Here is a 1,153,433-nt window from a genome sequence, read left to right as displayed (position 1 = left end):
TTCTGTTACCCAAGGATTTCTATTAGCCCTCGTCTTTTTACCTACTTGATCCTCTGCTGCCTTCACTACTTCATCCCTCAGAGCTACCCATTCTTCTTCTACTGTATTTCTTTCCCCCATTCCTGTCAATTGTTCCCTTATGCTCTCCCTGAAACTCTCTACAACCTCTGGTTCTTTCAGTTTATCCAGGTCCCATCTCCTTAAATTCCCACCTTTTTGCAGTTTCTTCAGTTTCAATCTGCAGTTCATAACCAATAGATTGTGGTCAGAATCCACATCTGCCCCTGGAAATGTCTTACAATTTAAAACCTGGTTCCTAAATCTCTGTCTTACCATTATATAATCTATCTGATACCTATTAGTATCTCCAGGATTCTTCCAGGTATACAACCTTCTTTTATGATTCTTGAACCAAGTGTTAGCTATGATTAAGTTATGCTCTGTGCAAAATTCTACAAGGCGGCTTCCTCTTTCATTTCTTCCCCCCAATCCATATTCACCTACTATGTTTCCTTCTCTCCCTTTTCCTACTGACGCATTCCAGTCACCCATGACTATTAAATTTTCGTCTCCCTTCACTACCTGAATAATTTCTTTTATCTCGTCATACATTTCATCTATTTCTTCATCATCTGCAGAGCTAGTTGGCATATAAACTTGTACTACTGTAGTAGGCATGGGCTTTGTGTCTATCTTGGCCACAATAATGCGTTCACTATGCTGTTTGTAGTAGCTAACCCGCACTCCTATTTTTTTATTCATTATTAAACCTACTCCTGCATTACCCCTATTTGACTTTGTGTTTATAACCCTGCAGTCACCTGACCAGAAGTCTTGTTCCTCCTGCCTCCGAACTTCACTAATTCCCACTATATCTAACTTTAACCTATCCATTTCCCTTTTTAAATTTTCTAACCTACCTGCCCGATTAAGGGATCTGACATTCCACACTCCGATCCGTAGAACGCCAGTTTTCTTTCTCCTGATAACGACGTCCTCTTGAGTAGTCCCCGCCCGGAGATCCGAATGGGGGACTATTTTACCTCCGGAATTTTTACCCAAGAGGACGCCATCATCATTTAATCATACAGTAAAGCTGCATGTCCTCGGGAAAAATTACGGCTGTAGTTTCCCCTTGCTTTCAGCCGTTCGCAGTACCAGCACAGCAAGGCCGTTTTGGTTAATGTTACAAGGCCAGATCAGTCAATCATCCAGACTGTTGCCCCTGCAACTACTGAAAAGGCTGCTGCCCCTCTTCAGGAACCACATGTTTGTCTGGCCTCTCAACAGATACCCCTCCGTTGTGGTTGCACCTACGGTACGGCCATCTGTATCGCTGAGGCACGCAAGCCTCCCCACCAGCGACAAGGTCCATGGTTCATGGGGGAAGAATTTATTGATGTAAAACCTTTTTCTTCTGTTAGGCAAAGGGCATTTTCCGCCTTTTCTGGTCTTATGATTTCATCATCGGTCTTCCGACACTTCTCTTGCCCATGGTTTGTAATCCATTGCTAGTTTAGGAAGTCTTTGTGGTAGCATACCAAGTACATGTTCTCTCCATTTTTCTTACTAATGGACTGTTTTTAGGTTATTGGTTGCATCTTTAATTCTTCCCTTATTACTTCGTTTCTGATTTTGTCTTGCCTGGTGCAGCCTTTTACAGATCTTAGAAATTTCATTCCTTATGCTTCTAGTTCCCGTAAATCTTTATTTGTCAGCATCCAATTCCGCCCCATATAATAAAGTGAGAACTGCCATGACTTTATAAAATTTCAGTTGTATCTCTTTTCTCGTTTTTCCCTTAAATGTTGTCCTTATTGCGGCACATATACGCTGGTAAGTATTAGTTTTTTTGTGCATCCGTATCTTGAAAGTATGATTTGTCACATCCTAAATATTTGAAATTGGCTACCGGTTGGTTTGTTAGTTAGTTGATTTTGAGGGAGGAGATTAAACTACTAGGTCGTAAGTCCCATAGGCTTAGGGAATGAGGGGGAAAGAAGTCGGCCGTGCACTTTCAAAGGAAGCATCCCGGCATTTGCCCCAAGCGATTTAGGGAAATCACGGAAAATCTAAATCAGGATGGCCGGACGCGGGTTTGAACCGTCGTCCTCGCGAATGAGAGTCCAGTGTGCTAACCACTGCGCCACTTCGCTCGGTGGGCTGCTTGTTCTATCGGTATATTGTGGACTTTTTTTATTCGTTCTGGGTAAATACCCAAAAGACCATTGTTTTAGCTTTATTTATAGATGTAGTCAGATTGGTGACAGTGATAATACTAACCATACACAGTGATATTCCTGAGACGTAGTGAGTCTCACCTTTATATACGATAATAATGGTCATGGTGAAAGTGGAATAATGAGAATGACTTCGGAGCTTTGTAGAATTGCAGGTAACGACTAAAAGTAAGCAATGCGCTGGAAGGGGGAGGGACAAAATGGGAGTGTGGTGTGAGGTGGATCATTGGAAAGATGAATATATCTCAGGATAAATTTCGTCGTTGAGGAGTGAGAGTTGGCTGTAGTTAACGACGAAAGAGGGTGGGCAGGGTATGTAGGTGCATGGAAGGTGGAATATGGATGTAGTGGCACAGTTAGGTAGGTTTAAGTAGTTCTAAGTTCTAGGGGCTGATGACAGATGTTATGTCCCATAGTGCTCAGAGCCATTTGAACCATTTGGCAGCGGATAAAAATCTCTTTAGCCAAAGGTTACATAAACTGCAGTTAAAGATGGTCAAAATGTATATTAAAAGGTGACAGTAACACATGATTTTGTAAAAAATACATAGGTGGACAATACTGACGAATTTTACATAAGAGTAAGTGACAATAAACGAGAATTTTGTAAAATACACATAGATGGAAAATACAGATGGTTTATAAAACTCGTTTGACGATTTTATCTTACAGTTAAAATGAAGTCACTGATGAACGTGAATGATGCTTATGACGTAATGGTGATGCTTGGTGACACATGAAAACATCGTAATAATGAAGGTCTTATAATGAGTACGACTATGGGGTTCAGAAAGATGTGTGAAGGGGGAAGGAGGTAATGGGAGGATGGGGTGAGGTGGAGCGTTGTGATTAGGATTGGAAAGAGGGGTATATGATAGTACGAATATCATCATTGGGCAGTGGGAGTTAGTTAAAATTCCGGCGGGAGAGGTGGATAGGGCATGGAAGTGGTTGGAAGGTGGGATGTGTATGTAGTAGTGCAGCTGGGTACCTGGGTTGGTTAGTTATTAGTGGGTGAGAAGGGACTGGATTTTGCGATTAATGTATCGAATCCGAAGGTGCTCTAGGAAGAGAAAAGAATGTGGTAAGTGGATAAATTAGAACAGGATGCGAGTTGGAGAAGGTAGGCTGATGTGGAAGGCGAGGCGGAGTGCGTGTCTTTCCAGGATTTCAATGGACTGGTAGAACTTAGGAGGGGCGGAGATACAGGCAATGTTGGCGTAGGTTTGGATACGGCGGATGAGGGGTCGCAACTGCGGCTCTTGTGGCGTTATACAGCCCGTGTACGGCTACTGATTGGTCCACAGTTACGTCATGCTACCATAGCTGATGTCAGTGTCTGCACTGTGGCTTCACCGCTCCGTAAGAACGTAAACACCGCGACGAATTTTTGTTTCTTCTCAGCGTGAAGAGCTCGCTTCCACGCACCGCTAAGGTGATAACCGCTGCCCCTGTTCAAGCTGTTCTCATACACTCTTATTTCTACCGTCTCTTTAATAATAGGATCACAGTACGTCGATGTCTGGGACAGAACTTTTGTTTCATCAAACGGTATTTTTTGTTTATTGGTTGAGGCTGTGCTCAGCAACTGCTTTCTCAAGTTCCCGATTTTTAATGTGCCGTTGATGTTCTGCAAGTGGTCGGATACAGTACGGTTGGACTGAATGGTGTACTTGTTTCCGCACCCACAGGGGGAAAAGGGCCTCGCTGGATTAGCCGTGCGGTCTCAGGCGCTGCAGTCATGGACTGTGCGGCTGGTCCCGGCGGAGGTTCGAGTCCTTCCTCGGGCATGGGTGTGTGTGTGTTTGTCCTTAGGCTAATTTAGGTTAAGTGGTGTAAGCTTAGAGACTGATGACCTTAGCAGTTAAGTCCCATAAGATTTCACACACATTTGAACATTTGTTTGGGGAATTAGGAAATTGCCCTTAAGGGGCTCCGGAACGCCCTATACTTGCAATGTTAAAATAACGCTTATAAATTACATCTTTCCTCACAAAGTATTTGAGGTAGGAAGTTGAACTTTTTACAGATTATTTATTGGAATATGGGCTACAACTTAACACAGGGATTTTACAAAATTTTAGTTCAGTTATTAAAGATGTTTTTTTTTCAATTGTAATGAAAATTCACAACATTTTTTTGCAATTTTTCATTTATATATTCAAAAATATACAGTTTTTTGGAAAAAGGCTGTGTTAAATTATGCAGAAGGTACTGTGTAACATTTACTGAAAGTTTGAAACAAATGTGTTTGGAAGATCCTTAGAAAACATGTAATTAGTATGAGAAAATAAAAGTTTTGGGAATCGAGCGACAAAGATTGGATTAACTTTTTAGTGCATACCAGGTCCATAGGATGGATTATCTTCATCCTCTGCAAACTCCTCCTCCAGCTTCCTCTTGTTCCTCCTCCTGTTTACTCTTGCTTGTATTTCTAGACTCTTTACAGCCCTGTCTGCAGCCCGAAGGCGTTCCTTGTCTAAAGCAAGCATCGCTCGTACCATGTTAGAACCTATCTTCATTCCCATATTTCTAAATACCTTGCACCTTACAATGTTGCCATCATTGAAAGTCGCAACAGCATCATACACACCAAAGTGAAGTGTTTCTATTCCAACAAGTACAGTCTTGGGGATTCTCGACCATATAACACTATTTACACTTTCATTGGGGTTTTGAGTTTTTCCGTGAATACACTTTTTCAACAGTTCAGGTGCTGCTAAGTCTCTGAAAGTAGGTTTTATCACCTCCATTATTGCATGAGGCAGACTATGCTTATGACTGTACACTTCACCAGTTAGCAATCCTTTGTTATATTTACACCAACTGTCTTCTTCTTTGGGACACAAGCTATGTTGGGGATTTTCATCGGTTGAAGAAGTATGAAAAAAAAGAGCCCAAACAGCCTTCTTCATTTCGTCGACACTTTCTGTATTTTGCCTAATAGCCATTCCATAATAGTTCTGTATTTTGTCAATTACACTGTCAGTTAACCTTCCCTTCCCATCCAACCCTTTACCATCACTGAGTTTTTGTTTTTTGTACGAAGCTTTCAGTCGCCGAAGTCTTGTTCCCATTCGCTTCTGTACGTGTCCAATACACTCAAATTTCTGCACTACAACATCATCACCATAGGGCTTCAGTCCTTGAATGTGTTTGAAACTTTTAGAATCACCGTCACCAAGGTAATTAACATATCGCACTTTATCACACGCCTCAGAACGCTGGAATATACTGGCAACACCAGCCACTTCCATTCCTCCACTACTGCCACTATAGTTAGCTTTGCAATTATTTTCATGTGTACCTTTATATTTTTGTGGACATCTACAATACTTTGATATTACTGCTACATCTAAAACTTTCCCTGTATACATACTGGTGGCAGATACTACACCATGAAGAGATGTGTGTCCCCGTTTATGCCAGGTACCATCGAACGCTGCAGTCAAATCTCTGTTACCATTATTTTCCATTACTGCCTCTTCCACAGCGTTCTTCATAGATTCTATACAGACATCTTCTACTTTAGACCCTATTAATTTATTATAGGTCGTAAACTTGGTTGGGGGATTTGGAAGATTCATGATGCCACAGAAAATTGCACCCGCAGTAGCACCCTTACCAACTGAACGCAAGGAATAAACAAATCTAATGTTGTGTTCGTAGATTTTGCTACCATTTTCTTCAGTTGCAGTTACTGCAACACTGTTCCAAAAGGTGGTCATGTATGAACACTTAACACATTTCAGTTGTATTTCACTAGCAAGTCCTACGTGCTTTATTATGGAGAGTTCCAGACCAACTTCACTACAATGAATACATCTTACACAGTTTGAAAAAATTCCTTTGAGAACCGACATATCAAATATTTCATTCACATCCGATTCGCCCATAAAACATTCATAGTTTTCACTCATTGAACCAAGCTTCTTCTGTGAAGTATTTTCTTTCCCACTTTGACTGCTATGGGCAGGTGAACTTGAGAGGTTAGGTTCACTCACTTGGTTATCGTCTTTATTGTTTACGGTAATAACACATACCTTTGGCTTTCCAACATTTCTCCTTTTCTTAAAAGCCTTCAGATGATTTCTAATAACTTTACTTTTACTCATTATTATACTTCAACAAAACAGAGACTCAAGAAACAGAATTAATTACGAATATTTTCGAGATAACGACAGAGTAAATAAACATGAAACAATCGACAATCACACCAGCGATATATATTGAACCATCACAGGTTAGCCACAACACATACTTTATCTCACATCACTAAAATGTACCTGATGAACACGGACGTTAATAATAACACCATTTGACAGCAGTTTAACAGCGCCACATTGGGTCACGCCCATGTAGAACACATTTCAAAAAAAATTTAAAAATAGTTGTAGTCTTCGGAATTGAATAAATTATATATCTATTAAAAGGTAATAGTCTGCAGATTCAGAAAACGCAAAAAAGTAAAAATTGAACTTTTAATGCTTTTGAGCCTTTCCGGAGCCCCTTAACTAGGCGCAGTATCATCTTTATCTTCTTAGGTAGCCGGAAAGTAGGTCTTGTTGCTCGTCTTCACAGCACTCTGCCCATTTCGCTAGATGTAGCACCGCAAAAATGAAAGAGGTTAGTCGGTGGCTCATCAAGTAATTGCTGAATATTTTCTCATTTTCGTTACCATCGTATGTGGACTATTGTTAGGAGGGAACAAGAAGATATTTTCATTCGTTATTGATTTGTATTTATCATAGACTCGGAGCAAACGTGGAAAAGGAAACACTATTAAAGGTAACAATTGACTATGACGTTGCTTTGTAATCCCTAACAATAGAAAGTAAGACGATATCACAACAAACAATAAAATGCACAGAACGTGAGGTAAGGAAGAAGTAATATTCTTCGTCGATGGCGGTGTCATTAGAAACGGAGCTCGATCTCGAATTGGGGAGAAATCAGTCCTGTCCATCTCAAAGAAATAATGACGGCATTTGCTTGCTTTGGGCGATGTTGGGAAACCACGGAAAACGTTCATCAGGAATCTGCATCGCCGCCAACCCAAATACGAATCGAATGGCGAAGCAATGCGCCATCTCCGTCGGTCAGGATGGGGCTGTCGCGAATTACATGTCGGTGCTGAGGCTGTAAGTTACTAGACGGTGACGGTATTTGTCTGATTGTTATTGTTACTTTACCCACCAGAAATTTTTGGCGAAAGCCCGCGACTGTTAAACCAACCGGTTTGTTTGTCATGAGAAAACATTTCCTACAGCCACTCACGCTTTTCCTTTATTTGTTTTCTGCAAAAAATCAAATGGTTCTGAGCACGTTGGGACTTAACATCTGAGGTCATCAGTCCCCTAGAACTTAGGACTACTTAATCCTAACTAACATAAGGACATCACACACATCCATGCCCGAGGCATGGTCGCGCGGTTCCAGACTGGAGCGCCTGGAACCGATCGGCCACACCGGCCGGCTGTTTTCTGCACTACAAGGAAGTTTTGGACGAAGTTTCTAGGTCAGAGAATCGGAAGTGTTGCGGCTGCGATATTGACTAAAGTGCCTCACGCTATTGCTTTGCTTTGCAGCAATGTTTCAATGTTTCCCATGAGATTTGTGGGGAATTTCTAGCGTGTGAAACATTTTCTTCAGTTAATGGTGCTGTGTCCTTCGTGACTTCTCCGCGTTTGCCTTCTTGCAGATTCTACAAGTATGATGCAGGTAGTAATTGTCTAATTAGATTTTGACGCAAATAATGTTACGGGTTTTTTTATTGTAAAACAACATTTGCTACAGCTGGTCGCAATTTTCTTTTATTTTTTGTTCATGGCGCATTTTGCAGAATAACTCCCATTATCAGTTGAGTTTTCCGTGTAGCCGGCCGGAGTGGCCGTGCGGTTCTGGGCGCTACAGTCTGGAACCGAGAGACCGCTACGGTCGCAGGTTCGAATCCTGCCTCGGGCATGGATGTGTGTGATGTCCTTAGGTTAGTTAGGTTTAATTAGTTCTAAGTTCTAGGCGACTGATGACCTCAGAAGTTGAGTCGCATAGTGCTCAGAGCCATTTTTTCCGTGTAGTATGACATTTTTAGGTGTATTGTTTACGATGTGTGATTTCACAGCTCAGCGTAATAATGCAGTAGCTCACACATCGCTAACATCATGTCTAAGAATGTCATACTACACGAAAAACGCACTCCATAATAGGAATTATATCCCGAAAGGCGCTGCGCAGAAAATAAACAAAAGGATTAGTGACTGGCAGCAGCGAATGTCATTTTGTAACAGGCAAAACTAGAGAATTACCAGATTAAAAAAACTAGTCCCACCGTTTCTACGTCCGTCAAACTTGCAAGAAAGTTTGCAAACACGGAAAAGTAACGAAGGGCACAGTATACAGGGTGGTCCATTGATCGTGAGCGGGCCAAATATCTCACGAAATAAGCGTCAAACGAAAGAACTACAAAGAGCGAAACTTGTCTAGCTTGAAGGGGGAAACCAGATGGCGCTATGGTTGGCCTGCTAGGTGGCGCTGCCATAGGCCAAATGGATATCAACTGCGTTTTTTTAATTAGGAACCCCCATTTTTATTACCTATTCGTGTAGTACGTAAAGAAATATGAATGTTTTATTTGGACCACTTTTTTCGCTTTGTGATAGATGACGCTGTAATAGTGACAAACATATGGCTCACAATTTTAGACGAACAGTTGGTAACAGGTAGGTTTTTTAAATTAAAATACAGAACGTAGGTACGTTTGAACATATTATTTCGGTTGTTCTAGTGTGATACATGTACTTTTGTGAACGTATCATTTCTGAGAACGCATGCTGTTACAGCGTGATTACCTGTAAATACCATATTAATGCAATAAATGCTCAAAATGATGTCCGTCAACCTCAATGCATATGGCAATACGTGTAACGACGTATTCTGCCAGTTTACGGTACCGCTGTTGGTGAATGACACTTCGTCGCTAAATAGAACGCGTGCAAAAAAATCTGTCACCGTCCCGTAATTTCTCTTGTGCCCAGTGGCAGAACTGTACACGACGTTTAAAGTCGTCGCCATGCAATTCCTGGTGCATAGAAATATGATACGGGTGCAATCGATGTTGATGTAGCATTCTCAACACCGACATTTTTTAGATTCCCCATTCTCGCGCAATTTGTCCTGCTACTGATACGCGGATTAGCCGCGACAGCAGCTAAAACACCTACTTGGGCATCATCATTTGTTGCAGGTCGTGGTTGACGTTTCACATGTGGCTGAACACTTCCTGTTTCCTTACATAACGTAACTATCCGGCGAACGGTCGGGACACTTGGATGATGTCGTCCAGGTTACCGAGCAGCATACATAGCACACGCCCGTTGGGCATTTTGATCACAATAGCAATACATCAACACGATATCGACCTTTTCCGCAACTGGTAAACGGTCCATTTTAACACGGGTAATGTATCACGAAGCAAATACCGTCCGCACTGGCGGAATGTTACGTGCTACCACGTACGTATACGTTTGTGACTATTACAGCGCCATCTATCACACAGCGAAAAAAGTGAGGCAACTAACACATTCATTTTTCTTTACGTACTACACGAATATGTAACAAAAAAGGGGGTTCCTATTTAAAAAAACGCAGCTGATATCCGTTTGACCTATGGCAACGCCATCTAGCGGGCCAACCATAGCGCCATCTGGGTTCCCCCTTCAAGCTAGACGAGTTTCGTTCTTTGTAGTTTTTTCGTTTGACGCTTATTTCGTGAGATATCTGGCCCGGTGTCTACCAATGGACCACCCTGTATATCGATCGGCGGGGATGGGAGAGAGGGAGGTAGGCGGGGGGGGGGGGGGAAGGATTAATAATGTCAGCTGCATCGGGACATTAAGCGGAGTCAGATGCGACGAGTGAAAATGTATGCCGGACCGGGATTCGAACACAGGATCGCTTGGTTACTAGCCAGGTGCGTTAACCACTGCACCATCCAGGATACAGTGTTATCGCAATTGCGCGGACTATCTTGCACGCCTCACGGCCGACCCACATTCCCATCGAGCGCCGTCTAATTTATTTGCCAGGACGAACAATGGATTCACTCACTTGAGTGAGGATGGACAAGTATGTCCGACCTGCTGCGGGAATCTCAGAGTAGCGAGCATAGAGGAGATGGGCAGGGACTGTGGATAAGTTGCGATAACACTTTCACTCGTCGCCGCTGATCCCGCCCAATGTCCCTATGCAGTAATCGCTTTCCTTTCCTCTCCTTTTTTCCCCACCCCCTTCCACCTTGAATTTACATATAATGTATCACAGCTGTGGATTCCGCTTGGTGGCTGTTCTTTCGGACACAGTACCAGAAGTTCAAAAAGTGGCTTCATACTCTTAAATTTGTCCTTAAATCTGACGACAAGCATTCCAACATTGTTAGAGGGCAAAGCAGTAGCCTAAAGCAGTTCCCTCGACATCCCAGCCGCAACGCTCCGATACTTGACGTGGAAACTTCGTCCAATACTGTGAGACTAGACTGCCGCTTAAACCCTGCCTTGCTATCGCACGAACATCTCCCTCCGCCCCCCCCCCCCCCACCCTCTTCTGTCCACCAGTGCTCTCAGATCTGCTAGCATTGAGCCGAGCATTACCCAACTATTCTTGAATGGGACACTGTGAATTAGAATTATGATAAGCTGTCTTCCAAGACCTGGAGTTCCAATTATACAACAATAAATCTGTAAAACTGTCGTGCCTATCTGTTTGTCTGTTGGAACACGCTAATGTCCTAAACTACACAAGTAACTTGAGCACAGCTTGTGTCAACGTAAATGCTGTATTTCATGAAAAATGGATCACGAAAAAATGAGACATCGTGATTTAAAGTTTCATTTAACACCGTCGTGTCAGTTAACGTGAAAACGCCAATTTTCAAAAGTACTGGACGATTTTTCATGAGATTTTCACAGATAACTTGAGCGTCGCTCTGCAACGCATAGGCTATATTTCATTAAAATCGGAACATCGGAAAAAGATCATCATCGTCATCAGCCAATTCAATCATTAAATGATGTGGCCTCTTCGAGTCGTGGATTCAGGTAGGCTTTCAGCAGTCTTCTCCAAGTGGGACGGTCTTGGCAGTTCTCTGCCAGGTGTTACCAGCGCTCTTCTTGATGTCTTTGTCCCATCTGTCTGGTGGTCTTCCTCTATGCCTCCGGTGCTCTCTCGAACTCCACTCCAGTACAAGCTTCGTCCATCTGTTGTCTTTTCTTCTTGCGACGTGGCCAGCCCACTGCCATTTCAAGGAACCTACTGTCTCTAAGATGTCGTTAACCTTCGTCACAGACCGGATGTCATCTGTCCTTTTCCTATCCTTTCTTGTATAGCCCAGCATTGATCTCTCCATGACTCTCTGTGCTGTCCTAAGTTTCCCTTTTGTAAATGAGTTCAGTGGCCATCTCTCGCAGCCATACGTCATCACAAGAAGAATGCATTGATCAAATACTGCTTTCTTCAGATTTACTGGCATTTATGATCTGAATACTGTTGAATTCTTCCCAAATGCTTGCCAGCCAAGCTTGTTGCGTCGATAGATTTCTGGCCTTATGTTTCCCTTCGTATTTATAATCTGGCCAAGGTAAATATATTCACTGACCTCTTGTAATAGACTGCCCTTGACTTTCACATCTCCAGCTGGGACCCATTTGTTGGACGTTATTTTTGTTTTGGAAAGGTTCATGTTCAAGCCAACCAACTGACATTCCGATGCAAGATCTGTAACTAAGTTTTGGAGCTCTGCGAAGTCTTTTGCCAGTAAGGCAATGTCATCAGCAAATATCAAGCTGGTAATCCTTCTTCCATTAATTCTAATTCTCTTACCTTCACAGCTCAGATTTGACATAGCCATTTCCAATAGAGCAGAGAACAGTTTTGGGGAGATGGGACCGCCTTGCTTGACACCCCTCATGGTGAAGAATTTTTGAGTTGATTCGCCGATGTTAACATAAACTGTCGGAAAAAAGATACCATAATTTAAATTTTAATAGTCTGCTCAGCTTAATATGATTCAAATGGATCTAACAAGGGAACCTCCTCATCGCACCCCCCTCAGATTTAGTTATAAGGTGGCACAGTGGATAGGCCTTGAAAAACTGAACACAGATCAATCGAGAAAACAGGAAGAAGTAGTGTGGAACTATGAAAAAAATAAGCAAAATGTACCAACTGAGTAGTCCAATCGCAAGATAGGCAACATCTGAAGACAGAGTAAGCTCTGGAGCGCCGTGGTCCAGTGGTTAGCGTGAGCAGCTGCGGCATGGGAGGTCCTTGATTCAAGTTTTCCCTCGACTGAAAATTTTACTTTCTTTATTTTCGCGAAGTTATGATCTGTCCGTTCGTTCATTGACGTCTCTGTTCACTGCAATACGTTTAGTGTCTGTTTTGCGACCGCACCGCAAAACCGTGCGATTAGTAGACGAAAGGACGTGCCTCTCCAATGGGAACCGAAAACATTTGATCGCAAGGTCATAGGTCAACCGATTCCTCCACAGGAAAACACGTCTGATATATTCTATACGACACTGGTGACGGCATATGCGTCACATGACAGGAATATGTTGTCGATCCACCTTGACGAATGGGTAGAAAGATTCTTCTACCTTGCCCGATTTAGGTCTTCTTGTGGATGTGATAATCACTCCAAAAAAATTGATGAAAACATAAGAGTTTGTCACATAAACTGCAACAAATGAATGCAACAGTTTCACAGTCGCACAGTTTTCCCTGTGCTCTGTCAAAACATATGTTTTAACGTTTTCAAATTTTTCCGTGTGGAGACCGTCAAATCCTGCATATGTCCAAGCAAATCTGAACATGTCCTGGAATTTAGGAGAGCGAAGTTGATTATGTGTGTGCCTGAATTTCGATAATTGACACACGATCATGGACAGATAACAGTCTCAAAATAAAAAATTTAAAATTTTTGCTCGAGGGAAGACTTGAACCAAGGACCTCCCGTTCCGCAACTGCTCACGCTAACCACGGGACCACGGCGCTCCTGAGCCTACACTCTCACTGATGTTGTCTATCTTGCACATGGACTACTCAGTTTGTATATTTTGCTTATTTTTTTCATAGTTCCACACAACTTCTTCCTGTTTTCGCGATTGATCTGTGTTTAGTTTTTCAAGGCCTATCCACTGTGCCAACTTATAACTAAATCTGAGGGGGGTGCGATGGGGAGGTTCCCTTGTAAGCACTATGGGACTTAACATCTGAGGTCATCAGTCCCCAGGACTTAGAACTACTTAAACCGAACCAACCTGAGGACATCACACACATTCATGCCCGAGGCAGGATTCGAACCTGCGACCGTAGCAACAGTGCGGTTTCAGACTGAAGCGCCTAGAACCGCGCAGCAAAAGGGGCCAGCCCAGCTTAATAGTTTGGATGTTTACTCTAGTGACGGCATAGTAATGGTACACCAAAGAACCTATAGTTGACACTTGTTAGTTTCGTAGTACACTAAAGAACCAATAGATGGCGACGTTAGTTTTTTTTTTCTTAACTCAGTGACAGAAGTATTTTCGGAAGTTTACGTCAGTGACGGAATTAAGCGCCACAATCTTACCTCTGCGAACTAACATTGAATTTCCTTGCTAGATATACGGATTTCCCTTTGTCTGTTAAAAATTAACGAAATTGCTCTGCTTCTTTCGATAGGTTTCATTCATATTTGCCTAGTTCTGTTCTTCGTGATCCTTGTATTCAACGCATACCTCGTATTTGAAAGCGACTAAGAACTTTTAAAAAAATATTTGTGATATTATTGTCACTTATCGCTACGCGATATGAGTTCATTTGTCAGCCACAATTTTACAATCATATTTGTGGGCAAGTGTGATTGGGGAAGAAGCTTCCCTCCTAGCTGCCCAGACAGATCTCTATACAGTCTTGGGTGTCCTTTGTGGGTGGAATCTCATTACGCCTAGCATGCCTCCTTGAGGAGTTGAGCAACCTTCGCAGAAGCCAGGCTGCGGTCCCCTTTGCTGCCATTATGTGAACACGGCCAGTGCCGGTCCGTGTGCTGGACAGTGAATACGGCACCGGCTTTGCTATCCCCCTGGAGACAATATGAGCACGACATTTTTGCTTTTCTGCGGTAACTTCAAAGGCCCAGGCACAGCAGTTCTGCCTGGCTAGCGTCGGAGCGCCGGCACCGTTTTGCTCCAAAAATTTGGTGTACTCAATGAGACTGCGGCGTACTACCTCGCACATGGTGTGCACGACTTGACTCGACAACGTAACACTGCTTCAGCCCAGTGCTAATCACGTGATAGTTAAATGTTGGGCTTGTACACAAGACGTAAGAAGTTTGCTGTCCTTTCCCTGATTTTTCATAATTTTTTTTACATTCCTCATCCATCACAATGGCAGTAGCTTGAAGTCGTCCCATCCAGGCTGAATTTTTGAAAGGTGGGAAGTTGGGCAGGAGGAATCAGCTTTTTGGGCCTCAGGGATGGAGCAGCGGAGGTCACCTGGGACTGCTTGGTACACTCTGCTGATCTTGAAGAGGTAAGATTTTGCAAACCACGGTTGTGCGTTCCCGCAGCTCGTGGTCTACTGTCTAGTTTTGCTGCCTCTGGATCACAGGGTCCCGGCTTCGATTCGAGACCGGGTTGGAAGTTTTCTGTGCCCGGGGACTGGATGTTTATGTTGTTTTCATCATAATCATCATTCGTGACAGTGCTAGAGTGGACTGAGTAAAAAACTGAACTGTGAAAAAATTGGGATTTTGTACGGGCGCTGATGACCGTGCAGTGAGCGCCCCATAAACCCAACATCAACATCAACAGTTGTGCGACCCACAATGTGAGGAGCTCACTTGTCTTACATGTTTCTGGTACGCAACTTGTGCTGCTGATTTACTTCGAATTTGTCTGTTGGTGCAAATATCTTGTATCCGCGAGCGGCACAATAAGGATAGTGGCTCTACTGATTCACCATGTAGTCCATCTTTCATTTTGGTAACTTGTCAGTGTCAGTATCACTTTATGCTAACTTAATTCATAATTCATTAAATCAATTTTCTTTAATAAATTTTGATTAACCTGTGTAGAACTTAAGAGTAAATGAAACTCGGTTAAAGACGGACTTGACTTCCATTTCAAGATTCTACACTATTGGCCATTAAAATTGCTACACCAAGAAGAAATGCACATGATAAATTTGTATTCATTGTATAAATATATTATACTAGAAATGACATGTGATTACATTTTCACGCAATTTGGGTGCATAGATCCTGATAAATCAGTACCCAGAACAACCACCTCTTGCCGTAATAACGGCCTTGATACGCCAGGACATTGAGTCAAACAGAGCTTAGATGGCGTGTACAGGTACAGCTGCCCATGCAGCTTCAACACAATACCACATTTCTTCAAGAGTAGTGACTGTCTTATTGTGAGAAATCAGTACCCAGAACAACCACCTCTGGCCGTAATAACGGCCCTGATACACCTGGGCATTGAGTCAAACAGAACTGGGATGGCATGTACAGGTACACCTGCCCATGCAGCTTCAACACGATACCACAGTTCTTCAAGAGTAGTGACTGGCGTATTGTGACGATCCAGTTGCCCGGCCGCCATCGACCAGACGTTTTCAGTTGGTGAGAGACCTGGAGAATGTGCTGGTCAGGGCAGCAGTCGAACATTTTCTGTATCCAGAAAGACCCGTACGGGACCTGCGACAAGCGGTCGCGCATTATTCTGCTGAAATGTAAGGTTTCGCAGGGATCGAATGAAGGTTAGAGCCACGGGTCGTAACACATCTGAAATGTAACGTCCACTGTTCAAAGTGCCGTCAGTGCGAACAAGAGGTGACCGAGACGTGTAACCAATGGCACCCCATACCATCACGCCGGGTGATACGCCAGTATGGCGATGACGAATATACGCTTCCAATGTGCGTTCACCGCGATGTCGCCAAACACGGATGCGACCATAATGATGTTGCAAACAGAACTTGGATTCATCCGAAAAAATGACGTTTTCCCATTCGTGCACCCAGGTTCGTCGTTGGGTACACCATCACAGGTGCTCCTGTCTGTGATGCAGCGTCAAGGGTAACCGAAGCCACGGTCTCCGAGCTGATAGTCCATGCTGCTGTAAACGTCGTCGAACTGTTCGTGCAGATGGTTGTTGTCTTGCAAACGTCCCCATCTGTTGACTCAGGGATCGAGACGTAGCTGCACGATCCGTTACAACCATGCGGATAAGATGCCTGTCATCTCGACTGCTAGTGATACGAGGCCGTTGGGATCCAGCGCGGCGTTTCGTATTACCCCCCTGAACTCACCGATTCCATATTCTGCTAACAGCCATTAGATCTCGACCAACGCGAGCAGCAATGTCACGATACGATAAACCGCAATCGTGATAGGCTACAATCCGACCTTTATCAAAGTCGGAAACGTGATGGTACGCATTTCTCCTCCTTGCACGAGGCATCACAATAACGTTTCACCAGCAACGCCGGTCAACTGCTGTTTGTGTATGAGAAGTCGGTTGGAAACTTTCCTCACCACTACAGGATAAATATAATTGGTTATAGTACCGAGTTGTGGTTTGTTGGTTCGGCGTTGTCCTTGCGCGGAGTGGTCAAGTACAAGGATAATTTATCTATTATTTTCAGAAAGCATCGAGCACTGCATACACTCGGCTTATGTAGCCCGACCCTGCTCGATAGCGCTTATAAGAAAAGAAACTTTCAGACTCTGAAGTTTTAGTTATTGCTGTGGTGGTCTACCAGTTGTTATGACCTGACGAAACTACAATCGTCTGGTCAAAAAAAAATGGCTCTGAGCACTATGGGACTCAACTGCTGAGGTCATTAGTCCCCTAGAACTTAGAACTAGTTAAACCTAACTAACCTAAGGACATCACAAACATCCATGCCCGAGGCAGGATTCGAACCTGCGACCGTAGCGGTCTCGCGGTTCCAGACTGCAGCGCCTTTAACCGCACGGCCACTTCGGCCGGCCGTCTGGTCATAACTGTGGGTTCTTTGATTGCTCTGGGAGATGGCTGAGCGTTACTACAACATATGATACATTAGTTCACTTTATTACAAAAATGATGAAAAGATGTACTTTATACAATTCATTGCCACAGGAGTGTGTCGAATATTTAACTGTCTTTGAACAGTAAAACATAACTTGATGCACAGTTATAGACTCTTCTCGTGAAGTACAAATTAGACATTTATAAAAGTGCAGTTCCATCAGAGAGCTTAATAGTACTGCTGTCGTATTTGGATGATGTAGACTACTTCACCGGAGGTCACGAACAGGGGCAGAGCGAGTCCATGCTCAGTTCTATATAGACTTCCGTGCGATGAGGCTGCAGTGCTAAGAGAAAGGGCGTGTCTTCTGGAGTGCCTCCAATTCGTCGTTGCGGACATCGTTAATGCCTGTGGTTGCACTGCGCGTTGCCGACTTCGATGTCGCTCCGCGATCTTTGGACGATATCGAAAAAATCATCGACTCCACGATTTTAAATGTGCATAAACAACCTGTTACTCCGTACGTCGCTACCTAAGGACTGTGATCGGCTCTAATTATTTACACAACGTCGGATAGCGAGCTCTCAAATACACTAGAATCGCCGGACGCTGTGACCGAGCGGTTCTGGGCGCTTCAGTCCAGAACCGCGCTGCTGCTACGGTCGCGGGTTCGAATCCTGCCTCGGGCATGGATGTGTGTGATATCCTTAGGTTAGTTAGGTTTAAATAGTTCTAAGTCTAGGGGATTGGTGACCTCAGATGTTAAGTCCCATCGTGGTTAGAGCCATTTGAAGCATAGAATCACTGGCGCCGTTTGGCGTTCACGTCGTGTTCTCAACCGATATTGAATGCACACTGGTCATTAAACACTTCTGAACTCGGTTTCCTTTTCCATCCGTGTCCAATCCGAGATTGTGTTCCATCTCTAGTGGCTTCGCCATCAACAGGATATTAAGTTCTATGTTTCTCCTTGAGTTTGTGGGAGTTGCGTGCAGTGACACTTGACTTGTGCGACGATGGAATGTGTTAAGATTTCTGGCCGAGCCACACTTTAGGTAGTTCTTGCTTACACGTTCGTTGGCTTTGCAGTCTCACAACCAATGTGACACATTCCAGCCATACCCATACCCCAAGGACTGCTCATTATCACCACAATCACATTTTTTTGTTTCCACAGTCATTGGCTTCGACAACTCACAATCAAAGTATTACCACCCAACCTAACCTAGATCTCGTGCTAAGCCACAGATCACTCTGTCATTACTACGAAGTTTTTCGTTTTCAGATTCCTTGGCTTCGTCAACTCCCAATCAGATTTGTCGCATTCCAGCCTGATCTAGACCTCCTCATGAAATTAAAACTTCCTGAGAGATTAAAACTGTGTGCCGGACCGAGACTCGACTCGGGACCTTTGCCTTTCGCGGGCAAGTGCTGTACCAACTGAGCTACCCAAGCACGACTCACGACCCGCCCTCACAGCTTCAATTCTGCCAGTACCTCGTTTCCTACCTTCCAAACCTCACAGAAGCTTTTCTGTGAACCTTGCAGAACTAGCACTCCTGGAAGAAACGATATTGCGGAGTCATGGCTTAGCCACAGCCTGGGAGATGTTTCCAGAATGAGATTTTCACTCTGCAAGTTTCGCAGGAGAGCCCCTGTGAAATATGGAAGGTAGGAGAGGAGGTACTGCGGGAAATAAGGCTGTGGGGACGGCTCGTGAGTCGAGCTTGGGTAGCTCAGTTGGTATAGCACCTGCCCGCGAAAGGTAAAGGTCTCGAGTTCGAGTCTCGGTCCAGCACACAGTTTTAATCTGTCAGGAAGTTTCAGATCAGCACACACTCTGCTGCAGAGTGAAAATATCATTCCAGCATGAAACTGGTTAAGGGCAAAATAAATCATCATAAAAACTGGATGGTCGCAGTTTTTTCGACATTTCAAGATATATTAAAACCAATTCTGGTAACACGTGTCGTAGACTACAGCACGCTGTTTTACGCTGATGAATAGAAACAAATTCTTAATGTGCCTGTTTGCTACCTTATCCCAGCAAGAGCCTGAGGCTTCGCAGAAATGTCGCTCCGCGGAAGTTTCATTCCGTGCACGAGTTCCTACGTCGTCCCCCTCCAGAGTCGGTGTCGACTGCCCACCGGCGTAAAGCACGTATGCGTAGTGACTTAAAATTTTGAGCTGGCCGTTAGAAGAGATTGTCTGGTACACTCGGTCCTGTTGCTACCAAGATTAGAGTAGCACCTGACAACGTCAGTATTACGTATATCAATGAAGTACATCGTGTTAACGCTACTTTGGCTGTAATATCGAATATCAAAAGATATCGATCATTTTCGATACATACACACTCATTCCCGAACAACGGCTCTACCAGGCCGTCCCCTATTTTGTGCCGTTTCCAGTCTCCTACGAAATGGACAAGGCGTTGGACTTAACGGCAGACAACGACGGGAGATACGGGGGTTAAAATCTGCACTGCATACAGTGACAATTTCAAACGGATATACGTTGCAATTGCTACACAGATGAAGAGAACTGCGTAGAAAAAAAAAAGATACAAATCCATTTACATCTGCATCTACATGATTACTCTGCAATTCACAATTCAGTGCCTGGCAGACGGTTTATCGAATCGCCTTCAAGCTATTTCTCTACCTTCCGACTCCAGAAGAAGACGTATAAGCGGGGGTGTAGGCAGTCTCTTCAATAGACTTGTTGCATTTTCTTGGTGTTCTTCCAATAACATTATATATGTGACCGTTCCAACTTAAGTTATTCGTAGCTGTAATCCGTAAGTATTTAGTTGAATTTACAGCCTTTAGATTTGCGTAATTTGTCATGTAATAAAAATTTCACGGATTCCTGTTAGAATTCATGTGGATGACTTCACACTTCTCATTATTTAGAGTAAATTGCCACTTTTCACACCATACAGATATCTTGTCTAAATCATTCTGAAATTTGTTTCAATCATCTGATGACTTTATGAGACGGTAAATGACAGCGTCATCCGCAGACAATCTACGAGGGCTGTTCAGATTGCTCCTAAATCACTTATGTAGATCAGGAACAGCAGAGAGGCCTTTCCATCAGTCTGTACGAACTGTGACCTTTCTGACAGGAAATCAGGAATCCAGTCGCCCAACGGAGACGATAGTCCACAGGCACGCAATTTGCGTAGACTGCAACGAGCTGTCTATTTATCAGTTAGCAATGCAAAATAAAGTGAAGGCCAAGAGCAGAATCCAGTTCACAAAACAAAGATTTTTAGGTCAGAACGAGCGACGCGAAGAAATGGAAGTGAGCATCTGCGGGCACGAGGGTAAGCTCGTAGATTTCAGCATCATATTGTGGTGAAACTGTCTACAGAAAAAGAGAGTTGTTGTTGTTGTTGTTGTGGTCTTCAGTCCTCAGACTGGTTTGATGCAGCTCTCCATGCTACCCCATCCTGAGCAAGCTTCTTCATCTTCCAGTACTCACTGCACCCTACATCCTTCTGAATCTGCTTAGTGCATTCATCTCTTGGCCTCTCTCTACGATTTTTACCCTCCACGCTGCCCTCCAATGCTAAATTTGTGATCCATTGATACCTCAGAACATGTCCTACTAAGCGATCCCTTCTTTTTGTCAAGTTCTGCCACAAACTCATCTTATCCCCAATCCTATTCAGTACCTCCTCATTAGTTATGTGATCTACCCATCTAATCTTCAGCATTCTTCTGTAGCACCACATTTCGAAAGCTTCTATTCTCTTCTTGTCCAAACTAGTTATCGTCCATGTTTCACTTCCATACATGGCTACACTCCATACAAATACTTTCAGAAACGACTTCCTTACACTTAAATCTATACTCCATGTTAACAAATTTCTCTTCTTCAGAAACGCTTTCCTTGCCATTGCCAGTCTACATTTTATATCCTCTCTACTTCGGCCATCGTGAGTTATTTTGCTCCCCAAATAGCATAACTCATTTACTACTTTAAGTGTCTCATTTCCTAATCTAATTCCCTCAGCATCACCCGAGTTAACTCGACTACATTCCATTATCCTCGTTTTGCTTTTGTTGATGTTCATCTTATGTCCTCCTTTCAAGACACTGTCCATTCCGTTCAACTGCTCTTCCAAGTCCTTTGCTGTCTCTGACAGAATTACAATGTCATCGGCAAACCTCAAAGTTTTTATTTCTTCTCCATGGATTTTAATTCCTACAACGAATTTTTCTTTTGTTTCCTTTACTGCTTGCTCAATATACAGATTGAATAACATCGGCGAGAGGCTACAACCCTGTCTCACTCCCTTCCCAATCACTGCTTCCCTGTCATGGCCCTCGACTCTTATGGCTGCCATCTGGTTTCTGTACAAATTGTAAATATCCTTTCGCTCCCTGTATTTTACCCCTGCCACCTTCAGAATTTGAAAGAGAGTATTCCAGTCAACATTGTCAAAAGTTTTCTCTAAGTCTACAAATGCTAGAAACGCAGGTTTTCCTTTCCTTAATCTTTCTTCTAAGATAAGTCGTAAGGTCAGTATTGCCTCTCGTGTTCCAATATTTCTACGGAATCCAAACTGATCTTCCCCGAGGTCGGCTTCTACCAGTTTTTTCATTCGTCTGTAAAGAATTCGTGTTAGTATTTTGTAGCTGTGACTTAATAAACCGATAGTTCGGTAATTTTCACATCTGTCAACACCTGCTTTCTTTCGGATTAGAATTATTATATTCTTCTTGAAGTCTTGAAGAGTACCAAACTGAAACAATAGGTAACCTCGAAAAAAAATAAGGCCTTGAGAGCAAAAGATGTTGCACACGGGGAAACTTAGTTGTCTCCTGATTACCTCCACCGTTGAAAGAGTCAGTGACCTCGGCCTGTCCGCTGAAGCTCTAGCAACCGGTGCGTCTTCGTACGGTGGGGACATTATGAGACAGCCGTTTGCATGTCGTGGTGGCTCCAGCGGCCCGATGCTTCGGCGCCACCGTACCGCAGCCACCGTTAGCAAACCGTCTCATCCTGAGCCCTGCTCACGTACGGAAACAAATCTCTCGTTCGCTCTGCTTGTTGCTGTAAACTCTTTGCGTGACGATAGTTTGATACGACATCCTTATAACTGTCGGCAAGAGCTCGTGGCGCCACCGGTTTCTCTGTATGGAGACGAATGGTTACAGATGTCGGCTACTGTTACCGTACAAATCATTGTAAGAAACTAGATAATTCATGCACTAACTGCATATTTTGCTCCTTCTCTTCCAGCGAGCTATTTGGACTGGGATCGAGCAAGGTATTAGTCCTGCACTTGGGAGGAATGGAATCAAATCTACGTCCAGGTCACTATTTAGATTTTCCGTAGTTTCCCCAAATTAGTTTAGGCGCTCCGTTGGACAATCGCCATCATCAAAACTACGGCCACTCCGATCTCCAGTCCAAACTCTTGTATACAGTGTGATTCACGAAGATACGCAAATATTTTAGTATGTTGTTCTACAAGTAAAACTAAAGGAGAAAAGTTCATATAAACGTAGGTCCACAAATGTTTAGTTACGGAGTAAAGGCTAATAAAAGATTTTGCCTGCAATTTAGCAACTTCGCTAATATGAAGCCATCGGAGAACTGTACGAGGTTAAAGTAAAGCACGATTTCCATTTATTCTGTTGTTATTGATCTGGTGAATCTAATAAAACATGTCCCAAACGTGTATCTGCAGTAGTTTCCCAGAACATCCAGAGAAGGAAAGAAGTAGTTTCGTAAAAAATGTTATTTATTAACTACTTGGCCCAATTTGTTTTTTAAATTCCAGACAATTGCACGAAGTTTTCAACAGAAGTTGTAGAGAATTTAATTTTGGAAAAATGATGGTAATAACGTTAACTGAAACTGTATGAATGTGCCAGATAATCTGCCTTTATTAATACCACAGCATACATGAATTCATGTGAAACAGGAAAAAAACAAAGCAGATTATCTGACACATTCATACAGTTTCAGTTAACGTTATTACCATCATTTTTTCCAAACTTAAATTCACCACAACTTCTGTTGAAAACTTTGTGCAATTGTCTGGAATTTAAAAAAACGAATTGGGCCAAGTAGTTAATAAATTAAAATTTTACGAAATTGCTACTTTGCTTCTCTGGATGTTCTAGAAAACTACTGCAGATATACGTCTGGGACATGTTTTATTAGATTCACCACATCAATAAGCACAAAATAAATGGAAATCGTGCTTTACTTTCACCTCGTACGGTTTTGCGATGGCTTTATATTAGCGAATTTGCTAAATTTGAGGCAAAACCTTTTATTAGCCGTAACTCTGTGACTAAAATTTGCTGACCTATATGGGTATGAATTTTTTTCTTTAGTTTTACTTGTAGAATAACATATTAAAATATTTGCACGTCTTCGTGGCTCACCCTGTATAGTGACCTCGCTACCGACGTGCTAATAATCTCTGTCCTTTTATCTTTTCTACTTCTTTGTTCAAATGTGTGTGAAATCTTATGGGACTTAACTGCTAAGGTCATCAGTCCCTAAGCTTACACACTACTTAACCTAAATCATCCTAAGGACAAACACACACATCCATGCCCGAGGGAGGACTCGAACCTCCGCCGGGACCAGCCGCGCAGTCCATGGTTGCAGCGCCTTAGATCGGTCGGCTAATCCCGCGCGGCTCCTGCTTCTTTGCTCCATTATTGCAAATGTTCTTTGTACATTTAAAGATTCCATACTCTGCTTAAGTTCATGCCCTAGACGGTCAAACGTACCATGGAGACTCCTTTTCTTTATAACATGTTTATCCATTGACATAAACCATGCGCCACAGCTAAACGTGCTGATACAATCACAAAAAAACCTCCGGATTCATAATCTGCAGTTCACCTTCTTCCTTCGCCACAGACCCTTTCTGCAATTTCATTCAAGCGTTTAGATTCTCACCTAAACAAAGAGATAGCTTCATTATTTTCGACACTTGTCTGTAGTTGTATTAGTAGTTTAATTCATTCATAGGTCTCTTTTACAAGGATACTGGAAATGTCTTCGTATTACAATTCAGTAACAACAAAAACAAAATAATTCACATATGCAGACTTTTACTTACTTACAGGTCTAGTATGACAAGGATTGGGCAGGCCGTCGGCCGTGGCCTTATAGATGAACCATCCCATCATTTACCTGAAGTAATTTAGAGAAACGACGAATACCCTAAATAAGGATGTATGGATGTAAACCGGAGTCTCCACCCTCCCAAATACAAGGCCACTCTGTTTAAAACAGTGGTAACTCACTCACTCTGTCCTTAGTGTACAATAATGTTTTACAAATATCCGAAGGAACTTTGCATCGTAATACGGAGTAATACAGGCACTGCAATTTCTTATTTATCTGCCGACACCGGGCATGCGAGTTTCAAGTAAAATGGTTCCCCTGTACGGAAATATGCATACTGGATGTACGAGTACAGGTTGGCGAGATACGGAAGTTTAGGTCTTGCACTGAGTCTTGCTCAGTTAGCCAAATGGTAAGGCGACCGCTCGCGATAAGCGGAAATCCCCTTCGAGTCCCGGTCCGGCACAAATTTTCATTGTCATCGTCTCATTCTACTGATGGTTGCCCATACTCACAGCTACGAATACATTTAATGTATTTCATAACGGTTATAGTAGCCGCAGAGTCTGTTCCCTCTGACATGCATGCATATCCAAAGGAACTTCGCATCGTAATTCGGAATAACACAGGCACTCCAATATCGTATTTTACAAAATAGTTGTTCAGTAATGTAAAAGGCTAATGCCACACTGTTCAATGATTTCTCAGTCCCACTCGCTACACACATTACACACGCTATACACACGATGTTTCATAACACTACACACAGTATTAGCTGACGTCAGGACAGTTTTGCGTACGGCAACAACGAATAAGATTTTGAGTTCAGAAAGAGGATGTGTTAGTATTACGCTGAAGAGCCAAAGAAACTGGTACACCTACCTAATATCGTGTAGGCCCCCCGCGAGCACGCAGAAGTGCCGCAACACGACGTTCCATGGACCCGACTAATGTCTGAAATGTGCTGGAAGGAATTGACACTATGAATCCGTAAGAGTATGAGGGGGTGGAGATCTGAACAGCATGTTTCAAGACACCGCAGATATGCTCATTACTGTTCATGTGTGGGGAGATTGGTGGCCGACAGAAGTGTATAAACTCAGGAGAGTGTTCCTGGAGCCACTCTCTAGCAATTCTGGACGTGGGAGGTGTCTCATTGTCCTGCTGGAATTGCCCAAGTCCGTTGGAATGCACAATTGACATGAATGGATGCGGGTGATCAGACAGGATGCGTACGTACGTGCCACCTGTCGCTTATCTACACGTATCGGGGATCCCATATCACTCCAACTGCACACGCCCCACACCACTACAGGGCCTCCATCAGCTTGAACAGTCCCCTGCTGACAGGAAGGGTCCGTGGATTCATAAGGTTGTACCCATATAAGTACACGTCCATCTGCTCGATACAATTTGAAACGAGACTCGTCTGACCAAGTAATATGTTTCCAGTCATCAACAGTCCTATGTTGGTGTCAAGTAATATGTTTCCAGTCATCAACGGTCCCATGTTGGTGTTGACGGCCCAGGTGAGGAGTAAAACTTTGTGTCGTGCAGGCAGCAAGGGTACACGAATGGGCCTTCGGCTCTGAATGCTCATATCAGTGATGTCTGGTTTGAATGGTTCGCACGCTGGCTCTTGTTTAGAGCCCAGCATTGAAACTGCAGCAATTTGCGGAAGGATTGCACTTCTGTCACGTTGAACGATTCTCTACAGTCGTCGTTGGCCCCGTTCTTACAGGATCTTTTTCCGGCCGTAGCGATGTCGGAGATTTGATGTTGTACCAGATTCCTGATATCCACGATACACTGGAGAATGGTCGTACTGGAAAATCCCCACTTCATCGCTACGCCGGAGATGCTGTGTCCCATCGCTCGTGCGCCGACTATAACACCACGTTCAAACTCACTTAAATATCGGTAAACTGCCATTGTAGCAGCATTAACCAATCTAACAACTGCGACAGGCACTTGTCTTATATAGGCGTTGCTGACCGCAGCGCCGTATTCTTCCTGTTTACGTATATCTGTATTTGAATATGTAGGCCTATAAGAGTTTCTTATATGTATGCCTATACCAGTTTCTTTGGCGCTTCAGTGTATAATTTTTATGGCTCTGGAAGTAAATTTCTCGAGAACACACAAAGAGAAGGTAATAATACAGTGTGAAAGTATTATGTGTAATGTTATATTTTTGCTATCGTTATTATTATTTATTTGAGTTACATTGTTAACCAACACCTTCTCTTTGTTATCTAAGTTTTCCTTCAATGTATAGAGTGAATTGTTTAACGGGTATTTTTTAACCACCTTTTTGAATAAGTTTGTTTTAGCAATTTCTTTAATCTCCTTGGGCAATTTATTATACAGTTTTATTCCCTGATAGAAAATACTGCTTTGAGTTTTATGCTTATGCGTTTTTGGTAAATTTATGTTCAGTCTAGATCTTGTTCTATGGTTTATAGACAGAGCTGTTTAATGATCAGTGTTCTATTTGATGTGAACAACTGATGGGTAGAAATACTCAGACGGTGCAGTTAAAATTCCTAGATCTTTGCAGTGAACTCGACTACTATTTTTGGATTTTATTCTGATGGCTGGCTCTTTTCTCCAGTTTGAAAACTGTGTTCACATTTTGTACATTTGTTCTCAAGAGAGGCATGTCATGAGTACGAATTGACGCATCTATGAATAGCATGTAATTAGAAGAGCCTGACTATTACGCACTGATGACAGTGCATAACATGCTGATGACATCCTGTCTGCAAGCATCTTACTGTGTTAATACCACTTCAACTCAGAATCAATATTCATTTCTAGAAATTCTGTATTTGTTACACTGCCTACAGAGGCGCCACTTGCGTTTAGTTTAACAGTGTATTTTCTCTCTTCAAAATTAGATTTATAGCATTAGTTTTCTTTTTCTTCCGTGTCATGGTATTGTTTATTAACCAGTTGTAAACTTCTTTGAGGGTTTTATTTATCTTCAGCGTGCATTAAGTTTTTACTAGTTTAGTAATTTTATCGCCTTTCTGCTATGATCTGCATCAAACGATCGCCTTCTCTTTAATGACTGTCATGTTCCATTGACATTACAGCTATTTAAAGCTGCTTACTGTAGTGAATCCATGGTCTGCCTCTACAGTTTCTGTCTCCCCACACTTCCCTCAGTTACGGAATTGACAATTGATCGATGCCTCTGGATAATCCTGTCAACTGCTCTCTTCTTTAGTCAAGTTTTTCCATTAATTTATTTTCTCCCCAATTCGAATCAGCACCACCTCATTAACTGTCCAACCGACCCATCTAATCATCAACATTCTTCTGCAGCACCACATTTCAAAACCTTCTATTCTCTTCATGTCCGAACTGCTTGACGTCTGCTTTTCAATTCCATACAAGACTGTCCCTCAGCAAAGCTTTCCTAGCGCTTATATTTATATTCTGTATTTAAAAAAACTGTGATCTACATTTTCGAAGAGGCTGAACTTAATTTGAGATATCTCCTTATTTTAAAAACTTTGTGATGTCCATTACTTATTTAATGTTTTTTTTTTTTTAATTGTGAGCGTAGCTGCTGTTCAGCAACGATATATGTAAATAAAGCAGTCTCGAAAATCAGCCAACCAGTTACAGGTATATAAAGGTTTATTAACAACCCTTGAAACTATTTTCAACAATTGTAAAATTGTGTTCTTCGAGAGGACATGGAATTATTGTGGAAATTTTTTACGTCGTAGTCCAAAACAATTAGCAAAGTGTAAATGATGTACAAATGCCCTCGATAAAAATAAAATAAACAAAAAATACCTACACGTAAAGTCACATATTGGCAACGACAAATTTCAGAGCAAAGAAGCTGATGTCAAGTAACATTTACATTGGAGTTGGGATAATTGTAGACTTTTATGCTTGGGTCAGCTCCAATAGGAATGTTTTTTATGGATTTTACTTCGCTTTACCGATCGTCACAGATACCGTGTTACTTGACATGAACTACTTTGCTCTGAAATTTTTACGAGTCAGTAGTTTTGTTTATTATATTTTTATCCAGTTGTTTTATACATCCTATAAATCTTGGTAATTCTTTTTAACCACGATGTAAAAAAAACTCTTCAATAAGTCCATGTGTTTCTGAAGAAGAAGATTCAACAGTTATTGAAACTATTGTCAAGGGCTGTTAATAAACCTTTATACCTACAACTGGTTAGCTGATTTTTCAGATCATTTCATATTATGTCTACTGAGTTTGTCGGTTTCTAGATTTCTGTCTATTTTCACACTATTTTTTACTAGGCCTAAATTCTAAAATATTTTAGGACAGTCATATCGATTACGATTTACTGTGACTTTGTGCGTAAAGTACAGTTGATATCTCTACTATCATTTCATATGATTATTATCTCCGTGGCAGAGGTCGCTATCGCCCTATTGTGCTGTGGCACTCGACGCGGGAGAAAGTCGGTTCGTGTTGGAAAAAAATTTCATCGCCAGTATTTGGTCGCCAAGGGAAGAAGAGGTGGTCCCGTAAAGTTCGTGATCACCAGACTTAGCGCCAACGTCCTGATTTAAATCCCAAACCTCACCGCAATGTCTCTTGAAGTGAGCGCGTGTCACACAGTTGACGGTGAACCGTCCGTCGGATGGGGGCGTTAAGCTTGGCGGCTCCCTTGCTGCTATTCGCGACGACTATGCTATCTCTCTCCTCTCATCATCATCATCATCATCATCATCATCATACACACAAAATACAACTTGTAGTATTTCAAATAGTGTATAATGGAGCATTACCAGAATATACAGTGCGACCACACTTAAAACTCGAAACTGGAAGATATCACTGTGGCAGGAAAAGCCTCCCTTACCGAGAGCGATTCCCCGACAGATTGGATTCGCACTTGGAGAACACCCGACCCGAAGAAGATTGTAAGACAAATGGGCTATACCTCCGAGAATGGAACAGCAGAGAAATAAATACTGCACAAGGGCTGGACTGACCGTTAATAAAAAAAGTCATGCTCCAAATATAGAATGAATCTGCTGCTCCTAAGACGACTCGTTTCGGACTTAGCCACCTTCAGATATCTGTTAAAAAATAGTAAAGATACAAGGAAATTGCAGAACAGAATCAGAATAGCGAAATACAAGAAAAACTCTTCTGTACACTCAAGGTACAGGGCTATTACAAATGATTGAAGCGATTTCATAAATTCACTGTAGCTCCATTCATTGACATATGGTCACGACACACTACAGATGCGTAGAAAAACTCATAAAGTTTTGTTCGGCTGAAGCCGCATTTCAGATTTCTGCCGCCAGAGCGCTCGAGAGCGCAGTGAGACAAAATGGCGACAGGAGCCTAGAAAGCGTATGTCGTGCTTGAAATGCACCCACATCAGTCAGTCATAACAGTGCAACGACACTTCAGGACGAAGTTCAACAAAGATCCACCAACTGCTAACTCCATTCGGCGATGGTATGCGCAGTTTAAAGCTTCTGGATGCCTCTGTAAGGGGAAATCAACGGGTCGGCTTGCAGTGAGCGAAGAAACGGTTGAACGCGTGCGGGCAAGTTTCACGCGTAGCCCGCGGAAGTCGACGAATAAAGCAAGCAGGGAGCTAAACGTACCACAGCCGACGGTTTGGAAAATCTTACGGAAAAGGCTAAAGCAGAAGCCTTACCGTTTACAATTGCTACAAGCCCTGACACCCGATGACAAAGTCAAACGCTTTGAATTTTCGGCGCGGTTGCAACAGCTCGTGGAAGAGGATGCGTTCAGTGCGAAACTTGTTTTCAGTGATGAAGCAACATTTTTTCTTAATGGTGAAGTGAACAGACACAATGTTCGAATCTGGGCGGTAGAGAATCCTCACACATTCGTGCAGCAAATTCGCAATTCACCAAAAGTTAACGTGTTTTGTGCAATCTCACGGTTTAAAGTTTACGGCCCCTTTTTCTTCTGCGAAAAAAACGTTACAGGACACGTGTATCTGGACATGCTGGAAAATTGGCTCATGCCACAACTGGAGACCGACAGCGTCGACTCCATCTTTCAGCAGGATGGTGCTCCACCGCACTTCCATCATGATGTTCCGCATTTCTTAAACAGGAGATTGGGAAACCGATGGATCGGTCGTGGTGGAGATCATGATCAGCAATTCATGTCATGGCCTCCACGCTCTCCCGACTTAACACCATGCGATTTCTTTCTGTGGGGTTATGTGAAAGATTCAGTGTTTAAACCTCCTCTACCAAGAAACGTGCCAGAACTGCGAGCCCGTATCAACGATGCTTTCGAACTCATTGATGGGGACATGCTGCGCCGAGTGTGGGAGGAACTTGATTATCGGCTTGATGTCTGCCGAATCACTAAAGGGGCACATATCGAACATTTATGAACGCCTAAAAAAACTTTTTGAGTTTTTGTATGTGTGTGCAAAGCATTGTGAAAATATCTCAAATAGTAAAGTTATTGTAGAGCTGTGAAATCGCTTCAATCATTTGTAATAACCCTGTACATCAGGCAAAAATATAAAATTTTCAAATGTGTGTGAATTCCTAAGGGACCAATCTGCTGAGGTCATCGGTCCCTAGACTCAAACACTACGTAACCTAAATTATCCTAAGGACAAACACAGACACCCATGCCCGAGGGAGGCCTCGAACCTCCGGCGGGAGGGGCCGCGCAGTCCGTGACATGACCCCTCAAACCGCGCGGCCACTCCGCGCGGCGGCAAAAATATACCCAAGAGCATCATGGTGCACGTAGATATGAAGCTTATAAGATGTGTACTTCACAATCACAAGCAGACTAGTGAAAAAAAATCGTAACATGAAACTTACAGGTGACATTAATACCATATGACAGTGTAGTAGTGATGTGGGCGCTATATTTTGTCGTAATTGAAAACATAGTCAAAATGTTTTAATCATAAAAATACAATAATCTGAAATACATGATAAAATTATAACAGTAAGAAAGTTTGCGAAATATTTAGTTTATAACAAGAACAGCAAAGAACAATATTGCATGGCTACCGCCTGGTGGTAGAATAGTACCAAATGTGGCGCTGTACATGGTCAAGATTGGCAGTGAAATTTATTAATGAAGAATAATAGACATGAGTACGTAATAAAAATTCAGCAAAAAAATTTAAAATAGAAACCAATAAACGCCGGCTGGTGTGGCCGAGCAGTTCTAGGCGCTTCAGTCTGGAACCGCGCGACCGCTACGGTCTCAGGTTCGAATCCTGCCTTGGGCATGGATGTGTGTGATGTCTTTAGGTTAGTTAGGTTTAAGTAGTTCTAAGTTCTAGGGGACTGATGACCTCAGATGTTAAGTCCCATAGTGCTCAGAGCCATTTGAACCATTTTGAACCAATAAACGAAGCGGTATTGGCTAGCATCAGGTGGCAGAGTACCAGCAACGCTGGCGCCGCACATCGTCGCAGTTGCCAGTGGAAATAGTATATGCTGAACAACAAAATAATATAAAATTACAATGCAAATAAGAAACCGAATAAGCGGAGCCATATTGGCTGACGTCAGATTGTAGTAAAGGGTAACAGATGAAAGGAGCACAAGAGCTATGGTGGATGTCTTCACAAAAACTGTAAACGCGTAGAAATAAACTAAACAAAATAAATGCATCATGATACAAAGACGCAAAACTTTCAAAGGAACAGAAACGTACAGTGTGTTATTGCTCGTGTAAAAAATTGAAGACTTATAAAAATCAGAATAAAATACAGTGTCAGTGCAAACTGGGTTTCATGTTTAGATACAGACTATTCCTAGAACAGTAACATAAGTGTACGAAGTGTTCATAGCAGGAGCGTGTGCGGGGGGAGGAGGAAGTAGGGGAAAAGAAGGGGAATGTAATGGACCAACGAGGTGTTACAGTGCAAGTAAGAAATCACATTATGTAGAACGAAGCACCAGAAAACGACAAGATATGTATGCATAACACCGATAAAAAAAACGCAAAACTTGCCAATAAACATAAAGGTACAGTGTTATTACTGCTCGTATGCAAAGTTAAGACATGTTGTTACAGTCCTAGTCCGAAGACTGGTTTGATGCAGCTCTCCACGCTATTCGAACCTGTGCAAGCCTCTTCATCTCCGAATAACTATTGCAACCTACATCATTCTTAAACTGCTTCCTGTATTAATATCTTGGTCTTCCTCTACAATTTTTACCACCCCCCACCCCCACTTCTCTCCACTAAATTGGTGACTCTTTGATGTCTCAGAATGTGTCCTATCGGTATGAAAATGTGAATAACATATGATGTCAGTGCAAACTGGATATTTGTGTTCAGAAACAAACTAGACATACAGGGTGAAAAGTACAGGGTGATTCAAAAAGAATACAACTTTAAAAATGTGTATTTAATGAAAGAAACATAATATAACCTTCTGTTATACATCATTACAAAGAGTTTTTAAAAAGGTTTTTTTTTCACTCAAAAACAAGTTCAGAGATGTTCAATACGGCCCCCTCCAGACACACGAGCAATATCAACCCGATACTCCAACTCGTTCCACACTCTCTGTAGCATATCAGGCGTAACAGTTTGGATAGCTGCTGTTATTTCTCGTTTCAAATCATCAATGGTGGCTGGGAGAGGTGGCTGAAACACCATATCCTTAACATACCCCCATAAGAAAAAATCGCAGGGAGTAAGATCAGGGCTTCTTGGAGGCCAGTGATGAAGTGCTCTGTCACGGGCTGCCTGGCGGCCGATCCATCGCCTCGGGTAGTTGACGTTCAGGTAGTTATGGACAGATAAGTGCCAATGTGGTGGCGCTCCATCCTGCTGAAATATGAATTGTTGTGCTTCTTGTTCGAGCTGAGGGAACAGCCAATTCTCTAACATCTCCAGATACTGTAGTCCAGTTACAGTAGCACCTTCGAAGAAAAAGGGACCAAAAACTTTATTGGCTGAAATGGCACAGAAAACGTTCACCTTAGGCGAGTCACGTTCATACTGAGTTGTTTCCCGCGGATTCTCAGTGCCCCATATACAGACATTGTGACGGTTGACTTTCCCGTTAGTGTGGAAAGTTGCTTCATCACTAAACACAATATTTGAAACGAAAGATTCATCTGTTTCCATTTGAGCAAGGATAAAATCACAGAAATCGATTCTTTTAATCTTATCAGCTGCAGACAGTGCTTGAACCAATTTCAGACGATAAGGTTTCATAACTAACCTTTTTCGTAGGACTCTCCATACAGTTGATTGTGGAATTTGCAGCTCTCTGCTAGCTCTGCGAGTCGATTTTCCTGGGCTGCGAACAAATGCTTGCTGGATGCGTGCTACATTTTCATCACTCATTCTCGGCCGTCCAGAATTTTCCCTTTGCACAAACACCCATTCTCTGTAAACTGTTTATACCAACGTTTAATACACCACCTATCAGGAGGTTTAACACCATACTTCGTTCGAAATGCACGCTGAACAACTGTCGTCTATTCACTTCTGCCGTACTCAATAACACAAAAAGCTTTCTGTTGAGCGGTCGCCATCTTAGCATCAACTGACGCTGACGCCTAGTCAACAGCGCCTCAAGCGAACAAATGTACAACTGAATGAAACTTTATAGCTCCCTTAATTCGCCGACAGATAGTGCTTAGCTCTGCCTTTTGTCGTTGCAGAGTTTTAAATTCCTAAAGTTGTGGTATTCTTTTTGAATCACCCTGTATTTAAGCCGACAAACTCTGGGAGGTTGTAGGTGACATCAAAACAAATATTTTTCCCTAATGTCATTTTTCCTATGGGGATTATTTAAACCAGTGGAGGTCATATTACGCTCTTCAGTTGTTAGAGGCCGTATTACGATCTTCAGTTGTTAGAGGGCGTATTACGCTCTTCAGTTGTAGGCAACTGCTGTCCACCAGTGTAGTAGTGCATTGTCTGTGTTTACTAATGGAGCGATACACCTGGAGTGAGTATACTGATGTGGTTGGTGCGTACTACGTAGCGCAACACAACGGACGAGCTGCGCAGTGGGTTTTTCAACAACAATGTCCTAATCGCCGTATCCTGCATCATACGACCTTTGCTACTGTGTACCAATGTCTGCGTGAGACCGGATCATTTAGCAGATTACCTGGACAGGGACGCCGTCGCACGGTAAGAACGCTGCAATTTGGGGAAGCTGTCTTGCAGCATGTGGAGCAAGATCCTTCAATCAGCACACGTAACAATTTTTGCGTTCATTTCACTTACAGCGTGTCCACAACCTGGAACCAGTTGATTATCCACCCAGAGCACAGTTTTCGCCGTGGTACCTGGAAAAGTGTGAAATGTATCCTACATTTCCATCCTCTGTGTTATTTACCGATAAAGCAACGTTCGGGCGTGATGGAGTTTTCAACATGCACAGTTAGCATGTTTGGAGTGAGGATAATCCACATGCCACAGTTACTAGCGCTCATCAAGTGCGGTTCTTCGTTAATGTGCGGGTCGGTGTTCTTGAGGACGGTTTAATTGGGCCGTATCTGCTACCTAGGCCATTAAATGGCAGGCACTATTACAATTTTCTCGCCAGAGCATTGCCAGAATTGCTGGAAGACGTCCCGCTCCCTACAAGACAACGCATGTGGTTCCAACATGACGGGGCGCCGGCACGTTTCAGTCGTCGTGTGCGTCGATTCCTGGACCGACGGTTCCCAGAAACCTGGATTGGCAGAGGTGGTCCTGTACCATGGCTTGCTCGATTCCCAGATATGTCCCCTCTGGACTTTTTTTGTGTGGGGAGAGATGCACAACATGGTTTACGCAACTCCTGTTGCATCAGAAGAGGATCTTGTTGCCCAGATAGAAGCAGCAGCAGGAACAATTCAGGATACTCCTGGGGTTTTTGCCCGTGTCAGACAGAACATGATCCGATGGTTTAACCTTTGTTTACGTGTCAATGGAGGTAGTTTTGAAAATCTACTGTAATTGAAATTGGGTTGTGTTAATATGTTGCCTCTTGGTCATCAAAGAATGGAGAAGTGGTTGTTGGTTTAGTTAATTTGTCACCAGAGAAATCTTCCTCTATCGGTTTAAATATTCCTCATAGGAAAAAATGACATTGAGGAAAGATATTTGTTTTGATGTCCCATACAACCTCCCAGAGTTTGTCGGTTTAAATACTTTTAGCCCTGTATAACAGTAACAACAGTGAGCGAATGTCCATAGCAGAAGCGGGGAGGGGGGGGGGGAATATTACGTGGGATATCATTAAATTTTTTTGTAGATTTCGATCGCTTCCAAAATATCCAAGTCTAATCCTTTGGGATTTATATGTCAGACAATTAAAGTATTTCTCAATTACCTCCAAAGTATTTTTATCCTAGGCAAGGTGGCATCCTAAGGCCGTGGAAGTTTTATTGCAGTGTTCCTTAAATCTGTTCGAAAGTCACGACCCTTTTTTCCAATATATATTTCATCACAGGATCCACGTGCGTGGCACTTATCTGGGCTTTCTGTGTGTCTCAGAGCCTTTATACAGGTTATTAGTCTGGTGCATAAGTTCGTAGAGTTTGTCCATATGTTTAATAAACACAATAGATACACGTAATAGAGACTTTAGTTACCAGCAGTATATTCTCCTTCACCATTTACAAGTCTGCCAGTGCTGGGGTAATTTTTCGATTCCGCAGCTGTAGAAATCACGTGGTTTCGAGGCGAAGAACATGTCGAGCCATGTTTGGAGCATATTTTCATCCGGAAAGGAAGAAGATTGTTCGATAGAGAGCGGAAAAGGTGAAAATCTGAGGGCTCAAGATCAGACGAATAAGGTGGGTGCGGAATGACTTCCCAACCCAACTACAGTATTTTTTTTTTTTCCCAGAATGCGGGCGTCATTATCGCGGACTAGCATCACTTCACACAGTCTGCCTGGTCGTTGTTCTTGGACTGCGTCTGCAAGATGTCTCAGCTTTTGACAGCAGTGATGGCTACACCTCGGGGAAGCAGTTTGTAGTACACCACACCGTCGCTGTTCCACCAGATGCATCACATTATCTTTCGTGGATGCGCGCAGGTCTTTGTACGGGGAGTTGCTGTTTTGTTTGCATTCAACCATTCCTTTATTTTCGCGGTACCCACACACCCGATATTTTAACCTTCCACACTGCATGCAAAAAAAATGTCGCACGATGTTGAAAAGCTCACACTTCAGTCACATTTGCCACTTCTGGAGTACAGTGACGCAGATCATGATGGATTAATGCTTTTAAACGATCTTCATCAAACCCAGAAGATCTCCTTCAAACGAGAAAACCATTTTCTTGTCGTGCTCTGTCCACTGGCATTATCGCCGTACACGTCGCAAATGCTTCTGGCTGCCTCCGCTGTTTTCACCCCTTCATTGAACTCAAACAGAAGAATAAGTCGGAAACTCTTCCAATTCGGCGCTCCATTTAGTAGCTTCCACAGCTCTACTATCTCCAAATGACAAAATGACAGCATGTAAACTCATATACGAACAGTGCGCTACAAATAAAAAATGTCAATCGTTAAATAAACCCATCGCAACCGGAATATCAACATCAAACAAAAACGCTACGAACTTAGGCAACGATCTAATATATCCTAAATGCCCTTGCGATACCTTCGCGAAACTGTCCTCAGTAAGAGACAGAAGCAAACTTTAAGCTTTATCCGTTTTCTTTTAAAAACTGAATACTTTATTTCACGAATAACACATTCCGTGCAACCATTTTGGAACCCTGTCTGCATGTCTGGCTCTGTCTCAGTGCATGCTTGGTCCAGGTCTAACGTGGCTAATCTGTTGGCATTCTGTAGAACAACGCACATTTGTGCGTTCTTGTTTGGCAAGAAAAACTTTGAAATTTGTGGTAAGGTCTTATGGGACCAAACTGCTGAGGTCATCGGTTCCTAAGCCTACACACTACTTAAACTATCTTAAACTAATTTACGCTAAGGACAACACACACGCCCATGCCCGAGGGAGGACTCGGACCTCCGACGGGGGTGAGTCGCTTGGACCGTGACAAGGCGTCCTAGACCGCGCGGTTACCCCGCGCGGCTATTTGGCAAGAGTCAGCACTGATAATTACATCAGTGGTTGTCGGCTTCCTAATTATGTCCAAGGAAGAACCTGCAAGTCCTCTAACTATTTGCAGATCCCAATAATTCAGGCTCTTATTCGTTTCCAATTCTATAGTAAACATGACATTTGAGTGCAACTGGATGAATGTATTACCCAAATGAGCTACATCCTACTCACTGCCCGTAAATAAAACAAAATTATCATCAACACACCTACAATAGGAAATAATACCGTCAGAAATTATCCTTCTGGAACCACGCGACCGCTACGGTCGCAGGTTCGAATCCTGCCTCGGGCATGGATGTGTGTGATGTCCTTAGGTTAGTTAGGTTTGAGTAGTTCTAAGTTCTAGGGGACTGATGACATCAGATGTTAAGTCCCATAGTGCTCAGAGCCATTTGAACCATTTTATAAAGGTTGAAAGGTGGCTACACTGAGCCACAGCGCCAGAGATTGCGCTAGAGAGTATTGTTCCGCCGCCTCCACTGGTAGTGATTATTGAGATGTCGTAGTGGGCAGTGCTTTGGGAGAACTCGTGGTAGTCAGTGCTGAGATGTCATACTTCCACACACAGAACAGTTACACTTGTGCTTTGGTTTCGTAGGTTTTATAGTTGCTGGGGACTTAATTAATTAATTGTGTTAATGAAAATTTCCGTTTCATTCTTTGTTGTTGTTCTATGCAGTCAGATTGCGTAATAATACTAGTCAGGGCCAACCGTTACGAGACTTCGTAACCGAACAGACAGCTACTAAACCAAAAAATTAAAAGTATTTGCATTGTATTATAATTAAGCCCCCATGCAAGGTACAGAAATAGTCCGAACCCTCTGCCAGACACTTAGGTGTGAATTGCAGGGTCGTCATTGAGATGAAGAACTTAAAGCTAGACATATCTGTTACTCACCTTCTCTTAATATTCCCATAGCTCTGTTTATACTTTTTAGTAACGACTCTGGACGAACAATTACGTGGATCATTCAACAGACTTGACTATGGGACTTTTTAATAGCCTGCATTCCAAAAACCTTTCCCACAAGGATTTCAGTGATCATTCCATTTTCTAGATCAGTAACGTTCTAACAAAGGCGTTAGTACAAAGCCTCAGTACGAACAGAAATCATTATTCAGCCAAAGCAGAAAGTAAGCCCGATATCTATGTTATTCATGTCGACATTGGAGCAGTATAACAAAAATTATGAATTAAACATCAACGTTGCTTAATTCGATCTCATTTTGTTACCACTAATCTACATCATTTTTCTGAAAATGGAAGATATTTTCTTTTGCTCAAGCAGTTTGAAGTCGCCGTTTATTTCCAGACGTATTGTAGCTTCTATCGTGAACATCTTCGTTTCATTATCTTAGCACAAGCTGAGACGTAAGTTGAAACCAGTAGGCGTAACGTCAAACCGAAGACACACACGTCTGAAAGTATTCCAGCGTTATTGTAATCCTTCTCGGCGTCTTTTGTCCGACCACACTCAATAATCCGCTGTTTTAGTGATAAACCAACAGGCCAAGTGTCGACAGAAAATGATAACGGCCACGAAAAGTCAAAGGTCGGGTATGAGTTACGACTGTTACGTCTCAGCGCGCCACTGCGCCCAGTAAATAGAATATTTGTCCGTGCACTGGAAACTTCGAGACGGCTTGTTTGGCGGAAATAATGTGTTCTTCTTCGTTCCGCCTCCCTTAATGTACGGCAAAAATTTCCCGGAGCTATACAACATCAGCCTTTACCGGTAACTGTATTACCGTTCCGACCTAGTTACTTATTACGGCGTGTTCTACATTCCGGTTGAGTAACTAAAAATTATATTTACTCATTAAATTCTACAGCTACTGAATTTTACGTCTTGATAGACAAAGAACCTAACTGCAAGTCCCACAAAATAATTGACTAACAACATTGTCGTAGGAAAGTTGCATTGAACACGTTGAGTCTGATCGTCTGCAGTTACCTGTTACTGAAATTTAATATTTTTATATTTACTATAATGCAAAGATTTGAAGTAAAAAATCAGATAATAATTGTGTCCTGCTGTGTTCCAACCGGAAACGTGACAGAAGAAAGAACAAAGAGTTTTTCAATGTATCCAGTAGTTCTTAACGTATGTGATACCGCCTTTATTCCTCTATGAAGTAGTTCAAGGAAGTCAGAGACTCTACTGCTACTTTATGTGGTCAAATACGGACAAAAATGCTGGTTTGCGTCATATATTGTAGTATCAGCCTTCTTAATATACAATTAATTCATCATTCTAATTTCTAAACAATTACTGCTACTTTTACAAGTATGCGGTCAAATACGGACTAAAATACTGGTTTGTGTCATATATTCTAGTATCAGCCTTCCTAATAGACAACTGATTCATCATTCTAATTTCTAAACAGATACTGCAACTTTCACAAATAAGTGGTCAAATACAGACTAAAATACTTGTTTGTGTCTTATATTCTAATATCAGCCTGCCTAATATAGATTAATTTATCATTTTAATTTCTAAGCAACGGGTAACAGTTACATGGATCAGTTTCCAAAGGTTGCTATCAACGTTCTTTTTACGTCAGCTGAAAAAGGAATTACTTCGTATTTCTCTCTTAAACACGCTGTTTCGACTTCTTTGCTCTATTGACTACATTTCCTAACGACCTACACTTCTGTCTCCCTTCAACTTCATGCGCTGTTCGTTCTCTCATCAGTGTGTATAAGTATTTCTGTACACTACGTCTTTTATATTATACACTGCCTGACAAAACAAGTGAAGAATCCAAACGACACTGACTGCAATATAACTTCGTAAACGTGCGTATCGTCGGAAAAAATGTGGAAATGATTAGAGCTACAATTCTCTGATAAAGGTAGGACGGTCACCAGAGTATTGTTCGTGTTTAATGTGGTTAACAGGCTTGTTAGAGTATGTAACGGGCATGAATAGCACCAGATATTGAACGTACCTGACAGAGTTTGTCTCCAGTTGACTGTCTTGTCGAATCGTGCAATATCCAGATTTATGGGACGTTCTCATGTGACAGTACCATGATGTTGGACTGCATGGGAACGTCTTCAAGTCTCTAGTCGACAAGGGAGGCTGCCGTATTGTGCAGTAAGCACATCGTAACCGCTTCACGTCTGTGCCTGCCGTCCGAGAAAAAGGCAGTAATGGACTCCCTTCAACGTCCTGTATCATCCGTCAAATATGGTCTGAGACTGGCAGCAGCTATATTAGAGAATTACCGTCCCATGTGCAGGCTTCCGTTAACACAATAACACAATCCGTTACGTTTGGAGTGATTAACTTTTGAGTGAATAATAACATACATATATATTGTGGAAATTACGGAATTTACATATTATTGTAGTGTATGCTGACCTCAGTTACACTATGTTATCAAAATTATCCGGACACCTGGCTGAAAATGACTTACAAGTTCGTGGCGCCCGCCATGGTAATGCTGGACTTCAGTATGGTGTTGACCCACCCTTAGCCTTGATCACAGCTTCCACTCTCGCAGGCACACGTTCAATCACGTGCTGGAAGGTTTCTTGGGGCATGGCAGCTGAGAAGAGGTATCGATGTCGGTCGGTGACGCCTGGCACGAAGTCGGCGTTCCTAAACATCCCAAAGGTGTTCTATGGGATTCAGGTCAGGACTCTGTGCAGGCTAGTCCTTTACAGGGATGTTATTGTCGTGTAACCACTCCGCCACAGGCCGTGAATTATGAACAGGTGCTCGGTCGTCTTGAAAGATGCAATCGCCATCTCCCAAATACTCTTCAAGACTGGGAAGCAAGAAGGTGCTTAAAACATCAATTTAGGCCTATGCTGTGATAGTGCCTTGCAAAACAACAAGGGGTGCAAGCACCCTCCATGAAAATCGCGACCACACCATAACACCACCACCTCCGAATATTACTGTTGGCACTACACACGCTGGCAGATGAAGTTCACCGGGCATTCGCCATGCCCACACCCTGCCATCGGATAGCCACATTGTGTGCCGTGATTTGTTACTCCACACAACACTTTTCCACCGTTCAATCGTCCAATGTTTACGCTTCTTACACGAAGCGAGGCGCCGTTTGGCATTAAATGGCGTGATGTGTGGCTTATTCGCAGCGGCTCGATCATGAAATCCAAGTCTTCTCATCTCCCGCCTAACTGTCATACTACTTCCAGTGGACCCTGATGCAGTCTGTAATTCCTGTGTGATGGTCTGGATAGATGTCTGCCTATTACACTTTATGGCCCTCTTCAACTGTCGGCGGTCTCTGTCAGTCAACAGACGAGGTCGGCCTGTACTCTTTTGTGCTGTACGTGTCCCTTCACGTTTCCAGTTCACTATCACGTCGGAAACAGTGGACCCAGGGATGTTAGGAGTGTGGAAATCTCGCTTACCCACGCATGACACAAGTGACACTCAATCACCTGTCCATGTTCGAAGTCCGTGAGTTCCGCGGAGCGCTCCATTCTGCTCTCTCACGATGTCTAATGACTACTGAGGTCGCTGATATGGAGTAACTGGCAGTAGGTGGCAGCACAATGCACCTAATATGAAAAACGTATGTTTTTGGAGGTGTCCGGATACTTTTGATCACACAGTGTATACACAAGGCGATTCTGCTGCCTCTGCCGATTTCGGTTAAATCAACCTGCTATATTATATCTGTCCGCCATAAACCATACACACGAGTTTTTAATATTCTCTCATTCGCTATGTGTGACCTATTAGTCCTACAGAAAAAATATATGGGGCCTTTGTTCAGGAAATTTAATATAGTTTAATTATATACTGGGATAAGTTTGCGCTAGAGGATGCAGTTTTCGTATCATTCAAGAATAATATACAAAAGTGGTCTTCAAACACGTTTTTTCAACTAGAAATCGTCGCCTCCAGCGAAAACATAGCCCGGAACAAAACTGAACTACATTAAAATTCGTACGAAAAGGTCCCGTTCATTTTTTTCTGTTGGATTAATAGTTTCCACGTAGTAGCCGAGAGAATATGAATATCTTACGTACGGTATTTGAAGGCATTGCGGGCTGCATTAAAGTCGTTGGTAGGGGCAGCTGAATCACCGTGTATACATGCTGCCTACTGCAACGAAAGGTAAGCAGCTATATGGAGATCAAACAATCAGATGGCAAGCAAGTACTAAGTAAAAAACGCAAAGCTGAAAGGTGACTGTAATGTATCGAGGTTCAATATAAGGGAAATGAATTTCAGGATAACATTATAGAAGGAAAATAGGAAGTAGGTGAAGCTATGTTTTGTTGATATGATATTGTGACAAGAGTTTGACAGAAAACTGAAAGGCCTGAGTGAGAACAAGGCCCCTGAATTAGACAGCATTCGTCGTCGGAGTGCCAGCCATGACAAAAATTAGATGTGCAAGATATATGAGACCGACGAAATGCCCTTTTTGATTATTTGCAGATACAGCTACCGTTTATCGTCTAGTAAAGTCATCAGGAGATTAATACAAACTGCAGAATGATTTACACAAGTTATCTGTATAGTGTAAAGGGTGACAGTTGACCCTAAACAGGTTCGAATCCTACCTCGGGCATGGATGTGTGTGCTGTCCCTAAGTTCTAGGCGACTGATGACCTCAGAAGTTAAGTCGCATACTGCTCAGAGCCATTTGAACCATTGACCCTAAACAACAAAAAATTGATTGTCTTCCACATGAGTAGAAAAAAAAGAGTTAAATTTTGATTACACATAAAAATAGCACAATTTTAAAGGCTTTAGATTCAACTAAATACCTAGAGATTACGAACAACTTAAATTCTAACCGTCAGATACAACGTGTTCCAGGGAAGATGAACCAGTGCAGACTTTACATAGGCGGAACACTTAGAAGATGCAGCGAGAAGTACTAAAGACTCTGCTTACACTAAGCTTTGCTTACACTAAGCTTGTCTTTCCTCTTCTGGAGTACTGCTGCGCAATATGGAATGCGTACCAGATAGGGTTGACGAATAACATCGAAACAGTCCAAAGAAAGGTCATTCGTTTTCTATTATCGCGAATAAAGGGAGAGGTGACTGATAGGTTATCTAGAGTAGCAAACATTAAAACAACGGCTATTTTCACTGCAGCAGGATCTTCTCACGAAATTTCCGTCACCGGCTTTCTCTACAGGATGCGAAAATACGAGGGTTGCAACTTTAATACTGGCAACTATTTATTTACAGGTCGTACAAAATAGATGCGTGTTTCAAAGTTTTACTGACCTTCAAAGTAGTCACCAGCATATTGTATAACCCGTTGCCACCAATGTGGAAGTTGTAGGATACTCTTAGCAGTGCCAGTTGTGTTGACAGTCCGAGCGGCGCGGTCTATTGCACGACGAATTTGTAGCAGTTCTGAAGCGAATGCCGTGAAGTGTTTCCTTCAGTTTAGAAATTGAGTTCAACTTATGAGGGCTTAAGTCAGGGGAGTACAGTAGGTGGTATAGCACTTAGCAGCCCCATCAGTTAAACATACCAGAAACAGCTTGCACTGTACGTACTTGAGCATTGTCCTGCAAAATGATGGTCAGGTCCTGCAGAAAGTGCCATGACTTCTGTCTCTAAGCTGGTCGTAGGTTGTGTTCAAAAAATGAACATCACAGAGACAGAAGTGATGACACTTTCTGCAGGACCTGACCATCATTTTGTAGGACATTGCTCAAGCACCTACAGTGCAAGCTGTTACTGATTTGTTTGACTGATAGGGCTGCTAAATGCTATACCACCTACTGCATCCCCTGACTTAAGCCCCCGTGAGCTCAACTCTATTTCTAAACTGAAGTAAACACTTCACGGCATTCGCTTCAGAACTGCTACAAATTCGTCGGGCAATGGACTGCGCCGCTCGAAGTGTCACACAACTGGCACTGCTAAGAGTATCCTACGACTTCCACATCGCTGGCAACGGGTTATACACAATGCTGCTGACTACTTTGAAGGTCAGTAAAACTTTTAAACAGGTATCTATTCTGTTCGAGCTGTAAATAAATAGTTACCCTCGTATTTTGTAGACTTCCGCCCACATAGGATGAAATGAACATCGCATTTTAATTAGAGAAATCAGAGCTCACACGGAACGACTTATTTATTCATCTTCTCCAAGTCGTATTCGAGAGTGGCACGGTCGAGAAATAGTGTACAAATGATTTTATGGAACCTTTGCCAAGCACCTAAGTGTGACTTGCACTGTAGTCATGCAGTTGTACAGGACCGTTGTAATTAAAGTTTCGCCACTTGAGCCAGTGTAGACGGAAAACTATTTACCGACTGTGTATCCAACTTCATAGGAATGATGTCCAGAGCGTGCTCTGCAGGGTTTGCGTTGTTAATAGTGTTAGTGGCATGACATGGCGGTGCTGGCACGACGACGTAGCGTTGAAACACTAGCATTGGTGCGCATTACAGTTAGAGACAGTCACCATGGGTCTGGCTGAGGGCAGCAGGGCTTTACTCGCAGAGATATTTTATCAAAACATCAGAAACAATGCTGCTGCTCTTCGCACGTGTCGACACATTTAAGGAACACCGAGAGGTCCTCTTTCCGCACCGGAGTCGAAAGAACATGATTAGGAATTTCCAATCAACTGGCGATTTGGGGACTGTTCGTGGAACAGGTCGATGACCATTTGCGCCACAAATTGCTGAGAAAGCTGCTGTTGCCATGGCACAGAATGCTGGACGTAATGAGCGATATTCAAGCAGTTTACGAGCTGTGTTACGATAGATGAACGTTCCACGGTCAACCGTTCGAAAAGTGCTGCGAAGCGTTATGGAATGGAATCTCTAGTGCGCTTCCAGCCTGTAGGGAATGCAGATGTCATATCGTTGAGCAACGTTTGTAACCTTTAACGTATGCATCGTACATAATAAATGACACCCTTTCGTGTGGAACATAAAATGTATTTCTGTCAATGGAGTTTTGGCTATTTATTTCTCTTCCTCGTGTCCTTACAGTTTCAATGACCTACGATCACTCGTTATTCAAGGGGGCTCTCTCAAGTAGTGGAAGTTTAATTACACTGAAACGCCAAAGAATCTGGTATAGGCATGCGTATTCAAGTACAGAGATATGTAAACAGGCAGGTTACGGCGCTGCGGTCGGCAACGTCTATATAAGACAACAAGCGTCTGGCGCAGTTGTTAGATCGGTTACTGCTGCTACAATGGCAGGTTATCAAGATTTGAGTGAGTTTGAACGTGGTGTTATACTCGGTGCTCGAGCGATGGGACAGCATCTCCGAGGTAGTGCTAAAGTTGGGATTTTCCCGTACGACCATTTCACGAGTGTACCATGAATATCAGGAATCCGGTAAAACATCAAATCTCCGACATCGCTGTGGCCGGAAAAAGTTCTTGCAAGAACGGGACCGGCGACGACTGAAGAGAATCGTTCAGAAGAACGTGACAGAAGTGTAACCCTTCAGCAAATTGCTGCAGATTTCAATACTGGGCCATCAATAAGTGTCAATGAGCAAACCATTCAACGAAACATCTTCGATGCGGACTTTCGGAGCCGAAGGCCCACGCGTGTACTCTTGATGACTGCACGACACGAAGCTTTACGCCTCACCTGGGCCCGTCAACACCGACATTGGACCGTTGATGACTGGAAACATGTTGCCGGGTCGGGCAAGTCTCGTTTCGAATTGATCGATTGGATGGACGTGTACGGGTATGGAGACAACGTCATGAATCCATGGACGCTGCATTTGAGCAGTATACTGTTCAAGCTGTTGGAGGCTCTGTAATGGTGTGTGGCGTGTGTAGTTGGAGTGAGATATGACCCCTGATACATCTAGATACGACTCTGACAGGTGACACGTAGGTAAGCATCATGTCTAATCATCTGGATCCATTTGTGTCCATTGTCCATTTTGATGGACTTGGGCAATTCCAGCAGGACAATGCGACACCCCACACGTCCGGAATTGCTACCGAGTGGCTCCAGTAACACTGTTCTGAGTCTAAGCACTTCCGCTGGCCACCATGCTCCCCAAAGATGAACGTTATTGAGCGTATCTGGGATGCCTTGCAACGTGCTGTTCAGAAGAGATCTCCACCCCCTCGTACTCTTACAGATTTATTGACAGCCCTGCAGGCTTTATGGTGTCAATCAGCGGATATGCGTGCACTGTGTGGTACAGCTCTGTCCATGCAATGCAAATGGACGTCGCGCTGTATTAAACTGCAGAACTGATCACAGGATGTCTACAACCGATAGACAAGGTTTACTGCTTGGCAGGTAAGTCATGGTGCGTAATATATTATGTCGGTGCATAAGTTCGTAGCGTTTTTCCTTAAGTTGAATAAACACAGCAAATACAGATAACAGAGATTTTGCTCATCATTAATATACTCTCCTCTGGTATTTACAAGTCTGCCAACGCTGGGGTAACTTTCCGATTCCGCGATTGTAAAAATAACGTGGTTTTGAGGCGAAGAACTCGTCGATCCATGTTCGGAGTGCATTTTCATCCGGAAAGGAAGATCCTTGAAGATTGTTCGATAGAGAGCGGAAAAGGCAAAAATCTGAGGGTGTAAGATCAGACTACGTCTGCAAGACAACTCAGTTTTTGACAGCAGTTATGGTTACACCTCGGGGAAGCAGTTCGTAGTACACAACACCGTCACTGCTCCACCAGATGCATAACATTATTTTTATGGATGAGCGCAGTTCTTTGTTTAAGGGCAGTTGCTGCTTTGTTTTGGCTCAACCATTCCTTCCTTTTCCTTATGTTAGCATAAAGACATCATTTCTCGTCACCAGTAACTATGCAGGATATGAATGGTCGGCGTTGTTCGCCAGCCAATTTACGACCAGCAAGAAGAGATGGACATATGGCCACCCGCTGAGTTTTGTGATTTTGGCTTAGAGCATGCGGTACCCATACACCCGATTTGTGAACCTTCCCCATTGCATGCAAATGTCTCACGGTGGTGGAATGACCCACGCGCTTTCAAATATGAACTGAAGAGTTTCCTCATGGATTACTCCATCTATTCTGTCGAGGAGTTCCTTGAAAAATTAAGCTGACTCCTGTGTTATATTGTTGATTGCGTATACATAAACTTACGACTTGACGGTTTCTTGGATTCATAAACATTTTATTTTATCTGTTATTACTTTTCTGTTGTAATTTCATGTACTGACACTTTCCATGACTTTGGAGATTTGCTCCTGAATTTGGTCGTACGGAACCAGACGTGCAAAATAAAAAGAAAAAAACACAGTTCTTTATATTTGCCAGTTCTCGAATACAAGGACATGGATCATTGTGGATTACTGCGTTTAAACGATCTTCATCAAACCCCGAAGGTCTTCCTGAACGTAAAGAGACACTGATGTCAAAACGATCCTCCTTAAACAAGAAAACGATTTTCTTGAAGTGCTCTGTCCAATGATATAATCTACATACACGGCTCAAATTTTTGGGGCTGGTTCTGCTGCTGTCTCCCGGCTATTGAACTTAAAAGAGAAGCATATGTTGGAAACGTTTCGGTTTCTCCAGTTGGCACTACATTTTGTAGCGTCCATAGCTCCACCAGATGACAAAATGAGATTATGAAGACTCAAACAGCAACAGTGAACTTTAAAAAAAATCGATAAATAAACCCATAGCAACCGAAATACTAACATGTAAAACAAAAACTTTATGAACTTGTGCACCAAACTAATATTGATGTATTTACTGCTTATTTAGCCTGATCAGATTATAAAGGAAGGTAAGGGTTTAACGTCCCATCTACAACGAAGTCAGCAGAGACAGAACACAAGTATGGATCTATGAAGATTTAGGTAACTCACAGGAAACCTAAATCTGGATGACCGAAAGCGGATTTCAACCGTCATTCTCCCGAACACGAGACGAGTGTGCTAACTGTCACGCCACCTCGGTCGGTGTGTTGTAAAGCTGCTGATGTTGAAAGGAAAAAGGTGGAACGAAATCATTTACGCGTACTTCATGGCCATCAACCATCAGATTTGGTAGTTTCTTCAGTTCACCATCAGCACAATGTATCCATGCGCTGTGGGCCGTTAGATGTGATCAACTTCATAAATGGGTCAAATGTGCTGAGTGCCTACCGCCTCGATTGATGCACCTAGAGATCATTGAACGGCTAAGGTCAGTTATTGGTGAATTTAGGGACAACCTTGTGAAATGGGGATATTCTAAAGAAGAACAGTCAATGGATACCCTGTGCCACGGCCCATGGTGTCCTGAGTGATCCAGAGATGGAAGAGCAGACGAGTGCTGAAGACGGAGCTGTTGCTGTTGCCCAGTTCTGGCGGGAGATAACGTAGGAGGGAACTATCCCACGCCGCGCGGCATTAGCCGAGCGGTCTTAGGCGCTGCAGTCGTGGACTGTGCGGCCGGTCCCGGTGGAGGTTCGAGTCCTCCCTCGGGCATGGGTGTGTGTGTTTGTCCTTAGAATAATTTAGGTTAATTAGTGTGTAAGCTTAGGAACTGATGACCTTAGCAGTTAAGTCCCATAAGATTTCACACGCATTTTTTTTTAACTATCCCACGCTCAGACGCCCTGCAGACCACGCACTGTTCCACTGCCTCCAATTCCGGTTCCTCCGTGTGTCATCAATCTTCAGAGTTTCCAGGTCCTTCGCAGTGTCTTTCATCCAACGCTGCCTTCGTCGTCCTGTGGGGCGTCTGGTGCTTGGTTTCCCTCCAATTGTTTTCTTCGCCTGTCTTTCTTTTGACATGCGTGCTACATGGCCCGCCCACTGAATTCTTTTGCACTTCAACTTCTGTATGATTGAAGGTCGTTGCATCATGTGACAGATATCCTCATTTTCCTCCTCCTCCATTCTCCTTTATCTAAAATCGCTCCCCATATCTTCCTTATCACTCTTCTTTCGATTATTGATAGTTTTCCCTTGTCTCGTTTAGCACCACCTGAGGTCAGTTGCCTTGCAACAGCCACTGTCGGTCGCAAGCCCGGATAAAGGAGGAGGGTTGGGCATTGGGCTAACAACCCAATTACGTTAAAAGCTCTTTGTAACGGAACACAAACTTGCCTTGGACACGTGGATGTGAGCTATGAAGATCGTTATTTTAGCTATCCCACAATAGTATTGGTTAAGAACAGTCTTGGTTGCAATTTTAGGTTTTTTTTATTTTTCAGTGACGCGTTTCGTCTTATTTAGCTTATCTTATTTAGCTTATCTTATTTAGCTTATCTTTTCTAGATGGACGCGAAAGATAACCTCAAGATGCCTAAATAAAACGAAACGCGTCGTTGAAAATAAAAAAAATTAAAATTGCAACCAAGACTGTTTTTAACCAATACTGTTAAGTTAGAATGAAATGAACACCCTTAGCTGGTTACAGGCGTTGACATACGTCAACGGGGACAGATGAAAATGTGTGCCCCGACCGGGACTCGAACCTGGGACTCGACCGTGTGGCCGAGCGGTTCTAGGCGCTTCAGTCTGGAAACGCGTGGCAGCTACGGTCGCAGGTTCGAATCCTGCCTCGAGCGTGGATGTGTGTGATGTCCTTAGGTTAGTTAGGTTTAAGTAGTTCTGAGTTCTAGGGGACTGATGACCTCAGCAGTTAAGTCCCATAGTGCTCAGAGCCATTTGAACCCGTTGACGTATGTCAACGCCTGTAAACAGCTAAGGGTGTTCATTTCAAGGTAATTTCATTCTAACGAGCTGCATGGTCACCGATGGTATCTGTTCTTTCGGACATGTCCGAAAGAACAGATACCATCTTAGTATAAATACTGTTAAGCACTGGTTTGCTGTATGCCACATATGGATTGGAAGAATTTCTATCCCATAATACTTCACAGTTAGTTAATGTACAGTTTTGTACGACTTATGGCTCAAAGAAATACATGTGTAGCATCAACGCTCTTCGGTTCATTCCTTAACCTTTGGTTCGATCTTCTGAACGACAGTGAAAAAAAAATTGAGATACTGTAGAGCACAAGTGCCTCGCAGTCACTACCGGTCAGCAGGGCTGATTAAACGGGTTCGTGCTCATCTGCTGCCATAAAGGCGGTGCTGCGGGAGACTGCGTCATCCTTCCGCGAAACCGGTTTGTCTGCGCGGCCGATTGTCTGGCGGCGCTTCCGCGTGCGGCGTCGGCGGCCGCACCCAGGCGAGCGCTGCTCGCCGCTCTCACACACGCACGCACACGCGTGCACACACCAAGGCACGGCAGCAGCCGCATCGATCCGCCGCGGCGCCGGTAATTGGCTTTCATCAGGCACTGTACACTCGCTATTATCTGCCGCGCTGCCAGCGCCGGACGTGCGCGGCGGCGAGCGCGCGAACCCTCCGCGCCTGTCTTCTCCCCCTCCTCCTCCCGCGCCCCCCCCCCACTCTGCCACTGTCACCCCCTCCACTCCTCCAGCCCAGCTGAGTGCCGGCTCGCGCTCCGCGCGCACTTGGCGAGCCGACTTCGGCGCGAGCGGGTGGAGCGAAAGCGTGTGGTGGTCGGTAAACAGTGGAGCGCAGCAGGCATTTGTCCGTGGCCCGTCAGCGACCGTTCACAGCCGTCGAGTGACAGTCCCACGCCACCTGTTCGCTTCCCGGTGTGCTCGCGCCTCTCATTAGCGAAGTGAGTGCGTGTCCATCCCTCGTAGCAGGAGCGTTCGTCTTAACGCGGAAAAGCTCACCGCCGCGCCGCCACATGGATCGTCCGCCCAGCAGCCGGAGTCAACGCCAAACGCCGCTCGCGGCCGCGTCATTCTAGTTGTGATTTTGTGGTGACTCGCCGTACTCTGCCGGACAGGATTACACGAGCGTCGTCGCTGCTGCCACAGCGCTCTTCTTCAGTTCCTTCACAAGGACACCGGATCTCTTCGCAGCACCCTCCTAAAGGTAAACATTTCATCTGTCACCGGCGCGCAGACTTGTTGCTTTCGCGGTGACGGAGCGTCTCCAGTGCCTGTACTGTACCATTGTGTGCTTCCCTACGAAGCCAGAGAAACATATCCTGGCTGATTACGTTAGCGGATGTTTTTAATCGTACGCCTCTTATTTGTGTCCGTGGTGAAGTAAACATCTTTCTACGATATGCCTTATAGTGTCTGTAAGAAAAAACAGTTGTTGTCATACCGGAAAGGAAGTGTCAGTGCAGAATTTGAAAGTGAAATGTCTTTGTAGACTGCTGTCGCATTTTCTGCTATTGCCATTGCGAGGGCAAAGCGTGCGGTGTTTTCATCAACTGGTCTTGTTTCGTTTTGTTTATATGCGCAGAATGTTTGTAACATTTTTCCACGCGCGACAACTTTGAAAGTTCAATGACTCAGACTTTAAATATTTTAGACTCATTAAATTCGTCAATTGCGTTCTGCCCACAATATAAAAGGGAAGAGGCGGATATTTTGCTGGCGGCAGTTCACGTGACTCTTGCTGTCAGTTCAACTGGACAGGCAGAAAAATATCTCGTGTCTGGAAGGCCAATAGGGATAAGTCGACGTGCTCTCGCATAGACGGAATTATTTTTTGAGGCATATACGTTTTAGAGCTTCGAACGCCCTCTTCTTGTTCCAATACAATATATACATTCCAGCCGCTCTTCGTCTTTTGTATTAACGGCACTTCGGCATCTTTTTCCTGTAATATTACAGTTGTGATTTTTAAATTAGATAGCCACACCGTCAAGGCTGTGTCGTTGGTAGAATTTGCTGAAGCATTAGCTTTTAATACTGCGTAATAAGCTCTCGTACATCCTCCTGATATTATCGCTCGCTGTTAGCCTGGAGGTATGAACGAGCGGAAGCACCCTTGCTGAGTGAGTGGTTGTACTGTTAAGAGGTTTTCTTGTTGACTCTCCTGTACGCATGTGCTCTGAATCGTCAGGGAAGCATCGGGACAAGAGCGCAATTGCGGCATCAGTGGAGTGCCATTTAGACCGCCCGTGTCTTCTGACGTAAGACATTTCATAGTCAGCCGCTTGCGTAGCAGGAAGAGGTCGACCTCAGCAGCGGAGGCGGCGTTTCGGAACACATGACGAGCCACTGCCCTCGGGTGGCCGGGGTCCTTTCCCTTCCGGAGCTGGTCACGCTCTCTTGCGGCCTGGAAACGAACCCCGCTAATCTTATCGGGCGTCCGGGCTGGGGCCACCAACAGGTGCAGGCGCTGGTGGAGGCGGAGGAGTCACATTCCTGCTCCTGCGGCCTCTTCTCTTCCTTGCAACAAGTAGTCGCGGCGTTGCCACGTCTCCTCTTGCGTCTCGCAGCATCCGCCCGGAAGCCGCCGGCCCCCGCTGCGATTTCGGTTACACCGGCCCTCCGCGCGCTGTTACACCTGCTCCTCCCTGCCTGCCTAGACGTAGTGTCGCCTCTCCCAAGTCTGGAAGGAATTTCCAAACCAACCGTGGCCGTTATTATGTAAACTGTGTTTTTATTTATTTATCCTGGCCGGATGAGGACATTAGGCCCTCTTGTCACATCTAACCAGGAATTCTCCATACTATACATCACATTCATAACGGGAACCATGTTATCAGTTGTATCCAACGCAAAGCATACCTTTAGAAATTACTATGATGTGAGTAGCGTAGAAAAAAACAATTTATATTCACTATAGGCTGCATATTCGTCGCGGGAGGACAACATTATTGGCATTTAATTATTTATATTACTTCATGATAAGTAAAATAATAGAGGCAAATTGTAGGAGGGTGGATTTAAACTGTGCGTAATAAGAGCAATTGGGATGAGTGAAGGGCTGGAAGAGATAAAGACGAACGTGATGAAACAGAAGTAATGAAAATAGGGGTAAAGAAAGTAATATGACCGAGAAATGGAAAGAGAAAAAACTGTAGCTGGGAGAAAATCGGAGCATTTACATTGCTGTTTGACAGCGAAAGTTCGCAAGATACGTAGATTTTATTTTTTCGTTTCTTTTTAGGGGGAAGGGATTCGTGTTGACAGAAGGAAGGTCTTAACTTTTCGGTCAAGCGCAACAGGGCATTTGTGTGCAGATTAGCTTGTACCGCAAGCAGACAGCAGTAGAAAGCAGTTTGCAAATGTTTTTGTTTTATGGATGGGCACAGCAGATACACGAGAATTTGTGTAGAGATAGCGCTTGGCTATTTTGGAACTTGTCTGGCGACCTACGCTTTCGCAATAAACATATCGGTTCTTTTACAGTAATTTATTTGCAGAAGGGTTCGAGGATTTGTCTTCACTCCTAGTCTCTATAATCTGCACGAAGATACTTCCATAGATACAAGACTAATTCCGAATCCAATCCAAGGAAATGTGATAGAACTATTACTGTGCGCATTCTGTGCTATTGGCGGTATTGTCTTCAGTCACACCCTTTTTTAGATTATGCAGTTCTGTATGGCGAATTTTTGGACGGTACAGTTGCATTTATACCGGATCATATCAAAGAAATTATTAGATTTTAAATTTGTGAACGTAGAATTGTGCACGTGTCGTACGGTAGAAACGAGACAGGTGTCATGATTACAAATAGTCTCTAATATTATGTCAACACCTGCTGGAAATCATAACATAGGAATATGAAGTGGAATTATCGCACACTGCCAGCTGTAAATGGAGTGACCAGCATGTTTCCGTTCGGTTCATACGATACTGGGGACTGGTTTGTCTAAGAAAGGGACTGATTACAGGTAACTTGTGCGGCATATCCTGGAATGACGCTCATTCATGCGATTGGACTCACACGGGAAATCGAGAATTTATGGACCAGGAAGAACCTACATCGTTCATTTTATTAGGCTCCGAACATTTGTTTATTAATTGATACGTTTTTCCTTAGAGGTCATTTAATATAATATATATAGAGGAGGAGGCTAAAAATGGTAATATTTATGCTGTACTTCTTAACGATGTAACACCTTGCCGACAGATGTCTGATTTTGTTTTCAGGATTATTTTTCCTGTCGTACAACCTCATTCAGATGCACTTGTTCGACGTGTTACTGTACACTTGAGGTCTCTTATTCTCGATCCGATTGTAGTTACAACGCCAGGATCTGATATGTTTTATGTACGAGAGAAGCTATAGTAACCGACGACGCTAGTAGCGGAGGGCATACAGTTTGTTCAACTACTGTTGTCAACTGAAAATAGCGACACTGGCTTCTGGTCTTGGCCGGCCGAAGTGGCCGTGCGGTTAAAGGCGCTGCAGTCTGGAACCGCAAGACCGCTACGGTCGCAGGTTCGAATCCTGCCTCGGGCATGGATGTTTGTGATGTCCTTAGGTTAGTTAGGTTTAACTAGTTCTAAGTTCTAGGGGACTAATGACCTCAGCAGTTGAGTCCCATAGTGCTCAGAGCCATTTGAACCATTTTTCTGGTCTTGCTAGTCTATTTACGCAGTGGTAGCGCAGCATTTTGAAAATCAACGACAGCATTGCAGGTCTTGGAACCAAATTACTTTTACTTCTATTAATTCAGTATTGACGTCGGTGGATCATTTTGTCTGTATCATGCCTTGTCTGAGCAGGAGATACTCTGGCCAACTGTGGCTAAAAGGTGTATCTGGAAAATTATCTAGCGGATGGCGTGGACACGAACAGAGCGTTTGGCTACACCGGTTCTGTCTCGTGACAGTACGCTGTTAATAACCAGAATTTGCTTTATTTAAACAGCGCACAGTATGAGCTCAACCAGCTTCCTCGTTAGAATCTTCCTTCCTTTTGTCTGTACGACGCACGAGGAAATAATGGTAATCGTAGGCTGTATCACGGTTGACTCATATACAACAACGGAGCTAAAGTCTTCCTTCCCTCTCGATTTCGTGCATTTAAATTTCACTGCAAGTTCACGCCAGCCGGTACTTCGACGCACGACCACAGTGAATCCCTCGTTTACGGCATCTACACTTCGTTGCTAGCTCAGCACGTGACTCACGCCGCATATCCACTTCCAGCATTATTAGCTAGGCCACTATTACGTGATTCACGCGGAATCAGTTGAATTTTTTTTTAAACAAAAAGTTGCTTTGTTCAATGTTTAGCTGCAGTGCACTTCACACATGTGGGAGACTTCCCAAGAGCGTGTTAAGTATAGCTTCCCCACAATAATTCGCGGTTCTCGTGAAGTGTTGGTGAATGCATCAACCTAACAGCTGCGACGCTTGCAAATTAAACAAATACCCCCCTCCCCAAATGCCCTTTTCTTTATCTTCGTAATTTATGGATTACTGAAACTTCCTGGCAGATTAAAACTTTGTGCCGGACCGAGACTCGAACTCGGGACCTTTGCCTTTCGCGGGCAGGTGCTCTACCAACTGAGCTACCCAAGCAAGACTCACGCCCCGTCCCCACAGCTTTACTTCCGTTAGTACCTCGTCTCCTACCTTCCAAATTTTACAGAAGCTCTTCTGCGAACCTTGCAGAACTAGCACTTCTGGAAGAAAGGAAATTGCGGAGACGTGGCTTAGCCACAGCCTTGGGGATGTTTCCAGAATGAGATTTTCACTCTGCAGCAGAGTGAAAATCTCATTTATGGATTACTGTTTTCTTCTTTCCCTCGAACACATTTTATTTGCAAACGCTAGACAAATGACATACAGATGACTGAACTGCATGGTTGTGTACATGTTGGTGTTTATTGTTACCCTCCTTTCTCGGTCTTACTAAATTCTTCGTTTTCTGGCGCTAGTCGACTCTGCATGTGCTTGCCTATTGCTTCTCGTCTCCTGTTATCGACTTGCGCAGATTCACCTTTCTCATCGTCGGCAGTGTAAGAAAAAACAGGTAGGGAGTAAGAAAAACGTTCCAGCTGTGCCTTCAGCAGTGTGGTGAATTCACGGCAGACCGTACTCTGAATGGCGGCACTGAAATTTGAACCCCGCTCTTCCCGAATACAAGTCCAGTGCCTTAACCACCTGCCGCGGTCTCTTAACGCCAGTTCTTGACAGAATGGCTCTCGGTTTTGTTTCTGTTGGTGGACAATGGCTGTACTCGGACAGCCGGAAGCTGGCAGCAGCCCGCGGAGCGGTTTTTCTGGCCTCTCGCGCTGCGCAGCGCCCGTCTGGTCACTTGTGGTTTTTTCTTTTCTGGGAGCATCGCGAGTGTTGCCGGTAGCGTGCGCCGGCTAGGTAGGCGCAGCGGGCAGGGCAGGGGCAGTAGACCCACTGCTGCAGTAGCGGATTCCGGGAGTATGGCGTACGAACAGTCCACTGGCGGTAATTCCATGTTCAAGTGTCTCAACATAAAGTTCTAGTAACTTTGACCAAAGTGGATTCAGTACAAGTACAAGTAAGAGTATGAGTTACAAATGGTACCTATATTCAGTAACAGTCCTATTTCTGTATAATGGTTCAAATGGCTCTGAGCACTATGGGACTTGACTTCTGAGGTCATTAGTACCCTAGAACTACTTAAACCTAACTAACCTAAGGACATCACACACATCCATGCCCCATTTCTCTATAGAAAGAAACGAAGTGACAACTAGGACTGAAACTAAAAGAAAATTGATTTTTTACGTACTTAATTATTTTGTATTTATTTTAACATTTCAAACGGACACACACAAACTTTGGAAAATGCATTGGAAAGCTTCAGTTTAATTTATTTTTCGATATTAAACAAATTGTCATCAGTACTCGTATTGTCCCCACGAATTTTCCTATAAACGAAGCTACTTTCTGTAAAAACATTAACTGAGCCACCCCACACTAACGGCGAATGCCTTAGCCTTTCCTTTAAACGTACATCCACGAACAGTTACTCTTAGTGCTGCACACTGACTGCGTCATTTCAGTCAGCGTGCTCGAACCTGTCCCGTTGCCCGCTTCCTCCCTCCTTACGTCTTCAACAGTTCTCTCTCTCCGCTTCAGGATTGTCAACAGCGTGAATGGCAGGAGTCCCTAATGTTTTCGCATCATGCTCTACTTTTTTTCCACGGCCTCAGTTATATGTTTCTTCTCCGAGGAAGGCGAACACTTGTACTTCTTTGAAGTCATTTTGACAACCAATTTACGTACTGTTGTAAAATATAAATTGCAGGGGAAAACACAGGAATGTCTCGAAGAGTCGAATGACGAAATAATTATCTGAACAACTGAGGAGAGAATTCGAATTACCGAGTGTTACATAGCCACTGACATAAGAGTTACTGTGTTTTCGCGAGACGGTCTGACAACCACTTCGATTTACACATGCTTGTATTACCGACAGCCGACTGTAATTGTAATGAAGTAAGAGAAGCCAGCAGGTTGTGTTTCACTGTGAAAGTAAAATCGCGATAACTTTTTAAATGCTGTCAGACCTGCAGTCATGGACTCTACGGCTGGTCCCGGCCGAGGTTCGAGTCCTTCCTCGGGCATGGGTGTGTGTGTGTGTGTGTGTTTGTCTTTAGGATAATTTAGGTTAAATAGTGTGTAAGCTTAGGGACTGATGATCTTAGCAGTTAAGTCCCATAAGATTTCACACACATTTGAACTCTTTTTTTTCTGTCAGGCGTGCGTAAGGTTGTGGTAAGAGGCCCATGAAACTCATCACGATTCCTAAAATTACTTATTTACTGACTCATATTTTTGATTAAATGTAGTCATTCTCTGATGTGATTGTTGTATAGGTTTGCTGTTATTTTATCCCAAGTCTAGATGCGTATTTAGTGTGATCTGCGTGCAGTCCGTTGGCGTGGAGTTCTGTTACGAAAGTGCTGTATGACTTATACTGAAAGACTTTTTCAGTTATGCACGTCAGTTCTGAACTACGGGTGTTCATCGGAGACGAGGGCACCGTCAGGAGTGCAACTGTGATATGACCGCTTTTGCCCTGTATGTGCGTAAACGATACTTTCGTCGTTGAGTGACTGTAAGAGGACGCAGAAGACTCCCATAAAGTTTCTATGCGGTGTGATGAGTAAGCAGCTTGCTCTAAGTGTGAAAAAGTCGGAGTTCACATAGGCTAGGGATAGCGTTCTTTGTAATATTAGAATATCAGCATTAGCCGTGTGTTGCGTCATGAAACATAGCGACATCAAGTGGAACGAGCACGTAAGGTCGGTTGTAGGCAAGGCGAATGTTCCGTTTTGTTGAAAGAATTGTCGAGAAGTGTAGCTCATCTGTAAAAAAGACCGCGAACAGAATTCTTGTGTGATCCAGTCTTCAGTGTTTGGGACTCACACCAGGTCACATTAAAGGAGGACATCGAAGTAATCCAGGGGCGTGCTGCTAGGTTTATTACCTGTAGGTTCAGTCAACATGAGAGTGTTAACTGAAACGCTCTATGAACAGAAATGGAGGAAAGAAGATTTCTTTTTGCGGAACACCACCGAGAACGTTTGCAGAAGCAGCATCTGCGACAGACTGCGTACAACCATCGTCGTACAGCTAGTGTAGTGACGGCAAAAACAAGATGTGAGAAGTCGTTTTTCTCTCGCTCCATTAGCAAGCGGAACACGAAAGGGATTGACTAGCAGTGGTACTGCTGACCCTTCGCCTTGCACCGTGTGGTGGCTCGCGGAGTGTGTATCTAGATAGACGCGCAGTCTCTTTGGCATACAGGCTCCGCAATGGGTTTGCGCTTAGCGGCTGCGACGGTCAGTCCGCGAGGACTTCGCGCGGAGAGGAGGAGAGAGGGAGGGAGGGGATCCCGGGAAGAGCAAAGTGGTCGCAAATAGCGGTGACGCCAGGGAAGTGGGAGCGGGCGGGGCAGCCGTCTTCCGCCGCGCTGAGCGCCGCCTATTTGGAAACTTGGCGCTGCCGGCCAGGGGTCCGTTAGGCAGGTGCTCCTCCCAGGCAGCAGGAAGAGGCTCTGCTCACTATCGACTGACATTTGGCTTCTGTCGAGGCTTTCTGTGCAAATACACACCCGTGAACTGACGTATGTCGATGCTGGAGAGCTCTAGCGAGTTGCAGGAAGATGTGCAGAAGATCGGCTCTCGGTGCACGGACTACCTGTCGACACACGATATAAACAAATGTGGCATACTGCGCGTAAATAGGTAGGAGGAGCCGCTGTTTCATTACACGATTGCGGAACTGTCACGTACATTACACGTCTGGAAGTATGCGTGCGAAACGAATTAAAGTTAAAGGAACACATGAAACTCTTGGGAGGAACATGAGCTGCCTGACTGAGACTCATTGTAAGAATGCTGAGGAAGGAAATAGCTAACAAAACCCTCGTTCGGCTGATACACCACTACTGTTTCTCAGTCTGGTGCCCATACGAGGTATTATCGGGTAGCATCGATAGAAGACATGGAGAAGACTTACATCTACATACATACTCCGTACGGTGCATGACAGAAGATACCTTATACCATTACTACCCGTTTCCTTTCCTGTTCTACTTGCAAATGGAGCTAGGGAAAATAACTGTTTATATGCCTCCGTGCGTGCCCTAATTTCTCTTACATCTTCGTGGTCCTTAAGCGAAACGTATGTTGGTGTCAGCAGGAGCGCTCCACAATCAGCCTCAAATGCCGTTTCTCTAAATTTTCTCAATAGCGCCGCGCGAAAAGAACGTCTTCTTCCCTCCAGGGATTTCCATTTCATTTCACGAAACATCTTCCTAATACTCGCATACTGATCAAACCTACCGGTAACAAATCTAACAGCGAGTCTTTAGATTGCCTCGATGTTGGTGCGGATCCTAAACACTCGAACAGTACTCAACAATGGGTCGCACTAGTGTGCTATACGCGGTTTTCTTTACAGATGAACTCTACATATTCCTAAAATTCTCCGAATAAACCGACGTCAACCATTCGCCTTCCTTACAACCATTATTGGAAGTTAGTGACACGTTCTATAGGAGCAAACTGCTGAGGTCATCGGTCCCTAGGCCTACACACTACTTAAACTAACTTACGCTAAGGACAGCACACACACCCATGCTCAAGAGAGGACTCGAACTTCCGACGGGGGGAGCCGCTCGAACCGCGGCAAGGCGCCTAAGACCGCACGGCTATCCCGCGCGGCTACGACCATCCTTACGCTCTCGTTCGATTTCACATTCCTCTGCAACGTTACACCTAGATATTTATTCGACGCGACTGTCTCAAGCAGCGCACTACTAATGCCGTGTTCGAACAGAAATTTTGATTAAGTCATCTTGTATCGCTCTACAGTCTTTCAACGACGAGACCTCCCCGTACAACATAACACCTTCAGCAAACAGCCTCAGGTTGCTTCTCACCCTGTTTGTCAGATCATTTACGTATACAGAGAATAAGAGCAGTCCTATCATACTTCCATGCCCATTCCAGACGATACTCTTGTCTCTGATGACCACTCGCCGTTGAGAAAAACGTTCTATTAGTTAAGATGCCTTCTAGTCCCTCACTTACCGGAGTGCTTATTCCGTATACTTGTACCTTCGTTAATCGTCTGCAGTGAGACACCATGTCAAACGCTTTCCGGAAATCTAATAATATGGAATCTGCCTGTCTGCCCTGCATCCATGGTGCGCAGGATTTCATGCGAGAAGAGAGATCCAGAGAAGAGTAGCGCGTTTCGTCACAGATTCGTTTGCTAGGTTGCTGTTCTAATTACGAGAACGTACTAACTTATTTCATTGCGTCTACCACATATATTCCACGAAAAGGCTATGAAGGTAAAGTAAAGATTCTCTCTCTTACGGAGGCTTTTACTCGCGCAATATTCGTCTTTAAAATAGGAAAAAGGGGAAGTGACGGTAGTACACTAGATACCTTCTGTTACACAGCGGTAACGCAGTTAGCCAGGTTTAGATACCGATTTATGCGCATGGAGCTATGTTCCTGTCATGTCATTTGGAAGGACACGTGGCTCCCAGTTTCTAAGGTCTTTTGAGACCGTTTCCGCTAACTCCTTATAATCGCTCCTCGGTTATCATAATGACACCAAGTACACCCCTTTTCCGTCACCTCACGATGTAAATATCTTCGCCAGTAGCAGCAGCAACAGCGAGTATCTAACCCTTGTCGTCTGTGTGGCAGTAACTGGCCGGCCAGTTACAGTGACGGATATTCTGGTCATCGAAAAGACGTTAAAAGCTATCGATCTCAACTACTTGATTAGCTTTGCGCTGCGTAGAATAATCTCGCAAAATACAAACTAGTCTACCTTCCCATTTGTAAGCATCTCTGTCAACATAAAATGCAGAATGGACCCAGTGCACTACGTAGCTGCAGCCTTGGATGAAAATTGCAGCACGCCCACATGTCGATAAAAAGAAGACATTTATCTTTGTTAGTTATTGTTGTCAGGCTAAACTAAATGAGCAACTAATCTGTTAGGACTCGACCTCAGACTGAAAAAAAGTGCTCTGAGGTATATTAATGGCCAAACGAGGGACAGGGAAGGTTGAGGGGCGCCAGCACTAAAAACAAACTCATGTTCAACACGAGGATGTTATTTACTTTACAGCCGGTGGTAAATAAACTGTACCGTTAGTGAGGCGACAGCTGCTAAGGCTGCTGGCGAAGCGGTCTATCAGCTAAGCAAATGATTTTCTCAGTTAGCTGGTGTCGCACATTACCTCATTTCAAAGTGTGACTTCTTTTCTTGTAGCAACAAAATGGAATTAGAGATCCTCATCACTTTAAGTCAGAATCTAACGTTGCCTATCAAAACTCTGGCTTATGAGGTGACGTCACAGTAAAGGAACCTTTCCCGTGCCAGAAGGGGAACGGACATCTGCTAATTCCGCTTGACAGTGCAACTAGTGTTTATAGTAGATAAATAAAAGTATTGCCATCGAAATGCACATATTAAGGAAAGCAGTATTCTGTTATAAAACGCACTATATATGCAGGCAAATGGTACAATGTGATTTTAGGTAACTGCCAGTAGGTGTTACGAGGTGTATGGGGGGCGTGTTGGATTCCAGTCGTTGCGTAAAGGATTGCACAACTGAGACGCTGCCAGAGGTAACTTTCGTTTTCTGCACGCACTGCCTCCTGCCTCCTGCCTGTGTTAGAGAGAGGGGGGGCATCGGCGTTCCGGCAGCCCAGCAGGCCATCTTCTTCCCGTATCTCACAAACCAAATACTTATCAAAGGCGATTACGGACTCGCTGTGTGTCACGTTTCAACCGTGTAAGATTTGGGGGAGGGGGGGGGGGAGATGTGATTGCAATGTTTCATGTTCCACACCGCCAAACCTCAACATCTAACTTCCGAAGAGTAGTAAACTCTATTTGGCTACCTTCCTGACCAGCGACATCGGAAGAAGCTTTTGACTTACGTACCAAGGGAACTTCATATTTTCTGTTTCATGCTATAAATCATAATGTTTTTGTACCAAAGGTGGTAAATGCCAGAAATACCTCACGGAATGCAAAACCTGGTGGATCTGAAGTTCGTCAAATAACTCCTCAGTGGAGTTTTAATTTGCATGTTGAAAAAAAAATTTGAGGATGCATTGTTTTAATGTCTCTTCCTTTATTGTGCTAATCTTCTCATGTCTGTACACCTATTTCCAACGTCCTGTCTAAAGAATTTTCCATACTGCATTCTTGTTTTGTACTCCTTGAAATGACACATTCATGAAGTCTTGGTGCAGTGTCATATGTACCACAAATGTCACTTCCTGCTGGTGAGTTCCCATGGATTTCTTTACTTGAGTGTTCATCTAGTTCCTTCTGTATTTTCCCATCAATTTTTAAGACTTTTCTATGCAGCCATATTCGAAATATGTCCGCTTTCATCGACTCCGGTTTTCTCGCCATCCATATTCATTTTCCGAACAGTGCCATGCTACAACTGAGCAGTTCCGAGGTTTGAAACTTCAAGAAAACTGTTTCGTCCATTAGGTGTTCGAACCGGCGAAAAGCAAGGATTCACATTCGAGTCCGATCCGACGTACAGTTTTAATCGCTCTCGAAATTCCAGAACACTACACACCCCACCGCAGAGTAAAAGATTCGTTCTAGTTCAGAGGCTATTTCCTGAATTTTCTTTTGCTGAATGAGTTCCTTATCACACGCGCCATTTTTGCCTATCGTCTGCGTTTCAGCAGTATGGGATAAATTAAACGCCGCAAAATTATTTCCCTGATTGTGCTGCATCTTTCCCTGTTTTTTAGTGTTTACTAAGTCCTTTTTCCCTTCCTACTCCTGGTTTGTGTTAATTATTTGTTGTTATCTCCAATTTTATGTTAAAAATGTTCCTGATTTATATTTAACAGTGCTGGTAATGCCGCATGCTTCGGTGATTGGTTTATTTGCTCCTTTATTTCTCCGGAAAGCGTTTTCATTCTGGAGCGGAGTGTACGCCAGTTTTAGACTTCCTGGCAGATTATAACTGTGTGCCAGACTGGTACTCCAACCCCGGTACCTCAGACTATTGCAGGCAAGTGCTCTGGCGACCGGATAGCTCATTCGGTAGAGCATTTAGCCTCGGCAGGCAAAGGTTCTGGGTTCGATCCGCGGTCCACTTCAATTTCTGTTCTGAACTTTTCTGTGTTTTCTTTCCAAGCTATTAAAAAGCTGTGCTTAGTTGCAGCTGTGGCTTACACGCTTACTTATGAGCTTGGTTAGATTCTCCAGTTCAGTTACTCTTTCCCGGCGTTTTCTCTCCACTTGTCTAATGATGGCTTGTGATACTGTGCGAACTAGAAAAATTGTAGCAACCGCGCGGGTAGCCGCGCGGTCTGAGGCGTCTTGCCGCGGTTCGCGCGGTTCCCCCCGTCGGAGTGTGTAAGCCTAGGGACCGATGACCTCGGCTGTTTCGTCCCATAGGACTTACCACAGATTAAAAAAAAAAAAAAAAAAAAGAACCTGTAGTAGGGACAACAGACTGTTGAGCCTGAAGTGACTAAAACTGAGGAGAAGAGTGCGGGAAAAGTGGACCGTTCGATCCGTAAGCTTTTATCTTAATCCTCTTACTATTTGTTCCTACTTTTTAGCATCTGCCAAATTTTTTTGTTGCACCGTAGATGTAATAACGAGACCTAATAATATCAGAACGATCCACGAGAAAATACTTATCTACGAGCGAACGCAAGTGCGTGACGTTGGCAGGGGCGATGACAAAACAGGACACTAGTCGTTAGTGGAGTCCACGGGCAGCGTTTTCACGCCACAGTTTAGCCGTCCACGACTGTACAAGTTGGAGGAAGCTTGGACAGTTGCCGACGCGGACACTAATAGCCGTCCTATCCTCCGCATGGCGTCCGCTGCCGCACTTCCTCGTTGGACATAGCTGCTTACTTCTGCCTTTCACAACTCTGTACGTCTGTGGCGGAGAATGCATTACGACTTAGCTGTACGACCGTGAATATATGCAAAACACGTCGTAAGTCGAAAACAAGGAAGGCGATATTCGCCCCGTTTCGAAACCCTACAAAGAAGCACGCTTGGCAGACTTTTTAAAACTTTTCATAAGTTTCGTCTTCTTGTACACGAAGAAAGTTGGACGGAAATTTCGTTTACAATGCCAGTAGCTACAGTAGGATCTGAAATGCGTACTGCTTTTGAAAAGATTGTGTTGTATGTTGTAATGTTGCATCTATTTAAATTTTGACCCCTTGGCGACTTACCCTGTAACACTACCAGCGAGAGGGAACCTGCAGTTTAATGTGGGGTCCAAACCTGTTAGCGAATCTTCATAACATCGTAAGGTGAAGGCTATGTTAAAGATAGACTGAAATTTTCCGTGGGCCGATTGAGATTCGATCCCAACATTCAGATCTCAGGGACGCGCCTTAACACTGGATCTCCAGGTCCGACATTACCAGGTTGTGTGGCATTAAATACTCGTACGAGTCGATAACGCGCGATAGGTAGATGTCGCGTTAAGATAATCTGGGAAGTCATCAAAAAGTTAGCCCACTGCCAGAGTTGGGAGAGAGTGCGAATCCGAGAACTGTACGGTCCTGCAGAAACAAGTTAAGTGGGTGAGCTAACAAACGTCTTGTTTGGACGCAGTCTGGCTGATCTGCGTGATTTTCTGCACTGCATGTCCCTTCTGTGAACTGTTGTGACGCCGTGGGTAATCGTGAAGTTTGGTTTTTCTCAGAAGGCCCCAAGACGAGAACCTGTTTTCCGATCGTAGGTAGCAGCCTGAAAACCACCGCCGAACCTTCAAAGGGGGATACGTCTTCGTTGTGCAGTCTTTCTTATTTTTCAATGGACCCGTGTTTTTCCGAACCGCTTGCTGTAGTAACTTGGGACTCGTTTTAATTTTCGTTACAGCATGCTCATCTCCCAAGGTGGTGTTTATCTTACTTTGGGATTTTCATTGGAACGAATATGACGCAAGTTACGTAAGAGTCGATAAGGATAACTTAAGAAGCGATACAATTATTAAGTCGAACACTTGTCGAGAACGGAATTGGCCGTCAAATTATTTGAGAATCAACTGCAGGGTTCATCTGAAAATATTTGTGAAACTGTAAAAAAATTCAATCTCTCTCTCTCTCTCTCTCTCTCTCTCTCTCTCTCTCTCTCTCGAAAAGGATACGAATCCAGTTTTGAAACGACAGCGGAGCATAATTCAGTTCTTCAGATACCATAAAGGCAGTCTTTTCTCTGTTACAATGGGAATGGGTAGCACACATATGCAGCTAAATACTCCTTCCACAGTGAATGTCATGTTGTCTTGTTTACCATTTTGAAGTACTCGTGGTTTTGCTGATAAATGCTGCTTCCAGCAGCGTCGTCAACTTGCGGTGGGTTTACATGCGTCAGTTTTCCACATATGTCTTTCCGTCTGACGTACTGCATAAGGATGTAGGATGTAACTGGCGTTCCGTGTTATCTTCCCTCGTCGATAGGGCTCTCGTAGTTAAAAGTTTTACTTATTTGTTGAATTTTGTTAGTCTTTAAATTGCCATATACTCTCGTGTATGTAATGCTTAATGGTACTGAGGTAGAAATTACATTAATTGGGTGTGATCGGATATTGAGTGGGCATACTTAGTTTTTTCGTAATGAAGTCGGTTTAACAAGTACGTACCAACATCGCGGAAACTTTCAGATAGTCTCAACGAGTTTCTTACAGTATGCGACTTGGCAGATTTGTAGTTATCACACTAGAGGACAGTAGTCTCGTATCACTGCGATATACATTACTTGCGCTGTACTGTGCCGAGTGAAAATGAGATGGATTAATGTTTCGCTACTTATAAGAACAACGTCTAGAAACAACACATTAATGTAAAGCATCGAATCAAAATACCTTCAGCCGTCTAAATTTCCAGTTGTTATTTTATTTGAGCAATCAAGTCGGTAAATGATGATCGAAGGGATCGCTCTATTAGGAAGAAATCTACAGACACCAGCCACTGAATGCTGGCCCATGTTACGTCTGGGCGAGAGGAGGAGGGAGAAGGTACATGTTGCTCGTAGGAAGAGGGAAGGATTAAGTTTGTGAACCTGTACGTACCATGAGGATGCTTGTTACTTGTTATAGACCTTTTGTTACACGCATCTGTCCTTCGACTTCTACTGGCGCAACTGTGGCAGCGCGCGCCCGTTTGTGTGTGTGTGTGTGTGTGTGTGTGTGTGTGTGTGTGTGTGTGTGTGTTTTGGGGGTAGGAGGAGGAGTCAGGTGATGAATCGCTAACATTTCGCATGCGTAACCGCCAAGCAAGCAAGGTGACGGGCGTATTTTACCCACGTCGGTTAGCATAATTTTCTTAGGTGGACTTAAGAGTGTGTAACCGCGTAAAGGTTAGTATCCACGAAACTGTCAAATGAAACGTACACGGACCTACAAGAGGGGATGGAGTGAATTGGTATTGTAAAATGTTTCTATATCCAACACGAATATTGAACGCCGTTGTAACTATATTGACACTGAAGACAATATCTAAACCTGCTGAGTTTCGCATTCCGAATTCTTTACCTTTCGTCTCCCTTTTTGTCACCGTATGCCTCATAGTTATTCATGTGGTTGGGCGACTGACTGCAAATCTGTAGTATGAGTGTCAGCTGCCCGATTGGTCCTACTTTCTTTTTTTCCGACTCTTAAGATAACTGACAATGCCTTCTGTTTGTGGCAGGTGTCAAGTTGCATGCTGGTTCAGATTAGACGCTAAAGTAATTTACAGTGCAGAGCATGGGAAAAGTGAGATTGCAAAGGGGGATAGGGAGAGGGGGAAGAGTGGCTAAGGTGACCACATGAAACTGCAGCAGTCATCAAATCGAAGGTAGAATTGGCACAGTGGTGAAGGCACTAGATTCGACTTCGGTAGGTCGCTTCTTTAAATCCACCGCCATGTCCACCTTTCCATGGTTTCTTCGAATCACTTCAGCTGAAAATGTGGACGGTTCCTTCAATAAGGATACTGTCGACTTAACGTTCCTTAGCATTGCCCACTTTACCTGTGATCCGTTTCTAGTGATATTGACGCAGATAACACTTTACATTCTAATTTTCCATCCTTTCGGAGGTAACATTGCCATCCAAGAAGCAACATCCAGCTAATTATACAAGGGCTGGCTTGCGCTGTCTAGAATTCTGAGCGTATTTACGAGTCATTTGAGATAACATCTTTCATTATTTTGTAATTTTCAATTTAATACCGATTTTCACTTATACTCCGGAGAATATTATTGCATCCATTTTGGTCCTAGTAGTACTCCGCAAGCTGTTCGTACCCCCGAATTAATATCATAGCTATGCGCCTTTTCACGCCACACTGATTTACAAGCGGTGTAAGGCGCTGCAGCATGGACTGTGCGGCTGGTCCCGGCGGAGGTTCGAGTCCTCCGTCGGGCACGGGGGTGTGTGTGTGTGTGTGTGTGTGTGTGTGTGTGTGTGTGTGTCCTTAGGATAATTTAGGTCAAGTAGTGTGTAAGCTTAGGGACTGATGACCTTAGCAGTTAAGTCCCGTAAGATTTCACACACATTTGAACTGATTTATAACTGTACACAAAGTTAATTCGTAACAAGCGCGTGAATGCGCGTACACTCATTCTATGTCATCACAGGCAAAATAAATGCTGCGCTACAGACACTCACAGACTTGATTTGCCTTTTGTGGGTTCAACCACTGTTTACGTATTATTAGAGGCGTAGCTACTGGCGATTTGCCGGCCGCTGTGGCAGAGCAGTTGTAGGCGCTTCAGTCCGGAACCGCGCGGCTGCTCCGGTCGCAGGTTCGAATGCTGCCTCGGGCATGGATGTGTGTGATGTCCTTAGGTTAGTTATGTCTAAGTAGTTCTAAGTCTAGGGGACTGATGATCTCAGATGTTAAGTCCCATAGTGCTTAGTCATTTGAACCATTTTTGAACTGGCGATTCAAATGCGAAGGTAGTGTGTCACACTAGAAAGCTAACTGACGAGGCGTACAGAAGCTTTCACGTCAAAATGATTTAACAGGTACCATATCGTCCTCCGTGTTGTATCTAGTTTGCCCACCAGTGAAGTGTTTTAATTTTATTCTCTTTCGGGACGTGCCCATACAAGCATCTCAACAGTGTAATGTCATTTATGACGTAAGGACAACTCAATAATCCAGTCCCCGAGAGGATAGAATCTCCCACGCGGCGGGCAATCGAACTCGGGCGCTATCGATTAGCAATGCGCTGCGCTGACCGCAAAACCACGGAGGCGGACCGCTAGTGTAGTTGGCAGTGCCCCTGTCGGTGTGTTAGGCAGGACTGCTGAGCCCCAGTAGACTCGCAGGCTGAGCTTTTGCCTGACTGCGCAGCTGGGTGTTTGTTTGCTGCCAAGGTGAGGCGCTGGCTGTGGGCAGCGAGTCCAAACACTACAGCACAGTACACTCTCCGCGTTCGCCTTGCGCGAGTCCCCGCAAGGCCAGCACGAGGAAAGCCACGCTCGTTCCTTCCTGCTGGCGTTCCGGGAAGCGGCCTGGGTGCGTCCAGCTGACGGCATCCGACCGCGCGACGCCTTTCCTCGCAGTAAAAACATTCTCTGCACCGCTCGTAGCCACTGAGATCATTATCCTTCTAGAATATATGAGAGATGTGAGCAGCTTCTGCGTTACTCATCTGGACCAGTGGTTTCCGACCTGTCTCACAAGGAGACCAATTGACAGTCGGATTTTTGTATTTTTTTAAATGTTTATGGTACGTGAAGTTCAAACCTCAAATATCATTGGACCAAAGTAGTTTGGTGCAGCTGTCAGAAATTCTCGAAGAAAAAGACTTCAAAGTTTTCAGACCATCTCCAATATGCCAAAGTAAGACAGAATTTTCGGCAAGGATTCTGCGGCAGATTGCTGGCCTGCCACGTAGGAATCCTATGTTCAATTCCTGTCAGATACCACTTTCAAAGAAATGCATGTTCTACAAGCAATTCCATGAAGCGCAAAATACGTAAGTTGGGAAGCAATTTCATCGCGCTCGAGAGTGGTAAGCGCTGAATCGCTCGTTTCGAATACGTACGCCATTTAAATTTCGCCGGCCGTTGTGACCGAGCGGTTCTAGGCGCTTGAGTCCGGAACCGCGCTGCTGCTACGGTCGCAGGTTCGAATCCTGCCTCGGGCATGGATGTGTGTGATGTCCTTAGGTTAGTTAGGTTTATCTAGTCCTAAGTCTAGGGGCTGATGACCTCCGATAAGTCCCATAGTGGTCAGAGCCATTTGAAGCATTTAAATTTCAGAATCATCGAATATATGCTAATCAACACATATCTAATTGCCATTATTACGAAAACTGTGTGTATTCATATTTCCAGTTACATATCACATAAACAGTTCAGTTTTCACTGCCGGTATGAATTCTTGTTTACCAATATTTTATACAAGTTTTAAATTTAAAAAAAAGTACAAACGAAATGGTTCCCATCCTTATGCATAGGGTGGTTATAATTCAGCTTTCGCCATTTCAACCTCGGTAGACGAAAAACTATTTACCGTATAGGTATCCAACGTTATAGGAATGGTACTGAGTGTGCGTTGCCGTATTTACGTTGTTCGTAGTGATAGTGTCATGACTTAGCCGGTAGACGTCGTCACTGGTACGGCGACGTTGGTCTGAATACAAGCATCAGTCTCCAGTACAGTGCCAGACAGTGGACATGGGTCTGAACATGGTGATCAGGACTTTACTCTTGAAGCCGTTTTATCAAAATGACAGCAATAGCGCCACTGCTGATCGGGAGTAGCGACGCATTAAAGGAATAGGAAGACGTTCACTTTCCGCAACGGGGGTGAAGAACATGATTCGCAAGTTCGAATTAAGTGGAGATTCGGGAAGTGCTCCTGGTAAAGGGGGATGGTCAATTGCGCCGCAAGTTGTTGAACAAGTTACTGTTGCCATGGATGCAAATGCTGGACGCAGTGTCCGCTGTATAGCATCTCGTCGACGTCTCCGGTGCTAATGCTGAACAAATTGTGTATTAGCGGTGTTAACAATAAAATCAGCATTATGCCTGTCTCACTTGTTTGATCTGTCCTATCCACGTCCCGTTCCTAATCCGTAACATACGGAAACATTTCTATACGTCTTTCTTGCACTCATAGCGCCAGATTTGCATCTGGTGGGCAAAATCGAAACTAATGTTGCTTTTTTTTTTCAGCGTAATTCAGTTCCACATCAACGCATTTGAATATTTACCAAGGGTGGCCGAGCGGTTCTAGGCGCTTCAGTTCGGAACCCCGCGACTACTATGGTCGCAGGTTCGAATCCTGCCTCAGGCATGGATGTGTGTGTTGTACTTTGGTTGGTTAGGTTTAAGTAGTTCTAGGGGACTGATGACCTCAGATGTTAAGTCCCATAGTCCTCAGAGCCGTTTGAACCATATTTACCAAGTTTCACTGCCGTACGATAATTACAGCCCGTACTGGACCTCAGTGAGTAGCTGCACTTTACTTATAACCACCTAGTACATCACCACAGGTAGCATATATTGCAATAACGTGCGAAGTACATAATTTCATCAATAAATTTGTATATTATTATGTAATGAAAACCGGCAGTCTTTATGGGACACTGGTTTTTTGTGCACCACATAGAAGATGACAACACATAAAAACATTATTTTTTTAAAATGAGCTGGCGCACGCCGGCTGGCCCCTGGAGACGAGCGCCAGCGCCGGGTGAGTTGGGTAAGGCCGCGCCGCACCCCCTGAGCCGGCGGCCGTGCTGCTCTTCTTTCCCCCGGCAACAGGTGTGTGGTGTGGGATGCTGGCCGCGTTGCCACGTCTCGGCGCTGCCCTGCTCTTCCCGTCTGCTTGTCCCGCTCGCACCCACGCGCTCACCGCCTTTGTGCCCCGTTCCGGCCCAGCGGACGCCTTACCGGGCCCGCCGCGCCATTACGTCACAGCCACCGCTAGCGGCGTTCATTTACGACGAGGCGCCGCCCTAGTCTGTATCAACGTCCGTGCTCTGCAAACCACTGGGGAGTGCGTGGCAGAGGGTACTTTCCATTGTGCCACTTGCTTTCCCGATCCACTCGCTTATGGGGTGAGGGAGAATGCTTAATCGCCTCTGTGGGAGCTATACAAGGATGTTGTAGTATATGCCTAGATTCCACGGTTAACACCTGTTCTTGAAACCTTGCGAGCAGGCTTTCGTTGGGGTAGCTCGCGTTCATCTTCGAGCGTCTCCCAGTTCGGATTTCTAAGCATCTCCACGACAATCCCCCGAGGCTCAGACAAACCTGTCATTGTCAGGCTAATACCGACGCCAGCCGCATTAGGGCGTTGGCATAATTCAGTAGCGACAAGTAAAAATCTGTGCCGCACCGGGACTCGAACGAACCCTTTCCCGCTTTACGCGAGCTGTCGTTTTAACCGCTTCGGCTGTGCGAGCACGCATCCCGTCAGACCCAGACATCCAACTTGTCACACAGTACTTCCATAGCGCTCCCCTCCCCTCCCCTCCCCTCATCCTTTGTCCATTTTCGTCAGCCGGCCATTGTGGCCGAGCGGTTCTAGGCGCTACAGTCTGGAACCGCGCTATTGCTACGGTCGCAGATTCGAATCCTGCCTCCGGCATCGATGTGTGCGATGTCCTTAGGTTAGTTAGGTTGAAGTAGTTCTAAGTTCTAGGGGACTGATTACCTCAGAAGTTAAGGCCATAGTGCTCAGAGCCATTTTGAACCATTTTCGTCATTTGTCGCACCATCTCGCACGATTCCCGCGAGAGGTTAGACCTAGGGTGCAACCACAATGAAACCCACTCCAGCACAAATTTTCATTTGTCACCATTGAATTATTTCGATGCCCTTATGCAGCCGACGTTGGTATTTGTCGTTCATCATGTATACAGGCTGTAACGAGTATAAGGACATATATTTCTATCGGTGACTGAGGACGGTGTACTGGACAACATTACATCAGTATTTACATAATTTGCAGACTAATACTGATAGCTTTGATAAGAACTGTACCTCGAAGTACATGTGGTTAAGAGCATGCCATTAATGCTTGGGCAACAGCTCTGGTGCTGAAGTTTGGACGGATGAGTGCAAAACGGTTAGTCTATACTGACAGGCGTAGTCCACTTAGTGGTGCAGTTACGACCATGCAGAAAACATTAGGAAGTAAATTATGTGACGTGTTAGCGCGAAGACTGTTAGACGCAGAGAAAAACCAACCAACATTCTGATGTGTGTACACATTACGGCACCACATACAAAAATATCCGCACTGATACCTGTTACACACTGTATAAACGGCCACAGTATCATGACTGTGTAGTGTCTGTTCTTTTAGACACTTTCAATTTCCCCCTCCTAGTCGCACCTGGTATGGCGTCCCACATACTTGAGCAATATTCCAGGCTGGATTGCACGTGTGTTCTGTGAGCAGTCTCCTTTGTACACTGATGGTGTTTTCCAAATATCCTATGAATGATCCCCAAATACCCTACGAATGAGCCGAAGTCTGCAAAGTGCTTTGCCAACGACTGAGTGTATCTGATTGTTCCAGGCCATTGTTGCACCCAGGTATTTTTTTTTTATCCGCTGCAACTGATTGCTGGAAGCCTGCGACTGTAAAAGCAGTAGGCTAGTTTTATTGTAAAATAACTTCTGCTGTTCTCAGTCACGAATTTTACTTACAAGGGCACGCAGAAAAGTAATTTTTATTCTGTTCTCAATGTCGGTTGAGGTATTACATGTATTGCGTATTACTCGGTAGACATTTCCACTTCGCTGTCGCAACTGGGAACCGTCTGCGGGCAGAGGGCTCCGCATTGTAGCGTGTAACATGGCGATGTCTAACGTAACTATGTGGGTGCGTGAGGTGCGTGATGTAACAGAGTTTCTAACCGCAGAAAACTTGTCTCCAATTGAAATCCGTAGAGTAATGAAACCTGCGTTCTTGGTGATTGTGTCGGCATCAATAATATGTGTAATTAGGTTGTTCGTGCTCCTAATGAAAGTTCAAAATGGTTCAAATGGCTCTAAGCACTATGGGACTCAACACCTGAGGTCATCTGTCCCCTAGACTTAGAAGTACTTAAACCTAACTAACCTAAGGATATCACACACATCCATGCCCGAGGCAGAATTTGAACCTGCGACCGTGGCAGCAGCGCGGTTCCGGACTGAAGCGCCTAGAACCGCTCGGCCACCCCAATGAAGGAAACGGTAGTGCTACCTTCAACATGTGTGACAGAGCTAGTGTGTGTCCGAAACATAAAGGACACTTTCAAAAACTTCACTTTGATAGTGATGAAGCGGTGCAAGCAAAGGTGACGTTGTGGATCGCTCAACAAAGTCAAACAACGAAGGATGTGTTCGTCGCCAGGGTGACTATGTAGGCATGAAGAATAACGATGTAGAATGTTAATAACGTTTGTTTTGTTTAAAAAGCTTGAGTTTCGACATAAAAAAATCGGTGACGCTACTTTTCAGCACGCTCGTATTTCTTGCACGACCCTTTTCGGAAAATGATTCCCGTTCTCAAGTGCGTTATTCATCTATTCCGGCATTTATGTTGACGTTTTCGAAGTTTGACCTGTTGTATTATTCTGTTGCTTGCAGATTTCCAGGTATTCCCCTTACGGATAATCCCTTACGTATTAAACATCACACTACATGTTGCAAACTGAAGAGTGCGTTTTTATACCTCACTTTTTGCAGCGTGTACTGTGCTCTGTAAACTGTATCAGTGATGTATAGTACCTGTGGGTTTCTGCATAAGGGGACTACAAGAAACCTACAGGCAACAGAATAATACAGCAGCTCAAAATTCCAAAACGTCAGGGATAAATGTCATTAGAGTGCTGCTGTCGACGAGGACTGAGGAGCGCAAGTCATCGCTTCTACATCTACATCCATACTCCGCAAGCCACCTGACGGTGTGTGGCGGAGGGTACCTTGAGTACCTCTATCGGTTCTCCCATCTATTCCAGTCTCGTATTGTTCGTGGAAAGAAGGATTGTCGGTATGCCTCTGTGTGGGCTCTAATCTCTCTGATTTTATCCTCATGGTCTCTTCGCGAGATACACGTAGGAGGGAGCAATATACTGCTTGACTCCTCGGTGAAGGTATGTTCTCGAAACTTCAACAAAAGCCCGTACCGAGCTACTGAGCGTCTCTCTTGCAGAGTCTTCCACTGGAGTTTATCTATCATCTCCGTAACGCTTTCGCGATTACTAAATGATCCCGTAACGAAGCACGCTGCTCTCCGTTGGATATTCTCTCTCTCTTCTATCAGCCCTATCTGGTACGGATCCCACACTGGTCAGCAGTATTCAAGCAATATTCAAGCAGTGGGCGAACAAGTGTACTGTAACCTACTTCCTTTGTTTTCGGATTCCATTGCCTTAGGATTCTTCCAATGAATCTGACTGGCATCTACTTTACCGACGATTGATTTTATATGGTGATTCTATTTTAAATCACTCCTAATGCCTACTCCCAGGTAATTTATGGAATTAACTGCTTCCAATTGCTGCTATATTGTAGCTAAATGATAAGGGATCTTTCTTTCTATGAATTCGTAGCACATTACACTTGTGTACATTGAGATTCAGTTGCCATTCCCTGCACCATGCGTCAATTCGCTGCAGATCCTCCTGCATTGCAGTACAATTTTCCATTTGCGTTGTGTTCTAGAAGCGTGGCGCTCGTGTGAACAACTACTGTTTCTCGTCAACTTTTTTTTATTGTTTGGAGAAACTAAGCATTTACAATCGGCATTCGGCACTCGTACATATTCTACTCACTCCTGTGCAGCTTAAACAGTTTGGAACAGAAATTCCAGTTCTTTTTCAAAAAGTAATCTGGTGAAACTTCCACTGTCAAATAGAAAATTGAGGAAGTTTTTGAAATCGCATGAGAACTAGTGCCGCACGCACGGCGCTAGCGGCCTGTGGCTGTCTTTATACGCCGATCGTAAAGAAGGTAAAGGTCAGGCAGCGGCTGTAACGCGTAACATCCACAGGGACAGCGAAGGTAGCTGCTAGCTGACAGAGATCACTACACTGGCCGTTCAGCTTTCCCTTCGGCTGCAGCCCGCACGTGCAATCCACCACACGCGCCCCCGCCCGAACACTGGAAGCCGCGTACAAAGGCGCGCGCATAGACGCAGTGGCGCCTGGTCGTACGCGCGCACAGCACTGTGTGACGGCCGTGTGCTCCTGATGAGCTGAGCTCCCGATCGATACACCGACGGCTGCCCCATACCGGGGGCCAGCGGTTCGATGCCGCGCGCCCTGCAAATTCGGTTCTGCACCAAAGATAAGGTTACAGTGCTTTGATGTCCGCGAGACCCCCGTCAATAGACAGACTAAATTATCCTCCCCTGTGGAGGCCCGCAGCCTCGCGTTCACAATGGAAATGGTGCAGTGTTAACGTAGTCTACTAGCGGACGCTTTTCGCTTTATGGGAGGAAATGTAGTCGTCGAAGTTGGGTAGATTCTATTAGTATGCAGCTCTCCACTGCAACGAGCGATATTCCGTAATCCTCCCTGTGTTCATGTGTTACGTATTTTTTAAGCAAATCATAGACGTGCTAACTCGAAAAATACAGTCTGATTGTAGTTACTGTACCAATTGAAGATAACTTTGTTCCCTCTATTTTACCCCTGATGCCTTCAGAATTCCAAGAGGCTATTCCAGTCAACATTGTCAAAACCGTTTCTAAATCTAAAATTACCATAAATGAATGTCTCCCTTTTTCCAGTCTATTTTTTTAAGATAAGGTCGGTGCGGCATAGCATGTTACTCTATTTCTTCGGAACCCAAACTGATATTTCCCGAGGTCAGCTACTACCAGTTTTTATAATTCGTGTCAGTATACTGTAGCCATGACTTATTAAGTTAATGGTTCTGTGGTATTCACTCATATGAGCACTTCACTTCTCAGAAACTCCAGTTGTTATATTCTGAGGGAATATAACTTATTCCAGGAGCCTTGTTTCTACTGCGATCTTTCAGCGCTCAGTCAAATTCTTCTCGCAGCACCATATGTGTTATCTCTTCTTCATCCACTTCATCCTCTTGTCTATAATATTGTCTTCAAGTTTGTTTTCATTATATAGACCTCCTATATAGCCGGCCGCAGTGGCTGAGCGGTTCTAGGCGCTTCACTCTGGAACCGCGAAACCGCTACGGTCGCAGGTTCGAATCCTGCCTCGGGCGTGGATGTGTGTGATGTCCTTAGGTTGGTTAGGTTTAAGTAGTTCTAAGTTCTAGGGGACTGATGACCACAGAACTTAAATCCCATAGTGCTCAGAGCCATTTGAACCTTCTACATATTCGTTCCAGCTCTCAGTTTTCTCTTCTTTGCTTAGCAGTGACCGGCCATCTGAGATCTTGATATTCATACAGTTGATTTTCTTTTTTGCAAACATCTCTATAATTTTCCTATTGGCATGTATCTTTCCCGTAGTTATGCATACTTCTACTCGTATGACCTTGCATTTCTCCTCGAGCCATTCCTGCGTAGCCATTTTGCACTTTCTGTCAGTATCATTTTTATATGTCTGTTTTTTGCGCCTGTGTTATTTGCCGCATTTCTATATTTTCTTCTTTCCGCACTTAAGTTCATTTATCCAGGGATTCCTACTAGGTCTTCCCTTTTTACCTCTCTCATCCTCTGCTGCTTCCTCTACTTCGTCTTCTATTGTATTTCTTTCCCCCATTTCAATACACCAGTGCCTCATCGAATTAGAAAGCGCTTTAACTTTCCCGCCGGGATATGGAACAGAAAGCATTCCGTTGAGGGGAATCTCGTTGCATCTTATACCATTCGTCGGGATTTGCTGACCCCCAAATACGGGCAATATGTCTGTTCACATTTCCACTTGGATGAAATGTCGTTTGATCATTGAAGACGAGACGATCCGGAAGATCTTTATTGTAGTATCATTCCGTCTGCAAAGTTGACACGTAAACCGTAGTCTGCAGGCTGTAGTGCTTGTAACAACTGCAAACGATAAGGATGTAGTTTTAAGCATTTCTTTAAACGCCCCCCCCCCACACCCCCCACCCGACGTAACTGGAATTGCAAATTCACGACTAGCCTGCCGACTTGTATGTGGAAGACTCTCTCAGTCTTCAACACGTTGTTAATGAGTCACTCTTGATCGTCTCTTACCCTTCTCTTTGCAAAGATAGTTTGCAAACAAAACTGTTGGAGTTGCTACTTCAATTGATGTATTATTCATGATTCGAAGCTGAAGTTTTGAGCTAGGGGTACAGGGTCTCCTCGGACAGGCTATAGCACCTTGTTATAAGACATGCTTTATTAATCAGACGCAGGCCTGAAAAGCGGCCCTTTTATAAACGAAATAAATTGTAAATCTGGAACACTGGGTGGTGGTTTGAGCCCTGTGACTCCCACACAAAGTTCCAGCGACTAGACCACGGTGCAATCTCTCAGGTCCTCGCGACAGCGGCGTGCGGATAGAAAGAAAGAGCGAAGGTATGGTGGTAAACAGAAGCGGCACAATCGGCCGCCCCCTGGGGACAGAGGTGTATATGTGCTAAGGATGTAGCAGCAGGTAGTAGGCCGCAGGGCGGGCCCCCACCCCACCCGCCGCCCTCGCGGCCGACCAGAATGCGGGTCGCCGAGGTACGAGGTACGGAAATACAGTCTGTCCCGGCCAGGCGGCGAGCCGCGCGCGGCCGGTGGTAGGGGTGGGGGTAGGCTACAGAATGGGGGGGAGGGGAGGGGGAGGCCACCGGCCACAGCCCGGCGCTTCCGCGTTCCCGCCGCGATCGAGCCTGGGGCTCGCTTCCTGCATTCCCGGCAGCGGCACGGCGCATGTGCCGCCACCCGCTTCTCTTCTGTTTGTGTCTGACCTGCGCACCGCCGCCGGCTTTGGCCCTCGACTTTTCTCCACCGCCCTAGCTCCTTGTGCGCTGAGAAATCTCGCCACTTGCAAGAGTTACTTGAATGAGATTATCACTCTGCAGCGGAGTGTGCGCTGATACGAAACTTCCTGGCAGATTAAAACTGTGTGCCAGACCGAGACTCGAACTCTGGACCTTTGCCTTTCGGGGGAAAGTGCTCTACCATCTGAGCTGCCCAGGCACGACTCACGCCCCGTCCTCACAGCTTCAATTCTCCCAGTACCTCGTCTCCTACCTTCCAAACTTCACGGAAGCTCTCCTGGTACTTGGAGAAATCCAGCAACTAGTAGCTTTTATACAGGTTTACTTATGCCAAGATGCGTTTCGATCTTTCGCATATCGGGTGATCAAAAAGTCAGTATAGATCTGAAAACTTAATAAACCATGGAATAATGTAGATAGAGAGGTAAAAATTGACACACATGCTTGGAATGACATGGGGTTTTATTAGAACAAAAAAACTAAATATTGCTAGACGCGTGAAAGATCTCTTGCGCGTGTAGTTTGGTGATGATCGTGTGCTCAGCCGCCACTTTCGTCATGCTTGGCCTCCCAGGTTCCCAGATCTCAGTCCGTGCGATTATTGGCTTTGGGGTTACCTGAAGTCGCAAGTGTATCGTGATCGACCGACATCTCTAGGGATGCTGAAAGACAACATCCGACGCCAATGCCTCACCAAAACTCCGGACATACTTTACAGTGCTGTTCACAACATTATTCCTCGACTACGGCTATTGTTGAGGGATGATGGTGGACATATTGAGCATTTTCTGTAAAGAACATCATCTTTGCTTTGTCTTACTTTGTTATGCTAATTATTGCTATTCTGATCAGATGAAGCGCCATATGTCGGACATTTTTTGAACGTTTGTATTTTTTTGGTTCTAATAAAACCCCATGTCATTCCAAGCATGTGTGTCAATTTGTACCTCTCTATCTACATTATTCCGTGATTTATTCAGTTTTCAAATTTATACTGACTTTTTGATTACCCGGTATTTTCGGTATCTTCATCAATACACCGTTTCTGTCGACAACATTTTGAACATTGCATCTTACCTGCGTGAAATGACATTTTATTTAGCTTTCATCTTTTGCGAGTTGTACGTTTATTTAAGAGGTCGGAGACCGCATTTGATTCTTTAACGTACAGCTTCATTTTTTTCGCGTTTATGTCCATAGCAGATACACACTCTAAGCTTTACTATGCAGAGCAGCATTCGCCATTCGCCGACTTACGTTTGTCGGTAAGGCTCGGTATTACCTCCAATTTATAGCGTGTTTGTTCCTAAAGAAAATTACAGCTAAAGTCAAGCTACAATTTTCTTACGGAGTCTACAGGGGGCTGCCAAATGAAAGCGTGACACATCGAAAAAAAGTAATCGAACTGTTTATTATTACAAAAGTAATCGCCATAGCTGTTAACACATTCATCCCACTGTGAGACAAGACGGCCAGTGCCCTCATAGAAAAATGTTTGCAGTTGCTTACGGAACCGCGATTGCTCCCAGGCGCGCACTACCTCGTCCATAGCAAGTCTACGGCTGTGTGTCTTCAGAGCTCCAAAAATTTGGAAATCGCACAGGGAGAGATCGGGACTGCATGGATGATGTGTAAGGGCTTCCCAGCGAAGCTTCTAAAGCTTACTCGAAGCTACCTTGGCGATGTGCAGGTCCACCCGCATGCTTTGCTGGGAAGCCTTTATACATCCTCCCCATCAGATTTCCATATTTTTGGAGCGCTGAAGAAAGACATTTGTGGCAGTCGATTTGCTTCGGTTTTAGATATACACACTTGGGTACAATCGTGATTCCGTACACCGGCCGAGGCGGCCGAGCGGTTCTAGGCGCTTCAGTCCGGAACCGCGCGACTACTACGGTCGCAGGTTCGAATCCTGCCTCGGTCATGGATGTGTGTGATGTCCTTAGGTTAGTTAGGTTTAAGTAGTTCGAAGTTCTAGGGGACTGATGACATAGTGCTCAGAGCCCCCCCCCCCCCCCCCATGATTCCGTAGGCTACAGCAAACATTTTTCTATGAGGGCACTGACTATCTTGTCCCACAGTGGGATGGGGTAAATGTGTTAACAGTTAAAGCGATTACTTTTGAAATGATAAACGTTTTTCCCATCTGTCTCGTTTTGATTTGACTGCCCTTAAACTTGATGGATTTCGACAGTTTAATCTGTTATCTCCGGAAATCTGCAAAATTTAGAGAAAACATGAATCATTAGACAGTGGGCATATATGGAGTTATGTTTTCCTAAATTTTGAAAACTTCCGAAGAAGGCTCACTAATCTATCGAAATCAGTTAAGTGCAATAAAATACTTCAGTTGTGCAACTGAGTGCATTTTAATGTGAAGAAATATGTGCCATAGTCGGTGAAAAAATAACAGTTATGAATCAAATCACAAATTACTAGCTGACATGATGAGTTAGTGGAGTAGTCACAGAGAGGCAGGTCTCAAGCTGGAAATATCGGTAATATTAAGACTTTCAAACTCAGTGGGCTTCAGAAGTGTTTTCGGAAAATATTATGAAATTTGTAATCCGGCTTTAGGTGTAATTTCTGATATAAAGAAGCGGATATATCGGCTACATGATGAATTCCGTGATGCATCAGTGTAGTTAGAAGTTTGTGTGCTAAACATGTAAATGCCAAAAAATTAGCTGGAAACTTTTTCATCAGTTTTATGACTTGTGTGACGTCCCGCCGACGCTAAGATCGTACTGGGGAAGGCAACAGCTGGCCTACTTTCCTACGAACAAGCGATTCAGACAAACCGCGGAGATCCTGGCTGGACGGGAATTTGAACCACTGTCCTCCCGAATGTGGGTCCGATAGCTTGCTGCTGAGATACATCCCAGCCACCCAGACAGTATGTTGCTGCTTCAGCAAAGAACGTTTCGAGGAGCGGGAGGTGAAGAAGAGCGTGCGAGGCTCAGCGGCGGTATCTTGGCGCGGCTGCCGGTGGAAGCCGCACAGAAATAGCGGCTGGCTCGGACACTGGGTGTGCACCTCCTGTCGGAAGCCAGAAGCAGGTAGGTTCTCCATACAACAGCGGCCCGCTGCCCGACCGGACACAAAGCCTGGAGCGGCTCGGCTCAGACAGGGGCTCATTAGGGAGGATTTGAAACCACTGGGCCACAGTCTTTTCAGTCTCTGTTTGCTCGGGCCGTGTCCCGTTATGCGTGGAGTGTTGGTCGATCTACCCTGTCAGAGAGGTCACACTTCGTAGTAACTGACGGAAAGTCATCAAGTAAAACAAAAGTGATTTCTGACGTACCCCGAGGTAGAGTTACAGTCCCTCTGCTGTTTCTTATCTATATAAACGATCTAGGAGACAATGCCAGCAATTGTCTTCGGTTGTTTGCAGATGATGCTGTCGTTTATAGTTTAGTAAAGTCGCCAGAAGAGCAAAACTATTTAGAAAAGATGTATGTATGGTGCAAAAATTGGCAGTTGACCCTAAACAATGAGAAGTGTGAGGTCATCCACATGAGTCAAACTTCGGTTACGCGATAAATCAGTCAAATCTAAAGGCCGTAAATTCAACTAAATACCTAGGAGTTACAAAGAACTTAAACTGGAGAGAACACACAGAAAATGTTGTGGGGAAGGCGAACCAAAGACACTTAGAAGCTGCAACCGATCTACTGAAGAGACTGCTTCCCCGTCTGTCACTGCTGCGCGGTGTGGGGTCCGTACCAGACAGGATTAGCGGAGTACACCGAGAAAGTTCAAAGAAGACCAGCACGTTTTGTATTATCGAGAAATAGGGGAGCGAGCGTCGCTAACATGATACAGGAATTGAGAGCGGGGGGGGGGGGGGGCATTATTAAAACAAAGGCGTTTTTCGTTGCGGTGGAATCTTCTAACGAAATGTCAGTCATCAATGTTCTCTGAACGCGAAAATATTTTGTTGACTCCGACCTGCATAGGGAGAAACGACCATCAGAATAAAATAAGGGAAATCAGTACTCGCATGGAAAGATATAGGTGTTCGTTTCTTCCGCGCGCTACTCGAGATTGGAATAACAGAAGATTATTGTAAAGGTGGTTCGATGAACCCTCTGCAAGACAGTTGTAGAGTATCCTTGTAGATGTAGACACCTGAGAGTGCGGGCGCTTCTGTCGGCTCGTGTGTTTATCTGCGTGCTTGAAGTCCATCAGAATGTGCTCTCCTGTTTTAACGACCAGCCAACATGCGCGGGAAGTCATTCAGACTTCCGCAGCGTACACGAAATCGAAAAAAATTGATGTCATTTTTGTTTACTGTAATGTCGCCACGCGTTTCCGCAGGTGGCCACGTGCAATAACATCGTGGTTGGGTAGTACGGAAGTGAAACGTGGACGATAAACAATGCAGGCAAGAATAGAATAGAAGTCTCTGAAATCTGGTGCTGCAGAAGAGCGCTGAAGAGTACATTGGTAGATCAGAATTACTAATGAGAAAGTACTGAAAGAAATTCCGTTGAAAGGGAATTTATGGTATGAGAAGACTAAGCCTAATTTCAGACGTAACGTGCTGACGCATGCTAACTCGCGATCGAATTTCAGGAGTTCAGTTGACGATTGGTAGAGGGCGTTAATGAAGACAGTTTCTCGCAGTCCGTTTCGGTTTCAGATATTTTGCAAGCTCTTGTTCAGTGTCCGAGCTATACTGTCCTATACAACCGGGAAATGTGATCGTAGGCGTTGAAGTATTTGAGCTGACGCAAAATTTAGTGTGACTGTGGTGTAAAGCAGCTGACTTATGAACGGACAGTTATTTAACTATCAGCTAACTTTAGGACTTACGAATGTTGAATGTCCTTTTGGTATAGCATGTAATACTACATCGCCCATTAGATATGAGTGTGGATTGTGGCGAACACATTGCAAAAGCGATTACACTACTTCACAACAATGCTGCAATGAGATATGTATTTCAGCACGAAGATATGTTAGTAGGAGATGTCACAAGTATAAATGCTACCCACAATCGACGACCCACTTCAGTAACGGATAACGTTCGGGCTAGATCTACCAACTATTTTGTTAATGAACTTAGTACTTGAACGTGCAGGCCGTATGATGTGAACGAAGGTGTATCTGCTAACAATAAACTTTTTCTTACCCGTATTTTTTTCCCTTGAGTCATTTTCCTTCACAGAAGACTGGTGTCAGTTGTTCCCAAGCCTGCCGCCCCAACATTTTATTTTTATACCATTCCGACGCTGTATTCCAAATTGCTGGCCTTTTCCCTATTGAGTTAATAGCCCAATGTCATTATTCTTACCTTCGGCTTTGCTCATTTATCGCTACGTTAAAGAAACAAAAGTAATCTATACAAATACAAAATACGTCTGGTCACGACGGAAAAGCATGGTCGCTATGTAACTTTCTTACCGCGCGTTACTCTGCGACTAGACTTTTTGCGTAAACGTTGCGTTGACGCGAGCTCATGTGGTGGGTTGTAAGTTAAGTGTTAGATTAACGCACATAAAATTTTCTTCGTGTGAACGCAGCTTAAGAGAAACGAATGGTTGATAGGACACATCCTTGGGGGATGAAAGGATCGTCAGTTTCCTAATGAAGGGAAGAGGGAAGGGACACTGTAAAGGGAAACAGAGGCGCGGATACAGATGGATGTAGGCTGCGGTAGTTTCGCAGAGATGAAGAGGCTTCCGCAGTTTTCACTAGCATCAAACCATTCGTCGGAGGCCGGCCGGGGTGGCCGAGCGGTTCTAGGCGCTACAGACTGGAACCGCGCGACCGCTACGGTAGCAGGTTCGAATCCTGCCTCGGGCATTAATGTGTGTGGTGTCCTTAGGTTAGTTAGGTTTTAGTTCTAAGTTCTAGGGGACTAATGACGTCAGAAGTTAAGTCCCATAGTGCTCAGAGCAATTTGAACCATTTGCACCATTCGTCGGATTGAACATCAGCGTAGGACACACCGTTAAAGTCTTCTCCAATAAAAAAAAAACGACAACTCTGTTCTGTATTTTAGCGTGTTGTCAGTGGTGTCCGAGAACTGGCTTAGTTTTCGAATATCACAAGCCAGAACAGACACCTCCAATTTCACTTTGTGACTTGGCTCCTATCGGAAGCATTAGAGAGCAGAGCGAAAGCATTGGTAAAGACATTTTCGTGTCTTTATAGCTTTCTAATTCTACGGGAGTTTGGGCGACGCCCTTACCCTGTTAAACGAAAAAAGAATGTTGCAGTGATAGATGTACTTAAAAAAGAATTCGTAAATGGATGTATCTGCACTACAACCAAAAGACACGTTCCGAATACCTTGATCAGAACTTTCGGAGAATGGCTCAAATGGCTCTGAGCACTATGGGACTTAACATCCGAGGTCATCAGTGCCCTAGAACTAAGAACTACTTAAACCTAACTAACCTAAGGACATCACACACATCCATGCCCGAGGCAGGATTTGAAACTGCGACCGTAGCGGTCGCGCGGTTCCAGACTGAAGCGCCTAGAACCGCTCGGCCACACCGGCCGGCTTCGGACAATGTTGTTCATTGTGTGAATAAAGGGTTAGAATGGTGCTACAGTAATTGATTTTTTTATAATTTCGTAATGTTTATGCGTGCATCTCGTTCGCTACCATCGTATATTTTACTTCATTATATTAGCATCAAAGTAACTGAATTGGCGCTAACGACGCGCTACATGCTTTACTGTAGTAGCGATACATTTAAAACAACAAGTATTATGCTGTATTGCTTGACAGGTAATCGCCCGTCTTACGACTAGCGTATAAAGGGGTCTTGGATACCAAGTGTGTTATTTCCATTTCAAATCATTGACTTCGCAGCGGATGGTGTGCGCTGTAATGAAACTTCATTTCGGACGGCAACAAGAACCTCGACTATTGCCTTGTGATTAGTGTGCTGACAACTTGGTTCGTAAAACCATTGACTGCGGAAGTCCGATTAGATTCCAGTTCCAGTACACAGCTGTAATGTACCGGAAGTTTCATTGCAGGTTACACATCGCATAGTGTGGCTTTTCTTAATCGCACCTTCCCGCCGGTCAAGGGGTCAGCCGCGTGGAGATGTTGAACACCTGCAGCGTGCGGGAGATGTGTCGAGTCGTGATGTCGAACAAAAGCTGGTAAAGCTTTCGCTTGTTGGGCTGGTTATCGGGTGAGGTATCTGGAGATTGACGACTCCGGGAAGCCTTCAGTGACGTCTGGTGTGTGAGAGAGGGAAGCGCCGGAAGCGGGCGTCGCCGCGGCCGGACGCCCCTGGGATGCGCGCCCCCAGCCAGTGATTCACCGCGGGGCGCAGGGGTGCAGCGCCTAGGCCACCCCACCACTGCTGCCCAGCTCTGCGTCCACATGTACTCCCCGGTTCCGCAAGTTCTGTTCTACCTTGTACTCTGCTGCCCTCGTCCTCATCTTGCATGGGAAGCGTCAAGCACCTAGACCATGACGCTGTCGACATGAGTACTAGATGAAACTAAGTAACAGTAACCCGGTATAACATTCATCAGGCGAGATGGGCTCGCTTAAAACGAAGGGCATCTGTCTATTTCACCATTAGTCATAAAATTTCAACTGTCACGCCGAAGAAGTCCGATTGCGACTATGAAACGTAGTGATAATGCAAGAACGAATCCAGAAGGTGCACATAACCCCACCGACGCCAAAAAAGAAAGTGAAAGCGCTGTCGAGAAGTCTGCTGACATCAAACACAGATCTTAATTTGAGGAAGAAATTTTTGAGAACGTACGTGTGGAGCACTGCATTGTATGGTAGCGAGACATGGAACTTGGGAAAACCGGAACAGAACTGAAGCATTTGGAGATGCAGTGGAAGAATAATTAGGTGGACTGATAAAGTAAGGAATGAGGTGCTTCTCCGAGGAATCTGCGAGGAAAGGAACATACGAAAAACACTGAAAAGAAGAAGGGACAGGATGATAGGACACCTGTTACGACGTCAGAAAATAACTTCCATTGTACTAGAGGGAGCTGTAGAGGAAGACTGGGTTTGTAACAAATATCCAGCAAATAATCGACGAAGTCGGTTGCAAGTGCTGCTCTGAGATAAGGATGGTACAGGAGACGAAATTGTGGCGGTCTGAATCAAACCAGTCAGAAAAGTGATGACTGAAAAAGGTCGCAGATGCAGACAAATTATTGTGATTACATTTTACATTGAGAGATGTTCGTGAAGGGATTTCCATTAATTACGTGAGCTCAAAGGTGGGAAGGGGGAGTCCGGCAAAATCCAAATAAATCTTATTTAAAGGGGAGGTTCGGAGGGGGGGGGGGGAGGGGGTACATGAAAGTATGATGGAGCTTTTTAATTCAGGCAATGTACGTCATTAAAACGGAAAACATTTTGTTTCTAAAATTAATCCGAACAGTATTAAAGTGGCCAGCAATCTTTATAGCCTCCCTTAAATGAACTAAATACTGTACAGGTGCGCATTTCCGGGATTCCCCTATTTGGAACAAGTGCTGCATAAGTATTAGACTTCATTCGGCGAGTTCCCTGACGCGCCGGTCAGAAATCACAACATGTCAGTCAGTGAGTCAGTCGTGATGTTCTGCAACGCATATAAAGATGGTGATGTTGTTGTGTTCAACATGAATTTGTATCAAAACTTTTACAATATTTATGTTAAGCACAATGCTGACAAGTCGAAACACCCGTGCGATCAAGAAGTTTCAGTTTTACATTTTGTTACCCGACTACGTGATAAACCTCACGAGAGGGGAGGGGACCCAAATTATATAAACCTTCGCGTAATTAATGGACGGCCCCTAAGTACCTCTGAGAGGTCGGAAAGTGACTGTGTAAAAACTAAAAGACAAACAGAAAATAAGCACACATCAGTGGATAAGTTTGTAACCGACGTTATAGTTTCTCAGTATGGGCACTGTTTGTGACGCAGAATATGTCAGTCCGTGCGTGCAGTTAATTGAAATCGCTGATAAGGATAGGCTGGGTAGGTGCGACAGCATCCTGCTTTGGAAATCTGTTTGCTGTGTTACGTATCTGCAGGCGCACACTAATTCCAAAATACGGAGTGTAATGAGTGTACATGTTTAGGCATGCCTCCCTGTAGTGCAACTACGGCAGGGAGCCTGTTACGAATTCTCAACGTGTCGGCCGTCATTCATCAAGACCGCCTGTAGTCGAGGGACAACGTTGTGAACAGCACTCAACACACATCTGTGAGTATGGTGAGAAATTACCGCCGGATGTTGTCTTTTTAGCATCCTTAACAAGGTCGGACGATCGCGTAGACTTGTGATTTCAGGTAACCCCACAACCAATAATCACACGGATTGGGGTCTGGGAACCTGGGTGGCCAAGTCATGTCGAATGCGGTCCGATGTGCACGAGAGATCTTTCACACGTATACCAATATGGGATGCATAAACGTCGTATCTTCAGCGCAGGTGTTTACCGAACATGCTGATTACCTCTCTCACTACAGCTCGTTTTATACAAGTCACTGACATGTTACTATCTAGTGCCATCTGTTGGCAATTTTTTGCACTCGTTTTTGGTTTCAGTAATACGCCAAGTCATTTCAGGCACGTGTGCCAATTTTTACCCCTCTACCTACATTATGCCGTGAATGAGTGCAGTTTCAAATGTTAGCGGACTTTTCGATCTCCATGCAGGGCCTATATGCTGCAAATGGAGAATGAACAATTTTAATAAAAATTTTTGGAACAGTGATAAAAAACTTTTTAAAAAATTTTCTTTCAAAAATTCAGTCTTGATCACACCACGTATGCTTAAAGAACCAGTCGACATCACAGCAGCTCAGACGAGTGCTCCAACTACCATCTTCGAAGGTTGCCATGGGCCTGATGATGGTCGTGTGATATGACCGAAACTGGTCACATACGTTCTTGAAGCATACGTGGTGTGATCAATACTGAAGTTTTGAAAGAAAAATTTAAAAAAAATGTAGAATGGTTTTTGTTCCTCCTGTAGCGGTGGCGCGATTTCAGTGTGTCTGCACTGTAGTTCCTTCTCTAGATTGTCGCACACATGACAAAATGGTAGATATCGAAATAGACGACAGAGGGATAGAGAAACAATTAAAATCGCTCAAAAGAGGAAAGGGCGCTGAACCTGATGGGATACCAGTTCTATTTTACACAGAGTTCGCGAAGGAACTTGCCCCCCCCCCCCCCCCCTTCTTGCAGCGGTGTACCGTAGGTCTCTAGAAGAGCGTAGCGTTCCAAAGGATTGGAAAAGGGCACAGGTCATCCCCGTTTTCAAGAAGGGACGTCGAACAGATGTGCAGAGCTATAGACCTATATCTCTAACGTCGATCAGTTGTAGAATTTTGGAACACGTATTATGTTAGAGTATAATGACTTTCCTGGAGACTAGAAATCTACTCTGTAGGAATCAGCATGGGTTTCGAAAAAGACGGTCGTGTGAAACCCAGCTCGCGCTATTCGTCCACGAGACTCAGAGGGCCATAGACACGGGTTCACAGGTAGATGCCGTGTTTCTTGACTTCCGCAAGGCGTTCGATACAGTTCCCCACAGTCGTTTAATGAACAAAATAAGAGCATATGGACTATCAGACCAATTGTGTGATTGGATTGAGGAGTTCCTAGATAACAGAACGCAGCATGTCATTCTCAATGGAGAGAAGTCTTCCGAAGTAAGAGTGATTTCAGGTATGCCTCAGGGGAGTGTCATGGGACCGTTGCTGTTCACAATATACATAAATGACCTTGTGGATGACATCGGAAGTTCACTGAGGCTTTTTGCAGATGATGCTGTGTTGTATCGAGAGGTTGTAACAATGGAAAATTGTACTGAAATGCAGGAGGATCTGCAGCGAATTGACGCATGGTGCAGGGAATGGCAGTTGAATCTCAATGTAGACAAGTGTAATGTGCTGAGAATACATAGAAAGATAGATCCCTTATCATTTAGCTACAAAATAGCAGGTCAGCAACTGGAAGCAGTTTCCATAAATTATCTGGGAGTACGCATTAGGAGTGATTTAAAATGGAATGATCATATAAAGTTAATCGTCGTTAAAGCAGATGCCGGACTGAGATTCATTGGAAGAATCCTAAGGAAATGCAATCCGAAAACAAAGGAATTAGGTTACAGTACCCTTGTTCGCCCACTGCTTGAATACTGCTCTGCGGTGTGGGATCCGTACCAGATAGGGTTGATAGAAGAGATAGAGAAGATCCAACGGAGAGCAGCGCGCTTCGTTACAGGATCATTTAGTAATTGCGAAAGCGTTACGGAGATGATAGATAAACTCCAGTGGAAGACTCTGCAGGGGAGACGCTCAGTAGCTCGGTACGGGCTTTTGTTAAAGTTTCGAGAACATACCTTCACCGAGGAGTCCAGCAGTATATTGCTCCCTCCTACGTATATCTCGCGAAGAGACCATGAGGATAAAATCAGAGAGATTAGAGCCGACACAGAAGCATACAGACAATCCTTCTTTCCACGAACAATACGAGACTGGAATAGATGGGAGAACCGATAGAGGTACTCAGGGTACCCTCCGCCACACACCGTCAGGTGGCTTGCGGAGTATGGATGTAGATGTAGACTGCAGACACGTATCTGCGTCCGAATAATAAAATTATTATACGACCGTATTATGTGAAGGTGTTAATTACAATTTTGACTGCTCGTCGGAGAACGGTAATTCTACGCGTAAGTGCACTTTAGACCTGAGCAGACGCGCTCCACACGCAGTGCTTCACGGAATTGGCACGAAGGCTCGCGTGGGCCCGTGCGTCGGCTGCGGAGCCGTACGGCTTCGGCTTCGGGGCTTAACCGGGTACACGCATTACGTAAACGCCGTGGCCACGGCGGGCGGAAGACGAATGGGCACGCCGGCCGCCGGTTTCACCGGAAGCCTCGCTATCGACCAGCTTTCCGGGTTCCACCGCACTTGCCGAGGCTAAGGATCTCCATTAATGGACACCGCCAAAATAGTCGACACTTTTAAGTAATCTCTCAGAACGCGCGATGACTTCATACAGGATTTAAACGACAAAACAAAATTCCATTTAGTTATTAGGGTACGTTACTAAGACGGAAGCTCGTACTTCGCCGATACAGAAAATTGTTTCATTGATTTTCATGACGTACGTGTTGTCTTACTTGGTATCCGAAATGTAGTATTTCTGAAGCAAATAAAAATCGTATATGTAGTAAAGCTGCAATAGCAGCAGACCTGCGTTTGAATGGAGAGTGTTGGGAGCAAGTCACTTGCAGCAAGTACCTGGATAGCGGAATAACAGGGGATGGGAGATGATGCCAGGAGATTAAATGCAGAATGGCACAAGTTGAAACAGCATTCAACAAGGAGGAGGAGGAGGAGAAGATGAAGAAGAAGCTACTAACATCCAAAACATTGGTTTATACAGCAGGAAACTTCATATAAAAGCTTTTCTTTGGAGCGTTGCCCAATATGACGTGCACACTAGTGGAGCCAGAACGGAAGAGACCACTGGCTTTTGAGGCATAGTGTAGGAAACAGAGTTCTAAAGAATTAATGGACAGAGAGCACGACAAATGAAGACGTCTTGGATAACATAGGAGAGAAAAGGTCGTTGTGAAGCACTGTCAAGGAACGGGAGATTCAAAAATACTTCTTACGCCAAAACAAGTTAAATGAACCTGTCCTAAAATCCTTCGTTTTCGACTTATTAGTGATAGTTTATGTTCTATGGCGTTCCAGGTACAAAGTACTTCAGTGCACTTATTCAAAGAAAGCTTTCAATCACAGTCTCGGTTATCGGGCTGATATGTGGGCTGAAATTGTAAGCGAGTGTCTGGTACGTCCATAGGTTCTCCCAGCACGATTCCGTGTACAGACACTTTATCAGAAGACTTAAATAAGAGGAAATGCCTCTGTCAGCAAGAAGAAACACGTTATTTATGCTCGATGGGGATCCAGCACATTTTAGTCTCATTTTTCGCGATGCACTGGCTGGTGCATTCCGTGACAGATGGATCAGTAGAGGAGGACCAGTTCCGTGGCATGCACGTTCTCCCGACCCAAATCCTGTGGATCTTTACCTCTACGGTCACCTTAAACAATCGGTTTATGCAGCGGTCAGCCCGGATGCAGCAACTATTCATCGAGGTGTCTTGCAAGCCTGTGAATGATGTACACTATCATCTCTGTATAGACTGAGGCACACGTGCCGGCGTGTTTTTGTTTATCACTAAATGCGTTAACACTGTACGGAACACAGAAATTAGTAACCAAACGCAAGGACTGCACATCAATAGAATCTACGTAATCACCGCGGTGCTAAATGGGTGATTGATTATTAGTGTTCCTGTACGACAGTTCCGGCATTCTTCGGAGAAATTTTACTTCCAGCACCACAAGCCTGGCGTCACTTTATAGCGGTTGTTGGCTGCTGTAGACGGCGGATTGAATAATAATGAGTATTAATTTGCAGAGATGTGTCAAAATAATTAGTTGTGTGGGCGATTTCTCTGTTTCCCTGCAAGCGGTGAGGCTTATCATTCACCTGACTGTGGCTGGCACCGAATTAATTCTTTTCTAGCCGGGTTTCAGTTGATGCTAATTGACATAATGGCTAAGACAACAGAGGGAGGCTACACACAAGAGAAAATGCGCCTATTCTGGCGCAATTAGCTATATTGTTCCTCCAATAACACAAAAGACATTGGCGAGGTAGCATGGTACGAGTATACCAGTAACACCAGTTCCTATTTATTTCTGCTGCAGTCGTATAACAACTACGAGAGAGTAAGAAGAGAGAAAACATGGAGAACTTTGTTCATTAAAGTGAAAGATAACTGAAACCCGGGCAGAGCACTTAAAAAGAACCAGTCCGACATCATCTTAAATGCCCGCCACCGTAGCTAAGTGGACAGCGCACCGGATTGTCATGCTGGGTGGCCCGGGTTTGCTTCCCGGCTGGGTTGGAGATTTTCTCCGCTCAGAGACTGGGTGTTCGTGTCGTCGTCATCATCATTTCACCCTCATCGACGCGCAATTCGCCGAAGTGGCGTCACCTCAAAAGACTTGCACCAGGCGATCGGGTCTACCCGCCGGGAGGCCCTCGCCAAACATTTATTATCTTAAATAGCGCCCCGTCTGTAGCGTACTGAACGTTATCTAGGAACACTACTGAATGTGAACTCGGGGATGAATTTAACTGGGCGACCTCGGGAGCGAACGGCCCATGGCGCCAAAGTATGCACAAAGCATGGTCACTGACGCTAAGATGGCGGCTGGTCCCGAACTCAGGCCATTGGAACTGCACACCTCCGTTCAACTCGATCAGCTTGTCACAACTGGCGCCATCATGGCGTCTCTCGACACTTTATTGACCGAGGAGCGCTGGACACAGTAAGCTTTCGCCGACAAGGAAAGGGTCGTATAGCCAACCTAACCAGCTCTGCGTAGCGTTAGCGCCCTGTGCAGCGACCAGAAACCATAGCTCGGGGTTCGGAATGTTGAAGAGGCGGCAACTTACGCGGAAACGGCGGGCACTCTCTTGTCCTTTCGCGGCCAGAATTTGAAACTAACGGCTAGCCAACCTCTGCCAGTACTCGCCATCTTGCAATAATATAGAATTAAATTATGACGCAGAAAATTCGTCCGCCCCCACGAGCTGGTTAAGCAAACCGACGGTGATATCAGATTGTCGGGGAAAATTAGTCTGATAGCGAATAGTTGAAGATAAATTATGACGACTTTGGAACAATAATTTTATAAACTCGAGATGCATATCAAACCAAAGGTACTTCTCTGAATTATCGGGATGTGGTGTCAGACGTGTTGTCACTGAGCTGTAGAGAGTGATGGCAGGCCTCGTGGCTATTCCACGAAAAGTTTGCGCTCTACAGCTTTACATACGCACTGGACTATAAGCTGTGTCGGACTTTTTCGGAGATTCTAACCTGCCACTTCTGTGTCGAATACTGCCGCAGCTCTTCCATTTGACAAGCACGGCCTCGGAGCAATGTCAAACAACGCAGCTCCACAATACGTGCGAGCACATACAGGCGAAGCTCTCCCCCACCTGATTGGGGGGCCTCCTCCGACGTTCGGGTTGAGTAGTCCCGGGGCGACGAATCCGCGCGCATCGCTCACCTGCTCCGCGGAAACAAGGCGTCCATTGTTGTCGACGACTTGCCCTGGCGCCCGGCGGCGCTGTGCACCCCTGCCTCAGTATTGGGGGAGGGGGAAGCTGCAACGAGGATGCGAGATTCATTACCCGGGGCGCCACCACCGGTTCACATCTGCCGCACCCACACCCCTCGCGCCCTACCCTTCCTTCTCGCTCATTTCCGCACCGGATTGCCGACCATCCCCCGCCGTCCGTGCAGGCCAGCTTTCTGCCGGACATATTGAGCCGTTTGAACGGCACTTTGCACGCTGAAGCGCCTAAACTCGCTCCTTAGGACCTCAAGTTTGGTGACCACAGCAATAGTAATTTGCGGGCTGGTGCCTAAAGGTATGTTTACCCGAGCAGTATTTTACGGCAATATCTGCCCGCAGTAGTATTGCCGTCAATATTTATGCAATGCTTGGGAATGACCGGGCAATATTGCCGATATAGCAAGCTGTTTTCAGTAACTGTCAATGTATTGCTAAAGTTTCGCCGGTGTTGTCCACAAAGAGTGGAGAATATTTCGTGTGGCTGAACCAGTCTCTACCTGTATTTTTCTGTAAATGCTTCCTTCTCGCTGTCACCTTTGTTTCCTACTTTTCTCACCAATAGCGCTATAGTCGCGTCTTTTGTTAGGGAACCTGTACAGGGTATCCCAGGAGGAATGGTCAGCATTGAGAGATATCACAGAAACAATAATACGGAGCAGAAAAGTCTAGTAAACATAGGCTCTAAAATATATATTGCATATGTATTTATGTATCATATATAGTCTGTATCCGCCTAAACATTTATTAGAATAACATGCAAAATTTTTAAGGGAAATCGGTTAAGTACTTTTCAGATTTTTAATAACAACGTTAAACAACGACTTGTCTTTATATAGTAGTATAGAGTATAGCTGTTAAATATGAAATCTCATTGCGGTGTCTTGAGTCGGGCCACGTGTCGATAATGGTGATCCACCTGTCAGATATGGAAGGTAAACTCGCCGACCACCTATTTGAAATGAACGTCTGTGAATATTACTAGTTTCCATAATCATGTATAACATTGCACAAGGATTCGTCATAGGTACGTTCGTATTCTGGAGTGGTAGATTTCAAATCCCCAATCTCTGCGTGACCAACATATAGACTTATTTCGGCAAGTTTCCTTAAAACGTCCAAACAGATGTTTGTTGGCTTCCACGGCCGGTGTCAGCTTCATTAAAATCATTCTGGGTGCACTGATGCATCATAGTATAAAATAGTAGAATACTAAAGGAATCGACGTTTTGCCCATGTTGCAACGACCTTCCTCTTGCTGTAGACTGTGTTTGCTGCAAGTGGGCACTTGAGTTTCTACGGGCTTCAAAAGAACACATCCATCTGTTATAAAGCAAGGCAAAGGTATCGTAAGAGCAATAAAAACTCCGAAGTAACTTTAAGTACCTGCGCCCAGCAGGAACATTGTACGTCCAGAAAAAGCGTCTGCAAAACTGGCGAAACGTCGATAATTTTAGTGTTTAAGTATTGTATGTTATATTTTGATGCAACAGTAGACGCCGAAGGGTTTTAATGAAAATGCTGAGACATTTTTTTAGATAACCACGGAGAAAGTCTTTCCTTTTTTTATCATATATCCGATCACTTTCTTTGTCGCCCAGAAATGTTCAGTCTCTTACCTTAAGGGTTTTTATGTTCAAATGTAGAATGTCGCTATTCATTCGCGCAGTGTCATCACTCCAATTATCTGCCGTCCTGAATTCGACTTCGTAAGTTTTAGAAGTTCTGCTAACGTCTATCAGATTTCCTGGGCCTTTCTGTCGTCCTAGTTTATCGTTCTGTTCCATGGCACTTCTTTTTACCTTCAAACAGAGCCCATTTCATCAGCTACAGTTACATCACGCAATGATACAAACAAGCTACTGGGCTGACCTCATTACAAAATGTAAAATTTAGTAGGAAAAAAAAACTAGTCATCATGGTACAGTAGTCTGATCCCTGAATTACAATAAAAGCAACGAACTTTTAACATAAAATCTAATTGTATAGCATTCGGGAGGACGACGGTTCAATCCCGCGTCCGGCCATCCTGATTCAGGTTTTCCGTAATTTCCCTCAATCGCTCCAGGCAAATGCCGGGATGGTTCCTTTGAAAGGGCACGGCCGACTTCCTTCCCCGTCCTTCCCTAATCCGATGAGACCGATAACCTCGCTGTTTGGTCTCTTCCCCCAAACAACCCAACCCAATTGTATATGTACGTAATGAAGGCTAAGAAAAGTCCCATCAAATTTTAAACCTCCCGTTTACAAAAGAAGCCGACTTATTAAGCTGAAAAGTGGCCGGTCGTCTGTTGTTTCCAATTTAATCTTCGTGTGGTTCTTTCCTCTAGTCCATGTCCATTTTCCTTTTACCCTACCTGCTTTTCTACTTGCTAGCGGTGAAGCTGACTGAACTACTACCCCCCCCCCCCCTCCCGGACCACCCACTTCAGATACTTCGCGGTGGCTGTTTAACATCTCCTCCTCTCTCGTGTGAGCAGCATTCCCGGCGCGCAGAGGTTCTTTCTGGAAGGATGTCTCTCGAGGACGGGCGTGCGTCGAGCCTTTCTTTCCCGCAGCGCCCACACGCTTGCACGTGCTGGCAGCGCAGCAGAGGTCGCGTCGCCATCGAGGCAATAAAAATTTACAGGCACTCACACATCACGGGCAAATCTGCTTATCGTGAGCCGGCGCGAGGATAAGGAAGAAAATAATAAAAAGCTGCAGTTTCCGTGGATGGCCGGCCGTTACTCGCCGTGATTTACGGGGCATTGTTCTCCGAACGAGCCATAATCCCGCGAGGCCGCTTATATACGGGAAGCGCACGTGCCTGTTTCCGGTGAGACGGAATGGCGCGGTCGTGAACTTGCGCCGCGTTAAGAGCGCGTCACGGGACCAGGTAATCGATTCCTCATGTCATTACTTATTGTTGTTTTGGACGTCAACTCTAAGGTTGGTTTCATGGAGCTCTTGCTTGGCAGCCAACCTCTCCATTCCAACACTGCTGCATCCCACGGAGTTCGAGCATTTGTGGGCAGACACATTTCTGAGGAGCCTGCTGCTCTTGCTGGGATAAGCGGCTTGTCGCATGCATGCTAAGAATTTTTCTTTTTTGGGTGATTTCGTTATGCCTTCAGCTGCCATTCTTTTTATTTCACGTACGATTGTACAATTTCGGCCTTAGGCCATTTTCAAGTATCTAAAACAGAAGCATTATTCGTTGGATACAGTAGTGACACTCGTGATTTTAACATAAGAACAAGTCATACCTGTAGATGTCCTAGGAGCGTTATAACTTACTTCAGGGATGATTCTTTAGAAGTATACTATGCATTGTACGTCCTTGCTCCTATAACTGCGTGTAATAGTCATAAAATAATAAGAAAGTTTTTCCGTAGTTTAAGGAACACATTACTTTCGAGTAGTTGTTGCAAAGCTCTTATACAATGAAGAGCCAAAGAAACTGGTACACCTGCCTAATATTGTGTAGGGCCCCCGCGAGCACGCAGAAGTGCCGCAATACGATTAATGTCTGAAGTGGTGAAGGAGGGAATTAACGCCATGAATCCTGTAGGGCTATCGATAAATACGTAAGAGTAAGAGAGGGTGGAGATCTCTTCTGAACAAAAAAATGGTTCAAATGGCTCTGAGTGAAATGTTTCCAGCCATCAACAGTCCAATGTCAGTATTGACGGGCCCAGCCGAGGCGTAAAGCTTTGTGTCTTGCAGTCTTCAGGGGTACAACAGTTTGCCTTCGGCTCCGAAAGCCCATATCGATGATGTTTCGTTGAATGGTTCGCACGTTGACACTCGTTGATTGCACAGCACTGAAATTTGCAACAATTTTCTGCCACGTTAAACGATTCTCTTTAGTCATCGTTGGTCTCGTTCTTGCTCGATCTTTTTCGGCCGCAGCGAAGTCTGAGATTTGATGTTTTACCAGATTCGTGATGTTCACGGTACACTCGTGAAATGGTCGTTCGGGAAAATCCCCACTTCATCGCTACCTCGCAGATGCTGTGTCTATAACACTACCTTTAATCTTGATAACCTACTATTGTAGCAGCAGCGACCTATCTAACAACTGTCCCAGACACTTGTTTTCTTATATAGGCGTTGCCGACCGCAGCGCCGTATTTGCCCGTTTACATTTCTGTTTCTGAATACGCATGCCTATACCAGGATCTTTGGTGCTTCAGTCGCTGTTGTAACGTACTTAAAAGTAGGAAGATTATAATTATTTTACAATTTATTAATTAACAAGGTTGTGTAAAATAATTATAACCTTCCTATTGTTAGGTACGTTAAAACTTCTACCTTATATAGGAGCTTTGCAACAACTGAACGAAAGTAACGTGCTCCTAAAGTAGCGAAAAAGCTTTCTAATTATTTTCTGACTATTACACGCAGTCATAGGACCAAAGACATATACGATATTAGGAGTTAGGAAGTATCCCACGACTTTTGTCAACGCAGTGTAGTTCATGAAGTTTTATGTACAATAAGCTATGCACGATTGTGAACGCAGTCCTGTTATGAACTATAGGTGCAAGCATGGACATTTTTTAATAATTCTACATTTCGTAGTATTCAGCGGACGTAAGTTCACATTTGTTTACTTACGTCCAGTGGTGAATTTCGTGGCAAGAGCTGCATTTCATAGTAGCCAGCAGAGTTAATGTCGCAGGTGTTTACTATTATCTCGTAATGAGAGACACGCTCGTGATATTCCCAGATCAAGCGACTACAATTAGCGGGGCAGTGAGATTTTGTGGATGAAATGTGTACGCAGATAGTCTTCCTTGCTGGCCGCGTAGGAAAGCTTAAGAGGTCCGGCGAAGCCGGGCGCACTTGCCGGGACAGGAAGTGTCGCAAGCGGCGGAAGTGGCTGCTCTGGCCGCCTCTCACAATAGACAATGGCCGGTGCCCTTGCGTCGCCTTCTGTCTTCTGTCTGCTGCCTCGTGTCTGCTGCTCGCTGCGCCCACAGACACCGCGGTAAGTTGACGCTGATAGCCGCCCGAGCTTCTGCCACGCCCTCTATCCGGGCGTGGATGCAAGGGGAGGGTCGCAGGGGTCACGACGCCCTCCAGAAGACGTCCTATCAAATCCACACAGGTGGCCAATTTATAGAGAGTAAAGTAGCATTAAAACTAAAGTTCTCGAACCTGGAAAGGAGTTCCAGTTTTTCCAAGTATTTTCCATCCTCGACGTCTCTTTTTTAGGGTATGGGAGGGAGGGGGACTGATGCCCACACCCCATACAGTGTTTTGTTTTTGGTAAGCATGTAGGCTGCGTTCAGTGCAACCGCTGCCACAAGCGCACCTCTTTCTACAGGCGTAGTATGTCCAACTGTTCTAGAGACATTCTGCGATAATTCACTACTGGCCATTAAAATTGCTACACCTATTTTGACGTTAGCGCCACTTTCATTTTTGCTCTTTGTCATTACTTTCGTCTATCATCAGTTGAGTGTCAGTGCTTGACCAGATGAATGAAGGCAGTGGTAGGCCTAAATAAGAAAGTGTTTCATGAACATCTCTGGGCGGTTTTGATATATATATTTTCAAATACATAACATCTGTGGGAAACACTGCAGGAAATGTAACAAGACATCTGTTAATTTTGCGTTGGGAAATAAATGGTTTTCCGAGTATTCCAGGTTGGATAATGACACATTTGCTTTCTATAGCAATTGACAGCTTACATTTTTATTTCCAGTGTTCTCGAACTTTATTTTTTAGGCACGAAATGGGATGGCAGGAGATAAGACTTTGGCTACGGAGCAGCGTAAGAGCGGTCGTGATTCTGATAGTAGTACAGCAAGGCAGTATAGATCATCTTATTTATTCAGTCTCCACGCAGAGCAGATTATGAGGATTTCCGGGTTAGAAGAAGAAACTGGTTCAAAAAAATGGTTAAAATGGTTCTGAGCACTATGGGACTTAACATCTGAGGTCATCAGTCCCCTAGAACTTAGAATTACTTAAACCTAAGGACATCACACACATCCATGCCCGAGGCAAGATTCGAACCTGCGACCTTAGCGGTCGCGCGGTTGCACACTGTAGCGCCTAGAACCGCTCGGCCACACCGGCCGGCGAAGAAACTGGAATTAAAATTACATTAGATATGCAGATGATACAAACCAGGTGACATACAGTGAGGAAGAGTTTAAGATCTTTGTACTGAAGGTGAAATAACAAAATAGGAAGGCTGCAATAATGTTCAATGTCAACAAAACGAAAATTACAGCAAGTATATCTATCAAACTTCCTGGCAGATTAAAACTGTATGCCGGACCGAGACTCGAACTCGGGACCTTTGCCTTTCGCGGGCAAGTGCTCTACCACTGAGCTACGTTCGAGTCTCCGTCCGGCACACAGTTTTAATCTGCCAGGAAGTTTCATATCAGCGCACACTCCGCTGCAGAGTGAAAATCTCATAGTACTTCTATCATTTCACGGCATGTTGTTGGAGACACAATGGAGCTAGTTTCCATTTTCAAACAAATCCTGCTCCCAGATTTCTGCTGATGGGAATTGCATCGACGAAATCAAGAGACGCTTGTTACTTGGTAGAAAAGCAATTTCCGACCTCGGGGCAGTGTTTTAGGGAATGCAGACATAACTTCTAACAGCATAGATCCTTACAGTAAGGGGTATAGTCTTTCCAGTTGTGATACACGGATGTGAGACCTGGACGTTAAGAAAGGCTGGCCTTTGTAGAATGGGCTGCTTTGAATTGTGGCGCTGAACTCCGGAGAGTTCTGTGAGCTGCAATAAGAGGGACTAAGTTGGTATTACAGCAAATAAAACCAGATTGCTCCTTAGGTCTGGTACTGGAACAATAAACTGACCTACTTTGGAAAGACGTGTTTCGCTGGGAAAGACCGTAATGATGGGGAAGATCGAAGGCACAATGAGAAAAAGGCGGCAAAGATGAGGTGGGTCGACAGCAACACGAAAGTAATGATGTGATTCTTCAGTTTCTCCCGGCGTATTTGTTGCTCGAACAGTCCACGGGTATACTGTCGGTTCATTGTGTCCAACGGGCACAATATTTCGGCGATCAGACATGTCGCCATCGTCAGGTGCGCTGACGAACTGAGCTCTTGAGGGCGGGCGGCCGATTTTAATACCCTCCCCCCGCGGGTCGCTCTTATGAGCGTACCAAGATCCTGGCTCAGACCTCTAAATATTGGGACAGCGCTATAAGGGAGGCTATCGAAATTCGCACCAGGGAAGATCTTATCAACCGAGATTGCGGCTACAATCTCAGCAAGGCTTGGGACCCGGCGTTGAATGTAATTAAGTAGACTCTCAGCAAGAAGTACGAACTGGCGACCAGGGCGGACGTAGCAAGCACATCGACGCTACGACAGATTGCGACGCCCACGTCTTCACGACCGCCGACGCGCGGGCGCGGACGGTGAAGAGAGCGGCCTGCGGGGGGAGGGGATTTAAATCGGCCGCCCGCCCTCAGGAGCTCAGTTCGTCAGCGCACCCGACGATGGCGACATGTCTGATCGCCGAAATATTGTGCCCGTTGGGCACTATGAACCGGCAGTATACCCGTGGACTGTTCGAGCACGAAAGTAATGGATTCCGACCCGGTAAGTCTTCCGGAGATAGCGCAGAACAGGAGAAATTGGCGTGTTTTAATCCATGGGGTTACCCGCACTCAGAACCGACGGTACAGGACAGAAGAAATTGGCGTACTTTAATTAGTGGGGTCGTGGAGAGTCGGAATCGATTAAACGACACACACACACACACACACACACACACACACACACACACACACACAGAGAGAGAGAGAGAGAGAGAGAGAGAGAGAGAGAGAGGGGGGGGGGGTAGTTGTAGTGGCGCCGCCTGCCGTACGGACTTTAAAACTAGTGACTCGCCGGCGCAGCGCGCATCCCACGTGTCCGTGTGTTTGTTTTCGGTGGTGGCAGCGGGACAAAGCCTAGAGGCGGAGCGCCGTCTCGAATAAATCCCGTCGGCGCGCCACGTGTTCCTGCTCGGCACGTCGGCCCCTCCAGTGTTTCTTGCGGTGTGTGTCCCCTGGCGCACGGGGCCATCCTTCAGCCGTGAGCTTTGTTTTTGCCCCGAGGGCGGGCTGTTTGCTTTCGCCCCCCTGGGGCTGCGGCCGTTTCGAAACAACGGGGAAGCGGCCGCCTTACTTGCTGTGCAGTGCTCGCGTCGTGTCCAGGTCAGCGCTTTCGGCAGTGCTGCGCGCAAAGGCCACGGGCCGGCCGGAAGCGCTGCGGCAAAGGCCAGCTCAGCGCAGTGAAAGCGCCGCCTGGCCTTTCCGGGCCGCGGGGGCGGAAATCGCGTCCGCGGCCGGCAAGACGCGCCTCTGCCGCGCGCCGTTTCACTGTCAGCTGGCGAAACTGGAGGTGCGAATCACTTGCATCCACATACTGGCCCGTGCAACGAAATACGAATCGCTAACACCGGTCACTACGCGCGTCGGGGGCTGACAACTCCACCGTGAGATGGATTTACGTCTGTTGATAAGTCAAGAATAAATTCGCCTCGGACTGTAACTAAATGATCTGCACTTTGATAATAACACAAGCCACAGTGCCCAGCGTTATCAGGGATGTTCAGTATCTGCACTGTGCCTTGTTGATACTCGCAACCAATGCGAGCTACAAGGGAAACTCGCATCTCTTCAAATTGAAGGGCATATTTAAAGTATTGAATACGTCTTCACTTGCGGCATAACCCGTAATGGTAGCCTCTATACGTTCTCCACAGCCAGTCTTGTTCCGTTATCATCTATTGTTGTTGTTATGTTTTGCGACAAGTATCTTATTGTTTTTCTGGAGAATTCGCCTCAGTTTTCACTCTTTCAACCAGGGCTTTCTTTGAGTACGACTTCATCTGTTCGAACAATTCACGTCACAGGTCGGGAAATCTCGGGTTTCTGTTTGATCTTTTGATCGGCGCGCGATTTAGTGACTTGTGTTGGTACCGTATCCACGACATGCCTTAGCGCTTTTATGGCACTGTGGATTTCAGTAATAAAATAACTGTGAAACACGGACTAAAATATCTTCTAGGGTATGTGTTACATGTAACAACAGCAACTGCTCAATGAATAAGAGTTTGCAATCATGTTTCTGTCAAATTCTCGAGCTTACGCTCGTCCCGCGATCCAACGACGTCTAATGGTACTACCTCCAAGACGGGTATTGCAGCTGTAATTTATTCTCGCGATAGGAGTTACATTCAATTTACCACGATATACACTGAAGAGCCAAAGAAACTAGTACACCAGCTTAATATCGTATATGGCCCCCGCGGGCACGCAGAAATACCGCAACATGATGTGACATTGACTCGACTAATGTCTGAAGTGCTTCTGGACGGAACTGACACCATGAATCCTGCAGGGCTGTCCACAAATCCGTAAGACTACGAGGGGGTGGAGATCTCTTCTGAACAGCACGTTGCAAGGCACCCCAGATCTGCACAATAATGTTCATGTCTGGGGAATTTGGTGGCCAGCGGAAGTGTTAAGACTCAGAAAAGTGTTTCTGGAGCCACTCTGTAGCAATTCTGGACGTCTGGGGTGCCGCATTGCCCTGCTGTAATTGCCCAAGTCCGTCGGATTGCAAAATGGACATGAATAGATGCAGATGATCATATAGGATGCTTACGTACGTGTCACCTGTCAGGCGTATCAAGGGTCCCATAGCACTCGAACTGCACACGCCCCACACCATTACAGAGCCTCCACCAGCTTGAACAGTCCCCTGCTGACATGCAGGTTCCATGGATTCATGAGGCTGTCTCCGTCTCCGTACCCGTGCACGTCCATCCGCTCTATAAAATTTCAAACGAGACTCGTCTGACCAGGCAACATGTTTTCAGTCACCAACAGTCCACTGTCGGTGTTGAGGGGCCCAGGAGAGGCGTAAAGCTTTGTGTCGTGCAGTCACACGAGTGGGCCTTCGGCTCCGAAAGCTCATATCGATGATGTTTCGTTGTATTGTTCTCACGCTGACGCTTATTGATGACCCAGCATTGAAATCTGTAGCAGTTTGCGGAAGGGTTGCACTTCGGTCACGTTGAACGATTCTCTTCAGTCGTCGCTGGTCCTGTTCTTGCAGAATCTTTTTCCAGCCGCAGCGATGTCGGAGATTTGATGTTTTACAGGATTCCTGATATTCACGGTTCAGTTGTGAAATGGTCGTGTGGGAAAATCTCCACTTCATCGCTGCGTCGGAGATGCTGTGTCCCGTCGCTCGTGCGCCGACTATAACACCACGTTCAAACTCACTTAAATCTTGATAACCAGTCATTGTAGCAGCAGTAACCGATCTAACAACTGCGCCAGACACTTGTTGTCTTATTTAGGCGTTGCCGTCGGTTGTACCATTTTCTGCTTGTTTACATCTCTCTCTGTTTGAATATACAGGATGATCAAAAAGTCAGTATAAATTTGAAAACTTAATAAACCACGGAATAATGTAGATAGAGAGGTAAAAATTGAAACACATGCTTGGAATGACATGGGGTTTTATTAGAACCAAAAAAAGTTCACAAAATGTCTGAAAGACGGCGCGTGAAAGATCTCTTGCGTGCGTCGTTTGGTGATGATCGTGTGCTCAGCCGCCACTTTCGTCATGCTTGGCCTCCCAGGTCCCCAGACCTCAGTCCGTGCGATTATTGGCTTTGGGGTTACCTGAACTCGCAAATGTATCGTGATCGACCGACATCTCTAGGGATGCTGAAAGACAACATCCGCGCGCCAATGTCTCACCATAACTCCGGACATGCTTTACAGTGCTGTTCACAACATTATTCCTCGACTACAGCTATTGTTGAGGAATGATGGTGGACATGTTGAACATTTCCTGTAAAGATCATCATCTTTGCTTTGTCTTACTTTGTTATGCTAATTATTGCTATTCTGATCAGATGAAGCGCCATCTGTCAGACATTTTTTGAACTTTTGTATTTTTTGCTTCTAATAAAACCCCATGTCATTCGAAACATGTGTGTCACTTTGTACTTATCTATCTACATTATTCCGTGATTTATTCATTTTTCAAATTTATACTGACTTTTTGATCACCCGGTACATGCTTATACCAGTTTCTTTGGCGTTTCAGTGTATAATGCAGCCTCCAGTATACGTTACATCAAGCATGTAGGAACAGTTTGTGAATATAATTTCTTGGCCAGAATAATCCTACTTCAAAATAGAATTAATATGGACAAGAAATTATTACCCGTGGACGTAAAGCTCTGTGAATGTCTTTAGAACGCCTAATGAAATCTTAATTCAGCGAAATCAATTTTTTTAATATTATTAGACTAGGGTTTCACATCAGTATCTACGAACATATGTGGAACTAGTGTACAAGCAAGAAACGTCAGTATTAAAAACATGGAGATAAACAGTTGCAAGGTGTATGACAAGATTATGACTTAATATTAGGTCGACCATTGACATTATTACAGACGCAGGACACGTTTGAACTGCAGTAGGAGGAAGAAAAAAATAGGTGGTATCCTTTTTAGAGAAACCATCCGTCATTTTCGTTAAGTGGTTAACGAAAACCTAGGATACCCAGTGCTCATCATCTTGAGAGGTAACTGGCAGCCAAGTAGGGAAAGCACAAAGAGAAATTCGAATGTGTTAGAATTAGTTGAGCTTGCTTCACCTACGAACGTGTCACGTGGAAACAGACATCCGGCGTCGTATCGTGGCTTTATCTCACGACGAAGTTTGGCGAGAGAGCGCGGTGGGTGCAGTGCGCAGCAACAGCAGCAGCCGCCAGCGAGCGGACAGGTAAGGTTGTGTAACGCGGCTGTGAGACTTCCGGGAAGTGTTTTGCAAACGCGCCAGAAGGCGACCCGCGTCTGCGAGTGTGAGGCGGCCCGCCGGGTTCGCAGAAGCGCAGACTCGCCAATACTTAGCGCCCGTCCGGAAATGCCCGGCTCTAGGCTGGCTCGTTAGTCATCCCTTCCCGCAGTGAGACACCCGACGCCGGCCGAGGCAGATAAGGAGACCGGCCGTCCGACTGCGCACTCGGCCGGGAAAGGGCGCGGATGTCCGGCGGCGCGGCTGTGGAGGCGACTTTATTGTCTCAGTTGACCACTTGTCGCGAGTGGGTCTACTACTGCGCCCCTAGCGTTTAATTCCTCGGTGCCTTGCGGACTGGATCTCTTACGTTTCCTTCTCAGACGGTGTTTGAGGGACAGTGTCCGAACATCTTTACTCTGCTGTCGCAGTGCACTGTCCTAGTTGCATGTTGCCTATCTAATGCCTTACGGGGCAACCAAAATTTTATTTTCAGTACTTCATAGAATTTTGCAGCCATTACCCACACGTAACACTGAAAACACTGCAAAAGTATATCACTGCACACCGAATTTTCAGGAGATACTAGTTTGTAAACATGGAGATGCGTGAAAAACGTAGCCGGCCGATGTGGCCGAGCGGTTCTAGGCGCTTCCGACAGGCTGAGAAAACATCTCCAGAAAACATAAGAGGACAGCCACAAGTACAATCTTATCAATTGAGCTTATGCGAAGTGCTCGCTGGCTGTTTACCGTACGTACCGTGTTTCGCAAATTGATGCAAGAATATTGGTTGTAGTTGCCGCAATTTCTATCGCTGCGTCACTTCGAGGAGAATGAGGGAACTTATTTGAGTACGTAGTAAGCGCGTGTACTCGCCGTCACTTTCTTCAGAATGTTACGTGGATTGTATCGCTCAGTAGCAGAACAAAAAATGGTAGGGAGAAAATCTAGAGATGACCCACGATGTTAACATGTAGCGCAGTCAATTGGCTTAATCTGCTTTCGTATTTGCGAAGGGCGAATGTCTCCTCGCAGCGAGGCATCCAGGAGACGTTGACAATCTGATGATGGTGAACTCTGCGCGTTCACCCCTGGTTCCAGTATGACGAGGGAAAAATTTCTAGTTGTGATGAATGCCAGCTTTCCCGAAACGTAGAAAAATGTAAGTTAATGCGGCTGAATAGGAAAAACAATCCTGTAACGTTCGAATACAGCATTAGTAGTGTGCTTCTTGACGCAGTCATATCGATTAGATATCAAGACGTAACGAGCACGTCAGGTTGGAAGCAAGAAAGACCATGATCGACTTCATTTTATTTGGAGAATTTTGAGAAAATTTAGCTCATCCGTTTTAAAGGAGACGCCGTATAGAAAGCAGGTGCGACCCATTCTAGAGTACTGTTCGAGTATTTGGGAACCCCATCGGGTCGGATTGAAGGAAGACATCGAAGTAATTCAGAGGCGTTGTGCTACATTTGCTACCGCTAGCTTTGATCAGCACGCGAGTATTACAGCGGTGCTTCGTGAAATGGTTCTGAGCACTATGGGACTTAACATCTGAGGTCATCAGCCCCCTAGAAATTAGAACTACTTAAACCTAACTAACCTAAGGACATCACACACATCCATACCCGAGACAGGATTCTAACCTGCGACCGTAGTCGAGTCGAACAGAAAAGAAAATTACTAGTAGTGGTACAAGGCACTCTCCGACATGCATCGAACGGTGGTTTGCGGAGTACTTATGTAAATGTAGACGTATAAATAAAACCAAACGACTGTAGGAATTATTGGCCGTGAGAGCCCATCTGTTGTTGTTCGACCGCCTGGAACAAGTTTTTCTCTTTGACACCAGTTCGGAATTTTGGGCTTCTTTGTGACGAAAATGAGATAAAACTGTTAGGGCAACACAAGTAACAACTAGTCCCCGACCGGGAATCGAACCCGGCACCCCACGATGTAGAGACAGCTTCTGGAGCCAGTAGACGACGACCTGCGGAATTCTGTGTGCGTGATACGGCCGGGGTGGGGGTGAGTAATTAAGGCCATACCGTCAGCGTGAATTAATTATCTCGGCCGCGTTGCAAAGCAATTTAGTCAGGTATTTGCCTTCTACTTCGGTGCACATTGCTGCCATGCATACGGCCACAGGCGTGAGCATAGATACGGTATCACAACAGGCTACGTACAGCTTACTTGGGCGGTGTCGGACAGGTGTGTAAGGCCGCGCCGGCCCTGGCGCTCACACACACACACACACACACACACACACACACACACACACGTTTCCTGCTGCAGCGCCGCAAGGACCTTCCGGCTACGCGAGGCCACAAGACGCCTGTCCTCCTCGCACTTTCAACACAACAGCGCCGCCGGCCGAGCCTTGTTCCGTTTGTGACAAAACACACACGCACACACACACTCTGCCCTACATAAGAGTACCGCCACGAATATAGTAAACTACACCGCGCAGAGCTACACTTACTTGTCTCCTAAACTAATCTCACAAGAGGAGCTTACGCCCAAAGGGCAAAAGATTTCGCTGCTGTTTCGCCCGGCTTGTAGTACGTACTCAGATGTAGCGAATGCTGCTCTACTTGGATGCACTTCTCAAGCGTTTTCGAAAAGTTGTTGTTCAAACTTTTACCACCTTATTTGAATACCAAATGAGAAGTAGTGGAGCACAGAACTGTCTAGCCCTGTCAACATTTTCTAGACGATCCAGGGGTGTTTGAAATAGTTCCTAATTTCACTGCAGAGACGAGACGACTGCAGTATTGCTTCCAAATGCTAGGATGACACGTGGAACACCACCTTCTACATGAACCAATGTATAATAAATAGTAACATGTAAAGACATCACTGTTGTATTTTTAGTTTATGTAAAGCACTTCGAATACACTTCAAGACGAGACATGTCAAGCGTTCTAGATTATATTCATTCACGAAACGCGTTTTCAGTGCAGTTGTTTTCTCGGCTCGCTGTCACACGTCCCTAGACCTATTCGAAGTACCGTGTACGTGCAAAGCACTATCTTCGCTATGGAGCTTTGGGTTCAAATGGCTCTGACCACTATGGGACTTAACATCTGAGGTCATCAGTCCCCTAGAACTTACAGCTAGTTAAACCTAACTAACCTAAGGACATCACACACATCCATGCCTGAGGCAGGATTCGAACCTGCGACCGTAGCGGTCGCGCGGTTGCAGACTTAAGCACCTAGAACCGCTCGACCACTCGGGTCAGCAATATGGAGCTTTAAGTAACGGGCGTCAACGTCTCCTCTATTTGGCTGAAGCGCAGTTTAAGTGTAGGCAGAGTGCTTGTGAACTTCTACAGGGTGTTACAAAAAGGTACGGCCAAACTTTCAGGAAACATTCCTCACATACAAATAAAGAAAATATGTTATGTGGACATGTGTCCGGAAACGCTTAATTTCCATGTTAGAGCTCATTTTAGTTTCGTCCACCTACGCTCAATGGAGCACGTTATCATGATTTCATACGGGATACTCTACCTGTGCTGCTAGAACACGTGCCTTTACAAGTACGACACAAAATGTGGTTCATGCACGATGGAGTTCCTGCACATTTCAGTCGAAGTGTTCGTACGCTTCTCAACAATAGATTCGGTGACCGATAGAGTGGTAGAGGCGGACCAATTCCATGGCCTCCACGCTCTCCTGACCTCAACCCTCTTGACTTTCATTTAGGGGGGCATTTGAAAGCTCTTGTCTAAGCAACCCCGGTACCAAATGTAGAGACTCTTCGTGCTCGTATTGTGGACGGCTGTGATACAATACGCCATTCTCCAGGGCTGCATCAGGGATTCCATACGACGGAGGGTGGATGCATGTATCCTCGCTAACGGAGGACATTTTGAACATTTCCTGAAACAAAGTGTTTGAAGTCATGCTGGTACGTTCTGTTGCTGTGTGTTTCCATTCCATGATTAATGTGATTTGAAGAGAAGTAATAAAATGAGCTCTAACATGGAAAGTAAGCGTTTCCGGACACATGTCCGCATAACATATTTTCTTTCTTTGTGTGTGAGGAATGTTTCCTGAAAGTTTGGCCATACCGTTTTGTAACGCCCTGTATATGTATCAATAAATCATATTTTTAATGGAAGGGTACTATAGGTTTCAAAAAATAATTTTAAGAAGTTATAGATGTGTGTACACAAAATAACATGTTTGGAAAATGTTGTGACAAGAGAAAGACAAGAGATGGAGTTCTTGATAAACAACCACTCGAACAACGAGGTTAATAAGTTTTAGTAATGATTCAATAACATAAACTTTCCGCGTTTACTTCACTTCATTGAAACTAGTATTCTGATATTACATTTAATGTTTGAATTTATTTATCGTAGTAGTTATGTGGAACATTTTCTACAGTACAGTTTGTTATTATTTTAGGCTTCAAGCAAGTAGAGTTGTAAATGCAGTGATAGACTATGTCGCTGGAAAAGCTAACTTTTCAATGACTGTCACGGAATAAGGAGTCAAAATGAAAAATTTAATCATATGAGAAATGAGTTTTCTTAATTACAGTTGCACTACTTAAGAAATTGCCGCCGTACTTCTGTGCTTTCACTAACACAAAAAAGTGCCACTTCAAACAAACTTTCTAATTGTCAATTACAACCAGTTCTCCGCTATAGCGCCTAGAACATTCTTAATAAATTATATATTTTCTAGTTTGTCTCACTTTTTTGCAGTGATGTGGTAAGTAGCATGATCCATGGTATCACAATACCTTATCAGTTTTTTTGTACGAATAAGTTTTATACAAAAAGAGGTTCGATGTTTTTTCATTCTCCTGACAAATATGAGAGTTGGAATTTGGACCATTTTAAGTTGCCACTCTTCATTTGTTCTGTCCATGTTTACTGGAGCGTCTTTGCTCCTATTATCTTATATTTTGACCCTTAATCAGTTTAGCTGTTAATTGTGATACTCGGTATGCGGGATCTGCTGTCCAGGGACTAACAGGCTGCACTTTAGTACGTCTTACCTGTGTCTTTCCTTTGTAAACGTGTTGGCAGCTATTCCAGTAGTTGTGTATCGACTGCTAGGATTAGACGGGAGTGGCGAAGAAACCAGATCATTGCCCTGTTCAGGCAAGCGCCCAACACGTCACTGGCACCAACTCAGGGAATTCACAGCTGGCGTAAACAAGATTACTACACCAGTATTCGACCGAACTCCACTGTCGATCGTTACGTTGCATCGCTGTTGTATCTTCTACGCAAGATCTCCGTAGAGCCGTAGCACCTAAGTAATAAGGATACTATTATTCCAGGCGTATCGGTTAACAGTATTTACCATTAGCGTGTGATAACGATAATGTGACATCTAATTGACAGTCATGCAGACATGACGTGACCTTGCAGCATTTACAGTAAAAAAGCAGCGGCCTGTGGCAGGTTAGTGTCTGAAGCGGGAGTTTCGCAACAGTTTTCCCGTATCGCCGCTACGCTAAGCTGTTCCCCAAAGCCGCCATCTCTGTTAAGATAATAGCGCTGTACTTCGGGCTCTCGACTGACAGCACCCGGAACTGACTACCTGCGCAAAAGAAAAACATTTCTGAAATTTCTCCAGGTACGCCATTTAAACACGTCGGAACAGTGATATGTTCTACAGAACAAAGAAATGCCACGTCGGCATCTGACAGCATAAAGGGGGTACAGAACCTGTATCCCTAATACAGGGTGACAATTATTGAACTGTATGAAAAAAAACGTAAATTTGTTACAAACTATGGCGTGTACACACTTAATTCAACCTGTGAACGTCACTGCAGATATTCTGATTTAGATTATGTCATGTTTGATGATGTGGCGCAGATGAATAGCGAAATTCTGCATGACCTGCTCAAATGTCGGAACAGCGATGCTGTCGATGCCCCCCTGAATGGCTGTTTTCAGCTCAGATGTGGTTTTGGGGTTATCGCTGTACACCTTGTCTTTAATACAGCCCCACAAAAAGGAGTCGCATGTGTTCAGATCCGGAGAATATGGCTGCCAATGGAGGTCCATGCCAGTGGACTCTGGGTACTCCAGAGCTAGAATGCGGCCTCCAGAGTGCTCCTCCAGGACATCAAACGCTCTCCTGCTTCGATGGGGTCGTGCTCCGTCTTACGTGAGTCACGTCTTGTCGAAAGCAGGGTCTCTTTGAGTAGTCACCGTGCCATCAAGCAATATCGTGACTGGACACTGCACACCACACAGTCACCCGTTGAGGGTGAAGAGACTTCTCGATCGCGAAATGCAGATTCTCAGTCCCCCAAATGCGCCAATTTTGCTTATTGACGAACCCCTCCAAACGGAAGTGGGCTTCGTCGCTAAACCAAACCACACAGCGCATACTATTTGCCAACATGCTCCGCCGCCAACCATGAAGTTTGATGAAAGCTCTAACGGAAACTGTTCAGAAGTCATGACGATTTTATTTCATATAGTTCAATAATTGTCAGTCTGTATCTGTTTCTATTTTGTTCTCTACGTGTTTCGAGGTATACATTTCCATGTCTGCATATAAATCTTCAAGATTTAGATATTTTCACATATCATCATTTTGCAGAAGGTTGGAAGCAAGTGACTCGAAACTTTTTTCAATTAATAGGCCCAAATATCTCTTTTGGTGCAGCGGTCTGCGTTGGTATGCATGACAGTATTTAATCGCGAAGTACTACATAGCGTCCCTTGATAATTGTGAGCTCAACATAACGTCTTCGGATTTAGCTGTTAAGTATGCCGGAAATTTCTTAACGTTTTTAAGGTACTTGCCCTTGGGAAACTTAGTGGCACCGGATCATAACGAAGGCTTGCGAGAGGACGACGGCAGTGATAAGCGAGTTTCGACTTGTCTCGCAGATCCACACAACTACGTAAGTCGTATTACCGAAATGTAGGCATATTGTCCAGAGGACCGAGACAAATTTATCTTTTTCGAGGTTACTCTCTGTCACTTCAGGCGTTGCTGCGACGGGACCATTGAAGAAGAAGAAGAAGAAGAAGAAGAAGAAAAGTATTATAGACATCTATTTTATTAAATGGATAACCCGATCCACAGTCCCAGTTTCAGATTGGCTATCTGACGACATCTAGGGACTGCAAAAGTTTTATTTTCAATATTTCATATAATTGTTGAACGAATTTATTAATTAAAACGCTGTTGTAATCTACTCTTTAAGACGTATAATCTTATGTCAATGAATTAACACATTAAGACAAGTATTACTGTTAGAAATTGTATGCATGTCTTAAGGCAACCTAATTCACGGTACACAAACTACCCTTAATATATTCTTCCAGTATTTGAGAATACTTCCAGCAGACTTTGTACATCGTTTCAAACGTTTTCTAAACTACTTCTAGCTTAACGTCAAATATTTAACACATTAACACCTTCGTAAAGTTATCAGACGTTTGCAACTGTTTTATAGGTGGGGATTCGATTCTTTAAAGAATCGTTGGTGGAACGTTTAGTGGTTTTGATACTAGCCGAATAACAAAACAGAGCGACTATAATCGCAATGCGGACGTTGTTATTTACGCCTTCCGGCGTTACTGGAAACCTTCAGCGAGTAATGCTTGCTGCTTAAGGCCGCGAATAATATACGATAAAAACAACTTTAACGTTGAGTGCAAAATTATCGCTTCTCTGACGCACGAAGTTTCAGCCACAGGAACAACGTTAATACGATAAGGGAACGACAGATAAACGCGCTGTAATCAATGCTAGCATGTACCATGGCCGCATCTTCGCCGTTTTCTGATTATATAATGCTTGCACACATTTCCTACCTATTAAATGGAAGGTATTTCTGGGAGACGAAAGTAATATGCTATTTTCGACCAAGTGAAGCTTAGTTTGACTTGTTCAACGATGATATGCCAAGTAATGTTATGATTGCCAAATACGACTGTGAAGAGCAGATGAATCATAGGTCGAGATAAACGTATATTCGTTTCACTTTGACATGTGTAATTTTTCTAAGAAACTGGATCAGACACGGTAGTTTCCTTTAAACGCATTGAAACAGTGAATTGCATGTGAAGTTAATTCACGGTGCTTGTTGAATCGATGCAACGGCAGTAAGAGTCTTCTTGGGACAGTCCTTGTTTCTGGGTTCGAAGCCAGTTTCGTACGTACTGTTCTCATTGCACATGAATGGATGCAAAAGGAAATGTAATTCCTGTATGCTGTTCTTTTTCGATTCAAGTTATTGAATTAAGATTTGCAGCGATTATCATTGTACGCAGATTGGCTTGCAACCTTTCTATACGTAGGTAAAATACAGCCACGGCAAATGCACTCTGAACTCAACCGCTGTTTCGATAGGAGTTGAAATATACGGCAAATATTAATGTAGTATATTAAGTCAGTCTGCTGTTTAATACAGTGCGATTTCATATATGTCTAGCGTCCAGCACAGATTACGCAACTTATTCCAGTCTTCCACTAAGTTGTCAGTTACTGTAACAGTGACTTAATAGTGACATTTCAGCACGGACGAAACTTTATGATCAAAAGGTATGGTGGAATTAGCAAAGACATGAAATCGTCTCCCAGTTTTCCTACGCCAAATGATGTATGTGTTTGGAAGGGAAAAGAGGGGGGAGGGGGAGAGGCGCATGAAAGGAACACGAAAAAACTGGGAGCTTTGGAATATTCATTTCCCGGGACGCGATTGGTAACAAAGAACTTTGGTGGAAAACGGTCAGTGACTGCTAGTAAAAATAGATGTACTAAGACCCTGACAGCGTAAACCACACCCACTGACCTTAAGCAACGAGTGTGAATCATGTGGAAGCCAAAATAATATGACAGAAGTGCCGACGTCTGCTGCTACAGGGCGGCTATTGGACTGTACAGGTGATTATGGAAATTCGAGAATACAACCTGTACACGGCATCAGGGAGCCATCACTATAATTACTAGTGCCACTATTAGCGGCGGCGAAAGCCCGAATGACGACGGCGTGCGGACATTCAACACCGCAGGAAACTTGTTGATGGCAGGAGAGTTTGAACCGACGACCTCGCGTGCAAACCACTCCTCCGCCGGCCTTGCAACAGGTAAATCGATAGCTGAAGGACGAAACCGCGGAGCATTGTGTAACTCCGCGGGGAAGCACAGCATGCAGCCGCCGAGGGAGTCCTGCAGTTCAGTGCTCTGGGGCTCTGCCGGCTGGCCCAGCTGCGTATAGGGAGCGTACAGTGAACTACACTCAGTGCCCTAAGTGACGGAAAAGCAATGGAACACCACTCAGCAGTCGGCTGTCCAAGCCTATGCTGCCGAAGTGTTCCCGTACAGCGCTGGTGGAAACAGGTTGTCGAGACCCCATATTCCAATCGTCGACTGTCTGGCCCCCATACGGTTCCGCCTAGGTGACATGACATTTGTACGTCAGGCAACTGAGGTCGCGCTGTGTGGCAGTTTACGCATATGGAAACGTAGTCCCTGCGATACTGAGGTCCTATCACAGACGCTGTTGACTTCGGAAGCCCGATTTCTTGTCCGATCTCCGATATGATTCGTGCGTATTGCACCGATTATCACCTCAAAAGTTGATTAACTGGTGACATGCAACAATGTTGACTACACACGCGTAGTGTAACTGACTGCTCAGATCTTGTGTCGACACTCGCGTCGTAAGTCACACGCTGCACATCTCCAAATGGAATGAACTTGCCCGTGTTTTCTGGCTAGTCAGCTTACATCCGCTATAAGTCACCTTCAGAAATTTCTAATTTACGGAAAGAACAATTTTATTTGCCTGACACGATTTTTATTTAAATATTTCAAGTCTCTTTGGGTAGTGCGTCATACTTGTATTGTAGTCTGTGTAAAATACTCGTTAAACACTGGTCTGAACAACGAATTTCTTCACTAGCGTACCTTGCAGGGAATGTTCTGCTGGCTCGGCCAGACAATTGTAGAAGGGTCTAAGCTGTACGTGAAACAGGAGTCGTACAGCAACTTCGCGTTTTTTACATACATACATACATACAGCACTGCCAGAAGTCGAACTATGCCGTACGAAAGAGGCTGTGTAGGCAAAATACTAGACACGTGTGTGTAGAATTCGCTCTGTGCGGGATCCGTACAAACTTAGTTGTGGGTCCAAGGAGTTCTGCCGTTCATGGGATGACAATGACGTCGTGGTCACAGAGGCGTTTGACTAATTCTTCATGTTCAGCCAATTAGTCACGAAATATTTGTAAATTATGTGCCTGAAGTTGCCTCGTAAATCAGTGTACTACTGAGAGAAATCGTGTCAAATTATCTACTGTAGTTCCTGAGACTAGCCTAGACATACAGAAAGAAGTGACCAATGGACTCAGTTTATATTCCAAGTTGCTACTCCAGGCGGGTGTAAAATGAATGTGCGCAACGGAAAATACTGAACGCGGAAATGAAGATTTGGCCCTGTCTGACTACTCCCTCAAGCAGATCTTACGAACTCTTAATGGTGATATTATCTCCTCCTCCTTGCTCTTTCACATATAAATCACAACATAAACATAAATGAATGATTAATGGAACTAGTAACTACTAAATGATAAATGTTGTTTCTGCTTATACATTTATCGTAGGTTAAAACCTATTTATATATTACAAATGTTTATGTATCAATGTACAATGGACACAAATAGATACAAATGAATTTCCTAACTAATCTACTGATCATTTGCCCAAATCTGCCCCTTTTTATTGCTACGCGATCTAAATAACTCGAGATGACTGACATCGTCTACGTACCAAACACTAGAAGGCACTACTTTGAGAGATGATCTACAGTGGTGTGCTACCGCAGTGGAAATAAAACTTACATGATAACAGCTCTTTAGCTTTATAGCTCTAATAAGCTGAAGCAATTGGCAATATCACCGTATGTACTGCGTCCGGTGCGTCGGAGTGATGGTTCTTGTAGACGTCTGCGATGATGGAAGAACACCGGCCACAAAATAAAAATTCATTCAAACAGTAGAGTGGCAGTAGGCGGTCCTCCGACTAGCATAATCTAATACTGTCTCCTCCTCTCTGTGTTGCACAGGCAAGAAACGCTAACTCCCAGCCACAAAGATAACGTCTCAACGTGAGTACAGACAGAAGTAGTGCTCTCAGTCACTGAACGCTGAATACTCAACGACGACTCCCTTCCCGGCGGCGAAGTCCAGAATCGTATAAGTTCGCAACGGTACAGTGCCTAACCGTTCCAGCTACTGAGCGACCGTCAAACACGAGCACTCAAAACGGAAGACCTCTTTCTCTTCACCGCTGGCTTCCCAGAAAAGCTCAGCTCCCCTCCCTCGTAACTGCAGAAGGCGAATCATATTCTCGAAACCACGGAATATTCTCCCTCTCTACAGATTCTTCCGAACGCCGACCAACCATATTTTAGTCTTTTGTCGTCCAGCGCGGAAAGTTTGCGGGAAAATACCTATCCCCGTTAATTAGGAATTCATACAATGGTACGCTTCTCAGAGTGGAAATACTCGGAAATAAACCAGCCTGCGTGATTTCCGAGGTAACGCTTGCTTGTTGCTCTCTGCTGCGCCCAAGATTTTCAGAGTTTCCGAAGTATTATCCGGTTACCCTTCCGGCCTCACTACAATACCGGACTGCTGCCGCTGTATTGTGCTTCAGCGCTCGGGTGCACCGACCGTCCGTCTTGGGGTACTTCCTTTGTTAAACAGGATCAACACACCTGTGCAGCTTTCGACCCCGGGCCTGAGTTTCGCCTGCCGTTTCATTTCCATTGGCGTTCCAACCTCTGCAAGTATAGACAATCATTCATTACGCCGTTTTGATAATAAAGACAATCCATCACCTTTTATACAATAAGGGTTAACAACTATTTACAAGGTATACGTCACAATGTCAGTCTTCTTGAAATATTCATATATAAGATGTACAACCTATCAAGTGATACATAATTCCGGTTGTAAATCACGGCAAAGTATGTAGATGAGTCCTTGTAAGGTGCGAAATTATAGCCACCTTACAATATATCCAGGGAGAAGGTATTTAATATAATGTATTTCATTTACGTACAAAAAAACGAAAGGTTATCATTATTTATAATAAAAAAACTGATACAGTGTCAGTAACTTAGTTGATGATGAGCATAGTTATAGTGTAAACTCTCAAGAAACGTAATTTGTTGTTTATAACCCAAAACTCCGACTAACCACAATTTGTCTTTCTTTTAATACGATACAGAAAAATGTTGTATTTATTTGTTCTGAACAGCAAATAATGTACACAAAATTACCTTCTGCTTGCCTGATAAGACAGAAATATTTTTAAGAAAATAGAGAGAGAGAGAGAGAGAGAGAGAGAGAATTTCATCTTGAGTTCGTTGAAAGTACTAGTCATTTTGTTTCTGCCACCTTGAATTTATATAGCGATATGTATTCCAGAAGATCCGAACTAAACTGTTAAAAAGAAACTAAAGCCAACACCGACTGTCTCATCTGTCTGAAAAATCACAGATTCCCAGAACAGTAATAGGAAGCCTTTGTCAGAAACTCGTCATCCATTTGATTCCGTCGTAAACTGTTCCATGGTAATGTCTGTTACTTAGTGCGTTAACTGAATCTTGTCTTGTAACGGCGACCTCCTGCGAAACTTATCTGAGACAGAGTAGACAAACTGGGAGTCTCTTTTTAGGGTAGTTGTGTCACCTGGCGACCCGGAGCCCGAGGCGTTTTTGGACAGAGCGGGATGGCGCGGGACTGGGGAGCGGGGCAGCTGTTTACGCCGAGATAGCCGCTCGCTATCTCGCGCCAGAGCCGGACATCCGGCTGCGAGCAGACGCTCTGAGCCGCACCACGCCACAGCACGTCGCTGGCTGCCAGCTATGCGGGCGCCCACAGCCGATACTGCGTCCACACGGCACGCTTTCAAAAAAACAAAGATCCTCTATAACCTACTCACTTCCACGTTTTACTTTTTCACAAAAACTTGCTCACTGGTATGTTTAAACGCCGGGTGCCGTGCGTATTATCGATTTCCTATGGCTCGTTCACTCGTTAGTTTGTTGTGTTCGTCGACCCAGTGAAAAGGCACTGTGTTGTCACTTCGCGATACGAAGAGGAAATACGCTACATTATATTTTTACGGACTGTGGTTTTCTATAAGCCCCTCAATCGCTTCAGCCAAATTCCGGCATACGTGTAAGGATACAATGATACTGTACGATTGCTATTTAAAGTGTAGAACTGCTTCGCCTTCTGATAGTGGAATGTTACACTTTGAAATTAAAATATACCTCAGGTTACCTTCTAATTTGACAGCAATATTCATTTATCTTTAGGATCTAAAAGTCCTGCCGAACGATTTAGACTCAGCTACTCTACATCTGCCGAGCGGTCTACGGCGCTGCAGTCATGGACTATGCGGCTGATCCCGGCGGAGGTTAGAGTCCTCCCTCGGGCATGGGTGTGTGTGTTTGTCCTTAGGATAATGTAGGTTAAGTAATGTGTAAGCTTACGGACTGATGACCTTAGCAGTTAAGTCCCATAAGATTTCACACACACTTGAACATTCTACATCTGACTCTTACATTCTTAATACTTCATTCTTCTTAATGCCTGACTTTACAAAGCATGTTTGCACGCCAAAATTGGAGATACCTTTCCTGTTTACTAATGCACGATCACTTCTCAACCTTTTCCTAAAATCGTGTCTGCTGTATAACGGCTCTGAGCACTATGGGACTTAACATCTGAGGTCATCAGTCCCCTAGACTTAGAACTACTTAAACCTAACTAACCTAAGGACATCACACACATCCATGCCCGAGGCAGGATTCGAACCTGCGAACATCAGCGCGGTTCCGGACTGGAGCGCCTAGAACCGCTCGTCCACAGCGGCCGGCTGCTGTGTAATAGAAGGTCTCTCCCTCTCTTTATATATATACATATATTCTTAATAATCTTCTGATCAGTACGAAAGATGCTAGCCATTCGTTGTTATACCATTACCAGTGTAATTTTTGCATTTTTAAAGATGTTCCTCATTTGATGGAATCATAGACGTTTTCAGAGTATCATTTAGCTTCTTTATTTACAATTTGTTTCTTGCGAAAGCCGGTATTTCAGCTAGAGTTCTGCTTTAGTCGCTTCGATTTTGAAACAACATTAAACCTTAACAAATAGAGTAATCCGGCTACTTAGAGAAGGTATTCACTCATATCTAAGACGAAATGGAGGGGGTGTCCAACACTAATTAATCAACCCCTATCTTTTCTGTTCTCCATGCTCTCTGCAGATCAGTTAGACGAGTAGTAGGATGGTTCCTTTGGAAATGCCACGGGCGGTTTCCTATACCATCGATGGCCAAATAGATATTGTGGTCCATGTCTCCAACATTTCTTCCTTTAAACATTCACAAAACCGTCTCTCTCTCTCTCTCTCTCTCTCTCTCTCTCTCTCTCTCTGACACCCAGTCGAGGTGCATTCAGCCAATCTGTATGCTCAAAGTGTTTCAAACAGATACTTATTAGTAAGGTATTCATGTTTCGTGGACCAGTAATATCTCGAATACATATACCTGCAGCATTACCAGGACTGACGTGGACAACAGCTTAAGTGCAGGCACGCGTGTGCGTGTGTGAGCGTGCGTGCGCCAACGAGAGTGCGTGGCAATGTTCTCGCATAAGTGTGGAAAGCTGGCCGGTCGCCAGTTCCGGTAAATATGTTTTGCTGCCTCGGTCAGGCAGCTTGCACAATAGCGGAGCAGCTTCACGGGTTGTCTCTCCACAGTCTGCACTGTGAATTTAAATGAAGCGAAGTCTGAAATAGACGCATACGGTACAGACGCTGGGTCAAAACCGTGCTCGTATCAACCATTCGGGTATTCGCAAATGCAAGCTCCTTGCAGACGAATAATTTGTCTGTACCATAAACCTCATTATCGGTCTCGGAGACAGAGGAGGAAAATAGGCTGGCGTAGGTGAACGTGCTGTCTCGCAGGAGTATCTCAATCTCCGACGCTTTTGGTTTCTTTTGATCACTTCCGTTACTTGCTGGCAATCATCGTTGCGAAGCTTCTGATAAGGAAACGTGCTTTGAGATTAGATAGGTGGCGAGGGGAAAAAAGAGGCCAGGCAGATAGTTAATGTGTAACACAAAATATTGGCAAAGCGTTTCGCAACCGAGAAATCAGTAGTGTTCGCCTTGGGGTACGACGCGTGCGCCGTCGGGAAGCTGCGAGGCGGAGCTAGCTAGCTTGCTTTGCCCTGTGAAGGTTCGGGGCTCGACGGGATTCGCAGGTGAGTGATTACGTAACGTCATTCAGCTAGTGCTACGCACACAGCGAGAGGCATTTGACAAAAGGACGTACACCGAGCACTAAACGCGCTTCTGAAAAAGCTGTTGTAAATACTCCTGCTCAAACCGCAAGTAATTCAGCCCCTGTGAATAATTAATTGCGTTCCGATGTACAGTACGACAAATCACAGCGATAGCATTTCGGCCTACTGTCGGCAAATTCCAGCAAAGCAGTTTTCAGACTAGCAGGGTAGCAGGAGTGAAGCTAATAACGTAGTCTATTGTAGGAGACCAATCATAGTCCGTGAAATGTTAACCGTGGAGCGACGTGGCATTTTGCACCTACACTAAATATGTGCCGGCCGGAGTGGCCGAGCGGTTCTAGGCGCTACAGTCTGGAATGGCGCGACCGCTACGGTCGCAGGTTCGAACCTTGCCTCGGGCATGGATGTGTGTGATGTCCTTAGGTTAGTTAGGTTTAAGTAGTTCTAAGTTCTAGGGGACTGATGACCTCAGCAGTTAAGTCCCATAGTGCTCAGAGCCATTTGAACCAGAAATATGTGGATCCAGCGCATGTTGACTGCTCGTCTTGACATACTCAATGATGACTGGCCGTCAAGTCAAAAAATATTTTGTCGAGCGAAGTAAATGGGTTTAAATTGCTATAAATTGAAAGACACCTGCGGAAAAAGTAGTAATAATTGTTATTTTACCCGAAATGCATACTTCACAAACAAACTGATGAACAATCCTGAGTTGTTGCTTGGGAAGTGTCCGGTGGTGAAATACGAAAACCAGCTCATCAAAGTCCATTGCCGTCTGTGACAGGATGGAAATGCCTTCGCCAAATCTTGAGATTTGTATTTCCTCTTTCTGTACATTCATTCCCATGCCAGATTTACCCTTCGCTTCCTTGACTGTCTGCTCATCCTGTAGACGGGTGAGGGACTTTCCTCCGCCCGGGGACTGGGTGTTTGCGTTGTCCTCATCATCTCATGATCATTGGGGAAGTGGGGAGATTGGAACTGGATACAGTGGGAACTTGTACGGGCGCTGATGACCACGATGTTGAGCGCCCCAGAAACCATTATTACCATCATCCTATAGAGTGAATAGCAGGCTACAAAGTTACATCCCTTCTCAATTACGGCCCCTTTGCCGTGTCCGTGGATTTTTAGAACTGCTGTTTACAATTTTTCGATAGTCTATCGTTCAGTGTGTTTCACACCTGCTAACGTTAGTAAAATCCAAGGAATTGGAAAGAATGTAACTTTTTGTTATAGTATTTAGATCGCCACACTTTGTAGAAGTCTGCCAGTTTCAGTGCACTTCTCGGTTATCTTCAAGCTGTACAACCTTCTGGAAAGAAACGAACTAATATCGGGAGACCAGGAGTCGAACCCAGGACCTCCTGCTTACTTGGCAGTTGCGTTAACCACTGTGCCACCAAGACAGTGTTTATCGCAAATCCGCAGACTGTCTCGGCACGCGCCCCGACCGATTCACACTCTCGCTCCCCCCTACCGGCACCAATCTGCTGTCCCCATCGATATCCTCCATGCTTGCTAATTTTACATTACCTCTGGAGGTCGAACGTAAACGTGCATCCGCGCTGAAGGTTGTGGATTCATTGCCCATCGAGATAAATCAATTATGTGAATGCGTGTCTGTTCTTTCGGACATGTTAGTTCACTAAATCATAAAATAAGGATAAGTGCGACTTGCGGTTGAGAAAGTGGTAGCGATCTAGACATTATAATAAAACTTGTGGTACGTTACTGAGATTATACACCAAAATTTAACCGTGCGAAGTTTTTTTGAATTTCAGAAAGGTGTAAGAAAAAGGGAACAAACCTACTGCTACATCCAGAGTCCATTGTGCATTGACGCACAAAAAAATTGCACCAGCGATGTGCTGCAGATCGTTATGGAGAACACGATACTACGACAAAATCAGGCGTCTTATCTTCGCGTCTGCTACAGCAATATTCGCGCAAACTGGCCGCCGCCTTCTTTTTTTTTTTTTTTTTTTTGCCGGGGACAAGATTTAGTTTTACTTTCGCCGGCCTATGGTGGAGTCGGCTTGGGCAAAGCCACACGTGGTGGTGCAAAAAGCAGGCACCACCCGCGCGCTGTAGAGATAAGAGTCCGCCCTGGGATGAAGAAGAGAGCGGTGCGCCGGCGATTAGGGATGTTCGCCTGGCGAAGATCACGTTACATCGAGCCTCGTTAGTCGGTCAGATAAAGGAGACGCGAAGAGCCGCTGCGTTTTATTGCCGCCTGACGGACAGCTGCTAGGGATGACAAAAACCGACCGGTTAAAACCGAGACCGGTATTTTTCGGTAAAAATTTGTTTGGTCTCGGTTCTAACAGATGTTTTAATTTCTTAGTAATAACCGAATAAAAATCCGAAATATCAATTAACCATAGCGTTCTGAAATTTTTCCTTTTTAAATAAACCTTTTTTAAAGAACGAGTAATTTTTATTCGTAAAATTGTATTGCATTGAAATATTGCCCACCAAATGCAAGCTTGCAAGTTCCGATCTCGCTTCGTAACCGTTTTAATTTACAAGTAAATTTGACGTCAAGGCGCTTGCTGTGCTCTCAAATAATATCAATATGGACTCCCCCAGCGAATCCACTTTCAGTGATTGTTATGAATACCGGGCACCCGAATCCCCCCGCCTTCTCTTCCTGCTCCACGTGCTTGAAGATTGTTCAATATTTCAACATTATTATGTTATTTCAGTCATCAGTGAAGCGTCTCTGGCTCTGGATTCCAGTCTATAAGATTCCATCAAAATTATTGAAGCAAAATTATTATTATTATAAAATAGTAGTTTCTTGGCCGTCAAATTTGCTGGTGGATTGTATGATGTTGGACTCTCTTCAGATTTGTTGCCACTGGAAAGTGATCAGTTATAGTAAACATTTATTATAACGGAAGGTGGTGTGACCAGACGAGACTACGGTCGTCAGGCAACAAGTGTGGGTTCTTTGAGTGTTCTGGGAGATGGTTCATTTTTAACTATAACAGATGAAGTATTAGTTGGACTCTCAAGGGTAGCCGAGAGCGCTAACGCGCTGCTTCCTGGACTCGGGTAGGCGCGCCGGCCCCGTATCGAACCCTCCCGGCGGACTGACGAAGAGAGCCGGTGTGCGAGCCAGCCTGGATGTGGTTTTTAGGCGGTTTTCCACATCCCGTTAGGTGAATACTGGGCTGGTCCACACATTCCGCCTCAGTAACACGGCTCTCAGACATCTGAACACATTCACACTATTCTATGGATTCCACTAAACACAGACAGTTGTGGCACACTAATTTCTTCCTGGGGGGTACTGGGTGGCGGCAGGAAGGGCATCCGGCCACCCCTTAAAATTAACATGCCAAATCCGATTAACCATGGCCGACCCTGCGTAAGTGCGGGACAAGGCGCAAGCGATAGATGAAGTATTAGTTCACCTTATTACAAGAGTGAATGGAAAGGTTTACTCAACTTGAGACCGTTCTATGCCACAGGAGGGTGTAGAATATTTACAACTGACCCTTATTATGAAAGCATCACTTGATGCGTCAGTCGCAAACTGTTCTCTTGTAGACACAATGTTCGACGTTCAACTCAACTGAGCTCCAACAACAACTTGTTGGTCCTATACACTATGATGTTGTTTACTGTAGCTTAGGACTGGAACTGGTCCGAGCTCTTGCATGCTCGACACTATATTGACCTCAGTGCGAGGGCGCTGCTGTGCTGATAAGGGAAATGTGTTCTTCAGGAGCGTCTCTGATCCGTCGTTGCGGTTTGCAGCAGGACCTCGCTAACGTCTGCAGTATCGATTCGCACTACCAGCTGTGGAGTGACAGTGCAACCTCTGGACGATACCGCAGAACGATTTACAGGATAGCAAATGAACAGTTACTGGATTGCTTTGGACAACACCAAATAATAATTGTCAGTATAATAAGTAACAGTCTTCTGTACAGATAACGTTCATTTTTGCTATGGTCTGTCAAGTAACGCTACCTTCATACGACTTAAGGTCCATTGCGTCACTCATACCATTTCATATGTGCAACCACATGAGCCCAGGAGCTTTGAAGGAATGCCGCTGCCTCGGTCGTAAAGAATCGCATAATTATGTAGGGCAGACAGAGCGGCCTGGGAGAGAAACGTGCTTCCTGACCGCCGACCAGGAAGAGGAACGGGAAGTGTAGCGGCAGAGGCAGCGTGGGCCAGGAGCTCCCAATTAGCGACTAACGGCCACCTCCCCCACCCACCAGGGGGCTCCTTCCCGCCTCCACTGAGTCTGTCGCGGCCTCTGTAGCGCTCGCTTAAATGATAAGGGCGTTGTGGACAACGAGATCTCTGCTCATAACGTTCTGGTGTCCGAGATAACAAGTCAGAGATCGTCACTCACAGGGAGCAGCGAGGCCTACGTCTGGTCGGGGTGGCTCAGTCGTTAAAAACTGAACTCGTGTTCGAGAGTTGCGGGGTTCAAATCCCCGTTTGGCATTACTCTTAAATCTTCTCAGGCAAGTAATGCGTTTCATTCTTCGACGTCGTAATGACCAAGTTCACCCTCATCCTTATGAGATAGTAATGTGGCTCTAATGATTTTTACATCCGTGGAACATTTAACACTAAGCCTTCTTGGCTTTTATTCGAGCGTAATTGTTGGTTAAAATTTATAAACAGATGGTAATTCTTAGTTTCCGTTTTTAAATTATTGTCCAGCGAGGTATGACACCATTAGGCGACAATAGCAATCCAAAAACATTCCATTTAAATCTCATTGCAGTAGTTTTTAGTCACGCAGTGTGGTGTAGACTACCTGAGGAGAAAGGCAATTAACACATTGCAGAGAGCATTTACTTCGTTTGCCGGTCTGTTGCTAGTACGAAAATATGATCACTCAGTCTGTTAATCAGAGACAGCTGTTTTCTTTTGGCGAAGAACGTCAGTGATCGAGGAAGGAGACTGTGGTACAAGAAGACTGCTGTTGTTGATAATTCTTCCGGGTTATATGGCCGTGGTCCATGGAATTCTTCTATTCCTAACGTTTCGTCCAATACTACGTTGGACATCTTCAGAGGTATGGCTGGTCCTGCTGAGTCCTGCCGTAATTGCTTTTTTATTCGGCAATCAGCTATCTCAAAGTCTGCCATTTCGACGTTCGTGCGATGATTGGAAGTAGAGACCGTATTACGATCTTCTGCAGTGAAAGAATCTCGGAAGACCGGATTCAGTATTTCCGCCTTCTGTCTGTCACCTTCTGTTTCGATGTGGTTACTTGTAGCACTCTAGAGCTAGTTTATAAATTTCGCAGGCGTCTGGACCATACAACACGTCAAGTGAATATGAAGAATAGTGACTACAAAGTACGATGGTCACGCAAAAAGAAATGCACACTATTTTTTTAAAATCCATATTTTTTTCTAACATGTATGAAGGTTTTACAGTGTGTAGATACATCCTTTAGGAACAATATTTTCATTTCTCCACAAAATTTCCATCCCTCTCAGCTGCCTTACTCCATCTTGGAACCAGAGCCTGTATACCCGCACGGTAAAATTCTGGACCAACCTGTTGGAGCCACTGGTTGGCAGCGTGCACAAGGGAGTCATCATCTTCAATACTTGTTCCAAGAAGAGTGTCTTTCAGTTTCCCAAAGAGATGATAGTCACATGGAGCCAGGTCAGTACTGAAGGCGGGTGTTTGTGTTGTCCATGCGAGTTTTGTGATCGCTTTAACTGCAACACTTTCAGTATTCTGCAAGCACTTCCTTCCCCTATCCCAACCTAGCGTGACAATTCGTTCACTGTGATGCGTCTGTCAGCAGTCACCAATTCGTTAACTCTCTGCACATTGTCTGGAGTGTGTGCAGTACGAGGCCTCCCGCTGCGAGGACAATCCTCAATATTGCCGTCCCCGCTTTCATCACGTAACCTGCTTGCCCACCAACTAACTGTATTGCGATCGACAGCAGCATCTCCATACACCTTTTTCAACCTCTTGTGGATGTTTCCCACCGTCTCGTTTTCACAGCACAGGAATTCATCTACACCTACATCTACATTTATACTCCGCAAGCCACCCAACGGTGTGTGGCGGAGGGCACTTTACGTGCCACTGTCATTACCTCCCTTTTCGGTTCCAGTCGCGTATGGTTCGCGGGAAGAACGACTGTCTGAAAGCCTCCGTGTGCGCTCGAATCTCTCTAATTTTACATTCGTGATCTCCTCGGGAGGTATAAGTAGGGGGAAGCAATATATTCGATACCTCATCCAGAAACGCACCCTCTCGAAACCTGGCAAGCAAGCTACACCGCGATGCAGAGCGCCTCTCTTGCAGAGTCTGCCACTTGAGTTTGCTTAACATCTCCGTAACGCTATCACGGTTACCAAATAACCCTGTGACGAAACGCGCCGCTCTTCTTTGGCTCTATCTCCTCCGTCAACCCGATCTGGTACGGATCCCACACTGTTGAGCAATACTCAAGTATAGGTCGAACGAGTGTTTTGTAAGCACCTCCTTTGTTGATGGACTACATTTTCTAAGCACTCTCCCAATGAATCTCAACCTGGTACCCGCCTTACCAACAATTAATTTTATATGATCATTCCACTTCAAATCGTTCCGCACGCATACTCCCAGATATTTTACAGAAGTAACTGCTACCAGTGTTTGTTCCGCTATCATATAATCATACAGTAAAGGATCCTTCTTTCTATGTATTCGCAATACATTACATTTGTCTATGTTAAGGGTCAGTTGCCACTCCCTGCACCAAGTGCCTATCCGCTGCAGATCTTCCTGCATTTCGCTACAATTTTCTAATGCTGCAACTTCTCTGTATACTACAGCATCATCCGCGAAAAGCCGCATGGAACTTCCGACACTATCTACTAGGTCATTTATATATATTGTGAAAAGCAATGGTCCCATAACACTCCCCTGTGGCACGCCAGAGGTTACTTTAACGTCTGTAGACGTCTCTCCATTGATAACAACATGCTGTGTTCTGTTTGCGAAAAACTCCTCAATCCAGCCACACAGCTGGTCTGATATTCCGTAGACTCTTACTTTATCAGGCGACAGTGCGGAACTGTATCGAACGCCTTCCGGAAGTCAAGGAAAATAGCATCTACCTGGGAGCCTGTATCTAATATTTTCTGGGTCTCATAAACAAATAAAGCGAGTTGGGTCTCACATGATCGCTGTTTCCGGAATCCATGTTGATTCCTACAGAGTAGATTCTGGGTTTCCAAAAACGACATGATATTCGAGCAAAAAACATGTTCTAAAATTCTACAACAGATCGACGTCAGAGATATAGGTCTATAGTTTTGCGCATCTGCTCGACGACCCTTCTTGAAGACTGGGACTACCTGTGCTCTTTTCCAATCATTTGGAACCTTCCGTTCCTCTAGAGACTTGTGGTACACGGCTGTCAGAAGGGGGGCAAGTTCTTTCGCGTGCTCTGTGTAGAAACGAATTGGTACCCCGTCAGGTCCAGTGGACTTTCCTCTGTTGAGTGATTCCAGTTGCTTTTCTATTCCTTGGACACTTATTTCGATGTCAGCCATTTTTTCGTTTGTGCGAGGATTTAGAGAAGGAGCTGCAGTGCGGTCTTCCTCTGTGAAACAGCTTTGGAAAAAGGTGTTTAGTATTTCAGCTTTACGCGTGTCATCCTCTGTTTCAATGCCATCATCATCCCGGAGTGTCTGGATATGCCGTTTCGAGCCACTTACTTATTTAACGTAAGACCAGAACTTCCTAGGATTTTCTGTCAAGTCGCTACATAGAATTTTACTTTCGAATTCACTGAACGCTTCACGCATAGCCCTCCTTACGCTAACTTTGACATCGTTTAGGTTCTGTTTGTCTGAGAGGTTTTCGCTGCGTTTAAACTTGGAGTGAAGCTCTCTTTGCTTTCGCAGTAGCTTCCTAACTTTGTTGTTGAACCACGGTGGGTTTTTCCCGTCCCTCACAGTTTTACTCGGCACGTACCTGTCTAAAACGCATTTTACAATTGCCTTAAACTTTTTCCATAAACACTCAACATTGTTAGTGTCGGAACAGAAATTTTCGTTTTGATCTGTTAGGTAGTCTGAAATCTGCCTTCTATTACTCTTGCTAAACAGATAAACCTTCCTCCCTTTTTTTATATTCCTATTAACTTCCATATTCAGGGATGCTGCAACGGCCTTATGATCACTGATTCCCTGTTCTGCACTTACAGAGTCGAAAAGTTCGGGTCTGTTTGTTATCAGTAGGTCCAAGATGTTATCTCCACGAGTCGGTTCTCTGTTTAATTGCTCGAGGTAATTTTCGGATAGTGCAGTCAGTATAATGTCACTCGATGCTCTGTCCCTACCACCCGTCCTAAACATCTGAGTGTCCCAGTCTATATCTGGTAAATTGAAATCTCCACCTAAGACCATAATATGCTGAGAAAATGTATGTGAAATGTATTGCAAATTTTTTCTCAGTTGTTCTGCAACTAATGCTGCTGAGTTTGGAGGTCGGTAAATGGAGCCAATTATTAACCTAGCTCGGTTGTTGAGTGTAACCTCCACCCATAATATTTCACAGAAACTATCCACTACAGGATAAACTACTATGAACAGCGACAAACGCGCCACCACCGGTTGCATGCAATCTATCCTTTCTAAACACCGTCTGTGCCTTTGTAAAAATTTCGGCTGAATTTATCTCTGGCTTCGGCCAGCATTCTGTACCTATAACGATTTCAGCTTCGGTGCTTTCTATCAGCGCTTGAAGTTCCGGTACTTTACCAATGCAGCTTCGACAGCACGTTGCTTCTGACGAACGTCAAGTGTAGCAGCCATCCTGAAGACATGCTGTGACGGCGCCGGGGCGCCACTCACGGGAACAGGTTGAACTAAGTTTGAAAACAACCGGGAAGGAGGTATCTACACACTGTAAAACTTTCACACATGCAGAATGAAAACTGTATTTTTACAAAATTAGTGTGCATTTCTTTTGGAGTGACCCACGTAGATAGTGCTGGTGCATGTGTACGTTGCTGCCAGAGCAACTTCGGAGGGCGCGTAGATGGAGATCAGGGCGTGAGTTCTGCCGGCCGGCGATCTGGTGCGGTCTGTGCTGAGTTAAGCGCGACCAGGTGCAAGAAGCGAGCCCTTGCAAGAAGCTCTGGCGGCGGCGGCGGCGGCGGTGGTGGTGGTCCGTGGGTGGAGCCGCTTTCTCCGCGCCCGTGTATCCTTCCGCCGTCGGTTGCAAAACCCCGGCCCGTCGGGAGAAAGGCGGAGGAGCTAACGTAACGTGCGATATGCCGGCCGATCGCTTCCGGGTCCAGCGGCGGCTAGAAAAACTGGACGGCCGGAGCGGGGCAGACAAGAAGCGACGGATTGTGCCTGCAGCCGCAGTGATCCTGTGGTCCGACACGCGCCAGCTATACTGCTGCCGCGCCTCCCACTGCTCGTAGAGTACTGCTCACGGCGGTTCATCGCAATTCCTGTGCTCACAGTATGTTTAATCATTGTAGTCTTCCATCTGGTGTGCAATATGTATGAGACAGACTTCAAGAAGAATATAGTAATTTGCTAAACATGTTCAACAGCCAACATCGCATAAATATTTCTTCATGTAAAAAATCTGATTTCGACAGACTTTCCTGTCATCTTCAATCCTTAAAAAAAAGTTTGTTATAAAACGTATTCATTTTACGTTCGACCTCTCGACAGGTTGTCACGTGGATAAAAATCAGCACATTATAAAAGGTTTGTCGTCCACATGACAACTTGTCGTGAGGTCCAACGCAAAATGAACGCATTTTATAGTAAAGAGATTTTTTTAAGACCTGACGATGGCAGCAAATTCTGTCTAAACCGATTGTTTTAAATGAAGAAATATTAAATATTAATGCAATCTTCGCGGTTGAATGTTTTTAACAAGTAAACCAGAACGCTCCTTCGGTCTTCTCAAAATGAGAAAATTCAGTATAATAATTCCAGTTTCAAAGAAAGCAAGTGCTGAGAGGTGTGAATATTACCGAACTTATGAATGGTGGGCTCCATGTGGTTCGCAAGTCGTGCAGCCACCGTAAACCATAAAATTACCAAATATGCAGCAACCAGTCGCAAAATCATGTTTCATTTGTTCACTTTTGCAAATAGATTTCAACTGATTAACAACCATCATCGGTGCTACAAATAAAAGAATAAAAATAATTAAAAACAGAGACCAAATGAATAAATGTACATAAAGGAACGTAAACCAATTAAATGTATATACACGCATTAAATCATTTAAAATGAACATACAAATTTTCCTTTCACCAATATGTGCCCTGGGTAGTAATACTGTCTTAAGCAGAGGTCAAACATAAAGTGATACATCGAGAATTGACTATGACAACGAGAAACCATAAGGGGGCGCTGCAAAGCAAACCCGCCCTCTATGCAAAAGATACAGCTAAAATAAAAATGAGTAGAAGAAGAGGTCTGACGTACAAAGTGAGCTAAAATATAATGATATAATATTAAGATATTTACATGAAATGGATATGTTGACAAAGATTTTATCAACCACATGGTACAATTATATACGCCAAAAAGCGATTGTACAAATTAGTAAAAAGGAACAAACATAGATAAGAAGCACACCGTCGAAAAAAGTTTTAAAAATTTTCCAGCAGATGCCGCCACATCGCTGAACGAACATGTAATGTAAACTAAGTTCAGATAAGAAAATTACGGACTCGAACGAAACAAACGTATTAACGAAACAAGGCCAAATGCAAAAATTAAGTGCTAGCACACTTCAAACATGGGAAAATTAACACTGGCTCGATAGGATGAATTGAGACCTCGTAGGGGCTATTACAGTGTGCCCGTATATCACGAGACGTAAATCTCCACCATATGTCTGTTGGTGTAGCCGACAAGACAGCAAAAGCCCAATTAAAGGGAGCCAACGGAAACTAACATCATTCATATCACCAATCTATTTATCTCTCCGGCATTTGCCTGATTTAGGGAAATCACGGAAAACCTAAATCAGGATGGCCGGACATGGGTTTGAACCATCGTCCTCCCGAATGCGAGTCCAGTGTGCTAACCACTGCGCCACCTCGCTCGGTCCATGCAGGTTGTAGACATGTGGTTGACGAAGTATGGAAGTTCGGCTCTGGCCGTGATCGTGCACGGATAGTTTAAAGATCACTCGCGGTAAGCGGGAAATCTGGGTTCGAGTCCCGGACCGGCACAAATACCATTATCTAGTTTATTGTTGTGGATATTGGCAGCTGCGGGTACATTTCTTGTAGCGACAAATAGTCGACGACGGTTACGTTAAGCGCTTCTTTGCAACACAGTGCGCAGTATAACAGGAAACGTTCCAGTGCGACTTCGCACGGCTGTCAGTTACGCAGAAATGTTAGCCGGTTCATTAGCATAGCGCAGAAATGTCTGTACGGCCGCCCTGTGGCGGGCTTAGCGACAGCTCGAGATGCTGCGGACGCGGTGGGTGTGCGGCAGCGGGCGCTGGCAGCGGAGGATAATTTCGTAACGGCGGCGCGCGACGCGAGGAGCCAGATAGCACCGCGAGCGGCGTTACGTAACGCGCACCCGCTGTGACGCACTTCCGCCTCGGCCGGCGCGGCGCGGCGCTGCCTCCTTCCGACAGGCAGCCACCAGGCTGCGCACACACTGGAACCCTGCCCGCGCGCCGACGTGGCGAGGCGCCGGCACGACTCCTCTTACCACCAACTCTCTGCACTGGCTGGTTCTCCACCTCCATCCCACGTTGCTGCGTCTCCCTAATTGAGTAGTCAAGTGGTTTTTCACGGAGCGCAAGTTGCGTGTTACGACTTCGTAATATAGTAACCAATTAGAATTTTTCTTTGACCGATTACCGTTCCGTGTTGTAACACTTCTCTTCAATAACGGCTGCACTGTTATGTGACATCTGAACGAACTTTTGTCATTGTACTGAAGAAAATGTCATTGGAGGCCAAGTTCAGTGTACTAAAACATAACTTTTCTACTTCGCTGATTGTCTTGAAGCTGGGCTCTTTGCTATCATGTCAGCTGACAGGAATATGATTACAGCGAGAGGTCTTTATTATGCCAAGGAGTATGTACCGATTCTAGGGTGTGAATTTCAAACGAATCAGTCCCTCGAAAGGCAACGAAATGTCTACACTTTTTAACTTTCGTATTTTGGAGTCTTCCAAATATCAGATTGATATTTATAAAATCCATTCGCTGTCCTAAGCCACCAATTCCAACTAAACATGTCTCCTTTTCATAGCATCACAAGACATGACTACTCCATTATACAACCACTTCCCGTCAAGCCCGAACAAATAAATAAATGTCGTGTGACGAGGGCCTTCCGTCGGTTAGACCGCTCGCCTGGTGCAAGTCTTTAGATTTGACGACACTTCGGCGACTTGCGCGTCGATGGGGATGAAATGATGATGATTGGGACAACACAACACCCAGTCCCTGAGGGGAGAAAGTCTCCGACCCAGCCGGGAATCGAACCCGACCCCTTATGATTGACATTCTGTCGCGCTGACCACTCAGCTACCGGGGGCGGAAAAGCCCGAACAAAGAGGACAATATTTCACTTGAGAAAAAAAGGTCTGAATGATTCACGTCGTTGTCGGTGTCCCTCTTTCGATTAACTGACACATATTTAACAAAACTTAGTGCAAATTAAATTTACAGATTTCAATTTTTTGACGCTTAAAATATATGAAAATTACTTAAAATGTAAACAGTTGTACATAAAATGAAGAATTTTTGTTAAATATTATTTTAAATTAATTTTTCTACCAATGAATGAAATTAGCGATACCATTAGGTATCGAAGGTTTCAGAAAGTGAATCAGGCGTGACTATCTTATAGTTCTTTAGTTATTTAATTCATTCGCAGAATCGATCCCCTTCATTAGCAAAAGGGCGTAAAAATATTAATACTTGTTATAAAAGGCCGGCCGTAGTGGCCGAGCGGTTCTAGGCGCTTCAGCCTGGTACCGCGCGACCGCTACGCTCGCAGGTTCGATTCCTGCATCGAGCATGGATGTGTGTGATGTCCTTGGGTTAATTAGGTTTAAGTAGTTCTACGTTCTAGGGGACTGATGACCTCAGATGTTAAGTCCCATAGTGCTCAGAGCCATTTGAACCATTAGTTATAAAAATTTCTGTCCGAAGCAGTCGTAATCTAATTGTTCAGTATCTGCGTTGCTACACAAACGACGAAAATGCGTAGTATTGCACTCTGCTGAACTCATTGAATCTGTGGCTTTTACTCTAACACTCAGCTACGAAATTAAATATAATCTTTCTTTGACGTGCTTTTCTGTTATTTTAGTCAGACTAGTGAAATAAATTTCATTCATATTCAGTTTATAGCTTATTTTGTCTTTGAAATATTCGTTATTCTTTTAATAATATGTCTCAGCGAACTGTTTCAAAACCAGGGGTTCCATTTCTTGCATCTAGTATTGTTCACCAATTAAATACTTTTTTCAATAAATACTCAGTTCATTAATTTCCTTGAAGACATAAATATAGTAGGTTAACCGTCCCAATTCCGGCCGAGATAATGATCTTATCACATCCGGTATCAGGTTACTCACTTGGCCACGTTGTTGACCTTGTGACCCCTACTCCCCGCCGCTGCCGCCGGTGGAGAACCACCGGAAATTGATCAAGGTCGTCCAGAGGAAACCCAAACCCTTCCCTTCGTACCTTCTCCCTCCCCCCCCCCCCCTGTACACTGATTCGTTCCACATCATTTCGATAAAAGATCGTTCAAACGATCTATGGAAGATGTAACTAACTAGCTAGCTCTGCATGTCAAGAGCATCGAATGCCATTACTAAAACTTCATCGTTATATTTAAAAAAAGAAAAAAAGGCATTCGGTGCTATATTATCTTGTTGATTGCAAAGTCGAGAAGATTTACCTGTGAGCCTAAATATTCCTTTGCGCACTATCATACTCCGAAAACCATGTTTGTCTCGTACACCGCTTATGAAATATCAGTGAACTTCTTGTTACACAACACACAACACGCACACTGTTCACTCCGCTACTACCATACGCAATTTTATTTACATTTATCTCGATTTGTGGTGCCATATTTTCATCTTCAAGCAAAGGTTGTAAAGTAGATGCGGTGAAAGGATTACCATTCCGCAATATGATTCCTTTCAGGGCTACTGCGTTTTGGTAGAACTGTCTCATTTGCCGTTGTTGTGGCTCCTGTGTGGCACGCGGTCTTGGCTGCGCCGTCTCTGGAAGACCTCCGCCATTTCCCTCTCTGGCCACGCTGGCGCTAGTTTCGTGGCTGCGTGCCAGGCCGCTACCGCCTCACGATAGTGAGCGCTCTGATGCGCACATCGTGTCCGGTCTGCGATGCTAGCGGGATGGCAACCGATTTTTTTTTTCACAAATTTGGTGACATAAACTTTATACCTGGTGATGTTTTGTGTGTTCGAAACACCCGAGAAAACCTGCAGGCTACGTTACACACCACCGCTGCGGCTGAAGCAGCGCTTCCAATAACAAATGTTCAAATGTGCGTGAAATCTTAGGGGACTTAACTGCTAAGGTCATCAGTCCCTAAACTTACACACTACTTAACCTAAATTATCCTAAGGACAAACACACACACCCATGCCCGAGGGAGGACTCGAACCTCCGCCGGGACCAGCCGCACAGTCCATGACTGCAGCGCCTTGGACCGCTCGGCTAATCCCGCGCGGCTTGCAATAACACTCACTGACATGTGCCTGAAAGTTGCGTTGTTCCGAACATATGCACCACACAGAAAATTGTAATTGAACAATACATCCGGAGAAAAATAAGTGAAGTTTCCGTTATCTAAAGACCACGATATACCTTTCTGCTGCTGAAATTAAACGTATTACTTCTTTCACTACATGATTACACCCTCCTGGACATTTGTCTGCTTGCCATATTTGCGCCTAGACCATTGTCAGTTAATATATGAAACGAAATTGCGCAGTATTTAGAAGACTGGACATATTTCCGCTTATATTTTGATCCAGCAATCTGAGTTAGGTTTGTCGTGATTTATGTTATTGACTTACACCATCTCAGGCGAATATTGCCTTCCAAATCCTCTTCTTGGATGATCTCAATATAAGAAAGACTATTGAATCTAAAGTTGCTTCCTTCCTACTCTTCCACGGACGGCCACATCTACGTATGAACTCAATTTTTTTCTCAAGATCATTTCGCGAGACGTATGTGGCAGGAAGTAATATGATGCCTGACCCTTCCCGGAACCTACTCTCTCGGTATTTCGACAGTAAACATTTCCGTGGTGCACAACGCCTCTCTTGTAGCTTCTGCCACTGTAGTTTGTCTAGTGTCTTTGTAACGCTCTTTCGTCGAGTATGCTGGCCGGTGTGAACGAGCTGTTCTAGGCGCTTCAGTCTGGAACTGCGCGACCGCTACGGTCGCAGGTTCGAATCCTGCCTCGGACATGGATGTCTGTGATGTTCTTAGGTTAGTTAGGTTTAAGTAGTTCTAAGTCTAGGGGATTGATGATCTCAGCTGTTAAGTCCCATAGTGCTCAGAGCCATTTAAACCATCGCCGAGTAAACGGTCCCGTGAAGAAACGCTCGGCCTTTCGTTGGATCCTCTGTCTCTCTTCTGTTAATCGTACTTCGAAAGGGTCCCACACTATTCCGAAACAAAGCAATAATGAACAACATAACTTTTATAGCTGGTTGTAATATTTTCTTCAGTTTTTCCACCAACAGATTATTTCGCAAGTCGACCGATCTTTATTTTTTCCCGGTTAAAATTGATGACTAACGACAAAGTAGTGTCGAAGTATTTGTTAATCCCTGCTTCATCTAATGATAAGGTACAAAATAGCTGTAACGATATTATTTTCCTTCTTAATTGTTCTTTGATTTGTAAGAAATTAATAAACTGCACCCACAGTTACCAGTAACGTAGTGAAAATACATTCAGCCCACAGGAAATACACAAACTCAAGAGTATCTTGAGGTGAGTAGCTGAGCGTTAAAAGAGTCTGGTGTATGCCCATCTTAAGCAAGTTTGCGAATTACTTGGGACCGAAAATTTCTTTTTTCCTATTAAATCTGTTACCATACACCAGTTTATCTTTAACACCTTTTTTGTCTGTTCTTCCCAAGTTCATTTACGGCAGTGCAGTGTGGCCATCACGTTGTGTATCGTCAGTGGCGTACGTCTACACTGCTCCACATTTTCACGTCATTACAAAAAACATATATGACATCGCTAGCAGTTACGTCCATAAGAAGATGGCGCTGCTGACGCGCTGCGTCGTCTCAAGTCGAGCGTGACTGACGTCCCGTGACAAAGTACGTTACGTTACGAGGCGCGGTGAAAGTTACGGATGCTGTTGCTGTAACGCCGGGGCGTGGCGGAAGAAGACGTCAGGGAGACAAGCAGAGGTGAAGACTCGCAGCTGTGGAGGCGGCTTACCGAGAACAAAGGCCATCTGCGTGTGACCACCGCGCCAGGCGTGTTCCGGGGAGCACGGAAGCTTCGTCACACACGTGTTGACGTCCCGCGACCGTGAGACACAGCTATAGGCTTACACTGCAACTTCATTTGCCTCTTCTTTCCGTTGCTGTTGATGACAGTTCTTGTCTGCTTCAGTGACGGACTATGTTTCCTTTTTATAAACAGTAAACTTTAACTAAACTCGATACCTCTCCTCACTTTCTGGCAACCTTCAAGTGAATACGTCGTACCCTATACGTTTTCAGTGATTCCTGATCAGCTATTTAGTCATAATTCCTCTCTGTTGAGGTCTGGAAATTTTCCCTTCTGTTGCTCTTCCTCTCTCCCTCGTGTCGTGCAGCTGGATGCATTGCACTTCCCCAGTCTCTTGTTTACAATGCGTTACCCTTGTTCTCATAACTAATGGTTCAAATGGCTCTGAGCCCTATGGGACTTAACATCTGAGGTCATTAGTCCCCTAGAACTCAGAACTACTTAAACTTAACTAACCTAAGGACATCACGCACATCCATGCCCGAGGCAGGATTCGAACCTGCGACCGTAGCGGTCGTGCGGTTCCAGACTGAAGCGCCTAGAACCGCTCGGCCACAACGGCCGGCGTTCTCATAACTCGAATGTTCAATTTGATACATTTTAAGTACGTTTCTAAAATTGTCAAGTTGTAAAATACTCTTTTTTGAAGATGGATCGTTTGTTCTTTGTGTTATAAATTACATCTGCAGCTACAGTTGGGCGCCCACCCATGCCTAGATTTCATCATGAATAAACGACAGATTTGTTGGTTTTACACTTATTTTGGCTACAATGTTATGTCAGACACATACGAGCGAAATTTCAGTAGTCTTCTACGAAACCTCTCGTTCGCGTTAGAGTGGTTTTTACTGCCCAGTTTAGGTTGACATCTAACAAAGAGCGTCACTGTTACAGGACATCGTTCGTTTGGCCAGCTTCGAAAGGGAGTGGGTAAACTAAAGGCTGTTATTTGTCAGTCAACACCGTTAACACACTAGTTGCAATGGCAGCCGTCAGTCTTGAGTTTTGTTGGAAGTGCTTTTCTGATTGCTGGCCCGCGGACCGACTCAAAGCTTTAATCTGCCACCACTTGCTCCCCGTATCTTACAAAGTTGTCGTCAGAGGGTGAATTAAAATGAAAGATCTTCTGAGGGTTGCGCGTCAATTTGCATTGGTCGATCTCATTTATTTCCTAACTGGACGTAACTCCCCGCGATTGATCGTAGGATAGAGGTTAGTCTGTATGTATACTGAAGAGTGTTCTTCGCTGGGTAGCAGTGACACACTTCAATTTATACTTCCACAATGTAGCGACTAACGAAGTACGTGACAGAATACTAGGTTGAAAAATGTTACCGTAGTGAGAGTTTGTAGCTTCGCTAGGTTTCGTCCTGTAGAGTTTCGTACCCTTTCGTCTTAATCGAGAATTTCTTTGCGCAGTCAGATACGGTGCAACCTATGTGGTAACGACAGATCCCGAAAATTAGTATTTTCTAACGGACGTATACTATTTACAATGGTATGTCTATTTAAATTTCGGACAAACAGAAGACATATGCAGCTGCCGTACAGGCAAGATAAAAGTCAGTTTCCGTCTCGCAGTGATTTATGAGGCTACTGTTCGTCCATGTTCCTTGCGGTAGTTAAATAATGGCTTATCCGGAAAACTAAATAGCGTTAAGTTATTAAAAGTAACGCCAGCACATTAAGAGGTTATATACCATTTGCAACAATTGCTGTCAACTATTTTTCTAAATAATGTCTCCTGTATTAAGGCACTGGTCGTATCGAGGAACGAAGTTTCCAGTGCCCTCGTTGTAGAATTCTGTCGCCTGTGAGGTAACTCATGCTTTAATTCTCCATCCTCAAACTGCCGTCTCCCTAATCATTTCTTTGTTTGGAAAAAAGTGAAAATCGCTGGGTGACAGATAAGGGCTGTACGGAGTATACTGAAACAATTCCGAATTGAAACTGTCAAGTAACATTTGTGTGCATGGGGCAGTAAGTGGCGTAGCGTTATCGTTCACGAAAGCGATGTCAGAATTCAACATCCCACGTCTTTTGTTATGGTTAGCTTTTTTGGTCTTGTTTCGGGTCTCTCAGTAAATTTTGGACTTGATGGAAATTACTCTTTCCATTAACCTTTCAACAAGTTCAATGCTCACAACAGATGGTCCGTCGAGCTCTTCTTTCTTCATCATGAACCTTCCGGAAACAAACGGCACCAATTTCTTACATCACTGTTATAGATAATGTTCTCGTCGTGTGCCGCCCAATGTTCACTACTAATATCCACAGCCTTCACGTTACAGCGCTTAGTTCACAGGCGGCAGTTGGGGGGCGTGTCGATGATACTAGCCATTTTTATTTACAGTTGGAGCGCAAAAAACTGTTCCTTAACCTTTCTGCGGCTCTATCAGACTCGCAACACTCCGCGCTACTCAGCTAAGCTGAAATCACTTCGCTACCCCAACTCTCATCTGCACCAAACAGCATCGGAATTTTCTGAATAGCCCTTGTATTTACTGTTCTAAGCTGTGTAAGTGGGAACAGTGCCTCTGTGAAGACACCATGTTCGACTGTACTGTAATACTTACATGGTTGCCAGCAACAACACATTGGGTCGTTTGAAAATACCGAACTGTAGTTGAGGAGGAATGTTTCCAGTTGTTTGCGGCACATAAGAGCGGACCGGCCAACTCCTGGAAGCAACCGATTGTGCACGGGGCGGAGGTGAGTGACGGCCGTTAGTGGTGCCCCTGGTTCCTTCCCGGAAACCCTTGTTTCCTGGCGACCGCACGGCGTTTCCGTCTCTTAGCCGTCCTTACTGGCCGAGGACCGTTCCCCGCGTTCGTTATTTCGGATCCACCACTCGAGTCTCATCTTGTACAGTCTGTCTTCCTCAACTACTGTGTGCTTCTTGTTCTGCTTACGGTTGGTAGAAGTAGAGGACCTAGACAGTGAGCTGGCAAAAATCAAAAACGCCTTCGTGTGCTTAAGAATGTCGTATCACGTAGGAGCAAAGTTACAGTTGACATAAATACCAAAATGGGCCAAGGGTAAAAAGCAATAGACAACTGAGCTCTTGGAACTGAATAAGAGGCAGGTTACTGTAACTAGAAATGGACTTTCGGAGAAGCATTCGCGATTTGTGATTATACTATGTGAAGAATAATACAAATGGTTCAGATGGCTCTGAGCACTATGGGACTTAACATCTGAGGTAATCAGCCCCCTAGAACTTAGAACTACTTACACCTAACTAACCTAAGGACAGCACACACATCCATACCCGAGGCAGGATTCGAACCTGCGACCGTAGCGGTCGCGCGGTTCCAGACTGAAGCGCCTTGAACTGCTCGGCCACGAAGAATGATACAAAAATATTGATTATGGGAGCCAGCAAAAAGGTAATCGATGCGATAGAGACAAAACAGCTGTTGTGGCTGGACCATCTAGTAAGGATCGGTGACGACAGGTGGCCAAAACAAATGTGAAACTGATTCGGCAAGGGAGGAGGAAGATAGGACACGTACCAAGAAAAGGGAGGAAATTGTTCATAAGCCAGTGACGACGAAGAGGAAGCAGATTGACTGGAAAGAAAAGTGAAGGTGGTAGCGTGAAGTGGCAAAAGCGCGATATGACTATCCTAAGCTTGGTCTGATACAGCTCTCTGTTCCTCACAATTGGCATCTATCAAATGTACCTGTTGCATCCTACATCATCAGCGATCTGCCTTACAAACTTAAATCTGTAGCTTAGCTCGTGTACGAGCATGTTGGATGCATATGTGTTTGATTCTCTACTGTTTACACTACATGCTCCAGAGAGGATGTTAAATTTATTTGTTGTTTTCAGCCGTGTGGCATTATCCTACGTCCCGAAACAAGTGACTAAATTACTGGGTCGCTTCTGTGCCCTTCCGTGTGACATGGTTGACACAGCTAATAGCACGAATAAAAGACAAATTGCATTCTTGTGTGTGTGTGAATTCCTAAGGGACCAAACCGCTGAGGTCATCAGTCCCTAGACTTACACCCTGCTTAAACTAACTAACGCTAAGAACAACACACACGCCCATGCCCGAGGGAGGACTCGAACCTCCGGCGCAATCTGTGGAAAGGCGCCTCAAACCACACGGCCACTCCACGTGGCTTTGCGTTTGTTAAATTTAAAGTGTTCCCCGCACCCCCTCCTTTCTCATTCCCATCCCCAACCTCAGGGGTAATAGGGTTATGTTATTCTCATAACAATTTTATACAAAAAAGTCAGGTCGGCCGCCGTGGCCGAGCGGTTCTAGGCGCTTCAGTCTGGAAGCGCGCGACTGCTACTGTCGCAGGTTCGAATCCTGCCTCGAGTGTGTGTGTGTGTGTGTGTGTGTGTGTGTGTGTGTGTGTGTGTGTGTGTGTGTGTGTGTGTGTGTGTGTGTGTGTGGTGTCCTTAGGTTAGTTAGGTTTAAGTAGTTCTAAGTTCTAGTGGACTGATGACCTCAGATGTTAAGTCCCATAGTACTCAGAGCCATTTGAACCAAAAAAGTTATGTATGTACCAAATTGGTTTGGAACTGCTGCAGGTGTCCCCGATGTACGCTTTTATGTCACCGCTTTTCATCCCCGTCCGCAGTAGTTGGGGTACTGCGGGTGAGGCTCTTGCTGTCACAGTTTGTTTTTATTTATTTATTTATTTTCAGTTTCCAAGTGATACGTAAATCCAGTTTGGTAGAAATTGCTTCCCCCGTTACAGAGATAGGCTGATATTTCGCTGTCTCCAAACCTCAACACCTTGCCATACCCACAGCATGGAACGAAACGTCATTCTGACCGTCACCAAAGAGCCTAGCGGCCCCAAAAACTGTGGATCCTCCAATAACGTCCGTCTTTATCGAATATTTTTACAGAAATAATGGAAATAATGAGTCATGTATTTACAATATTTGTCTGAAATTGCTCCAGATGCTCCTGAGCTACATCTTTTCAGCGTCACCCCCTCTCTTTGGGTTCTTACCCCCACAGTGGTTCTTTCCAGACTGTAAGTGATTCGTGTACCAAGTTTGATCGCAATCGATCCTGCGGTTTAGGAGGAGATGTGGGACATACGTACATCCACGCATGCATATTTTCACTTTCATAATAAGCCGGCCGTTGTGGCCGAGCGGTTCTAGACACTTCAGTCCGGAACCGCGCAACCGCTACGGTCGCAGGTTCGAATCCTGCCTCGGGCATGGATGTGTATGATGTTCTTAGGTTAGTTAGGTTGAAGTAGTTCTAAGTCTAGGGGACTGATGACCTCAGATGTTAAGTCCCATACTGCTCAGAGCCATTTTAACTTTCATAATATGCGTGCATATAGAGAGAAGTGGTATACCGTTTAAGCGATAAAGTTAAGTCACCAGCGGCTTCTCTAGGTTTACAACGCGACTATCGAAGGAAAGATTCTTTACGTCTCGGCTGTACGCCAGCAAATTGTTGGAACAAAAAGAAGCAGTTGTGTGAAGGTGGGTGCTGGCAGGCAGTAGCAGGAGTCCTGCAGACACGCAGAGAGGCTGGCAGTCGGGAGTGTGTCTCCTTGAGCTCGGCGCGGTATGTGCGGAGGAAACGCCTGACTCACAGCGGCCGTGCGTCATCGCGCCGCGCCAGATCCGGGAGCGCTGCGGCCAGCAGCTTCCGCTAGCCAACAGTCGCCGCACGCACTGCACCAGCCCGTCTTGGCCGTTGGGCTCTGCACTGGTCTAAAGCTCACACCGGCCGCTTCGTTTCCCTCGGAGTCGGCTCCGTTTATTCCATTCGAGTTGCTATCAGGACAGGTAATTAGGGGGTACTAAAACACCACCGAACCAGCAACATGCAATGCTGATAACGACAGATTCCCGAAGCGCACCGAAGAAGCTCATAAAACTCTGATGGAAAACTCTCTCTCTCTCTCTCTCTCTCTAATTAATGTGATCACCTGTCGCATGCCTGAATAGCCACCTTCTGCCGCGCGAACGGCTGCGACACGTGCAGAAGGAGTGTCTGCGAGGTTCCGGAAGGGGCCGACAGGAATGTGGAGCCATGTCGTGACAAGTCGCGCTGTGTTCCTCGGTTGAAGATCCATTGTGCGAACAGCCCGATCGGGTTTAGAATGCAGCATGTCATTCTCTATGGAGGGACGTCTTCCGAAGTAAGTGATTTCAGGTGTGCCGCAGGGGAGTTTCGTAGGACCGTTGCTGTTCACAGTATACATAAATGACCTTGTGGATAACATCGGAAGTTCACTGAGGCTTTTTGCGGATGATGCTGTGGTGTATCGAGAGGTTGTAACAGTGGACAACTGTACTGAAATGCAAGAGCATCTGCAGCGAATTGACGCATGGCGCAGGGAATGGCAATTGAATCTCAATGTAGACAAGTGTAATGTGCTGCGAATACATAGAAAGAAAGATCCTTTATCAATTAGCTACAATACAGGAGGTCAGCAACCGGAAGCAGTTAATTCCATAAATTATCTGGTGTAGGCATTAGGAGTGATTTAAAATGGAATGACCATATAAAATTAATCGTCGGTAAAGCAGATGCCAGACTGAGATTCATTGGAAGAATCCTAAGGAAATGCAATCCGAAAACAAAGGAAGTAAGTTACAGTAAACTTGTTCGCCCACTGCTTGAATACCGCTCAGCAGTGTGGGATCCGTACCAGATAGGGTTGATAGAAGAGATAGAGAAGATCCAACGGAGAGCAGCGCGCTTCGCTACAGGATCATTTAGTAATCGCGAAAGTGTTACGGAGATCATAAACTCCAGTGGAAGACTCAGCAAGAGAGACGCTGAGTAGCTCGGTACGGGCTTTTGTTGAAGTTTCGAGAACGTACCTTCACCGAGGAGTCAAGCAGTATATTGCTCCCCCCTACGTATATCTCGCGAACAGATCATGAGAATAAAATCAGAGAGATTAGAGCCCAGACAGAGGCATAGCGACAACCCTTCTTTCCACGAACAATAAGAGACTGGAATACAAGGGAGAACCGATAGAGGTACTGAAGGTACCCTCCGCCACACACCGTCAGGTGGCTTGCGGAGTATGGATGTAGATGAAGATATCGTCCCAAAGATTCTGGATTGGGTTTAAATCCGGAGGATTTGGTGGCCGAGGGAGTACGGTAAGTTCATGCTGGTGCTCTCCGAACCACGCACGTTCACCGCGGGCTGTGTGGCACGATGCATCGTCTTGGTGGTAGGTGCCATCGTGTCGAGGAAAAGCAAAGTGCGTGTAGGGGTGGACACGGCTCCCGAGGATGGTTTGATCCATTGTGCCTTCCAGAATGACGACATCACCTAGAGAATGCCTTGAATGCCCCCCGACCTTAACGCTCCCTCCTCCAGCCTGGGCCATTCCGGCGATGTTGTAGTGTGTTTGCTTTCAGGAGGGCACCTGTTGTCACTCAGTGGACGTGCAGTTGCGGTTCTGGCGTCCCAATTCCAACCTTCGTCGTCCATGAACAGCGGTCAGCATGGCTGCATGGTTCAAATGGTTCAAATGGCTCTGAGCACTATGGGACTCAACATCTTAGGTCATAAGTCCCCTAGAACTTAGAACTACTTAAACCTAACTAACCTAAGGACATCACACACACCCATGCCCAAGGCAGGATTCGAACCTGCGACCGTAGCAGTCCCGCGGTTCCAGACTGCAGCCCCAGAACCGCACGGCCACCGCGGCCGGCATGGCTGCATGAACCACGCCCCTGTTGCGGAGGCCAAAACGCAGCAATGTTCTCTGAGTGGTCGTTGAGCAGGCACTGTTGGTAGCCTTGGTTCTTCTGGGCGGTCAGCTGCTCAACAGTTGGTACGTCTGTTCACTTGTACATATCTTCGCAGCTGTCGTTCACCCCTGTCATCTGTAGCCCGTGGTGCACCACAGTTACATCGGTGCCGGTTTTGGGTATCAGCATTTTGCCATGCACGGTATGCACAGCGCCACGCGAACTAATCATTTCTGGAATGCTTCCACCCATGGTCCGAAAGCCAATGATTTTGCCCTCTACGTTTTCACATTATGATGACAACACTGATTTTCGCGTCCCCCCACACCTCCTTCCCGACACGCGTTATGTCCCTCCACTGCTAGTGCTGCCACCTGCCGTCTGTGAGTGGGTATTGCGCATTGCCGTCGAACAAAGCCGGTGTCACATTAAAGTGAGTGCACCGTGTGTATTGCACCAATAATTATAGAAAATATTTATTTATCCTGTGATGAAAACAGATACACAACATTTGTGGAGAAATTTGATCCAATCCATCACTCCATTCGATGTTTAGAAATTTCCGTTTTTGTTCCTTTGTACACTTGGAAAGGACAGTAAGCAACGATATGGTGGGTCGACTGTAAGGAGCACCATAGTCGCGATCTGCAGAACTAGCTCATTTCCCCTTGTCCAGTTCGAATCCTGTTCGTGATCCTCATTTGACGTCTTGGAAGCTCGAATACTTGCACCCTCATGGAACGGGTCTCAGCTAGATGTCTGTTAACTGCTACCACTGGATTTTCCGTGGAAGATTGACACTGAAGGAGGACCCAGTAAGGTTGTTTGCTGTGCACATAAAAATTTTCTTAATTTCAAGCGTTCGTGTTCTGCTTCAGGAGAGATTCTGATCTTCTTAGCACTGAAGTGATATCAGGTGTTCCCCAGGGAAGCGTCCTGGGACCTCTGCTCTTCCTGATCTATATAAATGACCTGGGTGACAATCTGAGCAGTTCTCTTGGGTTGTTCGCAGATGATGCTGTAATTTACCGTCTAGTAAGGTCATCCGAAGACCAGTATCAGTTGCAAAGCGATTTAGAAAAGATTGCTGTATGGTGTGGCAGGTGGCAGTTAACGCTAAATAACGAAAAGTGTGAGGTGATCCACATGAGTTCCAAAAGAAATCCGTTGGAATTCGATTACTCGATAAATTGTACAATTCTCAAGGCTGTCAATTCAACTAAGTACCTGGGTGTTAAAATTACGAACAACTTCAGTTGGAAAGACCATATAGATAATATTGTGGGGAAGGCGAGCCAAAGGTTGCGTTTCATTGTCAGGACACTGAGAAGATGCAACAAGTCCACTGAAGAGACAGCTTACACTACACTCGTTCGTCCTCTGTTAGAATATTGCTGCACGGTGTGGGATCCTTACCAGGTGCGATTGACGGAGGACATCGAAAGGGTGCAAAAAAAGGGCAGCTCGTTTTGTATTATCACGTAATAGGGGAGTGTGGCAGACATGATACGCGAGTTGGGATGGAAGTCATTAAAGCAAAGACGTTTTTCGTCGCGGCGGGATCTATTTATGAAATTTCAGTCGCCAACTTTCTCTTCCGAATGCGAAAATATTTTGTTGAGCCCAACCTACATAGGTAGGAATGATCATCAAAATAAAAAATCAGAGCTCGAACAGAAAGGTTTAGGTGTTCGTTTTTCCCGCGCGCTGTTCGGGAGTGGAATGGTAGAGAGATAGTATGATTGTGGTTCGATGAACCCTCTGCCAAGCACTTAAATGTGAATTGCAGAGTAGTCATGTAGATGTAGATGTAGAAGTGGGATATTGCTGAGAAATGGAGTCGATGGGATGTTTGTACTCCAACGCATTCCACAATTATTAAGCTGATGTCTCTCAAACGTAGCTGCTAAAGTCAAAACGGGAAATAGCATTCTTCAAAAACTTGCTGGTATCTTATGAGGAGCTTATGATTTTGCTCTAAGTTCCATACACTTATCCTTGTCATTTTCGCTTGCTAAATAGTGCTGTTCGATTTGAGTCAATAGTGCTCACACTAGGAACAAAGAAATTATTGATGGCGTCTTAGAAGATAACCAAGAAAGATAGTAACGATGATTTTGTAGAGTCTGTATCACGTGACACCTCTCATAATAAAGTAGTTGACAGTTCAGCAAAACGACTAAGAAGCTCACGTAATATCTTTCATATCGACGATTTCATCATGTTAATAAATAGTAAGTAAAAATCAACAAAGTGGTGCTTAGCCATATTTAGAGGCCATGGTCCACAGTTTACCATGTGTGCGAGAAACAGGTGACGTGCAATAACCTTAATGCTCCAGTCATTAACCCTAGAACACTAAAGGCGGGGAAAAGTTACGTTGTTACTAAACAATTGTAAATTTTACTACTCCATATTTTATCCAGAGGAAATGATAATGTATAGTTTATTCACTAGTTAATTGCAATTATAAGGTCTCCAATGATACTCACATACAAATTAAGTGCAAAAGGTCCTGTTTTACAACCTATACTAACAATAGTCCCCAGCTCGTGGTCGTGCGGTAGCGTTCTCGCTTCCCACGCCCGGGTTCCCGGGTTCGATTCCCGGCGGGGTCAGGGATTCTCTCTGCCTCGTGGTGACGGTGTTGTGTAATGTCCTTAAGTTAGTTAGGTTTAAGTAGTTCTAAGTTCTAGGGGACTGATGACCGTAACTGTTAAGTCCCATAGTGCTCAGAGCCATTTTTCTACTAACAATACCAGGTTGGCCGGAACAGGAAATGGTACCAGCTGCAATCATAAATTTTACTAGGGTTTAATTATCTAGGACTAAGTTATGATAGAATTTCTCACCAGCCTGTTCAAAATAAATATATCTTCAACTTGTGCTTTGTGCAATAGTGAAGGTAGTTTTGCCACACTTCAACTTAAATCAGTATATTGCGATTAATTTAGTGTATAACACAATATTGAGTGTTCATACCTTACTACGAATATGTAGCCTCGCTACGTTTCGTCCTTCTGAATTTCGTATCCTTCCGTCTTGCTTCTACTCGATAATTCCTTTGCGCAGTCAGTTATGGTGCACCCTGTGCGCTAACGTGAGATTCGGACATTCCTAATTTTTAACGCGCACAATTTCCATAGGTAAGTGGATTTAAATGAACATGTAGCGACTGATCATTTATTCTTACATAAAATTTCACTCCGTCACCCAATTCTAGATTAAGATTATGAAAGCCTGTGGCAGTACATGCACAACAACAACAACAACAACAACTACTACTACTACTACTACTACTACTACTACTACCACCACCACCACCTCTACTACCACTTCTACACAACAACAACAAACAGGCAACCAGCCGCTTTCATACTTTTTTATGCGTTTAATAGACATGTCTTCAAAATCAGTGGGGACTAAGTTTGTAACATCTATTAAAATACCGTGTTTCTGTGTGCCAATTTCTTTATCTGCAATCTTCCAATCAGTTTCTCAAGGATGTTGTTTCGAAATACAGAATGTCAAACCGACAATAAATTGTTTCCCCTCTCTCTTCCACTTTTTTGTCGCTGAAGCACTGCAAGTTGCATACGCAGCACTTCGTACACAATGAAATCATGAAGTGGCGACGGATCCTTCTACATAAAGGAAGTAAATGAGATTCGTAACCTGAAAGGACAGGAGCCTCCTTCGAGTGTAAAGTTCGATGCCGACGGCGGTGCGATGAGAGAGAACAAGCAACTTCACTCTCGAGCAAAACATAACATTCTTAGAAGTCGTTAGCGGCTACAAGCAGTTCATATCATCTTCTCGGTGATACGTCGGGGAAAAACAGAGGTTTCTTCCTGGTTCTTTCGAAACTGCGCATGACATCAGCGGCATTTCATTAGTGGGCTGCCACTGCGTGAATTATTTGCAGTGCGCGTGCGGTGCAATGTAAACAAGTCCAGTTCAAAGGGATGCAGCTCCAAAAAGCCCAACGTCGCATTCGCATAAATATTTCAGTTGTTTTTTTTTTACTGAAGCAGAGGTCTTCCTTTCTCGTATCTCTGCGCTGATGTTAGTCTAAGCCGAAAAAGGACACGGTATTTCAGAAGTGAAATTTGACAAATAAGAGCAAAAGATAATCACAATGGAATTATACGGCTCGCCTCATAAGCGAGTGACTATAATATCGTAAAAGAGGTAGTGGCTCTGTCGGAGTTAAGTTTCCTCGTGGCAGCGGCTTCACATGAACCGCAGCTGTTTGTTAACGTGATGGGTCATTAATCTTGACACCTCTGAGTAACAGACGTTTCAGTGTATAGTTTCAGATGTTTCCGTCATCGATGAAGTAAACATTGACAATAGCAGACACATATTTCGCGAAACTTCCCGATGAAAAGGATTATTGGAGAAACTATCTTACGGAGTATAACGTGAATTTATCCTCTCACTGTCCCATGATTTCTTCTAGGCATGACAGGAGTAGGACCAACTCTTTGTATTCGGATTCGGAGGAAATACAGATGAAGTACCAGCTCAGGTTCTTGATTCCCAAATTTATATGAGCGCTGTTGCTGCCAGTCACACGACGCCCTGTTCTTAAAATATCAGGGACACTGCATTCTTTTGAAAACGCCATTTATAACGCTTATTTCTGGTATTTCACCAGTGAGTGTTAAAATGTATCAAGAACAGAATAACGTCCGAAGATTGGAACGGTTCGAGCTGAGGTGGAAAAAAAAATGGGAAACCGTTGGGCTTCGTCAAATGATGTATCTTTTTTTTAAAGTAGAGATGAGCTAAAGAGAGGGAATTTGTAATCCAGTGTGAATATTTTCGGTATTTTCTCGACGGATGGTTCATAATTTTGCGACATCACACTGTCAGTGACAAGATGTCATTGTGCGTACACTGTTTTGTATGTGCGCGTGCGTGCTTACATATATATAATATGTGTGTGTGTGTGTGTGTTTAAGTAATTTTAGAACGTCGTTAATCGTGAACAACTGTAGGAAGTATTTTCAGAAGAAATATTAGTTAAGATAAAAATACACAGTGTTAACAGAGAGACAAAAAACTGCTGTCGTACAGGTACGTCTAGCTGCTCACTCATGAACTGTCAGGTTTTTTCATAAATCACGTACGACAATTGAAATAAGACTACAGTCTGATTCCAGGTTCGTCTTTCTCCAACTGAATGAGGTGCTGTTCCGAATCGACGAATAATTAAGTCGGCAAACACTGAATGAAGTCATGAGTTTCCTAGGACCCTATGGCGTTGCCATACAAACTCGAACAATATAGCATTAGGTGAGTGTATGTGGCAGACGTACGAAACAGTCGCGACAAGCGTACTTCATCTGTCACAAATATCAAATGAAATTATGTGGTTCCACAGACATTTTCAAGTCTTAAAGTATGTATGCAGATTTGAAGAGACGAATGAAAATCTGTACCAAAGTCGGGATTCGAACCCGGCTCTTCTGCTTACTAGGCAGAAGCGTTAACCATTACGCCACCTAGGCACTTCTCCACGGTCTACCCAGAATGCCTCTCTTCTCAGTTCAAATTCTCATTCACAGAGGAGGAAGGCGTACAGAGGTGCAGAACAGCCGGGTTCGAATCCCGATTTTGGTACAAATTTTCATTCGTCGTTTCATTTTGCGTATACAGGGTGTTACCAAAAGGTACGGCCAAACTTTCAGGAAACATTCCTCACACACAAAGAAAGAAAATATGTTATGTGGACATGTGTCCGGAAACGCTTACTTTCCATGTTAGAGCTCATTTTATTACTTCTCTTCAAATCACATTAATCATGGAATGGAAACACACAGCAACAGAACGTACCAGCGTGACTTCAAACACTTTGTTTCAGGAAATGTTCAAAATGTCCTCCGTTAGCGAGGATACATGCATCTACCCTCCGTCGTATGGAATCCCTGATGCGCTGATGCAGCCCTGGAGAATGGCGTATTGTATCACAGCCGTCCACAATACGAGCACGAAGTGTCTCTACATTTGGTACCGGGGTTGCTTAGACAAGAGCTTTCAAATGCCCCCATAAATGAAAGTCAAGAGGATTGAGGTCAAGAGAGCGTGGAGGCCATGGAATTGGTCCGCCTCTACCAATCCATCGGTCACCGAATCTGTTGTTGAGAAGCGTACGAACACTTCGACTGAAATGTGCAGGAGCTCCATCGTGCATGAACCACATGTGTCGTACTTGTAAAGGCACATGTTCCGGCAGCACAGGTAGAGTATCCCGTATGCAATCATGGCGGTGAATCGGGGAAGTACAGTACATACTAACGAAAGTAAAATGAGCTCTGACGTCGAAATTAAGCGTTTCCGGACACATGTCCACATAATATCTTTTCTTTATTTGTGTGTGTGAGGAATGTTTCCTGAAAGTTTGGCCGTACCTTTTTGTAACACCCTGTATATGTCACAAGCACTTTCTGATCATTCTGTCAATAGCTGCAGTATCTCTAGTTAGAGTCAAGAGTTTTATGACCTGTCGCCGGATAGCTCCCAGAATCACTGAAACGCCATTCCAAACGAGAACCGTTAACAGTCTGGCCACAGAAGGAAATCCAGGCGTGTCGTTATTAGGGCTTATCATTAGTCAACATTGACGTCATATTCACTGAAGTGAGGGGCTAGGGTGTTACTGTTAGCTACCGAGCTGTGGCGCCGCCTACAGGAGTGGCAGTGCACCGCGACGGTTCTCGGTACGGTGCGCTCATAGGGGTCTGACGCGCGGTCCGCTGACGGCATATCCCGGATAGCGGAGGCACTCGACCTCTGCTCCGCAGGTCCGTCCTCGGGAACTCGTCAGCGGCCGTCGTGGTGGCAGATTGCGTTGCTGGGCGTCAGCGCGCGCCGTGCAAAGCCGGGCAGGCGTCCTGATAAACGCCGGCCGTTATCTGGGGCCGCCACTGAGCCCCCTGCTTCCGGCAGCGCTTCATCAAACGCCGACCGTCTGCGCAAATACAAAGACTAGGGGATTACTTTGCCACACACACACACACACACACACACACACACACACACACACACACACACACACGCCGAAAATACGCTGTTTACTTGCAGTTGACGAGCTGTCATTCATACGATGTCGTTAACGAACTGCTAAGTACACTACTGGCCATTAAAATTGCTACACCAAGAAGAAATGCACATAATAAACGGGTTTTCATTGGAGAAATATATTATATTAGAACTGACATGTGATTACATTTTCACGCAGTTTGGATGCATAGATCCTGAGAAATCAGTACCCACAACAACCACCTCTGGCCCTAATAACGGCCTTGATACGCCTGGGCGTTGAGTCAAACAGCTTGGATGGTGTGTACAGGTACAGTTGCCCATGCAGCTTCAACACGATACCACAGTTCATCAAGAGTAGTGAATGGTATATTGTGACGAGCCAGTTGCTCGGCCACCACTGATCAGACGTTTTCAGTTGGTGAGAGACCTGGAGAATGTGCTGGCCAGGGCAGCAGTCGAACATTTTCTGTATCCAGAAAGGCACGTACAGGACCTGCAACATGCGGTCGTGCATTATCCTGCTGAAATGTAGCGTTTCGCAGAGATCTAATGAAGGGTAGAGCCACGGGTCGTAACACATCTGAAATGTAACGTCCACTGTTCAAAGTGCCGTCAATGCGAACAAGAGGTGACCGAGACGTGTAATCAATGGCACCCCATACCATCACGCTGTGTCATACGCCAGTATGGTGATGACGAATACACGCTTCCAATGTGCGTTCACCGCGATGTCCCCAAACACGGATGCGACCATCATGATGCTGTAAACAAAACCTGGATTCATCCGAAAAAATGACGTTTTGCCATTCGTGCACCCAGGTTCGTCGTTGGGTACACCATCACAGGTGCTCCTGTCTGTGATGCAGCGTCAAGGGTAACCGCAGCCACGGTCTCCGAGCTGATAGTCCATGCTGCTGTAAACGTCGTCGAACTGTTCGTGCAGATGGTTGTTGTCTTGCAAACGTCCCCATCAGTTGACTCAGGGATCGAGACGTGGCGTGTGTGTGTGTGTGTGTGTGTGTGTGTGTGTGTGTGTGTGTGTGTGTGTGTGTGTGTTGTCTGTAGCGTAAGTTAGTTTGTTAGATTAAGTAGTGTGTAAACCTAGGGACCGATGACCTCAGCCGTTTGGTCCCATAGGAACTTCTCGACACTCCGCGAACTCTTGGAGTCGCCGCATAAATCGATTTTCGGATATCGATATGTCGATACTCGTATAGTCGACATGTTACCTCTCTCTACTCAGTTACAACAGTATTTTGTGAATGAAGAACTCTGCAACGCTTTGGAATAATCAGAACAAGAGACACGCTGCAGCAAGTCACAATTACAGGAAATGAACGATTTATTTAGCTGTCTCTGACACAGCTCTGTCACCATCAAATGGCGGCGTACATTTCTTGTTTAAAATACAGATTTCTATTCACTCAAAGGAAGCGTTCTTTCTCAAATGTAATATGGCGTTCAGAACGTACTCTGTACTTGCTTCATAAGGTGGACTCTACATTTATTTCACGTTTTGAAAAGTATGATTGGTCAGCACGAGAAAAATGTGACCTCCGGAGCAAACGTATGTACTAATGCCTGGAACGGCTTAGGGTGAAACAATTGTTCATTCGATGAAGTTGTAGATGGCTTTTGCGTTTACTTCGTCAGTACGAAGATCGTTTACTTCCGTGCTACAATACTTCTTCTGATAAGTGTGGTTGTATGTCCATACAATATTACAGGACGAACAGAAGTATACATAAATACAGACAACTATTGCGCCACAATCGAGTTGGCCAGAGGCACTGAATTGCGAATGTTCCCAGTATTTTTCCGTGACGGGAAGGTGTGGAGTCCACTTACAGTGGCAACATCAAATGGAGAGCTACTTGAAGGACTTTGTTTCTGAAGCCGTCATTAGCGGTCGCATATGGGTATCAAATGATTACTAGGCAAACGTACAAGGAGTCACGTGGACAAATGGACGTAATCTATGATTAATTATTATTGAACAGTATCGTTAGAGCCAGAGGAATAGTTCAAATGGTTTAAATGGCTCTGAGCACTATGGGACTTAACTTCTGAGGTCATCAGTCCCCTAGAACTTAGAACTACTTAAACCTATCTAACCTAAGGACATCACACGCATCCATGCCCGAGAAAGGATTCGAACCTGCGACCGTAGCGGTCGCGCGGTTCCAGACTTTAGCGCCTAGAACCGCTCGGCCAACCCGCCGGCCAGAGGAATGGTCATAATATCCTGACGCTGGGAAAGTTCTGGTATGGCGACTGCTCATTTCTTTGGAAAACACCAGCCGGACATTCTCGCAACCGGGAGACGATATCGCGGAAAAACTGGGTCGGGCTGTGGAAGCGGTGAAAGCCCCTTTTCACCCCTTCGGCGGCCGTCCGAAAATCCGTTTCCGAGGAAGACCGCGGGTTTCTCCGGCGCGCAACGTCCGGCCGCGCTCGTGAGCAGGTTAGGTGGTGTGGAGCTTGGTCACACACACGATAAGCCGCCGTGAATCACACGCCCTGCACTGTGCTCCGTCGCGCCGGTCTTTTTCCTCTGGGCTGGGCTGCGCCACTCCGGAAGTCACGACATTCCGTCCGTACAGAAGCTCGCGGCGGCGTCTGCGTGGAGTGCTGGAGGTAAGGGAACGTTTCTTTCCACGTCGGCGTAACACAGCAGGAGTGAGTCACGCCAGAAATCTGATATGTCTGCCGACGGGAAATGACACATCGTAATGGTTCGATACAAAAATGCCCAGCGACAGTGTGCTTCGGCTGTTTTTCAGTTCATCACAGCTACGTATCAGTAGTCAAAATTCTCTTGTCTTTCAATCTACAAATCTATCCGTGTTAATGATGGATGAGCTCCGTGGCTGTGTACTGAGTTACTTGTTGAACGGCAATGAGGCATTTGTAAAATGTAAATGTCGTGTGACTAGGGCCTCCCATCGGGTAGGCCGTTCGTCTGGTGCAAGTCTTCCGATTTGACGCCACTTCGGCGACTTGCTCGTCGATGAGGATGAAATGATGATGATTAGGACAACACAACGCCCAGTCCCTGAGAAAATCTCCGACCCAGCCGGAAATGGAACCCGGGTCCTTAGGATTGACATTCTGTCGCGCTGACCACTCAACTGCCGGGGGCGGACATGAGGAACTTGTATTATACGATATTGCATTGCTTGTGTTGTTCACAAGTACGATGCAAAGATACTTCGGACATACGTGCATCCGCCGACACCTGGCAAGCCACTTTCAATTACAATGTCTCCCATGACTGCAATATACGTAAGGGACGTGCGAGTACAGGTTGTAGACACATGGCTGACGATATATGGAAGTTTGGGTCTGGCCGCGAGTTGTGCTCGGATAGCCAAAATGTAAGGCGACCGCTCGCGGTAAGCGGAAATCAGGGTTCGAGGTCCCGATCCACCAAAAATTTCCATCGTCATTCCATTATAAAGCTGATGGTTGTCCATATTCGCAAATGCGAATACATTTAATGTACTTCTATTACAGCTTTATATATACACGAGAGGCGCTTCAGTCAGTGCAATACGTTTATGTCTTGGTCAATATTACGTTTTTATCGACTTCATTGTTATCGCTGCAGCCCACCTTTATATGCTTGGCACAAACATCTTTAGTTCCACTTACGCAGCGCCGTGTGGATGAAAGACCGAAACCCATCCTGATATAGATAAAGCTACATAAAAATTGTTTGGTTGCTCTATTTCTTCAGTTAATTCTAAGGAATTATTGTTGGATGTGGAGAATTCGAAGAAGCAGCACAGTAGGAATTACGCGTTTTGGAATGATCTTCATAAGATTTCGTTTAAGAATCAGAAATAGATAGTTATGATTTGAAATCTTGTAGGATTGTTGGTGACGTGACGTTATCGTGAAGACCGGACCATACTCCCTGTCTGCCCTTTATATTATTGTAAAAATCTTCATATTTGAATTTATTCATTCTGGTGCTAATTACAATTATTTCTTTGTTACAGGTGAGAACGCCGCTATTTCTTCTGCTGGCCTTGCAGTTTCTAAGTAAGTACTTAAGTAAAATGGTCGTTCTTGCTCCTCGCGAAATAACATGCATTTAAGCGAATGTGGGAATCACCTTTCTGTTCGTTCTAACCAGATGACACAAACGTATGGAACTGTTGGGACTATAACAGCACTGGGGCTCAAAATACCGAAATTATGAGGTACTTTATCGGAAGTTACGAATGAGAAAAACCAATTTTGGACTGTTGAACACTTTGTTGGTTGCTTGCTGGGAGGGGACCAAACAGCGAGGTCATCGGTCCCATCGGATTAGGGAAAGACTGGGAAGGAAGTCGGCCGTGCCCTTTCAAAGGAACTATCCCGGCATTTGCCTGAAGCGATTTAGGGAAAGCACGTTAAACCCAAATCAGGATGGCCGGACGCCGGTATGAACCGTCGTCCTCCCGAATGAGAAACCAGTGTGCTAACCACTGCGCAACCTCGCTCGGTCAATTTTGGCTGTTGTCCTCTTGCCTTTAGATGGATCGAGCTATGCCATGTTCGACAAGCTACTCATACTTTTTTACCTTTAAAAAAAGTGGAAGAAAGCGGGCTTTGTTGTATGTGACGTATGATTCAGGTTTTACGGAACTAATTTCGTGGGGTCGACAAGGAAAAGTGCAGATGTTCTTTATAGCCACAGTTTCGTAAATTTTGCTGTTATCACTAATCGCTGCTGAACTTCCTCGAGGAAACTTGTGCTTGAGTGACATCTCATTTCAGATAAGTTACAGCTCATTTGTTGGAACTAGAGCCACGCAGAGCACTCTTCTACTCTGCTAAGAATTTCAGTGCCAAACTTGTGTGCTAGGAGGAAAGTAAGTGGGGTCGTCATTATTGAGCAATGCCAAACTGGGTGTCTGCCCTCCGTGAAAGCAGATAACGCTGCTCTAGCGGAACAGGATTCCCTGCCGTGAAATCGAGCTGTTACGGTTTTTCTTCCTCGTTTCTTCAGTGACAATGGAGGGAATCCACCGGAGGACTTAATGGAGACATTTGGATGTCGGCTGAAGACCATTTATTCTCGCTTGCTTTAGTGACCGCTTACTGATCAGCGGAGGCGATCGTCGCTGAATTCGTACCCAGAGATTCAACAGCATTAGATTTGAACTTCCCTCCAGTGTCGCAGCTTTTAGTGACGGAACGCTAACGCACTGGGCAGCAATTCAAAGAGGAAATCGGCTATGGTTTCAGTGAAGTAGTCATATCAGCACTGAGCTGAAACGGAAAAAATACAGGTAGAAATAATCATATTTGGCTTTGGAACTTGGCGAGGCTATTGTCAGCCACTGTGCCATTTTTCTTAGTCGTTCTTGATTTTGATGCTCTTTTCAAGATAGTTCCTTTATCTACCATAATATAAGGGGCATTCAAATGATAACGAGACAGATGGAAAAAAGAGTAAATAAACTGTTTATTATTTCAAAAGTTATCACCATAACTGTTAATAAATTTATCCCACAGTGAGACAAGACGGTCAACGCTCTCACAGAAAAAAATGCTAGCGGTTGCAAACGGAGCACGATTGTACCCAGGTGTACAACCCTTCGTCCGAAGCAAATCGACGGCCATTAATGTCTTTCTCCAGGACTCCAAAAATACGGAAATCGTATGGGGAGGGATCAGGATTGTATGGAGGATGTGTAAGGGCTTCCCAGCGGAACTTCTACAGCGAATTTTGCAACATGTGGGCGGGCATTACCGTGCAACAGAATGATTCCATCCGTCAACATTCCTGGGAAATTTTACCTGATGCCGTGCTTCAGCCTTTGCAAACTGTCCACGTACTGATGCGCGTTAATTGTGGCACCGTGTTCCGGAAAATAAACGAGCAGTGGGCCCTTGCAGTCAAAGAAAACGGTTATGGTGACTTTCCCAGAGTTGGCGTGCCTGTTGTTTCGACTACGCTACAGACTTTCACCGACAAGCCCTTACGCATCCTCCATAGAGTCCCGCTCTTCCCACGCATTTACCAGAGTTTTGGAATACTGAAAAAAGGCATTTTTCGGACGAAGAGGTGCACACCTGTGTACAATCATGGTTCCATACGCAACCGAAACATTTTTCCAAGAAGGCATTGATCGTCTTCTCTAACAGTAGGACAAATGTATTAACAGTTATGGAGAAAACTTTGGGAATAATAAGGAATAACAAAAAAATTACACGCTTTTTTTTCATTTGTCTCGTTTTCAGTTGACAGCCCCTTATAATAATGACGGTGAACATTTCCTGGAGCAAACCTTCCACGATGCTGTGACCCAGACGAATTGAACGTAAGGTTCGAGTACACCGCGTCATAGTTAGAGCCAATGAACCAAACGGGTCCTGATGGTTCAAATGGCTCTGAGCACTATGCGACTTAACTTCTGAGGTCATCAGTCGCCTAGAACTTAGAACTAATTAAACCTAACTAACCTAAGGACATCACACACATCCATGCCCGTGGCAGGATTCGAACCTGCGACCGTAGCGGTCGCTCGGCCCCAGACTGTAGCGCCTAGAACCGCACGGCCTCTCCGGCCGGCCAAACGGGTGCTGATTGCAAAGGAAGTAACCAACAGCACGAAGCTGGAGTGTCTTGTTAAGACTTCATACACAATGGTAAGGAGAGGTGGACTATAGAGTGGTACAGCAACTGTCGCCGTAGGAATGCTTGACAGGAGCAGAAACAAGTTAACACAACAAACAGAACATTTACTTAACTTGTATTTCTCCAGTATTTCTCATAGTATACGAAGACTCATGTAGGAGAAAACGGAGCTCAGCTATCACACTGTGAACTGGGATGCGGGTCTTTGTACTAGGCACGAATGAAGGTGTCGTAGCGATGAGGCTGCAAGTGCAAAGAGGGAAGTCTGGCCGCCGCCTGCCGTCCTATATTGAGGTGGGACAGGGCGCGTGTGGTGCAGAGCCGCTAGAGGCGTGGCGCAGCGGGCTCGCACCATTGGGTCCGCCAGATCTTAGACGACCACTGTCGATGTCTAACAGAAACTTGAAATTCCGTCACCAACTGCACAACGCCCGTGGGGTGGTATCGATATATGATACCGGAGTGTTTCTGGCATACAGCGCCCGTGACCTGACCGCGATGAGACGAGTTGACATCTCGTGTCTTGTACATTGTGCGCGCGACAGTCTTACATATGTAGTAGAAAGTCTGAAGGTGTCACAACCACACACTGCGCCCAACTATTCCATTCGCCGAGGCGACAGAAGCGGTGTGTTTCACCACTGCAGCTGTCAACGATCAGTACTTACGTGTCGGCACGTGTCACTGCATAATACGGAGAACGTAGCAGTGAGTAGCCCTAGAGCGGCTGACTGCGCGTGCGCCAGAAGCGACCGCGTTTAGCGCTGGCTCGGCTCCCATTGTGGGGGGTGCCCGGCCTGGCACCGGGGGCGGATTCTGCTGGCCACACGCCGGCCTCGCGGACTCTTCCCTAGGACTGCCCCAAGCCACGTCGCTGCCTGCCCCAGTGGACCCGAGCGCCGATGACGTCGTGAAACACTAACACACACATCGGTCTGTGCTGCGCGTTCAACCAGCTCCTATAGCGACATTCCGATATTTAATTGGCGTGAGTATCGATAAGCTGTCGATACGAACTATCTGAATTTCTAAACTCCTAACTCGGGGCAAGGTGAACAGCCCCAGTTGTAAGTTGCCCATCTAACTGCTTCCAGGGGCAACAAGCACACTGATGGAAGAAAAAGGCAGCACCAAGAAGGGTCTGCGCAACATAAACGTAAGTTGATAGCCGTGTTTTTACAAAAAAAAAATGGTTCAAGTGGCTCTGAGCACTATGGGACTTAACTGCTGAGGTCATCAGTCCCCTAGAACTCAGAACTACTTAAACCTAATTAACCTAAGGACATCACACACATCCATGCCCGAGGCAGGATTCGAACCTGCGACCGTAGCAGTCCCGCGGTTCCGGACTGCAGCGCCTAGAACCGCGTGTTTTTTACATCTGAAAGGTGACGCATAACTAAATTTCGTGGCAATGGCATGAGAGTGGTGCTAGTAGCGCCACTATTAGGACGAAAATCAAGTTCGATTTAAATGCTCACCGTAGCGATCCTAATAGTTAGTCATCTTTGAGACTGGACGTGGTGAGTTGATGTTAGCGAAGAATGCCTTTCAGACAAGAAAGACGCCATTGTCAATACCTCACTGAGTTTCAACGGCGTCGTATAATAGCGCCATGAGAAGCTGGATGATCCTTTCGCGATATTGCAGGAAGTCTTGGCGGGAATGTAGCCACTGTATATGACTGCTGGCAGCGGTGGTCACGACGGGTTTCGAGAGGGTGCGTTTCTGGATGATGTATGGAATATATTGCTTCCCCCTACTTACACCTCCCGGGGAGATCACGAATGTAAAATTAGAGAGATTAGATCGCGCACGGAGGCTTTCCGGCAGTCGTTCTTCCCGCGAACCATACGCGACTGGAACAAGAAAGGGAGGTAATGACAGTGCACGTAATGTGCGCTCCGACACACACCGTTGGGTGGCTTGCGGAGTATAAATGTAGATGAAGATGTAAGCCACGTGGCACTACACGAGAGGGAAGACTACCGCGTTTTTGGGCCGTGCGGTTAAAGGCGCTGCAGTCTGGAACCGCAAGACCGCTACGGTCGCAGGTTCGAATCCTGCCTCGGGCATGGATGTTTGTGATGTCCTTAGGTTAGTTAGGTTTCACTAGTTCTAAGTTCTAGGGGACTAATGACCTCAGCAGTTGAGTCCCATAGTGCTCAGAACCATTTGAACCATTTTTTGACTACCGCGTTCGTCGTATGGCTCTGGAGCATCGTACTGCATCTGCAGCAACAATCTGAGCAGTAGTTGGCATCATAGTGACAACGAACTGTTACAAATAGCCTACTTCAAGGACAGCTCCCATCCAGACGCTCTTTAGCGTGCATTCCACTGACCCCAAATCAACACCACCTGCGACTTCAGTGGTATCAAGCGAGAGCTCATTGGAGGGAAGGGCGGAGGTGTCTGCTGTGTTTCCTGATGAAAGAATCTTACAACTGGAATAACCTGTTGTTGTAGCGTAGTTAAAATGTAGCAGAACGCTGCTGAGACTTAGAAACAGAATGGACAGCAGCTCTACTATAGTGTCATTAATAAATTTGATAAACGATGCAACGTTTGTTAACTGAACAGCTATTAGACAGTATTTGTAGTTGAGTTCCGACAAGGATGGAGAGACGGAATCTGCCCTGTGTCCTGTTGGGATCGAAAACACATGTTCCTTATGCGATTGAGAAGTCTCGGCGGCTCTGCCTTCAAAATCACAAGCGGGGTCATAGGACCACTGTTGTAGAGGGCTTAAAGGTTCAAATTGTATCTGATGAAGAGAGAGTCTCATGCCCCGAGCTGTGTACGCCATTAACAGTATAATGATTAACTTTAGAATGAAACTGCCAGATCATTTCAACTCAGAACGAACACTAGGATTCCCGGGTTCGATTCCCGGCGGGGGCAGGGATTTTCTCTGCCTCGTGATGGCTGGGTGTTGTGTGCTGTCCTTAGGTTAGTTAGGTTTAAGTAGTTCTAAGTTCTAGGGGACTAATGACCATAAATGTTAAGTCCCATAGTGCTCAGAGCCATTTACATCAATCTGAAGTGTTGTGAGAATTCTTTGCTGGTTGTGCCAGCGAGGTAATGTACCTAAATTTAACCATTTTTGCTTTAAATTTATTTGTTTGGCACAGTGAATTCAGTAATACAGCCATCATCATCGCGATTACTTAAACACTTTCACATTAAGATGTTTACCTTACAAAGGCCCTTCACCGCAGTAAATTTAAACGACTGAATGAGGAAGTGTTAAGTAATGACGTTGTGCTTATTACCGTGTTCAGTGTGACATGAATAAATTTCCAACAAAAATTGTTAAATTTCGGTACATAACCTCACTGGCACAACCAGCAAATATTCCTCACCATTCTTTATATTAATGTACGTGTAACTATAACTATAACACACCCGATGATGCAGCATGCTGCCGAAACACGTCGTGTTAATAAATATTAGCAAGAAGTGACTGAAGCAGTAAAAATTATTTCATAAATTTACAATACAGTCGCTGACATAATAGACTCCATACAATATGGATAAATTTAAGTTAAAAATTGGAGTGCAGCAGCCAATGTTTGACAGCTGTAGCGTAGGCTATATTTGTCTCAAAGGAATGAGAGAGGGTTTTTTACAGTGGAAAGACGATAAGGCACTGTTCAGACGATTCAGAATATTCATTAGGGTCAAATCGTGCACTGGTAAGAAGTTACATAGACTTGTCATCCGTCGCAATGCTGGCGAGTTTCGTGTCAGTTATAACGATACGACGATACGGGCAACACAACACCCAGCCCCAATCGACGAAAACCTCCGATCCGGTGGGGAATCGAACCCGGGCCACTTCGGTTAGCAATTTGCCGCGCTCAACCCGCAGCTACCGAGGACAGTTGCTAGTCGCAAGTAGCGTGTTATTCCCGCTGCAGCCGCTGTGAGAAACGGCGTGTTTGCCGGCTCGGCTCCAGTTCAGTTGCGTGCTACAGGCCGCACTGGACGGCCCGCTGTGGTCGACATCGTATCTTGCGGTCATCGGAACCCGCTCCGCCATGTAAACGATCCCCGGTGGGCCGGAGCCTTCCGAGGCTGGTGTAAGTGCGCGCGCCAGATTCCTGTATCACAGCCATACCACACCGCGGTGTCAGCTTCCGCTACAAGCTGCTCCGCGCCGGCCCTAGCTGGGCCGCTACCAGTACGTGTGTTCTGTAATTGAGGCGTAAAAGGGTGACGGAATACGTTTGTGAATGTTATACTTGTTTCCTGATGTGACTTTATCCACATGTGCCCCATCTCTCTTTTCGGAAGCAAGAACCCGTCCGAATACGTCTTATTACCTTCGCAGCTTACCAAACTTTCGTGGAAATCTCCTCTGTTCCTGCCGTTCTCAGATATCTCTAAAAAGAAAAGCGATGGTTACATCGGGATCCCTGTCAACGGCTTCATAGAACACGTTCTTTTTATTTAATTTCGTTTTCTACATTTTCCTACTGTACTGCACTCATTTCTGAGCTTAATTACTCATTTCCGTTTCTTCTTTTTTTTCCTGAAAGCCATTTCAATATTTCACTTCACTGGTGGAACCACATGGCGATTTTAAAGAGGCCATTTTGAAAAACTATTGGAAAAACTGTACCTAAATAAAAATTATGGATATATATATAGATTCGGTGCTCAGCGAAGCATTTCCCCACCGCTCCCACAAAGACACACTTCTAAACGTGTCGTAAACGAAGTGCACTCTGGCTCGTAGAACTCAGTCATCACTACTGTCAGATGAAACACTGCTTTGTTCTACTACAGGCGAAAAATCCAGTTAATACTCTTCAATTTTAGGAATGGATGAGTGATCCTGACAACGTCCGCTTTTTGTGTTCTGCATTAAAAATGCTTACCCTGCCATTTAAAGCGTCAGCGATCATTTTGTCTCTAACAAAAAGTGTGTCCCAACGCTGAAACTGACTTTGCGCCAAGGACGTGATGAGCAGTATCTGTTTGGTCTGACTATAGTTACATATTGCCAAAAATAAATTGCAAATACCTGCCAAAACACGAGAGAAAATTCAGCTGACGACTCTCAGGAAGAGAAGCGTGTGGAGAAACCATCTCAGCCGCGCGGGATTAGCCGAGCGGTCTTAGGCGCTGCAGTCATGGACTGCGCGGCTGTTCCCGGCGGAGGTTCGAGTCCTCCCTCGGGCATGGGTGTGTGTGTTTGTCCTTAGAATAATTTAGGTTAAGTAGTGTGTAATCTTAGGGACTGATGACCTTAGCAGTCCCATAAGATTTCACACACATTTGAACATACCATCCCAATATGACACTAAGGCATTGGAAGAAAGTCATCGCGAATATCGTAAACATCCTAATTATATAGTCCCCTTCTGCTAGGTTGTTTGTCCGTCAGAATTCAGTTTGTCGACAGAAACTCGTAGGCCGATCCTGGAAGAGGTGTACACTGTATGCAAATAACGAAACTGTGAAAGAATAAGTAGGTGTGAGTCCAGGAACGTGTGCGCTATTGCCAAGAGCCAGCTGTTATCTTACTGGGCAAGGTGGTGCGGGAATTAGCAGTCGGAAGGGGGGGGGGCTTTTCGGCAGTTCAGCACTGCGACCACTGCCTGCTGCCGCGGTGTTTATCAGCTGGCCACAGAGCAGTATGGCCGCCGCCCAGCGTGAGCTGACGTCAGCGTCTGTCAACACTGCTTCTTCCACCCCCCCCCCCCCGTTCGCCACTCCCCACACACCCCCCACTACTGTCCGACCCCGCCACGGTCCATCGCCTCAACTCCATACGGCGCCGACATTGTCCCGGCTAAGGGAAAGAGAACACAAAGGGTTAGTTCGGGCAGCGGCACAGCCCACGTCTGTAACACAGGCACACTTTCCATCTTTATAATATGCTAGCTGTTGAACGACAGTTAGAAGTGGCAGAAACACTTCAGCATTTCCAGTTCGTGTAATGGAGTGGCAGCCGTCTTCATAACGCCTATAAAAAGAGAGTGAACTTATATCTGATCGGCGCCTTGCTTCGGTTCGCGCGGCTGTCCCCGCTGGAGGTTCGAGTCCTCCCTTAGGCGTGGGTGTGTGTGTTGTCGTTAGCGTGTTAGTTTAAGTAGTGTGTGAGCCTAGGGACCGATGACCTCAGCAGTTTGGCCCATAAAACTTACCACAAATTTCCAAATTTGCATCTGATGATGGCGTGTGACGAGGGCCTCCCGTCGGGTAGACCGCTCGCCTGGTGCAAGTCTTTCGATTTGATGCCACTTCGGCGACTTGCTCATCGATGGGGATGAAATGATGATGATTAGGACAACACAACACCAGTCCCTGAGCGGAGAAAATCTCCGACCCAGTCGGGAATCGAACTGGGGCCTTAGGATTGACAGTCCGTCGCGCTGACCACTCAGCTACCGGGGGCGGACTGTATCTGATTACAAGATTAGTGGTGGCCATCTTGAGTAAATCAAATCTTGTAAGTATTTATGGTATAGTACTAGAAGCGATATGAAATAAAACTGTCACGTAAAACGATTATTTGGCAAGGCGAAAACTTCCATTGAAAGGGTTCTAGGAATTTGCGCGTCATATGTAAATGGAATAGCACACGAGAAGCTGTTACGAGCTATTCTGGAGTATTTTCCAGTGTTTCGAGTTCTGACCAACTGATCATGGCAACAAACATGTCTAATTCTGTGTAGTTCATGCAAAGCGTATGTGAAAGGCTCTGGCAAACCGTATGTGACAAACCTCGGAAGAATAACTATCTAGCGCTCCCGAAACCTGGTTGGTTTGGTTAACCTGTGTTCCAAGACGACTATGCGACCATTATATTGTTCGCTTATCTCGTGGGGATCATAAGAATAAGATAAATTAGGACAAGACAGACACGCAGTCCCCGATCGACGAAAGTCTCCGACACAGCCGCGAATCGAACTTGGTACCCCGCGAACCACTAGATCACGAGCTTCGGACATCTTAAGAAAGGGAAATGCAGTTACAAACCTTTTGCCATAGCTTGCAGCAGAAAGTTTCGCAAAGGTGACTGGGTGATAAGATACATAATTCTAGTTCTGTCAGGACAGCATAGCTTTGGTTCCGTTACGAAATTATTGTGTGGCAATGGGGCGCGTTATCAGTGTAATCATACTGCGAAATACTATCCCCTGTCTCGCTGCAAAAATCACGTTTCGGTGTTCGAAATCCGTTACGAAGTATCAGCAACACTGCCCACCCCCGATCTAGGTCCCACGTGTGTAACAGTTCCAAACGTCGGATTGCAAATGAGTTACTGTGCTAGGTAGATGACTTTAACCACGTAAAATGTTTATGGTTGTAGACGCAAAACTCTAATGATGTAGTTTTTGTTAGTTTCGTGTTTTCTGAATTATTTGTCGTACAAAGATATCATTTTCCATCTGCTTTCAGTGTTACGCGTAGATACTGTCTGCAAAATGCGTTGCGAATAAAGTCGGTAGTAAAGAAGTAATAAATTAAAACGTCATGTCTTGTGCTGAACTTTCACTGCATGAATAGCTAACATGTAATAAGCGATAAACTATTTCGTTTCATTATTATTTGTGGAATGACAGCGAGAAAATGTTTCGCAAATATTTGAAATTATATGCAAAGTTTGATGGAAGTCGCTAAGTGCTGTCAGTCTCAAACACTGGATGAATACACTCTGGATTATTTGCGCGGCCCGCGTTACACTGCCTCATGACATAATGCACTTATTCCAGCGTTAATACTTGATATGTAGTGTTAAACCTTTAACGTAAGATCAGTCTCGCAATGAGTAGCATATGTCAGCATTTTAAATATTCAAAAAAATGGCTCTAAGCACTATGGGACTTAACATCTGTGGTCATCAGTCCCCTAGAACTTAGAACTACTTAAACCTAGCTAACCTAAGGACATCACACACATCCATGCCCAAGGCAGGATTCGAACCTGCGACCGTAGCAGTCGCGCGGTTCCGGACTGAGCGCCTGAACCGCTTGACCACCGCGGCCGGCTTTAAATATTCAAACTCGGTCAATAATTACATGAAACACTGAAAATAAATTTTTGTCGCCGCTGCGAGTGTTCAGTTAGGCAACCTGCAATTCAATCTGATATTTAGTAATCTAGATTCGTTGTCTACGTTAAGTGGGACGCCGGTACTATTTTTTCTGCTTTCAAGCATAACTCCGACCCCATTAAAGTACTGCTTGCACGTGCTTGTTCTAATTGTAGAAAATACAAGGACTGTCTGTAACGGAATTTGTTGTCGGCTGTGCTGAGTAATAAACCTGGGGCTTGCTTACCTTTTCGGGTATAGTTTGACAAGCCTTGGCAAGCTTACAGTCATCCTGACCTTTACCGACAGCAGCTGGTCTTGCGACCCGGAAGGCCATGCTGTCCAAGGATTTCGGCCTTCGCTGACGGTCGCTATCCTATCCTTGTCCTCCCATTGGTCTTCCGGTGACGCTATCTGCTGGTCGGCCTTGCCTACCTCCTTTCCCCCTTCCACTACCGTGACCGCCAATCGACATCTGTCGTGCTTACCGCTCATTAGCGTCCGTCTGTACTGAGAGCCATGTGTGTTTTTGGGAGGGGGGATTACAACGCCCTTGTAGTATTCGCTGCTGTCATCTCTGTGTCACGGGCGTCAAATAGGGCAACTCTTTCGCATCTCTTCTAACAGCGATTCAGGATTTTGAGTTCTACAGAGGCACTGCTCTCCGAAGCGACTGATTATTGGCACTGTACTGCTTAGGTGGAATGAGTAATATAAATTCCTTTGCAAAGTTATTCAGTAGTTTCATATCTGTCATAAGGCAAGAAGTTAACTTCTTGTCAATTGCCATAATGACCATTTGAAGTTTTCGAACATCATCAGAGAAGATGGAGGTGCATTGCCATCAACAAGAACTACAGCGCCGTCGTAACGGATGAATCTGCAGCAGTACCCTTGCTAAATGCACTTTTTCTTAGCAACTCGTAATAATTTTTAATTCTAATCGGTTTTGCTGTTGGTTTTTAAGTTTTTGACGGGAGACTGTCCATCACTGAGGCAGAAGGTGAACGGGAAGCGACATAAATTGAGTTGAATTACAATCTACTGTTGGTCTTCAAATGGACTCTCCCGCTCTGATGTGGAAAACAGCCTAAGAGTGACACAGTCACCATGTCTGATAGAACAACACCATCCGCAAGCAATTGAAGGACGCTAACGAGCTTCGTTTGTAATCATGTCAGGGTATCAGTACAGATGAACATTTAGGGAACCTTCATGGACTTAGCAGCAACGGGAGATCTCATTACTTTTGGCACATAGGCATAATCAGCTGACTACAGTGGGATGTGCTGTTACCAACAGCCGCATGCCAAACACATTAAACTATAAATCCAGAACAGGCGCTCAATTTACTTGACGCACCGAGCACATGCGCGTACGTACCGTTCGTTAGTGCAGTGCTGAGCTGCCTTGGAGGGCGTGTAGAAAATCGGTCTACAGCGCAACAGTTAGCAGTTGTTGTATTTGGTTTGGACGTAAGTCAAGTGAGGGAGATAAAGTTCCTTAAGAAACGATAAACGTCTTTAATGGCAGGTGCTTAAATCATACTTGAAACTTAAAGCAAGATTTCGTATTTATTTACTATTTCGAGACTTACAAATGGGGCGTGTGAAGAGTGTTACTAATGTTAGGTCGTATTCTTATTTATTTATTGTAAGATAACATAACAGAGACTAAGAATAAATGGTGAGTCAGTTTCTGCACAACTTGGTATAATGAAAACGAAGTTTTATACGTCTACAAGAAGTGATTTATACCCATGTCCGATTGGATCTGAGTGACTAAATAATTTGGGGAGGGAGATAAAAAGACTGCCAAGTCAGTAGGATCATACTAACGACCGTTATACATTAATATACAATATTTCAGAATAGGTTAATGTGTTTTAAATCATCCCCCCCCCTCCAAAGACAGAATCGAAAAGCTGATTTTTTATCTCAAGACTAACAGTGGGACGTGAAGCGCTAACCGTAGGCTTGCGTGTTATTGAGTAAAATGCAAGGCGCTAGTTACTCGCGACTGCAAGAAGTTTGTGTGTGTGTGTGTGTGTGTGTGTGTGTGTGTGTGTGTGTGTGTGTGTGTGTGTGTGTGCGTGTGTGTGCGCAGAGGGCGCCATGGCGCCTCGCTCAGCAGTGACGTCATGAGCGCAACCTCGGACCCGGAAATTCCGCGGCGCCGGAGGGCATATGACTTTGTAGAAGCTTTGGCTTTGGAAGGAGGGGGGCGGTGGGGGGGGGACACGAGGAGAGGGGGCGGACAGTGACGTTGCTGGAGCTGGAAACGCTGGAGGCGGCTGCTCCGGCCGGGCTGCTGGAAATTCGCCAGCGACTCCGCCGCGCCGGATGGGAGCTTGCCGCAGCCGGCTACCGATTACTCGTTCTCTCATCTGGCCGCACAGCTCCGCTGCGGACTTGGAATCCGTAGCCAGCCGGCACTGTCCCGCCGTGAAGTGGATGCGTTGGCGGACCCCTGTTTCTGTAGAGCCTTCATTTGTTCGAAGGTGTACTGGTTCAGTTCGCTGTACTGTGGTCAACAGAATGCACGCACGAGCAAAAACATACTCAGGACATGCGTTGGTTGGGAGGAGGGGGAAGGGGCGCATGTTAGTTTCGCGGTGAATGACGCAGTAAAAGAAAGACTTCACAACAAATGGGTCTGGCGCGCTTGCTGCTAGCCGGTGCTCATTGCATAATCAATGTCAAACTGATACTAAATTTTTGCGCCTGTATATTAGGCAGACAGAAAGCGAGTTCGATAGGGTCATATATATATAACCCGGTGCGCTATCCCAGTTGCCTATCTAATGCTTTCCAGGAGCAACAAAATTTTGATTTTCAATATTTCATACAATTATTGACTGAATTTAAAATATTGTCGAGAATAACATGAAGATGTGAATTCTCTTACACATGTTTTCCTTAATTATTCGACGAACCAGCTACGCAAAAAGGTGCTCTTTGCATGTTGTGCCCAATGGACGTCAGTAAAATACGGTATTTATTAATAAATACCTCTGGGGTTTCCGATGACTGCCCAACAAAAACTGCAGGCCCGCGCTGATTCGATGCATTACGGAGCAGATGAGTTAAATGGTTCAAATGGCTCTAAGCACTATGGGACACCACACCTGAGCTCATCAGTCCCTTAGACTTAGAACTACTTAGACCTAACTAACCTAAGGACATCACACACATCCATGCCCGAGGCAGGATTCGAACCTGCGACCGTAGCAGCAGCGCGGTTCCGGACTGAAGCGCCTAGGACCGCTCGGTCACAACGGCCGGCGCAGATGAGTTATGTACATGTTCTGACACGCCTTCCCCGGTGCAGCTACGCCACGACACCTGTTATGAATCGAAACTCGGAGAAATGCTCTGTCCAGTGATTTGTGTCATTTGTCTGTGTGTTCTGTAATTTTTGCAAAGTCGTCTTATTACACCCCGGATGTGCGAGCGCTATTCGGTTGTTAAGGTCCCATCGGTCGCGAAACGAAACTCGCAGTGAAAATCTGGTGGAGCTTTGCAGAGATGTGTCGGTAATTGTCTCTAGCGTGCCCGTCGTTCGCGTTACGTCGCTCTTTGCAATTCTGAGCGCACTGTGAACACGTAAAATTGCCTAGAAAATAGCGCCTCCCGTTAAGTATGAGTGCCTGCTGAGAGGTTTCGCCTGATTTCATACAGCCCATGTAAGTTAACTGTCATGCATTTCTTTCTTGATGACAATTCCCCGACGCATACTGCACGGGGCAATGAAGACGCTCATGCAGCGTTTTCGATGGGAAGTGTTTGATTATCCACAATAGAGCCTGTAACTGACTCTCCCTGAGTTTAATCTCTGCTGCCGCTGGCTACGAAGACAGCTTTTTGGTACAGACAACGTGCTGCAGACCAGCGTAAAGAATTGGTGCGAAGCACAGGCGGCTGCCTGATATGACGAGGGCACTGGAAAGTTGGTACAACGCGGCGACAGATGTCGAAAGTCGGAGCAGAGACCATGCAGAGAAGTAGCTGGGAAGTGTAGCTAGCTGCTGCAAAAGAAACTGATTTCGATTTTCACCGTCGTTTCCATTTCGCGACCGATCGGACCGCAATACACGAATAGCTGTCGTACTTACGACTAACCCTGTACACGAAAGAAGCCCATGTACTTGGACTGGCATCAGAGGAAGAAGCGGCAGACAATGGCAAACGCTTCCCCGGGCCGGATGGCGTGTGCTTTCTTCTGCGGGGCGCCGGCAGTTTCGCTGATAGCTAAGAATAGCCGTGCCTCAGCGCTAGCGCAGATAAAGCCCGCCCAGCTGATGCAAGAGCCAGCCAGCCCTGACAGACAGCGCGTGCAGACCCAGACTCATCGGGGATGGTTGACCGTCTCTCTCGAGGAAGAAGGATCGCCCCCGTCCTGTCAAACGCACCGTCTGCGCCTCTCTCTACTACACAACTCGCGCTGCACTGGCAACCAGACGTTAGGCTTGTGTAGAAACACAAGGGCTCTTCACCTGTTATGTACGGCAATCTGTCAAACGCGACTAGCGAGATAAGCCGGAGAGGTGAACGATCCTCCGTGCCCGCTGTGTCGCGCTATTCCACTACTGCTGCTTGCCTTCGGCGCAGAGAAGCAGTGGCTGTGACGAGACCGCCAGCGGCATTTGAAAAGCAAACAAACCGACAATTGTTTACGCGAGACGTCACAGCCGGGAAAGTTGCCTCGGAAGAAAGTGGCGATCTAGTTTCAGTCTTCTGTGTTTGGCTCTTTAACCGCCTGTGCCTATTTTCTTTGTTTCGTGCAAACACAGGTGGTAGTCAATTATTTATACGATTTTCCATACGAGCACAGCTCTTTAACGACTAGCAGTTAACGACAACCAAATCTGCGATTCGAATTTCACTTGAATCTTGGTCTTAAAAAGGACATACAGGTTCGTTTTATGGCCAGTAATTTTTCAGATTTACCATTGAGGAAAACAGCTGCCTGGCCGTAAAACTTTAAAAATGGGTTAAAACAGTCTTTACTGCAGTAAGATATTTATTTGCAATGGTTACCGGTTTGGGACAGAATGTGACCATCTCCATACCATTTGTCAATCAGTTGAAGTTCGTGGAGTCACGACACCTGCTCCGTTCACCGCCACCGTCTACCATCAAGGTATACATGATGTGAAGATGATAACATTCTGACCGAAACCGGTAACCATTGTAAATAAGTATTTTATTGAGGTTAGGACCGTTTTTAATCAATTTAAAGTTTTATGGTCAGTGTCATTTTCAATAAAATAAGTTTGGGTATTAGAGTGCGTCATACTAAAGCAGCTAAATTGTTGACGTTTCGACAGAGTTTCTGCAGTCCTCTTCAGGGCGACTGACTGATAGCTACTGGGAAATGTCTTCCACTATATATTGCCTATTTCGGTTATCTGCTGACCAACGGCGTCACATATCTGGAATGTCGTTGGACAATTTGAAGGGAGGTTGCTATGGAGGGGGATGGCTGTACGGTAAGCTATTGCCCTGTGCTGCTGTGGTGACTGATTGGAAGGAAACTAGTTAGTGACTGGTAGGAAATACCGCACCGCCAGGCTATAGCCTGTGCCACTCCTAATAAGACAGGCTGTTGAAATAATCAAACGCCGTAACGGTATGAACTGAGAGAATGGCTAAAAGTTACCTACAGCTCAGCTGTCAGCGATTCCAGACCGGCAGGACCACGTGTATTCGCCAGCCAGCAGCACCACTTGGCCCTGGTTTAACAGCACAAACAGCGGCCAAATGGTTCAAATGGCTCTGACAAGGAAACCTCCCCATCGCACCCCCCCCCCCCCCCTCAGATTTAGTTATAAGTTGGCACAGTGGATAGGCCTTGAAAAACTGAACACAGATCAATCGAGAAAACAGGAAGAAGTTGTGTGGAACTATGAAAAAAATTAGTAAAATATACAAACTGAGTAGTCCATGCGAAGATAGGCAACATCAAGGAGAATGAGAGTCAAGGAGCGCCGTGGTCCCGTGGTTAGCGAGAGCAGCTATGGAGCGGGAGGTCCTAGGTTCAAGTATTCCCTCGAGTAAAAAGTTTAATTTTTTATTTTCAGTTTATGTGACAAACTCTTATGTTTTCATCCCTTTTTTGGGAGTGACTATCACATCCACAAGAAAACCTAAATCGGGCAAGGTAGATGAATCTTTTTACCCATTCGCTAAGTGTACAAATTAGGTGGGCCGACAACATATTCCTGTCATGTGACGCACATGCCGTCACCAGTATCGTATAGAATATATCAGACGTGGTTTCCTGTGGAGGAATCGGTTGACCTATGACCTTGCGATCAAATGTTTTCGGTTCCCATTGGAGAGGCAGGTCCTTTCGTCTACTAATCGCACGGTTTTGCAGTGCGGTCGCAAAACACAGACACTAAACTTATTACAGTGAACAGAGACGTCAATGAACGAACGAACAGATCATAACTTTGCGAAAATAAAGAAAATAAAAATTTTCAGTCGAGGGAAGACTTGAACCAAGCGCCTCTCGCTCCGCAGCTACTCACGCTAACCACGGGACCACGTCGCTCCTTAGCTCCGAGTCTCCTTGATGTTGCCTATGTTGCACATGGACTACTCAGTTTGTATATTTTACTAATTTTTTCATAGTTCCACACAACTTCTTCCTGTTTTCTCGATTGATCTGTGTTCAGTTTTTCAAGGCCTATCCACTGTGCCAACTTACAACTAAATCTGAGGGGGGTGCGATGGGGAGGTTCCCTTGTGAGCACTATTGGACTCAACGTCTATGGTCATCAGTCCCCTAGAACTTAGAACTACTTAAACCTAACTAACCTAAGGACAGCACACAACACCCAGTCATCACGAGGCAGAGAAAATCCCTGACCCCGCCGGGAATCGAACCCGGGCGTGGGAAGCGAGAACGCTACCGCACGGCCACGAGCTGCGGACAAACGGCGGCCACTAGAGAACTGCCGTGCGGCCTCGACGCTTCGCTGCCGATTTGGTATTGCCTACCCGTCACCAACGAGAGTTGCCGACCAGTCACTTACTAGAGTGGCACAGGCAATACCCTACCGATTCGCTATTTCCTACCAATCACCTTCTAGAGTTTTCTTCCAGTCCGCCACCAGAGCAGCACAGGCAGTAGCCTACAGTCAGCCGTACCCCTCCATAGTAGCCTCTCTTCAATGGTGCAATGAATTCCCAGTCGTTAACCGAAATACAGAGTACATACGGGAAGACGTTCGCCACTATCCAGCAGTCAACAGTCCTGAAGAGAACCGCAGCAAATCGGTCGAAACGTCAGCAGTCTAGTTGCTTCAGTGTTTTACAGTGATGCGGCGCAATATTGAAAATTATGTTACTCAAAATTAAAAAATCCTGTTGTCCCACAAATTACATATAGTATATCGTAGTAATCATTAATTAAGGCATCTCTAATGCATTGCGTCCTATCCCAATACCATATTTGGATTAAAACAAATAATGACGTAAGAAGACGTAGGCAAGTACGAACGTATTATACTAAACCTCTATAATATGGCGTACTTCTAATTTTGGATCTCCAGAAAACACGATAAATAGCTGCAAGTAGGAAAAAATTACGTTGAAGGTTTTCAGTACTGACCATTCGCTTGATTGTCACTTCAGCACAACACGACGACTGCTACGGCCAACACTAGGTTAGGTAACGTGCCATCGTGCGATAGTGTTGTCCCTCATTTAATTTCTTGCTCTCCGTTGGCTGAACCTTGTAGGAACGTCACTGTTTACATTTTAGTTCAAGTGTGTGTGAATTGCTAAGGGACGAAACTGCTGAGGTCATCGGTCCCTAGACTTACACACTACTTAACTTAAACTAACTTACGCTAAGAACAGCACGCACTCCCACGCCCGAGGGAGGACTCGAACTTCCGGCGGGAGAGGCCGCATAATCCGTGACTTAGCGCCTCTAACCGCGCGGCTTACGTTTTTGTAAATGTTATTTTAATAGATGCTCCTGATTGCTTACTGTTCGTTTTCTGTTGTTTTATAACTCTCAGAATATATCATAATGAAGGAGTCGAATTTGGGCTCTTCCCGTTATCATCATTGTTGTGCTGCCCTATCTGTTCACCTTCGTCTTCATACTACCTTCGGTTAACCTCTGCTCACAGTGACTCCAGCAAGTAGTTAGATGCTTCAAAGGCCGCCCGGTGTGTCATCATCTTCATTGCGTTCCATTTGTTAGCGCAAGTGGTGGGCAAGCGAGGTGTAACACCCAAGATGGACTAAAGATATCCTGCGTTGGATTCCTCATGATAAAAAAAGGATTTAGGTGAACACCTAGAGCTCAAGATTGTAATATGTGGAGACCTCTCGCGAGGTCGGCCGTTCCTTCCGCGTCACACTACGAACGAGGACGTGACTGCACACAAAGGGCAACTAAACTCTAATTTCAGCAATAACCGTCCACAGAGAATAGACCCCCTCCTTTTAAGTGGCGAAGTGTTCAGAGATCAGCACGTTCAGGGAAAGAGAGCGAACCAGAAGGAAGCGAGTGCGTCACGCAGTGGCCGCTTGTGCTTCTGCTTCGCCTCCTCCGTCTGCAGTTCGCGGATGGCCGAAGGATATCCGCAGGATGCGGCCAGCCCGGCTAACGCACTGAGCGCACCGACCAGAATAGAACAGCCGCTTCTCGCCACCAGCTTTCTTCAAAACAACACAGTTAGCATCGCCTTATACGGGTTGCAACCACGTAACTGCCAACACCCAAGACGTGGTCACAACATTCCTGGAAGACCCCTTTGCAAATACACTGACCTTACAGAGATTAGCACGACAGTTTGTGCTATTTCTAGCAACGAATTGTTGGACACAATCAGTAATAATTTGATAAATTTAGAATTTCGTTGCTGTAGCTGCTGGTGATATATCCCTTAACACATGACTGCATGTTAAGCAAAAAATTATGCAAGACCACGGCGTGTAACCCAGAGTCTAGATGTCACAAAGGTAGTTCGTCTGAAGGAATAACTACAGAACTTAAGGAAACTACCGGGTGATCAAAAAGTCAGTATAAATTTGAAAACTGAATAAATCACGGAATAATGTAGATAGAGAGGTACAAATTGCCACACATGCTTGGAATGACTCGGGTTTTATTAGAACCAAAAAAAATACAAAAGTTCAAAAAATGTCACCGACGGATGGCGCTTCATCTGATCAGAACAGCAATAATTAGCATAACAAAGTAAGACAAAGCAAATATGATGTTCTTTACAGGAAATGCTCAATATGTCCACCATCATTCCTCAACAATAGCTGTAGTCGAGGAATAATGTTGTGACCAGCACTGTAAAGCATGTCTGGAATTATGGCGAGGCATTGGCGTCGGATGTTGTCTTTCAGCATCCCTGGAGATGTCTGTCGATCACGATACACTTGCGACTTCAGGTGACCCCAAAGCCAATAATCGCACGGACTGAGGCCAAGCATGACGAAAGTGGCGGCTGAACACACGATCATCACCAAACGACAAAAATGTTCAAATATGTGTGAAATCTTATGGGACTTAACTGCTAAGGTCATCAGTCCCTAAGCTTACACACTACTTAACCTAAATTATCCTAAGGACAAACACACACACCCGTGTGGATTCGAACCTCCGCCGTGATCAGCCGCACAGTCCATGACGCAAGATACCTTTCACGCGTCTAGCATATACATCGTACGTTCCAGCAGGTGTTTATCAGCCAGGCTGGGGATGATGCGATTCTGTAACATATCGGCGTACCGCTCACCCGTCACGATTGCAGTCACTGACGTTTTGCTATCCAGCGCCATCTCTCGGACGTTTTGTGAACTTTTTTTGGTAATAAAACCCCATGCCATTCCAAGCATGTGTGTCAATTTTTACCTCTATCTACATTATTCCGTGGTTTATTAAGTTTTCAAATTTATACTGACTTTTTGATCACCCAGTACAATCATCCATTACCACGAGTTCTACACTTAAAGATAACGAGAACAATAAGAAGTCAGTAACTGCCCAAAAAAAAAGGCGTCACGTTTTATCGCGAAATTAGACCTGGCTTAACTGCTGGAAAATGTTCGCATTGTGTAGCTAGACAATTTCTGCATTATCTGTTGCATGTCGTATGCCCTGCGTAAAAACTGTTCTGCATTCTAAGAATTGCGTCAGGTCCGCCAGTATTGTATGTACACTGTAAATCAGAGTACGCAATATACCGAAAATTTAATGGCTATATATCATAACTGCAACACGAACACGAGTTAAGCCCGAGACGTTAAAACTGAAATTACAGATGCGACACCGAGCGAGGTGGCGCAATGGTTGGCAGACGGGACTCGCATTCGGGAGTACGACGGTTCAAACCCGCTTCCAGCCATCGTGATTTAGGTTTTCCATAATTTCCCTAAATCGCTACAGGAAATGCCGGGATGGTTCGTTTGAAAGGGCACGGGTGACTTACTTCCTCATCCTTCAAAAATGGTTCAAATGGCTCTGAGTACTATGCGACTTAACGTCTGAGGTCATCAGTCGCCTAGAACTTAGAACTACTTAACCCTAACTAAGCTAAGGACATCACACACATCCATGCCCGAGGCAGGATTCGAACCTGCGACCGTAGCGGTCGCTCGGTTCCAGACTGTAGCGCCTAGAACCTCACGGCCACTCCGGTTGGCCCTCATCCTTCCCCAATGACCTCGCTGTTTGGTCCCCTCCCCCAAATCAACCAACCAACCAACAAATGCGAGTATAATTTCGAAACAAGAGTACGGCTCCGACACAATTTATTCGGGTTGTTATGGTCTTGAGTTCGTTGCAGCTGTTTGCAGTCTAATCTGGGAACACTCTTAATCCCTACCGAACTACTGCAGCCTGTTCGACGGTAAGACATGCAAATAATTTAAGTCATTGATTGGCGACTCCATGGAGTGCTGTGTGCACAACGACCATATATGTTAAATTAAAAGGAAGGTCAGCGTTGGTCGTAATATTGATGGTTTATTGATAGCAAAATCGATTTTCAATCACATAGTGATCATCTTCAATGCTGTGGTGTACAAATTAAACTCACAGGCACTGGTATCAAGTTATTATCAGTAACCAAAACCGAGAAACGATCACGAGTTATTGTTACGGCCAACGCTGACCTTCCTTTTAATTTAATCATTGAAGTCAGTCTGTTAAATTTCTCACCATAATATACTTGTTAAGCACGGCTGTCATTGATTAAACTATCTAATAATTATTTCACCGATGAAGTGTCGAAGTTTTTTAACATTAACGAGCCGAAAATTCATGCAGCGTAACTACAGAGCTAAATAGAAGCGACAAGCCGAATAGAGGAAGAACTGTACCACACAGCGCGGACCAGAATTGCTGCGGTCGGGCTTTCCGTAGCCGCGGTTCCAGGAAAAGAGGAAAATGCCCAACTGTGTCCTCTGCAAGTCCGGTATCCAATGTCCTGCTCGCACGCCTCCCTCCCAACTAACATATCCGTGACGTGACTACCATTCTGATTGGTATTCCCAGGTACGCGACTACAGAAATCAGAAAGTACGTATGTTTTTTACCTTGTGCTGACTAATTAATTGTTCAGGAACTAGAATGAAACATTAGCCGCCATGTTAGCACATGCTTGGCTACCAGACGTAATCTTTGTTTAACATATCTGTTTTCCCCTTCAGAGCACGTGTCAAGGCAAAACGTTTTATATTCATATTTCCCGAGGTGTATGTGTCCCCCCTCCCCTCTATCTCTGAGAGGTTTTCATTAGGAACCTAACTTTACGGGTTGCAACCAACTTCAGCTATAAAAGCAACAAAACTAAATAGATTATTGTACAGTGTTCCTGAAAATAATTTCTTTCTACCCCGTGTGTCATCTGGCGGAAAACAGCTTGAAAATAATAATGTGCATGTGTATAAGTTTCCTTGCGGAGAGAAACTAAAACCAACCTGCTAGTGAAACTGAGTTATGACCGAATTTCACTTTAATGTGTTGTCTTCGAACATATACGGAATGGTGAAACCCCTTTCTTCTATGGCTATGCGAATATGAAGATCGGACTGCATTACAGTTCAGAACGCTACACGCGCCCATCTTATATTCTTGCAAATATAGATACCACACCGCACAAAATAGGAATACAATGATTGTATCTGCCGTGTATTTCGTAAAGCGAACGCATTTACTGCAGTAATTTTTGTCATTTGAATCTATTTCATTATCACCTACACCTTTTGTCATTCTAAATTCCTCTACAGGTAAACTGGAGACTTTTTTGAATTCTTTTTTTTAGTGATGCAGTTCTTTTACGTTTACCTCGTTCTCCTTCAAATTATCTCGCTTTTGTGTACAAACAGGTGCCTGACTCATAGTGTCAGTGTTGAAATGCGTAGTCTAGTAACAAATTAGAAAACAACCAGTAGACACCCCCCCCCCCCCCTCAACTCTTTAAAGAACCGAATTCGCTTGTATAAAACGTAATATATTCGAAACTGTGTGTTGTACAATGATTTAATTTTGCAGGCACTTTCGGTGGTGTATGTGGAAAGGTCTGAAATTGTGTCTTAAGTTTGTTGCAAGTCGCCAAGTGCTCTAATTCTCAAATACTGCAATATAGACTGGATAATTTGTGCGACGTAAGTTGCACTGCCTCAAGATAAAGCAGTTTTGAACTGTAATAGGGTAAACCTACTTAAGTTCCTGATATTAAGTATTGTAAATGAAAAAGCAGAACGAGTATTTAATCTAGAAACTTTATATTGTACATGTAAGAGATCAGTACATTGCACTACTAACCCATGGTAAAAAACATTTAAGAAATGAAAACTGAACAAAGTGGGCACGCTACCTAATTTCATTGTAGCATTCCTAATTCCGTGACACTATAGGCTTAATGTTTACCAGCTTTGTGTATCGACCACGGAGGTCATCAATTGAATAGGATTTCTTCTGTTGCTCACATATCCCAATTTTGTCTTTTTCTCCTTCGCACTTACAGATGGAGCCATTGTTTCTGAAATGTACAGAAACCTGAATAGTTGCCGTCTTGCTAAGCGAATGTTTCAGTAATAAGGCACAAATCCAACTGTGATGAGTAAGATTGTACGTTTGTTCCATTGCTAATACAACAGCACTTATGTGCCTGACTAATTACTGGAGAGATTTACTTTAATGAAACTGTATTACAGGACCAGTGCAGCAAACGACGTATTTTCCCTCCACACAACAGCGCACAGCCTTCATTCCCGAGCAGAATGCCTTTCTCGTGTGAAGACATTCCTGCCATTTGTTGAAGACATTAGTAACTGTGTGTAGGGGGCCTACCTCACTTAAGTACAAAGAAAGTGTCTGCTATCACGAAATAAAGTATATCACAGAGTTAGGTAGGTTTACCCTGTTTGCCTTGCAGTTCAAATGGCTCTGAGCACTATGGGACTTAACCGCTGAGGTCATCAGTCCCCTAGAACTTAGAACTACTTAAACCTATCTAACCTAAGGACATCACACACATCCATGCCCGAGGCAGGATTCGAACCTGCGTCCGTAGCGGTCGCAGACTGTAGCGCCTAATACCGCTGGGCCACTGCGGCCGGCTTTTGTCTTGCAGTGTTTAATCTTTAGCGTGAGATCATACCTCCTACACTGATCTTTTTCAAACATTCTACGAGTAGTATGGTGTCGATTCCCGATGTCGGAGTGATTACCTAGTTACAGAGGGGCGTGAAGATGGTGTCTTGTAACACCGAAACAATTTCCATATAGATAAAACCAGTAAATACAGCTAATGAAAATTTGCTGAATCGGACGCGAGAAGCTGTGGTGTTACCCGTGTTATACTTTGCCAGGGCGAAGTATAGGCGCTGTGGCAGTGAAGCGGGGGCGAGGCTGATTAGATTCGAGCCCCGCGCCTCGCTAGGGACAACGGCCCACGGCCGACCCGCGCGACAAAAGAGCCCCCGCCCACAATGGGGGCTACCTGCAGTGTGTGTAGCGGCGGCCGAGCCTCAAAGCCAGAGGGGGCGCCCTCCCAAGTGCGCGTATTGTTGCCTGCGAGGTGTCTTGCTGGCTGGCGAGGGAATGCCGTCTACACCGTTCCGGCCGAGCGACCAATGTGATATTCGCTCGCTCTAAACGGTTGGAGATCCAGGCTTTGGAATGTTTGTTTCTGTAATAGGAACGCCTCAGACACGCCAAACCCATGGGGCTTGTATGTCGGAGATCGCTTGTCATACAAACATTAGAGCAAATGTTTTGCAGCACCAAGAATATCTAATCAATACAGACTTCGCGCAATTACGTCGTTCCTTTGGAAGATTCACCGGAAAACAGATTTTGTTTACATTTAAAAATATTTCTTTTTCGGGAGTTAATTTTGATGTACACTACGCATACGATAACATTACCTGAAAAATCGAATTATCTGTGTATCGTTACTGCATCCACGCGGTTATGCAAGTCCCATTGGGTTTCCAAAATCACATTGCATTTTTGAAGCTTCGAAATAAAGTTTTTCGCTTGCCAATAAAAATAAACATCACATTCCTGACACAAAGGTGAGCAGTTTGGCGGGAGTTCTGCCGTGCAAGCCTGTTCACCCTCGCCATGTGTAAACATGCTGTCATAGATGAGAGTATCAGTTTGTCCACCCCAATAATACAATACCAGAAAAATCTTGTAATCAGCAACGTATGGTTTTAAAATGTTCCTAAAAATATGTTTTGTAAATGTAATTAGTTCATTTACAGGATTTGGATCAAGTGATGCAAACATTTTGTCATTGATTGATCTCTTCTATATCAGTACCGCGAGAACCAAATTTACCATTAGTTCCTTATAAACACAGAAAAAACCTTAGGCAACCATTTTTCAGATGCTCTGATGGAATATTGCTCCGTGTACGAATGATCATTTTATGTATATTATACAACTGCGACAAGAATCCTTTTTCCTCCGTCATGCGATAACGTGCGTTGAATGCTCGTCTTCGCAGCACTCTTATTCGGAATTGTTTTCACACATCGAAGCTTAAAATTTTAATTCTATACTAGTCTCAAATGTTCAAGAAATTTATTATTATTATTATTATTATTCCATTTTGATTTACGTACCTTATTAACCCACATATTCCAATTTCGAAACGAAAGAAATAGAAACAGAAAAGGGAGCAGTCATAAAATTTTTTCCTCCATTTCTATGAAAATATGCGTTTGCAAATCCCGTATATGATGAAAAATGCTTGTTTTTCAATAGACTCAACAGAACCCACGCAGATCGTAGCGCCAGACGAGCAACTGCTTCTCACTCGTAGTGTACGGCAGTTGCAGCGCTCTTCCTGGAAATGCCAATCCCACCACAATAGTCAAACGCGAATTTAAGAGGGTCAAACAAGAAAAGTAAGCAGTTGTATGACTGCTAGCGGTCACACACTCTTGCGAACGGTTGTCGCGAAACATCTGTTGTCACATCAGAAAAAAAAGTGAATTAATGTCTTATTTTGCAGTCTAGATTGGTCACTCACAGTCGAAACATTTTCGCATAACATCACGATATGCCACTTTATCAATGGGCTACTCTGATTTTTATTTTTTGGCTTTACTAGTTTCCTGCAAACGAACAAAATTAAGCACGCCGCTTAATTTTTTCGAGGTAATGATTAATACTTTATCAATAGCCTCGTACATGTAACTGTAACATTGTCGTATACTATCATAGTAAAACCCTGAAAAGAGTGAGAGATGACTCTATGAAACAAAACAGTCGGCGCTCGCGCGAGCTAGGCCAGTGGCGCGAGGGACGATGTGCGCGCACGTTGCACGAACCCGCGACCCCCGTGGCGGGGAGCCAGCGGTGAGTAAACAGGTGCATTGCGGGGAGAGGGGGGGGGGGAGGTGTCTAGGCTCGCCAGCCACGTCCGGCAGCAGCAGCAAATAGACGCCTCGCCGCACGTGTAGCCAAGGACGCGGCGCGGCAGCCGACGCCAGCTAACTTTCGCCTTGGCATCACCTCTGCCGTCTGTCACTTGCACCGCGTACTTGTGACGTCACAGGGGTTCACTCTTCGCATGGGCCGCAAATGGGTGGAAAGAATAAAGTATGTGTGGGGTGCCGACGGTTCGCCACCGGTTCAGCAGCCAGACGACTCCGCCTTCCGCTCCGCAACGTCAGAACGCACTTACTACAGATCACGCTGCTGTCATTATGCGTAGTCAAAGACTCGCGCTGTGTGTGCATAGGTGTGTTCAGGCGCGGATGAGTGAGTGCAGAGTTGGCTCCAACACTTTCATAAGCGAAGCAGTCGCGAGCGCTGGCGACGGAGTAGTAAATTGCCCCGTGTGTGGGAAGAGTCAGCGCTTTTGAAGACACGCTGTCAGAAGAAGACTGCTGTTGCATTCCAGTGCACTTCACACAGGCTTCCAGAAAATAAAAAATTTAATAAGTTAAAACAAGGCTGTCGTCAACCTGAGATTCGGTTTGGACGCAGCAGTGCTCTATTAAGAGCGCTCCTGTTGCCAATAGTATTTCATTTCTTTTCGCTGGCTTTTGAAACTGAATTTTCCGGTCACTTATAGGAGCATAGCGTTCTTTGTATGTTTCATATTACCAAATGATCGCCAGAAATAAAGGGAGCGATGAGTGGTAACATCGACTGGAGACGGGCCTTTGGATTTTTCGGCTTATAGCTACGAAGCCGGATGACGTGAACAGAACCATTGATATTAGATGGAAACTCAGTCTTTGACCTCGTTAAAACAACTCAATTTATCGTGTAATTAAACGTCACTATATTAGTTCTTTGCTACAATGCCTCCGCTGGTTGGCTTCTAAGATTCTTTGCTTGCACGGGTCTGCCTCCGGAAAGTCTCGCACCGGCGAAAAGCGCCCCAACAGCGCTGTAAATTCCGCGCCAAACACTTAAATAGTACATTTGCCAGTCTTTCTGTCGTCAACTGAGTAATTTGATTCGCTCCCTGATCGGAGGGGGAGGGGGGCTTACACTTAAACTGTGCAGGCCTTACGCCTTATACTGTACCGATACTACTCTATGTAGTATCAGCAGAACATGGACTGCTGGTTACTGCATGCAACACTATTGTAAGATATATGTGGAGGGAAAAATTCAAGTCATCTGATGTGTCCAAACAATTGTTTTATGCAGATTAAACTAAGCTGCATCCGTGTCTATACAGCTTTTCGTGTAAATTTTTTTTAAAACCATTGTTTTGGGATTTGCCCTTTCTCGGTCATGCTTTTTTCATTCGATTTTGAAGATAGTATGCGTTAAAAAAATTATTCATTTACGTCTTATAGCCCGATATGAGAGCTTGATTAAGAGCTCGCTTTCTTTCACTGTTCCTGATAGTTATTGTGGCGCATCACAATGGCATAAAACACAGGACAGATTCTGAAAAGTTTACAGTAAAAAATGTAGTTGCTGGCCACTTTACGTTTGGGGTGTCTTAGAGCATACATTACTGTGTACCAAGTGTTGCTAAGACATGGAAATTATTTTCACCACTCCAGTTTGGAGTTTGTACCTGTCATATTTGGAAGTTGTCCGCGACTAGGCTCGCAGCGACGCCTGCCGTGTCTTGTTGCTTGTCGTATGGCTTCTGTAGAAACACGAGTGCCGCACGTGTAACCGTCCTGTGCCCTTCATTGCGACGTGTCGTATCGCATTTCGTATTGCCTCGGTGAGAACCGCGCCTAATAGTGTGCAACTGTGGTGGACAGGACGTGGATAACGCTCCGTGGGTAGCAGAAGCCAGTATCGTAACAAACGGGGAGCAATGGCCGTGGCGGTTGGTGAAAAGTTTTATCACGTGTGCTACCGTGTGGTCACCTGTATCCTTTTCACTTAGAAGGGTACTAGGTTTACTTATATAAATTGGAGCACTCAAATACATTTAAATTTTGTAATTAATCGTTTAATAAGGAATAAAATAAAATGAAAAGAAGCGAGGTGGTAGGGGTGGGAATCGAACCCGAGTTGATCAATTAACAGTTAGTGTGCTTGACAAGTGGGCCATTGCACCATTACGTCGACTGTTCTTCAAAAATTCCTCATGCTTAACACTAGCGCAACACGTTACAAGGACTTTGAAAGGGCCGACCGTTGTGGCCGAGAGGTTTTAGGCGCTTCAGTTAGGAAGCGCGCTGCTGCTGCTACGGTCGTAGGTTCGAATCCTGCCTCGGGCATGGATGTGTGTGATGTCCTTAGGTTACTTAGGTTTAAGTAGTTCTAAGTCTAGGGCACTGATGACCTCCAATGTTAAGTCCCATAGTGTTTAGAGCCATTTGAACCATTTTAACTTGGAAAGAAAAATGTACCGACCAGGTGCTCTGAGCAACGTAGCGCTCAGTGCCGGAAGGGATGACATCAGAGCACGCGCAATCGAAAATAGATAGCTGCGCCGTTCGCTGAATTGATCTCAGTACAACTGACCATTATTTCAGCACTCGACACTGGTTCATCTACATCTGCATACGTACTCCGCAACCCACCATACGGTGCGTGGCGGAGGGTACCTCGTACCACAACTAGCATCTCCTCTCCCTGTTCCACTCCCAAAAAGAACGAGGGAAAAATGACTGCCTATATGCCTCTGTACGAGCCCTAATATCTCTTATCTTTGTGGTCTTTCTGCGAAATGTAAGTTGGCGGCAGTAAAATTGTACTGCAGTCAGCCTCAAATGCTGGTTCTCTAATATTACGGTATATTGATAATTTTTACTTATGGACCGTCTGACAGCAACTGAATAAAACACAATTTTAGTGCCATACGCGTTTCGCCTTTATTTTCTGCAAGGCATCATCAGTGGCCTGGAATATGTACATATGTCAGACGGTCCATAAGTAAAAATTATCAATATACCGTAATATTACACGCAACTGAGGAAGACAGGACTACAAAAGTTGAAGCTGGTTCTCTAAATTTCCTCAGTAGCGATTCACGAAAAGAACGCCTCCTTTCCTTTAGAGACTCCCACCCGAGTTCCTGAAGCATTTCCGTAACACTCGCGTGTTGATCAACCTACCAGTAACAAATCTAGCAGCCCGCCTCTGAATTGCTTCTATGTCCTCCCTCAATCCGACCTGATAGGGATCCCAAACGCTCGAACAGTACTGAAGAACAGGTCGTATTAGTGTTTTATAAGCGGTCTCCGTTACAGATGAACCACATGTTCCCAAAATTCTACCAATGAACCGAAGACGTTCTCCGCCTTCCCCACAACTGCCATTACATGCTTGTCCCACTTCATTTTGCTCTGCAATGTTACGCCCAAATATTTAATCGACGTGACTGTGTCAAGCGCTACATTACTAATGGAGTATTCAAACATTACAAGATTCCTTTTCCTATTGATATGTATCAATTTAGATTTATCTATGTTTAGAGTTAGGTGCCATTCTTTACACCAATGTTTACACCTTCCCGTACAAAAATGGTTCAAATGGCTCTGAGCAATATGGGACTCAACTTCTGAGGTCATCAGTCCCCTACAACTTAGAACTACTTAAACCTAACTAAACTAAGGACATCACACACATCCATGCCCGAGGCAGGATTCGTACCTGAGACCGTAGCGGTCGCGCGGTTCCAGACTGAAGCGACTAGAACCCTTTGGGCACCCCGGCCGGCATTCCCGTACAGCATCATCAGCAAACAGCCGCACATTGCTACCCATCCTATCCAAAAGATCATATATATAGATAGCAAACAACAGCGGACGTACCACACTTCGCTGGGGCACTCCAGATGATACCCTCACCTCCGATGAACACTCACCATCGAGGACAACGTACTGGGGTCTATTACTTAAGAAGTAATCTAGTTATCGCATAGAGAACGCTACAAAACATAGATTCGTCGATGTTATTTGCATACTAGCTCGCATTCGAAGAGAAATGACGTAATTTTAGTGCGATTTAAGGCTCGCATTCGTAATTTTAGTGTGATTTCCAGCCGTCATTCTGAGAGAAATTAAATAATTGTAGTGCAATGTGTTTTAGTACACGATAACCGGACGCCACTGGAATGCGAAGCAGAATGTTAGCATCCATGTCAAACTTACGACGAACACAGTCTTCCGGAATGGTCACGACCGCCTCGTTAACCGAAAATTCGAGCCCACGCGGCGGTTGTCGCCTGTGTCTCCGGCGTTTTCGCTGCCACAAGGCCGGTAAGCGATACGCTAGGAGAGGAGAGGCGTCGGAGGAGGGCGCCCGTGCGGCAGAGGGCAGCCGCATCCCCACCAGGGCGGCGCCGCGCTGCTTGCGGTTCCTGCGGGCGAACCGGTTTCCCGTGAACAACGGCCGGGCTTCCTGCACAAGGCGGCCGGCCGGCAAAAAGACGACGCGACGCGACGCCGCGCCACGCCGGCACACGAGGCTATGCGCGGCCGGGCATTTCCTGCTGTCTGCTCCGGGCCGGCAGGTCCCCGCCGCTTGTCCTCATCTCGCCACCACTCCCGTCTTCCGCGTGCCTGCAGATTCGTCTCCTCTGCGTCGCCCGCTATTTTGCAAGTTTCGATCGGCCTATAAGTCCTCGAGATTAAGTACTGATTTCTAGTATACCCAGTGTGGAAATTCTGCTGTTGGAAGTAAAACCGCGCATGGCGGGCGAAGCAAGGAAGAAATAAGTAACAGCTTTTGTCATTTTTGATGAGGCTCGGCCCGAATTCCTCTCTTCATTTCGCAGTATCACTTAACACCCTATAGTCTCAGTTATTTTTTTGGATGTATTCCAATTTCTGTCTCCCTCTGTAGTTTTTACCCTCTACAGCTCCCTCTAGTCACTCAAGTCTTAACGCTTGCCCTCTTTTTCCTCTTCTCACTAACCGGCCGTTGTGGCCGAGCGGTTCTAGGCGCTTCAGTCCGGAACCTCGCTGCTGCTACGGTCGCAGGTTCGAATCCTGCCTCGGGCATGGATGTGTGTGATGTCCTTAGGTTAGTTAGATTTAAGTAGTTCTAAGTATAGGGGACTGATGACCTCAGATCTTAAGTCCCATAGTGCTTAGAGCCATTTGAACCATCTTCTGACTCTTTTCCATACGTTTCTTGCTTCGCTAAATCTGCAAGCCACATCCTCATTCATCATATCAGTCCACCGATTTTTCAAAATCGTAGTGTACCACCACACCTCAAAGTTTCTCTTCTTTTCCGATATTGCCACAGTCTGTGATTCACTACCATACCAATCCTATATTTCAAACGAATTATCTCAGGAATTTCTTCCTCAGATTAAAGCCTGTCTTTGATACCAGTAGAACTCCTTTGGCTACGAATGGCCTCTTTGATTGTGATGGTCTGCTTTTAATTGCTTCGTCCATCATCTGTTATTTTGCTTCGAAGGTATCAGTATTCCTTACCCATGTGGTGCACACCTCCACAGCAGTGGACAGCTGTCCTGAAAATGCTGTATGTTTTTTCAGTCGTTTCTGCCGTCGTTCGGTAAAGTCAGTCTTTCTCTTTTTTTTATTGTTAGTTTAGCGTCTTTTATCATAATTCTCTCTTGCTTTATTCGACTTACCATACCAAATTTGTTGTTGACAGCGAGTGTGTGCGCGAGCCTTTTTCTTTCAGGAACTTTTTCTTCAATCAGCCAAGCTGCAAACGAATTCTCATGAGCTAAGAGTGACAGGCCACTTTCACTGCACGTTATATTTACATTATTCTCCATTTATAGTATCACTGTCCTAGATGTCTAACAGCACTTTCCAGTAACTTACTTCCTGGGGGAATAGATTCCCCATTATTATGCTCGACTGAGTTTCCAATTACAAGGTACTGATCCGGAGGCATCCGTTTATGAGAGCTTCATGCACTCTCTCTAGCTGTAGGGCAAGTTGAGAAGTTCGGGAAGGGTGATTAATGGACTTCTCCAAGTTTACTGAATATCGGAAGTCGTACCTACCTGTTGCACTAGATGGAGATCCCAAGCCTCACTTTCATAACTACCAATGCTGTCTCTTCGCCAGAAAAGCATCGAGCTCCAAGTGAGTAGGGTTAGTGAGGAAGGCTGCTGGTAATTTAGATTCAAGTGAGCTCCAGTACGGGGATAACTGGAGAAGCTGGATCAGCAACTGTTCGTGGAGTAGGACCGAAATAGACCCTGTAAATATAGAGGATGAGGCATGTAGTCTATTAACGGTCTTTAAGCAGCACGACAATGATATAAGTCCCTGAAGAACTCTTCGGGTGCACTGGAACGTGTCTGGACAACAGACAAAAAGTAAACACGGTGTTTCGCCGCCGCCGGCCGCCACAAGGCAAGGCAATCAGAGTGGGAGCGTCTCCCCGGAGGAGCAGGGGAGGGAACCGGAAGTGGGGGCGGGCTTGTCGCGGCCCGCCGCGCGCCTCGCTCGGCTACGTCCGCCGTTTCCGCCCCCGCCGGAGACAGCCGCGAGCGCCCCCCGTCTCCCGTGTAAACAATTCTCGCGGTCCTCTGACGTCACAGTCTGCCCCTCCCACCATCCCCGCTGCCCACTGCCCGCTTCTCTACACAACACGTTAACAACTGCAGTCTCCTTCAACACGCGTGTTTCTTTTCCTCTCGCAGTCAACTTACGACAATTGCTTTTCACTTGGCGGTAATTTTGCTATCGTGCAGTGCATCACCAACCTTTAGATCCTCCATTACCTCATATATGTTCTGTCTCCATCCGTTTATGCATGTTGTAACATTTCCACCTCTTCGTCTCAGGCCGCCATCCTGTTGTATCGTACAATTCCTGTTTTCAGCCATTTCTAGTCTTTTAATACACCTCCGTTCTCTTTGACGTAAATTTTGTCTGCCTGGAACGTTGATTTACAGAAGTAAACGAAGCTTTGTGGCAGTATTGCTATGACATACGCCAGCTGACTGAGCGCTGCTTTATTTGCCTGAGGCGGTACTGACCGGAGCGGCACGTGATCGGCACATCACTCTTACGGCCGTTAATTGTCTGTTTTGGAAACTGGAGACACTGCCTCTAAAAGTATTTCTCCAGGCTGAGATTCAGTGGAAGAATATTATAACCCTGCCATTAAAAAAGTTGCATACAAAAAACCTGTAAGACCGATTCTTGAGTATTTCTCGTCATTATGGGTCAGTACCCGGTTGGATTAATAGAAGAGACTACGAAGAGCGGCACGTTTTTTCATGGGATCGTTTAATAGGGACGAGACTGTTTCGTAAATGCACAATCAATTCCAGTGGCATCCGCTACAAGAGAGGCTCACTGTTGACTCCACTTGGCGCATAGGGTTATTTGATTTCAATTCAAGACTACGCGTTGCAGATAAATATGCAGCAGTCAGCGGGAATATATCCCGGTATGTGAACGGCCGGAAAAATTTTCATACATCGTTGTGGACATGTACAAGCGTAACGGTAGCTGAGCAACAATCTAATTGCCGCACGCGATTGGCCGAGCGGTCTTAGGCGCTGCAGTCATGGACTGTGCGGCTGGTCCCGGCGGAGGTTCGAGTCCTCCCTCGGGCATGGGGGTGTGTGTTTGTCGTTAGAATAATTTAGGTTAAGTAGTGTGTAAGCTTAGGGACTCATGACATTAGCAGTTAAGTCACATAAGATTTCACACACATTTGAACATTTTTTTGAACAATCTAATTCTCGGATTGATATGAATTCTGGAAACAATCCTGACTGCGATTGTATTCTACTATCTCTGTTTTTCTTTCTCGTTTTGTTTTTCACTTTTCTATCATTCAGCTAAATAAAATTTTGAAACTTCCTAGCAGAATAAAACTGTGTGCCAGACCGGGACTCGAATCTCAAACCTTTCGCAGGCAAGTAATCACTCGACTGAACTATCCAAGCACGAATGACGACCCGCCCTCACAGCTATACCTATACCTCCGCCAGTACCTCACCTCTTTGCAAGGTAGGTGAGGTACTCGTCGAAGCAGAGTTGTGAGTGCGGATAGTAAGTCGTGCTTGCGTAGCTCAGTTACACAATAGTACATAAACTGATTTTTGTTTTCTGTTGTTGTGATGTGTTTGTGTATTGTCAAATTGGTTAAATAAAACTTTGAGAAAAAAAGTTCGATAGAGCATTTGCCCACTAAAGGCAAAGGTTCCAGGTTCGAGTCTCGATCCGGTAAACTATTTTAATACGCCAGAAAGTTACAAATCAGCGCACATTCCGCTGCAGACACAAAATTCATTCTGGAAGTAAAATTTTAATTATTCGTCTTTCGTTTTCAGAATTTGTAAATATGGGATAAGTCTGAGTCATGTTTGTGGGTGCTCCGTGATAGGTTAGAGCAGCTGTGAAGTTCAGTACAAATCGGTTCACTGTAATTGAAATTTTCAAGGCTCTAAACGTATCATATTCTGCAGTTAAAGACTCGAACGCTTTCTGATTATGACACAAGTATTTTCGATGGATGGATGAATTTTCTAGGCCTACGACTTAGAGTTAAAACATTACATCAAAATCACTTCTGTAGTCCACTGAGCTGCGTACTGAATGTAAATCATGTTCGTGCATGTTGTTTTCTGTAGTTGAAAAGGTTTTGGTTAGTAAATCGTTGTTTGTGCCACAAGTAGCTCTAAAGTAAGCACGGTTAGCGTATGGCTTCTAGTCATGGAGAGCCAAAGATGATCTGGTGTACAGAAATGAGACAATAGCAGCCAACAAGCGTCTGCTTGGAACGCTAACCACGCAGCTCTTGCGGTCAGGAAAATCCAATGGGATGAGAAACGTGTGCCGGAGACCACGGAACTTCCGCCGGCATTCTGAGTCCGAGAAAAGAATGCTTGTTCGCCCAACAAGTGCCATTCCTTGTTTCCCGCAACATACGCTTCCCAGTATCGATTCCCAGTTACGTTATTATTCGTTGCAGTCCATTTGTCACGAAGGTGATCCAGTAAATCTTCTCGGTGTATCTAATAATACTTTCTTCATATTTATGTAGGACTGATCAGCCAACACGAACTTGATATTCAGTCCATGCGAGGGATAGCAGAATAAAGATAAACTATATCAGTAAATAGTCTTCACGGGTTGCCGCGGGATCACGTTGTGCAAATACCACAATATTTCCTCGGAGCAACTGTCCGACATCTTAAGAGGGTTCAACCTTGCTCGTGGCTATATACGACTGACGTACCTTGTTATATGTCGCAGGTCACGGAAACAGAGGAAAATGGAATTGCTGGCACTGTCTGTAAACTTGTAACAACAATGTAATTACTATTGCAGAAGTTACGTCCTTGGCATTAAACCTCATGGTAGTAACTGTGCAGCAGTAACATTGGTTTTTATGTTTCTGTGCAGGTTTGAAGTGACATGGCGCAAGAAAATTGAGATTTCACAGTGAAAGAGAGTCGTGTGTCATTAAGTACCTTTCTTTAAAATGGAACACGGGCAACAAATTTATGATGATATGTCTGGTACATTGGGCGGTAACTGCTCTTCATATTCTACTATTAAGAGTTGTTTCATTCAAAACAGGGCATTTCAGCACCGAAGATTAAGAGCGTCCTGGAAGGCCAACCCAAGTCGCAGTTTAAGAAAAGGTGGATGCTGTTCATTCGATGATCCTGAAAGATCGGAGGATAACGTCTAAAAAGACAGAGACCCTGGACATATCCCGAGAACGTGTGGCTCATATTATTCGTGAGATGCCGGGCACGAGAAAGCTGTCAGCCAAAAGGATTCCCTAATGTGTCAATGCAGACCAAAAGCGTGAACAAGTAGTTCCTTCACAGTCCGTTTTGATCCAATACCGCCGGGCTCCTGTAGTATTTTTGGACTGTCTCGTCACCATTTATGAAACATTGATATACAGTTATGATCCAGAGACCAAAGAATGGACGCAGCGGTTCTCCGCGTCCAAAGAAATTCAGAACACAAAGATCATGAGACATGTTGCTCGCGTGGGTGGATGAATGGAATCTTACTTATCGAATACGTACAACATGGTAAAACCATCACGACAAAATACTGTGTCGAACTTCTGGACAAACTGAAGTTGGTCTCCAAACATCGAGGAACGCTAAGAAGAGGAATCTTGTTTCTGGAAGACAGTGCCCATCCTCACAAGGCTGCCAACACAGAAAAATTAAGTTCCTCAAGCATCCACCTTATTCACCTGGCTATTGCGTGTTCCAAAACCTCACACATGGCTCTAAGCACTATGGGACTTAACTGTTGAGGTCATCAGTCCCTTAGACTTAGAAATACTTAAACCTAACTAACCTAAGGACATCACACAGATCCAAGCCCGAGGCAGGATTCGAACCTGCGACCGTAGCAGCCGCGTGGTTCCGGACTGAAGCGCCTAGAACCGCCCGACTACAGCGGCCGGCCCAAAACCTCAAGAAACATCTCAAGGGATGAGGATTTCTGAACGCCGAGGAAGCCAGAAACGTTGAGATGAATGGTCTGCAGCGCGATCGAATTTATTATGATTATTATTTTTAGATGGATTACTAAAGCTCCGGCAAAGGTGCCAAAATGTGTTAAGCTGAATGGGGAACTCATGGATATCGAACTCATAAAAGCATTTTTTTTTTCCTCTATAAAGCCAAGGACTTAAGCACACCCTCCTACTTGGAGATATCCGCATCGACGCAGGCTTTTAGTTCTTACTGCAGACAGCTTTGCGTTTATCGGCATCCGCAGAGACCTCTAGCCGTAAGCGTGGACGCGCGCACCGAGATGAGGGTCAGGACGGCTGCGCTCGTGCCGCCGGTTACGCAGTAGTCGCGACTTTCTTTCGCGGCGGTGCGCGGCTCGGCGCCTTCCATTCATTTCCTAGTTCCGCCAGAGGCCGGCGCGCCGGGGCGGGAGAAACCAGTTTGCAAATTACGCCCGCAGGCGGGTTGCCCAAGCGCGCTTTGCGTAACTCTGGCTGTCTGGCCCGGCCAACTGCAGAGCCGCTTGTGTGTGTCGCGTCGCCCATTGTGGCTGCGCACCTCTTGTGGTCCACGGGGGCTGAGAGCTGCGGCACGCGCCGTCACTCTGTGACCTCCGCCACGCGGCGGAGAGGCGCTGTATCAGCGTCAACACCTGTGGTCAAACTGCCGGCTTCTGCGAAGTACCCTACTGGATGTGTGACCCACATACAGCTGTTGATTACCGAGGAAGGAGGGAGACGAGATCCCGTCGACGGCGATGTTCCGTGCCCTTTCAACCACCCATTTCACGAATACGACTGCAGTATCTAGCACTGCGCCACCTCGCTCCGAGGACCACAACATACGCTAAAGAAAGAATCAAGGGAATATCATTTCTCCACCTATATTTATAAACTGTAAAATACTCTAAAAAAACGTGTAACAGTGACTACATCATATTGCCGGCCGGTGTGGCCGAGCGGTTCTAGGCGCTTCTGTCTGGAACCACGCGACACCGCTACGGTCGCAGGTTCGAATCGTGCCTCGGGCATGGATGTGTGTGATGTCCTTAGTTTAGTTAGGTTTAAGTAGTTCTAAGTTCTAAGGGGCTGATGACCTCAGATGTTGAGTCCCATAGTGCTCAGAGCCATTTTTTTTACCTCTTACTTCTGTTTGAAGAACGTGAGGAGACTGCTTGCCCCAGGGCCCTGTATAGTGCAGACCTCTGCAGTGTTCGCGACGTCGTGTGTATTGTTTTCGCTTCACTGTCGAGGTTCTGCACAGCAAAGCCGATAGCTAGATTAAAATAACTTTGTGGCTGATATTTAAGTGAGTTAAGGAAACAGAAACCAAATGGTTCAAATGGCTCTGAGCACTGTGGGACTTAACTGCTGAGGTCATCAGTCCCATAGAACGTAGAACTACTTAAACCTAACTAACCTAAGGACATCATACACATCCATGCCCGAGGCAGGATTCGAACCTGCGACCGTAGCGGTCACGCGGTTCCAGACTGTAGGGCCTAGAACCGCACGACCACCCCGGCCGGCAACAGAAACCAGACTACAGCCTACCGTAGCTCTTATCTGGCGCTTCACGAGCTCGCCGGCTAGCATGTTATGCGCGTTGTCTGTCCTGCCTCAGACTTGTCATCCAGCGTTTGGAATCCTTACCAAGTAGGCATGGGAACAAACATCGAACGAATTCAAAGGCGCGCCGCTAAGGTCGCAACATATCAGTATAGCCCATTCAGAAGCGGAACTTAAATGGCAATCGTTGAAAGAAGGACGCCTCAGTTCTCGCAAAATCATATTGGGTACATTTCCAGAACTGGAGTCATAAGAAGACTGTGCGACTCTTCTGCTTTCATCGTTGTGTACAGGGTGTTTCAGACCTTTTGAGTGAAATTGAGGTGATAGTGGGTGCACAACCGACTATGTTAAGATAGTGAACAAATGGTCAGAAATGCATGTTTATTTTGTTACGGACATACGCAGCGTACACCGCATGACGACGACATAGCTGACCGTAACTATTCAAAGCGATGACCGCAAGTCTCAGTGCATGTATTGTCCGCCCCGATAGCTGAGTGGTTGCCGGCACGGTAGCTCAGCGTCTTCGGTCAGAGGGCTAGCTGCCCTCTGAAAAAAATAAATAAATAAAAGAAACTGAGTCAATGGATCAACAACGAACGAAAACGAACAAAATGAGATTTAAAAAAAAGTGGTCAGCGTGACTGCCGTCCTACGGGCCTGGGTTCGATTCCCGGCCGGGTCGGAGATTTTCTCCGCTCACGGACTTGGTATTGCGTTGTCTTCATCACCAACCGGCGCGCAGGTCGCCCAGTGTGGCGTCGAATGTAATAAGACCTACACCTAGGCGGCCGGACCTGCCCCGCAAGGGGCCTCCCGGCCAATGACGCCAAACGGTCATTTCCATTGCATGTTTTGCAACGGCTTATGCAGTTCTCCGCACTCTCGCAAAAATCCCGGTTGTCTGTTGTACACTGGAACAGGCATCGCAGTGCTGTAGTGGCGAACTTCGTACAGTTCGTACTGTTCACGGATGATGCCTCCCTCGTTCATCCGTGATGGTGTTTTCAACATCCGCAATAGACATTTCTGGAGTAAGGACAGTCCCCACGCCAACGACATCGATGACCATCAGCGACGATTCTCTGTCAACTTACGGTCTGGCGGGCTTTGCCCTAAATTACTTAATAGGACCCCATCTGCTGCCTCCACGTTTGACGGTGCGCGTTACCCCAGATGTCAAAAAAATGTTCAAATGTGTGCGAAATCTTATGGGACTTAACTGCTAAGGTCATCAGTCCCTAAGCTTACACACTACTTAACCTAAATTATCCTAAGGACACACACACACACAAACACACACACGCACACACACACATGCCCGAGAGAGGACTCGAACCTCCGCTGGGACCAGCCGCACACGCACAGTCCATGACTGCAGCGCCTTAAACCGTACCAGATGTCCCTGGGGGATATGCTACGACAGTTCGTGGAGACTGTACGCCTTGTCGTCTGCGAAAGGATGTCGTTTTAATACGACGGTGCACAAGCCCATTTCGATGTCAGTGTCCGCGAGCACCTGAACAACACGTGTTGTTATCATTGGATTGGAACAGGAGCTCCTATTCCGTGGCCAGCGCGATCTTACAAAATATGGTTCAAATGGCTCTGAGCACTATGGGACTTCTGGGGTCATCAGTCCCCTAGAACTTAGAACTACTCAAACCTAACTAACCTAAGGACATCACACACATCCACGCCCGAGGCAGAATTCGAACCTGCGACCGTAGCGGTCGCGCGGTTCTAGACTGTAGCGCCTAGAACCGCCCGCCCACTTCGGCCGGCACCAGATCTCACACCTCTTGACTTTTTCCTCTGGGGTTACGTCAAGGCTTTGGTGTATGAAACACGCGTAGAAACGGTTGACGACCGGCTTGCTAGGGTCCATCTTTTGCGGACCTCATTACATGAAGAGAATAAGAAGGATAGTTTATGGACGTGTATGTAGGAAACCAGAAGGAAGTTGGCATGACGAGGAAGCGGAGCAGATTAGACGGGAAGTGCTTCCGAGGAGCGCGGTAGCAGAATTGGAGTGCCGGACGGCCGTGTGCGCGCTGTCGGTCCTAATTTGCAGCGGATGGCGCCGGCGCGCCGTATTAATAGCGCTGAGCGGAGCGGCCGCCTTGCGGGTTTTCGCCGCGGCTTCCGCCGGACTTACGTAAGGCGTTCCCTCCCCGTGGCTGCGGCCGCGGCCGCGGCTCGCTTGTCCCCGCTCCGCCCCGACAAGTATAGCGCGCGCCGGAAGCGCGGCCCTCCTCCGCCGTAGCAGCCGCCGGACAAGTCAGTAGCAGGCAGCGCCCCGCCACGGTGAGTCCGCGACGCTGCTGCCCTTCTCTCCTTCCCTCTGCTCTCTTCTCCTCTTCACGCCGCTCGCTCCCTCGCAGCGTATTTTTCGCTTCAACTTGTTCACGCCGCCCCTAACACTTTTGCGTCACCGCTCATCCCTTTCCCTTAGAGCGCATTTCCTTTTTAGTACACATTCTTTGTTCTGTGTCCTCCTGTAAGCCTTCATGTGGTCACATAGCTTGGTTTCCACTTATACGACTGCACTGTTCTTTTCTTCTTCCACCTTATTTATTTATTTAATTTTATTCAACAGGCGAGATCACCCGCATTGATCCTGAAATATTTCCACGTCTCCGTGTACATTTTCTATTTCTCCAATACACCATAACTTTCGTCTATTCTCCTCTTCATCCTCCCTATTTACTACTTTTTTAAGGGACACCATTTTCGCCGTTGACTGTAAAAATCGTTTATTTCACTATTTCAGTTTCAGCCTCTGGGCCATTTTCAAGATGTACTGCAAAATGTTTTTCTTCGGCCCATGTCAGACTTTAAAATCTTCCGACATGCATATATGGCATCTTCAGAAATAAGTCTTTTCACTGCAGTAACATCAAGCGAGTGCGAAGCTCTGTACGTCGTGAAACTATGTAAATTACGCGAACTGTTACTAGTGTTAATACCCTTCACTTAAATCGCTGCAAATCAAGGTTCTAACACACTTTTTACATGTGGACTACGGCCATTGGCGCGAATATACATTCACACAATTTTAATGTCTGGCATGTGCTGAACCAAAATCTTTTGCAGTACCACTTGAAAATGGCCGAGCGGTTCTAGGCACTTCAGTCGGGAACCGCGCGACCGCTACGGTCGCAGGTTCGAATCCTGCCTCGGAGATGGATGTGTGTGGTGCCCTTAGGTTAGTTAGGTTTAAGTAGTTCTAAGTTCTAGGGGACTGATGACCTCAGATAGTCCCATAGTGCTCAGAGCCATCTGAACCATTTTGAACCGAAACTGAAACTCCGAAATAAATAATTTTTACCGTCAACGGCGAATAAAATGTTCTTCAATAAATTTCATACGACTAGAAACCCCCAACCATGAGAAGTTAATTATTTACCACTTCCTCTTAATCCTTGAACTTTGTTACATGTCTTATTAATCTTGCGTCCTCCTCCTCCTCTACTACATCTTAAGCTCCTCCAAGTTTCTGCTACATCTCCTCCAACTCTTCTCCTTTTTCACATCATCCTCCTCCTCCTCCCCTTCTTTTTCCTCCTCATCCTCTCCTTCTTTCCCCAATCTGATTTTTTTCCTGCTCCTCGTCCCCCTCCCGTTTCTCCTCCTCCTCCTCCTCCTCCTCCTCCCATTTCTCCTCCTCCTCCTCGTCCTTCACCTCCACTTCTTTTTCCTCCATGATCTCCACCTCTTCTCCTTCTACACGTCACCTTATGGCGTGTGTGGCGAAAGGTATCTGTGATTTCTCCCCCCCCCCCCCCCCCCCCCAACCCCTGTGTTCCATTCGCAAATGGTGCGTGGGAAGAAAGACCGTCTGTGCACGGTAATTCAGCTGCCCCAATCCATAACTCCTTCAATCAACCGCACACACGATTTTCATGTTTTCTCGTTCAATACTCGAAAATTTGTAGTCCTACAGAAATAGGTAGTCCTACAAAAATAGGCATGGCCAGCTGAATAGCCCCGCATATTCCGTATGAGCTACAATAGCTCTGATTTTTGACCGTGTTCATTTCACGAGAGATACGTGGGAGGAATTAATGTGTTGCCCGTCTCGTCTTGGAATGCGTACTCTCGGAAATTCAACAGCAACCCTCTGCATGATACGTTACAACTTTCTTGCCGCAACTGCCACTGGAATTTGTTGAACATCTTCGTAATGCTCTCGCACCTACGAAAATATCCCATTACGAAATACGCTGCTCTTCGTTGCGTCGTCTCTATCTCTTACGTTAGTACTACTTGGTAAGCGTCCCAGATTGATTAACATACGCTAGAATTAATTGGCCAAGTGCGTTTTGTTTCTTTTGTGGATGAATTACATTTTCTTACTATTCTTCCAGTGAACCTGAGTGTCTTCTAATGCTTCTCAATCCCCACAACTTTTTTAAAACTCCTCTTTGTTTTCGATTTCATTTCTTAGACATTTTGCCACTGTCCATCTCCTGACATTCCCCTTCAGTTTCAGAAGCACAGAAAATTTCTCAATGCTTGAGAACTGACAGCAGTGGTCTGCACCCATTCGTGCTCTGCCATACTGTCAGTTGTCTGCTGCTCTAGGACGACTCAGTATCCAAGTGCCTCGTTGCTAAACGAAAATTTCGGTGTTGTTCGTATCTTTGCTTTTTTCATTTCCTTCTCGTACCCTGAAGGAGCAACTTTCATCTCTGAAAAATTGATATTAGCCTTTTACTGCTTGTCTTTGTAATGATAAACTCATGCTGGAACAGACAAAAGTCAAAAGGCAGAACGGTTTCTTTTTGTTCCTAGAATTAACCGAATAGAAAGCAGTGTAATTGCGCTCGTTAGGCAGTTGTTCATTTACATTTTGCATAACACTCCGAAATGGGTTGTTGCATGGTGACAAATGGGGTTGCAGGTTTAGCTCATAAATTCCATTGTATTCAGAAAATTAAGGACGATCGACTCAGCCCTGATAAAGCTTGCGTTGAATATGCGACTATACAGTGTGGTCAGAAACAGTCTGAAGAGCTTGTAAAGGTGTTGTAGGGCAGATTGTGCTGAGAAAGAATTGTTACGAAAAAAATTCGATACGTTTCTGCCTTTCCGAGTTAAACTAGCTTTGAAGTTAGCGAATCAGTCCATTCCGCGAGCATATTCAAGCAGCCCGTCTGAGACGGGGTCGCCAAACGTTTGCGTCGTTTGGATTCCCAAAATCGAAGAAGAGAGCGATACAAAAATTGGACATGGAACGATAGTCAGGATCGAACCCGAGGCAAAGGCTGAGCTGTCTCGTGCGCAATCATCTACGCTATGAGAACAACCGACGCGTATTATATCTGGCGGACCGCTTGAATTTGCGCGCTGATTGGCGGTGCTAATTAACTCGGAAACGGCGCAACGTATAGATTCTTTTTCTTAAGTTATTTCTCAGCACAACCTGTCTTGCAACATACTCGCTTTCAGACTGTTTCTGACCACTCTGTATACAAGCTCATTGCTGTAAAAATAAACAGTGGACGACAAGGGTCTGTTACTCGTATATGACAGTTTCACCCCCCATCCCTCCTCAAGTAGGCGACAAGGGAGCCGCTCACCTCCATGCCCAGAATGAAACATGACTTTATATTGGACAAGACTCGGCAGTTACGTGAGCGGCCAGCTGCAGCAGACGGGCTGCAGACAGAGGCTGCGCTAGAGAGCCGCACGGCTGGCTGCCCGCCGTGCAGACGCCTCGTGCGCTGATGTCAGCGGCGGACGTCCGCAGCTTTGCGTCACGCAGGCCTTCCCGCACGAAACCTTCCCCGAAAAGCCGACACCGCCGACCGCGTAATGTTTTGCGCGCGAGTTAAACGTTCCACTGAGAGCCGCACACTTCTTATCTTCCCGCTCTGACGTCACCTAAAGAATGAAATCATTTGCCAGCCTCTGCTTGGGCGAGCTAGGGGAACGATCGATCCGACATTGTAGAAGGATCGCATCTCCGTATTCGGTCTGCGTGCTGTAGAGAAACTATAATAAATGAAATTTTGAATGCCTGGGCACTTACCCCGAGACATCTCCCCGAGAATACTTAAATGCTGACTGAGGCGAAGAGATCACTTTTTTAAGAGTATCTGCATTTCAAGGAATTCTATGTGGGGTAATTGTCACAGACAGAGATTGGTCTCGTCCCTTTATCTGTCAACACGCACATCGTGATAGCTTTACGTCACTGATAAAAATGATGAGCGGAAGAAATGTCATGTAAGAAACTAACTGAAACCCACTACGAAGACATTGTATGGCAGGCGTTTATCCAACGACTCGTGGGGGTCATGACACACACGCCAACAGAATATTACGGTTTTAGAACAGCTTTGGACCTTGTCCGAGCCCAGTTCTCATGATTTCATATCATCTCATTGATCCTGTCCTAAATTTCTTGACATTGTTTTTTACAATACCCCCTTTCCAAGTTTCCTGCGGTTCGGTGGTATCCACAGCATAGTCTTCTTAGGTAACATGGATTCATCCATCCGTTGGACATGACCGTATCATATTACTTGTATCATTTCGATGTCACCTGTTACTGACCCTTCAAGCAGTCATAATCGAACCTCTTCGTTGTGTATTTTCTCTCTTCTGGATATCCCCAAGAACTCGTCTGAGCACATCCTTTTCGGTAGCCTCCAAATTCCTCTTATTATTCTTTGTAGCTCTCAGTGGCTATGTTTCAATTCCAGTTTTCTCAGCTAATTTTCGGAGAATACTGTAGCCCGAAGACTCGAAGTATCGAAATGTTTTTGAAATGATTTATGGATTTATCCGAATTTTAATATCTGACTGTTGTTGTTGTGGTCTTCAGTCCTGATACTGGTTTGATGCAGCTCTCCATGCTGACTAGTGAACGCTAAAGCAATACCGAAAACTGATATAAACGAATTGTCATTATAACCTTTTGTTTATTATTAAAATGCTACGCGTTTAGAGCACGTTATAACGAACGATGGGGGATGGGATGCAAGACCGTAATAAACTGTGACCCCCCCCCCCCCTCTACCTAGATCTCAATCCCAGCATACGCGCCTATAGCAACCGCTGGTGGTCTTAGCGAATTCCAAGTTTTCTCTTGCTGCAACAGACACCATGTGGGGGGAGGGGCGTAATTAATTGCTAGCAATCGACAGGTAGCAATGAATATGGCCCTCGTATCTCCGTGCTGTTGATGCCAGACTCAGCTTACGCGTCTCAACTGGAAGATTGGATTCTTGGCAGACTGACTATACCGAACTTAGTTTCGAAGTTATATCACAGATTACCCCTTTTTCCAAACTTAGTGGTTTGTGTCAGTCTTTCCTGTTCCTTTTCAGTTACATCTGCAAAGTCCACCGGCCAGCTTCCATGATGGTGATGTACATCCAGTGGCAGTCGCTTTAAGTGAAAATATTTTGTCGATAGATGTTATAATGGACGAATTGTGGTTCGAGTGAAGTTTGATGCTGTGTTTTGAGATTCAGCCTGCTATCCGAACCCGCTTTTGTGCAAAAGTTCGCTAAACTCTATGCTACTTTATGGAAGAACGAGCAGTGGTCAGTTTGCACAAGAGGTATGGTATCATCTGCTGTCTAATAAGCCGACAGTTCTTTCGTGGCTCGTGTAATGTAGTAGTGTTCGCCAGTACAGTGGTGCTCTATTCGGAGAGAGGTTGTGGTGGAAGAACGGTACCTCTGCATTGTTTTATAAACAAGAAATGTCGATTTTGGTGGCGTACAGTTCCTGATAGCCAGTCGGAGAGTCGGTGTACTGAACAAAATAGAAAATATATTGGCAGTGTCCTCTTGAGTGAGTCCGCATGACAATGTTGGTTCTGATCCACCAAACAGATGGGGACCAATGTCGTGGGAGGCCCCTTGATACTGTTGACGAACTTTACGGCCGGAGGAATCCAATAGCGATGTGCCTCCAGAAGGATCTTGCTAAGAGAAGTGTCTCTAATTCCCCGCGTCGTCGAGCCGTTACAGTCAGAATTTCGTATGAGGAGGAATCTGTGGCTTTGTACTTGATACCTGTTGCCGTGGGGCCAGCTGCCGCCTGTGAGGAAGGGATGAGGCGTCGTGGTCGCTGACTGCTTACGGCCTTGGCTCACCTTGGCACGCGCCTGCCACGTGCTAATCTGGCCGACGTGACAGTCCGGCAGAGATAAACGGAGGTTCAAGGCGCCAGATACCGCTCCGCGCCCTCTGCTGGGTTGCACAAACCTTCCCGCAGACGTCTGGCTCTAGACAGCATCACCTGATCTCTCTCTCTCTCTCTCTCTCTCTCTCTCTTCTGCACGGCGCGATACTTCCATAAGCTTCAAGCCATCGTTTACTCTTCCTTCCGAGTCCGGCGATATAGTTGCCAGAGGCACCATTATGAACAGTCTGCCTTTGCCTGCATCCAGTCGCTATTTCGCGTATGGAAAGTCTTTTTGTAAACACACGGAGCGGTGATAACAAACCGTTCCGTCATTAGATCGTCGTATAAAACTGTGCACCATTTGCATTGTGTACGGAGCGAAGTGGATTCACATTCAGGAGGACGGCTTAAATCTTTTTTTTTTTTTTTTCGGCTCCCCCCTAAATCATTTAATGGAAATGATGGCATAGTTCCTTTCAAAATGAAACTGCCGATATCCTTTCCCCAGCTCGACGATGTGATCCACCTCTAACGACTTCGTCCTCGACGGGACGTTAAACTCTAATATCCCAACCGTTCTTGATCATTGTTGTGGTTACCGGAGTACAACTTGCGCTCATGCTGGCGGTGTTCTAGGTGCAGACACACAAAAACACCACTACTGCCATTGCCAGAATATGTGTCATCTGATAATGGCTTCGTATCTGTTCACTATACGCTCAAAATAAGCGTTTCAAGAGCACCTCCTTAGCGGAATGATAAACTTAGCTACAGGAGGGCCCAGGTTCGACTCCTGGTACAACCTCAGATTTTTTTTCTGACGTAGGAAGATACGGAACGGGGTCGGCTCATCGTCGAGGGGTCAAATGAGAAGCCACTTGAATAAAGGAGCAGCGGCGTCGTGAGGGTTCGTCTGCTAGCAGTAACGGTAGGAGGGATTGGCGGCGTGCTGGCCACAGTTCCCGTCATCATAGGCAGCTTCTCGTACTGCCTTGTAGACAACAGTCGGCAAGTGGGAACAGGGCCAAGGCGTAATCCAGTCATCTTGTTTAGGTTTACAGTCTTCAGATAAACTGACATCCATCCGTGTAGATGATATAGTCAGAGAGTCAGATACAAAATATCTAACTTCCACTTTTGGTCTCTCTTCAGTTTAGCAGAACAGAGTATATGTTTTTCTGTCTTTAACCGTAAGCTGGTCTTATGTTTCTAGACTACAATTCTAAGAGTGTAACAGTTTGCTAAGGCCTAAAAGATTATTCACAAAGCTTCAGTACTGATTCTTTCCAGTGTAAATGTAACTGATGATCCAGCTGTATTCGTTAATAGCGGCTGCGAAGACTTAATATTCCGACTAGAGACTTTTCCCTATGTTAATTAACTGTGTCCGTCCCTGAAGAGACTCTTTCTTCAAGAAACTCCTGTGTTAGAAAAAGCAGCTACTGTATGGCGTAAGATCACATCGAAAAACTGTGATTCTAGAAATCGCCATACCATCCTAACGTTTAAATATGTCTGTCAGTGCTCATCGTTAAATGTACTTGTTACTGGAGACGCCATTCTGTTGGCACCGTGTTGCTAACGGAAAATACATTGGCTAGGTCGCGATTCAGCTGGCAGTTGACCAATGTACTTCATTTGCTGGATGGACCTGGTGTTGATAGTCTCTTTGGGCAATATCCTCAGTAGCCGCGTACGGTTTCTGTAACTGGTTCTGTTGGTGCGCGATACGGTGTGCCTTTCCTCGCATGACGACTGGTTTATCTGCCGCTCTTGTTTATCTCGCAGTTGCAGTGTCACAGAGTCAGCGCTGATTTCCTGGCAAAGAAGCTGGAAGGTCAGCGCCGGACGTCGCTAGCAGATAGGGCGGACGTGTTTTTCCAATAACATCAAGGGTACGCCCCGAACGTGAACGCAAGATTACGCCCTTAAAAACACCCTTGTAGTTACGAAAGACAGATGCAATCTTATAAAATAAAACACACACACACACACACACACACACACACACACACACACACACACACACACACACACACTGGCATATGGCACATGAAAAATTCGGAGGCAATACTTTTTAGCGCGCCCTCAAGTAAACAAACGTTAAGATTCTTCATCTTTATTCTTCACGACTACATGTTTATTTGACAACAAGCGAAAGACCAGTTTGTTGAACGCGTCACTATAAAATGTTGGACTCTGTCGACCGAGTCACAAGCTCACCTCTGCTTGCAGCACTTGGACACTATCAGAGTGAAGTCCTCGTAGGTGTTATTCAGGTTTGGGAAACAGATGAAAATCGAATCGGGCCAAGACGGGACTTTGAGGATGATCGAGGCCAGTGTGCCTAAGGCGTCGGATTGCTGAAGATATCGCTGCGCTGTTGTGTGGCCTGGCATCGTCGTAGCTTAAGGAGAGGGAACACGAAAGTCCATGACAGGACACTGTTTCTCACGCACCGACATACTGTAGTTAACGTTATACACCGCCAGGTTACACGCTAGCGGCAGAGGGCTGAAAATATGTAAACATGAAGATAAAGATGTAGAAAGTTAATAGTGTTCGCTTTATTTAAAAAGCCCTCAAGAGAAAAAATTCGGAGACATTACTTTTGAGCACACTCTTGTATCTGCCCTTAAAACTAGAGGTTGACTTATCATTGGAAAAGGAGTTGAATTTGAAGAGGAATGAAGCTAATTTATGTATAAGAAAAACTAGGAGCTGGAAGGTAAGACAAGGCTAATTTTGCTGTCTGGAAGATAGAGGAGCTGTTCACTTTAGTCGTGGGCCTCATCCAGGATTCAAATCCCTGTCTCGACATCCGGATATACTAAATCGCTTAATGTGCTTTCAGCGACGATCGTTTAGATGGGACACCACCAGTTGCCTCCCTGTTCGTGAACTGTTCAACCTCACGCTCTATCTCTAATAGCAGAGTCGTTTCGGGACGTACTTCTTGCCTGCCTGCCTTCTTACAGTTAAGTAACACATGGTTGCCTGGTACCCTACACTAATTCACAGTAGAATACTGAATTCCCTCGATAGTGACGGGTATGATACTCGTCAGCTGCTGCTCGTACAACAGTTTCTCGTTCATTTCGCTTGCTGCTACTATTACTACTACTACTACTACTACTACTGCTACTACTGATAATAATAATAGTAATAATAATAATACGTTACTATTACTACGAGCCACACTGTCACAGAACGCTGAACCTCAACGCAGTACCCGAAGGTTGTCCGTGTCCACCACAGCTGTTTCTCATAGCTCTCTACGTTACCTGGCGTCCGCCAAGGCCGCTCCTGCCAACAATTAGCGGGAGAATCAGAGTGTGGAAGATGGCAGAATCTGCCGCGCCAGCTGTGTTCTGCTCTCACAATCAACCGCTAGGCTGATTACAGGGCTGTTGTTATACTAATACAGTCCGTTCGTAAACTGAAGAGCGAGCAGCGCTTAAGGCAAGGAAAGTGACTTTCCCTAAGCTGCTATAACTGCCTTACAGGAACGCTGACGATAAGCAATACAGTGCGTTTCTTGCGTTAGTTGTTTTAGTTACTAATTTCTGTGTTTTTCGTATAGTGTTACTGCACATGAGGAAACATTAACATTTCTCTCTGGAGTGCGTCATCACTGATTTAAAATGCACGCTGCAAAGGAATCCATGTAACTATTTGAAACAGTATGTAGTTGGTCATTCGCGTAAAGAGATGGGGGACACCTCTGCTGGCTCATTAGTTTGCAAACTGGCTATACATTGCGGTTGACCTCTCGATGAGTTGTCTGTCGGGTAACGAGGCTACTTTTTCAACAAAGGCCACATGTACGTGGTGACTTGAGTTTGATTACCTGTCCACTCCTTCAGGTGCGGCTATTGCCTGCACTCTCTTTAATCAGTTTCTAGCGAATTACACCGCGCTTCCTTATCACAGTGCAAAGCGACAGCGTTATCTCCATTTTGCGCATTAGCGTTGGCTTCATCCGCTCTACAAATAGCTCGTGGCGATTATCGTAGCTACTGTGCTCAGTTAAGAGTTCCATTGGAGCCAGAGAGAATCTTCTATATCGGCAAAGATTGAATATGAGAATCTACGTAGAAGAATCCGTACATTCAACTCAACTGGTGTGGTAGTTAGGACAAGGGTGGTGGGTTACTGTGATGAGCTACGGTCTCGATCCAGAGAGAGAGGTTATTTGTATTGTTACAATACAGCGCCCGAATTGCCCCAGAAACAAATATCAGGACGGCCAGTGTGGCCGAGCGGTTCTAGACGCTTCAGTCTGGAACCGTGCGACCGCTAGGGTCGCAGGTTAGAATCCTGCCTCGGGTATGGATGTGTGTGATGTCCTTAGGTTAGTTAGGTTTAAGTAGTTCTTAGTTCTAGGAGCTGATGACCTCAGATGTTAAGTCCCATAGTGCTTAGAGCCATTTGAACAAACATCAGGTTTCTACGATATTTTCACTCATCGCAATGGAAATGTCATTCGAGAGAAGCTAAGCTATGATTAAGAGGCTGCTATTGTCTGTGAACTGCCACATATTCTGTGGTCTCGAAACACCGTTCGGCTTCAATTAAGACATGAAAAAGTTAAGAGTGAATCTGGCAACGATAGTTAACATTGCTAGCAGTGAATTAACATAGATAATGTGAAGAAAATTTTGCCAACATAGCTAACGGAACGTAGTCATGGGTTACTGGAAAGAGATTATCTCGATCGAACTCAGAATTTTTTTCTGTATTAACCCATTCACTGCCAACTTCTTTCGGAGTGAAAGATCTTAATGTATGGGTATTTTAATTAATGATATAGTCAGAAGCGACACTATGAGAAAAAATTTCCTGCTCTTTCATTTTCCAACGTAGGGAGGGATATGTACCGCTCGTATTTTGACGTCAGACCTATGTACCCCAGTGCCAATGAAATGTGATTTGATTTATGGTATAGCACTTGAATCATATTTATGATTACAAATATTTGAGGATTTTGTAGATTATCCCAAATTACAAGCTCTTTACCATTACATGTGAATTCCAATTTCTGTGTCACAGCACATCGATTCTGCAAACGTTTAGCAGACTCACCTTACCAGTTGCAGCAGTTTCCCACTGTTTCTCAGATAACCTTTCGTGGACGTATACGTGCCAATTGTAGTGAAAAGGTAAAGTTCTTAATGAGATCTTATTGTTTAAGTTTTAAGCAAAGTAGCACAAAGAGGAGGTGGTTGAAACCAGCAAATGTTTCTTATCCCCACTCACATTTAGGTATCGCAAGAAGTTAAAGACAATACAGATGGCTTGGGCAACTACCATAGTTTAGTCTCATTCTTCTCAAGCGGGAAACACGTTTCCTTTAAGCCTTGGTTGGTTTTCTTCGGTGACACACCGCTTTATATATTTAGTGTTAAACGATGATTTATGTGGCCCGTAGTGTCAGCTCCAGCAGGCTGAATGCGCACGTGCAGGACAACGGAAAATGAAGAGGAAAACACGGTGGACATAAAGAGACAGCAGTGACAAGTGTTTGTCAGTCCCGTATCTGAAACGTGTTCGAAAATAGCCGGCATAGTAGCGTCGCGTTAATTGGGAGAGTTCGACGCTGGCGGCATAGGATAAGCGAAGATTGTCTGCCCAACGCCACACACGGCGCTGAGCTGGGAGCTTCGCTTTCTCAGTGGGTGGCGGTGGGGCTGTGTCTCGCCCACGTGTTACTGAAGGGAATAGCGATTCGCGTTTTGTAAATGCGACGCTCTTAGCCGAAGCGCTGCTGAATGCGGCGCATTGCAAAAGTGAAGACATGCGGTACATATATTCAAACACTGTCACACTTTCGCAGAATACAGACGGTGACGACTGGACTGCCCTGCTCAGATGAGACTCGATCGACGCGTATCAGCAGTGCGACGAGATCATTTTACGCTGTTCTTACTCCTTCTGTTGTCCGATCTTCGCAGACATAGTTATGTGTTAAATCATCGATAGCTCGATTTCCACATCCTCCTTATAAGGAGGCCGCAGAGATGCCTGTCTGTGAACACCGAAACGACGTCCCTGACTGGGTCGGCCTCACTCTAAACGAAATGCCGCACATCGTTGGTACATGTAAGCGAAGTTCTCACATCTGCTTATAATCGAGCCAATCCCTTCGTGGAAAGACAAGTATCGCTTCACAGTTGGGATTGGATGGGGTGGTTAGAGTTCCGATCATCATCATCATCATCTTCTGAGGAGCCTGACACCTTTGCAGTAGCGAGGACAAAGGCCAAAGTTACCGATCCAAGAGAACAGAATACATGGTATGGGCAAATGGCTGTGGGCGAGAGTAACCTATAGATGACAACAAAATTCAGCTGCGCAGGGCAGATTACGATATCGCGCTGTAATACACATATATGTCGGCAAAATTAGGCATCGCTGCCTCATCTTTCTGTATCGTAAAAAAATAACGACGGGCACTAAAGTCGCCAACCTGTCTCGCCCCAGCACCATCGTAACAAAGTTAATTAGCTTATAGTGTACGCAAATTGCGCCATTTGGAGCATAAATCTCGTGATTTAACTCTGCATCACATATAATCTATCATCATCATATCAATAAAGCATGTGCTGTATCTCCACCAGGCATTCTATTACTTCCAAAAATTCATTTATTACTGCTTTTGTCTCCTTTACTACCGTTAACGAACGTTTTATCGTCGTTTCTGTAAGGCCTGCATTACTTTCAGTTACATAATATTTTTTTTAATATACGAGGGCGAGCTGAAAAGCAATGCTTACGATTTTTTAATGTGAAACTCTTAAAACTTGTTAAATAAAACAAATTTTATCAACATTCTGCATCTTTATTTTTCACGTTAACATGACTAGAAGAAGGTATCGGTTGGTAGGACATGTTCTGAGCCATCAAGGGTACACCAATTTGGTACTGGAGGGCAGCGTGGAGGGTAAAAATCGTAGAGGGAGACCAAGAGATGAATACACTAAGCAGATTCAGAAGGATGTAGGCTGCAGTAGGTACTGGGAGATGAAGCAGCTCGCACAGGATAGAGTAGCATGGAGGGCTGCATTAAACCAGTCTCAGGACTGAAGACCACAACAACAACAACATATTTATTTCTCAACATAGTCACCTTGGTGACGAACACATTTGTCCCAACGAGAGACCAGTCTGTTCACGCCGCCACTGAAGAACGTTTGACTTTGTTCACGGAGCCACAACTTCACCTCTGCTTGCATCACTCCATCACTATCAAAGTGAAGACCTCAAAGGTTCTTTAAAGTTTTGGAAACAGATGAAAATCGGATGGGGCCAAGTCAGGTCTGTAGGGAGAATGATCGATGACAGCGAACCCAAGGCGTTCGATTGTTGCAGACGGCTCAGCGCTCGTGTGTGGTCTGACGCTGTCGTACTGAAGGAAAGGATGCTCCATGTGTGAACGGACTCTTCGAATTCATGCTTCAAGTTTTCTGAAGGTCTCACGCGCCGACATAGTTGCTTTATATATCGCCACGTTACACCCTACAATCCGGAGCCCTCCGGCGGCAGAGAGTTGCAACCGGCCAGCGAAATGGGGAAATTGACCGAGCAATATGCGTGACGTGTAATACCGCAAATGATATTGAGAAGACAGTAAAAAAAATTGGAGACATTACTTGTCAGCGCGCTTTCATATTGTTCCGTTTCTTCTACCATAAATCTTTTTCTTTGCCTGAAGTATCTCCCCCCCCCCCCCCAAAAAAAAAAGATGTTCCACCACCAATACACCCACTGGAAATGCACAACTCGGTATTTAAAAGAATTTGATATCTTCTTTTCTTTCCACTTAATGATCCGCCTTTCTTTCGTTTTCTCTCTATTTCATCGTAGTTTTTTGTATTCTATTTTATGTAACATTTCATATGGTTTGACTTGTAGCCTCTTGATCAGCATAACTGGTGATGGTATACCAGTGATAGGCTTTGTCATGCAGTATGTTAGGCAGCACAACCGGTATCGTATATCAGTGATGTACTTTCAGTCATTGGGGTATAAGAGAGGAGTGTTCTGGGTAATTCCAGTGGAAAGATCGGTAGAGTCGTGTCACGTGGTGGGACGAGGAGGAGAAGATAGAAGCACGGAGCGCGGAACTGACTTCAGCGGAAAGCTGAGTACCGGGAACTTCAGGAAACTTGCCAAGGGCGGCCGTGGGTCGGCCGGTAGTCCAATCTTCTCTTTGCAAAGACGCTCTTTTCCTGTTGTCTCTCCTCTCATTGCTTCAGCTCCCACGTTTCCTTGTTGATTGTTCCACGAAAGCAGCCATATCCTTTCCGTACAAGGACTGCAGTTAATTTTCCATTACCTCGCCGCTTACGATGAAACTGTTCTATTTTTCAAACGTCTGGGTGTAAAGAACATTGTTTTATTTTCCTTGTTTCCGCAAGAGTGACGTAGAAGATCATATTTGAATATCAATTGCCTTGACAGTGTAGAAAATGATAGATTGCAGCTTACAGTACGACAGACCCGTTAAGTTGCAGACAGGCACAATTAAAAGACACTTACAGAAAGCTTTCGGCCACAGCCTTCATCAGCAAAAGATAAACACACACCATTCTCTTTTGCTGATGAAGGCTGTGGGCGAAAGCTTTCTGTAAGTGTCTTTTAATTGTGCCTGTCTGCAACTTAACGGGTCTGTCGTACTGTAAGCTGCAATCTATCTTTTCGTACATTGTTGAAAATCCTACATGGAGCTTCCATTGTCAGTTGTCTTGTTCGGACAACGTAACAACTTTTTTGTAATTACGCAAAAGGCGGCCGTTTTTGGAGATGGATGAACTCGTTGACATGCAGACATCAGACAACTTTCGCTTATTTCGTAATCTGGGTTTAACTGTTTTATTTTGTATGATTGTCGCCTGAAAATGAACGCTAGCATCATGCGTGTTGCTACTTTAACAGCTAAAATACAAGTACTATCTTAGCGTCCGCGGAAAGTGAATGGTAACAGCGTAGCTAATTGAAAGACTATACGCCGCCCGCGGTTGCCGAGCGGTTGTAGGCACTACAGACTGGAACCGCGCGACCGCTACGGTCGCAGGTTCGAATCCTGCCTCGGGCATGGTTGTGTGTGATGTCCTTAGGTTAGTTAGGTTTAATTAGTTCTAAGTTCTAGGGGATTGATGACCTTAGAAGTTAAGTCCCATAGTGCTCAAAGCCATTTGAACCATTTGAAAGACTATATAAGTGGGAATTTGTAGACGTCATATTCAGTCTTGTCTACTCTTTAGAACATTTAGTGGGGGTGACTGCGCACTTCGAAGTTGCACTCTGCCATTAACGGAATAAGACAGGATACGTTTAAGTACGTTACATGTCACGTCATCCACTAGTGGAATAAGTACATGGTTGACCATAACGAAAAGGCATTTCATAACGTGTAAGCTCGTTCGTTGTCGCTGAATCTGATATAACTGCATCTAGAAGCTGTCTTCGAAAGTACAGTGTACCATCGTATTTTGTCCATCATGCAACATTACGGAACTATGTCGAGCGCCATCTACATAGCTACTCGTTCCTTTTCTTATCTTCCTTTACGCGAGATGTGCGTAGGTGGCTGTGGGATCGTTCTGCAGTCCGTTACAAATTTCGAAATTTCGGTTCTCTAAACTTTCTCAATAGAACTTTGCGAGAAGAACGTCTTCCCCCCCCCCCCCCCCGCCCCACCACCTTCCCTCAGGAATTCCCATGTAAGGTCACGAAGCATCTCCGTAATACTAGCATGTTGATCGAACCTACCAGTAACAAATCTAGCAGCACACCTCTGAACTACTTCGATGTGTTCCCTGAATCCGGCCTGGTGCAAATCACAAACACCTCTGCATATGTACCGCAACGTACATCCGTTTGAACCTGCTCACTATATTAAAGCCTTTGCTTCCCTCTACAAACTCTCCCCCTCCTCTCCAACACTTCTTCCATTACCAGATTTTCTTGATCTTGTTGAGCACGACGGCTGACACTAATGTTAATGATTAATAAAAACCACCTCAACTGCGTTATTGCACATTTCTTTTTTTAAGGCCGGTTTAGTTCGTTGTACATCTTCGGGTTGCCGAGCTGTGCCAAAGTCGTGAAATAAATGGTCTGTTTGTCATAGGTAATTTAAAGATCAAATCGGAAGGCACTGATCGTAAACATTCCGCCAGGCGTTCGGCAGAATTTTTATGACCGGTGCTTCTGGACACATGGATACCAAATGGGTAGTCTATACTGACAGGCGTAGACCAGTTGGTGGTGCAGTTACAACCGTGCATGAAACATCAGGTCGTGAAGTTTGTGGGAAGACTGTTTCACACAGCCGGCCGCGGCGGCCGAGCGGTTCTAGGAGCTACAGTCTGGAGCCGAGCGAATCCCGCCTCGGGCATGGATGTGTGTGATGTCCTTAGGTTAGTTAGATTTAATTAGTTCTAAGTTCTAGGCGACTGATGACCTCAGCAGTTGAGTCGCATAGTGCTCAGAGCCATTTGAACCATTTAACTTTGTAAGAAAAGTGTACGGACCAGGTACAGTCCAATCTGTGTATAAAAGAATATCATTTTAAAATTTTTCACGAAATTAACCTTTATCATATCATTAAGTCACAAATACAAGAAGACATTGGCAAAAAGTAAACAATCAATTGTTTTACAGTTGTGGTTTCACTATGGGAGCACTTAACACACACATCTTTTCATGTGGTATGTTGAAAGCAGTTTCGCATTTTTACTAGACACAATCTCACATCTCGAAACTCCCATTAACTCATAATGCCTGAAACAAATAATGTTTCTAAATAACAAGCAATAATAGGCCTAAAACTTGATAAATTTGTAAGAGAAGTACCTGCTGCTCCAGTGGTTTTATTTCAAAACCAGTCAGAAGAGCAGTAGTACAAACTCAAATTTACGTTACAATATCTTAACATACATCAAGATAAATAGGAATTAAAGTCATCAGCTGCCAGTGAGATTGATTTATATCAATGAGGCAAGTTGAAAATTTGTACTGGACTGGGTACTTACTAGGTAGATGCGTTAAATTACGCCATACGGGCATAGTGATCACCAGACTACCATAGCACACTTCCTGTCCAACCCAAATTCTCTGTGTGTACCACACACCTGTAGTGCCCCTTGCTCATTCCTTTGTGTCTTTATTCATAGTGGCTGCAGGATCAAAATTACGACCGAAAGAACGGACATAGCAGATACTTTCACTGCCAGTAACATCCTCGATATGGTAATTATAATAAAAAATCCCCAAGTCACACCTCCTGCAATTACGTATCACTCACCGCGCCGACTGTTGCTTTGAACACTGGTAAGTGGCCGCTCCATTGTACTACATTCGTAGAAGTACCTTATTCTACCACTAGATGTCTCTGTTAAGAGGGCGCTACCAACGACCTATATAAACAACATAGACTGGCTATGGCACCGCCATCTTTGAAGCAACTTGAAAACTGAGCCGCCATGTCTTGTAACGTCAAGGTGCAGCCTACACGTCGTCTGTTAACACTGAATTTTGTTGTTGTTTACTACGCATGGCGTAAAAAAAAGCCAATCTGCACTGACAATCTGATTTCTCTACTGTTAAACATATAGTGATGAAGGCTAAAAGAAATGACAAACACTTCTGACATCGATTTATTGAAAAGTTTATTGCGAAATGTTGCGGTTCATTTCGCTGAAATGCCATATAGACTAGGTCAAAAACAATTTTAAATAGTTCAGTAGGTCCAAAAACGATCAATTGACAGTGCAGGACCTTTCATTGTCCCTTAAACAATATAAGTTTGTATATATTTGCCTAATATGTTTCCCTCTTTCTTCCATTGGCCTGGTTTTTGAACAAATGGTGTAACCTACAATTAAAATACTATTTTAACAGCATCCTGACTAGAAAAGAGTAATGTGACTCTTCTCCAAATTCAGCTGGCACCATTAGATGGTCAAAATAGAGTAAATAAATTCGGCCTGTCACCCAACATTCTGAACAATTCCACACACAACTACAGAAGGAAGTTGTTCTTCCATATTAAGGTTTGACAGTCCCTGAAAACCCTTTCTCCCACTGTTAACAATTTGAATACACCCTTTGGAGCAGTATAAAAACTATTTTTTGATGCATTTTATTGCAATGAAACCCGTTTTCCATCAGTTTCCTCCAATTTACGGAGGTACTGCTGCAGTAAATTAAGTTTCACACTTGCTGTTAAACCATTAAGAAAACAATAGCCAACAGGAATTTTCCAACACTTATTAATCCCAGTGACCATAAACACTAGTGCCTCTTTTGCTATTTGGCTATCATCACTTTCCTCACATCCTTGCTCTAAGTCAACATAACCCCAGACCTTATTACCATCCCATATTAAGTCTTTTTTAAGAGCCACCTCATCGAACATAAGTGCAGCTAAAATAGGTCCTGAACTATGTTGAACCTCATCTGCTAATTTTTTTAAGCTTTCTTCTATAAATCCAGGACTGCCATTTACTGTAGTTGCCCACCTGCGGAGTGTTTGAGGATGGGGTAATTTAACAGACTTCCTCAAATAGTTATAGGCTTTCAAGGAGTAAAAATTGAGTGTAAGGGAAAACTGTCTTATTTCTTTAGGATATTCAGGAACTGAACGTTTGTCTTGCATTGCAAAAAGTGCTTCAGAATATCACTATTTTTGTCACATCCTATCACTTCAGAAGCACAGTTTTGAAGTCTCTTATTTAGGCCTACAACCACTGTTTTATATGTCACAATTTGTTTCTTCTTTCTTGAAACACTTTGCCTTACATGTTTCGCTTGCTTCATCAGCTTCTTGGTCCTTTTCTGTAGTGCCTTATAATTCTGTTTCAATTTTTTGGGGCTAGGCAAACAATAAGAATGATCTGTATGATCATTCTGATTCACTCTTTCACCTACAAAAATGAAGTATTATCATTAAGCTTTATTTTTCTTTAAACATACATTGATTAATAGTAAAATTCACACATAACCCATATAGCAAATAAATAACAGGAAAACTATTTCACCTGGTTCATTTGATAAGGAAGCTGATTCTTCACTGACAGGCCGTTTCCTTGGTTGTCTCTATACTATAGTTGTTTTCTGCAGATGGTCAGGAAACGTTAATATTGTCGGTACTGCGTTTGCCGGAAGGCGCCTTTTCTCTTTTGTACTATACAGGTATCTATCTTCAAAGTGAAACGAGCACATGTAGCTATATTCAGTTGGCTGCCACTTATCTCACCTCATATTGGCTACCCTCCGACTTAACAGCTCTTTCTTTTTCAGAGGAAATCTAAAAATAGAGAGACATGTATACAGTAGCTTATTTACATTTTGTATACAGTTTAAACACGAAAATGATGCACAAGACGCTCAGTACAACACTCATTTAGATACTCACCTGACATGTGATATTCCAGTTGTTTTATCACTTCTATTAGCGCAATTGTACGCTGCACATACACTGGGCATGATTCGCGATCGGTCAATAAGACTTTTAAAAGAAATTACAACCGGAAAACAGTGATTTTCTAACGCCAGTACTATACACCGAATGTAAATGTACTGACATGTAGACGCCGGCCGAAGTGGCCGTGCGGTTAAAGGCGCTGCAGTCTGGAACCGCAAGACCGCTACGGTCGCAGGTTCGAATCCTGCCTCGGGCATGGATGTTTGTGATGGCCTTAGGTTAGTTAGGTTTAACTAGTTCTAAGTTCTAGGGGACTAATGACCTCAGCAGTTGAGTCCCATAGTGCTCAGAGCCATTTGAACCATTTTTTCTGACATGTAGACGTTTCAAAAAATGGCGGCCGTTGTTGCTTTTTGCTGCCGCTGGGAGCGCTGTTACCTCACAGATAGCCACTCTATGTAGTTTATATACCTCCTTGGGCGCTACAATGTACTACATTCGTAGAAGTACCTCATTCTGCCACTAGATGTGTCTGTCTTGTAATAGCATCGGTGGTTTCATGCGAAAATAATAATAAAGTGGTGGTTTCAGGCGAATACCACTGGTAGTCAAAGGGTTAATGGAGCTGTGTATATCGCAGCGACCGTAGAACTGACATTAATTGATAAGCCACGGACATGTGACGTGGACGGCAGTGTGGGGAGGTGGTGGACTGGCGCCAGTGGAGATGCAGGCGGGCGCGCGGCGGCCACTTCGCACACTTCCGCGTCGGCCCGTGGCGTCGCGGCGCTGGCGCTGTGCTGGCGCGGCCTTGGCGCGGTGCTTGACCTGCTGACGTCACGCACTTGTCGCTCTCGCCAGATAACCTCGGCCGCGCCCTCCGCAGCTTCCTCAACACTGGCGCGACCGGGAGCTGCCGCCGGCGGCGCTGTGTACGCTGCTCGGCGCAGCGCGCCCTGCCGTCTTGCTTCACCGCTGACCGCTCGAACTGCACCAAACGTTTTTGTAATCGCAGTGCCGAGAATGTTCGGTGTAGCTCCCTGTGCCAATCTGCGCTGCCGATTTCAGTAATACGAGGGGACAGTGAAAAACAAGTGACACATTATTACATCAGGACAAGTAACTTACCACAAAATTAATCTTTATTATGCTCTACGCTTCAAAGTGATACACCGTTTTAGGGGTCAGCACCTCAGTTAGTAAAAACGGAAACCCTATAGTATAACTTGGTTGCCCGTCTGTCTATGCGACTGTTAAAAACCCTTTTTCTCAAGAACAGGTGGATATACCAAGTTGAAATTTATGTAACACACTAAGGCCTACGGTCCATGACAATGTAAAAAATTGAAGGTTCTAAGTCACTGCAGTCGAAAGAAACGGCCATTTAAGTCACATATTTTGATACTCGCAAACTCACCACTCAAAACCTGTAGGGTGCTTACCTAGAATCATGAAGTTTGGCAGTAAGCAAGGCTTCATAGTACAAGTAAAGGAAAAAAATTCGAAAATTGTTGATTCGTAATGACATCACACGAAAAAAATTTCTTTCGTCGTTTGTTATCCGACGTCAAACTTGAAATTAAAACAGTAAGTAGATTTGCATTCAAGCTGGCAGGGTTGCAGTGGTAAAAGTCAAAACATCAGGCAAGGAATGACTTTATTGCTCATATGACGCGTTTCGCAATTTATCCGCCATCAGATATCCAGGAGCCATTATTGCACGTAAACAGACTAGTCGGCGAATGGATATCTGATGATGCATAATTTTCGAAACGCGTCATACGAGCAATAAAGTCATTCCTTGTCTGGTGTTTGACTTTTACCATTGCGGCCCAGTCAGCCTGAAAGGAAAACTACTGATTATTGTAATGATGGTCTCTGCCTCTTCCATAACTTTGTCACATTAACATGACTGAAACTGAAACATTCTCGAAAACCTTGGAATCCCTCGGAACGATATCGTGTCAGTATCATTGTCGATAACAGGCAAAAAGAGATAGTGTCTCGATTCTCGGAATGGATGAACTGTCTATGTGCATAATTAAGTTTGTACGGAACCCTCAATGCGCGAGTTCAACTCGAATCTGGCCATTTGTTTTTTTCCAACATAGCCAACAAGTGTCTGTAGACAACGTTCGTTAACTTTCTGCCAGTTGGTCAGTTTCTCGACCATAGAAATCCGGTCCTTGGACGTGGAGCCATTCGAAAACAGCTGTGAGAGTGTATGTCGCCATTGATTGCATATTCACATTCACAACGCGAATTTAATTCAATGCAAAATGACGAATATCAGTGTGGCTGGGACGCACTAGCGCAGGCCTGATCGATAGGCAGCTAGAGTGCAGGGGAAGTGCAACCTATGCGCCATCTTGAGAAGAATAATTATATATTAAGTTGGCCGTAGTTTTAAAAGCAAGAGTATATACTTAATGACGCAGGCCCACTCGTGTACCCTTGACGACTGCAGGACACAAATCTTTACGCCTCGCCTGGGCCCGTCAACACCGACATTGGACTGTTCATGACTGGAACCATGTTGCCTGGTCGGACGAGTGTCGTTTAAGCTGTGCGGAGTGGCCGCGCGGTTTGAGGCGCCATATCACGGATTGCGCGGCCCTTCCCGCCGGAGGTTAGAGTCTTCCCTCGGGCGTGTGTGTGTGTGTGTGTGTGTGTGTGTGTGTGTGTGTGTGTGTGTGTGTGTGTGTTTTGGTCTTAGCAAAAGTTAGTTTAAGTAGTGTGTAAGTCTAGGGACCGACGAACTCAGCAATTTGGTGCCTTAGGAATTCATACACATCTCAACATTATCTCGTTTCAAATTGTATCGAGCGGATGGACGTGCACGGGTATGGAGATAATCTCATGAATCCATGGATCCTGCATGTCAACAGGGGACTGTTAAGGCTGGTGGAAGCTCTGTAATGGTGCGGGGAGTGTGCAGTTGGAGTGATATGGAACCACTAATACGTCGAGATAAGACTCTGACAAGTGACACGTACATAAACATCCTGTCTGATCACCTGCATCCATTCATGTCCATTGTGCATTCCGACGGACTTTGGCAATTCCATCAGAACAATGCGACACCCCACAAAACTTCCGGTGGCCACGAAACTTCCCAGACATTGAGTCTATCTGGGATGCCTTGCAACGTTCTGTTCAGAAGAAACCTCCAGCCCCCCCCCCCCGTACTCTTCCGGATTTATGGACAGCCCTGCAGGATTCATGGTGTCAGTTCCCTCCAGCACTACTTCAGACATTAGTCGAGTCCATGCCACGTCGTCCTGCGGCACTTCTGCGTGCTCGCGGGCCCTAGGTGATATTAGGCAGGTATACCAGTTGTTTTGGCTCTTCAGAGTATATCCTTACCTAGCTGTGCTATTGCGCCGTCGGCAATGACCTCGATATTTCCTACTCGCTACTCAACTTCAGTACTCATTGAGCCACATGAAACATCTCACAGTGCTCCTTCCACAACTGTCTGGACATCAGCGAAATTACGTGGTTCTTAACTCACGATTTAGCACTCGTACGTACGTGAGAAAAGGTACCAGCTGAAACGTTTACCTTGATATCGATCAGTTAGTCTCGAATTGCCAATTAAGGGAAAGAGGTATGGCAAGGAGGGGTGAAGGAGAAGCATCCCACCGACGCACAGGTAGTCTGCTGCCTCTGGCGCGGCCACTGTATAGCAGGAGTCAGGACGCGCTCCGTGCAAAACAGGAAGCTGTCCGTCAGAGGCGGCTGCGCTGCGTGGGCGTGCAGCGGCCGGTTCCTTTGTTCCGGCGCGGAGCGGCGCTACGGGCAAAACAAACGCTCCGAGACGCACCGGACAGGTACGTCGCTAGGTGACTGGCTCTCCGCCCGCTTCCGTTTCAGCCACTTGCGTGCGAGTGTTTTTTTAAGATGCTGGATCCTCAGTACCCGAATACCAACACAGGTGACCATCGGCGCCGTTCCTCCAAATTCTGACGGTTAATTACTGTCAAACGGATAGCGTGGAACAGTGGTTAACGCACTGCAGTCGTATTGTGGAGGAGCTGGCTTCAGATACTGTTCAGCAATCGCGAAGTCACACAATAACGGAGATCTTCGCACATGCATGCACAGTATGTTACTTTTGTGCATACTGTATTTGGGGTAAACCGCCAATCCCTACACCAAGCGACGATCATCTTCATGTCTTCCTAAAATTTTCTAGCGTTGCGACATAATTATGAAAAACTAATAATAAGAATAACGAAGTTTATTTGAAGGGATAAAATGTAATTGAGGAGGACTGTGATGTATCGAAATTTATATTAAATAACCATGTTATTTGCTACGTAGCTGGGTAGCTACAAGCCAAATAAATACAATAAAGATATCATCCGCGGACACCATAAAGGAGCTTCCTACGATAATAGCGGTCCTATAACACTTCCTTGGAGTTGTTTACTTTCACTTCTGAACGTCGTTCTCTCTTAACAATGACATAGTGTGTTCTATCTTCGCTAGGAACTCCTCAATCCAATCACAAAGCTGGTCTGATGTTCTGTGCGCTTGTATTTTGTCCATTAAGCGACAGGCGTATCCCGAATAACAGTGAGCGTACAACTCTCATTAATTTCGCTTCTGATCATGTCTGACTGGCAATGGCAAGGAAAGCGTTTCTAAAAAACAGAAATTTGTTATCATCGAGTAAAGATTTAAGAGTGAGGAAGTCTTTTCTGAAAGTTTTTGTATGGAGTGTAGCCATGTATGGAAGTGAAACGTGGACAATAAATAGTTTAGACAAAAAGAGAATAGAAACTTTCGAAATGTGGTGCTACAGAAGAATGCTGAAGATTGGATGGGTAGATCACATAACTAATGAAGAGGTGTTGACTAGAATTGGGGAGAAGAGAAATTTGTGGCACAACCTGACTAGAAGAAAGGATCGGTTGGTCGGACATATTCTGAGGCATCAAGGGATCAGGAAGTCGTTTCTGAAAGTATTTGTATGGAGTGTAGCCATGTATGGAAGTGAAACGTGGACAATAAATAGTTTAGACAAAAAGAGAATAGAAACTTTCGAAATGTGGTGCTACAGAAGAATGCTGAAGATTGGATGGGTAGATCACATAACTAATGAAGAGGTGTTGACTAGAATTGGGGAGAAGAGAAATTTGTGGCACAACCTGACTAGAAGAAAGGATCGGTTGGTCGGACATATTCTGAGGCATCAAGGGATCAGGAAGTCGTTTCTGAAAGTATTTGTATGGAGTGTAGCCATGTATGGAAGTGAAACATGGACGATAACCAGTTTGGACAAGAAGAGAACAGAAGCTTTCGAAATGTGGTGCTACAGAAGAATGCCGAAGATAAGGTGGGTAGATCACGTAACTAATGAGGAGGTATTGAATAGGATTGGGGAGAAGAGAAATTTGTGGCACAACTTGACCAGAAGAAGGGATCGGTTGGTAGGACATGTTTTGAGGCATCAAGGGATCACAAATTTAGCATTGGATGGCAGCGCGGAGGGTAAAAATCGTAGAGAGAGACCAAGAGATAAATACACTAAACAGATTCAGAAGGATGTAGGTTGCAGTAGGTACTGGGAGATGGAGAAGCTAGCACAGGATAGAGTAGCATGGATAGCTGCATCAAACCAGACTCTGGACTGAAGACCACAACAACAACAACAACATGTCTGTCTTCTGATTTCTTCTTGAATAAAAAAAAAAGAATAACATCTCCGTATGTTTAGGCAGCGACAAAATAATTGTGAGAGAGGTTGCAGATGTGCTGGGTTGAAATCTCCGGTGTTACTAAGTTTCCACAATTTTTTTGAGCGGATACTGTAGGGAGGGGTTGTTTCTCCAATATTGCCGTAACATATCTTTGTTTCCAATCCCTGTACAACTGACTTCTTATGCTTCGTTGCTAATGACTAAATCTAGAACTTAACAACCATATTTTTTTGATATGTCTAGGCGCTCGATTTGTTCATCACTACCAAAATGGTACAGTATTTGAATTTCAGCGGCTCCTGACACCTCCAAACAATAACTTGTCACTTCGGGAGTCTTTCTAATGATTCCGGAATCACTGCGCGCCCGAATGTATTAACTTGTAGGCGTCTTTCAGTGGCTTGAATTGATGACGTACGTACTCCGTCAGGTTTGCAGTTCGAAAACACTTAGAAAGCATAGTGTACTAATATATAGGGCGAGCCAGACTGTCCGCAAAAAGCTTGAGGATTGTTTTAGTTTTCCAAGAAACTCACATTTTTAGCCGAATCATTTCATAGTTGGAAGTCTATCGCATAAAATGGGTGAAGCGAGAATGGAGATCGGTACGTGATCTATTCTTTATTTATTTTTCCAAGCTTACATCATGGATCCCCTTTTATGAGGCAAAATTAGTTTCCCAGAGAGAAATCAGATGGGTATTCTAGAAGTACCTTCGCTGGCATGTCATAGAATATGTTTAGATTACAATTACTGGAGCATCATGTAGCCAGTCCGAGCGAAAAATGATTCAAAAGCTGAAAATCGTTCGTTAAAAAACGCTCGTCAGTTTTTATGCCTGTGGATGTACGTTTAGTTTGTACATGAGGGGGGAGAGAGAGAGAGAGAGGGGGGGGGGTTCCTTTAAGGTGAATATTTGATTCAGCATAGACGAGCTTAATGAGGCATAAATTTTCTTCAAAGCGCTTGGTAACGAGTGGACAGTCTTCATTCCAAAGCCTTTCATGCTTACGGAACCCTTTGGCACTGGCCGTAGCCTTCGACGTAACAGTGCAGAGAGGCGGCCTTTGATCGCTTCGCCCCCGTGACGCACGGCAGTCTGGTGATGGAAGCCGGAACAGGGCGGAGTGGCCAGCCTGCTCGCGGCAGTTGGCAGCAGTGGCGGGCGTCCTTGGCGGGCTGCGAGCTGCCGCTTCCTGCTACGGGACGCCTGCGCCACGTCTTCCCTGCCGAAAGACGGCAGGACGTGACTTGTCACCGGCAACGCGCGTCTCCTCTTCTCTGCAACCGATACGTGTTAAGCATGTGTGCAGAATGTTTCCACTGGCGTGGTAAAGGCACAAGCAGGCGTCCCTATGAAATGTTTAGAGCTGAAACGCTCATGCTGTCCAATCTGTAGTTACTTTTAAATTGTTAGCATGTGGCGTTTAAGGTCCAAAGTTGCGACGTCGTCCGCTCTCCGTGGCGACAGAAATGTTTTTCACTCTCCATCTCCTACACACACACACACACACACACACACACACACACACACACAGAAAGAGTCAAAATCTGAAATTCACACACAGTATCTATATTACTAACCGATTATTTCGGAACCTAGTATTGAGTTGCAGATTGCATATATAATGGCTTCCAGGGCCAACAGTCAATATTTCGCGTAATTTATTGACAGAATTTAAAAATTTAATATGCTTTCGTCATCTACTCATTAACTCTTAGCTTCCCAGGCCTTTTTTCGCAACATACTGCCCCTAGTGCGGTCTGACAGACTACTATGTTTAAATAGCCATAAAAATTGCGTAAAACAATTTCTGTGGAACAATTCAGTTTTTTATGTAAAAGATCACGTTAACACCAAACATATATTCGTATTTCCAAATACTTACCGTTCCTCCTGAGACAACTTGTGTTATCCAGTGTGTCTGAGCATGTCAAAAATATGGTCTTGATTTTGACATGGGCCTGAGTTACCGTTTTCCCCCCTTGAAATAGACGAAATTTTTGCGACCGGTCAAGTTTCGTACTTCACAACTGACAAGCTGTCCGCCTGCTTAGTTGTGTGGTAACGTGTTTACCTCAGAAAAAGGGGAGACGGGTTCGATTCCGGGCAGGGTTGGAGATTTTCTCCGCTCGGGGACTGGGTGCTGTGTTGTCCTCATCATCCATTCTCACCACCGACACGCAAGTCGCCCAATGTGGCGTCACCTGAAATAAGACTTGCAACCCGGCGGACCAACTTCCCCGGATGGGGCCTCCCGGCCAACAATGCCACACGATGATTGCTGTTTTTCTGGGGGAACGCTGGAGGATGCGTACCGCTAAATTTTTTCGTCGACAAAATAATTTTTTTACGATGTTGAGAACTTGGAAGAATGCCAAAGATTTATTTCACGGACGTAAATTTTTTATTTCGTTTTTTCGTGTTGGTAATTGCAATACGAACGATTCCAGTGCAGTTTTTGGTGGGAAAAGCTGCGGCAACCGTTCTTGACAACTGAATCGCTGGCAGCCAGTTCAACAAGCATGTAGTGCCCTCGCCCGCTAATAGTGGGCGATGGTAGTGCTAAACGGATATGCGTATGCTCAAACGCCGAGCTACCGATAGATGTCTCTACGGTCCTGCTACATGATGATGTTAATGACGTCATGGCTAAAAGCAGACGGGTGGTATCCCATGCTTCAGTTAGAAGTAATTTTCGCTGCATTACATCCAATGTCGGAGTATCCTCAAACTCTTTAGAATAAAAGCACTGCTGACAAGCACAGAGCTTTGTATGATTAAAGTGGCAACACGGGAGGGTCTGTGTCAAGCTACCATTTGTGTATTCGGCACCAGGAGCAGTCGAATGCCAAGAACTTTAAATTGGACTATAGTGTGTTTGCAGACATACAGCTGCTTGATATCGACTCGTACTGTTTGTATCGCGCGCTGATGTTATGACCCAAAAAGTGCAAAAAATGGTTCAAATGGCTCTGAGCACCATGGGACTTAACTTCTGAGGTCATCAGTCCCCGAGAACTTAGAACTACTTAAACCTAACTAACCTAAGGACATCACACACATCCGTGCCCGAGGCAGGACTCGAACCTGCGACCGTAGCGGTCGCGCGGTTCCAGACTGTAGCGCCTAGAACCGCTCGGCCACAACGGCCGGAACAAAAAAATGCAGTTTACACACCATGAATATGCTGACATGGTACATTCTTTAGGGATTGTGTAATGCAAGTGATCATGCTGCTCGTGATGAATCCTATAAACGGTTTCCTAACCGCTGAGTAGCGAAGTCAAGAGTGTATGAGAAACGCTGTGAGCCCGACGCGATAGACACATGAACGCGCAGTTGAATAGAATCCCGACGAAATAGTCGTCAGTGCTCATCCGCTGAATCGTAGACCTGTTCAACACGTACTGTGCTCAGCGTGCAAAAGTTGATGAACGTTACGCCAACAACGCTTGTTTGTTTTCATCGTTATTGGCTGTCTAACAATACCACCACTTGCAAAGTAGGTTAGAAATCATATTAATAATGTTGCTCACACAGCATATGTTCGCTTTATAGGGCAACAACAAAGTTATTGACTGTCGATGGTATCGTCAGAATGGAAATAATGAAGTCACTGTAAAAAAGTCATTAATTTTGGCCCTTATCTTCAATGGATTCCCACATAGATTTTGTCGAAGTTGGCATGGCTCATATTGTTGATTCTAGGGTGATTCCACGCTGACTGCTAGAAGGTCCAGATCTGTATTTTAGCAATATTTGAAGACCTAATAAATGCGTTTTTCAGGAAATTCTTAATGATCAAACAATCCCAGATCAGAACAATGGTATGGCAGAAATAATTTTTGACTTGGTGTTCACGATCCACATTTTTATTAAACTTCTTGTAAATTCACATATAATACTTCTTAATTGTCACATCATCAAGGAAACAGTTTTGTATCAATCTTTATATATTCAATTTCCACTTTAACCAAACACAAGACTTGACTGTTCTTTTACAAAGCGAAATAACAACTTCACTTCTGCAAAGTGAAACAAAGACTGCTCTGTGCGCATTCGCGCCAAAACGATTACAAGTAAGTCAAAGATTATGACAGTCTCACAGAAATGAATACACACAAGAACCATATCATTGTAATATATTGATACATCGGAGTACCTTTGCATTAATAAAACCAAATGTGAATATTATCACAAAAATATGTCTGTTACTTCGCAGAAAAGTAGTGCGATATTACTGGTATCGAGAACTGGGGTTGGAGTGCCGTATTGGACACGTAAATAAGGAACCATTACAGCTGCTAAGTGTTTTCGCAGGCTGCCGAGCTCGGCGTTTCAAATTTTGTCAATGGGCAGTTGTTAGTAGCTTCCGCTCGTCAAGGCACCGTCGACTTGCGTGCCTCTCGCATCTCGCTGTGTCTTCCGAGCGTGGGCGGACCCTTTATCGCCAGGTACGGCTGAACTGTACCAAGGCCGCGCAGCGGCCGTGGAGAGCGCGATAACTCACGCGAGTTCGCGCAAAACTCTTTGGGCGGGCGGTCGCCTGGAAAGTTCCCCGCCGCCGCTGTTTCCTGTGTGGGGCTCACGGGAAGGCATAGGCGCCGCCGGGCCGAAGTGAGCGTGTTTCACTTTACGTAAGAACCCCCTTGTTACGAGCTGCAAGTCGACGACTACGTGAGCCAAGTTGCGCAACGGTGACTTTCAATGTGCTTTCCGGTATTCTGTCGAGTTGTCGACTGTAGTAAAATATTAAAATTTGGTGCAGTCACATAAAATTCGGGACGAGATCACAAGTTGCTGGGCTCGTTTCGAGTCCAGGCTCTCTCCTTTCGATGAAACGTACAATAATATTAAAAAAAGGTTAGAACTTTAAAACCGTTAAAAACGGAAAATGAAGAGTACTGAATGTGAAGTTGGTCGAAGACAATCGAAATGCGTCGTGTGACTTACGACCTTACTACGAATTTTATGTGGTTAAGCCGGATTCCAGTGGATTACCAACACGACTTCGCCTCCAACTAAAACGCGAAATTCTGTTTTTCTGACGCCGTGGTCTTCTTCAGGTGCTGCCAGATGTGGTTACGCGTACTCGCTCCTTAGTTACCGACCGATCGGAATACTGTGCACGAAAACAGAATCAGCAACTTGGCTGTTAATCAGTCGAGGAGAGAGAACCTGAGAAATAATAACTGCGACTTTGTTTAATAGTCCAGGTCAGTTACAGCGATGCCATCTCCCGATGTCGTTAATACATTTAAGGCAGCTGCGTAATGTTATTACGATGAGCTGGCTGTGTGCCCACGTAGCCAGGGACCGCTTTTATTCACAGATATTGGCAGACAGTCATCTGCAGTGCCGTGGTAATCTGGCTGCTATGCTAAGATTAAAATAACTTAAATGTTATCTAAACTGCGTGTTCTGTTCCGGAATTTCGGCAATACGCACTAGTCTTGCCCCCCCCCCCCTTACCTTCATGTGTACGTGTATATTACTGTATTTACCAGAGAAGAAGTAATAAATGAAATGACATATGACTTGTTCTAGTGTATGGAGTCTAATGAATTCAGTCGCGTGGCAAATATTGAAAACACCACTATTTTTCGTTCACAGTACATCACATGGTCTGCAATTTTTTAAAAATCCTTTTTGAGTGTTTACTGCGTCCTTTGAAATGATATAACCATACATCAACAAATATTATAGAAGTAATGCGTATAATGTTCTACGTCTTCTTGTAACCCACTGGATCGATTTCAACCAAACTTGGTACACATATCACTTACTATCTGGAAAGAATCGCTGTAGCGGTAAGAACCACTTACTTCTCAAGAGGGAGGGGGGGGGGGGAGAGGAGAAGTATAGCTCACTACATGCAAACAGCCAGGCTATATTCATCTAGTATTTTAGGATGGGAGCACTTCGTGACTTGCAACAAACTTGAGGCATAATTTCAAACCTATACGAGTCTTTTTCTCGCTGACAGCACCTGCAAAATGACGAAAGGAGGAAACTTTATCGCTTACTACATTTTCGCTGATAACGCAACAAACTGCCGCATCAGGCATGAACTTTTAATTCATACTTCTTTACTACATTCTATTTGCAGTATGTGTTGCGGACACTGTGTGCGGGGGGTGATGTTTTCTTTATTTTATTGAAGAGTTACGTTTGGAATTTGTAATTAAAAATGTCAGAAGCTAAATAAGAGTCTCCAGTGAAACATAAGAATCGTTAGTTTATTTCGAACTTCTGGCAGGAACGGAAATGCGCTACAGACATGATATATTGTAAGAAATCTGCTAGGCGGTGCAGAAGCGTCGCGAATAAAAGTAGCGACACATGAATATGTCTTCGTGCGAAACAGCAATTTTCTGAAAGTATCTGAGGGGGAAAACAAAACAAAAAACGCGTTCATATTTGATCGGAGCCAGGTTTGCAGTTTGTGCAATGTGAGTGGTGGCCGAACGGATCGCGGTAGCACTTGGCGGACTTGGGGTGCACAAAACGCCATAAGCAACAAGGCGCAGCCCTCGTACTTTGCAGAGAGCTGTACTTCCTGGCGAGATAACAAGGATAAGATAGCGGCGTATCTGTCGGCTACGGTGCCGATTCGCTCGCGGCTCGACTCCACCAGGTGAGGCAGGACAAGGCTTGCCGAGCTCTTTAACCGGTAGCTCAAGCAGGCGCCTTCATCTACATATTTCAAACTGTTTGCATTTGCCCGTAACGCTAAACAGGGCTTCATCCGCTGATGTTTCACCATTCATCTTAATTTCACTTCTGTTGTCTGCATAATGGTCTCTCTTCTGTTTTCTTCTCCCAATCATATATATCGCACACTTTTACTTGGCCCCTGAGCGAAGGATAGGCTGGTTGCTGAAACAAGCACCACCTTCTTTTCCCAGAGCAGCCAGTTTATAGCGTATAACAGAGGCAAACATGTAATGGATAATGTTTCGCATAACTGACTAAAAACGTGATGGCGAGTTGCTAGAAAGACCAGGTACGGCCTCTTGGTCCTTTTTCGTAAATATATATAATTCTGAGCCTACATGTATAGACCGGAAACCACCCTGCGGTGTGCGGCGGAGGGTACTGTGTACCACTTGCACTCGCTCCCCTTTCTTGTTCCAGTCGCGAATAATTCGCGGGAGAACGATAGTCGTTAAGCCTCAGTACGGGCTCGAATCCGTCCAATTTTAGCTTCACGATCTTTTCGCGAGATACACTTATAAACCATACCGTGAGGCATAACGCCTCTCTTGTAACGTCTGCCACTGAGTTGGTTCATCATCTGTGACGCTTCCGTGCTTCCTAAATGGACCTGTAACGAAACGCGGCGCTCATCTTTGGGTCTCGTGTATTTCCTCTGTCAGTCTTACTTGGTACGGATTCTGTGCTTACGAGAATTTCCAGGTATCGCTCCGGTAGAACGAGTGTTTTGTCAGCTACTTTGTTGATGGACCACATTTCCTGAGGATTCTTCCCATGAAACTGTCTGGCATCGTTCTAGTCAGTGATTACCTTGTGCAAACCGCGTAAATATCGAGGTGCGAATGTTACTACGGATCCCAACGAAAATGCTTTCTTACCCGAATTCCAAGAGAGGATAGAGGAATAACAGCAAACTTCTGGTGTTAGGTCACTAACCACTGTTGCAGTAGCTAGTTTCCTGCCAAGAACAACAAACCTTCACAACTTACTCTTCTGTCACCTGTTAACTATCAAACTTTTTGTCAACTTTCATTAGTTTGTCAAATTGTTTGGTAATGTGCAGCTTTGATGTGTTTGCCAAACGTAGACTGTATTTAACGTGTTTGAAAGAAGTTTCGATTGACAGCTGATCTGAAAAGCTCTCAGAAATTTTTTGGCCGTATTTGTTTAGCGAGAAAGCGTTTCTGTAACAATTCATCTCACTGAAGAAAATCAGTATTTTACGCACAACACACTAGCGGGAGACCAATAATGCAAAAAAATCTAAGCTCTCCAGTTCTTCCACAAACAGTGTATTGTGGTATTTCTAATCAGCTTTTATTAGAGGAACAAGTGGAACAGAGTAGACTGTCGCTTCTTTTTCAATGTGAGTGCGCAGTAGTTCTATCAGTCTATTAAAAGTTCGACTGTTTATTCGAAGAAAATTTATGTAATCAAATTCTGAGTGTAACATGTCCTGGGCGCTTCAGTCTGGAGCCGCGCGACCGCTACGGTCGCAGGTTCGAATCCTGCCTCGGGCAGGGATGTGTGTGATATCCTTAGGTTAGGTAGGTTTAAGTAGTTCTAAGTTCTAGGGGACTGATGACCTCAGATGTAAAGTCCCATAGTGCTCAGAGCCATTTGAACAATTTGTAACATGTCCTGCACCAGCGTCTTGTTTTGTTTTCCTTCTATACACACAGTGCTGAAGTCAATGCAACAAATGTTTTGTCTGCATTGGTAAACACTCCCACTAGTGTCAGAATACTTCGCCACACGAGACGCACAACCTGACAGCTGCTTCAGAAGTGAGGTTAAATTTTGACAGTCTTTGTTGGCACGTTTACGCGCTTGTATGACAAAGTCGAGGGACATGAAAGGGAAGCAGCGGTTGGAAAGGGAGTGAGACAGGGTTGCAGCCTCTCCCCGATGTTATTCAATCTGTATATTGAGCAAGGAGTGAAGGAACAAAAGAAAAATTCGGAGTAGGTATTAAAATCCATGGAGAAGAAATAAAAACTTTGAGGTTCGCCGACGACATTGTAATTCTGTCAGAGACAGCAAAGGACTTGGAAGAGCAGTTGAACGGAATGGATAGTGTCTTGAAAGGAGGATGTAAGAAGAACATCAACAAAAGCAAAACGAGGATAATGGAATGTAGTCGAATTAAGTCGGTGATGCTGAGGAATTAGATTAGGAAATGACACTTAAAGTAGTAAAGGAGTTTTGCTATTTGGGGAGCAAAATAACTGATGATGGTCGAAGTAGAGAGGACATAAAATGTAGACTGGCAATGGCCCGCATCTCGTGGTCGTGCGGTAGCGTTCTCGCTTCCCACGCCCGGGTTCCCGGGTTCGATTCCCGGCGGGGTCAAGGATTTTCTCTGCCTCATGATGGCTGGGTGTTGTGTGCTGTCCTTAGGTTGGTTAGGTTTAAGTAGTTCCAAGTTCTAGGGGACTGATGACCATAGATGTTAAGTCCCATAGTGCTCAGAGCCATTTGAACCATTTTTGACTGGCAATGGCAAGAAAAGCGTTTCTGAAGAAGAGAAATTTGTTAACATTGAGTATAGATTTAAGCGTCAGGAAGTCGTTTCTGAAAGTATTTGTATGGAGTGTAGCCATGTATTGAAGTGAAACATGGACGATAAATAGTTTAGACAAGAAGAGAATAGAAGCTTTCGAAATATGGTGCTACAGAAGAATGCTGAAGATTAGATGGGTAGATCACATAACGAATGAGGAGGTATTGAATAGAATTGGGGAGAAGAGGAGTTTGTGGCACAACTTGACAAGAAGAAGGGACCGGTTGGTAGGACATGTTCTGAGGCATCAAAGGATCACCAATTTAGTATTGGAGGGCAGTGTGGAGGGTAAAAATCATAGAGGGCGGCCAAGAAATGAATACACTAAGAAAATTCAGAAGGACGTAGGTGGCAGCAAGTACTGGGAGATGAAGAAGCTTGCACAGGATAGAGTAGCATGGAGAGCTGCATCAAACCAGTCTCAGGACTGAAGACCACAACAACAACATGACAAACCTGTAGATAGGAAACAGCGAATTTGACAAACAAGGTGTATCGTCTACAAGGGCCTTTAAGTGATGAGGTGCCTGTGAAAAATGTGAAGCTGCGCCGTGGTTTGGAGCCAGCGCTGTAGTGTCGATCCATCTTTGATTGGGAAAGTAAGTCAGCTGAAACTCCAGACGATGTGCAGGTCGTACCTGGTACGAGACGGAGCCTAGCAAAGCGCTAGCCGTGGGATGGAGGGCCGCTCGAGTTTAGAGTCCTCCGGCAGAGCTGGTGTGCCGTGACAGAGTGGCGCAGCTGCCCGCCGGCGCTGTCTGGCAGGATGTGGCCTGTTAACTCGCAGTTGACCTCCGGCGGTCGCAGCGAGACTCTAGGCCGGCGCAGCCAGCTCACGGAAGTTCTTCCTGCCCACACGGCAGCAGGCGCGGGGAAAAACATGTCCCCCTCTCTCGTACTCTCCCCACCGCGTACAAGAGGAAACCGAGGAAACTAGAACTAAAGCAACGCCCTATTAAATCGCCGTGGGCAGTGTCACCAGTGAATATTAAGTCTCCCGGGCCTCTGGATACGTCGATGGTTAACTTGCGTTTGCTGGCGCGATTACTGTGCTCGTGACGGTTTCGTGGCGACAAGCAGGCCTTGCTACGGATTGTGATCTGTCCGTAACAAATAACTGAAGCCTAAAATAGTCTCTCCATCAGAATTGGCCAAGACAGATTGCCCAGCTGGCGTCTACAAGAGGAACCTTGAAGTTCATCGCAGAGGTTGTGCCAGTTCGTAAACATAGGCTCATCTTCAGTCCCTCCAGCCGTTATTGCCAGTAGGTGAATAATCATACTGCTGCTTCTTCTTTATTCAATCACCTCCTCGTTTGGCCTCACGAGACTTAGTGGGCCTAGTTTGCGATATCCCTGCCACAGAAATAAATGTGAAGAGATCGAGAATGAGATTTTAACTCTGCAGCGGAGTGTGCGCTGATGTGAAACTTCCTGGCAGATTAAAACTGTGTGCCCAGGAAGTTTCAATGTGAAGAGATACTGGGAATCGAAACAGGACTCTTCTAATCAAAGACAGCGACGCTAGCCATGCAGCTTTAGAATGGTTTGCTGTCCGTTCATTGCAATCAAAGCGGAGCAACAAACCTCTCCCTGGACCAGTGTTTTTCAGATTGGCCAAAATATATCATTGGCGATAGTCACTCATCTCCTACGTTTAAGTCGTCAGTCTCCGTCTTGTCCACAATGAGCGTCTACACTTTCATGTCTTTTCTCCATTTCTTCTTCTTCTTCTCTCTGTCTCTCTCTCTTTCTCGTGGCTGCAGTTAAGTCGTACAATTTTTTAGAGACATCATGGCCACCTTTGACTGTAAAATTATTGATGAACAATTCTTGCTAACAGCCTCAGTGTCATTAAAACGGTGAACGTTTGTAGTTGTTCGATGTTATTTGTGTGCAAGACGGTAGTTATGAATATTATATTATTTGTGATAGTACAAATTTGTAGACTGCCAAATAACATTGTAAATTTAATAAAAGTGCATCCGATAACACGTAGTTTTCGCATTAGATCAATTGTAATATAAATAATAAAGAAAATGACTGCGTTAGAAATAAAAACAAAACTGACGAGCGGGACTCGATCCAGGGACCCAGCAATTACGCGGCTTTAACGCTAACCACTTTTTTTATTCATTTTGTTCGATATTGTTCGTTGCGTTTGGTCTGGGCGGACGTCACAAGACATCCGTTGAAGTTGATCGTTGATTCTTTGACTCATTTCTTTTTATCACAGAGAGCGCGCAGGCCTCTGACCGAATACGCTGAGCTACCGTGCCGGCTAACCACTCGGCTGCCGGTGCTTCATGGTCAAACTGGCCACGCACAGATGTATATATTTGACGACCGAAATTATCTTGCGATTTTCTCAATAACGCTTGAGAAGTACGCGCTACTGCTTACACGTTTTGTTGGCCTCGTGGAGTACCACGAGTGTACGAAGTTCGCAGTAAATCAGCGTTCCAAACGTCGTGGGCTCCCCTTGTGAGTCCGGCACACACTTTTAGCTCCCGGGCAGTTTCATATAGGACCCCTATTTCTCAATACAGAGACGACTGGGAGTTGTTTTCAGTACCACTGTTTTGCCCGCCCGGTTGGCCGTGCGGTCTAACGCACGACTTTCCGGGCGGGAAGGAGCGCCTGGTCCCCGGCACGAATCCGCCCGGCGGATTTGTGTCGAGGTCCGGTTATTATTATTTAACGTATGTGGTTTTCACGTACAAATGACTTCATGTTTAAATACAAACAGACATATAAAGATAAAATCAACATACATTATAACACACAAATAATGTCTCGTCTTATGGCCATTCAATTAAGGATAAAGTAGGCATACACGGGTTGTTACAGTAAGGTATCTTGTCATAGATAAGATAAAATTCTTATAGAAATTGTTGTTGTAAGGTCATTCAGCAATCACATATATGGAATCTATAGAGTTCTATGTCTAGGTTTTCCATCCACTCGACGGCTGCAGGGGAGGCTGCATAAAGTTCTCGAATGGATCCTTTAAACGCACGTTTAGGGCATTCCTGAATGATGTGCTAGGTCGTTTGCTCTGGATGTCCACAATCGCACTGTGGTGAATCTCGTATGCCCCATCTACAGAGCATCTCGCCACTTCTGCCATGACCAGTTCTGAGTCTATTGAGTATAACCCAAGTTCTTCTTGGCAGGTCTGTACCAGGTAGGTTTCCACCAGCTGATATTTCATTGCAGTTCTTGGATAGTCCGGTTTGAGACCATTCATTTTTCCATGAATCCATAGCATCGTAAGACGTAGCCATAAGGTTTTGAGCTGTTCTCCATGGTGGTATTCTAGATCTTAGTCGGGAAAGATTTGGGGCAATGTCCTGATGGATTGGAAGGTGAAACAGCCAGTCTGTGGATGGTTTTTAGGCGGTTTTCCATCTGCCTCGGCGAATGCGGGCTGGTTCCCTTTATTCCGCCTGTTACACTATGTCGGCGATTGCTGCGCAAACAAGTTCTTCACGTACGCGTACACTACCTTTACTCTACCACGCAAAAATAGGGTTTACACTCGTCTGGTGTGAGACGTTCTCTGTGGGTTCCACCGGGGGCCGAATCGCACAATAACCCTGGGTTCAGTGTGGGGCGGCAGAGGGGTGAAGTGGACTGCGGTAGTCGTCGTGGAGTTGTGGACCACTGCGGCTGCGCGGGGACAGAACGTCTCCGTCGTTTCTAGGTCCCCGGTTACCATACCATACAATACAATACCACTGTTTTCCTAAACCGTATCAAGCACGGTAATGTGTTGTTTCCCTACTTTTGCCAATCTCCTGTACGTGTGTACCGTGTGGTGTATGTCGGCGGTTGTCAGAGAAAAAGCCGAGTCGTTTTCATCTATATCTATATCTACATGATTACTCTGCAATTCACATTTAAGTGCTTGGCAGAGGGTTCATCGAACCACAATCATACTATCTCTCTACCATTCCACTCCCGAACAGCGCACGGGAAAAACGAACTCCTAAACCTTTCTGTTCGAGCTCTGATTTCTCTTATTTTATTTTGATGAGCATTCCTACCTATGTAGGTTGGGCTCTACAAAATATTTTCGCATTCGGAAGAGAAAGTTGATGACTGAAATTTCGTAAATAGATCTCGCCGCGACTAAAAACGTCTTTGCTTTAATGACTTCCAACCCAACTCGCGTATCATATCTGCCACACTCTCTCTCCTATTACGTAATAATACAAAACGAGCTGCCCTTTTTTTTTTTTTTTTTTTTTTTTTGCACCCTTTCGATGTCCTCCGTCAATCGCACCTGGTAAGGATCCCACACCGCCAGCAATATTCTAACAGAGGACGAACGAGTGTAGTGTAAGCTGTCTCTTCAGTGGACTTGTTGCATCTTCTCAGTGTCCTGCCAATGAAACGCAACCTTTGGCTCGCCTTCCCCACAATATTATCTATATGGTCTTTCCGACTGAAGTTGTTCGTAATTTTAACACCCAGGTACTTAGTTGAATTGACAGCCTTGAGAATTGTACAATTTATCGAGTAATCGAATTCCAACGGATTTCTTTTGGAACTCATGTGGATCACCTCACACTTTTCGTTATTTAGCGTGAACTGCCACCTGCCACACCATACAGCAATCTTTACTAAATCGCTTTGCAACTGATACTGGTCTTCGGATGACCTTACTAGACGGTAAATTACAGCATCATCTGCTAACAACCTAAGAGAACTGCTCAGATTGTCACCCAGGTCATTTATATAGATCAGGAACAGCAGAGGTCCCAGGACGCTTCCCTGGGGAACACGTGATATCACTTCAGTTTTACTCGATGATTTGCCGTCTATTACTACGAACTGCGACCTTCCTGACAGGAAATCACGAATCCAGTCGCACAACTGAGACGATACCCCATAGGCCCGCAGCTTGATTAGAAGGTTTTCCAGAGCAGCACATTAAGTCTCTCCGTCATTACTGGTATGAACAGACGGTGACGGCACGCTCCGGTCCGTGTTGCAGGCATGAAGGTGCTGCCACTGTCGCTGCCGCCGGCCGCGGTGGAGCGCGCGGCGAGCGTGGGCCCCGGCCTGGGGTCCCCGCACGGCGGCGCGCTGCCGCTGTCGCTGCAGCTGAGCGCGGGGGAGCTGCTGTGGCGGTACCCCGGCCTGGGGCTGGCCGCCGCCGCCTCCGCCTCCGCCGGCTCGCCCCAGCACGCCGCCGCCGCGGCCGCCGCCGCCGCCTCCGTGGGCGGCCAGGCCGCCGCCGCCGCTGCCGCCGCCGCCTCCCTGCACTTTCCCTCCTCCAACGTCGTCGACTTCAAGGCGCACCTGCCGCCTTCGCTAGGTGAGCCACCATCCCTCCCATTACATTCGTCTTCCTGTGATTACGAATTATCCACAATCCTCTTCCTCCATCTCCTCCTCCTCCTCCTCCTCCTCCTCATATTTCCTCAACATTCTTTTCCCCTCATTGTACCCTCCTCCACCTTCCTCAACCTCAACTTTCATTTTCCTCCTCCACTTTCTTTGTCATCATCCTTCTTCACCTCCTCTTCCTTCTTCTTCACCTCCTCTTCCTTCTTCTTCACCACCTCTTCCTCCTTCTTCTTCATCCCCCCCTGCTTCCTCTCCTTCCCCACCTCCTCCACTGTCTTCTTCTTCCTCATCTCTTCTTTCGTCTTCTTCACCACCTCCTCCTCCTTCCTCTTCCTCACCACCTCCTCTTCCTTCATCTCTTCCCCCTATTCCTCTTTTCTTCTTTACCACTTCCTCTTTCTTCTTCTTCTTCCTCCTCCTCCTCCTCCTCCTCCTCCCTGTATTTCTTATCCTTCTGTCACCATTTTCACAGTCCTTGTCACTAGTATCTTAATACAGAGTTGGACTTTCACCTTTGATTTTCGTCATCTGTTGCATTGTATTCTACTTAAATTAGTAAAAATAATGTGTTACAGCATGTCCCATTGTGTTTTAGTGATGGGTCATTCAAGACATTACATTTTACGTTTCATCAACAGGAGGAATTGTCTGAGAAACAGTAGCATTACTGCACTACTGCAAATTAAAATTCCTACACCAAGAAGAAATGCAGATGATAAACGGGTATTCATTGGACAAATATATTATACTAGAACTGACATGTCATTACATTTTGACGCAATTTGGGTGCGTAGATCCTGAGAAATCAGTACCCAGAACAGCCACCTATGACCATAACGGCCTTGATACGCCTGGGCATTGAGTCAGAGCTTGGATGGTGTGTACAGGTACAGCTGCCCATGCACCTTCAACACGATACCACAGTTCATCGAGAGTAGTGACTGGCGTATTGTGACAGGCCAGTTGCTCGGCCACCATTGACAAACGTATTCATTTGGTGAGAGATCTGGGGAATGTGCTGGCCAGGGCAGCAGTCGAACATTTTCTGTATCCAGAAAGGCCTGTACAGAACCTGCAACATGCGGTCTTGCATTATCCTGCTGAAATGCAGGGTTTCGCAGGGATCGAATGAAGGGTAGAGCCACGAGTCGTAACACATCTGAAATGTAACGTCCACTGTTCAAAGTGCCGTCAATGCGAACAAGAGGTGACAGAGACGTGTAACCAATGGCATCCCATACGCCGGTTGATACGCCAGTATGGCGATGACGAATACACGCTTCCAATGTGCGTTCACCGCAATGTCGCCAAACACGGATGCGCCCATCATGATGCTGTAAACAGAACCTGGATTCATTCGAAAAAATTATGTTTTTCTGTTCGTGCACCTAGGTTCATCGTTGAGTACACCTTCGCAGGCTCACCTGTCTGTGAAGCAGTGTCAAGGGTAACCGCAGCCGTGGTCTCCGAGCTGATAGTCCATGCTGCTGCACACGTCATCGAAATGTTCGTGCAGATGGTTGTTGTCTTGCCCCCATCTGTTGACTCAGGGATCGAGATGTGGCCGCACGATCCGTTACAGCCATGCGGATATGATGCCTGTTATCTCGACTGCTGGATCCAGCACGGCGTTCCGTATTACCCTCCTGAACCCACTGATTCCATATTCTGCTAACAGTCATTGGATCTCGACCAACGCGAGCAGCAATGTCGTGATACGATAAACCGCAGCGCCGTAGGCTACAATCCGAACTTTATCAATGTTGGAAATGTGATGCTACGCATTTCTCCTCCTTACACGAGGCAATCACAACAACGTTTCACCAGGCAACGCCGGCCAACTGCTGTTTGTGTATGAGAAATCGGTTGGAAACTTTCCTCATGTCAGCACGTTGTAGGTGTCGCCACCGGCGCCAAACTTGTATGAATGCTCTGAAAAGCTAATCATTTGCATATCACAGCAGCTTCTTCCTGTCGGTTAAATTTCGCGTCTGTAGCACGTCATCTTTGTGGTTTAGCAATTATATGGCCAGTAGTGTAGTAGTTAAAGATTATTTCAGCAAAGATATAATCTGGCAATAGAAAATCAAGATGGAATTATGACAATATTATGAAAAGGATAGATTGCTACTCACCACATAGCAGAGATGTTGAGTCACAGATAGACACAAAGGTCTTCATCAGAATTAGATAACGTAAACGTGTATGCGCGCGCGCGCCCACACACACACACACACACACACACACACACACACACACACACAAACACAGTCTCTAGATGCCAAGGTTACAAGAGCTAAGGAGATGAAAGGAAGAAAGAGTAAGATGAAAAGTAATAAATTTTTCACTCTTAATAATATGAAAAGAAAAAGCCAGTTATATGCGTGCACAAGTGCACCCACATACACATACACAAAACCTGTGTTTTTTACTAGTGTTAAGTAAAGTTTCTTTGTCAAAGTAATGTAGAAGCAAGTGGAAAATAAATGAAAAGAGAAAACATTATGATACTTTCTTCGTATAAACCTAGCTTCATTGAAACCCATAGTTATGGAAATTCCTCATTTGTAGGAACTAATACTCGTATTTTACAAACTGCCAAACCTAACCATTCAAACAACTGTCACTAACACTAACATAAAAGAATTTCATCTAGACCATACATAATTCTTACACTTGCCGCTAGTAATCATCTCACACACCTCTCTCCCTTGTGGACTTTTCAGCAAGTCCATTTTCCTTTGTTCCAGCCTCAGACCCGAGAATATGGTCACGAGAGGATGTGGCAGCTTTCTTGAAGTGGTGCGAGAGGGAATTCGACTTGCCCGAATTCAACATGGACATGTTCCAGATGAACGGTGAGTAATCAGATAGCAAGTTACATAATGTGGACAGTAAAGGAAATAAATTGCCAAACATCACATTCTTATTCATGTAAGATTAAAAATCAGTTTCTTAGTTTTGTAATGTATGAAGTCTTTTTTCTTTATAGTAGAACCAGAAGATGCAAACAAAATATCTTGCCATCCAGCAACTCGTGTATTATTTGTTGTGTTGTGGCTGTGTTTCATTCTGTCTGTATTGTTACCCAGCCACCTGTTCGTAATGAAGTTCTTCGTAACTTCTGTTCTGTACCTTCCCAGTTGTGCAGTCTTTTGAGTTGACCTCGTACCCGTAGGCAAGGCCCTGTGCCTGCTGACGAAGGCAGACCTGGGCGAGCGGTCGTCTGCGGCGGGCGACGTGCTGCACAACGTTCTGCAGCTGCTGGTGCGCGATGCGGCGGCACTGGCTCGCTGCCTGCCCTCCAGCCCCGTAACGCCCACGTCGCGCTGCTACCCGCCACCCCCGCCGCCGTCGCCCGCCGCTTGGGGATTCGTCGATTTTCCACCCCCGTCTGGGTTCGTGCACCTCGTGCAACACGGCAACTCTGTCACACTCAGTCCTGCACCCTCCGTCGATAGCCAGTCGGGTGAGTAAATCCTGATAAGTATCACTCTTGTGCACCTCTTGGCTGGTGCTAAGCTATCATTTCTGGAATATTAATGTGGTTGATCTGATTTATCTTATCCTTTTTGTAGTGCTGGATGCATTCATTTATACTTAGTATTTGAAACTGTGCCCCATCTCTCTCTCCTCCTGTCTGTCCTTTTTTAACCTTCCATTCCTTTTAAAAATCTCATTTCTGCTGTGTGCGACCCTTTTTTTAGATCCGTACTTCACTCTTACACAGCAAGGTAATATTGTCCATAGTGTCATAGAATTTCACCATCATGTAATTTCTCAATTTATTTTTGAAATTTCTGATTAACATGTCATTGATATAATTAATTTTTTTCCTATGTCCATTTTCTCTTTTTGCTATGGTGCATTTTAAGAAAGTAAGCAAATTAACCCTTTAAGTCCATATATTGTTAACGACTGTTTTTCACGTAACAGGTTCTGATCCTTTAAACATCATGGATTTAGTCTTACTAGTCAAGATACTAACATTATACACTTTAGCTACAGTTCAGTGTGAGTACTAAAATGAGAGTTATATGATTGTCTGGACGTGCTCATGAATTACACTACAAAATAAATGAAGAAGAAGAAGAAGAAGAAGAAGAAGAAGAAGAAGAAGAAGAAGAAGAAGGGAAAAAAGATGCACCACAAAGGAATTATGCGAATGGGACAGAAATTGACAGATGTGATGTACATGTACAACCATTTGATGAAAGATTACTCCCACTTTTAACTGAGCACTGATGACCAGGGAAGATTTATCTGGAGACATCCCAGCAGCATTGGGATACCAGCCTGACTGTTGCTTGCCATATGGCTTGACAACTAGGAGTGATGGTCTAGGGTGCTATTTCATTTCATGTAGAACCTATTTTGTTGTCATATGCAGCACCCTTATAGTACAGTGGTATGTAGATGATACTCTACGCTCCATTTTGTTGCCCTTCATGGGAATCCATCCTGGACTTATATTTCAGCAATATAATGCCCACCCACACACGCTAACAGTTTCTAATGCTTGCCATCGTGCTGACCAAACCCTACTTTTTCCACCAAGGTCACCAGATCGCTCCCCAATTAAGAATGTCTGGGACGTTATGGGCAGGGTCCTCTAACCAGCTCAGGATGATGATGATGATGATGATGATGATGATGATGTAATACACAAATTGGACAGAATTTGGTGTGATATCTATCAGGAGGACATCCAACAACTCTATCAACCAGTCCCAAAGTGAATAACTGCTTACATAAAGGCTAGAGGTGGACCAATACGATATAGACGGGCTCAATTTGTGTAGCTCTTTCTCTTGAATAAATCCTGCAAATTTTCTGAAATTGAATCATTTGTTTCTCTGTACATGTTCATAACATCTACTGATTTCCATCCCACTCGATTAATTCCTTCATGGTGCATAGTTAAGGCTCTTGAAAAATTCATTTGGTTCCAAAGAAGAATGTGAGGATTCCTTTCATCAGGGAGAAAACAAAGCTTCAGTATTTGTTCTGTTCAGATAGTCTATTTGTCTCTAACATAGGCTCAGTTTGTATTACATTATGGGCTTTTCATGAAGCTGTTCACTAACAAGTATGTGGTGTGTGTTTCTTCGGTACAGGGAGCCCACAGCACGCAGACCACATGGCGGCATCGTCGTACCACAGTGGCAGTGCGGGTAGCAACAGCAACGGTTCTGACTCGGACGATGACAGCTGCCAGGAGGCGGCAGGTCCGGGCCACACGGGCAGCTCGCCACCCCCTACCGCGTCTGCCGCCCCTGCACCAGCGCCTGCACACCAGCAGCTCCAGCACACGCAGCCCCCACCACCGAGCCTGCCACCCCCGTCACCCACGGCACGCGAGCCGCCTCCGTCACCTGCTTCTAATACTGTTTTCAGGAACGCTTTCGCACCCCGCGAATTCTTCCCTTCGGACACCCCGGAGCCTAACACCAGTGAGTATAATCAGTCTCGTAGAGTGGTCTGTACAACTTTGTAGTGGCTATTTCCAATTCCTGGTGACCAAAGAAATTTTTATTGACTTATTTCTGCTAGAAATGAGGAGGCAGGTTACAACATACAGCTTATGATCACCAAGCTGCACATGAATTGTTTTACTTGGTGAGGTGAATTTCAGGACAATCCATCCATCCAGAGGGGGTGTTAATCTCAGTAGTCCTCTTGTTGCTACTAGAAACAACTTGCTCAAGGGCCAGGAGTGGTTTTCATCACCTTCTCCATTTTCTTACTATCATCAACACTGGATAGACTCAGTTCATAGATATAGTCACCTAACTTGTGTGCACTGAAGAGCTGAACTCAAGACACAGTATCCATGCTTTTTAAAGTATGGCTAACAATTTGAATAAAGACAACCTTTCAAATTTGATAAATGAACTATTGTACAGGATCTCACAGCCAACAATACCAGTGGACTGCTTTAGACTAGAGGAGACATTTCTAGCTGTTCTGCAACTACACAGTTCCTGGACACAGTATTCTGACTACTTACTTACAGAAATGGAGTGACAAATTTGATAAAAACATTTATTTGCAAAAATTAAAAAAATGTTTCAAATTAACCGCAATATAGCTCAAAGCTGCCTGGTGTAATGAGTGGCATTTCTATTAAACATGGAGAAAGAACACGATAGTATTTTATTACAAGATTAGTGGTGAACAACTGGAGCATTTCACATTAGTTAAATAATATTTAAGTGTAACACTAAGAAGCATAATGACACAGAGTGAACACACAAAATTGGTTTTAGATAAGGCTTCTTACTTGCAGTTGTGAATGAAAAATGAAATCTATTTTTCAAAATAGTTTGACAGTGAAATTAAAGCACCCAAACTTCTTTATACTTAAATTTGTTGGAATGATTCTGGGAAAGTGCAGTGTACCTTTAAGGGAAATAACATACAAGGTGCTTGTGCAACCAATTCTAGAACAATTTGGAATCCTTATCATAAATGCATGACAGCCAACATCAGACATATTCAGAGATATGTTGTCAAGAATGAAACAAGTTGGTATAGTCCATAAGAAAGTGAATCGAGGTGCTGCCACAAACCGTATTGTGGCTTGCAGAATACATATGCGTACACAGATGCTCAAGATTGCTTCATACACAATTCAAGTGACAGATCAATGGCAGTATATTTAATTGATACAACTTTTCAACTGTCATCCATTAAATTTGGCACTTTAGTATGTTGAAGATAATCGAAATGTAATAACAATATTTGCATCATAAAATTAATAGTTAGTAAAAATTATATACATATTTATCTTTATTATCTCAATAGCTATGTGTAATTAAGCATGTGAAGAATACAGGGTGTTACAAAAAGGTACGGCCAAAGTTTCAGGAAACATTCCTCACACACAAATAAAGCAAAGATGTTATGTGGACATGTGTCCGGAAACGCTTAATTTCCATGTTAGAGCTCATTTTAGTTTTGTCCACCTACGCTCAATGGAGCACGTTACCATGATTTCATGCGGGATACTCTTCCTGTGCTGCTAGAACATATCCCTTTACAAGTACGACACAACATGTGGTTCATGCGCGATGGAGTTCCTGCACATTTCAGTCGAAGTGTTCGTACGCTTCTCAACAACAGATTCGGTGACCGATGGATTGGTAGAGGCAGACCAATTCCATGGCCTCCACGCTCTCCTGACCTCAACCCTTTTGACTTTCATTTATGGGGGCATTTGAAAGCTCTTGTCTACGCAACCCCGGTACCAAATGTAGAGACTCTTCGTGCTCGTATTGTGGACAGCTGTGATACAATACGCCATTCTCCAGGGCTGCATCAGTGCATTAGGGATTCCATGCGACGGAGGGTGGATGCATGTACCCTCGCTAACGGAGGACATTTTGAACATTTCCTGTAACAAAGTGTTTGAAGTCCCACTGGTACGTTCTGTTGCTGTGTATTTCCATTCCATGATTAATGTGATTTGAAGAGAAGTAATAAAATGAGCTCTAACATGGAAAGTAAGCGTTTCCGGACTCATGTCCACATAGCATATTTTCTTTCTTTGTGTGTGAGGAATGTTTCCTGAAAGTTTGACCGTACCTTTTTGTAACACCCTGTATATGGAAACATGGTATATCTATTATATTTAAATTTTCTTCGTAGCAGGTATAACAGCAATGAATATATTAAAAGAAGGTTGAGCATTTTCCGTACTAATTTTATTTTTGCACAATTAATTTCAACCTGTGGGCCATTGGCAACAGATTTTGTGGTTCTGCAATAAAAAATTACATGTTACATATTGAAATATCAGCTGGCATTTCAAGATGTAAGGCATAGTTTTTTATTGTATTTCCACAAAATCACTAGAGAATGGTATAGAAGGCTGAAAGTAGTTAGGAACCAATAAAATTAACACAGTAAAAGTGGAAAATACCACCTTATTTTATTATACTAACATTGTGATTAAAGGGCAAATCAAATATAAACCATAATTATCATTTTATGCGCTTTTTGTAAATGGAGAATGGTGCGATCTCTGCTCATGGTTGCTTTCATTTCTAATGTTGTCGTACCTTTTCTTTGGTGAGAATTGCTTTGTCAGAGCAAGAGGTACTATCATCTGCTGTCCAGTGGACTATGTTTCGTACAACAGAGTGTCTAAAATCATCCAAAATTTTGAAGAGTCTTGCACCACAGCAAAAAAACAGCACCCTGAGAAAGACTAAGGTATACGTATGGTGAAAATAGGTTGAGAACTACCAGCATGACTGAGGAGAATTTCGCATTGTTAGCCATCCTAGTGAAGACGATTGCTGAATAACAGTTGCTGAAATTGTTACTGCGATTGGCATAAATACCACTCATGTGATATTTATTGACAACCTCGGATTTCAGAAAGTGTCCACAAGATGGGTGTCTTGTATTCTCGCCACAGAGCACAAATGTAAGCATCTCAAGGTGTGCAAGGAGCTGTTGATGTGCTACCAAACTGAAGGGGAACATTTTTTGCTCTGGACTGTGACACCTGAGATGAATCACGGGAGCACTATCACACTCCAGAATTGAAAAAGAAAGCTGCATGGAATATGCAAGAAGGATGAATGTGCACTCGTCAAAGCCAAAACGTCTCTTTGCAAGGAAGGTTGCAACAGTCTTTTTTAATTTTTAAAGGAGTTTTTCTCATCAATTTTCTCCACAAATGTCATACCACGAACACTGCATATTACTGCCAAGATTTGAACCAAACCAAATGCACATATCTTCAGGAATTTGCATATTTACAATCCAGGATGTGATCACTCAACAAAAATTTAAGGAGTTGACCTGGACACACTAGAACATCAACCCTATAGCTCAGACTTACCATCCTGTGATTTTCTTTTGCTTGGACCACTAAAGGAAACAGTCGAAGGACACAGATCTTATAAAGATGGTGGTGTCAAAGTGTTTGTGCACAACTGGCTGCTCTCATGGACCACTCATTTTATGAAAATAGGATCAAGAAACTGCTTATCCACTTGGAAAAATGTGTGTCCCGTTCAGGAGAATGAATTTTTCTATAGCTTGAATAAACTTACAAAAAGAAAATATGGTTTATATTTGATTCACCCTTCTGTATTGTCACTATTATAAAATAGTGATAATAATAATATTAATAATAATATTAATAACAATGACAATAATTAAAAATATGTGCCTCTTTGCAGATGGCCGCCTTTTGTGGGATTTCCTGCAACAGCTGCTGAATGATCCAACACAACGGTACACAAACTACATTGCATGGAAGAACCGGGACACTGGTGTTTTCAAGATTGTCGATCCCGCAGGACTTGCAAAGTTATGGGGGATTCAGAAGAACCATCTTTCAATGAACTATGACAAAATGTCTCGTGCTCTGCGGTATTACTACAGAGTCAATATTCTCAGGAAAGTCCAGGGCGAGAGACATTGCTATCAGTAAGTAAATTCCATTTATGTATGGATCTATATTCTTTAATTTTAATTTTTGTCATGTATATTTAGAATAAATCTTTATCAGCTGTAAAGAGAATGAAGCAGTTGATAAGGACACAAAAAGGATGTGTCTGTGTTAGTATTTCTAACTCAATGTTTCCTCATATACCAGAAGTATTGAGAGAGGTACAGGACAAGAGAGGTAACAGCAGGTCAGGAGCAGAGGGAGATCAACTAAAACCCTGTTCTTTAAATCTTTTCACAGAAACACGTCTATTTAATTTGTGAGCCCTTATAATGCTACTGACTACTGAACTGAAATTTTGTAGTTGTTATTTTATGCTGGTGTTGGTAGCAGCTTGTGGTCTTAAACAATAACAGAATTTCCTATTAGAGTGGCTCATGTTAAAAGCTCCAGATTTTATTTATTTTTTAATTAGACAAAAATGTTCCACAACATCAAGGTTTGTCAGTGTATCTCTGACTGCATTCATTGCCAACTTTTCTCCTTTTTTCAAAAAGTATGATGACTGATGGAAACTCAGAATGCACTTTCTTGGTGCATACAGCAATTGCACTAAAAGATGAGACGTTTTCATGGAGTATTTTATTGGAATTGATAAAGTACACATTGTTTTGATTTAGTTGATCAGTTCAGAAGGTTACTTCAGAAGGCCTGAGTGTAACACATTACTGAAATTAACTTCCATGGCTGTTGCAAAACACCACCATTATGTCTCACAACAAAGTCACATGGGCTGCCCTGCTGCTGTATACATGCAAAATTTCTTCTGAATTAGAGATGACAAAATATACCATTATCTTTATTGCCTAGAGTTTCATTGTTTGTTCAAAATGTACAAAAACTTTATCTGCACTAACCCTTCAAAAATTCTGTTTCATGCTATCAAGGAGTTTCAGAGCTTTGTGCTTTTCATTCACTGAATAAAATTTTTAATTTTCTCTTTACATTCACAAATATAGTGAAGGGGACAGAACAACATCACTGTGTATTTGACTTACTCAATGAATTTTATCCCATCAAGCACAAAAGTAATTAGAGAGCACTTATATTTTGTTTTTTAAGACAGCCACAGCTGCTATTCAACACTACGAGTATATTGAGGCATGGAGCTCTGTGATCTGTCTACCACTCTTCATTCAACTTGTAATTTGCTGTAGCAATCTTTCAGGGCCATAGTGAAGAGTTGCGACTATGTAAGTCCAACGTTAAACTTTCGGTTTGATTCAGCTTTTCACTAAAGGGTATTAAGTACAGTTGTCTGGACATTTAGCATAGTATTCTGAGTTGAAATGAAATGTCATGTGGTTAGGGCCTCCCGTCGGGTAGACCGGTCACCTGGTGCAAGTTTCAAAATATGTATGTAGGAGAATAAGACAGTATTTTACTGGTGTCGTGCAAAAATTCAGGAAGTTTTATAAAATTAAAAAATAAAATTTTTGTGTAATAATAGTATTCCTGAAATGATAAAAAGCAATAGATCAGTGTATACAAGTAGCAGGGAGATATAGCTAAACATGTGAGAAGACAACTCAGTTTTTAATCCTGCATTCTTCTTCCACAAATAACAATCTGGTTGTTAAAAGTTCCTCTATACAGCTCAGGAGTTTGTTCTCACACTGAATCTAATAATTTTAAGTCCTTGGAAGGATTTTTGTGCCACAATCAGTTTATGTACACCAATGTACTTTTTTAACTGTGACAGAATCAGTGTCATCATCATCATCATTATTATTGTTGTCATAAATAATGTTATGTTAACGGTGATACCAACATGAGCAATTTATTCAGTCAACTTCTCGTGGAATGCCTACAAGCAGTACCTATTCTACAATAGTTTCTCTTTTTACACATTGTTGAATAATGAATAGAAAGTACTGTGATATTTGACTATAATTACAAATAATTGTAATGTTATTAAAACACTGTCAATTTTTAGGTTCCTGCGCAACCCGAGTGAGCTGAAGAGCATAAAGAACATGTCACTACTGCGACAGCAGATGAGTCCCCCGAGGGCAACAGGCCCTGCAGCGAGCCACAGTGCCTCGAGTTTGACGATACCAATCAGGGTGAAGTTGGAGCCTAAGAGTGAACCAGATGGTGAAAATAGGAATGACAGTGACACTCCTGATGAGTCTGAGGAGCCTACCGACTTGAGCATGGAGCACCCAACGGACCTTAGCCCCACACGCACACATGCTCATCCTAATGACATTAACTGATGGATGTCTGTAGACTGTGGGCAAAAGCATCGATAATGTCCCAGAGTCATATGAGGTTCTGACTATGGTATAATCCGTGGTCTCTTCATTTTTTGAGTGGAGGCTAGTGGGTATTACAGTAAGACTCGAGCAGCTGTATGCTGATTATCTTGAGTGAACCGATTGGTTAAAATTGCTCATAACCTCCTATCAGTCTTGTGTAATTATCTGATATGTGATAATTTATTGTCCCTCGTTCTTCAGCAGAGTCAATTTTTATTTTGAAAAGTAGTAATTTTATATGTCATCTTTGCTGTGGCCATTATGGAGATAACAGAAGCAACAATCATGGCAAGCTTTACAAAACAGATGGAAACACTGTTTTCACAGGGTATGTTTCATGAATTGTTGGCATGGTTTGGAGCAGATGAAGAGGAAGTGAAGTGAAGTTCTGACCTGTGTAATTACCTCCATTGGGACAGTGCAGCTGTGTCAAAGAGTGTCAAAGTCCTATCCTGTTATATGGTAATTAGACACATTTGTGAAAACACTGAATCTTTAAAACGTATACAGGAAAAGTACTGAAACAAAGAAAAACAAAAGTTTGTCATAAAGTCCATTCTTTTTGGAAGCAAACAGCTGTGGTAGTCCTTTGCTTCCATCATTTGTGGCCTGCGAAATATTTAAAGAGTGTAATGCACACTTTTGTTTAGTCACAAGACAGAAGACTACTGTTGATCATCACAACATTTTGATATTTTGCTGGTGTTGTTATTCATTTTTTTTCAAATATTCGGTAATTTAATAACTCATCTAAAAGATTGTAGTGAGAGTGATTTTAAAATGATGAAAGTCACCACTGGCAATTGAATATTGTGATTCAGTACAAGTAATCAACACAAGTGTTGGTAGCTTATTGAGTGTTTATCTTCTCACATCATGAGAGGTTTTTTCTGTGCCATTTATTTCATGTAACATTTATGAGGTAATAGACCATTTCCCTGTTGGAAATGCTGCAGTTGACATGCAGTAAGTGATAAATGCGTAGAAACTTCTTATTTTTTAAGAAAGTGTAAAAATGCAGCACGCATTGAAAGGTCAATTCATCACTGAAATATAGTGTATCAGTAAGAAATGAAGGACCTTTACATTGTACAGTCTAAATTAGCTGCTCAGTTTTAGAGTTAGCATATCATTGCAAATGAAGTAATGTGTAACACTAGTAATTATGACTGTGTGATACATTCTGTGGCTCTCATATAAATGCCCAGTTAGCTACTATGCTTTGTAACCTTCTACACGACCACATCTCAGAAAGTGTGACAAATTACGAGACAGACTGGACACATTTTGTTCTGTGACTACTTATCAAAGTCTTTCACTATTTAATTAGAAGATGTGGTATACTGTGAAACCTCAGAACAAGCTGAGTGGCTGCATTATTTATTACTTACTGAACATTTGCTCTGTGTTTTGGACAGCAGCTCTGAAGCCTTGCAGATTTTCTGTAGGGTAAAGTGTTTTCCACTGTGATCATTATATACATATATATTATATATACAGTGAATATTTTCTTTGTTAATCACTTGTAAATATATAAAAATGTTTTTGAAGGAGTGCCGTTAACAGAATATTTCTGACTTTGTATATTATAAATAATGGTTTAGTTTTTTGGTGATGAAGACCAGAAAAATGTAAATTTTTAATTTCACATTTTAGGACGGGACACAAAATAATTTTATTGTACAGTTTAGATATAGGGGTTAAATGTAATTAGTGGATTTAAACAGCTGGCTGCACCAAGTCTGAACCCACAATGTGATCGCACATGAGGGCATTTGGACAGAGTTGTGGAATCGGGCAGCTTCGGGGTTTACTGATTAAATGGTCATACTCAGAATGTGAAAATCTATACAATGAATTGAAAGATCTCATTATCTGTGAACTTCAAAAGTCTTTTGAAAATTGATGTACAAATGATATTAAAGAGAGAGAGATAACTATTTTTCTGTAAAGGCTGTGTGTAAATACAGCTTTATAAAGTATGAATGAACAAAAAAATGGAAGTATATTTAATCAAAAGAACTAATCTGTCTCACTCTTTTCCTTGCCTCTATCCCATCAGCCATGCACAACATGTACCAAGATTTTTCCAATAAGAGAGTAATTATTAAGCTATGTTGCTCATGGAAGAACCAACACAAGGGTTCTATTTATTTTCATTGTGTCTCAGATGTGAATTGAACACCTTACTTCTGAAGACTTACAAGACTTGTTTCTTAACCAGTTATGTGTTACATTTAGGAAAGTCAATAAATATCTATACATATCACATAGCTATACTTTATAAGCTATATCATGAGGTTCATCTGGTATGAATATTATGGCAGACTTTTCTTTTCTAAACCCAAGTAGGAATAAACCCTGCCTGTATATCTTAAGACAGGCTTTAATTTTCCTTGTTGTTTTACATTCTTCATATCATTTATCGTCTTCCTTTTGATGAAAAAATCATTAATATCGTTCACATGTATGTACTTAAGAGGGAAACAATGGCACCAGCACGATGTGTCCTAACAGGAGTTGGGATACATTTGAGGAGCAGTGCATGGGGTGGACTAAAAAAACATTTCACACACACACACACACACACACACAAGATTTAATGTATCAAAGGATGCAGAGTACGTTGAGAAAACAAATATTAAGCAAGAGCTTTCATTCAAATCAAATGGAAGTATTAACTGAATCATTTTTGTTTTACAGCATTAGTTGCTACCTGCAAACATACACAATCATCAGGCACCACTGGCATTGTCTGATATTTGTAAGATCCTATTATGGCTCACTGCTGCAGGTTCATTATAAACTAGACCCTAAGTGATTTTATTACAGCAAATTGAGCAAGTATCTCCCTAAACAATTATTGGGAATGCAGGAAGAAATATATTTTACTATTGTGAACTTCTCTTCCTGCATTTAATAATGGAAATTGGTCCTTCAAATATATCCTTTATGTAAAGTGAAAATATCGTGATGTTAGGAATTAATATTCTGAGATCCTAAAAATATTTTACTGCTATGAAAAATTATCTCTGGTACTAATATTAAATATTTTTCTTTCTGACTAAAAATAAATTGGAAATTCTTTTAATTCTGAAATATTTATCAGGCTCAAGCCAAAGTTAATGCAAGCTTCTGCTATTGTGGTTTTACGTAAAGATAAATTTTCAACAATCAAAGATAACCGTGTTGTGTTAACTGAAAATTGGACTTCATAAATAATTTTAAAATGTAGGTTGTTCAGAATGCCGAGCATGAGAAATGAAACGAAACTAATTTTAGGGTGCTTTTGGGAATTAAATTAAAGTACCAGACACGCTTCCACCCATACAAAGCACTGGCCACATTTATGTAAACATTAAGGAGGGGAAAAGGTTTCTGTTTCAAAGCAGGAACAAATTTTTAAAATTCAACACACAATTATTATCTAACAGTAATTCAACTCACATGAATTGGCAGCAAACCTCTATACATCAAAGGGCAAAACGTGAATGTGATGCCTCAACAGTGTGAAGTGCATGTGGATACTTTTCAGGCCCACCTGGAAGATGAGATGGCACCCAAGGACGACCAACAGAACCAGCACAACTGCTCAGAAGTCTGCATACCTGGAATACAGCACAATTTAAACTAAAGGTCAGTGACACAGTAAATATGACTTCGAGCCCCCTGAGTAAACCACACTCAGACCTGAAAATCTATTATCACAATGTCCAATCCTTGAGCAACAAAACTGATGACTTAAGCATTTTGCTGACCAGTGAACTCAGTGATATCTCAGTAGTATGCCTAGCAGAGCATTGGCTCTGCACTGATGTGGTTAAGCTAATCTCACTACCCAACTTCAAATTGTGTGAACACTACTCCAGATCAAACGATGGACATGGTGGGGTTGCCATCTTCATCAAACAACACATTGAATATAGCCCACTTCCTACCCTAAAGGAAATAGGAACAGATAAGATCTTTGAATGTGCAGCCATAAAGCTTACAGATCTAAATCTAATTGTAGCTACAATCTACCGTCCCCCCTCCAGTAGTATTAATGATTTTCTGTTAAAAATGGACTTGTTTTTATCCAAAATAAGTCAGTGGAAACAGGAGGTGATTATATGTGGTGACTTTAATATAGACTTTCTCACCCACAACAGAAACAGGGAAACATTGATTAACATTGCAAAAACTTATAATCTGCATGGCCTTGTAAACGAGCCCACTAGAATAACACCTACATCCAAGACAGCTCTAGATCAAATTTTTGCAAATAGAAATAAACTTAACCCAACTCTAGAAGTATACAATGCAGGATTCAGTGACCACCAAGCTGTCATTCTAAAGGTCGATGTTAGCAAAGATACCTCAAACCCAGCCCCACCTAAAACTTTACGAAGGTTTTTCACCCAAGAGAACTTTAACAAGCTAAATGCCCTCCTTAGTAAAGAAAAGTGGACAGAGATGTACACAGTCAAAGATGTCAACACGAAATTCAACATATTTCTTGACAAAATGATCCACCACTTTGAAGAGGCCTTTCCGCAAAAACCAGTAAGAATAAATAATAATAGAAACAAGAGTTGGATTACACCAGCTATAAAAATCTCTTGCAAACATAAAAGAATACTCCACATGTTATGTAAACAAAGTAGTGACTCCCCCCAACTAACAGAATACTATAAAAACTACACATGTATCCTAAGAAGAGTGATAAGACAAGCAAAAAGGATGCAGAATGATGAGTACATTGACAAATCGAGCAATAAAGTAATAGCAATGTGGAATATCATAAAAAGGGAAAGAGGGGAAATGAAAGCTTCACATACGAACATAGAAATCAAACTCCACAATGAATATATACCTAATCCCGAAGTAGTGGTGAACTCATTCAACAATTTCTTTACAAGCATAGCTGAAAAACTGGTCCAAAATAATCCTAACACAAATTACCAACCAGCAAACAAAAAATATCACACATGTGCAGAGTCAATTTTCATTACCAAAGTCACTGAAAATGATGTTGCAAAAGCCCTCAGAGAGTTAAAAAATTCATATTCAGCTGGAATTGATGGTATCCCAGCAGTTGTAATCAAAAATTGTGAACACACAATTGCTGAACCATTAACTCACCTCTGTGACTGTTCTTTCCAGGCAGGTATCTTCCCTGAAGCTCTGAAACTTTCTAAAGTAATTCCTGTCTTCAAAAAAGGTGATAATAAAGATATGAATAACTACAGGCCTATCTCAATCTCATCCTGCTTTTCTAAAGTTTTTGAAAAAATAATGTCCAAAAAAATGATGGACTTCATTGAAAAAAAAGGTTTACTAAGTTTAGCTCAACATGGGTTCAGAAGCAACAAATCTACAGAAACTGCAGTATATGATTGCATAAATACGCTTTTAGAACTGTTAGATAGAAAACAACCCACAACAGGCATATTTCTGGATCTGTCAAAGGCTTTTGACACTGTTGACCACAAAATATTACTGGAAAAATTAGAACACTACGGTATCAGAGGAATTGCAAACAACTGGATTGCTACATTCCTAACCAATCAGACGCAGAGAGTCAGCATGAAATATACTAATAGACAAAGCAACTCAATAACCGAAATACTATCAAGTAATAAAACTGTAAAGCAAGGTGTTCCACAGGGCTCAGTATTGGGACCCCTACTTTTCCTCCTGTATATTAATGACTTGAGCCTGAATGTTGATGCACACAAAACAATAATTTTTGCTGATGACACAACTGTACTCCTCAAAGGGGAGAATACAGAGGCGGTGCAAAAAGCTGTGAACGTGGCTACTGATCAACTCAGCAATTGGGCAAAAATCAACAGATTAACCATCAACACCAAAAAGACAGCTTCCATGAATTTCCACACAACACAAAATGCAAATTACTCTCAGCCATCTGTCACTATAAATAACCAGTCAATAGATACCAACACTGTTTTCAAATTCCTAGGTCTGTGGGTTCAAGATAACTTGAAATGGAATACACATACAGGAAAGGTAAATGCCAGGATCTGTACTGGCTGTTATGCATTGAGTGTGCTGAAAACATGCACTAGCCTGAAAACATTAACCAGTGCATACTACGCTTATATACAAGCCCACCTAAAATATGGTGTAATATTCTGGGGAAATGCTCCAACTGCTCTGAGCACATTCAGAATCCAGAAGAGAGCATTAAGGATTATTAATGGGAGCAAACCCAGAGACTCCTGCAAACCCATCTTCAGAAAGTTAGAAATCCTAACACTGCCTTGCCTCTACATTCTTGAGACTCTAAAATTCTTCAGAAAACATATAGTGCCAACTGACCCCAGAGTCGTAAAAAATAATCAAATACATGAACACAACACCAGGAAAAACGCAAACCTGCATGTTATACGTACAAATACTCAACTGTGTCAAAAGGGAGTTTTCCACATGGGCCTTCAACTGTTCGACAATCTTCCCACTAATATTAAGTCCATAGAAGATAACATAGAATTTAGCAAAGCCGTGAAGTCATATTTGTTGTGTCACTGTTTTTACTCTGTAAATGAATACTTAGACAAGTAATCTTGCTGTTTGTGCTAAATTGAAAACATTGAGCAATATAATACATTAGAATACTATAGGCTTACATTAATACATGTTAACAATGTTAAATGACATTTTCCGACATCTGCAACACACTGTGTACCAACAGATCACATGGAATAAATAAATAAATAAATAAATAAATAAATAAATAGCTATAAGCACAAGACAAGAGCTAAGCAACAAGATCAAAAAGACAAGCGATAAGAAGAAAATAACATGGCATGGCGTCTTTCCTTTATGTAGTAGTTCATGGAATCTTTGTGTGACCAAGAAATCTAAAGTTTTAGTATACTATTTGTGTTCAATATTCTTTGTACAGCGTATATCACTGTAATTACTCTTACTGCTAATTAGAGGTGTTTCAAGCAGTACTAGCAAATCAGTTTGTTTTGCCATCCAGAAAAAAATTTAATTTCACTCAAGAAATTTGTGAAGGTTTCCATATGTCTATCTGGCTAGCAGAAAGACATCTTGTGAAATGCTTTGCAAAACTTAAAGAAAAGAAAAATTCTGTACTAATGCCTGTATATTCCAAGCTTCTTTGCATCAAATGAGCAGGATATTAAGACATTCATTAATTATACAATTCAGTTACCTGGAAATTAAGTTTTGCAAATGAGTTATAATATTTCTCTTTTAAAAGTGAATGCTTTCTACTGACTTGGATGATTTAGGAGTGTTGTATGTGTGAGAGCTCTGTAATAAATAAACCATGAATCAGGTCCAGTTTATGAAAAACATTGTAAATACATTGTCACTGGTGCAGTTATGTTTGAAAATGGATATATATATATATATATAAAGTGCTGGAACGTCGATAGACACCCAAACATACACACAAAATTCAAGCTTTCGCAACAAACTGTTGCCTCATCAGGAAAGAGGGAAGGAGAGGGAAAGATCTTTAAATATGTCTGCTTGTGTCTGTATATGTGTGGATGGATATGTGTGTGTGTGCGAGTGTATACCCGTCCTTTTTTCCCCCTAAGGTAAGTCTTTCCGCTCCCGGGATTGGAATGACTCCTTACCCTCTCCCTTAAAACCCACATCCTTTCATCTTTCCCTCTCCTTCCCTCTTTCCTGATGAGGCAACAGTTTGTTGCGAAAGCTTGAATTTTGTGTGTATGTTTGTGTGTCTATCGACGTGCCAGCGCTTTCGTTTGGTAAGTCACATCGTCTTTGTTTTTAGATATATTTTTCCCACGTGGAATGTTTCCCTCTATATATATATATATATATATATATATATATATATATATATATATATATATATATATATAAAACAGAGGGAAACATTCCACGTGGAAAAAATATATCTAAAAAGAAAGATGATGAGACTTACCAAACAAAAGCTTGTGTCTGTATGTGTGGATGGATATGTGTGTGTGTGTGTGCGAGTGTATACCTGTCCTTTTTTCCCCCTAAGGTAAGTCTTTCCGCTCCCGGGATTGGAATGACTCCTTACCCTCTCCCTTAAAACCCACATCATTTCGTCTTTCCCTCTCCTTCCCTCTTTCCTGATGAGGCAACAGTTTGTTGCGAAAGCTTGAATTTTGTGTGTATATTTGTGTTTGTTTGTGTGTCTATCGACCTGCCAGCGCTTTTGTTATATATATATATATATATATATATATATATATAGAGGGAAACATTCCACGTGGGAAAAATATATCTAAAAACAAAGACGATGTGACTTACCAAACGAAAGCGCTGGCACGTCGATAGACACACAAACATACACATATATATGTGTGTGTGTGTGTGTGTGTGTGTGTGTGTGTGTGTGTGTGTGTGTGTGTGTGTGTGTGTGTGTGTGTGTAGGCACTTTGCATAATGCAGTTGACAACCTCACTGTGTTTTATTTTCAATGATTTTATCATTCAGAAATTATGTTGAGGCAGTGGGAGAAGAAGTTTATTATCTGATAATTAATCCTTACATTTTTCAAACATCCATCTGCCTTTCTAACAAGTAAATTTTGGATAAAAATGAGGTACACTTCCCCTACAGCGTAATTTCACTGTTTACAGACTGCATTATCCACAAATTTAATTCAACAGAGGGATATATGGCATTCACAAATGAGAGAAAATAACTGCTGTGAGCTATGAGAGAGCCAGAATGGAAGTGGAAAGAGGGGGACTGGAGGAGTGGCAGAGGGGGAAGGGGGGGGGGGGCATGCCAGGTTGCTACATCCAAGTGATGCACTAAGCAGCAGTGCTATACACTGTCGTAGGAAAAGAGCAAGCATTGTGTGGGATGCGTAGACATAAGTGGGATGCGTAGACATAAGTTTCTTCAGGCAGCTGGCTTCACTGGCTGTATCAAGTGAGATGGCACGGTAGTAAGTTTGTACTCAATTCAGAGTTGTGGTGCTTCAGATGCCCATCCTCATGTTTTTTTTTATGGTTTTCCTAAGTTTGTAAGCAAATAGTGGCATGCTTGCTTTGATAAGGACATGACTAATTTCCTCCCTCGATTTGAACTCACTGTGGGCTAAATATTGAACACTAGTCATCATTTTTGTGTTTGTCAGGTTGCATGGCTCATATATGACACATGACACACTTTGTTTGGGTATGGAATATATTCTTGAAATATTTATCTGTTTCAGAGCCATTCTACTGACTCTTGGCAAGACATGTTTACTATGTAACGTTATGTAGCATACACAAACAGCATCCATCTAAGAATTCAAAAACAAACAGGAGAGATGTCAAAAGCAATTCTTGATTCAAAGCCCTTGATTTTTGTGTCACTAGGGCATCATTGTTAGCTAGTTATAAACTACTAAAAAAAGGAAGTTTTGCACCATCTGTGAATGTGTGGGCACTTAGATTCAATTTCGAAGAAACTAATTAACTGTGAAATAAAAACAAAGCAATTGGTAAATTAAAGGGGGTCTCTTCATAGAGGGATATCTGTGGGTTAAAAATCTGCTTTGGGTGATATTCAGTACCATGTTGCTCCACCCATGCATTATAACATGCTTGAATCCTCCTCTGTATCAGTCCACAAGGTAGAAGATACATTGCTGTTTCGAGCATGCCTGGCTCTTCAGTGATGGAATTCCTGGGGAGTTCCTGGGATGATGCACTCGTAAGTCTCTTTTGAACTGTGGCAAAGAGACATAGGTTTTTAATGAAAAATTCATTCAAAAAAACTGTGGTTTACTCAGAGAAAAATGGAAAGACACATTTTAGGAGTCATACGAGGCGTGTGAATGAAATAGCGAGTATGATTTTTTATCTACTGAAGTTTTTATTTTTTTCAAACAACAGTACTGTCTTTTTCAAAGCAGTTGCTTTCAGCAGCTATACACTTGTGGACTGATTGTCCTTGTCTTAGTAGCAGCACAGAAAGGCTTCAACTGGTAGGGCCTTTTACACGTCAGTCACTTTCTTTTGAATGTTCTCCAGAGACCCAAAATGACATCCTATTAAGATTTTTTTCAATTTCAGCTACAGAATAAAGTCACAAGGACTCAGACCAGTTGAATAACGCAGCTGTGGAACAACAGGAATGCCTTTTGAGGTGAAAAATTCTGTGATGGAAGTGGCCGTGTGAGATGGAGCGTTGTCATGATGCAGCATCCACTTTTTTGCAATGTCAAGTTCCACTTGAGTCATCCTTTTCCAGAGCTTTTCAAGAGCATCTTTTTAAAACACTTGGTTGACAGTTTGTCTGAATAGCACACACATGTTCAATGTTTTTGTTGGTTTTATGAAGTTGGAGGTTCCCTACCAAAAATGATTTGTGCCAGCGTAAAACTTGTGCTATTGATAAGCAATGTTTCTCATAGACTTGTTTCAACTTTTCAAAGGTCACATTTGCGAATTCCCCGAGTTTAACTCAAAGCTTGATGGCATAATGTTGCTCTACATTCCGCGGTTCCCTTTTCACAATATACAACAAAAACACAGCTTCACTGATGGTACTCTCAAAAATCACATGGTGGCTGTATGGAGCTGAAAGTGGAACTGAGTATCAGGCAGGGAAGAACACACTGGTCTGCACAAGTAGAACAACACTTCTTTGCCAGATCACTTGCAGTGTTGTCAGTCTCATTATTTTTCTCACACACCTGGTAGTGTAGCAAATGAATGAATGAATCAGGAAACAGACCATAGTGAAATGGTGGTGTTCTGGACAAATGACTAGGTGAAAGGATAGCAGATCAACCAAGGAAGTTCGTTGTTATAAGAGAAGACCAAAATTACGACTCAGAGATGCACAGGGGTTGGACAAAAATATGGAAACACCAAAAACACAACACATCACTGTTCCCAGTATGTTGTAGGAAACCTGTTGGCATTTAAAATAGCTTCCGGTTTTCTCATAATAGCTAAATACAGGTCCTGTAAGATTTTTTTAGGGAATCTTATGCCGTTCTTCCTGCAAAATTGTGGCAAGTTTAGGTAACAATGATGGAGGAGGGCAACGATCATGCACCATTTTCTACCCACAAAGGCTCTATAATACTGAGGTGTGCTGAACATGGTGACCAAGGGAGAAGTGAAAACTCATCCTCGTGCTCAGAAACCATTCCTGGGTGTGTGGGCTGTGTAAACTGGGGCCCGCCATCTTGGAACACAGCATCACCATTGGGAAACAAACACTGGACTGTGGGATAAACCTGAACAGCCAAACTGGTCACACAGTCTGTCAGTAAAGCAATCTTGCAGAGTTACAACAATATGGCTACACAAATCAACACTGAATGCCCTCCATGTTTCATTCTTGGGACCTAAACATGACGAGAAGTTGAAAACAGTGTGAAACAAGATTCTTCTGAACAAACTACTTTCTTCTAAATTTTGCTTGCGCTGCATTTCCCTGCTTGTGGAACTCCCTTCTTGTTGTTTTGGTGCCGATTGTTTGTGAGTGCAACATCCAGTTCTGCAGTGACTTTTGCAGCACTATTCCTCTTATTTTTTGCCAATGACTACCCTTCATGATCACTTAACCCACACTTCTGTCCATGTTGTGACTTTGCTGATGATGTTATTTTGCTTCCCTGTATGCAGTATAAATATTTGATACAGTGCCTCTTCAAACACCAAACCCTTTGGCTCACTTGGTTATGGAAACACCCCCTCCCTCAATATGAGTACCAACACTTTTCCCACATTCGAATTCACTTATCTCTGACATAATGCACTCACAACTACATAGAACACTGTTCTAACCACAACTCACACTTGCAGACGTATTGAGTAAATTGCACAGGTGCAGTTCATGGCCAAATACAGCAGTGGAATCTGCATTTATGTTCAAGCAAGCATTTCCCATCATGTTTCCATCCCCTGTATTGGAACAGTATTAATGCCTATAGCTGAAGACTGTAATGTCTGGAAAGGGGGGTATGGAAGACCTACATACTGATCTGTGAATTACATAGAACCCCAGCAGTTGAGTCCCATAGTGCTCAGAGCCATTTGAACATAGAACCCAACAAATTCTTCAATTTGTAGCTTACAGCCTTTATGTTGCTGTGGATTATTTTTTTGTGTAATTCATACAAACTGAACTCTAAGTAGAGTTAGATATTTGCAGCTTGAGCACTACAGAAATGGCAAAGACTTCGTATTGTACTATTTTTGGTTACAGTTCTACTTCTCACAATCATGTTTTTTTATTGAGCGCATGACACTGCAATTGATGTGTGAGAGTAAATATGAAGGAGCAACTGACATTAGGAGAGAGATGCTGTATAATTATATGTGGCTCATTAGTGTTATGCTGCATAGCACATAGGTGTGCTTTACATTAGAAGCATGAACTGTCCAAAATGAGTGTGCAGCTGAGACTACCAGTAAGCCAATACGGAATAAAATTTTTGACCATAATTAGACTGGACAACCATAGCCATTGTTCTATTATAGAGCTGGTTGAGCTGTACTCTGAGACTGGTTATTTAAATGCAGGTCTAATTAAGTATCATGCTCTCTGGCTCAGAGCTTAGACTAACAAAAGAAAATATAAAAGGAAATAATTCCCGGAGTGTACTTAAATAAATAACCAACAAATACTGTCCTCAATTTTATTTATAATTTGATGTAACTATCCATTGGGGCCTCTTTCATTTAAGTTCAAAATTATAATATTTACTTATTTCACACACTGTAGATAACATATACAGGGACTGATGATGCCGTTCTTAACACACAGTGTGTGAAAAATGAAACTGTCTTGGAGAATATTTGTACAACTGACGCAGAACTGACCCTCATTAATCAACAGAACTGCCTATCACAAAATTATGGAAACAACGATTTCAGTGCACAGGAACTGTGTAGAATAAAAACCATAACTATCCTGAAAGGGTTCAAACAGCAAAAAACACTGTCCAATTGAAGAAAAGCCTGGAACCAAGTCTAAAGATATCACAACACTGTACTCTGTGTAAATGGGAACTACAAGATCATTATGTTGAAACATTACCAAAAATGATGTGGATCTGTATCCCTACAAATTTACTTTTGTGTTGATTTAAATCATTCAGATGAACTTTTTGCATGTTGAGTTCTGCCAGGGGTTTTTGAGTGAAATGGAACAAGTACTTTTGGATCATCAGTTTTCAGATGAGGTCTGATTTAGCCCATCAGGATATGTGAGCTCACAGGTCGTGCACCATTATGGATTAGAAAATCCCATCAGTGCTTTGAAGAGCCACTGCATAAGTTCAAGACTGGTGTTCCATGCACAATGTCTGGTGTCCACATTGTAACACGATTCCTTCACCAAACTGTTAATGCTAACCAGTATTCCCAGAAACTCACAGAAGATGAACAAATGTAAGGATATTTTCAACACAACAGAGCAACAGCACACACTACCTTGATAAACTTGTCATGAGTGCACGAGATGTTTGGTGAGAAGAGGACATTCACCTGAAGCAGTGCAATCTCCTGTCCGCCTCGATCACCTAATCTCTCTCCTTGAGTTTTACTTATGGGATAAATTGAAGTTTCAGATAATACTCCCACACTGGCAATGCTACAGCAGAACAATGAAAACACTATTGCTGCAATCCCCTCGGTCTGAGCTACTATGCATCTCACGGTTTGGTAAATTGACACAACACTGCACTGATGTCAATGGTGACCATTTCCTGCATCTTCTATCATGTTCATCAACAATGGGTAATTCTGCATCAGTCTTATGCAAATATTTTTGGGAGAGTTTCATTTTGCCCACCCCGTGTTGTGGTATTAAACATTCTCACTGAAAACTCACTGATATTTTCCTTAAGATCTTTTAAGTCTACTATATTTTGGTACTGATCAGGAAACTGTGTCACAACCAGTTCCAAGCTACTACTAGAACAGTGAAGGAGTAACAGTCTGGCAGACATGGATTTATTTTACAAATCTTTTTTTCAAACAAATGTTGCCTATTACCTTGAAATGACATGAAATTCATACTCTTCATAACGAGTTCTACTCGCTATGCAGTCTGCAAAGAGAGTAAATATTTTTCCAGCTTTGTATAATCAGCAAATTATATGTTCTCACTATGAAATCAGGTAACATTAAGATTAACATGAGACCTTAATTCAAAACTTCACAAATAAGGGAACTGGTCAACACACCCAGAAAACACATTGTGGATTGAAAAAATAGCAGTAAAAAGACTTTGATGTTACAGACACAATTAAAAATGCAAGAATATTCTAATGTAAAAAGCTTACAACATACTAATTTGTAATGAATAAACAATTCACAAATCATTCACTTCATTGTTCCAATTCTTTACCATGTGTGAGCTGCTAAGCTGCTTCTGAACTTCAGGATTAATTTGCCGCAGTATCTAATCAGAGTTGATACATTAGTTTACCCAGCTGGATTTCTGTAAATGAAGTATGGTGTCAAACTTGACAGCAGTTTAAATTATACAATCCTTCCATTTCATATTGTTGAAAATAGTGGTGTTTTGGGAAGGTCTGTTGAGTTCAATAATACATGACCACTAAGCCTAATAAATCAAATTTTTGTCTTATTTTAACTAAGCTAATAATCCCAACAAGTACTGGTAGCAATGAAGGTATGGTGCTCATTGAATCATGATAAAAGTGTCTTTCTCTTACTTTCCTAACTTCGAATAAGCTCTCTCTACATCTTGATGGTCTCTCACTCTTGGAAGAAAGGATATCATAGGTATTGCAATTGTGTTTGACAAAGCTAATACTGATTGTGGCCACCTTGTCCAGTTATTTATAGCTGAATGTGGATTCCAAACCACAGTACAATGTGGACCTTTTGTTTCTTTTCTCACATTAAAAAATCTTTGCCAGAGATGAAAAAAGTGACAAGTGGCAGAAAACCATCTTAGGAGTGGCTGGGGATTGATCCTACTGAACCATTTGAGTCCAAACATGCCTGAGAATGATTCATGCGCACTTAACATAAAACGGAGAAAGATGAGAGTGAACAACGAAAATATTGCAGTACAGTGTATATCTGAGACACTCTTTTGTCAATCAACTGCTGCATTCAGTTAAACGTAAACTCGCAAATTATGATTATGGTTCCACATCAGCTGTAGAATATTTAAGGACAAACGAAAATTTGTGCCAGAATGGGATTTGAACATAATTTCGCAATCGTCACGAGCGGTCAACTTAACCACCTCGGCTATCTGAGCATGCTTCTAGGAGCAGCCCAAATCGCCATTTGTCCTGATGTCTTCATTACAAATATTTAGAACAAATGTGAAAGCAGAGCCACTACATGCATATGAAACTCATAAGGTTACCTTTGTCATCACCAAGAGCATGCAAGTCTTCCTCAACAGATGGGAAAAATCTTTTTGTCAGATGTCAAATCCAATGAAGATCTTTGGAACTGAATGAGAGCAGAGCCTATTGTGACCAAAATTAAGAGAAGGAAGTGGAGCTGGGTTGAACACAATTTCTGAAAAAGCAAGGATGCTGTAGAGAGACAAGCTGTCTACTGGATTCCATGGAGGAGGACAGTGCAGGAAGAGACAAAGAAGGAAGGAAAAACATTTGCAGTGTTGAAGATTCTCACCCAAAATCAAAAGCAGTGGCAGAGCTTCGCTGGAGCCCTATGTTCTGCATAAGAGCAACAGGAGATTAGTCAAGTGAGCCAAAAGTGGCCACACATGTAACTGCATTCTTGGCAAGCGCACTCGCAGAACTGTGCTTGCCCAAGCATATTTGAGCATGTGTAGGATAAATTTGCTTATCCATCAGGGCTCTAGAAGCAGCTTGACGCTTGACTGCATTTCAATTATGTGTACTTGTGCAAGCATTCAAGTATGAGTACAGTTGTGTACCAAGAATAGGGAGGCCTGTGCAAGCATTCATCAGTGATTTGATTTAATTTTTATTTGGTCTTGTTAAATTACATTCTGTACAAATGTTGTACCATAATGTAGACAAGTCAAAGTATACAATGTTACATGGAGAAAAAGAGAAGAAAAGCAGCAGTACTGTGAGACAGGTTCCATATCCTGTCTACTGTGGGTTCCATATTGTGTCTACTGTGAATAGTTCAAATGGGAATAATGTTTTTGTTTCTTTAACCACTCTTTATTACACATATCATGTTTCCTAATCTAATTTTTCATAACACAACCAATATGGCAACCAAAGCCATCACATCATTACAGCTCAACATTCTCTGGCACATAAACTAATGCTCATACAAGTACTCTTGAGGTGTGTGGAGATGCGAGGAATTTGTGCTTGCTTGCACAGACAGGCTTGCACATGTATGCTTATCAAGCACATAGTTATATGTGTGGCCACCTTAAGTCAATTGGAAGATTGAAGGAAGATAAGGGCACACCTCCTCCCATATGACAATGCTTACTTTCTCCAACAAAGAAACAGATGCCAAAAAATAAAAGCTATCAACATTCACAATGTTCACAAACTGGCCGTTTGAGAAGAAACAGACAATTACTTATAAATTGGCTAATTTAAATTACTGTCCAGGGTCATATATGAATTGTTGTGTGACAGTGACATAACATAACTACAGTAATATAATGCTGACTTTCTTGCATGTGCCACATAGCAGATATCTTACATTATGTACTAAAACAAGACATGACACAAAACTAAATGTTAAAAAGAAATGAAAAAAAGAACAGACCTTCATACACCTTGCTTCCAAAAATTACTTGAATATCTACTAGTAGTTTGAAAACTGAAAAAAAAAAACTGGTTAGCAGCAAGACTAGTAACAGTATTTTTTTTCTCAGTAGCCCTGTGTATATAATTCTTTCAAACCTGTAAATATGTTCACCTCTGACGTACCTCCGGTATGTTTGAAAATGCCAAGCTGCATCGTGGGTCAGAGTCCACACTAAACTTTAAGTCTCTTTATAACTGGCTGGGTAAGTCAGTTCAGAGGTTGGAAAAAGGCAAGGGCAATAGAATCTTGAACAGGTCTATGTGCAGTACATCAAATATGCAAAACCAGTTGTATCACGTGAACAACAGTTGCTTAGTGTAATATGAAGCAAACTGGTGGATTTTCTACAAATTTTATCATGTTCACTGTAAAAGTTTATTGGTATCAATTGTTAATGGAGCCTACAGTATTACGTCCTGAGGTGCCGACTGGTTTTTTTCTTCGTTCATACATACTTTGATTTGCTCCGCATCCTTAAAAATTCTCACCATTATGTGATCTATGGAACAAAATCAAATGAATGAAAGCCTTCATACTAAAACTATCTCAACCAACATACTAACTGCACTGAGATGACAAAAGTCATGGGAAACCTCCTAATATTGTGGCAGACCTCCTTTTGCCCAACATAGTGCAGCTACTCAATGTGGCATGGACTCAACAGTCACTTGTAGAAATACTGTGCCATGCTACCTCTACAAAAGCAAAGCACTTCGTCTTCTGGCCACAAGTGGCCCATTGGCACCATCTGACCACCGTGTTATCCTCAGTTGAGGATGCGGATAGGAGGGGGCGTGTAGTCAGCACACCATTCTCCCGGTCGTTATGATGGTTTTCTTTGACTAGAGCCGCCACTATTTGGTCAAGTAGCTCCTCAATTGGCATTGCGAGGCTGAGTGCACCCCCGAATAATAGTAACAGTGCACGGCGGCCCAGATGGTCACCCATTCAAGTGCCAGCCACACCTGACAGTGCTTAACTTCGGTGATCTCATGGGAACCGGTGTATCCACTGCGGCAAGGCCGTTGCCCATGCTGGCTCTACAACAGTTCATAATCATGAAAGTATTGCCACTGCACAATGTTGTGCACAAACTGACCTCTTGATTATGACACACAAATGTTCGATGGGATTCATGTCGGGCAATTGGGCGGCCTAATCATTTTTCCAGCATGCTCTTCAGACCAATCACAAACAATGGTGGCCTGGTGACGGTTGCACAAGGTCTCCAAGCCGCCAAATATAACCATTTCCAGTTGATGATGGGTTCTGCTGGGCCAGGGGATACAGTCCATTCTGTGTAAACACAGTCCACGCCATTATGCAGCCACCACCAGATTGCACAGCACCTTGGCAACATGCCTCCATGGTTTACGCAGTGTCTGCACCATCAGCTCTTACCTACTGAAATTGGGACTCACCTGAACAGACCATAGTTTTCCAGTTATCTAGGGCCCTACTAATATGGTCACAAGCGCAGGAGAGGCATTGCAGGTGATGTCATGCTGTTAGCAAAGGCACTCGTGTCGGTCATCTGCTTCTGTGGCCCATTAACGCCATGTTTCACCACACTGTCCTAATGGGTACAGTTATTTCATGCAGTGTTGCTTGTCTGTTGGCACTGACAACTCTACCTAAACGCCACTTGTCTCGATCATTAAGTGTAGGCTGTCGGCCATTGTTTTCCCCATGGTGAAAGGTAATGCCTGAAATTTGGTATTCTCAGCACATTCTTGACACTGTGGATATCAGAATACTGAATTCCTTAATGATTCCTGAATGGAATTTCCTATGTATCTAGCTTCAACTGCCATTCTGCATTCAAAGTCTATTAATTTCCATTGTGAGCTCATAATCACATCAGAAATCTTTTCACGTGTATCACTTGAGTACAAATGACAGCCCCATCAATGTGCTGCTCTTTTATACCTTGTGTCCGTGATACTACCACTATCTCTGTATGTCTACATTGTTATCCCATGACTTTTGGTACCTGCATGTATTTCTAGTTGTGATGATAAACGGAACAAACAAGTAAGATATTTTTATGCAACTTCTAGGACTTGAAGGAGCATTTTACTAAATCATACACAAGGCCAGTCAGAAAATAATTAATGCTTGATTATACATAAATATTTGTTTACAATATTATGAAAGAAAGCAGAATCTGCATAACTTGGGACAAACACTGAGAGCCAAACATCGGTTAAGTTGTTCTGCAGGTTGTAAATATTTGTCTGGGTGGCCTGTAAACAGATTGACACAGATGTTTTCGCCGGCCGGTGTGGCCGAGCAGTCCTAGGCGCTTCAGTCTGGAGCCGCGCGACCGCTACGGTCGCAGGTTCGAATCCTGCCTCGGGCATGGATGTGTTTGATGTCCTTAGTTTAGTTAAGTTTAAGTAGTTCTAAGTCTAGGGGACTGATGACCTCAGATGTTAAGTCCCATAGTGCTTAGAGCCACAGATGTTTCCATTATAATGTTTTTGCAGGTTCACCTCTCTGGAATTCCTGTATTCGCTGTCTTTGCTGTTGTCTTTCACTTGTGTAGAGCTAATTTGCCCATTTCTTGTTCCTTCTTTTGTGCATTTATTTCTTCTTCTCTACAATACTGATCACCCAGCATCACAAAATTTGAAGTTGCACCACTGAAATGACCAATTACACAAACAGTTGCTGTACTTCAATCCCTTCATCCTCAATAACTTAATTTTCTCTGTCAACAAAGCGTAATGTAATCATAACTCATGTTGCCAATCCCAGTTGTTCATTCATACAATTTTAATCATTGTCATATACACAGTGTCTAGAACATGCATCATTATACATGAGACCTTGCCCATATTTAAACATGCCGTCTCTAACTACCTTCACGTAATGCAACATTAAATGATACCCTATCTTCTTTGATGGTTCAAACTCACATCTGGTCATCTTCATTTAAGTTTTCTGTGATTTCCCTGACTTGTTTCAGGTATATGCCAGGATGGTTTCTTCAAGAGGGGCACAGCTACTTTCCTTCTCCATCCTCCCCTAATCCCAGCTTGTGCTCCATCTCTAATGATCTCATTGTCAATTGGTCATTAAACACTAACTTCCTCCTTCTGTATATAGTATAATAGTATTCAAATTATGTTTACTATTGAGTTTTTAATTTTTTATTTTAGAATACCATATTTTGTCTCTGATCAGTGTCATCATGAATCCTTGTTCAATGTACCTCTATCAGTACAGAAAATTCGCATTTGCCACAGCAAAATTCCACTCCCTCACACTTTCCAGGAATCCTGCCTGGCATTTCATATACTTAGTTCCTCTGGAACTTGTGGTCTAGGGTTAGCATCTCTGACTAGTAATCAAAATGTCCTAGGTACTGGATTTTATCCCAGCCATTGCCTAAATTTTGAATGAAAATCATGAGCACCAGTGTCTGAAGACTTTTGGTATAAGAAGTCACCCTTGTTCCGACAATGACCTTCTCAAAGAGGGTAGAGGAAAGAAACAGTTTTGGGACAATCTCTTGCCCTTGGGGTGGGAAACTGCCACTAAATAGAAGAAGAATCAGCAATGACCAATGACAGGAGGATGCAGAAGGCAATGGAAATTAAAGGCCCATAAGGGGTATCCACAGAACATGTGGCCTGCAGTTGAAAAATTGTCCTGATGATCTCTCCATTGGCAAAAGATTCTGTGTTAGACCCCATTTGGATATCCAGGAGGGGGCCACAAATAAGAGTGGTGACCATGAGAAGAAGATTGAATAACCAATTAAGGGTAACAATATATAAGTCAGAGAGTGGAATGTCAGAAATAGCAGAACAGCTAGAAAATCTGCGCAGAGAAATGCAAAGGCTGAATTCCCTGGAAATGGCTACAAAAAGTGTAACAACAGATGCAGCTGTGCATGTGTCTCCTGGTGTATTGCTGGCAGCTCAATTGGTGAATGTTATGACACCCAAGAGAGCATGTTTTGAAAACTGAGGGGACCATGTTGAGCCCGATGAGCTTTGCGGCTTTGTCAGTAGGTGGCGGCATCTTTGAAGTGCCATGATTGGCAGATCTCAAAGTATGAGAAATCCTGAGTGCAGGTCTGCTAGCTGGAGACACAGGTAGCATGGTGGGGAAAACCTGACTGTTTGAATGGACTGGGGTGGGTAGCGGCCATGGCCGAGTTGACTGAATATAGAAAATTTGAAATAAGGGAAATTTAAATAGAAACTAAACCAAATCAGCGACAGAGAGGCCAGTCACATAATTTTAAAGACAAAAATCAGACAAGTGTATGAGTAAAGATGTGCCTTCACTACGAGATTTAGTTTTCAAGCTATTTAATGTTACATGTTTTGGATATAAAAGATCCTTAACAATTAATAATTCACCTACACCATAAGCGGTCCATACATACATCATGTCAATGAATAGGTCTCAGTGAGTGCTATCAAATTATTATGGTAGATGTTTTTGTGAGTGTTGCATGTTTTATATTACACACCAGAATGTTTATTCTGCACATAAAAAAGTGAATTCCCTCAAAAGTAAAATACAAAATAGTGAAATTAGTGGCAACTCTGAAATATTTTTAACTCTGTGGACTTAGAAAAATAAGCACTGGGCAAACTCTTTGGTTGGGGTTTGTAGTACTTTGAATGTGAGTGTCACAAAGACTTTTGAAACATTTACAGTGGGAGAACTCTGAATAATTTTATGTTAGGCAAATTAAGTGTAAACTGTTCTGGAGTTAGCTTTAAGAGTGATTAAAACTTAGAATATCATCAGGAAAGGGTTACAGAACTTCAATTTACAAGAGTGCTGAAGCAATTTTTAGTAATTTTTGTGGATTTCCTAAAGGTTGAGTGCATATGTTATGCTGGTCAACTTAATTAGGTTCTTGCACTGACAAGTATTATTTTAATAATAAACTATTGTGAAAAGTGTGAAAGGGTATTTTGTTTGTTTTTCAGCAATAAACTCAGTTTTTGAAAAGATTAAATTGCTATGGGAAGTGAACATTACTTCACTGCAAATTTCTGCCTTAAACTTAAGACTGATTTCATTGAACTTATGACTGATTTCATATAGGGTTAAAGTGAAGGTTGACCCATGGACAGTGACACAGCCAACAATTTTAAATCCAAGCATGCATTATGGTACCTTAAGAACAGTGCTTTCTCTTACTTTTATTCCATTTTTTATTTGTACAAATGCTTGTGGGAGCTCACGAGTCGATCTTTGATGAAAGCAACACCATTACACAATTATTTATCTGGTAGGCATCAATAAGAAGGGCAGTGTGATCATTCATTATCAAAGTACAGTCTATAATTTATTTCATTCTGTCGCAAGCCTCAACCTAGATACAGTAAAGGTCAATGAAGTGAAACAGAAAGAAGATAAGGATTTCTGGTCAGAAAAATATAGGGTAATATCAGCAACAGCGAAAATTTTATCATGGGAACAGGATCCTTTATGGACAGTAAGATAGGACTGAGAGTGAGTTACTATGAACAGTTCAATGATATGGTTGTTCTCATGAGAATCAATGGCAAACAAACATGAACTGCAGGTCTGGTATACGTGCCACAGACATCTGGTGTAAGGAGTTGCCTTCATGCTGCTAATGGCCTCGTAAAAGAAGGCAGAGAAGTTGAGACAGTTTGGACTCACCCTTGCCATAGGAATGAGAAACCACTGTGTTAAAGATACACGGTGGTGACATTGTTAATATTGTTTGAAAGAGTTTTTTTGTAGTGTGGTTCCGTCGATGAAGTACAATCAGGTTCTAACAGACAAATGACAGTCTGCCCGAGCTTGTGCTAACACACACAATATGTATCCAGAGAACATGTGGCCTGTAACACAGGTCAACAGTATGAATACTTTGGAGATAAAAGTAGCTATTTCTTACTAATTTGAGAGCATTGATAATGAACATAGATTAGTCTTTGAAAATTGGTTCATGTTTCGAGTGCACAAAATAAGGGTTCATGACAATAGCAATTATCTGCTTATTTAATTAACATTTATTGTTTGGCGGTCAGCTACATCACTAGTCTTATTGCTGACACTATAACAGTGACTCAGACAAGTCAAGAACCTCATCAGTGTTGCCAATTTAGTGGTTTTGCCACTAAATTTATTGGATTTGGGATGTTTTTAGTGAGAAAAATCTTCGTAATTTTACATTGCTTATGTGGTAGTTTAACGAGTTTCTACACTGCTGCTGAGGGGAAAAGTATATTTTTTTACATTGAAAACTTAAAAGTTAGCAGATTTTTTTATCGGTGTTTGATGGTTTTGTTTGAAACTGATTAGGAATACTGAATATCATACTTTGGTTTGTATTGAAACTTTGATGGAGAAAATGTGTTGTGTAGAGTTCTTTGTGTAGTTACAACTTGCATTCCCAGAGGTGGTCACGGTGAGATATTATATTACTGTGTTGTGTTATATCTCTTATCGTTAGCTGAAGTGATTAATTTGACACATGTCAGCTAAATGTGTTAACAGTGCACAGAAAGTTGATGTCTGCCATGACGTGACCATTGACTACCAAAAAAGTAATTTTGTGCTCATCAAAAAGAAGGCCTGACAGAACATGTACGTTTGCAGTGGTTGTAGTTAGAAATTGCACTCTCGAATGTGATTTTGGTGACATAATGTGAGAGTGTGTGGTGATTTTTTAATTATATACTGACCAGAAACATGTTGCATAAATATATAAACAGTGCAGACAACTTTTGTTACTTTTGTGGTGAGCTAATATTTGCCAATCAAAAAATAAATTTCACCCCAGTCACAAAGAAAGACTACTACTTGCATTTTGATTGTAAAGTGGGAGGTATGGACAAGAAGTGGGCACCATACATTTGTTGTCACTCGTGTTTTACAAATATGTGGACCTCACTACATGGAAGAAGATCAAGCATGCTATTTGCTGTTCCCATGGTATGGAGAGAACTGACCAATCATTCTACAAACTGTTATTTTTGCATGATTCCTTCAATAAGGGCATACCCATATAAATAGTGGACTGTCACTTATCCCAATATCCCTTCAGCTATTCATCCTGTGCCACATTCTGCACAGCTGCCTGTTCCACAACTTCCCACTTCTTACTCCAGCAGTTCATTCGATGAAGAGCAAGAACCGGACAGACTTGATGCAGTGTATTTAATCTGGTGTTCTCCTGGCTGGTCGTATTAAAAGTTTGATTTGCTTACCTGACTTCTTTCTTGTTAAGTTCTAGCAGTAGATTTTATTGTGAAGCACACATCGATGTATCTCAGAGACTTGGAAGAAGACAAAACTATCCAGGTTAAATACAGTTTACTTTTATCGTGAACTAAATGTCATTGATTTGCTTCTCTGATAGAAATTAATCACAGATAAAAAATGTCTTTCATTATCCTGTTTTACGCTCTTGAGCCTAGCACACTGAAATGTACTTTCGTTATGTTTTAAAACTATTTTTTTACAGCAAAAGTGATTTTAGTGCTTTCTTTCTACAGTGGCCAGACATGCTAGGCTGACAGTTAACATTGGCCGATTATTGAACAATGGAATATCGCTGTGCTGCACTATGAAGCGATTTAAGTTATCTTTTCTCAATACAGTTTCAAAATGAGTCATTTGAGATTAATTGAATTGATTTTTCACAAAACTAGTCTTGAATTGCACTCTAAATAAAACTGAAACTATTTTTAGTTAACTTTTCCTCTTCATAACATAGGCAGGGTATTTTTCAGAAATTAAAGTTTGTTGATCCTTTTAACCTCATATATTTTCACAACATACCACTCACATGAGCTAACACTGAACCAAAATTAACACTCAGTGAGGAAACAAGGTAACTGAACCAAAATGAGCTAACAGAATGATCTGAATAAAATTGAGAGTGAGACAGTATTGTCTTTATTACTTATAGATTAATGAAAACAAACAATTCTAATCTAGAGTATTCATACTCCTTTACTCTCTTAGGATTATATAGTATTCCTTTTTTATAACTAATATTTAACTATTTCAATTAAATTAATTAAAGGTTATTTTTATTAAAATTATGGCTTAATGCCGTCAAAGTGTGGCTACAGCAGGTATGCCAAATGCTGTTGTAGATTTGTCGTCATCCACTGATCCTGAGTTCAGAGACAACAGCTCATCATCTAATCACCATCTGATTGATCAACATGAATTAAATGGTCTTGTGAGGGACCTGGTGTTGTCAAAAAGTAGTGCACTATTGCTGGGATCTAGACTCAAGCAGTGGGAACCCTTGCTGAAGATTCTGAGGAGGGTAGCGAAGTGGTTATCACTCTGGACTCGCATTAGGGAGGATGATGGTTCAAACCCATGTTTGGCCACCCAGATTTAGGTTTTCCGTGATTTCCCTAAATCACTGCAGGCAAATGTAAGGATGGTTCCTTTGAAAGGACACGACCAATTTTCTTCCCTGTCCTTGACACAATTCGGTCTTGTGCTCCATCTCTAATGACCTTGATGTCAACAGGACATTAAACCCAATCTTTCTTTCCTTTCTTTTTTCCTTGCTGAAGATGTTAAGGTATCTGTTTTTCAGACTTGTCAAAAGACTCTCGAAGATTATTTTTCAATGGAAAATGATCTACTTTATTTCAAAAATGTAATTGGTCTTGTGAGATGAATAAACTTAACATAGTACATAATCCTGATGACTGGCAACTTAATAGATGCATCAAAACTAGGTCTGCAAGATGTGTCAGTGAACAATGGAAACATGTTTCCATCAATTCCAATTGGTTATGCAGGGCACTGGAAGGAGTCATACGCCAATATGGAAAAGCTGTTGAGAGCTATAAATTATAGTGAATACAGCTGGAATATCTGTGATGACTTCAAAGTTCTAGTCACACTTCTCGGCCTGTAGATTGGCTACACGAAATATTGCTTTTCTCTGTGCAATTGGGATAGCCAGTACAAGGCTTCCTACTATGTAAAAAGAGACTGGCTCCACCATAATCTTTGGTAACAGGAGAAAATAACGTTCGACATGTTCCTCTGATAGATTTCAACAGGGCTTTACTTCCTCCTTTACATATTAAGCTAGGTTTAATGAAGAACTCTATTAAGAGTATGAACCAGGACAGAGATGCATTCAAATACATTCTGAGATAACACTGACCTATTACAGTCACCTTAAACTCAAACCAGATCAGCATTTTTATTGTCATTTTTGTATTCAGAACCCTAAATTTCATAAGAAAATTCACTTCTCATTCTCAAAGCATGAAGAAAGTAAATTTTGTTGTCCAATATAAATGGAAAAGTGTCATAATGATCTCTCCATTGGCAATATATTTGCGATTGGTCTCCAACTCAGATCTCCATTAGAGAAAGGTCATCACAAGAAAAAGATTCAGTAACCAGTAAAAGGATAATATTCTATGAGTCAAGAATGTGGAATGCCACAAGTCTCTATTTAATATGGAAGAAATTTAAAAAGGGAAACACAAAGGCTCAGTCTAGATGTGGTGGGGATAAGTGAAATGAAACGGAAAGAAGATAAGGATGCATGCTCAGATAAATATAGAGTAGTATCAACAGCAGCATGAAATGGTGCAATGAGAGTAGGATTCATCACAAACAGAATGGGAGTAGGATTCATCACAAACAGGAAGATAGTGCAGTGAGTGAGTTACTATGAAAAGCTCCATAATATGATTATTCTCATCAGAATCAACAGCAAACCAATGCCAACAACAGTTCAGATGTATATGCCTACACCACAAGCAGAAGAAGAAGATCATGTACAGAGAAAATACATGATGACGTAATTCCATATATGAAGGGCCACTGACCTCGCCAAGGTGGGGTGGCTTGAATGCCTCAACAGAGTAGGTAGCCGTACTATAGGTGCTGGTATATGCACAGCTGTCGATGTGCAGGTGCCGAGAGGCCAGATAAACATGTGATATTTGATGAATAGCAGCAGCTTTTTCAGTAGTTGCCAAGGGATGTGATCTGGATGATCGATTGATCTAGCCTTGTAACATTTATTTATTTATTTACATTTTCTTTGCGTGGAGCCATCGTAATGGTGGTTTTTGCAAACGTCAGACTTAATACTATGATTATATTTACACTTATAAAATACACTATATTCTGTAGCTGTTGCTTCTTATGTCTATTTTTTACATTTATCACATTACAACTGATATGCTAATGCCTCATGTTACAATCACTATCTTAAAATTCGTTGAAAGAAAATAAACATTTTTCTATTAGAAAAGATTTTAATTTTGTTTTAAAAACATTTCCCGTGTACGTTCTTAGAGACTTTGGTAGCTTGTTATACCAAATCAAACCACTGATATATGGACTTCTATCAGTCATTTTTAATGTTGTTCTGTTACGGAAATAGTTACACTTTTTTCTGGTGTTGTGATCATGTACATCACTGCCCTTGATAGCTTCTGTTGGTTGACTTATAAAAAATACAACTATTTTGAAGATGTACAGAGAATATATTGTCAGATATTTGTGCTGCACAAACACTTCATGACATGTATCTCTATGTCCCATCCCATGTATATGTCTTATTGCTCTTTTCTGTAGTAGTAGTATTCTTTTTAAATGTACATCAGCTGCACAGACCCACAGTTCAATTCCGTAACTGAGAAAGGGGTAAAGTGTTCCATAATATACTAATTTCAGTGCTTGGCTAGGAACTATCTTTGCGAGCTGGCTGAGGATATATATGGCATTACTGACTTTTCCACAAACGAAATTAATGTGGTATGTCCACCGCAAATTTTCATCAACATACACACCCAGAAATTTACAGTTACCATTTTCTGTGGCAGAGATATTACACACACTATTCATATTGTTGTGGTGAGAACTGCCTGTTTTAAATGTCAGTAGTTGAGAGTTGGTGACATTCACCTTGAGTCCCTGATCATTGAAGTATTTTGTTACTTCTGTTACACCACTAGTAGCAAGAGATTCTAGCTCATGAGATTCACTCCCATAGGATAAGATTGACGTGTCATCTGCATAGCTTACAATATGGGAGTTACTGGGTTGTGCAATGTCGTTAATATAAATAAGGAAGAGAAAGGGTCCAAGGATTGAGCCCTGTGGTACACCTTGTAATACAGGTTCACTGGTGGACTGGGAGTTCATGATTTTATTATCTAACTTGTATGACAATTTAGTGCTTTGCTTACGATTCAGCAGGTATGTGGTTAGAAGATTCATGGATTGATACCCAATACTATAAGATTTTAGCTTTTTAAGAAGTACCCTATGGTTTACCGTATCAAAATAAAACAAGGCACTGTAAATGGCTGAAAACAAGAGGAAACTACAGTCATTATTTTTCCTGAGGGCACACAGCTATTCTGTATTGTTAAAATAGTCTGGATAAAATACTCTGAAAGTAAAACGGTCACCCATTTGGATCTCTGGGTGAATATGCACAAGAGGACATTGTCATCAGTAAAAACAAAACTGGCATTGTACTGGTCAGTGTGTGTAATGTTTAATCTCTTAATCAGGAAGGTAAATTAGAGAAGTGGGTGCATAGGTTGAAGTGGGAAATAGTAGAATTAATGTAGTGTGATGTCATGAAGAACAGGACTTTTGGTCGATTAGAATAGGAATGCATGGAAACTACTACAAACAGTATAGTGAATGCATTATTGTACCAAAGATATACATGAAGTGAACATCCACCACATCAGTACAAGTTTATATGCCAATTAGCTCTGCAGATGATGAAGAGAGTGAAAGAATGTATGACAAGATAAACTAAATAGGTAAGGGAGAGGAAAATTTAATTGTGACGGGGGACTGGGATTAAATAGTAAAGAAAGGAAAAATAGTAGGAGAATATGGACTGGGGAAGGAACAACGAGTAATCCACCTACAGAATTTTGCACAGAGCGTAATTTAATCACTGCTAACACTTGGTTTAAGAATCATGAAGGTGGTATATGTGGAAGAGACCTGGATACATTGAGAGGATCCAAACAGTTTATATGATGGCACAGCAGAGATTTTGGAACCCGATTTTAAACTGTAAGACATTTCCAGGGAGAGATTTAAACTCTGACCATAATTTATTGGTTATGAACTGTATGCTAAAACTCAAGAAGTTGCAAAACAGTAGGAAATTAAGGAGAAGGGATCTTGGGGATCTGGGTAAGTTGAAAGAACCAGAGATTAATAAGAGTTTCAGAGGGAGTGTTGGCCAATGTTTGACTCAAACAGGGGAAGTGTATGCAGCAGAAGACAAACTGGTATCTTTGAGAGATGAAATAGTTAAGGAAAAAGATGATCAAACAGGTAAAAAGGCAAGGCCCAGTAGAAATCTTTGGATAATGCATAAGATGTTGAATTTAATTTACAAAAGGCAAAAATATAAAAGTGCAGCAAATGAAGCAAGCAAAAGGGAATACAGACGTCTAAAAAATGAGACTGGCAGAAAGTGCAAATTCACTAAGTAGGAATGGCTAGAGGACAAATGCAAGGCTTCTGAAGCATGTATAACAAACAGAAAGATAGATCCCATGTACTGGAAGATTAGAGAGACCTTCAGAGAAAAGAGTAGCAACTGTATGAATATTAAGATGGCAAGTCAGCACTAAGCAAAAAAGCAAAGCTGGAAGGTGGAAGGAATATGTAGAGAAGTTCTATGGGGGAAGTGAATTTGAAGACAGTATTAAGAAAGGGAAGAGGAAGCAAATGAATTCCCTCAAAACTATTGAGATCCTTGGGACAGACAGCAACAACTAAACTTTCCCAACTGGTGTACAAGATGTTTTAATGGGAAAAATAACCTCTAATAATTCCCATTTCAAAGAAGATAGGTGCTAGCAGATGTGGATATTACCAAACTATCAGTTTAATAACTCAAGGTTGCAAAATATTGACAATATTTATAGAATAATGGAAAAACTCTTCCTCCATGAACCATGGACCTTGCCGTTGGTGGGGAGGCTTGCGTGCCTCAGCGATACAGATGGCTGTACCGTAGGTGCAACCACAACGGAGGGGTATCTGTTGAGAGGCCAGACAAACATGTGGTTCCTGAAGAGGGGCAGCAGCCTTTTCAGTAGTTGCAGGGGCAACAGTCTGGATGATTGACTGATCTGGCCTTGTAACATTAACCAAAACGGCCTTGCTGTGCTGGTACTGCGAACGGCTGAAAGCAAGGGGAAACTACGGCCGTAATTTTTCCCAAGGACATGCAGCTTTACTGTATGATTAAATGATGATGGCGTCCTCTTGGGTAAAATATTCCGGAGGTAAAATAGTCCCCCATTCGGATCTCCGGGCGGGGACTACTCAAGAGGACGTCGTTATCAGGAGAAAGAAAACTGGCATTCTACAGATCGGAGCGTGGAATGTCAGATCCCTTAATCGGGCAGGTAGGTTAGAAAATTTAAAAAGGGAAATGGATAGGTTAAAGTTAGATATAGTGGGAATTAGTGAAGTTCGGAGGCAGGAGGAACAAGACTTCTGGTCAGGTGACTGCAGGGTTATAAACACAAAGTCAAATAGGGGTAATGCAGGAGTAGGTTTAATAATGAATAAACAAATATGAGTGCGGGTTAGCTACTACAAACAGCATAGTGAACGCATTATTGTGGCCAAGATAGACACAAAGCCCATGCCTACTACAGTAGTACAAGTTTATATGCCAATTAGCTCTGCAGATTATGAAGAAATTGATGAAATGTATGACGAGATAAAAGAAATTATTCAGGTAGTGTAGGGAGACGAAAATTTAATAGTCATGGGTGACTGGAATTCGTCAGTAGGAAAAGGGAGAGAAGGAAACATAGTAGGTGAATATGGATTGGGGGGAAGAAATGAAAGAGGAAGCCGCCTTGTAGAATTTTGCACAGAGCATAACTTAATCATAGCTAACACTTGGTTCAAGAATCATAAAAGAAGGTTGTATACCTGGAAGAATCCTGGAGATACTAATAGGTATCAGATAGATTATACAGGGCTATTACAAATGATTGAAGCGATTTCATAAATTCACTGTAGCTCCATTCATTGACATATGGTCATGACACACTACAGATACGTAGAAAAACTCATAAAGTTTTGTTCGGCTGAAGCCGCACTTCAGGTTTCTGCTGCCAGAGTGCTCGAGAGCGCAGTGAGACAAAATGGCGACAGGAGCCGAGAAAGCGTATGTCGTGCTTGAAATGCACTCACATCAGTCAGTCATAACAGTGAAGTGAACAGACACAATGTGCGAATCTGGGCGGTAGAGAATCCTCACGCATTCGTGCAACAAATTCGCAATTCACCAAAAGTTAACATGTTTTGTGCAATCTCACGGTTTAAAGTTTACGGCCCCTTTTTCTTCTGCGAAAAAAACGTTACAGAACACGCGTATCTGGACATGCTGGAAAATTGGCTCATGCCACAACTGGAGACCGACAGCACCGACTCCATCTTTCAACAGGATGGTGCTCCACCGCACTTCCATCACGATGTTCGGCATTTCTTAAACAGGAGATTGGAAAACCGATGGATCGGTCGTGGTGGAGATCATGATCAGCAATTCATGTCATGGCCTCCACGCTCTCCCGACTTAACCCCATGCGATTTCTTTCTATGGAGTTATGTGAAAGATTCAGTGTTTAAACCTCCTCTACCAAGAAACGTGCCAGAATTGCGAGCTCGCATCAACGATGCTTTCGAACTCATTGATGGGGACATGCTGCGCCGAGTGTGGGAGGAACATGATTATCGGCTTGATGTCTGCCGAATCACTAAAGGGGCACATATCGAACATTTGTGAACGCCTAAAAATCTTTTTGAGTTTTTGTATGTGTGTGCAAAGCATTGTGAAAATATCTCAAATAATAAAGTTATTGTAGAGCTGTGACATCGCTTCAATCATTTGTAATAACCCTGCATAATGGTAAGACAGAGATTTAGGAACCAGGTTTTAAATTGTAAGACATTTCCAGTGGCAGATGTGGATTCTGACCACAATCTATTGGTTATGAACTGCAGATTGAAACTGAAGAAACTGCAAAAAGGTGGGAATTTAAGGAGGTGGGACCTGGATAAACTGAAAGAACCAAAGGTTGTACAGAGTTTCAGGGAGAGCATAAGGGAACAATTGACAGGAATGGGGGAAAGAAATACAGTAGAAGAAGAATGGGTAGCTCTGAGGGATGAAGTAGTGAAGGCAGCAGAGGATCAAGTAGGTAAAAAGACGAGGGCTAATAGAAATCCTTGGGTAACAGAAGAAATATTGAATTTAACTGATGAAAGGAGAAAATATAAAAATGCAGTAAATGAAGCAGGCAAAAGGGAATACAAACGTCTCAAAAATGGCTAAGTGCAAAATGGCTAAGCAAGGATGGCTGGAGGACAAATGTAAGGATGTAGAGGCTTGTCTCACTAGGGGTAAGATAGATACTGCCTATAGGAAAATTAAAGAGACCTTTGGAGAGAAAAGAACCACTTGTATGAATATCAAGAGCTCAGATGGCAACCCAGTTCTATGCAAAGAAGGGAAGGCAGAAAGGTGGAAGGAGTATATAGAGGGTTTATACAAGGGCAATGTACTTGAGGACAATGTTATGGAAATGGAAGAGGATGTAGATGAAGATGAAATGGGAGATAAGATACTGCGTGAAGAGTTTGACAGAGCACTGAAAGAACTGAGTCGAAACAAGTCCCCGGGAGTAGACAACATTCCATTAGAACTACTGATGGCCTTGGGAGAGCCAGTCATGACAAAACTCTACCATCTGGTGAGCAAGATGTATGAGACAGGCGAAATACCCACAGACTTCAAGAAGAATATAATAATTCCAATACCAAAGAAAGCAGGTGTTGACAGATGTGAAAATTACCGAACTATCAGTTTAATAAGTCACAGCTGCAAAATACTAACGCGAATTCTTTACAGACGAATGGAAAAACTGGTAGAAGCGGACCTCGGGGAAGATCAGTTTGGATTCCGTAGAAATGTTGGAACACGTGAGGCAATACTAACCTTACGACTTATCTTAGAAGAAAGATTAAGAAAAGGCAAACCTACATTTCTAGCATTTGTAGACTTAGAGAAAGCTTTTGACAACGTTAACTGGAATACTCTCTTTCAAATTCTGAAGGTGGCAGGGGTAAAATACAGGGAGCGAAAGGCTATTTACAATTTGTACAGAAACCAGATGGCAGTTATGAGTCGAGGGGCATGAAAGGGAAGCAGTGTTTGGGAAAGGAGTGAGACAGGGTTGTAGCCTCTCCCCGATGTTATTCAATCTGTATATAGAGCAAGCAGTAAAGGAAACAAAAGAAAAATTCAGAGTAGGTATTAAAATTCATGGAGAAGAAGTAAAAACTTTGAGGTTCGCCGATGACATTGTAATTCTGTCAGAGACAGCAAAGGACTTGGAAGGGCAGTTGAACGGAATGGACAGTGTCTTGAAAGGAGGATATAAGATGAACATCAACAAAAGCAAAACGAGGATAATGGAATGTAGTCAAATTAAATCGGGTGATGCTGAGGGGATTAGATTAGGAAATGAGACACTTAAAGTAGTAAAGGAGTTTTGCTATTTAGGGAGTAAAATAACTGATGATGGTCGAAGTAGAGAGGATATAAAATGTAGACTGGCAATGGCAAGAAAATCGTTTCTGAAGAAGAGAAATTTGTTAACATCGAGTATAGATTTAAGTGTCAGGAAGTCGTTTCTGAAAGTATTTGTATGGAGTGTAGCCATGTATGGAAGTGAAACATGGACGATAACCAGTTTGGACAAGAAGAGAATAGAAGCTTTCGAAATGTGGTGCTACAGAAGAATGCTGAAGATAAGGTGGGTAGATCACATAACTAATGAGGAGGTATTGAATAGGATTGGGGAGAAGAGAAGTTTGTGGCACAACTTGACTAGAAGAAGGGATCGGTTGGTAGGACATGTTTTGAGGCATCAAGGGATCACAAATTTAGCATTGGAGGGCAGCATGGAGGGTAAAAATCGTAGAGGGAGACCAAGAGATGAATACACTAAGCAGATTCAGAAGGATGTAGGTTACAGTAGGTACTGGGAGATGAAGAAGCTTGCACAGGATAGAGTAGCATGGAGAGCTGCATCAAACCAGTCTCAGGACTGAAGACCACAACAACAATGGAAAAACTGGTAGAAGCCAACTTCAGGGAAGTTAGGTTCTGGAGACATGTGGGAACATGTAAGGTGATACTGACCCTACGAGTTATCTTACATGAAAGATTAAAGAAAGGCAAACCTACATTTATATCATTTACAGATTTAGGGAAAGCTTTTGACAAAGTTGAGGAATACACTCTTCAAAGTTCTGAAGGTAGTAGGGATAAAGTAAAGGGAGCAAAAGGTTACATAAAGAAGTATAGAAAGAAGTACAGAAAGCAGATTGCAGTTATAAGAGTCAAAGGACATAAAAGAGAAGCCATAGTTGAGGAGGGAGTGTGACAGCTTTGTAGCCATCCCCAATGGATTATAGATGAGCATCAACAAATGTGAAATAAGAGTAATGGAATGTAGTCAAATCAAATCAGATGATGCTGAGGCAGTTAGATTAGAAAGTGGGCACTGAAAGTAGTAGATGAGTTTTGCTATTTGGTTTGGAAACTATCTTATGATGGCCAAATTAGAGAAGATATAAAATGCAGAGAGGCTATAGCAAGGAATTTGTTAACAATGAATACAAATTTAAGTGCATCACTGTACACTATCATTCACATACATTAATGTGAACTCCTGTCAGAACCCTGAATATTCACAATTTTTAGGGCAGACCACTGTGAGATGTGCAGAAGGAATCAATGATGTTCTGGAAGATCCTGACAGGGATGTAGAGCCATGCCGACTCTAATGCCATGGCCAGCTATGCTAGGTTATTAAGTTGAGAATCCATGGCGTGAACAGCCCAGTTGAGATGGTCCCACCGATTCTTGATTGGTTTAAATCCAGGGAGTTCGGTGGCCAGAGAATTATGGTAAATTCATCCTTTTGCTATCTGAACCACACACGTACACCATGAGCTACGTGACATGTTGCACTGTCCTGCTGATAGATGCCATCATGCCGAGGAAAAATAAACTGCAGCTAGATGTGAACATGGTACCGAAAGATAGATGCATACTTGCCTTGATCCATTCCGCCTTCCAGAATGAGAAGATTGCCTACAAAAGTCACGAAAACACTCTCTAAATCATAATGCTCTCTCCTCCAGCCTGGACCTTCCTGACAATAGTTGCAGTGTGTTTGCTTTCAGATATTTCACAATGATGGAGCATAAAACATGATTCATATGAAAAGGCCACCTGTCACTCTCAGTGGCAGTACTGGCACCCAATTTACAGCCTATGTTGCCAATGAACAGCAGTCAGAAAGGTGCATGAGGCAGGCACCTGCTGCAGAGGCACGTATGCAGTAATGTTCACTGAATGATAAGGAGACACTTTTGGTGGCCCTTGGGTCATCTGGGCAGTCAGCTGCTCAACAGTAGCACGTCTTTTCACCCATACACATCTCTACAGCTGTCTTTCACCCCTGTCATCTATGGTCCTGGCATATCACAGTTACCTTGGCACAGGTTTTGAATAGTGCCGTTTTGCCATGCACAGTATACTTTAACATGATGGCACATGAACAGTGAACAAACTTAGCCATTTCAGAACTGTTTCCACCCTTTAGATGTCCAATGAATCACTTCATTTCCGCATTATGAAAACGACTGCACTGTTTTCTGTGTACTCTTGTCATTCTTTATACTCTCTCCACTACTAGTGCTGTCACCTGCTGTCTACGAGTGGTTATTACACATTGACTTTGAACGTTAGTGGCTGTCACATTAATGTGACCAGACCGTGTATTAGGCACCCATAATCACATGCAAGTTACACAATGAACAACATGATGATTACATAGGTGATAGAAGAACTTTGCAGATTAGTAGGGCTGCTGAGGATGATTTTGATATAAATAGAAGAGCCTTACATAAGCAACAGTATAATGTAAATATTAAGAAATTTTTTATAGAATGTAAATAACTTAAGAAGTAAAGAATAACAAAAGCATTGAAATGTTGACAGGCACACACAAAAGACAAGAAAACTTAGGGGTGGATAGCTAGCAGCTCAGAGGGATGCAGAGGTTTACTAGCTAGGAATGCAGAAGGGAGGGGTGGCAGGTGCATGCACTTGGCATGTGACGGACAGGTATCGGAGCTGGTGATGTGTATCGCACTATGAAGTTAGATTGGGAGGGGATGACAGGACAGAGGAAGAGGAAACCATTGGGTACAGGCTGTGAGGACAGTGGGTTAGTGGCAATTCAGTTCGGGAGGGTTACGGGACAAATGGACATATTCCAAGGATAACTCCTATCTGTGCAGTTCATAAAAGCTGGTAGCAGAGGGAAGGATCCAGATGGCCAAGGTTGTGAAGTAGTAATTGAAATTCCGAATGTTGTCCTTAGCTGCATGTTGCACTGGAGTAACTGAGCCGTATCCTTTACCATAAGAAACCACTTCGTTTACAAGCCACAAGTGGCCTATCAGGACCATCCGACCGCCGTGTCATCCTCAGAGGATGATGCGGATAGGAGGGGCACGGGGTCAGCACACCGCTCTCCCGGTCGTAATGATGGTATTCTTGACCAAAGCCGCTACTATTCGGTCGAGTAGCTCCTCAATTGGCATCACGAGGCTGAGTGCACCCCGAAAAATGGCAACAGCGGATGGCGGCCTGGATGGTCACCCATCCAAGTGCCGACCACGCCCGACAGCGCTTAACTTCGGTGATCTCACAGGAACCGGTGTATCAGTATCCTTTAGCATGGTTTTGATTATCTATTCTGTCTGGAAATGAGGGACATCCTCCCCGAGATCTTTCCTACATGTCCTAAAGTGGCATTCTGCTGCCCACCCAACCTTGATCTATCGCTAAGCTACTCCCCTTTATAACTTCCTGACAGGGTTCACATCCCTGTGGAAGACTCAGGTGCAAGACCTGTCCAGTCCATTCACCCAGCTCTTCCTAATCCAACTCTGTCACAGTCACATCCTGCCTCATGACAGGCACAGTTACCAACTCTGCTGCAATCACTGGACAATTTCTTATGACAGTATGACAACCAATTAACTGTATACTAGGATGAATGGCCACCATCAGACTGTGGCCGAGAACAAAGTTGACCATCTAGTGGCATAACATGCAGCTGAACATAACATGCTTGATTTTAGTGGTTGCTTCACAACCTGGGCCGCCTTTACTACCAGCTTTTCTGAACTAGAGAGATGAGAGTTATCCTTGCAACACATCCTTCACTCCCATTAACCCCCCTGGCCTCAGTCTTAATTTGCACACAGTCCCCACACCGTCCACCCAACAGTTTCCCCTTCCTCTGTCCTGTCAGCCCTACCCATTACATGTCACCTTCATCATGCACTATATCCCACCAGTTCTGGTACATGCTGATGCCTAACCTGTGCACCTGCCATTCCTCCCTCCCACATTTCTAGCCACCAAACCTGCTGCCTCCCTCTGAGCTGCTAGCTTCCCACTTCTCTCTCTCTCTACCCACCCACCCAACACGACCCCTATGCCACCCTAATCCAACTGCCAAAAATGCAATGTTGGCATTATGTGCCCAGCAGGCATTTATTCGGTAAGTTATCTCCTTCACTCCCAAATTATTTGAATGGTGTACTGTATTATTCCCAATAACAACTATTATGATGGTTGATGCTATGACAGTGATCATAGTGCTGACAAACAAATTTGCCACAGAAGAATGCATGGTTGGAATGTAAGTCAGAGCATCACCATATGTCTACACTGCTATTCCATATGCTGACTGTCCAGTCAGTAAAACTTCTATTGCAACTGCTTTTGATGTGAAGTATACAGATTGGAGTCTCCTAGCTTGAGTAATAGAGGCATTTACATTGCTAGCTGGAGATGGACTTGGTCTGAATGCTTTTATGGGATACAGAGTCTAAGATTTCCAGGTAGAATTGTCACACAGAACCACACCAACACTATCATTTATCAGTTTGGCTAGCCCATTTTCTTTTCTTTATGTGGTGCTTTCCAAATATGAAGGGGATAAGGTGAGGGTGACAGGGAACACTTCGACTGCTTCATTTTTGCAGCAAGAGATTTACTTCAATGCCTGAATCGTCTTTCTCTGAACTACTGGGTACTTTTGGCATAGGTAAGTTCTAAGGTTTGTTCTTCCATGCAACACTGTGCTGTGTTGGGTTTCCAGTGCCATAGGTAGCTAAGGCATATGCACTGTACAAGTGGTTTTTGGCGCTGGCACTGTAGAGCAGCCACTACTGTCACCGATAGCTGTGGAGCAAATTTTATAGCAGATTCACCCTTATACTGATTCTCTTGCATTGGTAACTGATCATTCTGACGTATTGGGTAGGTGCATAAGTTTGTAGTGCACTTCCACGAGTTTAATAAACACAAAAGATAGACAAGATAAACACAAAGATAAGAGATAAACACAAAAGATAAATCATCAATTTTCCTTCACTATTTACAACAGTCTGCAACTGCTGGGTTAACTTTTCGATTCTATGGCTGTAGAACTCATGTGGTTTTGAGGCAAATCAATCACTGAGCCACATTTGGAGCACATTTTCATTTGGAAAGGAAGGTCCTTGAAGGTTGTTCAATAGTGTGTGGAGAAGGTGAAAATCTGATGGCACAAGATCAGGTGAATGACGTGTGTTTGGAATGACTTCCCAACTTAACTACTGTATAGTGTTTTTTGTCAGTCTAGCAGAATGCAGACAGGCATTATCGTGGAGTAGCACCACTTCGCGTGTTCTTCCTCATTGTTCTCCTTAGACTGCCTCTGCAAGATGTCCGAGTTGTTGACAATAAATGTGAGCAGTGATGCTTACACCTCAGAAATGCAGTTCATAGTACACCATACTGTCGCTCTTTCATCATATGCATAACATTATATTTATGGATGTGTGCAAGTCTTTGTATGCAGATTTGCTGTTTTGTTTAGGCTCAACCATTCATTTCTTTTCCTTATGTTAGCATAAAGATACCATTTCTCATCATCAGTAATGATACAGGATAGGTATGGTCTGTTGTTTATGAGCCAAATGATGAGCAAACAGATATGCACATATGGCCATCCACTGATTTTTGTGATTTTGGCTTTGAGCATAAACCCAATTTTTGAACCTTCCCCATTGCATGCAAATGCTACACGATGATGGAATGAGCACAGTTCATCGCATCTGCCATTTCCTGAGTACAGTGACAGGGGTAATTGTGGACTAATGTGTTTAAATGATCCTTATCAAGCCACAAACATCTTTCTGAACATGGAGAGCCACTAATGTCAAAATGATCTTTCTTGAAATGAAAAAAAAAATACTTTCTTGTAGTGCTCTGTCTAAGGGTATTATCTCCACACACATCTCAAATGTCTCTGGCTGCATCTGCTGCTGTCACCCCTCTACTGAACTCAAACAGAAGAAAGTTCCCATTTCTCCAAGTGTCACTCCACTTTCTAGTGTGCAGAGCTGCACTCATTATATCCAAATACCAAAGTGACAATATGTAACCTCAAATTGCAACAGTGAACCACAATTAAAAAATGAGAATTGATAAATGAACCCATAGCAACTGGAATACCACCACACTAAACAACAATGCTAAGAACTTGTGCACCTACCTCTGCCAAGTAAAGTGACAAAATATGAACATTGTACTGTCTTAGATATCTCCTTTGTTCTGATCGCTTAGGTGAATTAAGGAAAGAATAGGAAAGATGTATCAGGATGGACAGATGTGCATTTCAACCCTGCTTCTTCTAAATATGTGTTCAGTGTTCTAACTACTGTGTCACCTTGACTGGTCCAATGGTATCAACTTGTCCAATGTGTTACACATACACTGCTTTTGTAGAAAGGAGGACTAATAAAAACACAATACAATGCACTTTATTTGGTGATAGTATTTTCCAAAGAGACAAAGCAGAAAATAGTGGAAGTCTTGGTACACCTTATATAAAGTAATGAACAGGGTTAGTGATGTCTTTTGAAAATCACTGCTAGCGACAAGTCAGCATGGTATAACTTCCTCCAGAAGCAAACTGAGACAGTGTGAAAATGGTCTCACCATTGTTGCAAAAGATCAAATTCACTCTGTCAAGCACCAAGGTCCCCCAGTCATTTCTTTCAGTCAGTAAGATCCTTTATTGCAGTAATTCAATTCACAACAACAAATCATACAGGGCAGCATACTGTAACATACTGTGCTGTTTAACTGCAGCTACAAAATGCAAATATTAAATTTCCAAATTTCCCTTTCTGCCAAGATGACAGATTTGTCCATTCTCGCAGCTTGAAGTTGCTTGTTTAAGACACAATAGTTTTATGTGTGACACACACAAGTGTACACACACACACACACACACACACACACACACACACACACACAGAGAGAGAGAGAGAGAGAGAGAGAGAAAATAAAAGCATTCTTTCAGCAATTATAAAGAAACAAAATTATTTATTCAGAAAAATTCTCAGATTTCTAGAGGAATTTCAATGTCAAAAGGAAGCGCAATAGTTTTTCATTAGCATTATACACCAGTAAAGTCTACAATCACATAAACACACCGCACATTAGGCACAAAAAATGGAAACACGACAAAATAATATGAACGCTTGATGCAATTTTCAATATGACAATCAATTTCTACAAAAGAAATTCATACAAATGGCTCTGAGCACTATGGGACTCAACTGCTGAGGTCATTAGTCCCCTAGAACTTGTTGTTTGTTGTTGTGGTCTTCAGTCCTGAGACTGGTTTGATGCAGCTCTCCATGCTACTCTATCCTGTGCAAGCTTCTTCATCTCCCAGTACCTACTGCAACCTACATCCTTCTGAATCTGCTTAGTGTATGCATCTCTTGGTCTCCCCCTACGATTTTTACCCTCCACGCTGCCCTCCAATACTAAATTGGTGATCCCTTGATGCCTCAGAACATGTCCTACCAACCGATCCCTTCTTCTGGTCAAGTTGTGCCACAAACTCCTCTTCTCCCCAATCCTGTTCAGTACCTCCTCATTAGTTATGTGATCTACCCATCTACTCTTCAGCATTCTTCTGTAGCACCACATTTCGAAAGCTTCTATTCTCTTCTTGTCCAAACTATTTATCGTCCATGTTTCACTTCCATACATGGCTACACTCCATACAAATACTTTCAGAAAAGACTTCCTGACACTTAAACCCTAGAACTTAGAACTAGTTAAACCTAACTAACCTAAGGACATCACAAACATCCATGCCCGAGGCAGGATTCGAACCTGTGACCGTAGCGGTCTTGCGGTTCCAGACTGCAGCGCCTTTAACCGCACGGCCACTTCGGCCGGCCAAAATTCATACAAATCTCTTGCCTAATTTCAACTAGTGCAGCACTGTGACATGTGTGGTTAAGCAATAAATGTGTACATATTACTTTGTACTCAAAGCCACCATTAAATTAAAACTGCTTTACTTCAGTGAAGACCATAAGTGTTCCAGTCACCCAAAACAATTCACTGGGGTTATAATTTTTTGTTTTTGTTAACTGCCAGTAATGAAGAAGCCAGGCCAAGAAATACTGAAGAGCACATCAGAATATACACTTCAACAGACCAAAGGAAGAAAGCTGATATGGGCCTGTCCAGTAAACCACTTGAGATGACAAGGGCAGTGAATTCTTGGTCAATATAAACCATTAAGTTATATGACAGAATTGCTTGCCAATTCTTACCTCAAGGAGGTGAAATTTTACCCCTTTTAAAGCAGTTATGGACAAGAAGTACAGCCACAAGGAAACTGAAATATTGGGAAACTCAAGTGTTTCATTTGAAGCTAATGAACTATCACATGAAATTTTCAAAGTTGTGAAAATTATACAAAATTGTGACAAGTACAGTTAGAACTACATGTAATGCCTATAAATGCAAAGTCATAGGTGATACAAAGTGAAGGTTACTGATTCTTGTTGATGGCTGTGGGTACGATACAGTAAGCCCCCTCTGACATGAATTTGGTTAAGGCAAGTGCTCAGTTAAAAGAACAAATTTTGGTCCCAACAGTATTATACATTATCTTATAGGAAGTTTTTCTGGTTAACATGAATTTCTGTTAGCACATATTATGAACTTTTTTATAGTCCACTGAGCCATTAGATCTTTTCACTTAATCTGAACCTTCAGTGTTGCTCTCTTTTTTCCCTGTTCTTTCAGTGTATTATTGTTCAATTATTGTGATCGACAATGATAGCCCTCGCAATGCCAAGAGCATAAACAGTGAGCTCCAATCATCAAATGAAATTCTGTACTTGATATGCTTGTGTATTCTTTAGAAATGAGGTAGTACAAGTAGTATTTCAATGCCAAAGTAAGAGGGGAATCGTGGCTAAAAGAAGGCAAATGATAGAGCTGCAAATAAAACTACAAGTCCTGGAGAAAGTAGACTTGGGTGTATTGAAGAAAAGTACAACTACCAAAAATTATGGACTAGCCAAGCTACATTATTTGCAATAATTATTGACCGTGAAAAAATTCTTAATGTTGCTGCATTGGGTTCCAGGTAATAACTGAGGCAATTTCCCTTTGATAGGTACAAAGATGTTAAAACTTTATTTCTAGAATGTTTCAGCCATGTGTGCACTTCTGATGTACCTCTAAGTGGAACTAAAAAGCAAATAAGGCTGCAAAAAATTTGGAGATGCATGATTACAGTTGTTCTGCTGGTTGATGTACCAGTTCCAAAGGAGACACTCAGTTTCATCATTAGTGATTTGTGGTGAACCAGATAAATTTGAGGAAAAAGGAGCAAACATCTGACTGCATTAATTTGACAAAGTGAGAGGAAAGTATGATGTCTACAATACTACTAAAACTGGACATTTTTATAACCTTTTCCCAACACATACCCTCAAAATAAAAGGTGACAAGTGCAATGGTGGAGCACACAGCAAACAGCACATAACTGTTGTATGCCATTCAGAGCAGTGATAAACACTGTCCTCGAATGATCGGTAAGTTCGAGAAACAACAAGAACATAAGCAATGATACTTTATCTTGCTTATATTCTCACCATAAGGAAGCTTGGATAGACGACTCATCATTAAGTGGCTTCTTTATTTAAACAGTTGAATGGTGCCTTGGAATAGACATGTCACTGGACAAGTGTATAGCCCATAACATAAACACCTTACATTAACCAACATAAAAATTCACTAGCCAGGTGCCCTTACAAGGTCTGATCAAAAAATTCTGGAACATTCGTAATTTTGCACCAATGGTGTGTTGGAGTGAAATGTGGTTGGCATCCTTGCACATGCCCGTGTTTAATGCGTGACTGCCAGAAGTTTCATTGTTGTATGTCTGCTAGTTACCGTTTAGTTCTGTATTGAGTACAACATTGTGTCGCACAGTTTGTGAAGTTCTAGATGGCAGAGTTAGAGGAGCAACACGTCTGCATTAAATTTTGCATGAAACTCAAGAAACCCTTTACAGACACACACCAAATGATGCAGAAAGCCTACAGTGACGAGTGCTTAAGCAGTACCAGGTGGTTCACACCATTTTAAAATGGCCAGACGGAAGTTAAAAGATGACCCTCCTTCAGGACGCCCTTCAGTGTCTACCGACGATGGTCATATCAGGAACATAAACGAAATTGCACGTGTCAATTGAAGAGTGACTGTCTGAGAGATTGTAGAAGAATGTAACATTTCAGTTGGATCACGTCACAAAATCCTGACACAGCATCTTGGAATGCATCATGTTGCCACCAAGTTTGTCCCACGGCTCATGAGTCAAAACCAGAAAGTCCTCTGCCTAGCAATCTGTGAAGAGCTTCTGGATCATGCAAATGAGAACAAGATGTTCCATAAGAAAATCATAACTGATCCATGATGAAATGTGGGTCTATGGTTATGATGCTGAGACTGATGTTTAATCTTCATAATGGATTGGGAAAGGTCCTCCAAGACCAAAAAATGCTCATCAGGTCAGCTCAAAAGCCAAAGCTATGATGATAGTTTTCTTCGACTTTGAAGTATTGGATCATCATGAATTCATGCCACAGGGACAAATTGTTAAATGATGGTACTAACAGGATGTGTTGCGATGACTGCAAAAAAATGTGAGAAGGAAACAGCCTGAAATGTGGTGAGAAAATTCATGGCTTTTGCATCACGATAATGCACCTGCACATTCATCCCTGTTTGTGCGTCACTATTGCACAAAAAATGAAATCCCTGTGCTGCCTCATCCTCTGTACTCTCCAGATCTACCCCCTGTCGACTTTTTTTATTTCCGAAGTTGAAAGTCCCAGTGAAAGGATGAAGTTTTTCAAGGATAGTCGAGGTAATAGAAAATTAACAGACAGCACTTTGCACTATCCAGAAAGAGGTGTACCAAAACTGCTTCCAAAAGTGGAAAAGGCATTGGGAGCGGTGTATCAATTGTGGAGGAGAGTATTTCGAAGGAGACCATGCACAATAAGTAAAAGGCAGGCATAGAAAAAATTTTTAGACAAAGTTCCAGAATTTTTTGAACAGACCTCGTATGTATGAGACAATAAAGGACTGCAAGAAACTACCCGAGCCACTAACAGAAAATGAGGATGATTTTTTAATACAAGGATCTAATGATGAATATTGTAATAATACTGAACATGCTGTTAGGGTAACAATGATAGCCCTAAACATTCCAACAAATGTAAACATCATCCTCTCAAGTGTGCACACATTATATGATTTAATTCCTACTTCATCTATTAACAAAGAAATTGTGAGCACTAATAGGAAACTACAAAAAATTCATAAGTGTTTCCAAATACATGGTCCAGCCACATTAATGTGACCACCACCTATGAACAATACCAACATGCAAAAGCCACTCAGGCAATGCAGGTGGTGGCTCTAGCAGTGGAGGGTATATAAAGCACATTGGCAAGGCGGGAGGGGGAGGGGACATGCAAAATGGTGCAGTTGTTGTGGTAATGTGCAAAAGGGGGTAATTTATCTGACATCCAAATGCATGTGGTCATTGGCTAAGGTGTTAACCCCAATTGCATACATGATTGCAACAGTGGCCAACATCTATGAATTGGTTTTTGTAGACTGAAACAATGGTGTTGTGTCTCCAACCATCACCTAGCAACTGACGGGAGAAACTTTTTTTTCCTCCCCCCCCCCCTTTTTTTTGCAGGTGTTCTATTTTATTACATAAGTGAATGGCCAAAGTCCCTCAAACCTTCATGGACATACAAAAGCTTTGGAAACTTTTTGTGTGCCACAATGATTAAAGTGTATTGTGCATGGCAAAATGGCACCAAGGCACCTGTGGTGCACCATAGACAATAGATGACATGAGTGAATGATGGCTGCTGGGATGCATATGGGCAAATAGACATGCAATTGTTGAACAACTGACTGTCCAGATGGATCAAGGGGCTACCAACAGCATCTCCGCTACAACCGTTCAGTGAACGTTGCTGAGTACGAGGTTCCGCAGCAGGTCCCGGTTCATGCACCCTTGCTGACTGCTGTTCATTGACAATGAAGCCTGGAATTTGCATGCCAGTATCGCATTCAGACATACATTGAACAGGGACAGATGGGTATGCCTTATGCCCCATCGGACAGAGGGCGCTTCATCGGACAGATGGCCGATGATGTGTACAACCCTGCAACCAATGTCGGAAGGGTCCAGTCCAGAGGAGTGGGTGTTACGGATTGGGAATGCTCTCGAGGCATTCCCTGCATGATCTCGTCATTCCGGAAGGCACAATGTATCAACAGAAGCGTGCATTTACGATTAGGGACCACGTCCACCCCTACACAGTTTGTCTTTTCTTTGGCGCCATGGAATTTACCAGCAGGACGATGCAACATGTCTCACAGCTTGCAGTGTACTAGCGTGGTGTGAAGAGCACCAGGTTCAGTTTAGCATACTCCCATGGCCATCAAACTCCCCAGATTTGAACCTAGTCACAAATCTGCAGGAGAACCTCGTCATCGACCCTCAACTGATAAACCTACCACAGCTGGCCATGGTAGTGGAGTCAGCATTGCTCCACATCCCTAGTGGTACATTTCAGTACCTTGTTTAGTCTCTTCCTGCAGGTCCACCTTGCAAAAGGTGGTTATTCAGGTTCCTGACAATTGAATTAATGTGAGTGGGCTGTACATTGTTTCTTGAATGTCATGTCCTTGAAAGAACTCATTGCATCAGGCATGACATGCACTTAAACAACACGGGATAGTGATTTACACATCAGCCAAGAGCACATCAGTTATAGAAAACAGTTCACAAATTGCCCTAAAAATTGAAATACAAGGACAGTCAAAAACTCTCATGCTAAGAGTGTGAAGGAGAAAAATGACTCTTCATTTTGCCAACAAGAGGAAACATAAGGTCTGTCCAAAACATTCTTCAATGCTTAAATTGTGATCTTACCATTAATAGTAATAGACATTTAGAAGAAGTGACATTTACAGCATCAACCGTAATTCCACCAAAAACAAATGAACAGCAGACAGTTCAAATGAAAGTGTGTTGAGCAGAAGAAATGCTGGGCTTATATTATATTTATAGGATTGGAGAAGAAAAAGCCAGCATGATATGGGGTGTTAATTATCTACTCCCTCCTGTTTTGACACAAATTCCACTGGATCCTCAATCAGATAAGAACAGCATTATTAGAATAAACAAGCAACAAGAAAGCATATTTTTCATCGACATACGAGATTACTCGTGCAAAACAGGTCAACTGCTTATTAACATTAACTAAAAGAACTGTATAAATAATGTCAGATATTGTGCTTTACTGAGCATCATGTTATAGACAGATGTGGCATGCCATCTACCTAATTTTTTATCATCAGTATTCTGACTGGTTTGATGCTGCCTGACACTGGTTCCTCCCTGTGCCAACTTTTTCGCCTCCGAGTAGCACTTGCAAACTACGTCTTCAATTATTTGTTGTATGTATTCCAGTCTCTGACTTTCTCTACAGCTTTATCCTCTACAGCTACTTCTAGTACCTTGAAAGTTACTCCCTGACTTCTTTTAAACCAATGTCCATTCATCCTGTCCCTTCTTCCTGCCAGTTTCTTCATATGTTCCTTTCTTTGCTGATTTTGTGGAGAACCTCCTCTGTCCTTACCTTATCAGTGCACCTAATTCAACAGTCTCCTGTTGCACACACCTCAAACGCTTTGATTCTCTTGTTCTGGTTTCTTCCCAATCTACAATTCACCACCATACAATGATGTACTTCAAATGTACAGCCTACGTCTGATACTAGTACACTACTCTAGGTCAGGAACGCCTTTTTTGCCTCAGGTAGTCTGCTTTTTATGTCCTGTTTCACCCTTCATGGCTTATTTTGCTTCCAAGGTAGCAGAATTCCTTAATTTCATTACCACCAATTTTGATGTTACGCTTCTAGCTATTCTCATTTCGGCTACTTTTCTTTACTTTCATCTTCCCTCAGTTTACTCTCAATCTGTATTCTGTACTCATTAAATCATCCATTCCATTCAACATATCTTGTAATTCTTCTTCACCTTCACTGAGGACAGCAATGTCATCTGTGAATCGTATCATTGATATCCTTCCACCTTGAACTTAATCCCACTCTTGAACCTTTCTTTTATAACCGTCATTGCTTCTTCAATGCACAGACCGAACAGCAAGTGTGAATGAATGTATCCCTGTCTTCTACCAGCACCAGTTCTTGGTCTTCCAATCTTGTTGCTCCCTCTCGGCTCTTGTACATATTGTACACTATCTTTCTTTCCCTAAAGCTTACCCCTATTTTTTTCAGACTTCTGAACATATTGCACCATTTTACATTGACGAACACTTTCCAGGAAAGCAAATCCTGCAATGCCTTGAGTTTTCTTCAGTCTTGCTTCCATTATCAAGCACAGCGTAAGGACTGCCACTGTGGCACCTTTACCTTTCCTGAAGCTAAATTGATAGTCATCTAACGGATTCTCAATTTTCTTTCCCATTCTTCTGCATATTAGTTCTGTCAGTAACTTAAATGAATGAGATGTTAAAGCTGATTGTTTGATAGTTCTCACATTTATCTGTTCTTGCCGTCTTCTGAATTATGTGGATGATGTTTTTCCAAAAGTTTGATGATATGACACCAGTCCCTCAGATTCTAAACATGAACTTGAATATTAGTTTGGTTACCACTTCTGACAGATATTTTCCAAAGGAATGTTATCTATCTATTCCGACTAATAATGGATTCCTTTTCTCTTCCATAACGATTCCAGTTTCTTATCAATCACTTCATCAGACACGCTATCCCCCCCGCAGAGGTCTTAAATTTACTCTTTTTACCTATCTTCTCTCCCCTCTTCATTTAGCAATGGGATTGCCCATTGTACCCTTAATGTTGCTGTCCTCACTTTGACTTTCTGTATGCTGAGTCAGTCCTTTCAATGACCATTTCTTTTTCTATTTCTTCACATTTTCCTACAGCCATTTCACCTTGGCTGCTCTGCATTTCCTATTTATTTCATTCTTAAGTGATTTACACTGCTGGATCCTTGCCTTTCCCTGAGCATATTTGTACTTCCTTCTTTCACTGATCAATGGAAGTAATTCTTCTGTTACCCAAGGTTCCTTTGCAGTTACCTTCCTAATACCTATGTCTGTCTTTTCAACACCTGTGATTGCTGTTTTAAGAGAAGTCCACTGTTCTTCAACTGAATTGTCTACTGTGTTGTTCTATATCACAGTACCCACATTTTTTGCAGACTTCAAAAATGTTTCACCCTTCCTCAGTTCTTCAGTATCCCATTTCCTTCCACATTGTTTCTTCAATTTCAATCTACTCTTCATCATTACTAAATTGTAATCTGTGTCTATATCTGCTCCTTACAATCCATGATTTTGGAATCTGTGTCTGACCATGATGTAATCCATTTGGAATCTTCCCATCTCTGGGTCTTTACTACATACAGTATGATTCTTGAAGGAGTATACACTATTACTACCTGAAATTTATTGCAGCACTCTTTTAGTTTCTCTTTTCTCTCATAACTACTGCCACCCTCATATTCTCCCATAACCCTTTCTTCCACTTCTTTCCTTACAACTGCCTTTCAGTCCCACGATTATTAACAATCATGAAAAGGATAGATTGCAGTCTGGCTAGAGTGGCCAGAGAAAGTGGTCATTTGTACGTGAGATGTGCCTGTTTGCATGAATGTGCATGTTTTCCTTTCCTTTCTTTTCTGAAGAAGGCTTTGGCCGAAAACCCAGTGTGTAACCGCCTTTTCAATTGACACTGTCTGAATCTCAACATGTCGGCTTTAGGGTGAGTAGCAATCTATCCTTTTCACAGTTGTTGATATTCCAACCTGTACATGTATACAAGAAATTATTACTGTTTGCGTTGGTTTGCTGTTGATTCTGATGAAAACAATCCTACCAATAAACTTTCAGAGTAATCAATCTCAACTCTGTATTCCTATTCATAACATATCCTTCACCCACCATACCATTTTCTGTTGCTGCTGTTATTAACTTAAATTTATTGGACCACAAATCCTGACCTCCTTTCCATTTCACTTCACTCAGCTCCAGTATAGCCACAAGGGGCATTCAATAAGTAATGCAACATATTTTTTTCTCTGTGAATTTCGGCAGAAAAATTGCGGAATTTTTTGTCAGATATCATAGAATATTTCCTGTTCAGCCCTTATAGTTTCACAAAGTTCCGATAGGTGGAGACACTACATGTAGCCTTCAAAATGGTGTCTGTAATGGAGGTATGTTCCAAGAAGAGAGGTGTCACTGAGATTCTTTTGGCAGAAAACCCAATCGTCACAGATTTCATACGGGCTTGCAGAATGTCTCCAGAGACCTGGCAGTGAACAAAGGCTCAGTGAATCATTGGACAAGGCATCTGTCATCACTGCAACAAGATCAAGCAAACCTATCCGATCTCCTGCGTGGCGGCCGACCACACACAACTGTGACTCCTGCCATGTTGGATTTGAAGAAACGACTTCAGCGTCTCTGTTGCCACAAAAATGCAAATGAACTTCTCCTTCTCCAAGACAGTGCAAGGCCTCACACAAGTCTGTGCATCTGAGAGGAGCTAACAAAACTTCATGGGACTGTTCACCCTCATCCACCCTACAGCCCAGATCTCACACCTTTAAACTTCCATCTGTTTGGCTCAATGGAAGATGTCCTCAACGGGGCAATACAGTGATGATGGGGCAGTTACTAATGCAGCAAAATGTTGGCTCTCATGTCGACCAATAGAGTGGTAGCATGTGGGCATAGAGGCCCTCCCAGTAAGGTGGTGTGAGGCCATTGCACTGAACAGAGATTATGTTCGAAAGTATGGTTTTGTATCAAAACAGTGGGGAATAATATAGTTTATTGGAATCCTGAATAAAAACAAGCTACTTAAAAAAAGGAGTTGCATTAATTACTGAAAACCCTTCATAGATTGGGCCTCAGCATTTCCTTTTCAGATTTTCTAGCTTCCCTGCCACATTCAAATTTCTGACATTCCATGCCCTGACTCATAGAATGTAACCCTTTCGTTCATTACTTGAGTCTTTCTCTCATGGTCACTTCTCCCTTGGCAGTCCCTTCCTGGTGATCCTAATGGGGGACTAATCCAGAATTTTTTACCAATGGAGAGATTATGATACTTTATCGATCACAGGCCACATGTCTTGCGAATACACTTTATGTATCTTTAACGCAGTGAAAACCAGTCTTCTGAATCATCATGACGTTCACTATTCTTTTGCCTTTTAAGGGTTGTTTCCACTTCAATGCCAAGAGTGCCCTGAACCTCTTGTCTGCTCCACCGCCCTTTTCGACAAGGCCATTGGCAGAAGGTGTGTCCCTTATTATGCCAGAAGTCTTTGGCAGCCACTGCTGATGCTTTTTATTCAAAATTTACACAGTGGCTAGTTCTAACCCAGGATTGGCCAAAGACACTATCCCTAGACCACAGGTCATGACCTCCAACAAGTCATAACTAAGTAACTCACTATTGTAGGTAAAATGAAGATGGAAGTAACATAGCAATTTATGTTAAAGGCAATGTAGCATTCAACACTATATAGACATTACAAAATATTGTGAGGAGCAACATTTTGAAACAAGTAAAGCTGAAATAAAAACTTACCTGTACTCAGTGATAGTATCGACTGGCACATTTAGGTGACATTAACAATTTTTATTACATCTTGTGGAACTACTGCTGTTAATATTACATTGAAAAGCAAAGGATACTGTAATTTCAAGCATTTTTGATGTACACTTTCTGACAAAGAACCACAATGAAGGTAACCAAAAGCATATGATGACCACATCTAGTCTAGCATCAGCACTCAACATTTGTCCCAAACTACAACAGACATATTCCAACCATTAGTAGATATTAGAACTTGTCACACAGGTTGTAAACAGCCTTTCGGATCATGCTGAACAAATTCTCACACTTTACAATAACAGTCTCTTTAAAAAACGGTCGCTCGGATGAAAATTCCCAAGAGTAATGAACAAAAGAGAAAACAAACTTTCAATCATAAGTTACAGCAAATCCAATGGTCTTAAATATGTAATTTTGCTGATGTTGGTGCGAAACTTAGCTATTTTATAAATGAATTTTCTGCCCTTTTGCAAGATTCCCTTACGATGACGTGGGTCAGAAATAGTGGTTCCAATTCTATAAGCCTTCGATTATAAAAGATATTAAACATAAACAGGTACAGGATGGGGCAAATAAAAGTGGCCCAGATGAGTGGGTACAACTGGACGTGACTATGCATATAACCACACCCCGCGACGTGCACACCATATGTATGCCTGCCACGTGCCACTTTGGAGCACATTTACACAATCTTCACACCTGAAAGAGTTGTTAGCAGAGGTCACTCTGGTCATAGCCCTACCTGGTCACCGAGGTCATCTGATCTGTCAGAGTGTGACTATGTCATGTGGGAGCCCCTCAAGGCTACAGTGTATTGTCAACAACCCTCATAGTCTTCAAGAACTGTTGCTGAACATTTTGGATGAGACTGTAGCAATTCCAGTAGCCCAACTTTGATCTGCCTTAAGCAACTTGCTGACCAGGGCTCAAAAGTGCCAAGAGATGAATGGTGGCCACTTTCACTATCTGCTATAGACAGGTTTAGTACTGTATTTCCTATCCCTTGCTGTGTTTCTTTGTACCCTGCAACTCTTGTTCTCCAGGCCACTTTTATTTACCCCACCCTCCACAAACACAATGAACACAACCTGTGTGTGTGTGTGTGTGTGTGTGTGTGTGTGTGTGTGTGTGTGTGTGTGTGTGTGTGTGTGAACGCGCGCGTCAAGCAGTATACTCCAACAAAATTCCAGAAATGATATTTAATCCTAATACTGAAAAAGTGGTAAGTTCAGCCCCCAGTGGACCCCCAATGGAACGTCTCATACCAGACGAGTGTAACGCCAAATGTTTGCGTGGTAGAGCAATTATGGTGTACGCGTACGTGGAGACAGCGTTTGTGCAGCAATCACAGACATAGTGTAAGTGAGGCATTTGCCGAGGCAGATGGAAAACCACCTTAAAAACCATCCACAGACTGGACGGCACACCAGACCTCAACGCTAATCCGCTGGGTGGATTCATGCCGGGCATCAGCATGCCTTCCCGCTCGGGAAGCAGCACATTAGACTGCACGGCTAGCTGAGCGGGCTTCCATTAGTGTAATAGTATTCGCTGACATTTTCAGTACAAGCAAAAGCTTCTGACAATGTCTAAAATATCTACTTTTGTTTTTTGGATATTGTAGTAATTTTTAGTAATTTACATCATTCTGTACATGCCTGTATCAATTTGAAAGTAGTTTGAATCTGACAGGAGTCAATAATGACATTAAAAGCAGTCAATGTCAGTCATCTGAAGAAAAACCTCTTGTTGTTTTGAGGAAATAAAATTAGCCTGACAAAAGGTCTCTTTTCTAGATCTCACAGCTGTGTAAGCAATGCTTCACAAAATAGTATCTCCTAAATTTTATAGCATTTTACAGAACTCGTAGCAGCTTAGAACAAAAGGACAATTTTTGTGACTACAATAATGCTAAACAAGACAAGTCATCCCCCTTTAAAAATGAGTGTCCTAAGTGCCAACAGAGGTTACTAATTTATAACTGGAAGCCCTAAAATACCATCTGACAGCTGATGTCACTGTAGCAACAAAACCATACACCTACAACACGTTAACCCTGCTGTTGCTAGAAATAAAAAAGGTGTAGCTGCTGTGAATACATATAACAGGCTAAATGTCTCCTAACAAATTACTGTACATAACTAAATATATCCCCTTTAAGTTCACCTTCAGCTACAAAGATAATGTACATTACAAAATGGAGAGTGATGGAAATGAATTTGTGCACCACATCTTCCCCAAAGAAAACGCATCCATTGGGTTTTCTGTTGCTGGTTGCTGTAATTCCAGCAGGGATGACAACAACAACAACAACAACAACAACAACAAAATTATCTTTCTGAAAACATCAAAACCTACTGCAAAGAGGAATAGAGAGGGCTCTGTGTCCTGAAGTGAAACCAAAACCTGACATCAATGACGACAACTTCCTGTGGACGAACCTTATCAACCAGATATTCCAGAACCGAAGAAGAAGAGGGGAAAATTTTATTTATGAATGAGCTTGAAACCCTTCACATACAAGTATTTTAGAAGTATAAAATACCATATTTTGGCCAATATAAAATGTGATACCCTAGAACTCAATTTTTAGGGTTTTTGTGAATTCAAAATTTAGGTAGTTTTGGGTCTATTAATGGCTTTAAAATCAAAATTTGGTCTAATAGATGCCATAAACGCAGAGTTCGGAGCCAAATTATTTGGTTTTAAAATTTTTACAAACTGTAATGTGTTACAGGTCTGAAGGGGTTAACCACTTTCAATGAGTAATATTAGCTTAAAAAAGCATGTACCATTTGACAAAGGACATTTTAAGCATAATATATATCCAGAATTTCATTCTAAAATACATCAATTAAACAATGGTAATAAACTGAAACTTTAAATCCCAATATCTCAAAACGTCTATTTTCCAACACCAGTATTCAACTCAACAATATTCGTAACTCACTCTAATTTAGAGGTAGAAATCTGGTTTTTTAAGAAGTTGTTCAAAATTTAATGAAAGTAAAAAATTACAATAGCACTAAACCATAATTTTTGATAAGAGGCCCATTTTCACTTTCTGTCTCTCAAATGAAGTTTAAGAACTCTGTAAAAAATTCATGATGAAAAATTTGTTTTATAGTTTGGTCGAATTTTCAAATAATTAACTAAACTATATGACTAATATTGTCGGATAATACATTATTTTAAAATTGTTTATGGTAGTTTGGTCCTGGATTTCTTCATCTCTTTTCCTTTGGGGCACACTAAACTCCCTTTCAAACTTTCGTGACATCTCTACATGTAATTTTTTATTCCTAAATGCAAAAAATCCAGTGCATAGCCGTGAAGTACATACAACATATTTTTTTTATTATTGTGCATACAATCATGTATAATGATGGGTGATACCTTGCTAATTGGGCTACTCCAAGAAATTATTTGGCAATAAATTTTTTATGTTCTAGATATTTTATCTGCGTCTGAAAGCATTAAAAATCTTGCGATGCATTCTTTATGTGCTCATGATGCAAAAATTTCTTGTGCTGTGGCAGTTGAGAAACACTGGTCTGGTCATCAATAATGATATTTGCTTTCTGCTCCACAAATGTTTCTCTGTATAATTTTACAATATCCATGAAAATATAAATTTAATATAACTGTGAATTCATGAATTCAATTATACCATAAAGGTCATGCGATTGTGAAACCAGTTGTATTGTAAATATAACAACCAACTCAGTTTACGATGTTGTAAGCCCATTGCAGTAGTGCCTATGGAACATAAAATATAATAAATAAATCAATAACTAAATAAAGGAGAGTGTTTATATCAGTCTAGTACAATACCCATCTGAGGTTAAGCATGTAATGATGAAAATGTAACGGGATCTCTAATTTTTAATAAATTATGGATTTTCAAACAAATATTTGTATTTATACACTTGGACAAACAAAATATAATATGGTAACAAATCACATTCATTTTTAAATAGCATTCTTTATGTGCAGCACAGTCTTCAATTCAGTTTCAGTGGTTAACTTTCAAATATACTTATTACTTAGCCAAATACGAAAATGCTAAACACATTAGCAAATATTCCTGACAATATGCCTGTGGTCAACACTGTTTGTCATAATGACAATTACACCATATAACATTATAATGAAAATAATTCTTGAAGATTCTTTGACATGAGAGTAGACACTGTAAAACAAAAAATAGTTATTTACTTAACTAACAAATACATCAGGTACACAAAAAATAAGACACCCACATATTTTGCACTGTTTACCACAATTTTTCTTTTATTATAAAAATAAGCACCAATATGTATGTGCTCATCTTTGGCATCTGCCTGAAGAGTGTGCAATGTAAATTATTCTGAGCGTTTGAGCTGTGAAGCTTTACAACAAAACTGAAACAGTTACATCTGGAATGTACAATCATTGTATCAATCTTGATACAGGTGACAGTTTAATAAAATATTTCCAATATATACATTAACAAAATTTGTATGTACACAACAAAATATTATTTACATAAATATATGTAGTGGATGAATTTTAACAAGTATATATTTCATACATACATTGAACCTCATTGTTTACAATATATACAAATTAAATGCTACTTATGAATAAAGGCAAAGCAAACAATTCACAGTACAATTTACCACTAATTTATTTTCTACTTTAAGACTTTTGTCTTGCTTGAAAGAAAAGATATGAGTTTACAGACTGGACAGAGTCATGAAGATAAAAGACTCTCCATAACGATGAAGAAGACTCATTACTATAATGAAGAGGTGTGAGATCACATGTAACTGCTAGAAGTTCAACATGAAGTGGATCATTCAAAAAGTAACAGGAATAATAATAATGATAATAACAATAATAATAATAATAATTGCCCCCTATGCTACACACACTTCCTTCATTCTGCCAAGAAAAGAAAATCTGGACCTTTCTGCTGTTTATCAGAGATCCAACATCTATAGGTTGTGGAGAGTGTTATTTAGTGTCTGAGTGGAAGACTTGTGTAGTTATAGTTTATTAGTAAATAACAAAACAAAAGGAGCAATGAAGAGGAAGTGAAACAAACATATACTGGAGAGAAGGGGAAGGGGCGGGGCGGGCGGGGGGGGGGGGGGGGGCGTTACAGTGGAGGCATCCATCTATTTTCAGAATATTACGATAACAATGTAATCTACCAGTTTTTTATGGAACTGGCATCTTACATCATGTTAAACAATCACACTCTGCACTTGGACAATGCCTATAGTAGTATGTTCAAGACACACTGGAAGAACTATAATTCTTGCGAATATTGAAAAATCATCCTCATGCCACTGCACCAGAAAACAATGAAAATATTAAGTCCCACGTAATTTATCTTATTTGTAATTTCCTGAAGCTACAATGCAGCATTGGGGCACAGAAGAAGACAATGCTCAAACTGAAATAATAACTTCTACAATCTATGAACAAGCAATCACAAGTACAAAAATAGCAATGTATAAGCTACTCCCTTCATTATTTATCTTATAAAGAGATATCGAATGTGTCTCTTATATATTCATATATTCAATGCACATGCAACAACACTCAATCACTCACTCACTCATTCTCTCTCTCTCTCTCTCTCTCTCTCTCTCTCTCACACACACACACACACACACACACACACACACACACACATGCACAGAGAAAACAAACTTTAACACTTCCTATAGCTTTCTACAAGTGGTGTTATTCATGTGGTCCCCCTACACCTATCCAACTTTTGTCAGTTCTCAATACTACCAATGTGCACCATGCTAAAATGCTTCATTTTAAGTTTGATTTTCCATATCTTTATAAAAATAATTTTCTAAGAAAATAAATGTCAAATTATTTGACAATGGAACGTGTTAAGCTTTGCATATTTTCAGAAGACTACAGAAGGAAAAAATACCACCCAGTAACAAATTGGTATATTTTGCAAAGACGGATGTAGTTCGTGATATGTAAAGAAACCTTGTTCAGTGAATTTTTTCCCTTCCAGTTCTCCAATTGAAAGCCTTAAGTCAGTTTGCCTGTAGAAGCCTAAAATACCACACACTGGCATGACTGCAATAGTTTAAGTATATAACAAAGTAATTATGAGAAGTTAACAACAAATCCAGGGACAGTGAGCAGGGCAAACGGATGAAAAATCTGGTGCTTATTATCTGGAATCAATTCCCATTAAATTTCACAAAACTTGCATTCAAAGGGAGAGTACATTACATATAGCCACACTGGCTATTACTTGACCATGATTGATAAAAATTTATAAATAGGCATTACAGAGACTACTACAGGTCACAAATCTCTGTCATATTGCTTACACAATTTTATTTATGTCATGTTTGCCACACGGCAATAGAAAAAAAACTGACTTAAAAGATATATTGCATTTTTTTTGTTCAGACAATGAACAACAAAATCCAAAGAGCCACAAAGATGAAAGAAAGGCAGTACATTTGGAGAGCACTACTAATCTGATGAACAGAAAGAGTGGTTAGTGAACCTGTTTATAGGATTACACAACATTTGCATTTGTTGAAATCAGTATTGTATAATACCACACTGAGCCACACGAAATTATCATAATCGTATAACATTAGAATAGTACTGTCGCACACAAAATATAAACATCACTGTTCTAGTGGAATACAAAGTAGCATCATCATCATCATCATCATCATCATCATCATCATCATCATCATGTTCTCCTTAATTTCAAGTTAAATTCTGTTCCACTCTAGATGACTCGTTAATTGAACATTGAAGCTATAGCCAGAACAAATACTTCTTTAATTTAGCTCAGACACCAACACAACACTGTGATGAGAGTTGTATGCATTATTACTGACCAATTAACAGTTAAGTTCAAAGAATTCAAGGTTATCATGAAGCTGTTGTATACAAAATATCACTAACAATGGAAAAGTTAACCAATAACAGTATTGCTGAAGCACATAAACAAGGTTGGACTTGTAGTTACACTTCTTCCTTAGCACTAACAGGCTACTCAGCATCTAAGTTACATGACAAATAATCTACAAAGAAAATGAAAAGCTGCACTGAAACAATAATACACACACTGTGACAATAAGAAATCCACTGGAGTATCAAGACTCGCATCTAGTGATTTCAGCTTTGATGAGCTACTCCACAATAAAATTTCACATTTCGTCACCAGGTTTCTCTGGTGAAGTACCCTAACAGAAAACAACATGTTCTTTTCATATATTGCACTGATATTTTCTCTTGTGAAATCACATTTTCTTCTAATTGGCACAGAATAGTTGAATTTGTGACTCTTGCATACAATGTATGAACATTTTATGACTATGAATTCGCTCTGTGAGGCTATATGAATGGAAGTATATCACAGAAAATTTAGGCTCACATTTAATATAAGTTACACAGTATTATTATACGCAGCACAATATTACAAATCAGTATGTTTAACAACTGCTTTTTGGACTCTGAAAAGGATTCTTTTCGTATCTGATTTCCTCAAATGTGGCAACATAAAAGCAACAGATGACAATGGCAATCATAAATAAAATTATTATTAACATAATAAATAATTGTACAACAATATCTATATACAATAAATGAACAGTTGCTCAACGTATGATATTGCCATTGCATTCTCTGCTGGATGATAAAGGGGTGCCCACAAGTCTCTAACTGATCAGCTCATAATTACACTGTTGATTTTTACACTGGACATTAACAGGTTTTCACAAAACATTTGTAGGTTTGCAACAATTCTTAGTCACACAGATGCTGCACGAATCACGTTCTGATACTCATTTACTATACAGTTCACCTGCTAGTCAGTTTAATTATTGAGTTCAAAACACAAAGCAGAAGACACATTCTTAAGAGGTGATATGTGAATGGAAGCCAAGTATGGAAAGGCCAAGACCCGCATTTAACACTTGTTTGACAAAGTATCATCTCGGTGATGTACAAAGCGTACATTTGTAAACACAGCTCTGATGATAGACTCATTCATTAATCTTCATTTTAACATCATTACTACATTGCACATATGCTTCAGAAGAATATCAGCTGCACTTATCATCACTGCGGTGGCTGATGGGGCACCTGCGGCTGAGTCTGGAGGTGGGCTGACCGTCGACTAATTCTTGCCCATAGTTTGAGCCCAGGTCAGGGAAGTTTCTCGACATAATTTTCAGGAATAAGGCCTGTCTTTCCATTAAGTGTTCCCTCAAGCCAACCAGGTTCCTGTGATCCTCGTACTGTAAACAAATACAAAATTGAATTCCTTCTTGAAAATCATACATTAATACAGCAATTTTTTTTATACATACAAAAGCTACATACGTGTCTTAAGATTAAAATTCTTCATGTCAAATACCAAATAAAATAGATGTTAAAATGCAGACAGGAACCTACGAAGGATAATAACATTATTTTGCCTTCTTGTAAGTTCTCTTTCAGAGCTAACATACAACTGTGCTCCCATCAAGATGAATGATGATAAAGGTCCAAAGACAGGAATCAGTAAAGTTTTGCAGCAAATTGACACATGACAGTGGGTGAATGTATGGGATACATAAGGTGATGACCTGTGGAGCAACGAGTTAGGAGCAGGAGGTTATGGGGGGTGGACAAGAACACTGTGTGACAGAATACCACTTGTCAAGGATATTTGACATTTAGGGGGATTGTAGTTGAAGTACTGCTAAAGAAAGAGTTTCAGTTTTTTCAGTCTCAGTTGATACTGAGTAAGAGAGAGGTAACTCCTTTATGGCTAATATGTATACTGTGGGAGCAGACGTGTATGGAGACAGTAATCTGTTTATGGACAACAATATGAGTGTAGCCTTCACCAGACCTTCACCATACTGAAGGAGTAACTGCTTGCCACTGTGGCTATGTTGTCCAAGGTTGTATAAAAGAAAGTTTTTGGTATGGAATGAGAGGCAGGAGGGGGTACTTACTGATGGTGCCTCTCTCCTAGTGTAGATGTCTACTACCTCCATTGCATGCACTTCATGTTCCACAGCAGAACAATCTTTACTAGCTCCCATCCACCCAGTTCTTATGTCTCCTCTCCCCACCCACCCTTCTCCCATGTCTCCTTTTTTACCCCAGCCCAGATTATAACCAACTCTGTGTGTGTGTGTGTGTGTGTGTGTGTGTGTGAGAGAGAGAGAGAGAGAGAGAGAGAGAGAGAGAGAGGACTTTGTCCAATAGCTAATCAATTTATCATTTTCTTGAAGTGTGTTTATACCACCTACTAACTCTTCTATTCAGTAACCAGTGATCTGTACCCCTACGACATTTCTGTACCACTTCAGATTTTCCATTAATTAAAGCACAGGAGATATTTCAGCAAAAAACCATATCAATATAACTAATTCACCAAAATGGATACCATTGAAAGTCTAAATTGAGATGTGTGTGGTACAAGCAGCATTACCAGTGGAATTTCACAAAAGAGGCTGCAAACATGTTAGTATTTTTTACTCTAGTCCCATCTAGATTATGCCCTTATATTATCAAATCTGCTCTCTAGTCAGAAATCAGAATAAAGACGACTTGGTACATTCATTAAAGGTACATAAATGGATCAACCTGTTTTCTCTTATCTATTTACATTTGATCTATATGCTATTCTCTATATATGTAAACGATGTGATGGACAGGGTGAGCAGCAGACTGGGGCTGTTTACCGATGATGCTGTGGTGCACGGAAAGGTGTTGTCATTGAGTGACTGTAGAACAGTGGTTCTTAACCTGGGGTAATTACCCCCTGAGATGTGAAATGAAATTTTCTGAGGGGTTATAAAAATGGGTTTGATTGTGTTTCAGGTATGAAACTAAGTTATTTTTAAAATAACATTACTATTATCAGAATTTGTGAGGTTCTAATATTGATTACATAAATTAGCAGTAACTACTTTTTCCTCAATTACTAGCATTAATGCACGATACTGCTCTCTTCGAAACAGACAAATGAACTAATTAGTAACATGACACTGTAGTGCTCTTCACAGTATTATTACTATTTCTTCCCTTTCTCAGATGTTATGTCTGGTTAGAAATGGAAAGTGACGCAGACCTTGATCAAGTGTGACTTCCTTTTAACTGTATGGTATATGTTACATTGCATTTAGGAACTTTCGGGTAATTGAACATGTATCAATAATTACAGATTTCTGTAGTTGTATATATACGTTTGGATGTAGCTGTATTGCGTTGATGTACTGGTGGATATTGTGTGGTATGACACCTGTAGTTGATAGTATAATTGGTACAATGTCAACTTTATCCTGATGCCACATGTCCTTGGCTTCCTCAGCCAGTTGAATGTATTTTTCAATTTTTTCTCCTGTTTTCTTCTGTATATTTGTTGTATTGGGTATGGATATTTCGATCAGTTGTGTTATTTTCTTCTTTTTATTGGTGAGTATGATGTCAGGTTTGTTATATGGTGTTGTTTTATCTGTTATAATGGTTCTGTTCCAGTATAATTTGTATTCATCATTCTCCAGTACATTTTGTGGTGAATACTTGTATGTGGGAATGTGTTGTTTTATTAGTTTATGTTGTATGGCAAGTTGTTGATGTATTATTTTTGCTGCATTGTCATGTCTTCTGGTGTATTCTGTATTTGCTAGTATTGTACATCCGCTTGTGATGTGATCTACTGTTTCTATTTGTTGTTTGCAAAGTCTGCATTTATCTGTTGTGGTATTGGGATCTTTAATAATGTGCTTGCTGTAATTTCTGGTGTTTATTGTTTGATCCTGTATTGCAATCATGAATCCTTCCGTCTCACTGTATATATTGCCTTTTCTTAGCCATGTGTTGGATGTGTCTTGATCGATGTGTGGCTGTGTTAGATGATACGGGTGCTTGCCATGTAGTGTTTTCTTTTTCCAATTTACTTTCTTCGTATCTGTTGATGTTATGTGATCTAAAGGGTTGCAGAAGTGGTTATGAAATTGCAGTGGAGTAGCCGATGTATTTATATGAGTGATTGCTTTGTGTATTTTGCTAGTTTCTGCTCGTTCTAGAAAGAATTTTCTTAAATTGTCTACCTGTTCATAATGTAGGTTTTTTTTGTCGATAAATCCCCTTCCTCCTTCCTTTCTGCTTCATGTGAATCTTTCTGCTGCTGAATGTATGTGACGTATTCTATATTTGTGGCATTGTGATCGTGTGAGTGTATTGAGTGCTTCTAGGTCTGTGTTACTCCATTTCACTACTCCAAATGAGTAGGTCAATTTTGGTACAGCATAAGTATTTATAGCTTTTGTCTTGTTTCTTGCTGTCAATTCTGTTTTCAGTATTTTTGTTAGTCTTTGTCTATATTTTTCTTTTAGTTCTTCTTTAATATTTGTATTATCTATTCCTATTTTTTGTCTGTATCCTAGATATTTATAGGCATCCGTTTTTTCCATCGCTTCTATGCAGTCGCTGTGGTTATCCAATATGTAATCTTCTTGTTTAGTGTGTTTTCCCTTGACTATGCTATTTTTCTTACATTTGTCTGTTCCAAAAGCTATATTTATACCATTGCTGAATACTTCTGTTATCTTTAGTAATTGGTTGAGTTGTTGATTTGTTGCTGCCAGTAGTTTTAGATCATCCATGTATAGCAAATGTGTGATTTTGTGTGGGTATGTTCCAGTAATATTGTATCCATAATTTGTATTATTTAGCATGTTGGATAGTGGGTTCAGAGCAAGGCAGAACCAGAAAGGACTTAATGAGTCTCCTTGGTATATTCCACGCTTAATCTGTATTGGCTGTGATGTGATATTATTTGAATTTGTTTGGATATTAAGTGTGGTTTTCCAATTTTTCATTACTATATTTAGGAACTGTATCAATTTAGGATCTACTTTGTATATTTCCAATATTTGTAGCAACCATGAGTGGGGTACACTATTAAAAGCTTTTTGGTAATCAATGTATGCGTAGTGTAGTGACCTTTGTTTAGTTTTAGCCTGATATGTCACTTCTGCATCTATTATCAGCTGCTCTTTACATCCTCGTGCTCCTTTGCAGCAGCCTTTTTGTTCTTCATTTATAATTTTGTTCTGTGTTGTATGTGTCATAATTTCTGTGTGATGACTGAAGATAATATTTTGTATATTGTTGGTAGGCATGTTATGGGGCGATATTTTGCTGGGTTCGCTGTGTCTGCTTGATCTTTAGGTTTCAGATAAGTTATTCCTTGTGTAAGTGTATCAGGGAATGTGTATGGGTCTGCTATGTAACTGTTAAATAATTTATATCTAAAAACAAAGATGATGTGACTTACCAAACGAAAGTGCTGGCAGGTCGATACACACACAAACAAACACAAACATACACACAAAATTCAAGCTTTCGCAACCAACGGTTGCTTCATCAGGAAAGAGGGAAGTCTTTCCCTCTCCTTCCCTCTTTCCTGATGAAGCAACCGTTGGTTGCGAAAGCTTGAATTTTGTGTGTATGTTTGTGTTTGTTTCTGTGTCTATCGACCTGCCAGCGCTTTCGTTTGGTAAGTCACATCATCTTTGTTTTTAGATATATTTTTCCCACGTGGAATGTTTCCCTCTATTATACTGTTAAATAATTTAGTTAGATGTGAATGTGTTGAGGTGAACTTCTTTAGCCAGAAATTTGCTATTTTATCTTTTCCAGGGGCTTTCCAATTGTGCGTAGAATTAATTGCTCGGGTGACTTCATGTTGCAAAATTATCACTTCAGGCATTTGTGGTATCATCTTGTATGTGTCTGTTTCTGCTTGTATCCACCGTGCATGCCTGTTATGTTGTACCGGGTTTGACCATATGTTGCTCCAGAAGTGTTCCATGTCTGTTATGTTTGGTGGATTGCCTATTTTAATGTGTGTGTTATCTATTGTCTGGTAAAATTTCTTTTGGTTTGTGTTGAATGTTTGGTTTTGTTTCCTTCTGTTTTCACTTTTTTTTGTATCTTCTAAGTCGTTTGGCCAATGCTTGTAATTTCTGCTTCTTTTCATCTAATTGCTCTATCGCTTCTTGTTGTGAGATTTTACCTAACCTTTTTCGTTTTTTGTCTGATATTTAATTTCTTATAAACTGTGTTAGCTGTCCGATGTCTTTTCTCAGTTTTTCTATTCTGATCTGTAGCCTGTGTTGCCATGCTGGTTTTGTGGATTTCTTCTGTGTGATGGTTGGTTCTGATCTCTGCCTAGTGTGTATATTTAGTGTAGTGAGTGCTCCTATATAAACGAGTAGTTGTACCTCTTCCTTAGTTGTGTTTTCATTTATTTTGTTGTGTATGATTGTGTTGATAGTTTTTTTTGTTGTTTCGACTTGTGGGTTATTTGGCGGTCTATGCAAGAATGGTCTAATGCCTGTATTTGTGTCTTTGTATTCTATATATGTCAGCTGAAATTTTTCTTCTATATCTAACATGTGTGTCATTTCATGTTCTCTTTGTGCTTGTTCTGGTGGCTGTCTTAAGATTTCGTTTTCCTCTGATTGTTTAATTGATGCGTGTTGTTCTTTGTTTGTTTGTTCTGGGATGTTTTGAGTCCATTACTGTATTTGTTTCTTCTTCTTCTTCTTCTTCTTCTTCTTCTTCTTCTTCTTCTGACTGCACATTATTTTGTTCCAGTATTTGTTGTACTTGTTATTCGATGTTTTCTAATTCTGACTGGGATATCCTGTTATTTTTTATTATTGCACAGATCTGATCAGCTAGTCGTCGTTCCGTCAAAAATTTTAATTCTGGGTATCTGGTAATAAATGTTGTGTATACTTGTGATCTGTATCCAGTTGTGTTGGTTCCTAGGTTTGTTGCTTGGTAATAACAGAACATGAGGTGCCGTTTAACTTCATCTGACCATCTCATCCTCTGTCTTTGTTTTCCTTCTAGGGTGGTTGCAGGAAGTATATCCTACAAAACACCTCTATTTGGATTTAAATCATTTTCCAGGTGGCTAGCAGTGTCGTTACCATTGTGGGCGGGCATAGGGTTCAAGCGTCGTCCCCGACCATGACGGCACTTGTCCGAGGCTTCTTTATTCTTTAGTTCTGTCCTGTACCAAATAATCACACTAAAAGGGGGGTTAGCCCTATTAGTGGTTTGTTCTTTTCGTCGCCTTTTACGACTGGCAGAACATACCGGCGGCCTATTCTTTTCCCGGGCCTCCAGGGGGTCTATTATTATTATTATTATTATTCAGTAGTCAAATTATTATGAGATTGAAGTTTTCCAATTTCTACTAGTTCAGAAGTAAGGAGTCCAGCAATCAAGTGCTTTATGAACAGCAAATGTAGTGCTCACGTTTTGAAGTGGTTGATTTTTAATGGCAGTGCAGGATGTGAATGAAGTAAGGGACTCTAGGGAGAAGAGTGGTGCAGGGGGAGCATGGTTTGTAACAAGTGTCTAACCTCAAGTGTGGATATTTAGCTTTCTTTTCTCATAAGGCGTTGTAGGGAGTACTCATGATGCACCGGGCATTACCTCATCACTCATTCTAGCACACACACACATTACCTGAACATACACATGGAAAGGAAATGTCATATTCAAGATTTATAGACGTGACAATAGATGTTTGAAAATAAAAACGAGGATCTACTCATTGACTCATTAGTTCACAGCTTAATAAACCACCTACAAAAAAACTAAATATCATTTGTTAGGCCCTTAAGTTGGGGTGGTGGTGCTTTGGGGGGGGGGGGGGGGTGGCTAGAAGGCAGGAAAGGGGATGGGTACTAGATAATATCTGATTCTGTTCAGGGGTAATGGTGTAAGAAAGGTTGGGAACCACTGCTGTCGGAGGATACAAGATGACTTAGAAAAAAGTTCTATTTCGTGTAATGAACAGCAGCTTGCTCTAAATGTAGAAATATGTAAGTTAATGCAGATGACAAGATAAAACAATTCTGTAATGTTTGAATACAACATTAGTAGTGCGCTGCTTTTGACACAGTTACGTCCATTAAATACCTAGGCATAATGCTGCAAAGTGATATGAAATGGAACGGGCAAATGGTAAACTTTGTTTTGTTGGGAGAATTTAAGTGTGGTTCATCTCTAAAGGATACTGCACATAGACCACTAGTGGGGACCATTCTCAAGGAAGCTGCCATCAATATGCATTTTGCATAAGGACCATAAAAATAAGAGAAATCACTCTATTTGCGAGAGGAACAGAAAAGTACGGAGATGGATGTAGATGTAGATTTTTTCTATACTTATTCGTGCTCTCTTCACGTAATTTCATTCATCATCCTCTCAGATTTCTCACTTCCTAGCTTGTCTAGATAATGGGTAAGATTTATAGCTATTGTATAACCTAAGTATTTTTGTTTGTATAACTGCAAGTTTCGTAGTACTAGGACATCTTATTTCATCGTTATTATTTTTTAAAAAATTTCTTTCTCCCACATTCTTATTTCATAAAAATATAACAGCACTAGTAACATCTTAAGGCTAGAATTATCATCAGCATCCTCATTGTGGTGACTTACCAATTCTAGTTTTCCAGATATCTTCCTCTCTTATCTTTATATCATCACTTCTGCCTAAGCAGTTTACTGTTATTACCTACTTGATGCTCTTCCTTTCTTTCAGTTGCTTCCATCCAAAGGATATATTACTGTCCCAGTGTTACTCAATACTCTCATTTATCCATACTACAAGTTACAGCCACACCATGTACCATATGTTTCGAAAAGAATACTGGTGTTTTAACTGATTATTGTATCTTCTAGAAATAGTTTGTAGCAGTGAGCCAACATTTAAAAGAATAAACAGGAGGGAAGTGCAAGTTTAATTGTACATATACTCAGAAGCTACTTCCACAACACATTATTTGAAAGTGTTAGTAACAAGGATGGCGTCACCCAAAAAATATTTATTCCGAGCTTTGCAGCTTGCAAAGAAAGAATGTAATGCGAATCTAACATGTGTTCTGTATTAAGTTTGACTGAAATCTGTGAGTGCCTATAGTCCACTTGTAAATAGTATTATCAATTTCAAAGCACTATCTTTGTAAAGAGAAGAAAACATGATGTCCAAGAATGTCTGAACCACATACTGAATATGTGACAGTGTTGTGCTATGTGGGTCACCTTTTCAATTAGTACCAATGGCTTTAATAAAAGGCATGACATTACTATTATTTGAGTTTTTTTTCATCTGTTATTGTTAAAACAGTGGCAGCTCGGATAAGACTGATTGCAACTGCAACAATTTTGGCACTGCAATAAATTCAGTTTTATATGAACACCTAGCCGTGAAAAAATCTCTTCCTTATGGGTTGTGCACAGTTAACGCAAATCACAATAAATTTGAACGAGGAAATGCAAAATCCAGACATACGAGGATGGTTTGAAAGGTTCTCAGAATCACCAAGAGAGGTCAGCACTAGTGCAACGAGTTGTTCACATGATATTCATTGGACTGTTGCCCGTATACATGTGCCACGTCAGTGCCCCTGGAAGAGAGCTGCGGCAGTGACGTGGCTCTGTTGTTGTTCCTGTGTCGTGATTAGCGAAAATGGAGGGGGGCGGGGGGGGGGGGGGATATCGAGATTTGAGCAGTGATTAAGTATTTCGTAAAGAAAGGTGTGAAAGCAAAGGACATTCATGCCGATTTCCAGAATACACTAAGGGACTCTGCTCCTTCATATTCAACTGTTGCCAAGTGGACAAATCAATTTAAATTTGGTTGGGAGAGCTTAGATGATGATCTGCGCAGTGGTCAGCCAAGATGTGTCATTACCACAGAAAACATTGCTAAAGTGCACAAAATGGTCATGGAGGATCGCCAATAGAAAAGTGTGTGAAATTGCTCACGCTTGCCAGATGTCATCTGAAAAAGTATATCACATTTTAACTGAAGAATTAGAAATGAAAAAATTATCTCCAAGATAGGTGCTGCAACTTTTGACATTGGATCAAAAATGCATGAGAATGTACATATCAGAACAATGTTTGGCCCATTCCAGGAGAAACGAGCAAGATTTTTTGCACCAGTTTGTGACCACACATGAAATTTGAGTGTACTACTTATACTCCAGAGACAAAACAATTCAAAGCAGTGGGCTGATTCTCCACCACCAAGGAAAGCATAGACAATTCCTTCGGTGGAAAAGATCGTGGCATCAGTGTTCTGGGATGCAAAGGTGATTCTGTTTGTAGATTATCTCCCCACTGGACAAACAATTACTGGAGAATACTATGCTAACCTCCTGGAAAAATCGCAACAAAAGATACGCGAAAAAAGGCCAGGTTTAGCAAGGAAGATCGTCATCTTCCATCAAGACAATGCGCGTCCGCACACATGTTGTCACCATGGCAAAATTACATGAAATAAGGTATGAACTGTTGCCACACACACCTTATTCACCTGATATGGCTCCGGCAGACTTCCATATCTTCCCAAAACTGAAAATTTTTCTTGGTGGATGAAAATTCACTTCAAACAAAGAATTGATAGCTGGAGTTGACAACTATTTTTTACGTCTGGAGGAAATTCATTTTTGAGATGGGATCAAGGCACTGGAACATCATTGGCCCGAGTGCATTAATCTACAAGAAGACTAGTTTGAAAAAAAAAAAAAAAGTTTCAGTGATGTAAGTACTTTTTTTCTATTCCATTCTGAGAATTTTTCAAACCACCCTCATAATGTGGCAACAGGAGACAAAACCAGGACATAAATCAACTGTTTGGCTGTTCCAAGATGAACCAAAAATATATATACAAAAAGCAGTGTACTAGTGAAGATCTTCCAAGAAAATCAACACTTGTTTCTTTGGTTATACTTGGCTTGTTGCAATCAGTACATTAAAGGACAGAACAACTGTTAATGCTGAATGGTGTACTACAATTTGTATGGTGCCAGTGAATTCAAAGGGGGGTTGGAGGGCAGGGTGGTGTGAGGGGGGGGGGGGGGGAGAAAGAAAATATGTTGCTTTGTTCCTCATCTTAACAACACCGGTTGTCATACAGCAAGTTGAACAGTTGATTATTTGACATTGAAAAACATCGAATTAATGACACTTACCCATTACGACCTAATTTATCACTTAACAACTTATTTTTGCTTCCTTGTATCAAACAAAAAGTATATTTGGACAGTGATTTTAATCATCTCAAGCAGCTATTGAATATTTCCAAAATCGTGTTTTTGTGGTACGAATATAATATGGGAAAAAATTTTTCAGTGCTGATTTCAATGTATGCGAAAGTGTATACATTTTAAAATGAATATTTTAACAAACAGTCAAATGATTTAACCACAACGTCTTTTATAATGAATTTGTTGTACAAACTGTCCTTATGGCATCTGTTGCAATTAATTCTCTATGGAAACCTGATGTTGTCAAAAGTTTGGATTTTCAGAGAGAATTAATGCCACAAGTGTGCAGAAGTTTATCCAACAGAATGATTCGTACAATTTTTCTCTTTAATTATTTTTGTAGAAGTTTAAAAGATAGTTCTTACAGTTCAAAGAATGTGTTTTGAGAGCTAGCCGGGAATTAGCATTTCCAATGGCGTCTAGTGAAGGGTTTGAAGGAAACAACTGCAGGTCTTTCGAACTACGAGGGTTGTCCACAAGTAAGTTTTGTTTCTATTTCTATGTGCGGCAGCACTACCATCGCAGTTGCGAGTATGCGCGGCAGTTACTCTGACTCAATGAGAAGACATGCACGCCATTTTCAGATCGCTGCTGCCAATGTGTGCTTTGTAGTGTTTCTTTATGTCAGCTGTAATTGAAAAATGCCGCCACACGTAAAATCAGATCTGTGTTTTGTTTTCTAAACGCAAAGAAGGTTAAACCAAAGGAAATTCATCGGCAAATCTGTGAGGTTTATGGACAAAATGCTATGAGTGATTCAATGGTTAGCAGATGGAATGGGAGATGGAATTTCCCATGCGTCTAGCTCCCATTACCATTCCCCATTCAATGTCTACTAATTCCCATTTTGCATCCGTAATCATGCCGGAAACCTTTCCACATGCAGCACCTGAGTAGAAATGACAGCTGCGCCATTGCACCATCCTTTTATACCTCGCACGTGCGATATATGAGGGTCGTCCATAAAGTAAGTTCCGTTTTGCGTTCAATGAAGGACGTGATCAAGTGTATGATGACGAATGAAGTGGATGCCTGTCTGTCATTACTGATGAACTGGTTCACACAACTGAAGAGAAGATTAAGCACAACAAAAAGTTTACACTTAATGCCCTTGCTATTGAAGTTGCGAAAATCTCACGATCACTAATTCATGAAATTGTTACTGAAAAACTTAAATTTCCGAAACTTTGCTCATGTTAGGTATCCTAAATTCTTACTGAACAACACAAAAAACAATGGATGGGCAGTGCACTTCAGTTTTTGATCACTACAATGAAGAAGGTGATGGTTTTCTTTCTCGGATAGTCACAGGGGATGAAACTTGGGTATTGTACAACACCCCTGAAACAAAATGGCAATCAATGGAATGGAAGCACACTACATCCCCAATGAAGGTTAAGCCTAAGCAAGTCTTGACACCTTGAAAAGTCCAGTGCACGGCTTTTTGGGACAGAAAAGGCAGTTTGCTGATTGAGGCCAAACAATCAATGCACACGGTTACTGTCAGACCATTAAGAGATTGTGCCACGCAGAGGCATTTTCAGTTATGACTGACATTATAAAGAAGCACTACAAAGCACATGTCAGCAGCAGCGATCTGAAAATGGTGTACATGGCTTCTCTTTGAGTCAGAGTAGCTGCCGCGCATGCTCAGAACTGTGATTGTAGTGCTGCCATGGATAGAAATAGAAACGGAACTTACTTCGTGGACGACCCTTGTATTTACAGCTACTAGCAATTTCTACAGCGCAAGTAAGAACTGCTTCTCTTTACTGCAGCACTATGGCTAGTATTTGGTATAATCATTTCCTCAACTGCAAGATGAACTTGAGAACATCGATAGGAAAATGTGCCTCCTCATTGATACAGCTGTTTACAGGACTGATCAAATGTTGTAGACTCAACTGCGGGTTTAGTCATAGGCGACTAGAGGCAGTTTGTTTGTTCTTGGCTCTAGATTCACCCAATGTGGTGTTTTGTACACTGCAGCATTGCTACTTGTATACTATTGAAATACTGCCTGCAATACACCTCTTGCAGATACCGCTAGAAGGTAAAATGTTAAAGATTAAAAGTTGCCTAACAACCTGCAGGCAGATAATGGAATGTGCACATGTAGAATTCAGGAATATTGTCTAATACCAAAGAAAGCAGGTGTTGACAGATTTGAAAATTACCGAACTATCAGTTAAATAAGTCACAGCTGCAAAATACTAACGTGAATTCTTTACAGACGAATGGAAAAACTGGTAGAAGCCGACCTTGGGGAAGATCAGTTTGGATTCCGTAGAAATGTTGGAACATGTGAGGCAATACTGACCCTGCGACTTATCTTAGAAGAAAGATTAAGGAAAGGCAAACCTACGTTTCTAGCATTTGTAGACTTAGAGAAAGCTTTTGACAATGTTGACTGGAATACTCTCTTTCAAATTCTGAAGGTGGCAGGGGTAAAATACAGGGAGCGAAAGGCTATTTACAATTTGTACAGAAACCAGATGGCAGTTATAAGAGTCGAGAGACATGAAAGGGAAGCAGTGGTTGGGAAGGGAGTGGGACAAGGTTGTAGCCTCTCTTCGATGCTATTCAATCTGTATATAGAGCAAGCAGTAAAGGAAACAAAAGAAAAGTTCGGAGTAGGTATTAAAATCCATGGAGAAGAAATAAAAACTTTGAGGTTCGCCGATGACATTGTAATTCTGTCAGAGACAGCAAAGGACTTGGAAGAGCAGTTGAACGGAATGGACAGTGTCTTGAAAGGAGGATATAAGATGAACATCAACAAAAGCAAAACGAGGATAATGGAATGTAGTCGAATTAAGTCGGGTGATGCTGAGGGAATTAGATTAGGAAATGAGACACTTAAAGTAGTAAAGGAGTTTTGCTATTTGGGGAGTAAAATAACTGATGATGGTCGAAGTAGAGAGGATATAAAATGTAGACTGGCAATGGCATGGAAAGCGTTTCTGAAGAAGAGAAATTTGTTAACATCGAGTATAGATTTAAGTGTCAGGAAGGCGTTTCTGAAAGTATTTGTATGGAGTGTAGCCATGTATGGAAGTGAAACATGGACGATAAATAGTTTAGACAAGAACAGAATAGAAGCTTTCGAAATGTAGTGCTACAGAAGAATCCTGAAGATTAGATGGGCAGATCACATTACTAATGAGGAGGTATTAAATAGAATTGGGGAGAAGAGGAGTTTGTGGCACAACTTGACTAGAAGATGGGATCGGTTGGTAGGACATGTTCTGAGGCATCAAGGAATCACCAATTTAGTACTGGAGGGCAGCGTGGAGGGTAAAAATCGTAGAGGGAGACCAAGAGATGAATACACTAAGCAGATTCGGAAGGATGTAGGCTGCAGTAGGTACTGGGAGATGAAGAAGCTTGCACAGGATAGAATAGCATGGAGAGCTGCATCAAACCAGTCTCAGGACTGAAGACCACAACAACAACAACAACAACAACATAATTCAAATTTCACTTCTATATATTTTGAAGCATTTACATGTGTTGCCATCTGTTGCTCCTACTCTAAATACCACAACTATGCTGTTTCCACTATAATTTTTCTAAACTGTCATTCTGGAGACTGTGTTCCAAAATGCACAGATGCAAAGCCTTCATGGTAAAAAATTTAAGGTAGCTAATTCATTCGCACTGAAGATTATCCTTGGCAAAAGAGTAATACATAAATATTTTAACCTAACTTTTAAAACAGTGCACACATTGAACTCACCATTAGTGATAATCTGGTTAGGTTCAAATGAAAGTTCTCCATCGTTCTCTCCTTGGCAAGCATACAATGTACGAACTCTCCTGAAAGAAACAACATTATACTCTGAGAAAACATCACTGTATTTTATTTTACATTTGTCATCGCTCTTTTTATTAACTATTTTACACACACACACACACACACACACACACACACACACACAGAAAGAGAGAGAGAGAGAGAGAGAGCTGAATTAAGTCTCATTTCTCAAAACACTCATAATATTTGACTGACTTGGAGAATATGAGAACAATAAAAACATTCCGAGAGCAGTAACATGTTAGAAAGAGATTTAAGCATGAAAACACTACTCACATATCCTGAGGTGGCCGGTAAACTGCTGTGTAATTTCCATGCAGTGTTCCTCCTGAAAGAAAGACAGTATTGGCAAATAACTAACGTAACTGCTGAGACAGTAATGTGACAATATGAATATGAATTGACTTGTAAAAAAATAATCGTTTCTCTCCCCTATTTATCAGAAAAAATAAGTATGTATCTTAATTTTGGAATACATCATGTGAATGCACCAGTACACGTCAAAAATTGTACTTACTATTTCTAAAAGTGGAGAACCATATTAGTTCATGAAATTGGGCAAAAATATACACTACTGGCCATTAACATTGCTACACCAAGAAGAAATGCAGATGATAAACGGGTATTCTTTGGACAAATATATTATACTACAACTGACATGTGATTACATTTTCACGCAATTTGGGTGCATAGATACTGAGAAATCAGTACCCAGACCAACCACCTCTGGCCGTAATAACGGCCTTGATACGCCTGGGCATTAAGTCAAACAGAGCTTGGATGGCGTGTACAGGTACAGCTGCCCACGCAGCTTCAACACGATACCACAATTCATCAACAGTAGTGACTGGCGTATTGTGACGAGCCAGTTTCTCGGTCACTATCGACCAGACGTTTTCAACTGGTGAGAGATCTGGAGAATGTACTGGCCAGGGCAGCAGTCAAACATTTTCTGTATCCAGAAAGGCCCGTACAGGGCCTCCAACATGTGGTCGTGCATTATCCTGCTGAAATGTAGGTTTTCGCAGGGATCGAATGAAGGGTAGAGCCACGGGTCGTAACACATCTGAAATGTAACGTCCACTGTTCAAAGTGCCGTCAATGCGAACAAGAGGTCACCGAGACGTGTAACCAATGGCACCCCGTACCATCACGCTGGGTCATACGCCAGTATGGCGATGACGAATACACGCTTCCAATGTGCATTCACCACAATGTCGCCAAACACGGATGCGACCATCACAATGCTGTAAACAGGACCTGGATTCATCCGAAAAAATGACGTTTTGCCATTCGTGCACCCAGGTTCGTCGTTGAGTACACCATCGCAAGCACTCCTGTCTGTGATGCAGCGTCAAGGGTGACCGCAGCCATGGTCTCCGAGCTGATAGTCCAAGCTGCTGCAAACGTCGTCGAACTGTTCGTGCAGATGGTTGTTGTCTTGCAAACGTCCCCACCTGTTGACTCAGGGATCGAGACGTGGCTGCACGATCCATTACAGCCATGCGGATAAGATGCCTGTCATCTCGACTGCTAGGGATACGAGGCCGTTGGGATCCAGCACGGCGTTCCGTATTACCCTTCTGAACCCACCGATTCCATATTCTGCTAATAGTCATTGGATCTTGACCGACGCAAGCAGCAATGTCGCGATACGATAAACCGCAATCGCGATAGGCTACAATTCGACCTTTATCAAAGTCGGAAACGTGATGGTACGCATTTCTCCATCTTACACGAGGCATCACAACAACGTGTCACCAGGCAACGCCGGTCAACTGCTGTTTGTGTATGAGAAATTGGTTGGAAACTTTCCTCGTGTCAGCATGTCGTAGGTGTCGCCACCGGCGCCAACCTTGTGTGAATGCTCTGAAAAGCTAATCATTTGCACATCACAGCATCTTCTTCCTGTCGGTTACATTTCGCGTCTGTATCACGTCATCTTCGTGGTGTAGCAATTTTAATGGCCAGTAGTGTATATAACTCAAGAATATGCACACAACTGGACAGCAAGTGTTGTATGAAATATCTGTGGAAGGATAATCTACAGCTGGAAATGGAAGAAAGGAATAGTTATTGTTGAGACACTGAAGTAAGCAAGTATATCATGTTGCTTGCATAGTTATAGTGTCCCACAAATATAGTTGCATTTGTATACAGGGAGCCATCTTGTGAAGTAACTGGCTAAGGGACAGTTGAGTGGCAGGTTCCTGAACAAACAATATGTTCAGAATCTGTCAACATCAATCCAAAGGGTCCTCTGCTCACATCAAGAATATGCACCATAGTCACTGTCTTACAATCTTGTCACATCTGCTGAATCAAATTTCAGAAATAATGGACTTCAGAAGCATTAAGAATTCGCAAGGCTTTTCCATTATTTTAGCATTATATTTTGAAATAATTACAGTTTTGTTCAAACCTTATACATAATCCTTTATTAATCAACATTGCAAAATTTATTTACTACAATGATACCCAGTTTGGGCTAAAAAGCTGTCCATCTTCAGATCTGAATTTTTATAGAAAATTCCACATGAGGGAGAGTAGGGTGAAACAAACTGTCATTACGACAAACATTATGCAAAGTCAATACATACCAAATATGACAAACTCAGCCAAGCTGGTAGGATTGATTGATTGACTGAGTGATTCGGGGGAGGGGACCAAACAGCAAGGTCATCGGTCCCATTGGATTGGGGAAGGATGGGGAAAGATGTCATCTGTGCCCTTTTAAAGGAACCATCCTGGCATTTGCCTTAAGCGATTTAGGGAAATCACGGAAAACCGAGTTCAGGATGGTCGTTGAGGGTTTGAACCATCGTCCTCCCAAATGCGAGTCCAGCAAGCAAGACACATTGTCATCAATAAATTACATACTTCTGTTTAACAACTTTCATAACCTATAGCCCAACCTTATTAAACATTTATAGCTAAATGAACATTAATATAAACTTCACATAAAAATATACAAATCAAATAAGAAACATGACCCATTGTGTCACTATATCATTACACGAATGAAACAACATGACCCACCCTGATCTAATTTGCTCAATGGATTAACAATGATGTCAGTGTGCCAACCAGCCAGGATGTGTTTTTCAGGCAGTTTCCCATATTTAGCTAGGTGAATACTATGCTGATACCTACATCTTGCCTTAGTTTACACAATTGCAAACATTTAGAAAACTTTCATGCTCGCTTTCACATAAATAACACTACACACAGACAACTGGGGGAGAGGGTGGGGTACACACATTCTGTCCTGTGGGGAGGGGGAGGGGGTTTTACCGTGTGGCAACAGGGAGGGCATCCGTCCACCCATTAAACTACCCATGCTAAATTCATTCATAAACCTGTCATCCCTGCACCAATGTGGGCCACAGGCACAAGGAGAAGAAGATGAAGCAGGCTGACACCACATAATTCTTATCCAAATGTGAGAGATCACCGTACAAATTGTATCAGCTAGTATACACATATGGAGAGAGCGTATCCAAAACTATTTGACAAATTTATCACTGTCACATAGCACCAGTGAGTAACAGAATACTATGTCCGTGTCGTAGCAGGCTGAGTAGCAGCACCGAATGATGTTACGTGATGGGCTTAGAGAAAAACTCAGTTTACAACATACTACTTGAAGCAAAATAATTGAAAATTACAATTGTAAAAATCTGTATATGACATACACAGAATATAACAGTAATAATAATAATAATAATAATAATAATAATAAACATAGAGAACCCCAGATAACAACAAACAGTACAATGGCAACATACATACATGTTTCAAAGTGACAAAATGCATAATTTTTTATATGATGTAATTCAGAACAACAAAATTTGTATTATAAATGACATTAAGCAATTAGGCATAACCAATCTAAAGCATTTAACTACCCAACATTAAAGGATATAAAACTGTATGTAAGTTAGGCATGAATCTGAGACCCATTTGCTTTATTCTAAGAATGTAAGATAATGGCATAGGCAATTTGGGGGCATATGAATGGATGTATGCCAGTATTCATAACAACAATATTCACATAGTGAGTATTACATAGTTCAAAGGCACTTATAAAACTTATGCATCATTTGAAACATTACTCACTATTCATAGCCTAGGCGAATCACAAGCCTTCACAGCATTAACGGTTGTAAATCAACACAATACCGAAACCAGTAGATACTAGGATGCAAGTATCATATCTACTAGAATATAAATATAATAGAGGGAAACATTCCATGTGGGAAAAATATATCTAAAAACAAAGGAAATGTCTGCTTGTGTCTGTGTATGTGTCTGTGTCTGTGGATATGTGTGTGTGCGCGAGTGTATACCTGTCCTTTTTTCCCCCTAAGGTAAGTCTTTCCGCTCCCGGGATTGGAATGACTCCTTACCCTCTCCCTAAAACCCACATCCTTTCATCTTTCCCTCTTTCCTGATGAAGCAACCGTTGGTTGCGAAAGCTTGAATTTTGTGTGTATGTTTGTGGGTCTATCGACCTGCCAGCACTTTCGTTTGGTAAGTCACATCATCTTTGTTTCTACTAGAATATAATATGTACAAAAGCCATAACAAATCATATTTTCATATGCATCACACACATGTATGAAGATATCTGACAGGAATGTGCCCTATCAAAGAAAATAAATAAATAAATTAATTAATTAATTAAAAAAAATAAATAAAATTAATGTTATACGACAGTGCATGAAACATACAAATTATAGCAATGGTTCCATTACAAGGGACAAAACTGGTCAGCAGCTTACACTCAAATGAAAATAACAATAATATAGTTTACATTTTTATTTATAGGCAAATGAATGAAGATATACTCAACAAGACCAATAATGCTTAAACAAGATACAAAAAAAAGTGTTATAGACTAAATAATATTTGAAATTTATATATGTAAGAAATAACACCTGATGTGTAATGAAAACATAAGATTTGTCTTAATACTAATGTATTAATGGGTAGTAACCCGATGTATACATGAATAGTAGACAAACCACAAAGTGGTTATAATTAAAGTGCAGTTACTCACAGAGGTCCAGTGTGGGCTGTAATTATCACATGGCAGTGAAACTTGGTATACGCTACTGTGTTAATGCAGTACCCATTTATGCTCGGGAGGGGGGGGGGGGTCACCGGCGCCGGAGCAGTTCCAATTTTGGCTACCAGGTGCAAATTTGTTGCTGTAAAGCATCTCATCGACGTCTCATGTGTTCAAATTGATGAATCGTGTAAGCGGCAATCAATAATAAAACCGACATCATGCTTTTCTCAGTTGTTTGACCTTTTCTGCCTACTACAATTCCCAATCCATTACATATGGAAACATATCTGCACGTCTTCTTTGCATTCACAGCACCAGATTTTCACCTTGTTATCAAAAATGGAAGTATTTCTTTTTCAGCATAAATTGGTTCTGCATTAATGCGTTAGAATATTACCAGGTTTTGCTGCCATAAAGTAATTACAGTCCACACTGGACCTCTGTGAGTACTTTCACTTTAAGTATAACCACTCAGTAGTAGCAGCTATATAACAGTGCACAAAGTCTGGGCTATTGAATGTCAAATACAATGCCTTTACTAGAAGATAAATTGTCATTCTGGCTACCTGTCAGAAAATGTCATAGGACAATCACATACAATGAGTGGCCTAATATTCAGGCAATAGTACATTGAAGTATACATAAAATAGAGACATGCAGTAAAGCAACTGCTGTATAAGGACATTTTAGTATTAAAGAATAGTAACTACTCTCTCTTGGCAGAAATATTTCATAAGTGTGTCCAGAATGGTGAGATCACTGAGGGAATGCCACAAAAACATTCCCCAGACCATAACGCTCTCTCCTCCAGCATAGACACTTCCAACGATTATTGCAGGATGTTTCCTTGCAGTCCTGTGTAGCAGTAAACGTGATTCATCTCGAAAGGCCACCTGTTGCCACCCACTGGATGTACAGCTGTGGTAATGGCCTGTAAGTTTCAGCCTTCATCACCAATGAACCAGGTGCCTGGAGAGGAGGTCCTTAAGCAGCAACATTCGATGAATGAGGAGACACTGTTGACATGCCCTTGGTTCATCTGAGTGATCAGTTACTCAACAGTTGAGCATCTATTTGCCCCTACATATCTCTGCAGCCAGTGTTCACCCCTACCATCTATGGCTTGTGATACAACTCCGTTGCCTTGGTGCTGGTTTTGGACAGTGCCATTTTTCCATGCACGGTACACTTTAACCACGGCGGCACAAAAACAGTTTACACCCTTGGTCCAAAAAACAACAATCATGCCCTTTTGGACATCAGATAAATCACTCCGTACCTGCAATACGACAACAACTGTGCTATTTTCCACATCCCCCCCGACAAGTTTTACATACCCTCCACTGCTATTGCTGCTACCTGCCATCTGTGGATGGTTATTGCACAATGACGTCCAACATAGGTGGTGGTCATATTAATGTAACTGAACCATGTATTTAAAATGATGCCCAAGTTTTACAAGTGCCTCTAAATTATATAATATTCACTATGTGAACATTGTTGTTATGAATGCTGCCACGCAATCCATTCATATACTTCTGAACTGCCTATGCCATTAACTTACATTCTGACGATGAAGCAAAGTGGGTCTCAGTTCATACCTCACTTACGTATGATTTTATATCCTTTAATATTGGATGCTTCAATGCTTCATATTAGTTACAAGTAATAGCTTAGTATTATGATAATATAGGTTTTGTTATTATTATTCTGAATTACATTATATGCCATCTACTGGTATCTTGACACTTTGAAATACAAGTGTATATTACACTTATGCTGTCTGTTGTTATCTGGGCTTCTCCACTCGTTTAACTACAATTATTATTATTATAACATTCTGTATACATCTACAATTATTATTATAACATTCTGTATACATCATTTAATGGTTGGTACAACCATTCTTCTGCTTGAATTAATGTTCTATAAATGCAGTGACACCTACTGGCAAGTAGTTCTCCTGTAAGCTCTAGCACATAACATCAGTCAGTATTCTGCCTGCCCTGACACAGGTATATTTTTCAGTTACTTACTGAAGCTTGATGACACGGATAATAGCTGATACAATGTTCTTGTGCAATATGTATGATGATCTCACACATTTGGGGATGAATTATGTGGTACAGCGACACACTGTACCATATTTTCTATTTATCTGTATTTTTTTAAACAATGTTTATATTAATGTTCACCAAACAATGGAAAATCCAAGATGAAATGTAACAAATTATGAAAAAGAAAGTTGCTACTCACCATTTAGCAGATATGCTTAGTCCCAGATAGTGGGAAAAAAATAGTGACAATCTTTCTGTTGTGTCTATCTGCGACTCAGCATCGCTGCTTCATGGTGAGTAGCAACTTTCTTTTCGAAAATATTGTTAATGTTCATCAATCTGTACATGTACATAAAGGTTGCACTATGAATGCTGTTACGAACAAGCATGTAGTTAACTGATGACAATGTGTCTCTTACTGGCTTGGCAATGCAGCAATGTTTATCATATTTGGTATGTACTGACTTTGCATAACCTTTGTTATAATGACAGTTTATCACATACTAATCTCCCTCATGTGTAATTTTCTATAAAGTTTCAGACTTGAAGATGGCTAGGTGTTTTAGCCAAAAAACTATTTAGCATAATTCAAATAAATTTTGCAGTCTTGACTAATACAGGATCATTTATAAGAATGTGTAATTTTTACATTTATATGTCGGTTATCTCCAACCTGACTAAGTCAGAATACAACAGAAAATATCTCACGATTAAACTGCAATGTAAAGTAATAATGTTGCTCTTAAGTAGAAACAGTGATCAGAGATTAATTAACAATTCCTTCAATGCATATTACTGACAATAAAAGTAAACTCAAATTACATAACTCATTTTTTCTAACATTTAAATTTTGGGCTGATTCAATTTTGCATGAGGGTCTTGCTTGTTTAGCGCATAATATTGTGGTGTTGAATCACTGTTGTTCTACTAACCATCTGTGCAAATAGCAAGTGATCCAGAACATAATTTTAGTCATCCTGATTAAAAATTGGAAAAAAATTCCACGAAAACTTTGATTGTGGAGCAACAAACTTCCATAGTCAACTAGTTCAATCAGACCCTAGAAGGGCAAAACTTTTCACTTAGTAAAAAGATAGATGATAAATCTGAAGCCCGAGGCCAGCCCGGGGGTGAGGGTCAATGAACTGCCTCCTTCTGAGTGTGGCCTTACTTGTCATGTAACATTAATTCTTCAATTTTTTTTTATTTCTGCTATCTATGTCCCTCATTTTTAACAATCATCATCTCCCTCTGTGCCACCAGTAAGCTGCCGAAACTGAGCCATTGGGCACAACTCCATTTTTGAAGTAGTAAAAACAGAACTCATTATGCTACCTCTTGCAAAGTCCACCCCTAACTTTATAATGCCTGGATACAATGAAGAGTAATGTTCTGCTTTTAACTGCAACATGAAAATGTGGAATCCCTGAAAGCATTTATCTGCACCATTTTAATGTTACATACCTCTCTTGTTCTTCTGTGGCGAGTCTTGGACGTGGACCAGGCTACCACTTCCATCCCTCACAGAGACAGGCAGAGTTTCTGTTGAACTGCTCATACTGACATCCAAGCGTTCAGGACTACCTACATCAGTATATGTAATGACAAAATATGAGCACACAATATAAGAAGTTAATTTAGTTAATTGAAATCAGACTGTTCTATCATTTGGCTTCATTATTTTATACAAATAAAATTGCTATGAAAATGGATGCACACAATTTACACAAATTTTTGCATGGGGAGAATTCAGTGATGTGGAATATAAATTTACATCAACTCTCAACTTGGATAACAATAATCAGGTCGTTGCCGAAAAACATAATGTGTTGAAATTCCAATTTATACCTCTTTTCTGCCATTTATTGGGCACAGCAAAATAGTAGTTTTACTTTAAACTTTCTAGGCTTTTCTCAATTTTTTTCAACTATGACAAGTAGTAGTAGACACAGGAGACCAAAGAAACATACTGTTTCTGCTACATATTAGTGTAGTAGTGGGCACTGTATACCACTCATCACATTACTCATTTTATCACTCCTTTACAGTTCTCCTCTCAAAATAAGAAAAAGATTTGTATTTAGTTGATGACAGCAAAAACGTGATTCATCAGGGCATTTGCACAAATTACTTAGCTGCATGTTGGTCATCCTTAGGCATGCAAAACAGTTGTTGTTTGTAATGGCAAGGAACCAGTTGGTCACCCCTATGTGGCCAGAGGTACATAGCATCAGATACCTAAGTTATAATTCAAACTGTTCCCTCAGATTATGGGGAGACAGCATGTGAATTTTGAACAGGTGCTTGGAACAAACAGCAAGTCTTCCCTAGGATTAAAATTTGGCAGTTTTGGGAAACAAGAAATCAAATGAAATTAACAATTTTGCTCATGAAACCACAGTGGCATTTTAATTGCATTAACTGTGGGTTCTTCGTGAAACATTGTGAATTATGCAAACAAACACTGTTTTTGGTCTTGTTTCACAATTTATTATTAATGTTACTGCACAACCTTGGTTTTGAGTTATAAGCCGATTTTCAAGTACATTACTGCTTCCCAAAGATGAAAATGCACCCATAAACATGGTGACAAGGCAAAGATAATCGTCTCAACTTCTTAAGGTATCTTTCCATTGCTTAATGTAAAATTTTTTAACAAATTACATACGTAATTACATAATTCAGCAATTACCCTGACATGACTAAAGTTATGCACCAGCCAAGAACTTTTTAACTACGATGGACTGGGGCCTAAAGTTTTCCTTCTATCCTGGGGTTGTGATTTCATCTAAAATAGGTGAATAACTGAATTGGGTTTGCTCATTTTTAATTTCTAAGATTTCAAATTGGTTGAGTTTAGCCCCCTTTTCCTCTATGTGTAAAACCTGTACATCTATTATGTATTTGTGATTATTTCTGCAAAGGCTGAATCACGCTTCTTCAATCTCCAGCTTAAGCCTGGTGCAGATTGACCTCGCCATCTGTCCATTGGAGCAAGACCCAACACTCATGCCATGTGATTATATAAACTCCATTTTTTTGTGATGGCTTTTGCATTGAACAAGCAACTACCTATTGTCTGGGGGACATAGAAAAACACAAAGAAAGCCTTTGCCTTCAAAATGTTACTTATCCTCTTGGATGTTTTCCCCATAAAAGGTTACCTGCACCATTTCTTTTCCAGTCTGTGTATTTTATCGGGGACAGTAGGGACCTGGCTTGCTTCTTTATCTTTTTACCTAAAATTTTATCAATGATGTGGGGGTTAAAAATCATTATTTGTGGCTATAGCTTTTATTGTGTTAAGTTCCTGGTCAAAGTCTTCTTGGCACATAAGGATAGAAATGAGACAATGAATGTTGTGGTGGAATGCTGCATGTTTATAGGTTGTAGGATGTTGGAGGAAGCAGGGATGAATCATCTTTTCAGCAAATTTTAAATTTATGGTTACTGCCTTTATATTTAAGCTGATGTCCAGGAAATTTATGCTGCCCCCCCTCCCCAACTCCATGCTGACCTTTATATCAGTGAGCCACTGGTTCATATCTTACAACCTATAAACATGCAGCATTCCCCCACATGATACACTGTCTCCTTTCTACCCGTATGTCCCAAGAAGATTCTGACCAGGAACTTTAATGAATTTAACCCCCACATCAGTTTTAAAATTTTAGGTAAAAAGATGAAGAAGCAAGCCAGATCCATACTGTCCAAAACGAAAAACACAGACAAACTGGAAAAGAAATGGCGCAGATTACATTTTATAGGAAAACATCAAATACGATAAGTAACATTTTGAAGGCAAAGGGTTTCTTGGTGTTTTTCTATGTCCCTCAGACAATAGGTAGTTGCTTGTTCAATACAAAAGACAAACAATCAGCCATCACAAAAAGTGGAGTTTATAAAACCATATGCCGCGGGTGTCAGTCTTGCTACATTGGACAGATGGGAAGATCACTCTGCACCAGGCTTAAAGAACAATACAGAAGCTGGAGATTGAAGAAGCCTGATTCAGCCTTTGCAGAACATTGACTGAACAATAAGCACAAATACACAATAGATGTACAAGTCTTAACACACAGAGGAAAAGGGGGCTAAACTCAACCAATTAGAAATTATAGAAATTAAAAGACAGATGTGTATATCCCCACACCTATTATTAAATTAGCAAACCCAATTCAATTATTCATCTCTTTTAGATGAGATCACAACCCCAGGATAAAAGCAAAACTTTGCGCCCCAGTCCATCATAGTTAAAAAGTTCTTGGTTGGTGTATAACTTTAGTCCTGTCATGTTAGGGTAAGTGCTGAATTGTGTAATTACGTAATTTGTTAAAAAATTGTCACTTACGTAATTTTATATTAAGCTATGAATCGATACCTTAAGAAGTCGAGATGATTATCTTTGCCTTGTCATCATGTTTATCTGTGAATTGTCATCTTTGGGAATCAGTAGTGTACTTGAAAATGGGCTTATAACCCAAAACCTAGGTTTTGCAGTAACATTAATAATAAATTGTAAAACAAGCAAAGTAGCATTCTTTTATCCCTAAGACACAGATAATGGTGTCTGTGGAAAATGTCGAATTTGTTGGGAAGAAATCAACCATGGTGGGAAGCAAATGGGTGACAAAATAATAACAATAATAAAAATAACAATAATGATGATTATTATTATTATACATTCCACAGATTACAAGTTAGCCACTGTAACAAACACATCCCATGTTCTCAATACTGTAATACTGCAATCACTGGTTGGTGCATACCCCACAGTTCACATGTTGAGCTAGGGTCCTCTTGGTGAAGAGGTATGTGACTGCTGACATTTAACAGGAAACTGGATCTAGCTGACCAGGTAACTTATTTCTCATTTTCATAGTCCAATTATAATGTTCTCATGTCCATTAAAATAGTAATTGATAATGTGATCAATTAAAGTGGATTATAAATATGGACTGCCCATTTCATATGACCATTTTCAATGATGTGCAAAGAAATGTATACTTTAAAAACTTTTTCCCCCAAGAGTAATATAATCCACAGTCAGCTAGGCTTCTGATACCTATGATCTTGGATTAAGCAAATATACTCAAAGCCTTGATATCTATGAATGATTCCACGGTCATCTAACTGTTTCTGATTGACAGTAATACCATCAACATGTGAAAACCAGGTAAAACTCACCATTTACATGATAATCACTCTAAGCTGCCATGCAAAGACAATATAGCATTTCTTATTGGCATCCAAACAAAATGTTTCCCTTTTTCTCCACACAGAAGCCAAATGAATAATTTCTCCATTCCATCACATATGTTAAATACCTTTTGCATTATGTCATGTGTCATGTACATAGCCTAAGCACAAATATTTTCACAGGAGGGGAATGCTTGTAATGTTCTGACCATCAGTATTCATCAGAACAAAAGCTAAAAGAAACTTTATTTGGAAGCATCCTTCAAAGCAGATAGGGTTGGAGCAAGTATAACTGTTCAACATCAAAGCCACACCAGAAAAAGGACAATTCAAGTTGATAGGATACATTCAATGCAAATAATTTAAATCCTGGCCTATCCTCTCCTGCTGTCTGCCATCATCTGGTCCCTTACTAGTCCTGTTTTACTGAAACCTTTCCTCTCCTCTCATTTGCTTTATAATTGCAGAGAGAGAGAGAGGGAGAGAGAGAGAGAGAGAGAGAGAGAGAGAGAGAGAGAGAGGTGAGGGTGAATTAACATTTTGTAACATGTAATGTAAGCACAAAAAGTAAAATCATATGTGTATCTCTTTTAAGAAAGTTCTCAAGCAGCTAACTTTGTGTAATACATTATCATACTCACCCCTTGTGCTGTAAAAATAATGGGGCTTGGAGTGGTAGCTGTGGTAAGACGGATGCCCAAGACTCAGCAGGTTGCTTTCAGAAAAAGCTGAAACACTGGAAGGACTGACTCGACTTGACACAATGGAAGGCTGCAACTTATGATGAGCTGCAGCAGGAAGACCAGTCGTATGTGCACTCGGAGTCGGTGAAATACCATACCCTGGCCCTGTAATTCCTACGTGATTCATTCCTCCTCCCAACGATACAGGCGTTGGAGTGTCGTATGTGCGGACAAGCTGTTCCAATAGAAAATACAGTTTCACTAACACAGTGTCAGCATATTTAGCAGCACAAATGTTTGTCTAACCTATGAACCTCCATTTAACTTGGTCCTTACATCAAGTAATCCACATCGCCATATCAGAGTTTTTGATATGTCAATGATCTATTGGTACCCAAAGATCTTGATGTTAAAAATATGGTACATTTCACATCGAAATTTAGGTAGCCACCTACAAATTAACTGATCAAGGAGGCATAGTGCTTAATACACTGGACCCACATTCAGTAGAAATAGGGTTTATATTTCCCACGGGCATCCAGATTCGTATTTCCCTAAACCGCTTGAGGAAAATACTGCTGATATTGTTCCCCCAAAAAGATCTAACAAACTCCTACCCTTGTTTTCAAATTATAGAAGAGGAAGCTGGAATAACAACTAAGAAGGTATCCCATTCCATTTTTTCTAAACGCTTCACCCAATATTATCTTGTTCTAGTCCACAGTCAACAGAAATCAGAAGCCTTTACATAAATAGTATACGTTTCTGTGCCTGCCTGCTTGTCTATGTGATTCAACAGTACCATAGTGAAGTAGAGGCCTCAGTTTCATTGATGAACATGAATTAACCTTTTTTCCTTTATATAAACCCTGCTCCTTTTAAATATGAGACCAGTGCCTTAAACAGTGCGCCATCTGACTTGATGGACAATGCTTGAATTGATCATGTAATTTATGAAGACATTTTTCTGACCGTTTGTATTCAGTTAATAAAAAGGCTGTATCTTTTCTTAATGAACCATTCCAACATTAACCTTAAGCAATTTAAGGAAACAATGGGAAATCCAAATCTGGATGGCTGAGTGGGAAATTGAAGTGCAACCACCCTGGATGCAAGTCCAGTATGCTAACCTCAGCACCACCTCATCTAGTAGTATCAAACAATGGAAAATCAAGTAACAATGACAATATTATGATTAAGGATAGACTGCTACTCACCATATAGTGGAGGTCTTGAGCCACAGATAGTTATAACAAAAATATTGTCAAACAAGTAAGCTTTCAGCCAAAAAGGACTTCACTGGAATTAACACACACACACACACAGTGTGGCTTCAGGTGCCAGAGGCTACAGTCGAGTGTGTGTGTGTGTGTGTGTGTGTGTGTGTGTGTGTGTGTGTGTGTGTGTGTGTTTTTGACAAAGGCCTGTTTGGCCAAAAGCTTGTATTGTGACAGTCTTTTTGTTGTGCCTATCTGCGACTCACCATCTCCTCTATTTGGTGAGTAGCAGCTTTCCTTTCCACAATACTGTTATATCAGCTGGGAGCCATTTAATATGGAATGATGAGATAAGTATAGTTATGGGAGAATGCACCTGCTGCAATGTAATTTTATCATTCCAGTGATCCAGGAGACAAAGATTTCATTCTCAATTGTTTACTGATACTGTGCTCAGACCAGAATACTTCCAGGTCTTCTAAGCTCATATTCTAAAAGAAGATAGTATCCATAAAAGAGTGATGCATATCACTGTTTTCGAAATGCACATGCCACTGGGTGTAAGATAAAGTGATTTGCCTGAGAACTGGTCAGGAAGTCAGCTCATCCTACACCCCTTGACAGCATGTGCAGTGATTCAGGCAGACTAATGGGAACTTGTGGTATAGAAAATGTAAATCAACCATTTTGTCATTGTCCTGACTTCAGCTGATAATTTGTGTACATTGTGCACGGGGATTAGAGTTGAGAAATAAATGAACAAGAGTTGCACAACTTTATACTGTGAAATAACTTCTTTGGAAAAATGCATAAACAAACCAATATTGTACACGAGGGATAAACCAGATGAGGCTGCACTGTTGTTAACAGACTGCCGTTGAAGCTGGGCACATGAAAACCCTAACCCCATCTAGTTACCCTCTAAATTACTAAAGCAAGAGGATGGTTCCCAATGCGAAAAGGCCATGGCCAACTAACTGCTCCATCCTTGTCAAACTAGAGCTACGAAGTTCTTAAATGCCTGCACATATAAATTATGTTTGTGTTCTTAAACTGTAATACCAGGACATGACCAAAATTTCTGTGAAAGTGATATAGAGGTGAATAAAATTTGAAGCTAAAATGTAGACTCAGCTATAAATAATTCAATAGCACTAACTAAGAATAAATTCAAAATGAATAGGAACCACTACTGCTGCTGCTACTGCACTGCTTTCTTCATCTTTCCATCTCCTTCCTTCTTACATATGTCCCTAACACCCAACTCAATCTCCTCCAGCCTCTTCCCCTTTCTCCCCAGAAAATGTACGCTGTAATTTTTTAAACTATGAATACTAAGTATACTCATCTTCATGGGCTTGAATAATATACACTGGAGATGTGCTACCTGAAAGTAAGTAATGTCCAGTCCATCTGTCCTTTGTAGAATTTAACAAATTTCTGAATGGAACTTGCCTTTGCCTATAATTTTTCTAAATGGATATTTCTGAAAATGAAACACAGCAGTAGTCCCACAACAATAAATGCAAAATTGTTACAAAGTTCTTTGAATCAGATATATCTTTTTCTGGAATACTGATAAGGGGAGGTTCCAAGCTTGGGACTGACTTTTGGGAACTATACGGCTGTGTATGTTATGATTCAAGGTACTACATCCTGCAGGCATTCATACTGGTGGGCCCTTGTTTACGAGTCATCGTCAAAAACATTTCTTGATTGCACTTGCTGCTCTAAAGCTTTAAAAATAGCAGGGATATACAGGCTGGGGGCACAGAGTAATGGTTAATGTTCATTTGCCACCCACAAAAAGTAGTGGGTTCATATCTCATCAAGTGATTTGAAATGTTTTTATTTTTTAATCTTGATTGAAATGATTTTGATCATTATTTGCATTCAATTAATTGGTTTAAGTGCAATATTTTCTTCCTAATCCTTATTCACATCATTTTAATCAAGATATTAATTTTCTTATTTGCCCTTATTTTTTTCTTCCTTTCATTCTCCTTTCACTTGGAAATTTGTTCATGTGATTTTAATTATTATGTATTAAATTTAATTTCTTCTGTACCATCATCTTGTATTTTCATTTATGTTATTTGCATTCATTATTTACTTGAATTCAATTCTATTTACAATCCCTTCTTTCATTTACATTTTCGTCTGTGTTATTTTGTACATAGGGCAACAAGAATTTGTGTTTCGATAGTTTGTGTGACAATCACCACTAAAAAAAAAAAAAAAAAACTGAACATTTTGTAATGAAACACACATTTTTGACACTATTGCACAGTCAATATAAGTAGATTATTTTATCTTTTGTTAATAACAAATAGATCACCCATTTTAAAAGTTTAAATATTATGAGATACAAATAAAACTAATTAAATTCACACGCACACACATTCCAAATTGAAAAAGCACGAAAAGAAGAAAACATGAGAGTAAATCATGAAGTTCAAACAATGATTAAAATAGTGTAACAAAAGAACAGAAATAAAAAAGTACATTTAAACCACTAACTGAACAAAAATAATGATCAAAATAATTTTGATTAAGATTAAAAAGCAAAAAATTTCAAAGCACCTGATGAGATACAAACCCACAACCTTCTGCATATGAAATGAAGGGATACCTTCACCATTACATTGTACCACTAGTCTGTGCAAAGCTCGCCTTTAAAGCTCTTGAGAAATCAAACAAAATTATGAAATTTTTATGCATTGGTTACTCACAAAGGAGGGCCTATCAGGGTGAATAGCTGCAGGGTATGACACCTAGTGCCCTGACCTACATCACCATATAGCTGGTTTCAAACATTCGATCCCATGCCTGTGACCTCTCCTTGTGAGAAATGAGGGCAGAAAAAACTAGTACCACAAAACATTTTAAAAAGTGCATTGTTATATGGGGAAGGCATTTACTATCCTAAGCCTGTCAGTATTTATTTTACGCATCTAAAGAAAAACACTTTACACAAGAAGTACATACTTTTGAAAAGCTCAGACAAATAATACTAAAGAAGATTACACTTATTGCCAGGTCTTTTCTATATAAAGACATCAACTTTTTAATGTCCAGTCCTCAATGTCATATCTCAAAAGTTCAAAATAGCGGAAGCACAGTTCCATTTCAGTATGTTCAGAGAGAGAGAGAGAAAAAAAAGAATATTCTCTTGCGCTTTGTAATCTACAGACTGGAATGTGCAAGACCACAGTGTTCAAGATTATCTCAAACATTTGTATTTGCCCTTCTTGTCCAAGTGTTCCACAAAGAAGTAACTGAACTGGTCAAGCAAACTGCACCTTATGCAGCTTTTAGAAAGAAAATAAGAAGAAGAAGAAGAAAAATAACTTCAAGACAGACATATGAGGCCCTCTCAGTTTTTCATCCTGCAAGACAGCTAGCTGACTTTGGTAATACTAGTGCATCAAAAGATGAAAACAATTCTAGTTTCAAAAATGAAGTGCTAACTCAAATCAGTATAAATGAGTAAACACCAAGTACTTTAAATCAAAATTTATAATGCTCGAATTTATTTTAAAATCCATCATTAATAGAACCTCTGTTCACAGCATTTTCATTTCACTCTTAAAGTAAGTATTGGGGAGTTCTATTTATTATAAGAAGAATTATCTCAAAACCTGTTATGTCAAATTTTAAATTTGGAAAATGTAATTATACGTACATGTGCAACAGCATGTGATGACTGCTGATGAGCATACTTTGCTCTAGGTGGAGGTATAACATGGTTGTGGTTATGGTTATGGTGTAGAGGAATGCCTCCATTTGTAGCAGCAGCAATATTAGTGGCCATCCCAAGCTGTGGTTGTATCTGTGTAGTTGCAGGTAGATTTGGTATTTCAGATGGCTCTGGGGATGTCCGGAATATCTGCAAAAAGTTAAACCTTTTATTTCTTCAGGTGGAAATTAATGATATTTTTTCACTAAATAGACTAAATAAAAGCTTGAGAAGATTAATAACAACACTTCTGTCAATAACAATGATCGTATTGCTGCAGCCCTTGTTATTACTGCATTACAGCAACATGAAGCAGACAGGCTCCCAATGAGCTATAGCTACTCCACCTTGTTTGGTGGAAACTTGCAATGACCAATATTTAACACACTTTTAATATAGTTTGTTTCTTTACTTTCAAAGTGTAATTTTACAACCTTTATTCTAAAAGTAAGTAAAAAAGATTTTTTTTACTGTTAGCATATTTCTTCATATTAATATCTCGTTATGGCCACAGCATTTCAATACAAGATTTGCTTATAAGTAGAATACTTTGTTTAAAATAGCTTTGTGACTGGCATTACAGAGAGTAGTGTGATAGGTGCCAGCCACATTTAGTTCTTCTCAAGCATCTAGTGCTCACTATGCTATACACTTATAGGTACAATGTACAGCCTCGTCAGGCATGGCAATGCTGCACTCCATCACAATCTGTCAGTCACAAAGTTATTTTATTTTAGTTTTAGATTTCATGCAACATTTCTGACCATCACACTACCAATTTTAAGAAGCCCACAAAAATATGATGCAACTTGTACATTAGTATCATGATTTTGTTTTCACTTCTAAAGAGTACTTCAGCAGCAGACAATATTACTTTCAGTTTCGTGAGGAATAATGTGTTAATTCTTATATGACAAACACTGGTGTAGATCTCATGCATGGAATTAATTAACATCAACAGTTGTGCATGAGATGATACAATAAGACTAGCCAAATTTGCCCACTACAGATGATAATATATTTCCGTACTGAAAGCAAGCATCAGGAAATTAGCACATCTCTCTTAGTTGTATTACTAACAAACCTTCATGAGCTATTCAGCTGTAGAAAGACATGTTCTTACTGAGCACCCAAGAGAATTACAACTCATAAAACATTAGGATATATTTGTACTCCATCCGTATGATTTACTTTCATGATGGAGTCTCAACAGTGTGGTGTATTGTTATTGGGAGTAAAACATGGCTACACTGTGTTAAACCAAATATGAAAAGGCAACACATGCTTCTCCACCATTTTAGAAATTTAAAACAGCAGCCCCCAAGAAAGTCATGATGACAGTCTGCTGGTACTGCAATATTGGCCAGTACTTGATTATTTCATCAAGGAATCAACAGGGAACACAGATGGTTATTACATAACGTTGGGATAATTTTGAAAGGCAAGTCACAGGAAACATGCCATAATAATTCTTGAACAGGTTTCATATCATATTTGGTAACACCTGTGCAAAGTTTGTCAACAGAACATATGAGCTGTTGCAGCACTTAGGGTAGGAGATACTAAATGTGCCCCCCCCCCCCCCCCTCCCCAAAGTTCTTTTTGAGTAACCACTTCTTTTAACTATTCCATGCAAGACAGACAGCGATTTTAGGTGTAAGACTGCTAATATAGGTTAAAACATAATTTTTCATCAGCACAATTTTTTATGCATGCATTACTGGTACATGTTTTATTTTCACCACAAACTGGAAAATTAAAAGTCTTGCTGCAGATGTGCAAAATCCAATATTTTCATTCACATTACTTCTACTGATATATCAATATCTTGGTGTATCAAGGAATAAAGCTCTGGTTACCTTACTTTTAAATATTACTTATAAACTGCAATAATTTGATGCTACTAATTCTGAGTACTTCTCCAAACAACAACTTAAATAATACTTGACAGTTTGTGAAAAATCAGTATTTTATTAAAATCTTCAAAATATGTATTTCAAGTTCTTCTTAGATTATTAATTTATTACTAGATTCTTTGAGCGACTCCTGTTTGAAAGGCTAGGACTTACCAGCAATCATGTATAATAGTTGTGTTACAAGCAGACCATAGGAAGAGGAGAGGAAAAAGGGATATACTATGTCAATATCAAACTTTACACACCTTGTCATAGTTCTCAATCAGTATCTCAATAACGACATTAAAGAACTTTGTCTCCATGATGGCCGCAACAGTTTCCTCTTCAGGACGCAACAGTGTAGGCCCAAAACAGGTGCTCAGATTGCTCACAGTCATCCGATTCTTTTCACTCTTCTCTGCAACCCTGCACAAAGTCCATTAGACATTTAAGTTTTTAACGAGAAATCAATGTAAAATTAAGCAATGGAAATTATTATTATTTATCTTCTGGCATACAGAAGAGTCTTTGAATCACAAGAATAGCTGTATATTTACAAAGGTAACCAAACTATTAAATATAAACAAGCCACACAGATCTCAAGTACAATAGAACACGAATGACAATAGCTATAGACAAATATCAAAGTCTTTTATACAGTCTATCACACCACTCATCCCTGTGTGGAAATCTTCAGAAGGATCCTTGTATGCACACGCAAGAGATGTTGATACAACGTAACAGCCTGTTGTCCCAGACCACAGTGACAAAATGGTGATGAAAATTTGCCTCCACTTGTGGAGTTTGTCTGCAGATGTTCCACAGCCCATTCGAATGTTGTTCACTGTAATCCAAACTGCCAAGGCTGGTCAAATCCAGGTGTTTCTTCTGGTTAAGGTAGTTTGGAGACAATGTTGTTGCCAATGGCATTTCCATTCACTTTCAGTACGAGTCCTGGCTGTGGTAAGAGTGGGATATCTTGATCTTAATCTTTTTCGCTTCACAGGGAATGTGTTATATGTTGTCAAATACTGGAAGGTCAGGGTTATCAACAATCCACTGGTATTCACATAGCAGTGTGTGATATTAGGAAGTGGAATGTGACTCAAGATAGCTAGCCTGTACATGGGAGTAAAATTGTATTCAGTCACTAGCATGAAATCTTTAAGTTGTACGTCTATCTTTTACACACACACACACACACACACACACACACACACAGTACTCGGTTGTTGAATATAAAAGCTCAAGAGTGTACCAGAGTACACAAGTCGAAGAGTGTCTGTGATCTCATGGTGCTCACTATATCCCAGACTGTAGAATGTGGTTGGTGTGGGTGCCAAAGGGAGGGGTTTTTTGATAACACTCTCTTCCAGTGATGACCCTTTGAGGAGTTCCAAAGTCTTTCTCATTATTCTGGATATTGGGTCCCGTCTCAAATGCCAAAACCCCGCCAAGGGAACTGAGCCATTTAGGTAAAGTTTTCAAGGAAAACGATTACAACAACAGACAAATTTCACAAGCAGTTTCATCCAAGCCATGAAAGCAGAACACCTCTGAAGATGATAAGAAGAAGATTGCATTTTGACTGTTTTGTAGCTCAGTAACAGGGAGATTAATCGTCATCTGAAAGAATATAAAATAGACACAGTCACAGGCCCCAAGCAAAGATCTTGCAACTAATGAAGCCTGTGAAAGACAACGTAGGCTTCGGAACACCGGGAACATACAAAATACTGTATGGGTGTGGGCAGTTTCATGTCTGTCAGACTATCTGCACTATTGAACAGCACTGTATAGAACATGAAAGACATTTCCGCCTTCGTTATCCCGAAAAATCAGCTGTAACAGAACATGCAATGGAAAACTGATGCTGAATTGCATTTGACGACATTATTATTAAATGGACCAATAGCTTCTGGGATAACAGAATAAATGAAGCAACAGAGATCAAATATCGGACAACACCCTCGACAGAGACAGTGGATTGCAGCTGAGTACAGTCTGGGATCCTGTGTTTGGGGAGCTGAAGCAGTCGTGCCACCATATATGGTGTGGCATTCACACAACAGTCAATCATTTGACAATGGCAGAGGAGATCTCTGCTGGAAACTCATGGGCAGTTAACCACTTGATGCACCTTGACACCCAAGAATATTTTACTAACTGACAAAGTTGATGATAAATAAATGAAGGTTCTTCAAGAAAAAACAGATATTTTATTTACTTTTTGATCACACCTCATATGTTCACACACTGCACTGAAGAAAAGGTAATTTTCAGCAATTGTCTACTTAGAAACTGTCTACCGAAAAAAGTTTATTTAGTGGCCTGAAAGATTGCTCAAGATGTACCTCTACTTGAATCTAACAAGAATACTAACTAATTTCACTTGTAAGCTTCTTGTGGAAAGTTCAGGAGCATCTCATATTGAAGAAATTCCAAGTTCATTAACACCTCCATTATTCCTGAGCAGGTTGGCTTTTGCCTAGATCACAGCATAACCAATTGATCTCTACACCTTGTTAAAAGTTGGCATGTACGGTATTCTGTGATTTGTATTCCACTATAAGAATAAAGTGTGTAAGATGGTGCAGGGAAGATTCCCCTTTACACTAATGACAATACCGATTTTCAATTTTACTGTCAGTAAGTTCCACGAAGAGTTAATTGCTTTTCTCAACTAATGCAAATTCTGGAAGAAATAAATTAACATTATATGAAGATAGTAACTGTTCTCGGAAGAACAGATACCATTGATGACTGTGCAGCCTCGGTGGCTCAGATGGATATAGCGTCTACCATGTAAGCAGGAGATCCCGGGTTCGAGTCCTGGTCGGGGCACACATTTTCAGCTGTCCACTTCGAGGTATATCAACAACACCTGTCGGCAGCTGAGAGTTTCAGTTAATTATCATTTATTCTAGAGAAGCTGCATGGTCATCAATGGTATCTGTTCTTTCGAGAAGAGTTACTATCTTCATATATATATAGTTAAAGGCTACCCAGCCACTGAACTTCGTCTGTGCGAATGCATACAGGTTGCTCGAACTCTTACGGGTATCGTCACCTTAGTGTGTGCGAGTAATGAGTGGATGGGTAAATATCTATTAGGTACATTACGTATGTAGATTGTGGACAGCTGGGAATGTGGGTCTGATGGGAGGCGTGTAAGGCATAAGTCCCTGCAGTCGCGCTATTCATCTGTGTCCTCAGTGGCTCAGATGGATAGTGTGTCTGCCATGTAAGCAGGAGATCCTGGGTTCGAGTACTGGTCGGGGCATACATTTTCAGCTGTCCCCATCGAGGTATATCAACAACATCTGTCAGCAGCTAAGGGTTCCAATTAATTATCATTTATTAATATTATACTACCACCAGATCATTCATAATGGGTTTGTTTTATGAATGTTCTTGGTGCATTAATTCTCTATGAAAATGTGAACTTTTGGCAACATTCATCATTTTGTTCATCAACAACAGACTGCCAAAGCGGTAAAAAAGTTACACAGATGTAGTAGTACCCAATGTGATACGAGAATACAATGTTCCCCATGAGGTAACAACCCTCACATTGTCTTTGTTTCCGTCACAACATACAGTATGGTATGTACTGTTACTGAAACAATTTCCAATAAATTAGTTGGTAAAAAAATTTGATTTTCTCACATCACGTAGCCTCATTCATCAGCTTCATTCATTAAGTCATAGTTACTGTGATGTTTAACCACTAAGTAAACTATTGTGCATAATTCGAATGGTCTGCATTGACAAATAGAGGGTACTATGAGTTTGCACTTGGTGCATGTTACGTCAGATATTGCTGTGTACAAAATGTAGCTAACTCAATCGTCAAAGGGGTTGTGCAAATTAGAATTTGTGTGAATATCTTTAACAATGACATGAGATTCACATTCAATAATGTATAGAGGTAGGCAATTTGAACTGAAAGACTGCGTAGTAATATGCATGATACCATACACTGTGCCAACAACAAAGATGATGCAAGTGATATTTCATTGTTAGTGCCACTTTAATCTCTGGCCACAGTGGGCACTACCATATCAGTTACATCTGTCTGTATAATTCCATTAGTACTTTGACACTTAGTTGCACTCCTGGTGGTGAACTCAACACTTGGTTTTTCATAGAAAATTAATGCAACAAGTGCGTCAGGAACATTCAATAGATATATTGCCTCTGCTGGCTGATGGAAAGTGTAATGCAATGACACTGCTGTTTATTTAGACCTACAGCTACAATAGAAACTTCATTTTGCAAAATATTAACATAGTTTGTAGTTAAGATTGAACTACATTCTACAAGAACCACTATTTAATGAGACGGGGTTAGCTGTGGTAAATAAGGTGAAATTTCAACAACATAAGGAAAATATAGATTGTTATTTACCATAAGGATGACCCATTCAGTTGCAGGCAGGCACAATTAAAAGACACTTACACATCAGCTTTCAGCCACATCTTTCATCAGAAAAAAAAACACACACACACACACACACACACACACACACACACACACTCTCTCCCTCTCTCTCTCTCAACCATCATCTCCGGCAGTTGCTCTGCCCCGAGATGTGCTTGTTTGTGTGAATGAATGTGTGTATGTGTCTCTCTTTCGTTTTATGATGAAGGCTGTGGCTGAAAGATAACGGGTAAGTGCCTCTTAATTGTGCCTGTCTGCAACTTAATGAGTCATCTTTTATTGTAAGCAGCAGTCTATCTTTTAATTACATTTTCACTATTTCAACCTACAGTATCCACTGTTCGATTTTAAGGTGGAATTTTATTGATACATATCTGCGCCTAAGGTGGTCTTATACGACCCGTGCAAAAAGATGACCCCATTGTTAAAAGAACATCCTCCACACTAAACAAAGAATTTAGGGAATAAAGCCTCTGCAAGCAATATTCAAACTGTTATACAATCATTAAAACATCACAAAACCAGTCACTACTTCATCATTGCACAGTTAAAAGTATGATGGGGAAAGTGTAGTGATGCTTCTGCAAAATAAACAAGATATTTTGAGAATTTGTTTTACTCTGTCTCCAAAGGCAAATGGCCGACAATGGTCTCTTATTTCTTTAATGTTCAAGTTTTAACAATGATGTATAGAATATAACTCAAAACCCTGTAAAAACAAGATAGTTACCACGTATGTTTGCCCAAATAACCAGATTTCAATATTTTTTCACTCAAGCAACACCATGAGTTCGCCACAGAGAGCGTATGGCCTATCACTACTCTATAAGCTGATGCTTCTTCTTCTTCGTCTTCTAATTTTTGACACTAAAATACTTGTTAATGCAGTATGCTGTAGTAATCTCATTGTACCTTGGATAAAAAATATTTGCAATTGCTTAATGCCATATGACTAAGTATTGTACTGTTCAATCACAATTAAATCATAACATGTGGAAGCAGCAGAAGGTATTTGTCCTAGAAATAGAATTTTTAAATCTAACATTATGTTCTAATCTCAATATTGCTCCAGTTGTATATATAATGGAACCAACAAGTGATCTCTCATTGACATTTCATCTGTGGTACCAAGACAGGAAATTTTCTTTGTATTTCCATTTCCCAAAAATTTGAGAATCTACATGAAGAATACAGCAATATCATCTTAATGATAACATCAATTATGACGTGAGTTAAACGCAACAGTTTTTCTTCAACTAATACAACAGGCACATATCACACTTTCCAAGGGCTGTTTAATCTAGCCATTGACACTAAAACACAACACATTAGATTAGATGTACTTTTTGCTCCAATAGATCTGTAGTGAGAAGATTCTCCACAACGTAGAACATGTCAGAAACACAAATAGATGCAATAAATATTTATAAGGAAAAACAAATATGCTAATGTATCTTCTACAGGTTCCAATGAAATAGTTCTCATGGATGTGGAATAAACCAAAAAATTTTACAAGGTAATAAATAACTTGTGACAAAATGTGGAAATGTTCAATATACTGCAAGAGAATGGTCCAATCCAACATGTCGAAACTTACCCTAAAATTTACACATAGGAAGAATACGTCGTAAGTAATTTTTGCAGTCCATATTGACAGCTAAACTCTTGTGTATATAATTGTCACACAAATGACTTGTAGAGGAAAGACAATCAAGGCAGTGTATGACGTTGCATTACAACTTCCATCAAATGGGACTTTAATTTGTTGACATGAAATATTTTATAACAATTCCTGCAGAACAGTTCTTATGACAATTTTTGAATAATGTATATTTTACTAAGAAAGAAACAGATCCTTGTTTGTTCCATGTAGTCATCACAAAAATGTGCAGTGTCTATTGGATGATGGGAATAAATACTGTATTTCCTCACACCAGGCACAATGATAAAAGAGAAATAAATGGATTCAAGCACTTCATGGTAATTACTAGTCTTATTTAGACAAAATTGGGATGGAGTACGAAATGGTCATGGCCTTTGTTCTGCATACCGTGCAGCGTACCAGGCATACTTTATCAAATTCATAAAATGTTGTGATGCAAACCAACAATGTAGTAACACCTTAAGTTTAACAATATTGTTTCAATGATAAACCTGAAATGATAAAAAGCTACCAGAAATTATACTGTCCGACAGTTTATCAAAAAATGCTTTACAGAGATGAAAAATTTTTTTATCGAGAGGCTGATTCATGCTATTAGTTCCTGGTGGAACTCAAATTATGTTAACAGTCTTTTTGTCATCCTCTTAATGACAGAGGTGTTGTGATGCAAAGACCAAGAGTCCGACAAACACAATGAATTATTTTGAGTCCGACAAACACAATGAATTATTTTCTCCCATTTTTACATGTGTTTCTACATTGATTACAAGAACCACTGTTATATATATATATATATATATATATATATATATATATATATATATATATATATATATATATATATAGAAAGATGATGAGACTTACCAAACAAAAGCGCTGGCAGGTCGATAGACACACAAACAAACACAAATATACACACAAAATTCAAGCTTTCGCAACAAACTGTTGCCTCATCAGGAAAGAGGGAAGGAGAGGGAAAGACGAAAGGATGTGGGTTTTAAGGGAGAGGGTAAGGAGTCATTCCAATCCCGGGAGCGGAAAGACTTACCTTAGGGGGAAAAAAGGACAGGTATACACTCGCACACACACACATATCCATCCACACATACAGACACAAGCAGACATATTTAAAGACAAAGAGTTTGGGCACAGATGTCAGTCGAGGTGGAAGAGTAGAGGCAAAGAAGTTGTTGAGAGACAGGTGAGGTATGAGTGGCGGCAACTTGAAATTAGCGGAGATTGAGGCCTGGCGGATAACGAGAAGAGAGGATATACTGAAGGGCAAGTTCCCATCTCCGGAGTTCGGATAGGTTGGTGTTGGTGGGAAGTATCCAGATAACCCGGACGGTGTAACACTGTGCCAAGATGTGCTGGCTGTGCACCAAGGCATGTTTAGCCACAGGGTGATCCTCATTACCAACAAACACTGTCTGCCTGTGTCCATTCATGCGAATGGACAGTTTGTTGCTGGTCATTCCCACATAGAATGCATCACAGTGTAGGCAGGTCAGTTGGTAAATCACGTGGGTGCTTTCACACGTGGCTCTGCCTTTGATCGTGTACACCTTCCGGGTTACAGGACTGGAGTAGGTGGTGGTGGGAGGGTGCATGGGACAGGTTTTGCACCGGGGGCGGTTACAAGGATATATATATATATATATATATATATATATATATATATAGTATTCCCCAACTGCAAAGTGTCCATGCCTTTTATCACTCGAAATGAAAAAGTGCCATTTGCACACAGTTCTTACTCGAATCCTGACTGTTGGCTTTATACGCAGCTTTTAGGGGATAACAAAAACCTTCATGTCAGCTACAAATTTCTCTACAGTATTACCTATTAATGACATCTCCTCTGCACATTTATTCGAAGTAAACTTCATAATTTTGTGATTTCCTTTTCCATATAATTTCCTAAATCTACTTAAGTAGGTCAAAGAAGCCTGGAAATCAGTAACATTCATCTCACTTGTGATTAAGAGTCTGGGTGTGGTGATGCATCCACACTGAAATGATCATTGGCCATTTTCATCTTAATTATATATTTTTATCCTGCAGCCACTATGAATCAAGACCAATCGGGAAACGCTTGCAGGAATTGGCAAATGTCGTGAGTAATGAGGATAATGGGCAAGGGGCACTACATCAGTAGTGCGTGGCTAAGTTGAGAATTTGGGTCTGATGGGAGGCATGCTAGGGTAGTCTTTGCAGTTGCAATGACTACTATGTTCAGATGGCATAGTGGTTAACACATCTGATCCACGCAAAAAAAAAAAAAAAAAAAAAAAAAAAAAAAAAAAAAAAAAAAAAAAAGAGAGAGAAAGAAAGAAAGAAAAAGAAAAAAAAATCGGGAAGTTTTGACATGTTGAACTGGACCATTTCCCTGTGAGGTGTGCTTCTGACAATTCTTAGATTATTGTAGCCGAGTATCATTAAATAGAAACATTATTTTACAGAACTTATTAACAATGATTGCACTATTGCACTGAATTTGTATATGTAAGTCAGTTTGTACTAACACATTATTTGGTGATACTCTTAACATATACACATCAAACTTCATTAGCAGTTAAACTTTTTATAGCTGCTCGCAAGTTACTCAAAATGTTTTTCTGTATCAATGGACGCTTTTCTGGACCAAAGTAAGTAAATTTAAATCTTTGTGAAGATAATTCTTATTAATAATGACTCCATGAACTGAACTTTTGGTTTTAAAAGGAGATATATTTTAATGACAAATTTCATTAAGGAATAAATACATTGAGAAACAGTAGTTAATACCCCTAATTCCTTGAACGGGCCTCTGAAGGATATTCCTGAGTTCACACCACACACAATTGTTATTATACAGTTTTGTTCCCATAAAACTTTAGCTTGGATTGATGAGTAATGCCGTATGACACTATGGAACGAAAGTGTGTGTAGTATTCCAGCATTTTTATTTTTACATCATCCATGTCTGATGACATTCACATTGCAAATAGAGCTTTGCTGAGGCACTTCAGCAGCTCAGCAGTATGCTCCTCCTAGTTGAATTTATTATCACACTGCAATCCCAATAATTTAACACACGCAACTTTGTCTATCTGCTTCCCATCATATTTTAGTTCAGGTGCAGCCCTATACAAGGGAAACTCTGTTACAGGTTCTGAACTGCATGCAGTGTGGTTTTTTTTTTTTTTTGTTTTTTTTTACAAACAGTTGGCTAGGAACCATTTATTAATGTCCATGAAAATTTCATTAACCAAACTTTCTAACACAACACTTGTTTGGCTATTTTCTGCAATGTTTGCATCACCTGCAAACAAAATAAACTGGTCATCTGGTAATGTTACAGATGAAAGGTCATTAATACATACAAAAAAAGTAAGGGGCCCCAAGATGCAACCTGGTGGGCCACCACATACAATTAGTTCCCAGTTCTACATAGCTGTTCTTAGGGACATGTATTGGCAGTTTCTTGTAGCATCATGTGAGCTGACAGAGGTTTAGTCTGTAGTGGACGTAATTGGTAGTAGCAGAGAGAACGTAATGGTGCCTGATAGCTTAATACATGTCTTTTCTTAATGACATCCTTGTTTCCTGTCCTGAGATATACGATGTGAATCATTTTGCAACATTTCCTGTTACATAATTATTTTATAATTTACTTAAAAGGATATCATGATTTACACAGTCAGGTGCCTTTCACAGATCACAAAATATACCAGTATCCTGTAACTTATTGTCCAATGAATTAAGTACATTCTTGCTATATGTGTAGATAGGCTTCTCAATATCAGAACCCTTTAGAAATCTGAACTGTGACTCTGACAATATCTTATTTTCTGTCAAATGATTGATAAGCTGATGGCATAATACTTTTATAAAATTTTGAAGAATGCTGGCAAAAGTGAAATTGGATGGAAATTTGGCAGTATTTCTTTATCTCCTTTCTTAAACAAAGGTTTAACATCAGCATATTTTAACCATTCAGGTAATGTTCCACTGATAAACGACTGGTTACACAGGTAAGTTAACATGTTGGTAAACTCCGAAGCATTCTCTTTAATTAACTTTGTTTGTATTTTATCATAACCACTATATTCTTTTCTGATTTTACAGATTTTATGGTGGACATTCCTTCTACTGGTGTAGTCAGGGTCATATTCATACTACTGAAGTTAATCACAATTAATGGTCTGGGGTATTCCGTGGCATCATCTACTGAACCTGACAACCTCACCTTTTCAGTAATAGTTATGAAATAACTGAAAACATTTTGGAACATAGTCCATATATGTTACCAACATAATCTTTACTCTTAATGCTATCTGCTCCTCTTCGTGTCTGTTTCTACCAGTCTCCTCCACTGTGCTGCTTATTGTTTTTGTTTTGCTATCTGAAGTGATAATCTTTTTCTCATTATGCATTTGCTTTGATGTCCTTATTATGATGTTTAATATTTTACAGTACATTTTGCAATGAGCTGTCCCATCAACATCAGAGATGTTTTTGACTGATAAATACAGTTTGCTTTCTGTTTCACAAGATATCTTTATTCCTTTAATAATCCATTGCTTCCATGTAGACTTTGGTCTAGTCCAGATTTTTTTTTTTGGGAGGGGGGGGGGACGACGACAGTAATCAAATAAGGTAAGGACTTTATTAATAAAAGTGTTGTGTTTTTTGTCCATACCATGAGCACTTTATACATTACTCCAGTTCATGTCTCTGAGGAGTGTCCTCAAATAAATATTTGGGTTGCTGAACGAAGCAGGTGAAAGGCAGTTACTACTCAACCTCTGTGGAAATAATCTGGTTTATAGGAATTGTTAATTACACTGTTCCAACATGTCCCACAGATTTTCTGTTTGGTTCAAGGTATGTGGCTCCGCAGGCCAGTCAAGCTGTAATAGGGTGGAGGAGTGTTCAGAAAACCAGTCACACATTCTTCTAGCCCAATGAACTCTGTTGGTGTCATCTTTATGTGCCTGTGTGAGAAAAGACCTCTTATGAGGTGACCAACTCCACATGCTCATTGCATGCCGTTCCTGTTACAATGTTCTCTTGCTAACAGGTTGGAATGGATCTTCATTCACTGCCTGCAGCAATTCTTGTCATGTTTGGAAGAGATTTTTAATTCACAAGCTGTGAAACGTATCAGACATTTCACACCATATGGTCACAGGCATGGCCAAACATGATTGCCTCTTCTTGCCTTTGTCATGTCCTTAAATCTGCCCATGTTTATGTACAAAGTCTGCTTGAAACATAAACATCTCATTGATTGTTACTGCAATGTGCTCACATACAGGCAGTCAGGCAGTGTAAAAGCAGTGGAGTACATGACTCAATAACTGCGGCATCCATAAAGACGTAATGATTAATCCATTGAGCTTTGGTACAATTAAAAAAAAATGTGATTTGCTGTCCCTCCTACTGTGCAATTTTAAAGGGCAGAAGTGCATTAAGTTAAAAAAAAAAAGGACTATGAAATACTTTGTAAATGAGCTACACCACCCTAGCATACACAGCTGCATCATGGTTGAACATTCAAGTGAAAAAGTTTATGACCAAGATAATGGTATTTTTTCTTTCACAAGGCAAAGTTCTGACACTGCATACATCAACATTAGCCATACATTTGTGCTTGAACACAAAATAACATCACAAGCACTTACTTTTTCAGGTGCCTGACAAGCATGTTGAGCATGTCAAAGTTCATTTGTGGTAGTCGATGAACCAGTGTATGCACATCATTCACTCTTTGACTTTTTGTTTCTTGTTCTGAAATACAGGAAAAAATAATTTGCACAAATCAATGAAAAGTGTGATAGAAGAGTGAAGATGAAAGTTCCTTTTTTCCAAGGTAGGTAGCAGAAGGTAAAAAAGTTATAGATACCCGAGAAAATGTAAAAAAACCGAAAGCAAATAAACTATCATTATTTTACATTTAAAGTATCTATTTTGTAATTTTAATGTTAGAATTATTAACTACTAACCATGACTTAAAAATCAAAACAGTTATGCTCAGGAATGTGTAACTATATAGTACTGCTGAAGTAGTTTAAAAGTATAAACATGTATATTCTAGAAGCTATATTTACCAACCAGCAGCAGGAAAACACACATATAACAGTATATGAGTTTGCAAGCTTTTGGAGCAAGTGGCTACTCCTGCTGGGAGAAGGGTTGAATGGAAGCAAGAGGGGAAGAAGGAAAAGGACTGGTGAGGTTTAGAGAAAGGGGTAGAGTTCGGAAAAGATGCTCACAACCTTGGGTCAGGGGAGATTTACCATGCGAGATGAGAAGGAAAGACTGATTGTTGGGGACCACACTGGCTTTTTTTCCCCTTCACCCATCTTCCTTCCCCTTTGACCCTTCTGCCAGAAGAAGGAACCATTAGGTCTGAGAGCCTGCAAACTTAAAATATCGTTATATGTGTGTTCTCCTTTTACCTCTTGGTGAATAGAATTTTTATCTGTACATTTACATTATATTTTCAAAAATTGATCGCTTTCCTACAAGCTATGTTGTTTGTTTAATGACTGCGTCCAAATATATGTACAGTTTTGCATCAGTACAATAATACTAATAAAGAAAAAACTTAGCAGACACAAAGCAACACCTTATGAAAAAGAGTCCACAACATGCAGAATTAAAATTTGTCGATGCACTCATCCCAGTATAGTAATGACTCTTCCCACACTTACGTTAAAGTTTTGACTTATGAAATTTCTTCAAAAAAAACCCTTCTACATATTAAAGGAATGTTGTAGTTAAATACAGAATATGAAAGGTTTTGTGGAAGAAAAACATGCAATAGTAGTAAAGCACTTATGCATAATTTTAAGAGATGTTAATCAATGACTTACTCAGAAGAATGAATAATTTTGTTATGCATCAACCTTTCCCATTTCTGTATGTACACAATGAATAATTCGATGTTGAATGAAGCGTTTTTTATTATTATGTGCAAATACAAATATATTTCTAGTTTTTCCCAATAAACTGTACATCATCAATGAACAGTTTCTATCTCAAGAAATCATGAAAGAAGAGTATGAACAACAGTGGTTACATAGATAAATAATACAAAGTTAATATAGGGTTTATAGAAATTCTCTATTGCACTTTTTATTAGTTCATAGCGATATTAACACATCCACTGCAAACACTCATTTATTGCTTTCTGTCACTGTTTTCTTAAAATCTTTCTCTACAAAATCTGTGGCACATAACTGGGGTTGCCCAACAAGTTTTGGTTCGATTTACCCACAATAAACAGAAAACAAATCAGCAAAATAGATTCACTTCCCAGTAATGTCAAGAGGATACCAATCCTCTCATTTGAAGAAACTGATATGAACACCAACTTGTTGCTTTCCTGACACTATACAAACCATATCTCACATTTTGATTTCATTCTGGGGCTACTGTCAAGCGTGAGTAGTATGCAGTATTATGTGTGTGGTTTACATTTATCTAATTCTTGTTGTACATTAAGATTAAAACATAAAAATCCAGTTATGAAAATGGCCAGCATGCGGCCATATTTTCATGAAGAAAATGTCTCTTATTTGTAAATATACTGATGTGTTTGACACTGTGTTGAGTTACCATGATTATGACCCATCTAACATGAAAAAAATTAAAGACTCTTGACTGCTTTAACAACATTTCTAAAGACATTTCAGTATTTTCTGCAATGAGTTGTACTGCAGACATCTAAGGCGCACATCGTTTGAGATAGAAGCATAGCAGATGGTAATAAGTTGTTTTTTGAAAAAGCTTACTTTAATTTGGCAGCACTAACTGCTCTATCATAATTTAGATCACAAATAACTTATCTCTCACAAAACTTTTTCTCTTATTATCTGTCTTTCTTCCTTGCTAAGAGTTTTACACCTTCATAAACACTCATGCTTTCTTCTCTTACACCCTCCCAGAGTTTAATGTTTTGGTCTATATGAGCAACCATGATGTTTTAATATATTGTTGTCCATAAAATCAACCCCACAAATTGATTTGGTATTATGTAGAAGTAATTTCTAGCAAACATGATGCTGATATTTTATTCATGCAATGCGATCAGTATTAATCAAATCATTAAACTTAATTCCATTTCTTCTTTCTTTCAGAGCATAATTCCAGTAAAAAAACTGTTAAGATAATTAAGCATCACTTACTCGCAGCAGCAACAAAAGCGTTATGATGACGGAATGTCATCAATGGTTCTGGTAGGTTGCGAAGATAAGTCTTGAGAGCACTAGTGATAGTTTTACTCTCCCATTCAGATTCATCATCCAGTGCCTGTAGTCTTTCAGGTTTTCTCTTGTCTAAGCACATCTGCAGTAACTTCGTTACCTTCGAGTTGAGGCCCACCATACGGTACAGACCTGTTTCCTCCAAACCTAAAAGACATTAAGTAATAAATGCTTCAGTTACTCTGTTTTGGTGTTCATCTTTCTCAGCAGCTGTTATTATTATTTCTTTACTTTCTCAGACGTTAAGTCTGATTAAGAATGGAAAGTGACACGGACCTTGATCAAGCGTCACTTCCTATTAACTGCACGGTATGTGTTATATTGCATTTAGGAACTTTCGGGTAATTGAACATGTATCAATAATTACGGATTTCTGTAGTTGTATATATATGTTTGGATGTAGCTGTGTTACATTGATGTACTAGTGGATATTGTGTGGTATGGCTCCTGTAGTTGATAGTATAATTGGTATGATGTCAGCTTTATCCTGATGCCACATGTCTTTGACTTCCTCAGCCAGTTGGATGTATTTTTCAATTTTTTCTCCTGTTTTCTTTTGTATATTTGTTGTATTGGGTATGGATATTTCGATTAGTTGTGTTAATTTCTTCTTTTTATTGGTGAGTATGATGTCAGGTTTGTTATGTGGCGTTGTTTTATCTGTTATAATGGTTCTGTTCCAGTATAATTTGTATTCACCATTCTCCAGTACATTTTGTGGTGCATACTTGTATGTAGGAACTTGTTGTTTTAAAAGTTTATGTTGTAAGGCAAGCTGTTGATGTATTATTTTTGCGACATTGTCATGTCTTCTGGGGTATTCTGTATTTGCTAGTATTGTACATCCGCTTGTGATGTGATCTACTGTTTCTATTTGTTGTTTACAAAGTCTGCATTTATCTGTTGTGGTATTGGGATCTTTAATAATATGCTTGCTGTAATACCTGGTGTTTATTGTTTGATCCTGTATTGCAATCATGAATTCTTCTGTCTCACTGTATATATTGCCTTTTCTTAGCCATGTGTTGGATGCGTCTTGATCGATGTGTGGCTGTGTTAGATGATACGGGTGCTTGCCATGAAGTGTTTTCTTTTTCCAATTTACTTTCTTCGTATCTGTTGTTGTTATGTGATCTAAAGGGTTGTAGAAGTGGTTATGAAATTGCAGTGGTGTAGCCGATGTATTTATATGAGTGATTGCCTTGTGTATTTTGCTAGTTTCTGCTCGTTCTAGAAAGAATTTTCTTAAATTGTCTACCTGTCCATAATGTAGGTTTTTTATGTCGATAAATCCCCTTCCTCCTTCCTTTCTGCTTAATGTGAATCTTTCTGTTGCTGAATGTATGTGATGTATTCTATATTTGTGGCATTGTGATCGTGTAAGTGTATTGAGTGCTTCTAGGTCTGTGTTACTCCATTTCACTACTCCAAATGAGTAGGTCAATATTGGTACAGCATAAGTATTTATAGCTTTTGTCTTGTTTCTTGCTGTCAATTCTGTTTTCAGTATTTTTTTAGTCTTTGTCTATATTTTTCTTTTAATTCTTCTTTAATATTTGTATTATCTATTCCTATTTTTTGTCTGTATCCTAGATATTTATAGGCATCCGTTTTTTCCATCGCTTCTATGCAGTCGCTGTGGTTATCCAATATGTAATCTTCTTGTTTAGTGTGTTTTCCCTTGACTATGCTATTTTTCTTACATTTGTCTGTTCCAAAAGCTATATTTATACCATTGCTGAATACTTCTGTTATCTTTAGTAATTGGTTGAGTTGTTGATTTGTTGCTGCCAGTAGTTTTAGATCATCCATGTATAGCAAATGTGTGATTTTGTGTGGGTATGTTCCAGTAATATTGTATCCATAATTTGTATTATTTAGCATGTTGGATAGTGGGTTCAGAGCAAGGCAGAACCAGAAAGGACTTAATGAGTCTCCTTGGTATATTCCATGCTTAATCTGTATTGGCTGTGATGTGATATTATTTGAATTTGTTTGGATATTACGTGTGGTTTTCCAATTATTATTATTATTATTATTATTATTATTATTATTACAAGCCTACTGCAAATAGAAAAAAATTATTTTGCCAGATAAATTTCACTTTTGTTAATAAAGTAACTTCAGTGATCACATTGCTAACATTGCCAGAACATAATAGATTTTTTTCTCATGATCTCTATACATTTAAAAACAATATTGCTAATGGTTGACATATTTTAAAAATTTGCTACACTGTTTTGCTTCTTTTTCCATGTTCAGATAACAACTGGTTTTTCCTTTCATTATCAAGATACACCAGAACTGAATTTACTCAGCGTACAGCACAGGTACAATTTCTTCTAGTTTTCTGATGACCACTTTGATGAAACAAAACTCCTGAATGTATGCAGTGCAAATTTAACTCTAGCTTGTCGTAAGAACTTGAAAATTAACTAAAATCCCACAACAATTATGTAAAATACGTCATTCACTAGATAAGCTGTGTCTTCTGTCTATAATAATCTACAGAACAAAACATTATGTAGTTATAATATTTATAGCACAAACTCTGAGCATACTTTGTTAATCAAAGTGAAACATGTCTGGTGAAACAGGTTGTCAATTTGAAGTATGTTTATGAGAAATAATAATAATAATAATAATAATAATAATAATAATAATAACCCCCTTGGAGGCCCGGGAAAAGAATAGGCCTCCGGTATGCTCTGCCAGTCGTAAAAGGCGACGAAAAGAACAAACCACTAATAGGGCTAACCCCCCTTTTAGTGTGATTACTTGGTTCAGGACAGAACTAAAGAAGCCTCGGACAAGCGCCGTCATGGTCGGGGACGACGCTTGAACCCTATGCCCGCCCACAATGGTAACGACACTGCTAGCCAACTGGAAAATGATTTAAATCCAAATAGAGGTGTTTTGCAGGATATGCTTCCTGCAACCACCCTAGAAGGAAAACAAAGACAGAGGATGAGATGGTCAGATGAAGTTAATCGACACCTCATGTTCTGTTATTACCAAGCAACAAACCTAGGAACCAACACAACTGGATACAGATCACAAGTATACACAACATTTATTACCAGATACCCAGAATTAAAATTTTTAACAGAACAACGACTAGCTGATCAGATCCGTGTAATAATCAAAAATAACAGGATACCCCAGTCAGAATTAGAAAACATCAAACAAGAAGTACAACAAATACTGGAACAAAATAATGTGCAATCAGAAGAAGAAGAAAATACAGTAATGGACTCAAACATCCCAGAGCAAACAAACAAAGAACAACACGCACCAATTAAACAATCAGAGGAAAACGAAATCTTAAGACAGCCACCAGAACAAGCACAAATAGAACACGAAGTGACACAGATGCTAGATATAGAAGAAAAATTTCAGCTAACATATATAGAATACAAAGACACAAATACAGACATTAGACCATTCTTGCATAGACCACCAAATAACCCACAAGTCGAAACAACAATAAAAACTATCAACACAATCATACACAACAAAATAAATGAAAACACAACTATGGAAGAGTTACAACTACTGGTTTATATAGGAGCACTCACTACACTAAATATACACACTAGACAGAGATCAGAACCAACCAACACACAGAAGAAACCCACAAAACCAGCATGGCAACACAGGCTACAGATCAGAATAGAAAAACTGAGAAAAGACATCGGACAGCTAACACAATTTATAAGAAATGAAATCTCGGAAAAAAAACGAAAAAGGTTAGGTAAAATCTCACAACAAGAAGCGACAGAGCAATTAGACGAAAAGAAGCAGAAATTACAAGCATTAGCCAAACGACTCAGAAGATACAAAAAAAGTGAAAATAGAAGGAAACAAAACCAAACATTCAACACAAACCAAAAGAAATTTTACCAGACAATAGATAACACACACATTAAAATAAACAATCCACCAAACATAACAGACATGGAACACTTCTGGAGCAACATATGGTCAAACCCGGTACAACATAACAGGCATGCACGGTGGATACAAACAGAAACAGACACATACAAGATGATACCACAAATGCCTGAAGTGAAAATTTTGCAACATGAAGTCACCCAAGCAATTAATTCTACTCACAATTGGAAAGCCCCTGGAAATGATAAAATAGCAAATTTCTGGTTAAAGAAGTTCACCTCAACACATTCACATCTAACTAAATTATTTAACAGTTACATTGCAGACCCATACACATTCCCTGATACACTTACACATGGAATAACCTATCTGAAACCTAAAGATCAAGCAGACACAGCAAACCCAGCTAAATATCGCCCCATAACATGCCTACCAACAATATACAAAATATTAACTTCAATCATTAAACAGAAATTAATGACACATACAACACAGAACAAAATTATAAATGAAGAACAAAAAGGCTGTTGCAAAGGAGCACGAGGATGTAAAGAGCAACTGATAATAGATGCAGAGGTGACATATCAAGCTAAAACTAAACAAAGGTCGCTACACTACGCATACATTGATTACCAAAAAGCTTTTGATAGTGTACCCCACTCATGGTTACTACAAATATTGGAAATATACAAAATAGATCCTAAATTGATACAGTTCCTAAACATAGTAATGAAAAATTGGAAAACCACACTTAATATCCAAACAAATTCAAATAATATCACATCACAGCCAATACAGATTAAGCGTGGAATATACCAAGGAGACTCATTAAGTCCTTTCTGGTTCTGCCTTGCTCTGAACCCACTATCCAACATGCTAAATAATACAAATTATGGATACAATATTACTGGAACATACCCACACAAAATCACACATTTGCTATACATGGATGATCTAAAACTACTGGCAGCAACAAATCAACAACTCAACCAATTACTAAAGATAACAGAAGTATTCAGCAATGATATAAGTATGGCTTTTGGAACAGACAAATGTAAGAAAAATAGCATAGTCAAGGGAAAACACACTAAACAAGAAGATTACATATTGGATAACAGCGACTGCATAGAAGCGATGGAAAAAACGGATGCCTATAAATATCTAGGATACAGGCAAAAAATAGGAATAGATAATACAAATATTAAAGAAGAACTAAAAGAAAAATATAGACGAAGACTAACAAAAATACTGAAAACAGAACTGACAGCAAGAAACAAGACAAAAGCTATAAATACTTACGCCATACCAATATTGACCTACTCATTTGGAGTAGTGAAATGGAGTAACACACACCTAGAAGCACTCAATACACTTACACGATCACAATGCCACAAATATAGAATACATCACATACATTCAGCAACAGAAAGATTCACATTAAGCAGAAAGGAAGGAGGAAGGGGATTTATCGACATAAAAAACCTACACTATGGACAGGTAGACAATTTAAGAACATTCTTTCTAGAACGAGCAGAAACTAGCAAAATACACAAGGCAATCACTCATATAAATACATCGGCTACACCACTGCAATTTCATAACCACTTCTACAACCCTTTAGATCACATAACAACAACAGATACGAAGAAAGTAAATTGGAAAAAGAAAACACTTCATGGCAAGCACCCGTATCATCTAACACAGCCACACATCGATCAAGACGCATCCAACACATGGCTAAGAAAAGGCAATATATACAGTGAGACAGAAGAATTCATGATTGCAATACAGGATCAAACAATAAACACCAGGTATTACAGCAAGCATATTATTAAAGATCCCAATACCACAACAGATAAATGCAGACTTTGTAAACAACAAATAGAAACAGTAGATCACATCACAAGCGGATGTACAATACTAGCAAATACAGAATACCCCAGAAGACATGACAATGTCGCAAAAATAATACATCAACAGCTTGCCTTACAACATAAACTTTTAAAACAACAAGTTCCTACATACAAGTATGCACCACAAAATGTACTGGAGAATGATGAATACAAATTATACTGGAACAGAACCATTATAACAGATAAAACAACGCCACATAACAAACCTGACATCATACTCACCAATAAAAAGAAGAAATTAACACAATTAATCGAAATATCCATACCCAATACAACAAATATACAAAAGAAAACAGGAGAAAAAATTGAAAAATACATCCAACTGGCTGAGGAAGTCAAAGACATGTGGCATCAGGATAAAGTTGACATCATACCAATTATACTATCAACTACAGGAGTCATACCACACAATATCCACCAATACATCAATGCAATACAGCTACATCCAAACATATATATACAATTACAGAAATCCGTAATTATTGATACATGTTCAATTACCCGAAAGTTCCTAAATGCAATATAACATGTACCGTACAGCAAAAAGGAAGTGACGCTTGATAAAGGTCCGCGTCACTCCATTCTTAACCAGACTTCTAAAAAGTCTGAGAAAGTAAAGAAATAATAATAATAATAATAACCCCCGTGGAGGCCCGGGAAAAGAATAGGCCTCCGGTATGTTCTGCCAGTCGTAAAAGGCGACGAAAAGAACAAACCACTAATAGGGCTAACCCCCCTTTTAGTGTGATTACTTGGTTCAGGACAGAACTAAAGAAGCCTCGGACAAGCGCCGTCATGGTCGGGGACGACGCTTGAACCCTATGCCCGCCCACAATGGTAACGACACTGCTAGCCAACTGGAAAATGATTTAAATCCAAATAGAGGTGTTTTGCAGGATATGCTTCCTGCAACCACCCTAGAAGGAAAACAAAGACAGAGGATGAGATGGTCAGATGAAGTTAATCGACACCTCATGTTCTGTTATTACCAAGCAACAAACCTAGGAACCAACACAACTGGATACAGATCACAAGTACACACAACATTTATTACCAGATACCCAGAATTAAAATTTTTAACAGAACAACGACTAGCTGATCAGATCCGTGTAATAATCAAAAATAACAGGATACCCCAGTCAGAATTAGAAAACATCAAACAACAAGTACAACAAATACTAGAACAAAATAATGTGCAATCAGAAGAAGAAGAAGAAAATACAGTAATGGACTCAAACATCCCAGAGCAAACAAACAAAGAACAACACACATCAATTAAACAATCAGAGGAAAACGACATCTTAAGACAGCCACCAGAACAAGCACAAATGGAACACGAAGTGACACACATGTTAGATATAGAAGAGAAATTTCAGCTGACATATATAGAATACAAAGACACAAATACAGACATTAGACCATTCTTGCATAGACCACCAAATAACCCACAAGTCGAAACAACAATAACAACTATCAACACAATCATACACAACAAAATAAATGAAAATACAACAATGGAAGAGTTACAACTACTGGTTTATGTAGGAGCACTCACTACACTAAATATACACACTAGGCAGAGATCAGAACCAACCAACACACAGAAGAAACCCACAAAACCAGCATGGCAACACAGGCTACAGATCAGAATAGAAAAACTGAGAAAAGACATCGGACAGCTAACACAATTTATAAGAAATGAAATATCAGACAAAAAACGAAAAAGGTTAGGTAAAATCTCACAACAAGAAGCAATGGAGCAATTAGATGAAAAGAAGCAGAAGTTACAAGCATTGGCCAAACGACTTAGAAGATACAAAAAAAGTGAAAATAGAAGGAAACAAAACCAAACATTCAACACAAACCAAAAGAAATTTTACCAGACAATAGATAACACACACATTAAAATAAACAATCCACCAAACATAACAGACATGGAACACTTCTGGAGCAACATATGGTCAAACCCGGTACAACATAACAGGCATGCACGGTGGATACAAGCAGAAACAGACTCATACAAGATGATACCGCAAATGCCTGAAGTGATAATTTTGCAACATGAAGTCACCCGAGCAATTAATTCTACGCACAATTGGAAAGCCCCTGGAAATGATAAAATAGCAAATTTCTGGCTAAAGAAGTTCACCTCAACACATTCACATCTAACTAAATTATTTAACAGTTACATTGCAGACCCATACACATTCCCTGATACACTTACACATGGAATAACCTATCTGAAACCTAAAGATCAAGCAGACACAGCAAACCCAGCTAAATATCGCCCCATAACATGCCTACCAACAATCTACAAAATATTAACTTCAGTCATTACACAGAAATTAATGACACATACAACACAGAACAAAATTATAAATGAAGAACAAAAAGGCTGTTGCAAAGGAGCACGAGGATGTAAAGAGCAACTGATAATAGATGCAGAGGTGACATATCAAGCTAAAACTAAACAAAGGTCGCTACACTACGCATACATTGATTACCAAAAAGCTTTTGATAGTGTACCCCACTCATGGTTACTACAGATATTGGAAATATACAAAGTAGATCCTAAATTGATGCAGTTCCTAAACATAGTTATGAAAAACTGGAAAACCACACTTAATATCCAAACAAACTCTAATAATATCACATCACAGCCAATACAGATTAAGCATGGAATATACCAAGGAGACTCATTAAGTCCTTTCTGGTTCTGCCTTGCTCTGAACCCACTATCCAACATGCTAAACAATACAAATTATGGATACAATATTACTGGAACATACCCACACAAAATCACACATTTGCTATACATGGATGATCTAAAACTACTGGCAGCAACCAATCAACAACTCAACCAATTACTAAAGATAACAGAAGGATTCAGCAATGATATAAGTATGGCTTTTGGAACAGACAAATGTAAGAAAAATAGCATAGTCAAGGGAAAACACACTAAACAAGAAGATTACATATTGGATAACCACAGCGACTGCATTGAAGCGATGGAAGAAACGGATGCCTATAAATATCTAGGATACAGGCAAAAAATAGGAATAGATAATACAAATATTAAAGAAGAACTAAAAGAAAAATATAGACAAAGACTAACAAAAATACTGAAAACAGAACTGACAGCAAGAAACAAGACAAAAGCTATAAATACTTATGCCATACCAATATTGACCTACTCATTTGGAGTAGTGAAATGGAGTAACACACACCTAGAAGCACTCAATACACTTACACGATCACAATGCCACAAATATAGAATAAATCACATACATTCAGCAACAGAAAGATTCACATTAAGCAGAAAGGAAGGAGGAAGGGGATTTATCGACATAAAAAACCTACATTATGGACAGGTAGACAATTTAAGAAAATTCTTTCTAGAACGAGCAGAAACTAGCAAAATACACAAGGCAATCACTCATATAAATACATCGGCTACACCACTGCAATTTCATAACCACTTCTACAACCCTTTAGATCACATAACATCAACAGATACGAAGAAAGCAAATTGGAAAAAGAAAACACTTCATGGCAAGCACCCATATCATCTAACACAGCCACACATCGATCAAGACGCATCCAACACATGGCTAAGAAAAGGCAATATATACAGTGAGACAGAAGGATTCATGATTGCAATACAGGATCAAACAATAAACACCAGGTATTTCAGCAAGCATATTATTAAAGATCCCAATACCACAACAGATAAATGCAGACTTTGTAAACAACAAATAGAAACAGTAGATCACATCACAAGCGGATGTACAATACTAGCAAATACAGAATACCCCAGAAGACATGACAATGTCGCAAAAATAATACATTAACAGCTTGCCTTACAACATAAACTTATAAAACAACAAGTTCCTACATACAAGTATGCACCACAAAATGTACTGGAGAATGATGAATACAAATTATACTGGAACAGAACCATTATAACAGATAAAACAACGCCACATAACAAACCTGACATCATACTCACCAATAAAAAGAAGAAATTAACACAACTAATCGAAATATCCATACCCAATACAACAAATATACAAAAGAAAACAGGAGAAAAAATTGAAAAATACATCCAACTGGCTGAGGAAGTCAAAGACATGTGGCATCAGGATAAAGTTGACATCATACCAATTATACTATCAACTACAGGAGTCATACCACACAATATCCACCAATACATCAATGCAATACAGCTACATCCAAACATATATATACAATTACAGAAATCCGTAATTATTGATACATGTTCAATTACCCGAAAGTTCCTAAATGTAATATAACATATACCGTACAGCAAAAAGGAAGTGACGCTTGATAAAGGTCCGCGTCACTCCATTCCTCACCAGACTTAACGTCTGAGAAAGTAAAGATAATAATAATAATGAACATAAGTTATTCTTTTTAAGGGCACAAAAAGCATGAATATCATTTGAAGATACTCAAAGGGCCATTTAACAACTTTCTAAATAATTTATTGGGCATTAAATGTCACCTGTGCATCGAGAATGAATGCCAAAACTTTCCAAGATTTTCAATCCAGATATGGAGCATAATAATAAGTATATTATATTATTGACCTCAGAAAAAGTTCTCTTTAAATTTTGTTACTGCTTTCGATATCCAGCACTCACATACATGTGGAGCTGTTCTCTACTCTTTTTACTAAACACTAGGTCAGCCTATGAAGACTTCATAAAATATTTACATCACCAATTAAAATGCCATTTGTATGAGTGTCATCCCTTATCCAGCTGTCCCTATTTTGGCACCCGCTGGGTAAAAGTCCATTTCATGTCTTAAATATTTTAAATATGAGAATAATTTTTATAGACAACTGAGAAGCTAGATATTAACCCTTTGACTGCTGGGAAGAAGTTAACTTATCATGCTCCATCACTCCCCAGGTGCTGAGAATGTGTTTAAATGAGGCTCCTGTGTTTTCCTGAAATGCTATTGATGTGTTTAAATGCTCTGTTCTGCTGAACTCTCACTGCTGCGACAAGTTACTTCCATATCTCAGAGGATAAAAAAGTTTTGAGTATTTATCATACAACATATGTGCCTCTTTGCATGCTATCATTTGCAAAAAATCTCGTTTCTACATCTTAACAGTTTATGAAGTATGATGACTGTTATAGCCACATGGTTCCCAATGTACAGAGCCACAAATGGACGCATTGCACTTGGCCAGCCATCAGATACAAAAAACAATCACTTGAGAATGAGATATTGACAGATGATGACAGACCATCCAGCTTGGCTTTAAGTAACACCTCCTACTGCTGGACCAACTCCTGGATTCCAGCAATTGTTAGTTCTGACAGATTTAGGACAACAGACATTCATCTTAGAAGTTATATGCACAGTCAAATCTGATTTAAGTCCCAATAAAAAATTTGGTACACCATGCCACCTGACTCTCAATGTTGTAGATACTCACTCACCAATCCAGGCCTGCGTGTTCAAACATTATCATAAATCAGACTGAATCTAGCATCATGAAAAGGATGTACAAGATCATATCTACAGGCTTCAGCCACCACAAACAGAACACTCAGGAATCATATGCAGCAAAATACGTGCTTGTAATATGATGCTAACTCGAAAGAGCATCCCTATGTCACCACATCAGCCCCTTTCCACAATACTAGCAGAATTGTGATGTTTCTAAGGGGAATATGACATGAACAGAGGGCAAGAATCATTCTCCAGACTAAACTGTAACTTATCCACAAACAGCAACTTCATCACTGTTCCTGAGCCATCATATGAGAAAAGACATTTCATTTGCCAAAACTGGGCAGTGCCTCCGGGCAAGAAAATTGAATGTGGTAGGTCTCAAGTGCATAAAGAGTAACCTCTCGAAACTAATGATATACATGCTGACTGAAGATGTAAGACTCAGAGGCTGCTTGGACATTTTGAGGTATAAAAGGTAGGATAACAATGCCTGTGATAGGTTGCCACACTTGGTAGAACATGTACACATACTACCACTGAATGTTTATTTTCTCCTGGAACCTTCTCTACAGCTGCAAAATGATCTGCAGGTGACATTCAACTCCCAGACACCTTGTATTTTTTGTGCCAGTTTCTTAATCTACCAACGATCAGGCCATGTTCTTGACAAGATATCCACTCCAAAGAACCACATTCTCGTATGTGGAGACCTAAATGTGGATAAACTGAATCCTGATTCTATATGGGACTCATTACAAAGTCTTGCTCAAAGTTTCAATCTAGTTCCAATGGTTAACAGTGCAACCAGAATAACAAAATACTTAAAGACAGCTGTTGATCAGGTATTAACAGATTTAGGCAAAGAAAACTGTGAGGTGGTGGTAGCAGAGCTAGGATTATCTGATCACTCAGGTCAAATCATTAATATAAATGTGGCTCCAGAAGAAACAAAGAAAATGCATATTTACAGACGATTTTTTTCTAAACAAAATAGACATGAGTTTGCCAAACAGGTAGCAGGACAAACATGGGACTCAGTATACTCAGAGGTAGATGCAAATGAAAAATTCAAAAATTTCATGACATTGTTTAAATTAAATTTTGAAGAAACATTTCCTAAAGTATTATGTCCATTATCAACAGCAGGAAAAAGCAAGTGGGTCACAAAAGGAATAAAAAAATCATCTGAAACACTAAAGTACCTGAGCTCCATTAACCACAGCCAAACTAATCCTGCTATCTCACTCTTTTATAAAAGATATAGGAAAACATATAGGAAAATATTGCTTGCAGCAAAGAGAGCTCATAACTCCAAACTGGTGCTCTCTGCTGAAAACAAAAATAAGGCAGTATGGAAGATTGCGAAGCAGGAAACTGGTACCAGGAAAATGAATCTGTCAAACTCGAAAATCAAAGAGGAAGGGACTCAAATAAAAGACCCAATATATTTGGCAAACTATATAAATGATTATTTTAGTAGCATAGGAATAAAATTACAGGAAAATTTTCTAACAGCCCCTCAGGTCAAAAAGCCACATAATGGTGTATCACACTCAATGGTGTTATTCCCTACAACACAGGAAGAAGTCTATAAAGCAGTCAGCAAACTGAAAAACAAAAACTCAGCTGGTCTGGATGAAGTCCCCATTTTTATAATTAAGGACTGTATCAAGAGCCTACTTCCACCTTTAGTTGATATTATAAATCAATCTTTCAAGCAGGGCTACTTTCCAGACTATTTATAATATGCGAAATTACTACCTCTCTTCAAAAAAGGTGATGCAGGAAAAATTGAATATTATAGGCCAATTTCTCTACTATTGTGCTTTGCAAAAATATTAGAAACTATTATGAACGTAGGCTAATGAATTATTTAAATAAATACAACTTACTGTCTGTTGACCAGTTTGGATTTCGATCAGGGAAAAGCACAGAATCAGCAACAGCACACCTCACAAAACACATTCTAGAAGCATTAGATAAAAAATGGCTCTGAGCACTATGGGACTTAACATCTATGGTCATCAGTCCCCTAGAACACAGAACTACTTAAACCTAACTAACCTAAGAACAGCACACAACACCCAGTCATCACGAGGAAGCATTAGATATAGGGAACTACACAACAGGTATATTTCTTGATCTAACTAAAGCGTTTGATACAGTAGACCACAACATATAGTTAAATAAGTTAGATGAACTGGGAATAAGGGGAGTTGTGAAAAAGTTGTCCCAGTCATATCCAAAAAATAGAAGACAGATAACTGAAATATCACAAATTTCAAGTTGCTCAAACTATCTTGTAAAGTATACTTCAGAACCAAATTATGTAAATATAGGTGTCCCACAGGGTAGTGTCCTTGGCCCAATACTATTCCTCATTTACATAAATGACTTCCCACAGAGCATCAAGCACGGACAAACAATATTGTTTGCAGATGACTCAAATGTTTTAATCAGTGACAAATCACCAGATGCACTAAAGAAAAAGCCGAACAAACACTAAACAGTGTACGTGAGTGGGCATCCAATAATAAACTAACACTAAATCTTAAAAAAACAAATGCTGTTAACTTCTATGTCTGCAAAAAACCACACTATAACAACTTTAAGTTAAACGATGAAACTATAGAATGTGTAGACTACACAAAATTTCTTGGTATGCATGTTGACAGTCAGTTAAAGTGGGAAGAACATATTAAAATACTTAGTAACAGAATCACTACAGCATGCAATGCTCTTAGAATTCTGACTGCAGTGTGTGATACTACATGTGTCAGATCTGTATATTTTTCTTATATCCACTCTGTTATCACATATGAACACAACACACAGTCAGAACCATTACAGAAGCTGCCTGTACAGACACAATGAATGGTCCTGTATGGGAATGTCAATATTGTTACATGTTTCTGTATAATTCTAATGCAATTTCACTGCATGGTGTCACCATAATACAGTGTGTTTTCATTAATCTTGAGATCTCTCAACTGAATGTAAGCAACATACTGACACCTAAAAAGCTTTAACATGCAGTAATATTTTCTGGTATTTAACGTAAATTTTGACATTTATGTGTTAATGGAATGTAGTCTTGTGGTATTCTAAAAGTTATATTTCTTCAAAAATGTACTAAATACACAAGAAAATCTCTATTACAAGAATCATATACAATTTTTTAATTTTCATGGAGAAATAGGAATTTTATGTTGAAAGTGGTAATGGAAATGCCTGATATAATGTAAATATCTTAGCAACAAAGGTAATAACTAATGAAACAGTTGAGGTGACTCCATGCCACTACTATTCGTTGTCACCTTTGCTCTTAAATTATATTAATGTTCAGGTTCAAATTTATGTGCATTAATATTTCAACAATGAATAATTTTTTTATGGTCTACAATTGAAATAATGGCAGAAACCTCATAAAAATCATCCACTGTGTCTTACTGACCTCTTTTCTCCAGAACTTCAATACACTTGCTGACAAATCTAAACCCTGTTTCATCTAGAGATGTTTCTTCAGATTTTGATGATTTACCAGGTACTGAATATGTCTGAAACACAACAAAAATTTTAATGAGTCAAACTATTCATTTGTATAAGGAGAAACTCTTTGCTACATCATGCAAGCTCAAGCATGCTGCAACTATGAAACACTAACATGGAAAGAGTGAATAGAAAGAGACTACAATTTAAAAGGTTATGCAGCCACCACCTAAATAAACACGTGTTACTGTTTGATACGAAAATGTCAAGATACATGGGACAGTCTACACATGCATTGGCATGAAATGTGTAGTAATTGCAATGTGTGAAATTTTTCAAATTCAGATAACACAAGGTCAATATTCAAAATTTTAAAAGTGTAATAATATTTTTCAATGTGCTATGCTTCATATTCACAGTGTATTTGCTGAGTTTTAGTAAATTTAATACTTAATTAAGAAATGTAATGTTCAGAGGTAAAGATTTTTTGATCAACCATTCCCAAAACTAACAGGAACAGACCAAGCAATACAGGTAAAAAAAACCAACAACAACACAGAATAACCTTTGAAAATATGTCTCTTCATTATTTAATTGCAGCAAGGATGAAAAGTAAAGAATTTAGTGATGAGTATCAATTTTGCTGTAATATATTATGAAATATAAATGTGCTTCAGTGAGATATTTCTTTGTGTATCACCTGAAGAGTTTTGAAAATAGCACAGATTTTAGCCTATATTGCTTTCATTATATGTGAAACAACAGAGGAGAAAAAAAGTAAACTGGGCATACTGTGATCAGTTCAGAATTATTGACTACTGTCTAGCAGTTCCAAATTCTACCACAGCAACAACAATGAGAAACCCTTATAATCTGGTTTCATGAATACATCCAGAGAATAAATTGCATATTGCTAAATGTTATCAATGTAGATAGCACAATGATTGAAAAAAAATGACTAAAAATACTACTGCAAGTAATGATAATAGCATATGAACAACAGCATGAGAAATAAAATAATGCCCTCCCTCCCCTTCCCAAGGTAAAACGTGATGTTTTTCCAGGAGACACTGGCTGGCCAAATCTCAAATCCTTCCCCACTAGGGCTCATACCACCAACCTAAAAGTCAGCTTTATTGCATTAAAATCTCTCCTCAGAGGCAAGTACAAAGACTACATTCAAGCTGGTGTTAAGCAGAACCTTGACAGCAGCAGTCGGCTGGGCACTGCAGCTTCGTGCACGTACCTAAACCAATAATGTAATACTATTTTGTGAACGTCTCTACAGCGGGGCTATCCAGACGACTATCATTTTCTCCTGCAGCTGGAAGCTGGCAACAGCGCTGTTAGCTGTCCGTGATCCTCTTATACTAACTTGACTTTTCAAAGAGACAGTCCTCAAAATGCCTATCACTAGTATGATTCTTCAGTGGCAGACTGCATACAAGTATATGTAGACCAGTAATATGCAGGAGCTGTCTGCATCTCTGATTCTTATATTGACGTATCTGAAAACGTTCAGAAATTTGGGAGGATTGACTTGGAGTAATTTTTTGAATACACACAATGCCCAAGAACCTCATCAAACTGACAATGAACTGATAACGAAAGAATCTGTCACTAATATTCTAATCTCTCAGATTTTCTCACAGCGACAGATTAACGGTGTACTTCACAGCAGAACACCCAGAAACACACTATTGATTAACATTGATAGGGTGTCCAGAAATTAAATATCGATTTTGTAGCAAACATTGGTGGAGGGGGTAAGGTGTATATACTAATGCATTGCACATGCATTATAGATGTAAAAGTTGCAGTTGCTGCTGAAAACAGTGGGTTGGCTTCATGGCACTCCCAAAATTGTGTTCTGTAGTTACAGATACCAGAACAAGTGAGATGTCAACTGTGCAGGAGAGGATAGCCACTGTGACACGGCAGTTGCAGAGGTTACCACATGGTGAAATTTGGATGAGATTTAATCGCCAATTCCATAAACCTGGACAAACTTGTAAGACAATTCAATGATTAGTGAACAATTTTAACACACTAGTACACTTAAGGATGAGCCCAGACAAGGCCACCCACCAAACTCTGCTGACCAAGTTGAAAACATTAGAACATGCACTGCATGCAGTCCAAGTTCCACTAAACACTCGTCGGTGGAACGGGACACCAACACTCCATGAGACAAAGTATTATGACACACACTGAAAAAAAAACAGTGTTCAATCTGCAGATTCTTCCCCAGTTACACGATGAAGATCTGGGAGAGCACATGAGCATGTGCTAGAATTTGTTTGAAACAGATTCAAATTGTAACATCCTCAACCAGATTCTATTCAGCGACAAGGCAACATTTCAAACTTGTGGAAGGGATAACCAACATAACTGCACATGACACACCACCAGTGGAGCACCTGGAATTCCAGACAGACTCCACAGAAGTTAATGTGTGGATAGTAACATCTTTTAACAAAAACTATGGCCCATTCTTCTTCACCAAAAATTGCATGAACAGGACAAAGTAGCTTGATATGCTACAAGGTTTCTTTTACCACAGCCTGTGTGGGATGAATGAATGCACATGTTTACTCCCACCTTGACAGGAACCAGGCCAACATGCCATAAATGTGCGAATATCTTTGAATGAAGTGTTTCCTGGAAGATTGACTGGGCACACAGGACTCTTAATCTGATCCCGACCTCACACCCATGGACTTCTTCCTCTGGGGATTTATTAAGGGACACCATATCAACTCACTAGTGGAGCTCCGACACCAAATTAGACAAGCTGCTACAGCTATAACACCACAAATGTTCCAGAATGTCTTTCATGCCACAGCCACCAGATGGGAGCTGTATCAGGATGTAAATGGTGCTCATGTTGAATGGAACATGCAATAAACATATTCCATTACAAATAATAATAATAATAATAATTATTATTATTATTATTTCTTTACTTTCTCAGACGTTAAGTCTGGTTGAGAATGGAAAGTGACGCGGACCTTGATCAAGCGTCACTTCCTATTAACTGTATGGTATGTGTTATATTGCATTTAGGAACTTTCAGCTAATTGAACATGTATCAATAATTACGGATTTCTGTAGTTGTATATATATGTTTGGATGTAGCTGTATTGCATTGATGTACTGGTGGATATTGTGTGGTATGACTCCTGTAGTTGATAGTATAATTGGTATGATGTCAGCTTTATCCTGATGCCACATGTCTTTGACTTCCTCAGCCAGTTGGATGTATTTTTCAATTTTTTCTCCTGTTTTCTTTTGTATATTTGTTGTATTGGGTATGGATATTTCGATTAATTGTGTTAATTTCTTCTTTTTATTGGTGAGTATGATGTCAGGTTTGTTATGTGGCGTTGTTTTATCTGTTATAATGGTTCTGTTCCAGTATAATTTGTATTCATCATTCTCCAGTACATTTTGTGGTGCATACTTGTATGTAGGAACTTGTTGTTTTAAAAGTTTATGTTGTAAGGCAAGCTGTTGATGTATTATTTTTGCGACATTGTCATGTCTTCTGGGGTATTCTGTATTTGCTAGTATTGTACATCTGCTTGTGATGTGATCTACTGTTTCTATTTGTTGTTTACAAAGTCTGCATTTATCTGTTGTGGTATTGGGATCTTTAATAATATGCTTGCTGTAATACCAGGTGTTTATTGTTTGATCCTGTATTGCAATCATGAATTCTTCTGTCTCACTGTATATATTGCCTTTTCTTAGCCATGTGTTGGATGCGTCTTGATCGATGTGTGGCTGTGTTAGATGATACGGGTGCTTGCCATGAAGTGTTTTCTTTTTCCAATTTACTTTCTTCGTATCTGTTGATGTTATGTGGTCTAAAGGGTTGTAGAGGTGGTTATGAAATTGTAGTGGTGTAGCCGATGTATTTATATGAGTGATTGCTTTGTGTATTTTGCTAGTTTCTGCTCGTTCTAGAAAGAATTTTCTTAAATTGTCTACCTGTCCATAATGTAGGTTTTTTATGTCGATAAATCCCCTTCCTCCTTCCTTTCTGCTTAATGTGAATCTTTCTGTTGCTGAATGTATGTGATGTATTCTATATTTGTGGCATTGTGATCGTGTAAGTGTATTGAGTGCTTCTAGGTCTGTGTTACTCCATTTCACTACTCCAAATGAGTAGGTCAATATTGGTATGGCATAAGTATTTATAGCTTTTGTCTTGTTTCTTGCTGTCAATTCTGTTTTCAGTATTTTTGTTAGTCTTTGTCTATATTTTTCTTTTAATTCTTCTTTAATATTTGTATTATCTATTCCTATTTTTTGTCTGTATCCTAGATATTTATAGGCATCCGTTTTTTCCATCGCTTCTATGCAGTCGCTGTGGTTATCCAATATGTAATCTTCTTGTTTAGTGTGTTTTCCCTTGACTATGCTATTTTTCTTACATTTGTCTGTTCCAAAAGCCATACTTATATCATTGCTGAATACTTCTGTTATCTTTAGTAATTGGTTGAGTTGTTGATTTGTTGCTGCCAGTAGTTTTAGATCATCCATGTATAGCAAATGTGTGATTTTGTGTGGGTATGTTCCAGTAATATTGTATCCATAATTTGTATTATTTAGCATGTTGGATAGTGGGTTCAGAGCAAGGCAGAACCAGAAAGGACTTAATGAGTCTCCTTGGTATATTCCACGCTTAATCTGTATTGGCTGTGATGTGATATTATTTGAATTTGTTTGGATATTAAGTGTGGTTTTCCAATTTTTCATTACTATGTTTAGGAACTGTATCAATTTAGGATCTATTTTGTATATTTCCAATATTTGTAGTAACCATGAGTGGGGTACACTATCAAAAGCTTTTTGGTAATCAATGTATGCGTAGTGTAGCGACCTTTGTTTAGTTTTAGCTTGATATGTCACCTCTGCATCTATTATCAGTTGCTCTTTACATCCTCGTGCTCCTTTGCAACAGCCTTTTTGTTCTTCATTTATAATTTTGTTCTGTGTTGTATGTGTCATTAATTTCTGTTTAATGATTGAAGTTAATATTTTGTATATTGTTGGTAGGCATGTTATGGGGCGATATTTAGCTGGGTTCACTGTGTCTGCTTGATCTTTAGGTTTCAGATAAGTTATTCCATGTGTAAGTGTATCAGGGAATGTGTATGGGTCTGCAATGTAACTGTTAAATAATTTAGTTAGATGTGAATGTGTTGAGGTGAACTTCTTTAACCAGAAATTTGCTATTTTATCGTTTCCAGGGGCTTTCCAATTGTGAGTAGAATTAATTGCTTGGGTGACTTCATGTTGCAAAATTATCACTTCAGGCATTTGTGGTATCATCTTGTATGTGTCTGTTTCTGTTTGTATCCACCGTGCATGCCTGTTATGTTGTACCGGGTTTGACCATATGTTGCTCCAGAAGTGTTCCATGTCTGTTATGTTTGGTGGATTGTTTATTTTAATGTGTGTGTTATCTATTGTCTGGTAAAATTTCTTTTGGTTTGTGTTGAATGTTTGGTTTTGTTTCCTTCTATTTTCACTTTTTTTGTATCTTCTGAGTCGTTTGGCTAATGCTTGTAATTTCTGCTTCTTTTCGTCTAATTGCTCTGTCGCTTCTTGTTGTGAGATTTTACCTAACCTTTTTCGTTTTTTTTCCGAGATTTCATTTCTTATAAATTGTGTTAGCTGTCCGATGTCTTTTCTCAGTTTTTCTATTCTGATCTGTAGCCTGTGTTGCCATGCTGGTTTTGTGGGTTTCTTCTGTGTGTTGGTTGGTTCTGATCTCTGTCTAGTGTGTATATTTAGTGTAGTGAGTGCTCCTATATAAACCAGTAGTTGTAACTCTTCCATAGTTGTGTTTTCATTTATTTTGTTGTGTATGATTGTGTTGATAGTTTTTATTGTTGTTTCGACTTGTGGGTTATTTGGTGGTCTATGCAAGAATGGTCTAATGTCTGTATTTGTGTCTTTGTATTCTATATATGTTAGCTGAAATTTTTCTTCTATATCTAGCATCTGTGTCACTTCGTGTTCTATTTGTGCTTGTTCTGGTGGCTGTCTTAAGATTTCGTTTTCCTCTGATTGTTTAATTGGTGCGTGTTGTTCTTTGTTTGTTTGCTCTGGGATGTTTGAGTCCATTACTGTATTTTCTTCTTCTTCTAATTGCACATTATTTTGTTCCAGTATTTGTTGTACTTCTTGTTTGATGTTTTCTAATTCTGACTGGGGTATCCTGTTATTTTTGATTATTACACGGATCTGATCAGCTAGTCGTTGTTCTGTTAAAAATTTTAATTCTGGGTATCTGGTAATAAATGTTGTGTATACTTGTGATCTGTATCCAGTTGTGTTGGTTCCTAGGTTTGTTGCTTGGTAATAACAGAACATGAGGTGTCAATTAACTTCATCTGACCAACTCATCCTCTGTCTTTGTTTTCCTTCTAGGGTGGTTGCAGGAAGCATATCCTGTAAAACACCTCTATTTGGATTTAAATCATTTTCCAGTTGGCTAGCAGTGTCGTTACCATTGTGGGCGGGCATAGGGTTCAAGCGTCGTCCCCGACCATGACGGCGCTTGTCCGAGGCTTCTTTAGTTCTGTCCTGAACCAAGTAATCACACTAAAAGGGGGGTTAGCCCTATTAGTGGTTTGTTCTTTTCGTCGCCTTTTACGACTGGCAGAACATACCAGAGGCCTATTCTTTATTATTATTATTATTATTATTATTATTATTATTATTATTTGAACAAAATCAATGCTTAATTTCTGGACACTACCCATTTTGGAAAGAGAATTCAAACATCTGTTGTCTACTTGGCATTCTACTCTCCCGAGCGTAAAATGCAGCTGAAAGGAATGAATGGCATGAACAGAAGGAGAAGAAAGACATAAAATAATTCAGAAATAAAAGGTGCTGGAAATATCTTACTACTATAAATGTTTTATTGTTAGCAGAAAGACATGAAAGGTCATGCCAAGTATGCTACCCTGCAGGACTTACATGTCTTGTTAAATTTAGTATGAGCAACAGACAATGTAAGGCTTATCTGTAGTCTTCCTTTTTGACATTCTTTGCCTCTTTAGGCACATTATTAATCATTTTTACTATGTTTGGAGTGAGAGCCAATGCTCAACTGTGATATCTTAACAATGACGAGGAACAAATTTCAGTAGCAAGAGGAGTTTATTTGACAGAAATAGGTTTGACACAGGTTAGGGCTGATGTCAGGTGGTGTTGCCTGAAAGCAAAACAGCTCTGATCGTCACAGACTTGATGTCTTGAACTGGTGCCACTGGCTCTGACAAATTTCTAATCTGGTAATTTCTAATTGGGTGCTGTTGCAGCTGGAGCTGTTTTTTGATTACTGTTAATGTTACTGCACTGAAATGTCATCATTATTTAATGAATAATGAGCCACAAAATTGGCTTTTCTAGTTATCAATTGTTAAATCCTGACTTTGAATGTTAAAGAACACAAGACAATCAGATTTTAATAGTTTACAAAAAAATTACACACATTCCTGTGTGAGGCTTGTGGTTTTTGACAGGTTGTATCTTGAGAATTCAATGTCTTATTTGACTCTGGTATCCCAGTAGTACTCTGTCACACTTGAAGTTGGTTTTAATGCAAAGCCACATGATGTAACTACAGGTATTTACAACAATGTCTCCTACGTAGTACAGAGGTAATGGCACATTTTTCTTTCAACTTCTTTTCTTTAAATTAAAAAGTCATCTGCATGACAAGAGTATCCACAATAACATGCAATAAAATGAATAAGACGTGTTGAAGAAGCCATAGTGTGCCATCCTTAGTCGAGAGAGTGTGCAATTGTCAATTTCCACTTTACATATTACACTTAGGCTGTTCACAGTAGTTTCATCTGGAAATGTCCAAATAGTCTTGCTGGTTCACTTTCTATGTTTTTAGTTAATTCTACATTTGTTCATGATTAATTTAATAAGCTCACATAACACAAAAGACACAACATGCTTACTGTCCAATGTTGTTAATTCTGGAGTATCAATTTCAGGAACAGCAGCAGCATTATTTTTACCTTGTTTGAAATTATACTAACTGAAGATAAGAGTATATTACCTGAAACATTTGATTATTATATTGTACACAAAAGATTTGGATTTACAAAGAAAAACCGGTTGTTGGTATTGAGGTAAATGCTTTCATTGTCCTTTCGTAAATGACTATTCTTAAATAAATTTGTTGAAAGATTATTTACTATTCAATACCAAAAGAATTGCTGTATTGCAATTTTTTAACAGACATCTGTTCATCTATCAGTCACAAGATGAGCTCTAACAATTCGAAAAGTAGTGCTACAAGACGATACACGCACAAGATGATGAACTCACAGAATGAGACTAAATTGTTGTTTTTAAGAACCTCTATAATGATAAAATTGAAGATTTTTCTTTTGTGAAAGGCATGTATGATAGCACGAAACATGGAACTCCTTTATGGTAACAATAAAATGATTGTGACAGTCCTATTAAATGCTTCCTTTTGTGTCTCACAAATACTATCTTGTTCAAAACATTGAAAATGCAGATTTATTTTGATCTGTCAGTAAGCCTTAATGACACACATTAAATTCTGTTAGTCTACAAGCAGAATGACATCTATGGACAGAGCACAGTCCACCTCCATTGGCATATCTTATTGTCACACAAAGAATCCTTGTGGTCAATCCCTGAACTGGCATACATTTTTCCTTAATGTGCGAACTGGGACATGGTCACCTACTGTGAGGAGACAACTAAGGAGAAGTAGGAGTTTCAAATGAAATGTTGACTTTAACAGCTACAACAGAAGTATCCAAACTCATGTCCCTCTGTACTGTCGTCCAATGATGTGTGTTGTTGAAAATGAAGGATGGAGGCAGGGATGGAGAAAACCGCAAAGTAAAACATATAGCATAAACAACATCTTGAAAGCAATGATGTAACACTACCCAAAAACTATTTATTCCTTATCATGACACTGATGTCATACTGCAACAGATTCAGAGCCATCTGATCTTAACATCTGATGCGCCTTTAACACAATAAAATAGCATAATTTTATGATGAATTTAAATAAATGACTGTGTACTGCTTCAATGGTTGGCGCAAATGACCACTTTCTCAGAGATTACATATTGTATTTCAGTGTTGAGATTGTGGAATGCAAGATGTTAAAGAAGCAAATAAAAGAAAGTTATTTTCACATATGAATCCCTATACAATACTAACAATTTTCTACACATATAACACAGCATGAAGTATCACCCTGAGCCAAACAGCTAACTATAAGAGCTAAGTTATAGAAATATACCAACAGCACCAAGAAAGTTAAAAAGTCAGTTAAATGAACAGATCTTGTAACTGAAGCAACTGAAATATGTATATCAGTAACTAAATAAAGAAGAATGCTTATAGAGTGAAACTATTAAAAGTAACTGTTACTTTTATGCATTTGTCACTAACACATTTATAAATATGTGAACATGCAGTTAAAAAAATACATTCTCATACTGAAACAGCTATCATGCTAAATTCATTATTTAAACAAAACTTACAAGTACTGTAATACAGTTTAGTATCGAAATGAAGTGTTAAAAGATAAGTGCACATACCGGAACAAGTGATTGGGGACTTACGGGTTCCTTGCCATCCATGACATCCATCCACAATCTGCGGTCCTCATCTGATAGTGCCTGCAGTGTGTATACTGCACCAGGTCTGAAACAAAGCATGATAAATACGTATTTCACATCTGTACAAAATTACATAAACAACTGAGCTGCAATGATAACATAAATTATTTCAACCATTTCATATCTCACCAATTAACAAAAGTATTCAGTTTTGGGATAAATAAAACTTTAAGAGTTTCCTAAACATAAACACTACAGATTGATTCAGTAAATTCTGTATAAGAGGAACTTCTTGTCTGGAATTCACAGATACAAAATTGCTTCCTCTGATACAAACAAAAGCGTTCTATAATTGGGAATGATCAAAAGAAACTTAATATAATCACAATAACACCCGTTCAACAGCCTGGTTATTTCATGTGCTCGATAGGCCTCGCTCCAGATTAATTCACTGTTGTAAAAGGCATTACAACTTTCTACATTACAGTAGGTGAATGTTTTGCCCTGTGATGGTGGACATTTTCATGATTATAAATGAGGACATGATACCTGGCATGTAATCATATTTGCTTTGGTACTAGCTAGCCTAACTTTTCTTTGTTCAAATCATCTATAGTGTAGCAACTGACCAACAGACATCAACTGTTCACCACCGGCAATGGAGGGTGAAGCTTTGACAATGCCAGCCCCTCATGCTGGCGAAACGTCAGTAAAATCATCAGATGAATGTCAGCCGAAGAACCCGAGACAGAAGCCAATAGGCAGTTTGTCAACTAGTGCAATACTATATTACTTAAACCACTATCAAAATGTATGTGAAAGTCACCACCGCTGTATGATTCTGGAAGCTGTGTAAGATGAGCACATCCAGTACTTGAATCTACTTACTCCTTGGTAGTTCTGTAGTTAACATTTACTATTGATTTCTTAGCATCTTTATCTATTAAATCTGTGGTGTGCATTGTATACAATAACATTATGGCTGTGTTGTTTTAAGTGACAAATGTAATCCTCCCCACAAATGTTGACTAGGAACATCAGCTCTTTGCTGAAAAGATTATTCAGTATGAAATTAGCTACTGAAGTAATTAGCAATCATAAGTTTTCTTTTAGTTGATTCAGTCCATCCTATCAATCTGTGTATGGTGTCATCAGGCTTATTAGATTTCAGATAGGGCTTGCTCACTGCAACAAATTTGAAGTTGGGACATAAAAAGCTTTAGTGCAGTATGAGGCATAAATCTTAAAAACATTTTTTGCAAACTTATTGATACACACCATCGAACTAGAGCATTCTCTGAAAGAATGCAACATTTTAACAACATTGACAAACTCACTGACATTGTGATGAGCAACAGAGTTGTTGATAAAAATTCATGGAAGTCTTAAATGTGAGATCTGTTTCACAAAAACTCTCTAAAAAATTTACATAACCAAAAATCCAAGTGACACAATGGTAGCATCAAGTATCTACCACAATCCTCTGAGCTATCACATTGTTGATATTGGTTTTGTTTCCAAGTTATTGTTGTTTGAGTGAAGGGTGGTGCAAATTTCATCATGATTCCTAAAATGGCTGACCCAAAGTCCTGAGCAACAACAAAATTGGAATTTTGCACTCACATGGAGAAACCATCTACGGAAACATCTGGAATTTTGAAACAAGTTTATGGAGATGATGTTCTAGGTTTAATGCTGCATTACAAATCGTTCTCCAATTTCAAAAGTGGTTGGCAATCAACTGAAGAGACCTTGATTAGGAACACATGTGATTTAAACGGGTTATTCTCATATCCAGAAAATCAAGGGCATGGTGCATGTCAATAACTGTCTGTTACAGAGCTTGCACAACTGATTTGTGTCATAGGGTTTTGGCAACAATAATATGGAAAGCATAGATTGCTGCTCACCACGCAAAGGAGGATCAAGTTGCAGACAGGTACAGTTAAAGACAATGACAAAAACATTCAGCTTTCAGATGGTCATTTATCAGAAAGACAACACACACACACACACACACACACACACACAAAACCACTGTGATCTCCAGGTGCAAAGGACAGACTGCAACTGCATTTGAGTTGAGCAGCAATCTAGTTGGGGTACATATACATAGCGGGGGTGTGGAAATGGTGTGGGTCAGGGGGCGGGGAAGAGGCATAACAGGGAACAGGGTGAGGGAATGCTAGTGCTGCCCTGTGGGAGTGTGCAGGGAAGTGGATGGGGTCAGGATAAAGCTGCTAGATGCAGCATCAGGAGGCCATGCTGAGGAGGAGAGGGGGAGGGGTGGGAGGAAGTAGAGAAGTGGAAAGGACAATATGCATGGACTGTTGGAATAGAAGGCATATGTAGTACTGGAGTGGGAGTGGGGAAGGGGATAGGCGCATGGGGGAGGGGGACTAATGAAGGTCAAGGTCAGTGTAGTTATGGGAACAAAGGACATGTAGCAGGGCAATTTCCCGCCTGTACAGTTCAAAAGAGCTGGTGTTGGTAGGAAGAATCCAGATGTCACAGGTTGTGAAGCAGTCATTAAAGTGAAGTTCATAGGTTTGACTTGCATGATCAACACCTGGGTGGGAGTGTGCAGGAAAGTGGATGGGGACAGGATAAAGCTGCTAGATGCAGCATTGGGAGGCCATGCTGAGGAGGAGAGGAAGGGAGGAGGAGAGGTACACTATTTGCCTCTGTACAACATGTCCAGTGGATGCTGCGAGGTCAGATGCCAGTTGCTGTGCAATACTAAGGTAGTACCGTCGTCCCCTTACAGCCAAATAATGGTCCTCTCTTTTGGATGTCACACATGGTCAGCCTTGCTTTGGTCTTCGGGATACAGTTCTGGTCTCTATGAACTGTCACCACATCCGAAAAACAACTGAACGATTCATGTTAAGCCATTGTGCCACATCAGTTTGCTACTGTCCTGCTTCCATTCTTTTTGTGTCCCTCCACTGCAGAGTGTCTGGTAGGCGTCTTCACTATGTCATACAGCACCATCTGTGACTGTGTAGACAGCACTTGTAGATTTGGACTCTCTGGCAAGCACTACCCCCATGATTGGTATCATTGTTCATTGACCAGAAAGCTACCTTCCATGCAGAACACAGTCGTATGGACATCTGTTGACAGTTTGTATGAATTAGAGACAGGACAGAGAAATAGTGGTTTGTTGCTTTAATTTTGGATACCAGTGTATTAAGACTGATGAACTCAGGCAGAGAGCTGAAGCAGCATGGAGTGGCATTCTCCCTAATCTGTCATTCAAGCTCAGTTTGACTCCATGCTCCAACAGGTAAGAGCAATTGTTGCAACAAGAGGTAGCAGTTCTCTACACTAAATTTCACATCCTACATATTTCCAAATCACCTACACATTTAGTCATACATCCTCTATACTACAATGTTTACAATGGGTAGTTCTTTACACACAATTCTTTCTGAGGCAGAGATGTACTGCTTTTGGAGGAATGTCTATGTTAAAATGAGAGTGACCTGAATGATGGTAGTGACAATCATTTTTATGATGACAGTGATTTATTTGCAAACAATTCAAGTGAAGCAATGATGGTAATAGTCCCCCCTGAAGAGTTTAAAAAACTATCACACAGTAAAAATTTTTGTACTGTAATGCTGATGCACATATAATTGAATGAAAGTACACTTTTGTGTTAGTGTATACCCTACTTGTTGGTCAGTGGTCTTAGTGTTTCCACAAAGAGACTTGTGCAACTGTGGCAGCAATTTATATGCGAGCGCACAGAGGTGACCTGTGTCTGCATTACAGAGTGCAAAAGGTTAATGGGCAGCAGTGTACGTATCACTCACAAAACTGATATTTTTAACAACATAAATAAATAAGTGCTGGTAAGCAATCTGTCAATGGAGTATAATTACTTTTCAAATGATGTCATCTTCTTTTCAGCTGTTAGAATTTTATTTTATGATTGCAATTTTGGCATTAAGCCATTTTCAAGCATAAGATTTTGACATATAACTTTAAGTTAGGCAGAGATAACTATGTAATTTCCGCCTGCTTAACTGGGCGGTAACATGCTCGCCTCCCACGCAAGCGGGCCTGGGTTCCATTCCTGGCCGGGTTGGAGAATTTCTCCACTCGTGGACTGTTTCTTGTGTTGTACTCATCACCATTTCGTCCCCATCACTGGCACGCAAGTCACCCAATGTGGCGTCAAATGAAATAAAACTTGCACTTAGCAGCCGAGCTTTCCCAAATGGGGCTTCCTGGCCAATGATGCCATACGCTTATTTTCATTTAATAATGTAATTACAATGTTAGCCTGCTTAATGTAAAGCTATATGTCAAAATGTTATGCTTGAAAATGGCTTAAAGCCAAAATTGCAGTCATAGAATTATATTCTAACAGCTGAAAGCAAGGTGGCATCATTCAGTAAAAGAAACTGTGGACCCATATTATAAGAAAGCAGTGTAATTAGTTCATCACCATCAAGTACACTTAAACTGTACTTGATAGATAGGTAAAGCTGATTTGATTCCTGGAAAGTTACTGTAAAAGGATGTTCCTGGGCAATACACATACTTTTGGATCAGAGTACCATGAAGTCTTTAAACAGGGTGATTTTTTCCACCATGTACAAATTCTACGGATTGATCAATGAGACGATATGGAACAAAACAGGTCTAATGAACTATGTCTGGAAATGCATGGTTTCGATGCTAGAGACCATTTATTGAATTATACTTTGTTACAGACTGCGGTGTAACACATGCTGTACAAGGCAGCCACAGTTACAGAAGGCATGGTTTCCTCCTACAGGGTGGTACTGTTGCTCATATGTCTTGCTCTAGTGCCATTTCCTGCCATAGTAATTGGTAATTCCTGCCATAGTAATAGGTAATGTTGTGTCTGATTCACTTCTCTTGCTGACTCACCTTGTAGTGGCTGTGATACAGCATTGTACACAATGGTTCCATATTCAAATAAAGAGTTTACCGACATGGTGTTTACTTATGGAAAGGCAAATGTCAATGGGTGTCTGGCAGTAAGGATGAGTCATGAGACCCATCCCCACCAACACAACCACAGCATTCAATGTTTGCAACAGTGCTTTGCCATTTGTCTGAGACAGGATCATTTCAGGAAGCAGGAAATTATTAAGGACATATCTGAAATGTTTTGACAGCAGACTTGGAGGAAAATGAGATTAACACTGTGGAAGGTGACCACCGTGTTCAGGACCAGGCAGCTGACCCGCCAGTACAGGGTAAACCAGACAACCATGTGGAACATTCTCCATGACAATTGTTACTACCCTTGTCACTTACAGCCTGTACAGGGTTTACTAACGACAGACTTCCCACTTCAGGAGTAGTTTTGTCACTGGCTTCTTCATCAGGCAACTACTATTCCAGGATGTGAGTTGACCATCCAATTCACAGGCGAGGTAACCTCTACACACAGTGGTATCTTCAACTATCGTAACAGTTATCTGTGGGATACCATGCAGAATGCCCACGATATGGTGACAGCGAATCATCAGCTTTGGTGCATACGGAGTGTGTGGACCAGGATAATTGGCAACCATATTTTGGGACCAGTCTTCCTTCCACATTGTCTAACAGGCCGGAACTACCAGCGTTTCTCGTGGGTGACTTTGCCTCCCCTACTGGAAGAAGTGTCACTGATGATTCGAAGGGTTATGTGGCTGCTACATGATGCTGCTCCAGTCCACTTCACCATTAACATCGAGACACATCTCAATAGTGTCCTCCCTCGTCGATGGACCGGTTGAGGGTGTCCAGTTGCATGGGCTGCTTGTTCATCATATCTCAACCCATGCAATTTCTGGTTAAGAGGCCATCTCAAAAGTATCGTATATCATGTATGCAACCTGGCATATGTGAATGTATGAGAGAACATGCTACAGCACATACACACATGCACTGAGGCACATGGAAACTATTTTCAACACATACTGCAACTGTGGCTACCTGGTACAGCGTGTGTTAGACCGCAGTCTCTGTAACAATGTATGATTGAATAAATGGTCTCTAGCATGAGAACCATACATTTCTGGACATAAGTTCATTAGACGTTTTTTGTTCCGTATCCTCTTACTGATCAGTTCCTAGAATTTGTACACAGTGGAAAAAATCACCCTGAATAGGTTGTTCTGTTACAAGTACTGATTTTGTATACAGGGCATCTAATTAGACACAGAATATATGATTTAAAACAAATTTAATTTAGGAACACATATGCTGACTTGCAGCAGTTAGTATACTGAATTCTCTAAACAGGTTTCTGCAACATGTTGTTGGAGTCACAACACAAACGATTCATAAAAATTGTCCAAAAACTAGCCCCCCCCCCCCCCCCACATTAAAAATACCAACCACTTCCTGGACTGGCTCTCCACATCCCAACACCCTTACCTCCTGGGTCCCTACTCATTGTAAATGCAACCTCCTTGTACACCAACACCCCACATGCCCATGGCCTTGCTGTGACTGAACACTATCTCTCCCAATGCTCTACAGATCCCAAACCCACCACTTCATTCTTCATACATCTAACTAACTACATCCTAACCCATAATTACTTCACCTTTGAAGGGAAGGTATAGAAACAAATTCGTGGCACAGCAATGGGCACCCACATGGCACCCTCCTACGCCAACCTCTTCATGGGCCACCTACAGGAAACATTCCTAACCTCCCAAAACCCCAAACCCATGGTCTGGTTCACGTTTATTGATGACATCTTTATAATCTGGACTCAAGGCCAGGACACCTTCTTCTCATTCCTCCACAATCTCATCACCTTCTCTCCCATCCACTTCACCTGATCCTCCTCCACCCACCACACCCTAGGTGTCACTCTCCTCCTCTCAGATGACACCATCCACACATCAGCACATATCAAACGCACCTTCACCAACAGTATCTGCAATTTTGACAGCTGCCATCCTTTCCCTACCAAAAAATCCATTCCATACAGCCTGGACACCCATGGCAGAAGCATCTGCAGTGATGAGAACTCTCTCACCCTGTGCCATATCCCCACACTCACCTGATCCTCACATCCATCACAAGAACCAACCACAAAGAAGCGCTCCCCTTGTCACCCAATACCACCCGGGACTGTATCAACTGAACCGCGTCCTTCGTCAGGGCTTTGATTATCTACCATCATGCCCTGAAATGTGGGACATACTACCCAAGATACTTCCACCCCCTCCCAAAATGGTGTTCTGGCACCCACCCAACCTCCACAATGTCCTAGTCCATTCCTATCCCATTCCCTCCAAGCAACAATCACGCCAGTTCATAACTTTCTAAACAGCATGGCGGCGACGTGGTATGACATGGGCATGCAAAAACAGGTGTGTGTGTGTTTCTGCTTGAGAATAGAATTACATTCCGAAAGCTAGCAAAGCAAAGCTCTGTACCTTTTGTTCGTGTATCTGTCGACGGCGCAATGCTTCTGCCTTTCGGTGAATCATCTCTTTATTCCTAAATAATTCTTCATTACATGCTTTGCTGTCAACATGGTATCCATATGTGCTTATACACTACTGGCCATTAAAATTGCTATACCATGAAGATGACGTGCTACAGACGCGAAATTCAACCGACAGGAAGAAGATGCTGTGATATGCAAATTATTAGCTTTTCAGAGCACTCACACAAGGTTGGCACCGGTGGCGACACCTACAACATGCTGAGATGATGAAAGTTTCCAACCGATTTCTCATAGACAAACAGCAGGTGCCTGGCTTTGATTGGTGAAACGTTGTTGTGATGCCTCATGTAAGGAGAAATGCGTACCATCACGTTTCCGACTTTGATAAAGGTTGGATTGTAGCCTACCGCAATTGCGGTTTATCGTATTGCGACATTGCTGCTCGCGTTGGTCGAGATCCAATGACTGTCAGCAGAATATGGAATCGGTTGGTTCAGGAGGGTAATACGGAACGCCTTGCTGGATCCCAACGGCCTCGTGTCACTAGCAGTCGAGATGACAGGCATCTTATCCGCATGGCTGTAACAGATCGTGCAACCACATCTCGATCCCTGAGTCAACAGATGGGGACATTTGCAAGACAACAACCATCTGCACGAACAGTTCGACGACGTTTGCAGCAGCATGGACTATCAGCTCGGAGACCATGGCTGCAGTTACCCTTGACTCAACGATGAACATGGGTGCACGAATGGCAAAACATCATATTTTCGGATGCATCCAGGTTCTGGTTACAGCATCATGATGGTCGCATCCGTGTTTGGCGACATCGCGGTGGACACACATTGGCAGCGTGTATTCGTCATTGCCATACCGGCGTATCACCCGGTGTGATGGTATGGGATGCCATTGGTTACACGTTGCGGTCACCTCTTGCTAGCATTGATGGCACTTTGAACAGTGGACATTACATTTCGGATGTGTTACGATCCGTGGCTCTACCCTTCATTCGATCCCTGTGAAACCCTACATTTCAGCGGGATAATGCACGACCGCATGTTGCAGGTCCTGTACGTGCCTTTCTGGATACAGAAAATGTTTGATTGCTGCCCTGGCCAGCACATTCTCCAGATCTCTCACCAACTGAAAACGTCTGGTCAATGGTGGCCAAGCAACTGGCTCGTCACAATGCGCCAGTCACTGCTCTTGATGAACTGTGGTATCGTGTAGAAGCTGCATGGGCAGCTGTACCTGTACACATCATCCAAGCTCTGTTTGACTCAATGCCCAGGCGTATCAAGGCCATTACTACGGCCAGAGGTGGTTGTTCTGGGTACTGATTTCTCAGGATCTATGCACCCAAATTGCGTGAAAATGTAATCACATGTCAGTTCTAGTATAATATATTTGTCCAATGAATACCCGTTTATCATCTGCATTTCTTCTTGGTGCAGCAATTTTAATGGCCAGTAGTGTATTTCATGTGTATGCTGGGAGCAAATCTCTTGCAGTTCCTGAGCCGAATATAGGTTTTAGGTGAGTTTTTCCTTTCCAGTTCAGAGCAGGACGAGTTGAATATAGGTCTCACAGTGAGGTGTTCCCTTTCTTGTTCTGTGCAGAACAGTTAAGATGTAACATTATAGTTTGAGACTGATTCAAGAACAGCTTCTTCATTATACACTTCTTCTATCACATACACTTTCTGGTCAAAAGTATCCAGATATGCCTACATAATGAGAAACTGATCACTGCATGACACAAGAGGTGGTCCCACCAGTATGAAAGACAGTGTTGTCAGGAGGGAGGCAGTGACAGCAGAATGGGTTGATCAAGGGAACTTGGCAAAGGATATCACATGAGTAACAAACCCACCAGGGATACTTGTATTCTTCCAATGCCACACAAGTCAAATGTTGTTCACATGCTTATGCAGTGGAAATGTGAAGAAACAACCACAGTTAAAACTGAGATTCGCCAGGACTAATGTATTGACGAACAGGAAATCTAGAGCACTGCACATGAAATCAGCAGAAGGAATCACAATCGAGTTGTAATGTGCTTCCAGCAATTCAGCAGCACAATCAATGTGCATAGTGAGTTAAAAAGAATGTGCATAGTGAGTTAAAAAGAAAGAGATTCAATGGTCGAGCAGCTCCTTGTTATCCACACATTCCTGTAGCCGTTGCTAAGCAATGCTTGAGGTGATGTAAAGAGCAATGACACTGGACAGTGAACAACTGGAAATGAGTTATTTGGAGTGACAAATCATGCTATGCTCAGTGGCAGTCTGATGATGGGTTTGGGTTTGGTGAATGCCTGGAGAACAATATCTGCCATCACGTGTAGTGTGAACAGTAAAGTACAGAGGAGATGGTGTTGCAGTACAGGGATATTTGTTTTTGTGGCTGGGTGTGGTCCCATTACTGCACTTAATTGAATAATGTGGCAGTATACGAATGTATTTTACAGCTTTGTGTACTGCCCACAGCAAAGGTACAGTTTGGAGATGATGACTGATTGTGTCAGCATGAAAGTGGACCAGTCATAAAGCAGCATCTGCCATGCAATGATTCGTGGACAGTAATATAGATGAAATGTAATGGTCGGCCCAGAGTCCCAACCTGAACCTGACAGAACAATTTTGGAATAAGTTAGAATGTTGACTTTGTCCCAGATCCCAGCATCCAACATCACTACCTCCTCTGGTTTCAGTTTTTGAGGAGTAATGTGCTGTCATTCCTCCACTTTCATCCAAACACCACACTGGAAGTGTCCCCAGCCAAGTCCAAGTTGTCATAAAGTGAAGGATACGCAAACAACCTTGTTGACAAGAAAACATGGCACTTCAATCACGACACCTTATTAATTTTCTTTGCGGTAAAACAAAATAAAGAAAAATTGTCTCTGAAATCCATTTATGAAGACACTTGTGCATATGATACTACACGTAAGTTTATTAATAACTACTATAATTTACTGCAAAAAAAATACCTCAACTGTGTCATAATAGATGGCAAAAAATTAGAATGGTATGTAACTGACAGGGCAAGGAAGTGTGCTCTCACCAGTGCTTTTTAATATAGTCGTAGACAACACCATAAGGAAAATTCGCCAAGAGTCAACAACAGGTGATATGGAAATCTAGCATATGCAGATGACTTGGGAAGAAAATGGGCAGAAACTGAAAGAACAACTAAACATCTGGCAGAGACTAATTGGTGAAGCAGGCATAGGAAGAAGCTTAACAATAAGTGAAGTAATGAAAATCAGCAGGTAAAATGAAAAAAATAGGGATGTAACTTGCTGAGGGAAAATTAGTAAAGAAGGAGATATTTTCAAGCATCCAGAAAGTAAATTACCCAAGAAAGGAAACATCAATGATGAAATTTTGGAGATAATAATAAAGTTTCAAACAATTTTCTGTTATGTATCAAACATAATTATAAATTGGAAAATACCTGCCCAAGCAATGCCAAATTATCTTCAGATTTGGACCAATAGATCAAACTATTGGACTTTGGCAAAGAAATATCCATGTATAATACAAGCAACAGAGATGTGCTTTCTACGAGGGATCATCGGTAAAATACTACGAAACACCCTGCAGATCAAGCACCTAAAAGAAACTATAAAAAGTACTAGGTTTAAACGCTTTGGCCACATGAAAAGAGTGGGACCAAAAAGATTTCCGAGAAGAGCCCTAGAATGGACAGAACCCAGACAAATACCAAGTGAAATATAACAAATAAGATGGAGAGACCAGGTGAAGGATGATGTGAACTGAAGAGGACTGCAATGGCGGAGATGCAAAAGGATAGACTGTGGGAGACAGAGAAATGTTTGGAAGAGGCTCTGTAAATAACCTTCATAAGCAGAAACATTCCAGGAGGAGGAGGAGGAGGAAGAAGAGGAATAGGAAGAGGAAGAAAAGAAGAAATATTTTTAGTGTGGCAGAAACTGACGGATAACAACTTACTGCTACCTTACCTGTCTTCTGGTGTAATGTCAAAACAGAAGCGCTTTTCTATGGATTCAGACATCCTCCTCACACAAGATGCAAGCTTTATAGTTTCTCCTGGGGCCTGTAAAGATACGAGTATTTAAGTTATGGAAATTGACAGCACAAGTTGTGACTGGAAAACAACAGCTGTAAACATATTGTCATTATGAATTTTCTAAAAAAAAGAAAGTGATATTAGCATGTAGTACTTTGCAGGTACAGAAATACTGTATTCTGAGGAAATTAAAAACATGTATTAGTTGAATGTGTTGCAGTGAAATTAGTTTAAGAAATTAGCAGTTTTAAAAAGGGAAGAAATATTAAGTAGATAGACACAGGCAGCTCTTTGAAAATGCATGCAGTCCTCCAAACTTACACATCCACGGCATGAAGATATTGTTAAAGTAACCAATTATTCGAGTTTTTCCAGTAGATTGCATGTCTGATTAGCTTCAAGAGCACAGCCTTGTCACCATTATTTCTTTGGTCAATGTTTCAGCTGTGAACTGTTTAAACATTTTCAAAGTGAGACAGAAACTGTCATCTGAGTTTAATTTGCTCTGCAGCAGCTATTACAGCTCAATTTTGTCTGTTTTTAGAAAAATAACTTTATCATTGACTCATTCTCATGCTAGCAACAATATGTACAATACCAAAAATTATTTCCTTTACTAAACCATGCTTTCTGGTATTTACTATTTTCATTTAAGACCATTTCATTCATAATCTTATTCCAGCACTTACTGTGCACTTCACTTCAGTATCCCTTTTCCACCTATCTGAATTCGCTGCACTCTCCCTCTATCCTGACAGCATTACACAGAAAATTCTTGATGGTTCTGGAGTATGAATCAACAGAATGTAAACAGGCATGAGAAAAAACTTAATTAAAGTTTGCCTCACACCAACAATGCAAGACAAGTGACTGATGTGCGACAACAAGTAAATGTGCAAAACCCCCAATACAAACTGTCTGCCACCAAGTAGCAGTACAGTATGAGTGCCAACCATGACTTCAGTCCAAATTTTGACATCATATTGATGTTTTTAATTACTACTTTACAACTCAATATTACCTTTCTTTCCACCATGGCTGAACAAATTGAAACACATTGGAATTTTCTGTCAATTATTTGTCAACAATTGACAGCAGTTATGCCTTTTCATTAGTAGCTTCACTTTTCCAAATGTCTTTCATTGCTACGTGCTTCATTATCGGAGTGACTGTTCTGTTGCTGACATATGAGCCAATTGCTTCATTCAATACACTGCATCCACACCAAGTTTTATTTCAATGGTACACCTATACTGTTGTCAACATAGCTTTGTTAGTATAAAGCTACTTTAGAATGTAAAAAGCATTATTTTCTTTTGGAATCTTCAGAGTGTTTATTCTTATGGTCTGAATATAGAATATAAAATTGATACACTGTGGCTGGTTCCACTATTTCACAAGTTTTATTATTTTAGGAGCAGATACTTGATTTTTACAATCTACAGTAAGGCGTACAATCTCCTCGACCCAAAACAATTTGAAGTAAAGGAAAAGATATTTGAGGGGCATAATAATGAAGTTGAAGATAATTTTGAAGATAAAGTGTGCACATTTATCATGACGAAGTTGAAGTCCAGTTGGAAGATTTAAAATTACAGGAAGACAACACTGCAGATGGCGAGGAAAATGGCCACTACTATATTGGATGGATCAAGGGACAAAATGGAATAAAGTTACACCATATTATTACTTGAAAGTTACCTGGAGCTACTGATATGGTGGAAGCAGCGAGCAAGCCTTCGGAATGCTGAAATTGCTTAACAGATGGCGACAATTTGTTCATTATAATTCTGCATTCAAATTCGTATACCAATGTTCTTAAACTGAAGGCCTTAATAGGTCTCTTCTTGTTAGTGGGTGTTCACGAAAGTAACATAGCTTACGGGATCTGTGGGGATCTGATGGCAACGGTATTGAAAAAATTTCTTTCGCAACTAACATGAAAGTTCCAAATTCATCATGTGGTGTCTTAGATCAGACAATTGTGTGACACTCAGTGAAAGGATACAACCAGACAATATAACAGCAATTCAGAAAATTTTTCTGTGTTTGTACAGAATTATCTGAAGTCCTATACCCACAAAGAAAGTGTTACAGCAGTTGTGAAACAACTACTTGTTTTTTAGTGTGTGTGTGTGGGGGGGGGGGGGAGGGGGGCAGAGAGCATTTATGTATTGGCCGCATATGCAGTGGTTCGGTCCTCAGGTTTAAAAGGGTGGAGCAAATACTGGAGCATTAGTCACCTCAGCTCACTCTGAAGATGGTTGGACAGTATTCAGCCGAAATATTAGAAGAAGCAGCTGAATTTATGCGGCTGCGCGCCCATAACTTTATGGAACAAACCCTTTCAATGATTGTTGGAAGGGGGTGGGGTGGAGAGAGTGTGGGGAAGCATGTCTACTCACTGATTTGATCTAATATGGATTAGACATATATCTTTCAACACAACTGTTATGCTAATACATATATCTACAGTATAGGAAGGTGTAAGGCAGTCAACATTTTCTTGTTGTACAAAGAGAAACAATTTGTAAATATGTCCCCATGCTTTTTGGAAACAATTTTATTCTTTTAATTTTGAAAAAGATATCATGGAGCAGGGAAGACATCAGCTATATTTTTCTCCGAGATTACTTATGATCAGTGGTAAAGATTTAGTGTAAACAGTGATAGCAGTCAGCCATTGATAAATCTATTATTACTATTATATACTATCTTTGAAACACTGTGCACTGCATCTTAATGGAAAAAGAAAATCACAATTTCTTTCAAAAAGAAGAAGGCATTTATTTTGTTTCTTTTTAGGCTCCAAGGTTTTACATAAAATGTTCAAATGTCTTTCCACAGTCTGGGGAACAATTTCTTTCACTACATCTGCGAAATCAATTTCCCAATCCTGTCTTGATGAACCTGAAAGAGTAGTAAATGAATGGGTCTTTAATGTGTCATTTCAAGTCATCACGAAGTGCTGAATGAGCTCTCAAAGGATGCTGATGATATTGGGACTGCCATAATCAAAATGATAAGGCAAATAAATTCCTGAATAGTTTTTTAACCCTACCACATTCATCAATAAGCTGCCTTCGAATAGAGCATAGTTTATACCAGTCTTAATAGTTCACAGCATTTCAAATTGGCATTAAGATTGTCCATGCTCAAGTCCCCAATTTTTACACAGGTCAATTTTTTTTCTTTTTTTGCAGTCCAGTCTAGCCACTGTCACAAATGATGATGAGATGATGATGATGATGATGATGATAATGATGATGATAACAGTCCCTGAGCACAGAAAATCTCCAACTCAGCCGAGAATCAAACCCAGGATCCCGGGACCCAGGGGCAGCAATTCTATCATCAAGAATTGACAGGAGGTTTCCAGTGACTGTTTCATGAACTCTCAGTACATTTTCTGTTCTATATGGGAACCTGAACGAACTAAGAATTACTAATAAAATGGTTCTTGCTTTCCCCTGATCAACCAGCATATGTTGCCCAAGTTCGTCATTCAAAGGTATGCTATTTTCATGTTGCTAAATAACTGTGACATACTCTTGATGAAAAAGACTATGCTTCCATATTTATAACTTTTCTGCAGCTTTTTTCCAGTTTTCTTGTTTTAAAAGAGACTTTTCTTTTAGTGGTCTTCTGTTGCTTTCTATATGGACAGACCTAATGCAGTCGTAGCAGAGAACACTTACATTCTTTTCTTTGTCACATAGCCATCTACAAGACACAAACAATTCCAATTTACAAGGCCTTCATGGAAATGTATGGCAGGACAGGACAAAACGCAGTTGGAGTTGTACAATATTTAACATTGTCTGAGAGATAGTAGCTTCTAGAATGCAACAGTTTGATTCAGCTATAACCAAAAATTGTTGTCAAGCATAGTACTAAAAGCATATTTGCGGAGTGGCAGCGGTGGTGGGGTGGGGTGAGGTAGAAACCCATAAGCTCCAGATTTTAAAGAAAGAGGGAAACATCAAAAACTGAACAATTGTTACCCAGAAGTGAACTGAAAGCAAGTGGTACAAAATATAGTGTGTTTTCAAGTATAATTTTATAAACAAGTTATCAATTTTTGGCATGTAATATATAAGTGAAGCACAGGGCTTTCAAGTGGAAGAAGTAGCATGTTTTTTTACATACAATAATAGTAATTTCTAGTAAAAAACATGTGTATTTTGGATTATACTTGTTTTCAGTTATCCATGCAGTGTTGAGCCTGCATGCTGCACGAGGAAAGAAAAGGAGAAGGCACACAAAGTTGGAGCCATAGCTTTTTTAAAAAAATGTGTATGTCAGCTCTTCTCCATTTTATTGTAAATATAGTTATTACACACATGTACATAAAAAATAACAACTTACTAACACTTGGATAGGGAACTGAATATCCTGTATCATGAACATTTGACAATTCTTATGTGAGAGAAAAAAGAAAGCAAAACACAGGAAATTTTACCTGCTTCCCTGTCAAGTGGTTGTATGGTACCATGGTGAATTCTTTGGTGTCCTTTTGGTAAGTGCAATACTGCTTTGTCCATGTTGTGCCAAAAGCCTCTAACAACAAAAGAACAGCTCAGTAGTCATAAATAGGAAATATTCACTTTTAGTTGATAAACTAAAAAAAACACCCACACATACTGTAGTTCATAAAAATTACATTCCCTATAAAAGCCAATGTTATCAGCTGGTGCAATCAAAAGCATTTTTCTGAGCCTTCAAGCTTTCCTGGTAAATTCGTTTATTTATGGTTCTTGGGTCCACTATTGGATCACTCAGAGTAAATCTCACAATATTTCTTTGAGGTAACTGTTCATCAGATGGTTACTGCTGGCAAATAGCAATCGCCAGTGTTCACATTTTGATGGTCTTTTTATGGAGGCCTCACCTGAAAGACGTGCACACATGACCCAAGTTGTTACCAGATGGACGATGGTAGCATGCCCAAAGGGGATTGAGGATTACAACAGAATACAGCTTGGCACCAAGCACATGCAGAAATTACATAAATAAAGAAATAAACAAGAATTTTTACTACTTTGCAATAAAGTGGAGGTCCATCTAGCTATCAGTTTTGGTTTGGGTCCTGGTCACAATGATGCCTGACGGCAGCACAGGTGACCAGCACATGTGCAAATGCCACAGTTCAGTTTGCCATAGAGAACTCTGGACATGCTACTGTCATCTGCTTGAAAACAGCTCTGTCGTGCATGTGCAACTTTCTGACAAGGCACCACACGCTACTTTCAGACAAGCCCTATATAAGAATACTGTTGCCTTGTGGACACCAGGAGTTGCTACTTGTCAGCAGTAGAATTCCCCCCCCCCCCCTTCCCCCAATGCAAGCTTATTTTTACTCGGTAACATACAAATCATGATTTAGTAGTGTACAAACAGGATGGATCCACCATTTTTAAATACAAAATGTAATAAACTGAGTCAGTGCAAGAGTAATAAGTGGAGTTTAATATTTTAATGTAGTCCAAATGCAAGCAGTAACAAATTCATGAACATGCTTTGTTTAATGATACAGCCACAAAATCTGAAAGTGCAGATAATAATTATATCTTAGTACTACTTACTCTTTTCCATCAGGTACAAATAACCTTCATGGCGATTTGGCTTAATAGGCGCTCCAGACAAAGCTGTTATCTGCGAGAAAATAATTACAAAGAATTATGATAGCATGTTTTGTGGTTAATATGAGAAGTGTGTGATATTTAGGCCAATTTGTCTATGTTGCTATTTTAACATAGTGCGTATTGTCAGCAAAAATTTCTGCGAGGAACATAAAACACAGAAAAACAACTCCAACAATGGAAAATCTGGGTTCCACAAACAATATGAATTATAAAATCTTGCTACTCACCATCTACAGAAGGTATTGTCTGGTGGACAAGCAAATTTAGAAGTAGACTGTTGGATCCAACAGGCTACTTACAACTGTGCCTGTCTGCTGCTCAACACTTCCTGTATGGGGTAGGCAGCAGGGTACCCTAATTCATATTGTTATTTCAGCCTAGATTTTCTATTGCTGGAGTTGTTTTTCCTAATTAATAATGTTAGAAAAACAACTTAATAGTTTAGCTTAAAATTCATGTGTGTGCAGTTCAGTGGATTCTGAAAAAAACAAATTATCAACTTGACAATATTTATATTATAAAAAACTGACAAAAATTCAATTCGAGCTGATCATTTTAATTTTGAGGTGCCTAACCTATATTATTTATTCACGTATGGGCCCAACAGGACCATGCGAGGTACAATTTGCCTTCCTTTGTGTCCAAATTTGTTTTATCCTTTCAGAATTAAGTATATTTCTTTTATCACACCACAGTGTTCCAGTCCATTTTCTAATTTCCCTCTGACCAACTTTCCAAGTAAATATCTTTTCTTGAATGTTTTTTCTATCTGTAACGTCTGCCTGAGTTACACCAGCTACTTTCTCTAAGATCCTCCTTATTCACAGTGATCCATTAAATTGGCTCAGTTTTGGTCTTACTTCTGTTTTTGTAGAATTCTACTTTTTTTTGGTCAACCTACTGGGTGCCATTTCTATAACGTGCCAATAAAATTTAAGTCTCTGTTTTCTCATGTCACCATGTATGCCTGTGTATTTTTCTATTTCCTTATTATTTCTCAGCCTGTAAGTTTCTCCATCAGTAATTCTGGGGCCTAATATTTACCTAATATATACCATACTACGAAAGGCAATTACTGTACAAAACCATACAGGGTAAATAACAAATGGTGGTATTACTATTATTACTATTACAAAACTGATCAAGAAACTGAAAAAAGCTTTGCAGCATAAACAAAACTGTGACAGGAAGAGAGAAAGAGAGAGAGAACAATACATACCTCCTGCATTTTCTTTTTGAGCTTCTCCGTATGATCTCGAGTTGCATCGAAGTTATTTCTTGTCTGTAATGCCAGCATGCTTTTGTTTAATATGCAAACAAAACTTCCACACTGGTTACTATTATGATTTTGAAATTGTAAGTAGAAAAAGCAAGCAAATCTCTAACACTAAGCCCATTCCACAAACCTATTAAAATTTTATATTAATTCTATCAGATGTAATTAAAATGTATAAAACACTGCAAACCACTATAACAAGTAATTATTATGGAATAAAAATTCAATACATAATGCTATGAAAGTTTCACACAGTTTAACACTCCACCATCAGTTATAACACTTGGAATGCAAATGGAATAGATATCCAAACACAGTCAATGGCAAAAGAAACCAGTAAAATGGATTGGAAGAAAAGAACAGATCAGAGAGAGACATAAGGTAAGAGGAGGAATGAGAAGAGGAAGTAAGGAAAGATTGCCTTCATGTCCTGCTGCTCCTCTTTCCTTCAGAATGAGAAAGGCAGAGGTATTAATTAGCCTTAACTGACTTCTAACATTAATGAAGGTGGACACGGCCAAGAGTAGGACATTAAGAAGATACGAAAGTGAACACAAATCTCTAAGCAGAAGAACTCTGTGTAGTGTAGACAGGATTTTAGAAGTCTTTCACCTCTGCCTCTTCATAAAAACAATCGTTATTTATGTTAACACTTACTGTCCATTTCTAAACGACTTATTCTCAATGAAGATTTTCCTCCAAAAAAGATGATACACACATTTTTACATATTAATTTTCACTTTTATAAAATTATGTTTTGACAATGCCCGAAAACTGCACATATCAAATAAATCACTGATTAGTGTTGGGTGGTTGTAATTAAAGGGCAGCTTCTCATAGCAGTCCGGTGTGGAATGCAATTACTATATGGCAGCAAAACTTGGTAGACTGCTAACGCATTAATGTAGAACCAATTTATACCGGAAAAAAATTAGTTCCAATTTTGGCCACCAAGTGCAAATCCGACACTGCGAATGCAAGAAAGACGTATAGAAATGTTTTCATATGTAATGGATTACGAATAGGACCTGGACAGAAAAGGTCAAATAAGTGAGAAAAGAAACTTCCTGGCAGATTAAAACTGTGTGCCCGACCAAGACTCGAACTCGGGACCTTTGCCTTTCACGGGCAAGTGCTCTACCATCTGAGCTACCGAAGCACGACTCACGCCCGGTCCTCACAGCTTTACTTCTGCCAGTATCTCTTTGAAGTGAGAAAAGTATAATGTTGATACTATTATGAAGACATGCGCAGAAAAATGGGCTAATCCTCAAATGTATGTTGTCATCCGGTGCTTGGTACAGAAACAATCAAAATTTACGTTGGCCTCACCCATAAATCATTCAGGACTGATACCAATGTCAATTTTGATAGTTCCTGTACACAGCAATAGATGGCAACACTTAGCTGTAAGTTTTTGCATTTGAGGGTTAGCCCATTTTTCCATGCATGTCTTCTTGTTAATCTCCACTTATACAATTTGTTCAGTATGACCACTAGAGACATCAACAAGATGCTGCATCTGTAAAACAACATAATTAACAGTTTCTCACAGTAGTTCTAGTGGAATCTGAGCAACGTGTTTCTTTACACCGGCCCTCAGATCAGGTAGAGCCTGAACGTGTCCTTTTAGACATTCCCAGGGACAAAAGTCTCACGAGTACATATCAGGTGATCCTGCACGCCATGCATCTGGAAAACCTCTGAAAATAACACATTCATGGAAAGTTGCATTAAGCAGATCTTTTACTTGGTGAACAACTTGATACATTGCCCCTTCTTGCATGAAAACAATGGTTTCCACACAGTTGTGTTCTTCCAAAGCAGGAATCACATGCTGTACAAGGTGGTCTCGATAACATGCACACACCATATTAAACCTGACAGGCCCTCTGGGTGTATTCTCTTCAAAGAGGAAAGAACTAAGTTAAAAACTGGCTGTGAATCCACACAACACTGTCACATGCAGGGGGTACAATGGCTCTTCGTGCATAACGCACGGTTTAACAGTAGCTCAAATTCACCAGTTCTGTGTATTCACTGCACCCTGTAGTATAAAATGTGCCTCATCACTCTATGGAATATTGCCCGGCCACGACATCAACGCCAAGCCAAGTCAGAAAATGAAGAGCAAATTCAGAACATTGATAAGGTTTCAAGCTGCCGTTTCTGGATGTTCTGAGGGTAGCTGTGTAAAATAGACCACAAAACTTTTCCAAACTGTTGAAAATGTGATGTGTAATTCTTATGACTCTGCTCGAGCATTAACACAACCTGAGGTACATGCTCATCATCAATTACAAACCTGGCCAAAATTTGAACTAATTTTTTCCAGCATAAATCGGTTCCACATTAATGCATTAACATACCTACCAAGTTCCACTGCCATACAATAACTATAGCCTGCACTGACCTCTGTGAGTAGCTGCACTTTAATTACAACCACTGAGTACCACATTATACACCACGAAATTGTTGCGGAATTTCACTACTTGGAGTGAGTCTTATCTGTTTGGGATGAACACAAGTATAAGGTGCACACACACAAAAACAACTTTGCTCTCAGTTTGTGACTAAATTAAGAGCTACAAACTCAATACAAAAATAATTTTTCACAAACAAACTGCTAAACAATATATTTTGCATTTCAGCACTATTAACTGCAAATACATTGATGACAATATACAGGTTAAGCAAATGAGAATAATTTGCATTTCCTGATGTGAAGTATAAACATGTAACTAAAAACTAGACACAGCATAAATAATTCGAACACTCCAGAATTTTTGTCCCGAGTACAAAGATTTGTTAAGAGAATCACACGTAATGCAGCAAGTGTCCAAATGATATTTCAGTTCCAGACAAACAATAGAGAGTATTTTGCCAACTATTGGTCACAAAGCTGTAAGAATGCAGCTTCACAACACCAGTAGATCCTTGAGGGGGGTGCTGGTGGGAAAGGGGGCGGGGGGGGCGGGCACAAATCATACAGTAATTTAAAATGATCCCACATACTCCAGAATTAAAGATATTTGTTTTTAGTGCTTTTGAAACCATGTACAGTTACATGTTCTGCTGTGAACAACAAGAACCTCATAATCAGTTGGACATATCACTTTTAATATCCGATATACTTACAGAACCACTTCAGTGTTAATAAAACTTCCACAGTATTTGAATTATTAATGCTGTTTCCAATCTCCTACCATAAATATATACATCACATTAACTACTCAAAGTGGTTTCATTATTCTTTTTACTAATCTATTATTTTCATCTGCAGAATGACAAGTATTCTGTTTCTCCATCACCTTCCTCTGTGTGGACTTAACCAGAATGCAATGCCCAGAGTGGAAAGAACAACAACTTTGGAGGGGGGAAGGGGGGGGGGGGATGGGAGAAAAAAAACTCAGGTATATCTTTTCTAAAAGTATGAATATTTTAACAATTTTTAAACACATTCTATCTCATAGTTGCTGTGCAAACTGAAATGAGAACAGAGCAGCATGTCACAACTGCAGCACCAAGACAGATGATTTTATAAACCATACCTTGATACGTCAACTTTGTGCCTCTGGTTTAATATTTTCTTTTCCTAGCCTTTCTTCTAGATTATTTGTGGCATTATTTGTCATAAAGCTAAATAGGGCAACATGCACAATATTTTCTGGTAAATAAGGATACAAATAACTGCATGCACTGTACACGTTATCCAAAAGACAGCTAAATACATTTATTACAGGTATTGATGAACAAATGATACTCTGCAGCCTTTGTGTATTTGTAACTTGCTAATATAAAAAGAGGACAAGAAAAGAAGTCCTTTTACTTGACTGCACAAGCAATTTTAGGGTGAAAATTTAAAAACTTCAGAGCAACAAAGTTAATGTGAACAACACCAATACTTCAGAGAATGTTTTCAAAATAATGGTTCAGCTAGACAATAAAATGAAAAGTGGTAAGTAAGGTAGTCTTTCTGTACACTACTTGTAATGTTTTAGAGAAGTGAAGCAACAACATAAATATGATAATGGAAGAGATTATTTTGGAATGCAAACAATGGAATGAGTACAGAAAACCACTGTAAAATGAAGATATTGAATGGTAAATAGCCTCATACAGATGCCACAAATGTAGTAGTCACTGTATCCAAGTTCTACTTTATATACTTATCCTACTGTTCAATATTTCTCCTTTGTGGTGGAGGAAGAAGGTAGGATGATTAATATTTAATGTCCAATTATTCATGAGGACACTGCAGATGAAGCACAAGCTCTGGTAGGACAAGAGAAGGAAATTGTCCATCATTGTTAGATAAATCATCCTGGCATTCAACTATCAAATTATTGGTGCACAGATTTGCAAGTACTGCAAGCCACAAACTCCTTACTGTGACTGTGTAACGGCCATTAGCTCAAAAATATCATACTGTGTGACAAGTTATTATTCCAAACTGTGATTCCCGTGCCCCAATGCAAGGTAGAATGGGCTCAAAAGAACCAAGTTCTACAAGGGCCCATACTCTTCATTTCAGGAAGGAGTGTAAGATGGGTAAAAACATGAAAAACTACAAGAACAAACAGTGAGGGGCAGGCCGCCACCAGAACATTGGCTGGCTGCATGTGGTCTGCAGCCTGTGCATCTATTAATGAAAACCATGGAAAACTGAAATCTGGATGGCCAATGGTGCCTAAAGTGACCATGCTCATATTTACTCATCCCATTACCTGAAGCAACAATAGAATCTAAACGACAGTTCGCAAGATATTGCCTGTAAAGATGGAAGTGAAACAACTTAAATCTCAGGAGAAAATGAATGTGTGATACACAATTCTCAGTGTGACCATCCATATTCATGTCCACTGTCTCAAAGAAACCTGAGTAGTCTCTACTCAAATACCTTGGACATGCAGTTTCAGCATCACACCATAATTAAAAACTACAGAATTTATGTATATTCTTGTTTTATTTTCGATTGCCTCATTTTTTCCTCCTTCTATACTGCTTGTAAGAACAAATAATCTCTGAAACAAAACTACCCTACTATTTTGTTACATTACCATTACATCATTTCATCCCTTTTCCATCTCTTCTCATAATGGTGTTTGTGTCACAAAAACGCTACCATTACGTTCAGTAATGGAGAATATAATGCTCTTGAGTTTATGAAACTTGTTAGCATGTAAATCCTTAATTATCCTGCAATTACTTTTTGTTTTAACAATCACCAGTGATTATGTAATTCAAAATGGATAAAAAATCAATTTCATACTTATATCTTAATAGACTGAAAGCAGTGTGTTGACCTATATCATCCTACCGACAATGTTTTAATACAAAATGTACAATGTGGCTCATACGGTATCATAACCAAAATGCTGCTAATTGCAACTGTATAATGGCTAAATGCACAAAGAGAGAATTGACATGTTTCCAAATAAAAGGAACTTTACAACAACCTTAATAAAACATGCAGACCGCTTTTACTCCTGAAATCACTTCCTTTCCTGAGACTAATGACACATTTAAGCACTTTGCACTTTCTCTTTTCATATTTGAGAATCTGCATGTGCCTCTCTTCAGAGATACTGAGTTCTTGCTGGTCCAGTGGCTATAACGTGAGACATCAAATACACATTATGTAACATGGTATCACACATTTATTCCCTTTCCTGTTCAGCATAGCCTATTGTCTCACGTAAGAGGCGTCTAAAAATTCTTGTTGACATTTTCTGATACAAGTTGCTGGTTGAAACACTACTCAGCATGCATTTTAATAGGTAGGTGGTCTTTTACTTCACTCAGTGTAAACCTAGAAACATAGAGATTTTTATTCCTAAGTAAATTCTACGCTGACTGTAGTGATATGAATTCAGATGAGCTGTTAACTGTGAACAGCAGATAGAAATTTGTTTCCACTTACTCTACGACAGTAGCTGCCAAATTATTGATAAGTTTTATTGCAGTTGTAGTAAGCACTGTACTGTTTTATTCTGGTTCTGGGTTTTCTTTTCAATGTTGTTTCAAATGGGAAAAAATTTAGATATCCCACACCACTAAAAATATTGATAAAGGTTTGTTCCCAATACGAAAAAAGTATTCTTCACCCATACCAATTCAATATCATCATTTTTGTGTGTGTGTGTGTGTGTGTGTGTGTGTGTGTGCGTGTGTGTGTGTGTGTGTGTGTGTGTGTAGCATCAGGTATTGCCACATTAGCTGTGATGCTAGAAAGTTAATTCAGACACATTCACAAAAATTACTGCCAAAACGCCACCAAATGTTGATCACTTCTAGCTATTATTTAAAACATAGTGACACAAATGAAAAACTTTTTCATTTTATGCAAAGCTAGAATAAAATGTAAACACAAAATAGCATCTAAAGTTTGCTTTTCTTGATCATATACCTTCTGTATTTTTAACTGCAGATCATTCATGTATGGTTTGAAATCACTGGCAACTTCATGTCCATGGTGATAGAATGTTAACCAACTGTACATGAAACCGAGCAGCTGAAACATACAAACATTTAACACTTTTTCCCCTATCCAATGAAATTTGCAACTTGTACATATCTGAGTTTTCTTATAGGAGACAATTAATAATTATATGCCGCTCACTGCTGAAGCTGTACAGAAAATAGAATACCAGGATTTCCTTTAGTCCAATGACTATCAGATCTTAATAGAATGAGTAGCTTATAAAAATATAATGTTATACATGTGTGGATTACAACAGATCAGCAGAGACCACATATAGAGGCATAAAAATATCTGATAACAGTTTCTTAAAAGAAGTTTCAATCTGATACATAAATATGGGGACTGTGAATAAAGCTGTGGCAAGACCAATATATAAATATGAGGCCAGTAAATAAAGCAAGGGCAACATGGATGGGAAACAATATTTCGTGAACTAACAACTACAGCTGCATTACGTCCCTTCAGCATAGCCACCTGCAAAGTCTATCACCTTCTGTCAGATGTCAGGAAACCATTGGGGACCACTTGCAAGGCATTCTCTGTTTATGATGGTGACAGAGTGCCCTACTGCACAGAAAGAGTACAGGTACCACATCATGAAATTTGTGGCTTCAGAGGTGTATTTTCTCCTTCAAGACACTCACAACGTCAATCTGATTTTGAGAAATGGACAGCCGAGCTGTATGGTGGAATTCCACAGTCTCATTCCAACCCACACAAAATGCCTCGGCCCATTACGCAACCATCCTATACGGTAACACATTCTCGCCACAGACTTTGCATAATCCTTGGTAACATTCGATGCACTTTTGCCACAGGTGACTTCAATTTTAATCCACGAATGTTGATTGCCTATTGAAAATGTGCTTTAGAGTGAAGAAATGAACACTGTTCACTTACAACGCTACACAACAACAATGTTTTGGAGGTTCTCTCTGATAATGAGAAAAATGCTTGAATTGCTCTCAAAGTCATTCTCAGGAGATCCAGGATTGGAAGGAAAATAAACTCTCTATTCCAGATTGGGAAAAATAAAGAGAGGCAACACAGAAAAACTTTTCTAATATTACTGCCCAACAGAATTTTAAATGTAGAATAAATTTCTGAATTTCTGTCTATGATCAAAAACTTGTTAGGTCCTCAGACTACCAGTTTTGGTCAACAATGACCATCTCGAGATCTGTTTAAAAACATGTCCTAATATCATGCAGCCTTAGTGGCATCGTCAAAAGACAAACACAAAATCAGTTTAGCATCATTGCACATATATAAAATATGTTTATAATAGAGTCATCTTGCTAACAGGACTACTGTTCAAAACAAACTGCTCATTTTTTTATGAACTGTAATGCTGTTAACAAGATGACTCTAGTAGATACCATATTTTATATATTTGCAATGATGCTAAACTTATTTTGCATTTAAAATAGACCTGAAGATGGTCATTGCTGACCGAAACCAGTAGTCTGAGGACCTAACAAGTTTGCAATCACAGATGGCCATAGAGAAATTTATTCTACACTTTCTGGATCCATGTGGAGATTCTGAGAGCTTAAAATGTTCCAGCAGGAAACTGAAAGAGGAAAGGAATCTCTACCTAACAGTGACTAAATACTGTACGAAATGAAATGATCGTGTGGCATTGTTGGCTAGGACGCCCCATCGAGGGAAGTTCGGCCTCTGGTTGCAAGTCTTACTTCAGACGATGCTATACTGGGCAACCTGTATGTCGGTGATGAAGAGGACAGCACAACACCAAGTCCACGAGTGGAGAAAATCTCCAGTCTAGCCAGGAATTGAACCTGCGCCTGCAGCATGATAGGCAAGCACGTAACCACTCAGCTAAACAGGCAGACATATTGTACAAAACATGTTAATGGACACCTCTTCACCACATCTAACCATCACCCATTGCTGAGACTTGTATAAATGGAATGGACAGTTTACTTATATCAATAGCATTTCCTAGGTATGCAACTATCAATGAGAATTAACATACATTCAAAATTTCAACATGATTTTTGATGGTCAGCCAGCTACATTGACAAATGCTATACAGCAAAACAGATACATCTTTACAAACATGGTATTCTTTTGTTGGGGGCCAGCAGGAGTGTGATTGAATTTCCAAGAACAGCTGACTGATGGCCACCTAAATAAATATTCCCTTGTGCTTAGGCAAACAACTGTATCATGCAGTATTCACTAAATAAATGATTATAATAAGAACTAAATAAACTGAGTGACCACATAAAACACTTCTCTTTCAAAGACTGAGGAGCAGTTGGCTATCCTGACTCTTTTTATTGTTTCGATTCTGGAGTTTTTATTGTTTCCATCCTGGAATTTTTACTACTGTCTTGTACCTAAATTTATTTCTATAAGACACATTAAGTATGTCTACGCTGAGTTCAATTGAAACAATTAGGTAACTGCTACTGATATATGGTGACTTAGCATCTCATTCCACATGACAATGGTACGGAGATTGAGAAAGAGGTAATCACACATAAAAGCTTTTTAAATGTGGTGAGAGATTTTAAAAACTGATGGTATATAGGAAAAAATGAAACAGATAATGATAACCATATCAAAAAACACATATTAACATTAATTTTGTGAACCATAGTTGACTGAATTGAACTTACTGTTTCAACAAATTCGAATTTCTTTTTCTCTTGGACTTCCTGTAGGAGAAACACGTACTCCAAACTGGCTTCTGAGAAAGCTCGCTTTTCGAGCATCAGATTCGCATCAGCCTGCAAAATAACAACAAAAGGAATAAAATTATATAAGCATTTCTTCAATGAAATGTATCAAAATGTTTTTAGTTAGAAATACACATTTTCAGTCAGTGATGGTAAAGCATATGTTATAGTATTACTAGTTTCTTAGTTAATTGAGTGACAATGGCTGGCAAGTCTTTAGTTCAAACACATTTCCATTATTACTAAGATTGAGCACTTGTGCCCTTCTTTCCTCAGTGTGGCGAGTCATGTGTGTATCTGTGACATGTGGATGACAGGTGAGCATTACAGCAATGTGTTATTTCTATGTTCTTGTGGATGAATATGGAAATTGTTGGTAAGAAAAGAGCAGAAAGAAAGATATCATCACAGAAGTGTTTCTCTGTACAACAGCAACTTTTTTGGTGAACTGATCACGGTTGCTTGATGAGATATTGCAGAAAATCTAAGACACTGGCAAAGTTTGGTGATCTGGAACTGTACACCTCAACTTCTCATTCTCTTACAGGCCAAGTACTGAGGCTGTGAGGTCTTTACACAGATCAAAATACTACCTTCCCATTGATCAAAATCAATTTATTTTGTGTTGGTGACCTATGCTAGAGAAGTGGGCTACTAAGAAATTGATATCTCACAAACAGGATCCAAAATGCCACATTCTTAATTTATTTGTATCTCTTAATTATCTCTTCTTTCTGTGAGGTACACACAAATCTGAAATCCGAAGTAGTCTTACAATCTGTAGGAGCTGGATGTAAATGGAAGAAGAAAAATATGCAGACTGAATAGAATGATTTCCTCTGACTTTAGAAACATACATATCCATGCTGTGACCTAATGCTTTTGTAAGTAATAGTATATACACAGAAAGAAAGCTGCCCAAATTGTCCATGGTCATGAGTCACATATGGTCAGAAACAGATGAGGCAAAACATAATGCAAAACACAGCTGTTACAATATCACGAAACACACGGTAACTATAACAGTATCTAATATAAATCGGCAACCCTTCAGAAACTTTGTACACACTGCATTATTGGGAATGTTTTCCACAATATGACAATGCTAACTTTTTAAACTAGTTACCCTGCATCTACACAGTGGTTTTTTCTAAGTTTCAATTATTTCTCATGCAATTTCTGTTATCAATGACTCTTGTTCTGTACAGCTAAGCAAATACAGCCACACAGTAAAATGGTGTGTTAACAGAATGTGACGAGCTCGATACATAGTGAAACCGTAAAGACTGTTAACGTCAGAGGAAGGTATATGTCTGGAGTAGATGGAGACCATTAACACGGGAAAAATCTGAGCACTGGATCTGTGTTCCTTTCTGCGAACGTAAGTACAGACGCGAGCATGTGCGACAGCCGGTTCGCGGTGCGTCGCGATCGTACCCTGACAGGCTGCAGCGACATGCCGTGCCGGGCATGTTGGCGTACCGAGGCGTCGCTTAGCGTCGCGCGGACTGGTCGATAGAAGACGCCGACGCCGACGCCACGCGCTGGTTGCAAGGCGCTTGCGCAACGCCCACGCGGACGCCACTCTGTCTACGACGGCGCGTCTCTCCGCGGGAATCCAACAGTGATGTCACACCACGGACGGCTGCGCTTAAAACTTCGCGGGAATCCTCAGTGACGTCACAACTCGCTATCCCGTGACGTAACCAGCACTGCTTGTTCCATTCCCACTATTTTTCGGAATATACAAATTAAATTGAAATCGCTCTGTAAGATGAAAGGCCACAGCCATTGACGAGACACAAATATGATTCTACACATTAATAAATGGCACAGTGCCGCTTACAGGTTGTCTGTCTAACAGCGTCCTGGGGCAATAAAAATTTGATTTTCAATATTTCATACAGTTACTGACCGAATTTATAAATTTCAAATTCTGTCACAATACAGAGTGCGGCGTGGGAACTTCCTTATTTTAAAAAATCAGAAATCAGAAATCATTAGACACATCAATTTAATTCGTTTTTCTTTACAAAGAGTAACATTAAAGTTTTTTTTTCCATTAAGTTCTGAAAGTGATATTTCGAAGGTGGCGTCCGTTCTGCTCAATGCATTTAGATAGTCGAAATCGGAAGTTTCGGTCCATTTTTTCCAACAAGTCTCCGTCCATGTTAGTAGTAGTAGTAGTAGTAGTAGTAGTAGTAGTTGCAGCTTTATTCATCTGTAGATCTCTTTTTACAAGGATGTAGGACATGTCAAAGTATTTCCAAGTTTAGATCAATTTAAAATAAGCTAATTCGTATACACATATATTTACAGACTTCTAGTTAGATGGCTCTGAGCACTATGGAACTTAAAATCTGAGGTCATCAGTCCCCTTCTAGTCAGACATAATCATTAAATTTACTACTGGTATACAATATGTTTTTTACAAATAACTTACTAAATGTACAACATTTTTTTATCAAACCCCTACTCTGTTTTATCTAAGTAATCCTTCAATGTATAAATTGTATTGCGTAACAGGTACTTTTAGCTGCCTTTTTAAATATTTGTATTTTTGCATCTTTAATCTCTTTTGATAATTTATTGTACAGTTTTTTTCCTTGGCAGAAAATGTTGGCAATAGCAACACGAATATTGTCCCGTACCTCAGCCAGGGTTTGCGGACGATTAGTATACACCAAGGATTTGAGTTAGCCCCCTAAGAAAAAGTAGCATGGCGGTAAATCTGGCGAGCGTGCTGGCCACTGGAGATCGTCCCTCAAAGAGATGAGACGATCGGGAAAGTGCTCGCGCAAAATGGTCATCGATGTTCGAGCCGCGTGAGCTGTAGCGCCATCTTGTTGGAACCAGACATCACCCGCATCCATTTCTTCAAGTTCTGGAAGAAAAGACTGTTCAATCATCTGAACATAAACCTCAGAAGTGACCGTCATTGCCTTATCGTTCTCTTCGAAAAGCCATGGACTAATAGTGCCAACTTCAGATAGTGCACACCAGTCACATGTTCTGTATGCAGGAGCTGCTCATGAAGTTCTCGGCGGTTCGTGCCACTCCAATACCGCATGTTTTGTTTAGTCACGCAGCCAGACAAATGAATATGTGCCTCGTCGCTGAAGAACACTAGGGAGTCATGAGGCAGCTGGTTTCTTTTTCTGCACACCTGCAGTATCCATAAAGGTGTCTACCCAAATAACAATTGATTTCCCATCAGGAACACGAGCTGCAGGCGGGATGTTGAACTGATTCCTGAATGCACGCTGAGTTCTGATGACCGAACGTCCATTCGAGATGAAGGCCGCAACGGCGAACGCGCGCTCCTCTCTTGCCCACTGCATGATCGCCACTAAACTAACCTCTAAAAAAATGTTAAGTCTCGCACTTTTGAATGCACTGAAACCCACGCAACAATGAGTAACAGCCGCTGTGTCCTGTACGTTTCAAATAAGTAAGTTCCCGCGCCGCACTCTATATAATCATTAAGAGCAATAAAATTATATTACGGGTTTAACACAATAAGCTGTTCGTCCACTGGTACAACGTAACTGCAACGTGACGTTTCTTGGCTACATCTGGACGAGAACTGCGTTACACGTTCTTCGTCCACTGATGCAAATGTTTTTGTGACGTGCGACTGACTCGATTGCTGTCAGTTGGCTCTACATCACCAAGTTATGTAGTTCGCAATATTCTTGTAGTGTACTGATACGAGAGGAGAGGAGAGAGAGAGAGAGAGAGAGGAAATTCTGGATTCATCCAGTCATTTACGATAATCACACAAGTACACACATTCAGCTTTATCACTACAAGTCGAAAATAGACGAAGTAAAGTAAAATTCAAATGAATTTATAGGATACAAAATTGTTAAGCAGTTTGTCAATTTATAGGATGTTGAAGAAACCGTTTGAAGACCTGGCTGAGATTCATCGCCAACCATTTTAAAACAAACAAAAAAAAAACTGAGGGAAGTGTGTCTCAGTTGGAGAAAGATTGATTACTTTGAGGTAGGGTCAAGGCCCTCAGAACAGGGAGCAACTCAAAAGCATCGCTTGCAACGCATTGCCAACCAGTTGCCAGCAACTCGCGCCTGCATTGCCCAAGTGATCCTCGAACACGCCTCTGTACTGGTTTAAGCAGAAGATGAACGATCAGTTTGTGAAAATAAGCTTTGTACGGGAAGTCGATAAAAATCCCATTCTATACAACTACAGGCTTCCGCGATGTGGGGAAAAAAAAACTGCGTATGACGTGTAGTGTGTTGTCGGTCTATTGATTAAAATAAAATTACCGGTACGTCCATGGACGCAAATGTACAAAAAATTGTAAATCATATTGATACCAACGGTGAAATGCCGCAGGTCTCAGATACGTGTAAATACAATGGTTCACACGCAAATGATTAAACAAGCACAAACCTCCATCTCCACATTTCCGTGTATAGAAATCTCATGGTATTTTTTGGGGTTTTCAAAATAAAGATCACGATGTGCTATGGCGGAAGAAATTAACTGCACCAAATAACTGTAGCAATGTTTAGTCGTTCCAAAAAAAAGTTGTGTTTAGGATTTATCTGTTACAGCTCCTTGGCTGCTACATACAAAATGCAGTTAATATTTCTTTGGATGTCCGGATGAATCCAGAATTTTCTTTGTTTTTATATAGAGAACCACATCTTCCGCTGGGCTTGGTTCTGTGCTTGACATGGCGAGTGTAACCATACGATGATCGGGTGCGACAAACTATACTCCCTCTGTGTGTGTGAACTCCTAAGCGACCAAACTGCTGAGGTCTTTGCTCCCTAAGACTTACACACTGCTTAAACTAACTTATGCTAAGAACAACACACACCCATGCCCGAGGGAGGACTCGAATCTCCGGCGAATACTCCCTCTCCTCTACGCTCGCACCAGCTGTTCCGTGTGCGAAACTGCGTTGCCAGTAAGTCGGCAACCAGTTGGTGGGCCCTCATTTGCGATAATTGAGGAAAAAAATTCGGAATTTTGCGTGATGCTCAATAACTTAGTCAAGTTACGTAGTTTGGTTGCGTAGTAGTGTACTGGGTAGGATAGGATAGCTTGACGTGCTGGAGGTTGTGCATTAGAATCTCATTGGGTACATTAATTTTTTTATATTCTTTCTTCTTCTTTCGTTTCACCCTCTTTGGGGTACGCTGGATCAATCATTTCTTTGTGCGTTGTTCTTTTCTTAGGGCCCAATATTTCTTCATTCTTTCTGACATTCTTTTTCCTCTCTTCTTCGGAGAGGAAGCGTTTGAACTTTTGTGTAGATTTGTCTTGGAATCTTATGTTTTCCTCTTTAGTAATTAATTTAGCTGTTCGATCGATAAGTGACTTTTCTGAAATCTTTAATTCTACTAGGTCTTTCTCAGTTTCTTTAAACCAGTTGGCTTTCGTTTTGCGGTTACGGAAAAAGTCAAAGATTTGTTTCGTTAATCTGTTGGAATTCATTCTGAGAAGATGACCATAAAAATTTACCCTCCTTTTTCGCATAGTATCTGAAAGCTTTTCAATTTTCTTGTAGAGAGTTTCATTTTTGATGTATATAATTTCATTGTCTTGAAATTTTGGTTCTATGAGTTTTCTTAAAATTTTTCTTTCCTTTAGCTCAAGTTTCCCCATTTGGCCTTTGAAATTCGTGTTAAGTGTTTCTGCTGCATACAATGCTTCTGGCTTAATCACTGTCTTGTAATGTGTAATTTTGGACCCCCATGAAAGGGATTTTTTGTTGTATGTATTTTTTGTTAGATGGACGGCCAATTCAAGTTTACTTTTTCTGGATTCCACTGCTTTGCTTTCCCCAGCATTCCAACTAATCCATTCTCCGAGATATTTGAATTCTTTTACTATTTCCATCTTTTGTTCTTGAAATTTGAGGTATTTACATGAGTGCTTGATGTTTGTCAATATCTTAGTTTTTTCAAAGGAGATGTGAAGACCTATTATATTCTTTATCGTAATGATTTTGATAATTTTTATTCAGTTAATTGATTTAAATGTAATTTTTTATTTCCATTCCTTTATCACATCATTTTAATCATAAAATCCAATTTCATTTGCTCTCATTATTCTGTTTCCACCTGATATCTTTGTTCATGTGTTTTTGGTTAATTTTATGCACTGATTTTGATTTATTTTGTTTTGTTTTATCACCCAGTTTCTTCGTCCACATTACTGCGTTCATTATATCTATTTGTCACTTGTTTGAATTTCGTTATACTTAAATGCCCCTCTTTCATTTAAATCTTCATCTACGTTATTTTGTCCACAGTGCAATAGGAATTAAGGTTATGTTTTAAATGTATTTATGACGACTACCATGACAAAAAAAAACCTGCACATCTGGTAACGAAAAATACATTTTTCACACCACTGCACAGTCAATATAAATAGATTATTTGATCTTTTGTTTTTTAACAAGAAGGTTGGAATTGTCAAATAACTGAGTATTATAATACATAGATATAACTAAGTTCTTATTCTCAAAAACTTCCGACTGGAAAAATAATAATATAAAGGAAAAAATGAAAAAGTTCATATGGTGATTAAAATAATGTGACAAAGGAATAGAAATAAAAAAGTAACATTTAAACGAATTATGCACGTGATGCGATTACCCTATCCATTACAGCATGCAACCAAACTACGTAATTTGACTTTTTTTAAAGTTATTGAGTATCATGCAAAATGCCGAAATTTTTCGTCAATTATTCGCAAACGAGGGTCCACAAGTGTGAATGGCTGCAGAGTGTGATACCTGGGATCTTAACCTACATCATCGTGCATTTGGTTTCCAAAAGTCGAACACACCGCTGGGGACCCCTCCTTGTGAGACAAGTATTGCAACTTGAAACCGTGTGTGAGGCAGCGTAACTCATGGCGCGAAAATTAGCCAGACTGTGTCCATCTACTATTTGAGAGTGAGAACACTTGCCGACTTCTAACAAATTTTGCAAATGATTTCAAACGTTTACGAAACTTTTTCACACTAACGACCCCGCCGCCTCCCCCCCCTCCCGCAAAATAATGAATGGAAAAAAAAATTACCACGTACTAAAATTTCGCTCTTCATGCACTAAAACTGCATGGTCAGGCACGACGTTTTCAAATGTGTGTGAATTCGTAAAGGACAAAACTGCACACTTACACACTATTTAAACTTATGTTAAGAATAAAACACACACTCAAGCCAGAGGGAGGACTCGAACCTCCGGCGGGACATGATGTTTTAATTTATTGCTTCTTTACTGCAGATTTTATTCGCAACGCAGTTTGCAGACAGTGTCCATGTATACCACTGAATATACGTACATAATACATCACCGTTCGACACACAGTTCAGAAGATATGACGCCGAGGACATTTAGATGCGTGAAAAACTAGCTTCTGCCTAAAACGGCGAGAGGTCAAACTCCAATAACAGGCATAACGTTTTAATTTATTAATTTTTTACTAATAACTCTATTCGCAAAACATTTTGCAGACAGTATCCACATATATCACTGAATGTACCTGCTAACTTATATCAATTCAAGGAACATAGTTCAGGAAATGTGTCGTATTATAATTGGCAGTTAAGTGTCGGGGGGACGGTGAGGCGGTTATTGCTGCTGATCTTCTTCTAGCAGCAGTATAACTAAGGTTGCTAAAGGAGGGAAGGCATTCCTGTTTCCAAGGTGGGTCGTCGAACAGACTCCAGACCCAAAAAACTATCGGTCTTCATCTCTTACGTACAAAACTACCGGTCTTCACCTCTAACTTCACCTTACATCGGTCTGTTGTAGAATTTTAAAATGTTTTATGTTCGCGTATTGTGTCATTTATGAGGACAGAAAATTTCCGCTGTAGGAACCAACACAGGTTCCGAAAACAGTGATGGTATCAATCCCAGCTCGCTCTATTCGCCCAGAACACCCAAAAAGCAGCAATGTCGCGTCCAAGTCGATGCAGTTTTCCTCGTCTTCCCGAAGGCGCTCAATACATCCGCAGTGCCACCTAATGATCAGAATACGAGCATACGAAATATACAGCAGCTATGTCACTGAACTGAAGAGTTTCTAGCGAACAGAAAACACAATGTCAATCTCTACGGAGAATCTTCGTAAAAGCAACTTCGGGCGCACTCCAAAGCAGTACGATTACGCGAAAATATCGGCTTCTAGCGAAATAACACACTGTTTTCCGAAAATCTGCAATTTTGTGTGTAAAAATTTTATAAACCTGAGGGTGTCAGTTTACTAATATTCGCAAATAATGGTTACTGAATGTTAAAACCTCATTTTGACTTCCAGTCTCCTCAAGGCAGAAGATAGTCTATAATTTTAAAATGACAGTTCAATTACAGCGTAACGAAATTCGATGTGACGACAAAAACAGCATCTAATTTAGTACAAAAAACCGATATTAGCATAAACAGCCCCTATTTTGGCAAAAAACACTGCATCAGGCACAACACCGAATTTGGCAAAAATGACGCTGAATTCGGAAAAAACAACACAAATTTAACAAAAAAAACACGAAATCGAAGATAACACAGAATTTGGTGGAAAATACCGAATTTGGCAAAAAAACTGCGTCAGACTTAGGAAAAAACCAGCGTCAGACTTGGCAAAAAAAACAGCATCGGACTTGGCAAAAAAAACAGCATCGGACTTGGCAAAAAAACCAGCATCGGACTTGGCAAAAAAAACAGGATCGGACTTGGCAAAAAAACAGGATCGGACTTGGCAAAAAAACAGGATCGGACTTGGCAAAAAAACAGGATCGGGCTTGGCAAAAAAACAGGATCGGGCTTGGCAAAAAAACAGGATCGGGCTTGGCAAAAAAACAGGATCGGGCTTGGCAAAAAACACAGCATCGAATTAGGCAAAAAACACAGCATCGAACTAGGCAAAAAACACAGCATCGAACTAGGCAAAAAAAGGCATCGAACTTGGCAAAAAAGGCATCGAACTTGGCAAAAAAGCATCGAACTTGGCAAAAAAGGCATCGAACTTGGCAAAAAAAGGCATCGAACTTGGCAAAAAAAGGCATTGAACTTGGCAAAAAAGGCATCGAACTTGACAAAAAAAGGCCTCGAACTTGACAAAAAAAGGCCTCGAACTTGGCAAAAAAAGGCATCGCACTTGGCAAAAAGGCATCGCACTTGGCAAAAAAGGCATCGCATTTGACAAAAAGACATCGAACTTGGCAAAAAAGACATCGAACTTGGCAAAAAGACATCGAACTTCGCAAAAAGACATCGAACTTCGCAAAAACTACTTGGAATATGGCAAAAAATACCTAATTTGTCCGAAACCATCGATTGTGGCTGTAAAATAAAACTATTTTTTTCTGCCTCATGCATAACTTTTTTTGCAGGTGATTCTGTTGTGTATAGAGAAGTTGCAACGCAAAAAAACTGCAGCGAAATGCAGGATAATCTGCAGAGGATCGATGTTAGATGTAGCAGTTGGCAGTTGGTCCCAACATCAATAGAGGCACAGAGCATGAACAGACAGAAAGAACCATCGTTTTATGAACACACAATTGCAGAACAATCACTGGCAGCAACCAAATCCATAACAAATCTAGGAGTACGAAACGATTTTAAGTCGAAAGACCGCAGGTAAGGCAGATACCAGACGCATTCTCTAGAAGAATCCTCAGGACGTGTAGTCAGTCCACCCATTAACGCAGTCGCTACCGAAACCCTTGTTCGACCAATATTCCAATATTACTTGTCCATCTGGGACCCATGCAAGAAAGAATTGACGGAGTAAGTACTGAAGATCTGAAGCAGAGTAGCGCGTTTCGTCACATGTTCATTTAGTATGCGCAAAAGTATCAACGAAGATGCTCAGTGGCATACGCAAAGAGAGAGACGTTTTGTACCACGGCGTCATTCAATGATAAAATTCAGATAGTGTACGTTTCTAGAAACGCCAACCAATATACTGCTTCCTCCTATAGATATATCGTACAAGCCCATGAAGATAAAATTAGATTGGAATTAAACGAAGGCTCACCAACAATCGTTCTTCCGGCGCTTCATGCGGGACTGGAACCTAAAGGGGGAAGTGACAGTAATATATTACGTACCCTCCGCCACACATCATAAGGAGGCTTGTGAACATACACTGTCTAGTCACATTAATGTGACCACCTATCAAATGCATGAATAACTAGATCTTGTAGCGCGGACCGCTGCAATACGTGGGGTAAGAAGTCAGGAGTTTCTGGAAGGTACCGATAGGAATGTGGAGTTATGCCAACTCCAGTAGCGTGGCCAGCTACGCTTGTTTTTCTAGGTTGAGGATCCGTGACTCATATAGCCCGATCGAAGCGGTCTCATAGATTATCGACCGGGTTCAAATCCCGGGAGTTTGGTGGCCAGAGGAGTACGGTAAACTCGTACCGATGCTCTTCGAACCACGCACACGCTACGAATTGCGTGACATGTTTTACTGTCCTACCACTAGATGCCATGGTATGGAAAAAAAAACATTATCCTCCTGGTAGATGCCATCATGTCAAGAAAAAGAAATATTGTCAAGTTGGTAGATACCATCGTGTCGAGAAAAAATAAACATATAGGGCTGGACATGGTCCCCGTGGATAGGAGCGTACTTTTGTTGATTCGGTGTGCCTTCCAGAATGAGAAGATGCCACCAAAACATGCGCCCCCCCCCCCCCCCAATTAGGTTCCCTCCCCCGGACTGGATCCTTCCTACGCTTGTTGCAGAATGTTTGCTTTCAGACGTTTCACGTCGTAAACGCCAACGGCCATCTGTCCGATGTGAAAAAGCCACTTTCGGCCACTCAATGGACGTTCAAATGGTTCAAATGGCTCTGAGCACTATGTGACTCAACATCTGAGGTCATCAGTCCCCTAGAACTTAGAACTATTTAAACCTAAATAACCTAAGGACATCACACACATCCATGCCCGAGGCAGGATTCGAACCTGCGACCGTAGCGGTCGCGCGGTTCCAAACTGAAGCGCCTAGAACCGCTCGGTCACACTGGCCAGCTCAATGGACGTCCAGTTGCTGTATTGGCGTGCAAATTCCAGCCTACTATGCGAAAAATTCTGAAGAATGGCGGCTGCAGTGTCTCAGAGTTGAGTGGAAATAATTGTTCTTTTGTGATTTTACCATAAGTACGTCGTTAGTTACATGGCTGGCGTCTCTGGAATAACACCAATGGGTGTTGGATAGTATTTGTCACGTAATGTAACTACAAATCTAGGAAAGTGGTACCGTGAAGAAAGAAGAAAACGAGATTAGGGTTTAACGTCCCGTTGATAACGTGGTCATTAGGGACAAGCACAAGCTCGGATTGCTTTTTAAGGATGGGGAAGGGACTGGGTGTGCACTTTGAAAGGAACCATCCCGGCATTTGCCTGAAGCGATTCAAGGACATCACGGAAAACCTAAATATAAATGACCGGACGCGGATCTGAACCGTCGTCCTCCCTAATCCGAGTCCAGTGTGCTAACAACTGCGAAACCTCGCTCGGTGTGGTACAGTGAATGTCTACCTTGGCTAAGGGCCATTGTTTTTATAATGACGCCCAAGAATAGAAGCCATGCGAAGAAGTGCATAGAACGAAATGAAATGCGGACAACAACGCTTAACAGCAACACTCTGGAATCTCCATTTGCCACTGTCACCAGCCTAACCTTCGTACGAGCGACGAGTTCCAAAGTAAGTAATTTCCAGAACGAAACGTCCACTCTGCGGCAGATGATGTGCAACACTCAAATTTCCTGACGGATAAAACTGTGTTACTGGGACTCGATTCCGAACATCCGCCTTCTGCAGGCCGCGATTTCACTAATTGTGGTATCCAATTACTCTTCACGCCTCACTCAAAGCTGCTTGCCTTCGCCCCGCTCCCTTTTTTTCCCCTTTCTCGTCGTGGTTTGCGCGCGCGCGCGTGCGAGCGTTTGTGTGTGTGTGTGGGGGGGGGGGGTAGCTACATGTTAGTTAGTTGAAGTCAGTTAAAAAGTCTTTATGATGACGAAGATAACATTATCAACAGCTCACTGAGTTGAATGAGCTCTTGTAATAGGGCTACGAGAAGCTGGGTGTTTCTTCTGTGATATTGCAGAAAGACTTGGCAGAAATGTAACCACTGTACATGACTGCTAACAGCAGTGGTCACGTGAAAGTACGGTCGCAAGAAGACCGAGCTCCGAATGGCCACGGCAACACCCAGAGGGAAGACCATCGTGTTCGGCGGATGGCTCTGGCGCAGCGTACAGCATCTGCAGCAGCAATTTGAGAGCCGTTGACACCACAGTCACACAACGAACGGTTACAAATCGGTTACTTCAAGGACAGCTCCGAACCAGACTCTCTGTAGTGTGCATTCCACTGACCCCAAACCACTACAATTTGCTACTTCTGTGGTGTCAAGCGAGAGCTCGTTGTAGGGCGGGGTCGAGGTCTGTTGCGTTTTCGGATGAAAGTTGGTCCTGTCTCGTTGCCAGTGATGTCTGCCTGCTGGTTATAAGAAGGCCAGGTGAGCATCTGCAAACAACCTGTCTGCGGGTTAGACACAATGGACCTACCCGCAGTCATGGTCTGGAGAGTGATATCGTATGGCATCAGGAGCATCCTCGTGGTTATCTCACGCACCCTGACCGTAAATCTATACATCAGTCCGGTAATTCGACTTATTCTGCTGCCACTCATGAACAGCATTCCAGGGTGTGTTTTCCAACAGGATAACGCTCGCCCACACACCGCTCTTGTAACGACACGCTGTAAGAATGTAGACGTTGCCTCGGTCTGCTCAATCACCAGATCTGTCTCCAATTAGCCACATATGGAACATCATGTAGATGTAGATGGGATGACAACTCCAACGCCATCCACAAACAGCATTAACCGTCCATGTACTGAGCGACCAAGTACAACAGGCATGGTACTCCATCCCACAAGCTGATACCCCGGACCTGTACTACACAATGCATGCGCGTTTGCGTGTTGCTTTCAACATTCTGGTGGTTGCACCGTTTAATGATGTACCAGCATTTCGCATGTACAATGGCTTTCCTTCGATTACAACAAACCTGCGACCTTGCAATGTTACTTATTCAGACAAATGTATTCCCGAAATCACATTACCCTATATCAATTATTTCTTGGTGCTGGGACTTCTTTTCCATCGGTATATTTCTGTACATTCGCTTTCTTCTACCTTTTGTAGTTGTCGGTATATACATCGCTTTATGTGCATTCCTGTATTTTGTACCTCTGTTTCCCTGGCATTTCATTACTTGTTTCTGCGTATAATCAGTGAATTCCTTTTCATTCTTCAGCATGAAAAACTAGTTGGAAGCTAAAAATGTCTTTAGATTTTTGAAATTTCACTGCTGCATAGCACTACTACCTTTCTTGTTCTATTGGCTAGCTAGTTTTCTCGAAAGAAGCAGCCTTTTCATTTTAATTTGAGGCAAGTTCCCACCATCACCATAACACACACCTTTCCTGCGCAAATATCTACAACTGACTACACACACACCGAAACATTTACGATGCTAATTCAACTGACTTTTACGGTTTTAGAATAACCACCTACGTTAATTACGATGAAAATTTATAAACCACTGCTACCGATATAATAATTACTCTTCAAGTAAATACCAGCAATAAAGCTCCCCATAAACGGTGGGATAATACCTTTCGAAAAACTACATGCACTGAAAGAGAGCAGTTACATGAATCCACGAATCACAGTGGCCTGCTAGTTCCACTTCGCACCGGCAGATGGCTGTCAGCGTCACAGTTAATACGCTGTGTGACAGATGTCTCTGGCGTGCGCGCGTGGCTATTAAAACACGTGCGAGGGGGCGTGGCTACGTCTGTATCGTTGAAGATGTTGTGGTCTTCAGTCCGAAGACTGGTTTGATGCGGTTCTCCACGTTAGTCTTTCCTGTGCAAGTCTCTTCATCTCTGAAAAATAGCTGCAATCTACACCCACTGAACCTATTTACTGCATTCATGCCTAGCTCTCTCTGCAATATTTATCCCACATATTACCAAACTGATTATTTTCTTTGGTGCCCCAGGAAGTGTCCTATTAATCGAACCCTTCTTATAAGCAAGCTGTGTCATAAACTCCTTTTTATCCCCCAATTCGCTTTCGTATCTCATCAGTTATTCCATCTATTTACCTGAACTTCTCTGTTCTTTTACGATATCACATTTCAAAACTTTCAATTCTCTTCTTGTCTGAACTCATCGTTCACATTTCACGTCTGTACAAGGCTACACTCCAGGTAAATTCCTTTACTAAAGACTTTCTAGCGTTTAATTCATATTAGATGTTGACAAATTTCTCTTCCATATGCTTTCCTTGCTCTAGTCAGTTTGCATTTTATATCCTCTCCACTTTGGCCATCGTCAGTGTTTCTGCTGCCCAAATAGCAAAACTCATCTAATACTTTTAGTGTTCATTTCCATGTAATTCCCCCCCACATCGCCTGATTCAACTCTACTACATTCCATTACGCTTGTTTTACTTTTGTTAATACTCATCTTACTGCTTGCTCATGTACAGATTGAATAACACTGGGGATAGGCCAAAAGCCTCACACACTCAATTCTTCCCATCCTATTATGTCCTTCGACGCTTATAACTCTACTCTCGTTTCTGTACAGATTCCAAACGGCCTTTCGCTCTTTGGATTTTACTCTTCTATCTTCAAAATTTCAAACAGCGTAGTACAGTTAACATTGCCAAACGCTTTCTCTAAATCTACATGTGTTATAGGTAGTAGCGAAAGTTCGCAGCGTTTTGCCGTAAGTTTAATAAACACAACATATACACGTAACAGAGACTTAAGTCATCAATAATACATTGTCCTTCACTATTTACAAGTCTGACAACACTGGGGTAACTTTTAGGTTCTGTGACTGTAGAAATCACATGGTTTTGAGGCGAATAACTCGTCGAGCGATTTTCAGAGCTCATTTTCATCCGGAAAGGAAGTTCCTTGAAGGTTGTTCGATAGACAGCGGAAACAGTGAAAATCTGAAACGCAAGATTAGACGAAGAAGGGTGCGAAGTGACTTCCCACCGTAACTCCTGTAAAGTGTTTCTTGTCAATTAGCAGAATGTAGGCAGGCGTTACCGTGGAGTAGCGTTACATCACGCAGTCTTCCTGATCTTTGTTCTTGGATTGGGACTGCAAGACGTTTCAGTTGTTGACAATAAACGTCAGTATTGACGGTTACACCTCGGGTAAGTGATTCGGACTACACCACACCGTCGCTCTTCCCCCATACATATGTTATCTTTTATGGATGCGTGCAAATTCTTTGTATGGGGAGTTGCTGCTTTGTTTGGGCTCAATCGTTCCTTTCTTTTCCTTATGTTAAGGACGCCATTTCTCATCACCAGTAACGGTATCGGGTAGGAATGGTTGGTGTCGTGTACGGGCCAATTGATGAGGAGCAAGCCGAGATGCACATATGGCCACCCGCAATTTTTTGTGATTTTGGCTTAGAGCATGCTGTGTACACATACACACGATTTTTTTAACCTTCCCCTTTGATCCAAATGTCGCACGATGGTGAAATGATCACAGTTCATCACATTTGCCAGTTCTCGAGTACACTGGCGTGGATCATTGTGGATTAATGCGTTTAAACGATCTTCATCAAACCCAAAAGGTCTTCCTGAAAGTGTAGGCTCACTTAATGTCAAAACGATCATCCTTAAAACGAGAAAATCATTTTCTTGCCAGCCGGCCGAAGTGGCCGTGCGGTTAAAGGCGCTGCAGTCTGGAACCGCAAGACCGCTACGGTCGCAGGTTCGAATCCTGCCTCGGGCATGGATGTTTGTGATGTCCTTAGGTTAGTTAGGTTTAACTAGTTCTAAGTTCTAGGGGACTAATGACCTCAGCAGTTGAGTCCCATAGTGCTCAGAGCCATTTTGAGCCATTTTCTTGCCCTGCTCTGTCGAGTGGCATTATCCCCACACACGGAGGAAATGTTTCTGGCTGCCTCCGCTACTATCACATCTCTACTGAAAAACAGAAGAATATGCCGGAAATTATACATTGCCGGCCGCAGTGGCCGAGCGCTTCTAGGCGCTTCAGTCTGGAACCGCGCGACCGCTACGGTCGCAGGTTCGAATCCTGCCTCGGGCATGGATGTGTGTAATGTCCTTAGGTTAGTTAGGTTTAAGTAATTCTAAGTTGTAGGGGACTGATGACCTCAGATGTTAAGCCGCATAGTGCTCAGAGCCATTTGAACCAAATTATACATTTCTCCACTTGGCATCTATTTCCTAGCGTCCGTAGCACTTCACGTATGTGGAATATTTCTGTCACGGCTGATTCTCCCACAGACCACAACAGTTCTATGGGAATAGGGAGGGTGGAGGGAGGGGAAAGTACGGGCTGACTTTGGCACAGTAAGACCATGTTAGCTAAGGTTAGATGGCCTGGTCAGGCAATCATAAAGACTGTTGGCTCTGCAAATACTGAAAAGTCTGCTGCCCCTATTCAGGAACTACGAGTTGGTCCCGCCTCTTAGCAGATAACATTCGATTGTGATTACGCCTACGGTACGGGTATCCCTATCGTTGAGATAAGCAAGCAGCCTCACCTCGGCAACATCCGTGGTTCATGGGGAGATCGTTCAAGATGGATATCTGTAACAACCTGGTTGAGAACTATCCACGAATATGAGCCATGTATATCTTTTGTAATGTATTCATCACGAGCTTGTTTTTACCTTCAAGCCAAAAAAAGTAAAACTGATCATAGCTTCACTTTCTTCGAATTTTCTTGTACTTTGGGGAAGGACTGTTTAAATTTTTTATGACTTCAGTTAGTTTCTAATCTGCCTAGTGCAATTGTGTTGTTCACCGGGAATATATATATATATATATATATATATATATATATATATATATATATATATATTGAAATGATACTAACAACAGGTACAAATAAATACATTGTCCACTTTTTTTTGAAAGACGTTTTCAGGGATCTGATCACTTGACCCGCTTAATCAGCGAGTAACTAGGAGTTCCGAGAATGCGATCTTTTAGTTATATCCTATGAGTGATCGGAACCTGACCAAAGCAAATGGCGGGAAATAGGTAATGAGAAAATGGATGAGAAAAGGTCTTTGACTAAAGATAGCGGACGGACGCTGATATTGTGTGTTTTAACACGACGGTACTTTAAGTTTGTATAGGTTCACAGATTCTACTTGTAACGACGTTTTATCCGAGAATATTATCGCATTTTTAATCGACAATTATTCTTTTCTCTTCGATTTCGGTCATCTATGGACCAAGTGAAGTAACTTCCTCATGATTTTGTCTTCTCTTCCGATTTTCGGTGTTTCCAATATTTCTTCGTTCTTTCAATGCATTCTTTTCTTCTTTCATTTGTTCATACAGTACTGAAGTTCGTGATCTTTTACTGAAAACCGCTGAACTTCCTAATATTGCTGCCCTTCTAGATGGCTTGGTTCAAGTGGCTTTGAGCACTATGGGACTTAACTGCTGAGGTCATCAGTCACCTAGAACTTAGAACTACTTAAACCTAACTAACCTAAGGACATCACACACATCCATGCCCGAGACAGGATTCGAACATGCGACCGTACCGGTCGCGCGGTTCCAGACTGTGGCGCCTAGAACCGCTTGGCCACTCCGGCCGGCGCCCTTCTATAATTTCTGCTTTCCTAATATTAATTTCTGCTAAGTCCTTCGCTTCCCTGAACCATTTGTTTGAAATTTTTTTATCGAAGCGCTTAACTATTTTCTTTAGTCGGCCTTTCCATAAAACGAAATTCCTTTCCTGATCCATCAGACAGTTTTTTCGTTTGGGTGCACAGTTCTTCGTTACCCACCAAACGATTTTGCTGGGCCTTTGATAGGTTTTTTACGTGACAGCCACTAAAGATATTCCTCTGTATTTCCTTTATTGTCTAAAGGATGTATAAGAGCTTATTTCTATTCTTTCGGAATTTTCTCCGTTTTCCAAATTTCCTCCGTAAGTTTTTCCATCATGTCATCGCTGGCATCGGAAATTATTATTTTATATTTGCCAAAACGGAATTCAGATGTGTGGCAGTTTTATGACAGAGCGGAGGACCATAAATAAACAGTCGTCGTTCTCGTGTGCGGCCCTATGCCACAGGTAGTGTCTACAAACATTTAAAAGGATGCCGCAAGGATTATTATAATGATAGGGACGGTACAGTAAGAGAACATGTACATGAAAATTTATTAAGATAATTAGTTCATCTATACGACAATGTCGTAGGTCTGCTAAGGAACAATGTAGTAAAACTGAATTTAAAATTATGTTCGTCTGGTAGTCTTACGGTGAGTTTAACACACACCGCCAGGACTTTCATGCTTTTCTCAACAACAAAATTCTTCACCGAATAGGAGATACTTAATTCATTGTGTATTGCCTTTTTTAAGATCTGAATGAATCACTGTCTTACCACAAAGTCTGCTTGGACATAAGCGCATATGTCGAAGTTCGTACTTGTAAAATATTTAGTGCCGTAGTGTTATTAATTTGACAGAATTTCTTAGGTCAACTACGCTTTTTGGTAACGAAGAATTAGCTGAAAATGTTCTAACTTATGAAAAATGCATAAGAGCTCATCTAGAACTACATATCGGAACAAATAACCGCGAAATGGAAATGAGCGTTTGGCGTCATTGGCCGGGAGGCCCCTTGCGGGTCAGGTCCGGCCGCCTTGGTGCAGGTCTTATTACATTCGAAGCTACATTGGGCGACCTGCGCGCCGGATAGGGATGAAAGGAGGATGAAGACAGCATAACACCCAGTCCCTGAGCGGAGAAAATCCCCGACCCAGCCGGGAATCGAACCCGGATCCGTAGGACGGCAATCCGTCACGCTGACCACTTTTTTCCCCCAATTTATTAGTCATAACATTCCACAGTAGTACATAATTTTCAACTGACATTTAAAAGTAATAAAACAAACTAAAATTAATTACAGGTTCCTTGGCATTTTAGAAAAAATCCAAGTCTAAACCAGATAGTGATTTTCGTCACTTGATCGTATTTGTTTTTCAAAGATCAAATTGTCTTTCGTTTCTTCATGTTCTGAATCGCATCATCGAAAATGGATTTCTCATGACTGTTCTTCTGAGGAAGTTGGCGTATGTATCATAATAATTATTCATGCGTAGTAGCTTGTGATGCTGGTCGGAAATGTACGTCCAAAAATCTCCTTCGCTCCTTTCTTTACTGGACAGCAGGTAAAGTACCGCGTGTCCCTTCAACCAGTTGGCGGCATTTTTCTTCCAAGTGGGGTATAGTTCTTCTTCCGGGTATAAAAGGCACGCTGGGGTTATCAAATACGGCAGTTTTCTCTGCATAGTTGCTAATTTTTTTCTGATTGACAACCATATATTATTCGCATTTCCACAGACAAATTGATGTTCATCTGTATCAATCAGATTGCAAGTGGTACACAAAGGGGGATCAGCCAGGTAAATGGAATGTAGTCTGGAGTTCGTTGGAAATTTCCTATTCACAAAATAGTACCACAATGACCGCACTTTTGTTGGTAAATACGGGTGGCGTATGTTCCTCCACATATCATGTCAAGAGTGACCGACGTATTTTTGTTCTATGATGTTCTTGGTCTGAAAATTCATTAAGTTTTGGTATATTTTCTTGACTTTGATGACATCTTTCTCGGGTGTTCCCAGTCTAATGTAACTATATTCTACGAAGAAATGTTTTAGGTGGTAAAGTTCATTTGGGATGTGGTGAACGTCTATTGGGGCGTCCTGGCTGGCCGGCGTTATTTCATTTAACAGAAATGCGGCGACACTGTTGACTGACCGCTTCCACAGTTTATATGTTTTACAGACGTACAATGCTTGTGCTTTATTGTACACGTCTGTGAGATTCAATCCACCGTTCCCAGTCGGTAGAGTCAACGTTTGGTACTTGACTTTGAAGATGTGGCCGCGACTGACGAAGTGGCCAAAAGCAGCCAAAATCCTGTTCGCCACTTCCCTCGGCATTGGCAAGGCTTGCGCCACGTAATTTAATTTAGAGGACAAATAGATGTTGACGAGAGCCACTCTTTGTATCTCATCAAGAGTACGGAGATTGTGCTGGCGTATACAGGCACGGATGGTGTTGAGGATTCTTCTGTAATTAACTGCGATGGTCTGCCGAATATTCCTTGTATACTCCACCCCAAGACATGTCATGGTGACAATTTCCTTTATTGGCCCATGAATGGGAACTCCTAATCCGCTTCCAATATTCATTATGCAAGACTTATTTCTATTCAGTTTCGCACAAGATACTTGTTCATATTTGTTTATTATGTCGAGTGTTTTCTCTATTTCGTCGTTGTCTTTGACAATAAATGCAACGTCATCGGCATATGCCCTGCAGACAATCCTACGGCCGCGTGTAGTGAATCCTTGTAAGTTGTGGCTCAGGCGAAAAGGATTGGCTCGATTGCTATTGCAAAGAGTGACATAGACATCGGGCACCCTTGTCGCTATCCGGGCGGACATAACCACGAAGATACATTAGAGAAGACATCTATGTAGTCAATGATTTTACGATAACACGTTGTCTGCTACGGTTAGGTTAGGTTTTTATAGGGCTGTAGCACTACTCGTCAAAGTGGAAAATAAGAGTATCAACATCTTGGCTTGCAAGTACGGCAGAGAATGATGCTGCAGCCCCCGCTCGTCATTTTGTCAGTTATCGCTGTGAAAAAAGTTTGGTGACGTCTGCTTTAGACATTAACAATTCGCGTGCGGCCGACGTAATATTACGACTTTTGCGGGAAATGGGAATGTGCGGATGACGTAATATTACGTCTTGCCAGTTACGATGATTTTCCGCAGTGTCAAACGTAAATTTACGATTCCCGCAATCGGCTGTCAAGTCTGCATGCTTCGTAGCTGTTGCTAGTTGGTAGCAGCGGTATCACTGAAACAATTCGTCGTTTTTGAAACCTGTGTTATCGTCTAATGTTTCATAGGTGTTATCTGACGTTGAAGTCCTTTCTGTTTCGTACGTTTTGTGTTGCTTTTTGTGTTTAAATCTGCAGTTTGAGGAAAACCGGCTGAGGCAAATAATGTACAACGTCCTTGACGAGTCTAAGGATGGTGAGAACGAAACACGTTTATCGTATTATTTTCGCAGTGTGTGATGTTGTGAAGGATTTTTCTGCAGGTCAAACAGGAAATCCATCCGGGCATATGATTTCAGTAAGTGTAATGTTCGACTGCGTATCTTCCCAGGTTTCAATTTGCATCACACTGTACTGTACTATAAAGCGTAAATTTTGCTTTGTTCTCGTGTTCTTTGTGTCTCTTTAGATTTAAATGGGCTGTAAAAGAAATATAAACAGAATAATCACTGGTTTACTTACTGGCGTATTTATTTGAATAACAGAACTCCTTTTCACTTTTTCTCTATGATAGATACTATTACACTGAAGTTTTATAGTCGGTTCAGATTTAATACTAGCAATGTCAAAATATGTATAATTAAAGAAGAAAGTCCAATGGACCTACAATTGTTTCGGAAGTCCGACTACATATGCTTACACACGAGAAACCAGATATTTATACAGTCCACAGGTAATGAAAGGTACGTACAACACCAGCATCATAAGTGTAGAAACGGGGTAATTTGTTTGTATTTGCTTTTTGGGAATGTGTTAGGTAATTTAATCTAAATTTATTTCATAAGATAGGAATGATCTAAAGATAGGCGAGAGAACCGGTTTACATCAATCAAAATGGGGAACTGATTGGCTGCTGTGGTGTTCAGTTTATCAGAGAAGAGATCTTATTCGCGACTGGTACTTGGAGAGGAATTTCGGGCGAAGTTGGAAAAAGTTGGTGGCCAACTCGTTCGACGAGAGGTCATGCAGACCTGAGCTCTATGCAATTTTGTTAAGTCCGAGTAACAGCGAATTTTCGGAGTTTGTGATTTTCAGGAAAGGTTTAACATCAAACTTAGATCATATTCACGGATATTTCGGACTTTTTCGGCGAGAACTGAAGCTTTTTTCCCGGAGGAAAAAATTCCACGTGGCATGCTGTGCAATAGTAACAGTGAACTTTCAAATTTGACACTTTTTTCCGAACGGAAAGAATTCCACGTGGCACGCTGTGCAATAATAACAGTGAACTTCCAAATTTCAAAAGTGAAGATTCAAATGGTGCAAATGGCTCTAAGCACTATGGTACTTAACAGCTGAGGTCATCAGTCCCCTAAACTTAGAACTATTTAAACCTAACTAACCTAAGGACTACACACACATCCATGCCCAAGGCGGGATTCGAACCTGCGACCGTAGCAGCCGCGTGGTTCCGGACTGAAGCGCCTAGAACCGCTCGGCCACCGCGGCCGGCAAAAGTGAAGATTTGGATAGTATCTGAGTAAAACTGTTAAACAGAGAGAGCCTTTACGAACCACTCATTATACGATAAAAAATACGGATCTTTCAGAATCAGGTCTGACAGCGAGTGAAATTCTGAACATGGTTGCTAACAGAGCTTGTGCTTCAAGTGTGAAAGGCCTGGTAAAAACTATGTTCATTTTCCCCTTTACAATCCTAGAGCTGTATGCTAGGACGAAGTTGGTAGCAAATGACTGTGCGAAAGTACCAATACTGAACAGAATTTTTATGCAAAGACTTTTCTTCACTTGGTAGTTACAGCCATGGTAAATTTAACTCATTATGAACCCTGTCGATGCGTATAGTGCAGCTAATTTTTTACAGATTTTCTCAACTAAGCTGCATTATGCGTCACTTCAGGGCAAGCCGTGTTATCTGAAGAGTGCACCGAAGGTAAGTGCTTTTCGATGTTAACAGAGAGTGCTGCATCCCCTGGCGACACAGCCACCAACCATACAGTTTTAGGCATCATCGACCGAGTTTTATGAAAGAGAGAAACTCAATTTTTGTTTCCAGGCAATAATTTTTGCAATAACTTTTCCATAATGCTTGGAATGCTGACTGACTGCAGAGCGTTGTGTGTTTTCACTTTTGCCGGTCGCGGTGGCCGAGAGGTTCAGTCCGGAACCACGCGGCTGCTACGATCGCAGGTTCGAATCCTGCCTTGGGCATGGATGTGTGTGTTGTTGCGGGTTGCCGCAGCCTACGGCCCACAACAACACTTCGTCTGGCGCTCAGACGAAAAGAAACAGCAACAACACACAAATACGCCGGGTTGTTCACAACCGAACCTTCAGCCATCGCCAAGGTATTGGGGTGGCGCCAGCCTCCCCGCCTGACATGCGATTATCGCTGCTACTGCATCACTACCTCAAATGTGACACTACGTGCTTCCTTCCGCCGGACGAGTATTTAAGTCGCCGCCCGAAAAGTATAAATAAAGAATCAAATAAAAAATGTTACAACCTTATTGCTATTGGCTACTATGGGCACTTTGTTAGCCTTCGATCAGCCCCCCCCCCCAAAAAAAAAAGAAACACACAACGCTCTGCAGTCAGTCAGCATTCCAAGCATTATGGAAAAGTTATTGCAAAAATTATTGCCTGGAAACAAAAATTGAGTTTCTCTCTTTCATAAAACTCGGTCGACGATGCCTAAAAAATCCGCAAGGTTGCAAACAAACTTTCCTTAAGTATGTGAAAAACTATGACACCGACTGATAAACGTTAAATGAGACAGTTGTGGGGGTTAAAAAGATCTATTGACTGGACTATTATACGAGTGACTATCGATTATCTTCTCACGTTTCGATACACATCGAAAAAACCGTTAAAATCTGATTCTCTGTAACTAGCTAACTCTCACGACCCATACTTGCGGTAAGTCAAAAGTTACTTGATTGAAAACAAAAATAATTATTTTCGGGATATCTACTTTTTGAAAAAATACGGCCTCACAGTAACAGTTTTAGGCTCATTTTGTTCACAAAAAGTTGTGCTAGCATACTATTCAATGATTTTTACGATTTTTTTTATTAATTGCAGGGATCAAAAAATGACTGAAAAATTTGCACTTCAGTTGGGAGTTTTTTAAATGACTGTCTCAATTTCTATTTTAAGAATATAACTTTTAAAGCAAGAAACTGCTGACGTTTTTCACGATTTTTTAAAAAATCTACGACCTTCTACAGCACAGACAACTTTTTTTAAAAAAATGTAATGGACGCAATTAACAATTTAGACCCATACGCCTGATGGAAGTTAATTTAAAAGATAAAAAATGTTGTCTCGGCTGTAGAAGGTCATAGGAATTTTTTTAATTCGTGAAAAATAACAAAAATTTCTTTCTTAAATGTTCATATAATAAAATGAAAATTGAGATAGTCAAAAAAACAAAAACACTCCCCAGCAAAGTGCAAGTTCTTCCAAATCATTTTTTGATCCTTACAACTAATAAAATCTTAAAAATTATTTAACAGCATGGTAGCACAACTGTTTGCGAAGAAAATAAGCCTAAAAACCTGTACCGTAGGCCTATCAGCTGAGAGATCTCGTCAACTATCGAGATATATCTCGAGAAATAAAAAATTATCATTAATTTGTCAAACAAGTAGTTTTTGACTTACCGTAGGCTATACATATAGTGAATAGCTAGTAAGGTAATGCGAATTTTAACAAGTTACAGAAACCCGAACGTAGTGGCTTTTTCGAGACGTCTCAAAACGTACGAAATCAATCGATAGAACTTTTTAAAACCTTACGACCTTGGCTTTTAACATTTTTCGATCGGAGCTATATTTTTTATTTAGTTAAGGAAAACTATTTTTTGCAGCTCTGCAGAAATCTTTGGTCATTTGTGCCATCCTGGATAGAGTTCATGAAAATGAAACTATTTAAATTGTAATTCCATGTACGCTAATTTTTTGTTTTCAAGTAATAATTTTTGAAAATTTAACGTTCAGACGTCACAGAATGCTTGGATTATTACGGCGATCGAGTCTAGTGGAATTCTTTCGCCGAGAGCAACCTAAGCTCCGTGCTATACTCCGCCTCGCCTCCCAGATCACCGCCTCACAGAACACTGTCACCAAGGACGTCGTCCACCTACGAATATTCCCGTGTGAAGTCCGAGGTTACCCGCTAGGGCACTGCAGTGCGACGTCAGTGATTACGTGCTAGGACATTCCAGTGCTTCAGTAAGTAACCGTCAGACTGAACCGAGTGCACATTCATGTTCCAAGAAACTGCTATTGTATTTTATTAGACTCGATAAAATCCCACTGTTATTGGATAGCTGTGCACACCAGACGTAGTATGTTGTTCCTCTCGGTCACGAACACAACAGGAAGGAAGAACAATAAACTGGACCGCCAGAAGCCTCGGAGAGGTCTTCTTTCAATACTGTCATGAGTTCATTGGACACAGCCATCTGAACCTCCTCAACAAGGTCAAACCTTGAACCGCTCAGCACCATTTTCTGTGACAAACTTGATGAATAAGAATGGATGAAGCAACGGTGAGAGTTGCGTTTCAACCAGGATCTGCCGATTTATCGTTGCCTAATGACCCAGGGATTTGCCGTGCAGCAAGGAAAAGTCAGAATTGATGAAGATGTCTGGGTGCGCTTGTCGGACTCAAATTAAGGAGCGTGTTAACACTTCGTGGTAAAGTTTCTTTGTTACTGATGAAGGTGTTAGTTTTAGGGCGCTGAATAACATGGTCTCCAGCATCCTTACTGGATAGCGACTTGAATGATGTCTGTTGTCACAAGCGAAATTGCTACGACGATTTCCCAAGAACACACATAAACAGATTTCTTCAGAACGTCTTACTCTGTCGGCACAAACATGTAAATATGTGGTTCGTATCCTTGAATGTTGACTAAATGACACGCTGTCTATTGTATGGATGGCCGACTACTCTAACAAAAGAACAGGGGCCGACAGCTCATTGAGTCCTCTATTCGGCGCTTCATATCGGAGGCTTGATACTTCACAAAGTTTTAAAATGCGTGTTACACTGTTGCCGTTGTCAGCTAGGATGGCGGTCAAGTCTCTAGCCAAGCAGAGGGTCGCTATCACGTGGATAATCCTGCCAGAGAAGGAAACTGTGTCAATGGACAACGCCCTCTTCTTAAGCCAGTGAGCATCACCTCCTTCCTTAAGTGTGGCTGATATGAAGTTCGCCACGCCTGGGTGGGGTGATGAATTCGATTGAGCCTGAGACATGAATTCGTCGTGAACAGCCCCGCTACTATCGTGAGTGTGTAGACTTTCCCGGCGTCTTATGGTTGGCAAGGAGGGCTTACATCATCTTGGATGCAGAGAGCTTGACGCAACTGCTAGAATAACTTATGCTCTTGTTCAGGCATAATATATAAAGATAGTACCTGTTCGAAAAGAACAGATACCAATGATGACCATGCAGCTTCTCTAGAAAGAAATGATAATTAATCGAAACCCTCAGCTGCCAACAGGTGTTGTTGATATACCTCAATGGAGACAGCTGAAAATGTGTGCCCCGACCGGGACTCTAACACGGGATCTCCTGCTTACATGGTAGACGCTCTATCCATCTGAGTCACCGAGGGCACAGAGGATAGCGCGGCTGCAGGGACTTACCCTTGCACGCTTCCCGTGAGACCCACAATTCCAACTGTCCACAACCTACATCCTTGAGGAACATTACGAATGTAGGTTGTGGACAGTGGCCGTCGAAAGGATTCAACCCAACTACACTTAAGAGCTAAAGAAATTAGTAAACCTGTCTAATATCGTGTAGGACCCCCGCGAGTACACAGAAGTGTCGCAATACGACGTGGCATGGACTCGACTAATCTCTGAAGTAGCGCTGGAGGGAATTGACACCATGAATGCTGCAGGGCTGCCCAGAAATCCGTGCGACTACGAAGGGGTGAAGATCTCTTCTAAACAGCACGTTGCGAGGCATCCCATATATCATCAGGTTACCTTCCATTCGGAAAGCGGTTGCACTCAGCGACTGTTATATTGACTTGTAAATTATAGATTGCAGCAATCAGTTGTCCTTTTTTAAAAAAATTATTATGCAGATCTAGATTTGCACTATTATTTTCGTTCAATTCATGTAAGTCCCTATTGATCGGGTTTCACCTACATTTCATTGAATTGAGTATTCAAGACCAGGACCCTACCGGACTATAAAATATTAAGAGAGTAAGTACTTGGTACATCACCTCTTGCAGGACGTTCTCCTGTTTTCTGGTGGACAGGTTCAGGTACCTCTCTTGGCTAAGATAAAACTTCGCCGTTTCCTTCTCGAACTTCTTCTTGCCATCCTGAAACGTAAACACCCATATAAGTCTGCGTGCAAATTTATGATACGAGGTTAAAAAGAAAAACACGAAAAACTAATTAACTGATCAATTTCAGAAGAGTCAGCTTTAATGAACTAACTCAAGTTAAAAAAAAAAAAAAAGACCTTGAACGACTCGAGGTAGGACGTGAACGACTAGAGACAGGAGGTTTACATTCACAGGGCAAGTACATTAATATGTTCTGCAGAAATGATTAGCAGTTCAGTCACCTCGGATCAGCATGTGCCCTGTTGCTTAGTAGGCAGACACAGAATCCGCCACGGTCCCTGATAAGTTGTTCCATGCGTGATGGGATCGACGCGTATAGGACGCAAGTGGCGTCCTGTGGTATAGCCACCCATGCTGCATTCACCTAGTTCCAAAGTACATCTGTGGTGGTTGACATTGGGTCACAGCTCTGTACCCGTAGTTTCACCATATCCCACACATTTTCGATTGGCGACAAGACTGGTGATCTGGCGGGCCTGGGCAAAAGGTTGACATCCTGTGAAACCAAGAAGGCACGTGTTTGTGCAGCAAAATGTGGTCGTTCATTGTCCTGCTGAAAAATGGCGTCTGGGATGTTGTGCAGAAAGAGTACGGCTACCGATCGCAGGATGCCATTGACGTAGGTCACATTTGTCACAGTGCCCTAGACATGCGCCAACTGTGATCTGTGGTTGTACCCAACAGCAAACCACAACACAAGGCCTTGGGCTGGCGCTGTATGTCTTGTGCGAATGCAGTCATGTGATTCCGCTCTCCCTGTCTGCGGCGAACCAAAATGCGGCCATCATTTTCAAACAAACAGAATCTGGATTCGTCCGAAAATACTATCTGATATCATTCCTGTCCCAGTGACGTCGTTCCATACACCATTCCCATCTAGCACGTTTCTGCACATTCGTCAAAGGTAGGTGGAGAAGTGGATGACTCGCACGTAATCCATGCCGTAATAAACGGCGACGGGCTGTCACATCTGATAGTTTACGGTGTGTTACACTGTTCCATTGTTGCGCCAGAGCCAGGAGGCTGCAGATCTGTCCTTCAACGCCATTCGCATACTATATCTATTTTTCTCGAGAGGTGGTCTGGGTGGTGCGACCTGACCCATCTCCTCGTGTACTACGGGGTTCCGTGAACCATTCTGCACACACTCGTTGCACTGCCGAAAAATTTTGTCACACATGAGCAGCAGTTTCCAGCATGGATGCATCTATTCTCTCATGACAATATCGGATCCTCTTTCAAACTCGCTGGTCTGACGGTACGGTTCGCGCATATGCTGCGAGGCATCCTGCATGTCTTCTATAGTCACACCGAACCACTGTCTTCGGTTTATAGCGACTATAGCCGCAGGCACAACCTACCGGTACGTGGTACTGTGCCGCGATATCGATGTTGATCCTTCAACCCAAGGGCCGACATGGTTCAAATGCTAATCATTTCTGAAGAACATACTAATGTACATGTCCTGTGATTATGAAAGTCCTATCCCTAGTCGTTCAAGGTGTTCTGTTTTGCAACAACAGTACCGGTAGACCGACAAATATCTACAGTTTCTTTCGCTGGCCTCTGCATATATGCTTCACTGAATTCTGTTAAGGACTATGCAAACCTTAATAATACCTCCCAAATTTTCCAGGGAGCAGGAGGAGATCCATCTTAGTACAGAATATCTGGACTGCTTTTCTTTCCTTCCAACACACCTCATGACATAAGGAGAATGTTCATTTCACTATATTTTGTGCATGTTACAGAAGATGTCATTGTAGCCGCGCGCCCCGCCGGAGGTTCGAGTCCTCCCTCGGGCATGGGTGTGTGTGTGGTTCTTAGCATAAGTTAGTTTAAATTAGTTTAAGTAGTGTGTAAATCTAGAGACCGCTGACTTCCGTAGTTTGGTCCCTTAAGAATTCATACACATTTAAACATTTTGGACATGTCATTGTACATTTTGTTACTTTACACACTTGACATTCCACTACAATTTTGCTGGATGGGCCTCTTCCTTATGTCCTCGCTAAACGTAAGGGATTTTCCACCATTACAGTATTTACATTTAGCAACAGACAAAAGCAATTCTGAAAGCTTGCATTTACTAACCAAATATAAGTTATTTTCACTATTCACAAGACCAACATTTTGTTCATTTTCGGTAAGATGATTCAAATTGCGTTTTGAAGCACTGCCTAGCGAACTTTTAGGCCTAACCTCACTTCGCTGTGATGTAACAATGTCTATATTTTTATGATTTTCAACAACACGTTTGTGTTGATTACCGGAAAATTTACGACTGCAATTAAACTTCTTTACGATGTACAATGGTTGAGATAGACAGTCACAACAAGAAGTTTACAACATGAACGCATGCGATAAACATAAGTAAACTCACGTAATCCACTTGTATCGGCAAGATCGGCTGCCCCGTTGGTAGTACAGTCAATATGTTCTTCGAGGATATTCCACACGCGAGTTGCTATGGAAACAGCGGCTCCAAAATTAAATAACAAGTCATTGTAGGCAAGATTTTGTGTTTGACAGCAGTGTGATAAATAGGCATTCACGCGCCGCACCTGCTTTAGAAAGGCATTTAAACACGAAAATGACGAGGTGCTAAACAAAATATTAATTTTTACAATCACAGAATTTTAATGAAAGTAATTTCCATTTTTGGGCCCTCAAAGTCCACATTCCCTTACGCAAATGTTCATGTTCACGGAAATAGCTACAAATTTCTCTCCGATCACAGAAGCAATAGTGACGGTACCGTTTTTACCTGACAAAACAGTTCTAATGGTAGCTTCATGGCTTTTAGTTTGTAATAATGCAGCATATTGTTCACCTTCTTTATCGAGGATAATATTATCCAACAAGCCCATGCATTTAACGATCGTATCTGCGAAATTGGGGTTGAGCTCAATGCATGCCTGAAGCACTCGCCACTTACTGGTCATGATACTAAAGGAACACTCAGCAGCCAGCCGTGCCTTTGGAAGTCGCTTATTAAATATTGGTTTCAATGGCCCCCAGCTGTAATAAATAAAATTTATGTTCGTCTCCCAAAAGAACACGCGGTGGCATTATCATCACATTCACATTAGATCTTTTCGCAATGTTATTGCTTCTGCTCCGGACAAAATATAGTGACATCTCTGGCCGCCCTAGTACGAATGAAATAACTTCTAGATGACGCAATTCTCCCTCGCATTTCATTTTTATTAATATTAGGTTCACCCTACACCTACGTTTTCTTTTACCAATTTACGTCAGACGCTTCGTCTGATTTGGAGCATTCAAAAAGTAACGTCCACAGCATCCATCGAGCTCGCTCACTGTACGGTTTTAATCACTGCCTACAGACAACGGTCAAAACTGACAGTCGCAACGGTACACCTGAAGTTATAACAAAATAATTAACGTTTGGTATTAAGGCATCTCGTACCGGTATCCGGTACCACACAGAGAAGATTTCACTTTCAACATAGATGGTTAAGACTGCACTGTTGACTCAGTGCGAGGCTATTATCAAATTCCTGTTGCAACAGAAGACATACACAAGACGGCTGTAACGACGCCCTTCGGTCCTTTGGATTTGTGGGAATGCCTTTCGGACTGTGTAATGCAGCGCAGACATTTGAATGCTTTAATGACGAAATCACGAAAGACCGTTGTGTCTAAATAGACGACATTTTAGTGAGGTCTGCGTCAGAAGCGGAACATCTAGAGCATTTAAACATGATATTTGATCGTTTACGTATATAAGGCCTGGTTACTAACGCTGCAAAATGTACTTATGGGGCAACAGAGGTCCAGTTTCTGGGACATATAATCGACGTCCATGGCATTCGACCTTCTAAGGATAATGTGGAAGCCATAGTCAAGTATTCACGTCCTGTTACAATTAGGGAGCTACTTCGTTTTCTCAGCATCAGTAATTTCTATCATCGATTTATACACAATGATGCACTAATAACAGTCCCATTTACTGAATTTCTGAAGGTCGAACCGAAGCCAAACAATAGCGTACAATGGACAAACAAAACAGATACTGCTTTCTAAATTGTAGAAACAGCAACAGCAGAGGATACACAATTAGCTCACCCATTATCACAAGCACCACTTGCGGTCATGGTACATGTATCAGCTTCCGCTATTGGCGCCATACTTCAGCAAGAAGTGGAACATAGTTGGCAGCCACTCGCATTCTTCAGTCGTAAGCTGTCTCCACTACAGCAACGCTGTGCAACATAAGATCGAGAACTATACGCATGTGCCGCGGTTAAGCGTTCCGGCACTCGTTAGAAGGCCAACTCTTTACCATATACACGGACCTGAGACCACTGACGTATGCTTTCAGTACGAAACCACAGAAAGCATCACCGAGACAACTTCAACATTTGGACTACATTAGCCAGTTTACGACTCACATACTCTATGTGCAAGGAAAGTCAAATGTGCCACCAGACGCTCTCTCACGTATTAAAGCTATAACCACTGCAGTTGATTACGAGGTCTTAGCTTTAATACCAGTAGCACGATGATGAGCTACTCACTTTACTGGATAACCCAGTAAAGTTACAACGCATGACTGTACGAGAAACAACGTGTCTGGCACAAAAGTAAGACAGTTCATACTTCACCAATTTCGATCACAAGCAATTGCGTCAATGCACAACTTGGCTCATCGCGGGGTCCGGGGCAGGGCAAAATTAGAGTTTTGTCTGGCCAGGAACGGATGCAGACTGCAAGAAATTTGTCAGAAACTGCGGCGAGTGCCGGAAAAACATGATTACTCGGCATGTCAAGGCACCATTAATCACATTTCTGCCTCCAAGTCAACGTTTTGAACACGTTCTTACAGAAATTATTAGACCCCCTTCCAGTAGCAGAAGGCCTCAAGGTCGTGGATCGATTCTCAAGATGGCCTCAAGTTTCCCCTATGAAGACCATTTACAGCAGGGACGGTAGCACAAACGTTTTTCCGTGGCTGGATTGCCCGGGTTGGCGTACCGGTAAGCATTACAACACATCAAGGACGCCAATTTGAGGCTTACCTATTCAAAGCATTCGCCGGTTTGGTGGGCACTAAGTGCATTTGTACTACTGCTTATCATCCGGCAGCGAATGTAGTAATAGAACGCTTCCATCGTCAATTAAAAGTCAGCACTCCGGTGTCATGCTACACAAAATTGGATGGAGGCGTTACCCACTGTGCTCCTTGGTCTACGTATATCCTTTAAGAGCGACCTGAATAAGTGTGCGAAAAAACACTGCGCCTACTACGGGAGGTCATGCATAGTGTGACAGATGGTGCCGCACATCCAACAGCTCCGGCCAGTGACACCTAGAGAGCAAAGTGGACGACACCGGTTCATATTCAAAGACCTCTCCAGCTGCAACCATGTATTCATACGGAATGACACGGTGCGCAAGCCACTACAGCCGCCGACCAAAGCGCCACATAAAGCGCTTGGTAGAAGCAACAATACTTTTAAGAGATATATCAGAGGTGTGCCTACCACCGTATCTACTGAAAGTCTCATACCTGCCTTCTACAACGTACAAGATGCAAAGAAGACGGCCAGCCTAGCGACTGCCACATATAACGATGCAGTATCTGAAATTACATGTGTCCAACAGGATGCCGACAAGATACAACAACCGAAGTTAACCACAAGTTCTCATTCTCAAATACCGGATGAATATAGTCTGGAAAATTTGGACCCATGAGTTTCACTGCTTCAACACGTATACACAGCACCGAACTTTAATACTTATTGTTATTCTTTTAACATAAGATCACATAACTTTTAGACTAGATTATGGCAGCATTTTGAATTTTTAAATTCGCTTACAATTATGCGAAATACTGGAAATCGATTTTTGTTGTCCTTGGAGACCGTTAGAAAGGTAACAGGCACCTGGAACCGCGTGCTTTTCAGGGATTTGACAATATTGATTATAAGTTCAGCTAGGTCTGAAAACGAGATATATACGAAACAGATTTTTGTTATTAGTGTCGTTCAATAAATAATTTTCTATCATAATACTTTGTAACAGAGTTAAGCAGAGTTAGAACGGAAAAATTTTCACATTTTCGTGTTTTTATTTCATTATGAAATTTGCAATTTTCCGAATAGAATTATGCATATATCACTTATAAACTCACATAGGAAGTATTTTATTTTATTTTTTAAATATACTCTACACCTGTTGAAAATGTTAAAATTTTTATGTGCATTACTTCAAGATCTAACAAAATCGGTAATTTTTTATATAGAAGGCTGCAGGTTGCTGCGTTATAAAGGTCATGTCCAGAAGAGGATGGGCACCAGGTTGAGGAAGTTGAAACAAAGTTTGAGAGACAAGAAACTTTCTGATGGTAAAACCATAAGAGGCAGGCTGACAGACAAAATGGTTGATACAATACAGCAGCATTACGGGAGAGCCATTAGAAATAATACTGAGGATTTGTTGAAAATGAAGCAGGCAGTATGGGCTACCTTCTTCCACAACCTGTAAACTGATGAAAAACCAGTACACCACCGTTGCCCTCCTGGACCTGGCAGCAGTCATGGATATCATAAAACCTATTTACAGAGACCTGACAAATCCTGAATTACTGAAGAAGTGTCTGCATGGTCAGACTCAAAATCCCAATGAGTCGTTCAATAATCTTATATGGACTCGCTTACCAAAAAATGTTTTTGTTGGAATGAAGACACTAAATTGCGGGGTCAGTGATGCTGTTATTGCTTTTAATGATGGCAACATTGGTAGGGTGAAAGTGCTGCAGCATATGGGAATTAATCCTGGAGCAAACTGCATAAGAGAACTTGAACGGATGGACAACGTTCGCATTAATAAAGCAGAGTATGCAGCACAGTTGGCCACTAAGAAGTCCCGAAAGAAGAACAGAAGAAAAAACTTGGAAAAAGATCAAGAGGATGATATACAGAATGGAGCATGGTGCTTCTGAGTGACTAAAAACAAAAAAAATTAAGCATATATTGAGTTACAGTCTTTCGAAACTTTAGAAGCCGTTCCTCAAAATTTACATTTTCTGTTGCATTTTTCCCTAAATCTCAGAAACCACTTAGAGTAGAACATTCAAATTTTCAGGGAGTAATAACATACATATCCTGAGTCTTCTGAACTAAAAGAACAACATAATGTCATGTATAATTAAAGTTATTTAGGATAACGTACAAAAAAGTACCCAAAATTTTAACAGTGTAATTAAAAAAAACTGTATTTCCGAATGCAGTGGCTGAAACACAATTATTATACTTCAATAGACTCGGAACATATATTTTAATGTCATGTAAAAGTTTCATGTCAATGGCTAAAGTGGTCCCTGAAATACAGGGAAGGCATATGACTAAATTTAACATTTTCGGGATAAGGCGTTCCAACTCCCCTTAATGGGAATAAATTTAAATGCTTTATAATAAACTTCATTTACACAGAGGACAGTCCTACTAGGTACGAGGACGTTCAATAACTAACGCAAAACTTTTTTTCTTCATGGTCAATTTCGGTTGACAAAATGCGGAATTTGTTGTGGCACGTCGTGGAATATTCCCGCTTCGACCCCTACAGTTTTATGAAGTTCCGATAGGTGAGGGCGCTATACGTAGCCTTCAAAATGGTGCGTGTAAAGGAGATGCGTTACAAATAAAGAACAGTCATTGAGTTTCTTTTGGCAGGAAACCAGAGCATCGGAGATATTCATACGCGCTTGCACACTGTCTACGGAGACTTCGTAGTGAACACAAGCAAGGTGAGTGTTGGGTGAGGCGTTTATCATCAACGCAACGAGGTCAAGCAATCTTGCCAGTCCGGTGATTAGACACAGCAATGTTTGTCTTATTTGGTATGTACTGGCTGCGTAACCTTTGTCATAATGACAAGTTTGTGTCACACTTCTCTCCCATGGACAATTTTCCATAAAATTTCAGATCTGAAGACGGCTAGCTGTTTTAACCGAAACTAGTTATCAATGATTCAAAATAATTTTTGTAGTGTTGACTAATAAAGAATTATAAGGACACAATAGCTTTGAACATTCATAGATCGGTTTTTTCCAACTTGACTGGGTCAGGAAACTACAATAACAAAGATTCCGAAGATCGACGAGCGTGCTGGACGTAGCGGTGGTCGAGCGTCTGTCTCCTATGGGTCACCAAGCGCATTTTCTCTGGTGTTTCGGCAGATATTTGCAATTTAGATTGTACAACGTGTAGCTAGTGTCAGCCCAAACACATCCTGCTGATCATCACATATTTCATACGACGCCCAGCTTTGACAGAAAGCGTCGGATCGTTTCTCGTTACAAAAAAAAGTGGAATTTTATGTACCGAATGTACCGATAGAGCGCTAGCAGATAAGTCTAGTATGACATTCGTTTTTTGGTTATGTATTAACAGTGACAGCAAAACACGCACAATAACCAGTACTCCAGCACGGACTGAGCAGCGCGCTCCTGCGTGGTGTTAGCAATCAGCGCGGGTCAGGCCGATGCTACAGCTGCTAGAGAACACGTTATTGCTCGTGTTATACTGATCGTACTAGACAACTAAACAAACCAACGCTTTCCGTCGACGCTGGGCGTCGCATTAAAGACATGATGTACAGCATTTGTCTGGGTTGACTCCAGTTACTTGTTGCAAAAATAAACTTGCAAGCATTTGCCGAAACATCAGAGAAAATGCGCCTGACGACTCAGTAGAGACACCCTAACCCTATGAGACTATTACTCCTGAGTGCAATCAGATATTGACAATTACTCACCACCCACCCCGCCATCAACAATATTAGCGCCAACTAAACATTAGAAAAAAATTAATTTTCTTTGAACTTTTATTTTTTTACATGATGGAAGATAAATGATATTCAGTTTTCATAGGTGTCTTCTTAAACCAATGAGATAATTGGTACGGCTTAATTCTAACAACAGTTTATTAATACACATATAAAAAAAACGTTTTGCATCACTTTGGTTCCGAGAGTTCCGGAACCTGTACAGAAAAATGAAAGAGAGATGAACATTAACATTATTTCCGCCCCTTTTTATTGCTCATGAAAACCACACATTTCACGTTGTACCACCATACAGCGAGACCTTCACACATGGTAGTCCAGATTGCTGTACACACCGGTACCTCTGATACCCAGTAGCACGTCCTCTTGCATTGATGCATGCCTGTATTCGTCGTGGCATACTATCCACAGATTCATCAAGGCACTGTTCATCCAGATTGTCCCACTCCTCAACGGCGATTCAGCGTAGATACCTCAGAGTGGTTGGTGGGTCACGTCGTCCATAAACAGCCCTTTCTAATCTACCCCAGGCATGTTCGAAAGGGTTCATGTCTGGATAACATTTTGGCCACTCTAGTCAAGCGATGTCTTTATCCTGAAGGAAGTCATTCATAAGATGTGCACGATAGGGGCGCGAATTGTCGTCCATGAAGACGAATGCCTCGCCAATATGCTGCCCATATGGTTGCACTATCCGTTGGAGGATGGAATTCACTTATCTTACAGCCGTTACGGCGTCTTCCATGACCACCTGCGGCGAAAGTCGGCCCCACATAATGCCACTCCAAAACAGCAAGGAACCTCCACCTTGCTGCACTCGCTGGACGTTCAGCCTGACCGGGTTGCCTCCAAATACGTCTCCGGCTATTGTCTCGTTGAAGGCATATGCGACACTCATCGGTGAAGAGTACGTGGTCCATTCGGCATGTTAACAATTAAAATGTTCTGAGAAAAAAAAGTGGGGCATTACATACTGAACGACACTCATAGGTCGCCGGATTGTGGTAATGCACTTTCTTCCTTTACAGGTCTGCAAACTCAAGTTCGAGTACGTGATTCCCCATCACAACAAGCATTTACTGGATGTTTCACAAAGTGACATAGACCCTCCGTTGCGCGCCTTATGAATCATTGGTGAACAGTTAGTACACATGCCAGGGGTGGGGGTTATTTTCCACAAAGTGCATTAACACACATGCGAGTTACTAATAATACCGATGAAAGAAACGCGTATATTCAAAATCTACGTACATCTCCGAGCACTGTTCTGTACTGCTACAGGGGAACCTGCATCGTTCTTTGGACAACTTCCCACACAACGAGTGTTGCTCGCTTTTCATTTTGCAGACTGGCTATATCTCCCCAACGTTTCCTGTCCAGTTCTGTTATGTGAGTGGATGTACCAACTTCAATCTGAATAGGCCCAGAGGCTTAAACTGTCTCCCTCTGCAACAGAAATTGGCCACCTAGGTGTTAACAGAACTCTACCTATTCCAACTTTAAGTCAAGAAATGCACTTCAGAAGATCAGTCCCATTCCATGGTACATAATCAAACCCACCTTAGGAGATAGTGGACGTGTGGTAAGTGGCTCCACTCAGCGCAGCCCACTCTACAAGTGTCACCAGCTCCTGAGAGGAAGAGATTTACGAAGTCTACGAGTAACACAGTTAATGGTGAGAGACGTGCTAAACTTTCTGTTTATTCATTAATTCAGCACCAAGTTACTACAAAACAATTACAAGGCGTTACAATACGGCAACAACGATAAGACTGTAGCAACGTGCCGCATTTATCAATCCAATCCCTTTTCAATCAACACTATAAAGATCACATACAGCACACAACATACGAGGTGCGACAATAAAGTAATGAGATTGATGTGAAAAAAAATGTTGCTTACCGTTTTAGTCAAGTTTAGTGTTGTCTCCTTCAAAGTAGTTCCCTTCTGATTGCACACACTTTTTCCAGCGCTTCTGCCATTGATGTTAACATTTCTGGAACTCATCTTCTGTAATATCCTCCAAGACCCTCGTCACAGCTTTTTGGACATCCCGTGTTGTTTGAAAATGGTGTCCCTTGACCGACGTTTTAACTCTCGGAAATAGAAAAAAGTCGCACGGAGCGATTGTGGTGGAATAAGGTGGCTTTGGTAGTACTGAAACTTGTTTTGAGGTTAAAAATTGCAGTATGGGATGGCGCATTATCGTGATGCAGAATACAATTATCAGCAATGTTGGCATGGACACGAAGAACTCTTTTCTAAAATTGCTTTGTAGTAGTATTGGTTAACTGTTTCTCCAGGAGGAACCCACTCTTTATGAACAGCTCCCTCGGAATCAAAGAAGCACACAAGCATGCATTTCACTTTTAGCTTTGACATGCGAGCTTTTTTTGGTCTGGGTGATCCCTTTGAGCACCATTGCGAACTTTAGTGTTTTGCCTCTGGATAGTACTGAAAAAACCAACTTTCATCACCAGTGATAACACGGTTCAATAATTCTGGATTGATTTCCGTTTGCTCTAACAAATCGTCCGCCGCACTTTTTCGTGTTTCTCGCTGTTGTGGTGTGAGATTTTTGGGGACCATTATTGCACAAATCTTTCTCATTCCAAGATCTACAGTTATTATTAGACGAACCGTTTCTCGATTGATGTTCAGTTCTTCTGCAATCATTTTCACGGATAATCTTCGATCAGATCATACGAGTTCACACACCCTGGCCAAGTTGACATCCGTCTGTGCGGTTGATGGTCGTCCACTGCGGTCTTCATCTTGAACATTCGTTCTGCCTTCACTGAACATTTTATGCCAACGAAAAACTTGAGCTCTTGACATAACCTCCTCTCGAAAAGCCTTCTGAAGCTTACCGTAAGTTGTCGTCGCGTTTTCAGCCAACTTAACGCAAAAAGAAATGGCATACCGTTGCGTAATATTATGCAGTTCCATTGCCGTGACGAGAGAGACAAACACGTGTTAACTTATTACAGCACAACTCACGACTGATCAGTTGCATCGATGTGCCGCTTGGACTAGAAGCAGCTTATAGACCAAGGCCAAAGATATTGTGCCTACGCAAGCCTGCAGGGTTGCCACATCTTGCAAATAAAATCAGTCTCATTACTTTATTGTCGGACCTCGTATTACACACTTCTCATCCATTGTTTTTTGTACATAATGGGAAGGACAATTTAAAAAAGTTAAAATCACGGAGGGTAAAATTGTCTATATTAAAAGTGAGTGGAACTCCAAATCCGCAATAGCTGTTTATTGTGTTTTCACTGTATGACGACGGTTTCATACCCTGGAGATGCATCTTCAGGTCATACAAAACTAATACTTCATGTGCCAAGAATTCCAAGGTACAAGTGCGTGTAAAAATGTGTCACTCCTCGGTAAAATCTTGGATGAAACGGCAGATGGGCCTCCGATCCGAGCGATGTGTGATCACTAATACATCAAAACACAGTCAAAAGACGAGCTCGGACAGCTCATGACAGTCTACATACGATAGGATAAAACCATCGTCAAAATCCGCGAGAGAAACAAAGACGCACAAACATTGAGAATCGTCAACATACTACAATGACTGTAATGCTAGCGCTGTGACGTGTAGTTCTATTTGACGCATGCCAATATACATACAGGAAATGAATAGCAATGAAATCCTAACCTTAAGTTAAAATATTTATTGTAAGGATAGGTTATGTGCCAATGGTGGTGGTGTATTTATTTGAGTAAATAATTCTAGCGTGCTTATGATTCCGAATGTGAAGATCGGTCAAAAACGATAATCAGATGCTTTTACAAACCACGTGGATTAGGAGCTGTAGTGTAAGACCACTTCAGAGAGCACCTGCAGAATATCGTTAACAACTTGATCATGCCGTTGTAGTAGGGGGCGACTTCAACTTGCCAAGCATAGATTGGGAGAATCACGCAATCAAAATTGGTGCTAAAGACGGCGATTCGTGTGACATCCTGAATGTCTTGTCCGAAAATTACTTCGAGCAGATAATTACAGAACAAACTCGATAGGTAAACATCTTAAGACCTCCCAGCTGCAAACAAACCTGATATTATCGAATCAGTTAAAGTAGATGAAGGTAGGTACTGGTGATCACAAAGCCGTGATAGCAGCTGCGATTACCGATACTAGGAGCAATGTTAAGAGAAAGGCAGGAAAATATTGTTGCTTAGCAATAGTGACAGAATACACATTGCAGAGTATCCGAGGAGTGTGTGTGTGTGTGTGTGTGTGTGTGTGTGTGTGTGTGTGTGTGTGAGAGAGAGAGAGAGAGAGAGTGAGAGTGAGAGTGAGAGAGAGAGAATTCCTAAGAGACCAAACTGCTGAGGTCATCGGTCCCTAGACTTACACACTAGTTAAACTAACTTGAATTAATGTATGCTAAGAACACACACACACCCATGGCCGAGGGAGGTTCAAATGGCTCTGAGCACTATGGGACTTAACTGCTGAGGTCATCAGTCCCCTAGAACTTAGTTAAACCTAACTAACCTAAGGACACCACACACATCCATGCCCGAGGCACGATTCGAACCTGCGACCGTAGCGGTCGCGCGGTTCCAGACTGTAGCGCCTAGAACCGCTCGGCCCCCCCGGCCGGCCCCGAGGGAGGACTCGAACCTCCGGCGGGAGGGACTGTGCATCGTGACATGGCGCCTCAAACCACGCGGCTATATGAGTAGTAAACAGTATTTAGTGCCGCGGACAAAGATGTGCAGCAAAAACGGAGAAAAAATTCAAAAGCATCGTTCAATATGCCTTAGACAAGTATGTACAAAGTAAGGTCTTTAACTGTGGTTTAATAGCCGTGTTAGAAATCTGCTATGTAAACAACCAGAGCATTATATATTCAAGAAAGGTCAAAACCTGGCAGACAAACGAAAGTTGAACAGAGCGAAACTGTGAGTAGGGAGGTCGATGAGACAAGAGTTCAATGATTTTGAAGGTATAATTTTGTCAACTGATCTGACTAAAAACACTGAGAAGTTTCGGTCTTAAGCATATCAATAAGCGGTTCGAAATCATCTATTCATTCACTCAGTGATCATACAGGCACTGAACAGAAAATCACAAAGAGAAGGCCGAAGTACTGAATGCGGCCTTGCGAAATTGTTTCACGCGGAAGATCGTATCTCCTTTCCATCACAGTACAAATATCAAAATGGAAGATATTGAGATAAGCGATCGTGGAATATAAATGCACTACAATCGCTTAGTAGTGGAAAGGCATCAGGACCAGACGAGGTAGTTGTAAGATTCTATAAAGATTACGGGAAAGAACTTGCTCCCCTTTTAGCAGCAGTTTATCGCAGTTCTATGGAGCAACGAAGGGTACTTAGCGATTGGAAAAAAAGCGCAGCTCATTGCCGTTTTCAAGAAGGGTCGTAGGACATATGAATATAATTATAGGGCCTTCTGTCGTTCAAGATTTCGAGCCTCCAACTGTGGCGGATTTGTTTACCATGAACATGTTACAGAACACTTGTGGGTGTCCCACAAAAATACTCATAATTATAGGGCTACGTCGTTGACGCCAATCTGCTGTAGAATTATGGAACATTTTTTATGATCACGAATTATAACGATTCTGAAGAAATTGGTTGGTTGATTCATGGGAGGGGAGCAACCAGCGAGGTCATCCGTCCCCATCGGATTTGGGAAGAATGGGGAAGGAAGTCTGTCGTGCCCTTTCAAAGGAATCATCCCGGCATTTGCCTGAAGCGATTTAGGGAAATCATGGAAAACGTAAATCAGGATGGCAGGACGCGGGTTTGAATCGTCATCCTCCCGAATGCGAGTCCAGTGTGCTAACCACTGCGCCACCTAGCTCGCTGCCTCTTACGTGGAATGACCGCATAAAACAAATAGTAGGACAAGCAGATGAGAGAATGAGATTCATAGCAAAAATCTTAAGGAAATGTAAGTCATCCACGAAGGAAATGGCTTACAAGGCGCTTTTTCATCAATATCGGATCTTTACCAGGTAGGACTGATAGAAATGACAGAGAAAATCCAACGAAGAGCGGCGCGTTTCGCTGCGGGATCGTTTGGTCGGCGAAAGAGCGTTCAGAGATGCTCACCACACTCTAGTGGCGGACGCTACACAGAGGTTTACTACTGAAATTTCGAGAGAGCACTTTCCAGGCAGAGTCTGACAACATTTAATTATGTCCACCTACATACATCTCGCGAAATGACAATGACGAGATAATTCGAGCAACTAGAGAGACTTACCAACTATCATTACATGTTAATGAAGAAAAGACAGAATACCTGCCCATAAATAAGAAAACCAGAAAAGATGCACCTCTGACTATAGATGGATTCAATTTCAAGACTATTGACCACTACAAGTACCTACGAAGTATTTTTAGTAATAACAACAGAACATATATAGAAATAAATGCCCGTTTATCAAAAGCAAACAAGACACTTTTTAGTTTCAACAAAATTCTAAGAAAAAGATCACTTAGCAGTAACTTCAGAATCCGCTTATATCAATCGACCATTATACCTGTGATGTTATATGGATGTGAAACATTAATATTTAGAAAGAAGGATGAAGAAAAGCTGTTAATATTTGAAAGAAAAGTACTAAGGAAAATTTTTGGACCTGTATAGGACGAAAATAACGTGGAATAGAGAATAAGAAGAAATGAAGAATTAAGAGGCAGTAAAAATACCGTAACATCGTCGAAGTGCTCAAGAGGAGAAGGTTGAATTGGGCAGCCCATATAGCAAGAATGGCAGAGAATAGACAACCTAGATGGCATTCAGCAGAACAATAGATGGAACGAGACGAAGAGGGAGACCCAGAATCAGATGGCGGGATAACATTCGGAAGGAGGAGGAGGAGGATATTAGTGTTTAACGTCCCGTCGACAACGAGGTCATTAGAGACGGAGCGCAAGCTCGGGTGAGGGAAGGATGGGGAAGGAAATCGGCCGTGCCCTTTCAAAGGAACCATCCCGGCATTTGCCTGAAGCGATTTAGGGAAATCACGGAAAACCTAAATCAGGATGGCCGGAGACGGGATTGAACCGTCGTCCTTCCGAATGCGAGTCCAGTGTGCTAACCACTGCGCCACCTCGCTCGGTCATTCGGAAGGACACAACTAGGATGAACAGCAACAGTAACTGGACAAACAGCGCATTGGACAGGCAGAAGTGGTTGGTTGGTTTGGGGAAGGAGACCAGACAGCGTGGTCATCGGTCTCATCGAAGTAGGGAAGGATGGGGAAGGAAGTCGGCCGTGCCCTTTCAGAGGAACCATCCCGGCATTTGCCTGGAGTGATTTAGGGAAATCACGGAAAACCTAAATCAGGATGGCCGGACGCGGGATTGAACCGTCGTCCTCCCGAATGCGAGTCCAGTGTGGCAGAAGTGGAAGAGGCTCATAGAGCAGGCGTATGGTCGATAAGGCCCTTGCCACGTGTAAAGTAAAAAGTAAGTACCGACAATCATACGGGTCATTCGCGAGAGAAACAGGGAAGGGGGAAATCACTTAGTCAAGTGATACGTTCCGCCACACACCGTCAGGTGGCTTGCGGAGTATGGATGCAGAACGTATTTTTTCATTTAACAACTGCAAATAAGTAAGGATTTAATAAAATGAAAATAGCTCCATTACATAAAACGAATTGAGTGATGTTACTCTGTCTACTCACGTAAGAGAATTGGACAGGCAATGCTGTGGAGATACAGTCAGTCTGCAAAATGAAAAGTGAGCAGCAGTTGTGATGAGGGAAGTTGACTTTCCCGAAATAACGCTACAGCTGCCTTACAAGATGATTCAAATGGTGTTCTTAACCCATTTCAGAAAGCAGAAAACATTATCTACAATTTTCTACCATTAAAACATTTTTATATAATCTGCGATTTTTTCATCCCCCGCAATGTGGAAACTGCCATTTTTCCATCCCCTGGAACGCGGAACTGTTAGTCCTACAGAAAAAAATGAATAGGCCTTTTCTTGTAGGAAATTTAATATAATTTAATTTTGTGCTGAGAAACATTTTCGCTGCAAGTCGTGATTTCCGATTTATTCATGAAAAATATAAAAAGTTACTTTTAAAGGTACCCACTCCAATGTTTGCATCCTACCCGTGGGGATTTTTAGTTTAAGATTCCCTCCAACCACTGTACAAAAATCTGCGACTACATGATTTTTGTACGAGTCATAATTTGTAGCTGTTGATGACCGCCGGCGAATCCTGCCCCTCTATCCACTGTGTGTGTGTCCTCGCATGCTCGTCTTTTCCTCTCTCTCCTACGTCTTCTCTCACGTCCATTCTGCCAGTTTTCTCAGTTTAAATCTACCTGCCTAGAATTAGTCTTATAAAGAGATATCACCAACCTACCCTTTTTTAGGAGAAAAAGCAGGCTTGTAAGACATCAACCGCAGCAATCGAGCTCGCATGAAAATTCGGGCAGTTGGAAACTAGAAGTACAGCTTTTAAACTTTCGCACGCACCAATTATTCCTGTTGCACGTTATTTTCTTTGAATTTTAATGCTAGCATTGTTAAATTTAAGTACATTTGCCGGATATGCGCTATTTTTCAAAGTATTAGCTTTATAAAATTGTAAATAGAAAATCATTAACTTCTTTACATAATAATTCAGCAGGATGGGTTCATTCATTTTGATTTTGAGGCGTACATATAGCTGCAGAATATCAATACGAGAGTACTGTTAAAATAATGTGAACACACTGAGGATGCGCGTGAAACTGACATATTATGCACTTATCTTCTTCTTCCTCGCTTCATTTATTAATCATATTGCCTGATACGCTACTCAGTCTCTTATATTGTCTTCCAATATTTCTTCCCGGCGCATTTGTAGCTGAGAACCTTTACCTCGCGTCTTTCTCCACTCGTACGGTCAAAACGTTTCTTCCGTTTTCTCCTATTTTTATTTTTCCCGTTTAGGTTGTGTATGCCTAAATCTTTCCGTATTACCTCACCTCCTTTACCATCTTCCATTGCGCATCCTTCCAATCTTCTTCGAAACCTCATTTCTTGAGTCTATATTACAATTTCTTGCCGTCTAATTGTCGCCCGTCGCCCATGCTTTATTTTCACAAGTAAGGGCTGGCACTACTTTTTCGCGTAGAATAACGTGTTCTGTTAAAAGATTTCAGAACACCTTGGGTAGGCGTGGCTCCCTCCCCGCTCCTCTTCCCTCTCCTCCCGCGAATAAAATGGCTCTGGTTGTCACTCCGTCGTACAGTACTACGCGCCCCAGCATTAGGCGGCTGCGGAGGGCGGAGCAATTGACGAACGATTGGTGCGTGCCAAAGTTTAAAAGCTGTCCTTAGAAACTCTTAACTGCGTATTGTGAGAATTATGGTCGAAATTTTCGAGCAGGGTCGATTTCTGGGGCTGAGATCGTGCAAGTGTGCCTTTTTTTCTCCTTAAAATGAAGTCACTTCGGTGATGTAATTTTCGTGTAAGATTTCTTTTTTGCTATAGTCGCTATCATTTCCACTGTTAATGTTACAGTAATTTCAAGTTTTGGATTTCGTGATAAATGTAAGACTTCTTACATACCTGTAGCGATGATGATAGTGTAAATTATTGTTGTGACATCAACCTTCACAATCATTCAAGGGCGAGCAGGCGAGTTACCTGCGAAATCATGCTGCTGGGTGTCAAAACCGCTAGCGTAGCATTCAGCAATACAGCAGTCTGTCGCATCGATGGGCTACGTTTCCAAGTACCGTGCCACAAAGATGGCCAGAGCGACTATTAAATGCTCGACGCTCAGCCATTGGCAGCACTTGTTCTTTGACTGGTTCCTCGAATTCCGACTTCAGCTGACGCTGACCTTCAACCTTGAGAAGCAGCGTCATCAGCTGGCCGCTGGTCTACGCGTCGTCAGCTAGAGGTGATGGTCCCGGGTCTCGAGTCGATGCCGCCGACTAGAGTCACCTCGAAAGTATCATCATCTGACACTCCGATCGACTTCGACTGACCGCCTGTTGAGAGCCGAAAACAGTCCAGCGCTAACTTGCTGACCGCCGGGCTGACGACATCCAGCCGCTGTCTGGAGTAGCACACACGTCGCCGGGACACCGACATCTGCCTCTCGTGCGGAAGTCAAGCTAAAGAAAGAATGTTTACACTGAACGAACGCTCCTGAATCCGCGCTCGCCGTCGCACTGGTAAAACGCAACCAACAGTTCTCGCATAAGCCATTCTGGCACGGAAGGGGTCTTCCTGCCTAGTGTTCGCATTGCAGACATAAATATACACGGTCTAATGACAGTAATGTGACCATAGACTACGCTGGACATCAATGAGCAATAATCACTCACAGACGTAAGATGGGAGCACTAGCAGTGGAGGGTACATAAAGCGTGTCGGGGAGGGAGGTGGGCAAACAATGCAGTAGTTGTCGTAACGCGGAAACGGGGCGATCTATCTGACGTCTAAAAGGACATGGTCACTGGCTATCGGTCCAAGGGTAGAATCATTTCCGAAACGGATAAACCTGTAAACTGCTGGCGTGCCGCAGTGGTTGAAGTACTGGGTGCCCCAAATAGAATGACTCGATTTTAAAATAATTATTTATTAGGAAGAAGGGCTTAACACTAACAAATTGCATATTTAATTACTCAGAAAAGACAGAAGTTTATAAAAATCCATCATAAATGCTCAATATGTCCTCCATGGACTGCACGGACGACATCTAGCCGATAGCCGAATTCATCCCAAACTGAGCGTAAGGCGTTTTCTGTCACTAAAGCTACAGCAGCTGATATTCTGGTTTTTAGTTCATCAGTGTCACAACGTAAGGGAGGAACGTAAACACATTGTTTAACATATACCGACAGGAAGAAATCATATGCTGTTAAGTCACAGGGGACCTAGAAGGCCAAGAGTGTAAAGTCTGGTCTCGCGATCCTGTACGCCCTATCCAACATTGAGGCACGTTGGCATTGAGGAAACTGCCCACGTTGTTGTGCCAGTGCGGTGGTGCTCCATCTTGCTGATAGATGAAATTGTCAGGGTCAAGTTGTGGGAATAACCAGTTCCGTAGCATTGCAAGATATGATTGCCCTGTTACGGTTTCTTCCTCAAAAAAAGTAGGGTCCATAAACCTTGCTTTGCGAAACAGCACAAAAAAAAATTCACTTTTGGTGAATAACGTTCGTGTTCAATTGTTCCATGAGGATTTTCGAGCCCCCATATACCCCCATTATGACGGTGAACCTTACCACTAATATAGACAGTTAACTCATGGCTGAATATCAACCGTGACATAAAGGTGTCATCTTTCATGTCCTCTAAATAGCATTGCTAAAGTCCACAAGCTTCACATTGTCCGTATCTCGAAGAGCTTGTACCAGTTGTAATCGGTAAGGTTTGAGGACTAAACGACGCCGTAACACAAGCCACACTGTCATGCGCGGTAACGCAAGTTTTCGGCTAGCACGGCGCGTAGACTTGCGGGGGCTCCGCTCAAATGCTCATCGGATTTGTCCCACTGCTCAAGAACGCGTGGCCGGCCAGGACTTTTGGCTTTTCAGAGGCAGTTTTCTTCAAACTGGTTATACCACCGGCGAATGTTGCTTGGTGATGGTGGTTTACAACGAAATTGAATATGAAACGCCCGCTGAACTGCGATCACCGATTGAGTACGACTCAATTCACTAACACAATATGCTTTCTGTTGCGCGGACGCCATATTGCGCGAGACTGGCTGCACGCTCCAGGTCAGCGCTCGTAGCGACATCTAGCGGATTTTTTTCTGAAACTCTAGACCATCCCGATTACATCTAGCTCTGTTTCAGTTACCCTGTGACATTTGTCTCAATATTATTACAAATTAAGAGCGGGTCATTTTTTTTTCGGACAGCCTGTATACGATGCACGGCAACATGGTGTAATCCAAAACCTCGCCGAGGCAACGGTAGTGCTCCGCGGGCCATAAACAACAGGGGTGAACGACCGCTGTGAAGATGTGTACGGAATAATAGACCTGCAACTGCTGAGCAATTGTCCGCCCAGATGAGGAAAGCGTCTCCTTGACGACCGTTCAGCGAACGTTGCTGCGTATGTGCCTCCGCAGCAAGCACCTGGTTCATGCACCCATGCTGACTGCTGTTCATTGCCGAAGATGACTGATATTTGCAGGCCAATACCGCAACAGGACGTCCACAGAGTGGCAGCAGATTGCCTTTTCAGACGAATCAGGTTTTATGCTCCACTGGACAGATGGTGTCGGCATGTACGGAGTGAAACGGCTGAAAGCAAACACCGTGTAACAATCGTAGTAAGGGTCTAGGTCGGCAGAGGGACCGTTATGGTCTCGGGATTGTTGTCGTAGGATTCCTTGGGTGATGTCATTCTGGAAAGCGCTATCGATCAACACAAGTATGTACCTATCCTTGGGGACCATGTCCACCTCCGCATGCAGTTTGTTTTCCTTCAGCACGACATCTACCAGAAGGACAATGCAACATGTTGCACAGCTCGCAGTGTACGTGCGTGATTCGAAGAGCAGCAGGATGAGTTTACCGCACTCCTCCGGCCACCAAACTACCCGGAATTAAACCCAATAGAGAATCTGTACGGCTACCTCCATCGAGCTGCTCGTGCTATGGATCCTCAATCAAGAAACTTTATTACTTAAGTGAATGGCCGAAGTCCCTCAAACCTTCATTCAGAAGGATGGACATACAATAACTTTGCTAACTGTTTGTGCGCCACCATGATTAAAGTGTACTGTGCATGGCAATATGTCACCGAGGCACCTGTGGTGCAAAGTAGATCACAGATGACATGGGCTAATGATGGCTCAGAGATGTGCATGGGCAAATAGACAAGCAACTGTTGAACAGCTGACTGCCCAGATGGATCAAGGAGCTAGCAACAGCGTCTCCTCAACAATCGTTCAGTGAACGTTACTGTGTACGAGGCTCTGCGGCACGTCCTGGGTCGTGCACCCATCTTGACTGCTGTTCATTGGCAACAAAGACGAGAATTTTCATATGTCCTTTGAATGGTGACAGGTGGCCCTTTCAGATGAGTCATGTCATGCTCCATCGTGTAGATTTCCGATGATGTGTACGGTCCTGCAACAATCGTCGGAAGGGTCCAGTCCGGAGGAGTGGGTGTTATGCATTGGGGAAGTCTCTCAAGGCATTCCCTGCATGACCTCATCATTCTGGAAGGCACAGTGGATCAACAGTGGGGTTGGGGGTTGGGTTGGGTTGTTTGGGGAAGGAGACCAGACATCGAGGTCATCGGTCTCATCGGATTAGGGAAGGACGGGGAAGGAAGTAGGCCGTGCCCTTTCATAGGAACCATCCCGCACCTTTGCCTGGAGCGATTTAGGGAAATCACGGAAAACCTTAACCAGGATGGCCGGACGCGGGATTGAACCGTCGTCCTCCCGAATGCGAGTCCAGTGTGCTAGCCACTGTGCCACGTTTCTTTTTTCCTTGGCACGATGGAATTTATCAGCAGGACACCGCAACATGTCTCACAGCTTGCAGTGTTCGTGTGTGGTTTGAAGAGCACCAGGATCAGTTTACCATACTCCTCTGGCCATCAAACTCCCCAGATTTAAACACAGTCGAGAATCTGTGAGACAACCTCGATCACGCTGCTTGTGTCTTCGACCCTCAACTGATAAATTTAGCACAGCTGGTCACGGCACTGAAAGCGGCATGGCTCGACGTCCCTGTCGGTACCTTCCAGAACCTCACTGGCACTCTTCCTCCACATCTGGCAGCGGTCCGCGCTGCAGAAGGCGATTGTTCAAGGCTTCTGACAGGTGGTCACATTAATGTGACAGGACAGTGTAGAATGGAGCATGCCTAGTTACATTTAAGAGAGGGCCTGCTGCTCTAATCTTGCCAGGGTAACTAAATCGATAAATAAATAAAGTGACAATGGACGCACGATCTAAGCTTGAAATGACCCTTTGCGGGCTTGAAATGACCCATTGCGGCATATCGGCAGACTGAACATGGTACTTAAGCGACAGCCTAACTGCACAAAGAAATGCAGGTTTACATTTACCTGTAGTACACATATGACTTTACGTAACTCCCTGTGGTCTAAAGCTTTCTGAGGATTAGGCAAAAAGCACAAATACTATTCTGGTCAGGTCAAAGAGAAATAAAAGGTTGGTGCAAGCGGTATCAAAATGAAGAGCCACGGCATCCTTGACACTATAACGAATATACGAAACCATTAATCCCAATGGCTTAACTGGGAAGGAGATGCTTACCTTGACGGCTCCTATCTCCTCCTTCCGGAACTTCTCCAGCGGCAGAATTATTTGCTCGTAGGCGCGGTCCAGCTGCAACAATAAAACGAACGACGTCAGAGGTGGAAAACCACACACATGCACAGTAGACAAGATAGGGGAAAGAAAGCTGTTACGCCAGACAATTTATGTAGCAACACTTTGTAATTTGTCTCTACTTGATTCCGGAATTACTGCGGTAATTCTAGCGGCATTTAGAACCGGTGTTACATTTATTCCCAAAGTTTACCTGAGGATTAGTGCAAATCACATATGCCTATCCAGCTGGTGACAAAGATTGGGAGTTAAGCAACTTTGTTGGCATTCATGATTTTAAAGGTACCATCAAGATCAGCTGCGGCAGACCGGAAGTTGTCCGCTGATGGTCGGTTTCATACGCAAGTCTGAACAGATTAGTTCCAATACTGACAGAAAAACCGGTGCCAGTATAGTGGAACCTCCGATAAAAACATGACGACAGCATACATATCGCAAACTGAGTTATTTACTTTGTAAATTCGACATACCAAGTGATCTTTCCATTTAAGCTCTGAGGAAGTGCTGTTTTCTTTTGTTTGGACGCAGTTCTGAGCTGAAATATGAACTCGAGGAGAACACTTTTCTTGTGATACTATCCTTTCCCCGGTCTATCCAAGTGTACCATTGAAAACCGTTACTAAATGATTTAAATGAACTTGTTTTAAACCAATCTTACTGAACTGTTTTAAACCAATCTTACTGAACTGTTCAAATGGCTCTGAGCACTATGGGACTCAACTGCTGAGGTTATTAGTCCCCTAGAACTTAGAACTAGTTAAACCTAAACATCACAAACATCCATGCCCGAGGCAGGATTCGAACCTGCGACCGTAGCGGTCTTGCGGTTCCAGACTGCAGCGCCTTTAACCGCACGGCCACTTCGGCCGGCTACTGAACTGTTTTAAACCACCGGTGCACCTTTGTATTGATAGTCTTACAGTCCAGTCGTCTTGGAATATTGCTGGATGCAGTTAGAAAGCTAATTAATTATTGGTTTCGGAGCAATTTCGCGGGTCAAAGCAATGCTGGCAACCTTATTTACACCAGTTTTAATGGTGTACCAGTGCAGAGAATTAATCCGGGCGGCCAGCAAACGTTTCCGAGTAAAGCCGCGCAGCAATACGTCGTGTAATTTGGTCTCGCGCGCGCTACACTTCGCTATGTACGAGGACGTGCAGATAAATAATGCCTCCGAAATTTTTTATGCGAAAACGGTTACAGCTTTTTAAATGAAACAAACGTTATTCACATTCTAACGAGCGTCCGGGAAGTAAGGACTAATTTGAATTTTGCACCATTTTGTCATATGGCGGTTGGCAGCCGTGATTATTTCGTGTTTTGTTATCTGCGATCCTTCCCATTAGTAGCTTGGTAACTTTTGAGTGGTGAGCATTGTTGTTTGATGTTTAGTTTCGTCATGGAGCAGATGACAACTGAGCAACGTATCCAAGTGATAAAAAGTCACTACAAAAACAGTGAAGGTATTACGGCAACAGTTTGTGAATTTCGTGTGACACTCGGACGCAATACTGCTCCGACCGAATCATCAGTTCGGAAGTTTGAGATTAGGGGTTCTGTTTCAAATGTTAAGAAAACAGGACAACAGCGTTCTGTTGTAACATAAGAAAACATTACTGTCGTGCACGACAATGTGATCGTATGCCCTAGGAAATCGGTTCGCCGACGAGCTCAACAATTGAATTTATCACCAACTTCTCTGTATGAAATCCTTTAAAAAGATCTGAAAATGTATGCGTACAAGATTCAACTTATATAAGAGTTGAAGCTTGCAGATCATGGAAAGAGACATCAATTTGCTCAATGTGTATTGGCTCGACAAGCGGAGAACGATAATTTTACAAAGAGTATAATTTTCTCAGATGAGGCGCAATTCCACCTCAGTGGGTACGTCGATAGGCAGAACTGCAGAATTTGGAGTAAAGAAAGTCCGCTAGTGACTGCAGAAGATGAGATGCATCCACAACGCACGACAGCGTGATGTGAGTTCTGGGCAGGAGTGATCGGCCGTACTTTTTTGCAAATTACGAGGGGGCTGTCGTCATTGAACGGCGACCGTTACCGAAACATGCTTTCTGATTGGTTTTTTCCTTTTATTGATAAAAATGACGATTTTTGGTTTCAACAAGCTGATGCGGCATGTCAGACATCCCTCCACTATTTTCGCTTGCTTTTTCCACCGTCGTCCTTCCGCTGGTCGTCAATTCGCAAAAACGAAATCTGTAGCCTTTAGTCAAAGAGCACATTTGCTTCAGCACCCGCTCGCCGACCTCTGAGACTCTTACAATATCACAGCGAATCAGCAATAAGAGCTCCTGAATAAAAGCAGTGAACCAAACACAGAAAAAAATGTAAGAGATACATGTCTATTCGATAGTCGTCGTTTCTTTATGACCGCTAAACCCTCTATCCACCACTATTTAAACAATGAGATTCCTACATTTAAAAGAGCTTCAAACGTCTGATTACCTTACAAATGAGTAAATGTGTTAAATATTTGGCGTTAAGCGAGCGATAGTAAATTTAGAAAAGGTTAGAAATAATGTTTTTGAAATTATGGTTAAAGTTTATTGGAAATCGTTAAGTGCTGTCATTATCAAACACTGATTGAGTAGGTCCGGGTAATATCAGTTTCGCTTTAAGGAACGATAGTTATGCATGCAACTCAATGTTTGTGAGCCATATCGCCTGAGCCATCTGTCGTACAATGATATAAGCTTGCACGTACGTTCAGTGGTATATGTGCATACTGTCTGCAAATTGTGCTGCGCTTACATTTTATAGGAAAAACGGTAATAAATGAAAAAGACATGCCTGGTGATAAAGATTTATTGCATTAACAGTGAAAATGTAGTAAGCGACAAACTTATTTCTTTTTATCATTTTGTCGGCGATGTCACGAGAAAATGTTTCCTAAAGTTTTGAAATTATGTATAAAGTTTGTTTCCAAAAGTTTTGAAATTCTGTATAAGGTTTGTTTGAGGTCGCTACGTGCTCTCATTGAGAACCACTGGATGAAATTGGTCTGGATAATTTGCGCGCCGTGACTTGCATGCTCCCAAAACATATACACATACCAAACACAATATTACACCTCCTAATGAGTAGGTAATGATCGGATTTCAATTTTTTTAATTTGGTGAATAATTCCATTGAAATACTGTAGATTAAATTTATGTTGCCCCTGGAAGTCGTTATTCCACGTTGGTGAAATGATACTGGATTTTGAGACTGTGGCAAAGGCGTACATTAACAGACGCAGAGCGAGGGAAACGCGTCTTCTCGTAGGCAGAAGATACAACACGACAGGGTAAGAGAACTAACGTACTTCTGGACGTTAGGTGGGGACGTACGCAAAATTCGTCAAAAATGTTGAAATTCTTTTTTGTCTCAAGATGGGTCCACAGCATGTCATAAATATTGTCCGCAATTTCCAGAATTTAATCCATGCTACAAATGATGTAAACGTCATCTTGTTTCAATAAATGCACAGTGCCACTGCCACTTTTCTTCACGGCTCTGTCCTTGTGTCCGCCTGCTTAGCTGAGTTATAACGTGTTTGCCTACATGCAGCGGGCCCCGTTTCGATTCTGGACCGGATTGGAGACTTTCTCCGTTCGTGGATGGGGAGTTGTGTTGTCCTCATCATCACCACTGACACGCAAATCGCCCAATGTGGCGTCACCTGAAATAAAACTTGCAAGTCGGCGGCCGAACTTTCCCGGCCATCAGTGCCACACGATATCATATCTGTCCTCGTTTGTACTATTTTATTATTTCCTACCATCAGAGACGACATCTGTACAGTATAGAAGGCTGTGAGCCCATTTACGATGCGATTAATTACGATTTATTAAAGAAAGGCACACATGTTGGAACACAAAACCTGAATGAAAGTTTTAATAGCTTCGTTTTATTCATCCACTATTGTCAAAATTTACTCTTACGATACTTGTCTGCTATTCATTGATGGTAACACTGGAAGAATCAGGAACCTTATGAGACTAGGGTTTGATGCAGGTCGCTTCTCTGAACACCTATTGAAAGAGAATGATGATGTACATCTAGCTAGCTCCGATGTGTCAGTGAACTATATTCCCAAAAGAGGACGCCACAAGGATCAGACTAGAAGAAAAGAGCTACATGAAGACCAAAATGATCAAATGTATGGTTATGGCCAACATTAAGGTTCAAAATGGTTCAAATGGCTCTGAGCACTATGGGACTTAACATCTGAAGTCATCAGCCCCCTAGAACTTAGAACTACTTAAACCTAACTAACCTAAGGACATCACACACATCCATGCCCGAGGCAGGATTCGAACCTGCGACCGTAGCGGTCGCGCGGTTCCAGACTGAAGCGGATAGAACAGCTCGCCCACACCGGCCGGCTACATTAAGGTACATGTACATTTTAGAATGTTCAAATTCCGGGCTTGCAGCCGGTCGCCGTTTAATTCATCCGACGATATTTCGACTGGCTACCCACCAGCCGTCTTCAGCTGAGCCATCGCAGACTGACGAAGAATTTCTCCGTTCCGCAAACATTTAGTTTAAAATAGCAAGAATCCTCCGTGAGCTTCAGGTGAAAGTGATTTTCCGTCCACCGTCTAAGATTGCAGACGTTTTCAGATCAGTGAAACACGACTTGCCATTACGGAAGGCCGGAATTTACGAAATAAGTTGTCAATACGGTACGGTCTACATATAACAGATACACGCGCTGAGAAAGAATACTGCACTTGGCATCAAAGTTGCACTCGGCCTTTTCCAACCAACCAAGTTCTCTATTGCTGAACACTGTATTTCCACTGGACATTGAATGGAGTATCACAGGACTATGATTCTGGCAACAGCAACATGTTTTTGGGACCACTTTTGTTAAAGAATCCGTGGAAATATGACAGGCGGGAAAGTGATGAACCGTGCTACTGGCTACTAGCTGGACAACGCATGTAACCCCGTCATCTCCACGATTTGTTCTAATCGAAGATGACAAGAGTGCATCAACATCCGCGACGAGCGGTAATGCAGAGAACATTTGGGTTCCGCGGTTCCACCAGCGTGGACGCTGTCGCCTTGGAGTTTGGTCCGTCTGTCAACTTGACTTTTGACGTATGCGCGGAACACTCGCAGCGCGCTATATAAAGTTCGGGAACACTTTCGAGTATTTATTGAACAAGAACCAAACACTACAGATATCACACATATGTCATTTTGAAGAGAAAACCTGAAAGTTCCATGTATACCGCCACAGCATAGTTTGGTACCTTGCCGATAGTCAGCACTAGTCGCAAACATGGCGAGTTCAGGTGCAGAGCGAGTTGTTCCATGAAATGGCCTCTCCGAGCACCAGATCTCACTCCGTGTGACTTTTTTCTGTGGGGCATATTAAAGATCTGGTGTATGAACCGCCTCTACCACGTGATGCAGCAGAGCTCCGGGAGAGAACACGGGAAGCGACTGCCACAGTCAACGATGCCATGTTGGGACGGGTATGGCAAGAATTCCATTACCGTATTGAGGTCTGCCGGGTCACTCGTGGTTCGCATATCGAATGTTTGTAAAAAAAACTTTCAGAGTTTCTCTTCAAAATGCAATATGTATGACATTTGTAAAATGTTTAGTTCCTGTGCAATAAATAATTGGAAGTGTTCCTGAACTTTATGTATACCCTGTATTGCGGAACGGTAGAAGTCTTCTTCAGTCTTCGATGACTCACCTGATGATGGCTGGCAGGTGCCCAGTCCGAAGATTGTAAGATGAATTAAATGACGACCGGTTCCAAGTCCGATATTTGTTTGAACATAAAGCTACATGTTAAATCCTCAAAAAATCTTTTCTGTGTATTTGCCGCAACTTTGTCAGTGCATAAGGAACATCTTCTAATGAATCATTGAAGATAAAAAGGTGAAATTTGCTACAGACCTTGATAATACACTACTGACCATTAAAATTGCTACACTAAGAAGAAATGCAGATGATAAACGGGTATCCATTGGACAAATATATTATACTAGAACTGACATGTGATTACATTTTCACATTTGGGTGCAACCACCTCTGGCCGTAATAACGGCCTTTATACGCCTGGGCATTGAGTCAAACACGGCTTGGATGGCGTGGACAGGTACAGCTGCCCACGCAGCTTCAAAACGATACCACAGTTCATCAACAGTAGTGACTGGCGTATTGTGACGAGCCAGTTGCTCGGTCACCATTGACCAGAAGTTTTCAATTGGTGAGAGATATGGAGAATGTGCTGGCCAGGGCAGCAGTCGAACATTTTCTGTATCCCGAAAGGCCCATACAGGACCTGCAACATGCGGTCGTGCATTATTCTGCTGAAATGTAGGGTTTCGCAGGGATCGAATGAAGGGTAGAGCCACGGGTTGTAACACATCTGAAATGTAACGCCCACGGTTCAAAGTGCCGTCAATGCGAACAAGAGGTGACCGAGACCTGTAACCAATGGCACCTCATACCATCACGCCGGGTGATACGCCAGTATAGCGATGACGAATACACGCTTGCAATGTGCGTTCACCGCGATGTCGCCAAACACGGATGCGACCATCATGATGCTGTAAACAGAACCTGGATTCATCCGAAAAAATGACTTTCCTCATGTCAGCACGTTGTAGGTGTCGCCACCGGCACCAACCTTGTGTGAATGCTCTGAAAAGCTAATCATTTGCATATCACAGCATCTTCTTCCTGGTGCAGCAATTTTAATGGCCAGTAGTGTAGTATATACTGTGGTACCAAATTCTTCAAAATTCATTACCTGCAAATTTATTTGTTTGACAAATGAAAATTGCTATGAAACCCACGTATCAATTTTAAATAACTGTTGTGAGAATTCTAACACTGATCCTAAAAAAAACTGGCACACAAATTTATTTATCTAATTACTAAAAATAACGTACCATATTTTGAAAGTGATAACTGAAGTAAACTAGTGATAACTGAAGTAAACTTTGAGAAAATGTTCCTTGCGTCACACCGTGTGTTCTAAAAGTATTCAGAAACGTCATGATCATATTAGCTGGAAAAAAGAAAGAAAAAAAAAGAGAAACCCCAGATTATAGCCAATAATGTAATGACATTTGCAAAATTTGGTTCAATTAACTTTCAAACAGCAAAAGTTACACTAGCTTATATGCACCCGCGTACTTTCTCATGCGTCTCCCATTAACCCTTGAACCGTCTTCGTTGATTTTTGTCTTCGGCCAATTTTCGCGCTCCCTCTGTGTCTGCGCAGTTGATTCGAGCGCATGCAGTGACCGTTCAGGGCAAGCACTAAAATGTACTTTTTTCCGTTTTCGTCTTCTTGTGCTGAAATAACCCGAGCCTCGAGGAAAGAGCAGCGGCACCGGCGGCCTCTTCCTGTTATCCCGGCGGCGGCCGCCGGGAGACAAGCTGAGCGTGGCGCAGGCGCCCGGCACGTGCGGCCCACGTGCGGCTCGGCTCGCCCGTCTGCAGCGATCGTTACGAGAGTTCGGCCACGCGCCTTTCCCGGTTCGATACACGTGCGGTCTTTGCTCGCCACGCGTGCCACGGCATCCGTCACCCGCCGGCCGCTCATGCTCTCCGCCGAAAGTTAATTTCCGCTGCCTCCGGGACATCCTAAGCCGGGCGATAAAGCGATCGTCTCGTGGAGAGGCGATGCGCGGCGAAACTACGATCGAACGCGCTGTTCGCAGCTGGTCGATTCGGGGATGTGATCTTCAGTGTAATCTCGGCTGTCTCTCATTTTTGTATTAAACCATAAAACCCCTCACTTCCGACTCTTAACAGAGTCTAACATATATGTGTAAAACAACACAGTCTGACTAGTTAACAAAAAAGCTTATGGTTTCAGGATTTGGCGTTAAGCATATACGCGACAAAAAGTTTAGAAAAGGTTTGAAATTATGTGTTAAGTTTGGAAAAATTGGAAATTTGTGGTAATTCCTATGGGACCAAACTGCTGAGATCATCAATCCCTAGGCTTACACACTACTTAATCTAACTTAAACTAACTGACGCTAAGGACAACACACACATCCATGCCCGAGGGAACACTCGAAACACCGAACGAGGGGAGCCGCGCGAACCGGAGCAATGCGTCCCAGACCGCACGGTTACCCGGCGCGGCTGTTACGTTTGTTGGTAATAGCTAAGATCTCCATTTCTCAAATGATGGATTAATATAGTTTAGGTAATTTGCGCTGCCTCATGACATACACAGTCTGTAATTGTAATACTTCTCTTACTGTGTTAAACAGTTAACCTAGGATTATAGCTCAGAACGAGTAGATTATGAGACCATTTTAAATTTTTTAATTAGCTCGATAATTACTATGAAATACTGAAAATAAAATTTTGTTGTCCCTGGAAGCCGTTAGACAAGCAATCTTCAACTGGGTCCGTCCACCATGAAGCGTGTTAGCCATTTAGTAAGATCTACATATACTACTGAATGTAAGTGCTAAATAATCGTCATATTGTCAACACATCGTTCAGGAAATATACGTCAGATCTGTGAAAAACTTGCTTTTGGTTGAAACTAAACGCTAATTACCCAAGCTACACTCATCCCGTGATGGATAATGGGAGTACTTCGCGACTTCCTACAAACTTTAAACAATTTCAAATGCAATTTTGTCAAATAAAGACATAGTTGCAGACCGTGGCTGTTAAACGAAATAAATTGTTGATGATGTCCAGCACCCACCCAAAAATTGGTTTTAGGTGTCATCATTTAAAAAGTACCATTATCGGTTTCGAATTTGTCGTAATTCATCACCTGACGGTTTTTTCATGCTTTCATCAAAACATACACTACTGGCCATTAAAATTGCTACACCACGAAGATGACGTGCTACAGACGCAAAATTTAACCGACAGGAAGACGATGCTGTGATATGCAAATTACTAGCTTTTCAGAGCATTCACACAAGATTGCCGCCGGTGGTGACACCTACAACGTGATGACATGAGGAAAGCTTCCAACCGATTTCTCATACACAAACAGCAGTTGACCGGCGTTGTCTGGTGAAACGTTGTTGTGATGCCTCGTGAAGGAGGAGATGTGCATACACCATCACGTTTCCGACTTTCATAAAGGTCGGATTGTAGCCTATCTGATTACGGTTTATCGTATCGCGACATTGCTGCTCGCGTTGGTGGAGATCCAGTGACTGTTAGCAGAATATGGAATCGGTGGGTTCAGGAGGGTAATACGGAACGCCGTACTGGATCCCAACGGCCTCTTATCACTCTAGCAGTCGAGATGACAGGCATCTTATCCGCATGGCTGTAACGGATCGTGCAGCCACGTCTCGATCCCTGAGTCAACAGATGAGGACGTTTGCGAGACAACAACCATCTGCACGAACAGTTCGACGACGTTTGCAGCAGCATGGACTATCAGCTCGGAGACCATGGCTGCGGTTACACTTGACGCTGCATGCCAGACAGGAGCGCCTGCGATGGTGTACTCAACGACGAACCTGGGTGCACGAATGGCAAAACGTCATTATTTCGCATGAATCCAGGTTCTGTTAACAGCATCATGATGGTTGCATCTGTGTTTGGCGACATCGCGGTGAACCCCCATTGGAAGCGTGTATTCGTCATCGCCATACTGGCGTATCACCCGGCGTGATGGTATCGGGTGCCATTGGTTACACGTCTCGGTCACCTCTTGTTCGCATTGACGGCACTTCGAACAGTGGACGTTACATTTCAGATGTGTTACGACCCGTGGCTCTACCCTTCATTCGATCCCTGCGAAAACCTACATTTCAGCAAGACAATGCACGACCGCATGTAGCAGGTCCTGTACGGGCCTTTCTGAATACAGAAAATGTTCGACTGCTGCCCTGGCCAGCACATTCTCCAGATCTCTCACCTGGCTGAGCAACTGGATCGTCACAATACGCCAGTCACTACTCTTGATGAACTGTGGTATCGTGTTGAAGCTGCATGGGCAGCTGTACGTGTACACGACATCCGAGCTCTGTTTGACTCAATGAATGTCCAGGCGTATCAATGCCGTTATTACGTCAGAGGTGGTTGTTCTGGGTACTGATTTCTCAGGATCTATGCACCCAAATTGCGTGAAAATGTAATCACATGTCAGTTCTAGCATAATATATCTGTCCAATGAATACCCACTTATCATATGCACTTCTTCTTGGTGTAGCAATTTTAATGGCCACATTTATGTTGGTATTTCACTGAAAATATTTTTAAATGTGCTCTTACCATGTTTCGTTTTACCTTTTATTAACACTGTTTTAAACTACAAATATTTACAAAAACTTTCATTTTATGTTCACCTTTAAAAAGTCTTAAATCACTGTAAACACCTCCTCTTTCTGTTTCTTGTTTTTTTTCTTAAGTTTTTATTGTTATCTGGCTGAAGAGCGGATTGACTGTAGCGCTGACAGCCGCCATATGGGACGCGAGAAAAAGAAAGCTCAGACTGTCCTCACATTATCTTCAGGTTATTCTCCGATTACACCGAGTGTAAATAGTACGAAGCCCCTGAGGCTTGGCTTTACGGTCCGACCTCGATGCTAGTGGTACTATGGGGGGGGGGGGGGGGGGGAGAGAGAGAGAGAGAGAGAGAGAGAGAGAGAGAGAGAGAGAGAGAGAGAGAGAGAGAGAGAGACTCCAGGATGCAAAGTTATGTATGCTTTTTATCGAACATATTGTAAATAAATACATTTATGTCTTAATCCTACTACATGTTTGATGTTTTTTTAGTGACCATCTACCTCGTGTTAGCGACAGGCATGACAATAATGGGTGAAAAAACTTTCACACCACCCTCATGACAAAGATCGCCTATTAAGGTCGCGCACTGGTAATACTGAACTCGTCAACGGGAGTACAACGGTGCTTGATATTTTTTTTTTTTTTTTTGCAAGTTGATTATTGTAAGACGTAGGTGATATAAAATAAATAAGGTGGCATACTTCTGTTATTTTGTTACTGTCTTTCCATAATGGCATAGGAGGTAGTGTTTTGGGATAATTCTTCAGACAAAGCCTTAGTTTCCTGAGCCCAAAGTCACTAGTATGAATGATTTGTGGTGTGAAGGAAGGAAAATTAGGGTTGTCCTGAATTTCTGAAGACGAATGCCAAGCTGTCGCCTATGGTTGATTTCTATCCCCATCCATCTCTCAGCTATAGCTCGTTCTCCGTCTCTAATTACCACGTCGTGGATGGGACTAATTTTTCATTCCCTCTATTCTGCGTTTTCTTTTATAAACCTCTTCTTTTTCAATACTCTTTTGACCACAGGAAATTATTATCCACAGTAATGGAAGTAGAAATTAAATCTGTATTCTCTGTGGAATTCATTAGCACACACTTCTATCCCCAACAGAGAGTGGGGCAATGCGGTTTGTATGGTCGGTCAGCCTACGTGAAAGGATAATTTCCAGCTTCGGTAATATGCGTATTGTCACTCTACAGTACAAAATGCCAATCTCACACGGGATAAGTTTCGCTGTATGCTACTAGCTGGCTTGCGCGACGGCTGCCAAGCGAAGTCCATCGACTGCAATCCTGCTTAACTGCACGGAACTTCGCATGTTTCCCATCGTAGTCCCTTGTAGGGTTCTCTGAATGCTAGTCGGACTGGCCAATCAGGAATCCTGTTGGCGTCTGACGTAACAGCCTAGAAGGCGAGGTGTCACAGAGAACGCTGGTTAACGTATGAGACAAGTTAACCTTTAAGTAGACATGCTGTTTTTGTTAACATGCAGTCACGTGTGGGGTCTAGAAGTATCCAAGACGAGTTTAGGTATGTTTATAAAAGATTATTGGAAATAACTTACCATATTTATTAGTTGAATCGTTTATTGTGGTTATATTAATCAGCCTTAACGGAAATTTTAAGTTGCAAATACACTTCTCGGGTTTGCCGCTGGATCGTATTGTGTAAATCCCACAATATTTCATCAATGCAACTGCCCGACTTCTTCAGGTGGTGGTAGTTGCTGCTGTCACCGCTGTAAGATACGACCGAATATAATCGCGCGGCGACGTCGGAATTTATCAGGCCAGCAGCAGGCAATACAGGTGTGCGGGAAGACGCTCGCACCTGGAGGAAAGCGGCGCTGCTAGTGCTCCCTGCTGGGAGCCGAAGGAAGGCATCTCGCACGTGCGCTGCGGGCAATGACTATGCTGCCGGAGCTCCTATGTGTAAAAGCTAAATTAAATCTCAGCACTACGTTGCGTCGAGTCATGAATCGGAAGTTCCTGTTTCCTAACCTGCATCCCTCTTGATATGATTATCCGCCATACGGATACGTATGGCCTCCTTTACAACACAGTCCCTGAAAAACACACACACAGGAGAGAGAGAGAGAGAGAGAGAGAGAGAGAGACCCCAAGACCTGCCTTTTCCTCATTCGGGCCTTGACAGCCCACTCCACTCTCATCCTCTACGACTCCCAAGAACTCTAAGTTACCCCTATAGCAAGTGAGCATGGCTAAGTGCAGCGTTCCAAAGGAAAGGTTGTGTGTAGTAAAATGTGTAAATGTTACGTACTATCAACTCGAAACCAGTGCTATGTTCATTTAGTGCGTTAACAAGATGCAATGAACACATGAAAAGGATAGGAAAGTAGCACTCTATCTTCAGGCCACAAGTAGCCCATTGGGACCATCCGACCGCGGCGTCATCCTCAGCTGAGGATACGGATAGGAGGGATGCTCTCCCGGTCGTTACGATAGTTTTCTGTGACAGGAGTGGCTACTATTCGGTCAAGTAGCTCCTCAATTGGCATCACGAGGCTGAGTGCACCCCGAAAAATGGCAACAGCGCATGGCGGCCCGGATGGTCACCCATCCAAGTGCCGGCCATGCCCGAAAGCGCTTAACTTCTGTGATCTGACGGGAACCGGTGTATCCACCGCAGCAAGGCTGTTGCCAAATAGGAAAGTAAGTGATATCTAAATGTGGTGCCAGGAAACACTACAGATCTCCCAACGAAATAACTATAATTAAATAATTTTCTGGATATTATAGACCGCTAATGATGTCTGGTATGATTTGGCGAAACATGATGGGTTAGAAATAAAATAAATATTCAGCAGCAAAAAACGGAATTGTTTTTGTCTGTATGATAAACATAATATCGAGGTAGCAACTGAGGAAGAATAGCTCTAAATACACTGCCAGACAAAAAAAGTGGTGGACGTAGAACACATGTTCGGATTTCAACGCAAGTTCGTACACGTACACTACACTGGCGGCTATGAAAATGATTGCGAGTTGCAGAACGGCCGGCAGAGTACTGGTACTGGTACTGTTCGTGTTTTGTGTGGTTACCAGTCCTGGATGGATATATGAACGGCGTAAATAGCGTTGGATGTTGAGTGATCACTGTAATGCACACGGAGATGACGCTTACCTCCAGCATCATTGTGGGTCTCCATTACTCTGACAGCTGGAAGAATCGTCCAATATCCAGATTTTTGGGTCATTCTAATGTGACAGTGACCCGATGTTGGACTGCATAAGAACACGAGGACAGGCGTATTCGACGGCAGGGTTCCGGTCGGCTACGTCTGAATACCAGAAGGGAGTATCGCCATATTGTGCACCAAGTGCATCGTAGCCCCTTGACATCTGCGTGTACCAACCAACAGCAATTAAGGGGCACTCTGCAATATTATGTGCCATCTTGCACCACTGGTCGGAGGCTAGCAGCTGCCGGAATAGGAAATTACCGTCCTATTAGTAGTTTGCCGTTAAGACCACTACAAAAACGGCTGCGTTCGGTGTGTTATAGAGACCGAGAAGCATGGATAGCTGATGAATGGGGTCACATTATGTTCAGCAATGAATCGTGATGCTGCACACCCGGGATGACAATCATCGGCGAGTATTGTGATGACCTGGGGAGAGATTCCGTTCTTCCATTGTTCAGGAAAGGCACGGCGGTGCTACTCCTGACGTCGTGACATGCGGTCATTATTTCAGGTCACGTCTGGTAATCACTGAGACCCTCTGACGACACAGTGGTACGTCACAGATATCCTGCGTCCTCGTGTGTTGTCTCTAAAGGGTTGATATCGTGGTGCCATCTTTCAGTAGGACAATGCTCGTCCACACACGCTATGCGTCACCGTAGTTGGTTGGTTGATTTGGGGGGAAGGCGAGCAAACAGCGAGGTCATCAGTCCCATCGGATTAGGGAAGGACGAGGAAGGAAATAGGCCGTGGCCTTTCAAAAGAACCATCCTGGCATTTGCCTGAAGCGATTTACGGAAATCACGGAAAACCATAATCAGAATGGCCGGACGTGGGATTGAACCCACGTCCTCCCGAATGAGCCACCATGAACTGTCTGTGTGATGATGAGGTACTCCTGTGTCCCCGCTAGAACGTATGGGACTATCTTGGACGTCGAGTTTTTCCAGTGGCAATATCCAGGATATTAATGACGAGTTACAACAGTTGTGTGCCGGCTTGCCTCAGGAGAACATACAACAGAATCAGTGGATGTGTCTTTGCCAGAGAGAGTGGAACATCATACTGCTAAGTGGGCTCATACCACCACTTTGTACTTTTCAGTCGTTTCTGTAATCACTGAAGTAATATCACATCCCCTTCTGGATGCTTCACATTTTTTGTCAGGCAGTGTATTAATAATAGTATTTGTAACTGTTTATACAAGCTTTTGTTCTCTGACGTGTCCCGTTTCAGAAAGCGTATTGCGGATATGACGTGTGGCACATGGGCCTGTATAAAGGTGGCAGTAGCGCGCCTGATACAGAGCACGTTTGGCACGCTCGCAGCTGGACGGCAGCCCCGCGCCTCCGAGGCATTCCTGCGCGCGCCACCTGCACTTCCGGCGTGTCCCGGTCAGGCCATCACAAGTGTTGGCACTAGGCGCAGCGGACGCCTGCTAAAGCGCTTACCTCTAGCTTCAACAGGCTGTCAGTTTCAGCGACATTCTACAACAGCAACGCTGCCGGTTTCTCGCAGTCGAGTATCAGTAATACGAGGAGCGTTCAGTAAGTTGGTTTTATTCAGGATTCCATTACACAATATTTTTCAACACTCTTTTAGCTACAAAAACCTATTTTTCAACGTAATCTCCGTTCAATGCGACGGCCTTATGCCACATTGCTGCTACAGCCTGTATGCTCGCGTGGTACCACTCTACTGGTCGACGACAAGCCAGTGTCTTGCTGCATATATACCTCCCCATCGTCCACGTACCACTTCCAGCGGAGCGCATCCTTAAGCCGTCGGCACACGGACCGTGCATCCGAGCGTTCAGCGTTGACCGTGTCGAGTTTCTGACGTCATAGCGTGGAATAGCACGTTCGGGAGTTTTTCCGAACGTGCAAAGCAATATCTAGCATGTCAGATATTCTGAGCGTGCGTCTGAGCATTGACCAATGAGATGGCACCACGCCGCCTACGTCATACGCACGCCGTCTCCCTTCAGTACAGAGTTGTGAGGCGCCATATTGGCATTCATTTCAAGCTCATACGTATATATGCCGTTTCTGAGCACCAGAAAATTGAGAATCACTGGAAAACCCGTTGTTAACTGTGTGATTCGTTCCAATAAAATAATGAGAAACATCATATTCGTGGCAAAAGAATTATTGTAACTTGCGTATTATGAGAGTAGGCTATTTTAAGGCAGCGACACACTGAAGATCCACCCAAAACGCATTATTCTTGGTACAATTTGTTATAATTAAATTTCAATTAGTAACATATCTACCATTAAGGTTTTCAGCAAGAGGTAACATACTATGATTAGCTACAAGGTCTGTGTTATTGGTTTAACGTAATGATTAGCGTCACTGGCCAGTATTTAGTTGTTTGTTGGGTCGGTGGTTCGTGTCTTGACACTTCCAAATTTTTTCCCTAACATTCGCGGTTTTATTAGGTTCTGATACTTTATTATTAGTTTAATATGAGTATATACTATAATATTGGATGTTATGTAAATATAAGTTCACCTTTTTTTGAGGGGTGACTTTGTTCGATTGGCTTAATCTACAGGACAGCTTGCACTACTTGTATACAGATATGTTGCTCCTTTTTCTTTTACGCTTCGTAATTCACATGTTGCAAAGATTCTGCTACTGGGTAGGAACAGTGATCAGGTAAGACTGACTTTGGGGTCTTACTAAAATGTGGGAATGATGAAATAATGTTTATCTTACGCAGAGAAGTATCCCAAATTTGTACCGCACTGTTTGTAATGGAACTTTTATAACCCTGGACATGGTACTTCCCTTTTCGTGGACGATGGAGGAAATGTGCGTTTTAATAGAGCTAACGTGGGAATTTTACGCGCGCCCGTTGAGTAAAAAGTGTGATTTACGAACTAGAAACATCCCGCAACTGCCGCTGGAATGCGTTGTGATCGCGTATACCACGTTGGGGCCCACGTACCGTATGCACAAGTCGCATCGTTCCTGAGCGTTAGCACCACGTTGAACTTGGCACGCTTAACGTTAACGTTTGACAGCACGGTCCGTGTGCCGACGGCTTTAGTTCGGCGAAACAGATGGAAGTCGGAAGGTGCGAGATCCAGAATTGTAGGGTAGATGAGGAAGAGCAGTCCAATGAAGTTTTGTGGGCTGCTCTCGGGTCCGGGGCCTTGTGTGAGGCCTTGCGTTTTCGTGGAGAAGTTAGTTTACATTTTTGTGGCGACGAACACGGTGAAGTCGTTTCTTCGTATTCTTGAAAGTAGCACAATACACTTCGATTTGATCGTTTCACCACGAGGACCAGAATAGCCGCTTCAGAGTGCCGGAGGACTGTCGCCATGACTTTGCCGGCAAAGGGTGCGACTTTGTACTTTTTACTCGGAGGAGAGGTGGTGCGGCGTCCCTCCTTGGATTGAAATTTTGTTTCCGGTTCGAAGTGATGAACCTTATGTTTCATCATCGACAAAAAATGGTCACGATCAGCCTCACAATGCGCAAGTAATTCCGCACAGATAGTTCTTCGCTGCTATTAGAGTACCCCAACTGGTGAATGAATGTGTAAGCACTAACAATAGAGACGTACAGTTGTGCAGCGAGGTGTTTCAGTGCGATTCGTTAATCACCTCGAATGAGAGTGTCCGCACGTTCCAACACTGCAGGCGTCATAGCTGTGTGCGGCCGGCCGGCACGCGGGAGATCGGACAGGTTTGCGTGACACTGCTGCGATGGTGGCAGACGCCTCGACCAACGACTCTCCGTGCTTTTGTTCACTGCCAGCTCTCCGTAGACATTCTGCAAGCGCCTATGAATATCTGCGATGCTCTCATTTTCCGCCAAAATAAATTCAAAGACAGTTCTCTGCCTGGAACGTACCTTCGTTAGCACTTATGGTGCTGGTCTCGTAGGCAGTTGCCATTATCTCTGGACTGGCAAATATATGTTTTTTAAGCTGTAATTCGTGTGTACAAATACGTAGTTGGACTTTCGACACTTTTTAGATTTATTAGACTTATTTTAAACACATATATTTTGGTATTGATAGTGTTAAATCTTGAATAAGCAGATGAAACTTCAATTCAACAGCTATCACAGAAAAAAGTTGGAAAGTAATTTTAGTACTCAAATATGTAAGAAAGCACGTGATCCTGCTGTTTATATTTCTTTTACAGCCAACGAAACACCCAAAACGTAAATCAAAACGAAATTTTGTAGCATAGTGGACTAAAGTGGGACGTAAACGGAAACATGAAGAGATACAGCACAACATTACATTCACCGGTCTTTTATGCTCATATTCATTTCACGCTGTACCTGAAGAAAAATCATTCATAACAACACAATCTGTGAAAACAGTACAGAGTTACTAAAATTTCCAGATGACGTGTAATCTGAATTGTCATCAAATATTTCGTTTTCATCGTCTGTAGATTCGTGAATGATTTTATAAATCATTTTCTCCAAACGTTTCTCCTCTTCACTCCACATTTTGAACACAAAATCAACAAAAAAAGTACGTAAAACGCACCAAACGGAGAGTCATCGGACGTCACCTAATGCCTACGAACCAAGAAAGAATAACAAACTTTTCAAGTGACGCCCCTATCGCCATCTAAGAAGCCTGCAGACCTCACAGACGATTCTAAGAAACATAAAAATACGTCCGAAACTGCGGAAAATCAACGTAACTGCTGTGACATAATATTTCGTCCACCGCTCACCCTCATTTCCAGCAAGCTCCGTAATATTATGCCAGTCGCACGTCAAGTTTTAGAGACGCCATTTAGAGGACTACTTATAACGCCGCCTCCTATCGGAACCCCATGAACTGTAGGGGAACATTCCACGGTGGCTCACAACAAATTCTGCATTTTTACAACCGAAACTGGCCGAGAAAAAAAAAGTGTTGTATTAGTTACTGCACGCCCCTCGTAATCCAGGTAGCAAGTCACATTTCGATGTATTTTCACCGAGAGAGGTGCGACACTGGTTTATACTCTGGGATTGTTTTCGGAAGAGCATGATTCTACATGTACATCCACGCTCAGCAAATCACTATAAGTGTATGGCAGTGGCTACTACCCACTGTACCAGTTATTACAGCTTCTTCCCGTTCCACTCGCGTGTAGAGGGAAAGTAGAAGGACTACCTTTGCGCACGCTGTAATTAGTCTAAACACGTCTTTGCAGTCCCTTCGAAGTATATGGGCCGATCAACAGTTTCTTTCGAGACGTTGCAGCGTATATGCAACGTAGAGCGAATCCGATGGGCCTATATAAGCACCGACATGTAGACAACGAATTTGTCCGGCTTTCACGTCTGACGTGCTTGTAGTAAATGCGGAAACGTGAACTATGGCGACGTTATTACCAAACGCATCCAAATATTACCCACGTGATTTTATTCTTTTCTTGACTGTCGAAGGTCATGCACCGGTAGACATCCACAGAAGAATGAAGAATGTCAACGGAGCAACACGCCTATCGAAAAACCCCGACGTGGAACGTTGCGCCAAGTTCCGTGCTCGTCACGATTCGACACGAGACGCCTGTCGATCTGGGAGGCCAGTCTCATTCATTACGGACACTCGAGCATCTGCCCATGGTCCTGAACACTCCCATGCGATTATCACATCTTCGATCCCTTAAAAAGGATCTTGATGGGTAGACGATTCCTGTCGGACGAGGATATGTAGCAGGCAGGTAAGGGCTTGTTCCACGCAGCAAGATACGGCGTTTTGTCAAAGGGATGTATACAACCTGTTGCAAGGTTGGATGACTGTCTCAATGCTCAAGGTGATTTTGTCTCGTTGGTATGCCGGGTCTGGACTGTTAATCCTACGGGCGGAAACTTACTAATCGCCCCTTATACACACATCAAAAAAAGTTTTGCATCACCCCGGTTGCCAGAACACCTGAAGATAGACGATGACGGTGGATATTGTATCACAGACACAGTCCTTTTCACTGTTTTAGAGATGTCACTAAACCCGCCATAAGATTTAAACAACCATGCATGAGCAGCGCCTATTAGACGGAGGGGGTCCGACAGCCGATTAGTCCTAGTCATTCCACCAGGAAGGAGGTACACGGCTCGTGTCGTCTGTAGTTTAACCATGCCTAGACGGTCAATACCGCGGTTCGATCGCGTCCGCATTGTTGATTTGTGACAGGAAGGGCTCTCAACAGGGGAGTGTCCAGGCGTCTCGGAGTGAACCAAAGCGATGTTGTTCGGACATGGAGGAGATACAGAGAGACAGGAACTGTCGATGACATGCCTCTCTCACGCCGCCCAAGGGCTACTACTGCAGTGGATGACCGCTACCTACGGATTATGGCTCGGAGGAACCCTGACCCCCATACTGAATAAGGCTTTTCATGCAGCCACATGACGTCGTGTTACGACTCAAACTGTGCGCAATAGGCTGCATGATGGGCATTTTCTCTCCCGATGTCCATGGCGAGGTCCATCTTTGCAACCACGACACCATGCAGAGTGGTACAGATGGGCCCAACAACATGCCGAATGGAACGCTCTAGATTGGCATCATGTTCTCTTCACCGATGAGTGTCGCATATGCCTTCAACCAGACAATCGTCGGAGACGTGTTTAGAGGCAACCCGGTCAGGCTGAACGCCTTAGACACACGGTCCAGCGAGTGCAGCAAGGTGGAAGTTCCCTGCTGTTTTGGGGTGGCATTATGTGGGGCCGACGTACGCTGCTGGTGGTCATGGAAGACGCCGTAACGGCTGTACGATAGGTTGTTGTTGTTTTTGGGGAAGGAGACCAGACAGCGAGGTCATCGGTCTCATCGGATTAGGGAAGGAAGTCGGCCGTACCCTTTCAGAGGAACCATCCCTGCTTTTGCCTGGAGTGATTTAGGGAAATCACGGAAAACCTAAATCAGGATGGCCGGACGCGGGATTGAACCGTCGTTCTCCCGAATGCGAGTCCAGTGTCTAACCACTGCGCCACCTCGCTCGGTGTGTACGATAGGTGAATGCCATCCTCCGACGGATAGTGCAACCATATCGGCAGCATATTGGCGAGGCATTCATCTTCATGCACGACAATTCGCGCCCCCATCGTGCACATCTTATGAATGACTTCTTTCAGGATAAAGACATCGCTCGACTAGAGTGGCCAACATGTTCTCCAGACATGAACCCTTTCGAACATGCCTGGGGTAGATTAGAAAGAGCTGTTTATGGACGACGTGACCCATCAACCACTCTGAGGGAACCACGCCGAATCGCCGTTGAGGAGTGGGACAATCTGGATCAACAGTGCCCTGATGAATTTGTGCATAGTATGCCACGACGAATACAGGCATGCATCAATTCAAGAGGACGTGCTACTAGGTATTAGAGGTACCGGTGTGTACAGCAATCTGGACCGCCACCTCTGAAGGTCTCGCTGTGTGATGGTACAACATGCAATGTGTGGTTTTCATGAGCAATAAAAAGGGCGGAAATAATGTTTATGTTGATCTCTATTCCAATTTTCTGTGCAGGTTCCGGAACTCTAGGAACCGAGGTGATGCAAAACTTTTTTTGATGTGTAGTACGCAGGGATTATAGACTATTCCTTGATTCATCATTCAAAGCTGATTCTTGAATCTTCGTAAGTAGGCCTTAGCGGAATAGTTCTCGTCTATACTGAAGCGTTTGCCATTTCACTTTTTAAGGCACTGTGTGACGTTCTCTCATGAGTCTAACTTCTGACGATTCGTATTGCACTTCTTTGCATATATTCAATATCCCCCGTGAGTCACATTTGGTACCGGGCCCTACACACTTGAGCAGTGTTTTAGAACGAGTCGCAAGGGTGTTTCTTAAGCAACTTCCTTTTCAGACGGGTCGTATTTTCCCTAGTATTCTACCAATGAACCGATGTCTGCCAACCAACGCAGAGAGGGTATGCTATGTGATAAAGCTTCCAACTGTAATCCATCTACAGCTACATCTATACTCCAATAACCACGGTACGACTACCAATAGCATTTTCTCATTTCTTATTTCAATCGCGGATACTGCACTAGATGAATGTGAGAACTAAATTTTCTCAATTTTGTCGTTGTGATCATTACGCATAACCGCCAAGTAAAGAAAGAAAAGATGAAACGTGGAAGGTATATACAGAGGTGTCACAGAGGAGAAATGAACTGCAATACAATATTATATAAGAAAAAGAAGGGAATGATGTAAGATGGGAGATAGAACACTGCGACAAGAATTTAGCAGAGCTCCGAAAACATTACGTCGAAACAAGTCCACTGAAGTAAAAAGGATCATTCCCTCAGAACTCTTGAGCATCTTGCGAGAGCCAGTCATAAGGAAACTATCCCACATTGCATGCACGATAAATCAGAGCGGCGAAATACCTCTGTCTTCAAAAAGGATGTAATAATTTCTATTTCAAATAATGAAGATGTAAATTTAACAGAACAATCAGTTTTACAAGTCATGGTTGGGAAACACTACCACGCATTTTTCTCAAAAGAATGGAAAAATTGGTAGAAATCGCTCTCAGGGAATATCAGTTTGGGTTCCGAAAAATTATGGGAACACGTGAGGCCATGCTGATCCTGCAAGTTATATTAGTAGATAGAAACAATGAAGAAAAAAAACCTACATTTGTAGAGACTCCCACAAAAGCCATTAACTAAGGTGACTTCAAAACACACACCGAAATTCTGAAAGTAGACAGGACCGAAAAGTTATCTACAACTTGCACAAAAGCCAGTTTGCAGTTGTCACAGTCATTAAAGAGAAGCAGTAGTTGAGAAGGGAGTGAGGCAGGATTGTAGACTCTTTCCGATGTTATTCAATCTGTACAATGAGCAAACAAATCATGTACCCTAACTCGTTTCACATTATTTCGATAAAAGATTAGTTCAAATTATCTATGCAACACTAAACTAACCGAAAAAGAAGCCAACGAGAATTTTCAAAGGGAATTAAAATTCAGGGGAAGAAATAAAAGTTATGTTGTTCATCGATGACATGGTATTTCCGTCAGAAACGCAAAGGACTTGGAAGAGCAGATAAACGGAACGGGCAGTATCTTGTAAATATCTAATAAATTAGTATAGGGAGGTATAGGAAGGATAATGGAATGTAGTAGAATTAAATGAGATGATTCTAATAGAATCTGATTAGGAAACAAAACACAAATATTACTCGATGAGTTTTATTATAAGGGTAACAAAATAACTGAAGTAAAAGTGAGTGTGGCTAAGGTCTCCCGTCGGATAGACCGTTCACCTAGCCCAAGTCTTTTTAGCTGACGGCACTTTGGCAGCTTACTTTTCGATGAGGATGAAATGATCATGAAGACAACACAACACTCAGTGACCGACAGGAGAAAATTTTCGAACCGGCCGGAAATCGAACCCGGGCCCCTTACATGGTATTCTGCCCCGCTGACCTCTCAGGTATTGAGGCGGACACTAACTGATGATTGGCGAAGTAGAGGGGATATAAAATGTAGACTGCCAATGTCGTGGAAAATATTTCTGAGGAAGAGAAATTTGTTAACATCGAATATAAATGTAAATGTTATGAAGTCTTTTCTTAAAGAACCTGCTTGGAATGTAGCGTTGTGTGGAAGTGAAACGTGAATAATAAACAGTTCAACCATAAAGAGGAATGAAGCTTTCTAAATGTCGTGCTTTGAAGTACACCGAAAGTTAGATGGGTAGATAGAATAACCAATGAAGAGATACGAATTGAATTGTCGAAAACCAAATTTACGGCTCAGTTTGATTTAAGGAAGGTTTAATAAGGCACGTCATGAGGAATCAAAGAATCTTCAATTCGCTAATGGAAGAAGATGGATCGCGGAGAGGAGCCGAGGGGGAACTGTAGAACTGTGGAGTTAGTCAACGACTTGAATACTGTAAGCAAGTTCATATGGATTAAGGTTGGCGTACTTACACAGAAATGAAGGCGCTTTCACAGGATAGACTAGCGTGTGGAGCCAACAACACAAGTCAGAAGACTGAAAATCGCATTAACAACATCGGAAGGTTCGCTCCTAAGACTTTATATAAGAGAACATCTTGCAATTGATACTCTATCATTATACGACGATTTCTTACTGACTGAGTCAATCTACGTCGAACTGCAGACTAATTATCAATATCTGGTACAATGAAACGGCTCTCTGCTAACAGTCATTACCGCAACATTACTATCCTATCATGGCACACACAACGAGTCTTAGGTTCTCAAGCTGTGACTCAGCGGAGTCTGAGCAATAGTTTCCAAGGCTATCGAAGCGTGAGAGCCTTTCCTAAAATTATGGAGAGATATATGGGCTTGCACAGGCCGAAGTAGCAATGAGAGCTGCATCAAACCAGTCTTCCGATTGAAGACAACGACGACGTTGAAAATTAGGTTCGTTCCTCTATCCTACTGTAGAACAACTTAGGTGCTGCAGCATCCGCAGCATGACAACGATTTAAATTGGTAGTAGCTATTGTTCACGGTGTTTTGCGTAACTGGCGGAACTCAAATCCCAAAATTTTAACTGCAAACACGGCCAATACACGGAGCTGCAAATCAAAGGATGGATACTGTTCACTTATTTTATCCGAAAGATGACACATAGTCTGCAGTACAGTAACTGCATTCGCGAATTATTTTGGCGGGCCGCTGTGTGTCTTCAAATTCTAACGGTATGGGTGTTACGTATCAGATATTGGATTGTGGTATCAGCTCGACGTTTTTCTGAACTGGTATAGCAAGCTGGCTCAGTGGCCGAGGTACGGGGCTAACAGCTGTTAGCCGGTCTCGTCATTCTGTTCACGTTCGGCCAGACTCCGTGCACTGCAAGCTAACGCGCTACTCGCCCTGCGTGACTGGCTCACCGGTGAAATACTGTCCAGTAGCAGACTTTGTTGTGCAGCCAGTTACACGTGTGGGCATCACCAACTTGAGGAGAGGGAGGAGCGCGACACGTTAACCACCATATAATTTTTTGACAACTGAAGGAAATTTCAAAGGTCAAGGTCGCTAAAAAAGCAAAGGATGACTACTTTCGACAGAGCTATACTGTCATCGTCGGATCTGCAAGATAATGAACTGAAGTTGGTAGGAAAATATTTTACAATCGTGATATTACAAATTGATAACGTTTCTTCTTATATAACCTATGGAATTATAACATAACTTACACTTTAAAATTTTCGCAACTTATTGTCCATCAGTGTTGCACGTCGCTTCACACTGAATATGCACTTCCGACTACTATGGAGACCACTACACATAGGGATGTCAAATATGAAAGCAGTGTGTAAAAACATAAACATAATTTTATTGCGCCGATGTTCACCACCAGCTGGCAACTGACAGAGTAGTGGTAAAAACACAACGACCGCCATGAAAGTCCACCAGGCGGTACTGTGCCGATTGAGTGGGTTATCATTTTGCATACAGAATAAAACACACGTACATAATTCCATATAGTAGGTAACGCATTATTAAGGCCCCTTTTTGTTTGTTATTATGCAATCCAACTCTGATAAATAAAGAAATTTTACGTATAATTAATATAGGTATCTCAGATAACTTTCTAGGATAAAATGTGATTGACAGACGTGCATTCATATCCCCACTGAGTGCCTAGACATCGGGCGACACATGCGATGTAGATGTTCTAAATCATGCACTGAAGCGCCAAAAAATTGGTATAGGCATGCGTATTCAAATACAGAGATATGTAAACAGGCAGAATACGGCGCTGCTGTCGGCAACGCCTATATAAAACAACACGTGTGTGGCTCACTTGTTAGATCGGTTATTTCTGCTACAATGGCAGGTTATCAAGATTTAAATGAGTTTGGACGTGGTGCTACAGTCGACGCATAAGCGATGGGACACAGCATCTCCGAGGTACGATGAAGTGGGGATTTTACCGTACTACCATTTCACGAGTGGACCGTGAATATCAGGAGTGCGGTAAAACATCAAATCTCCGACATCGTTGCGGCCGGAAAAAGATCCTGCAAGAGCGGGACCAACGACGACTTAAGAGAACCGTTCGGCGTAACAGACGTGCAATCCTTCCGCAAATTGCTCCACATTTCAATGCTGGGCCATCAATGAATGTCAGTGTGCGAACCATTCAACGAAACATCATCGATGGGCTTTCGGAGTCCAAAGCCCACTTGTGTAAACTTGCTGACTGCACGACACAAAGCTTTACGCCTCGCCTGAGTCCGTAACACCGACATCGGACTCTTGATGACTAGAAACATGTTGCCTGGTCGGACGAGTCCCGTTTCAAATTGTATCGAGCGGATGGACGTGTACGGGTATGAAGACCACCTCATGTATCCATGGTCCCTGCATGTCAGCTGGGGACTGTTCAAGCTGGTGGAGGCACTGTAATGGTGTGGGCCGTATGCAGTTGGAGTCATATGCGACCGCTAATACATCTAGATACGACTCAGACAGGTGACACATACATAAGCATCATATCTGATCACCTGCACCCATTCATGTCCATTGTGCATTCAGACAGATTTGGGTAATTCCAGCACGACAATGAGGCTCCACACACGTCCAGAATTGCTACAGAGTGGCTCCAGGAACACACTTCTAAGTTTAAACACTTCCGATGGCCACCAAACTTCCCAGACATGAACATTATTGAGCGTATCTGAGACGCCTTGCAACATGCTGTTCACAAGAGATCTCCACACCCCTCGTACTCTTACGGATTTATGGACAGCCCTGCAGGATTCATAGTGTCAATTCCCTCCAGCACTGCTTCAGACATTAGTAGAGTCCATGCAACGTAGTGTTGCGGCACTTCTGCGTGCTCATGGGGGCCCTACGCGATATTAGGCAGATGTATAGTCTTCAACCAATACCCGTTACATAACGACCGAAAATCGGGCACATTTTCATATGACTTTTTCGGTATATTTCCATGTGTTGAATTACCTGAAAAATTATGTGACATTCATCCTGAATCATTCTGTATATACATAAGTGGAAATGGCTGTTAGCAAAAACTGCAAAGTTCTTCGTCCATTTTCTTCAAATTTTTACACAATACTATCAACGAAATTGCACCGCAAATACTGCGGAAATGTGAAGTGCTTTTGATGTGTGGTTTTCACATAATGGAGTGGTAGTCAGGGGCTCGTATTGTTAGCCAATAAACAGACTGTAATAATACTTGGAATGCGCATTTTTTGTGCAAACACACACTTTTCTAAAGGGAACAATGACTGTTGACATTAACAGACGAAAATTGGGATAAATCAGAGTGAAAATGGTGTTCGTTGCAGTATTCTAGTGCGAGACGTTTACGAAACATCGTATTTTGGAAGGTTTCCACGCCGACAATTCTACAATAACAGTGGTAGCACACGCTAAAGAACAAAACACGTGCATATTCTTTTTGTGTGGTTTCTTACCAGTAACGAGATAAGTGACCATCGCAGGTGGTAGTCAAAATGACCAACGGCAGCGGCAATACACACTTCCAATCTGGTATGTAGCGACTGTTGCACACGTGTTAGCATATCACCAGAGATGTCCGAGTAGCCCACAGTAATACGTCACTGCATATAATCGGATGTAGTCGGTATGTCCTTGGAGATAGGTCTTACAGCTTTCCCCACAGAAAAAGTCTACAGGCGTCAAATCTGGGAAACGGGCTGGCCAAGTCACAAGTTCTCTGCGTCCAATCCAACGATTTGGAGACAGTTTTCGAAGACATACTGTAGTACTTCGTGCACTATGGGATATCAAATTAAACTCCTTCCAGTTGCCCAGTTTCCAACTTTATTTTATTTGGAAACCAGTTTCAGTGTTTTACTACGCCATCCTCACGCCCCTGATCGATCTGTATGAAGATTCTACCTCGGTTGGGATCAACGCAGGGGCTAGCAATACTGGCATCAGTAGGTGCTACAGCGATCACTTCAATCATCCTCTGACATCGGCAGCTGATGGTTAAAGTAGTGCACAGCTATCATGATGTTTTGAGCGTACATCACATTCAAATAAATTACGCTGAAGCGCATCTAGGAATCTACACTGAGTGCCGAAACACTATAACCACAACACTCCGCGAGACGGAATGAAGCCTGGCACGGTTGCGACATTGTGACGGAACATTCTAGAGACGCTAAGGGCCGCAAATGGTATAATCCACTGACATAAGCAACTTTGACAAACAACTTATTATTATGGCCCGACGCCTGGGAATGAATTCCTCTGAAACTAAGAAGCTGGTCGATTGTTGGCTTCCTATCGTCGTGAGCATAAATGGGAACTGGTCGAAGGACGGTGACTCCAGGAGTAGATGACAAAGTGTTGGACGTCCACGCCTCATCAGACAACACGGAAGTGTGTGTGTGTGTGTGTGTGTGTGTGTGTGTGTGTGTGTGTGTGTGTGTGTGGCTGCGGGGAGGGGGGGCGGCGGCGGCTTGCCCACTAGGTAAACCATCACAGGTGGCGATCTCTGGCCGGTTCTGAAGACAGAATACAATACTAGTGAAGGTACAAGTGTTTCGGAGAACACCGTTTGCGCTCATGGGTGAACATGGGGCTCTGCAGCAATGAATCATTGGGAATTTTTCGCCTGGTCGGACGAATCACGTTTCTTGTTACACCAGGCCACGCCGCGGGCACACCTGGTGGTGGTAGTATTAGGCTATGGTGGACATTAACCTGGAATTCCATGGGACCTGTTATAGTAATCGAAGACACCATAACAGCTGTGGACCACCTGCGTCTGTTCAATGCTACATGCTCTCCGAGGTGATGACACCTTCCGATAGGACAACTGTCTATATTACAAGTCCATAATAGTGTTACAATGATTCGAGGAGCATGAAAGTGAACTCACATTAATATGTTTCTCACCAAAATCGCCTGATCTGAATTCGATGTGACATATCTGGAACACTATCGGGCGGGAGCTTTGCACACAAAAACCAGCAGCCCATAAATTACAAAAATTTTGTGAGCTGTACACAAACATCTGATATTATATACCACCGAAAACCCACCGAGGAATTTTTCAATCCACGCTTTAAGAAATCGCTCCTGTATTGCATTCCAAAGGTGGATAAACACACCATTCAGTTGGCGGACGTAATATTTTGGCTCATCAGTGAATGCATATTGGAAAACACTAACCACATGGTACACAGCCCCGCCAACAGTTATAAAAGAACAGACTTTCATTATTCACTTGTGTTAAATTTAGGCTCCACCAGCAACATCATTTACACGTACTGCATGAGAAAACATGTGATTACAATTTTAGGATCGGGGTGGTTTTTAAAGTGTGTCGATCTCCGTTTAATATCTCCGTACAAGACCGATCGTTCTGGTTAGGTACGTCCTACAGTCACGGCGAATGGAATAGTTTGCCGTGTCGCGTGACTGGAGAGGCTGTATGGTGACAGCGTGAGATCGGACGCACGATAGACTTGACGCGCGACATTGACAACAGAGCATTTGATCGCCGTCTGACCGTAGGACATTCATCTCATCAGAGGACATGCTGGCAATGAGCTTTCCATGTGTCAAAGGGTAACGCTGTGTTGTGACTACCTCGATTGGGGACGTAACCGCCGTCGACAGGGTCATACGAGGTACGTGAGAAAAGTAATGACACTGAATTTTTACTACTAAAGTAAGTTTTTACTATTTTTTTCAAACATATTGTGTCCTGTCAAATAGTTCCCCACGGCGGCTACCGGCGGTGTAGTTGTTTCTAGTCTTGGTGGCAATGCTGAAAGGCTTTAACTGGTACGGCCTTTTACATGTCGATCACATTCTTTTGGATGTTCTAGAGACGTTTTTTAATTTCGGGAACAGAAGAAAAGTCACAAGGATTCCGATCAGGTAAATACCGGGGCTGTACAACAACAGGAATGCACTCTGAGGTCAAAAATTCCGCGGTGGAAGTGGTCGTGTGACATGGGGTTGATATCATGATGCAGCATCTACATGTCTGCAATGTCCACTCTCACTCGATTCGCCATTTTCCTGAGCCTTTCAAGGTCATCTTTGTAAAACGTTTCGCTGACATTTTGTCCATGAGGTACAAATTATGCACCATACCTATACTGTCAAAAAAAAATCAAAACAGCACTGTTATCTTTGATGTGCTCATACGAGCTTTTTTCCATCGAGGAAATGTCTCAGTGTGCCACTCCTTGCTTTGTCGCTTTATCTCAGGATCGTACTAAAAAACCCAGGATTAATCACCACTGATCACACGAGTGAATCATTTGTGGTCATTGGCACACGCACACGTTTCTTCGATACTACTTCTGCTCAGTTGTGACGTTTTTCGGCACCATTTTTGCACAAATTTTCGCATATGCAAAACTTCGGTCAAAATTTGATGTATGGCGCAAGTGTTTCAAGTTGAACAGGTCACCTATCATCCTTATTCTTATAAGTCAATCTGATTTCTCAAGAGCACGCACACGTTCGACGTGTTCGTCTGTTTTTGAAGCTGACGATCTCACAGAGCGAGGTTCATTTTTGACGTGTTCTCGGCCTTCGAAAAATGAGTTGCACCAGCGAAAAAATTTGTGCTCTTGATAAAGAATGTTCCCAATAGGACTGTTTCAACTTTTCAAATATCACACTCGTGGAGTCCCCATGTATAAGACAAAACTTGATTGCATAACGTTGCTCTAAATTCCGCTGTATCATTTTTGTAACACACAACAAAATCACAACTTCGTTGATGGCGCTCTTAAAAATCACGTGATTGGCTGTACGGCGCTGAAACTCGGACTGAGCATCTGGAAGATCTGAACCCACCGGTCTACACAAGTAGAACACAGCGTTGCTAGATCGCTTGCAATGGTGTCAGTCTTATTACTTTTCCCAAACACCTCGTATTCCTCGGGCAATAACGTTGGTGCACCGCCGTCGACTGCGTCAAATTGAAACGACTGACATAGAGGCCAGTGCGTAGCAAATCACTCACAAATTCAGCACTGGATAACAGTAACCAGTGCGTAGCTATGGTATCCAGAACCAACGATGGTAAAATAGAAATCAACGCTCCATACGTATAGACTGCTCACTGTACATCAAAGGAAAAGCTATTGTGGGTGGAACGACGGCAAGTGAAGCTGTCATCAACCGACGGTTGGTTTGAAGACCACATTGCTTTACTAGGCATGGTGCTATTCGAAGTGGCACGTGACATTTGAACTAACTTACACAGCCAATTACAGGGCGCCCTACAGTTTTATGTGGATCCGAAACTAGGGTGCGACTCGACGGTTTTACATTAACGAACATTTCAGAGATGAAAGTAATGAAAAGTGAGAGACATAAATCCTGTAAACGAGAAGGTGAAAGAGATCCCTGACAGCTTGCAGAACTGTTCCCAGCTGCCAACTGTGAAGTGCTTGCGGCTGCGGGCGAAAACCATAGTCGTCTTCAGAGTTCTGACAACACCGAGGTATTGCCATAAAGACATTACCAGAATTGCATTACATTACTGGCTGAGGTAGAACCGCGAATCTGCAGTACCCATCCCACCCCAACTGTCAGGGTTCAACTTACAGAGACTCAATTATAGGATTGAATGGGGATCGAAACCGAGACCGTTGGAGTGCAGTCTTCCTTCTTTATCTTTTCCATCCCCTAAACAGTAAAATTCGTCCACTTCTCAAAAGCCTCATGCTCATGTTTACCAGCAAGTCAACCTCCTGCGCACTACAAAACCCGAGTTTTCTCTCTGTTCATGTACATATTATAGCCATCAACTAGCACTCTAACTGTATGAACCGAAGTCAATTATTGTTTATTTTCGGCTATTGCGGTCAAGTTGTCGGCAGGTCGGTTCATGGTGATTTTCTTTCCATGATGAAGCACTCCCATATAGATGCCTCTTCATAACATGGTGAACTCACAAAGCCAGTACGGAAAGGGTGTCATCTCAAATGTTTGTACAACACCAATAAGAAATGCAAGCACATAAATCGTACCTCTCATACTGGTTTGAGGTCTAAGGGAACTGGGAACGCCAACCGAAACACGGAGGTTTATAAAGAAAACTGGGTTACCGCAACGACAATGAGAATAAAAACAAAATTGTCAAGAGACACGAAAGTGCAAATATTGTTTGTAGCGCGTCCATCTTTTACTGCAAATGCTGCTACGAAGTGTAAAATAACAATTAACTCTATTAACTCTAAGTACAAATTTTTGTAATATTCAGTACGTAAAGTACGTAACACAGATGCGAACAAGAGACCCATTTCCGATAGCTAGGACATGATTAACTAGAACAGAAGCAGTGAAACACCAACATCATATGCAGGCGAGCGGCGCCACAAGCCATTGCGATGCTGCCTTTTGCCCTCTCTCAGAAACTGACGTTTAGGGCTACTTGGTTAATTGGAGCTGTCATGCAACACGAGAGACAGCAAGCAGTCGGGCAGGCAGTAGGGGCAACAAATGTCCGGAGCTCGCTATGAGGACTATCCAGTGTGGAGAGTGCTTGCTGCTGAGAGAGCTCAATAAGCGCGATCCCATCTCTATGACAAACTAACAGGAACGTTGTCTTTCTTCTGGCGGGCGGATGACTTTGCAAACGGCCGGTATCCAAGCGCGAATATCTAACGGTAGAAAACAGATGTCCTAACTAAGGGAGTGCAACTTAAGTAATCGGAAAATTTGTGTCCCATTCGTCTCTATCTATATCAACCTCCTCTTCCATCATTTTACACACACACACACACACACACACACACTATATACAGTGTGTGTGTGTGTGTGTGTGTGTGTGTGTGTGTGTGTGTTCCCACATTCTCTCCTGAACCTCTGGACAGATTTCAACCTAAATTTGTACACGTACCCCTTACTGTCAGACAATAATCGCTGTCTGGGTAAGAATAACCTACCTATCATAGTTCAGAAGATATATCATATACAATGAGGTGGGTGAAAAACTGCCGCATCATGCAAGACGTTTAAATTTATGACTTCTGTCCATTAACTCTATTCGCAACGTATTTATCAGAGGATCTACATATGCCACAGAAAGTATCTACATAAACACATCTTTGTACGAATCATAGCTCAAAAGATATGACGTCATAGCAACTTAGCTGCATGAAAAAAATGCCGCATCATACACGAAGTTTTAATACATTTATTCTTTACAACTAAGATACTCCTACAGGCGAGTCAACTTAAGGAAATCCCTGACACCGATCATCAGTGCTTTTGACAGCTTTTAACCGTGAAGCGCAAACGGCTGCAGGTGAAAACAATAACTGCCTATAGAGCTATGAAGAGGAACTGCCATCACTATTTTTGCTAAAGGTTGTCCAGCGCCGGAATATATCTTGAATGTGGAATTGTACCCCGTACTCGAATCACATAGCATCCGAATGAGTATGCCATATTTCGTAATTTTCGACGGATTGTAAACTTTCAAATTTAACAGTCCACGCCACGGTATCATTCCTTCATCAATTGAGATGTCTTGACTTAGATTAAATGTTTCTTTAAACTTTTTGGAAAAATAATCAATTACGAATTGCACTTTGAAAAGCCGGCCGACATTATCCGATTTATTGTTGTCGGAAAAATGTAAAAATGATAATAATATATCGGTTGCGGGACATCGTTTTGCGAAATATCAGAGTGTCTATCAACGGATTCGTTGACCAATAATAATCGATTCTTGCTTTTTTTTACAATTCCCATGAGGATAGCAAGCCCAAACCATTTTCTAAATGGTTCAAATGGCTCTGAGCACTATGGGACTTAACTTCTGAGGTCATCAGTGCCCTAGAACTTAGAACTACTTAAACCTAACTAACCTAAGGACATCACATACACCCATGCCCGAGGCAGGATTCGAAACTGCAACCGTAGCGGTCGCGCGGTTCCAGACTGTAGCGCCTAGAACCGCTCAGCCACTCTGGCCGGTACCATTTTCTAAGTTCGGGTCCCGTAACGTCGACAAATTTGGCATTTTTTAAATCCAGTTTCCTTCTATTGCAATTTTGACTGTAATACTTGTTGGTTTCGTTGCTAATACGAGTATATTCAAATAGATCGTTCCCAATATATAATTCTACGATATCCACGGCGCTATGTGTATCTTTGGGAAATATGTGTGGACCCGGAGATCCTTCAAATGTATTATTGGTCCTCAGTAAATCATAGCCTGTCTTCTTCGTCTGATTCATCCGAATCATTTGGCAACCGTAGCATTCGCCGAATTCTTCTTGGACATATTTCACTATCTTCCTACGATTCTGCTTCATTTTCATTTTTTTGATATCCTGCACTAGTACTTATAAAAACAAAAAATTTGTTGACGTGTGTAACTTATTGTTACCTAAACAAAACACCAACACAATGAAAAAGATACTGAAGTGCTGTCACCGGCCAATGAGCGATACTATGCTCACGACACCACTACGGTGTCGCCGGCCGTTGGACACTATTTCGCGCCCTATACCACTGTGGTGTCGGCGGACAGCAAAGTGTTAAAAGGAAATTACCGGAGCTTTTGTGGGACGATCCTGCGAGAGGACGTTACGCCGTCGTGCCGTATAGCGTAGAGAATATAGTAACTAGGTTTTCAAATTACTTTCCCCGTAACTAAAGCGAAATACATTTTCAAATAAGCTGGACTGTTTATGCCTATAGCTTAACAACAGAAACACCTTAACTGTGAGAAGACCGAGATGGTGCGTGGTGCGATTTATTCGGACAGCGAGAAGACAGCTGCTGACGCGCCAGAGCCACTCAGGGCACCGCAATTCCGCCCATTAGGAGGCGCGCCAGAATTAGAGACGAGCACTTCGCACAATGCAAACGCAGATGAGCGCGGAAGGGTCGCGACACAGCATAAGCCACACCGCTAAGTAGAAGTCTTTTTTTCTCTACCTTTGGAGGTTTTCAGTGAATTCAAACGGTACGCAGTTATACAAAACTGATGTATCCACGACTGTTATTCTACATAAATGTATTTACAAGATTACTAATAGATTAGTGATGGCTTGAGACCACCTACAGCTACGTAGGAACAGTATATAACTTAATTAGGTTTTGAAGAAACTGCAAAAAGGTGGGAATTTAAGGAGATGGGACCTGGATAAACTGACTAAACCAGAGGTTCTAAAGAGTTTCAGGGAGAGCATAAGGGAACAATTGACAGGAATGGGGGAAAGAAATTAGAAGAAGAATGGGTAGCTTTGAGGGATGAAACAATGAAGGCAGCAGATGATAATGTAGCTAAAATGACGAGGGCTACTAGAAATCCTTGGGTAACAGAAGAAATATTGAACTTAATTGATGAAAGGAGAAAATATAAAAGTGCAGTAAATGAAGCAGGCAAAAAGGAATACAAACGTCTCAAAAATGAGATAGACAGGAAGTGTAAAATGGCTAAGCAGGGATGGCTAGAGGACAAATGTAAGGATGTAGAGGCTTATCTCACCAGGGGGTAAGATAGATACTGCCTACAGGAAAATTAGAGAGACCTTTGGAGAAAAGAGAACCACTTGCATGAATATCAAGAGCTCAGATGGAAACCTAGTTCTAAGCAAAGAAGGGAAAGCAGAAAGGTGGAAGGAGTATATAGAGGGTATATACAAGGGCGATGTACTTGAGGACAATATTATGGAAATGGAAGAGGATGTAGATGAAGATGAAATGGGAGATATAATACTGCATGAAAAGTTTGACAGAGCACTGAAAGACCTGAGTCGAAACAAGGTCCCGGGAGTACACAAAATTCCATTAGAACTACTGACGGCCTTGGGAGAGCCAGTCCTGACAAAACTCTACGGTCTGGTGAGCAAGATGTATGAGACAGGCGAAATACCCTCAGACTTCAAGAAGAATATAGTAATTCCAATCCCAAAGAAAGCAGGTGTTGACAGATGCGAAAATTACCGAACTATCAGTTTAATAAGTCACGGCTGCAAAATACTAACGCGAATTCTTTACAGACGAATGGAAAAACTAGTAGAAGCCGACCTCGGGGATGATCAGTTTGGATTCCGCAGAAATGTTGGAACACGTGAGGCAATACTGACCTTACGACTTATCTTAGAAGAAAGATTAAGGAAAGGCGACCTACGTTTCTAGCATTTGTAGACTTAGAGAAAGCTTTTGACAATGTTGACTGGAATACTCTCTTTCAAATTCTGAAGGTGGCAGGGGTAAAATACATGGAGCGAAAGGCTATTTACAATTTGTACAGAAAGCAGACGGCAGTTATAAGAGTCGAGGGACACGAAAGGGAAGCAGTGGTTGGGAAGGGAGTGAGACAGGGTTGTAGCCTCTACCCGATGTTATTCAATCTGTATTATGAGCAAGCAGTGAAGGAAACAAAAGAAACATTTGGAGTAGGTATTAAAATCCATGGAAAAGAAATAAAAACTTTGAGGTTCACCGATAACATTGTAATTCTGTCAGAGACAGCAAAAGACTTGGAAGAGCAGTTGAATGGAACGGACAGTGTCTTGAAAGGAGGATATAAGATGAACATCAACAAAAGCAATACGAGGATAATGGAATGTAGCCAAATTAAGTCGGGTGATGCTGAGGGAATTAGATTAGGAAATGAGACACTTAAAGTAGTAAAGGAGTTTTGCTATTTGGGGAGCAAAATAACTGATGATGGTCGAAGTAGAGAGGATATAATATGTAGACTGGCAATGGCAAGGAAAGCGTTTCTGAAGAAGAGAAATTTGTTAGCATCGAGTATAGATTTGAGTGTCATGAAGTCGTTTCTGAAAGTATTTGTCTGGAGTGTAGCCATGTATGGAAGTGAAACATGGACAAGAAGAGAATAGAAGCTTTCGAAATGTGGTGCTACATAAGGATGCTGAAGATTAGATGGGTAGATCACATAACTAATGAGGAGGTATTGAATAGGATTGGGGAGAAGAGAAGTTTGTGGCACAACTTGACTAGAAGAAGGGATCGATTGGTAGGACATGTTCTGAGGCATCAAGGGATTACCAATTTAGTATTGGAAGGCAGCGTGGAGGGTAAAAATTGTAGAGGGAGACCAAGAGATGAATATACTAAGCAGATCCAGAAGGATGTAGGTTGCAGTAGTTACTGGGAGATGAAGAAGCATGCACAGGATAGAGTAGCATGGAGAGCTGCATCAAACCAGTCTCAGGACTGAAGACCACAACAACAACAACAACAACAGGTTACACTGAGGCAGAATATTGTTCCAAAACGATGCAGATTTTGTTTACTGACTAACCAAATGGTTCAAATGGCTCTGAGCACTATGGGACTTAACATCTGAGGTCACCAGTCCCCTAGAACTTAGAACTACTTAAACCTAAGGACATCACACACATCCATGCCCGAGGCAGGATTCGAACCTGCGACCGTAGTGGTCGCGCGGTTCCGGACTGACGCGCCTAGAACCGCTCAACCACCGCGGCCGCCGCACTGACTAACCTACTGGTAGTAGTTATGTAAGCTAACAAACATGAACTCACACAGCGCTCTAACACACAATACCGAAATGAATTCCATCGGCATGGGCTGAACAAATCCAGTTTTCCCGAAGACGGGTGTTGATGTGGATAGAACTAAAATGGATAGCACCACATGTGGACGCTGGACTTCAAAGTTCAACACCAAGCCCCTTTTCCCAGATGGTGGTGGAGGGATATCTGTATCTACTCTTTCCTGTCTTCTTTTATTCTGTTCTAAAATCATACCATAAATTTATGATTTCCTATTTCCAAATTTCTGTATTTTTCTTTAGAAAATAAGTGCAATTACTGTAAAGAAATAAATGATAAAGCGAAGACAAAAGAACACCACAAAACACCACCTTCACGTGGTGTTGCATGGGCAACAGTTCCCGTGGGCTCAACTGCGTAGAACAGTTTTGCTGCGCAGTGGTAGCCATGGATACTGGCTAAGAGGTCTTTGTGGATCACTAGGGCCTGAATAAAGTAATAAGATGGCAGGCTCTATCATAATGCAGCTTGAAAAAAATAATTAAAATAAAATAAAAATGTATGTACGCCCCCTATGTCATCTCTAAAAAATTTATACAACATTAATGCAGCCAAAAGCTGTGACCAGCACTTTTCACAGTGCAGCTAGAGACTGATATCGAAATAATTTTCACAAAGTAACTAGAGACTGATATTGAAATAATTGTTTAAACTACTGAGCTTCTTATATGTTACGTTGATAATTTGCATGACTATCATCGAAGTGATATGGAATGTGACCGTTTGAAGACAACATGCCGTATTTTACGGACTATAAAACGCTCTTTTTTCTTCGGAAAAAATTGCCTCCAAAATTCAGGTGTGTCTTACAATCTAAATTAATACAAAAATGCCGAGTGTTTGATTTAAAATTCCCGTCACTCTTAAAAATGATCATATATTCGATGCCGCGGGAAACCTGTCTATCTGGCAACACTGAATTCAACTGGCAGCGGCAGTGGATCGTGCTACCAACATGAGTTTTGGGGAATCTAAAGCTTGCTAACACTGTCTCCCTCCCACGCCGTCATCACAAACCTAGAACACTGTCCAGCCTAAGATGCGTCATTGCAGTCTATGGTTCCACTAAACTAAAATTGAAAGCGATTTGTGTTGTCAGTAACCGTACAATATTTTTTTTTAGTAGCTAGTTTAGTAATGGAAAAAAGTAAGAGGTATTCATACGCTGCAGGCTATAAATTAAAAGTAACACCATATGCAGAAGAACATGGAAACAGAGGAGTTGGGCGGCATTTCGACCCTCTACCAACGGAAAAAAAAACATTCGCCACTGGCGGGCCAGTAAAGAAGAACTGAAAAAAAAAATGAGAACGACTAAATGCGCAAATAGAGCACTGAATGCAAAATGGCCAAAACTAGAAGATGACCGATTTTCATGGATTTTAAAGGTCAGTTCGGTTTTATACAGAAGAATTGTTTTTGGTCTTGGTCTGGTTTTGCAATACAATAATAAAAATGGTAAAACATGTCATTTTTAAAAAATCTGCTTAAAAATTAAGGTGAATCTTATAGTCCACAGCTTCTTGTAGTCTTAAAATACAGCAAACACAGTCTGATCATAAGTTTCGGGACATCCAAATGTAATGTAACTTGATCGCTCGATGTCACGAGATTGGCTGTCACAGTAGTTACAAATCCATGAGGGCATTTCAACCCTTTTAAAGCTGCCCAAATCGATAGTGATGATGTGACTGTGGAGTGAAAAATTGTTGCGAAGGAACAACCACAGCTAAACCTCATCTACTGACGGACAGGGACGTCGATCATGTCAGATAGTGGTTGCTACCAGCAGTCCAGCTAGGGGGTAGGGAGTTACGAAGAATGACGTACAACGGTCGAGCGGCTCTTCATAGGCACATTTTTCTGTTATCATTGCAGAGCGAAGCCGAAGCCACTGGACAGGCTGTCTCCACAATAAGTTTACAATTCTTCACTCTCCGCCTACCCTCGACCTGCCAGGTTAGCCAAGAGCGCTAATGCGCTGCTTCCTGGACTCAGGTAGGCGCGCCGACCCTGGATCGAATCCGCCTGGCGGATTACCGACGAGGTAATTTTAGGCGGTTTTCCTAGGTGAATACCGGGCTGGTCCCCACGTTTGGCCTCAGTTACACGACTTGCAGACATTTGCAACACGTTCACACTCTTTCATGATTTACACTAGACGCAACAGTTGGGGTACAGTAATTCTCTCCGGGGGGGTACGGGTGGTGGCAAGAAGGGCATCCGGCCACCCCTTCACACTAACCATGCCAAATCCGATTGTAACACCGCCGACCCTGCCAACATTGCGGGACAGAGGCGCAAGTGAAAGAAGAACTCTCCACCTACCCTCCCCAGCATTTTAGGGATGAGTCCCGAAAATTCATAAAATTTAAGAACCCATATGGATGAAATCGTGTGCTATACACAGTCTGGTGAGCAGTACTCCCTTCCATCAATGTGGTTGCATAAAGTCCGCCAGGCCTGTGTGGTCGATCTGAGTGACTGTAGTTTGTTTTTCGCCGACTCTTAACCATTCACTTTCCCACCGACACATAATTCAGCTGACAGATAGTGATATGACGGCGTGCAAGGAGGCAGCATATCGACATACAACAACACCCCGAACCCCGACGTGCTTCTTTGACTGTCGGCTATGTCGTTTTCCCGTATCCCGACGTGTCCAGGCCTCAGTAAGAGAGCACCACCTTCCCGCGGTGCTGGAGCCGCTGTAAGACGTCATGGACGACCTGAATCAACTGGTCTACAGGATATATTTGGTGGATCGCTCGTAGTGCACTGCGAGAGTCAGAACACAATAGAAAACTTGTACTAATATGCCTGTGAATCCACTGCAGTGCCGTCATACTGCCACAAACTCTGCATAATAATTTTAAATTGTTCCAGAAGGCGCACTTTGAAAACCCTATCAGGGAAAACAGTTGGAACAACCGAGGGCATTCCCCTGGTGGGATCCACCCCATAAAAAACGATAAAACTGTGATAGATATTAAAAATCGATGAAAACAGTGTTGTAAAAACACAATCTGGAGTACAGGTTTTCTTGTACTGTGTCAAGCTTAAAACCCCCTGACAGTGTATCCTGTGGTCTAATATAGCCAGATCCTTGAGACAGTCAGTAGCACGTATCCCGAATGGCTTGCTCGCAAGGGGCCGATTCCTGAAGAGGCTCACAAAGCTGGAGAGGACTGCCCAATGACTGAGGCAACACTGTGATCCTCAGGGTCTGTAGAGCTAGGAGGAGAAAGGGCGGGGGGGAGTGGTGGTTCACAAGTCTCTGCACACAGACTGTGAACTGGGTTGGTCCGAAAGTCTCCAGTCTATATCCGAATACGCTCATGATCGATAACGTCTAACATCTTGAGACAGAAAATACTGACAAATGTCCTATAAAACTGCAGGAGATTCAACGTTTGCGATTGTCATCCTCTTGACTGAGTTTCGAGACTCGACGACACCGCTTAAATACGATTCTACATAAAGTATGGGAAAGAACTTGCCACTTGCTTAGCAGCAGTGTATCGTAAGAGTTAAGCATGACTAATGATTGGGAAAAAGCGCGCATCATTCCATTTTTTTTAAAGAAGAGTCGACGAACTATATGTCACTGACGTGGGCCTGCTGTTGAATTTTAGAGCACGTTTTATTCTCGCGGATTATAACATTTTTCGAGACCGAAAATCTCCTCTGTAGGAATCAACATGGGTTTTGAAAACAACGATCATGTGAGACCCAGCTCGCGCTGTTCGTCCACGAGCCTCAGAAAGTATTAGATACCGGCGCCAGGTTGATGCCGTGTTCCTAACCTCGCGGAAGGCGTCGATACAGTCTCGCACTGCCACCTAATGAAACGAAACACGATCGCACGGAAGATCACATCAGCTGTGACAGGACTGAAGCGTTTCTAGCAAACAGAACACAATACGTCATCCTCAACGGACAGAAATCTTCAGACGTAAAAGTAACTACAAGCGTACCACAAGGCGTGTTGAAGAGGACGATTACCTTTCAAAATACAGTATGTATAAGTGAAAGTCGGTAGTTCCATGACGCTTTTAGAAGATGCTGTTGTATACGGAAAAGTCACAACGCTAGAGGGTCGACGCTTCGTGCAGGAGCTGGTAACTGAACCTCAGCCTAAACAAATGTAACTTCTTGCGCACAAAGAACCATTATGGCATTACTACAATACAGCAGAACAGTTAGTAGAAGCAGTCACATGCACAACATAGCTAGACGTACGCCTACGAGGCAATTTGACGTGGAACGACCACATAAAACTAATCGCGGGTGCGGCAGATGCCAGACTAAGATTCACTGGAAAACCCTTAAGAAATGAGGCCCACCCACAATGGAAGTACCTTAAAAAACACTAGTTCGATCAATACTAGAATACTGCTTGTTACTTTGGGATCCGAACCAGATAGACTGGTGGGTAAAATCGAGAAGATCCAAAGAAGTGCAACACGTTTCGTTATAGGTTCATTTAGCTACCGCGAAACCGTCACGGAGTTGCTCAGCCGATTCCAGTGGCTGATTATGCAAGAGGCATTCTGGATCATGGTGAGGTTTACTGTAGAAATTCCGAGAGCGTACGTTCCTGTGAAAGTCAAGCAGTATATTAACTCCTCCTCCGTACATTTCGCTCAAATTCCATGAAGGTAAAAATCAGAGAGATTCGTGCTCACTTGTTGGGCATGCCAACAATAGCTTTTCCCGCGAACCGTACGCGACAAGTACAGAAAAAAGGTGTGGCATTTATGCCACATCCTTGCCCATGTTCATTACATTTTTGTTGCTACGTTTTAACGCACAGTACAGGAAGTTTTTGTCACGGGAGGCTAGTAAGTAGGCATGGTCACAAGGCAGACAGATCGAACGACGCGCCACATCGTCACATAGCCCGAGAACGGTCGGGCAAGCAAGAGCCGTATCGCACTGGAACAGAGAGGAAGTAAGATTTCACCTACAGTGCTTGGCGCCAAAAGCGAATCTTTTATTAATTAAATTTACTGTTTAAATAATCTGCTCCAACAGTGCTGATGACGTTACTTGCACTGATTATTAATAAGACACTGAAGAGCTAAAGAAGCTGGTACACCTGGGTAACGTCACGAAGGGCCCCCCACGGGCACGCAGAAGTGCCGCAACACGACGTGGCATGGACTCGACTAATGTCTGAAGTAGTGCTGGAGGGAACTGACACCTTGAATCCTGCAAGGCTGTCCATAAATTCGTGAGAGTACGATGTATCAGGGGTCCTATATCACTGCAACTGCACACGCTCCACATCATCACAGAGCCTCCACCAGCTTGAGCAGTCCCTTCCTAACACGCAGGGCCCATGGATTCATGAGGTGGTCTCCATATCCGTACACGTCCATCTGCCTGAAACAATTTGTAACGAGACTCGTTCGATCAGGCAACATGCTTCCAGTCATCAACAGTCCAATATCGGTCTTGACAGGCCCAGGCGAGGCGTAAAGCTTTGTGTCCTGCAGCCATCAAGGGTACACGAGTGGGCCTTGGGCTCCGATAGCCCATATCGATTATGCTTCGTTGAGTGGTTCGCACGCTGACACTTGTTGATGGCCCAGCTTTGAAATCTGCAGCAATTTGAGCAACGGTTGCACTTCCGTCAACGTTGAACGTTTCTCTTCAGTCGTCGTTGGCCCGTTCTTGTAGGATCTATTTCCGTCCGCAGCGATGTCGGAGATTTGATATGTTACCGAATTCCTGATATTCACGGTGCACTCGCGAAATGGTCGCACGGGAGAATCCCCACTCCATCGCTGTCTCGAAAATTCTGTGTCCCATCGCTCGTGCGCCGACTATAACGCCACGTTCAAGCTCACTTAAATCTTGATAACCTGCCACTGCAGCAGCAGTAACCGGTCTCTAACAACTGCGCCAGACACTTGTCTTACATTGGTGTTGGCGATCGCAGCGCCATATTCTGCCTGTTTACACATCTCTTTATTTGAATATGCATGCCTATACCAGTTTCTCTGCGCTTCAGTGTAATTTCAACATCACTCAGTTCATCACAAAATGCTAATTACAAATTTTAGTTACTGTCAGTGCTTAGTGATGGAAGGGTACCAATCACAAGTGCGCTCTGGGAAGACTGGCGCCAAATTGCTACAACAGCTCATTACTAATGTACGAGCGTTTTTGGAGGAGGCAAATGTGTGAAACGTATTCTCGCGTTAAGACTGAATAATCTGTTAGTTTCCTTGGACGACTTTTTTGTGTCAGCTTGTGTTAATCTCGTGTGAATTCTAAGATCGTATGGAGACTTTAACTATGTCTTTTGTGATGTCCTAAAAGTGATCATCCGAAACCTTTGAATAATGACAAGACTCGCTCTCAGAATCTTTTTTATTGATTTTTTTGCTTCTACGAACAGAAATAAAATCCAGTGGCATCCCAAAACTCTGTACCAGAGATCTTAGCAGCATTGAATAATCTTCCATTTGCTACTTCGTTATACACTGTTTAATGCATGCGCGTTAGAGACTGCGACCTGCTAAGAAGAAACCAACTGGGACAACAGCTACATCTACAAGACGAGAGGCAATCAAGTTGCCTCCAATTATGCTAGGGACAGTGAGTGCGGACATTATTTACTGAAATCCACCGTGTTTGTTAATCGTGGCACATCTTTTTCGTGGAAAGTGTAACATTCAGGAACCAATTGTGTAGTATTTGATTTGAGGTTATCAATTTGCATTTTTTGGGAATTATAATTGGTGTACCTCATGAATATTTTACACTTGGCATCCCTTGTGTGGGGAAAAAAACTTAAAAAAAAAACGGCTATAAGCATTATGGGACTTAACAGCTGAGATCATCAATCCCCTAGACTTAGAACTACTTAAATCTAACTAACCTAAGGACATCACACACATCCATGCCTGAGGTAGGATTCGAACCTGCGACCGTAGCAGTAGCGCGATTCCGGACTGAAGCTCCTAGAACCGCTCGGGCTCAGCGGCTGGCGAAAAATACTTTTTTTAAAAAAATGGCTCTGAGCACTATGGGACTTAACAGCTGAGGTCATCAGTCCCTAGAACTTAGAACTACTTAAACCTAAAACTAACCTAAAGACATCACACACATCCATGCCCGAGGCAGGTTTCGAACCTGCGACCGTAGCAGTCGCGCGGCTCCAGATGAAGCGCCTAAAACCGCACGGCCACCGTGGCCGGCTACTTTTTAAACAACTGTTAATTCTAATAGGAAGCATGAAACCCTCATGAACATTTCATAAGGTGAAGTGACATTGGTACACAAGGTACTCCCCACCACACACCGTGAGGTGGCTTGCAGAGATAAAATGTAGGTGCAACAAAGACGCGGCTTATGCTTTTCGCGACGACTTCTTCAGTTACATAGAACAGAAAAATTTTCTCCCGTAACAGAATTACAACGCTGATGAAACATCATTATGTTGGAAGGGCATGCCCATGCGAACTTGAGCTTTGCGAACTGAAGCGCTTACTACTTTTGGCTTGTCCTTCCTTTTTCTTATTTTGTTCAATCGCGAGACCGTCCTTAATTTGGATTATCGATAACCTGCCGTATTTGATCTAGCGTAGCGTCCCCCAGTGACACAGTCGTCTCCTGAATTTGTACCTCCAGTTATCATGATTTTTAAAAATCCTGTGGAAAAAGATTGCAAAATGAAGGAGAGAGCAAGTTTGTTTTTTTTTTTTTTAAAAAAAAAAAAAAGGTCCGTGTAGGCCGCATTGCCGCTGCTCACAGGGGTAGGCGTCGGTGAAAGTGAAGGCGGCTTCGCTGAGGCCCGATACTCCTCTCCTCTCGTCTCGTCCGCTGCGTTCCCCTACGCCCCCTTTCCTCCGCCTTCCGGTCTCATTTAGAGGGCGTGACCCGGCCTCTCCCCTACTTTCTCTCTTACGAGAAAGCCGTCACCACTGATCGACGGAGAAGAGATCGATTGCTCCGCCGTCTTCAGCCGGCTCACTTAAACCTCCATCTCTTCTACTTTTAGCGATAACGTTCGTGCACGCTGCGGCAGGGATGGCGGTTATCGCCGAGACAACCGATTTTCGGTTATACCGGTGTTTTTCGTCTCCAGTTTAACCTAACTGCCAAAACCGCTCAAAATAGTCGGTTTCTGGGATAACCGATTTTCGGTTTTTTATTGCTTTTATTACCAGTAGTAAACGGAGACTACGAACAAGCACGACTATCAGCGCACACTCCGCTGCAGAGTGAAAATCTCATTCTGGAAACATCCCCCAGGCTGTGGCTAAGCCATGTCTCCGCAATATCCTTTCTTTCAGGAGTGCTAGTTCTGCAAGGTTCGCAGGAGGCCTTTTGCAAAGTATGGAAGGTAGGAGACGAGGTACTGGCGGAAGTAAAGCTGTGAGGACGGGTCGTGAGTCGTGCTTGGGTAGCTCAGTTGGTAGAGCACTTGTCCGCGAAAGGCAAAGGTCCCGAGTTCGAGTCTCGGTCCGGCACACAGTTTTAATCTGCCAGGAAGTTTCATATCAGCGCACACTCCGCTGCAGAGTGAAAATCTCATTCTGGAAAATTTCACACGTTTGGGTATATTAATTTTTCATTCTGACGCAACCACAACATTAACCCCTTAACCCCGAATGTCGCGAATTTGCATCATACCAATGCTTTGATAATAATTACAAGGTTAGCCGGCCCGGGTGGCCGAACGGTTCTAGGCGCTACAGTCTGGAACTACGCGACCGCTACGGTCGCAGGTTCGAATCCTGCCTCGGGCATGGATGTGTGTGATGTCCTTAGGTTAGTTAGGTTTAAGTAGTTCTAAGTTCTAGGGGACTGATGACCTAAGATGTTAAGTCCCATAGTGCTCAGAGCCATTTGAACCATAATTAGAAGGTTAACTGTTTTCGAACGCCAGTGCCGGTACGTGCTGCTTCCGCATGAAGCTACCAACGCTTCCAACAAGTGCTGCATTCTCCTGTGTGTTTCTGGTACCTCTAAAGCGCCATGATTTTTGATTTTTATCTTTCATCGACAATTTATTCAAGGATTAAGGGGTTAAGAGTTCAGTTATCATCCTAACTTCATAGTACGACGATAACATTATAGGTATAGCAACCGAATTTACCTTCTCTTCCAAGGAATATTGAGTATGTGTCCTCCTTAAATGACGTCGAAACTTCATTGTACCTCGTCCCATTTTTATGTTTTAAAGTAAATGGACCACTGTACTTCACTGCTCCGTACTTCGTAAATTACTTCCAAGTACTGGGAAGGGCGCCATTCTGCAACACAACCTTAGAACATAATCTTTTTGTCAAATCATTTCTTGAAGTAGTCCACTTTGCAAGAAATCGCCAATCATTATACGTGATTATGAGCATAATAACATAAAAATGTAGTATATTTACTTTATATATTTGCTTTCTTGAATCCAGGAAAAAATCACAGTTAGGGGCGTCGCAAAATTTTGACACGTATTTTGGTGAGCCCCAAAGGAATAAAAGGTTGCGAAACGCGGCGCTTTATGACAATATTTACGTTAATAAGCGTTGGTGTGTTTCAGAGTCAAATGCTTTTCTGAAGTGAAGAAATACTGCGTCTGTCTTATTGCCTTAATCCATGGTTTTCAGGATGTCGCGTGAGGAAACTGCGAGTTGATTTCAGCGTTAACAGGCAGTTTCGGTACCCATGCTGGCTGACGTAGACGAGGTCATTCTGTTCGAGATACCTATGTTTGAGAGAAGAAAATTTTCTAGGATTCTACAACAGATGGATAGCAATGAGATTTAATCATAAGTAGTTGGATTGTTTTCGCTATTTTACCTAAAGACGGGTGTAACCCCCACTTTCTTCTAATTAATGAGAAGAATTTTGTTTGTTCGAAAGACCTATATCATATTACGTTAAAATGATAGCTAACCCAGCTGCAAATTCTGTACAGAATCTGTCTGGAATTACATCGTGCTATGAGTACTCGTTTCTTTTTATCAACTTCAGGTGTTTAAATTTCGCCTAAACTATTTTAGAGGCAGCACATGAAAGTCAAATCAGAAAGGCCACGAGGGAATTTCAATTCCTCACCTTCCAAACATCTAAATTACATTACGTGGACCATATTCCATAAATCCCACAGACAGGAGTCTCAGGACTGTGAGAAAAGGTCCAAGATTGTCGTTTGAATCAAGAATTAAAGCAAATTGTATCACAACTAAATACTTAAATTTAGGAGTACTATTGAAGATACTCTTCAATGGCCCAGTTGATAGCAACTATAGTCATAAAGTACCTGTTATACGTCACAATGTTGCCCGTCAGATAATCAATATGCACTAGAGTGTCGACAAATACATTTTTACCCACGAATCTGACACGGTTCTGAATTAACGAAGATGAAATGAATTATGCGGCACTGAACGAACAATTTTACAAAGCCTGACTCACCTAACTGCAAGCAAGCTACCTGTGATATAGCCGGCCGGTGTGGCCGAGCGGTTCTAGGCTCTTCAGTTTGGAACCGCGCGACCGCTACGGCCGCAGGTTCGAATCCTGCCTCGGGCGTGGATGTGTATGTGTGTGACGTCCTCAGGTTAGTTATGTTTAAGTAGTTCTAAGTTCTAGGGGACTGATGACCTAAGATGTTAAGTCCCATAGTGCTCAGAGCCATTTGAACCATTTGAACCTGTGATATACCGTAATGCTTCAGAATTATTAAGATTCTTGAGAGAACTAACCGTCATGATACGACAGGCGAAATACCCCCGAGTTCAAGAAGAATAGAGTAATACCAATACTAAAGTAGCTAACTGTTGGACAACGGCACTTAACTGTGTTCTATGAAAAACAAAAATACTGGTCTTTGGTGAAACTTGTGCTGACTGATCCAGTCCCAGGGGAATGTTGGTTGCCAGTACACGTATAAACACACCTGCAGTTCCCGGCCTCAGCTAATTCCAATCACCTTCAAAAAGCCGCGCCGTGTAGCCGTGCGGTCTAGGGCTCCTTGCCACGGTTCGGGCGACGCCCCCCGTCGGAGGCTCAAGTGCTCCCTCGGGCGTGTGTGTGTGTGTGTGTGTGTGTGTGTGTGTGTGTGTGTGTGTGTGTGTTGTTTTAAGCGTAAGTTAGTTTAAGTATTGTGTAAGCCTAGGGACCGATGACCTAAGCAGTTTGGTCCCATAGAAACTTACCACAAATGTCCAAAATACCTTCAAAAGGTCCGATTTTGTCCCAAACTTGCGAGCACTGGGCTCATACGAAGAAGAGTAGAACTGTCTAAATTAGTAATGTAATGCGGAATTGACCACTAGATGTCACGAGAGACGGACCAGCCAGTGTTGGAGCAAATGAGGTGAATTGTGTTGTCAGCAGAAAAGCAGTTAACAGCAGAACAGGGCAGTTAGAAGAGCTCAGTGACTTCGAACGTGGACTAAATATTGAGTGCCACCTGCGTAACAAGTCCATCAGGGATATTTCATCACTTTTAAAGCTGACTCAGACGATTAAGTGGAAGCGCGAAAGAACACCCACAAATAAACCTCAGACCTCATGCATTGACGAACAGGAACCGTCGAGCATTTAGGAGTGTCGTTTTAAAAAATCGCGGAAGGAATCACTTGTTAGTGCTATCAGCAGTCGAGCTAGGTCGAACTGCGTGGGAGTCGCAAAGAATGGGGTAGAATGCTCGAGCAGCTCCTCATACGCGCGTGAAGAGAAAGGACACTGGACAGTGGATGACTGGAAACGAGTGATTTGGGGTGATGAATCACGCTTTATTCTTTAGCAATCCCAGGGAAGGAATGATTTTTTTGTCGAAGGCCTGGAGAACGTTACCTGCCATTACGTGCAAAGCCAACAATGAAGTACAGAGGAAGTGGTTTTACAGTAGGGCGTGTTTTTCGTGGTTAATGTGTGGTCCCCTAACTCTGCTTAAGAAAACGCTATATGCAGAAGGACATGAACGTATTGTGTATAAGTACAGTAAAGGAACAGTTCGGGGACGGTGAATGATAGCATGACCATGCAATTCGTCATAAAGCAACATCTGCGACGGAATGGACAAGAAACACTCCTGAAATCGACTGTACTGCCGGAGTCCCGCCGTGAACTCAATGGAACACCTTTGGGATGAGTTAGAAGTGGATTTGGCTCCATACCCTAGCGTCCAACAACCTTCTCTGGAATAATGGGCTGCCATTCCTCCGCAGACATTCGGACACCTCATTCGGTAGGCGAAAGGTGGACTCACCCCATTATTAATGTACAAGTGTGCGGATACTTCTGAGCAGACAGTGTACAGGCCTTTTTCTGAACACTCGCTGTCGGTCGTGTTGGTATGCCAACTGTGGCTTACGTAAATATTCGTCTTCGGCGAAACTGGCGGCGACCGTCCCGGTCCGAGCGGCAGGTGGCGTGCGAGCTGAGCGGGCCCGCGGGACCACGCCCACGGAGTCGGGTTGCAGCGAACCGCGCGGTCTAATTAACGACGCCTAAAGGTCACGCGGTAGCCGACACGCTGCACTGTCCGCATGCCTGCACCGTCGCTTCACCGGATCCTCTACCAGAGTATTCACTAACAAGTCGGCCCAACTAAGGCGCACATTAGTCTGTTCATCTGCATCTCTACTCTGTGGCGGGGCGGGTTGGTTGAGGGCGCACATGTGGTACGCATTCATAGTGTACCAACGTGTTTACAACCTTTCTACTCTACTCGCGCTTGGTGCGTGGGAAGAAAATGGCTCTGAGCACTATGGGACTTAACAGCTGAGGTCATCAGTCCCCTAGAACTTAGAACTACTTAAACCTAACTAACCTAAGGACATCACACACATCCATGCCCGAGGCAGGATTCGAACCTGCGACCGTAGCGGTCGCGCGGTTCCAGACTGAAGCGCCTAGAACCACTCTGCCACACCGGCCGGCAGTTAGCAGTCAGGCTAAGCCACAGCACTCGTTCCGTCGTTTTTAACCATTGATACACGAGTGTCAGAGACGTTGATCACCAGCAAAGAGAATGCATAAATTGAATTTGTGTCCACGCGACTGTCCCATGCTGGGATATCGATGTACGACCTTAAACTATCCAGTCACGTTAATGTGAACACCTGTCAAAAACCTGAATACCCACCTTTTGCAGTGCTGACCGCAGCGAGACGAGCAGAAAGCGCGTCTATGAGGAAAATTTTGTACATGGCTGCACGTTCAGAGAAAGTGAATAGTTACAACTGAAAGAGAAACAGCTCTCGGTCACTATATTTTTAACAAAGTAACCTGGTTTCAACACTGCTAGGAGTCACTCCTTCAGAATTTAAAACAAAGAATGATCTATATTTTATAACATGGTCACAGACTAATGACTAAAAACGTATGATAGGGTAAATTTGTTTTAAATTCTGAAGAAGACACTCCTAGCAGTGTTGAAACCTCGTTAATTTGTTAAAAATATAGTGACCGAGGGCTGTTTCTCTTTCAATTGTGTCTATGAGGCTCTGGAAGGTACCGACAGGGGTGTGGAGCCACACCGACATCAGTTCCCAGCTGCGCTAGGTTTCTCGGTTGAGGATCCGTGGCGTGAACAGCGCTATCGGGGTGGCCCCACAGATTCTCGATTGGGTTTAAATCCTGGGAGTCTGATGGCCGGAGCACTCAGCAGGTTCATCCTGGTGCTTTTCGAAGCACGTGCGTACACTGCGAACTGTATGAAACGTTGCATTATCCTGCTCGTAGATGTCATCGTCCCGAGGAAAAACTAACTGCATGTAAGGGATGTCATAGTCCCCAAAGGTTAGATACATACTTGGGTTGATCCACTGTGCCTACCACAATGACGAGATCGCCCAGGGAATGCCCTCTGGCTTGGACGCTTCCGGCGATTGTTGCAGGGCGTTTGCTTTCAGACGTTCACGGAGTACACAAGGCCATCTGTCCGGTGGACCATAAAACGTGATTCATCTGTAAAGGCCATCTGTTGCAACACGGTTGACTCCTGTTGCGGTGTTGGAGTGTAAATTCCAGCCTTAATCGCCGAAAAAAACAGCAGTCAGTGTGGGTGCATGGATTAGGCGCCTGCTGCGGAGGCCCATGCGCAGCAACGTTCCCTAAATGGTCGTTGAGGACACACTGTTGGTAGCCCTTGGCTCATCTGGGCGGCCATTTGTTCAACAGTTGCACATCTCCGCAAATGTCGTTCACCCCTGTCATTTATGACCCGTGGCGCTTCACAGTTGCCTCAGACACGGTTTTGGATAGCACCATTTCGCCATACACGGTGTATTGTAACAAAATTAACTGTTTCCCCCTAGGCCCGAACTCATGCTCATAAATTGAGGACAATTGCAGAATGTGGTGCCACACAACGTGGCACTACACGTAACTGGCGCTAATAGCATACACACATAGGGAACACACACGACACAGATCTTTAAGTCCACGGTATTGGTGATAAGTTGAGAAAACCGTCTCGAAATACATGTGTTACAAAACGCCACTCAACGGGTTGGCATACTCTGGATCAGATGGTCGAGCAGCTGCTGGGGTATAGCCTCCCATTCTTGCAACAGTGCCTGTCGGAGCTCCTGAAGTGTCCTAGGGGTTTGAAGACACGCAGCGATACGTCGACCGAGAGCATCCCAGACGTGCTCGATGTGGTTTAGGTCTGGAGAACAGGCAGGCCACTCCATTCCCCTGATATCTTCTGTTTCAAGGTACTCCTCTACGATGGCAGCTCGGTGAGGCCGCGCGTTATCATCCTCAGGAGAAAGATGGGACCCACTGCACCCCTGAAAAGGCGTACATACTGGAGCAAAATGACGTCTCAGTATACCTGACCTGTTACAGTTCCTCTGTCAAAGACACGTAAGGGTGTACGTGCACCAATCATAATTCCACCCCACACCATCAAACCACGACCTCCATACAGGTCCCTTTCAAGGACATTAAGGGGTTGGTATCTGGTTCCTGGTTCACGCCAGATGAAAATCCGGCGAGAATCACTGTTCAAGACTATACCTGAACTTGTCCGTGAACATAACCTGGGACCACTATTCCAATGACCATGTACTGTGTTCTTGACACGAGGCTTTACGGGCTCTCTTGTGACCAGGGGTCAGTGGAATGCACCTTGCAGGTCTCCGGGCGAATAAACCATGTCTGTTCAGTCGCCTGTAGACTGTGTGTCTGGAGACAACTGTTCCAGTGGCTGCGGTACTCCGTGGCCGTCTGCGGGCACTGATGGTGAGATATCGGTGTTCTTGTGGTATTGTACACTGTGGACGTCCCGTACTGTAGCGCCTGGACACGTTTCGTGTCTGCCGGAATCGTTGCCATAATCTTGAGATCACACCTTGTGGCACTCGGAGGGCTCGTGCTACGACCTGCTGTGTTTGACCAGCCTCCAGTCGCCCTAATATTCTACCACTTAAAACGTCTTCAATGTGTGTTCTTTGAGCCATTTTCAACACACACCCTCACCATTAGCACGTCTGAAAACGTCTGCACACTTACTCGCTGCACCGTACTCTGACATGCAGCAACACAGCTCTGCGTGTGTGGACTGCTGCCAGCGCCAACGTGCGACGACCGCAGGTCAGATGCACCGCATGGTCATACCCCGAGGTGATTTAAACCCGTAAACCGCCCAGCAGAACGTTGTTTATCCTTAATTTATGAGCATGAGTGTACAATGGTCATGGCCTTCTGGACGACGTATAAATCGCTTCATTTTCGCGTTCGACAGCGACTGTACTGTAGGCGGCGTCCCCCAACGAGCTTCATACACGTTTGTGATTGGTTTTTTTTTTTCTATTATGCGACTTAACTTCTGAGGTCATCAGTCGCCTAGAACTTAGAACTAAGTAAACCTAACTAACCTAAGGACATCACACACATCCATGCCCGAGGCAGGATTCGAACCTGCGACCGTAGCGGTCGCCCGGTTCCAAACTGTAGCGCCTAGAATCGCACGGCCACTCCGGCCGGCGATTGGTTGTTACACATTAACATAGAAAGTAGGCGGTGGTCACATTAACGTTCCTGGACAGCGTATTAGCTGCAGTGTAGCGACGTGTTTGCGAGTTTATTACAGAAAGCGCCGGACTGCATGATTTGTCCAGGTTGAAACCGCTATATCTGTTAAATTCTTCGACAAACGAATTTCACCTCGACATTGTCGTACCGCACAGGATGACACGTGTCGATGCAGTGCTCTGTCACAGCTGATTTACTGTGCTGCAAGAGCCAATTGTACCTACGGTGTTCTGTGGATCTTTCATGGACTGTGCGAGTCGTATGTCCGAGGAAAGAGAGGTCACACTAGCAGGGGATCTTGTAAAGCTAAGCCTCCCAAGGAGTCTCAAGTCAACATTGATGGATGTAATGTGCTGCTGTCTTCGGTGGAGGGCGAAAGTCACTTGAACTTCGAACTTGACCAAAGTGAATCCGATCTATTGTTGGCGACGAAGTTCCCACACATGGCAAGAAATCCACAGATTTAGATTCAAATTTCTCTCTGTCTTCTTGCTCGTTCCGTATGTCCATATTAGATTTTATTCGTACCGCCTTACGTATTTGGATTGTGTAGACATACCCAATTGGTTCGGAAACTTCTTTTCAGTGAACAAGCTCATCCTGGAGACTGTTCTCGTCATCACTGATATGTGCTTTTATGAACCGAAAGATATTCATTGTCTGAGAAGGGTGGTGACAGCTATTTGCATGTAAATATAAGTCTTTACGAGTCGGACCGCGCGGTCTTAGGCACCATGTCACATGGATTGTGGGGCCCCTCTCGCCGGAGGTTGGAGTCCTCCCTCGGGCAATTGTGTGTGTGTTTTGCTCTTAGCATAAGTTAGTTTAATTAGTGTGTAAGTCTAGGGACCGATGACCTCAGCAGTTTGGTCCCTTAGAAATTCACACACTTGAGTCGGCTTCCGATAAAGTGCGTGTTCCAAGATGCTATAATCTCTGTGACGAAGTGAAACATCCAAAAATAGAAGGCAATTCTCCTTTTCAATTTCCGTCGTAAACTGAATTTTGTTCATGGATGGAATTTAGATGGTTTAGTAAGTTTTGTAATTTTTCCTCACCATGGAGCAATACTACAAACGCGTCGTCAACATATCTCCACAATTATTTGGGTTTCAAACAAGTAGATTCCAGTGCCCTTTCCTGGCAGTCCTGCTTAAACAAACTGGGCACCAAGCTCACAAGGGACTACCCAGAGCTAAGCAGACGCTCTGTTAAAAAAAAAAATGTTAAATTAAAATTATGTCGTCGTTAGTATATGTCTGAACAAAGCTAAAACCGCTTTATCAGAAGTTCCGACATAAGAGAGAATTATTCTGGAAGGGAGACCTTCGTGATTAGGGAAACCGCATCAAAGCTGATCAACAAACTGTTTGAAACACGTGAACGAGTACTGTACCCTCAGCCTGTCGGCTCATTCTGAAGATGGCTGAAAGGTATTTCGCTGTAATAGAAGAAGAAGAAGAAGAAGAAGAAGAAGAGTTCCTGGGGCTGTATTTCCGACATTTAATGGATCTGGAAAATTCCTGCCTCAGTTGCATAGGTCAAATCAAAGCAGAAGAAAAGAAATGCAAGTAATCCGCTTAGTTCGAGAGCCATATCACTTGCATCGCAGTAGCATTCTGAAACATATACTGTGTTATAACATTACGAAATACCTCCAATAAGCGATCTATAAAACGATAACATTCACGAACTCAGAAAATACCGTTTTTTGTGAAACACACCTTGCTCTTTATTTATTCGAAGTAATGGAAGGAATAATTTAAATTGGAACGATTACATAGTTAATGTTGTGAGGATGGAGAAACAAAGACAGCGTTTTATTTGCAGAATACTTAGAAGATGGAGCAGATCTAACAGACAGCAGTTTGGTCCCTTAGAAATTCACATACTTGAGTCGTCCTCTTCTGGAGTATTGCTGCGCGGCGTGGGATACCCATCAGATAGGGTTGACGGCAGATGTCGAAGAAGCTCAAAGAAGAGCAGCTCGCTTTGTATTATCGCGAAATAGGGTTGGGAGTGCACGGGTATGACGCAAGAGCTGAGATGACCATCACTGAAACAAAAGCTTTTTCGTTGCGGCGATATCTATTCACGAAATTGCAATCGCTAACTTTCCCCTCCGCCTCTGAAAATATTTGTTTGGGTCCATATACATCGGTAGAAGATACCAATGTAATAAAATGACAGAAATCATAGCTGACAGAAAAACATGAAGGTGTTCATTTTTCCCATGCGCTATTCGAGAGTGCAACGGGCGAGAATGAATCTGAAAGTATTTCTATGAACCCTGTGCCAAGCAGTTACGTGCGAACTGCATTGTCGTCATGTAGATGTAGATATGGAACTGACGCCCATCATCCGATTTAAAAAGTTGTACAAATTCATTTCTTATTTCTGCAGGAAATCTTGTTTCAGGCAAATATGGGAAATTTAACTGCTCTTCTGAAGAAGTCTTGTCTAGTGACATAATATATCCCAGTCCCCCACCCAATTTTCAGGTACTGCATAACCTGACAAACAATGTGAAGCACGACTTTTCTGATTTCATTTTTGCTGTTCTTTTCATTTCCTTTTGATCTGTTTCTAATTTCTATATGAAAAGCGGATGTCGTCAAAATAAACAGATAACTTAGATTAATGCAAAATAAAAATACAAAAGACCTGGTCATTCTCGTGACTTAAGTTTTCAAGGTATCTGTGTTAACGCCACATGTTTGCTATTATTTTATGAGAATTAAATACAGACACAGAATAAGCAAAAACTGTTTTCCATCAGATAATTCTGTGGCTTGTACAACAAACTGTAAGGCACAAGTTAGGGAATTATCTACAAGGCTCGTCTTTCGTATATTTTTACATCACATTACTCACTTTTATTGACATGTCCCTCTCATTTATTTTAATAAAACACAAGGGTATAATGAAAATGGCACAACATTCTTCAGAAATTATTTTCGAAACAGATGTGGTCGACACACGAATGGCTAGCGTAGCCGTAGACTGTTGCTAAGAATGGCAGCGTTAGTGTAAGCCTCTCTTCTGCTGATACGGTTCGTCGATAATGTGTCTCTTGCTTTGAAATCTTCGGTTCAAATGCAGGCAGAAGAAGGTGAAAATCGTCTACCGATATGCGGGTGAAATTTTGGAGTGAAGTAGACGATGGCTGCAGTTGTAGGTCACTTATCAGAATCGAACCGCTATTTCTTTTAAGCCTGCACAAAAATTCGGACACCTACATTTTTCTATGTCTATGCCATTTTGCAATCAGAGTGCTCCCCATACAAAATCAACCAAGTTGTATGTTTCTGTTCTCTATCACGTTGTACGGAATTTGAGTTAAATAACTTTCGCGCGAAAAGCCAAGAAACGAAACGCATCGTATATCTTCTCTTCCGTTCGTTCTAATGTTTAATGTTTATTGGCAGGTACAAGTCACTGATGGTGCGCACAAGCGAACCCCGATCGCACTGCTTGCGAATGCATGTTCACTTGTGTTCGCTTCAGCGTACCGGGGGCTTAAAGCGAACGCCAAATTTCAACTAATGAAACTGTTTACAAGCGGTGGTAGCTGGAGATGCGTATACCGCTTAATACTCGTAAAAAAATAATATGGGAGCTGATATTCATTACACTTCTTTTGCGGATTGTAGATTATGTCACAGAATTCATAGTGTACATCACCTTTTTCACTGCGCCAAGTTTGTATTTCATACTCTTCTTAATCCTTTCACTGCCAATTTTTTAAGGAGTGAAAGACATTAACGTACATGATCATTTCAACTGCTGTCGTAGTCAGAATATGAAAACATATTTCCTGTCGCTTCCTTTTTCATCATGGGGAGGAGTGGGACACAGGCTTATTCGTAAGTATCTACTGGGTTTCAGAAAACGACTACCAGAAACTTCGAGACATGCAGAAAAAACACACATCAGTGGACAGAGCATAACTCACATTACAGGTGCTTAACATAGACACAATTTGTCACGCGCTAAACGTTAACACGCGCGTGCCGTTCAGTGACACAAATTGTTCGGGAAGGCGCAGCGTTAGCCCGCATTGCAAACCCGCTCATTGAGTTGCATACCTGCAGGCGCGTTCGACGCTTCATTACGGAGAAGAGCGTTAACAATGAAACTTGAAGACAGCACAGCCTACAGATGCTATCTGTAATTATAAGAATTCTGCAAACCAACAGCAGTCTTCCCTTTACCACTGAAACACTGATATACCGCCATAAATGGCAACAAATTACCATTTGTTCGCTGCTAGTACATTGCAGGACGCATATGTCCCAATGGTAGTGACTGGGTTTCAGTCCTCATGTATTTTTTGCTGATTGTGTTCCACCGCTTCGACGAATAGCAGAAACATAATGTAACACCGTAAGTTCCTCTTCAATATATTATTTAATGTGGAACCTATTTCGGTCAAAGATAATGCGGTTCATGTGGTTCAAGTGTCATTGGATACAGGAAAATTTCAGGTGAAAACAATATTTGAAAAATGTAGTAAAAATACAAGCAATACTTAAGAGATTTTTGTTAACTGCAGCATTTAGATACAAACATAAAAAAAGAATTGTCAAAAATACAGTATTTATAAAGGACAACCCAAAAAATTTCCGTTTGAGGGAGTTGCTACAGCGTATATACAACGTCCACGACTCTGAAGCGGGTCTGTAAGCACCGACATACAGACACGAGATCAATGTGGCATTCCTGTCTTTTCGACGTGCGTGCGGTAAAGCAGCAAAGTGAGCTACGGTGACGTTATAAATGCGTCCAAACAGGACGTACACGCTGTTATTCCTTTCTTGGTTGCTGAATGGAGAATGAAGCATGTATATACGGCAGCATGTCTGTCGAAAAGCACGGTTGTGGAATAGTGCGCCTAGTTCAGTGCTGGTTGCGGTTCGACACAAGACTCCAGTGGATCCGGGAGCCCAGCTTCATCCATTACGGACAAGTGGGAGACTCGAGCACCCGCGCTATTGTCCTGATCTCTCCCTATGCGATAATCACGGCTTCGGTCCCTTAAAACGGGCCTGAAAGGTTCGACGATTCCTGTCAGAGGATGATGTGCAGCAGTCAGTAACGGACTTCTTCACTCAGCAGGACGCAGGTACAGGAACACACACAATAAAATGGCGAAGACTTACGAACAACCGTTGGCGTAAGACATCGCTAACCTGTAATTGCCGTAGACTTAGTCCAAACAAATTTGCAGAAAGATATCCCCAAAGGTTTCGAAATTATTTGGTTTTCAGTTGGATTTGTTCGTTCAAAACTGCATTCGGTTCTTCAGCATCACGTAAAAAAAATTTCAAAGACAAATTAACAGTTCCTAATGCTATATTAATTAAAGCTGACGAATGTAATGCAACTGCAATCATGTAAAATCTTTTTAAGATAGTATTACCCGAATAGATAAAGACCCTACATAAAAATTCTCGGATTGCGCGGCCCCTCCCGCCGGAGGTTCGAATCCTCCCTCGAGCATGGGTGTGTGTGTGTTGTTCTTACCAAAAGTTAGTTTAAGTAGTGTGTAAGTCTGGGGGCCGATGACCTCAGCAGTTTAGTCACTTAGGAATTCACACACATTTGACATTTTTTTAAAAAAAAATCAGCTTGCTTAAAAATGCACATACGGACTGCCACTTCCTGTTTATGGACAGTGAAAAAAATGCAGGATTATAAATCTGAACGCTCATAAGTTAAGAATTCAACCGAATTGTGAACTATAGACGAATAATAATTAACAACCATTACACTATTACTAATCTATATTTTTTGAGGAACACCACCGAACTGATTAACCAAATTATTAATATTAACATACCACCTGAATGTGAATTACTCTCATCAGACGAGGTGGACTTATATACGAATGTTCCTGCAGATGAAAAATTGACGTTAAAAAATACTAAGATATGGGAAACTTAGGCAGGAAGAAATTGTTGAAATTGCTGAACTTTTGGAGCAAACCTTATCGTAAACTACTTCATTGTCAATGGAAAAACCTTCCAGCAAAGTAAAGGCTTATCTATGGGCTATTGCCCGGCAAATACATTAGCTAACATTTTTCTTGATCATATAGAAAATAAGCTGTTTATAGAACAACCAAAACTAGTTGACAAGATAAGTGTATTATGCACGGCACGTAGATGACGTGATTTTTGTGTTCAGTGGAACACTTCACCAGAAATTCAATGAAGTGCCAATAACACAGATACATCATTGAATATGAAAACGATAAAAATTTAATTTTCTTAGATGTTGTTATCCGTGACGAGAAAGGGAATCCTCCATTTAACTTCTGAAAATCAAACACGTCTAATAGGTTGATCTACAATATCTCATGTCGTCCCATTACACATAAAAACAATTTTTCCATGGCATGGTAGATAGAACAATCCGCTAATGACTACCTGATAAGAAGACTGAAAGAGAACTGAATACTTTGATACACACAGCCGTTGAAAATGGATACGATCCTGAAACAGTAAATGAAATCTATATTGAGAAGAACAACAAGAACTATAAGGTATGTAGGAGAGAAATAACGTTAATAAATGAGGAGAAAAACAACGGAAACAAAAATTATGCGGTCTTATCATATACCGGACAAATACCTGACAAGATTATCTACATATTTCGTAAACCAAGAGTACGAATTGGTTTTCAGACTGAAAGTACAAATCAATCCAATACAGGCCATTAATCAGAGGAGATACCGAACCACCCACTCCCCCAACAATTGGATACATATAGTGTGCAGTCTAACGATAGTGATACATATTACGTTGGACCAACTGGTAGAAAAACACGCACAGAGAACGCTGTAACACCGACAAAATCAATCTGATGACTTTTGTACATATTTAAGACATGAAAAACATGTAGCAGATAATACTGAAAACCATGTTGTTATTTTATATAAATCAGAGAAAATCTCATGGAAGTTCTGGAAATTAATTTACATTTTGCTAAACAATTAAATTCAATTCTGAACGAACAAATCGAACTAAAACCGCAAAACATCACGAAACTTTTCAGAATACTTTGTCACAAATATAATACTGGTCATGAGTTAGAACTCAGTATACGACCTTGCACAGGTTAGCGAACTGTATGAAGAAAAGTTATATGAAAAGACAATGGACATACTGTAGAACAAGTACGCCCTAACCTTTTAACATAAAATGTTCATCAATTATTACTTCATTTTGTTTCAGAAATAATTACTTTAATACTACGTCTAGTTGTTTCATAAGTAACTCAAAATTGCCAGCTAGAACCCAGTATATTGTGACTATTGTTTGATTTTCCATGAATTCCTATTTCTACAGCACAAGCTTCAAAATGACGCTCAGTGCAAAATCTAACAGCGTCAATGTTTTTATACCTGTATTAATTCTTAATATAGGTGGTAACTCCGGCTTCAACTTCAGTTTTCAGACTGATTCGTGCTATATGAATAATCATAAATTTCAACATAAGGCTCATACTCCATGTAGGCATAGCGAAACGAACTAAAATTATACAACCGCGCTTAACTATTACACGAAACGGGTCGCAGCCTGACTGCCACGATGCTACAAGTCGCTTGCAATTGATGACACTGATTGAGAATTGCGAGCGATCAGTGATCGATCGCTGCGACCTCAAGACGGACTACTGAGATCCATCGCTCGGTTGTGGGGTGCCTTACTATCATAGTGCTTCGCTATAATCCATCTCCCAACGATGTCACCCTCAAATGGTGGAGGGTTCACACTGGACGAACGCCAACACGACATTAATTCGCTCGGCCCAGTACCGAACAGTGAATGTGAGGTTATGAGATACCATCCGTGAAAAAAGAAGTCGGAATAGCAATGATAAAGTTTATTAATGACCAAAGCAAACTTCATAAGGGATGTTCTTGATCAGTTTTGCATGGTAAATTGCTGAGACGTAAAACAATATTTCAAAAGATCAACGTTTTATTTGCTATCGAAAATATACGGGATATCCCAGGAGAAATCATCATTATTCAGGGATATGATAGGATCGGTCATTTGAAGAAAAAACAAAAACTTTACATGGGCGTATGCCCTATTTCGAATGGATTCCGAGATAGAACACATTTAATGTACACTGTCATTTTTTTCTGTGTTATTCAACGCATTATCAGAATTACACTGTACAATAGTTAGTAAACATTGCAATACGCGTTTTACAAAGTGTCAATTGAAAAACATATTCACCTTCAAGCATATACCCTGAATCCCTTGCACTAGTTGCCTCACAACGCAACAAGGACAATTGCGCGTTCAACATCCTACTTTAATAGCAGGAAAACATCCCGAATGAAGAGGTTGAAAGCAACGTGATAGATTGGGTTAGAATAAAACGTCCAAGAGGTAAGCGGGTAACACACATACGTGCGTCCTGCTAGCTCAAAAACAAATGTACATTACATGAAATATATTCGCAGTTGCGAATACGGACAACCATCAGTTCTATAATGGACTGACGACACAGAAAATTTGTGCCGGACCGGGACTCGAACCCAAATTTCCCGCTTTACTCGAGCAGTCGATTTAACCGTTTTGGCTATCCGTGCAAGACTCATGGACACATCCATACTTCCACATGTAGTCGTTCCTGCATCAGAACCTGTACTCGAACACATTCCCGTACAGGGGAGGACATTTTTGTTGAAAGACGCTGCCTGGTATCGGCTGATAAGTACGACATGCATGCATGCATTTCCGAAGGAATATTGCATTGTACTTCTTAACAACGCAGGCGCTGCAATATCGTAAATGTACAGAATATGTGTTCTATCTTAGAAACCATTCGAAACAGGGCATATGTCCATTTGAAGGTATTTGCTTCAAACAGCGTTTCTGTCATATCACCGAATTCTGACCACTCCTGCAGGGCCACCCTGTGTACATACAAATACAATGAAAAATATTTATATCGGGATACATAGGTCGTTTTACTTTTCTTCTTCTTCTTCTTCTCCTCTCTCTCTCTCTCTCTCTCTCTCTCTCTCTCTCCCTCTCCCTCTCCCTCTCCCTCTCCCTCTCTCTCTGTGTGTGTGTGTTTTTTCTATTTATTTATTTTTTCCAGTGTAACAAAAATGGTTCAAATGGCTCTGAGCACTATGGGACTTAACTTCTGGGGTCATCAGTCCCTTAGAACTTAGAACTACTTAAACCTAACTAACCTAAGGACATCACACACACCCATGCCCGAGGCAGGATTCGAACCTGCCACCGTAGCGGTCGCGCGGTTCCAGACTGTAGCGCCTAGAACCGCTCGGTCACCCTGGCCGGCTGCAGTGTAGCAGATAACGTCATTAACAACTATATTTTTGTCCTTCAATATAACTGAATTTTACACTTAATAAATGGTTATTTAATAATAACTGCATCATCAATTTACGTTCTTGTTCGTACAAGGCGTAGGCATGAGCTCTATACTGTTACCGAAAACCTAAATACTTGTTGCTTGTAATTATCTGGTCTCTCCTACGGAAGAACTCTCAATGGAAAGAGTATGCAAGGCGTCCTGGAGCATTTGATATTTGCTACTAAAACAAATCAAAATAATAAAATAAAGACTAAGAAATCAACAAAAGCACGGAATCTGCAATATGAGCGAGTGCGGCGAAAATAAGTTAACTTCCGATATTATCAGCCGACGACACCACAGCCAACGTCAGAATTTTCTTGACGAGAAACCTTGACCTTGACGTCCCGGGTCGGTGCGAATGCCGCTATTTGAATTGCATTGTGGCAGGTTTTGACGTTCCGTTGCGTCAAGGGCGAATCGATACGCCTTCTATGCACGTATTACTCCTATACGGAGACGCGGCAGGTGCGACTGCGACGGGCAGTCGAGGGGGCACGGCAGGCGAATTGTAAAAGGGCGGAATACAACAGTGGGGAAGGGACAAGCTGGCAGGTCCGGCCTAATGGAAAGAGTTGCCATAACAACGGCGTTGCCACCGGCCACAGATCGATGCGTATCCACCTCAACGGCAACCACTCCAGTCTGCAGGCTAAGGACGCAGGCGACAGTCGCGCGCCGCTACAGGGCCCTGCGACGTGACGGACCGTGCAGTGTTCGTGGCCACGCGTGCACAACTTACACTACGCCAGTGGTTCCCTACATCATCATCCTCCCCCCCCCCCCCCCCGACGGGTAAAATTAAATTTTCTGAAGGCTAAAAACTAAACTATTCGATTCTGTTTCAGTCACGAAACTAAATTATTTTCGAAAGATCAACAATTTTTCTTCTTTAGGGCCGGCAGCGTAATATAAGTCTGATAACGACATGATTATTACAGTAGATACACCAAATAGCTGCTTGTAATAAGTAATCTTTTTTTACGACAGACTGTTTTGGCTCGATCGCCATTTTCAAGTGTTTGCAATTACAATTTTGCTGAGAACAGGTGTGGATGCCAATGTCATTCATATTAACCCTTCCAGACCTGAATTTTTTTCTAAAGGAAGGAAAATTTTTCTTTATGTGGTAATGCTCTTAGGTAATTTTTTACATGATTTTAGATGCAAGATTTATAAAAAAATATGTACTCGTTCTGAAAACATACTTTGTACCCGTGGCTTCATTTTATGGACTAAAATACCTAATAAATAAATATTAAAATGATTATTCAACAATTGCCATGCAAAATAGCAATGAAAATTTTCAATTATACAGTGGAATACAGCAAACCAACCACATCCATGTATTCTCGTGGTCACAAGCTGCTGCGCACTGCCACATTGACTTGCTGATGTTTTCATGATGATGCCCAACAGTTCAAATGGTTCAAATGGCTCTGAGCACTATGGGACTTAACATCTGTGGTCATTAGTCCCCTAGAACTTAGAACTACTTAAACCTAACTAACCTAAGGACATCACACACATCCATGCCCGAGGCAGGATTCGAACCTGCGACCGTAGCGGTCGCGCGGCTCCGGACTGAGCGCCTAGAACCGCTAGACCACCACGGTCTTGCCCAACAGTTGGCAGCACTTGCATGTGGTGATGAGGTTGAACATTCGCAAATGTGTACTTCAGGTTTCCATTAGGAAAAAATACTTCTATTGCAACTAACACACAGTAAAAGTTAATGTACACAATTGTAGCCAGAGGCCCTGAAAGGGTTAAAGTAGCTGTCTTTTACTTATGTCTAGATTGATGTGACGTCCATATTGCGTAGTTAGTGGACTGTTTTGTAACTGTCACTGCTACTAAAATAGCATTTTTCCATTCAATGATTAATAGGTTAAATAACCTCCCATTAGAAAAGCCAGCAATTCAAAAAGAACTCAACACTACGCTATATAGCCTACACAAATTATTTTGACCCCAACATAATCACAAAATTACAAATGTAAAACACCCAAGCAGAACACAATACATAGCGAGATATGCTAACTCGAAACACCTCACCGACAAAAAAGATACGTACCAGCAGTCTACCTTGGTAGAACCTCCAACAGAATTAATGCATTTTTTAAAGCCACAAATATTCAACTAGCCTTTCGAATCAATTTTATTTGTTGTGTGTTGTCATACACAACAAATAAAATTCAGGCTATAACTTCCAACAAATACAGCCTATGAAAGCTACGTCATAAAATAACTTTAAAAGACGTAAGAAAAACGCTTGAGTGACTAACCAGCGATGTTATAGGTAAGTTAAGAATTCCATAAATGTATGATTGTCGATCTCATATATGACAAGTGAGCTACCATCTTTCCTAGAAAATAGTATATAATAAAACCATTACTTTCAGATCGGCTGATGATGGCAATAGTGCTGAAACAGGCCTGTCGTGATTAAATAAAAAGTAGAAGCACCTTTTTGGACTTAATTCATAATGTTTGAAGCGTTGTTTTTGGAAAAAAAAAATTCCTTTAAAGAGATCGGCGACTGACTTGTTATAAAGTTGGTATTTATAACACAGAACTTGATAATTGTTATGGTATTACCGGCCCACCAGGTTAGCCGTGCGGTCTAACGCACGGCTTTCCGGATTGGGAAGGAGCGCTTGGTACCCGGAACGAATCCGCGCGGCGGACTTGTGTCGAGGTCCGGTGAGCCGACCAGTCTGTGGACGGTTTTTAGGCGGTTTTTCATTTGCCTCGGCGAATGCGGGCTGGTTCCCCTTACTCTGCCTCAGCTACACTATGTCGGCGATTACTGCGCAAACAAGTTGTACACGTACACCACCATTACGCAAACATAGGGGTTACACTCGTCTGGTGTGAGACGTTCCCTGGCGGGGAGGGAGGGGGGGGGGCGTCCACCGGGGCCGAACCACACAATGACCCTGAAAGAGTGGTTCGGTGTGGAACGGCGGAGGGGTGAAGTGGACTACGGTAGTCGTCGTGGGGTTGTGGACCACTGCGGCTGAGGCGGGGACGGACCCTCTCCGCCGTTTCTAGGTCCCCGTTTAAAATACAATACAATGGTATTACCGACTAATAATTAACGATGTTACTCGTTGTTGTGACGTCAAACATCGTAAGTAACTCAGATAATTTTAATAGGTAATTAGGTCCTGTAATAAACTACTTAAAAATACGCAACGATAATCACTCTGCCATGGGCACCATAAATTTTCAATATCATATTCCGTTCACTCCCAGTAACAGCGTACACTCATTTTTATATATATTTTTTGACAAGAAGTTTGGACACAAGACATCATAAAAGTTAAATAATTTGTGCCACGTACGTTGTCCAATTTAATAATTTATATTAGATAGTTCTATAAAGGATAGTAAATTTACGTCAATAAATTCCTTTACGAGCTAACAGTCTTCTGACTGTTTTGATGCACCAAGTCACGAATTCCTCTCCTGTGCCAACCACTTCATCTCCAGGTAGCACTTGCAACAAACGTCATCAGTTATTTGCAGTATCATGAAAAGGATAGAGTGCTACACAACATACAACCAAGATATTGAGTCGCAGAGAAGGGGAATAGAAAAAAAAGAAAAAGAAAGAAAGAGACTGCTTTAAAAGTTAGCTTTCGGCCAAAACGCCTTCCTTTAACGTAGAAGAAACACACACATACACACCCACTCGTGCAAGCATAACTTTTACACACACACACACACACACACACACGACCAGCATCTCTGAATCCTCTAAAGAAGCTTGTTATAAAAGAGGAATATCTCTAACAGGATAATTCGAATCAGGTTTTCATGTTTTCGTACTCGTAGCCTGACGTTCTGTGTGTGGGAACAACAACGATGTTTCCTTCAAAGCAGTTCCCTTCGGCAAGCTACACATTGGTAGAGTCTTCGTTCCCAGGCTTGCTAGAAGCGCTGAAAGGGTTCAGCTGGTAAGGAATTCAACCTGTCGGTCACATTCTTTTTAATGTTCTCCAGAGTCCCACAATGACGTCATTTTTAAAACATTTTTTTTCTTTTCTGGAAAATAAAAAGGTCACAAAGAACCGGATCAGGTGAATAGGGGGGCTGTGGAACAACAGAAATGTCTTTTGATGTCATAAATTCCGTGATGGAAGTGGCCGGTCACAAATCCCGTGATGGAAGTGGTCGTGTGACATGGGGCGTTGTCATGGTGCAGCATCCACTTGTCTGCGATGTCCGGTCTACCTAGATTCACCCTTTTCCTGATCCACTAGTCTCGCCCTATTCGCCCTTCTCCTGAGCCTTTCAAGGACTTATTTGTAAAAGATTTCGTTGACAGTTTGTCCTGGAGGAACAAACTCTTTATGCAAGATACATTGTTAAAAAGCAAAACAACATTGTTTTGATCTCTGATTTTCTCATTCGAGCATTTTCGGTCGAGGAAATGTCTCAGTGCGGCATTCCTCACTTTGTTGCTTCGTCTCAGGATCGTACTCAAGAATCTAGGATTCATCTCCTGTGATCACACGACCGAACCATTCGTAGTCATTCGCAGTTCTCTAAAGAAGATCAAACACACGACTCTACAATTGACCTGCTCAGTTGTGAGGTTTATCGGCTGTGTTTTGGGCACAGACATTACACATATGCAAATTTTCGGTCAAAATTTGACGTACGGGGAAAGTGTTTAACAGGTCACCTATTATCCTTATTGCCAAACGTCGGTCTGATCTCACAACAGTACGTACGGGGAAAAGTGTTTAACAGGTCACCTATTATCCTTATTGCCAAACGTCGGTCTGATCTCACAAGAGTACGCACACGTTCGACATGTTCGCCGGTTTTTGAAGTTCATAATCAACGCGCTCTTGATAAGGAATGTCCAGTGTGGGCTGTAATTGTCGTTTGACAGAGAAACGTGGTGTATATGATAATGCGTTAGTGTGGAACCGATTTTAGCTGGAAAAACATTAGTTACAAATTTGGCCACCGGGTGCAATTCTGGCGATGTGAATGAAAGAAGGCCTTCTAGTAATGTTTTCGTATGTAATGACTACGTATGGGACATTGGCAGAAACGGTCAAACAAGTGAGAAAGCCGTACTGTATATTTTATTAACTACCACTTACATTCAGTATGAGCACTGGAGACGTCGACGAAATGCTGCATCTATAAAACGACGTGATCAACAGTTGTGCACAGCAGTTCCGGTGGAATCAGAGCAACCTGTTCCTCTGTATACTGGCCTTCAGATCAAGTAGAGACCAAACGGTTCCCTAGTAAACGCATTCTCTTAGATATTCACAGAGCCGAAAGCCATATCGATTCAGATAAGGTGATCCTGCGGGCCATGCATATGGAAAACCTCTGGGGATTACACGTTGTTGGAAGGTTGCACTGAGTAGATCTTTCACTGGGTAAGTGACATGAGATGTTGCCCCATCTCGCATGGAAACAGTGGTTTCCATACATTTGCGCTCTTCCAAAGCAAGCATTACATGCTGTACGAGGTCTCGATAACGTGCAGCCGTCACGGTCACCTACAGAGCCCCTGGATGTATTCTCTTCAAAGAAGAACGGAACGAGAATAAGGGTGCGTGTGAACCCTCATCACACAGTCACATACGGCGAGTACAGTGGTTCTTCGCGCACAACACGCGGTTTAACAGTGCTCCGAATTGGCTAGTTGTGTATATTCACTGCATCGTGTAGTCTACCTCGGCGCTCCATAGAACACTGCCCAGCCATATGCCATCAACTTCGATCCGTTCCAGAAACCGGAGAGTAAATTCAGAACACTGCTGCGGACCGTGAGGTTTCGGCTGCCGCAGCGTCTGGAGTTTGCACGGGTACTAGTGTAAAATACACTCCTGGAAATGGAAAAAAGAACACATTGACACCGGTGTGTCAGACCACCATACTTGCTCCGGACACTGCGAGAGGGCTCTACAAGCAATGATCACACGCACGGCACAGCGGACACACCAGGAACCGCGGTGTTGGCCGTCGAATGGCGCTAGCTGCGCAGCATTTGTGCACCGCCGCCGTCAGTGTCAGCCAGTTTGCCGTGGCATACGGAGCTCCATCGCAGTCTTTAACACTGGTAGCATGCCGCGACAGCGTGGACGTGAACCGTATGTGCAGTTGACGGACTTTGAGCGAGAGCGTATTGTGGGCATGCGGGAGGCCGGGTGGACGTACCGCCGAATTGCTCAACACGTGGGGCGTGAGGTCTCCACAGTACATCGATGTTGTCGCCAGTGGTCGGCGGAAGGTGCACGTGCCCGTCGACCTGGGACCGGACCGCAGCGACGCACGGATGCACGCCAAGACCGTAGGATCCTACGCAGTGCCGTAGGGGACCGCACCGCCACTTCCCAGCAAATTAGGGACACTGTTGCTCCTGGGGTATCGGCGAGGACCATTCGCAACCGTCTCCATGAAGCTGGGCTACGGTCCCGCACACCGTTAGGCCGTCTTCCGCTCACGCCCCAACATCGTGCAGCCCGCCTCCAGTGGTGTCGCGACAGGCGTGAATGGAGGGACGAATGGAGACGTGTCGTCTTCAGCGATGAGAGTCGCTTCTGCCTTGGTGCCAATGATGGTCGTATGCGTGTTTGGCGCCGTGCAGGTGAGCGCCACAATCAGGACTGCATACGACCGAGGCACACAGGGCCAACACCCGGCATCATGGTGTGGGGAGCGATCTCCTACACTGGCCGTACACCACTGGTGATCGTCGAGGGGACACTGAATAGTGCACGGTACATCCAAACCGTCATCGAACCCATCGTTCTACCGTTCCTAGACCGGCAAGGGAACTTGCTGTTCCAACAGGACAATGCACGTCCGCATGTATCCCGTGCCACCCAACGTGCTCTAGAAGGTGTAAGTCAACTACCCTGGCCAGCAAGATCTCCGGATCTGTCCCCCATTGAGCATGTTTGGGACTGGATGAAGCGTCGTCTCACGCGGTCTGCACGTCCAGCACGAACGCTGGTCCAACTGAGGCGCCAGGTGGAAATGGCATGGCAAGCCGTTCCACAGGACTACATCCAGCATCTCTACGATCGTCTCCATGGGAGAATAGCAGCCTGCATTGCTGCGAAAGGTGGATATACACTGTACTAGTGCCGACATTGTGCATGCTCTGTTGCCTGTGTCTATGTGCCTGTGGTTCTGTCAGTGTGATCATGTGATGTATCTGACCCCAGGAATGTGTCAATAAAGTTTCCCCTTCCTGGGACAATGAATTCACGGTGTTCTTATTTCAATTTCCAGGAGTGTAGACGATGGGACGGACAATTATCGTGACACATTGTCGGTTACAGCAACAGTAACCCCGTCAATAACTTCCACCGGGGTAGGGCACTTTCCTCTTCCCGGTGCCACACAAAGCTCACCCATGTTTTCGAATTCAATTATAACTTTAAATAATTTAATGACGTCGAGCCTCTCCTCCGACCTTTCAGTCGGCGATACTCTTTCAATGCGGTAACGTAACTGCTGCCGCTCACATAAACCAGTTTTAATAACAGCCCGCGATCTCTCTTCTCGACAGCCACTTTATGGCTTCTCAATTGACAGCGTGGGTGGCAAAGCGTCATACAAATAGTGTACAGCGCAAGATTTACATCTGGTAATTAATGCTTCTTTCAGCATAACTCGGTTCCTCAATAACGCATTAGCGTAGCTACCAAGTTTCGTTGCCAAACCACAATTACAGCCCACACTGGACCTCTGTTGAGTACCTGCGCTTTAATTATAAGCGCCCGGTTCGTGTCAAAACTAACATACGAATGTACGTTAATTCTGATATCAACTTACTGTACTTACATTATACCGATACATCCAGTTCAGTATTACAGGTTTTTTATCTTTCAAATTCTATCTTGATTGCTATAATCCGTTCATCGTAAGAACAAACTGATGTCAACAAACACAAACGCGATGATTGGTCTGAAGCCTTAGCACACGTACACTGGTGGTGTTACGCTCTTGGAAGTAGGTCTTACTTAAGGATTAGATATATTATAAGCTACGTTAAATGAAACTGTAAGATATTCAAATGTATTAACAATCGCCAACGTTTTTCTTAATCATGCTTTAGCTGTGCAGTTTTTATTTCAAAAATCGTGTACAGTCACAGCCTCTGCACTGTTGTGCTCTGATTGTCGCGCTGTTAATGTGCTGTATGAAAATGGCTGAGGCTCCTTCCTGTTCCGTAGTGAAACACGGTTAAAATGTGCCGAGAAGAAGGTCGTTCTTAAAGTTTTCATAAATTTACAGAGATAATCAGAAACGAGGGATTGTATTAGATATTGACACACGAATTCACCCGGGTCGAGTAGCAGAGTCGGTAGCGTACTTAAGTAATAGCAGTTCATGTTGCGCTGGATCAATTCTCGCATGGATCATCATTTTATTTTCTCGATCAATTTGAAATACCTGAATCTCTTAATTGTAAACGTCATCAATTTTTTATGAATAAATTACGTCTTCTTGTTTCTAATTACACATTGCATGCGAAATTCCTGTTTTCATTTCAATTATAAATTCTTAATCATGGGTATTTTCTGAAAGACTGTTAATACAAGTTGCTTAAATTAAGAACACACAACAATTTAATTTTTAAGGCAAAAATGAAAAACCAAATCCTCTTTATTTGGACTATGTCCATCGTTTTATACCACACAGGTAGATAAGTACCGTAGAAACATGAAAAACAATCATTTTCACAGCATCGAGCACATCATACAAATACTGCATTTTTACATTTGCCACTGTACCAATACATACGAACCCAACAGAACTGATCTGACGTCAACTTACGAGATTTGGCCCGAATAGTAAAAAGACTGTTAAGCTGCCAGACGTACTGGAATCACCGCACGCAACTTTTTCACATGTCACTGCCGAACGCTAGCGGGACATAAAAGGGCTCGTCATGAAAGGAGAAAATGCGGCGCCTGGTTGGCTTCGTGGATTCTGTTGTTGATACGCTCGTTATCAACGTAGCAGATGACACTTCCACAAGTGAAATGTATTTCTAGGATTCGGATAAGGAAGGAGCTAAGAGAGTACCCGACTACTGACTGTAATTAATACCTTCGGTGGCTTCAGTATTCAATAGTACGATGAATCCCAGCAGTATCCTTTGCATCACACATAACTCGCTCAGAAAATTTACCCTGTGTATAAGTTAGAAATTTTCATCACTCTTGTTTGTAATTAGAATACTGTGTCAAGTGAGAAAGAGAGCATTTTATCCTTTCCGTCTGGTCACCTACGAAACGCACGGCAGTGCTGGAGTTTTGCCGACAATTATTTCATTCTCTTTAAAAATTAAATGACATTCGAAGCTATACTGTTTCTTTGCTCGTCACTTTTTACGTCTGTACTGCAACCTGGTCACATCATTGTAGGTTAGTTGGACCGCTGGTTGGCCAGTGCTGTCCAAACTTAATGAGTCGGTAAAGCTGTTGTCCCGTATTACCGCTCAGTCTATGTGCGTGTAATTCAGCATAAAACGCATCCTTATGATCGTACTTGACTGTACTGGCTGCATGAGAGATTCAAACAAACGCAGAAGAATACATGGCATAGTGTTTACATCAGGTTTATTCTAATGATGAACAGAGTAAAGGCTACAGGTGCGCCTGCCAATGACCTAGGGTCGAAAATGAGCAGTAGCGCGGGAAACCATTTCTTCCAAATGAACAGGCCAACCGGAAATGATTTTATTTTTCACTTTCCATCGTAGTGGACTTGGAAACGCAGCAGTGTGATGATTAGCAACTATAAATAAATTAGTCTCTGACTACATGGATGGTTTTTAGTTTATTCATTGCAGAATCGGTTTCGGGGCTATCTGCCCTTGTTCAGAGGCACCTGTGAACAGTTTTTTTCTTTCAGTAAAGAGGTTCTGCATGGAGAGAGAATATGATTAGCTGACGTATGATGTAGCCTGTCATTATTACAGTCCTTAGAAATCTCGGCGTTTTTAAAGAGGAATTTATTGGGTAAAAAGTAGCGAGAATGTTCCTGACATACATCTACAATATGTCTTTAGTGTGTAATCGAATTATGTCAAGCAATTTAATGGCAACAGCGCTTCGGTTGTCATAGAAGCAATCGCCATGTGTGTATCGCCAGGGTGGATTAATGCCAGTTTGAAATATTCTGTTATTTAACCAGCAGATAAAACTGAAGTTTTCTCCTTTAATTCTGTATTAAGAAAAGTCACAGATCAAGTAACCGCAATTTCAGACAGAAAAAAAATCGTCGTATGGTACTGTATACGGAACAACAACTACATCACCATTTAATGTGATATTTTTGTACGACCTTTCCATACTTTAGGGGCAGAGTTATTAACGCACTGGTGGTATCAATCTTTGTGCTAAGTCTGTAAAACAACTCTGGACATCATCATCAGGACTAGTGTGATATTAATACTGTTGTTCCTCGTTGACGTGCTGTATAATGAAACCACTCTCTCCCAGTTTATAAATACACCCTGTTACAGCGACTAGCCCGCAAAGCACTTCTGCTACGAGTTTTGCCGAGGCGCTACCCGTAAGGCGTTATACGTGTCAATGGAATATCAGTAACACGCCCACCTGCCAACTCCCTTATACTCTTTATACTCTCACTCACTAACTATCTCTCTCTCTCTCTCTCTCTCTCTCTCTCTCTCTCTCTCTCTCGTCACCACATATGAGTGTTTAGCTTCAGCGTTAGCATTAACGTTTCGGAAGTAACCAATTTTGCTCCTCCCCTAGTACTACTATAAATATCCGCAGTATTACTCTCTTTTTTCTGCTCTTGTTGCAGGGGAGGTGGGACACTAATTTAAGCGCCGGGGTTTTATTTAATAGTATGGCTAGGGCCTCCAGCCGGGCAGACCGTTCACCTGGTGCCGGTCTTTCTATTTGACGCCACTTCGGCGACCTGCACTTGATGAGGATGGTAGGATGATGATGATGATGATGACTGCACACCACCCAGTCCCTGGGCGGAGAAAATTCCCCGACCCAGCCGGGAATCGATCTCGGGCCCAGAGGATTGACAATCGGTCACGGTTACAATTCAGTTACCGGGGGCGGGCAAGCGCCGGGGTAATATTCGGGAACAATGGGGATGAAATCACCGTCCAGCGATCCAGACTGAAATTTCCGCCCGTTCCTAGGACACGTTGAAACTGTCGGCAGATCATTTTCCTCCTGAAACGATAAAGCTGTTTGGACATGTTACGACGACCATCTACTTCTTGTATGCAGGTAAATTTTATGAAATGACGGATGAAATGGCCGTGTGTTCCCCGTTGTCTCGAGCAGTGGCCAACCTTTTCATGGGAAATTTTGGGAAGCGTCATTAAATTTTCGCCCATCTTCATCGTATCACTATTTTGACGACACGCTTATGACCTGGCCGAAATGCGTAGAAATCTTGAGCACTTCCTTGAACGTATGATCAGCATGCACCAAAATATCCAGTTCACTGTCGAGACAGAGAAAGAAGCAAGGCTGCAATTTTTAGATTTTTTGGTACAACGAAAGTCGGAGGGACGTCTCGATCACTCAGTGTATCCCAAGACATGGCCCACTGATTTATACCGTAGCGTCCACCATCCAGTCCACAAGAGGCCGCAAATGTTGCAAAATACCCCAAAACTGGATGGCAAACGTTTACAATATGACGTCACCGGATGATGCGGCTCCCCTCACGTGCAGCTGTGGAAACTATCGGTTTGTCGTACCTCATTACTCAACCCAAGTCAAGTATTCACGGCCGTGTAGCTCCGTAGGAGCGTGATTTCAGCGTGTGGGGATTTGGCTTCGAGGCTTGGCTCTGGCAGGTAGTTTCTTTCGTTTTTTCGCTACGTTACACAGTTGTTAAAAACCTAACGTACAGCGTCCGACGTATATAATAATAAGCTTCCGAACTGCATCGCTTTCAGTAAAGGACCTACGCGTTCTTTGCTATAGAAAATCTGTAAACAAAAACAGAAGGGACAAAAGGAAAGGCACACAAAATAAGAACGGCTTTTGTTTGGTTACAACGAGGACAGTAATTTTGCAACTTCTACGTTTACAACAGATCAGAGTTACAGAAAGTGTTCGAAAACAATAGCTTAGTGGAGCGATGTGTAGCACTGCCCCTACCAGCGAGAGTAGGATCGACAAGCCTAAGTACGTCATCTGGTGACGTCACATGTTCAATACTGGTCATCCACTTTTGCGATATTTCCCGACACTTGCGGCCCGATGTATCTTACACTACGTCATATACGTCTCTCCTAGGTTTTAAACGTTAGTAAAAAGTACCCTGCATACGGCTACCGCAGCAGCAGTTAGATAGTTACTCCTGACGAAGTCGATGGAGGTGATCGTCGAAAGCTCGAGATTTTGCCCTGAACTGACGTCGCTGAGAATATTTTATAAACCAATGCCGTAGCGTAAACATGATGACGAATATTTCTGCTTCTTCTCAAGTACAAATTAGTTATTTGCTATCCTTAATGGTGTTCAGATTTCAATTACCAGCATTATACAATAGTTTTATTCAACGTTTGACAGGATTCTCCATGTACGATGTCCAAGCCTCTGTTACAGTGACCACGATTCACTATATTCCCAGTTGGTACCGACGAGAGATTGAAACTTTTCCTCATTCCCAGCACACGGAATAGGTTCTGAGATACGTGGCGTAGAAGAATTTTTGTGCAACCCCAGTACTTTCCAGGACGGCAAGTATTCATCAGAGACGAGGGAATCTAAGGAGCACCCAGGGAAGTATGGAAAATTGGAAATTGGGGTAAGGTCTTACGGGACCAAACTGCTGAGGTCATCGGTCCCTAAGCTTATGCACTACTTAATCTTACTTAAACTAACATACACTAAGGACAACATAAACACCCATGCCCGTGGGAGGATTCGAACCTCCGACGGGGGAGCCGTCCAGACCGTGACAAGACGACCTAGACCGCGCGGCTAGGGAAGCATGACAGGACCGCTCTTGATGTATATATACTTAACTGATCTGACGGACAGGAGGAGCAACAATCTGCGGCTGTATGCTGATGACGCTGATTTCTACTTGGCATGATGAGTAGCAACTTGCTCTAAATGTGGAGAAATGTACGTTAGTGCAGATGGAAAGGGAAAACAGTCCTTTAATGTTCGAATACAATATTAGCGGCATGCTGCTTGGCAGTCACGTCTATTGAATACCTAGGCTTAGCGCTGCAAACCGATGTGAAATGGAAGCAGCATGTAAGGTCCGTTATAGGGAAGTCGAATGGACGACTTCCGTTTGTTGGTAAGTTTATAAATGTAGGTCTTCTATAAAGGAGACTGCGTGCAAACATTTGTGCGACCTGTTCTTGAGCATTGCTCGAGTCTTTGGGATCCCAAACAGATCGTATTAGAGAAGTCGTCGAAGCAATTCAGTGATGTGCTGTTAGATTTGTTATAGGTAGATTCAATCAACACTGGACTGTTAATCTCTGGAGGGAATCACTACAGAAAAATAATAGAGAACCGACATTTGTGACAGACTGCGGCACTATCCTACTGCCATCAACATAAGCCTGGCGTAAGGACAGAGAAGACAAGGCAAGGGAAGGGAAGGAAAATCAGCGTTCGCACGAAATGTATAGAGTTGTTTTTTCCCTAGCTCCATTTGCGAGTGGAAAGGAAATGACTAGCAGTGGTTCAAGGTACCCCCCGCCATGCACCATATGGTGGCTGGTGGAGTATGAATATAGATGTAGGTCAGTGGTTTCTAAACTTTTTGAGACCATTATCCCTGAACGAGATCAGATGTCATCCAACACCCTGAATAACGTTTGGGACCCAACTGAGCATTAACTGTAAAAATTTAACACTCCTATTTTTTGTGACAGTTCATTTATAATGCTTAGCTAACGTTAAAACAATTGAACTCACGCGTTTTCTGTTTTTTTTTTTTACTGGATCAAGAAATAATGAGTCAATTGGGTGTCTAGTTTTGCTTATTTCTAACAATCGTTTACTTTTTATTTGGTTTGGTGTCCGCCTTTGCCCATCTTTAGCCACATTTGAATTTCATTCAGTTCTTGACTTTTGTTAGCATTGCTACCATAGTCGAAGATCTATTTTCACACATTTAAGTTGTGGCAAATGGGATTTGTGTGTTTAAAGAGTCCTCAAAACATTAATAGCTACTAACCATAGACCTTTCGCTAAAATGTCAGATCTGTTTCATGAAAATCTATAATGCGTGCCTTCTCAGCACCCAGGAAATTATAATTTCGTTCGAATTTCGTTACCTGAAGATATTCCTTCATTTATACAAACTGGTCTTAGAACCCAGATATTTATTTATTAATCTCCAAATCAGAAAAAGAATTACTATTCGAATTTAAAATCATTATAGTGATACGCGGTCTTTTTAACACTAAGATTATTCAAAATATGGAGGATGGCTCAGCGAGCGATGGAGAGATGCATGTTGCAAATTACTGCGAGAAACAGCAATGAAAATAAATGGACTAGGGAGCAAACTAGAATTAAGACGTAACTATAATAGTGATGAAAATGAAATGAAGGAGGGATGGAAAGTACCCAGGAAAACAGATGGCAGATAGGCAAAGAAAGTTTTTTTCGGGATTCAAAAGAACATCAGAAGATTGAAACGACAACAAACTCATCAAATGCAGGCAGATGAAATTAAAAAAATATGTAGGTTCAACCAGGATTCGTATCTGAAGATGGCAATGCATGGAAATATCTAGAGGCTTTTATACATCAGCGGATATCAAGTGGCTCATGATTATGAAATGCAGGCATTCTGCACTAACGTGTTGTCGACTGATGTTAGTGTAATGACCTTCAACGATCTGCTCGAGAGAGCTGGCTCGCGCTCACGCCAATGGAGTAACTGCTGGCTCACGAAGACATATGAAACAGAGGCGAGGGGAAGGTATTTTTCGTTGGAGAGATCGAAGCAACATAGCGTCGTAACGAGTCTTAGTTCTACAGCCAATAATGTCAGGTTATACGGAGATGCAACGCTTTACGAGGTTCATAATACGTTTCGTCGCATATTTATTTTCTAACACTGTTGTACTATAAGAAATAACAATAAAACATTTCTTAAGATTTTGAAGAAACGAAGAACATGGGTCAGTTAGAAACGAAACATGATATTTCTTACGACTGATGTAACATTATGATGGATGCCATTTTAGGACGAAATTAAAGTTGTCAAATTTATATTCCGTTATCACTTTATTTAAACGTCAAATATAGAAACACAGGATCTCAAGAAATATTACTTATTTTGCTTTTCACTAAAACATCAGTTTCTGATACCAGTTTTGCTTCCCCAAATATGTAGATCGAAACTTCGACGTAATCGTAGCTGTAGAGTTGTCAAGAGTTGAAAGTTTATACTGAGGAAATAAAAGTCTGCGAGACTAATTTTGCTATGAAACTATCACACTGTATGTATAGAAGTTCTAATTGTAGCTCAGTTTCCACATTGTCAACATCATCTGACAATCGGTCAAACTGCGCAGCGCTTTGCAGGATGAAAAGCAATGTGATAATTTGCTAGAATCGCTGATTCATTTGTTGAGTGTTCCTCCTGAAAAAAATTTGCACACACGCACACGCACACAAATAATCCTTTGTGTAGAGGGCACTATAATATCGTTGTAAATTGAAATTTTTTCGTTGTAGTCATAGTTTTGAAGCCACTAAGCATATCAATACAACATCGCATACCATAAACATACAGGCATTCTGCACTAACGTGTTATAAACTGATGTTGGTGTGTATGATCATCTTTAAATTGAAGTTCCTAACCTCGGCCATCACAGTCAACTACAAAAGAGCTATTCTCCATTTTAAGCATTGCACATTAAGTAAATATGTACGCATCTAAGGCTACGTCGAGCCTATGATCAAGTCCCCTGAAGGCAGAGACTGGCTGAACTGTCACATTTTACCGCGAGCTACACCGAAGAACCACAGAAACTGTTACAGCTGCCTAATACCGTGTAGGGCCCCCGCGAGCACGCAGAAGTGCCGCAACACGACGTGGCATGGGCTCGACTGATGTCTGAAACACTGCTGGACGGAACTGACATCACGAGTCCTGCAGGGCTGTCTATAAATCCGTAAGACTACGAGTGGGTGGAGATCTCTTCTGAACAGCACGTCAAAGCATCTCAGATATGCTCAATAATGTTCATGTCTGAGGAGTCTGGCGACCAGCGGAACGTTTAAACTCAGAAGAGTGTTCTTGGAGCCACTCTGTAGCAACTCTGGACGTGTGCGGCGTCGCATTGTCCTGCTGGAATTGACCAAGTCCGTCGGAATGCACAATGGGCATGAATGGATGTAGGTGATCACACAGGATGTTTTCGTATGTGTCATTTGTCAGAGTCGTATCTAGACGTGTTAGACGTCCCATATCACTCCAACTGCACACGCCCCACACTATTCCAGAGCCTCCACCAGCTTGAACAGTCCCCTGCTGACATGCAGGGTCCATGGGTTCATGAGGTTGTCTCCATACCCGTACACTTTCATCCGCTCTACACAATTTGAAACGAGACTCGTTCGATAAGGCAACGTGTTTCCAGTAATCAACTGTACAATGTCAGTATTGACGGGTCCAGGCGAGGCGTAAAGCTTTGTGTCGTGGAGTCATCAAAGGTACACGAGTGGGTCTTCGGCTCCGAAAGCCCATATCGATAATGTTTCGTTGAATGGTTCGCACGCTGACGCTTGTAGATGGTGCAGCATTGAAATCTGCACAAATTTGCGAAAGGGTTACACGTGTGTCACGTTGAACGATTCTCTTCAGTCGTCGTTGGTCCCGTTCTTCTAGATTCTTTCTCCGGCCGCAACGATGTCGGAGATTTGATGTTTTATCGGTTTCCTGATATTCACGGTCCATTCGTGAAATGGCCGTAAGAGAAAATCCTTACTTCATCTCTACCTCGGAGATGCTGTGTCCCATCGCTTGTGCGCGGACTATAGCACCACGTTCAAACTCACTTAAATCTTGATAATTTTCCATTGTAGCGGCAGTAACAACTGCGCCAGACACCTGTTGTCTTATTTAGACGTTGCCGACCGCAGCGCAGTGCTTTGCCTGTTTACTTATCTCTGTATTTGAGTGCTCATGCCTACACCAGTTCCTTTGGCGCTTCAGTGTATAACTGCCCGGCCGGCAAGCGAGCGTTAGCGGTCTTCCTCGCCTAGTCGTACCCTTAACAGCCCTCTGTTATTAGAGTCTACCGTAACGGTAGTTACTTTTAAGAAAATTATTTAGAGTGGTCATTAAAACTTCATCGAACCCATTTTGTGTTTAACCCTCACAAAGTTTCATTTCACCACTCAGGAGGTAACTAATCCCAATTTGGGAACCACTGATGAACATTAAAATATCCCCACGCACGTTGCTTTCGCGTAGCGGGCTTTCACCTGCTAGTAGAGCAACACGCCAGGCGCGTGTCATAGCCGGCGCGGCGACCGTGACGTGCGTTTGTCCCTGGCTCCACAGCCACAACGGCACAGGACGGGTTACGAGAGCTTCCGGCACTGCGCGCTGTCGCAATCGCAATAACCGCCGGCCCGGCCAGCGCTGCTCATCAGCGATGTGGGGATTCTGCCTACCGGCCGGCAGTTCCTGCACCGTGTTGCGAACTAACACGCGACGGCAATTAAGTTGCCATCAACCATACAACAAAGCGATGGTTAAGCCAATCATTATACGAAGCGAAACTGACACCTACATTCCTTTTAAGGTTTTTTAGGCGTAAATATCGAGCCTCCACAAAGTAATCACGCAAATACGAACCTCCTGTCGATATAAAACGTGTGATCAAATATTATCGGGAAGTTTTTTCTTAAAGAATCTTTATTCATCAGCATCAACTATTTCTTTTTGGAATTAATTCCCCTCAGATATACATTTGTGCAACGCTTTATCTAAACCTGAAAGCACTTCAGGACTCAGTTTTCGTTATGGTGTTCAGCTCCTTCAGCTGTTCTGTATTTACCTCATCAATGGTGGCAAAATGATGTCCTCTCATGGTCCTCTTCGGTCTCGGGAACAGAAAGAAGTCGAAGGGAGTCATGCCCGGAGAATACAGCGGCTGAGGCAACTCAAAAATTTTGTTTTTTGCCAAAAAATCAAGAAGAAACTTTGAGATGTAAGCGGGAGCATTGTCGTGTTGCCATTTCCACGGATGGATTTGCCACGATTCTGGTAATTTCTTCCAAGTGATTCACGCAAACGGCGCGTAACTTCAAGGTAGTATTCCTGATCGACCGTACGAAAATAAGACAGGATGCTCTGTCCCATTGTAATCCAAGAAAACAGTGAGAAGAACCTTCGCATGTGATCGGACTTGTCGAATATTTTTCGGTCTTGGTCTACCAAGCAGTTTCCATTAGGACGACTGGGCCTTCGTTTCGACGTAATACCCATATACCTATATTTCGTCACCTGTTATAACCTTCTTTAGAAGTTCGATTTCATCGAGCAGTTCTTTAGTGACGACAGCGTCGAGTCGTTTTTGGTCAAAATTCAACGATTTCAGAACAAACTTTGCTGCTACAAGTTGCAAGCCCAAAACATCCGAAAAAATTGCTTTGCATGAGTCAAAGGATATGCCGACATCAGCAGCATCTCTCTGATGGTCATTCGGCGATATTTGAGAACCATTATCTTTATTTCTCCCACATTGTTGTCAGCAACTGATGTGCTAGGGCGCCCAGGGCGGTTGTCGTCTTCAACTTCTTCTCTATCCTCTCTGAAACGTTTATATTACTCGTAAACTCTTGTCTTACTCCGATTCGCCAAAAACTACAGTCAACATTTCCAACGCGGTGCACTCTGTTCCATTTTTCAAGCAAAATTTAATGCAAATTCTTTGGTCCATCTATTTCGAAAGTAAAAATTCGCCGAGTACTCTAAAACACTATAATCTTTTCGACTGTCAACAATAAAGTAAATATTCAGAGCAGCTGAAAATGTAAACTAACGTCAGGAACATGTGTATCAACAAGGTAACAAAAAATTTAGACAAGTGGGTGCATAAAGCCCGCAAAATTAAAAAACTCCTGTTACTTTTTGATCACACCTAGTACATTATATAGACGAAAGTGTCCGAACACCCATGTATAGTAAGGAATTAACCATTGGATGTCACGAGAATTGGACAGTTTATAAGTGGGTGGAGATACTGTGTTGTCGGTACAAAAGGAGTAACTGCACGTGGACGACACCTGAGTATCATATCCGCCAGGAACTTTTCGACTGTCTTCAAGCCGCCGAAGTCTACTGTTGGGGATGTGATTGTGAAATGGAAACGTGCAGGAACAGTCACGGGTAAATTCAAGACCATGCAGACCTCATGTACTGACGGACCCGTACCTCGAGCATTGCGTAAAGTGATTGTCAGAAACCGAATAAAATCAGCGAGAGGAATACCTCGTAAGTTGCAAAGTGTTACCAGCAGTCCAGCTCGCACACTAGAAAGTTGAAAACATTGGGGTACGAAGGTCGAGCAGCTCCTCACAAGTCACACATTTCTGCCATCAATGCTAAGTCAACTGGTGTAAAGAGCAACGCCAGTGGGCAAAGGATAACTGGAAACGAGTGATTTGGAGTGATTAATCGTGGTACACTCTGTGGCAGTTCGAAGGAAGGGTATGCATTTGGCGAATGCATAGAGAATGGTACCTGTCGAATGTAGTGCCAATACTGAAGTGCGGAGGTGGCGGTGTGACGTTAACTGGGTGTTTTCGTGATACATGGGTGCGGTTCCCTTATTGCGCTTAAGAAAACGCTACAATTGAAAGGATATGAACACATTTTACAGCATTGTTTATTGTGTATAGTACAGGAAAACGTCGGAAATGATGACAGTTCGTATCAGCATGCCAATGCATCCCACCATAACGCTGAAACTGCGAGGACAATAGAGTTACTGAAATGTACTGGCCCGTCCAGAGCCCTGGCCTGTACCCAACGGAACACCTTCGGGATGAGTTAGAGCATCGACTTCGCTCCAGACCCCAGCGTCCAACTTCACTTCCTTCTCCGCTTTAGGCTCTTGAGGAAGACTGGACTGCCATTCCTGTACAGACCTTCACACACCTCACTGAAAGTGTCGCAACAAACTTCAAACCTCACAAACGTGAAGGACAAACATGCCAAATTTAAAAAGACGTAAAATCCCCAAGATTGGCAATCCTTTACAGAAGCTCGAAACTTAGCGCGGAGTTCAATGCGAAACGCCTATAACAGTTTCCATAACGAAACTGTCTCGAAACCTGGCAGAAAATCCAAAGAGATTCTGGTCGTATGTGAAGTAAGTTAGCGTCAACAAACAATCAATGCCTTCTCTGCAAGATAACAACGGAGATACTATCGAAGACAGTGCTTCCAAACCAGAGTTACTAAACACAGCCTGCCGAAATGCCTTCACAAAAGAAGACGAAGTAAATATTCCAGAATTAGAATCGAGAACAGCTGCCAACATGAGTAACATAGAAGTAAATATCCTCGGAATAGTGAAGCAACTCAAATCACTTAATAAAAGCTAGTCTTCTGGTCCAGACTCTATACCAAATAGGTTCCTTTCGGAGTATGCTGCTGCATTAGCTCCTTACTTAACAATCATATACAACCGTTCGCTCGACGAAAGATCCGTACCCAAAGACTGGAAAGTTGCACAGGTCACACCAGTATTCAAGAAGGTAGTAGGAGTAATCCACTAAATTACAGGCCCATATCGTTAACGTCGATATGCAGCAGGATTTTAGAACATATATTGCGATCGAACATTATGAATTAACACGAAGGAAACGGTCTATTGACACACAGTCAACATGGGTTTAGAAAACATCGTTCCTGTGAAACACAACTAGCTCTTTATTCACATGAAGTGTTGAGTGCTATTGACAAGGGATTTCAGATCGATTCCGTATTCCTGGATTTCCGGAAGTGTTTTGACACTGTACAACACAAGCGGCTCGTAGTAAAACTGCGTGACTATGGAATATCGTCTCAGTTATGTGATTGGATTTGCTATTTCCTATCAGAGGGGTCACAGTTCGAAATAATTGACGGAAAGTCATCGAGTAGAGCAAAAGTGATTTCAGGCGTTCCCCAAGGTTGTGTTATAGGCCCTTTACTGTTCCTTATCTATATAAACGATTTGGGAGACAATCTGAGCAGCCGTTTTCAGTTGTTTGCAGATGACGCTGTCGTTTATCGACTAATAAAGTCATCAGAAGATCAAAACAAACTGCAAAACGATTTAGAAAAAATATCTGAATGGTGCGAAAAGTGGCAGTTGACATCTAAATAACGAAAAGTGTGAGGTAATCCACATGAGTACTAAAAGGAACTCAAACTTCGGTTACACGATAAATCAGTCTAATCTAAAAGCCGCAAATTCAACTAAATACCTAGGTATTACAATTACGAACAACTTAAATTGGAAAGAACACACAGAAAATGTTGTGGGGAAGGCTAACCAAAGGCTGCGTTTTATTGGCAGGACACTTAGAAAATGTAATAGACCCACTAAGGAGACTGCCTACACTACGCTTGTCCGTCCTCTTTTAGAATACCGCTGCGCGGTGTGGGATCCTTACCAGGTAGGACTGACGGAGTACATCGAAAAAGTTCAAAGAAAGGCAGCACGTTTTGTATTCTCGCAAAATATGGGAGAGAGTGTCTCAGAAATGATACGGGATTTGGGCTGGACATCATTAAAAGGAAGGCGTTTTTCGTTGCGACGGAATTTTCTCACGAAATTCCAATCACCAACTTTCTTCTCCAAATGCGAAAATATTTTGTTGCCACCGACCTACATAGGGCGGAACGATCACCGCGATAAAATAAGGGAAACCAGAGCGCGTACGGAAAGACAAATGTGTTCATTCATTCCGCGCGCCGTACGAGATTGGAATAATAGAGAATTGTGAAGGTGGTTCGATGAACCCCCTGTCAGGCGCTTTAATGTGATTTGCAGAGTATCCATGTAGATTGAAACATCCCATACTAAAGTCCACTCATAGGTGTCCGGATACTTTTGATCAGATAGAGTACACAACTCCCGTTGATAAACTTTTCTTGCGGCCCTTGTATGTCCAAGGCTATCTAGGCGCGCAGTCCGGAACCGTGCGACTGCTACGGTCGTAGGTTCGAATCCTGCCTCGGGCATGGATGTTTGTGATGTCCTTAGGTTAGTTAGGTTTAAGTAGTTCTAAGTTCTAGGGGACTTATGACCACAGCAGTTGAGTCCCATAGTGCTCAGAGCTTTTTTTTTTTTTTTTTTTTTTTTTTGTCCAAGGCTACAGGTTCACAAATTCATATGACGTTTGAGGTGATAATGAAAACTGATACTGAAGGCTGAAAGCCAAAGAAAAACTTAGCGTAATATTTATTTAGTATCATTCAAAGCTAAATAGTAACGTATTGCTCCTCTTCAATATGGCAAACGTCTTTGCTGCCACCATAATGCAAGAGTCGAGAACGCCCAGTGTCACTTGAAGTTGTTCATCTCAACCACCGCAACACGCAAAAAACCCTGCTAGAATCGCCCACATAAAGACAGTTTCTTTTATTATGGTGGCTTGTGAGATCATTATTATGGCACCAATCAAGCTCTGATTTAGAATTGTGACGTGTCTCATGTAAGAAATTACTTTTGTATGTTTTTATATGAGAGTGATTCCCAATTTTTAGTATGACTCAGTGGATTAAAATATCGTATTTATGATTTGCTGGCGGATCCGGAGTGACATGAGACTGGAAGCGCTAGCAAAATGGTCAAATGGCTCTGAGCACTATGGGACTTAACATCTGTGGTCATCAGTCCCCTAGAACTTAGAACTACTTAAACCTAACCAACCTAAGGACATCACACACATCCATGCCCGAGGCAGGATTCGAACCTGCGACCATAGCAGTCGCGCGGTTCCTGACTGAGCGCCTAGAACCGCTAGACCACCGCGGCCGGCAAGCGCTAGCAATATGAACAAAAACGGAAATCACAACAAATATAGAAAGCAAAATTTGAGAGGCAAAATACTTCGTAAGTAACTGGTTAATTTGTGTTGATCTTTTCGATTAATTTTAATTAAAACTTTAGTTTTCTTGGCGAAACCAATGTACCTGTATGAAGGTACTTCAGAGTTGTACACTGACTGTGTTACCTCAATTGCTTCAGAATCTTTTTCAAAGAAACTTAAAAAGGAAAGTTCGGCAGTGCTCTTTTATTAGGATATGAGGCATTATGCAGCAACAGCTATCCTCCACAGAACCTAATATGTTAATGTGAATTAGGAGCGGCTCTGTAGTAATGTTAGTAATGTTGGGTATAATTTCCAGAAGGGCAACCAAATGTCAAAAATAGAATTAAACGGTAGCTGAGACATCTCAAAGAAAGATGGCGACACTGACACAAGCAACAATACAGACGATGACGTCGACAAACTTCCTTGACCAAATCACGTAGTACATAAGAATTTACACGTTATTGTACCTATAGTCACGTCAAATATGTAAGCTGATACAGACACACAGCGTAGTAACTAACAGAACCAGCGACGTTGTCTTTCCGAGGTATTTCCCACCCCCTTGGATTTTTGGTGGCTATAATCTACAACTCATCTCTAATACTTCCTAATTATAGTTAATGAATTTATTTATTCTTGATAACTCATCGTTATTATTTCGATTTTTCATTGCTGAAAACAATATTTGCTTGGAATAAGGAACTAATTATGTTATCGCATTAAAAAATTGTAAATTATACGATCTATTTCTAAAATACTAGGCTACAGGTCTCTTAAAATATAGTAAGTCAAAGAAATACACAGCATTAGCGTGATGTCTCCCGCGGGTGACTAATTTTTGTCTGCTGTGCTTACATCCAACTGCGTCACTGAAAGATGTCTTAAAATGAGCACCACTTGAAGCAAAGTAAAACTAAGAGAATAACTACAGTGTAGAGGGTCCCTATGAAGCCCAATAAAAGCTCGATTACCCATACAAACTTAGGTTTGGCGCTAATGAAAACGATTTACTGTTGCATGAGAGCAAACACCACAGGCACCACTTAAGAAACTTGATGAGTTTCAATTTTGTTACAAGAAAAAAATTGATAGTATATATCAGTTAATGAAGAAGTTGTTGCTTGTTCAAAGATTTTGGGCTTGCAACCGGTCGTCGTAAACTTCATTGCACGACTTCATACGACGACCGGCTGCTAGCCCGAAACCTTTTTCAACAGTTGATTCGCCGGGTAAATTTCAAGTTTTACAAGTTGTAGCTTGTTTGACAGGGAGATGTTAAAATAGCATATCGGAATTGTACAGTTACTTGATCATTTTAAAGGAGCTGACGTCACTCTAGCACCAACTGAAAGAACAAAATCTCTCTTTCCTCCAGATACGAACTTAGGTTCCTTGATGTGTACAAAACTATAAAACCTATCATCGTCGCCTACAATACGAAGGTAGATTCCTACGTAAAATAAGATTCGGCGATAACAGCGCCCCGCCTGTTATTGCGGCTTCCATATACACCCGGGGAGCCCCTCGTGTTAGTACGCCGCTTCTGGGATTCAGGGAGAAGCGCCGCTCGGGATCAAATCCATCCGGATTATTAACGAAGAGGACTGGTGTGCCGGCCAGCCTGGATGTGGTTTTTTTTTGGGGGGGGGGCTTCCCACATTCTAAAAAGGTAATTACCGGGCTGCTACCCACGATCCGATTCAGTTACACGATTCGCAAACATTTAGACGACGTTCGCACACTAAATGCTGGCAGTACGGGAGTACACGAATTCCGTCCGGAGGGGGTCAAGGGGTGTGGTGGGAAAAGGTGGAGATAAGAAGGACATCCGGCCACTCTCTACCAGTAATATTGCCAAATCCAGACAATCAACACGCCCACCTCGTGACGACACAAAATATTTAAAGCCAGGAAGAAATGACGCCAAACCCCATGTTCCGAAAGACAAGTTATTGTAATTAATTAGGAGAAGATGTTTAATTTCCATTTACAGGATTTCAAAGTCATGTCTAATTAGGTAGAGGGTATTGGTGACAGCAACCAGGTGTGCCTGATCTCCCGTAGTCTGGTATTTGAGTCATACGTCACCAGCTACCAAAACAGAGCGTTGCTGCACTGAGATGACGGCAGGGCACATTATGAGCTACGCAATGTCTTCCTTATGGGCTATTACTTCCAGACAGAGGGAAATGTTACAGTAGCTATGGTCCTAGGTCCGCTTTCACGAGCAAGCTTGAAACTCTCGTCCAGGTACTACGACGGAAGTTCTCCGACTTTCCCTAAGCCAATGCAGGTGAATGCTGGGATGATTTTTTCTAAATTTCAAGGTCAATTTTCAGCACCATACCGTCTAGCTGAGTTTGTGCTCTAACGACAACGAAGCACACAAGCAAGCAGGCGCACACACACACACACACACACACACACACACACACACACACACACGCGCGCGCGAACGTTTTATAATTCCTTTCGAACGGGAAAATAGTCTTTGATATCTTGTTTGGGATTCAAACCAGATAATTTGGTCGAGACAATCGAGGAGCGACAGTGTGCGTAATTTTTCGTCAAATCAAGAGCGTATGTGTCCAACCCTGTGAACTCGGATGTTGTCATCTTGGAAAACGCTAGTGTTAACAGTATACTCGTCATTCACTCCGCCTAAAACAGAGTCGACCTCTACCAACTGTGTCCTTTAATACTGTTGACAAGACAAAGGAACTCGTATGAACCCTGTGCCTTTAGGTTTTTTTTGTATTATTACGTAAATTGTTACTCGGCAGATACTATAGATTACACAATAGAACCTTTGTGTCCTCTTTTTATCATTTCACAGTCTGAACACGAGCACTGATTGGTCGAAACGGTCACGGCATTCTTAAATCTTCATTCCACTGTCGTATAAAAGAATAAAAAAGAAAATAACGTCAAAGTATCGTGACTGCCATTTTCCTAGCAGATATTGTGCTAACTCTGCACCATTAATAACCCACTTCCTATTACTTTATAAAATCAGAAGAAAACTAATTTCTTTTAGCACGTTTGCACTCATCAATTTGACGGAATTAGATAAAGCAGCATAACTTGGTGTTGTTGAATGAATAGATGTGAAATAAATACTTTTCTAATAGGGTCTTCCGATTATTGGTGGAATGTTTGAGGTCTTAGATACGAAATTATAATTTTGTGAAACACAAAGACGTGGGCAGATCCGGCGCGCCGTACAGCCAAGCACTGCTCACGAGCGCGCTGCGCAGAGCAGGGCAGAATGGAACCGAGTACTCGTAGATGCGCTATAATGTTTCAGACCTCGCGCGCGCACGCCAGTAATAATGGAAAACGAGAAAAGCCGCGCTCGAACGAACTATTTCCTGTGATGCACCGACACTGCGCGTCACTTGCTCGTTGTTGCGCAGAGCGGCGCGGTTGACGTCCATACCGAACGCGACGATCCTCTTTTCTTGGCTTTGTGCGGCGCGGCACGGTCGATGTGCACGTCGCTTAAGATGAGAACTGATTCAATGGAACGACAACAGCAAAGAGAGCAACAACGTAACAGTAAAATACACTACTGGCTATTAAAATTGCTACACCAAGAAGAAATGCAGATCATAAACGGGTATTGATTGAACAAATATATTATACTAGAACTGACATGTGATTACATTTTCACGCAATTTTGGTGTACAGATCCTGAGAAATCAGTACCCAGAACAATCACCTCTGGTCATAATAACGGCCTTGATACGCCTGGGCATTCAGTCAAACAGAGCTTGGATGGCGTGTACAGGTACAGCTGCCCATGCAGCTTCAACACGATACCACAGTTCATCAAGAGTAGTGACTGGGTATTGTAACGAGCCAGTTGCTCGGCAACCATTGACCGGACGTTTTCAATTGGTGAGAGATCTGGAGAAAGTGCTGGCCAGGGCAGCAGTCGAACATTTTCCGTATCCAGAAAGGACCATACAGGACCTGCTACATGCGGTCGTGCATTATCTTGCACCCCATACCATCACGCCGGGTGATACGCCAGTATGGCGATGACGAGTACACGCTTCCAATGTGCGTTCACCGCGATGTCGCCAAACACGGATAAGACCATCATGATGCTGTAAACAGAACGTGGATTCATCCGAAAAAATGACATTTTTGCCTTTCGTGCACCCAGGTTCGTCGTTGAGTACACCATCGCAGGCGCTCCTGTCTGTGATGCAACGTCAAGGGTAACTGCAGCCATGGTCTCCGAGCTGATAGTTCATGCTGCTGCAAACGTCGTCGAACTGTTCGTGCAGATGGTTGTCGTCTTGCAAACGTCCCCATCTGTTGACTCAGGGATCGAGACGTGGCTGCACGATCCGTTGCAGCCATGCGGATAAGATGCCTGTCATCTCGAGTGCTACTGATATGAGGCCGTTGGGATCCAGCACGGCGTTCCGTATTACCCTCCTAAACCCACCGATTCCATATTCTGCTAACAGTCATTGGATCACGACCAACGCGAGCAGTAATGTCGCGATACGACAAACCGCAATCGCGATCAAAGTCGGAAACGTGATGGTAGGCATTTCTCCTCCTTACACGAGGCATCACAACGTTTCACCAGGCAACGCCGGTCAACTGCTGTTTGTGTGTGAGAAATCGGTTGGAAACTTTCCTCATGTCAGCACGTTGTAGGTGTCACCACCGGCGCCAACCTTGTGTGAATGCTCTGAAAAGCTGATCATTTGCATATCACAGCATCTTCTTCCTGTCGGTTAAATTTCACGTCTGTTGCACGTCATCTTCGTGGTGTAGCAATTTTAATGGCCAGTAGTGTACAATGATCGAGCCAAAACTTTGTGGTCACTTGCTTAATACCGTGTTGCTGAAACTTTAGAAGGCAATGCACTGCAGCATCACTTCCACGTAACACACATTCGGTAAGTCCCCGGCAGGTTTCCGTAGGTATGTGCACCAGATGTCTACACACAGGTCGCGCAGTTCCCATAAATTAGGAGCCGGGGCCTGCGCACGCGCAGCTGGCGCCCGATATCTTTCCAGATGTGTTCCATCGTGTTAAACTCAAGCGAATTTATTGGCCACGACATCAAAGTGAATTCACTATCACGCTCATCAAACCGCTTTAGAACTATTCTGGCCTCCAGACAAGGACAGTAGTCCTTTTGGAGAATGCTCTCGTCGTCGTGGAAGACATCGAGTATCAAATGAGGCAGGAGGTACGCAATAATGTTCACGTTGTCCATAACTGCCATGCTCACGAGCGCGCGGCGCAGAACTACGCAGAATGGAACAGAGTATTCGTAGATGCGCTGTAATGTTTCAGTGTTCGTGCGCGCACGTCAGTAATAATGGAAAACGAGAAACGCCGCTCTGGTTATGTCCCTCATAACACAATACTGGCCCCACCGGTCAGAGTCTGTGGCATGGTGCAAGTTGGGAGTTGCAATTCACCCGCATGACTGCGATTCCAGACTTCACCATCGACCTGGTTTAAAAAGGTACAGTTTGTGATACATCCCGCCACGAGACACGTTTTCATGGTGCCACACTCCAACCCTGATGATTCCGTGTCCACTGAAACCGTCTTAGGAATATCGTTGGATCATTATGGAAGAGCCATCACATGCGTAGCCCATGTTCAAAAATGTGCGTTGAACGGTGTGCTCCGAAACACTTGTACCTGCACCAGCATTGTACTTTCGTCATCAGGTCTGCCAGAGATGATTCACCAGCCTTCTTTACATAGGGGGGCAAGCTTCCGATCTACATGTTCTGTGACGAGGCATGCACTTCCAACCCACTGTCGACCCATCGTGGTTTCGTCGGCGTCGACTTACAGGGTGGCGCACTAAATGTGTTACCAATTGTTTCTTTCACAATTTACGAGGCACATTAGATAGCCCACTGGGATCTCCACAGCAGTACCAGCAGAGCTTGGGAAAACAAATGAGTTACGAAATGGCGTGTAATTCACGATACTGCCGCTAGGAGACTAGTAAGCAGCAATGGCTGACAATGGAAGACTGACGACACAGCAACGATCGACAATTGTGTTATTTTTTCATGAAACGAAAAGCCTTGTTGTGACTCAGAGGCGTTTTCGACAACAGTTTAACACACGATGGGTCCCTTGCAAGAAGACCATCCACAGGTTGTACGATAAATTTGTACAGGAAGGAACAGTATTGGAAGCGAAGCGACCTCGGCCTAAGCCTGTTTGTTCGCCGGAGAATATTGAAGCTGTACGAGTTGCTGTACTGAGAAGTCCCGGGAAATCGTGTAGAAAGACAGCAGTGCAACTGGGAATATCCAGACGCTCCGTTCAACGCATTCTTAATAGTGACCTCCATATGAACACATACCAGATGACCTGTGCACGGAAGCTCATTGAAGAACACAAGCAGCAGAGACTACTGTTTGCTCAGTGGGCGGAGGATAGGGAAGAAACTCTTAACAACATTTGGTTTTCAGACGAGGCGCATTTTCATTTAGACGGCGTGGTTAACAAACAAAATGTACGCTTTTGGGCAACTGAAAACCCACAAGTGCTTCATGAACGACAACATTATGCTCCGAGGATTACAGCGTGGGCAGCAATTTCCAGTCACGGACTTATTGGACCCTTTTTCATTGAAGAAACTGTGAACAGCGAGCGTTATTTGACCATGCTTCGCAACAGCTTCATTCCACAGCTTCTTGCTACTGCCTTGCCCTTCAACACGCAGTGGTTCATGCAAGATGGAGCAAGGCCACATACTGCAAACACTGTGTTGGAGTTTTTACCCGAGCATTTCGACATGCGGATCATTTCACTCAGGTTTCCAGGTCGCTTCAATGACGGACAAAATTGGCCCCCCAACTGTCCAGACCTCAATCCATGTGACTTTTTTCTTTGGGGGTACCTAAAGGAAAAAATTTTCCCGAAACGTCCACGTGATTTAATGGAGCTCAGAAGACTTATTTTTCAAGCTTGCAGTGAAATTACGGAAGACATGTGCCGTAGGGTAATCACTAACTTCAGTGTTAGTTTGAAGGAAGTTAGGAAACGAAATGGTGGACATATTGAGCATGTGCTGAGTTAGAACAAATCTCCATGGACGGCTCTTCATTGTAGTATATGTTCCTTTCAGATTGTATTGACAAAGTTTATATTCAAAAACAAAATCGTAACACATTTCGTGCGCCACCTTGTATAACAATCTGCCGTTTGTCAAAGTAGCTTATGTCAGTGGATTTCCCCATTTGCGACCCGTTGTAAGCTAGCACTTTATCGGATCTTTTTTCAAGCGAAAAAATGGCTCTGAGCACTATGGGACTCAACTGCTGTGGTCATTAGTCCCCTAGAACTTAGAACTACTTAAACCTAACTAACCTAAGGACATCACAAACATCCATGCCCGAGGCAGGATTCGAACCTGCGACCGTAGCAGTCGCACGGTTCCGGACTGTGCGCCTAGAACCGCGAGACCACCGCGGCCGGCTTTTTTCAAGCGATACTCATTCGTAAGCTATACAGGGTGTTACAAAAAGATACGGCCAAACTTTCAGGAAACATTCCTCACACACAAATAAAGAAATTATGTTATGTGGACATGTGTCAGAAACGCTTAATTTCCATTTTAGAGCTCATTTTAGTTTCGTCAGTATCTACTGTACTTCCTCGATTCATCGCCAGTTGGTCCAATTGAAGGAAGGTAATGTTGACTTCGGTGCTTGTGTTGACATGCGACTCATTGCTCTACAGTACTAGCATCAAGCACATCAGTACGTAGCATCAACAGGTTAGTGTTCATCACGAACGTGGTTTTGCAGTCAATGCAATGTTTACAAATGCGGGGTTGGCAGATGCCCATTTGATGTATGGATTAGCACGGGGCAATAGCCGTGGCGCGGTACGTTTGTATCGAGACAGAATTCCAGAACGAATGTGTCCCGACAGGAAGACATTCGTAACAATTGATCGGCGTCTTAGGGAGCACGGAACATTGAAGCTTATGACTCGCGACTGGGGAAGACCTAGAACGACGAGGACACCTGCAATGGACGAGGCAATTCTTCGTGCAGTTGACGATAACCCTAATGTCAGCGTCAGAGAAGTTGCTGCTGTACAAGGTAACATTGACCACGTCGCTGTATGGAGAGTGCTACGGGAGAACCAGTTGTTTCCGTACCATGTACAGCGTGTGCAGGCACTATCAGCAGCTGATTGGCCTCCACTGGTACACTTCTGCGAATGGTTCATCCAACAATGTGTCAATCCTCATTTCAGTGCAGATGTTCTCTTTACGGATGAGGCTTCATTCCAATGTGATCAAATTGTAAATTTTCACAATCAACATGTGTGGGCTGACGATAATCCCCACGCAATTGTGCAATCACGTTATCAACACAGATTTTCTGTGAACGTTTGGGCAGGCGTTGTTGGTGATGTCTCGATTGGGCCCCATGTTCTTCCAACTACGCTCAGTGGAGCACGTTATCATGATTTCATACGGGATACTCTACCTGTGCTGCTAGAACATGTGCCTTTACAAGTACGACACAACATGTGGTTCATGCACGATGGAGCTCCTGCACATTTCAGTCGAAGTGTTCGTACGCTTCTCAACAACAGATTCGGTGACCGATGGATTGGTAGAGGCGGACCAATTCCATGGCCTCCACGCTCTCCTGAGCTCAACCCTCTTGACTTTCATTTATGGGGGCATTTGAAAGCTCTTGTCTACGCAACCCCGGTACCAAATGTAGACTCTTCGTGCTCGTATTGTGGACGGCTGTGATACAATACGCCATTCTCCAGGGCTGCATCAGCGCATCAGGGATTCCATGCGACGGAGGGTGGATGCATGTATCCTCGCTGTCGGAGGACATTTTGAACATTTCCTGTAACAAAGTGTTTGAAGTCACGCTGGTACGTTCTGTTGCTGTGTGTTTCCATTCCATGATTAATGTGATTTGAAGAGAAGTAATAAAATGAGCTCTAACATGGAAAGTAAGCGTTTCCCGACACATGTCCACATAACATATTTTCTTTCTTTATGTGTGAGGAATGTTTCCTGAAAGTTTGGCCGTACCTTTTTGTAATACCCTGTATAGTTTCCGTCACCAATGAAATGTAGTTAATTTCTCCCAGTTTCTCCCAACACACAAATTAAATATAAGTAAAATATTTTCAAATTAAGAAGTTAAAGAGGAAGTGTTAGTTAAAATGGGCTTTGTTTCGTTTTTTCATGCCGCTGGCGGTTGTTACTCGTTGGGATTAAGGTGGCTTCGATAAAGAGATCATGCAACGAAATAGCGACATATGTGAGCGGGTATATAAAATAAACTTAGAATTGGATCAGTGTGTTTTTTCAAATGAGCCGCATAGACGTAATTATAAGAATGATTTCTTAAGTAATCGTAGTTTCTTCCGATTTCCCGTCGTTCCTTAGTTGCTTCAAATGTCATGGAGGTAAGTTCCATCTTTGCAACTAAACGGAAGTTCGTTTATCGTCATAAGCGTTTCGCTTCTTTTATCTATGAAGAGTCTTAAGGGGCCTATAATACACGTTTGTTTCTATACATATAATAAATTCATTAAGTAGTAATTACAAGTAAGTAACAAATATGTATTACAGGTTGCTGAAGGTCTTTTATAAATAAAAACTAAATGTGTATGGACAAAACAAACTGCCTTCCCTTTAGTTGTAAAGACAGAACATACCTCCATAGATCTTGATTAACGTTCTGGGTTTTGCGATTACGAGTTGCTATTCTGGACTTTTCTAAAGTAAGGAGAGGTTAGTCTGTGAACTTATGGACATGAAAAAGGATTTTGTTCTGAGACTAAAGGGAGATATCACTGAAAACTGACGAAAGACTCCAAGATATTGTAACAAAGTTGTATTTCAGTCTAAATTGCAATATAGTGTTAGTCATACGAAATACTTCTGGTCTTTTTCGCTTATTCACATTTGATCCTACCATTTTTCTTTAAGGATTTCGGTTACAGATTTTTGCGAATAATACTACAAGAGTGCTGCTTTTGGTTTAAGCAATAGCAAATCAAACCACAACAGTTTCAATATGACACACCAATACTCCCACCTTGCAAGGAAAAAGATTGTTTACATAAGAAGAAAACCTCTATAAGCAGTCTTTTGGATCCACCGGCTTACTCGTATATTGCTGTAAGACTTTACCTTCTGCCGTAGCAACGCATTCTGTTTCCAAAGTATTATTCTTAAAATTGGAAATTAATCGCAATCAAACCGCTATAAGTGAAAAAATAAGGGGCAAAATAATGATAATTTTCGCTACAGGTAACATATTGTACGGGAACAATATCTCCACTAGCATGCTGCCTAGTAAATCACCACAGCATTCGCGTCCAGCTCTGTGATGGAGAATGCGTAACGTTCGCGTGACTTTTTGCCAATCCCAGCGAGCAGCTGTAAAAAGCGCGGCCCTGATTTCCCCGGAGGCAAGCTGCACGCGACTACTGACCATCATGTCCCGCTGGTCCTCGATGTTGGAGATGAGCCGACCGAATTCCGACAGCGACTTTGCGATGCTGACCTCGTCGTCCGTCTGCGACGTTCCGATGCACTCGAAGTTGAAGTTGATGAGGCTATACGACAGCGTGCGCTGCGCTTTCGACAGGTCTGCAACAAAAAAGTGCATCGCTTAGTTTTCAGGTTCAAGTTAGACAATCTTCGACATTGCCTTAAAATTATTTAAAAACAGTCTCGATCGCAGCCAATGTTAACTTCTGAACAGTTTCGGCCATTTAATTACGGGCCATCATCAAAGTTTGCACTGTAATAACAAAGTAAAGGTGCTATATTACACACAGACGTCAGTGATGTAAAAATATATTCTAAAACGATGCATCATTACCCATCTGCATGACGCCGATTGCGCCTGACCCGCTATCGAGGTCTCAGGCACTGTTTGTAGCGCTCCAATGGGGAACGACTTACATATCGTTTTGAGTGTTCATTTTTAAACAGTTATCTTTTTAATTAAATTAATCAAGAAACGAGTTTATATTCATTTTTGGTTCATAATCTATGTTACAGCCATATAAAATGCATTAAAATTTAGATTAATTCGTTAACTGAGGTCCATAGCGCCGTCTGGAGGAAATAATTGATACTATAAGAGAGCTAATTCTGTAGCTACTGCTACTTATTCGTAATAAAACCAAATGTATGGCGTATTAATACGAATACTATACATACGGACCTATTTGTATCAGTAGTCTGTTATTGAAAGTCTTGAAAAACGCTCGGAAAAAACTAAATGCTTCGTTGTACATGTATGGCATCTCTTGGGGCCCGTACTAACATATTAGGACGCCGTTTCCATGGAGACATCCAGGTTGATATGTCAGTTGTCAAAGATGTACTTGACGCTTGTGTAACAATGTACTTGACCCCTGTATAACACTAGAGGTCGATATCATTCACCAACGATAAAAGGGGCGTTGTTCATAGAAGTGGCGCCAGTTTAGCCACATTATCTTATTGTGGATAATCTGCAATACATTTCTGTTCACAAGAGGAAACAATTTGTTACAAATAACTTAGAAACATTTGGAGCTTACAATCAAAATATCTTAAGAAGAGTAGTTAACATGCAGAACTTATGTTAAAATTGACGTTACTGGTATTATAAATGAATATTTCTGCAACTGCTCTATAAATGAATACTTCTGCGGCTGTTCCACGTTTTAGAGTATACGTCTACATCGTTGACTTCTCTATGTAATATAGCACTTTTACTTTGTCATTACAGTGCAAATTCTGTTGACTGTCTGTAATTAAAGAGGCCGAAACCGGTCAAACGTTAACATCGGCTGCGATTAAGACTGTTCTTAAATAATTTTTGGACAATAAAGATCACTTTCTCCAACAGTATTTTATAAAATTATGAATTTTCCAGTCTTATTAATAAGCTAACTTGGAAGGCAAAGCAGCGTGGCTACTGAAACTTAAAAACCCTGAGAAATCCAGGTGGTGGTAAGTTCCAATGGGATCAAACTGCTGAGGTCATCGGTCCCTAGACTTACACACTACTTAATCTAACTTCAACTAAATAACACACACACACACACACACACACACACACACACACACACACACACACACACACACCCGAGGTAGGAGTCGAACCTCCGACGGGGGGAGCCTCACGAACCGTGGCAAGGCGCCGGCAGACCACGCGACTACCCCGCGCGACAGAACTCCAGGTAGGGGGAGCAAGATGGCGTCATTCATTCCTCTCAGCCGAGGTAGTTTGCCCACAGTTTTCAAAAATAGATAATTTATAAGGAATAATATTCTTATAATTAACATACCTTGAAAAATTAAATATTTTCGAATTCGTGATTTACAAAATTCAATAAAATGAAATTCTAACGCTAGGTCAAATAACACATAATTCCCTGAGATTTTATGAAATTCCTGATATTCCCTTGGATTTCTCTGATTTTTCCAGATGAAATGTAAATCCCTGAAAATTTTAGATTTTCCAGTAGAATCGCCATCTTGAGAAGTACTGTATACCGGGTGGCCTTTCGATAGAGCGGTCCCAGATTAGTCACGTGTGTTATTCATTTTAGTGGTATGTATTAACAGAAATATTAAAGCACGAAGAATAACCAGTACTCCAGCAGCGACTGAGCAGCACTGCTACATGGCGGTAGCAATCGGCACGGGCCAGGCCCACTCGTCTCGCTGCTAGAGTACTGGCGATTCGCCGTGTTTTAACATTCCTGTTAACGCACATCAATAAAACGAATGTCACAACTGGCTAATTTGGGACCGCTCTGTTGAAAGAGCACGTAAAATTCCGCTCTAAAAATCATTTTGTTTGTAACGAGGAGCAAACCAACGCTTTCCACGTCGACGCTAGGCGTCACATAAAAGATGCGAGGAGCCATATTAGTTTGGGCTGACAGCAGCTACACAATGCAAAAACAAATTAGCAAATACCTGCCAAAATTCAGAGAAAACGCAGCTGACGACTCTTATGAGTTAGCCCACATACAAGGCGTAACCGATATAAGAGCAGATATTTTTGTATGTCGTACCTTAATACGTATACACATCAGTATGTCGGTTGTTTTTTCTCTAAGTTGAACAATCTTGCCACAAACACTTCCCAAACTTTATGACGTGATGATTTCAGCACGGTTGTATCTGCACCTCTAAGTGGATTACGCCTGTCAGTGACTCCACGATGCTGTCAGCCACCTGAGCAAACCCTGCACTAGGCTTCACAACGCTGGTGACCTCGTACTCACTCCCCAACACTTCCTGCAACTGCTGGCCTACTCCTCTACCATGCGAACTACCTAGCAGCAGAACCTTCTTCATTCAGTTAGACTTTGCAACTGACCTAGGCCTGCTAACTGCTGAGGATTGCTGCATGTTCCCTACACCTACAGCTACGAGAGGCTCCTCTCCACTGAACTCTGACAGTTGGTCAAATCTATCGCATATACACAAAGTATAACTGTCTGAATACCACCACCACCACATCCACCACCACCTCCTCCTCCTCCTCCTCCAACTAACTGCCTTCTTGCCAACTGCCAGTTCCCATTCGCCAGCATCCTTCACCCTCCTCAACCTATCTAGTTCCTCCTTTGCGTGTTTTAACTGCACCCGAAGGGCACAGATATTACGCCTCTGCTCCTCTATCAACTATTTCTACTACATATTCTGCATTCCCAGGAGAGGATCTCGTTAGAATGCCCACTGGCTTCCCCACTGTATTCCTCCCAATGAAAACACTTTGAACAAATCCCACAACTCAGTTTAAAACCGTAGGCCAAAGGCCAGAATCAACACAAAACAATAAAATAAAACATAAACACTCAAATTAAATGATAAAAACCCCCTGCCCGAATAAAACGTAAAACTAAGCCAGCCATAGCAGGGTCATCAGTTAAAAGGGCAGGGAGCGTATCACGCAGCGCAAATGTCTGCCTGACCACAGCTAAAAGGGGGCAGGCCAACAAAATGTGGGCCACTGTCAAAGCCGCCCCGCAGCGACACAGAGGAGGGTCCTCCCGACGCAGTAAGTAACTGTGTGTCAGCCAAGAGTGGCCAATGCGGAGCCGACAAAGGACGACTGAGTCCCTGCGGTTGGCTCGCACGGATGACCGCCACACAGTCGTCGTCTCCTTAATGGCACGGAGTTTATTGGGCGTGATCCGATCGCGCCATTCAGCGTCCCAAAGCGCAAAAACTTTGCGGCGGAGGACTGCTCGCAAATCAGTCTCTGGGAGGCCAATGTCCATAGATGGTTTACTGATGGCCTCTTTCGCCAGGCGGTCAACATATTCATTGCCCGGGATATCGACATGACCGGGGGTCCACACAAAGACCACAGAGCGGCCGCAACGGGCAAGAGTATGCAGGGACTCCTGGATAGCCATCACCAGACGAGAACGAGGGAAACACTAGTCGAGAGTTCGTAAACCGCTCAGGGAATCGCTACAGATCACGAAGGACTCACCTGAGCAGGAGCGGATATACTCTAGGGCTCGAAAGATGGCGACCAGCTCAGCAGTGTAAACGCTGCAGCCAGCCGGCAATGAACGTTGTTCGGAATGGTCCCCCAGAGTAAGCGCATAACCGGCACGACCAGCAACCATCGAGCCGTCAGTCTACGCAATGCCAGAGCCCTGATACATTGCAAGGAGGGAAAGAAACCGGTGGCGGAAGGCCTCCGGAGGGACTGAGTCCTTCGGGCCCTGTGCCAATTCCAGCTGAAGGCGAGGGCGAGGCACACACCATGGGGGTGTACGCAATGGTGCCCTGAAAGGAGGCGGAAGAAGTAAGGCCCCAAGCCCGGAGAGAAGCTCTCGGACGCGGACCGCGATCGTACTGCCAGCCCTGGGTCGACGTTCTGGAAGATGGACGTGCGACTCTGGGAATAGTAACCGAGCGAGGTGGCGCAGTGGTTAGCACACTGGACTCGCATTCGGGAGGACGACGGTTCAATCCCGTCTCCGGCCATCCTGATTTAGGTTTTCCGTGATTTCCCTAAATCGTTTCAGGCAAATGCCGGGATGGTTCCTTTGAAAGGGCACGGCCGATTTCCTTTCCAATCCTTCCCTAACCCGAGCTTGCGCTCCGTCTCTAATGACCTCGTTGTCGACGGGACGTTAAATACTAACCACCACCACCTGGGAATAGTAGCCGATAGTTAAGATGCCCGGGCAAGCTGAAAACATGGGCAGCATAAGCGGCCAGCAAACGTTGGCGCCGTAACCGCAGTGGAGGGACACCTGCCTCCACTAGTATGCTGTCCACAGGGCTGGTACGGAAAGCACCAGTGGCAAGGCGTATCCCGCTGTGGAGGATTGGGTCCAGCACCTGCAACGCAGATGGGGATGCTGAGCCATAAGCCAGGCTCCCATAATCCGGACTGTACTGGATTAACGCCTGGTAGAGCCGTAACAGGGTAGATCGGTCGGCGCTCCAGCGGGTGTGGCTCAAGCATCTCAGAGCATTTAGATGCCGCCAACACGCCTGTTTAAGCTGTCGAATATGAGGCAGCCAAGTCAGCCGGGCATCAAAAACTACACCCAAAAACCTGTGGGTCTCCACCGCAGCAAGGAGTTCGTCGGGAAGATAAAGCCGCGGCTCAGGATGGACCGTTCGGCGTCGGCAGAAATGCATAACGCGGGTCTTGGCAGCCGAAAACTGAAAACCATGCGCTACAGCCCAAGACTGCGCCTTGCGGATAGCGCCCTGTAGCTGACGTTCAACAGCTGCAATGCCAGTAGAGCTGTAGTAAAGGCAGAAGTCGTCAGCATACAGGGAAGCGGAGACAGAATTTCCCACCGCTGCAGCGAGCCCGTTTATTGCAATTAAAAACAGGCAGACACTGAGGACAGATCCCTGTGGTACCCCGTTCTCCTGGACTCGGGAGGAACTATGAGAGGCCGCGACTTGCACGCGGAAGGTACGATACGACAGAAAATTTCGGATAAAGAGCGGCAGAGGGCCCCGAAGACCCCATCCATGAAGCGTAGAAAGTATGTGATGATGCCATGTCGTATTGTACGCCTTCCGCATGTCGAAAAACACAGCGACCAGGTGCTGACGGCGGGCAAAGGCAGTACGGATGGCCGACTCCAGACTCACCAGATTGTCGGTGGCGGAGCGGCCTTTACGGAATCCACCCTGAGACGGAGCCAGAAGGCCCCGAGACTCCAGTACCCAATTCAAGCGCCGGCTCACCATCCGTTCGAGAAGCTTGCAAAGAACGTTGGTGAGGCTAATGGGGCGGTAGCTGTCCACCTCCAAAGGGCTCTTGCCCGGTTTCAAAACGGGGATGACAATGCTTTCCCGCCATTGCGACGGAAACTCACCCTCGACCCAGAGACGGTTGTAAAGGTCGAGGAGGCGTCGCTTGCAGTCCACTGAAAGGTGTTTCAGAATCTGACAGTGAATGCGATCTGGCCCAGGAGCGGTATCAGGACAAGCGACAAGGGCGCTGTGAAATTCCCACTCACTGAATGGAGCATTGTAGGATTCAGAATGGTGGGTGCGAAAAGAAAGGCTCCGACGTTCCATCCGCTCTTTAATGGAGCGGAAGGCCAGTGGGTAATTGGAAGAAGCGGAACTAAGAGCAAAATGCTCTGCCAAGCTGTTGGCAATTTCGTCGGAGTCTGTACAAACTGCTCCATTCAGTGAGAGCGCAGGGACGCTGACAGGGGTCCGATAGCCATAGAGGCGTCGTATCTTGGCCCAGACCTGCCATGGAGAGACATGGAGGCCAATGGTGGACACGTACCGCTCCCAGCACTCCTGCTTGCTTTGGCGGATAAGGCGGCGGGCCCGCGCACGCAGCCGTTTGAAGGTGATGAGGTGTTCAATGCAGGGATGTCGCTTGTGACGCTGTAGCGCCCGCCGGCGATCTTTAATCGCCCCAGCGATCTCAGGCGACCACCAAGGCACAGTCCGCCGCCGAGGGGAGCCAGAAGAACTGGGAATGGCAGATTCTGCGGCAGTAACGATGCTTGTGGTGACTGAGTGAACCACCGCATCAATGTCGTCACTAGAGAGAGACTCAATAGCGGCAATGGAGGAGAACAAGTCCCAGTCAGCCCTATTCATAGCCCATCTGCTGGGGCGCCCAGAAGAGTGACGCTGTGGTAGTGACAGAAAGATTGGAAAATGGTCACTACCACACAGGTCGTCATGCACACTCCACTGGACAGACGGTAAGAGGCTAGGGCTACAGATCGATAGGTCAATGGCGGAGTATGTGCCATGCGCCACACTGAAGTGTGTGGAGGCACGATCATTTAAAATCGAGAGATCGAGTGGCGCCAATAAATGCTCAACGGTGGCGCCTCGACCTGTTGCTACTGACCCACCTCACAGAGGGTTATGGGCGTTAAAGTAGCCCAGTAACAAGAAAGGTGGCGGCAATTGGGCTATCAGCGCAGCCAGGACATGCTGCGCGACATCACCATCCGGTGGAAGGTAAAGACTGCAGACAGTAACAGCCTGTGGCGTCCACACCCGAACAGCGACAGCCTCTAAAGCTGTATGTAGAGGGACAGACTCGCTGTGAAGAGAGTTAAGGACATATGCAGACGCCACCAGACACCCTTTCATAAGCTGCCCGGTTCTTATAATAACCCCAATAGCCACGGAGGGCGGGGGTTCGCATTGCTGGAAACCAAGTTTCCTGAAGTGCAATGCAGAAGAAAGGGTGAAGGCTGAGAAGTTGGCGGAGCTCAGCTAGATGGTGGAAGAAACTGCTGCAGTTCCACTGGAGGATGGTATTGTCCATGTCTGAGAAAGGCGTGACGGGACTGGGAAGGCAGATTACGCCGCTGGGTCACTTGCTGCCTCCGAATGAGCACCTGTGGTAGTGCTTTCCATGGCGTCTGAGGGACCGGCGAGATCGAGGTCCTCAGCGGACGCCAGAATCTCCACCTCGTCCTCAGACGCAGTGCTTGTAGGAAGCGGTGGGATTGGTGCCACCGCAATGTCGTTAGCCTTGGGGACTTTCTTCTTGTTCTGTTTCTCTCGCTGTGCCTTCGGTGGTTCAGGCTTGGGGGGCTTCACTGGGTCAGTCTCAGGGACGGACGACGACCGTGAGGCCCTACGACCAGGGACTGGTGGTTGTTTCAGCCACTTGCGGGTGTCCGCTTTTCCACTCGTCGGAACTTGCGAAGGTAGGTCCCCAAGGGACCCCTTCCTGGCGAGAGTAGCCGAAGAAGTCTTACTCTTCGACCGGCTGGGAAGGGGGAACTGACGTCCCCGATGGTTGGGGGGGGGGGGGGTGTTGCTCCTGAAGAAGATGGAGCAGGAGCAACAGGGAGTGAAGTGCCCCCCACAACCAAGGGGGCCGGTGGATTCTGACAGATCTTAGAGCCAACGATAAGTGACGATGGGAGAACCGTTGTTGCAGCAGCGGCGTAGGTCGACGTCATTGCCACATGATGGAGCCGCTCATACTTCCGTTTAGCCTCGGTGTAGGTCAGGCGGCCCAGGCTCTTATATTCCATTATCTTTCGTTCCTTCTGGAATATCCTACAGTCCGGCGAGCAGGGGGAATGGTGTTCTCCGCAGTTAACATAGATGGGAGGCGGAGCACATGGAGTATTGGGATGCGAAGGACGTCCACAATCTCGACATGTGATGCCGGAAGTACAGCGAGATGACATGTGCCCGAACTTCCAGCATTTAAAACACCGCATCGGAGGAGGCATATATGGCTTCACATCACAGCGGTAAACCATCACCTTGACCTTTTCGGGTAAAACATTATCTTCGAAGGCCAAGATGAAGGCACCGGTGGCTACCTGATTATCCCTCGGACCCCGATGGACGCGCCGGACGAAGTGAACACCTCGTCGTTCTAGATTGGCGCGTAGTTCATCGTTGGGCTGCAGAAGAAGATCCCTGTGGAATATAATACCCTGGACCATGTTTAAACTCTTATGGGGAGTGATGGTGACGGAAACATCCCCCAACCTGTCGCAAGTGAGCAACCTCCGTGACTGGGCAGAGGATGCTGTTTTGATGAGAATTGACCCAGAGCGCATTTTGGACAAGCCCTCCACCTCCCCGAACTTGTCCTCTAAATGCTCCACAAAAAACTGGGGCTTGGTCGACATAAATGATTCCCCATCTACTCGCGTGCACACGAGGTAACGGGGTGAATAATCTCCACTGCCTTCTTTGGACAAACGTTCTTCCCATGGAGTGGCCAGGGAGGGAAATGATCTCTGATCAAATTTCTTTCCACTGAGGTTAGTCCTCGATCGCTTAGAGACTGCTGGTGGAGGCCCACCAGCGAGAGATGATGTACCACGCTTCATTGCGGGTCATCCGCCCTGATGCCACCCACTCCGACCAGGGGCTCTCCCCACGGGCGCCACCCAGCCGCAGCAAAGACCACCTGGCAGGATGGCCTTTGCCGGGAGTCCCGATGCCCCAAAGGGATAGGCATCTACTCCTCGGCATACGTGGGGAGGTAGCAGCTCAGGCATCAGCAGTGCGATCCCTGTGTAGTCAGGGGGCTACCACCAAGAGGGTACATGACGACCCCACCACAACTGACTGGCTACCGTGCTGGATGTCGGGTGTCGAAATATCCATGTACATCACGAGGGCAAAGATGGAAATGCACAATGGAGGGAAGGGATGCTATCCGGAACACACTGCAGCGGATGTCGCCGGAAGGGAAGCTCGATGTAAGTCCAACTCCATGAAAATATCAGGTGTGCCAGATCTTAGGGCAAGATGGATTTAAGATGCACCACGTAAGGTGTCCTTCCCCAAATGGTACGCACTAACGGAAAAATTTGGAAATAGAGTGGTCAAACCCCTCAGGGGACCATCACATTAAAGGCCGAAACAGTTGAGACTCCTTTTAGTCGCCTCTTACGACAGGCAGGAATACCGCGGGCCTATTCTTACCCCCGAACCCGCAGGGGGGTGTCTCGAAATTCTCTCTCTACTAAGAAAACAACTACTTTTATAAATACTACTAAACCACAACTAATACCTATACCAACAAAACTTCTCAAAATTATTAGCTAAAACCAAATATTCAAGAGGCCACTGGAACACTCAATGAAGATAAAACAGTGAATGAAGTTAAAACAGTGAATGAAAATTTTACTGAAATATTTCACTAGAAACTATAAGAACCGTCAGCTGAAAACTAAAGCACGAAATTTACAAAACGACTTCAACGCACAGAAAACTCTCAAAAACACAGCGAGTGAACGTTTCCAGAAGTTTACTAAATCGTTATTTCGCCACAAACAGCACCAAACACCGCTGAAAACTATTAAATTTAATAACTGTATAACCGTGCCAAATAACTGTCATTACTTATCTTTATAGCCGCTAAAGGTGCAATGGCACGCCGCAAAATGTAAACACACTACTCCTCACTTCAATATCTGACATGCCGCCCCGAGTGAAAATGAACATTAATGCTTGCTTGTGCCACGCGTACGAAGAGGTACTATGCAACCACTGGAAACATACGACCAGTAATAGCTATGACTATCAGTCTGCAAATGACGTAAAATGCTGATGCAACGTTTTCCAGTACACCGTCCTCAGTCACCAACAGAAATACCTGCAGTTATACCCGTTACGGCCTGTGTATATGTGTGTATCGGTCGTGGTTCGCCAATACCATGGCCTATCACGTTCCCTTTGGATTTTTTGTGTGTGTGGGCTTTCTAAAATCTTTGCTTTATTCCAGTCCTGTTGACAGTGTCGATCTCCAGGCAGAATACGGGACATCGAAAGAAGCCGAATGTCCGACATGATCAAAGGATGGAAATGCATAGCCAATCAGCGACGAGAGACGGAAATGTCTGTATTTAATGTAATCTGCCTCAGGTGGTACTTATTACGCTGTAAAGTTCAGTTACTAATTAAATTATCTGAAGTTAATAGTTTCAGTTGAACAAAGATAGGTAAACGTTAAATTCCTTTCCAGGATAAAATTTTCACTCTGCAGAGGAGTGTGCACTGATTTGAAACTTCCTGGAAGATTAAAACTGTGTGCTGAGCCAGGATTCGAACTCGGGAGCTTTGCCTGCGCAGGCAAGTGCTCTACCAACTTCTTGAAGTTTGGAAGATAGGAGATGAGGTACTGGAGGAAAGAAAGCAATGAGGAGTGGACGTGAGTCGTTCATGGGTAATTCAGCAGGCACAGCACTTGTCGGCTAAAGGTAAAGCTATCGGGTTCGAGTCTCTGTCTGGCAAACAGTTTTAATCCTTCAGGAAGTGATAATTTCATATTCATGGGACGTTAAGTTAGCCGAGAATTTTCTAAGTGTAATATAAAAGACTACAGGGTTTAATTTCTGTTAATGCACAGAGTGCATGAGGCCAGTAAATGTGTACGATACCGCACTGCTGGACACATCCAAACACAAACTTTCGCACGCTGATCACTTGTCAGGTAGGCAATGTACACGAGTAGTGTTTGGTGTCATTCACATTCAAGATGTTGACAATAGGCGCGAATGTATACATTTCAAAATATTTTTTGATTTCGACACGTGCTGAGGCACAGTTGTACTATTTGATAATGGTCAGCCGGCCGATGTGGCCGAGTGGTTCTAGGCGCTTCAGTCTGGAACCGCGCGACCGGTACGGTCGCAGGTTCGAATCCTGCCTCGAGCATGGATGTGTGTGACGTCCTTAGGTTAGTTAGGTTTAAGTAGTTGAGTCCCATAGTGCTCAGAGCCATTTGAACCATTTTTGGTAATGGTCACACGGCCGAGGCTGTAATGGAAATAAATAACTCTTACAGTGAAAGATTTGCAAAATTGGGCAACTACTCTCAATGTGTGGTCATGAGCACGCCCAAACACGATGGTAGCTTTCTGCCATTCTCGCACGTCCATTTCGGCCCATCTTACTGCATAGATTCAGTACCTGGCACTTAGACTTCGCCGGCCGGAGTGGGCGTGCGGTTCTAGGCGCTACAGTCTGGAGCCGAGCGACCGCTACGGTCGCAGGTTCGAATCCTGCCTCGGGCATGGATATGTGTGATGTCCTTAGGTTAGTTAGGTTTAATTAGTTCTAAGTTCTAGGCGACTGATGACCTCAGGAGTTAAGTCGCATAGTGCTCAGAGCCATTTGAACCATTTTGAACTTAGACTTCAACTCCACAACCATGAAGTACGTCAGCATGTAAAGGTCCAAAGCCCGCTTGTTACCAGTTCTGCAGCGCTCAGAAGTGACCAATGTAATATTTTTATGGGGAGGGGATGACTAATATTTTGTACGGTGAGCTCACAATACTTGTTGCTTATCCAACAATAATTACATATATGGCCGAAAGAAGAGACACCACGTATTCATATAATTGAGGCGCCTCGATGGGCGATGAATTCACCACCTTCAATGCGAATACACAATCATGTTCGACCACCTGTAAGAATCTCAAAGTAGCAAGCATGGAGGACATGGACGGGGGCTGGGTATAGGTGGCGCTGGGTGGGAATGTGGTTGTACCGAGATACTGAGCGCAATTTCGATAAACACTGTGTCCGGGTGGCGTAGTCGTTAACGCAACTGCATAGGAAACAGGATATCTCAAGTTCTAATCCCAGTCCGGCACACTTGGTTCCGCTGACTCTGCATTAAGTCCCGATGCAGCTGACATCGTGACTTCTCTCCCTTTCCTTTTTCCCCCTCCACATTCCATTTACATAATAATCACGTAAATGTACGTAGGCTGTGAACGCCTCTGCCCGTTACCGTAAGAGGTCGCTATTGTTATAAATCAGTTTTGGCAGTGTTAGTAGCATATCGTGGTCGGACGACCTTCCTGAAGGCACCAATCTGCCCCCTACCCTCCCCTGTCCCTCCGTGGGGTAGGAATCTGTACCCCATCCGCCTGTGTCTAGTGTAGATGTAGTGTTTGCGTAGTGTGTATCTGACGCAGTACGTGATACCAGCACGCTATTTACCTACTTGGGTGAGGGACGCTGATTAAAAAGGACATCCAATCTGGCCGACTTAGCACGTCTCGTCGTTAATCCGCGAGACGGATTCGATCCCAGTCTGGGTTGCCTCCTCGTGCCCCTGAAACGAGCGCGTTAGCGCTCTCGGCTATCCAAGCTGGTAAACGAACAGCACAAAATTCATATTGCGATATCTAAAAAAAGTCTACAAATTCTATGTTTTTTCCTAAATAATTTTGGGTGATTCTAATGTTTGCTGATATTCTAAGTTCAGAAATGCTAAGGGTTTCCCCTCTATCACACGGCGTATTTCACAAAATAATGACGCACATCCAGTGATTTCATACAGAACGCATATATTCAAAAAATATTGTTAAATAAAGCGTTAAAAGAAGGGACTCCTAACGTTATAATAAAACATGTTCTTCAGAACTAATACAAAGGCCCAGACCTCAACGTCTCTTCCTTTCCCCCTAAAACCTCCGTTGCGTCGTCTTCTGTGCTCTAGCTGAAGACGGTCGGCTATCATGCTGACTTCCTATCCGCCCTCGTAAAACTGTTCCACTTGTTTAATGTCTTGATGGAACCTTTCTCTGCGTTCCTCATCTCAGTACCTGGAGTTTCTAGAAAGTAGCTGACCTATGAGTCCAGAAACTACACCACCAATCTCACTGAAGCATCCAGTTCTTTGAATTTACACATAATGTCTCTACTATACTCTCGTACTCAAGGTCTTTGAAGTTAGCAAGACACTTGTTGTCAACTTGTTTTAAGTATATCCAAAATGTCGTTTGAATTTCATTAATTTGTCTTCAAATGTTTCTTCTTTCATTAAGGCCGATGAAAAGCCCCTTCATTTATCTTAGCCTCTGGTAGCCACAGTAACTTATTTACCACATACTCATAAATGTATTATTATTATTAATATTATTATTAGTATTATCAGTCTTTGAATCGAATAGTACGTTCTCCCCTCCAACTTTTGGCAGCTCTAACTGGCAATGTTTTCTGACACTCGTTCTTGCCTCTTCACGACTTTCTCATTCGCACAGGATGTACGGGGCCTCCTCACAACTTGGACTCCCTCTGTGTGTGAGCCAATGGCCTGTCTGATCCCCACCTTTGCGACAAAATACACATCTTTGACGAAGTCTATGATTTTCTGCTACTGATTTTTTTTCACAGAAGCCTACATCTACAAAATTACTAATTTATTTCAATACGTACGTTCAGTGAGTTCATTTTATTTCATACATTTTGATGAATATATAATACACTACTGGTAAAACGCACCCGGATGCATACTAGTAGACATTAATATAGCGTGTGTCCTGTTTTGATGACGTCTTGAACTCTGCTGCCGACACTTTCAATGACGTGTCTTGTCTGAATATCTATGGAAGAATTACAGCCCATTCTGCCGGCCGGAGTGGCCGAGCGGTTCTAGGCGCTACAGTATGGAACCGCGCGACCGCTACGGTCGCAGGTTCGAGTCCTGCCTCGGGCATGGATGTGTGTGATGTCCTTAGGTTAGTTAGGTTTAAGTAGTTCTAAGTTCTAGGGGACTGATCCCATAGTAATCAGAGCCAGTTTGAACAGCCCATTCTTCCTCAAGAGCCGACAGACGTGTAGAAGTGGTCAGGAGTATTAATATAACATCACGAAGCAATGAAATTCGCAAAAGAAGGCACAAATCGATTAGTCACCCATTGCTGAAGTTTACATCAAAAACGGTTTGTAAAAGAAACATATAGGCCTCGACATTACAATACCACATAAATATGTGCGTAGCTGTATTATAGACTATAAATTAAAGCATCTTTAAGCAACATGTTTTAACGCAAACCTTGACAAAACGATACTGGCTTTATTAAAACGATTTAACAGCTACATTTTGCGTGCTGTAATACTCTTTCTAAAAAAAAAATTGTTTTCCGCATGCGTGTATCAATATTTGTATTCATATGAGTGTCAATGATTTTATATGTAAATGCCTGAGAATAAAAGGATGCGCAGCCCTCAATTTTATTTATTTATTTTTTGGCGCTGGAAGGAGTTTGGCTGTTCGCACTTGTATTTCTGCTTTCAGCAATCACAATGTAAGTATCGTGGCAGTAGCTCTAAATGATTTCAGAATACACAAGCTTCAAAATGTTCAAATGTGTGTGAAATCTTATGGGACTTAACTAATAAGGTCATCAGTCCCTAAGCTTGCACACTACTTAACCTGAATTATCCTAAGGACAAACACGCACACCCATGCCCGATGGAGGACTCGAACCTCCGCCGGGACCAACCGCACAGTCCATGACTGCAGGGCCTAAGGCCGCTCGGATAATCCCGCGCGGCATAAACAAGCTTATTCTGAGTTACTTAAGTTTTGCTTTCTTATTAATCCATCAAGTCACATGTTTATTTCATTATTTATTGCGTCACGAGACCTCCTTTTTCGGCATTTCTAGCAGGGAAGACGCAACACTTCGATATGGCACCGATCCACAATTGGCGTGATTGCCTTACCAATTTGCAATGTTCATTTATACTCATTAAGTGTGTGGAATCTGCAGTCATTCCGAGAAGAAGTTCGAGCTTTTCAAACCAATCATACAACATACAGCTATTACCAAATCCCAATATGCAGTTTACGTTTTCTAAAATTCAGTCGGTCCACATCCTCTGTTGCGTCACTCCGAACGCACCAAGCTGGGATCACAGTCTTCATTCTGGTAGAAACATTCTGAAATGCTGGAGTCGGCGTAAGTGGAAGCTAATACTTCATAGAAATTCTCAATTTCTGTCAAAACTGCTTGCGAACATTCTAAGCACTTTACCTGAAATCGGCATTCAAAAGTACACCAGAAAAACCCTTTAAATGTAAGACAAAATTTGTCAATCAATGCAATCGTTGCCTCTGTCCTGATACTTTCTTCGTCTACGTAGTACTTAAGAACACACTTTTTCTTATTTTCCCGGGAGTCGAGAGAGAGAGAGACTTGTGATGACGTATTGTTACGCTTATTACGTGCTTGGTAACAAAGGACTCGTTTCGACCACGTGTGACAGAGGGGCCACAGTAGTGGGACACAGCAGGTCGTGAGCAGAGGCGATAGCGATCGCGACAGTGCACAAATGTCAGGGGCGGCCGCGGCCGCTGCAACTCGCGACATTTCCGCGCTTCGTAGAAAGTCGCCGTCGCTGTGGTTAGCGGCACCTCACTCCCTAACTACCGAACCTGGTGGTATAGCGCTAACGCGCATGCCTACAAACCCTGATGTCGCGGGATCGAATCCCTATCGGACCACGATAGCCTTCGTTTCTCAACGATGTAAGGAGTCGCTGTAAGGAGTCGCAAAAAAAAAAAAAAAAAAAAAAAAAAAAAAAAAAAAAAATTGCCGTGTCTACTGCTCACGGTTCAAACCCGCGTACGGTCATACTGATTTACGTTTTCCGTGATTTCCCTGAATCGCTTCAGGCGGATGCCGGGATGGTTCCTTTGAGAGGGCACGGCCGACTTCCTTCTCCATCCTTCTCTTGTCCGACGGGACCGACGACCTCAGTGTTTGGTCCCCTTCCCCAAATGAACCAACCAACCAACTGTCCACCTTTATGACGGCCTCTACTCAGCTAAGAACACTTTCAGTGAGATTTCTGAATATCTAAGGAGGAAAGATAGCCCATTCTTCCCCAAGAGCCGAAACCAGAGGAGGTAGTCATGTTGGACGCTGGGGTTTGGAGCGAAATCGACGTTCTAACTCATCACAAATGTGTTCCACTGTGTTGGGAGGCCAGTCGAATCCAAGAATGTTATTGTCTACCAACCATTGTCTCACTGATGATGCTTTATGACAGGGTCCACTGTCATGCTGTAAAAACCACCACATCCTGGTCTCTGAAATGTCCCTATACTGTACGCAGCACACAATTCCGTAAAATGTTTTCATATTCGCATTCAGCGTTTACTTAAGCATAATAAGGGGACCCCACTAAAACCACCACCTCCTCTGCACTTCACTGTCGGCGCTACACATGATGAACCATAGGTGAAAGCACAAGCGGCCAAAGACACTACTACTAGCTAGGTCATAGCCACCTATGGCAAGCTAACATACACCAACAATCAAAAAACGTCGGCAAGCCCCTGCGTATCAGCAACACTGACTGGAAATTACCAGCTGCTATTAGAGCCGACCAACAGGCCACAGCAGGGAAACCGACGAGCTCGCCCACTGACGCACAAAGAATTCGCCAACATCACCCTACACTGTGCATCAGATATATGACGTATCGGACACATAAACGATGATAAACCTAACTTTTGCAGGTTGCTGACGCTGATCGAGAGTTCAACACCGGCACCCAGCGGCAGCCGCCGAGCAACAGCACCTCACAACGTCAAAGGTATCGACATGCATGATACCCACTACTAACAAAGCCTACCGTTGCACGACCTATCTCAGGCAGCAAGACAACCGCTACCGCTCTTACCACCCGACCTAACTATAGCAGAGGTTTTTTCCTCTACCCTTCAAACCGCTACCCTTCGTTCGACTTCGACCCAATCTATCCCCAGATGAGCGCGTATTAATGGTTAACCTTAACCAGACGTACATAAACATCGCAGTACCCACATCCTGTGGCACCTCACTTTAGTGAAAACTAACCCTTTATACAGAGATGGCAGTAGACCTTTTGAGTTGGCCATCATGCCGGTAAGGGCGTGGAGGGGGTCCACTTAAAAAATGATGACAGATAACAAGGTAACGGCAGGCATTCGCCAAACCCAAACCCTTACATCAGACTGCTTCAGGATATATGTGATTCATCAGTCCAAATCACTCGTTCCCTGTCATCATCCATTGCCCACTGGCGTCTCTCTTTACACCACATCAAGGGCCGCTTAGCATCGACTGTACGAATCTGTCACTTATGAGGAGCTGCTCAACCATGGTACCCTAATCTCTGTAACTCCCTAAGCACAGTCTCCGTATTTGCTAGACTAGTGGTAGCACTTTCGAACCCACACTTCCGCTGATTTAATGCGATTATTTATTTATTTTTTTTTTTTTTTACAACCACCCTCCGACGGTCCCTGTCCGTCGTTACGAGGTCTGCTGGTCTTCGTTTAGCTGTGGTTATTGCTTCGCGCTTCAACTTCATAATCACATCACCAACAGTCGACCTGGACATAATTAGTTCACGTTGGAGGACAGCATGCTGTCTTGACCCACCTGTTCTTCTGTTACTGGTACTGTTTTCCTACTGATAGCACAATACTCTCCCCTCCTCGTCCTGCACTAGCGGGTCCGCCTTTCATTGTGTCTAATGGCCAAGTCCGCATTACGTAGGGATGTCCGGATATTTTGATCAGAGAATGTATTTGTCTGACACTGCGAAAAATGGTTCAAAAGGCTCTAAGCACTATGGGACTTGACATCTGAGGTCATCAGTCCCCTAGAACTTAGAACTACTTAAACCTAACTAACCTAACGACATCACACACATCCATGCCCGAGGCAGGATTCGAACCTGCGACCGTAGCAGCACCGCGGTTCCGGACTGAAGCGCCTAGAACCGCTCGTCCACAGCGGCCGGCTCTGACACTGCAGAGCTCAATAATACACACATCAGCGAGCTGCTGAAACGCGACAACCACACATCTCTGACTCAACAAATTCCAACAAAAAGGTTAAATTTAAGATTAAATAACATCTACATTCACAGGATTGGTCCAAACTCAGACAAAATTTGAGACGTTAAATGGCGATATTTTCTTAGTATTCTGGTATAAGAGACCCCTTGAAAGATGTCAATGTTGCTACACGCAGGAACACACTATTACTTCAGCACGAACACTGGTCGCCTCGCCGTAGAAACAAAATCAGGGAGATTAAATTCCTCCCCATGGTTTGGGCGGATTGCTCTCGTCCATCTCGCGGCGAAGAGATGATTTTAACTAGCCTACATGCAGGACATTGTCTTTCCAACCATATTTATCTTTTAAGCGGCATCCCCGCACCATTGTGCTCTCAATAAAACGAACCAATGACGGTGCGCCACTTTGTAATTCAGTGTCAGTTTCTTAACCCCTTACGCTTTAAACGTATGTTTGTAATCGGAACAAACCGCGGTCTTATCAGATACCTATACGCTGCAGAATGCGTCCTACTCTTTCACTCAACATAGCGAAGCGGATTAAATTTTCACTGTGGACACCGGTTGTCCAAAAAAAATCTTACCAAAATGGCCTCTTAAAAAAGAAGGGTGCTGTAATTAATTTTTTCCTTTCATGTTTGTTGCTTTATAACGTTCCATGCTCATTATCACTAATCATTACAGTTTTGCCCACCTATTAACGTCACTTACATTACTATACGTCAACATACTTTAAGAACCATGGAGTGTGGCCCATTTTAAGTCACGATTTAGGTGCTTAACAGCTCAGCTGCTTGTGCCCTAAAGTACCAGTACATGAACAAACGAGCCAAGCCGTGGAATCCGGTGTCTCGCCACTGAGTTTTATTTCGTAACCCCTTATTTTTGTACCTACCTTGCACAGAAAATACCTGCTTAAGAGTGCTAAAGTCGAAAATACGCGCTTTGTCTAATTGTGTCCTCGGTGTCTTTCGCGGTGGCATGTCTCAATAAAATCTACTTTGTTTACAAGCCGCGTCACTTGGAATAAAATACTGGAGCTTTTGATAGCTGTCTCCGTCATCGTAATCGGGAGTTAAAATCGCCACATAAGCGGTGTTCATCCCAACAGTAGATTTACTGTCGAGGTGGATAGGGATGTTTCAGTATAGCGGAAGACAGGAGGCCGGTGGTCATTCAGTGTACAGGAAAGCTACGCACACTGACCAGTACTTGAGTACTTGAACGCCAACAGTTTTCACCACACTGTACACAAGATAGTGGTCCTGAACACGTACTCCAAGATAAGAGACATGTTACGTCCCGTTAAAGACAACGCAAGTCTTCGAGTTCCTGGCATATATGGTGTCCCCTGCAAATGTGGTAACACTTATATAGGTCAAACTATTCGAACTGCTGCTGTGCGTTCTGCAGAATATTCACGACATATTTAACAAAGGGAACTTGAGAAGTCAGGGGACGCTGAATATTGCCAAGAAAACGGGCAAAAAATTCAATTTAACACGCCTTAAAAAATTTGAAAATACGAGAGTTTTGGTTCGGACACCATCATATCGGGATTCCGTTATAATAGAAGCGGCCGAAATTAGGATAAATAACAACGATTTTAATAGGGACCAGGAGTACACACTTAGTAGCGCATCGGAGCGGGCTTTGGATAATTAGCGGAAGCAAAGACATAGGCCTAAGGTTTGTAGGGAAGCAGCAGCGATGGCTTCGAATGTGGCGCCATCCCCGCGCGCCAGATGACGTCACTCGGTCCCGTGGAGCCAGGAGTTGTTAGGAGCTACCAAACTTATCTTTTGCGTATGCGTCACTCCGAAAAGTTCCATACGCTGCTGCTGCTGCAGCATTAATAAAGGCAGAACAAAGTGCCAACCCAGACAGGCAGTGATTTTAACTCCTGATGACAGTGGTGGAGACAGCGATGGAAAGCTCGATTATTTTATTCGAAATGACGCTGTTTGTAAAACGAGAAGATGTTATTGCTGTGTGTCCTTGTTTGAAAACGAACTTGTTCCATTTACTCGCAGTACCTGGCTGTTGACCAAAGTATGCAAACTTATTCTTCACCCTCGAGGTTGCATTTAGTACTGCTCGCTTCTGTCTCCAGATTTTTTCCGCTTGTGTTTTTTCCGCGAAGGCAACCACATCACAGTTCAAATGACTCTGAGCACTATGGGACAACTTCTGGGATCATCAGTCCCCTAGAACTTAGAACTACTTAAACCTAACTAACCTAAGGACATCACATACATCCATGCCCGAGGCAGGATTCGAACCTGCGACCGTAGCGGTCGCGCGGTTCCAGACTGTAGCGCCTAGAACCGCTCGGCCACCCCGGCCGGCACACATCACAATAGTTTAACAAATGTATGACGGTTGCTGCTACATGTACGTTTTGATGACAGAATATTGCAGACATTTTCACTGTTATGAAGCTATTTTCACATAAATAAACGGCACTGGGGTAAAAACTAAATAAATCTTAGTAACAGTATTGCTCAGTAATCAATCACAGGAGACCATGGATCCCTTATACCAAAATACACAGAAAATATCCTTTAATAACCTCCGAAATTTTGTCGGTTTATGTTCTCTGTGAGGGAAAAGACGATCAAAAATCGATATATTTTATAATTTAATCACAAAAAGCTATGAACGCGGTTTAAATTGCTTCTAATGTCTGAAGAAAAGTTGCTTTTATGTATTTTCTTGTTAGGAAACATACAAGCCCAGGTAGTTTTGATCTGTGTAATCTGGAACGGGATTTAAAGTTCAGAGAGAAGAAATAAGCACACTGAGGTTTGCATATGACAGTGACATCAAAGCAATTGGAGGAGCATCTGAATAGAAAGGAATAGAAAAAGACGTTAGAAGATGAATGGCAACAAAAGTAAATTAAGGGAAATGGAACGTAGTCCAACTAAATCAGGCTATGCTGAGAGAATTAAGACTAGGAAATGGAGACAGTGAAAGCAGTATTTGGGCAGCAAAATAGCTGATGATGGCCGAAGTGCAAAGGGTGTAAAATACAGATTGGAAATGACAAGAAATGCATTTCTCGAGGGGAAATAATTGTTAACACTGAATATAGATTTACACCTTAGGAAGTCCTTTCTGAAGGTATTTGTCTGGAGTGTAAGCTTATACGGAAATGAAATGTGGACTATAACCAGTTCAGACAAGAAGACAACAGAAGTTTTTGAAGTGTTGTGCCACACAAGATGGCTGAAGATTAGGTGGGTTGTCAGGTAACGAATAAGGGATGAATTAAGAGAAAAAAGAAATTTGTGGCATAACTAGAATACATGAAGGGATCGGTTGATAAAACACATTCAGAGGTACCAAAGAATCTTCGTTTTGGTAAGAGAGAAGTGAAGGGATTAAAAATTGTTGAAGGAGACAAACTTGTACACCTGCCTAATATCGTGAGGGCCCCCGCGAGCACGCAGCAAGACAACGTGGCATGGACTCGACTAATGTCTGAAGTAGTGCTGGAGAGAACTGACACCATGATCCTGCAGTGCTGTCTATAAATCCGTAACAGTACGAGGTGGCGGAGATCTCTCCTGAACTGCACGTTGCAAGGCATCCCAGATATGCTCAATAATGTTTATGTCTGGGGAGTTTTCTGACCAGCGGAAATGTTGAAACTCAGAAGAATGTTCCTGGAGCCACTCTGTAGCAATTCTGGACGTGTGGGGTGTCGCATTGTCCTGCTGGAATTTCCCAAGTGCGTCGGAATGCACAATGGACACGAATGGATGCAGGTGATCAGACAGAATGTTTACGTCACCTGTCACCTATCAAGTCGTATCTAGACATATCAGTGGTTCTATATCATCACCCCAACTGCATACGCCCCACACCATTTCAAAGCCTCCACCAGCTTTAACAGTCCCCTGCTGACAGTCACCTACAGTCCAATGTCGGTGTTGACGACCGCAGGCGAGGCGTAAAGATTTCTGTCGTGCAGTCATCAAGGGTACCCGAGTGGGACTTCGGCTCCTAAAGAACATATCGATGAAATGTCGTTGAATGGTTCGCACGCTGACACTTGTTAATGGCTCAGCACTGAAATCTGCAGCAGTCTGAGGAAGGGTTGCATTTCTGTCACGTTGAACGATTCTCTTCAGTCGTCGTTGGTCCCGTTCTTGCAGTATCTTTTACCGGTCGCAGCTATGTCGGAGATTTAATGTTTTACAGGATTCCTGATATTCACGGTACACTCGTAAAATGGTCGTACCGGAAAATCACCACTTCATCGCTACCCCAAATATGCTGTGTACCATCGCTCGTGCGCCGACTACAACACCACGTTCAATCTCACTTAAATCTTGATAACCTGCATTTGTAGCAGCAGTAACTGATATAACAACTTCGCCAGGCACTTGTCTTATATAGGCGTTGCCGATGGCAGCGCAGTATTCTGCCTGTGATCGAAAGTATCCGGACACCCCAAAAATATACGTTTTTATATCAGGTGCATTGTGCTGCCACCTACAGCCAGGTCCTCCACATCAGCGACCTCAGCAGTCATTCGACATCGTGAGAGAGCAGAATGGGGCACTCCGCGAAACTCACCGAACGTGGTCAGGTGATTGGGTGTCCCTTGTGTCATACGTCTGCACGAGAGATTTCCACACTTTTATACATCCCTAGGTCCACTGTTTCCGATGTAACAGTGAAGTGGAAACGTGAAGCGACACGTACAGCACAAAAGCGTACAGGTCGACCTCGTCCGTTGACTGACAGAGACCGCCGACAGTTGAAGAGGGTAGTAGTGTGTAATAGGTAGACATCTGTCCAAACCGTCACACGGCAATTCCAAACTGTATCAGAATCCACTGCAAGTACTACGACGGTTAGGCAGGAGGTGAGGAAACTTGGATTTCATGGTCGAGCGGCTGCTCATAAGCCACACATAGGAGCGTAAACATTAGACGATTGAAGAGTGGAAAAACGTTGTGTGGAGTGACGAGTCACGGTACACAATATGGTGATCTGATGGCAGGGTGTGGGTGTGGTGAATACCAGGTGAACGACATCGGCCAGCGTGTGTAGTGTCAACAGTAAAATTCGGAGACGGTGGTGTTATGGTGTGGTCGTGTTTTCCATGGAGGGGGCTTGCACCCCTTGTTTTTTTTGCGTGGCACTATCACAGCACAGGCCTACACTGAAGTTTTAAGCACCTTCTTGCTTCCCAACGTTGAAGAGCTTATTCGGGGATGGCGATTGCATCTTTCAACACGATAGAGCACCTGTTCATAATGCACGGCCTGTGGCGGAGTGGTTACACGACAGTAACATCCCTGTAATGGACTGTCCTGCACAGAGTCCTGACCTGAATCCTATAGAACGCCTATGGAATGTTTTGGGACGCCAACTTCGTGCCAGGCCTCACCGACCGACATCGATACCTCTCCTCAGTGCAGCACTCCGTGAAGAATGGGCTGCCATTCCCCAAGAAACCTTCCAGCGCCTGATTGAACGTATACCTGCGAGAGTGGAAGCTGTCATCAAGGCTAAGGGTGGGGCAACACCATATTGAATTCCAGCATTACCGATGTAGGGGCCACGAATTTTTAAGTCATTTTCAGCCAGGTGTCCGGATACTTTTCATCATGTAAACACTGAGATGCGTGAAAAAAATGCCGCATCGTCCATGAAGCTTTAATACACTACTGGCCATTAAAATTGCTACACCACCAAGATGACGTGCCACAGACGCGAAATTTAACCGACAGGAAGATGATGTTGTAATATGCAAATGATTAGCTTTTCAGAGCATTCAAACAAGGTTGGCGCTGGTGGCGACACCTACAACGTGCTGACATGAGGAAAGTTTCCAACCGATTTCTGATACACAAACAGCAGTTGACCGGCGTTGCCTGGTGAAACGTTGTTGTAATGCCTCGTGTGAGGAGGAGATATGCGTACCATCACGTTTCCGACTTTGACAAAGGTCGGATTGTAGCCTATCGCGATTGCGGTTTATCGTATCGCGACATTGCTGCTCGCGTCGGTCGAGATCCAATGACTGTTAGCAGAATATGGAATCGGTGGGCTGAGGAGGGTAATACGGAACGCCGTGCTGGATCCCAACGGCCTCGTATCACTAGCAGTCGAGATGACAGGCATCTTATCCGTATTCCTGTAACAGATCGTGCAGCCACGTCTCGATCCCTGAGTCAACAGATGGGGGCGTTTACAAGACAACAACCATCTGCACGAATAGTTCGACGACGTTTGCAGCAGCAAGGACTATCAGCTCGGAGATCATGGCTGCGGTTACCCTTGACGCTGCATCACAGACAGGAGCGCCTGCGATGGTGTACTCAACGACGAACCTGGGTGCACGAATGGCAAAACGTCAGTTTTTCGGATGAATTCACGTTCTGTTTACAGCATCATGATGGTCGCATCCGTGTTTGGCGACATCACGGTGAAAGCACATTTGAAGCGTTTATTTGTCATCGCCATACTGGCGTATCACCCGGCGTGATGGTATGGGGTGCCATTGGTTACAGGTATCGGTGACCTCTTGTTCGCATTGACGGCACTTTGAACAGTGGACGTTACATTTCAGATGTGTTACGACCCGTGGCTCTACCCTTCATTCGATCCCTGCGAAACCCTACATTTCAGCAGGAAAATGCACGACCGCATGTTGCAGGTCCTGTACGTGCCTTTCTGGATACAGAAAATGTTCGACTGCTGCCCTGGCCAGCACATTCTCTAGATCTCTCACCAATTAAAAACGTCTGGTCAATGGTGGCCGAGCAACTGGCTCGTCACAATACGCCAGTTACTACTCTTGATGAACTGTGGTATCGTATTGAAGCTGCATGGGGAGCTGTACCTGTACACACCATCCAAGCTCTGACTCAATGTCCAGGCGTATCAAGGCCGTTATTACGGCCAGAGGTGGTTGTTCTGGGCACTCATTACTCAGGATCTATACACCCAAATTGCGAGAAGATGTAATCACATGTCAGTTCTAGTATAATATATTTGTCCAATGAATACCCGTTTATCATCTGCACTACATCTTGGTGTAGCAATTTTAATGGCCAGTAGTGTACATTTATTCTTTACTACTACGACACGCCTACAGTCGAGTCAACTTAGGAAAACCTTGACACCTGGCAGCGCTCGAGCACAAACGGCTGCAGGCGAAAAGGATAGCCGTCTACAGAACTATGAAGCGGCGTTGCAATAGAGATGTTTACAAAGTCGCGTTGTAGACATGCGAAGATGCTGCGCCCAGTGTACAGCACTGTTTCATAATTCCAAAAATCTTTTTATGAATACACGGAAACGATTTTTTTTTCTCGATATTACACTACAGACACAGTTCAATTTCTGTTTTCGTTTCTAATAGAAAGTTAGCAAAATGAATACCCGGGCAATGCCAGGTTTGGTAGTTAGTATCATCATAAACGAAAAAAAAAATGTACGGCTCTGCGGCTAGCACGAAATGGTTTCGCGGGTCACTGGTTAACTATCACTGGTTTAACGTATGTGCGCACAGTGCTCGTCAGATGGCAGAGAACACGTATGCTGCGGCGAACGGAAGACGGGAAGAGTGGCGGCTGAGCGGGACACGTCCATTAGGCTAATCAGCGAAGGTGACGCGGCAGCGCGGGAGGTTATCCAGCTCCAGGCCGTCGGAGTGGGCACATGGAGAGCAGAATAGTGCCAGCACTCACGCGCCCGACAAGGCACGTCCTACGTCTTTTGTCCGGGAAACGCGACCGTGGCCTGCTTGCTGCGACACTAGCGGGACATACAGAGCAAATATCTCTGGCGTAAGGCAGCGTCAGCAGTTCTCACTAATCTCTGGCTGCCCCGTAAGGAAGGCGGACGGGCACCCTTATCGCGGACGAAACAAACTACAGGAATGTCCCAACTCCAAGCTAGGTACACCACTGCAGTGTGAAAATATCTTCCACACTGCAGTACTTACGGCCTAAGCGATTTCATAATGCAATATAGTGCGTTCAGAAAGTCGCTGAGCACTCGACTACGGTCTACATAAGCAGATTACGATGGAAGTTCGCAGCATTGTTTCATAGATCCGCGATTTTTTTTAATTCCTTCCACTATTGTAACTGTTTGCTTCAGTTGATAAAACGTGCATGAGTAGTGTTCAAATACACAATTTGTTTTTCAGATTAGGTTGCTCTCAACTAACGAACGTATTTTTCTTTTGGAGCTTGAGGTTCGATAACGCGATAAATACGTAATTTAACTGTTTGCTTCAGTTGATACAACGTGCAGTGAGTAGTGTTCAAATACACAATTTGTTTTTCAGATTAGGTTGCTCTCAACTAACGAACGTATTTTTCTTTTGGAGCTTGAGGTTCGATAACGCGATAAATACGTAATTTACGTGCAGGAGGAATTTGCTGAAAAATTCCCAGTGATGTGTTTCGTCGACCTTTTCAGAAATTTCGGAAGATAGGCTCACTGTTAAGATACCGAACGAACTGGAAAATCGCCTAAATCTGTGATCGTCAAACGTTTTTGCTTAACACTCAATATTGAAATTGTAGGGCGGGCCCTCGGGCAGCGGAAAAACTGGTATTATTAATTACTAACCTACATAAATTAGTGTGATATGAGCCCCCAATAGACAGGCTATAGTAATGGTCCGGTAAGTTGGCCACCCGACCCGTAAGTATCGATTGTTAAAAGTGGGCACAATTTGGAACACTTAGTGTACACCGTTCTCTGTTTTTATTTGCTGTCACCCTCAGCGACCCCAAAATTGTGACATTGTAATTGCTTTACCACGTGTTGTTGTGTGTGTGACCAGATGATCAATCGATTAATGACAGTAACTGTACTTATATTGGAACGCATTATGCAATAGGAGACAGGATCTCGAATGTTCACTATACGTTTTGAATGGCAGTTTTCTTCTATTCCTTGCATTGTATCACAACAGCCTTAATTAATTTCATGTCCCTTGCTACAAATACGTTCCTCATTTGAAGGAGACCGTCTCTAAAATGCGCGTTCACGAATTAATGTTGCTTCCACGCTAAAATTTATACCATAGCAGTTGATAGGTACGAGTCACGCACGCACGTCACTTGTCAGTAATGGAAGAGAAAACCGTAAAACATTTCCCCTTTCAATCCTTTAACCCCGCAATGACGCGCTACTTACCCCTCCGCCCCCTGAGGTGAGCGGCCAGCTTTACTTCGCCTTCGCCAGAATTCACAAACGTTAGATAAAATTAAGCTCATCTTAAAATATTACTGTCTCTATTATTGTTTGTTACTCAGGAAGAAAACTACACTCTTAAAGAAACTCTTTAATGTTAGTCGACTTTTCTGGATTCGGCTGTTACTTGCTAGGAGATTATTGCAGAATACGGCTGAGAACCGCGAGTCGTAAGAATACTTGATACGAGGCACCGATGAGCTCAGCAGTTTGGTCTCCTAAGAATTCACACACAATAGTTGATACGGACCGCAGACCGCAGTTTGACGACGACTATATGCAGCAGAGCCCAGTAAAACCATTGCGCAAATTGGCACAAGAAAGAGATATCGGGCTTCGAACCGCGCATAAAGCGGTTAGGCAAAGATTGAAATTGTTCTCGTATAAAGTGACAGCAGTGCATGAATTGAAAAATGCGTACCGTGGAAAGCGAATCCGGTACTGTAAATTGTTTACATATTTTAATGAGAGGAATATCACTGATATTCTATAAAAAAAAAAAAAGATACCTCTCCCGCTCGCCGGACTTTAGTGGACCAGACTTTTTGCTTTTGGAAAAAAAATAAAAAAAGCGCTCCGTCTTCAGCCCACGAGTGGCCTACCGGGACCATCCGACCGCCGTGTCATCCTCAATTGAGGATACGGACAGGAGAGGTGTGGGGTCAGTACACCGCTCTCCCGGTCGTTATGATGGTATTCTTGACCGAAGCCGCTACTAATCGGTCGAGAAGCTCCTCAACTGGCATCACGAGGCTGAGTGCACCCCGAAAAAATGACAACAGCGCATGGCGGCCTGGATGGTCAGCCATCCAAGTGCCGACCATGTACTTTTTGCTTTTGGGGGCACCAAAATCTGTAGTGTACCGCAATCGCCCACTTTCGCTTTGTGACTTAAAGACTCTGTGAGAAGCGTATTTCAATTAGAGTTGTAGAAAATGTCTTCCAATAAAATTAAGCAGGTTCAAACTTGTATAGTCGCCCGTGGACGAAATTTCCTACATATGTGTTAACTGTACAACTTCCCGAACGCCCTGTATAAGTTAAATGATTTTATGCGAATTTAAATTGTTTTATCTATACCGAGTGATTTTTGTACATGGGGAGAAACTGCAATAAAAAAAGAAAGAATAGAATACATTTATCGGTATACGTGTTCCATATCTATCTTTATTTGTATACAATAGAGAAGTAGTTGTGGTCATAAAGGGGGCCTCCACCCCGAGAAGCTAACGAGCAAAAAAGAGTAGTACGGAGATTTGGTTGGAAACGCATAATGTCTATGTTACAGGGTATTCATTAATTACTATTTGCAATATAATGCAGTGAGGGGTATGCTGTGATGAGACCAGCATCAGCCAAGGTATTTGCAGCGGTCCCCACTGCCCTCTACGCATGCGCTAACATGTCCCAGCAGCGATGCTCGCACACTCAACTGTGTCATCCTGCAACCGAATGGTGTCACAGGTAACATGAATGTGTTGTTCCACCGTCTGAACGTCCGCGGCGGTTTTTAAGCGTGCAAGACTTCTCCCAGGAACCTCCACAGGCAGAACTCTACGACTGTAATGCCTCTGAATTTTTGTATGGAAACTCTTAAAAGCTTTTGAAATAAAACAAACGCCATTAACATTCTGCATCTTTATTGCTCATGTCCACATATTTGCAGCTGTCTGCCGCTGGAGAGCTCCGAACTGTACCGTGTTACACGACATCAGCAACAATCCGACGCCTTGGGTTCACTGTCATCGGTTATCTTCCATACAGTCCCGACTTGGCCCCATCCGATTTTCATATGGTTCTAAAGCCTAAAGAACATCTTAGAGAACTTCACTTTGATAGTAGCGGTGCACGCAGGGGTGAGGTTGTGGGTGCGTCAAGATCGGCAAACATTCTACAGTGATGGAATCTACAAAAATGGTTCAAATGGCTCTGAGCACTATGGGACTTAACATCTGAGGTCATCAGTCCCCTAGAACTTAGAACTACTTAAACCTAACTAACCTAAGGACATCACACACATCCATGCCCGAGGCAGGATTCGAACCTGCGACCGTAGTGGACGCGCGGTTCCAGACTGAAGCGCCTAGAACCGCTCGAACACACCGGCCGGCACGGAATCTACAACTGGTCTCTCATTGTGTTCCATCGCCAGGAAGACTATGTCGAGAAATAAATATGCAGACATGAAAAGTAAAGATGTAGAATGTTAGTAACGTTTGTTTTATTTAAAAAGACTGTAAGAGATTTCACAAAAATATCCGGAGAGATTATATTCAGTATGTCCTCGTAACAAGATGAGGTCTGGCGAACGGGTCGGCCATGCGACAGGGCTACCTCGTACGACCTATCGGTCTGGGCAGATGTTGTCGAGATGCCTCCGTACTAAACTGTGGAAGTGAGCTGGAGCACCGTCATGACGCACCCACATTACCCTTCGTGCCGCCAAAGGAACATCTGCCAACAAGGGAGGCAAGGTCACCCGCAGGAAGATATGCCTCGCCTGTGACGTGTTGTGGAAGCGGCGTGGCTGATCCCGCGAGGCGGTCGCCAGTAATCCCTGCCCAGACACTGAGGTTGAGCCGATGCTGATGGTTTGCTGCCACCTTAGCATGGGGATTCTCCGTAGTCTACACAACGCACGTCCACACCAGAATGAGTCTGCAAAGACGTGAAGCGGATGCCCCGTAGTACCAATGTATGGGCTCGCTGCCGTCATGGACGACATTACTGCCCTCTTGAGCGTGGAGTAAGACACTAGTACAGACAGAACATTCCCACTTGCCTTGTGTGTTTTCATGTGTACTTTCAATCACTGAAAACCTACACTTTTAAAGATCTTTTATCGTCATTTTCAAGTGGCTGTGCTTCCCTTGGAACGCATTCCGGCTATATGTCCATTTTTGCTCCGTATCCTCTCAAGATTGTCTATGTCTTTTTCTGTTTAATGTCGAAAGTGCAAGCGACGGACCATGCCGACGGCTGATGGCTTGAAAATGCGCTCTGACTAGGAAATAAACAACAGTAATAGGCAATGCAATTGTAAATTAAGGCAGTATTTCAATTCGAACTTCAGGTAAAATGTCTGAAAATAAAACAGCCTATTGGAAAGTGAAAATGTAATTACGAAGGTGACATGACGAATGATTAAGGTCACTGCTGCTAACGATTATCATAATGCGCACAAGGCAAGGCATGACACGATTCGTTTGTAAGTGAATATCACCTCTGTGTGCAGGCGAGCTCTCTTTGCTCGGTACATCCTTACACTGTTTCCTCTAACGACTGAAGAAGATTCAGAGAATGAAAGTATTTCGCGAGTCTACAGAAAACTCGATGGTGTCATAATAATATGAGATGCCGGCTTTGTGGCAGTATATGAATAACCGGACTATAGCTATAATGATCAATTGCTTCCGAAAGAAAGGTAACATTCCACAACCATACTAAGGAGTAGCATACTTTCAAATTATTACATGAGTCAGAAGTGTCTACCACGTACAGAATCCCTACTTTCGTTCTTCCACACGAAGATACAGTCTACGTATAGCATTTAGTGTTTATCGATCTTGTTTGTATACGGTAATGTATGGACTCGGTTCGATTCGAATCTTTTCCTCGAAAGGCCATTTGCTTCATGGCACTAATTAAAACGCTGCTCTAATAAAGTTACAGCGACAATGATGCTACAGTCGAAGTTGTAAGAAGAACAGCTTCAGGCTGAGCACAATGACACTATCATAATTTATCAAATGGTGCCTTTAATACTTGGAATTGTATCCAACTCTGTGTTTAGAATGAGGGACATAACAGTACGAGTAATCAAAAAAGGCTCACGTACTAATGAATATCATAACATTGTCTTTAAATACGAGTAAGTATTTTCATTATCATGTTGCGACAGCTCCTTCTCATTCAGTAAATTAAAATCAGAAGATCTTGAACAGATCAAAACTTTCGTGGCCAAAGCGCGGGTCAGCAACATTACACCGCTCTCTGTCAAAATAAAAATACGGCAGATATATATCGATAAATACTGTGACACTTCTATTTTACAAAATACTGATGAAGATGAAGTAATAAATCTGAAAGGGTTCTATCGAGTTAATATATCAGCCACTGTGGAGAAGAGCATTATAATTTTATCTCACTTTGTTCCAAAGCAAAAATCCGTGAAGATGGTTTCCAAAATCCATTAATAGTGGTTTTCTTATTATAAAGAAATGGAGTTGACAACTTATTCAATTCTGAATATGTCTCGTGTCTAACGTTCTGCAACCTCAACAAATTATTAAGATATTTTTCAAATAACATTTAAGATCGGATAGGTTTGAATGTATCTAGATACCGCTTTGCTCGAAACCGGCAGCAAAAAATAAAAGATAAATAAGCAGCTCTGGTGGATTAATATTACAATAGTATGCATTTCATAAAACTTATTCAATGTCCATGGAGCAGAAATCAAACGACACAGAATCGTATCAATGCCTGACCTATTACTGCGGCGGTGTCCACTCCAATGGCGCAGAGGCACAACTGACACTAGTCCGTAGGCCCTGTAGGTGGAACGGACGCATCAGAGTACTGAACTTCATTGTCTGTTGTGTTTTCCATTATTTCCTAAATCCTTTAATCGTCGATATATCACAGAAAGTTCGCGATGTTCTACCGTAAATAAGATCCGTCAAAGATGTTTTGGCTCTCTTTCCCGGCATTGCATCGTCTTAACAAACTGGGCAACTATTCGAGGGAAGCGACGTCGATTTCTCTCTCGACTGCCACGATTTAGAATTTTACGTTGTGTCCCTATATCCTTTAAGACGAAAGTCAGGATGATTGATTAAAGCAGGGGCGGGCAAACGTTGCACCCGGCTCATGAGCGCACAGCGCTGCACGTGTGCTGCTCGCGTGCAGGCGTCGACCGGGGCTGTGGCGACAGCCGACAGGTTGCGGCAGTGTAGTGCCCGGCTAAACTGCGGACGTTGATGCGAAGCGAACACTATGTAGTGAACGTTGTATTTCAAGAAACGGAGAAGTGGAGATTTGCTATCTTTTAAAAAGTAATGGGAGAATAATTTTTTTCTTTGTGCAAAAACGTGAAAATTCGAAATGTTTAATATGTGGCAGCATTCTCGCTGGTCAACGTAAGTTTAGTATTGAAGGCCATTATAATAAATTTCACAAGGACGAGTACAATTTATTGTCGGATTCTGGGCGGATGGGGAATTGACTGAGCTTAAGAAGAGCGATCTGACGATACCAGATGAATCTGTCGTAGTTGGCCGGCCGGAGTGACCGAGCGGTTCTAGGCACTACAGTCTGGAACCGCGCGACCGCTATGTCGCAGGTTCGAATCCTGCCTCGGGCATGGATGTGTGTGATGTCCTTAGGTTAGTTAGGTTTAAGTAGTTCTAAGTTCTAGGGGACTGATGACCACAGCAGTAAAGTCCCATAGTGCTCAGAGCCATTTGAATGTGTCGTAGTTGCTGTTGTCACGAGAGATCTGCGACTTTCTCTCGTCATGTCTCTCATCTAACTGATTGAAAATTTTATGGAGCACTTATTTATTATTTAGCGTATGGCAAGTACAAATCACGTATGGAAAATCTAAAAGTACATAACACACAAAACAGTTACAATATCACAAACAAACATCTAGGTTAGAAATATAATCGATTGCACTGTTAGTCGCATCCATGAAGTCCCTTGTTGGCCCAGGGTAGGCCCTCAGAGGGCATTCTACCACGATATGGTGAATTGTCTGCCTGTCAGCGCCGCAGTCGCACTGTGGTGATGGCACTATGCTGCATTTGTACAAGGAGTCCGCACAACGGCCGTGGCTCGTCCTGATCCTGTTAAGGGTAGACCAGATCTTGCGGGGCAAATCGAAGCCCCGAGGTCTGTTAGATGTTCCCAATAAGGTGTTAACCTGAGGCGGTGTCTTTTCCTCCCATTCTTCTCTCCAGTGGTCCTCAAGAATAAAAGCGTTCTTTACCAGATCTTTGGCACTTGCGAGAGGGGGGTGTCTGGATTTCAATCTCTTTTGCTCAATTCCATTACTCAGGGTGTGGATAGGAAGATCTGGGCTATTTTGGATTTTTCGACACTCCCTGACAAGTGCGTGTTCTCTGCGCAGATGTGGCGGCGGGATATGGCTCAATACAGGCAGCCATTGGACAGGAGTTGACCTGATCGTTCCAGAGATAATCCTCATCGTTTGGTTCGAGACTGCATCCACCTTCTTGATGTGAGCACTATTTAACCATATTGGGGAACAGTACTCTGCTGCAGAATAGACAAGTCCTAGTGCAGAGCTACGCAAAACGGAGGCAGTGGACCCCCAACTAGTGCCACAAAGCTTTTGGACAATGTTGTTTCTAGTTCTGACTTTTTCAGCAGTGTTTACAAGGTGTTGTTTATAGCTCAATGTTCTATCGAGTGTCACGCCCAGATACTTTGCTGTTTTCAAGTTTTCAGGACGACAACAATAATAGCCCAGCGGTATGTGCAAGTTATAAGACTGCGCTTAATATAGCAAGAGCTGGAAAACCATTTGTTGAATTAATAAGTCTCGGTTAAGAGCAAACATCCGTGATGAAAATTTACGTAACTGTTTGTGTTTGTCTGTATGTAGAAATTTTGTTCCAGATATTAAACGTATTGTAAACTCCACCTGTGATAATTAAATAAAACGTATCGTAGGTAATAGGTACTCTTTCAAACCATGATTTCCTTCAAGCACTCCTACTAACCTTATTCATTCACTCAATAAAGCAAGCTAGGAAACAAAACGCATTACAGAGGAAGGGCCGGCCGCGGTGGTCTCGCGGTTCTAGGCGCGCAGTCCGGAACCGCGCGACTGCTACGGTCGCAGGTTCGAATCCTGCCTCGGGCATGGATGTGTGTGATGTCCTTAGGTTAGTTAGGTTTAAGTAGTTCTGAGTTCTAGGGGACTGATGACCAAAGATGTTAAGTCCCATAGTGCGCAGAGCCATTTTTACAGAGGAAGGAGCGGGCAGAAGGTATGGTGGGGATGGGAGATAAGCGGGTGGCCAGCTTGCCCCTGTGTGCAAGGGGAACACCTGTTAACTGCACGCGTGCAAGTGCACCGCACATGTGCTGGATTCCTGCCCGCCCCTGGATTAAAGCATTCAACTGCCTATTCCCTCTTCCATTCCCGTTCAACTGGGATAAACGCGTCGACTCTAACGACACCTATGTCGATGAGGCGATAAACAGTAGCGCTCTCTTCCTCCTCTCTGTGAGTAAACAAGTGAATTGCGAAATCGTCACACATGAAACGAGCCTACGGAGGTACCCTACGGGGGCGTTATAGCTACTGTTCAAGATACGCACTAATGAGGTGGTGACTAACTCCTAAGATCCATCATCAGGCTATTCGCAGGTAGTGCTTGATATAGAGAAGTTTTATATTTAAACATTGTAGCAAACGTAGGAAGACATTAATCGGATCACTTTTATGTGCATGGACTGGCATCTGACCCTGAACTTAAATAAATGTAGCATATTGCGCGTAAATGGTGGGAAGATACATTATTGTTCTTTTATTGGACTGGCAATCAATCACTGGAAATACTGATGACGGTAAAATACCCATGAGTATGCCTCCAGAGCGACCTTACACAGAACAACATGAGGCTCGTTGTCGGAAAAACGTACCACTGTGAGTGAGATACGTGCAATCATGGGGATAAGTTAATTCATCGGTGAAATAAGTGACTTATACATTTGTTTACATGACCACCTTCCGCAGCAGCTGTTAAAATCAGGTATATTAGTTTTCCCTCGTGAGGTTACTGCAGCTTAATCAAAAAGAGACAAACACCAGACGCGTTTCGTTTATATATAGCATATTCTATGGTAGTACTGCAAATTGGATACATGCGTTTCTACATTTTTAGTTGTTTCAGACTGAAAACAACGTTTTGTTTATAAAGTTGGTGTGCAAGTTAGTTACGGTGTTTCTTTACATATTCTCCAAACCACTACTTCTTCCGTCCTTCCTTGCAGCGGTTGACGTCGAAGGCCTTCGATTCACATATGCACTTGGCAGTTTTTGCCATTCTGCTATATTTGTTGTTCTGCATAAAAAGTCTACCGAACCAAATATTCAATTCAGAAGTACTTCCCAAAAACAATAGGAAAAACTGATCTAAATCACAAATATACCAACTGAAATGCAATACATGTGATGGAAGATACATAGGTCAAACCAGGAGGACATTTGACACTAGATGCAAACAAAGAGCACGGAAATATAGGACAAATCATTCAACTTTTGCAGAACACTTACACCAACACAAAACTACCACCTGATACAAAGACATGGAAATCAATGGGTAAACAACAACATTCACCTAACAAGAAAACTACCATATTAAAAAAAACCATAACAGAAAAGAAACAACTCTACATGATCAGACCAACTTGGCAAACCACACACTCTTTAAACTCACTGACCACTTAATATAACATTAAATAAACACATATAACCACAGGCTGCATTTACCACTATCATCTTCTCCCAGATTCTGCCCAGGACCATCCCCCCTCCCTCCCCCACAAAAAACTTGCAGTCAACCCCTCCCCCAATCTCCTTTCACACCTCTGCCTAAAATACAAAACATTTTATGGAGTTTCACACGTTAGCAACACTCACAACGTGAACGAAAGCAAACGAATACACATAAACACTGTTACTGTGCAGAGTGAGAAACAAACACAACTTCAGTTCAATTTACAAAAGTGAAGTGTAAATAATGCAGGGCAATAAATACTTCAGAATGTCAAAAACTTCCAGACCAACTTTATTAACAAAACATTATTTTAACCTAAAACAACTAAAAATATATAAACGTATGTATCCAATTTGCAGAATAACCACGGAAGATGCCTTATAAATAAAATCGAAACGCGGTTGGTGTAATTCTCTTTAATTAAACTCCAGTAATCTCAAGACAGAAAACCAATAATAACTGAAAGTGACTAACTGATTGAAAAATCTCGCCTTACGAAAAGTGGAGATAATGCAGATTTTATCGACTGTCACATGATTTTCAGACGCAAGCAAACGGCAGATATGGTGGTGGTTACCCGAAGTACCCTCCCCAGTGAGATGACATACCAAGTACGGATGCAGATGCGATCTACCTTATCATTTGCCAATCTGGCAGGGTAGAGAGCAGCAAGGTGGATGTCTACGTCGCTGTCATGGGTAAATACTCGTGGGTATGGGATTTGATCCATATTTCTTTTATTTTTGTTTTCCTTCAGTATACGTGATTTTAATATATGGTTGCGCTGAGCGTGCCTACGTGTGTGTGTGTGTGTGTGTGTGTGTGTGTGTGTGTGTGTGTGTGAATAAGGGGGGAGGGAGGGAGCTATCGTGCACACCATCGCCGGATATGTAAATGACGAACTGCAATTCTCTGTGACAGGCAGAACGGCCACCAGAGTGCAAAAGTAATGACCAAGCCTGTAAGCGAGTGAACAGCATTAGATGATGTGTGATCACTGTGAAGGACACCGATATTCCGCGTACTCGTGTGAGATAGCGTTGTTGGCACCTTACAGAGTTTGAAGGGGGAACCCATTGTGGGTCTCCAAGTGGCCGGCTGTTCGACTCTGCACTGTCCAGATTTATGGGACATTCAGATGTGACATTAGCCCAGTGTTGGACTGCATGTGAACATGAGAGCATGCATACTCGTAGTCAAGGATCCACAAGGGAGGACCACCGTATCGGCCACCAAGCACATGGTAACCCCTTCACATCTGCTTCTGCCACCCGAGAACAAGTAATGGACCCTGCTACATTCTGTGTCATCCCGCACCACTGCGTAGGCTGCCATTAACACCAAAGCACAAACGGCCGCATCCGGAGTAGTGTCGTGGCCGGGAAGCATGCACTACTGATGAATGGCACCGCACTGTTTTCAGCGATGAATAGCGGTTCGCGCTACCCCGGATGACAACTGTCAGCAACCACTGCGGGGAGGTCCCATCCTTGAATTGTTTGGAAGAGGTAAAGCGGTGATGCCTGGCATCACGATATGGGGGGGGGGGGGGGGGAGAATCTGGTATGGCATCAGTTCACCGCTGGCAGCCACTGATGAGGGCGCTCTGACGGCACAATCGTACGTTACGAACGTTTTAGACCCCCATGCGCTACCTCTCATGGGACATTATCTGGTGTCGTTTTCAAACAGCAAAATGCTCGTCGTCACATGGGACATGTCTGCAGGAACTGCCTGAGTGATATTGTATGTTTGACTCAGTACTTTGCCGCGCGGGATTAGCCGAGCGGTCTCAGGCGCTGCAGTCATGGCCTGTGCGGCTGATCCCGGCGGAGGTTCGAGTCGTCCTTCGGGCATGGGTGTATGTGTTTGTCCTTAGGATAATTTAGGTTAAGTAGTGTGTAAGCTTAGGGACTGATGACCTAAGCAATTAAGTCCCATACGATTTCACACACATTTGAACATTTTTTTTTGACTCAGTACTTTAATCATTGAAACATCACCACCGTCAGTCCACAAGTTACATTTCGTTTCCCCCTTCCCTTATGAGTGCTTCACTTTTTTTGTCAGGCAGCGTGTAACGATCGACTTCACAGACCGGTGGCAGATAAGAGTAGAGCACCTCCAGGGCGTCCATGCCCCTTGTGGCATTAACAGAGTTTAAATCAACGATCGAGTTGATTCCAAACAAACAATTCGTAGACAGAATGATGGTTTAAACCACCCTCAGGGGAGAGTAACAGCAGTGTGTGTGTGTGTGTGTGTGTGTGTGTGTGTGTGTGTGTGTGTGTGTGTGTGTGTGTGTGTGTGTAAGGCAGCCACCCAGCAGGCAGAAGGCTACGTGGACCTGAGATGTGACGCTATTTGACCACACGGACCACCCGCGCAGCAGCGCAGCGCAGCACAGTCCAGGGCGCCGTGGGTTATCTGGCAGCGAGGTTGACGTCACACACAGTGCGACGGTCGGCGCCAGTGACACGCCGCACCGCCAGTCTGCTGAGCTTAGGCAAACACGCGATAAAGCATTCTCTAGGTGTCAGGTTTAATCGCGCTGCAATATGCGGGCTGTCAGCGCTCAGCGCATACCCCTGCTTAAATGGCCAGTCAAACCGGTTGGTAACGGTCGTTTTACCTCACTCTTTTTAAATGATTTGGGACTCGTATGGACCACGTAAATAACTACCGGTACTTCTGATTAAACGTACGGTTTTTCCACTGTTTTTTCACCTCGTCGTAGTGTTGTTGTTCCCAATCTTCTGAGCAGTTTGCTGCTGTTTTCTCCGGAGATGTGAAACCACATAGGGACTTCAGAAAGTACGTTACACATGTTGTCCCACTGCGTAGCAACAGTGGCGTATTGTTAGAGGAGCGTACATGTTCCAAGTTTTCTGCAGAGACATTTTTGTTACGACGAGGATAAGAGATGCATCACTGGGTGTGACTGAAATGGAGCGGCAATTAGAAAAGTACTCCAAAGCTGGAGTACGCGGGGCAGTACGATTCTTGTGGCTAAAACTTCTAAATTGCACACACATTCAGAGTAAAATCCGGCGGCATGTGAATAAAATGTAGAGTCGCGTCCAGACGTAGTGAAAATGGAGCTAACAATTTGACCAACGCCGCACAGACAAGGCTGATGGGGAGTTAGGAAGCATCCACCATAAAGTCAAGATCTTGCAACATCGAATTTCAATCTTTTCGCCAGGCTGAAATCATATCATCCAATTCTTCGACAACAGAAATCCGTCCCTTGTCATGGAGTCATTCGAGAACTACTAGGTGAACGCACTCATCGTTGAATCTCTCTTCCCCATCAGATGTTACGGGTTACAGATCACGGATTTAGACGTTAAACGTATAGCGGTGGGGCAAAAATACGGAAATATCACGAGAAATGCATGCTCGAACAGACGCCAGTCAATCGTTCAGATTACGCTAATGTATTTGATCACGAACGGCGTCTGGGAATGTCCTCAAAATGTCAGTCGTGGTCAGAATAGTGTTTTCCGTGTAGTGGATGCATTATGTTGTCACTAAATGAATTTGAACATGGACAAATTGTTCGTGCTCGTCTGTTGGATGCTTAGGTAACCAAGGGACCCGAAGTGTTTGGTATTTGAAGAGGCAACGTAACAAAGATTTATACTCCATACTGGGAGGCGGAACAACATAATCCGCTGCGTCACAACATGGGCGAAAGAGTATTTTTATTGATCGCGACGGACGGTCATTCAAGGGGATTGAGGCGAAAAATAAGGAACTCGATAGGCAAGGATATGCATACCGAGCTGGAATCCCAAAAATACTCATAAGTGACGCAAATTCCCGTTAACAGGAAAACGTGGTGCCTAAGCCATAAAAGCTGGACTATGGAGCAATGGAAGAAAGTCATTTGGTTGGATCAGCCTTTTTGCACACTGCTTCCAACTTCTGCCCGAGTATCTATCCCAAGAGCGAAACGTGGCGGCGGTACGTTGATGATTTGGGCAGCCATATCGTGGTATTCCATGGGCCCGATGGTGACTCTGCAAGGTCGTATACTCCTACGGGTTACGTGACCATGTGATCGATCAGATCCACCCAATGGTACAAGATTTGTATCCCAATGGTGATGGTGTGTTCCCAGACGATAGGTGCCAGCTTTCATGCTCGCATCGTCAGGACTGGTTTTGAGAACGCAAGGATGATTTCTCGCGTCTCCCTTGCTCACCACGGTCACCAGATCTCAAGATTATTGAGACTTTGGGGTTAAGTGTGGAGAGAAGTGTGCGTGATCATTGTCCAACTCCACGATCGTTACCTGATCTTGTCACTATTTTGTAGGAAGATTGGTATAAGATTCCATTTAGCACCATACAAGAGCTGTACTTACACATTCCGAGACGATTGGAAGCTGTTTTGAATGACAACTGTTTCCTACAAAATGTTCAAATGTGTGTGAAATCTTATGGGACTTATCTGATAAGGTCATCAGTCCCTAAGCTTACACACTACTTAACCTAAATTATCCTAAGGACAAACACACACACCCATGCCCGAGGGAGGACTCGAACCTCCGCAGGGACTAGCCACACAGTCCATGACTGCAGCGCCTTAGACTGTTCCCTACAGTGTATAAAATTTGTTGAGTTAGTGTGTGTTTCCATGTTTTTGTCCAGCCCCTGTATGTGCACTAAAATGTCTTCGTTTCGCCACTAACAGATTACTCAACTACATATCGGACATAAAAGCCGTGTTACATACCCGAAAGTTAAGCACAGTCTGCATACAATACCTGGCTAGGTTACCGTTAGACCAAGATTGGGTTTCGAATCTGCGACCGAGACGGAAACTCGACACTCGCAATATTACACTTTATCTGGAATAGCCGCCAAGGCTGTCAATTGCGTAAGGAGTTGTCCGACCAGTTCTGCCTCTGGCAGTCCCTCTGGCAGTTCTGTAATCTCTTCCTTGACAAGAATCTGTACCTGCTTTCTTCGGACCTTGCGCTGTGACAGAACTACGCATCATACACAGTGTAATGTTCGACCCTCTGGCGACTATACACACAGTTGTGTGCTAAAAAAGACAAGAGACAGAACAGAGTTATTCACAACAGAAGCTAATTGGACATAAAGCGCTGTTTTCATTATAATCGTTTCTGGGAACAAATTACGCTAAAAATACTAACCATAAAAAAAGATCGTGAAGCGGTGCGGTATTAGAAGATGATGAAATGGATTCACATATTGTGAATATGTATTTGCTTCAGCTACTAGTAACAAATGAAAATCTGTACCAGACTTTGACTCGCACCCGGATTTCCCGCCTCAACCACTTTGACTATCCGAGCACGCCCCCATTGCTGCTCCAAACCACCTTACGTCACGCAGACACAATCCAAATGCTCGCGCAATCGTGACACTAAGCATAGGAAGAAATGTTATTTTGCATCGTAATCTTAATCCCCTCTCGCGTGATTGTATCATTAATGGAACAGTGTCTATATTTCTTCAGTAACTGCATTTATTACAATACAGTGTCCTTTAGACATCTACACACTGTCATAATTAATGATATAACCAATCCTGGAGGGACTAAAATGACGATAAAAAATAACAATTGTTTCCCTATACTTAGTTCCACCAATGTACGAGAATCTAGACTATGACTGCATGACTTATGGGGGTTTGGACCGGCACTGTTGGCGAGTTCCGATAGCTAAATTAGGCGACTGCTCATAGCAAGCGGGAAATACGGGTTCGAGTCTCGGTCTGGCACAAACTTTAATTTATCGCAAACAGCTGACGCTAACAAATATTCACAACATGTGAATCTGTTTCATGATTTCCACAGTTGTAGATGGTCAAAGACAGTGTCCGTTCCTAAAGGACAGGCATGCATGCCTGAAGGGCACTGCATTGTAGTAAATGCATTACTACATAAACAGACACTACCGCCATTGATGCTATCCTAGTGATGGCTCCATGGAGCTAACAAGACAAAATAGACTTATTAGCAAAAACTTTATGACCACTTGTTAAATAGTGTGTTGCTCTACCTTCTACAGCAACGATTCTACGTGGCATGGATTCGACAAGTCATTGGTAGGTTTCCGGAGCTTTGTGGCACCAGATGTCTACGCACAGATCACGCAATACCCGTAAATTACCGGTCGGTGGTTTTTGGTCGCGGAGATGGTGTCCGATAGTGCCCCTGTTACGTTTCATTGGGTTCTGGTCAGACAAATTTGGCAGTCAAGACGTTAACGCGTGCTTACTGTCGTTCTCCTCGAACCACTATTACATGATTCTGACCTTGTGGCACGGACAGTTATCCTGCTGGTACTTATAATCGCCATCGGGGAAGACGTCAACTATGTAGAAATGCACGTAGTCCACATCATGGTGCCTCTGATTACTACAAAAGATCCCATGGGAACCTAGATGGATGTTCCCCATAGCATAATAGGGGCCCCATCGCCCTGCATCACTAGCGTAGTGATTGTTTCGCCTAGAATCTAGGCCCTAGATGATGCCCATCCAGACACGAACATTGACCTAGTGTAAGAAGAAACATTCCGCCAGGCAACACGTTTTATCAACCCAGGCTCCAATTCTGATGATCGCGTGCCCACTGCAGTCGCAACTGACAAGGTCGTTGGGTCAACATAAGAACCTGTAAGAGGTCGTCTGCTGCCGAACTCAATGTTCATTTGTGTATAGTGCACGATGTGCTCTGACATACTTGTGCCTGCTGTAGCACTGAACTCAGTCCTCGGACCTGCCCACAGATCGCCTTCTCCACGTTCTCTGATGAGGTGTGGACGTGCCACACCTTGAATGCTATTTTCACTCTGCAGCGGAGTGTACGCTGATATGAAACTTCCTGGCAGATTAAAACTGTGTGCCCGACCGAGACTCGAACTCGGGACCTTTGCCTTTCGCGGGCAAGTGCTCTACCAACTGAGCTACCGAAGCACGACTCACGCTCGCAGGAGAGCTTCTGTAAAGTTTGGAAGGTAGGAGACGAGATACTGGCAGAAGTAAAGCTGTGAGGACCGGGCGTGAGTCGTGCTTCGGTAGCTCAGTTGGTAGAGCACTTGCCCGCGAAAGACAAAGGTCCCGAGTTCGAGTCTCGGTCGGGCACACAGTTTTAATCTGCCAGGAAGTTTCGTCCCACACCTTGTCTACTTGTGGTTTCACTGTCCTTCAACCACTTTCCATAGATGCTGACAACATTAGCACGCACACGGCAAATCGGATTCGTCGTTAGCGATATGTTCGTCGTGAGAAGCCGGGTCATAACAATATGACCCCTGTCTAAGAAGCTTACGTCAGTCGTTTCCCTTTTTACGATCCGTGTCGTAGCTAGACTTATTCCCCATTCGCCTCTGCTCCGCTTAGTTTCCTTGCTGCGTCATGTGCCCGCAAAGGCGCCGGGTGGCAATAAATCTCGTGATATGCAGAAACTAGATAAAGAAAAGGCAAACCTACGTTTCTAGCATTTGTAGACTTAGAGAAAGCTTTCGACAATGTTGACTGGAATACTCTCTTTCAAATTCTGAAGGTGGCAGGGGGAAAATACAGGGAGCGAAAGGCTATTTACAATTTGTACAGAAACCAGATGGCAGTTCTAAGAGTCGAGGGACATGAAAGGGAAACAGTGGTTGGGAAGGGAGTGAGACAGGGTTGTAGCCTATCCCCGATGTTATTCAATCTGTATATTGAGCAAGCAGTGAAGGAAATAAAAGAAAAATTCGGAGTAGGTATTAAAATCCATGGAGAAGAAATAAAACCTTTAAGGTTCGCCCATAACATTGTAATTCTGTCATAGACAGCAAAGGACTTGGAAGAGCAGTTGAACGGAATGGACAGTGTCTTGAAAGGAGAATATAAGATGAAAATCAGCAAAAGTAAAACGAGGATAGTGCAATGTGGTCGAGTTAACTAGGGTGATGCTGAGGGAATTATATTAGGAAATGATACACTTAAAGCAGTAAATGAGTTTTGCTATTTGGGGAGCAAAATAACTGATGATGGTCGAAGTAGAGAGGATATAAAATGTAGACTGCCTATGGCAAGGAAAACGTTTCTGAAGAAGAGAAATTTGTTAACATCGAGTATAGATTTAAGTGTCAGGAAGTCGTTTCTGAAAGTATTTGTATGGAATGTAGCCATGTATGGAAGTGAAACATGGACGATAAATAGTTTGGACAAGAAGAGAATAGAAGCTTTCGAAATGTGGTGTTAGAGAAGAATGCTGAAGATTAGATGGGTAGATCACATAACTAATGAGGAGGTATTGAAAGGATTGGGGACAAGAGGAGTTTGTGGCACAACTTGACTAGAAGAAGGGATCAGTTGGTAGGACATGTTCTGAGGCATCAAGGGATCACCAATTTAGTACTGGAGGGCAGCGTGGAGGGTAAAAATCATAGAGGGAGAGCAAGAGATGAATACACTAAGCAGATTCAGAAGGATGTAGGCTGCAATACGTACTGGGAGATGAAGCAGCTTGCACAGGATAGAGTAGCATGGAGAGCTGCATCAAACCAGTCTCAGGATTGAAAATTACAACAACAACATGCAGACCGTGTTTTGAGGGTCTTTCATCCATTTCGGAGGATCCAGCCGGTTGTTCCTCCAGATATGTATCTGCAAGTATACCCCAAGGGAGGGCTGGCGAGCGGCGGCTTCGGTAGAGGCAAACATACCATATTGAAGTTACTGTTTTTTTTATATATATATAAAGCTCTCTGGAACAGTTGCAGACTAATTTGATTCGAAGGTTTTGACCTGACACCCCTGTACAAACACACAACGAACTTCACTTCTGCATCAGTGATCTTATCACGAGTGGCGTTGGAATCCATGGAGGCGATGTACTGGAGCTCACGATCTTCTCGAATGTCTTAAATTTGATTGTGCCCCTGTCGAAAACATGTAGAAGTGGTGTCACAGTCACTGAAGGCGTGAAGAAATAATACATTTTTTTGGCTTCTTTGTAGAGCTTAGAACTACTGAGTGCAAAAATAGCGGTGTCTTGGTTGCCTCTTCCAGGTGATGACGGTTTTTCCTGCTCACTACTATCAATTATATGGTCAGTCAACAGGACCACTAAATCAATACCTTCCCCGACAATGACGACGTTGCCTACGTCTCTAGACTTTTCTATGGCTGTGCCAACAAGCAAGGAGTCGGTATCCTCAACCGTCTCCTTGACCTGGTACCCTTCAACACACAATTTTTTCTGTCAAAATTGGGATAATATGTTTCTTATTGCGTTCGCTTGACAAGAAACGCTATTTTGGCGTAGTTGGTGAAACTGTCTCATCAGAGGAAAGGGAAGGCCATGACATATCTCTGGATCTTTGGGCACGTTCAGCGGATTTCACACTTTCCTCAGCTCCATCCTCACGGGATCCCACAAACACTATGGTACGTTTGAACTCACTCATTTCTTACATAGTTTAATTCTTAATTTCTTTGCGTGTTTTTGGTACTTGCATTGTTTGATACATAAATTTCGGGCGTATTATAGTATTTGCGAGTTGTAGCATCGCGTTTTAGTACCTGAATAGTGTAAAATCGCGTAGTCTCCTTCCGCTGCCGAGCAGTGTGTCAGCAGTGCGTTAGTAGCAGCATTACTGCATTTACTAGGCAATCTTGTATTTTAATAACCGTTTAAATTTTGTCGATTTGTTTGCGCTCTCTGTAGATTAGTTCAGACGTTCTTTGCAAAACAGTTTTTAGCATGGATAGGGACTGCAACTGCTGTGTTCGGATGCAGGCTGAGTTGGCATCCCTTCGCTCCCAGCTTCAGGCAGTGTTGGCTTCGGTCACACAGCTTGAGGCTGTTGCCAATGGGCATCACTGTGGGGGTCCGGATGGGGGTTTGTCGGGGACGGCCAGCTCGTCCCACGCATCCCCCGATCGGACCAAGACTGTGGTTGCCCGGGATACTGCCCACATTGAGGCTGATCCCTCACCTGTGGTAGAGTGGGAGGTAGTCTCAAGGTGTGGCAGGGGGCGAAAGACATTCCGGAGGGCTGAACGGAAGGCCTCTCCAGTTTGTCTGACGAACCGGTTTCAGGTTCTGTCTCAGGCTGATACTGATATTCGGCCTGACATGGCTGCTTGTCCTGTTGCAGAGGTTGCCCCTCAGTCTGCAAGATCCGGGCGGTCGCAGAGGGTGGGCTTACTGGCAGTTGGGAGCTCCAACGTCAGGCGCGTAATGGGGCCCCTTAGGGAAATGGCAGCAAGAGAGGGGAAGAAAACCAATGTGCACTCCTTGTGCATACCGGGGGGAGTCATTCCAGATGTGGAAAGGGTCCTTCCGGATGCCATGAAGGGTACAGGGTGCACCCATCTGCAGGTGGTCGCTCATGTCGGCACCAATGATGTGTGTCGCTATGGATCGGAGGAAATCCTCTCTGGCTTCCGACGGCTATCTGATTTGGTGAAGACTGCCAGTCTCGCTAGCGGGATGAAAGCAGAGCTCACCATCTGCAGCATCGTCGACAGGACTGACTGCGGACCTTTGGTACAGAGCCGAGTGGAGGGTCTGAATCAGAGGCTGAGACGGTTCTGCGACCATGTGGGCTGCAGATTCCTCGACTTGCGCCATAGGGTGGTGGGGTTTCGGGTTCCGCTGGATAGGTCAGGAGTCCACTACACGCAGCAAGCGGCTACACGGGTAGCAGGGGTTGTGTGGCGTGGACTGGGCGGTTTTTTAGGTTAGATGGCCTCGGGCAAGTACAGAAAGGGCAACAGCCTCAAAGGGTGCGGAGCAAAGTCAGGACATGCGGGGACCAAGCAGCAATCGGTATTGTAATTGTAAACTGTCGAAGCTGCGTTGGTAAAGTACCGGAACTTCAAGCGCTGATAGAAAGCACCGAAGCTGAAATCGTTATAGGTACAGAGAGCTGGCTTAAGCCAGAGATAAATTCTGCCGAAATTTTTACAGAGGTACAGACGGTGTTTATGAAGGATAGATTGCAGGCAACCGGTGGTGGAGTGTTTGTCGCTGTTAGTAGTAGTTTATCCTGTAGTGAAGTAGAAGTGGATAGTTCCTGTGAATTATTATGGGTGGAGGTTACACTCAACAACCGAGCTGGGTTAATAATTGGCTCCTTTTACCGACCTCCCGACTCAGCGGCGTTAGTGGCAGAACAACTGAGAGAAAATTTGGAACACATTTCGCATAAATTTCCTCAGCATGTTATAGTCTTAGGTGGAGATTTCAATTTACCAGATATAGACTGGGACACTCAGATGTTTAGGACGGGTGGTAGGGACAGAGCATCGAGTGACATTATACTGAGTGCACTATCCGAAAATTACCTCGAGCAATTAAACAGAGAACCGACTCGTGGAGATAACATCTTGGACCTACTGATAACAAACAGACCCGAACTTTTCGACTCTGTAAGTGCAGAACAGGGAATCAGTGATCATAAGGCCGTTGTAGCATCCCTGAATATGGAAGTTAATAGGAATATAAAAAAAGGAAGGAAGGTTTATCTGTTTAGCAAGAGTAATAGAAGGCAGATTTCAGACCACCTAACAGATCAAAACGAAAATTTCTGTTCCGACACTGACAATGTTGAGTGTTTATGGAAAGAGTTCAAGGCAATCGTAAAATGCGTTTTAGACAGGTACGTGCCGAGTAAAACTGTGAGGGACGGGAAAAACCCACCGTGGTACAACAACAAAGTTAGGAAACTACTGCGAAAGCAAAGAGAGCTTCACTCCAAGTTTAAACGCAGCCAAAACCTCTCAGACAAACAGAAGCTAAGCGATGTCAAAGTTAGCGTAAGGAGGGCTATGCGAGAAGCGTTCAGTGAATTCGAAAGTAAAATTCTATGTACAGACTTGACAGAAAATCCTAGGAAGTTCTGGTCTTACGTTAAATCAGTAAGTGGCTCGAAACAGCATATCCAGACACTCCGGGATGATGATGGCATTGAAACAGAGGATGACACGCGTAAAGCTGAAATACTAAACACCTTTTTCCAAAGCTGTTTCACAGAGGAAGACCGCACTGCAGTTCCTTCTCTAAATCCTCGCACAAACGAAAAAATGGCTGACATCGAAATAAGTGTCCAAGGAATAGAAAAGCAACTGGAATCACTCAACAGAGGAAAGTCCACTGGACCTGACAGGATACCAATTCGATTCTACACAGAGTACGCGAAAGAACTTGTCCCCCTTCTAACAGCCGTGTACCGCAAGTCTCTAGAGGAACGGAGGGTTCCAAATGATTGGAAAAGAGCACAGGTAGTTCCAGTCTTCAAGAAGGGTCGTCGAGCAGATGCGCAAAACTATAGACCTATATCTCTGACGTCGATCTGTTGTAGAATTTTAGAACATGTTTTTTGCTCGAGTATCATGTCGTTTTTGGAAACCCAGAATCTACTATGTAGGAATCAACATGGATTCCGGAAACAGCGATCGTGTGAGACCCAACTCGCGTTATTTGTTCATGAGACCCAGAAAATATTAGATACAGGCTCCCAGGTAGATGCTATTTTTCTTGACTTCCGGAAGGCGTTCGATACAGTTCCGCACTGTCGCCTGATAAACAAAGTAAGAGCCTACGGAATATCGGACCAGCTGTGTGGCTGGATTGAAGATTTTTTAGCAAACAGAACACAGCATGTTGTTATCAATGGAGAGACGTCTACAGACGTTAAGGTAACCTCTGGCGTGCCACAGGGGAGTATTATGGGACCATTGCTTTTCACAATATATATAAATGACCTAGTAGATAGTGTCGGAAGTTCCATGCGGCTTTTCGCGGATGATGCTGTAGTATACAGAGAAGTTGCAGCATTAGAAAATTGTAGCGAAATGCAGGAAGATCTGCAGCGGATAGGCACTTGGTGCAGGGAGTGGCAACTGACCCTTAACATAGACAAATGTAATGTATTGCGAATACATAGAAAGAAGGATCCTTTATTGTATGATTATATGATAGCGGAACAAACACTGGTAGCAGTTACTTCTGTAAAATATCTGGGAGTATGCGTGCGGAACGATTTGAAGTGGAATGATCATATAAAATTAATTGTTGGTAAGGCGGGTACCAGGTTGAGATTCATTGGGAGAGTGCTTAGAAAATGTAGTCCAGCAACAAAGGAGGTGGCTTACAAAACACTCGTTCGACCTATACTTGAGTATTGCTCATCAGTGTGGGATCCGTACCAGATCGGGTTGACGGAGGAGATAGAGAAGATCCAAAGAAGAGCGGCGCGTTTCGTCACAGGGTTATTTGGTAACCGTGATAGCGTTACGGAGATGTTTAATAAACTCAAGTGGCAGACTCTGCAAGAGAGGCGCTCTGCATCGCGGTGTAGCTTGCTCGCCAGGTTTCGAGAGGGTGCGTTTCTGGATGAGGTATCGAGTATATTGCTTCCCCCTACTTATACCTCCCGAGGAGATCACGAATGTAAAATTAGAGAGATCAGAGCGCGCATGGAGGCTTTCAGACAGTCGTTCTTCCCGCGAACCATACGCGACTGGAACAGGAAAGGGAGGTAATGACAGTGGCACGTAAAGTGCCCTCCGCCACACACCGTTGGGTGGCTTGCGGAGTATGAATGTAGATGTAGACTTTTCAAGGATGGAGGAAAACACTTCATCACCAGTATTCCACACAACACGATGTAAGAGGAACTCACTATCGAAGAAGTCGGCCTTGCTTGTGATTTTAACAATGGCTGGATTGAACAGTTTAAAGAAGGATTATTTTCTTGTCTCCATCAAAAGGGAAATAGCTGTGGAGTTAACTCAAAGGCGAAATACGATTAGAGCTGTTGTGGTGACTTTTTACAAAAAAGGGGTTCGGCGGAAAATTGCATCAGGACTGACAGGCTCGTAGGGGAACTACTAGGTTCTTCCTCAGTAACTGAGTTTTAAATAAAGACTTAGGAAGAATTTAGTATTTCGAATACTTCTAAGTTTTGATAAGTATCTTTGCACAGAAGCGAGCTAATTTTAAAATTTACGGGCTCTTTTTATGCAGAATTTGATGCTCTATAATTTTCATGCGTGACTTTTGCATTTGGAGTAGCAGTTTTTGTTGGAACATGAGCATAACACACTTTTCCGCAAAGTTGGTAAAACTGCCGTTCATTGACGATCGATTGTGGCTAAACGTCTCAGCCAATTTTAACTTTTCAGAAAGTCATTCTACGAGAAACTTTATACTCTTTCATTTTGGAAATGTTCGTAGGATGCATCGTTTTCGAGTTATAAGCGAACAACTGCAGAAAGTCCAAATTTTCGTGGTTTTCCGGACCTCAAAAGTTTAAAGCCTGAAAACGTCGCAAACTCATATGACTTACTAGGAATGCCTAACTTCGATAAAAATTATTTACAGCTTGTACATATTTATTGGGCAGCGCCATCTTTCTTACGCCTAATTTTCCTGGGCTATAGGGTGGCTACTTCACCCATCTTACCCTTACCCTCATTACAGCAATACCAACTACAGCAGATAATTGATTTTAACTCTGCAGCAGAGTTTAAGCTGATTTTAAATGTCTTAGTATGCAAGAAAACCTCTTTGAAGTTATGAAGGTACGAAGAAAGATACTGCCGGAAGAATAGCTGTGAGGGCAGTTTGTGTGTCGTGCCTGGATAACCCAATCGGTAGGCACTAGCCTGCTGATGGCAATGGTTCCAGGTACGAGTCCTGGGCTGGCACGCAGTTCTACACCAAAACTTTGCATTGCTCAAGCGTCGTCAAATACCCATTTCCTTGATAGCTGTGGACAAAGAAATTCTTCAGCACACTTAGTGACTGGAAAAAATCTATGTTTAAGAACGAAACACCGAAGACCTCAATGAAAATGGGTAATAATAAAATGGTAGAAAGGAGACAAGTGAAGCGTACTGCGTACTGAAGTGGATGAGGATATGTAAGAAATTCTCCCCCATTCGGACACTTGGTTTAGACATCCTGACTGTGGAAAATCGAGTCGAAATTTGGTTTTCAATCGACGCAGCATGTGAAAAAGTGTAGATAATACACTGAAGAGCCAAAGAAACTGGAGCACCTGCCTAATATCGTGTAGGGCCTCCGCGAGCACGCATAAGTGCTGCAAAACGACGTGGCATGGACTCGACTAATGTCTGAAGTAGTGCTGGAGGGAAAAAAACATCATAAATGCTGCAGGGCTGTTCATAAATCCGTTTGAGTACGAGGGGTGGAGATATCTTCTGAACAGCGCGTTACAGGGCATCCCAAATATGCTCAATAATGTTCATGTCTGGGGAATTTGGTAGCCAGCGAAAGTGTTTAAACTCAGAAGACTGTTCCTGAAGCTATTCTGTAGCAATTCTGGAAGTGTGAAGTGTCGCGTTGTCCTGCTGGACTTGCTCAAGTCCATCGGCATGCACAATGGACATACTAGGAATGCCTAACTTCGATAAAAATTATTTACAGCTTGTACATATTTATTGGGCAGCGCCATCTTTCTTACGCCTAATTTTCCTGGGCTATAGGGTGGCTACTTCACCCATCTTACCCTTACCCTCATTACAGCAATACCAACTACAGCAGATAATTGATTTTAACTCTGCAGCAGAGTTTAAGCTGATTTTAAATGTCTTAGTATGCAAGAAAACCTCTTTGAAGTTATGAAGGTACGAAGAAAGATACTGCCGGAAGAATAGCTGTGAGGGCAGTTTGTGTGTCGTGCCTGGATAACCCAATCGGTAGGCACTAGCCTGCTGATGGCAATGGTTCCAGGTACGAGTCCTGGGCTGGCACGCAGTTCTACACCAAAACTTTGCATTGCTCAAGCGTCGTCAAATACCCATTTCCTTGATAGCTGTGGACAAAGAAATTCTTCAGCACACTTAGTGACTGGAAAAAATCTATGTTTAAGAACGAAACACCGAAGACCTCAATGAAAATGGGTAATAATAAAATGGTAGAAAGGAGACAAGTGAAGCGTACTGCGTACTGAAGTGGATGAGGATATGTAAGAAATTCTCCCCCATTCGGACACTTGGTTTAGACATCCTGACTGTGGAAAATCGAGTCGAAATTTGGTTTTCAATCGACGCAGCATGTGAAAAAGTGTAGATAATACACTGAAGAGCCAAAGAAACTGGAGCACCTGCCTAATATCGTGTAGGGCCTCCGCGAGCACGCATAAGTGCTGCAAAACGACGTGGCATGGACTCGACTAATGTCTGAAGTAGTGCTGGAGGGAAAAAAACATCATAAATGCTGCAGGGCTGTTCATAAATCCGTTTGAGTACGAGGGGTGGAGATATCTTCTGAACAGCGCGTTACAGGGCATCCCAAATATGCTCAATAATGTTCATGTCTGGGGAATTTGGTAGCCAGCGAAAGTGTTTAAACTCAGAAGACTGTTCCTGAAGCTATTCTGTAGCAATTCTGGAAGTGTGAAGTGTCGCGTTGTCCTGCTGGACTTGCTCAAGTCCATCGGCATGCACAATGGACATGAATGAATGTAGGTGATCAGACAGGATGCTTACGTACATTTCACCTCTACGAGTCGTATCTAGACACACCAGGGGTCCTATATCACTGCAACTGCACACGCCTCACACCATTACAGAGCCTCCAACAGCTTAAACAGTCCCCTGCTGACATGCAGAGTCCACGAATACATGAAGTCGTACCCATACCCGTACACATACATCTGCTCGATTTAATTTGGAACGATACTCGTCCGACCAGGCAACATGTTTCCAGTAATCAACAGTCCAATGCCGCTGCTGACGGGCCCAAGCGAGGCGTAAAGCTTTGTGTCTTGCAGTCACCAAGGGTACACGAGTGGGCCTTCGGCACCGAAAGCCCATATCGATGATGTTTCGTTGAATGGTACACACGCTGACACTTTCTGATGGTACAGCATTTAAATCTGCAGTAATCTGCGTAATTTGCGGAAGGGCTGCAGTTATGTCGCGTTGAACGATTCTCTACAGTCGTCGTTGGTCCCGTTCTGCGGGATCTTTTTCCGGCAGCAGCTACGAGGTGCGGCTAGAAAAAAACCGGACTGATGCTGGAAAAAACATTTATTTACAATTATTTACAATTTCATGTTATCTCCTTCAATTTACTCTCCTCCTCGGTCTCTACACCGCTCCATACGAATTTTCCACTGTTCATAGCAATGCTGCAAATCATTTTCGGTAAGTCCATACATTACTTCCGTCGCTTTTTCTTTTACTGCTTCAACAGTCTCAAATCTAGTTCCTTTCAAAGCTGACTTGACTTTAGGGAAAATAAAAGAGTCACAGGGGGCCAAATCAGGTGAGTAGGGTGGATGATCTAAGATGGGAATGTTGTGTTTTGCCAAAAACGTCTTCACTAACAATGCACTGTGAGCTGGGGCATTGTCTTGGTGAAGGATCCATGACTTTTTTCTCCACAAATCGTTCCGTTTTCTCCGTACTCGCTCACGTAGGGTAGCCAGGACGCTAATGTAGTAATGCTGATTCACTGTTTGTCCCTCTGGTACCCAATCAATGTGCACAATCCCTTTGATGTCAAAAAAAACAATCATCATTGCCTCGAATTTCGATTTTGACATTCGTGCTTTTTTTTGTCGTGGAGAACCAGGAGTTTTCCAATGCATCGATTGGCGTTTAGTTTCGGGATCGTAAGTAAAAAACCACGATTCATCGCAAGTAATAACATTTTGTAAGAAGGTGGGATCACTTTCAATGTTTTCCAGGATGTCAGAACAAATCATTCTTCGGCGTTCCTTCTGTTCAATTGTGAGACACTTTGGAACCATTTCTGAACACACTTTGTTCATGTTGAAACTTTCATGAAGAATCTGCCTAACACTTTCCTTGTCAACTCCTGTTAACTCAGACACTGCTCTGATTGTTAAACGGCGATCTTGTCGAACAAGTTTACCGATTTTTTCAATGTTTGCATCAGTTTTTGCTGACAATGGTCTGCCAGTGCGAGTGTCATCACTGGTGTCTTCGCGGCCATCTTTAAATCGTTTAAACCACTCAAACACTTGTGTTCGCGATAAACAATCATCGCCGTACACTTGTTGTAACATTACAAACGTTTCACTTGCAGATTTTCCTAGTTTGAAACAAAATTTGATGTTAACACGCTGTTCTTTCTGTACACTCAACATTTTCCGACGCACAGACAAAACGTCAACTACTTAAAACAGACGCCACGTGCAGACTGAGTGCAGGAGGCAGATGAAACTCGAGCAGTAGGCGGAGCGAGAGTCACGTGACAGGCCACGCGACTTTCAGCCTTATTGCATTCGTTTTATTGTTTCACCAGTACTAGTCCGGATTTTTTCTAGCCACACCTCGTATGTCGGAGATTTGATGTTTTACCGGTTTTCTGATATGCACGGTCCACTCGTGAAATGGTCGTACGGTAAAATCCCCACTTCATCGCTGCCTCGGAGATGCTTTGTCCCATCGCTCATGCACCGACTATAACACCACATCCAAACTCACTTAAATCTTGATAACTTGTCACTGTAGCTGCAGTAACCAATCTAATAACTGAGCCAGACATTTGCTGCCCACCGCAGTTCCGTATTCTGCCTGTTTACATATTTCTGTATTTGAATAGGCGCTACAGTGTATAATTTAGAACAACCGTAGTGGGTACCCAATCATGGCACTTTCAGCTTACCACAAGTTGGTACACAGTTCGCGGAAGATGGGTGAAGTCAACAGGAAGGCGTTGTTAGAGAGGTGGTAAGAAGAGGACAAGCAATGTGATTTGCACGGTCCGCGCTGCAGCCTGAACAAGCAACAGCTGCCAGGGTCTCGGAAGCCTTGCCTGTCCCTCGCACGGCTGATCGCGGCCTTCTCGCTCATTAGACCTGTCTGTGTCACAGATCACAAGCAATTCGCCTCCGCGGCCGGAGCCCCTAATTCGCAGTAGCGCTCGATTTGACGATGGCGGGTTAAATCGTGGTGGGTGGTAAAAATGCACAGGGATCCAGAAGAGTATGGACAGTGTTTGATAATCAATGTTAATGCAACAAAATGACATACTGTTACAATTCTAGCACAGGGGGAAGGCTATTTTATGTGGGGAAGGTCATTTTTTGTGTTCAAAGTGACCCCAGTAACAGCCAAACAAGGTCGATGCCGCTGAACTGTTGACTGAACTACGGCTGTCGGCTGTCAGTGTTGCCGGTGTGACAGCCACACAGGACGCCTCGATGTTTCCCATAGCAGTTCAGTTTAGCTGGCTTCTGTTGATGTACTTCATTTTTCGAGGTTGCCCACCGGTAGACCGTGGTGGGTATTCAGCAGCTCCTTTACGACCTATCTATGGTCCAGGCAGATTTTTATCCAAGTAGGCTCACACATCTCTGTGGTAGTGAGGCGGAGTGCCATCTTGTTGTAGGTAAAATCTTCAGATCACACCACACATTAACCGGTAGATTAACATGTTTGTCCATGTGAACATGGACCCAGTACATGCAATTGTGTCGGTTTACAGTACCGTTCAATTTGAATTGTGCCTCTTCAGATCAGATAAACATCCCTGCAAACCATTCATCCTCGCGAAGCATACCTAAAATCCACTAGCAAGAGCCGGCCGCTGTGGCCGAGCGGTTCTAGGCGCTTCAGTCTGGAACCGTGCTGCTGCTACGGTCGCAGGTTCGAATCCCGCCTCGGGCATGGATGTGTGTGATGTCCTTAGGTTAGTAAGGTTTAAGTAGTTCTAAGTCTAGGGGACTGATGACCTGCATCGGCCATAGTACTTAGAGCCATTTGAACCTTTTTAACTAGCAGCATTCCATCCTTCGATGCGGATCGTCTTCTTTCACAGCGTGCAGCGATCTTTGCGGCCTTCAGAATTCGTTGTACGCTTGATCGGCTTGCACCCTGCTTCACAGATTTTTTAGGTGACCTAGTAAAATGCTGCAACACAGCAGTGCTGGAAGCTGGACTTGTTTATGTATTTGGTTGGCCAGACCTTTCCTTATGCCAATCCTGAACAGTGTCGATGACTTTAAATTTATTCCGAATACGATAAATTGTACGCGTTGGTCGCTGAGTTCCGTACACATTACGTCATTGCCGCTGTATCTCCATCGTGTTATCCTACTTGCAGCACCATTTCAACACGCCTTTACGTTGCTCAAGCAACTCTTACTTCATTCATTGCTGCACTGGCATCTGCTGAGCAAACAATCGACTACACTACCGCGCAAAATGTCATTTTGTTCCAAAGTTATTGACTATTGAGTGTTTACATTTCTCTGGACCCCTCTGTATCCGAAGGCATAATATGGTCAACAAGAGGAGGAGACAACTAGGCGACAGCGCCTGAAGACCGTGCTTCGTGCCAATGTCCAAATCCTTCCGTCGTGACCGCTGCTGTTATCATCATCTCTGCTTTTATTAGCAACTAAAAAGAATTCCGCTGCAAATACAACGAAAGAAGCGATTTATTTTCGCCTAGCTTGTTAACAATTGCGCAAGTTTCAGAAAAGCCACACGAGTGGCGAATTTTGAATAAAACCTACAATTCTCTTGTTGCCACGTTAAAATTTGTTTCTTTTGCTGAAACAGCAATGTTTACACAGTTGCACCTCACTAACATATTGTGCAGGGGCAACTGCGAGAGAATTCTGAATCAGTGGTTTACTAGGTTTATTAAGTATGGAACTGAGGAAGATCAAGATCTGTAGCTTATGAAAAAGCACATCCTCGGTATAAAAGTAAATATGCAATGTCTTCACTTGCGTAGTTCCAAAAAGCCATAGCACCTACGATTTCATCAGCTACCGATGATCCTTAAAAATTACATTATTTCAAATGTGTGTGAATTCCTAAGGGACCAAACTGCTTAGGTCATCGGTCCTTAGACTTACACACTACTTTAACTTACACACTACTTTAACTAACTTACGCTAATAACAACACACACCCATGCCCGAGGGAGGACTCGATCCTCCGGCGGGAGGAGCTGCGCAGTCCGGACTCAAACCGCGTGACCACTGCGCGCGGCCATTACTTCATCGAAAAAGTCTGTAGTTAGTGGAATAACACGGTAGATAATTAAGTTTTGCATAATAACAATTTGGTAAAATACTCTCCTCTTTGCGTGCTATCATTTAGCGAAGTCTCTTTCCAATATCGCAAACAGTTTATGAAATATAAGGAATGTTGTGGATACTACACTCCTGGAAATTGAAATAAGAACACCGTGAATTCATTGTCCCAGGAAGGGGAAACTTTATTGACACATTACTGGGGTCATATACATCACATGATCACACTGACAGAACCACAGGCACATAGACACAGGCAACAGAGCATGCACAATGTCGGCACTAGTACAGTGTATATCCACCTTTCGCAGCAATGCAGGCTGCTATTCTCCCATGGAGACGATCGTAGAGATGCTGGATGTAGTCCTGTGGAACGGCTTGCCATGCCATTTCCACCTGGCGCCTCAGTTGGACCAGCGTTCGTGCTGGACGTCCAGACCGCGTGAGACGACGCTTCATCCAGTCCAAAACATGCTCAATGGGGGACAGATCCGGAGATCTTGCTGGCCAGGGTAGTTGACTTACACCTTCTAGAGCACGTTGGGTGGCACGGGATACATGGGGACGTGCATTGTCCTGTTGGAACAGCAAGTTCCCTTGCCGGTCTAGGAATGGTAGAACGATGGCTTCGATGACGGTTTGGATGTACCGTGCACTATTCAGTGTCCCCTCGACGATCACCAGTGGTGTACGGCCAGTGTAGGAGATCGCTCCCCACACCATGATGCCGGGTGTTGGCCCTGTGTGCCTCGGTCGTATGCAGTCCTGATTGTGGCGCTCACCTGCACGGCGCCAAACACGCATACGACCATCATTGGCACCAAGGCAGAAGCGACTCTCATCGCTGAAGACGACACGTCTCCATTCGTCCCTCCATTCACGCCTGTCGCGACACCACTGGAGGCGGGCTGCACGATGTTGGGGCGTGAGCGGAAGACGGCCTAACGGTGTGCGGGACCGTAGCCCAGCTTCATGGAGACGGTTGCGAATGGTCCTCGCCGATACCCCAGGAGCAACAGTGTCCCTAATTTGCTGGGAAGTGGCGGCGCGGTCCCCTACGGCACTGCGTAGGATCCTACGGTCTTGGCGTGCATCCGTGCGTCGCTGCGGTCCGGTCCCAGGTCGACGGGCACGTGCACCTTCCGCCGACCACTGGCGACAACATCGATGTACTGTGGAGACCTCACGCCCCACGTGTTGAGCAATTCGGCGGTACGTCCACCCGGCCTCCCGCATGCCCACTATACGCCCTCGCTCAAAGTCCGTCAACTGCACATACGGTTCACGTCCACGCTGTCGCGGCATGCTACCAGTGTTAAAGACTGCGATGGAGCTCCGTATGCCACGGCAAACTGGCTGACACTGACGGCGGCGGTGCACAAATGCTGCGCAGCTACCGCCATTCGACGGCCAACACCGCGGTTCCTGGTGTGTCCGCTGTGCCGTGCGTGTGATCATTCCTTGTATAGCCCTCTCGCAGTGTCCGGAGCAAGTATAGTGGGTCTGACACACCGGTGTCAATGTGTTCTTTTTTCCATTTCCAGGAGTGTATATTCTGGCTTTATCTTTGGCGTTCGCGATTGCAAATGAGTGTGCTACATCATATCATTTTTCCAGAGATTGGTGACAGAGACACCGACCCAAATCAAAAGAAAAATTCAATATGTTAGCTAAATTTCAGGCACAGCAACATACGGTATTATATAATATGCACCAAACGCAAAATCATAGCGATCCCTATTTCGAATTTCGCTCAGTGCCTTATTTCCATCCAAATACCACAGTAACTATGATATTAACGAAATGATAGTCACATCATCCTGAAGCTCACATATGAAGCAATAAACAACGGAAAAACGAAATTTTTTACGGAATAGTTTCTATAAAATTGTTTGAGAAGGACTGCAGGGCGTAGGCTTCGGTTCTATAATTGCCGATGGCCGAAAGGTGACGAACACTTGTTGGCCTCCCCTTCCGAACAAATGAACGAATTCGTTCAGCGCTTTGGGCGAAAATTGGTCACTGCGCATCGGCCACCGTATCCTGCACGGACTCTTATCTAGGATGTGATCCACGGCGACCTATTCACTTGCTCCAATGCACCAGTACGTACACTGCATGACAATAAAAGGTGAAACATCCAGAAGGGCAGGAGGAAACGAAATGAAACTACACGGACCGAGATGGTTTGTTATGTTACTTCAGCGATTACAATGGCTAGTCAAATTTACAAGGAACTTGGTAGTATGACAAACTGAGCTAAGCTGGCCCACAACTTTTTTAACTGGTCCTTGATATCCTGAATACTAGCAATGGGAAGGAGTTTACGTTCAAGCTGGTTCCACACATGTCCTATTGGGGACAGGCCTGGGGATGTTGCTGGCCAATGGACTACCTCAACATCAGGCAGGCAGTTCATAGACGGGCGTGCCGTATGAGACGACCACTGCCCTGCTGAAAACGACCATCACAACAGTCACAAGAGAGGTAACACATTAAGATGCACGATGTGCGTGACAAACAGTTATGCCGCAGAGTTCATTAAATCACTATTAGTCTTGACCTGAAGGCTATCCGATGGCTCTCGACACGGTGACACCAGAAGTAAAACTGCTGTAGCTGCAGCTAAACCTTTCGGGACGTAAGGTCGTGGTCCCAGAAACTCTTTTTTCTGTTCCCGACGTTTCGTCCAGGACGGCGCTTGATATCCTCAGAGGCGCTCCTCCGCTGAGTCTTGTCGACTGACCGGTCGGACGTCAGACAGCGACATAAATACTGTAGGAAAGGGGGCGTGGTCGAAGTAACACTTGATAAGCAGAGATAATCCTTGTCAGAGATAAAACTTAACTATCGATTGTCGTCTTGTCAGCGCAGCCTTGGACGAAACGTGAGGAACAGATGAGTTTCTTGGACCACGACCTCACATCCGGAAAGGCTTACCAGTAGCTACGTCAACCGGTCGTGAAAGCCTTCATTTTATAAAAACTGCTGTGCCTCTCTTAATCATAGGAAGAATCGGGCCGGATCTCTCTTACGAGACCCTTCAGCCGTCTCCGGCGGGAAGCGAGTAACTACACTGCTGGCCACCGTAAATGCAACACCCTGAAGGAAGCATCCGAATCAAGTGAAATTTACACCATGGGTTTGCAGCGATGAGATATGCAACTGATTAGAATTTCAGCGCAGACGCACATCACGCGCGCCTGTGGCGCCACCTTATAGCGCCATTTAAGGCTTGGCGATTTCGACGAGTGTACGTTCGGCACGTGTGTTTACCTTGTGGTTGTTTCACAAGACGATCAGTTATGCCTCGTAGACAACAGCGAACATCTTTTGATCAAGTATCCGAGTTCGACAGAGGAAGGATAGTGGCTTACCGAGATTGTGGATTATCATACAGAGAAATCGCTAGTCGTGTTGGACGTAACCAAACAACTGTAATGCGGATATATGACCGTTGGATGCAGGAGGGTACGACGGACCGACGTGGTCGATCGCATTCACCTCGGAGCACCACTGCACGTGCTGATAGGCAAATTGTGGGCATGGCAGTGACGGATCGCTCAGTGACATCCCGAACCATACCACAGCACATTGCGTCTGTAACGCATCATCCAGTGTCTGCGCGTACCATTCGACGCCGTTTACAGTGGTCTGTCCGCAAGACGTCCATTGCTTCGTCTAACATTGACGCAGAACCACAGACGTCTCCGTCGCCAATGGTGTGATGACAGACGGATGTGGACGGCAGAATGGAATGACGTTGTCTTTACTGACGAGGCACGCTTCTGTCTGCAGCACCACGATGGTCGGATTCGAGTGTGGAGACACCGTGGAGAGAGGATGCTGGACAGCTGCATTATGCACCGCCACACTGGTCTTGCATGGTATGGGGCGGTATTGGATATTACTCTCGCACGCCTCTAGTACGCATTGCCGGTACTTTAAATAGCCGGCACTACATATCCGAGGTACTGGAGCCAGTTGTCCTTCCTTACCTTCAGGGCTCGGCCACAGCCATATTTCAACAGGATAATGCGCGACCACACGTGGCACGCATTGTCCAAAGGTTCTTCGTCAATAACCAGATTGAATTGCTTCCCTGGCCGGCTCGCTCTCCGGATCTTTCGCCGATAGAAAACATGTGGTCCATGGTTGCTCAACGAGTGACCCAGATTACATCCCCAGCTGCCACACCAGATGATCTTTGGCAACGTGTGGAAGCTGCTTGGGCTGCTGTACCCCAGGAACACATCCAACGTCTCTGACTCAATGCCGAGACGTGTGGCAGCGGTGATCTCCAACAATGGCGGCTACTGATTCTGGCAGGAACGACATGTCACAGACGTCTGTAAACGTAATCATATGATACTTGGTCAACATGTTATCTACAAAATAAATCTTGTTGTGCTACCTCTTGTCTTTCTTGGTGTTGCATTTACGGTGGCCAGCAGTGTATTTCAGACGAATTTAATAATTCTTGATTGCGCGTTTAAATGCATGCAAGTTCTCGATAGCACGCAACAAAACTGAGACCTTCAGTCGGTACCTTTTCAATTCAATATGGATATCCTGTGGGCCCTGCACGGAGTCGAGCGTTCCCGAAATGTGGCGGACAAGCCTACTAGCGTGGCGTCCCAAGTTCGTTTCAGGATCTGTAACACTTTTGGTCCCGTCTACATGGACACTGTTCACACCCCCTATATGCCCTACGAGGCCTGATAACATTAAACATGAATAATACTAACACACTCCAGGGGCTATTCTATCCTCCACAGAGAATTGCAACTCTATTCAATTACATATCGGAAGCTGACGTGTTCATGTACGAAGACACATTCACACCCGACCACGTCTTCTCGACGCTTCAATTTTTTGTCAGGCGTAAAAAACGCCATATTAAATAAGATGGGTCACAAAGTCATTTCCTCCAATCATAGATATGGTTCTGTGTCATTTGCAAACAGGCAGTTGAAATGAGACTTCTTAGGACTGTGAAGGGCTGTGGCAGAGTACACAGATTAAGGATCATCATCACGAAGGAAATAAATATACTAAAGAGAAGAAAAAAAACTGAAGACAAAAGAAGAAAATGGGGCGAACATCTCGACAGAATGAACAAGGCATATCAAAGTGCAGAAGAAGAAGAAGAAGAAGAAGAAGAAGAAGAAGAAGCAATGCATGAAAACGATAAGAAAACCTAAGACAGGAGATCTGTATGAAAAATACAAATCACGAGAGAGGGAAATTCCGTAACACGAGTTTCGTAGGTCTGAAAAGAAATTACACAGCGAAAATGAAGCTACGATGTTGATTTTATTGTTCTTCTCATAGTAAACTGAATGATGTAGTATCCTGAATGTTATGCCATTGTCAACAGCCATATACACTACATGCAGAGAATATGAATGAAGCATAATAGAACCGAAGTCTATGTAGATCAGCTTTGTTGAGGATTTGTCGTAATTCTCCACTGTGCTTTGTGCGTAGAACAATTAACATTACCAGAGTACTTCAAAACAAGTCATATAGCGGAGCAGCTTTAACTTACCAACGAGAGTGTGGCCCTAGTAGCACAGATTACGAACTGGATAAGAGAAATTAGCAGATCATTGCATGAGTGGAGACTAGTTTCACCCAAGTACGAATGGTGGGCGAGGAAACAGGTTACAATCAATAATGACAGATTTCCTGCAGTAGCAAACAGTGACGGTCTAAACTTCCTGATGGAAAATGCCACATTCATGAATTGTTTTTTAATTTAGCTCCAAGAATAAACATGAGTCAGTAGTCTGCTCAGGCTCAGTCTTATATCTCTATTCCCTGAAATCTTAATTTTGTGGGAATCGCCGTACAATTACTAAACAAATACACAGACATTACTTTGTTAGTTTTAAGGTTATGGCCGCCTGTGTGAAATGAATACGAATACCTTGGTCTCGTTACACTTCACTTAAATTTTTTTAGAGGCAATAACAGCGAAGAATTTCACTGTTAAGAAGAGTAGAAACTTTCGATTGATTTATCTCTAAGTCCGACGTATGAACAGTGAATCACAATTTCAAATGTATTTTTGTTCCTTAACATATAATCAAATCTACGACATAGTTAATAGTGAAATATGTCTCACTATTCCAGAGAGACCTCCACTCACAGGGATACAAGTTTCTGTAATTTCTCTCTGTCGTTAATTAGATTGTTATGGACACTATTTTACACGCCTTTTGTGATTATTCGCCTAAGTGATAACAGATTCACACCTTTAATGAGCAAAAAGGTAACTGTTTTTCGTAGATGACAGGGGCAAGAAGGTAAATGGAATACACGAATACGTTATTACGCAGAATTCGTCTCATTTGCTTGTATATCTTCAAAGTCAAAGACAATACAATTAGGAAAACATTAGCACTGTCCCCTTGTTTACAACGCTCCGCTGCGACTTGGACACAGAGAATCCTGTATCGAACTGAACGCTTATCTAGAGAAATATGCGGCCATGGGCATAGGCAAAGCACAATATTGTCACTCACTTAATACAACTGACGGATACCCAAATTTGAATGATTGCACTGGAATCTGACGTCAGCTACGCTTAGATACAGGCCCAGCATTTCAATACTGCACCATTTAACTTAGCTAAACTGCAATAAAAACAAGTATTTTACGTCACTATGGATCTCTGTATTACGGGGCTTTGAAAAATCAAAAATAATTTATACGTACGAACAAACCGTACGCAAGCAACAAGGAAACTCACCCCAATAGGCCAGCAGATGCTATGTTACTACTGAAGGATAATTGCCTGCGTTTACACTTACTTCTTCCATTGCGCCACAGCGTCAATGGATCTTGCAGTAATAATTCCGAATTCCGAATCATGTAACATTCATGGAATCGGAATCCAGCGACATTAATGGTGCAATGCCACAGCAGTTAAAATGATGCCCCGGTGAAACGAAACTCATGTTGCGGTTAGCGGATTCTAAATTGTCTTACAGCGAGTGGGAAAACCACTTATATCAGTGCAATTCGTCATGTTCTATGAGCAGACATTATCAAACAGGAAAGGTAAGGATCGCAATGTAGACGTTTCAGCACGGAAGATCTCTTTTTGTGTCTCTTGCAGTCGATTTTTCGGGCCCTGTGGCAATTGGCTGATTAGAAACGTACTGCATTAACTGTATTAATGGAGAGGTAGTTTCGATGATTTCTCCGTATTACATGTGGTAATTCAATATTACAAACTACTTAGAAATTACACAGAAAATATGAAAGGCCTTTGCTAACATCCATTCTAAGTGTGTGTACTAGTGAATTCAAACTAAAGAACAGGTTGTTTTTGAAAAATCAAATGCAGGACGATAAATAAATGATACACACTATGAACAAAAAAAATCAATTAAACATCACGTGAAAAGAATTAATGTCTCGCTTTACGTAACTCTGTAATGAAGTAGTATGACCTACAGTTAACACAGTAGGTAGTCACAGGTCACAGCGTAAATAATATCTTTCCAGGTTCGAAAAGTGTTTCAAGTATTTAAACCAGTAACGAAACTATATACTTATAGCATACGCGAGATTCAAGGCAGACGAGTAAAAAAATAAATGCACGTCCCAGTACAGCGCTAACAACAAAAAAGATGCACATGTAAAAAAGAAAACAGGAAGAGAAACCAATACCTTCACGAAAAGCGGCTGGTAATCACAGAGTGGAATTCCCAACACGCACAGCTACCACTAAACGCTCTAGCGTGAGAGTCATCATACTACACTCTCAAAAAACAAGAGCAACAGGTGTAAACAACTTCTGTAACAGCCTATCCACCGAAACTTCTTTAATCTCAGAACGGAGAGTAATAAAAATAAACAAATAAAGAGATCACAGTGATCAGGGCGACTCCTTTCTGGCCACACAAAATCTTGTTGATATATACTCTGTAGTTTCCCACTCGACACACCGGATCTACAATCAGTACTCAGTTATTTATTCAGACAGAACAGATATGCCGAGACGTAATGCAAAATTCTCGTACGGACCAACAAGGCGTGGATAAGATTTATCAGCCTGGTATATACTATATTGATGAGACGAAACATTCCGAACACTGCCCACAGAGCACCGCGAGATTCAATTCCGCCTGAAGGCGATATACTAATAATTTCGTGTGGCTCAATGGCCAGGTACAAGTCCTTCAACTCGACGCCAATTCAGCGATTTGTGTGTTCCTAACCTACCTCAGTTACCCAACTGCGGAAAGGAAACTTACAGTTTAACGTGGAATCCGAACCGTGCGTCGTTTCTGGCGAATCTCCATATCATATGCCAGGTTAGAAGGCCGACTACAAAATCCGTGGTCCGATTGGTGTTTGATTCCGCTACGTCTTGGTTTTCAGGTACATGTTTCACTGCTCGGCCATCAGGCCCGACGCCTGGTGTGAAGGCCACGTGCCGCGGTAGAGAAAGTATACTGGAGTAGAGTCGTCAAGCGAATTTTCTCGGGTGTTTCGGTAGATATTTGAAATTTCGTTTTTGCAGTGTGTAGTTGGAGTCAGCCCGAACGAATCTGCTCGTCGTGTACTTCACGCGACGCCAAGAGTCGGCGGAAAGTTTGTTTCCGGCTGCAAGCAAAATTATTTTTAAAACGGAATTTTACATTTCCATTTTACAGAGCGGTCCCATGTTAGTGTGACATATCTTTTGTCGATACGTATTAACAACGACAGTAGAACACAGCATAACAAGTTCTCCAGCAGCGACTGAAAAGCTGCTGCATGGAGGTGGCTTTCAATGCGGGCCAGGGTGGTGTTAGGTAGCTGCTGGAGTACTTGTTATATTTCGTATCTTACTCTATCTGTTAATACATATCGGCAAAATAAAATTCACACTACGTTGATTTAGGACCGCCCTGTCTAATAAACTCGTAAAATTCTGTTTTAAAAATCAGTTTGTTTGTTACAGTGAACTTACTGACGCTTTTCGTCGACACTGGACGTCGCACGAAGTACGTGATGAGCAGTATTTCTTTGGGCTGACTCCAACTACTCATTGTAAAAACGTAATTGTAAATATCTGCCGAAACACCAAAGAAAATGGGCCTGGCGCCTATTAAGAGTAGGGACGAATGTGGACTCATTCTAGCGACGATATGGGCCGCAAATGAGAAACTCTACTGACATAAGGGAATTTGACTAAGGACAATTTGTTAAAGCCTCATGACGAGTACCTCAGGGACTGCGAAAATGGTCGGCTGTTCGCGTGCTACTGTCGTGGACATCTATGGAAAATGGCAGTGTGTTGGACGCACACGCCTCATCACATAACGTGGAGGTCGGAAGCTCTGCAAAATCTGGTCAGCGAAGATCTGTGGCAGATTTGGCGACAACGCACCGTGCTGGTGCAGGCAGAACAGTTCTGCCGCACACCGTTCAGCGCACATGTTGAACATGGGGCTACGGAGAAAAAGACCTGTATGTGTGCCCATGCTGTCCAAACGACATCGTTAATTACGGTTCCAGTGAGCGTGGGATCATCGGGATACGACGGTGGGTCGATGGAAATGTGTGGACGGATGTATCACGTTTCTTGGTACACCAAGTCGATTGTCCTGCCCTTATGCACCGTCATTACGGTGAAAGATGTACAAAACATGCTCTGCATCACGGACGCACGCCGGTGGGGTGTATTACGCTACAGGGGATATTCACTTTCCATTCTTTGGGACCTGTTGTAGTAATCGAAGGCACGCTCCACGACAGCTGTGGACTACAGAACATTATTCCACCTCTTCATGCAACAGTCTTCCCCGACAGCGACGGCATCTTCCAGCAGGATAACTGCCTATGTCACAAGGTCACAATCGTGCTACAGGGGTTTGAGGAGAGTCATAGCGAACTCACGTTAGTTCTTGGCACCATATTCGCCTGATTTGAACCCAATGGAACGCATCTGAGACATGCTATCGGGCGACAGCTCTGCGCCCCAAACTGCCGACCCGTAATTCAGGGCAACTGCGGGACACATCTGGTGCCACATACCTCCGGAAGCCTACGAAATGACTTACCGAATCCGTGCCAAGCAGAATCGCTGCTGTACTGCGTACCAAAGGCGGACCAACTCCCTATGAAGCACATGGTCATAATGTTTTAGCTCTTCAGTGTAGATGACTTTAAAACTAAGAAAAAAAATTTTCTGTTTCGTTGTTACATGCTGATCAGTGACGTAAGTGAAGTGTCGGAATGGTTGTTTTTTTAATCCAGCTTTGTAAAGTTGTGATGTGCGCATTCCATTTAAATTGATGTAATCGTTTGATATGAAATTATTTCTTTTGGAGAATTTATCCAAAGGTAATTCTTTCAAGGAGCGGAAGGTCTGTAAGGATTCTGCTTCTCTACTTTCAACAGTTAAGATACGTGCTGCCGAATCCAAATGTGATCTTACTTAGCTTTAAGATGATCCATCCTGAAGGTCTTCCCTAAACTGCAACTACACATGCAAACAGAAAAATGGTAAATCTGGTTTAAAGTGATAAGTAATTAAAAGTGTACGACACAACTGAGGCCATACACATGCAAGAAATAAAAATTGCTGTCAGGCTCAAATCTAGGATTATGGTTCCAGAGAGATGGCTGAGTTCATAGCAGTTTGTATCACCACGCCGTCTCCAAATTCTCTAGTGTAATCGAAGGTATTTCCTTAATCTACAGTGATACCAACTACAATGGCGGAAAATTTTCGAGATTTGATGTGTGAAAGCTATGTTGCAAAAAATCTCCCCCCTTCCCCTCCCTCTATTTTTTTTATTTATTTAGATCCTCCTCTCTCATCACTTCCGGATTCTCCTCTGGCAGCCGTACTTGCAGCATGCTTACTTAAATATGAGATGGTTTTGTGGAATATGTTTGTCGCATTTGCTAACTAACTGACCAAAGACAAATGTGATAGCAAATTTGTCAGAAAAGTTTTGCCTGTTTTACAAAGAATTCAGTTCACTGCGTGCGCCGATCTGGTACGCTGAGCGAATCGTGGTTTTTACCACTATAGAACAAAAACGAAAAAGTAGTCAAAGCAGTGAATCGAAGTTGGTGGCTCTGCACCAAAACGTGGAGTCGATTCCATCTTTCTGAAACGTTGTGGTTATTTTTTTCTCCGATCCTGAAGCGATTCTGCTTAGGGCTACTTTTTAAGAACCAAAACGGAAATTGGTGTACTTAAGCAAATCTTCTGAATCTAGTGGCTTTAAAAAAACCGTCGGCGGTTCTAGGCGCTTCATTCCGGAACCGGGCTGCTGCTACGGTCGCAGGTTCGAATCCTGCCTCGGGCATGGATGTATGTGATGTCCTTAGGTTAGTTGGGTTTAAGTAGTTCTAAGTCTACGGGACTGATGACCTCCGATGTTAAGTCCCATAGTGCTCAGAGCCATTTGAACCATTTTTTGAAAAACCGTCGCGATGACGTTTGCACCAAATAAAAGTAAGAAAAGCAGTGTGGTTCAGCATCTCCCGGCATAATTCATGACGAAATAGACCCACAGCTCCTAGGCAGTTAGTTTACCAGCACACTTGATGGTGGCAACATGGTCGCTTGCCGAAATACTGTGGTCGAAATATCGTGCCCGTTCGACACTGACATCCAGCCGGTCATGCATGAACCATTTCGTGAAAATATGCTTTCACAATGGGAAAACTGAAATATCTGAAGTGCAAATTATTTTAACAACCACTCAATTTACCAGATTGCTGTCAGAAAAGTTTTGCCTGTTTTACAAAGAATTCAGTTCACTGCGTGCGCCGATCTGGTACGCTGAGCGAATCGTGGTTTTTACCACTATAGAACAAAAACGAAAAAGTAGTCAAAGCAGTGAATCGAAGTTGGTGGCTCTGCACCAAAACGTGGAGTCGATTCCATCTTTCTGAAACGTTGTGGTTATTTTTTTCTCCGATCCTGAAGCGATTCTGCTTAGGGCTACTTTTTAAGAACCAAAACGGAAATTGGTGTACTTAGCCTATTTGGCTACCAATTGCAAGAAAATTTGTGTCTGGGAAGTGTTTTGCGAATAATAAAAAGGTTGTGGACAGCCGGAGATTGCATTTCTCGAGAATAGCAATTCAGGAATGGAGTCTACTCACTGGAAAAACATTGGACAAACTGAGTTGACCACACTGGGAAGCCATTCCTTCAGTAATTGATTCTGGGCTAACGAAAATTACCTCTCACTAGCAGCCGAATACTCTTAAATTATGCTTCTACTTCACTGATCAACCTCCTCCGTTTTTCTCAAGTGTTTCAGTTCTACGTTCTTGAATGCAGTAGTACGATTACAACACTTACCTTTTTCTCTGACCACAGTGTGTATGGTAAGGTTATAGCAGATATATTGAACTCTATGCCATCTAGAGTAATCTATGCTGAAGGATGAAAAGTTCCAACGAAACATGTAAAGCAAACCTGGACACTACGAAATAATATGCGAAGCGGGGTTGTAGACGGACCAGGCCGTACGGCAATACCCTGAATCAAATCTCCAGCTTGTTTCCTCGCATCTAAGAATGCGACAAGAATGTGACACACCTAAAATTATAGTTCCGTATGATAGGGACAGCCTTCTTGGTGGCAGCGGTCTCCTTTTCTGTATGTTGGTAAAAGGATTCCTCTTTTAACTTCTTCCTTCTCAACATGAACATCATCATTTACATTACAGAAAAAATACAAGGCGACCTTCACATAGCGAAGAAAAGAAGGAAACACGGACGGAGGTAGAAACCTTTTTCTACTACGTCATACTATTTCGTTCGGCATCAGTTCCCTGGAAACTCATTCCCTCTGGACTATTTAACTCGTTAGCATCTCACCCTTTCCAAGCTTTAAAGCGTTGATGTGACAGTGATCAAAACGCACTTCTGCGCTCTGAAGAGTTTCTTCTGCCGTCTCTCAAGGAATATCATTTGAAGATTATTCTGCGTTTTCGTGTCTCTTTTTGCCAGCAAAACAATAGACACCAGCGAAGAATCGAGCAGTTATACGAATTCATTTTTTCAGAAACAGGACGCAATGTTCTTCGCCTCTTCCTCTCCCATAAGTATCACTTCTGTTCCATCTGCGGTCTTTCCGATAATCTTTCTGAACTGGAAACTTTACCGAACTATGGTTTGGGAGTTGGGGACGATAGTAGCTCGATGCGAGCAAACTTTCTGCAAGAGCTTGCGGCAGGGGAACGCGAAAGCAGCTTCAGAAGCAATACATCTGAGTGGATTCCTTTCTACAGGCTTCGGCCTCGAGTGAAGTTACGAAACTCGTACGGCAATGTTTCACAATACATTATGGCTGATGACCAGAATGGAGAATCGTGCCATATATCCATTTTTCGATTGGATTACACCCGTAAAACCCCAATCCCGATTCTTTAAAGAATCGAACTACCATGAATACAACGTCAGATCTCCCGAATTGTGTGTTGTACAATGATGCAATGTTGCAAGTACATTCAGTGGTGTAAGTGGATTCTGTCTCCAAAACATTTCCCAAATAGGTCACTACTAAAGAAGTAATAAGCTAAAAGGCTATTTCTGACGCTGTAGTTTTATTGCATGAACAGCGAAAATGTAGTAGGCGATAAACTTTTTTTCTGTCATCATTTTGTGGGGTTGTCAGTGAGAAAAAGTACCGTAAAGGCGCGCACTTAATGTGGAGTTTGTTGGAAGTCACTGAGTTCCTATATTCTCAAATACTTGATAAATACAGAGTGTCTCAAAAAATATACTAGCAGTCTGACTGCTCATAACGTGATGACACTCTTGTTTTGCAGGTGTAACTAATTCAACAGAATGGCAGGAGAGCAACTTAGCCTTGAAGAGAGAAAGTCTGTCCTTAAATGTCACTGGAAAACAGAAAACGGCACGGAAGTGCACAGGAGGTTCAGAAGAGAGTTGCATAAACCGCCGCCACCGCACCGGACCATTGCTCGCATCAGAGGTAAATTTGAAGCAGATGAAACGCATTCGCAATGCCAACAAGAAACGTTCCGGACTACCACGGACGTCTACCTGCGCTAGAAAAGAAGAGCAGTTGCGGGAAACCCTCATTCGATTACCACAGAAATCTCGGGAGACACACATCTCAAAAGATAGCGCTCATGCTCTCAATGAAGACGATCCAAAACCGAGAGTTAAATTCTGTGAACAGTATTTGGCAAAATGTGCAGAAGATGCAGGATTTCCACACAAAATTGCCTGGAGCGATGAGGCCACCTTTAAATTATGTGGCGCAATTTTTTCCCAGGACACTATCACTGGTGACAGATACATACGTCCTCTGCAGGAGCACATCGGTCCAGACATTGAGGAGATGTTTAGCCATGAAGAGATTTACTTTCGGCAAGATGAAGCACCTCCCGACTACCATCGCAATGTAAGAGCTCCTCTCGATGCAATTTTTCCGAACACATGGGCTGGACGAAGGGGTAGCATTGAATACCCTGCGCGTTCCCCAGATCTCACGCCAATGTACTTCTATTTATGGAGATACCTTCAGCATAGAGTTTGTCGCACAAATCCCAACACAACTGATGCACTGAAATTCGAAATTGAACGACAATGTCGCAAAATTGGTTCGTGTCATCAATTTGAACATTTGCAAACATGATTCTTTAAGTGTATTTTTCTTCTGTAAATTAGGCCTTTAAACTTGTCTGTATGTTCATAAATTAAGTTTTTATATTTATTCAAAGTGTTAGTACAGTTTTTGAGACACCCTGTAGAGTCTAGGTAATTTACGCGCCTTGAGTCCTGCTGCCTCGAGACATCACACTTTGACACTCGGCAAAAGCGGTACCGGACAGCTGCTAAATATCACACAGTATATGGACGATGGGTTCGAAGGTCATGAGATGACAGGAGTGGTATTTGTCGACTGATCAGCAGCGTATTACACTATCAGTCACCGGCTACTACTAGGAAAGGTCTACAACCAGACGAAAGATTCTAGCCGAAGTAGGATCATCCCGATTTTTGAACCTTCCCCATGGCGTGCAAATGTCGGACGATGGTGGAATGATTACAGTTCATCACATTTGCCAGTTCTTGTGTACGGTGACGTGGATCACTGCGAATTAATGTGTTTAAACGATCTTCATCAAATCGTGAAAGTCTTCCTGAACGTGGACACCCACTAATGTCAACACGTTCCTCCTTAAAACGGAGAAACCATTTTCCTGCCGTGCTCTGTCCAGTGGCATTATTCCCATACACGGCGTAACTGTTTCTCGCTGCCTCCTCTGCTGTCACCCTTCTACTGAACTCAAAACAGAAGAATACGTCGGAAAGCTTCCGATTTCTGCACTTGGCACTCCAAGTTCTAGCGTCCACAGCTCTATTTATCATCTCCAAATGACAATATGTAAACTCAAATAGCAACAGTGAACTGCAAATAAAAAATTACAATCGATAAATAAATCAATTGCAACCGGAACACCAACATACAAAACAATAACGCTACGAACTTATGCACCAGCCTAATACATTAGCATTGTCAGACTGAGTTATAACATTCGTTACTGCCTAGCACATTCGTTACTGCCTAGCACGAGTCTACTGTTTTTTTTTTTTTTTTTTTTTTTTTTTTGGTTTTGGTTTTAGGGCGCAAAACTGCTATGGTCATTAGCGCCCGGTCCGTGACTTAGGAAACAGTAAAAACCGAAAATGGAAACCAGCAGCAATGGGAACGAAACTCAAAAAATTGGAGAAACTAAAAGCAGAAGGAAGGCTTAAAAATCCACTACAAAAAGGGGTACGAGTCTACTGTGTTAACCTCAAGTGGATCATCATGGTTCCGTTGAGATCGGAGTCAATATCAAAGATTTAGATCTGTAGACTGGAGGGAAAAGAGAGAGAGAGAGAGAGAGAGAGAGAGAGAGAGAGAGAGAGAGAGAGGGGGGGGGGGGGGGCAACGCGTGTCGCATAAAAAGGAGGAAAGATCTTATTTCATCACACGGCTACTGAACAATTACTAAAAACAGCTGTATCCATTAAATATCTGGGAGTATTTATACGGAGAGACTAAAAGTGAACGACTAAATAAAACTTGCAGAAAAGGCAGATCACCTAGTGAGGTCATGGGTAGAATTTTCAGGAAGGTATAGACCAATCACGAAGGAGTTAGCTTATAAAGCTGCCGATCGAACTATGCTTTTATACTGTTACTCAGTCTGGGACCCTTACACGGTGGCATGAGAAGATATAAGAAGAACAACGGGTTTAGTCTCGGGTTCGTTTAGTGAGCGCGGAAGTACCGTAGAGGCGCTCATCCAACACCACTGGCGGCGTTACACGAAAGAAGTTGCGTACTCGGTGTGGCTGAGACAATGTCAAATTTCCAAAGTGTATGTCCGTAGATGAGTCAACCAACATTTTGTTTCCTCCTACATACGTCTGGTGGAAAGTTCATGAAAGTAAAATAAGACAGATTCGAGCTACACAGAGGTTTACCAAAAGACGGTCTGCCCGTGAATCATTCGCGGCTGGAACGAGAATAGGGAGACAGTTACATAAAAAAAAAACCTCCGTCACTCACAGTTTGGCAGCTTGCTGAGTATAGATGAAGGTCCGCTGAGCTACCAAGCCAAAATACAAATCAAAGGCTAAATAAAGTTTTACCTTAATTGCATTTGAGAACCACAGCGACGACGTGCAATGCAGAAAGATGACGTAAAAAACCCCGCGAGTGCTATGCACCAAATGCTATGCCCCACGTAGTTAAACGGAAGGGATCGGCAAGTGCTGTCGGAACCCTGGGGAATCTAGCACCTGGAAACCACCACCAATGCAGCTTCCCTGCGGTCGACTAGACTACTATGTTTCATGAACTGAAATTCAGTGCATTGGATCTTACGTAAAACGTCCATGAAAGAAGCACGCCATCAACAGCTTCGTGATTTGAATCAATAATCACTGTGATGAAATAAAGCAAGCATATTTACTGCTTTTCCTCTTCTTCCAGCTATTTTTCGAATGACGTGCAATCCGTTTTCAACGAACTTCTGCAGCGTAGTCGAAACAACCTTGCCGATAAGTGGGAGCCCTGAAGAAAGGCATTCGTGGCCGTGGATATATCAGTTTTAATGGAAACAGTTCTGAGGGTGGGGATTCGTACAAAAGACAAAATAATTTTTTTAAGTTAGCTTAAAAATTTAATATTAAAACCGTCAAGAACTTTATTCATAAATGATTTTTAGCTACACTACATTCTCATCTGAATCCTGTTCGAAAACTTTCCATATCAGACAATCCGAGGGCAAGTTGGTGACACTAGACAATGAAAGATTTTTTTTTTTTTTCACGAAAGCAGTGCAATTGTATTTCAACGTATTTCCTGTTTTTAATCAGCGCTGTTCTTCCAACGAGTTATTCCTTCCCTTAAATTCATTTCTGGATGTCCTGAAAAAATAACCTGCGGGTCAGATAACTTCTTGTCAAACTTCTAATTTTTCCCTCTGACAAAATCACGTTTGCACTGTCCCGAGTCTTTTTCTCCATTTTGAAATGTAATGTATTTTCTGTGATAATTATTTCACAAAGGTAGTCCGTAAAATTAGTTTGGTTCTCAGCAGCTACTGTTTTACACTATGCAAAATATTCATTAAAAATAATGATTTTGCATCCCAAAAAACACTGGCATAATCATTCCGTAGATAAAATCCATTTCGCCTTTTTGAGTAAACTGGCGGGACCTGCGTCTCTTCCAGCGGACTGCATATTGTTGAGAATTAACTTTCAAAACTATTTTGGTAATCGTTCAAGAAATTTGGTACACAACTAGTAGCAAGTTTTTTATGGTTAACTATTCACACAAGACGCATTTTTTTTTCCTTTTTCTGATACAGCTATGGCGTCGTCTACTTTATAACCAATTATTTAACTTTAGCCTAATATTACATTATCTGACAAAGTGAAGCACCCAGAAGTGGATGTGTAAACGAAATAAAACTTAACGGGTTTAGAGGTTATCTGTTGTTACAATCATTACAGCTTCGTGTAGTACTCTGGAGTTTTTTCTGGTCAGGAGATTACCTGAACATCATCTAGACAGTTCATAACGAGACACAACATAGGCGATGGAGAACTGTCCTGTTCTAAAAATTGCACCACGATACTACCGCATGAGAGGTAAGATGAGGATGCAGGATGTCAGTAACTACCGTTATGCCTTCACAGTTTCCCCAATCATTACCAACAGTGTATCTCCCTCGCCATGACGTCAAGAGTAACACCGCTGGGCCTCTCCAACACAATGGAAGAATGGGACCTCTCCCAAAGTTGCCCCATGCTTGCCCCCGACTGACATCCGGGGTATTGCAGAACCGCGCTTGTCTTCTGAATTTAGTGGCTAGTGTTGCTGCCTCTGGATCACGGGGTCCCGGGTTCGATTCCCGGCCGGGTCGGCGATTTTCTCCGCCCCCGCGACTGGGGTGTTTGTGATTTCCTCATCATTCGGGAAAATGGCGAGAGTGGGCTGTGAAAAAATCAGGACTTTGCATGAGCGCCGATAACCGCGTCGTTGAGCGCCCCGCAAACCAATCGTCGTCGTACTCTTCGTCGTCATCATAATCTGTTCGCTGAACACAATGCAACGCCAGTCGTAGGCAGTCTGCGCTTTCTGGTAACGGCACCACTCCAAACGCAGTCGTCTGCGTTGTGATGTTGACGCCAGCGTATGCATGGAGCGGTAATTCCCAGTCCGACTGCTACCAATCTCCGACCAAATGCGCGCGATGGCAGAATGCTGCAGCGAGTTGTTCTCGGATGGCAGGCGCAGATGTTAAGGGTGCACAACAATGCAATCTTCCCTTGTGGTGACCAGATATATTCGCCGAGAATCTTGACGAGTGTGTCTGTCATCGCGTTCCCATGCAGGTCAACATTTGGCCACTGTCATATGAATGCCCTCCTTATCAGGATACTGAACGATTCGACCAAACAGCGAATCAAGAGATCCACAATGAGACACTCCAGAAACCGTCACTTGCTGATAACGCTGTCTCACGCGATTACTCGGCATTTCCGTGCCCTCTTCGCAGTGACCATTAACCATCTGACGCCGTTCCCGCTTCTTATACTGGGTGTCCGTCCTAAGACTTGTCAGGCGCATTCTCTCTGGTGTTCCGACAAACATTTGCAATTTCTTTTTGGCAAAGTATAGCTGCAGTACGCCCAAATAAATACTGCTCACCACATCTTTCATGCGACGTTCAGTGTCGACGGATAGCTTTGGTTGTTTCTCGTTGCAAGCAAAATGATTTTTAAAGCACAATATTACGTGCCTATTCAACAAAAAATGGTTCAAATGGCTCTGGGCACTATGGCACTTAACATCTGTGGTCATCAGTCCCCTAGAACTTAGAACTACTTAAACCTAACTAACCTAAGGACATCACACACACATCCATGCCCGAGGCAGGATTCGAACCTGCGACCGTAGCAGTATCGCGGTTCCGGACTGAAGCGCCTAGAATCACTCGGCCACCGCGGCCGGCCGTATTCAACAGAACAGTCCGAAATCAGTCTAGTGCGATATTCGTGTTATCGAGATGTAATAATAACAGAGGCAGTAAAACACGAAGAATAGCCAGTACTCCTGGAGTGTGAGCACCGCCGTAGCCCACGCTGACTGCTACCACCATGCAGTGGCGCTGCTCATTCGCTGCTGGAGTACTGTTTATTTTTGTGTTTTTCTGATCCTGTCAATGCATGATGTACGTTTTGGACCACTTTATCGAAATGGCACGTAAAATTCCGCTTTTAGCCCGCATCTCGTGGTCGTGCGGTAGCGTTCTCGCTTCCCACGCCCGGGTTCCCGGGTTCGATTCCCGGCGGGGTCAGGGATTTTCTCTGCCTCGTGATGGCTGGGTGTTGTGTGCTGTCCTTAGGTTAGTTAGGTTTAAGTAGTTCTAAGTTCTAGGGGACTTATGACCGCAGCAGTTGAGTCCCATAGTGCTCAGAGCCATTTGAACCATTATTCCGCTTTAAAAATAATTGTGTTTGTAAGGGGGAAAAAAAAATCGACGCATCCCCTCGACAATGAGCGTTGCACGAAAGACGTGACGAGCAGTATTTATTTGGGCTGACACATCTGCACACTCGAAAAACAAAATTGCAAGTATCTGTCGAAATACCAGAGAAATTGTGCCTGACGACTGTTGCGAGAGGGCCGGCCGCGGTCGTCTATCGGTTCTAGGCGCGCAGTCCGGAACCGCGCGACTGCTACTGTCGCAGGTTCGAATCCTGCCTCGGGCATGGATGTGTGTGATGTCCTTAGGTTAGTTAGGTTTAAGTAGTTCTAAGTTCTAGGGGACTGATGACCACAGATGTTAAGTCCCATAGTGCTCAGAGCCATTTTTGAACTGTTGCGAGAGACACCCAGAACACTCCACCAGCAAAACTTTGGTGGTCGCTGCACTTATCATATGGAATTTACATACCCGTCGTCCGCCTCCGTAGCGTAGCGTTTCCGCCCATCACGCAGGGGCCCGGGTTCGATTCCCGGCAGGGGACTAGGTGTTTGTGTCCATCATATTTTCATCATCATTGACCCGCATGTTGCCGAAGTGGCGTCAACTAAATAGGACTTTCGATACGGCGGCTGAACTCCACCGCATGGGGCCTCCCGGCCAACAATGCCATACGCTCATTTCCATTTTTCTTTTAACATACCCGCCGATGGTGTGTATTAGTATGAAGTTACACTGACATCCGAGTACATTTTTCTGGGTATTTCACTCTTTTTGTCGGGCAATGTATAGTGTACACTGTGTCGATTCCTCTTAATTATCGAGATGGGTTCGGCCAATTTGCCAGTATTTGCCGGAGCCACGACCAGTCCTCAGCGTCATTCGGCTTGTGTAGCGTACCGGCGGGTTGTTTTCATTCTCTCCCGCGAGGTGCACGACGACTGCTAACGGCATTCGGCGGGGGATGTTCCGTGACGTCAGACGTGCCCTGCCGTGACCCGATCGCCCACGCCGCCCCGCCCCGCCCCGCGACCTGTGACCCCGCGGCGCGCGTGGCAGCGTCAAACACGCCCCCGCGCTAGGCTGCGCGGGGGTGTTTTGCGCCGTTTCTGACAACGGTTCTACGCTGAAAGTTCATCCACCATGGGTAGCAACGTGCGCGGCAAATGAGGATCATATTTGCATTGCATATTCGTAATCCGGAGACCACTGAAGCTGTGGTATTCTCGCGCGTCATGATGTAAATTGGATGGTCGTTCATTGAACTCACTCCAGTTGTTGTTAACACACTAGACTCGTGTTAGGCAGTAACGAATTCTGTAACTCCGCCCACCAATGATAATGTATTACGTTGGCGCGTAAGTTCGTAGCGTTTAAGTTTTGCATGTAGGTGTTCCGATTGCTATGGGTTTATTTCCCGATTGTCATTTCTATTTGTAGTTCACTGCTACTTTATTTGAGTTTACATAGTGTCATATTGTCATTTGGAGAGAGTGAATGGAGCTATGGGCGCTAGAATATGGAGTACCAAGTGGAGAAATCGATACGTTTCCTATATTCTTCTGTTGCAGTTCAGTAAAGGGGTGCCACCAGCGGAGGCAGCCAGAAACCTTTGCACCGTATATGGGAATAATGCCATTGGACACATCACACTAAGAAAATGGATTTCTCGTTTTAAGGAGGAACGTTTTGACACTAGCGACTTTCCACGTTCAGGAAGACCTTCAGGATTTGATGAAGATCCTTGAAACTCATTAGTTCACAGTGATCCACGTCAGCGTACAAAACAACTGGTAAATGTGATAAACTGTAATCATTCCACCATAGTCCGACGTCTCTGCGCAATGGGCAAGGTTCAAAAGCCGGGTGTATGGGTACCGCAAACTTACAATATCACAAAAATCAGCAGGTGGCCATACGTGCATCTCTCCTTGCGCGGAATCAGATGGTTCATGAACACCACCAACCATTCATATCCTGTATCGTCGCTGGTGACGAGAAATGGTGTCTTAATGCAGGCACGAGGATAAGAAAGAAACGGTTGAGCCCAAATAAAGCAGCAAAGACATGTGCACATCCACAAAAGATAGCGCTCTGCACGTGGTGGAACAGCGACCGAGTTATGTACTATCAACTGGTTCCCCGAGGTGTAACCATCACTGCTGACATTTACTGTCCACAGCTAAACGTCTTGCAGACTTAGTCCAAGAACAACGGACAGGAAGACTGCGTGAAGCGATGCTACCCCACGATATCACCCGCCCGCATTCTGTACTGCAGTTGGGCTGGGATGTCATTTTGCACCCACCTTATTCACGTATCACGCGCCCTCAGATTTTCACCTTTTCCACACGCTATCGAACAACCATCAAGGAACTTCCTTTGCGCTCCGAATATGGCTCGACGACTTCTTTGCCTCAAAACCACGTGATTTCTTCAGTCGCGGAATCGAGAAGTTATCCCAGCTTTGGCACTGTTGTATATAGTGAAGGAGAATATATTATTTATGACTAAAGTCTCTGTTGTGCTTATTAAACTTATGGAGAAACACTATGAACTTAAGCAGTAACTTAATAGATTGGGACTCCCTCTGACCCACTAGAAGCTCGCCTGACACTGAGCTGAGAACACCCTGATTCTACAATGGGTTATCACTCAAACAGTCAATTTTACCTTCAAGAGTAGACAATGAAATGTATTTAGAATATCAATAAAAAAAATCTAGTGACTGATGCCAGTGTGGTGTTTATAGGCCCGATTTCTCATGGTTGACGGGAGTGAAACACACTCGAGGCCATGTTTCCGTAGAAGTCTACATCTACATCCATGCTCTGAAAACCACTATGAATTGCATGGTCAAGGGTACTTTCCAGTGTACCAGATATTTAGGCATCTTCCCGTTCCATTCCCATGAATGGAGCTCGGAATGTATGACTGCGTAAATGCTTCCGTGCGCGCTGTAAACTGCTCTAATCTTGTCTTCCCGATTCCTATGGGCTCGATTCGTAGGAAGTCGTACGTTTCTTAACTCATTACTTTAATTTCGTTCTTGAACCTTTTGTACGTAGGCTTTCACGGGATAGCTTGAGTCCACCTTCAAGCGATCTATCGTGTTTTTTTATTTTCTTTCCTGTCTTCCAGAGACTGGGTCAAATAATGTATACAGGGTGTAAGTAAATTCCATTTACAGACGTTGAGCACTTGTAGTGGGGACCAAGACGAATAAGTTTAGCATTACTCACGTCCGAAAACGTACCGATTTCTCGATAAACGCAAAATGTCTCCACCCAAGTCCAAATTTTCCGAATTTTTGAGTCCGCTGATTAGGGTACAACGTACGCCACGCTGTCCCATTTCTGAAAAGATCGCCAGACTCCTACAGAAACATGGTATACTACCTCGTTCTGTTCCAAATACGAATCTGTTCTGCGTGTAACAATTTCGATGTTGACATATTACACTATAAGCTTCCGTTAACATTAAGTGCTATAAATACCCAACAAAGGCTCATAAGAAGCACTTGAGGTACACAAACATTTAGCTCAAAACGCCCAGCTGGTTCGAAATTTTACAGCTGAGTACATCCCCATTCTTGAGCTACACATGATCTAATTTACCAGCAACACCACATGATCCAACCTATCAGCCACATACTCCCAGATATCAATACCAGTCATCATATTCATGTCCACAGACTCGTACCACAATATAATTGTCACTCACCCTTAGTTGTTTTTGTAGTATTATTTTCATGTATCTTTTATAATTTCCGGCGTTGCGTTCGATAATATCCATCTCATAGGTTGTAGCCTGTCCCCGATGTTATTCAATCTGTATATTGAGCAAGCAGTAAGGGAAACAAAAGAAAAATTCGGAGTAGGTATTAAAGTCCATGGAGAAGAAATAAAAACGTTGAGGTTCGCCGATGACATTGTAATTCTGTCAGACACAGCAAAGGACTTGGAAGAGCTGTTGAACGGAATGGACAGTGTCTTGAAAGGAGGATATAAGATGAACATCAACAAAAGCAAAACGAGGATAATGGAATGTTGTTGAATTAAGTAGGGTGATGCTGAGGCAATTAGAATAGGAAATGAGACACTTAAAGTAGTAAATGAGTTTTGCTATTTGGGGAGCAAAATAACTGATGATGGTCGAAGAAGAGAGGATATAAAATGTAGACTGGCAATGGGAAGGAAAGCGTTTCTGAAGAAGAGAAATTTGTTAACATCAAGTATAGATTTAAGTGTCAGGAAGTCGTTTCTGAAAGTATTTGTATGGAGTGTAGCCATGTATGGAAGTGAAACATGGACGATAAATAGTTTGGACAAGAAGAGAATAGAAGCTTTCGAAATGTGGTGCTACAGAAGAATGCTGAAGATTAGATGGGTAGATCACATAACTAATGAGGAGGTATTGAACAGAATTGGGGAGAAGAGGAGTTTGTGGCACAACTTGACAAGAAGAAGGGACCGGTTGGTAGGACATGTTCTTAGGCATCAAGGGATCACAAATTGAGCATTGGATGGCAGCGTGGAGGGTAAAAATCGTAGAGGGAGACCAAGAGATGAATACACTAAGCAGATTCAGAAGGATGTAGGTTGCATTGGGTACTGGGAGATGAAGAAGCTTGCACAGGATAGAGTAGCATGAAGAGCTGCATCAAACCAGTCTCAGGACTGAAGACAACAACAACAGGTTGTAATTAAAACTTTCGGGTTTTACTAACCTCTTTATAGTCATCTTGTTAACAGTTATTTTGTTCAACTAACATGTGCAAATTTTTCTGAAATAAATAAGGCTGAGTGATTTGAGATTCATCAACTAATGTGTGGTGATAGTACCTTTGTTTGTAATGTCTAATTTTTTTAATGTTGATTTCATACATAATAGTCTCTTTGTGGACACCAGCTGAGTGTTCCCTGACAGTAGCCCTATAAGACCAAAACCAGATTGAAATGAACAAATATTAGTAGAACAAAAACGCAGATAGTTTGTCTTTTCAATTTAAAAAAGTCCAACTTTTGTATTCAATTCAGCGCATTTGCTGTCATTATTTCTGGACACGCTGGGTTACGAGATACGTCAGTCGCGAGGGAGGTTTCAGCGATCAATAGCTTACAGTTCTCTTGCCCACATCTTGACAGTCATTCACTTCAGTGAGAGTCTTCTGTCTATTCTTTACGCTGCTGGTGTGCCTTGATGTATCGTCGGGTAAGTGCAATTGGAAATTCACATGTTCAGTCTTCGGTCAACGGTTGATGCTAGGTTTTCTTTCAGACAGTCGAAATTACTTTCACCCATAGATAAGAATGAAGTTATGTAAACAAATGCTACATCTATATCGCGATTCAGATCCCCCACTATGTTCTACATGTCTACACAGCTGCCTCTATGAGTCACTGTGAGTGCTAAAGCATTCTAACGTACAAATCAACCTGTAGTTAATGGATTTTCGTCCTAAGTACTTAGTTTTGAATAATAAACGTCAAGTGATTTGTATAAATTCTGGACGTGTAGCTGTACACAGCTTTTCGTTATGTTGTAATTACAGATAACTGTAAATTCTTCTCGTGCTCTTGTCGTACACGAAGATACATCAGAGTGACGGTTTCATCGTGTACTATTACTAGCATCACCACCTTAGTGAAAAAGAATTTGTTGAATGTGATGGAATATTTATAAAAAAATTACTAAAACTTCTCAAAAGTCATACAACATAGTATGAAATATACTCATGTCGAAATTATCGTTGATGATTAATGGTTAAAAGATGCGAGCTAGAACAAAAAATTCCGATACCTATACAGAGAATAACTACCATTGCCCTAATTTATGGTTAACACGGACAACAGACTTAAGGTATGTGCGTGTACACAACAGTCTCATAAGAGGAGGAGGAGGAGATTAGTGTTTAACGTCCCGTCGACAACGAGGTCATTAGAGACGGAGCGCAAGCTCGGATGAGAGAAGGATGGGGAAGGAAATCGGCCGTGCCCTTTCAAAGGAACCATCCCGGCATTTGCCTGAAGCGATTTAGGGAAATCACGGAAAACCTAAATCAGGATGGCCGGAGACGGGATTGAACCGTCGTCCTCCCGAATGTGAGTCCAGTGTGCTAACCACTGCGCCATATCGCTCGGTAGTCTCATAAGACTTTTTCCGTGTGTTACAACAACAAAAAGTAAAATAACTGGAAATTACAACCAAAAGAAGGTACACGATTGTAAATGAGAGCAATTACCTCTCCACGACTCTAGTCCTACAAATTTTTCGGTCACAGATGGATGACAACTGAGAAATAGTTTAATTCTAGCTTTAATACGGACATAATTTTTGCGGGTCTTCAATGTAAGGGCTGTTAGGCCCAAGTTGTGAACGTTAAGTTATTCGACTGGGTTCCGTCTGTTTATGTAATCGAAAAAGAAATCATAACATTTCTCTCGCCCAAACATTTTTCAGATTTTTGTACCATAAATTTATTCTTTAAATCCGAAAATATTTTTTACGATGAAATTGCGAATGAAAATTAGGCCTAAAACAACTTTTTTCTACTACGACATTTTACCTTAATTACTAGTCCGTTACGCTTCCTGGGACATTAATTATGTGAGTTGGTCATACATATCATCATCTAATTGTAGACCTAGGTGGAGAGTTAACAAATATATATATATATATATATATATATATATATATATATATATTCTTTTCAGTGTTGTCTCGTAGCATGAAAATATTTCGGACGATGTTTTATATAATGACGAGGGAAACAAAAACAGTTGTTTTGGAAAAAAAGAGGGAAGTATATCTGTGGTATCAACTGTACAATAAATTGCATGTTTATTCTCAAGTGGATTCAGTTATTCCAACCATCTTCACAACAGAAGAAGAATGTACAACAACAGATCAAAAATACATTTTCGTCAAATCTGACCCTACAAAATGTAGAACACACTTAACTGTTATAGTAGTCTGTTTGAATATAGTCCATATAAACGTGCTGTACCTTGGCATAGGGTTGTATTCAGACATACTATTATGACAGTTACGTATGTTCTACATTTAGTTGCATATTGATGAAAATTTGATCCTGATCCATTGATGTACAATGTTTCTCCTGTGAAGATGGATGTAAAACTGAAACCGGTAGTGAATAAACATACACTTGTACATCTGATGGCACTTTTCCCCAAAATATTTAACAGCCTCGGACACTTACCAACAGAAACAAATTGTATATACCATTTCAGTCCCGAAGAAACTTTTCGATAGTATTAATTGTTTCAATTATATTCTTCCTTTCACTATTACATCCATTATGCTGACGTCATCACACGATCGAAGGCAAGCGAAAAGAGTCCCTCATATGCACTGGCGCCAGCAGCTAGATAGAGAACGTCGCTTATCACGAATAGCTTTGATAGGACAAATGCCGTAAAGATATCTCTGCATCACTGTCTTGTGCAATCAGCTTTTTCGGAGAGGCTAACTATGTTTTTAATAGTCTGTGTGGTTTGCAAAGTACCACACAACTGCATTAAGGACATCATGTTGCTTAGTTTACAATTTCGCAGTCTGTTCTATTTACTTCCGTGTCTCTCACACAGGTGCCCTCGAATTCAAACAGTAATCCAATATTCATCTAACTGGACTTTAGCCGGCCGGAGTGGCCGAGCGGTTAAAGGCGCTACAGTCTGGAACCGCACGACCGCTACGGTCGCAGGTTCGAATCCTGCCTCGGGCATGGATGTGTGTGATGTCCTTAGGTTAGTTAGGTTTAAGTAGTTCTAAGTTCTAGGGGACTTGTGACCACAGCAGTTGAGTCCCATAGTGCTCAGAGCCATTTGAACCATTTTTTTTGAACTGGACTTTCCTCCTCCATTCTGTTTACAAAGTCAGTGGTGATGTATATTTAGAATGGTGGAATGGTTATATGATTTCTGCATACTGCTATTGTTATTGAAACCATAGTTGCGCTTTCCTTAAATTGGCCACATTTGTAACAAGCATCCAGCTGTTTAAGCAACACCTGAAATTCGAAAAATGGTTCAAATGGCTCTAAGCACTATGGGACTTAACATCTCAGGTCATCAGTCCGGTAGACTTAGAACTACTTAAACCTAACTAACCTAAGGGCATCACACACATCCATGCCCGAGGCAGTATTTGAACCTGCGACCGTAGCAGCCACGTGGTTCCGGACGGAAGCGCCTAGAACCGCTCGGCCACAGCGACCGGGAGAAATTGGAGTTCAAGCAACACACTAAAGGAAAGACAAATCGCCACACCGAGGAGGAGTTGTGCGATATAAACGAAAGTTAGTAAGCGTCGTTTCTACACGCGAAAGATGATGATCATTCAAATTTCACGTCAGCCGTACAAGAGTGCAGCTAGTAGTGCACTATGAGGGTGCAAATAAGGTTAGTTCAAATGTGTGTGAAATTTTATGGGACTTAACTGCTAAGGTCGTCAGTCCCTAAGCTTACACATCACTTAACCTAAATTATCCTAAGGACAAACACATACACCCATGCCCGAGGGAGGACTCGAACCTCCGCCGGGTCCAGTGGCACAGTAATGTTTGAATAAACACATGCTGTCACGGTCGTAAGCGTTAGTTACCTTTGTGACTGGACGAAGTGAGTTGATGGCATTGTTGGCCGGGAGTCCCCATGCGGGGACGTTCGGCCGCCGCATTGCAAGTCCTTTTTAGTCGATGCCACTTCGGCGGCTTGCGAGTCACTGATTATGAAATGATGATGACGAACACACAACACCCAGCCATCACGAGGCAGAGAAAATCCCTGACCCCGCCGGGAATCTAGCCCGGGACCCCGTGCGCCGCAAGCGAGAACGCTACCGCAAGACCACGAGCTGCGGAAAAAAAAATAACATCTCATTGAGTTTGAATGAGGTCGTCTATTTGGGTTACGAGAAGCTGGATGTTCCTTCTGCGATATTGCAGAACGATTTGGCAGGAATGTAGCCACTGTACACGATTGCTGGCAGCGGTGGTCACGAGAATCTATTGTCGCAAGGAGACCGGGCTACGGACGGCCACGCGGCACTACCGAGAGATAAGACCATCGCGTTGGGTGTATTGCACTGGCGCATCGTTTTGCATCTGCAACAGCAATTTGAACAGTGGCACCACAGCGTCGCAACAAAGTGTTAAACATCCGTTACTTGATGGTCAGCCCCTAGCCAGACGCCCTGTAGCGTCTATTCAACTGACCCCAAAACACTGCCATTTGCGACTTCAGTGGTGTGCGAGAGCTCAGCGGAGGGCAAGGTGGAAGCCTGTTGCGTTTTCTGATGAAAGCCTCGATGCCAGCGATGGCCGTCTGTTGGTTAGGAGGAGGCCATTTGATCGCCTGCAACCAACTGTTTGCAAGCTAGGCACACTGGCCCTACAGCTGGAGATATGGTCTGGGGAGCGATTTCGTATGACAGCAGGAGCAGCCTGACAGCAAATCCGTACGTCAGTCTGGTGATTCGATCCGTTGTGCTTCCATCCGTGAACAGCATAAAAGGGGCTGTTTTTCAACAGGATAACCATCGGCTACAATTCGTTGTCGTACCCCACACGCTCTACAGAGTGTCGACAGATTGCCTTGACCTGATCAATCACCAGGTCTGCCTCCAATAGAGCACATATGGGACATCACCGGACGACAGTTCGAGCGTCATCCACGAACGGCATTAACCGTCCCTGTATTGACTGACCGAGTGCAGCAGGCACAGAACTCCATCCCACAAACTACCATCTGTCATCTGTACAGCACAACGCAAGTATGTTTGCATTCCTACATTCCAATTCTGGCGATTGCATAGATTATCAATGTACAAGCATTTCAATTTTGCAATGGCTTATCTCGCACCTTTGGTCTTGCAATGTTAATCACTTAAATGCGTTACCTAGACAAACGTATTCCCGAAATTTCAATGCTCTACATTAATTAGTTTTTGGTGTTGTGATTTTTTTCCTTCCGTTTATGTAACTCTGACGTTGACGTTTTCATGAACTAGAACAATGACTTGAGGAATGTATAGTTCTTTGTTCTACAGCTTTCAAGTACAACAGCATGATTCATAAATAATTTTTAAACAGTAGCGTTTATTAAATCGTCCAAAACCAACATCAAACCATAACGATGCTACATTTACCCCTACCCTTCTCAGACATCGCCTACGGTTTTTGCAAAAGTTTCGAGCATTTTTATGCATAAAAATTAAATCGCCAACCCTGCTGGGAGCCAGAAACATTAATCTTATTTCTAACTACATGTTCTCTAGAAAGTCCTCTCCGTTGGTGAGTACCTCAAACTTATGAGAGACAGATGTCTTAACGTCCAATCGACCACGACAGTGTCGAAACGGAAACAGTTTATACTAGGATAGGAATAGTGGCTGCCGTCGATAGTTATGAAATTTAATGTAATACAGTGTTCCACTAAGAAAGTAATCAAGAGCGATAAATGAGTTTGGACAGTTAAAATGAATTTAATCTTCGGAATTAGTACGCCACTACAGGTAAGGTCTTTTTAATATTGCTGAAAAGATATTGTCTAGGAATTTAAAGATTAGAATATACAAAATTATTATTCTACCAGTTATGCTGTATGGATGTGAGACTTGGTCTCTCACTGTGCAAAATGAAAAGCCGTTTCGAGTATTTGAAAGCAAAATTGTGAGGAAAATTTTCGGAGCAAAAAGGGATGACATTAGCGGAGAGTGGCGAAAACTGCATAAAGAAGAGGTTCACGAACTCTATTCAAGACCTGACATAATCAGTGTTATTAAATCACGTAGGCTGCGATGGGCGAGTCACGTAGCTCGAATGGATGAGGGCAGGGCAGCGCACAGAGTACTGGTAGGGCACTTAGAGGGAAAACGTCCTGTGGGGAGACCGAGGCGTAGATGGGAGGACAATGTGAAGGCTGATTTGAGGAGAGTAGGCACTGAATGTGAATGGAAGGAAATAGCCCAAGACAGGGACAAGAGGGCGAAAATACGTTTCTGCGGTAATGGACTCTCGAGTCCGGTATGACCAGTGAGTGTGTGTGTGTGTGTGTGTGTGTGTGTGTGTGTGAGGGATATTTATACCCGCTGGGTAACATGAGAGCTTGGCTGGAATGTGGGAAAACCGGAGAGAGCTACCAAAAGACTGTAGCCTTCCGCTTGTCCACCAAATGTGGTCGGACATCCCAGCTGGTAAAACGCTATCTACGTAAGACAGCTCAGGTAGCAGGGAGATTTGTCAGGGCCGCATTTCGGCTGAACGTAGTAGCAGGTACGGTAAAGTATTGTGACAATTTCCTATACTATACTGAAAACTAATCCAATTAGGTCCACCTGAGCTAAGACGAGAACAGGCAGTTTCGCAAGAGCAGAAGAAACTCTACGACCCTGACCGAACGCAAAACCCACCTACCCATACTTGCAGAAACTGTCTACACAATGTCTGTTGAAGTCCCAGAAACCAATCTGGGAAATTAGTCGCAGAACCAAATTCCAGTATTAGTGAAGAATGAAAGACGAAATGGACAAAAAGAGTTCGTGGGGAAGCAGACAAACTGCGGATCACATGGTGCATCGTGTCCTGCACGATACTATCAACGACCTACGAGAGTTATTATCGAAGCGACCAATTTTGCATTTATCTGGTTTACGGTACTGGACTTAAGAGATCTAATAAAAAGTTAAATAACTAAGTAACACACGTTATGTTTTTATGGTTTTGTAGTTGTCTTCAGTCCGAAGACAGGTCTGATCCAATATTCCACGCTGGTCTATCCTGAGCAAATCTCATTATCTCTAAATAACTACTGCAATCTACATCCTTCTGAACCTGCTTTCTCTGTTCAACCCATAGTCTCCCTCAATTATTTTACCTCCCTACCCCAACATCCTTCAATTACAAACCTGACGACTCCTTCATGCCTCAGAACGCATCGTATCAACCAGCTCCTGCTTTTAGTCAAGCTGTGACACAAATTTCTTGTCTTCTTAATTCGATTCAACATCTTCTCAATTAGTTATTCGATCTACTCATCTAATCTTCAGCATTCTTCTGCAGCACCACATCACAAATGTCGCACAAGCGTTTATCGTCCACGTTCCATTTCCGCACTGAACTACACTCCAGAAAAAGGCATTCAGAAATGACATCGTAACACAGATTTATGTTAGATGTTAACAAACTCTGCCTTTTCTGAACCTCGTTTCTTGCTAACTGCAGCCTGTATTTTACATCGTCTCTACCACGATTGTCATCAGTTACTTTGCTAATCAAATAGCAAAAATCACGGGCTACTTGTGGAGACGCATTTCCTAATCTAATTCTATCAGCTTGACCTGATTTAATTCGACTACATTTCATTACGATTGTTTTACTTTCGTTTCATCTTATAACCTCTTTAAAAGACACTATCGGGTCTGGTAGTCTATAGGTGCCTGGGAACAAAGACGTCGCAGGATCTAATTCCGTCCAACTATGGATTTTGCAGTTCGCGTTTTAACCATCCTTCACGTCTCACTGATATTACAATGTCACCGAAAACAATCAAAATTTTTCATTTCTTCTCTTTGAACCTCAATCCTTTCTCCAAATTTCTCCTTGGTTTCCTTTACTGCTTTCTACCTGAACTACATTAGCATATTTTCGCATTCTAGCAACTGCTACTGTGTACTGTCGTGTTGTTGTTGTTGTTGTTGTTGTTATTGTTGTTGTGGTCTTCAGTCCAGAGACTGGTTTGATGCAACTCTCCATGCTACTCTATCCTGTGCAAGCTTCTTCATCTCCCAGTACCTACTGCAACCTACATCCTTCTGAATCTGCTTAGTGTATTGATCTCTTGGTCTCCCTCTACGATTTTTACCCTCCACGCTGCCCTCCAATGCTCAATTTGTGATCCCTTGATGCCTCAAAACATGTCCTACCAACCGATCCCTTCTTCTAGTCAAGTTGTGCCACAAATTTCTCTTCTTCCCAGTTCTATTCAATACCTCCTCATTATTTATCTGATCTACCCATCTAATCTTCAGCATTCCCTTCTGTAGCACCACATTTCGAAAGCTTCTAATCTCTTCTTGTCCAAACTATTTATCGTCCACGTTTCACTTCCGTACATGGCTACACTCCATACAAATACTTTCAGAAACGACTTCCTGACACTTAAATCTATACTCGATGTTAACAAATTTCTCTTCTTCACAAACGCTTTCCTTCCCATTGCCAGTCTACATTTTATATCCTCTCTACTTCGACCATCATTAGTTATTTTGCTCCCCAAATAGCAAAACTCCTTTACTACTTTAAGCGTCTCATTTGCTAATCTAATTCCCTCAGCATCACCAGATTTAATTCGACTACATTGTATTATCCTCGTTTTGCTTTTGTTGATGTTCTTCTTATATCCTCCTTTCAAGACATTGTCCATTCCGTTCAGCTGCTCTTCCAGGTCCTTTGCTGTCTGACAGTATTACAATGTCATCGGCGAACCACAAAGTTTTTATTTCTTCTCCGTGAATTTTAATTCCTACTCGAAATTTTTCTTTTGTTTCCTTTACTGCTTGCTTGCTTGCTCAATATACAGATTGAATAACGTCGGGGAGAGGCTAAAACCCTGTCTCACTCCCTTTTCAACCACTGCTTCCCTTTCATGTCCCTCGACTCTTACAACTGCCATCTGGTTTCTGTACAAATTGTAAATAGCCTTTCGCTCCCTGTATTTTACCTCTGCCACCTTCAGAATGTGAAAGAGAGTATTCCAGTTAACATTGTCAAAAACTTTCTCTAAATCAACAAATGCTAGAAACGTAGGTTTGCCTTTCCTTAATCTATTTTCTAAGATAAGTCGTAGAGTCAGTATTGCCTCACGTCGTCCAACATTTCTACGAAATCCAAACTGATCCTCCCCGAGGTCGGCTTCTACCAGTTTTTCCATTCGTCTGTAAAGAATTCGTGTTAGTATTTGCAGCCGTGGCTTATTAAATTTTTACATCTGTCAACACCTGCTTTCTTTGGGATTGGAATTATTATGTTCTTCTTGAAGTCCGAGGGTATTTCGCCTATCTCATATGTCTTACTCATCAGATGGTAGAGTTTTGTCAGGGTTGGCTTTCCCAAGGCTATCAGTAGTTATAACGGAATGTATCGTATTGTCATACGATAAGTAAATGCAATACTAGGCGCGTTCAATAAGTAGTCCAACACATTTTTTTCTAAAAGCAGGTTGGTTTTAGTTAGTATTCTAATACACGTCAGTATTCCCCACTCTTTTGGCTAAAAAACAGAATTTTTCAACAGAATCTCCATTCAATGCGACGGCCTTATGCCACCTTACTGCGAGGGCCTGTATGCTCGTATGGTCGATGTCTGAGCCACGTCTTCACGGACTGTGCATCCTTCGTTGGCCCAAACAGATAGAAATCGAAAGGTGCGAGATCCGGGTTATAGGGTGGATGAGAAAGAACGGTCCAATGAAGTTTTGTGAGCTCCTCTCGAGTGCGCAGGCCTGTGTGAGGCCTTGCGTTGTTATGGAGACATAAGTTTGTTTAAAACTTTGTGGCGACGAACATGCTGAAGTAGTCTCTTCAGTTTCATGAGAGTGGCACAATACACTTCAGAGTTGATCGTTGCACCATGAAGGACGACGTCAAACAGAATCATCTCATCAGAGGCCAAAAAGACGGTCGCCATGACTTTACCGGCTAAGGGTGAGGCTTTGAATTTTGTCTTCGGAGAGGTGGTGTGGCGTTACTCCACGGATTGCCGTTTGGAATCAAATCAGTTCGATGTGATGAACTCATGTTTCATCACCTGTGACGATGTTAGACAAAAAAATTGTCACGATCAGCTCGTAGCGCCCAAGCAATTCCGCGAGGATGATCCTCTTTATGGTCTTCTGTTAGGTGGCGAGGGACCCAACGGGCACACACCTTTGAGTACCCCACCTGGTGGACGAGTGTGTCAGCGCTATCAAACGCCCAGTTCTGCAGCGAGTTGTTTTGTTGTGATCCATCGATCACCTCGAATGAGAGTGTCCGGATGTTCCAACATTGGAGGCGTCATATCTCTGTTTGCTGGCCGGCACGCGGGAGATCGGACAGGTTTGCGCGACGTTGGAGCGATGATGACAGGAGCCCCGCACAACGACTCACCGTGCTTTTGTTCACTGCCAGATATCCGTAGACATTCTACATTCACTGTTACAGAAGCAACGAAAAAAGCATGCCAAATTCAGAAGAACGCAACATCCCCAAGACTGGCTAAGTTTCACGGAAGCTCGAAATTTGTGCGGACTTCAATGCGAGTCCTTTTAATAGTTTCCACAATGAAACACTGTCCCAAAAAATTGTAGAAAACCCAAAGAGAATCAGGTCGTATGTTAAGCACACCAGAGGCATAAAACAATCAATACCATCACTGCGCGATAGCGATGGAAATGTTACCGATGATGGTGCCACTAAAGCGGAGTTACTAAATAGTTTTCCGTAATTCCTTCACGAAAGAAGACGAAGTAAATATTCCAGAATTCGAAACCAGAACAGCTGTTAGCATGAGTGACATAAAAGTAGATATCTTAGGTGTTGCGAAACAACTCAAATCATTTTAGACAGGCAAGTCTTCCGGTCCAGATGGTATACCAATCAGGTTCCTTTCAGAGTATGCAGACACAATAGCGCCTTTTTTAGCAATCATAGCAGTCATGGACTGTGCGGCTGATCCCGGCGGAGCTTAGGGACTGATGACCTTAGCAGTTAAGTCCCATAAAATTTCACACACATCTGAACATTTTTTTAGCAATCATATACAACTGCTCACTTGACGAAAGGTTTGTTCCTAAAGACTGGAAAGTAGCACAGGTCACACCAATATTCAAGAAAGGAAATAGGAGTAACCCATTGATTTACAGACCCATATCACTGACCTCAAGAATCATAAAAGAAGGTTGTATACCTGGAAGAATCCTGGAGATACTAATAGGTATCAGATAGATTATATAATGGTAAGACAGAGATTTAGGAACCAGGTTTTAAATTGTAAGACATTTCCAGGGGCAGATGTGGATTCTGACCACAATCTATTGGTTATGAACTGCAGATTGAAACTGAAGAAACTGCAAAAAGGTGGGAATTTAAGGAGATGGGACTTGGATAAACTGAAAGAACCAGAGGTTGTAGAGAGTTTCAGGGAGAGCATAAGGGAACAATTGACAGGAATGGGGGAAAGAAATACAGTAGAAGAACAATGGGTAGCTCTGAGGGATGAAGTAGTGAAGGCAGCAGAGGATCAAGTAGGTAAAAAGACGAGGGCTAATAGAAATCCTTGGGTAACAGAAGAAATATTGAATTTAATTGATGAAAGGAGAAAATATAAAAATGCAGTAAATGAAGCAGGCAAAAGGGAATACAAACGTCTTAAAAATAAGATCGACAGAAAGTGCAAAATGGGTAAGCAGGGATGGCTAGAGGACAAATGTAAGGATGTAGAGGCTTGTCTCACTAGGGGTAAGATAGATACTGCTTACAGGAAAATTAAAGAGACCTTTGGAGAGAAGAGAACCACTTGTATGAATATCAAGAGCGCAGATGGCAACCCAGTTCTAAGCAAAGAAGGGAAGGCAGAAAGGTGGAAGGAGTATATAGAGGGTTTATACAAGGGCGATGTACTTGAGGACAATATTATGGAAATGGAAGAGGATGTAGATGAAGATGAAATGGGAGATAAGATACTGCGTGAAGAGTTTGACAGAGCACTGAAAGACCTGAGTCGAAACAAGGCCCCGGGAGTAGACAACATTCCATTAGAACTACTGATGGCCTTGGGAGAGCCACTCATGACAAAACTCTACCATCTGGTGAGCAAGATGTATGAGACAGGCGAAATAGCCACAGACTTCAAGAAGAATATAATAATTCCAATACCAAAGAAAGCAGGTGTTGACAGATGTGAAAATTACCGAACTATCAGTTTAATAGGTCACAGCTGCAAAATACTAACGCGAATTCTTTACAGACGAATGGAAAAACTGGTAGAAGCGGACCTCGGGGAAGATCAGTTTGGATTCCGTAGAAATGTTGGAACACGTGAGGCAATACTAACCTTACGACTTATCTTAGAAGAAAGATTAAGAAAAGGCAAACCTACGTTTCTAGCATTTGTAGACTTAGAGAAAGCTTTTGACAATGTTAACTGGAATACTCTCTTTCAAATTCTGAAGGTGGCAGGGGTAAAATACAGGGAACGAAAGGCTATTTACAATTTATACAGAAACCAGATGGCAGTTATAAGAGTCGAGGGGCATGAAAGGGAAGCAGTGGTTGGGAAAGGAGTGAGACAGGGTTGTAGCCTCTCCCCGATGTTATTCAATCTGTATATTGAGCAAGCAGTAAAGGAAACAAAAGAAAAATTCGGAGTAGGTATTAAAATTCATGGAGAAGAAGTAAAAACTTTGAGGTTCGCCGATGACATTGTAATTCTGTCAGAGACAGCAAAGGACTTGGAAGAGCAGTTGAACGGAATGGACAGTGTCTTGAAAGGGGGATATAAGATGAACATCAACAAAAGCAAAACGAGGATAATGGAATGTAGTCAAATTAAATCGGGTGATGCTGAGGGGATTAAACTAGGAAATGAGACACTTAAAGTAGTAAAGGAGTTTTGCTATTTAGGGAGTAAAATAACTAATGATGGTCGAAGTAGAGAGAATATAAAATGTAGACTGGCAATGGCAAGGAAATCGTTTCTGAAGAAGAGAAATTTGTTAACATGAAGTATAGATTTAAGTGTCAGGAAGTCATTTCTGAAAGTATTTGTATGGAGTGTGGCCATGTATGGAAGTGAAACATGGACGATAACTAGTTTGGACAAGAAGAGAATAGAAGCTTTCGAAATGTGGTGCTACAGAAGAATGCTGAAGATAAGATGGGTAGATCACGTAACTAATGAGGCGGTATTGAATAGGATTGGGGAGAAGAGAAGTTTGTGGCACAACTTGACTAGAAGAAGGGATCGGTTGGTAGGACATGTTTTGAGGCATCAAGGGATCACAAATTTAGCATTGGAGGGCAGCGTGGAGGGTAAAAATCGTAGAGGGAGACCAAGAGATGAATACACTAAGCAGATTCAGAAGGATGTTGGTTGCAGTAGGTACTGGGAGATGAAGAAGCTTGCACAGGATAGAGTAGCATGGAGAGCTGCATCAAACCAGTCTCAGGACTGAAGACCACAACAACAACAACAACAACAACAACAACAACAACATCACTGACCTCAATTTGCAGTAAGATTTTGGGGCGTATACTGTACTCGTACATTATGAATCACCTTGAAGAAAATGACTTACTGATGCATAACCAACACCGATTCAGAAAATATCGTTCTTGTGCAACACAGCTAACTCTTTATTCCCATGAAGTAATGAGTGCTGTCGACAAGGGATCTTCAGATCGATTCCATATTCCTAGATTTCCAGAAAGTTTTTGATACCGATCCTCACAAGCGACTATTTATCAAATTGCGTGCATATGGAGCATCGTCTCAGTTGTGTGACTGGATTCGTGATTTCCTCTCAGAGAGGTTATAGTTCGTAGTGATGGACGGTAAATCACCGAGAAGACAGAAGTGATATCTGGCGTTCCGCAAGATAGTGTCATAGGCCCTCTGCTGTCCTGATTTACATAAATGATCTAGGTAATAATCTGAGCAGCCCCCTTAGATTGTTTGCAGATGACGCTGTTATTTACGGTCAGACGATCAATGCCAATTACAAAATGATATAGAGAGAATTTCTGCATGGTGCGAAAAGTGGCAATTGGCATTAAACGAAGAAAAGTGCGATGTCATACACATGGGTACTAATAAAAATTCGATAAATTTTGGATATACAATAAATCGCACAAATCTAAGGGCTATCAATTCGACTACATACCTAGGAATTACAATTACGAGCAACTTAAATTGGAAAGATCACATAGATAATATTGTGAGGAAGGCGAAACGAAGACTGCGCTTTGTTGGCAGAACACACAGAAGATGCGACAAACCTATTAAAGAGACAGCCTACATTACACTTGGCCGTCCTCTGCTGGAATATTGCTGCGCGGTGTGGGAAACTTACCACGTAGGATTGACGGAGGACATCGAAAAAGTGCAAAGAAGGGCAGCTCATTTCGTGTTATCGCGCAGTAGGGGTGAGAGTGTCACTGATACGATACGCGAGTTGGGTGGCAGTCACTGAAACAAGGGCTGTTTTCTTCGCGGCGAGATCTTTTTACGAAATTTCAATCACCAACTTTCTCTTCCGAATGCGAAAATATTTTGTTGACACCCACATACGTAGGGAGAAATGATCATCATAATAAAATAAGAGAAATCAGAATTCGAACGGAGTGATTTAGGTGTTCCTTTTTCCCATGCGCCATTCGAGTTTGGAATGGTAGAAAAGTAGTATGAAAATGGATCGATGAACCCTCTACCAGGCACTTAAGTGTGAATTGCAGAGTAACCATGTAGATGTAGAAAACCAGCTATGAATACCTACGATGCTTTGATTTTCCGCCAAAAAAACTCAATGACAACTGTCTGCTTGGAACGCACCTCATTTACAGAGGAAATTTTGAAGGCTATATATTGCGCCGCCATCTATCGGAACTTCATGAACTATAGGGGCTGAAGCGAGAATATTTCACTATGTCCCACAACAAATACCGTATTTTTTTAACCGAAACTGGGCGAGAAAAAACTGTGTCGCATTACTTATTGAACGACCTTCTTAAAATATGAGTACATACCTTACCGAATCGAAGAAGAAAACGAAGTCCGCAAGTTCAGTGTTTACTGTACCATCGCTGCAGAAGTTCACATTGGATAAATAGAGCGACTGCGGCCTGTGTCGTCGTTGACCTTAGAGGACTTAGGGAATCTGCAGAAAACGTAAATTTGACTATCGGACAGGGTTGATTCTGTGCGCCACATCGTCCGGTAACTGACGAAATGAAGTTAACAAACAGTGTAGTTGTACCGTTCAGAGACACAAGTTTCCTGTGGGCACTTTCTGGACTGCGCCGGCAGCTCTCTGGGGACTACGAAACACAGCGGCTCGAATCCTTTTGGAAAGATATCACCGACAGTTAGAAATTGGAACGCAGCTGGCGAGAAACTTAGCGGCGCTCCTGCAACGTGAGGTGGCTGCAGATCTGTTGTTCGTGGAGCGAGGGTTTGCGGAAGACGAGATAGCAAGGGACTCTAGCGGGCGGCCAAGACGAATAGCGGGAACGTTCGTGAAAAACAGACAGAGTAGTGCGCGGCAACAGCAGATCCCTGAGATAGGCTACTCCAGGATGTGCCTGTCCGCAGCTCACTAAAAATGAAGATAAACTTCTCGACAACTACCTGAAAATTATTAGTCAGCACACAAACATAACCTATCGTACAGAGCCCTTCCGAAGACATCCACTACTGCCGTAATTATGTCGTAAGAAAAAACATATACAGAGACAAAATAAAATGTGCATCTGCCCTAGACGTCAATATAAGTGACGCTTTTGCCTTCTTGAATCTCTTCTATCAGCTATACGTACCACTAAATTAAAGGTCCTCGACGCGTTTTTCTGTCGTTGTGTGAAGCCTAATCCGACGAACCACAGTAAAGATTTTTATACTGTTTTCACTAATAGACAGACCGATTCACGTAGAAGCTCCGCGTATTAATGGCGTAAATCAGGGGTGTCCAACCCGCGGCCCGCTTGTGGCCCAAGAAGTGAGTAGCAATCACAAGATAGAAAAAAAGAATAATAATAATATCCGTTATTGTAAAGTCATGATGAATTATTGAAATTTTCAATTTGAAACTCCCGCCACACGATGCTCTCTCTCTCTCTCTCTCTCTCTCTCTCTCTCTCTCTCTCTCTCTCTCACACACACACACACACACACACACACACACACACACAGCGGTTATCATGAGTGTAAGGTATATTATCTGCGGCCCAAAAATACTCGTTTTCTTATACCGTGGCCCGGGTAAGCTAAAAGGTCGGACACCCATGGTGGAAATGGTAAACGGAAACAGCCTGAAAATGTTCAACAAAAGTCACCTAAGCTGCAGTGCATGCACGCCGCGCGAGATTTTGGCTAAAATCGTCCTTGAACAAAAACAATCCTTACAAGTGCGTAGGCTTCCACGGTCGGTGTCACTTTGAATGAAATAATTTGGGGTATTGGGCCGCATCATTGTAACTACTAACTGCTGGGCAGCGAACCGCAGCAAGTCGGTCGAAACGTTGGCAATTTAGCTGTTTTAGTAGTTGCAATGACGCGGCCCAACACTCAAAATGATTTTGTCCAAAAAAAAAAAAAAAAAAGAGTGAAATAGAGTGTGTAAATTTTACCTCAACATTTTTGTTGATTTTACAGAGTAAAATTATCAAATAAATCGTTTTGTTTGTCTGGACTCACTACGAAACTACTGTGCTTGTAAGAGTTTAGTTTAGATCTATTTGTAACCGTAATTAGTTTTTGCATAACGTTTACTAAAGTCAATTTGTCTTTCATTACCCTCACTGGAAAGTTTTAATTAATAATGCTAACGAAATCGCCAACTAAGCCGGTGCGTGAGAAGAGAGCGAGAGGGAATTGAAAATCTCGCGCAACAGGCATGGGTTGCCGCTTCAATGGTTTCTGTAAGCCGGCTTGAAATTGTTTCTCGGCTTGATATACTGTAAGTGTCCCATATCCAATTATCCATCTCGACTTCTAATTTATTACCGCTCCTCCAGACAAGTAGTCTAGCCGTAGATACTAGTGCCATATCGTGACGGGTCGTGGGTCTGATTCTACAGTTCGAGTGCTGTGTTTAAGAAATTTTTCTCATTGCGTTTGAGGAGTGACTTGCGAGTTTGCTTACATGTAACCTCTTTACCACACACGTTTGTTGTCGTACAGGCCCAGACACAACGGTGTGTGTGTGTGTGTGTGTGTGTGTGTGTGTGTGTGTGTGTGTGTGGTGACAACTCCCCATCCCCGTTACACATTACTAGAAGCTTTTATATTTTTACACATGTCCAAGTTTCTCAGCTAATATTCGGAAAATAAAGTAGCGTGAGAACAAAGAGTCTCGAAAATGCAAGGGAATTCTAGAAATCTGCAAGCTGTGTTTTATCACAGGATACATTTCAGTTGCTCGTCTGCGGGATAGCCCCCACGGATGCGATTGCGACATGGCCGGATGCAGAAAACATCCCAACCAGGTCTTTCAGAAGCTGACTGTACCTGCTGCCAACAACAAATCCGACAAGATCTTGACTTATGAGTATACGTGTAGAACCAGCCAACTACAGGAAGCTGACTGAAGGAAGACAGAGAGGTAAAGAACCTACCCTACGGAAGAGATTAATAAAAAATTAAAAACCTATAGAAATCTTAACTTTCTCGAAAAGAAGTGAAAACGACTAGTAGAAACACAATCTCTCCCTCCCACTTACACGTTCCGTCTGTCCTGCGTGCTCAATTGTAGTGCTATGTCAAGTACCGACAATAACGGAGACTTCGATGTTGCAAAAGAACTGAGAAGGTTTGGTTATTACTGTTCTTTAATCGGTTGCATGTCATTTGAACTTCTCAGATTTTCGGGAAAATGAAGCAGTCATTTTTGAAGAGGCCTTCCTATAAAATCTTGTTTTCAGGAACGAAGGAAAACATTCTGCAGGTGATTATATGGAATGTACCACTGTGGGGTTTCCACTGTTCAAAGGACTGCCGTTACTGCAGTTGCTAAGGTTTGCAATCTTTTTGAAAAAAGTCCAAAATCTTGGAATAAGGTCGCAGCAGCAGTGTTATGTACAGGCTATTTCATAAAATCGTCATAGAAATATCTATATTCATGCCGAATATAATCAAATAAATGTTGAATGTCTTGAATTTTCTTCCTGTTAATAGCCACTTGTCCAATGTAAGTCTTTTCAAAATTGAAAAACTACAGACAATTCCGGAAATAAAACATCGAACTTAGGCTTCTGTAATCTTCGGTTTCAGAAGTCTGACTGTAACTATGTTCAAAAGACATAAAGGACTGTAGTTGAAACGGGTAGTATACCCACGGTAGTTCACTATCGCTGTTTTTATAGCATTCTGTTCATAATTTCCAACAACACGTTCTTTTCTTTATTTCTTTTCTTGGTGCTTTCACTACATTCCTACCTTATACTTGACGTCACTTTACATCTCACAACGCATGTTCAGAAATAACAACAACTGAACTACGAAAAGCGAAACGTAAGATATAGTGCATTAGGCATTCGGTAGATGGCATGCAAAGATGATCACCATTGGAAGAGCATTATTCATTGTGTGAAGCCATTTCAAATATGACTTCGCTGTAACTGAGTACTAGAGACACGTTTAAAATATCTGGAAATACGCGCGCAGGCGTCGGTCGCAACCTACAGCAATGATAATGTAACATAGCAGTTTACATTCTGAATATTGTTTTTGGAATGCCACGTATACCTTGAACGCGAGTAAATGCGTCGTAAATACACGTAGCGTGACCGTAATCTCAATACGCAGGCAAAAAGTTATTTATTATTAATGGAAACGTTACGCTCTCTTTCAACAAATGACAACGTGGAACCTACAACAAACCCTGCCACAATACGGGGTATGAAATGATTTTTTTTCCCTAACAAATTAATCTAGTGTTACACAGAAAAAAAGAATGGTACAAACACCTACGTATTATTGGAATAATTGCAAAGAATTTCTTGAACTTTATTTCTTTAAGAATAGAGTTAACTTTTAATCCTTTGAATTAACTGAAAATATTTTAAACCAGAGGTGAAGATTCACCTACGCCTTGCGGTGTTAAATCTCTGAATAAATTTCGTAATCAAAAATATTAACTAATTTTAATATTGAAAACTGACTGTACAAACCAATTACAGCATTTACAATTATTTTCCTTTGCGAGTGAAGCTCGCAAACACTGAAATATTCTTTAGAACACGTAATGGCGGACACAGTGCCAGATGGTCAGTCGACAGCAATATTATTATTATCTCCAAATAAATTTCACGTGGAGGGGGAAGTATTTTTGAAGAAAACATAAGATACTTTCAATTAGCAATATATTGTAGCTTTAAACTCATACAGACAGTGAGTTATACATACGACGACCCACAGGCGAGAGAGGAGAGAGAACAAACAGACGAAAAACTGAACAAACAGGGCCGAGCAACACGGCTCATATATATATATATATATATATATATATATATATATATATATATATATATTACAATTGAAGTTCCATCCTTTCATGGAACGTATTATAATATCATATACTTTATCTCTGCAATTAATGGACAATTTTGTCACAAAATATTATCAGACTCGACAAAATGACTCATAATACTACAGTCATTACTTTCTTGGTTTATACTGAATTCATATGGGTTGAATAAATCGCATCATACATTAGATAGATTTCCAGGTGACGTCCAACAGACAATATCCACATATACCACTGAATGTAGCTGCAAGTTACCCTCTCATGTGGAAATTAAAATGTGTTTCGTGAAGGCCCTCTCAGGCAGCGAAAGTTTAATTACAATCACCCCAAATACTGAATACAAGAGACGCAACTGGCAAAACAACGACTTTACCGAGAAAATCATCTTTAGCGATCAGATGCAACGAGTCACTGTTTGCCATGTACTTTACGCTGTATTCTTGATCTTTACTTGTTTGAACTCAATATTGGAAACGCAGCAAGTGAACGGAGAACTCGACGACGAAATTATTTCTTCCCCCCACTCCATCTGAATGGTGTGGACGTTGATTATGTCCAATTTTAACAATATTTGCAAGTGTCGACAGCGAGGAAAACAGCAGCTTGGTTACGAGAGAGGATCCGTGAATGCCTGCTTCCTCGGAAACGTGTCGTACCGTCAAGTTGTTTCCTTCCTGGGATTTTTTAAAAGGTACCAGAGCTCTCCTAGCGATTCTCGCAACTTCCTTCAGAAACATTTACATAGCCACACTTACACAGTTATGTCAATATAGTGTCAGTTTCAGTAAAAACTACGCTTCATGTCCTAAGTAAGAGTTAACGGCATTTTCTTAGTTCCATCTACAGCGTGGCTGAAAATCCAGAGTGGTTTCTTTGTACGCAGTCCAACGAAGTCGGTAGACTGACGTACTCTGCAGCACGTCGTAACCCGCAAGCTCTGTGCAGTACCGTTGCGGCGTCACGCCGAATGGCCGCCGTAACAGCAGTCCCAGAGGCAAGCATGGTAAACACGCCTCTTCCGCTACCTCCCTCTGCTGGGAGCGGCGTCACAATCAATTTACGAGACAGACAGGTGGCTCCGATATGATTCTGACGCTCCTTTTGGGGACGAAGGGGGAAAGTTCTCGTCGTTTAACTGCATTCTTGTTGGTACCGACGCGCTTTCACCGCTAACCTGCCATCTCAAGGGTACTCCGTTACTTTATGAGAACACACTTCTGGCGCACACATTCTCAACTTGACTCTCACTTGACGCGAAAATGCACGTGTACGAGGAGCTGGTGACGTCACAGCGTGGAATTCAGCTTTCCACTACACTGTGGAGCGTGAAATGAAGAACCTCTCGTGTCGACGTGGAGTGCAACGTGGCCAATGAGATGCGACATCGTTTTTACCTCACAAGCAGAACTGAGGAGCCGCTATAGTGTACTGAGGTAAATTATGTTTTTCTCACGGAGTGTGAATATAAGCTGTTACAAAGCATCAGCAAATTGAAGAGTTCTCGAATATGCATCATTTTTAGCTACGATTTGTTGTTATAAAGTGAAGTATAACTACATGTCGGTAGATAAAGGCTTCCTGTATTTGATGTTTTTGGTTATATAACTTGTGCTCTATCAAATTATGCCGTTTCAATGGTATGGTACAATTATGTATCAAAAGCGCGTCGTTTTAATACAATCTGTCGTAGTAAAATATCAAATAATGACAGTGTTTACTATAGGCCGAGGCCTTGGTGCTATGTTGACGTCTTAGCTTAGTTGATAGCGTCGTGAGTTAGAAAGAGAAAGGTAGTAGCAAGTTCGTGTCCACATCTCACAATTACAATGTTTTTCACCTTTCGCTTTATTATTAATTTAATAAAAGTATTTCATGCAATAGTCGATGTTATTTATTATAAATACTACCCAACGCCTTTTCACTCACTTGTCCATGAACCCCCCTACAGAACATTTAAACCAACCCCCCCCCCCACACACACACACACACACTGCTACTACTACTACTACTACTACTACTACTACTACTACTTTTTCCTTCTCTTTCTCTCTCTCTCCCGCGCACACGTCCACACGGAGGTATAAACATCACAAACCAAACAAGAGGAAACACATCATATACTCACAATATTTGTTGTTGTGCTCTCCAGTCCAAAGACTGGTTTGATGCAGTTCCCCATGCTACTCTATCTTGTGCAAGCCTCTTCCTCTCTAAGTAACTTTAGTGTATTCATCTCTTCGTCTCCCTCTACGATTTTTACCCTCCACGCTTCCCTCCAGTAGTAAATTGGTGATCTCTTGATGCCTCAGAACGTGTGCTCCCAGGCGATCCCTTCTTCTAGTCAAGTTGTGCCACAAATTCCCCTTCTCCCTAGTTCTATTCAGTACCTCCTGATTAGTTACGTCATCTACCCATCTAATCTTCAGCATTCTTCTGTAGCACAACATTTCAAAAGCTTATATTCTCTTCTTGTCTAAACTGTTTATCGTCCATGTTTCACATCCATACATGGCTACACTCCATACAAATACTTTCAGAAAAGGCTTTGTGAGAAATCTATACTTAATGTGTGTACGCCCTTGCTCAACATTCCTCTTCTCCGGTTCTGAATTGGCCATTTGAGTTTTTTCAGAGTCTCACAGTACCTGTCACAGTTAATTGGTGTCCCAGCGATTCAGTTCCGATGACGAGGTGAAAGAAGAGGTTCATAACTTTCTGAACAGCGTGGCGGCGAGCTGGTATGACATGGGCATACAAAAACTGCCACAGCGTCTACAAAAATGCATCGACAGAAATGGTGATTATGTGGAAAAATAGTTAAATGTTCAAGCTGTAAACTGATGTAAACCATTGTAGAAATAAGCAGGTCTATGTACTTATAAAAAAATAGGATACCGTACTTTTAGGATTACCTTCGTATTATAGGCCAATAAAAAGTAAGTTCTTTAGGGATGCGTCAAAACGGTTAACAGAATTTTCGAGAGCCTTTCTGTCTGTCCGTCTTATACTACTTAGGATTAGCGTGTTTAAAATTGTGTTTCTAATCACACGTTAAAAACACCGATTTCATAAGTAAAACAAGATTTTAAGAAAGTGTTTTAATCAATGTTTCAAACAAATAAAAAATACTTTTTTTACGTATTTTTACGTGACTGCGGGATGAACCTCACTCGAGGTTGGGGGGGGGGGGGGGAGTGAGGGAATCCCACTAAATCTCACCAAATCTTAAAGAAACCCCCTAACGTAATTAATCGACGTCTCCTGACTCCATTGGTGGAGGATGAGACGACGGCCGCTCGGTTCACGAATGACCCATCAGTGCTAGAATGCTTACTACTCGAGGGTGGAAAGGTTGAGAAATAGTCTGAAAGTGATTCTATGAACTCCCTGCCAGACACTTTTGTTTGAAGTGCAGAGTAATCTGGAGATGTAGATCCATTAATTGTAAAGAAAATAGAAGAGGGCAGTCTATAAAACCCCCTCGTGAGTGACAGAGCGTTTACGAAAGCCACAGTACGAGTATTTCTTGCGGCGCCCAGCAATACTAAATCTGCAATTTAGTAGAATCATTGACAATTATTCCTCGAAATGTATTAGAATTTTGTAGTCTCTGTCCCAGATGCCAGGAGTACGCAAATGTCCCATTGCCTCCCCCCGCGCGCACCCCCCTGGCGACGCCTTACATCTTAAGGACTCGATACATGTAGTGTCTATAATGTAACAAAACAAAGACCAAAGAACAGCACAGCTGCACCGAGACACCACACTAATTAACACGACACAGAACACGACCTTGCCCGCGTGTACCATGAAACCGCTGGCCGTCGTGATAGCAGACGTCGCCGCAGTTGTCGCTAAAGGCTTCATGAAGAGCGCGGCCCGGCAGCGTGCCTTCAAGGCCGCGGAACGGGCGGGCAGCCGCTTCCGCGAAGTACCAGGAGTAAATAGGCACTCGCGTGCGCCACGCGGCTTTCGTTTTCCGCCGCTAACGAGTCCGGCCGCCCGACACGGGCATGCAGCAGGTGGCTGCGCTGTATATTGAATGGAGAAAGCTGTCACCGCCTTCCGGCCTGGCGGGTTTTGCACTCTGCAGCGCGACACTTCCCGCGCTCGCAAACTTCGCACTTACAAGTAAGCAAACTGTCCTAGAAGATGACCTATATTTTTAATAGTCATACCTTCATTGAAGAAACAATATCGCGTAATTACAATGAAATGAAACCCCTTAGCTGCTTACAGGCGTTGACATACGTCAACGGTGACAGGTGAAAATGTGTGCCCCTACCGGGACTCGAATCCGGGACATCCTGCTAACATGGCAGACTCTCTATCCATCTTTTTTTTCATTTTTTGTACGATGTAGTTCGTTGCGTTTGGTCTGGGCGGACGTCACAAGACATCTGTTCGAGTTGTTCGTTGATTCCTTGACACAGTTTTTTTATTACAGAGAGCACACAACACACTGACCGAAAACGCTGAGCTACCGTGCCGGCTATTGAGCCATCGAGGACACAGTGGATAGCGCGACTGCAGGGATTTATCTCTGCCACGCCTCCCGCGAAACCCACATTCTCAACGTATTGTCCGGCAATACATTCGTAGTGTCCCCGCCCATTATACTCATTACACGCGGCGCGTTGCCGATTCCCGTAAGAGTTCGGGCACTGTTTGTGCATTCGCACAGAAGAAGAAGAAGATGGTCAAGTGGCGGGACAATACGTTGAGAATGTGGGTTTCGCGGGTGGCGTGCCAGAGATAAATCCCTGCAGTCGCGCTATCCTGTGTGTCCTCGGTGGCTCAGATGGATAGCCGGCACGGTAGCTCAGCGTGTTCGGTCAGAGGGTTAGTTGCCCTCTGTAATAAAAAAACTGAGTTAATAGATCAACAACGAACTTAAAACGGATGTCACGACGTCCGCCCCGAGAAGATGCAACGAACGAAAGCCAACAAAATGAGATGAAAAAAAGATGGATAGAGTGTCTGCCATGTAAGCAGGAGATCCCGGGTTCGAGTCCCGGTCGGGGCAAACATTTTCATCTGTCACCGTTGACGTATGTCAACGCCTGTAAGCAGCTAAGGGTGTTCATTTCATTCTAAGCTGCATGGTCGCCGATGGTATCTATTCTTTCGGACATGTCCGAAAGAACAGATACCATCTTAGTATATAAATATCGCGTAACTAAGCGACAGCCCCGGATCTACGATATTTCCGAACTTGGGCGAAAACCTGATAGTGGCGCCCCCCTTCTCCCCTCGAGCGTTTGAGACAGGACGTCAAAAATTTTAAAAAATCGAGTTTGTACCGCACATCTTTCTGAAGAGTTTGATATATAAAACGTATATGTTCGAGGAAATGTAAGACATGTTATTTGGTCTTAAATGTTCCAAAGTGCAGTGACACGCCTCTTCACACAGCATTCTGCTATTGCACATCACTAAATTTCGCTCGGTCGAATTCAAACGTGTTTATTTTGCAATGGAAGCCATCACACCTATATTCACGACAGTGGAAATTAAAAAGTCCTGCGGTGCCTCTCCTATCCTGTTCAGAGTCGGCCGGTTTGACATCCTACCCCCCACCCCCTTTTTAAAAAAAGCCTAGTAACTAATACAGTGTGAAAACTTTTAGATGGCAGACCTCTCCCTAGTCCTGAATCGGTATAAGTCGGTAAACGTCCGGAGGCTACGGTAGGCACGCAGTTTCGACTCCTGCCAACATTACGCAGCTGACTGTGTTGTACAAGGTAGCCATTGTCGTCTGCTTCGTTAATGTTTTGCGCTGTACTGTTCTGCGTGTTTTTATTGTGCAGTTGTGCTAAACATTATCAAAATGAGTGAAGAGGCAGTTGCTGGCCCATCTCGGGAGTCGCCAACAACCCCTACCGGTAGGCCTACGGTAAGAAGGAAACTAGTAATACGTAGCGATGCTCGCAAAATTATATTGCGTGTGATTGAATGCTGCGAAAGGGAAAGGGAGCAGAAAAAATTGCTTCACCCTATTTACAAATCTTCAGTGAGAGCTGCTACTTACACAGGACAAAGCATGCGTAGCATTGGAAGATTCAAACAGTTTTCCAAGAATCATCCTGGCGTATCATCACAAACGCCCGGCAAGAAAAGGTGAGTTTCCATTTCAGATATTTTGTTCACGATTACTTTGAAGTAATCACCAAAATGTCATCGCAATCGGGTGAATGGTTTGGGAACGCACAGTGGGCAGAGGTACATACATTTATTTTTATATATAGAGATTGACAGTTACGTTATACTATAGGTTCTGTTTAAGTATATTTAAATTTTATAATTAATAGTTTAACATTGTGGGGAATGAAATAAAATGAAAAGAAAAAATTGCGAGCAGAGGTAATCGAACCCAGGTTCGTTGCATGTCAAGCCTTTACATTTTTTTTTTTTCCCATTGCGCTACGCATGCAACAGTGACTTAACTTTTGTGTTTTGGCCCAAATGTTCATTTTTATCTATCTCACTTACGTAAATAACACGACAGAATATAATTCATGAAGTATCAATATCAAATGCCTATCAGACCTACTACAACAGAAAGTTTTGTTTGGGTGTAGTTTTACATTTCATTCACATATTCTCCAATTTCTCAAGCATGAGTTCAAAATGTAGTAGTAGTTGCACAAAATTTTTATATAAATTTGGAATCGTCATATTCTTCCATATAATTTGTGTGATGTCCCAGTTTCTTCCTCTTCCACGTTCTAACAAACTATCTTAAACCTGCCACAATTAGCGGTTAAGTTATCCCTCGTTTATCCTGCGTTTATGCGTTATTATGTGTTCCTCCGACGCGTTTACCGCGCTATTCTAATACAACTTAAAGCGGCTGCTAACCAGTGATTGTACAATTGACCCTTAGTAGTATAGCGTTCTGAAAAAATTCTCTGCCAAAATTTCATTTTCTTAGATGCACTGAGAGGTTAATATGTAATCTTTCTTATCTGTTATTCCTGTTAGTTATTTTCACTCTGGTAGTCTGAATTTATGTATATGGCTAGTAATTATAACAAAGTTTATCATTCGCACACCCAGTCGACCACATAAACAAACAGCGATTGGCATTCACCCATTCACCCGTTCGGGTTTATTTTGCTCACCTCGTATAGCCCCGTCGCCTTTTGTCTGCGGAGAAGTTTTTTTTATTTTTGTGTCTAGATGCGACGGGGATTCCTCTGGCAGAGACGTCACGTACACTACGCACGCATTCAAAATCAACTTATGATTCGTTCAGAAATCAACTTAGAATGTGTTCAAAAATGACAGGAATGCGTTTCAGTATCATGTGAATAATCAATAGACCAACGTGCGCTGGATGATAGGCACTTTGTGAAACAAGTTTTTTTTTTTGTTTTTCCTCAAGAGTATGAATTTGGCGCCCGCTGAAATTGCCGCCAGGGGCAGACACCCCGGCGGTTTGCCCCCCCCCCCCTCCCCCGTCCACATCCGGGTCTGCTAAGTGAGTTGCAAGCCCCGTACATGGAAAAGCGGGTAGAAGTACAGTGCGGTGTTATAGCTTGTTTCGTACAGGCGCGGGTTCGGGATTCGGTTTTGTTTTCTTCTCACGTACAATTGATGCCTACGATTTCAACATACAACAACAATAGAATATATTACATACGTGTAGAACCCCGCTTTGACCTAATGTCCAAGAAATTATGCTTCACAAGTAATGGTAACTGAAAGGCATTTTTCGGAAGATTTGAGAAGTACATGCGTCACATTTAATGGACGAACCACGACCATGAACGCAATTCTGCGGAGGGCATTGCTGTTTCCTTTAGTCGTTTACGCCTATGTTTTCAAAGTCAGTCTTTCCGTTACTTTTTTTCTTGATGGAGGGCCTTTCCCGTCTGTGTTCGCTTATGCAACTTTCTGTGGTTTGCCGGTTCTACGTGTGAACGCAAGAATCGTGTCGGATTTGTTGCTGACAGTAGGTAAAATCATAGATTGTTTGAATGTGCGCCTTTACCTAGTTGTAATATAGTCGTTTAGGCCAATGTCCGTCCTCGTGGGTAGACCATCAACTCAAGGAACTGAATAGTATGCTGCATAGAATGAAGCTTGTAATTTCAAGAATTCCGTGCGATTCTAGGCGCTTCAGTCTGGAACTGCGTGACCGCTGCGGTCGCAGGTTCGAATCCTGCCTCGGGCATGGATGTGTGTGGTGTCCTTAGGTTAGTTAGGTTTAAGTAGTTCTAAGTTCTAGGGGACTGAGGACCACAGATGTTAAGTCCCATAATACTCAAAGCCATTTTCAAGAATTCCTTTCCATTTTCAAGACACTTTAGTTTTCATACTCCGAATGTAAGCTGAGGAACATAAATTGATGTATGTAGGAATATAAACGCTTCTACTAAATTATTGTTCGTTTGCGGTGATCATAATCCCATCTCATTTTCATTTACTTTCCATCCTCTTTCCATAATTTGCCTTGTTTAGCACTTCTATATATTCCTCCAACCTTTCAGCTTTCCCTTCTTTGCTTACAACTGGCTTGCCATTTGAGTCCTTGGTATTCGTACAGTTGTTTCTCTTTTCTCCAGGGGTCTCTCTAATTTTCCTACAGGCGGCATCTATTTTTCCACCTGAACTTCTCGTTTAGCTATTACTTCTTTGCCAGTTTGCATCTCTGGTGGATCCCATTTTGAGACGTTTATATTCCCTTTTGCTTGCTTCATTCGCTGCATTCGTGTATTTTCGCCTCACGTCACTTGGATTCAATATCTCATGCGTTATCCGAAGATGTATGCTAGGACTTGTCTTTTTACCTGTTTGTTCGTTTACTGCCTACACTACTTCATCTATGCTACCAATTTGTCTTCTTTGCATTTCCTAACCCTCTTTCACTCAATCGTTGTCTAGTGCTCCCTCCGAAACTCTCAACAACCTCTAGCTCTTTCAATCAACCTCTTGCTCTTTCAATTTATTCAGATCCCAAATCCTTAAATTCCAAAATTTCTGATTTTTTTTTTTTTTTAGTTTTAATCTGCAGTTCACAACCATTAAATTATGGTAATAGTCCACAGATGCCCCTGGAAATGTTTTGGAGTATAAAATCAAGTTTCGCAATCTCTGTCTTACCATTACGTAAATCTAATCTGCTTGAAACCTTCCTGTGTCTCCAGGTATCTTCCACACGTACAACCAACTGTACTCGGTGCATAATTCTAGCAGCTGGATTGCTCTTTCATACCTCTCCCGCAGTCTACTATTTTCCTACTATGGAACTCCAGTCCCTCATCACAATCAAATTTTCGTCTTCCTTAGCTATCTGGGCCCGCATCTCGTGGTCGTGCGGTAGCGTTCTCGCTTCCCACGCCCGGGTTCCCGGGTTCGATTCCCGGCGGGGTCAGGGATTTTCTCTGCCTCGTGATGGCTGGGTGTTGTGTGATGTCCTTAGGTTAGTTAGGTTTAAGTAGTTCTAAGTTCTAGGGGACTGATGACCATAGATGTTAAGTCCCATAGTGCTCAGAGCCTTAGCTATCTGAATAATTTCTTTCGTCATTTTTCCCTTCAATTTCTTTATCTGCCGAATTTGGATTATTGTGATGGGCCATGGCTTCGTGCTTAACTTGTCTACTAATGCTTTCACGATGCTGTCCATATTAGCTTACCCGTGTACCTATTTTCTTATTCGGTATTAGACCTAGAGTAGTATCATCACTATTTGATTTCTTATTAATAACCCAGCACTGATATGACCGGAAATTCTACACTTCCTGCCACCGCATCTCCCATGTTCCCACTATAAATTTAACCCATCTTTATGAAACCGATTAAGAGTTGACAATGTCGTCCTGAGCAGTCCCCGGGCGGATATCCGAAAGGGGTACTATTTTCCCTCCGGAATATTTCACTGATGAGACTGCCATGATCATTGAGCCATACAGTGGAGCTGTCAAGTCCCTTGATTTCAGCAGTTCGCTGTTCCAACATAGAAAGGCCATGTTGGCTAATGTCATAATGTCAGGCCTAACAGTCAACTAGATTGTTGTCCCTCCAGCTACGATAAACACCTCTATCTATATCGTAGTGTAACGCATTAGAAATATAACATGCAAACAACTCAAAACACGCTCTTGTGGATCAGCTCTTTCTTTCGGCGACATCATCAGCTACAGAATACAAACGAATGATTTTAGAGATCATGAGACGTTGAACTCAATTAGCGGGTGGAAAAGGACTGAATAATGACAGCGCTGGCGGTTGTACGTATTACCACCACCACCAACAACAACAACAACAACAACGAAGACGACGATGAAAGACATGCGCTCTGAGCACTATGGGACTTAACATCTGAGGTCATCAGTCCCCTAGAACTTAGAACTACTTAAACCTAACTAACCTAAGGACATCACACACGTCCATGCCCGACGCAGGATTCGAACCTGCGACCGTAGTAGTTGCGAGGTTGCAGACTGAAGCGCCTAGAGCCGCTCGGCCACAATGGCCGGCTAAACTTTATGACTTTGTCACATTATTTGGCAATGTGTTGCTCTGTTTGACGTGTGTGAGAAAAAATTTAACTAACGGCCGACCGGACCAACAAGTTTGGCCGGTTATGCATGCGTTTGTCGAACAGTAAGCAGTTTCTTCCCGGACTTCGAGGACGCCGGACATAGAAATATTGCAGGCCGGTGTGGCCGTGCGGTTCTAGGCGCTTCAGACTGGAACCGCGAGACCGCTACGGTCGCAGGTTCGAATCCTGCCTCGGGCATGGATGTGTGTGATGTCCTTAGGTTAGTTAGATTTAAGTAGTTCTAAGTCTAGGGGACTTATGACCTCAGATGTTAAGTCCCATAGTGCTCAGAGCCATTTGAACCATTTTTGAACATAGAAATATTGATGTTTCGCCTCGCATTTTGACTGAAAGAAGACTTTTTATTGGAATTTTCCTCCATGTTCCGTGAGTCTCCACAGTTGTGGAAACAAGATCAAGAACTATATGGACAATTAAAAAAATCAGTACTATGTACAACCCAGAACGCAACAACATGATGTTGTCTTTTAATATTTAAATACCTCACACGTTTTGCCGGCCGCGGTGGTCTCGCGGTTCTAGGCGCGCAGTCCGGAACCGTGGGACTGCTACGGTCGCAGGTTCGAGTCCTGCCTCGGGCATGAATGTGTGTGATGTCCTTGGGTTAGTTAGGTTTAAGTAGTTCTAAGTTCTAGGGGACTGATAACCACAGCAGTTGAGTCCCATAGTGCTCAGAGCCATAGAACCATAGAACCTCACACGTTTTGATAACTACGCCACTTGAGAGTACGAGATGAAACACACAATAAAATTTAAAATCTTCGGTATATACACCGTCTACCAGATACCTCTTAAGTTATAAATACATAGTGAGGTCCGAAACTGCTGTCAGCCCCATCTTTTTTGGAGATGATGTATATTTTACTCCTTACGTATTTTCTTTCTTTCCACATGTCAGACACAACTACCTACAGTGTGAACGAACCTGTTCTGGCGAGTGCGTGCGCTCATGAACATGCACAAACCGAGAAAATCTTAAGAGACGTACAACGGGTTTTAGCGGCACGATTCCATAACGGAAGTTCACCAAAGCCAACGATACTATGATGGCCACAGAAACTCTTCAGAATCGGGCCCATTTTGAATGGAGAGAGGACAGGTGCAGCTGTGGCGGATTCTGTGCCCAGATCTCTCATAAAATCATTACGGAACAGATCTCCTGAACTTGGAATTCTAAAAAGGTTTATTCTGACGCACATGAAAAAAGATCTGGAATTAAAATCTCTTAGGAGAACATTTGTAAAAGAGTTGAGTGATGAGCACACGCGACAAAGACAGGAAGGTTGTTCATGAATACTCCATGTCTTTGTGATGCTCCCGCGTCGGGGCAAAGTTTTCTTCTCAGACCAATGTGCAACTTATTGATATTGTCGGAATAGGGGTATTTTTTTCTGGAGCAAGGAGAACCCATATTGTTATGAGGAGTTACAGGATAATCCCCAACCTGTTACGATCTAGGCTACAATGTCAGGTAGGCATCTCATAGGGCCGCATTTATCTGACGACACAGTGAATTAACATTCTTACTTGAAAATGATCCGTCTATGGTTTAGTCCAGAACTCCAGAGAATGAATATTTCTGGTGGCAGTTGGCGTCGGAGTCAACACAAGGAGCTCCTGCTCATTATACTCGAGAATTCTTAGCTTTTGTGTTACCCCAGAGGTGGATAGGGAGAGAATCAATGCGTCTGAGAGCGAAAATCGAGTGGCCTCCGACGAGTCCAGATCTGACATCATTTCACAATGCCCCGTGGAGAATAAGTAATCAGCATGTTGCAGAACAATAATAGAAGACAACCGACGAATTGAAGCAAGCTGTTAGGGAGGCATTGAGGGAAATCAAACTGCCTATGCTTCGAAAAATTTCACACAGGACCTGGCGTCGCATCATTTTGTGCCGCGACAATGATGGTGCCAATACTGATGTTCTAGAACATGAAACAAGCTGGAACGTAACGTATCAACGTTTGTCATGCGTCTGCTATGACATGTTCGAAATAAATAAATAAATAAACATCATGACTAAAACGATACTGGGGACAGGACCTTCGCACCAGACAGTAGACCATTAGGTTCTGAGTGTAATATTTCCTTTAGCAGATTTTCATAGGTGTATATTTATCTCTCAATTTCAACCATTCCCTGGACCAACGTCATGTTTTCTTTTTCTTCTTTATACACATTGCCGGGGAACCATTTGTATGAATATCAAGAGCTCATATGGAAACACAGCTCTAAGCAAAGAAGGGAAAGCAGAAAGTTGGAAGGAGTATATAGAGGGTCTATACAAGGGCGATGTAATTGAGGACAATATTATGGAAATAGAAGAGGATGTAGATGAAGATGAAATGGGAGATATGATACTGCGTGAAGAAGTTTGACAGAGCTCTGAAAGATCTGAGTCGAAACAAGGCCCCGGGAGTAGACAACATTCCATTAGAACTACTGACGGCCTTGGGAGAGCCAGTCCTGACAAAACTCTACCATCTGGTGAAGAAGATATATGAGACAGGCGAAATACCCTCAGACTTACAGAAGAATATAATAATTACAATCCCAAAGAAAGCAGGCGTTGACAGATGTGAAAATTACCGAACTATCAGTTTAATAAGTCAAACCTACGTTTCTAGCATTTGTAGACTTAGAGAAAGCTTTTGACAATGTTGACTGGAATACTCTCTTTCAAATTTTGAAGGTGGCAGGGGTAAAATGCAGGGAGCGAAAGGCTATTTACAATTTGTACAGAAACCAGAGGGCAGTTGTAACAGTCGAGCGACACGGAAGGGAAGCAGTGTTTGGGAAGGGAGTGAGACAGGGTTGTAGCCTATCCCCGATGTTATTCAGTCTGTATATTGAGCAAGCAGTAAAGGAAACAAAAGAAAATATCAGAGTAGGAATTAAAATCCATTGAGACGAAATAAAAACTTTGAGGTTCGCCGATGACGTTGTATTTCTGTCAGAGGCAGCAAAGGACTTGGAAGAGCAGTTGAACGGAATGGACAGTGTCTTGAAAGGAGGATATAAGATGAACATCAACAAAAGCAGAACGACGATAATGGAATGTAGTCGAATTAAGTCGGGTGATGCTGAGGGAATTAGATTAGGAAATGAGACACTTAAAGTAGTTAAGGAGTTTTGCTATTTGGGGAGCAAAATAACTGATGATGGTCGAAGTAGAGAGGATATAAAATGTAGACTGGCAATGGCAAGGAAAGCGTTTCTGAAGAAGAGAAATTTGTTAACATCGAGTATGGATTTAAGTGTCAGGAAGTCGTTTATGAAAGTATTTGTATTGAGTGTAGCCATGTATGGAAGTGAAACATGGACGATAAATAGTTTGGACAAGAAGAGAATAGAAGCTTTTGAAATGTGGTGCTACAGAAGAATGCTGAAGATTAGATGGTTAGATCACATAACTAATGAGGAGGTATTGAACAGATTTGGGGAGACGAGGAGTTTGTGGCACAACTTGACTAGAAGAAGGGATCGGTTGTTAGGACATGTTCTGAGGCATCAAGAGATCGCCAATTTAGTACTGGAGGGCAGCGTGGAGGGTAAAAATCGTAGAGGGAGACCAAGAGATGAGTACACTAAGCAGATTCATAAGGATGTACGTTGCAGTAGGTACTGGGAGATGAAGAAACTTGCACAGGATAGAATAGCATGGAGAGCTGCATCAATCCAGTCTCAGGACTGAAGACCACAACAACAACAGCAACAACAACAACAACACAGCGTCGTAGTCAATGCAAGGAATGCTTCGTCTGCATTAGTATACATTCCCACTAGCGTCAAAATACTTCGCGACATGATACGCCCAAGTAGTTCAAATGTGGGTTTATGGTTGACAAAATCAGTTGGTAAGACCGAGCGCTTGTTTGACCTACCAGTCGATAGCAAACAACGAATATGAGAAACACGTTTGATGGGCCTTTAGTGGTGAGGGGGGGGGGGGGGGGGGGTAGCAGAGAGATGTGGCTGGGCTAATGCTGCAGACGCGTCCCAGCACTGCAAGACGCGGGTGACGCAAGCGGCGCTCATCGACGGCGGGCGTGCTTAACCGGAACCCAGCTGAGCGATGGTCGCCTTTCACCCGCGCCGCTGCCACAGCCGGGAGGTCCCGTTAGCCCGTTGCTGCATGCTGCCGCTGCCCCATAACGCCCCTGCCCGCCCACTCACTGTTGCGGGTAGCGGAACGCCCTCATTACACAACGGTCGCCTCATCACCGACACTGCGATACCCATCAGCTTTCGCTCACGCTGCATACATACCTTAATCCCAGAACTATTAAACCACTTCGCAACTGACAGCATGTCCCAGGGAATCGTGATCTCCGTTGGTGTATTGGATGAAAAAAACAGTCTCGATAACTCTGGCTCTGAGCACTATGGGACTCAACTGCTGAGATCATGTCCCCTAGAACTGAGAACTACTTAAACCTAACTAACCTAAGAACAACACACACATCCATGCCCGAGGCAGGATTCGAACCTGCGACCGTAGCGGTCGCGCGGTTCCAGACTGAAGCGCCAGAACCGCTCGGCCACCAGCGGCCGGCAGTCTCGATAACTATTTTCTTTATTAACGATGACTGGTTTAGATATGACTAGCGGATTATCTTCAAATCTAAAATCGAGAAAAATTTACAATGAACTTGGCAGTATGACTTATGTTCTTTCGGGCCTGCAGGGCAAAATATGTCTTCTAATGACATGATTATTATGAATATCAGCCAGCTACACTGATCTTTAAATGGTTTTTATTTTATAAATCACTCACGATGAGCCCATTGCGGCATATTGCGATCATCAGGTGCTCTGTAAATCGAAGGGATGATCTTAATATAATGGTCTGTAACTAGGACCAGAAAAGTTATAACACACTCGTTTGATGTTTTTACTTTACATGTAACATCGTTACTGCCAAGTCCTGTCTTTTTTTTTAAATTATTAGTTTCTCCTTAGACGTAAGTTGGAGACGCATATCTAACTTTAATCAATTTTTATGTATGGTATTTTTCTCTTCACAGTTTTTATTATTTTTATAAGTAAAACTAAAACAAATTCCGGGCAAAAACGTAATTAGAACCAAATCTATATTAATAATAAACAACCGAATTTCCACACATCACTTACTTATAACTATGTAAACATGTAATATCGCTGACCCACTGTGATCCAAGCTGTCAAGAGAAAGCATACACAAAAACCGACTAAGCCAGATATAGGTCTCCAACGTACATCTAAGGAGAAACTAATAATTTTTTTAAAAAATGTAAGGTAAAAACACCACACGAATGTACGAGGGTGGAGGTAGAAAAGTTTCTAGCCTAACAAATAAAGAATCACAGAAATTTCATAAAACCAATTTATTTTTCAATATAATACTCTTGTACACTAATAAACTTGCGGGCATGCTCAGATAACGTCTGCAAACCGTTCAAATAAAAGGTCTTCAATGTAGAGTCCAACCAAGCGTTCAAAGCATCATCGTTGTCAAATCGTTGTCCTTTGAGGTCTTTTTTTTTAGGTTTGGGAAAATAAGAAGTGCGATGGAGCCAAACCTGGAGAATATGGCGAATGACGAAACAATCCGAACCCGCAGTCAGGCAAAGTTTCGAGTGGTGCGAGGGCTTTGTGCGCTGGTGCGTTGTCCTGATGCAAAAGAACTCCGCGCACCAATTTTCCGCGTATTTTCTCTTTATCTCTTCTCTCAAAAGGCGCAGCAGGGTGCAATAGTATGATGCATTGGTAGTTACGCCCTTCTGCAAGTAATCCACCATAATTACCCCTTCTGCATCCCAGAATACCGATGCCATCACCTTACCGGCTGATTTTTGCACCCGAAATTTTTTTGGAGTAGCAGATGAACGACGTTTTAATTGTTGTTTTGCCTCAGGATCAAAGTGGTGAACTCACGTTCCGCCCAATGTCGCATAACTTGCAGGAAAGCCGTCTTCATCCGCTTCAAATTGGCGGACGATTTCTTCATAACACTACACACGCTCCCACCTCTGATCTGCACTCAAGACTTCCGGGACTCATGAAACTCTCCGCATTCCCGAAATATCCACAACAATCTCATGAGTACGCCCATGGGAGATTCCAGACGTGGTTTCAATCTGCTGCGACGCTGTCCGTTGTTCGACGATCCTGCAAAATCGTATCGTGAATTGCAGTCACTGTTTCATCAATGGAAACGGTGACAGGTCTTCCGCTCCCTGGAGCATCTTCAACATTAGTTCTTTCACGTTTGAAATCACACACCCAGTTTTTCACTGTTGCATAAAGGACAAGTGTATAACGCATGTGCCGGCCGATGTGGCCGAGCGGTTCTAGGCGCTTCAGTCTGGAACCGCGCGACCGCTACGGTCGCAGGTTCGAATCCTGCCTCGGGCATGGATGTATGTGATGTCCGTAGGTTAGTTAGGTTTAAGTAGTTCTAAGTTCTAGGGGACTGATGACCTCATATGTTAAGTCCCATGGAGCTCAGAGCCATATACCTGATGTCCGCAATTTCCTTGGGCGTCATTCTCTTCAACTGAAGATAGTCAATCACAGCACGGTTCTTGATTCTCTCGATGTACGCCATCTCGCTTACACTACGGTATACAACGCATTCTAGCGGAAAAACAAACGAAGCTGGAGCCACGAAATTTCACTTGCATAACCACAAAGGGTCACTATAAAATAAGTGGTAGTGTTTGTGGGAAACATCACTTACTTATGTATTTACAGAGCTCCTGATGATGTCAACATGCTGAAATGGGCTCATCGTGAGTGATTTGTAAATAAAAACGATTTAAATACCAGTGTAGCTGGCCATTTACAGAGTAGTGGAGCTGGCTGATATTCATAACAATTGGCCGTATGAGCCCACTCATCGGTATGACGTTGCACCCTCTCTGGTCTGCATGCTTGTACTGATTCGGTTGGGAATGCTGTCGTAAGGACGGTGTATCCTCTCGATAGCACACGACTGGTCCTTGATACTCTACGCACTAGCACTAGGATGGACGTCCAAGCTGGTAACTAAATACCACGCAGACAGTTCGTGGGACAAGTGCCATGTGTGTACGGGCACAGAACTGTTGAAAACTGACACCAAGATACTGTCGTATGATATGTAATACACGAGAACGCAGGATGCTCCTGACATACCGTTGTGCTGTCACTGCCGGCCATTACTTGGCTCCCCACACAGTAATCTGTGAGCCCCTCCTTAACATAGCAAGAATGCGAACTCTCCCCAGATCGTTGTCATAATCACAGACGATGGTCATCGAGGTTAGTGCAGCACCGCGATCTATAGCTGAACACAATGCGATGCCATTAATCTAGAGTCTATGCTTGCCAGTCACGACACCACTTCGAAGACAGTCGTTAGTATTGTGGTGTTAACGGCAGCCTACGCACAGGACTGGCTGTTGCTGGTCTCCGGCCAATAGTGCAGAAATGTTCAGGGAGTCCATTAGTGTTATCGGATGGCAGGTGCAGAAGTGAAGGGCTTACAGTGTGCCTGGTGCACAATATGGCGATCCTCCCTTTGGCCACTGTCTCATATGAACGCCCTAGAAATCTCAATAGTGCACAATTCGCACAGCTGCTCAGAAGGAGTCCCACAAGGAGGCTCTTTTCAATTTTTGTCAGGCGCTCATAAAGCTGTCTCAGACAAGCACGCGGTGTACCTCTAAGTCCTTCACAATTATCGCTAAACATCTAATGCTGTTCACGCCCCTTGTATTCCTTGCTGGGCATGGTAACAACACGAACAACATAAATGCACTCTGGTGACCATTCTACCTGTCCCCCAAACCATTTACAAACCCGCCGATGGTGCATACTTGTACGAAGTTCCATTGACATCAGACCACGTCTTCTGGGTGCAAGGTGTACAATGTAACATCAAAATACGTAAAAAACCTATAGACAATGCTTGGGGAAAGGTCTTAATCGATCACGTGACATGTGTACAAGTCTGTGGCCAATATATTGATACAGAAATACTTCACGCAATGGTCCGTTTATAAGACGATATGCTCATCAGATCGAAACCGGTCATCATTAATAAATAAAGTGACAGACTGTGGTTTTGATTTATAAAACCACTTCCTGTTTTGTCGAGATCCTTGCAGTATCAAAATTGTTACGCAAAGTAAAAACAGCAACCAGCCACTGTTAATACTATTTACTTGTATTAAGCACCAACAGCATAATTACTGGTTTCGAATACATCAAATTCACGATATATCGAATACACCAGATTCACGATATGCACACTATCAGCACCATGGCTATGATGTTTTGCTTCTGTTATATGTACCGCAACTCCCTTTTCGCTTACCCGAAAAACTGTGCCACCATCCCTCCTTAATGAGTGAGATGCTAGACTCAGAAAGATGATAATATGTTAGTTTATCCGCTGATGAGCTTTCGTGTCAGGGGTTTCCATAAAAAAAGAAAAGAAAAAGAACATTGTGCGAAAACAGTATATAGTGAAATGACAGGAAGGTTTTATTATTCTTTATGTTAGATATGTTTTTTCCTTCCTTTTCTCGTCAAACGCCTAATCTGCGTTACTAAGTAATCGTTCATTGTACTTTTTAAATCCTTTTTCAAATAAAAAGTTTTACTTATTTCTTCAGAAAATTTATTGTACATTTTTATTCCCTGGGAGGAAATGCTATTTTAAGGTTTCGTGTATTAGGTCTGTCTCCGTTCCGTTCAGTGAGCATGCAAAGAGCTGTCTGTGCAGTACCTTTGGAGGATAAAGATTTTTGGTGCATAGCTAAATGCTAAGTATATTAACATTGGGTGGTTGGAGTTCCCCCAGTTTCGTATACATCTTGGTTGGATGATTCGGGGGAGGGGGGGGAGGCCGAACACTGAGGTCTGAGGTCTCATCGGGTTGGGGAAGGATGCGGAAGGGAGTCGGCCGTGCCCTCTCAAAGGAATCATCCCGGTATTTGATTGAAGCGATTAGGGGGAATCACGGAAAACTTAAATCAGGATGTCCGGACGCGGGTTTGAACCGTTGTCCTTCCGAATGCGAGTCCGGTGTGCTTACCATTACCGCCATCTCACACAGTGTAGAAACCTTAACAATCAGCCTAATCACTACTTTTTGTTATTACATTTATGCTCCTTTTCTGAGAGGTCGGATAACACAGACGCAGCTCTCATAAATGTGGCGTATCACGAGGGCGTGTACAGGCCATCAGTTTACAACTGCGGTACAGAAAACTTTGCGTACCGGGGGTGCCTCGATTTTCTGTGATGAATCCATCAACCGATTCGAATGAATCTCGTCAGCTGTTGTACGTGGTCGCCCACTACGTGCTTTGTCACACACGTTGAGCAAAGCACCACCGCTTCCTTCGTTATAAGCGCAAACAACCCAATGTCGCACATGACTGACGTCGATAAAATCACCACTGTACACAGTTTTCATTCTTGTATGGATTTTAATAACGGGCCCGCTTTCAGCGGTGACAAACTCGAATACAGCACGCTGTCTCTCACGCACCGACATCGTTACGTTAAACACAACCATGTCGCGCGCTACAGTTCGGAGCCCTTTAGCGGCAGACGGTTGCAACTTGCGCCAGCGAAGCGGGAAAGTCGACCGAGTAATATGGGTGACATGAACCGTTAAAAATTCGGAGGCATTACTTTTCAGGACGCTCTCACAGTATATGCAGAAAAAGGTTTTTGCTGACCGTGAAATCCATTAACGGCGGCATTGCAGCACCGCATTCATAATGAAAATGATGACTCTTGGCTTGAAAGTGCGTCGTGGAGTTGGAGGAAAGAGCAGCACACGCAGCCTCTTTGCCTACGAGACGACAGGACGCAGCTGCGGCCTCACCAATTGCCCTTTCTGTAGGGCTCTCGATGGATTCGCCCTTGTAGGACATTCCGGCGCGACGCTCCTCTGTATGCTTTACATCTAGACGGCTAATCTCGTCGTCAGTCGGCACACCGTTCTCTCCAGGAAATGAGGCACTCAAATTAAGCAGCGAAAACTTAAAAAGTCTCACGTTATTCGTTAAGCCCCCAGGCACGACTTTCCAACAAATGCAACGATCGGTGTCCGCCAGACTATAAAGTATACGAGTGTAAATCTGCACTAGTCCAATTCTTGTTTCACGGTGCTAAGCGCTCTTACCAATAATCTTGAGACAAGTCTTTGGTCAAAATGTCCAATGTCCAACAAAAGGGCACACGGCAATCGTACTGTATTCTTTCATATTTACAGTACGTGAAGTTCAGAACTTTAAGATCAACCCGCCAACGCAGACGACAAAACAAGCCAAATTCTATCGACTTAATAATTCACTAAAATAACATAATTTGCAACAGGTCACGTGGTGCTGTCGGTAGCGCTCGAAACTGGTAATCGCTGGATCACTGGGTCGAGTCTCGTTTCGGTCATTATTTCTTCGCCCAGTTCAAATACTGACGTGATTTAAATACAAAATTCATCAAATATTTTACAACCAACATATCTAATGACTATTTTTTGTAAAAAAAAAAATGCATGTCTTTTTATTTCTAGTTACTCATCACACACAAACTCAAGTTTTCAAAAAAATGGTTCAAATGGCTCTGAGCACTATGGGACTTAACATCTATGGTCATCAGTCCCCTAGAACTTAGAACTACTTAAACCTAACTAACTTAAGGACAGCACACAACACCCAGCCATCTCAAGTTTTCATTTCAAATTTATTTTAAAAACTGCGACTGTAAAAACGCAGCATTTGTGCGGGTGTGTTCGATGCTGTGAAAATTATTTTCCGCGTTTTTAAGACGCTTACCATAGCAGCTCGTGTAAAATCATTTATGTGACATACAACATTGGACACAGTCAAAATAACGAGAAGGGGACCCCGGGCAAAAGGGCTACTTGGGTTCTGGGGGCTATAACGTGCTGGCGTGGCGTGGGAAATGCTCCATTCAATTATGCTCCCTAGAGAGCCCAGTCACTTGGGCTCCATTATCCTACTTCAGTCATTCAACTTTCGGTCTTGCTGTCACAGGGTACACAGCTATTCTGTAATGGAGCCAATGTGGGAATGTTCATCTCGGCGGTGGCATCTGACCGCTTTGTGAAGGGCGAAAACGTAAATGCAGCGGCCAAAAGAATGGCTCCCCGGCGATGTTTCTATAGAGTCCTTATAAGAGCGACGTAGAAACGGCAAATAAAGAAAGCGAAGAAATAAAAAGTAAAAGAAAGGTAAAAGGGAAAGCATCCGAAGAGAAGAAAGGCAGAAAAACCAACCCAAGAAGACTTCTTCTTCACGATAATCATGAATACACAGAGTGCTTGTACTGCGAAGAAGAATTCTCAAATTCAAGGGCCAAAGTGCAATGGACTAAGTGCCAAATGTGCTCCGTTTGGGGCACGACCTCTATGCAAGAGTTTAGTAACATGGTCTAACTTGAAATTGTGAAGAGTGTGCATAATGTAATTCCAATCACGTTTTGCAGTAAAATACATTTATTTCTTTCTTAAAAAAGTTTTTGTTCCTTATTTTTGCATCAAAAAATTACTTTCTATGTTTTATGTTTTTTATCCAACCAATATCTATTAACAATCTTTTTTTATGAAAGATTGATAATTACGAATTTGTTGCAACAACTGCTCGAAAGTAACGTGCTCCTAAAGTGGCGTGAACACCTCGAACTAATTTATGAGCATGATATGATTTCATAGGAGCAAGGAAGTATATGACATAATCTGTTACCAAAAAATCATCCGTAAAATACGTGAAAATGGCCTAACGCCGGAATTGTACAATCGTACAGAAAATAAAAGAAAATGGGAGCTGAAGGCTTCAAGAAATCATTCAAAAAATTCATCGCAGCTGCGGACCCTATCGCAATGAAAATTAATAATTTATATTTCCACGTGGATGGGCTTGCAGCTGACGGTTAATACCCCAGACAGGGAAAGGCGCATATGCACAAGTTAACCCGAACCAAAGTTCTTGAATACCTAGGCAGAACTGGAAAACGATTACGAGTAAGTCAGGAAAGAACGGAAAACGCTCCCTATGTTGACGTTACTAAGAGTATTAGTTTTGGTTCACACATGATATGATGTGCTTCTGTAGCGAATGAAGGTACATTCGTCCTTATGTTATACTGAACATGTATCTTGGTATATGCAAGGGTTGGATTACAACTATGGAAACACTGCGAGATGTGTATATTTGAACATAAATGGTTACGCTAGCCAAGTCTGCAGGTTGCGCTGTTGTATTTGACCACGAACAGCACCTGTGCAATGTCCTTAATACGTTGCAAATGTCAATCGTGGTCTGAACAATGTTCCGTGTAGCTGTGTGTGCATTACGTCGGAGCTAAATTCATTGGTACTTCAGTACCCAAGGTAGCCGTACTTCAGTAACCAAGGTAGCCGAAGTGTTTGGCGTTATAAGAGGCACCATATCGAAGATTTATCATATCGAAGATTTATACCGCATACAGGAAAAGGGGGAAAACATTATGGTCATTGAACAGGGTTGTGACGAAAAATAAGGAAACGACAGATGCAAAGTCACTGCAGAACTGAATTTCTGCACTCGCGAAACCTGTAACCACCAACACAGCACGAAGGAACCTCCATCAGCAGAGAATTGTGAGGCGAGTTGTAATTCCAAAACCACTCATCAAAGATGCAAATACCCGTGACCTGAAAATCTGTGCTGAAACCTGGACTACGGAGAACGGAAGAAACTCATTTGGTCAGATGAGCTTCTTTTCACACTATTTGCAAGTACTGGCCCAGTTACCGTCCCAAGAGTGAAACAGGCGGAGGTTCGGTGATGATTTGGGCAGCCATATCGTGGTACTCCATGGGCACCATGGATACTCGGCAAAATTTTATTACTTCCCAAAGTTTATGCGACCGTTCTGGCTGATCTGGTCCATCCCCAACAGTGTACAAGGTTTCCAAGACGACACGTTCCCCTGTTCACACAGTCCGCGTCGTCCAGGATTGGTTTTGCTGGTACTGGCCACCACAGTCATCGGATCTCAATACTGTTGAGCCCTTTGGTCTACTTTGGAGAGAATTAGCCTTACAGCACCAGTATTTATCCATTCAGAGACCGCTCGAAGCAGTTTTGAACGCCATCTGTTTTCCTACACCGTATTAGGCATGGCAGTGAGCTGTGTTTTTGGTGTTTGCATATATTTGTCAATCCTCTGTACTATCCTGTCCTTTCGATCGTATCCCATACAGATCTGGCTGCTATTAACGTGTATTTTCACATGTGAAGTGGTAATTTGATTTGCACGACGTATCTCGTGCGCCACGGTTAATAATGTTACTGTACATGTGCTTGTTAATGACGTGTTCGTCGAAACTGGCATATAGCACAGCAAATAAACGATATACTTATACAGCCTACAGCAATATTTTCTTTTCCGAAGCAACGGAAAGACTGGCTCCCCGAAGTAAGACAGAAACGAGTGAAGGAAACAGCATTCTCCTCACCTGCACACTCGCCTCTCACAGCCATAATCAACAGACCTCTGTTCACAATCCTAGCGCCAAATGAAATACTGATAATGGTGAGTACACAGTTCGGTTATGTATTGTGTAAACTCTACGGTCTAAAAGTCGTGAGAGATTGTTGCTATTATACAGTCTTTTCACAAGACCAAGAATGAATTCTAAGAGATGAGGGGTTGGCTGGCGAGGGGGTAGGGCAGGGAGCGGAGGAAGCAAGCTCCGCCCACCGAATCCCAGCGGACTGGTTGTCGAGGGGTGAGGGGTTGTGAGGTGGTAACAATTCGCGCTTACGTCAAGCAGTGCTGGCACTACACATGCCTCATATGTCACAATATATTTTGCTCTAAGCGGCGTTGACAGAGCTATCTACAGGATATATTTCAACGTGGATGGGCTTACAGCATGACTTAATATTCCAGCCAGGAAAAGGCGCACGTGCACAGGCAACCCTATCTTCTGTCAACAACGAATCGGGCAACGTTCTTGAATTCACAGGCAGAATACGAAAACGAGACCACGTTGCAAGTCTACGAAAGCAAAAACTGGGAACAGAGAGTAACAAAAGTTTACATGATTCGTGAACTCAAAATTCATAGTTTCTTGTTGAATAATGGTGCTTGTTGCTACTAATCCCGTATCAGTTCCCGCGGAATATTCGAAATTAAAAAGAGCTAGTTGTCAAACTAACACTATGGCAAAAATCGCCGTTGTTACTGTGGCTTTAGTCATCCAGTAGATCACAAGAAATTAGTTTTTGTTTATCACTCGTAAACTACTGCTCGTAAACAGCTGCACAATTATGGGGTTTCAAAAAGGTCTTCTTGATAAGGGAAACGGTACCAGGAATTTCTGCAATCAATAACCTTAATTTTATGCACATACACAAAATTACGGCTTTAAAGTAATTCAGACAAAGGGGAAGGCAATTTCAAAGCCTTGTCGACCTGGCAGGAGGTACGCCATGACCGAGTTGTGAACTTCAACAGGCACAATTTTTCATCTGTAACACTTAGCCACTCGTCTTCCCATCGGTACATGAACCGGTACGTCAACAACGAGGCGATAGCATGAAGGGGGAGGGCACATTAAAATATCTGAGGATTACGACACCACACCTCCTCAGCTGCTACATCCACCCTTCTGTTCCTCGCTGCATCGTGAGCCATGGGACCCACCAAAAAGACACCACCTTCCCCAGCCCTTAAGAAGTGGACAAGGGCGTGACGTCCTGGATTACTTTATCGGCTGAATACATGCGTTGCAAAGACGGAAGGGCACTTTGGGAATACGAGGAATTGAGCAGGCACGGCAAATCTCACGTGCTCCAGCGTCCTCAAGATCGCGAATATTTCGGCATCACATACAATGGCGTCTAGAGGTGAGTGAGTGTTGAAGACACGATCAGGGAAAACAACAGAGCAAAATGCGGTTTGGAAGAAAAGAGAGCTCCGTTTCTTCGACATATGGTACTTTCTGTCAGCTCCCCTACAGCGTTTGCAGTTCTACCCTAGTAATCCCCCTTCCCCCATTCACGACGAAATTTTCCAAATCGCGCGGGGTAGCCGCGCCGCCTCGGGCGCCTGGCCACGGTTCGCGCGGCTACCTCGTCGTAGGTCCGAGTCGTCCTTCGAGCATGGGTGCGTGTGTTGTCCTTAGCGTGACTTAGTTTACGTTAGATTAAGTAGTGTGTAAGCCTAGGGACCGAGGACCGAGGACCTCAGCAGGTTGGTCCTATAGGAACTTACCACAAGTGAAACCAACAGTAAAATTTTCCAATCTTCGTTCGGTCAGTTCAATACGGCTCACTGCTGACTGTGCACGTGGGAGAAGAAAGTTACGTGATATGCTCTCTCCCTATTAATGCTGTGGCCCCATTTTGCAGGACCATAATCGGATACCAGGAGAGAGCTAGAATTACATGTTTTGGCTAGTGAAAACAGTAAATAAAATAATAGCAGCGACAGGACATCGTTTCAAGCTCTGATGTTTTCGATGGTTACTAGGAGTTTCTTCACAACGATTTCCCATGTCTATCTTTGCAAAATTTCCGAATTCTTCTCACAGTGCAGAAGCTTGCTTCTGTGTACCTCACTGTTCGTCTCATCAAGTCAGAGAGAGGGTGGCATGACATTTTTTGCTTTCCAGCTCGCAACAACACTGACATTATTAATTACTTTTCTTGTTCCACTCCGTAACGTACTACCTTTTTGCCCTACTACGAGGAGTGGAAAGTGTATCTGGCGCTGCCCGTGATGAGCCAGGAACCGCTTCGTCACTCATCAATGGGTGTGATAACGTGCGACATAACACAACACGGCACAAGGATCACTTCACAATGACTATACAAACACAAGATTGAATTAGATCGCTGAGGTTGGCAGCGGAAGGGCACATGGGCGGGCCGAAGTCTACCGACTTGTACCCATTCACAACTAGAAAGCCCTCGTTGTTCTCATTGTGAATAAATTGTATTTCATGTTTCCAGAATGAGGTATTCCCTCTGCAGCGGAGTGTGCGCTGATATGTATATTTCATGTGCATGACACACGTTCGTAAATTTCTGACTTACTCTTTCAGATGCAGTATTTCTCTGAACTGCATTGCAATTACTCGGAAGTATGCTAAAGCAATGTGCTAAACACTGATTTGAACGACTTACTACTACTACTATTATTATTATTAAAAGAGTAAGAATCTGGGCACGTTAAAAGTGGGAGTGGTTAAGTAATATTCGGGAGGGAGGAAGACTGTTACGGACTGCGGCCCCCTCCGCCAGACCTGCAAAAACGAACTCTACTTCCGCGCTTGCAACATTTATGTAATCGCGTCGCATGCATCCACAACGCCTGGGAGCAGCTGAGCGCTGAGACGCGCGCTAAGGCTTTCCTCGCGTCGTTAACCGCGGGCCTCGTCGCGTTTTTTCGATGCCCCACGCGGCGACGCGTCTGCGTGGGGTTACCGCTGAGTGGCACCATTACTGTGTTAGCAACCCGGCTAATGGGCGCAGTGGAAGGCATCAAGTCCTTATTACGTCCGCGGGACGTCGCTAATTACTTCTGCTATCCCCATTTTAAAAGCAGTCTGCCACTATTTCTTGCCGCTAAAGCGTCTTTACTGAACACTATTACACATAAATCAAGCTGTAACTGAGTGGGGAAAAACGAAACATATACCACCAAGTCGTGGAGACGCCAACTATTCATCTAACGTTAAAGTTTTTGGTAGACAACTCACTCGAGAACTCGCTATGTTTATCATAATTACCCTCGGTTTTTATAGTGGAGGTGTAACTATTCACTACACGATACTTTGTTCTTGGATCATGTTCCCCAGCATGTAATAGCGTTTTCAACTAGAATCACGTCAACGGTGTAAGCGCTCCTTTGCTGCAGTTCGCAGGTTTGGTGTGTCATTAAAACATTGGAGAACAATATGCAGGAGAGCTGTCAGAGAGACCCAACTACATGTGAAGTGAGACAATTATTGAAATGTATGGAAAAAAAATGTAAATTAGTTACTTCATTCAACACGTAAACGTCACTACAGATATTAAGATTTAGGTTATGACATGTTCGATAGGTCTACCATCATTGGTGATGATGTGGCGCAGACGAATGGCGAAATTCTGCATGACTCGCAAAAGTGTCTGAACATCGATGCTGTCGCTGACCTCCTGAATGGCTGTTTTCAGCTCAGCAATGGATTTGGGGTTATTGCTGTACACTTTGTCTTAACATAGCCCCACAAAAAGGAGTCGTGTGTGTTCAGATCTGGAGAATACGGCGGTCAATCGAGGCCCGCACCACTGGCCTCTGGGTATCCCAGAGCCAGAGTGCGGTACCAAAAGTGTTACTCCAGGACATCAAACACTTTCCTGGTTCGATGGGATCGAGCTTCGTCTTGTATGAACCACATCTTGTCGAAATCAGGGTTACTTTGGATAATGGGGATGAAATCAATCGCGAAATGTGGATTCTCAGTCCCTCAGATGCGTCAATTTTGCGTATTGACGAACCCATCTAAATGAAAGTTGGCTTCGTCGCTAAACCAAATGCGCATGTGCATACTAATTCCCATCATGCCCCGCGGCCGACATTGCAATCTGAGCGTCCTAACGCAAACAGGTCAGAAGTTATGACGATTTCATTTCATATAGTTCAGTAATTGTCACTTTGTATAAGGTACTATCCAAAAGTTATCGAACTCTATTAATTATTAAACATTAGCTAGGCCTTATGCTGCGCGATTACATTCGAACTAGAGATGGGAAAAAGCGACCGATTACATATTTAGTTCTGAATAACCGGTATTTGCCGTATTTATTTGGTCTCGGTAATATCAGGTGTTTTTTTATTTTGTACTAACAATCCGTTTTAATTTTTGGTAAACCTTATTTTAAAAAAGTAATTTATATTCGCAAAATTTGCATTCCATTGAAATACTGCGTTACTAAAGAAAATGGGAAAAGCGGTCAGTGCTATTTCAATAACAATGCCGGCAGAAATGAGCAACAAACACATGGCGTAAGAAATAATACAGCAATGCTGAGATAATAATTTCTTGTCGTTGTGGCTTGATGTAAACTACATGTGTACGTGTAGTGTGCGAGTCCTGGTCTATAAGGTACTTTCTCGCAGTCTTCGCCGGACACCTGATGTATAGCAGAAAGGCACCAACCCTTGTCTGGAAACATTTTGACGAAGTGACTTTGCTAGGAAGTATAAAGCTTTAAAAAAGTAATTTATATTGCTTTAAAAGTTTAAGGATTAATCTGCCGTTTCTATGAAATAATAAAAGAGGAAAGAAATTATGGACACCCCACCCGTAGAATAAAATTATAAAGTAGCTGCTCCGCAGCCTGTGTCTACGTAACATGTCTTTATCTACTTGTAACCCTTGAAAACGGACAAATTAACACGAAAAACAGAGTTCATCTACCTCAGTTTTCACCCTTTAGCGCGAACTATTTGTTATACCTAAATAGTGGTACGATCGCTGATCACAATACGGTATTTCAGCCGAGCTTCGAAAAATTAGAATCAATTGGAGAATACTGATGTTTCTCTCTCTTTTTTTTTTTTTTTTTGTAGTATTCAACCACTTACCACTTTTCGAGAAAGGGTCCGAACCGTGGACAGACTTTCTTTTATTGGACTATTTAATTTAATATCTTGATTCTGTGTGTCTTGAAACTGAGTCAGAATTTTTCAATCTTTGTTCGATTTCTATGTTTATTTCACGAAATAATAGGAACAAAGAACCGGAAACAAATTATTTCAGAAGCCGGTTATTTTGATCGGTTTTAACAGTCAGGTTAAACTGGTGTAGGAAGAAAACCAATATAAAAGAAAACCGGTTATTTCAGCGACAACCGCCATCTCTGCTTCAAACTAGTCCCCTTCGGAGTGAATGAACCGATCACAGCGTTTCTGCTACTTTTGAAGTGCCTGTTTGTCTTTCATTGTTATCATGTTGAGTATCCTCAGCTATTCCGCCTGAATCTCCTACACTGTATCGAATCTTCGCTCCCTTCAACTTGTTTTTCATTTTGGCGAAGAGGAAGAAGTCACTCGAAACTAATTCTGGCAGGTACGACGTGTCATCTTGTTTTCCTAAATTGTGTACGATCTATACGGTTTCTTGCGCTGGTGGTGTACCCAGTCGATCGTGCGCCTCTTCTGTGGACGTTTTCTCCTCATGTCCTCCCTCATGCGTTCTAGAACACGTGACATAACTGATTATTGACCGTGTGATCAGGAGATGGCGAACACTTTACGGAAACTACGTTCTCAGTATCGTCGTATTCATTTTGTGATAATAACGCATTACATCCGTATAATGACGAAATGTTATGTTTCGTAAGGATAGATTTAGAAATCGTATAATGAAGTTGTGTCAGTGTTCTCTCTCTCTCTCTCTCTCTCTCTCTCTCTCTCTCTCTCTCTCTCTCTCTCTCTCTCTCTCTCTCACTCTATTTCTCTCTCTCTAAAGAGTTGTAGTCAGTTTTTGCTGGCTATTTTTGTTGATATCCAGCAGAACTTTCTTCCTAATTCTTTGGTTCTACTGAAAATTGATAAATTTATGTCCAATGCAATATTTTGGTGTGCGAATCGAAATACCCTTTGTGAAAATGTTGTAACTTCATTTCTTAACTCGTTCGATACAGCTGACTGAATTATATGACTTCAAATTGTTAACTCAAAAAAATTTATCTCCAATGTCATAATATAAGAAGATGTACTCTGGACCTACTAATGAAATACGCCTACCTTTCAGATCAGAAAATGACCTGTCTTCAAAAACATTCTGAGCGGATAACAACCAATTACTCACGATAAAATGAGTGTGTTCCACTTCTGAAAGCCCATCTGGGTAGCCGTGCGTGTTAAAGCGCCGGTTCGGGGACGGGGAGGATGCCGGCCCCTGATCGAATCCGCCCTACAGATTAACGTCGACGGGTCGGTGTGCCAACCAACGTGGATGTGATTTTTTAGGCGGTTTCCCACATCCCACTAGGTGAAGACCGGGCTGGTTCCCATGTCCCGCCTCAGATACACCCTATGCAAAGATTTAACACTTTCTCACACTTGTACACAGAATTTACTTTACACGCGGACAGGTTGGGTACACTGTTTCTGTCCTGAAAATAAGACTGATTACCTTGGCTGTTTGGTCTCTTTAAACACTTAACTAGCATCAGCATCTTGTGGAACTAACTTACTGGGGCACGACACGTCTTCAGATTCACAGAATTAGATACATAACAAACGAAAACTTTAAAATCTCGCTCCCGCTAGGGTGAATTTCTGCTGACGTCCTGTCTCACAATCAGTCACCTTCCAATCTAACTTAGACCTAGGGCTACGCTACACATTACTTTGTCACAACCTACTCAACAAAAACTATAAAGAGGAAAAAAATAGTGCCAATATTGTTCACATTCTGCTTGTGCATCTATGACGTTGCACGCTACATTCTATTATGTTAAGGGACGAGGCCCTTGTCTGGCATCGGTAGGTTCAGCTGACCCGAATTAGGTAAATCTGAGATTAAAGAAAAATATTAATGGCTACAGTGTAAGCAAATATAACAAATTTTAAATTTTAAATCAAGAAGTATTATAAGAGTTACATAAAATTCAAGTAGGAATACTACTTCATTTAGCTTAAGTTTATTTTCGTTTGCTGGACAGCGTTGACAGTTTCTCAATGTTTACTGCAATACGATCGCCCTTATGCGCGCTGGTAACTAAGAGACAGCTCATGCGAAATTTGGCAGGGGAATTCACATACAGCAATTACAGGAAGTTGCAGAAAGCGTTAACAAGAACGCCGAGGTAGTACTGACGACAATACCTGGTGGGACGTGGCTCCACAGGAGCACACGTTCATGTTCGAAGGCCCCTTTCGGCGCCAGTCGCTTCTAATCCTCCGCAGTGAACTGTGCGGGGCATAGCTTCCGGAGAGGGAAGCATTCGGCTAAATGAAATGGCTTTCACTTTGGCAGCGGGGCGTGCCCTGAATGCGACCTACTGCGCAAATTAAACCTCTGTCCCGTAGCGAGAACCGTACGGGTGCGGGTCAGACGGAGCGGCAGAGCGCTGATGTCCTTTGTTCCACGCTCCGTCTAACTGCCGGACCGAACGACTATATCTGATTCCCAGAATTCCCGCTTTATAAAGACGGAATGAACTGCTTGCAGTTACCTTAACACATAAAATAATTTTATCAATAAAACGAACGAATTTATAATTACGCACTTCTTATTTCGGTGATCAAACGTATAATATAAAACTTTATTGCCATACTGGCTGTTGCTCGATCGTGACTGGTATTGGTCATTATAATCATGTCAGTAAATTAGAAATTACAATTCTTTGTTGTATTGGTTACGTTATATCATTTCTTCAACATATTTCGACTTACGATCTCAGCGTTGGGCAAATATGTCAATACAGAAAATGCAACAAGCCATAAGTAAGAGGATACAACACGAGACTACATAAATGATTCTTTTATTTAGGTAGGTAAACGTAAGAAATCTCGTCCTTTCTTAGAAGTAACGAATATGGATCACTCATATATTTTCCAGAAAGCTATAGCAAAGATTTATAATGCTTTACCCTTTGAGTACCAGTGGTTTTGATCTGAAACCATAATTTTATCATTATTTCGCGTATGCAGTGCATTTTAGCAGTTACTAGTAGCGTTCAAAGCAAAGCGTTCAAAGCCGGCACGAGATTGTGCTCCGTAACTGCAGGCGATAGCGACATGCAGCTTTTTTTATAGTGGCCGTATTGAGATCATTATCAGTGAAAGTACGTCTAAAGTTATTGTAACGTTCATCTGAGTAACGTACATCTGGGTTTCTATTACTGTTTTATTAGTGGTTTCGAAATAAAACCACTGGGGCAGTATATAGTTTTGATACAACACTTACTAAATTTTAGGCCCTATTCTGCTTGTTACCTAGCTGTAATTTGTTTTACTGTGTTGGGTTGGGTTGTTTGGGGGAGAAGACCGGACAGCGAGGTCATCGGTCTCATCGGATTAGGGAAGGATGGGGAAAGAAGTCAGCCGTGCCCTTTAAAAGGAACCATGCCGGCATTTGCCTGGAGCGATTTAGGGAAATCACGGAAAACCTAAATCAGGATGGCTGGACCCAGGATTGAACCGTCGTCCTCCCGAATGCGAGTCCTGCGTTCGAGCCACTGCGCCACCTCGCTCGGTAATTTGTTTTGGGTATTATGAGTTCATGGACGTTTCGAAATTTGGAACTGAATCTAGGAAAAATGCAAATTTGCCTTCAAATATGTCACGTGAAATGATGGATAGTTGAAAACTGTAAGTCGCACTGGTTTCAAAGTGAAACATCCTTAAAACAATGAAGTGTTCACTTTTTGCCAATTTCTTCTTGTATTCGTTGCTTACTATCATAATAAAGGTTAATTAGGTGAAAAATTCAGAAATTATATCTATCTTCATACTGGTCGAACTTAAAGGGTTAAACAGAAAATTAACGTTTTTTCTATCACGTAGCTGATGTGTTGAAATCAATTATGTACAAATAAATTTCATTCAAATTTCTAACAGTTTTAATAAGAGCTAAAAATGTTCCAAGTTTTAGGGGTTGGTTGTACATGCTGCACGTACAGTGCCTGTTTTCACGGGGCGACAACCTTCCTCGATGCGCTGTTTGAACTCATTTTCCGCTAGATTGTAGAAGATATCGTTCCATGACACTAGCAACTTCAAATGTAGAATATTGCGTCCACACCCAAGCCTTTGGATGTTTCAACCTCCATAATTAAAACTATTAGAAATTTGTTTAAAACTGATTTGCACACAGTTTAAAAGATGAACTACAGTACAGAAAACGCTGATGTATTTAAAATAGTATAACTCGTTACTGTAACTCTATGGGAAATAATTAAATAAATTATGTGCATAACTCTGCAGAAACAATAACTTTTCTTACGTTCATCTATGTAGATAAATATTTTTTCTCCTCATTTTTGGCAAGTTAAAAGAGAAAACATTGCAACTGTACTCGGGCTCGTTTACTACCTATTTTTCACGTGGCTCATCTGTAAAGGGGGTTGGTAGTAAACGGTTGCATTTGCGCCCCTATTATTGAGCCTGATATTGGCTGGCTTTTGAAGAGCAGTGAATTGAACTATACACGTTCAGATTGTAACTTATTTATTCAAAAGAAACACTTTAACGTTGTGGCCATGCATTTTTAAGTTCACAAATAATAATCGGTGCAATTCGTACACTGTTTGTCTCACACCCACACACTTTCACTTTGTTCCTTCGCATACCCTGGCGTCCATGCTTGCACTCGCGGCACTTTCCCGCTCCCAACTCACCACCACAACGGCCAACGACAAAAGACCCCGATTTTCCCGCTCACATCCACAGTCCTGAGTCGGGTCACATGACACCACAGTAGTCAAAACAATTGCTAAACATGGCCACAATTCGTTTACAATATTTTATAATATTTAAATACTTAAATCTAAATACATTATATAATTTTACAAATTATCACCACACTTATATAATTCGTTGCAATTAAAAGAAAACCAAAACACTATCCCACGGAACTACAACGTCCATCAAAACACAAACAAGTATTTTCTGCTCTATTTTGCCCAGCATATTATCTCTGCTGCCGTGCTTTAAATTTTAAATTACTTGAAAGAGTTCCATATTATCCCCTGTTACCTTACAACATCTTACAAGGGGAAGTCTGGGATATGGGTCACCTATATTGATCAAGTTTTGTAAGGACGTTGAAAATAAGCAGACTAGTGTTTCGGCTTTCTGCTTAGACGCTCCCTAGGTTTTGGAAACATCGAGGTGGAAGTTGATGGCGGAAAATCGTATTATCTGTGCTACACATGGAAAGATCGTCTAAAAATAAATATTTTTATTAATATAATATGGAATCCAAAGCGAATAATGTTCGAGTTATTAGCGTTTTTGTGCTTTCAAGCTTTAGGTTTGTTACGCGTCATTCGACGTGTCTAGTAGGGCGAGGTCGGCGGGCGAGTGGTCAAGGCTTTACACTACCGAAATGCTGGTCTGTGTTCGATTCTTGGTCGTGGCTTTTTTTCCGCCCGATATTTCTTCGGCGCGTCTCAGAAAATTTTGATAATCGGAATGCGTTTTCTTTCCTTTTTTGGAGCAAAACATCGGGAAGTGTGACTAATTATCAAATACGTATACATAACGTACTGACAGTTATTTTCGTCGTGATACATAGTACAATAATACACATAAAGTGCTCGTATGTTATTGCGTAATCCTCACTGATCGTCTATACGTGAGCGTTCTGGCAATCAGCCGGTGATATTTATCACAGACATAGGCAAAAAATAAATATTTCTCCCACCGTGTGCAGCACGCGGACGAAAGCTCCCCGCACTGACAAGTTTTCTGGTGCATCTTTCATGGAAAACATAACTGATCCACGAACAGCTAAAAACAGATCTACCGAATATCAATTTGGATGAGTACCACGTTCAAGAAAGCATATCTTGAAAGACAGACAGAAATGGACAACTGGTTATGGCCGAACGCATGAATTTTGATAACATCCGCTTCATCTTGTAATTCTCTGCTCTGCTGTGATGTCGCATGAGTTTCAAGTCTTGCGATGAAATTCTTTACATGTCGCAGGAAATAAACATCACACAGTTGACAGCGAGAGGTACAGTTCGGTGGCATATTTTCACGGCGCTGGTCGGTTGAACATCGTCATCTACGGAATTCCTTCCGTGGCACGTCATGTATCACGATGAAAATAACCAGCAGTACATTATATATACTTATTTCATTACTAATCAAACCACCCGATGCTTTACTTAAAAAAAAAAACACCAAAGGTATTCCCATTACAATAATATTATCAGCTACGCCGAAAAAAATATTGAATGACACAGAGCATGACCAAGAATCTTAAAGGCTTAACCGCCCGACCGCCGACGTCGCTCTGCCCTTTATTTATTATTTTTTTTTTCATATGGGCTTGAGAGAAGGGCGGGGGCAAAGGGCGCAGGAGGTCGTCTTCCGAGGCCTCGCCTCAATGTCCCGTTCCCACTCCCCCAGCGCCAAGGAAAATGGTTAGATAGGATCTAGGGAACTTTATTGGATCAAATTCACTTTATATATGATCCTACTACCGCCACCAGAAGCTTCCGAGTCGTCTTCGCGTAATGAATGTAAGGGAACTCCCTCTAAACCGTTTGCTCTGAGGATCAATCGTGTGCCGTGAATCATTCTTAAGTGTGCCTTCTAGTACTCGGAACGTCCCAATGGGCAGAGGATCCTCGAATAAAGCGCCTAAATAGTTCGATAGTCGTGTGCGGTACAACGCATGGTGACGGAACGTCTCATGAGTCGTTGCCAGGTGGACCCTCAAGTCCAGAGCGTTTTCGGGAGCGGCTTGCAAAATGTAATACAGCACCATGCCCTTTAGCCAGTTGGCAGCGTTCGTTCTTGTAGTGGAAAAGTAAGTGGTATCTGGGTGTAGGAGTTCTTCCGGCGTGACAGACTCTGCCAGCGCCAGCGTACGTTGTACAAGATCCCAGCATCTGCCTGTCACAGCACATGTCCAGCGATGCGCATCCGAATCGACGACGGCACAGCTAGACACGCCGAATGACGGATACGCAAGCTACAGCATGTAAACAAAAAAACGAACGTTAATAACTCGAACATTATTCACTTTTGATCTTATATTAATAAAAAATGTTTGTTTTTCGAGATTTTGGGTCATCCACTTTGCCCTCGATTTTTTTAAAAAACTTGGTAGTGCCCAGCAAAAAGCCGAAACAGGAGTGTATGTGTTTTCAGAATAGAACATTCTTGCAAAATTTGACCAAAATCTGTGACCCAAATGTGAGACCCTCCCCTTATTAGCTAAAACGCTCTGTATATGCTCTAGCCGCAGATGATGGCATTTAATGCCGTAAATTGGATCAGCAAAATGTATGAACAAATTTTAAAAAATTAAGAGAAGGAGCTTTGTCGACACGTGTAAAAAAAGCACACATTCAAATCTGCACAGCTTGCCGAAATGTATCAGCGTTCAAGACTATTTGTTTCTAGTTAAAACATTACCCTCACCTGTTTAGTACTCAGCACCACCGAAGAATTCGCAGCTATTCAAAGCTGCCTGCATCTCAATTATTATCTAATTCTACATATTGTAAATAAACTTATTAATGTGTTACCTTTTTGTAGATGCGTAACTGTCGTTCTTGCCCACCTCGATTACAGACGCATATCACGCCCAAGCTTCGAACGATTTCAAAAAGCATTTCATTTAAAGAATACATATACAATTTTTTGGTCTCGGCCTGGGCTGTGGAAGAAGAGAAGTATAGCAACTCAGAGAGAACGTTTGCACGTACAAGGGGACCTTACGGTCTCGGAAATTCAGTTCTGGATGACATTTCGCAGGTCAGTAGCATACCTCAGGAGTGACAACGCATAAAATTTATAAAGCTAACTAGCCACAAGATTTTGAGGAAAAGGGCTCCGAAGTTTTACGCGCAGCTCATATAGCGGTCAATTTATAAGCTATGGGGGTACAGCGAAATGGCTACGCCTGTAGTTTTTAATTTGGTTTTTTTAATTGTTTTTAAAAATTTAAATAAAGTTTATGACCTAAAATATTATTTTCGAAATCTGGGAAGCTAATGACAATACTTTATTGACATTCTCAACCGATGTTTTATGTCTTACATGAAGAAAAAGTTTCTGTTAATTATCGACTCTCGCGGAGGATAAACCAAATGTCCTACACGTACAATTACAGTCATTCCTCCAAAATGTACTACTCGATGTTCAACCTTGTGACGACTATTTAAGTAGACAGGTAAAAAAATCTAATAAAGCGTATTCGTAACTGCGCTTATCTGACTGAAAATAACAGAGAAATAAATTTCCGCGAAGACTGTTAAAATACAATCCTACTTTTTAATGAAAATGAAATTGCCAAATAAAGACAATAGCGTAAATAATTTTATACAAATAAAACCCTACCCGAAATTTTATTACAGTGGTCATTAAAGCGTCAATTTGCCCATTTTAAAGATGCATTTTAAGTTATTCAACTTTTAAAACGAATATATTAATTGTAATTAATATTTTGTTAATTTGCTGCAAGTCATTTCATAAATAAAACAAAACTCGAGATAATTTAATTGATAATATTTTACGTCATCAACTTTATTTTAAAGTTGTTGGAATTTTTAAAACAGTTAAAAACAAAACAAAAAGTTACCTGGTGGTAGGACCGAACGTGACTCGCCCGGGTGGCAAGCGAGTCCGCTATAGGCTCAGCTTTTTCACTGTGCTGCCAATGCGTTTAAACTGACAGGTGTATGAGTTGCGCTTGGAGCCCTTTTTCTCGGAATCTTCTGACTCTGACGCTTTACAACTTGTACGGGTGAACACCCTTGAGGTATACTACTCATCATCATCATCATCATCATCATCATCATCATCATCATCATCATCATTTAAGACTGATTATGCCTTTCAGCGTTCAGTCTGGAGCATAATCCCCCTTATAAAATTCCTCCATGATCCTCTATTCAGTGCTAACACTGGTGCCTCTTCTGATGTTAAGCTTATTACTTCAAAATCATTCTTAACCGAATCCAGGAACCTCCTCCTTGGTCTACCCCGACTCCTCCTACCCTCTACTGCTGAACCCTTGAGTCTCTTGGGTAACCTTGCTTCTCTCATGCGTGTAACATGACCCCACCATTAAGCCTGTTCGTCCTGACTGCTACATCTATAGAGTTCATTCCCAGTTTTTCTTTTGATTTCCTCATTGTGGACACCCTTCTGCCATTGTTCCCATCTACTAGTGCCTGCAATCATCCTAGCTACTTTCATATCCGTACCCTCAACCTTATTGATAAGGTAACCTGAATCCACCCAGCTTTCGCTCCCGTACAACAAAGTTGGTCGAAAGATTGAACGATACACAGATAACTTAGTCTTGGTACTGACTTCCTTCTTGCAGAAGAGAGTAGATCGTAGCTGAGTGCTCACTGCATTAGCTTTGCTACACCTCGCTTCCAGTTCTTTCACTATGTTGCCATCCGGTGAGAATATGCATCCTAAGTACTTGAAACCGTCCACCTGTTCTAACTTTGTTCCTCCCATTTGGCACTCAATCCGTTTATATCTTTCCCACTGACATTACTTTCGTTTTGGAGATGCTAATCTTCATACCATAGTCCTTACATTTCTGATCTAGCTCTGAAATATTACTTTGCAAACTTTCAATACTACTAACCTGCGAAAAAGTTTCATCCAAAACCGAATTTCCGAGATCGTAACGTCCCCTTGTTAGTGCACTTCACGCGATTATTAACAGTGAAATGCACAATCCAGACAGTGACAATGATGGAAAAAGGCAAACACGCCGCAAGAGCGCAGTTATTCTAATGAACTGCGTGCGTAATTACTCACATCTTCGTCTTAACGACAAACTAGCAAACTAAATCGACGTCATCTCAGACTTGTTATACTTCTCTTTCTCCGCAAGTAGTCGACACCATGTGCCGAATCTTACGTCCCATTTGAGAACAAACTTTCTCGATGAATTTCACTAAGGATATCAATCCGGATTACAGGACATCTTGAAGCAACGTTTTAAGATTTTTCTACTTGTCATCTTCAAGCGAACTGGCTGTAGATTATAGGTGAACACCAGGATGCCCAATCGCGAGTCTTTGTAAGCCAATATCGTGGTTGGTGGTTGGCAACTGCAACACCATCTAACTGCTGCCAGTCTATACCGGCTCGCTGCCTTTCCCGTTCTATGAATAAAGAATTCTAGCAGACCTTAGAATAATGCAGTGTCCCATGCGAAACTTACGTGGCGACAATTGACCTGGTCGACAAAATCGTCATTTACAGTATATTGATCTTCTCGTTGATCACAGAGAACCAGAACACGACACGGCAATTAGTGTTCCTGTGGGATTTTTGAGATGGAAGATTAAGTTTAACCTCCCGCCGATGATAAGGTCATTGTAAAAGAAGCTTCTCTGGGACAGGTGCATGCGGAGGATGGTTATTTGCCGTCTTCTTTTCACAGCAATCTGGTCGGCAGTTATCCTGATCGTGTCTGTTAAAAGGCAGAAAACCTAATATCGATGGTCGTGTAGAATTGAACCTTGTTCTTTGCGTAACACTCCAGTTTTCTGTTTTACCTTGCTTGGTGTGTGACGCAGAGACATTATCGGAAACCTAAATAAATGTATCGAGATGTGGCACAGAGCGCCGTTTCTTCTGAATAAATTTTGTTATACTGGCTGAATTACAAATCAACTAGCCGTTACAAGGCCTATAACAGAGCCAAGTAAGCCAGAAGCACGTTGCAACTATCATTTTTTATAGACACCAGTTTTTTCCATAATCGCATCGGATACCAACAAGAAGATCCAGAACCAGAAGTGAAATGAAATCTGATCCTTTGCGTTTGTATCTGAATGGTCACCTGCCGAGTGTAAACACATCCTGTGGTTAGAGGACCATCTATTAACTCAGAATACGAACTAATCAGCAGCGTAACTTTATAATAATATCTTTAACTTTTAGAAAACAACAACCCTAGATCTCTGAACATAATCTCAAAGATCTTATTTACGGATGTCAGTGTATCGAGCGGAACTTAGGAGTCCTTGATTATTCTGAGCGAGAATGTATCCATGTTCCACCTTATTAATAGAATAGAATAATTCTATTTCATTAAGAACAACTAATGTTAGCATATAAGAATATCTTAAAATGCCAGATTGTGTGTAATTTGCATATTTATTTTAACGGGAACTACTTCATTTTTTGTGACTTGCGCAAGCAGTACAGGTTTGGAGAGGGCAGTATTATTTTATTTTAACTACGATTTTTTTGGCAAATAGCTTTAATGAAAGATGAACTAACATAATAATTGGTACTACACATTAGATCATCTCTCGGAGTACATGAATTTGAGCCAATTACCCCTGACACTTCTTGTGTACGTGAACATCTCTCAATTACCGAGCGCCATTTAGTGTTATATCAGACGCCAGCAAACACCACTTTTTCACGCATTCAATGTTTGTGACGTGATCATCTCCCGACTGTGTTGTATAATGGGCATACTTTTTCAGGTAAATCCAGTGATATATCTGGATACCGCCGCGTGCAAAATGTGTTGCGAATAGTTATTAGTAAAAAAGTAATAAATTAAAAGGACATGCCTGATGCTGATGTTTTACTGTATTAACTGCGAAAATGTGATTAATATTTTCCCATTAATTATTTTGTAGGAGTGTCAGGAAGAAAAAAATTCGAAAAATTTTGAAATTATGTGTCAAATTTGTTGAAAGTCGCTCATTCTCAAATATTGCACGAAAATATACTGAGTAATTTGAGTTACGCTGCCTAGTCATATACACATTATATAACTGCAATACTCGAGTTGCTGTGTTAAAACTTTACCATAAGATTAAAGCTCTTAACGATGAGGATTTTTTTTTTTAATTCCGTCAACACCTGTATGAAATATCGAAAAGAAAATTTTTGTTTCCCCTGAAAGCCGTTAGGAAGTTAACCTGCAACTGGGACCGAGCGCTGAGAACTGGGTTATCCGTTCGAACTCTTAGCAAGCAGAAAAAACATTAAAGCTTACAACGTTGTCCTGTCGCAGTTATTATTTTACTTACTGTTTTCACTAGCTGAAACAAGTAATTCTAGCTCTCTCCTAGTAGTCGTAATTGTTCTGCAAAAAAGGGCCATAGCATTAACACAGTGTTTAAGGACTGCACGCATATCACATTACTGTCTTCTCTCGCGTGCACTGACAGCAGTGAGCGTTTTGAACTAAACCACCGAAGATTGGAAAATTCCCTTATGAATTGAGGAAGGGCGATTACGAGGGTAGAGGTGCAAACACTGTAGAAGAGCTGACAGAAAGCGCCACATGTCGTAGAAACGGACCTCTCTTTGCTTCCAAAACGTATTTTTCTCTATTCCCCCCCCCCCCCCCCGGTCGCGTCCTCAAGATTCGGTTGCCTCCAGACCCCATGTCTTTGATGCCGAATTATTTGCGATCATGAGGACGCCGGAGCACATGAGATTTGCCGCGCCTGCTCAGTTCCCTTCTGTTCAGACTCCCAGGATGCCTTTCAGTCCCTGCAACGCTTGTATCCAGATTTTTTAAGTGATCGGCTATCCACACCCTCCTGTGAGGCCTTCTTAGTTGAGTTTCTGTTGGCAGTTTTCGATCATCTCCCCATTGTTCACATTCTCTCTCATGTTGTGAGCTACGCGGTTCTAGGCGCTTCAGTCCGGAGCCGCGCTGCTCCTACGGTCGCAGGTTCGAATCCTGCATCGGGCATAGATGTGTGTGATGTCCTTAGGTAAGTCAGATTTAAGTAGTTCTAAGTTCTAGGGAACTGATGACCTCGGATATTAAGTCCCATAGTGTTCAGAGTCATTTGAACCAACCAGATTGGGAAGAGCTGGGGGAGGGGGAAGGGGGGTGGGGGAGGAGGGGGCGGGGGAGGAGGAGGGGGGAGGGAGGGGGAGGAGCGAGGGAGAGAGAGGTGTGTTGGGGCAGTGAGAACTGACCCTATCCCACTAGACATGTGGACGCATTTCATCCACTCTCGTCTGGAGGATCTGTGACGTAGGACCCGCTTCGCGCAACACCGTTTCCCTATTTAGATTGGGAAATGCCAAAGCGCTGCGCTAGTCGTGGACTGTCGCGGTCACTTTAGAGAATCGCGGCCGGCCCGGTATGGCGCGCAAGCGCAACGGGTGACGTCAGCGGTTCTGGCGCGAGTTCTGTCGGCGCTTCCTGTTCACCTTGCCCCTTTGCCGCCAGACACGAAGCTGGGCATGATTTGTAATTACGACAGCTTTCTCTTATACACATGATTCCTTCAATGGCTTCCCTAAACCACGTCACTGAATCAGTGGTATGGTTCCTCCCAACTGTGCATGGCCGAATTCCTTGTCCTAACCTTGTTAAACTCAGCTACCGCTCTCTACTGATTCCCTCTGTATCAACAAGTCATACTTTAAGCGACCTCTTTCTGTGGGGACCAACCAAATGGCGAATGTGAGGACGCAAAAATCTATCACGTCCCTGCAAGTCACATCAATCATAGTTTATTCAGATCCCGCAGCGACCAACCAAGTGGTAAACGCTGTGACGCCCAAATCTATCAGGTGCCTGCAAGTCACGATAATGATGATTCACTCAGATTCCGCCCCCCAGTCCCTTTCTCGCATGCCAAGATAACACCCAAAATCTGATCCTGTGGATCCAAGGTCTCCTCCCCTTACACACACACACACACACACACACACACACACACACAACATTTGTAAACTACGTTGAAGTGCTGAAGTTGATAAGTCCCATAAAGTGAGGATTTTTTTCATTCTCTTCGTGTATTTGGGAATTTCATCATGCTACGTTGCTGAACTTATAATCAACCAGCGGACCGCCTTGGCTTCGCACGTGTAGCACTGAGTACCTATGGCACGGATGGCGGTTATCGCTGAAACAACCTGCTTTCGATTATGTCGGTATTTTTCCGAGTCAGTTTCACCCGACTGTTAAAACCACTCAAAACAACCCGTTCCTGAGATAATCGATTTTTTTCTATTCCTATTATATCCTGTAATAAACGTAGAAATCGAATACAAATTCAAAAATTTTGACTCTCTCAGTTTCAGCATACACAGAATCGAAATATTAAATAGATCAATAAAAGAAAACTTAGTCTGCCCCTCTTCATTTCTTTTCTCGAAAAACTGATATGTGATTGAGTACTGGAAAAAGTCACCAGTATTCTCCTATTGATTCTAGCTTCTTTGAAATTCTTCTCAGAGATCTTGATAAACTACCGTATAGACCAGGTGGCGATAAGTCTTTTACTCTGCACGTACCCGCGTATCTTAAGTTACGACACACGGTACCAGGGGCATTATTCTCTCAGTAATGCTGTACCAGTTCTTACAGCATGTGTTTGTTGCTCGTTTCTGTCGGCATTTAAAAAAGATTTATTTAAAAATTATTTTAGCACTGCTGCTAACGTTAATGCGGCGATTAGTAAACGATATAAAACACCTGCTATAACAGAGACCAAACAAATACCGAGAAATATCCGTTATTCAGAACTAAAATACCGGTATCGGTTTCAACCGGTCGGTTTTTTCCATCTGTGATCTACAGCCGGACGATTCGTTTGTAATATATATAAATTTTAATTAATATGAAACTAGAGTCGGAACGTAAAGAATAGATACCAAATGTACCACGTTCACAATTATGATCGATTCCAACATTACACGGTCTCGTTATCATTACTATCATTAAGTACATTCTGTGACTTGAGGTTCAGATAAAACTACCGGTATACTTCCGATTACAGAAGTATACTACTACTACGTACAAGGGTTAGACATTAAATTATGTTGTCAATCCTAGTCCACAATTGAACAGCGCACGGCAACAAAGTTATGCTTTGGGCCTGTATGGAAATGAATATTCGAGAAATCGGTAAGACAGCTTTCCTCACATGTTCATATATACAATATGGGCCAACAGATTTAAACAGAACTGGTTCACCATAAGATCAACAGATCTGCTTTAGGCCGTTATGGTTCTCAGGTCCTCAATGACATACACAAACCTTCCTTGTGAATCGGGCTCTATCAGCGAAATCGTTTCTGAGATTAGCCATAACATATAGGGACGGGGGACTTTATAATACGCACAGGAAAAAAAAGGCTACTGAAGAAAGTTAGTTCAGGCCACTCAGAAATAAAATTGCATTCCTCTTCCGATAGGAGCATGCAAAACAGTGATGGGAAATCGTTGTCAAATTCTCAGCGAAGTTAATTCCAGTTGCAACTCTTCCAGCAGGTTGCGAGTCACAGGGGATAGAACCGAGTTAGAATACCGCTGGAGTGATTCAGAGGCAACACGGAAGAGTAACGTGAGTTCCATTCCGTCGTTTTAGTCACGACTGGGAACACGTGTTGCTTAGCTAACAGTGAAAAATGAGCATAATTTCAATGGGCACGTCTTTCTGTAGAAGACGGGAAATACACGTCAGTACCAGAACACAACTGAAATACGTAAGCAGCACTGGTGAGCTCTCAACTGACCGCTCTATTCGATTCAGTCATCAGGGAAAGTAATCATACCCTACCGCCCCATATTCCGCTAACAGGCTGTTTCAGATTTATTTCCTTCTCATTCAAATAACAAATCCGAAGTATATATTACATCATCCAAGGAACTTGGAGATTACTACTTACTGGAATAACACTGAAGGCTTGTAAAATGTATTCATTCTGATCTTTTACTCTAAAGATCGAAAGATTCCAAGACAATTATTCTCACTACCATGGTAAAGCATACTATGCAGAGGTTTCTTTCCGATTCACTGAAAACGATGTTCCGGATGAGAAATGCGCTCTTCTTTTGAGATAGCACAGCTCCTTCTGACACACTGTCCGATAAGGATTTCACCGTATCCCTCTCCTAGCTGGAGGAGTCCCAGGAAAACATCATCTGGCCAGAATTCGAGCGATAAACTGATATCGTTCCACCACCGACATACCAGGTACAGAAGGCGCTACAGACATTGTTCTCAGCTTCGGTATGACAACAGAACGCTCCCTGATACATGTTTACCACATAAACCAAATGGAGGTAATCTGCTGTCGAATTCATTGCTACGTGGTCTATTTACGTCTGGCTTGTCCAGCTATGAAATGCAATTTTTCTTTAATGTTACCTGAATAAGCTTCATGCTGCAGCCTCAAACATGTGCCGTGCAAAAAAAGTAACATTAAATATCATAAAAACTGTTGTATTCACGAAATGCACTTGGTGCTGAACGCATGAATTTGGCAAGAAGAGAAGACCCTGTCACCCAAATAAATTGCTGTTATTAGGTGGCTTGCTTGCACACAGTAACTGTACAGTTTTGTAACAGGGCCAAACAAGATTAGGCAGCAGCTATGCAACACAGATTAGCAACAATTTATAATTACTTATTGATAGAAATTTTACAATACTTAGCTTTAATAAAAAGATTATACGTGGCAATATAAATAAATTTTCACTTGCAATGATTGTCTTTTAACCACTGGTATAGGCCCCCATCCAGTGAACGATGACTAACATCACTTCTATGTCCTGTTGGGCTCTTGTTTGCAGCGACTGTTGCCCTCACTGAGATACAGTCCTGATATTGTGTCGAGGAACTGAGCGGCGGATCCGTGTGTTTACTTATAATGTCCACTTGGGAATTATTTACGTTATGTAAAATGGATTAGTAAGATAGACCACGTGTGCGCCCTTTCTAGGAGTCTAACCTTAACACAATTTACGCCTGAATCGTAGGGAGCTCGACACTCTTCTATGTCGACTGTGTACCGTGTCTTGTGAAGGACATAGCACAAACAAGGTACAGTTCTCACTTGTGAAGGACATAGCACAAACAAGGTACAGTTCTCACAATGATGGAAAAAACTCTTTGAAATAGGTAATAGCGTCACGCGCTATATCACGCGAGTCTGTTGCGGATTGACAGGAAACGGCAAGACCATGCTGTGTGCTCCGAAAATCGCAAGGTCACTACTAACAGATAAGACACATTTAATGATACGTTGCAGGCGTTTTAGGTAACGGCAGAATGTACAACGGCTCCATCGGGATGCGTCGTTCTCTGTAGTTGCTCTAGGAAGATGGAAGATAATTTGAAACAAAGCGCTAAAGAGAAGAATAAACGTGGCGCTGCTGGTGCTAACATCTCAGCTGTTGAGCTTGGAACGCAGGAAATAGCGAGACTGGCGGAGGAAACATGTTGGCTGGTAATCGTGAATCTTCAATGCTGAAATGCAAACCTGTAAATATTCCAAGGTAGGTGAAACAAATGTGTGTGTGTATTTGTGTGAAATCCTATGGGACTTAACTGCTAAGGCCATTAGTCCCTACGCTTACACACTACTTAACCTAAATTATCCTAAGGACAAACACAAACACCCATGCCCGAGGGAGGATTCGAACCTCCGCCGGGACCAGCCGCACAGTCCGTGACTGCAGCGCCCTAGACCGCTCGACTAATCCCGCGCGGCGTGAAACAAATATTTTATCAACTGCTCATTAATGTTTCCGTCGGAAGCTACATGTATACATCTTATAAAAATGTAAAAATTGTGTGTGTGTCATCTCGCCCTAAACCACTGGATCAATTTCAACCGAACGTGACACACACATTCCTTATTGTCAGGCAACGAACACTGTGGCGGTAGTAACCAACTACGTATCATAATTCAGTAGATATGACGTTATTAACAACTGTGGGGAAAACTGCCGCATCATGTGTGACGTTTAAATTTATTTCTTCTGTGCTACTAACTCTATTCGCAATAAATTTCGTAGTCAGTATCACATATGCCGCTAAACGTACCTACAAAAATATATCATTTTATGACACGTAGGTTAGGAGATATGACGACATAAATACTGAGATGTGTGAAAAATGCTGCGTACATTTATTCTTTACTACTAAGACACTCTTTTAGTCGAGTTAATTTACGTAAATTCCTGACACCTGGTGGCGCTTTTGACGGCTTTCAACTGCGGAACGCAAACAAACGGTTGTAGGCGAAAACAAAAGCCATCTATAGAGCGATGAACAGGCGTTGCCATAGAGACGTTTACAAAATCACGTTGTGGATACGCGAAGCAGTTGCAACCAGCATACAGAAACTGTACAGTATCATCTCACTACGAGTCTACTGCAGGAGTACATATAAGGTTTCGTTTCTAATAGAAAATGGACAAAATTCATACCCCGGCAATGCCGGGTTTGTCAGCTAATAGCTTGTATAAATTGGCTTTTGCTGCCATAGATTTTAAAACTAGTTTCATTCATCTCTCTTTATAACTTCTTAGCTAACGCACTCTGCATTAGTTTGAATCCGCTTAGAGTCTATCTTGGTCTCCCTATACAATGTTTACCCTTAACAGTTCCCTCAATTACCATATTATCCATTCTTAAGGCCTCACTAAATGTCCTATCAACAGATCCCTTCTTTTACTCTAATCGTGACAAATTTCTTTTCTCCTCGATCCGTTTCAATATTTTTTCATTAAATATCCGGCTTACTCACTCCAGAAGTTCCGATTGCCTTCTTGTCTGTGCTGTTGTTCGTCCATTTTTCACTCTCTATAACTACATTTCAAATACACTTTGAGAAAATACTTTCAAACGCTTACATTTATATTCGATATTACCATATTTCTCATTTTCAGGAAAGCTTTCCTTGCTATTACTGTCTACGTCTTACACTCTCTTCTGCGATCTTTAAAAATTTTGCTGTCTCTGCAGAACTCAACAACTTTCAGTGTCTCATTCCTGAATGTAAGTTCGACAGCATCCTCTGATTCAACCTGACTACATTGTTTTTACTGTGATTGATGTTTATCTTATAATTTCTGTTCAATACGCCATTCGTTCAGCTGATATTCCAAGTTATGTGCCGTTTGTGATAGAATTGCAATGTTATCGACAAAACTTTAAGTTTTTCTTTTTTTTTCCTCCAATGTACTAGGTGGTTATAATTACGGTGCAGCTACTCACAGACGTCCAAGTGTGGGCTGTAATAATCGTATGGTAGCGAAACTTAGTAGATATTCTAATGCGAAATGTTCCAATTTTGGCCTGCACGTGGACATCTGGCGCCGTGAATGCAAGAAAGACGTATAGATACGTTCCCACATGTAATGGACTAGGAACGGATTGCGGGCAGAAAAGTCAAACAAATGATAAAGTCATAACACTGATTTTATTAGTAACCGCCACTTACAAAATCTATTCAATACGAGCGTAGGAGGCGTCGAACAGACGCTGTACAGCGTCACATTTGCACTTGGTGGCCAAAATAGGAACTTTTTTCTTTTTTTTTTAGCGTAAATCGGTTTCGCATTACCGCATTAGCATATCAAGCTTCGCTGCCATACAATAGACCACAATGGACCACCGTGAGCAACTGCACTTTAATTATAGCCACCCGTTACATATAAACCTTCACAGGTCGAGTATTATTTACTTGATTAGATTCGTTCATCAAACTCGAGCACTCTCAGATATTCGCTGCCCTTGTAAGAAACACGTTAGATGTTGAAAGCAGATTAAACGTAAAATTTCCTTTCTTAAATTTTCTATTGCTAACTTTACTCCTAGCCTCACGTACAGATTGATTAAGATGGAGACCAGGGTACAACCATACCTCCCTACCTCGCTTTCATGGACTGCGACTTCTATGGTTTTTGTGCTAGTCATAAATAACCTCTCGCTCCCTGTATTGTACTCCTGATAATTACGGATTTCCAGAAAGTGTATTCAAGTAACCGTTGTCAAATGCTTGTTTCCCCTAAGTGTACCAATGCTATGAATGTGGGATTCCTTTCTTCAACCAATGTTCTAAGGTGAGTCATTTTTCCTGAACCCAAACTGACATTCCTTCAGGTCGTATTTTTTCAGTCCCATATACAGTCAACCTGCCACATCCTTCAGGAGGGAAGTCGTGTTAGTGCAATAAGTCATGGCTGTAAAACACTAACATTTCAGTAATACTCACACCTTTTTTCTTTGGTATTGGGATTATTACGTGGTTATTGCGCTCTGAACACATTTGGTGGTTGTAGTCTTGAATCCAATGACTGGCCTGATGCAGCTCTCCACGATATTGTATGATCTGCAAGTCTTTATTCCTGAATAAATAATCCAACCAATATCCATTTGAATCTACTTACTGTATTCACACCTAGGTCCTCCCTTTACAAATTTTACGCACCACACTTCCCTCAATTATCAGACTGACTTTTTCCTCGATACGACGTATAGGGTGTGCCCTACCAACCACTCTCGTCTTTTAGTCTAGTGCAATAAACTTATTTGTCCCCAATTCGCTTTCGTACTTCTTTAGTTATTAAGCCCACCCATTTCATCTTCAGCATTCTTCTGTAACACCACGTTTCAAAAGCTTCTATTCTCTCCTTGTCTGAATTGTTTATTGTCCACGTTTCCTTTCCGTACAAGACTACTCTCCAGACAAATACTTAAAGAAACTTTAATTTATATTAGATGTAAACAAGTTTCTGTATTTCAGATATGCTTTTCGTGCTACAGCGGGTCTCCTTTTTATACTCTCTCTACTTTGGTCATCACCAGTTATTTTGCTGGTCTAATAGCAAAACTCACCCACTGCTTTTACTGTCTCATTTCCTAATTTGGAATGCAATTTTACCAAAAACAGACCTACTGAAGACGATACGCGCCGCAAGTTTACTGCAGCAGAGTGCCATCACAGCTAATAGGCTTTGCAGCTGAACAGAATTAGCACCAAGACACCTAGCCAGGTGTACGATGCCTGATGAAAAAGAAATGAGACAGTTGGTATTAGTACAGAACTATTTGTCGAAGCTTATTAGAGCGCGAATGTTTTCCGACCTTGGGCTGCGACCTTACGCCGTGATAAGAGTCAGCATGCTCGACCAACTCGTGGGTGTGTACAACCAGTTTACTGCAGACGTGTTCTAGTTCTCACCAGAAGGCAAATACGGCGGAGCTCCGGTGTTGTGGAAAATTAAAGGGATTTCGGCTGTTCGTAAAACCCTTCCTTTTGTACTGACAAGCGTAATTAAACCTTGGCTTCTCGTTTGCCGCTACAACTGTCATCAAATTGCTAACAGAAATTACGGAAACGAGGGAAGGTTGTTAAGCCACGTAAGTAAGAGTTGCCGACAGGCTCAAATCAATCGATACAATAAGCAAAAAAAGTACACCACTCAGTTACAATAACACCACTTAATCAATTACTGTGATATCACTGAAATGAGCGGCAACCTAAAGTGGCGTGATTACATAAAACATATTGCATAAAAAGGCGATACCAGGCTGAGGTTTAATGGAAGAATCTTATAGAAATGTAATTCACCTGCGAAAACACTTGTTCGACTGTATTTTGAATATTCTGGAACGCTTTGCGGATACGATTAGTAGGAAAAGAGAGGAAAGATCTAACGAAGATTGGCGCGGTTCATAGTGGAATCGTTTAGTCGTCGTGTGAGCTTTACAGAGATGCGTTGTGCGCTACGAAGAGGTTTACTATTTAAGTGCTGAGAGTACGTTCCGAGAAGAGTCTGACAACGTATTACTCCTTCCAACATACGACTCGAGAAAATCCGAGAACTTGGAGCTAAAGCGGAGATTTACCGACTGTCATTCCTCCCATGGCCACTCGCGAATGGAACAGGGAAAAAAAAGATTGCGGGGAGGGGAGAGAAGATAGTTGCACCAGATGTAACCCCCCCCACTCACCGTAATATGGCTTAAAGAGTATACAAGCAGATGCAGGGAGCGTGTTTAATCTGTTCAATATCTACAAGTTATTGTGCCGGCAGTCACTACTCGCTGAAAATGAAAAAATCATACAAAATAAATGCTGAAACATAGGAGCAAATGGAAGCAATGGAAAGGTTTTGTCAAATGCTGCCAGGACGGCAGCGAAGCTTTTAGCACTGCCTGAGCACCAGCGCGGATGGTTCCGAGGTTTAGTGAAGATCGTTAATCTATCATCGCAATATTTATTAATCACTTTGTTCCAAAGAGCAAGCGACAAGATTTTTTAAACTCTTTGTTCGTTGAAAACCGGCAGCCTTCTCTAAACTTCTGAGGTTTCGGCACTCAGGAATACTGCTACAATATGGCGCCTAATTACCGGTCCGGAAATAGTCGACCACCTCGCAAGAAGACATATTACTGAAAGACAATTCCATCTAACACCAATCCCTCACCCTGATTTCAAACATGAAAAAAGCTGCTTACCACGACTCGAATCGTGAATGGAATGTATATCAGCAACAAACGGGCAGACGCCTAGTGATCATACAACCAGACCTCTCTCCTCGACCATTGTTTGACTATGTGAAGCTAAGTGAACGTCATGTGATGTTCCTCATTCGTATGTGGCTTGAACACGGACGTTAACCGGTACATTTACATAAACTAAAAATTCTAGTTTCTGGACGTTGTGCTCAGGATCAAACTGATGTGACCGGGCTGAATCACTTAAAACTGATGTGACCGGGCTGAATCACTTATTACTGGCATGAACAAGTACAAGAAAGCGCAAGAAGTACTGTCTAGGAAATTGGTTTCAAGGGGTTTTCACCTAGCTACAAGTGATACCCCCTTGCTGTGCAGGTTCAATGTAAATAAATACAAAAACTTACGAGAAGCTGATACACAATTTTAAGCTTGGCAATATAAGTACACGCGGCTCAAGCAAATGGAGTTAGCCCTTGCGCTGTATATATCTATTATAAATTTATATTTGTATATGACGACATAAATTACTGTTCCCTTGTATATTTTTTTAACTTAAGAAGACTCAAACTACCATGAGTAAGAAATTCCATAGAAAAACCATGGTAAGAATGGACTTTTACATAATACAATCTCCTTAGTACGTTGTAATGTGCACACAGCTAAGTTTATTATGTCATTACTGCATCTCAAAGTTTTATTATTTCTATACAGGTATTACTGTTATTGGCTGTATGGTTAGTTGTCTAAAGCCATTATGGATAAATAAATTAAACTATTGGTCCATGTGGTCAGAGACTGACTGAACCTATTTCAGAAGAACGTGCTAATTACTTCGTGGCAGTCCACAAGGTAAGCAAGTGAATGCCATGGCTCGTTTTGGATACCATGTAAAATGTCGGCTCCGAAAGAAAACAGTGGACAGAATAAAGCTGTAGTACACATTATAGCCATCCTAACTTGGTGTTTTGCAGTAGTTCTGAAAGACCACTCTGGGACATTTTTACGTTACCAGGTACTGAGGAGTTCCTAATGGCTAACTCCAGCTTGCGTCAGTCGATTTCCGGCTATCGGACTGTGCGGACATGTCGCGATGTGTACCGTGTGTTCCTGGAAGCGAACATTCGCTACGCACTTCTGAGTTTGCACACCCACACTCACACTGGTGGGCAATTGTGCGTAGTACTAAAAGTAGCACTTGAGCTACACTACCTAAACCGGCACCGAGAACGGAAGGTGGCTAGTACAGCGAGGAAGACGGCGTACAACAGGGCTACGCGGAGCAACAAACTGGGGAAGCGTAGCTTCAGCCGTTGCAAAAGCAGTCAATGAAGCTGTTAAGTACACTCCATGGTGATGCAGTTTATGTTGAGATGACTATGATTCCTAGAATCTGAAACCACCTCAACTAAGGAAACACCCAGCTAGGAAGACGTAGGTTACGGTACAGAGAAACGCTTGGCAGTACAAACTGAAGTAATGTACAAAAGTCATCAGTGCGGTGCCGTCTCTGGCAGAACTGCAAGGGTGTGCTGAAAAGTAATGCCTCTGCATTTTTTTATTCTGTTCTCAAGATCTGTTGAGATATTATATGTCATGCATATTAGTCAGCTGACTTTCCCGTTTAGCTGGCGCACGTTTCAACACTCTGCCGCTAGAGGGCTCCGAACCGTAGCGTGTAATATGGCGGTGTGCGACGTAGTCAGCGTACTGTGAACTCCCAGAAAACTGAAAACAGAAATTCGAAGAATTCGTCCACACGTAGAGTACCCTATCCTTCAGCATGACAATGCCAGACCACACACGAGCGCTGCGACAAATGCAACACTCTGAAGCTTTGGGATCACTGTCATCCATGATCCTCCATACAGTGTCGACTTGGCCCAACCGTATTTTCATCTGTTTCCAAAACTTAAACAACACCTTCGAGGTCTTTACTTTGGTAGCGATGCTGCAGTGCGACTAGAGCTGAGGTTGTGGCTCCGTCATGAAGTCAAACATTCTACAGTGACAGTGTCAACAAAACTCGTTGGGAAAAATGTGTTTGTCGCAGTGTGATTACGTTGAGAAATAAGTATGTAGACACGAAGAATAAAGTTGCAGATTATTATTAATGTTTGTTTTATTTAAAACAGTTTTCACATACAAAATTCAGATACATTACTTATCTGCACGTCATGGTACAATGTCATCAACAAACTTCAAAATTTTTAGTTTCTCTCTCGGAACTTTAATCTCTTGTCCAAATTTTTTCTTCTTTTCCTTTACTGGTTGCTCTATGTACAGATTGAATTACACCGGGGATAGGGTACAACCCTGCCTAACTCCCTTTTCAATTACTGCTTTTCTTTTATGTCATTATAAAGGGTGTCCATGCAGTGTCTTTAAAATTTCAAAAATTTATTACAAACATAAATGATGAGGTATCTTCACCACTTCTGTACTATGCGCTCAGTGGTTAAAGTTTTTAGTCATACTTCATAAGCGTTTCAGGTGCCCTACTGATAGATGGGATACTTTGAATGAACTCGCAAACAAAATAGCTACTTCTTGCGAGAATGTGTAGCTATAGGCTAAATATTAGTCTATTGAAAAAAAAAAAATCGGCTGCAGTCTCGGAGAAACTTCAGAAACCTAATTATGGGAGAGAGACACCGTCAGCTGTCTCAATGGACGCTCACACAATGGCATGCCAACAGCGGATCAACTTCGCCGTTTCAAACATGCTCGTCCCAGGCGCTGGGCCATAATAACCGGCCTTTTTTTTTTTTCTTCAAAGTCGTTTATGTCAGTGGATTTCCACATTTGTGTCCATTATCTTCGCTAGAATGACTCCCCATTCGTCTCTAATCCGCTTATATACTTCCCTTATTATGGCGCGTGGCAGCAACGCTATCAGGTGACATTCAATGGGCAATGGTCATAATGTTTTGGCTCACTTTTTGTGATAATTTGCACATATCTTTCATTTGCCTGTGTAATAAATGTTCATATTTGCAAAGAGACTTTACGGACATTCTGTACATACTTTATGGGTTTGCTTATGATGCTCCCAGTCAAGATTCTCTTTAATTTATATTTTACACGACGCAATTCGGGAAATGATTTCTATTTTCAAGTGCGTTTTCTCAGAGTACTATTCCATTTTTCGTTATGTTTTTGATGTGTGAGGTTCTGCATTGTTCTGCTGACTTTATGCAATATATAAAACGCGCAATTTTTAGTTGATTTTCGAACTTTAAATAGTGTACCGTTAGCGACGAAAGTCTTATTGTCCATTTGTGCAGTCTCAAACACGTTAAACATCACACACAATTTTCTGTATACAGTATGCATCGAGAATAACAAACTTACATAAATAGTTACAAAGACATTTTTAGATGTAGTCACGAGAAATAATGCTGTATGTCTTCCACTGAGTATAAAATGGTTCAAATGGCTCTGAGCACTATGCGACTTAACTTCCGAGGTCATCAGTCGCCTAGAACTTAGAACTAATTAAACCTAACCAACCTAAGGACATCACACATCCATGCCCGAGGCAGGATTCGAACCTGCGACCGTAGCGGTCGCTCGGTTCCAAACTGTAGCGCCCTGAACCGCACGGCCACTCCTGCCGGCCACTGAGTATAATATACTTTCGTCCAGAGGGCATTTTTCTTAACAATCTGGATAAGAATTTGGTTATATCTATTTATAATTACTAAATTACTAAATATTTCTATTCGTTTCCATTTTTATTTAAGTATACTGTCGAAGTATCTGAAGAAATTCATTGACCCTCTTCCAAGTTTTTCGTTTAATATTGTATCTTCGTATTTTCTGTAATGTGAATCTCTCTCCAGTTCTTCTTAAATGTGATGTGTATACCTGGTGTTGAAATTTCAGCCTATTTGTCCGACGCAAAACATGGAGCATTCCTGGCATGTTACTTTGTATATTCCAGAGTGAGTATAGGTCACAATTACACTTTATGTTAGTATTGGTTTTTGCGACATTTATTAGATGTAGGAAATCCAATTTTTACTTTATGGCCTTTGAAAATATTTGTAATTTTCTGTGATATAATGCCAATTTATGGCATGCTAGACATACAGCTGGTTTTGTCGTTTTCTTCTGTGTTGTTGTTTTAGTGTGAGTTTTTATTCACTTTGTCTAGGACTGTGTCAATCATGGTAGCAGTATAATTATTGACAACTGCAATATGTTTGTTTCTTGTTGCATGTTTTCTTGCTTGAAAGGTATTTATGTAGTCTGTGTAGCAGTGACCTCTACGCTACCTGTTTAATGATGCTGTGGTGATATGAGGTTTCTGGGATTTATATATTGTAGTAAAGCCACCAGAACAATGCAGAACCTCGCGCATCAAAAACATTACGCAAAAATGGAATACTACACAGAGAAAAAGCAGCTCGAAAACGGGAGTCATTTCCCGAAACGTGTCGTGTAAAAAAAATCCGTGACCGTTAGCAAAAAAAGTCTTTTATAAACAAACCCGTCGTTTTCACAGTCGTAGGCTTTCACAAACCATTTCTCAGTGTTCAATCATACTTTGTTGTTGCGTGATCCTGACAAGCACGTTGAGTAACAGCACTGTTCACAGAAGAGGACGGACGTACGGGTGTTACCAGTCAGATGACAAGCTAGGAGCCTGAGTCCCGCACGTGCACCAACAGCCCAATGCCTGATTAATACCTCAATTTGCGTAAGAAACGCCTTAAGGAAGGGGGCGACGCTCCGGGCCGCAGCGCACACGTGTTGAGTGGCGACATCCTCCTTACGGCGCGGCAGTTCGGACCTACAGTGACCGCGTGACGTCACCGGCTTTGTAGCCTCTGGGCTCACAGGCGGGCACGTACCGCCCGGCCCGCCGCATTGCTCTCCCCCACCAAGGTCGGCGCTGCCACGCTCGCGGCTTCAGAACTGAGCGTCTCAGCTCGGCCCAGGCCAAGTCTCCCGTAGTCTAATGCGCCCGACTGACTCATCGTCAAATGCACCAGCTCACCCTTTTGAGAAGTGACAACAGAAATTCAGACGCTTACAACGAGTACGCAATGTGTTCTTACTTCTTTCTCTACATATGGCGAATGTCAACTACACCTGGATCTGAATAACAAAGTGAGTAACGTCTGGATGTTACAGGCAACAGACAGAGCACGCGTTTGGTTACAACATCTGTCCTGTGCTCGACTGTCACATCGCTCTGCTATCTCAGCTGCAGTTTACCAGTCAGTTGTGGATGACAACTGGGATCTCTAAAGTAATTCAGTGCAAAGAACGCTTCAGATATAAACTTTTTATTGCCTTGATCGCGTGCAGGTACTCTGGATTACTTGTTTGGAGAGGACTAAGCTGCCATCTTCTGAACCACAGTGTACAAGTTACGAAACCATGCTGTGCGATAAACCGCATGTTTGTTTTCCTATTACAGTAACAAACACATAGGAAATAGTGTGTAGAACGGTAAGAAATATAAGTGTGTTCTCATGGCACGACAGCGACGTACAAGTATGGCACATCAAGAAGTGCCGCATGTGACTGGGTTGGCTGCCAGCTTCATAAACAGCATGATTTCGTAACCTGTACACGTGGATCTGAAGATGGCAGTTTAGTCCTGCCGAAACTAGTAATCCAGTATACCTACATGCGATCAAGGCAATAAATATTTCATCTCTGAAGCTTTCTATACACTGAATTCATTGATCACTCTCCAGCCGACAATATCAAGTGTTCTGTAGCGTAACAGCCTTTTTTCCTCAGTGCGATATGTTTCTATTACGAAAGGTATGAAGCTAACAATGAAATTGCTTAGAGAAGTGGTAAGTCTATTATGACCCAGCAAAGCGAACGCGATACTGCATTTTAATGGGGAACTTGTGAAAGCAGTCAGAATGGAACTACAAAGCTGTTGCTGGCGCAGCCAAATTTTGCTCACACATCACGGCAAATTGAAAACATACCCCTCTTCCATTGTCGGCTGTCAGTCACTTTGTTATACTTCGTTATTGTGATTCAGATACAGCTGCCTCTTTGCATTCTCACGGAGTTTGAACAAGTACGCTTATGGTGCCAAATTGATGGTACATTACATCATCAAAATTATAGATAAATTCACCACAGTCCACAGGGTCATGCACGAAGCAGTTGCACTGTACCGACTGCATGATCTTCCATTATACAGGGTGATTCAAAAAGAATACCACAACTTCAAAAATGTGTATTTAATGAAAGAAACATAATATAACCTTCTGTTATACATCATTACAAAGAGTATTTAAAAAGGTTTTTTTTTCACTCAAAAACAAGTTCAGAGATGTTCAATATGGCTCCCTCCAGACACACGAGCAATATCAACCCCATACTCCAACTCGTTCCACACTCTCTGTAGCATATCAGGCGTAACAGTTTGGATAGCTGCTGTTATTTCTCGTTTCAAATCATCAATGGTGGCTGGGAGAGGTGGCCGAAACACCATATCCTTATCATACCCCCATAAGAAAAAATCGCAGGGGGTAAGATCAGGGCTTCTTGGAGGCCAGTGATGAAGTGCTCTGTCACGGGCTGCCTGGCGGCCGATCCATCGCCTCGGGTAGTTGACGTTCAGGTAGTTACGGACAGATAAGTGCCAATGTGGTGGACTCTCCATACAGTTGATTGTGGAATTTGCAGCTCTCTGCTAGCTCTGCGAGTCGATTTTCCTGGGCTGCGAACAAATGCTTGCTGGATGCGTGCTACATTTTCATCACTCGTTCTCGGCCGTCCAGAACTTTTCCCTTTGCACAAACACCCATTCTCTGTAAACTGTTTATACCAACGTTTAATACACCACCTATCAGGAGGTTTAACACCATACTTCGTTCGAAATGCACGCTGAACAACTGTCGTCGATTCACTTCTGCCGTACTCAATAACACAAAAAGCTTTCTTTTGAGCGGTCGCCATCTTAGCATCAACTGACGCTGACGCCTAGTCAACAGCGCCTCAAGCGAACAAATGTACAACTAAATGAAACTTTATAGCTCCCTTAATTCGCCAACAGATACTGCTTAGCTCTGCCTTTTGTCGTTGCAGAGTTTTAAATTCCTAAAGTTGTGGTATTCTTTTTGAATCACCCTGTAGTATCCTGCTCAGTAATGGACCACAGTCACTGCATAGTCTGTAACAGGGATATATATTATACGAGATAGCGAAACGTAGTTGGCTGGAAAACTGGAGAGTTGTTCGGCTATTTAACTGGAATGGATTTACTGATGGCGATTTGGTGGGTGAGAGCCCACAGCCTCTCAAGTGGTTAGTACGACGCAGTCGAGCTTAACGTCCCCATATCAAGGAGCGGTCACAATACGCAGCTTCATATACCCTCAGTATGAGGACAGTAAACTGGGACAGAATACTATCTTACCTGTGCTTCACACGCATCTGCAGCAAGCGTCATTGCTGTAGATTTTATAGTTTCCATTTTGATGGAAGTTGTATTCGTTCTTATTGGCACATGGATGTAAGAGCCGACGAATTTCGGATGTTGTTCCGAGAATTTAAGTATTTTTGTACAAGATGTCCGTGGACTCAGATGTAACATAGTGCAATAACGCAACTGTGTGTGTGTGTGTGTGTGTGTGTGTGTGTGTGTGTGTGTGTGTGTGTGTGTACACAAATGAAAAACTGGTCTAAGCACTGAAACTTGTCGAGATAACATGTTGCGGAGGATTAATGGCTGCATAGCTCTATGTCAATTATTTCTATTTTTTAATACAGCTTAATGACTTGTGCAGCTACACTTACCGAAAAGAAGAAAATTGCACACAGACGGAAGAGGAATATCACTTACCTGAAAAGAAGGAAAAGAAGATAATTTAATACAATTAGGACATAAGAGGGACGTACAGTACACAAAGCATGTTTCAAGCAAATATTCTATTTGTTGTCTCTACACTATTTTATGTTAGTGAATTTCCAAATGAGGCTAATCTGAAACGAAGAAACGTATCATCCTGTTTTCACTCTGGATAGTGTCTTTCGAATATGATAATGATGATGATGACTGGTTTGTGGGGCGCTCAACTGCGCGGTTATTAGTGCCCGTGCAAATTCCTGACCTTTGCTCAGCTCAATCTCGCCACTTTCATGAATGATGATGAAATAATGAGGACAACACAAACACCCAGTCATCTCGAGGCAGGTGAATATCCCTGACCCCGCCGGGAATCAAATCCGGGACCCCGTGCTTGGGAAGCGAGAACGCGACCGCGAGAGCACGAGCTGCGGACGTCTTTCGAATAAAATGCTATGTCAGTTTGAGATGTCGAGATTAGGAACAAGTTTTCTGTAGTCGACGAATAACAAAGGATCTTCGCATTCCGGGTTTGTAAACAGTAGTAGCTGTCCAACACAATACGAATGAAAATTTTTGTCGACTCATCTCTCGCTTAATAGGTCACAGAAAACAAATGTCGTCATCCTTACGGATGACTAAAATAAAGCCGACTGTGTTGCAGTGGCTGGAGAGTTATATACTTTTCTTACGTAATATTTGGCAACCAAAAAATGGACAGTGCTTGCAAGTTCTTCAAAGAGATGAGGAATGGCATTAAATCAGCATCTACTGCGACCAAAATGTTGCCGAATTATCCGCGCGCGCGCGCGCGCGTGCGTATGTGTGTGTGTCTCAAACGAACAAGTACGAAGCAGGACTTTAGTGAAGAGCCAATTCAACGTACGATCTCTGTAACCTGCAAGTGTTTACGCACGCCACAAGAAACTCAATAGTGTGGGCCGGATACAGATTTGAACAAATTTTCTCAAGACCACGGATGTCCTAACCACTTTGCTGCCTTATTACATTTACGCGTATCACTTACTTCACCGACCTATGAAACAAAGTAATTGTCTTGTCACTTTACCCTGTTTTACAACAATGCATCCCAGCTAAGAGCTTTAGTTTCTGAATCAATGTTTATTTACTGACAGTATTCTCTTTATGTTTGTAATGTGGAAAAATCAGTGGTTTAAACTAAACGACTGCGGTATGATTTGATAAAATTGTGTAGTGTCAGCTGAACAGTTATGACATCAGATAGCTCCTTCAATGGCTGCTCCTTTGCCTGCATAAGGCGTCTTGATCGAACAGAAATAGGTATAATTCATCAAAGCGCCAACAAGCACATTGAACACAAAACGTGTAAGCAGTACCAAAACGTCCGGTCTGCGTCATTATCTTAATGGAAATGTTTCATCCACTATGCAGCTGTCAACGTAATTGATGGAACCCCTCCATTAAGCTAATTTTAGACGATGGCTGCGGAATTGTCAATCAAGGGAGCCAGTCAACTGTAACGCATAGGAAGCAATCCCTGTAAACCTCAGCTTCACGTTATCGCAACAGTGTAAGTATGAATTTAAATTATGTAATCAATTTCTCCTTATTTACTCATCTTCTCCAAGCAGCACGAAACAAAAAATTCGAAAAAAAAACTATATTAACTGTCGGAAACCTCGAAATCATGTGAGGATAAAATATCATTAGTAATCCACAAAAAAAGTAATAAATCAGCATCTTTCATGGGACTGTACATTCTGCACGACGAGATCTTCGTATCTGCAAAACATAAATTGTACAGCAGGTATAGAATGAATGACTATTACATAGCACAATGACATGAGCGCAGCTGAATAAGAACATCACTGGTTACACATGGACGTAAGTGAGCTGTACGTAATCTGTCACGTAATATGAACACGACAATCCAATCACAGATGGAAAAAAAATGTGTGTTTTCCGATAGGATAACAGTAATGTTGGGGGCCGTACCCAAAACTGAAACAATGGCAGGACTGTGTTTAGTGACCCGTTAAACGCAACACAAAATGGTACTCACGACAAAACTGGGTGTGTTCACTGTCGATTGTCATGCGAAGCAAAATTCGTGGAAACCGTGTTCACAACTGTTTGCGCAAGAGTTTCAGAATGAAGTGTTTAGGCAGAGACTCCAGCAAAGTCGGCAAGGCAAAACTTCGTGACAAGATAACGCGAAACGATCTCTGCAGCGAATTAAAAACTGTGACTATCCCAAAAGACGTCGAACACCAGAAAACATTGCTCGAGTGAAGGAAAGTCTTGAACAAAGTCAGACGAAGCCTCAACACCATTTATCAGTGCAAGTAGGAATTTCGTAAGATCGTTGTATCGGATCATTATCAAAAAGGATCTCCATCTGTATCCTTACAAATTTCCCGTTGTTGGCGAGTTAAAGCGCCTAAGTGTTGAGTTCTGTGACGGTTTCTGCGTGAAGTGCTGTCAGGCCTTTTGGTTCCTCACTTTTTTTCATTTCTTCAGATTCAGCCTGTGATGGCATACGAATTCACAGAACATGCGCCATTATGCATCATAAAATCCCCTCAATATGTCGGGCCGGCTGGTCTAGCGATAAGGTGGGTGTCTGGAAACCGAAAGGGTCGCGATTTAATCCTGGTCGGATCATGAATTTTTCAGCCTACCTTTTAACTTCGCGTTTACCTCTCAACGATTTGCAGATCAGCCAGAAACGACATGTGATTAGGATTCTACGTTAAACTGTACATCCCCTATACTCGTTTGCATAACTGAGGTACGTTACGGACAGGCAAGTCGCCAAAGTGGCGTCTAGTTGAAAGACTTGGACGAGATGTCTCAAATGGCTGTAAGCACTATGGGACTTAACATGTGAGGTCATCAGTCCCCTAGACTTAGCACTATTTAAAACTAACTAACCTACGGACATCACACACATTCATACTCGAGGCAGGATTCGAACCTGCGAGCGAAGCAGCAGCGCGGTTCCGGACAGAAGCGCCTAGAACCGCTCGGCCATAGCGGCCGGCGACTTGGACGAGACCATAATAATAATACGTTATCATCATCATCATCTCGAGATTGGCGTGTGATGCACAATGCATGGTGTCTTCATCGTAACACGATCCTTTCACCAAACGGTTAATATTAAGCGATATGTTCGGAAACTGTTTAATCTGTATGTGGATCAAGCCTCAGAAGATGAATGGTATGGATATTTTCAGCAATATGGAGCAACAGCACACATCGCCTTGACAACCAATGTATTCAAAAAAGCATTAAGTTTTTGGTGAGAAGAGCAAGATCAACAGAAGTAGTGCAATCTCCTGCCTACCTAGACGTGCTGATCTCTCTCTTCCTGCGTCATTTACGCGTCGGGCAGACTTCTGTAGAACGTACTCAATTCTCGGACGCTGGATGTGTACTCGAAATGGCTCTGAGCACTGTGGGACTTAACTTCTAAGGTCATCAGTCCCCTAGATCTTAGAACTACTTAAACCTAACTAACCTACGGACATCACACACATCCACGCCCGAGGCAGGATTCGAACCTGCGACCGTAGCGGTAGCGCGGTTCTTGACTGTAGCGCCTAGAACCGCTCGGCCACCCCGGCCGGCCGATGTGTACTCGACTAATTCTCGAACACTGAAAGAGCTGCAGGAGAATACTGAAAGCGCTGTCGCTGCTATGCTTCAGTTGGAGCTGTCAAGCGTGTCTGTTTGTTTGATGAATCGAAAACTGCGTTGCAGCATATCCTGTGATGTTCATGAACAAGGGTCGATCCCGCCTCAGTCTTATCCATACTACTGCATAAATACATGTTGTTGTTTAACACTGTTACCAAAAATCTCGATAAGTAGTAGAACTACTTACTTTAAATTTTTATACCACACTCGGACAAACGTTCGGACGATGAAGAGCCAAGAAACTGATACACCAGCCTAATATCGTGTTGGGGCCGCGAGTACGCAGAAGTGCTTAACACGACGTGGCATGGACTCGACTGATGTCTGAAGTAGTGCTGGAAGGAATTGACACCATGAATCCTGCAGGGCTGTCCATAAATCCGTAAGGGTACGGGGGGTAGAGATCTCTTCTGAACAGCACGTTGCAAGGCATCCCAGATATGCTCAAAATGTTCATGTCTGGTGACGTTTGGTGGCCAGCGAAAGTGTTTAAACTCAGAAGAGCGTTCCTGCAGCCACTCTGTAGCAATTCTGGACGTGCGGGCTGTCGCGTTCTCCTGCTGGAATTGCCCAAGTCCATCAGAATGCACAATGGACATGAATCGATGTAGATGATCAGACAGGATGCTTACGTCCGTGTCACCTGTCAGAGTCGTATCTAGACGTCCTCTGCCAGTTTGAACAGCCCCTGCTGAGATGCAGTGTCCATGGATTGGTGAGTTTGTCTCCATACCCGTAAACGTCCATCCGCTCAATACAATCTGAAAAGAGATTCCTCCGACCAGGTAACATGTTTCCAGCCATCAACAGTCCAATGTTGGTGTTGACGGGCCCGGGCAAGGTGTAAAGCTTTGTGTCGTGCAGTCATCAAGGGTACACGAGGAGCCTTCGGCTCCGAAAGGCCAGATCGATGATATCTCGTTGAATGGTTCGCACGCTGACTCTTGTTGATGGCCCAGCACTGAATCTGCAGCAACTTGCGGAAGGGTTGCACTTCCGTCAACGTTGAACGATTCTCGTCAGCCGTCGTTGGTCCCATTCTCGCAGGATCTTTTTCCTGCCGCAGCGATGCCGCAGATTTGATGTTTTACCGGATTCCTCATATTCACCGTAAAATCATGAAATGGCCATACGGGAAAATCCCCACTTCATCGTACCTCGGAGATGCTGTGTCCCATCGCTCGTGCGCCGGCTATAAAACCACGTTCAAACTCACTTAAATTTTGATAATCTGCCATTGCAGCAGCCCCAAACGATCTAACAACTGTGCCACACACTCTTTGTATCATACAGGCGTTGCCGACCGCAGCGCCATATTCTGCCTGTTTACGTATCTCTCTATCTGAATACGCATGCTTGTTCCAGTTTCTTTGACGCTTCAGTGTATATACTATATAAAGGGGAAACGTTCTTAGCAGAAATCTTGAAAAGTTCTTGATGACGTACTTCAAATATTCATGCGATACTGTAAGAAACGATCAGATGGGCATGAGCTATAAACAAAGTACAGGTTTTCTGTTGAAACCGGCTGCGAGGATAGAAATGCTGTACTGCGAAAATGTGCTGTTTAGTCTCCTTTCTCGCAGTCAAATTTAACAACGACAGCAGGGAACTTAATACCAGAACAGTTTCTCCCACATATATTCTTTCTCCGCATATATAATTTTAGACGAACATTGTGTACATAACTATGTGCTGTTTTGGTTTCTTCCTGACAGTCAGTTCTAACAGAACACAGTTGTGTTTATGGCTAATGGGCTTATGATTAGAATACTTACTACGAAATCTGAATCGTCCGAAACCTTGCTATGCTACCAGTTTGCAGATTGAAACTACGCGGGATACTGGCATTGAAGCTACTGTCCTCACAGACAGAGCAGCATGAGTGGTCTCCCCTGCCCTATATACCAGTGATCCCAACCGGTTACCAATTTATTTCAAGCGAGTTAAATTCCCAGACAAGGCTTGTTGGCTATAACTATAAACAAGGCTCGAAGTCAGCGAGAAGGGGGGGTGGGGGTAGGAAATGGACAGGGTGGTTGGTTCAAATGGCTCTGATGGGACTTAGCTTCTAAGGTAATCAGTCCCCTAGAACTTAGAACTACTTAAACCTAACTAACCTAAGGACATCACACACATCCATGCCCCAGGCAGGATTCGAACCTACGACCGTAGCGGTCACGCGTTTCCAGACTGTAGCGCCTAGAACCGCACGGCCACCACGGCCGGCGGACAGGGGGGAAGTGATGGACATAGAAAGGGCGAAGGGGCGATGAGGAGAGAGGGAGAGAGAAGGGGAGAGGTGTGGATGGGAAGAGACAAGGAGGAGGAAGTGATGGACAAGGGGAGGGATGGAGGACGTGATGGACATTACCGCGTTCACTAGTTGTAAATTTTTACGGGCAATTTTATTTCACTCACCCTGCATTACGTGACATGTAACTGAAAAACACGCCGGTGTAAATAAAAGGAAGTCATTGCTCAACATCCTTAGCCACACGAAAAGTGCAAGACACCTTGTTCACGTAAATTTCCTCCCTGACTCAAGAGCTCGTAGACTAGGCAACGCATAATGGCTGCTGACAAGCCAGTGTGTGCTTTCCTCACAGTCTTTGACACAGGGAGTGGTCTGCAATTAACCCAAAGCTAGAGTCTTTCAGTGACATTTCGTTACCCACAACTGCGCGTAATTTGTGTAATTATCTCGGTGCTCCGAGTTAAGCCGCAGTTAATGCTTTCAAATGGGAACTGTTGTTATAAACGAATGCAGTTGCAAGAAACTCGAAAAGAGAAAACCGCTGCCGCCACATGTGCACTCCTACAACACAAAACGTGAAGGGAAGAATAAAGCCGGTGATACAGATTGTACCCGGTATTCGATATATCTATCACTCTCACATGGCTAAACCCCGTAGAATTTGACACAACGTCCGTTCAGAAAGGTCGGTTTTCCATGTTTGCTATGGGAATCCACAATTTGATCTCCTTTTACTATTCGAACCTTACATCAATCTAGCCATTCTATTCCTACAGACTACATTCGACGCGATACAGATGGCCGTACCGTAGGTGCAACCACAACGGAGGGGTATCTGTTGAGAGGCCAGACAAACATGTGGTTCCTGAAGAGGGGCAGCAGCCTTTTCAGTACTTGCAGGGGCAACATTCTGGATGATTGACTGATCTGGCCTTGTAACACTAACCAAAACGGCCTTGCTGTGCTGGTACTGCTGAAAGTAAGGGGAAACTACAGCCGTAATTTTTCCCGAGGGCATGCAGCTTTACTGTATGGTTAAATAATGATGGCGTCCTCTTGGGTAAAATATTCCAGATGTAAAATAGTCCCCCAATCGGATCTCCGGGCTGGGACTACTCAGGAGGACGTCGTTATCAGGAGAAGAATGCTGAAGATTAGATGGGTAGATCACATAACTAATGAGGAGGTATTGAATAGAATTAGGGAGAAGAGGATTTTGTGACACAACTTGACTAGAAGAAGGGATCGGTTGGTAGGGCATATTCTGAGGCACCAAGGGATCACAAATTTAGTATTGGAGGGCAGCGTGGAGGGTAAAAATCGTAGAGGGAGACCAAGAGATGAATACACTAAGCAGATTCAGAAGGGTGTAAGCTGCAGTAGGTACTGGGAGATGAAGAAGCTTGCACAGGATAGAGTAGCATGGAGAGCTGCATCAAACCAGTCTTAGGACTGAAGACCACAACAACAACAAACATTCGACGCTTCGCAAATTAAAAATAAAAACAATTTTAAAAAATAACTGCATTCACATTAATTTCATCAATTCGTTTGTAAGAAATTTGTTGACATTACAAATTTAAAACCATATCTCCATCTGAAAATCCGTAGACTCCCGAAATCACTTCAAGCAAATTGGAGGATGCTTCCAAAATTAATCTACATTCTGCAGTGGATTGGATGGCAGATTAAAACTGTGTGCAAGACTTGAACTCGAAAGCGGGGCCCTCGCCTTTCTCCTGGGAATGCCAGTCCGGCAAAGCATGCAGGAGAACTTCTGTCAAGTATGAAAGATAGCAAGAGAGGTACTGATGGGAGTGAAACTTCGCGGTCCAAGTCACATAGATTTGACCACCGCGTATGTTCGACGTCAAAGTGCAATAACAGCTCACAGATGGCACGTGGCAGCACTAGCTGCCAAGCGTCAGGGAGGGACGAGGAAACAGTGCAGTCGTTGTCGTAATACGGACCAAGGGTCCAAGCATTTTCCAAACGGCTAAGTTTGTAAACTGTTCGCGTGCGCAATGATAAAAGTATACCGTGCATGGTAAAATGACGCTATCGAAAACGAGCACAGAGGCAACTGTGGTGCACCACGTGCTATAGATAACAAGGATGAACGACGGTTGCGGAGATATGCTCGGGAGGATAGATGTGCGGTTGTTGAGCAACTGATCGCCCCAATGACCATTCAGCGATAGTTGCTGCATATGGGCCTCCGCAGCAGGCGCCTCGGTCATGCACCCATCCTGACTGCTGTTCATCAGCGGAAAAGGTTCGAATTTTCACAACAGTACCGCAACTGGAGGTCCAGCGAGTGGCGACAGGTGACCTTTTCGGATGAATCACGTTTTATACTCCACAGGGCAGATGGCCATTGGCGTGTACGGCGTGAAACGTCTTAAAGCAAACACGCTGCTACAATCGTCGTGAGGGTCCAGGACGAGGGAGGGACTGTAATGCTCTGGAGAATGTTGTCGCGGAATTCCCTGCGTGATCTCGACATTTTGGAAGGCACAGTGGATCAACACATGTATGTATCTATACTCGAGGACCATTAATTTTCCTAAACTTGATGAAAAATATAAAAGGAGAATGCTTATTATTAATGTTTAAAGCTTTACTTTGAAAGTTCTTTAAGTTTCATGCGAGGTTCATATAATTTGCATTAAGAGGATGATGTCCATTTCATTAACAGTACACGAAGTTAAAGTCGAACGTCTCACGGTAATTACTATTTGCTTATAGGTGTGGCTAGGCTTCATAAGAATTCGCACTTTTGTACACGACATCCTGGAAGCCATGGATCATGGCAGTCACGTACATAAGATATTCCTCGAGTTCCGAAAAGCATTTGACTGCGTATCACATCTACGATTATTTTCGAAAGTATGATCCCATGGGGTATCAAGCGATTTTTTAACACGGAGGACGCAGCATGTTATCTTGGATGCAGAATCATCGACAGATGTAGAAGTAGCTTCGGGTGTGCCCTATGAAAGTGTGTTGGGACACTTGCTGTTCCTATTATATGTTAATGAACTCGCAGAAAATAGTCTTAGTAATTCAACTTTTAGCTGAGGATGCAGTTGTCTACAATGAGGTACTGTCTGAAAGAAATTGCACAAATATTCTGTCAGTTTAAATATTGGCAACTCGCTTTAAAAGATCAAAAATGAAAAATCGAGCGCTTCACAAAACTAAAAAAACGTAGTATCCCTATGACTACAGTAGTAAAAGAGTCACAATGCAATCCGCCAACTCACACAAACACCTGGGTGTAACAATTTAGGGGGTTATGAAACGGAACGAACGATCATATAGTTTCAGCCGTGGGTATAGCAGATGGTAGACTTTGGTGAACTGGTTGAATACTAGGGAAATGCAATCAATCTACAGAAGAGATTGCTTGCAAACCACTCGTGCGGCCCATTCCACAATATTTCTCAAGTTTGGGACCCGTACAAAACAGGATTAGCAGGGGCGTAGATCGAATACACAGAAGGGCAGCACGCCCATGCCTTAGAACATCAAGGAGTAAAAGAAGTTAAAATCGACTATACGTCAAGCCCAATCGATGGAAGGAAAGAGAGCTAAAACAAGGACTTCCTCTTGGAGAAGGTCCACAAGATAGGCTGTAGAGAAAGCAGAGGTCCCAAACCAAAGATTAAATGTTCTTCGCCATATTGCTACGACGGAAAAAAAGGAAAACGCGGTCGACTGTTCGCACGTCGTTCGCTAAAACGGCCGATAACTTATATGGCAAACATATACTACAACGTAAGTGGTTAAAAAAAGCCAATAGGTCAGGAAATGGTGAACCGTCAAAGAGTAGCGACAATGAGCACAAAGTGGTGATCGATCGCCACTCAACAAATGGCGATGGCTAAACAGACAGTGTCCAAACGCGAGAGAGCTGAGAGGTGGTACGCCAAGCCGTTGGGAGAGATTTATTTCCCCAGAGCTTGTTCCCATGAAATGAAGACCAAGGCGATGGCAAAGAGACACTACCTGCCAACAGACGACAACACTGAGATGTTTCGAAAAAATGGAATAGCTAGTAGGCCGAGGTAGGAGAACTGCAGCCTTGGCAGTAACGTCAGCAGCCTCATTTCCCGTCAGACCGACGAGACCAGGAACCCACATGAACATCACACTAGCTCCACCAACAGCGAGCAAATGAATGTTTTCTTGGACCAGTTACACAAACGCATGAACTGTGTACAGCACACACATGCTCTGCAGGGTACTGAGAGAATAGGAGCATATGACAATTAAAAATCCTGTGTCACTGGATGTACTAGGTGGCCTGATAGAGGGCGAAGAGCACTTCTGTAAACATTGAGCAGTGTTCTGGAAGCCAGTACCGAAAATGGTCGGTGCCAATGCCGAAGGCACATCGGACACCACAGTCAATCTAAGAGCCATCAGTATACACGAAGGTGCTATCGCTCAGTTCCGCGCGAAAGTCGAGAAACTACAGCGATAGACCGAATCTGGCGTAGTTTGCTTGGGAAGCGAAGGAAGATGAACACGGGCCGCCGCACGAAGCCATGGCGGTGAAGAGTTCACACCCATCGGAAACGTGGCAGGTAGCGAGAAGTTAAGCTGCCGGAGCGGTAGCCAAAAGCGAATTTCGGAAAGTGACAGAGTAGGGCGCGCCCCATACTGGCAGTCAGAGGGGTCGTCGAAATAGAGGGCATAGGATGGGTGGCCGGGCACAGAAGACAAACGGTATGCGTATCCGCTGAGGAGAATATCACGCTGGTACGACAGTAGATAGACGCAAACTATCCCGGGAAGTTCCCCTAAGTTTCAAGAACCGGCATTAAATTATAGCTCTAGGGATGTACTACGCCCACTCACATTTCGTTTCCGTAATTACAGCATGCACGGAGGCATTTAAACAGTCATTCTTCCCGCACTCCGTACGTAAATGGAACAGCAAGGACCCTTAATTATTGGTTCAATGGGAAGTATCTCTGCCATGTACTTCACAAAGGTTTGAAGAGTATCGATTTTGATATAGAGCTGTAGATTTAAGAATCTCCTAATGAGCGCTAGTCTTTCGTTCCAAAACAACAAAACTACACTACTGGCCATTAAAATTGCTACACCACGAAGATGACGTGCTACAGACGCGAAATTTAACCGACAGGAAGAAGATGCTGTGATATGCAAATGATTAGCTTTTCAGAGAATTCACACAAAGTTGGCGCCGGTGGCGACACCTACAACGTGCTGACATGAGGAAAGTTTCCAACCGATTTCTCATACACAAACAGCAGTTGACCGGCGTCGCCTGGTGAAACGTTGTTGTGATGCCTCGTGTACGGAGGAGAAATGCGTACCATCACGTTTCCGACTTTCATCGCGATTGCGGTTTATCGTATCGCGACATTACTTCTCGCGTTGATCGAGATCCAATGACCGTTAGCAGAATATGGAATCGGTGGGCTGAGGAGGGTAATACGGAACGCCGTGCTGGATCCCAACGGCCTTGTATCACTAGCAGACAGGATGACAGGCATCTTATCCGCATGGCTGCAACGGATCGTGCAGCCACGTCTCGATCCTAAGTCAACAGATGGGGACGTTTGCAAGACAACAAACATCTGCACGAACAGTTCGACGACGTTTGCAGCAGCATGCACTATCAGCTCGGAGACCATGGCTGCGGTTACCCTTGACGCTGCATCGCAGACAGGAGCGCCTGCGATGGTGTACTCAGTGACGAACCTGGGTGCACTAATGGCAAAACATTATTTTTTCGGATGAATCCTGGTTCTGTTTTCAGCACCATGATGGAAGCATCGGTGTTTGGCGAAATCGCGGTGAACGCACATTGGAAGCGTGTATTCGTCATCGCCATACTGGCGTGTCTTCCGGCGTGATAGTATGGGGTGCCATTGGTTACACGGTTCGGTCGCCTCTTGTTCGCATTGACGGCAGTTTGAAAAGTGAACGTTACATTTCAGATGTGTTACTACCCGTGGCTCTACCCTTCATTCGATCCCTGCGAAACCCTACATTGCAGCGGGATAATGCACGACCGCATGTTGCAGGTTCTGTACGGGACTTTCTGGATACAGAAAATGTTCGACTGCTGCCCTGGCCAGCACATTCTCCAGATCTCTCACCAACTGAAAACGTGTGGTCAATGGTGGCCGAGCAACTGGCTCGTCACAATACGCCAGTCACTACTCTTGATGAACTGTGGTATCGTGTTGAAGCTGCATGGGCAGCTGTACCTGTACACGCCATCCAAGCTCTGTTTGACTCAATGCCCAGGCGTATCAAGGCCGTTATTACGGCCAGAGGTGGTTGTTCTGGGCACTGATTTCTCAGGATGTATGCACCCAAATTGCGTGAAAATGTAATCACATGTCAGTTCTAGTATAATATTTTTGTCCAATGAATACCCGTTTATGATCTGCATTTCTTCTTGGTGTAGCAATTTTAATGGCCAGTAGTGTAGGTGGACCTCGACAGGAAGTGAGAATCATTGACAGGGTATCCTACTCAGTTTTCATACTATTTTTCATATGACCCCATAAGGAGAAATCAAGTCGGGTCATTTCAATTGAGTAAGTGGCTAGAAATTCGACGACCTATTCCTAATTAATAATAACCTTCAGGGAACGACCACATACAGCGTTCACCATTATAAGTGAAGGATCGAAATCTTAACTTTTGGATGCGGCCAACGGGCCTTGCAAAAAAACAATTTCCAGACGGTCTTAAACTGCCTACAACCTTCGGAAAAAATAGTTCGACTTTTTCGGTCGATAGTGACTACCGTTCAGGGTATCGAAACGGGAGTCGGCCTTCGGCAACACGCCGATTCTAGTTCCATCCCATCCACCGTTTGCCGACGGGTAAGGCGAGGATGACGCAGCCCAGTCGGTGCAGGCGGCAGGTCGCAAACCGCAACGGGTTGCAAAACAAGGACGCGAGCAACACGAGCTCAGTCCCGCTTGCCCAATACGAACAGCGCCGCGTCATCGCACTGCGCGCCCACTTAGTGCTAGCCAGGTGTCCCTCCACTTTGGGTCGTCACACACGAGAACAGTGGGCACTGTCCGTGTGGCCATTTGCTACGGAGTGAAATCCAAAAGTTTCCAGTTGGCAGTTTTCAACACCACATTTATTCCTATCAGATTTTACTGCAACTATAGTGTTTGTACCCTCCTCTATAGAGGACGCCGCTAAAGCTCGACTATGCAGTGGCGTTCGCCTCGGAGGCAGCCGGTTAGAATTTGCTGGCGGAAGAAACTTTCATCGTTAGTATGTATTTGGCCGACTAGGGGTGAAAGGTGGTGGCGTATAGTTACTGGTCACCAGATTTTATGCCAATGTCCTTGGTTATTTCCAAACCTTCCCTTAGTATCTTATGGTGTAAGAGCATGTGACACTGTTGATGATCTGTCCGTCTGATCCCGGCGATACCACTGGTGCCATTCAAGGGAAGTAGGCTGTGTGCCGATAACGAGTTTCACCCTCTTCCTTTCCTTAACCCATAATAACACTACAAAACCAATTACATTGTAGAAGTACTTATTACAGGAACCAATACGACGACACAACTACACGCTTGAAATTTAACAAAACTCTGAGAATGCAACAGCAGACCACTTCCACCAGGACTTTGCCCAGGATGACAATGCAGGATTCTCGCATCTGCCCCAACGTTCATTTCCAGAGTATGGGTCTAACTTTTTTGGCCTTGCAGTCTTGATAGGTGGAGAAGAGAAAATATCTACATGGAGCTAGTGCGTCTTATTGATATAGTGGATGAGAATCAACTGCCATTTTGGTTTTAGCCAAAATACCCAGCACACTGTACGTCATATGATATGTGTTCTTTTGGAGGGGGATACGTTATTCGTGAAACACTTCGTTTAATATTTTGTACTCATGGCTATCCTCAAATGTCGCTGTACATCGCTACAAAAATCTTTGTCCACAGACCAAGATGAAAGAGTTTTTTTTTTATTTGTTATTATTTTTTTTAAATCGGCCGTTAGGCTAAATGGCTCTTCCGTTGCGACGAAAACTGCACAGTTCTGTTGAAGTTATATGAAAGCAACCTTTTTCATCGGTGAAGATCTTCCAAGAAGAAAAATGGTTTAAAGCCCTTGGATCTGTGGTTGAGGTTCACAGCATATCCAAATCTTCATATTCAGCTAAACCATCAAAAGTCGATGACGTTATCATGTTCTTACAACCGTCTTGGATGATTTGTGTACTTCTCGCAGAATCAGCTACCATACCTGGTGTGATGCCAGCTCTGAACGATCGTCATCGTCTATGGGAGACCTGCCATTTACGAAATGCTCACGCCAGTTGTAGGTTGTGTGAAGTGTTAGTAGTTGTCGCCCAGAGGTTTTTTTCTGGTAAACAACTGCAACAGCAGCTGTGGGTACATGTTCATCACAGATAAACCCAAAATCACCTTGATTTTCACAATGTGATACACTCATTTATAAAAGCTGTTTAGGTAGGCACGTAAAATTTAAATTTCTGGGAATTATTGCAAACCTCTTCGGAACAACCGCTCTCGCTCTTTAGAGGCAGTGTCTTCCTACACGGTATTTACCGTTTCTCCTCGCAACATTTCCACACCCAACCCCTCTCCCCCCATCCTGGAAGGACTATTTCACAAAACGGTTACAAAATAAATTAATACTGAAAAAATACTCAATATTGCGCTTTTTATTTATAATTATTAAGTTGTTCTACCAAGAAGCGACGGGATTATCAGGTAACATGGTAAAACAGTTCTTCTGTACAGCCAAAAAGCTACATGGCGTAACCATACTGGCAATGGTTTTATCATTGTGTATACTAGTCAGGTACATTTCCTTGGTGGGAGGCAACTTTCAAATTTAGGTTAAGTATTTTGTGTAATGCGAGAAAGCCTCGCAACAGTAGACGACGAATTTACTAAAATAAATACGAAACATACGTGGCAATTTTTACCAACAAAAAAGCCCCGGTGTATCTAGAAGGAAGTGCCAAAGAGATTCGCATTAGATGTGAATCAGCTACGAACTGCTACCTGACATTCATGACAGGGACAGACATGTTAGCGAACCCACGCGTGGAAGCCGTTACATGGTCACGTTAGCGAAGTGTTGTCGGAGCAACATCCCGTGCAGGGATGAGGAGTCTCTTCGAAAAAGGACGCTTACATGTCGAGTTTGCTGCCTACGCTACAATGTACCGTTCTAGAGAGAGGATAGACAGTAGTTCGAAGAGAGGATTAGAACGTACTAGCTTCCAAGTATATTCTTATAAATCTTTTAACACAGAATGCCCGTTTGGAGAAACTGCAGATGTCCACTGTAATTACTCAGTTATCCCATGGAGGAAATATTGGTTGTACAGCAAAGGTTGTCTTTCTGAAAGTAAGGGTCGTGTAATGCATGTATGTAACATTTTGCACACGCGTTTATCCTCTGTTCTGTAGTAGCACATGGCGAACAAACATTATCGTACTGACACTCCCCCCGATTTTCAGTCAGAGTAGTAAAACAATAGTCGTATGCAAAATACGAATATGAAATTCGACATCACCCACCACTGTACAAATCACAAGAGATATTTGTGAAAATGTGGGAAATTTTAAACCAGCTCGGTATTCACATTGCGAAAACTGGTCTTCGTAAAGGAGAAGCTTCCAGTTAAAGACGAACTACTTCGGCATTTTCACTGTCTCATAGTACAAGGCTCCATTGTATTGCAAGCAGTTGGAGACGATAAGATCCCTATGTTGCTGATGTGGATCACGATCCACCTTACCGCTGTTCAAGAGCCGTTCGATGGCTTTACGCCCTCGTGAGAAATGTTTGTACAACTGCAGAAGCGAAAACGTGCTGCGAGGTGACGAAGCAATGCGTTACATCAATTAGGAATCCAATCGCACTGCTGTGTCATCTTGCAGCACATTTCCGTTTCTGCAGCTGTACAAACGTTTCTTACGGGAACTTTAAGCCAACTTAGACTGGAACTATCACATTGAAAATGCTGTGTGCAACTAATCTACTAAAGATATTGCCTAAGCTACGCTTGTCTGTCCTCTTCTGGAATATTTCTGGGCGTTATGGGATCCTTATCAAGTAACACTGACGTCGCAAAAGTTCAAAGTAGTGCAGTTCTATTTGAATTATTGCCAAGTAGAGGAGTGTGTGTCACGGATGTGAAATGAGCGAGCTGTGTTGGGAATCACTGGCAAAGAATTTGGAATAAAAAATTACATTTAAACTAATTAACTGATAAAAAATAATAAACTCTTTTCATTACATTTAGAAAAATAAAATTCGCTAGATCTGATGAGATTCAAACCTACGACCTTCGTCAACACAGATTAATACGCTAAACATTCGCTATATTACAACACTGGTTGGAGTAGTATTATTAATACTGTAATGCCCACTTGCAGCAATGAATTGCAGCCTTCAAAAATTCGGCTTCACGCAATGTCGTGTGGAGCTTATCTATTGGAAGCTGATATCTGTAATTATGATAATTGTATATGCGACGCTCAACCGCATCTTGTGCGGAGGTGTGTAGTAGCGCTTAGTTAGTGCTACGTATGAAACATGTGCATTTCATTAGCATATCTGTGTGTGTGTGTGTGTGTGTGTGTGTGTGTGTGTGTGTGTGTGTGTGTGTGTGGTTATCATGTGATGAAATACAAAAAAGAAGTGCCAGCTTTATGATTCTGGACCCAAACACATCAAGAAAGAAAGCCGGAGAAGGAACTGGCAGTGAACTGGCCAACTGTTGTGACAATTTGGCATCGGCGAAGGGTTCGCGCGTGAGCGCTCTGATTGGGGAAACCAGCTCCAGCGAGTGAAGTGTCAACTATCAAGTCATTTGATAAGACTACAGTAAAGCACGGTGTAGTTGAAACCAGTTTCGTTAGTGTGTATAGCTTTACTGCACTGCGGAAATGAAGGTGGAGAGGTAGTTATTCATAGCTGGTGGCAACGTGACGCCGCTCGGTTCCTCGCACAGTGTGGGACAGGCGCGACGTGGTTAGCTGCGAGGTGATAACAGCTGGCGGCCCAGCGCCGACGTCGCCAGGCGCGGAATCCGGCGGGCTGGAGCCTAGCGGCTGGCGTTACGGACGGGCGGCGCTAGGGTAAAAAGCGACACAAAGGAGAAACACGGAAGCGGGCCGCAAAAACGACTAAGGCAGCCGCTGCGGCCTTCTGGTACCGCTTACTGTCTTACAGAGAGCACCGGCTATGCTCCGTATGCGACTGCAGGCAAAGCACAGTATCGGGATCGGGTGCCGTGCAGTTGTTACCGTGAAAGCTACGTTTACGTTTTATGTTGGACACAACTTACAGAAGACGAAAATTGATTTTCAGAAACCGATTTTCGCTGCCCTGTTGACGTGTTAAGCCCTGAAGTCCAATAAAATATACACTACTGGCCATTAAAATTGCTACATCAAGAACTGCAGATGATAAATATATTATACTAGAACTGACATGTGATTATATTTTCACGCAATTTGGGTGAACAGATCCTGAGAAATCAGTACCCAGAACAACCACCTCTGGCCGTAATAACGGCCTTGATACGCCTGGGCATTGAGTCAAACAGAGCTTGGATGGCGTGAACAGGTACAGCCGCCCATGCAGCTTCAACACGATACCACAGTTCATCAAGAGTAGTAACTGGCGTATTGTGACGAGACAGTTGCTCGGCCACCATTGACCAGACGTTTTCAATTGGTGAGAGATCTGGAGAATGTGCTGGCCAGGGCAGCAGTTGAACATTTTCTGTATCCAGAATGACCCTACAGGACCTGCAACATGCGGTCGTGCATTATCCCGCTGCAATGTAGGATTTCGCAGGGATCGAATGAAGGGTAGAGACACGGGTCGTAACACATCTGAAATGAAACTTCCACTGTTCAAAGTGCCGTCAATGCGAACATGAGGTCACCGAGACGTGTAACCAATGACACCCCATACCATCACGCCGGGTTATACGTCGGTATGAAGATGACGAATACACACTTCCAATGTGCGTTCACCGCGATGTCGCCAAACACGGGTGCGACCATCATGATGCTGTAAACAGAACCTGGATTCATTCGAAAAATGACGTTCTGCCATTCGTGCACCCAGGTTCGTCGTTGAGTACACCATCGCAGGCGCTCCTTTCTGTGATGCAGCGTCAAGGGTAACCGCAGCCACGGTCTCCGAACTGATAGTCCATGTTGCTGCAAACGTCGTCGATCTGTTCGTGCAGATGGTTGTTGTCTTGCAAACGTCCCCATCTGTGGACTCAGTGATCGTGACGTGGCTGCACGATCCGTTACATCCGTGCGGATAAGATGCCTGTCATCTCGACTGCTACTGATACGAGGTCGTTGGGGTCCAGCACGGCGTTCCGTATTACCCCCCTGAACCAATCGATTCCATATTCTGCTAACAGTCATTGGATCTCGACCAACGCGAGCAGCAATGTCGCGATACGATAAACCGCAATCGCAATAGGCTACAATCCGACCTTTATCAAAGTCGGAAACGTGATGGTACGCATTTCTCCTCCTTACACGCGGCACCACAACAACGTTTCACCAGGCAACGCCGGTCAGCTGCTGTTTGTGTACGAGAAATCGGTTGGAAACTTTCCTCATGTCAGCACGTTGTAGGTGTCGCCACCGGCGCCAACCTTATGTGAATGCTCTGAAAAGCTTATCATTTGCATTCACAGCATCTTCTTCCTGTCGGTTAAATTTCGCTTCTATAGCACGTCATCTTCGTGGTGTAGCAATTTTAATGGCCAGTAGTGTAAGTTTTCTGATCGTCAATTGGTTTACACAAATGGCCTGTAAAAATCAGTTACTCCATATTCCCATACAGTCAGCATGTTGCTTGTTTATCTTCCGTTAATTACAAAACATACTGCTCTGTTCATATTTCGACTCCTCCTTCGCTGCACAAAAAGTAGTTACGTTCAGATACGTTGACATACAAAAACACGGAAACTGACAACTAAGCAAGTTCAAAAACGATCGAGCGCTTAAATGAGAGCGAAAATCGAGTTGTGGAAAAGGAAATGTGGCAGCTAGAACAGCTTTTCGACAACAGTACTGGAGTACGCACACGACCAGCCAGGAACGGTACTGAGATATGTGGTTAAGAATATCTAATTCGGGAAGCCCGTGTTTCAGTGAATACTTAGAAACATGGTTAATACTAGTAAACGTTCTCTCCATTGAAACGTGTAACACCCAGTCCACCAAAGATCGGTCAGTCAGATCGGCACCAAACGTTGTATATCGGTCGATTATCAACCAAAATTCCGATATAGTTTGTGCTATGTGCTGTCGCCCAGGAGAACATGCATAAACGGGCTGTCGGTGGAATGTTAATTTGTTGTACCAAGTCATGCCAGTTTCTGCACTCAAGTACAATTGAGACTGTTATATGGGACAGCATGATCCTGACATGTGAAAGGACTATTCGGAGTTTATTGTAATGTTCTATTAGCAATCATCTTTCGCTTCGTTTATCTGAAAGTAGCAAACCTATAGAGCACATTTGTAGTTTCACAGAATAATCATAAACAATCAGAACAGATGAATAAAAAAAAATATTGCATCACACGTGCCAAAGTATTAATAGTAACAATAAGAAGAAGAAGAAGAAGAAGAAGAAAACAGTTTCACACATACTGCAGTATAAAATCTAGAATGACCAAGTTTTGAACCCCGGACCCGTGGTGCAATAAACTAACGCTCTACCGACTTTCCCAAGGGGCTCTATACGACATATGGTCGCAGTCATGCTTTTCCTATGCTCCGTGGGTCATGTATTACTTATTACTTAGCGTCCACGCACCGTCTCATGGACGACAGCACATAGCACGAACAAAATCGTAGTTATGGTTGATACTATGTTGATGTACATCGTTTGGTACTGATCTGTCTCGCATTTGAGGTTTGGGTGTAAGCAACTTTAGCTGTTTAAAAATGGAACACTGTACCTTTATACAGGGCTCGTGATGAGAGATGGTTGTAGTGGGTTGAGGAACTAAATACTTGAACTGTTCTTACGCGTTCCTATAAGTATTGCTTAAAAATAAAAATTACTCACTGGAACAGAATTTTTCGAACTTAAGCTACCAGCAGCTGATGTGTAACAGTATTATAAGCAAATGCGTTTCGGTTTTTGGTATGTGATCAACAGTGGTGATTGGCGTTTATTACTCCTTTTTACAAGTTTTGAGGACAAATGGATTTCCTCTCGTTGACGCAAAAGTTGCAGTCAAAAAGGAAAAGGTTTTATTTTACTTTCACTATTTGCATGCCACACTGCATTTGGTTTTCTTGCGTATATAGCGACACAACACATTACAAAGTGCAACCCTATTGCATTTATGGTAAAACTTCTGTTAATATAGCTCACGTCAAGTTATATAAAAAAACCACCAAGACCAAGTGCGGTTTAAGGGAAAAGTGACCTTCTCAAAGCTGAAATAAGCGAATAGTGAAAGGAAGAACGAGCTTTCTGTTGACTGCAACCCAGCACGAGAGGAAAAACCAATTATCTTGAAAACACGTAAACAGGAACACTGAATGCAAATGTCCATTGATAACGCTTTAGCAGTAGAATGGAAAGCGTTTGGCGATAAACTTTCTTAGATCGTAATACGCTCAAGACAAAAATACTTAGCTACTGAGTCTTATGCGAGAACGATAGTCCAACTGACCAGAAACCTTCAGAAACTATTTCCACTCTGCAGCTGAGTTTGCGCTGATATGAAATTTTCTGGCACATTAAAACTGTGTGCTCGGCCGGAATTCGAACCCAGGACCTCTGTCTTTCGCGGACACGTGCTCCATCAACTGAGCTATCGAGCACGACTCACGGCACGTCGCTATAGCTTAAGTACTTCATCTCCAACATTCCAAACTAAGGTAACGGCGCAAGTAAAGCTGTGACAACGGTTGATGAGTCGTACTCCTCTGAAAGGCAAATATATTGGTTTCGAGTACCGGCCCGGCACACTGTTTTGAAGTGCCAGGAAGTTTCAACTAGAAACCTCTCACATCCAAATTGCTGACAAGAATGTGATGGAATGAGAAAGACAATTGGGGATATGTTAGGTGACGACCAGTTTGGATTTATGCTACGTAAAAGCACACGACGGGCACTTATTAAGTTACGCTTGATAATGGAAGCACGACTTAAGAAATGTCAGGACACTTTGCTTGACTCTGTCGATCTAAGAGACCAGAAGACCGAAAGAGAAGTGATAGGATTAAAAAGGGCATAAGGCACGGAAGATGTCTCTCTCCTCCACTCTTCTTCCTCTACATCGAAGAAGCAATGACAGAAAAAAAAGGTTCAAACTGTGGTGTCACCGCTAGACACCACACTTGCTAGGTGGTAACTTAAATCGGCCGCGGTCCTGTAGTACATGTCGGACCCGCGTGTCGCCACTGGGTAATCGCAAACCTAGCGCCACCACATGGCAGGTCACAAGACACGGACTAGACCTCGCCCCAGTTGTACGGACGACATAGCTTGCGACCAGACCTACCAAGTCTTCCTCTCATTTGCCGAGAGACAGATTGAATAGCCTTCAGCTTAGCCCATAGCTACTACCTAGCAAGGCGCCATTTGTATCAGTGCTTATAGCGTACAAATATTCAAGAGAGATGTATTCCAAGGACTCATTAAAAGTTAAGTAACAAACATATAAGTACTTTTCTTCTTATTCATTAATAAGTCTCATGTTTCAGAATTCACGCCCGTCTGCGTTAGTTTAGCGTGCACCTAGCTACCTCATTGTGTCTATGCTGTAGGAGCTAGACACAACACAAACATCAGGGTGAAAAGATACCAGTGATGTGAAAAAATATTACAGTGATCGTTGATTGAAATAAGCGGTTTACTTAGCACGGACTATGGATCGAGAGTAAATTGAAAAACATTAAAGTATTGAGGAACAGCAGAAATGAGATTAGTGATGAAGTTAACATCAAAACCACGGTCAACAGAGTACGAGGTGAAGAAATTCTGCTACGTTGTAAGCAAAATAAATTATGACAGTGAAGCGAAGAACGAAAAAATAGATTAGCACGGCAGAGGGGGCATTCCTGACCGAAGGAAGTCTGCTAGTACCAAATTTCGGCCTTAATCCGAGGAAGAAAATCTTGGGAAGTCTGGAGAACAGGCTTGTACGGGGGTCATGGACTGTGGGGAACTGTAAAATAGAATCGAACACTAATGAAATCTGGTAGGAGAAGGCTGAAAAATAAGAGGTTCTCCGCAGAGTCAATGACGTAAGGATCATGTGCGAATCACTAACCAGAGGAAGAGAAAGGACAAAATGCAGGTCTTAACACATCAGAGGCCGAGCAGTAGCGCTGATTGAACGAAGCTGAGTGAACCAATAGGCGGTGGTCTTACTGAGCAATTTTCCCAGCATTTGCTGTAATTAATTCTGGTGAAGCTATAATCAGTATGGCCGCACGACGTTTTGGAGACTGACCTAGTGACATATGACCCCAGTGTCATAACCTGTGTGCTATATCACTCGGTGTTTCTCTACGAGTGGTTTTTGAGTGGCATGACTGTAGCGGAAAACGCATTCCGCGTTGTACCGCCCCCCCCCCCCCCCCCCAGCGACTAGATAACTGGCTTGGTCACTATCTCGTTCCCTGTTAAAAGCGCTTTCACCTCCGGCAGCAGAAATGGGAACATTCTTTGACACCAGTGTCTTAGGGCATTTTCCTGTGTGGAACTGAAGCTTTCACAAAAATCTATACGAGTATCAGAGAGTTATATCTTTGTTCCATGATCGTTGGTAGATAACTATCCGGCGTTAAGAGTTGTTTTCACAGAAAACGCATAAACTTCCACCCTTCTGTTCCTATCTTTAATTCTTCGCATCTCCTATATCACTTAAACCTCTGTTCTGCACGGTAAAATCTACTCGATTTTCCAAGATGTCGGTAGACGTTCTCTTTACTTATCTTGGAACGTAAGTAAAAGTTGTTCCTTAGTACACAATATCCCTCACTTTTTTATCACGCGTTCGTACCAGTACAACCGCCTCTGTTCTAAACTGTTTGTTTAATATGATCCCCTGTTTCTGCACTATTAATGTTCTGCAGTCTGGATATCCAACATGCACGTCTGTAGCCATTTCCAAGGGTTCTGGTGTTGTTATAATTATTATTTTTCGCTATTGTACGGTAAGCACTAATCGCCTCTAATCCAGTTCTATTAGTTTTTAATTGATGTTTATCTCACTGTTTCAGAACAAAGAATTGAAGAATTAGATTTTTTCACTCTATTTGAAGTCTTAGTTATATTTTCGTCCTTATTAGTCTATTTTCTATATCTGTCCGCGCGGCTGATTGTCATGCTGAGCACCCGTGTTTGCCTCCCGGTACTACCACGGATTTTTCCTTCTGGAAGGACTGGAAGGGGATGCACACAGTTTTGTGATGCGAACTGAGGAGGTACTTCACCTATTAGTAGAGTCTTCAAGTGGCGAAAACCAACAACCGTCTGAAGAATGGTGTTCAAATGGCTCTAAACACTATAGGACTTAACATCTGAGGTCATCAGTCCCCTAGGCTTACAACTAATTAAACCTAACTAACCTGGGTACATCACACACACCTATGCCAGAGGCAGGATTCGAACCTGCGACCGTAGCAGCAGCGCGGTTCCGGACTGAAGCGCCTAGAACCGCTCGGCCACAGCGGCCGGCAAGTATGGTGTGTTGACCCTCCTCCGCCCTTCAGTACCGCATCCAGTGACGCCACTGGCGGAGAATAACATGGCGAATCGCCGATACCAATAGGCTCACCAGGGCCTGTGGAAGGAATTTAGTTGGTGCCTGTCGAGTTCAGCCTCTATACTAAAGGCTTCAGCAGTATTTTTACAGCTTAAATCGTTTCCAGATATTCAGCGTTTCAATTTCACTTTTCTCCGTTATTTATAGTTACATTGCTTTCCGAATTCTCATTCATCTGTTTTAGCATCATATGGTATATATCTTCTTCAAGGGTAATCACAACCTGATGATCCATCTGCAAATACTGCTTTAATTGTGCACGGTCAGTGAGACCATTGCTCAATAGAGACAGTTCGCCTACAGCAGTTGCAGAATGTCACATACAGTGAGGTGACAAAAGTCATGGGGTATCTCCCTTTGCCCGGCATAGTGCAACAACTCGACGTGGCACGGATTCAACAATTCATTGCAATTTCCCTGCAAAAATATTGAGCCATGCCTCTATAGCCGTCTATAATTGCGAAAGTGGTGCCGGTGCACGATTTTGTGCACGAAATGAACTCTCGATTACGTCCCATTAATATTAGATGGGATTCATGTCGGGTGATTTGGGTGGCAAAAAAAAAAAAAAAAAATAAAAAATAAAAAAAAAATAAAATAAAAAAAATAAAAAATAAAAAAATAAAATAATAATAATAATAATAATTCAAATGGCTCTGAGCACTATGGGACTTAACATCTGTGGTCATCAGTCTCCTAGAACTACTTAAACCTAACTAACCTAAGGACATCACACACATCCATGCCCGAGGCAGGAGTCGAACCTGCGACCGTAGCAGTCGCGCGGTTCCGGACTGAGCGCCTAGAACCGCTAGACCACCGCAGCCAAATCATTCGCAACAAATGTCCAGAATGTTCTTCAAAACAATCACAAACAATTGCGGCCCGGTAACATGGCATCTATAAAAAAATTCATGGTTGTTTAGGAACATGAAGGCAATGGCTGCAAATGGTCTCCAAGAGTCAGTACTGAGTGTAATAGAAGCATACACCCAGCAGGTCACCGATTTTGCTTGTCTTTCGTATGATTTTAGTACACAGTTGGATTTAACATACGCTGCTCAAGCATTATACGCTCATCAAGGGTTTACAAGAAATCGAGGTTCGAAGTTTCACGAGATTTTTGAATACCACAATCGAGCGCCAGCGGTCGAATATCGGCAAACTTGCGTTCGAGTCATGTCGTTGACGAAGAGGCTACACTTCCAACACACGACAGTAGCGTCATTAGCGTGAGAATTAGCACAGCTGAGTCAATACCTTGTCTTTATGGAAACGAAACGCACTAATTTCAATATCTCATAAAACATGGAACTATAATCCGTTCGGCCGAGAACATTCGTGAAACTTCAGTGGGCAGTTTCGCACGTCTGCCACGATCAACATTGTGATTTTGCTTACGTTTCTCTGGCAACGACACAGTGTGGGTGCAGTTCTGAACAACTACGGCTTTCATTCGGTGCTAAGAGAGAAGGAAGGAAGGTTAGGGTTTAACGTTCCGTCCACAACAAAGTCATTAGAGACGGAGCACACACGCGCGCACACACACACACACACACACACACACACACACACAGAGAGAGAGAGAGAGAGAGAGAGAGAGAGAGAGAGAGAGAGACGGAGCACGCACAAGTAAAATTTCCAGGATGGAGAAGGAAATCGGCCGTGCCCTTTCAAAACAACCACCTTGGCTTTTCCTGGAGCTATTTAAGGAAATCATGGAAAATGTAAATCTGGATAGCCGGACGCGGATTTGAAAAATCGTCCTCCCAAATGCGTGTCCAGTGTGCTCATTGCATCAACTGCTTCAGTCGTCTGGTGTTGGGCAAGCCTTTGACCTTCGAACTGAAACCGGTCAACAAAGACTCCAGTACACGGCCAGGTAATTGTGAAACTTCACTCATTTGTCAAATTATTTGGCAGTGTGCGGCTTTGTTTTACGTTTTTGTCAAATACAGAATGTGTGTGTAAGAAATTCTGATTGACGACCGGTCGGACGTCGTTTGTGTTGCTATTTTGCTGCGCATGTTTAGTGAGAAAGAGTTTTATCAAAATTTCTCCAACTGTATAGTAAGATTGTACAATTGTGGGCACTACGATCAAGGCTAAAAACAAAAGTGGACTTGAAAATTATAAATGGGAGAGGTGTTGCGTCTTTCCATTTACGTATTACGCAGCAAGATTTTAAGAAGAAAATCAGTGTTCTACGCACGACATACAAGCGGGAGAGCAATAAAATAAAATAAAATAAAATAAAAGAGGCTCTCCGGTTCATTCATGGGCAATGTGTAAGTTATCATGTTGGACTATTTTGTTATCAACTTTCAATAGATTTTCCAATAACTGTGTATTCTTTTCCAATGTGAGTGCGAAGTAATTCAGCGTAGCTACTCAAACTTGGAAAGAAAAGGTCTCTGAAAATTCCAGGTGTAAAGAAGCTCCTGATAAATTAATGGTGAGTGGAGACGGTTGGAAGCATACCACAATAATGACTTTCCTTTCCTTTCAGCTGAGCTATACACCCGCGCAAGAAGTACGTTAACCGCAGTTTTTTAAACATCGATAATTTATATGGAATAATATTCACATAATTAACACGGTTTGAAATATTCAGTATTCTAAAATTTGAGTTTCTTAAAGCTCAATAAAATTAAATTTCAATGCTAGGGTAAAAATGCAGACGTCCCTGAAATTTTATGAAATTCCTGAAATCCTCTGATTTTTCCGGGTAAAATGTAGTTCTCTGAGAATTACAGATGTTTCAGAAGAATCGCCAAACTGTAGTTCTAAAAAGTCGAAAGGTTCACTGTACATTCGGAGAAAGCTGATCTAATCATCAGATTCTATGTGTAAAGTATATTTTCTCCCAATGCCAACCTTCCTTACATCAGCGTCTTCTTTTTCTTCTTTATACACAGGGCTGAAATCAATGCAAGAAATGTTTTGTCTTTATTGGTAGCAATTCGCACTAGTGTAAAAATACGAGGGGCGTTCAGTAAGTAACGCTAAAAAAAAAAAGGCGGTCGTTTTGATTCAGGACTCCAATACAACATATTATATTCGGCACTCTTCTGTCTACAAAGTCCTGTTTTTCAACATTATCTCCGTTCATTGCGACGGGCTTACGCCACCTTAAATGAAACGCCTGTTGTCAGCTGTAATGGTCGACGTCGGAGTTAACGACTCGCGGCATCAATAACTTCCCAATCACTCAACTACTGCATCCTTCATCCGGCCAAACAGATGGAAGTCGGAAGCTGCGAGAGCTAGGCTATAGGGTGGATGTGGAAGAACAGACCTAAGCTTGTGAGCTCTCCTCGGGTCCAGTTGTGCAGCGAAGTCTTTGTTTGCGATTTGTCGACCACCTCAAACGAGAGTGTCTACAGGTTCCAGCATTGCAGGAGTCACAGCTGTCACTGGAGATAGGATAGCTTTGCGCGACCTTGTTGTCATGATGACAGACGCCTGGCCCAACGACTCGCCCTGCTTTTGTTCGCTGCCTAGTTTCCGTTGATATTCAGCAAGCGCCTTTGAATGTTTGTGATGCTGTGATTTTCCGCCAAAAGAAACACAAAGACAGCTCTCCGCCTGAAAAGCATCTGTGTTGCAGACGCCATTTTGAAGGCTAATCGGAAATTCACGATACTGCAGGGGCTGAAGCGGATTGTATCACAATGTCTCGCAACCAATTCCGTGTTTTTTCAACAGAAATTATACGAAAAAATGTCGCACTATTTACCGGAAACCCCATCTAGTTATTGTGATGGTATTGTGTACGAATGAATACAGCCTGGGTTTAAATTCTAGGTAACGGGCTACAATGTAATAAATATCAAAATATTTCGCGACTTGATACTCTCAGCTGCTTCACAAGTGAGGTGAAGAAGCTACGACCGCGCGCTTGTCTGACAAAACCATGGATAGGAAACAACCAACCTGGCCAAAACAGTTTTTTGATCCTTTACATGGGTCTCAATGTTTCTGGCCATCAGCGATCTCATCTTGCCGAATAGGGCATAGTGTACAACGCATCCAAAATCAGCATGATGAACTATATACTGAATAACTTCAGTGCTGTATACTACATACACCGCAATTCAACTTTAGTATATCGATTACAATCGGCTATAACTACTTAATGCACACCAGCACATCGATAAGAATCATAGCTAATGTTCAATAGAAAGTTTAAAATTTCGATCGTTGCGCAAGCGCAGTAAATCTGAAGCTGGAGCATGCTAAGGAATGCTGCAAGCCATACAGGAAGATACTCTTGCTGCGGGTCTCATTTATAGCGATGAGGCAACATTCCAAGTTTGTGGCAAGGTTAACCGGCACTCAATTCGAATATGGGGTAGAGAAAAGCCTTCGTGAGTAAAGCAAAATTATCATGATGAAAGTTAATGTGTTCTGTGCGATCTCAGCACAAAAACAGCACAGTTTTCTTCTTTTATTTTTTTCCACTGCGGTGTTCTTTCTTTTTTTCCGTTGCGGTGTTCTACAACTCATTTAGCCGGATATGCTTGAGCAACATATCTTCCAAATCGTTGGATCAGTCGTAATGCATATAACGACGATGGTGGACCTGATATCCACGGGTCTGTTCGTATGGGGCTGTGTGAAAGAATTGTATGCGCCTCCTTTGCCGAAAACAATCTCAGAACTCAAAAAGCACATTTCTAACTCGCGCTCGTCGATGACTCCACATACGCTTTAAAATGCATGACGAGTAATGGATTGCTATCCAAATTACTGCGTCTATTCTCTCGGGCGTTAGTCGTGTGGGGCTGTTGAGGTACTGTATGGCGCTGAATGCGCTCTTCCTGAACCCGTCGATTCCATATTCACATGACACTCGTGGGATCCCGACCAACTCGGGTGGGAATATCGCAGAACTATAAACCACAGTCTCGATAGGCCACGAGACTGGCGAATTCCCACACATGCTGGTTGACGTTTCTCTTTCTTACACGAGATATAGTACGATTTTCTCACAAACGGCAAACAATGAAATATGATTTCTGAATAACAAATCCGCTGCTTAATATTTCTTTATAATCGTACACAGAACGCGTTATTCCTACCTACTTTGTGTGTTTGTGCTGAAATGCTGTTGTATACCACGACATAGAAACACGGTGTTGTTTAGCATTGTTACCAAACATCTCGAAAAGTTCTTGAGCAATTTACATGATGCTCTAACACACATTTGGACGGGCATAGGCTGTACATTTTTAAGTATCTACAATACACAAGATGATTAAAAAAAAAACGTTTACTGACACGCCACATCGGGCATACAGCAAGGTGAGTATGGAAACAGGGGCCGCAAACGCCAGGAGAGAACGCTAAAGTCCCTTGATGACTCGCATCGTCGGAGGCTGTTTAATTGGGCCATACACTTATCCGGACCGACGTGATGGTCGCAAGTATCTCTTATTCCTGCAAGAGGTTTGCAGAACATGCGTAATGATGTTCCCATGCCTATTCGTCGCCACAATCGATTCCAGCACGACGGAGCTCCCGCGCGTATCAGCAGACAAATGAGGGCACATCTGCATGCAGCCTTTCGCGGCTGCTGGATGGATCATGACGGGCCAGCCGCATGGCCACCACGATCACACAATCTGTGTACTAATCGATTGTTCCCTATAGGACTATCTAAAGGGCTTCGTGTGTGAAACGCTTGTTCCATCGCCTGAGGACTTAGTGGGCAGGATTGTTACGCCAGGATGACGACTTAGATGGTGCGCAGTTCAATGCAGCGTCGATGTCAGGCGTGTCTCGGAAGTTCCTGTAGTGAGTGTCTCATTTGTAGCTTGCGACTAAATAATTGCGACGCCATTTAGTAGCCCCGGACGTCCTGTGCGCCTGGTTCCTATCAGATTACTGATCCTTGTTGTATGCCTGCCATGTTTGTGAACATTTCTTTGACTCACCCTGTGTAAGGGGAAAAGTTGTCAGTAAAAATCTCGAGAAGTTACTGCCCATTTTCTTCAAATTCGTACAATATACTCTAATAAACGTTCGGTTATATATAAATCCTTATTAGCAAAAATCTCGAACAATCCTTGGCTGATTTTCTTCAAATTTTTACACGATACTCTAATCAACATCGACATGGACATAAGCTAATTTTTTAAAACAACGTTAAGTGTATGCCTTCGACCACTGCGTTGTCCGTGGTGAGACGTAATGCCTCAATACGGTTTTGTCGCACACTCTTGACGCTGTGGATATCGGAATATTGAATTCTCTAACGATTTCCCTAACAGAATGTCGCATGCGTCTATCTCCGGCTACCGTCCCGCTTCCAAAGTCTTAATTCCCGTCGTATGGCCTAATCACGTCGAAAACCTTATCACAGTACAACACGACAGCTCCACTAATGCACTGCTATTTTAAACCTTGTGTACGCGATACTACCGCCATCTTTATATCTGCATATCGCTATCCCATCACTTTTGTCACTTCACTGTATTTAGCAATTGCAAAGCGTTGACAGATTCTTTAATAATTTGTGTATCCAAGCGTGTCAGTTTGAAATTATCTTCACAGCGCTGCAATTTTAATGGCCAGTAGTGTATCAGGAGACGCGACCGGCAATATGATTTCCCGCCAGTGCTTAACAATTAGAGAAGAATATTCGACAAGCAGCAGAAGTAATATTACATCAGGGCCTTTAGTAAAGCAGGGTATGACTTACAGGCAAAAAAGGCTTTCCATAGATCTATAAGCGGGAGGAACGTCGCAATGCAACGAACTGACGCTGTGAAGAACCGCTACGTGGCCGTTCAAAGTGATCGAAGAAGAAACCTTGTGCTTTTTTAACCCCGAGACAAAGGCGCTGAGTTCAGAGCAAAGGTACGCGGATGGATAGCTAGGTCGGAGTCGGCGCCACCGGGCTAGGAAGTTGCAGGCGGTCTGCGGCGGTGACTCACGGGCCACCGGGGTCGTCTTACTCGTCGGCCAACCGCTTAGCTTCTGGTCGCACCCACCACGGAGACACAGATGCGCTCCACAAGCACTCTCTCTTAGAGCTTACATGAAAAGGTGAGATCATCAAGTCTACATAAGTCGTGCAGTGCGAATGCTACAGGCTTGTCGAACTGGACAGATAGGATAACAGAGCTGGTGCAATAACTGGACAGCAAAAATGCACACCGCAACAATGCCTGACAGCAATACTATACAGCAACATGAGCTGTTGCTGGGTGATAGTTCTGGGAATATCACGGGGTCCCAGGTTCGATTCCCAGCCGGATCAGGGATTTTCTCCGCCAGGAGACTGGGTGTTCCTGTTGTCCTCATCATCTCTTCATTATTCGGGTAGTGCCGGGACTGGAAATGGAAAGATTTGGAACTTGTATGGGCGCTGATGACCACGATGTTGAGCGACCCACAAACCAACCTTATCACCATAATCAGTTCCGGGAATATCTTACGTCGTTGTTCTGTCTTGTGGCAGATACAGGCATGGTTCTTCGTCATCTGTTCCTGTCTTGTGCTTTCCTCTTTAGTTCCATTCACTTACCCACTTTTCTCTTTACACTGTCAGTTAATTCCCAACGCCTTCTTCCCCTTCCTCTACTGCCGTTTACCATTCCTTCAGTTCCTTACAATAACCCGATTAAAATTACTCGATAGTTGATACTTCATGCGTTGGAGCTGATTTGCTCCGGCATTCTTTCTTGATGTGTTTGGACCCCGGATCATGGCTCTGGCACTTTTACTTCGCATTTCGTCACACATGATAATCACACCAACAACAAACAAACAAATAAACACACACACACACACACACACACACACACACACACACACACACACACACAAACAGTGATGCTTCAAATGGTTCAAATGGCTCTGAGCACTATGGGACTTAACTTCTGTGGTCATCAGTCCTCTAGAACTTATAACTACTTAAACCTAACTAACCTAAGGACATCACACACGTCCATGCCCGAGGCAGAATTCGAACCTGCGACCGTAGCAGTCGCGCGGTTCCAGACTTTAGCGCCTAGAACCGCTCGGCGACTCCGGCCGGCAAAAACAGCGATGCTATTGAAATAAATATGTTTCATACGTAGAGTATTTATACTCTCTGGTTTTACACACATCATTAACCAAACACTACTGGATGCTTCCGCACAGGACGCGATTCAACGTTACATACACAGTTATTACGATCACTGAGATCGGCTTACATTTGATAAGCTTCATACGACATTGCGTGAAGCCGAATTTTTGAAGGCTGCAATACATCGTTGCGAGTTGGTCACCATAGTCATATTCTTACTATTTAACCAGTGTTTTGGTACAGCGCAAAGGTTAGCATATCAACCTGCCTTGTAAAAGTTTGTAGGTTTGAATCTCGTCAAATATACTGAATTTTTTTATTTCTAAATCTAATTAAAAGAGTTTATTATTATTCCATTAATTGACTTAAATGTGTTCTATATTTCTAATTCTTTGTAGCGTCATTTTCGTCATCGTATTGACTTTTTTATTTGTTCTTATTTCTCTCCCTTTCATTGTCGTTTGGGATCTCCGTGTCGTGGGTAATCTTCAACCAAGTGCCAACGAGGATTGCTCATCGGTTGGTTAGGCGGCAGCTCGTGTAGCCAGGGTGAGGATAATTTCAGGTAATCAGCGATACCGAGAAATTATAGTTTGCTTTTAGCGCTGGAACAGAATTTTCTCTGTCTTCAGTTAGCTCGTAAAGGTTAGCTTTACTCGGCGTGAACAAGTCGATTGTGACTGTAGCTCTGCGGCAGATTGCTGACCGCCTTTTCCTCGGATACAATGAACATGTCGAGGTTGTGGTTAGCTTTGGACGAGTCTGCGTTTAGGTCTACAAAACGTCGTCAACCGCGTCTCAGTCCATTGATCACTTAAAATCAACGTCTCGCATTTCCGGCATACCTTGCCGTGACCACTTCCAACAATGCTTTGCGTTACACATTAGCAGTTGAAGGTGGAGTGGAGGGGAAAGGAGAGGAAAAGGAAGGGATTACTGACGTCAGCTGCATCAGGACATCATGCGTAATCAGCAGCGACGAGTGAAAATGTGTACGAAGCCAGGATTCGAAGTTGGATTTCCTGCTTACAAGGCAGGTGCGTAAACAACAGCGCCATCCGGGACACAGCGTTATCGCAACTGCACAGACTATCTCGGTACGCCTCACGACCGATCCACACTCCCAACGAGCGCCACCTATCCACAGTCCCCGCCCTTTTCCTCCAAGCTCGCTACTCTGAGATTCCCACTGGAGTTCGGAAGTACTTGTGCATCCGCACTTAAGGTGGATCCATTGCCCATCGCGTGGTGGTGTCTGTTCTTTCATATCCAAAAGAACATACACCACGCGTTCATATAATTAACATTTCTAAGTTACCCACCGTGTTTGTGTGCCACCTATAACCGAGCGGTAGCCGGCACCCGATACGGCAACACCGTAGCACCAAGTGACAGATGTCAACTATCAAGTCATTTTAATGGGATTATAAGTGCTGGCATCTCAAGAAGTGGCCCAGTCAATCTTTTCTTTCTTTTCCTGAAGGTGTCTAGAGATTCCAGTTCTCGTTCACATTTAGAGAGGAATTAAAAAAACCCTGATAATGGACTTCAAATCGTGCAAAATTTTCCCTACAACCATAGGTCGAAAATGAACCCCTGTGTAGCTCCGGCCATGAAACGACAGCCACCCAGAAATGTGTGCCTTTCGAGCAAAATCGCTCGTAGTTAACACTTATGTTGAAGGCGACAGTTGCTAATTAAATTAGCTTGACATAACGGTTTAGGCTGTAATCAAAGATAGGCTAACTTTAAATTACTAACCATGACCCATTACGTTAGATGAGAATTTTCTGTGATATTCACTGGGTAATGCTCGAGATTAATCTACTCAGTCCTTATGTAGCACATATAGTACGTTCAATTCTCAATTGTAACATGCAGTTTTCTTGACCTTACAGCTGCCAATGATACAGGAAATAAGAACTCTCGTACAAACTCGCAGCTGTATACACTGCCAAACCTTAATTAGGTTCACAGACAACATGTTATCTAGGAGGTACAGTATTTGCAAGTGATCCTCGGCAATCGATTAAGCAGACAGAAGAAACTTAATAATGGTCTTCCTTAGTTCTGTTCAACTTGTACAGGGTGGTAAGAGACAGTCCAAAAAAGCTCCTAAGAGAGTTCTCAACTGAGAAATATTTGTTACGAATAAAATTCGATGCCTTGCGCCTTTTCGAGTTATTTAGCATCAAATTTGGCCAGTCAGGAGCTTGTACGCGCAAATTTAAGCACTTGGCGTGCTGAACTGCTGGAATGCACCGCCATCTATGGGTCCTTGAGTTATCACTTGTTCAAATGCTCATCAGCAGCTAAAATATAACTTTTCGGAAGTCATAAATTTAAGAACAATGAGCAAAAGTAGCGTTTTTCTCGGTTAGAAAAAACCAAACGAAGAACAGGTCTGGCGACACTGTCCCTGGCCGGCTATTTGAATTTGCACGCGCGACCACCTCACTGGCTAATTTCAATGAAAAGAAATCTGAAACGGCGCAACGTATCGAATTTTTTGCAACACCATTACAAACCTTTTCATACTGTTTCTGACCAGTCTGTACAATGTGTCCCAGGAAATGGTCAGCATTCAGGGATATGGCCACTAAACATGGGCTCTAAAATGCGTATTTAGAATTAACTATTGACACAACTTTATCCTACACGAAACACGCAGGAAATACCGCAACAAAGCTGATATGGCACAACAATATCATACAGAAGCTGAGTGTTACTTCATGGGGCACAAGTGCTGCAAATAGTTCACATGTGAGTAAATTCCATGTTCAGCTGAGTGCAGCAATGAGAACAATTCCAAATCCACCCCTCTTCACTGGTTACCATCTCTAAACCATATTGCACCACCAGATCTTCGAAAGAATGCCCTTCTCAAGAAATATGAAAAATTAATTAAAATTCCCCAGTTGCAAATCCACTCTGATTTGCCTGCACTACGAATAAGGCGATTAAAATCTCCGCAGTCATCTATCATAATGGCAGAATCGCTGAAAGCAGTGGATTTCAACTTTGACAGGAAGTGGTCAGAGACGTGAAATAGCATTTCTCATGAGGAGTATCAAACCCTCGTAAGACCTGGTAGAAGACCCGAAGGCATGGAATGACCGCGATGTGCTTGGAACACGATTAACAGGATTCGACAATTAATAGATCTTTGCAGAAAGCCTCCACCGATGGCGGAGAGGCTTCACCTTCTCAACGTGACTGTGCAATGATCACGAGACCATCAAACACATTGTAACAAGCTGTTAATAGACGAGATTACTCTGGAAACCTGTAAGATTTCTTTAAAGTAACAGGGACAGTACAATGAATGGATTACAAACACACACATTAATTTGTATATTTGGTATTTTAGTTCTATTTAGTTTGTACAATTATACAATTCACACATGTTAATTGCATTTCAGTTTATATTGTGGTACACCAAGTTAACAAATTTAGACCATGTGCTTCGTGTGCATCACTTGTTTTCATTACTGCGTGTTCCCAGTAGGTGGCAGCATCTCCTTGAAGAAAGGTGTTTATACCAGTGTCAGCATGTCTTCGACACAGAGTTAATTTCTGTTTATTTTTAGTAATTTTGGGTTATAACGTGTTTAGAATACACTGTAATGAACTAATATAACCCCACCTTGTCGAATAAGTGACTTTATTTCATCACTACAATACAGCGATATACTTTCTTCGGCGTAATAGGGGGATCTACATTTGGCAACTACCTACGCTATCGCATTCCAGTGGCTTCCTTTTAATAATTTTTTAGGGCACTGATACTGTGTTTTTAGAGTGTTGTACATATTTCAATTATTTTCTGTCACAAATAGTATTCTCTTTGAGCAGGTTCTAAAAATTTTGTGAAATTACAAAAACTTTTTAAATGTACTAGTTCAGTGCTATTTTATCGCAGAAATTGGATTAACCACAAATATAAACTTTTCATTGACAAAATTTAAGTTCACGACTGAGTTTAGATCAACTATGTAGAAAGTTACGTAACGCATTTAATATGTTGAGAGAATAAGCTGTGCTGCAGAAACAGAATACAGTGCGATAGTCAACATGTGATACTGTAAGGTGCGGATTTACTCGTGAGATCTAAAGGACACATGATTTAAGTTCTGCTAATGTACGTAGCTTGCAGCTTTTTTTTAAAAAAAACAGATGTTATTAACATTCACACCTCTTTCTACGACCACATATATAGGATGTTTCATAAAAAATGAACTGATTCGAAAACTCCATATTTATTGATAAAAATATACTGAAAACATGGGACAAATCGCAAAATACTCACAAAATATTAAAAGGTATGTTATTACAAATGCTCTATATTTCCACCAGCAGGACGAACAACGTACAGACGATAGATAAATTCGTGAAACATAATACAATGTATCTGCTTTTGTAGTAGTTATGACGGCTATCATTCTGTAGTTTATTTCTTTTACGTAACGAGGTAAACGGGAGTTGAACATACTTTCTTTCATATATTCCCACAGTAAAAATTCGCTTGAGGTCATGTCTGGCGATCTTGGAGGCCAAAAACGAAGGACAGTGTCTCGGAGTCCCCTGTGCCTTATCCCGCGTTGAGGCATTGAGAAACTGACGTACGTTGTTGTGCCAGTATGGTGGAGCTCCATCCTGTTGGAAAATGAGGTCATCGGAGTCCTCCTGAAGTTTTGGGTAAAGACAATTCTGTAGCATTTGAGATAGCTCATTCCAGTCACTGTCTTTAAACTAAAAGGAAGAACGACCCATACACTTTTTCACGAGAAATGTCACAAAAAAACATTCACTTTAGGTGAGTCTCGTTCAGGATCAATAATGTCACGAGGTTCTGGAGTGCCCATATGCGCTTGTTATGTCGGTTTACTTTGCCGCTAACACGAAAAGCTGCTTCATCAATGAAAATTAATCGTGGTCAAAATGTCTCGTCTTCCATGTCCTCTAGCAGAGCATTTCTGAAGTCAACCCGCTTGAACGTTTGCCGAGTTCTTTCCACCGTGTCATCGGAGTGTGACGTCGATCTGTACCCTTACCTTTGCATAAGCATTCTGTCCCCTTCAAATTGGCGATACCAACGACGAATGTTTTTGGGTGCAAGCTGGTCAATGCCAAAACGCCAAAGAAGAGCACGCTGTACCGAAATCACAGACTTTCTTGCAACTGCAGCATACAAAACTCCATACTGCGTGCACGAATCACATGCAGTCCATCAGACCGACTGGGATTTCCATGTGGCCAGTGATCGATCTTTGTGATTTTCCTACACAACTGCAATCTACAAAGCGACCAGTCGCCCACACGACGGATCGCTGCGATCCGTCGCTCGCATGTGACGCCCTTAAGGATGTCCCGCAACATTTCTGCCGTCACGCGGTCACGTAAATTCACATAAACAATGGTGTCAGAAGTGAACGGTGTCTACTTTCTTCAAAATTATTCACATTTCCCTGATAAGCAAAACTTTTGAAGTGTACTTGATTTCAGGAACATGTACGGGATCTTGGTTATCCTCATCATCCTCCGATTTGTACAACTCGTCCCCAGAAATTAATTTCCTAGCACAAACACCGCACACATCACAACTAGTACCAGCCATGTTTCTGGTGCCTACCACTGTTGACGTGATGCACATATCCACACAAGTTGCCATTAGTGAAAATCTGAAACGAGAAAGAGTTGCCATTTTCGGTTTATTGTGGAAATATCAACTAATATAAATATCGCGCTTAACGCTTAACATACAACGTTTGTCTGAGGAAAGCAAGAGCACACCTAATAGAAACATGCCTAGGAAAGGGCTGTGGTGTTCATCAAACACCGAGCGAGGTGGCGCAGTGGTTAGCACAATGGACTCGCATTCGGGAGGACGACGGTTTAATCCCGTGTCCGGCCATCCTGATTTAGGTTTTCCGTGATTTCCCTAAATGATTACTTTGAAAGGGCACGGCCGAATTCCTTCCCCATCCTTCCCTAATCCGATGAGACCGATGATCTCGCTGTCTGGTCTCCTCCCGCAACAAACAACCCAACCCAACCCAACCCTGTTCATCAAACTAACCTTCGGGTTGATTACATGTTTTCTTTTACAAGTACTCCAAAAAATTCGCAATATGATGCTAGAAAACTTCCTTTTCAACAATTTCACCACAATACTGAATATCTCGCTTCTCCACACTTATTTTCCTATTTGCCACCGATATTCCGTTTTTGCTCGTCGAAGTCAGTGATACGCCTGGTGAACAACGAAAGGTCATTCGCCGATCACGCACAGAACTGATATTAGTAAAAGCAAACAACTTCAAAAATGAAGTCAAGAATGGGGAACAGTTATTTAATTTTTTAAACCTACGCGTTGTGGTGCCGTTAATATGATACGTTCCACCAGGAAACTCATTTAACCGCACAGCGCAATTACGGCAAGTTGTAAATGTCTCTCATTTACTTTCACTTTGTGACTGGTAATTAGGAAAAGTATCTGATGGTATTAAATTTTCTTAACCGAGCAAGACACCCACCTCTGAGGAAACCAATTACGCATATTCTAAGCATGACTAACACAACGTCACCTTTTGCATTTCATTAACTTTGTCGGTAGTATCTTATTTCCAAGTAACAGTTTCATAGCCTTTAGACGCTTTACCGAAGGAGATAGTTTTGCTGAAACTGAAATGTTTGCTTACCATAGGGACTCATACTATGCTTCTCAGTAGCTCTTGTTTCGCATCTCATTATAAAAAATACATTTCTGAAGCAGATAGGATGTATTTAAAAGACAATGTATTCGACTTCATGTGCACACCAAATTTATGACACAAATCTACCTCGAAATGGACGAAAAAACTAAAAAATATTTTTAAAATTAACGGTTAGCCGTGTTGGAAGAAAAGAGAGGATCCGATGTGTGAAGAGCTCTGTCGGGAAGTTATATTTTTAGTTTTAGTCTGTTTATTGCAGATCGATTTCAGCTGCTGTGTAGCTATCTTCAATGCAACACGAATACAAGAACATAATGAGAATCAGGCATTCAAATGCAAACGAAAACGCGGACAGAAGCAGTGTACCCAAAACATCTGCGTTTAGAGCGTATTCTGTGTGCAAGATTGAGTAAGTGTTCTAAGTGTTTGTGCAGTGTGTCTGTGAGGTGTAACATGGGAAACAGCCCGGTAATACACTTAGATGTGGAAAACAGCCTAAAAACCACATCCAGGCTGGGAGGCGCACCAACCCCTCGTCGTTAATCAACCGGGAGGATTCGATCTGGTACCGGCGTACCCCCCTGTCCGGAAAGTGGTCGCGTTAACACGTGCGGTAACCTGGGCGAATCAACAGACGTACTTTTTTAGAGCAACATAAATAAATAATAAAAGCTATTATGTCACACTACTTGTCCTTCTGACAATGACAACAAATGAAATATCATCATTTTTCTTGTATTTGTTTATGTGTGGCTGTGAGTGGTTATTAAAACCAGGTGACAACCAAAGAAAAAAAAATCTATAAAACTCTTTCACGAATATCGCCGTAACTATGTTCAAAATTTTAAAAGCGTCAGTTGCAGCAACTGGCGCGTACATGATTTATCTGATCAATATGGGTAAGGCAACCTGGAATATACGGTTACAGATTAAGTGATAACTGATTAGCGTGTCGGGCGAAAGGGAGCTAAATTTATTACACTCTGGCACCGCGTTGAGATCGGACGTGATATCTTAAAAGTAAACGACATGGTGGAAAATTGTTTAATCCCACAACGAATGTGTCACATCACATTGGCTTACGAAGGTCGATGTACCGCTCCCACTTCGGCTGCAGAATTACTCGTCAAATCTCTCACAAGGAAAGGTCCCCAGGAATGCGATCGACTTTTGGAAACCATCTATATTGTGATGTAGGCTAGTGTCCCAAGTATCTCACCCTGCAGTCATTCACCCTGGTGGGCCTTTGTTTGCGAGTAATCTACGAAAAAAATTTCGTATTTTTGCGTTATGTTGTAGAGTCTTAAAGTTGATAACAGGACATATATCGACGTTGTGGCGGAATGGTTAAGCTACGTGCCTCACGTGCAGAAGGTGTGGGTTCCAATCTTGTCAGGTGATACGATTTTTTTTACATTTTTAAACATTTATTCAAATGACTTTGATCATTATTTTTATTTAGTTAGTTCCTTTAAATGTACTTTATTTAAATTTCTAAGCCTTTGTCACGTCATTTTAGTCATTCCATTAACTTTTTCATTCACTTTTATATTTTCTTCCTATCCTTTTTTTACTTGGAATTTCTGTGCATGTGATTTTAATTATTTTTATTTATCTATCAAAATATTTAAATGTTAGAAAATGCCAATGTATCGGTTAAAAAACAAAAGATGAACTAGTCTTTTTATACTGGTTGTGCAATGGCGTCAAAAATTAATTTTTCGTTACGTGCAAGATGTACATTTTAGGATGGTAATTGTCGTATAAACATTTACAACAAATTCCTGTTGCAATATGAGCAAAATAATGCACATGGAGATTCAGACAAAGATGGGATTATAAACAGAAGAGCCAAAGAAATTCGTAAACCTGCCTAATATCGTGTAGAGACCCAGCGAGCACGCAGAAGTGCAGCAACACGACGGGGCATGGACTTGAATAATGTCTGAAGTAAGGATAGACGGAATTGACACCACGAATCCTGCAGGGCTGTTCATAAATCCGTAAGAGTACTACGGCGTGGAGATATCTTCTGAACAGCACACTGTAAGGCATCCCAGATATGCTCAATAATGTTCATGTCTAGAAAAGTTTAGTAGCCGGCGGAAGTGTACAGACTCAGAAGAGTGTTTCTGGAGCCACTCTGTAGCAATTCTGGACGTGTTGGGTGTGGCACTGTCCTACTGGAATTGCCCAAGTCCGACGGAATGAACAATGGACATGAATAGATGCAGGTGATGACACAGGATGCTTAGGTACGTGTCACGTGTCAGAATCGTATCTAAACGTACCAGGGTTCCCATATCACTCCAACTGCACACGCCCCACACCATTACAGAGCGTCCACAATCTTGAACAGTCCCTTCCTGACATGCAGGCACCACAGATTCACGAGGTTGTCTCCATACCCGTACACGTCCATCCGCTCAATACAACTTGAAACGAGACTCGTCCGACCAGCTAAAATGTTTCCAGTCATCAACAGTCCAATGTCGGTGCTGACGGGCCCAGGCGAGGCGTAAAGCTTTGTGTCGTGCAGTCGTCAAGGGTACACGAGTGAGCGTCTTCTCTGAAAGCCCATATCGATTGTGTGTCGTTGAACGGTTCGCATGCTGACACTTGTTGATGACCCAGCATTGAAATCTGCAGAAATTTGCGTAAGGGCTGCACTTCTGTCCCGTTGAACGATTCTCTTCATTCTTCGTTGGTCCCGTTCTTGCAAGATCTTTTTCCGGCCGCAGCGATGTGGAAGATTTGATGCTTTACAGCATTCCTGGTATTCAATGTACACTCGTAAAAGGTAGTATGGGAAAATCCCCACTTCATCGCTACCTCGGAAATGCTGCGTCCCATCGCTCGGGCGCCGACTATAACACTACGTTCAAACTCACTTAAATCTTGATAACCTGCCATTACAGCGGCAGTAACCGATCTAACAAGTGCGCCAGACACTTGTTTTGTATACGCGCTGCCGACCGCAGCGCCGTATTTCGCCTGTTTACATATATCTGTATTTGAATACGCATGCCTATAATAGTTTCTTTGGCGCCTCAGTGTAAATAAAACGATATTCAAGCTGGATGTAGTGCCTGTCTCATGGAGCTCATAATGAGCGAGTCAAAGAACTTCAGCCTTCACTTTTTTGAGTAGGTGGAAAGTTCATACATTTACGTTGGGTGTTTGAATAAAATGTAGAAAAAACAAGAGTTCTGTCGGACTCGCGTTGTGTGTTGATGCTGTTGAAGAAATCTGTAGTCAACAAAACCAATCACTAGGAATATTGGTTACTAGAAGAAACGGAAGAGTTATATCACAATGGCAAGAAGACTTTTAAGGTCTTGGTGAAGGGATACTGGCGCGTATTACACGAAGTTTCTCGTGACAACGTTCTATCTCCGTTTTAATACCGAACCTTTCTCCACCACAATGAATTGAATCACATTGCGATACTGCGGACCTGAGGGCATATATCACCATCCAATGCACTCTGTAGCTACAAGAAACATGTCATTTACTGCAGTGTCTAAATCAGGCATGAACGTCATGCGCCGATATGGAAGTACTTATTAAAATTTCTTAGTCACGTCAGATACGAGCGATAGTCATGATGTTTTCATCAAGAAAAAAGAAAAAGGTAGTATAATTACTTTTCATTTGTTTACTCGTACATGTCTGCAGTCCTAGTACACAATGAAATCCTTAGACCACAGTACCGCAACATGCCGCTAGAGACGCCAAGTCAAAATAGCACAGCCCATTGATGAAGTGTAGTAGCATCTGACAATTTGTATTCTGCACTTGAATTGTAACAACACCGTAACAATTCGTACTGAGATGGTGGATGTATTCGGCAGCAATGCTCCACCATGTGACACAAGGATTAACCGACACCGACGCTTCCGGTGTAGTCAAGCAAGTATAAATGAGGAAGTACGAATTGGGAGGCCATCCCTCTGAGGAGAACCAGACTTTGGCCGGCGTATCATCATAGAGGCGATAGTGGAAAATGTGAAAATTAGTCCTGGTTAAGTTTACTGCATTATCCACAAATTTTGAATCTGGCAGGTTCCACGACCAGCCACGCCAGTGGCAGCTGGTTATCGTGTGCTAACATGGTCAAGCACACTGTAAATATCGCACTAAAATTATGGCATTTCATTTTCAATGCGAGCCAGAAATCGCAGTAAATTTACACAACTCTTCGCATGAGAGCTGGAATTCGCATTAAAGGTACCATTTCTCTTCGAATGCGTGATGGTATGCAAATAAACCGGATGAAAACGTGTTTTTGGCGCTCTCCCGCGAGAACTAGAAACCAGTGTTGTTTGCTGAAATGACGGTCAACCATGCTATGATCGACTCAAAGAAGCGACGCATTTGTATGTTTTCTACTGCGCATGCTTTTGTGTGACATCCATTTTGGTGCTATGAGTGCTACGTTGCTCACAGCATTAAGTTAGTATTTTTCTTTTGAATTGTGTGTAACGAATTGTGCAAATTATGAAGGATTTTTGAAGCACCGTTGTAATGATTCCACTGTGGACGAGTGGTCTAAATCATAGACAGATGGTTTGCGGACCAGGGTTCGATTCCTGCCGAGACTAACATTATTTCTATATCATTTCATTTCTCGCAATACTAAACTATTAGCTATAAAATTTATTTATTTATTTACTGCCTATATAGCCTGACCAGGTTAGGGCCTTAAGGCACTGTTATCACATAACAAACTCAGTAACAATAATTTGCATTATTAACAAAAGTAATAATTTGCAATAATAATAAATGGAGGCGTTAGGAATGACATTGATTAATTTAGCACTTTTGAAACCTTCCACATGGGAAAAGAGTTAATGAAAGAGGAGAGGCTTGAAATAAGGTTGCTAGGAAAGGAGAGAATTTCAATAGAGAACTCTGTAGATAATGGGAGGGAAAAGTAGTGTGGGGGGGGGGGGGGGAGGATTTACGAGGGTGATCTGCAAGAAGAGATTTCTATTGTGATAGGTGGGCCATTAGCTGTCTTTTGAAGTTTAAAAGGATTTTAATTTAACTACTATTTAGAGGAAGATTGTTCCCAAGTCGTGTTCCTCATACAAAAAATGATTTAGGAAAAATGGTTGTCTAGAGGTACAGAGAGGATTTTACTTTGTTGGGAACGAGAATTACTGCTGTGTTGTTCAGACAGTATTGGAAGGGTTGAAGATAAATAGGGAGAAGTGCAACGATTGAGACTACGATACAGCAAACACAGAATACGATGCTATGCTTATCGGAATGCAGCCACGATAACTATTCATAGGCAGGAGTGATAGTATCGAAATACCGTACATCACCACAAATTTATCGCACACAAGCATTAATTGCCAGTTCCGGCCGACGTGGGCTCTCATACGAAAGCCCTTGGGGAATAGTATCACCATAATCAAAGATGGGGAGTGTTAGTGACTCTACGAGTTTCTTTTTAAGCTACAAAGGAAATACTTTCTTATATTTCTGTAGTATTCTGTAGTAAATGATGTGATGCTGACACCTTCTTATAGACTGCAGCTGTGTTTTCAGTCTATTGTAGGTGATGGTCCAGAATTATCCCCAAATTCTTTGCAGAAGAAGAAAAGGTGATTTCTGTGCTGCGTAGGATTAAGGGAGTCTCTGAGCTGTAGAGTAGTAAGTCTTCTGTGAGCGACTAAGATTTTTTTGCGTTCTAGATAGTTAAGATTTAAACCAATGATTTGCGCTGATTGCCGGCCGGAGTGGTCGTGCGGTTCTAGACGCTACAGTCTGGAACCGAGCGACCGCTGCGGTCGCAGGTTCGAATCCTGCATCGGGCATGGATGTGTGTGATGTCCTTAGCTTAGTTAGGTTTAAGTAGTTCTAAGTTCTAGGCGACTGATGACCTTAGAAGTTAAGTCGCATAGTGCTCAGAGCCATTTGAACCATTTGCGCTGATTCTGATAAAGCAAGTCAAAGTCAGTATCTGCGTTCTGAATGGTTGTGAGCAGATTTGTTGGGCTTGCACTTACGTGTAACTGAAGGTCGTCGACGTGTAACTGATATTTACAACCGGCGATAATAGTCGACACATCATTTAACACGTAACGAAAAAAGTAATGGGCCCAATACTGATCCTGTGGGACCCATGATACTACATTCTTCCGTAGTGACTCCTTTGTTCCACACATACAGTTGGCGGTATGTAAGGTATGAGTGGAACCACTGTACAGCACTTGAATAAAAGTACTGACTTCTGAGCTTTGCTGAAATCCAAGCACATAATAGACGCCACCTGTTTGTCCATAGCTCGTATATATTTAAACAGCTCAGTTTATACATGTAAAATTAATAAATTCAATTTATTTACGATTATTTCCATTTTAAGTCAAAAGGCACATTGCACGATCCGGCACCGGCACACACCCATTCAAAAAGCCCATCGGACCAACTCAGCTGTGTCCGGTCAATCCAGATGACTTCATTAGCCGCCTAATCACCATGGATAAATGTGTAAGAGCGAGCAAAGGCCGTACAGTCCAGAATCGGAATACCAATCAGGCAAAATCGTGGTGAGCATTGAGGCAACTATCCCATCGACGCACTAGGTTGAATATACTCGTTTGGTAAAACACCGTGTCCTGCTGTGTGAAGAAGTCTTTAGCTGCCTGCTGCACATCCGCGTCCGACCAATGAAGGCTTTCTTTTAAGTCACCGAATGTGTAATAATCGCTTGGATAGAGATCGGGACTACAGGGGGGGGGGGGGGGGGGGCGGCACGACTGTCTCCCACTTGAGTTGGTGATTTCGATACTAACGCCACATGCGATAATGGGACGTGCTGTATCACGAAGCAGCAGCACCGCTAGTTGCGCAACTTTTCACGATGGTGGTTTTTTACAGACATGCTACCCCGTCTACATTCTTTATTCTCCGATGAATGTCTACGGGTGTTTGTCCTTCAGCAGCCAAGAGTAACAGCACGTTGGTCCTGTTCTGTAGGACGCATTGGGTAATAACGTAGCCATAGTTCACGTTTCCACATTTACCACACAAAGGAAAGACACGAGTGCCGCACTGATCCCTTTCGGCACGTCGGTGCTTGTATACCTGCATCGATACTATAGACCTGCCCTTGCCCCGTACGGCAGCAAAAAGTACCTACGGCGAGACGACCCGTCTGGCATAGCGGTAATAAATTATATACACAAACCTTCCTCAGTTTATCTACAAGTGAAAAACGTAACAAACCCCATACGGTAACTACTGAAACTGCCGTCATATACTGACAGCCTTTGGAGAACCAGGCGTAACAAAACTCTACCATCTAGTGAGCAAGATGTATGAGAAAGGCGAAATACCATCAGACTTCAAGATGAATATAATAATTCCCATCCCAAAGAAAGCAGGTGTTGACAGATGTTAAAATTACCGAACTATCAATTTAATAAGCCACAGCTGCGAAATACTAACACGAATTCTTCACAGACGAATGGAAAAACTGGTAGAAGCCGACCTCGGGGAAGATCAGTTTGGATTCCGTAGAAATGCTGGAACACGTGAGGCAATACTGACCCTACGACTTATCTTAGAAAATAAATTAAGGAAAGGCAAACCTACGTTTCTAGCATTTGTAGACTTAGAGAAAGCTTTTGACAATGTTGACTGGAATACTCTCAAGTTCTGAAGGTGGCAGGGGTAAAATAAAGGGAGCGAAAAGCTATTTACAATTTGTACAGAAACCAGATGGCAGTCATAAGAGTCAAAGCGCATGAAAGGGAAGCATTGGTTGGGGAGGGAGTCAGACAGGGTTGTAGCCTATCCCCGATATTATTCAATCTGTATATTGAGCAAGCAGTAAAGGAAACAAAAGAAAAATTCGGAGTAGGAATTAAAGTACATGGAGAAGAAATAAAAACTTTGAGGTTCGTTGATGACATTTGAATTCTGTCGGAGACAGCAAAGGACCTGGAAGAGCAGTTGAATGGGATGGGCAGTGTCTTGAAAGGAGGATATAAGATGAACATCACCAAAAGCAAAACGAGGATAATGGAATGTAGTCGAATTAAATCGGGTGATGCTGCGGGAATGAGATTACGAAATGAGACGCTTAAAGTAGTAAACGAGTTTTGCTATTTAGGGAGCAGAATAACTGATGATGGTCGAAGTAGAGTGGATATAAAATGTAGACTGGCAATGGCAAGGAAAGCGCTTTTGAAGAAGATAAATTTGTTAACATCGTGTAGAGATTTAAGAGACAGGAAGTCGTTTCTGAAAATATTTGTACGGAGTGCAGGCAGTGTAGGAAGTGAAACATGGACGATAAATAGTTTGGACAAGAAGAGAATAGAAGCTTTCGAAATGTGGTGCTACAGAAGAATGCTGAAGATTAGATGGGTAGATCACATAACTAATGAGGAGGTATTGAATAGAGCTGGGGAGAAGAGAAATTTGTGGTACAACTTGACTAGAAGAAGGGATCGGTTGGTAGGACATGTATTGAGGCATCAAGGGATCACAAATTTAGCATTGGAGGGCAGCGTGGAGGGTAAAAATCGTAGAGGGAGACCAAGAGATGAATACACTTAGCAGATTCAGAAGGATGTAGGTTGCAGTAGGTACTGGGAGATGAAGAAGCTTGCACAGGATAGAGTAGCATGGAGAGCTGCATCAAACCAGTCTCTGGACCGAAGACCACAACATGTACAGGTGCCCCAGATTTAAGATTCTTAAGCGCGCGTCTCTCTCTCTCTCTCTCTCTGTCTGTGTGTGTGTGTGTGTGTGTGTGTGTGTGTGTGTGTGTGTAGGGGGGTGGGGAGGGAGGGAGAGAAACACTGTCAAAATATTTTTTGTCAGACAGTATTATTCTGATAACTGGAGAAACATGCTTTTCGCTGTACAATCCTGCGATCGCGTCGGTACAAACTCCTGATACTACGCGAGCAACCAATGTAAAACATTGCTTCATTCATTCATGCTGCGCAGATGCTTTAAATATCTGATGCACAAACATACGCTGAAGGAGGGGGACCATCTGGCTGTAGTACAGTCGCGGCCTTAGTCACAATGCGCCCCAGTTTCAGTAGTGGGCATCCCCTTCAAAATGTCCTACGTCAGGGAATTTTATCTCGCACGCAGTTGTGTCTTGGAGGCGGCTACAGATCGGAATACGTCGGCTCGACAGATCTATGAAGCACTCCTAAGTTGTCCACCAGCGCACAAACTAGAAATACGGATGCTAACGGTCGTCTGGAAGCAGGTATGGGCTAATATTAACAACCCATTCCTGCCGTCGGACATCAGTTCGCTGTGGTACCGAGTCGTCAATGACACTTTTCCAACCAAGCAGCGTCTAGCACACATTCAACTCAGCCAGACGAACGAGTGCAGCCAGTGTGGAACTGCCGAGCCAGTGTGGAGCTGCCGACACCAGAGACCACCGTATAGCATGCCGCTACGTGTGGGGAGTATGGGAGTTGTGCCGATTGATGGTGGGGCTTATCAACCAGACTGCACCTTCCAGTGTGACACCAATGAGGATTATCCTTCCGGACCTTAAACTGCGCCCAAAAACGAAGTGCAACGCCATGGCCTGTCTACTGGGATACACTGCCTACGCCATTTTTGAGTTACAACTCAGTTACTGTACGGATATCAGAGTACGCTTCACTTACAGTGAATACTTTCGCTATAAGTATCCCTTTTGTTTCTCTTTTCTCATTAGAGTTTTCCATTTTCTCTTAGTTTCTTACGTGATACACTTATTTCATGTTTTGTTTACATTCCACAACTCATACTTTTTTTTTAAAGAATTGGTACTAAAAGCTCTCTGCGAATAACTTGTCACACATTTCAGTTGGATTTATTTCTGTTTTTAAAGGATTTAGATTATGTGAAATATTGATCAGCTATTCACAATTACATTTTTCTGTTCATGAATTGTTGTAACGATGCTATGGTCACAAATAAATTAAAAAAAAGCGTACTTAAAGATCTGAATGCTTCACTCTTAAGCGAATGACCTTTCACGACGACCGAAACAGTTAAAGGACGACCGGACCATAGGATGAGTAACGTACCGGACACGTCAGTCGGCAAACAGGCACAGTACGAGAAACATCAGTTCACACGGCAGGTACGCTACTCACCTGCTGTCTACGTCATCGTTTAGTTGGTCGTTCACTGTGTAACACGATCCCGCCGCGAGGCCGGCATCCTCGGTTTAGGCGAGCTTCCGCCAGGCCCCGCTGCTGCAGGTGGTAAGCATGCTGCCGCAACAACATAAGCATCGATTGAGCCAATTTGCAGGCCATTAGGAGTTGCATCACATCCTGCGGCGCCTGCGCGGGACCCCGTCCGCCGCGGTCAACAGCCGTAACCCCCACAGCCTTCTCTGCCCATGCCACACCCTTATCCTACTGCGGCACCTATCCAGAGAACGGGATATCCAGCTCCTCAAGATGATTTCGTTCTATTTTTAGACTATCAGCTAGAAGCGATGTTGTTGTTGTGGTCTTCAGTCCTGAGACTGGTTTGATGCAGCTCTCCATGCTACTCTATCCTGTGCAAGCTTCTTCATCTCCCAGTACCTACTGCAACCTACATCCTTCTGAATCTGTTTAGTGTAGTCATCTCTTGGTCTCCCTCTACGATTTTTACCCTCCACGCTGCCCTCCAATACTAAATTGGTGATCCCTTGATGCCTCAGAACATGTCCTACCAACCGATCCCTTCTTCTGGTCAAGTTGTGCCACAAACTTCTCTTCTCCCCAATCCTATTCAATATCTCCTCATTAGTTATATGATCTACCCATCTAATCTTCAGCATTCTTCTGTAACACCACATTTCGAACGCTTCTATTCTCTTCTTGTCCAAACTATTTATCGTCCATGTTTCACTTCCATATATGGCTAAACTCCATGCAAATACTTTCTGAAACGACTTCCTGACACTTAAATCTATACTCTATGTTAACAAATTTCTCTTCTTCAGAAACGCTTTCCTTGCCATTGCCAGTCTACATTTTATATCCTCTCTACTTCGACATCATCAGTTATTTTGCTCCCCAAATAGCAAAACTCCTTTACTACTTTAGGAGTCTCATTTCCTAATCTAATTCCCTCAGCTACAAGCGATATAATAGAGTAATAAATCTTCACTTCCGCGAAATGTCCAAAGCTCTACATCTACAGCAAAATTCAGCAGAAGTCTGCCCCCCAGGACTACCAACAGTTTTTGGATGTGAAACAGGTGACAAGATTTGGAAAGAAAGAGACTAAAAGAGACTTCTTTAAGGGGAACAGCAACTTTAACCAAAAAGAGTAACTAGAAATGACTTAATGAAAAAAAACAAACAAACAAATAAAGAAAATGGCCTAATGGGAGTAGAAGTCGCGCACTGAGGGTTCCGTACGAAGTTAATTATGTATATAGATAGTCCATCCATCCTGGGAATCGAGAATCTGCATGATTATCTATATCAACACTGATAAGAATTCGGTCCCGGGAATTCCCCAGACTTTCACGAATGTTTTAATTTTAACGCATTAACCGCCATGATCACCATTTGGCAATCTGTCTTCTTAAGGAAAATTTTTCTATTTGTCGTTAAGCTGGCAACAACTGTTACTATTTTTCATTATTGTCTAGATCTTTGTCAAGCTTGTGCATTAACTGTCAACCAGTTTCTGCTAACGGTCGGACTGTACAGTACTATTTGCGTGAATTTGTGAAGTTTTTCTGAGTTACAGGAGTTGAACATTTTCAAAACGGCGTCAGTTATTATATACGTAACTCCCAGCGCCTGTGTAAAGTCATCTTCTGTAATGGTTTTAGATGTTTATCGGTTGCCGGCCGGGGTGGCCGAGCGGTTCTAGGGGCTACAGTCTGGAACCGCGCGACCGCTACGCCGCAGGTTCGAATCCTGCCTCGGGCATGGGTGTGTGTGATGTCCTTAGGTTAGTTAGGTTCAAGTAGTTCTAATTTCTAGGGGACTGATGACCTCAGAATTTAAGTCCCATAGTGCTCAGAGCCATTTGAATCATTTGTTTATCGGTTGTTTACTTCCAAGGCTTTTTTATTTTCCCATGAGGACTCTCTAAAGTTCAACCCCCGTTTGGAGCTCATGGTAAGTTCAGCCTAAAACAACATTTAGTTTTTCTTTTCTTCAAGTCTCCGTGGACCACTTTCTACAAGAGAAATTGAAGCCATTCGAAATGACTCCCGTTGGCTTCTTCTGAAGAGGAGGGTAAAGTGAATGTTACCATTTGGAATAAGTTAACTCACACAAGTACCTGGATGTAATACTTTGTAGGGATGTGAAACAGAATGAACGCATAGGCTAAGTCGTGGTTAAAGCAGGTGGTTGACTTCGGTTTATTGGTAGAACAGCAGGGAAATGTGACAAGAAAAGGAGAGCGCTTACCTATCACTCGTAGGACCCATCCTACAACATTGTTCAATTGATGGAACCCATACCAAACAGAACAGAGGATATTGATCGTATATACATAAAGTCACAGATTTGTTTCATCCATGGGGCAGTGTCACAGAGATGCTGAAGAAAAGGATCAGGCAGACTCTTGCAGATAGACGTAAACTATTCCGAGAAATCCAACGTACGAGATTTCAAGAACAGACTCTAGGAAATTGCTACAATTCCCCACATATCGCCTCTGTAAGGACCGCGAGGGCGAGATTAGCTTACCTGCGACACAGAGGCGTTAAAAACATTCTTGGAGCGCTACACACGTAAATGGAACGGGAGGCACCCCTAATAACTGGTACAATGGGACGTACCCTCGGGCGTGCAATTCTCACTGGTAACGAAGTATAGATGAAGATGTAGATAAACGGGACAAGCTGTATATGATGTCCCATATAACTACTATGGCTGCTGGGAAAGAGTACGGTAACCTAGCCCCTCCCCCTTTAAACAATCCGCAATAACCGCTAGCATGTTAGATGGATGTAAGGTGATACCCTCTCACCCTCCCTCCCTCCTTCAGAGCAATGCTGTTTCAAACCAATTCCCAGCGAAAAAGGAACATATAAGTAAAAGGATGTAACCTGCGTTTTGTCGGCATACGCTTTTAATTCGAGGATTAATCGAGTGGAAACCGCTTTTGATTTACTCCGTGTTTACAATCTGCTGCAGCTGAGGTCACGTATTAATCAGCCAGTAAAGGGACACAAAGGGAATTTACTTCTAGCTACACTGATATTCCGCAAGCCACATAACGGTGTAGTACTTCTGGTATAACGATTTTTTTTTGCCACTGTTCTGTTCCATTCTCAAAAAATGGTTCAAATGGCTCTAAGCACTATGGGACTTAACATATGAGGTCATCAGTCCCCTAGACTTAGAACTACTTAAATCTAACTAGCCTAAGGACATCACACACATCCATGCCCGAGGCAGCATTCGAACCTGCGACCGTAGCAGTAGCGCGGTTCCAGACTGAAGTGCCGAGAGCCGCTCGGCCACGGCGGCCGGCGTTCCATTCTCAAATACTGCCTGTAAATGACGACCGTCCGTAGACCTCCGTGTTTATTTTAATTTCTCTGATTATCTCGTCGTGATCTCTTCCAGAGACGCACTCTCTCGGCATTTCAATAACAAACCTGTCTGTGATACACAACGCCCACCTTCTAGCTTCAGCCACTCGATTTTGCGGAGTAGCTCCGTAACGATCGCACACCGACTAAACGACGTCCAAATGGTTCAAATGGCTCTGAGCACTAAGGGACTTAACATCTGAGGTCATCAGTCCCCTAGAACTTGTGTTTTTAAGCTACTTCTTTTGGGGTGAATTACATTTCTGTAATAGTCTTCCAATGACCCTGAGCATGGCATCTGTTTTTCCGAAAATTTGTTTTACGTGCTTGTCCCGCTGACTTTAGCCAATAGATAAAATCGAACAGTAGTTGTCCAGAGGGGAAACCCTCCTATCGGAGCACAGAAAAGGCGAATATGTTCTTGTTTGAAAGACTGAAATGTGGGGTACCAGCGACCTCATTCTACCTTCCTCAGCACCTCTAATAAAAATTTTCCCATACATTTTGGTATGCGAACATATTCGTCCTCTTTTTAACAAGCAGTTCACCTCTCACTCCCAGAAACAGTCACTCTATCAAACCCATAGTCCATCCCTGTAAGTCACTCACACGCATACATTCACACTTGCCCATTTCCCACTCTCATTCAGCCCATCTCATTGTCATTATCTCTTTGTGTCTCTCCAATTGTTACTGTCTCCTGTCTCACTACCACAGTCTCCTCCAATACTACTACTACTACTACTACTACTACTACTGTCTCCTGTCAGAGTCACTGCCTTTCTCTTGCTCTCTCACTGCTGGCTATCGCATTCATTCCTTCCCACTTCTGATGTCTTTTCTCAATACCAGTATCTCTCTGTTCCTTGCTGTCATTATCACAAACTCGGTCTCTCATTATAGCTACCTCTCACCAATTCCCACTTTTTCCTTCTCTTTATATTCCTCTCCCACTGGCACTATCTCCTTCACTCTTTTCGTAGCACTGTTCTGCCACTGTGTCATCCTCTTTCTCTCACACTGCCATTGTCTCCTTCGCTCTTTCTATACCACAATCACTGTCTGCTATCTTCCAGTATTTATTACATTTCCGTCTCTTTCCCACTACCACTGTCTCCTCCTCCCTCAGCATAGAAAAGCGCGAATATGTTCGCATTCCAAAATTTTTGGAAAAATTGTTAAAGGTGCCTGACGAGAGCAGAATGAGGCAGCTAGCAGCCTACTTTTCAGTCAGTCTTTTAAGTAAACCGGAGTATATTTGCCTTTTTTGTGCTACGGTAGTATGTTTTCCGCTGATTCCTTTCTTTTCCCTGCGACAGCAAGACTTTTCTCTCATATGAAAATAACTTTGTGTGTCAGTAAAATTTGATAATTTCCTTATGTGAAATTGAAATAAGGCAAAACTAATTTTACATCTCAGAAAGGATTTTATGAGCCCAAAAATTTGGCATCTGTTTCAGTACTACAACATGGGGTTCCCAGAACCCTTCTGATGATTGCAGACACTTTACGGCAAATTTCTCTGCGCTACGTCACCTTATAAACTACGTTTTTGCCTCACGCCGGATTTTACACGAGTGTTTTACGTGTAAAAGCAGGGTAATTTTGAATCTCTGTATCTCGGAAACAGATAACGATATCTAGAAAATTTTCAAGAATTTTCGAGATCGAGATCGTAGGAATATATCGTAAAATTTCAGCCATGTGCCATGCATAGCCGTCTTGGAACCGCAGGTCTGTTTTGGTGCCCCAAAACCATGTTTCTGGGGTGTTTTGTCGATAATGGATAAGGATTTTTGAAACGGGAAGATGTCACTTCTAGGTAAATGCGTAGAGAATATACCGTTAGAAATCTGAGCAATTAGCTGCGGTTAGTTATTTATATATCCGCTCCTTACAACCACACAATTGTGAAAAACTCTTTTTTTTTTTCCTCTGGAACCGACCATGAAGTAAATGGTGCACCCATCAGCCTCTTAAGGCGCGCCGTAGACCATACCTAACCCTTCTGTTGGGTATACAAACAGCTAAGCCAGGGGCTATCCAATTCACTTGACCCTACCTTCTTATAACCCAACAGAAGAATCTGCGTCTCTATGCGGCGGCTTTTTGGAGCTTATTGGTTCGGATGCTGTCGCATGCGCACCGATACATTCGCTTGTTACGAGCATACGTTGCATTTATTTACATTCAGGAGCAGCTGCCACTTTCTGCACCGATAGTCCACCCTTTCATGTAACAGATATGAATCGATGGGCTATGAATCCAGAACCATCAGCGAAGCAGCATATTTACGTTCGACCTCCGGCGGGAATCTAAAATCGGCGAGCACTGAGGACATGAACGGGGTCTGTGGATAAGTGGTGGCGCTATGTCGGAGTGTGAGTCAGCCAGGAAGAGTGCCGATAGTCCGCGCATTTGGGACAAACAATGTGTCCGCGTGGGGCAGTTGTTAACGCAACTGCTTAGTAAACAGGTGATCGCGGGTAGGAGTCCCGGCCTGGCACACATTTTCCCCCGTCGCCGCTGATTCCGCATAAAGTCCCGATGCAGGTAACATCATCACTCCCCTCCCTTTCCTTTCCTTACTGCCACCCTCTATCCTAAATGTATGTAATAAGACTATCCTCTGCAGATCTTCTCGGGTTTCCCGAGACTTCTGGCGATGCAACCTCCGTATACACAACAGCATCGTCCATCCTCCATGAATAGCCGCACCGTGTCTCCAACTTAATCCACTACATCATTTATATGTATTGTAAACATGGGCGGCCCCATAACAATCCATTTATCTTTACATCTGTCAATTTTGCTCCGTTAACAGGAACGTGTTAAGCTATATGCTAGTCGGTAATATTATCACGAATCTGGTCAGATACTCGGCACGCTCGTTTTTTGTTCACTACATGACATTACGGAACAAAATGACTTACACACGATATCTGAATGTTGAGAAAAGTGGCAATCGTTTCTAAGCAAGGAAAAGTGTGAGGTCATCCACCTGAGTACGAAAAGCAATGAGTTACACGATAAATCGCACAAATTTAAAGGCTAAGAATTACAGTTACGAACGACATTGGTTGGAATGAGCACATAGACAATGTTGTGGGGAAGGCAAACCACAGACTGCGTTTTATTGGCAGAACACTTAGAAGAAGATGCAACAGGTCTGCTCAAGAGACTACCTACACTACGCTCGTCCGTCCTCTGGTGGGACACCTGCTGTGCTGTATGGCATCCTTATCAGATAGGATTGATGGAGGGAATCGAAAAATTTCAAAGAAGAGCAGCTCGTTTTGTACTATGGCGAAATGGGGGAGACAGTGTCACGGATATAAATGAGTTGGGGTTGTAATCATTACGACAAAGGCATTTTTCGTTGCGGCGCGATCTTTTCACGAAATTTCACTCACTCTCGCCTCGGAATGTGAAAATAGTTTACGTTGGTAAACTACATTGGGAGAAATAATCATCATAATAAAACAGAAATTAGAGCTCGTACAGAAAGATTTAAGTGTTCATTTCCCCCACCCGCTGATTGAGAGTGGAAAGGTAGAGAAATAGTCTCAAAGTGGTTCGAAGAACCATCTGCCAGGCATTAATTATTGTGAATTGGAGAGCAGTCATGTAGGTGTACATAGAAATTTTCCTTACGTCAAGGAACAACTCGGGCGTCACCATCTACTTCGCTCTTGATCTCTACTACGACCTGAATTTAGCAACACGTTTCTGTTTGCGGCACCCATGTTGATTATTATACTGTAGGTTCTCGTTTTTCACAAACATGCGTGAGCATAAAATATTTTCCATAATTAACGTTAACTTCTGATGAGCATGATCCTAACAGTAAGTCTTCGGGCACTTATCTGCCAGTACAATCAGCACAGCGAAATCATCGAACTCAGCACCGAGCGAAGTGTTTACAAGCAGGATGCTGAGAAAGGACTCGAGCTAAGTTCAAAGGAAAAAGAACCTTGCGCCACGAGAAAAAAGCCTAGACAGACTATCCGTAGTAACAGTATCCTCGGAGCGAGCCGGATCTGGAAGAGGCATGTGAGATGGAATGCACGAAGCAGGCAACATATGTTTAGACAGCAGAGAGGAGAAAAACGCTACGGTGTGGGGACAGCTTTACACCAAGCGTCGTCTCTGGCTTCTGAATACTCTCCGACCTTCAGGTCCGTTGCTGAACCAAAAAATTCGTGAGCACTAACGTCAGAAAAGCTCTCTAACGAAATGATACGGGATATCCGTATTACGCTGCTCGACAACTGCTAAGGTACAGAGACGCGGTTGGATAGGAATAATCACACGTAATGATGCACAACATGAAACACAGTACGTTCGTAATGGAGGTGGTACCACATCATTTATAGCGAAAAATGGTAAAAGATTTCACCACATGGGAAAACAGGTCAGACTCCCAACATAAAAGTCGAGACCGGACACTCAGTTTGCACCATTTATTCATGCTGGTTACCAACTGTTGAGGAATCATTGGGGTATATTGTCCCACTCCTCTCTCAAAGGTGTTTTCAGTTCTCGCAAGGTTCGGAGAGGGGGGGGGGGGGGGGCGCTCGATGAGAAACATCTGTTAAGAGCATTCCAGGCATGCTCTATAGGGTTTAGGTCTGGGGAGTCAGGGGAGTCATTCCTTACATTCCATATCTTTAATTTCCAGTGTGTCCGACACCTCAATGGTCCCGTTTGAGCGGGCGTTGTCATCCATATACACACAATCGGGACCTACCGCACCCCTAAACAGACAGCCATGATCCAGAAAAACCTCCCTGAAATTCCACTGTGCATTAACGGTACCTCGCGCGAAGATATGTAGCGGTGTTCGGTCGTTGTGCATAATTTCTGCCCACACCATAACGCCTAGGCCGTTCCGATGATGTTCATGAACATCCTGTGGTGTGTAAAGTGTTCCCTTCTCTATCCACACTAACTGGTGTCCAGTATCATTGGTCACAGTGAAGCGGGATTCGGCTGGAGAACATCACGCTGGACGTCTGTTGTTGACCGTAACCAACCCGCTCCGTATTACCAACGAACTCTTTCTCCATGATGGCGTGTTTGGAGTGCGATGCATTTAATACACTTCCGAGCATACAAACCAGGCTGATTTAATCGTCGGGAAATGGTTCTCGCAAACACACGTGTAGTAGCAGCCATTGCAACATTTGCAGCGATCTGTTTAGGACTGAGATGCCTGCTCCTTTCCGCCAAAAGGACTAGGTATTGATCCACTTGCGGTATGGTGGTCTGTTTACGACGATCGGCATACTTTCGAATATCATTTCCACCTTCGGAAGACATTTTTAATTGCGAGGTGACACTTCTGGACACACACATTAACTGTGTCCACAACAGTGACACTATAACTTGCTTCGAGCCGTCCAGTTGCTCGTCCATGTTCGTAAGCACTCAAATGATGTCTTGCAGACACGTTGCAATACCACACTGAATGTCGCTCTAATCGGTTTCACAACCACCTTCGTCAAACACCGTACAGTGTGAACGTTTCAATGCATACAGAGCGTATCATCGATCGGGTGTTAACGAAAATTGTCACTTGTTCCGAAGCAGTTATCAGTTGTTGCTTAGCTACTGGCAGTTGTTCCTTAGCAGTTTCAAGCTTTTTAAATGGGAACTACGTGGAAGACAGACTTCCTTGAAACCTAGGCGGTAACGAGGTAGGATACCACTTACTGGTAGGTAAAGTTCTGATACATAAACAGCACTCTAATGCCCGAGAAAATCAATATTTGAAGTGCGCCAAGACATCCCAGGCCGTTTAACCTTTACTACCATTCGAACGTGCAAGCCCCACCGAGGTTATCAGATATCCAGTGGGAATTTGCTACACGTTATTGCTATATATCAATGACCCACTGGTATTAGGAAGCATGCTGATGACTTGAAGAATTCTTATAATTATAGATTGCACCTGTAGGTTGTGCTGTCTTCAAGTTTCATTGTTAACCGTCTGTTCGTTAGGCGTCTCCCCACAAAAAATGTCGTCGATTGATTCTCTTTTCTCACTTACAGAGCAAATGATTGCACTGGGAAAGAAAGAAACGACGGTCAAAAGAAAGGGAACTGGTGGACGTACAAGTGCTGCGTACAAATCTATGGTGAATGTTGGGGACCATCTATCAACTGAAGCTGATAAGCAAGAAGGTGCTCAGGATGTGCTAAGTGAAAGAAAAAACTTAGAAGCTCTTATGTACCATGTGTCAAATTACTATTTCACACCGTATGAACAGGAAGGTCTATAAGACTGTCACACGATACTTTCGAAGTTGCAAGTAATGATAAAGATCTTGTTATTTGGAGTAATCTACCGAAATATCAAATATTTCTATTCATGAATGCCATTCAACTGCTTTTCTGAAAGTATGTATCATAAATGAAAATACAAGACGATCATTCATATCATTACCACTGGGACATAAAGATACCATCACTCCAGAATACCAGTCGGATATGCATACAGGGTTATTTGTAAGTACCTCTGGGGTTCACAAGACGACTGCATGGAAACTACAAGACATACAGAAAATGGCAGATTGGTAGAGCTTCTGTCCAAGTCTGGATTCGTAACACGGGCCGTGGCGTAGCTGCACTAAAAGACAGGTGTGTCAGAACATGTATATAAATTATCTGCCCAGTATCACCGTACAGAATTAGTTAGCCCCTACAGATAGGCATCACAACGAACAGATTTGCAAAGCGGGCTGCTGTCGCGCAGTGCTGGATAATTCGCGTCAATAAACTGCACGCACATAAGGTTTGTCGCATCTCAAACGGTGCGATGTGACTGAACATTTTGTAACGTGAGTTAAAAACTTGAAGAGATGCTCTGTACACTGACACGGGTTTTATTTTCTGTACACAACCGGTCAAAAGTTTTCAATAACCTACCACAACTATGACTTTTTAGTTAAAACAGTGATTTCGTTTTGAATGTTCTATCATACCCCCATCATGGTAAAAGTATACATATGTAAAGACTAAGCGCCTCTGTTGTGAATTTGACTGATTATTCGAAGAGAGGGGCGCTGATGAGTAACAACAACAGTGATGTGCCTTTACCTATGATCTCATTCATTCAGCTGTCTGTGTAATATCTGACCACAATATTATTGCACTAGGCGTCCCGTGGTCGTTACACGTTACAGGAAGCACGCGGTGACATTACGGTAAACAAGTAGAGTGGACACTGGTGAAAATGCATCGCACTATAAACGCTGTCACGATTGTTGTGCGTTTACTACCACGCGGTTCGCCACGCTCTTGTTAAACAACACGATAAAAACTCATGATACGCCGATCCAAGCGCCCTCACTCCTAAGTGCAATAAAACTGGCCAACTACCAGCAATCAGTTCGCATTTGTTTACGGTACACAGCGTGCATCTAGCACTGCGTTTGTATACCTGATCAGGTTCATGTTATATTACCTCGTAAGGAGACGAAAGCAGGAGACTGGAAGAACGTGATGTAATACTTGCTCTACATCAAGAAGGCTATTCTAGTACGACGTTAGCAAAGAAAGTTGGCGTAGACCAATCTACAGTGGTGTGTACGTTGCAGCGGTTCAAGCAAACTGATGCCAATGCAAGTGTTCCCCGATCTACAAGACCGCGATTATCATAAGGAAGATTAGGTAACATGTGCACAGAATGAACGTTAGAGGATTCTTACTGCACCCGAAATTCACTAGGAAGCAAACAGTATGCGAGCAGCTTTGATCTGTCTCGAACAGTGAAAGGCCATCAGTGTGAACAAGGTTTAAAGGAGTGCTTAGCGGCCCTTATTACGAAAACAAAATAACGTGAAAAGATTGCAACAGGCACAGAAGCATTAACATTGGAGCGTGCAGAAGCATTAACATTGGAGCGTGCAGCGAGACCTCTGATGTTTGTTCATCGACTTCAAAGAGAAAGTATGCACAGTCAGTATGTGATGATAACGGTGAAGTTTGGTTATGGTGTGGGGATGTTTTGCGGGTGATAAAATCGGTGATCTAGTGACAAAAAAATTGTTCTGCACCTGATCCCAAACACTTTTCTAAACTGTACAGAGGATATGCCAATGAAAAGGAGAAATGTGGCGAACTGAAGAGTACGATTTGGCCAAGTCGGTCACTTGACTTAAATACCATTGAACTCTTACGGGATAAACTTGATAGTGAGGTCGGAAAAGAAAACTGAGGTCATCAAATTTTCAAGATCAATGGAATAATTTACAGACGTGCTGGATTGCAATATCTGCAAAAACACTACAAAACCTTATCTCCAGAGTGTCAAGAGTTGCAGCTGCAGCAAATGGTGGATACTTTTAAGAGGCTAAAATCTAAACCATATTGAACTGTACTTAATGATGGAGAGGGAAAAGTTATTTTGTTGATCCGTTTCGTTTGCACGATATGTCTGAACACTGAATTAAAGTATATAGCTTTTATCATGGATGACCGAAAACTTTTGATCGGTAGTGTACGTCTTGTAGCATTTGCGCAGTCTACTTCTGAGAGCCCAGAAATTCTTATAAATAACTCGTGTATGCTCGACCCCTCCCTGTGTGAGAAACCGGAACGGTACGAAATATTTTTTTCATGTTTTACTTTTGGCTGCCACATTAATTAAAATAACCATAGAATAATGTCTTTCAGAACAACATTGAAAGAAAGATTATATTTTGAACCACCTCACGGAAAGCGGGAACACTGCCCACGGAAATAGTTTCCAATAAAACGTTAGTCATATTCTCGTATCCGTTCTCCCAAGTCTCACAGAGGCGGAACAGGAAAACTTCAGAGTGTCTTGTTGTAAACATGTGTAATATGTCGGTCTACATTTAGAGAATACATTATAATATTGTCAGGCAGGAGTTTTGACCAATGGAATCCGACTATGTTGAGGAAACAACACCAGGAAATGCCACTGAAAGTAGTAGAGTTCTGCTATTTAGGCACAAAAGTAACTTACACGGGCCGAAGTAGAGAGGATATAAAATGCAGACTGATAACAGCAAGGAAATCATTCTGGGAAAGAGAACTTTTTGCATATAATGCAAATTTAAATGTAAGACAGTCTCTCCTGGAGGTATGTCTCGAGCAGCGGTTCCCAAACTCTTCCTCGGCCGGAACACGCTGAGAACTTTTGATACTTTGATGAAACACACTAATTAGTTTGAAGGATACTAAAATGTTTAAAAAATGAGAAAACTTGTTTTATTCAGTGACTACTCTAATCTTAAATCATACATAGTAACACAGATATCATAATAAAATTTTAAAAAATATCGTCAAAATGTCGACGAAAAAAAAACAGTATGTTATAAATACTTGGGAGTGATGGATAGTAACAACTACTAAAAAAGAGGTACAGTATCGAACTGGGAAGTGTGACATGGTACAATCTGATTAAAATAATGGTTCCGTTGGTAGCATGTATACTGAAGCATGGCGGAATTGTTAATTCGATAGTGAAGAAAGTGGGGTTGAGACGGGTGAGGGTACGTGAGTGAAACTGTAGAGGAATACCAAGGCTGACTACTTGATTCAAATGGATGTAGGGTGCAGTAGTTATGCAGCTATTAAAGAGACTTGTGCTGAATGGACTAGAGAGCTGCGACAAAACAGTCTTCGGACTGCAAATGACACCAACAACGTTACCAAAAATTTTTGCTTGCTGCAGTCTGGAAGTGTACTAACGGTAAGTAGCCAACGATCGGGAAGTTGTTCCAACAGCGCAGTCCTTCACTACACACTGATCAGCCAGAACATTATGATCACCTACCTAATAGCCGATATGTCCAGTTTTGGCATGGATAACAAGGCGACGATCGTGGTAGATTGTTGGAGTCAGTAGGCACATCTGCAGACACACGTCACCTAATTCCCGTAAATTATGGAGAGGGGGGCGGTGAGCTCTGACGGCACGTTCAATCACATCCTATGTTCGAGCGGGTTCAGATCTGGCGCTTTGGGGGGCAGCACATCAATTGGAACTCGCCACTGTGTTCTTCGAACCACTCCATCACAATCCTGGCCTTGTGACATTGTTCAATATCTTGTTGAAAAATGCCACTGCCGACGGAAGATATGATCGTCATGAAGGGGTGCACGCGGTCTGCAACCAGTGTACGATACTCCTTGGCCTTGCACAAGCTCCACTGGACCCAAGGATGCCAATGCGAATGTTTCCCAGATCATAACGGAGCCGCCGCCAGCTTCTCTCCGTCCCGCAGGACAGGTGTCAAGGAACTCCCTCCCATAGGCATGATGAATAAGGTATCGGCATTAATCAGACCATGCGCCGATCTGCCACTGCGCCAAAGTCCAGTGCCGATGGTCACACGCTCATTTCAGTCGTAGTTGCCGATATCGTGGTGTTAATGGTGGCACATGCATGTGTCGTCGGCTGCGGGGGCCCATCGTTAGGAGTATTCATCGCGCTGTGTTTTCAGACATACTTGTGCTCTGCCAACCACTAAAATCTAACATTACTTCCGCCACAGTTCGCCGCCTGTCCTGTTTTACCAGTCCGACATCTGTAATGAGGGGTGGCCGGCCAACCCCACGACGTCTGGACGTAATTTCACCTGCGTTTCGCCACGCGTTGAAGACGCTCACCAAAGCACTCCTCGACCATCCGACATGTCTTGCAGTTTCCAAAATGCTCGTGCCGAGCGTCTGGATCATCACAATCTGCCCTCGGTCAAACCCAAATAGATCATGCGCGCCTTCCCCGTTCTACCCAAGTGCAGCACGCTTCCTGCACCGTAAGTGTGTCTGACTAGTAGTCATTCCTCGCCAGGTGACGCTGCTATCGCCTGGACGGGTTTATATCGATAGCGGGTCGATGGTCATAATCTAAATGTAAATGATGCGTCTCAGAGGGTGGGAGGGAGGGAGGGAGAGAGGGGGGAGGGGGTGGGAGGGAGAGAGGGGGGAGGGGGTGGGAGGGAGAGAGGGGGGAGGGGGTGGGAGGGAGGGAGGGGGGAGGGGGAGGGAGGGAGGGGGGAGGGGAGGGAGGGAGGGGGAGGGAGGGAGGGAGGGGGAGGGAGGGGGAGGGGGGAGGGGGAGGGAGGGGGAGGGAGGGGGAGGGGGGAGGGGGAGGGAGGGGGAGGGATTTGTCACAAACGATAACAGCATTTAACACTACAAAAATGCTAGAACCGATTGAATCTAACGCCAAACAATTTAAATAATAACCTGGCACTGAGACGAAGAGTACTATACATTTTTCAGACGTGCATGAACTGCCTACAAGACAATCGTTTATCGCGAACAAGTGCACAGTTTAACGGTGTGAGGGATGTAGCTACAAGCTACGAGTGACAAAATATCGCCCGTCGCGTACGTGCAAATAATATACGGATGTAGACTGCATTCGATATTTCTCGCGGGCCGCGAACATGTTGCATGTCAATATACACACTTACTTACTTGCTCTCTCAAGGAAGGAGTTACGCCGCTAGGCAACAACTGTATGCTTAGCACCGACAGCTGTATTCTCAGGTGTGGGCGCTGTACACCGTGAGTCATCGCGACCTGAGAAACAGGTCCCGCCTTCGGGCAAGGGAACTGCGCGCAATAATATGCGAACGGACGTTTACTCGCACTTCGCTGCAGGAAGATGCCACGAGCACGGGGGCTGCAGCCAATCCCCGTAATTCTGGACGATGGAAAATTATATCCGCCAAGCAATGAAGATAGTATGTGGATCGACACAGTTTCGTTCAGAAACTAAAATTTAGGCTCCCCTTTCTGAATAGAGGTGAATACCGAGTTGCTTTACATCCTTCAGTACTAGTATTTGCCATCCACTTGCCAGTTACGTCACTGGTGACATACGAAAACTCAACAAAAATAAACACTCTTCAGGAAAGTTTACAAGCAGTAAACAAATCACAAAAAATTAATCTGCAGAGGATAATTTAAGTGATTAATCGAAAACGTCGCGATTTTTGATTTGTAGAAGCGATACATAAACATACTGTACGAGCAATACCACATTACTTTCAAAATTAAGGTGGTAGCCCAGCAGAAAGTGAGAAAGAGCGGACACTGACGTACGAGTATTCTATAGAGTTGCGGATAGCTCTGCCAGACCTAAAGTCTAGAGTATTCAGCTCTTAACCTACTCAGTTTTCGCGGGGAATATCTTCAGATATTTGTCGGGTTCTATTCGTCCTAAGTCTTTCTAGGACCACACCAACTGTGTTCCGTCACTTTATCGAGTGGACATATTCTGGGGAGATACGATTGCTATTAGCACACTCCCGCGCGTCCTTACGTGATTTACGAAAAACGACTTAATTTCTTATGTGATTTACGAAAAACAACTTTCTTTAACAGGAAACACGTGGCCAAAACATCAGCACAAATAAAGGTAAGACAATTTTCTTGTCACTGCATTTTTATTGGTGATTATTAAAATGTTCCTCACTGCATTCTTATTGTTAGTTCTTAAAATACACTACTGGCCATTAAAATTGCTACAGACACGAAATTTAACCGACAGGAAGAAGATTCTGTCATATGCAAATGATTAGCTTTTCAGAGCATTCACACAAGGTTGGCGCCGGTGGCGACACCTACAACGTGCTGACATGAGGAAAGTTTCCAACCGATTTCTCATACACAATCACCAGTTCACTGGCGTTGCCTAGTGAAACGAGGAGAAATGTGTACCATCACGTTTCCGACTTTGATAAAGGTTAGATTGTAGCCTATCGCGATTGCTGTTTATCGTATCGCGACATTACTGCTCGCGTTGGTCGAGATCCAATGACTGTTAGCAGAATATGGAATCGGTGGGTTCAGGTGGGTGATACGGAACGCCTTGCTGGATCCCAACGGTCTCGTATCACTAGCAGTCGAGATGACAGGCATCTTATCCGCACGGCTGTAACGGATCGTGCAGCCACGTCTCGATCCCTGAGTCAACAGATGGGGACGTTTACAAGACAACACCCATCTGGACAGTTCGACGACGTTTGCAGCAGCATGGACTATCAGCTCGGAGACCATGGTTGCGGTTACACTTGACGCTGCATCACAGACAGGAGCGCCTGCGATGGTGTACTCAACGATGAACCTGGGTGCACGAATGGCAAAACATTTTTTCGGAAGAAACCAGATTGTGTTTACAGCGTCATGATTGTTGCATCCGTGTTTGGCGACATCGCGGTGAACGCACATTGGAAGTGTGTATTCGTCATCGCCATACTGGCGTTATCACCCGGCGTGATGGTATCGGGTGCCATTGGTTACACGTCTCGGTCACCTCTTGTTCGCATTGAAGGCACTTTGAACAGTGGACGTTTCATTTCAGCTGTGTTACGACCCGTGGCTCCACCCTTCATTCGATCCCTGCGAAACCCTACATTTCAGCAGGATAATGCACGACCGCATGTTGCTGGCCCTGTACGGGCCTTTCCGGATACAGAAAATGTTCGACTGCTGCCCTGGCCAGCACATTCTCCAGATCTTTCACCAACAGAAAACGTCTGGTCAATGGTGGCCGAGCAACTGGCTCATCACAATACGCCAGTCACTGCTCTTGATGAACTGTGGTATCGTGTTGAAGCTGCATGGGCAGCTGTACCTGTACACGCCATGCAAGCTCTGTTTGACTCAATGCCCAGGCGTATCAAGGCCGTTATTACGGCCAGAGGTGGTTGTTCTGGGTACAGATTTCTCAGGATCTATGCACCGAAATTGCGTGAAAATATAATCACATGTCAGTTCTAGTGTAATATATTTGTCCAATGAATACCCATTTATCATCTGCATTTCTTTTTGGTGTAGCAATTTTAATGGTCAGTAGTGTATTCCTTCGTTACAGTGTGGTTCCATGCATCGTACTTGTTTCAAACCTCAGCATCATTTATTTTTAAGAAAAAAAAGGAAAGGAAGAAACAAAAAAAAGGAAGTCGCGATTCGTCTCCGGCTAAATCCAGAGAAGATGGCGGAATCGGGTCTGTGTTAGGAACCCGTCCCATAGAAGATTGTAGTCCATCAGAAAACTTTAACTTGTATTTTCTTCCTCTCCCCTGTGAAATTCCAGTTCACATCATTCATGATGATACTGCATCAGGTCAGAGAGGGATATATGGCGATCTGTAAGTATACGTCACATTTCTGTATTAACAGTGAATACAGCCAAAGCTAATTTACTCGTTTTATACTTTGTGGATTTTACTGAATAAAAAGACATCTTATCTCAAATACGCGGCTATCTTCCGATGACGAATATTTTAGCTACAGTGGAAATCGACGACTTTCTGAACTTAACGGCGGTCCACTGCCGAAATCATGCCCTTGCTCACACATGCGCAGTATTGTACCTCTGCCAGCCCGACAAGTTATACCAAGGCCATCCGACCGGTTACACGGATATTTTAAATATCCGCATATTTTCCAGGTGTATCACGTCGTCTTCAACACTGCACGGAATCAGGATCGTACACCAGCATGGTCTTCAAAAACTTTTCGTTTAATTATTACAAAATAAATGCTGGCATGGCTATCGGAGATAATCATCTCGATTCTATTAAACTGACACTTTGCAGCCCTTGAGACTAGAAACTGATACCAGGTACAAATAAGGAACCTTCAGGGAACGTATCAAAAATATTTCAATCAAGAGACAATTTTCTGCGTCTGTAATGAACTCTAAAATAAACAGAATGAGTTCTCCGAGCAATATCCTTTGCTGCAGTGAGAAAGTAGCTGTTCAAGCGTCCTATTGGGGCTCCTCATAACTAGAGCAGTAGTGTACGTGGTTGCCGGTTGTACGGAAACATTGTGCAACTGACGTTTGACGTCCAGATGTAGAATAGTGGTATTATTAAGTCCTAAAATGTCGATATTTAGAAATGGCAGTTGGTTCGCCCAACATGTGGAGGGGAGCGCTTTACAGTCAGTCTTTCCGACTGGGTCCAATATACCGCGAAAACATGACATTCACAGTTGATTTACAGTTTGCACTTGGCTTGCTGCCTTTTCAGAGCAGAATATCAAATCACTTTCTAGGACTAAAAGCAGCAATCATACAAGGAAAAAGCAACGGACCCATGACTGTGAAGTTTTGGCTTATTCGAAAAAATACCCACAAGAGACTTCAGAGTAAGTTACACATTACCATGGCATGTCAAGTAACTCTTATTAAATCCTGCACTATACTTCAAAGTGACACAGATATATGACATTGCTTTACAACATAGTCGCCAAGTCTCCGTAAACAAGGGTCGGTACGTTCTAGCAATCCTTCAATTCCCCGACCATAGACATTCACGGAGCCATCAAAGAATCGCTATGTGAACGTCCTCAACGTCATCGTTGGAAAATCTGCGATTGCTACGAATCAGTTCCTCGATTGCATGGGCAGTTTCGTCTGTGATCGATGTCGATGGCTTCCTTTTCGATCAGCACCATCCACGTCTGTGAAGCCTCGACTAAATTCTTGGCATCATTTCAAGGAAGGAAGAAAGGCAGATTTGGTTTAATGTTCCGTCGACATCGAGGTGCAGTGGTGGATGTGTTGGGATGGGTACACGACACCAAGGTCTTCAGCACCCGTACGAAAACTGACGAGTGCCGAAAACAGACAAACTGGAGTATAAAACAGCACGGAAACTAAAAGGAACAAAGTGTGGAAAACTCTGTGTGTACCCGCACGGAAGCACGAAATGAAGTATTATGCCAATATTAAAACATTAACTACACAGGAAGAAAGCGGTAGAAGGAGTTAAAACAATATAGCAGATAGACGTGACTGAATATACAGGAGGAGGAGCCAGCCACACTGCAACACACTAAAACCCCCAGTCTAAGCCGGTCGCAGTGGCCGAGCGGTTCTAGGCGCTACAGTCCGAAACCCCGAGACCGCTACGGTCGCAGGTTCGAATCCTGCCTCGGGCATGGATGTGTGTGATGTCCTTAGGTTAGTTAGGTTTAAGTAGTACTAAGTTCTAGGGGACTGATGACCTCAGATGTTAAGTCCCATAGTGCTCAGAACCATTTGAACTCTCGCCGTAGTAAGAAGGCAGTGCCCAATTCGAAGACGTGTGAGGGTCACTTCATCCCAATTGAGCAACCGGAGGAGGCACGCCACGGCCAGACAGCTGACTTCACCAACCGCAGCTTATTCTCCGTTACCGCCAGCTTTTCCTCATCCCACAACTGCACGAACTTCCTCAGCAGTGCAGAAATGACAGCCTGCAAAGGAATATGACATTGTGCCGCATCCTGTCCTCTGCAGGCTTCCTTGGCAGCCCGATCGCTCTGTTTTATTTCCCCGTATCCCTACGTGCCCCGGCACCCAGCAGAATGACACCTGCTTTCCGTGCCGCTGGAGCAAGTATGGTTGGTCATGTATCAGCTGGATCAACTTCTCAGCTGGCTACAGGTTCTGTAACGATTCTAAGGCACTAAGAGAATCGGAGCAGATGAGAAACTTTTTGCCCTGAATACGTCGCATCTGCTCCAGTGCCTTCTGGATCGCGTGGAACTCCGATTAGAAAACGGTATACTCACCACGAAGGCGAGAATCCTGGCGACATGGTTGGGGAACACTACATAGCAGCCAAGGAAATTCCCTTGTTTGTAACCATCACTGTACACTATTGTGCAACCGTGGTGTATATCTAAAATGTTAAAGAACGGAGACTGTAATGTAAGCTCTGGTGTACTATCTTTATTAAAATTGGTCAAATCTAAAATATGTAAGGGCCTGTGGAGGAGCCAAGGTGAAAGTCTGCTCCAATCGCGAGGGAGGTCAGTGGAGACGGAGCACAGGCTCGGAATGTGTCAAGGATGGGGAAGGAAATTGGGGGTGCACTTTAAAAGGAACCAACCCGGTATTTGCCTGGCGCAAGTTATGGAACTCACGGAAAACCTAAAACTGGATGGCCGCACGCGGGTTTGAACCTTCGTCCTACTGAATGCGAGTCCAGTGTGCTAACCACTGCGACATCTCGCTCGGTGCACCGTTTTACTGCGGCTGGACACGACACTACATTTGGTGCCACCGGCAGATTTTCACGGTGAAACTGTGTACAATTTAGAATTTTGCCGAAATAATTGTACTCTCCCGCTTACTTCAACTTTTTCAGATGCCGCGCAATTTCACCAGCATACTGTGATACACTTGTGATCAACACATTAGCAGAAATGTCTGCAGGTAACCCGGAACACGTACTCGCATCCGACAATACGTCAGTCTTGTTGCGTAACGGTCACAGCGTGGGACTACATGTGAAACTTACTTTTTGAAGCTGCTAAGTAAATGATACGATTTGGTGATAAAAATCTGTTCATCTTACTGGAAGTAAAATTAAGTCACACTTATCGGATTATCAGATACGCTCTAATCGTCAAGGTCGCAATAGTTGATCTTAAGCGTTATTATTTCAACGCGCTATGGTCTGTTTCACAAGAAATAGATTTTCTGACCATGGATAGTACGCGCTGTGGAAGGTCCGACGTGAATTTCTTTTTACGTGCAACACTACAAGTCTCCATGATTTCTAATAACAAGTTGTCCTACTCCTTGAATTGGCTTCCTCATTCTTGAAATCACAATTTTCTGGACACAATTTCTTCCAATTCCCACTTTTCCGATTAAATTACATTCCGCAGTTGTTGGCTGCCTGCTACAGCTGGCATCGCGTTCGATGTGCCACATTACTTTACCAGCACAGCCGAAGTCGCACTAACGACCCTAGCAATACATGTACATGGTGTTTCACGTAAAACGCAAGCGCTGTGTCTGACTTACAATTAGCACGGGAACCAATCATCAAAAACACATGGTAATACTGCTCTATAGACGCATTAACGGTGTGTGCCCTTGCACTGCTCTACATTAAATGACGGCAGGCCTCTCTGTTCGGATGTTCCCGCTACAAACTTCTCGCACTTGTAGAGTGGCGTTAAGTACATAATATTTAGAATAGGAAACGTACCGTTTCCGCTCTACGTCGTTTTCCATTCAGATCACGACGCGTCCACGTCTGCTCAGGGAAAGAGAAAAGTCACACAGCTGCTTGTTCTGGTACGCAATAGGGTAGAAAGGATGACGTGTACTAAGTCAGACGGTCGCCTGAGTCACTCCTGCCTTGCTACGAGACTCCTCCTGGAGAGAGAGAGAGAGAGAGAGAGAGAGAGAGAGAGAGAGAGACAGACAGACAGACAGACAGACAGACAGAGAGAGAGAGAGAGACAAATATATGGATGTTTCGTTATGTTTCCTTTCGAATTGTTAGAATTGTTACCTAAAAACTGTGTTGCGTCACGCCTAATTCAATTCCTCAAGCAGAAGTGGATGAGTTAAACATCTCAATTGAAGCCCGTTTCCGGACCTGGATTCCTCTTCGTTTCGTAAGTCACGCCAACTGTGGTATATCTTGTGATAATGTGGCAATCTAAGAATTCTACGCTGCGCACTGAACCGGTACGGTAGTGTATATGTCAATGTCAACATAAACAGGGTTCCAGTACAGGACATCGAGATAAAGGTTGAAATGAAATACACGCACAGGAACTCTGCGAAAATTTATTGTACACAAGAACAAACGAAATTTATTGTACACAAGAACAAACGGAGTAAAAATAAACTTCTGTGCTTCAAATTAGTCCACCGAATGCATACACACAGCGCTTCCGAAGGTGGGGGAAGCCGTTGACTGCCATTTGCATTGCCATCAATGTGTGCCACCTGTCGCCGATTTGCCGTGAGAACATTCAGCCTGTTTACAAAGCGACTCCCACGCAATGCTTTGCTCAGTTGTGGAAAGAAGTAGAGATGGGCAAAACTGTTCTTTTCAGAGATTGGATCAGAACTGTTCGCTCCCTGAAATGAATTAGCTCTTTTTCATGACTCACCACTCACTTACAATAGAAAATAAATGGAAGGCACATTGCCCTTTAAACTTGGTTTATTCCAGTACTATACCTGTATTTTGATCTTATTTGATCCTATTTTGAAGTAACACAGATAATGAGTAAGAATTTTGTATTGTTTATTGAAATTTCCACGATATAACAAAGTTTTTGATTATTGATTTATTTTGCACTATCGTGGTTTTTTGGGTGATCGGAAAATGTTGTAACTTGAGATTTACATTAACAATATATTTGGCTATAATGTATTAAAATTTCATTAACCTCATACAAATACATCGCAAGCCATATATTTTTAAAGTGAACGTTTCCTTCCGAAGACGCCTAAAATCGCAAAATCCGTACCAGAATAAGAAAAAAAAATATAAATTTGACTGTAAAACGAAAGTGCTGCATATAGCCTTACGCAGAATAAAACAAGGAAAATATTGGTGTATCACATTTTGCGATACGTTTATCGGTTCGCTCGTAATTAAGGCGTAAATTCGAGTATCCATAATAAAAATCCTATGGTAAGAGGAGTCATCAGGAACCTAATCTAATCAGTTTAAACAAATAAAAATAAAATAAAAACGATTGATGTATCCATAACATAATAATGTAATATACATAGCGGTATTACTACGAAGAACAATATCCAGTAGAGAGGAACTCCGATGCAGAGGCGCTGAGTCGAGCAGGTCGAGCCGCGAGCTGTATTACTGCATGAGCTGAGACCGCAGAGACCAGAGTGACACCTGAGTCGCTTTGCTCAACGCTCTGGCTAGAGTCGAGACGGTGGGGTGAGCGTTGAGCGGGCGAGTTCCGAGGGTGGGGGGAGCTCACCCGCTCCGAGCCAAATCGTCGGTTCCCTTGCGAGCAGGTTTTTGCAAGTAGTTCCTATGTTATCCGCTAGGTGGCTCTCTGTCCTGTTGCTCGCATCAACTGCCCAGAGGGCAGGACATGCGACTGAAACGATCGCCGACAGAGTGCGATGCGAAGTTAAGCTGCGCCAGACACTGCACACGGCAGACGACGCACAGAGACGGCACGGCATATGTGAAACACAAAATCCAATGGGGCACTGCACAATGCAGGCAGCCAAGGTAGAAGCAGGGCAGAGGCCGGCGCTGGCTGTGTTGTGTGGCGTGCACTGTGCTCTGACCAGCAGAGGCGCTGCTGATATGCTCCGTCTCTCTCTCTCTCTCTCTCTCTCTCTCTCTCACTGCCGTGGGAAACGTTTGGAGCTACCGTTCTTTTTTTCTGAATCACTGATTGTTCACTCCTTTGAAAGATTCAACTCTATGAATTAGTTCAAGAGCGGATCCCCATCTCTAGAAAGAAGTCGAAATCGCGTCAGATGGGTAAGGTGGATGGGAGAAGGATCCATCTTGCAGCACGACCAGCCCCACACTGAATGTCCTGGTACCGAGTCATCCTCGCATGCGTTCGCAATCTGTCGGTTGATTTTGGTAACGTTTGCCGTGATTACGATGATACCACACGTTCGCACGATATACCATTGTTGCTTTGACTTACGGAGTGATCCTCGTATATCATGTTGTTATTGTGGTCTTCAGTCCAGAGACTGGTTTGATGCAGTTCTCCATGCTACTCTATCCTGTGCAAGCGTCTTCATCTCCCAGTACCTACTGCAACCTACATCCTTCTGAATCTGCTTAGTGTATTCATCTCTTGGGCTCCCTCTACGATTTTTACCCTCCATGCATACGTATCATAAGTTAATATTTGGAGGAAAAAGATGGGTCAATAATTTGAGTTGCAGTAGCTGCAAATCACTCATATTTTTACACATCACGCACACTCTTTATGTATCCGCTGAGAATTTTTAGAATTCCAACGTAGGTTGTCCTGCGCGTTCGTGTACGCTGATTAATGTAGCTATATTTCATCAGAAGAAAATGCACCTCCGTTGCTGAGGTCGCAAATGCCCGCTTGGGCGGTGGCACTCGACTCGGAGTTTATTCGAATCCTGGTCGGAGATGAAATTTTCGCTGCCAGTATTTGGCCGACAAGAGGAGGAGAAGCGTTGGCGTGAAGTTTCTGACCATCATCAGTATTTGCGCCAATGTCCTGCTGTGAATTCCATATCTATCTTAGCAGTGCCTCATTACATGATGGCATGTGGCGCTATTGATGGTTCGTCCGTCGTGTATGGGTACGTTACGCTTGACGGCCCCTTCGGCGTTACTCGAGAGTAGTAAGCTAAGTGCTGGCAAAGGGTTTCGACTCTCTTTTCTCTCATCATCATATATCACAAACACAACACTACACTACGCACGTATCCATTATATTTACCTGCACTGAACAAATGCACAGACGACAAAACTGTCACATACGCGCAAAGAAAGTCACACCAATATCCAAGAAAGGAAATAGTACTCCGCTGAATTACAGAACGATATCGCTAACGTCAATCTGCAGCAGGTGTTTGGAACATAAACTGTGTTCAAACATCATGAATCACCTCGAAGGAAACGATTTCTCGTCAAACAGCTACCAAGTGTTCAGAAAATATCGTTCTTGGGAAACACAAAAATGGCTCTGAGCACTATGAGACTTAACTTATGAGGTCATCAGTCCACTAGAACTTAGAACTAATTAAACCTAACTAACCTAAGGACATCTCACACACATCCATGCCCGAGGCAGGATTCGAACCTGCGACCGTAGCGGTCGCGCGGTTCCAGACTGTAGCGCCTAGAACCGCTCGTCCACCCCGGCCGACTTTGTGAAACAAAACTAGCTCTTTATTTTCACAAGTAATGACCGCCATTGATAGGGATTGTCAGATTTATTCCATATTTTTAGATTTCCAGAAGGTTTTCGACCCCTTTCCTCATTAGCAACTCCTAATCAAATACTGTGCCTACGGAGGATCGTCTCAACTGTGCGACTGGACTCGTGATTTCCTGTCAAGGGTCACAGGTCGTAGTAATATACGGAAAGTCATCGAGTAAAACAGAAGTAATATCTGGCGTTCACCAAGGAAGTGTTATCCCCAAGGAAGTGTTATAGGCCCTCTGATGTTCCTGATTTACATAAACGATTCGGGTGACAATCTGAGTAGCCTTCTTAGACTTTTGTAGATGGTGCTGTCATTTACAATTTCTTAAACTTGTCCAAACAAACTGCAAAACGTTTGGACAAGATATCCGTTTGGTGCGAAAAATGGCAATTGTCTCTAAATAACAAAAAAATGTGAAGTCGTCCACGTGAGTAGTAAAAGGAGTCCGCTATATTTCGGTTACACGACATATCTCAGCAAATCTAAGAGTTGTAAATTAAACTAAATACTTAGGGATTACAATTACGAATGACTTGACTTGGAACGATCACAGAGATATTGCTGGGCGTAACGCAAATTGAAGATGGCGATTTATTGACAGAATACTTAGAAAATGAAACAGGAATACTGAAGATACTGCTTACACTACGCTTGTCAGCTCTCTTTTGGAGTACGGCTGGGCGGTATAGGATCTTCATCAGACAGGATCGACTGGCGACATCGAAAAAGTTCGAAGAAGGGCAGCTTGTTTTGTACTATCGCGAAACAGAGGACAGAGTGTCACGGATATGATACGTGTGTTGGGGTGGCAATCATTAAAACAAAGGAGTTTGTCGTTGCGGCAGGATGATCTCATGATATTTCAATCAGCAACTTTCTCCTCAGAGAATGAAAATATTTTGTTGGCGCCCACATACATAGCGAGTAATAATCATCATAAAAAAGTGAGACACATCAGAGCTCGCACAGAAAGATTGAAGTGTTCGGTTTTCTTCCGCGCTGTTCGAGAGGGGAACGGTAGAGAAATAGCTTGAACGTGGTCCGGTGAAACCTCCGCCACGCATTTTACAGTGATTTGCAGAGTAATCACGTAGATGTAGAAAGAAGCCGATGTGCCGAAGGACGAAGACCCATTCCGCTAGACGACTGAAACTGGAATTTCCCATCTAATAATGCCATATGACATTTACATGAAAAGAAAGAGTATTTTAGGATCAAACTCTCCATCATGCACTGACGACAAGAGCAGTTGTAATACTGACGCCGAGCAACAATACCTGAACTGGTCGGCGAATACACTGCCGTTACTTTGTAAGCTTTCAGGTTGAGTGTGTGCACAGCTCTGAGCATATGCTATAGAATACCAGTCCATAGAGCTAGAGGTCGCAAAGATTTTCTCACAATCCTTCCAAGGCCGCTCCTAACTTGCCCAGTTTATTCTCGCCAGACGATAACACCTGCCACACGATCCGATTAGCGCGCCTGATCATCACGCGGTGATCGCAGTCTGCAGACTGAGGTACTAGTTCTCTCGCAACGCGGAGACAGCCAGTGCACCCTGTACTATGCAGGCTGTTTACAAAATGGTGTCACATATTCCTACAGGAGGCAGTATTGCTGAAAACTAGAAGAAAAGTTCCTATAACGAAATACGCGGAAACCGACCCCAGTTGAGATATGGACTAATCCTAGCTCCCATTCCCACTGTCTGTTACGTTATGTCCTCGCATTCCCATCTGTCTGTCACGTAGAAGTAGACGTTGTAGGCAGTGATGCACGTGGTTCATCTGTCTGTTATGTAGAAGACCTAGTGCTGTAATGTGGTTACCAAGCATCCTGACATCCTACAGTCCTTCTTCCCAAAGAGAATCATGCACTCATTTAAATACACCTGCTTCATTCGGATTGCGTCGCTTGGATTTGTCAGAGTTCCTCTAACGTCTGCACATTTTCGATGCTTTGGACGTACGACAATATCCTAAAATGTACCCATCGCCACAATTCCAACAGATTCAGGTTCGGTAAACGGCGAGTCCATGCTAGCGAACCTCCACGACCAATTCATCGCCCATGAAACGTACTTTCGCATGATCAGTAAAAAGGGGGTGGTGCCCCGTCGTGCATAAACTACTGTTAACTTTCTGCACGGGTACCATTTTGTAACAGCGCTAGTAATTCATAGCGCAGAAATCGGCAACACACAGCATCTGTTATATCTGTTTCGTAAAGCGTATCGCCCTGTAAGTCTGCCACACAATTCCTGTGCATACATCAATACTGAAACGATCCCGATGCCGGATCTCCACCATTGCTCGAGGGTCTGAAGCTGCTCACACATGCATACTGTGGTAATTCATTGTGCCAACTCCTGTGAATCCTGCCTCATCTGTATATAAAATGCAGGCTGTAAACTGGGTTTCTTCACCGGCCAATATTTCAACAAGTACTGAGTTTCCATACATTTTATAGAAACGTTCGTTCTAGGTTTGACCAACACTTCTCCAGTAGGAGTATGCGATTTTTTTAAACACCCTGTACAATATAAATACATCACACAAAATCTTGAACGTCTTTGTATCTGTTGTTATTGGTACTATACTGCATTCGTACGATTGCTAAGCTTTAATATAGAACGCACTGTAAAATAAAATTACCGTGATAAAAAAAAGAAATCCTTTATATCCACCAATAATATGCATTGTAATGCAATTTCAATAAATTTCTGTAATGCTGCAACGATGTTAAGACCTGAATTATAGAGGCAATATGACTGCCACTTATTATTTGTCCTATAAATAATAAAATTAAAATAAGAGAAAACAGGTCCTATTTAGGTGAATGGCAGCAGTAGATGATAAAAAACTACGTAATTCCAATTACTTAACGGCTATGATTCGATCACCGGTAGACGTTCTTCTGCTCGCGACTCTGAGCGCAACTGATGTCGAATAATTTTGGACAACAGTACTGAAGTTTACCAATTCTTTGTCTTTCATTTTTAGAAGTAATTACCATTTGTTGTATTTGCTTCTGACTCGAATAAATAGGTAAATACTAAACTTACAAACGACATGTGCTTCAAATGGACGTATACACAGTATAGCAAATATAACGTGCAGCTGCGACACACGATGGGATGGACAGTTAGAAACTGGTCGATAAGAGACTAGTTTAAATATACAGGGTGCGGCGCTTAAGTCCGGCCAAATTTCAGTTTGCATTTCCCGCCACATTGTAGTCCCGTCGGAGGTCGCAATTGGTGTTCTTGAAAATCGTAGGCATCTAGTAAATAGTCAGAATCTCAAAATGGCCGAGATGTTACGGAAAAGTGTGGAGTACAACCGAAGAGCCGCGATTATCTAAAGTCTTCGCGCTGGGTGTTCGCCCACTGAAATAGTTCGGTTCTTCGGGTAATAGATCAACTATTTACGATATTGTGGCCAAGTATAATGCTTCGGAGAAGTCTGGGAAATGTTCCGCTAACCGGCGAGGAAATCTCATTTCAGGAAACGCGTGTCACGAACTGCGAAAGTCATCGAAAAGGTTCAGGCGCTGATTTCGGAGGACCCGGGGTAACCGCTGAGGAAATTGGCATCAGTTTTCAATGTCAGCGAGCGAACAATGCGTCGGATGGCAGGACGACCTCATACAAGCCATTTAGTACAAGTCTGGCTCTCGTATAACGTTGACATGTTCTGGTCAAGGAGTTCTGGCCCCTGAATAGCCCAGTTTTGAAGCCCCTCAACTACTATGTTTGGAATGTAGTCGAAGGAGTTGCCAATAAGACGCGCACCGCGATCGAAGCAGCATTCGCGAAATGGACAGCCTGTTTTTAGAGTGCGTGCGATCGCTTCAGAACACGATTGGAGGCGGTCATTCCGGCTATAGGAGGTTACATCGAGTAATGTTACTCTTGAAAAATACCACTACTTATATGTAAAAGGATTTTCACTTGTATGTTGCTTTAATAAATTTGCTTTTAAAAGAAGTTTCATTTGTCCGAATTCAAGCGCCGCACCTTAATCTCAGATGTCGAGAAGAAGATCGTTTATTAAAATTTACCATTGTTTGTCCGGGTCTGCATAAGATGTTTTCTGCTGTCACATAACGAAACCGCATATTATCTATAACTTTTTAAGTATAATGTAACCAATCCAAAGCAAGTATCAATGCGGCCCAACATCTCTTGGTCTAGTGGCTAGCGTTGCTGCCTCTGGATCACGGGGTCGCGGGTTCGATTCCCAGCCGGGTTGTGGATATTTTCTATGCCCGGGGCAGGGTGTTTGTGTTGACCTCATCATCTGATTATCATTCGTGACCGTGGCGAGATTGGACTGAGAAAAGACCGGGACTTCGTACGGGCGCTGATAACCGCGCAGTTGAGAGTCCCACAAACCAAGCATCATCATCAATGCGGCCCAAGAAGCAAGCATCTATCACACGATCGGAAAAAAATCTGTGTAATTCCGTTTATGTCAAGTTACGATGAACTGAATGTTTTCAATTTGAAACTCCCGCCACACGATACTATTCTCTCATTGGTTCATTCCCTTCTTAACATTGCCGACCGTGCCACACTTGAATCCTCAGTCTCGTTTCTATAACCGGCCAATTCGTCAGGCGCGTTGGTATGTTATCTTACGGATACTTCAGTCGCAAATGCGAAACTACAGATTTAGAGACGTAGAAACGAAATTAATTTATGGATATACAAAGAAATTCTGTGTTATTTCTGTACAGCTGTGATAAAGAACTTTTTCAACGTAGTTCGAATCACTACACGTCGGTAGAAGTCAGAAATATTCATGTGGATTGCAGCTACAGCTATTTAACAATACCGTAATTCTGTTCCAACAGGTTTAATTTGATATCATATCCACTACTACAAATAAGAACCACATTTGAACATGAACATCTCTATAATGAGGTTTCGCGAAATCTTTACTGACGTGTGCTCTTTCTATCAGAGTAGATGATCTGTGCAAATCTGTGCAAACGTCACATCAATTCTATGATTTGTAAATACGAGGGTCGGTTTTTTTTTCCCAACCTACGATTGCCTAGTACAGAAGCTACGAGAGCGGCGGAAAGTGGACGTGCGCTCTAGGCTACTGCGCAACTCTCACACTACACTCTCCGCCATTGCCGACCTCAAGTCACCATAACTGCTTTGTCTATGGAAATTCCGGAAGTTTCAAGATCTGTCGTACACTCTATCGGTACTGAAAATTTTGGCTACAATAAACTATGTGCTCGCTGGGTTCCAAAAATGTTGATGGTGGCCCACAAAAGTCACCGAATAGGCGTCAGCTTTGAATTTCCTTGACCGGTATCACGATGAAGGAGAGAACTTTTTGAAATCAACTGTTATTGGAGATGAAACTTAGATCCAATACGACACACAGGAAACAAAAAGACAATCACAACAATCGATGCATCAAATTCACCAAACAAACCAAAAAAATTCAGACATTCAACAACAGATAGGTTATGGCTACCTTGTTTTGGGACCAAAAAGGCAGCCCGGAACCACTATCAATGCAGCTGCTTATTGTGAAACTTTACGTTTGCGAAGAGCTGTTCAAAACAAACGAAGAGGAATGCTGACTTCAGGAATTGTGTTGACCCATGACAACGCTCGTCCACACACCGCTGGCACAACCCAATTGTGGGATATTTTCGATCATCCGCCATACAGTCCTGACCTGGCATCCAGTGACTTCCACCTCTTCCCTGACCTGAAGACGTGGCTAGAAGGGCAGCATTTTCAAACCAACGAAGATATTCAAAACAACGTCAATGCTCATTTGACGTCATTGGCGGCAACAATTTTTGAAGAGGGTACTGCATAGCTTGTCCTCAGTCTTTTCGGTGGTTATGTTGAAAAGTAACCATGGGTGTACAAAACTTCTGGTAATAAAATAACTGTTTTCTATGAACTTGTCTTTAATTTATAGCCTATCAGAGGTTAGGAAAAAAAAAGACCCTCGTACTTACATATACGAGGGCTATCCACAAAGTACATTACGTTTTGGAATTAAAAATAAATAAAGTATTGGAATTTTTTTTATTATATACAGCTGAAAGCCACACTTCAATACTACTTTTCTACATAGTTGCCATTTAAATTAAGGCACTTATCGTAGCGATGGACGAGCTTGGAAATTCCTTCGTCGTAAAATTCGGCCGCCTGCGCCTTCAACCACGTGGTTACCTCTTCTTGAAGCTGTGCGTCGTCATCAAAACGCTGCATAGCCAACCACTTCTTCATTGCTGGGAATAAGTGGAATTCGCTCGGTGCCAGGTCGGGACTGTACAGCGGATGAGGAAACAACTCCCACTTAAAAGATTCGAAAACTTCACGAGTGGCATTTGCCATGTGGGCCCGGGGTTTGTCGTGAATCAGCAAGATCTTTGAGCCCCACTTTCCCCTGCGCTTGTTTTGTATTGCTCTTCTGAGGTTGTGCAGAGTTTGGCAATACCTTTGAGAGTTTATTGTAGTGCCTCTTTCCAAGAAAACCACAAAAATCATACCTTTTCTGTCCCAAAAGACAGTCGCCATCACCTTCCTTGCCGACATTGTCTGCATGCATTTCTTGGGTTTTGGGGGGGAATTTGTGTGCCCCACTGCATTGACTGCAATTTTGTCTCGCAGTTCACATGCTTAACCCGTGTTTCGTCACCAGTAACGATGCGATCGAGTAATGAGTCGCCATCTTTCTCGTAAGCGTCCAAAAACGTTAACGCTGCAGCCATTCGCTGATTTTTTTGAAACTCGCAAGATTTTTGGTATCCATCTTGCACAAAACTTGTGGTAACCAAGCTTTTCGGTAATGATTTCGTGCAACAAACTTCGTGAAATTTGTGGAAAACTCATAGAAAGTTCCGTTATTGTGAAATTACGGTTTTCACGGACTGCGGCATCGACTTTTTCGACAAGTTCGGCAGTCACTATGCTGGGTCTTCCACTTCGCTCTTCGTCGTGAACGTTAGTTCGGCCATTTTTAAATTTTATGACCCATTGACGCACTCCACCTTCAGTGATTATGTTGTCCCCATACACTTCACAAAGCTGCCGATAGATTTCTATCGGTGTACAGTTTTTTGCAGTCAGAAACCTTATTACAGCACGCACTTCACACTTCGCGGCATTTTCAATTAACGCTGACATTTCAAACTGTCACAGTAACTCAACGGAGTACAGCACGAACCTCTCACTAACACGGCAGGATGCCGACTGAGCGGCGGAATGCCATGACACCAAGATGGCCGCGCTAGCTCCGCCCCTAACGGACACAAACGAAAACGTAATGTACTTTGTGGATAGCCCTCGTATATATAAAATTACTGATGAAATCCCACGTATAAAATGTCAGATTAATTCCATCTTCGTTTTTTAGAATAAAAAATCGTTAATGAACAAATTCTGAATTACTTAAACACGTTAACTAACTCTGACCGTCACTTATCTTTTTCCTCAGCCGCATCCTGCTTCTTTTTTCCCTCAGCAATTATTGTTAGTGTAAGTATGGTATGTACGGCCCAAGAATACTCGTCGTTTTCCAATGTGGCCCAGGTAAGCTGAAAGGATGGACATCTCTGACATAGATAGTCTTGCTGCCTCCGTAGCTGAGTGGTCAGCGAGGTTGCCTGTTATGCTGAGGACTAGTACTGCCAGAAATTTTTCTTTGGTGGAAGGACTGCAGTGCGGTCCACTTAGCTTCGTGATGCCAGGTGAGGAGCTACTTGAATGAGATATAGCGGCTCCAAGATTTCAGGAGAGCGGTGCGCTAACCCTGTGCCCCTCCACACCGCATCCAAATGACGCAATGTGGGAAGGATGAAATTGCGTCGGTAGGCATAGGGCCGTTCTCTTGGCCTGGTTGCGGAGTTACCTCAGTTATTTCGATTTACTATTTCAAAATCTACTACAGGCTGTCTTAGACCACTGGTAGTTTGGTCGCGCCTCGAGAAGTCTGCTGTCAGAGATAGGGTGGAAGTGACCAAAGTGCATTCGCAAATGTGAGCAGCGAAGTACTAGTGGGAAAAATTAGCCGTCTCATTGTCAGTTTGGTTGGGGGCAATCTTGGAAGTGCACGTTGTTGCGTCGGCATCATCTACATGCCTACACGCCATTGCTAATTCTACTGGCGCGCGGACACTATGTTCGAGGATCCGCTTGTACATTTGTGTGTTTGGCTCTACCTGCGCAGTCTGCACCATTCCAGTTAAACGCAGAATGCAATCCTCATCAGTGAGGCCGGCACTGCCGCGGCTAATTAGCCGGCTAATCCGGTGTGTAACACAGCCAGTGGAGCCCGTAGAGCCGGGCTGTGCCCAGTAGCGGCGGGCTGACATTTGCAGGCGCTGGGATGGCCGACCTTTCACCGCACTCTACTCGTCTGCACTGGCGCGGCATTTGCAACTGCTTTCCTAGCGAAGGCCGAAAGCTCCCTCACTACGAGCCACGTCTAGCTCGATGCATGCGAATAATCGAGTCTGCATTATTATTCCACGACTAAAGTTCCAGCACAAGCCCGTAAAGGTCTCCGCGTGCAATCATTGAGCACACACTATAATAAATTCAGTATGCTGCCTAATCACAATAAACTGAAGGTCGACAAAACGAAAGAGGAACATTTAAACTCGTGCAAGTTCCTAATGTACTTCACTGAATGCTGACCAGTCGCCCTGGCTTCGGATGGGTAAAAGAGGAAGCCACCGTAGTTCAAAGCATGGATTGACTTCTAACTTTGTAAACATTTAATAATCGATTAGGGCAACATAATGTTCAAGTAAAAAGTCGTAATACTTACCTGATTTCGAGAAAATGGCGAAAGAAATTTTACGCGTCAATGATGTACCTTGCGTTGCGACCGTGAGAACGAGCTGGCGCCGGTCATGTGGTTAGCGTTCAAGCTCCGTAGTCGGTGGATCGCCGGATCGAGTCCTGCTCATGTACTTTTTCATAATTCATATTTCTTCAACACCAGTCATATTATTTCATACATAGTACACTTGAAAGGTAATATGATGAAAATACACGTGCATTTCACCAACTTTTATTCAGTTTCCCTGTTTACTAATTTTTATTACTACAACAAATATTCTAAAGGCAAGTTAAAAGCTTTAACAAGCACCTTCAACACTTATACATATTTGATTGCCAACGAACGAAACATTGCTTCTCGTGAAGATGCTATTAAAATACAATCAATCCCACATCGTCAATTTTCGGCACCGACATTTACGAAAATGTTGCGTCACGCATGGTTTGAACACAAGCTGTCGTAAGAAAGAGAAATTTTTGAAAATGTCAACCAAATCTGTTTTTCCTTAGAAACTCTGAAGATTCTTTGCGCATGCGGGGAAACTGCATTCATTCGGTGCAGTGGGTGCAGTTTTAATTGTTTTCCGTGTCTGTATCACAAATATCGTCCGACAACTAATAATGTCGAAAGCACATTAGACGATTAATCGCCCATTACCCCCATGTTCTGCAACACTGTAACTAATTATACTATCGAATAAAGTTATTTACATCTTTATTTATCGATGTTTAACTTGGGCTTTCCAAGCTTGTCCCTCGTCCTAGAAACCTGTGTCTGCAGATCGAGGCGCCCAAGTGGAAGAAAGTTCTCAGTACCTTACCCGACTGGAGGTATGAGAGATTTCGGAGATCACGGCAGGCATACGGTTTCAGGAAAACTTGACGCACTTGGTAGTTTACTTGATGATTATAAATGTATTTGTTGTGATAGTAAAAATTATCAAACAACTAAACAACATTGTAAATGGAATGAAAATTCATGCATATACTCGTGTCTTTTCAACACATTACCTTCCAAATGTAATATTTATGAAATGATACGACTAATTCAAAAAATGTTTCAAATGGCTCTAAGCACTATGGGACTTAACATCTGAGGTCATCAGTCCCCTAGACTTAGAACTACGTAAACCTAACTAACCTAAGGACATCGTACACATCTATGCCCGAGGCAGGATTCGAACCTGCGACTGTAGCAGCCACGTGGTTCCGGACTGAAGCGCCTAGAACCGCTCGTCCACAGCGGCCGGCGATACGACTAGTGTTGAACAAAACATAAATTTAAAAAAAATGAGCGGGACTCAATAAAGCGATCCACCTATTGCGATATTTGAAAGTTAAGACATGACAACCGCCATCTCATGCTCAGGGTCGCAACGCACCAGTACATCACTGAAGTGTAAAACTTCTCTTGCGATTTTTTTCGGAATGATCCACGTAATATGCTTTACTACTTGCACGTTTTGTTGTCCTAATCCATCGTGGCCTCCCCTTGTATATGTCTACTGACGGACGTCTTGTCTGGCGTAGCGTAATAAATTACATACACGGAAATTCCTCGTGACTCAGTCAATCAGTGAAAACCGTATCAAAATCCCTACAATACTTCCTGAGATTACCCTTCACACACTAACAGAAAAACGAGTAGTATGTACGGAAGCAGACTAACTAAACGACTTAACTGCAACAATACGAAAAATATGTCCGATCTGCACAAAATTTCGTTACGGAGAGTTTTTAACATTTGATATCGAATATGACATGAGGCGCTATACGGATCGATAAAACGCCGTATCAGACTCAGGAGGTACAAAGAGTGGACGAATAATATGGAAACACAGAGCACATTACCATGCCCAATACGATGTAGGAAAATCGTTGGCATTCCAAACAGCTTCCAGTAGCCTCGGCATGGATAAATATAGGTCCTGTATGGGTTTTCTGAGAGTCATATAATTCTTCCTGCAAAATACTGGCATGTCCAGGTAATGATGATGGAGTTGGATAGTGACCAAGCACACTTCCCTCCAAAGCAGACAACAGAGGCTCAGTAAGATTGAGGTCTGGTGACTTGCAGCCAGGTGAGATGCGGAGATACATCCTCGTGCTTACAACATTAATCGTGGACGATGCGAGCTGCGTGGAGAGGGGTCCTGTAGTCTTGGCACACACCATCTCCATTCTCCATTGGGGAACAGACATTATGGACATGGTCAGCCAAAATGGTCGCGTATGCCTTGGCAGTAATGCGACTTTGCAGAGTAAAAATGGTTCAAATGGCTCTGAGCACTATGGGACTTAACATCTGAGGTCATCAGTCCCCTAGAACTTACAAGGGAACCTCCCCATCGCACCCCCCTCAGATTTAGTTAAAAGTTGGCACAGTGGATAGGCCTTGAAAAACTGAACACAGATCAATCGAGAAAACAGGAATAAGTTGTGTGGAACTATGAAAAAAAAAATAAGCAAAATACAGAAACTGAGTAGTCCATGCGCATGATAGGCAATTTCAAGGAGAGTGTGAGCTCAGGAGCGCCGTGGTCCGGTGGTTAGCGTGAGCAGCTGCGAAACGAGAGGTCCTTGGTTAAAGTCTTCCCTCGAGTGAAAAGTTTACTTTCTCTATTTTCGCAAAGTTATGATCTGTCCGTTCGTTCATTGACGTCTCTGTTCACTGTAATAAGTTTAGTGTCTGTGTTTTGCGACCGCACCGCAAAACCGTGCGATTAGTAGACGAAAGGATGTGCCTCTCCAATGGGAACCGAAAACATTTGATTGCAAGGTCATAGGTCAACCGATTCCTCCACAGGAAAACACGTCTGATATATTCTATAACACTGGTGACGGCATGTGCGTCACATGACAGGAATATGTTGTCGACCCACCTAACTTGTACACCTGGTGAATGTGTAAAAAGATTCTTCTACAATGCCCGATTTAGGTTTTCCTGTGGATGTGATGACGACTCCCAAAAAAGTGATGAAACATAAGAGTTTGCAACATAAACTGAAAATAAGAAATTAAACTTTTGACTCGAGGGAAGACTTGAACCAAGGACCTCTCGTTCCGTAGCTGCTCACGGTAACCACGGGACCACGGCGCTCCTGAGCTCGTATTATGCTTGATGTGTCCTATCTTCCTCATGGACTACTCAGTTGGTATATTTTGCTTATTTTTTTCATAGTTCCACACAACTTCTCCCTGTTTTCTCGATTGATCTGTGTTCAGTTTTTCAAGGCCTATCCACTGTGCCAACTTATAACTACATCTGAGGGGGGTGCGATGGGGAGGTTCCCTTGCTAGAACTACTTAAACCTAACTAAACTAAGGACATCACACACATCCATGCCCGAGGCAGATTCCAACCTGCGAGCGTAGCGGTCACGCGGTTCCAGACTGAAGCGCCTAGGACCGCTCAGCCACACCGGTCGGCCTTTGCAGAGTAACCATGGGACCCACGGAATACCACGATACTCTACCCAAATCATCACAGATCTCTCACCATATTTCACTATTGGGATGTAAACTCAACAAGAAGTCGAATAAGGAATACAATAAGACTCATCCGACCAAATGACTTTCTTCCATCGCTAAGTAATCCAGGTTTAACAGCTTCGGCACCGCGTTTTCCTGTTACGGGCGTCGGCACCACTAATGATTGGTTTTTGAATTCCAGCTCGCTCTCCAGTTTCCAGCTTATGGAGCTCCCTTCGCATTATTTTGGTGCTGACAGAATTCATGAGTGCGAGATTCAGTTCTGCAGTGACTTCGTCCCCTGACTTTTCGCCACAATACTCGTCCGTGACTTTCTGTCACGATCACTCAATACTCACTTTCGTCCGCTTTGTCACTTAGAGGTTGATGTTTTTCCGCTTTCGCTGTATGTGATGTAACTCTGCGATATGTTACCTCTTGAATACAGAACACTTTGGCTACCTTGACTAAGGAAGCACCCATGGTACGCGCATCAACAGTTTACCAATGTTCGAATGCACTGAGCTCCGACGTAATGCTCTCACAAGTACACAGAACACCGTTCTACTGAGAATATTACACAGCTGCCATTCATGGTCAAATAAACAGCAGCGAAACCTGCTGGCTTGGCTATCAACTGCTTTTATGTTCAACCGTACGTTGCGAATAATAGGTAAGTAGCTAACCAGCTGTCTATATTACGGTTACACGCATTGAGAGCGGTGAAAATTTTTTTACTACAGTTCTCTCGCATTCGCATATAGCAGGATTTAAATTCTCGTCCAGTCATCCCAATGTAAATTTTGTTTAGTTTTTCCAAAATCACGTGATATGAAATGTTCGGCGAAATGAGGCATTATCATTTGTGAAACCGTGTTCGTCTCCAGCTGAGGTCTGCATTAATTACCTTCACGCGAAAGGGACGTAAAAAAGACAGCCCGAAAGATTTGTGTGTCTGATGGAACGACACGAAAGTACTGTATACCCCGTCTCAAGCTAAGTCTAAAACTTCCTTTATAATAAACAGATATTTGTACTTCATACGCACCAACAGAAGTCGCGAGAAAGAAGTAAACTATACGAGTTGGAAATAGGCAATACCGTTGGATGTCAAGTGTATGTTTGCCAGAATTTCGAAAACGAAGGCGGCTGTAAAATTACAAAGGTCCGACTACTTTCACCGTATATTCGAATTTTTATTTCTCCCTCTAAAGAAGTAGCTTCAAATACAAAATAGATTGATGCGTTGAAAGTGTGTATTGAGTGATGGGATAAGGACGCGAATGAAGAATAAACCTGTTATTCAAATGTTCAAATGTGTGTGAAATCTTATGGGACTTAACTGCTAAGATCATCAGAACCTAAGCTTACACACCACTTAACCTAAATTATACTAAGGACAAACACACACACCCATGCCCAAGGGAGGACTCGAACCTCCGCCGGAACCAGCCGCACAGTCCATGACTGCAGCGCCTAAGACCGCTCGGCTAATCCCGCGCGGCTAACCCTGTTATTAATTGTTACTGAAAACCTGTTGCGTGTTAATTTACGAGCCGCCACGAAGAATTACAATTCAGGGGACTAGAACCCGGACGACTAACAATTGGGCGATGGAAGAGAGAAAACTATGAAACAGAAAGCATTGAGTCTACAGGTGTTGTTGCTGTGCCAGAAGATTTGTCTAGACTGTATACAGCGCCACTCATTGACTTGTATTCGTAAATGATGGCGTAATTATTTTCACTGTGCCGTCAATTATGACTACAAGACAATGACTGGCATTCCGCCAATACAGGATAATAGATATTGGTGCCAATTAATTTTCAGTTAAGGAAAAGGTAGACATTTATTAACCTGGCACAATGTACATTGTTCTGAAACAATTTATGTAACAATACATGGTGTCCCAGGAGGAATGGTAAATAATCAGGGATATGATAGGAAAAATCATTCAAATTACAAAAGTCTGAACAACATGGGCTCCAGAATGCTTACCATACGAGTTATGTGCACTACATCTTCGATACTGTGAAACATATCTCTTCTACTGCGAGCTCTTTGGGTGTTTGGTTTAAGGATTAAATGGACCAAACTACGACGTCATCAGTCCCTCTTACTTGGAACAGACAATTCCAACTAAACTTCACACCAAAGAAGGCCTACTGCGCGAAACCCAAGGAAAGAAAACCCCAAGGTCTATCGAAAGTCAATAAAGCATCGAGAAAGGAACAAAGAAGAAGAAAGAGGGTAAGGAAGAAAAGTGGGCGCGGTGCCCCGTCCGGGGAGCAGCTAGAGGCCCTCAAAGGCAAAAACTACAGCGAGCTCTTTGCTTTACATATTCTGAGAGGTGGAAATATGGTCCAAAACAAGAAAAAAAATCCAGGAAACATGGGTTCTGAAGTGCATACCGTAAGAGCTATGAGCACTTTTTCAACCTCTCTACTTTGAAACATCTCTCTTAACGAGCATGTGCTGATAGCACTTACGGCATGCATTTTAGAGTCTATGTTTACCAAATAACTTTTCTTGTTTTGGTCCATACTGCATCCTCTCAAAACATGGAAAGCGGAGAGCTTGCAATAGAAGTGCTATGTGTATCGTTCCTGTCATATCCCTGTATACCGAGCATTTCTCACGGGACACCCTGTATTTACTGTTCAGCTATTCCCTGGTTTTCTTTTACATGATGAGAGGATTTGTGTGATGGTGTGATGACTTTTTTTTGCTTAAAAACAGAGCTGTGCAGTTTCTTTTCATTTAATGCTTGGTATATTTAGATAGGAGACTCGTTTATTCCTTGAATTTGCCCGACTACTCCTTGGAATTTTTCACGTCCGGAGCTGCGGCGCTTTTGCTGTCGTACGAAATTGGACAAGGAACGCAGTAGTCAAATAGCAATTTTAGGGCTCTAGTATGCCTATTTCACACAATTTCAACAACAGGGATTTTTTTGTTAGGCCACTATTACCGTCGGTTCCCCCAGACTGACTAGCAGAACTGATATGTTTAAGGAACTTCAGCGTTCGAGAACTAAAAACTGGAATTTTCTCGGTTAAACCCAATCTTTCAGACTAAATACTAGCATCGCCTCGAAATGTTCCCAATATGATTAGCGAGAAGAAATCGTGAATCGAGAAATTGACTCGACTGCACATCGTCCAATACCACACACGAATGAACACAAAAGAGGGCGGCAGCTATGAAGATCTACGTCTACCAAAGGTTGCACTCTGTCACTGTACAGTGAGTGGTGCGCCAAAATACCACAATCGTTAACTTGCCCTTCCCCCTTCGTCTTACATTCGCAGATGAATAGAGATAGTTGGTATCCCTCTCTATAAGTCCACATTTCTCAGTTTTTGTGTGTTGGAAGGTATGTTTCTTGCCACGTATTGGAACGTGAATTCAAGGTATTTAGAGATTGAGTCACTGAATTACTTACAGAGCCTTTCTCATAGCGTCTTCAACTTGAGTTTGTTGTGCGTTTCTCTACAGTTCACAAAACACGAGGCTCCTAGCTCTTCGTTGAATATTATTCTTCTTCACCACCTCCTCCTCCCCCCTCTCTCTCTTCCATTAATTCAGCATGGTGAAGGGCCATCCCGAAGAAAACACTCAAGAAAAGGTAGAACGAGGATTAGGCAAACGACCTCTTTAATGAGACTCTCCTGGAAACCTACCAGTTCTTAATCGTTATCTTACTGTACAGTCTTCATCCTAGCCTTCGTCTCTCACTGAAGTGAAGACATGCCAGGAACATCACGTAGCTCGTGTACTCCGTTAAACTACATTCCCCCTTTCCGTGGTAGCATTAGTGATGTGGATTATGGGCACTGAAGTCGCCACAGTGGCGTCCTACTGAAAGACTTGCACCGCGCCGCTGAACATCCCTCTAGAGGGACTCCCAGCCAATCATACCAGACAATTATTTTTCTTATCTTAAAGGTTTTGCAGAAGTCTTTTCCGTATAACATTTCACGAATAATGTTGCGGATAGGGGACACGAAGCCGACACATCACGTAATAACATTGACCTCAAATCGATAAAAACGAAAGCAATTTGCCAGAGAGTTCTCGACATTGCCTCGTCATGAGCTGGCAAAAGATAGGTTTATTTTTTAAATTGTTCCCCCAATTTGTGTTGCAGCTGATAGCAACGGAAACTGACTGGATATGGATACTTGCTCATCTTTGGGCACACTGTACACGTTCTAGCTTCACTACCTTCTGTGACGACGATGGAAGACTTACATGATAAAACGCTTTGAGAGTACTACATTGTTGCTACTGTTACTAAAAATACGGTTATTCCTTCTCATGTACGCAGATGGGCCGTTGTAGCCCTTTCGATTCTTTTCAGACAAATCTCAGCGAACTGGGAGTGGGACGATACTCTGGTGAAGATTTTCAGCTCCAGTACTTGCCTTATGATGAAAGGAAAGCCCGAAATCGGAAAAAGGAAGTGTTTTGACATAGTCTGCTTTGGTACTTCACTGACACCCTTGATTGAGGTTTTATCCCAACCGGCCATGTCTGCTTACGCCGTATCCGATATGTACGACACACTAACTCCATCACGCACTTTATAGGTACAGCGTCTATCAAAGCACATATTCTGTTTGAAAGCCAACTTCCCCTTGAAAAGTAATTTGCTCTTCTTGTGGCGAACGTGTATGAGTCCATGACACTCTTACAGGGAATAGTGACAACTTTATTCGAGGAAAAAAGTATACGTCTATTTTAAAAATTTCACTCAGAAACTTTTTAGCTTCATTTGGAGTGAAAGCGCACAAACATAAATAACCTTCAGATAGAAGGCTATGTCTCCTGTTAAATTGTAGAAATTGCACTTCTGCTCAAAGATGAGCAAACTATCAGCAGAAAAACAAGTACCACGCCTCACATTGAACAATATTCTGCACGCGACATCCGTAAATATAAAACTAAAACTATAAGTAATGCAACACTATTTTATCTTTTCTCTGGTAGAGTGACCAACTTCAACCACTCTGGTCTGCCTTGACTTACGACACAGACTCTACACACCGTACTTTGTTTTAATTTTTACTTGGGCGACTCGACTCCCTAGCAATAAAACAGTAAAAGCTAAAAGCGGATACTGTACAATTTAAAAATATATAAACGCTGAGTCCGTATTAAATGACTTTAATATACACCACAAAATGACCTGTGGCAGTATTACCAAAGAGAAGCCACCACAGACTGGTTTAATAAATGTGCTCGACATAGCCAGAAATAATGTGAATTTATCACCGGTAGTATATATTACCTTACGTGTAGCCACAAGCAACAAAGGTGGATTATCAAGCTGAGACATCAGCTGTAAGCACACTACCTTCGGTCACGAAAGCTGCTGTTTGCTGAGCCGAAGCACAACTAGAAACTGACAATAATTCTCTCCGACTACAACTGAAAAGGAACGCCGGTAATTTAAAAGTAAGAGAAAAAGATACAGAGAGAAATCTGAGCCATGCAGTGCAGCGTATCGATCTCATGCTTCAGACGAGGTAAGATAAATGTTTATTCGCTCTATCTTGCCTGGGAATCTACTTTGTTGGAGATGTTCTACAAGCTTTCTACATAAATCCTGATACAGATTTCAAGTAAAACAGCAGCAGCTCGATGTATCGCAGGAATCCTTTACGGATGGGAGACAATGATGATCTCATTTTGTTCGACAGCCAAATAATTTTTGAGAAATCCTACAGCAGTTCCTGGTGGACATGAAGATCCACAACACTGCTTGTTCAGACTAATTTTTGCTTTTTATTCAAAAGCTGCAACTTCCTCCTAATAATTGACGTCTTTCACCAACTGCGTCAGAAGAAACAATTTTAGAAGTCCGTAGCGGTGCTTGTAGATACTGTTAACAAAGAAAAGAGGTTCGTGAATAATCAGACAGCCGGCCGAAGTGGCCGTGCGGTTAAAGGCGCTGCAGTCTGGAACCGCAAGACCGCTACGGTCGCAGGTTCGAATCCTGCCTCGGGCATGGATGTTTGTGATGTCCTTAGGTTAGTTAGGTTTAACTAGTTCTAAGTTCTAGGGGACTAATGACCTCAGCAGTTGAGTCCCATAGTGCTCAGAGCCATTTGAACCATTTGAATAATCAGACATGAGTAGCAAAGTACTTTGCACGCATTAGACATAAAAAACCTAGGAGAATGTACACTTGTGGAAATAAGGGAAAGTTTTAAACACAGTATTTCTTACGAAACTTGATTTATGACGCAGTGATAGGGTGCTTATTGAAATTATATTGCCATGTTTTCATTTAGTGGAATAGAAGCATGGTGTATTAAAAGGATGTGTTCGTGACGCGAACAGATCAACGAATAAGAGTTGTTGGCTATAGTGCCTATAAAGCTAAACATGCTCACTAGTACGCGATGTGGTTTGTCCAACAGGCTGCTGTCTTTCGCTGTCAAAGCACCGGTGGTGTAAATATGGTAACTGTGGACCAGGCTGAACTTAAGACATTGCTCTACCCCCGACCCCCAAATATCCGATTATTTAGCGAGCGCAGGCATCGCCTGAAGGGGAAACTCTGACCGTCAGAAATAGATTTGTGGAGCAGTCATCCGCAAACAAATTTTATTTCTAACGGTCGCAGTGCCCCCAACAGGTGATGCCTGTCTTCGTTGTATACATCATTTTAAGCGACTGAAGTTGAAGATGTGGGACACCAACAAGGAGTACAGACTCGGCATACATATCGCATGGCACATTCTGCAGAGACCTGAAGATGCTGCTGAGTAACTTTTTGAGGAGACCAAGCCAAGCTGTTGTCACCCGTCTCCTATTCAATCCCCCATCCCTAACCCTCAAAGGACAGAAGCAGTGGCCTCAATCTGTAGTAAATTCTGCGTGCATGTAAGAGGAAGTGTTTTGAATGTTTGCGTAGCGTGTATCTGAAATGGAACATGGGAACCAGCCCGGTATTCACCTAGCAAGAACCACATCCAGGCTGGCCGGCACAACGGCCCCTGGTCGTTAATGCGCTGGATGGATTCATACCTCCCAGCCCCGCAAGCGGTCGCGTTAACACGCGCGGCTACTCGGCAAGTAGTTCTGAATATGCTCGCTTCTAACGAAGTGAAATACGTCAATGAAGGAAAGTTGTATCCGAGTAGTGCTTGTCCACATTTTTATCAGATTACTATTTAATCCTCATCGCAATCACGTCAATACGACTTTACAGTCAAATAAAAAGTACACATTTGTGGAGGTATGTTCTGTCTATGCAACTAACTGAAGACAGTTATGTTTACTGCCATACACGTTTCGCTTCTTTTATTTGAATAGCACCATCAGTGGCCAGTAATATAGCTATGTATAGTTTTATACATATAATACAGGGTGTTACAAAAAGGTACGGCCAAACGTTCAGGAAATATTCCCCACACACAAATAAAGAAAAGATGTTATGTGGACATGTGTCAGGAAACGCTTAATTTCCATGTTAGAGCTGATTTTAGTTTCGTCAGTATGTACTGTACTTCCTCGATTCACCGCCAGTTGGCCCAGTTGAAGGAAGGTAATGTTGACTTCGGTGCTTGTGTTGACATGCGACTCATTGCTTTAGCAGTACTAGCATCAAGCACATCAGTACGTAGCATCAACAGGTGTTCATCACGAACGTGGTTTTGCAGTCAGTGCAATGTTTACAAATGCGGAGTTGGCAGATGACCATTTGATGTATGGATTAGCACGGGGCAATAGCCGTGGCGCGGTACGTTTGTATCGAGACAGATTTACAGATGGAAGGTGTCCCGACAGGAAGACGTTCGAAGCAATTGATCGGCGTCTTAGGGAGCACGGAACATTCCAGCCTATGACTCGCGACTGGGGAAGACCTAGAACGTCGAGGACACCTGCAATGGATGAGGCAATTCTTCGTGCAGTTGACGATAACCCTAATGTCAGCGTCAGAGAAGTTGCTGCTGTGCAAGGTAACGTTGACCACGTCACTGTATGGAAAGTGCTACGGGAGAACCAGTTGTTTCTGTACCATGTACAGCGTGTGCAGGCACTATCAGCAGCTGATTGGCCTCCACGGGTACACTTCTGCGAATGGTTCATCCAACAATGTGTCAATCCTCACTTCAGTGCAAATGTTCTCTTTACGGATGAGGCTTCATTCCAACGTGATCAAATTGTAAATTTTCACAATCAACATGTGTGGGCTGACGAGAATCCCCACGCAATTGTGCAGTCACGTCATCAACACAGATTTTCTGTGAACGTTTGGGCAGGCATTGTTGGTGATGTCTCGATTGGGCCCCATGTTCTTCCATTTACGCTCAATGGAGCACGTTATCATGATTTCATACGGGATACTCTACCTGTGCTGCTAGAACATGTGCCTTTACACGTACGACACAACATGTGGTTCATGCACGATGGAGCTCCTGCACATTTCAGTCGAAGTGTTCGTACGCTTCTCAACAACAGATTCGGTGACCGATGGATTGGTAGAGGCGGACCAATTCCATGGCCTACACGCTTTCCTGACCTCAACCCTCTTGACTTTCATTTATGGGGGCATCTGAAAGCTCTTGTCTACGCAACCCCGGTACCAAATGTAGAGACTCTTTGTGCTCGTATTTTGGACGGCTGTGATACAATACGCCATTCTCCAGGGCTGCAACAGCGCATCAGGGATTCCATGCGACGGAGGGTGGGTGCATGTATCCTCGCTGTCGGAGGACATTTTGAACATTTCCTGTAACAAAGTGTTTGAAGTCGCGCTGGTACGTTCTGTTGCTGTGTGTTTCATTCCATGATTAATGTGATTTGAAGAGAAGTAATAAAATGAGCTCTAAAATGGAAAGTAAGCGTTTCCGGACACATGTCCACATAACATATTTTCTTTCTTTGTGTGTGAGGAATGTTTCCTGAAAGTTTGGCCATACCTTTTTGTAACACCCTGTATAGGTACAATATATTGTTACGTCACATTTTGTAGTATTTTTCCTCTTTTTTTAGGTTAGAATCAACTTTTGTAGCACAAATTTCGTGATGTGAAATAATCGTTCGATGTTACTATTTACAAAGCTCATGCGTGTGGTCCTGGAGATGTATTCATTAGTTTCCATGCACCAGTTGGCCAATTTCCGACGTTCTTTCACCCACATTTGATTCAAAACATCGCATACATCACTTGCACTTTGTATTTTGTGTTCAACATGTGTGTTTTTTCGGTGTGTAGTGTTGCCAATTACCGTTGTGTGTTTATCTGTCGTCTTTTGTTTGTTTGTTTGTGTGTGTGTGTGAGAGAGAGAGAGAGAGAGAGAGAGAGAGAGAGAGAGAGAGAGAGAGAGAGAGAGAGAGAGAGAAGTGGGGAGAGGAAGCTTCATTAATTATTTATTCTGATCTCTGTTTGTCACCGTTTTTGTGACTAGCATGATCAGAGAATTATTGCTTATATAGATTTGGATGTTAGCCATCAAAACAATAACAAACATAGGTCCAAAATGTAACCAGAATAAAAAATTAATGAACCTTCCTCCCACCCCCCCTCTCTCTCTCTGTCACACACACACACACACACACACACACACACACTCGCGCGCCCACACACACACGCGCACGCCCAAATGTACAATTTCAAACCACAACACATACAAAAGACGACAGATAAACACACAGCGATATTTGGCAACACTAAAACACACACATGTTGAACACAAAATGCAAAGTGCAAGTGATGTATGCGATGGGTTGAATCAAATGTGGTTGGAAGAACACGGGAAATCGACCAATAGGAGCATATAAATTAATGAATACATCTCCAGGACAACGCGCGTGAGCTAACGCCGCTGGAAATCGTCAGTAACACCGAACGATAATTTCACAAAAGTTGATTCCAACCTTAAAAAAAAAAAAAAAAAAATTGTACTCACTACAACATGTAACGTAGCAACATATTGTAACTACCATAATATTTATTATATGTATGAAAAGAAACATGTATTACAGCCACTGATGATGCTTCACAAATAACAGAAGCGAAACGCGTATGGTAATGAACAAACTGCCTTCAATTAGTTGCATAGACTGTACATACCTTCACGAATTCTAAAGCAACTAAGGAAAGGCGGAAACCAGAAAAAAATGACTAAAAAGTACACAGTATCTTTACGACACAGATTCTGAACATGTAAAACACTCAATCCAAAGTCTTAGTGCTTGCAACAATAACGCGACTGCCTCTCCACTTTTTCATCGCTGACCAATGCAAAGCCATAACACACAAACGCTTATTATACTGATTGGTTAATTATATACTTCAGCCTCAGCTGTCACAAATTGTATCATTACCGGTTTCGATTTCTCAGCGATGTCTTTTAGTAAAGAGGAAAGCTGCAAAGGGCGTGCTCGGTAGCGCTTATATATGCCGGATTTAGCTGAGCGATACGCAGCTAGCGCCTGTTGGCGGGCGATATTTAAGAGTGCGATAGCGGCGCTATTACCGCAGAGGGACTAGGCAACAGGCGGGGGCAGGCACTGCTGTGGCTTCTGTGCAACGTGGCCTCGTTGCAGCACAGATTCCCTACAGCTGCAAGGCTTCAGTTGGCTCACCTTATCCTCCCGTTTGGGCGACGTCAACAAGCTGCTGCTTCACTCAACTGATAGCCAACACTTTCTCAAATTCCCTCCTAATAGTCGATACGACTTTCTTCCACGTCTAATCAAGGTACAATAAGCAAAGGCAGTTGCGGCCATACGGCTAATACATTTACCAGAAGCCAACTCAACCATTAGGCCCATCAAGAAGGTCGTGACCTCTGTGGAATACCACGGTGTACTGTTATTCTAACTATGTCGAGCGTGAATTTTCACTTAACATTCCATGAGGACCTGCAACTACTTCGCCAAGAGAACAACTAGTTATTATCGCTGTTGAACATGTAGAAAAGAGAGAATTCTCAAACGTTTATGGATACTCTCATTTGGATGGTACAGCAGCGGCAGAGGATAGAATGTAAATAAATGTCAAAACGTTGAGCGAAAATTCACAACTGGTGAAGCTAGAGCACCGAGTGTCATTTACAGACGGATGTCGCAGTGTAGCATTTCTCAGGGATATTATCCTGTTTGGAGCGAAGAGAGTTATTTACATTTTTGAAGTAAAAACGTCTATAAAACTGATATCGAGTCTATAAAACTGATACCGAGAGCGAGACGACAATCGTATCCCAATGAACGGAAGTTTATTTCGAAGTAATTTTAAACTTACAAAACTAAGTTGGCTATAAATTTGAAAATTTCCCGATTTTGTTAAAATGTAACGACATGCGAGGGAACAGTTCGACCGCAATTACTAAAATCCCTCCATGTTACATAGGTGACCGCACGTCGCTATTTCGTACAAATAGAAGCCGACGACCATCCTCATCGTTATAGCCGATTGTTCGGACTAAAATATTAACAATACTGTTTTCTGCGGGTTGGACCAAGTTCTGATTCGTAGTACGACACAATCGAAATGCGAGAAAGCGCATAAACGGATACAAGAAGAAAGTCGTCTTTGAGCGAAGAGAAGCTAAGTACAGTAATTCAGGGAAGAATAAAGAAAATGCTAGTATTCAACACTGCTCTTCTAGTAATTTCCTATTGGAAATGTGCGGTTGGCCTCCGCCGTTTAGAGGATGACCAGCAGCCGCTCCACCCACGGTCCCCCAAAGAATCGAAGTACTATGCATAAAACAACTTCAAACGTCAGTTGTTCACGCCATCTCAATATTTGTGACGTCGTATCTCCAGCAAATACACTGACGGAAAAAAATCGCAGCACCAAATAAATAATTAATGTAGAGTAATGAAACTTCGGTGATACAGCTGTCTAGGTATATATTTAATTGATTAACACTGCAAGATCACAGGTTAATGTAAAGGCGAGATAAGCAATTTCAAATGTGAAATGCTTGTATAGGCCGTTGTAATCGCCAGAATGTTGAATGCAAGCATGCAATGGTGCATGCGTTGTGTTGTACAGAGGCCGAGTGTCAGTTTCTGAGATGGAGTTATGGGCCTGTTGCACTTGGTAGGTCAATACCGGAACGGTTAAAGCTCTTTGTCGATGACGCTGGAGTTGTCATCCGGTGATGTTTCACAAATGCTCGCTTGGAGTCAGATCTGGCGATCGAGAAGGGCAAGACAAGATGCCGACACAGTGTATATCATGTTGGGTTACAATAGCAGTATGTGGGCGAGCGTTATCCTGCTGGAAAACAGCCCCTGGAATGCTGTTCATGAACGGCGCCACAACAGAACGAATCACCGGATTAACGTAGAAATTTGCAATCTGCATGCGTGGGATAACCACGGGAGTGCTCCTGCTGTTATACGAAATCGCACCGCAGACCGTAGCTCCACGTGTACGTCCAGTGTGGCTAACCAACACACGGCCAACACTGGCACAGAGACAGAAACAGTTTTTATCATAAACTACCCTCCAATGGGCTCTCGCTTGACACCACTGAAGTAGCAAATGGCGGTGGTCTGGGGGGTTAGTGGAATGCACGCTACAGGGCGTCTGGCTAGGAGCTGTCTTAGAAGTAACCGATTTGTATGAGTTCGCGGTGTCACTGTGGTGCCAACAGCTGACCAAATTGCTGCTGCAGATGCTGTACGATGCGCCAGAGCCATAACGCCGAACATGTGGTCTTCTTGCGACCGTACATTCACGTGATTACCGCTGCCGCCAATCACGTACAGTGGCTGCATTCCTGCCAACTCTTTCTGCAATACCCAGGAGGAAAACCCAGCTTCCCGTAGCCCAGTTACACGACCTCGGTCCAACTCAGTGATGTGTTAATAATGGCGTCTTCGTCGCCTTGAAGGCATTCTTGACTGATATCAAAATGGTTCAAATGGCTCTAAGCACTATCGGATTTAACATTTGAGATCATCAGTACCCTAGACTTAGAACTACGTAAACCTAACTAACCTAAGGACATCACACACATCCATGCCCGAGGCAGGATTCAAACCCGCGACCGTAGCAGCAGCACGGTTCCGGACTGAAGCGCCTAGAACCGCTCGGTCACAGCGGCCGGCTGACTGACATCCATTCCACACGTCCAATCTCAAAGGTATAACGCTCATGACCATCACAGCATGAACTTACAGAGAACCTGATTTGCATTCTCACAGTCTTGCGCCACTCGTATGCGACTGGAGCGAAATCTGAGCAGACACCATCTTCCAGATGTACCGGATGATCAAAAAGTTAGTATAAATTTGAAAACTAAATAAATCACGGAATAATGTAGATAGAGAGGTAAAAATTGACACACATGCTTGGAATGACATGGGGTTTTATTAGAACAAAAAATTAAAAAAATACAAAAGTTCAAAAAATAACCGACAGATGGCGCTTCATCTGATCAGAATAGCAATAATTAGCATAACAAAGTAAGACAAAGCAAAGATGATGTTCTTTACAGGAAATGCTCAATATGTCCACCATCATTCTTCAACAACAGCTGTAGTCGAGGAATAATGTTGTGGACAGCACTGTAAAGCATATCCGGACTTATGGTCAGGCATTGGCGTCGGATGTTGTCTTTCAGCATCCCTAAAGATGTCGGTCGATCACGATACACTTGCGACTTCAGGTGACCCCAAAGCCAATAATCGCACGAACTGAGGTCTGGGTACCTGGGAGGCCAAGCATGACGAAAGTGGTGGCTGAGCACACGATCACCACCAAACGACGCGAGCAAGAGATCTTTCACGCGTCTAGCAATATGGGGTGGAGCGCCATCCTGCATAAACATCGTACGTTCCAGCAGGTGTTTATCAGCCAGGCTGGGGACGATGCGATTCTGTAACATATCGGCGTACCTCTCACCCGTCACAGTAGCAGTTACAAAACCAGAATCACGCATTTCCTCGAAGAAAAAAAGCCCGATAACGGTAGATGTGGTAAATCCAATCCATATCCTGACTTTCTCGTCGTGCACCACAGTTCTAGGATTTTCGGTAGCCCAAATTCTGCAGTTGTGGGCGTTGACAGACCCTCGGAGCGTGAGATGAGCTTCGTCGGACCACAACACGTTACTCAACCAATCGTCATCTTCCGCCATCTTTTGAAACGCCCACACCGCAAATGCCCTCCGCTTCACTAAATCCCCAGGTAACAGTTCATGATGCCGATGGATTTTGTACGAATAGCATCGGAGGGTACGCCTAGGTGTCAAACAAACAATAGTGTATGGAATGCCGGTGCGACTTGCGACTGCACGAACGCTGATTTCCTCGTGCATAGACGAACCCGCTACAGTCTCCATTTCTTCCTGAACTGTCTCAGCAGCATTACGTCTTGTGCTCTGTCGGCCACTACGGGGTCTATCGTCTAAACAACCCGTGGCTTCGAACTTAGAAATAATTCTCGCCACAGCTGTATTTGTCAACGGACCTTTACACGTTCGAATCCCCTTCCTATGGCGATAGGATCGTAACGCTGCAGTAGCACGTTCCCAATTCTGATAATACAGCTACACTAAAAGCGCCTTTTCAGGTAACGTCAACATGCTGCGACTGCTGGCGCATCTGATTCTCTCTCTCATTACAGCTCCTTTTGTAGACAATTGTCATGCGCAGTCACTGACGTTTTGCGCCATCTGTCGGACATTTTTTGAACTTTGTTTTTTATATTGTAATAAAACCCCATGTCATTCCACGCATGTGTGTCAATTTTTATCTATCTATCTACATTATTCCGTGGTTTATTAAGTTTTCAAATTTATACTGACTTTTTGATCACCCGGTAGAAACACGCCTACCAACTTTCGTTCATGTCGAACAACTCCTTCTTGATATTACGATTTTTTCCGTCAGTGTATGTGTCACACAATGGCTATTTTTACTGGTTTATTCAGTGGTATAAGGCAACAACCTTGCCGCAGTGGATACACCGGTTCCCGTCGGATCACCGAAGTTAAGCGCTGTCGGGCGTGGCCGGCACTTGGATGGGTGACCATCCGGGCCGCCATGCTCTGTTCTCATTTTTCGGGGTGCACTCAGCCTCGTGATGCCAAGTAACGACCGAGAGAGCGGTGTGCTGACCACATGCTCATCCTATCCGCATCCTCAATTGAGGATGACACGGCGGTCGGATGGTCCCGATGGGCCACTTGTAGCCTGATGACGGAGTGCAGTGGTATAACATATGTGAATACTGTCTGTAAAACGTGTTACAAATACAGTTAGTAGTACAAGAGGTAGTAAAACTTCATGCCTGTTTTGCTGCATAAACAGCGAAAATGTAATAAACAAGTGTCTTTTTCCTTTCGTTAATTTGTGGAGGGCTGTCGGGTAGAAGTAGTTTCGGTAACGTTTAAAATTATGTTTAAAGTTTGTTCGAAGTCGCTAATTGCTCTCATTCTCATGTACTGGTTGATTATAGTCTGGATAAATTTCATGCTATGAGTTATGCTACTTCAAGTCATGTACAAAGTTTGTAACTTTAATACCAGACATATCATGTTAAATCTTCAATCTGTAGTTTATGACAGCATTTTAAATTCGGCCAATAATTACAGGACACACTGGAAATCAAATTTTTGTGACCCATGGAAGCAGTTAGACAAGCAATCTGCAACTGTGAATGGGTGACCATTGTAGCCGTTTAGTAATATAAAGGGGTCAGACACGTAATGTCGTCCGCACACTGTACAACTGAAAAGGAACGCAACGGACAGGCGATCTAAATCGGCAACTGGTTGCAGACTGTCTGGCAAGGCAGTTCAGCACACTGCGTAACCCTAAAAGGAGAAACTGCATTTAGCCGGTGTGAGCGTGTGGGAAAGGGGGTACTGGTTGTTGCGACCAGCTTCTTTTGGTTACCTTCAGCAAGTCGAATACAGACTTAAGCTCAGAGGAAGATGTGGTGGTACACGATATGAGTAGAATTCGAGCTCACAGCTCAGGGCTTGCATTCCGAGCTATCCGTTTCCTTCCTCATCCTTCGCTTTGGCTGCAAAATTCTCTTGCAGAAGGTTTCTCTCACCATCTGAATTTCAAACTAAATCATTTAGGATAGCTGCCATTGCCTGTATGACATTTGGCGACTTGTACCACGGAGCCGAGATGGTGTACCTCAAACACAGCCAACTCGATCACCATCAGCGAATTGAAAGAAATGTTACCATTAGATAACAAATTATGATAATAACAAGCCAAAAAACGTTGGAAAAATATAGGCATTACCGGAAACTGTCGCAGGAAATTTCGGAAAATATCAGCAGTGCGTAATACAATAATAATAATAATAATAATAATAATAATAATACGGGGCACTACGAAGGAATTATCCGAATGGGACGGAAACAGGTAGATGTGACGTACATGTACAAACAAATGATTACAATTTCAAAGAAATTAGATGACCTATTCAAGAGAAAGAGCTTCATAAACTGACCAAATCAATAAAGCTTGGTCCATCTCTGGACCATGTGCAAGCAGTTATTCGGCTTGGCATTGATTGTTAGAGTTTTTGTATATCCTACTGAGGGAAATCGTGTCAAATTCTAACTGGCGAGTTACATAGCCAAAATCACAAGACAGCTAGAGGGTCATGCCCTTAATGCTCCAAATGTTCTCAATCGGAGAGAGATCAGGCGTCCTTGCTGGCCAAGGTATAGTTTGGCAAACACGAATATGAGTAGCAGAAACTGTCACCATTTGCGGGCGAGCATGTCTTGCTGGAAATATGTAAGCTCAGGTCAACAAGGAGGGGCATAGAATACTGTCGACGTACAGCAGTGCTGCAAGTGTGCTACGGATGAGAACCAAAGGGTCCTACCGAAATGCCTCCCGCCCCCAGTCAATCTCCGTTGGTTGTCGTGGGTTGGTACCTCACCGATGTCCGCGACGTTTCCACATACGTCTTCGCTGGTTATCAGTGCTCAGTTCGAAGCGGGACTCATTACCGAAGACAATTCTACTCGAATCAGGCCTAAGACAAGATTGTAGACACCCCGGACAGCGATGGGATACCAGCTTGACTGTCCCCCACTATATGGCCTGAAAACCAGGCGTGAACGTCTGGGGAGCCATTTCATTTCATAGCAGAACCCTTTTGGTTGTCATCCGCAGCACCCTTACAGCACAGAGCTACGTAGACGATGTTCTACGCCCGTTTTGTTGCCCTTCATGGCAAGCCACTCTGGGCTTACATTTCAGCAAGATAATGCCTGCCAGCACACGGCGAGGGATTCTACTGCATGTCTTCGTGCTTGCGAAACCCTACCTTGGACAGCGAGGTCCTCGGATCTCTCCCCAATTGAAAAAATTTGGAGCATTATGGACAGGGCCCTCCAACTGTCTTGTGATTTTGACGCTCTAACGCTCCAGGTAGATGAAGATGAAATGGGAGATACGATACTGCGTGAAGAGTTCGACAGAGCACTGAAAGTCCAGAGTTGAAACAAGGCCCCGGGAGTAGACAACATACCACTAGAACTACTGACAACCTTGGGAGAGCCAGTCCTGACAAAACTCTACCAACTAGTGAGCAAGATGCATGAGACAGGCGAAATACCCTCAAGACTTCAAGAAGAATATAGTAATTCCAATCCCAAAGAAAGCAGGTGTTGATAGATGTGAAAATTACCGAACTATCAGTTTAATAAGTCACAGCTGCAAAATACTAACGCGAATTCTTTACAGACGAATGGAAAAACGGGTAAAAGCAGACCTCGGGGAAGATCAGTTTGGATTCCGTAGAAATATTGGCACACGTGAGGCAATACACGTGAGGCAATACTGACCTTACGACTTAATTTAGAAGAAAGATTAAGGAAAGGCAAACCTACGTTTCTAGCATTTGTAGACTTACAGAAAGCTTTTGACAATGTTGACTGGAATATTCTCTTTCAAATTCTGAAGGTGGCAGAGGTAAAATACAGGGAGCGAAAGGCTATTTACAATTTGTACAGAAACCAGATGGCAGTTATAGGAGTCGAGGGACGTGAAAGGGAAACAGTGGTTGGGAAGGGAGTCAGACAGGGTTGTAGCCTCTCCCCAATGTTATTCAATCTGTATATTGAGCAAGCAGTAAAGGAAACAAAAGAAAAATTCGGAGTAGGTATTAAAATCCATGGAGAAGAAATAAAAACTTTGAGGTTCGCCGATGACATTGTAATTCTGTCAGAGACAGCAAAGGACTTGGAAGAGCAGTTGAACGAAATGGACAGTGTCTTGAAAGGAGGATATAAGATGAACATCAACAAAAGCAAAACGAGGATAATGGAATGTAGTCGAATTAAATCGGGTGATGCTGAGGGAATTAGATTAGGAAATGAGACACTTAAAGAAGTAAAGGAGTTTTGCTATTTGGGGAGCAAAATAACTGATGATGGCCGGAGTAGCGAGGATATAAAATGTAGACTGACAATGGCAAGGAAAGCGTTTCTGAAGAAGAGAAATTTGTTGACATCGAGTAAGTGTCAGAAGGTCGTTTCTGAAAGTATTTGTATGGAGTGTAGCCACGTATGGAAGTGAAACATGGACAATAAGTAGTCTGGACAAGAAGAGAATAGAAGCTTTCGAAATGTGGTGCTACAGAAGAATGCTGAAGATTAGATGGGTAGATCATATAACTAATGAGGAGGTATTGAATAGAACTGGGGAGAAGAGGAGTTTGTGGCACAACTTGACAAGAAGAAGGACCGGTTGGTAGGACATATTCTGAGGCATCAGGGGATCACAAATTTAGCATTGGAGGGCAGCGTGGAGGGTAAAAATCGTAGAGGGAGACCAAGAGATGAAGACACTAAGCAGATTCAGAAGGATGTAGGTTGCAGTAGGTACTGGGAGATGAAGAAGCTTGCACAGGATAGCGTAGCATGGAGAGCTGCATCAAACCAGTCTCAGGACTGAAGACCACAACAACAACAACAACAACAACAACGCTCCACTTGGACAGAACTTGGCACGATATCCCTCAAGAGACCATACAAAAACTCCGTCCTCAATGCCAAATCGAGCAAGTGCTTTTATAAGGGCCAGAGGTGGGCCAACGCGTTACTGACTTGCTCAATTTGTGAAGCTCTTTCTCTTGAATGAATCATCCATTTTTTTTTCTTTGAAATCTTAATCATTTGTTTGTCTGTACATGTACAGCACGTCTACCAATTCTCAGTCTATTCGGATAATTCCTTTGCCGTGCGAAGTGTTTTCTAAATTTTTTTTGCCTTAGAATGCACATCTTTTCCACACTTACGATAACTTTATTCGCAGCTAACGAACCTAGAAAAAACAGATTACCAGGAACGCACGTGTTCGCTACTACTAAATCGAGAACAGCGGTGGCAGAGGCTAAGCCATATCTGCACCGGCAGGTTTCCTGTGGCGGTCAGCGCCACTTCCGCTCTCGGGTACCGCCGCGTCTGCCTGTTAACACGTCTCTGGCCAAACCAGCTACATTCTACGGAGCGTTACGCTACGAGATTCTAACAGAAAGTCATCCATGAGATAGAAGGAGTTGTGCGGGAGAAATGATTTTAGATTAGTATTAAAACTTGCATTGGCATCTAACAGTTTCTGTCATTGGGGAAATGACCAAAAATTTATTAAAATTTTGTGGAATGACATTTTTAATATATTCTCTTGCTTCTTCAACTGCACTATTTATTCTTATTTTTGCTGATGCATTTAGAATGTGATGCATTATTGTTCTTCTTTCAAACAATAATTACATTCCACATGACCAACGATCCATCTTGATACGCACGACTTCTCCAGAAACACTTTTCGTATCCCCTAGATGACACATTCCTAACATCATTGAATAAGATAGCATTAAAGAGACGTACTGTGCATCTGAGAGCTGACTGTAATATCGCTCAGTGCTATCAAGAGTCTCGCTTGTACGTTTCCTCAGCAATTTGCTAACAGCAGCCGATGGCTTGCAAAGATCGAATATCTCTCGGGTAAGGAGATTCCTTCTGCCAAGTGCCAACAGCCTCCTCAGAGGATTACGAGTGGGTTGAAGGCAGCGCTTGGAGTGGGAAAGCACCCCGAAAGGCGGATAGGCCTCATAAGGTCCACGGATAGTACAAGGAAGGCAAGGGGTAAACACTGTATTAAAGACCTATGTGACATCGCTAGTCCCACTGGTCTGTGCTCTTAATAGAAAACCATCGAAGAAGGCGAACTTAGAGAACAGATGAAGGAAGATGCCCACAACAGGACACAATGGACAGCCTCCAGTTTAAATTTATCATAAGGCAGATACACCAGAGAAGAAAGGGTTTATGAGTAGTTTTGTAATTTTACTATGCATCATTGGAATTGCGTAATTTTTATAAAAAGGAAAAATAACTTGAGAAAACCATGAAGCTACAATTAAATTTACCAAGTATTAAATATCATATGGACTGGCCCTCTTCGATTTTTTGCAGACGTATAGGACTTGAAAATCAGGACCCGAACAATTTCCTAACGCAATACAGCGAGGTTCTCATAAAACTCGACAAAAAACCACCTTCAAAAATTACAAGACTTCCGAGGTCTCTTAAGTACAAAAGTTTCCACATTATCTTCATAGCTGCAGGCAGCTGAGAGCGTGGTGTAAAGGTGTTGTATTCGTGAAGTCACTGGTTCGATAGCAACTTGTTTTACTTTTCTTAATTTTGCATATTTATTAACAAATATTAATAAAAACATCTCTTTATTTTTAAATTCTAATCGGACGGAAATGTGAGCGTTCAAGATGCATTAAAATTTCTTAAAAATGTGAAGCGTCAAATAAAAAACAAACTATTTTTCAAAATTTCTTGAGACTTTAACAGTATTATTGATGTATACACTGCTGCTATAAATGGTTCACTTGTTTTCAGTGTTCCATATTTTCCAAAGTGTTACACGTACAAATAAGATTGACGGATGAAAAGAACAATAAACTCGGCGAGTTTGCTTTGCACCCAATAGTTGGCGTTACGAGCGCGCAGTGCCTTTGCAAAATGACGAAAAAGCAGGGGGAGAGATTTTATGTATTCGGGTGTGCGATAGGTTTATCTTTTACAACAGTGTAGTGTGCTTTCAGAAGGAATTATGGGAAAGAACCGAAACTTGAGGATAAACATTCCGCCTCCATGCCGATATTCAGCGTCTAAGCAATCTTCCATTTATCTGGAAAGTTTAATCGTTACATTGCGAGTGCGCAGGACACTGAAAATCCTCATAGAACTGTGGTGCATGAACGAGATTCGCCGTAGGCTAACGTTTTCTGTGCAACGTCACAGACGAAGCTCTATGGTCCTTTTTCTTTCTGTGGCAAGACTGTGACTGATACCTCTTACCTTGATACGTGTGGTTGTTAAAAAAAAAAAAAAATGGTTCAAATGGCTCTGAGCACTATGGGACTTAACTTCTGAGGTCATCAGTCCCCTAGAACTTAGAACTACTTAAACCTAACTAACCTAAGGACATCGCACACATCCATGTCCGAGGCAGGATTCGAACCTGCGACCGTAGCGGTCGCGCGGTTGCACACTGTAGCGTCTACAACCGCTCGGCCACTCCGGCCGGCGGTTGTTTCACAACTGACTGCTGATCCCGAGACTTTCATCTGACAATAAGGCGGAACACCTCGTTATCGGGGCATCCAAGTTCGTCGCTACCTATACGACAAACTTCCGCATCCGTGGACTGGGCGTAGTGGTGAAAATGATGTGGCTCAGTTCTCTTGCCGCCCCCCCCCCTCCCACCCCACGACGCCTGACCTAACGACGTGTGATTTTTCTTTAGGGTTACATTAAGAATCGAGTTTACGTACCCCTAACTGCCAAGTACACTGGAACATGTCAGAGAACGCATCGATGCTGCTGCGATGACCACTGATACGGTGTTGCTACATAAGATATGGGACGAATTTGACCAGACGGGGGCACTCACAGAACACATGTAGAGTGCAAAATGCAAACTTAGTCAGTTTACTGTTCTATTCATGCATGTACCATATGTACACGTAATAGTTTGGAAAACATAGTGGTTTGAAAACTAATTAATCATTTATAGCAACCCTGTATATTTTTGTATTTAAAATGTGGCGTTTTGCGTGTCTGTGTCAAATGTTAATTATTGTTCGTATGAACAGAAATACTAACAGTAATTAAAAATATATTATTTGTATTAGAAAATTATGATTCAATATGTGTTTATTATCATTTCAAGTTGATGTATACAGAATACAAATAAAATTTAAGAAAAGATGATGACGTTCACCCAATGGCCCACGCGTTATACCTATTCATTCGACTGCACCTCCAAAGATGAAAATGCTAATGGCACAGATGTAAGTATGCAAGTTTGGTTTGATGAGCATGTGAATGAAATAAAGCGTATCCTCAGCTTCCGCCATCACCGAATCTGAATATCAGAGCGCCATTTTGGTCTACAGACCGACAACAATTGAGGTAGGAAGGTTAGTATTTGTCTCGTCGAAGTCGAGGTGATTAGAGACAGAGGAATCCCTATGATATGGGGAAGGAAAACAGGCTGTATCTTTAGCTTAAGCGATCTGGAAGAATCAAAACAAACCTGTCTGGGTTTGAACACCCGTCATTCAGAATATGAGCCCAGTGATGTATCACGGCGTCACCTCACACGGCCAGAACTACTGAGGTGATCGGCGGAACACATTGATAATCCACAACACTGTATTTTGCGAGGTTGCATGTTACAAGTTTGATTAAATTCAAAGACGAGAACGTAAACAGAATAAGACAAAACAATATTCACAGGGCGTTCGGAAATTTCCGTTATAAACTTTTTCGACTTGTAGTGGCAGAGAGTACATAATTTTTTGAAATGGAATCCATGTCCGGAAACCTACCGCTTCGGTTCTACAGCTGTTTGAAAACGTTTGCTAAGAAATTATGCAACAGGGTAGTCACTGTGCGGGGATGCTTACATCGCATTAGCTAATGCCACCTGACGCCTATCGTACCTCTCTGGCCTGGTTCGAGCCTCATTCATGTGTTTGTTGGGTGTTAGAGCTACATGGCTGAGTACACATTTGCAGAATACACCGACACGATCCTTCTGTATGCCGAAGCTAACAGTAGTGCAAGAGCTGATCGTCGCCTTTATCAAGATAATCACAACGTACGATCCCATAGCACACTCTTTTGGCCACAATTACTTCGAGAAAGGCGTACCTTCACCGTCAGCAGGCTTGATAGTGATACTCCAAGGAGACGCCGCACACCTGAATTGGAAGCATCGCGTTGAAGAGAACACGTCAACGAGAACGAGCAACTGCGCGTGTTTCTTTGGTTATTAATCAATGGAATCGTAGAAAATGTGATGTACTGTCACGCCTAATTACTTGAGAAAGTGGTTGCGTTACCAACAGGTTTTCAAACGGCTGTAGCATGGAACCGGTACGTTTCCGGACATGTATTCCGCCGGCCGCTGTGGCCTAGCGGTTCTAGGCGCTTCAGTCCGGAATCGTGCTGCTGCTACGGTCGCAGGTTCGAATCCTGCCTCGGGCATGGATGTGTGTGATGTCCTTAGGTTAGTTAGGTTTAAGTAGTTCTAAGTCTAGGGGACTGATGACCTCAGATGTTAAGTCCCATTGTGTTTAGAGCCATTTGAACATGTATTCCAATTCGAAGTACTATCTACTAACTCCCATCTACAAGTCCTAGAAGAGTGTAATTTTCGTATACCGTGTTTAATGCACAGTGTCTTCTAGCGGCCCCTGTGGAGCAACTTATTACCAGCATTTGACGAATTCAAAAAACACAATAGATAACGCGATCAGACTAAACTATGCCGCTAAACGGCTAAAACAGTCACCCAATCCCAGTTGCAGGTTGTCTATCCAACGGTTCCCAGGGGCAACAGACATTTGATTTTCAATATTTAATACAATTATAGACCAAATTTAAAATGCTGTCATAATTACTCATTAACAGGCATACTCGTACGTTAAAAATTTAACACAATTAATCAAGTATTAAAGTCACAAACTGTGTACATGTGCTGAGGTAGTGTAACTCATGGCGCGCAAATTACACACACTAAATTCATCTATTATTTGAGAATGAAAGCACTTGCGTTCATGTAGTTCAGCATAAGGCATCACGTTCTAATGTGTTATTTCTGATTGGATTGGATTGTTTGGGGGAGGAGACCAGACAGCAAGGTCATCGGTCTCATCGGATTAGGGAAGGACGGGGAAGGAAGCCGGCCGTGCCCTTTCGAAGGAACCATCCCGGCATTTGCCTGGAGCGATTTAGGGAAATCACGGAAAACCTAAATCAGGATGGTCGGACGCGGGATTGAACCGTCGTCCTCCCGAATGCGAGTCCAGTGTGCTAGCCACTGCGCCACCTCGCTCGGTTGTGTTATTTCTGAGCTACTCCCTTTATTCACAACATATTTTGCAGACAGTTTACACATGTACCGCTGAATGTACCGACAAAATTACATCACTGTACTAGACATAGTACACGAGATATGTCAAAAATACTAGGATTCTTTTCATGTTGCTGAAGAGGTCACATCAGATTTCAAATTGCAAGAACTGAAAAAGGGGCTTTAGGTATTTAAATCTTACGTTTGGAATTTCTCAAACAATGACTCCTTGCTCGACATATTTACAAAATTACATCACTGTACTAGACATAGTACACGAGATATGTCAAAAATACTAAGATTCTTTTCATGTTGCTGAAGAGGTCACATCGGATTTCAAATGGCAAGAATTGAAAAAGGGGCTTTAGGTATTTAAATCTCACGTTTGGAATTTCTCAAACAATGACTTCTTGCTCGACATATTTACACAGCTTTAAATACGTGAGAACACAAAAACTTCATATAATGTACATGCGTTTCATATACAAAGCACCCTAAGATAACAGTGGGATACCTAATACTAGCTCTCACTTTTATAAGGTCCTCCTTGTAGCGAAGTATAAAATTGAAAGACACTAATACATACATTCTCTGATTCAAAAAGTATCCGGTGGTCATTTCCCACACTTAGGCAGGTTTTTTCATTTCTTTAAACGTCGGTAGTACAGCCGGTGCCAAAACGCATAGCATGTGCTAACCAGTATCTAGCCTGTCATGAAGCATCCATAATCTCTTCAGTCCCGGTGTATCATACATTGGATCTCCAGGTTTTATTTCTTTGTAGGGCGACTTTATATATATATATTGCTTCACTAGTAACAGGAATTACTTTATATATTCCACAAAACAGAAAATGAAACTAGGACAAGTGGTTAATATCGATCTATGTGGTACTTCCAATGTTTTACTTATAATTATTGAAAGGTTTGATAGCAAGCGTGTGCTGTTTTGACCTCTATTGAAATATACAGGTATATGACCCGATTTTTTTTAAAAAGCAACAAGAAGTTGCGAAGTTGTGGGTATAACTGTTCTGTTACACCATATGTCACCACCTATAAAAAATTCGATATAGTTTCAAAAAATTTTTGGGCGTCATTCGTTGTTAACTAGCATTAACACAAAGTACTTAACGCAATATTAGCGCACTTGTACTTTCAGTATGTGTTTGGGACTGAGAGGATAAATGGGAGGGATAAATATAGGCCACATAAATGTTACGACAGAGTGCTCCTATTTTATGGTGAAACACAGAAAAAACACTGTCACCATCTTTCATGTAGAGAGCCAGATTTGCAGTACACTTCTATTTCATTTTGATTTTCATCACGAGAGTTCTGCTGTTGATCCAGATGAAACGACACGCTCATAGGTTAAAAGTCACGGCACGTTCTAGGGCAGTGAGCTGAGTCCATTTCGTTGGCGTGGTCTGCGGCTGGGTCACACAGATACCAATCCCAGCAAAACCGCGAAGACCGCAATGCGGGTCAGGTGTCGCCCTGGTGCAGCCCAACGAGTCGAGCCAACTTCCGCAATTGGCAACTCCCAATGACCGACTGGCCTCAACAAGCGGTATCTTCTTCTTTTCCTCACCTACGTCTTCCTCTTTTGACGTAGACATCTTCACGTAATTTTGTTATTCATCTAAAAGAAAACGCTGGTGGTCATCCAGAATATATAAATTTTTTTGTTAGTTTTACTACTTTCGAAGCCTGTACGACTGAACCAAGAGCACTTCTTGCTATGTGAGTGGCAAGATGTTTACTTGTTTCATTTATTTGTTTACTTCACGTCCGGCATTTTTTTTCTCCGTGACACACTAAAACACGAAAACGGGCCATTTGTAGCGAGCAAGCTACACTGTTACTGCTTACGGCCCAATACCATTTCGCTTTCACGTATATTTCCAATATACGCGTATCATGGCGTCGATATGTTAATATATGGCCTAGTCGCAGCAACAAGCACTGCGGTGTCATAAAAGACGCAAACTTTTATCTACGGTCGAATCTCGATGCTCCAGTACCCAATGCAACCTTGATTGACGATTTCATTGATTCAACGAGGGAATACATACGAGTCGTCTGCTGAGGATGCCCACGTTCGACAATGCGCGCTGAACGGTATGGTCCAAACCAATTGTGCCTACACTATTACTGTAGTCTGGCGTAAAATCTGCCACAGATAGCCGCCAATCCCGCTTCCGACATCTACATCGATACTCTGGAAATCACACTTAAGTGCCTGACAGAGGGTTCATCGAACCATCTTTACAATAACACACTATTATTGCAATCGGAAAAAAAACGAACACATATATCTTACCGTGCGATCTCTGATTTCCCTTGTTCTATTATGATGATCGTTTCTCCGTATGTAGGCTGGTGTCAATAAAATATTTTCGCATTCGGAGGGGAAAGTTGGTGATTGAAATTTCGTAAGAAGATCCCACCGCAACGAGATAAGTCTGTTTTTATGGTGTCTACGCCAAATCCTGTATCATGTCCATGACACTCTCTCCCCTGTTTCTCGATAATACAGAGCGTACTGCTCTTCTTCCAACTTTCTCGACGTACCTCGTTAATCCTATCTGATAAGGATCTCATACCGTGCAGGAGTACTCCAAAAAAGGACTGACAAGTCTATTTAGTACATCTGTTGCACCATCTAAGTGTTCTGCAAATAAATCGCAGTCTTTGGTTCGCCTTCCTCACAACATTTTCTGTGTGTTCTTTCCAATTTAAGTTGTTCGTAATTGTAATTTCTAGGTATTTAGTTGAATTTACTGCCTTTAGATTTTACTGATTTATAGTGTAATCCAAGTTTAACGGATGGCTTTTAGCACGCATGTGGATGACCACACAAGTTTCGTTATTTAGCGTCAATTTACAATTTTCGCACTATACAGATATCTTTTCTAATACGTTTTGTAATTTGTTTTGATCTTCTGACGACTTTACTAGTCAATAAACGACAGCGTCATCTGCAAACAACGTAATACGGCTGCTCAGACAGTCTCCCAGATCGTTTACACAGATAAGGAACAGCAAAGGGCCTATAACACTAACTTGGTGAACGCCAGAAATCACTTCTATTTTAATCGATGACTTTCAGTCAGTTACTACGAACAGTGACCTCTCTGACAGGAAATCGCGAATCCAGTCGCATAACAGACGATATTCCATCAGCTATGAGGAATGGACGTCCCAAATCATCTCGCCTAATAGAGGTTTCACCGCCCTTCAACCACTTTCCATAGAGGGTCACGACAGTTGCACGCGAACAGCCGAGTTGCCTCGCCATTCAGAGGTGCTCGTTCCCAGAAGTCGGAACATAATCTGCCCTTTGTCGAAGTTGTTTAACTACTTCACTGCGACCCGTATCGTCGCTAGAATGAATACCCCCATTCGTCTCTATGCCACTTACACGCTTAATAAATTTACACTCGTGAGCAACTGAACTCAACATCTATCTAGCAGCGTGCTGCATCTATTATCGCTCTGATGGTATCGATATGTTGTGGCACGGGATCCATGAGGATACATAAACTGCTGCGGAGCGAGGCATTCCAATCCGTGAGCCGTGACAGATTTTGGGATTGATGAATTGACCAAACGTCATGCTGAAGGTACGGGTGTGAATGTAACTAGGGCATATGGTCGGAAAGATCAATAGCCTGGCGCAGGCGTTTTTAAATGACGCCACTTCGGCGACTTGCGTCTCGACGAAGAAAAAATGGAGGCAATGCAACACCCAGTCTCCGAGCGGAGAAAATCTCCGATCCCACTGGGAATCGAACCGGGCCCCTCACAAGCCATTCTACCGCGCTCACCACTCAGCTGTGGGGGCGCATGAAGGTACTGATAGAATAGAGGGTGAGAGGGGTAGAGTTGCTGCAGGAAAACATATCACCAAACGTATTATGGGTACAATGCCGCATCTTCTTATACATTGTCTAGCGACCTGTCAGAAAAGCAATATATTGATGCAGCCACACCGCAGATAGTCAGTCAGTCCTTGCCCTGAGGAAAGCCTTTGCAACTCGGCTGAAATGTCGGTATATTTTTGTACTTTCATCCTCCTAGTACCACTGGGGTCAATATAACCCTTTTTTAAAACTACTGTTGTCAAAATAAATTACTTTCTCCCTCCAAGTCCACTGTATCCAATGATGCACTGCTTATTTTTATATTTACAACACACTGAAATTTATTCGTGGTTTTCGCACATAGTGCCACTGCGGTCCATATGGCCGCATTTTAAATTGCTTCTTTGTTTTCCGAATGCACCACTTATGAAAATAGAATGACGACTGTTACGGTGAACAATTGTTAGATGAAACACCTGCAACAGTGATAATATTTCCCGCTTATTTTTATACCCACTTTTAATGTGTTTCTTGCCTCAGATGCTGCACACTTCCTCTACCACAGGAATCAATATGGCCCCATAACCACATTAGCAACACATATCTGCCTTGTTTTCAGAGCTATTGTTTTCAAAATAAATGACTTTCCTCCTCTGAGTCAATATATCCAACGATATTTTGTTCTTTTTTTATAAAAGATACTAAAATTTATTGATGATTTCTTGCACTGGGTACCAGACTAAATTTCTTTTTGTTTCTTGAATGTAACATTAAAATTATTCGTCTTACATTTTTATGTTGGTTCCTTAAAATACTGCCGATGTATCCCGTGTCAATTAGGGGGGAGGGGGAGGGGGGGTGTCGTTATGACCCCGGTGGTACTCAGTGAAACAAATAGAAAATTCTGGTGGTAGTAGTAGTAGGGTTATGTATTTATAAAATGACGAGGCAAAATGCCCAGAATGCTTTGACATCGGCCGCGAAAGCCTACGCATTAGAAACCGATGTGCATGATCTGACAGTAGGCTCCAACCACCTCACGGTGAGAGACAATAGAGACGTATGGGGGCGTAATTCCTTGCCTTGTAATCATCTTTTACAAGAGAAAGCTTCCGCCGCGTGCCCGATCGACGTCTGTTTGCCGATCTTCTTCTACACTGCATCCAGAATTTGCTATCAATTTTTCGAATGATTCCATTCTATCTGTAACTGTTAAATTTCAGTTTATACCTGTGCTATCGAAAAATTTCGGCTTTAGGCCATTTTGAAGTACTCAGCTGAAAGTTATTTTAGGATACAAAATTAGTTCTTCAGCACATACTTTTTAGTCAAAGTTTAAAGCAGTGATTAATCAGAAGAAAATTGACGTGGTGGTCCTTAATGATGCCTGGAAAAGCCAACTGGCTGCCTGAAATCAACTAGAGTGGATCATTCGTATTCATTATCGGGTATTGCTCCACTATGTTATCAGAAGATTGTTCCTGGGATCGAAAGAACAGAAAAAAACAGATAAAAGGCAAGTGTCACCTACTATACAATCAACAACCCACACCCAAACGACTTAAATGTAGGCGAAGTTTAATGGATTCAGTGCGAACATTTAAGGTGACAACAAAAGCCCTGTGAAAACAAGAACGTGCAAACAGCATTAACAAAGTGAAAGTTCTATCCTCCAGTTGGCACCTGGACTGGTGACAACAAAGAGCTTTGAACCGATTACGTACGGGCATGGGACATTCGAAAAAAATTATGAGCCAATGGCGTTTCATAGACACTGATAACTTTCTGAGTGTGGTGAAATTCAGACCATGGAGCACCTTCTGAAATGACAGGTGGTAGACGCTCCCAGAGTTTTCACTCGGAATGACCCTACGTAATACAGTGACACTTCCGCAATATGCGATGAGTTCTGGATGAGCGAAATATGGTATGTTTTTAGCGTTTGTACACGTCTTGTATACTTTAAATTTGAGTATTTTCCCTATGTAACAGGTACACTGATGACAATATACATTCATTCTTTATATTACTTGTTTATTTGGTTCTGTTATATTTTAAGATGTAGTTTGTGCACGACTGTATAGGCTGGTCAGAAACAATCGGAATAGCTTGAAGGGCAGATCGTGCGGGGAAATAATTGTCGGGAAAAAATTCGATACGTTGCGCCTTTTCCGAGTTAATTAGCTCTGAAGTTAGCCAATCACGCCGTTCCGCGCGAAAATTCAAGCGGCACGCCTGATCCAGCGATAGCGCACGGGACTGTTCACCCGTTAGTTCGGGTTCCATCCTTACTACCGTCGCATGTCCAATCTTTGTATTGCTCTCTTGTTCGATTTTTGAAAACCAAACGAAGAACGCGTTTTGTGACACCGTCTCCGAAAGGGCTCTTGAATTCGCGTGCGGAGCGCCTTGATTGGCCAACATCAAGCTAGTTAACTTGGAAACGGTTCTACGTATCGAATTTTTTTCTTAACAACTGATTCTCAGTACAACCTACCCTGCTATACACAAGTTCTTCAGACTGCTTCTGAACACCCAGTATATGGAGCAATATACAAGATATGCAACATGCAACAGCCTGAAATTCAAATGGCTCTAAGCACTATTGGACTTAACATCTGAGGTCATCAGTCCCTAGACTTAGAACTACTTAAACCTAACTATCCTAAGGACATCACACACATCCATGCCTGAGACAGGATTCGAACCTGCGACCGTAGCAGCAGCGCGGTTCCGGACTAAAGCGCCTAGAACCGCTCGGCCACAGCGGTTGGCGCAACAGCTTACTATATACATTTGTCAGTCATCACATCACTACCTAAGGCTGCGGAGTCGCACCGATGTGCGTTATCTACATCTACATGATTACTCTGCAATTCACATTTAAGTGCTTGGCAGAGGGTTCATCGAACCACAATCATACTATCTCTCTACCATTCCACTCCCGAACAGCTCGCGGGAAAAACGAACATCTAAACCTTTCTGTTCGAGCTCTGATTTCTCTTATTTTATTTTGATGATCATTCCTACCTATGTAAGTTCGGCTCAATAAAATATTTTCGCATTCGGAAGATAAAGTTGGTGACTGAAATTTCGTAAATAGATCTCGCCGCGACGAAAAACGTCTTTGCTTTAATGACTGCCATCCCAACTCGCATATCATATCTGCCACACTTTCTCCCCTATTACGTGATAATACAAAACGAGCTGCCCTTTTCTGCACCCTTTCGATGTTCTCCGTCAATCCCACCTGGTAAGGATCCCACACCGCGCAGCAATATTCTAATGGAGCCTGTATGAGGAAGACCTGGCGTTGGTTGCTTTATGTAGCACTAAGGCTTACATCGTATCATGCTAATGACTGGGTATTGTTAAACCACAGTATTGGAGAAAACGAATCTGGTGGTTCCCTGGTCGCAGTGCACGATCTAGTATTAGCGATTTATCCGTGTATCCCTGAAGATAACTGCTCTTGTGCTCCTTAACTCTCGCAATACATGTGTGTGTGTGTGTGTGTGTGTGTGCGTGCGCGCGCGCGCGCAATTTTTTCAAAATTGTAAAATATGAAGCGACTGACTAGATTAACATATTTTCAAAAAGTGAGCACAAAGTGTGTGTGTGTGTGTGTGTGTGTGTGTGTGTGTGTGTGTGTGTGTGTGTGTGCGTGCGCGCTTTGTGATCACTTTTTTGAAAATATGTTAATCTAGTCAGTTGCTTCATATTTTACAATTCTGAAAAAAAAATATTCATTGTTTCTAATGAAGCCTTCTACCAGATTTGATATTTGTTTTAAAATTTTCAGTTAAACTCAACTAAAAAATTTAAGTCTCATTAGTAGATCTCAATTTCCATAATGAAGATCATATGCAATAGTTACACATCAATACATCTTTAAAAAGTGTGTTGTGTGGAAAAGTGAACAACAATTTGATAGTTACCTTAATGAATGAAAAAGATTATATGGATGTGCACCGGTTTGCTTTGTTTCTGGTTTGTCTCTTTCCGAATGTATAGTCTCTTCATGAATGTAAACTGCTACTTACCAAAAAATTCCATTCACAGAAAAGAAGTATGTGCGTAAGCTAACCTCACATTTACAGTTAAGAAGTATGCGAGAATGAGAAGTAATCTGACTGCGAGAATGCATATGAAATATGCCATAGGTGCACCCACACACTACCTGTTAAACTGTTTAAAAAAGTACGTCGAACTTTATTGAGAATAATTAAACCCAACACTGTTAATTGACTCAGTTAAACTGAATATTCGTATCTCCTGTATTTGGCTTTATGTATCGCAATAAAAAACGCCGTGCAACTGCTCTCGCAAAAAAAGAAGAAAAAGGCGTATTTCGATTCCTGAGCTGTTGATAACTATAGAGAAACGCCGTAGCGCAATGCGATCTTATAAGAACATGTACCGCAAATTTTGTTCTCATAAAATTTGATGATGATGATGTCCCATACTCCTCGACAGAGCGTAGGGGGAACGGTGCGGGAGACCCGCACCGCCGTAATAGGCAAGGTCCTGGTGTAGGTGGTTTGCCATTGCCTTCCTCCGACCATAATGGGGATGAATGATGATGATGAAGACGACACAACAACACCCAGTCATCACGAGGCAGGTGAAAAATCCCTGACCCCGCCGGGAATCGAACTCGGGACCCCGTGCTGAGGAACCGAGAACGCTACCGCGAGACCACGTGAGGCAATACTGACCTTACGACTTATTTTAGAAGAAAGATTAAGGAAAGGCAAACCTACGTTTCTAGCATTTGTAGACTTACAGAAAGCTTTTGACAATGTTGACTGGAATACTCTCTTTCAAATTCTAAAGGTGGCAGGGGTAAAATACAGGGGGCGAAAGGCTATTTACAATTTGTACAGAAACCAGATGGCAGCTATAAGAGTCGAGGGACATGAAAGGGAAGCAGTGGTTGGGAAGGGAGTAAGACAGGGTTGTAGCCTCTCCCCGATGTTATTCGATCTGTATATTGAGCAAGCAGTAAAGGAAACAAAAGAAAAATTCGGAGTAGGTATTAAAATCCATGGAGAAAAAATAAAAACTTTGAGGTTCGCCGATGATATTGTAATTCTGTCAGAGACAGCAAAGGACTTGGAAGAGCAGTTGAACGGAATGGATGGTGTCTTGAAGGGAGGATATAAGATGAACATCAACAAAAGCAAAACGAGGATAATGGAATGTAGTCGACTTAAGTCGGGTGATGCTGAGGGTATTAGATTAGGAAATGAGACGCTTAAAGTAGTCAAGGAGTTTTGCTACTTGGGGAGCAAAATAACTGATGATTGTCGAAGTAGAGAGGATATAAAATGTAGACTGGCAATGGCAAGGAAAGCGTTTCTGAAGAAGAGAAATTTGTTAACATCGAGTATAGATTTAAGTGTCAGGAAGTCGTTTCTGAAAGTATTTGTATGGAATGTAGCCATGTATGGAAGTGAAACATGGACGATAAATAGTTTGGACAAGAAGAGAATAGAAGCTTTCGAAATGTGGTGCTACAGAAGAATGCTGAAGATTAGATGGGTAGATCACATAACTAATGAGGAGGTACTGAATAGGATTGGGGAGAAGAGGAGTAGGTGGCACAACTTGACCAGAAGAAGGGATCGGTTGGTAGGACATGTTCTGAGGCATCAAGGGATCACCAATTTAGTATTGGAGGGCAGCGTGGAGGGTAAAAATCGTAGGGGGAGACCAAGAGATGAATACACTAAGCAGATTCAGAAGGATGTAGGTTGCAGTAGGTACTGGGAGATGAAGAAGCTTGCACAGGATAGAGTAGCATGGAGAGCTGCATCAAACCAGTCTCAGGACTGAAGACAACAACAACAACAAAATTTATCTGTCATAAAAAAGAATGTTTATCGGGTAATGGAAGCTGTAATGGCCAACAATAATCTAATCTGAGTTACTCTCTAGACAAGAAACTGTATAAAAAAACATTCATCTCAAAACAAATTTCTTGACACTATTTCATTTACAAAATGTCACCACAGACGTCTTAGCAAGCAATATGAAAAATTTCATTACAAATTACACTAACGTAAGATCAACAGTGTAGAGATACAAAAATGTAACTCAATACGAAATTTATTCTAGTGTTCATTTTCGTCTTTGCAAATCCATTAACATCGACCGTGACAACATTTCATAAAAATAGCACGACATTCCTGATTTTGATGTCTGTGTTGAACCAACAATGCCTAACTAAATGCTGCCACAATGAAGTAAAATTTGTTCATTCGTTAGCTTAAATTCCAACATCTCAAAATAATATCTGCCTTGGCGTAATGATAACATTCCTATTGTAATGATATCTTCCATCAGATTAATAAAATAATTCCCAAGAGTACCATATTCTGCGTCCTTCCTGTACAAGCTTACTTCCACGACACCCAGCTACAACTCCCTGTCTCCCGTCCCAGCGATCAACACGTAACAGCGGCAGTCTTCGCAGAGTAAAGATCGCCTTATTCTCTGGCAGCGCAGCGTCTCTGGCGAAGTTACGCGCGCATAGCTAAACGAGAGAAATGTTACATGCTCGTCCTAAGGCATCCAAAAACAAGAAAATTACTTAAAAAATTATACAGGGTGTTACAAAAGGGTACGGCCAAACTTTCAGGAAACATTCCTCACACACATAGAAAGAAAATATGTTATGTGGACATGTGTCCGGAAACGCTTACTTTCCATGTTAGAGCTCATTTTATTACTTCTCTTCAAATCACATTAATCATGGAATGGAAACACACAGCAACAGAACGTACCAGCGTGACTTCAAACACTTTGTTACAGGAAATGTTCAAAATGTCCTCCGTTAGCGAGGATACATGCATCCATCCTCCGTCGCATGGAATCCCTGATGCAGCCCTGGAGAATGGCGTATTGCACCACAGCCGTCCATAATACGAGCACGAAGAGTCTCTACATTTGGTACCGGGGTTGCGTAGACAAGAGCTTTCAAATGCCCCCATAAATGAAAGTCAAGAGAGTTGAGGTCAGGACAGCGTGGCCATGGAATTGGTCCGCCTCTACCAATCCTTCGGTCACCGAATCTGTTGTTGAGAAGCGTACGAACACTTCGACTGAAATGTGCAGGAGCTCCATCGTGCATGAACCACATGTTGCGTCGTACTTGTAAAGGCACATGTTCTAGCAGCACAGGTAGAGTATCCCGTATGAAATCATGATAACGTGCTCCATTGAGCGTAGGTGGAAGAACATGGGGCCCAATCACGACACCACCAACAATGCCTGCCCAAACGTTCACAGAAAATCTGTGTTGATGACGTGTTTGCACAACTGCGTGCGGATTCTCGTCAGCCCACACATGTTCATTGTGAAAATTTACAATTTGATCACGTTGGAATGAGAACATTTGCACTGAAGTGAGGATTGACACATTGTTGGATGAACCATTCGCAGAAGTGTACCCGTGGAGGTCAATCAGCTGCTGATAGTGTCTGCACACGCTGTACATGGTACGGAAACAACTGGTTCTCCCGTAGAACTATCCATACAGTGAAGTGGGCAACATTACCTTGTACAGCAGCAACTTCTCTGACGCTGACATTAGGGTTATCGTCAACTGCACGAAGAATTGCCTCGTCCATTGCAGGTGTCCCCGTCGTTCTAGGTCTTCCCTAGTCGCGAATCGTCCGCAGCTCGTGGTCGTGCGGTAGCGTTCTCGCTTCCCACGACCGGGTTCCCGGGTTCGATTCCCGGTGGGGTCAGGGATTTTCTCTGCCTCGTGATGACTGGGTGTTGTGTGATGTCCTTAGGTTAGTTAGGTTTAAGTAGTTCTATGTTCTAGGGGACTGATGACCATAGATGTTAAGTCCCATAGTGCTCAGAGCCATTTGAACCTAGTCACGAGTCATAGGCTGGAATGTTCCGTGCTCCCTAAGACGCCGATCAATTGCTTCGAACGTCTTCCTGTCGGGACACCTTCGTTCTGGAAATCTGTCTCTATACAAACGTACCGCGCCACGGCTATTGCCCCGTGCTAATCCATACATCAAATGGGCATCTGCCAACTCCGCATTTGTAAACATTGCACTGACTGCAAAATGGCTCTGAGCACTATGGGACTTAACATCTATGGTCATCAGTCCCCTAGAACTTAGAACTACTTAAACCTAACTAACCTAAGGATAGCACACAACACCCAGTCATCACGAGATAGAGAAAATCCCTGACCCCGCCGGGAATCGAACCCGGGAACCCGGGCGTGGGAAGCGCGAACGCTACCGCACGACCGCACTGACTGCAAAACCACGTTCGTAATGAACACTAACCTGTTGATGCTACGTACTGACGTGCTTGATGCTAGTACTGTAGAGCAATGAGTCGCATGTCAACACAAGCACCGAAGTCAACATTACCTTTCTTCAATTGGGCCAACTGGCGGTGAATCGAGGAAGTACAGTACATACTGACGAAACTAAAATGAGCTCTAACATGGAAATTAAGCGTTTCCGGACACATGTCCACAAAACACATTTTCTTTATTTGTGTGTGAGGAATGTTTCCTGAAAGTTTGGTCGTACCTTTTTGTAACACCCTGTATACACACCTTCCAAATTAACAAAATTTGCTTTTTTTAATGTTTCAGGGTGGGCATAAAGTACCTCCCCTTGGTAATACGGGTTATGAAAAATGCTTTGATACTGCAGAGGTTAAGCCGCGAAACTTACTCCGGTTGGCCCCTCCTAGTTCACACTCAGAGCCTGGGTGCTCTCTGGACTGCGGGATTTGGCTGTTTTCCGCGCTGCGCTGCGAGCTGACAGCGCCAGGCGCGGAGTCAACACGGGCTGGCCGTGACTAAGCGCGCTTATCTCGCAGGGCAAACATTCCAGCCGCGCGGCCAGTGTCAGGTGGCTGGCCCAGCCCCGCCTGTGCGCTGGACTGGACGCGCCACACCAGTGGCAACCGCACTGACAAACATCTCTAGCCGGCCATTAAGAACGGATGATAATCGTTCAGTGCACCATTACTGACTCTGCCCGGTCAGTGGATAGAGCTACTGGTCATTTGCTACTGACTCGTGAAAATCCCCATCGCACCCTCCTCAGAGTTAGTAGTAAGATGGGGCCCAGTGGAGAGCCTGTGAAAAACTGAACACAGATCAAGCATGAAAACACGAAGAAGGTGTACTGCACTGAAGGGAAAAAGAAGTAGTAGTAGTAGTAGTAGTAGAAGAAGAAGAAGAAGAAGAAGAGCAAAATAGAAACAGTGGACGGTCCAAAAACAAGAAGTGCAATGAAGATAAACCTGAGACAGCAACGGCGTCGGCGGTAAGTGGCGATTGTGTTGCCAAGGTGGCGACGCATGTTCAAAACTCTCTCGCACCATTTCTTTTTTTCCACAACATTATGAACTGTCCGTCCGGTCACTGAAGTGTTTGCTCTCTTTCTGTATGCTTGTCAGTTGTCATACTACACATTGGTAACAGAATATGAGTGATGTTGTAAGAATACGTTACTGTCGCAAGTAAATGCGATGAATAGTAAAATTACGCAAGATACCATACAGACGTCTCACAGAAATGAAAACAGCAAACAAACATGTGTGAACTACGTTACAACAAAGGAATTCAAGAGTCAAGACTTCCAAAACGGAACGCAACTTCAAAAACGTTAAAAAAATTGTTTTGACAGAGCACAGAGAAACTGTGTGATTGTGAAACTGTCGCGTTCATTTGTTGCACTATTATGTTTTCATAATTTCCTTGGAAGCGATCACAGTCACTTTCGTACGAACACCTATATCGGGGAAGGAGGGACATCTCACTCACTCACCAGTCGTACAAATTAGGTGCGTCAATAAGACATTCCTATCATACGACACACGTACTGTCACTAATGCCATGTATGACACACCAGACATGTTTTCCGGTCGAGAATTCAAAACAACAATCAATGCAGCGTCGCCTTTAAAATTCACCCTAACCAAAAAGATTAAAGCAATCTCCGTTCTTGAATCGAAAAATGAATGCTACCGTTTTTTGGGACGAAAAGGGCGACTTTTTGATTGGTTTCATGGACCGTGGGTCGACAATTACAGTTGACGGATACTGTGAAACGCTAATCAGACAGACATGCGATCCAAAATCGACACCGCGTGAAATTCGTGTGGCATAATCCTCCTCCGCGACAACGCACGCCCTCTCACCGCTGCCAAAACCAAGGAGAAGATTCAAGATTTTCGTTGGGAACTTTTTGATCACCCTACGTACAGTCCCGACATTGCGCCAAGCGACTATTTTCTCTTCCTGCAATTTGAAAAAGTGGGTGGTTGGGCAACGATTTCAAAACGACTCAAGACTGGCGTTACCAACTGGTTCAATTCTAAGGTTCTCTTCTATGCAGAGGGGAGAAGCTGGTGCAGCGTTATACAAAACGTATAGATGTTAACGAAGAAAGAATTAATAAACCACGGAATAATGTAGATAGAGAGGTACAAATTGACATACATGCTTGGAATGACATAGGGTTTCATTAGAAAAAAAAAAGTTCACAAAATGTCCGACAGATGGCGCGTGAAAGATCTCTTGCGCGCGTCGTTTGGTGATGATCGTGTGCTCAGCCGCCACTTTCGTCATGCTTGGCCTCCCAGGCCCCCAGACCTCAGTCCGTGAGATCATTGGCTTTGCGGTCACCTGAAGTCGCAAGTGTATCGTGATCGACCGACATCTCTAAGGATGTTGAAAGACAACATCCGACGCCAATGCCTCACCATAACTCCGGACATGCTTTACAGTGTTGTTCACAACATTATTCCTCGACTACAGCTATTGTTGAGGAATGGTGGTGGACATATTGAGCATTTCCTGTAAATAACATCATCTTTGCTCTGTCTTACTTTGTTATGCTAATTATTGCTATTCTAATCAGATGACGTGTCATTTGTCGGACATTTTTTGAACTTTTATATTTTTTTTAATTTTTTGTTCTAATAAAACCCCATGTCATTCCAAGCATGTGTGTCAATTTGTACCTCTCTATCTACATTATTCCGTGATTTATTCAGTTTTCAAATTTATACTAACTTTTTGATCACCCGGTATATTACAATATTACTCTCCATAAAAGTCTTTTCTTATGAGCTTATTTTTTATGACCGAACAGACCTTAGTTTTGGAATAAGCCTCATAATTTGTCACTCGCCATGTTCTCCATCCCGCGCACAGTTGGGATTTTAACACTTGTCCAGAGGGTCATTTCTGCAAAACCTGCTGGAATGCGCAGTATACCGAAAGTTTGTTTCCTGTCTAGCAGTGTAGCACTGTGAGCTGTAGTCTACTGGGAATTAGTTTAATACATGTTTTAAGTTCTTCCCATTTGTGCGACCGTATTGTTCGTACCTGCTTTACAATTTCTGAGGGTATTTTTGTTCCTTCGTTACAACTACAATTTTTAAGGACGGTACAAAAGTACCCTCACAAATATGTTGAACGGTTGACTAAATGACGGGGTCAGTTGACAGGATACGTTCTGAGACAATCCGGTACCAGCAATTAGTGCTGGAGGGAAGTGTGTATATGCGTGTGTGTTGAAATGTTGAAAAAACTATGACCAGTTATTTTTTATGCTAATTTATTTGCATGTACCCGCTTCACGCCAGTTTGCCCATCTTTAGACGATGTCTAGGTGAAGTTGTTGGGTGACAGTATGGTTGTGAGTTGCCGAAGCCAACGAATGTGAAAGCAAGAACTACTACCTGAAGTATCTTGCGCTCCGCATAAATGTCAAAACACTCAATCTCCGTTCAAGTATCACTCAACACAGCCGTCACAAACTCTGTACGGATCTTGTCGGATTGAGTCGGCAGTATTCGTAAGCTTACGATTCCTTACGTACACGCATTTCCTGAATCCACAGTGTGCGAGCAACGGATTGCGCGAAGACTCGTCTGACAACTGCTGAGTGTTTCCGACAAACATTAGTTCGGCGTACCTAGTTTGTTACAGGGCGTTCTAACCGATTGAAAAATTAATTTGTGCTGTGAATTTAATGGAGAAATTACACCTATTTTACAACAACTCGACATACTACTCACATGAGTTCACAGTAACGATTGTTTATTACGAAGGCGACCTAAAAAGTAACGCCTTCGAATTTTTAAATGAAAACTCTCGTGGCTTTTTAAATATAACAGAACGTTATTAACGTTCTACGTCGTTATTCTTCGCGTCAACATATCTGCAGTCCTCTGGCGCTAGAGGGATCCGAACTGCAGCGTGGAACATTGCAGTCTGTAATGTAACTATCTCGGTGTTTGAGAAAGACCTCAGAAAACTGAAAGCTCGATTCGAAGAGTTCGTCCACACACTGAACACCCTTATCATTCAGGTTGACAGTCCCAGACGACACATGAGCGCTGTGTCATCTTCAACAATCCGGCGCCTCAGTTCACTGACCTCTATCGTCCTCCACATAGTCACAACTTGGCCGCATCCGATTGTCATCTGTTTCCAAAACATAAAAAACACCATCGAGGACTGCACTTTGATAGTAATGAACCGTTGCAAGCACTGGTAAAGTTGTCGCTCCATTAACAAAGTCAAACATTCTACAGTGACGAAATCAATGAACTGGTCTCTCTTTGGGAGAAATGTGTTTGTCGGCAGGGTGACTACATTGAGAAATATGATGTAGAGATGAAGAATAAAGATTTATAATGTTAAAAAATAACCTTTGTTCCATTTTAAAATCTTTACGAGTTTTCACATAAAACATTCGGATGCGTTACTTTTCAGCACGTCCTCGTACATGTTCTCAATTTCATATTGCATTTATGATGTAGTGGGAAAGCAGCAAGCTGCGTGCCTTTTCTTCCCCTTTCCTTCGGAGGAGAGCCAGGAAATAAAGCTTAGTGTTATTTGTTTCGACAATCATGCCCAGTCACAAGATAGTCTATAATAAATTTCGAAAGTACATTGGCATCTAAGGACATTCCATAACGAAACAAACGAGTACCGAATACTATGTAACGAGTATGTGTCTCGAGTTAATCGAATATGTGCGGTACCAGATTTAATCGTTACTTTTACAGCACGATTAATGGCAGAGGGTACGTAACATACGTGGGGTGGTCACGAAGTTTTAATTATCAACTCGAAAAAAGATACGTAATTTTTGTTTGTTCGTTGGTAGGGACACATCAAAATCCCGACGCCACAATAACGAGTTCCGCTACAGTAGTCAAAACATCCCATTTGCAAATTGGAGTATAGTGCGGTGATTCATTTTCGGCAGCAGCGGAAATATTGCAGTTGTGTCAGGGCAGCAGAGGTGAATTCTTTAGCTGTCTGAATAGCTCTAACACGGCTACAATATTTTCGCTGCTGCCGAAAACGAAATATCGCACGATGGTCCAATTTACAAAGGGGGTGCGTCATTTTATTTGAGTCCTCTAGCAGTCTGCTATGGTAGTGTGACGCGGAGATTTCACCGTGTACCAGGACTACACACAGATACATGTAGACAAATAGGAAAATTAATTACGAAACTTATTTCTTTCGAACAATAACAATTATAGATTCATAGCTATCGCTGAAATTGCCCTCGCTTCCCTGAAAAGGTACGTAGGCTACACTCTAGCGAGATTTACTACTGAAATTATGAGACAAACAACATAAAGGGTGCCCGGGTTAAACTAATCTGTATATAAAAGGCTCGCGTGTGTACGTAATGACAGACTTTTCTCCATGACCACCCGCTGCCACCCACTCGTGGTTGTTTGGGTAGATAGCCCTTGGTTTCATGCTGTTAGTAAGGCAATTTGGTCACGGTACGTGGAGTGGATGAGTGTCGCGAGCAAAAATCTGCGAAATATGGAGCAATAAATACTCTTACAAAAAGCAATACACTCTATGACTTACGAACTCTTACCGTACATTTGAAAATGCATTTATTGTTTCATTCGTCCGACATAATAAGACGCTTGCAAGGTTTCGTCATTCAGACATTAATAACGATGCGTAATATCAAATACATCTCTTTTTAATCCAGCTGAGAAACCAGCCGTTGCCCTAATCAAAACATATGGCATGGGAAAAGGCTTAAGTACCATTCTAGATATGAGACGCACACAGACGTGTATCTCGTTCAGGATATTATAAATGCACTGATCCTGTTAGCAGCAAGGTAGCTTGGTAGCGGTGCGTGGCAGCGGGTGAGTTTGGTCAGCAAAAATATGCGAAAATAGAGCAATAAACACTGTTAGGTAAATCTAAATAATATATAACGAGCTGTACGGTGTAAGTGTAAATGTTATTGTTCCATTCACAATGCAATGTAATGGTGAGAGAGCCCTCAACTTGTTTCACACATGCTGTGGTGGATGGAACTGGATGACTGCGGTTGGGAGATATCTTTATGTAATGCGCGATGTGGAACACTTAGTTCTCTTAGAAAAAGCTATATTTTCTATGACTTTAGAACTTTCCCTTATTAGTGAATATATTCGGCTATACAACCTTCACCCTGTTTCATCCACACTGGCATTAACATTACCTTACGCAGATTTACCTAGGAGTTATGGCTTCATATTTCGCGGATTTTTGCCTACCACACACACACACACACACACACACACACACACACACACACACACACACACACACACACACACTGCCACAAACCGCGACCAAAATACCTTACTAACACGATAACTGCATTCATAATATCCTTACCCCCTTAAGGGGATACACGTCTGTTGCGTTCTTGTAGTCTTCAGTCCAGACAGGTTTGATGCAGCTCTCCATGCTCCTCTATCCTGTGCAAGCCTCTCCATGTCCGAATAACTGCTGCAGCCTACATCCTTCTGAATCTGTTTATCGTATTCATCTCTTGCTCCCCTCTGCGATTTTTACCCCCCCACACTGCCCTCCAGTACTAGATTGGTGATCACCCGATGCCTCAGAATGTGTCCGACCAACCGATCCTTCTTCTTGTCAAGTTGTGCCACAAACTCCTCCCCAATTCTATTCAATACCTCCTCATTAGTTATGTGATATGTCCATCTAATCTTCAGCATTCTTCCGTAATACCACATTTCGAAAGCTTCTATTCTTTTCTTGTCCAAACTATTTATCGTCCATGTTTCACTTCCATACATGGCTACACTCCATACAAATACTTTCAGAAACGACTTCTTGACACTTAGATCTATACCCGATCTTAACAAACTTCTCTTCTTCAGAAACACATTTCTTGCCACAGCCAGTCTACATTTTATATCCTCCCTAATTCGACCATCATTAGTTATTTTGCTCCCCAAATAGCAAAACTCATTTACTACTTTAAGCGTCTTATTTCGTAATCTAATTCCTCAGCATCACCTCATTTAATTCGACTACATTCCATTATCCTAAATTTGCTTCTGTTGATGTTCATCTTGCACCCTCCTTTCAAGACACTGTCCATTCCGTTCAGCTGCTCTTCCAACCTCTTTGCTGTCTCTGACAGAATTACAATGTCATCGGCGAACCTCAAAGTTTTTATTTCTTCTCCATGGATTTTAATTCCTACTCCAAATTTTTCTTTTGTTTCCTTTACTGCTTGCTCAATATACAGATTGAATAACATCGGCGATAAGCTACAACCCTGTCTCACTCCCTTCCCAACCATTGCTTCCCTTTCATGCCCCTCGACTCTTTATAACTGCCACCTGGTTTCTGCACAAATTGTAAATTGCCTTTCGCTCCAGAATGAGATCTTCACACTGCAGCGGAGTGTGCGCTGATATGAAACTTCCTGGCAGATTAAAACTGTGTGCCCGACCGAGACTCGAACTCGGGACCTTTTGCCTTTCGCGGGCAAGTGCTCTACCATCTGAGCTACCGAAGCACGACTCACGCCCGGTACTGGCAGAAGTAAAGCTGTGAGTACCGGGCGTGAGTGGTGCTTCGGTAGCTCAGATGGTAGAGCACTTGCCCGCGAAAGGCAAAGGTCCCGAGTTCGAGTCTCGGTCGGGCACACAGTTTTAATCTGCCAGAAAGTTTCTGCCTTTCGCTCCCTTATTTTACCCTGCCAGCTTTAGAATTTGAAAGAGTAATCCAGTCATCACTGTCAAAAGCTTTCTCTAAGTCTACAAATGCTATAAATGTAGATTTGTCTTTCCTTAAACTATCTTCTAAGGTAAGTAGTAAGATCAGTATTGCCTCACGTGTTCCTACATTTCTCCGGAATCCAGACTGATCCTTCACGAGGGCGGCCCCTACCAGTTTCTGCATTTTTCTGTAAAGGACTTGTGCTAAGTATTTTGCAACTGTGTCTTATTAAACTGAAAGTTCGGTAATTTTCACGCCTGTCAGCACCTGCTTTCTTTGGAATTGGGATTATGGTATTCTTCTTGAAGTCGGAGGGTATTTCGCCTGTCCCATATATTCTTGCTCACCACAAGGAAGAGTTTTGTCATGGCTGGCTCTCCCAACGCTGTCAGTAGCTGCAGTGGGATGCCTACTCGCGAGGCATTTGTTTCGACTTAAGTCTTTCAGTGCTTTGTCAAATTCTTCATGCTTTATCATATCTCCCTTCTCATCTTTCTCTACGTCCTCTTCCATTTCTGTAATAGTGCCCTCAAGTACATCGCCCTTGTACAGACCCTTCTGTACGTCTGTATTCCGTATCTATAATGGTACTCATGCCTTCTCCCACACCATATATTCTGACCCGTGCAACGCCGGGTTCTCAGCTAGTAATACTAAGAAATGTAATTACTTGAGACGTAACAGACATATTTACTGGTAACTCGAAATGTTTTCCGTGCTTGCGTACTGCTGTTGATATCGCATGCGCATGCGCGTAACTGTTTTGAATCACGTAAATACGCGTCAGTAGGTGATACGTGTACTGTTTCTCGCGGAGCTAATCTGTCGTACTAGTGCAACGCCGTTTTTGATGTGAGCATATAGACTGCTATCAATTGACGATGTTAGCCCTTATGTAACAATCAAGAAATGGGACAAGATTCTTCGGGGAACTGGTAGTTTGCTTTCGATGTCGGGTCACCACGCAATGTACTCAATTCCAGAGGCTACTGTAGAATTAATCCGTACGTCCTTCAAGGGGAACCCTAGTACGTCAATCCGACAAGCAGGCAGGCAGTTACAGTTACCTCGTTCGACAGTACACGACGGCGTCTATAAAATGTCGCACATACGGGCGTAGAAACTGCAGGTTCATCACAAAATCAAGCTTGAAGACAGGCCGCGATGGAAGGCATTTGTGGAGACAATACTGGCAAAAATGTATGAAATAAAGGCATCAATTTTACCAGACATAAGTCGTGATCTATTAGACCTGCGCCATCGCATTCGCGGCTAACGCAAATGTTACGCCTGCAATGGTAAAAAACACTTGGAGAGAAGTAGAATACAGATTAGATGTACGTCGCGCCACTAATGGTGAGCATATCCAGATGGCTTGACGGTGTTAAAAAAAAATCTGAGTTACAAAACTTGTAGAAACATACCATCAATATATATCTCAATTACTTTTCAAATTATTACATTTTAAATTATTATTTAACCTGGACTCCATGTACGAGTATTACTTCCTCCCACATATGTCTCGCAAAATAATCACAACGAGAAACTTCGAGAAATTAGAGCTAATACGCATATTTACAATCAATCATTCTTCCCACGTGCCTTTCGGGAATGGAAAAGAGACGTGGTTGGTGTGCAGTAAGTACCCTCCGCAACACGCCATCAGGTGTCTTGAAGAATACAGATATAGTTGCAGAGCCAAGAACTACACAGATAAAAAAAAGTGAACACATGCGACCACATTTTTGGCTGAGCGTGTCACAAATTAATGCTGAGTCTCACAAGTGCGAAGGAATGAGAAAGACGACGATTCTGTGAGAATTGGTTGACTGTGGTCGAAAGTAATGTGCTAACATACAACTATAAGGCAAACTGAATTTAAATGGCCTCCTTGTTTGTATGGTGACCGAGGTCGTCTAGATTCCGGCCCTGGAGGTCCTGGGTTCGAAGCTGACCACATCTTCCTCTCCTACTGCTGCGGCAAACAGACAATCTACAATATATATGGAGTCAGATCGATATTCCAGACACTCGCTTGCACCACTGACTACCTTTACCTGGTTAGTATAACATCAAAAGAGAGAACCAGTTAGAAACTAGTTGTCGAAATCAAGTTGGGCCCCATTTTATTGCTAATATTTATTTTGACGAGCGTGGAGGCAAGATATGGGTGAGTGGGAAGGCAAGCTAACAACTGTGATAAGATTAGTTAGCAAAATATTTGGAAATGTAAGACGTGACAGAACATCCAAATGTGAAAACAAACGGCTCCAGCTGTGACGCAATTTCAGTATCCCTTAAGGGTAGGTGGTTGTAGATGGAGACGGGAAGTACAAAATATGAAATTTTATGAAGCTCTCTCCTTCTTTCAATGAGACTACGTATATATCAGTGAGGCCTGTAAGCATGGTTCTGAACCTATGAGATTGTTAAAATATTATGCTTATTGCGACGACAGCGGAAACTGTAGGTGCCTAGCGTTGAAGTGCGCCTAATTCCCTCAATGGCTGCGCTCAGTGCACGAATTAAACTATCCAACCAGCCACATTGTGCGTCACGTTAAGTAAGTTACATCACCATAACAGTATCGTCTTATAATTTCAGGTAACGTTAGCACTTCTTTCTCTAATAGAGTTCTTAAGTTCTTCTGTGAGTCAAAAGCTCGTGACAGTTGCTATGTCGGTAATTCCGTTCTTTACATGGTTAATGTAAATCATCAACTAACTGTCACGTTTATTCTTAGAGTCTTGGACACACTGGAAACTGGGGGAGTGCATCGACTGCTTTCGGATATCAAGGGGCGCTAAAGAAAGTGGACATATGAATTTTTCACATCACAATGAGAAACGGACCTTATCCCGCATTCCTACAAGATCCACACTGAGACAAGATTGTAAGTTTCAGTGTGGTTCTGGAAGTACTCCTGAACACTCAATATAAAAGAGTGTAGGGAACTAGACGATAGCGAACAAATGAAATACACGGCGAATGTGTACCATGCAATTGGAAATAACTTCTAGTGTGTCTACTTTTAAAAAATACAACAAATTATACATATAATGCCGTGTGGCTAGGGCCTCCCGACGGTAGACAGGTCGTCTGATACAAGTCTTTCAAGTTGGCGCCACTTCGGCGACTTGTGTGTCGATGGGGATGAAATGATAAGGACAACACAACACCCAGTCCTTGAGCGGAGAAAATCCCCGACCCAGCCGGGAATCGAACCCGGGCCGTTAGGTAAGACAGTACGTCGCGCTGACCACTCAGCTCCCAGGGGCGGACACAAATTATAGATAATAACAGTAAATATTTTTATAACATAAAATGCCGTCTCGACATAATTCATTCTCTCTCTCTGTCTCTGTCTTTTTCAAATGTATATTTATTTCAAGCTGAAAAAAATTATATGTAATAGTTCTAGAAATACATTTAAATGGTAAGTTACTTAGCATTTCCATTTCAATATGGTTTTTCGGAAAATTTATTCAACGTCGCCTTGACATGACGTCACGGATAAAGATCTACTGTAGGCTTGTCTGTGATGCGTGCACTGCGCGACTTGGCCTATCTAGTTGTACAGAATCTACATCACACCTGCTCGCCTTTACTTGAATAGAAAGCGACTATTCTGAGCATCTGCTCTAAAGGTAAGAAACTATACTACCAATAAACAACACACTAAGAACGAACCTTGCAAGTCTGCTTTCCATGATCAGGTGTCACCGGTTAGGAAACTCGATATATAAACCTAGTTTCCAGTTATCTTTTTGGTGTCAACGGTAAACGACGCATTGAAACTCGAGATATTAACTTACGCTTCCAGTAGTCTCTTCCCGACTGTTCTTGGTGGCGCACTGACTGTAATCTCAGTCGGGATTTCTGCTGTTGTCATTCGTCTATTCGTCAAAGCCAATCGGGCAATCCTATGATCTTCTCGTGGTATAATCTTCGGGAAGGGGCCGTGTGCCTACTTTTCTTGCCACGCTGCTGTGCTGAAACACTCCTGGCAGCACTCGATCCGGAGTCACAGCACTTGAGCCAACAGTTTGTGCGGTCAGTCGGGTCGGTGTGTTACTCCCTTGTCCTCATGCTAATGATTCGACCTTTCTAAATGTCCGAAAAGACCGCTATAAACTGCACCTGCACGTCCTTCACGCAAGCTTTGTTGCGACCCCAACTTAAATGTTCCACTAAATTTAGAACACGCTATTCTCAATTGTAGGAATAGCTATTTCTGTACTGAAAAAAAGCTCGCATAAGAATGATATTTTAATTAATACATAGCGCAACACACACGAATGACAGAGTATCAGTTTCGTACCTTGTTCAAGATGTTCACGGTGACAATTTTCCGTTTCCGTCAGTGCATAACAGAACCCCTCAAGGATGCAAAGTGGTCTAGAGTTTCCCGCATGACCATCACGGGTCCTGCTGACATTTTGTGTGAACATTCGCACATGTTCCCAATGAACACCAGAAAAGTTTTACTTTAGCCAAAACAATACTTCCAGCGATATAGTGATTTTTTTTACCCAAAGCGCAACTGTCGGAAGTTCACTCTTGATCCCATAGGGCAAATTTGCCGTATGGAAACAGGGGTGAACTTCCGACAGGATAAACCTGAAACTTTGCGCGTAATAGCTTACCAAAGCAAGATTTAAAAAATGTAAAATGTCATTCACTTACTGCTTTCCAATAGTTTACTGATGCTTTTTGTAAAAACACCAAAAATGTCTGTTTTCAGCAAACTCTTTCATTAACAAGACCACGTTTTAAACCATATAAATAACTACATTTGGTTTTGCAATGCAAGCACATAAGGCCTTCACAAACGACACTCTAGGAGGTGCATTTAAAATACGCCGATATTCCGCTAGCAATCAAATGTGACATCTTTTTTTATATTTTACAATTGTTTAGTATTCTCTGGGGAAAGTAACATCGAAAGACGTAAGACTAGGAACTGAGATCGAAAAACTTCAAAAAAAGGGGCGTCTTTTGTTGTGACTCATCAAGACACATTTCAGCCTGCTTTTCTGCTACGATAACTGTAGAATCCTTATATGTTCGCATTGCAAAACCAAATCTGATTCTTCAGGTGGTTTAGAAAAGAGGCTTTCAAATGAAAGCGGTTTAAAAGAGTTTGCAGAAGACTGTTTTGTAAAAGTGGACTAAAAATAGAAAAACCGTCAACTTTCTTCAATTTGTGAACTATTGGAAATCAGTAGGAAAATGAAATTTAATATCCTAAAACCTCGTATTGGTAAGTTATTACGTGCAAAGTTTCAAGTTTATCCTGTAATTACTTCCGGAGATATAAAAAGCTAAACATAATATTTTTTCAAGCGTCTATTTTTTTCGGTCGTCATTGCTTCGAATTATCCTTATTAAAATCGCTCACGAAATCTTTAATTTTTCCTTGTGCGGGCGTACAAATTTGTACAAGATGGTCTAGTTTTGTTTCTTTCGAAAAAATGATACCGTGGATACTATGTCTCAAAGCTGCCTAAAACTCATGGGTGCACTTTCGATAGTTGCGCTATGGGGTCTAATAAAGGACTACATTTTTGGCAGTAATATATTGGCAAAAGTAAAACTTAACCAATGTTCATCGGGAACATGTATAAAAGTTCACACAAAACTTCAGCAAAATCCGTAAATGGTCATGTGGGAACTTTTCCAGAAATTAAACAACTTGGTATGGAACGATCCTAATGCATTTCCCTATGGAAGACATAAACGAGTAAATTAAGCTTCCTGGATTAGCGCGCTTGTACATTTGGTTTATTTTAATTATAAGATCAAAAAAAATTGTGTGTGTTTCTGTTTTTAACCAGGATAACTAATGACATATGCGACGGAATACTAAAGTGAATTTTTTTTGCTGAATCAATGTCTTATGTCGGCGAATACGACGTTCTTTAAATAAGATACGGGGCACCGCCTGCACGCAATATCTAACAGCAATAAAATGGAACGCCGTTCGGAACGACTAAGATGCCAAACAATGCATTATTTCCTCAGCGATGACATCTGGATCACACGTTTCTGCCTGAGGCGCCGTGATTCGTTCCGGGCTGAGTAGCACTCCAGGGCAGCTGATAGCCGTGAGAAGCGGTCCAAGGACGGCTTCCGATAGAGCCACGTGCGCAACGGACTGAGAGGTTGCTCCAGTTCGTGGCCAACGAAAAGGCGACAGGCAGCACCGGCCTATGGGCCATACATTACTGTTTGCTGCCCGTTTCAGTGCCGAACCCTCTGCGACAAGGATTTTCCGCTTTGACGACGCCCGACTTCCTGTAGTCTACTATAGGGACGGAAAATGTCGACTGCTTAAAACCGATACCAGTTTTTTTTTGTTCTGGATAACCGGTATTTTTCGGTAATTATTTTGTCTCGGTGACATTTTTTTAATTTTATTAGTATCTGGGTTAAAAAACCAAAGTATCAATTAGCTATAGCAGCAGTGCTAAAATTTTTGGTTTTTAAATAAATATTTAAAAAAAAGAGTAATTTTTCATCGTAAAATTTCCATAACTTTGAAATAATGCGTTATTATAGAAAATGGGAGAAGCGAATACGGCTATAACAAACACAGCACAACACTGCTGGGACAATAATGTACCCTGTTACCATGTGACCCATTGGATCGCAAGTGTGTAGACGCAGTTTGTGGGACTTGCCCAATCTGGTCTCGTCGGAGATTAGTTGTATTATAGAATTGCACCACCCTAGTCCGGAAGTACTCGTATTTTACTAGGTGCGGTATCAATGAAGCACAATGCCCCATTTGTTTCAAAAGATTAAGAACGGGAAGAGCCACAACAAACTTGTGACATCATGTAAGGAGAAAACTTATTTAACAATTAATTCATAGTTTACAATAGAAATAGAAAGTAGCTAATCTGTCGCCTGCGTCTATATAATACGCGTTTATTTACTCGTAGCTTTTGAAAACAGACAAATTAACACGACAAATAGAGTAGTCTCAGGTTCCGCCCTTTAGCATTGACTATTCGTACCGCCGAAATAGTGGTACGATACTTGAATGCATGATTTTTGAGCAGAGTTTCTAAAAATTAGAATCAGTAAGAGAACACTGATAATTTTTTGTACTGTTCAACTACTTTTTCGAGACAAGCAGCGAATGGTTGACGGACTAAGTTTTTTTTTTCTTTGTATAGTTAATTTAATGTTTTGATTCCACACCGCAAGTGCATCAGTCGCAGGACTATGTGCGTGTACATACGACCGGCGATCAAATTCCTGCCGTACGGGATTTTAGAAGAGGAATCCACACTGTCGTCGTCCCCATTAAGAAACTGCACGGATGGTAGTGTCCTCAGATATGAACGTAAACAGTAAGTGTCAAGGGGAATCATTAACGGGACTATTTTGAATGACTTATTACACAGCATCACGTTGTTTTTATTACACAGCATCACATTGCCGAATCTATATACAGGACATTATAAATTATCTGCTGCGGCTGGAACATGCAAACAACACAACGCATTTATCGTAACACGAAGATGCATTTATATTTCACATCATTTCACTTCCACAAAACTTTTCAAATTCTTGTTATTAAATATGCCTCACACTCGTAATCTTCAAGCAGATGCTGACTCTTGAGGTTCCCTCGGTTTTTAGTTCTGCTGAAGACCCGCATTGGTTTTCTGAAGCCAGTAATTTTTAAAAGAATCTCTTATCTTCTGTGTACGTCTCTGTAGAACCACGGGTAGCCTCTTCATGGATTATATTTTTCTTCTTATCCTCTTAGAACTCTATCCTCTCTCTTCTTTTTTCTCGCTTTTCTTCCGAGATATTCAGTATCCTCTTCTTTTGTCTGCTCCATTGGTGACACATTATCATCCTTGTCCTCTATCTTCTCAACCATCGATCTCTGGCATATTGGTCGTAGTATCTTTGATGTCCAATTTTCCTTCACTTCCATCTTGATTCCAATTCCACCAATCCTTCCGGAGTTCAACCGTACTGACTATATGGCAGGTTTGTTTGCGTGGTAACATTCGCAGCAAGTACATAAATATTAGTTTTATAAAATTAAACGAATATGCACTGTAGATCTATAAACGCATTGCAGTTTTCTTTTTCGCGTGGCAGAAGGCGTGTAAATGACAAGATGTTGGAAAGCGGCTTTTGAAGGAAGACGACGTAAGCAAGAAAATCTCTTTTCAGTGAATGTGAAATTAGCAACGAAGAAGAAGCAGAAGAAGAAGAAGACGTGGATTCTGTAGGATGTTAACGGATGTTTATCAAAATTGATGTCTTACAACAACAGGGATTACCATTTTATCTAAGTGAAATTCTAATGATTCCATATCCTGCATGAAATGTATTCGGCATAGAAAATAGAGTTGTTCCCACTAATTAAAAAGTCAGTGTGGCACTATGAATAGTTGTTTGGTCAAAAGAAAATAAGAGACATTTCTAGGCGGAATGCAGATCATGGTTCTCAATTCTAAGGCGGCATTGTGTGATGTTTTGTTGAAAATTTCACTACACCGAACCCCATTCTTTAAAGATATTTTCTCTTGTCTCCAACTTTTCCAGATATTTACCAACCCAATTTCTCACTCAGAATAGATGGCAACTGAATAAAAATTGTTTAATGAAAATTGTGTCGACAATGAAAAAGTTTTGTTGGAGAAAACTAGTTTAGAATGTTAGAATTACTGGAATACTGATATGTGGGGACACGATTTGTAACAGCGGCGAGGATAATAATCACTGGGAAGTTGTTCGGATATAAACTTAATAAGCAACATCGCCGTCTGTTCTATTAAGTGGACAAAACATACAAGGACGCATTACTTTCCGTGAAATAGCGCACTAAGATGGTGGAAGTACGTAATGCGTCATACATACGAATGCGAGCTTGGAAAGACATTCTTGTCGATTAGCTATACCATTCGTTTTACTACATGTTCACGCATCCTGGATTAGCGCCGTGAAGCACGCGAAATGAAGAGTTGTGTCTTTTACATTAATGGTTCACAATACAGCGTGTGTGTAAGGCGAATCGCGCCTCTTTTTGGGTTCATAATGTGAACACTTAAGTTACACGCTATAGTAAGCGCATGAGTTTATTACTTGTGGTAAACGTGTGTTACGTAATGTCAGATTCATTCGTTTCCATTCTTAGCAAATGCACAGACGTCATAACATCACGTTCATATTAGTAACACTATTCATTAATTTGTATGTTGTCGTATTCCAGCTCACGGGCTTTACTTACGAGTGCATGCCTTTGTAGCAAGGACATAGACTCATCAGAAAACACAAAAAGCATTCATTCGTGTCAGACAAAGCCCTTGTGTCGCCTAAGAACAAGGCTCTACTGTAAGCAACCCAACTGAACGGGAAGCATATTTTGAGACACACTACGACAACAATTTGAGCCTCGATTTCGACCGATGGAACTTGATGCGACGGTTACAAATCCAAATGATATCAGGTCTGACACAGCACATCGACGATTTCAAAATTTTTACAGTTTGTAATGGAATCTCATATAAGGTTTACCACAATATTACACTGCAATCGTATAAGGAAGGAACGGCCACAAATAAAAAATCAGATAGGACAGTTTCAAGTTTACCAGATCGTACGGGAGTAATTTTAAATGAATTGCTGATTACAAATCAGTACACCTATTTAATGCATAAAGATATACCGATAAAAATAACTGAGACCGTAAAATAAATTTTGGGAGATTTTCTATATGCAACGAAAGCCCGAAAATTTCTGTATCCTAGATATCTATAAATAAAGTTTTTACTATCCCGACTGTACGAGGTGTCTTCATAAAGTCAAGGAAATTTTTGTTACTTCGCGTCTTGTGTTAGCTAACAAGTCTGAAAAGTAAGTTTACAACTTTAGCCATATGGGATACTGCATGTAGTCTGCTTCAGCTGTCAAAAAGGTAACGTGTGTTTTGGCAGTATAAGCAATTATTTATTTTGGGTTAAATGGATCAGAAAATTTGTAATGAATTTTGCTTTAAGAGTGGAATGTGGTTCAGCAACATTTTACAAATGTTAAATATTGCTTTTAAGGATTAAAACAAGGATTTATCAGTGGTACAAGCGTTTCGAAGCTGCCGCGAAGACACTGAAGATGAGGAGTGGCCTGGCCGCCCCAGCCAACCATCTACAGACGGAATCGGGAAAAAGTGAAAGAATTGATCATGAATGATCGCCAAACTACCATAAGAGAAGTCGCCAGTATGAACTGGTTCATGACATGAGCTTTTTTCTGGCGTTTTGGGTATGAAATGCATGAAAGCGAAATTTGTTCCAAAAGTGTGTGATTTCGAACATAAACAGCGCCGAATGCAAGTTGCTCAGAAGTCGCTACACGAAGTCAACAGCGATGCAAAATACCGAAACGTGTCAAAATTGGTGATAAAACATGAGTTTACGAATCCGATGTCGAAAATTCGAGCTCAATCGTCCCAGTGGAAGCAATCGAAATGGCAAAGATCGAAAACAGCTGGTTAAGTGCCGTGAAACGTGACGGTTACGCACCACGAGTTGTGCCAAGAGGTCGATTTATCAGTACCGGTAAGGAGTAAAACACAAATTCAACTGTGTTGGCGTCGAGAAAGGTCCGGATTTGTGGCAAAACAGTTCAGTTCATGGCTTTTGCAACGCAATAATGCAACTGCTCAAAGTTCATTTCTTGTTAATGAATTTTCAGCCAAAATCAATAATGTACAGATGACTCAGCATCTATATTCGCCAGATATGGCCTCATGTGATTTTCTTCTGTTCCCAACAACAACGAAAACCCAAACGCGGCCGTCGTTTCACGAGCACAGATGAAATTAAAAAGGTAACGAACGCTAGGACAACTAAATCTATCTTTCACAGATTAGAAAAAGGGCGTGATGGTTAAACAAACTTCGTCCAAACTGGCTCTGAGCGCTAGGGGACTTAACATCTGAGGTCATCAGTCCCCTAGAACTTAGAACTACTTAAACCTAACTAACCTAAGGACATCACACACATCCATGTCCGAGTCAGGATTCGAACCTGCGACCGTAGCGGTCACGCTGTACCAGACTGAAACGCCTAGAACCGCTCGGCCACTGCAACCGGCTTCGTCCAAACTGTCTATTTTGGTAATACCTGAGAAGAATGATAAAAAGTTGTCTTTGTACATGTATTGCCACGGAAAATCAAGTCAACAACATAAATACGATCAAACAATGGCAGTCAATCTACGCTTTCCTTTCGCGCATGGGAGCACGCTGATCTAAAATATACACGAACAAAGCTCGTGAGCACTGTACTGTACTGATGTGTTTGCGACGTACTACGGAATGCCAAGCAATGTTCCTTCGCATATGCATGCATGTTCTAACAAGGGAACCTCCCCATCGCATCCCCCTTAGATTTACTTATAAGTTGGCACAGTGGATAGGCCTCGAAAAACTGAACATAGATCAATCGAGAAAACAGGGAGTTGTGTGGAACTATGAAAAAAATTAGCAAAATATACAAACTGAGTAGTCCATGTGCAAGATAAGCAACATCAAGGATTATGTGAGCTGAGGAGCGCCGTGGTCTCGTGGTCAGCGTGAGCAGCTGCGGAACGAGAGGTCCTTGGTTCAAATCTTCCCTCGAGTGAAAAGTTTACTTTCTTTTTTTTTCGCAAAGTTATGATCTGTCCGTTCGTTCATTGACGTCTCTGTTCACTGTAATAAGTTTAGTGTCTATTTTTGGCGACCGCACCGCAAAACCGTGCGATTAGTAGACCAAAGGACGTGCCTCTCCAATGGGAAGCGAAAACATTTGATCGCAAGGTCATAGGTCAACCGATTCCTCCACAGGAAAACACGTCTGATTTATTCTATACGACACTGGTGACGGCATGTGGGTCACATGACAGGAATATGTTGTCGACCCACCTAACTTGTGCACTTGGCAAAGGGGTAAAAAGATTCTTCTACCTTGCCCGATTTAGGTTTTCTTGTGGATATGATAATCACTCCCAAAAAAGTGATGAAAACATAAGAGTTTGTCACTTAAACTGCAACAAATGAATGCAACAGTTTCACAGTCGCATCGGACGGACAGACAATAATTGTCTGAAAATAAAAAAAAAATTATACTTTTCACGCGAGGGAAGACTTGAACCAAGGACCTCTCATTCAGCAGCTGCTCACGCTAACCACGGGACTGCGGCGCTCCTATCCCTACTGTAACCATGATGTTGCCTATCTTAAGCATAGACTACTCAGTTTGTATATTTTGCTTATTTTTTTCATAGTTCCGCACAACTTCTTCCTGTATTATCGATTGATCTGTGTTCATTTTTTCAAGGCCTATCCACTGTGCCAACTTATAACTAAATCTGAGGGGGGTGCGATGGGGATGTTCCCTTGTAAGGAACATTGCTTAGGACGGTATAGTTCAAAGACACAGCACTACAGTACAGTATTACCCGCCATAGCGGGGCACTAGGCGATCGAAAAACAGTGTGCCAGCCTTCCAGGAATAACGGTAGTATAGTGCGAGCACTCCGAATGTAGAGACCATGACGCCAATGTGGAGACCAGGACAAACGGACAGTTGAGTCACTCTTGCAAAGCCTTCTCGGATAGCTGAAGTGCTTAAGACAACCGCTCGCGGGAAATCCGGATTCGAATCCCGGTCTGGCAAAAATGTTCATTTGTTCTGAAATATTTTTTTTTGCTGGTGCGGGATTATAGTAATAATTTGCGAATCATTTCTTTAAGCTCATGTATCGTTAAGTTCACTATGTTACCTTATGGAATAAAAGAAAGCTACTTAGAAGGTAGCATATGTTTGACCATTTTATTGACCTCACATAATAGGAGCAATTTTCCGCCCCGATAACTGAATGGTCAGCGTGACGGACTGCCGTCCTAAGGGGCCCGGGTTCGATTCCCGGCTGGGTCGGGGATTTTCTCCGCTCAGGGAATGGGTATTGTATTGTCTTCATCAACCTTTCATCCCCATCCGGCGCGCAGGTCGCCCAATGTGGCGTCGAATGTAATAAGACCTGCACCAAGGTGGCCGGACCTGCCCCGTAAGGGGCCTCCCGGCTAATGACGCCAAACGCTCTTTTCATTTCATAGGAGCAATTAATATATATTTCTTTCGATTTTGAACTACCAGCAACAAGTAGACGAAATCGTTGACAACACAACAGTAACTATACAAGGGCTACTACACTGCTGTAGGGACTACACATTATTATTATTATTGAAACTTCCTGGCAGATTAAAACTGTGTGCCCGACCGAGACTCGAACTCGGGACCTTTGCCTTTCGCGGGCAAGTGCTCTACCAAGTTCTGCAAGGTTCGCAGGAGAGTTTCTGTAAAGTTTGGAAGGTAGGAGACGAGATACTGGCAGAAGTAAAGCTGTGAGTACCGGGCGTGAGTCGTGCTTCGGTAGCTCAGATGGTAGAGCACTTGCCCGCGAAAGGCAAAGGTCCCGAGTTCGAGTCTCGGTCGGGCACACAGTTTTAATCTGCCAGGAAGTTTCATATCAGCGCACACTCCGCTGCAGGGTGAAAATCTCATTCTGATTATTATTATTATTTGAATTTGATGGCTGAAAGAGAGGCTACAGCCTTCAGAGGCAAAGTGTTTACTGTTTGAACTTTAAAACACAGAAGAGAGAATGCTAATTGCAGCAGTTACCTTTCCGTTACGTACACTAATGTTGCCAATACGTTACGACCACTGCCCACCGCGAGATGGAACGCTGGCTGGTGGCGTGTGGGAGCGTGGAGCGGAAAGGAAGTATATAAGCTGAGCAGAGACGAATTGGGAATGGTCTAGCGGCGATACGGGCCACAAATAGGGAAATCCACTGACATAAGAGACTGGCGAACGGCGAATTGTTATGGCCCGCCATCTGGTTACGATCACCTCATAAACGGCGAAGCTGGTCAGCTGTTCGCGTGTTACTGTGGTCAGATTATGGGAAGTTGTTCAACGGTGAAACCAGGCGTAGGCGGTAAGCAGCGGGACCACCACACATCACAGAACGTGGAGGTTAAAGTCTTGCCACTGTGAACAAGAATAAGCAGCGATCTGTCGACAGAGTAAAATACTGGTGCAGGCACAAATGTTCCGCAGCACACCGATTAGCGCACATTGGTGACCATGGGGGCTCCACAGTAGAAAACCCCTACGCGTTCGGCTGCACAGTAGAAGATCCCTACGAGTTCGTAAGTTTACCTAACGACATCGTCAATTAAGATTTCAGTGGGCACTGGATCATCAAGACTGGAACAATGGAAACATATCCTCGGATTTGCGAACCACTTTTCTTCTCACACCAGGGCGATGGACGTGTCCGGACATAGCGTTAAGGCTGCTGTACACGAGGCCAGTAGTAACGTCCACTATAACTGGCCAGTAGTGGCTGCCACCATTTATCATGCCAGTGGCCTTGTACGAGGTGCATTCAAGTTCTAAGGCCTCCGATTTTTTTTTCTAATTAAGTACTCACCCGAAATCGATGAAATTGGCGTAACTTCTCGACGTAATCGCCCTGCAGACGTACACATTTTTCACAACGCTGACGCCATGATTCCATGGCAGCGGCGAAGACTTCTTTAGGAGTCTGTTTTGACAACTGGAAAATCGCTGAGGCAAATTGCAGCACGGCTGGTGAATGTGCGGCCACGGAGTGTGTCTTTCATTGTTGGAAAAAGCCAAAAGTCACTAGGAGCCAGGTCAGGTGAGTAGGGAGCATGAGGAATCACTTCAAAGTTGTCATTACGAAGAAACTGTTGCGTAACGTTAGCTCGATGTGCTGGTGCGTTGTCTTGGTGAAACAGCACACGCGCAGCCCTTCCCGGACGTTTTTGTTGCAGTGCAGGAAGGAATTTGTTCTTCAAAACATTTTCGTAGGATGCACCTGTTACCGTAGTGCCCATTGGAACGCAATGGGTAAGGATTACGCCCTCGCTGTCCCAGAACATGGACACCATCATTTTTTCAGCACTGGCGGTTACCCGAAATTTTTTTGGTGGCAGTGAATCTGTATGCTTCCATTGAGCTGACTGGCGCTTTGTTTCTGGATTGAAAAATGGCATCCACGTCTCATCCATTGTCACAACCGACGAAAAGAAAGTCCCTTTCGTGCTGTCGTTGCGCGTAAACATTGCTTGGCAACATGCCACATGGGCAGCCTTGTGGTCGTCCGTCAGCATTCGTGGCACCCACCTGGATGACACTTTTCGCATTTTCAGGTCGTCATGCAGGATTGTGTGCACAGAACTCACAGAAATGCCAACTCTGGAGGCGATCTGTTCAACAGTCATTCGGCGATCCCCCAAAACAATTCTCTCCACTTTCTCGATCATGTCGTCAGACCGGCTTGTGTGAGCCCGAGGTTGTTTCGGTTTGTTGTCACACGATGTTCTGCCTTCATTAAACTGTCGCACCCACGAACACACTTTCGACACATCCATAACTCCATCACAACATGTCTCCTTCACCTGTCGATGAATTTCAATTGGTTTCACAACACGCAAATTCAGAAAACGAATGATTGCACGCTGTTCATGTAAGGAAAACGTCGCCATTTTAAGTATTTAAAACAGTTCTCATTCTCGCCGCTGGCGGTAAAATTCCATCTGCCGTACGGTGCTGCCATCTCTGGGACGTATTGACAATGAACGCGGCCTCATTTTAAAACAATGCGCATGTTTCTATCTCTTTCCAGTCCGGAGAAAAAAAATCGGAGGCCTTAGAACTTGAATGCACCTCGTATATAGGGGTAATAGCGCCTTCAGTGGCCAGTAGCGAGTGGTGGCCACTAAAGTCAAACATGTTTTTGTGGCCGGTGAGGCGGCCAGTAGCAGATCACGTGACCTACTGGCTGTCATTACTGGACGATTCTTATGTGCAGTGGCCGCCACTACGGCTGATTCCGCCGTCTTGTGAGGAGCTGTGCCGTTGTTTTTGAGCTTAGATCAAGTGGTTGCCTTGCCGTGCAGAAGTGCACTGACGATATGTCTAGTTCAAGTGCAAACAGATACTGCTACTAAAAAGATCGCGAAGTGGGGTAATGCAAAGTGGATGATGCCTCAAGGGTTTCTCTTCGACCTACCCAATATTTTACCCATACTCTATGTCGATTTACAATGGTTCTCAGTTCCTCACTTAAAGTTCCAACAATTTCACCCGCCACTTCGTCAAAAGTCTCATCAAACTCACTGTCACATGCTATATTTTTCACGAAGAAACACATAACACTGTATACTCTACTATCTCTAACGACAGGCTGGCGGCCACAGATGCGAAAATTTTGGAAGCCAATATTGGCTTCGTGTATAGGCTTACTGGCCGGTAAGACTGGTGGCGTCCACTTCTGACCGCCAGAACTGGCTACCACTACTTTATCCAGGAGGAACAGGCGCTCGGAACATGCACGGCGTTGCGAACGCAGCCGGTGGCAGCACTATTATGCTATGGGTGTAGCACGCCTGGGCTTCCATAGGACCTGTAGTAGTAAATAATACACGCTCCAGTCACACTAATGTCACCACCGTCTTTGTTCGACATCGACGTGCAATAGCATTCACAGATGGTACGTGGCAGCACCAACAGTGGAGAGTATAAAAAAGCATGTGGGGGGGGGGGGGGGGCACGGAAACCAATGCAGTTGTTGAAACTCCCTGGTAGATTAAAACTGTGTGCCGGACCGAGACTCGAACTCGGGACATTTGTCTTTCACTGGCAAGTGCTCTACCATCTGAGCTACCCAAGCACGACTCGCGCCCCGTCCTCACAGCTTTAATTCCGCCAGTACCTCGTCTCCTACCTTCCAAACTTCAAACTTCACAGAAGCTCTCCTGCAAACCTTGCACTCCTGAAAGAAAGGATATTGCTGAGACATGGCTTAGCCACAGCCTGGGGGATGTTTCCAGAATGAGATTTTCACTCTGCAGTGGAGTGTGCGCTGATAGTGCAGTAGTTGTGTGGCGGAAATGGAGCGATTTATCTGACGTCCAAAAGTGCATGATCATTGGCTTTCATGCCAAGGGCTTTCCGAAACGGATAAACTTCTAAACTGTTCGCTTGCTGTCGTGGTTAAAGTATACTGTGCATGGCAAAATGGTGCCATCCTAAACCGACGCCGTGGCAACTGTGGTCCACAAATGACAGGGGTGAACGACGGCTGCGGAGATGTGTACAGACGAATGAATGCGCGACTGCTCAGCAACTGACCGCCCAGATGAACCAAGGGGCTGCCAACATTGTCTTGTCAACGACCGTTCACCGAACGTTGCTGCGTATGGGCTTCTGCAGCTGCCGACTGCTTCATGCAACATGCTGACTGCTGCTCATAGGCGACGAAAGCAGCTGGACGTCCACGTCAAATGGGAGCACAATGGGACTTTGTCATCAGTCCCCTAGAACTTAGAACTACTTAAACTAACCTAAGGACATCAAACACATCCATTCCCGAGGCAGGATTCGAACCTGCGACCGTAGCAGTCGCGCGGTTCCGGACTGAAGCGCCTAGAACCGATCGGCCACCGAGGCCGGCTCCACTGAATGGTGACTAGTGGCCTTTCCAGACGAATAACGTTTACCATACAGATGGCAGTTGGCTTGTATGGCGTGAAACTTCTGAAAGTAAACGACGCAGCAATCGTCCAAAGGGTCCAGACCAGAGGAGGGAGCGTTATGGTCTGGGGGATGTTTTCATGTTTTCGTAGCATTCCCTGGGTGATCTCGTCATTCTGGAAGGCACAGTATATCAACACAAGTAGGCATCTATCCTTGGGGACCATGTCCATCCCTACATGCAGTTTGTTTTTCCTCGGCACGACGGCCTCCACGTGGGTCACACAGCTCGTAGTTTACGTGCGTGGTTCGAAAAGCACCAGGATCAGTTTACCGTACTCCTCTGGCCACCAAACTCCCTTGATTTAATCCCAATCGAGAAATCTGTGGTACCACTTCAATTGGGCTGAGCGTTTCATGGATCCTCAACCGAGAAACGTAGCGCAGCTTACCACTGGACTGCAGTCGGCATGGCTCCACATTTCTATCTGTACGTTCCAGTACCTCACTGACGCTCTTCCTGCACGTCTTGCAGTGGTCCGTGCTGCAAAAGGTAGCTATTCAGGTTACATTAATGTGACTGGACAATGTAGAAGGAACCGTGAAAGATGTGCACTATATGAAAATTAATGGGGACCATCTGCGTCCCTTTACTGTTTCATATCTTCCCCGAAGGGTGACGAAATCTTTCAGTAAAATAATTGTCTGAGTCGCGCCACAAGTCCAGAATTGTGTTACTGTGGTTTAAAATCACGTTGTTGTTGTTGTTCTGGCCACCAAATTCGATGGAACATTTCTGAGACGCCTCGACGCCGGTTTTGAATAGCGCACTTGTGCCATGCACTGTATATTTTAACCACAGCGGCAAGCGAACATTGTACATTGCCATTTAGGAAAGGCTTCCACCTTGGCCGAAATCCAATGATCATGCCCTTTTGGACGTCAGATAAACACTCTGTATACCCTCCACTGCTAGTGGCTAGCCACGTGTCGTCTCTGAGTAGTTGTTGACGTCGAACTCACGCTTTGGTCACATTATTGTAACTGGGCCGTGTATATTATTTCTGCTGACAATGCAAATATAGGATAATCGCTGAAAATATGTAATATGACGAAAACAGTTTACGCACGCACTTAAATGTAATACTGATCTTATTTACTCATTTTTTGTTGGTTTTTATGATTAGGGGGATTATACTGACTCATGAACATTTCTTTAAGATCTACAAGAATGACACCATGCAGGTGCAATATCCTGCTGCAAAGAAGTTGCTGAAGGTATGGTGAAACGTCTAGTACACATGCAGCTGATTGTTCTTAAAGAAGCATTTCATAAGTCGTGAAACTGATACAGAAGGGTCAGCAAATGTGGATTTATACGCATGGTCTAAAGTTGATTGTGAGCCCCAGGCCCTCGGGAAATGTTTCCTTCTGAGGACATATGTTTATCAACAGAAGATGGCACTGACAGTTCCTGCACATTTTTCAAATTTACCAGTGAAATTACTATGTATAATTTTCTGCTCCTAATATTAATATTTACCACCCCAAAACTTATGATGAGCTTAGAAATATACGATAAACTGAGCAGTTTTAGTTGCTACTATTCCCAAATAATACACACTGATACGTATTTCACTGGCATGCTGGAAAAAAAATTTGTCACTTAAAGAGGGTTAAGCGTTTTACGGAAATCAAGGAAAACCATACTCTGTGGCGGTCAGTCGGAGATCTGAACCGCTGCTCTATCGAATGCACGAAAAGTGGTTGTACTCCATGACATTTCATAGCGCCCATAAGTAAATTAAAAAGTGCTCACATCTTAAGAGATACACGTGATGTCAGCGTATGCAGCTTGTTTGAGTAAAATTAGGGACCGCGGGATTTCAGTAAAATTGGTCTTTAGTTATTGGGATATGTTCTCCAATTTGATGCGGGGAATAGAGAAGACAGCGGGCCATTTGTTTCGCGCAGACTCGACAAAACTTTCATACGTGACTGGCGTGGCCTTCAGCGGGGAACATTTATTGGTGATACGTGGCAGTGAGCTACAGGCAGTGCGGCATGGCCAGGTGCAACGCGGTAGTGGCACGAACAGCTCGTACAAGCTAGGCTGCTCCCCGTCACCACCTCGGCCTCAGCCAACGTTGGGTCACACCCTTTCGTGCTGCCGCAAATCCACGTCTGCCGTCCACACATGTCAATCGGCAACTGTATTCGCATTGCCCTGAAGTAATACGAGATGGTACCCAAACATTCCTGAAACATGTCTGTGAATATTATTACAGTCCGATTAAAATTACTTCACATACATTTCAAGCGTTGGACATGATTTCCTCCAATAAGAGCGCTCGACGTCACGCCCGAAACCATTCACCGCTGCCAAACTGCCACACAATTGGTCAGTTCACTTTCAATTCCTCTTCCGGCTTTCTCGCTTTGTGTGTTTGGGACTCTAATCCTCGATCTGGCCCTTTTATTTCGTGTTTCATCACACACGGTAACTACACCAAAAACAACAACAACAACAACAACAACAACAACACCCCCCCAACACACACACAAGCGCGGGCGCCAACAGCTTGTGAAACGAATGTATGAACATCTTCCTCACATTGTCCACCGACTACACACATACTTTGTACCATGGAACTATGATGATAAAATGGAGACATGGGTTACATGTGCTTCAATATCTCATGGAAATGATTTCTCCGAGTTGCTGGTAGTTCCCTCAATGGTTTAAAAGTTGCTTCATTATTCACTTAGCAAAGAGACGAAATCGTTGACAACACAACAGTAACTATGCAACGACTACGACACTGCTGTAGGGCCTACACATTATTATTGTTGTTGTTAGTGACAGTGGTCAGTAGAGATGGGTCGTTCGCGAACTAACGGGTCCAAAGAAACGGCTCACCAAGATGAACGGAAAGAACGAGGAACGAATTCTAAGTAACGGTCTTTCATAGTTCCCTTCGGTCGCGGCTTTCTACTTATAGTTCCCGGGAACGGGAAACGGTCGGTCTCGTTCCCGCAACAGTACGTCGGCAGTTCTCTTTCCAGCCTCGGTCCCGTTCCTGTCTCGGTCTCGGTCTCCCTCGGCCGGCCGGCTGCTGTTAGTTCAGTATCGAATTGCTGTGCGTTTCGTTCGCTGCGCACGCCCATTCTAGATCTGTTACAAATCTTTTTGGACTCTGGACTACTGGTTCTTTTCGTATTCTATTCAGCGTCCACAACCAGTAATTAAAATTTATTTTATAATTACATAGATTACATGAAAATTATGTGGTATGTAATACATACATCTTTTCAGGTAACAAAAGGGCATATCAGCTTACTTCATTATTTCGATAAACAGCAGACGACATACTTATAAAAAGGCAAGTTTTTTTGTTATTACACATGCAAAGGAAGTCGGCATGGCACACACGAGTGGCCATTTTCCGTCTTTTTTTGATCCAAGGTAAAAGAGCATGTTCATTGTTATGGAAGGCAGACCGACTTACAACCGAATGAAGCCCGCGCTCGATTATTGAGTGTCTGGTGTTCGAGTCTGGTGTCACATTTTGTAAAGAGAATATGAAAAACTCCTACTCAGTGGTACAGGGAGGCGCAAAAATCGGCCCCGAGCACTGGACTGCTCATTGTCGCCCACCAATCGTCATCTATTGCTTCAAAGTTGTTGTTTGCATTAGCTTATTTCTTATTTCTTTACTGCCTAATTATTATATGTTTATTTGTTCTGTTCGTAGCGATCACAAATCGTGCGTAATTGGCGAGCAGTCTGTATTCGGGGCCGGTTTTTCGTACGACACCTTATATTATTTCACTGCGATCAGCCACATAACGCTACAGTTGGCTAAACGAGAGGTTTTGCAGAATCACGAAAAATACTTCTACAAGTGTGTGAGAATTCTGTAATGAATAAAATCTCTGTACTCCAGTTGGGAGGCAAGTGTCCCCTCTTAGCGCCTTCCAACTTCAGTCACCTGTGCTACTAATCTTCAGTTTTTCATAAAAATCATATACCATTCACAAATTAACGGTGAACGAGAAAAAAATGAACGGTTCACAAAAAACAGCGATCACCAGTGAACTAGTTTCCAAGTATGAACGGGATTGCCCGTCTCTAGTGGCCAGGCACAAAGCACTGCTATACAAAGTCTTCCCGTTTCTGTCAGTTAAGAAGTAAGGAGTCCAGCAAACAAGAAAGTAAGTATAATACAAACATTTTAACTTGGTTGATTTTAAACACGGTATAGGCTATGGGGGAAGCAAGTATCTCTAGAGCAGTGGTTCCCAACAGGTGGGACCCCCAGGGGTCCGCGAGCTATGCCAGAGGGGTCCTCAAGATACTATTAGAATAAAAAATATATTTCGTATTATAACAGACTTTTAGTTTTTGCCGCTTCTTGCATGAGCAGAGCTTTAGCGAATGCTAAATTCTGCGTCTGGCGTCTTCCTAGAGCCAACTGACACTAGCACATTCTAGCGCAAAACTAGAACTAGATAGATACAAATAGTGCTGCTGTATGCCGTTAGACTACGCGCGCTGCCTCTTTGCAGCTGACAACTGACAGTCACTTTACACAGTAACTCGAAATTTCAGACGACAATCGGCCATTGTCAATTTATTTCCAGTGCTTTCACAGACCGTATTGTTCACATATTCAATATTCTGTATTAAAACAGTAATGTACGTAAAGCGTTGTTTTTTTGGGGAAGCTACAGTTCGCGTAGTTAAAAATGGACCGTTGGTTAAAAATTGGTTCGTTAAAATGAGAAAGGCTACAGATGAAGAGGAAGATAATGCATTTGTTATACTAAACACCCAGATTTGAAGACAAAGAATTTGAGCAATAATCAAAAATTTAACAATAACAATGATGGCTATATTGAAAAAGTCTTACGCTCAATATTTTTTCAGTAATGAATATGTCAATGTTTTTTCTAAGTATCAAAAATAGAAAACGTATAAAAAAAACTCTTAATTTGGCTTTTTTAGGTACTTGATATTGTGATATGACAAGGTACCAATCATGCTCGATGAGGGGGTCCTCGAGAAAATTTTGTTGGGAACCCCGGCTCTAGAGGGATAGTGCAGAGGAAGCATGTCTACTCTCAATGTGGATAGTTAGCGTTCGTTTCTGAGGAGGATTTGTAGGCAGAACTTTCGATAATTCCACGTTCAGGTGTGCAGCCGGTGGTACTTCTGGTACATTTACCGTGTTCGTGAATCAAGCGCGGGAAGAACGACTATCTTTAAACCTGTTTATGAGCCTTAATTTCTCCGGTCTTTACGTCATGATCATTTCACGAGTTGTACGTAAAAAGAATATATAGTTTACCACGCTGTTCCTGGAACATACGTTCTTCGAAATTTTAACAATGACTTCTCCGAGATTCACAAAGCCTTCATTGAAGCACCTGACAGTGGAGTTCGTTGAAAATTTTCGTCACACTCTAAAGCTAATGCATTTCTCTTCTTTAGATCTCCTCTGTAAATTCTACCTAGTAAGAATTCCAGATAGATGAGCAATACTCAACGGAGGGTCGAATATGTATTTTGTAAGCCAGTTATTTCGTGGATGGATTTATATTTCCTAGCGAGTCTTCCAGTGTGTCTCATGAGGAGAGCTCCCCAGCGGTGGGATCGACTCAATACTGTGTTCGGTGGTGAGGTTAAGATCCCAGGAGCGCACACTTGTAGGCACTCTTTTGCCGGTATTTGACAAAAAATAAAAAAAAAATAAAAAATAAATCGGGATTTTGTGTAATGTTCAATATCGTTAAAGAAATCGAAACGAAGTCGAACTACATAGTCTGCTTGGCTGGTGTAAAGGGTAAGATAGTAGATTTACGTGCTTCGGGTTGTGGGTTCGAATCTCGCCAGATGCAGTACATTTTTATTTTTAAATCTTTATCGAAACGACTTTGATCGTTGTCTTTATTCAGTTAATTCGTTTAAATGTAATCTTTTATTCCTTTGTGACATTATTTTAATCACTGTATGACCTTTTTTCCAATCTGAATTTTTATGAATATGAATTTATTTATATCTATTATAATATTTAATTATTTGAAAATTCAAATCTATCAGTTGAAAAAACAAAAGACGAAATAATTATTCATACTGATTGCGCAATGGTGTGAAAAATTTATTATCCGTTACCAGATAATGTAATTTTTTTGCATTGTAATCATCATAGAAACATTTAAACCATAACCTCAATACCTACTGCGCCATAGACAAAATAATGCAAATGAAGATTTAAAGGAAAGAAAGGTTTATAAGTATACCGAAATTCAAACAAAATGAGAAATGAACGCAATAACGTGGACGAAAAAACAAGGCGATGAAGTAAATTAAATAGAAATTAATAAATAAAACTAATTAAAAACATACGAACAAATATTTCAAGTGGAAAAAGAATGATAGGATGAAAAATGAGAGCAAACGAAGTGGTCGATATTGTGATTAACATGTTGTGACAAAGGAACGGAAGTAAAAATTTTAAATTTCAATCAATATAATTGAATAAAAATGTTGATCAAAGTCATTACAATAACGATTTTAACGCTATTAAAAATCGCACAAAATTCCGAAATTTTTTATCGTTAATTATTCGCAAATAAGGGCTCACCGGGGTGAACGGCTGGTGTATGTTATATCGGTGATCTTAACCTACACAAACGTATAGATGGTTTCAGAATAACGACCCCACCGCTTGTCATTGTATAATCTGCTTGTCCAAGCATATCAGGTTGCCGTGGATGCTTTCTTCCGTATAATTTTCAGCTTGAACGTCTCCGCAGCCGAATAGTTAGCATCGATGAGTCGGTACTGAGGACACACGTTCGATTCCCGTTCCCTCTTACGATTTTTCTGAGGTAGTGAGGTCTGGAACGGCGTCTACTCAAACTCGTGAGGCCAAATGAGGAGTGGCTTGAATAGTAGCATCACCAGGATACATGTACTGGTAATAATGGCTGGAAGGATTGCTGACATGCCGATCACATCTAATCCGCGAACAGTGTACAAATTTTTTCGGCTTTTACTTTTCCAGTGGTTTATTGGCAGTGATATAATCGAGCAGTATTTGGTCTTTCCACCCATTAGTTTGTAATACATTAAATTTACTCATGTTGAGGATCAGCTCCCGGATCTTGTATCCTCTGCAGGTTTTATTGTGTTTCGCTGCAGTTTTCAGGCATTGCAATACACACAAGCATTATCTGAGAAGAGCTTAGCAGAACTTCCGACGTTGTCCGTCACATCATTTACAGGTCTGTCGTTTTCATCTAACAAGGAGAGATCCCCAGCGGTGCGACTGAAACTACTATACGGTGATGTAGGTTAAGATCCCATGTATCACACACTGCAGCCATTCACGCTGGTGTGTCCTTGTTTGTAAGCAATTGACGGAAAAAATCGTAATTTTATGTGATAATAGCATAAATCTGAATGCGTGGTGTAACAGATAGGAAAACAGCTTCGCATGTAGGAAATTGTGAGTTAGAAGAATCTCGCCAGGTGCAGGTTTTTTTTGTTTTTGTTTTAATCCTTTATCGAAGTGACTTAGATCGCCATTTTTATTCAATTAACTGATTTAAATGTACTTTTTTAAATTCGATTCCTTTGTCACGTAATTTTTATCACAATATTAACTTCATTTGCTCTCACTGTTCTTTCTATCAGTCTCTCACCACTTGAGATCTTTGTTAGTTTGTTTTTTTATTAATACCGATTTTATTTCTTTTGTTTTATAACCCTGTTATTTCGTTCACATTACAGCGTTCATTATATCTATTTCTCATTTTGCTCGAATTTTGATTTAGTTATAAACCGGTCTTTCACTTAAATTTTCATCTGCGCTATTTTGCCCATAGTGCAATAGGTATTTAGATTATTTTTAAAGTTTGTATGACGATTATCGTGCAAAAAAATTGCACATCTGGTAACAAAAATACATTTTTCACACCACTGGACAAATATAAATAGATTATTTCGTCTTTTGTTTTTTAACTGATAGATCGGAATTTTCAAATAATTGAATATTACAATAGATAAATATAATAATTAAATTCATATTCACAAAAACTTCGAGTGGCAGTAGAATGGAAGAAGAAATGAAACAAAAAAGTTTATAAGGTGAATAAAATGATGTGACAAAGAAGTAGAAAAAAATTACATCTAAACCAAATAGTCGAATAAAAATAATATTTAAGTAATTTCGATAAATATTTAAAAATTAAAAAAAAATTGCGCCTGACGACATTCGAACTCACAGCCCCCTGCATGTGAAGCTGCTGTTATATCCATTACACCACACAACCAGACTACATACGGCAATCTTTTTAAACCTACACACAAAATTCCGAATTTCTTTTTCGTCAATTACATGCAAACGAGGACCCACCGCGGTGAATGGCTGCTGTGTGTGATACCTGGGATCTTAAACCACATCACCGTTTAGATACCAGTAGTTTCAAAATGCCGATCGCATCGCTAGGATCTCTCCTTATAAGACCACAGATTACTCTCCCAAGAGAAACAATGTACTCGCTCGCACTCACTGGTTGAGAGACCGTAGCTTCTACGCAGCTGTGTCCTTCGACATTATCAAAGTAACTGCAGGATCTTCACCGATAACAGTGGAATGTAACATGAACAGCTTACTACACTTGAGAAGTCAACAAGCACACTGTAAAATATGTATCTACGGCTGTTTCCTCGTTTACACCCAAGTAGTACGCGAGCTTTTACTCTTAACGGCATAGAAATAACGGTGTAGAAGGCAAGATTTCCATAGTTCTAATCTGTGGAAACAAAATAAAAAAACAAATCCTTGTGACATTTTTCGCTGTAAAATACAGATTATGGTGTTAAAGTAAACGGTAACAACGAATAATGGCAGAACATAGTTTTCGTTATTAAGGCATATAATTTATTTGCCCATTAAATGTTGCTAGTCACACCTATTAATCGGATACCAGATTTTTTTCGACAGTAGTTTCAGCTGGTGGTTGTACACGAACGCAAATGAATTCTTGCTTGTGTAATCTAATGGACAAGGTCAAACATGTTCTATCCGAGGCGTGGAACGAGTCTTTCTTGGGCGACGAAAGACAAAGTTATGAAAACACTGATATGCTATCAGTCGGCAAGACTTAATAAACGAATTTACAGTAATTTTCTGTAGACGTTATCTTATCGCACACGCGGTACTCGATGGCGAAGTGTTCATTGAAATTTTATGCGCACGTTTTCTACGGTATGAATGAGCTCAGAATTCGCGCTGCATGGGGCTTAGAGCCACACTTACACGCCAAAAAGTTTTTCCCAGGATGCAAACGACACCGTGCAACGAACATCCCGCTGTTTCGAAAGAGAGCAGCAGAAATGCCGTACTGAGCTTATTGTGATGTAAGAAAACAGAGTGCGCTGTTTGACAATAGCGGTGACGTATGCAGACGTCGCCTTCCAGGAAGCGGCTTGTGAACTCTCTTAACACCAGCACACGGCACAGGACAACCTTAGCTCTCTTTTTGCTTACTGGTTCCCGGGAAACCACTCGCTAAACATAAGCGGCTTAAAAAAACGGACTTCGAGACACAAAATGAAAACATATATCATCAGGCTCCTAAAATTGTTATAACGTTGCACCGGTGAAACCATTTCGTTCCCCACCCATTTCTCCGACAAATACACAAAACAAAGCAAAGATGTCCCCAACTCAAAGGTTTGTTGCACACCTACTGGAAGTTGTATGCCTTCGCATTCCTCAGACCTTTGCACAGACAGTCATAAGAAGACAAAGTTTAAAGTGAACTCCGAACCGCAGGGTAGACATTCTACACAATAAATCATTGCTAGAGTTGACAGAAGCTATAGGTGGGGAAAAAAAAAAAAACCTCCGAGCAATTGAGGACCGAACCCTAAACCTTTGGTTTGTAGTCTGGCACACACCCACAGAGCCACTAACAAAAAAGCATTATTGTAAGACCGCAAAATCTATCGGGTCAGCGGAGAAAATGGCTCTGAGCACTATGGGACTCAACTGCTGAGGTCATTAGTCCCCTAGAACTTAGAACTAGTTAAACCTAACTAACCTAAGGACATCACACACATCCATGCCCGAGGCAGGATTCGAACCTGCGACCGTAGCGGTCCCGCGGTTCCAGACTGCAGCGCCAGAACCGCGCGGCCGGTCAGCGGAGATCCAGGAGGAAAAGTCTCTTATTTCTTTTGAAAGTACTACTGCAATTTCATTACAGGATTTTTAGAATTTACTATACAATTCACTTGCGGTTACTGTGGACAGTATATTAAGACAAATTGTACGAAATTATATATGAAAATTATCCTATTCAATTTCAGCGAAATTAATTACAACAACAAAAATAGTTACACTATATAACGAAATAATAAGCAACCAGTTGCAAAAAAGAAATTTAATTTTTTTACCGGTTTCAGGCACATAGTGGCCTTCTTCAGAAGGGTGACTGTGACTAAAAGTGCTTATTAGTCGTTAACAGTTGCGAGTAATGACAGTTACAAGTTATCTTTACGGCTAATAAGAAATTTTAGTCCTTTGTAGTCAGCCACCTGAGGTTGGGCACTAAAGTGCCCGAAACAAGGAAAGAATTTTCTTTTAAGCAACTGGTTGCTTTTTATTTCGTTATATTCAACTAAGGTTGCTGAGGATGGATAAATTTATTATATACGCGACGCCGTCACTGCTAAAATAATTGTGAAGTCTTGTTCAAGATTCGCAAACCTAAGGTTGAGTATGGTGCAAGGTTTCGACGATATCCAAGAGAAATAGAAGCGCGTTAACTCGCACTTGTGACGGAATAATTAATGTATTTCATTACATAACAGCGGAAAAGGCCCGCTTCGCTAGGTCTTCTTCCATTTGTTTTCTGAACTAGTAAAGATAGGTGCATCTCATTTGAACAGAATCTAACTTACTGAAACCCTACTGTTTATAACCTTCGTCTGATCTCTGGTTCAAAGACGTGAAAACTTGTGTTTTTCAAACAAGCGAAAACGTTACGTATAATTTTCCGGAAAAAAAACTTTTTTAAATTCACTGCGCAACAATGGAACGTTTGCCCTTGATGGTTATACTGCACGATGATCATATCGGCAATTGAAGGATTTTAAAACTAAATGGTAACAACGTTGACATGAGTGGAATTCGTGGTTAATCTTTTCGCTTCTATGATGATGATCAGGTTTTTTTTACGGGTATGCCACAAACAATGAGGGAATTTAATAATTCTGCTGGGAAGTTTACGCTTTCGTCTTGGCTCGTAATTTTATTTATGAATTTAAATACTTTTTTCCCCTTCCCCTAATATCATATTCTTTATTCGCGGCTTTGTTTGCTGAACCACGCTATTTTTATTACTTAACTACAATTTTTTGCTCACAAAACCATTCTTTGTTCGCGTAGCCTCTCTTTCTATCGTAGAATTCCATTTTCCTTGCCCTTGCAAAGTTAACTTTTTTGCCCAAAGCATTTGGATGTATTATTTCACCTGCATATTTAAACTTTGTAGCCTTTTTTTTATTTTTCCATAATCAGTTGAAGAAACAAGTCTCAGACTATCTCCTTTTCTAACAGTTATGATTTTTCGTACATTCCTAAACCACATTTTCTAGTATACAATTGAACAGCAGTGGAGACATCTCCTTGAGTGTCGAACGTTACTAACCTACTTCGCGCCATGCTACTTTCAAGTGCAGATGTAAAGTCGTACAGCATCGTCAACCCATAGCCCTAGGAATAGGTTTCCTCCCTTCTTCGTGCACGTTGACACCTTTCCGGATGTCCTGATTCATTCTCTCTCTCTGTTCATCTCGTCCACCTGCTCCTCATTCTCTCTCTATCGATTTCCTCTTCCCACCTCTCTCCGTCCATCTCCTCCTGCCACCTCACTGTGTCCATCTTCTCCTCCCCCTATTTTTCTCCATCTCCCCCTATCACTCTCCACCTCCTCTTTCTGCCCATCTCCTGCTTCCCGCTCTCTATGCCCATTCCTCCCTCCTCTGCCCATTTCCTCTTTCCCCCTCTTGCTGATCTTGAACTCTGTTTACTGTTATCGCCAACGAAACCTTGATTGGGAAGTGAAGTCACTTATGAGAGACCTCTCCTGCTGTTTTATCCGTGAGAACAGTAGCTTCAACGAGAGTATTTTGCTTAGTTTTAATCTGCAAACGGGCATTATTACACAATTTCGGACCATTCAGATTCTGTAGTAGTGTTCTAACCATAAGCCGATAAACCATAAATGCAACTTTCCTTTTTTCTATTAAAAGCGACTGCGAGGAGGAAAACAAAACAACACATATTTGGGTATACAATTTCTGTTTAAAGTGATACACATAGCTTAATGGGTAGAAGTACAGATAATTTTATATGTGGTACTTTAACCCCTTCAGACGCTCTGGTTACAATTGTGTACATTAACTTTTACTGTGGCTTAGCTGAAACAGAAGTATTTTTCTCAATGGAAACCTGAGATACACATCTGTGAATGATTAACCTTGCTGCCAACTGTTGGGCATCACTGTGAAAAAATTCAGCAAGTCAATGCAGCAGTGCACAGCAAATCGTGACCACCGGAATACACGGATGTGGTAGGTTCACTATATTCCACTGTATAACTGAATTTTGTTGTAGTTATTTTGCATACCACTGAATTATCATTTCACAATTTATTACAATTTAGAATATTTCGTAATTAGTTATTTTAGTCCATAAAATCAAGCCAAGTATGTTTTGAAAATGGGTACATATTTTTGTATATATCTTGCATCTGGAGTCATTGCAGAATGACCTAAGAGCTTTACCACATAAAGAAAAATTTTCCTTCCTCCAGAAAAAAATCAGGCCTGAAAGGATTGATTTGCACACATATCAGTGTATTGGTTGTTTTTCCTCTGTGTCGAACAGTTTTCCACAAACACGCCACGAACTTTACGACCTGATGTTCTCTACATTGCCGTGTCTGCACCACTAACACCTGACTTGATGTCAAGGGGAAAATAAGCAATGATTGCTTGCTCTTGCTACATGTACTTGGAGGTACTAATCAACCTAAAACCACACTGCTCCTAGTAATTATAATAATTACTAGTCTGCAAATAAAGTAAATACTGATGTAATGTTGTTCAGTACACCATTCCATCACGAATGGAAATATCTGCACTTACACCTGTTATAACCTATATAAGAAGAAAGAATATATTATGCGAGAAATAATTTGCCTGATATTTTAAATGCCCTGATAACGTACTTAAAACTGGTTGCAAGAGAGGAAACGAAACCCCACATTTTCACAGCATTGTATAGGACAGCATGCTCGATCTCTCTCTCTCTCTCTCTCGCAGTCAGCTTAAACGGAAAATCTGTACGTTGATTTAAAAAAAAAAAAAAAAAAAAAAAAAAAAAAAAACAAAAAAAAAAAAAACAGAGCCTATGTCCGTCTGAATGTTCATTAGAGTGTCGCGTAAAAATTTGAAGTAAATAGTTCACGAACCTTTCGAGATTTTTGATAACGTTAAATATCTACTTGATTTTATATAGTAGTATAGATGACAAAGAGAGGAGAAAGATTAAATTCGATGGTGCCATATAGCGTATTCCTCACGAATAGCATATCATGGGGGCTGCCGAGCTAGACAAATCTGACGGACCACCAACTGCAGTGTCATACATGCTCATTTCATGAGACACTGCCCACAGGGTTTGCACTTTAACGCAGGTCATTAGGGTAAAGTACGCCACCACCTCTCTGCCCTTGTCAGCCAAATACTGATGGTGAAAATTTCTTCTATGCCAACACCTCTCTGCCCTAGTCAGCAAAATACTTATTGTGAAAATTTCTTCCCAACAAGGATTCGAATCAGCTACTTCGAAGTCGAGAGTTTAGTGTTTTCACAATGAAAAGTTACTCCACGGAAGAAATTCCGTCAAACATACAGGGTGTACATAAAGTCCGTGAACACTTTCAATTATTTATTGCACGAGAACCAATGTACAGATATCATACGTATGTCATTTTGAAAAGAAACGCTGAAAGTTTTTTTATCGTGTATACCGCCACAGCGTATTTTGGTAATTTGCCGATAGCCAGCGCTAGTCGCAAACATGGCGAGTTCATGTGCGGAGCGAGCTTTCTGTGTGTTCGAGTTCACCAAAAACAAGTGTGCTACAGCTGCTCAACGGATGGTTAGAACCAAGTACGGTAAGGAGCCATAAACAAGGAAGGCCATTTACCACTGGCACAACAAATTCGTTACGACGGACGTACCAGTGTGAGTGAAGTGAATGTGGAGCGCGTACGAGACATTCATGAGGAGCCCAAAGAAATCGGTAGTTTGCATATCAAATGTTTGGAAAAAAAAAAACCTTTCAGAGTTTCACTTCAAAATGTAGTATGTATGACAGCTGTACAATGTTTAGTTCTTGTGCAATAAATAATTGAAAGTGTTCCCGAACTTTATGTACACCCTGTATTTAAGACGTTATATTAGGTTGCGTCTTTGTACGATAAGCATAGGGAAGGGGGTATGTTACTCTCAGGGGAATTTTAGTGGCGTTGCTGTGCACTAGTGTTCACTGCGGATGGTCCTCCAAACCACGTTGGTTACGAATCGATGAATGGATGGTTGGTTGATTGGAAAGGTGTGAAAGAGGGGGAAGGGGGCGTCGTTAGGGGACTAAATAGCGAGAGCCTCAGTCCCTCGTTCAAGGGATAGTCCGTCTGCCGTTAGTGAAGTCAGGCAGAAATTTGAATTGTGACAGTACGAGTATGTAAGAGTACGAACTGATTGTCTCAGACCTACATTACTTGTAAATTTCCAAGGAGACAATTAGCCTTTTTCGTGCAAGTGTCTACAAATTGCTAGATAGCACTATCCAGACTTCAAAGTTTTCCTCCGTGACTCCAAAATTCTCCGGATCTCAACACAAGTAAACATCCTTGGTACAATATCTATCGTCTTGTTCGGTATGTGATTCCTCCACTAAAGACTTCCGCACAGCCTTTGGAAAAAATATGGACATTATTCCTAAGATAGGCGTGAACAGCTACCTATACTTCATTGAGTCACTTCCGGCTTATCTAGCTGCCGTGATTGCTAGAAACGATGGTTACGTTGATTACTAGCATGTGTAACACTGTGACATGCCAAAGCAGCTCAGTACATTAAAACGAAATGGATGTAGGAGTGCGAATCGTGAGTTCCAAGATCAGATTTTTGAAGAGCTTGCCCACACTTTTTAACTATAATATAGGGTTTATAATGCCCCCACACCCGAATAGAAAGAGGGTCTCCATGGTCCTCTTGCAGCGCTCTCTCTCGCTCGCTCCCCCCCCCCCCCCCCCCCCAAATCACAGATGACCTTCGAACCATGCTTCTCGACCACAACGCTCACAGCCCACATAAAATAAATGCAGAGGGCCTAAGTGTCAACAGAATTCAATTTCGGCAAACAGTGAAAGCGCTGGCTGCTGAGGCGACCTTTAAAACGTCACATATCTGCCCACCACGCGGCGATAAAACCCGCCATAAACGTGGCCGCAGCTGCTGTAAGCGCCGCAGGCAGGTCCTAGGTAACCATCGGCTGCAAACACACGTACACAAAGAAACCAATTACAAATTTGTTGTTGCGGCTGTTCTTCGCAGCAAGTACAATGAGGTGGCAAAACTCATGGGATGGCGATATGGTGGTATTATCGCGTACATAAGGTATAAAAGGGTAGTGCATTGACGGACCTGCCATTTATAGTCAGGTGATTCACGTGAATAGGTGTCTAACGTGATTATGGCCGCACGACGGGAATTAACAGAATTCGAAAGCGGAATGATAGTTGGAGCTAGACGCATGGGACATTCCATTTTGGAAATCGTTACGGAGTTCCATAATCCACGAACCAGTGTCAAAAGAGTGTGGCGAAAATACCAAATTTCAGGCATTACCTCTCACCATGGGCAACGCAGTGGCCGACAGCCTTCACTTAACGACCGAGAGCACCGGCGTTTGTGTACAGTTGTCAGTGCTAAAAGACAAGCAACACTATGTGAAATAACCGCAGAAATCGATGTGGGATGTACGACGAACGTATCTGTTAGGGCAGAGCGGCGAAATCAGTCATCAATGGGCTATGGCAGCAGACGACCGACGCGAGTGCCTTTGCTAACAGCACGACATTGCCTCTCATACGCTCGGGACCATATCGGTTGGACCCTAAACGACTGTAAACCCGTGGTCCGGTCAGATGAGACCCGATTTCAGTTGGTAAGAGCTGTGGTAGGATTGGAGTGTGGTGCAGACCCCACGAAGACATGGGCTCAGTGCGTCTACAAGTCAGTGCGCAAGCTGGTGGTGGCTCCCTAAGGGTGCGAGCTGTGTACATGGACCGGACTGGTTCCTGGCTAGGTTCGTCTACTTGGAGACCATTTGCAGCCATTCATGGACTTCATATTCCCAAAGAATGATGCAATTTTTATGGATGACAATGCGCCATGTCACCGGGCGACATTGCTCGCAGTTCGTTTGAAGAACATTCTGGACCATTCGAGCGAATTCTGCCCACCCAGATCGCCCGACATGAATCCCATCGAACCTTTATTGAGATATAAAATTCTGCACCGGCAACACCTTCTCAGTTATATAGAGGCAACATGCTCAATATTTCTGCAGGAGACTTCCAACGACTTGATAAGCCCATGCCCTGTCGAGTTGATGCACTACGCCGTACAAAAGGAGGTCCGACATGATACTTAGGGCCATCCCATTACTTTTGTGACCTCAGTGAAGGTAAATTTTAGTACCAATTTATAAAACGAATTAAAAAAAAAAAAAAACAATACGTCCTCTACCTACAAGTGGACTTCAGGGAATAGCTTCCTCCTATTTTCCTCATATTTATAGTACACTCAATGCTCATAAATTAAGGATAATTGCAGAATGTGGTGCCACACAATGTGGCACTACACAAAACTGGCATAGGCACATAGGGAACACACACGACACAGATCTGTAGGTCCAACGGTATTGGTGATAAACTGAGAAAACGTTCCGAAACACATGTGCTACAAAACGCCACTGTTTCCTGTGCATGTACTCCGACAGCAATATGGGATATGATCACCTAGCACACGTACACAGGCCGCACAACGGGTTGGCACACTCTGGACCAAGTTGTCGAGCAGCTGATGGGGTATAGCCTCCAATTCTTGCACCAGTGCTTGTCGGAGTTCCTGAAGTGTCGTAGGGGTCTGAAGACGTGCAGCGATATGTCGACCGCAGGCATCCCAGGCGTGCTCGATGGGGTTTAGGTTTGGTGAACAGGCAGGCCACTCCATCGCCTGATGTCTTCTGTTTCAAGGTACTCCTCCACGATGGCAGCTCAGTGGGGCCGTGCGTCATCATCCATCAGGAGGAAGGTGGGACCCACTCCACCCCCCTGAAAAGGCGGGCATACTGGTGCAAAATGACGTCCCGATACACCTGATCTGTTACAGGGGTGTCAGGGGTGTACGTGCACCAATCATAATCCCACCCCACACCACCAAAGCACGACCTCCATACAGGTCCCTTTCAAGGACATTAAGGGGGTTCCTGGTTCACGCCAGATGAAAACCAGGAGAGGATCACTGTTCAGACTATTATCTGGACTCGTCCGTGAACATAACCTGCGGCCACTGTTCCAACGACCATGTACTGTGTTCTTGACACCAGGCCTTACAGGCTCTTCTGTGGCCAGGGGTCAGTGGAATGCACCTCGCAAGTCTCCGGGCGAATAAACCATGTCTGTTCAGTCGTCTGTAGATTGTGTGTCTGGAGGCAACTGTTCCAGTGGCTGCAATAATGTCCCGAGCAAGGGTACCTGCAGTACTCCGTGGCCGTCTGCGGGCACTGATGGCGAGATATCGGTTTTCTTGTGGTGTTGTACGCTGTGGACGTCCCGTACCGTAGCGCCTGGACACGTTTCCTGTCTGCTGGAATCGTTACCATAATCTTGAGGTCACAGTTTGTGGCACACGGAGGGCCCGTGCTACGACTTGCTGTGTTTGACCAGCCTCCAGTCGCCCTAGTATTCCACCCCTCATAACGTCATCAATGTGCATTTTCAAAACACAGTCACCATTAGCACGTTTGAAAACGTCTGCACACTTACTCGCTGCACCGTACTCTGAAATGCATCACCACACTTCTGCGTATGTGGACTGCTGCCAGCGCCACCGTGCGACGACCGAAGGTCAAATGCACCGCATGGTCATACCCCGAGGTGATTTAAACCCGCGAACCGCCCACCATAGCGTTGTTTCACCATATATAGGCATTATCCTCAATTTATGAGCATGAGTGTATTTTGAAGTCTGCGCCCGGAATATTTACTAGAGCAGTACGACGCCATTCTCAAACAAACTTTAAAAGAACCATCTTTCTTCCACAATTCCTAGTACAGGCATCTAGGGGTTTCGGAGGGAACTTAGTAGACAAAGTTTTCACAAATAAGCCATGTCCGTAAATGCACCGTTTGGATATAAAATAATTTGGGAGGTCGGATAGCTTTTAAATTTCCAGCTTCACCGTAAGGTACGTAATGGTAGAGTTGAATAACGCTTATCTCTACAGGATTTTCTGGATCGCCTCAGTCAGCACATAGGCCTACCACCTTCGGCCGTCTACAATAAGGCTGCGAGAAGCTGTACGTTTTCAACTGTTTGCATCTACGAGGGTTGACTGGTGCGACAAGGACGTGCACTAGCTTTTGTGGGTCGTGTGTACGAAAGTATTCGTCGGAAATACACCTTCGTGCAACGAAGAACAAGGTCGCCACGTGGAACAAGTCGTGTAGAGCTCACTGGTCACAGCTCACTCCGCTATGTGCGTACCGTGAAGCGCGAGATTTTAAAGTTATGCATCTTCAAATTTATTTTACATCCAAACGGTGCACTTCCGGACGAAGGTTACTTATCTAAACTTTTATTTAAGTCCACTCTATTACCACTAGAAGCCAGTAACAGCAATTGTGAAACACCCTGTAAACTTACTTTAAAGTATCAACTTTCGACTTCATTATCAAATATTGATCCATAATTTTTAATAAAATCTATTTTTTCTTACCCTTGGGCCAATCACTTCACAAAACATTTATCCGATTTTAATCAATGTTTTTATTTTCAAGCTTTGTTCAAAAAGCGTGATTTATTAACATGTCATTCGATTTCCTGGTGTCATCTGTCCTCGAAAGGACCTGAACCTACACGGAGACATCCTCATTGGTGGAATAGACTATTTGAAACCACATATACGGTGATGTAGGCTAAGATCCAAGGTACCACATATTGCAGCAATTCAGCCTGGTGGCCCAACTATTGCGAGTAATCGACGAAAAAAATCTTCGGAATTTTGCGTGACGCTCAATAGCATTCAGAAAGGTAGTGTCTTATACACTGGTTGTGCGGTGTAATGGGTAGAGTAACACTTCCGTATGCAGAAGGTCGTGGGTTCGAATCACACCAGATTCTTTAAATGTTTTCATTTCTAGATCCTCATCGAAATGACTCTGATCGTTATTTTTATTCAATTAATTCATTTAAATGTAATTTTTGATTTCTATTCCTTCGCCACATGATTTAATCATTGTATGAACTTTTCCATTAGTTCTATTTTTTTCTTTAAATCCTTCAGTTTCCAACCGGAATTTTTGTGAATTTGAATTTAATTATATTTATCTTTTATAATATTTAAATATTTGTAAAAGCTAAAAAACAAAAGACAAAATAAGCTATTTATATTGACCATGCAATAGTGTCAAAAATATATTTTTCGCTAAAAGATGTGGATGTTTTTTGGATGGTAATCGTCAAACATTTAAAAAACAGCCTAAATTCCTCTTGCGCTATTGAAAAAATAATGCAGATGAAGATTTAAACGGAAGAAGAAATTTGAGGAATAGGAATAACGAAAGCAATAACATGGACGAAAAAACAGAATGATAAAAAAAGAAATTAAATCGAAATTAATATATACAATTAATTAAAACCACATCACCAAAGATTTCCAGTGGAAGAGTACGATAGGAAGACAAATGAGAGCAAATGAAGTTGATATGATGAATAAATGATGTTACAAAGGAATAGAAATAAAAAACTACATTTAAACCAATTAACTGAATAAAAATAATGAACAAAGTAATTTCAATAAAGATTTAAAAATAAAATTTAAAGCACCTAATAACATTCAAACCCACGACTTTCTGCACGCAAAGACTTTACCCTATCCGTAACGCCACGTCACCAATCCATAGAGCACTGATTTTCAATTTTATTGAGCGAGACGCAAAATTATGAAAATGTTTTTTTCGTCAATTACGAGGGTCCACCAGGGTGAATTACTGCATCACATTGTAGATTGTTTCAAAATGTTTATCCCACCGCTGGGGACCTTTCTTTGTTAGTAGTACTGTATTCAAAGGAACCCATTCTAACCACCACTTCCCAGTATATTTATTCCTTAATGAAATTTGTTGCAAATAATGTGTATCTATTTCCAACAATTAGCTCAATAGATAGTATCAATACTGGGAATAAGAACAATCTATATAAACACCTAAAATCCCTTACCTTGGCCCAAAAAGAGGCCAATAATCAGGAATACACTTTTTATGTGCAAAACAGATATACCTTGAATAGAATTAATTTTTTCTCGTTTCAAGAGTTCCCGCACCTGCCTTGCTCGATGACTGTCATTCTTAAAAATGAGGCCAGGGCCGAATGAGCCTTGAAAAGACGCACATATGGAAAGAGTAGCGTCGCAGTCATTTTAATAGGTGAATGAACCGTGTTCAAAAATTTGGACGTCACTACGCTCATGCAACGTTATCCTTCCTCACACTATAACTCATGAACCACCAGAACGATCGTGTTCCACAACGCTGGACATACCCTAGACGGCGAACATCATCGTTTTGGTGGTCCAGTTGTTATGCTGTGGGAAGCATAACATCGCATGGGCGTACTGATCTCCGAATCTTTGAACACGGCACACTAACCGGTCAACGTTATTGTGGCACTGTACTACATCCCAATATGCATCTTTTCAGGAGTTCGTTCGGCCCTCATCTCATTTTTATCGATGACAATGCGCGACAGTGAGGAAGAGCACAGGTACAGGAATTCTTGGAACGAGAGGATATTCGGCAAATGAGCTGACCTGCCCGTTCTCCAGACTTAAATCCCATTTAGTATTTGTTGGATACGTTGGGGAGATGTATTGCAGCACGACCTCATGGATCAACGACCATTCAGCAGTTCTCAACACCGCTGGTGGAGGAATCGAAAGCCCTACACAACTCCTTAGGCCGGTGCGTGCGGTCTAACGTACGGCTTTCCGGTTTGTGAAGGAGTGCCTGTTCCCCGGCACAAATCCGCCCGGCGGACTTGTGTCGAGGTCCAGTGAGCCGGCCAGTCTGTGGGTGGTTTTTAGGCGGTTTTCCATCTGCCTCGGCGAATGCGGGCTGATTCCCCTTATTCCGCCTCAGCTACGCCATGTCGGCGATTGCTGCGCAAACAAGTTCTCCACGTGCGCGTACACCACCATTACTCCACCACGCAAACATAGGGGTTACATTCGTCTGATGTGAGACGTTCCCTGGGAGGAGGGGTCCACCGGGGCCGAAACACACAATGACCCTGAAAGAGTGGTTCGGTGTGGAACGGCGGAGGGGTGAAGTGGACTGCGGTAGTCGTCGTGGGGTTGTGGACCACTGCGGCTGCGACGGGGACGGAGACTCTACGTCATTTCTAGGTCCCCGGTTAACATACAATACAATAGGGAACTCTGTCAAATCTCGCCTGTCGTCAAATTAATATGATCAAATTTAGGGCATCGTCGTAGATTTGATCATAAAAGTCGTTCGTCTTCCGTTCACTGTAATGTGAAAAGTAACCGCTTGGAGCGCTGGCTGGCGTCGCTACAGCTACTTGACGTCTCTGTACTGTGTTTGTAAACATGGGTTCAAAGTTGGTGTATTCCTTCGATTTTTTTTTTTTTAAGAAACTTACTACGGCGACGGGGGGTGGGGGGTGGGGAATGGGCACTGTGCATGCTATTGTGTGTTGATGGGCAGGTGGAATATGCTGCGGGCGACTTCATGTCCACAATCCCAGCTTCAGCTATCCACCCCTACGTTTAGAAACACCCACACAGCTTTTCAGCGAGCCCGAATAAAGGATGTGGTCACACTCTAAAATAAAAAAAATCTTTCTTAGCATTCCATTCTACTTTGTCTATTTTTGAAGTCTGGATGCCAAAAGTTAAAAAGCACTATTTGTTTCGTAGTTTTTATTAATTTTGTAGTTACAGGCCCACTAATTCCATTAATTAAATTATTCAAAAATAAAAATAGTTGTTGCTCATATGGTGTACTAAACACTTATTTACCTTTAGATATTCCATCTTATCCGCCTTATACATCGTTTCGCACGTTTCTGTAATTATTTTGCTTAATGTGCAATGTGGTAGGCTAGTGCTACTAGAGTAGCTCTCTTCTGTATCAAGAAATCGTAGTGTCACGGTGAGCCTGTCTTCTGCATGTATAGCATTTCTCAAGTGAGTATTCTGTTTTTTAATATGAGAAGCCATTTTACTGAGCGAATACTGAAATGCACTCTCATCCATTCGTAAGTAATTTGCATAAGATTTCATGTCCTCCACTTACTGCTTTAGTAACAAATTTTGCTGAATGCTTTTATTATCTTGTATTATCCAGGGCTTCATCACACAATCATGTTTCCTTTTTTCCGCCGCTTTTGTTTCAAATGCACACACAATGCAATTGCGGTAAAAGCAACTGTAGCGCAAAATAAGTAGTAGTTGTCCGCCATCTTGAAATTTGACGAAAAATGTGACGACAGTGTAATACCCCTTTTTAGTGCCGGGTCATCAAAGATCTTTGTCAAATAAATGGTGAAATATCGGCCTTACCAAACTTGTGGCCAACATGCGAGCACGTTGCAGAGCTTGTGGTGGTCACACACACCCTACATGTCACGCCTTTTGTACTCGCGGTAACTTCAATATAGGTATTATCTTTGAATAAAAGTGTCATTTCTGTTCGTCTCATTGCGTATTTCTTTCAGTTATCTTTGTACTATACCGGAGCAGTTCTACCTACGTATGCTCCGAGATTCATCGAGCTATTAACTTGGCAGTGACATATCATACGAAAATTACTTTCGTCCTCAAGTTTCGGACACCACTGCACATTCGGAACCAATACTATACACTTCGCCTAACGATATTTCACATAGAAGTGTACGTTACTTCAGCGTATATATAATTCTTCAGATAAAAAACACGGGGAGAGGAGTGACTGATAAAAATTCACAAATGAAATGCGCTGTGTTCATCCAGATATCGGACAGAAAGAGTTAACGGTGTACGTGGACTGAAAAACGTAGCTGCCTGAACTGGGGAACTGCTGTAATGGTCCTCTCGGGCCGCCAGCGGCGTATGCAAAACAGGCCGTCCCGGCTTTCGGAAGCCATTAGCATGAAACACATTCAGCTCCGCACAGCGGCCGAGGCAACATGTCGTTTCGGACTCCCTGAGGACTAGGCCAAACCTGCCAACGGGAGACGTAGCAAATGGTTTCTGTTTATTGCTCCACACAAGGACAGCTTCGCACAATCCTGTGCATACTCTTTTATAATTTAAGTTTGGATCTATTTCTACTGTAGATCCTCGTCCACGCCAATGCGATTCGAACGCCACACATTAGGTAGGAGAGCAGTTTTCTGAACTTTCTCCACTATACTACAGCAGCGTACTCGCAGCTAAGCCATTTTTACATTTGCATCTATAGTCGGCGGATAAATACTAAGTGTGTGGAAGAAGATATTTTTATTATACATGGTGGGGGAGTCAAACGGGAGTGTTTGAAAATTGACTGGCTGCCGTCGTATGGAGTTATGGGATTGGGGGAATTGACCTTACGCTACAAACAGGTGGAAGTATCAGTAGCCATGTAGTGTTGGTCAAGCAGCCGGCCGGACTGGCCGAGCGGTTCTAGGCGCTTCAGTCTGGAACAGCGCGACTGCTACGGCGTTGGTTCGATTCCTCCCTCGGGCATGGATGTGTGTGATGTCCTTTGATTAGTTAGGTTTAAGTAGTTCTAAGTTCTAGGGGACTGATGACCTCAGATGTTAAGTCCCATAGTGCTCAGAGCCATATGAACCATTTTTTTGTTGTTCAAGCGCCCAACGTGCGATTGCCTTAAAGGTGTTATGACAAAAACTGGAAAAATTTTATTGGATCTCAATTCGCTTTCCATTGAGAACTTCATTCACCGCACAAGGCCCTCTTGGAACGCTATCAACCTTTGGGTGAGGCCGGCCGCGGTGGCCGTGCGGTTCTAGGCGCTGCAGTCCGGAACCGCGGGACTGCTACGGTCGCAGGTTCGAATCCTGCCTCGGGCATGGATGTGCGTGATGTCCTTAGGTTAGTTAGGTTTAAGTAGTTCTAAGTTCTAGCGGACTGATGACCTCAGATGTTAAGTCCCATAGTGCTAAGAGCCATTTGAACCATTTATGAACCTTTGGGTGAGACTGTTTGACGCCACTGGTAGCATTACAAAGAAAGAAGTGATGGTGTAAAAACAAGAAGGACCCTACAGAATAATAACTGATAACATTTTCTCTACTTGAATAGGACGCTTATGATCCGGACGAAGAAATACTGTTCCGGCAGGCCGGTGTAACAAGCCAGTTTCAACGTATGTGTGCGAAACCAAGGGCGCTTTCTGTGTGACACCACACAGGATAAACTGATAATTCCCACCCATGTATACTAGAAACAAGGGAAAAAAATAATTCTCAAGTTCGTGCAACTTTCTTTTTAATCTTCCCGTTTGACTGCCTCATTCTGTACCACACACTAAGGATGGTTGTCTGTCCACGGATGGAGTCTCGGAAAGACGACGTAAATGCTAGTAGCGGGCTGCTGACAGTAATTTTATATTCACGGTATTTTGTCGACACGTACGGAGTTGAATATTCGTGGTTTCCGCCGTCCTGGACACAATTTTTTTAAATGCTCTGTGCAGTTGGTTAATCCAGTCTGATCAAAGTGCTGATGCCCCATGGCACACAAAAAAGATGGAACACTGTTGCATAAGCAACGAAAAAAACATGCCAAAAATAAAAGGACGCAACCCCCAAGATTGGAGAAGTTTTATAGAAGCTTGAAATTTAGCACGAATTTCAATGCGAGATACTTTTAATAGTTTCCACTATGAAACTGTCTCGAAATTTGGCAGAAAATCCAAAGAGATTCTGGTTGTATCTAAAGTACACCAGCGGAAAGACACAATCAGTTAGTTCAGTGCAGGATAACAATGATATGTTTTGATGACAGTGTCCTTAAAGCAAAGTTATTTAATTCGGTTTTCAGGAATTCCTTCACCAAAGAAGACGAAGTAAATATTGCAGAATTCGAATCAGGAACAACTGCCGACATAAGTAACTTAGAAGCAGATATCCTTGGTGTAGCAAGGCAGTTTAAATCACTTAATAAAGGCATGGCTTCTCGTCCAGACTGTACACCAGTCATCTTCCTTTCAGAGTATGCTGACATAATAGCTCCATATTTAGCAATCAAATACTACCGCTCACTCGTCGAAAGATCCGTACTTGAAGACTGGAAAGTTGCACAAGTTGCATATCGCTAACATCGATTTGCAGTATGATTTTGGAACGTATACTGTGTTCGAACATTATGAGTCACCTCGAAGAAAACGATTTATTGATAAGCAACATGGATTCAGAAAACATCGTTCTTGTGCAACACAACTAGCACTTTATTCACACGAAGTAATGAGTGCTGTTGACGGGGGTTGTCAAATCGACACCATATTTTTGGATTTCCAAGTGGCTTCCGATCAAATTGCTTGCCAGTGGAATATCGTCTTAGTTGTGCGACTGGATTTGACTTTCTGTCAGTAACGCCACAGTTCATTGTAACTGAGGGGAAGTCATCGAGTAAAAAAGTACCATCTGATGTAGCCCAAGGAAATGTTATAGGCCCTCTGCTATTCCCGATCAACGATTTAGGAGACAATCGGAGTAGCCCTCTTCGATTGTTTGCAGATAATGCTGTCATACGCTGTCTTATGAAGTCATCAGATGATCAAAACAAATTGCAAAACGATTTAGACCACATATTTGTAGGGTGCCAAAAGTGGCAAATGATACTAAATAATGAAAAGTGTGGAGTCATCGACATGAGTACTAAATCCTTTTAATACTCACGTCGATGACTAAAACTTCCGCTAAATTTCAGTTACACGATAAATCACATAAAACTAAAAGGCTGTGCATTCAACAAAATATATGGGAGTTACAGTTACGAATAACTTCCACTGGAACGATCGCACAGATAATGTTCCGGGTAAAGCAAACCAAAGACTGTGATTTATAAGCGGAACACTTACAAAACGCAACAGGACTACTAAAGAGACTGTTTACGCTACGCTTGCCCGCCATCTCTGTACGGTGTGAAATCCGCATCGGATAAGATCAACGAAGGAAGATAAGATCGACGGAGGACATCGAAAAAGTTCAAAGGGGCGCAGCTCGTTTTGTACTATCGCGAAATAATGGAGAATGTGCCTCGGGTGTGATACCCGAAATGGGATGGCAATTACTAAAACAAAGGCGTTTTTCTTGTGGCTGGATCTTCTGAAACTACCATCACCAACTTTGTCCTCAGGGTGTGAAAATACTTTGTTGCCGCCCACCTGCATAGGGAGGAATGATCATCACAATAAAATAAGGCAAATCAGAGCTTGCAAGGAAAGATTCAAGTGTCCGTTTTGCTCGCACGCTGTTTTAATAGTGGAACGGAAGAGAAATAGCTCTAAGGTCATTCGACGAACCCTCTGTGAATTTCGGACTAATGATGTACATATAGAACATCCCATACAAACGTACAAGAACCAAGAAGGAACAGTAATACTGAAAGACCAAGAACGAAGCGTTTGGATTAAGAAGTCTGTAGGATAGGGATGTCATCTTCCATCCTTAATGTTGAACATATGCAACGAAGAAACAATGATGGACTGATATATGCGGTGAAAGGATATCGGATAAGATTCACTGATATTGTTATCCTTAAAAGTGTGGAAGAACTGCAGATTCCGTTGGTTAGCACGAACCAAGATGGTTGTAATTTAACCCGGCCATCCACGAGAGTGAAAAAATCCGCCAAAAAACCAATAAAATCCAACTATAATTATGAAAAAACGTTGAAGTCCTTTTTGGAAGCATGCAGAAATTTATGTATCTTCAACAATATCACAGCACTTTCCTCTCTTTTAATAAACAAGCCCGTAAGTGGAGAGGATTCTTTCAATGGAGGCAGTGCAAGCATGGCAAGAAATGAGGCTTTTCAGAAAAGTAACAAATCCTGTCGGTAAGTTTCTGCTTCCAATTTCCTTCCACCATTTGTTACAACTAAATTAGGAAACATAGTGGCAGGGAAATAATCATAATCAGCAATGCTAAAAATGATAACATCTGCAATCCACTCTGGCTGCATCTCTACGTGCCAGCTTTTTTGCACTACTTCTTGTTCAGTAGCTAATCTCCTTCTTCTGAATTACGGATCTAAAATACACATAAAAGCAAGAAGATGAAAGTGTTCTACCGCTTGTCCCTTTCGTCTTTTGATTACATTCTTACAGAGTTCCATATCAGGACTTTCTAAAAAACCGATCCTTAGGTCAACAGCTTGTGCAATAATTGGGCTGATTGCTTGAAGGAGGTCCAGGACTCTACAAATCTCTGACAGCTGTCGGAAAAGATACGTGACATCTTTATAAACTACTAGTTGACAAACCCAGCATTTCCCGGGTATTCATTTTAACAGTTTTCTATTAGAAATGAACTTTGTTTGTAGTGTAATACCGAAAAAAAATTGATTTCCATGTATTAGTGAAAACACTTTTGGAATTATGGTACAGTCGCACAAATAATATATGTATTATGCACAAATTATAAGAACAGCAGCTTCGCGTGCCTACAGCTCGATTTTGTAAATGTCTCTACGCCAACGCCCCTTCATAGCCGTAGAGAATGTATTGTTTTCGTCTAGAGCGGATTGCGCTTCGCAGTCGAAAGCTGTTTAAAGCGCTGCCAGGCATCAGGGATTTCCGTAAGTTGACTAGACTGTAGTAAAGAAGAAATGTATTACAACTTTATGGATGACGCGGCGTGTTTCCACGCACTTAATGTTTGTGATGTCACATCTCTTGAAGCACGTGTCGTACAAAGATATATTTGTGTGCGTACATTCAGTGGTATATGTGGGTACTGTCTGCGAAACATACTGCGAACAGACTTAGTAACACAGAAGCATGATGCGGCAGTTTTTTTCACGCATCTCAGTGTTTACAATGTCATATCTCTAGATCTATGTGTCATACGGTGATATAATTTTGCAAGTACAGTCGGCGTAAATACTGTACGCGAAATTTATTCAGAATTAGTACCACTGACGTAGTAAATTTAAACGTCATGCATGTTGGGGCAGTTTTTCACGCAACTTGTCGCTTACGACAACATGTCTCCTGAATTATGATAGGTACGTGGTTCCTACCAGACAGCGACTGTTGCCTGACAGTAAGATATATGAGCACCAAGTTTAGTTGAAATTGGTCCAGTGGTTTAGGAGATATGGAACACACATGCATACTTTGGTTTGGTTGTTTGGGGGGGGGGGGGGGGGGGGAGACCAAACTGCGAGGTCATCGGTCTCATCGGATTACGGAAGGTCGGGGAAGGAAGTCGGCCGTGCCCTTTCAAGGGAACCATCCCGGAATTTGCCTGGAGCGATTTAGGGAAACCACGGAAAACCTAAATCAGGATGGCTGGACGCGGGATTGATCCGTCGTCCTCCCGAATGCGAGTCCAGTGTGCTAGCCACTGCGCCACCTCGCTCGGTGCATACATTGTTAAACCGCGTGAAGATTTTACTAATGTTAGCAGGGACTACTTCACTACTTCATAATGCTCCACAATTTTTACATACAGTATTTAGAACATTCGTAAACACGAAAAATCCTCATCAAAAAACAATAAAACGCCATTTAAACCGCTGTTGTTGTTCTCAACCCTGGCAGGAACTGCTAAATGAGTACACACTACTGAATGAGAATATCGAAAGGGTAGTGAGCAAGAGCAGAAATGAAATTAGCGATAAACTTATCATGAACATTGAGGTCATGAAGGAGACGAAGTGAAAGAATGCTGCTACCTTGGAAGAAAAACACATACTGGATGAAGCAAGGAGGCATAAAAAGCAGTCTATAACAGGCAAAGAAGCCTTTTCTAGCCAAAGGAACTCTACCATGTAGGGTGCCACAAAAACGTTGCGACAAACTTCTTGGGGAAGTGGGACACATCATAAGGAATGACAATTGCTTAACAACCCATGACGCAAAGGTCGTCGAACGCCGCTGTGTGTCACTGTACACGAGAGTACAGGAGGTCAACATGAGGATTTCCTCATTCGAGCGCTAGCCAGCATAGGAGCAGCATGGCATGGTACACGAAATGTGAGAATGCAAACATGCGATTAGTGCACGGAAACGCTGTGTGCAACCGACGAGCCGCTGGACGCATTTATCGAGAACGCTTCGCACGCAGACATCAAAAGCGCAACAGTTTGCTTGCACGTCTGCGTCGAAATTTGTGCGACTACTGGTCATTAAGAAGTGGCAGAGCTAGTGGGGGCAAACCACGAGCGGCGCGTTCGGTCGCTTGAGAAGAAAGTGTGTTGGAAGCCGTGGAGACTAACCCAAGCACCAGCAAACGTTCCGTTGCCTCGGACTTAAGAATGCCTCGCAGCAGTGTCTAGTCTTTTGAACGCCGAGTCCTTTCATCTCCATGGGGTAGACCTTCAGTTGCTGCACCCCAAAGGCCATCCTTGCACATCTGCGCTTCACACAATGGTTTCTGCAACAAAGTGGCCGAGATATGCATTTCCATGATAGTCATTCCTCCACATCCGTTAAGCAACTTTTTAAGTTCCAATTACTCTCAACCAAGTCCATTCATGGCCATTAGTTTGCTCTGTTTCATGTTCATCTCTACACCGAAATTTAAACTACTAGTCTTCACTCTGGATAGCAGATCACTGCAATGAGGGTAGTGTCCGCAGCAAAGCGTAGATTGCTGATTTTCTTGCCGCCAACTGGAATTGCGTCCCCCTGATGACATATTCTGCACAGATGTTATAGAGCAGAGATACACCCTCGCCAGGATCCATTTTTCACATCGAAAAACTCGATTTATCATTCACTTTTACGGTTGCAGTATAACTGATATGAAGACCTTTGAGTAATGATACTAAATGTTTTGCAACCGCAAACTCATTCAGCACATGCCAAAACTTGTCTCGCACGAAATTTTTACGTCAATATTTATCAAATATGGAGATGGCCTAGTAGCGTTGTGCGTTCTGTTATCACCACATTACGTACACCTCTGTACAGTGTGTTAAAAAAGTGCCGAAGATAGGCTTACAAATGACTTAATCCTGAAGACATGCGATCTCTCGAGCAAGTTTTATAATTTTCAACGAGATAAAACCTACAAGTCCTTATCTCTTTTTCAACAAGCAGTCACATCTTTTACCTAGACTTATTAAGAAATATCGTGCAAAATTTGGGGTCAGATGAGCTAAAGCAACGCTGCTGTTACGTATAACAAAAACAAACAGCGTTAAGGCTCTACATACTGCAATAACATACCTTCTGTATTGAAGGCTTCTATGCGCTGTTAGGATGCAGCGATATACGGTGCAAACCACGCGTTTGTCGCATGTATCCATTATCTCGGTGGTGTCCAAACGGTCACGAGGCATTTGGAAAACTTCCAAACAGCCTGTCGACCGCCTCATTTTAGTGCACCCACAAAGCAGATAATTGTAATTTTTTTCTCTGCTGACAGCAGATTGACTGAATAGACGCGTCTTATTTGAAGGTTGCTTGACAGCTGGGGAGATTATTAGCCAGATTTAACACGCCGTTAGTAAGAGGGCTCTCGCACGAAATAATTATCAAATTATAAATGGCGATCAAAAACCTTCCATTTGACGGTATTACTGCAGTGCATACGCAACGTAACGCGAGTACTATTCTGGTAGAGTACGCGAAAGAACTTCCCCACTTCTAACAGCCGTGTACCGCAAGTCTCTAGAGGAACGGAAGGTTCCAAATGATTGGAAAAAGAGCACAGGTAGTCCCAGTCTTCAAGAAGGGTCGTCGAGAAGATGCGCAAAACTATAGGCCTATATCTCTGACATCGATCTGTTGAAGAATTTTAGAACATGTTTTTTTGCTCGCGTATCACGTCATTTCTGGAAACCCAGAATCTACTCTGTAGGAATCAACATGGATTCCGGAAACAGCGATCGTGTGAGACCCAACTCGCTTTATTTGTTCATGAGACCCAAAAAATATTAGATACAGGCTCCCAGGTAGATACAATTTTTCTTGACTTCCGGAAGGCGTTCGACAGTTCCGCACTGTAACCTGATAAAGTAAGAGCCTACGGAATATCAGACCAGCTGTGTGGCTGGATTGAAGAGTTTTTAGCAAACAGAACACAGCATGTCGTTATCAATGGAGAGACGTCTACAGACGTTAAAGTAACCTCTGGCGTGCCACAGGGGAGTGTTATGGGACCATTGCTTTTCACAATATATATAAATGAACTAGTAGATAGTGTCGGAAGTTCCATGCGGCTTTTCGCGGATGATGCTGTAGTATACAGAGAAGTTGCAGCATTAGAAAATTACAGCGAAATGCAGGAAGATCTGCAGCGGATAGGCACTTGGTGCAGGGAGTGGCAACTGACCCTTAACATAGACAAATGTAATGTATTGCGAATACATAGAAAGAAGGATCCTTTATTGTATGATTATATGATAGCGGAACAAACACTGATAGCAGTTACTTCTGTAAAATATCTGGGCGTATGCGTGCGGAACGATTTGAAGTGGAATGATCATATAAAATTAATTGTTGGTAAGGCGGGTGCCAGGTTGAGATTCATTGGGAGAGTCCTTAGAAAATGTAGTCCATCAACAAAGGAGGTGGCTCACAAAACTCTCGTTCGACCTATACTTGAGTATTGCTCATCAGTGTGGGATCCGTACCAGGTCGGATTGATGGAGGAGATAGAGAAGATCCAAAGAAGAGCGGCGCGTTTCGTCACAGGGTTATTTGGTAACCGTGATAGCGTTACGGAGATGTTTAGCAAACTCAAGTGGCAGACTCTGCGAGAGAGGCGCTCTGCATCGCGGTGTAGCTTGCTGTCCAGGCTTCGAGAGAGTGCGTTTCTGGATGAGGTATCGAATATATTGCTTCACCCTACTTATACCTCCCGAGGAGATCACGACCGACATGTTGACAAGGGATAAGTGTGGCATTCCTGCTTTTCCGATGTCCGTGCGGTACCTGCGAAAACGTGAACTACGCGACGTTATTACCAGTTGCGTCCAAACAGGACCAACGTGCTCTGTTATTCTTTTCTTGGCTGCCGAGGGACAAACACAGGTAAAAATCCATCGCACAATGACGAATGTTTATCGGGCATCATGTCCGTTGAAAACTACCGTTGCTGAATGGTGCGTCAAGTTCATAACGCGAAAGGCAAATGTCCTTAGTTCGAGTCTCGGTCCGGCACACAGTTTTAAATTGCCAGGAAGTTTCGTATCAGCGCACACTCCGCTACAGAGTGAAAATCTCATTCTACATCATATTTGTTCACCTAATATGAGCCCGCAACTGTTAAAGACTTTTTAAGTGGATATCAACATACGTATCGCCTCTACACACACCGATCACGTATTTTGCATTACTAGGACTTAAAATATGCTGATAGATAATGGTAAATAAATTTTCTGACAGATTTGTGATCAGCACTGCTGCTCATGTAGACTCATATCGTCAATAATACCAATAACTACTGGATTATTTCGACTGCACCTCTATCAACTACAACTGATTGTCTCATCCCTACGTGATTGTGGCCTGGATGAGGACACATCCACCACATCATTTTCGGCTGCCCCCAGGAAGCGACAAATGAATATTGCTGAAATGCTAAGTGCTACGTCGACACCAATTTCCTGTCAAAATGAAGACACTACTGGCAGCTCATGATGTGTTACTCTTTGGCGGCTGAACGCATCATGATGTAACTTTTATGTATACATCCAATGTAAATATTATAAGTGAGTCTTGGGTGTATGTGTGTGTGAGATTCAATATGCCTTTTGATTTGTATCATTTGTTGGAGGCTGACTGAGTGGAAGATGTATGGTCACAAATAAAAACCTTTATCGTAAAATATCCAAACTATTTTGCCATTCAATGCGAAACTGAGTTTCACCCCCCTAAAAAAAAAAAAGACCCAGCTCCGACCTTATCCCTCATTCAGACAGACTTGTTAGCAAATAATGACTAAACCACCAACCACACCCGTGTTATATCGCTCATCACATTTTCTTCACAGCGCGGTTGATTGGCTTTTGCCGGCCCTCACTCCAACTGTTTAGTGCAGTGGTTCCGAACCTTGCTTAGACCTATTATCCCTGAGTGCAATTAGACATTCTAAAATTGCAATAATAGTAATGAATTTTTTTAAAAATAATTTAGTTTCGTGATTGAAATAGAATCGAATCGTTTAGTTTTTACCCCTCAGAAAATTTCATTTTACCCTTCCGGGGGTAATAATCCTCAGGTTGGGAACCACTGGTCTAGTGCATGGGTGTCCAAGACGTGACGCGCATGCGACCCAAAAAGTGAGCATTTGTCATACGACCGATAAAAAAAATATAAAAAACCGTAAAATTCCGTTCATGTAAAGTTTTCAATTTGTAATTCGTGCCACATCATGCTATTCTCTGAATGGTCCATCCCGCCATTCCTTTTTTCCTCAGCAGTTATTGTTAAGCACGTTATGTGCGGCCCAAAATTACTCGTCTTCTTCCTTGTGACCCACGTAAGTTGAAAGGTTGGACACGCCTGGTCTAGAGTAAGCTCAGTTGCAGATCTGGAAGAGGCTATGATCAAAAGTATGAAGGGTATCCGAGAAACAATGCTACAAAACACACTAAATAATTCGCCAATTGTCCATAAAAATTCAGGGCCGTATCCTTACAAATTTGTCCTCACATCTCACTTGGATCACACGCAATGCTTTCGTAACGAGTATGAGCCAGACTGACCAATGACGTACTACAGTACTTGTGACCAAGAACCTGTTTCAGCAGGTATCTTTTTTTTATTCATCTGCAATCAAGCAATTGCAGTGCAATAAAGCAGCTGGGGTGGGTGAAATTAAGTCGGAACTCATCAAATACAGTGGAATGTCAGGTCTTACATGGCTACACAGGATAACTGAAATGGCCTGGGAGTCGGGACAGGTTCCTTCAGACTGGACAAAAGCAGTAATCACACCAATCTTTAAACATGGAAACAGAAAAGATTGTAACACATACAGAGGTATCTCTTTAATCAGCGTTGTGGGCAAAATCCTCTCAGGTATTGTTGAAAGGAAAGTGCGACTATGAGTTGAGGACCAATTGGATGAAAATCAGTGCGGGTTTAGGCCTCTTAGAGGTTGTCAGGACCAGACCTTCAGCTTACGGCAAATAATGGAGAAGTGTTATGAGGGGAACAGGGAATTGTATTTATGCTTTATAGATCTAGAAAAGGGGTTCCTAGGAGGAAGTTATTGTCTGTTCTACGAGATTATGGAATAGGAGGTAAACCTTTGCAGGCAATTAAAGGTCTTTACATGGATAGTCAGGCAGCAGTTGGAGTTGACGGTAAATTGAGTTCATGGTTCAGAGTAGTTTCAGGGGTAAGACAAGGCTGCAACCTGTCTCCACTGTTGTTCATATTATTTATGGATCATATGTTGAAAACAATAGACTGGCTGGGTGAGATTAAGATACGTGAACACAAAATAAGCAGTCTTGCATATGCCGATTACTTAGTTGTGATGGCAGATTCGATTGAAAGTTTGCAAAGTAATATTTCAGAGCTAGATCAGAAATGTAAGGACTATAGTATGAAGATTAGCATCTCCAAAACGAAAGTAATGTCAGTGGGAAAGAAATATAAACGGATTGAGTGCCAAATAGGAGGAACAAAGTTAGAACAGGTGGATGGTTTCAAGTACTTAGGATGCATATTCTCACAGGATGGCAACATAGTGAAAGAACTGGGAGCGAGGTGTAGCAAAGCTAATGCAGTGAGCGCTCAGCTACGATCTACTCTCTTCTCCAAGAAGGAAGTCAGTGCCAAGACTAAGCTATCTGTGCACCGTTCAATCTTTCGACCAACTTTGTTGTATGGGAGCGAAAGCTGGGTGGATTCAGGTTACCTTATCAACAAGATTGAGGGTACGGATATGAAAGTAGCTAGGATGATTGCAGGTACTAGTAGATGGGAACAATGGCAGTAGGGTGTCCACAATGAGGAATCAAAGAAAAACTGGGAATGAACTCTATAGATGTAGCAGTCAGGGCGAACAGGCTTAGATGGTGGGGTCACGTTACACGCATGGGAGAAGCAAGGTTACCCAAGAGACTCATGGATTCAGCAGTAGAGGGTAGGAGGAGTCGGGGTAGACCAAGGAGAAGGTACCTGGATTCGGTTAAGAATGATTTTGAAGTAATAGGCTTAACATCAGAAGAGGCACCAATGTTAGCACTGAATAGGGGACCATGGAGGAATTTTACAAGGGGGACTATGCTCCAGACTGAACGCTGAAAGGCATTATCAGTCTTAAATGATGATGATGATGCAACCAAGCAATGTGGTGCGATGGTTATGATACTAAAATGATATTTGGGGAATGTGCCGTGATAATGCTCTGTCAATTTTGCTGTTTTTCCTACACCAAGTCAAAAGTCCACTGGGCTGCTTTCTGCATTAACTCCTAAAGTTCTAATCTCCAATCCTTAAGAATTTAATGGGCAGGAATGAAAATAAGGTAATTACATGTATTTAGCTGCTAATTTGGATCCTGAAACGGTTACGACTAACTAATAAGACTCAGATCGAAAGAAAAGTTGTGATGGCCAACTTGGAGCAACAAAATGCTGCAGAAAGTCTCGAGTTTCCTAATGAAAACAACCTTTTTCTAGGATTAAACATTACGCTCTAGTATAATAAATGGTGATTGCAGAGTTCCTGGAACACTGTTTAATCCATTCAAGCGTAGTATAATGGCACTAACAAGGGCGAATTGGGTTTTTAAATTGCACGTGAACATGCCGTAGGGTTTTCTCAGTTCCTGCAACGAAATACGCGACCGTTTAAGAGCATACTTGCGCGTAGATGGTGTGTTCGGTTTACAAGGTACCCAAGAAAGAAAGGTTAGTACTCAGGGAGATGACAGGAGCAACCATTCGAAGAAAAACCTAATAAACGAGGGCTCTAAAATACATTCATGAAGAGCTATGAACATTTGCTCATCTTCACTGCTGTGAAACATCTCTTCTACTAACAAGTGCTCCTAGATTTAAAGGTATGCATTTTAGAGTCCATGTTCACTAGACCATCTTTTCTTGTTCTGTTCCACACTACCCGCTCCTAAAATATGGAAAGCAAACAGCTTGCAGTAGAAAATAATTGTTACACAGTATAGAAGATGAAACAGGGCTCATACCTCTTACGGGATGTGTTTTAGAGCCCATGTTTACTACACTTTTCTGCTTCTAATGATCGTTTCTATAATATCCCTGAACACTGACCTTTCCTTCTGGAACAAGTGTGTAGTTCCCGAGGAGCATGGTGCTGTTTCCATGTTGTCATGAATCACGAACAGGATAAAATATTGGTGGAGAAAATCGGTTTGGGGATTTTTTTCCCCCGCTTAGCACTAACAGTTTCTGACTTGAAACTAACGGACGAATCCCCTCGAACATGCCGGTATTCATATTCGCAACGTATTCAACACTACCCTGGGCACAATACATTATAGTATAATCTGTTGGATACGACCTGTGTGTTAACGGAATTCCTCCTTTTCCTCTTGAAATTCACGATACGAAAATTTGTTCCAACGTCGGTATTAGTGTGACCCTCTGGTAATGAATTTCCAAAGGGATTCAAAAGTACCTTTTTTTTCCCTTAGCACGTGCGGAAAGTTTTCTTTGAGGAACCTTTAAACTTTTGAAACTACAGCCTGTGTTCGCCGTCGACTGTAATCAAATTTCCACTATTGGCCAATTCCTGCTATTACGCGGCGGTAGGCGTGCACGGGTAAAAGGCATCCAGACACCAAAGTAAGGCAGACAACGGCTTATGGAGGAGTATGAACTCTGGATGATTTCACGCTGAGCAACTGCAGACCCAAATTATCGTGTTTGAACATATTTGTTCACCATATTTCGCTGTGACTGTCCGTGTTAGAAGATATAAGTCGCGTCCCTATGGCGTGATCACGTTGCCACTGGTAATATCGTCGCTAGCACTCTTACTGTTCTAGGGATTCTATTTAAAAACTATAAGGATTAAACGCAAACCTGACGAAATACAAATAAAAAACGCGACAAATGCTCAGACCTCGGTCTCGGCCGTGGAGCTCAATGGTCTCGTCAAGTGAGAGTTGCAGAAATCGCATTTCGTTAGAGGGTCAACAGAAAGGTCCGATCTTACTCGTCGGCTTTGACCCGTGACGTAAGCGTGTTGTGGTGTGTGACGTCATTACGGCGCGGAAAACCTAATACATGGTTTGATGTACTCTTGTTTAAAGAACATGTATACGTAATATGAAGCAATTTGATGAACATATTGATCTGTAGCGTAGCCCACTTGAGGTTAGGTTGGGAGTTTTTATTTTTGGAATGCGGCCGCGGCAGCGGCCGCCTATGATTCGAAAATACTGATTTGACACTAATGAAGCCTGTGGGGGGATGGGGGGGCACTGCAGACTCCCCCCACCGCATAACGACATATTTAGTTTCTCCCCACCCAAAAACCCCCAATTTCCCACGCTTGTCCCGTTACAGTCATTAGGCTTTTTGTGAAACTTGTGTATTTCAGTGTTTACAATACGTATTCGATGTTTTTATATCCGCCATATTGGAATTGTTGTTTATGGTCGTTTCCGCGGTATTTGTGACGTCATGGGTCAAAGCCGACGGGTAAGATCGGACGCTTCTGTATTTCCTCGTTAGAGGGATTCGCCGTCAATTTACAAGCATTTTCTCGAGCTGTTTACAAATGCAAAACAATTGGAATAGCGTGCACACCTGTCTACGTTCAGCGGTGTGGCACTGGATCCAACTCTCTCTGTAAGTCGTTATTTTGACAGGTTGGATGAGTAACTGTCTTAACGGCATTAAAGACGAAGGACTAGACACGAAGCGAGGAAAAGAAAACGGGCCATGTCCTCTTCGAAGGAACCATTCCGGCGTCTGCCTCAAGTAATTTAGGGAAACCATGGAAAACCTAAATCTGGATGGCGGGGTGGGGAATTGAATCCAGTTCTCCAGAACAAGAGTACAGTCGTATTTGTCTTTACTAATCTCCAAAGACCTCCAATTTGGCTAAGATGTCTACTACGACTATATAATTGCCGACAGTGATCTTACTACACCCGATCCCCCCTTAAAACAATAAAAATGAAGAGAAATCAACTTATCACGGCATAATTCAATGACACACTGTGGAAGAGTACATCTTATCTTTTAGAATTTAAAAAATTCCTTAGTTATGAAAATAGTTTTCAAAAAACTCACAAAAACTTCTGAAATTAATGAAATACAAACGCCTATTTATCTTACATACTGTACAGATCTGTTCGCCGAAGCCGCGGCCGACTAGCATGAATGAGTAGGTCAACAATTCCGAACTTCCATTACAAATTCATTGCAAAGAATTGTGTGTTATTCCACTAATTACCTAACCAGCTTTCCTTATGTGGGCCATTATAGAAAAAAGCACCGTTTCAACTGTCAATTCATCACGGTACGATAAAACGTGTCCTTGCAAGAACGATATATAAAAAAAAGGAAAAGCTCCCGATGCAGCGTCAATAGCACAACAATTAGAAGTGCCAATAAATAATACTCAAAATGGAAAAAAATGAAGAACGGTACATTTGTAACATGGAAGTGAACGAGAATTTAAGTGTAAAATTATCCGTTGGCGCTTTGGGCATCAGCTGATCAACAATGCCGGCGTCACGCATCATCATCTCGCACAAAATTCTATCTTGCTAGTATATCTCATTACCACTACAGGCTAAAAGGATTTGTACTATGTACAAAATAACGCAAAATTTTCTTTCTGCAGCAGTTGAAAAACATGCACGCTCATGTCATAACGCTATAATATAATATCGTGAGAAGATATAAATGCGATGCACGAACATTGCATAGTTCATATACCAAATATAAAATATTGAGCTATATGATTCTTGCCTATACTTCAATCACTGGACATATGGTTGCACTGACAAGCGTACATAACAATCCGTATGAACAAACACCTGTTAAGACTGGAAGATCAGTGACTAATAATATTTAACGTATGAAGTCAACGAGTCAGTACAAACGGCATAAAGTCCAGTATGACTCTGTACAAAACTTACTTTTTGCGGCATTCAGTAAATCCTTTACTTCTTTTATCAGTCCTTTTATTTGTTGACTTGTCCGTTCCAGCTCCTTCTCATGTGTGTGAAGTTTCTCCCTGAACGTAGGGCTATCAGTCAAACATTCTGTAAATTCAAGCGGCTGTAGTCCCACCCCCATCATAAAACAAGTCTATGTAACACCATTTACTTCGTATATATTTCACGTACAACACACGCGTACGTAACCACACATCCACTCGACACAAACGCCAAATACGAACTGTTAATCAGCGAGCGAAAGAAGATATTCCATGGAGCAGTGATGCCAACCAACTACATGTAGCAACATTTTATATTGCTTAAAAGTTTAAAATAGTTATTCGAGTGAAAATAAAATCACTAAATACATAATCCAAGTGTATAATGTTTTCTAAAAATATTTAAAACCAAATAATTTTTGTCACTGGAAATTAGGTGAAACCTCTTTGGATGACACACTTTGGCACATTTGGCTATACATCTTCGCCGCAAGTAGTTGTACTGTTGTACCGTGTTTGTTTTGCTGTGTTTGTGGTGCCTGTGTGGCAAGTAACTAATTACGCTTTTTGTTGTTGTATTATTTATTGTATTCATGATTGATCATTTCAGGATCGCTTCAGATTATTTTATAATTTACAAAATTTGCGGGTGGAAAGTCAAATTTGTTTACCCAGGCTAGTTAACTATCCCTGGATGACATACTGATACCAGTTTTTTATTGTGTGCGACTGAACGTGGTATGTTTGTGTTTTGTGACCAGAAGACTATTTATACCGTTTGAGCAGATGTTTAGACCCAGAGCTGCACTCCAATATTGAGTTGAGAAATTGTAATTACACTTTATTACTTGAAGTAGACGGCTTCAAGTGTTATTTTCCCTGTTCGTCATAGGCAGCATCTTTCCCCGAGAAATATGCATACTGCTCAAGTGGCGGAATGCTCCCTACGTGCCGTACAAATAGATTATGTGTTTAACATTATCATCAAGGACGGTGCATAATTTATATTAAAATAAGAAAATTACCGGATTTGTTTTCTCCTCTCCACAAAGATTTTGTTTCGTTTATGTAATTCCTGATTTCGTGTTCCAGAATAAGGCTGCTTGATGATGGTCGTTGGTGGACAAGATCATGTAATCCAGGCCGATATAGTCTTTGTTATTGAAGGCACAGCAATTAATGGAGCTTACTTAAACGACCTGAAATCAAATTATGTTATACCAACCCTAGAGTGAGTAAAGGTTTTTTATGGTTTTCTTTTTTAATTGAATTTTTATCAATCATAGCTGCGAATAAAACTCTGAATAGTTTATTATGAACGTTTACGAATATCATTGAGTGAGAAATGCTTTACGTTAGTTATTATTCAATAAAGGATTGATACAGTGCTTTTGAACTGTATTTTTCACACACACACACACACACACACACACACACACACCTATTTGGGTATGTTATTGCTACCCACTTGTTGTAGATTATCATCCTCTTTCATGCTATCGAATGTGGATTCTGGGAACATGGGTCATGCAAAAAACAACTCATTCTTTTCTCAAATGACATACTCGAGGTCTTGAATTAAGGCAATCAGGTTGATGCATCGTTTCTTGACTTCCGAAAAGCATTTTCTCGGCATCAAACTAAAGGTTAATGATAAAAATAGTCACATTGGGTATCAAATGCAGTTTGTGACAAAATAAAACTTTGTGTGGTAGGAAGGATGCAGCATTTACCCTCAATAGAGAGCCACTGATAGACGTAGAAATAATTTCGTATGAAATGTGTTAGAAGACTTGCTGGTCATCTTATTTGTTAATGACCTAGAAGACAATTGAGAAATTGTAATTACACTTTATTACTTCAAGCAGATGGCTTCAAATGTTATTTTCCCTGTTCGTCATAGGCAGCTTGTTTTCCCGAGAAATATGCATCCTGCAGACTTTTTGCAGATGGTACTGTTTTCAGTGTTGCAGCACTGTCTGAAAATCTACACAAATAGCGTCAGATCTTGATGAATTTTCAAAGTGATGCAAAGATTGGCAGTGTAAAATTGTGCACTTCATCAAGCACCAAAAAGTAGTAGCTTGTGACTACAATATCAGTAAGTTACAGTTTCAATCAATCAACTCATTAAAATACTGTACCAGTGTTATAATTGGTGGAAACATAATAGAAATAATTGTCGAAACCCATTCATAAGTAAAGAAGTTGGCAGACTTTGCTCCATGGGTGGGCTGAGGGAAAATACAATCAACAGAAGTAGACTACTTAGAAAATACTTATACTTGTGGATTATTACTCAAGTGTGAGGAATGCATAGCAAATATAACTAATGGAGGATATTTTACAAAATCAAAGGAGGACACCACAAATGCTCACAAGTGTGTTTCACTCAAGGAATAACTTCACAGAACTGGCAGATGTGTGAAAATAGATGCCAACTATACCACTAAAGTCTACCTACAAAGTAACAAGAACAGTTAGATGCAAATCTCTATTTGAGCAGAACCAGGAGTGTAGGACTGTTTGCCTGTACATGATCTCTTGGCCAGCTCAAAGTCCCAAGGAATGGAAAAAACGTGCAGCTGAAGCTTTTTTTTTTTTTTTTTTTTTTAAAAAAAACCATACTTGCGCAGTTACAGACCAGTATATCCTTAACATCAGTCTGCTGTAGAATTCTTGAACATATGCTATGTTTCAATATGATATCTTTCTGTCTACAAATTAACATGGATTTAGAAAGCATTGCTTGTGTGAAACTCAGCTTGCTGTTTTCTCGCGTGATATTTGAAGAGCAACATGTAAGTTCGCTATTCTTAGATTTCCAAAAAGCATATGACTTGTTGCCTGACGGCAGGCTGTTAACAAAGGTAAAACATTTAGAGTAGTTTCCTAGATATGTGAGTGTCTTGAAGTTTTTGTAAGTAATAGAACCCAATATGTTTCCCTTGACAGAAAGTTGTCATCAGAGACAAGAGAATCATTAGGAGCACCCCAATGAAGTTCAGTGGGACAACACTTCTTCTCTGTATGCATAAATGATCTTATGGATAGTGTGAGCAGCTATAACTGATGATGCTTTAATAGGTGTTGGCCTTGGGTGGCTGTAGAAGAATACAGGATGACTTTGGCAGATTTTCTATTTGTTGTGATAAATGGCAGCTTGCTCTGACTGTAGAAAAATGTAAGTTAATGCAGATGATTAGGAAAAACAGTCTTGTTATGCTCAAATACCATGTTATTGATGTGCTACTTGATACAGTTGTATCAATTAAGTGTCTAGAAGTAACACTGCAAAGTGTATGAAATGGAACAAGCACATAAGGATTGTAGCAGGGAAGACGAATGGCCGACTTCGGTTTACTGGGAGAATTTTAGGAAATTGTGTTTCATCTGCAAAGGAGACCACATGTAGAACACTGGTGCAATCCACTCTTGAGTACAGCTCAAGTGTTTGGTATCCCCACCAGGTCAGATTATAGGGTGATAAAGCAATTCAGAGCTGGGCTGCTAAATTATTACCAGTAGATTCAATCAACACACAAGTATCACAGAGATGGTTTATGAACTCTGGATCCCTAGAATGAAGACAATGTTCTTTTTTGAGAACCCCACATTTGCTGCTGACTGCTGACTGATTCTGTGATCACCAAACACATTTCGTGTAAGGACTGCAAAGTCATTGTAAGAGAAATTATGGCTCATACAGGGGTGTATAGACAGTCATTATTGCCTCGCTCCATTCGTGGATCTGTAAAGGGAATGACTAGTAGTGGTACAAGGACCACCTGCCATACCATGTCTGCCAACTTCTTTACTTATGAATGGGTTTCGACAATTATTTCTATTATGTTTCCACCATGTAAGCCTACAGAGTATGTATGAGAGAAGATCGGAAACTAACACACAATAATTTTATTACCAAAATTTTTAATATGTGACAAAGCAAAAAAATTCCAAGCAACATGCAGTCATTGAATTCTTGACAGCATTTGTTGATGTGAGTACTGTGCATCGTTGGGCGAATATGCTTAAAGATGTTGAGGCAGGAACATCTGACCTGCATTGAAAACAAAGAGTTGGACGTCCTGTGACAGCAACCACTGAGATTTTACAAGCAAAATGTTGACAGGTTGATTCAGGACGATCGTCCTATCGCTCGGAGAGAAATTGCAAGCGCAATCGATATTTCACAAGAACGTTTGGGTCACATTATTGCTTTGCTTGGATATTGGAAGATCTGTGTACGATGGGTTCCCTGGATGCTGACTTTTGAAATGAAAGTGCGCAAACTTGAACTCCTCTCGCCTTATGAGAATGAAGGTGACGCATTTCTCATTCAGGTGTGAAAGGAGATGGAACATGGATACACCATTATGACCTGGAGATGAAACATCAGTCTATCTAATATTGACACACGGACTTGCCCCAGAAAAAGAAATTCAACATGCAGCCCTCAGCTGGAAAAATCAGGGCTACAGTGTTCTGGGACGCAGATGGTATTATCCATGTTGATTTCCTTGATCGTGGAACAATAATAAATTCAGAATGTTACATCACAATGCTGCAAACTCTGAAATGATGGCTAACAGGTGTCTGAAAGGAAAAGACAAATGTTTTCCTGCAGCATGACAATGCCAAACCACACACTTCACGTTCCACCACAGCATAACTTCAGAGACTGAATCTCACCACCATACGGCATCCTCTATACAGACCAGATTTAGCACTGTCTGACTTGTATCTGTTCCTAATAATGAAAGATGATCTGCGGTAACATCATTATGCTTCTGATGAAGACGTTGAGAAAACCGTGAGACTGTGGGTGTGGAAACAGAGTGTCGACTTCTGTGACGGCTTCTGAAAACTTGTTCATCATTGGCAGAAATGTATTCAATTGGCTGGTGATTTTGTGGAAAAGTGAATATTGGTAACTAAAGATCACATTCTAAGGGTTATTTCTGCATCTGATTTATTAAAATATTCCCATCCAAACCCAATTAATGAAGGTGGAACCGTTACTTTTCATTCAACCCTCATATATTGTGTTGGACCATTATGAAATACCTCAAAGAATATGATCTGTAGTCACATAACCAGTTCAATTTCAGAAAATATCATTCTTGAGAAACTCAAGTGACTTTTTATTCATGTAAAATAATCAGTGCTTTTGATGGGGGATCTCAAATTGGTTCCATATTTCTACATTTTCAGAAGGCTTTTTGTCACAGGCAGCTTATAAATAAATGCCTATGAAGTATTGTCTCAGTTGTGTGACTGGATTCGTTATTTCCTTACAGAAAGGTCACAGTTTGTAGTAATTGTCAGGAGATGTGATATCTGGGGCTCCCCAAGGAAGTGTTATAGTCACTCTGCTGTTTTTAATGTATATGAGCAGTTAAGGAGGTGATCTGAACAGCCCTCTTAGATTATTTTCAGATGTTTCTGTCATTTACTGCATAGAAAGTCATCAAAATTTCAATCCAACTTTCTTCGCTGAATACCAAAACATTTTATTGACTCCCATTTACATAGGGAGAAATGTATATCTTTGTAAAATAAGAGAAATCAGAACTCTCATAAAAAGATTTAGGAGTTCATTTTTCCCACATGCTATTTGAGACATTTATATTCAAAAAATAGTCTGGAAATGGCTCTATGAACCCTTTGTGGAGAACGTAAGTGTGAATTGCAATGTAGTCATGTATATATAGTCCACAACTGTAGCTGAGTGGTCAGTGCAGTTGAATGCCATGCGGGCAGGAGTTGGATTCAGTTCCCTGGGGTGCTGGTATTTTTTTCTAGATGGGAGGACTGGTACAGGGTGCAATCAACCTCACGAGGCCAGTTGAGGAGCTACTCGACCGATTGGTAGTGGTCTTGAGGTCATGAAACTGACAATGACTGGGAGAGTTGTGTGCTGACCACATGCCCCTCCATACTGTATACAATGACACATCTGGCAGAGGATGACATGGCAGTTGGCCAATCCTGATTGTCCCATCAGTGCCAGAATGTGTAACTTTACCTTACTTTACATGTGTATTTAGCTGTAGATGTTTTAAGCAAGGAGTCTAGGAATGTGCTCAAACGTATCCCTCCTGGAGGGATGACTGTGTCTTTGTGGTACTGCATCACATTAGGATTCAACAAGGCAAACAATTTTTTAAAAGAGATAGCATTTGAGGAAGAATTATGCTATTCATCAAAGGTTTGTTTAGATAGATAGCCAGAATCATCCCCAGTAACAGAATCAATTTAAAAAAAGGCTTTGGAAGCACAAAAAAGTGATACTGTACATCATAAAATGGGCTTTTAATGGCCATAATGATTTAAATCCATAAACACCAGTCCGTATTTAACTTTTATCTGATTTCCATAAATCAGTTCAGTCAAATGCTGGAGTAATTCTTTTAGAAAAGCAACAGTCTACCCTCTTACATAGTTCACAGGCTGAGCTAGACTCCTAAGGGGACTCTACTGCATTTCTTGATATCGTTAGGTTAGAAGACTAACACTAATTCAACAAACTCACAAGCGTTGCTGATATACAAGTAGCTGAAGAGTTGGCTTGTGATTCTATTAAGAATTTGCTTGCATATGTTGTTTGGTTGCATAGCACAGTTTCTATTGATAAATAACAGGCAGAGTAAAGATAACTAGTCAGTGAATAGTTGAGTTTTTGACAGGTACATAAACAAAATTGAAATCTTTGCTTACGTGCGTGCGCACCTTCACACACACACACACACACACACACACACACAGAGAGAGAGAGAGAGAGAGAGAGAGAGAGAGAGAGAGAGAGAGAGAGAGATACATTTTCTTCCTCAGTGAAGTTCGTAACAATAAATATTGAAAATAAAACCTTCTTTTCATTTCAGATATTTCAGTCACTGCCCTGTTGAAGAAAGAGAGTACATAGCTGAGGTAAATTATAATTCATTTATCTGGTTTTCCTTTTTCTGCTTTCACACGTAAGAATGCAGAGTCTCTCATCTACTGAATAAAATATTCACAGAGTCTGAGCCACATCAAGTGATTAAAATGCCACAAGCTGGTAATCAAGCACTTCTTGGCCACTATCAAGTGGTAGTGGTATGTCTAACAGTGGCCTGCTGGTACAGATTTATATACACTAGCTGCCAGCTGTAATGTCCCTGCAGCTCAAGGCATTTCCATATATGGCTGTACTTTGATTTAGCGTTCGATGCGTCCTCATCAACCTCGTGATCACTGGATTCTGTGTCAAGCTGGGTTGCAGGCTGTCATCTCTCTTAAGGGTGTTTTAAATCATTTTTATTTTGATTGATTATTTAACTACACTGTCCCAGAAACCATTAAAACAAGCCATGACAGAGGTTTCATCAGTTTTTATCCGGTGGCCATTTTCTAGAGCATGCCCTGCTAATGCAAATTTTTCAGGATAGTGCAGGCGATAAAATCTCTCGTGCTTCTTCCTGTGTTTCACTGTCTATGCTAAACTGAATAATTCTTTTTAGTTGAGCATGCTCTAGACAATGGTCAGCGGATAAAATTTGACAATCTCTGTTGTGCCTCACAGTGACAGCTTCTAGAACTGTACAATAAAAGAAGTCCTCAAAATAAGAATCATCAATAACAGCCTTAATAGAGATGATGGCCTGCAGCTTAGTGTAGCATGAAATCCAGTGACTGCAAGTTTGAAGTGGGCACATAAAATGTCGAGTCAATTTATGCCCATATGTGGCAGTGCCTGTACTAACCCTAAAAATTTGCATTAGCAAGGTATGCTCTAGAAAATGGTCACTGGATAAAAATTGATGAAACCTCTGTTATGGCGTGCACTATCAGTTTCTGGGACAGTGTAATTAAAGACACCATCAAAATAAAAATTACTGAAAACACCGTTCACAGAGATGGCAGCCTGTAACTCAGCATGGCGCAGAATTCAGTGATCACGAGGTTGAAGAAGGCATATGAAATGCTGAATCAAAGTATAGTTATATATGGCAATGCCATGAGAGGCAGTTACATCACAGTTGACAGCCAGTGTACACAACGGTGTACCAGCAGTCCACTGGCAGTCATACCGCTTGATATAACCAAGGAGTACTTGGTCAAAAGCTCATGGTATTTCAACCACTTGACATGGTTGGAAGCCTGAGAACATTTTATTCTTCATTCATATATTTTCCATAAATCAATTGGGCATTACTTCTAGATTACCATATATGATGAGGAGTGTAAATTTTTTACCTCAAGTAACCTTTGACTGATTACAGATTTTTGTAATGTTTTCATGTAGATAGTGACCAGGGGCTTATGAACAAAATTCAAAATACGGAAATCAACATTTTTGTCTTTAATTTTTTAGCAGATCTGTGATATATCTAGAAGTAGCCATCCAGTAAGCTAAAGTGGAATGACCACATGAAACAAGTTGGAAAATCAGCTGCCAGACTGAGATTCTTTGGGAGAATCTTAAGGGAATGTTGCTTAAATTAGTTGTTTGTGTGATTCAGGAGTACTGTTCATCAGTTCTAAAGCCTTACCAAGTTGGATTAATGGAAGAGAGAGAGAGAGAGAGAGAGAATCAAACAGTGATAAGTGGCACATTTCATCATGAGATTGTTTATATTGTTGTAGTAATGCTACTCTCTTTCAAATTCTGAAGGTGGCAGGGGTAAAATACAGGGAGCGAAAGAAAAGTTCGGAGTAAGTATTAAAATCCATGGAGAATAAATAAAAACTTTGAGGTTCGCTGATTACATTGTGATTCTGTCAGAGACAGCAAAGGACTTGGAAGAGCAGTTGAACGGAATGGACAGTGTCTTGAAAGGAGGGTATAAGATCAACAAAAGCAAAACGAGGATAATGGAATGTAGTCAAATTAAGTCGTGTGATGCTGAGGGAATTAGATTAGGAAATGAGACACTTAAAGTAGTAAAGGAATTTTGCTATTTGGGGAGCAAAATAACTGATGATGGTCGAAGTAGAGAGGATATAAAATGTAGACTGGCAATGGCAAGGAAAGTGTTTCTGAAGAAGAAAAATTTGTTAGCATCGAATATAGATTTAAATGTCAGGAAGTCGTTTCTGAAAGTATTTTTATGGAGTGTAGCCATGTATGAAAGTGAAACATGGACAATAAATAGTTTAGACAAGAAGAGAATAGAAGCTTTCGAAATGTGGTGCTACAGAAGAATGCTGAAGATAAGGTGGGTAGATCACATAACTAATGAGGAGGTATTGAATAGAATTGGGGAGAAGAGGAGCTTGTGGCACAACTTGACTAGAAGAAGGGATCGGTTGGTAGGACATGTTCTGAGGCATCAAGGGATCACAAATTTAGTATTGGAGGGCAGCGTGGAGGGCAAAAATCGTAGAGGGAGACCAAGAGATGAATACACTAAGCAGATTCAGAAGGATGTAGGTTGCAGTAGGTACTGGGAGATGAAGAAGCTTGCACAGGATAGAGTAGCATGGAGAGCTGCATCAAACCAGTCTCAGGACTGAAGACCACAACAGCAACAACAACAATGCTTAACGAACCCCAGTGGCAGATCCTACATGTGAGTTAGCCAACATTTCACATTTCTCCACATATGTCTTAGGAAAAGACCATGTTCATTAAAATCAGAGTAATTAGTATTCATCAGAGCTTTATCAACCATCAACTTCTCAACTATCATTCACAAACTTAACAGGGGAAGGGGATAAAGACAGTGATACTGGAAGTACACTACACACCATAAGGTGGCTTGCAGACTACACGTGTAGATGTAGAAACATTTGCACCATCTTTGTTATTATGAGAGAACATTACGCAGATCATAGTGACACTCTGGAGTGTCTTATGTGGGGGTCAGATTTGCAAGCACAAATGGAGGAATCGACAGTGAAGCTAGTGTGGAGACCATCACTAGTACTATCATTTTCCTTAAAAATCAAAATTTTAATTTTTGTTTTTCTGAACACACAATTTGAAAGTGCCTGTTGTATATAATGTCACCAATGAATGCTGTGAAAACTCTGTAGAGAAGGCAACCTGCACCATTTCTCAGCACTGCAGTGGTCAAATATGGCATTTCATGTTAGGAATCTGTGAACAGTTAGTGACAGCAAAACATGGACTGACAATAGATTGTAGGGGTATAAACAAAGGCACAATCTTATCCTTTACCTTACTGGGATTCATTCCACTCTTTAATTCTGATCTACATGTCAGTTGTGGTAGGTACAGTCCAATGGGACCAAACTACTGAGGTAATTGGTCCCTGGCACTTGTGCACGGATATCGTGCACAGATAACATCACTGAATCTATAGTAAGTCAGACCACCATTATGTAAGAGGCATGCATCAATGCCAGCAGCAGTCATTTTCAGTTATCTTCTGATGATGAAGATGGTGCATATCTTTGAAGACTTATGTTTTTACTGCAATATGCCACATTTTAAATGCAGAAATAGTTTTTATACCTATCATGGTGATAGTACATTGTAAAATTGGTTTAATAAACTCTGGTAGGCAACCACTTTATCACACACACCGTACATTAATTTGATTCATTCAGTGTGAAAGGAAGAATGAGTAACTTACCTGATGTAATAAGAATACCAATTGAATGACTGATGATCAAGGAAAGGATGCTGATCTGATAACTCATGTTAGGCCCTATTTACTTTCTTCTCTAGTTTTTATGTGTGGGCTTTGCATTATCCCCATGAGACAAACATCTTCTGTGTGTGATCTCCACAGTGCAGGTCATTGGCGGTGGTTGAAATGTAATGATGTAGATTATGTTTACATCATAATGACTTATGTCTGTGGTGGCCACAGATGTCGCATCTGGGTCTCCCATGTGTGCAACATTAGTTAAATATCTGTAAGCAATGTAAATATAATTTTCTGTTCAGCTGAGGATCTCTCATGGGAAGTACAGTAGCTGTTTATCTGTAACTAAGTAATATAATGTACTTATCATTTATCTGTTTAGCTGTTTCTAGTGACAGTTCTAGCTACATGGAGATATCTCCCCCTCTATTCTTACTGGTGTTGTGTTTGTGTAAAGTTGTGAAATTAAATATGGCTCAATGTATTGCCATATTGGTCAGCTGTAGCTCTTTGTGATCAGTTTACACATTGATGAGTCTCTTGTTTTCACAAGAGGAGGAGGACTGAATTTTATAATGCTCCATGGGGAACCCCATTTGTAAATCTGTAATATGTTCAGCTGTCCTACTGTTTATGTTGTGACTGCCAGATTACTCATACATTGCTTAAAGAGGTGTACAGCTAATTAGCAAAATAATAGAAGCACTCAACAAATATAATTAATTCAGTACTGGACAGTCTTTGATTGTCATGGGGCTACAATTTGACCTGGAAAAATGATGATACAAAGCATTTAGTACTATACCATACAGAAGTTAGATGAGTCAATATTGGTGCAGCAGGAAATATGCACTATAATCCCTGCATTGACATCACATAAAGTAGCTGTTATTTTCTACATTGGATTCGGTTGTTGAGTGGAATATGATCTGAGTTTAGGCATTTTCTTCTTGGAAGACTGCATCCATGACAGAGAGATTATTTGTGCTATAGGATGCAACCGTCAATTAAATAATCCAAACATTCCTTGCACATAATTAACTCTTTGTGTTTCTCAATAGAAACAACAAAATGTCAAGAAACTGTGTTCCAGTCAATAACAGAGCTGTATATGGTAGGCAGTCTTCACTTGTAGACAAATTGAAAGATGCTGTATTAGACAATATTACTCTCTTCTAGTCATTGATGCCAATGTTGAATGTTTGTGCCATCATTTATATCATGCCAGCTTTTTCTGTGTGATGGTTAGAGTTGCTGAAAATGTCACACAGTGTGAGATCTTCAGTTTATACATGCCTTATCAGTCTGTGAACACAGTAAGAGTTTTGATATTATTTATGTCCAATTAGTTCTTAATCCATTGACAATAATCCTGTTAACTGTGTCATGGCATTGACCACTGGTGCTGTTTATTCCCCATTATTTTACATACATATCATATTGTAATAAATTTTGTATGCTGTCATTGCTGTGGACGAAGCAGCTCTTGATAGATCTGACACAGTAGCAATCTCTGATGATACTCCTGGCCATACTCTTACTGAGTTCTTACTGATAATCTGATGGAGTTTCCCATGTTGTACAGTCTGATTCTGTCTAATTGCAAGAACAATACATCAGACATTGTCCAGTGTGCTGCTCCCTCATTTCCTTTACTATAGAAACAAACATCATGCACATAGCATTACAGAGTAGTATTATTAACTCTTAAAGATACTGAGGCATATCTATTATTAATCGATTAAGTTTCATGTGAGTAGCAATAACAAAAAAATTGTTTGATTGCAGTGTGGCTGTATAACTTCCTGCTTAGTTCATTTTGAGCTATCTGACTGATGCTAGTTAGTTTGTGAGTTGCATGTTCCAGAGATAATTTGTACATCAAATCCTAATGATGTAGAATGAGTCATTTTATATTCAAATCACAAATTATTTTGTAATTATGTCTACATGCTGATGATGGTTTGCAAGTGATTTATTTCTTTTCTCCCTTAAATAAAGACATACAGTTGTGCGTTGGTGATTCCTACCCACCATCTTTTACACATTACAGTAATAGAAATTCTTCTGTGGAATAGGAAGAATTGTTTTAGAGAAACTTTTTCAGTATATTTTCAAATTTTACTTTGGTGCCTATCAGACATGTTATATCACTGGGTAAGTGATCAGAAATTTTGGTTGCAGCATTATGCACCCCTTTTTGTGCTAAAGACAAAATTAATATGGTGTAACAGATGTCATTTTTTCTTCTAGTATTGTAATTTTGTACATCATTGTTCCTTGGTGTGGTACATGTTGCCAAAAGTATTCAAATCTTAGACATTTGCTGACAGAAAAAATTTCAACGCAAATAAGGAGTTCTGTAATATAATCAAAAGTTTGTAGGTGTGTTTCTACATCTGAAAGATCATGTCTCTTCAGATTCCATGCCATTTGCATAAGAGAAGCGGTAGTAGTGCCACTATGAGGATGTAAATCAGATTTTCTTTAAATACCTGCTGTAACAGTCATGAGCATTAGTTACGTTTTAGATTGGACTTGGTGAGTTAATGTTAGCCATGATTGCCTGTAACATGACAAAGATGCCATTATCAGCATCTCACTGAGTTTGAATGAGGTCATGTAATAGGGCTATGTGAAGCTGAAAGTTCCTTCTACAACATAGCAGAAAGACTTGGCAGGAATGTAGCTACTGTACATGATTACTGGCAGTGGTGGTCACAAGAATGTACAGTCACAAGAAGACAGTGCTCCAGACAGCCACGTGACACTACTGAGAGGGAAGGCCATCATTTTCAATGTGTGGCTCTGGTGCTGCATCTCCAGCAGTAATAAGAGCAGCAGTTGGCATGACAGTGACACAACAAACTGTTACACATTGGTTACTTCAAAGACAGTTCTGCATCTGATGCCCTGTAGCATGCATTCCCCTTATCCCAAACCACCGCCACTTGCGATGCCAGTGGAGTCAAGTGAGAGGTCCTTTTGGCAGGGTGGAGGTTTGTTGTGTTTTCTGATGAAGCTGGTTGTGCCTCAGTGCCGGTGATGGCCGTGAGTTGGTTAGGAGGAGGCCAGTTGAGGGCCTGCAACCAACCAGTCTGCGTGTTAGACACAGTGGACCTATACCTGGAGTTACGGTCCGGGGTGTGATTTTGTATGACAGCATGAGCACTCTTGTGGTTATCCCACACATCCTGACTGCAAAATTGCATGTCAGTTTGGTGATTTGACCTGTTGTTTTGACATTCATGAACAGCATTTCAGTGGGCATTTTCCAATAGGATATTGCTTGCCCACATACTGCTGTTGTAACCCAACATGCTCTAAAAGTGTGAACATGTTGCCTTTGCCTGCTCAATCACCAGTTCTGTTTCCAGTCAAGCGTATATGGGGCATCATCAGACGACAACTCCAGCATCTTCCACAAACAGCCTTAACCATTCTTGTATTGACCAACCAAGTGCAGCAGATGTGGAACCCCATCCCATAAACTGACATCTGACACTTGTACAACACAATGCATGCATGTTTGCCTGCATGCATTCAACATTCTGGTGGTTACACCAGTTCTTAATGTACCAGCATTTAATGTTTGCATTGGCTTATCTTGCACTTAACATTAAACTGTGATCTTGCAATGTTAATCATTTAACTACATTACATAGACAAATGTGTTCCTGAAATTTCATTACTCAACATTAATTATTTTTGGTTGTTGTGATTTTTTTTCCATTGCTGTATTTGTGGATGGCAAAGAAGTTTATTCTACAGTCCTTCCTAATGGCTGAGCAACATAATTTGTGCTTGGGCATTCTAACCAAGTTGATATGTAGAGACTTCAATGGAATTAACACTGTCTTGGTGTCACTGAGAGCTTATCAAAGTGAGGGATGGATTCCAAGATCTATCCAGGCATTCATAAATGACTTGTCACTGCTTCTTTCTCAAATGAGTTGTGAAAGGATGAAATAGGTATCATAATGTTGCTGGTATTGACAACAGAATGTCAGCTGGTACTGGAATAGTCTGCTACAGGTGATATATCATGCTGTAGCGGTTGGATGTACTTATGTTCATTGCTCACATCATTTGCCTGATGTACGACAGTCCACCCTTGCATGGGATGTTGTAGATGCCTCACCTCCCAGACGATCAAATTACCTCTGAGGAATCAATAAGGTGTGTAATTTTCAGTGGAAGGTGAGAGATTGATATGACCTAATTTTTAGGAAAACTGCTTATGTATGGCAGGAAAATCATGGATAAAATTGGTAGTAACACTATCATAATTCATACCTGATTTTATGGACGGATGTTCACTGTATTACATGCCTTCAGTATAATCACCCCGCATCTCGATCACCTTCTCTTGCACAGATGGAAAGGGTCGTACATCATCAACGTGTCTATCTCTGTTGTTGTCTTCCAAGGACCGCCCTGTGGTGTGGATTATGTCATCTCTTGTGTTGTACCACATGCCACAAAGTTTCTTCCATTTTAGCAAAAGGTCGTAACCGCGCGACCTCATATGAGGTGAATGCTGTGGCTGTACCATTATTTCCCACTCCCATATATGCAGGTGTTCCTGCTCAGGGATTGCCGTGTAGCATTGTACATTGTCATGAAGGACAATGGGATGCAGTCCATCGGCGATCCACATACAGCAGGAAGGCAAGGAGCTCAATTGTCATGTTGTCTATGGTGGGACATCCTGAATAGGGCCAATCTTGAATGACATCCCTGCCATCCTGAAACACTTTTACCTGTATTACCATCATACAATATGGCAGTGCTGTATTACTACACACCTCACACAATTCCTGAAAACATGGTTGTGTGCTCCAACCACATGCTGTTTCAGTCTTAATCCATGCATGTTGTTCGTTTTTCTGAAACATACTGTTAGGGGGCTTGAACTGGCCTCCAGCTCTTTCAGACAGTATATGCTACTACTTCAACTGACCTTCTGCTATCAGCAGCAGACAGTGCACATGCTATTGGATGCACATCCTTCATGTTATGGCAGTGTTGCCACTACTTTTTATCCAACCTTACTATTTTGTATCTGTTGCACATTGCAAATCTGTTGTGGTATCAGTTTGCTTCAAAAATTTGTTGTAGTTGTATTAGCTTATTCCACAGCCTGTCCATTTTACCATTTTTATATGCACTGTGTTCCCTACACCTCTGGTGAGGAGGGTGACTGCAAATACTTGTTTGAAGATTTAAGTCCTAGTAGATATCAACCTTCCTTTTGGAATTCCATAGTAAAGTGAATATTTTCGTGGACAGAATTTAGATGCTTCAAAAGCTGACATAATTTATCCTTGCCCTGGAACCACACTATGAGGATGTCATCAACGTACCTTTACAGATCTGGTGCCTTTTGAGTCCTCCATAAACAGATAGATCATCCTATCCTTGGTTGTACTTCCTGTCTTCATTCATTGTGTTTAAATTAAAAAAAAAAAAATTAGAAACTGCATGTCTGAACAAAACTATCACCTTTGTTGAAATTGTTGCTAGTAAGAAGTAAGGAATATGGATAAGAAACAATGGTGAAAATTATATGGCATTGAAGCTGACTAGAAAATCAGAATAGTTCGGTATAAATTTTATTTTTTATTTTATTTATTTATTTATTGTTCCGTGGGACCACATTTAGGAGAAGTCTCCATGGTCATGGAACGAGTCAATACATGAAATTATAACACGATTGTAGAAACAGAATGAAATGAAATATAAGAAACATATTCAGGCGACAAGTCGTTAGTTTAAATAAAGAAAATCAAGAATGTAACACTGGAATTTGCTTAATTTTTTAGCTCTTCCAGGAGCTCCTCGACAGAATAGAAGGAGTGAGCCATGAGGAAACTCTTCAGTTTAGACTTAAAAGTGTTTGGGCTACTGCTAAGGTTTTTGAGTTCTTGTGGTAGCTTATTGAAAATGGATGCAGCAGAATACTGCACTCCTTTCTGCACAAGAGTCAAGGAAGTGCATTCCACATGCAGATTGGATTTCTGCCTAGTATTAACTGAGTGAAAGCTGCTAACTCTTGGGAATAAGCTAATATTGCTAACAACAAACGACATTAAAGAAAATACATACTGTGAGGGCAATGTCAAAATTCCCAGACTATTGAATAGGGGCCGACAAGAGGTTTTCGAACTTACACCATACATAGCTCGAACAGCCCATTTTTGAGCCAAAAATACCCTTTTTGAATCAGAAGAATTACCCGAAAAAATAATACCATATGACATAAGCGTATGAAAATATGCGAAGTATACTACTTTTCGTGTTGAAATGTCACTTATTTCAGATACTGTTCTAATGGTAAATAAAGCGGCATTTAGTTTCTGAACAAGATCCTGAACATGGGCTTTCCACAACAACTTACTATCTATCCATACGCCTAGGAACTTGAACTGTTCCGTCTCGCTTATAACATGCCCATTCTGTCTGATTAAAATGTCAGTTCTTGTTGAATTGTGAGTTAGAAACTGTAAAAACTGAGTCTTACTGTGATTTAGCATCAAATTATTTTCCACAAGCCACGAACTTATATCATGAACTACATTTTTTGATAATGTTTCAATATTACACACAAGATCCTTCACTACCAAGGTGGTGTCATCAGCAAACAGAAATATTTTTGAATCACCTGTAATACTAAAGTGCGCGTCATATATCTTGGCGGCCGAGTTTAGGTTAGTTCTGCGCATATGACGTCAAAACATACAGTCAGCCAATGAACAGAGAACGACGTTGCCAGATCTCGACTGTAGTACAGAGCACGGACGAGTGTCTTCAGTTTTAGAAACGTTCAGCCATAAATAAAGTAATAGAACAAAAGCAATGTCTTGATAGCAGACTTTGTTTTTTGAAAGTTTGGAAAAACCATTCTTTATGCCAATTGCTTCATTTTCTATTAATTAATTAAACCAAACAAGCAATAAGACTCTTAATTCAGGCGATAGCAAGGAAAGGTGTTTGTATCAATTTCACGAAGCGCTTTTTCGCAATAAAGAACAGCGGTAATTGTTTATTTCCTGTTGTACTTCGACGAAGTGCGAGTAATTCATAAACATACCAACAGTGGTTGTCAGAATTTTGCGTGACGTGTTAGAGTCCTTATGGAGAGATATTGTAGGACGAGCTGCGTTAGCGTAATGGTTAAGGCGTTGGATTAGGAGGCGATAGGTAACGAGTTCAAATCTTGTGCGATGCTAAATATTTTTTTTATTTTAAAACAATATCGAAGTGTCTTACTTCACGAATTCTATTCGTTTGAATGCAGTTTTTTGAAATTTCTAGTGCTTTGTCTCTTCATTAACCCTTTCGCTGCTGCAGTCACGTGCTCCCCGCATTCCGCGCTGTGCGCGATTTTGTCATCACTGCACTGCTCGCCTGTGCAGACACACGGTGTTCCCACTGCTTTGACACACTTTATCATTCGATTTCACAAAAACTATTTGGCCCAAAAATTAGATTTTTACACATCTTCTTGACTGATACCTTCCCCCCATAAATGACTTAATTTTGTTTCGATGTTCAACCCAGTTATTGTGCAGCATTAAATGTAGTAAACCATTGCACGAAATTGTGAAGAGTTTGCAGAGGTAAAAGTCCATAGCGTATACTTTCCGTATGGTCGATTTTAGTTGCCACAATGTTGAGAATGAAATGTGGACAAGGTACCTAAATTTCATATAAAATTTACTGTATAACAATATCTCATTTAATTTAAGTACCACATAGGTGTCGTATGTAATATTGAGAAATATTCCGTCTTTCGCGACTGTAATAAAAGTTTTATTTACACCGGGCGCGTTTGGCTTTATTTTAAAGCACTTCAGTCAATCAAAGGAAGTGGGGGGGAAGGTATCAGTCAAGAAGATGAGTAAAAATCTAATTTTTGGGCCAAATAGTTGTTGTGGAATCGAATGATAAGTGTGTCAAAGCAGTCGGAAACACCATGTGTCAGCACAGGCGAGCAGTGCAGTGACAAAATCGCGCACAGCGCGGAATGCGGGGAGCACGTCTCTGTAGCAGCGAAAGGGTTAATGCGGCCGTGGTGGCTTTACTTCATAAACTGCGCGCTCCCCCCTAAACATAAGCTTGCGAACTATGCTGTACTATGGCGCTGTTTCTCTTGGCGCGTGCGTCGTGTGCAACTGGCAACACAGCAATCTCCCGCGTCCGGGCGGGCATGCGCGAGCCGCCAAGATAAAAGAATTCAACTATAGAAGGCATATCATTTATATAAATAAGAAACAGCAGTGGCCCCAGCACCGACCCTTGGGGAACGCCCCATTTAACAGTGCCCCATTGGGACTGAACATCATTACCACTCTCAATATTGCGGAGAATTACCTTCTGCTTTCTGTTCTTAAAGTAGGAGGCGAACCAATTGTAAGCTACTCCCCTTACTCCATAATGTTCCAACTTCTGCAGTAATATTTTGTGGTCAACACAGTCAAAAGCCTTCGTTAAATCGAAGAAAACACCTAACGTTCGCAACCTTTTATTTAATCCGTCCAAAACCTCACAGAGAAAAGAGACTATAGCATTTTCAGTTGTTAAGCCATTTCTAAAACCAAACTGTACATTTGACAGAAAATTATGTGAATTTAAATGCTGCAGTAACCTTGTATATACAACCTTCTCGATAACTGTAGCAAACACCGATGGCATAGAAATAGGTCTATAATTGTCAACATTATCCCTGTCTCCCTTTTTATAAAGTGGCTTCACTACCGAGTACTTTAATCGGTCAGGAAACCGACCACTCCTAAAGGAAAAGTTACAGATATGGCTAAGTACTGAGCTAACATACGTGGAACAATACTTCAGTATTCTGCTAGATACCCCGTCATATCCATGAGAGTTCTTGGTCTTTAGTGATTTAATTATTAACTCAATCTCCCTCTTGTCAGTATCATGGAGGAGCATTTCAGGTAACAGTCTCGGAACACTTTTTTCTAAGAGCGCTATATGATTCCCTGTTGGGACTAGGTTTCTATTTAGTTCACCTGCTATATTCAGAAAGTGATTATTAAATACTGTACATATATGCGACTTATCAGTAACGCGGACATTCCCACTATGCACTGATTCTATATCCTCGAACTGTCTCTTGAGACCAGCCACTTCCTTTACGACTGACCATATGGTTTTAATTCTATCCTGAGACTTAGCTATTCTATCTGCATACCACATACTTTTTGCCTTCCAAATAACTTTTTTAAGCACCTTACAATACTGTTTGTAATGGGCTGCTGCATTTAGATTGTGACTGTTTCTAACGTTTTGATATAATTGCCACTTTGTTCTACAAGATATTCTTATCCCTTTAGTCAGCCACCCAGGCTGCCTGTTTGTGCTAGTACCCTGTTTTGAACGTTCTAACGGAAAGCAACTTTTAAAGAGCACGAGAAAAGTCTTGAGGAAAGCATTATATTTATCGTCTACTGTATCAGCACTATAAACATCTTGCCACTCTTGTTCCTTGATAAGGTTTACAAAAGTCTGTACAGCAACTGGATCAGATTTCCTAAAAAGTTGGTAACTATATTTAACATGTGTTGCAGCACAAAAATCTTTTAGACTTAAAATTTGTGCATCATGATCTGAAAGGCCATTCACCTTTTTGCTAACAGAATGCCCTTCTAATAATGACAAATGAACAAAAATATTGTCTATGGTTGTTCTACTGTTCCCTTGCACTCTCGTTGGAAAGAATACGGTTTGCATAAGATTATATGAATTAAGGAGGTCTACCAGCATCCTTTTCCTTGCACAATCACTTATACAATTAATATTGAAGTCACCACATATAACTAACTTTTTGTATTTCCTATAAAGTGAACCAAGAACCTCCTCTAGCTTTAGCAAAAATGTTGTGAAATCGGAGTCTGGGGATCTATAAATAACAACAGTAAGAAGTTTAGCTCCACTAAATTTAACCACACCTGCACAACATTCAAACACCTTTTCAGTGCAGTACTTTGAAACATCAATTGACTCAAATGGGATATCGTTTTTCACATACATGGCTACTCCTCCACACCGCAAAGAGCTCCTAGAAAAGCTGCCAGCCAACCTGTATCCTGGTAAAGGAAGCCTCTGAATTATCTCCTTACTTAAGAAGTGTTCAGATATACCAATTATTTCAGAGTCAACATCTATAAGCAGTTCACTAACTTTATCTCTAATACCTTGTATATTTTGATGAAATATACTAATTCCCTCATTAATCGGATACCCAAGCTTTGTAGAAAGTGGTTTCTTTGTTAGAGAGACTTCCCTTAAGCAGGAATACCTATCAGCTGACTTCAATCTAAAAAAGGTACAGCTCTAACACCCACAACTACCGGAATTTTCCCATGAGTGATCCCACCACCCCCACCTATGCTGTCACCTATAAGTTTTGCCAACCTCCCCTTCCCATACCTGTTGAGGTGTAGGCCATGTCTAGTGAAACCCGTCCTGCCGATAGACTCCACCGACACCACTGAAATGTGACTCATGCCTTCTGTCATCAGCGCACCCCCAAGTCTCATGTTATTACGCCTGACGGCTGTATTAAGATGAGGCCGATCGTGACGCTGAAACAGTTCCACGAAATGCACATTCGTGTTGCCAGTCTGAATGGCTATCTTTTCCAGGTCACCATCTATGTCATACTCCCCATCCCTATCAATACTATTACCAGCCCCACCCACAATCACTACCTGATCCTCTTTAGTAAAATCCCTACATAACCCCCCTATGTTAAAAGTCACCTGAGCCAATCCTGCATGAGGCTTCACAATGCTGGTGACCTGGTACTCACTCCCCAAAACTTCCTGCAACTGCTGGCCTACACCTCTACCATGAGAACTACCTAACAGCAGAACCTTCTTCTTTCTCCTAGACTTTGCAACTGTCCTAGCCACCGTAACTGCTGAGGTCTGCTGCATACTTCCTACATCTACAGCTACTAGAGATTCCTCTCCACTAGACTCTGACAGTTGGCCATATCTATTACAAACACCAATAGTAAAACTATCTGAAAATCTCCTTCTCCTAGCAGATCTCTTGCCAACAGCCAGCTCCCATTCCCCAACCCCCTTCTCCCTCCTCATCCTATCTAGCTCCTCCTGTGCGTTTTTCAACTGCACCTGAAGGGCACAGATCTTATGCTCCTGCTCCTCTATCAACTTACTCTTGCTACATAACCTGCAGTTCCAGGAGAGGATCTCACCAGAATGCCCACTGGCTTCCCCACTGCATTCCCCCCAGTGAAAATACTTCGAACAAGTCTCACACCGCAATCCACTGCTCACGAACCTACGGCAAAGCCCACACTTCTCACTCATGGTAAAATTTTACAATTATTGAAACAAGAAAACAACTTTATCTAAGTTCCGCTACTACAATAAGAAGATGTTAAAAACTGACTATAGTAATCACAAACTTGCTCTACAAGGGAAGTAACTACTATTATTGACAGTATTAATCAACAACAAATGAGAATATAACAAAATACTAACACAGAAAGAAAATCAAACGTCTAATGACAGTAACGAAACTGAAAGTAGTTCGCAAAAATTTCTTCTGAAGTTATTTCACCGGAAAACACCAAGAACACCGGTTGAAGACTACTAAAGTTCCTAAATAAACTACTATACACAAACAATTCATTAGTACTTAGCTTTCGATGCGCCGCTACAGCTGCAACTGGTCAGCGCGGAATGTAAACACGGGTAAGAGGTTAAGTTGCTCGATACGAAACACTCACAAATATCAGGCCACAACACAAGAAATGCAGAGGTGAATGAAGAAACCACTAATAAGTCACTTATATAGTAAATATTATCACAAAAACAGTTAAAATATATATCTGAAACCTAAAAATAGATGAAAACTTAGAGAGCGATCTCACACGCAGTCACGCACTTATGACGTCACACCAAAGAATAAAAAAAAATTTAATCTTTCCATTAAATTATACCGAGTTCATAATATGAAGAGAGCACTTCCCCAAAAATAGTCTTCACATTGAGGCAAAGTGTGTAGATCTTAGTAAGCTAGAGAGGCAGTAAATCAGCCATGACAGAACTTGAGACAAATACTGGTCATTTTATGGTCTATGATACCATTATTCTGGCATTCATTTAACACTCTAGGGACACAGTTGAAAAGAAACAGTGGCTGTTCGTCCTGTTAATGGCATAACAAATTGTCATAGTCATTTCAGCATGGACAAGGTTTGAGCTTCTGTCTTTGCTTTGTTTACTCCTCAAAGACATTTCTACTCTGCCATATTCATCCACAAATGTACATCTCAGTATTGTTCAAGTGTTTGATCACATATTTTAATTCCCAGCCAGTTAGAAAGAGTACATAATAGACCTCTTTGTATTCCAGAAAATATCTCTAAACACTGATTACACTGTTCTACAAAAAAAGCCTTTTTTTCTATTTCTGATAAAAAATATTGTGATCCCAGTTGTATTTTGAGTGCTGAATTGAAAACTGTTTTTGGTTTTTTTCTGTCAGGGATAGTTTATGAGTAATCGCAATTTTATTTCTCTTTTCAGTTCCTGATATAGTGCAGCAAACGTGTGGTGAAATTCGACAAACAAATGCACATCTTTATGATGTTATAAGTTCATCACATTAATGGAGGGTGGGATCTAACATATAACACAGTAACCTTTGTGTATACACATTAAAGCATTTATTTGACATGAGAAATTACAGAAAATTGACAAACAATGAGCCACTGCATTGTAATGCACATCACTTTTTTCTCTTGTATTGTGAATCTTTCTTCTCTCGAATGATATTCCAGCAATAATCTACTAACATAGAAGGTACCCACTTCCCTTCATAGCGCCTTTCTATGGTATAAATGTCTTTATGGAATCTTTCCCCATGTTCATCCGATACGTCACTACAACTCTCTGTGAAGTAGTCCAGATGAGAGTCCATCATATGTACCTTCAAAGACATATTGCACCCCAAATCCTGATATGCTTTGATCATATCCTTCACCATTGCTTTGTAGTTAGTAGCTCTTCTTCTTCCAAGGAAGTTTTCCGACACCATCTTGAAACAGTCCCATATGGTGTTTTCTTTATCAGTTAAACATGCTTCAAAATTTGCATCTTTCTGCAGCTCCCTGATTTGTGGGCCCACACATACATCTTCCTTTATTTTTGCAGCTGAAAGATGAGGGAATTTGGTAGCTAGATATGCAAACCCACAGCCTGTTGGATCCATGGCCTTCACGAATTGTTTCATCAGGCGAAGTTTGATGTGAAGTGGTGGAGGTAGTATATATTCAGGAGCTACCAGACTTTCACGTTGTACATTCTTTTCGCCAACTTTCCATCTTCGCCTAGGCCATTTAGTTTTCCCGTAGTCAGAATTTCGGTCTCGACTATCTCACTCGCAAAGAAAACAGGCATACTTTGTGTAGCCTTGTTGCATTCCCAGTACCATAGCAATTACCTTGAAATCTGCACATATTTTCCATTTGTGTTCATTGTATTTTAATGAATTTAGCTCCTTTGTACGAATTTGTAATTCTCTTTTGTCAAACTAGCGTAAGCTACTGGAACAGAGGGTATTTTATTTCCGTTGTGGAGCAAAACACCTTCAGACTTGTTTTCGGTGCATCTATGAAAAGTCTCCACTCCTGTGAAATATAAGTGAAGTTCAGCACTTTCATCAGGCCAGCAACGTCTTTGCAAAATGTCAGTGCATCGTCAGTTGAAAAATAAGAAATAAAGGCATGTTCTCTGTGCCTGAACTCACTGATTTTGGTACTTTGGTGCAGTAGATTATACTCTTGTAATCTTGAACCAAGCAGCTGCGCCTTTTGTTTACTTAGTCCTAGATCACGTACTAAATCATTTAAATCTGCCTGTGTTAACAAATGTGGCGATGACTCACTTGTGCAGTGATATAAAGAATCATCATCTGTGATTTCATCAGTACTACTTATTTCACTGTCACTCGGAATTTGACCTCGGGCTCTTGAAGGTACTGGAAGGTTGTCGGAATGCTGCACTGGCATTCTCGCAGAAGGCAGATCTGGGTAAACAATGTGCCTCTTCGACTTTTTGTTTGTAAAACCCTGAATTTTTGTTAGACAGGAATAACAATCAGTAACATGGTCCTTAGGCTCCCTCCACACCTTGGGAACAGCAAACAACGCCACATTCTCTTTACCTTTCCACCACTGAATTAGTTTGCAGTAACATGTAGCACAACAGAAATGTGGTGCCCATTCTTTATCTTGGTCTCCTACCTCTACTCCAAAGTAATGTTTGTATGCTTTCTTTATGATTGAAGAAATTTTCTTCCTATTTCTGGCAAAAGTGAACTTCCCACAGATGTAGCAGAAGTAGTCCGGCTTATATCAACATCCACGACGACGTGGCATTTGTGCAAATTTAAAAATACCACTCTGGCAATACACCTGTATTAAATTAATAGTAGGGAACTAGAGGAACGCTGATGTGTAAAAACAAGCAGTCGTTTTACCTTCAGCACCAGGCTCAATCAGTTTACACACAGGAACTAAAAGATTCAACAGTGATTGGAAATATGACACACAGTTACTTGTCAGCCAAAACATCCACTCGTTAAGACTGACACAAATTGCGGCTAACACGACTGTTGTTAACTCGATGCACCTGCCCCTAGGAGGTGTGAAGCTTTACTGCCGAGGCAGCGACCGGCTGTCGCCGTTCGAGTTAATGAGATGTTTCAGGTGGTCTTAATGACATAGGTGTGGCGGGGGATAACCTAATGATGTCTGATTCTTCCCACCTGCTGTTGCACAAGAAATTATCACGTTCTATCACTATTGGATACGGCAACATACCCGTATTTCTCTACGTCTCTGTGTATGCCTTAAATTGTGAATATACATATATATATACATATTACATAAAAAGTATCCCTGACAACGATATTTTGTTTACATATTTGAATTTCCCATGGTAAAATGGTCTAGAAGCACAAACTTTAATATCAGAAATAGAACCCATGTCGAACAGTGTTATCTATGGCCACATGATTCATGGTATGGTCCACTGCTTTCAGTATAGTGACCCGAGTGCTGAAGCTTTGATTGGCTGGTTCACTTGATAGATAGTTCATCCCCAACATTTTGGATTAGTTAAAAAGAGTTAAATACAGTTTCGTAGAAACAGGGATGATGACCCAGTGTTACTATTTAGAAGAATTTATTGGACAATCAAGGGGAAGAAGTTTACCAAGGGCATATGATGGATGAGAACTTTAATTCTTACCAAAACATATTGTTACAACACTATGAATCCAACTTTCCTTTTCAACAGGCTGGAGCTAATTACAGTGGAGGTGGAAAGAAAGGATGGCTAACTTCTGGGAACAAACTGTCTTGTGTGAAGAAGAGAGAGAGCTTTATTTAATGCAGTCAATTAGCTCAAGAAAAGAATTAAAGGCACACTACAAGCAGTACTGTAAAACTGTTCACCATGTCATCAACAAGACAAAACCCATGCACTATGCACAAAAAATTCAAAGTTTCAAGAGAATGTCGCTTATAGCAGATCACTGGTCAACCTTTCTGACAGTAACTATATAACAAGTACTGAAACTGGATCCTGTGAATGATGTTCTACAGAGAAAGCAGGATTTGATCACAGAAAAACCATTGTGGTAGAATTAAACCTGTTGGCATTTTCTGTGGCCTTGCCAAAAAAATATTATGGTATTACAAGGATCAAGTTGTATTTCACCAACAGGAAACAAAAAGTCTCATTACGAAGTGTTATCACAGGTAAAAGTATCAAATGTGGAGTCTTGTGCTAATCAGTACTTGATTCAGTACTTGTTCTTCGCCTGTGTATCTGTTTTATGTCAGAGAACTCTACAAAAATTATTATGTTTGCTGACTACAAGCGTACTGAGTAAGATCCCAAATATAGTCACAACAGACACAGCCAGAAGGATAATGGAACTGCTTTACAGTTGGTTCACAACAAGCAATGTATCTCTTAACCGTTCAAATGCTAATATTATATGGTTACAAACAAACTAAAATTTCTTAAATGTTTCAGAATTAGAGATCGATGGCACTCACTATATGAAATTTCATGTGTGCAATTTCTAGACATTCAGTTTCAGACAGGATTATTAGAATAAGGAATAAGAACAATGTACATGAAGACCTAAAAATCACTTAGCTTGGTCCAAAAAGTTGTCCAGTATTCAGAAACACACATTTTCAGTGAGTTGCCAGCAGCCACTAAAAATGTGGTTTCAGATAAAGGATAGTTTAAACAGAGTTTGAAAGACCGAGCGAGGTGGCGCAGTGGTTAGCACACTGGACTCGCATTCAGGAGGACGACGGTTCAACCCCGTCTCCAGCCATCGTGATTTAGGTTTTTCGTTTCAGGCAAATGCCGGGATGGTTCCTTCGAATGGGCACGGCCAATTTCCTTCCCAATCCTTCCCTACCCCGAGCCTGCTCTCCGTCTCTAATGACCTCATTGTCGACGGGACGTTAAACACTAACCACCACCACCAGAGTTTGAAAGACTTTTTGGTAGGCAATTTCTTCTATTCTACAGATGAACATCTATACAGGAGACCAGCTTAAGTAAACATGTCTGTTAGATTTCAGTTTTGACAGCACTTGGTCACAACAGTCAAGATTAGGAATTTTGTGTGTGATCAATTTATTAAAAATGCATAACTACATTTTATTCTGACAGTGTATTAGTTATGTAAATATTAGCAGTTACAGTATACTGTAATGTCTTCACACATATTGACAATCTCATGGCAAATGATCAGAGAAGTGGGTATTACATTCAAAAGTTCTGTGTTTTTTATGTTATACTTTCTGACATATTTCACACCCACGAGAATCATCTCATTTTTGGGTCTATGGAATGAACACTGAATCTAATCTAAACATACTTCGTGTACATCCACACTGTACTGTCATATGATATTGTCTTTTCAGGTAAAGAAACAGAGGTTAAAAACATATGCAGGAACCTAGAGATTATTACGCATATTGGTCATTGTACTTACTCCCTAATGGTGTTTATAATTAATAATAAGAGTGAATTTAGTGTGAACTGTACAACTCACATTAAAAATACCAAATGAAAATAATTTTCACATAGACTCTGCATCCCTTCTAGCATTCAGAATTAAGTTTTGTACTTCAGTGCAAAAGACTTTAATGGATTGGCTGCAGGCATCTGGCATGACTATAGAAATACCAAACTATTCAAAACTAAATTAAAATAGTATCTTATTAGCTATTCCTTTTTTAATATATTACAGCATTTATTGTAAGGAGTGTAAAATTCTATCTATCAGTGACATTTGTAATAAACAGCTTTTGGCTTTTCAGATATATTTGCAATTGGTAGCGTTCTGGTAAAGTACAAACTGACTCACGCTAAGTCGTTGAATGCTGTCCTTCATGATGGAAGTTAATGAACATTATATCTGAGAATAAATGAATGGGACAGTTAGATCATGAGTAACTTGGAAAAAACTGAGAAACAAATAGATGTGTTATTTTGATAGCTGCCAATATAGACTAATTAACAATGTTTATGTAGTTAAGGGTGCAAAATTAATGTGAGAGAGCTTATTGTAAGACATAATTATGTTTAAAACATTCCTTAGATGTCATAATTTCAGTACCATCTTTAGTGTGCTAATTGATATAGTACTTTTGCCATATTATTTCTTTTCTAGATTTGGTTTCCATAAAATTAATGCATATTTTATGCACATTTACAGAGTACAAATGTTCAGTATGGGCTTGTGGTATATCATGCAGCTGACTGTTTTCCACGGCCAAGCTGTATGTGCTATGGACCATATTCCAGTGCTGTACGTGTTCTTAACACTATTGATAAGCTTGAGTAAGTATGAACTCCTATGTTCACCCTTTATTTCTGCAGTTTTGTATGTTGTATGAGAAGTTTAAAATATTTAATACTGCAAAAGAATAATATGTGGTGAGACAAGATGAAGACCCTCTTTTTATAATTTCTGCATCTTTTGATACATTCTTTTCTAGAAAAGAAGGTATATAGATGTGTAAGTAGTGTCCATGAAGACAATAAAAGAAAAACAAATTGTTATATTTCTCGTGCAGTGAATGAGAGTCATGGCCATAAGACAGCTGGTTCTCTTGAAGATACAGTTACCATGAAACCTACAAACAATATTTACAATTATGTGGAGTTTGGTTTATATGTCACAGACATGAGACTCTGATAAGATGTATCAATATATTGTTAAAGAACCTTTTGCTATCATAGGAGCTACAACAGGACACATCAGGTGGTCCTCTAGTACTGAGCAGTGTTGCGGTGTCCGTCATGTCTAGTGCATGCAGGAAATAATAGCAATCAAATGGGCTGTCAATAATTATACATTCATTCAGGATACTGCTACACAAAGAGATAACATTGTCAGGTAACTGCACAACTCTGATGGGAGCTACAGGCATTGAATATCAAGTAACTCTGCATGTAATGAAGGCCAGATACAGTGAGGCATAACACAACACAGGATCTGTGGCTCCACTTGGATGTAAAAGTCTGTCCAGGATTGGCAGCATCAGCATTGATTGGGAGTTACTCCAAATGAGAAGCTGAGGAGCAATCGGCACAATTGGCCAGTGTAACTCCTGAAGGTTACTGACTTCTTGTAGGCCATGCACTGACCTAAGTACTTCTGAAGTGAAATTTACAGTGCAGACTATTTCCAGGCACATGACTTGTGGAGGGAAACAGACGTGAGCTAGCAGTACTTCTTGTCATTGAGTGGGATGCCAACAGATGGCAAGAGTAGCACTTGCAGTGGTGGTGTCCGGAGTTCATGGAGATAACAATCCATGTTGTATTTGTTGTTATAGTGCTGCTTGATACGTGGAACCAATATCATCGAGCTGGCTTGCAGACGTCTATGCAGGAAGTGATCAACACCTGAAGGCTAGGCCACCCACAAGACACTTGTGTGCTGCATTTGCTTTCTGATTGGACTGTGGGTGCAATATCACATCCCTTGTTCCTCGTGGAGAAGTGGTGAAGCCATCTTCCTCGTAGCCGAAGATCATACATCCCCCTGCCTCATGCAGGTAACAAGATGGCTGTGCCCACCACATGCTGAAACGAGTAGTGTTAATTGGTATTCACATTAGAGTGGTGCTTCCCGTGGGTGAAGTAGATGTCTGATTGTGTCTGGGGAGCTATTGAGGGTTGTTACTCAGATTGCAGAACTGGCACCCAAGGTTGAGAGGTGTCACCGTACAGATGACGCAGATGACCTGAGTTTGATGGCAAACAGTGTAAGTGCGAGAATGGCATGACTGTAAGAGAAACAAAATTAATGGTAGGTTGTGAAAGGATTAATGATGTAGATCAGCCAGGTAGGAATGCAGAAGGGAAAAGGGTGGAGCACCGTCGGAATCAGTTGATTGCAAAGCCGCCAAATGATCCCTTGCAGAGAAAAGGACAGCAGAAAGTGAGCAGAGTAACAGAGATGTGGTCCATTGAGTGCTCTCTGCCATAGCGTATGTGTGAGTATGGAAAGGAAGAGGGCAAAGCACTGGATAAAAATAGTCTGTTGAGCTCTCAATGCTAGAATGTGCACGGGAGCACAGAAGAGGAAAAGGTGGGTCTCAGATAAGGAATGAGGGATAGGGGCTCCTGTTGAGCTGAGGAGGTCAGTGAGAAAAAAGCAGGTGCACTTGGAGGAGTCCATTGAGTGCAAGCTGCTGCAGGCCACCAGAATCCTGGAGATGATGGGGCCTTGGAGCTCTGAAGGCAGTTGTCTACCAAGCCCAGAAGGCTGGACAACCCTGGAGACCTCGCACTGATGTGATTGATGACTGTTGAGGCAAAGCAGGGTTTACTGGGAAACCTACTGCCTCTCCGTTGTATAGGGCTTGCACAGGCAAGTGGGGTTCTTCCTGGCTGATCTGTGTGGACTCTAACTATTTGTGGGAATATATACAGATCCTTACAAATACAAAAACAAATCTCTAAATGTTATCAGTAGTTGGTACAATGTCGCCAACACCCACACAACTAAGGGAACTCAACAAAATAGTTCCCCTGGAATGGCGTTAAGAAAAACCAAACTTTGATGACTGTAACATTGTCAGAATGTCTTTGTTGTGATGAAAAGAGAAGAGAGATCTTTCAAGAACTTTTCCTCTATGTACATCAACAAATTTTTTTGGAAATATTACTGGAACTGTAAAATATATCAAACAACTTCACGATTGTACACTTGTGGTGGAAACTGGTTATGTCTAACCAGCTGACCACATTTCTGCACCGTAAGAATTTTGGTCACTATACCATAGAATGGTGTCCCCCAAGGGACCATTTTAAGTGTCTACTTTAATCGATGACTGAAATTCATTATTACTAGTGCTTGCATCAGTGTAACCTGTGGGTTGTCAGTATGATCCACCTGCCAGTGGTATACTGGAGGAAGAGTAGTAATGTCTAGCTGACATCCAGTAAAACCCAGAACAAATGCTTGGTGAATGATGATTGCTTTCATCAATTGTCATTAAAGGCAAGATACCTAATCTGGTTTGGCATCTCATGTGATATTGACATTAACCCTTAAACCATCTGTGGTGGTACAAATCGCAGTACATAAGTGGCTGTGCTTGTGACTAGCATTTTACTACTTTGCATAAGAGTCTTTTCCTATTCGAGGCCAACACACTTTGTTGATTTGACATTGTTCAGGATTGACTTAAAGTACGTATGCGGCTCACTTGATATGATAGTCATGACTGAAACAATGGACTGATTGGTTTATGAACCGTGTGTCACTCGATAAGTCGGTGTCATCCCCATTGGCACATTAAACTCCTGAAGAGGTGTAGTTCTGTGACATCACTAATTAAGGTTAAGGCATAAAATGGCAGTGGTGACTTAGTGATTTATTTTCCTTTATTTTTTTAATTGAATTTGATAAGACTTCTGTGTAGTTTTTTCTGGGATAATAATCACCCATTGTTAGCTGCATACTGTTGACTGTAATCTTGAAGAATCAATAAACCACTGGGAAGGCAGATTTATTAAAAATGAATTCTTGTTTTCGAGGTTCATTTGGTATTTTGCATAGTAAGTAAAAAAAAAGGAATTGGTGTCGAAAGTGTTACGAGTTGCCAGAAGATGTACAAATAAAGAGAATATGAAAGTAGGTTGTGCATAAATAAAAAAGCTGTATTTAGTTCGAAAAGTATGAATATTAAAGACAGTGATAATAAATTAGTGTTTATGAACATAGTGTACTTGGGTAGAGGGGAAAGTTACAGTAACAAAAAAAGGAGTTTGGAGAGTCACTACAGTTCACAGTTCCCAGATTTCAAATAAAGTAAAGGAAAATAAGTTTTATTAATATCGGTGAAAGATAGTCTTATAAATGACCATTAGTTATGGAATGGGTTTTGCAATATAAAAAGTCTTTAAATGAACATTGTATTTTCTTATTTTTAATGAACCACAACTATGTTTTGATGACAATCAATCAGTCATATCCTGGCTTTCACATGTGATCAAAGGTTCACATGGCTGCCCCACTTGTGAGATCCTACAGTAAAGTATATGAAACTTAAGGCATTTTGAACTGTGTCAGAGGAAAGATTTGTGGTGCCAACAGATCCAGTCTATAGCAATTTTATTTTTGGTACCATCTGAACTATGAGTGTACTGTTTATTGTTCAGACTGAACTTAATATGGAAAAATGCTGGATACAGTACACAGTGCTGTCAGCAGAATTACAGCAGGGGCTTACACTACAAATTCTATCATTAGCCTCTGTGTTGAAGTTAGTGAACCACCACTTCCTGTCCGGGACATTTCTTGACCATACAACATGCCTTTAAAGTTAAGACCGAAAAAGAGTCTTCAGCATCCACTGTTATTGCTTACCTGCCAGCATGGCAACCATTCTTGAACCACACTTGAACCACAAAGCCTCTAGGGATCCAGGTGAAGCAGCTTGTAGCAGATATTGATTTTCTCCTACAATGTTGGAGCAAGCAGCCACCTTGTCCGATAAAATGACCAAGGATAAATTTGAAAGTACTGAATATATATCTAAAAACAAAGATGATATGATTATAATAGAGGGAAACATTCCACGTAGGAAAAATACGAGGGCAGTTCAATAAGTAATGCAACACATGTTTTTTCTCGGCCAATTTTGGTTGAAAAAACCGGAAATTTCTTGTGGAATATTTTCAAACATTCCCGCTTCATCTCGTATAGTTTCATTGACTTCCGACAGGTGGCAGCGCTGTACGGAGCTGTTAAAATGGCGTCTGTAACGGATGTGTGTTGCAAACAATGGGCAGTGATCGAGTTTCTTTTGGCGGAAAACCAGGGCATCTCAGATATTCATAGGCGTTTGCAGAATGTCTACGGTGATCTGGCAGTGGACAAAAGCACGGTGAGTCGTTGGGCAAAGCGTGTGTCATCATCGCCGCAAGGTCAAGCAAGACTGTCTGATCTCCCGCGTGCGGGCCGGCCGTGCACAGCTGTGACTCCTGCAATGGCGGAGCGTGCGAACACACTCGTTTGAGATGATCGACGGATCACCATCAAACAACTCAGTGCTCAACTTGACATCTCTGTTGGTAGTGCTGTCACAATTGTTCACCAGTTGGGATATTCAAAGGTTTGTTCCCGCTGGGTCCCTCGTTGTCTAACCGAACACCATAAAGAGCAAAGGAGAACCATCTGTGCGGAATTGCTTGCTCGTCATGTGGCTGAGGGTGACAATTTCTTGTCAAAGATTGTTACAGGCGATGAAACATGGGTTCATCACTTCGAACCTGAAACAAAACGGCAATCAATGGAGTGGCGCCACACCCACTCCCCTACCAAGAAAAAGTTTAAAGCCCTACCCTCAGCCGGTAAAGTCATGGTTACAGTCTTCTGGGACGCTGAAGGGGTAATTCTGTTCGATGTCCTTCCCCATGGTCAAACGATCAACTCTGAAGTGTATTGTGCTACTCTTCAGAAATTGAAGAAACGACTTCAGCGTGTTCGTAGGCACAAAAATCTGAACGAACTTCTCCTTCTTCATGACAACACAAGACCTCACACAAGTCTTCGCACCCGAGAGGAGCTCACAAAACTTCAGTGGACTGTTCTTCCTCATGCACCCTACAGCCCCGATCTTGCACCATCGGATTTCCATATGTTTGGCCCAATGAAGGACGCAATCCGTGGGAGGCACTACGCGGATGATGAAGAAGTTATTGATGCAGTACGACGTTGGCTCCGACATCGACCAGTGGAATGGTACCGTGCAGGCATACAGGCCCTCATTTCAAGGTGGCGTAAGGCCGTAGCATTGAATGGAGATTACGTTGAAAAATAGTGTTGTGTAGCTAAAAGATTGGGGAATAACCTGGTGTATTTCAATGCGGAATAAAACAACCCCTGTTTCAGAAAAAAAATGTGTTGCATTACTTATTGAACTGCCCTTGTATATCTAAAAACAAAGATGATGTGACTTACCAAATGAAAGTGCTGGCAGGTCGACAGACACACAAACAAACACAAACATACACACAAAATTCTAGCTTTCGCAACCAATGGTTGCTTCGTCAGGAAAGAGGGAAGGAGAGGGAAAGATGAAAGGATGTGGGTTTTAAGGGAGAGGGTAAGGAGTCATTCCAATCCCGGGAGCGGAAAGACTTACCTTGGGGGAAAAAAGGACAGGTATACACTCGCACACACACACATATCCATCCGCACATACACAGACACGAGCAGACATTTGTAAAAGCAAAGAGTTCGGGCAGAGATGTCAGTCGAGGCGGAAGTACAGAGGCAAAGATGTTGAAAGACAGGTGCGGTATGAGCGGCGGCAACTTGAAATTAGCGGAGGTGGAGGCCTGGCGGATAACGAGAGGAGAGGATATACTGAAGGGCAAGTTCCCATCTCCGGAGTTCTGACAGGTTGGTGTTAGTGGGAAGTATCCAGATAACCCGGATGGTGTAACACTGTGCCAAGATGTGCTGGCCGTGGACCAAGGCATGTTTAGCCACAGGGTGATCCTCATTACCAACAAACACTGTCTGCCTGTGTCCATTCATGTGAATGGACAGTTTGTTGCTGGTCATTCCCACATAGAAAGCTTCACAGTGTAGGCAGGTCAGTTGGTAAATCACGTGGGTGCTTTCACACGTGGCTCTGCCTTTGATCGTGTACACCTTCCGGATTACAGGACTGGAGTAGGTGGTGGTGGGAGGGTGCATGGGACAGGTTTTACACCGGGGGCGGTTGCAAGGGTAGGAGCCAGAGGGTAGGGAAGGTGGTTTGGGGATTTCATAGGAATGAACTAACAGGTTATGAAGGTTAGGTGGACGGCAGAAAGACACTCTTGGAGGAGTGGGGAGGATTTCATGAAGGATGGATCTCATTTCAGGGCAGGATTTGAGGAAGTCGTATCCCTGCTGGAGAGCCACATTCAGAGTCTGATCCAGTCCCGGAAAGCATACTGTCACAAGTGGGGCACTTTTGTGGTTCTTCTGTGGGAGGTTCTGGGTTTGAAGGGCTGAGGAAGTGGCTCTGGTTATTTGCTTCTGTACCAGGTCGGGAGGGTAGTTGCGGGATGCGAAAGCTGTTTTCTGGTTGTTGGTGTAATGGTTCAGGGATTCCGGACTGGAGCAGATCCGTTTGCCACAAAGACCTAGGCTGTAGTGAAGGGACCGTTTGATGTGGAATGGGTGGCTTGTGTTGCTTGTTGGTGGGTTTGATGTGGACGGACGTGTGAAGCTGGCCATTGGACAGATGGAGGTCAACGTCAAGGAAAGTGGCATGGGATTTAGAGTAGGACCAGGTGAATCTGATGGAACCAAAGGAGTTGAGGTTGGAGAGGAAATTCTGGAGTTCTTCTTCACTGTGAGTCCAATCATGAAGATGTCATCAATAAATCTGTACCAAACTTTGGGTTTGCAGGCCTGGGTAACCAAGAAGGCTTCCTCTAAGCGACCCATGAATAGGTTGGCTTACGAGGGGGCCATCCTGGTACCCATGGCTGTTCCTTTTAATTGTTGGTATGTCTGGCCTTCAAAAGTGAAGAAGTTGTGGGTCAGGTAATGAGGAAAGAGGTTTTAGGTAGGGTGGCAGGTGATCGGTGTGAAAGGAAGTGCTCCATCGCAGCGAGGCCCTGGATGTGCGGAATATTTGTGTATAGGGAAGTGGCATCAATGGTTACAAGGATGGTTTCCGGGGGTAACAGACTGGGTAAGGATTCCAGGCGTTCGAGAAAGTGGTTGGTGTCTTTGATGAAGGATGGGAGACTGCATTAATGGGTTGAAGGTGTTGATCTACGTAGGCAGAGATACGTTATGTGGGGGCTTGGTAACCAGCTACAATGGGGCGGCCGGGATGATTGGGTTTGTGAATTTTAGGAAGAAGGTAGAAGGTAGGGTGCGGGGTGTCGGTGGGGTCAGGAGGTTGATGGAGTCAGGTGAAAGGTTTTGTAGGGGGCCTAAGGTTCTGAGGATACCTTGAAGCTCCACCTTGACATCAGGAAATGGATTACCTTGGCAAACTTTGTATGTGGTGTTGTCTGAAAGCTGACACAGTCCCTCAGCCACATACTCCTGACGATCAAGTACCACTGTCATGGAACCCTTGTCCACCGGAAGAATGACGATGGAACGGTCAGCCTACAGATCATGGATAGCTTGGGCTTCAGCAGTGGTGATGTTGGGAGTAGGATTAAGGTTTTTTAAGAAGGATTGAGAGGCAAGGCTGGAAGTCAGAAATTCCTGGAAGGTTTGGAGGGGGTGATTTTGAGGAAGTGGAGGTGGGTCCTGCTGTGACGGAGGACGGAACTGTTCCAGGCAGGGTTCAATTTGGATAGTGTCTTGGGGAGCTGGATCATTAGGAGTAGGATTAGGATCATTTTTCTTCGTGGCAAAGTGATATTTCCAGCAGAGAGTACGAGTGTAGGACAGTAAATCTTTGACGAGGGCTGTTTGGTTGAATCTGGGAGTGGGGCTGAAGGTGAGGCCTTTGGATAGGACAGAGGTTTCGGATTGGGAGAGAGGTTTGTAGGAAAGGTTAACTACTGAATTAGGGTGTTGGGTTCCAGATTGTGTTGATTGGAATTTTGAGGTTTTGGAGGGTGTGGAGCTGGAAGTGGGAGATTGAGTAGATGGGAGAGACTGGGTTTGTGTGCAATGGGAGGAGGTTGAGGTTTGCTGGAAAGGTTGTGAAGGGTGAGTGAGTTGCCTTTCCGGAGGTGGGAAACCAGGAGATTGGATAGTTTTTTAAGGTGGAAGGTGGCATGCTGTTCTAATTTGCGGTTGGCCTGTAGGAGGATGCTCTGAACAGCCGGTGTGGATGTGGGAGAGGAAAGATTGAGGACTTTGATTAGGGATAGGAGTTGACGGGTGTGTTCATTGGCTGAGTCGATGTGTAGGTGAAGGATTAGGCGGGTGAGGGCTATGGATTGTGCAGTTTGGAACTGGTATAGAGACTGATGGAAAGAAGGATTACAGCGAGAGATGGGAACTTCAAGTGTGAGGCCTTTGGGGGTAATGCCAAATGTCAGACAAGCCTGAGTAAATAAAATATGGGAGTGTAATCTGGCTAGGGCGAAGGCATGTTTGCGGAGGGAATGTAAATAAAACTTAATGGGGTCGTTGTGGGGGTGTTGTGAGGGTGACATGGTATTAGAAGGTGGAAAGTGTAACATGAAGCTGAAATGAAAATGAAAATAAAAAAATATGGGGATACATTTACATGTAGTTTTTTCGAAATTTTCCCGAATTTCTCCACCCTTTAACATGTTTTGGCGGCAACACAACCACCTAACCTTTATACACATCGTTGTCTACCAACCCAAGTTCACCACAGGATCAACATAGCCCAGCTCTAACCAACACTGTTTCGCCTTTTTTCACACCAGATCTCCAGTTGCTTTCTAGTTCACCTATGCTTTTCGATATATCCTCTCTTCCCATTACCCACCAGGCCTCAATCTCAGCTAATGTCAAGTTGCCGCCACTCATACCTCACCTGTCATTCAACAACATCTTTGCCTCTGCACTTCCACCTCGACTGACATCTCTGCCCAAACTCTTTGTCTTTGAATATGTCTGCTTGTGTCTGTATATGTGTGGATGGATATGTGTGTGTGTGCGAGTGTATACCCGTCCTTTTTTCCCCCAAGGTAAGTCTTTCCGCTCTCAGGATTGGAATGACTCTTTACCCTCTCCCTTAAAACACACATCCTTTCGTCGTTCCCTCTGCTTCCCTCTTTCCTGATGAAGCAACCGTTTGTTGCGAAAGCTTGAATTTTGTGTGTATGATTGTGTTTGTTTGTGTGTCTATCGACCTGCCAGCGCTTTCGTATGGTAAGTCACATCATCTTTGTTTTATATATATATATATATATATATATATATATATATATATATATATATATGTCCTGAATTTTGTGTGTATGTTTGTGTGTGTTTGTGTGTCTGTCGACCTGCCAGCACTTTCATTTGGTAAGTCACATCATCTTTTTTTTTAGATATATATATGTACGCAAAGTTGAATACTGCAGATTTTTTGTATCTGTATGCATTCCTTTGCATTTTAAACAAGCACTGTAATGACAAAATTGTTTACACAGCTTACTCTAAGCAAGATGACTTTGTTGTCTGTTCCATTGTTTCCTTAGACAATGTCATAAGAATTTGCCTACCAGCAGAATTCGATGTTGAGTCGGATGCAGTCTTGATGACTCTCAAGCAGATGATATGTACCCGTATGAAGACTTTCCTCACCCGATACAACTCACAGTGCCCTGAAAATCATGCAGAGAAGTACCAAGCAAATAATTTTGTTCAGAATACTCTGTTTTCCCTACAGAAATAGGATAAAGAGGAGTCATTCAGTTTAGTACTAGACCACATTGGAATTTGGATTTACAAGACTGCTTATGCAGTAGACAACCAGGCTTGTGATAAGAATTCAGTAACATCAGGTGACCCTCCCCCCCCCCCCCCTCCCATCCCTGCCCCCACCACCCACAATCAGTTATGTCTTTTCTTTTGTTTAAGTACCGGTCGGATAGCCACACACACAAGGCAAAAGTTTTAGTCCTTTTATAGAGCTAATATTCCTTTCATGAAGGACTATTTTATTTGAAGACCATCTTAATTTTATTTAACTATGAGGTAATATGCTTGAATGTGCATGGTGGCGTGGAACTAATCATTCACATTTTTTAATTTTTAATTATAAATAATTTTAGAATGTTACCTATTATTTGTTTATAGCTCACTTGTCCATCATAATTGTTAATGTGACACAAGATATAGATTTCAGCAGTGTTGGGATTTATGGGTATCAGTTCCACCCTGCTGATCATATGGAAGGGACAGCCCTCACACCCTCCCAGACATTGACATTATTGGACATCATCAAAAACTGTTATTATACAAGGGCCAATCAATAAGTAATGCAACCATTTTTATTTCTGACCAATTTCAGTTGAAAAAATATGCTATTTGTTGGGGACAACACGGAATATTCTTGCTTCAGTCCCTGTAATTTCATGAAGTTACAATCAGTAGCAGCACTATGTGTAGCCTTCAAAACGACATCTGTAAGGGAGGTGTGTTCCAAGCAGAGAGATGTAATTGAGTTTAATTTGGCAGAAAACCAGAGCATTGCAGATATTCATAGGCACTTGCAGAATGTCTACGGAGACCTGGCAGTGAACAAAAGCTTGACGAGTCATTGGGCGAGGTGTATGTCATCATCGCAAAAAAAGTTCCACAAACCAGTCTGATCTCCCATATGCTGGTTGGCCGCACATGGCTGTGAAATTGAAGAAAGGACTTCAGTGTGTTCATCGCCACAAAAATGTAAACAAACTCTTCCTTCTCCAAGACAATGTAGGGCCTTACACAAGTCTGCGCACCCAAGAGGATATCAGAAAACTTCATTGGACTGTTCTTCCTCATCCACCCTACAGTCCGGATCTCTCACCTTCTGACTTCCGTCTGTTTGGCTCTATGAAGGATGCACTCTGTGGCTAGCAGTACAGGATGATGGGGAGGTTATTGATGCAGCAAGACATTTGCTCTGATGTCAACCAGTAGAGTAACACCACGCAGGTGTACAGCCCCTCTCAGTAAGGTGGCATAAGGCCATCAAATTAAATGCAGATTATATAGAATAATAGGTTTTGCAGCCAAAAGAGTGGGGAATAATATGGTGAGCTGGAATACTGAATAAAACCAACCTGCTTCCGGAAAAATAAGTTTTGCATTATTATTGACTGCCCCCTTGTATTTGCATGGTATACTACCATAGTCATAGTATTTGTAAGGGAAGATGTTTTTGCTCAGTTCAGAAAGTGGATACATTCATTTTTGTAAAGTTGTAATCTACTTAAAACCATCACATTGTTGTAATAATCTATAGATTACATTGTCAGTCTGAGGGCACCATTCAGTCCCTCACAGTCTTTCACAGGATTGTGAAGATGAGGGGATGAAAAAGAAAATAAAATCTCCACTAAAATGATTCCCATAGTACAGCCGGACATAAATATATTGAGAACAGATATGGAGGATTGAGTGATTATGTTCTCAGTGAAAAAGACAGTCTCAGTGGGGAGAGTGCTGAGAGTGTGTGAACTCACCTTCTCTCTGTATTCACACTCAGTGTGCACACAAGAGCTTAGTTAAGAGTCAGACCAATTTTTAAAGTTAAGTGGCTGCATATAAAAGGTGGCCACACATCCTCACATTGCTTCATTACTGTGCTGGTAAGTTCCAGATAACTGTCTAACTGCAGGCAGGGTTTGTATAGTGAAATAAAATGCTCTGAACACAGATTACTGTTTAGTAAATAAAAATTAGTGTTTAGAAAAGTAAATGAAATAAATAAAAAACTTGGTTAAGTACTGTGAGTGCAACAGGCTTAACAGTGATCTTGACCAAGACTGCACTGAGTCCTGAACACCACACTGCTGTTCAGAATTGAAGCCCACCAAATTGACTGTGGAAAACTTTTCTAAGTGCACGAATTCATGCAGAAATTTTACAAGTTCATAGACTTCTCACACAAAAAATTTCAAACACTTGGCTTGACAAACTTCTTCAACCTACTGCCCATGGTCATTATGACTTAAATTGCCTTCATATGTCATTGCAAAACTTAAAAAAAAAAATTCATTTACAGACAAATGTTTGAAATAACTTGCACTCACTTGCTGATACCTGTGGCATGTTGAAATATACCAGTTGGATGCCTTTTGACAGGCAAATCTTGCGTAATATCTCTCAGGGGCTGCATTACCTTTTCGACAAATAAAAAAACCTCACTACCATAAATATTGTACATCAGATGGTACTCTCATTTCATCAACTTTACCTTTTGCTAGGGTATTTAATTCATGAGTTGTTTGTGCCTCATCATGTTGAAGTGGCCAAAATTAGCTTTATAAGGCATGAACTGTTTAAAGCTAAAATTAATTCTCCATTGACAGACAATTTATTGTCCCATACTGCTGCTATACTTATTGTCTTCCAAATTATTTTATATTTAAATGTTTTTTTAGACATTAGAATCAATATTCCAGCTGATTAGTTATATTTTATTGCTTTTATAAAATTCTTATATTCAATTTCAATATTATAATGTAACTGCACTCCGTCTTCAGGCCACAAGTGGCCCATCGGGACCATCCGACCGCCGTTTCATCCTCAGTTGAGGGTGCGTATAGGAGGGGCGTGTGGTCAGCACACCTCTCTCCTGGTCGTTATAATGGTTTTCTGTGACCGGAGCCACTACAATTCGTTTGAGTAGCTCCTCAATTGGCATCACGAGGCTGAGTGCACCCCGAAAAATGACAGCAGTGCATGTCGGCCTGGATGGTCACCCATCCAAGTGCCGGCTACACCCGACAGCGCTTAACTTCAGTGATCTCATGGGAACCGGTGTACCAACTGCGGCAAGGCCATTGCCTATAATGTAACTGGATTGACGAAAAAATGTACTCATCAAGCAGTTGCAGGAGAACGAAAATATAAAGGTATTTAAATTTTCAAGCCTTCAGAGATGGTGGGATTCTTCTTCTGGTAGAAGTGTTGAAGGAGAAGGAAGAGGTATGAAGGCAAGGGCTGGTGAGGTTTAGGAAATAGGGAGCGTTCGGAAAAGTTACCCAGAACCCTGGATCAGAGGAGACTAACTGAATGGAATGAGAAAGAAAGAAAGACTCTTTCCTTCTCATCCTGTCTGGTAAGTCTCCCCCGACCTGTGGTTCTGGGTGACTTTTCTGAATCTCCTCATTTCCTAAACCTCACCAGTCCTTTTCCTTCAACGCTTCTCCTTCCCCTTCAACCTTTCTGCCAGAAGAAGGAGCCACTATCCCTGAAACCTTGCAGCTTTAAACACCTTTATATATGTGTTCTCCTGTCACTGGTTGGTGAGTAGGCTTTTTATCTATCCAGCTATATTATATTTTCAAAAATTGATTGTTTACTTTCGATATTGTTGTTCAAGTGCTGTCAGTGGACACTTTGTTTTGATCACTTAAGGCATTTTGAAGTTATTAATTTTTAAAATGTACCTCTACATCATTTCTAACTAAGCTACTATTCCATCTATAGAGTAGTCCTTTAAACATGCTTTCTCATCACATTTTAAGGGTTTCCTATCTCAATCTGTAAAAACAGACTCCTTATACAATCACTTTGCTGTCTGACTCTATGTCCTTCTGTTAACATCCATTTTTGTTAGGAATGGGTAGTGGTATCAAATTGAAATTAATGTCAAATACTAAGATTTATGTTTCACTGTCGGTGTAAAAAAATTGAACTTATAAGTCAATGCAATCAAAAGTATGGCCATTTATGTCACATATTTTGATACTCGCAAACTCACTTGGCAAAACCCATAGGTGAACTATGTGTATACATACTGTAATTAAGTTTGTGTGGAATCCTCAGAGTGTGGGTCTACTAGCACTTTTCTGTTTTTTCCGCATGCGGTGCCTTTGCATGTTACATAGCTGTATTAGTAATGTAGAACAATTTGCAACCTTTGAATTACTGCTGTATTAAATCCCTCCTGCCATGCAGCATCTTGCAAAAGTCACTCGCACAGGAAAAATCAGTCGCAATAACCTTCAGTGTACCTGCTGACCTTCTGACAGCGGTGGATTACTTCATGGTGGGTAAGTTTTGCTAATACCAGAGGCACAAATGTTATCTGCTCGTAGTAAATTTCCAACACACTATCTTCTTGTGTCTATGTACACCAGCATCCAGACAAACACCACATTGTGCTATCTGTCAAATGTACTGGCATTAGTGGTGCTTTTATGTCTTCATAGAGGAATGCCTCTTTTTTTTTTTTTTTTTTTTTTTTTTTTTTTTTTTTTTTTTTTTTTTTTTTTTTTGGGCACCATGTAGCATCCTTTATCTATACCTGCTCAAAGTGACTGGTAAGCAGTATTATAATACAGCTTTGTTAGAATGTCAGTGTGTTTCCTCTGTCTGTGACCTAATGTTGCTGTGAATTGGGAGACTTCTGTTGGTCTCATTATACACACTTTCATTTATTCCTTCCCTGTGGAGCCATTTGAGGCTTCAGATGTGCTGTAGAGTTTAGTTGTCATTTGCCTTATTGGTTGATCTTGAGAGTCTTGTGAATGTATAATGAAGGCCAGCGGCTCAATGAATCATTATGTGCTATCAGTATCTCTCTGTGCTCCCTTGATCCCTTAGATATTACTCCATTGAAAGTGCTCAGTGAGTTGCACTCCAATGATCACTTTGTCATCTTGCACTACCTTCCATACAGAGTAGTATCATAAGGAAAGAAAATGGGTCTTAAGCAGGGAAAACTTCATGCCGTACAACCAATTGTGAATCTTCATGTTGTTACAGCATATTACTTGATCCACAAAATTACAGGAATTCAGCCATAACCAGACTTTGTCTACAGCTGATATTTGTGCTGTAAAGTGTTCAGTCATCCCTGAAGACAGCCACGAAGGCTGACAGTAAGGTTCTGCCATCCACCTTATACTCTGGTAGTAGTCAAGTGTATGTGAGTACATAGCAAATCATTTTTATTTTATGTTTTTGAGTCATCGGTATTCAGACTGATTTGATGCAGCCCGTCACGAATTCCTCTCCTGTGCTTCCCTCTTCAGCTCGGAGTAGCACTTTCACCCTGCATTTTCAATTATTTACTGGAGGTATTCAAATCTCCGTCTTCCATTACAGTTTTTACCCTCTACAGTTCCTTCTATACCAGGGAGATTATTCCCTGAACCATAACACATGTCGTGTCATCCTGTCCCTTCTTCTTGTTAGTGTTTTTCATGTATTTCATCCTTCATCGATTCTGTGGAGAACCTCCTCATTCCTTATCTTATCAGTCCACTGGATTTTCAACATTTGTCTGTAGCACCATGTCTCAAACACTTCAGTTTTCTTCTGTTTTGGTTTTCCCACTGTCCACGATTCATTACCATACAATGCTGTGCTCCAAAGATACATGTTAAGAAACTTTTTCCTCAGATTAAGGCTTATGTTTGATACCAGTGGACTTGGCCAGGAATTCCCTCTTTGCCTGCACTAGTCTGCTTTTTTTGTGCTCCTTACTTTATTCATCATGTGTAATTTTGTTTCCAAGGTAGCAGTGTTCCTTAACTTTGTCTACTTCATGATACTCAGTTTTGATAAGTTTCTCACTATTCTCATTTCTGCTATATCTCATTACGTTCATTCTTTTCATGATTTGCTCTCCATCCGTATTCTGTACTCATTAGACTGTCCATTCCACCCAACAGATCCTGTAATTCTTCTTCGCATTCACCGAGGATAGCAATGTCATCAGCAAATCTTATCTCTGATGTCCTTTCACCCTGATTTTTAATTGTACTTTTGAACTTCTCTTTTATTTTCTTCATTGCTTCATTCTGTTCTTTTCTGTGTTTAACATTTGAATTCTCATCACATTCTTAACATTATCACCAATGCTATTAATTTCACCAAACATTGTTTTGACTTTCCTGTATTCTGAATGAATCTTCCTGATGATCATTTCTTTTTCGACTGCTTCATACCTTTTTTACAGCCATTTCACTTTGGCCATCCAGAATTCGCTATTTATTTCATTATGAAGAGATTTATGTTGCTGTGTTCCTGTCTTTCCCTGAATATTTTTTTACTTCCCTCTTTTGTTAATCACTTGAAGTACTTCATCTGTTACCCAAGGTTTCTTCAGAGTTACCTTCCTTGTACACATGTATGTTTGTCCAACATCTGTGATTTTCCTTGTTAGATACATCCAGTCCTCTTCGACTGAGCTGCCTATTCTGTTGTTTCTTATCACAGTAACCATGTCCTTTTAATGAACTTCCAATGTGTCTGTCATTCCTCAGTACTTCAGTATCCCACACCCTTCCACATTGCTTCTTTCAGATGATTCTCTTGAACTTCAGACTACTCTTCATTACTAAATTGTGCTCTGAGTCAATATCTGCTGCAGGGTACACCTTACAATTCGATACCTGATTTTAGAATCTCTGTCTGACCTTGATGTAATCCAGCTGGAGCCTTCCTGAATCTCCCTGTCTTTTCAAATTATATATCCTCCTCTTGTGAGTCTTGAACAGAGTATTTGCTATTACCATGTAAAATTTATTTCAGAACTCAATTAATATTTCCCCCTTCTTTTTTCTACTGCCAAGGCCATGTTCTCAAGTAAAATGTCTTCTATTTCTTCTCCTACAATCCTGTTCCAATGTCCCTGACTATAGATTTTCATCTCCCTTTAGCATACAAAATACCCATTAAGTATCCTCAGAATCAGCAGTGAAAAATTTGTTTATAAAATTTGTTATGAAATAAATAGTAATTTGTGGAGAGAAAATGCTGAAACAAGGCTACAATCTGTAAATAGTCTTCACGGGTTTGCCGCTGGATCACATTATGTAAATTCCACAATATTTCCTCGGAGCAGCTGTCTGACATCTTCAGGTGGTTCAAACTTGCTGGTGGCAAGGTACGACTGACCTCAGTCATATGTAGCCACCAGCAAGGTTGAACCACCTGAAGATGTCGGACAGTTGCTCCGAGGAGATATTGTGGAATTTGCACAACATGATCCGGTGGCAAACCCATGAAGACTATTTACAACATATCCACCGGAAAAGCTTGAAGAGTCAAACAAGGTTACAATCTATCCATTAAAATGTTTTGTAATCAAGGATAACAATTCTGTGAGTGGAACAGTAGTAAATAATGACACATTCTTCGTAATGACACATCATTAAAAGAAAAGGCAATTCTGAGCTTCTGATAAAATGTACTGAATTCCAGATGTGGCAGAGACATTTCTCAACAACAGGTCTCAAGAACAATGCTAAATGCTTGGCCACATAATATATAGGAGATCCGCTCTTACTTGCTGCTGTGGGCCATAGGGGTACATTATTCTTGTAGATCCAAGGAAGCCCATATAATCTCAGCAAAGACATCCTTCACTGAGGGTTTTTGGTAGCATATATCTCTGTCATCCATGTGGTATTTTTCCACTATGATTTGGAATACCGGTATACTCATAGGCAGTTGGCTTGCTTTACTGGTGTATAAAGTGGGTGGGAACACTTCAGTGCCAGTATTTCTACCTGGGCAGTCGACAGTCCAAATATTAACAGCATACAAAATTTGATTACCACTGAAGTTCCACAATTTTATGGATTAATCATACAAAGTATATTATTGTCAATCCACTGAATTGTACATCCAGACTTTAGGCCAACAATGAAGGTAAATTTTTCTCTGGTGGAGGGAGGAACACTAGTCCATACGTACAGCTTTTATCTTTCCTAATACAGGATTGGAGCAATTTTTACTTCTCCTCCATCTCTGCATCTTCCCTGTATGTTTTACTGTTTGTTGATATGTATTTTTCTCATGCAACTGATAGACATGATTTTTAAATTTCTAATATGTTAGGATACAATGCCTGTGCTCTCATTTTTAGTATATGTCAGCTCTTCTATAGTTTCTCTTACCATACTAGTTGGTTAGTAGACTTCCAACATCTGTTTCAACTAGCAGTAGCCTCCTTGTTTTACTTGTGTACTTTGCATTTTTGTGTACTTCGTGATATGTTCCAAGACTTGGCATCTGAATAGTCATACATATGTTCTAATGCTAATTACAGATCTGTCGGAGGCAGGGGTGAATCAAATGGAAATGTGGCTGAAGGCCTGGCATCGGCACTCCAGTGTTTTGAAGACATGCAGCAATGCAGAGAAGCGAGTGTGCTTCCTTTGCTTCAGAAACATTGCATACTACTATGTAATTCACCTCCATATTTAATGGCAGTTACAGAGTCACCTGCTTTTGTTGGACATAATGTTGAGCAGCTTGCTTCTGTTCTCAGCAAGGTAACTGTTATGTATGATTTGACTTTGGCATTTACACCAGATGAGACAAATTTATATTATAACTGAGTTCTGTCTCTTAAAATGATTAACTCCAAACTGAAACTGTAATTTAGAGATGTAAACACTAGCTTTTGGACCTAAAGGTTCATTTACTGAACAGTAGAGATTGAAGTGTGTGGGAAAATACACGTAACTAGATAACCAGGATATTGTGTCAAGGGAAACACACGGGGACAAGACTGTGTGAACACATGTAATACTAGAAAAAGATGATATTTGGAAACTTGATAAGTTAAAACTACCAGAGACAGTAGTCAGCAAAAATATGAGCAGCCAGAGCCTGTGGTCGTGTGTGTGTGTGTGTGTGTGTGTGTGTGTGTGTGTGTGTGTGTGTGTTTTGGTCTATAGACTGAAAACAGAAACCTTGAAACAGACCAAAAATGAAGTAAAAAAATTTGCAGCAACAGTAATGGATGGCAGAGGAGTTTATACTGTAAGTCTTTAGTCCAGAGTGGTAATAGGATGCTGTAGAGTAAGTTTCCACTTAGAATGTTCTCAGCTATGGCTGTTGGAGATAGGCTCCAGATCACTTGCAGCTGTTATGTATTTTCAGAATAGGCTGACTGTGTCATATCATCTTCGTTGATGTGTTAGTGCACATTTCACAACATGTTAGGATAAACAGCTGAACAATGGTTGCCCTTCAGGTGGAATGTGACGTGGTATGTCTTACAGATGATAGATCACCCTACGATAGAATGTGTCTAATCAATGGTAATGGGTAATGGTAAAGTGTGTAGCAAGAGGAGAACCCAAAGTAATTCATGGGGGGGAAGTTGTGAATCATAGGCCAAATAAATTGTTTGAAAAGGAGTATAGAGTCTGATAGAGATATTGCACGAATTGGAACGGCATTGAAAAGCTTTTCTGAGTAATTGGGTGACAATGATAAGATTAGCACACTTATTTTGGAGCACAACTTCAGAAAATTTTAGTCCTGATACATAAATTGATTGCCATGTTAGATGACAAACTATACCCTTCTTCCATAAAATTTCAGGTGTGCAGCCGCATAAATTTAGCTTCTTCTTCTAATATTTCAGCTGAATACTGTCCAGCCATCCAGCCATCTCAGCCAAAATATTAGAAGAAGAAGCTGAATTTATGCTGCTGCATACCCGAAATTTTATGGAACACTCTTTACGCCATGAAAACATGAAGATGTATACCCTTCTTGATTACTTCTTATGAGCAAGCTAGGTGGTGCAGTGGTAAACCAGTGGACTCTTATTGAGGAGGACAGCAGTGAAATTCCTCATTAGGACAGCTAGATTTAGGTTTTCTGTTATTTCCTTAAATCACTTAAGGCAAATATCAGAACGGTTTATTCAAAAGGTCACAGATGATTTCCTTCCCTGATCCAAGCATGTATTCCGCCTTTAAAAGCCTTGCTATTGTTGGAATGTTAACCGTTAATCTTCCATCCTTCCTTCCGTCCTTCCTGCTACAGCAGGAATTTGGGAATGGCTTGTGAAGCATTCTGGGGAGGGGATGGGGAACTATGAGAAATGAAATCTACCATGAGAGTTTTTTTTATGGAGTTCACATTTCTCTGGACCCCTATGCATGTGCTCTGCTTGAGCTATGCTAACTGTGGGTATAAGTGATGGGTTGACAGATGTGTATGAAACATGTATTTCTGTACATATACCAGTGACAACTAAAACTAAAATTTTGTCAATTGCTTCAGAAAATGTTTGTTATCTTTCTTCTCTTAAACACATATTTAAGATGAAAATCAGCTCTTTTATAAATTAAAATTTTAAATTGTTGTGCTTTACCCACACAACAACATGGTTACATTCAAGTTTTTCTTCTTTTTTCAGAGAGGAATTCATTTATCAGTATTATCTCCAAGAAAAATACCCGCACTTTTCAAACTGTATGAGAAAGCTGGAGGTGATCTTCCTGCATCTCAAACCAAGAACTATGCTAAAGATCCACGTCATTTGGTTCTTCTCAAAGGTTACAGGTGGGTTTACACTTCAGTAAAATTATGGTTTGATCATTACAATAATTGAATTTTGTGGCTGGGAATATGAACAGTATTTGTGACGAGTGTCTGACACTCTCCACCAGGCAAGTTGCTGAGTGGTGAAATGGCAGTTAGTGATGAATGATAGGCTCCCAGCTCTCATTCTCCAGGGCAAGGAATTTAAAAAAGGTGCATGCTGAAAAGTAATATCACCAAAATTTATATGTGAAAACTTTAAAAGTGTTTAAATCAAACAAATGCTATTAACATTCCACGTCTTTATTCTTCATGTCTATATATTTGTAGCCCCTGCTGCTAGAGGGCTCCAAATTTCAGTTTGCAACATGATGGTGTACAACCTCAACTATGTCGGTGCATGAGAAGCAGCATGCTGTAATCAATTTGCGAATTTGAGGATTTCATCAACACATAGAGCACTCTCTCCTTCAGCATGACAGTTCCATATCACACATGAACATTGCAACATCTGCAACAATCTGATGCCTTGGGTGCACTGTCACTGATCATCCTCTATACTGTTCCGGCTTGGCCCCATCTAGTTTTCATCGGTTTTGAAAATGTAAAGAATACCTTTGAGGACTTCACTTTGATAGTTTGATGGAGTGGTGCCAGCAGAGATGAGATTGTGACTAAGTCAACAAAGTTAAACATTCTTCACAGAACTGTCAACAAAGTGGTCTCTTGTTGGGAGAAATGTGTTCATCACTAGAGTGACTATGCTGACAAGGGAACCTCCCCATCGCACCCCCCTCAGATTTAGTTATAAGTTGGCACAGTGGATAGGCCTTGATAAACTGAACACAGATCAATTGAGAAAACAGGAAGAAGTTGTGTGGAACTGTGAAAAAATAAGCAAAATATACGAACTGAGTAGTCCATGGGCGACATAGGCAATATTATGGAGACCGTTAGTTCATGAGCGCCGTGGTCCCGTGGTAGCGTGAGCAGATGCAGAAGGAGAGGTCCATGGTTCAAGTCTTCCCTCGAGTGAAAATTTTACTTTCTTTATTTTTGCATAGTTATTATCTGTCCGTTCGTTCATTGACGTCTCTGTTCACTGTAATAAGTTTAGTGTCTGTGTTTTGCGACCGCATCGCAAAACCGTGCGATTAGTAGACGAAAGGACGTGCCTCTCCAATGGGAACCGAAAACATTTGATCGCAAGGTCATAGGTCAACCGATTCCTCCACAGGAAAACACATGATATATTCTATACGACACTGGTGACGGCATGTGCGTCACATGACAGGAATATGTTGTCGACCCACCTAACTTGTACACTTGGCGAATGGGTAAAAAGATTCTTCTACCTTGCCCGATTTAGGTTTTCTTGTGAATGTGATAATCACTCCCAAAAAAGTGATGAAAACATAAGAGTTTGTCACGTAAACTGAAAATAAAAAATTAAACTTTTCACTCGATGGAAGATGTGAACCAAGGACCTTTCGCTCCGCAGCTGCTCACGTTACCACGAGACCACGGCGCTCCTGCGTTTTAAGTGTCCTTGATGTTGCTTATCTTCCCATGAACTACTCAGTTTGTATATTTTGCTTATTTTTTCACAGTTCCACACAACTTCTTCCTGTTTTCTCAATTGATCTGTGTTCAGTTTTTCAAGGCCTATCCACTGTGCCAACTTATAACTAAACCTGAGGGGGGTGCGATGGGGAGGTTCCCTTGTGAGAAATATGCAGACATGAAGAATAAAGATGTAGAATGTTAATAATGTTTTGTGTTACTGAAAAATCTTTAAGAGTACAATAGAAACATGGAGTTTCCATTGTTTATTTACAACTGTGATTTATCTCAACAACTGAGATTTGAGAGTGTTGGTACTGACTAACTAAAATGTATCATCATTTGCCAATTTAAACTGTATATGTTCTTCAAATGTGACCTGTGTCCCCCCCCCCCCCCCACACACACACACACATACACACACAAGTATTACTCTTTCTGATCACTTGTGTGAAATAATCTGTTTTTACTTTGTTACAAATTAACTAGCATAACTCTCACATTATAGTAGTAACATATAATATTGCTCTTTACTCACCGATGTTTCAGCGTAAATTCCTTAAAGACAAATGGATTACCTTCAGGTTTTTGTTGTGGAGGGGTGTTACACAGTTGTGACATTGAGATTATTGTGATGGTCCACAATCTGATATTTCAACAGAACTGTCATAACTACAAATTATTTCTGTTGCCGCTCGGGTATACATATTGTGCTATTTCATTCATGTGTTCTTATTGTGACAATGGTTGAACTAGTACATAAGTTCAGAAATAGAGGATGATGAAAGGTACTTTAAAAATAGAAAGCATTTACACTTCACACTGTTTAAGTTACTACTTTTTTATTATTATTGTTATTAGTGTTTGATGACACTGCCCTGGGACCAGTACCTTATAAAGCAGGATATATACTGACGTGACAAAAATTGTGGTATAGTGATATGCATGTATACAGATGTTGGTAGTATCATGTACACAGGGTATAATAGGACAGTGCATTCTGGCAGAGCTATCATTTGTACTCGGGTGATTTATGTGAAAAGGCATTTCTGATGTGATTATGGCCACACTGCAGAAGTTAACAGACTTCAAACACGGAATGGTAGTTGGAACTATAAGCTTGGGACATTCTACTTCGGAAATCATTAAGGAATTTATTATTCTGTGATGCACAATGTCAAGAATGTGCCAAAAATACCAAATTTTAGACATTACCTCTGACTACGGGCAACATAGGTGCTGATGGCCCCCACTTAACGACCGAAAGCAGTGGCATTTACATAGAGTTGTCAGTGCTAACTGACAAGCAGCTCTGTGTGAAATAACCACAGAAGTCAATTTGGGGTGTATGACATGTCCGTGAGGACAGTGTGGCGAAATTTGGCTTTAATAGGCTATGGTAGCAGGTGGCCAATGCAGGTGTCTTTGCTGTCAGCACAACATTCCTGCATCAACTCTCCTGGGCTTGTGACCATATTGATTGGACCCTAGATGACTGGGAAACCATGGCTTGGTCAGAAGAGGGCCAACTTCAGTTGGTAAGAGCTGATGGTATGGTTCGAGTGTGGCGCAGACTGCACGAAGCCATGAACCCAAGTTGTCAACAAGGCACTGTTCAAACTGCTGATGCCTCCATAATGGTGTGGGGTTTGTTTACACACGATTGACTAGGTCTTCTGATCCAACTGCACCGATCATTGACTCGAAGTGGTTATGCATGGCTACTTGGAGACCATTTGTAACTGTACACATTCTCAAATGACAATAGGTTTTCTGTAAGTGATAATGCATTATGTCACTGGTCCGCAATAGTTGGCAGCTGGTTTGAAGAACATTCTGGACAATTTGAACAAATAGTGTGGCCACCCACATCACCCAACATAAACCCCACTGAACATTTACAGGAAATAATTGAGCGGTCAGTTTGTGCACAAAACACTGCACCAGAAACACTTTCTCAGTTATGGTCAGCTCTAGAGCAGTATGGTTCAATATTTGTGCAGGGATTTCCAGCAAGCTGTTCAACCCATCATGTTACATCGAGTTGTTGCACTACAATGGGCAAAAGGAGGTCCAACATGAAGTTAGGAGGTATCCCGTGACTTTAGTCACCTCAGTTTACATCTAATAATTAAAAAGTGTGTAAAGGCATAAAGAACACACAATAGTTATTAATAATAATGCATGTGGCTCCCATCTTGGTGTATGTCTTTTGGTTTGACACATTTTCAGTGGCTTGTGTGTTGGTACCATTGTTTATTTTAACAAGCAGCTTCTTGTTTGCCTTCATAAGGCTGATGGGACCCCTACCCAAATCTTGCCACCTTTTGTTGTTGAGTTGTACAAACAAGTTGGGGGGGTCTCTGACACCTATCTGATAGAGGTGATATAAGATGTTGCTGTTATGGACTGCATCCTTATGATGGACTTTCGATGTTATTTACTTCTTGTCCAATCCATAAACCACCATCATCTTGGGGGGTAGGGGGAGGGGACAACACTGCTGGACTCTGTACCATCATCTTTCTTCTTACTTTTCATTCTGCTCTTCTAAATGTTTTTTGCTTTAAATTTAGGGATTTGATTGGATGCACTGAAATTGGGGTTAAGCAGATGCCCACTGTAAACTGCAGTATTTATGAGGAGGTTACTAATTGTTCTGTTGCTACTAACAACTTTCCAGCAGCCTCCCTTGCAGTTAGCATTCAGTATGCAGTTTTACTTATCAGCTTAAACACACAGCATGTCACCTATTACTAATAGTGTGGTAATTCTCTGTTAGAAATTTTCTGCGTGTTCACACCCCACTTCTTTACAGAGTAAAATAGTTAAAGAGCTAGACAGAAAATTCTCATCTGCCAGTAAGAATTTATTTAAGAACAAGGATGTATACCATATTAAATCAAGCACCAAGTTCAGCATCTTAGCAATCAGGGATTATGCAAACAAATATACTTAAGCAAACATCAGGAAACGTGGATGATTAAAAACAGGCAGAACACTGCAATACCACAAATTCAACAATCACAGAAGCTCTTCTGCAGAATTGAAGCTGTAAGAATGGGGCGTGAGTCGTGCTTGGGTAGCTCAGATGGTAGAGCACTTGCCCCGCGAAAGGCAAAGGTCCCGAGTTCGAGTCTCGGTCCGGCACACAGTTTTAATCTACCAGAAAGTTTCATATCAGCGCACACACTGCTGCAGAGTGAAAATCTCATTCTGATATGATATGCTTAACTAAATGTAACTATTCAGAAATGTGTCGGAGAGAATGTGAGAAAGTATTGTAGAAGGTTAGTACAAGAAGCAATTGAAAAAAAAAATTCAATGTAGACAGTATGATAAATTCAATGTAAACAGTACATTTCGTCAGTTAAGATGGCAGAGACTCAGTAAGTTATAACAGAAACAGATTTCAGTTTACCTGAATGGTCAACATGACAAATTCATCTTCATCACTGAGTATCAATGGACCACATTCAAAAGCATTGTACAGTGCACATTAGACAAGTAAATGCTGAGCAAAATTCTGAGATATGGAAAAGATCTGCTCTGGTTCAACAGTCATGTCAGTAAGTAGCTATGAAAGCGGAAAGAGTTTCACTGCAAATTTAAATGTAGGCAAAACCGTCATGGAAAAACAAAAAGCAAATGAGGCCAAAATTAGTGTAAGGAGAGCCATGCGCGATATGTTAACGAACTTGAAAGCAAAATTTCGTCTAACAACTTGACAGAAAATCCTAAGATGCTTTGCTCTTATATTAAATCAGTAAATGGATCAAAGTCATCCACCCAGACACTCTGTGACCATAATGTTATTGAAATGGAGGATGGCACAGAAAAGGCCAAATTACTGAATGTCTTTTTCCAAAACTGTTTCATAGAGGAAGATTGCACTTCAGCACCCCTTCACTTCTACATCTGCATCTACATCTAGTAGATATAACCCAAGCCACCAAACGGTGCATGGCGGAGGGTGTTACTACTTGTCATTTCCTTTCCTATTCCACTTGCAATTTCCTTTCCTATTCCACTTGCAAATAGAACAAGGGAAAAATGACTGCTGTATGCCTTCATATGAGCCCAAATTTCTCATATCTTATCTTCGTGGTCCTTACATACAGTGTATATTGGTGGCAGTAGGATCATTTCCTTATGAAATCCCCAAACCACCTTCCCTACCCTCTGGCTCCTACCCTTGTAACCGCCCCGGGTGTAAAACCTATCCCATGCACCCTCCCACCACCACCTACTCCAGTCCTGTAACCCGGAAGGTGTACACGATCAAAGGCAGAGCCACTTGTGAAAGCACCCACGTGATTTACCAACTGACCTGCCTACACTGTGAAGCTTTTTATGTGTGAATGACCAGCAACAAACTGTCCATTCGCATGAATGGACACAGGCAGACAGTGTTTGTTGGTAATGAGGATCACCCTGTGGCTAAACATGCCTTGGTGCATGGCCAGCACATTTTGGCACAGTGTTACACCGCCCGGGTTATCTGGATACTTCCCACTTACACCAACCTGTCAGAACTCTGGAGATGGGATCTTGCCCTGCAATATATCCTCTCTTCCCGTTACCCACCAGGCCTCAACCTCCGCTAATTTCAAGTTGCCGCCGCTCATACCTCACCTGTCATTCAACATCATCTTTGCCTCTGTACTTCCACCTCAACTGACATCTCTGCCCAAACTCTTTGCCTTTACATGTGTCTGCTTGTGTCTGTATATATGCGGATGGATATGTGTGTGTGTGCGACTGTATACCTGTCCTTTTTTCCCCCTAAGGTAAGTCTTTCCGCTCTCGGGATTGGAATGACTCCTTACCCTCTCCCTTAAAACCCACATCCTTCCATCTTTCCCTCTCCTTCCCTCTTTCCTGATGAAGCAACCGTGGGTTGCAAAAGCTTGAATTTTGTGTGTGTGTTTGTGTTTGTTAGTGTCTCTATCAACATACCAACACTTTCGTTTGGTAAGTTACAGCATCTTTGTTTTTAGATATATTTTTCCCACGTGGAATGTTTCCCTCTATTATATTCAAATCATTTCTATATGTAGAGAACAACAGTGGTCCTATCACACTTCCCTGGGACGCTCCTGACAATACCTTTGTCTCTGATGAACATTCGCTGTCAAGGACAACATGCTGGGCTCTATTAATTAAGAAGTCTTTGAGTCACATATCTGTGAACTCATTCCGTGTGGTCATATCTTCATTAACAGCCTGCAATGGGACACCATGTCAAATGCTTTCCAGAAATATGGAATCTGCTTGTTGCTCTCCATCCATAGTTTTCAGTATATTATTCAAGAAAAGGGGAGGCTGAGTTTTGCAAAAGCGATGCTTTGTAAAACCATGCTGATTTGTGCACATAAGCTGCTCAGTCTCAAGAAAGTTTATTATATTTGAACCGAAAATATGTTCAAGGATTCTGCAGCAAACGGAAGTTAGGGATATTGGTCTGTAATACATACATCCCATACATCTCCTACCACCCACCACCTGCTCCAGTCCGGTCACTAACTTCACCTATCCCATTAAAGGCAGGGCTACCTGTGAAACCAGTCATGTGATCTACAAGCTAAGCTGCAACCACCGTGCTGCATTCTTTGTGGGCATGACAACCAACAAGCTGTCTGTCTGCATGAATGGCCACCAACAAACTGTGGCCAAGAAACAAGTGGACCACCCTTTTGCTGAACACACTGCCAAACATGACATCCTTCATTTCAATGATTGCTTCACAGCCTGTGCCATATGGATCCTTCCCACCAACACCAGCTTTCCTGCATTGTGCAGGTGGGAATTTTCCCTGCAATACATCCTATGTTCCCGTAACCCTCCTGGCCTCAGTCTTTGTTAATCAGTTTTCTTACCCATCCAGCTCCTTCTCTGTTGCCAGTCCAGAACTACACAGTCGTCATTCCACCATCACACTCAGTCTTTGTACTTCTCTCCCTTTCTTCTGCTTTAAATCATTACAGGAATGAGGAAAATGACAGTTATTGAAATAAATGTTCATGGAAAAGAAAAGCAGCTGAAATCACTCAATAGAGGAAAGGCCTCGGACATGATGGGACATTAGTGTGATTCAACATAGAGTATGCAAAAGAACTTGCCCCACTTCTTGTAGCAGTTTACCGTATGTCTGTGGAGGAGCGAGATGTGCCAAATAATTGGATAAAAAGCACAGATCATTCCCTTTTTCAAAAAGTGTCATGGAACACACCTACAACTACATCTACATAGATGCTCCACAAGCCACCATATGGCGCATGGTGTAGGGTACCCTGTACGACTGCTAGTCATTTCCTTTCCCATTCCACTTGCAAGTAGAATGAGGGAAAAAACGATTGTCTGTATGCCTCCGTATAAGCCCTAATTTCTCGTATCTTAACTTCATGCTCCTTACTCACAATATATGTTGTTAGCAATAGAATTGTTCAGCAGTCAGCTTCAAATCTAGCAACCCACCTCTGAATTGCTTTGATGTCTTCCTTTAATTTGACCTGGCACAGATCTCAAACACTCAAGCTGTATCCAAAAATAGGTCGCACCACTGTCCTATATGCGGTCTCCTTTACAGATGAACTACACTTTTCTAGAATTCTCCCAATAAATTGAAGTGGCCATTCACCGTCCCTACCACACTCCTCACATGCTCGTTCCATTTCTTATTGCTTTGCAACGTTACGCCTAGATATTTAGACGATGTGATTGTGTCAAGCAGGACACTACTAACGTTGGACGAGAGATTTGTGAGAAATGCAAGCTAGGTACGAGGCCAGTGCTGTAGAGTACTCTTTGTAAAACCAAACTGGGGTTTCATCCAGACCTGGTGACTTATTTAATTACAAATCTTTCAGCTGTTTCTCTACGCCAGGGTGCTTCTTACCGTGTCATCCATGGGGAAGTCTGTCCTGTGGTCAAATGCTGGTATGTTACTACAACTCTCCTGTGTGAATGATTTCTTGAACATTAAATTTGAAACTTCATCTTTCATTTTGCTATCTTCAGCTGCCACACCAGACTGATCAAAGGTAGACTGCATGAAAGACTTAGACCCTCTTAGTGATTTTACATAGGACCAGAATTTTCTCTGGTTCTCTGCCAGATCTCTTCATAAGGTATGATGGTGATGGTTGTATGCTTCACACATAGATCTTTTCACAGATGCACAAATCTCTACAAATCTTTGCTTGTCATCATTCGAGCATTCTCTTTTGAACTGAGAATGTAACGGGCTCTGCTTCCTCAGCATTTTCCGGATTTTGTTATTGTATCATGGTGCTTCTATTCTGTCCTTAATCTACTTGCTAGGCACATAACTCACCAGACCACAATTTACAATCTGCTTAAACTTTGCTCATAATTTCTCTATGTCCATCCTACTCGAACTAAGTGATTTCAGTTCACAAAACTATAGGCCTATTTCTGACATCGACCTGTTTTGGAATGAGTTTTAGGCTTCCTTATTATGATATTTCTGGAGACTGAAAAATCTTCTCTGTAGGAATCAACCCATGTTCCAAAAACAATGATTATGTGGAACTCAGCTCACTCTGTTCATCCAAGAGACCCAGAAAGCAGTAAATACAAGCACCCATGTGGTTACTATGTTCATTGACTTCTTGAAGGCATTTGATAACAGTTGCGCATTGTTGCCTAATGTACAAAACACAAGTGTACAGATCATCATACACAACTGTACGACTGGATTCTGTGTTGTGCTGTTGCGTGACCATAAAAAGCTGTAGTGAAATGCAGTAAGACCTGCAGAGGTGCGACACTTGGTGCAGGCTCTCGCAATTGACACTGAACATAAATAAATGTCAAGTATTGCCTATACAAAGACTGAAAGAGCCATTATTGTGAGATTACATGATACCAGAACAATCACTGGAAGTAGCTACTTCCATAAATATCTAGAAATAAGCTTACAGAGTGATCTGAAGTGAAACAACCACATACAAGTAATTTTGATTAAGACAGATGCCATACTGAGATTCATCACAAGAATTCCCAGGAAATGTAGTCCATCAACAAAGGAGGTAGCTCATAAAACCCTCGTTCGACCAATACTTGATTATTGCTCCTCAGTCTAGGATCCATACTAGATAGAAATGATAGAGGAAGTAGGAAGGTCCAAATAATTGCAGCACATTATGCCACAGAATCAGTCAGTAAATGTAAAAGCATTTTGGAGATTCTCAGGCAACTCCAGTGGCAGACGCTGCAGGAGAGGTGTTCTGCATCACAGTGTGGTTCACTGTTATGAGGACGTGCATTCCTAGTGGAATCCACCAACATATTGATATTGCTCCATCCTGTGTATACCATGAAGATTAAAATTTGAGAGAATCAAGCCCACATAGAGGTGTACCAGCAATCGTTCTTCCCGTAAATAATTTGCAACCAAAATATGAAAAGGGGGAAGTGACATTATACAATCTACCCTCCACCACACCCTGTAAAGTGGCTTTTGGAGTATAAATATATATGAAGAAACAAAATTGTACACGGATAGATTCCTTTAAATGTTTGTATAGTTCAAGAGATTAATCATAAATGCAAATAGTTAATATTGAAAGTAAGGACATTCTCTTAGTATGTCAGATAACATCTGTAAATTGACTATTACTTAGGTGGGCACCACAGGCTTGATAAATCTGAAGAATGACATTTCCATCTGGCTGTTGTTTTAAAATAGTAGTTTATTAAGAACTACTAGCTTGTTTCATGTTTTGCGCATTCTCAAGTGCTTCTACTAACATAATAGTACACTGGATTTAAGTGGAAGTCAAAATATAAAAGGCTCTAAAACTTCAGTGGATGCAATGTTTCTCTCACTGTGCACTTTTGTTTAATACAACTTAGGAGCATGATGTGTCCACATATTTCGTCAGTAATAATACTGTTTCTTAGAAAACACTACATCCATTACACTTTTAGATCCTTTTATATATTAACTTCTATGTAGTTCCATATGTTATTATGTTTGTAGACAAATTTTGAGAACGAGTAAAGCTCAAAATTAGCTAGTAGTATTTAATAAAATAAGATTATTATTTTAATGTGCAAATGAGTAGAAACAGTGTCATTCTTCAGAAATGTGTACAGCTATTTGGGTTATGAAGGAAGGAAAGGCATCAGAAGACAACAGTGTTTCAATAGAAATGATTAAAGCTGAAGGAAAAAATAAAACAAAAGAACTCTTAAAGATTACTTTACAGAAGCTTGCACTCGTGAATTTGGTTTCAAGATTTACTATTACTTAGTGACCCAAAAAACTGGAAAATATGAATTTAAAAGCTTCTGTGGCAGGCAATTTGTTCTCAGAAAATTATACATTATCTAAGGTGGTGTGACAGTTATTTCCACTTGTTTAAAAGCAATATGTTCCAGTCAGATACAAATCTTCACACAAATTCATACAGAAGCAGCTCATTCACAGTCTTATGCATGCTTACTTAGTTTCATTACTTAGTGAACAAATGTGAACATAAAGTCTTGATACACCTACACATTTGTTTACGTGGACTTTGTTAAAGCTGTTTCTGTTTCATATGCTTTTTTAGTGGTTCATTATATGGTCTGGTGTCAGCAAGTAAGTGCATTGTGATAAGGTGGTGTGCATTTTTCCACGTTTTTAACTGGTACTGTTTGCAGCATGTAACCATAACCACTTGTTTTCTTTCTTAACAGACTGAGATACTGCATGTTCAGCAATGGCCCTTACTAAAATGAAAATAATTTAAATTATTATTATGTTAGGAAAGCTCCTTTGTGTATACTTTGATGTGCTATTGTTTGCAGTTTGAAAGAACGTCCTGTTAGCCCGACTGTGGCAGCAGGAGTGAGCTTGCTGCCAGGACACCCTGCACAGTGCCCCATGCCTGCAGGAGCCCTCGGCCCTGTGCCATCTTTATCGAGCCCACTGCCCAGCATTGGCAGCCCCATCGGGGTGGCCACTGCTGGGTCTGCACCACAGGCTGCAGCAGCTGCTGTTGCTGCTGCGGCAGCTGCTGCTGCCAGCAGCGCAGTGTTCAGGGGTGGAACCCAGGCCCCCACGTCTCAGGTTGGTACTGGTTCTCTGCTTAAGTAGTGAGCTGAACCATTGTATGATCATTGCTCAAATAAAAGACAACAGATTTAAATCATGTCTGAAAAATTCATCTGTTATCCAGTTACTTGTATGATGTGATTTGGTGCACTGGTAACACATTGGACTGGGTGGTGCAAAATTCCTGTTCAGCCATTTGCGATTGCTCCTTTGATAAGGCCTCGGATGATTTTCTTTCTCAACCTTAGCTTGTGTTCCATTTCTAAATACTTAATCTTCCTTCCTCCTTCCTATAGCGACTGAAGTCTTTGTTTTATTTAGATATATTTTTTAAAATGACCCTTATTCAGAAATACCTGCAAACAGTGCACATTGTTTGATATCTTATAATACAAATGAATTTTTGTTTCTATCACAGTAGTATACAGGGTGTTTAGGAATTCCCATTACAAATGTCTAGGACTTGTAGAGACTTTATGAATGGGCGCCCATGTCTGGAAATGTACTGTTTTCATTCTACGATCGTTTCAATTGAGATGTGCAATGCATCCACTACTGCTGCACTAGAAATTGAAGAGACACCAGGTGGAATAGAGTGTGTACCAGAACATGCTTCATAGGTACAATGTCTGTAACAACTTTTGTGGGAGCCACATTGACCAGCTGTTGTAATACATTATAACTGTTCTGTACGTACGGTATTGTTTTGGAATAATGTAAACACATAATGTGTTAATGCAAACAAACGTGCTTAAATGATAAATGGATGCATCGTTATGTTTCACTTCAAATTGTTATCCAATAGGTGTACTCCATCACAACTAGTTCAATCCCTCTAGCAGAAGTGGATGAGTTAAACATCTGAATTGAAAGCATCATAGAACAGAAACAGTGTGTTTCCCGACATGGATTTCTATTCAAAATATTATATATTCACTTCCCTCTATTGGTCCTAGAAGTCTGTAAGGGATATTTCCGAACAGCTTGTGTAATGCCAAAGACAGATTTCAGTTGCATACACATTTGCACAAAGTGTGATAATGTTATATGAATACAGGTAATTTATGGCATTAAAAATAACATTTCATTGAATAGTTGAAGTGTTAAGTTGTTAATAGACAAATAGAAAAGACTGAGAATGTTTCCAGCTTTTGGATGATCAAATGAACCAACTGTGTCCCATCACAAGCTTATTGTACCTTGTCAGAGTAAGGGCCTCTTGTGAAGGCAGTAATTTATACCGACTCTGCTGTAATTTCTGCGCAGCATTTTGTGTGGGCATATTATACCAACCAGTTTTCAACCCAAATGAATGACTACCACCAAACTGATGAAGAGCAGAGTTAACCACACTGAGCAGAACATGCAGTGGCTGCTTGATGACTCGTATTGTTTAAATCTTCCCCCCCCCCCCCCCCCAACACTAGCTTCTCTGAAATACCTAGATGGCAACTGTCATAGCAACACATCCTTCAATCACATCATCACCTGGCATCAGAGTTTGTTAGCCACTGGCTCATACCCACCTCACCCCTGCCCCATTCCAACTTCACTCATCCTGCACAGACCCTCATCTACACAAGGTCCCTCTTTCTCTTTGTGATCTCCTCCTTCCAATCCACTCCTTCATGTCATTTTGTGCTGCCAACAACTTTCACTGTTTACGGCCAGAATGAGCTCACTTGTGTCACATTCTATCCCGGATGACTGTGCCTCCCCCTCCCAGCCATGTGGCACCCTTCCCCAACCTTCTCTCCTGCTGCCCACCTATTTTCTGCCCGTGGCCAGTCCACTCAACACAGTCCCTCAACCCAGTCAAGTTGTACTGCTGGTGCAGTGTAGTCAGCCAGAACAATGTAGCTGTACAAATTTATATGCATTTCAATGTTGCCTGTAGCTCTGAAAAAGGATATGTGTCAAAGATAGCAACATCATCAGTCTTGAAATTTCCTGGCAGATTAAAACTGTGTTGGATCAAGATCTGAACTTGGGACCTTTGCCTTTCTTAGGCAAGTGTCCTATCAACTGAGCTACCCAAGCACTACTTACGAGCCATCATCACAACTTTACTTCCACCAGTAACTCATCTCCTACCTTCCAAACTTCACAGAAGTCCTTCTGCAAAACTTTCAGGAGTAGCACTCATGGGAGAGATCCATGTATCAGTAATATTCTTTCTTCTAGGAGCACTAGTCCTGCAAATTTTGCTGGAGAGCTTCTGTGAAGTTGATAAGGTAGGAGATGTGGTACTGGTGGAAGTAAACCAGTGAGGACAGGTTGGGAGTTGTCGTTGGGTAGCTCAGTTAGTAGAGCACTTGCGCACAAATGGCGTAGGTCCCAAATTGGGTTGTCGGTCCGGCTCACAGTTTTAATCTGCCAGGAAGTTTCATATCAGCTCACACTCTGCTACAAAGTAAAAATCTCATCCAGATTATCAGTCATGTTTATGTGCATATTAATGACTTGAGTGCCTCAACTATTTGGTGAGTTATTACCTTTACTCTTTAAGTTATTTATATTCCACCAAAGTTTTTCCGTTACTGTATTTATGTGAATACAGAGAGAAAAAAGGTTGGCCTTTTTTGCCTTAGGAGGCACAGTTCCCAGTACTGTCAATGAAACAAATGCAACCACACAGAATTTGATATGCTCTTTCCAGATTTGGTTGAAGAATATCATTTTTTCCAGTACTATCAAATGATCCAAGAGACCCCTCTGCAGGTCCAGGGGTAAGAATAGGCCCAAGGTATTCCTGCCTGTCGTAAGAGGCGACTAAAAGGAGTCTCACACGTTTCGGCATTTATGTGATGGTCCCCTGTAGGGTTTGACCTCCATGTTTCAAAATTTTTCTGGAGAGCGAGCCAGTTGGGGGAGGGTGCCTTACATGGTGCATCGTGTCCATTGTGCATTGAGATCTTTAGCCCACTTTCTCGTCGTCGCATTGCAGTCCTGCTCATTCTCCATCTCTTGGGCGAGGATACATCCCTGGGTGCGTTTTCCACCATGCACTATGCAGTGTCACTTTCTGTGCTGACGATGTCATTGACTTCTTTGTACCTGATGTCCAGCACAGTAGTCAGTCTGTTGTGGTGGGGCAACTATGTACCCTGTTGGTTTTAGCCACCTGACAGCGCAGGGATCACTCTGCTGATGCCTGCACCATTAACTCCCTATGTATGCCGTGGAGTAGATGCCCATCACCTTGGGCATGGGGATTCCCGGAGATGGCCATCCTGCCAGGTGGCCCTTGTTGAGGCTGGGTGGCACCTGTGGGGAGGGACCTTGGTCGGAGTGGGTGGCAACAGGGCAGATGACATGCAATGAAGCATGGTACATCACCACTTGCTTGTGGCCAACTACCAGCAGTTTCTAAGCATTCCAGGGCTCAATTTAATGTGCAGAAGTATGACCCCAAATCATTCCCCTCCCTGGCCACACCATGGGAGGAACGAAAGGCTAAGGATGGCGGCAAAACTTATTCGCCCCGGTACCTAGTATGTACGAGAGCTGATGGGGAGTCTTTCAAGACAATGAAGCGTCTGTTCTTTGTAGAGCATTTAGAGGACAAGTTTGGAGAGGTGGAGGGCTTGTCCAAAATGTGCTCTGGGTCAGTTGTGATAAAAACAGCATCCTCTGCCCAGTCACGGGCATTACTCGCTTGTCACAAGTTGGGGGATGTTTCTGTTAACATCACGCCCCACAAGAGCTTAAATATGGTTCACGGTATTATATTCCACAGGGACCTTCTTTTGCAGTCTGATGAAGAGCTGCGCACCAATTTAGAGTGGCGAGGTGTTCATTTCGTCCTACGCGCTCGTCAGGGTTCGAGGGATGCTCAGGTTGCCACCGGCGTCTTCCATCTTGGCCTTCGAGGGTGATCCATTGCCTTAGAAGGTCAAGGTGATGGTCTACCGCTGTGACATCAAGCCCTACTTCCCTCCCCTGATGCAGTGCTTTAAGTGCTGGAAGTTCGGCCATATGTCTTCCCGCTGTACTTCCAGCCTCACGTCGAGATTGCGGACACCCATCACATCCCAATACTCCTTGTGCCCTGCCTCCCGTCTGTGTCAACTCCAGAGAGCATCATTCACCTTGCTCACTGGACTGCGAGATTGTACAGAAATAGAGGAAAATCGTGGAATATAAGACCCTGGACCGACTGACCTACACTGAGGCTAAGCGGAAGTTAGAACGCTTCCATCCTGTTCGTATGACCACCTCTTACGCCGCCGCTACAAGCGTTCTAGCCCCATCAGCTCCATCTCCCCTAGTCACCTCTCAGTGCCGGAAGACTACACCTTGATAGTGGGGGGCAGTTCCCTCCCTGTTACTCCTGCACCACCTACTTTGGGAGCAATCCCCCGCCCCCAACCATCAGGGATGTCCGTCCCCAATTCTAAGCCGGAGAAGCGTCCAACTTCTTTGGCTCCTCTCACTCGGAAGGGGTTCCTTGGGTTCCTCCCTTCCCAGATTTCTGTTAGTGGCAAAGTTGACATCTTCCAGTAGCTGAAGTGTCCCAAAGCAGCTGGTCATAGGGCTTCACAATCCTCCTCAGTCCCAGAGACTGAATCCGTGAAGCCCTCCCAGCCAAAGAAACTCAAGGAGCAGCGAGAAAATTCCCCTAAGACCAAGGAACTTGAGGCGGCACCCACCCCGCCGCTACCTACAAGCTCTGCATCTGAGGATGAGGTGTGAGGATGAGGTGTGAGGATGAGGTGTGAGGATGAGGTGGAGATTCTGGCATCCACTGAGGACCAGGTTCTCGCCAAACCCTCAGACACAATGGATATCATCTCCTTAGAAAATCGGTTGGTGGCAGCAGATGACCCTGAGGCGTAACCCATCTCATTGAATGTTAAATGACTTTTACCTGTACTACAGCTCCACTGGAATTGCAGTTGCTGAACGGCAGCTACAGGGTGCTATCTGCAAGGTGCCGTCTTGGGCCGTAACGCACGGCTTCCAGTTTTCAGTCGCCAAGACTTGCATCATGCATTTCTGCCGGTGTTGCACTTTTCACCCTGAGCCACGGCTTTATCTTGACGGCGAAGCTCTTGCTGTGGTGGAGACGCATTGGTTTTTGGGTTTGCTTTTTGATACCCGGTTGACTTGGGTCCTCATATTCGGCGGCTTAAACAAACGTGCTGGCGGCATCTTAACACTCTTCATTGCTTGAGTCACACCAGCTGGGCTGCCAGTCGGTCTACCCTTCTATGACTGTATCAGGTGTTGATTCAGTCCTGTCTCGATTATGGGAGCCTGGCTTACGGTTCGGCATCGCCTTCCGCATTGCGGTTGCTTGACCTCATACTTCACTACGGGATTCAACTCGCAACTGGAACTTTCCACACCAGCTCTGTAAACAGCCTACTTGTGGAGGCTGGTGTCCCTCCACTGCGGATCCGGTGCCGACGACGACTGGCCGCTTATGCTGCACATGTTTGTAGCTTGCCCGGGCATCCAAATTACCATCTCTTGTTCCGGCCGCTTATGCTGCACATGTTTGTAGCTTGCCTGGGCATCCAAATTACCATCTCCTGTTCCCCAACTCGGTCTTCCATCTTCCAGAATGGCGGCCCCGGTCAGGGTGTGTGATTGCGGTTCGCGTCCAGTCTCTTCTCTCTGGGCTTGAGTATTTCCCTCTTCCACCCCTGTACCGGGCCCATATCCATATACCCCCATGGTGTGTGCCCCGCCCATGCCTTCAGCTGGATTTGGCACAAGGCCCGAAAGACATGGTCCCTCCTGAGGCCCTCCGCCGACACTTTCTTTCCCTCCTTGCCGCATTTCACGGCTCTGCTGTAGTTTGCACCAATGGTTCGATGGTTGCTGGTTGAGTTGGTTATGCTTTTACTCTTGGGGATCAATCTGAACAACGCTCATTGCTGGATGGCTGCAGTGTTTTCACTGCAGAGCTGGTAGCCATCTCTCGCGCTGTAGAGTATATCTGCTCCTGCTCAGGTGAGTCCATTATCTGTAGTGACTCCCTGAACGGTTTACGAGCTATTGACCAGTGTTTTCCTCTGTCTCGTCTGGTGATGGCTATCCAGGAGCCCATTGCAGCCACTCCGTGGTTTTTGTATGGATCCCGAGTCATGTTGACATCCTGGGTAATGAACGTGTTGACAGGCTGGCCAAACAGGCTATCAGTGAACTGGCCCTGGAGATTGGCCTTTCGGAATGTGATCTCCAGTCAGTATTGTTGCAGAAAGTCCTTGGTACCTGTGAACCACTGTAAAACTCTGTGTGCTTTTAATTCCTTTTTTTCTGGTCTTTGTCTGTGTTTTTCTTGTTCTGTGACATTCCTTGTCATCTGCGTTACTTGTTTTTATTCCCTGTGGGTGTTTCATGGTCGTGGAAAAAGGGACCGATGATCTTTGCAGTCTGGTCCCTTCAGCCCCACAAACCAACCAACCGGTTCAAGAGAAATTTTGGTTTCTCCTTGGATGTGATCTGACCAGACAAAGTACATCACGCAAAAAGGCTGTTGGACAATAGGAAAGACTGTCCTTTTCCTTAATGTTCACATGATTATTTTAAATGAATAATTATATTTCACTTTGACATGGGATACCATGTTACAAACTAACTGAAATTGCTTTAAACATTAATGATTGATGTGAAAAGGAAATTGCTACTCACCATATAGCAGAGATACTGAGTTGCAGATAGACACAACAAAAAGGGTGTCAAACAAGCTTTTGGCCAAACAGGCCTTCATCAGAACACACACACACACACACACACACACACACACACACCGGGAGGTTAAATAGAGGGGGTTTCGTTGGTGGAAGAGGGCTGTGTAGTGCTGGAATGGGAATATGGAAAGAGTCAGGTGGGTAAAGGACAATAACTAACGAAGGTAGAGGTTAGAAGTTTTACGGGAATGAAGGATATATTGCATACGGAGTTCCCACCTGCACAACTCAGAAAAGCTATTGTTGGTCGTAAGGATCCAGATGGCACAGGCTGTGAAGCAGTCATTGAAATGAAGAACATTGTGTTGGGCAGTGAGCTTAGCAACTGGGCAGTCCGGCTGTCTTTTGGCCACAGTTTGTCAGCGGCCATTCATGCTGATAGACAGCTTGTTGGCTGTCATGCCCATACAGACTGCAGCACAGTGATTGCAGCTTAGCTTGTAGATCACATGACTGGTTTCACAGGTAGCCCTGCTATTCCTTCACCTCCTCACCCCAGCCTTCTCCTTACCCTGCCACCCAGTTGCTTCTCCCATCATGCACTGCTGCTCGTGTGTGTGTGTGTGTGTGTGTGTGTGTGTGTGTGTATTATGATGAAGGCCCGTTTGACCAAAAGCTTTGTTTGACTGTCTTTTTGTTGTACCTATCTGCGACTCAGCGTATCCGCTGTATGGTGAGTAGCAAATATACTTTTCATAATATTGTCATTATTCCATCCGGGATTTTCCAGTTTTCCATTAATAAATGACTGATATAATTATTTTAAACTGAAATACATATGGGTGGCCGTAAAGTCTCGAGGAGGAGGCTTCCCGTACGGACGGAAGTGTCCCCGATGATGTTAGTGAAAGGGTGAATGGCCTCTCAGACCATGATGCACAAATTTTAACACTAAAAGGTTTTTGTACTCAAACCAATGTCATATTTAATCACAAACTACGTAGGAAAGTTAATCCAACAGCAATAGAGAGTTTTTTAAAACTTGTCAAGGAACAAGAGTGGCAAGATGTTTATAGTGCCGATAATAGAGATGATAAATACAATGCTTTCCATAACACATTTCTCATGCTCTTTGAGAGTTGCTTTCCATTAGAACATTCTAAGCGGGGTACTAGCAGTAATGGACAGCCCGGTTGGCTGGCTAGTGGGATAAGGATATAATGTAGAACAAAGCGGGTGTTATTAGCAAGGCAAAAAGTATGTGGTATGCAAATAGAATAGCTAATTCACAGGATAAAATTAAAGCCATATGGTCAGTTGTGAAGGAAGTGTCTGGTCAGCAGCACAAGGTCGATGATATAAAGTCAGTTCGCAGTAATAATATTTCTGTTACTGATAAATCATATATATGTACAGTATTTAACAATCATTTTCTGAGCATTGCTGGTGAACTAAATAAAAATTTAGTTTCTACAGGAAATCATATAAATTTCTTAGCAAATGCCTTTCTGAGATTGACGCCTGAAATACTCCTCTTTTTATATCACACGATTTGCTATCAAATGTACAGTTCAGCTTTAGAAGTCGTTTGACAACTGAAAATGCTATATTCTCTTTTCTTTGTGAGGTACTGGATGGGCTAATCAAAAAGTTTCGAACGCTTGGCATATTTTTTATTTAACAAAGGCATTTGACTGTGTTGATCTCACAATATTGCTCCAGAAGTTGGACCATTACAGAATAAGGGGAGTAGCTCACAATTGGTTCACCTCTTACTTTAGCAACAGGCAGCAAAAGGTCATTATTCACAATGTTGACAATGGCTGTGATGTGGGATATGAGTGGGGTACTGTCAAGTGGGGGGTGCCCCGGGGATCAGTGTTGGGGCCGCTCCTGTTCCTTATTTATATAAATGATATGCTCTCTAGTATTATGGGTAACTCTAAAATATTTCTGTTTGCTGATGACACTAGCTTGGTAGTAAAGGATGTTGCGTGCAACATTGACTCGGTTTCAAGTAGTGCAGTACATGACCTCAGTTCATGGCTTGTAGAAAATAAACTAACGTTAAATCACAGTAAGACTCAGTTTTTACAGTTTCTAACACACTGTTCAACAAAACCTGACGTTTTAATCTCACAGAACGGCCATATGCTTAGTGAAACTGAATAGTTCAAATTTCTAGGTGTTCAGATAGACAGTAAGCTGTCATGGAAAGCCCACGTTCAGAATCTTGTTCAAAGACTTAATACTGCCATTTTCACTATTCAAACGGTATTAAAAGTTAGTGATACTTCGACATGTAAATTAGTCTACTTTGCTTATTTTCATTCACTTATGTCATATGGTATTATGTTTTTGGGGTGACTTCCCATTCTAGAAGGTTATTTTTGGCTCAGAAACGGGCGGTTCGGGCAATAAGTGGTGTGAGTTCACGAACATCTTGCCGACCTCTGTTCACGAGTCTGGGTATTTTGACATTGACCTTTCAATATGTATATTCCTTATTGTCGTTTCTTGTTACCAATATTAGTTTATTTCCAAGAATAAGCAGCTTTCACTCGGTTAATACTCGGCAGAAATCAAACTTCCATTTGGATTGAACTTCCTTAACTCTTGTGCAAAAAGGTGTGCAGTATACTGCTGCATCCATTTTCAATAAGCTGCCACTCGAATTAAAAAATCTTAGCAGTAATCCATGCGCTTTCAAATCGAAACTGAAGAATTTCCTCATGGGTCACTCCTTCTATTCTATCGAGGAGTTCCTTGAAAAATTAAGCTGATTCTTATTGTATTGCTGATAGTGTTTACTCAAACTTATGGACTGACTTTTTTTCAGGTTCATGAACATTTATTTTTATCTGTTATTACTTTTATGTTGTAAGTTCATGTACTGACACGTTCCATGACCTAGGAGATTTACTCCTCAATTTGGTACTACGGAACTTGACATGTAAATAAATAAAAAATAAAATAAATAAATAATGAGTAGAAACGACAGGAGACGTGGGGGTCGCATCTGCTGGGGTCCCGTGCTCCAGTCCGCCCATTGCTGCAAGGCCGGTTGTTATAACAGGAGACATGGGTGATGTGTCTGCGTCCGTAGGAGAAGGAGGTGAGTAGAATTGTTCCGACAGATGGTGGTCATCTGGCTCCTGCATGGGCACGTCTCCTGTTGGTGTCAGTTCTTGTGCTGGCACCGAGATGATGGTGAGAGGACTGCGTTGTGAGTAATGAGAGATTCCAGGATCCCGAGCGTCAGGTAGAGCCAAAGGTGGTGTAGTGGCATCTGGAACAGGCATTGCCGGCACACGAGGCCGAAGCTGGTCTGAATGACGCGCTGCAACACCCATGTCCGTCTGGATTTCATACAGGCGTCGGCCACGGTGTCGTAAGATGTGGCCAGGACTCCATTTTGGCCGCCTGCCATATCCCCGTACCCATACAAAGTCGCTGACGGTGAACCGGCCAAGCGAAGGCACCCGCGGCTGTGAGGTGGAAGGCCGCAGAAGATGAAATAGCATGCAGGGCTGTCGGCCATGTAAGAGCTCAGCTGAGCTGTGGTCGCCCATGGGGGTGAAACGGTAAGAATCCAGAAATTGGAGAAGTGCATCATTAGCAGCAGAAGAAGTCAGGAGTTTCCTCATCTGAGCCTTAAATGTGCGGACCAGACATTCAGCCTCACCGTTTGACTGTGGATGGAACGGAGGGGCTGTGACGTGCATGACGCAGTGACGGGCACAAAAATCTGCAAAATCGGAAGAGGCAAATTGCAGAACATTATCAGTAACAAGAGTAGAGGGAATGCCTTCCAAAGAGAAAATGCGAGCTAGAGCATTTGTGGTTGCCACGGTGGTAGGCGATGTGCAACGGACAATCAAAGGAAAGTTAAAGTAGGCGTCAGTAACGAGAAGCCAATAAGTGCCTAAAAAAGGTCCCACGAAGTCAGCATGAATACGCTCCCAGGGCTTCTCAGGCGAAGGCCACGGTGACTTCGGGGCAGCGGCCTGTGACGCACAAGGGCTGCAGGTAGCGACCATGTGTGCGATTTCAGAGTCGATGCCGGGCCAGTACACATGACGGCGCGCCAGAGATTTTGTGCGAGAGACACCCCAGTGCCCTTGGTGAAGGAGGCGCAAGACCGAAGCACGCAAAGACGCAGGTACCACAACACGCGGCGAAGCATTGTCGTTGGAAAGGAGGATAACACCATCCCTAGCTGTGAGGCGGTAACGCAAAGCGTAGTAGTTCCGCAATGGATCAGAAGCCTTAGTGGATGGACGATCTGGCCAACTCTTCTGAATACAGCGTAAAACCCGGGAGAGGGTAGGATCAGAACCCGTAGCAGCCGCCAGCTGGTCCCCAGTGATGGGGAACCCGTCCACAACCCGCTGCTTGGCAACATCCAAGTGAAAACACAAAAGTTGGTCCCTATCGAATGCCAGATCAGGACCCATGGGAAGGCGAGACAGTGCATCAGCATTCGCATGTTTAGCCGTCAGCCGGAAATGAATCTCATAATTGAAACGAGACAAGTAAAGAGCCCAACGCTGGAGGCAGTGTGCAGCCTTGTTGGGAAGTGACGTTGATGGATAAACAAGGAAACAAGCGGTTTGTGATCCGTAACAGGATGAAATTTGGATCCATAGAGAAAAACACCAAACTTATGTAGAGCATAAATAACGGCCAAAGCTTCTTTTTCAATTTGAGAATACTTTCGTTGGGCATCTGTGAGCGTTTTGGAGGCATAAGCAATGGGTTGTTCAGAACTGTCAGAAAAACGGTGGGCAAGGACTGCACCAACCCCGTATTGAGAGGCGTCCATGGCAAGAACAAGATGTTGGCCAGGTCGATAAGTAGCCAGGCATGGGGCTTGTTTCAGCATAGTCTTCAATTTCTGGAAAGCCGCATTGCATGACGCGGACCAGTGAAAAGGCACGTTTTTATGCAACAGGCGATGCAACGGCTGAGCCACCGAAGCAGCAGACGGTAACAACCTCTGATAGTATACTATTTTCCCCAAGAAGGCCTGCAGTTCCTTAACAGATGTAGGGCGAGGAAGGGCATCGATCACAGCGACAGTTTGCTGAAGCAGATGAATACCATCCCGAGAGAGTTGAAACCCCAAGTACATGATAGATGCCTGAAAAAATTTTGATTTCTGAAGATTACACTTCAGACCGACAGTCTGTAAGACATGAAAAAGTGTGTGGAGATTCTGAAGATGTTCTTCAGTGGTGGAGCCAGTGACAACAATGTCGTCCATGTAATTTATACACCCAGGGACAGTGAGCAATAATTGTTCCAAGAATCGCTGAAAGAGAGCAGGGACGCTGGCAACCCCGAATGGCAATCGTTGGCAATCGTTGGTATTGATAGAGGGCGAAAGGCGTGTTAAGGACCAGAAACAGCCGGGAAGCAGGGTCAAGAGGAAGTTGATGATAAGCTTCTGACAGGTCAAGTTTAGAAAAATACTGGCCTCCAGCAAGTTTAGTGAACAATTCTTCAGGTTGAGGCATAGGGTAAGTGTCGATGAGGCATTGAGCATTTACAGTGGCTTTGAAATCGCCACAGAGACGAATATCACCATTGGGCTTAGCAACGACAACGACAGGAGAGGACCACTTACTGGAAGTGACAGGATGCAAGACCCCTGAAGCAGTGAGACGGTCCAGCACCTGTTTGACCCGATCACGAAATGGCTACAGGAATGGGCTGAGCCAGAAAAAACTTAGGCCGAGCAGTGGGTTTGAGTGTGATATGAGCTTCAAAGTCGTTTGCACTGCCTAACCCAGGAAAAGAAAGGACGAAAATGTCGTTGACAAGGAATCCAATTGAGCATAAGGAATAGCATCAGAGACGATATTGACAGAGTCATCTATGGAGAACCCAAAAATGCGAAAGGCATCGAAACCAAAAAGATTCTCCATAGTACTATGGTCGACCACAAATATGGGAACAGTGTGAACGACAGATTTGTAAGATACCTCAGCATCAAATTGTCCCAAGAGAGAAATCTTCTGTTTATTGTAAGTTCATAATTGCCTAGTGACAGGTGACAAGATTGGAGAACCCAACTGAAGATACGTCTGAGAATTGATGATAGTGGCAGCAGAACCAGTATCCACCTGCATGCGAACATCCCGACCAAGTATTTGTACAGTGAGGAATAACTTCCCTGAAAGGTAAGAAGTACAATTGACAGGCAACACAGAAGCAGAATCAGCGTCATGTGCATGAACATCAGGTATGCAGTCGGTTTTGCAAACGGATGACACATGATCTTTTTTTTTGCATTTGTGACACATCGCCCAATGTTGGGGCAATCCTCTCGTGAATGTCTCATAAAACACCGCGGACATGATGGGAGTTGCCGTGGGGTTTGCTGCAGTTTCTTAGAGGTTTGTTTACGGTTAGGCCGAGGCTGCGCTTGGGAGCGTACTGCGGCCACATCAGCCGGCGGGGACATGCCGCACGCTTCGTCAACAGCACACAGAGGTTGTACGTCCCTGACGTCACCCCCTGCCTCTATTTGCGCTCCAGCGGCGCGAGAAATTTCAAAAGACTGAGCGATGGATAGGACGTCATCTAGAGTTGGATTTGCCAACTGAAGGGCACGTTGCCTAACTTCTTTGTCGGGCACCGACCGGATAATAGCATCCCGTACCCTGGAATCGTCGTAGGATTCTTTGTGAATGTCAGTAACAAATTGACATTTTCGATTGAGGCCATGAAGTTCAGCAGCCCAAGCGCGATAGGATTGACTTGGTTGGTTTTGACAACGATAAAAGGCAACACGAGAGGCTACCACATGCGTATGCTTTCGAAAATATACGGACACAAGTGAGCACATTTCAGCAAAGGACAAAGATGCAGGATGTTTCAAAGGAGCCAATTGCGACAACAACCAATACATTTGAGGTGAAATCCATGAAAGGAACAGAGACTTACATGTTTGGTCGTCCGCGATTTGAAATGCCAAGAAGTGCTGTTGAAGACGTTTTTCATAATCAGACCAGTCTTCCGCCGTCTCGTCGTAAGGAGGAAAAGGAGGGAGAGACAACGATGAGAGACGCCCCGCATTTGATGCTGCGACAAAATCACGAATTGCATTTGTAAGAAGTGTTTGCTGTTCATTGAGACCTTGCAATAGTTGCTCTAAAGTAGCCATGAAAACCTTTGGGTCAACGATGAAAAAGAAAAATTCCCTACCTCGTCGCCAATTGTTATGTCAAGTTGAACAAATATATTTCAACGCCGACACAATACATGTAAGTTACAGATCAAGTTAACAAAGTAAGACGTGTGTACACTTTAACAGTCAAATCAGAACTGATTCCGAGTCTAGCGGCCGCTGGCTGGCTGGCCGCTTAGGTGGCGCTGCTGCTGCATGGCTAACAGACAGCGCCGCATGTAGAGGATGCGCGTAACTGAGCGGCGGCACTTCGAAAGATCGACGAGTCACAACAAAGAAGAAGTGCATTTTTCTTTTCTTAAGTCTTATAGTGGTTTCGTCCAGGTGACTCTTCCATTGCAATGGAATCTGAGATTCAGTAGCAATCCTCATTTCTGTTGCAGTCACTGTATTAAATATTGGTCTTTTGATTTCAGTTTGTATCTTGCAAAGACAACACTCTGACTGTTTATGCCAGAATGGTTGTCTTTTTACCTCATGCTGTAGATGACTGATTCCTTTGACTGGTAGGGATGGCTTTGTCACTGAGTGAATCTTATCCAGTTGGTTGTAGATGTCTGTCATTGAAGCTGTCACAGAGAGTAAGCTTTTGAAGTCCAAACTTTGAGCTTTTCAAATAGCAATTTTGAACTGCTATGTAATGGCATTTGTGAATTGCTAATGTACTTCTGGAATACAGTTTATAGCAGTGAATCGCCACCAAACGAGATGGCAGATTGTTTCCTGCTTTCCTTCTTACAACTGTGTCTCTTGTGACAAGACACTTTGTGATTTAACAGCGCATGTTAATACATCATATTTATATCACTTTCTTTGGGTCCACCAATGGTAAATTTTGCTTAACTGAACTTGTGAACAGTTGTTTACCATTACAGATGACAACAAATTATTTAGTATAAGCAGATAGATTTTAAGAAATTTTACAGTGGCTTTATGTAGAATCATTTTGAGGTTTACATTATGTTTCAGGCAATGCTTGCTACCCAACAACAGCAACAGCAGCAGCAGCTTCAGCAGCAACAGCAGCAATTACAACAACAGCAGCAGCAACTGCAACAGCAGCAGCATCAGCAACAACAGCAGCAACAGCAACAACAACAGCAACAGCAGCAACAACAACAACAGCCACAAATGGTACCTGGAGGACGCGGCTTTCCACAGCAAAATCCTCCAGGTTACCACGGACCTGTTATCGGCGGTACTCGACCTCCTCCACCCTCCCGCTGGCCCCCTACTAGTGCCGGTCCGGTACCCGGCACAATGATGCCCCCACAGCAGCGTCCCACATTCCTGCAGCAAGGTCCTGGTGCGACAGGAGTGACAGGAGCAGGACCTAACCCTGTGGCCTCGGCTGCTGGGCCCACTGCAGCCACTGCAGGCAGTGCTTTACTTGCACAGCTGTCAACACCACCCTCTGCTATGACGCAAGCACCATTTGGAGCCACAAGGATGGACGGTTAGTTACTGCAGTTATTCTTACTGTGTGCAATGTACATGTGTAAGTAAAAATAGTGACTGAGGCTGATGCTTTGAATCGTGAAGGTAAGACCATTATGTGCCAGCTTTGGAAGAGGAAGTTACGCATGAAGGTAGGAACTTGGGATGACTTTTAAGTTATGTATCGAAACTAAAAGTTAGCTGGCCATAGTGGTCTCCCTAGTGCAGCCGGCTCACTGACTTATTCATTTAATACCCATCCGTGTCAAGTTAAGACTACAATAACACAGCAACAAAAATGTGTTTTGTGTTCTTTGCTTCACCAGGGGCAAGTCAGTTATAACTGTGTGCTGTGATTTTCATTGAGAGCTTGACAGTGCACCTCTTACAGCTCAAAGCATTTGACAGTGACACCAGGAGTTTCAAAATATTGGCTGTTTGTGTAAGGAGAAATCTACTGTTTGCTGTTGGTGTTCTTTTAAAACATAGAGTGCATTAAACAGAGTTTTAAACATTGTCTACAGTAGAAATTTCCTGGCAGATTAAAACTGTGTGCCGGACCGAGACTCGAACTGAACTCGGAACCTTTGCCTTTCGCGGGCAAGTGCTGCTCTACCAACTGAGCTACCCAAGCACGACTCACGCCCCGTCCTTGCAGCTTTAATTCCACCAGTACCTTGTCTCGTACCTCGTTTCATTCTAGACTACAGAAGTCTGCTCATCATGCCAGCAGAGAGTTAGCTGGTCCTCATGCGCCTGTGTGGCATGTTCTGAGATGAGATTTGTGTTTCAAACCATTGTAGATGTTTGCCATGCATCAAACGGAACACACAATGAACATTTGTGAAAGGTAAATGAAAACTTTGATCCTAAATATAACAGTAAAAAGTTCCCCAAAGTGCATGCAAAGTGAAGGTAAACTCTTGTAAAATTGGATGGTGCTTTTGAAAATAAAAACTTTGTAGTCCTCCGTGTAAGTTAAAATTTATCCCAAGTTCCTATTTCCATTCATGTAGAATATGTAGAATATATACAAGGGCTACCCAGAAAGTAACAGATGTTTCGAAACAAAAAAATTAACAATATGGAAAAATCAGGTTTTATTATATACATTTAAAGGCATACTTGTGAGCTACTTTTCTACATAATCACAATTCAAACTGAGGCACTTATCATACTGTGGCACAAATTTTTCAATGCTGTCTCTCTAGAAATCCGCTGCCTGCAATTGCAACCACCAGTTTATATTGGCATGCAATTCAGTATCAGTATCAAAGAGTTTTGTAGCAAGCCATGCCTTTGTTACTAGGAAGAGGTGGTAGTCACTCGGTTCCAAATCTAGGCTGTATGGTGGATGTTCAAACACCTCCCACCCAAAATCCCGTAGGAGCTCTTAGGTATGATTGGCCATGTGTGAACATGCATTTTCATGAAAAACAAAACTTTTGCACAAAGTTTTTCCTGACACTTGTTTTATATTGCCTACTGTAATTTTGTCAGTGTTTGACAATACTTCTCTCAGTTAATTGCTGTGCCACATTCAAAGAAATCAACGAGAACCACTCCCTTTGAATCCCAAAACACAACAGCCATGATCATTCTAGCTGAAATTGTTTGGAACACTTCTGTGATTTATTGGTAGAATTTGCGTGTCCTCATTCCAACGATCGCCTTTTTGTTTCACAATTGACATGCTTCACCCAAGACTCGACCCAGATTATGATACAACTGATAACTTTGCTACCATTTTTCTTGTAACCTGCAAGGAAGGTCAGTGCTGCAGCCAGTCTCTGTTTTTTGTGGTCTTCCATCAGGATTTTGGGAACCCATCTAACCCAAATTTGTGGTAACCAAGCTTCTGGACCACACCCCCATGCACCAAACTCTGTGAAATTTGGGGAAAACATTGTGAAAGTACCATAATTGTGAAACAACAATTTTCACAATTTTTTTTCATTGATTTTCATCACCAGTTCACCAGCCCAAGGCTATGCCAACCACTGTGGTTCTCATCATGAACATTGGTACGGCCGGTCGCAGGTTCGAATACTGCGTCGGGCATGGATGTGTGTGATGTCCTTAGGTTAGTTACATTTAAGTAGTTCTAAGTTCTAGGGGACTGATGACCTCAGATGTTAAGTCCCATAGTGCTCAGAGCCGTTTGAACTATTGATATGGCCATTTTCAAAATCAGTGCACCATTGCCTCACTTGACTTTCACTAATTATTCCTTTTTCATACACATCACAAAGGTTGTGATAAGTTTCAATTGGTTTGTAGTTTTTTGCAAATAAAAACCTAATCACAGAACACACCTCACAAGTGATGGGATTTTCTATCGGAAAGTACATTTTAACACATCAAAGAAAGCAAAGTAACAGAGAACACAGACCACACGCAACCATCGCTGGATGCATCGTGAGTGTAGGAATGTTAGGGCGCCAAGGTGGTGGGTGTAGCCCCGCCCACCACCTGAGGTGTAGCCCTTACATCGTGCATATTGATATCACAACAGCAGTGAACTGATGTGCAGTATGAGTTATGCGCAGGACAGATGGCTTCAGATGACAGTGTGTGTGTAGTTTCTATGCGATCTGATAGAGGTCACTAGCTGGTGGACATTATGTGAGCTGCAGTCAAAATACTGTCATTTTTATTTACAGTTCTGTTTGTTTCATTTTCTAATTGTTCATTAATTACTACTATACTTGTACTTAGTTATGAGAGGGAATGAAAGTGTGAATGTGAAATAATGTTTTATGTAAAGTTTTTATACTGTTCATTGAAATAACCGGTCTCTTGAGGGATTTTCGAGAATGGCGTGTTTGTTAGTCATTCGTACCAGGGAATTTATTATAAACTGTTTCATCAGTTTATGGTATTGGGGAAATGAGATTATGATTTCAGCAAAGTTGTTTTATTAAGAGGGAGTTGATTTTATATTTGTGGTTTTCAAAATTTATTTATGTTAATTTACTGTTTTGATTCAGTGACAAATTTTGATTGGTTCTGTTTATATATGCAGGATTGCGTGGATTTGATATTGCTTTCTGATTGGCAGAACTTAGCATATTCAGGCATATTTTGGGAACTAGAAACTTATTTTGTGTAGAGAGATGAGTGGAGTTGTGGCTTGGATTTCATAGTGATCAGACCTATTGATAGATGCTCCACTACAAATTATGAGGGTCACTCCAAAAGAAATGCACACTATTTTTTAAAAAAAATCCATCTTTTATTCTACATGTTTGAAAGTTTTACAGTGTGTAGATACACCTTTTAGGAACAGTATTTTCATTTCTCCGCATAATTTCTATCCCTCTCAACTCCCTTGATCTTGGAACCAGCGCCTTTATACCCACATGGTAAAATTCTGGACCAACCTGTTGGAGCCACTGTTTGGTAGCGTGCACAAGTGAGTCATCATCTTCAAATCTTGTTCCACAAAGAGAGTCTTTCAGTTTCCCAAAGAGGTCATAGTCACATGGAGCCAGGTCAGGACCCTTAAGGTGGGTGTTTCAGTGTTGTCCATCCGAGTTCTGTGTTCGCTTCCATGGCTTTTTGACTGACATGTGGCCGTGCATTGTCGTGCAACAGCAAACCATCCTCCTTTCACAGATGTGGTCGAACACGACTCAGTCGAGCTTGAAGTTTCTTCAGTGTCATCACATATGCATCAGAATTTATGGTGGTTCCACTGGCATGATGTCCACAAGCAAGTGTCGTTCGGAATCGAAAAACACCGTAGACATAACTTTTCCAGCAGAAGATGTGGTTTTGAATTTTTTTTTCTTGGGTGAATTTACATGATGCCACTCCATTGATTGCCTCTTCGTCTCTGGTGAAAAATGATGGAGCCGTGTTTCATCACCTGTCACAATTCTTCCCAGAAATTTATTTCCACCATTCTTGTACTGTTCCAAAAGTTAGATGCATACCGTTTTTCTAGTTTCTTTGTGAGCCACTGTCAACATCCTGGGAACCCACCTGGCACAAACCTTTTTAACACCTACACTTTCAGTATTCTGCAAACACTTCCTTCCCCTATCCCAATGTAGCGTGACAATTTGTTCACTATGATGCATCTGTCAGCAGTCACCAATTCGTTAACTCTCTGCACATTGTCTGGAGTGTGTGCAGTACAAGGCCTGCCGCTGCGAGGAAAATCCTCAATATTTGCCGTGCCCGCTTTCATCACATAACCTGCTTGCCCACCAACTAATTGTACTGCGATCGACAGCAGCATCTCCATACACCTTTTCAACCTCTTGTGGATGTTTCCCACTGTCTCGTTTTCACAGCACAGGAATTCTATGACAGCATGTTGCTTCTGACAGACCTCAAGTGTAGCAGCCATCTTGAAGACATGCTGTGACGGTGCCACTGATGGGAACAGGTTGAACTAAGTTTGAAAACAAGCGCGAAGGATGTATCTGCACACTGTAAAACTTTCACACAAGCGTAATGAAAACTGTATTTTTACAAAAATAGTGTGCATTTCTTTTGAAGTGACCCTGGTATTAATATTGTGATATTTCAGTACCAAAATGTTTGAGTAGTGACATAAAGTGTGCAAGAGAGTTCAGTTTTTTGCACGGTTTGAAATTCAGAACTTTTGGTGACATTTTAAATAACTAAATTCCGCATGGTGTTTTACTTACTCATGAACATGAACATGGACATGGACATGAACATTTTGTTACGTGAGGCCGATAACAATCTTTGAGCGAACTATTTTGAAAGAAACAATTCATTTGTAAACTTTTGGTGAAAGACAGTTAATAATTACCATAAACTGGCTGCAATTACGAATACTGTGTGTATGTGAACTTTTTGGACTTTGTACAGCATAGAGTGGCGCTTGGTAGTGACTGGTGTCTTCAAGCTTACTATAATACAGTGAAATTTTACACACATAAATACTTTCATTTAACTATTCCTTCCACCGACAGAACAATTATAGTGTGACTTGTGGTTACAAAGTATACAGCTGCTTTTCTATAGCTTTTCCTGGTTGAGAACTGTACTTCAGTGACTTCTGTGGTGTGCGTACTGTAAGACCTTCAGTACACACACCATCAGATTATTTGACTTGTCGCTCTAACGAAGTAGGCAAGTGTCAGCAATATGTCTCGTGGTCTTATCGTGGCATGTTTATCTTCTGCCGTTAGGTCAGACGATAGAAATGCCACTTGCACGCTTATAGTAGCAGATTGACGGTGACCAACTTTAAACAGAACTTGATTAATTTTCACACACATTTATTAAAATAATAACAAGCATAAAAATTACTTAACTTTGTTCTGGATGCTATTTACAATTGACAGTCTGAAGTTCCTTTGGTATTGGTACGTTAATCTTATTCTCACTTATCTGATACTTGACAAAAGTGTCTATACATTTATCTTCATGGCTATGTACAGGAATATGGTAATATTATTAGGTGCAGACTGAAACTTGACTATAGACTGGTACAGACAAATGTAGAACTCGTACAGACTGTTGCAGACAAATGCAGACAGGTACAGACTGGTGCAGACAAATGCAGGCAGACTAATCGGAGGTCGGTACACTCGTTATAATGCCTCGCGCGTTCATGTATCACTGCGCGAGTGTGATCCGCGAGGAGAAAAGGTTCTACGTTAGCAGCAATCTCATTGGGTGCGTTACATATTAATATGCGGATCGGCGGAAGCAGAATTCGGTCCGTCTCTATGGCAGCGCCATCTCGTAGCGCGGAGACGGTCGAGCGCTGCGCCTGTGCTGTTGTGCTTAGCGGGGCGCGCTCTAGTGGGAAAGTTGTGTACGCGCTGACTACGCGGAACTATGTACACAACAACTTAAAAGAGGTGTGCATCTGAAGAGAGAGTCACCACAAGGTGAGTGGTACTTTGCAATGCAGCACACTATCGCGTGCCATGATAGACCAAAATGTGTGTTACTTTCTGGGTAGCTCTCATAGTATTGTGCAATTGGATGCATTTTTTAAAAACATTCTGTATTTTGAAGAAAAGACGGGACAACCCACGAGGCACTGAGATGAAAGGAGGTAACTAGCAAATTTCAGTCTCTCAGGTAACATTTTCCAGCATTTGTTACAAAATAATATGAACTTGGACACTTGATGATCTCTTCTCTCCTTCAGTGGAGGCATTTCTATTTTTAATTATCTTGTTGCATTACACAGTTTTCTGTACAAATTCAAAATAAAGTATGGTTTTGTAGGTGCTGCCAATATAATGATTGGCAATCAGCAACAAGTTCAATCAACGTTGCGAGGTCCTGCAGGCTTAATGGGAGGCCCAGGGTCAACTGCAGGACAGTTAGGACAGGCAGTTCCTGGAAGTCAGGGAGGAGCAGTGCCCGGACAGCCAGGTGTAGGTGTCGCAGTGGGAGTGTCAGCTGCTACAGTAGCTGCTGCTCAGCAGCAGCAACCACAGCAGCAACAGCAACAGCAGCAGATGCCTCAGCAGCAACCACAGACAGCTGGATCAGCAGGGCAACAGCAGGTAATTTCTGTGGCAGTGTGTAAGTCGTGTATGGGAACTGAGTGTTGAATTACAAGAAGCAACAAAGAATTAATTTTTTAGTCTTTATATTTGCTCACTTGCTCTCTCTCTCTCTCTCTCTCCCTTTCTCTCTCTCTCTCTCTCTCTCTCTCTCTCTCTCTCTCTCTCACACACACACACACACACACACACAACATTGGACAGAGCATGCCAAGAAAATAGTTTTCTCACGTTGTTTTGGCATTAGTGACTCTTCACTTTCAGGAAGACCTTCCGTATTTGATGAAGATCGTTACATGCATTAATCCACAATGATGCATGTCAGTGCACTCGAGACTGTGATCATTCTACCATCATGCAACATTTGTTTGCACCGAGCGAGGTGGCGCAGTGGTTAGCACACTGGACTCACATTCGGGAGGACGACGGTTCAATCCCGTCTCCAGCCATCCTGATTTAGGTTTTCCGTGATTTCCCTAAATCGTTTCAGGCAAATGCCGGGATGGTTCCTTTGAAAGGGCACGGCCAATTTCCTTCCCAATCCTTCCCTAAACCGAGCTTGCGCTCCGTCTGTAATGACGTCGTTGTCGATGGGACGTTAGACACTAACCACCACCACCACCACCACCACCACCATTTGTTTGCACTGAGAAAGCTTAAAAAATCGGATGTATGCTGTAAATAAAAATTACAGGAATCAGCAGATGATCATGTGTGCATCTCCACTTGTTCATCATGAACTGGCTCATGAACGACACTGATTGTTCCTGCCCTGTATTGTTACAAGTAATGGGGAATGGTGTCTTTATGATAACATAAGGAAAAGAAGGAAATTGTTAAGGCTGAATAAAGTAGCAACCCTTATATAAAGACGTGCACACATCAACAAAAGATCATGTTATGCATCTGGTGTACTATGAATTATTTCCCCAAGATGTAAATGTTACTGGTGATATTTATTGTCAGCAATTGAGATGTTTTGCAGTCGCAGTCCAAGAACAACAGCCAGGAAGATTGCGTGAAGTGCTGCTACTACACAATAATGCCTGCTTGCTTTCTGCTAGACTGACAAAAATTGCTATACAGTAGTTGGGATGGATAGTCATTTCATATGGACCTTATTCAAAAGATCTTCTGCCCAGAGATTTTCACCTTTTCTGTTCTCTATGAAACAGGCTTCAAAGAGTTTCCTCTCTGGATGAAAATGTACTCCAAAATGGCTCACGAGCTCTTTCCCTCAAAACCATGTGATTTCAACAGTCATGGAATCTAAAAGTTACTCCAGCTGTGGCAGGCTGTTGTAAATAGTGAAGGAGAATATGTTATTGATAACTAAAGTCTTTGTTATGTGTGTCTGTGTGTTTATTAAACTCATGGAAAAGTGTTATGAACTTATGCACCAACCAAATATTTTTTCTTCCAGTAATACCCTTAGTGTATATGGAGTGGAGAACTGAATCTCCCAAGAATATCACAAACATAGTTTATGGTCATCATATTTGGAGAATGAACTGTGTACACCACAAACAGAATTGTTGGAAATATCCATATACAAGAAGAGACACCCTATTGTCTTGTAAGATGGAACCATCACCCATTTTACCAATCTCGGGACATACATAGTTATCAGTGACAGTATTTCTACTAAATGTCGTGCGACTAGGGCCTCCCGTCGGCTAGATCGTTCGCCGGGTGTAAGTTTTCGATTTGACGCCACTTCGGTGACTTGCATGTCGATGGGGATGAAATGATGATGATTAGGACAGCACAACACCCAGTCCCTGACCGGAGAAAATCTCTGATCCAGCGAGGAATGGAACCCGGGCTCTGAGGATTGACATTCTGTCACGCTGATCACTCAGCTACTGGGGGCGGACAATATTTCTACTGATCCATGGAATCACAGTTTCACATGGAAACACTCAGTTAATGTGTACATGTAAAGATATTCTACTTGAAAACATAAAAAGCACTACCTCATCTGAAGATACCACTGTCATGGATATTAGGCGGATGATAATGAGTTCCAGCTTTTTTCTAAATCAGAACATATTGATAATGACTATGCAAGTTAAACTGGGACTCACCTGTGAAGAGAATGATCTTACATTGATATATTCTGTGTAAATAGTAGCACATCCATTGCTAATGCTCCTTTGTATGAAGGGCAGTGAGCAGTAGACATCTATTCTTCCAAGTGTGTGTGTCACAGAATGAATTTTCATCAAGTGGCCACCTCTGTCTGACTTAGCTCTCTTCCTTTGAAGACCCTCCTTAGCAAATTCCCCATTGACACCACTCAATAATGTTGATTGTTCCGGCTGTTTTATCTTGTTGTCACACCAACTGCTATCCTGTACCAAAATGTGCAATTGTTTGTTAAGTACAAATGATTAAAATAAGCATAGCATCTCATGTTTTTATGTAGTAATTTTGTGGAGCGCACTGAACAACTGTGTAAGAATCACCGTAGTTTCCACGAGCAGTGATAATGTGAAGCCCAGCTTGCTCTGTTCATTCATGAGATTCAGCTGACAGGAGGTAGTGGAAAATTGACTGATGTCAGGTTTCTTCAGTACCAGAAATCCTTCAGTACAGTTCCAAATCATCACCTAGTAAATGAAATACATGTATGCAATCTTTTGAATCAGATATGAAATTCAATTGAAGATTTTCTAGTGAATAGAATGTAGGATGTTGTTTTTATTGGAGAGGTGTAACCAGAAGCAAATGTAACACCTGCTGTGCTAGAGTAGATGCAAAAAAATTGATATCACTTGATTACGCAATTCCAACTTCACTGTAATCCAGTGAAATGAATATTTCACACTTTCTAAGGAACACTTGAGAGAAAGCAGTACAACTGACGTTTCACTTATCTGGTTCCTTGTAGTCAGTTGTTGAACAGCTTCGTCAAGGACACAGGCTTTGTATTAGATTCAGATACTTGTAGTTGTTTCAGTACTTGTAGAAATAAATGAAGAATTTCACCACTTTGATTTCACATAAAATACAACATTTATTTTTATCATCATAATACATTCTTCCCAAGGCCTTCTTAAGGCCCAAGCAACACAAACAGCCACTTGAGGCACCAGAGGGACACCAAGCACAAGGGCAGTGTTTTTGTACAGGACGTATCACAATTAGTAGCAAAATTTGACATAGGTTGAGAGTATACAATAACAGAAGCTAAAATTTTTCGTAAACACGGATCCACAAGCAAGCAGACAAGATACTTGGAAAGTGTTGTTATGAGCTGCCATTAATTTTATGTCAAATACTGTCTTAGTATGAATGAGTATGAATGAGTATGATTAAGTCTTAATGTAATTGAGGTCAAATTTCGCCCTAGGTCTTCCTTATCTGGCATATATTTTGAGAGTGTGGTACAAGCATGATGGTGAACAGCCACAGTTTTCTGCTGACATAAGATTACATCTAGTGAGCCATTATGAGCCTAGATGGACTTCATCAATATGAAATTAGACAATTTTTTTTTGGTCCCCCTTTTTCCGATGAAAAGTGAAGTAACTTGTAAATTATAAAATTGAAAAGTTCCATTACTTAACTAAAAAATAACAGAAATGTTATATGTTCATTTTTTTCAATTCAGTTTAATAGAAAGATCATTGTTATTGAAGCTAGAACAGTATAATAGGCATAGCTCTTTCTCGTTTCACATAAAACTTTTAAAAATTTCAAGAATTACCTTAAATTAAATTGAGTTGTTTCTTCTTTTAATATTTAGTACCGAAATAAGACATGAAAATTTATTTCTGTTACAGAGGAATGTTTATGTAGTAGTTAATTGAAAAGAAAAGATTTACACAATCACTAGATTCAGATTTATTTGTGAAGGTCTTTCCAAGAACCCAAGGAGAGGCAGTTAATATCTGAGGGGTGGGAGATGTTTGGCAGGGGAGGGGGCGGGGGAGAAATGACATGTTGCTTGTGTGAAAAAATGTTCTTGAACTGACCCTGTTTCTTGTTGCACCCGTAGTTTAGGTCAGTCATGATAATTCTTCAGCTGACTCCCACTTTTGACAGACTCTCTTACAGCATACTTCAGTACACTTACAAAGATGCAAATTTGCAAACGATGGCTTGGGAAAGGTGATAAGTTTCAAAAATATAAAAAGAACATTTTTCATTATCTATCTTTAGCATAATTCATTTACAGATTCTTATTTTGAATTTCAATATGATTACTATTAATATTACAATGAAAATAATTGATATTCATCATCATCATCATCATCATCATCATCATCATCTTGGACAATTTCCAGCCTCTGGCCGGGTCTGTTTGGAACATAAGCCTCTCCATCGTCTTCTCTCTTGCCACCATCTCTCTGTCTTCACCTTGGTCCAGTCTTCTACTTTCGTCTGGACACTTTCCTCCACTCCTTTCCACCATCTGTCTCTCGGTCTTCCTCTTAGTCTCTTTCCTTCCAGTTTCATCTTATGTATCCTCCTGGGTATCCTCTTCTCTTTCATTCGCTTAACATGCCAATACCATCTCAGCCTTGATTTCTCTATCTACTTCTGTAATGGTTCCATCTTCATTAACTCTCTGATCCTCTCATTTCTTAACGTGTCTGTCTTTGTCACTCCAAAACTGCTCTTCAAGAATTTCATCTCACTAGCTTGTACTTTGCTTTTCTCTATTTCTTTCACAACCCAGATATCGGATGCATATGTCAGGATCGGGACATAGTATGACCAGTATATAACCTCTTACTCCATATCAGGCTTCTGACACTCTTCCGAAATGCTTCTGCTTTCCTCCCCTGCTCATTTATTTCTCTGTTGTTTTTTTCCATCTTCCTGTATCAGGCGTCCTAGGTACTTGAAACTCTCTACTCTCCTCAGTCATTCCCCGCAAATTGTTATTCCAGTTCTTCCTCTCTCCATTGTTCTTGTTGTGCTAATCATCTCACTCTTAAAATTTCATATCATATTCTTGTACTGTTTGTTCCCATACTTCCAACTGCTCTTTTACTTCATCCTCCTTATTCCCCCAAATCATCAGATCATTTGCAAACACCGTAGCTTTCATCTTTCCTTCACCAATTACTTGTGCTACTGTACTCATTATATCATCCATCCCTGCAATGAAGAGTAATGATGAAAGTGCAATGGTGAAAGTGCACTTCCCTGCCTCAAGCCATTCTTCTGTTCAGTCCAAGCTGATCTCTCTCCTCCCACTTTCACACAGTTCACACTTCCATGGTACATTTCCCTTATCCTCCAAATAGTCTGTTTTGCTGCTCTTCTGGTCTCCAGGGCTTTCCACACTTTGCTTCTACGTACAGTATCATACACTTTTTCAATGTCCAGGAAGATCATTAGTAGATCTATTCCATATTCATAATGCTGTTTCTGCAGTTGTCTTACAGCAAAAATTAGATCCACCCTGAACCTTCCTATACTGAAGCCATGTTGCTCTTCTATCATTCCCCCTCCTAATTTTGCCCAAATTCATGCTTCCAAAATTTTCTCAAAAGTCTTTGCACAATGACTTATCAGTGTTATCCCCTGATAGTTCTCGCATTCTTTTCTATTTCCCTTCTTAAAGACTGGGACAGTTATTCCCTTCTTCCCGTCTTCTGGGATCATCATCTGTCTCCACACAATTTTCATTACTCAATATAGCTATTGTCTCTCCAGCTCTCCTGCCCTTACCATCTCTTCACATAGCTCATCTAGACGTGGTGACTTCCCTCCCTTCATCTTGCCTGATGCCTCTTCCACTTCTCCCCATGTAAGATCTTTCCCTATTTGCTGTTCCTCCTCTTTTTTTCTCCTTGGCTTGTTCCTTCTCATCTAAGTCCCCATTCGGATTCAGGAGTTTTTCAAAACACTCCTTCCACATATTCTCGAATTCCTCCTTATTCTCTACATCTTGGCCACTTTTGTTCATCATTCAGGCATAATCTGTTGTACCGTTCTTCCTCTTACTTTTAATCATCCCATATAACATCTTTTTTTTTTTAACCTTCACTATCCTCCTCCATCATTCTGGTCCACTGTTCCATCCACTTTCTTCTCTCCTCCGCCACCACGCTTATTGCTTCTTTCTTTTTGCTTGATACTCTTCTCTTGTCTCTACTGTTCTCTTCTGCTCCTGGCGCACTCTCTAATGTTTCCTTGAATCTACTCCATTCCTCTTCTACCGTTTTTGGTTCATCCTTTGGGATGCTTTCCTTTACTACTTGTAGGTACTGTAGCCTGCTTTCTTCCTCCTTCAATTTCCATACCATTACACATCTTTCCTGGTTTTCTGTCCCTTTATTATCCTTAGTCCCTCTCATGTTCATTATCAGCTAACAGTGGTCACTATCCAAGGCCTCTGATGGTATTACCTTAATGCCAATGATGTTCCTATTCATCTCACTATTGTACAGAAAGCAGTCAACTATCAACTTTCTTTTTAAGTCTTGACTGCACCAGGTAATCTTGTGGCTCTTTCTTTTCCTGAACCAAGAGTTCCCAACCAGCAAGCTATTCCTTTGACAGAACTCCAATAGTCTTTCACCTTCCTCGTTTCGACAGCCCCAACCCTCTGATCGAAGTGCACTTTTGCAACCTTGTCTTCCTCTTCCAACATGTGCGTTTAAATCCCCCCGTTACTATCACATTCTTCCTTCCCATCTACTTCTGCATTTCCTCTTCAAACTCTTGCTTCTCCTCAGAAGTGCAACCCATCTGCGGCGCATACACTTGTGTTGCCTTTGTGGTCATCCCCTTGAGTGATATTTTGATCTTCATCATCCTATCACTTATTCTCTACACTTCCTCTTTTAGCCCATCTTTTACTACCATTTCCACCCCAGTACAGTCGATAGCCTTTCCTCAGTTCTTCCCTTCCTTCTCCTTTCCATTTCGTTTCAGCTAACCCCAATAGGTCTAACTTTCTTCTTTCCATCATGTCTACCATTGATATTTCAAATTTAAAATAACTCTGTTAGTCACAGAAAGTTTATAACTAAAAAAAAGAAAATAAATAAACTGTCCAAAAGCTGACTTCGATGTGATAGAATTATATTCATTAGTAAATTTTGCAAAATTTATTTCTGTAAAGTATGAATGAATTAATAGATAAACCACACATAAAAAATTGCTACATGAACTGAGTCGTAAACACAAGCGATAAGACCAATACACAGCTAAATGAAAATTTGTAATGAACCAGCCAAAACTCCTGACACTAGTACAAGTTTGTCTCCGGAACAATTAAAGGTACCGTATTTACTTGAATCTAAGCCGCACTCGAATCTAAGCCGCACTCGAATCTAAGCCGCACCTGAAAAATGAGACTCGAAATCGAGGAAAAAAATTTTTCCCGAATCTAAGCCGCATCTGAAATTTGAGACTCGAAATTCAAGGGGAGAGAAATGTTTTAGACCGCACCTCCAAACCGAAACAAAGTTGGTCCATTGTAATATGAGACACAATTTAGGTCGAATGGATGACGATACAGCTACAGTAGTTTGCTTCGTGTGGTAAGCTTAGCATTTAAGCTTTACCAGGTAGTCATTACTATGCGTCAGGCACTCCGTCAGTATTTATACGGGTACGCTTCCTTTTTCAGGTGCTTCGTCTGGTTTGAATTGATTGCCTATTTTTCTTTGATCTGATAAGTGCCGTTCTCTTTGTTATAGGTGTTTCCGTCACTCTAAGCTCAAAATGCATTATTGTACTGTGTCGTGTATTGTTTGTCGCATTCTGATAATGAGTGTTTACGACATGTCGCCGTTCGCGGTATGGCTTACTTTTGTGCATGCTACGGCCGCTTACAATTAAAAAAAGAGAGGAGTCGTCTCATTAGCGAAACAATGGCAAGAGACTGCTATTTGTTGTTACTTACACTGCTGCTTCCTTTGATAATGATCAACAAGAACCAAATAATAGACTGCCTATGACAGATGTTCTGATCGAAAGTTTAGTGAAAATTTTTCTCCGTTTGGAAATCTTTGCAGGCGCCTCTTTAGTACGTTACATTCTGCCCAGAAATTAGAGTCATCTTAGATTTAAAAATCTAGTCAGTTGCCGTGCTTCATTTCTGACGTATCACTATTCAGCATAAGAATAATATGAATATAAACATGACATGATATGATATCCTTCCGCGTTTGCTGTTGTCTCACTCTAGTTTCGTAGTTTATTAGGCAGACAGGATTTAAATGAGGTAGCATGAAACATGAATGAATACATGGAAAAATGTTTACATTCGTATTATTCTTATGGTGAAGAGAATACTGCGTGTGATTCACAATTAATAAAAGTTCCTATTGGCAACCATCTCTTGTCACAGGTAGGAAAAAATTCAGAACGTAGAGTTGGCCATATTGACAACCATCCCAAACAGTCTTGCCAGTCGGATTTTCGTAGTACGTTGAAAGGCTGCTACATTCGAAGATGAACAATACGGAATTTGTATTTACTTCGTCGGATAATGTATGAAAATGCAGTGGTTGAAACTCGGGGCGGAGAAAAAAGCTCGTCTTCCACATTTTTTTAAATTTATTTACTGATGCAGTATTTATCTTTGTGCCTGCAAAGCATGCCTGTATAGCGCTACATATATTCGACATCAGAAGTTAGTTGTGGCGGCACCTACCAACATTTTTCAGAACTTCCGCTCACTTTGCACGCGATTCTAAGCCCCAGGCAGGTTTTTGGATTACAAAAACTGGAAAAAAAAGTGCGGCTTAGATTCTAGTAAAAAATATGGTAACATGGACATCTAAATCTTGCCATTTGGAAGATAGAGGCTAGACTCAGATTTATTGGAAGAACCATAAGGAAGTGTAAATTACATATGGAAGTACTCACTTACAAAACCCTTGTTCAACATATTCTGGAGTACTGTGTTCTGATCTGGGAAGTTAACAAGTTTTATTTACGAAAGAGATGGAAAGACTTCAAAGGAAAGCAGTGTGGTTGGTTCATTACGGGTTTGTGTAGTTAGTGTCACATAAATGCTCAACAAACAACAGTGCGAGTTGTTACAAGAAAGACATTGTGTGTTGAAGAGAGCCTTATTCATAAAATTCTGAGAGCCCCTATTCAGAAATGAGACAAGAAATATACTACTTCCTCCAACATATAGCTCATGTGAAGACCGCAATGATAAGATTAGCAAAATTCAGGCTCTTGCAGAAGGGTCTAATGATCATCTTTCCTGTGTACCAACTGTTAATGGAATAAGAAGGGGTACAAAGATTCTGATTCACTATGTGTGCTCTACCATACACCATAATGTTCATTGCAAAGTATAAATGTTGATTATAATAGAGGGAAACATTCCACGTAGGAAAAATATATCCAAAAACAAAGATGATGTGACTTACCAAATGAAAGTGCTGGCAGGTCGACAGACACACAAACAAACACAAACATACACACAAAATTCAAGCTTTCGCAACAAACTGTTGCCTCATCAGGAAAGAGGGAAGGAGAGGGAAAGACGAAAGGATGTGGGTTTTAAGGGAGAGGGTAAGGAGTCATTCCAATCCCGGGAGCGGAAAGACTTACCTTAGGGGGGAAAAAAGGACGGGTATACACTCGCGCACACACACACATATCCATCCACACATATACAGACACAAGCAGACATATTTAAAGACAAAGAGTTTGGGCAGAGATGTCAGTCGAGGCGGAAGTGCAGAGGCAAAGATGTTGTTGTATGACAGGTATGAGCGGCGGCAACTTGAAATTAGCGGAGATTGAGGCCTGGTGGGTAACAGGAAGAGAGGATATATTGAAGAGCAAGTTCCCATCTCCGGAGTTCGGATAGGTTGGTGTTGGTGGGAAGTATCCAGATAACCCGGACGGTGTAACACTGTGCCAAGATGTGCTGGCCGTGCACCAAGGCATGTTTAGCCACAGGGTGATCCTCATTACCAACAAACACTGTCTGCCTGTGTCCATTCATGCGAATGGACAGTTTGTTGCTGGTCATTCCCACATAGAATGCATCACAGTGTAGGCAGGTCAGTTGGTAAATCACATGGGTGCTTTCACACGTGGCTCTGCCTTTGATCGTGTACACCTTCCGGGTTACAGGACTGGAGTAGGTGGTGGTGGGAGGGTGCAAGGGACAGGTTTTACACCGGGGGCGGTTACAAGGATAGGAGCCAGAGGGTAGGGAAGGTGGTTTGGGGATTTCATAGGGATGAACTAACAGGTTACAAAGGTTAGGTGGATGGCAGAAAGACACTATTGGTGGAGTGGGGAGGATTTCATGAAGGATGGATCTCATTTGAGGGCAGGATTTGAGGAAGTCGTATCCCTGCTGGAGAGCCACATTCAGAGTCTGGTCCAGTCCCGGAAAGTATCCTGTCACAAGTGGGGCACTTTTGTGGTTCTTCTGTGGGCGGTTCTGGGTTTGGTGGGATGAGGAAGTGGCTCTGGTTATTTGCTTCTGTACCAGGTCGGGAGGGTAGTTACGGGATGCGAAAGCTGTTGTCAGGTTGTTGGTGTAATGGTTCAGGGATTCCGGGCTGGAGCAGATTCGTTTGCCACGAAGACCTAGGCTGTAGGGAAGGGACCGTTTGATGTGGAATGGGTGGCAGCTGTCATAATGCAGGTACTGTTGCTTGTTGGTGGGTTTGATGTGGACGGACGTGTGAAGCTGGCCATTGGACAGATGGAGGTCAACGTCAAGGAAAGTGGCGTGGGATTTGGAGTAGGACCAGGTGAATCTGATGGAACCAAAGGAGTTGAGGTTGGAGAGGAAATTCTGGAGTTCTTCTTCACTGTGAGCCCAGATCATGAAGATGTCGTATAAATGTTGATATAGATATAGCAACATATTTGACTTTAATACAGTTGCTTTAAGATTTTGGAAGTTATTTTTTCTAGTAATTTTCCTCAGTTTATGAGTACTAGTGTATAACCTGTTTGTGTTATTCCTTTAAGGAAAATAACTGAACCAGTGAAATTATCTGTTGTAAATGTGTATACACCATGCATCAATCAGCTTCAGATGAGTGATTACTTTGCCACATTTTTTGTGTAATTGGTTGTGCTCTCCATTGTGTAATGATTAGCCGTGATGACACAAATAGTCGGAGACAGAGGAGCCATAAGTGACTGTTGCTTCTGTAGGCTGAAGAGGCATAAGGTGCAATGAATTTTCCCCCCGTCTGCCAAAATTAGATCATTTGTACAATCCCTACGTACTGAGTCCCAAAGCAAAAGCCTCTGCTGCCACCAACACAGTGTGTGCTCATCCAAGACCAGAAACAAGAAAAGGCCACAATGTGCAGCACATGCTGCCTTAAATTTGCACACCTCTTCCCTAGCTAAGTGATGCTGCAACCAGTAATTACTGCATTAAGCTTATCATAACAGGTTTTTCCTTTTTATCCCGTCTTTTCACTTTTGGCATTTTGAGATCTTACAATTGGTTCTACATCTACTGGTTCTCTTTTAATCAGTAAAATCTTAAATCTATCAATCTATCAAAAATGTACCAAACAAGGCAGACATCTAAATATTATCCCACTGATTAACAGCGTTTCATTTTGAAGGAACTTTTTATCCACTTTCCATTACGCTATCAAAATATACATATTTCACAATGCCTTTGAAGTAGAGTCAGTTTTATTAATAACTGGTTCAATTAAATGCAAATTTTACCATGAAATCAGTCTTATATGTACAGTCTGTGTTTGTAGAAAGGTAGATAATGTGGGCTGAAGTGCACTTACTGTGTCAGTGGCCCTTGCATTATGTGCTGATGTGGTCTGTTGCTTGAGGCTGGTGTCAGCCAGTTGGGTGATGGTATGCAGCAACCAATAGGAATCGCTAAATCTAGTGTGTTCTTTTGACGGAAGATGCGAATTCATTAGGTTTGTTTTCAAAACAGAGAAGTTTTGATCAGATTGTTTCATATTTCAATGGAGCTGCTTTAATTTGGAGGGAAGTTGTAGAATGGTGTTTTGAGCAAAGTCTTATTGCTAGGGAACAATTTTGTAATAAATATTCTCAGCACTAGGAGTTGGTTCCAAGAAAAGATCAAAGTGATGGTTTGCCAGAAGTGTTGCCGAGGAGAAGGATCACGTATTTGTTGCTGCATCATACAGCAGAAGAATTGGTGTGCAAGGAGCAGCCTGAAGATGGCAGATATTTTAAAAATGATTTTCTTATGGCTGAAGAAGTTTACTAACTTTTTTATTTGTGAAGAGTTACATTGTTCAAACACTGTCATTGACAGGTGCAGTTTTTGTCAGAAATATATGTGTTGGATTGCATTAGAAGTGGTGACTGACTTGGAGGCGAGGGACCAATTGCAGAAATTGATGAATCAATGTTCAGGAAATGAAAGTTTTAGAGGGAAAATGTTTGCCGGTAGATTGGGGTTTGATGGAGTTGAAAGAGGAAGCAAGAAGTGTGTTTTCAACGTTGTTCGCAAAAGAAACAAATGTGTGTTTTTAAATGTACTGAAAAAGTATGTGCTTGTGGGAAAAATTGTAATTTCTGACTACTAATTGGATGAAGGATTCATACATTTGTTGGTGAATAGCAGAAAGCATTTTAAAGATCCAATAACTGACGCACATACGAACAGCACAGAGGGTACATGTTCCACAATCAAACATTCTTTTTGTGGGCCCACTAATACAAGAACATTTCTGATGCATATTTGTTGATGTATATGCGGAGGAGGGGGTGGTGTGATAAGAAAGATTTATTTATTACATTTATGGAAGCAGTTGAGAGAATTTGTAACCCAGAAGAAGGCTTTGTGCTTTGTTTCATTTCATTTTTTGTAATTACGGTAGTACTTTTTATGTCAGTGTGTTGAAACTAACAATAATGCATTCTTCACAAATGTTATGGTTTCTGAGATCGTGATTACCTTGACATTTTTTATACCACAGCTTAAAATCATGATTATCAACTAGTGTAGTCTGAGGCCTAGATTAGGCTGGAATTTGATAGTTTGGTTATGAGTTGGTGAAGCAAACGAGTGTGGATGGATGAAAACTGTGTACTTACAGAATGACCTGTAGCCTAAGTTAGTTTGGAATTGACAAGTTGATTGTGAGTTGGCGAAGCAAACAATTCTTAACATGAAAATACGATTGTCTTAATACATTGATGTACAGGAATACTCTCAATAATGTACTTGTGTTTCTTATGTCACTGGAAATCCAGTGATGTGGTTCAGTTATAACTTAATAGATCTAAGTACAAGCTGACTTTATTTGTGAATATATATTCTCATTGACTACCATCAGTCGCAACACCATATTCAGTTTGTTGGTCGTGGAACATATGTAGCTATTACTCCAAATATGTCATGATCTCTGAGTTTTTGGTCTAAAATGACTTCCTCAAATCCTGCCCTCAAATGAGATCCATCCTTCATGAAATCCTCCCCACTCCACCAAGAGTGTCTTTCCGCCGTCCACCTAACCTTCGTAACCTCTTAATTCATCCCTATGAAATCCCCAAACCACCTTCCTTACCCTCTGGCTCCTACCCTTGTAACCGCCCCCAGTGTAAAACCTGTCCAATGCACCCTCCCACCACCACCTACTCCAGTCCTGTAACCCGGAAGGTGTACACGATCAAAGGCGGAGCCATGTGTGAAAGCACCCACGTGATTTACCAACTGACCTGCCTACACTGTGAAGCTTTCTATGTGGGAATGACCAGCAAAAAACTGTCCATTCGCATGAATGGACACAGGCAGACAGTGTTTGTTGGTAATGAGTATCACCCTGTGGCTAAACATGCCTTGGTGCATGGCCAGCACATCTTGGCACAGTGTTACACCGTCTGGGTTATCTGGATACTTCCCACTAACACCAACCTGTCAGAACTCCGGAGATGGGAACTTGCCCTTCAGTATATCCTCTCTTCTCGTTATCCGCCAAGCCTCGTTGTTGTTGTTGTGGTCTTCAGTCCTGAGACTGGTTTGATGCAGCTCTCCATGCTACTCTATCCTGTGCAAGCTTCTTCATCTCCCAATACCTACTGCAACCTACATCCTTCTGAATCTGCTTAGTGTATTGATCTCTTGGTCTCCCTCTACGATTTTTACCCTCCACGCTGCCCTCCAATGCTAAATTTGTGATCCCTTGATGCCTCAAAACATGTCCTACCAACCGATCCCTTCTTCTAGTCAAGTTGTGCCACAAACTTCTCTTCTCCCCAATCCTATTCAATACCTCCTCATTAGTTACGTGATCTACCCACCTTATCTTCAGCATTCTTCTGTAGCACCACATTTCGAAAGCTTCTATTCTCTTCTTGTCCAAACTGGTTATCGTCCATGTTTCACTTCCATACATGGCTACACTCCATACAAATACTTTCAGAAACGATTTCCTGACACTTAAATCTATACTCGATGTTAACAAATTTCTCTTCTTCAGAAACGATTTCCTTGCCATTGCCAGGCTACATTTTATATCCTCTCTACTTCGACCATCATCAGTTATTTTACTCCCTAAATAGCAAAACTCCTTTACTACTTTAAGTGTCTCATTTCCTAATCTAATCCCCTCAGCGTCACCCGATTTAATTTGACTACATTCCATTATCCTCGTTTTGCTTTTGTTGATGTTCATCTTATATCCTCCTTTCAAGACACTGTCCATTCCATTCAACTGCTCTTCCAAGTCCTTTGCTGTCTCTGACAGAATTACAATGTCATCGGCGAACCTCAAAGTTTTTACTTCTTCTCCATGAATTTTAATACCTACTCCGAATTTTTCCTTTACTGCTTGCTCAATATACAGATTGAATAACATCGGGGAGAGGCTACAACCCTGTCTCACTCCTTTCCCAACCACTGCTTCCCTTTCATACACCTCAACTCTTATAACTGCCATCTGGTTTCTGTACAAATTGTAAATAGCCTTTCGCTCCCTGTATTTTACCCCTGCCACCTTCAGAATTTGAAAGAGAGTATTCCAGTTAACGTTGTCAAAAGCTTTCTCTAAGTCTACAAATACTAGAAACGTAGGTTTGCCTTTTCTTAATCTTTCTTCTAAGATAAGTCGTAAGGTTAGTATTGCCTCACGTGTTCCAACATTTCTACGGAATCCAAACTGATCTTCCCAGAGGTCCGCTTCTACCAGTTTTTCCATTCGTCTGTAAAGAATTCGCATTAGTATTTTGCAGCTGTGACTTATTAAACTGATAGTTCGGTAATTTTCACATCTGTCAACACCTGCTTTCTTTGGTATTGGAATTATTATATTCTTCTTGAAGTCTGAGGGTATTTCGCCTGTCTCATACATCTTGCTCACCAGATGGTAGAGTTTTGTCATGAATGGCTCTCCCAAGGCCATCAGTAGTTCTAATGGAATGTTGTCTACTCCGGGAGCCTTGTTTCGACTCAGGTCTTTCAGTGCTCTGTCAAACTCTTCACGCAGTATCTTATCTCCCATTTCATCTTCATCTACATCCTCTTCCATTTCCATAATATTGTCCTCAAGTACATCGCCCTTGTATAAACCCTCTATATACTCCTTCCACCTTTCTGCCTTCCCTTCTTTGCTTAGAACTGGGTTGCCATCTGAGCTCTTGATATTCATACAAGTGGTTCTCTTCTCTCCAAAGGTCTCTTTAATTTTCCTGTAGGCAGTATCTATCTTACCCCTAGTGAGACAAGCCTCTACATCCTTACATTTGTCCTCTAGCCATCCCTGCTTAGCCATTTTGCACTTCCTGTCGATCTCATTTTTGAGACGTTTGTATTCCCTTTTGCCTGCTTCATTTACTGCATTTTTATATTTTCTCCTTTCATCAATTAAATTCAATATTTCTTCTGTTACCCAAGGACTTCTATTAGCCCTCGTCTTTTTACCTACTTGATCCTCTGCTGCCTTCACTACTTCATCCCTCAGAGCTACCCATTCTTCTTCTACCGTATTTCTTTCCCCCATTCCTGTCAATTGTTCCCTTATGCTCTCCCTGAAACTCTCTACAACCTCTGGTCCTTTCAGTTTATCCAGGTCCCATGTCCTTAAATTCCCACCTTTTTGCAGTTTCTTCAGTTTCAATCTGCAGTTAATAACCAATAGATTGTGGTCAGAATCCACATCTGCCCCTGGAAATGTCTTACAATTTAAAACCTGGTTCCTAAATCTCTGTCTTACCATTATATAATCTATCTGATACCTTTTAGTATCTCCAGGATTCTTCCAGGTATACAACTTTCTTTTATGATTCTTGAACCAAGTGTTAGCTATGATTAAGTTATGCTCTGTGCAAAATTCTACAAGGCGGCTTCCTCTTTCATTTCTTCCCCCCAATCCATATTCACCTACTATGTTTCCTTCTCTCCCTTTTCCTACTGACGAATTCCAGTCACCCATGACTATTAAATTTTCGTCTCCCTTCACTACCTGAATAATTTCTTTTATCTCGTCATACATTTCATCAATATCTTCATCATCTGCAGAGCTAGTTGGCATACAAACTTGTACTACTGTAGTAGGTATGAGCTTTGTGTCTATCTTGGCCACAATAATGCGTTCACTATGCTGTTTGTAGTAGCTAACCCGCACTCCTATTTTTTATTCATTATTAAACCTACTCCTGCATTACCCCTATTTGATTTTGTATTTATAACCCTGTAATCACCTGACCAAAAGTCTTGTTCCTCCTGCCACCGAACTTCACTAATTCCCACTATATCTAACTTTAACCTATCCATTTCCCTTTTTAAATTGTCTAACTTACCTGCCCGATTAAGGGATCTGACATTCCACGCTCCGATCCGTAGAATGCCAGTTTTCTTTCTCCTGATAACGACGTCCTCTTGAGTAGTCCCCTCCCGGAGATCCGAATGGGGGACTATTTTACCTCCGGAATATTTTACCCAAGAGGACGCCATCATCATTTAATCATACAGTAAAGCTGCATGTCCTCGGGAAAAATTATGGCTGTAGTTTCCCCTTGCTTTCAGCCTTTCGCAGTACCAGCACAGCAAGGCCATTTTGGTTAATGTTACAAGGCCCGATCAGTCAATCATCCAGACTGTTGCCCCTGCAACTACTGAAAAGGCTGCTGCCCCTCTTCAGGAACCACATGTTTGTCTGGCCTCTCAACAGATACCCCTCCGTTGTGGTTGCACCTACGGTACGGCCATCTGTATCGCTGAGGCACGCAAGCCTCCCCACCAACGGCAAGGTCCATGGTTCATGGGGGAAGGCCAGGCCTCAACCTCCGCTAATTTCAAGTTGCCGCCGCTCATACCTCACCTGTCTTTCAACAACATCTTTGCCTCTGTACTTCTACCTCGACTGACATCTCTGCCCAAACTCTTTGCCTTTACAAATGTCTGCTTGTGTCTGTGTATGTGCGGATGGATATGTGTGTGTGTGTGTGCGAGTGTATACCTGTCCTTTTTTCCCCCTAAGGTAAGTCTTTCTGCTCCCGGGATTGGAATGACTCCTTACCCTCTCCCTTGAAACCCACATCCTTTCATCTTTCCCTCTCCTTCCCTCTTTACTGACGAAGCAACCATTGTTTGCGAAAGCTTGAATTTTGTGTGCATGTATGTGTTTGTTTGTGTATCTATCGACCTGCCAGCGCTTTTATATATATGATCTTCATTGCCAGGAACATTTTGCAGTTTTTTGTGATTATGGCATTATTTACAAGGTTTTTGTTAGGTACAAACACAGTAGAACAGCTTAAATTGCTGTGAGTGAAACAGTGCAGTATACTGCGGAAAAGGGGCCAACACCTTAAGTGCATATTTACCGAAAATGCCTGTGTTTAAATCGTTCTGTTGTTTACTACATGCACACGTCTGAATTATGGCAGTCTGGGTGAATTTTCCTTTTCCTTATGTTTAATCCACACTGTAGTGTCAGTACTGATTAATAAAATGCAAAGATACTCGTATTTCAGATGTAGACGTTAATGGTACTGTTTGACATAGCTTGTGTTGCTGGAGCTATGTACTAAAGCTTTTCAAAGTTTTATTGATTAGTGTAATTATCTGTTTGGTTTATTCTCCATAACTTTGCAAATCTTTGTTGTACATATTGTTGTGAAGTGTTGACAATATAAAAATAAAAATGTAAATTTATATTTTTTGTAAGATTAATAGCTCTCGTGTAATTTAATTCTCATTGGATACAGTTGCCAGCCATTCACAAGCTCTACCAACTGACAGTTATTAGTCAATAGCGTTTTTGTAGACCATATATACAGAACCCCACCTGTTCCTCCCAGAGTGTCCAGCTTTATAGGCAGATGTCAAATTCCAGCTCAAATAACTGCCTGCAGTACAGTAAGCACTATCCTCTACACCACTGTGCAGCCCGCCAAGTGCTCATTCACTATGCACCACCTCTAGCCCCACTTGTTTACTTGTTTCTTGGCTGGTGTTTTGACAGTTGTTACTTTACTTGCTGCATCTGTTTGCCACACACCACAATTGGTTTTGCATTGAACATGTATGATAAATAAAATAATTATGACACTATATACTTTGCAGTGTACCTATGTGGTGAAAATGTGTTTAAACTTTGCAGGACAATGGAAGTTTTGTTAAACTTGAGGTAATTCAAACCGATAACTTGTTTGTTAACAGGAGATGGTTCCTGTGCAGCAACAGCAATCACAGCAGCAACAACAACAGCCTCTGCGTGAACGCCAGACCATCTGGCAAGGTGTGCTAGAATGGATAGAGAAGACAAAAAATCCCAACGATCCTCAGAAATTAACAAGACATGTACCATGTCAAGTTTCAACAAACCCAAAGGAAGGTGAACCAGACTTGTGAGTTGCATTTCCCACAAAATAAAATGTGTGTGTGTGTGTGTGTGTGTGTGTGTGTGTGTGTGTGTGTAAAACTGAAATGTTTAAAGCAGATTGATATCAAGTTAGTCTTCGTGTCCCATGACCATCCAACCATGAATACCTGCTCATTCTACCTTTACCAGTTCCACAAACTTTCCTTTGTCCTTGCAGAATTCCAATCTCACATCCTCTTTCTAAAATCCTGTGTGGCATATGGTATCCCACCTAATGGGCTTAGCATTAAAATTGGCATCTCAAGTTGTCACCCATCCTACCACAAGAACCTTTACCTTCTCAAATTCCACCAGCTTCTGACCCTCACCAATCTGGTCCTTCACAACCAAGTGTGAATGCTGTTTCCTGTTATGTGTTACCATGCTCCAAACAGTGTTCCCCTGTAGGTGAGTATTTGCCATCCCCTTAATATACGAGGTGCTATCCAAAATTTTCGGGACTGGTGCTGCCTTCTGTTGAAAACCTTACCTTTGGACTCATGGTCACCATCACCCTCAAAGTAATTCCCATCTGCTCGTATACACCGGTCCCAGTGCTTCTGCCACTGGTCAAACGTTTTCTGGGAGTTCTCTTTTTTTGAGGGTGTTTATCACCACCAGAGATGCTTCTTGAATCCTCTCTAGAGTGTCGAACCAACGGCCTTTCACTTGAGTTGCAGTTTTGGGAATAGCGTGAAGTCGCAATGTGCCAAATCTTGTGAGTATGGTGGGTGGGATACAACCATCTTGTTGTTTTTTGCCAAAAAGGTCCTGGTGAGCAAGGACGTGTGACAGGGCGCGTTGTCGTGATGCAGCAGCCAGTTCCCTTGATGCCAAAGTTCGGCCCGTCGTTGCCGCATGTTTTCACGGAGCTGTCACAAAACGTCACAGTAGTATGTGGAATTCACTGTTTGGTTGGGTGGGACGAATTCTTTGTGCACTGTTCCCTTGGTATCAAAGCAAACAATGATCATGCTTTTCAATTTGCTCTTCACCTGTCTCACTTTTTTGGGTCTTGTAGAGCCTGGGCTCTTCCACTGGGATGGCTCATGCTCTGTCCCCCAAACACTTGTTGAATCATTGGAAGGGTCTCCGTACCTCTTTTCCCAAGTTTCGCACAGAATTTGATACACACACACTGTTCTGTTTGCGGATCCATCGTAAAATTGCCACACACCAAACACAGAGTATTATGGAAATCACCTTGGAGACGCAACACGTCCTCCCAGCTGATTGCCACTCCACATACTGACTCATCAGATATGCAGCTCTCGCTACCTAGTGGTGCAAAGATCTGCTACTCCTACTTTCCGGATGACAGCACCAGTCCCAAAAATTTTGGATTCCACCTCATACATGTTGCTCCATCCAGGAATTTCCATTGTTGTTAACTGAAATGTTTTTCATCTGAGATGAAGATTTAGCTTGAATTTCATTTACAGGCTAATTCATCTGTAATACTGTTGTTTCTTGCCCACACATCTAATGTAGGGTGCCTAGGAAAGCTGCTTTCTTGGATCGCTAGACAACAGTTCAAGCAAATTGTATTAATGGAATTTATTACAAAAGGAAATGATTACAATACTTAACTTTGTGAGATATAGATGTGTCACAAGCAAGGGGTGACAGACAAACACAAGCAAGCTCTTCAGTATATACAATTAGTAATACAAGTGAACCAATACAATTTCTAAATCACTGCTGTAGTGATCATAGGTTGACTCGACTTCAATTCGGGCTGCAGCCAGGCAGAGCGGCGCTCGAATTCTTGTGGCCTAGATGCTGCTCCTGTCTCGGTGTTGTCCTAGAGAGGGGTCTGTCAGTGTACTATTGGCTGTCGCTGTCTCACAGCCCTCTCTGCTCTTCCATTCTTTATCTTCATGCTGGCACTTGGGGTTACGCTGGAACATTCCTCCCTCCTCCCCCAAAGTGACGGACCATCATCGTATAGGGAGTGCAACAACCATGGGGGAGGCAGGAGTGTGTACACTGTGCTGGACTAGAAGCCATGGCTGCAGGGAACGTCAGGCTTCTGGTCGTACCCTGCCATACGGCCTTTGCAGAAATGTCTCCCGGAAAATGACCAGAAGGGTATGCGTACACCTCCTGAGGCCATTAGCGAGATGTCGAAGGCGTCGGCTGCTGTGGTGTAGGTGGGTCCAGCTCCATCAGTGGACAAGAGGTGGTGGAGGAGGCGAAGGCTCTGTCTCCACGGCCGTGGCCATGCTGTCCTCAGGATCTGTAAATCTGGGGGAAGAGATATAGAAGGATCACCGTGTGCATGACAGTGATGAATTTGATTGTGATGTCAGCGCTGCAATCCGTAGGGGCCTGAAATGAGAGACATGTGTGCGCCAAGTTGATGAAGGATCTTGCCTTGCACCTACCATATGCCCCCACTAAAAACCCTGAAAAACACAATATCATGTGGTGCGAAGTGATACTTGCAGCCTTCCTTTGGCACCGGATGCTGAAGAGGGTGTATCAGGTGGAGCAGTGTCTGATGGTGGCGGCCGTGAAGCAATTTCACCGGCGATGGGCCATCTTGTGGATGCGAATGATAGGAGGCGAGAAACAGTTGCAAAGCTTGATCCCTGGTGTGTGCAGTGCAAAATTTGGCTGTCTACTGCTTGAAGGTTCTGACAAAACATTCCGTTTTGCCATTTGACTGTGGATGGAATGGTCCACTAGTTAGATGCTGTAGCCATTGTGTTCACAGAATGTTTCTATTTCATTTGACGTGAACTAAGGACCGTTGTCGGACACTACGACTTCAGGTAAACCTACAAGGCAAAAAATAGAGGACAACACCTGAATTGTGCTACGTGACATTCTTGAGTTCATTGGCACAGCAAAAGGAAACTTGCCATACGAGACAACCAAAATCAACCAACAAGTGTTCCATAAAGAGGTCCCGCCAAGTCTATGTGCACACATTGCCATGGTGATTGTGACTTAGTCTAAGCAGAGAATGTTTGTGGTGGAGCGGACAGATTTTCCACACATGCGTGACACTTTGACGTTATCTAATCTATTTGGGTGTCCATACCCTGCCCAGTACAGTGTCAACGCACTAACTGTTTCGTACGAACGACCCCAAGTGTCCTTTGGTGAAGTAACTGCAACACTTCTTTTTGCAAAGCTTATGGGACCAACACACGTGACTGTCCACTGTCATTTTGAACAAGAATCTCACCTTTCTGTATAGCGAGGCCATGCTGACATGCAAAGTATTGGTGCACTACAGAGTTCTTTGTGCTGTGCAAGGAATGAGGCCAAGATGTGCGAATTTATTTTGGCAAAATGTTCAAATCTATATCAGCCTGTGCAGTTTTCCTATAGTTCAGCGGAAAGATTGAAACAATTCAGAATCCTGAGCATCGATGTGGCAACAAGATGCAGCAGAAGTGTCAAAGTGTGTATCAGGGTCAATTGGAAGACTTGAAAGTGCGTCCACATTACCATGTTTAGCAGTCAGACGATACACAATCTTCTACTGATATTGAAACAACAACAAAGCCCATCTTTGCAATTTTTGGGCAGTTCATACAGGAACCGGCTTTGTCAGATGAAACAAGGACTACAATGGCTTGTGATCCCTTACTGTGTAGAATTTTCTGCTGTACAAATAGTGGTAGAATTTGGTGGCACCATACACAATAGCCAATGCCTGTTTCCTAATTTGTGAATTGTTAAACTGAGCTTTGGACAACTCTTTGATGCAAAAGCAATGGGCCTGTCTTTATCACCAATTCTGTGTGAAGGCATTGCATCAGTTCCGTAAGAGGAAGCATCAACTTGCAATACAACTGGTTTGTCAGGATCAAAGTGAACCAAACATCGATCACTGAGCAATGCATCTTTAAGTTTTTGGAAAGCTACTTGGCACTCATCTGTCCAAACAAAGGGGACATTCTTGCGACGCAAGCAATGCAATGGAGCTGTGATTTGTGCAGAATTCGCTATGAACCAAATATAATAGTTCATTTTCCCTAAAACTGACTGCAATTATGTGACATTGGGAGGAACTGGAAAATCTCATATGGCTAACAAATGTGGCTGGAGAGGATTTACACTTTGACTGTTTATGACGTGACCAAAATACTGCAACTCAGGTTTAAAAGACTCACACTTTCCAGTCTACACTATAGTCCTGCATCAGATAACACATGAAATAAAGCATGCAAATTTGTGATGTGATCTTCAGGTGTATGACCTGCTACGAGAATATTGTCCAGATAGTTTGAACAGTTTGGCACTTGAACAGTCAACTGTTCCAAATACTGTTGGAAAATGGCAGGTGCGGAAGCACTGCCGAAAGGCAAACACAAATTTTTAAACAAGGCCAAATGAGTGTCTACTACACACACTTTTTGATATTCTTCATCTAGTGGTATTTAAAGATACGTGTCACGCAAATCAATTTTTGGAAAGTAATGACTAGCACCTAATCCATCCATGAGATCCTTTGGATGTGGCAATGGATAAGTATCAATCACTGGTTGTGGATTGACCATAGACTTAAAATGAACACAGAGGTGAATGCGACCTGAAGGTTTGGGGAGCAAAACCAGTGGATTTGCCCATTGAGTAGCTTGTATGGTTGCAATAGCTCTGCTATCTTGCAATTATTTAAGTTCAGCAGCGACTTTGTCCTGTAATGCAATCTGAACAGTTCTGGCCCAGTAAAATGATGACTGAGCATTGTCTTTCATTGTAATATGTGCAACAAAAGTATTAGCCTTGCTTAAACTTTCAGAAGAGAGTTCAGGAAATTCTTGCAGCGAGGTAGCTACGCTGTCTTTTGCATGAAATACAGACTCTGACAACACATTGTCCTGAATGTTAAAGCCAAACAGATCAAATGAATTAAGACCAAATATGCTCACACAATTGTGTAATTGTAGCACCGTAAAAGTCACTGTTCGCATATGCGAGCGATACATGACAGGCAAACTACATTTTCCGAGAATGGGAATGTCTTGTCCATTATAAGCCGTCAGGTGCATGCTAGTTTTAGACAGACGTGGAGAGCCTAACAGTTCATATGTTTTATGATTCAGCAATTTAACAGAGACACCGCGTCCAACTGAAATTTCATGTGTTTTTCACTAATATGCAAGTGAACAAAAAGTTTGTTGAACTGGTGTAGCAACGAAGAAACTCTTCGCTAGCTAGTTTTGCTAATTCCTGTTGCAGACTTTGAATACACTGAATTAATTACATGAGCGTTGTGACTAGGGTTTTTGTGAGTGAGCCAAATTCTTATGTTTGTTTTGTTACAAACAGACGGATTGTACATGTCCTTTCTTGCTGTAAGGGTAACACTGTGCTTTCGGGAGGGGCAGTCTTTGTGTTTGTGCTATGAATAACACCAAGGGCATTACTTAATTCTTTTTGCCTGTGTAGCCACCTGTTTAGCGAGTTGCTTATGCGGTGTGGAAAATTGTCTACACGGTGTGGCACACACAAACTGCCGCTGTCGAATGGGTCGATCACTAGCAAGGTTCGTCTCAACCCGACAAATTGCTGGTCGCTCATATTTGTCGGCTGACCGGGCACCTGAATAGTACTGATCTAGTATTTACACTACTCCCTGAAATGATGGATCAAACTGTTTCAAAATCTGTTCTTGGAGTTTGACATCAGTTACACTGTACACAATCGCATCACGCAACATAACATCTGAATATAAAGCACCCCAAGCACATTTGAATTTGCATTTCCACATCATCATACCCTGCAAATCTGTTACCCACTCACGATAAGTTTGTTCTGACTGTTCCTTGCAATTAAAGAATTGGTACCTAGCCGCTACCACATTCACTTGTTGGTCATAATAATTAGTTAGCAAATGCACAACCTGATCATACGAAAGTTCACTCAGAATGGCGTTAGGAAAGAGTTTTTGAATGAGGCGGAACACTGTACTTCCTACTGTGGACAATAAATAATGCAATTTCACAGTACCTGGTACGTTGTGAGCAAGTACATGGGCTTCAAACTGTTGCAACCACTCGAGCCATTCCTCTTTTTGTTCATGAAACGTGCGAAAAGGCGGTATAGCAATTGGAGCTGCTATAGGTGTTGCTTGTGTTGCATTAGTAGTTTGGTTCACCAGGAGCTACTGTACCGTGTTTAGCAGTGAGGATATTTGCTGTGTCTGAAACTGAAACATCTGCATTAGCTGTGTCGCATCTATCGCTTGCTGCTGTGGCATCTGAGCAGGGGTGAGATAGGTGGGGTGGGCATGTTGGAAGAGACAAATGTAATGAACAGACAAGGCAAGCAAGAAAAATAAGAACAAAAGCAAGGAAAACTTCTGCAACTCTCCCCTGAAAACACCGATTAACAAAACACGATAAGAAACTGTTAAAGCAAGTAAACACCCCTGCAAAGAAAAGATAAGAGGGAATTGAGGTGCTAGCAAAACAATAGCCCTTAAAAAGTCAAAACAGGGAAGCAGTGGTGGCCGTCGGCTCGTGGTTCGTGGTACACCTCGTCACCAATGTTGTGTTCTGCCCACTCGTCTAAGGAAAGCTACTTTCTCAGAACTCTAGACAACAACTAAGCAAATTGTATTAGTGGAGTTTATTACAAAAGGAAATGATTACAATACTTAACTTGAGATATAGACGTGTTGCAAGCAAGGAGCGACAGACAAACCTAAGCAAGCTCTTCAGTATATGCAATTCGTAATACAGGTGAATCAATACAGGTTCCAAGTCACTGCTGTAGCATTTGTAAGTTGGCTCTGCTTCAACATGGGCCATGGCCAGGCAGAGGGGCACTTCTATTCTCTTGGGCCAGATGCTGCTTCTATCTCGGTGGTGTCCTAGGGAGGAGTCTATCAGCATACTATTGGCTGATATCATCTCACAGCCCTCTCTGCTCTTCCATTCTTGATTGTCATGCTGGTGCTTGACGATATGTCTGAACAAATACAAGGCCTGTATATTTACTTTATCTTGTTTTTATTGTTTAGGAATACGAAGTTGCAGGTGATAGGAATATTATTTTCAGGTTATAAATGCGTTCCAAGTATCAAGTCTCTTAGTGTTCAGATAATACTATTACGTAAGGAGATGTTCAGACACTTGAACAGTTAACTCGTTAATCTTAATACTGAGAAATTATCCATCAACATAATTTCTATTTAAGTCGAGATTTCCTGAGCAGTTATTTTAAAACACATTTTAAGAGCACTATTAGCATCCTTACTTTGTGGTATTTAAGCTAGGCACTGATTTCAGTTTTTAGCAGCAGCTTATTTTTGTGGAAAGTTTAACGTTTATGTTTTTTGTGCTCAATGGTGGGTAGTTTATATAGTTGAACAGGATCATCTGCTGGATTTAAAATTGCCACTAGATGCATGTCAAACGCTGTGGGGGCATTTCTTTGGGTGACACCATCAATCCTATTTCTTTTGTCATCACGGCATTGCACATTTCTGTTGGATCATAAATGACCATTAACCACTCTAGTCTCATTTTAACTTCACCGAGAAAGAAAATATGTAGAATAAAGATCTAGGCCATAAAATGTTCACGAGTTAAAAATTCATACACTGAAGTTTCAACTCGATGTTCTCAGAAGTAGAAAAATAAAATGATGGATGCGGTAAGATATTACTGTGACCTATCAACAAATTTCATGCAATTCTATCATTTTTAGTTTATATTTTTTTAATTGTCTTATTAATAACTGTGATATTTAACTGCTTTGAAGTGAACTCTTGTCTTAGATGAAAAAATACTTGTCTATGACTGTTCATTTGTTGCTAGTCACATGTACATTAGCATGACATGCACTTCAGTTGTATTTGGCAAATTTAATATATTGTCACATCAATCTATCACTTTTTCCCATCAATTGTTGTGCATGTGTCTTTGTACAGCTTATTTATTTATATTCTTTCTTGGGAATGGCATGCCAGAGTGAATAAAGCAAAGGGGTGACATCAGTGAAATTTGGTAAAATGGAGGATTATGTTGATGATATTAGAATGGCTGAAGACCAACATAGGTTGTAAAACAAGAAAACAGATTTAGCAACAATGGTTCAAAAATGGGCTTAAATATCAGGGCACGTGTAAACTAGCACTCAATACAGCAAACTCTTGTAATTAACTGAAGTATTGCCTTGGGAATTTAGGGGAGGGGGAAGCGGTTGGGAGGGAAAAATAGAGAGAGGGCTATTCCACCCGCAACTGTATATCATTTTATGATATTGTTTTTCTTGATGACTTGAACTAATGTAAAGCATTCAGGTTACCAGCAGAGCAAAATGAAGCTGAAAAATTCAAAGTCTGTTCTCTTCCATCCACAGAACTGTGAAGCTCTTGAATCACTGACCAAAGTTGTGAGTTCTGGATTTGTAAGTCATTAGCTCATATTACTTGTCAGAATTGTGCAGTATTTCACTGAGTGACACTCCCATCATCATCTGGCGAAGTGATGTTGACAGAAGACATGAGAGTGACGCTTAACGAAATGTCACACCATTTAGATGAACTGACCCAACTGGAAACCTGAGAGCTGTACATTAATGTACCACTGTATGTGAAAAACTACAATAAGTCATTTCTGGCAGTGATGTTCATTGATCCCTCCTAAGCTCTTCCATTGTGTCATACAATCCAATTTAATCCAAAATATTTGTTGGCACTATTTTAAAATATTCAGCATGAGGGATTCAAAAATATTTTGCACCATAATCACAGTGCTTTTAACAATTGACGTAAGAAGTTCACATACTGAAAAAATGATTCAGAACTCAGGAAAAGAAAAGCAAGTGTCTAGTGTGATGTGAGAGTGATGCAGTGAGATTTTACTCTATTTATAACGAAATCTTAGTAACACAAATTTGATGCTTACAGCTAATATATTTTTCTTGTAGGAAAGCCGACTCATGGCCACAGAAACTTATAATGCAGCTGATGCCAAAACAACTGATTGGAAATATTGGTGGAATTTACCTGAAAAATTCGAAGTCTGTTCTCTTCCATCCACAGAACTGTGAAGCTCTTGAATCACTGACCAAAGTTATGAGTTCTGGATTTGTAAGTCATTAGTTCATATTACTTACTTTACAGAGTAGTATTTGATTGTTGTTAGTAGTCATTTTTGTAAAAAAAGTTTAGAACTATTTACTTTACGTTTTGCAGAGGAACACATTATTGCTCCCTTATCAAACAATAATAGGACAATCACAGTCCATAAAAAATAAGTAAGGTGCATTATCATCACCTGTGATTTTAGACTCCTTGCTTTATAAATCAGCCCAGGAGCTACTGAGAAATTATTACACATTTTCCTGTATTTTTGAGCTGAATTTATATTGTTATGTCAGCACTATTGAAAGTGACATTACATTCACTTTTGGGGAAGGGACATCTGGGCAAAGCAACACAGAAAAAACTGAATATTATAATTAAATATGGAGCTGAGAAGTATATGTTGCTTTTACAGAAAGTATAAATAAAAACAATGTTCAAGTTTGATGGAGAATTTCATGCAGTTATGCAGGTCATACAGGAAATTGAACCTGGTGCTCTGTATTCTATGTGAAGTATTTTTACCTACGTTCTTGCCAGTTATTTGTAGCTTACCTATGACTAATACCATATTTGATTGTGTGTGAATAATACAGTTTTCAAACAATTGAAAGCCCAGGTTGAAATATCAACAATATTGTGAAAAGGACATAGTGCTACTCAGCATAAAGATGACATGTTGAGTTGCCAACAGGCACAACTAAATATCTGTTACATATGAGATTTTGGCCAAAGTCTTCTTTAAAAAAAAAAAAAAAATTACATTCTGCAAGCAAGCACACATCACACACACTTGACTGAAGTGGCCAAGGATGGGAGTTGTGCGCGCGTGTGTGTGTGTGTGTGTGTGTGTGTGTGTGTGTGTGTGTGTGTGTTTTCAAAGAAGGCTTTGGCCAGAAGCTGACATGTAACAGTCTTTTTGCCTTGCCTCTCTGCAACTCAGCGTGTCATCTTTACAGTGAGTAATAACAGACTTTCATTAAATTATCAGGTATTTTAATAGGTACAGGTAGTGGATAAAAATAATAGAAATGCTGAGGCTCTACAAAGGCTCATTGTCCCATATTGCAGGAACTCGATGCCATTTTATGACAGTATTTTTGATCACAATGTTTTAATATGAAAATATGTTATCACAATTAATTTAATTCCAGGGCTTTTTCTTTTTTTCCCCACTGATTTCTCTTGTTACTCTGTGTTACACCTTTGTCATCCAATGTTTTGCTTTCCTTCTGTAATATGTTAGTATTATTATAAGAAAATTATGAAAAGGAAAGTTGCTACTCACCATATAGCAGAGATGCTGGATCACAGATAGGCACAACAAAAAGACTGTCACGATATAAGCTTTCAGCCATCAAGGCCTTTGTCAAAAATAGACGACACACACACACACACACACACACACACACACACACACACACACACACACAAAACTGCAGCCTCTGGCAGCTGAAACCACACTGCGAGCAATGGGAGTGGCAACTGGGTGGGGGTAAGGAGAAAGCTAAGGCGAGGAAGGGGAGTGATAGCAGGGTAGGGGTGGGGGATTCCACCAGCTGTCAGATACATCCATCTGCAAACCTTGCCAGTGACCCCAATCCAGAAATCCAGCATTATCTCCAGTCTCTCCTCAAGTCCTTAGGCCCATGGCAGAACCTCTCCTCGGAGTCCATCTCTCTGCTCACCCCTACCCACACTCCTACCTTCTGTGTGCTTCCTAAAGTCCATAAACCCAACCACCCAAGACACCCCATTGTGGTCGGTTACTGTGCCCCCACTGAGAGAATCTTTGCTCTTGTAGACCAAAGCCTTCAGCCTGTTACCCAGAACCTACTCTCTTATACAAAAGATACCATCCATTTCCTCCACCGACTCTCCACAGTTCCTGTCCCCTTTACCAAAAGGTGCACTGTTCATCACTATTGATGCCATCTCCCTTTACACTAACGTCCCTAATGCCCATGGCCTTACTGCTGTTGAACACTACCTTTCTAAACGTCTAATGGATTCCAAACCAACAACTTCCTTCCTAATTGCCATGACCAACTATTTCCTCACCCACATTTACTTCTCCTTTGAAGGCATTACCTATAAAAAAAATCTGGGATATGGCTTTGGGCACCTGTGTGGCACCATCCTATGTCAGCCTGTTCATGGGCCATCTAGAGGAAACTTTCCTAAAACCCCAAATCCTAAACTCCTCACCTGGTTCATATTCATTCATGACATCTTTGTGATCCGGTCAAGGGTGAGGACACCCTATCCACATTCTTCCAGAACCTCAACAGCTTCTCCCCCCATTTTCTTCACCTGGTCCTACTCAACCCAACAAACCACCTTCCGAGATGTTGACCTCTGCCACAGAGATGGCTACATCAGTACATCTGTCCATATGAAACGTACTATCCGCATGCAATACCTCCACTTCGGCAGCTGCCACCCATTCCATACCAAGAAGTCCCTAGTCACCTGTGGTCGTTGCATCTGCAGTGATGAGGAGTCCCTCTTGAAATATACCGAGGGTCTCACTGAGGCCTTCACAGACCGTAATTATCCTCCCAAACTTGTACTTAGCTTATCTTTACAGTCTTCCACAACCTCCAAAAGTCCCACCGTCCAGCCACAGAGCAGCATTCCCTACGTAACTCAGTACCAGCGAAGACTGGAGCAACTGAATTACCTTTTACACTAGGGTCTCGACTACCTCTCGTCATGCCCTGAAATGAGAAATGTTCTGCCCACTCCTTCCCACACCTCCCACAGGGGTATTCCGCCGTTCACTGAACCTACACAATATACTAGTCCATCCCTACACAACCTCTGCTCCCAACCCCTTACCCCTTACCCCTTACCTCATGGCTCATATCCCTGTAGTAGACCCAGCTGCAAGACCTGTCCCACACATCCTTCCACCACCACCGATTCCAGTCTGGTCACAAACATCACCTATCCCATCAAAGGCAGGGCTACCTGTGAAACCAGTCAAGTGATCTACAAGCCTAAGCTGCAGCCACTGTGCTGCATTCCGTGTGGCAATGACAACCAACAAGCTGTCTGTCTGCATGAATGGCCACTGACAAACTGTGGCCAAGAAACAAGTGGACCACTCTGTTGCTGAGCAAGCTGCCAAATATGACATCCTTCATTTCAGTGACTGCTTCACAGCCTGTGCCATATGGATCCTTCCCACCAACACCAGCTATTCTGAATTGCACAGATGGGAATTCTCCCTGCAATATATCCTACATTCCCACAACCTTCCAGGCCTCAACCTTCGATAGTCATTTTTCTCATCCATCCAGCTCCTTTCCTGTTCCCATTCCAGCACTACAACGCCCTTATTCCACCAATACGCCCAGTCTTTTTACTTCTCCCCTTTTCCACAACCCCCATCCTACCCTCAACTTTCGCCTGCCCTCCGTTTAACCTCCCAACTGCACCTAGCTGCCCTACCCTCTCTCCACCTCATGATTGCATGCTTGGTAGCAGCACTTCACTATCCGCTATCCCTATCCTGCTATTCATCCCCCTCCCTGCACCAACCTCCTCCTTACTTCCACCCAATTGCCACTACAACCATGCACTGCTGCTGCAGTGTGGCTTCAGCTGCCAGAGACTGCAGTCACTTGTGTGTGTGTGTGTGTGTGTGGGGGGGGGGGGGGGGGGTTCTACTTTCAATAAAGGCCTTGATGGTGAAAACTTATATTATGACAGTCTTTTTGTTGTGCCTATTTGCAACTCAGCATATCCACTATATGGTGAATAGCAAGTGTCCTTTTCACGATATTGTTACATTCAAACATGGATTTTACATCGTTTAGTATTATTATAAGACTTGACAAGGCCAAATATGGACAATAGTATCTTCATTGTCCACATAAAATTGTTTTAATTGTCTAAATTGCAAATTTATACAATGATAAGACAGGTTTCGTTTATGCCAACAGTCATCTTCAAATCTAAATACCCAGAAAAATATTGTCCGTAAGAACTTCCATTTACTTACAATAAATATAATATAAAAAGGAAAAATGTGGCTTAGAATATCTCATCACAGAGTATACAGTCATGTACTGAGTCATTTAAATTACTGTGTGTTCTATGGTGCTGCTCTTTGAGATAGACATAGGTGGACACCTGCTAGAAGGCATGCTGTATGCTCAGTTACATAATTATATCTAAAAACAAAGATGATGTAACTTACCGAACGAAAGCATTGGTATGTTGATAGAGACACTAACAAACACAAACACACACACACAAACTGTCCATTTGCATGAACAGACACAGGCAGACAGTGTTTGTTGGTAATGAGGATCACCCTGTGGCTAAACATGCCTTGGTGCACGGCCAGCACATCTTGGGATAGTGTTACACCGTCCGGGTTATCTGGATACTTCCCACTAACACCAACCTATCAGAACCCCGGAGATGGGAACTTGCCCTTCAATATATCATCTCTTCCCGTTACCCACCAGGCCTCAACCTCCGCTAATTTCAAGTTGCTGCCACTCATACCTCATCTGTCATTCAACATCATCTTTGCCTCTGTACTTCTGCCACGGCTGACATCTCTGCCCAAACTCTTTGCCTTTACATGTGTCTGCTTGTGTCTGTATATGTGCGGATGGATATGTGTGTGTGTGCGAGTGTATACCTGTTCCTTTTTCTCCCTAAGGTAAGTCTTTCCGCTCCCAGGATCCTTTCGTCTTTCCCTCTCCTTCCCTCTTTCCTGATGAAGCAACCATGGGTTGTGAAAGCTTGAATTTTGTGTGTGTGTTTGTGTTTGTTAGTCTCTCTATCAACATACCAATGCTTTCGTTTGGTAAGTTACATTATCTTTGTTTTTAGATATATTTTTCCCACGTGGAGTGTTTCCCTATATTATATTCAATTGCATAATTAAATTACCGTATTAAAACAGAAAACACTAGGAAAAGAATGTTGGCAGTTTAAGTTAGGGTAGTGAAAGTGTTCCACAGCTAATAATTGTAAAATATGGGGAGAGTAGATGAGAAGATAAAACAGTTATTCTAATGATCAGGCTGTTTGTGCATAATAGAAAGGTGCACATCAGTAAATTATGAAGTAATTTAACAAATAAAATGCAAGATACAAAAGGACAAAAAGGAGATGTTGCAATGTTGGTAAGTTCATTGTACATCAGGAGATTATGAAATACGAGGATCATTCGATAATCAAAGAGACAAATTGGTGTGGGGAAAAACTGTTGGTAGGGCAAGTTTGGTACTTTTATCGTTTTAAGTTGGCATCACTTGGATGAGCCCTGATCAGCTAATGTATCAACATTGTGTTGTTTATAACCTCAAAAATACATTTCAAGATGGCAAGTCTGCTTGAAACATCCAAATTAGTTGAACAACATTCTGTTATTTACTTGCTGAAGGTGAGAAACCAGTGAATATATACTGTAGAATGTCTAAAGTTTATGGTGAAGGTTGGATGAATTGTGCAAATTTTTCAGAGCAGTTAAAAAATGGTCACGGCTCAGTGACTGACGAACACTGTTCTGACCGACCAGTTGCAGTTTCAACTCCCTCACTTGAAAGTCGAATTGATGACATTATTTGTGCCTACCACTATGTGACTGTGGAAATGATACTTGTTAAGGTTCAAGTTAGTACCGGTACAGTTAATAACATTATCTATAGAAGCTGAAGTACCACAAAACATGTGCAAGATGGGTCGAAAAGGAGTTGACAAAACTACACAAGGAAACAAGGTTGGGAGTGTGTACAGAGTTAAAGGAATGTTATGAAAGTGAAGGTAGCACTTCCTCAACAAAATTTTAACTTGTGATGAAACTTGGGTTCACTATTATGAGCAAGAATCAAAAAGACAAAGCATGGAGTGGAAGCACACCAACTCACCTGTCAAGAAAAAATTCAAAACCCAAGCATCAGCAGGAAAAGCCATGTTGATGGTGTTTTGGGATGCTGAAGGTCCAGTTTTTTGTGATTACCTCGAAGAGCAGTGTACAATGAACATCCAGTACTACTCGGATTTGCTTTTAAACTAGGTGAAGCCAACCATGAGAGAGACATGTGGATCTCAGAGGAAAGTGTGATTCTCCAGCAAGACAACACACGTCCTCATATTGCTCAACTAACCTGTGAAACCATCGACAAAATGAGCTGGGAAGTACTGCCTCATCCCCCTTACAGTCGTGATTTAGCACCTAGTGATTTCCATTTGACTGGTGTGCTGAAGGAGGCATTACGTGGGAAGAGGTTCCAGGACAACGAGGACATGAAAAAGTTTGTGGGAAATTGGTTCAAACATCAAGATAAAGAGTTCTTTGCAGCCGGAATAAAAAAGCTTGTAGCCTGTTGGAACAAATACATGAATGTTCAAGGAGATTATGTTGAAAAGTAGAAAAAATATTGTTTTGTAAAAATAAACGCTTTTTTCTCCAGACCAATTTGTCTCTTTAATTATTGAATGACCCGTGTAGGTGAACAAAAAAAAAAGTGAAGGACAGAGAGGGAACATATCACCACCGCTGTGTTCATTGCAATTAGCAAGGGTCACTTTCTTCGGTCACGCTCTATCTTGTTGTCATTCTTGATTACTGATATGTTGTGGACGAGCTTGGAAGGGCCACAAGGACACAGTTTTACCATCTTCTTTCCCACAAGGAAACACCGGAATGACTTGTTTCAGCATATCAATGCATTACATGTTTAACATACAATGTCAAAGTATCAGATCACTAGAGCAACTCCTAAGAGATGTTAAAATGCTCATTTTTATTAAACACACACTATTCATTTAAAATTTGCTCTGGAGCAACAGAAAGTGCTCTCCAAAACAGATTTTAAATAAGCATTGAGTTTAATCGGAATGAGTATTTTAATCTTTTTGAGGAGCTGCTCTAGTTTGATTCATGTAGTCCCTGTGTCAAAAAAGTTCCAGAACAGTTTTTTTTCTTTTATTTATTTATTTATTTTTTTAACTAGAAAATTACACTTGCCAAGTAATGATCCTAGCTCCTATCAAAATAGTCCCCCTGGCTGTCTATACTCATTTGCCAACATTCCTTTAGGTCTTGGAAGCAAGCAGGAAAATATTCAACTGTCATGCTTGTAAGCTCATTTGTCACAGCCAATTGGATGTCTGTGATATCTTGATGAAGCTTTGCTTTCAGTTGCCTTTTCACTCGTGGAAACAAGAAAAAAATCACAATGTGTGAGGTCAGGTGAGTATGGCAGATATGGGATGGTAGTAACAGAATATCTGGCCAGATACTTGGTTACAGATAAAGAAAGCAGTATGGGGTATTGCATTGTCATACAGTAACCAGTTCTGAGAAAGCACAAATTAGTTTGGCGACATTTAATTGCTTGTAGCAGACAATTCAAGACTTCATTGCTAAGAGTTTGGTTCACTGTTTGACCTGGAGGTGCATACTCATGGTGGACTTCTCCTTCACTATGAAAGATTGTGATCAACATTCGCTTTGTTCTTGAAGGTTGTCATTTGACCTGTTGCGAGGCTGGTGACCCAGGAATCTACCCTTCAGCACTTTGACTGTTTGTGTGAGGGTCGTACTGGTAGCACCAACATTCATTCAAATTAAGTTCTTCTGAAACTGCATACACAGTTACATGACAGTCTTCTTGCAATAAGTGCCTTACACACTTACCAACGAGTGCAATCTTTTTACAGTTGTCAAAAGAGCTTCCTGATTGGATTGGGGATGGGAAAGCTGGTGACATGATGTGTTGAATGCCATTTTGCTGGCAAGAAGTGGCAAAAAGCTTATTTTACGATGATTCCTGGTCCTGAGAACCAAAGGCATAGTCGACATGTAATATGATGAACCCTTATCTCTGTTGTAAACTACACAAATCTGAAATGTCCGATAAGTTATGACATCACGTGCGTTGAAATTATCTAGCCCTTTTACTTTATCGACTTCTGGTCCACGTACAAGAGCAACGGTGACCCAGCCATTACCATGTTCATTCGTAACCTTGTTAGCAAGAGTGAAGTTCAAAACTGCACCGCAAAACACTGATGGCCCATACAAGATGACTTGGGTGCCTATGTAATTATTGGTAGTAATAGAAATGTTGTCTATTGCTTTAAAAACTGTAAGATGCGAACACCTACTCCTCCTAAAATAACGCAGCATAACTGATCTATTTCAATGCTGCTGCATGTGCAGCTGCTCGACGACTGACGCCGTCTTTCCAGATTCATTGCTTATGCCGATGGGCATGCCAGACAAGAGTGATGTCTGTGGAAGTGTCAGAGGGGCATGCAGGCTGGACCAGCTCCTGGTTTTCCAGCACAGGGCCGTGTGGCTGGAAGGAGCCCACTTGCTGGCAGTACCTGGGTCATGGTGATGATGAGGGGGGCGCTGGACGCCACTCCATTTCCATGTATGGCTCAAAAAGTTTGGGGTGCCCCAGTTGAAGATGCTGCTCGGGACGGTCTGGTGGCACCACCTGCTATGGCTCCTCCAGTGTCTGGTTCTCGACAGATGTCTGAGGGAAGGAGAGTGATGAGTGCACAGGGTGATGTACTATACTGCAGATAAGGAGGAAAGGAAGACTCCAGAGCTCAAGTGGGAAAAGAAGGAGATGGAGAAGGAGAGAAACGACACATGGCGTTGTCGCGAGGAGCATCCTGGAGTGTGAACGGGGATGAAGATGATTGACCACCTGCCGCAGGTCGAGTTGGTTTTGATGACTGGTTACCGTCCTTTTATCTGTGTTCAAGATGAACACACAGTGGCTCATTAGCTTCAAATGACTGCCAGGATCCATTTGTCCTGATGCTCAGAACCCCGCACTCACACTCGGGTGCCTGCCGTAAAGTCTGGAGATGGTGGAGTGGGCGGTGTGACTTGTGTCAGCAGCTGGAAATTTAGGAGTGTGCACGGCTGGTGGCCATGAAAGAGCTCTGCCAGATTCTACACCCCCACCCCTTCCTTTTGTTCATCAGTGTACCCCTGTATGAACTTGGAAAAAGGGCTAGAACATCATTTGTAAGCGAATGGTCAACATATTTTCTCATATGAGTTTTGAAAGTGCAAACAAATCTCTCAGCTTCCTGATTGGATTGGGGATGGGAAAGCTGGTGACATGATGTGTTGAATGCCATTTTGCTGGCAAAAAGTGGCAAAAAGCTGTTCTCAGAACTGGGGCCCATTATCTGACCCAGCTGTGCAGGGAAGGCCTCCTATGGAGAAGAGCAAGGGTACAGTACTGCAGAAAGCACATCATCCTGCAGGGATGGCTGGATCAGTAACCCAATGGGAACTCTAACCCCCCCCCCCCCCCCAAAAGCAATGTTTTCACCTCTATAATAGATTTATTGTTGTATATGGTGCCTTAATGATGACCTTAACAACGGTGGAACAGTGGTTAACAATATAGGAAAACTGGGAGTAAGTGTCAGAGACTATCAACCAGATGGCATCCAGAAAAGGGCTGGCAAAATCAAGATGAATCCTCTCCCAAGGCTGCAAGACATAGAGCCTGGGAAGCATCTTGGTACGACACACACCCTAAATGATACAGGAGATGCAGGATATCTGGCTGATGGGGTTTTTGTCTTTGTATCAGAAGATGCAGTCCACAAGACTGTGCCTATGACAGAGGCGAAAATAGTTCTATAGGGAGTTAAAGTCGTGACTGGGTACCTAATCTGGCCATCCCTGCAATATTTTATCCTTTCCCAAGGTGCCAGTGATTCATGATCCATTGATGGGAAAGTAGTCCACAGTTTGCTGCTCTCATTATCTAAGTGGAAACAAAGGGCCTCATCTTGACTGAACACTGGATCAGGGCCCATTGGGTGGTGCGAAGGGCATCAACATTTGTGTGCTGAGTGGTATTTCAGAATTGCATGTCATAGTTACATGTGCAGAGAAAAAGAGCCGATAGCTGGAACCAATTGGCCACTTGATCAGGGGGCTTAGCAGCTGAGTCAAAGTGTGTTATCGAAGGCTTATGATCAGTGAGTTAGTGGAACTTGGCTACATAGAGAAAAATGTGGGACTTTTTTAGTGCAAAAAGATTGCAAGTGCTACCTTGCCTATATGGGAATACTTCTGCTGGGTGGCGTTGAGCATTTTGAAAGCATAGGTTGTTCAGAGATGTTGACATAGCACTGTGCTAATACAGTGTCCAAGTCCCATTCAGAGACATCAGCACCTGCTGCCAACTGGTTCCACAGCTGGAAACTGGTGAGGCAAGGCATGGAGAGTAAGGCTTGTGTGAGAACAGATTCTGTAAATGTTCCTCATTTGTGGCCCCAGTGACAACAACATCATCTAAATAATTAATGCAGTCTAGAACATCTGTAAGCAATTGTTTGAGGAACTATTGAGAAAGTGCCATGCCGAAAACCAAACATTAAAACTTATAAAGACCATGTGGCGTTTTGACAACCAATGTCTTCTGTGATTCTTCATCAAGGGGTGTCTTCTGTGATTCTTCATCAAGGGGCAGCCGCAAGTAACTTTTAGCCCGGTCAATTTTTGAAAAATACTGCCCACTTGAGAGAGTGATGAAGAGTTGCCCTGACTTTGGAATTGTATAAGTGGCCATTTCAGGTTGTCAGTTTTGTGTGACCTTAAAATCCCCACCATCCAAGGTGAGGTCGTCAAATTGTCGGGCTAATTTTCCGTACTTCCTTGTCTGGGACCACACAAATAATAGCATCCCATCCTCTTTGGTACTTACTTTTTAACTCACAGCATAAATAATAGTGTGTCATGCAAGTTGACTGATATATTTTACAGTTCAAGTTCAATACAAGTGTCACAAACATAGTATTCAGTTCTAAAGAACAAACCACAAGAGTAATTTAGTATAACAGCAATAATTTTGTATTCAAAGAACGATCCATGCACAGTAATACGAGCAAAGACAAAAAGGGCTGAGCGGCTGGCTAGCAGCAGCCACATAAATAGACGGACATAGTGAAGCCTGGCACAGGTGGCACTAGGAGGACCCCTGCATTGACATTCTACGTGACACATTTGCAGTGATGCCTCTTTTGAGTGGTTGAACCCCACCACCCACCACCCATCAACCATCAACAGCAGAGGTGGAAAAATAGATGAGTTGTATTGGCGACTGGCTGGCGTTAGTGACACCTTTCTTTGCCCACCAGAGTGGGTTGTGGTTTTGTGAGTTACCATATATCAATTTGTATCCTTCAACTACTTAAAGTGTAACTTTATATTACTATATTACTAGCTATATTTTAACCTCTGCTAGTATACCATCACCTGATTCCTGTCATTCTTGACCTATGGATTGGAATGACATCTCTCTTTTTCCCAGTTCTGATACTAATTTCCATTACCGCTTGGTATTTACAATCTATGTCTTCCTGACAGCAAATGCATTGATCACAAGTTTCATAATGTGGTCACCGTGTGCATCAGTTTTCTGTTTTTATTTTTTCTCTCATGTTGACCAGTCTCATATTAAAAATTACGCCTTATGCTCTGTCCCACATGGAAGCATCAGAAGCAGCATTTACATAGATCAAGTTCAAAAAGTGTGCCTAACACATTCCCTTAAAAACATAACAACATGTAGCTAATATATATGTGGTACGCATAGTGTTGTAAACTTTATGCTGTTTCAGGCAGGCTGTGTTCATTTCACGAGCATGTCACCAACGTCAGCATGTGACATCAAAGTTCTTATCCTCCTGTACACAGCAGAGAAGCGTGCATACCTAGGGTTTATCCCTAATGATCAGACAACATTTGTGGATCGTCTCCGCCGTGTCATACAGCAATCAAAGTCAAGTCAGGCGCTAATAAGGCAGGGACAGGTAGGTTTTTCTTTCATCATATATTGATGACTTTGTAACAGAAAAAATAGGAAAACGGAATTGTATTTTATGATTGTTTTTTTAATGATTGCTAGAATTTGACTTTAACAACTGAGTAGGTCATAGGATCACACACACACACACACACACACACACACACTGATTCTTCATGTTCCATGAATCCCAATGAGGAGGAGATGTTCCGGGGATATAGACTAGTTGCAACTAATACAGACACATGCATTGCTCCACAGTGATATATGGCAGTATACACCAGTAGAACTCATTAAAATACCTGGGAGCTTATAGGTAGATGCTGTTAGCTTGAAATGCTTATATATGCTGGATTGTACTTACCCCATTACTGGCCAAAACTCTATCGGATCATTTTTTGCAAACTTTTATACATAAATACATTGCATTGAGTGATTAACTGAATAAAAAGTTGTTTTGAAAATTTTCTGTTTATTAAAACAAAAACTACAGACCATCCCATTTTTGGGACATTGGCCAAATGCGCTATTCAAATTCACAACCTTATTCTCCATGCATAATATTGTAAGAAACAACACAAACAATAAATAAAGAATGTTTTAATATTATTGAATGTCTATTCAAAGATGATGTGACTTACCATACGAAAGCGCTGGCAGGTCGATAGACAAGTGTGTCTATTGACCTGCCAGCGCTTTCGTATGGTAAGTCACATCATCTTTGTTTTTAGATATATTTTTCCTGCGTGGAATGTTTCCCTCTATTATATGAATGTCTATTCAATATGAAATGAAGCAAAACCCTTGTGTACACCAACATTGCACCTATCACAAATTTTTGTTGTTTTTTCTTGCAGTAAGCACATCTCTTCTGTGTTTTACTTGGCACAGTGAAATGATTTCCTGGATCTAGTCGTACATCTGTGCTCACCCGTCCTCCCATCAGTTTGCTTCCTTGTGGTCCTCTGCATTTTTTGTACTGATCCTGTTTCTTTGATAGGTAAAACACCACTATTCTCCGTCCGGCATCCAAAAGTGACAGCTTCTCATTAGAGTTAGCAATTTGGTATGCACGCCATGTGTTTACTATGCAGATATCTATCATCTGTGTGAATAATGGCCGCCACCATTTCTTTGACCTTATCCTCGTCCTATAAAGTGATATCTGCATGTCCAGTAGATCTACGCCACCCATATGGGCATTGAATTCTTCAATGACATGTGGCATTGTAACAGATATTTCCTTTTTCTTTGTCCGTGAGTATCTTTTAGTAGAACTCAGAGGAGTAATAGTACTGTAATTTGTCGCTACGCATACTTGTTTGTTGTCACTCCATTTCACAACCAGAACTTCATTCTCTTTGTCAAACATGTAGTCATAGAATTCTCGTTCCTTTTCTTTTGCCATTCCTTTCGAGTCAGTCAAAGGACATGCATTAGTTTGGATCTCTCTTATTGTTCCTGTAGCTTTCATTTTACTCTTACCGAGTGTGATCAGTGTGTGAACACTGGTGAAAAAGTTGTCAAAGAAAAGCTTATAATTCAGATACTCTGATTCTGGAATCATGCTGGTTGGTTCATTTATTACCCTTGCACCTAAAGGCTCCTGTTTGTTGTCAGTCTTGCCACAGTATGGCGAAAAATTATAAAGAAAGCCATTGGAACTTGCAAGGCGCCAAATTTTATTTCCAAATTTGATAGGCCTTCCTCTCAGAAACATTTTAGTTGAATGTTTGCCGTAATAACATACCATCAGTTCATCAATTGAGAGTTCTGAATGAAATACGCCAAATTTACCAAATTCCTTTTTCAGCATTTCAGAGTACAACCTCAGTTTGTACATCGTGTCGTTTCTGTCTATTTTGGAGTTGTCATTGAGGTGAATGAAATTATTTATTTCCCAAAACCTATCTCTTGACATGGAGTTGAAGACTAAAGGAACACCGACATCAGGAGCCTGTTCCCAGTACATATTCTCATGGGGAAGCTTATGATAACCACTCAGAAGTAGTATGCCAATAAATGATTTTAGTTCTTCTTTGGTTAGCAGAAAATTTATTTTGTTATGTTGGCAAGCATAGATTTCGCTTTGTTCAATAATAGTATCCATTAGTTTCTCAGAAAAAAAATCCTCAAACACCTGGGGCACTGTCTTATTTGCTAGACATTCCGCAACATAATGTTCGTTGCTCTTCCCTGGTTCACTAGTGTTTGTGTACGTTGGTTGACATTTATACCACTTACATTTATATTTTTTTTTAGATAACGTACCACTTTCTGCTCCATCTTCTAACGCTTTCCTTGGCTTCTGGAGGTACAACTGTAGCATTAGCTTCATTTCTGCTGGTTATGAGCTCTAAAGTACCAGCTACATCTTGTACAACAGACTCATTGTTCAGTACATTTTCGTCAATGTCTTCTTCATCTGTTATTACATCTGCATTGGGTGGAATAATCTTCAATTCTACGTCATCATCTTAATCGTCACTCTCTTTATGGTTCTCTAGCTCTGCTAGAATTTCTTCAAGTGTAAGTCCACGCGGCATGTTTTTATCCTGTTGGAATCGTAAAATTCGAATAGAGTATGGAAAAAAAGCAGATATAAAGAACATAAAATGCAATTCTTCTCTGTATAATACGTGTATACAAGAATAAGGTACATCAACAATAAGTGATAGTGTAACATGCCAATGTCCTATTATTGGGACGCATAAAATATACCGATATTGCACTTACTTGAAAAAATCTGAAGTATACTTAATCTTACACGGACATCCATATGTTCATAACAAACACGCCCAGACAACAAAATCACAGCTCATTGTTGTCCAGGAACTACCAGCAGACATACAGTGCTGCCAAGTGCGAGAACAAAATATCGGCAACTTTATAATTTTCCTGACGTGAAGTACTTAGAAAAAAGTTATTTATTTTACATTTACAGGTATTATAGCAGTTAGTTGGACCTACAGGTGCAACAATAAAGGCTAAAAGTTCCATTGCTTACGTAGAAATAAGTAAAATATACGCATCCCAAAAAAGGAACAATGGCCAGTAATGGGTTAAACCTGCACTACTTAAAATTTGGTTATTCTGTATACAGTGAGATTAAGCCTGTTGTGCATGTAGCCAACATTGTGCAAGTAAGAGAATGAGTGATGCAAAGACAGGGAAATAATTTGGTGTTAGTAGATATTTTTTTTTGAACATCTAGCTTAGTTAATGCTTTCATTTTGAACAATATTTTATCTGCTGCACTTGTTATTCTGACAGGTGTTTTCAGCACTGCTGTGTTTATATTTGTTGTTTGGACTTGACCAACAGTGAGTATAACGAACATTAGCGCTTGCAGCACCTAACGAAAATAACGGGAGGTGTTACCAAAATTTGTGCAAAATGACATCCATAATTCAGGTGGATACACAAAAAAAGGGTGTGCTGTCTGTCACACTAGAAACTTTGCTAGTGTTGTTTCACTGAAATGCCATTGTGGTGTCAGTAGTTATGTAGGGTTATGTAGCCATATTAGTGTTTGGCCCAGTGATAGTTGCACATCATAACTGCTGGTTGTCAATGGACCACAGCAGGGTGCCCCTCCGCTTCCTGCTCCCATGAGTGCACCTGGAGGTGTCCAGCAGCCACCAGGGGCCACACAAGGACAACCACAGGCACCTGGTATCATGCTGTCACAGACCAATACTGTTGCGATGGGAGGTGGCCAAGTTGTTTCTTCCTCTGCCTCTGTGCCCACTAGCCAAGCAGCGGTGCAGGTAAAACGGATCATATTTACATGTTATGCCTAGTAGTATGTAGAGTCTTAAAATGTATGATTATTAGTTTTGTTCATCCATTATTTAACATACAGAATATATCCTGAACCTGTTTCAGAGAACTTGCTGCACTTTTTTGTAATAACACTAAGTGCAATACACTTTGTAGTTGTTCATTATAGTTGTTAATGCATTTATCTCATTTACTTCATTCACTTCTGCCTGTAGTTAGCTCTTCTGTGTATCCAATGATGCATGTTGATGCTGCGTTTTGAGTGACATGTTGCTTAACACTTGTTTTCATGGTGATATATTCTTTGTCTCTATTTTTCTTCTTTTTTAGATTCCTAAGAATGGTCATTTTATATCATAAGTTCATAAAATACTGTTTAGCTCCAACATGCCTTTTTTTTGCAGTTATTTGCTCCATATTTCATTTACTTTTGTATGTGCTGTTTTCAGTTTTCTATTTCTTGTTTCACACACACACACACACACACACACACACACACACACACCTCTTGGCACTGCTACCTTAAATTAGCTGACTATATGGTGGCAGCACTGCAGCTTGTCAGGTGTGAGGGGTGGTGGCAGGTGGAGTGGTCAAGGGGGGAGTGGCAGTCTGAGGGTATTTCGCCTGTCTCATACATCTTGCTCACCAGATGGTAGAGTTTTGTCAGGGATGGCTCTCCCAAGGCTGTCAGTAGTTCTAATGGAATGTTGTCTACTCCTGGGGCCTTGTTTCGACTTAGGTCTTTCAGTGCTCTGTCAAACTCTTCACATAGTATCATATCTCCCATTTCATCTTCATCTACATCCTCTTATAATATTGTTCTCAAGCCCTTGTATAGACCCCCTTTATACTCCTTCCAGCTTTCTGCTTTCCCTTTTTTGCGTAGGACTGTTTTTCCATCCAAACTCTTGACATTCATACAAGTGGTTCTCTTTTCTCTAAAGATCTCATGAATTTTCTTCTAGGCAGTATTTATCTTACCCCTAGTGATATATGCCTCTACATCCTTACATTTGTCCTTTAGCCATCCCTGTTTAGCCATTTTGCACTTCCTGTCGATCTCATTTTTGAGACGTTTGTATTCCTTTTTGCCTGCTTCATTTACTGCATTTTTATATTTTCTCCTTTCATCAATTCAATTCAATGTTTCTTCTGTTACCCAAGGATTTTTAGTAGCCCTCGTCTTTTTACCTACATGATCCTCTGCTACCTTCACTATTTCATCTCTCAAAGCTACCCATTCTTCTTCTACTGTATTTCTTTCCCCCATTCTTGTCAATCGTTCCCTGAAAGTCTCTACAACCTATTGTTCTGTCAGTTTATCCAGGTCCCATCTTCTTAAATTTCCACCTTTTTGCAGTTTCTTCAGTTTTAATCTACAGTTCATAACCAATAGATTGTGGTCAGAGTCCACATCTGCCTCTGGAAATGTCTTACAATTTAAAACCTGGTTCTTAAATCTCTGTCTTACCATTATATAATCTATCTGAAACCTTCCAGTATCTCCAGGCCTCTTCCATGTATACAACCTTCTTTCATGATTCTTGAACCAAGTATTAACTATGATTAAGTTATGCTCTGTGCAAAATTCTACCAGGTGGCTTCCTCTTTCATTCCTTACCCCCATTCCATATTCACTTACTATTCCTATTTTTTTTATTCATTATTAAACCTACTCCTGCATAACACCTATTTGATTTTGTATTTATAACCCTGTATTCACCTGACCAGAAGTCTTGTTCCTTCTGCCACCAAACTTCACTTATTCCCACTACATCTAACTTTAAGCTATCCATTTCTCTTTTTAAATTTTCTAACCTACCTGCCCGATTAAGGGATCTGACATTCCATGCTCCGATCTGTAAAACGCCAGATTTCTTACTACTGATAACGGCGTCCTCCTGAGTAGTCCCCGCCCAGAGATCCGAATGGGGGACTATTTTACCTCCGGAATATTTTACCCAAGAGGATGCCATCATCATTTAACCATACAGTAAAGCTGCATGCCCTTGGGAAAAATTACGGCTGTAGTTCCCCCTTGCTTTCAGCCATTTGCAGTACCAGCACAGCAAGGCCGTTTAGGTTAGTGTAATAAGGCCAGATCAGTCAATCGTCCAGACTGTTGCCCCTGCAACTACTGAAAAGGCTGCTGTCCCTCTTCAGGAACCACACGTTTGTGTGGCCTGTCAACAGATACCCCTCCGTTGTGGTTGCACCTATGGTATGGCTATCTGTATTGCTGAGGCATGCAAGCCTCCCCACTCATGGCAAGGCCCATGGTTCATGGGGGGAATAATAATAATGATGATGATAAAGACGAAGATGATGAAACTTGAGGTCATATCTCATCATTGGTAAATGAACCTGTTGTCAGTGATACTAATCTTCTTATGTGTTCAGTCGCTATTTCCAGGAAATTTCTAGCTTGGATGATTTTCCAGTTACCTCTCTTTCATGAACATTTCCTTGCCAGTCTTAACAACAATTATCATACTGTTAACAGGGAAAAGGGAGGCACCGTCAACCTTTTTTCCTCGAAGTTGATGCATATATGCAAGGCATTTCTCTCAGCTGCTTGGTACCGCACTCCCTGGTCACGATAGTGATGTCTTACATATCCATTCGCAATATTTGACAAACTGTCTTCTGACTTTGTTCAGTATTACACAACAAATAATAGAAAAATGAGAACCAAACAACAAAATCAGAGTTCAGAATAAATAATCAACGCAGATGACAACTTGCTTGAATCTGAAGTGTAGTGCGAGCAGAAAGTGTTGTGATAGGCAGGAAGGTTTGGAAACTGCAGGTCATTGCTGTAGCTACAGATCCTGTGAAACTGGTTGAATGTACGTCATTCTTTCCTTGTGAGCCTCACACCTCAACTTCCTTTGTAAATGTCAGTCCATAAATGCCAGTTACTAGATGTGCTGACAAATGCATAAAAGTACAACAATGCAAATGGGTTTCCAGAGCACACATATAATATCTAATGTCAAGAACATACATCTGAGTACGATGAAACAGTTCGTTTAGAAATTCACACAAAGTTGTTCTCTTGCAGATGAGTTGGAGAGCAAATTGGGTATCTGCTATTGTCCTTCACCATACCAAATGTGAAAGCCATGAAGAATATCATACATCATGTCCAAGGAGATGAATCTGTAGCACTATAGCTGCATGCTCATTGAGTAAAATAGCAGTGCACAAAATATTGCACAGCTGCCTCTAAAATGCTTTGATACAAAAACAAAATGAAGCAGCTGATTCAAATTGCTTCAAAGGATACCCAACTGCAGTTTGCAAATTCAGTATAGCAACTGAAACTTCCCCTTTGAATAATTTTACAATACTGTGCTTAAACTGACACACAATATTTTTTAGCACAACGCAATCTGACTTTCAACACACAATATTTTGTTAGCGCAACGCAATCTGACTTTCAAAATTCTCTACAAGAGAATGGCCCTGACTAACATTAAACTATCTCTTTCACAAATCACTTACCTCACAAAAATCTTCGCTGCTCAAGCTACTGCAATACAGCGAGCGCCACTACTGCCAGCTAAATAAAAGATTCGAACTATGGAAGGCACTAACTACTCATAGGGATAGTTAGCAAATAAAAGATATTAATAGAGAACAAACAATGTATTTACCTTGATATCATGACAAATTACAAAACTCCGCCATCTCTCTCCCCACATCCACCACTGCTGGCGGCTCACCTCCAACTGCCCAACGCTACGCGCTGTTCACAGCCAGCTGCCTAACACTACAATGGTTGAGTATTACAACAATGCAAAGCAGCCACAGACTGCACACGGCACAGCCGGTGATTTTCATACTGAGGTGGCGTTACCAGTAAAAAAACCTAAACAGCCTACTTACATAGCCCCCATGCTCCCCACAAAAAATTTTACAAATTTTGTTGGGCACTGGCCAATACATATTTGTTAAATTTTTTTTTCACAATTACAATAACAAAGAAATCAAATGCACACACTTATTGATACAATGTTGGTCAAAAGCTAAACTTTCTCACAGTCCATAAAGACAGTCCTAATCGTTCATCACAGTGCAGTGTTTTTCTCAAAGTCTGAGCAGTAAAAGACAATGCACACAGACGTAGTGGATTTCCATGCAGTCTTGAAGAAGTAGTGTTGTCCTTCCAACGGAAAGACAGTGCTGACTCTTGACATGCTGACAGGTAATGGGCCACAACAGAGCAAACCCACAACAGAGTCAGTCGAAGTTTTGAAGAGTATTGGTGTGTAGGTCATCACAGAGCAGACCCACTGTAGTCCTGGTAGAGATTACGGTATTGGTGGGCCACCAGAGGTGCAGACCCACTGTAGTCCTTGTAGAGATGGCTAGCAGCCATCTGTTATGACTGTGCAGGTACACAATCACCATTGAAGAGTCTTGCGGATAATATAGCAAGTCCATAACCACCACTTGTGCACTCACAAAGTTTTTGGAATTGTCCTTAGAACCAGCAATGCTGTTATCCAGTCCCTTGCTGAATTATTAACACACGTGCAAACACTAACAGTCCCTACTTGTCACATATTGTCCATATATTATGACCAACAAAAACGTGTGCAGTGAAATGTAACTTACAAGTTACTTAATTTGATGACCTGGTGTCAATTACAATTTTATAACATAAGAATACAATAACAACGGTATAAAATACATCATTAAAAACATAATAATACAGATAACATTTGTAGGAATAGGGGCTTTACAAAAGAATAGAAATAAACAAATACATCAGTGTTACAAAAATAATGACATAAGTACATACATAAAGATCAGAATAACTTTTGGAATATCAACTTCCACATGAGCATTAAAACAAAACAGAACAAATACTGTTTAAACATGTTTACAAAGTAAATAACATGGTATTAGAAAAATTCTACAACATAGGTCTTATCAGATAAACAACTAAAGACAGGAAGTACACAAATACACAAGGGAACACAAACACATAGTGGGATAACACAAGGAAAGGACAGGGTTTCTTTTACTGCAGTATCTTGCGAACAAAACTTTTTTTGTTCTTGGAGATCTCCCTTCGTTCCTCATTATTTCCAAAAGTCCTATCTGTACCTCTTTTCTGTATTCCAACCATAATTCTTTCAAAATAAATATGGCTCATTGTACAATACTCATTTTGGCCCTATCTGTTTCTTGCGGCTTCTCAATGCATTTCTTCCAATTCATCATAGTTAGTTTCTTATATAGTCTACCCCCTCTTAAGCTAACTTAAATCTACTGAGCTCAGATATATATACCAAGGGACGAGGCAATGCAGCATCACATAAAACAATAAACATCAATGACAAATATTTCAAACTGGCAAAGCAAGCTACAGTAAATCTAAATTACCAAGCAATTCAACATTACAACTAATATGAGGCAATGCGCAGCAAACAATAAAATAATCATTAGTAAAACTGGCTTAACAGCGTAATACAAAATCAAATTCAGTAACATTATGCCTGGCAAACAGCAGAAGCAAAAGCAATAAATTATATCTAAACATGACAACGCTCAAGCAGAAAAAATAGTACACTAAAGATAACAATGCAGATAAGGGAAATGTATAATCACATCTTAATGTCTAAGTAATTAAAGTGGTGCACCACAAAAACTAATTCTACAAAAAATTACTCAGTAGTTGAAAAGAAAATTATGTATGCAGTTCCTGGTATTAGTCCCTTCTTATTGTTCTTTCCATTCCAAGAGCTCCTTTTTCGAAGAATGTGGATTACAAAATTATTATTTAATAGATCTGCAGACAGAAAATATTTATATTAGTACATCTATAAAATTTTATTTTAACCAGTGCTGCAGTGCAGCTAGAAACTAGATATTAAACAAAATGGGCAAAGCAAGGCGTGAAACGTCATTCACTAGCCATATGGCATTTCTCTCAATTAGCACGACAATAGCCGTGAAATGTTGCGATGCTTTCTACAAAGGAACGTCAATAGCGATTATAATGGCCTGTTTTTTCTTCTACCTGTGCCGCTGGAAGGCTAATGGTTTTTTTTGTTCGGGCGGCTGTCGCCCAGGTGTCTGACACAGCTGTGTGCCCACGACGTATTACGTGCAGGTGGTCACTTAACTTTCGTAGGGAAATATTTACGACAGCAGTTTCCGCTACAATGGCAGTCTTAAATAAAAATATTTCACAGGTCAAGAATTAGCGTTGCAAACCTGTAAAAACAAAATCCCATGAATATAACAGTGTCCAAAAAATTTTCGTCGGCATTGTGATACATTCACGCATTTACACACATTTCATAATTCTAAAAGTACGATTCTCGGTTTCCAACATACGTCTTCACAAGGCAGAGTTCCTAACCGCTACTCATTACTCCTTACCTTATGACACATATACAAATTCGTCGACGCTTCTTCAATACTTCATCATTAGATACATAGCATAATCAAATTCTTCATATAACATTAGCTTACTAATCATAAACATACCTCAACAACATAATACACATCGTCGTCGTAAAAAATAACATCATAACACCTCAGTCAAATCTCAAAATCGTCGTAGCTTCCTCCAATAGTTTCAAAACCTAAAAAAAATTCTCTGCTCATTTCAAAAGTGTCATCTGCCTCAAACGTACTTTAAAATCATGATTCCATACCAAACACATCATTCGAAGCTCACATTGTATCACAATGGTTCCGAAAAAATATGAACAGTTTACAAAGTACAGACAAAATACAATTTCATACGTATGAAGTTATTCAACTGTGTAATTACGTAAACATCTGTCACTGACGTAGTAAAAAAAATGTTTGTCTCTCTCAGTTAAATGATCTGATAGCTGTGTAATACTGTGTTGGAGAAATATGGTACCGATGTGTAAAGTTGTATAAGCAAATACCATATTAGCTAGGGTTCCTTGTGGTTGCCACACACATGGTACACAAAGTAAGCGTGTACCCCCCTGAGGATTAATGTAATTATACCCTCAGGTGTTACAGATTACAGCAATGGAATGAAATATATCTCGGAAAACTTTCTTTGTAATAAAAAATCTTTAAAAATAAGTGTTTTAAGTACAAAATTAATCACTCAAATACGTGCCCTGCAGCGCTAAACTGTGCGTCTTGTCGCAAGACACTCTCTGTGTAAGTGTCGTAGATATCGTCCTCCGAAAGCTGAGTTCCACAAAAGTCAATGTACTTACCTCATGATACACAAAAGTGAAATGCTTTGCGTATAGATATCTTAGTTATTACGCTTATTGTTGTGATGAAGAAAGTACTGTACTGTAACGTATTGTTGTGCCACGAAAAAGGCTGTCTCATTGTAGCTATACCACAAAAGTTACTACTAAAACATGCTTTTCTTTCCAGAAGAATTCAGAAAGCTGTGCAGATATAAAACAGATAACAGCGCAAAAGCAACAAGGTAAATTGTGTCACACATTAGTAGCGTCGTGATATAGTCGTGTAGCTGTCACATAAACTAACCTCTGTGTCATCTGGTATCCCTCAGAAAGCACTTTAAATTCAGAATGTATTTTCAAATAAACCAAAATGTTGCATTAAAAAAAAGCAGATTATCTTTCAATAAACGGTTTTACATGTGAAATGTGGTGCAGAATGCGGTATACGTCGGTAAAGAATGCTAAATCTTTTCTCAAGGTTAGCGTCTGTGTTATTTTTCTCGGAACCAGCGGGCGCACGCGGCTGCCTGCTGTGCGAGTCATTGTCTGTTTCTTTGCTGGCGCGCGTCGTTATTCGGATTAGGAGACCGAACTTCTACAAATTCGCCTTGCCGAGAGGGCCCAGCTCTGTTAGAATCCCGCCAGTTCTGATGCAATTCAGGTCTGTCGTTACGATCATATCGTCTGTCGTCATGTCGGTAGATGCCATGGTTTCTTTCTTGTCGGTCACGAGATGGAGAATTTCTCCCTGAATCGTAACTGCGCGCTGGACCGTTACGTCTAAAGTTATTCTGTCTCCCGTGATAATAATAGTTCTGGTTGCCAAATTGTCTGTTTCTCTGATTGTCTCTGTGATAGTCATTACCGCGGAGAGGTGATCTTTCCCTGTAATTATTACTACTCTGCCAACGGTTGTTATACGGGTGGTGTCTGTTTTGGTCACGATTTGCTTTGTAAGAATAGCCTTGTCGTGTCCAGTTATTGTTTCTGTCGTCACAGAATTGTGACGTATGTGACCTGTAGTGATTGTTTTCCCGTTTTCGCATTCCGCTATTGTGAGTGTCAATTTCTAATTCTTGTAAGAGTCCCTGAAATGCTTCAATGTCATCTTTGCAACGTCCTGCTAAAATAATATGTCTTAAATGTTCAGGCAGTTTGATTAAGCAAATTCGGATGAGTTCTGAGGGGCTGTATGGGTTTGACAGGTACTGATTCTTGTGCAACATGTCTTCAAAATATTTCACAAGACTGGAGAATTCAGATTGTTCGAAATGTTTCATCATTATGATGCCATGTTTTACTCGGTCTTGTGTGGCTTGAGACCAGTATGCGGAGAGGAAGGCATGGTAAAATTCTCCTTCACTGTGGCAATCGTGAATGACCGATCGCATTCTTACAGCTGGTTCATTCTCTAAGTAGCCACACATAAATTCTAACCTGTGCTCCAATGACCAGTTGGGAGGAAAACAATGAGAGAATTGATGGAGCCACGCTTGTGGATGAATGTCGTTGGCAGAATTCTTAAATGTTTTGAATTTACGTGTAGTAATGAACAGCTTATAGTCAAAATCATCATGTCGGCGAGTCGCATGTCGGTCATTATTACGTCGTTTCGGCGGTTCCATCTCAAAATTCGGTGTGCCTTGCCAATTTCTTTCATAATTTCCGAAGTGTCCTGTGTTATTATTTTGTGGCTGTTCCATATTTCTAAGTCCCTCTTCCCGTATTGGGGCGCGAGTGTCCTCTGAAATACGTAATTCTTGTACTACTTGTGCCAACTGATCTTGCACTTCCCGGATTTCTCTTTTGTACTGTGTATTGATTTGATTTTGATTTTGTTTGAATTTTCTAATTTGTTCATACTCTTCAGTGTCAGTGAAGGCTACAGGTGTTGTGTCATTCAGATCATCATCTACCCTCGTAGATAAGTTAGTGAACTGATCTGAAAGTTCGGCTACTTTATCCGATAATGTACTTATTTCCTCAGTGTGTTTTTCTGCTGTGTCTTTTAAGTTTTCCTGGGTTTTTGCAAGTTGCGTAACCGAATCGGTAGATGCAACTGAGTCAAATTTAGCTTGCAAGGTCTCATGATTTTCATGAACAGTAGTTTGCAGTTCTTTTATGGCTGCTTCGTGATTCTGTAGTGCATTTTCATGCCGCGAAAAAATAGGTTGGAAATGTTCACAAATTTGTGTTTTTACGTCATTACAGACTTTTTGACATTTCGATTCAATGTGATGTAACTCATTAGTTAAATCCTCACGTGTTTGTTCAAGTGTGGTATCTAACTTTTTAAGATTTTGTTCCACTGTGTCTAACTTTTGAAGATTTTGTTCCATTGTGTCTAACTTTTGAAGATTTTGTCCCATTTGTTTCATTTCTCTCTGATTTTGTTCCATTTGTTGCATTAATTGCAATAATAATGTATTAGTGTCTGGAATCTGTTTCTCTATGCTTTTTGGCAGTGCATTTTCACCGGCAACATTCACATTTTGACAAGCAGAAAATGTGTCTTGACTTATTTGAGAAAACGGTGAGGATCCAAAACCTGAATCTACAGTATTTGTGAGATCGTCTCGTGTCATTTCGGATTCCTGAGCCGAGCTATTGCCGACCGATCGATCGATAATGCTTCCCTGTTCTCTAATTGTTTCGCTGTCTACACCATTGTTTGCAACCTGCTCCATCTCCCTATGCGCAATTACCAAATTACTACTTTTAACATTAGTTAATTCATTACTCTGCGGCGCTAACATACTGCTTTCGTCTTCGCTGTCGTTTCTCAATTTACTTTGGAGCCTAGTGTTACGCTTTTCACACGCCATTATTGTCACAGTATTTCACACGACAACACAGAAAAAACACAATTTGAAGAGCAAAAATAAGAGAACACATTAACGTAACACTGAAAATAATATCTAGTTAATTGCAGCTGCGAAATACTTGGTGCAAATCTACATGCATGCCACAACTATTTTACTATACAACACTGAAAAACTACAACTACAATGGAGATTCTCTCTACAATTACGCGCTAGCAATAAACAAAATCTACACTAATTATACAAACTACAAGAAAAAATCAGAAGATTCCAGTGAGGTATCCTAGGCTAAGGGTCGACATATGAAACTTCCCCTTTGAATAATTTTACAATACTGTGCTTAAACTGACACACAATATTTTTTAGCGCAACGCAATCTGACTTTCAACACACAATATTTTGTTAGCGCAACGCAATCTGACTTTCAAAATTCTCTACAAGAGAATGGCCCTGACTAACATTAAACTATCTCTTTCACAAATCACTTACCTCACAAAAATCTTCGCTGCTCAAGCTACTGCAATACAGCGAGCGCCACTACTGCCAGCTAAATAAAAGATTCGAACTATGGAAGGCACTAACTACTCATAGGGATAGTTAGCAAATAAAAGATATTAATAGAGAACAAACAATGTATTTACCTTGATATCATGACAAATTACAAAACTCCGCCATCTCTCTCCCCACATCCACCACTGCTGGCGGCTCACCTCCAACTGCCCAACGCTACGCGCTGTTCACAGCCAGCTGCCTAACACTACAATGGTTGAGTATTACAACAATGCAAAGCAGCCACAGACTGCACACGGCACAGCCGGTGATTTTCATACTGAGGTGGCGTTACCAGTAAAAAAACCTAAACAGCCTACTTACACAACTAACTGAAGAGGAAAACTGTGGGACACATTTTGCTTATGGTTTCCAAATTAAGCTTATTTCCATCAGGAGATCTCCTTCTTTAAACAGAATTTGCAGATCTAAGGGAAGAAAGATACTGATGGATGCATTTACAATCTCACTGTGGAGTTATCCAGTACAGGTATCATTAGATCCATTAACTGTCATCCACAGGTTATGATAGTGATTATATGTGATGCCCATGACTAGGTTAATATTTCATTGTACACATGTCCCACTCATCATACTATGCTGGGTTTCACAGGTGGTGTATATTTCCTTTTTCAAACCTGGTGTTTCTTATTTTAACCAGTCTGATGTACTTTATTCTGAAGGCAGTAGAATATGCCTTATAATGACCCTAAAATCCGCAAAAACCTGAAGCAGTTATGATAAATTTCATTAGTGGTTTATTTGTCTTGAATACTTTTAATCTCGCATTTCTCCACAAGACATTATCAAATGAAAGTACACAAAATTATTGGTTTCTTTTTCTTGAATTCTTTTAATCTTACAAAAAGAATAGTTGCTACTCACCATATAATGGAGATGCTGAGTCACAGATAGGCACAACAGAAAGACTATCGGAAAGTGAGCTTCCAGCCAACAAGTCCTTTATCGAAAACACACACACACACACACACACACACACACACAACTCACACTGACACACACACACACACACACACACACACGACCACAGTCTCTGACAGCTGGAGCCATCCTGGATTTTCCATTGTTTGATGCTACACACACACACACACACACACACACACACGCGGACACAACTCACTCTGACACACACACACACACACACACACACACGACCACAGTCTCTGACAGCTGGAGCCATCCTAGATTTTCCATTGTTTGATGCTTTTAAACTTTTTACATTTGTGGATGTCCATGATGTCATAGATGACTCCCAGAAACACATTTTGTTTATGCGTTTTCAATTTCTGAATCATTGCATTGGACTACTCAGATGTGTCTAGCAAAGGTATGGATTGACCAGCCTATTTTCTGGATTTGAAGCTACGCAACTTCTATCCGTGAAGCAGCTTAAAGGTTGTGGTGTGCTGATGGAATCCCACCATGCTTGTGTAATCAGTGCAAACCATAAAATGATCATTCCAGTAGTGACATAGTAGAACCAGGATGCTTATTTTGTGCTTTGCTTAAGACATAACTGTGGCAAATGATAGACAGAGAAGACCTTCACGCGATTTCAGGCTGTATTACACTGCCTCAGAGACTGAAACAAAACAATAAGTAACAACATAGAAGAATATCAACCTCTGAAATGGATTGTCTGCAAGAATGATTTTAATCCTTAAATCATTCACTTGATGTGTTTTGGAAACCATTATTCCTGTTGATATTTGACTACTGATCATACAATGTAGATTTTTACAGGAAGTGTTTGTTTTCTTTGATCTTTGGGATTTTAGCTGTGAATCAAGGCATATTCTTGCACCTAAGACAGAGGAATATGGCTTCAACCATGGCAGATATGCCAAAGAAATGGATATCACAAAGAAAATGTGACAGACTATTTACAACAAAATTAAGTAGTAAATGTATTATCTATGAAACTGTACTTAAAATACTTTAATTTCTGTAACAGCATTTTTAAGATGATCTTGGGTGGGTACTGTATCCCCAAATATTAATCCATAGGAATGAAATTTTCACTCTGCAGCAGTGTGTGCACTGATATGAAGCTTCCTGGCAGATTAAAACTGTGTGCCGGACCAAGACTCAAAAGGCAGAGGTCCCGAGTTTGAGCCTCGGTCCACACTTCTAATCTGCCATGAAATTTCACATCAGTGCATACCTACAGAGTGAAAATTTTGTTCTGGAGACATCCCCCAGGCTGTAGCTAAGCCGTATCTCTGCAATATCTGTTCTTCCAGTAGTTCTAGTGTTGCAAGTTTCACAGGAGAGCTTCTGTGGAGTTTGGAAGGTAGAGGATGAGGTACTGGCGGAAGTGAAGCAGTGAATATGGGTCGTGAGTCTTGCATGGCTAGCTCAGTTCATAGAGCACTTGCCTGTGACAGGAAAAGATCCATAGTTTGAGTTCAGTCTGTCACACAGTATTAATCTGCCAAGAAGTTTTAATCCATAGGATGTTAACATAGGCTTAGTTAAACAGTACTCTGTGAATGCATGCACTCCTCTCACACTTTGGTGTAGGAAGAAAAGGAAATTTACAGCTGGTCACTGCTAGAAAATTATAATAGACATTCCAACCTGAGAAATAGGTGCCTCTGCCTTGTTGCGTGCCCACCAGCATGCTCACAACATGAGTTGTATTGTATAAGGTAAATGATTGGAATTAGGTATACCATGTCACTCATAATCTTGTCCAAAAGAGAGAGAAGTGGAGCAGTCTCATCAGTCTGTGTGTAATGGGAGTTAGTTCACTTGAACATATTTTTGAAGGCCATGCATAAAATAATAATAATAATAATAATAATAATTATTATTATTATTATTATTATTATTATGAGCAGTTCAAAAGACTGTGCAAATGTTCAAAATGGATGCAACTTTGATGACTCGTGTGCCCCTAATCTATCCCAGTAATCCTCACGGGAAAGGAGACTACAATTTAACACTGAATCCATACTATGTATCATTCCTGCAAATATTCACATCATTGCGATGTGATGGTTCAGTTAAAGGCCAACTGAAATATTGCCTGGTCTGACAAGGATTCAGTCTCATGATCTTTCAGTTTCTAGGCTTTGCTGCTTGACTACTGGGCCCGACATTGAAGGCCAAGTTGAGTTGTTAATATGCCACTGTACTATGTGCTATAAAAATCATTCATTGGAATGCTGTTACAACACCAGAGCACTTGCCAGTGAAAGGAAAAGGTTCTGAGTTCGAGTTTGGTCTGACACACAGTGCCACAGTGGGGAAGAGGGTGGCAAACATCTGTGATCATTTTGTGGATTTCTGACCTCACTTTTACAGTCAACATAGCCAATTAAATAAATTCCTTAAACTTCTCAATCCAGGGGAAGAACGTACGGTCACATATATAGCAGGCAAGTTCAATGTTTTCAAATATAAATTAAGCCTATGGAAAAATCAAGTCTATTCCTTGCGTGAAATATTTCCCAGGGCTCAAGGTAGACTTTTCAAAGACACTGCAAAACTCAGGGGTGATATTGAATTATTTGTTAGACTGTTCTTGCTTGGGCTGTTGTTGTATCCCATTCCTTCCAGTGTGGGGAGATACATCTTGTTGTATGACTGGTTCAAGGATCTGCTTGTTCCAAACACTTACTTTAAGAGTTTATAAGATAATATCTTCTTGACCACACAAACAAGTTTCAAACATTATTTAAATGTTTGCCTTGTCTCTATGTATGCACATTTTTTTTTCCTCTTATGAAATTTTCAAACTTCTGACAACCTGTGGAGGCCAACATCCAGCAGTGTGGTATGATCGGCTGAGAAGGACTAAGGGAAGTGGATGGGAAAGAAAATAATGAGGCTGTGGAGGGATAGGAGTACGATGCCTAGGCCCTATGTTCAGATCATGAAAGATACCCTCAGTGAACCTGAACCAGACGTGGGGTTGAGGTTTTGGCAGGCTATGACGGTTTCCTCTACACGGCCCACAAACAGATTGGCATAGGAGGGTGCCATGCAGGTGCCCACAGCAGTGCTGTGAATCCATACTAATATTGGAAATGCAAAGGTGTGTTATCTTTCCATGACTAAATCACTGAACCAATTTTGAATTCTGAGGAAGAACATAGTTTACTTAAGGGGAAAAAAAAAATACCAACCCATAAGAGGGTAAAGTAGGGAATGGAACATTTTTTTTTTACTTCAGTGAACATAAACTGTGAAATAATTATTGAATTTGTTGCATAATGTACAAGTTGTATAAAGTATAGTAACTAGGTAACACAATAGATAGATTCACACTCGTGCCCACACCTCTCCGTATGCTCCGTTTGGCAGCTATGCTGCATGTGTCGCCATGTTGCTTGCATGTTGGGACAATAGAGGGGGCCAGGGGGATCCCTAATCACAAGTTATGCTGACCCAAACAGACAAACACATGAAGGCAGCTGAAATTATTGCACATACAATAATTTACTGAGTCCCCATCATCCATTGTAACAAAACAACTGATGTGCGAGCACAGCCACGGGTAAGTTAGTTTTTTATGTAACTTTCTGTCAGAGGAGAAGTATTTATTATGTGAACCTGTAATTAGTTAGATGTGTAAGGAATGTTGTTAGGAGAGGCAGTGTTTGATAGAAGTGAGGCCATGGGGATGGGGGAAGTTGGTGTATAGGGAAGTGCGTTAACAGTGATGAATAGGGTACAGGTGGTATTGGGATGGATGTTGTTGAGAGTTGGTGAGGGAAGTGGTTCGTAGTCTACCTGCCAAGCTGCAATCCTTACCAGCATTATGTATTCAGCTGGCACAATGTAACTGTTTGTTTATACAAGCTTGATATCTATAAAATTATGAGACACAGTTTCTGGCTAGTACTTACCTTAAACAGGCAAAAACTTACTACAGTCATTAGACATATGTGAAAATACACAACACTATACTTGCTTTTTAGGAGGAGTGGAGGATAGCACATGGAGGCTAGAAAGGAAGGGCAGGTAACTCGCATCTCCAGATGAGGATGGGTGAGGGGGAGGGTGAGGGTGAGGGTATGTGTTAAATGCTTGAATGTAATTTTTTTTTGAGTAACAGATAAACTGTATGCCTTTGATCATCATATTGTCCCTACCTAATGTAATCATTCAATAAGAGAGAAATTTATTGGGTTGGCAGAGGGATAAAAAGTTGAAAATAAATAATACTGATAAAAATGAAGTCTGAGCTGAAATCGTGCTGGAATCCTGTTGCATAGCAAACACATATTCTGCTGTTTCCTGTGTGTTGCAATATTAACATATAGCTGTCTCACCACATCAGAATAGTGCAGTAGTTGAGGAAGTGACAGTGCTGGCCAGATGCTGAGACACTTCTGGAAAGTGTTCCAGGAGTGCAAGAGTTGGCCAGACAAGCAGCAGCAAATGAAAATACACAAAATTGTTCATTTGATTCTCTCTGAGAGTTCCAGTGCACAATATGTAAATGCTACAGATATAGTTGACTAAGGTACTCCAAAATGTATGGGTCATTTGTTGTAACCAAAATTTTCTCAATTTTTATAGGCAGTAGAAAGATCTCTCTTTCTCTCTCTCACTCACTCTCACTCTCGTACATCCAAAAACTTATCACTTTCATCTTCGTCAATATGAATGTTAATGAGTAAAATGACACTGTGGTTAAGACAGTGAACCTGTACTCAAACAATAGAAACTCCAGGCAGGAATATCAAAATGTAGGAAAGGGCAGATAGCTACTTACCATAAAGAAGACACATTAAGTTGCAGACAGGCACAATAAAAGACACTTACATAAAGCCACAGACTATATCAGTAAAAAGGAGACACACACCATTCATACACCAGTGCACAAAAACTCCGCAATCTCCACCAGAATGCAACTATCAGATGGGATGCAAGCAGCAATATGAAGAGGACAGGAAAGGGATAGTAGTGTACAAGTGGGAGAGAGACAAGCACTGTCTGGTGGAGTGTGCAGGGAATAGAATGACAGCAGGCACAGTATCAGGAGGTTGTGAGGCAGGGAATTGGAGAAAAAAAGGAGCACAGCAAATAAACAGGATGGGGGATGAGAGTGGGGAGGACATGATAGGACAGAGGAGATGGAAACTGTTGGACAGAGGGCGTGGGGACAGTATCTAACTATAGGTTGAGGCCGGGATAATGATGGGAGCGGAGAATGTGTTGTAAGGATAATTTCCATCTTCACAGTTAAGAGAAGCTGGTGGTGGCTCAGGTAGTGAAGCAAGCATTGAAATCAGGTGTGTTATGTTCAGCTGCATGTTGTGCCATAGGGTGGTCTACTTTTCTCTTGGCTGCGATTTGGTGGTGGCTATTCGTCTTGGTGGACAGCTGGTTGGTAGTCATACCAATATAAAAAGCTGTGCTGTGATTGCAGCAGAGCTGGTAAATGATGTGGCTGCTTTCATAGGTGGCCTGGTCCCAGATGATATAGGATAAACCTGTGACAGGACTGGAATAGAAAGTGCTGATGTGTGGATTAAGCAGGTTTTGCACCTGGGTCTTCCACAGGGATATGATCCTTGTGGCAAGGGATTGGGAGTGGTAGTGGCATAGAGAAGGACTAGGATGTTGTGGAGGTTGGGTGGGTGACGGAACATCTTTTTAGGAGGGATGGGAAGTATCTTGGGTCATATGTCTCCCATTTCAGGACTGGTGATAGGTAGTCAAAGCCCTGGTGAAGGATGTGGTTCAGTTGTTCCAGTCCATGGTGGTACTGGGTGATGAAGGGGACACATCTCTGTGACCAGTTCTTGGGGTGGTGGTGGGAGGATTGGGGGTGTGAATGGAAATGGCCGTCATTTCAGGGCTGGTGATAGGTAATCGAAACCCTGGTGAAGGATGTGGTTTAGTTGTTCCAGTCCATGGTGGTACTGGATGATGAAGGGGACACATCTTTGTGACCAGTTCTTGGGGGGTGGTGGGAGGATTGGAGGTGTGAAGGGAAATGGCATGTAAGATCTGTTTGCAGACTAGGTCTGGGGATAGTAACTGTCTGTGAAAGCCTTAGTGAGACGCTCACCATACTGAGCAACGGAGTTTTTGTCACTGCAAATATGCCGTCTCTGGGTGGCGAGGCTGTGTGGGAGGGTTTATTCAGTCTGAAAAGGATGACAGCTGTCGAAATTCAAGTACTGTTGGTGGTTGATGGACTTAATATTGAGGTGTGGAGCCATCAGAGAGGAGGAGGTCAACATCTAGGAAGGTGGCACGCTGGGCTGAAGAGGACCACGTGAAGCTGATTCGAGAGGAGGTTTTGAGGTTGTGATGGAATGAAGATAGGATATCCTGTCTCTGAGTCCAGATAATGAAGATATCATCAATGAACATGGACCAGATTAGGGGTTTGGTGTTTTGGGAGGCTAGGAGGGTCTCCTCTAGATGACCCATAAAAAGAGTGGCATAGGAGGCTGGCATGCTGGTGCCCATGGCTGTGCCACAGATTTGTTTATATACTTTCCCTTCAAAGGGTAAGTAGTTGTGGGATAGGATAAAGTAAGTAAGGTGTATAAGGAATGAGGTAGTCGGTTTGGGGTCTGAAGGATGTTGGGAATGACAGTGTTTAATAGCAGTAAGACCACAGGCATGAGGGAACTTTGTATATAGGGAGGTTGCATCAACAGTCACAAGACGTGAATCCAGGAGGTAAAGGGGTGGGGATGGTGGAGAGTCAGTGAAGGAAGTGGTTGGTGTCTTTGACGTGGGGGGCTAGATTATAGGAAATTGGTTGGAGATGTTGGTTAATGTGAGCCGAGATTCTTTCAGTGGGAGCACAATAACCAGCCATAATGGGGCATCCAGGATTGTTGGGTTTGTGGATTTTGGGCATCACATAGGAGGTGGGTGTGTGGGGTGTCACAGAGATGATGAGAGAAATGGATGCAGGGGAGAAATTCTGGAAAGGGCTCAAGTCTTTAAGCAGGAATTGGAAGTTGAGTTGGACTTATGGAATGGGATTGCTCTGGCAGAGTTTATTGGTGTAGTAGTCAGGTAATTGGTGGAAGCCTTCTGCCATGTAGTCACTGCTATTCAAAACAGCTGTGGTGGAACCTTTGTCTGCAGGTGGGATGAATAGGTCAGGATTAGTTTTGAGGTTGTGTATGAAAGTTTGGTATTCTGATGAATGGACCCGGAAAGGGAAGGTGAGGTTAAGGTTGTGATGGGGAATTCCTGGAAGGTGACCAGCTGGTGGTTAGATGGGAGGGGTAGGGGGGGGGGAGACTGCAATATAGTTGGATGGTGGTATGAACTGGAAGAGGCAGGGTGCAATGTTGGAATTAGGGTATTTAGGGTTTGAGAAATCAGTGGCAAGTTATGAACCACCTTCTGCTGATATCCCACTGCCACCTTGGAGCACCACTATTCAACCCATATCGTACCCACAGTGTTCCTCCTTGTCCACACCTCATAGCAGCTAAACCATGCCTAGCTAACCTTTTCAACTCGCCACATCCCCCAAAACTCCCTACCAACTCTCTTACAAATCCAGAGCCAAAAGTTTCCCACAACACTGTTGTTAATCTTTCCACCAAAACCCCTCAGCTCCACAGAAGTTTCAGTCCCATCCAAAGGCCTCACCTCAAACCCTACACCCAAATTTAATCACCCTGGGCTTGTCAGAGACCTGCTCTCCTTCTCCCGATGCCCGCAACGGAAACACTTCTTTGCCACCAATCCCTTGAACCAAAACCACCCTAATTCTAACATTGTACCATTTGTCTTCCAGTTCATACCACCACACAACAATGATCCTTTCCCCTTCTCAGCTAACCACCCACTGGTCACCATCCAGGAACTCCTTACCTCCAACATAGCCTCACCATCCTTCCCCAGGTCCCTTCTTCAGAACACCAGCCTTTCAGTAGAAGAAAGAATAGACACACACAACTTCAAAACAAATCTTGACCTAATCATCGTATGTGCAGACAAAGCTTCCACCACTGTTGTTATGAATTGCAGTGACTACCTGGCAGAAGGCATCTGCCAGTTATCTGACTTCTCCAGCTATTAACTCTGCCAGAGTGACTCCATCCTGGAAATCTAACACAACCTCCAATCCTTGCTTAAAGCTTTAGGCCTTTACCAGAGCATCTCCCCTGAAACCCTCTCATTTGTCACGCCTATTTCACCACGCACACTCACCTTATACATGCTTCCCAAAATCCACAAACACAACAATCCTCGACACCTGATTGTGGCTGGTTGTTGTGCCGCCACAGAAAAAGTGTCAGTCAATGAGGACCAACACCTCCAACCAATTGCCCATAATCTAGCCTCCCACATCAAAGACACCAACCACTTCCTTCACCAACTCACCACCGTCCCCACTCCTTACCTCCTGGATCCCTATTTTGACTGTTGACGCAACCTCTCTATACACAACCATCCTTCACGCCCGTAGTCTTATTGCTGTTGAACACTAACTATGCCGGCCTCCTTCAGACTCCAAACCCACATCCTCATTCCTCATACACCCTACGAACATTATCCTAACCCATAATTGCTTTTCCTTTGAAGGGAAGGTATATAAACAAATCCATGGCATAGCTATGGGCACCCATATGGCACCCTCCTATGCCAACCTTTTTATGGGCCATCTGGAGGAGATCTTCCTAGCCTCCCAAAACACCAAACTCCTAGTCTGGTTCATGTTCATTGATGATTTCTTCATTATCTGGTCTCAGGGCCATTCTCCGCTCCCATCATTATCCCGGCCTCAACCTATAGTTAGATACTGTCCCCACACCCTCTGTCCAACAGTTTCCACCTCCTCTGTCCTATCATGTCCTCCCCACTCTCATAAACCTACAAACACAACAATCCTCGACACCTGATTGTGGCTGGTTCTTGTGCCGCCACAGAAAAAGTTTCAGTCAATGAGAACCAACACCTCTAACCAATTGCTCATAATCTAGCCTCCCACATCAAAGACACCAACCACTTCCTTCACCAACTCACCACCGTCCCCACTCCTTACCTCCTGGATCCCTATTTTGACTGTTGACGCAACCTCTCTATACACAACCATCCTTCACGCCCGTAGTCTTATTGCTGTTGAACACTAACTATGCCGGCCTCCTTCAGACTCCAAACCCACATCCTCATTCCTCATACACCCTACGAACATTATCCTAACCCATAATTGCTTTTCCTTTGAAGGGAAGGTATATAAACAAATCCATGGCATAGCTATGGGCACCCATATGGCACCCTCCTATGCCAACCTTTTTATGGGCCATCTGGAGGAGATATTCCTAGCCTCCCAAAACACCAAACTCCTAGTCTGGTTCATGTTCATTGATGATTTCTTCATTATCTGGTCTCAGGGCCATTCTCCGCTCCCATCATTATCCCGGCCTCAACCTATAGTTAGATACTGTCCCCACAACCTCTGTCCAACAGTTTCCACCTCCTCTGTCCTATCATGTCCTCCCCACTCTCATAAACCTATCTTTGTTCAAATAATTTACAGGTTTGGTACCGAGTGACGTCGTCAACCACCGCCGATATTTCGACAGGAGCACACCCTGCCATTCTCAAGGAACAACTGAGACCGGCAGGGTGTGCTCCTGCTGAAATATCGGCGGTGGTCGATGATGTCACCCGGCAGCAAACACATAAATTATTTAAACATTCAATTCGCCGGGTAGTTAAGGTCTCACATTGTTTACCTCTGCGGGGAGGAAATGTATCGTTGCTTGAAAGGCAGTTGTGCTTTGAGAATGGCAGGGTGTGCTCCTGCCGAAATATTGGTGGTGGTCGACATCGTCACCTGGCAGCAAACCCATAAATTATTTGAACATCTAATTTGCCGGGAAAAGTTAAGGTCTCACACCCTGTCTTTGTTCCTTCACAACCTCAACACCTCTCCCATCCACTTCACGTGGTCCTACTTAACCCAGGGTGCCACTTTCCTAGATGTTGACCACCTCCTCTCTGATGGCTCCATCTGCACCTCTGGCCTCATTAAACCCACTAACCACCAACAGTACCTGCATTTTGACAACTGACATCCCTTTCACATGGTAAAACCCCTCCCAGACAGGCTGACAACCCGGGGGTGGCATATCTGCAGAACTCCTTGCCCTGTATGCTAAGGGTCTGACGAAGGTCTCCACAGACAGGTGCTATCCCCCAGATCTAATCTGCAAACAGATCTTCCACACCATTTCCCTTCACACTCCCAATCCTCCCACCACCCCCAAGAACCATTCACAATGGAGTGTCCCCTTCATCACCCAGTACCACCCCGGACTGGAACAACTGAACAATAATCTTTGTCAGGACTTTGTTTACCTATCATCACCCTGAAATGAGGGACATCTTATCCAAGAGACTTCTCACCTCCCTAATGTGGTGCTCTGTCACCCACCCAACCTCCACAACATCCTAGTCCAAGGATCACATCTGTGTGAAAGACCCAGATGCAAAACCAGTCAATCCACCCACCCAGTACTACCTATTCTACTACTGTCATTGGTTTATCCTACCGCATGAGGGGCTGGGCCACCTGTGAAAGCAACCATGTCATTTACCAGCTTTTTCTATTGGTATGACTACCAACCAGCTGTACACCAAGATGAATGGCCACCACAAAATTGGGGCCAAGATTGAATGGCCACTGCTAAACTTTGGCCGAGAGCAAAGTAGCCCTCCCTGTGGCACTATGTGCAGCTGAACATAACACACTGATTTCAATGGCTCCTTCACTACCCAAGCCATCTGGAGCCTTCCCTCTGCCACCCGCTTTTCTGAACTGCGAAGATGGGAGTTATCCTTACAACACATTTTCCGCTGCCATAATTGTCCTGGTGTCAACCTGTAGTAACACACTGACCTTACACCCTCCGTCCAACATTTTCCACCCCCTCTGTCCTGTCATGTCCTTCCCATTCTCATCTCCCACCCTGTTTATTTGCCACCCTCTGCCAATGCGTCTGCCATCTTTCCCTGCTTCTCTACTCTTTAGCTCCTTTTCTCCCCATCTTCCTACCCCACAACCTCCTGAAGCTGCACCTAGCCACTGCACACTCCACCAGACAGTGTTCATCTGTCTTCCCATCCGTACATTTCTATCCCTTCCCCTTCCCTGCTGCATCCTGATTGCTGCTTGCATCCCATGTGATAGTTGCATTCTGGCCTGAGATGCTGGAGTTGGTGGTCATGTGTGCATGAGGTGCGCTTGCTTGTGTGTACGAGTGGTGTGTCTCTCTCTTTTACTGATGGTAGCTGTGGCCAAAAACTTTAAGTAAGTCTCTTTTAATTGTGCCTGTCTGCAACTTAACATGTCTTCTCTACGGTAAGTAGCAATCTGTCTTTTCACACATTGTTGAACCTGTATTCATATTGAGTGGTATTAGGATTTTTGTTTGAGTATCACAGCTTATGTTCTCTGTATAATGATGTGTGTCTGTGCTCTACAAGCCATCTGATTTGTGACAGAGGGTACTTCATTCTCCTTTTTTACTTGTTCAGTTCAGGAATAGTGTGAAGGAAGAACTACAGTCAGTAAGTGTCCATATCAGCTCTCATTTCTCTGATTTTTTGTCATGATTATTTTGTGATCTGTGTGCAGCAAGAAGGAATGTGAAGAAATAATATGTTTCTTAATTCTTCTTGTAACATATCTTCTCAGAAGTTTTCTGTAATTTCTTTGACTGATTTAATTCTGAGGTAGTGCCTCAAGGAAGATCAGACCTATGTTCTTCCTCATAATTGTCTAACTAAGCTAATCTTGAGCTGCTTTCTTTCTATGAATACTTATCTGCAGCTCAATAATTAATTTGGGGTTACTGTGTATGAAAGAAGAGCAGTTGGGTCTTTTGATTTTTGAGAACTGTGTCCCTACTGATAAGTCATGAATAAAAACAGTGACTCTACAGAGGTGATTGCTTTCTTATCATTTGGCATCCCATTTTAGAATAATGGTCAAGTGTGTGGCACACTACTAAATAAGACTAACAGGTGACTTTGAACATATACAAAGAAGGGTGGTGTAAATGGTCACAAGTTTGTTTGACTGATGGAGGAGAGTCACAAGGATGTTGAAATACCCAAGTTGACAGAGTCTTTTAAGTGTATGCCAATTATCTCACACAAAACTACTTACAGAATTGCAATGACCAGTATTAAGTGAAGATGGAGATATTCTTCAGCTATTGTCCCCATAACGACCCTGAAAACAAAGATAGACAAATTACAGCAAACACAAAGGGATTTAAATATTCATTCTTTCTGCACTACACATTTAAATGGAACAGGAAGAGTCCCTAACATATGGTACCACATGAAGTACTATCTGCCATGCATTTCACAATGGTTTGCAGATATAGATGTAGATACTGGACTGATCCAGATAGTATGCTATACTGTATGTTTTCTTCTGTAGCTTCAACAAAAATACTTTCTGACACCAAAATTCATATTTGATGTTGACACCAAAATTCATATTTGATGTTGACAGAGGTATCTTTTTTTAGAAAGATTTCTTGCCATTGTCAGTTATTTTGGTCCCTTAGTAGCAGATCTTGTTTGCTGTTTTCAGTGTCCCATTTCCTAATATGGAGTGAGGTGACGCATTGGTTAGCACACTGGACTCGCATTTGGGAGGATGATGGTTGAAATCCCTTTCGGCAATCCAGATTTAGGTTTGTCGTGATTTCCCTAAACCAATGCATGCAAATGTAGGGACAGTTGCTTTGAAAGGACATGGCCAATTTCCTTTTTGATCATTGAAGCAATCCAAGCTTGTGTTTTGTCTCTAATAACCTCACTGTTGATGGGATGTTACACTCTAATCTTCAGTCATTTTCTAATCTAATTTCCTCAGTGTCACCTGGTTCACTTCTGCTATATTCCATTACCCTTATTTAAAATTGTTGATATTCATCTTTTAACGTCTTTTACTGTAAACTACTGTACCCACACACACCACCCGACAGTTTCAGCTCCCCTCTGCCCATCACCTCCTCCCAACTCACCACACCTTACCCTCATTGTGCACTGTTCTACGCCAATGCACCCACCATTCTTTTTCCCCTTTTCTGCTCCTCTCCTTTCTGCTCCGTTTTTTCCCAACCTCCACCCCCACAGCCTCCCAGTGCTGCATCAGATAGCCTTGTCTGCCATCTCTAGTCCCTGCACACTCCACCAGTAGCACTGTTTCCTCTTCCCCACCTGTATCCTGCTGATTTCCCCTTCCCCACTTCATTACTGATTGACAAACTGCCTATTTGCTTCTGTCTCAGGTTCTTCAACCGACATTCGTCGATGATTTTACTGATGTTTCGCCAGCACGAGTGGCTGGCATTGTTAGTGCGTCGCTTCGCCTTCCACTGCTGGTGGTGAACTGGAGCCAAGCTCGCGGCCGCAGACTATATGTACATGGCGTGCCAATGTCCGAGGGCTTCACCATGGTCATTTCTGGTGTGGTTCTCTATTGCTACCTGCGATGGTCATTCGCTGCAGTACGGGAAGCCAAGATCCATTTACCTTAGGGCATTCTTCTTTCTTGTTGATCTATTCCTGTGTTTGTGTATTTCTACAGCTTCTCTGAACAAGTGGGTGTGATAGTGCTTCTCTGCAGCCAGAGTTTCTGTGTCGTTGAATTTTATTACATGGTCGGTCCCATTCAACACGTGCTCTGCCACGGCCGATTTCTCCATTTGCCCCAACCTGCAGTGTCCCTTATGTTCATGGATCCTAGTGCTGATTGATCATCCAGTCATTCCGACATAAACTTTTCTGCATGTGCATTGTAAGCGGTATATTCCCAACATTGCGAGTGGGTCCCTTTTATCCTTTGCCACTCTAAGACATTCTTTGATCTTCCTTGTCGGTTTGAAAATTGTCTTTACATCGTGTTTGTGCAATATACAGCTAATTCTGTCCATCACTCTGGGACTGTATGGCAGAAAGGCTGTACCTGACATTTCTTTTTCTGATTTCTTACTTTGCCAATTGTTTGGCTCTGTTACACTTCTAATATAATTTGTGTAGTACCCATTGCTCCTCAGAACATTTTCTAGGTGTTGCATTTCGCATTTGAGGTGCCGCAGCTCACATATTCATCCTGTTCGTGTTAGGAGCATATGAATCATACCTGTTTTTCTGGCTCGGGTGGTGGTTTGATAGTTTGTGCAGGTATCGGTCCGTGTGTGTTGATTTTTGGTACACGCTATGTCCCAGGTTTTTGCCATCGCTTGTGACCAGCACATCTAGAAATGGTAGTTTCTTGTCCTTTTCTACTTCCATGTAAATTTTATGTTGGCATGGAGGCTGTTCAAGTGTCTTTGGAAGTCACCGAGCTGTTCTTCGCCATGGCTCCTCACAAAGTAAGTATCATCTATGTATCTGTACCATACCTTAGGTTTACAAGTTGTAGAATCCAGTGCCCGTGCTTCGAAATGTTCCATGAAGAAGTTGGCCACCACTGAACTAAGAGGACTACCCATGGCAGTGTCTTCCAGCTGTTCATAGAAATTGCCATTCTATGTGAAATAGCTCATGGTGAGACATGCATGGAAGAGAATGAGATTTTCACTCTGCAGCAGTGTGTGCGTTAATATGAAACTTTGGGTCCCGAGTTCGAGTCTCGGTCCGGCACACAGTTTTAATCTGCCAGGAAGTTTCATGCATGGAAAAGCTTGTCATGTCTTGTGGGAAAATGGAACCGATGTGCTCCAGAGCGTCACTGAGTGGCATTTTCGTAAACAAAGAAACAATATCAGAGCTGACCAGGATGTCATTGGTGCAAGTTTTAGTTTCTTCAACATCTCAGTGAAATGTCCTGAGTCCTTTATGTATGTATCAGTCTTCCCCACGTGCGGCAGGAGCAGAGAGGCCAAGAGTTTTGCCAGTTCATACGTCAGTGAGCCAGGAGCGCTAACAGTCAGTCTTAGTGGAACGTTGTTCTTATGGATCTTAGGTAATCCATACAGCCAATGTGGTAGGGCTTCTGTGTTGCGCAGGTTTCTGTGTATGTCTGCCGTATTCCGTGTGATATGCCGCATCAGATCTGCACTTAGTTTTCGGTACCTCTTTGGATCTAATAGGTCTCGGATCTTTTGCTCATAAGGTCTTTATTACGACGGTCGCATTCCCCTTATTGGCAGGCAGTACCAATATACTCTTGTCAGCGTTAAGATTCTTAATAGCTTGTACCTCTTCTTTCTTCAGGTTGCAAGCTGGTGGTTTAGCTTGGTGCAGTATTGTCACTGTTTCAGAGTGTATTTCCTCTGTCCTTTCACAAGGAAGGGTCCGAATGGCTGCTTCAGTTTAGCAATGATGTCCTCAATAGGTATAGTTCTCAGGATGATAGCAAAATACCCTCCTTTTTGAAGAACAGACACTTCCTCTTAGGTCAGTTGTCATTCAGTGAGGTTGACCACTGTACGTGACATGTCGCGAATCGCCTTGTCAGTCTGCTTCCGGCATCTTTCAAACTTTATCTTATGTTAATGCAGTACTCTAGTTCGTTCTACATGGTCCTGTGAGTGATGGTGTCGATCTTGTCCCAGTCGCCTCGATGCATTCTGCTACTTTGTTGATAGAACATGTCCAGAAGTTCCTGATCCATTCTTGCCAAGTCTCTCCATGTTGTATGAATTCACTCATGAAGAAAAGCTCGTTCCATTCTGTCGTAGATACTATGTGCTTGGGTGGTGGTGAATAGGCACTTACATTTCAAGAACTTCGGTGTAGCATCTTCATCCCTGCACTATGAAAGGAAAGCGAGAGAGGACATCAACACGCTTTCTTCTTCCGTCGTTGGTCTGCCATTACTGATTGTTGCTCCTGTTCAATGATTTTCAGTTTCGTTCTAGCCTGAACAGCAAGAGTGATTTGTGTGTGAGGCATACGTAGTTGTATGAATACATGTGTATTTTTTCTTTTCTGATGAAGGCTTCAGCCAAAAGCTTAATGTGTAACAAGCTTTTAATTGTTTCCGTCTGCAACTCAGCATGTCATCTATACTGTGAATGGCAATCTGCCCTTTCCATAATTGTTTGTATTCCAACCTGGACTTTCCACTGCTTGAAGAAATGACATCTACCTTCACAAATCATCCCTGCACATTTATAGGAAAGCCCAGCTCATCCAGTGCCTTGTGAACAAAGCCACAAAAGAAGGCTATAGGCTATGCAAAATAAACAAACCAGAGCAAGTTTTTACATTTTTATTTTTTGTAGCGAAAAGAAAAGTTTCTTGAGAAAACTATAACATTACAAGGAATTGTCAAGCTAGCTTATCTTCAGGAGGAGAAATTTTGCACTTTATTCTTTTCTTATAGCAAAATTTAAAGCAAATTCTCTGATGCATTTTCATACAAAATAAATAATACCAAAGTGCACACATAATATTTTGGACAGCTGACAACAGGCTAAATATTCATTATCGCTAACACTGTACATACACTATACAGTCATGTTTATGAAAATAACAACAATAAGAATTTCAAACTGTAGTAACACAACATCCAAAATTAAAAAATGACTGTTACTTTTTGAAGACACCTCATACATGAGCAGGAAAATTTTAAAACTAGAAGTACATTGCTCATTTGTCAGTGTTTCTGAGAAGTTTTCCATTATGTTTGTTCAGCACATTCCACTGCCAGCTTTTTTGTATTTCTTGGTTGTGGAATGTTTACGCATTGATTTCTTTTTTCAGGTTTTGTCCTGCATTGTAATAGTCTTTTTTCTTTTTTTTTCTGGCAAGATCACTAATAATGTACACACAAATCCAGTAATGTATCCATTTTCAGAAAAAGTTAAGTCCTCCAATGGCAGCCATCTTATTGCCAGTATCCTGTGTAATGATAATTTTACTTTGAATACATTTTTCAAGCACTGTATCGTGATTACATAAATTGAATATACCATTATTATTCTCATCCTGCAGGGACAGGATCGACAGCTACTACTTGTGCAACAACAACAACAGCAACAGCAGCAACAGCAACAGTCCCAGCAGCAACAACAACAGCAGCAACAGCAGCAAGGCCCAGGAGGCACAATGCGAGCTGGTCAGGTACTAGGAGGTCCTGGCCCTCAGCGACCACCGTTTGATAACATCGAAGTTGCACGACAGCAAAACCTTGTTAAGATCCAGCAGCTACGTGAAACACTGGAAGCTGCACAGCAACAAGAACTGCAGTACAAGTCCCAACTTGAGGTATATGCCATACTGAAAGCAAATTTAAGAACTAAAAATCAGAGAATGTCTTTGTCTATCTCATCTGCTCTATTTAAGTTGCAGAGTTAGGTGCTGTCTCCGGTATTCTGTAACAGTACATACAGTAAAGCAAAAGAAATAATAATTAAAAAATTATCAGTTTTCACAAATAGTTATGATTAAATTGTGTCATGCAGTTAGAGATATATATTTTTATACAAAAGTCTCAGCAGAGTACAACCTATGTCTTTTGTGAATTAAAACTATTCCAACCATGCTAAAATGGAGGTAGTCATGCAGATGATATACAGTACTGAATGCGCCACCTACAAAATTTAGGGGTTTTATCTTCACGTGTAATAAATTTCAGAAAGTTGATAAAAATGTGCATTATCAGTGTACATAATCAGCTTTAAAGGAATTGTAATGCTATTTGCTATTTTTTCAAAAAGTCAAGATGTCAGCAATGGCGTATTCACTCTTGGTATAGATATCCACTTCATCAGTTTTCTCATGAGCTCATGCCTCAATCATCTTCTCACCATAAGCATCCTCTAATGGCCACTCATGAGGAGGTTTAGGAACAAAATTGTCAATTTTGAAAGGCCTATGCCCTGTGTGCAGTTCCACTGTCACCAGATTTCTCTCTGACATATATATCATCCTTATGCATCCGAAGTATAATTAGGAAAGTGTTACAACAATTTGTTTTTGTAGCTTTAATTTTTCTAAGCAAGGAAAATAAAAGTCCACATTTTAGCAGTGAACCTATGATCTTCAGTCTTTTGCATGAACCTCCATTAATATGGTTTACTCAGATGCTGGACACTTATCTTAATGCAGTTTGTCAACGACCCAAGAGAAACTATTAAATACTGCACCACATCATTGCTAATCCATTTAATTTATCAAATTAGCATTTCTTTTGTCACAGTGTTCAGTCCATGTATTCACAATGGTCAGCATCATAATTGTCTGAATTGTTACAAAAATATGATATTATTGGTGGTTTGATTTGGAGATGAACAGCATTGGCCGATTGCTTCCTCACATTCAAAACTGTACTATGTTTAGTATCCTTCACCCCATAATCATAATTAAATGTATAATTTTGAATATAGACAGGCAGTGTGCTAAACTAGATGATCCCTTCAAATCTTCCAGGTCTTCTTCTTACATTGGCTCCCTCCTCTGTGGTGAAATAAATAATAATGGCAAATCTGCAGATCTAAAGGAGTACCAGATCTCTCCAAAAAATTGTACAATAGCAGTCATGACAGCTTGATGTAACACTATTGTGTACAATCAGCTAATTCATACCGTCAGAACTATAGCAACTAACAAGCCTGACATTGTTGTGCATCATCCAGATAAAATATCATCCCTGTTAATTATTATCTCAGTCCTGTGTGATTAATTCTAGTTCTGTTACAAGAAATTGAAATATAGGTATATTAGCACTGAAGTCAGGCAACTGCGGAATATAGAAACTGTTTTCATCCCCATCATCATTATTGCCCCTAGGATTAGTGGCACACAGTTTTAAGAGGCTTTATCTAGGAACCGAGATTGTAGTAAAGACACTGAAATACATTATCTTGTGCTGTTCAGAACCATCATCATCTTGCACAAAGTACTTGTAAAGTCACTTAAGTCAACAGCCTTATGCCTTATTCCGAGGAAGCTGGAAGGAACATGGAATAAAATGAGGGCCGCTTTTTTTTTCCCCCTCCAACCTCTGATAGGCTATAAGTTAAAGACAAGTTCATAGAAAATAATTATTTTATTACCAAAAGTTTTATACACTTATGGTTACTTTTCAACACAATCACCGAAAAGATTGAGACATTTATCGTACCTGTGGACAAGCTTTGCAATACCCTCTTCAAAAAATGTCGCCGCCAGTGATGTCAAATGATCATTGACGTTGTTTTGAACATCTTCATTGATTTGGAAATGCTGCCCTCGTAGCCACGTCTTCAATTCAGAGAAAAGGTGAAAGTCGCTAGGTGCCTGGGCAGGACTGTACGGCGGATGATCGAAAATGTCCTGTTGAAATTGTTCAAGGCAGCATTGGGTTGTGCCGGCAGTGTGTGGATGAGCATTGTCATGGATCAACAGAATTCCTGAAGTCAGTAATTTGGTTATTCAAAACAAAAAAACAAACAGGAATGCTAACTGAAGACATGGCTGGGAGGGCAGCACTTTCAAACCAACAAAGATCTTCAAAACAACATCAATGCTCATTTGCAGTCATTGACGGCAACAGTTTTTGAAGAGGGTATTGCAAAGCTTGTCCACAGGTACAATAAATGTCTCAATCTTTTCAGTAATTGTGTTGAAAAAAAGTATTTTTGGGAATAAAATAATTGTTTTCTACGACTTTGTCTTTTATTTATACTCTATCGGAAGTTTGGGGGGGGGGGGGGGGGGAGAATGGTCCTTGTATTTTGATTGTACCTAACAATGTACTCTTTGTTGTGAAACATAAAGACAATAATAATAATACTAAAAATAAAAACGTATAAATACATCGGCTACACCACTGCAATTTCATAACCACTTCTACAACCCTTTAGATCACATAACATCAACAGATACGAAGAAAGTAAATTGGAAAAAGAAAACACTACGTGGCAAGCACCCGTATCATCTAACACAGCCACACATCGATCAAGACGCATCCAACACATGGCTAAGAAAAGGCAATATATACAGTGGGACTGAAGGATTCATGATTGCAATACAGGATCAAACAATAAACACCAGATATTACAGCAAGCATATTATTAAAGACCTAATACCACAACAGATAAATGCAGACTTTGCAAACAACAAATAGAAACAGTAGATCACATCACAAGCGGATGTACAATACTAGCAAATACAGAATACCCCAGAAGACATGACAATGTAGCAAAAATAATACATCAACAGCTTGCCTTACAACATAAACTTATAAAACAACACGTTCCCACATACAAGTATGCACCACAAAATGTACTGGAGAGTGATGAATACAAATTATACTGGAACAGACCCATTATAACAGATAAAACAACACCACATAACAAACCTGACATCATACTCACCAACAAAAAGAAGAAATTAACACAACTAATCGAAATATCCATATCCAATACAACAAGTATACAAAAGAAAACAGGAGAAAAAATTGAAAAATACATCCAACTGGCTGAGGAAGTCGAGGACATGTGTCATCAGGATAAAGTTGACATTATACGAATTATACTATCAACTACAGGAGTCATACCACACAATATCCACCAGTACATCAACGCAATACAGCTACATCCAAACTTATACATACAACTACAGAAATCTGTAATTATTGATACATGTTCAATTACCTGAAAGTTCCTAAATGCAATGTAACATATACCGTACAGTTAAAAGGAAGTCACGCTTGATCAAGGTCCGCGTCACTTTCCATTTTTAACCAGACCTAAAAAGGTCTGAGAAAGGAAAGAAGATAATAATAATAAGAGGATGAATCAAATATAAATGGGATTTTTGCTTTGGAAATGCATTTGTCCCAGTGTATGGGCAGCTTTTTGATGCCCTCATCATAAAAAGAACTGGATTGTGTCACCAGCCAGTTGCGCACAAAGTCTTCCACACTCTCGTCATCTTCAAATCGTCACCCTCCTAGAGCTTCTTTAAGCGAACCGAATAAATGGGGTTCACAGGATGATAAGTCCAGGCTGTAAGGAGGATGATCAAGTGTAGTCCAGTGCATTTCCTGTAGCTTGGAGACAGTTAGAGCTGCAGTATAGGATCGCACGTTGTTGTGGAGGAGGATGACCTGTCGAATCGATTGTTCTTGTCTTTTGCAGCAATATGCAACTCTTGCCTTGTTCAACAATTTGCAGTAGTAGTAAGCAGCATTGATTGTGCGTCACTCATGCAAAACGTCACTCAGCAAAATGCCTTGCTGATCGTAAAAAATGGTTGAAAGAACCTCGCCAGCTGACAGTCGAGTCTTGGCTTTCACTGGTGCTGCCTCCCCTTTCTCCATCACTCCTTACTGGCTTGTTTGGGTTCTGGAGTGTAGTGGTGAACCTATGTTTTGTCTCAGGTGACGATCTGACTCAAAAATGCATCACCTTCTTCCACAAACTTTGTTGTAAGCCTCTGACAGACCTTCAAACGTCTCAGCTTCAGATTTTCAGTCAAACGTTTAGGGACTCATCCAGGACACACTTCATGGAACTGTAGGTCATTTGTGATGGTTGCTTGACAGCTCCCATAACTGATTCCGACGTTTTGTGCAATTTCTGATACTCTCACCCATCAATGGTCATCAGTAATGTCTTTAACCTCATGAACGTTTTTGTCTGTAATGCTGGTCTGAGGAAGGCGATCGTATTGCTGATTTTCCACACGTTCCTGTCCTTCCTTGAACTTTTTTCTCCGTCGTGTTGTTGTTCGCGGGCCGCTCCACGGGTCCCGCCGCGTTTTCCGTCACTTCAACCCTGCGACTGTTCCAGTCGCCGTTACAACATTTTGGCGACGAGGTAAACGGTGGTCGTTGTTAGTATGAAGGCGAAGTTGGTCTATCTGCTGGAGCAACAGCAGCAGCTCATGCAGCAGCAGCAGCTCCAGTTAGACATCTTGAAAAAGTCGCTGCAGTTGCTAACGGACAAAGTCGATGCCCAGGACGCATTACCACAACAGCTTCTGAGTCCTCGGGTGTCCGAAGCTTTCCCATGTCTGCCGTCGTTTCCACCCTTTAATGACGCTAACGAGAACTGGAAAACCTACTTATATCGGCTGAAACAACATTTCATGGCTTTTCAAGTCACGGACGACTCCTTGCAGCGGTCGTTGTTTATATCTTGGGCCTCCCCGGACACCTTCTTTCTTCTCCGCAAGTTGGCACCATTGTCCGATCCTGTGGCTCTCTCTTTCCAGGAGATCTGCCTTTTGCGGACAAACTATTATTCCCAACGCTACCATGTGGTCGCCTCTCAACTGGAGTTCTACCAGTACCATAAACAGCCTGGTCAATTGTATCGTTCCTGGGTCATGGACTTGCAGGGTCTCATCAGCCATCGATGCTATTTTACATGTACCAACCAGCAGTGTAAGGCTTCATATGTGGACTCCCTGATCCGGGATGTGGTGTTTCAGCTGGCTCCCGATCCTGAGGTCTGTACTGCGGCGTTGAAACGCAACAACCCCTCCTTGGAAGAGATTCTCCACATTGCCCACTCCTTTCAAATTGCTCAAGCGGCTAACGAGCATATTATGGCACGACCGCAGGTGGTGGTGATCATGGCGTCACGGCGGGTCCTGCCCTCGCGACATTGACGTGGCCCAGCTGACAGAGGCCAGCACCGTCGGGACTGCTCGTTGTTCAACGTCTCTATGGCATCGGCGCCTTAGGTTGCCCCTCGTCGCCGGTCACGCGGCCCACTTCCATCTTGCCCACAGTGCTTTACTCCACATTTGCGGGCTGATTGTCCCCACCGCTGGAAAACGTGCACGCTGTGTAACAAGGAGGGGCACATCCTATTGGTTTGTCATAGTCGCTCGACTCGCTCCAGTCCTGCCCCTCCTGGGCCTCAAGATACAGTCCGTACTCTGCAATTGATTGTCCCACAGGATGACCCGACAGTGCGGAAGCTTTTCCTCAGGCTCCGCATTTCACTGAGGATGTCAGTTTTTAGGTTGACACTGGGGCCACCGTCTCCCTGATTAATATGGCGACATATACCTGGCTGGGCCCTCCTGCATTGTCTCCCTCTTGCCGTTTGGTCACCTACGGAGATGGTTCCATTCCCCTTCATGGGCAGTTCATCGTCCAGGCGATGTAAAAGCGTGTTCCCCGGCTCCTTACCATCTTTGTCGTCGACCATTTGTCGGCTTCGAATATTTTTGGCCTGGATACATTTCAACTGTTTGGCTTTTCAATTTCCGATGAAGTTAAGGTCGTTTCCACGGCTGTTCCCTTTCAGGACTTGGACAATCTGTGCTCCGCTTTTGCATCGTTGTTTGCACCGGATCTCAGATGTGCTTCTGGCTTTCAGGTGCACATCACCCTACGGCCGGATGCACAGCCTCGCTTTTTCCGGGCCCGACCCCTTCCGGTGGCCTTATGGCCATCAGTCAAGCAGGAACTTGATCGGCTCCAGGCCTTTGGCATGCTGGAGCCTGTAGCTTACAGTGTATGGGCGACACCACTGGTGGTCATACAGAAACCCAGTGGGTCGCTTCGGCTGTGCGGGGTCTTCAGCGCTGCTGTCAATGCTCAGTCCCTCATTGACACTTACCCCATACCCTGACAGGAAGACCATCTTGCCAAGCTTGCCGGAGGAGAGTATTTTTCCAAGATCGACCTGGCTGAAGCATACCACCTGTTGCCCTTGGATGCCGAATCTCAGAACATCATTGTTATCAACACGCCTTTTGGATTGTATAATTACAAGCGCCTCCCCTTTGGTCTCTCTTCAGTGCCGGCCATTTTCCAGGAGCAGCTTACACAGCCTATCCCTGCCTATGTGAAGTATCTGGATGACATCTTGGTCACCAGACGTTCCCGCCAGGAACATTTGCAAAACCTCAGTGCCTTATTTCATGCTCTGCAGTCGGTTGGTTTAAGCAGTTGGCTGGACAAGTGTTGTTTTTTTCAACCATAGGTGGAATACTTAGGTCACTGGCTTAGCAAAGATGGCATTCGCCCTTCGGGTCGTAATGTCGTGGCCATTGAGGCCCTTCCTCGTCCCAAAGACTTATCTGAACTCCAGGTGTTTTTGGGCAAGGTTACTTATTACTTACAGTTCTTACCCCAGGCTGCCTCCGTTGCTCAACCCCTGAATCACTTGCGTCGCAAAGGGGTACCTTTTGATTGGACTCCTGCCTGTGACCAGGCTTTTCTCCGTTTAAAGGCGATGCTGAATCGCTCCTTGGTTGTGGTGGCTGATGCGTCAGCATACGGCATTGGGGCCGTCCTTGCACACCGGGATGCCAATGGCTCCGAACAGCCCATCGCTTATGCCTCTAAGATGTTGACCCCAGCACAACGGAACTACTCCCAGATTGAAAATGAGGTTCTCGCGATCGTGTTTGCTGTCCAAAAATTTCACACCTATCTCTTTGGGGCAATGTTCACCCTCCTGACGGACCATAAACCCTTGGTTACACTTTTCGGAACCCACTCTCACCTTCCAGAGCGGACGGCTCAATGTCTCCAGCACTGGCATTGTTTTACATAATTACGCTTACACCACCCGCTATAAGCCCAGCGCCCACCATGCTCACGCGGATGCTTTGTCACGTCTCCCAGTGGGCCCCAATCTTGCCTTTGACCAACAGGAGGTCCTCTGCTTTCACATTGATTCCGCCCGCTGGGATGCGCTGGACGGTCTGCCTCTTATGGCTGCTCACATTGCCGCGGCTACCCACTGCGACCCTGTCTTGCGGCAGGTTCTCAACTACGTGGTCCACGGGTGGGTGTCCTACGTTACTCGTCGGATGCAGTCGGATTTCAGCATCTGGCGCCACGTGTCCCACAGGCTCTCCATGGTTGATGATTTCCTTCTGTTGGCCACGGAGTCGGATGCCCATTAGGTGGTCATCCCTTCGGAATTGCGGCTTCGGGTGCTCGGGTTGTTACACTGCGGGCACTGGGGTATGTCCTGTATGAAAGGTTTGGCTCGCAAGCGTGTGTATTGGCCCGGCATCATTGGTGATATTGAGTGCCTGGTCCGTGGGTGCACTGTCTGTGAGCATCACCAGGCGAGTCCCCCTCAGTCATTTGCACCCTGGCCTGTGCCTCGCCGGCCCTGGGATCGCATCCACATCGATTTTGCGGGCCCGTTTTTGGAGTACATGTGGTTACTCATCGTTGATGCCTACTCCAAATACCCATATGTTGTCCGAATGGCATCCACCGCCACGGAGGCTACACTCACGGCCCTGGCCCAGGTTCTCGCCATCGAGGGTTTGCCACACACATTGGTCTCTGATAATCCTCCCCAATTCACGGTGTCCTCCTCCCACGACTTCTGTCAGGCCAGCAGTATCAAACATATCCGTAGCCCAGTTTTCCACCCTTCGTCCAATGGCACGGCGGAGAGGCTTGTCCGCACTTTTAAACAACAGTTGACTAAGGCGGTCGACACATCTCCAACCACGTCGGCCCTCACCCTGTTTTTGAGCACCTATCGCACTATGCCAATTGACGAACACAGTCCGGCAGAGCGCCTTCACGGGCGACAGCCGCGGACCCTGCTCCATTTGCTGATGCCATCCTCCTCCCGCCCCCACTCCCGGCCCTCGCAGCGGGTATGCCCCTGGCACAGCCGTGTGGGCCTGCGAGTACAGGCACAAGGCGGGTTGGAAACCTGCCACGGTCGTCGCGGCCCATGGGCAGCGTGTGACGTCTGAGCAGACGTCGAAAGGGTTGGAGTGCCGCCATCGTAATCAGCTCTGCCCACGTGCCGCCATGGGACTCGTGCTGCCGCCTCTTTCCCTACCTCCTTCAGGTACGGACATGGTCCTCGAGTCACCGTTCCTGCCCCCGGTTGCCGTCTCCCCGAGGGCCTGCCGCTGGCCCTCTCTGCCTCTGGGTGGATCGGCGGATCCCTCCCCCATCCTGGACTCTGGATTGGCTGTCATGGATAACTCAGGTGTCCCTTCCTCCCCGCCAATAGCTGTTGATGAGCCCGGCTCCTCTTCCCATTGCCGCCCACCTCGGCACCGCCCAGGGCGTTTCCACCCCTATGTGCAAGTTTCAGGGAGGAGGGATCTGGTACTGTGCGCCGCGAAATTTGAATCCCCGCCAGACGTCGTGGACGTGAAAGACCCCTAGAGGTCTCTGCACCATTGCGCCGTAAGCTGTGGCGGCGTGCGCCTCCTGGCCCGCATTTAGCGTGAGGGCAACACAGTGGAACACGTGGTTGCAGCGGCCAATAGTGGCATTCCCGATAGAGTACTTAAGCACCTGCCTCTCGCTCAGCCAGCCAGTCTAACATTGCGTACGTCTCTGGACATATCGCCTTGCCTTAGACAGCATATTTACGTTTGTGTTTTGTTTATGAGTGGACGTGGTTGTGTAGTTAGGTTTTCTTGACTCTGTTGTCTCGTTCTTGTTGTTGTCGTAAGGTCCTTTGTTGGTCATGTCCGTCCTCTCCGTTGTGTTGTTGTTTGCGGGCCACTCCACAAGTCCCGCCGCATTTTCCGTCACTTCAACCCCGCGACTGTTTCGGTTGCCGTTACAATACCCATCACCATCCAGACCTTGAAGCACTCAATCACATCCTTTCCCAGGGCTAGGCTACTTTTTATTGTGCCTGGATGTGAATGGTGTCTATCCGTGACCCCCAAAGAAGCATTCTGTCATTTTCTCAAACTATGCAGTATGCTAGTCCATTCATGTGCCATCCCTCATCTCCCAATCATGTCCAATCAATGAACAGCGTCTTGAAAGGAGGATATAAGATGAACATCAACAAAAGCAAAACAAGGATAATGGAATGTGGTTGAATTAAGTCAGGCGAAGCTGAGGGAGTTAGATTAGGAAATGAGACACTTAAGCAGTAAAGGAGTTTTGCTATTTGGGGAGCAAAATAACTGATGATGGTCGAAGTAGAGAGGATATAAAATGTAGACTGTCAATGGCAAGGAAAGCTTTACTGAAGAAGAGAACTTTGTTAACATCGAGTATAGATTTAAGTGTCAGGAAGTCGTTTCTGAAAGTATTTGTATGGAGTGTAGCCATGTATGGAAGTGAAATGTGGACAATAAATAGTTTAGACAAAAAGAGAATAGTAGCTTTCGAAATGTGGTGCTACAGAAGGATGCTGAAGATTAGATGGGTAGATCACATAACTAATGAGGAGGTATAGAATAGAGTTGGGGAGAAGAGAAATTTGTGGCACAACTTGACTAGGGATCGGTTGGTAGGACATATTCTGAGGCATAAAGGGATCACCAATTTAGTATTGGAGGGGCAGCACGGAGGGTACAAATCGTAGAGGGAGACCAAGAGATGAATACACTAAACAGATTCAGAAGGATGTAGGTTGCAATAGGTACTGGGAGATAAAGATGCTTGCACAGGATAGAGTAGCATGGAGAGCTGCATCAAACCAGTCTCAGGACTGAAGACCACAACAACAACAATAATAATGACGATGACTACAATGACGATGATGGTGATGATGATGACAATGACAATGATGATGCTATGACTTCCTAAGATGTTAATTTCAAATCACAAAATAATGATTACAGAATTGGGAAATGCATATCAAAGTTATTTTTAAAAGCCATAGACTGTTTCAAAGTAATTTCTCTTGGAAGTATTTTGTGTGCTGTTAACTTAGATCTGAAGTTAAAGTAATTGTGATCTTTTGGTATTTGACAACATTCTCACAGAAAACTATCACTGTTTGTCGTCTAGATAATGAGCCACATGAAGATTCAACAGCTGCAACAAACTCTGGAAGTTGCCCAGCAGCAGGAGATGCAGTTCAAGGCTCATTTTGAGGTTAGTATTTGTCATCTGTTAACCTTTGTACTAGCGGGCAGAAATTTTTCTGCATTCTTCATTAAAAGCTGTACTCCAAATTCTGCAAGTCAAAAATCAAATAGTTTACAATTGCAGCCTTTGAGAGTTCCTCACAACCATATAATGATATGTACCTTTGTGTGTTGTATTTCAGGTTCATTAAGTACGTGTTGCTGTACTAATATACAACAAAGACAAATACTGCAGGACTGATGACCTCACCATTTAGTCACATAACCTTCCTCCAGCAATCAGTTAATCAATCAAAGGCAAATACTAACAGTGCACTCACTAAATTCTTCGTCAAATCAAGAATGATTGAAACCACTCCTTCAGTGTTTTGTGTAACTTATATAGTATGACAATTTCTTGCACAGTGGACTGGACCATTGTTCAGGTACGCAAGTCTGCAACTATGGTTTAGCCATTACCACAGAGCTCTTCGCACAGTATTTAGTTTGCCCTTATCATTAGTATGTTTAAGACTTCAACTTCACACTGAAGTTTCGGTATTCAAGGAATTGTACACATACAGGGTGAGTCACTAACTATTGCCACCAAGAATAACTCCGAAAGTATGATAGGAGCTGAAAAGTTCGTGGGACAAAAGTTGCATGGGACAACAGGGGCCGTAATATGATGTCGCTTCAGAGATATGAAGGTCAGCTTTGTTTTTTTAAATGGGGTGCTATAGTTGAGTACTTATTTTCTGACAGCGGCTATTGCGACGAATCCAGTGATGCGTAACAGTAAGGTCTTTGAAGGTCAAAAAGGTGGCTTGAATGTCCATTTACAGAAGGTGTTTGAAGTGATGACCATTGGCATCAATGCAGTGCTGTAGTCTTCTTATCATGAATTGACTGGTATTCCTTATCACATCGGCACTTATTGAAGCACATGCTCTGACAGTTCTGTCTCACATGTCTTCAGGTGTAGTTGGAACGTCTTTATATACAATGTTATGAATATAACAGAGGGAAACATTCCACGTGGAAAAAATATATCTAAAAAGAAAGATGATGAGACTTACCAAACAAAAGCGCTGGCAGGTCGATAGACACACAAACAAACACAAATATACACACAAAATTCAAGCTTTCGCAACAAACTGTTGCCTCATCAGGAAAGAGGGAAGGAGAGGGAAAGACGAAAGGAGGTGGGTTTTAAGGGAGAGGGTAAGGAGTCATTCCAATCCCGGGAGCGGAAAGACTTACCTTAGGGGGAAAAAAGGACAGGTATACACTCGCACACACACACACATATATGTGTGTGTGTGTGCGAGTGTATACCTGTCCTTTTTTCCCCCTAAGGTAAGTCTTTCCGCTCCCGGGATTGGAATGACTCCTTACCCTCTCCCTTAAAACCCACCTCCTTTCGTCTTTCCCTCTCCTTCCCTCTTTCCTGATGAGGCAACAGTTTGTTGCGAAAGCTTGAATTTTGTGTGTATATTTGTGTTTGTTTGTGTGTCTATCGACCTGCCAGCGCTTTTGTTTGGTAAGTCTCATCATCTTTCTTTTTAGATATATTTATATACAATGTCTTTTACGAATCACCACACGAAAAAAATCCAGAGGTGTCAAGTCTGGTGAACGAGCCGGCCATGACACATCTCCTCCGTGCCCAGTCCAAGGATTTGGAAATTGCCTGTGCAACTCATTTCTAGCCATCAGCGAAAAATGTGCGGGACACCCATTGTGTTGATACCACATTCTGTTTCTTGTTCCTAAAGGTATTTCTTTCAATAACAGACCTAGTGTTTCTTGCAGGAATGTTGTGTACTTAGTACCATTAAGATTTCCTTCGATGAAATAAGGGCCTATAATTCTGTCCTCCAGAATCCCACGCCATACATTCACTGACCACAATTTTTGGTGTGCAAATTGCCGCGACCGATATGGATTTTCAGTTGCTCAATAATGCATGTTATGCAAATTAACATTTCCATGGTTCGTGAATGTAGCCTTGTCAGTAAATAAAATCAAATTAATAAATGTATCATCCCTCTGAACCTGAAGTTGAGCCCATCGGCAGAATTCAATGTGATGCGTACAATCCATACCAGGTGATTCTTGGTGGAGACTGATATGGTAAGGATGATATTTATGGTGATGCAGAACACTAACAATACTACTCTGGCTCAAGACAGATTCCCTTGCGAATTGACACAAACTGACACAAGGATCATGAACTACAGTGGCAAGAGCACCAATTTCCATTTCCTCATTAGTAGCCGTGCGGTTAAAGGCGCTGCAGTCTGGAACCGCAAGACCGCTACGGTCGCAGGTTCGAATCCTGCCTCGGGCATGGATGTTTGTGATGTCCTTAGGTTAGTTAGGTTTAACTAGTTCTAAGTTCTAGGGGACTAATGACCTCAGCAGTTGAGTCCCATAGTGCTCAGAGCCATTTGAACCTCATTAGTAACTTTCCTTTGCCAGATATGTGTCCGATGCATTAATGGTCCAGTTGCTCTCAATTTATCATACATGTATTTAAATGTACGATATGTAGGGTGAGTACGTTGAGGATATCTTTCAGCATTATGTCCCCACTTTCACTGAATTTCATTGGCATTCTCCATAAATGGGAAGCATATCGACTTGTTCTTCGAAGGAATACATCATTCACATTAACTTGATTCGACGATACTAGTCTTACAGTTCCTATTATTGTTGTAATGCGGAACTATTGAATGGTGTTTACATGTCAATGGCACATTAGATGGATACGCTGTATTCGGCGAATATTTACTATTTGCACGACATATGAGAGAGAATACCACTCAATCCATGATTAGAAGATTGCAGCACTGCATTGATACCAATGGTCATCACTTCGAACACCTTCTGTAAATGGACGTTCATGCCACCTCTGTGACCTTTGTTGTCGTCTCGATAGCCGCTATCAGAAGAAAGTAAGTAGCAAACTATAGCATCCCACTAAAAAGAGAGAGAGAGAGAGAGAGAGAGAGAGAGAGAGAAGAAAGTTGTCCTTCATATCTTTGGCGCGACCTCACCTAGCAACAAAAAACCCACGTCATATTATGGTCCCGTTATCTCATGCAACATTTGTCTCATGAACTTTTCAGCTACTATCATACATTCGGAGTTGTTCTAGGTGGCAATAGTTAGTGACTCACCCTGTAGAATTAAATAATTCAAGTAAAATGAGAATATAGATGGAATATGTTCTAAACTCATACTGCAATTACAGATGGAGGCACTACTGAAAATTCAAAATATATGTTAATAACAAAAAATCAAAATAATATAATTGGATAGATAAATAATCTTCTCACCAAGTGGTGGCAGATGACTTACATGAAAGTTAAGGAAATATGCAACCTGTTGGAGCCAGTGATTCCTTCTTCTGAGAGAAGGATTGAAGTGGAAGGAAAATGACTGGCAAGGCTTAAGAAATGGGGAGAATTAGGAAAACATCAGCCAGAACTCTGGATCAGGGAAGACTTTCCGGATGGGATGAGAAGGAAAGACTGACTGTTGGGGACTGAACCAAATGGAAACCGCATCTGGTGCAGTCTCCAGCAATCACTCTTTCCTTCTCATCCTGTCCATTAAGTCTTCCCTGATTTGGAGTGCTGTGCAGCTTATCTGTAACCCTACCCATTTCCTAAACCTCACCAATCCTTTGCCTTGATCCCTTTTTTTGTAAACCGTCATTGCCAGTTTCATAAAGGCCTTGTCGCTACTGCTGTGGAGGCCAAGTTGCCACTGTAGTTATGGTTGGCCGAGTTTGTGAGTTCTTGAAATGGCTTCTGGTGCCGTACACTGCTAAGACAATTTCTTCTTGCCGTTATTACACAGCTATGCCCAAGGGTCAGGTAACAGGATAGGAGAACGAAGGTTCTAAAACACTCCAACAGATTAGTAACAAAATCACACAAATGAGTTAAAAAGTTTTACTTATCTTTGTGACCTGTTGAATAATGGTGTCTGCAACATTGCATGTAATATAACACAAAAAAGCCCTCAATGACTAAGTGCAAGTAATCATAGGTAAACTTCACAGTACATAGCAAATGCAATTACAACAACTCTCTGTTCACTTCTAAGAGTTCACTAAATGATGTTCCCTGTCTAAGTCAGCCCTGGACAATGATCTATAACCAAGTGGCTGAGAGCTGCTCTTCTCTCTTCCAAGTAGGCTTCTGCCCATTGTCGTCTGGTCATCGATAGATTGTACTTGGCTGGCAATTGGCCGAGCCAAGCGCCTGTGATGTTTTTGCCCTGGTTGTGTCTTGTTTGGATGACACAGCACCTTTTCTGTCCCCACCAACCCTTCTGCCAGGAGAAGGAGGAACACTGACTCTGAAAGTTTGCACATTTCCTTAGCTTTTATATGTGTTTTCTCTTGCCACCACTTGGTGAGTAGATTTTTTGCCCATCATTGTTTCATTAAAAAGCAAGTGCTACTTATTTCACACTTTCGGATGTACATGTGAGGCTATTCTTGAAGTCTATGATTTTGTTGTGGTTTTTTGTGAACAGCTCTGATGCGAGATGATAAAAAAGTAATGGGAACTTTTGTTTTTGTTAAAGAATCTTTATTTATCAGTTTGGTCCCCTTCAAAGTAATCCCCCTCAGATATATACTACATTTGTGCCAGCACTTTTTCCAGTCATGGTAACACTTCTGGAACTCATTTTTCATTGTGGTGTTCAGCGCCTTCTGCAATCCTGTTTTTACCTCATCAGTGGTGGCAAAATGATGTCCTTTCGTAGTTCTCTTCAGCTTTGGGAATAGAAAGAAGTCTCAGCAGGTGACCATATCTGGTGAACACAGTTGTTGAGGCAACATAAGAGTTTTATTTTTTACCAAAACATCATGAACGAGCATTGAGATGTGAGCTGGAACATTATCATGATGCAGTTTGCTCGAGTGGTTTTGTCACAATTCTGGTCGTTTTCTTCAGAATGCTTCCTGCAAAAGGTGCATAAATTCCAAATAGTATTCCATATTGACCATAAGGCAGGAACTCATGGTGCACTATTCCCATGTTTTTGGTCTTGGCTCTTCAGGCAGTTTCCATTGGGATGATTGGTTTCAATGTTGTACCTATGTACTAATGTTTTGCCACTTTTTATAACCTCCTTTGGAAGTTGTGGATCATTGTTGACCTCATTCAGTAATTCCTGAGCAATGTCTACATGATGTCATTTTTGATCAAAATTCAAGAATTTCAAAACAGACTTTTCTGCTACACTTTTTAAGTCCAAAACATCCGAAAACATATGCCAACGTCATCAGCAACATCTCTGATGGTGATTCATCGATTCTCCAGAACCATTTTCTTTACTTCTTCCACATTGTCATCAGAAATTGATGTGCTAGGGTGTCCAGGGAAGTTCGTCTTCAATGTCTTCTCGACCTTCTTTCAAAAGTTTATACCACTCATAAACTATTGTCTTAATCGTAGTAGATTTGACAAAAGCCACAGTCAACGTTTTGAATGTGTTGCTGAACTTTATTCTATTTTCAAGCAAAATTAAATGGAAATTCTTTGATCCACCTTTATCAAAAATAAAAATTCACCGAGCACTCGAAACCACATATAACTATTTCAGCTGTCAACACTAAACTAAATATTCAAAACAACTGAAAATGCAGACATACATCAGGAACATGTGTACCAACAAGAAAATGAAAATTACATATGTAAAGCCTGCAAAATTCAAAAATTCCTGTTACTTTTTGATCATACCTTGTAATTCAGACTGTGGCTGGAGGAGTTCAGCACAGCTCAACTACCACTGATTCTTCCAGTTAATGTCAGCAAATAAATTCTGAACTACTGTATTTCATACAGCTGTGGATTGTCAACATTGTCTGTTCTCTCAGAGATGCATGTAAATAAACATATCAAAGGTACGGAAATGCACAAGCTGTCAGTCAGTGGCTCCTTCTCGCACAAGGACTGAAGGGAAAAGAAGAGGGATAAAGGAAAAGGACTGGCGAGGTTTAGGAAATGGGGAAATTTAGAGAAAAGTAACCTAGAACCCTGGGCCATGGGAGACATACCAGATGGGATGAGATGGAAAGACTGATTGTTGGTGCCTGCACTGGATGAGACTTGAAAACCAGAGAGCTTAAAGCTGGAAGATAGGGTAAAAGCAAGAGTGAGATTACTGGAAAAAAAATCGTGAAAGAGTCAATAAGAGTGGAAATCTAAGTGCATTATACATGTTAAACAGGTGGGAATAGGGAGGAAGAGGAGGGGGTCGATCCCCCCCCCCCCCATCCCCCTATCACCCCAATTTCTTTAATGTCCTGGTCAGGCCATATGCTCCTTCCACACCCATTTTCCTATCCTGTGAATCCACCCCTTGAGTGCCCCTGCTGTAAGACTTGCCTGATCCACCCTTCCACTGGCGCCTATACCAGCCTTGTAATGGCAAAACATATACCAACAAAGTGAGAGCCACGTGTTATGTACTAAGTGGTATGTAAACTTCATTCAGCATTCTACATTGGTTTAACACCAAGCTATCAGTTAAGATGAATGGGCATAGACTGAGGGTGTATTCTGGCTACATACAATATCCTGTTGCAGTGTGCTTACAAAATGATATTCGTCACCTCATTGCCTATTTCACCACACATACTATCTGGATTACCGCTCCTGACACTAGTTTCTCAGAGTTCCGCACATGGGAACTGACGTTAGAACATGTGCTTGGTTCTCATCACCCACCTGGCTTAAATTTACACTAATCTGTGGTCTCAGTTACTGTTCCTTTTCTGTACTCCCTTTTATTTTTCTGTATCTTTTATTTTCCAACCTGTCTTATTTCCCCCTTGCCTGTCTAAGCACTTAGCTTTACACTCTTGTTGACTCTTGTGTGATGTTTTTCCAGTAATGTCTGTCTTGTTTATTACCCTATCTTCCACCTTTAAGTTCTCAGGTTTTCACATCTTGTCCGGTGCAGGCATCAACAATCAGTCTTTTCTTCTTGCCCTGTCTGGGAGTCTCCTTTGATAAGAGGTTCTGGCAACTTTTCCATAACTCTCCTCATTGCCTAAACCTCACCAGTTCTTCTCCTTCCTCACTCTTCCTTTCCCTTCAATCATTCTACCAGATGAAGGAACCACTGGTTCTGAAAGTGGGCACATTTTCATTTCTTTTTAATGTGTTTTCATCTTTTTCCTCCTGGTGAGTATATTTTTTATCATTCAGTTATATTTTCAGACTTTGATTGTTTTTGGTGGAAAAATTAGCAATTTGGTTACATTCTGAAACATTTATACTCTTGAGTAATTTGAAAAAGATTTGATTTGCTATAAAAATCTATACATCTGTCTCTACCTTCCCTCTATTTTCCTCTTTCCCTAGCATTTCTTTTTCTTTTAACATGGGATGTGAAGTGATACAGTTGGTGTGTCTTTTTTCCTCCATTGTTTCCATTTTGCATATTTACACCCCTGGCCAATGAGCACTTCTGATAAAGAAGAGTTCGAACTCCTAAAGAAAACCACAGAAAAAGTCTACCTTTTTGAGAAATCCATATTCATTACCAGTTTTTGAAAATTCTAGATTACTCACCAGTGTGAAATTCTTTTCCAAATTTTTAATAATAGCTATGAAAAACGTATGGAATTTGAGAACTTTATTGGTACATAGTGCAGGCACCATGGAGCCGTAAGCATCTTACACAGATGCTACATCTGATTATTAAAAACAATATGTAAGAAAGTAGTAGCTGACAACAGACCATTATAATGTCTCGTGTGAATTGACAACAAATACAATTTTTTTGTCTTTCTGAGTGAAATATTGAGTAGTGCAAATACACCAATTTGTTCTGAACTGAAATTGCCACATGAACTACTGATTATTCAGTGGTAACCTTAAGGAAAAGGTTAACCAGTACATAGGTATGGCATTATTACTTGAAAAAATGACATGCTGTCCATGGAGATTAAGTGATTGATTGATTATATTATTTTGTTTTTGATATTTTTATGGTACAATCACATGAGCATTTCACAGTTGTATAACCTGTTTCGACCAGGTAGTGGTCATCTTCAGACTGAAACAGGAATCTTGTTTATCATAGTTCCTTTGGGAATTTTGCCCACTTAGCTAGCCTTATTAATTCTTACCTTCCTATTTAGAATTATTGTGAGACACTGTGCTGATACATCCAGGCTATATTTCTTCATTTCACCTGATTTATATTCATACTCATGTGTTTTTCACATTGACAACTCTTACAATCTCAACTGTATGATGCGGCGAACAGAACCTTCCTGAAAAATTCATAGGTTAAGAAACTTGCTAGAGGATCAGTGGGTACTACACAGGGGAAAGGAGGTAAAAACAAAGCAGAAAACAAATAGCTATTGAAAAACAAGAAAGAAAGTGCAGAAAGGACAAAAATTAATGTATTGGAATTCTTTATGTGCTCTGTAAATGACAAAAATCAAAAGCTGCTGATGAAAGAAAAATATGTAGGTCAATTTATATTTTGCTCCACCTTCTTGTAATAAATGCAGAACATTATATTGTTACCTTCCACTTACCTCCTGAATTTAGAGACTTATTTATGCAAACATCTGAATATTACGCAATATACAGTTTGAAATTACAATCAATATATATTCAAACGGTGGAAAATCCAGGATGGAGTGTAACAATATTATAAAAAGGAAAGTTGCTGCTCACCATACAGTGGAGATGCCGAGTCACAGATAGGCACTACAACAAAAAGACTGTCACAAATAAAGCTTTCGGTCAGTAAGGCCTTCATCTCACACACACACACACACACACACACACACACACACACGAAAATGTGACACACACACACACAACCGCAGTCTTAGGCAACTGAAGCCACAAATCAATATATATTTTTACACATTTTAAATGCAGCTGTACCCATTCCACTTTTTGGGACTTGATAGTCTCATAATAATAGATTCCTTGTTCTTATCTGTCAAAACACATTAGTTTTAATTTTTAATCTGTTAATTTGTCTAGCAAGAACAGCAGAAGCAGCTGCGGGCTCAGCTACAACAGATGTCTCAGCAGCAACAGAGACAGTTGACACCACAAGTTCTGCAGCAACAACAGCAACAAAGAATGATGCGTCCAACTGGGATGGCTAACAACCCAGGGCTCCGTCATCTTTTGCAGCAGGTATGTTAATTCTTCCATAGCACACTGTAATTATGTAAACTCTGACCTTTTCCTCTTATTTAACATGGCAGGCAGGTGAAAAGATACTGCATTTACTGGGAATTAAAACGACACTGCCAGTATGAAACTCTATCTAACAGAGCGGAATAAAGTCTGAGCATGTGAAAATCAGTACATGAACAGTGTGTGGTCTGAAATGAATCTTTCTTACTAGTGAAAACTGTTTGACTTGCAATTCAATTGGCCAAGAATAAGATTAGTAATGTAATGTTATGTTATAGACATTATGCTTTGTATAGACCAAGTCAAATTTGTATCACAAGCATATAGAAGTATATACAGGGTGATTCACGAAGATATGCAAATACTTTAATATGTTATTGTACAAGTAAAACTAAAGAAAAAAGTTCATATAAACATGGATCCACAAATGTTTAGTTAATAATAAAAGATTTTGCCTGAAATTTAGCACCTTTGCTAATATGAAGGCATCACAAAACTGTACAAGGTTAAAGTAAAGCATGATTTACATATATTTTGTTGTTATTGATCTGGTGAATCTAATAAAACATGTCTCAGACGTGTATCTGCAGTAGTTTTCGAGAACATCCAGAGAATCAAAGATGTAATTTCATAAAATTTTTAATTTATTAACTACTTGGCTCAGTTTGTTTTTTAAATTCCAGGCAATTGCACAAAGTTTTCAACAGAAGTAGTAGACAACTTAATTTTGGAAAAATGATGGTAATAAAATTAACTGAAACTGTATGAATGTGTCAGATAATCTGCTTTTATTAATACCATAGCACACATGAATTCATGTTAAAGCAGAAAAAACCAAGCTCAGTTTTAAGTAAGTTGCACAGTGTACACACAGTTTCACAGTACATTCACAATAAATGTTCTAAAATGTCTCCACCGAGTTCAATGCATTTAGCTGCATATGTATGAACAGATTTTGTTGCTTGTTCCAGTTTCACAGGGTTGTTCTTACTTTCGTCTGTTGCATTCATAATGCGAGCAGGTATAAAATATGCAGTATTCGTTAACTGCAGCTGTAGCATTACCATCACATTTGCTAAATCGGCATATTCCTCTACCGTAAATTTGAAAGGCATCCCTATTTCACAAACAATCTATAAAACGAAAACAGTTACTATGTGAAACTTCCTGGCAGATTAAAACTGTGTGCCCGATCGAGACTCGAACTCGGGACCTTTGCCTTTCGCGGGCAAGTTCTCTACCAACTGAGCTACCCAAGCACGACTCACGCCCCATCCTCACAGCTTTACTTCTGCCAGTACCTCATCTCCTACCTTCCAAACTTTACAGAAGCTCTCCTGCGAACCTAGCAGAACTAGCGCTTCTGAAAGAAAGGATATTGCAGAGACATGGCTTAGCCACAGCCTGGGGGATGTTTCTAGAATGAAATTTTCACTCTACAGCGGAGTGTGCGCTGATATGAAATTTCCTGGCAGATTAAAACTGTGTGCCAGATTGAGACTCGAACTCGGGACCTTTGCCTTTCGCGGGCAAGTGCTCTACCAACTGAGCTACCCAAGCATGACTCACGCCCCGTCCTCACAGCAGGTACTGGCAGAAGTAAAGCTGTGAGGACGGGGTGTGAGTCATGCTTGGGTAGCTCAGTTGGTAGAGCACTTGTCCGCGAAAGGCAAAGGTCCCGAGTTCGAGTCTCGGTTTGGCACACAGTTTTAATCTGCCAGGAAGTTTCATATCAGCGCACACTCCGCTGTAGAGTGAAAATTTCATTCTAGTTACTATGTGATTTCACTTAAATACACTGTTCTTATTATGTTCTTTCACTGAACAATATTGAAAACTAACTCATTTCAAGGTTAGGAAACAACTGAAACAACTCACTAACAGTTGCCAACAATGACATAAATGTTTCTACATTCTTAATGGAGAGTAAACAAATTTACTTGTATAATAATCTTTGCTTCTCTGTATATTCTGGAAAACTTCTGCAGATGCATGTCTGGGACATGTTTTAGTAGATTCACCAGACCAATAACAATAAAATAAATAGAAATTGTGCTTTACTTTAACCTTGTACAGTTTTGCAATGGCTTTATATTAGCGGAGTTGCTGAATTTCAGCAAAATCTTTTACTAGCTGTAACTCCTAAACTAAACATATGCAGACCTATGTTTATATGAACTTTTTCTTTAGTTTTACTTGTAGAATAACGTATTGAAATATTTGCATATTTTCGCGAATCACCCTGTATATGTGGGTTTCTTTCCAATGTCTGTGTTAAACTTCAGTTGGATACAGGTTTTATTTACTTTATAGATTAAGCTTTTGTTCAGTTGGACACCTGTAGCAGTAACATTAAATCACAGAATATTTTCACCTTCGTTTTTCACTTAAAGCAGTTTTCACATGTTGTAATACAGGGTGCTTCATAAAGAATGACCAATTTCAAAACAACTTATTTATCGATGAAAACTTACTGCAAACATGGGATTGATTCCAAAATACTCATAAAATCTTGTAGTTTTAACTATGCAATTACAAATGCTCAATGTGTCCACTAGCAGCAGTACAGACAGCATCTGGACAGTAGCTAAATTCGTCATAAACTTTACACGATGTATCTGCTTTTACTGGAGTTATGGTGGCTGTTGTTTTGTCCCTTACTTCTTCTATGTCATGAGGTAAAGGGGAAGTGAACACACTTTCCTTCACATATCCCCACAAGAAAAAATTGCATAGGGTCTGGCAACCTTGGAGGAGAAAAATGCAGGGCAGTGCCTCGGGACCCAATGTGCCCTATTCAGTGTTGAACTATCTTGAAATGCTGCAGAGCTGGCTTTCTCCACACTTCAGGAGTTTCATGACTTGATTTTCCAACAGGATGGGGCTCCACCGCAATGGCACAACAACATGCATCAGTTTCTAAATGACACTGTGCTTCAACACCAGACAGGGCACATGGGACCCCCAAGACACTTTTTTGGCCTCCAAGATCACCAGATGTGATCCCTGAGAATTTTTTCTTGTGGGAATATGTGAAGAAAGCGTGTTCACCTCCCCTATACCTCGTGACCTAGAAGAAGTGAAGAACAGAATAACAGTTGCCACAACTTCTGTAAAAGCAGGTATATAGTGTAAGGTTTATGACGAACTTAGCAATTATCTAGATGATGATCTTACTGCTGCTGATGGACACACAGAGCATTTGTAATAGCATAGCTAAAACTCTTCAGATTTTGTGAGTATTTTGCAATATATACAATGTTGGTAGCATGTCTTTATCAATAAATATGGAGTTTTGAAATTGGGTCATAATTTTTGAAATATCCTGTGTGTTGTGTATGTTTTAACATGGAAAGTCCAGGATGCAGTAGTATGGTGTGAAAAGGATAAGATAGCTACTCACCACAGAGAATAGGTGCTGAGTCACGGAGAGGTGCAATGAAAAAGATTGCTAAACATTTAAATTTTCTGACAAAAATGTCCATTTTCTGAAATAAAAACGCACACTACACTCTTCCCCAAGCACAAGTCTCTCTCACACACACACACACACACACACACACACACACACACACACACACGGCCATTGTCCCTGTCCTGGCAGTTAGACCCCAGTGGCCGGGTACAGTGGTCATGTGCGTGTGAATTGTGCTTCTGTGAATGAATGTGTGTTTTCTATTTCAGAAGAAAGACTTTTTTGTCCAAAAGCCTGGATGTTTGGTAGTCTTTTGCACTCTGCATGTCTGATACTCGACACCTTCTCTACGTTTCTGTATGTGGTGCGGAGCAATATGCCCTTTTCACATTACTGTGTGTTTCCTGTAACTTAAAATACTGTTCTCATCAGTTTATTTTGATGACTGTTGGTTTCCTTATAACAGGTAATTCTTCTCATATCTTTTTATCAAATTCTTATGAGAGTTTCAGAGAAAATATTCAATCACTCATAATACATTTAGGAAACCATCAGAAGTTGTGCTAAGAACACTGACGGTTTCTTTGATTTTACTTCTAAAACCATCACAAAATACAAAATGCTACCTCCATGCTGTGTGATTAGTTACATCTCTATTAATATAAACAATAACATTTGCTTAGTTTACAAATGTTAACTTTTCAGCATGCACCCTGGGTGGATATCTACATTATCTTATTTGCTATATAGCGGAGATGCTGAGTCACAGATAGGTACAACAAGAAGACTCTCACAGTTAAAGCTTTTGGCCACTGGCCTTCATCAACATGTGTGCGTGTGCGAATGCCCCCCCCCCCCCACACACACACACAGACTCACTCATGCAAATGCAACTCACACACACGACTGCAGTCGTCTGTGTGAGTTGCATTTGTGTGTGTGTGTGTGTGTGTGTATTGGTATTGTTGACAAAGGCCAATGGCCAAAAGCTTTAACTGTGAGAGTATTTTTGTTGTGCCTATCTGTGACTCCTATCCTCGATTTTCCGTTGTTTGATTATCTTATTTCCTCCAACTCTTTCCTCTCTACAGCTAGGTGAAGCAGCCCATATTCCAGAAATTAATATTGTTGTGTTTTTTGTTTGAAGGAATTAACCTGCTGCCACCTGATAAATTTAATGTTTGTTGAATTGTTATATAAAGAATAAGTTTAGTTTCTTAGAAGTGTTAGGATTGATAGGCTGAAGACTTTGCAACTTTCTGCACAGCAACCACAGTACAGGCAAGTGCTAGGACAAATGCAACAGCAGCAGCAACAGCAACTCGGAGGTCCAGTGGGTGTGCAGAGGGGTGCACAGCAGCCGGGCCCTGGAGGCCAGCCACAGCAGCAGCCACCTTACGATGATGTCTCAGGCTTTGATATGTTCGGATGAAATGCTGGATCACTGATAAGAACTGAGGTAAATTATGACTATATGAGAGATACAGCCATGACAGTTATTTCTTTCACAACAGAACTGTTAGACAATACTTAAAATAGGATGGCCTGGTTGTGTATCAAATTTACCACCACAGTGGATAGTTGGGAGATTCAAGGCGACTCAAGGACATTCCTTCCACGGAGGAGGGGAGGGCTGTTGTCTCAACTAACTCCCCCTCCCCCATCTCCTGACACTCTCCACTAGCCCACCTCCCTCTCCAGAAAAAAAAATTAGAATCTTTGCTGACTGAATCCACCTCCTGCTCTACCACATACTAGTGCTAGTCACAAAATGGTTTTTCAGGAGCTGGAACATTTGCACCTTTTCAGTTGGAGCCTCAGAGTTATCCAGTTCAATAAGAAATGAGAGAATTTAAAGCAGCTAGCCCCTGTGGTATTGCAATAGCATGGGTTCCTCAAACCTACATATAGCATGAGGCATGTAGTTCACTTTAGATACTTTGTGATGCACTAAAGATTTTGTTAATCTATTTTGACTTTCAGAAATAGTCACACTGGGTTCAAAAAATACCAAAACCTAAGCTGCAGGTATCAAAACTATTTTTTCAAATGAAACTATTCAGTTTTGTGGCAAGGCCACACAAAATGAGTAAGTATATTGAGTTGCAATATTTCAAAGCTGTAGTTGACAGTGTGCTGAATTTACTGATGAGTAATTTTTAACATTCATGTCTTCAGAATTGTCAGCTGCTTTTTTTTCTTCTTTAAGTGAAACAATTCAGTGTTTTTGTAACATTGGAAAGAACATTTGAAGATGATTTCAGCGATGTAACACTTGGAACTTTATCAAATAGAAACGAGGTAATAGCACCACCAGCCACTCTCCCGCCATCAGGAGAAGATCCCACAAATGTCTGCTCTGCTGTCCCAAATGTAAGCAGATATTCAGAGCTCACTCATTGTTTACCTGTGCATTTGAAATCCATTAGGCTGTGCTCTGCTGATCAGGCAACTTGCTCATCAAGCTGTTCAGATTTCCACAGTATATACAACGGCCAAAAAATGGATATTGTTTTCATATATGATGAATGTCACCAAACTGCTAGTAGGAGTGTCCGTTTGTATGCTCAGAGGTATCCTGATAGTCTCAAGCTCTCACAATCTGTCTTTGCAAATTTTATAGAAAGGTTCGAGAAACTAAAAGTGCAAAAAATAAAATTTAAGAACAAAAAAGAACCACAGCTGATGAGAGAAATACAACTAACGTTTTAGCAGCAGTAACACACAATCCACGCATTACTTCAAGGCAGCCTGGTTGTGCAAGTAAGATCAGCTGAAAGGGTATTCTATGAGTATTTCATCAACACCTTCATTCAGTGACTTTCAGTATCAGTTACAGTTCTCCAGATTGTGTCTACAGAAACTGCAAGGTCATGTGCAAGATATTAGTTACAAATAACCATCATTTACAAACCATGGCAAATCTGCTTTTGCAACGTGCACTGCTGGGAGGTTGAATAACTGCACTTTCTGAGAGGAGTGGAAAAAAAAAACAATGACATTGGTCTGTCAGTGTGTGGTGATTGGCTTTCAATGGTCACATCATTGGTCCCTGTTTTATTGATGGGACTCCAAATACCCACAACTATCTATAGTTTGTAACTGATGTGCTGCTGCAACAATATTAGCAAAAGGAGAGATTGCTACTCAATATAAAGATGACCCATTGAGTTGCAGACAGACACAATGAAAAGGCAGATACACATTACAGCTTTCAACCAAAGTCATCTTCAGAAAAGAAAAAAACACACACACACACATTCACACAAGCAAGCACACCTCATGCACATGACTGCTGCCACTGGCTACTCTAATCAGAAACTGGTCAGAGCTGCCAGAGGTAGCGATGATGTGTGTGTGTGCGGTGTGAATGTTTGTGTGTTTTCTTTGCTGATGAAGGCAATGGCTGAAAGCCATAATGTGTATCAGTCTTTTTGTTGCATCAGTCTGCAACTCGAGGGGCATCTTCAAGGTGAGCAGCAACGTAACCTTTTCCTAATATTGTTGATATTCCAACTGAAGTTTCCATTGTTTGATAAGCTGCTACATTTATTAGAAAACATTGCATTTAACATAAGACAATCCATGTGCTACCAATATGACAGATGTCCAGTCCATTGTGCACAGATAATTACAGAATTTATCAACAAAACATTAAGAGATTGGTCACCTGGGAAACACAAAATTGCCAACATGCTCACCAAACTTTAACACCTCTGAACCTTCATCTGTGGGGAAAATTAAAACAAGAGGTCTACAAGGAAACACTGCCGTCTGCTGAAGACGTGACACATCGTATAACACAGACCTGTGCTGCGACACGTACAGATAAATTTCTTTGTGCAACATTGTCTTTCTTGAACGCTGACTATGTCAGTCGATAAAAATACAAAGCTTTCTTGAGTAAAGTGAACAGAATTTGGCATAAAATGACAATCTGGAGAGCAGTCGTGATGTACATAATTTTTATTTAATTGTCTTGGCTGCACAGATCTTTGAATAGAATTACTGGTTTAGGCTGTCCAATAGCCATCTTCATACACACTCATTCTGCTGCCCTGCAGCAGGTCATAAAATGTAAAAATAAGACACATGTTATTTTTACTTGTTATGATTGGTGCAGTGCAGCAGAATGACAGAGTCTGAAGATGGCTATTGCAAAGCTGAAACCAGTAATTCTGTATTTAAAAATCTATACGATCAAGACAAATAAAAATGTTGAGTTAAGTGTTTGCTTGCATTTGGTACAAGAGGGCAAACTTTTGTGGGGCCTCTTCTTATGGTGGTGGGACACTGAAAGGCTGCACTTTTATCTTCTTATTATTTGATGAAGTTCCATACATGTTATGTTACAATCTTTTTTGGAGGCTCTTTCCAGTGCCTCAGAAAGAAGTGTATATAGTTACATTTAAGGAAAAAAAAAACAAAGTTGGTTTCATAATTTAGCAGCTATAAACATTAAAATTTACTTCTGCGATTCAAAAAGTTAACCACATTGGCATGTATGAGATCACTGAATCTACATCTACATCTATACTCCGCAAGCCACCTGATGGTGTGTGGTGGAGGGTACCTTGAGTACCTCTATCGGTTCTCCCTTCTATTCCAGTCTCGTATTGTTCGTGGAAAGAAGGATTGTCAGTATGCTTCTGTGTGGGCTCTAATCTCTCTGATTTTATCCTCATGGTCTCTTCGCGAGATATACGTAGGAGGAAGCAATATACTGCTTGACTCTTCGGTGAAGGTATGTTCTTGAAACTTTAACGAAATCCCATACCGAGCTACTGAGCGTCTCTCCTGCAGAGTCTTCCACTTCTGTAACGCATTCACGATTACTAAATGATCATGTAATGAAGTGCACTGCTCTGCATTGGATCTTCTCTATCTCTTCTATCAACCCTATCTGGTACGGATCCCACATTGCTGAGCAGTATTCAAGCAGTGGGCGAACAAGCGTACTGTAACCTACTTCCTTTGTTTTCGGATTGCAATGGAACTGTGGCACAAGAATGCTATGCCTTTCCTGCAGTGACAGCACCTACATCACAGTACTTTTGCATCATCTGAGAGTTATTGTGTTACTCTGCATTTTGTGTTGTGCACTTTGGTGATAACGTATTACAGGCTTTTTCACTGTTTTGAAGATATTTCCACAGAAACAAGGGTAATCAGGCTAGGCCTTATCTGCTTTTCATGACTTACTGATTTCATCACTTAAGCTACCTGATTAATTAATCAGATGACACAAATTAACAATGTCATGTGTGTTTACCTCGAATATTCTCTGGATGTGTTTTCACTGTTAAAGAAGTGTTTTCTTTGATTGCTGTAGTTTGTCCTGGCAGTGTTAAGCCCAGTACCCCCATCAACTGTTGTTCTCTCTGGTGTGCTATTTCTAACTTACTGGAAAACTTCTGAGTATTCAACTGAAGAAATTGGAGGCAAATAAATGTGATGGTGAGAATTTAATTTGATCCAGGAAGTGTTCCTAATAGGTAAAGATAGAACACAAGGAGAAAGCAGTAGATCCAGATTCGAATTCTGTGTCTGGCTTAAACTTTGAATTCTCACATTGTAATAATTATAAGCATTTATCCCTTGCACACCACTTTACAGTGTGTGGCATAGGGTACTGCTGGAGCTCTATCATTTTCCCCTCTTCTCTGTGCCATTTGGAAATGGTACATGGGGAAAAATGTTTCAAAAAGCTTCTGAATGAATTCTAATTTCTCTGATTCACTCATTGCTGTGATTTCACGAAATATAAATGAGTGGAAGTAATATGCTTCACATACCTTCTTGCAATGTACACTCTTGAATTTTAATAGTAAACTTACCAGTGATGCACAGTACCTTTCTTGTAGCATCTGCTGCTGGAGTTTGTTGAGCTGCTTTTCCTACAATTGGTTTTATGTTACCATTCCACTTTAAGTTGCTCTGAACTATTTCTTATAGGTACTTTGTCGTTTTAACTGCTTTCAGTGATTTTATCACATCTATTCTAATCAAACAGTAACTAATCTCTTTGCCTCTTTATGCATAGTATGATACACTAATTTTCGTTGAGCATCAACTTCAAGTGCCTGCATCAATCAGCGATCCTCTGCAGGGCTTGCAGTCTTCTGGTGTAGCAACACAACTGCATTGCCAGCAAAAAATATCATGGAGCTTGCAGTGCTATCTACTAGATTGTTTGCATGAAATATAAAAAGTAACAGATCATGAAATCACTCTTCCATCTGTCAATTTTGTCTAATGTAACAGCTTCTCATGTTCTGTGTGCACAGTACAGAGTACAATTAGAAATCTCGTCTGACATTCAGAAAGGTCAAATTTTGTTTACTAAATGACATTGTGAAACTGTACTGAATGCCTTCTGAGAATCAAGGAACTGAACATCAACCTGGGACACATTGTCTATGGTGCTCTAAACCTCGTGGAGGAACTGAGAAGTCTGCGGTTTGCAAAATCTCTTTTTGAAAATTCCATGTTTATTTATGCAGAGGAGATTTTCATTCTCCAAAAACGTTTTATGTAGGCATACGACATATTCCATAATTCTACAACAGATTGATGCCAATGAGATAGGTCTATTAAATACATGCATCTGTTTGATGGCTGTTTTAAAAAACTGGAATGACTTGCATATCTTTTCTGTTTGCATGGTACTCTTTGTTACTCCGGTGACCTATGATAAACTGTTCCTAGAAGGGGAATAAGTTTTCACATGATCTCTGTACAATCTCATAGCTAACTCTTCTGTTCCAGACACCTTTCCACTGTTGAATAAGTTAAGTTGATTTTCTATTCTGTGATCTCTTGTTGTAATATCTGTCATTTTGGTGTTTGTGCTGTGATTGGAAGGAGGAATCCTATAGCACTTTTCTGTAATGAAACAATTTCAGTGAAGTGAATGAAATATTTTGGGCCTCATCCTGTTATCTTGCATTTCAGTGACAGTATGATCACTGGTGCAATTACTTAGATGATTTAATTCACTTACTGATTGAACATCGCAAAACTTTTTAGTACTTACAGTTAGATTGGTAGGCAAAATTTACTTTTAAATTCAGTGGATACTTCCCACAGTGTTCTCCTTAAGCTCTGCTTTTCTTTGTTCAACTTTTGTTTTTAAACTAGGCTATGATTTTGCCTGCATCTATGCCAAAACCCTGTTCACTTTCGTAGCACTATTCAATATGGCTATTGAACTGCAGCACATCTTTCCCATCCCTCACAACACTGCTCCACACATACTTGTTTAAGGCATATTGTGTCCCCCCGGTAGCTGAGTGGTCAGCGTGACAGACTGTCAATCCTAAGGGCCCGGGTTCGATTCCCGGCTGGGTCGGAAATTTTCTCCGCTCAGGGACTGGGTGTTGTGTTGTCCTAATCATCATCATTTCATCCCCATCATCGCGCAGGTCGCCGAAGTGGTGTCAAATCGAAAGACCTGCACCAGGCGAACGGTCTACCCGACGGGAGACCCTAGCCACACGATATTTCCATTTCCAAGGCATATTGTACAATGTTTTTGCGTTTTATCCATTTGTGCTCCACATCTATGCTCTCAGAGCTGAATACTTGATGGTTACTACTCAGATACTCTGCAATTCATTTCCTGTCACCCTTTCTAAGCAAAAGTAATTCCCTACCTTTCTTAAAATTTGTTGCAGACCTGTATTTATTGATGCTACAATACAAGTTTTCTTTGGAGAGTTGTGCTATTATGGCTGATTAAACAGGTTTTCTATAAAAGCAGTGATTTCTATGTTTGACTCACTTTTGATGCTTACCTTCACTCCAATCAATTCACATTCAGATTTTGTAATAAATTCACTAGACATTATTGAGGGTCCCCCCCCCCTCCCCCACCTCTGCCCACAGCAATAAATATGCTGCCAATATTCGTGTCTAGCCTATCCTTGTGATATACATTACAACCTGAATTTAGGATTTCTCTTCTATTAACTTCACAAGTCAACCAACTTTATCTTCCTAATACTATGTGGGCATTATTACATGTGATAAATGAGCCCATAATATGGACACTCCTGCTGTTTACTAATACCACATTAATAATTTTTCCTTCTGATCTGTAATGATGAAGGATCACCTCCAAGTGTAATGTGGCCGTTCTTTCGCCAGTGATGTAGATAATTCAAATCTGAGATAGTCTTAGAATCATCTGTACCTTTACTTTAAGCCTTGCACCCTTCTCGAACCCAACAACTGCAATAAATTCTAGGTGTGTTGCTGCAAATAGTGAGAATGCTTCATCCCTGTGACCAAGTTAGCTATCTCAACCAATTCAGCCAGCTGTCTAAACTAAACAGTAAAGAGTCATCTGTGCCAACATTAGCTACTGTCTGCAACCAGTTGCACCCTTTGTGTTCCTTAGCTGCCAGCAGGGCCTCCTCTATGTGTCAAGTGAGACTTGTGGTAAAGCATACCAAGTGCACACTGGCCATTCCTGACCTGCTCACTGTTTCCCTGAAGAACTCAGTTACACGTTTAACACTGCGGCAGCTTCCAGTGACCAACATACCTACCCTCTGTGCTTGTCTGGGCTTGGAAAGAAAATTGCTCCTGGCCCATTGGACAAGGCATCCCGTACTGGTGCACATGTGACATCGACACAGGAGAGTGTCACATATTTGTTGATAAGATGTAAGAGGGCAGCTGTGGGACCAATTCCATCAATCACCTTTTACCCACAGATATGTGAACACATCATTATCTGCCCCTCCTCCTCGAATGAGGATAAAACAGTCTGTTGTTGCCTGATGGAAGACACAGTGACAACAAGATTTCCAGTGGCATTAGAGGTGTCGCAGCTCAGCAATAAGCAGCTTTAGGTGCAGTCTCAAGCATATCTACCACGGCCAACATGCCTTCCAGCTATTTCCAGGCACCAGCCAACTCACTTTGTGCCTGCAAGCAACAAGCATAGTCCCTATCCATTTCCTACTGTGTAGAAACAATATAAAATCATGAAAAATATTCTGACTAAAGCAATCAGAAACTAACTGAGACGCGGTAAGCAGAACATATTAAGAGACCAGACTACCAATTGCAGCAAAATAAATTTCATTAGTGTATAAAATGATACACACAAAATTTGGACAAGAAAAATGTTAGTCTGTACAGGTTTGATGTGAACTTCGTGAACATTAATGAATGTTGGTGAATAATGCAAAGAGCCACAAATGATTTTGAATTGCTTTTATTTTATAGTCACTGACCCTACAACGTATCTTAGAATATAGATTAAGGAAAGGCAAACCTACATTTCTAGCATTTGTATACTTAGAGCAAGCTTTTGACAATTTTGACGGGAATTCTGTCTTTCAGATTCTGAAGGTGGCAGGGGTAAAATACAGGATGCAAAAGGCTTTTTCCAATTTTTACACAAACTATATGGCAGTTATGAGTTGAGGGTCATGAAAGGGAAACAGTGGTTGAGAAGGGGGTGAGACAGGATTGTAGCCTATCCCCGATGTTATCCAAACTATATATTGAGCAAGCAGTAACGGAAATAAAAGAAAAATCTGGGATGAGAATTAAAATCCATGGAGACGCAATAAAAATTTTGAGGTTTGCTGATGACATTGTAATTCTGTCAGAGACAGCAAAGGACCTGGAAGAGCAGCTGAATGAATGGATAGTGATTCAAAAGCAAAACAAGGATAATGGAATGTAGTCTAATTAAATCAGGTGATGCTGAGGGAATTAGATTAGGAAATGAGAAACCTAAAGTAGTAGAAGAGTTTTGCTATTTGGGGAGCAAAATAACTGATGATGATTGAAGTAGAGAGGGTATAAAATGTAGACTGGCGATAACAAAAAAAGAGTTTCTTAAGAAGGGAAATTTGTTAACATTGGGTATAGATTTAAGTGTCAGGAAGTCATTTCTCAAAGTATTTGTATGGAGTGTAGCCATGTATGGAAGTGAAACAACGATGATAAATAGTCAGACAAGAAGGGAATAGAAGCTTTTGAAATGTCGTGTTACAGAAGAATGCTGAAGATTAGATGGGTAGATCACGTAACTAATGAGGAGATATGAAATTGAATTGAGAAGAAGAGGAATTTTGTGGCACAACTTGACTAGAAGAAGGGATTGGTTAGTATGACATGTTCTGAGGCATCAAGGGATCACCAATTTAGTATTGGAGGGAAGCATGGAGGGTAAAAATTGTAGAGGGAGATCAAGAGATGAATACACTAAGCAGATTCAGAAGGATGTAGGTTGCAGTAGTTACTCAGAAATGAAGAGGCTTGTACAAGATAGAGCAGCATGGGTAGCTGCACTAAACCACCACAACAACAACAACAACCAATTTCGGGCATTCATGTGAAGAAGGTTATGAATCCCCAAAAGAATGCTTGAAATTGGTTATGGCTCTAAAATAAAAGCATTTTAAAATCGTTTTTGCCTGGTAATGTTATTCCTCAACGAACAAGAAAAATAAAAACTAAGGCTAATATCTACACTACAGAGTCGATAGAAACTACACTACAGTCATAAAAGATTAATAACACTGCTAAAACCAGATAAATTAACAGTAGCTTTTACTTATTTTCAGAAGCACTTAATGTAGCCATTAAACTAAATAATGATTACAAACTAAGTAAAGCTGCTACAGCTACATGTTCAACATTATTGAACTGCTTCCTTAATTTGAATTTTGTAATTAGTTGTTCCATGGGTCATTCTGCATAATTAATTGTGTTTAATTGACAATGAACTGGCTATAAACAAGGACATCTTGGAAGAGAAAGACATGGCTGCGAAAATGTGCTTGGACTAGAGGGTTGGGGCTGCCAAAATGAGGAAGGTGAAAGACTGTTGGAGTTCTGGCAAAGGAATAGCTTGCTGGCTGGGAACTCTTGGTTCAGGAAAAAAGAGAGCCACAAGGTTACCTGGTATAGTCAAGACTTCAAGAGAAAGTCAATAGTTGACTACATCCTGTATGATAGTGATATGCATAGGAACATCATTGACATTAAGGTAATACCATCAGAGTCCTTGGATAGTGACCACCATTTGCTGATAATGAACTTGAGATGGACTAAGGATAATAAAGGGACAGAAAACCAGGGAAGACGTGTAAGAGTATGGAAGCTGAAGGAGGAAGAAAACAGGCTACAATATCTGCAAATAGTAAAGGAAAGCATCCCAAAGAACGAACCAAAAACGGCAGAAGAGGAATGGGTAGATTCAAGGGAACATCAGTAATTGCGGCGGAGGCAATATGTGGGAGGACAAGCAACAAAAAGAGATGTAAAGAAACACCCTGGTGGAATGATAAAACAAAGGATATAGTACAGAAGAAGAATAGAATCTTTAGGTAGGAGAACAGTAGATACAAGAGTATCAAGCAAGAAAGAAAGAAGCAAACAAGAAGAGTGCTGGTGGAGGAGTGAAGAAAGTGGATGGAACAGTGGACCGGAATGATGGAGGAGGATAGTGGAGGTTCAAAAAAGGTGTTCTATGGGATAATTAAAAGTAAGAGGAAGAACGGTATGACAGATTATGCCCAAATGGTGAACAAAAGTGGCCAAGATGCAGAGAATAAGGAGGAACTCAAGAATATGTGGAAGGAGTATTTTTGAAAAACTCCTGAACCCGAGTGGGGACCTGCACAAGGAGGAAAAAGAGGAGTAACAGCAAATAGAAAAAGACCTTATATGGGGAGAAGTGGAAGAGGCATTGGGCAAGATGAAGGGAGGGAAGTCAACACATCTGGATGAGCTAAGTGTAGAGATGGTAAGAGCAGCAGGAGAGCTGGGGATACAATGGCTATATCGAGTAATGAAAATTGTGTGAAGACAGAAGATGATCCTAGAAGACAGGAAGAAGGGGATAATTGTCCCGATCCTTAAGAAAGAAAATACAAAAGAGTGCAAGAAGTATTAGGGGATAACATTGATGAGTAATTGTGCAGAGACTTTTGAGAAAATTTCGGAAGCACGAATTTGGGAAAAATTAGGAGGAGGGATGAGAGAAGAGCAACATGGCTTCAAAATAGGAAGGTCCACGCTGGATCTAATTTTTGCTGTAAGACAACTGCAGGAACAGCATTATGGATATGGAATAGATCTATTAATGATCTTCCTGCACATTGAAAAAGCTTATGATAGTGTACGTAGAAGCAAAGTGTAGAAAGCCCTGGAGAACAGAGGAGTAGAAAAACAGATTGTTGGAGGATAAGGGAAATGTACCATGGAAGTGTGAGCTGTGTGGAAGTGGGAGGAGAGAGATCAGCTTGGATTGAGCAGAAGAATGGCTTGAGGCAGGGAAGTGCACTTTCACCATTACTCTTCATTGTAGTGATGGATGATATAATGAGTACAGTAGCATAAGTAATTGAGAGAAAAGCAGAAGCATTTCGGAAGAGTGTCAGAAGCCTGATATGGACCAAGGATGTACCTCAAATCAATAAAAAAGATTATATACCAGTCGTACTATGTCCTGATCCTGACATATGCATCTGAAACCTGGATTATGAAAGGAAGAGAGAAAAGCAAAGTACAAGCTAATGAGATGAAATTCTTGAGGTACACTATTGGAGTGACAAAGATAGACAGGTTAAGAAATGAGAGAATCCGAGTGTTAATGAAGGTGGAACCATCATGTTAATTGAATGGAGGAGAAGAGGATACCCAGGAGGATACACAGGATGTGACTGGAAGGAAAGAGACCAAGAGGAAGACTGAGAGACAGATGGCTGAAGGGAGTGGAGAAATGCGTCCAGAAGAAACGAGAAGACTGGACCAAAGTGAAGATGGAGAGATGGTGGCAAGACAGAAGACAATGGAGAGGCTTATGTTCCAAACAGACCCAGCCAGAGGCTGGAAACTGTCCAAGATGATGAATGGATGAAAATTGTGTTGCTGAGGAGTGAGTCATTTTATGTTCCCATCACAAATTAATTTGTTGAAATTTTAAATTATACAGGTGATAGTTAGTAATTCCTACCTACCGCCTTTTACCCATTGCAATATAGAAATTCTTTTACAGAAGAGGAGGAGTTGTCAAGAAAAAACTTTTTCAGTTTATTTTCAAAATTTACTTTACTGTCTGTCTGGCATTTTGTATCTCACATTAACCGATAAAAAATTTCAGTTGCAGCATTGTGCACCCCATTCTGTGCCAAAGTGAACTTTGAATGTGTAGTAATGAATGTCATTTTCCGTTATAGTATTGTAGTTATGTACACCATTTTTCCTTTTGAACTGTAGTGGATTCATGAGGGAATAAATGTCCTGTGAGACAGTAGTCAGAATACCCAACCCCTTAAATAGATGTGTACAATATGACTGTGGTTGAGCACCACCTATTATTCTTATAGCACATTTTTGAGCAATGAAGACCTCCTTACTTAAAGATGAGTTACCCCAGATCATTTTCAGTACAACACTATTGAATGAAAATATGCAAAATATCTCAACTTACTGATTTGTCTGTTCCCAAGCTTTGAAAATGTGGCTTAACTAAGTTGTTGTAGGAGTTCCAAAATGTGCTTTTTCCAGTTTAAATCCTCATCAATATGGACGCCTAAGAGTTTTGAAGTCTCCATCCTATTTATTATTTCCCTTTCATGTGTTACACTTACCATTCATACATACATGAAAAAAAGTTTTGCATCACCTCAGTTCCAAGAGTTTCGGAACCCGTACAGAAAATTGGAATAGAGATCAACATAAACATCATTTCTGCCCTTTTTATTGCTCATGAAAACCAACATTGCATGTTGTACCACCATACAACAAGACCTTCAGAGGTGGTGGTCCAAATTTCTGTACACGCTGGCACCCCTAATACCTAGTAGCATGTCGTCTTGCATTGATGCATGCCTGTATTCGTCGTGGCATGCTATCCACAAGTTCATCAAGGAACTGCTGGTCCCCACTCCTTGACAGTGATTCGGCATAGATGCCTCAGAGTGGTTGGTGGATCACGTCATCCATAAACAGCCCTTTTCAGTCTATCCCAGGCATGTTCGATAGGGTTCATGTCTGAAGAACATGCTGGCCATTCTTGTCGAGCGATGTTGTTATCCTGAAGGAAAGTCATTCACAAGATGTGCATGGTGGGAGCATGAATTGTCCTACAAGAAGACGAATGCCCCGCCAATATGGTTGTGCTATTGGTTGTAGGATGGCATTCACATATCGTACAGCTGTTGCGGAGCCTTCCATGACCACCAGCGGCGTACATCGGCCCCACATAATGCCACCCCAAAACAGCAGGGAACCTCCATCTTGCTGCACTCACTGGACAGTGTGTCTAAGGTAGAAGGCATAAGCGAAACTCATTGGTGAAGAAAACGTGATGCCAATCCTGAGCAGTCCATTCAGCATGTTATTGGGCCCATCTGTACTGCACTGCATTGTGTCATGGTTGTAAAAATGGACCTCGCCATGGACGTCAGGAGTGAAGTTGCACATCATGCAGCCTATTTGCACACAATTTGAGTTGTAACACAGCATCCTGTGGCTACACGAAAAGCATTATTCAACATGGTGGCATTGTGCTGTCAGGTTTCCTCTGAGCCATAATCTGTAGGTAGCAGTCATCCACTGCAGTAGTAGCCCTTGGGCGGCCTGAGCAAAGCATGTCACCGACAGTTCCGGTCTCTCTGAATCTTCTCCATGTCCAAACAACATCACTTTGGTTCACTCCAAGACGCATGGTTGAACTACAGATGACACGAGCCGTGTACCTCCTTCCTGGTGGAATGACTGAAACTGATTGGCTGTCAGACCCCTTCCGTCTAATAGGTGCTGCTCATGCATGGTTGTTTACATCTTTGGGCAGGTTTAGTGACATCTCTGAACAGTCAAAGGGACTGTGTCTTTGATGCAATATCCACAGTAAGCGTCTGTCTTCAGGAGTTCTGGGAACCGGGTTGATGTAAAACTTTTTTTGATATGTGTATATCACTCTTAGATGTGCAGAACGGAGTATGTTGTGTCTTTTTAAAATTGAAGGTGAGATCATTTGCTGAAAACATGTCAATGATACTTTCCAGAATATTATTTACCATTTCTTCTGTTTCTGTATGTATGTAAGGACTGATTACTAGTTTCTTCTGTAAAAAGAAGTAATTCTGCTTGTTGTATATGAGGTATGTCCACAAAGTAAGTTCTGTTTGGTTATATAAAACAAACATGTACAGATACAGAAAAAATATTCATTGTACAAAAATCTACAACTGTTAAACTACTTTTGTACATAGCTTCCGAAATTTTTTAGGCACTTGTCATAGTGTGGCACAAGTTCTTGTATGCCTTCTTCATAGAAGGTTGCTGCCTGTGTATTCAACCATGTGGTAACATGTTCTTTCAGCTTGTCATCATTGTTGAAGTGCTGAGCACCAAGGACAGATTTTAGGTGTAAGAAGAGTTGAAAGTTGCTAGGAGCGAGGTCTGGGCTGTACGGAGGATGATCAGATGCGTTCCAGTGGAATTCCCGTAAGAGTTGTTTGGTCACATTTGCCGTGTGAGGTCAGGCATTATTGTGGAAAAAAAACACCTTTTGACAGTTATCCTTGGCGCTTGTTCTGCATTGCGTGGCACAATTTCTTAATGGTCTCGCAGTAACCATGTGCATTGATTGTTTGGCCTCATGGTAAGAAATCAATCAGCAAAATGCCTTTTCTGTTCTTAAAAATGGTGCACATGACTTTCCGAAGTGTCAAGATTTGCTTAGCCTTAACCTTCATTGGGTATGAAGTGTGCCTCCATTCCATTGAGTGCCGTTTTGTTTCAGGGGTGTCGTACGATACCCAAGTTTCATCCCCCATGACTATCCGAGAAAGAAAGCCATCACTTTCTTCATTGTAGTGTGTCAAAAACTGAAGTGCACTGCCCATCCATTGTTTTTTGTGTTGTTCAGTAAGAAGTTTGTGTACCCAACGTGAGCAAATTTTTTTGATATTTCAGTTTTTCAATAACAATTTCATGAATTAGTGATTGTGAGATTTGCGGAACTTCCATAGCAAGGACACTAAGTGTAAACTTACGGTTGTGCTTAAACTTCTCTTCAGTTGTGTGAACCTGTTCATCAGTAACCACAGATGGTCGTCCACTTTGTTGTTCATTGTGCACTTAATCACATACTTCATTGAACAATCTGACCCATCTTCTAACCATTGAATCACTCATGGAATTTTGTCCGTAAATGTCGCAGATTTGCCGATGATTTTCCTTTGGTTTGACTTTCTTTTCATTTAGAAAACGAATCAGAGATCTGATTTCACATGCAGCGGCATTTTCAATTACGGCTGACATTATAAAAAAGCACTACAAAGCACATGTCGGCAGCAGCGATCAGAAGATGGCGTACATGTCTCCTTGAGTCAGAGTAACTGCTGTGCATGCTCGGAACTGCAATCATAGCACTGCCACAGATATAAATAGAAACGGAACTTACTTTGTGGACGACCCTCATATCAGATGGAAGATTGTTTACATACATGAGGAACAATATTGGACTAAGATTGAGGAACCCCATAAGTGATATTTCCTCAGTCATAATCATGTTCCAGGACTACCTTGGTTCAGTTACTAAGTACAACCTTCTGTATTCTTTTGGTTGGATATGACATTATCCATTGGTTGGCTGTACCATCAACCCCATAAAACGCCAATTTATCTAGAAGAATATTGTGATACACACAATCAGGATCGGTCATAGAAATTTGCAATATGCAGTATGGTTTGAAATTAGCATATGAAGAAGTTCCTGTGCTCTATACATGCAGCTTTTTTACAATATCAATCGACATTGTTAAATAAACTTACATCATCTAGAAAGTAATCATTTTTATGTCATGTTGAAGTCAGGCTATTGCTCCGAGTGCTTTTTGGAGTCGCAAATAAATCATATTATGTGTTAGTAATAAAAGTAATCTTGATTAGTTTTAGTGTCTTGACTAATGTGTATCATGTTGTTATGATAACTGTCCAGATGTCAAAATACAGAACAACTGTTAGTGCTTAAATTAGTGAAATCAACCTTGGACAGGCCCTGTAGAGAAAATACACAACTAAACAAATATTAAGGATACTTGTGTCATACATCTCATGCACCAGGATTACTACATTTTTGTGCTTTTTTATGTGTGTTTGTTTAAAAAACAAATAGTATCTTGAATTTCTGTTACAGAATAACAGGAGTTCCTGGCAACATATGTTTGAAGCGATCCAGTGAATACTGTATCATCATGTATTTCACAAGTGGCAAATTGTTGCTTGTTCATTGTGGGCAACTCTACTGCTTTGCCCAGTTCCAAGATTTGTTGAGAGTTCAGGCAAAGAGTTCAGTGCGTCTGAAGAATCATATTTTCAAGATACAGCATTCTGCATACTTTGCTAAATGAAATAATCCCTAAGCATTAACATACTTTTTAAACAATGTGTCAGAAGTTCGAGCGATGGAGAAAATAAAGTAATTTTTTTTACATATCCTTTGCTTTTTCTTCAAATCTGTTTTGTTATCCATTTTCAAATTACAGTGTGATTTGTGAAACCATATTGCAGTGCCTGTGTCATTAAGAAGAATGATGCAGTGTTGTTCCTTTGGACATACAGGATGCAGGAACCATGACATATGGAAGCTTGGGTTTGGCCATGGGTTGTGCATAGATAGCAAAGCGGTTAAGGCCACCACTTGTGCAAAACAAGATATCCTGGTTTGAGTCCCAGCCCGGCACAAATTTTTGTTGTCGTCATTCCATTGTAAATATGTTGGTTGTTCACATTAGCAACTGTGAATACATTTCATGTTGTATTTGACTCTTCATTTTAGTTTACTTGTCATGACATAATGACATCATCTCTCCCATTGTTAACAGTTCTCTCTTTCTGTCTCTCTGATGTGAAAAATACTGTAACAAAGCTAACAGTCATAATTTTGACATATAATGGATTTTCAAAAGAGGGCTCAGAAATGTTGAGGTAAGTGAGAGTAAATGTAGTCATGTTAACCATTACATATAAAGCTTGAAAAGTATTTAGCCTAACAATACAATGTGTTAACAGGAGAATGGAAGGTACGTTTATACAATGTAAAGAAAGATATGAGAAAAAATACATAAAATAACAGAAATACAGTTTATAACTTACAAGATAGGGATGCAGTTCACATTACAGAGGGCATGAACAATATCCAGACAGGAAACCTGAGATTTCTAAGAAAAATGAAAGATGTTCCAGTTTGGAAATGCTAGGTAATCACGAGATATGAACAAAATGAAATGTTATTAAAACCGAAACAAATACAGAAGAAAATGAAAGAAAGGGAAATGCCATATGGACAGAATGGATGACACTACTGTATTTACTTGATTATAATTAAATTATGATTAAATAATCAGTCAAAAATACAGCGTTGTCTTATATTCACAGATTAAATTATTGCAACTGTAGTCAACACTTTTACGTTAGTAGATTGATGTAAGTGCCGTTCTACATTTACAAACGAAGTCTGGCTATTGAGGTCACATGCAGATTTATTTTGGAAAATATGGAAGGGTGGGTCAGACAAATTATACTTGCACTCGAACATGCTTGAGATTTCCCAGTATGCTGAAACGTTCCATACAGTATCAATGGTGCTCAAACAATCAAGTGACATTTGACTCGTGTGGCGCTATTGCAAGGGCTACATGAGACACTATAAACTAACCACCACTACACTCTATTGCTATGCTTAAAATTTGACAATTTTGGTAAACATAGCAGAACATAGCATTAAATTCTAGCATCCTCTTGAACTCTTGTTGTATTTGAACAGGTTTGCAATAAAAGTTCTCATACATTTGTGTACAGAAACATTTATGGTGCTTTTTAAGTAAACTTATTAATCAAAGGCAAAAATGTTGTGCTTAAAAACCATTACTTGATACTGAATGCAAGTCAATATTTAATTTGTTTATGAGAGACTGTAATGATTTACCATATTGATTGGAAATGAGAAATTCAATCACTGTTCACATATTAGAATATTGAGTAAAAATGTTACCTCTTTCTAATCAGCATTAGAACAAGATGGTGACATTCAGATGAAGCAAGAAAGAAAATTAATCCAAAATTAAACATCTAAAAATGAAATAAATAATATTAAACAGACTCTAATTGTTAATGTGAGAATAAATTATAGCGGAAAGACCCTTCATGAAGATAGTACTGACAGATGTCACTAAGTTGCAGGAGAAGCAAAAGTTTGAGAACTTAATTGAATTGTGATTGTGATGTTTTATTTATGTATCAGTTGGTGTTGTTCATATGACCTGCATCTTAAAAGATATTGCAGCCTATGTTTCACAATTGCTCAAGCACAGCACTATGGCGGGGCTGGAGGGGGAACAGTGATACCAGCTTGACTGAGAACTGGGGCAAGTATGGGAGAGGACATGGTGAGCAGACAGCAAATTTCCTTGTGCTGTCACTGCCAACCAAGGGAATGTATGCCATGTACTTTGTATTTTTATTAACATCTACCATTTCTGTTAATGACAGTGGTTACCTGTTTTACTGCTGAACACAGCTGGTTCTGTGTGGCTTCAATGTTTGTGTTTGCACCTGTGATTTTCTTTATCTGTTGCTCTACTAGATCATGATGGTCATTAAAAAAATCTACCTTCTGTTTTAACTCCATAATGTTACTGTTAACTTCAGAAAGTACTTCATGCTTGACTTGTTTTTTCATATCATTAAATTTCTCTTCAATTTCAGTGCGAAAGCTTTTGGCTAAGTCACTGAACTTCTGTGCGACCATATCTTGCAAATCCTTGAATACTTGTTTTTGTTCATATTTCATTGTATTTAGATCTTGTGTGATGGTTTTCAGATTATGTGTCAAATTATCAGTTTTGGTATTCATATTTTGTTTCATATCAATGAAATTGGTGTTCATATTATCTAATTTTGTGTTTATGTTAGATAATAACTGTCATAGCAGTGTGTCAATTGTACTACTGTGATTGCTGTCAGCTGTACCTTCCAAATTAAGTTTTTTGTTGTGAACAAGTGGTGTTTGTAATGTGTTGTGAAGATTAATATTTGTATCGCTCTCCAATGTTTCATTCATGAGCAGTATATTAGTCTGGGAGATGCGTGACATTGTTTCGTAAATTGTAAACATTGTGTCATCAAGGTTATTATGCTGTGGAGTGTCACTATCACTTATCACAACTGCGAGACTCGTCTCTGACCTACTTAAACTTTCTGCAGTAGGCATGCATAGTGCCTGAACTTCAATTGTTCGATCGCACAATTCTTGGCTGATTGCGTTTTCGCTATTGCTATCAACAATGGACATATATTTTTCTGCCTTGTTGTGTGAATATGCAAAAATAAAAACTTCCCAAAAATGGTAAAATTTCACATGCTAATTATTGCACTTGATAATTGTAATTTACGCGATGTCAAAGCGTGTTTTATGTCTATTATGGCACACAAACTATTGTGTCGCAATTCTTTATGTTTTACTGACAACGCATATCACACGAAAAATTCCTATAAATTTTCCACACTAAAATTCAAGGAAGGGAATAATGAGGAAAAAGTTTCTATCTACATCAAAAGATGCGCTACTAAGTGTAACCATGCAAGCAACTTGCATAGCAATCTTACCTTAGCTGCACTGAACAAAACAGCTTACTATGGAAAATTTTATGTAACCTGGGACCAACTCTTATTTCTTTCCAAAGTTTCTCCTCAATTTTTGCTCTTTTGCTTTACTTGCTCCTCATTGTGATTCATGAAAACAGAAAATACAGACAATTAGTATTTATGACTAATAACAATGTCACAGAAATTTCTTACTATAACAATAGTTAACAAAACCTACTTACAACCGATGTCCTGAAGTCGTGGCACTTAGATCACCAGTTGTATTATAATAATAAAAAAAATATATAATCAAGAGGAAAAATTAAGTGAATTGATTGGTAATTGTCCTTTTGCTTGCAATGAAAAGAGAATATTGGTGCACTGTATTATTATGAAATGTTCTACATGTACGAAATTGTGTTATTGTTCATTCACTTTACCTTGCATCATTTCTTTTTCTGTGTCCGTCACTATATATATTTTAATTATATTTGTCATCTTCTGAAATCTTCTCCTTCTATCAATTTTACGAAAATATGACCGTGGACTTCTCTTACTCCGTTTCAATTGTAGATGCAGGCAGCCAACTCCAGGGAACACCAGTGCCTCTCAAGATGATATAAAATATTCTTAACTTGGTTCTATTTCACTTTAATAAAAATATTTAATACCGTTATTAAGTCTTCTCTTATTCAGAAACACATATGATACAAAAGACTCGTAGCTCTTTGTACTCCGAGCAATACATCTTAACCAAACTTCTGCCTATGAGAGAGTGAAACAAAATCAAGGACAAAAAAGTGATTGATGTTTTATGGTCATTTTTCTACGCTTTACTGTGCATATATAACTAATGTCTTTGCTGATGCTTATAATCGGTCTTTGATTATGTTGTTATTGCTGTTTCATTTTTTAATAAATTTTAACCTTACCATATCCTGGGGGTCTTTCACCTACACAACAAGAACAGAAATGATTAGTGAACAAGATAACACAGTAAACAGAAAATTTACTTAACTTGTATTTCTCCAAGTATATGAAGACTCATCACCCATGAACCATGGACCTTGCCATTGGTGGGGAGACTTGCATGCCTCAGTGGTGCAAATAGCCATACTGTATGTGCAACCACAGTGGAGGAGTATCTGTTCAGAGGCCAGACAAACGTGTGGTTCCTGAAGAGGGACAACAGCCTTTCCAGTAGTTGCAAGAGCAACAGTTTGGATGATTGACTGAACTGGCCTTGTAACATTAACGAAAATGGCCTTGCTGTGCTGGTACTGTGAACGGCTGAAAGCAAGGGGAAACTACAGCTGTAATTTTTCCCGAGGGCATGCAGCTTTACTATATGGTTAAATCATGATGGTGTCCTCTTGGGTAAAACATTCCAGAGGTAAAATAGTCCACCATTTGGATCTCTGGGTGGGGACTACTCAGGAGGACATTGTTATCAGGAGAAAGAAAACTGCTGTTTATGAATTGGAGTGTGGAATGTCAGATCCCGTAATCGGGCAGGTAGGTTAGAAAATTTTAATAGGGAAATGGGTAGGTTAAAGTAGTGGGAATTAGTGAAGTTCGGTGGCGGGAGGAACAAGACTTCTGTTCAGGTGAATACAGGGTTATAAATACAAAATCAAATAGGGGTAAAGCAGGAGTAGGCTTAAGAATGAATAAAAAAATAGGAGCATGGGTAAGCTACTATGAATAGCATGGTGAACGCAATATTGTAGCCAAGATGGACATGAAGCCCACGCCTACCACTGTGGTAAAAGTTTATGTGCCAACTAGCACCACAGATGATGAAGAGATTGAAGAAATGTATGATGAGGTAAAAGAAATCATTCAGATAGTGAGAGGAGACGAAAATTTAATAGGCATGGGTGACTGGAATTCGATAGTAGGAAAAGGAAGAGAATGAAAAGTAGTAGGTGAATTTGGACTGAGGGTAAGGAATGAAAGAGGAAGCTGCCTGGTAGAATTTTGCAGGGGGTATAACTTAATCATATCTAACACATGGTTTAAGAATCATGATCGAAAGTTTGTATATGTGGAAGAGGCCTGGAGACGCTGGTAGGATTTGGATAGATTGTATAGTGGTAAGACAGGTATTTAAGAACCAGGTTTTAAATCGTAAGAAATTTCCAGGGGCAGATGTGGACTCTGACTGCAGTTTATTGGTTATGAACTGTAGACTAAAACTGAACAAACTGCAAAAAGGTAAGAATTTAAGGAGATGGAACCTGGATAAACTAAAAGAACCAGAGGTTATAGAGAGTTTCAGTGAGAGCATTAGCAAATGATTAACAAGAACAGGTGAAAGAAATACAGTCAAAGAAGAATGGGTAGCTTTGAGAGATGAAATAATGAAGGCAGCAGAGCATCAAGTAAAAGATGAGGACTAGTAGAAATCCTTGGATAACAGAAGAGATATTGAATATAATTGATGAAAGGAGAAAATATAAAAATGCAGTAAATGAAGCAGGCAAAAAGGAATACAAACGTCTCAAATATGAGATCAACAGGAAGTGCAAAATGGCTAAGCAGGGATGGCTAGAGGACAAATGTAAGGAAGTTAGGCATATATCGCTAGGGGTTAGATAGATATTGCCTTCAGGAAAATTAAAGAGACCTTTGGAGAAAAGAGAACCACTTGTATGAATATCAAGAGTTTGGATGGAAAACCAGTTCTAAGCAAAGAAGGGAAAGCAGAAAGGTGGAAAGAGTAAATAGAGGGTTTATATAAGGGTGATGTACTGGAGTGCAATATTATGGAAATGGAAGAATACGTAGATGAAGATGAAATTGGATATATGATACAGCGTGACGAGTTTGACAGAGCACTGAAAGAACTGAGTCAAAACAAAGGCCCCGGGAGTAGACAACATTCCGTTAGAACTACTGATAGCCCTGACAAAACTCTACCACCTGGTAAGCAAGATATATGAGACAGGCGAAATACCCTCAGACTTCAAGAAGAATGTAATAATTCCAGTCCCAAAGAAAGCAGGTGTTGGCAGGTGTGAAAATTACTGAACTATCAGTTTAATAAGTCATGGCTGCAAAATATTAACACTGTTTCATTACAGACAAATGGAAAAACTGATAGAAGCCGACCGCAGGGAAGATCCGTTTGGATTGCGTAGAAATGTTGGAACACGTGAGACAATACTGACCCTACGACTTATCTTAGAAGAAAGATTAAGGAAAGGCAAACCTATGTTTCTAGCATATGTACACTTAGTGAAAGCTTTTGACAATGTTGACTGGAACATTCTCTTTCAAATTCTGAAGGTGGCAGGGGTCAGATACAGGGAACAAAAGGCAATTTACAATTTGTACAGAAGCCAGATGGCAGTTATTAGAATTGAGGGTCACGAAAGGGAACCAGTGGTTGAGAAGGGAGTGAGACAGGATTGTAGCCTCTCCCCGATGTTATTCAATCTGTGTATTGAGCGAGCAGTAAAGGAAACAAAAGAAAAATTCAGAGTAGGTATTAAAATCCATGGAGAAGAAATAAAAACTTTGAGGTTCGCTGATGACATTGTAATTCTGTCAGAGACAGCAAAGGACTTGGAAGAGCAGTTGAAAGGAATGGACATTGTCTTGAAAGGAGGATATAAGATGTACATCAACAAAAGCAAAACGAGGATAATGGAATGTAGTCGAATTAAGTCGGGTGATGCTGAGGAAATTAATTAGGAAATGAGACACTTAAAGTAGTAAAGGAGTTTTGCTATTTGGGGAGCAAAATAACTGATGATGGTCGAAGTAGAGAAGATATAAAATGTAGACTGGTAATGGCAAGCAAAGCGATTCCGAAGAAGAGAAATTTGTTAACATCGAGTATAGATTTAAGTGTCAGGAAGTCGTTTCTGAAAGTATTTGTATGGAGTGTAGCCATGTATGGAAGTGAAACATGGGTGATAAATAGTTTGGACAAGAAGAGTATAGAAGCTTTAAATATGGTGCTACAGAAGAATGCTGAAGATTAGATGGGTAGATCACATAACTAATGAGGAGGTATTGAATAGAATTGGGGAGAAGAGGAGTTTGTGGCACAACTTGACAAGAAGAAGGGACCGATTGGTAGGACATGTGAGGCATCAAGGGATCACAAATTTAGCATTGGAGGGTAAAAATTGTAGAGGGAGACCAAGAGATGAATACACTAAGCAGATTCAGAAGGATGTAGGTTGCATTAAGTACTGGGAGATGAAGAGGTTTGCACAGGATAGAGTAGCATGGAGAGCTGCACCAAACCAGTCTCAGGACTGAAGACCACAACAATAACAACACATCACGTAACTAATGAGGATTAACTGAATAGGATTGGGGAGAAGAGGAATTTGTGGCATAGCTTGACTAGAAGAAGGAATCGGTTGGTGGGACATGTTCTGAGGCATCAGGGATCACCAATTTAGTATTGGAGGGTTTTGCAAAGGGTAAAAATGGTAGTGGGAGACCAAGAGGTGAAGACAATAAACAGATTCAGAAGGACGTAGGTCGCAGTAGGTACTTGGATATGAAGTAGCTTGTGCAGGATAGGGTAACATGGAGAGCTGCATCAAACCAGCGTCTGGACTGAAGACGACGACAACAACAACAACAACAACAACAACATGAAGACTCATACCAAATGAGCAGAAAGAAATAAGTGCAGTTCTTAATGTCAACAAGAATGATGCTCTTTGAATTAAAGCACAAACATTGGCGTCAGAATCGCAACTAGGAGGTGTATGTGTACCATCATGTAGTTAAGTGCCTCTGAGTCTCAGTGGGTTGCATGGTGGCCAGCGGCCATCCTATATAGCGGTAGCAGAGGGAGCTCATGGCATGGAGTCACTGGAGGCATGGCACAGTGAGTGCGCACTACCATTGGTGTCTGATGGAAACTTGCAATTCTTTTGCCAACTTTGATGCCAGTGGGATGGTATTGATACATGATACCATAAAATCCATATAAGTTTTTAATACTGTAGGTATAGGATCCATCTTATCTTGAAGGGACAGATCAAGATAAGATGGATAGTTTTTGTGAGGCACTGAGTGATTTAGTTGTTAGAGTAAAGGCCAAGGACAGTGTTCTGCTCATGGGTGATTTTAACGCCAGGATTGGAAATCGAACAGAAGGGTATGAAAAGGTTATGGGTAAATTTGGAGAGGATATGGAGGCCAACAGGAACGGGAAACAACTCTTGGATTTCTGTGCCAGTATGGGCTTAGTAATCACAAACTCCTTTTTTAAACATAAAAACATTCACCGGCAGGGGAACTAGATCTGTCATTGACTATATAATAACAGATCAGGAATTCAGGAAGGCTGTGAGGGACACACGTGTATTCAGGGGATTCTTTGATGACACTGATCATTATTTAATCTGCAGTGAAATTGGGATTGTGAGGCCAAAAGTGCAGGAGGTCAGGTCCATATGTAGGAGGATAAGAGCGGAGAAACTTCAGGATAAGGAAATCAGGCACAAGTACATAACAGCGATTTCAGAAAGGTACCAGTTAGTTGAATGCAGTCAATTCCAATAATTGGAAAAGGAATGGACAAGGTACAGAGACGCAGTACTAGAAGTGGCTAAAGAATGTCTTGGAACAGTAGTGTGTAAAAGTAGGATGAAGCAAACAGCTTGGTGGAATGACACAGTCAAGGCAGCCTGTAAAAGGATAAAGAAGGCATATCAAAAATGGCTACATACTAGAACTCAGGTAGACAGAGAAAGATATGTTGAAGAAAGAAACAAAGCCAAACAGATAATTGCAGCATCCAAAAAGAAATCTTGGGAAGACTTTGGAAACAGGTTGGAGACCATGGGTCAAGCTGCTGGAAAACCATTCTGGAATGTAATTAGCACTCTTCGAAAGGGAGGTAAGAAGGAAATGACAAGTATTTTGGACAGGTCAGGAAAACTGCTGGTGAATCCTGTGGATGCCTTGGGCAGATGGAGGGAATATTTTGAAGAGTTGCTCAATGTAGGTGAAAATACGATCAGTAATGTTTCAGATTTCGAGGTAGAATGGGATAGGAATGATGATGGAAATAGGATCACATTTGAGGAAGTGGAGAAAATGGTCAATAGATTGCAGTGCAATAAAGCAGCTGGGGTGGATGAAATTAAGTCGGAACTCATCAAATACAGTGGAATGACAGGTCTTAAATGGCTACACAGGATAATTGAATTGACCTGGGAGTCGGGACAGGTTCCATCAGACTGGACAGAAGCAGTAATCACACCAATCTTTAAACATGGGAACAGAAAAGATTGTAACAACTACAGAGGTATCTCTTTAATCAGCATTGTGGGTAAAATCTTATCAGGTATTGTTGAAAGGAAAGTGCGAGTATTAGTTGAGGACCAATTGGATGAAAATCAGTGTGGGTATCGGCCTCTTAGAGGTTGTCAGGACCAGATCTTCAGCTTACGGCAAATAATGGAGAAGTGTTATGAGTGGAACAGAGAATTGTATCTATGCTTTATAGATCTAGAAATGCATATGACCGGGTTCCTAGGAGGAAGTTATTGTCTGTTCTACGAGATTATGGAATAGGAGGCAAACTTTTGCAAGCAATTAAAGGTCTTTACATGGATAGTCAGGCAGCAGTTGGAGTTGACGGTAAATTGAGTTCATGGTTCATAGTAGTTTCAGGGGTAAGACAAGGCTGTAACCTGTCTCCACTGTTGTTCATATTATTTATGGATCATATGTTGAAAACAATAGACTGGCTGGGTGAGATTAAGATATGTGAACACAAAATAAGCAGGCTTGTATATGCGGATGACTTAGTTGTGATGGCAGATTCGATTGAAAGTTTGCTAAGTAATATTTCAGAGCTAGATCAGAAATGTAAGGACTATGGTATGAACATTAGCATCTCCAACACGAAAGTAATGTCAGTGGGAAAGAAATATAAATGAATTGAGTGCCAAATAGGAGGAACAAAGTTAGAACAGGTGGACGGTTTCAAGTGCTTAGGATGCATATTCTCACAGGATGGCAACATAGTGAAAGAACTGGAAGCGAGGTGTAGCAAAGCTAATGCAGTGAGCGCTCAGCTATGTTCTACTCTCTTCTGCAAGAAGGAAGTCAGTACCAAGACTAAGTTATATGTGCACCGTTCAATCTTTCGACCAACTTTGTTGTATGGGAGCGAAAGCTGGGTGGATTCAGGTTACATTATCAACAAGGTTGAGGTTACGGATATGAAAGTAGCTAGGATGATTGCAGGTACTAGTAGATGGGAACAATGGCAGGAGGGTGTCCACAATGAGGAAATCAAAGAAAAACTGGAAATGAACTCTATAGATGTAGCTGTCAGGGCAAACAGGCTTAGATGGTGGGGTCATGTTACACGCATGGGAGAAGCAAGGTTACCCAAGAGACTCATGGGTTCAGCAGTAGAGGGTAGGAGGAGTCAGGGCAGACCAAGGAGAAGGTACCTGGTTTCGGTTAAGAATGATTTTGAAGTAATAGGTTTAACATCAGAAGAGGCACCAATGTTAGCACTGAATAGGGGATCATGGAGGAATTTTATAAGGGGGCTATGCTCCAGACTGAACGCTGAAAGGCATAATCAGTCTTAAATGATGATGATGATGATGATGACGATGATGATGATGATGATGAGGTATAGGATGCCCGTTAAGTCATTTGGCATAGTTTTGAGCATGGTCACAGACAGAATTTTTAAAAGGAGTACAACCATGAGTGATGTATCAGTGCAGAAGAAAAACTTGCTGTAATTTTAAGGTACATTTTATTTTTTTGTTCTTTGTGTCAGTTTATTCATAAGTATTAATTAAAATAGTTTTTACCAGTGTTAAAATCCTTTGAACTGAAACAGTTTACAAAATTCGTAATTACAAGTAAAAAAATGTGACAAAGGGTTCTTCACTTTGTTTTGTTCACTTTGCACGATGATATTAGTTTGAAGTTTGCGCTATAGACAGTATTCTGTTTTCACGTGCAGCTCTAGCAAAAGAAGCTTGAACTTCGAAATGAACATGGTACGCACATTACTGTTGTCAACATATGAAGAGGAGTGAAGTGTAGTTCGATATTTGTGGGTCAAAGGGGGTAAACTGAGTGAAACTCACAGGGACATGTGTGTCACGTAAATATAAATAATAAGAAAATCCAGAGGCCTTCATCAAACATATCTAGTGGACCAAATCAAGTTTTACAGGTTGACCTTATTCTCTGGCATAAGGTACATGTAACTTACGCAAATATTTTATCTTGTGACGCCTATTGCATCATGTGATGCAATAAGGCCAATACTTCTGAAGAAGATATTTTTACAAATATCAAAACCATGGTCAAGGTATAACAAATCTCTATTTGCAACTGTTTGGCTGATTTTTCACTCTATTTTACAGGTATCTATGGACTGGGAATTCAATGCGTTCTCTATATTTTGAGTTTCTTCTTGGCCGATCTACAATTGCTGGCATTATTAGACATTTGCATGTCCATATGGCAGATGCTGAAAGAGGAATATATGAAACAACGGACCAAAGAAGAGTGGAAGAATATCAGCGACTAGTATGAGAATACAGCAAACCTCCCACGCAGTGTGGGATCCATAGATGGAAAATGTAAGTATCATTAAACCAAGGAGATCAGGTAATGAATATTATAATTACAAAAGTTGCTTTTCTGTTCTTATAATGGCCATAGGAGACAGCAATTATTGTTACAGATTGATAGACGTAAGGGAATTGGGTCATCAGGTATATTCAAAGCTGCTAAATTGGATAAAAAAATTTCAGTCAAACTTTGAATTTTCCAGCAGCACCATCAGTTTGGAATTATCCTTGCGGACAGAAAATCTATTACGTGAAACTTTCTCATAGATTAAAACTGTGTGCCGGATCAAGACTCAAACTTGGGATCTTTGCCTTTTGAGTCTCAGTCCGGCACACATATATAATATGCCAGGAAGTTTCATACCATTGCACACTCTGCTGCAGAGTGAAAATTTCACTGTGGCATCCCTTTTGTGTTCGTGACTGATTAGGATTTTGCAGTGAGTGACAACTTAATTTGAGCATGTACCGCAAGAACCTGACGAATAAACGAAAAATTTTAACCACAGGCTGTCATGAGCATTTTGTTATGTAGAACGTGTATTTAGCATTTTATCTAATAAAATAATCGAAAATTTTCCATCGTCTAGTCGATGTTAATGTTAATGTGGCGAATACTGTTATTCAAGTGTGTTGTGCTCTTCACAGTTATGTGAAACAACATGACAGCTGCAATTCTAATGTCACTCTGACTTGTAAAATGGTAAATATCTCTGCACATGGGACAACAGGAACTAATACGAGGGAGAATCAGATAGTAACACACACTATTTTTTCTCCCCTGGTATTGCAGCTGGAACGTTGAAATTTCAGTATGATATTAGCCTAGTTTGCGCTTTAGATGGTATTTTGTTTTTACGTGCAGCTCTAGCGAGAGAAGGCTGAACTTCGAAACAAATATGGTGTGCATGTTACCGATTTTTGTGGGCCAGAGGGCGTAAACCGAGTGGAATTCGCAGGGACATGCGTGAGGCATGTGGAGATGACTATATGAACAATAGCAATGTCTGCAAGTGGTAAGCATTCTTCCAAGTGCGCCGTGTGAACTTCAGCGATTCGCCACGCTCCGGGCGGCCAGTAACAGCTGCATCCCCATAGAATGTCGAATCCATTGGGGCAACAATTTTGAACGAACGGCGTGTGCAACTGCGAACCTTATCACAGCAGTTCAACACTTTCTATGGTGTGGTGTATGACATTATTCACGACACATTGAAATTTCGTCAAGTTACTGCCCGCTGGGTGTCTAGGAATCTGACAGACAACCACAAGTGCCAGCGAAAGATGACAAGCTTGAATCACTTAACGTGTTACACTATATAAGGGTATGACTTTCCGAAAGGAAGCGTCACTGGTGATGAGTTGTGCCCACAACACGCCTGAATCCAAGAAGGCCTTTGTAGAGTGGAAACAAACTGGTTCCCCTGTTTGAAAAAAAATTCAAAGTGACTCAGTCTGCTAGGAAAATGCTTGTGACAAGTGTTCTGGGATATACATGGTGTGTCATTGGTGGATTTTACTGAATACAGGACCACTGTGATTGCTGCAGCCTAAATTAAAACTCTGGTTAAGATGCGTCGTGCTCTTTGTGACAGACGCCACAACATTAATGCTGGCAGTGTCAGACTTCTTCGTAACTATGTTCGCCTCTATGTTGCTGCACCACTTCGTCAGAAAATCTCCAAATTTGGGTAGGAGGTGCTCCAGCATCCACTATACACTCCATTCCTTGCACAATCGGACTTTCATCTGTTTGGTCCATGAAGAAATTCTTGGCTGTCCAATGCTTTGCGACAGATGCAGAACTGGAATCAGCAGCCCTCAGACGGCTATACTCCATCCAAATGGACTTCTACGAACAGGGTACATTGAAGCTGGTTCTCCGATGGAAGAAATGTGTGGAGAACATTGGTGACTATGTAGAAAGTATGTAAAAGATGTAAGTTCATTTGTGATTTTTGTTGTGTTACAAATTAACCGTTATTGGGTGTTATTTTATGATCTTCCCTTGCAATATCAGAGATCGTTTTGCTGATTTCTTTTGTTCTCCTTAAGGATCTGTACGATGGCAAGGTCTTTGCGCTAACATCCTTGAATGAAGAATATTATTTTTTAATTTAAAAATTAGCTTGTTGATATTTTATTCATGAATACATTTCAGCGTACACTGTTTGTAGATACTAATAAAATATTTACTGTCAGTACTGACCAAGATCTGATTCCTGATTGTCATCCATTCCATCCTACTTTTTTCCCAGAATGATCGCTGGAACTTCTCACCGCGACTATCTCCTTTTGTTTCTGTTTTTCTACTCTGAGTCCCATGGGTTGTAGAGCTATGGGTGTTTTTGCACTTCCGTGATAATTATTTCGCTGTTCAGACTCTTCATTTTGACACTTTATCAACAGTAACAATGATGCGACGGTGATATAGTCTGTCTACAATCTGCACATCGAGCTGCCAAATCCCCACTCGCTGTACCCAGCTACGTCACAGGAAACACATTCGCACAGGGTGCCCCACAAAGTTATAGCAACTTTTTTGCTGCGCATTTGTCAAATCAGTGGTGACTCTTTGCCCAGACACTTCTGGAGAGTGCTAATTTTCACTAAATGCATTAGACTATTAGAAACACAGTAATCAGTAACTAACCAGAATAACGCAAGAATTTAGGTAATTATTCAGTCGCTGCACTGTGCTGCTATACAAGCAACAGATGCATAGCGTGTATTGCAGTTCTTCCTGGAAGGCCGCTTCCCTCAGACAGACCACAAAAACGCAGCGCATTTTCCAACCAGGTAGGAAGAAAGTAGGTGGAATGCACCCCAGTGTGTTCGCACGCCTGAGCGCAAAAGTCTGCCCCATTCAACAGAAGTGGTGTATATTGTTGACCTGAATTTCGGCTCAAACGCGCGTGGGGAACACAGTCGTGGGGTTATGGCTCAATATAGTGTTACAAAGTTGCCAGCAGTCATGTCAAATACACGCATCTTGCTGGCAAATAGCTACCTGGCACTGTAATTAGTACTATACTCTATCTTACTTGAGAACGGCTTTGTTACAGTACGTGCACACCAAATAATTAAGACAACCCAGGAACTGCGTAAGTTACAAATAAACGACATCAGCTATGTCAAAACCAAACTAACAACATAATTCCACACAGTACAATATAAAATGCTCCTGATAACTACCAGCCCCAACAGTCGATCCATGCCCAATCCTGTAAGAATTTAATCTGTATGGATCGTGGACCAATGTCTGTGCTGTTATGCATGTCTGAATAATCAAATAAATAAAAAATCTTTACGCATGAACTGCAAAACAATAGATTAGTACAGCAGAATGAAAGTGCATACCAAAAACATTCGATACACGAAGGAAGTTCCTTATGCAATGCCCTAGCAAGCATTCACTCTTACTAAGTACAGATAGCACTAAACTAGCCTACCCCAATTTCCAATTTGTATCCAAAATACACCAATACACAGACGTGGCTGGGATTAAATTTACAGGTGAGGAGATTCAACAAATGGACAGCATGATAAAATGGACTTATAATAGAATACAAAACAACACCCTATATGTAGAAAGTTTGTGTATTTAAGTAGAAAATTTAAATCATTGTGGATCGTTCAGCTAATAAATTATAACATTCATCATCAAGCATAAATCGGTCAGTAAAATTCCTTTGTTGATGGTATCTCCATGGAACTGTGTTTTTGTATGGCAGTAAAAGTTGTTTAGAGACGGCAGTGAACAATTGCACAAACATGTTGGCAAGCCACATCTTTCCAACCAATAGTACAGTTTTAAACAATAGCGAGTTAGAGAAGAGGGCAAGCAACATCGTGACCGTCATGAAGAGAGGGGAAGTACCGCTATGAAACTAATTTCCAGCTTTCTCAGTGGTGACAACACGCGCATAGTTTCAACCTCATAGTCCCATCGATCGTCTGCTATGATAGAGATAAGGAAGTAAGTTTAGTATTTCATGTCTCGTCGACAGCTGTCATTAGAGATGGAGTATTGCTCGAATTTCTTAATATTGTTGATGGAGGAGGGGGGCAGGGGGATGGTGTGGAAGGAAATGATGTGGCCTTTTCAAGGTAATGGCAACAAAAATTATTATGTTTCGTGAAAGCGCGGAATAGAGGCATTTATCTTCAAATGCGGTACTTGTTAATAGTAATGAAAATGAAATTAAATTAAGCATTTTGTAACAATGTTAGATCGCAAGGGTTGGCAATGGCCGGCTACTGCTCAAAGTTTACCGATTTTCTGCCGACACACATGCACACTGATTACAACTACAGTTTGGAAGAGTTTTTTTTCGCAACTTCGCTCCCGTTTTCTGGTCGTTACTTGTCGGTAGAAACGGAAATCCTCGTGCCGTTTCTGTTCTGTTTGAGGTCCCTACCAACCTTAGCAAATAGTTGAATACTCCCAAGCATTAGAAGAAGGTCAATTTTATTTCAGCCTCATTATTACAAATAAGCAGCATTTGAACGTGAACATATCTATAAATTGCTTTCACGAAACATTGTTACTTCCACGATGTTTAATTACGTTAGTCAGTGGAAGTCAGTGCCACATCTGAATGTTTTCCCTATGGTGATAGTGTTACTGATGGGTGAGATCTGACACAATGAAGGATAAGGCATGCAAACATTTATTGACAAGATTAAGAGGAGAAGGAATGGTAAGCATGTTGTTTTATGAACTGTACCGCTGCTGCTGTTCATAAAAGTGCAGGAAATTTTATTGGAAGCATTATTATGCTAGAACGGATACAGTTCAAAATGAGTCACACATATATGGATTGTCAGTTCAAAAGTTATACCTTAAAAGAACGTGTTTATTTTGGGGGAAGATGTATCACAGGAAAAATGAAAAACGAGGTGAGGAAACCAATTTTGAAAAAAAAAAAAAGTTGGTCATGAAGTTACACAGACATTTTCGAAACGTATAATGGAAATGGTGACAAAACGGAATCATTTAGAGTAGTGCATATCGAAGATCTTGTTGTTAAAGGTAAGTACCATGGTAACTGGACGAAAAGGATTTTTCAAATCTGATGTTGCAACTCACAGTAACGTTGAACGACCAAAATATGATGATATATCTGCCAGAGTGGATTTCACTGGTGAGCATTTGGAAGCAGATGAAGATGAATGACAGTTTGCACTCGAGGATGTTTCAAAGAATTATGATGGATACTTCTCAGCTGGTGTAAAAGTTCTGTGAAGATTTGTTGCTCGTTGCAAAAATAAATCGACACGAGAAACCCACGATAAACTTTCGAGAAATTATTTCTCAGAATGATGATCTGTCGGAAAAATAAAGGAAGCCATTCAAATCTAAAGACGCCAGTCAACTGCCTGTCACATTCTGTTATTTCAGCTGCAAGACCGGATCCTTTGTTTCTCATACATAACTATATAATGAAAAAATGTTAGGCCTATATAAAAAATATGGATCAAGAGATCTTGTAGATGTGGTGTCAGCTTTTGAATTAATCTTATAATGATATCAGACGGTTTGAAGTAACAAGTATGCAAAAAGCAGTATAAATCTCTCAACACAATTCTTTTATCCAGTATGTTTGTAATAATATGATCGTCCATACTGACAAAATTAGTAATAAATAGGACCAGTACCGATGTAAACGAACTTTCTGTCTTTTATTTAATGTTATTCTGTTAAATTTACTTTTCCATCTCTACACTGGTGTGCAAAACGGACGGACGAAAGTAGTTTTTGCTTGTGCCAAGTAACATAGCTCGATGAAACATTGGCCATACACAGAGAGAACTTCTCCAGTAGAGTACAGACGGTAATTCAAATAAATTCACAATGAGACGAATAGAAGTGACACTTTCATACAAAGACAATAATTACATTGAAGTCATTGTGACTCATGATGGTTCCCTGGACATTAAAAAGATGGAATATGGTTCTTAACAGGGTGTGTGATCACAATGGACGGCAATGGATGGTCTGCAACATGCTCCCATGCTAGCCACGAGGTTCTTGTGGTAGAGTGTTTCATTCGTCGACTAACGCTGTGGTTAACTGTTGGATGGTCGTTGCTTCATGTAGACATGCTGCAATATGACTCACCAGTGCACCCCACACATGCTTGATGGGATTTAGGTTGGGGGAACGGGCAGTCAGTCCATTCGCCAATATCATCTCGTTCCAGACAAACCACATTCCATTGCGGCACTTTGATACCAATTACGAAAGTGTTTCACATATTTCACTCATATCTTCAGATCCATTAAAGAAAACCTAAACTCCGCCCGAACAGGCCCTGTAGGCCCAACAATACTGACCAGCTGCCGTATCATCCTCAGCCCATAGGCATCATTGGATGCGGATGTGGAGGGGCATTTAGTCACCACACTTAGTTTACGAGACTGTCTGATTCATCAACTGTCACTATATAGAAATGTGAAGGAAATGTTTAATATCTTATCTATTACGTAATACACCTGTAATTTATGTGAGGACTCGCTTAAAATTGCAATGCGAGTACTTAATGTGTAACCGAAAATTATGCTCCAGAGAAGAGGTCGCCTATGACCACTTGTTGGATCAAAATATGGGAAGCAGTACTAGAAAATTTCTTACACCTTTCGTTTCATGACCATGCATATGTAGTCAGTTTTGAGAGTTCTTTATGTGTCCAATAACACCACAATTACAGAGGAAACACTACGTAATTGCGCAAATTTTGTGATATTCACTGCATGTTGTAATGGTACGAGTATGTTGGCGCGTTATTCGTCCACCTAGGGCTGGTATTGAGGAGAGCTGGATTTATTTGCCGGACTAGGTGCAAGTCAGTGGGACAAGGACATTTAGAGGCCTCTGCAGGTGAGCTTAGGTGGAGAGACTAGGACCATGTCACTGGAGATGGGTAAACCACAAAGCTGGGAAACTGAATGGCTGTTACTCACATGGCCTTTGTGTAGGAGATGCACCAAAAATGGCGGAGTGTCAGACAAGCTGAAAGATGGCTTCTTACAGCACTATGAGAAAATATAATAATTTACAATTAAATATTTAAGCAAATCTGAATGCATTTGTGTCCTTAGAAAAATCAGGCTTATCCAATGACACAATAATAATTTCAATATCTTTAAAACAACAAAAGTTAATCATTTAAAATGACTAAATACTTTCGTAATGAACCTCTGAATCAACAGCTTTTAAACAAAAGCTGTCTCAGATGATAGTATTGCACAATAGCGATCATCCACGAAAGCCACTCGACTGTATCTATTTTATTTACTGACTTATCACATATTTCACAATTTCTTTAATCAAGCAAATGTTTGTCAAAACATTGTATTCTCCACAGCCATGCAACAAATGAGTACAGCGTGAATATCTCATATTTTGTCATACTTGTGTACTTATTTAAAGAATAGTTTACTATTTTGTCAATAACGTTGTTCAAATGTTGATGGTAAGTGCTATTAAAATTCTGTTATAATTTAAAAGTGGTCACTCACATGTGTTAGCTGACATTACCTTTATAAAAGAGTGCCAAAAGACGCTTCTGACAAAGAGGCCTAAATGGTTGTTTAAACAGTATTCATGATAATCTGATGACATTTATTGTGAACACCCTTGCACAAGAATATTGGCTTATTTATTTATGGACAAACTTTTTATATTTAATGTGGACGGTTTGAGCGTGACTGGTTATTTATAACATGTCTTTATTTACATATTGTTGTAAGACACTACTGACCATTAAGATTGCTACACGATGAAGATGACGTGCTACAGACGCGAAATTTAACCGACAGGAAGAAGATGCTGTGTTATGCAAATGATTAGCTTTTCAGAGCATTCACACAAGGTTGGCGTCAGTGGCGACACTCACAACGTGCTGACATGAACGTTTCCAACCGATTTCTCATACACAAACAGCAGTTGACCGGCGTTGCCTGAAGAAACGTTGTTGTGATGCCTCGTGTACGGAGGAGAAATGCGTACCATCACGTTTCCGATTTTGATAAAGGTCGGATTGTAGCTTATAGCGATTGTGGTTTATCGTATCGCGACATTGCTGCTCTTGTTGGTCGAGATCCAATCACTGTTAGCAGAATATGGAATCGGTGGGTTCAGGAGGGTAATACGGAACGCCGTGCTGGATTCCAACGGCCTCGTACCACTAGCAGTCGAGATGACAGGCATCTTATCCGCATGGCTGTAACGGTTCGTACAGCCTCGTCTCGATCCCTGAGTCAACAGATGGGGACGTTTGCAAGACAACAACCATCTGCACGAACAGTTCGACGACGTTTGCAGCAGCGTGGACTATCAGCTCGGAGACCATGGCTGCGGTTGCCCTTGACGCTGCAACACAGACAGGAGCGCCTGCGATGGTGTACTCAACGACGAACCTGGGTGCACGAATGGCAGAACGTCATTTTTTCGAATGAATCCAGGTTCTGTTTACAGCATCATGATGGTCGCATCCGTGTTTGGCGACATCGCGGTGAATGCACATTGGAAGCGTGTATTAGTCATCGCCATACTGGCGTATCACCCAGCGAGATGGTATGGTGTGGCATTGGTTACCCGTCTCGGTCACCTCTTGTTCGCATTGACGGCACTTTGAACAGTGGACGTTACGTTTCAGATGTGTTACGACCAGTGGCTCTACCCTTCATTCAGTGCCTGCGAAACCCTACATTTCAGCAGGATAATACACAATGGCATGTTGAAGGTCCTTTCTGGATACAGAAAATATCTGACTGCTGCCCTGGCCGTCACATTCTCCAGATCTCTCGCCAATTGTAAACGTCTGGTCAATGGTGGCCGAGCAACTGGCTCGTCACAATAAGCCAGTCACTACTCTTGATGAACTGTGGTATCGTGTTGAAGCTGCATGGGCAGCTGTACCTGTACACGCCATCCAAGCTCTGACTCAATGCCCAGGCGTATCAAGTACATTATTACGGCCAGAAGTGGTTGTTCTGGGTACTGATTTCTCAGGATCTATGCACCGAAATTGCGTGAAAATGTAATCACATGTCAGTTCTAGTATAATGTATTTGTCCAATGAATACCTGTTTGTCATCTGCATTTCTTCTTGATGTAGCAATTTTAATGGCCAGTAGTGTATATAAGTTTAGTCAGGAATGTGGTGACATTGAGTTAAATCATGTCTGTAGAATTTAAGAAAGATGTATTTTCAGTGCAGATTGCCTTCAGCCAGTGGAAAAGCAGACAGTAGCCAAACACTATGGAGTCAAGGGGAGACTGGGACTTCTCGAACGAAGAGTTCGAGGGAACGATTCTGGACACTTTTGTGTCTGTTCTGGGAAAAGACAGACCTACCTGTGATAATGCACATGATTCAAACATATAGGTGATAGATTCTGGGAGGTGAACAGCCGTTATGAGACTATAACTTTTTGTGGATACTTTTAGGTTAGAACTTGAAGGGGATACGTGGATGTTCACTCTGGAAGAAGGCAGACCTGCCTGTGGTATCATGTGGTTTTAGATGGAGTAGGCGATAGATTCTGGGTGGTGAACAGCCGTTAAAATTCTCTAACTTCCCAAAGGACTTTACATTTCGAGAGGTCTGAATGTGCTCCTGTGTAGGACTCTTAACTCTTTCCGCTTGTATTATGGAACTGAAAATAAAACGAGCATGAGTTACTATGCTTTGTATCATGTGTGTCAGTTTGTGAATGATAATGTTGAACTATGAATTGTTTTGAGCTGATGAGTGGCTCACATATTGTGATTATGAAATGGACTTAGTTTTCGTGTATCTCCAGGATATACTGGGATTTTGCTACGATTCTCACAACCCTCTCAACATAACTTTACTGCGTTTTAGAAGAGTATTTCTGTTTGTATTATAGATGATTATCGTAGGACCACTTTCCATTTGAGATATCCATTCTTGAATAAACATTATTCAACATAATTCTTTGTCGTCTATGTCAGCTATAGATGTCAGAATTGAACCTTTTTTATTAAATTATCTTTTATTCCATGTTATGTGTATTTTATTAAGTCGCAATTCTAGCTACTGCATAGACTATTTGACTGCAGGATCACGGCTACAGATTATTATATGCAGCGAGTTAGCTGTGGGGGCATGGAAACAGACATGCCTGGTTCGACCCTATGACTACATCCAGCCACTGCTGTTAAACAGTACCATGCACAGCCCGAGTACCTAACGTACAAACAACAGCAGGCAAAATTTCAACTGATTTGATTGTATGGCTGCTGTTTAGAAGAACAACTACAATACTTGTAACCATTAGGTACCATTGTGATGTACTATACTTGCACGAGCATTTTGTTTTAGATGGTTGACGTTGAAAGCTAATCCTGGTGAGACTATTAGACTGAGAATGTAGGCAAAAGTTAGTTTACTAACAACATTTATTTCCCAAAATCAGACATAAATTATGCTAAACAAATTATGTATTGAATACCATAAACAACTAACAGGTGATTTAAGACTAAACTGGACAAGGATCCTGGGTGGCAGAGACAGTTTAACCAAAATTATTTTGTGAGAACTACATCATCATTCTTCCATGGAATTCAATTGAAGTTCTTGGATCATGTCTCTTACACTTCTGTATGAAGTCGTGTTTTAGCCATTATCATCATACAATTTATCCTTGGCTTTCTGCAACTCCTTCATATCTTCCTATGTTTGTACTTCCCTCCATGCAACATCATTGTCACCAGACATCAAACATGAAAGTAGGTCAGATGGTCATCGCAATGGAAGGGTTTGTGCACTATAAATAGGATTAGTGGGAGACATATTGTTGGAAATAAGATCTCACAACATTTACAATGTATTCCTTCCAGCATAGAGGACTGCTATCCAGTTCTGCACCTGTATTAACACCTGACTTCAGCCTAGGTAGCTGCCATTTACAGATGAATTTATAAAGTTCCATGACTAAGGGAATATATTATTAAACCACTATGTGCAACTCCACGGTGCTGCTAGGCATTTTTTCACACTAAGAACCAGATCTTATATCACATGCTTGTGTGTGATGTATACTGTATAACAATGATTTTCAATGTGTCTGCTGGGTCATAAGAAGACCAACTTGCGCATATTGAAGCTGGAAAGCAGTTTGCTGAGTTTTACAACTGGTGGAACAGCTCCATTTAACAGTAGTTAGTTTGCTATAGTGGTTAACTCACATGTAGACTACATGGTACTCGATTACACAGACTCTAACACTATTTATGACTCTGTAGCCATCTTACCGAAATTTATGAAGAGTGTGTCTAACAAATGAGATAGCATTTGGGTAAGATTTATAGTTAGAGTGTTTGCCTCCACACAAACAAACATTAACAGAGTCGCGAGAAATGGTGACAGATACATATCCTACTACTGTCTGATGTAAGATGAAATACAGAGACTTTCCAATCTATAGAGTGACACTTTCAATCACAGGTGTCTGATGGAGCTATCTGCAGTGCTGTGGATCTATTATAGCGCATTTTCTTAGCCAGGCACCCTTACAATTCATCAGAAATGAATGCTGTGAAAGGCTGTGATGCTGCCTTGGTCCAATTTATTGTTGATGGGTAGTAATGCTGCATACAACACATTATGAAGAATATCTGATGCCGCTTGTAGTCATTCCCTTTTGCTACTCCACTTGCACATGGATCAATAGGAGAATGAAGATATGGCTCCGCCAAGTTACTTAAAGTGTGGAAGTGTGGTGAACATGTGGGACTTATACACGCAATACGCATTGCTATCGAGAGACTGCTTACGGTGGACATATTCTTAAACTACCCTTCGATTATGTTTGCAAGTATTTGTTGGCACACAAAGTTACCATTACTGATTTCTGGTGGTGTTAAATACAGGGAGTGTTGTGTAGTGGTCTCAAAGAAATAGGAGAGGCATTCACTTGTGTGTTTATTAAAACAAACACCACTCTGGGGGGGGGGGGGGGTTATATTCAGTGCATGTCATACAGTTTAGCGTTGCTGTATTGTCATTAGTCGGGCGCTGTGCCAGGCAGCGCTAGACCACTGCCACTGCTACCACCATTACTAGAGACCGCGCCACATTGTGTGACACTACAAGGCTGTCTTCAAATTATTGACAAACCCTGGTGCCCGAATTCTGCAGAATGCACAATGCACCAGTATGGCAAGGCCGCTTTCACCTATGAGTCTGAAGCCTCATACAGTGAGGAACGCAAGAGGACATTTCACACCTTTCACCCGATACAGGCCATGTGTCCGCCACAAAAGGTGTGCTCTAGATGGGTGTCCAGAGCATACTGGCACAGCTCTACGTCAGAATTTGAGACTTGGAACACTGGCACTGAATCTATGACGTCAGACCCAGTATGGCTGACCAGGGATGCAAAATGGTGATCTAACGCAGCGATCAGGGCAGTCTCTATGATGTCAGATTCAAGTTCTGGAATACTGGCTTCGGCCCTATGATGTCAGAGACAAAGGATGTTTGTGCAGGTCCAGGCCTGTCTGCTGGAAAAGGGATGTTGTACTTGACCTGTTATCCCAAGCCTCTATTCGCTCAGAGGTGTACGGTCACTGCATACTGCTCCTCCTAACTCTAAGTTTAGATCTTTCCACTTCATACCTTTAACACAACACCAGGGGGAAAGGGGCCCTCTGCACACACACACCACCACCACCGTCACCATCCCCACATCACACCCACTGCCTCGAACTGGTCCCATGGTCTGCAAACGTTTGAGCTGCTTGTAAAATTTCTGGCTTTGTAACCATCATACTCAGCTACTACAAGCCATTCTTCAAGCTGTTGAGAAGGCAGCAGTTTGAAGATAGTGTAATGTGGTGTGAGGTACCAGTGACAGATGGTTTCTTTGGCAAGAGTATCGTGAGAAAGATCACTTAAATTGTAGTCCTCCTCCAAGATTGGCTGCTGCATTCAGAAGTAGCGTGACAAAATGATAAACTTCTGTTGTTAATATTAGAAAAACTAAACAGTGAATTTACTATGGTTACATATAAAAGCTTCCAATAACAGGCTGTCATTTCATTATCTCAAAAGTGTTACCTACCAGCAGGATAATAAATAATCGCTAAACAGAAAAAGCTGACAATGCACTTTAGAGAGCTCTGCATCATGGCTATCTTGGGTGGTGGGTGGTGTAATTTGTTTGCAAGAACAGAGCTGGTTCAGCAGGCTTGGAGCATCTGCCTTGCTCGGTGTTGCTTAAATTTTAATTAGCAGTCTCTGGTTATTTGGACATGTTATTGAGAACAATTTGATAGTAATTACGCAAATACACCGTTCATTGTTTTTTATGGAATTGTGAAGAATGGAAATTATTTGTGATTCATAAAGTGGAATATAATTGTGCAGCTTCTTGTCTTCTCCTAATAATAGGCGAGTGGCATCCTGTATAAACAAACTTACTGAAAATTTAATTATTTATAGAATAACAGTTCCTCGCTAAGAGTTTATTACAGCCTCAATATAATGGAGTCATGAACTATCTGCTGTTTTCTGCACAGAGGAAAATAACTATAGATGGCTGCAGGTTGGTGAACGTTATTCAGAACTTATATATTACAATCAGGGTAGTGGAATCAACTAGTCACTTCGTGTTTACTGCAGTTTTAGTGCAAATTAGATCAGTGACACATCACCTGTGGTAATGCTGAGGAGGTATGTAGAAGGGAAATTTTCAAGGGAAGAGATTTATCATATCCACGTACATTCCTGTCATTATCGGTATGTCTCTCTCTCTTTCCACTTGCTAAATGCTCCGCACCAAACTGGGTCTCTCCCACCAAGTTCACTTGTGGTATGCATAAACGACCCCTACACACCCTCTGACATCACGCTCTAAGCAGTTCACCCTTCTACACCAGCTACTATAAGCTCAAAATGGTGAGTAAATCAACTTATCCATAGTTTAAAATTATGGGAAATCTACTGGCTGGCAAGCTATAGAACTATCACCCTTGTCACATGCCCCCAAATTCACCGATACAGAGAGGCTGCTTTCGCCTGCAGTACGTGCATATGTGAACTGGCCAGTGCCATGTCATACAATGAGGAATGCAGGTGGACATCTTCCTCTTGATTGGAGCTGTGTGCCCCGCCACAATTGGCGCGCTAGTATACCAGCCATGTTGCAAAACCATTTGTGAATGAAACTTGCTTGTACTTATTTAGAAATCGAATTGTAGCAATCAAAATGCGGCAAATACATATGATGGGGAAAGAATGATATTTTCTACCAGAGTAGTGGTCAATACCATACTTGTACACCACATTTCTCCTAAGAGTCCCCCCATAACTTTGTGTTTTACAGTGCATACTTGATATCAGACATCCCCATAAGATTATTAAATGACATACATTCAGCAATTCACTGAATTATCACGTCAGTCTAATGTAAATCAGTGAATAACGTGCGAAAACCAATGAAACCAATGAAATTTGTACCTACAGAAGTGTTAAACTCCTTTCCAGGCGTGGACCTACGCTGTTAAAAAGAATATTGTACCGACAGCATTCAGTTTTGCGTTGAAAGCAATGATTATCAATATAATTATAATGTTGAGACATACACAAACGCTGAAGTATGGTTCTTGATGGTCTGCTATGTTTTTACTCAAAGAGTAATGACACAACCATTGTAGGCCCCGACTGTATTGGAAGAAAACATGACACCAAACACCATCGAGCAGTATGTTTTAGATTGTTTATTTATCCAAACAAATTCTGTTCTCCTAAGGGTTCCCACATCACTATGTGTTTTACAGTGCATACTTAACATCAGACATCCCCATAAGACTTCTAAATGACAGCAGTCGACATTCATAAAGGCTGTATCAGTGGGCTGATCAGTTTCAAAGTTAGGATGGGTGTTCTATAGTTTGACAGCCAGCAGCCTTACCATCATTTTAAACTGAGGGTAAGAGAATTTTCTTGATATTTTGAACTTTTGTAGCTGGCGTGGAGACGTGAATTGTTTCTACTGTAATGTCAGAGGGCGTGAGGAGATTGTTTAGGCATAGCACAAGTGGACTTGGGGGAAGCGTCATGCTCTGTGTGGAGTGGCGCAGCTGCTCACTGATGATGGGGTTGATGTGGCTGGCACATTGATGGTGGTGCAAGAAAAGCGTGAAGCCATAAGGATGGAGAGTACTTTTCCTTCTCCAGTGTTTGTTTAAATAAAGACACAATTGTTTCTACTACCCAGCATACAGTTTAGAATTTAGCTTATGATGCTCTATGACATAATCTACCGATCAAGTATGAACAGCTGTTCAAGTAAGGGGAATTGCTTAACTTAGAGAGAATTACACGGTGATCTAACTGCTATAAAGAACCCTACAAGTCTCTAAGTGTAAGTAACTTTCCTTTGTCCTAGCAGCTCGGATTTTGACATTATAGTAGAGCTACACCAGTGTTCCAGGTATTGGAATCTGATTTCACACAGACAATGTGCCATGGTTGCTACCTTGTATTTCCCATCAATTTATACTTAGGACAACAATCTTAATCACACAGGAGGAGGGGGAAAACCTGCCAAAATTTGAATTTCTCACGAAAACTTGAATTTCCGCCATTTTGTGCATAGGATAACTGGCCTTTGTCTGATTGGGGGTGAGGAAGTGTGGATTGCCATAACTCATCAATTGTGCTATTCCATTTTCTAACAGAAAGCTTACTCAGATTTAGCCTAGACACTTTTGTATGACTTTGGACATCCAGCAGCACACCACAAACGTTTTAGAAGACTTTAGATTTGTTGTTGATATTGTTGTTGTTGTTGTGTTCAGTCCTGAGACTGGTTTGATGCAGCTCTCCATGCTAGTAAAGCTGCATGCCCTTGGGAAAAATTACGGCTGTAGTTTCCCCTTGCTTTCAGCCGTTTGCTGTACCAGCACAGCAAGGCTGTTTTGGTTAGTGTTGCAAGGCCAGATCAGTCAATCATCCAGACTGTTGTCCCTGCAACTACTGAAAAGGCTGCTGCCCCTCTTCAGGAACCACACTTTTGTCTGACCTCTCAACAGATACCCCTCCATTGTGGTTGCACCTATGGTACGGTCATCTGTATCGCTGAGGCACGCAATCACTGAGTTCTTATTTATATATTCATTTTGTAGCACTAGAAACAAGAACGAATTCCATTATTACAACAACAAGATAGTGTAATGGACCTGACGATAGAGGCCTGGCCACCTCCGCCCTGAGCCACTAGCCTCCTCTGTGGGGGGCAGGTAGATGCCGAGCGACTGAGGGGGTACTCCCCCCTCGCTGCTATGTTCGTTCACACCATCATACACCATAACGTTTTTCTATGCTTTTGAGTAGAAGGCACACGTTATCAGGTCAGGGGCGGAAGGGACAATAGGATGCCTCCACAGGACATGAGATGCTAATGCGAAATCCGAGATGCAGTTTGCTGATTGCTATGAATGTATTTTAGAGTTTGCATGTGCTCTCTTGCCGACGGGAGTGTGGAAAAGAATGCAATGAACTGGAACGAGAATTTAGCAGAGGAGGAGGAGGTGATTGCAGGTGGGCAGAACACAGGAAATGTATTCTTAAATAGCAACATGGAGCTTGCCCAGGGAAGGAATTCCATCCACAATAAAGTCTGCATTTCTTTGTCCATTTAATTTGATTTATTGCATATTTAAATACTTGCTGCCTGAGATTTTATAAGGCAGGTCATACATACTACAATTTTGCATGTGATAATATTTGTTCCACGTCACTAGCAAAATTTGTTTTGAGCAATTAAACAATTAAACAAGGACAATAACAATGAGTTACAAAGAAATTTAAATTAGCTCTAGGAAACAGCTTGCTAAAATAATAAATATTTTTAATTTAGAAGAATATGATAAAATCACATGATAGGGACGATCTGCATTTTTCCCTTTACTGTTAAAATAAAATATAAAATATAAATTATGCTTCATACTGTTGCTGTTCCAGGTGGTGTGTTTCACGTTACCAGTGACTTAGGCAGGAGGGAAGCCTCAGAACTTAAACTTCAAGCCTCACCTCAAAGATTTTCAAGTAATGGGACTTGTATGTGGCACACAACATTCAACAAGGATGATGAATTATCATTTGGTTGGCTGGAAGAAGAATATAAGCTAGTCCATCAGGTGTATAGTCAATCCCAGTGAAAGTGCTATGGAGACTGTGAAAATATCGTCCTGGTGGATATTTGTTGTCAAGACAGGAAAGAAGACACTTGTAATTGAGACGAGACTGCCCTTCGCATAAGTGCTGCTGGGAGATATGGCCAGCCATCTGCAGCTCGCTGGTCCACTGCCTTTGTGCTAGTAGGGGATCATGGGCGGTGTGACCCCACTCTGAATTTTTGCCAAATTTATTCAAAATGGTGATAGCTGTGGCAATGTCACAATGACACATGGTGGGAAGTTCAAATTTTTTTTTTGGGGGGGGGGGGAATAGGTCAATTGGGCTACCTCCACTAACCTAACCCCTTCCCTGCCGCCTTCCCCCTCCCCAAGAAAATGGTGTGAAGTTCAAATTTTGGAGGGAAGAAGGTCACTTGGACAACCTCAATTAACCTAAGAAAATGGCGGTGAAAAAGGTAGCTTGGGCTACCTCCACTAACCTAAGTCATCTAACCGCCACCTCTTCCTTGGAATTGGCGGGAAAAGGACTCAGCCTGTGCTGGGCTGCTGAATAGAATGGGCGTAAGTCTTTATTTTGCATGCAGTGTTTATTTAAACAATTTGACTTGTCATAGGCAGTAGCTCCATCCAGTGTGTTCTCCAGAGGGCACTGTCATCCCATGGCAGTCTGGCGAAAAATTGCAGGAAAAGGATTGAGTAATGTCCAGCTTCTGGGGAGAGGAAGGAGTCACTTTACTTATTTTGGAACAATTTATTTAGGGATGGATTTCAGATAGTACATTTATTACACTGATACAAAACACTCGCACTTACATGCTTGGGGGTCACAGCAAGTAGCCTACAGATCTGCAAACTATTCATAAATGACCGAAAAATGCAGTACACTGATGTGCAGACATGAAAACAACCCGTAAATTGTCAAAATAATGCATGTATAATGCTCTGCAAACACGCTTCCTAATTATAAACTGTCGAAATAATGCATTTTAAGCCTACAGACCTGTTCACAAAATAATGCAACAGACACATCCACTACTCATGAAATTGTCAAAAAATAATGCATGTGTAATGCTATGCAAACACGCTCACAACGCTTAAACAGCTGAAAATAATTCAGAGCACAAACACTCATTTCACGTAAAAAAACGCTTTCGAACTACCGTTAAGAAATTCAACCATGACGTATCAGTGAACTGTCCCCTACAGAGGCGCCAAGGCACCCACATTGCGTGCGAGCACATCGGTCCAGCCTGCGAGACGCCTTTGGGCCTCTGGGCTGTACACATGTGTTTGACGTTGCTGGCTCGATGCCTTTCTACCTCCAAAGACCTAATTGCCGAGCGACTCACCATCTCAAGTGCAACTAAAATGTTGTCAGTGGTATACTGCCGTCACAGGACTATGTAAATAAGAGCCAAGTCTCCCTCTGGACATGCTATAGAAATCTTTTGCAGTGCGTCCCAGTATAGCACAAGATGCATTCTTCCTAGCAATCCTAATGGATCAGCCTGTCTATTACGTATCAGCTTGTCTTGGAAACAGTAAAGTGCTGCAGAAATAGTTAACGGTCGCTTCTGTTGTTGCTGTAGGAGCTTTCGTGATGTCTCAGTTTGTCTGCATGGAAATTCTTGTTCTAAGGATCTGTTTAGAAAATAGTCTAGAATAACTCCGAATGCATTCCCCCTGATGGTCCTAACGAGGCATCCTGTCCATCACGTGTTACCCTTCCTGGAAATCGTAACATCATACTTCCAACAAACGTCTCCAAAACATCAAACGTTCTCACCGCTATGTAGAGGCTCCTACGTTCTGGCACAAAGGATGTCTTGTGAATGAATTGAGCATTCTGATTGGCTCTTACTGAATTTACCTCCCAAACTGCTGCTCTTGCCAGTGCAGGAGCACTGTCCGTAATTTTTTTTCTGCAGACGAGACTTTCAGCAGCAAAACTATTTTGTACAGATTGCCAAATTGCACTAACTGTTAAACCCTGCAAAAGTGGTCTACAGATCGTCAAATACGGAAAGACACTTACTCAATTACACTGCTCTGCCACTGAGGACGGAAGCCTCAGTGAAACCGATCTCCACACACCATGTCAATGTAGCAAACGTACAATTCGTATCCTGCGCTATACGGAAAAGCCATTTCTGCATCATGCATATAGCTGTCGACCTCCAGACACTCATACATATACTGCAGAGACAGACAGCATAAGCACATGCACCGTATGTACTACTCACAACACTAGATATCTCCCACAAAGTCGGGCAGTCAACCACTACAAGCAAAGGTCACAAGTCATCTGCCCCCGCACACACACTGGCCCAACGCATGACCAGAGCGCCCTCAGCGGACCGAGGTCACTCTCCAAACTGTTGTACAAAGGATGGGTCGGTTCCCCTTGGCACAAAGGCGTTACTGTTTCTGGCCCCGACCTGCTTGCTTGCATGCTTTCTACACCCATCTCCAGACTTTGGGATTACAAGAACATGTATTTTTACATGGTTTGCCAGAATATCATACCACTTTCGCGATACTTCTCGATATCAAGCACATAACAACATCGCTTGCATAGCAGTATCACTTTCGCAGTATAATTCCGAAGATATCGACTGGAAATTATTTCCCTAGAAGCCCGAAGCTTTAGCGAGGTGGGGCGTGCTGTAAACCACTGAGTAACTAGAAACTTATCTCGTCTGCGAAGACCTTTATGTGAAAACTCGAAAAGAAATGGAGGAAACTGATATTTCCACTCACGAATACCGATGTCGGTGATATAACAGATTCCAAATCATCCTTATAACTTACAAAGTCAATTGAGGCTTTTCTCATGTCTAGAGAACCAGCAAACGTGTCCACCACCCGCTTTTCACCTACTAGATGCACTCAACACACACCACAATTGATCTTCTCTCAACTAAATAAAGATGGGAAATATGTAGAAGCAGTCAACCGGAAAATTTGCATGGGAGGGAATAATGGTGCAGCACAAACACGAGTCCATGTCGAATCTTCCCAAATTTCAATCTACAGGACGACACGGTTAGGCCAGCTACATTCCTGCACCCCAACAGGCCTTTCTATTCAGACAGCTCCTGCTGCTAGCCGGAAACGTGAATCATTCTCACCACGGGCCACCGCCGCCACGCGCGATGCATCCCAGACAAATCGTCCAAGGAAATCGCCTACATGTATATTTGATCGCTATAATTACAATTAAATGTTACGATTGTGGTCTCAACTGGACGACATTCAACAATGAGCGAAGTATCGAAAATATCCCTTGCTGATAGCTGTGGTTCTGAAAGTAGAAATATCTGTACCATTCTTATGACTTGACATACTTTTCCAAGTAAAAAAAAAATCTTTCATTCCGTTGGCAGCTATCGCAGTATTCCACGTCAAATCCATACTTCCATTATGACAGGACATAATCATTTTCTTTGCACATGTCAGAAAACACACACACACACACACACACATACTTTATAAGCCTGATGCTGAAGGCGAACCTATCACGCATTCCCTACTACTAAGTATAATACTTCGCCAATAACTGATTGCTGGCGTTACGAAAAAATAATGAGCGAAAATCAGCGATGGGTGGACATGTCTCACAAGTTTTTCCTGCGAGTGGTACGACTGTGTCTTTGAAAGAGAGATGTAATCGTCTTAAAAACTGCCAGATGTTAAAAACACGATCGCAACGACCTGTTATTATCACAGTCGGTCTTGGTTCTACAGGTGTTCACAAGTATCACTAACGATATCCATGTTAAAAACTATACAAGCCTTATAAATGATATTACCTCCAAATTAAGTGGTTTTACACACAAATACCGCGACACTGAATATAGACAGAGTGTATATTAACAGACTGAAAGCGCTGTTACACGGCGCCGACGGTGTAAGCTCGTAATAAAATCGCCGAATTTAGAAAGTGTGAGAACAAAGGGTAGTGACTACCAGTACCATGTCTGCATTAGTGGCAAGAGGGGCAGGAGAGGGGTAAGGGTGACATCTTGATCTGTGTGTGTTTGTATACTTTGGTACACACAAACAGGAAGCAACCACTTGACACAGCAATAGGGGGAAAAAGAGAGAGGGAGAGAGAGAGGCAAGAAGTGAGTCTGGTATCAAATTTCAAACGGGTGCTGCGAACTGTATTTGCTTTCGTCTGGCTATACAGATGGGGGCATGCCATGTCACTCTTTATGATGTGATTGAAGTATTTTCAGAACACACTTGGTTCCTTTTCTACTTTTGAAAACACCATGATCAATTAAAATTGCAAGAGAAAGTTAGGTGAAAAATGACGCTGTAATAATAAAAGATTGACGTCAACATTGTTTGGGGATGCTGGAATCACTCGCTAGTTGCCCGCAGACCTGGGCATGAGGCTGCCAGACACCGTGTGAAGCAGACGTGTTGTTGCAACAGTTCCAGGAAAGTTTAGTAAGGGAGTTATTTTTTTCTAGCAACATGCATTCACTTGGAGCTGTTAGTGGGTACATGTTTTATAGAGTCTGTTTGCGGCATACATGTTAGGCTGAGGTTTGTCATGACATGTTAATCCTACCATCAATCTGTAGCACTGTAATCAGAGCAGGACATCACTTCTGATGTTTGTGGCAGTCAAAAGCTAGTTCTCCCTACCACCTCTTACCTGTTGGCACAACCATGCAAAGGGTTGCCATCAGCTGATGGTTTGTTCTGGGACAGCGCAGTGTGCATGGTAATACAAGAGGTAGCTCATGGTGCAGTATCTGACACCACTCGCGCACCCAAGTGAGTGCCATGTGGCCTCACCCCTGACCTGCACACATGGGAATACAGAAGGTGCTGGCACATCTGCCCTGCAGTTGATGCAAAGACAGGATCGAAAGGTTTTTAACAGGGTAATTATGTGCGGTGAGTCAATTTCATGGCAGTATTCCTTGCATAGTCGGAAAAACAGAGATCTCTTTAATTACATCTTTTTGATGTATTTGACTAGACCTACATCTTCTGAAACAGCACAGAATGATGAGCTTCTCCTACCAAATAAAAGAGACATCCAACCTCTTTGAATTGAATATTATGAATAAACAGCATATCCTTTGATATGTAACTGAGACTGATCTGAATTCCCTGTCATGTGATCCTTCATCTCCAGCACAAGCTGAGTCCTTTCCCAGCAATTTCCATATAGTGGAGAGGAGGGGGAATGGGGGATTTCTTAGAGGGGGAGGGGTTAATTAATTTAACCAATAGAGTTAATTAATTAATGAATTAATTTGCTATCGAAAGTGTGCTTATACTGGTGAGGGGAGTTACCAGATGTGTGGGGCAGGTGGAGGGGGTGAGTGGTGGAGATGGTTTCTCAGAAGTAAAGATTATCCCTAGGGATCATAGATCAACCCCCAAGGGTTATAAATCAATTAACAGAACAATAGGTTAAGGAAAGGGGGAGGGGCCATAAATCAAGTTTGCCCTGAATGTATGCAACACGCACTAACAAAATGTGTTGATACCTCCCTTGCCCCACTACTCTTCACTTAGCACTTTGTCATTGTTACAGCTGAAGAAGCGAAAAGTAACAGAAAAGAATCGAAGGACGAATGGGGAGTCGAATCCCTAACCTTCAGCTTCCCAGGCATCGAGCTGCATTTCTGAAGAAATCGTTAATATATCATTTATCAAACAGAAATTGCACTGAGTATACTAAAGAAACACTGTATATAGAATTCTGTACAAGATGTAAACAAATAAAATGTGGTGACATATTTCATTACTCCTTATTTATGTTATGAATAATTTTTCTGAATAAATTTGTTGAATGATCTTATAATCTGGATAATTATCTAGATAGAAATTAACCACTAAACCTTGCTCTGCTTTCCTGTTTTCCGTCAGTGCAGTTAATGGTCCATTCCCTTCAGTAAGCCTATAAAACAGGGCTGACAAAGTGTAACTCACAAGACATTCCCCTCCAGCGAGTGCTTCTCTCTCCCACTCGAATTGTGTGATGGCATAATCGCAGTGCCACAGCCATTCCAGCTAATTCCAAGAACGACTGAAAACTGGAAAGGGCTGTGAGACCTACATGTTACTGTCACAAGATATGGGCTACTAAAACTTTGATTTTTATTTATTTATCTCACATTCTTGTATGAACATTAATGAGATATTGAAATTTTTCGTGTAGATTTATTTAACTTAGTCTTGACCAGCTCTGCAGTACTGACTTCAATTTTCGTTAATCTTATGTTCCAATGACTCATTGGTCACTACATTAAGCTGAGCAGCTTTAATGTATTTCATTGAAGAATATGCACTTTCACAAATGTATGTATCCAATAGAAATTTTATTTTAAGAGTCAAGCGTCAAGTTTACAGTACCAGTATTTTGGAATGGCTTCAAAAATTGCTGCATTTCATTCTATTCTGGAGAGCATAAACGGATAATTTGGCAAACTGCACACTTCCTCTTGAAGATCACTTCAAACGCTTTCAAGTCTAATTTTTTCAGTGGATTGTTAATGAAAATGATATCTGGCTCTAGAGATTTAAAATTTGGAAAACAACTTTGAGACCCATTGGAATCTTCAAAATTTTACTTCCTTGTATTCTTGTTTCAGTTCGCAGTAACTTGGGAAATGACACAATTTTGTGTGTAAACAGTATAATTGTATATGGGAATCCATTAATATCCTAAACATATCACAGCTAGTTGGTTCCTTTCCTTGTAATCACAAATTCAAATCGTTTAAAAGATTAGTAAAATTTTTTGGAAATGCTAGTTGTCATAATAAAGAAACAGAACCCTTCAGCTTATTTTCGTATTCTGTAGTATCTGATTTTACTTCTTCATTCAAAAACTTGAAAAGTTCTTTTCTGTATGAAAAAAACTAAGAATTTCGGTATGAAGGAGTATATTTCTGTATTCTGCATCATCTTCTTCCAAATATTGTTTAAATTTTCGATGAGACAGTGATCGATTTCTTCCTCGTATTACATTCATAATTTTGTCACATTTTTCTCTGCAGGCAGGATCCTAATGCTTTTCCCACATATGCTTCCTCATGTAATGAAAAGATAAACAATTTACTCCGTTTTTTCTTAACACTAGAACTGCTGATATTTGGGCATACCTAGAATCATCGCAGGGTCACTAATGAGACATGTATCTCCTCCTTTTATTAATGTGTGTGATGGGGTTACTGTCACTATTAATGAATCTGTTCTGTCAAGTGCTGGAAATTTTATTTTGAAATCAATAAAAATAAAGTAGCTTTTCATAAGTTATCATTTACTATTTTAAAAAAACTTATGCACATTTGCTGGTTGCCTTTACTGGCTACCATCACATAATGAGCACAAATAATATAGTCTTTTGATGTACATTTATTGCAGACATTTTCTTATGCATATGACACTTTACAAATGATATGTTTCCTACACAGTTAGACTTTAAAAGGCAAAGAATTCGTGGTTGCTGATTACTTCTCAGTAAGCTTTCCCCCCATCTGCAGTATGAAGTCTCTGCATTTAAACTTTTTCTCATTTAGAACATCGTACAATATCCACGCATTTATTCCAGCCGAAACCAGTTGTAAAATATGTGAGCACATAAACGTCTTGATGGTGCTTTGACAGAGTATTTGTGAGCCATTTGGTCGACCATGTCCGCTCCATATTTAGAGCAGGTCCAAAATGTAACTGTATTTGGCTTCTTTTTCAAACCATCTTCAGTTTTAACATAAGGATGCATAGTGCTGAGAATCAGGACGTTCTTGTTGCTCTTTTCCTGGTAAACTGCCAGTGTTGTATAATTTCTCAGCAAACAATACTGTGCTGAAAAACATTTCTTTTGCCTTCTTGATACAGACAGGAATTTCCATGCAAGATCGATTTTTGGTGCCCACTTGATTTGTAGCATTTGCTTTCAAGGTCTCAGAGAGAGGCAAATAGATGAAAAAATTGTCGCATTTGGCCTGTCTTCCTTTATTGAGATAAGGTTTGATCAGTGATTCAATAACAAACTCACCAAGGCGCTCATCACTAGACCTAGTGTCATCCTTTCCTAGATAAGCATTCACAATACATTTGGAATCTTTAACTAATGCCATCTAATTCTTTTGCCAGTATTTATCCAGTTTTAAGGCCATGAACTGTGTGAATGTGGAACGGCACTTTGAAGGAAATAGCAGTTTGACGACTGTTACATATTACCTACATTACGTGTTTGCAGTTAACTTGGTTTCTTTCAGTCGTTCTGAGCTTGTGGATCTAATGTCAAATCTGAGATAACACGTTATCTCTGGGAATCTGTCATGGGCTATTGTTGACTTCACAAAATTATTTCCTCATTTCATTGACCACAATGCATCTAGTTCTAAGCTCTTTGCTCCTATAGCATCATGGACGCACCATATAGCCATAAAAGCTTCCAGTTCTTCAACAATCACAGTCCAATCATCTGAACCCAATACTCGATGTGCTTCGGTCTCAGTGCATTTTGCCATGTGTTTCAGAATTTTGTCCATTATCATAAGATGCCAAGCACTGTAGCAGGTCTCATTCACATTTCGTTTTGCATTCAGAGATGGTCCTGTGTGGTCTTTGAAAACATTCTGTTGTCCATATCTGCCAGCTGAACAGTCATCTACAACTTCCACTTTCCAGGTCGTTCCATCTGGTGCTACAGTATACTTACCTAAAGGAAACTGAAGTAGTCTACAACCTTGGTTATTTCGTTGTCCACAACGCCGACGTCCATGTCTTGACCTAGCCTATTTGGCAGCTGTTTCTGTAAAAGTGATAATTAGTATTACAACACCTATTGTGACATAAACGACCAGAGCTTTTTTTTATTGCACTGACTTAGAAGCTTACACTTATTACATCGCCAACAAACCATAGACGTTAGTATGTGACATAAATTTCGACCTGATACATCTTCCTGTTCCTGCGAAAAAAGAGTCTCAACAAACAAAGAACCATAGACGTTAGTATGTGCCATAAATTTCGACCTGATACATCTTCCTGTTCCTGCGAAAAAAGTCTCAACAAACAAAGAACCAGATTACATTCGACATTTTTTTTCGTGAGATAATTACAAATTAACAATATCTGATTTCTTTCTTTTACTTGTATCGTGAAATCTTGATTCTTGCCAAATTTCGTGATTGTAGGTCAACAGGAATCACGCCATAGGTTTTGACGAGTGAGTTTGCGAGTATCAAAATATGTAACATAAATGGCAATACATTTTGATTGCATTGATTTAGAAGTTTCAATTTTTTACACTGGCAAGGAATTAGAGGGCTTAGTACGTGCCATAAAGTAAACTCGATACATATATCCGTTGCTGAGGAAAGGGTTTTTAACAGTCGGAAGACAGGCAGACAGACAACAATGTGCACATATAAGGGTTCCATTTTGACCCACTGAGGCACGGAGTACTAAAAAGCAAGTAAATTGTTTATTATTTCAAAAGTATTACCAATATATTGATACCATTGTGAGACAAGGTAGTCAGTGCCTACATGGAACAATATTTGCAGTAGCCTACAGTACAGAACCATGATTGTACCCAGGCATATACTTCTGTGTCCGAAGCAAATCAATGGCCATAAAGGTGTCCAGAACTGTGAAAATCGCATGGGTAGAGATCGGCACTTATGGAGGATGTTGAACAGCTTACCAGCGAAATTTCTGCATCGTAATCGAAACAACACTAGCAACATATAGGCCTGCCCATCACTCTGTAGGAGTTTTATTAGCATCTCTTCCCACGTGGTTTCCGTATTTTTGGAATCCTGAAGAAAGACATTCATGGTTGTTGATTTCCTACAGATGAAGAGGTGTATGCCTGGATACAATAGTGATGCCACAGGTGACCACAAACTTTTATCCATTAAAGCGCTCTATTGTTTCTCAGTGGGAAAAATGCATTGAGAGTTACGGCGATTACTTTTGAAATAATGAACAGTTTACATAAGTGCTTTTTTCATGTGTCTTATTTTCTTTAGAGTGCCCCTTGCAGTAAGTTGCCAAGTTCAGCAACATAAATTTTGTTGCCTAAAATATATCAACGTATCGGCGCAATTTTGAACTACAGACTGAATGTGGAGATTATTTTATCAGCCATTCATTCACTCAAATTTACAGTTCCACAGCTAAATTAGTGATCTTCGATAACATTCAGCATCCAATTATCTCTTTAATTTTCGTTATATGTAATCATATGCACTTGCTGTAGTAATATTAGATGGCTCTAAGACATACGACATTCACTTTCTCCGTAGGGAACATGGTAAATCGATAGGTGCAAAGAAATTCTAATTCTAAATGCTTTCCAACGTTTGCTGGTCCAATTAGTGGCGCTACATTGTGACGAAGATGTGTATAGTCTTTGTTTCGTTACCTGTGCAAGGGGACCACTCAGTGAGTGTTCATCCACGTCCTAGCACGCACAACTATCAGCCACATGCTGAGGAATGAGCGCCAACCATATTAAATTATGGACTACATGACACACTTTTTTCTTTGAAAAACTGCCTCCGAATTTGAGGTGTGTCTTATACTTGAAATGAATACAAAACTATCCAGTGTTCGGTTTAAAATCCCCACCAGTCTTAAGAAAAGTCCATGTATTAGATGCTGTGGGAAACCTACATCTCTCTGGCAACACTGGATTCAGCTTACAGCAGCAGTGCACTGATGAGACGAATATGACTTGCAGGGATTCACAAGGTTCCTAACACTGTCTCAATCCCATCCCGCCACCTCAAACCCGGAACACTGTCTAGCCCATGATGCATCGTTGCAGTATACGGTGCCAGTGTACTTCAGTTATAAGTGATTTGTGTTATTGGTAACAGTACAACATTTTTGTCACTAGCATGCAGAAGAGCATGTAAACAGAGAAGCTGAGCGGCATTTCGACCCTCCACCAGAAGAGAAAACCATTGGCGATTGGTGGGCTAGTAAAGAAGAACAAAAAGAATGAGGAAGACCTGTGCAGATACAGGACTGAATGCAGAATTGCCAAAACTAGATGATGATATATTGAAATAGATTCAAGGACGCCATCAAAATTGCATTAGAATTAATACAAAAATGATTAAAATACATACATGTGCTGGATTTCCAGGCCAAACGCTAGTGGGAAGAGTCGAACTGTTACAACTTATGAAGCGATGCGGGAACCATGTCTGCTTCATCACCCCACCAGAAATACACGGTATTTCAGTGGTTCCAAGCTTTAAAACGGGTTCACACACGCAAATAACGTGACGCCACAGCTTGTGGCTTTCTGCAGTGGCACTATGAGCTGCCATTCACACAGGAAACCACAAATTCTATATTGTTGTACAACTTTCAACAAGGCATCAAACGATAACCATGTTGTTTACTGCATAATTATGTATCTGAGATAGACGGGCACCAAACTGAGGACACATTTCCTGTCAAAAGATTTGAGTCTGCCACAAACTTCACTGAAAGAAGAACAAATGTGTCACCAATTGTAAACAGAGGTGCAGTTGCAAATTATTTTGTAAGTTTGGCTGGTAAAGGGCTTTGGCAAGACGGTAAAATTTGAATTGTTACATAAAACAGAATAAGGGCAGCCATATACATTTTCCTTTCTATATACAACTTGAATAATTTGCTTGTTATTATTGGTAATTGTAAATACAATATGTTTGAGAGTTCTGGACTAAAGATCACATTTTTTAAAATTTCTCAATATGAAATCAAGATTATAGATTATTTTCTTCCCCCAATTATAAATTTATCTGTATCCATGATCAATATTGTCATTTAATGAAAAATTTATTCAAGTAAAATTTAATTTTCATAAAACTAAATTTAAAAAATTCAAAAACAAAAAAGTCTATTCAAATTCAATAACAGGAATGGATTTATCTTTATTTTGTGCTGTACCTTGATAAATAAAATTTAATCTAATAATTTTTTGCAATTTATCTTTATCTTTGAAAAGATTTTAGTACAACGTCCTGGAAGAGTAATTTCATGTTTTTCATCTAAAAATAATAAAACTTTTTCGCCCTATTTAGTTATCAAAATTTCAGCTTTTGAAACATTGGTAGATTTCCAGAATGAGATTTCACTCTGCAGAGAAGTGTGAGCTGATATGAAACTTCCTGGCAGATTAAAACTGTGTGCCAGACTGAGACTGGAACTCGGGTCCTTTGCCTTTTGCGGGCAAGTGCTCTACCAACTGAGCTACCCAAGCACGACTCCTTTCTTTCAGTAGTGCTAGTCCTGCATGGTTTACAGGAGAGCTTCTGTAAAGTTTGGAAGGTAGGAGACGAGATACTGGTGGAAGTAAATCTGTGAGGACGGGGCATGAGTCGTGCTTGGGTGGTTCTGATGGTAGAGCACTTGCCCACAAAAGGCAAAGGTCCCGAATTCGAGTCTAGGTCTGGCACACAGTTTTAATCTGCCAGGAAGTTTCATTGGTAGATTTTTTATCAGTTCTGTTAATTTAGTGAACACTTCTGCACAAAAATTAGTGTACCTGTTAAATTCTCTTACTAGATTTTCAACACTACCATTCATTTTCATTTTGTTTTTCATTTATTTAAATAGAAAAATTTTGATTTGAACTTTTTAAATTGAAAATATTAAAATTTTGAAAAACTAATTTTTTCAAATTGAAAATATTGAAAATGGGAAATTTAGGTTTCCAAAAATTTAAACATTTGATAAATATTTTAATTTTTTTAATTCTAAATTTTAATTTTTATTTTCTGAAAGTACCTCAAAATGAAATGTTAATGCGAAGTTAACATGTCTACAACTATTATAATTTCTTTATAATTAATGTAATTAAAATTTTTTTAGCTAAAATTGTACATTGTGAATCATAAGTTAAATTCTTTTTACCATACTTATTTATATACACTAGTGTCTCATTTGGTATATTTTCATAAAAAAGGAAATAATTTCATTGTTGTTTTTTGAGTATTTAAAATATAGCATAGAAAGGACAATTTTGAATAAAATTTAATGTAATTAGGTTTACATCGTTATTTAATGTTATTTTTTAAAATCCTTAAAAGTGTCATAAGCTCTTAAAAAATTGAATTGTTCGGTGGATCAAGATTCCGTTATTCTTGTAGGAAAATTTCATTTCTTCCATTCTTCACATAATTTAACTTGATTAAATAAAGAAGAATCATTTAACTAATAATTTTTCGATTAGTTTGGGAAACAACGAAAATAAAGTAAGACACATCACATTCAACAGATTTATAATAATTAGTAATATCTACATCTATATTTTCCTGTTTAATTCAGAAATTTCAATTATTTGTTGTTCAAAAATAGAAAATGCAAATTTTAGTTTTTTCAATCTTTCTTGTTCTATTTCAATTGAATATTGTGGTTCATATTTAACAACAGGAACACGAATTTCCACACAGTTTAAAACAATTTTATTTGTTTTGAAGGAGTACTGATATCATTATTAGTATTCCATCGAAGAATAGAATCTTCATGATCGTTTGTTGAACTCAAAAATAAAATCACTGTTAAATCTGATCCCAAATTATTTCTTGAAAATCCTTTAAAAATCTAGCAGATAATTCTAATGGAAAATGTACTTCAATTTGTTTGTTTTTAATTTTATCACTGTTAAGAAAATGGTTTTCGTTGGTTAAATCATTTCAAAGAGATGGAATTTATCGAACGAGAGTTGATGCAGAAATAAGTGGAAATTCAATTCTAGACATAATATTGTTTCCCTTTTTAATTGTAATAATATCAGACAATTTTAACATTTAATTGTCAGTTACTTTAATATTTGATTTACCATCATGTGCTGAAAAGCCTGCCCATCTGAGAGAATAATATCAAATGTCATACAAAGTTGTGAATAATAGAATCCAACCATCATCAATATTAGTATTAAATTCTCTTTCATTGTTAGGACGGTTTAAATTATTTTCTTGGTTTCTCATTAACAGGAAATTAGTAAAATTTATAACACTCGATTTTGTTCATAATTTATTGATGAATAAATTATTTAGTTCATTATTAAAATTATGGTTACACAAGCACCATTGAAATCAAACGAATTATCATTTTTGTCTGTGATAGTAATTATTAAATTGGAATATTTATAGGTTAGTTTGATTCATAAATTATTGGTCCTCCAATTTCAACATTTCGCTTCATTGAAGAAATAATATTAGTTTATCTACGAAAATGATCATTATGTTTAACAAACATTACATCAGCTAACTTACAATTAATATTTATTAATGAAAATGGAATAATTTTAGAAACATTGTTAGCAATCGTTCTTTCATTACCTTCAATAATTTGAATATTAAATCCTAAAATCAGTCCAATACAATCATATATATTAGGAAACATTACTTTCGACAATAATTCTATTTAAAATTTAATCCTATTTAATGTGTGTGTTCTATTTTCCCGACTGAATAAATTTTTCTAAATTTTTCATACTACATTGGCCACCACGAATTTCTATCGTTTCTTCAATAGTGTATATTTTATTATATATTGATGGTGTATTTGGATTTAAATTGTTGTATAAGAACTAACTAATGAAAAAGTTTCTCTTATTAGAATAGATAATCTTTTTTGTAACAACAGATAAATTATCACTCAAGTGATATAATCTACTCACTTATATTAACGCAGTTTATGTAAACAAATGACAGATTGAGAACCAAAAATAAGAATTACAGAAAAAATTAAAAAATAAACGAAGTAAACTTTTATCTTCTGTATTCGATCTTGAATAATAGGAACAAGCTGTTGTGGAAAAAGAACACTAATGATTGATAATTATATTCTAGTACATGGATAGCAAACATGGAAATGATTAATCATTTGTGTGTTTATTCTAAAAGCTTAGATTAACCAAAATATAATGAATTAATAAAAAGATTGGAAAAATACAAATAAAATTGCTGAAGAAATAGAAGATGAAGTAAACAAAAAACTGCGACTTATATTGAAAATAATAATGAAATTATTTCGTTAGGTGAATGTAAAAATAATCCAGTTGCAGCTTTTGACGATTTGATTCTTGAGAATCAAGCTATATTAGAGAAAATAATTAGTCAGACATAATCTACACTACTGGCCATTAAAATATCTACACCACGAAGATGACATGCTACAGACGCAAAATTTAACGACATGAAGAAGATGCTGGGATATGCAAATGATTACCTATTCGGAGCATTCACACAAGGTTGGCGCCGGTGGCGACACCTACAATGTGCTGACATGAAGAATGTTTCCAACTGATTTCTCATACACAAACAGCAGTTGACAGGCGTTGCCTGGTGGAACATTGTTGTGATGCCTCGTGTAAGGAGGAGAAATACGGACCATCACCTTTCCGACTTTGATGAAGGTCGGATTGTAGGCAATCGCGATTGCGGTTAATCGTATTGCGACATTGCTGCTCGCATTGGACGAGATCCAATGACACTGTTAGTAGAATATGGAATCGATGGGTTCAGAGGGTAATACGGAATGCCGTGCTGGATCCCAACGGCCTCGTATCACTAGCTGCCGAGATGACAGGTATTTTATCCGCATGGCTGTAACGGATCGTGCAGCCATGTCTCGATCCCTGAATCAACAGATGGGGACGTTTGCAAAACGACAACCATCAGCACGAACAGTTTGACAACGTATGCAGCAGCATGGACTATCAGCTTGGAGACCATGGCTGTGGTTGCCCTTGACGCTGCATCACAGACAGGAGCACCTGCGATGGTGTACACAACGACGAACGTGGGTACACGAATGGCAAAACGTCATTTTTTCAGATCAATTCAGTTTCTGTTTACAGCATCATAATGGTCGCATCCGTGTTTGGCGACATTGCGGTGAACGAACATTGGAAGCATGTATTTGTCACCGCCATACTGGCGTATCACCCGGCGAGATCGTATGGGGTGTATTGGTTTCACATCTCGGTCACCTCTTGTCCGCATTGACGACACCTTGAACAGTGGACGTTACATTTCAGATATGTTACGACCCGTGGCTCTACCCTTTTTCGATCCCTGCAAAACCCTACATTTCAGCAGGATAATACACGATGCATGTTGCAGGTCCTGTACCGGCCTTTCTGGATACAGTAACTGTTTGACTGCTACCCTGGCCAGCACATTCTCCAGATCTCTCACCAATTGAAAATGTTTAGTCAATGGTGGCCGAGCAACCTACTCATCACAACATGCCAGTCACTACTCTTGATGAACTGTGGTATCGTGTTGAAGCTCCATGGGAAGCTGTACCTGTATACGCCATCCAAGCTCTGACTCAGTGCCCAGGTATATACAGGCCATTATTACCGCCATAGGTGGTTGTTTGGGCACTGATTTCTCAGGATCTATGCACCCAAATTGCGTCAAAATGTAATCATATGTCAGTTCTAGTATAATATATTTCTTTGAGTTTCATATTGGTGTATCAATTTTAATGGCCAGTAGTGTAATTTCTTAAATATAATCAAACAAGACAACACAAATTTAAATCATAATTATCATGAATTTGTTGGTGGTTAATATATTGTAAATGTTTGAATAAAGCTGAGTTTGGTTTTATAACAATACATTTGACAAGTAATATTAATAATGGTAAATATACAGAATTGATTTTTAAAACCTGAAATATATATATTAAACCTATATGCTGAACATATATGTTGAACATAAATGTTAAACATAAAGGGAGGACACAAATGTTAGACATAAACACTGAGCATAATTGATGAATATAAACAATTTACATGAAATAAAAATGATTAGTGTTTTTTATCCTTAATAAATGTTTCCACAATATGATCCAGAAGTTGTTCAAAAGCTAGATGAAATAGAAATGTTAAGGAAAAATTTAAAAAAAGAGTTTACAAAATGGAAAAAATAACCAAGAACAGATTATGAAAAATTGAAATAGAAGATCAAACAGTTATGAAAGCAAATAGACAGGTTGAGCAAGGGATCTGAAGATGAGATTTTGATAGATACTGAATAAAATAGAGAAGTTGAAGCACAAATAGTTCCATATAATCAACATTATTTAGAAGAACAACCCAGTATTCACCAATTAAACAATATGATCGTGATAAAATGGATTATGCATTAAGTGAATCAGATATAAAAACTTTGTTAGAGGCTTATGTAAAAAAAAGGAAATTAATAAAAGAAAGAGAGTCATCAAATGTTAAAAATATGTATAACTGAAAGAATATTAGAATTTATTAAATATAGTGAGGATACTGTTTTGGATTAATACCTGTTGGTACATTTAAATTCATTGTTAAATTACTAGTAAAGTTTGATGCAGATAAATTAAGTATTGGTGATACAACATATGAAGGTACAGATAGATAAATTAATTTTTTAACTAAAAACCAAATAATAATGGATGATATGTATACATCACAGACAAGTTTTGATTTAACAAATTATGCAGATATATTGATTCATTTAGGATCATTTTATTCAGTAAATAATCCAAAATCAAAAATTAATTGAGGCAATAAATATAAGTATATGATAAAAGAAATTATTGATTGTCATCATTCCAAAAAATTACCAGGAAATTTGGATTCCAGTTTAGATACAAGTGTAGATGAAAATGGGAAAAAATATCCAGGAAAACTAATCTGATATATTTGTATGAACAATGTATTAAAAGTAATTAACGATGAAGGATTAACTGCAAATAAATATGATGATAATCAAGAAGTTGGAATAACTCAAAAGTTAACAAATAAATTTAGTGATTTTGTTATTAATGATCTGAATGGGTTAATTAATTTTCTGAATAATTTGCCATACACATTTGGAAAAGGGAAAATATGGAAATGGTTTAGTTAATGTATTAATTACTAAATTGCCAATCGATTTACGTATTTCTGGGTATAATTATTTTGGACCTGTCATGAAGTGCGAGAAAGATCAGCTAGCAGTAATAAAGGACTTGATACATTAGACAAAACTTGTGAAAATGATGGTATTACTTATAAAAATAACAAAGAATTGGAAAGGAGATAAATAACTTAACTTAATTGGAAAACAACCAGTGTATTCTGAAGTTTCCTTAATTGGCGAAAAACAGCTGCAAATGCAGATAGAGGAATAATGTACAGGAAACGAATTTTAGGAATTCTTTCCAAAGGTGATGATAAAGGATGGGATTTATAAAAATATTCTTTATTGATTTTTAATCTATGTAAATGAATGACTAAAACATAAGGTATTAAAGTCGAAGCTATTACTGTAGCAGATAGTGTCGACCAACTTTGAACTGATGCACAAAAGATCAAAAAGATAAAGTAAAATTTGCTGAAGGTGGCAATTTATTCATATCGTTAAGCACACTAGTTGTGAAAAAACGGTTGATTATCTAATGAAAAAGATAGAAAGCTTAGGATCAAGAAAACACAAAATGGATTTTTTTACCATTACTATTGTCAGCTTTACCATTTATAGTTAGAGCTACTTCAATAGCTGCAGCTATTGCAAATGCAGTTACAAAAAAAAAGTAATACAGAATTAGAAGTACAAAAAGGACAATCTAGTAATAGAAAAAAATAAAAGGTTTGAAAAAGTAAAAAAATTTCAAATAATAATCAATAAATTTACAAATCTGTTATCTATTTTTAATATACAATAAGTAGTTGAACAATGAAAAACTAAATATTTTCATGGCGTTTTTTGATTGCTGAATTATCTGGTTACCAAAAATTTAGAATGTGGAATAGTAAATTTAGATAAATCTGATCATGTTGGTACTCATTGGATTTGTTATTACAAGGCTAAAGACAAGATTTATTCGAGATGCAATTGATGGAAATATACGAAAAATACTACTAAATTACTTTGGGAAAATGATTGACTTTGTAACATTAAAAGAATAATTAACTTTAATTAATTTATTTGTGATTATTGGTGTTTATTTGTTTTTAAATTGTTGTGGATGAATTATAAGTGTAGTGATAGCTAAAATTTAATTTATGGACTTTTTGGAAGTAAGAAAAATAAACAAATTAATAGAGAATTAAGAAATGAATAACATCAGTTGAAGCTTTTAATGTAGAAGAAATCATTAATTCAACAATAGAAAATATAGTTACACAATTTCATAATGAATTGCATAACATTTCTAAAGCAACTAATAGGTAGAAAAATAGTAGATATCAAAGATCCAGTGAATGGTAATGATACTGTTGTAAACAATACATTGAAAAAAAATTGTTAAAATACCTGAATATACTGCTATTTTTAAAGCTGTTTAGTTATTGTGTTAATAAAATGGATTTTAATGAAACAATTAAGGTACTCAATATAACTATAATTAGAAATTAATTTTCGAATAAGGAAATATAAAAAGCTTTTCAGATTATTGCTCATAAACGGATTTAACTCCATATTTAAACGAGTTAAGTAGTCTTAACTATATAGCATATGACACACAAAAAACGGAGCTACTTTTATGATTGGAGACAAAAAAAGGCACAATTTTGAGTATTGATTTATCTTAAAACAGTTATTGTTTTTCGAAAAAGTATAAATAGAAATGTATCATTTTATGATTTCGATAAGTGTTTTTGACGAACTTCATGAGATCCCTCCTTATATCTAATCAATAAAAATTTGCATAAATCATATTTTCTAACTTGAGCAATGAAAGATTCTGTTAAAATGTTCCAGTTGTTGTAACGTTAATCATATTTATTGGAATAATTTAATATTTAATTACTTTTTATTGTATATAAATACACAATCACAATCCATCCACTGTTTAAACTGTGAAAAATTCATTGAAAAAAATAATCGTCATAGAGTAACACTAAAAATATAAAACTAAGTATTGAAGGTCTATAGTCAATTTGGCAAACAAAGGAAATTTGTTGAAAAATTTTGTAGGTACTGGTTTACAATCTTACACTCGTGAAGAAATTATTAATGAATTTCATAACCAATACAACAGAATTTTAAAAGAAAAATGTAATTTCGTTTGTAATATATGATTTATGTCAATCTTATTTTGTCAAAATTAAATCTGAAAATTTGAAATGGGCTTAAAAAATAAGTAAAAGATATAAACATTTATAACATATTATCGAAGTTTTTTTTCAATATTTGCTGGACTATTTCAGTTAGGAATAAAATAGGTAAATGTATACTTGATGCTTTTGAAAGAATATTTAGAAATAGTAATCAGAAAAATTAATGAACACATAATGGTGAGAAATTTTATGATAAAAAAGTTCAAAAATTAATAAGATAATTTAATATTGATGATTATTAAACTTTTAGTAATTTAGAAACATCTACTGTTGAACAGTTTAACAAGGAAATTGGAAAGGTGTTGATTTAGTTAAAAATAATGTTGATGGAAATAGTAACACAAAACGTTCAGCAATAAAAACTAAACCAAAAGATGTAAAAACGAAAATGAAAAGATATTACTGAAAACTAATTCTTGTAACACATTTCTTAGATACTAATGCTAAACATAAAATTGGTTATAAAGTAAGAATAAGTAAATTAAAAGGGTTTTTGAAGAAGGATATACAGCAAATTCACCAATAGAAATGTTTGATTCTGTAGATGTTATTCATTCTAATTCAACAACATATAATCTATAAGATTTAATTAGTGAAGAAATAGAAGCATAGTTTTATGAACAAGAATGATAGCAAACAAATTTTCCATATGGTTTTCTCGTTGAAAAATGTTTAAATACGTAAGGGAAAAAGGGAAATGTTAAATCGTTTGGTTTCTATAATCACAAAATTTTTGCGTAAATAAAAGTAATGCTTTTTTTAAATGTTGATAACAAATTATATATAAGTGGAGTTAATTATTGGATATTTAAACATGGTTGATACTGAATTTAGTATTCCTTGTGCTTATTGTTTTATTAAAGAAGATACGATAAATTATGATATTGAAATAAAAGTTAACAGATGTAATTTAATGTCGGAATTATACTTTTAGTGTATTAGATGTAATAAAAAATCATTGATAATGTTATAAAAAAGCAGTTCGAAATTTAATTTTATTTTCTAAAAACTGTATCTAAGATTTAATTACATCATCATACTGAGTGTGCAAGTGAACAGTGATTATACGGTTCTTAGTCCAATGCATATACGTGTGTTCTTTCAGAGAAACTTTGATTATGTATTTTGCAGGGGTTCGATTTATTGGTGTTTATTAGACTGACTCTTGTATTTTGCAGGTGTTCTACTTATTGTTTTTTTCTTTTTTTTTTACACTGTGACTCTTGTATTTTGCAGGTGTTTTATTTATTGTTTTTTTTTAGATGTTGACTATTGTACTTTCAGAGCTGTTTTATTGATCAATGTTTGTTCTTGTGTGATGTATTAGATTTGTGAATTTCTTTTCGTAAATTCATTCCTGTGGCATTGCTTCATTTATCAGTCAGATAGCTATTCATTCACATTGGACTGTGATCGATTAGCCTTTACATGGGGCATTTTTATACTGAAAACCCCATAAGGGTAACAATCACATAATTATTGTGGTTTCAGTATAACGACACAGTGACCATTGTTTGCTAATTAACTGAAACATAGTAGAGTGATAAAATTAGTGCCATAAAGTTATTTTAATTCTACAAATTATTAGTTTTATAAGATATAGAATTTTTGTTGTGATAACCACTTTGTAAAACATGTTTTTTTTCCTCTTATCATTCTTTTTGCTTTTGCGGATTGTGCATTGTAATGTTCTGCTTTATAAACTGATATTATTTTCATGTTTTTTTAATTGCTGTGGCACCTTTGCTATTTTCCTGTGATCAGTTGGCTCTTGCAATGAGCAAATACTGGTGAACTCCATAAGGGTAACAACCAGAAATTGTTTTCTTATTAATGACACAGGTACCATTGTTTTGACTTGCTGACCGAATTAGGTCTACACTATCTTTTAAATAGGTTTCACAGATTGCTTTTTTTTCTCTTTGAAATGGGTAAAGATGTGTTGAAGTTATTGTGTTTTAGCAAGTACCTGGTGACCTTATGCCTTTTCTTTACATTTTTAGTTTAAGTTGGGTGTGAGAAGCCTGCTTGGGATGTCCTAGTATGGCCAGAAAATTCCCTGCGCAGTGTTTTGCCGGAGCGTTGGGGTTATGAAAGGTCTCTGTTGGATTCCTTTCATGTTAATTTCTGAAATCTGTTGTCATTTACGTCATAAATTCCTCTTCTAAATTTATTGTGATGTTTCTGACTATCTGGGAGGAGACTGAGCAGTGAAACGTGTTACTTTTACACATAAACAAGAACGATCTGTCACACTACTACACTTTAAAACACAGTTTATATATAATTCATGTCACACAGTCTCATACGGAACCTACATCCGCTTTCTTTTATATACTGTATATGATAAGATACTGTCATCAAAAAAATGGCTCTGAGCACTATGGGACTCAACTGCTGAGGTCATTAGTCCCCTAGAACTTAGAACTAGTTAAACCTAACTAACCTAAGGACATCACAAACATCCATGCCCGAGGCAGGATTCGAACCTGCGACCGTAGCGGTCACGCGGTTCCAGACTGCAGCGCCTTTAACCGCACGGCCACTTCGGCCGGCATACTGTCATCCCCCTTCCCTTCTGTGTGAGAGGATGAATGAGCAAATGTATTTCTAGTTGCATGCTGGATGGTAGCAGACAAGCCTGTCTGCTAGAGAACAGTAGGACCAACGTCGGAACAGGTAGCTACGCTTTCTAAAAGCAAAGAGGTTTCTATCCTTAGTATGGTCCTGTCCGTCCCTTATCATGTTGGTATAGGAAGCTGCCTCTCTGGTCACTTCCGTTTTGTATACGGAAGCACCCTTTGTAGGAGCCCAGGTCAGTCTGTCCATGGCGGGCATCTGAAGTGGTAAGATCTCCGGCTATGCGCGTGTCTGCTAAGTCCATAGGACAATGGATTTCTTAAGTTCAGCCTAACTGAAAATTTAATCACCTTTATTTCAGGTTTAGCTCTAAAATATCTAATGTTATCTTAAATTGCAACGCAGTGTAATTCGAGTGTGAAGTTCAGAATATATTCCGGTAGTTGCTTTGTCACTACTTTGTGAGTAAAGTGAAACCACGTGTTGATCAGTTACTCTAACTAGCATCATCAATCTTCAATGCGAATGTGCATGAGATTATAACGTCTCATCTTGACAATATTTTTCAATATAGCAACTTTTCTTTATGCTCAACCAATGTGGGGTGTACTTTGTGAGACCAGTACCACGTGCTTATACAATTGTTTGACCCATCAGGTTAATAGTAAGACGATAGTAACCAGTTCGAGGTTTTCATTTTGCAAATTGCTTTTCGATATAATTTATTTTAATTATCAAAATTATTGTGGAGTTACACTCTTTGTGTAAACCAAGTTGACCACGTGAAGCATGTGGTGTAATCATCAAAGTAGCCCTCAGCTATTCTTTTCGGGAAGATTTCACAGAGAGTTAGTATGAATTTAGTATTCCAGTGTGTGGTAATTACATGACGGACAGGATTGCGCTATAAACGTAAGTTCTTTGGGTGAAAATTGAATCGGTTGGTTGTGGTTAATTTCCTCTTGCATATGTTTCAACGTTCTTCGTGTATTATTTTATGAATGCAGTGTTGTATGTAGTCTCCCAATCTTGGCTCCCTATTTGATGTGTTCCGTGAGATTACAAACTCACATTTACACAATCCTAAATAAGGCACCAGCTTAGTTATGACTCAAGTTTAATATGCTGAAATTTCAATGATAGATGTTAAAATAAATTTCCAAATATAAACTGATTTATTTCTTTTTATTTAAATTCTCTTTCATATTTATATCACCGGTTGTCATATGACTATTAAAAGATTATAATTAGTGTTAGTCTGGTTGGGAATTTGGTAAGCTAGACTGGATACCTTGTGAAACAGTTGCTCAGTAATGCAAGGTTAACTTCCCCAGACAGCTCACAGCTTTTAACCCGCTTTTATTGTTTATCAGTACCACTTTCATAGCAAATAAAGCAACAACGTTACAACAGTGTTATCGTAACTGCACAGATTATTTCGGAACGCCTCAGGGCCGGTCCTCATAGCCACTGAGCGCCACCTATCTGCAGTCCCTGTCCATTTCCTCCATGTTTGCTACTCTGAGATTCCCACAGGAGGTAGCACATACTTCTGCATCCACACTGAAGAAGGGGGATTCATTGCCCATCTAGGCAAATTAATTATATGAATGCATTGTGTCTGTTCTTTTGGACATTTCTGAAAGAACAGACACCACGCATTCATATAAAGGCCGTGTGCGCGCTATTTGCCATACCGGGATCGATATGTATCGCTTTGACTGCCTTTTTGCAAGTTACCAAAGTCTAATTTAAAGTATATATATATACATGTATAGACCCCAGCTGCCGGCGCTGCCAGATTGCGCGACTCGCAGCTGTTCGGCTCTCTTCGGTGAGGTTCGGGACTGGAGCTCTGAAACGGCGGTGTAGCGAAGGGTGAATGTTTCACCTGTCGCGCCGTGGATACAGTGATCTTCTGCCCGTATTAGGTTCGTTTAAGTTGCTGAAGAGAGCTACTTGTAAGTGCCTGAAAACTGTCGTTACCATATATGTATTTTAAATAACTGGTAAGCTAAGTGAAAATAATGTTCCCAATTCTTCAATCAACTTAAAAACATCATTTTGTACTATATTTAAAAGTAGTATCGAAATTATAAACTTATATAAAAAAATTAACTATATATATATAAATGATTACGTTTACAGACGTCTGTGACATGTGGTTCCTGCCAGAATCAGTAGCCAGAGTAGCCGCCATTGTTGGAGATCACCGCTGCCACACATCTCGGCATTGAGTCAAAGAGACGTTGGATGTGTTCCTGGGGTACAGCAGCCCAAGCAGCTTCCACACGTTGCCAAAGATCATCTGGTGTGGCAGCTGGGGATGTAATCTGGGTCACTCGTTGAGCAACCATGGACCACATGTTTTCTATCGGCGAAAGATCCGGAGAGCGAGCCGGTCAGGGAAGCAATGCAATCTGGTTATTGACGAAGAACCTTTGGACAATGCGTGCCACGTGTGGTCGCGCATTATCCTGTTGAAATATGGCTGTGGCCGAGCCCTGAAGGTAAGGAAGGACAACTGGCTCCAGCACCTCGGATATATAGCGCCGGCTATTTAAAGTACCGGCAATGCGTACTAGAGGCGTGCGAGAGTAATATCCAATACCGCCCCATACCATAATACCCGCTGCAAGATCAGTGTGGCGGTGCATAATGCAGCTGTCCAGCATCCTCTCTCCATGGTGTCTCCACACTCGAATCCGACCATTGTGGTGCTGCAGACAGAAGCGTGCCTCGTCAGTAAAGACAACGTCATTCCATTCTGCCGTCCACATCCGTCTGTCATCACACCATTGGCGACGGAGACGTCTGTGGTTCTGTGTCAATGGTAGACGAAGCAATGGACGTCTTGCGGACAGACCACTCTGCTGTAAACGGCGTCGAATGGTACGCGCAGACACTGGATGATGCGTTCCAGACGCAATGTGCTGTGCTATGGTTCGAGATGTCACTGAGCGATCCGTCACTGCCATGCCCACAATTTGCCTATCAGCACGTGCAGTGGTGCACCGAGGTGAATGCGATCGACCACGTCGGTCCGTCGTACCCTCCTGCATCCAACGGTCACATAGCCGCATTACAGTTGTTTGGTTTCGTCCAACACGACTAGCGATTTCTCTGTATGATAATCCACAATCTCGGTAAGCCACTATCCTTCCTCTGTCGAACTCGGATACTTGATCAAAAGATGTTCGCTGTTGTCTACGAGGCGTAACTGATCGTCTTGTGAAACAACCACAAGGTAAACACACGTGCCGAACGTACACTCGTCGAAATCTCCAAGGCTTAAATGGCGCTATGAGGTGGCGCCACAGGCGCGCGTGATGTGCGTCTGCGCTGAAATTCTAATCAGTTGCATATCTCATCGCTGCAAACCCATGGTGTAAATTTCACTTGATTCGGATGCTTCCTTCAGGGTGTTGCATTTACGGTGGCCAGCAGTGTATATATAAAATTTAACTATATATATATATGTAAAATTTAACTATATATAGTTAAATGTTTTTATATAAGTTCATAATTTCGATACTACTTTTAAATATAGCACAAAATGATGTTTTTAAGTTGATTGAAGAATTGGGAACATTATTTTCACTTTGCTTACCAGTTATTTAAAATGTATATATGGTACCTTGCATCTGTAAAATTTGTCTTTAACCTCCACATTAAATACTTTAAAATTTACTGTTTTTTTGTTTTTTATTCATTCTAAACCTGCTTCAAAAGGATTCAAGTATATGAAATACATCTAAGTACCAAAATATAATCGTATGAATGTGAATGAATCCCATTACGAAAGTAACGAGTAACGATACATTTGTATCAAGTACTACTTCTGTT

At 42.3% G+C, this 1,153,433-nt stretch overlaps 3 protein-coding genes and 1 non-coding gene across 7 annotated transcripts; 2 read left to right on the top strand and 2 right to left on the bottom strand.

Moving 5' to 3' along the window:
• Positions 1–50,927: 50,927 nt before the first annotated feature.
• On the top strand, positions 50,928–250,555 carry LOC126199281 (ets DNA-binding protein pokkuri). The gene is made up of 8 exons (XM_049936089.1): positions 50,928–51,350; positions 236,444–236,621; positions 236,718–236,767; positions 239,550–239,657; positions 239,978–240,268; positions 241,917–242,252; positions 245,997–246,246; positions 248,205–250,555. Exons 2-8 carry the CDS (start codon positions 236,446–236,448, stop codon positions 248,485–248,487), a joined length of 1,494 nt encoding a protein of 497 aa, XP_049792046.1. The 5' UTR covers positions 50,928–51,350; positions 236,444–236,445; the 3' UTR covers positions 248,488–250,555.
• On the bottom strand, positions 150,630–150,701 carry Trnat-agu (transfer RNA threonine (anticodon AGU)). Its single transcript has one exon. It is a non-coding gene; the product is annotated as a tRNA-Thr (tRNA).
• A 55,704-nt stretch (positions 250,556–306,259) lies between the features above and the next one.
• Positions 306,260–902,875, bottom strand: LOC126199279 (rho GTPase-activating protein 10). 2 transcript variants are annotated; one of them, XM_049936087.1, is made up of 21 exons: positions 902,638–902,875; positions 554,245–554,402; positions 458,171–458,242; positions 434,955–435,056; positions 407,710–407,820; positions 404,987–405,091; positions 398,521–398,583; positions 397,242–397,311; positions 396,119–396,216; positions 391,589–391,683; positions 380,140–380,245; positions 370,473–370,575; positions 355,641–355,865; positions 353,133–353,238; positions 341,624–341,783; positions 339,409–339,612; positions 334,465–334,741; positions 330,089–330,208; positions 321,770–321,821; positions 321,416–321,495; positions 306,260–307,831 (listed from the first exon to the last, which is right to left on the bottom strand). In XM_049936087.1, the coding sequence occupies exons 1-21, from the start codon at positions 902,798–902,800 to the stop codon at positions 307,740–307,742; spliced, it is 2,562 nt and encodes an 853-aa protein (XP_049792044.1). In that variant the 5' UTR covers positions 902,801–902,875; the 3' UTR covers positions 306,260–307,739. The 2 variants fall into 2 exon arrangements, with proteins under 2 accessions (XP_049792044.1, XP_049792045.1); XM_049936088.1 differs by having other exon boundaries at positions 380,164–380,245.
• A 454-nt stretch (positions 902,876–903,329) lies between these two features.
• Positions 903,330–1,097,989, top strand: LOC126199282 (mediator of RNA polymerase II transcription subunit 25). 3 transcript variants are annotated; one of them, XM_049936091.1, is made up of 18 exons: positions 903,330–903,487; positions 903,750–903,888; positions 909,542–909,587; positions 931,070–931,194; positions 949,530–949,755; positions 951,642–951,787; positions 963,149–963,410; positions 978,201–978,687; positions 984,894–985,177; positions 1,003,758–1,003,945; positions 1,012,858–1,013,020; positions 1,024,652–1,024,843; positions 1,028,424–1,028,606; positions 1,057,133–1,057,405; positions 1,067,835–1,067,921; positions 1,076,941–1,077,099; positions 1,081,785–1,081,976; positions 1,097,697–1,097,989. In XM_049936091.1, the coding sequence occupies exons 2-17, from the start codon at positions 903,764–903,766 to the stop codon at positions 1,081,947–1,081,949; spliced, it is 3,111 nt and encodes a 1,036-aa protein (XP_049792048.1). In that variant the 5' UTR covers positions 903,330–903,487; positions 903,750–903,763; the 3' UTR covers positions 1,081,950–1,081,976; positions 1,097,697–1,097,989. The 3 variants fall into 3 exon arrangements, with proteins under 3 accessions (XP_049792048.1, XP_049792050.1, XP_049792047.1); XM_049936090.1 differs by having other exon boundaries at positions 903,336–903,487; positions 1,028,421–1,028,606; XM_049936093.1 differs by lacking the exon at positions 1,028,424–1,028,606 and having other exon boundaries at positions 903,331–903,487.
• Positions 1,097,990–1,153,433: the final 55,444 nt, after the last annotated feature.

The sequence above is a fragment of the Schistocerca nitens genome, chromosome 8 (assembly GCF_023898315.1).
Source record: "Schistocerca nitens isolate TAMUIC-IGC-003100 chromosome 8, iqSchNite1.1, whole genome shotgun sequence".
NCBI classification, from domain to species: domain Eukaryota; kingdom Metazoa; phylum Arthropoda; class Insecta; order Orthoptera; family Acrididae; genus Schistocerca; species Schistocerca nitens.
This window is presented reverse-complemented; position numbering and strand designations above follow the sequence as displayed.

Coding starts and splice junctions, on each gene's coding strand:
- LOC126199282 (XM_049936090.1), top strand. CDS start 903,764: ATGATGGTCGTTGGTGGACAAGATCATGTAATCCAGGCCGATATAGTC. Junction 949,756..951,641: donor TTGCTTCTGTTCTCAGCAAG/GTAACTGTTATG, acceptor TTCTTTTTTCAG/AGAGGAATTCATTTATCAGT. Junction 1,013,021..1,024,651: donor AAGTTATGAGTTCTGGATTT/GTAAGTCATTAG, acceptor ATGCTGTTTCAG/GCAGGCTGTGTTCATTTCAC.
- LOC126199281 (XM_049936089.1), top strand. CDS start 236,446: ATGAAGGTGCTGCCACTGTCGCTGCCGCCGGCCGCGGTGGAGCGCGCG. Junction 239,658..239,977: donor GGACATGTTCCAGATGAACG/GTGAGTAATCAG, acceptor TCGTACCCGTAG/GCAAGGCCCTGTGCCTGCTG. Junction 246,247..248,204: donor GGCGAGAGACATTGCTATCA/GTAAGTAAATTC, acceptor GTCAATTTTTAG/GTTCCTGCGCAACCCGAGTG.
- LOC126199279 (XM_049936087.1), bottom strand. CDS start 902,800: ATGATGGGGGTGGGACTACAGCCGCTTGAATTTACAGAATGTTTGACT. Junction 407,821..434,954: donor AGGAGAACGTCCTGCAAGAG/GTGATGTACCAA, acceptor GTTATTTTGCAG/GCTGATGCGAATCTGATGCT. Junction 321,822..330,088: donor GCCACAGAAGAACAAGAGAG/GTATGTAACATT, acceptor TCTTTCTTTCAG/GAGGAACACTGCATGGAAAT.